Source organism: Orcinus orca, chromosome 16 (genome assembly GCF_937001465.1).
Source record: "Orcinus orca chromosome 16, mOrcOrc1.1, whole genome shotgun sequence".
Taxonomy (NCBI): Eukaryota; Metazoa; Chordata; class Mammalia; order Artiodactyla; family Delphinidae; genus Orcinus; species Orcinus orca.
The window spans coordinates 65,617,118-66,634,842 of record NC_064574.1 but is presented as its reverse complement, the minus strand read 5'-3'; the positions used below and the strand labels follow the sequence as shown (position 1 = coordinate 66,634,842).

Genomic DNA, 1,017,725 nt, shown 5'->3' with positions numbered 1-1,017,725 from the left:
ACAGCTATAAAAAAGGAAATTGACAGTAATGCAATAATAGTGGGGAACTTTAACACCTCTTTTACACCAATGGACAGACCATCCAGACAGAAAATTAATAAGGAAGCACAAGCTTTAAATGACACAACAGACCAGATACATTTAATTGATATTTATAGGACATTCCATCCAAAAACAGCAGATTACACTTTCTTCTCAAGTGCACACGGAACCTTCTCCAGGATAGATCACATCTTGGGTCACAAATCCAGCCTCAATAAATTTACAAAAATTGAAATCATATCAAGCATCTTTTCCAACCACAACACTATGAGATTAGAAATCAATTACAGGGAAAAAAACGTAAAAAACACAAATACATGGAGGCTAAACAATACATTACTAAATAACCAAGAGATCACTGAAAAAAATCAAAGAGGAAATCAAAAAATACCTAGAGATAAATGACAACAAAAACACCACAATCCAAAACCTATGGGATGCAGCAAAAGCAGTTCTAAGAGGGAAGTTTATAGCAATACAATCCTACCTTAAGACACAAGAAAAATCCCAAATAAACAACCTAAACTTACACCTAAAGGAATTAGAGAAAGAAGAACAAACAAGACCCAAAGTTAGTAGAAGGAAAGAAATCATAAAGATCAGAGCAGAAGTAAATGAAATAGAAACAAAGGAAACAATAGCAAAGATCAATAAAACTAAAAGGTGGTTCTTTGAGAAGATAAACAAAATTGATAACCTTTAGCCAGATTCATCAAGAAAAAGAGGGAGAGGACTCAATAAAATTAGAAAGGAAAAGGAGAAGTTACAACGGACACCGCAGAAATACAAAGCATCCTAAGAGACTACTACAAGCAATGCTATGCCAATAAAATGGACAACCTGGAAGAAAGGGACAAATTCTTAGAAAGATGTAACCTTCCAAGACTGAACCAGGAAGAAATAGAAAATATGAACAGACCAATCACAAGTAATGAAATTGAAACTGTGATTAAAAATCTTCCAACAAACAAAAGTCCAGGACCAGATGGCTTCACAGGTGAAGTCTATCAAATATTTAGAGAAGAGCTAACAGCCATCCTTCTCAAACTCTTCCAAACAAATGCAGAGGAAGGAACACTCCCAAACTCATTCTATGAGGCCACCATCACCCTGATTCCAAAACCAGACAGAGATAATACAAAAAAAGAAAATTACAGACCAATATCACTGATGAATATAGATGCAAAAATCCTCAACAAAATACTAGCAAACAGAATCCAACAGCACATTAAAAGGATCATACACCATGAGCAAGTGGGATTTATCCCAGGGATGCAAGGATTCATCAATATATGCAAATCAATCAATGTGATACACGATATTAACAATTTAACAAATAAAAACCATATGACCATCTCAGTAGATGCAGAAAAAGCTTCTGACAAAATTCAACACCAATTTATGATGAAAACTCTCCAGAAAGTGGGCATAGAGGGAACCTATCTCAACATAATAAAGGCCATATGCAACAAACCCACAGTGAACATCATTCTCAATGGTGAAAAACTGAAAGCATTTCCACTAAGATCAGGAACAAGACAAGGATGTCCATCCACTCTCGCCACTCTTATTCAACATAGTTTTGGAAGTCCTAACCATGGCAATCAGAGAAGAAAAAGAAATAAAAGGAATACAAATTGGAAAAGAAGAAGTAAAACTGTCACTGTTTACAGATGACATAATACTATACATAGATAATCCTAAAGATGCCACCAAGAAAACTACTACAGCTAATCAATGAATCTGGTAAAGTTGCAGGATACAAAATTAATGCACAGAAATCTCTTGCATTCCTATACACTAGCAACAAAAGAACAGAAGGAGAAATTAAGGAAACAATCCCATTCACCACTGCAACAAAAAGTATAAAATACCTAGGAATAAACCTATCTAAGGAGGTAAAAGACCTGTACTCAGAAAACTATAAGACACTCTTGACAGAAATCAAAGATGACACAAACAGATGGAGAAATATACCATGTTCGTGGATTGAAGAATCAGTATTGTGAAAATGACTATACTACCCAAAGCAATCTACAGATTCAATGCAATCCCTATCAAATTACCAATGGTATTTTTTACAGAACTAGAACAAAAAAATCTTAAAATTTGTATGGAGACACAAAAGACCCCAAATAGTGAAACCAATCTTGAGAGGAGAAAACAGAGCTGGAAGAATCAGACGCCCTGACTTCAGACTATACTACAAAGCTACAGTAATCAAGACAATATGGTACTGGCACAAAAACAGTAATATAGATCAATGGAACAGAAGGAAAGCCCAGAGATGAACCCATGCACCTATGGTCCACTAATCCATGACAAAGGAGACAAGGATATACAATGGAGAAAAGACACCCTTTTCAATAAGTGGTGCTGGGAAAACTGGACAGCTACATGTAAAACAATGAAATTAGAACACTCCCTAACACCATACACAAAAATAAACTCAAAATGGATTAAAGACCTAAATGTAAGACCAGACACTATAAAACTCTTAGAGGAAAACATAGGAAGAACACCCTTTGACATAAGTCACAGCAAGATCTTTTTGACGCACCTCCTAGAGTAATGGAAATAAAAACCAAAATAAATAAATGGGACCTAATAAAACTTAAAAGCTTTTGCACAGCAAAGGAAACTATAAACAAGATGAAAAGACAACCCTCAGAATGGGAGAAAATATTTACAAACGAATCAAAGGACAAAGGAGTAATCTCCAAAATATGTAAACATCTCATGCAGCTCAATATTAAAAAGACAAGCAACACAATCAAAAAATGGGCAGAAGACCTAAATAGACATTTCTCCAAAGAAAACATACAGATGGCCAAAAGGCACATGAAAAGTTGCTCAACATCACTAATTATTAGAGAAATGCAAATCAAAACTACAATGAGGTATCACCTCACAATGGTCAGAATGCCCATCATCAAAAAAATCTACAAACAATAAATGCTGGAGAGGGTGTGGAGAAAAGGGAACCCTCTTGCACTGTTGGTGGGAATGTAAATTGATACAGCCACTATGGAGAACAGTATGGAGGTTCCTTAAAAAACTAAAAATAGAATTGCCATATGACCCAGCAATCCCACAACTGGGCATATACCCCGAGAAAAACATAATTCAGAAAAACACATGCAGCCCAATGTTCATTGCAACAGTATTTACAACAGCCAGGTCATGGAAGCAACATAAATGCCCATCAACATACAAATGGATAAAGAAGATGTGGTACATATATAGAGGTGTGATGAACAAGTAAAAATCGTATATATTTTGGGTTGTACAATGTGATTTTTAAAGGTATACAATGAGATGATTTAATATACACATACATTGTGAAATATTTACCATAATCAAGTTAAATAACACATCCGTCACCTCACATTGTTACCAATACAGTATTATTAACTACAGTCACCATGCTGTACATTAGATCCCCAGAACTTATTCATCTTATAATTGAAAGTTTGTACCCAACCCTCCCCACCCCTATCCACTGGCAACCACTGTTCCAACCTCTGGTTCTAAATGCCCATCAACATACAAATGGATAAAGAAGATGTGGTACATATATAGAATGGAATATTACTCAGCCATAAAAAGGAATGAAATTGGGTCATTTGTAGAAACATGGATGGACCTAGAGACTGTCATACAGAGTGAGGTAGGTCAGAAAGAGAAAACCAAATATCATATATTAATGCATATATGTGGAATCTAGAAAAATGGTACCGATGAACTGGTTTGCAAGGCGGAAATAGAGACACAGATGTAGAGAACAAACGTATGGACACAAAGCAGGGAAAGCAGGGTGGGTGTGGTGGTGGTGGGATGAATTGGGAGATTGGGATTGACATGTATACACTAATATGTATAAAATAGATAACTAATAAGAACCTGCTGTATAAAAATAAATTAATTAATTTAATTAAATTTTAAAAAACAATCCCTGTGTCCCTTTGTAGTCAACCCATCTCCCCAACCTTCAGGCCCTGGCAACCACTAATGTGTTTGCTGCCCTGATAGTTTTGCCTTTTCCAGAATATCAGATAAATGGAATCATACAGTAGATAACCTTTGTCTGGCTTCTTCCACTTAGCATAATGCATTTGACATTCATTCATGCTGTTGTTGGTATTAGTAGTATCTCTTTTTTATTGACGTGTAGCATCCCACAGTGTAGATGTACCACACTTTGCTCACCAGTTAACAAACCGAAGGACATTTGAGTTGTTTCCAGTTGGGGGAGGGGTAATTATGAATAAAGCCACAATCAAATGCGTACATATTTGGGGTGAACATAGTTTTTGTTTCTCCTGGGCAAACAGCTAGCAGTGGGAATTCTGCATTGTATGTCAAGGGTATATTTAACTTTATAGGAAGCTGCTAAAACTGTTTTCCAAAGCAGCTGTACCATTTTAATTCTTACCAGAAAGGCATAAGAGTTCTGGGTGTTCCACAACCCTGTCAGCATGTGTAGAGCATTATTCGCTTTTTTACAAAAATTCTATTAATTGGCGGGTTTTTTTGGCCACACCACACAGCTTGCACGATCCTAGTTCCTTGGAACCCCGGGCCCACAGCAATGAAAGGGCAGCGTCCTAACCACTGGACTGCCAGGGAATTCCTGTATTATTAGGTTTTATTTTAGCCATTCTAATGGTTATGTAGTGATATCTCATTGTTGTTGTTTTTTTAAGATTTATTTTTTCTTTATTTTCTTTATTTTTGGCTGCCTCGGGTCTTAGTTGCAGCACACGGGATCTTCGTTGTGGTGCACGGGCTTCTCTCTAGTTGTGGCGTGTGGGTTTTCTCTCTCTAGTTGTGGCATGCAGGCTCCAGGGCACGTAGGTTCTGTAGTTTGTGGTAGGCGGGCTCTCTAGTTGAGACGCATGAGCTCAGTAGTTGTGGCGCGTGGGCTTAGTTGCCCCGCGGCATGTGGGATCTTAGTTCCCTGACCAGGGATCAAACCCGCGTCCCCTGAATTGGAAGGCGGATTCTTTACCACTGGACCACCAGGGAAGTCCCTATCTCACTGGTGTTTTGTTTTTGTTTTTTTTTTTTTAAGTACGCGGGCCTCTCAGTGTTGTGGCCTCTCCCATTGCGGAGCACAGGCTCCGGACGCGCAGGCTCAGCGGCCATGGCTCACGGGCCCAGCCGCTCCACGGCATGTGGGATCTTTCCGGACCGGGTCACTAACCCGCATCACCTGCATCGGCAGGTGGACTCTCAACCACTGCGCCACCAGGGAAGCCCTCTCACTGGTTTTTAATTTGGATTTTCCTAATGACCAAAAATGTTAAACATCTTTTCATGTACTTTTATACCATCTGTATGTCTTCTTTGGTGGAATGTCCAAGTATTTATCCATTTCTTTTATTAGGTTGCTTGTTATCTTTTCATTAGTTGTGAGAGTTCTTTATTATTCTACCTGCAAGTCCTTTATCAAAGTTGAATTTTGCAAATAGTTTTTTCCCAGTCTGTGGCCTTACCTTTTCATTTTCTTAACAGTGTCTTCCAATGATAAGAAGTTTTAATTTTTTTCAGATTTGTTGAGGTGTGATGAACAAGTAAAAATCGTATATATTTTGGGTTGTACAATGTGATTTTTAAAGGTATACAATGAGATGATTTAATATACACATACATTGTGAAATATTTACCATAATCAAGTTAAATAACACATCCGTCACCTCACATTGTTACCAATACAGTATTATTAACTACAGTCACCATGCTGTACATTAGATCCCCAGAACTTATTCATCTTATAATTGAAAGTTTGTACCCAACCCTCCCCACCCCTATCCACTGGCAACCACTGTTCCAACCTCTGGTTCTATGAGTTCAACTTTTTTAGATTCCACATACAGTTGAGATCATAGAGTGTTTGTCTTTCCGTTTCTGGCTTACTTTACTTAGTATAATGTCCTCCAGGCTCATCTGTGTTGTTACAAATGGCAGGATTTCCTTCTTCTTTATAGCTGAATAATATTCCTGTGTGTGTGTGTGCATGCGTGTAAAATCCCATTTACTTTTTTCTTCTCATTTTATTGTGATATAATTGACATACAGCATTGTATAAGTTTAAGGTATACAGCATAATGATTTGACTTACATGTATCATGAAATCATGACCACAGTAAGTTTAGTGAACATCCATCACCTCGTATAGACACAAAATTAAAGAAATGGAAAAAATTTTTCCTTGTGATGAGAACTCTTACGGTTTACTCTCAACTTTCATGTATAATGTACAGGAGTGTTAGGTTTATCATGTTATACATGACATCCCTTGTATTTATCTTACAACTAGAAGTCTGTACCTTTTGACCACCTTCATCCAATTCCTCTTCCCCCCACACCCCACCTCTGATAACCACAAATTTGATCACATTTTCCCTGAGGTTGTTGTTTTTGAAGTATACTTGATATACAACACTATGTTAGTTCCTGGTACACAACATAGTGATTCGATATTTCTGTACATTTCAAAATGATCACCGTGATAAGTCTAGTTACCATCTGTCACTATACATAATTATTGACTCACATTCCAAATACTACATTTCCCACTCATGACTCATTTTGTAACTGAAAGTTTATACCTTTTAATCTCTTTCACCTACTTCTCTCCTCTCCCACCCCCACAAACTGTGTGTTCTCTGTATCTATGACTCTGGTTTTGTTTCGTTATGTTTGTTTACTTGTGTATTTTAGATTCCACATCTAAGTTAAGTCATGCAGTGTTTGTCTTTCTCTGTCTGACTTATTTCACTTAGCCTAATACCATCTAGGTCCATTCATGTTGGCACAAATGGCAAGATTTCATTCCTTCTATGGCTGATTAATATTCCATTAGACACACACACATACACACGCACACACCACATCTTCTTTATCCATTCATCTATTTATGGGCTCTTAGGGTGCTTCCATATCATAGCTATTGTAAATAATGCTGCAATGAACATAGGGGTGCATATATCTTTTCTAATTCGTGTTTTAGTTTTCTTTAGATAAATATCCAGGAGTGAACTTGCTGGATCGTATGGTAGTTCATTTTTAATTTTTTGAGGAATCTCCATACCATTTTCCATAGTGGCTGCACCAGTTTACATTCCCTCTAACAGTGCACAAGTGTTCCCTTTTCTCCACATCCTTGCCAACACTTGTTATTTATCTTCCTTTTTTCTTGTCCCCAAACAAGATTCCAAGTGGAATGTACAAGGTGAAGGTGGCCCCAAAGCCATCTGGTCTGAAGAGCTAAGGTGGAGTTGACAGAGCAAGAGGACACCACAGCTGATGGGCCAAGGACTCACCTTCCTCTGAAGAAATGCTCAGAACTTGTTTTGAACTAGAAACACCTGTGGAAAACTGGGCATGTAACTGAGGAGGACCTTATGAAGCCTGCCCAGAATAGAGCCCCCACCCATGTCCTCTGCCTGCCTTTTGTCTGCAGAAAAACTTTAGTCAAAGAATAAATTTAATCAGAGAAATGAGAAAAACAGTCAAGCAAGGCAAAATAATAATACTTTAGCTATTAAACAAAGTCAAGGACCTTTAGTCCCTCCTCAAGGGCGGTAGATAATATTCTGAGTCACATCCTTGAGCTGTTGCAGATACTGAAACCCCCCGCCAGGTGGAAGAAGTTAACTGTATGCTGCCCACAAGCACATAGATCCCAGACCAGTTGGAACCAGAGGGTTGGTCATGCTGACTCTCGATGACCTCACCATCAACCAATCAGAAGAATGTGCACGAGTGGATCACACCCTGCTCCTTGAGCACTATAAGACTCCTCACTACCCCCTCCAGGGTGGGAAGCACAGTTTGGAAGGCATTAGCCCACTGTGGCCCCTTTGCCTGGCAAAGCAGTGAAGCTATTTTTTTTTTACTTCACCCAAAACTCTGTCTCCACGTTTCTATTCTGCACTGGTGAAAAGAGGCAGAGTTTCGGCAACAGATAGGGGGCTTGATGTGGGAGAAACATCTGGGAAGCTAAGGAAGGGAATATCTCATGGCCCAGTGTGCACTGGGGCTCTCAGGAAGTATAAGGAGGTGGGGAGGTATAAACAGGCACATTTTAAGCATGAGGCTTTGTTTTCAAGGTTGCCTCATGGTCACAAGACAGCCATTGTACTCCAGCCATCACATCTGCTTCCATCAGGAAGGAGGGCCCAGCCACAAGTAGCCAAACCTTTTAGAAGTTTGTACAAATGTTTCTACAAATAGGATTTCACTTGATCTTTGATCTGAGGGAGGCAGGAAAGCAAGGAAAGAGGTTCATAGGGGCTATGGGACTTGACAAATGTCACACAACTAGTAAGGAACAGAATCAGGATTTGAACCTCAGCCTTAGTGAAGGCTACCTGCCATTCCTTACTCCAACTAGGGTGGCCCCCCGGGAGGAGAAGCTCACATAACTCTACTTCACCCACCGACCACACCCTGGGTTTGAGAGAGGCAGAGCTGGAGGTTTCCTGCCCCTGCAAGCCTTTGCCTGGACACCTTCTCTGTGCACTGCGCTCGGCTGGTTGTGGTGGAGTCAAGACATACCCCCATCTTCGTGGAGTTGAGGTTCCAGTGGGTGATAAGACAAACACAGACCAATGCCTCCAAGCAGACTGTGGACCGGGTCAAGGGGAAGAGGTTGCAGAAGTCCAGGTGAAGAAGTTGGGAAAGGCCCTCAGAGAGTAGCATTTGAACTGGGGCTCAGAGGAAGAGCTGGCTTTTGATATAAAGGTGTAGAAGGAGGAGGAGGAAGGTGTGAGCATTCTGGGAAGAGCATGTAGTCCAGTACGGTTTTCATTTCTCACATCTACTCCATCGTCACTTCCTGTCTGTCCACTGCAAATCCAGGTCTGCCTTTATCTATCCCTGCCACACCCTCACCTAAGCCGCCAACACCTCTCGCCTGGATGATGGAAATATCTTCCTAACTGGTCTCCTGGCTGCCTCCTTTGTCTCCTTCCAGTTTGTCCCACATGCTGTTACAGGCTTCCAGCTTGAGTGACTAGGTCCAGTAGTATCACCAAATGAGACTGGGAATATGAGAGAAGAACAGATTTGGGGGTAAGGGGAAGTATTAGGTTTGGGTGTCCAGTATGAAGCGATTGTGGGACATCCAGGAGAGGACTTCCTATAGGCAGCTAGGGGACTCACAGTCTATACCTTAGCTGGGAGCTACAGAGTTGGGTGTCTTCAACAGAGATGAAGTGATCAAGGCCACGAAAAAGAAGAGGGCGCACAGGATAGTCAGGACAGAACCTGAAGGCAGAGGGGATGGGGAGAAGACGAAAAAGACATCCACAGAGTAAAACATAAAGACAAGTTTTAATAAGAGGGCAGATCAACAGTGGATGTGGCTGAGAGGACACAAAATGACTGTCCCCTGGGCCTGCAGTTGGGATGTCTTGGGGTTTTGCCAAAGTGGGTTCAGTGGAGGTGGGGGCAGGGGCCAGATGCAGGGGCTTGTGAGGGAATACAGCAGAGAACATCAGGTACAAGTTGTCATCAAAGAGTAAAGAGGAAAGAGAAAGCAATAAATAGCTAAAAATTAGATTCACAGGGCCATTCTTAAGAGTCTGTATGAATGTAGTGTTTCTACATTATCAGTTACGTAATGTAGTTTCTTTTTTGTTTGTTTGTTTTTTTGTTTGTTTGTTTTGTTTTTTGGGTTTTTTTTTTGCGGTACACGGGCCTCTCACTGCTGTGGCCTCTCCCATTGCGGAGCACGGGCTCCGGACGCGCAGGCTCAGTGGCCATGGCTCACGGGCCCAGCCGCTCCGCGGCATGTGGGATCTTCCCGGACTGGGGCACGAACCCGTGTCCCCTGCATCGGCAGGCAGACTCTCAACCACTGCGCCACCAGGGAAGCCCGGTAATGTAGTTTCTTATCAGTTCCTACTCTTAAAAGGAAAAAACTAGAATGCACAAGGACACACAGACAAGGCTATTCACCACAGCACTGTTTTTGCTTATAAATTGGAAACATCCTAAATGATACTCAGTAGGAGAAGGGCCGAACCTCTATACATCATATGGCATTACATACAACAATTAAACAAGAAATGATTTATGCACCAAGATGAGACGTTCATTCAAAATACACGGGCAAGTGACAATGTGATAGTCATTATGCAAATAAGTTATAATCAATACTTTTTATGGATACATACTTATGTGGACGCATAGATGTATCGGGAAGTGTGGACTGTGAATGGATGATGGCAGATACCTCTGGGGAAGGAGAGTGGATATTGGTGGAAGTCAGAGAGGACTTTACAGCCTTATGAATGCATTCTTTAGAATGAAACGTGTACACAAGTCAGCCTTCAAGGCCAGAAAAGGATGGAAGAGGCAGAACACGTTTACTGGCCAAGAGAAAGGCACCAGTAACAGAGAAATTAAAGACGGGAGAGAGAAGCTCTAGGTGGGGATAAGATCTCAGAGATAGAAGGATGCATCTTCCTGGGTCCACGGATGGAGGGGAAACTCCTAGAGGCTCCAACAGGTAGAAAGGAGATAAGGGTAGGTGTAAAGTAAGGGAAGGGGACACAGACCCAGATCCCTCCAGATGGCTTCAATTTCTAACTAAGTAGGTGACCAAGTTGTCACTAAATATGATAAATATTTAGAGGCATGCAGGGAAAAAAAAAATGAGAGAAAGCTGGTTGGGAAGGAAGAGAACTAACGAGCAGGGCTTGGGTTGGAATGAACCACTTACCCCATTAGCTACTTATAACACTGTTGGGGTAGATCTGCCCTGGGTGTGAGGACAGAAAGGTCAGGTGGGGGTAACACCAATCCAGGACCGGGTTTGGGTGCAGGTCCAGCACATGCAGAGTGTGTGAAAATGACGAGGTTCCGCTGGGGTAGGGAGAGACCAGGAAGAGAATCTGAGGGATAGGAGAGAAGATGGGATTCAAAAGCCTGGAGACAACAGAGGAGGGCTAGGAAGGGGAGACTGATGCTTAAGGAGGAGCTGGGTTTAATTTCAGAGGCGGGGCAACAAGGATCTACTGCATAGCACAGGGAACTATACTCAACATTTTGTAATAACCTACAAGGGAGAAGAATCTGTAAAAGAGTAGATGTATACGTATGTACAACTGAATCACTGTGCTGTACACCTGAAACTTACACAACATTGTAAATCAACTATACTTCAATAAAAAAGAAAATATAAATATTTTAGCTAAAAAAAAAAATTTCTTTCAGAGGTGGGCAGGTGGGGGAATAACCAACCAAGTCCAGAGTGGACATGGCACTGGGCGGGGCTGAAGCAGAGCACAAGAGGCAAGGGTCAGAGTTGAGGTCAAGAAGGCTAAGATGTTGACCCAGTCATCGCGTGGACATTAGTGAGCCTCCCAGGAGAGCAGGAAGGTGGGGGAAGGCAGGCCCGAGCCAGGTGCCACCCCAGTGAAGGGAAAGGAACTGATGCGCGTATAAGCCAGTGCCTTGAAGAAGGGTGAGTGCTGACTTTCCGGTAGAAAAGGAACATCTTGGTGGCATTGGGCTCTGAGGAAGGGAAGGCCCGGCCCTCCTGGCCTGGAGCATGTGAGGTCTGAGCATGAGCTGCTGTGACCTGGGGCTGCCGGGGAAGCAGAGGTTAAAGAGGCAGCGATGAGGAAAGCTCTCTCTCCACCCTAGGGAGTGTTTAAATGCTGGTGCCCGACCACCCACCACGGCTCCCCCCAAGAGAGGGATTTAGTTTGTCTAAGGTAGAACCTGGATATGGGTGATTTTTAACTTGTGATAATTTGAGACTTCCATAAAATTTGCAAGAATAGTACAAAGAATTCCCCTACACCCTTCTCTCAGATTCCTTAAGAGTTAACATCCAAATCACTCTTCATGACTTTACTATCTCCACACACATTTTCCCCAAAGTGTCTGCATTTAAGTGGATAGGAATGCCTCAAACCTCCCGGGTCATGTGCTTAATGCTTCCGGGATCAAGAAGCACTGCTTAGTAGAGGAACCCGGAGGGAACCGTATAAAATGGCAAGGAGGTGAAGGTAAAGAAATGTTACAGAAATGAAGGTGGCGTGCCCCCTCACTCAGGCCCAGGGTCTGAGGGCAACATGGACGAGCGCCTGGCTGGCACTGCAGGTCTGCGATGACTTTCTGTAGAATGACCACGGGCATCTGAGCCTGGGCCTCTCCTGGTCCACCACTGCTGTCACTGCCCATCAATGCCTGGTACTTTCCATCACCTCCCCTGGGTACAGGGGGTTGGGGTCCTGGGTCAGCCAGATCTCTAAGTCAGTGTGGCGGAGCCATACTTGTCCTGTGACATTGAAGAGCATGGAGCCCTGGGCATCCCGGAACACTGGGTTGCCACTGTGCAGTAATGGCATGGGGGAACAGTCATTGTGCGCATGTGGGCAAACTGGACCCTCTCATTTTCCTGCCAGATGTAAGTCTTTGGCCCAATCTCCACACAGGACACATTGCTGTTCTGGTCCATCACATCATGGATGTAGTGGTATGGCTGGATGTGGATGATGGACTCTTCAGTTGCCACGGTAACTCATCCAGAAGTGTGGCTGGCTGCAACAGACTCATCAGATCAGGAAACTCCTTCACCCAGCCCTAGGGATCAGCTCCTGGCAGCGCAGGGCCTATTTGTTGTCTTTTTTGATAATAGCCATTCAAAAAGGTGTGAGGTGATAAGTGAGGTGGTTTTGATTCACATTTCCCTGATGATTAGTGATGTTGAGCCTCTCTTCATGTGCCTGTTGGCCCTCTGTGTGTCTCTGAAAAAATGTCCATTCAGTTCCTCTGCCTATTTTTTAACTGGGTTGTTTGTTTTTTTGACGTTGAGTTGTATGAGTTCTTTGTATATGTTAGATATTAGCCCCTTATTGGATATATCATTTGCAAGTATTTTCTCCCATTCAGTAGGTAGCCTTTTCATTTGTTGATAGCTTCCTTCACTGTGCAAAAGCTTTTTAGTTTGTTGTAGTCTCAATTGCTTATTTTTGCTTTTGTTTCCCTTGCCTAGGGAAAGAAAACAAAATATATATATTATATATATATAATATATAAATATAATAGTTATATATATTATATATATAAATATATAATAGTTATATATATATTACTATATATATTACAGCAATATATATCCAAAAACATATATTGCTAAGACTGATGTCAAAGAGCCTTCTGCCTATGTTTTCTTCTGGAATTTTTATGGTTTCAGGTCTTACATTTAAGTCTTTAATCCAATTTGAGTTTATATTTGCATCTGGTGTGAGAAAGTAGTCCAGTTCGAGTCTTTTGCATGTAGCTGCCTGGTTTTCCCAACACCGTTTATTGAAGAGGCGTTTTTTCCCCCATTGTATATTCTTTACACCTTTGTCAAAGATTAATTGACCATATAAGTGTGGTTCATTTCTGGGCTCTCTATTCCATTCCATTGATCTATGTGTCTGCTTCTGTGCCAGTACCATACTGTTTGATTACTGTAACTTTCTAGTATAGTCTGAAGTCAGGGAGCATGATACCTCCAATTTTGTTCTTCTTTCTTAAGATTGTTTTGACTATTGGGGTCTTTTGTGTTTCCATAAATATTTTAGAATTATTTGTTCTAATTCTGAAAAATACCATTGGTATTTTGATAGGAATTGCATTGAACTGTAAATTGCCTTGGGTAGTATGGTCACTTTAACAATATTAATTCTTCTAATCTATGAGCAGGGTATATCTTTCCATCTGTTTGTGTCATCTTTAATTTCTTTCATCAGTGTTTTATAGTTTTCCTAGTATAATTTTACTCCTTAGATTTATTCCCAGGTGTTTTATTCTTTTTGATGCAATGGTAAATGGGATTGTTTTCTCAATTTCTCTTTCTGATAGCTCATTGTTAGTATACAGAAACTCAACATATTTTTGTATACTAATTTTGTATTCTGCAACTTTACCAAATTCATTGATAAGTTTTAGCAATTTTTTGGTGGAGTCTTTAGGATTTTCTATGTATAGTATCATGTCATCTATAGTGACAGTTTTACTTCTTCCTTTACAATTTGGATTCCTTTTATTTCTTTTTCTTACCTGATTGCTGTGGCCAGGACTTCCAATACTATGTTGAATAAAAGTGGTGGGAGTGGACATCTTTGTCTTGTTCCTGATATTAGAGGAAATGAAGATAATTTCAGCTTTTCACTGTTGAGTATGATGTTAGCTCTGGACTTTTCATTTATGACCTTTATTATGTTGAGGTATGTTCCCTCTATACCTGCTTTGCTGAGAGTTTTGATCATAAATGGATGTTGAATTTTGTCAAAAAGCATTCTCTTCTTCTACTGAGGTAATCATACGATTTTTATTCTTCAATTTGTTAATGTGGTGTATCACATTGATTTGCAGATATTGAACTATCATTGCATTTCTGGGATAAATCCTACTTGATCATGGGTGTATTGCAGGAGTTACCAAAATATAACACAGAGATATGAAGTGAGCAAATGCCGTTGGGAAAATGATGCTAATAGACTTGCTTGACAGAGGGTTGTCACAAACCTTCAATTTGTAAAAACAGCAATATCTGTGAAATGCAATAAAGTGAAGCACAGTAGAATGAGGTATGCCTGTAATTTCTATTGACCTATCTTCAAGTTCACTGATTCTCTCCTCATGGGACACTCTGCACATTACAGTTTGCACAAAACCAAACTTCTTCACAATCTTTAGCTTCCCTTTCAAGATTAAGTGTGAATTTATGATAAATAGACCTCACTGGAATGCAGTCAATATCTCCATCCCTGGCCTTCCCCATCTCCAGGACCTGATAGATAGAACTTCGCTGATTTCAGGGAAAGCAAAAAGAAAACAAATTCAGGAACTATACCATTTTGCACTCTCTTACTTCAATATCCTGGCTTGAATCAGAGAACTCAGAATATGAATCAGGTCTACTCCACCTACACTCCTTACTCTTCTTATTGAACATGCTTACCCACCAACCAAGTAGCAGAGACACAGAGTACGCTTGTGAAGTATACCCAGTGGTAAGCTGGCTGGTGAGAGCCATTGCTAACTTTTCAGGAACTTCTCAAACTGGTTTTTAAACATGGCCATTATTTTAAAATTTTATATTCCATATATAAAATTTATATATATATATATATATAATCAAATAAATTATATTAAAAACAAAGGTGATAAATACTCAAGACATTACTTTCTAACTACTTTACTACATTTTACTATTTTTATTCTTTAATGTTATTAATGTCTATTCTACCTGTATGGTGATATGACATGTGTATATGGAGTTATGATTATTTATTTCACCTTCCAATTTTATAATGGTATGCTACTGAGCACTTCTTCCCAAATCTGTGTTCCCTGATATCACATTTGTAGCTTGAAATTAGCCATGTTGGATGTATTTACACCATGGAAATCAGTATAAATTGTTGCTTTGTTTTGTTGATTGTCTAGTCCAGGGGTTAGCAAATTTTTTCAGTAAAGAGTCATATAATATTTTAGGCTTTGTAAACCACATGCAGTTTTTGTTGCATAGTTTTGTTTGTGTTATAAGCCTTTAAAAAAATGTAAAAATTATGCTTAGATCTCATACTGTACAAAAATACTGTACAAAAATAGGCCACAGGAGCTGCCACAAAGTGGCAGGAGCTGGGCATTCATTTTTATTACTAAACTTACTTCCATTCTACAAAATTTGAGGCTACAAGAGGAAACCAGAGTTAATAATAATATTCAGAAATGACACAACCTTATTTACTGCCAAGAACTTCAATTAAGCCCAAAGATGCCTATGGTTCTCCATTATATTTGATAGATCATATTTTTTCATTTAAATCATACACAGTAAAAGAGGCCTCCTAATCATCTGAGGGCTGGTTATCTAGTCTGCAGCTTCTTTTGGGTTACTTGGGCTATTTAAAACAGCACCTCGTTAATTCAGCCAATTGAGGAGATAAGTGGAAAGATCAAACTATATGATACAAGAAAAGGAGACGGTTTGTTACATTTTCATACTAAAACCAGTTGCAATAACCAGAACCCATTTGTGATTCACTCATCTAAAAAATAGGCACTGTGTGATGATTAACGCGTGAGGCACTGGGTTAAGGACTGGTTATCCAATGGTGGCCAAACTGACAGAATTCCTACTCTCACGGAGGCCACCTCCCAGTGCTGGAGATAGACCTTAATCAAGTAATCAGATCAGATCAGATAAATCAGATCGACTTACACATGACTACGTAAGAAGAAAAAGTGCTGAGGTGGAAAAAACAAAGCATTAGATAGGAGCGCATAACCAGAGCGTCTGGTCTACTCTTGGCAGGTGGAGCCCGGAGAAGACTCCCGCAGGGAAGTGGGATTCGAGCTGAGTCCTGAAGGATAAGTAGATGTTTACTAGAAGGCCTCTGCCTAGAATCATGGGCAGAACGTCCAACCATCACTACCTCCTCCTCTAAAGGCCACAGGTGGGAAAGTCCTTGGTGCTCTGGGCTGGATTGCATTTGCTTAGGTATGACCACCCCTTCCAACTACTGCTCCACAAAAGCACCCTTCACCTAGAGCCCTGCTCAATACAAGAATTGCTGATTATGACCAACCCAGGCTTTGCTCCCTTGTTGCTACTTTCTATGCTCTGAGACAACCACAAAGGCTTGGGTCATCAATTGGACTACCCAACACATACTGACTGTAGCCTCTAGAAGTAACACAGGAGCAAGAATGCTTTCAGGATTTGGTTACACTTCTGCTGCACCCAAACTATCTATGGAAAACTTCATTTCTGGGTGTACATAGTGTTTTGTCTTCCTAGCATTCCTTCCCTTAAGAAAAATCCTGGCCGCAGCGGTGAGAGGCCCGCGTACCGCAAAAAAAAAAAAAAAAAAAAAGAAAGAAAAATCCTCTGCCCTCTTCCACAGTAACCCTGTCTTACTTCTGAAGATGCAGTGGAGGCTGACTACGCTGCTCACACCCCCAAGGGCAGGCACACCCCCAGACCTGGTCAGAGGACTCCAGCCTCAGGCTACAACTACTGCCTCAGGAACGGACATGTGACGCACGCAAAGCCTTTCAAGGTCCACCTGTGAACTTTTGCTGTGCTACTGGGGCAAATGTACGTGTTTCCTCTAAGATCTGAGGCTGTTAGGCCCATGTAAACATGGAGTTATCTTGCTGCCATGTGGTAAAAGTTTACACTCAACACAGAGGGGAAAGTCAGAGATAAACAGGTTCCTGACATCCTCTGAGTACTAGCTACATAGATCCAGCTCTGCCTGACTTTTCAGTTTTATGAGCTGGTAAGTTCCTTTTTTATTTGAGCTAGTCTGTGTTGGGTTTCTGTCACTTGCAGCCGAAGTGGCCCAAATGGTGTAACTTTACCATTGGCACTCATGTCCATATTACCATAACTGGCTGCCTCTGACCACTATAGGGAAAGGATTCAGTGATTTCTAATTGGCCATTACTAACAAGGACACAGGAGGTTTGAAACAGCTGAGCACAGATTTCAAGAATGAGAAGACAAGGTCATGACTATACTTTTGAACTTGATGTTGTAGGTGTGCAGAAGCATGATGCTTCTCTCCCCACCTTTGACTGTTCACTGATTGGAACCACAAGACAGACCAGATGGGAGGACTGGACCAATAAAGGGTGCAAGATGCCAAGAAGGTAAGGGAAACCCAAATCCCACTTTGCAGCAGCCTAAATCACACATTTCTTAAACACAATAAAAGAAAGGAAGCAGCCTAATCAAGACCTTTAAAGGAGAAAAAAACCATAGAGCCATGACCATGAGCTGCTAGTCAAGGAATTAGGACAGTATGTGCTCAAAGCCCAGTGTTTTATGAAAAGACTGGTTTCTGCTTGGCTAGGCACCTGTGTGCTTTTTATCTGAGTGTTTAACAGCAAGGAGCCCATTATCCTTCGGCATACTCTAGTTATAGCGGATTCCAATTTCAGAAACAACAAGAAATTGGATTCCAGCTGCCAGGGGTTCTCTCTGGGAGATTTTCTATCTCTAAGACAGAATTGTCTTTTTCTCTTTTTTTCATGGTGAGAGGAGGCATGCGGAACACCTGTGATTATCAGCAGAGGCAAAGCCTGATGTGAGCGTGCTGACAACACTACAGGGAGAAAGCCTTAGGCTGGAAGTTCAAGGGAAGGCAGGGGAATGAACGTTTAAATGATTAAGGCAGTTTGATATCACGTTGTGGTCTAACCCCCAATGCTTTCAGGCTGACACCGTTATTACCGAAGCTGCAACAATTTTCATTACCCTACTACTTCACTGAATCACTTGATGCTGTCCAAAAATTTCCTTGATCTTTCTGCTCCTTTCTTAAGATTTCCTCTTTCTTTTAAGATGTTACTCTAATCTGAGAGATATGCACATGATTTAGAGAATTTCTTTTCCTCTCTCACATTACATCCCCTCTACTGGGATGTGGATGAACCTAGTGACCAGTTGGCCTTTTATACTTTCAGAATGTCAATTTCATCCTTAACAACATTTTTATTTTTATTTTGCGGTACGCGGGCCTCTCACTGTTGTGGCCTCTCCCGTTGCGGAACACAGGCTCCGGACGCACAGGCTCAGCGGCCATGGCTCACAGGCCCACCCGCTCCGTGGCATGTGAGATCTTCCTGGACCGGGGCACGAACCTGCATCCCCTGCATCGGCAGGCGGACTTTCAACCACTGCGCCACCAGGGAAGCCCCTTAACAACATTTTTAAATGAATCTCTGGTAGAAAAATAATACCTAAGCTCTGCTTATAATTTAGTTCACTCAATTATTTATTGCACACTTACTGTTTTAGATGCTTACAGTACAGAGTAAATAATTCAACAATGATCCTTACCCTCAACAAAGTTTACATTCTAGTGGAGGCAAAGAGACAATAAATATATTTAATTTTATCTTATAAGAAGAACCTCTGGGCTTCCCTGGTGGTGCAGTGGTTAAGAATCTGCCTGCCAATGCAGGGGACACAGGTTTGAGCCCTGGTCCAGGAAGATCCCACATGCCGCAAAGCAACTAAGCCCGTGCGCCACAACTAATGAGCCTGCGCTCTAGAGCCCAGGAGCCACAACTATTGAGCCCGTGTGCCACAACTACTGAAGCCGGCGCTCCTAGAGCCCGTGCTCTGCGACAAGAGAAACCACGACAATGAGAAGCCCACGCACCACAACAAAGAGTAGCCCTTGGCTTGCCGCAACTAGAGAAAGTCCATGCACAGCAATGAAGATGGAACACAGCCAAAAATAAATAAATAAATGAATGAATGAATGAATGAATAAATAAATAAATGTAAAGAACCTCTGCTTATGGAAAAAATTTGCTCCCAATTTTCTCTCACAATGCTCTACTTTTGTTTTATTATTATTATTATTATTTTTGCGGTACACGGGCCTCTAACTGTTGTGGCCTCTCCCGTTGCGGAGCACGGGCTCTGGACGCGCAGGCTCAGCGGCATGTGGGATTTTCCTGGACTGGGGCACGAACCCGTGTCCCCTGCATCAGCAGGCAGACGCTCAACCACTGCGCCACCAGGGAAGCCCATGCTCTACTTTTAAAAGAAAAATATCTACCTGCAGGTTATTATGTTCTGAAGTATTACTGTCTGGTATCTTTTCCCTCATTTTCTTAATTTAGCTTACTTACTTGTCTTAGCTTAGCTTTCCTTGCTAAACCATGTAAATTCAGCTCTGTGAGGTAAAGGGGGCCATATAAATCACTATCCTCTCACCTCCAATCCTATCATACTGGGGCTCTTCCACATCTCAACACTAAAGCAAAGTCTGCCTCCTTTCCACTCTCCTTTTCTGCTATCAAAATAAGCTCAGGGCTTCCCTGGTGGCGCAGTGGTTGAGAGTCCGCCTGCCGATGCAGGGGACACGGGTTCGTGCCCCGGTCCGGGAAGATCCCACATGCCGCGGAGCGGCTGGGCCCGTGAGCCATGGCCGCTGAGCCTGCGCGTCCGAAGCCTGTGCTCCGCAACGGGAGAGGCCACAACAGTGAGAGGCCCGTGTACCGCAAAAAAAATATATATATATATATATATATTTATATATATATAAATAATATATATAATATATATAATAAATATATATAATATATTTATTTATTTATAATATTTATTTATTTATAATATTTATTTATTTTTATTTATTTATATTTATTTATATTTATAAATTTATATTTATTTATATATTTATTTATATATTTATTTATAAAATTTATTTATTTATAATAAATATATTTATTTATATATATAATATATATATATATAAAATTAATAAAGTTGCTTCCTGATGGGATTGGAGTAATATGTTTACAGTCATTAGTACAAAAATAGACAAATCCTGTCAAAGAAGTTGCTGCCAAAATCGGTATCAGTGAGAACTGCAGAGAAAGAGGAACCCAGGATGGAAAAGGCCAAAGAGACCTAAATATGGTTTCTGTGGCCATACAGTCTCCTTTGAATTAGGGTCTGGGAAGCCTGAGTCCACATAAGCTGCTGCCGCCTCAAGAAGAAATTTCTCCTTTCTAGGGTCAGCCTGATGAGCCCCTTGTAAGAACACAGTGATGGCATAACACGTAGGGCAGCCTTCCTATGTGCCTTGCCCCGTTTGACACTTTTCTGTCATTGCTACTGATTTTCACAATAACCCTGAAGAAGACACTAAGCCTTAGCCAGGTTAATTAAATCACCCAGCATTCCACAGCTAGTAAGTATGGAGCTGAGATTTTAACCTAGATCTAAACTAAAAATCTCTGCAAGAAAAAAATGGTATTTATAATATAAATTTATCAGAAGGAAAAAAAACCCTCATTTTCAAAGGAGAAGTTATATGCTCTCTGCAGAAATGAATTCAGAAACTCTCAAGGAAAGGCAATTGTCTACACCAAATATCAAGAACAAGAAGAGCTTGACAGATCACAAGGCTGGCGTCAAAATCTAAGGATTGGGCTTCCCTGGTGGCACAGTGGTTGAGAGTCCGCCTGCCGATGCGGGGGACACGGGCTCGTGCCCTGGTCCGGGAAGATCCCACATGCCGCGGAGTGGCTGGGCCCGTGAGCCATGGCCGCTGAGCCTGCGCATCCAGAGCCTGCGCATCCGGAGAGCGTGCGCGTCCGGAGCCTGTGCTCCACAACGGGAGAGGCCACAACAGTGAGAGGCCCGCGTACCGCAAAAAAAAAAAAGAACAAAATGTAAGGATTTAACTCCTGATATATCTGTTTTTCTTTGTCAGAGGCTGGGAGCTACTGTTAATGTTACCAACTATAAAGACTAAATGGAAAAAAGTAAGATCATAATATTTCTCCAAAAAAAAAAAATCCCTAATGTTGATTATCTCCTTCTTTGGACATAATCTTGTCCTCAGGCGGTCCCTTTGCAATGAAACATTATGACCCTTATTTACAGAGGAAGAGAAGTGAGCTATAGGGAAGAAATCGACACAGCATTGATAATTCTGTGGCAAAACATAGGGTCTATATTATTGTGGTCCTATGAAATTCCAGATAGAATTTCCTACACCAAATTTCACATCACAGCTCCATTTCTGACACTATTAATAAACTGACTTAGCTTCAGGCAGAATATTTGGGGCCAAATATTCTTAATAATTTAGAATGCTACAAGTGCTCATGTTCATCATAGTTGGCAAAAGGACTTATTATAAGAATCTTGAATCAGGTATTAACTGATTATCCCGGTATTCATTCTAGCAACCCCAATGAATGTATATGCTTATATGTACACAGTTCATATACACAGCTGTAAGATTTTTTATTTGTTTTTAATCCTTCGTTCCCAAATAGGCAGTGATGGAGAAGGGGAAAGTCATGTCTCACCAAAGTACAAAATTTGAGGCTCTGAATATGTGGAGTGCTCTAACTGCTGACTATCTCTAGCTCTCCTAGGGATCCTATACTAGGACACATGAGCTGCTCAGAGGAGGGGATTTTTTTTTTTTTCCTTTTCAAGCCTCTATGCTTCATCAGTCGCCTCATAAAGCAAGAATATGTAAAACATTAATAAAGAAATTCACAATAAGCATTTCATAACTACAGCAGAATCAACAGTATGATATAGAATGGATACTTTGAAAGAGCAAAATCCACCAGCACCAAGTATAATACATAAGACTAGCTCGTTTCTAGTCTAGGTAACTTAATCTTTAACACTGAATAAAACCACTGATTTCATCCTAATATGAAACAGAAGTCATTAAAAAAAGCAGGAGAGATGCTTGCCTAAGGATTTCCAGGCTGTCCTTATAGTAAATCTCTATGGAAATTACTTGTTTTCAAAACACAGTTTTAAGATTGATTTTAATGATTAACTACATGTAGTTAAATACCAAGATTGTTTTCATTATTTAAAAGACAAAGGCCTGAGGTTATTTTTTGTCAATTATTCACCCTGAAGCAACTCACTTTGGATCTGCTTCTTCGCTGGAGTTAAAGACAGTATTGTTTACTCTGTTATTAAGAGAAAAGTCATCTCCTAAACTTCCGTTGCAAGTATAATTTGGAAAGTATCTATTGTGAGGCTTCCAGACAAAAGACAAGAAAAAGGAAGGCTGCATATACAGTATTTAACAACACACTTATATATATAGCAGATTGATCTAGAAGACTATTTTGTGTGTGTGTGATAGATTTTATTTAGGTTTCCTGCAAAGTCTTTACAGATGACACTGTAATTCGACAAATAAATTGGCAGACTTTGAACGTTGGGAAAATGTTATCTTTCTGTTGCAGAATGTGCAAGCAGCAGGGATTTGGCCAGGGCTAAAAGACAGTACTACCACGTCAGGGCGGCGCCAAGCCACCGAGGGTCAAGTCTGTGCTCCTCCTGCACTGTGTGCTCATCACAACCCCGGACTTGGCTCACTGCACTGGACTTTGCCGTCTGCCTCAACCACTAGCGCCACGTGAGCTCCCAAAGGCAAAAAGGCAGCATGTCTTACGACTGTTTTACCTCAGCTCCCAGCACAGTGCTCACACCCAGTAGGTACTCAACAAATGTTTGCTGATAAAAGCACGCAAGCATGCTTAATTGACCAAATGGACAGAGTAGCCCTTTATCTAAAATATACTAGAATTTCATCGTCATTGTTTGTTTTGTGTGAAAAGTATGGACTTGGTTGCATTTTTTTGATAGAAGCTACATGTATAAACTAATTAGGTAATCAATTTCTAATACTACAACATGAAACGCCTTATCCCCTATAATTAGAAGAGATTACACGTTGGTTTTCTTGCCCAAGTACCTCCGTTATGAATCTCCATTAGCAGTAAGTTTAACAATTACATTTACTGCCGAATAGATCTATTAAACTTAGAAAAATAATCTACCCTGCAGAACGAACATTTCTCTAACTATATCAAGGAACCACCGACCATCTTTCAAAAATCACAGGGGGGAGAATAATACTCCTGAACCACACAGTTCTGTATATTGTAATAGTAAAATATTAATCTGATATTAGAAAACTCACTTGCAAGTATGAAATTTATTTCAAATAGACATTTTTGCTAAATTTGTCATACTGCTGACTATCAAAGCACTCTCTGATCATCAAACCATATCCTGCTAAGTATACAGTTAGCCTCTGGACTTCAGTCAGACACTTTCAGATTGGCATTAGCTACGTGAGGCCACAAGATGCCAAACGTTAAATTATCAAAGATAAATGATACTTGAGTGCCCTGAATAAGTTTATGACTCTAAAAATGCTTACAGCAGCACGAGATGACACAGCCAACGTGTCTGGTTGTCAACATATCTATGCCTGAGTCAACAAGAATTCGTCTCCAGAGCCTCTTATTTCCAAGGAAGTAAATCTCCAGGCTCTCCGCGTCAGCTGCACACTAGAATAAGCTAGGGAACTTTTAAAAATACTGATGCCTGGATCTCACCCGAGAGATTCTGATTTAACTGGCCGAGGGTGTGGCCTGAATATCAGGACTTTTTCAAGCTCCAAGTGATTCCAATGTGCAACATGGTTGAGAACTATTACTTCAGAGCTTCTGTTTCTCAAAGAAAATTTGGAGGGGCACAAGCTAAGCACACCGTTTCTTCCTCCATTGCTCTCACATCTACCAGCAAATGAACTTCGAGTCAGTTCTACTCCAGAGTCTCTTCCTCTCCCCCTTCTGTCACCATGGTTTTCTTCTACAACATTGCTTGAGGCATTTAACGTTACTTGGATTTCGAGCAACTTCCCTAATGCAGGTGGAAAACGTTCACTTTGTGGATGGAGAAGCTAAGACTGAGAAAGAGTTTCTTAAAGTTCTACAGAAAAATGTGTTCCAGAACAGTCCACATTCACTTCTCTCACACATTCAACTCACTTTTCAACACACAGTTACCCAATTGTCAGTCATGCCTCCAAATCCAAGTATCACTAAATTCTAATGATTCTAATGCTCTAACCTCTCTTGTGTCAATCTCCTCTTGACCTTCCATGTTACATTGCTTTAGCTCAGGCCCCCACCAGCGTTTCTCATATAAAACCAGCTCTGGTCTTCAAACTGTTCTTTCTCTGTGAGTTGGCTAACCTCCCTTCAAACCATTCTCTACACTGCAGGGTGATGTATTCAAAGTTGAGTATGATACTATTACCCCTTGGTTTAACAACAATAATATTCCATTCCTTTCAGGATCAGATCCATACTTCTCAAACTCTGCTAAACCATGCACAGCTCCTCCAAGCATGTCACATGATCTCATGCCTCTCTGTACTTGCACAGACTCCTACTGCATTTTCACAATTCATCTGAGAGATCATTTCTTTGCTACCGGGTTTGAATTATATGCTCAGACAGTATATACTTCCATAGCATCCCACACTTACATCAATAACACCTAACACATAGCACTATGATTTTCACTACAATTGACTGTGAGCTTATTCAGAGTTGGGATTGCATCTCTTGTCTCTTTGTTCTCTGGACTCAGCACAGGAGCTGGTATATAGTTAAGTGTTCAGTAAATATTTGTTGAATGAATGCCCCATCATTTCACATGTCCACGCTTTGCGATACTGTTCCTCTTCCCCAGGTACCTCCAATCTTCATTCGTAGTATTAATGCCTCCACTGAAATGACTAAAGCATCTTTTCCTGTGTACAGCCTTCCTGCACTTGGTTTCTGAGGCAGTGTCTATCATGCCCACCTTTCAGCCTCTGTTACATATTGCATATACTTCTAGTCATAGCACCTACCATTCTGTGCTGCAATTACCTGTCCTAATGTCTGCCACCCTTACTAGACCGCAGGCTCCTTACTGGCAGCAAACTATTTTATCTATCTTTGTATTCTGAGCACTTTTTCTACAGTAGGTGACTAGTAACTAGGCTTTAATTCTGCCCCCCCGCGCCCAAACCTTGTTTTATACCACTGCCAGAATGCTCTAAAACAAAATTCAGGTTATGTCTTTCCCAAGTTTAAAAATCTCCAGTGGCGGGGTGGAGTCAAGATGGCAGAGTGGGAGGACACGGAGTTCGGGTCTCCCCACAACTAGGGCGCCTACCAGATGCTGGTGGGGGACCTTGACACCCAAGGGGATGGGAGGAACCCCCGAGTGACCAGGTAGGATGTCGGGGGACAGAGGGTGTGGAGAAGTGGAGGCCGGATGGCACTGCCGCCCCTGAGGGGTGGCTGGGGAAGGGGAGGGGTTCCCACGCCTGGAGGGACCCTCGGGGGTTTGGAGGATCAGCGGGGGAATGCGGCTAGGGTTTCCCCTGCCCAGTCAGGCCCCGGGAAGCCTGCTGGGGTACCAGGCCGGGTCCTCCGCCCTCCGGGGCTCCCTGTGGCCGCGTGGATCCTAGGGGTGTGCGAGGGAGGTGGGAGGAAGGGGAGGGGAGGGGAGGGAAGAAGAGGAGAGGCAAACTGGGAGGGGCCCTCGGGACCGGGGAGGGAATGCAGTTTGCATTTCCCCTGCGCACACAGGCCCCAGGAAGCCTGCTGGGCTCCCAGGCCTGGTCCTCCAGCTTCTGGGGTCCCCTCTGGCGACATGGGTCCTAGGGGTGTAGGGGTAGGGGGAAGAAGAGGAGAGGCAGACGGGGGGGACCCTCCAGGATCAGAGGATCATGGGGAATGCACCTAGGGTTTCCCCTGCCCACTTGGGTCTGGTGAGCCTGCTGGGGTCCCAGGCCTGGTCTTGCGCCCTCAGAGGCCCCATCCAGTCACATGGGTCCTAGGGGCGTGGGGCCGGGGGGGGCAAGAAGAGTAGAGGCGAACGGGGAGGGACCCTCTGGGATCAGAGGATTGGAGGGGAAGCGTGGCTAGCGTTTCCCCCACCCACTTGGGCCCAGGGAGCCTGCCGAGGTCCTGGGCCTGATCATCCACACTCCAAGGCCAGAGGCACTCCAGGGCCCCTCCGGCCGTGCTGAGCCTAGACCCCACCTCTCCCTAAACCCCGCCCCTGCCTAAGCCCCGCCCCCACACAGCCAAGGCCTGTGCCAGCCTTTTTTTTTCCTTTGTTGGTTCTGTTTTACCTTCCAGTTGTTGTTTCATCTATATTTTTATTTTTTCTAACATATCTGTTAGTTTTCTAATCTTATTTTATTTTTTACCTTTTGTTCTTGCTCTGCTCCTTTTTTTTTCTTTTCTTTTCTTTCTTTTTGGCCACCCCACGTGGCTTGCGAGATCTTGGTTCATGGGCCGGGGGTCAGGCCTGAGCTCCTGTGGTGGGAGCTCCAAGTCCAAACAACTGGACTAACGGAGAACCTCAGACCCCAGGGAATATTAATCAGAGTGAGGTCTCCCAGACATCCTCATCTCAGCACCAGGACCCAGCTCTACCCAACAGCCTACAAACTCCAGTGCTGGAAGCCTCAGGCCAAACAACCACTAAGACAGTAACACAGTCCCACGCATCAAAAAAAAGAAGAAAAGAGATGACAAAAAAAATATGTTACAGATGAAGGAGCAAGGTAAAAACCTACAAGACCAAATAAATGAAGAGGAAATAGGCAACCTACTTGAAAAAGAATTCAGAGTGGGGCTTCCCTGGTGGTGCAGTGGTTAAGAATCCACCTGCCAATGCAGGGGACACGGGTTTGAGCCTGGGTCTGGGCAGATCCCACATGCTGCAGAGCAACTAAGCCCGTGCACCACAACTACTAAGCCTGTGCTCTAGAGCCCATGATCTACAACTACTGAGCCCGTGTACCACAACTACTGAAGCCCGTGTGCCTAGAGCCCATGCTCTGCGACAAGAGAAGCCACTGCAATGAGAAGCCTGCGCACTGCAATGAAATAGTAGCCCCCACTTGCTGCAACTAGAGAAAGCCCGTGCACAGCAATGAAGACCCAACACAGCCAAAAATAAATAAATAAACAAAAATAAATAAATATTTTTTTAAAAAATTCAGAGTAATGATAGTAAAACAAAACAAAACAAAAACAAAACAAAAAACTAAGAATAGAACCACTGTCTGACCCAGCAATCCCACTACTGGGCATATACCCTGAGAAAACCATAATTCAAAAGGACGCATGTACCCCGATGTTCACCGCAGCACTATTTACAATAGCCAGGACATGGAAACAACCTCAATGACAGATGAATGGATAAAGAAGATGTGGTACATGTACATATATACAATGGAATATTACTCAGCCATAAAAAGGAACAACATTGGGTCATTTGTAGAGATGTGGATGGACCTAGAGTCTGTCATACAGAGTGAAGTAAGCCAGAAAGAGAAAAAAAAATATCGTATATTAATGCATATATGTGGAATCTAGAAAAATGGTACAGATGTACCTATTTGCAGGGCAGGAATAGAGATGTAGATGTAGAGAATGAACATTTGGACAAAGAGGGGGGAAGGGGAGGGTGGGACAGATTGGGAGATTAGGATTGCCATATATACACTACCATGTGTAAAATAGACAGCTAGTGGGAACATGCTATAAAGCACAGGAAGCTCAGCTCGGTGCTCTGCGATGACCGAGATGGGTGGGATGGGGTGGGTGGGAGGGAGGTCCAAGAGGGAGGGGATATAGGTATACATATCGCTGATTCACTTAATCGAACAGCAGAAGCTAACACAACCTTGTAAAGCAATTATACTCCAATAAAATAAAAATCTTCAATGACTTCCTTTACCTACAGTAGTCTTACCCAAAGTACAGCGTCTGTACTCCTGGTAGTACATGTGATGATTTTCAGATGATACACAATAGTTCTTGTTATTTTAATGGTTAACTATTTTAATTGTGTTAGAAAAAGTGAAACCCACCAAATGAATGTTTTCATGTATACTTTTTAGTATTTTTTAGTTTTTTAAAAATTTATTTATTTTTGGCTGCATTGGGTCTTCGTTGCTGTGCGCCGGCTTTCTCTAGTTGCGGTGAGCGGGGGCTATTCTTCATTGCGGTGCACGGGCTTCTCATTGCGATGGCTTCTCTTGTTGGCCGGGCTTCAGTAGTTGTGGCATGCGGGCTCAGTAGTTGTGGCTTGCAGGCTCCAGAGCGCAGGCTCGGTAGTTGTGGCGCACGGGCTTAGTCGCTCCGCGGCATGTGGGAGCTTCCCAGACCAGGGCTCGAACCCGTGTCCCCTGCATTGGCAGGCGGATGCTTAACACTGCACCAACAGGGAAGCCCTACTTTTTAAATAATTTAATTTAATTTAATTTTGTTTCTTTTTTTGGCTGCGCTGGGCAACATGCAGGGATCTTAGTTCCCTGACCAGTGGTCAAACCCGTGCTCTCTACAGTGGAAGTAAGAAGTCTTACCACTGGACCACCAGGGAAGTCCCAATTTAACTTTTATTAAAGTATAGTTGATTTACAATGTAGTGTTAGTTTCAGGTATACAGCAAAGTGATTCAGTTATACATATATATCACGGATACTTTTGCTTATGACCAGATTTTTTTAAGTTTGTGATTTAAAATAAATTTAAAGAAAAATATTAAGTAAATAATAGTACAGAGAGAACTCATATAACAAAAGTTAAAAAGTCATCACATTTGGGACACCGTGATGTATAGGATTAAGAAAATTTAAATGCAGCATCACCCCCTGACCTTTCCAGCTTCACCTCCCTCCAGCTACCATCAAGCACAATATACCATATGTTACTAAACTACAGGTTTCCCATGTCTTAACTCCCCTCATTCATCTATTCTCTCACAGCAGCCAGAGGGATGCTGTTAAAAGATAAGTCAGGGCTTCCCTGGTGGCGCAGTGGTTGAGAATCTGCCTGCTAATGCAGGGGACATGGGTTCGAGCCCTGGTCTGGGAGTATCCCACATGCCACGGAACAACTAGGCCCGTGAGCCACAACTACTGAGCTGCGCATCTGGAGCCTGTGCTCCGCAACAAGAGAGGCCGCGATAGTGAGAGGCCCGTGCACCGCGATGAAGAGTGGCCCCCGCTTGCCACAACTAGAGAAAGCCCTCACACAGAAACGAAGACCCAACACAGGAAAAATAAATTAATTAATAAACTCCTACCCCCAATATCTTCTAAAAAAAAAAAAGATAAGTCAAATCATGTCATTACTGTGCTCAGAACTCTTCAGTCAGAATGCTTTTATTTCTAGGAGATGTAAGCTAAACTATAAGGTGTACATAAGCTATAAGATGTATGATATGCTACTATATCTGCAACTTAACCTTAAAATGGTTCAGAGGACAAAATACATACATACACATAAATACAGATAAAGCTAATATGGCACAATGTTAAAACTGTTAAACCTAAGAAATGGGTGCATGGATTTTCCCTGTATTTTTCTTTCAATATCTTTTGTGTTTAAAATTTTTCATAATAAAAAGAAGTTGTGAGGAAAAACAAAATGATTGATATATAGATAGAGGGATGGATACCTTGATCAATATGTGTTAAAACCAATATAGTAAGATATAAATAGTTGAATATAGGTGGTGAATATATGTCTTCACTGTATAAATTATCCAAATTTTTTCTATATTTGAAAATATTTATAATAGAAATATGCAGGGAGTTGTCAGAAAAACTTTAAAAAATAAATTCTTATTTATGTAGAAAATCCAAAAGAACCAACAACAGAAAAGCAACAAAACAATTCCTAGAACTAACAAGCATTTATAGCAAGGTATAGGATATAAGGTTAATATACAAAAATTAATTGCTTTCCTATATATCAGCAATGGAACTTGAAACTAAAAGTATTATACCATTTACATTAGGACGCCCCAAAATGAAATAGTTAGGCATAAATCTAACAAAATATGAAAGAAATCAAAGATGAACTAAATAAATGGAGAGATTCCAAGTTCACGGATAGGAAGACTCAATATTGTCAAGATTTTAGTTCTTCCTAACTTGATCTATAGATTCAACACAAGCCCTAAGGAAATCCCAGAAGACTATTTTGTGGCTATCAAAAAACTGATCCTAAATTTTACATGGAAAGGAAAGCGATCAAAAACAGCCAATACAACACTGAAAAAAGCTAAAGTCAATGCACTGATATTACCTGACATCGAGACTTACTATAAAGCTACAGTAATAAGACCCTGTGTTATATCTATATGAGATGATGGATGTTCATGAAACTCACTGTGATAATCATTTCATGTGGCATGTGAGTCAAATCATTATGCTCTGCACCTTAAACTTATACAGCGCTGTATGTCAATTATATCGCAATAAAACTGGAAGAGAGGGACTTCCCTCGTGGTCCAGTGGCTAAGACTCCGTGCTCCCAATGCAGGGGGCCCAGGTTAGATCCCTGGTCCGGGAACTAGATCTCACATACCACAACTAAGAGTTCGTATGACACAACTAAGAGCCCACATGCCACAAGTAAAAGATCCCACGTGCCGCAACAAAGATTCTGCATGCTTAACTAAGACCCGGCGCAGCCAAATAAATAAATAAATATTTAAAAAAAAAAACTGGAAGAGAAAAAATACATTGTGATTTTGGCAAAAGAATAGACAATTAGATCAATGGAGTACAATGGAGAGGCCAGAAATAGTCCCACATAAATACAGTCAACTGATCTTTGACCAAGGAGCAAAGGCAATAAAATGTCTTTTCAACAAACGATGTTAGAACAACTAGACATCTACATGCCAAAAAATGAATCTAGAAACAGACCTTGTACGCTTTACAAAAATTAACTCAGAATGGGTCACAGAACTAAATGTAAAATGCAAAACTATAAAATTCCTAGAAGATACACTAGGAGAAAATCTAGGCGTCACTGACTTTTTAGATATAACATGAAAGGCACAATACATGAAAGAAATCATTGATAAGCTAGACTACATTAAAATTAAAAACTTCTGCTCTGCCAAAGACACTGTCAAGAGAATGACAAATCACCAACTGGGAGAAAATATTTGCAAAAAGTGTATCTAACAAAGGACTGATATCCAAAATACACAAAGAAATCTTACAACTCAAGAATAAGAAAACTAAGGACCTGATTTAAATATGGGCAAAAAACCTGAAGAGACACCTCACCAAAGACATACAGATGGCACATAAGCATATGAAAAGATGGTCCAGATCACATGCCATTAGGGACTTCCAAATTAAAACAAGGTACCACTATACACCTATTGGAATGGCCAAAATCCAGAACAATGACAACACCAAACGCTGATGACGATGTGGAGAAACAAGAACTCCCATTGCTTTTCCGGTGAGATTTCAAAATGGTATAGTCACTTCGGAAGACAGGTTGGAAGTTTCTTAGAAAAGGAAACATACTTTTATAATATGATCCAGCAATTGTGTTCCTTGGTCTTTACCCAAAGGAGTTGAAAACTTATGTTCACACAAAAACCTGCACATGATGTTTATAGCAGCTTTATTCATAATTGTCAAAACTTGGAAGCAACCAAGATGTCCTTCAGTAGGTGAATGAATAAACAAACTGTAGCACATCCAGACAATGGAATATTATTCAGTGCTAAAAAGAAATGAGCTATCAAGCCATGAAAAGAAATGGAGGGATCTTAAATGCATATTACTAAGTGAAAGAAGCCAATCTGAAAAGGTATGATTCCAACTATATGACATTCTGGAAAAGGCAAAACTACGGAGACAGTAAAAAAAAATCAGTAGTTGTCAGGGTTGGTGGGAAGGAGGGATGGATAGGCAGAACACAGAGGATTTTTAGGGCAGTGAAGACACACGTCATTATACATTTGTCAAAACCCACAGAATGTGTAACACCAAGCACGAACCCTAGTGTAAACCATGGACTTGGGTGATAAGGATGTAGGTTCATGGATTATAACATTTGTACCACTTGGTGCGGGATGCTGATAGTGGAGGAAGCAGTTCGTGGGAAGGCAGAGAATTTACAGGAACTCTGTGTACTTTCTGCCCAGTGTTGTTGTGACCCTACGACTGCTTTAAAAAATAATGTCAAGTAAACAAATGAATAAATCCTCCACTGCCTCACCATCACCATTTACCTCATAGTGAAGCCAAGGTAACAAAGGAGGGCTGCAAGGATCTATGGGATTTGCTCACTCTGCTCCAGTCATGCTGGCAGCCTCCTCGGCAGACCTAGGCATGTTGCACTCAGTGCTTCTGCACTCATTGTGCTTTCTGCCAGGAACACTCTTCCCAAAGAGCACCCTGGTTCCCTCCCACCTTCCCTCAGGTCTTTATTCAAATGTCATCTCCTTGGCGGTGAGGCCTTCCCATCACCTTATTTAAAAATGCAGCTTTCCCCAAGCCTTCCTCTTCTTCTTGTTTTATTTTTCTCCAGAGGACTTCTCACCAACTAACATACTATGTATTTTACTTAGCTAATTTCTTGTCTGCCTGCCTCCCTCCCACTAGAATGTAAGCTGTGTGAGGGCAGAGGCTTCTGTGATTTTGTTCCCCTGTTGTTCATTGCCTTATCACTGAGCCTAGGATGTGGTAGGCTCTCAACAACGTTTGTTGAGTGAGTAAATGAATACCTTAGTGAGAGTTCTCTCATGCTTCTGGATATCTGCCACGCTGTATTCTCTGCCTGCGATGACATTCCTCTGTGTTCAGAAGAGAAAAATCCCACTCAGCCTCCAAAATTCAGCTCAAGAAACCCTTCTTTTGCAAAGGGCTCCCTGACTTTAGGCAGACAGAGGCAGGAACCTCTTCCCTGCATTACCACAGTGCCCATTATCACCAAAGGCTGGTGGGGCCTTACACAGTGCTTCACAATCTGTGGGGCTTTGGAGTCTCCTTATTAATCTTGTATGCCCAGAACCTTTGAACCTAGCAGATAACAGCAGGCCCTCAGAAACATTTGTGGAATGAAATAATAAATGAGTGAATGACTTAGAAAAGCAATCAGTATGTAGCTTAGTGTGAATTACATAGACATTTGTAGCATACATAATTTAAAGAATACCCTTAAAGATATTCCTATTGAAGTTCCTTTGACATGAATACTTTTTATTGTAGTTTACGCAAGATCTATAAATTAATGACTAATAATGCCCAAAGTCTAAGATACTGCCTACTAATCAATGTAAAAGGCTGAGTCTGCTTTCATATTTCTATTACGTTACTTCAAAGCAATTTTTTTCTCTACCTTTTGTTTGGGTTTCCATATCCATACTGGTTTAGCCTAGAGAGTATCATCATGGGAGCTAAAGACTGAGCAGGTTTGGTAAATAAAGCATTGATGCCAAAGGCCATTGAGGAAAGGGGTGACCTGGAACAGAAAAAAGTAGCATGTTTCTACATCACACACAAATTACATGTGTGTATATATGTACATGTATATACATATATATGTATACAAGTATCAAGGACCTTTTGGCTATTAAGTCCTCCTTGAGCCTAAATAGACAATAATAGAAATAGTTTAAAAGATGCTAACCATCATCTGATAATGCAGGGTTGCCACAAACATGCATTGATCAAGTCTATTGGAGCCATTTTTCCAATGGAATTTGCTCACTTTGTGTCTCTGTGTCACATTTTGGTAATTCTTGCAATATATCAAACATTATCATTATTATTACAGTAAGTCCCCTACATACAAAGGAGTTCTGTTCCAAGAGTGCGTTCGTAAGTCTAATTTGTTCTTAAGTCAAACAAAGTTAGCCTAGGCACCCAACTAACACAATCGGCTATATACTGCTGCCTTTACACTTGCTTCTGGACATCCTGGGCTTGAAATAAAGATACTGTACTACTGTACTCTATAGAGTACTGTACAGTAAAGTACACAAAAGCACAACCACTTGTAGCGGATGTACGCACATGACAACGTATGCCAGACATGTGAACTAACTTATGTGATTGGACATGCGAATGCATGTTCGCATATTTGAAAGTTCACAACTTGAAGGTTCATTTGTAGGGACTTACTGTATATTTGTTACGGTGATCTGTGATGAATGATCTTTGATGTTACTATTGTAGTTGTTTGGACATTTCATTTTTTAGCAATAAAGTATTTTTAAATTAATGTATGTACATTTTTTAGACATAATGCTATTGCACACTTAATATACTACACTATTGTATGAACATAACTTTTATATGCACTGGAAAACCAAGAAATATGTGACTTGCTTTATTGCAATATTTGCTTTATTGCAGTGGTCTGGAACTGAACACACAATATCACACAATATGTATTATTTCATTTAAGCTCTGCAACAATCCCATGAGGAAGATATTATCACTCCTATTTTCGGGATAGGAGGACAGACTAACTTGTCCATAGTCACACAGCTAGCAACTAGTAGAACTGGGATTCATACTTAAGTCTTTCTGCCCAAATTTTATAAAGGATTACTTTAACATGTTCTCTGTAAGAATCCTGCCATATCATTTTTTGATAATTTAGTTACGTCACATAAAATAAATCCAGTGCATTGACTGAGTAATCTGAAATTTTGTCATATTTCAACTAATGATGGAAACCTTGCAACTAAAGAAGAAGAGAAGAAAAAGGGGAGGTGAAGAAAGGGAAGAAAAAAAGAAAAGGAAAGGAAAGAAGGGAAAAGATGAGGCCAGAGAATTGGAAGATTGCTTTGATGGTAAGAGCTTGAGATTCATTCCCAGTTCTTCAATCTGCTGGTTACATTACCTTGGGAAAGTTAACCCCTCAAGAGTTTTAGTTTCCTGAAAATGGGGATAATTATGATTTCATGATAATATACAACTGCTGTCTGTATCCTCCACTAGACCGTCAGTGCCATAAAGGCAAGGGTTACATCTGCTTTGGCTCCCTGCGTTAAGTTCTTATCTGACCTGATCAGGATGACAGTTGACTGAAGCCAAAAAATCATTTTCAGAAGATAAGACATTGACCATTCTATTTCAACTTAACTATACTCATTCACCAACCTTTTCTTTAAGTACAAGTCCACTGATGAAAGTGTTGTGCCATCTTTCTGGCATGTATAGTATCCATAGGATATGATCTATGGTTTCTACTATCAGTTATAGAGAGAACCTAAAGTTGTTCACAAGGCAATCTAAGAACAGAATACCTTTAGTTTTTATGACTTTTCCCCAAAACATTTACAGTTCTCATCACATCAGATTTGATAGTAATTTTTTTACACTTAATCTTTATCAAGTCTTTCTGAAGGATTCAACTTAGTTTTCATAGAAATAACTTTCATTTCATACTTATATTTCCTAAGTTTATAAAATATAAGTGTAATTAAGTGTTGTAATTATAATAACAATTGCATCTGACATTAACCAATTTGAAACAAAAAGTACTGACTCTTGGTAAGGATATAACTTATGGGAGCAGAAAAGCACATGTGTCTTCAAGAGTAGCCATTCAGTCAGAAGCATACAGCATGTGCATAGGAGAGAGTATGTTTTAGAAAGGATCTGTTACAAGACCTGCTGTATTGTATCCCCCGCATTGACCACAGTGCCTGACATATAGGAGGCAATCAATAAATATTTGTTGAGTCAATAATTCTACCACACATGGCTGGTGTGTGACTTGAATGAGCAAAAGCCATACAGTGCTTACACACATTGGCATTTGATAAATGTCAGTGCCCTTCCCTTTCCGACTGTTTGAGGCATTTTATTCATTTGTACCCAGTCTCATTCAAAAAGAATTTGAGGGTTATATGATGTTTACTGACGTTTCTTCTTGTTAACTTATTCATTTCTTTTAAAAGTGATTTGAGCCGGTCATTTTTCTAGGCAATTAGGGACACAGTCCTGAACCTTAAGGAGCTCACCACCTTGCTCATCACTCCAAATATGACTTAGCAACAAACACTGAAACAGGAAAGAAATTATATAAGGAAGAAATCACCAAGCTGGATTGGCAAAGCTTCCTTCAATTTAAGTTGTATTAAAAAAAAAAAAAAAGCCATGCAGTTTCTACAAAGCTAGTAAAGACTATGCCAGTTTTCAAATAATACAGTCCTCTCTAATCCATAAAATAGGGCCCATATCACAAAATATTTGCCCATCAAGTGAATTTTATAGCTGATCTAAAGCGTTTATAATAACCATACCAAGGAACAAAATCTCTCATCATCAGCTTACACTTTTTCAAGTAAAAAGAGGGTAAGATGGACTTTGATTTTCAATTTTAATTCTTGTGATGTCACAGGGCGAAGGTCATTTTGCCTGATCATCCAGTGTCATAATGCATATTGCAATATTATAACATAAAGCTATCTGAGGTTTCACTTTGGTTTCTGAGATTTAACCTTGTTGTAGCACTGGCTGTGTGAAGCTGAGGGATAAAAAATTAGGATGTCCTTTTAAAAGCAGAGAAAACTTGCCCAGGGTGAACAATTATGAATATCCTGTATGTTCTGCTCTCTGATTCCCAATCATGCCTCTTATGGTCATCTTTCAGTTATGTGGTTTGTAATGGCAACGTAACTGAGATATGGAGACTCTGATAGGTCCTGCCTCCATGTGATATTTTTATAGCTAATATTTGAAAAAATATTACTTACTGCCAATTGAACTTCAGTAAATCTGCACTGACCATGTCAGCTAGTGGCAGATTAAGTGAGCAAAAAGAAGCTTGCACAAGCACCCTAGAAACAATTTTAAATACACAAATGAAAATTCTATAACTAGGAGGCACAGATTTGTTTAAAAACCAAACAACAAATAAAAGTAGACATTCGGTTTGCAAAAAGGAAAAATGAAATAATATACTACAAAAGTAAACATATATTAGGCACACGCTTCTATCCTCCCAAAATATATCTATGAATATATAATTCTCTTTTAAAAATAAAATAACTACATTTTGAAAAATTTACTATGCTTTTTCCTCATTCCCAGATGACTGCTCATTAAATCTGCTTAAATTACGGATAGGTTCTAAAGAACAAAACATGCCATGAAATTCATCAGACATTTTTTCTCTTTATTTTTCCTTTTTTTCCCTTTTATTTCCTATAGTTGATCTGCCTTAATTAAAATGAACTTTCTAGCTTTATGAGCATGGTAATAATGACATGGTGTATTTTTGGTTTATATTTTAAACAGCATAAATATTTTGTAAACTGCACAATAAAACAGAAGAAATGAGAATCCATTATCTCTCATTCACATAAACATATAACTTTAAAAATTATCTTTGATAACAGAAGGCAAGTATAGCAGATATTTTAAATTTTTTTCAGTTTAAATTTATAATCTACTACTTATGTTTGCTAATTCTTTACCATAAGCTAAGGGAAGGTAGATTATCTTCTTATATTTCTTTTGCACAATCTTTATCCCATGCAAAAAAAAATGAGCTAAGTAAAATATTATATATATGTAGTAAGTATTTAATAATATAAATTCCAATATATTTTAACTGGAGAAGCATTTAGAAATCTTCTAGTTCAACAGCACATCCAATACAGAAATCTCTTGATATCAAGATAGGAAAGTTAAGAACTATAAAAGGACATATAACATTTTAGTTATGATAGAAGAATAAAAATGGAGGGATGGTTTAAGTAAAAAAAAAAAGCAAACAAAATTTTTTATTCTAAAAATCTCTATCAAGATGTCCTTTTAAATATGATATAGCCAAGGCCACTATTGTAGATTTATAGAATAGCTATCTATGTGGGGTTCTAACATCTTGAAGTTTCACAGAGATTCAATCCTTTGGGTTAATTAGTATACTCTCCGTTACCAGTGTATTCAAAATGCAAGTAAGTCTTCATGAAAATTTTCTCAAATTGTTCCAGCAGGGACCTGGAGTCGGATTTATTAATTCATTCACCCAAAACACATTTTCTAAGGACCAACTATTTGCAGGAACTCTAGTAGATAATGGGGCCACAGTAATAAGAAACTAGACCTTATTCATAATAAGCTCAGTCCAGTGGGAGCCACAGACAATCACAGACAGGGGGATAAGCGCTACAGCAGAGATAAGCACAGGGCACTGGGGTCATGTAGGAGGGACAACCAATCCAGATGAGGAAATAGAGGAAGGCTTTCCAGAAAACACATCCCTGAGCTGCAGCCTAAAGAAACACTAGGAGAGAGCCATATAAGAAACAGTGAAAGCTCTCCAGGCACAGAATGCTGCATGTTAGACATGGAGGTGTTGAATCAGGCACTGCAAAATGTTTCTCTATGGCAGGGAGTTCATTCTAAGTGGAGGAGTAACAAGAAATGAGGATAAAGGGTAAACAGGGCCTGCATAACAAAGGACCTCGTATGTCATTATTTGCATTATATACTGCAAGTAATGAGAAGCCACTTAAGATTGTTAAGCAATGGAATGACACGTTACTCTAGAAGCAATATGGAAGAAGGGGTTGGAGGGACTGGGGACTAGAGGCAAGGGGACCATATGGGAGGCTATATGGAAATCCAGGTAAGAGATGATGAGGACCTGAGCTAAAGGAATGGCAGTGGAAACAGAGAAGGGATGGATTCCGGACATATTAGGGAGCTAAAACTACTAATAATTGGTAGCTTATTGGGTGTAGGAGACAAGAAAGAGATGGCAAAGACAACTTCTCAATCTCTGACGCGGGCAACTAGAAAGATGGTAGAGCCATTTCCCAAGATGGCAAAGGCAAAGAACATCTTTTGGGGACAAGATGATTATTTGGCAGCAGCGTTTACTAAATGATGCCCTTTAATAGGTTACAAAGAGGTGCTTAACTTTACCACAAAATTTAGCATTAGAAGTCTCTGCAAAAAAGGAGTTCACATTCAATTTGACAGAAAGGTATAATGACTCTGCCTAGAAATGAATACTAAACACATTTCAGATCAAAGATGTTTCACTGCTTGAAAGGAAATGGCAAGACCTACTGTAATTTTGGGACTGGCACCGGCATTTACTTACATGATAAAAGTGAGATAACGAGCCAAAACATAATAGTATTGCTGTCCAAGAAGTAACATGACAATGGAGGCTGTTCCTTCTAGGTAGAATGCAAACAAGATACAGAGTAACCGAACTTCCTCAGCCGGGACTGGCTGACAAGTGCAAGGCCCTGAAATGGAAGCAGATTGGCGTCCTGTTAAGATGGAATCCCATGAATTATGCTTATTCTTCCTGACAACGAAATACACGTTCTCAGCCAAAGATAAATTTGCTTCTGAATTATAACATCAGTTGAAACACACAACTAATACTATCTATCATGGTTAGAAATGTTATTATCCATTGATATCCATAAAAGCTGACCAATATTCTATAAATAACAAGGAAACAGCTATTATTTCCTATAAAATGAACAAAGTGAGAAACAGTTTCATACATTTTTATTTTCACACTAACATGAGGTTTTACTAAAACCAACTATGAAAGAACCATCACTTAGAAACAACAAGCATTGCTTTATTGTAATGTGAAAAGGCCAGCTCAAATCTAAAATAAATTCAGATTTTAAAATTTGGGATTAAAGCCCAGAATTCACCTAGCACACAATAGTAAATAGTTAAATGAATATCTTACTATTCTTCTTGCTGTAATATGTCTGAAATGTACTTTCTTAATCCTAAAATCAAGCACCAGAGATAAACAATAGTTTATGATTCTATCTACATTTCTTCTGGTTGTGTTTCCTGCCTAATCTTATATATTTTCATAATTCTACTCGATTCATGTTAAGAGCTCAATCACATTTTTTTACTGCATTTCTTGCTACCAATGAAAAAGTTCATTGTTCTAGACCAAAAAGTTAGTGCTAAATATACATATGTACATTAACAAAGATGAAAAGATCCTCTTTGTTTTCAGTTTTAAGAAGTATATCATTTAGCCCTGAACTGTTTTCACTAACCAAATGTGCATACATTACAATTAGAGGAGAATTTTCAATGATGTAATACCAATATTCTTTAACAAAAATAAGGGGTTTTCCCCCTGACTGATTTTTTTGGTTTAATTCTGTACTTTCAAGGAACAAGAGCGCTTTTTTTTTTAATATTAAAACAATGGCTCAGTGATTGATGGGATCCAAGGCATTTCTTAGAGTTCTATGAGGTAAAGTATGTAAAACACCCCAGCAAGCCCCCTTATATTCCTATATTTAATAATAATATTGTAAATTTACACAGTTCCACATATTGAAATGAAGCTTCTTGTTTTCAACCTCTAATACATAAATACTATACAAAATATAAGAAAGTAATAATGTAAGAAATATGTGGCAAAGTGGAAAGAGAAAGATTTTGAAATCAGATGTCCCTAGGTTTGAATTCCAGCTTTGCCACTTTTAACAGCTGTTCATTCATAGACAAGTTACTTTACCTAAGAGGCATTTCCTCCCACTAGCACTCCCTCCCCTTCTCTGTCTCTGTCTCTGTCTCTCTCATCATATAAAGTACTTAATAATTGTTCCTTATTACTTTTCTGTCCAATGTAAAAAGATATGAGCCAGGGACTTCCCTGGTGGCACAGTGGTTAAGAACCCGCCTGCCAATGCAGGGGACATGGGTTTGATTCCCTGGTCTGGGAAGATCCCACATGACACGGAGCAACTAAGCCCGTGCGCCACAACTGCTGAGCCTGCGCTCTAGAGCCCGCAAGCCACAACTGCTAAGCCCGTGCACCACAACTACTGAAGCCCGCGTGCCCAGAGCCGGTGCTCCGCAACAAGAGAAGCCACTGCATTGAGAAGCCCGTGCACCGCAACGAAGAGTAGCCCCCTACTCGAGACAGCTAGAGAAAGCCCGCGTGCAGCAACAAAGACCCAATGCAACCAAAAATAAATAAGTAAAATTAAATTAAAAACCATTATCTTAAAAAAAAGATAGGAGCCAATGGTGAGTAATATAACGACAAAAAAAGAGACTACTTTTTCTTTTACTAAAGTAAAGCCTTCTACAAACTGAGGGTTTTGGCTCTCCATTCATGTGTTTATTGAGTAGAAGCTTTCAAATAATGTGTCCCAGAACAAGTGTTGGCAAACAAATGCCAAAGAAGCCTAAATCCAAACAGAGATAAAGGCAATGCTGTGCTTATAGTGAAAGTTTAATAAATATTTGCTGCACTGAGATTTAATAAAAGCTAACATTTCTAGAGTGTTTATTTTGTGCCAGGAACCATTTTAAGTACTTTGTATGTCTTAATTCATTTAATCCTCATAATAATTCCAATCCGTAGGTACCATTTTTATTCTCATTTTACAGAGAAGGAAACTGAGACACAGAGGGCTTCAGTAACTTCCCCAGGGTCAGACAGCTAATAAGCGGGGAGGCAGACTTCTCCCTGGCAGTCTCCATGCTCCTAACCCATTTACTATTCTGCCTCTTGGAGGGGAGTGGGATGTGGAAGAGTCACAGACCGATTAAAACAGTTATTAGAGAGAAAAAGCACTTGCTCATTCTTTTCTCCTTTCATTTATTCAATTCCTCAAAAAGAAAGCCACTGGGAAGAGAGCCTGAGAAAATGAAAATACAGTGCTTAGCCTTTGTTACCAAAACCAACAGGTATTGTGTTAAAGTGACTTAGCCACATAAATAACAACAAATTCCAACAAGCTGTCATTTTTTTTACCCCAATAATTTATACGTGTCACTTCTTTAGAAATTAAGAATAAAATTTAAGGCAACTTTGGATTTCCACTTTATAATGATTTTTTTATTGAGATCAACAGAGATTCATATGTTAGTGTGAAGGCTTGAGAAAAATGATCGTTGAAATCTTTTGGCTATACTTCTCTTAAAATTTAATAGCCAAGAGAGACTGGGAGAAAATATTGCTGAACATATATCCAACAAAGCACCTTTACTGAGAATACATAATATATTGAATATATAAAGTACTCTTACAATTCAACAATATACAATTCACTTAAAAAATAATTAAAGATTTAAATAAATAATTCACCAAAAAGATATATGGGTGGCAAGTAAGCACATTAAAAGATGCTCAAGGGCTTCCCTGGTGGCACAGTGGTTGAGAGTCTGCCTGCTGATGCAGGGGACAGGGGTTTGTGCCCTGGTCTGGGAAGATCCCACATGCCACGGAGCGGCTGGGCCCGTGAGCCATGGCCGCTGAGCCTGCGCGTCCGGAGCCTGTGCTCCGCAACGGGAGAGGCCACAACAGTGACAGGCCTGCGTACCACCAAAAAAAAAAAAGATGCTCAACATCATTAGCAGTCATTAGGAAAATGCAAATCAAAACTACAATAAGATACTGCTACACACCTACTAGTATAGCCAAAACTAAAAAGCCTGATATAATATTGATGAGAACGTGGAGGAACTGGAAAACTTATACATGATTGGGAGGAATGTAAAATGGTACAACCACTTTGGAAAACAGTTTGTCAGTGTCTGTAAAAGTTAAACATTTACCTACCATGCAGTTCAGCCATTCTACTCTTAGGGGTTTACCCAAGAGAAAGGAAAGCATATGTCCATACAAAGATTGACATGTATACACTGATGTGTATAAAACTGATGACTAATAAGAACCTGCTGTATAAAAAAAAAAATAAAAATAAAATTAAAATTTATCTTAAAAAAAAAGACACAAATTTTCACAGCAGCTTTATTTGTAATAGCCCCAAACTGGAAACAACCAAATGCCCATTAAAAAGTGAACAGGTAAACAAACTGTGGTATATCCACACAATGGAATATTATTTGGCAATAAAAAGGAATGAAATACTGATACCACAGCAACATGACTGAAGAATCCAGACCAAAAAATAGTACGTATTGTATTATTCCATTTATATAAAAATCTAGAAAATGCAAACTAAGGAAGAATTAGAGGGAGGGATTACAAGGACAATTTGGAGAGTGATGAGTACGTCTACTATTTTGATTGTGGTGATGGTTTCATGGTACATACATAGGTCAAAATGTACCAAGTCGTACAGTTTAAATATATGTAGTTTCTTGAGAGTCAATCATACCTCAATAAAACCGTAACCAAAGAACTACCTTATTTCAACTCATTTTTTTGTTTTTTTGAGATTATGAAATGTTCTAAACTTGACTGTGGCGGGAGTTCCCTTGTGGCCTAGTGGTTAGGATTCCAGGCTTTCACTGCTTTGGCCCAGATTCAATCCCTGTTCGGGGAACTGAGATTCTGCAAGCCATGTGGCACGGCCAAAAAATTTAAAAATAAACAAAAATAAAATTGACTGTGCTGATGGTTGCACATGTCTGCGAACATACTAAAAACCACTGAACTGTATACTTTAAATGGGGGAATTAATTGTATGGTATGTGAATTACATCTCAATTAAACTGCTTAAAAATATCTATCTATTGGGAATTCCCTGGTGGTCCAGTGGTTAGGACTCTATGCTTCCACTCCAGGGGGCACGGGTTCGATCCCTGGTCAGGGAACTAAGATGCCATATGCCACTGGGTGTGGCCAAAAAAATAAAAATATCTATCTACTTTTTTTTTTAAATTTATGTAAGAGTTTAACAAACTTTTTTTTACCTGGAGGAGATACTATAGGCAAGTACATGATTAAAAGTGGGAATGTATATATAGCCTAGAATCGGACAATAGCAAGTAGAAACAAGAACTCAAACAGCTCCCCATTCTGGGTCAGCAAACAGCTTGAAAAACCTCAAACTGCCATGAAGCGGGAGCATCATTTTACTGTGTACACATAGTCCCTGAGACTATACTGATAAGCCAAAAATGCTACTCTATGTGGTAAACTCTGCTAAACAGACCACATAAACACAGTACACTTTAGAGAGAGAATCTTAAAGTGCCCGACTCTAAAGGCCTCTGAGCCTCCCTTTCCTCATTTGGCAGGATGGGTCTTTCAAAGGTAGTTGTCAGGATTACACGAGATAACGTATACAATGTACTTGACATAGTCCATTGCACATGGTAAGCACTCAGAAAATGTGAGTTACCAGTATTATGGTATATACAGTAACCAAACTATGATAAAGACCTTGAGCTAATGGCAGAAAGGCAAATTCTATCCCTCATACTTTGCTTGAGAAAGTGTGGCAACATTTAGAACATTTCAGAACTACTTCTACCCCACATGGTTTAAATCTTTTGGAAAGTTAGTAAACAGTAATAACTTGTCTATCTAGAATAACTTATTCTCTGAAGAGTATAGATAACAGATTTTAATTGTGAAAACAGGAAAAACCCATATCATAGGCTAGGTTAAGTCATATCTTTAGAGGATATATTTAGGTTAAGGGAAGCAATTTTATTCATCAACTCTCCAAATCGTGTAATAAACAACAGGCTGGTATATTTTTTGGAGGATACACTCTCTACAATAATGGTCATGGCCATGGAATTTTACTAACGCTGTGGAATTCTAGGACTCCAGTCTTTTAGCCAAGTGTTTTTGAAACCTGGCTTCAGGAATCCATGATCAAGTAACTCTTCTTCTTTGTAACAGTCACAGGAATCTTAAATGTCAGGATAAAGCAAAATGACAGGCTCACAGGAAGCCATGTATTCTCCTCCGTAGTTGTGCGGAGGTTTAAATGAGGAAGCTCAGGAGAACAAAATTGAAAAGCTAAATGTTTAAAATTTACATTGCTCAGCTTTCTTGGGTGCTCCTTCCTTTTTTCCTTGAATCTCTTGCTTTCCATTATGTTTCTACAGAATCTTGTATAATTTCTGGGACTCTGAATCTTTGGGTCTCTTAATAAATGTGAATCATTTTTTCCAACTACTGATATAATCAGGTTTTTAATTCCTCAGCCAGGTAAGAGTTACATCTTTAATCCCTGTAGGAAGATACATGAAGAATCATCACATACCTGTGGGCAGATAAAGCCTGATGCCCCTTATGGAAGAAGGAAGAACATCCTTAGGAATGAGATTATCAACAGAGATCATCATGAAGTTACTGAAGAAGGTTAAATGGAAGACTTGGAAGAAATTCATAGTCAGAAAAAGGCAAAAGTTTTTCTGGATCAAGATTTGTCTCATCAGTGAGATGATGGAGGTCCAGGGGAGATCCTATTCAGTTTCTGAGAAAGGGTTTTCCTCAGGGCTTCTTTTAGGTTCTAAGTGACTCACGTGGCGCATGCCAATGTAAAGGCTGGCAGTAGCAAGAATAGCATGACAACAGTGATGGCCTGAAAACTGAGCAAAATTTCCATGTTATCAGAGATGAGACCACAGAAAAGGATACTGGTAGATCCTACCAGTGATGCCACTTGGTTGATTTTAATAAGCTGAAGCCGACTAGTGAAAATAATTTAAATAATTAGCCGACTGGTGAAATATCTAGTGAAAATTTCTGCAAACAGTACACACTGGGCTTGCTGAACAAAGGTAAGCGTGCTATCAAAAGCACATAATGATACCACCAGGTGAAGCCCACTAACCCAGTCACCTTCATGATAGTACTTCCAAGGGAGCCAAGGAAGCAGGAAGGCTATTGCATATAAAGGGCCACCACACAAAACAGAACTATGATATTGGAACAGCAGTCAGCCTAACAGTTGTTGTGAAAATACCCAGTCGGGTCGTTAAGAGCATTCCAAATCATTAAAATCATCTAGGAGAAAAAAAAAAACAACACCATAGGATTATTTTAGTTTATACTGATGAAAATGACCCCTGAATTTTTAATTAATGTGAAGTAACCAAAGTTGATCAGTTGAAAAAAAAAAAAAAAGCTCATTGCTTCCAGTATCTGTAGGGGGTGTACATACTGAAATATTAATAATAACAGCTAATACTACCTCTCAAAAACAGTGTACATTCACTTTGTGTTTAGGCAAACAAGTTTTTACATGAATTATTTCATTAAATCCTTAAAACAACCCTATGAAGCAGGTACTATTATTATCCCTGCTTTACAAGGAAACTGAGGACCAGATATGTTAAGCAACTTGCCAGGCTAATAAATGACAGAGCCAGGGTTTGAGCCAAGGCAGATGACCCCAGAGTCTGTGCTTTCAATCATTACGCTACAGTGTCTCCCCACAAGGCACACAGCCATGCCTCTGCAAAGAGTGACGGCCTGTTTACAGACCATGGCACAGTTTTACATAATTTCATTAGGAAAGGTTAAGATATTAGTGTTTGCCATCTCAAAATAGCAAAAACACTTATTAGATCAAGGATGTTGTTGTTGGTAATAAACAAGTAACATTATAAACCATACGGGTTTTTAAGACCATGAACTCTATCCATCCTGAACATCTAATTGGTAATGAGTTACAATAAAATTTGTGAAGACCATGGGTCATTTCAAAACATAGAATATCTTAATAATTCTAATTTTTCCACATAAGGGAATTTTCCAGATAACCAAAAGCTTACCCTTTAAACTCTAAAGCTGTTGTGTTTTGACAATCTTTCAAAAGTCTCTTTGCCGTTAAACAGAGGATCTTGGACATGGATAACCTCTTCTTGATAGTTAACTCTTTCAGCTCATGAGGAATCAGCTCCTTGCAAAATCACAGCAAGGCACAACTATGAGGAAGGAGAAACTCTGTCCTAAGGTGAAAGGACAACAAGGGCTCCATCTCACCTGCGCTTGGTAAAAGGCCACTTCTGAAATCTTGTACAGGTGTAAAAAAGCCTTTACATAGTAGAAATTGAAGATAGAATTTAGCATTTCAGCCCCTAATGTTATCCTAGAAAATGCCCAAGCAATGGTTTTGATATTTTAAAATGCCATTTTCCACACAGAGGAATTCTTCTTCCTTTAGTTTAAGAAAAAAAAAGAAATGGTTAAAATTCACTGCTTGCATACAATAACTGATGAGTGGCAAAATTCCACTGGACACTAGTTAATTTAAATAAAAGTTCAAAACCACTAGCTGTGAATACGCAACGAGATTTAATACTTTACTTTCTTATCCACTCACTCAACAATCTGTGAGATGTTGCCAGGAACCCTAATTTGCATAGAGTGTGGCTTTACTTGAATATATCTTTAGTATCTCTTCTAACTTATAAAAGTGAAATATATTCAAGAGTTTAGACATGTTTAACTAGTGGTCAGGGAGATGTGTTTATGGCAGTATTATCCTCCCTACTTGGGAGGTTACAACAGAAAAAAAACAATGAAGTGACATCCTTTAGCAAGTGTCAAAGAGAAGGAATAGCTGCAAGCCCTTCATCTTAGCATAAAGTTGTCCATTCAGTAGTACAGACTTGCACTGGGAGATTTATTTTTGATCTCCTCCTGACATTCTATGTAACTTTGGCCCAAAGCTAAGATGGATATAGAAAGAACACATTTTGGTCCTTGCTCTGATGTAAATGTTCCTCTTAAATCTGGCAGATTGTCTTACCCTTTCAGGGACTTGATTTATCCAACTGGAAAACAGGAAAAGGTTAACCAAGCAAGAGGTAGGTATAGATTCATCTTGCTTATTTAATCTTGACTATAGTTTTAAGATAACACCATGGGGACTTCCCTGGCGGCACAGTGGTTAAGAATCCACCTGCCAATGCAGGGGACACGTGTTCAAGTCCTGGACTGGGAAGATCCCCCATGCCACAGAGCAACTAAGCCCGTGCGCCACAACTACTGAACCTGCGCTCTGGAACCCATGAGCCACAACTACTGAGCCCGCGCACCTAGAGCCCGTGCTCCGCAACAAGAGAAGCCACTGCAATAAGCAGTCCGTGCAACACAACGAAGAGTAGCGCCCACTCACCACAACTAGAAAAAGCCCACATGCAGCAACGAAGACCCAATGCAGCCAAAAATAAATTCATTAATTTAAAAAAAAAAAGATAACACCATGATTTTCCTGTTTTATAATGGGCAGGTCTCCAAAATCTTACTGAAGCAGAAAACAAAAATATTCAGATAATTCGAGAGATGTTACCTGCTTAAACAATTCTTGGGAATTAAGCAGGAACCTCAGTCTATATTATCCAATTTCTTAGAGAAAGGGAGAGCAAGTTAGAAGGGGGAAGTGGGTATCTGGCTCAAATGATCAAATTACCTACGTGCCTGAGTTTCATTTTGCATCGGGTAGATACAGGAATGATTTTAATGCTATGGCAAGTAGAGCCCTAGAATTATCAAAAAGGGTTATGAAACCCATATGCAGACCAAGCATTGTCTGTAAACAGAATAAAGAATATTTTGCCCATTTGTGTACTAGCTTTCTTAAAATGTTTGTAGATTCTGCTGTAATGATACAATACAAATACTTGAACCGTTATCATTATGCATTCTCAAACTCTTGAAAAATACAAGTACTATTATGTGGAGGTCAGCCAACATTTCTGGCTTTAAAGGTAATTCTCAGGTTTGAAAACGCTGGGAAGTACTGTTGAAGACCTCACTCTAGGGAGTTACTTTTTGGCATAAGTGAGAATGAAGATTGAAGCTGAGGCCACAGGGTTACTAAGAGAGCCAAAAACAAGGGAGTCCGTAGAACCAAAAGCCAAGATACAAATTTAGCCCACCAAAATCTAGGCACTCTTTCTTAGTTTTATTTCAGGCATGCTAAAACAAGAAGCATGCCACACCCTCTGAACTGATCTATCATTAAGTCAGAAGGCAGGTATTTATAAACTCAGAATTTTGCAAAGAATCATAAGCTTGCTTAGTTGAGTTCAAATGTTTTTTAAAGATTTTGAGTTAAGCACCCATCCTGCCTGAAACATAAGGTTTATGTGATATATATATATATATGGTGAATATAAGGTTTTAATAACATTACAAAAAACTCCATAGCCTAAACTTCTGTTTATATATATTGAGAGGAGGAAGTAAAAATCTTCCTTATTTCTATCCGCAAAAGGAACTAGCAATATTTTGCTTTAGATTATTTTCATCGTAATAAACACTTATTTCAGTAGGTATCAAACTGAAAATCACCACTTAAGAATCTTTTTAAAGCCAACACTACTATCTAAAAACTCTCCTTACCTGATTTTACTATAGCAACAAAACACCAAAGAACAAGAATAGTGTATCTTTACAACCAGGAATAAAGGATTTCTGAAACTGGTTCTTCTGTAACACAAAATGTTTTATACAGAAGAGTTTAAAAGTAGCAAAATGGTGTAATGATTAGGGTGGGCAGGTGCACAAAATACTGGTGAATTATTAAATGAAACCCAAAACCCTCCTTTTAGAATCAGCTTGGGTTGTTATTCACTAACCTATTACTAAACCAAATAATAATGTTGCTGAAGAGGCTGCTTATGATTGCTTCTCAGCTATGACTATAGACTCTAAAAGAATGATGGAAACCCCTCCAAAGCAGGGTTTTTAGCACTGGAAGCTAACTTGTCTTTTTCAGTGCAATTTTTGTTCATGCTTTTGCAGGGGGAAAAAAGTTTCTCCAAATAGTGTCCTTAAAAAGAACACACTAATACTAAAAGGCATAAAGTCTGGTATGTGGGGTTTTGTGGGGGGGGGTGGATTGCCATTTAAAATCATCAATAACTTTAATTCTCCAGACTGTTCTTTTTCGTTGTTGTTTTGTGTTTGTTTTTTGAAGAATGTTAAAGGGCATTTCAATACAGTTTCCCATTTGACCTGGAGTCAAAAGGAGTTTTGCCATGGAGAAAAAGCACTTTCAATCTTGCAGATTAGTGGCTGTGAAAGATGAGTCTCTTGAAGGTCAGAGGCATGATTCCAGCCCTTCAGCTTCCACAAATCACCATCAGCAAATCCTAAATCCAATCATCTCTCTTTCCAAAGAGCTTTCTCTGTAGTGACTTACTTGTAAATTAAGATAGTTGGTTTTAGTTACTGTCTTTTGGCTCTGGGCTAATAATATCTCTACCAGAATATTGACAAGCAGGGCAGTACAAGCTACACAGGGGACCTAGCTTCTTTCTTAACCTAGCAATAAAAAGTAGATCAATTACATTTTACCTTTTAGTATACCTGGATTCAGAAGAAAAGGATTTGTGAGTTTACCATTCCTCTTTTATTACCTCTTCCACGTTTATTGGCTGGCATTCTACTCTAAGCTGTCTTCTGTCAGCCGTACCTTTACCATTACATCAAGGCTGAGAACATTGACCTTCTGGTCTGTCACCCTACTTTAGAATTTCTGTGCTTTGTCTGCACGATGATGGTAAAAGCCACAACCCATGAGCCGTATTTATTTTGTTACTGTCTGTGGAGAACAGCGTTCACTGCCCTGCTGGCCATCAAGTGCTCGGGCTGCATTCTCTTCTTTCCAGGTGTAACGTCATGACTTCAGATGTTTAACTGTGCAGTTAGCTTCAACTGCACCCCTTCCTGCCCCCAGATACTCAGGTAGGTCTGAGGCCCACCATTTCAGGGGGAGTGAGTACAAATTCTCAGTGGGTTAGAGGCTCAGATATCAAGGAAAAAACAGCTAACTGCTCTAAACTTCCGACCGACCCTCAATTTCCCCGCATTAAGCAGAGCAAACCTGGGAGTCAAAAGACCAGTAGGGGCCGGCAGGGCAGCGGACCTCGGTGTCCCGGCACTCCTCGCGCCTCCCGTCCGCAACCGCCCACTGCTCGGAGGCCGGACTCCTGCCCCTCACACCCACGCAGCCCGTCCATCGGCTGGACATCCATCAAAGGGGCCGCGGAGGCCGCCACCTCTACACCCCAGCAACCCGAACGCACGCCCAGAAGTGGCTCAAAGCAGAGGAGGGGGCGGGGTCTTCGGCCGCACCCCTTCTCCTTTTCCCGCCTCCTTTGTTTCCTTCGGAGTCTCCATTGGCTGCTTGCCCTTGAGCCCGGGCGAACCGCGGGCCTGTGGTGAGAAGCGATTGGACGACGTCGCCGCCGCTCGGCCGGCGGCCCGCTCACGATTGGCCGAGGCGCCGCCGGGGGTTTGAATCGCAGCCCCGGTCTGGGAGGGTTCTGCCGAAGTGCCACGTTGGGCCCGGCTGCGGCGTGAGGAGCCGGCTTGGAGCGCCGGCTGAGGCGGTCGCGCCGGGACGCTGGCCGTTGGTGTCGTTGGGCGGCGCGGGGCGAGTCGGGAAGCTGGTCCGCGGGGTGTGCTGCGGGCCGCCCCGCGGCGGCAGCGGCGGCGGCGGCGGGTGGCTGTGGTCGGGCGGCGCTGCGGGACTTGGGCGGCGGCGGCGGCGGCGGGTCCCGCCAGAGGGCGGCTCTGGCTGAGTGCGGAGGGGCCGGCGGAGAGCCCGGGGCAGCGGCTGAGGCGGGCCGCCGGCGGCGGGGGCCGCTGCCCCCGGAAGAGCCGGCCGAGATGCTGGCGGAAAACCTGGTGGAGGAGTTTGAGATGAAAGAGGATGAGCCGTGGTACGACCACCAGGACCTCCAGCAAGGTGAGGGCGCGATCGCCAGGCGGGGCCTGGTCTGGGCGGCTGACGGCTCGAGGCTACTCCTCCCGGCCGCGAAACTGTTAAAAAGTTGCTTTTGCTTGGGGCCCACCGATGCCAGGGGCGGGGTCTGGCGCTCACCTGGCGTTGGGACTGTCGCGCCTGCCCGTCCCACCCGGGAGGACTCCGCTTTGCGGGGCCCAGGCTTCTGCGCGGTAATCAGCATCAGCATCATCAGTATCATCACCACCACTACTACGTGTACAGTGCTAACCGGGCGCCAGGCACCGTTTGAAGCGCTCTCTCCGGATTAATTGATTTAATCTCCACGGCGTTCCTCGGAGCAGAGAGGGGTGGCTCCTTACCGGGCTCGTGCCCTGCTTCCTCTCCGCCTCTGGGGGGAACCACAGCCGGGGCTCCCAGCGAGTGTGAGCTGCTGCAGGTGTTAAGTCCCCGGCTGGCAGTGCTGTGTGGCAGGAACCGTGCCGAGCCTTTTGCACACATTTGATAGACACAGTATCTCCGTGAGAGAGTAATTCGCGTTATCCCCATTTTTCAGATGGGGAAAGCGGAGGTTAAAGCGGCCAAATGACTTCCCTCAAGTTAGGTGTGGGAGCAAGTATTTTTTTTAAACTAATTTTTATTGGAGTATAGTTGATTTACAATGTTGTGTTCTGCTGTACAGCAAAGTATTTTTGAACCCACCCACTCAGAATGAGGAGTCATCATAGTCACTGCCCAAACCCTGTCTCTTCTTCACCACCTGGTTTACAGCTTTTTTAGTTGGTGTTCGACTGTTGGGGGCGAAAAAAAAACTGCTTCTGCGGAGTAGTTTACCGGATGCCAGGTGAGATGACTTGAGAGCACTTCTACCTCTGCCACTTACTTCATTTTGCACCCTAACTTTTTAGTTAAAAACAGGCATTCCTGTCTTGGCCTGTCTTGGATTTCTTGTCTCCAGAGAAAACCTTAGAGCGGCCCTCAGTTTGGAGCCAGTGCCACCCAGCTTTTGGCCTATTAATAGCAGGAACTTGCAGTTGGGAAACAGCGTTTGTGTGCCAGACACTGATGCGCCCTTCACACAGGTGCTCGTTTAATCCAACGAAGTTTCAGAGGTAGAAGTAGATACTGTTATTGGGGGAGCTAGGATTCCACTCCAAACTCCAGAGTAAACTTTCTCAACCACTATACTGAATCCTGAATAATCCTCAGGAATTTTATTCAGGCATCTTGTTTCAGCTGTTCTGTGCAAATCAACTTTTTCAGCTCTAACTTGCACAAAAATTAACATCTCATTTAGTTGAATAGTAAATGGCCATGGTGTTTGTTCCTACTAACCATTGAATTTGGGGGGAAGAAAGAATGTAGGCTTGAATGACTCGTACTTAGAAAAGAAACATAAGGAATTCTTTTTGGGGAAGGTGATTTCTTAAATCGATATGTCGTGGCCTGTCGCTTAAACCAAAGTAGTTTACCATTACGCTTTATATAGTCTAAGCTATTCAGTGGCTGCAGTGCAGTATCTGCCATCATGTTCACAGCGTCCGCAAGTCAAATTTGTCTTATATTTTAACCTGTTTTCAGAATTCCCCCTAAGAATTGATGGCCTAGTTTGAAACTTTCTGCAGGATTTATGAGGCAGCCATTGTGCACTTGCAACATTTCCCTATAATAAATTAAGCAGTTTGTCCTATAATCAAAGCTAAATAGTTTTCTTTACTGTATTTAGAAAATGTAGATCTGTATGGGCTCTTTTTTTTTTTTTTTAATCTAGCACAATACTTAGCACATAATAGGAGCTCGATTTTAACATTTGTTGAACTGAACTGAGGCACTCACACAGGATTATTGTTTTCATGGCTCTCTTCCATCAGGTGCCTTAGTCCACACTGCACTTTCCCCCTGCGGGAGGTTGTTAGGAACAACTGGTTGTAATATTTCAATCTGCTGAGGAGCAAATGCAACATATTGGGGTTAGATGTGGAACTCTTTAACCTCTGATCGAAATGAAGTCATCAGGTGTTCAAGTTTAATGAAACCTTAAAGAGCACAGGTCCAAACCTCCTTAATGGCAATTTGCATTTGGAATTTGTTCTGTGCTTTCAAAAGACTTTTACATCTGTTATCGCGATGGACTTTGACATAACCCTGTGTGTCATAACTTAGTTTAAGTGTGTAGTGTAGGAATAGATGTGAAATTCCAACTATCATAACTGTGAATATGGCCTGTAAAAGAAAGAAGGCTACAGTGTGAATAGAAGGGTATCTTTGTCCCAGTTTCATTAAATTATATGTTAAAGAACTCCTAAACTTCTAAAGGATTTTTTTTTAATTTGTTCATTTCTCAAAAATTTTCTTTATTCTGTGCCAGCTGTTCATCCAGGCACTGGGGCCACAGTGCCCGTCCACAAGATAGGATAGGCAGGATCCTACTCATTGACGGTCTAGGAACCTGTTGACTGGAGGAGACGCCACCTCCTGGTGTGTGCCTACTACATGTAGTGCCTGGCACAGGGCGAGCCCTCACTAGATAATTTTGCTGCTGAATAAAGTTTGGGAGCAGGTCTGTCCTCTTAGATTGATAAGCAGATCTAGTGGGTTTTTATCAAGTGCAGACATATGTCTGTTCATTTTTTAACATCCTCACTATTAATTTTACTGAGAGAGCCTTGTTTGTAGAGAGCTGCTAAAACAACTAAGATCCTGTTCTCAAAGTCATAGAACTACAGATTTTTTTCCTTTAGCAACAGAAGCATTGTTTAAGTAGATTGAATCTCTATACCAAAATTTGCTTGGGGCATTCTTTTTAAAAATTAAAATTGCTGAAAGTTTCTAACCTCGGAAGGCTCTGGCCTACCATTCATACCTTGTTAGAAACACATAAAGCTGTATGCAGGCAGAAGGAGAAAACCCTTTGCTTTTATAAAACACTTTGATGAAGAGACTGTCTTTTGTCAAAGAGCTGAGTTGGCACAGTGAGGACACTGACAGTGGTCTCTGAGGGTGAGATCCTTTCTGGGACAGCAGGAGCCTCCTGTGCAGGTAATGATGGTGCTACCTCTGAAATGTGCCCCTGAGAACAAGGTGAAAAGACTTAAGAGACTGGGTTTTCTTTTAGACCAGCTGCTATTTTAATTGTCATTTGGTGGGCTGTGCAAGCTTAGAATAAGGATTCGGGTTTCTACTATACAGTTCAGCAAATGAAATCTTAGTTTAAAGGAATCCTAAGATTTCTACTTCTTTTTAAGAGGAGTACATTTTCCATGTGAGCAACTAATTTGCTGAATCACTGGTCATTAAAACTGACACCATCATTTTTCTTGATGTTTATATTCAGGTTTTTTGCTTTCCCAATTGTAGTAACGTTGGCAACAGGGGTTGCACAGAAGCATCACCAAATGATGCATTTGTTTTGGTAATAGGAAAAGCTTTCAGCCTTAATGTTATTGAATTACTGCTAGAGACTACAGCTAACATGGGAATATGTCGTCCTCGTGTTTTTTAAAAAACTGAAGTAAAATAAGAAAAATGTAATAGCAGTGGGATTTAAAGATTTCAGAATTCTGGAAGGAAGATCTTTTTTAAAAAATCACTTTGCCTAGAGCATAGGGCTGAGTAGAATATCTGTTTAAAGCTAACAGTTTACACTGTTAAAATAGATTATTATCACTTGCAAAGACTGATTAGTGGAAGAATATTGAACATGAAGGTATTGAAAAGTTGCGGTTCTCAAGCCTGCAGTAAATCTGTGGTATTTTTAGTGGCTGCCTACGCCAGTTCAGTAGGATTTAGAAAAGGCAACCTCTTAATGAAAATCCTTATTGTAAGGTGAGATGAACAGGTGCATAAGGCTTCAAAACTATCTTGTTTCCTTTTCTTTTATATGTTAATTAAAAATAAAAGACATTTATTCTCCCATTCCCCCCGCTAATTTTTTAGAAAACCTTCTTGGGCTTACTGCCAGCTTTTGGCTTCTTTTGGTTATGGAAGCCAGATGCTACACAACAGGAAATAAACTTTTTTTTTTCCTTAAGACCAAAAAAGACTCTTGTCTGTAAACTAACAGATGAAGTAATATCCTGTTATACAGTGTGGCTTCACAGACACTTTCTTGTAGTTGAGACTTGTTTCGCCAGGATTCTGTCCTAAACATCCTATGAAATATTTAGGAGACTGAGACTTCAGGTTACTGAGCCAGGCTGGGGCTTTGTTTAACTAGAAATAAGGATTGCGATAAGGACAAGTCTCAAATTCTTCTCTGTTTGCTGTTTACTAGAAGAGTGCTATACTTGGCATCTCTTTCTGCAGCAGCAGGAAAAGGAAAGTTGTTCCTGGCTGGTATTAAGTAGCATAGGTAGTTTCCTAACTGAGGAAAATAGCTGAAGTGGTCTCAAGTAAGTCTTTATTCTGGAAGCAGTTTTGGCTCAGGTTTTGATTGCTAGATAAGAATATCTTTGGTGAGTCTCGGGTCCTTCCCAGTGAGGAATTACTCACCGCTTTACAGCAGGCCAAGAGAGACTTAAGTAATGTCTAGGTAATGTTTATATGCTTTGTCCTTAGTAATTCATCGTGGTGGTTCCTGTGTGGGGCTATGTATACACATTGCCTACCCTCTGAGTACAAAATAATTATTTCTGGAACGTCTCAGCTGTACTTAGTTCCTTTTTCACTTAATGAAAACAAGATATTAACTTGCCTGGGGTTGTAGATGCTTTCACTGGCAGCGCAGGCAGTAAAAGCCAAAGAGCTTAACTCTAGTTTCTCATTGCCATCCAGGGAAACAAGTGAAAAGATTAAGTACCTCAGCTAGGAAGATTTGTACTCCCTACCTTAAACAAAGAAGTATATGGACATCTCTGTCAATAGACTTAAAATTGTGTGGCTATGGATAATAGAGAATTGGGATGATGGTGAAAGTTAGAATTGACAGTGGTTTATCTTTTGCTTGTGACTCACCATGTGGATTTAGTCAGGTTGATTAGCATCGGCTAACTACCTTGAAAAGATATAAAAAATTAATGTCTCTTAAATGCTTTGAATGGTTTGTAAAGGGTTTTATGTCTTGTGAATACAAGATGTTATTTCATAGACTTGATATCTGAAGCCTTAAGTTCATTAGTAGACATTGTTAATATTTAAATCACAAGAGAATGTATTTTAACACCTATCTAACAAAAGTATAAGGTTTTATTTTAAATGGGTGTAAAATGTTTTAAAATAGTGGTGTTTGGTGGGTTTTGCGGCTTTGTTTTTTCCTAAGGAGGGAAAACTAACCAAGCACAATGCTAATTATGCACTCAGATGGACAGTACCAGGTAACAAAGGTGGTTGCTTTTCTTTTACCACTTATTCTAGGTTAAGTTTTTTTGTTGTTTTTTTTTTTGCGGTACGCGGGCCTCTCACTGTTGTGGTCTCTCCCGTTGTGGAGAACAGGCTCCGGACATGCAGGCTTGCGGCCACGGCTCACAGGCCCAGCTGCTCCGCGGCATGTGGGATCTTCCCGGACTGGGGCATGAACCCGTGTCCCGTGCATCGGCAGGCGGACTCTCAACCACTGCGTCACCAGGGAAGCCCTAGGTTAAGTTTTAATATTGGTGTAAAGAATAATGTTAAACCTTATTTGTCAGCCTCTAAAAATTGTTTTAAAATCATATGTGGCGAGGTTCCCTGTTTTCATAATGAGTAATAATAAGTATATTTTTGACACTAAGTGAAATGACTTTCCATCATACTTAGAATAAAATATAAACTTTCTTTCCCGTGGCCAATAAAATTTTGTGTGATCTGATCCCTGCCTACTCCTCCAGCTTGCATACCACTCTCCTGCAGTGTGCTTCCGTCACACTGGCTTTATGTTGGGCTGTGCAGTGTGCCAGGTTCTTTCCCGTCTTAGGGCCTCTGCCTGGTGTTTACAAGGTGATATCCTCCTCCTTCAAACTTTAGCTAAAACATCTCCTAAGAAAGACTTTCCTTGTGACCTCCCTTTCTGAAGTAGATCCTTTGTACATTAATACCACACCCAGAGAGGTTTTTTCCTTTTTCTCTCTTGCATACCACATGCAGTTGATTAACAAATCATTTTAGCTCTACATTCAAAACATATCCAGAATCCTACACCTCTATTCATCTCCATCTCTGCCACCGTAGTCTAAGCCACCACCTTCTCTCACCCAGATGATTGCAATATCCCTGTCACACTCCCTCCACCTTCGTCCCTTTCCATCTATTTATACAACAGCCAGAGAGAGTGATCGTATGAAAAGCCTTCACTGGGTTCCATGGAGCCCCTCTTTGTCTCCTACTGCCACACACACACACACCCACACACCACACACACACCCACACACCACACACACACACACACACACACACACCCCACACACACACACCCCTCAGGCCTCATTGGCCTCCTTATTAGCCCCAGTCATGCTTGCCAGGTTTGCCTCTGCCTGGAATTCCGGTCCCCTAAGTAGATCTACGTGGGTCACGTATTCAGTTCCTTCACATCTTGAGTCTTATGTCACCCTTGTCGCCTGTTCTTTTTATATATATATATATAAATTTATTTTTGGCTGTGTTGGGTCTTCCCTGCTGCACGCAGGCTTTCTCTAGTTGCGGTGAGCGGGCGCTACTCTTAATGGCGGTGCACAGGCTTCTTATTGCAGTGGCTTCTCTTGTTGTAGAGCACGGGCTCTAGGCACACGGGCCCAGTAGTTATGGCACACGGGCTTAGTTGCTCCGTGGCATGTGGGATCTTCCCGGACCAGAGATCGAACCCGTGTCCCCTGCATTGGCAGGCGGATTCTTAACCACTGTGCCACCAGGGAAGCCCTTGTCACCTGTTCTTAAATTTCAACCTCCCACATCCATACTCTTCCTGCCCCCTTTCTTCTTTTTTTTTTTCTTTAGCACTTTTTGCTATCTAGTATATATTTTTTTCATGCTGTTTCTCCCAATAGAGTATAAGCTCCATGAAGGCAGGGAATTTTTTAGCTGAGTTTATTCCTGTATCCCCAGAACAGTGTCTGCTATTATTGAATTATGCATACATGTATGGATGAACAGTGTTTATCACAGTTTGCAAGTTTATTTACTTACTTGCTGTCTGCCTTTCCCCATTAATCTGGGAGTGTCAGGAAAGCAGGAAATTCATCCATTTATTCACCATTCTAGCCAAATCTTAGCATGGTGCCTAGCAACAAAATCATTCATTTGTGAATCAATGAATACCAATAATAACTTTGCCTGTGTATTGCAGCTTAGTTTGTAAAGTAAGTAAATTATTTCATTTGATTTTCAGAATCATATTGACAGGACAGTCATCTCTCTACACAAAACACTAAATGTAGGGACTATATTGAAAGTTAACCTGGTAAATGGCAATCAGAACTGGACCCCAGACCTTCCTACTCAGTTCAGTGCATTTCCCACTATATCAAAGGACCTCTCAAAGAAATTTACTATGCAGATAAGTGTTTCAGTCACCTATGTTAGAACTATTGTCCTTTTTTTGTATCACTAAATTTTTATTTCTGGGATTTATAACAAATCCTGTCTTACGTGCCTATATGCCTAAGAAGAGAGAGCTTTGAAAAATAAGGTTTAGAAAAGAAATATGCTTCTTTGCTAAATGAAAGTATGAGCCATGACTGAGTTACCACACAAACTGTACTTCTGCTTTGCTTATCTGGTTTGCTCATCTTGGAGAAGGACATGAAGAGAAACAGATAAAAATGAGAGAGACCTGTGGCAATGTTCTTATCACTGATGTATCAATAGTTTTCCTTTTTGTGACTTAATTTTTAGTCCACTTAGGAGGCCAGGATCTGTAACAACACACTTTGCTTTGACAGTTGCATTCACAGCAGCCAGATTCCTGGGAACTTTAGAGACTATTGAAAGGTTTGCCTGTACTTTGGCTTAACAGTCCATCCAGAAAAGTAGACAATCAGGATATGATTAAGTCCAGTCCATTAGCAAATAATTATGATCTCAGATGTCACAATCCTGAATGATCATTCCTAAAGAAATGAATATCACTATTCTTCACGTCTTACAAGTAAGGGTACATCAAGAGTACATTACCTAGTAAAAGGCCCTAATACAACCGACTTTTAAGTAGAATCCAGGTTTCCTTCTGTGCCATTCCACCTTCCATTGGGATCTGACTTAAACTTTATATGTGGGGTTAGGTCTTGTTTCATTCTTAAAATAAAGGACTGGGTTATGTAAAATGTTAAGGTGAGATCATTTGCACTATTCTAAGATTTACTTGTTGTGCTAGATCTCCAACTTGCTGCTGAGCTTGGGAAGACATTACTGGATCGGAACACAGAGCTGGAGGATTCTCTTCAGCAGATGTACACAACCAATCAGGAGCAGTTCCAGGAAATTGAGGTAATTTACTCAGCGGGAGAGTTACCTTTGAGGTGTGGCCTGTCGCTGCTCTAGCGCCAATTGTATTCTACTAAAATAACACTTGGAATTAAAAGCGGTGTTTAATTTCTAATATACACTTTTTTTAGAATAAAGAACCATTGGGAAGTGTGTGGAGGTTGACTTTTACTTTCTTTAAGCTTTCCCAACATGTAAGTCTGCTGTGATGAGAGAAATTTCTCTCTTCACCCTTGGTGAAGTGTACTAGAAGTAAATGGTGCAGTATTTACAAGTATGTGAAGCAAAGTAAAGCTGTGAATATTATACTTAGTTTTTCACTTTTTTCTTTTTAAAATGAATGATGCAATATTTGAGATATGCGAAGAGGTACAAGAGAATAATACAATGAACACCCGTGTATCCACCAAGCAGATTAAGAAAGAAAACCATCCACATTGTTGAGACTCCCTCTATAACCCCTCCTTGGCTGCATCCCCTCCCCCTAACAAACACCATCCTAAATTTGATGAAAGATTTAAAAATTGTAGTACCGCATTTCGTAATATGAAAGATGCTAGATTGCCAGATTAAAATGGAGGTGCTGTCTTGTAAATAGTCCCATTAAAGTAGCCCAGTTATGTGTAGGTCAGGTGACTGTAAAGATGCTAGTTATGGATATTAACCAAACAGTTGTCCTATTAGAACACTTCATGCCCCAAACTACCATCCCACCCCAAAAAGCATTGCACTTAAATTACAGCTCCTTCTCCTCAAATTGGTGCAGTAGAACCAGGACTCTTATGTCTATGTGCAGAAAAATATAAAAGACCTTAGAACACAGAAGCCATTCATCATGATCAGAACTTACTGAGCTCTGATTATATATGGAACCAGGTGCTAGAAATGCAAAGACGTGGAATAACATTGTCCTTGACTTCAATCAAAATTACACAGATTTCAGTTTTTGAATACAAATAAGCCTATCATCAAAACTAAGACAAATTTATTATTTCAGTATCCTTAATTTTACATAGTAACCATAATTAAGATGCATACAGTAGATTCCCCTCCCCCCTTCATCAGGATTTATGAATTTAGCCAATGATGTGACTGAAATATACCTTTATAATTCTAGGAAGGTGTATCTTATAATGATATTGAAGTCACCAGCTATCATTTTTGGTATATTCTATATCAGAAGAGCATAGAACATGCCATACCCAAAATGGAATAGAATTGGGCAGAAACCTAAAAATGCAGGAAAACCAGGCATTTTAAAACTATTAAACTAGCCAAATGTCATACATGATCAAGGAACTCATTCCTGTTTTGCTTCATAGACGTCGTTTTTCAACTCATTGGAAAATTTCATAGAGTGGTCCTAGGGCATATACATGAAGATCACCGCATACCGTGAGGTACATTTATTTGTATTTGGGTAGAAACATAGTCTTAATACATTGTATTGATGTTTTCCTTGAAAGCACCTATAAATCACTATAACTCAATACTATAATGCTTATTTTAGCACATTTTTCCAAATATAGATGAAAAAAGTCCAAATATTTGTATAATTAGAGAATGATGCCTATTTGTTACTATAGGAGATGACAAACACAGTTACTTTATGATCTAAGTTACCTGTCTTTCTACCTTTATTTTCTTTTCTGTGGTATTGAAGATGATTATTGAAACAGATCATTGATATTCTGAAAAAAATCCAAAGATCTTTGAAGAGTCTCCAAATCTACAAATAATACTCCACTATCTAAAGTCTTCTGTAAGATTTTTTTTTCCTTAAAAAATGTTTGTAATCAAGCTTTTACATGGATGTGGTCCCTTGGCCCCTGCAGTCACCTCTCCCCAACCCCCAATTCTTATAAGATGTTGAAAAGCATAATAAAAATGAAGTATCCAGGTCAGACCTTAATGATTAAATAAATATACAATTAAATGTATGTATAAAGCTAATTAAATAAATTTAGCCTGGATTATTTCCAGAAACATTTCCATGGATCTCTTGTTTCTGTAACAGAGCACGTGGTCCACTGGTTCATAGATCCAAGCATTGTAGCCTTCAACATTTCACTCTTTATCCAAAGCTGTTTTTTGACTAAGAACAACACTGTCTTAGATTTCTTCTCTGCCATTACGGCTGGCTTTCTTCTTTCTTTCTTTTTGTAAATCACTTCCTGAAAGTCAATAGGAATGGGATGAAACAGGGAGATGAAATGGCAGTTCTGGCTAAGCCCGCTTATCAGCCAGAGGCCTCCCACAGACCAGCCTTACTGCCTGTTTGGTTCACACCTGGGCCCAGGCAGACTTGCAGATCACAACAGACTTCCAAAGTCTCCCTCCAGTAGTCTACAACAAGGAAAGCCTGACGCTCTTGTAAAAGTAACCAGGCAGTTGAAGAACCTAATTCTGTACTAAAAGATGACCCTTGCAATAGGTATAGTGCCTCTTATCATTATATCCTTTCAGAGCCCCCTAAACTTTATAAGGACTCTTTCCTTAACTCAAACCTTATGTTTTTTTTTTCTCTTTTTTTGAAATATACATACAGAAAAAGGCACAAATGCTAAGTATATAGTTCAGAGAATTTTCATAAACATACCCATGCAGCCAATACCCAGATAAGAAATGAGAACATTATCAGCTCTTCCAGTCACCACACCCCCTAAACAGCACTCTAACACCCTAGATTAGTTTAGCCTGTCTTTGAACTTTACACAAATGGAATCACTTGTACAAGTTTTAAACTGACTTCTTAGAATGTTTATTGGGAGTTTTCCTGATTTGAAAAGTAATACATGATCATTTTTTAAATTTAGCAAAATATAGTTGAAAACCAAAAAGTAAGCTCTTATCCTACCAACCCAGAGAAATTTTAAATCAGCCAGAAAATGGTCTTGGAACAAGCTACTCTGAGTAGATGAAGAATGTGCAGAACCAGTGAAAACGCTAGGATAAAATCCCCAAAACTATACAAAATTAATGCACAGAAATCTCTTGCGTTCCTATACACTAATGATGAGAAATCTGAAAGAGAAATTAAGGAAACACTCTCATTTACCACTGCAACAAGAAGAATAAAATACCTAGGAATAAACCTACCTAAGGAGATAAAAGACCTGTATGCAGAAAACTATAAGAAACTGATGAAAGAAATTAAAGATGATACAAACAGATGGAGAGATATACCATGTCCTTGGATTGGAAGAATCAACATTGTGAAAATGACTCTACTACCCAAAGCAATCTACAGATTCAATGCGATCCCTATCAAATTAACAATGGCATTTTTCACAGAACTAGAACAAAAAATTTCACAATTTGTATGGAAACACAAAAGACCCTGAATAGCCAAAGCAATCTTGAGGAAGAAAAATGGAGCTGGAGGAAGCAGGCTCCCTGACTTCAGACTATACTACAAAGCTGCAGTAATCAAGGCAGTATGGTATTGGAATAAAACCAGAAATATAGATCAATGGAACAGTATAGAAAGCCCAGAGATAAACCCATGCACATATGGTCACCTTATCTTTGATAAAGGAGGCAAGAACATACAATGGAGAAAAGACAGCCTCTTCAATAAGTGGTGCTGGGAAAACTGGACAGCTACATGTAAAAGAATGAAAGTAGAACACTCCCTAACACCATACACAAAAATAAACTCAAAATGGATTAAAGACCTAAATGTAAGGCCAGACATTATAAAACTCTTAGAGGAAAACATAGGCAGAACACTCTGTGACAAGTCACAGCAAGATCCTTTTTGACCCACCTCCTAGAGAAATGGAAATAAAAACAAAAATAAACAAATGGGAACTAATGAAACTTAAAAGTTTTTGCACAGCAAAGGAAACCATAAACAAGAGGAAAAGACAACCCTCAGAATGGGAGAAAATATTTGCCAACGAAGCAACTGATAAAGGATTAATCTCCAAAATATACAAGCAGCTCATGCAGCTCAATATCAAAAAAACAATCCAGGGGCTTCCCTCGTGGCGCAGTGGTTGAGAGTCTGCCTGCCGATGCAGGGGACACAGGTTCGTGCCCCAGTCCGGAAAGATCCCACATGCCGCGGAGCGGCTGGGCCCGTGAGCCATGGCCGCTGAGCCTGCGTGTCCGGAGCCTGTGCTCCGCAATGGGAGAAGACACAACAGGGAGAGGCCTGCGTACCGCAAAAAAAAAAAAAAATCCAACCCAAAAATGGGCAGAAGACCTAAATAGACATTTCTCCAAAGAAGATATACAGATTTCCAACAGACACACGAAAGGATGCTCAGCATCACTAATCATTAGAGAAATGCAAATCAAAAGTACAATGAGGTATCACCTCACACTGCTCAGAACGGGCATCATCAAAAAACTCTACAAACAATAAATGCTGGAGAGGGTGTGGAGAAAAGGAAACCCTCTTGAACTGTTGGTGAGAATGTAAATTGATATGGAGAACAGGATGGAGGTTCCTTAAAAAACTAAGAATAGAACTACCATACGACCCAGCAATGCCACTACTGGGCACATACCCTGAGAAAACCATAATTCAAAAAGAGTCATATACCGCCATGTTCATTGCAGCTCTATTTACAATAGCCGGGACATGGAAGCAACCTCAGTGTCCATCAACAGATGGATGGATACAGAAAATGTGGCACATATATACAATGGAATATTACTCAGCCATAAAAAGAAACGAAATTGAGTTATTTGTAGTGAGGTGGATGGATCTAGAGTTGGTCACACAGAGTGAAGTAAGTCAGAAAGAGAAAAACAAATACCATATGCTAACAAATATATTTGGAAACAAAAACAAAAAAAATGGTTCTGAAGAACCTAGGGGCAGGACAGGAATAAAGGCGTAGATGTAGAGAATGGACTTGAGGACACGGGGAGGGGGGAGGGTAAGCTGGGACGAAGTGAGAGAGTGGTATATACACTACCAAATGTAAAATAGATAGCAAGTGGGAAGCAGCCGCATAGCACAGGGAGATCAGCTCGGTGCCTTGTGACCACCTAGAGGGGTGCGATAGGGAGGGTGGGAGGGAGGGGATATGGGGATATATATATATGTATAGCTGATTCACTTTGTTATACAGCAGAAGCTAACCACTGTAAAGCAATTATATTCCAATAAAGATGTTAAAAAAAAATCCCCCAAACTGTGACTCATTATGGAAATAGACAACTAGGAAACTGTGAAAGGATATTTTCTCAGTGGAACTACAAGTATGCTTTCAAAGACTGTTAACAGGTTTCATACAGTCCTCATAAAAATTAGTATTTTGTTAGGCATTGTTTTTAATGTAAAAAAAAGATTAAACGTTGAAAGTAATGATTGGCTTCAGAGATGCCTATAACCTGTGTGGCTTTTACTTAGCGTCTAATTTTTCAAGATTCTAGAGCAAGTTTTTCTCTCCTGAATGAGGGGGTGGAGAGAAGCTTTGCAGAGTAATGAGATCTGACACATCAGACACAATCGGATTCTCGTAAAGTTTTCTACAATTGTGTGAGCAGCCCACAGCCTTGTGTTTCTGTTGCTTCTCTGCTTGGAAACCTGCATTATCCCCACAGGAGTCAAAGAAGTCTGGCCTTAGAGGTGTCCCTTCTTTCAAAAGCTCATGTCATCCTCGGAAATTTTAAAGCATTTTGTGCTTCCCCTATGACATTTATCGATATTCTATTATATATTACACTTATTTCTTGATTTGTTTTATTCTGTTTCTCTCCCCCCGCCACCTCCCCATTTTCCGTTGCAACATTGAAGGCTGTTGCTGTGTTTATTCATAGTCTTTGGAACATAGTAGGTAATCACTGAATACCTGTTCAAATCAGTATCTTAACAGAAGACAGGTAAGCAGTTTACCAAGCACTTCCTAAACTGTGGGTTTCCACCTCCGGAGATTTTGAAAGGATGTGGAAGGAGCTCTGGCCTCAGTGTTAGGATGTTCAGACTTAAGCCCTTAATTCTATAGCAAATAGCTGGACTTTAGGCCTGTGAATTACCTCTCAGATCCTGTTTGCTCTGCTGTGTAATGGTGATAAGAATGCTTGCATGACATTGGTACAGAGTTGTTCTGAGGTGATGAGATTATGTGTGTGTATATATTTTGGACAGTATAAATTGTTGCACAGTTTATCCATGTGTTTTAAGGATTTTAGTAATGAAAGAATCTTAATTCTGAAAAAAATAAATCCTTTTCAATTATTGGAAAATAGATCTTAAGAACAAGCCAAGCTTTTAATAGTGAGATTATAGGTGGTTTTTATTTTCATATTCATACTTTTTACTTTTTTCCTAAATTTCCTTCAGGGGAAATATAATATTTTAATCGGGAAAGAAGTTTTTCAAAGGTAATGGGAAATATTTCTTCAGTATTGTGGAAGGTCATTTCGATACTAAATTCAGAGGATTTGGGCTGTAATCCTTAATATAAGAATAATCCCAACACTGCATAAAAGCTGAATTTCCATTCCATTCCTTATGAGTTTTTAGTTTGGTTGTGTCTGTCTTTTCCAGCATTCCAGGCCAGGGTTCTACAGTTGCAAACAGGTGTTAATAGAATCCTGCTGGCCTTTTCAAAAGTTTGCCTCAGTTGTAAAGGTGGCCTATTTATAGCTTTTTTACATAACCTGAACCTTTTACTCCTAGTTGAGGTGACATTCTGTACAAATTCTAAGACAAGTGGGAGATAACCCATGGAACTTAAACTTTGACACTCTTGCCTATAAGTGGACATTTTTGCCTGTGTTTTTGCTACCCCCATGTTCCCCTCCCTCCACTGTTTAGCTTAAATATCCCCTCATCACCCACCCCTGTTTAATATGACAAATACTTTTGTACTCGATCTCTTTTTGGCACTTGAATTTTAGGATCTTGTCAGTCCAGACAGGTTCATTTGAGGCTATGATCAAAGATTCTGAATTGAGAAAACCAGAACATGAGAAGCATAGCCATACCTTTAAATGAAGGGTAGAAAATAAGCTAACCCATTTCCTTGTAGAATCAGAAAAAATTTGATTAAATACTAATTTGAAGTTTTAGAGGCCAAGCCTTAAAGCAATGTCTGACTACATGGATTCTGATTCTCTGGCCTCACATCAATACTTGCTGAGAGAGCTAAAAATTTTTCTTTTAAGTTGCTGACCAATTTAGTCAGATTTCTTTGTTAGGTAACCTATCACAGATTCTTGGAGAAGTGAAGGGCTTTTCTGATTAGTTTTGATTTAATCATAATAAGATTAAACTCCTACCACGTGAAAGCAAGCTTCCTGCCATTCTTTAGATTGTCCTTAAAGCCAAGTCCTCTAAGACCAAAATATCACAAGTTCTTCCTAAATGGTTTCATTGTGGTTTTTATCCCCTACAGGTTTTTATATATCAAATGAGGGGGACCTACTGCAGTTTTCTAAACAGCCTCTTTGTACTTATTTACACATTGACTTATTTCCTTTATGTCGGCCACGACTCTAATTTGAATATTATATCTTTAAAAAGGGACACATCTTGGGGCCCATGTAAGAGAGACTGGTAAAAAATGTCTCTTTCAGATTGCTGAGGTATACCTGTGCCATGGGAATAAACACAGAGAAATTGTCCATAAATGGAGCAAGAGGGGAAAGAATTAGTATCTATTAGGGCCTTTTCCCAAAAGGGCTATAGCCAAAGCCATTCTCAAACTCTTTGAAAGAAGGCTCTCGACATTCCAGCAGTCTGAGTTGTGGTACCAAGCATGATGAGCTGTTGTGAAGAGAGGTCTAGAAATTGCCATTAGCCAGTATTTTTCAGTCCCTATTGTGTATCAAGAATTGTGCTAAATGGACTAGATGTATAAGAGCCTTACCTTCTTCAAGGAGGGTTAGGAAGACTATGACATTAACAAGTAAGCAGTTTGGTTGTTTATTATTAAGTGTGAAGTGTTTTGAGGGAAATTAATAGAGTGCCTTGGGAGTGGTGTTGCTTTAGACGGGGTGGTCTAGAAAGGCTTCTGAAGCCTCTATGTTTGCATGGAGGCCTAAAGGATAATCTTGAGTTTTTTGGCCATCTTTGTGCTGTGGATCCCTTTGGCTATCTCGTGACTCTAAGATGAACCTCTTAAAATACATAAAATACATAAAATTACAGAGGGAATCGGTTATATTGAAATGACTATCAAAATATTGAAAAAATAAATTTGTGATATATTAATGTGTTTATTAATTCATTAAATACCAAGATCTAATAGCAATCTAAAAACTGTCATTTCAAATAGTAATGAGGTAAGTCAAGATTTCTGCAGCCACTATTCATGTGCTATTGGAAACATCTGTGATTCCTGTAAGTGATGAAGTCCTAAGTACTCCTCATACTACTGGTGGTTTGTTGCCTCCATTCATAATTGAAGAAAATGCTAAATTTCAGTTAGAAGTTAGTGAAAATGAAGGTGTAACTTTTCTCAACCCGTGGACCTCAGGTCAAGGGCTGCTGGATTAGATGGAGCCAGCCAGGAAAGGCGAGGCCCCTGGGAGAGGGGAGATTGGGTAATAAAGGCCCTAAAGGAAGGGGGAACTTGCCTTAAAGGGAGGCAACTCCACAATTTCAAGATAAAGGTACCCCCTGAGGGTGAAATAAGGACTACATATGAAGCTGGAAAAACCATTTAAGAGATGGGAAAATGTTAACACTAAAACATATTAAGGAATTGTTGGGGTTTTTTAAAGTGTGATTGGAATTGTGGTTAAAATGAGGTCTTATTGCTTAGAAATATATAAATATGTATACTTAAGATGTCTTGGATTTGCTTTAAATTGATTGGGGAATGAGGGGAGTGGAAAAGTAGAGATGAAACAAGATTGTGTATTGATAATTATGAAGCTGGATATGGATAGATGAGGGTTCATTAAACCATTTTTCTGCATTTATATATGTTTGAAATTATCCATTTTAACAAGTTTTTTTTTTGCTGTACGTGGGCCTCTCACTGTTGTGGCCTCTCCCGTTGCGGAGCACAGGCTCCGGACGTGCAGGCTCAGTGGCCATGGCTCACGGGCCCAGCCGCTCCGCGGCATGTGGGATCTTCCCGGACCGGGGCACGAACCTGTGTCCCCTGCATTGGCAGGCAGACTCTCAACCACTACGCCACCAGGGAAGCCCCATTTTAACAAGTTTTTAAAATGCAGTAGATAAGATTAGCCACCTGTAGAGAATCAGTATTTGGGTGGACTGAGAATTTAGGAAGGAGTACTCAATTATATAAGTAGTATATAATTTCAGGGAATTATGATTGTAGGAACATGTCAAAATACAACATGATAAAGAATGCTGTTGCGATACAGTTAAAATATAGCCTAATTTTTGTGAATAACTGCAACTAAATTAAATCCTAAGAAGGGAAATGGTATACATTAAGCTTAAGAATCATTTCGATCCAAGTGAATGTTTATGTCTCCTGGACCCAAGAGAAAGAGAGACATTGGGTTGGGGGAGGGGAGGCTTCCAGCATTTTCTATGTCCAAGATCAACATTTCTCTAATAAGTGTGATCCATGGACACTTGCACTAACATCACCTGGGGTTTTTACTAAAAATGCAGAATCCTGGCTCTACCCCAGTCTCATTGACTCAGAATTTTAGGGGAAAGGGGCCCAGATTCCTATACTTCAATAAATCCCCCAGTTGAATTTTAGCACATGTAAAGTTTGAAAACGCATAACTGTAGATAAGGATGAAATAGCTACTCTTATCGAGCAATTTTACCATTTGCGAGATACCATGCTGAACCCTTCCCTCATATTAACCTCACAGCAACCTTGTGAGGTAGGTGATGAGGAAATCTCACCTTAGAAAAACTAAGTTACTTACGGGAGGTCACCCAGTTAGCAATGGCAAAGTAGGACTTCAAACCAAATTCCAACCCCACAGCCTGTGCTCTTAGCTTCTGTGCTGCTGCCTCCCATCAGACCATCTCTCTTCTCTGATCCTGTGCCCACCAAGACTTGGCGTCCCACCTGCCCTCTGTGGGGCAAATGTGTCCTACGGAGGATGTGACTGTTCCAATCACTAGGCAGGGACAGCTCCTGTGGTAACTTAATAATTAGTGTCTGGTCTGTGCATTAGACTTTCTTTAGGTTGTGAATCAGTCCCAAAGAATACTTGAGATCTTATACTTGACATAAAGTAGCTTGCAGAATTTCTGCAGCTATTATATACACTCCTATGTTCTAAACCTTTTTCTACTCCAGTATTCCGAAGAGATTGAAAACATTCCCTAGCAGTGACAGGAATCTACCAGAATATTGCCAGCCAGAGGGCAGGATTACAGGCACACTTCTAGGAGAAGCTGGTGGGGATTGAGGGAGTGAAGAATAAACATAGGCTTTTACAGGGGCTATGCTGCGTGCTCACTCCATCTCATTTAATACTTTCAATCCTACAAGGTAGGTACTAACGGATCCACAATTTATTTTCAGTTCTGAACCCGAAAAGCTCTGTAAAAACAAGATGTTTTTCTTAAGTAGGCAACAAGTTCATTTGACAGCAAACCCTGACCTGAACTCATGTGAGGCTGTTTATAATCTTTATTCATACTTTTGATGAGAATATCAATGCTTGATAACAGAGTGCTACCCAACCCTCGCTGGGATGTTATAAAGTGTGTGTTGCCTTCCTAAAATTTAAAGAATTTTCCAAAACACTCTTGGCCAAGAGTTTCAGATGAGAATTAAGTGTTTTCTCAACACATTGCTACCGAGCTATGTAACTAGTTTGAAAAAAGGCCTCATATACTTTTTTCAACTCTGCCACACCACTGCCATTTAAAGAGCCCATTGAAAGTCATATAGCCCTTTCTTTGAAAGAAGTCTGTGAAAGAAGTCTGTTAGCTTTGTAAATACTTGTATAGGTATGTAAGAGAAGCCTCAAGAAAAGTATTTTTAAAGTCATGTCTGGTCTATTACCATTTGGTCATTGGTAATGCTTCAGACCTACCTTTTTCCTCTTTCTGGTTTTGCTCCAGAGAAATATTGTGACTATTTCATTTGGAATATATACTGTCTTTCATCCTCTTCAGGTGGAGTTGAGTCGGAGGGGAAACAAGGAAACGTAACATTGAGGCATTAAGGTTGTGACTATTCCCCTTTATCCTTGGCCATTTAGAAAGCAGTCTTAGCGGTACCAAAATAAATAATCTGGCAAGTTTCTCACAAATAGGGAGGATTATGGTGACAACATTCTCACAGAATTAAAAGTATCTTTGAATAATATTAAGTTAAAATATCTTTTTCTGGTTAAATCAATACTTTCTCCCTGTTCTTTGTCCAGAATGTCTCACCCAGAGGGAAAAAAATTAAATTTTTTTCAAGCAAAAATCATCTAAAATCCTCCTCTTTAGGCTTTTCTTATGTCTATAAAACATATTTTTGTTTAAACATTGATCATGTATTCCATGCTTTTTCTCTTGTGGGATTATCGTGTCTCACTTAGATTTTCCTGTCAAATATTAATTTTATGTGTGTTTTGTGCTTTGTAAGAGTAGAAGAGCCTTATGATACACGAGATGTTGGTGAGCTTTAGGGAAACTAAGCATATAAAGGATGGCTTGTACTCAGTTCTTACTAAGGAAAGTAGTTTGAGATTTAAATTTCTTCTTTTCATAAAATAAACCTGTGGTATTGTGGTATAATGAAAATCATATATTTGACCTTTGTCCCCATGTCCTGGTGTAGCGCTCCTAAGTCCTTTGGGATTTCCTGATTGCCAGAGGGACCAACCACATGATTAGAGGGTTAGAGCTTTCAGCCCAATCCCCAGCCTCTGGAGAGGGGTCAGGGACTGGAGATTGAGTTCATTCACCAGTGGCCAGTGATTGAATGAATCATGTCTGTGCAGTGAAGCTGGGTTTCCGGGTTGGTGAGCACATGGATGTGCTGGGAGGGTGGTGCATCTGGAGAGGGCAAGAAAGCCCCGCACTGCTCTCCACCCCCATCCCTGCCCTACGCCTCTCTTCCCTTTGGCTGTTCCTTAGTTGTATTCTTTAGAATAAAGCAGTAAGTGTAAGTAAATCCCTTTCCTGAGTTCTGTGAGTCGTTTTAGCGCATTACTGAACCTGAGGGGAGGTCACGGGAGCCCCCAGATTTACAGCTGGTTGTTTGAATGTACGGGCGATCCCTGGGACTTGACAGCAGCGCCTGAATTGGGGGCGGTTCTGGGGGGCTGAGCCCTCATAGCTCCAGGAGTTAGTGCCAGAACTGAATTGAATTGTGGGATGCAGTTGGTGCTGGAATGCTGCAGGTATCTTATCTGTTTAACGTGTAAACTGGTCACAATCATCTCTTCCAGTATCTGACCAAGCAGGTGGAGCTCCTGCGGCAGATGAATGAACAGCACGCAAAGGTTTATGAGCAATTAGATGTCACAGCAAGGGAACTGGAAGAAACAAATCAAAAGCTCGTTGCTGACAGCAGGGCCTCACAGCAGAAGATTCTGAGGTAAAGTTTTTAGAATCCATTGAAGAAGCCCTAGGAGAAGTCATTTAGTATCAACTAGAATAGAACATGGCTGTAGTGGGTTTGGGTCAATATGGGGCAAGGTTTAATTTAATTCTCTGTGGAGAATAGAGATTAAATAGAAGTCTTTTCCAATTATGCAAGCCCAGTTTGAGTGGCTGGCAGCTAATCTCTCCTCACTGCTTACGCCCTTAATTTAATATGACAAGCAGCAACTGGCTTCTGTCTGTTCCTCACAGTCTGACTGAAACAATTGAATGCCTACAAGCCAACATTGATCACCTCCAGAGCCAAGTGGAGGAGTTGAAGTCATCTGGCCAAGGGAGGAGCCGGGGGAAGCATGACCGGGAGAAATCGGCACCCAGCTTCTCGTCTCTGAAAGAGCTGTATGACCTCCGCCAGTAAGAGCCTGCCTTTCCATGGCATTTGCAAGCAGGAGTGCATCTCGTGTCACTGACACATTCCGGATTCCAGCAGATTAAAAGTACCCTTTTAGGAAATGCCACTTGGCTATTAGACCACCGGTGGTTTGAACAAAACCACTTAATTTAAACATACAAATGATTGAGTTCTTGAGTATTAGTAATTCGGTGAACACTTATTTTTGAAAGTCTCGTGTATTTTAGTGCTTTTAATATGTTAAATCTTAATTTAAAATAAGGTGCAGTACTTCTGATATACTACAGATTTTGGGGTTGTATTTCACATTCCAGTGAAGAAAAAAATTGAAAATTCAGTAAAACAAAAATCCAGGCAAACAAGGTTTTTTTGCCTGCAGAAATGCCTTTACAATATAGAATTCTAAGATTGAATCTTTATTTAGGAACTATTTCTTTAGCACCTGTTGTAAGGCAGGTGCTAATGCCAGATGTGAGGAGTGGTAGGCAAAACAGACGAAGTTCCTGCCCTCGTGGACCCAGGCTTCAGTATTTTTTAAGACTGCCCAGGTGATTCTAATCTGCAGCCAACACTGAGCACCACTGGCTGTTCTGATTTCCTTGAACAGTATCAGTCATACAGCTGGTCTTTGGGAATGGATGTTCTGTAGTTTTTTTTTTTTTTTTTTTTTTGCGGTACGCGGGCCTGTCACTGTTGTGGCCTCTCCCATTGCGGAGCACAGGCTCCGGACGCGCAGGCTCAGTGGCCATGGCCCACGGGCCCAGCCGCTCTGCGGCATGTGGGATCTTCCCGGACCGGGGCACGAACCCGTGTCCCCTGCATCGGCAGGCGGACTCTCAACCACTGCGCCACCAGGGAAGCCCTGTAGCGTTTTTTTTTTTTTTTTTTACATCTTTATTGGAGTATAATTGCCCTGTAGTATTTTTAATGTTTAAAACAAAAATTAGTCACAGAACTTGTGTTTTCTCACGTGTTCATTTTAGCCACTGCTCTAGTGTGGAATAGGCAAAACATCATTCACATCACAGTTCCTCAAAAACAGGGAGTTGAAAAAAATCATCAGTCTCCCTCTTTGCATTCTCAGTTGACCTGTGTAATAGATTCTTTCAACATTTTCCCCAGGCACTTCGTGTATGATCATGTGTTTGCCGAGAAGATCACTGCCTTACAGCAGAGCCCTGATGAAGAAGAAAACGAGCATTTGAAGAAAACAGTGACAATGCTGCAGGCCCAGCTGAGCCTGGAGCGGCAGAAGCGGGCGACCGTGGAGGAGGAGTACGGGCTGGTGCTGAAGGAGAACAGCGAACTGGAGCAGCAGCTGGGGGCCGCGGAGGCCTACCGAACCCGTGTGCTGGAGCTGCAGGCCGACGTGGCGGAGATGCGGCAGATGTTGCAGTCGGAGCGCCCTTTTGTGAATGGGGTTGAGAAACTGGTGCCAGACTCTCTGTTTGTCCCTGTCAAGGAGCCCAGCCAGAGCCTGCTGGAGGAGATGCTCCTGACCATGCCCGAAGCGCACAGAAAGCCTCTCAAGCGCAGCAGCAGCGAGACGGTGCTGAGCAGCCTGGCGGGCGGCGACATTGTGAAGGGCCACGAGGAGACCTGCATCCGGAGGGCCAAGGCCGTGAAGCAGAGGGGCATCTCCCTCCTGCACGAGGTGGACATGCAGTACAGCACCCTCAAGGTGAAGTACGAGGAGCTGCTGAGGAAGTGCCAGCAGGAGGAGGACTCCCTGGCCCACAAGGCTGTGCAGACCTCCAGGGCCAAGGACCCGGCCACAGTGAACGCCCAGCCTGAGCCTGGCACCCTTGGCTGGGAACCGGCCTCGGTCACCCCAGAGCCCATCAGTTGCCCCACCACCTCGACACCACCAGAATACAAAGTGCTTTTTAAGGAGATCTTTAGTTGCATCAAGAAAACCAAACAGGAAATAGACGAACAGAGAACAAAATACCGATCTCTCTCTTCTCATTCCTAAGTGAACTGCCAGCTCCACCACTAATTGGCCTGTTTCCTATCACCTCTCTCTCCCACTCACACACGTGTGTGTAGACCCCAAACCTGATACTGCTCCTGACGTCTGCCTCATTGCTTTGCTTACTTAGCAAATGCATACAGCGAGGGAGGAAGGTGGCTACCGGTGGCAGTTGTATAATCGAGTTCCATTTAAGCTCCTCAGTAAATCCCATGACAAACTGGCCTCTGGCTGGCGTGACAATTAGGTTGCGATTCCTTGAAAAACCCCAGGACCAGTGGAGGGAAAATATGTGCTCCTGGAGAAGTAGGCCTGGAGTAACTGTAGTATATAGTGTGCATGTGTGTGTGTGTGTGTGTGTGTGTGTGTGTGTGTGTGTATATATATATATATATATATATATATATGTAGTGTATATTATATAGGGGAAAGGGCAGAGCTGAAACAAAGCTAAGGCAATTCCTACTGCCTCCTTGCTTAACTTCTCAAAACTATGTAGAAGTCAGATGGCTGCCAAGGGAAAATCTCTTTCGCAAACACTGTTGGATACTGTGAATTCATTAAGAAGAATGTTCAGGAGAAAGCAGGGGTCTAATCCAAAATACGTGGCATTAACAAATACTCCAAGCCTTTGAGTTGGTTACATGGGCTACCAGTTGAACTGTGACTGACAGGTAACCCTAATAACATTTTAGTCTAACTGAATACCAAACTAAAAGGGCAGGCTCTGGTTGGCCCAGTTAGCTTGTTAGAGCCCTGGAGGGCCTCTTCCCCACATTCAAATGTTTTTACTCAAAGCTGTAGTGGTTAGGATAGGCAAATCATTCTTTTCTTAAATTCAGGCTGAAGGGGCGCGATGAACCCGTACCCGCACTGTGCCGTCTGAGCTGGCCAGCCTGCCAGCCTCAGGCTGCTCTCCTCACTTCCTGCCATTCCTGTAAACGTTTGTGACTTGCTGCAGAAATTCCTATCTGCCACTTTATTAAACAGTGTTGATGTCCTGACTGGAAATAACACTCATCCTCTCACTTGCATACTTTTGCATACTTTTAATTTAAAACTATTTAAGAGAACTGAGGTCCCATTTATTGTGTATATTTTTCTAAAAACCAAATAAAACTACCTATGAAAATGAACAAATGGATCAATTGCCTGTTATTTTAAGCTTAAGCCTTTTCGCTGTTATTATCAACTTTTCTTCTTCCAACAAATCTCTCTGGGAAGAACTGAGTGATTTTTTTTTCCATTTCCATTTTTTCCCATTCCTTGGAATTGTGTAATAGCACAAATTCCGTTCATGCTGATAAATGTTCATTAAAATTACTATATGATTTAAAAACATTTTCAAATTTATATGCTGTATATAATTTTCACTATTTTAGAAATGTCAGGCTTGGTTCTGAATTAATAGCATTTGACTAGGTAATTCTCAAAACATTTGATCATTCAGTCATAGGAAAGACATTTTACAGTATTCAGATGTTAAAATGAGCATTGAATCTAATTTTGCTCAATGGCAAAACTGGATTAATGGGTAAAACATTATTTTTTCAAACAGTACAAAGAGATTGTAAAGTAAGTTGTCTCATCTTCCCTGACCTCCCAACCTTTCTTCCCAGAATCAACTGGTTACCAGTTTGTTGGTATATCCTTACAAGTGTGCTCATTATCATCCCTTTTTTCTTTTTTTCTGGCTGCGTTGGGTCTCAGTTGCTGCGCGTGGGCTTTTCTCTAGTTGTGGCGAGCAGGAGCGGGGGCTACTCTTCGTTGCGGTGCGCGGGCTTCTCGTTGCGGTGGCTTCTCTTGTTGCGGAGCATGGGCTCTAGGCACACGGGCTTCAGTAGTTGTGGCTCGCGGGCTCAGTAGTTGTGGCTCGGGCTCTAGAGCTCGGGCTCAGTAGTCGTGGTGCATGGGCTTAGTTGCTCCGCAGCATGTGGGATTTTCCTGGACCAGGGATGGAACCCACGTTCCCCTGCATTGGCAGGCGGATTCTTTTTTTTTTTTTTATATATACATATGTTCCCATATTTCTTCCCGCCTGCGTCTCCCTCCCTCCCACCCTCCCTATCCCACCCCTCCAGGCAGTCACAAAGCACCGAGCTGATCTCCCTGTGCTATGCGGCTGCTTCCCACTAGCTATCTACCTTACGTTTGGTAGTGTATATGTGTCCATGCCTCTATCTCGCTTTGTCACCGTTTACCCTTCCCCCTCCCCATAGCCTCAAGTCCATTCTCTAGTAAGTCTGTGTCTTTATTCCTGTTTCACCCCTAGGTTTTTCATGACATTTTTTTCCTTAAATTCCATATATATGTGTTAGCATACGGTATTTGTCTCTCTCTTTCTGACTTACTTCACTCTGTATGACAGACTCTAGGTCTATCCACCTCATTACAAATAGCTCAATTTCCTTTCTTTTTATGGCTGAGTAATATTCCATTGTATATATGTGCCACATCTTCTTTATCCATTCATCCGATGATGGACACTTAGGTTGTTTCCATCTCTGGGCTATTGTAAATAGAGCTGCAATGAACATTTTGGTACATGACTCTTTTTGAATTATGGTTTTCTCAGGGTATACGCCCAGTAGTGGGAATGCTGGGTCATATGGTAGTTCTATTTGTAGTTTTTTAAGGAACCTCCATACTGTTCTCCACAGTGGCTATATCAATTTACATTCCCACCAACAGTGTAAGAGGGTTCCCTTTTCTCCACACCCTCTCCAGCATTTATTGTTTCTAGATTTTTTGATGCTGGCCATTCTGACTGGTGTGAGATGATATCTCATTGTAGTTTTGATTTGCATTTCTCTAATGATTAGTGATGTTGAGCATTCTTTCATGTGTTTGTTGGCACTCTGTATATCTTCTTTGGAGAAATGTCTATTTAGGTCTTCTGCCCATTTTTGGATTGGGTTGTTTGTTTTTTTGTTATTAAGCTGCATGAGCTGCTTATAAATTTTGGAGATTAATCCTTTGTCAGTTGCTTCATTTGCAAATATTTTCTCCCATTCTAATGGTTGTCTTTTGGTCTTCCTTATGGTTTCCTTTGCTGCACAAAAGCTTTTAAGTTTCATTAGGTCCCATTTGTTTCCTTTTGTTTTTATTTCCATTTCTCTAGGAAGTGGGTCAAAAAGGACCTTGCTGTGATTTATGTCATAGAGTGTCCTGCCTATGTTTTCCTCTAAGAGTTTGATAGTTTCTGGCCTTACATTTAGGTCTTTAATCCATTTTGAGCTTATTTTTGTGTATGGTGTTAGGGAGTGATCTAATCTCATACTTTTACATGTAGCTGTCCAGTTTTCCCAGCACCACTTATTGAATAGGCTGTCCTTTCTCCACTGTACATTCCTGCCTCCTTTGTCAAAGATAAGGTGACCATATGTGTGTGGGTTTATCTCTGGGCTTTCTATCCTGTTCCATTGATCTATATTTCTGTTTTTGTGCCAGTATCATACTGTCTTGATTACTGTAGCTTTGTAGTATAGTCTGAAGTCAGGAAGCCTGATTCCTCCAGCTCCGTTTTTCGTTCTCAAGATTGCTTTGGCTATTCGGGGTCTTTTGTGTTTCCATACAAATTGTGAAATTTTTTGTTCTAGTTCTGTGAAAAATGCCAGTGGTAGTTTGATAGGGATTGCATTGAATCTGTAGATTGCTTTGGGTAGTAGAGTCATTTTCACAATGTTGATTCTTCCAATCCAAGAACATGGTATATCTCTCCATCTATTTGTATCATTTTTAATTTCTTTCATCAGTGTCTTATAGTTTTCTGCATACAGGCCTTTTGTCTCCTTAGGTAGGTTTATTCCTAGGTATTTTATTCTTTTTGTTGCAATGGTAAATGGGAGTGTTTTCTTGATTTCACTTTCAGATTTTTCATCCTTAGTGTATAGGAATGCCAGAGATTTTTGTGCATTAATTTTGTATCCTGCTACTTTACCGAATTCATTGATTAGCTCTAGTAGTTTTCTGGTAGCATCTTTAGGATTCTCTATATATAGTATCATGTCATCTGCAAAGAGTGACAGCTTTACTTCTTCTTTTCCGATTTGGATTCCTTTTATTTCCTCTTCTTCTCTGATTGCTGTCGCTAAAACTTCCAAAACTGTGTTGAATAAGAGTGGTGAGACTGGGCAACCTTGTCTTGTTCCTGATCTTAGTGGAAATGCTTTCAGTTTTTCACCATTGAGGACGATGTTGGCTGTGGGTTTGTCATATATGGCCTTTATTATGTTGAGGAAAGTTCCCTCTATGCCTACTTTCTGCAGGGTTTTTATCATAAATCGGTGTTGAATTTTGTCAAAAGCTTTCTCTGCATCTATTGAGATGATCATATGGTTTTTCTCCTTCAATTTGTTAATATGGTGTATCACGTTGATTGATTTGCGTATATTGAAGAATCCTTGCATTCCTGGAATAAACCCTACTTGATCATGGTGTATGATCCGTTTAATGTGCTGTTGGATTCTGTTTGCTAGTATTTTGTTGAGGATTTTTGCATCTATGTTTATCAGTGATATTGGCCTGTAGTTTTCTTTCTTTGTGACATCCTTGTCTGGTTTTGGTATCAGGGTGATGGTGGCCTCGTAGAAGGAATTTGGGAGTGTTCCTGCCTCTGCTATATTTCGGAAGAGTTTGAGAAGCATAGGTGTTAGCTCTTCTCTAAATGTTTGATAGAATTCGCCTGTGAAGCCATCTGGTCCTGGGCTTTTGTTTGTTGGAAGATTTTTAATCACAGTTTCAATTTCAGTGCTTGTGATTGGTCTGTTCATATTTTCTATTTCTTCCTGATTCAGTCTTGGCAGGTTGTGCCTTTCTAAGAATTTGTCCATTTCTTCCAGGTTGTCCATTTTATTGGCATAGAGTTGCTTGTAGTAATCTCTCATGATCTTTTGTATTTCTGCAGTGTCAGTTGTTACTTCTCCTTTTTCATTTCTAATTCTATTGATTTGAGTCTTCTCCCTTTTTTTCTTGATGAGTCTGGCTAATGGTTTATCAATTTTGTTTATCCTTTCAAAGAACCAGCTTTTAGTTTTATTGATCTTTGCTATCGTTTCCTTCATTTCTTTTTCATTTATTTCTGATCTGATTTTTATGATTTCTTTCCTTCTGCTAACTTTGGGGTTTTTTTGTTCTTCTTTCTCTAATTGCTTTAGGTGCAAGGTTAGGTTGTTTATTCGAGATGTTTCCTGTTTCTTAAGGTAGGATTGTATTGCTATAAACTTCCCTCTTAGAACTGCTTTTGCTGCATCCCATAGATTTTGAGTCGTCGTGTCTCCATTGTCATTTGTTTCTAGGTATTTTTTGATTTCCTCTTTGATTTCTTCAGTGATCACTTCGTTATTAAGTAGTGTATTGTTTAGCCTCCATGTGTTTGTATTTTTTACAGATCTTTTCCTGTAATTGATATCTAGTCTCATAGCGTTGTGGTCGGAAAAGATACTTGATACAATTTCAATTTTCTTAAATTTACCAAGGCTTGATTTGTGACCCAAGATATGATCTATCCTGGAGAATGTTCCATGAGCACTTGAGAAAAATGTGTATTCTGTTGTTTTTGGATGGAATGTCCTATAAATATCAATTAACTCCATCTCGTTTAATGTATCATTTAAAGCTTGTGTTTCCTTATTTATTTTCATTTTGGATGATCTGTCCATTGGTGAAAGTGGGGTGTTAAAGTCCCCTACTATGAATGTGTTACTGTCGATTTCCCCTTTTATGGCTGTCAGTATTTGCCTTATGTATTGAGGTGCTCCTATGTTGGGTGCATAAATATTTACAATTGTTATATCTTCTTCTTGGATCGATCCCTTGATCATTATGTAGTGTCCTTCTTTGTCTCTTCTAATAGTCTTTGTTTTAAAGTCTATTTTGTCTGATATGAGAATTGCTACTCCAGCTTTCTTTTGGTTTCCATTTGCATGAAATACCTTTTTCCATCCCCTTACTTTCAGTCTGTATGTGTCTCTAGGTCTGAAGTGGGTCTCTTGTAGACAGCAAATATATGCGTCTTGTTTTTGTATCCATTCAGCCAATCTGTGTCTTTTGGTGGGAGCATTTAGTCCATTTACATTTAAGGTAATTATCGATGTGTGTGTTCCCATTCCCATTTTCTTAATTGTTTTGGGTTTGTTACTGTAGGTCTTTTCCTTCTTTTGTGTTTCTTGCCTAGAGAAGTTCCTTTAGCAGTTGTTGTAGAGCTGGTTTGGTGGTGCTGAACTCTCTCAGCTTTTGCTTGTCTGTAAAGGTTTTAATTTCTCCATCAAATCTGAATGAGATCCTTGCTGGGTAGAGTAATCTTGGTTGCAGGTTTTTCTCCTTCAACACTTTCAATATGTCCTGCCACTCCCTTCTGGCTTGCAGAGTTTCTGCTGAAAGATCAGCTGTTAACCTTATGGGGATTCCCTTGTGTGTTATTTGTTGTTTTTCCCTTGCTGCTTTTAATATGTTTTCTTTGTATTTAATTTTTGACAGTTTGATTAATATGTGTCTTGGCGTATTTCTCCTTGGATTTATCCTGTATGGGACTCTCTGTGCTTCCTGGACTTGATTAACTATTTCCTTTCCCATATTAGGGAAGTTTTCAACTATAATCTCTTCAAATATTTTCTCAGTCCCTTTCTTTTTCTCTTCTTCTTCTGGAACCCCTATAATTCGAATGTTGTTGCATTTAATGTTGTCCCAGAGGTCTCTGAGACTGTCCTCAGTTCTTTTCATTCTTTTTTCTTTATTCTGCTCTGCAGTAGTTATTTCCACTATTTTATCTTCCAGGTCACTTATCCGTTCTTCTGCCTCAGTTATTCTGCTATTGATCCCATCTCGAGTATTTTTCATTTCATTTATTGTGTTGTTCATCATTGTTTGTTTCATCTTTAGTTCTTCTAGGTCCTTGTTAACTGATTCTTGCATTTTGTCCATTCTATCTCCAAGATTTCGGATCAACCTTACTATCATTATTCTGAATTCTTTTTCAGGTAGACTGCCTATTTCCTCTTCATTTGTTAGGTCTGGTGGGTTTTTATCTTGCTCCTTCATCTGCTGTGTGTTTTTCTGTCTTTTCATGTTGCTTATCTTACTGTGTTTGGGGTCTCCTTTTTGCAGGCTGAAGGTTCGTAGTTCCTGTTGTTTTTGGTGTCTGTCCCCAGTGGCTAAGGTTGGTTCAGTGGGTTGTGTAGGCTTCCTGGTGGAGGGTACTAGTGCCTGTGTTCTGGTGGATGAGGCAGGATCTTGTCTTTCTGGTGGGCAGGTCCACATCTGGTGGTGTGTTTTGGGGTGTCTGTAGACTTATTATGATTTTGGGCAGGCTCTCTGCTAATGGGTGGGGTTGTGTTCCTGTCTTGCTAGTTGTTTGGCATAGGATGTCCAGCACTGTAGCTTGCTGGTCGTTGAGTGAAGCTGGGTGCTGGCGTTGAGATGGAGATCTCTGGGAGATTTTCGCTGTTTCATATTATGTGCAGCTGGGAGGCCTCTTGTGGACCAGTGTCCTGAAGTTGGCTCTCCCACCTCAGAGGCACAGCCCTGACTCCTGGCTGCAGCACCAAGAGCCTTTCATCCACAGGGCTCCTTAATTTGGGATGATTCGTTGTCTATTCAGGTATTCCACAGATGCAGGTACATCAAGTTGATTGTGGAGCTTTAATCCGCTGCTTCTGAGGCTGCTGGGAGAGATTTCCCTTTCTCTTCTTTGTTCTCACAGCTCCCAGGGGCTCATCTTTGGATTTGGCCCCGCCTGTGCGTGTAGGTCGCCGGAGGGCGTCTGTTCTTTGCTCAGACAGGACGGGGTTAAAGGAGCCGCTGATTCGGAGGCTCTGGCTCACTCAGGCGGGGGAGGGGGCGGGTGCGGGTAGGGAGGGTCACGGAGCGTGGGGCGGGCCTGCGTTGGCAGAGGCCGGCGTGATGTTGCTAGCCTGAGGCGCGCCATGCGTTCTCCCAGGGCAGTTGTCCCTGGATCCCGGGACCCTGGCAGTGGCGGGCTGCACAGGCTCCCCGGAAGGGCGTGTGGATAGTGACCTGTGTTCGCACACAGGCTTCTTGGTGGCGGCAGCAGCGGCCTTAGCGCCTCATGTCTGTCTCTGGGCTCCGCACTTTTAGCCGCGGCTCGCACCCATCTCTGGAGCTCTCTTAGGCAGCGCTCTTAATCCCCTCTCCTCGTGCACCAGGAAACAAAGAGGGAAGAAAAAGTCTCTTGCCTCTTCGGCAGGTCCAGACTTTTCCCCGGACTCCCTCCCGGCTAGCCGCGGTGCACTAACGCCCTGCAGGCTGTGTTCACGCCGCCAACCTCAGTCCTCTCCCGGCGCTCCGACAGAAGCCGGAGCCTCAGCTCCCAGCCCCGCCCGCCCCGGCGGGCGAGCAGACAAGCCTCTCGGCTGGTGAGTACAGGTCGGCCCGATCCTCTGCGCTGGAATCTCTCCGCTTTGCCCCCCGCACCCCTGTTGCTGTGCTCTCCTCCGCGGCTCCCAAGCTCCCCCACTCCGCCACCCGCAGTCTCCGCCTCCGAAGCTCCCCCACACCACCACCCGAAGTCCCCGCCCGCAAAGGGGCTTCCTAGTGTGTAGACACCTTTCCTCCTTCACAGCTCTCTCCCGCTGGTACAGGACCCGTCCCTATCCTTTTGTCTCTGTTTATTTTTTTCTTTTGCCCTAACCAGGTACGTGGGGAGTTCCTTGCCTTTTGGGAGGTCTGAGGTCTTCTGCCAGCGTTCAGTAGGTGCTCCGTAGGAGTTGTTCCACGTGTAGATGTATCGGCAGGCGGATTCTTAACCACCGTGCCACCAGGTAAGTCCCACCCCATATTTTAAAATAGGAGTATACTATATCTTCCATTTTTACTGAACCATGTATCTTTTTTTTTTGAACCATGTATTTTTTTAAACATTTTATTAAAGTATAGTTGATTTACAATGTTGTGTTAGCTTCTGGTGTACAGCAAAGTGATTCTGTTGTACCTATATTTTTCATATTCTTTTCCATTATGGTTTATCACAGGATATTGAATATAGTTCCCTGTGCTATACAATAGGACTTTGTTGTTTATCCATTCTGTATATAATAGTTTGCATCTGCTAATCCCAAACTCCCAATCCATTCTCCCCCACCCCCTTCCTCCTTGGCAACCACAAGTCTGTTCTCTATGTCTGTGAATCTGTTTCGTAGATAAGTTCATTTGTGTCATATTTTAAATTCCAATATAAGTGATATCAAATGGTATTTGTCTTTTTGTGACTTAACTTCATTTAGTATGATAATCTCTGGGTCCATCCATGTTGCTGCAAATGGTACGATCTCATTCTTTTTTATGGCTGGGTAGTATTCTATTATATATATATATACCACATCTTCTTTACCCATTCATTTCTTGATGGACATTTAGGTTGTTTCCACGTCTTGGCTATCGTACATAGTGCTGCTGTGAACACAGGGGTGCATGTATCTTTTTGAATTGTAGTTTTGTCTTGATATAGGCCCAGGAATGGGACTGCTGGATCATATGGCAACTCTATTTTTAGTTTTTTGAGGAACCTCCATACTGTTCTCCATAGTGACTGCACCACTTTACTTTCCCACCAAGAGTATAGGAGGGTTCCCTTTTCTCCACACCCTCTCCAGCATTTATTTGTAGGCTTTTTAATTACGGCCGTTCTGACTGGTGTGAGGTGGTACCTCAGTGTAGTTTTGATGTGCATTTCTCTAGTAATTACCAATGCTGAGCATCTTTTCATGTGCCTGTTGCCATGCCAATAAACTTTATGACCCTTGTCAAACTAATAGAAGAAAAAATGGTGTTTCCTTTTAATTTTGTATTTTTTATTAATAAGGTTGAATAGATTTTAATCTGTTAAAAGCCATTTTTGTATTGTCCTTTGCCTCCTACTTTTCTTATTTAAGAGCTCTAGTATTTAGGAAATTCACTTTTGCAATTAGAAATTACAAATATTCTATTTATCTTAATTTTTACCTTGTTACTGGCATTTTGCCAAGCAATACTTTTATGTAGTTATATTAATCTTTAAACACTTTTCTTTTTGTGCTTGACGATTGTTTGGGGCATCTGAACTTCAAGTTTTTTGTTTTTGTTTTTATTGTGGTAGAAATACACAATTACCGTCTGGACCATTTTTAAGTGTACAGTTCAGAGGTATTAAATACATTCATGTTGTTGTGCAACCATCACCACCACCATCCATCCCCATAACACTTCCTCTTTAAAACTGAAACTATACCCATTAAACACTAACTCTGGGAGGCGGGATCAAGATGGTGGAGTAGGACCCTGGGCTCGCCTCCCCCCACAAACACATCAAAACTACAACCACATAGAGTTCTCGTTGAGCCATCTGAAGACTAGCAGTGTGGCTCTCCTACAACCAAGGCTGTAAAAAAAGAACCACAGAGTCTGATAGGGAGAAGTGGTGTAGTCCAGGCCTGCACCCATAGCGGGTGACCCAGAAGAGGGGACGTCACAGGGCAGGCTCAGGGATCCGCCCTGGGGAGCAAGGTGCTCAAGCCACATATTAGGCACCCCAGCCCTGGGGTCTGACACTGAGATGAGCCCCATTAGCTGGCTTGAAAACCGGTGGGTCTCACCAGACGGCTGTAAGTAACCAAGATTCTGCTCTTGAACAGTACGCACACTTGCTTGCTCCCAGTCCCAGCGTGGAGGCCAAAGATTGAAGACCACCTAGTGCTCTGGCTGGCCTGCCAGGACCACCTCAGGGCACCCCCGGCTTGTACCAGGCTTTGAATAAATGTCTGCTCCAGTCCTTTACCCATTTTTGAATTGGGTTATCTTGTGGAGTTTTAGTTCTCTATATAATCTGGATATTAATCTCTCATTAGATGATATGATTTGCAAGTATTTCCTCCCATTCTGCGGGTTGCCTTTTTACTCTGTTGAGTCTTACGATGCATAAGTTTTAAATTTTCACCAAGTCCAATTTGTCTATTTTTTGTTACCTGTGGCTTTGGTGTCATAGCAAGAAACGATTGCCAAATCCGGTGTAGTAATGCTTTAGTTGTTTTCTTCTAAAAGTTTTGTTTTAGATCTTCCATCAAGGTCCTTGATCCATTTTGAGTCAACTTTTCCTATGATGTTAGGTCAGGGTCCAAACTTACTCTTTAGCATGTGGATGTCTAGTTTTCCCAGCACCATTTGTTGAAGACTGCCCTTTCCCATTTGACAATATATATGAAGGTTTATTTCAGGGCTCTCTATTCCATTGGTCTATTTGCCTTTATGATCACTGTAGCTTTGCAGTAAGTTTTGAAATCAGAAGTGTGAGTCCTCCAGTTTTGTTCTTTTTCAAGATTGTTTTGACTATCTGGTGTCCCTTGAGATTCCATATGACTATTAGGATGGGTTTTTCTAGTCCTGCAAAAAACATCATTGGGATTTTGATAGGGATTGCATTGAATCTGTTGACCGTTTAACAATATTGACTCTTCCAATCCATGAACGTGTTTCCGTTTGTCTTATTTCTTCCAGCAATGTTTTGTAGTTCTCATTATACAAATCTTCTACCTCCTTGGTCAATTACTAAATATTTTATTTTTTTGATGCCATTGTAAATGGAATTGTTTTTGTAATTTCCTTTCTAGATTGTTCCTTGTTAGTGTGTCGAAATGCAACTGATTTTTGTGTTGACTTTGTTTCCTGCTACTTTGCTGAACTCATCGGAACAGACTTTTTGTGAAATCGTTCGTTTTCTACGTATAAGATCATACCATCTGCAAACATAATTTTACTTCTTCATTTCCAATTTTTTTCTTCTTCTTGCCTAGTTGGTCTAGCTAGGACTTCCAACACTATGCTAAACAGAAGTAGTTATGGTAGGCACCCTTGCCTCGTGCCTGATCTTAGAGGAAATGCCCGGATATCAGCCTTGTATAGACGTTTTATGGCTGACTGACTGACTTCTTTAACATGCCATTGGAATCCACTACTTAGGATTTCTATTCATATCATGCTATCTTTGTCAGGTTTTTAAATTAACTCTTTGATAGGGGGCCTATTACATGCTGAAGTTTAACCCTTGTGTTACCTCATAAAGATGTGATGTAATTCAACTATGATAATCCCTGGCCCTTTTCTTCTCTAATAATTGCTCTACTGCAATTTCTTTCCAACCACTTTTAGTAATTTATATTTTCCTTATAAATCATCTAATTCCTCTAACTTTTCCCATCTCACTATCTATACAAGCTTGTGCCATTTTCCTTCACTGGTAACTATTGAGATATCTTACTTTACATTCATTTTTTACCTCATTTTGTTTTTCAGCATTTCCTATGTTATCATTTTCCTAGCTATTTGAATTCAGTGTTTAACTCATCTCTCTTTATTAGTGTTTAAGGCTTTGACTCCCTACTGAGCCTGACTCCCCCAACCCCTGCCAGTTCTGCTCTGCTCAGTCTCTGCTGTACCACAAGGGGCCTCCCCTTGGAAGTATTATATGATAGCTGGACACACTCCAGAAAAATTTTGGAAGATTTTTTACTCTTTTCAGACTCATATATGTTAACAGTTAGAACCAAGAACATAATATACAATCAGCCTGCTAAACTACATTTCCAAATAATAGATGTTCCTTTTTTTTTTTTTTTTGGTTGGGGGGGGTGGGGTGTACGTACACATAGACCATCATCTAAACCTTCAGATAGGAGTGGCTCTATTGCCCCAAATAGACCAGGGCAAACGTCTTAACTGTAGCAAAATTTCACATCTAGCCCAATCCGGCTTACTCTTATTTTTTCATAATCCTCTAAGGGCTGCACTGTCCAGTAGTCACTATAAGCCACATGTGCCAGGTACTTAAACTGTAGCTAGTCCAATTGTGCGTGTTATAAGATAGATACCAGATCTTGAAAACTTTGTACCAAGAAAATATTAATATTTTTTATTACAAGTTGATGTTTTAGTTATATTAGGCTAAATCAAATATATTAAAACTTAACCAGTTTCTTTTTACTATCTTAATGTGTCTACCAGAAAATTTTACAATTACATACGTGACTGCACAGCACTACCGCGCAGTGCTGCTGGCTCTCTTCCCTCTGGTGTACATACAAGGCTTTGAAACCACAGAGAGCATTGCCTTCTTGTAACCATTTGAAGACAACAGCACCATGATGCCACGTTAGTGTTAGCATTTATTTTAAAAATACACAAAATATAAATTCTTTACATCAAAGTGTGATGACCTCACGTATACATTGTTCCATACTTACCTGGTTTTGCTTGCATCCTTATGCAAACATTAAGAATAAATGGATTTGATTCTGATTTTTTGCTATGGTTCATGTAAACAGTTGAGACTGCTACATAAAGTAGGTTGTTTTAAAAGGTAAAATGGCCACAGGAACCCAACAGTAAAACAATTCAATTTGGATTGTTTAACGAAATTGGCAGAAGTCTTAGCAGATAGATAATTGAAGACTTAATATTGGCTTCTAGGCATTTAAAATATTAAAAACCTTGAGGTTTTCTTGTAAACATAACCTAGACCTTGTTGGCATGAAGTTTGAAAGTAAAATATTAAACCATGATTTTCATCATCCTGCCCATGTCAGTATACACTCTCTTTATTATGAGAATGAAACCAAATAATAAACAAAATACATCAGGAATTTCAAACTGTACTGCAGAGAAGGTCCCAGCTGCTCTCTTCTGGGAGCGGTCGAACTTAAGCTGACCCTGCCACTGGCCGAGTATGATCCCCTCTGTCCTCTGGACAGTGCAATGCCACAGGCCACGAGTTGGTCAGTTCCTCTTGCTCCAAGTCTTCTGAAGCAATCGAGACTCTACTTCCACCTCTGCTGGCTCTGCCGTCCTTCCTTGGGCTTGAATTCACTGGGTTAGTGGTTTGCAACTATTGTCAAGACTGTACTGTCCCTTTAAGGTACCACATGCCACCATAGCTTACACAGCAGTCCTATGAATAGAGAAACATGTCAAGGGCAGACTTTAGCAGGAAAAGGAGCTACTTACATTCTGTGCAGAATATCAAAACTTGATTTATGATTAATGGAGAGAACACAAATGGGAGATCAAAATCTGCCTGACCACATCACTGTGGTCACCGCCCAGCCTCCTCCACGTGTGGGCCTCAAGCCCCTCCTCTCCTCAGGGGTTATCTTAAGAGTGAGGGACTATAAATGAATGTGCTCTATTAACACAAAATACAAGAACTGAATAACCTGACCAGAACAAAAGTGCTTCACAAATAGCATCAGCATCTATGGACCTGGAATATAAGAATACTAGAATATAGGGGATTTTCATCAGCTTTCAGTGTTCCAATGCTTCTGCAAGTATGATATTTGTACCACAGTCAATCCATAAAGGCATTATAGGTAATGCTTAACAGGAATTAAGTATTTTCATATACTAGACAAATGATATATTCCTTTTTAAACTAAATTTTATTTAAAAATTGTTCTACTAAAAGCAAGTATCACAAGAGTGAGTATGTGGCTATGGCAGAAACCATGAAAGTGGTACACGATTCAAACGAGCGGGGTAAGGATTCTAACCTAGGCCCTGGCACTGGAAAGGATGACTATATTTTTTTAAGATGGAGCTTACGTCTTATTCAATTTAGTCCTTTTGCATATACCAACCACACCGATGCCAATTATCTGTTGCTGAAGACCCGACCGGCTGGGGAGGAGTCCAGAGGAAGCCTGATTTATAAACACAGCAGTAGGAAACGCACGAGACTAGGTTCCTTTCCACACACTGTCAGCCTCTATCTAAGACAGGGAGGAGGCAGCTGTGGGCGCCCTGGTCTTAAGCTCACAGTCAGCAAAAGCCTGGAGCCTCCAGGTATTATTATACACAAAATGGATGTACCTTTAGCACTTTATCCACCTCCTGTTTACTCAGATCTTCTCCACACTCTTGAGTCAGCCGAGACTGGATCATGTTCCGGCGTACCCGGTAATTTTTGGAAAAAATTTCAAGCAAAACCTGTCGATGCTTTAGTAGCAAAAACATGTTATTATGGGAAATAATCACCTGAAAGAGAAACATCCCCAAACAAGAAACCCAAAGGCTTTGGACCTAACTCCATGCTGCAGTCTTTGATCAACGTCCTTGCTCAGGACTTCTGGTTAAAGACAAACACGTATGGCCAATTTGTCACCTCTTAAGACCCCAATAAAATGAAGAAATAAAGGTATATGCCCACAAGAACAAAAACCCAGTGAAGCATCAGCAGAGGATGAGTGATTCAGACATAGTTTTTCGTGATTAAAAAACGAGTGGTGGGCTTCCCTGGTGGCGCAGTGGTTGAGAGTCTGCCTGCCGATGCAGGGAACATGGGTTCGTGCCCCGGTCCGGGAAGATCCCACATGCTGCAGAGCGGCTGGGCCCGTGAGCCATGGCCGCTGAGCCTGCGCGTCCAGAGCCTGTGCTCCGCGACGGGAGAGGCCACAGCAGTGAGAGGCCCGCGTACCAGGGGAAAAAAAAAAAAAAAAAACAGGAGTGGTAACTGATTCAGTAGGCAGGTGAAGCCACCATCTAAACTGCGTGAAGACAGAACAGGATGAGGAGTGAGTGGCTTAAAGTCCTGGCACACAAACAAGACAGGATGCCATGAAAAGCATTACGTCCCAAAGAAAAACTAAACAGGGAGGATAGAAGATAGTCAAAATCCCCACCCCCTGCAAAGTACAAAAGGTGTTAAATGAGAGAAAAAAGATTTGATCCTCTAGTTCCAACATATGACCTAAGAATTCCGGAAGAACAGAAAAAAACAGGTACAGGAATTACAAATCTATCACAGAACTTCGTAAGAATGACTCAACTGTCCAGTACAGTAATAATCCACACCAGGGTGCCTCGGGAGTTGCACTGATGTGCTATATGTGGAGTGAGGAAAACCGTAGTTTGGTTTAAGGGAAGGGTGTGGATCAAACTGAAAAGACCAAGGAACAGAGTGTCAGTGCACGACAACTCTGAAAGCTTGAATACAGTGGAAAATGATCTTAAATTCAGAGGAAAATGATTTGCCCTCCAAAATCCTAGTCCCAGACAAATAATAAAACCGGAGGACAAAAGAAAGCCATTTTAAGACATGGAAGAATGCAGACAACTCCTCTGTGCCCTTAGAAGCTAAAATTAAGCAAGAAGGAAGACAAAAGATCGCCAGCCAGCAAGAGACATGCAGCTGGTTCTGCTGGAGAGGCATCCGGGGAATCAGACTCAAGAACGGTACTACTCTTGGTATCTATGTGTTCAGAAAACCACGTAAGTGAGAACAGGAAGTAGTATAAAGAAGAAATGATGTCAATTATATTTCAATAAAGCTGGAAAAAAGTGAAAAAAAAAAGAATATAATCGTAGATACTACTGGTATTTGGCTCTACAATGAACAAATTTCCAGTCATGATGCTATAAGCATTGATATATGATTTAACAAAAAAATTGTCGTAACACATCCCACACCTGTCTACATTCTCCCATAGCTGAGAACTAAATCCTCATCCACCACAACAGGAAGCCCACTGATAACATCAAGTTGAGACATCAGAGAGCAGTATAAGCACATTTTGCATATATATAATAATTTTTAATAATGGAGGAACTCTTTTGGTGGTATCTCGTAGTTAAAAAGTGACTGCCTCTGAAGAGTGGGAATCAGGTCAGGCAGGGCAGGAGATGGTTTCCCATATAGCTTCAGTCTTACTTATTTTTAAGAACATGCGCTTATACTTTTTTCCTTTTAATTACTGGAGAACCCAGATGCCACCTATTCTGGCCAAAAGCACACAGAGACTGTTCCAGTTTGCTCTCCATCTACGGCACCATCACAGAAGGCCCTGCCCCTTTGGTATTCTCAGCCTGCCTGTCAGTCCCCTTCCAAGAGGCAAAAGGGGACAGAGAACTCAGTGGGGACCTTTGCTCACTCCCCTTCTCCCCACCCCTGAGGGACAGGACCTGGAAAAGGACAGATCAATTGGAGTTTAGCAATTAAATCTTAATCTTTAAAACTCAGGCAAGCTCATGATTTAAGGAAAACTTCTGGACCTCAGGTGCTGCTGGCTGCATTCATATTCTGTTCACTGGACACCCGTGACCCTTCCTGTCTGGGTGTGACTAGAGGCAAGATGACCAATTTCTCTAACCGGAGATCTGATCCAGCACCTGAGATCTGATAAGGAATCCTTTTAATTCCTACCGCCATCAGCCACCTGAAAAATGTGGTCTGTCACAGGTTCACAAGCCTGCCGGGGCATCAGAATCATCTAGAAAGCTTTGCAGAAACTTAAATACCTAGGACCCTACCCCATTCCTATGGAACTGAACTGAATCTCTGAGGTCAGTCCTGGGAATCTCTGTATTTTTTAAAAGGCGATTTTGATGCCGATGGTTCAGACTGGCATTTGGAAACCACTGGCTTTGGCCCACACTACCAGCACATCCAGCATGTCTGAAGTACACAGAGACACAGAGCCAGAATATTTAAAATTGGGAGCGGCTGGAAAATCTGAAGTGGACACAACCGCACTTTGGGTCTCCCCGAAGGTCTAACCCTCTGCAGAACACCGACCTGCTCCTGGGAGGACGGTAGCAAAGGTCACCTCACCTGGTCACTCATGTCTCCAGACTCCCAGAGGGCGAACACCTTCTGCTCATCCGGGGAAGCAGCCGTCTGTGGGGGAAACTGACCAAGGCCCAGGTGTGAGCTGGCTGATCTCGTGTTCACCACCTGGACCCTCCCTCCCCCGGGGCCCTCAGTCTGCACCGGCCCATTTCCGGGAACAGAGTTCCAGTCCCAGCTCCTGCCTCCCACCAGCCGTGGGCCGTGGCACACCTGCCTCTGCGTCCTTCTCCTCGCCAGCCACTCCCCGCGCGGAGAGGCTCCTGTGAGGAGCCAGATGCACCGGGCCGCCGCAGCCGTGCTCGGTAAGGCGGGGAGGAGGCTGCTCCTGTTTTCCTATCAGCCTGGCATTAGCTCTCCTCTCTGCTTTAACATCCTGTGTCCTCCCACCCTAAATAGCAACCCTCCGACGTGTCCTGAGAAGCACTCCCGCCCCTGTAACTCCTTAGGAATATCCTGGGGATTCCATTCAATCCCTCCCACAAGGGCCGTGCTCGTACGGGTTAGAGGGGCTGCCCGACCCTAAGCGGCCCGTGCCTCGCAGCTCAGCAGCGTCCGAAGGTGGGCCGAGGAAAGGGTGGCCCGGGCTCCTGGTTCCTGGAGAAGGGGTACGGAGGAAGGGGCGCCTGGTGGAGTGGCACCGCAACACAAGCAATAGTAACAGTTCCTACCACGTAAAGTCCCAGGTGGGGCTCTAAATATACAGTCTCATTTGCTACCACAGAGGAAGCGAGGTGTTGCTGCCTCCACTCTCCATGAGAAAAGCCCGGTTCGGAAAGTTCACTCAACGTCTGTGGTCACACAGCTAATAGGTGGCAGAACCAGGAGTTAAACTCAAGTCTTTGCGAGTGTACTTGCTCTCCCTGGGCCTCAGCTCCCTTACATAAAGAAAAACAAGGCTGGACAGGTCTAGGAACATTCCACCTTGGACATGACTATGATACAGGATCACGGGTCCCGAGGGTGGCCCACTCCATGCCCCTCGCCCTCTATCCACTCCAACAGCACAAGATGGCCTGGCTAACATCAGGCAGGCGCCTCTCCCTTGCCTCGCTCAGTCAGCAAAAGGCGAGTCTGCAGATAACCGGACCTGTTTGCTACGTGGACAAGGGTGGCTCTGAACAGGGCAGGGCCCCCAAACCCCAGTACCTTCTGTAGAGAGCTCACCAAGGAGGCTCCTTGCCACGAGGGCCAGATCCCCGGGGACACCCCAGCCAGCCTGGGACCCAGGGCCTCTTGTCCTAGTTTCTGCTCCTCACGTACACAGGGATGGGCCTTTGCCTCACATCACCCAAGGCTGCAGGTGCCTCTGACCTTAGACTGCAGACGTCAGCGCTCCCTTGTTAAGAGGCAGTCACAGCCCCACCTCACCCCACGTGCTGCCAGGTCTGGACAGAGCCTGGGAGAGAGAATGACGAGCACAGCCTCCCTGGGACCACAGCCTGGCACGCTTCACCCTCAGCGCAGGGAGATGGTCTCCAAGGGTCCCTCTGCTCTTGCACTTCCACCCCTCTAGGGCCCCTTCCAATGACAGGATGAGAAGCCCAAAAGCCTGGGGGGAGGGGGGTGGCCCACCCCTGCACCTGCAGGCTTGGCACCAGAAATGCTAATGGAAAGGCCACAGAGCCACGCTAGTCAGCCAGCCTCCAGGGCAGGGAGGCCCACCGGCAGGAGCCCAGGCATAGCTGGGGGCTCTGGTGAGAGGGCCAGCTCATCTCAGCTGAAGCAAAAGGATTTAAGACTTGGAGCCACTGTAGAGGTTCAACTTCCAGCTCTATCACTTCCTGGGTACGTGACCTTTAAACAAGTTCATTCTACTTCTTTGAAACTTGGGTTTCTTCATCTACCGTTGCAAGAAGATCAAATGATACTAGAAGTGAAATCATCTTGAAAAACGGCAAAGCTGACAGGAATGAGGGAGGTGCCGGCACAGGAGGGGGCTAGACCCTGGGACGGGGAGCCGGCGTGACCAAGGAAGGCCCTGCTGTGTGCCAAGCCAACAGGTGACGGCCTCAGGCTCCCACTCAGCCCTCACCAAAGCCCCGTGACACAAAAACTAACATTCACCCACTTGAGATGAGGGTGCAGAGCCGAGAGGCTGACCGGCCCGAGGTAAACCCGGCAACCACGTGGGAGCCGAGATTCACACCGAGGCCAACAGTCTCCCGAGTGCCCCTGCCCTGTGCACCCTACAAACAGCTGTTTCCCCAAAGCCGGCAGGGCTCAGGCCACTCTGGTACCAGGTTCTCTCCACAGCCACTTTCAGCCAGGAAAGATGCTGCCAACCCAGGAGCCCTCCGAGGGGGCGTGTGCTGCCCATCCAGCAGGCGCTACTTACAGGCACCAGTATCTGCTTGCAGCCGGCGGCCAGCACCGTGTCCTGCAGCATGCGGTCCGAGATGCCGCTGAAGAGCATGTGGCCGGGGGGCAGGCTGGCCAAGTGCAGGTTGAAGAGGCGCTTGAGTTCGCTCAGCGTGAGCACAAACTGTCTCTGAAAGGTGGCTTCCACGAAGGCCCTCAGTTCCCGGGCCACGGGGGTACCGGCAGAGCCTGAGGGCGGGTGCCCGTTGAAGCTGTCCCCGCCTGCCGCCCGCGCAGCAGGCAGCCCGTTGGCCAGCCTGCTGTGGAGGCCACCGCCGGGCGAGGTGTCCATGGGCTGCTCATCCTCTGCCCCCCGCTCTTCCTCTTCCTCCCCCTCCTCACTCATGGGCTCCTCCTTGATCCGCACAGCGGGCAGGACCGAGGACGCCCGCAGCTGCTCCTTCCTCCGCTGCAGCTCCCGCTCCAGCAGCGCGTGGTTCTGCTGGGCCTGTCTTTTGGCGACTTGGACCCGCTGGTCCCCAGAGACCAGCCCGACAGGCCCTGCGGAGAGACACAGGGCTGCTCAGGACAGTAGGGACCGTGCAGGGAAGGGCCTGAGATGAAGGGCCCCGGTCCCTCTGCCCCACAGACGTTCCCTTCCATCCCGATGGGGACACCCTGCTGACCAGAGGAAGGGGACAAGGGAAAATGCAAGCCAGCTGGCACAGAAGCCAGGGGCCCAGCTTGCCTTTCGCCCCCACCTCACCCAGAAGGAATGTGGCTACCCCAACAATGAGGGAAGAAACAGAACCAGGAAAAGCAGATTCCCACATGCAGAGACCCAAGCCAGGGTGGGTTACTGCTGAGTCCCTGCCACCAGCATCCCTGCCAACCCAAGAGGGCGAGAAATCTCAGAGGCCTGGAACCCAGACACAGCCCTGGAACCCAGAAGCCTCAGTCCCTGAGGCCAAGGCTCTGCCACTGGACAAGCCTCCAGCTGAGGGAAGAGGGCACAGAAGGGCAGCCAACAATGAGCCACGCCCCCTCATTTCCCCCCACAGGCTGAGCCCTGACAAGTTCCAGAAAAGTAGCCCTTCTGGAGCCAGTGTCAGGGTTAGGGGCCCACCCAGCCGACACCCCTCCACACCTGATTGTCCATCCGGCTTCTTTGGCATGGTTTCCTTCACAAGATTATAAACTTTTTCTAATCTGAAAAGAAGAGTGAACCCTCTTAACTTTACACCGTGTCCCCTCACGTCACCTGCCTCCCAGCAGAAATACCCCCTTAAGCCCTGGACATCCTAGTCCCTGAAGACGCCGCACGCCTGGAGCTTCCACGGTCTCTCCCCGCGGCTCGGAGCCCCACAGCGGGGGCGGGGAGCGCTGGCCCGCCCTCCCTTCCCCAGCTGCTCTCCCGCCAGCCTGCCTGGGGCCACACAAGCCCCCGCTCCTGCTGCTGAGTGCTTCCCCCTCCTTCCCGACCCCTCAGAACAGACGCGGGTCAGTTCGAGTCAGCTCGGATCAGCAGGCGTGTCTGTGCCAGGTCTCTGCCGGGGGGATTCTGGGACCGAGCAGCAAAGTCCACCTGAGTGGGGGAGGGGTGCACACAGCCCCAAATTTGCATTCCCGCCCCAGATGCAGCCAGGCTGTGCTCCCCGCTGGAAGCAGGTGGCTGGGGACAACCTGCTGTTCCTCTGCCTGGCTCCCCCTCATCCCGCCCAGCAAGCTCTTACTTGGCCTGGATGCCCGTCCACAGCATGTGCTGCCGCTGGACCACATCTGGATGTTTCTTGATGAACTCCCCGTCATACGGCAGGATGAACTCCCAGCCCTTGTTGATCCTCACTACGGCCATGTGCTCTAGAAAGTCCTTCACGTCTTCCGCGCAGAGCTGGGGAGAGGGGGGCAAAGGTGAGGCACGCCCAGCCCCCACTCCTCCAGTAGTGGGGCTGGGCCTCTCGGGTCAAGAAGAACTTCACTTACTTTAGTCACCGCTGCCACCTCTTTCCTTACCACCCACCGGCTCTGCGTGAACTTCCACATCTAAGGGAGAAAAAGAAGCCTGTTTCTAGGAGGCAGGGATCCTACTAGGACTGTCCCCCAAACCCCTGCTCTTGTCCTGGGAGCCTGGGATGAGGGCACAAAGTGGCGGCTCTGAGCCGGCCTGGGTGTCAGGCAGACTGGGCCTGGGTCCTGGCTGAGGGCAGTCACTTCAACTCTGAGCCTCCTTCTCCTCCTCTGTAAGGGACCTCCTGGGCCACCTCTTCCAGGAGGGCAGCTGGACCCACTCCACACCACATAAGCTCCCTGGGATGGAGGATACCTTGCCCGTATGTCACCTACAACAACTCAGATTTGACCAGACCCTCTCCCAGACCCCCAGATGTGACGGTGTCTGCGCGAACAGAGGAGGGCTGACAGGCAGCTGAGGGTGAGTGGCACACGTGTGGAAGGCGAGCCTGGGAGTCGAAGCCACTGCACCCTGACCCCCAGAGACGAAAATAAACCACACAGGCATCTAGACGCTAAGTACCCACAGGAGCTGGGACACCCAGCTGGGAAAAGGAAAAACGGAGGTGCTCTCTGAAACAGCTTAAGGGCTGCCTGGTGTGATTAGGTCTGCGCGTGAGCTCTCCAAGGTCACCACGGACAGCTCCAAGGAGACAGACTGCAGCAAACTCAAAGCACACTGCCAAGGTCAAGGGAGGCAGCACAGGTCCCAGCAGCTCAGGGGTCAGGCACTTGGGAGGGATGCCTTGGCTGGGACTTAAGCTCTGGATAAGGGCTGGGGGGCAGATAGGGTGACGGGGTGGAGGCATGAGCCAGCTCAGGAGCTGCAAAAAGCCCACAGCAACAATGCAGGAAACACGCACGAGGAAAGCGGTTGTGAACTGGGGAGCGTGAGCCCCACTCAAAGAGGGTGCTGTTTGGGGGTGCGGATCCAGTGGTACCAGACTGTCCAATTATTCATGACAAGACAGAAATCTAGTTTGAATCATGACTGTGATTTGTAAAAATAGACAACTAAGTCAACATTTTAAAAACACCACTCAGGTCAAACGGCTCCTTGGCCAGAATCTACCTATGGGACTCCAGTGTGCAACCTCCGGGCTAGGAACTCAGAGGTTCTTATGAAGCTGAAGACTCCAGGGTCTGAGAGGAAGGAGAAGAAAGGCACAGAGTCCAGAGCCCTCCACTCCCCCCAGCCCCACCCTGGCCACACATACCTGCCCTTTGCCCGCTGCCTGGACACTCTGTGCTGCCCCAGTCCTCCGCCCATAATGCCCCAACCCGGAAGGCCAGAGAGCCTGGGCACTTACAACAAAGTCTCGGCCCCTGCAGAGCACCTCAGCAGGCACGCCGCTGTGAGGGCTAGAAGAGTCCTTGGGGTACAGGATGTCACTGCCAATGAGACAGGGTGGCAGGTCAGTCCCTGTCCTCAGCCCCTCTGCCCCCCACTCCCTCAGGCTCCGAGTGGAAGCTCAGGCCTCTTTACAACACGGGCGAGGGCCGGCCTGGGCCCCAACCGCTCCCCTCAGACCCTCCCCTTTTCCCTGGGAGCCTGGCTCCAAGAGTTCTTCCCCCTACCCCTTTCCCAACGCCTCCCTCACACACTGGCCCAGCCCCAAGGCCCCTGACATAGTTGGAGGGGGCAGGGGCTCAGAGACAGACAAGGTGAGCCCAGGACTCTGGCAGATAGCAAGTCCCACCTGTAAAGCAACACACAAGGCCTTACCACTGGTTGAAAGGGACGGGGGGGGCAGTGTGAGCTGAGGCAGGAGGGGTCAGGGACTGGGATCCAGACAGACCCCAAGCACGGGCGAGGCTGAAGCCTTTGGAGAGAATGGGACCCGCACTCAGGCTCAGGGACCTTCAAGGGCAAACGAGCAGGCGCCAAGGCTTAAAGGCGTCTCCTGACCCCAAGTCCAGACGCAGACCCCGTCGCCCAGGAAAACACACACGTCCCCGGCCATCCGTGCCCGGGGCACCTTTGCTCTTCCCGCCCCACTCGCCTCCTCAATCCCACCTGGCAGCCAACTACTACTTTCCTTCAAGGTTGAGCTCTGTGTCCACCCTTCCTGTAAAGCTCTACGGGACAGGGCCCTGGCCCCATCTCTGCCACACGGAGAGGAGGTACCCACTAAGTACACAGTGTGGTCCGTGCACTGGGCTGTAACGGTGCCTGTCCCACCCATCCCCCCGGCACACTTTCCTGAGGACAGGGACAGCACTGAATGAGAGCACAGTGCAGGGCACAGAACAAGCCATCCAGACACATTTACTCAACAGATGGGAGCATCCTGCATCACCTCCTCACAGGAACACAGAGGGACAGGGCATGGAAGGACCACTACCCACAGGTGTGGCAGAACACGCAGGGCCCAGGAGGGCCTACCTTCAAGTCACAGGGACAGGCAGACCATAAGCTGAATGCGGCAGCAGCACCAGGGCATGCGCGGTGCTGGGGGAGCTCAAACCCCAGCTCTGTGGCTGCCCGGCTGCCAGACATTTGGCAAGTCTCCGTGCCTCCTCTGGGCGAGCATCCTCAGGGGGCTAATGGGATGGTCCCTCCTGGATTTCATCCATCCGCAGCATAAATACACATAAGTGTCCCATTTAACAAGTGATGTGCCATCATGAAGGTCCTCGTACTTAAACACTTGTGTCACATAAGACAATAGCTGCAAGGACCCACAAGGCATGTTTCCCAGGGAAAGGCCGTCACCACGTGGCAGTGACATGACTTTGCAGTTTACTGGCCAACCAACTGTGAAATGATGGACTTTTTGCAATGAATAACTTTTTAAAAAATTTGGAACAATTTACATTTTGACAGATTGTTCACTTTACATCACACTTTCTAAAAAGTGAGTATTCAAGCATTTTATATTATACAATTTAGAAGTAATATAATTCAAGTGTGCGTAAAACATAGCCACACCGTATTTACCAAGGGTCTACCATTTGCCAGGCATTATACTGACTACCAGGGATAAAGGGAGAGTCAAAACAGACAGTCCCTACCCCTGACAGTCTAGGGAGGAGGCAGGGTCTAGAGGAGGAATCACAGGAGGAGAGAAACTACTGAAGGACAGCAAGCCACAGATTCAGGACCTATGAACCCCAACAGGATACATAAAAAGAAATTCCCACTTAGGCCCATCCTAATGAGCCCTGGGAAGCCAAAGCAAGAGAAAATCTTAAATGCAGCCAGAGGGAAACGAAGGAACATGTATTAGACAGACAACAAAAACAATGGAAGTCAAACTGCAATGAAATTACATCAGTGTGTGGAAAGAAAATAATCAACCTAGAATTCTATACTCAGTAAAAAATACCCTTAACACAATATTGTAAATCAGCCAAACTTCAATAAAATTAAAAACAAACAAAAGTATCCTTCAAGAACAAAGGTGAAATCGACATTTCCAGATTAAAAAAAACAAAGAAATTCATCACCTGAAGACCTTCACTTTAGCAGAAGGAAATTATCACAGTTAGGAACTCAGAGATGCAGAAAGGAATGATGAGCAAAATAAAAAGGCAAATACGTCAGTAGATCTCAAAAATATTGACTGGACAGTATAATGTCTTATGGGGTTTAAAACAGAATTAAAATATATAAATACAATGACACATGAGTTGAGAGGAAGATAAATATAAAATATTCTAAAGGTCGTTGAATTGTCATGGATGAGGGTAAAAAGCGGCAACTAATATTAAACTGTGAAATCTGCAGGGTAATCACTAAGTCAAGAAAGGATAACTTCCAAGTTAGTGGGGGAACCGGAATAACAAGAAAAGAAAGTAAAAATGAATATAAAATGCAATGTAAGCTGGACAAATAAAAAGCACTAAGGTAGACTTAAACCCAAAACATCAGTACTTAACATTCAATTTAAATGGGTTAAGCGCTCCCAACTAAGGGACTAAAATGAACTTACCTCTTCACCACCCAGTTTCCTTGGACTAACATCGCCACCTTCTGGATGCCACGCAGAACAGCCACAGAGTCGATGGAGGGGCCCAGGAGGCTCATCAAGTTGGCAAAAGGCATGACCTTCACTGAGGAGGGCACAGGAGACATCAGACAAGGCAAGAGGGGCCTGGGCTCACATAACAATCCCAGCATGACAGTGCTAACAGTAACAGCTGGCATTCACTGGCTGCTTACTCTGGGCAGGCACCCGCCTCTCACTGAGCCCTGGAGGAAACACCCACTGGAAGACCGAGGCGTGCCTCATGAGGAAGACTCAGCCCAGGAAGGTTTCAAAATTCACCCATGATCACTTGGCTAGTAAGTGGCACGGCCAGGACTTGAACCCAGGCCATCTGGGTCCAAAGTTCATGCACTTCATCACCGTGCTCTGCTCTCCCCCACACGAGCCCCTAGCCCAAGTGAGAAGGGGCAGGGCCTGGGGAGGCCCCGTGTCTTCTGCAGCAAGGCCAGCGGCCTGGCTCCCCCCGGGAGCACCCCTCTCCACTCATACCCCGGAGCCCCTGGTGCTGGCATCTCAGAAGAGCCCAGGGCCTGGGACTCCGCTCTGAGGTTCAAGGCTCACGTCCACTCTAAAGGTTCTGGCCTTCAGCATCCCCACAGTGCAGAGCCTGGCGAGGGCGCCACAAAGCAGTGCAAGTGAACGCACTTCGTTGTGAAAATGAACGTAGCTCACGTTCACATGCGAGGCTCTGTACAGTCCCTTTGGAGGCGTCACCTCTGAGGCCTCCCCTCAGCCCCAGGAGCTGTCTTAGTTCCTTTTTATAGATGAACAATCTAAGGCTCAGGAAGGCCCGTGGGCTGCCCAGGCTCACACAGCAGGTGAGTGGCAAAGGCGGCAGGGACCCGCAGCCCATCTGAGGTAGCCTGCCACCAGCTCTAGTGCGCCTTCCAGACAAGGTCAGAGCTGTAAAGCTGGGCGGGCTCTGGGTAGTGGGGCCTCAGGTCTCGCCCCTTGGTCCTTAAGTCTTTCCTAACCACTTCTCCAGGAGGTGGCAGGGCTGGGGCCCCCCAGAAGGCAGGGAAGGGCTGCCCACCCACCATTCTTCATCAGGATCTTGATCTGATCAGCTAGGGGCAGGGTGCGCAGCTGAGCCATGGACAGGACATTGCTGGGGGCCACGGGTTTGTCTCTGTTGAAAACAAATGCAAAGGGTTAGGGGGCCGGGGCGCGTTAGGGGGTGGGAAGGGGAAGGGGGGTGAAGGCGTTCAGCCCCTCTACTCACTTCTCCTCCTCCTGGCTGGGAGGCATCAGCATCATGAGGTACTCACTGTGGCAGGAGAGAACGGGGTCAGCAGCTCCCAGGGCTCTGTCCTTGGCCCACCCAGACCCCAACCAGGCTGTATCCAAGCCCCCCCGCAAACTCCCACACCCCCTCCTGGCCCTCTCCAGAGGATGATGGGCTACTCCACATCCCTCCCCCATGTTACAGAAGGGGCCACAGTCCCAAGGGAGGACCCACAACAGAGGGATCCTCCTGGGACCAGTGTCAGGCTCAGTAGCCCTTAGCAGCCCTGGGCTGGCCAGTCTCACCTGGGTGACTTGACAAGCTCTGTGTTCTCAACCCCACTGGAGCCCTGGCACAGCAGGTACTGGCGCTCATGCTCAGAGCGGCTGTCCTGTTGGGGGGGGAATAGGGTGTGAGAGGAACCTCAGCCAACATTCCAGGCCTCCCTCTGTGATCCAGTTCTCACCCCTGCATCACCTTCTGCTCCAGCCACCCACTGTCCTGTTCTGAGGCCAACCACAGGATCAATCCAACCTCCTGAGCATGGCACTCAAGGCCTCTGCGATGTGGCCTCAACCAACTACCCTCCTGCCTTTATGACTACACAGCCCCAGCACCCGCGCCTCAGTGCCCTGTCTGATACAGGAACAGTGAAAGCAATGATAAAAATAACAACTAACATTCACTGAGCATCTACTATGTGCCAGGCCCTGTTCCAATGGCTGTATACATACTCTACCTCATCTCATCCCCAAAATAACTATGAAATTAGGTACTCTTATTATTATTTCCATTTTACAGATAAGGAAACTGAGCCTCAGAGAGATTAAGTAATTTGCCTAAGGTTACACACTAGGAAATAGCAGAGCTTCTGGAAGTCTGACTGACCCAAAGTGTAAGGCTCTGTCAACACAAATCTCTTTCAGGAAGGTTTCAGAATCATCAGGGGTTGCTCCTCCCCCAGAAAAACGCTGGGGAGCCCTTGTCTATGGTGTCTTTGTGAGCTTCCCTTACTCAACACAGTTTCGAGGACTGCGCTCTAAGTACAGTAAAAATCACCCTTGGCAGGTGCACAGTGAACTCAGCCATGGGACAGATGGCCGATTCTCCACAGAGCAGCCGATGAAGCGTCTAGCCTTCATACAGGGCCCACGATACTTAAAAGTACGTAACCAGGGCTTCCCTGGTGGCGCAGTGGTTGAGAGTCCGCCTGCCGATGCAGGGGACACGGGTTCGTGCCCCAGTCCGGGAAGATCCCACATGCCGCGGAGTGGCTGGGCCCGTGAGCCATGGCCGCTGAGCCTGCGCTCCGCGACGGGAGAGGCCACAACAGTGAGAGGCCCGCGTACCGCAAAAAAAAAAAAAAAAAAAAAGTACGTAACCAAACAGCCTCACTGAGCCCGCAAGATGCTCACACTCAGGGAGTGCCCGGGGGGCCACAACCCCCACCAGTGACGTGGCAGACTCACTCCCTTGGGGCACACAGTAGGTGGGAAGGGAGGACAAACTGCTCACAGGGCTTAACCTCTCTCCCTGTGGCACTACCAAGTGGCTACGACTGAACCTGAAAGAAGTTAAATGTGAGACAATGAGGCCACCAGGTAACACTTCCCAGGCACTGGGGCTTTTCTCCCAGGACCCCACCCTGGCCAGTGTCAGCACCGCCCAGGGACCCCAGCTCACCCTCAGGCCATAGTAGTGCAGGTGGACCCAGGGCTCCTCAGCATGCTTCTTCTGCAGGAACTCGTAGGACTGCACGCGGCGCTGGCGGGCCTGCTCCGACTCAGGCCGGGAGAACCGCACCTGGTTGGGGGGCGGGGAGGGGCGGGTCCACAACCTCAGGCCTGGGGCGTTTCCAGGCTGCTGCCCCAGCACCCACCAGGAGGCCAGAGAACCTCACATCTGGGGCATTTCCCACTGCCACCCAATTCAGGCTGGGCAGAGGGTAGATTATCCCTCCAGGTAGCCCAGCAAGGAGGCTCTAAGGCATGGACTATGTTTCTGTATGTTTCACCCCAGAGCCCATGTTCTCTGCAGACCCTCCCACCCCTTGCTGCTTCCAGGAAGCTGAGCTACAAAGCTGGCCCTGCTGCCTCCCAGGCTGCACTCTCTCTCAGGGCCAGAGCTCACCGTGATCTGCTTCACATCTTCTTCTGCCTCGTCCTGTGAAGAGTCTCCCGCTGCAAAAGAAGAAGCCTTGCTTGCAGCCTCTGTTGGAGGCTCTACACCCCACCCACCAGGCAGGTCTCAAGCAGCGAAGCCTGTGCATTCTCCTTCTGGACCGACATAGCTGCCTAAGTCAGTGGTTTTCAATTAGGGGCAATTTTGCCCCCCAGGAGACATGTGGAAATTCAGAGACATTTTTGGTTGTCGCAATTGTGGGGGTGGGTGCTCCTGGCATCCAGTGGGTAGCAGCCAGGGATGCTGCTAAGGAACCTATAATCCATCCCTTTAATACTTCTTGCCATGACCAACCTACCCTGCTAACATACACAGACAGACAGACAGCAGGGCTGGGGGTCCAGAGCTCACCCTCGTTGGCTGCCTCCCTCTCACGGTGCTTGGCATCTGCCTTATCCAGGTAGGAGAAGCTGGGCCGCAGCTGCAGGATGCCATGTAAAGGTGTCAGGTGGAGCTCACCTGGCAGAGGAAGAAGGGCTTGGACCTGACTCTAGGAGCTGAGGCTGACCCACACAGCTTGGCTCAAGGGAGCTACCAAGGGCCCCAGACTCCCCTAAAGGCCTCGGCTCACTGCCAAACCGCCTCCCACCTCTGCTCTAGCCCCCAGTCCTAGAGCCTTGGGACCACCAGGCCGATGGCCATTCCCAACCCGATCTGGCTGTGCCGGACACAGGAAGTACACAAACCAGATGAAGACATGAACGCAGACTCTTCCACCCAATGTCACTTCCTTAAGGCTTGCCTGCAAAGCCTCCTGCTCCAGCATTCAAGGGCCTCCCAACCCCGGTCCCCAATGCCCTCCCACACTCGCTTGTTCCAGCCACGCCGGGCCACTCATCCATACCAAACACGCCCTGCTCTTCCCCCGCCAGGCCTCTGCCAGACCACCCTCAGCGCCTCCCTAACCCCACACACGCCCAGACCTCTCCTCCTCATCCTCCCACCTCTTCCTGTCAAAATCCCACCCGTCCTGTTAAGAAGTTGGCTAGTGCAAACGGGGCTGGAGAGGAGGCCTGGCGGAGCCCGGTGGAGGAGTGTCTACGCCGTCTCTGGCAAAGATCGTGACTTTCTCTTGTGAATCAGACCTGTGCACTGGGAGGCAGTGCAAAGGTAATCAATTTCAATCAAGCCAATGCAGCCTTGAAAGAAAAGAAATCAGACAGACACTAAGGCTCTGTGGAAGCTCTCTGGGACTCCAGAGGGAGCAGAATGCTTGAGACGAGAAGTAAGTAAGTGCCTAGGCCTGGCTGCAAGGAATGTGGCTTTAAAGAGCTCTATCCTTGAGACTGGGGTTCAAAATAGAAGAGTATAGTTATTTGACATTACTTTTATTCTATCACAGTTTATTTCCTAAGTGCTCAAATTTCATTTATTGCTTTATAAACTCTAAATACTTATAGAAACCTTGTACTTTTTAATTGCTTTACTGAGATATAATTCACATACCATATAATTTACCCATTTCAAGCATACAATTCAATGTATTTTAACATATTCACAAACTAGTAAACCAGCACCACAATCAACTTTAGAACATTTTCATCACCCCAGAAAGAAACCCTGTACCCATCAGCAGCAGTCGCTCCCCATCTACTCTCCTCCCAGCCTCTGAAACCAATAATCTACTTTCTGCCTCTACGGGTTCGCCTATTCTGGACATTTCATATGAATGGAATCATGTAACATGTGGTCCTTTGCGCCTGGCTTCTCTCATTTAGCCTAATGTTTTCAAGGCTCACCCATGCTGGAGTGCTCATCAGTACTTCTTTCCTTATTATGGCTAAATAATATTCTAACGTGTGGCTATACCATATTTTGTTATCCGTGCATCAGCTGATGGAATCTGGATCATTTCCACTTTTCACTACCATGAATAATGCTGCTATGAACACCTACATACAAGTTTTTGTGTGGAGACGTGTTTTCATTTCTCTTGCGTAGATGGTTTCTAGGAATGGAATTACTGGGTCCTAAGTACCTCGTATTTAAGACAAAATTCTACCCCATCCAAAAGGTTATGCTGTGTGTGTCTGTGTCCCAGGAGGACAATGACCTTTGACCTCCACCCCATTGGGCATGGTAGTGTCAAGCTAAAAGTCCCTTGAGGTGCCAAATTCCATTCCCCTGACAATCTGTCATTTCTACAACCTGTCTGGCCTCTGTGGGTATCTAGCATTCGGGGTGTCCTCTTCCTGTCCCAGTCCCCATTCTGCTTCCCTCCCACCCACTCAGCCCTCACAAGCCATGGCAGTCAGGGATGTCCAGCGCGGGTACCTTGCCTGTAGAGCGCGGCAGCATAACGGGACGTGTTACTGGTGGTCTGGGAAGAGCAGAACGTCTGCTTGTCCATCAGCTTCCTACAAGCACAGGGAGGACAGACGTCAAGGGGAAGGAAGCTCCAGGCCTGGGCCTGTAGGTGGAGCCCCCTCCACCCCAGACACCTAAAATCCAACTGCCAGAGACCAAGGCCACAGGACAGGCCACAGGTGCCGCAGGAGGGGAGCTGGGGATGAGGAAACCTCATGTGCAGCCCAAGAAACAAGCAGTGGGTGGGAGCTCCCTCTCCCGTCGAGGGGCCAGCTTGCCTCTCAGCCCAGGAAGAACTTGGTCAGAGGAGCCATCTCGGGAGGGAAGACGTTTCCCACGGGGACGAGTCTGCGCCAGGCCCAGCCATGCAAAGACGGGACACTGGTGGGAAGCTTAGCTGTAGAGCACAAGGCCTAGGTATCTCTGAGGGCTCTGGAAGGCTCGTATTTGAAAAACGTGAAGCTCGGAGGCCTTGGGGAACTCACGAGGAGTATGTGCTGGTCTCGTCAGCGCAGGCCCCGTCCACGTTCAGCGCGATCTGCTCCCCTTTGCTGCGGCAATAGTTGGGATTCAGCGTGTCGATGGCCATCTCAAGCTCCACCTGGAGGCACCAAACACCCCCAGCATCTATGAGGACCCCAAGGCACAGCCCTCAGGGGATCCCCTCAAACCCACCATGCCTACCTCCCTAACCCCAGTCCCTGCCCAGAAGCAGGACTGACACCATCCCTCTCCGAGGGCCCCTAGGCTTCAGTCCACACAAAAGCCACAAAGCCAAACTCCAATAGAAGAGCCAGAGTGCTTTCTTTGGGAGGGGGTTCATGTAGTTTTGCTTGCCCGCACCCACAATTCCACTCCCCCAAATCTAAATTAGGTGCCAACGTTTAAAAATCAAGAGCTTTTCTCTTTTATCCTTATTTCCAACTTCTTTTGAAAAGTCAGCAGAATTGGCAATACTGGTACAGCTTTTTACATGGCAACAGGGCCTGGAGCTGCAGGTGCCCGAGGAAAGGCATGACTCCTGTTCCGTCACCCTAGCCCTGAGAGGCACTAGATTCCCCATATCGTGCCCTCTTCGCATTGGCCCTGCCCTGTCCTGTGAACGTGGGTCCACCCACCCCATGTTCTAGTTCATCTCAAGCCTCACTCCTCCCTGGCCTCTCTGGAGCTGCCCACCCCCCTTCTTTCTGGAAGTTTTTCCTCCTGCAGCTTTCAAGGCCCTGCAAGCTGCTGGTTTTCTTCCTAACTCTCCAATCACTCCTCTGCGCTTCCACCCCCAAAAGGCCTGTCTCCTGGATTCTTTCAGCTCCCACCCTACCACCCCTCCCCTCCCTCCACCTCCACCCAAGAGGGTAGCCCCACCTTCTGCTGCTTGGGCTTGATCCTGGCTGAGAGGTGCGGAATGTCATCATAGGTCATCGAGACTGGACGCACAGGGTACTGGGGAAGGGAAGGGAGCCGTCAGTCCACCCTGCCCAGCCCCAGTGAGAGCTGAGCTTCAGAGGCGCTGGCCAAGAATCAATAGCCACCCTCCACGCCCACCCCAGACCAGAGGCCCTCGCTGGTCTCTGCCTGCGTCCCTGCATCCCATTCTCACTGGCTCCACCTGGTTTCCTTCCAAAGAGCAATTTTCAAATGTCCAAGGGACATGCCTAAGCATCAGACAGGCCCCAGCATGCATAGCCCCATGGGCCCTAGGAAGTCAAGCGCACCGCCATGGGAGTCAAGAGGAAGGTTCCGAAGTCTAACTGCTAGTTTACAGGCCAACCAGGTGGAGAAGGACAAGGGAAACGAGACCACAGGAAGCAAAGAGGGAAAACAAAACTGGCGAACACTGCTCACTGCTAAAGCCTGACGATGGATCTGTGGACAAAGGATATCACCTGCCACAAAGGATGTTGTGGCCTTCAAACCCTCTGCCTTGCAGCCACTCCCCCTACAGTGCACCCTAAGGGGACTCAGGATGGAGAAAACAGGAGACTGGCCCTAGATAGTTAAGGTGCATAACAAAGGAATGATTTCAATTAGCCCAGACTCCTGCCACTTCCCATACATAGAAAAGTGCTAAATTCATTAACTCTGGAGAGTCTGGTTTTCTTTAACAAACAGTAATCTGATGTTCTGACTCCCTGGGGTTTTGTTGCTGTTTTGCAAAAACTCCTGTAAGTCCTGACTCCTCTCTTACCTCTTCAGAATAGTTCCTCAGGGCTACCTGAGAGGCTATCTCCCGGACTTAAGTCCTCAGAACGACCGCCGAATAAAACATAATTCTCAACTGTTAGTTTGTGCTTTTTTTTTTTTTCAGCCGACAGATCTATGGGAATCACTATCCCATTCTCTCTCCTTTTGCTGATGTGTGGACTTTTCCATAATAAAAAGTTGATGACAGAGAAGGGAGCTGGTCTGCCAGTGACCTGCTCAGAGAGCTCTCTCTGGGCCCCAGTGTCATCAGGTGTGAAGTTATGTCACATCTGAGCATACTGCTCTGAAATCGCTTCTTTTCTCTGAACAAAGAAGGATGTAGAGACATCCTTCCCCACAGACGCACTCTTCCTTTCTTTCTCCCGTGCTTTACATATGCCACTGGGTGGATGGATGAGTCATGGTTTGGACTCACTTGCAAAAGGCCGTGACCATCGCTATGAATGAGCCTGGTGGAGGTGTGGCAGTGCATAAAGTAACCCTCCTTTGGAGGCCATTTGAGATCAGCTGCATTCTAGCCCAAGGAAATGGCTGTTTCCTAAAAGCTCACTTAAATAGCAATACAATGACTCTTCCCTGCTTCCTGCGCTGAAGCTTGGGGCAGGAACTTGGAACTTAGGTCCAGGAACGGCCTGGAGCACGGCTGGTCTGGGCTGAGCCCTGAGCTGGGACAGGCTAGCCCACGACAGCCCAGGAGGCCCCTGGTCTGCCAAGGTCCAGGCAGCTCTGTGATCTCCTGATGGCCGGGAAGCGTGGTGGGGAAGGGTGCCAGTTCTAGAATCAGACGGTCCTAACTCTGCCACTTGCTCCCTGTGTACTCAGGCAAGCTCCTCGCCTCCCAGACCATTCGGAGCAGGGAATGAGGCAGGTGGAGCTGACACCCGGCACTGGGCCTGGCACACTATGAACACACATGGGTCACTGTCACCACCATCCGTTCCATCCCTCTGCAGTCAGTCAAGGAAGCAGGTGCAGACAACAGCCCCCAGTGCCACGGCCTATAAAGGCAGATGCCAGGGGCCCAACACCGGGCCTCTTCCCAGCACATGCTTGGAGGGTGCTGCCACCCTGTTCCAGGCCCCTTGTGCAAGTTACTAGCCTCCCTGGGCCTCTTTTTCTTATATGCAACGTGGGGACAAAAATACTTAACAACCTTACTGCTAGGAATGTAAAGTGGTTCAAAACAGTCTGTCATTTCCTCAAAATATTAAACATAGTTTCTATAGGACCCAGCAATTCCACTCCCAGGTATATACTCAAGAGCAATGAAAAACTCCCCACACAAACACTTGGACGGGAATGTTCATAGCAGCATTGTGCATAATAGCCAAAACATGGCAACAACCCAAATACCCATCAACTGATGCATGGAGAAATAAAATGTGGCATATAGGTCCATACAGTGAAGTATATTCATCCATAAAAAGAAATGAGGTACTGATACATGCTATAACATGGAAAAGCCTTGGAAACACCACGTTAAACAAAAGAGCCAGACACAAAAGGCCACATATTACATGACTCCATTTATATGAAATGTCCAGAACAGGCAAATCCATGGACAGAAAATAGGTTAACGGTTGCCTAGGACTGCAGGGAGCGAGGGCAGAGCAGCAGCAAACACTTCCTAAAATAGACTGGGCCGCTGGCTGCACAACCCTGTGGACAGACTAAAATCCACTGCATCTACACTTAAACAGGGAAGCTGCATGGGTGTGAATTAGATCTCAATGAAGCTGTTATAAAATTACAATAGTAACCACCACAGGGATGTTGTGGGAGGAGATGAGTTAACATATGTAAAATGCTTTGAATGGTGCCTGCAGACAGTCTAGGGTTAACACCTGTGAGTGACTATGATTAAACTCAGCCCAGCTAAGAGGGGAGGGGGCAGGAGTAACAACTGGGGGGACTCACAGCTAGCAGGACAGAGGCGCACCACCGCTGGCGGGAGCTGCCCCAGAAAGCTGCTCCCCGAGTCTCAGTTACAGCGGTGGTGATCACTCTTGGCGCTAACCCTGCACCAGGCAGGTGGTGTTCTAAGCACTTTAATATGGACTCACCTGATCCCCGTGGGGACCCTATCAGGCAGATATTATTAATATCACCACTTTGCAAATAAAGAAACTGAGGCACAGAGAGATTTTTTTTTTTAAAGGAATTTGCCCAAGGACTCACAGCCAAGCCTCAAGGCCGGGAGACTGTCCCCAGGGCCCAAGCTTTATCCACTACACTGTTCTGCCTCTTAGGGTTGCCTCGGTTTTCCCATCTTCAAAATGAGAGATTACTATTGACCTGCCCATAAAAGCAAAGAAACTGTCTTACAAAACACCCTCTGTTGCCAAGAATTCTAAGCAACGTGGAGGTTTCAAATTGTTCCTGGCCTACCACTTACTGTGTCTCCACCACCCACCAACACTTGCTTTTTTTCCCCCTTTACCTTTATGTCCTATAATTACCTGAAACAGATAGAGCTTCTCTGCCAGACTTTTGGCCAAGTACACGTCGATCTGGGAACAAGGGAAGAAGACTTAACCAGGAGACAGAACCCAATTCCCAACCTGCCCCGGGCACAAGCACGCTCCTCAAATTTCAGGGATAATGGCTCTGAGGCCATTTGGGGAAGACGAAATAGCTCAGCTGATGCTAAAAATAAAGGGAACCAAATCTCCAACCTGGATATGTCCAGAGCCCCCTGCCCAGGTCCACCATAACCCAATAAAAACATATTCCGAGGCTGCCCAGATCAGGATGCATCCCAGAGGGCCCGATAAAACGCTTTTCTGATGAGGATGGGGCAGGGAAGGACTTCCTCCCTGTGCCCTCCATCACCTGTCCTGGACTGGCCTGTCTTCAGGTGGTGTGACCTGGCTCTTTCTTCTCAACCCTCACCGCCCCTGCCCCACCTTGCAGTTTACCTTCCTGCTTCCTAGCTCTTCCTATGAACCATGTTCTCTCCCACCTCCAGGCCTTAAGGATGAATGCAGGCTCATCAGGCACAGGGGAGGCATATGTGACGGAAACAGCATGTGCAAAGGCCCAGAGCCTCTAGGATATGTCTTGGTCTGGGCTGACTCTGGAACCACCGTCTGCATCTTTGAGACCCCTTCCTTGTCAGTCTCGCCTCACAGATCCTAAGCTTCCCAAGTGCAGAACACTGCCTGGCTCCCTGCTGTCACAGCCCCCAGCACATCATGGATTCAGTGAACAACTGCTGAATGACCAAATCTGCATAAGAGCGTGAAGAAGAGGGAACTGTCAAACCCATTCATTCATCCAACAAATAGTCACTGAGTATCTATTAATTGCCAGGCACTGGACTTGGCTTTGCAGACACAGCACTGAACAGGACAAAATCCCTGCCCTCATGAGGCTTACACTTTAGTGGAAGGAAACTTATGTGTAGGGGCTGAGAGGTGTTGTGGCCAAACGCAAGGTATGGCCAAGGTAAGGGGCTAGGGAGGGTGTGCAGGAGAACGTCACGTGAGGCAGGAGGGTCAGGGAATCCTCTCTGACAAGGTGATGCTGGATCAGACACCTGAAAGAAGTGAGGGGTCGGCCAGGCAGGTATGAGGAAGAGAGGATGCCAACAGGTCCCAGGCTGGCCTGAGGATGGATGGAAGGGACCCCGTCCTGGCAGAGGGTGGGGAACAGCAGTTACCTCTTGTATGACTGGGTCATCCTCTTCATTGGCCATACTAGGGGGGAGCCAGCCGCGCGGTCCTTGGACTCGATCTGCAAGGAGAGCAAGAGGCCTGGACCGTGAGTCAGTCATTCAACCAACACACCTAGGTACCCATTCTGCAAGCAGCCCTGCTCTGGGAGGGAGGAGCCTGAAGCAAACAGAAACTGATCTTACTTCTACATCTATCGTAGAGTCAAAAATGGACAGCCCATTATACACCCCATCGGCCAAAAAACAAAAAAAAAGCAGGCAGAAACCACCAAGCAATGGGTGTAAACAGGTGGACCCAAGTCACCACATGTCAGCTACACCCATGGGAAGGAATAAATGACCAGTTTTAGGAGTTTTCTGACCACTCACAAAGAATTCACCACCAGGCAGGAGGATGGAGGCTGGCTGGTCCACAGCCATGATGAAAACACTCGAGAAGTAATCGGGGGCCATGGGGAATCTTTAGAGAGCCTGATGCACAGCAGGAAGAGCAGACAGTCCCAAGACTTGGATTCCAGGGTGACTCCATCTCTGATATTTGATTTTCAAGCTGACTTTAAACCCAACCCCGAGTGAGATGACCTCCTTTCTGTGGTTTTTCTCTGTGTGTGTGTGCGCACGTCTAAAAATGACCCTCTTCACATACATACTCTTCTCTTAATTGTCCCCATTTTATAACGAGGAGACTGGAACTCAGAGATGCTTTTATGTGTTTTACCCAAAGCCACACAGGAAGCAAGGGGACCCACTGGACCTCAATGCCAGGCCATCCAACTTCAGGTCGCAGTTACAGGTAGGGGAGTTCAGAGGAAGGAAGGGCCTTCCTGCTGGGGGAAGGGGCATTTGGGCTGGGCCTTGAAGGACAGAAGGATTTGGACAAGCCAGGATAGCAGAGGGGAAGAGGGACTCCAGGCAACAGGAAGCACTTCAAGTACCTGAAGGAGGGAAGGCGGCAGGTCGCCATGGTGGAGGGTGAGTACACTGTCCCTCAGTATCAGTGGGTAAGGGGGGATTGGTTCCAGGACCCTCAAGGATACCAAAATCTGTGGACGTTCAAGTCCCTTACATAAGATGGCACAGTATTTGCATATAACCTAAGCACATCGTATACTTTATTTTTTTCAATAAAAAATTTTTTTTTATTGGAGTATAATTGCTTTACAATGTTGAGTTAGTTTCTGCTGTACAATGAGGTGAATCAGCGATATGTATACCTACATCCCCTCTCCACTGGACCTCCCTCCCACCCCACGCCCCCCACCCCACCCATCTCGGTCGTCACAGAGCACCGAGCTGAGCTTCTTGCGCTTTATTTATAGCATGTTCCCGCTAGTTATCCATTTTATGCATGGTAGTGTACATACGTCAATCCTGATCTCCCAATTTGTCCCACCCTCCCCTTCCCCCCCACACGTCCGTTCTCTACCTCTACGTCTCTATTCCTGCTCTGCAAATAGGTTCATCCGTACCATTTTTCTAGAGTCCATGTATATGCGTTAATATACAATATTTGTTTTTCTCTTTCTGGCTTACTTCACTCTGTAGGACAGACTCTAGGTCCATCCACGTCTCTACAAATGACCCAATTTCGTTCCTTTTTTTTTTTTTTAATTGGGGTATAGTTGTTTTACAATGTTGTGTTAGTTTCTACTGTACAGTGAAGTGGAGTTCCCTGTGCTATACAGCAAGTTCTCATTAGTTATCTATTTTATACATATTAGCGTATATATGTTAGTCCCAGTCTCCCAATTCATCCCACTCCCCCTTACCCCTTGGTGTCCATATGTTTGTTCTCTACATCTGTGTCTCTATTTCTGCCTTGCAAACCAGTTCATCTGTACCATTTTTCTAGATTCCACAGATGTGCATTAATACACAATATTTATTTTTCTCTTTCTGACTTACTTCACTCTGTATGACAGTCTCTAAGTCCATCCACGTCTCTATAAATGACCCAATTCCGTTCCTTTTTATGGCTGAGTAATATTCCATTGTATATATGTACCACATCTTCTGTATCCATTCATCTGTCGCTGGACGTTTAGATTGTTTCCACGTCCTGACTACTGTAAATAGTGCTGCAATGCACACTGGGGTACATGTGTCCTTTGAGTTATGGTTTTCTCAGGGTATATGCCCAGTAGTGGGATTGCTGGGTCATATGGTAGTTCTATTTTTAGTTTTTTAACCAACCTCCATACTGTTCTCCACAGTGGCTGTATCAATTTACATTCCCACCAACAGTGCAAGAGGGTTCCCTTTTCTCCACACCCTCTCCAGCATTTATTGTTTGTAGATTTTTTGATGATGGCCATTCCAAAGCAATCTACAGATTCAGTGCAATCCCTATCAAATTACCAATGGCACTTTTCACAGAACTAGAACAAAAAATTTTACAATTTGTATGGAAACACAAAAAGACCCCGAATAGCCAAAGCAATCTTGAGAAAGAAAAACAGAGCTGGAGCAATCAGGCTCCCAGAATTTAAACTATACTACAAAGCTACAGTAATCAAGACAGTATGGTACCGGCACAAAAACAGAAATATAGATCAATGGTACAGGACAGAAAGCCCAGAGATAAACCCACGCACATATGGTCACCTAATTTATGACAAAGGAGGAAAGAACATACAATGGAGAAAAGACAGCCTCTTCAATAAGTGGTGCTGGGAAAGCTGGACAGCTACCTGTAAAAGAATGATATTAGAGCACATGGTATATTTTAAATCATCTCTAGGTTAATTATAATACCTAATACAATGCAAATAGTTGCCAGGCGCAGGGCAAATTTAGTTTCTGAGGTTAGCTGAATCCATGAATGTGGAGGGCTGACTGTAATTCAGCTGGGATGACCCTTCATATTCCCAAAGGGAGGGGATGGGCACAGTTAGAAAGGCACCTGGGCACCCTCCAATCTCAGCAGTTCCCAGACCTCTACTTTTAGGTAAGACCAGCTCGATTCTTGTCTTATCTACCTAACATTTGAATGGTTTAATACTTAAAAGAACATAAATATTTTCACCATGGGATTCAATGGCATCTAAGCCCCCTGCCCCGGCCACCAAGTCATCTCGCTTATTCCAGATATACATTCCAGGCGCTGAGAATGCTCAGGCCAAAACAATGGCATCATCCTCAGTGCTTCTCTTCCTCTCGCCCCACACCAGCAAATCCTGTCAGCTGTGCCTTCTAAGTATGTCGGGAATCTGCCCACCCCCACTGCCACCTCCATCTCCTGCCCGCCTTAGAGCAGCAGCCTCCTAACTGGTCTCCCTGCTTCCACCTTTGCCTCCTACGGTCTTTGCTCACCCCACAGCCCACCCCACAGCCGGCAATCACATCACTCCTCCGCCCTCAAAGTCTTCCCATCTCACTCAGAAATAAAAGCCAAAGTCTTTTTCATCCCATGTGAGGCCCTAGACAACTCCCTCCCTGACCCTTCTCCTTTCAGACCTCATCTCCCACAGGTCTCCTTCCCTCCCCCATCCCTCACCTCTGGGCTTTTGTAACTGCTCTACCAGCCCCCATAACCTCATGGCTCCCTCCTTCACCTCTTTCAGGTTTTTGCTCAGATTCTACCTCATAGCTAAGACTTTCCCCGTCCACCCAATTCAAAATCACAACACCCCGCCCCGCCAGCTCCTTCCCTGCTCTGGTTTTCTCCATAGCATGTATCACCATGTGACAGTTTATAGCTCTGTATTTATTATCCATCCTCACCCCCACTGCCAATAAGTGGTAAACTACATGAAGGCAGAGATTTTCATCTATTTCGTCCGTTGCTGGCCCCCAGTGCCTAGCACACAGCAGGCACGCAATACGTACGTGTTGTCTGAATAAGTAAACCACAGGAATGCCATTTAATAGGGAGCTACCATAGGACTCTGAGCAGAGGAAGAGAGTAGAGGGAAGCAGCCTACCTCAACAGTTCGGGATTAGAAGACTAGAAGAAAGTCATAAACCCAAATGCCTGTTACCGCCCGGACAGAGGGCAATGCATGGGAGAGCCTGAGACCCCACCTCACCTGCCAAGGATCATAAACGTATGCAAAGTACCTACCTTCTCTCCAGCTGGCTCTGTGGACAACTGAGAGATTGGGGACTTCTGGGTGAACCAGGGAACCGACGTAGGTACTAAAAGGGTACGGCCTGGGAGGATCCCAAGACAGGTTTTCTCAGCTCTTTCTCTATTGGCCTCTCCCCAGTCAAGGAGGAGCTCAGGAAGGATGGTGCTCCTCCCTCCAGATAGAATATATGATTCGGTTAATGCAGGGATTATCACCTCCCTTCATCCTCCCAGGCAACATCATCCAACTCAGGGGCTTTCAAGTTTTTCAGCCTAAGACCCACAGTAAGAAATCCATTTCATATAAATGACCCGGAATATACATACAATTACCTCACTAAAACAAGGTTTCACATAACCATTCATTGTCCCTACTATATCTGATGCAGTGATGATTTTTATCCGCACTCATTAAAATTAAAAATACTGGTTACAGGGCTTCCCTGGTGGCGCAGTGGTTGAGAGTCCGCCTGCCAATGCAGGGGACACGGGTTCAAGCCCTGGTCTGGGAAGATCCCACATGCCACGGAGCAACTAGGCCCGTGAGCCACAACTACTGAGCCTGCGCGTCTGGAGCCTGTGCTCCGCCACAAGAGAGGCCACGATAGTGAGAGGCCCGTGCACCGCGATGAAGAGTGGCCCCCGCTTGCCACAACTAGAGAAAGCCCTCGCACAGAAACGAAGACCCAACACAGCCAAAAATAAAAAAAAATTAAAAAAAAAAAAATACTGGTTACAAACCCCCTAAGCTGATTTCACATCCCACTAATAAATCTTGATCTGCAATTTGAAAAGTACTGCTTCAACAAGTCTTTCCTACCTCCAATCCTCCCAGAAACACCCAGAGCTATCCTGGCGGAAAAACAGATCACATCATTCCCCTGCTCAAAACCCTTCAACTGTCACATAGAATAAAATCCAAATTCCTTTCCATGGCCCCAGGGCCCCATACGATCTTGCTGGGCCTACAACAAGCTAAGCCCCAGCCTGTCTCAGGAGCTTTGCACACCACCTATTTTCCCCAGGTCTTTTCAAGGCTGGCTCCTTTGCACTAGTATCACCACCCCCACCCCCTCCAGGAACAGACAGGTTCCCGGACTATCCACCTTAAAGAGCCCCCCACCCATTTCCAGTCACTACCACATCCCCATTTTATTTCCTTCATGGTTCTTATCACAATCTGGAACTACCTAGTCTATTTGCTTATGTGTGTCTGTCTTCTGCACTAGAATGTAAGCTCCATGAAAGCCTCTCAGTGCTTCAACCATAAAATGGAGATGATTATATTTACTTCATCAAGTTGATATAGGGATTATTATCTTTTTAAAAAATTGAACAATGCCTGGCATGGAGTAAACACTCAGTATAGTACAAAGAATGATGGAGTGAATGAGTGCATGAAATCAGGCAGTTACAGACCTTTTACCCAGTGAGCCTAACTCAGCCCCATCCAGAGATGAGTGGCCTCAGGGTTTGGGCCTTGTGGACACTTGAGGATAGAGGTGTGGCCTATCCTCTCAGGCCACAAGACAAGCTTCCCCAGCAGCAGTGACCACCTTGGCCTCAACAGGGTGTCCTGTGGCCACAAGGGTACTCCCTGGTAGTGGCTCCACGCCATTGAGCACAGAAAACATCCCCTGCCAGGGGCTGCTCAACAAACGGAAAGGGGACAAGAACACCAGGTGAATCTAAGGAAGGGTCCAGAGCAGAGGAGGTGCCTGAAAACCACAGCTGGGTGCATCAGTGCTGCACCCAGCAATCTAACCTGTCCGCCAATCAGAAAAGCAGAGGCAACTCCAAATAATCTCCAGTTACTGGAGGGAGGGAGACAAGGTGAGGACAATATACAATGTGAATTAAGAGGAAAGGGCCCCGGGGCAAATAGTCTCAAGGTCTGGATTCTTATTGGCTGTGTGCCCCTCGCGCAAGGCATCTCCCTCTTTGGGTCACCCCAGTTTCCACCCCTGTTAAAAGGAGAGATGGCCTAGGGGCAGGAAGAATGAACTCAACTGAGTCGGACCCTCCCTTCTCTAAGGACTTAATACTCAATCTCATTTAATCTGCTCAATAGCCCTTATAGGGCTGTACCATCCCCAATTAAGAAAGAAGGAAACTAAAGTTCAGAGAGTAAGTAACCTACCCAAGGTCACAGGGCTGGAGAATGGCGGAGTTAGGACACAAACCTGAGTCTAGCTGATGTCAAAGAGCCTTATTCTCATTCTTAACGACTATGCCGAACGCTTTTTTTAAGAGGAGACAGGATGGCATAGTGGGTAAGAGCCTGGACTATGGAGCGGAACTGTGCAAGTTCAAATCCCAGGTTCGCTGTTTGCTACCCGTGGTCCACCCAGAGCAGTAGTACTGCTCACTATTTTCATCCCTAAAATGGGGATAACAGAAGTACCGACCTCAGAGGAATGTGGTATAAATAACCTATGGGAAGGTTTGTTACTACGTGGCCCAATGTTTTCTTCCAATATAAAAAGGCAGGAAACACAGCCACGAAACTAACTGCAACCTGGGGCTTCTCCCGTCTTACCCTATTGGGCCCTCACCACAAACCTATGAGGTAGGTAATTCTATTATCCCCACTTCACAGATAAAGAAACTGTGGCGACTGCTAAGATCTCCTCTTTCTGCCCCCAAGCCCAACGATTCTAAAGGTAACACAACAGAACGACCTTTTTTATTTACTGGTTTACGTGCTTACTGACACCTCCTCTGATCAAATGATCAGGGCCCTATCCGCCGCACGTAGCTGGCTCCCAGTTAGCCCTGAATGGTGGCCGGAATAAATGAATGAAGAATTCCGGGCCTAGCCGGACGGAAGCTAATCTGGGGCGAGGAGGGGGCCCGGGCACCCTTCCCCTGCCCATCAGGGCGGGCCGCCAGCCCCGAGCCACACTGTCCAATGGGTTTCGCCTCCCTCGCGGGTGGTCAGGCCCCCTTCTCACGCCCACCAAGCAGCCACTGCCACGAGCCGCCACGCCGGCAGGACATCGGCTGCCTTCGGACAGGTGCTCCCGTAGGAGGCCCGTCTGAGCCGGGCGGGGCAAGGTGGCTGGACCCTGAGTCACCGCCGGCAGCCTCGGCCGCGGCCTCACCGACTGCCGGGCCGAGGCGAGGTCGGAGCCCGCGGCCAGCCCTGGTCTACTGGGCCAGACTGCCCGTCCTTCCCGCCCGAGTCCCGGGAGGCCGCCGGCCCCTTGGCACCGGGTGGCGCGGGCCTCCGGGCCTACGCGGCAGCCCCGCCCAGGTCCACCTCGAGAGTGCGGCCCGGCTCCAGCCTGGGCGGGCGCTGCCACATCGGCACTCACCTCTCCGACGGGCCCGCGCGCGGGCGGCGGCAACGGCCCAGGTACCCGCGGGCTACACAGGCGGCGGCGGCCCGGCTCTCCTCTCAGGCAGCGGCCATGTTGCTGGTGGAGAAACTCGGCGGACACGTGGGGGTAGCTAGCGGGGAGGGCCCTTGCGCTTCCTTTTACCCACAATGCCCCGCCCAGGCGCGCGCGGGCCCGCCCCCTCCGCCGCTCCATTCATGCGGGCAGCCGGCCGCGCCTGGCAGCAGGGGGCGTCGTTGCAGCCGCGGAACAGAGATGAATGCAGAACCAGACACGGAGGCAGCAGCAACAAAAAAAAAAACTCACTTTGGCAGCGGTGGGATTCGAACCCACGCCCCCGAAGAGACTGGAGCCTTAATCCAGCGCCTTAGACCGCTCGGCCACGCTACCCAGCTGTGGCTAGGCTCTTCTAGGAAACTACTTAATACATTTATATGCAATTGCAGCTCATTTCTGTGGGAGTTTGTTTCATATGTGCTTTACCTTATCCCTATAGAACTATTTTAGAACATGCCAGGTACTAAAAAGAAAAATATTTGCTCAAATATTTAGACCCACACTTCTGAACAGGTCTTAGAATGAAAAGCACTGTAAGAATCTGTATTCTGGGTAGGACGTTTAACTCGGAGACGTCAAGTTAACTCACATGGGAGAAATGATGGATTTCAGCAGCAACCCGCACCAGGGGCTTCAGAAGCCAAACCACGGGAACTGGTGGGGCAGTTTTCTCTAAAAAATTATGTGTTTTAATTTTTAGTTACACAAATACTATGTGATAGTATTTGCAAATTGTTGCAAATATGAAAACTTTGCAGATACAATACAAATGTTCTTTTAACTTTGGCGTCTATCGTTAAGTCCGCAGAGGTAACCATTATACAGCTTAGCATACTGTAAATCCTTCTGGATCTTCTACTGTGAATTTATATGGATATATATGGATATATTCATAATAGATATATCCATAGAAAATAGATGTTTTGTTTTTATTGTTATGGGTTTTTACATAAATATAAATATTATCATGCTGTTAGTATTTATCTGCAACTGTTTTTTCACCCGACTATGTTTTTTAAATATCTATTCATGTTGATATATAGATATTTAAAAATACAGAAAAAGTACAAAGAAAACATAATCATCCATATTCCCACTGCCTAATATTGGTGGCATTTCACTTCCAATTCTTTTCCTATGTATATGCTTTTTATTAAAAGTGTGAATACGTTGTCCTTTTAAAAATCTATTAAAAATATTAGACAATTACAAACAAAAAGAATTAGACTATTACAAATGAAAATATAACCCCTTCCCAAACATCTCCCTTGGCTATAACTGTTATGAATTTGATGTGTATCCTTCCAATTCATTCTTATACTTTCATATCTATCTATCTATCTATCCTTGTGTGTGTGTGTGTGTGTGCATACACCCATGAACAATACATAGTATGATCTTTTTTTGCTTTTCATTTACATAAACCTTACTACGTTGTACCAATATCATTCTGCAACTTGCTTTTCTCCTCCAACATTATGTTTTTGATTTATTGTGACACATTTAGATCTAATTTATTCCATACTATGAATATGGACATTTAAGTTGTTTATATTAAGTTGTTATATTCTAGTTTCTGGTTAATATCCAGTTGGCAGACACCTTGATATTTGGGCATTCCATATTCCTCCCCTGCAGTTCCTCCTTAACCCATTTTTTTTCTCCAGCTACCTTTAAAATAAGTATTGATATGCAAAGACTTCATTGTACTGGGAGAGTTTGTTACTTTTAAAGAAATCTTTAAAAAATACAGAAGCAGCCATCTCTCTAGGCCAGGCATTGTTGGGGGATCTATAGTTCTTGAGATCAATAGAAGCACTGATCTACTCACGGTGTTTCAGTACCAAGAGGCACTGTGTTTGTGAGTTATGTGGCGGGTTTTCCAAAAGGAAATATCCCCATGGTGGAAAATAATTGCTGGAATCTCCGCCTAATCCCACTTTTCTAGGAATTGCCTGACCAGCCCAGAGGGTGGGTCCACCCTCTGGGTAGCCACCATCCCCAAACCATGGCCAGTGGGCTCTATAGTAAACATAGGACAGAGGTTGGACCAATCAGATTCTCTTTTGAGAATCTGAACTGAGACATGGTGAGTTCCTGGCTTGTTATTTTCACTGTGTTAAGTGTTGGGAGTTAGTCTCTGAGATTGACTGACTGGAACTAGGGAGAACGTGGGATTTGGGGTGGTCATATTCTGTGAGATGGACTGGAGAAATAGAGAAAAATAATGATAAAATGAGAAGAAGAGCAGAAAGTCATAGAGAAATTCTGATGGTTTTGTGGCTCCCAACTCGAGACTCTTCCCGGGGCCCAGTGGAATGCGCATTCTGGGAGACATCCCTTTATCATTGTAATAAATTCCTCTTTTCTGCTAAAGATAGGGTTACCTGGTAGCTGTAACAAATGAACTATCCTTGCGTGGTAAGGGCTCAAACAGAGCTAAAGGTATTTCTGCCAGAACATTTGCAGCAATTCAGGTCTGTCCCTACCAGAATGCTTAACAGGGATGCAGGCTGATCCTGGAAGACAGAGCCCAGGGCCTCCTTTTGGGCATTTCTTGCAGACCTGCAGTCCCATTACATAGCTGGCTTATGAAAATCAGATGTGAAACTAATAAGCAGGAGAAGCAGAATGTTGCACCAGAACTCCTGGACTCACTGGTTCCCAGCAGCTTTATGTAAAAGGAGAGAGGGAAGGGCTGAAACCCTGACTGTCCCTTGGCATGTCTGCTCTGTCCCTTGAGGTGGAGGGGGGGAAGGACAAGCACCACAGATCAAACACTGCCCCTGTCACCCACCCTCAATTTAGAGGCTGTCAGGTGAAGGGTGTCTGTCTCCAGATCATAACCCCTCAGCTGTTGGCAGTGGGGATGGACATGGGGGCTCTGTCCTGGATCCCCTCCAATCTTCGCTCCCTTGCCCCTGCAAAAGGAAAATCACCCCAAACCCGGTCTGAGACCAAACTGCACTGCATGAATCTCCTTCTGGAAAGAAATTAACATTCCTGATCAAATGCTTAACGATTTTTCTTATGAAATTTACTAGCATTAAGATTTATACTGGGAAACTTGTTTTCTACCCATCAACCAGCTGACTGTTGTCAGTCAAGAGAGTAGTGAACTTTAATGGAACGTTCCCTCTCTCTCTCTCCCTCTCTCTCTCTCCCTCTCTCTCTCTCTCCCTCATCTAACAATGATGATTTAATCATTCTCTCGTCCTATAAAGTGTCTCTACCAAAATAGAGGTCAGAAGAATGGTCACCCTTGTTGGGGGTGGGGAGTGGGGCTGAGGGAGCTTTCTAGAGTTCTGCAAATGTTCTAAAATTCAGCAAGCTCTACACTTAAGATTGTACAGTTTACTCTATGTAGGTGATACTGTAATAAAAGGTAATTTTTTAAAAATGTCCCTACCAAGTGTGGATCTGTGAACTAGCCTCCATGAGGAGTTACACTGGCAGGAAGGCTATAATAAAATTTTGGCATAGGCTTGCAAAAAAACCATTTGAAAAGTTTTCCTTAACACTTGCCTCTAATCTTCAGGGCCCTTTTCCTCTTCCTCCCCAAAGGGAATACTCTCTGAGTGGGAATTTGTTGTTTTTGTCTTCCCAGAATCCATCCCCCACTTTTCTGGTTCCAATGCTGATTTTCCTTTGAGGAAACACTCCTCCCTGTCGTTTTTTTTTTTTTTTAATTTTTATTGGAGTATAGCTGGTTGTCAATGTTGTGTTAGCTTCTGCTGTACAGCAACGTGAATCAGTTATAAATACATATATCCACTCTTTTTTAGATTCTTTTCCTATATAGATCATTACAGAGTATTGAGTAGAGTTCCCTGTGCTATACAGTACGTTCTTATTAGTGATCTATTTTATGTATAGTAGTGTGTATGTGTCAATCCCAGTCTCCCAGTTTATCCCTCCCCACCCCACCACAACCCCGCTGTGGTCTTCAAGGAACTGTCAATCAAAGTACAGAGTGGGCAGGCACAAGATCCAAATCAGGCCATTCGGAGGCTTCATCCTGGAAATCTGAATCTGGACACCAGATACAAGGATTTTTAGCTCACTAGTGGGGCTGGGAAGGAAACTTCCAGACTCTTACCTTCTGCTAGATCCCCACATTTGCCCTGGGACCGCCCTTTCTGAGGCCTATTTCCCTTTTACCTTCCAGTATATAAACTACCTCCTTCTCAAAAAAATTGCTTCTTCGCTGATGTTGGCTAGCGTTCATTTCTGTTACCTGCAACCAAGGAAACCCCCTGATCACCTAGGCCTCCCCAAAAGGAACCTTGTTTTTGCAGAGGAGACAGTTTAGTTGCTTTTGCAGAGCACACCCCCTCAACAAGGTGACCAGGCCACTTCTGTCAGGAACAAATGCTTAATTAGAAGGAGAACTGGGACCCTGGAGTGAACTAGGACTCTCCCTGGTGGACCACATGCAGTCATCTTACACCTTGACCACTTAAAAGTCCACAGAAATGGACAGACCTGAGTGAGATCTCCTGTGTTGAGTCAAGTTAAGCTGAAGGCTCCACTACTGCTGTCACCCTTCCTTCGATACCTTTAAGTTTCAGCTGTTCAAACACACTCCTGTGTCCTGTGCTGGAGGATCATGGGAATAATGCAGCAGCAGCCACAGTTGGCATCATTTATGTTGAAACTATGATGGTGTTTGAGCTTCAAACCTCCACCTTTCCTTCTTGATGAATAAAAACATTCTTATCAAATACTTTCGCTATGGGATACCTTTAAGCCTCATTTTTCTCATCTGTAAAATGGTCACAATAATACTGAGGTTTGTTGCAGGGTTAGAAGGTGACTGTGTACGTCCAGCCCAATGTCTGGCAATGTCTGACATTTTTTTTCACATTTTAATATCTCTAAAATTGACCTGCATCTTATGATCGATGGCATACAGTTTATTTTCAGTGGTTTTTTTCTTATTAATACAGAAAATAACGGTGCATCTTAACATCAGTGGTGTCTTAGATTCAACAAAGCATAGTAGTAGATGCTCAATCTATGAATCACCATAATGAATTTTTAACTTAGCAAATTTAATTTAGTATTTTTAGCTTAGTAAACATTTAAAATTCTTACTTTGAGCTCTGCAAGCTATCAATCTCTAGAGAGGAAACAGAGCCTCCTGCCAATTTGCCCCCCGCAAATTTCTCTTGCGGTTTCTTCTCTAGCTGGACATACTGGCAAGGGAATTCTTGAAAATGAGGTTCAGCTTAGCCAAGCTGACGTCTAGAACCACCACAGGCTATCACTGAAAGCCTAGCGAATGCTGGCACTAGCCTATGGAATCAGGCTTTATGAGATGGAGGTCAAGATAACTGAGAGATTGTACCAATTTTCTAAGAGCCTGGCAGGAAGAGGAACAGACATAAAATGTAACAGGAGGCTGTGTTACTCCAAAAATATCGCAGGATCGGATGATGTGAAAACCTTCACGGAACATTGGACCATGACACCATTCACATCGGGATGAGCTGCAATGAAGGAAACATCAAATCTACTAAAGGAAAGACAGTTTGCTTGATTCTATGTAAGACTCAAAGTAGTATAAAACATGGCCCTCTCGTTATGGATCTTACCATCTCACTGAGGAGCTAAGACATATGCAAGTGAAAAATTAAATGCTGAAAAATAAACGTGTATACAAAGTAATAATAAATAAAATTCTTACTTTGATAATTTTACCAAAGTTCTTCATGTGTATATCAGTTCTACAAGGCTTGTTATCAAAATAAACAGTACGCCTACTCCTTCCACTCCAGGCAACCACTTTCAACTTTTAGCTGATCCTTCTTGTGTTTCTCTCCATATGTCTAAACAACATATTGCTGCTTTTTTTGTTTCCTCCCTCCCTCCCTCCCTCTTTCTCTCTCTCTCTTTCAACTTTAGGCATTTCCTATTGACTTCCTGCTAAGGAAGATAAGAATTTAACCTTAATCATCCCACCTCTGCCATCACAAACACCTCAACCCTCCTAAAAGTGTTGTCTTGTAATTTCATTTGAACAATAATTAGTAAATGCTACTCACTAAGTTTGAGCTTAGCTATGTACTCAACTATGATTATTTTTCCTTTTCTGGAAAATATTTTAACCTTATTCTTTACTTAATAATTACCTTTAAAAACATGTACCTACTTTCTATGAATTCATGTCTAATTCAACTTCAAACTGTCCATGCTTGCCACACAGACACATGAGGTGTTCTATTGCTTCAACTTTTTGAAGACGTGTCTCCCACAGCATCCTGACAGGGGCCCTAGACTCTAGGTTTATGGTAAGACCACCATGTTGAGATGGCCCTTCACCCTCACCTGGGCACTGACTTTTCCTCACTTTTATGCTGGACCTCACACATTTCTTGTTATTCCCCCAACACTGGCCTTCTTTTGATAGAGCAACTCTTCCAGTGGCTTCCGGAGGAACAGTATTTGAGAGGCTACTTTCTTGAGAATTTACATGTCTGAAATTGTCTTTATTTCACCCTTACGCTTCATTAATAGTTTGGGCATATGATTCTAGGTTAAAGTGTATTTTCCCCAGAATTCAGAAGCCATCAGCTTCCAACTTCCAGTGTTACTGTTGAGTTGTCTGATATTATTCTGATTCTCAGTTATTTGTATGAAACTTGTTCTTTCCCTCTGAAAGTTTCCGGGATCTTTTCCCTGTCCTCAATGTTCTGAAATTTCATGAAGATGAATCTTGGCATAGGTCTAATTTTATCAGTGGTGCTAGATACTTAATGGGCCCTATTGTTCTGGAGACACACATCTTTCAGTCCCAAGAAATGTTCTCAACATTTTTTAAAGACTCTCTTGGGGAACTTCCCTGGCGTATATATATCCCCATATCCCCTCGCTCCTGTGTCTCCCTCTCACCCTCCCTAAGCCACACCTCTAGGGGGACACAAAGCACCAAGCTGATCTCCCTGTACTATGTGGCTGCTTCCCACTAGCTATTTTACATTTGGTAGTGTATATATGTCCATGCCACTCTCTCACTTTGTCCCAGCATACCCTTCCCCCTCCCCATGTCCTCAAGTCCATTGTCTATGTCTGTGTCTTTATTCTTGTCCTGCCTCTAGGTTCATCAGAACCGTTTTTTTAGATTCCATATATGTGCATTAGCATATGGTATTTGTTTTCTCTTTCTGACTTACTTCACTCTGTATGACAGACTCTAGCAAGACCTGTATGCAGAAAACTATAAGACACTGATGAAAGAAATTAAAGACGATACAAACAGGTGGAGAGATATACCATGTTCTTGGATTGGAAGAATCAACATTGTGAAAATGACTATACTACCCAAAGCAATCTACAGATTCAATGCAATCCCTATCAAATTACCAATGGCATTTTTCACAGAACTAGAACAAAAAATTTTACAATTTGTATGGAAACACAAAAAGACCCCGAATAGCCAAAGCAATCTTGAGAAAGAAAAATAGAGCTGGATGAATCAGGCTCCCTGACTTCAGACTATACTACAAAGCTACAGTAATCAAGACAGTATGGTACTGGCACAAAAACAGAAATATAAATCAATGGAACAGGATAGAAAGCCCAGAAATGAACCCATGCACATATGGTCACCTTATCTTTGATAAAGGAGTTAAGAATATACACTGGAGAAAAGACAGCCTCTTCAATAAGTGGTGCTGGGAAAACTGTGAATTCTTAGAATCGCATCTTGATCCTTTTTTCATGGACACGTTATTTTATCTTAGGATATTGATAGTTTTTTATTACTTGAAGTTTTCTTCTCCAGGCATATTGTTTCCTCCCAGATGCTGTCTGCTCTTGGTTCTATTTGTCTGTTATATGAAATGCCTTCCTTACATATGGATCTCTGGGTGCCTGTTCAAGTTTAAGAACAGGGCTCTAATATGTTATCTGGGAATTTCTGTGGGTGTGGGTGGGACTTGGTGGGTGAGGCTTTTTTTGTGAGGTGCTCCGGCCAGCCTGTTTCATTAGGGGGAAGTACCTTAAGTCTTTTATTTTAGGCTAATCAGATTCCCAAGAAATTTCTTCAATTGTCTGCCTTCCGCCAGAAGGGACAAAGTCAGCTGCCAGTGTCTGGGAGCACAGGGGGAAAGAAGGCTGGTGGACACTCTACAGCCAATACAGAAACTTCCACCAACCTTCCTTTCAGTAGAGTAGCCTCACTCTCTACTGTGCCTGGTGTCCTAGGCTTCTGCAGGGTGATGGAGGGGCAGCTGGCTGGCTACACAGGGGAGCTGAGTGGGTCTAGAAGTCTGATGCTTTGTCTTTCAACTGAACCTACATTTTTAGCCCCATTTCACTCCCCCTTCCAGAGGTTCCTTGTGCCAATTCTTCAGCCTTTGGCGGGGGTGGGGGTGTCTTCAATGATGAAAACTGGGTTCTTAGATTTTCCTACTGCTGACCTAGGATCCAGCCTTCTTGGGTCTGCTAACTCAATCACAGTCTATCTGCTTTCCAGCATCCAAAATTTTGTTACTGTTGATGACTCTTCCTTTTCACCCTCATGGGCTTATGCCATTAAGAAAATCTCTTTCCTATCATTTTAGTGGAGACCGGAGCAAATGCACCTAAATATGTGTTCAATATACCATGTAGTTATGGTATATTGTTCAAATTTCTAAAAATTATTAAAAATTTAAAAGAAATTCTCATACCAGTAACGAAGATTTTCTTAAGTTTTAGATCACAAAGCATCTTTAGCATGCATTTTCTTTGAAACTGATGACAACTATGTAATGGTAAAGATTATTGTTTTATAGATGAGAAAAACCAAGAAAAACGAGAGGCACACATCCTCTATTTAAAGCAAACAGAAAACGTACGTGCCAAATCTAGAAGTTTTTTCTATAAGAATTTATTAGAAATGTTAAAAATCAAGAAACCTTGCATAAAAAAATCCAATTTTCAGCAGCTTGAAAAATTGGAAAATGGGGCAACACTGGGCCCACACTCCCCATGGGGACAACCATTTGGAGCTGAATCTGGGCTGCCTCTTTCAGGTGGGGCTGAGCCCTCCAATTCACCCCACCTCCACCCAGCTACTTCACTCATGTGTTACCAGGAAACATTTGTTTTGTTTTGTGGTACGCGAGCCTCTCACTGCTGTGGCCTCTCCCGTTGCGGAGCACAGGTTCCGGACGCGCAGGCTCAGCGGCCATGGCTCACGGGCCCAGCCGCTCCGCGGCACGTGGGATCTTCCCAGACCGGGGCACGAACCCGTGTCCCCTGCATCGGCAGGCGGACTCTCAACCACTGCGCCACCAGGGAAGCCCACCAGGAGACATTTGAATTTGAGGCCAGAAAGAAAGAAACCACTTTATTTGGAAAGGCAAAATGGAACTCAATATATATGCAAAAATAAATCTATAATGCAAGCCACTTCTCTGGGTCCACCCAGTGTCCACCTTGTCTAGGTTAAAGGGGTACCGCAGAGATGAGAAAAGTGAGTAACAGGCACAAATGCAGAGAATATGCATATTTTGTCTCCTTTCCCCCACACAAGCTGCATATACTCGTGTAAACATTTTTGATTTGTAAAACATGTCTAGTACTGCAGACAAATGTGCTGGGACGAAAGGAAATGAAGTCACTAAAACAGCAACAACAGTAATTTACCTGGCTTGGTTCATCAAGGTCGCATTTGATGATAAATTCCCACAGGGCCTCAGGTGAGGAGGAGGGGATAAGGATATCCAGGTGCACAGGGGTTACGGATTTTTTCCTACTTACATCCATAAAGGCTGCTCTTTTTCTTTTTAAACCTACAGCAAAACTGAAAGAGACATTACACTCCAGTTTAACTTTAAATTTTATTCCCAGGATCCTCTAAATAAAAGCAGCTCTCAAATCCTAGCTCCAGCTTAGCCTCTAACCAGCAGGGTACTTGGAAAGAGTCTACCTTTCAGAATCATGGATTCTCTATCTGTGATTGAAGATGCAACTTACATCCCCGACTCTGCTAATCTCCTGGACCTTCCCCTGTTTCTTGCACCTGAAAAGAGTCTCTGATGGCTCCCCAGTTGGGCTGGAATATCCTGGGGTTTTTTGGGGGGTTTTTTTTGGCATGCCTAGCATTTGTGGAAAAAGAAGATGCCCTAACCAGCTTCAGAAGGCACAGAACTAGCTTTTTAAAGTGGAGTAAGTTCTGCTGGCTCAGAAGGATCTCAGTATTTTGCAGATCATTTTGCTCTCAATGGTCCTTAAAGAAGCATTTGCCTAGCTATCCCAGCCTCCTGCAGAAGGGGACTGCCCTGACATTAAGGCCATGTGAGTGGGTGGAATTACAGGGGTGACCAGTCAAGCCAATCCAGACAAGGGATCATTAACCGGTTGGAGGAACCAGAGCCACAAAGAGTGAGTGCTGTGACTAGGGCTGGTTCTCCATTGTTCATGAATTTACTGAGTGCCTACTCTGTGCTAAGGCACTGTTTTTAAGCACTAGAGACCAAAATAAAAATTGAGATGACTCTTGACCTCAGAGTTTAATATAGTAGCTCTTAAGTCAGGATTAGAGCAGGGGTTGGCAAACTAGAGCCCAGGCAGGCTGTTTTGTCAATAAAGTTTTATTGGAACGCCAGCCATGCTCATTCGTTTAGGTATCGGTCACCGATATTTCTGCACTACAACAGTAGGGCTAAGTAGTTGCAACAGAGACCATATGGCCCGCAAAGCCTAAAATATTTACTATCTTGCCCTTTACAAAAAAGTTGCCGATACCTGTGTTAGAGGAAAGCACTGACATATAACTAAGAAATGAGACAGGTAGTCAGGGAACATAAATGATTTGCATAATAAAATCTCAAAGAGCAAGGAGGCTGGTTGAACTAACAAAAGCACGAATTTTATGAAGCTTGACACCTTTGAAGAGATAAGTCAAAATAAAGTTGCTTCTAAAATGCAAATTAACTTATGCACTGGTTTAAAACACACAAACAACTTAAGGCAAGCCAACCACTTGATCTGTGGAAACGGAAAAAGGGATCAGTTCCAACTTCTAAAGGAAACTGGTTGTGATGAGTCCAAATACAAAAGCAGGGATACTGTCATTTACAGGTGCTCTACAGGATTTTTCAAGGGTAATTTTGACTCTGCCTGATTCTTCCTTTAGGGCACACTCTGAACTTTGGAACCTAATGCATGCACAGGGTCATGACTTCACAGTACTTAACACTAACATGCTAAAGCACCTGTCTTAATGAACAGGTAAGAATGGTTTGTATGGAAATTCCCTGGAGGTCCAGTGGTTAGGACCCTGAGCTTCCACTGCAGGAGGAACCGGATTCAATCCCTGGTCGGGGAACTAAGTTCCCACAAGCCGAGTGGTGCGGCAAAAAAAAAAAAGAATGGTTTGTATGTTACGCTCTGTTTTTTTTATGTTTTCATTTTTAAACGAAGAGAGGCTGCTTTAGTAGCACTTGGGGTTGATCAAAGCAGTCTGTTTTCTTTGCTATTTGAAACACCAACTGGAATCAAACTGGTGTTAAATCTGAATTCCTTCTAAAGAGAACGCTCATTAAATACAGACAGCCATAGCCTGGCCCTGGGGAAACCACTGGAATTAATGAGTGTTTATAGTTCTTGCCCTTTCATTCTCCAACAGCTTAGACAAATCTCAAGGGACTGCTGCTGAAAGCATCCTGCTGCAAAAAACAAGAAAATCACCAAAAGCTTCAAGCAGAAAATGCCAAGGACAGGGGCTGGGGAGCGGATTCTTCATGAGAACACCAGGTGCTAAGAAAATACGGAGGAATACGGTACAAAGGGTACTTCAGTATATTGTGGATGCTGCCACTGAAATGCAGGGTACATGTCCGCTTGGAGGACAGGCTCCAAGTTTCCAAGCCACTGTCCTTACATGTAAAAGCTCTGAGATGCACCCAGAAAGGTGCACAGTAGCTGATGCAGGAGTTAGAGGTAGTAAAAGTGTGCATATAAAAGTCAAACCTGTTTTGTAAAGCCCACTGTAGACAGCATGCTTCAGAATGGAATTTGGCTGTATTCCAGAAAATAAGCTGCATTTCAGGAAGGACATTAAACTAAAAGATTAGAAAACATGGGAATTCCCTGGCGGGCCAGTGGTTAGGACACAGCACTTTCACTGCTGAGGGCTGGGGTTCAATTCCTGATTGGGGAACTAAGATTCCCCCCCCAAAAATAAAACAGTGTGCGGGTCTTCCCCCATGGTAGAAGGGGGCCTGGGTGATGTACAGTCTCACATCCACCAGAAAACGCCAGCACACTTCCAAATGCTCTAAGGAGGCTTGGCACTAAGTCACGACACTACATGCCCCATGGAAAGTTAACGTGCAGCTCTCCTGTACCCCATTGCATCCTTACTCAGGAAACACAGGCTCTGTGGTCCTGAGATTTCAGCCCAGCCTGAAAAGGCTGATGAGCAAAGCCTTAGTATTTTCCATCCGGGGAGAAAAGATACATTTTCTTACATCTCATGACAAAAACCAACAATAACAACAACAAAACACAGAAGAAGAACCTCAGAGAGATATGTTGGTTCATTAGGCTGCTTTTTCAATCCCCCTCCCCCAAAATGCTGCCCTAGGGGACAGCTGCAGTGTCTCCACTGGTAGCAAAGACATTTTCAAGAGTCAACAATAAAATACAAAAGTTGATTTACAACACACTAAAAATATTTGCCTCCTCCGGCTCCAAAACAACCCTAAATAAGTAAAGAAGTCTTTTTCTTTCCCCCACTCCTAGCCCTTTAGCTTGCGACTGGCTGGCAGTGATTTTTCCAGCAAGCTATTCCTCCATCTGTGCCCAGGCCTCCTCGGCTTTCTCGTAGTACTGGTTGGCCAGCCGGCCCTTCATGGCTTCCATTGCTGCCTCGGCTGCCTTGGTGTACAAGTCGCCTGAAAGAAAGTGAAGGGGTGAAGCACCTGTTATTTTTGCCACCCAGTGTCCCCGACCCCCTCTCTAGAAGATCGCCCTGAGGTTACCCTTTCTTGCCTCTCCCTCCACATAACTTGGTTGGGGCTCTGGGTGGGCATGTGTTTCAAGCCTGGCCAATCAAAGCACTTTCTCATTCCCCACCAGGCCACAGGGAGTGGTCCACATTTAGGCACAGCCAATCAGAGTAAGCCATCTCAATAAGCACAGTGATTGGTTTAGGGATGGGTAGGGGATTCCAACTGAGCCAATGAGAATCAGGCTGAGGGCTTTTACAGGGCAAATTGGGAACATATGAAAGTAGAAAAGATAAAGTATAAGAAATAAAAATTATGAACAACCTCACGTCAGTTCTGGACAGGTTTTGCCACCAAATGAATTTGTGCAAAACATATAAAAACACTTGGTTTTCAGAGCTTTTTGGATTTAGAAGTTTCAAATAAAGGATTGTAGAGTTGCAGTATTATTTGCTTGATTTTGTTACACCACCTTAAAAAATAGCTTTTAAACTTAGCCTCATCCTATACCTGTGAAATCAGGAGCTCAGTATGTCTATCATGTTATTTAAAAAAATACATATAGGGACTTCCCTGGTGGTGCAGTGGTTAAGAATCCACCTGCCAATGCAGGGGACACGGGTTCAATCCCTGGTCTGGGGAGATCCCACATGCCGTGGAGCAACTAAGCCCATGCACAACTACCGAGCCTGCACTCTAGAGTCCGCGAGCCACAACTACTGAGCCTGCACGCCACAACTGCTGAAGTCCACGCACCCTAGAGCCCGCACACCACAACTACTGAGCCCGCGTGCTGCAACTACTGAAGCCCGCGTCCCTAGAGTCTGTGCTCTGCAACAAGAGAAGCCACCGCAACGAGAAGCCCACGCGTTGCAAGGAAGAGTAGCCCCCGCTCATCGTAACTAGAGAAAGCCCACATGCAGCAACGAAGACCCAATGCAGCCCCAAAATAAAAAAATTAAAAAATAAATACACATATATATATTTCATATATATATAAAAGTGTGAATCAACTGATGAATGTATAAACAAAATATAGTATCTATACAATGGAAGATTATTCAGCAATAAAAAGGAATAAAGTACTGATACATGCTACAACATGAATGAACCTTGAAAGAAGCCAAGACACAAAAGGTCACCTATTATACGATCCCATTTATATGAAATGACCAGAATAAGTAAATCTATGAAGATGAAAAGTAGGTTAGTGGTTGCCAGGGATGGAGGGAGGGGGAAATAGGAAGTCGCTGCTAACAGGTACCAGGCTTCGTTCTGGCGTAATGGCAATGTTCTGGAATTCGGTAGTGCTGATGATGGCATCATACTGTGAATATACTAAAACCCACTGAACTTTACACTTTAAAATGTTGAATTTTATGTTATGAAAACGTCAGCTCAATTTGTGAATTAAAAACAAACCTCCCAAACTCCTAATATTTGACTATTAAAATATAAAAATGTTCGTCTGCATACCAACTGCATAAAGCCCCCTTCTAAGCCAGCATTATATGGGTATCCAGCCTGGCAAAAATACAGGGCCAGTACAAATCTTTCTCCCAACCAGAACTGAAAGAAGAGACTCAGTCTTGCATGTTGTTGTAACTCCCAGCGAGACAGGAATTACGTCTCTCACTGTCTAGCACCGTCCCACCCCAGGGGCAGGTCTGCCAGGCCCTACCTGATCTCTGCGGGTTCTTCTCCAGCCCGCAGCCGCCTGTGAACAGCATCTCTGCCTCCCTGGCCAGCAGCAGGTACCGGGGCTCATCGTGCATCCCATCATACTCCCCACCTTCATCACAGTCAGTTGTCTCCAGGGCAGTGTTGTACCAGAGTAGAGCCTCTGGCCAGCTTTGGGACCTTGCCAAGAGACACAGAGGAAAAGAGGGAAGTTACCACAGCAGCAAGGCAGGAAGGAGGAGGCCCATCAGCAGGAAGGGTAAGTCAGGAATCCCTATGGGGTTACCACCTCTGACTCAGGAACCATAGGACCCAATGCCACCACATCTAAAGGGTGTCATTTACATTGTAGATTTACATATTTATTACAATAGTGGTCAAGCAGTTTTCCCTAAACAAATTGGGATAGTACAACAATTTTCCAACAGATGGAAGTAGAGCATCTTTAAGAAGGGGAACATTTTCCTCATTTGCACAAAATCACCCTATGGGAATTCCCTGGTGGTCCAGTGATTAGGACTCAGCGTTTTCACTGCCGTGGCCCAGGTTCAGTCTCTGGTCGTGGAACTAAGGTCCTGAAAGCCGCATGGTGAGGCAAAAATTTAAAAAAAAATCACCGTATGGGTGATTTTTGCATTAGCAGTGGCTGGTATCCCAGCCAATTTGCCCTGTGACTCACACAGGAGAGAAGGTGGGTGGGGGGACTCTTTGTCGAGGCCTCCAGAACCTTCTCACAGCAGTCATTCAGCCCCATCTTCTGCTCTGCCTCTTCCGGCCAGCTCTAGCTCTACTCCAGCAAATGCAGAGTTTACCCGGAAGAGCTGACTTCCCTCTTCTGGCTCTGCCCTCTACCCTCAACCCTTTCTCCTACTGCAGCACATGAATGGCCAAACCACCAAGGGCGTATGCTGAATTCAAGTTCCAGCTGAATCTGAACAATACAGAATAAAGAGCAAACAGGGCAGTGGGCTCTTTTCCTTGGGGTGTACTAATGCATATTACCAAACATGTGAGTAACTATTTAGAGTGCATCAGGAAGGAGCAAAGAGAGACACAGAGAAGAAGGTCTATGGGCCTCATGAAACGTTCCAGGAGCAACAGCTATATATATATATATGGACCTGGCTCTACCCTCCGGTCTTAGCTCCTGTCAACCTCCTCCCATGCCCGGCTCGTTGGGTCACGTTCTCCTCCCCGAACGCTCCAGCTCCTGTCGGCTTTTGCACCTGCTGCTCCCTCTGCTTAGAACGTCCTTCCTTCAACTCTTCCCATACCTGGCTCCTCACCTCTCCAACCTCAGCTCAACTTCTTCAGAGATGCTGTCCCCAAACACCCTATTTCTTATAATTACCTCAATCTGTTCATCTCCTGTTTACCTACTTACTTGCTTATTATGGTTTCCCTGACTAGAACATAAGCCCCAGGAAGGTAGGGACCTTGTCTGTTCTATTCGCTGCTGCATTCCCAGGGCCTGGCAAACAGCACAGCCTCTCTAAATGTCTGTTGAAGTGGCTGGCTAGGATGGTGTCAGGAGATAACCCTGACTCCATTTTATTTTATAAAAAAGGGAAGTTATTTGAAAATTACTGGTGACACACCCAAAAAACCAGGGTTTTAACAGTGGATTGGAAGCCAATGAACTACATGATCTCACTTCTTTCAGCTCTGACCCTCCCCAGTCTTGAAGGGCAAGGCAGAATCCCCCCAACACATTAAATGTAAAAGGAGGGAAAGGGCCTACTCTCTCCCCACCCACCCCTACCCAGCTCTGCACCCAGCGGTTATGAGCATGTCTACCCTGCCTTGCAATTTCCAATGACTTTTCCTTGTCCTATTAGATGGTAACTTCTAAGGGGGTCAAAACCCCTTAAAATGCAAATAGCTGACCCTCAATTAATGCTCCCTGAATGGAAGAGGCTGGAGCTGGTTGGAATGAGGAAGAAGAGTAAGAAAAAGACTATAGCAGAAGCTATAGAAGAAAATCTTGATAGATTTAACTACAAAATATTAAAAACCAGCATGTCCCCAGACCCAATAAACAATGGTCATTGTGTGGCACATGTGCCATCCCCTGCCCCCCCAAATCTATGATAGCCAGCTCTCTTTTTTTTTGGCCACACCTTGCGGCATGCGGAACTTCCCACACCGAGGATCGAACCCATGCTCCCTGCAGTGGAAGCGCGGAGTCTTAACCAAAGGACCACCAGGGAAGCCTTTTTTTTTCTTTTTTTAAAAAAATTTAACACTATCTTTTTTTTTTTTTTGGTAGCCATCTCAGAAAATTTTTTAAAAGCCAACTCATATACCAGAGTTAACAGTCTTAATATATTAAAATTTTCAACAGGGAATTCCCTGGTGGTCCAGTGGTTAGGACTCCACGCTTCCACTGCAGGGGGGCATGGGTTCAACCCCTGGTTGGGGAACTAAGATCCTGCATGCCACATGGTGGTGGTGGTGGTGGGAATACATACATATATATATATATATATATATATATATATATATATAATTCTTACAAATCAAAACCAAAAAACCTATTGTCTCAAATTAAAAAGAGAAAGTAGACAGAAGACATAAAGAGAAAACACATACAGCAAAGATTTTTTTTAAGGGCCTCAGATACAGATATTCAATGCCCAGCTCCAGCTCCCCACACCCATGCGGTGGTGCTTCCCCACTGCACTCAATGGGCACCACAGATGTTGGCATTTGATCGGACACAATTGTGTCGTGTCTGTTTTGTTTACCTCCCCTCCACGCCAGTGTAATTCTGAGTCCCTAAGAAGCAGGCTAATGTACAGTCCGCTGGAGGAGAGGTGAAAAGACCTAGGTTGTGGCTCCACTACTTACTGGCTACTGGACTATGGACAAGCCCCTTCACTTCTCAGAGCTACAGTTTACTCATCCATAAAATAAGCCCCCAAACGCCTGCCCTGTCTGCGTCAAAGAGATGTGTTGGTTCATTCATTCAAACAACTACTGAGCCGGGCCCTGCACTAAGCACTGGGCCTGAAGAGATGCAGGAGACCCAATTCTAGTTCTCGGTGAAATAAAATCCCAGATATGAAAGTGCATCCAAATATAGGGGAGCATTACTGTTACAACACAGTAGGTAGCCGACAAATGTTTGCATGACATGTAATTCAGGCAGGATGTCATGTATCCGGACGTTTTAGACCCTGAGAGCTCGAGATGACAGACCCACAGCCCTGACTTTCCTTCTAAACCCAGTGAGAGGGACATGAAAACTTGACCCACAGAGGAGGGAACTGCCAAACCGCCCCCATCCTGGAGGTTTAGACAATGAATGTGCCCACCCTGCTCCCTGCGCCTGAGGACAACAGGGGGAAGCCGAGATCCACTGGGAGCCACAGAGGGTGAGCAATGGGTCCCGCTAAGAGTTCAATTCCCCCAACCGTCCTCTGCTCCTGGACTTCTGGGACCTCCCACTGGCCAAGCCAAAGAGCCGAGATGAAGCTGCCATTCTCCTCTCTTCCCACCGCAGAGTCCAGTCCTGGCACCCCTGCCAGAGGGATAACCGAAAAGCTGTTGACACCTGCAGGGCTGTAGCCATCAGGAGTCTTAAAACCGCTCTGGAAAACTCACACCAGGCTTGAACTCCCCTGAAGCTTGCTTCCTTCCCTCCCCTCCCTCTCAGAAGTGAAAAATAGTAAGAATAAAAACAAAAGTAGGAAGAATCAATTAAAATCACCCCTAATTCTACCATCTAAGGACCACCACTCTGGACCTGATGCTACATATCCTTTCAAACTCTTTCTCAGGCAAATCTTTACATGAAATGGCTAAGATGCCATTTATCTCTCACTTTATGTGCCAGGCACAGTGAGGATTAAAGGCAGCATCTCATTTAACCCTCATACAATGAGACACAACCACCCTAGGATGCAGGTTCTATAATCGTTTCCATTTTACACAGTGAAGAAACTGAGGCCAAGGAGGTAAAACTACTTGCCCGTGGTCACTGGGCTGGTACTCAGGGGAGCCACATCTGGAACTCAGGTCTGTCCTAACACCGGAGGGGAAGCTCCCACCTGCAGCCCAGGTTCCCACCAGTGTCACCTGAGCCATGGCCACAGTACCTGTCTGGGCTGAGGTTCTGGCCAGTGTCAAAGGCTCGTGCCACCAAGATCATGGACTGTCTGTCGCCAGCTTCAGCTGCCTTCAGTAAGTAATTAAATCCTTTGGTTTTATTCTCTTCTGTCTCCTGTTAACACAAACCAAAGACAGGGAGAGAAAAGGAAATGAGGCTTACACGGGAGGGGCTGCCAGGATCTCACTCATCAATCTTTTCCCTGTTTCTTGAATTGTTTGGAGAGCTCCAGGCTGGGGCTGCTGTAGAATTGCGCATCGTGAGAAAGAGAACAGGGCTTCCCCTGCTGCAAAGAGCTCCTGGGGGTTCCCATCAGGCAGGGAGAAATGGAAGCTTAGCTCACTCCCGCTCGCTCTCCTCTATCTGCTCTGATTCCTCCAGAGACCACATCATCTCTCGCCTCCAGCAGGGGCTCCCTGCTTCCAATTCTTTTTACATTTTTTAGCACCTTTATTGAGATATAATTCACATAACATACAACTCACTCATTTAAAGTGTACAACTCAATAGTTCTTAGTATAATCACAGATTGTGCAACCCGCACCATAATCAATTTCAGAATATTTTCATCAAGCCAAGAAGGATTCAAAACACCATACCCCTAACCATTACCTCCCAATTGTTCCATCCCGCCCAGCCCTAGGCAACCACTACTCTACATGCTGTTTCTAGAGATTTCCCTATTCTGGACATTTTATATAAATGTAATCATATAACTTGTGGTCTATGGACTTCCCTGGCAGTTCAGGGGTTAAGAATCTGCACTTCCCTTGCAAGGGGCGCAGGTCCGATCCCTGGTCAGGGAACTAGGATCTCACATGCCGCTTGGCTCAGCCAAAAAACAAAACAAAACAAAAAACATGTGGTTTAGTGTGACTGGCTTTTTTCACTTGGCGTAAATTTTTTTTAAATAAATTTATTTATTTTATTTATTTTTGGCTGCATTGGGTCTTCGCTGCTGCGCGCGGGCTTCCTCTAGTTGCAGCAAGTGGGGGCTACTCTTTGTTGCGGTTCGTGGGCTTCTCATTGCAGTGGCTTCTCTTGTTGCAGAGCACGGGCTCTAGGCGCGCGGGCTGTAGAGCGCAGGCTCAGTAGTTGCCGCGCACAGGCTTAGTTGCTCTGCGGCATGTGAAAATCTTCCCAGACGAGGGCTCGAACCCGTGTCCCCTGCATTGGCAGGCGGATTCTTAACCACTGTGCCACCAGGGAAGCCCTGGGATAAAGTTTTCAAGGTTCATTCATACAGCTTCTATCAGTGTTTCATTCTCTTTTATGGCCAAATAACATTCCATCGTGTGAATGTCTCACAATTTGTTTATCTGTTCATCAGTCATCAGGTGACGGCTATCTGGGTTGTTTCCACTGTTTGGCTATTATGAATAATGCTGCTATGAACATCTGTGTGCATAGTTTTTGTATGGATGTATGTTTTTCTTTTGGGGGGATATATATACCTAGGAGTAGAATTGCTGGGTCACATATAACTCTATGTTTAGCCTTTTGAGGAGCTGTTTCCCACAGTGGCTGCACTACTCTACATTCCCACCCGCTTCCATCCTGCTTCTCCGATATCCATCCAGAGAGATGCTTTAAGCCCAGGTCAGGTCATGTTACTCTACCAAAGCTGCTCTAAGACTTCCTATCTCACTCGGAGACAAATCCAAAGCCCTCCTATCAGCCTATGAGGCCCTTCTCAACCTTCAGGATTCAAGAAGTGTGGCTGGGACTACCAGTTGTCTGCCATATCCGTTCTCCTCTGCCATATTTCTGCTGGCACATGGTTAACCAGCTAAAAACTACATTTCCCAGTCTCTCTTGCAGCTGGAATCAGCATCCTAATAACAAGAGGCCTATCCACTCTTTTTTCTTAAATTTATTTGTTTTTATTTTTGGCTGTGTTGGGTCTTCCTTGCGGTGCGCGGGCTTCTCATTGTGGTGGCTTCTCTTGTGGAGCATGGGCTCCAGGCACGTGGGCTTCGGTAGTTGTGGTGCACGGGCTTAGCAGTTGTGGCTCGCGGGCTCTAGAGCGCAGGCTCAGTAGTTGTGGCACAGGGGCTTAGTTGCTCCATGGCATGTGGGATCTTGCCGGACCAGGGCTCGAACCCATGTCCCCTGCACTGGCAGGCAGACTCTTAACCCCTGCGCCACCAGGGAAGCCCGTATCCAGTCCCTCCTGATCTCACTCCCTGTCACAATTTCCCCCCAGCACTTAAGAACAATGCTTGGCACAGGCAGTGCTCAATAAAGGTCAGTTATTTTTACTTCTGTTGGAAATATTTTCATTTGTTAATTATTATCTGTATTACAACCTTATCTGCCTGAAAAGTTTGCTGTTGTGAATAAGAACCTAGGACGGTGCCCAGAGTGTAGGAGATACTCAAAAAGCATGTGCTGGATAAACGAATGTCTTAGCAAGACAACAGGAAAAGGTCCTAAGAATGGGGGCTTTGGGGAAAGCGGGAGATGGGCCAGCAGCCTTTCAGGGCATGTGGCCATGGTTTTCTTTGCTGCCAGATTCTGTCCTGGAGGGAAAGGCCTTTGGGACACCTGCAGATGAGAAAACCGAAATAGCTTCTACATCCCTTTACAAAGGTGCTCGGGTGCAGCTGGTGCAAACAGCCTGAGATCACAGGGAGAGTTACCAGAGAGTCTCAGCGAGAGTGGTCTCCCCAGTCCTGGCCCCTAACCGCTCATCCTGGACCCTGGCATTCCTTTATTCAGGCCTCAAACCCTTCTGAGTGTCCTCTCTGTGCCAGATGCTGGGAGAACAGGCCAAACGCAGTGGGTACGCTGGAGCCGGCTCTGCAGGCTTGTGAGAACCGATGTGAAAGCAAGCCAGTCGTAAAACACAGCCATTATTAGAAATTAAATTACGTAAACTTACAATTAAATGAAAGGTAACAAATACCCAAAGCTCATCACTTCCTAACTATTTTACTATGTTTTACTGTTGTCTGTCCTCTTGAGGTTATTTATATCTATTGCAGGGCTTCTCAACCCTGGCACTACTGGCCTCTTAGATGACATAATTCTGTGTTGCAGGGACTGTCCTGTGCGTTGTAGATGTTTGGCAGCATGCCTGCCCTCTACCCACTAGATGCCAGTTGCGCTCCCAGAGCTGTGACAACCAAAGATGTCTCCAGACACTGCCAAGTGTCCCCTGGAGAAGGGGGAGGCAAAATGACTCGTGGAGAACCACCAGTCTGTGGAATCTTCTTGATGGAAATGCTATGTGGAAATGGTGTGCTGTGGTGCATGTCCTCCAACTCCGTGCTCGGCGATGTCATCTTAGTGCTTGCACATTGGCCATGGTAGAAGCAGTTATACCACGAGATGGCAAAAAATATTAATAATGCAGACTAATTTGCAAGTGTGCCGTGTCTGTAGCCATTACATTGTGACTAGCACAAGAAACTGGAGAAACGTTCTTCAGTATTTAAAACTATCGTCTGATTCAGCAAAGAAGTTGCTCGTATCAGCAGCAAATAAATGAAGTTCCAACTCTGACAAAGGACTTGCTTATTTTACTTTCATCTTACTCACTAAAGTAAGTGAAAGTATCAACCAGTATCTAACGCCAGAACTTCACGCCTCCATCAGCTGCAACCGAAGCTGGGCTACAGACATGAGTTCCACAAAAATTAGCCACGGAAGTCTGTGAGGATCTATCGACTATATAGAATTCACAATAGTTTTATGATTTGTAAACTGTATGCTCCACATTCCTTATATCAGTAAATGTATAATAAACTTACAAGTAGATGTATAATAAACGTACATACATATATGTGCAAACATTCCCTCCCCACCTGCAAGAGCCAGTTGTTAAGCATTTATCAGCACACCACTGGCTAAATGAGATATATTCAGTCCACTCCTCAGGGAGCACGGAGACGAGAGAAAGAGGAACAAATCATCTGCCTGTCAAAATCCCCTCCCCCAACCAAGCCTGCCCTTCACCATCTAAAACAGGAAATAAAAATGGCTGTAAGTTATCCCTGACCGCACGCCGAAGGATGTATCTGACTGAACCGTATGAAACTGCCAATATTCTACCCTCATGACCTACAAAAACGGTTCAACTTAATATGTCCAAGTCTGGTCACTGCAGCAATTTTTGAGATATCATAAGAATGGAACCAACCCAAGTGTCCATCAACAGGGCACAGGTTAAATAAAGTACCTGTACAATGGAATGTTACTCAGCTGTCAGAAAGAATGAGGAAGCTGTCTCTACAGCACTGAGGGAAAAAGTCTGCAGGACACTGCAGAAATAGGGTCTTTCCAAACAGACAGACGTAACTAGTTAAGATGAGGGCAGACTGGGGTAGGGTGGGCCCTAAACTCCATAGGACTGGTGTCTTCGTAAGAAAAGAGACACAGAGACACACACACAGAAAAAAGGCCATGTGAAGATGGAAAGATTGGAGTGATGTACCTACAGACCAAGGAACACCCAAGATTGCCTCCAGTCACTAGAAGCTAGAAGATCATGGCCTGTCAACACACTGATTTTGGACTTCTAGCCTCTAGAACCGTGAGAATGAATTTCTGTCGTTTTAAGCCCCCCAGTTTGTGGTTCTTAGTTATGGCAGCCCTAGGAAATGAATACCCTCTTGGAATTACATGTGAGAACCTAATAATGATGGTTACCTGTTAGCAGGAGAATGAGAAGGTGGAGGAAAAGGTGGGAGGGAGATTTTTTCACTGTAAACCTTTTCACATTAAAAAAACTTTTAGTCACATGACTGTATTAACTATTTTTAAAAAAATCAAGGACTTTTGGGTGCCTTCCCACACTCTCTTCCAGTCTGAGACCCCCCAACCTGCTGGGCCATGGTGAGGCCCACAGAGCAGGGCTGGTGCCCTGTGCCCACACCAAGCCCAGCCTCGTCTGGCTGCAAGCCTGGCCCACGTGACAGAGAGCTGGAGACTTTTATGCTGGGAGCACGTGCACACCAGGGGCCTCTCAACTTCTCTAAGGAAAGGATCATACTCCCTAGGCCACGTCAGGTCCTGTCCGCTGTGCCCACGGACCAGGGGAGTGATGAGAGAGCAGACACCCTCACGGATTCCCATCACACCCGTCCTGTCCGGGCCCCTCTCCAGCCTCATCTCCTGCACCTTGTCTTCACGCTCCACACTCCAGCCGCACTGATCGCCTCCTGTCTCCCCAGGGCCTGGGCCCGTGCTGTCCCCTCTGCCCACACTCCCCCTCCCACACTCTGCCTGGCTGACTCCACTGGGCCCGCAGGTCTACCTTAGGGATCACTTCATTCATTCGTTCCACAAACAAATGCTGATTATCTAGTGTGTGCCAGGTCTGTTCTAGCCACTAGGGACAGAGCTGCAACTGCCAATCAAGAAACCCCAGCTACGGCCCTTCCTCATTTATCTGCAGTAGCATCTTCTGCTTCTCCCGCCGCACCACGTCACAATTGCCTGGGAATGTGACTGTCACCTTCCACTCAGTCCCCAAGGCCGGAGACCAATTCTATCAGCGTCAACTAACTTGGAAGTGCCTGGTCCCAAACTGATGTTCGGGAAATTTCTGAGGCGTAAACCCAGGGAGCGAAGGGTGATGGGTTGCCTGAGCCCCCGCCCCCCCTCACCTTCAGAGAGACGTCCGCCAGGATGTGGTGGGGCAACTGCGAGTACATGAGTCCCAGGCCCGCGATGGCCTCCAGCTCGCCGAGGTCGGCCGCCTGCTCCAGGTGGAAGATCGCCGACGCCCGGTCCCACTCCTCGTCCTTCTTGCAGAAGCGCCCGCCCTCATGGTAGCGCACCATGGCCAGATGGACCTGCCACACAGACGGCAGGTGGGCCTGGCTGCCTGGAGGCCGCGGCCGTGGCCGAGGGCCTCCCAGCCAGCCTGGGGGAGGGAGTGACTCTTGGGGGAGGCGCCGGGTTAATGCAGAGAGGGCATCACCATACCTTCCCCAAAATGGACTTCCCGATTCTCTTCTCAAGGTCCAGAGCGTTGAGCCTCTGCACTTCCAGGGCCACGGCTGAAGGCCTCGACAGGTGGAGAGGGTAGGAGTTGAGGAGATTCCACTTCTCCACACAGACCTGAAGGGAGGACCGGGCATTTACAGGCCAGAGAAGCGAGGGGCTGGGGATGGACGCACCCTCCCAGCTGTGAAAGTCGGCCTGGCGAGTTAAGGGGCGCGGACCTGTGTGGTGTCAAGTTTTCCTGGACAAACCCGGCTCCATTTCCAGTCACTTGAATTATGCCAGCTTGTGGGCACTGAGGGACACAAGCAACAGGTAGCAACAGGACACAAAGGCTAGCACACTGCACTGCAGCAGTTCGAAGAAGTCTCCTCACTTATCCATCTGACTTAGGTCGGGGAGTTTCGACCCTGAGCTGCTCCTCTGCCAGCTCCCCACACAAGGCACCAGAAGAGCCTCACTTCAGACCTGGCAGCAAATCCACTGTGCTTTCCCTGTGCATCCACAGGGTGCTTCAGGAGACGGGCTTAGAAAACACACCACGTCTCCCAGCTAAAAACACCCCTGTCCAAAGTTCTCGCAGGACAGAGCCAGGCTGCTGTGTGTGTATGTCTGTGTGTACGCACACTAAACAGCCTACCATGCACAGGGCATCCTCCACAAAAAAGAATGACCCAGCCCAGAATGTCAGTGGTGCTGGGATCGAACGACCCTGCCTCCGCACCACGCTGTGGCCTTGACCCGACTGAGAAATACCCTGTGGTAAGGAAATACTGCGTGATGAATAATCTGTGTTCTGGAAGCAGCAGGAGTCAAGCCTGCCCCAGGGATCAGGGAAGCCTCCTGGAGAAGGTGCCACTGGGGTCCAGCCTGGGAGAGCAGACAGGCCTGAGGAGGTATGACCACAGGGGAGGAAGGACCTTGCAGGCAGGAGAGAGACTCGCCTTAGCAAAGGCTGGAGGGTGAGAGGTTCAAAATGTGGTTCCGAGTCAGCTAGAGAAGAGCATTTAGGAGGGTGGTCTTTCCCACACCGGCCTGATGATAATCACCTGAGATACTTCTTCCAACTATTAGCCGGGTAACCTGGGGAGAGTCGCTTAAGACTCCCTTTTTCTCATACATCAAAAGAGGATGAATAACATTAGCCTGTCTCAGTGGGTGGCTGCAAAAATTAAATTTTTGGGGGCTGCACCACGCAGCTTGTGCGAACTTCCCCAACCAGGGATTGAACCCGGGCCACGGCAATGAAAGCCCGGAATTCTAACCACTAGGCCACCAGGGAACTCCCTAGACGTAAATTAACGTATACTGGAAGGCGCTGTGAGCTGAAGCCTCCAGGACAGGCCGTCCTGATCTTCTCTAATTCTCCCCGCTGATCCCGCAGCGTCACACCCAGGAGCTCAAAAAGTATTTGCCGAGGGGATTGGCTCCTTTGCAAAATCGTCCTTTAGGAGACATGTGGAGCACTTGGGCAGGCAGAAGTGACATGACGTGAGGGGGAAGAAACAGAAACAGAGTCTGAAAAAGGCAAGCACGCAGCCACGATGAGGATTCCTGGGGGCACATTACCCGTCCGGAGCTGCCCAGGCTGTCTTCGTCCGACTCATACCTCCGGTTACCGTTTGAGTGGCCCTGATGGAGACATAGATTAGAGTGATCCAAAGAGCAGCCTTCCTCCCAAGAACCTCCTCCTGGGGAACTGGTCCAGCCCTCCCAGGGGACCCTCCTCAGGGAACTGGCTCGGCGCCTCAGGAAGCTGACACCTCCGTCTGCCAGGCAGAGAGGATGCTGGGTAACAGGCAGGACTGATGTGCTGGGGCAGCCGCAGCCTCCCTCTCGCTCTCACCATGTGCACGGACGGAACCGACTCAAAGGCACAGGCTCCCAGCAGACAGGCACCAAGAAAACTGAGCCAAGTGCTTCGCTTAGCCAAAGCCTCCATCGCCTGTCTCTATATATTCGCAGTAACAAAGCCGAGACCAAAAGCTCCCGGCAAGACTGCCTGTAATGCGCATGCGCCATTTTGGCACTTGGCAAAACCTCTCAATGGCTGATACTGCCTAAGACCACCCTCACCAGGATGCTGCTGAAAAGATACCGTAAGGCATCTTTCATCCTCTGGAGCCTTCCCGAGGGACTGCTGGAATCCTGTGCCTTTGAGCTGGGCCCTCCCACCTACCAGCACCATTCTGGCCCACTGCCCAGCATCCTCTCTGCTTAGCAACCAGAGGTCCAGCTTCACAGTAAGATGCGTCCGCCATAACCCTGTGTCTAATCCCCCATGCTTGTCCCCTTACTAAACTTACTACTCCACATTACCGTTTTATCTTCTGCCCTGCAATTATCTTTATCTGAAATGATTTATTTATTAATTTAATTTATGCTCTTACCACCCATTCACATTCCCCCCTCGGCCCCAGCTCTCTATCCTCCTGGACAACTAGGCAAGAGGGGACTCTGTTCTCATTTCCTTGGGGTTCCTTACATGTTCTCGGGGCTCTGGGTCGTCCAGCTCACTCCGCTTCTCACTGGGGTATCCGCTGTCTCCACTGTTCTCAGAGTCCTGTGGAGAAAAGATGGCCCTAGGGTCTCAGTGGTCCTCTGAGTACCTGGTGGTGGTGATATCTGGAATCCCAGCCATTTGCTTTCTCTCCTTTGTCCCATCATCCCACAACATTCTCTTCCTCCTACCCTTGCTGGTTGGGTGACAAGGGAGCGGTAAAAAAATAGTGGCGAAGAATGTGGGCTCTGGAGCCAGACTGCCTAGGCTCAAATCCGAGCTCTGTAACTCACCAGCTATGACTCTGGAGAGCTGCTCAGCCTCTCTGAGCTTTGGTTTCCCTAGCTATGGGGATTCATTATAGCTACCTACATCAAGCGGCTGTGAGGATGCAATGAGATGTCACACTCAGAGTGTGGATCGTAGTAAGTGCCATTGTTAAGAGTGACTCACCCATTTCACAGGCAGAAAAACAAAGCCTGGCTTAAAGGATATGACCCATGGATAAAAATGCAGCATTGGAGACACAGACCTACTAGAGAATGGACTTGAGGACACGGGGAGGGGGAAGGGTATGCTGGGACAAAGTAAGAGAGTGGCATGGACATATATACACTACCAAATGTAAAATAGACAGCTAGTGGGAAGCAGCCGCATAGCACAGGGAGATCAGCTCAGTGCTTTGTGACCACCTAGAGGAGTGGGATAAGGAGGGTGGAAGGGAGGGAGACGCAAGAGGGCGGAGATATGGGGACATATGTATATGTATGTATAGCTGATTCACTTTGTTATAAAGCAGAAACACACCATTGTAAAGCAATTATACTCCAATAAAGATGTTTAAAAAAAAATGCAGCACTGGGAACAATTATTTACTACAACTAAGCCCTCTGTCAAAACCGCACACATCACCTGGGCATATGTTTTATTCTTCTAGATCTGAGTTCTGTTGTGAAAAGGAACCTGGTATAATTTAGAATCTCTAAAACGTCAGTCATTTGTCTACCAACGTTGAGCTCTGGCCATATCCGCATGTCACCTGCATCACTGTTCGGCTAAAACTTCTATTTTTTTCCTCCTTCATTCCACTGAGAAACATTTCAAACACACAAATAAGAACAGAGAATCCTAAAATGAACTCCTGTGCACCTGTTGCCAAGTTTTGTCAACTCTTAACACTAGGCCTTAGTTACTTTAGATCTTTTATTTCTAAAAGTTAAAACACTGCTGTTAAAATTTAGACCTCTTATGAGTCCCCTCCGCATCCCATTCTCTTCCTCCTCCAGATAAAACTCTTCTCATGAATTCATACTTCTCTTTTATTATTTTTCTTTAAATAAACCACTTTATTTTACTTAAGTCTATATATATATATATTTTTTTTTTTTTTTTTTTTTGCGGTACGTGGGCCTCTCACTGTTGTGGCCTCTCCCGTTGCGGAGCACAGGCTCCGGACGCGCAGGCTCAGCGGCCATGGCTCACGGGTCCAGGCGCTCCACGGCATGTGGGATCTTCCCGGACCGGGGCACGAACCCGCGTCCCCTGCATCGGCAGGCGGACTCTCAACCACTGCGCCACCAGGGAAGCCCTTAAGTCAATATATTTTTAAAAGAAGCTTGGTATCACTACCATAAATGTAAAACCTGGATCAGTCTCCTAGACAGATGGGCGCCATGGAACATACACAATGGAATCCTTGGCCTCTGGTCTGGCCAGGATCCACTCCATCCAAAAGAGATGCGTTATTCTAAAAAGGCCCCTGCCCTGGTTTCTAGAAGCACCACAGGCTTCCTACCACCCTCCCCCAGGTCTTTGTTCTGTGTGAGCCAAATAGCTGTTCTTTTTTTTTTTTTTAACTATTTCAATTTTTTTAATTGAGGTATAATTTACAGACAACCAAACTGAAGTGTTCAGTGTGCTGAGTGAAAGGCTTTTTTTGAAACTGGATCACAGGCTATACCTAAAAGCTCCGGGCAGCCCCCTCCTCGCACCCACTCTCTGCATGACCTTGGGCCCCGTGTCCCACCCTTGGGAACCACTCCCAAGCCAGGCAACAGAGAGCCTCACTGAAACCCCAGCTCTGCACTCCCCAGGTAGACCTTGAGCAAGGCAGCTAACCTCTCCAAACCTCAGTGTACTCATCTGAGAAATGGTGGAGAATAGAAGCAAAGGGCAGCAGTACAGAGAGTGGGTTCGAGGCCAGATGGCCTGGGTTTGAACACTGGCTCCATCACTGAGTGACCATGAGCAAGTGGCTTACCTTTCTGTGCCTCAGTTTCCCCGTCTCTAAATCAGGGATAATGAGGGCACTGTCTAAGCAGCTGCTAATGCTGGGGATAAGCAGGTGGCTGAGGGGACAGGTGGGAGGGAGACTTTTCACCTTGTAATTTTCTGAATCTTTTCCTTTTCAACCTACGCTGAAATTCTAAAATTCATCCTAGCTCTAGAGTAAAACATAAAACCTATTCTAAAAGGAATAAAAACTATTATCTACTTATCTCATAAGTTGTTGTGAGGATTAGATGAGAATTATCTACCAAGCTCTTAAAACAGTGTCTGCCCGTAGTGGTGATTCCATATGTGTCAGCTATTCCTATTTTTTGTTCCCACTCAAGAACTCTGAAAAGCTGTCACGAGCGAAGTTGAACCTTTGGAGCTGAGAGTGCAGCTTAAGATGCTGTGGCCTGTGCAAGTGTGATGTGTCTGTGAAGTCTGTTTAAAACATTCCAATGAATTTTTAATTTGACACCATAATATATGTTTGTCTGAATGCAAAGATGTCACCTACAGCTTCTTACTGCTAGTCACACAGAGGCTGCAGGAAACCTGTTCTGCTTATCCAAGTTGTGAGCATCACAGCTACGTCTGCTATAAGTTACACATCGAAGACCCAACATAGCCCCCTGTCCCCCAAGATAGCTTGGCCGCACAACGTGCGGCCAAACCAAACCCAGGGCCAAGCCCAGCATGTACCAGAAGGTTGCATTATTGCTGACTTGGATTCTCTCCGCTTTAACCACCTCCAGGAACAGGAATAGACCCAGCTCTTCCCAGACAAAATGCTGCCCTGGGCAGGAGGCTGGGATTCCCTCCCCGCTGTGCACCTGTATCCTGCTGCCAGTGTCCGGAGCAGACCTGGGTTACCCACCTCTGAATCTGAGGTCTCATCCTCAGTTCCCGGGGGAGGGAGGCCCCTCCTCCCCGCCCTGGTCCTCCAGCCCCTCTACTCACCCGGTGGTTGTCCAGAGGGTCGTGGTCTCGGGGTGCCAAGTTATCGAGGTCGCTGAACACAGGCCAATCTGAGCAGGGAGAAAATGGAGGAAGGCACCAGCTCCATCGCTGGAACAGTTCACAAGACCCACCTACAGCCTACAGCTGCCACCAAGCCTTTTTATTTTAAATTTATAAAGTACAAAAATGGGTGAAGAATGTATGTTGTCAGCACCTGGGGGGACACAATTCTTCCTCGAGAACTTACCCAGAGTCTCTACTCGCCAGCTGTGGGGTCCTGAGCGAGCAGCTTAACAGGTGTGCCTCCTTGGGTTGTCATAATGTAAATACAATTCTGTCATGTATTGATAAGCACCATGTGCTTGACCTACGGTCAAACCTCAGTGAGGTGCAGTTATGAAGGAAGGAAAGCCATTTGTATATTTGGGGTCCCATGAGTAGCTACAAATGGGAGAAGCCTTAGATGGCTTAAAAACCAACCATCCCAGTCTTTATCTCCTGTCCCAAGCTGCCACTAGCCAAATCTGGCTTGTCTCCTATTCGCATATGGTTTTTATGAATGCTTTTTACATTTTTTAAATGGTTGAAAAAAGTCAAAAGGAGAACAATATTTTGTGATATGTGAAAATTATATGAAATTTAAAATTCAGTGTCCATAGAGTTTTACTGGAACACAGCCGCATCTATTTGTTTTAAGTACTGTCAGTGGCTGCGTTTATGCTGCAAGTGCAGAGACCACATGGCCTACAAAGTCTAAAATATTTATTACTCTCTGGCCTTTGAAGAAAAGGTTTGTCAACTCTTGCTTCAGACTATTCCCCAGGCCTTCCAGTGGTGATTTACAGGCTTCTTTAATATCTGACATTAAAATCCTCCTCTCCTGCTTCCCTGGGGCCTCCTCCGGCTGAATAAATGGCCCCATCATCCTGCCAGTTCTTCAGATCAAAACCGTGGAGCCAGCCTTGCCTCCCGTTTTTCCTGCAGACCCCGCGTCCATATCACGAGCAAACTCTGTCACTTCAACTTCGGAAATAATGATGCCCATTTTTCTCCTTTGACCTGTTCATATGATGTTAATTGGTTTCTGAACACTGAACAACTTTCAGATTCCTGCAAAAACCGTATTTGGCTGTGACAGACTATTCTTGTAAGGTACTAGTCTTTTTTTTCCCCCTGATCAGGGATTGAACCCACGCCCCCTACAGTGGAAGTGAGGAGTCCTAACCACTGGATCGCCAGGGAATTCCCTAATATACTAGTTTTTATTTGTTAATACTTTATTTAGAATTTTTGTCTTGTATATCTATTTATTTATTTATTTTTAAATTTTAAATTTATTTTTGGCTGCATTGGGTCCTCGTTGCTGTGTGCGGGCTCGCGGGTTCTAGAGCGCAGGCTCAGTAGTTGTGGCTCGCGGGCTCTAGAACGCAGGCTCAGTAGTTGTGGCGCACGGGCTTGGCTGCTCCACAGCATGTGGGATCTTCCCAGGCCAGGGCTCAAACCTGTGTCCCCTGCATTGGCAGGCGGACTCCCAACCACGACATCACCAGGGAAGCCCTGCCTTGTATATTTATACCTGAGGTTGGGATATGGTTTTCTTTTTTGGTGTTTTGTCAAATTTTGGTATAAAAGTTTTCGCTAATTTCATAAAACACTCTGAAAAATGTTACCTTGTTTTCTGCAACAAAGACTGTTTTTACAGCATTTGGATGACTGCATCTTGAAAGTTTATTAAAAAGAACTCACCCGTAAAACCATCTGGGCCCTCAGTCTTTTTGGTTGGCATGTCTGATTTTCTAACATAAGTGAAAGCCAGTTTAGCCCTGTTTTACCTGTGCTCGTCCCCTCCAATCACAATGCCCAGGGGCCAAACCATCACTCACGAAGGTGGTCCAGTTTCTGGCTGTGCGGCGTGGCAGAAGATGGCGAGGAAGGGAGAGAGTCAAAGGTTATGTCACTCATGTTCTCATCTCCAGAGTTCTCTGAGAGGCGAAGGAGCAGGGGGGGCCGGCTCCCCGAGAGGGTCCTCACCCGGGGGCTCCCGCACTTTTCCTCTGTCCCCCTCAAGATGGTCTGTGCTGATTGCTGGAGAATTAACAGGGACATGCACGTCACACAGGCACCCTCTGGGAAAGTGGGGCTCTTCCTGTTGCCTATTGTTCCCTCAAAACCTGAGGCCCTTTCAGCCACAGCACCCACCTGTGCCTATTAAGGGACTGGCAGAAAACCTGAAACAAATCAGTGGGGGCTTAACCCAAAGGCCTCTAAGAAGGGGCAACCGGAACAGGAGCTCAGAGGGCCAGCATTCCCAGAAGCGCTGCCCACGCTTTACAGCCCTGAGCTGGGGGATACATTCCAGAATCCCAAGCTGCTCTTTGACAATATTGTCTTATATCTGGTCCATGCAGTGGGGGTGGGGATGGGGGTACATCCTGGACACGGCGAGGTACTCAGTGAGCCAGGTCCGAGTCTAGTCCAGCCGTTTGTCAACACACCACACGAACCACATTCCACACACCCCACTCGCTATCTGTACATACCTGGTCCCCTCACTCTGGGCAAAAATGGGCCTATATCAAGCAGACCCCAGTTCCTCTATTAGTGGGGATATTCAGGAGGGCTGTGTGCATTGGCTGAAGAGGGACGAGGACACAGACAGGACTAAGAGTCTTCCGGCCCCAGTACTCTTGAATTAAGCATTGCAAGGCCTGAGCCACCAGCACACAGAAAACACAGTTTGCGGGTCCTGGCAGCAGAAGGGCCCTGCCAGTCCGAGCAGGTTCACGCTGGGTACCCACCAGTAGCTTGATGTTCTGAGTCACCGCGTCCCTCTCTCTTGGGGAGAGGTCGAAAGGAGTGAGGCCCATGCTCTTGCAAATCCGGTTGCAGGCATGAGAGTGGAAGAAGAGAGCCATCCCGCGGACACCTGCGGACGCAACAGAGCAGGGGTTCTGGAGCACGGCTCTGCTTTGGGGTGGGGGCAGGACGGTACTGAGCACCCTAAATGCGGCAGGGGCAGGTGTAAAACATGCTAAACTGGCAGGAGCCAGAGGCCCCCGGCTCCCACCTCCACAATCTTGGGGCGCCCCATATATCACCTCGGCCTGCTTTCTTGGGTGAACAAAGAGCCCGGAGATTTTGTGGGGAGTGTGGTCTCCATGGACACGCTGGCTTTCCCTGCCTACCTAGGTTGCCATCTCCAAAGTCAGTGCCCCTCTCGGTGTGGATCTGTGGGTCGGTGTAGAGGTCACCCACACCCTGGACGTCCACCACAATCAGCTGGTGGCCGGAACGCTCAAAAGTGAAGTGGCTGAAGGCCTGTGGGGTGACATGAAAGAAAAGGTGACCACAAGAGACCAGGCTATGGGTTGCACAAATGCTGGCAGGCAGTGCTCTGAGAGGTTTCAACACCCCACCTCTGCCCATGTTGGGGGCCTTTATCTGCAGGGAGGAGTTGTACAGAGGCAAAGACAAAGGAAGGAGCCCTGCCTAATTCGGAGGGACCCGAGGTCTGCGGAGATGGGGCACGGGCGTCTGCAGGGGCCTCACCTGCGGTGTCAGGCGCATGTTGTCATCGCGGACGAAGCCTGAGTTGGAGTTGTACTTGATGTACTTGCCCTCGATGTAGTGCTCTAGGTGGAAGAGAGGCCGGCCCTGCCTTTCCTTCAGCTCTATGATGCACATCTGCATGATGTCCACCTGGCGGGAAGGTGGGAGGGGGGGTCAGAGGGAGGGCCCAGCGGAACCCTCCTCTGATAAGAGGCTGGAGCAGAAAGGCTGAAACTGCTGACTGTCCCCAGAATCCACTCCCCTTTTCCTTTGAGAATGAAAACCCCTGCTACGGCCTCAATGTATCCCCCCAAATTTCATAGGTTGAAATCTCAACCCTCAAAGGTGATGGTATTAGGAGGTGGGGCCTTTGGGAGGTGATAAGGTCATGAGAGAGAAGCCCTCATGAATGGGATTAGTGCCCTTAGAAAAGAGACCCCATAGGGCTTCCCTGGTGGCGCAGTGGTTGAGAGTCCGCCTGCCGATGCAGGGGACACGGGTTTGTGCCCCGGTCCGGGAGGATCCCACATGCCGCGGAGCGGCTGGGCCCGTGAGCCATGGCCGCTGAGCCTGCACGTCCGGAGCCTGTGCTCCGCAATGGGAGAGGCCACAACAGTGAGAGGCCCGCGTACCGCAAAAAAAAAAAAAGAGAGAGAGAGAGAGAGACCCCATAGAGCTCCCTCACTCTGTCCACCATGTGAGGACACAGCAAGAAGATTCCAGCTATGAACGAGGAAGAGGGCCCTCACCAGAACGTGACCATGCTGGCACCTTGATCTTGGACTTAACAAATTTCTGTGGTTTTTGAGTTACCCGTTCTGTGGTGTTTTGTTACAGCAGCCCAAATGGACTAAGACAACCCCCCATCCCTGAGCTTTAACAGGATGCACAGCCATTCGGTAGGGATGGCATCGCTTGGCTTCCCTTGGATGCTAAGTGTGGCCATGTGACTACGCCTGGCCAACAGGAAGCAAGCAGCCGTGATGATGCAACTCCAGCCTGCCCTCTCCTCCTCTGGCCTTCCAGAGGCTGTAAGGTGGCCATCTGCCGGTGAGCCAGATCTGACCATGTAGTCCAGGGCAACTCCCGGCAGGTGGCAGAGCAACAAGACAGAAGGAACCAGGCCTCTGGATGACTTGAGCAGGCAAAGCACCAGCCCACCCTGAGACCCCACCAAAGCGGGATTGTTAGATGAGACAAAAGGGAACCATTTCGAGTTAGCACACAACTGTGGGTCTGTCTGTTAAGCAACTCAACCTGTGCCTTATGCTAATACAGTGAATTTGCACAAGTTATTTCACCATTCTGTGCCTGAGTTTCTTCACCTGTGGAACGGGTAAGAGGATGAAATCTGTTGGCACAGGGAAGAGGCAGTCAACGTTTGCCGACGCCATTATTATCAGCAGACACAATTCTAGAGTGATACATACCAAACCGTAAGAGTGGTTCTTTCCCTGCAAAGGGGACTTACAGGGAACTCAGACATTCCTTGCTAAATTTTGCACCAAGTATACGTTTAACTTTGTACTCAGAAGAAAACATGTAAGTACTGTGTATGTTTGTAAAGTAGAGCAGGGAAAACCTGAAACTCTAACTCGTTATCTGTTACACAAGATCATACCCACGGCACCCTGTTCCCTTGACGCCACCCACAACAGGAGCCAGGCCTGGGTTTCCCAAGGAAATGACCACCCAGGAAACTGCTTGGCTGAGTCACCAGACAGGCAGACAACAACTGCAGAGGCCAAAGGGGCCCAGAGCTGAGAGCTGAGAGCCTCCCCAAATGTGGCCTCAGTTCTGAGAACCAGACAGGGGGGAAGGAGCGGCTGGTTCCCAGAGGGTTCCTGTTCCAAAAGTTGGCTCCATTTCTACCAGGAAGCCTGCTGCAGGGCCACCTGCTTGAGCAGAAGGCAACTGGGTGAGGGTCAGTGGCAAGGATACATCCTCAAGGGGACAGCCACGTCCTCCTCAAACAACCACATTCCTCTCCCTTCATCAATTCAACCACGTTATTATATACTGAGCACCTAGGCACTCGGACAGAGTTGAACAAGACAGATAAAATTCCTGCCCTCGGGGGAGAGAAGCAACTGAAATATTAACTACATGAATAAGACCCTTTCAGACGGTGCCAACTGCTCTGAAAAAAAAGAAACCAAAACAAAGTGACATGACAGAGGGTGCAGCGGTGGGTTACTTCATTTAGGACGGTCTAGCACAGCCTAGCTGAGGAGGTTACATGAGCTGAGACCTGAACCGTGAGCAGGATTGAGGAGATGCAGTGATGCAGCCTTGCAGGAACAGTCAGTGCAAAGGTCCTGAGGCAGAAACAAGCTTAGGGAGGAAGGAAAAAGTGGCCAGGCCTGAGTGTACTGAATTACTAAAGAGGACACAACCCCCGAGGGTGGGAGTGTGGCTTTTTGTATCCACACCAAGGACACTTAATCAAGGGCTCTGCAAACAGTAGGCACTCAATAAATTCTGCTGGCTACCTGGAAGTGTGGCTCTCCTAGGCACTCAGAAGATGGTACCTTATAGCTAGCAGGTGCACAAACAGTAGGAGAGCTGAGCTGTGAATTTAAGCAGGGCAGAGGCCCGGGGTGCTATTTCCTCAAATGCCTGCAGGCAACAGGAAGTTCTGCTTGGCTTCAGGTCACCAATACCCTGGGGGCTCAAGTGAAGAAGGCAAGAGCAGGGGCTTGGAAAGCCTGGATTTGAGCCCTGGCTCCATCCCTGCCCATTTGGGCAAGACACTTAACCCCTTTGTGCCCTAGGTTCCCCAGGGGCAGATAAGGAAGGAATCCATTCCCCACTCCCTCTCCTGCTTTTCCTTGGGAGCTACCAATCTCAGTCCACCTAGTCTGGGTGGAAGAACCCATACTGCTGGTGGGTACAAGGCTCAGGCCTGCCTAATCTGCATATTCCCACACCCTGGCCATCGTGATTGGCTCAGTGATAGGCACCTGACCTAATCAAGCCAATGAAACCCATGGGACTTCCCTGACAGTCCAGTGGTTAAGACTCCATGCTTCCAACAAAGGGAACGTGGGTTTGAACCCTGGTTGGGGAACTAAGACCCCACATGCCGTGCGGTATGGCCAAAAAAAGAAAAAGAAAAAAAAAAAAGAAACCCAGTTTTCAGACTCATTGAAACTTGCGGGAAAACATGTCATTCCATCAAGGTTGCCGAGAAACGGAAAGGGAGCCTGCAGCTACTGGGACTAACATGTCACTACAAGTTGAAAAGCCACCTGAGAGTGATGCCAACACAGAACACTGAGACTAGAGCTGGAGGAAGATTCCCAACAACTTCAATTTGGTCCTGGATCTCGCTACACCTGTAGCCAGCACTATTTCTCAGTTATAGGAGGCAATAAATTCCCTTTTTGGATTAAGTCCGTTTGAGTGGGTTTCTGTCATTTGCAAGCAAAAATCCTGACTAATAGATCCCATCTGTAAATGGAATAAAAACATTCCGACCTCAAACAACCTCAGACCTCTGTTTTCAGAAATCAATAACTCTTGGCATGTAGAGTACTTGACATATCAGGCTCAATACATGATGGTTGTTATTAGCTGCTGCTAAGACGGTGAAAAAGGAAGCCTGTGACAGGCACCTCCATCGTCCTCATCTCCAGATACGTCCTGGTGTTGGAAGGCGGCAGATAGGGGTGCCACACACCTGCTTCGGGGGCTTGTGCCGATTATACTCCTCTCCCCAGAGCTTGGCTTCCATCTGTAGACGCACATCCTCAAAGTACACGTCCCTGTCCACGGACTCGATGTAGCGCTTTGCCACGTAGTTGGAGGCCCCCTTCCACTGCTGAGTGTGCAGGAAGTTGGAAAGCTTCTTCCTGAGGGGAGAGGCATCAGGGGGCCCGCCTGGGTGTTCTGGATCCCAGCCCTAGTCCCCAGGACGGGAAGACCCTGCCTGACCCGGCTGGCTAGAGCCAGGAACAAAATGCAAGAGGTGGGAGGGGCTTCCCCACCCCACAGCATCCTTCAAAGAGCTGCGAAGGGGGCTTAAGGGACATACTTCCTGTTCTCCTCCAGCCCATCCCCACAGCCGGTCCCAACGTGTGGTCCAACGGAGACCAGATGGAGAGGAGCTTGGGCTACAAGAAGAGAAGCCACTGTCTCCATTTCTTGACTGGAAATGTCACAGTGCCCCTGCTCTCAGGAGCCTGAGGGAGTCTGGGCAGGGCCCCGAGAGGCAGGCTGAGTCACTTACGTCCTGAAGCACTCCCTCATTGCTCCCCGGCCGAAGGGCTGAAAGACATCACACAGCGGGTTATCAGTCCCCACACCCCACCCAGAGGCTACCCTGAGCCAGGAGGAGATTTTCCCCTTGGACGTCACCCACCAAATCGATGCCCTGGACCTCATCTCAACCCTAAAATCCCCGGGCCCTCCTTCCTTTACTGCAGCACCAAGGCCTCATAGAACTTCCAGCCTGGAGGCTGCAGGACTGATGAGACCACCCTATTCCCCACCCTAGCTGAGCAGAAGACTCCTCAGGGGGTGAAGATATTATGGGGGTGACGGGGTGGGGGTAGAGACAGTACATGTCAAAGGATGTTTTTTGTAGCCCTGTCTGTAACAGAAAAAAAAGCAAAACCACCCAAATGTCCATCGACAGTATAATGGATCGATCAATCAGGTCTATTTGCTTGACAAAATATTATACAGCAATGAGAATGAACAAATTACAGTTCTAGAAAAAACATGTACAAAACCTCATGGACAAAATGTTGAGCTATACATATACGGTATGGTTCCACTTATAGGGAGTACAAAAGAGGCAAAACCAATCTCGGGTGATAGAATTCAGGGTAGTGCTTACCCTTAGGGGTAACGGAGGAGTAAGTGGGGCTGAGAGGGGCTTCTGGGGGTGCCGGTGATATTCTGTGTCTCGATCTGGGTGTTCACTTGGTGAAATTCATCAAGCTACACACTTTTCTGAGTGTGTGATACACTACAAAATGTTTCACAGATCGATCCTGCCCCTTACTATGCAGGAAGGTCTCTATTTTCTAGTTGATTCCTTTTTCTTGCAACCCACTGAGTTCACCTTGTTAGATGAAAAGTAATAGGTGGTGACCTGCAAGTTTTGAAAACGGATATACACATTCACGGTTCACCGATTTTCAAGAAGAGTGTCAAGAAGAATCTTTTGATATATATGATTAATACATGAAATGCCCAGAATAGGTAAATATACAGAGACAGAAGATAAATTAGTGGTTGCCCATGGCTGGGGCAGATAAGGGAATTGGAGATTGACTGCTAATGGGTAGGTACGGGGTTTCTTCTAGAGATGGTGAAAATGTTCTGGGACTGATCGTGGTGATGGTTGCATAACTCTGTGACTATACTAAAAACCACTGAACTGTACACTTTAAATGGGTATGGGGTATGGTGTGTGAATTATATCTCAATAAAGCTGTTGTAAAAAATAAAATAAATATACAGTACTATAAAGACTCCCCCAAAGTTAAAAAAATAAAATAGAGTGGGTGTGGAGGAGAGGAAGCAATCCCTGATTACACTGGGCTCGAGGCTCTGCTCACCTGAGACGCCATCTTGATCAGAACCTCATCCTCCAGCCACTCCTCGGTGACAGCGTTGTACCTGCAGAGACCAGAACCCACCCCAGGGCGCAGCGTCCATTACCTGATCCTGTCACTCACTAGCTGAAGGCAGAAGACTTTTCTGGGCTGCCCAATGCCCTCGGGATCAAATCTTCTCTCTACCCACAGGCCCACCCGACCTCCTGGGTTGGGTCTGTGGACACTCCCCCTCCCTCCCAGGTCCCCACCACACTGGCCTCCTGCCCCTTCGTCAAAGGCAGCTATTCCCTCTCCACCATGTCCCCCAGCGCTTACAGTTGTGCAGTGGGCGGGCTTGCTCCCTACCTATCTGGCTCCCCCACCGGACTGTAACTCCACAAAGGCAGGCCAGTGAACAGGACCTGGTACAGGGGAGGCTTAATAAACGCATGGTGGATGAACAGTTGAATAAGTAAATATCCTTGTTATAACTGGCCTAGATAATGAATGGCGTGTCCCAGGACGGGAGGTGGCAGCATCCTTGGTCTTGCCCGTGTGAGGCCCAGCCCAGGTCCCGGTGCAGGCAGGGCTGCGGGGAGGGTCCTGCCTCTGAGTCCAACCAGGAAAGGGGCTGCCGGATACACACCCAAGGCAGAGAGGGATGGAGAGGGTTCCAGAACATTTTCATCTCTTTTCCCAGGGATCCTCTTTTCCAGAGCAAATCTGCCCCTAGGCCTGGCTGGGCCTTAACAGGTTTGCCTGGTAGGAAGCTCCTTGGCTCAGTAAATCCCTAAAATCTTAAACCTTCCCCAGGGCTGAGGTGTTCTTAGCTCTAGCAGATGCCTCCCTGGCCCTCCCTCAGGGGCGACAGACTCCAGAACCTCCCAGCTCGTGGGAACAGCCTTTTCAGAGCCTGAGAAACAAGCAGAGGCCTGGCGGTTAACCCACCCCAGGCCCAGGGTGGGGAGGAAGGCTTGTCAGAGCCACACACCTGCTGGCACCAGCCCGTGGCAGTCCTGTGCCAATAAATAACAGCAATCATTGTTAGTACTACTATGTAGAGGCCAAGGTAAAGGAAGTCGTCTTCCCTCACTTCCAAACAGACTGAAAGCTGAGAGGCGCCCAGAAGTTGGGGGAGGGCAGAGACATGCAACACTGGAAGGGTCTTAACTGTCCTTCACAATCACTAACCTTACAGAGGACAGAGCTGCTCTGAGTTCACTGAGCATTCACTGTATGCTGAGTGCTTACACGGAACTCCTCCATCAACCGTCACTCAGCCCTGTGAGATCCGTACAAATATTGTGCCCACTTTCCAGATGGGGAAACCGAGGTTCAGAGAGGTGAAAAAACCTTCCTGAGAGCCAAGATTCAAACCCAGGTCTGTTTCAAACAGAACCTTGCTCTTAACCAGCCTGGGTACAACCCACATGAACAGGAAATCTGTCCCAGTAAAGGGCTGGCTTGCAGCAGAGCTCTTTAAAAACCAGCAATAGAGGTGGAAGCCTCCAGTTTAGAAATCTCTGGACATTCTGGCCATCAGTGCCTGACCTCCCTCTGCTGGCAGCCAGGGCAGGTGAAATCAGCTACTATGGTTAAGAAATAAACACAATTCGGCACAGCCCCTGGTCCCTGGCCCCCAAGGAGCTCAGGGACACACAGAACCAGCCCAGCACGTGAGTCCTGCTTTTCCAAGGGCCTCCCTGGTAGCCTGGTGTCCTCAGCCTGGAGGCCAGATGTCACCAACCAGCCACCACGCTGCGTTTATAGGTAGGAAGGAACAGAGTCCGCAACCTGGCCTTCTGGGGCCCCGACGATGCTGACCTCAGCTGCCGGCACAGACCCCAGAGCCCACTAGGAGGTCAGCCTCCAAAATGGGGAAAGGTGCACACTAGGTTCTAACCCATCTCCTCACAAGGTGGGAGCAGGAACACATTGCAGAAAGGTGGAGAGGGCTCCACTGTTTCTGCCTGCCTAGCAACTGCTCCCCTTTCTTCTGGTAACAGCACCCCAATTTTCCTTTGGAAAACCCCCATCCTCCATTTTCAGAACATGTGGACTGGGTGAAGCTGATCCCCCAGCGCCTTCTTGCTTGTGGTATGTGATCTAGACCTGGCCAGTGAGAGCAAAGCTCCTGGCACAATGACTGGTTCAGTAACCGGCCTATAACCAAGGCCAGGCCAAGGAGATTCAAATGTGGGACTTTTGTTGTAAAAAAAATCAAGAAAGAAAGATCCTTTCCCACTGAGTGAGATGACATGTGGGGCTCCTAGGAGCCGTGTGTGCCACTGATGTAAGACAGTCTATCTGGGGTCAGAGCCAAAAGCACCCTTGGAGCAGCTGGGACTAGCCATACGTGAAGCCCACGTAGATGAGTCAACCGTTCCTTTCTATGCTTAAGCCACGGCGAACTGGGTTTCTGTCACTTGCATTTGAAAAAGAGTCCTGACTAATTCACAGACACTGATCTGAGTCAGAAAGTTATCTTATTAACTACCTGGGTGACCCTGTTCAAACCTCTCTCTCCACTGGGGCAACTGAGGGAACTCACGGGGTTCACCTGGATGAGTCAGAGCTGGAGGGGTCTACAGAGGTCACAGGACACAGGACAGGCCCCAGGGCAGATCCATGAGTCTTCTAAAATTATGAGTCAAATAAGACATATGTGTGCAACTTTCTGAGATGGCTTCATCAGATCCTCAAAGGAGTGCCGAAGGCTTGACACAACGACTGCAGACTTTATTTAATGAGTAAATACATATAGAGTGCGTAAACAGTACCTCGCAGATGGAACATTCAGTAAACAAGGACCCCATCATCATCACCATAGTCCTCCTTATTATTATGTTGGTGGTAGAGTTCTGTTGTTTTCATTTTTCTTCCTGAAACCCCCTGAGAACACTCTTCCTTCCTCTGCCTTTTCAAATAGGAAATCTAGACCCTCCCAGCTCTGTTTTGTGAATCTTCCTGGGGCCAAGGCACTGAAAGGCTGGTCTGCTTTCTTTCCCTTTGATAGCAATTGTGGGGTCATGTGTTGAGATGATGGAGCCACAAGACAAAAGTAGCCTGGATCCCTGAGATGCCCTGAAGAGTTACTCAACTCTCACCCAACTTCGTACGAGCAAGAAATGCACCTCTGTTGCATAAAGCCCTTGGGGTATTTGTACTTGCAGCATAGCTCAGCCTAGCCTGTAGAATACACACTTTACAGGATTAAATACACACGGTAAGGATTAAATGAGATCATGCACAATGCCTTGAGCATGCGTAAATACTCAAATACTGGCTGATATTATTATTATTATATTCCCTTTTCCTTGATCTCCAAGGGTACTTAAGCCTCACTGATTTTAAGCAGAAGGAGGACCCAAACCCCAAGGACTCCTTGTGGACTGGGGTCATATAGTGTCTGTAGACGAGGTACTGACCTGTGACGTGTGGCGCATTCCGTGGCAATGTCCTCCAGGTGGAACTCGGCCCAGGGGTCAGGCATGTGCTTGGCCTTCTCGATTGCATGCTTCCAAGCTTCCTGCAGAAGCAAAGGGGAGTGTTAGGTCCAGACCAGGGGCTTCTGGGACAGTGCAGGGCAGCTCCTCTCACCCTGTGATTTCCCAGTGTCTCCGACCTCTGGGGAGGCAGACAGCATCAGTCAGAGAGAATCACTCCCATCTATTATCCTTGTAGGAATATAGTTCCCAAAAGACCTCACATGGGCCCAGCTCACATGGGCCCAGCTTTCCCACCGCCAGAAGTGACCTGTCTTAACTACAAAACCGAAGAAGAAACATAATATGTATAGAAAACACATACTGCTTCACTTGTTATCAAAAAGTTGAGAATGAAAATAAGATGATATTCCCCCATCCCACCTTGTTCACACTGGCAAACATTTTAACAGCTGGTAATGACGCGTCTGACCAGGATGTGGGGAAACAGGTGTTCTCACGTACTGTCAGTGGGTATAAACCTCTTCTAAAGGCAATCTGGCAATGTACTAAAATGGAAAAACTGTATTCCTTTATTTTGACCCAGCAATTCTACATCTAGGAATGTATCCTCTAGAAATACAAACATAAGTGTGCAAACATACGTGTACAAGAGGTATCACTGTGATCGTGCAAAATGAATTCATCCCAGACGTCTGTGGGGAGTGGTTACTACGCTTTGACTCTATTCATTTAAAATGCTAAACCGCCTTATGGTGGGAATTCTGGACTCTATCAGGCCCAATGTCACCTTTTCATAAATATTGTATAAATCATAAATACACCCCATTTTACTGCCCTAAATGAAATTCACAGACAATTTAACCTTCTTAAACTCAAGAGTATATCAAACTATGCAAAAGATATGTTGCCTTTACATTAACAAAGTGCTAAGTTCTCAGTTAATTATGAACAGATTCCCATGAGATGTTCCAAGGTCCTGGGGGTGCAGGACAATTCCTTGTGCAGATCTGCTCTGCCCGTTGCAGGTTCAGCGTCCCTGCCTTCCACCCATTTGGTGCCTCAGTGCCTTCCATTGTTGTGCTGCCCGAAAACATGTCCCCAAACGTTCAAACCCTGTTAAGAACGGGGCTTCAAGGGTACTAACTGGGAAAGATGAGCAAGGCACGTTATGGAGAGAACATGCTGATTCTCAACAGCATCATAGTACGACCCCAGTTTTTTGTTTTAAGAAGCTCATTTGGGACTTCCCTCGTGGTCCAGTGGCTAAGACTCCACGCTCCCAATGCAGAAGGCCCAGGTTCGATCCCTAGTCAGGGAACTAGATCCCACATGCCACAACTAAGAGTTCACACGCCACAACAAAGATCCCGAGTGCCGCAACAAAGATCCGCACAGCCAAATAAATAAATATTAAAAAAAAAAAAGCAGCTCATTTTACTGTTTTTATAATCCCAAGGTGGACTCCTTTCTTGTCCCCTCCAAACAAACACTCCGACTCTCACACTGGGGAGCAATACCCTCTCCATCTTTTCCTGTAGAGCTTGAACCTTTGCCCGACAGCCTCTACAGAGGAATCAGTGAGACCAAACCTCCCTTCCAGGCCACAGGCCTGAGCCACAGGGAGGGTCTGGATCGTGGGCTGGCCACTGTCTGGGCCTGGCAGATTCCAGACCTCCCCACCCCACAATGGCATCCCTCAGCCTCCTGGACCAGCTCTTAGGAGCTCTTCCACGGACTTGGGTCCAAACAGGACAGCTCCCAGCGCATGCCCCCGGCCTAGGCTCCATCACTGAGAGCCTGCTCAGAGGAGATGAGGCGCACACACACATGCACGCACACGGCCCAGGGCTCCCTTACTGGGGCTTTCTAATCTCTGCAAAGTCTAAAAATGAAGCCAGTAATTTTTTGCTTCCTATTTGGAGGTAATTCATGCTTAATGAAAACACTTGGAAAATACAGAAGACAAAGAAAATTCAAATCTGCCACGTGCCGTCCACCAGAGCAACTATCATCAATGCTTTGGACTAGTTATTTTCCAGATCCCTTACGTGCATTTTTAAATAAAATTGGAATCACACTGCAAATATAACTTACAGCTTTTCAGGAGAGTGGGTCAATGGGACTTGGTCCTTTATTTAGTGATCTTGATTTTTTTCCGATTCCAAATGTTTGATCTGCTTATTACAAAAAAGTACAAGTACTACAGAATTCTGAATTAGAAAGCAGCAGTCCTTTCTAACCTCTACTCCTCTGAAAACCTCAGCTGACAGTTGATTTAGATATTCTTCAGGTTTCCTCCTATGCATTTGTTAACACACACATGAATTTAAGAGCACTGGGACGGTATTGTGTTCTGCATCTTACGTTTCTCCACTTAACACAGGATCCTGGACCCAGCCTTTCCATGTCATACGTACAGACAGGCTGGATCGACCTCGTTTCCCTTCCGTGGTTGTACGATACACAGTTATATAAATGTACCTTAAGCTGTTTCTCAGACCTCAGTTGATGGTTATTTAGATTCTCTCTAATAATCCCTCGTATAAACAGTGCTAAAGGGACCATCCTCTTATCTAATCTCTGTGCACCTGTGCAAGAGCTCAGTAGGACATACTTCTTGGAAGTGTAATCACTGGATCACAAAGTTTAGAAATTTGGAGTTCCCCTCCAAAAAGATTCTCCTAGGTTACACTCCAAGAAGCAAAGAACAAATCACTCAAATTTTTTGGCACAAACATCACATCATGAATTTACAAGTTAGCTGTAACAGCTGTGTAACAATCCACTGCATGGGTTAATCATTATTGATTTAACTGTTCACCTGTGGTTCTCCACAGTGAGACTCTGAGCTTGTCACTGCCTTTTCCCTGTTACACATAACCCTGCAGCAGACATGTTTACGACTAAAGCAGTTGTTGGATTTCTGTACTTTAAAAAAGTGCCACAGTCCCCTCTTGTATTCCAGCTGCTGCGAATGGCAGGGATGGCCTTCTGACCCCCACCTGTCAAGGAGCCCGCTGAGTTCTGAGTAGTCAGCAGGCCGCCCTTCTGAGCATGTCTGTACAAGCGCCCTGTTCTCTGCCTGAGACACATGACTTTCTCAGTGTACCTCTCTCAACCGGTGACTAAGACGCGCCCTAAGCAACCAAAGACAGGGCCCCCCATTCAATGAGGATTATCGACAGAAATTACCTGCTGGCTGGATGCTACGGCAGCAACCAGAAAAAACAGTCAAGGAAAAAAGTATTTCAGAATTAGAGGGCATGTTATTTCACAGGCTCAGAATTACCTTTTTTTTACAAACCCAGAAAAAAAATCAAGCCACACCTTACTGGCAACAGGTGGGTTTAATGCAAGTGACTTTTTTTTTTTAAGCACAATATAAAAAGTCCTGTACTGGGCTTCCCTGGTGGCGCAGTGGTTGAGAGTCCGCCTGCCGATGCAGGGGACACGGGTTCGTGCCCCGGTCTGGGAAGATCCCACGTGCCACGGAGCGGCTGGGCCCGTGAGCCATGGCCACTGAGCCTGCGCGTCCGGAGCCTGTGCTCCGCAACGGGAGAGGCCACAACAGTGAGAGGCCCGGGTACCGCAAAAAAAAAGTCCTGTACTAAGATGCAGTTCCCTCAGCTCTGGTTCCGGCCCACTGCTGACGAACTTGGGGAACCTCTATTTCCTCATTTACAAAAGACAATGAAGAATATTTTGACTACTGGTGGTCAACTTCTTTCCTGTCCCCACCCGTGGGGCAGACATGCTCCCACTAGAAACAGTGGCTCACTGAGCACACAGTGCTCATTACAGTTGAACAACCTCAGCTAAACTTAAATCACTGGTACTATTTTATCCATCAGGTTAGGAAAAATAGGTGGTTACGGAGGACCTGGAAGTGAGTGCTCTCAGACACTGTGAGGAGAGTGGAAGCAGGTACTGCCACCTTTGAGGGCCATCTGGTTATGCCAGATGGTCGGCCAGTGGCTATGAACCTTCTTCACTGACTTCTGACCCAGCCATTCTGATCACCTACCCAGGTGTGCTCAGGTCGGTGCTCGTAACGCTATGTAACAGGCAAGCATTACAAACAACCTGCCAGTCCACAGGGGGATCATTAGGTACACTTGGCATACTTGCATGCAGCCGTTAAAAAGATGACGGTGCTGATATGGGCAATCTCTAAGGCCTACTGTCTGGGGGTAAAAAGCAAGGTGCTGAATAAAGCAAACGGCATGACACCATTTACTGGTGGAGGAAACCCACAAATCAGTACTATAGATTTCTTAGACTCACAGACAGAGATCAGACCTGTGGTTGCCAAGGGGGATGGGGGGGTAGATGGGTGGAATGGGAGACTGGGGTTGGTAGATGCAAACTATTACATTTAGAATGGATAAACAACAAGGTCCTACTGTATAGCACAGGGAACTATATCCAATCTCCTGGGATAAACCATAATGGAAAATATAAAAAGAATGTCTATATGTGTGTAACTGAGTCACTTTCCTGTATAGCAGACATTGGCACAGCATTGTAAATCAACTCTACTTCAATAAATATATATATGAAAAAAATACCATAGATTTCTAAGGATATGTGTGTCTGTAGATATATGCATAAATGTACATTTATATATAAATACATCTTAAAAGGTCTGAAAATTTTACAGCACAGGGAATATAGCCAATATTTATAATGACTTAATTTTTTAAATAAATTTATTTATTTATTTTATTTTTGGCTGCATTGGGTCTTTGTTGCTGCGCGCAGGCCTTCTCTAGTTGCAGAGAGCGGGGGCTACTCTTCGTTGCGGTGTGCGGGCTTCTCGTTGCGGTGGCTTCTCCTGTTGCAGAGCACGGGATCTAGGTGTTCGGGCTTCAGTTATTGTGGCTCGCGGGCTCTAGAGTGCAGGCTCAGTAGTTGTGGCACCTGGGCTTAGTTACTCCGCGGCATGTGGGATCTTCCCAGACCAGGGCTTTAACCCGTGTCCCCTGCATTGCAGGAGGATTCCTAACCACTGCTCCACCAGAGAAGCCCCTATAATGATTTTAAATGGAGTATAATCCTTGAAAATACTGAATCAATATGTTCTACACCTGAAACTAATATAATGTTGTAAATCAGCTATACTTCAATAAAAATTAAAGATAAAAATAAATTTAAAAGGTCTGAAAAGTGATTATTCGAAACTGACACAATGGTTATCTCTGGGAACAGAAGAAGATAAGAGGCTGATCAAGGTGACTTCATCTTCGTCTACATTCATTTTTTTACTATGAGAATGTCTTCAGGCGTTGCATGTGTAAGTCAACGCTATTAAACAAAGATCACTGGGTGAGATGACCTTAAGGCCCTGACAGCTCTAACATTCTCTAGCTTCAAAGAGCCTAAAACTCAGGTGAGTGGACGAATTATTCTTACATAAAACAGGCGGTTTCACAAAGAGGAAAACATAATCCTGGGAAGAGAACAGAATGGCTTTGGTTCCTCAGAGCCTAAGAGTATAAAATAAAACTAACTAAATAATTAATTAATAATAATAGTAAATTTCCTGAAATATGCCAGGAGTGAGACCAGATGTGTGGCTAATGTGTTTGCAATCTCTTTGGCACATATGATGTTATCAGCTACTGCTGCCGTTTTTATATCACTATTCTTATTACTACTATCACAGCAATCAAAGCCTCTGGATCTTACATGAAGCATCCAGTAGCTCCTTGAAGCTTCCTTCTTTTTTAAAATTAATTTATTTTATTTATTTTTATTTTTGGCTGCGTTGGGTCTTCGTTGCTGCGCGCAGGTTTTCTCTGGTTGCAGTGAGCGGGGCCTACTCTTCATTGCGGTGCGCAGGCTTCTCATCACAGTGGCTTCTTATTGCGGAGCACGGGCTCTAGGCATGCAGGCTTCAGTAGTTGTGGCACACAGGCTCAGTAGCTGTGGCATGCGGGCTCTAGAGCGCAGGCTCAGTAGTTGCGGCACACGGGCTTAGTTGCTCCACGGCACATGGGATCTTCCCGGGCTAGGGCTCAAACCTGTGCCCCCTGGATTCTTAACCCCTGCACCACCAAGGAAGCCCGAAGCTTCCTTCTTGAAACATCAACTGTTACATTCAGTAAGCAGATGTTATAAAATATGTTTTCCCCATCATCACTTCTGTAGAATTTAAGAACTATAGCCCTAAGTCAGCCCTACTTACCCCTCCTGACCGACAGTAAAGGGCTTAAACCACAGCCAAGGACAAGTAAAAGAAGTGGGAAGAAGTGGAGATGCACATCACGCTCTGGGATGGAAAGAGGCCGCACCACTGTGTGGCTGCCCCACTCTGGGCCACACGCATTTAGAGGTTTCGTGCAATTTCCATGGAACCCAGCACGGAATATAATAGCAAAAACCTGGAAACTTCCTAAGGATCCCACAAAAGGAAATACTTAAAGAAACTGTGGCATATCTATACAACGGGCTGCCATGGGGCCACTAAAAAAATGATGGACTAGATCCACATTTACTGATGTGGAAAGATACGCACCATTTCTTTTTTCTATTTTTTTTTTTTTTGCGGTACGCGGGCCTCTCACTGCTGTGGCCTCTCCCGCTGCGGAGCACAGGCTCCGGACACGCAGGCTCAGCGGCCATGGCTCATGGGCCCAGCTGCTCCGCGGCATGTGGGATCTTCCCGGACCGGGGCACGAACCCATGTCCCCTGCATCAGCAGGCAGACTCTCAACCACTGCGCCACCAGGGAAGCCCACCATTTCTTGATTGCTGAGGAAAAACTGGTTATTAGAGAACGTATATAGCAAAATCCTGTTATTGTAAGGAAAAGTCCCTGTTTATTTAGTCGTGTCTGTATTTATACGGAAATACACACCAAGACCTTAACAGCAATTGTATCTGCACTTTCAAAGTTGTCTTCTGCAAGGAGCATACATTACTTCTATAAGCAATAAAATAATTATAAAGGAAACAAAGTTAAAAATCCTCAAGAAATCTCTCTGTTGAAAACAGTAGCTGCAGGTCATCTTCCCTGACCAGTGGGATTCAGAGTCACGGCTAGAGAGGACAGGAAGAGAAGGATGGGAACAATAACCAGCAAAGCAATAACATTCCCTAGGATGACAAAGCGCCCTGTCTCCTGGAAGTCTTTCCTCAGACAGCATCCTGGCCGGCACCTCACGGTAACCTTGCCAAGGACGGACAAGCAGGTAGGATAGTTCCCAGTCCACTGACGAGGTACCCAAGGCTCAGAGAGTGAGGAGGTGATTTGCCTTCAGATCTACAGCAACCATGAAATGGAAGACCCAGGACTCAAGAATGTGGACCAAACACAGAGTTACCATATGACCCAGCAATTCCACTGCCAAGTACCTACCTAAGAGAAAGGAAAACATGGTCACACAAAGACTTGTGTAGCATTATTCAAAACAGCCAAAATGGAGAAACAACCCAAACGTGCATCAACTGATGGATAAACGAAATTGGTACATCCATCATCAGTAAAAAGGAATGGGGCTTCCCTGGGGGCGCAGTGGTTGAGAGTCCGCCTGCCGATGCAGGGGACACGGGTTCGTGCCCCGGTCCGGGAAGATCCCACATGCCGCGGAGCGGCTGGGCCCGTGAGCCGTGGCCGCAAGCCTGCATGTCCGGAGCCTGTGCTCCGCCACGGGAGAGGCCACAGCGGTGAGAGGCCCGCGTACTGAAAATAAATAAATAAATAAAAAATAAAAAGGAATGAAGTACTGGCACACACTTCAACATGGATGTGCCTTGAAAACACTGTGCTAAGTGAAAGAAGGCAGACACAAAAGGCCACATACTGTGTGATTCTACTTACGTGAACCGTCTGGAGGAGGCAAATCCATAGAGACTGAAAATAACGTTAGGGCTGTTAGGGTCTGGGTGGGATGGGGATACTGGGGGGTGATGGCTAAGAGGTATGGGCTTCTTTTAGGGTAATGAAAATAAGCTAAAATTGGTTGTGGTGACGCGGATGCATAATTTTATGAATACACTAAAAGCTACTGAATTGTACATTTTAAATGGCTAAATTGTATGGTATGTAAATTATATTTCAATACAGCTGCTAAAAAATTTACAAAATAAAATTAAAGAAGGGGAACCCCTGTTAATGAATATCCAGCATATTCCATAAAGGACCACGCGCTTCATAAAGATGAGTCCCTCCAGCCAGGCTTGACTCTCTTCAGCCTCCTCCTGTTTTCCAGACACCAGGTCACTGACGGCTTCCTGCCCAATGCCAGATGCAACAACTTTTTCCTTCATCCGCCCAGCAGGCCCTTATTTTGCTGGAGGTCCAAAGCTTTTTGGACCCAGGACACCTAAGCTTCTCTTTCCCACTCTGCATTCCCAGAGCACTGGGCAAAGTACCAAAATGGTCACCACCTCTGCGTATGCACAGAGTTTCCTGTGGTCAGTGGGCAGGGGCAGAAGCCCAAAGATGCGAGGCTGGGGTCTCCCCGGGCTCGGGTGGGCAGGGACGCCTCTTTTCCCAGTGAGTCATCAGACGCTCATCCACTTCATTCTGGGGTGATTGCTGTGCTTTGACCAAGCTGTTAGAGCCACCCTGGGCGGGTTGAAAGTATCAGTTCAATCACCAAAGTCTACCAAGAAGGGCGTGGGAAGCAGGCATGCCCATGCGTCATGGGAGCACCAATGCCGGTGCAACCTCTTTGAAGGGCAATGGGCAATGCTTAGCCAAGTTTTAAACCCACAAACATTTTGCTCCAGCCATTCCACCTCTGGGGATTTACCTGGCAGGCGCACCCCCGAGTGGGCACCAGGACACATGCACATGTAAGAGACACACATAAGAGATGCTTACGGAAGCGGTTTGTGGTAGCAAAAGACTGGAAACGACGTTCACACCCACCCATGAGGGACTGGCTAAATATATTACAGTGCTTCTAGATAATGCCATGATTTTCGGCCATTAGAAAAACAAAACAAAATAAGCAAGACAACATACTGCACTCAGGAAGCATCAAGCAATTAAGATCTCAGAGCCTCAGTTTTACTATCTGTCAAAACACCGATCCTCAGAGGACTGCTGTGCAGATTCAATGAGTTGATATGAGTAAAACATGTAAGGCGGGCCTGCCTGATCCACAGTGCCGGTTATGTAAGTTCTAGCTGATGTCAGTTCATATGTGCCAATATGGGAAGACAGCACAGGAGTGCAAAACAGGTTTGCGGTCAACTAACATTTCTGCGAAAAAGAAAAGAGAGTCACGTACGTACATATGCTTATACTCACAAGGAACATTTCTGGAAGGACATCCCCCAGGGAAACAGGGATCAGAGGTGGGAGGATTACTTTTCACTGTTTACCATTTGTACAGGTTGAATTCTTTCTACCGTGTAGGTATATTATTTACATATTATAAAACACATGTATTTTAAAGTTTGTTTAGATATGTGTATAGATTTACTACAGCACTGTTTGTAATAGGAAAAAAAGGAAACAACCCAAGTGTCCCTCAAGAGGAGGAACTGGCTAGGGATTTCCCTGGTGGTCCAGTGGTTAAGACTCCACGCTCCCAACGCAGGCGGCCCAGGTTCGATCCCTGGTCAGGGAACTAGATCCCACACGCCGCAACAAAGATCCCAGGTGCTGCAACTAAGACTCGGTACAGCCAAATAATTTTTTTTTTTTTAAAAAGAGGGGGACTGGCTAGATAAACCCATGTACATCTTGTGATGGAATACAACTTAATTCACTTAAAAAACAGGTGATCTATATGTGCTAATTGGAATGATCCCCAAGATATTCTCAGACCAGGAAAACAATTCTTTTAAATAAAATTTTCCACTTTATTAAAAACTTGAAAACATATGCTTATTCTAGAAAATGTAGACATGGCACAGAAGTAGAAAAAAAAAGATCCTATCCTAAGACAATCTCTGTTGGCGTGTTGATGTACTTCCTTTTAGGGTTTTGTTTTGTGTGTGTGTGTGTGTGTGCACGTGTGTGTGTTTACAGAGCTAAATCATACTCTATATTTTGCTCTTTAAAATTAACTCCAGAACAGAAGCACTTTCCCACGTTATGAGAAACTGTATAAACATCCTCTGGTTGGCTGCCTGACATGCTACCCAGGGCGTGGCCCCCTAAACGATTCTGCCACCATCCCCCTGGGAACTGAGGCAAAACGCCCTGGCCTTGACAGTGACAAACTCAACAGTTCACAATACACGCCTGGTACCTGCCAGGGTGACGCCACCTTGGAGGAATGCCAGGTAGCCATTTTGGTTAAACAACTCAGTTGCCATGTCAACAGTAAATGAAAAAACACATTCAGTTTGTTGGGTGCCAGGGAGAGTGAGGTCTGGAAAACTGAGCTGCCATCTCCCTCTGAAGTCACCACTGGCAACAAGAACCCCATAGAGCCTCCCTTCGATCACCTAGGACGGTGGGCAGCCAAGAGCTACATCTCATCCTTAAACAGCCCTTCCTCTGAGTACTGGGGATGAAGTGCGATGGGACACAGCCCCTAGCCTTGAGGTCAGGGGCTGACTCATAAACAGAATGGCATTCAAGAATGACAGATGCACAGAAAGGTCTGCTACGAGCCCCAAGGAATGCCAAGGCGATAGCCAGGGCAGGGCGTCTAGGGAGGCTGAACAATCATTTTAACAGACCCAACTGAAAGAGGTTTCAGGAAGAGGCGTGAAAAGAGAAGCCTGGGGCTTCCCTGGTGGCGCAGTGGTTGAGAGTCCGCCTGCCAATGCAGGGGACACGGGTTTGTGCCCCGGTCCGGGAAGATCCCACATGCCGCGGAGCGGCTAGGCCGGTGAGCCCTGGCCACTGGGCCTGCGCGTCCAGAGCCTGTGCTCCGCAACGGGAGAGGCCACAGCAGTGAGAGGTCCACGGACCGCAGAAAAAAACAGAGAAGCCTGCTGCAGGAGCAGGGAGAGGTGCGGGGCCCTGCGGACCATGAGCTAACATCGTCAGTGAGGATTTTGAACTTTCTCTTGCAGAATCGATGAGTTTTAAAGACAGCCAATTATTTTATAAATTTATTTATTTGTTTATTTTTGGCTGTGTTGGGTCTTCGTTGCAGTGCGCGGGCTTCTCACTGCGGCACCTTCTCTTGTTGCAGAGCACTGGCTCTAGGCATGTGGGCTCAGTAGTTGTGGCTTGTGGGCTCTAGAGCACAGGCTCAGTAGTTGTGGCTCACGGGTTCAGCTGCTCCACAGCATGTGGGATCGTCCCAGACCAAGGAGTGAACCCGTGTCCCCTGCATTGGCAGGTGGATTCCCAACCACTGTGCCACCAGGCAAGCCCAAGGACAGCCAATTACTAATGTTTGTTTAGGGGAGGGGCGGTTACCTGGCTGTGCTGCTTTATTTTTCTTCTGCTAAAAACATCCTTTTGCACACAGAAGTAATACATACGTGTAGTTTTAAAAGTTCCAATGTTTAAAAATATATACCATGTAGATAATCAAAGTCCCCCTTAATGCCACCCTCTCCCCCAGAGAGAATCACCATTAACTGTTGGATGCAAATTCCTTCTTTTTCTCGTTAGTAATTTTTAAATTGTTTTATAACATTATATGAGTTTTTGCTATGCAAATACTAATATATGTATATCTATGTTTTTTGATACAAGTGGGATCATATTTCAACTTGCTTTTTACTTCACAGCACATAAAAATAAAAATAGCTAATTTTTGTTTGTCCTTATTATGGACCAGCACTTTCCCAAGAGCTTTTCATGGATTTTGTTTTCTCCCCACAAAAAATATATCTTGTGTATATCTTGGAACTGTTTTTTTTTGTTTTGCAGCACGCGGGCCTCTCACCGCTGTGGCCTCTCCTGTTGCGGAGCACAGGCTCCGGACGCACAGGCTCAGCGGCCATGGCTCACAGGCCCAGCCGCTCCGCGGCATGTGGGATCTTCCCAGACCGGGGCACGAACCCGTGTCCCCTGCATCAGCAGGCGGACTCTCAACCACTGCACCACCAGGGAAGCCCTGTACAAATGTTTTGTTACTTGTTCTCAACTGAGGGCAGTACCTCCTCATGCGAGCTTTGCAAATATATGGTGGGGAACATTTTGGGTTGTCATGATGAATAGGGGAGAATATGGCATTTAATGAGCAGGAGTCAGACATGCTGAATGTCCTACAATATAAGGGACAGTCCCACCAAATAGAGAATTGTCCCCACCTGAAACTAATGTAATAGTCTATGTTAATTATAACTCTGAGGTATAAGTATTTTTTACTTTAATAACTATTGTCAAATGGTCCACAGTGGTTTCTGTTTTATGTAAATACCGACTATCTGTCCCTATCTGTCCTTTAGCAAGATAGCACCCAGTGAAGTGAGCTTAGCACTCATCCCTCTCCTGATTCCGAATAAAGCACCTGCTGTGTGCACGGCACGGGGGATGAATGATGAGGCCACAGGGTCCTGCCCTCATGAAGCTCACGTCCTAAGCCAGACTTATAGACAAACTTCCCTTTGCTGGATCACTCCGTCTGTGTTTCCTTTAAAGGATTTACCATACTGACTTTTGTGGTCAGAGACTGTGTCCATCCCTCCCTGTCTGAGACCCTCCAGCTCCTGGACCCACTCAGTGTTTGCCAAAAGGTCACACCAGGCTCATGGCTCCTCTGAACAGGCAGCTGTGGGTGGAGCCCTTCTAAGGGGTCTGCCCCACTAGGAGGCCTCCAGGATCCTCCTTCTCTGGAAGCAGTCCCCGTTCTGTGATCCCCAGCGCCCCACCATGCTGTGCCCTGGCCAGAGGTGACTGACTGGACCAGAGACAGAGGATGCCTGACTCGGGCTGGGCCAAGCAGATTAGATTTTTCTCCTCTTACAGCTGGGATGGAAGAAGGTCAGCTCTGTCTGCATGTGGCTCCGTCTGTAATGAGGGGACCTTGGGGCTGGGGGGATCCATTTTCCCACTGTATAGGCTGAGGTGCAGAGAAGAATAAAGAATAGGCAAAGAGAGTTGAGGGGTGAGACAGAGAGAGACAGTCCTGTGGCCTTCCAGCTTCCTGCATCTGTCCCCTGAGAGGCCAGACATTGTTTCTGCCTGTGGGTCTCAAGAAACACTTCTTGACTGCTAGAATAAAGTTCCCTTTTTTTTTTTCACTTGAGTTAGCATGAGTTGATTTGTGTTTCACAAGCTCTGACCCCTCCGGCCCCCTCTGGCACCTGGATCTCCTCACACGTGGTACACGAGGCTGCAGGAATCCACGTTTCCGCGAGCCTTCCTGACTTACTGGAACAGACAGGAGCGCCAGGCTGCTCCCCTGTCTTCCCACGCTGCCCTCTGAGGGGCAGAGTGTGTGTTTCAGAAGCCACCTTAGGACAGGAAAGCAGGGCAAGCCGCAACCTGACCCTTCAGGGGCCCCCCAACCGCAGAGGGGACCCACAGCCCTATTTTGGGAGCTGCCTGCCTGAGAGAGCTAAGCTAGAACTCTGACTTGAAAGGAAAAATATACAACTGTCTGAGAACTAGAATTATTAATTTTCTAAAAACAGATTAATTCTGCAGTTAGAGAAGAATGACTTCAATTTCAAATCCCAAAGTGGTAATAGGCATTTTCGTTACAGTACAAACTGATACTTACTGTTTGTGAGGATTAACTTAAATAAGGATAACATTACTGCATTAAAAACTTTTTTTCACCACCAGTTATTATACAAAAGTCCAATAACCTTCGCCTTTCTCCCTCTTCTCTATACCAGCTTTGCCATGGTATGAACACAAATTCCTAACAAAATAAGTCCCCTCTTCCTCAATCCAGAAGAAGGGTGCCCAACTCTAAGCAGTGGCTCTTTTGGCCACAACCAACATGAAAAACTACATTTTACATCCTTTCGCTAGACCCTCATACACACAAATGCAGGGATGAAATAAAAATACTTCACAACCGCTCTGTCGGAGAACCTGGTCACCAACAACCAATTTGGTCACTGCATGTGAATGTGTAAACGTGTGTGTACGTGTCCCTAAAATATCTTTACGACTGTCAGTGCTCTCTGATATTTTTCCCCCCTCCCACCTCCCTCTCCAATATTTTCTAATCTATTCTGTTCTGTTCTGGGTCTTAAAAAACTGGCCAAGGTTTCCACAACCCACTAGTGGGTACAGAGCAGCTATTCGTAAAACACTGCTCTAAAGTAATGAAACTTATATTAAAACAACCAAATCTTCCCAGGTTAATAGGCATAGCCTCAGATCCAGGATTTACGCACTGGCAAGAGTTTGGAAACAACCTCAACCAGCGACCCCAACCTCCCATCCCTATGGCAGGTGAGCTGGGCAGGGGGAGTGGGGGGAGGGGGGGACCACTCACCTTGAAATGGAAGGAGATGGCCGGGGACCCGCTGGAGCCGTAGCGCTCGCTTTTGGCTAGGTTGCTGTAGTAGTTATTAACCTTGGAATTAACATTCTGGTGTGCCCCCGGATCATCAGTGATGGGGCAGATGAAGTAACCCTCCTCACCATCGCTGTCTGCATCTGAATCACCAGCCCGGGAGGTCGGGCCGCCATCCACGCCTTCCAGGCGGAAGATGAGGTCTTCCTCTGCCATGTTCCCGGGACGCCCGTCTTACCCAAGGGCTGGGCGGCACAGCCAGAGTTACTGGGCAAATGCAGCAGTGAGGGTCCTGCAAGGAAGAAAGAGAATGGGTGCTGGGGTCCAGGGGCTGAGAGCTTGCAGGGCACCTCACCCCGAATGCCCCTGGCACGGAAGGAGCGGGTACCCTCAGAGTGAAAACTACTTCCACCTTTAGGGGAGACACTGGCAGGCAGTGTCTAGGAACATTTTAAATGTACAAACCCCTCCACCCGGTAATTCCACTTTGAAGAACTCAGCACTTGAAACAGAAAATAAATGCTTCTTAAGCCACAAGGCTGATGTTTTTAGAACATAAATTAGATCAAATCATTTCTCTGCTTGACACTCTCCAGCAGCTTCTCTTCACATTCTTAACAAAATCCAAACGCCTTTTAAGGCTACCAGGCCTGTGTTAGTCTGGCCCCTGTCCACCTCTCCTCCGGCCTTGGCAGCTCTCCAGGCCCATGGGCTTTCTTTGTGTTCCGTGAACACTGGGGGTCCATTTTCCACCTCGGGGCCTTTGTACTTGTTGTGTTCCCTGTGCCTGGAACAACCTTCCCAATCTCCCAACAGTGGGTCCTTCTCATCATTTGGATCCCAGCTCAAAAGTCACCTCTCCAGAGAAATCTTCTCTGATTCAATTCAAAGAACCCCTCTCAAACACACACCCAGTCACTCCCTAGCACATCACCCTGTTTTATTTTCTTCAAAGAGATTTTCCCAAGCAAGCCAAAATCATCTCATTTAACTTCTTTATCATCTGTAGCCCTGTTGCCTTAAGAATGCCTGGCATAGAGCAGGCACTCAACACACGTCCCCGGAATGGATGAGTGGCCTGAAGAGCGTTCTCTGTAGGACAATCAGTAACAGTAAAAAGAGGGAAGAGCCCACAAGGACCATCAATGGAGGCCTGTTATATAAACTACAGTTTTTCTACACCATGAAATACTGTGTGACTCTTACAAAGAAAAAGGAAGCTCTAGATACACAAAGACATGCAAAGATAGTCAAGAAAGAGTTCAGCAACATTGTAGGATACAAAAATCAATAGTATTTCCATATACTATCAATGAAAAAATCCAAAAATGAAATTAAGAAAACAATTTTATCTATAATAGCATCAAAAAGAATAAAAAACTTGGCTCGGGGGCTTCCCTGGTGGCGCAGTGGTGGAGAGTCCGCCTGCCGATGCAGGGGACACGGGTTCGTGACCCGGTCGGGGAGGATCCCACATGTCGCGGAGCAGCTGGGGCCGTGAGCCATGGCCGCTGAGCCTGCGCGTCCAGAGCCTGTGCTCTGCAGCGGGAGAGGCCACAGCGGTGAGAGGCCCGTGTACCGCAAAAAAAAAAAAAAAAAAAACTTGGCTAGGGAATTCCATGGAGGTCCAGTGGTTAGGACTCCACGCCTCCATGGCAGGGGACACGGGTTCAATCCCTGATCGGAGAACTAAGATCCCACAAATCATGCGGCCAAAAAAAATAAAATAAAATATCTTGGCTAACAAAAGAAGTGCTTGACTTGTACAGCGAGAAACAAAACGTGTCAGAAGAAGTGAAAGAAGACCGAAATAAGTGTAAAGATATCCCGTGTTCATAGATCAGAAAATTTAACATAGCTAAGGTGGCAATACTCCCAAAACTGATCTACAGAGTCAACCCAATCACTATCAGAATCCCAGTGGCTTCACTGAATAAATTAACAAACTGGTCCTAAAGTTCACATGGAAATTCAAGGGACCCAGCATAGCCGAAAGAATCTCGTAAAAGTTACAAGAATCACACTTCCTGAATTCAAAACTTACTACAAAGCTAAAGTAATTAAGACAGGTGATAGTGGCATGAGGATAGACACAGAACTGAGAGTCTAAAAATGAACCCTCACATTTACAGCCAATTGACTTCTGAAAGGGGTACCAAGACAATTCAATGCGGAAAGAATACTCTTTTCAATAAATGGTGCCAGGACAAGTGAGTATACACACGCAAAAGGATGAAGTTGAACACCTTCCTACATTATATACAAAGATTAACTCAAAATGGGGACTTCCCTGGAGGTCTGGTGGTTAAGAATCCGAGCTTCCACTGCAGGGGCCATGGGTTTGATCCCTGGTTGGGGAACTAAGCTGCGCAGTGTGACCAAAAAAACTAACTCAAAATGGATCAAAGGTTTAAATATAAGAGTAAAACTCTAACACTCTCAGAAGAAAATATAAGAGAAAATCTTTGTGACACTGAATTAGGCAAAGCCTTAGATAGGACACCAAAAACACAAGCAACAAAAGAATAGATACACTGGACATCATCAAAATTAAAAACTTTTGTGCTTCAAAGGACACCACCATGAGAGTGGAGAGATAGCTCACAGAATGGGAGAAAATTTTTGCAAATCATGTCTGATAAGGGACTATGTAACGGACTCATACTACTTAACAATAAAAAGACAAATAACCCAAATAAAAAATGGGCAAAGGGGGACTTCCCTGGCAGTCCAGTGGTTAAGACACCACGCTTCCACTGCAGGGGCACGGGTTTGATCCCTGGTCAGGGATCTAACACCCCACATGCCACGCAGCACAGCCAAAAAAAAAAAAGGCAAAGGATTTGGACAGACGTTTCTCTAAAGAAGATACACATGGCCAGTAAACACATGAAAAGATACTCAACATCATTAGACATTAGGGAAATACAAACCAAAGCCACACCCACTAGGATAGAATTTTAAAAGTGGAAAATGACAAGTGTTGGTGAGGATGGGGAGACACTGGAAACCCTCATACACTTTTTTTTTTTTTTTTTTTTTTTTTTTGCGATACGCGGGCCTCTCACTGTTGTGGCCTCTCACGTTGAGGAGCACAGGCTCCAGACTCGCAGGGTCAGCGGCCATGGCTCACGGGCCCAGCCGCTCCGCGGCATGTGGGATCTTCCCGGACCGGGGCACGAACCCGCGTCCCCCGCATCCGCAGGCGGACTCTCAACCACTGCGCCACCAGGGAAGCCCCCTCATACACTATTAATGGAAATGTAAAATGGTGCAGTCACTTTGGAAGACAGCCTGGCAGTTTCTCAAAAAGTTACACACAGAATTACTATATGATCCAGCAACTAGACTCTTCGGTATATACCCAAACATGTCCACAACAAAAACTTGTGACATATGGTTCATAGTAGTATTACACGCAATAGCCGAAAGGGGAAACGTCCAAACACCCGTTAACTGATGAATGGATAAGCAAAATGTGGTCTATATATACAACGGAATGCTCTGCAGCCGCAAAAAGGAATGAAGTACTGATGCTAAGTGAAAGAAGACAGTTCAAAAAAGACCATATATTGAACGATTCCATTTATATGAAAAGTCCAGAGAAGGCAACTCTATAAGAAAGTACGTGAGTGGTTGCCTAGGGATGGGGGAGGGGAGAGTCGGGGGGAAATGGGGAACAATCACTAAAGGGTTTCTTCTGAATAGATGAAAATGTTCTAAAACCGACTGTGTTGGTTGCATGACTCTGTTAATACATTAAAAAACCACTGACTATGTTAAATCCACTTCAAATAAGTTTGGTAGGTTTGTGAATATACTTCAATAATCTAATGTTTAAAGAAATAAAAGACATGGGACTTCCCTGGTGGCACAGTGGTTAAGAATCCACCTGACAATGCAAGGGACACGGGTTCGATCACTGGTCTGGGAAGATCCCACCTGTGGTGGAGCAACTAAGCCCATGTGCCACAACTACTGAACCTGCGCTCTAGAGCCCACAAGCCACAACTACTGAGCCCACCTGCCACAGCTACTGAAGCCTGCACACCTAGAGCCCGTGCTCCGCAACAAGAGAAGCCACCACAATGAGAAGCTCGTGCACCACAATGAAGAGTAGCCCCGGCTCGCTGCAACTAGAGAAAGCCTGAAGGCAGCAACAGAGACCCCATGCAGTCAAAAATAAAATAAATAAATGTTTTTTAAAAAGATTAAAAATAATAATTAAAAAAAGAAAGAAAGAAAAGAAAAGGAAAAACCGTTACATTTAAAAAGCAAGTTCGGGCTTCCCTGGTGGCGCAGTGGTTGAGAGTCCGCCTGCCAATGCAGGGGACACGGGTTCGTGCCCCGGTCCGGGAAGATCCCACATGCTGCGGAGCAGCTGGGTCCATGAGCCATGGCCGCTGGGCCTGCGCATCCGGAGCCTGTGCTCCGCAGTGGGAGAGGCCACAATAGTGAGAGGCCCCCGTACAGCAAAAAAAATAATAATTAAAAATAATAATTAAAAAATAAATAAATAAAAAGCAAGTTGCACAAGAGCAGTTACATTATGGTGATCCTATCTGTGCTAAAAGAAAAGGTACGTCCCTGAAGGGCCCACAAGAGCGCTGCCAGCACTGCGATGGGCAGTGCGACTGGGAGCTGGCGGGTGGAGGGAAGTTTTTAACATTTTGTACACTTCTGTACTGTTTTAAGTGTTTTTTTTTTTTTAATTTATTCATTTATTTTTGGCTGCACTGGGTCTCCATTGCTGCGCACTGGCCCTCTCTGGTTGCAGCGAGCGGGGGCTACTCTTCGCTGCGGTGCGCGGGCCTCCCATGGCGGTGGCCTCTCTTGTTGCAGAGCACAGGCTCTAGGCACGCGGGCTTCAGTACTTGTGGCGCATGGGCTTAGTTGCTCCGCGGCATGCGGTATCTTCCCAGACCGGGGCTCGAACCCGTATCCCCCGCATTGGCAGGCGGACTCTCAACCACTGTGCCACCAGGGAAGCCCTGTTTTAAGTTTTCACAAAGCTGGTTGCTTTCAATATAAAAAAAAATTTAAAAGTGAAAAAACTTTAAAAATTTTTAAATCAACTAATTCCAATTATTCTTAACAGCTGTTTCCATCGGGAGGCAGTTTTCTAGACCTGAGGCTTCAGCACTTTCTTGACAGTCATCAGAGCAAGAAATATATTTATATCCTAACCCAGTACCCACCTACAAAATGTAAGTGAAAATTTCAGGAAACTGTACTTAGCCTTACTTTGTACAATGCCCTCTGCTATTTTTGATTCCACTTGTTTTTCTTTCTTTTTTACTCTTTATCTTTAATGCACCACCCACACTGATTATTCAACTCAGTGTGAAAATTGCTGTTCTGGGTGTCAACCTCCGAGTTTGCTTCTGACCCTCTGGGCAATACAGTCATCGCCTGGATCCGATGCCAAAGCCACCTGATCTTGCTTGTTACCAAAATCGTCCCCGGGCCCTGTGCCCACTTCTCCCCACTCTCGGCCGCTCCCAGCCCCAATGCCTACTCTGCCCTGGTCAGCCCCTGGCCAGAGTCCCTGCTGACCAAGAGACACGGTTGCCTGGAGCTGCCAGCAGCCCAGCCAGGTTACTGGCCTCTGGGGCTGCGCTGGTGCCAGGAGAGGGGCCGGAGCCACAGCCTCAGCTACGGAGCTCCAGGCAGTGTTGCCCAGCAGTTAAGAGCCCGGGCTCAGGAGCCAGGCTGCCAAAGGGTGCAAATCCTAGCTGTGCTACTGGTGACCTTGACTAAATTAGTTCATCTCGCCAACTTCCCCATTTGTGAGGGGAGCTGAGCGGGAAAGTGGCCTGACTGAGGCTCCACAGGAGTTCACAGGGGAATTAGGACCAGAATCCCAGCCCTTGGCCACATCCCACCACAGACCTGACATTTTCCTGGGCCCTGGGAAACAAAATGAGCTGCAGACAAGCAGCTGTGACCCTAGTTGGCACAGTGCCTTGTACCCGGCAGGCACTTGATACGTTTTCCAGAACTGAGTGAGGGGGATCTGTTTCATGGCTTTTCAGTTGTCATACATTTGCTTTGAAAAGGCAGCTGTGGCAACGCCTGCTAACTGTCCCCCGACAGCTATTCTCTCCTTATTAATAACAGAACCACTGCTTTTTAGCTAAGCATGCGGCCACTCATAATAAGGTCTACGTTTCCCAGATTACTTCGCAATTAGGCGTGACCATGTGACCAAGTTCTGGCCAAGGGGATATGAGCAGAAGGGTTCTATGCAACTTTAGGAAGGGTTTTTTTTTTTCAATTTATTTTATTCAAGTGTAGTTGATTTACAATGTTGTGTTAATTTCTGCTGTACAGCAAAGTGATTCAGTTATACATACATTCTTTTTCATATTCTTTTCCATTATGGCTTATCACAGGATATTGAATATAGTTCCCTGTGCTATACGGTAGGACCTTGTTTATCTAGGGAATGGTTTTTAAAAAGAGGGAGTGTACCCTTCTGCTCTCTCTCCTTCCTGCTGGCTGGAATGCTGGTGTGATGGCTGGAGCTCAAGCAGCTAAATTTATTCATGAGAAGGAAGCCATGTGCCGAGGATGGCAGAGCCATGAAACAGAGAGAGCCTGGGGCAGCTTATCTTACATCATGGGGCACCATAATTATCCTGGACTCACAATCTTCAGAGTTTGCTATCTAAACTTACATAATAGACTGTAATTTTCTTTTTTTCCTACTACTTGCTAATTCTATCTGGTCCAGTACCCCTTCTCTCCCATGTCATAAAAAGTCACATCATATCTCTTATGACAAGTTGATGCCTGGGCACGTCAGCCTAGGAAAACTGTGGTCTCAATCCAGAGACCTAACTTGTAGCTGCTTCCACATCTGCCCATAAAGACCGGACACCTGGAGGATGGTGGATTCCCCTAGACAGGCAAGGAGCCCTCACTGGCCCATAACTCAGCCCCATGATGCCTGTTCCAATACCAGCCTCTTAGGAATCTCCATCTAACCTGGGCTTTGCCCAGCCCACAGAGGGCCTCTCTGTGAGCAGAGAGACTGAGACCAGGAGCAGAACCCCAGTTCCCAAGACATCGGGATTCTCGAGAAGCTCTCCTCTGCCCTCACTCAGGCATCCGCATCTTCCCCTCCCAGGCCCTGACACATCCTGGGAAGATATTTCTATGGAGAGGCAGCTGAGCAGAGTTCTGAGTCAGACCCAAGTTCAAGCCCCAACTCTGCCACTTACTAGGTGTGTGACTTTACCTCTTGGCCTCGGGTTCCGCATTATAACCTGGGATGCAGAGTTGTACCCACCCCACTAACCTGACAGTGCCGGCACAGAACAAGCACTAAGACTATAATTATCATCATCATTTTTAGTACCATCAATAAAGGGGGCTGAATCCTGGGTCCCAGCCAGGCTGGTGACCTGGACGCCTGGTTAGTAGCCACGCCAAGCTTCTTCAGGGGTCCTCAGGGAACAGGCTGTCTTCGGCTCTGGCCACTGAACCCCTGCTCTCACTGCGTCTTGCTGTAAAGGGCTTCTCTGGCAGCCACTGGGGCAGGAAACAATGATTGCAGTGCCTAGGTCAAGGCCTGTGGGCCAAGCCACAGTGACCACCGGCCCTCCTTGGGGCTCCCCTTACCCCCAGGAGCTGCCTTCCTGATGCAGAAATGATCTGGAATCTCCCACCCACCACTCCTGGGAGCCAGCACCCCAGAGCCAACACGGGCTGTGCTGGGCCACCAGTACACACACTAGTATATGGCCAGCACGGCAGAACTCAATGGTCTTCAACTGCAACCACAATGGACCGGGTGACTTATGGACCACCTCGTGTCACGCACCTGTTTCTGTTTGGGGATCTGCTTCTCCCCCACTCTCCAGTCATGGGGTTGGGGATCCACCCCCAGGTAATGGGGTGTGTCACATGACCCCACTAAGCCAATCACAGCACTGGGCACCTGGCCATAGTGATTGGCTCAGAGATGGGCATGTGACTCAAGTCAAACCACTATGGCCTAATCTCAGGTAAGCCTGGGGCTTTAGCGTGAGCAACTGGAAGAGAAGGTCAGTCCTTTCCTGCAGGCTGTTAATCTGAGACAGGGGCTGAGGCCACCAGAGAACAAAGCTGACTTTTGGTGAAGAGCAGAACAAGAGATGAAGAGAAAAATGAACAGTGATGACGTCATTTGAGATTCTGAATCCAAACATGCCTGGGACTCATAGATACAGAAACCAAAAGTAGTGTGGACAGGGATAAAGGGAGGGGCAAGTCAAGATATATGCGCTACTATGTATAAAATAAATAAGCAACAAGGATATATTTATAGAACAGGGAATTACAGCCATTATTTGTAATAACTTTTAATAGAGTATAATCTGTAAAAACACTGAATCACTATGCTGTACACCTGAACCTACTATAATATTGTAAATCAGTTATACATCAATTAAAAAAAAAGTTGGTGAAAATAAAAGAAACAAAAACCAAAGCTCAGTGTAGTGCCCGAGACAGTTTGAATCCTGGCTACCCAGCTAGGAGCCTGAAACAACAGACTCCATGTGGCAGGCTGGGACTTCCTTGAGTCTCTACCTGCACGGCGCCTGGCACTGAGCAGGGCTCATAAAGTGCTAATCAGATACCTTTCCAGGCTGAGTTTCATTAATTTGCTGCTGGTGGGGAGGGTAACAAGGTGTGACATCAGGAGTTACTAAGTCAAGCCTCCAGCTAAGAGTTCAGGTCAGTGACTTATTAACATATATACCCCCAGGATGTGGAGGTGCTCATGAATAAACATTTATTAAAACTATTTCAAGAAATAATACAGTTCATGTCAGAGAAAAAGGACTGATTTACAGATGTCCCCACCCAAGAACCAGTCCCCATTCACAACCAAGTTCTCACTTCCCTGCCCCTGCACCCTAAGGACACTCTTTCTGGCATGCCTCTCCCACCTGCTGCCAAACCCCTCTGTTCCCTTCAAAATCCAGCTCAAATTTTTACCCCCTCCGGAAAGGCTTCTCTGGGTGGTTTCCAGTCTGTAAAACAGGGGACAGCTAACCCCTGGAATTGGTAGTGAGATCAAGCCCAAGAGGCCTGACAGGGAACTGTCCTCAAAAGCACCAGCTGCTATTACGCTCTGACCATACCCCACTCCCCAATTCCTAAGTCACTTCCCTCCTCCCAGGCCCTCCGTAAGCATTTCCATCATACCCAGAGACCCAACAGTCTATGTCACGGGCAGAATAATGCCGCTCCATAGATGCCCACGTCGTAATTCCCAAAGCCTGTGAACATGTTCCCTTATGTGGCAAAAGCGACTTTGCAGGTGTGATTAAGGATCTTGAAATGGGACAGTATCCTTGATTATCCAGTGAGTGCTTATGAAAAGGAGGCAGGAGGGTCAGAGTCAGAGGAAGAGATGTGACAATGGAAGCAGGGGTCATAGAGAAATTTTGAAGATGCTATGCAGCTGGCCTGGAAGATGGAGGAAGGGGCCACGAGCTAAGGAATGCAGGTGGCCTACAGAAACTGGAAAAGCATGGCAACAGATTTTCCCTACAGCCTTCAGAAAGAACATGGCCCTGCTGACACCTTGGCTTTTGAACTTCTCATCTCCAGTACCATAAGAAAAGAAATTTGTGTTGTTTTAAGCCACTAAGTCTGTGGTAATTTGTTACAGTGGCAGTAGGAAACAAATAGAGTCCAGAACAGTGGGGTAATTTTGCCCCCTCAGGGGACACTTGGCAATGTCTGGAGACACCGTTCGTTGTCACACCTCTGGGAGTGCAACCAGCATCTAGTGGGTAGAGGCCAGGGATGCTGCCAGCATCCTACAATGCACAGCACAGCACCCCACGACAAAGAACTGTCCAGCCAAACTGTCAGTAGTGCTGAGAAACCCTGTTCCAGAATGACTCTGGTGGATTCCAAGGAGACTTCCCCCAATCCACCCTCCCTCATCTCCTCTTTAAAAACACATCCCCACGCATACCAGAGACAGAGGAATTAGCTTACTCGCTGATGAGAACAGCAACCCGCAGCTGGACCCAGAGAGACAAGTCAACATTGACTGCTAAAGCTCATCGTTGCCATTCACTGTCCTTCATTCATATAAAGCTGTTAAGGTGCAAAGGCTACTTTACTGTTTTAAAAATCAGAAAAATACATCTTAGAATACAAAGCACAATAATATAATTACAGCTTCAACTGACAAAATGCACAAGAGGGCTTGAATTTTAAGTTTTAATCGTTTGCACCCTTCTCATGTTCCCAGGATACTCTGTCCTCCTGGTGGGTCAGATCAGAGAGACAGTGTGGTTCACTTCTCAGGGCAACTCTGTGTTTATACAGCCTCTCGGTGGCCAGACCACGTGAGCGTCTGGAACAAAAGGGGCCGTGTCTTAGTCCTTCTAGCTACCAGCCCAGAGCACAATGCCTGGCACACACTAGGTTCCCTGTAAACGCAAGCTGCGTGAATGAATAACTGAACAAAAGTGGGCAATTTCTGCGGGTAAAATGAGCATTGTAGGCATGGAGGAATGGAGGGACTATCGGGTTAGAATTACAAGGCATCTGGGGGTTACTTAGCCCAGAGACGCAGCTGAGATCCCGAGTGGGAAAGCCTGGGTCATGGGGAGGCCCTCAAAAAGCAGCCAAGACCAGGATCGGGCCCAACAAGTCTTTTGGGATGAACAGATCTGTGTTCAAGTCCCGGCTCTGCCACTAGCTGAGTGATGTTGGGCAAATTACCTAACCTCTCTGAACCTCAGTTTCCTCATCTATAAAATTCACTCATCCTCCAAAGTGGGGCAGAGTGAGCAAGGCGAAGAAGAGGTGGGAGAACTGGTCTGTGGCACAGAAGCCAACTGTCCACTATGGATCTGTTCTCCCCTGCCCAAATCCTTTTGCATCTAGGTGGGGCCATGCGACTACATTTGAGCCAATGGGATGTGGACAGAAGTAACCTGCACTGCTTTCAGGCCCTCCCATCCCCAAGGCCCATTTTCCATGACCTGGTCAGCCTCCCCTCCACTGCAATCCGGCCCTGAGACATGTAGCCCAGAACAGATTCATGGCATTTCAGCACCACTTATAAAGCTCTTGCTCCATCACTCCTCTCAGCTCCTTGGAGGACAAGCGTTGCCTCCTCCCTTGGCTCGCCCACACTGTGCCATCTGCTTGGCACATGCTCTAGCCTGCTCTCCCTACCTGTCCCCTGGCCAACTCTGCTCATCCCTCAGGTCTCAGGTTAGATAGATGTCACCTCCTCTAGGAAGCCTCCCCTGAACCCCAGGAGGTACGCACCACTGGCTCCATCCTACAGATGAGGAAACTGAGGAACAGAGAAGTTAAGTGACTTGCCCCAAATCACATGGCTAGAAGGTGGGGGAGGTGGGTCTGAAGCCAGTGCAGGTCTATCCAGGGCTTCACTCAGCCATCACTTGCTAAACCACTTTTTTTGGGGTTTTTTTTTTTTTTTTGCAGTACGCGGGCCTCTCACTGCCGTGGCCTCTCCCATTGCGGAGCACAGGCTCCGGACGCGCAGGCTCAGCAACCATGGCTCACGGGCCCAGGCGCTCCGCAACATGTGGGATCCTCCCAGACCGGGGCACGAACCCGTGTCCCCTGCATCGGCAGGCGGACTCTCAACCACTGCGCCACCAGGGAAGCCCTGCTAAGCCACTTTTAAAGTGTGATCCTTGGACCACTAGCAGCAGGAGCAGCCTCACCTGAAAACTTGTCACATGTGCAAATTCTGGGGCCTCACTCCAGTCCTGCTAAAGAAAACTCTGGGGGTGGGCCCAGCAAGCCATGGTTAAACAAGCCCTCCAGGTGGTACCAATGTTCACTAAAGTTCAAGAACCAATGGCGGAGAGAACGTTCTCCAGCTGAGCCTCCTGCCTTTCAGCCACACCCTGTGGGGTCCTTGCCAGGTCCAGAAATCATCACAGCTGGAGAACGGAACAATGGCCGCCCTCTGACTTTCCAGCCCTCTGAAATGCTTCTCTGGGTGTTCCACAGCCCTGGGACTTTGGGGACCCAGAAAATGTCATCTTCTACTTCGTCATCAGCCTGTTAGTGACTCACTCCTTCCTTCATTTGAAGCCTTCTTCTTGTGCCCATCAGCCTTGCCTGCAAGAGTTTAATCCAAGCTACTTTTATCCTGTGGTGGTCACTATAACCACTTTCTTCTAGAACATTCTCAGTTCACAGGGATTAAGTCTGCCGTTTCTTGGTCAGCAAAACTGATCTCCCCAACACAGAAATGTTTATTTTTTAATCAGTCCAGCCAGCCACTATTACTTTGAATGCAGTCCCGATCATCAACTTTTCCTGTATCAGCTTTAGGAACACGGCCAGAAAGAGTAAATCCTAGAGAATGAGCTTGAACAAATCCAAGTTTCTGCTGGTGACCCTCAGCTTTCTTCCACACTGCTCTCAGTGTCCTGGCAACTGGATGCCAATCCTGCCAAAGACTGGACAAGACTTTTTTGGGGAATCTGACCAGTGTGAGAAAAAAGGCCTAAAGATACCCTTCCCCTGTGGAACAGCCCTGTTAGATCACCCTGAGGGGAAGGCCACAGCCAGCCAGCCTCCTTCATACCCAAAGGCCTTCCGAAGAGCTTCCTGGAGCCCCATACTCTTCAGTGGACAGCCACAGACCACCAGAGAGGGGGAAAGGAGAGGCTCTGCTCCACAGTCATTCAGAGGCCCAGGCTCCTTCCAGCTTGTGGCTCTGCCCTTCTCCAGGCCCTCAAAGTCCTCTCAACTCTGCTGGTAAATGAGGAAAGTGGGGAGGTTTTTAGGGTCCAAGCTTGATGGGGCACACACTCTCTCTGCTCACATTCCATCAGCCAAAACTCAGTCATGTGGCCCACCAAACTGTAAGGGAGCCCAGGAAATATATCCAGGTGATACCCCAAGAAGAAGAGGACATGGGTGACCAACAGCCATCTCTGCCACATAATTCATTAAAAATGTTTTAAAATCGTATCAGTGATATATCCTTAGTAGTTGGCCAGAAAGTACTGTTCTGTCACCAAAAGCTCACACACACACACACACACACACACACACACACACACACAATACCCACCGCAAATCACAGAACATACACAAGTGATCATATGTAAACTGAAACTATTTCAAGGGATGGTCAGGCCCTGACTTCCTGCTTCCCCGCCCCCTGCAAAAGATAAGAACTTGGGATCCCAGCCGACACACCCTCTTTAAGAACAGGAGAGGAGGGAGGATGGCAATCTCAACCATGTTACAGCTAATTTCCCATCATCAAGCAGCTTTATTGTATTTGCTGAATAAATGCATCGACCAAACAATGACCGTAAGGTGCTGTGGAGGCCACAGAGAAGGATGACGCCTGCCAAACTCTATCTCCTCAACCCTACCTCCTACCACTGGCATCCTGTCCATCACCTCCTCCAGGAAGCCCTCTCCAATAACCCTCCGTCCCCCCCACCCCCCACCCCCGAGTGGGCATTATCAGCTCCACCTGCTTGCTCTGTAGTCCCAAACTTAGTCCATCTTGCTTATTAGTATCTGCCGGTAGACCACTCTGGATCTGTCTCCTCCTCTGTAAAATCAGAGGGGTAGACAATTTCCTGGCTGAGCTGCCCCAAGGCAGGCAGCTTCCAGGGCCGAGGACCCAGAAGTGAGGCTCCCATAGAGCGTCCCCACAAGGCAGACGGAGCAGCGCCCCCCTGCCAGCAGCCCATCTGTCTCACGCGGGGCGCAGCTGGGCCGCTTTCCCGCAATCCCCCAGGCGGGTGCGGCGAATCTAGGCCGGGACTCACCCGGTAGGCCCCAGCCCCGCCACACGCATATTAACGCCCGGCCCCTTGGCGCACAGGTCCACGGAGCCTGCCAACACCCGAACTCCTGCAGTCAACAATGCAGCAAGGGCGCGTCTACACGGTCCTCGAGGTTCCCGGAACTTGGGCCTCTCGTTCAGGGGCCGGGGTGGGGGATGCCGGCCCTGCAGGGGAAGAAAGGCAGCGCTGCCCTCACCCTCTGCGGGCCTCCAGGAGCCGCGGGCGGAGGCCCCAAGCTGCCTCTCCCCGACCGTCACGTGCCAAGTATTTTACCAATAGACACTGCCGATATTCGGCACGACTCCCCCATTTTACAGAAGCAAACACTGAAACCCGAGGAGCTTAACCCCCACGCTCTCCTTCCGCCTGCGGCCCCACTTTTAAGCCCCAGACTCTCCGCGCTCCGGGCGCCGGCTGCACCGGGGAGCACAGGCTTGCAGCGCCGGATCCCGGCCCCCCAGGCCAACCGCCGCCCTACCTACCTGTCTCGGGCGGAGAGGCACGGCAGCCGCTGCCCACGGCCGCGAGGATCCAGAGGAGCTGGCAGAGGCTCGAGGCCCGGTGCTCCAGGGTGCAGGGCGGGCGGGCCCCCCGAGAGTGCCGGGGAGCGGCGAGCGGGGAGCGCGGGCTGGCGCTCCGGGGAGGCAGCGGCGGCCGCCGGAACGATCCCGGGGCGCGAGGGGCGCACGGAGCCGCTAGAACGATCCCGGGGCGCTGGGGCGCGTTTCAAGGGCAAGGGCGCCGGCGACCGTCGGCTGGCCTGGGGCAGCTGCAGCGCGCGGCGTTCGGACGGCGTATCCGGACACTCGCCGAGCTGGGGCTGGGGCTGGGGCAGGAGACTGCGGGCAGGGGCGGGGCCGCGGGCGGGCGGGCGTAAGCTCGGCGCGGCGCTCACGTGGCCGCGGGCAATGACTATCACAGCTCCTGCAGCCGCCGCTTGGATCTCCCGGCGCTGCGTCTGCGACTCCCCAGCCGCCTGAATACACAGCGTCCGGATCTAACGCGTGGGGCCGGCCTGGCACCTACTAGCGAAGGGGGCGCCCTCCCAGCGGGTAATTTGAAAGGCGGCAGCTAACCCGTCCCTCGCCCACCGCACCTTCCCATTCTCCATCCGATGCCCGCCTAGTTCTTGTATTCGAGTCCTTTCCAAAATCAGTAGTGATCGGATCTCATTGTACGTCTCTATGCATAACCTTGCAATATTTTTATCAGAAATTGCTTTTTTTTTTCCCTCCGGATTTCTGCTTTGTGAAAACAGGCACTTATGACTGTGGCAATTCTTATTTGTGTAATACGTTGCTGTATTCCTAACGCAGCGCACAGCCTGGCACATAGTAAGTGCTTTAATAAATACCTGTAAAATGAATGACTAAATATGGAAGGTATAAAGAAGAAAAGGAAATAAAACTAATGATAACTACTGTGAACATGTTCATAGTATATTCTTCCAGATATTTTTTCTAGTGAAATTTTAAAAATTTCACAACTCTTATTTTAGAAATAAAAGTAAGGGACTTACCTGGCAGTCAGTGCGGTGTGGCCAAAAAATAAATAAATAAAAGATATAAGTAATAACAGTAATATTTATCAAGCTATTTATCGCATTCCATCTTCACACCAACGCTAGTACCGCTACTTCGCAGATCATAAAACTGAGGCTTATAGAGATACGCTTGCCCAGAAGATTTACAAGGTGGCTTCTTCCTCTTGGCAAAGGGCATCTATCCATATTACAGGGCTCCTGCTGGTTTGGGGTCTGCTGAGTCACTCTGTGTAGTAAAAAAGGGGAGAGGAATTTGAAGGACCCCCGCAGGTGAGAGGAGTGCAGGAGCCAGGCAGGGGCTGCCAGGGCCTGTGGGAAGGATGAGGAAAGGAAAGGCTTCCAGTAGGGCGATGTCTAGTGGGGGCTGTTTAAATAGTTCGTGGTGGGGTTTGTGACCTAACCACTTACCTCTGCCCCAAAGAGTTCTTCAGTCAAAGCCTCCTTGGACTGGAATGGTGTATGTGACCAAGTTCTCCCATGGAACTGGAGGGAGGGCTGAGTGTCCAGGTGAGCCCCAGGCAAACACAGAGAAACAGGTGTGTGCAGGCAGGCCAGAGACAGACACGGTTATCTGGGTATGCATATGGGAATACATACATTTTTCCTAACAAGAGTGGACTCATCTATTTCTCCTTTCTACTCAACACTAGGTTGTAAACATGTTGACCACCCCTGTGGTCAAGGGCGACCTGTCACTTGTAATGCCTTCTTTGATGAGCCTTTTTGGGGTTGTGGTAAAAGCTGATATTTACGGGGCATTTATTTTGTGTCAGGTACTGTGGTAACTGCTTTACAGACATTATCTCTTTTAATTCTCATCCCAACCCTCTTACTCTCCTCACTTCATACACAGAAAGAAGGAGGCCGGTTAAGTGACTCTCCCAAGTTTACGTAGTAAGTTGCAGAATTTGACCCAGGTCTAGGTATATACTGACCCCTTTAATGTCCTGTCTATAAGCCTTGCCTCTTCAGTTTTTGTGGCCCCTAAAAATTCAGATCCCGTTGGGAGAGTGAAGTCCTTCAGCTTACCAGCTGCAACGGCCCCTGCAGGGAGAAGGTTCAAGTTTATGAGGCTTGGGGAGTGGGTGACATTCAGGCAGCATCTCATAAGGTGGTGAGGGGAATGAAAAAAAAGAAATAGTCCTGAAACCCATCACTGAGTGTTTTAACTTTTTGGCCTCTGTACTACAAGTTTCAGAAAATATCAATACAAGATCTAGAAGATATAATCATTTTGGTTTGAAGTATTGGCTCCTTTAGTCACCTTGAGAAAACTCCTCTGGCTTTTGGCAAAAAACAAAATTGCACCTGAAATTTTGACCGTGGGAAAGTTGGGCAAGGACAAAGAGTCTGAGCTAGTCTGTCCAAGCCCAAAGCCAGACAAAAAAAAAAAAAAAAACGACTGTTCTACTTATAGCTCTGTGACCCTGCGCAAGTTATTTAGCTTCTCTTTTCCTCTTTAATCTCTTCCGTGCATAAGCATCTTGATTTGTCTTCAAGGAGCCAGTCCACCCTATTCTCAGTTCATGAAAACTGCCCTCCACACTCTTCCTGCTCTAAGATTGGACATATGATTAGACCTGGCCAATCAGCATATTCCATCCCTTTTGCCCCATTCATTGGTGCTGGGATGAGTATGTAACCAAAGCCAAGCCAATGAGATACTAATCTGGTTCTTTTATAGAAACCATTTAAAAAGAGAATCTCTTGGAAGCAACCTAAATGTCTATCAGCAGATGAATGGATAAAGAAGATGTGGTATACATATATGTGTGTGTGTGTGTGTGTGTGTGTGTGTGTGTATATATATATATAATGGAATATTACTCAGCCATAAAAAATAATGAAATAACACCATTTGCAGTAATATGGATGGACCTAGAGATTATAATACTAAGTGAAGTAAGTCAGACAAAGACAAACATCATATGATATCACTTATATGTGGAATGTAAAAAGAAATGATAGAAATGAACTTATTTACAAAACAAATATACTCACAGACATAGAAAACAAACTTAAGGTTACCAAAGGGGAAAGGGGGGGAAGGGAAAAATTAGGAATTTGGGATTAAAAGATACACACTACTATATATAAAATAGATAAACAGCAAGGACCTACTGTATAGCACACAGAACTCTATTCAGCATCTTGTAATAACCTATAATGGAAAAGAATCAGAAAAATAATATATATGTATATGTATAACTGAATCACTTTGTGTGCACTTTCTGTAACAGTTGTGTTAGTTTCGGGTGTGCAGCAAAGATGTATATATATATTCTTTCTCACATTCTTTTCCATTTTAATATTTACAAAATATAGAGAGCTCTTATAACTCAAATAATAAAAAGATAACTCAATTTCAAAATGGGCTAAAGATTTGAACAGACAGTTCTCCAAAGAAGATATATAAATGGCCAATAAGCACATGAAAAGATACTCAACATTATTAGTCATTAGAAAAATGCAAATCAAAACTACATCCACTAGGATGGCTATGATCAAAAGTCAGATAATAACAAGTATTGGCAAGAGTGTGGAGAAATTGGAACACTCATACACTGCAAGCAGGAATGGAAAATGGAAAACAGTTTGGTGGTTTCTCAAAAACTTAAACATGGGGTTACCATACAACCTAGCAATCCCACTCCCAGGTATATATCCAAGAGAAATGAAAACATGTCTGCACAAAAACATATGCACAAATGTTCATAGCAGCATTATTCATAATAGGCAAAAGGTGAAAAAAAACCAAATATCCATCAACTGATAAATGGATAATTAAAATGTGTTATACCCATACAATGGAATATTACTCAGCAATAAAAAGGAATGAGGCACTGATAAATGCTAAAACATGGATAAACCTTAAAAACAGTATGTTAAGTGAAAGGAGCCAGACACAAAAGGCAGCAGATTATATGATTTCATTTATATGAAATGTCCAGAATAGGGAAATCCTTAGAGACAGAAAGTAGATTAGTGGTGGCCCACAGCTAGGAAGGGAGTCTGGGGGTAATGGAGAGTGACTACTAAAGGTATGGTATTCCTTTTTGGGGGGATGAAGATATTCTAAAATTGATTGTGAGGAGGGCTGCACAATTCTGTGAAGATACTAAAAAACAATGAACTATACACTTTAAAGGGGTGTCTTGTATGGTATGTGAATTAAATCACGATAAAGCTGTTACCCTCAGAAAAGGGCTCCTGGTATCCTCACGGTGCTTCGGGGTGTGGCAGCAGAAGAGAGGTCGCCAGGAATGGTGCTCTAGCCCAGTCTAGGTATGTGGCCGCTCCCAGCTTCAAGGGATGGGTGCAATCCTTCCGCGGGCTCAGAGAGGGTTGGAGAACTGCTCCAGACACATATGCCATGGGAGTGAAATGCTTCTCAAGTGCTACCTGCTCAGATTCCCTGTCCACAGGAAGCCGTGTCCATGGGAGTTTAAGGCAGTTTTAGGTTCACAGCAGAGTTGAGTGGAAGGTTTGGTGATTTCCCATATCCTTCCTGCCTCCACACAAGAACAGCCTCCCCCATGACCAACATCTCCCACCAGAGTAGTGCGTGTGTTACAATTAACAAACCTACACTGACACATCATAATCACCTAGAGTCCACAGTTTATATTAAAGTTCACTCTTGGGCTTCCCTGGTGGCACAGTGGTTGAGAGTCCGCCTGCCGATACAGTGGACACGGGTTCGTGCCCCGGTCCAGGAGGATCCCACATGCCGCGGAGCGGCTAGGCCCGTGAGCCATGACCGCTGAGCCTGCGCGTCCAGAGCCTGTGCTCCGCAACGGGAGAGGCCACAACAGTGAGAGGCCCGTGTACAGCAAAAAAAAAAAAAAAAAAGTTCACTCTTGGTGGTGTACATTCTGTGGGTTTGACCTTATAATAATATACATCAACTGTTACAGTAACATACACAGCAGTCCCACTACCCTAAAAATCCTGTGTTTCACCTATTCATCCGCTGCATCCCCCTCGATCCCTGGGAACCACAGTGGGATGTTTTTAAGCAGAAGCTTTAAAAGAAGTCCTTGTATGGGAACGTGTGTATGTGTATAGCTGATTCACTTTTTTATAGAGCAGAAACTAACACACTATTGTAAAGCAATTATACTGCAATAAAGATGTTTAAAAAAAAAAAAAAAAGTCCTTGAAAGTCCTCCTTGGCTCAGGAGGTCCAGGGCCTACTGGGCACAAAGTCATCACAGGGCCATTCAATGACCCACCTGTAGCTACAGAAAGACTCACAGAAGCAATGAAATGACCACTCTTCTGTCTTTTGGATAGTGTCTTTCTTCCTTCTCTTGCACAAGGCAAACCCCAGGATTAGGGTGGAGTATGTGTGGGCCTCTAGTTGCCCCTACGTCTGCATAGGGAAAGATCTGGAAGGATACAGCTCAACTGTTACTCATTATAATGAGTTGTGGGATTCAGCTGTGAAGGAGGAAGGTGGTGAGGAAGAGAACTTCCCTTTAACTTTATACAGAAGGTTTGACATTTGAAAAAAAAATTTACAATGAGCAGGCATTACATTATATTTCAAATCTAAAAAGACAAAGAAGCACCTTCCTTTACCAAAGTGTTGACAGAGCTTAACTGGGTGGAGAAATTAAAGGTGATTTTATTCTCTTATTTGTGCTTTTCTTTCTTAGCTTAGAGTTTCAACAAGGAACATGTATTTATTATTTTAGCAAAAGTTATTTTTAACTGTTACTTAAAAAGAAAAAGAAAAGAACAAAAACTAAACAGAGCCTAGTTGCCCTGGTTTCTGTAGCCTCCCCACCCTTGCCTGCCTGGGCCTAGGTTTTGCATAGGAACTGCCCTCCCAGCCTCAACCTTAAGGCATAAATCACCAGGAAAGCCAAGTCAGCACTACTGCAGAAGTCTGCAGGGAGACAGGCCTGCTCACTGGAGCAGACGAGCTCATGGCCTTACTTCCACTGGATTTTTGTTCTGGTGAAGCACCTTTGTCATGCAAGTTCTGAGCAGCTCTGCTTCTCCCGAAAGACCTGATTTTTGCCTGATCTGGCCTAGTAGGTGTTGGATAAATGTTTACTTGAATTAAATTATTAGAAACAGAGAGAGTTGGGAGGGGAAGGGTCACATTAGAGTTCAAGCTCGTACTGCTCGTCACACGACAGGCCAATAAATTGAGAGACGAGGTATTGGGGCAAGGAATAGCAACTTTATTTGGAAAGCCAGCAGAGTGAGAAGGTGGTAGACTGGTGTCCCAAAGAACCATCTTCCCCATGTTAGAACTCAGGCTTTTATATTAAAAGGGGAGGGGGTGTGGTTAGTTGTTGTAAACTTCTTGGTGCTGCAATCCTTTGTTCTCGCAGCTGTCCACATAGGTCAGGTCATCATGTTCCTGTAAACCTCCAACAAGACAAATGTTCTTTTCTGTTCTGCAACTTTTTCTCTCTATAAGAACGGAAAAGTGTTAAGTTTAAAGGTCAGAGCCTTGAGAAGGGGGTATCCTGTATGTTTCAGACTACAGGCAACAATCTTTCACAAAAGGTGCAGAGCCAGCATGACTAAGCACAGGCAACAGAGCACAAAGGTTAGAGCTAAAGGAATAGATTCAGCATGGAGTCAGGTTTGTTCTTCTCTGTTATAGTTGCTGTTAACAAATGATGCAAACTACTGGAGAATGCTTTGAGTCATTTGTGGGGGGATGACTCAAAGAGATCTCTGCTTCCTTCTTGTGGCCGCAGGGGGTGATATCTCAGAAGAGCTGAATACAATTAATTCTCGGTGGCAGAAAATGGAAGTTTGTTATGTATTTATTGATATGTATTTGCTCTGAATTTACTGCATTTTGTTTTTATTTTATTTTTTTTACAAGGAAAACCACCATTTTGGTTCCCAAGTTTTATTCAAGAACTCACACAACATATTCCAGATAATTGAGTTTTAATCATCTTCATCCTCTTCTTCATCTTGATTAATCTGGAAGTAACGCAATTCGTAACTCTCTTTGCTGTTAGCAACTATGCGTAACCAATCATGTAGATTATTCTTCAAATTTTTTTGGTGAGGTATTTCGAATACCTTTTGGAAAAAGGCACCTCAGAGGTTACAGTAATCTTGTTTTTGCTTCTTTCGGTTGTTACAACACTCCACCAAGATTCCCAGCTTTTCCATTCATTTTGATTCTCTCCTGAAGAAACTGTTCAAAATTGGCAGCATCTATGATTCCATCTTCTATAGGGTGGGTACAGTCAAGGGTAAAATTCGGGACCTGCTTTTATTTTGCTCCCCTTCGCCACAAACTTTTTCACGGGCGCCACGGAGACAGCGAAGGCAGAAAGGGTTACTGCATTTTAAAACACACTGAAATAGTCTACATAGAAGAACACTGGGTTTTGGGAGGCTAGGGAATCCTGGCTTTGCCTGGGGGTAGCTAACACAAGTTACTTTGCCAGTCTGAGCCTCAGTTTCCCCCTCTGTAAAAAGTAGATACGAGTGATGATTGAGGGAGCCTACATAAGGCAAGGATCTGTAAAAACGTTCAATGATTTTCCTTCCTGGACCCATGATTTTTACATCGCGGTGGCAGGGGCCGGCCATGGGGCCACCCGAGGCTGCAGGGGTTCCCTGAAGTAGGGCTAGAGAGTCCAAACAAGATGGGGACTCGGCCGTCTCTGCGCAAACCCGGCGGGACCCGCAGCCCAGCCAGGAGCAAGCGGCAGCGAGATACTGCCCCCACGTGGCCGTAGGCAGTATGCCACGCTCGTGGAAAATCAAATGCAAACATACATGACGAGTGAATATTAATATTAACAATTGGGAACTTCGTTTTCCTTTTTAATGCTGCGTCCCAACTGAACTTACTACTGCCGATTACAAGAGCACTTTGACTCCAAAGCCCAGGAGGAAGCCGGGGGTTAATACGCTGTAACTGGCGCGTGAAGCGTCAGGCTGATATCGGGCATGCGTAAACCGATGAGGGTGGGGCTTAGAGAACATGAGGCACCGCGTCACTAGACTAATATAGTATGAACGGAAAAGATTGTGACTGGGCGGTAGCGTGGCCGAGTGGTCTAAGGCGCTGGATTTAGGCTCCAGTCATTTCGATGGCGTGGGTTCGAATCCCACCGCTGCCACACCTTCAGGGGTCTCACTTTTCCATCCTTTAACTTCCATATCCTCTCCCAATTACTCTTCACTTTTTCTGCCTTCTGACGTTTTTTTTTTCCCCCCACAGTAGAAAATCCTCAGAGGGATCCTTCATTTCATTCACTTTCTCCTTACACAGGAATTTCAACCTGTAAAAGTTATTTCTTCCAGTTCAGCCTTTTTTTTTTTAATGGAATGGGGAAGGGAGGGGAAAAGAAGGAAACTGCAGGACAATCCACCTCACTCCCTAGCCTACTACACAAACCCACCAATCCCGCTACCTTAAAAAACGGAAAAAAAAGTCTCCCTATTTCCATGGGAAAGCATCCTGAGATACCTTGAAAAGCTCTCAACAGTCTGTCTCTGCCTTTAATTTAATGCTTCAAGGCCTGAGGCCACTGGGAGTGGGCCCCTTTACCTCCCAAGGACAAAGACTAGGTGGAGGTGATTTTAATCAAGATGTCAGTTAGGAAGGGTACCTTTCTGGCCCGCTCTGTGTCAGCAGAGAGCTCAGGCTGACTCCATAAATCACTGTTGGTAGAAACTGTGTCAGGTGACTTTATGGAGGGTCTGGGGTATCAGGAGCCCTGCCCCCCCCCCAGGTGTATCAGCCTTGAGGTCCCAGCTTCACTGATCCACTTCCTGCTTGTTTATTTACTCATTCAACAACCATTTATGAAGGGCCTACTATGTGCCAGAAATCAAGATCAACCTGAGGCTACAGAGCAAAACAGGAGACATGTTTTGGGCCTCACAGAGTTCACAGCCACTGTAATTTCTTTAATTAGACCTGTGAGGAGTGTCATGCAGAATGTGGAAGCCGACCCAGGGACAACGGAACAAGTGACTTTTAGCTTGGACTTGAAATTGAGAGATTAGCTAGTGAAGGTGGGAGAGGGGAGTTCCAGGAAGAGGGAACAGCATGTGGAATATCCTAGAGGCAAAGGAGAGCCTGGTGAGTCTGAGATGCTGGGAAGGTAATTCAGGGCAGCTGGACAGAGAGCAGCTGGACATGGCTAGAGATGAGACTGAAGTGTTAGGCAAGCAGGGCCATGAATGCCAAGTTAAGGCTTTGAACTTGGCCCTGAGGGCATGCGAAGCCATGGAAAGGTTTTAAGCTGGAGGGTGGCATGTTCCAATTTTGGAAGTTGCCTCTGGCAGTAGGAATAGGAGGTTCCATTCAAAGCCTACTGTAGTTGTCTAGGACAAAGGAGAGTGGCTTGTACCATGGTTGTGACAGTGTGTTGCACAGGGAGACATTTTGGAGGTGGATCTGACAGAACTCAATGACGAAGACATGAAAAAGAAGAACACATCGAAAGCGATGACCAGGTTTTGGGCTTGAGCCACTGGATGGCTGGCAGTGCCTCTCGTCTCCCTAGGAGGGAACACAGGATGAAGAGGACGTTTGTGGAAAAGATGATTTCACTCTGATCCACACTGAGTCTGAGATTTAGGACATGGGGTTGAGTAGATTGGACATAGAAGTCTGGAGGCCAAGAGAACACTCTGAGTAACTGATACAGATTTGGGAGGCATTGGAGACTGAGGTCATGGGAATGGATGAACTTGCCCAGGAAGAGCATGCAGAGGAAGTAGAGGGACCAATATGGAGTCCTGAGGACCATCATCCTAAAGGGAATGCAATGGAAAAGCAGCCAGTGAAGGAGATAAAGAAGGACTGGAGACACAAGTGGAAGACAGGTGTGTTGTCATATAGATTGTTGTCAAGAAGATTATGGCAAGAAGGAGGGAGTAGCCAACTATGTAGAAGAGACTTGGCAAAATAAAGACTGAAAAATATTCTTTGGTTTTATGATTTATGGACAAGGTCATTGATGACCTTGATTAAAGCCATTTTGGTGTGAGTTGAAGAGAAGAAATGGAAACATAAGTGTGGACATCTCATCATGAAATTTGATGAGTGATGGTAGCAGTAGCGGGAAGGGGAATGGGGGGTCAAGAGAAATTTTTTTTTTTTTGGCGATACGCGGGCCACTCACTGTTGTGGCTTCTCCCGTTGTGGAGCACAGGCTCCGGACGCGCAAGCTCAGCAGCCATGGCTCACGGGCCCAGCTGCTCTGCGGCACGTGGCATCTTCCCGGACCGGGTCACAAACCCGTGTCTCCTGCATCGGCAGGCGGACTCTCAACCACTGCGCCACCAGGGAAGCCCAAGAGAAACATTTTTAAGATGAGAGAGACCAGATGATGTTTTAGACGCCTGGCATTGGGTCTACAAAGGCGAATAGCTCCATCACCCATAATGGAAAGTTTATGAATTCGCCTTCATGGTCCATCCTGATTGGCTATTTCACTTTGAGCTGCCCACAGTAATGACTCTGTTTTCTGCGTTTATAATGCTTCTGCTTAGTGTCTCCAAGAAAGCTAGGACCGCTTCCTACTTGCTGTCTCAAAATTAGAACACTCCCTAACACTATACGCAAAAATAAACTCAAAACAGATTAAAGACCTAAATGTAAGGCCGCATACTATAAAACCCTTAGAGGAAAACATAGGCAGAACACTCTCTGACATAAATTGCAGCAAGATCTTTTTTAATCCACCTCCTAGAGTAATGAAAATAAAAATAAACAAATGGGAACTAATTAAACTTAGAAGCCTTTGCACAGCAAAGGAAACCATAAACAAGACGAAAAGACAACCTACAGAATGGGAGAAAATAGTTGCAAATGAAACAACTGACAAGGGATTAATTTCCAAAATATAAAAACAGCTCACGCAGCTCAATATCAAAAAAACAAACAACCCAATCAAAAAATGGGCAGAAGATCTAAATAGACATTTCTCCAAAGAAGACATACAGATGGCCAAAAAGCACATGAAAAGATGCTTAACATCACTCATTATTAGAGAAATGCAAATCAAAACTACAGTGAGCTATCACCTCACACCAGTCAGAATGGCCATCATCAAAAAATCTACAAACAATGAATGCTGGAGAGGGTGTGGAGAAAAGGGAACCCTCCTGCACTGTTGGTGGGAATGTAAATTGGTACAGCCACTATGGAGAACAGTATGGAGGTTCCTTAAAAAACTAAAAATAAGGGCTTCCCTGGTGGCGCAGTGGTTGAGAGTCCGCCTGCCGATACAGGGCACACGGGTTCGTGCCCCGATCCGGGAAGATCCCACATATTGCGGAGCAGCTGGGCCCGTGAGCCATGGCCTCTGAGCCTGTGCGTCCGGAGCCTGTGCTCCGCAACGGGAGAGGCCACAACAGTGGGAGGCCCGCGTACCGCAAAAAAAAAAAGCAAAAAAAAAACCCCTAAAAATAGAGCTACCATATGATCCAGCAATCCCACTCCTGGCCATATAAATGGAGAAAACCTTAATTTGAAAAGATACACGCACCCCAGTGTTCATTGCAGCACAATTTACAATAGCCAGGACATGGAAGCAACCTAAATGTCCATAGACAGAGGAATGGATAAAGAAGATATGGTACATATATGCAATTGAATATTACTCAGTCATAAAAAAGAATGAAATAATGCCATTTGCAGCAACATGGATAGACCTAGAGATTGTCATACTGAGTGAAGTAAGTCAGACAAAGACAAATATCATATGCTATCACTAATATGTGGAATCTAAAAAATGTACACATGAACTTACTGGAGTTTTCATGGCTGTAGAAAACACACTTACAGTTACCAGGAGGGAAAGGGCGGGGATAAATTGGGAGATTGGGATTGACATATACACACTACTATATATACAATGGATAACTAATAAGGACCTATGTATAACACAGGCAACTACTCAATACTCTGTAATGACCTATATAGGAAAAGAATCTAAAAAAGCATGGATATATGTATATGTATAACTGATTCACTTTGCTGTACACCTGAAACTAACACAACACTGTAAATCAACTATTTCCAATAAACATTTAAAATAAAATATCTATGAGAAGGTATACAAGAAAAAAAAAAAGAACCTCACGGAGGGTGGTTATCTGGGCAGCCTCTAAAACCCTCGTGGGCACTTGGTTCCTCTGCTGGGTGGAAGTGCTACCTCGTTTCCCATTGGGTGAAGACACTTGAGAGGAAGGAAGCTTTCTGGCATAGTGACCCATGCTGGCCCCATGCCCAGGGTTTAGACAGTCTACTTTCAGGGGAAGAGATGACTTAGAGAAATCCAGAAAACAAAGAAATCGATTTTGCTTTTGGGTTTCACAAGCTGAGGTTCGGCAGTAGACAAAAGATCTAGAAGATTATGTGAACAGTGAAAACCTGTTTTCCCTGCCCTAAGAACAGATTTCTCAGGACTGGTAGCGAAAGTCAGAGGAGAAGGTGAGTTTACATGCAAGCATGTTACTGAGAAGAAAGAAAGCCCCAAATGGCCTGAGGTTTGTGGATCTGAGACTGAGAAAGATCCCAGAGCTCAACCCAAGCCCTGACGTGGCTAAGGTGCAGAAAAGCAGGAATAACCATGTGTCGTGTTTAGGCCAATGGGCCTTGGGCAGGTCCTCCAAATTACCCCGCCTGTAGAGAAGTGACCCCCACCCTCCTCTACTCTTTGAAGTTAGGCAACCCCAGTTTCCTTATTTATAAAATAAGAATAATAAGCTCTATGTAAGGGTGGGCCTGAGAATTAAGTACGAGCATACAGATGCAAGCTCTTTCAAACTGTCAAGCATTAAACATAAAGGATAAAGCATAAACAAAGCATAAAGGATTATTATTGAGCTTTTAAAAATTATATACACACATGCAAATTCAACATAGCAAACAGGAGCACACATTTTTGAACTGCTTCACGAACTTTCTTAATTGTTCAGCAGAGGACATACTGCTGATGCCCACGCCGGGCGATGGCCACGTTGGCCCTAACACATTTGCTCCCCCCGACCCCGTCACAGATTTCTTTAGGCTTGTGATGGTTTTCTTCTCTGCTAGGATCCATAGTTTTATCAGCCAATTCCACGTGTGCATATTGTGATATATATACAGATGTATTTACACACTAATATTTTGGTATTCACAATTGATACCAAGATGATAGGGAGGCACTGTTTCTGTGGAGAGCAGCGCTGGATTAAGAAATTTTGTGGTTTAAACATTAAAGATTATGGTGATCACTACTGGCCTCCTCATTAACAAATTGAAGCGATAGTAAAACAAAAAATATGACCAACTAATTTCTAATAATTCCCATTATTACTATATTGGTACTTTTTAGAGAGATCCAATTTTTTTAAAGGTTTTTTTTTGAGACTTAATTGACATGTAACATTACATTAGTTTCAGCTGTACAACATAATTATTTGCCATATATATATATATATAGTGAAATGATCACAATGTCTAGTTAAATTCCATCACCACACAGAGTTCCAATTATTTTTCTTGTGATGAAAACGTAAGATCTACTCTCAGCAACGTTCATTTATACAATACTGTATTATTAACTACAGTTACCAGGCTGTACATTTCACCCCCATAATTTATTTACTTTATAACTAACTGGAAGTTTGTATCTTTTGACCACCCTAAAAATTTTTTTTTAATTTTCCTTTTTTGATGTCCCTTCTGGTATTGAAGTCTGTGCTTACTGAGTCATCCCCAGACTCATGCACCGGAAACCCAAAAAGGCCAAGTTGGGCTGGGCAGAAGCCTGGGTCTCAGGTGTCCTTCCAACCCCGTCTATCAACACACAGGGAGACCTGCATGAGTGAGCGAACCCAAAACATAAGCATAGCAGCTGATCAAACTCAGTGCTCCTAGAAGGGGTCTAATCCAAGATCCCGAGACGATCTCAGGACAAGCACAGAGAAGCTCGGGCAGCGAGGAGGGTCCGTGTCCCTAGAGAGGTAGCAGCAGCCAGCGAAAACTTGCAAACGTCAGCCCAGCTGCACGAGCGGCTGAAGCTAGGCCCCTAGGAGTGGAGCCAGACGGGAGGGGATGGGGCTAAGGCTGAATCATAAACAGGAGAGGAGAGGGACCGACCAAGAGAGATGAGCAAGTCTAGTTACCAAAGGAGAAACCAAGGCGAGGATTCAGGCGTTCGGCTAGAGCCAGAAACGGGGCGGACCAGAGCAGGGGAGAACGCGGGGGCGGGCCAGGCCTGGGCAGGGGCGGGGAGAAGACCTGGAAGGCGGAGCAGGCTGTGAAGATAGGACCTTCTCGTAGGCATGCCGGCCAGGTCAGAGGGAGACCAAGGCCGGAGGGAGGGGAAGGGGCGTGGTCAGGGCTCAAGAGGCGGGGCAGGGGCACGTCGAAACCCAGAGGGCGGGACAGGGGCGGGGTTAGAACGCCGGAATATCCAAGCGGAAGACCTGCTAGGCAGATCCAAGCCCAGAGGGTGGGGCAGGGACAAGCCCAGGACTCAAGGGAGCGCCCAAGTCCGGAGGGCGGAGCAGGGTCAGGTCCAAGTCCTGAAGGCGAAGCAGGGGCAGGGACAGGCCGGCGACGATGGTCAGACGACGAACGGCCGCGGGCCTAGGAAGTGCAGGGCCAGCACGAGCAGGCCAAGGAGCAGCAGCAGCCCGAGCAGCAGCCGCAGGAGCGTCCGCGGTGTGGAGCCGCGGGTTCCCTGGCCCGTCGACTGCACGTATCGCTCCACGGCGTCTGCGAAGCTGAACTTGTCGGGCACGTAGCCAAGCTGAGCGCGGGCCTTAGCGATCTGGAAGGTGTGCGTCACGGCCACGCTGCGCACCTGCGGGGAGAGGCGGGGCAGCCGAGGGACGGGACTAGTGGGCGTGGGGAGCAACCTCTACCACGTTTCACTCGGATAAGAGAGGGTAGGGATTTCCCTTCCGTCGCACAGAGATTTAAAAGGACCTCTATGCTGGATCTTGCGTCTACGACGCCCTCATGGGGAGGACTTCCTGTCTCTCTTCCACCTCCATTTTCCTCGGGGGGGGGGCCGCCTCCAGGATACATTTTCTGCATCTCCCCACCCTACTGAACTCCTCAGTCCCCCAAAAGTAAAGGCCCCACCTCTGCACTCCCCTTCCCCGGCCCTAGCACGATGCCGGGGCTCAGGAGGCCCTGCTACATTCTGCCTGTGGCCTGAGTGCAGCTATCCGGAAAACTTGTCTCCAGGAAACATCCTTCACTTTTCAGTCCACAGCCCCAGATGGAGTCTGGGCAGGCAGGCTCCAGGGTGCAAGCTTCACGCCCTGGCTGATTAACTGAGCTTCCCTAAGAGAGGAATTCAATTATGCATAAGTGATTACTCTCTCCAGGGTTTGAAGCTGCGTTTCCTGATGCCAGATGGCCTGGGTCCCACAGGCTTCAAAGGTAGTGCTGACAACAACAATTACTGAGTAAGCACTCTGTGCCTGTCATGCGCTAAATTCTTTCTAGGCCATATCTCATTTAATCTTCTGAAGTGAAAAAAGATCAGAGAGGTTAAGTGACTAGCCCAGGGTCACACAGAGAAGCCAAACTCTAGCTCATGCCCTTCCCAGCTATGCTAGGATTGAGAAGATACCCTCCCACCTGACTCATTTCTTCGCCTTTTGTTCCTCAGCTGGACACTGGGAAGGAGTCCACTAGCTGCTTGATTCTGCCGTGGCCCTGAAACAGCCCTTGGGGTCAAGCCCCTGGTCTTGGATGCTTGTGTGAGGAGAGAGGGAGAGAGGCCAGTTCTTGTCCTTTTTTGCCTCAGCTAGTAAATTCAGGGCTTTGGCGGGTACAGCTGTGAACTAGATAGGCAGGGTCCTGGGACACAGCATTCTCAGATGTCAGGCTTAGATGTCACCTCCTTTGGGAAGCCTCCTTAACTTCCTCAGAATTGGCTTAGGTGCCCCTTCTGTGTACTCTGAAGTTCCTCATTATTTCCCCCAGTATAGCCCTTGCTGGGCTGTCTTCCCCTTTGGACTGTGAGCTCACCATTAAATGAGATCATAATCTTTTTGCCCCTCCTAACTTAGCAAAGCATCAGGGACAATCAAATGAGAGAGTGGACTGGAAGGATTTTGCAAATAACACCAAACACCACTTGTTGCTTTACTGTTTACAACCTGCATTAAAACATCCTCTCTTTTAAACTGTATGTGCGAATAGAAAGCAAGGACTGCCTTGCCTCCACTCCTCAGCACAGTGCCTGGCCTACATTAGGTGCTCAATACATGTCAAACGAATGAAAAAAGGCTATGAAGTCAAACTAGAGGGCTAGTTGGTGTGTCATAGACTGACCAGAAGAGGGCGCCCGAGCTACAGTGCCCAGAAACTTCCCAGCTAACTAGGGATCCTTTGCCCCGCCCCGAGTTGAACAAGGAAACCCACCAGTGAGTGGAGAGAGAGGGGAGCCGGCTCCCTACCAGACCACAACTCAGCAGCACTCTGGCAGCTATTTTATGTGACTATGATTCCTGACATTTCACAAGCTAGTGGTTAAGCTTGAAATCATTTAGGTCTCCTCTGGGTTCAAATCTCGATGCTGCTACATAAGGGAATGGTCATGAGCCAGGTTATTTCACCCCCTCCCCCTCCCCCCGCTGAGTGTTTCATTTCCTTCTCTGTACATGGAGGTGATAATAACAGAATCCACAGTGTATAGTAGTTGTGAAGATTAAATGAGATAAACACAGTGCCTGGCATTTCACACTCTATAGATGGTCCCTATTTTCATTATTCTCTTTCCTCTGCTAGTCCAGAGGGTTCAAAGGAGAGACCATAGGGAACTGCGTCTTTCTGTGGCCCATTCTCGATTCTCTGAGGTGGAGAGCACTGAGCTTGGAATGTGAAGCCAGTTCCAGAATGGTGGGAGCTTGGACAAATCACTTATTTCTCTAGTGCTCAGTTTCTCACCATTAAATGAGATCATAATCTTTTTTTGCCCCTCCTAACTTAACAGAGCATCAGGGACAATCAAATGAGAGAGTGGACTGGAAGGATTTTGCAAATAACACCAAACACCACTTGTTGCTTTACTGTTTACAACCTGCATTAAAACACCCTCTCTTTTAAACTGTATATGCAAATAGAAAACTGCATCATCATTATTTGAGAACAGTGTTCTTAACACAGTAGGTACTTAATATATACTTATTATTCAGTGAGCAGGAACTGTGAGCCTTGAATCAACAGGCTGTGTGTGTGTGTGTGTATTGACAGTTATTGGGAGTAGTGACATTCCAAAAAGTGAATTTCATGGAACCTGCCTTTGGGAGCCTTCAGTCTGGCTGGGAAGACAAACTGCTTATGAATGAAATGACAGTGATAAAGGATGGGCTTGGGCTTCCCTGGTGGCGCAGTGGTTGAGAGTCCGCCTGCCGATGCAGGGGACATGGGTTCGTGCCCCGGTCCGGGAAGATCCCACATGCCGCGGAGCGGCTGGGCCCTTGAGCCATGGCTGCTGAGCTTGCGCGTCCGGAGCCTGTGCTCCGCAACGGGAGAGGCCACAACAGTGAGAGGCCCACGTACCACAAAAAAAAAAAAAGGATGGGCTTGGAGCTGTTGCCCTTCAGACCAAGAGAGCACAGCCTCAGCAGAAGCTCAGAGGTTGGGATGTTATACAGGAGCTGGCCCTAGATTTGAGCCCACATGGTAGGTTCTGAGACCTCAGACAAGCATCCAGTTACGGTGTCAAAAGGTGAGGGTTTGTGGCAGTGGAGAAGGGGCAGGAAGGCAAGTGAGGGGCACCAGGACACAGGGGCTCCCCTCACAGCAGCCCACTTACCTCACTCCGGGTGAGCAGCGGCGGGAGGCTGCAGATGGGCTTCAGGGCCAGGTGCAAATACTCCATCACCGTGGCTGTGTGGGGAGAGAGGGACCAGTGACCAGGGGGCCTGCTCTAGGCAAACTCCAGGGAGGTCGTCAGAGACAAGTCAGTTGGGGGCATTATTTGCTTTGCTAGGGGGAATCTTCACGTTGCCAAGTTTTCCTGTCCTTGGATTCCTTTAAATCAGCAGTCCTGGGGTGCCTTGTTTGGCTGTGAAATATGTCACAAGTAAGTTATTATTAATATTAAAAGACTGACATTTTAAAATAAATCTGAGCAGATTCAAAGTGATCTCTACAATCACGTCTCTCTCATGCACTTCTATCCCGATATGCTCTCTTGAGTCAGGAAGAAAGAAGTGGGAAAGGAGGTTCAACTCAGCCTGGGCTGCACTTTTTAAAATGTTCCTTCTTCCCCCACCCCCTTGCTTCCTGCGGATGCTGAGGTAACTGGTCTGGGGGTGTGGCTGAGGCATTTTTAAAAGCTCCCAGGTGATTCTACTGTGCAGCCAAAGTTAAGAAGCACTGAGTTTACAGTCAGCTCACTGGGAATTGGGAATTTATAGACAGTCTCCAAAACCGCCAGGACCTGCGGTTGAACTTTTCTCAGCTGGGGGTCAAGGAGTGTCAGTCCTGGTGGTGATGCTGTGCAGGGGAAGTCATCCTGTGTGGGCACCTTGGGGGACAAAAATGTGCAAACCCCTGCTTTAAATGGCGGGCATCCCAATGCCTTATTATTATTTTTTTTTGCCTGCGCTGTGCAGCACGTGGGATCTTAGTTCCCAGACCAGGGATCGATCCCACATCCTCTGCATTGGAAATGCGGAGTCTTAACCACCGGACCACCAGGGAAGTCCCCCAGTGCATTTAAAGTGCAAGAGATCCAGCTGAGGTTTTCCAGGAACACAGTTATCTGTGACTTGGGGGCCACCTGCCCCCTCGGGCTGATCACTCCAAGCCTGAAGCCCGTGCTCATTCCAGCTGGAAGGAGGCCAGCAATAGGGAAGCTGGGGCGTGAGAGTGGAGACTGACCTTCAGGGTGAGGAGGAGACTCTAGGGTCAAACGGAACCCTCACATGTCCAAAAGCAGCCTTAACTCCAGGGCGACCTTGGGGGATGGGGCATTCCAGCACAGGCAGCAGGACTGGGCGTGGGCTGCGCAGTCAGCGGAGCCCAGTGGGAATTCTGCCTCTCCCACTTTCTCACTGGGGCACCATGGGCAGGTAGCTAACCTCTCAGAGCCTCAGTTGCCTCATCTTTACAATGGGCCTAACCCCACCCACCTTGCAAGTGGGACTGGGGCACCATGGGCAGGTTGCTAACGTCTCAGAGCCTCAGTTGCCTCATCTTTACAATGGGCCTAACCCCACCCACCTTGCAAGTGGGATAGGGTTTAAACAGGGCCAGGACTAGGGTGAGGGGAGTGAGGTGCCTCGAGTGCAGAATTTAAGGAGGCGCTTGCTCTCAGGGCTGGGCAAGTGCAGGTGGGGCTTGGAGCATTTGACTCCTGCGAGTGAGGGTTTCCTTAAATTTTGTGCTCTCAGTGCCCCACTCGCCTCAGCCAGGTCCTGGCTCTGGGTTTAAAATGAGGTAATGCGTGTACATCTGGCACATGGAGGTTTTCACATACACACTCCTTTCCTCACCTGACAGGTAAACCCAGGAAGTAGGAACCTGGATCCAGGGCTTGCTGTACCCCAGCTTCTCAAACTGCAAGGAAACATGGCTTGAGGTGAGAACAGATCCTTGGGGGGCTGGTATAGGCCACGTGTTGCCTTTACCCCAGGGCCAGCAGAGCACCTCCTGGCCCCTCCTCAGCTGCCCACCAAAGGGGGCAGACCCCACAGCCAGGCCCAAGTTTACACCAGTCTTTAAATGAAGCCCGCACTGTGACCTGGAAAACTAAGTAGGAAATGACTGCATAGGGTGCAGTCCCGTCATTTAGTTATTTTTTACATCTGCGTACACCCAAAGACACTCTAAGGCACTTATATAGAATCTGATTATTTTCTAGAATCTGCTTTTCTGCTATTAAATTTTAAAAAAAAAGCATACGTGTGGAGGGTGGTGGGAGAAGCATGAAGAGATGGGCTGGCATAGGATGAACTGAGGTCTTCACTTGTATGAAAACCCTCCAGGTCAAAAAGCCAGATAATAACAAGTGTTGACAGGATGTGGAGAAACTGGAACCCTCTTACACTGCTGGTGGGAATGTAAAATAGTGCAGCCACTTTGGAAAACAGTCTGGCAGTAACTCAAAAGGTTAAACATAGAGTTACTGTATGATCCAGCAATTCCACTCCTAGGTATATACCCAACAGAAATGAGAAAATATGTCCACACAACTATTTACACACGAATGTTCATACAGCATTACTGATAACAGGCCCAAAATGGAAAACCCAAATTTCTATCAATTGATGAATGGATTAACAAAATGTGGCACAGTGATTGAATGAAATATCTTTCTGGCAATAAAAGAGAATGAAGTACTTTATGACACATCCACAACATGGATGAACCTTGAAAACATGCTAAATGAAAGAAACTTAACACAAAGCCCACATACTGTATGATTCCATTCATAGGAAATGTCCAGAACAGGCTAATCTACAGAAGCAGGAAGTAGCTTAGTGGTTGCCTATGGCTAGGGGTGGGGTGGGGTGGGGTGAGACGTAAATAGAAGTGACAGCTAAAAGGTATGGTTTGGGGAGGTTCTTTTCTGGGAAGGTGACAAAATGTTCTAAAACGTGTTTTGCTGATGGTCGCACAACTCATACTAAAAACCATCGACTTGTACGCTTTCAATAGGTGAACTGTATGGTCTATAAATTATATCTCAATAAAGCTGTTAAGAGTTGACATGCAAAGGGCCTGAATGCCCCCAGGATGTATCCTCCAGCGCGGGGTTTCTGGTCTACCCCTTCCTGGAGTCTGTAGGCTGCTGTGAGAGGAGGCCAGGACTCTCAGAGGGGCTGCAGCGTAGGGGCCCGAGGGCAAACACCTCCCGTTGTGCTTTGCCTACCTTCTACTTACCTCTTTCAGGGCCTCACCATATAGTACGGGGGCCACAAGCAAAATCCCACAGGGCAGGACATCGACATAAATCAGGAAGCGGGCTGGGAGGGACTATGGCAAACTGGGGAAGCGCACAGCCCTCCAAAGGGGCAGCCACTACCCAGCTCCAGCCAGTTCCAATGTTGCTCAGTGGACACTGTTGCCAGAGCTGGTTTTTAATGTGAAATCCTCTGATTTTTTGGGAAAAGGTGACAGGGAAAGAAGACATGGGGATCCCTGAACTCTCACTTGGGATGGGGGCGGTGTCCGGGCACCTACCAGTGGGGCCATCCACTCGAAGATGTTGACACTCTCCCCGTCATTGATGTAGTACGCCTGCCCACTCTGAGGGGGACACGCGGGGAGGGGGACGGTCAGGCACATGCCCGTCGCCGCCTGACCCCACCCTCTCCGATGGCTCCCAGCAGCTGCCCCAACTCCCCACTTCTGCTGAGCAGCCCTGGAGACGGACCTGAACAAGTCCCTCTGAGTTCCGGGGCTGCCAACTGACTAGCTGTATGACCTCAGTGGAGTCACTTAACCTCTCTGTACCTCAGTTTCCTCATCTGAGAAATGGGAGCATACTAATGGCATCTCCCCCTTGGGCTGCTGTGAAGGTGCAGGTGACAATATATGTAAAACGCTTAGCATTCAGGGACTGTAATTCCGGGCTCAACAACACCTACCTCACAGGGTCATTTCAAGGAGCTAACGATGCTCTGAAAGGCCGCTTTCCCCCCACCCCATCAGGCAGCTTGAACTGGGGAGCTATGTCGTGTGTGAGCCAGGAATCCCCGAGGGATGGGGACCCGCCTGCAGCCCGAGGGGTAAGGTCGGGGGAGCACTGCAGGAGACTCACGGCCACGTAGCCCTTGCTGGCGGTGAGGGCCTCGGCTGCTAGCACGTGTGCCTGCACCAGGTTGCACACGTGGACCCAGTTCATCCTCGTCCTGCTGTCCCCAAATCGGAACATGAACAGTCTCTTCTTGATGTGGCTCTGGTGGTGGGGGGAGAGGGCGAGAAACACAGACCTAGCCTGGAGTGGCTTTAAATTCCATCCACATGCAGAAGGCTCCCAGGCCGGACTCCTCTGTCCCAGCCCCACATGCCTTCCGGAAGTCTCCACTTGGCTGCCCGGTAGACAAGGCAGACTTGTCCTGTCCTGTGAGCGCCTTAGCCCCATTTGGCCGCCCCCCACCCCCAGCCCACAGCACCCAGGGCTCAGGCCTAAAGCCTGCAGCCAGCTTTGGCTGTCCCCTCCCTCACTCTCCACACCCAACCCGTCTGCAAACCCAGTCGTCTCAGCCATTACAATCTGTCCAGAATTCGGCCACGCCTCACTGTACTGACTTACGCCCTCATCTCTCACCTGGACACTGAAAGAGCCTCCTAACTGGTCCCCTGCTTCCACCCCCCCGCCGCTGTGGCCTGTTCTCCGTGCAGCTGGGGGATCCTTTTGAATCCTAAGTCAGATCGTGTCTCTTCTGCTCAGAAACTTCCAGGCGCCGGGTGGCAGAGGAGGCCCTTCTGCTCTGGCCCCAGCTACTCTCTGACGTGTCTCCCACCGACCCTTTTGCTCACTCTGCACGAGCTACTCGGCCTCCTGGAACGTGCCAGCAGGGCCCCACCTCAGAGCTTCGGACTAGCCGTTCCCTCTGTCTGGAAGGCTCTTCCTCCAGATAGCTGTGTGATGCACCTCGTCACCTTCAAGTTGCTCAATATCCCTGCTTGAAGAGGCTCCCCGACTGCCGGCACCCCCAGCTTCCCCCAACCCCACTCCACTTTTCCTCTTTCTCCATAGTCCCTGGCACCTTCAAACGTTCCTTGTATTGTATCATGTTTATTCTCTCTCTCTCCTCCTGTGAGAATATAAACCCCACAGGGGCGGGAATCATCTGTTTTGTTCACTGACCTGTCCCCAAACCTGGAACAGTTTTTCATTTCCAGCTTTGTGCCCAAGCTGTCTCCTCTATTTGGACCACTTTCTCTCTACCACCCCATTTCCTTGGTTAGCTCCTTCAGTATCCAAACAGCACAGCCATCACTTCCTCCAGGAAGCCCTCCTGGACCTCCCCTGCCAGGCCCTCTCTGCTGTGCTCCCATCTTCTCCCTCTCACCTCTACACAGCCCTTACCACCCTGAATCTGTGACTGTGGAGTCTGTCTCCCTGACTAGGCTGTGAGAAATTTGAGGACAGGATCTAGAGCCCCTTGTAGCTATATCCCTGGCAACCAGCCTTCTCTGGAGACAGGTTTTCTGTGTGAAAAGCCTGGTGCTGGCAGCATGAGATGAGCCATCTGGCCCTTAGGGAGCTCACAACTGAGCAGGGCAATAGTTTCCTCTGCTTCTTTGGGGTCATAGCTCCACGTCTCCTCTACCGGTACCCAGGCCTGGCTGGCGCACCCCGAGAGCTCTGTTCCTGGTGGGCCTCATGGAGGCAGGACTTCTCCCAGAACTGAGGGTCCCCCGCTCGGGACACTGCCTTAAGACTGACGCGATGACCGTGGGTCCCCATTCACACACATATCAGCCAGGCTCCTCCTGTGCCTCCGGCCTGGGGCTGGGACAACATACCGCCACACGGGGCAGGTGCCTCTGCTCTTCGGGGCCGTAGATCCCTGGGGGCCGGAGCACACATGTCCGCAGAGCGCCTCCTCCTACAACACAGGGGAGGGCAGTCAGGGGCCTGGGGAGGGGTGGATGAGCAGGGAGAGGGACAGAAAGGCTGTCCGCATCTCCTGGTTCTTACCCGGAAAGGTTAGTGGGGAAGGCAGGGCCTTGGGGTTTCCTCATTCAATTAATTATTCTCTCAGTCGATCAGTCAGTCATTCAACAAACACTGTTCAGAAACATTCCCCACCTCCACCCCCCTCAGCACTGGGCCCTGGGATGGATGCTGTGAAGAATCCAAGGATGACCAAGAAATGGTCCCTGCCCTCACAGTGCTCTCAGGCCAGTAACAGAGGCAAGACCTAGATGTAGGTATCTGCATGGCCCGTGAGAGTCTAACCAGCACGTGACAGACATGACCTCCTTCAACTCCCAGAGTCCTACTGTGTCCATTTTACAGATGCGCACAGACCCACACGTCCTCATGCCAATAGCTATAGTACTTTACTTTTTCTGGTCATCAGATAAGGATCACGATGGCTCTCAGAGAGGTCCTACTATGTGTCTGGTGCTCTGGTAAGCCTGGAATTTTTCCCTCAAAGCAACCCTATGAGGTGGGAGCTCTTATTATTCCTGTTTTATGGGTAAAAGAACCAAGGCTCAGAGAAGGGATGTGATTTGCCTAAGGGCACACAGCTCAGCCTGGCGGAGCGGAGATGGGGACCAAAGTCCAGGCACTTTCCACTAATACCTCCGGTGATACAGTACCAACAAATAGGCCCTCAGCTCTCTCAGCCTGGGTCTCCTCACCTGGAAAATGGGTGCTTTGTAACTGGTGGTAGCAGTTATACTTTCCAGACAACCAATGGAGAAATGAAAAGACTAGAGCCATCAGCATGAGAGCTGGGGGTCTGTTCCCCTAACTCTCACTGCTCTGTGCCAGCAGAGTCCCCAGACCAAGACAAAGCTTGGTCCAGGGCTTCCCAAATTCTCTTCTGAGGGGCCCCCACTGGTGGAAGTGGGAGCATGTCTCCCCAGGGGAAGTCTGGGGGTACAGCCTGAAGGGCTGCTCCAAACATATTCTTTTTAAGTCTTAAGAGGACCTACAAAATTTTCAATTTATTCTCATAATTCATTTGTGTTTAAGATTAAAATTTTTTAAAATTACTATTTGTAAATTATTCGATCCCCAACCCCAACTCCTTAACTGAGATGGAGTCTCCTGGAAGATGTTTCACTCCTCCAAGGCTCAGGTTTCCCAAGCAGCTGTGCCTCCAGTTTGGGGAGCCTAGTGTATGCCATCCTCTGGGACCGGAAGCCCACCTTCCTTTGGGGGCCCCTTCCCCTTTGCACCAGGTCTAGCGGGGGACTGTCAGTCTAGATGCACCTCTCTTCCCTGAGATGGCAGCCACGGGACCCAGGCTGGGCCAATGCCATGTTCTCACCCAGGAATGTGACTCTGTGCATCTCTGACACGGGATCGAAAATCACAGGAGTGGGTTCACCCTGAGAGACTGATCACCAGCTCCTGTCTCCCAGGTCCCTGGAACGGCCCTGACCCTGTCCTTTCTAAGCCCTGGTGGTCATTTTTCTGGAATATATTTTCCAGAGGCTATCCCAGTATAAATTCCATTTTCTCCATAAATTAGCCAGGGTCAGTGTCTCCGGGTCATAGCCAAACACCCTGACTGCTCCCCCACCAAAACCTTCACTTTACAATGATGCCCAGTGTATTAGGTTGAACAGTGGCCCCCAAAAGATATGTCGGTGTCCTGGAACCTGTGGATGCTACTTTATTTGGAAAAGGGGTCTTTGAGGATGTAATTAAGGACCTAAAAACGAGATGATCCTGGGTTATCCGGGCGAGCCCTAAATCCAATGTCAGGTATCCTTATAAGAGACTCACAGAGAAGAGACAGATGGAGAAGAGGAGAGGCCATGTGAAGACAGAGGAGGAGACTGGAGCGACGCAGCCACACACCAAAGAAGGACCCCAAGCTTCTGGGGCCATCAGAAGCCGCAAGAGTCAAGGAAAGATTCTCCCCTCGCACTTTTGGAGGGATCGCAGCCCAAATGACACTTTGATTTCAGACATCTGACTGCGAACTGTGGGAACTGCGAGAGAAGAAATTTCTGTTGTTTTAAGCCACCAGGTTTGTGGTAATTTGTGCCAGCGGCCCCAGGACACTAATGAACCCAGAGACAGGAGGACACAACACATTCACACGGAGCTGGGGTCTGCATGCCTCAGGACTCTGCTACAGGGACCAGGGTGCTCCATGCCAGGTTAGAGGCAGAGTCTCAGGGACCAGCTTGGGTAGTAGGGACTGGAAATCACCCAGGGTGACGTGGCTGGGCTCCTGCAAGGCAGGTATCAGGTGAGCTTTTCTGTAAACAGCCTGCAGCTAATTTTAAACTCTGGGTCACCTGGGCATGGTGCGGGGAGGTTGGTTGGGCTACAGCTGACACTGGCCAGTGGGGCACTGGGTGGCCACGTCACAGAGGGACTGCGCCCAGGGTATCCATGACTCTCCTGACCATGGAAAGCTGGGGATGCTTGTATAAATAATTCTCAGCCGGAGGATTAGGTGTCTGGCTTGTAGGCTGCCGGTCCAGCCAGGGGAGGCCCTGGTAGAGAAGAGAACTCAACTGCCGAGGGTCAGACTCCTGGGAAACACAGATGGATGTTCCCACTGGGATAAGGGGTTGAGGCTTGACAGGCCCAGGGTGAGAGGGTGGGGTGGGGAGGCTTTTAGGGAAAAGATTTCATGCTCAGAGACTTACTCAGCCATAGCTACAGTGGAGCACAATGGTTAAGCCCCAGGCTCTGGTTTTAGACTCCCCTAGGGGGAGAAGGGGTTTTCAAATCCCACCTCTGCCACCTAAGAGCTATGTGACCTTGAGCTAAGTCAGTTAACCTCTTAGCCTCAGTTTTCTCTCCTGTAAAATTGGGGATTATAATTTCAAACAACCTTCGTTCTCCAAATCCACTTGGCTCCTGAGTTTAGACAGTGAGGGAAACCAGGTTTTCTGTTTCTTTTTAGTTTCTGAATTTCAGAAAGCAAATAATGATAATTTAGATAGCAGGAATTTATCTGAATCTATTGATATTTGACTCCTGAGTTTGGAAAGCAAGGGGTAGCTAAGGTTCTTACCTCACATGGACGCTATGAAGATGTATTGAGACTTTTGCAGGTAAAATCAGCGTGTAAAATAGGGCTTGGCATGTAGTAAGCACTCAATAAACACAAAATGTCCATGTTAGTGTTTTTTTTTTTTTTTAACAGTGCCCATCATTATTTTGTTCTCACTCAAGCTCTTTGAGGTAAATTCCACTATCCATTTTTTCATAGGTGAGGAATCTGAGGCTGGGAGCGGGTAAGTGCATTGCCCAAGATCACATAGCTGAGAGGCGGTAGAGCTTGGATTTGAACTCATTTCAGTCTGATGCCAGCACGTGGGTGCTTAGCCACTGTGCCATGCTGCCACCTGTCCTTAATCTACTATTATTTCTCTATCACAATACAGTAAGAAGAGGCAATCCAGGAAGGCAGCCAAGGCCAATTTTTCTGGGAGTTACTGAAGGGCTCCTCACTTGCACAGACCTTCCAAAGCGCTATATTTCATGCATATTCATAAGTTTGTACTCTTATAAAGAGGGTCCCCAAAACTGGATGCTCTCCTATATGGCAGAAAAGAGAGCTAGACGTGGACTAGCTCAAGTGTCTCCCCACCAGAACATGAACAATGTGAGGGCAGAGATTGGGCCTGACGTTTTCCGGGCTGTATCCCTGGTGGAGTGTGGGTGCTCAGAATTTGTTGGATGACGAATGTCCAAGGCTCTGGGGAAGGGTTCTTTGGAAGGAAGCTGGGAACATACCAGCTATAAGCTAGAATCGCACATGTGCTTCAGGGAGGGAGCAGTGGGCATGCACGTTGGCTGTGAGCAGGGACTCCCAGTACTCACCTGGGAGAGGCGTCCCGTTGGCCATGAGGATCAACTGGTCAGCAATGGCTTTGGTTCGGGAGTAGTGGTCCACGTGCTATCAGAGAACAGGAAGCACAGAGCCACCGAACGGGGGTCAGAGACACTGCTGGCCACACCTGCCCGGCCCACCCAGCCTTCCCGGCCCCAGGGCTGTACCTCTGCTTCAGACCACATGGGGGTTCACTTCTGGGACCCCCACTGGGAAATGGCCAGGCCCTGAGCCCCACTCCCCTTCCTCTCCCTCTGGGTGGGAGCCACAGGAACAGGAGAGTTCAGAGCAGTAAAAACGACCAGGGGCTCCCTGATTCGGGGAGGCTCCTGCGAGCCACAGTGCCTGCTCTGGGATGTGAATGCTGGACGTGAGTGGATGGATTTTTCACATGGAGGCCTTTAGCGCTCACGGGGCATTTTCACATACATCAACTCATTTCCTGGTCTCCACGTCCCCATAGGGTGGTGCTATCACACCCAGACGAAGAAGGGGAGCCTCCAAGTGAAGCGGTTTGCTCAGGGTTCCACAGTAGAAAGTGGCTTTGCTGGTTCAAGGCCAGGTCTATGTGATTTCAAAGCTCCTACTGGCACGACCAGACAAAATAGGAGAAGGCTTTTGCGCCACGCCGTTTTGGGGACCCTTTCTTCCTGGGTCTTACCCTGAATTGTGAAATTGGCCCTGGCTCCACCCATCCCTACCCTTTGGACTGTGGGTTCCAAGTCCATTGGCCCCGCCCACCTCTCCTGGAAGCCAGGTACCTTCTCCAGTGGGAAATATGGCACAGAGTCCTCATCGCCCTGTTCTATGGGCTTCCCGCCGAATGCGACATTGACGGTGCTGGTGTAGACAAGCCTTGGAACCCGCCGGTGGACACAAACTACAGTGACAGGTCACACGGCAACACACACACACACACACACACACACACACACACACACACAGTTGATGTGAGCAGGGAGCTGGTTGAGGAGGAACCCATGGGGACCTCCTTGGGCAAATCTTCCACCCAGCCTCCTGCACACATCCTGGCTCGGGACAGAAGAGCCTCCTTCCCTTAACTTGGGGAGGGGTCAAGTCCCCGCTCCCTGGGCCCTTGGGGGCCGGGCTGGTTCATTCTTCCTTCTCAGTGTGGCTGCGGCCCCTTAGCTACCTTGCCAGGGACAGGTCAGAAGAAAGTCTCACTCAGTGGGGACATAGGGAAAACACACTCTAGAATCAAAGAGAAAAATGCAGGACAAGGCAGGACGTGCCCAGAGAGCCCAGGTGTGAGTTTTCTAATTTGGTGCTCCAGCAACTTTTCTCGCCCGCAACCCCTAATCCCTCTGTGCAAACTCCACTTCCCGCGTCCCCAGACACACTGAGGCCACGCTGAGCCCCATGCCGGGGCCTGGGCAGGCCTGCAGAACAGGAAGGATGTGCTGCCCACAGGCCCTCTACTGGGGAGGGCGGGGGTCGGGGGGAGGCTCGCACCTTTGTCCCCCTGCCCTGTCCCCCAGAGCCGGGCCTGCGCAGGGGTGGGGAGAGAAGCACAAACACACAGCAGGTCACACTCTGCTCTGAGCGCCTACCATCAATCACTAGTCTGGTGCCTCCAACATTTATAGACTCAATCTGCTCTTTTTGCAGCTAAAAGACAAGATGGAGGTGGGAGAGTCGGGGTGCTGTCTCATGCCTTGTAGCTGAGGCCATGAGGCTGGGCTTGGGTGGCAGGGCGGGGGGCTGCAGCTCAGAGGCAGGGATCCCGAGGGGCCCATGGGCAGTGCGGGGGCCCTGGGCTCTAGTGCCCTTTTCCGTCCCCATATGCCTGGGCCACAGGGGAGGCTCTACCCACCCCTCTGGCCATCAGCTCCCTCATCTATGAAGTGAGGGAAGACCCCCTTGGGTGGTCAGCAGGATTTAATAAGCCCCATGAGAGGACATGGTACAGGGCTTGACACAGAGAAGAGCCTCAGATGTGTTGGATTGTTTCCTGGCTCTAGAAGTCTCAGCTTCCTTATCCGTAAGATGGACAAGTAATACTGTCCCTACCCAAGTGAGAGGGCTGGGCTTTGAAAAATAAAAACAACTGGGCTGCAGTGAGAGCTGCTTGTGCGCCAGGGATTGGGCGAAGCCTTTACATCTCATTTAATCCCTACAACCACATGACAGGTGGGTTCCCTATTGATTTTCAAACTATATTTATTCTTGTTGTGGTTGTTTTCAATAGGTAATACAGTCACAAGGTTAAAAATAACTCAAACAGTAAAACAAGAATGCAATGAAGAGGAAATTTCCCTCCCAATCCTGATGCCAAGTCTCCCTTTTCCCTCCCCAGACTGTTACCAGTCTCTGTATTTCTAGAGATAATTGACACATTAATATCAGCGCACACAATGTGTGAGTATATAGCTTTTTTTTTAAAAAAAAAAAACAGCGTCAAACACTGTTTTCGTACCTTGGAAATTGTCCTGTTATCAGTACATATCGAGTTACCTCATTCTTTTGAATGGCTGCCTGGAATTTCATCGTTTAGCTATATCACAATTTATTTATATAATCTCCAATGGATGGGCATTTCAGTTATTTCCTATTTTGTTATTAAAAACAATGCTACAAATACATAAGTAAGTGTAGTTTCTGAGTCAAAGGGTATTGCGTGCTTTGATAGATGCTGTTATACTGCTCTCTGGGGAAGTCGTGACATAAGTACTAGCAGTGTCACTCTACAGGTGAAGAAACAGAGGCTCAAAGAGGTTAACTCTCCTAGCCACGCAGCTAGAACACGGCAGAGCTGGCATGTGGTCCCATGGGTGTAGCCCAAATCCCCCCTGGAGTAGGTGAGGAGCCTGATGAACACGGGCATGAAGGGGGCGGGCAGAGCCGGGGCCTAAGCCTTGCGTGGGAGGCGCTCACCTGCTCGGCACCAGACATTCCGCAGGAGGCCATGTGGAACACACAGTCCACGCCTTCGAAGGCGCGGTGCAGGGCTTCTGCATCGCGGACATCAGCCTGAAACAGAGAAGGAATACACGGAGGTAGGAGGTCTGGGTCCAAGGCAATCAGAGGTAACAGCTGTGCCGGGTCCCGAGGCCGGGCCCCTCTCCCCACCCCGGGCCCAGCACCTGCAGGGCCCAGACAGGCTGTGGGGCAGGATTTACTAGATGATCCCACTGGGCGTCTTCATCATCATCGGCCCCATGTATGGAGCTAAGTCACAGAGGCTGTGCTCAGTGTTTTACATGCACTGTCTTCTCAACTCCCCACGAGACCCTTGCGAGGCAGATATTGTTAGTGTCCCCTTTCTGTGGATGAAGACGCGAGGCTCAGAGGTGCAGGACCCTGTGGCCAAGGCTGCCCAGCTGGGAGCTGGAGTTGGAGCTTAAACAGTCTGACTCCAAAGACTGTGCTCTTCAACGTCAGGCACTGGTTACACATCAGACACCATCCCCTGACCTCCACCACCAGCCTGCCCCCCGCCATCACTGCACCTGGATGAACTCGGTCCCCGGGCACAGCACCCACTGGGGTCTGCGGAGGTCGAGCAGGATGACAGAAGTGCCGCTCTTGGCCAGGCTGGAACCCAGGCTAAAGCCCAGGTAGCCTCCTCCTCCAGTCACCAGAACCTTCTGCTTAGAGGCCTGCACAGGTGTGGCCTGAGTCTTCTGCTGCAGTACTGGCACTGGGGCTGTCACTGGCTCACTGGGTTTCTGCCCAGCCCCTGATTCCCGTCTGGGCCCGGGCCCTACCCCTGACCCAGATAAAGGTGCAGCTCCTGAACCAGGTACTGACCCAGCTCCTGGCCCAGGCCCCAGAGCTTGTCCAGGTGCTGAAGCAGTACCAGGCCCTGGTCCAGGCCCCGAAGAAGCACCAGACCCTGGTCCAGGCCCCGAAGGAGCACCAGGCCCTGGTCCAGGCCCCGAAGGAGCACCAGGCCCTGGTCCAGGCCCCGAAGGAGCACCAGGCCCTGGTCCAGGCCCCGAAGGAGCACCAGGCCCTGGTCCAGGCCCCGAGGCAGCACCAGGCCCTGGTCCAGGCCCCGAGGCAGCACCAGGCCCTGGTCCAGGCCCCGAGGCAGCACCAGGCCCTGGTCCAGGCCCCGAAGCAGCACCAGGCCCTGGTCCAGGCCCCGAGGCAGCACCAGGCCCTGGTCCAGGCCCCGAAGGAGCACCAGGCCCTGGTCCAGGCCCCGGTCCAGGCCCCGAGGCAGCACCAGGCCCTGGTCCAGGCCCCAACACTGCGCCAGGCCCTTGTCTGGGTCCCAGAACAGCACTAGGCTCCTTCCCAGGCCCTGACACTGCTCCAGTCCCCGGCCCAGCTCCCGAAGCCGCACCAGGCCTTGATCCAGGTTCTAGAACCACACCAGGCCCCAACCCAGGCCCCGGAGCAGCACCAGGACTCGGCCCAGGCCCTGGCACAGTACCAGGCCCAGGTCCAGGTCCTGACCCAGCACCAGGCCCCAGCCCAGGTCTGGACGCAGCACCAGGCCCCGGCCCAGGCCCTGCCTCAGACCCCAGGCTTGAGACCCCAGCCCAGGCCTGGCAGACAGGGCAGCTCTGCTCGCCCTGCGCTGTAGCCTTGCAGGCCTCTGGGGAGGAGCCTGCCAGGTTGGGCTTCATCTTCTACTGAGCCATGTGGACCCGGGATCTGTCCACCTGTGGGAAAAAACAGAAGAACGTATGTTCTAGAGTTGTCTCAACTCATGCGGATTATCAGACCCCTGGGGGCTTAGGAGACCTCCTGGTGGGAATTAGAGACCCTCTGAGTTCCCAAAACTGTCCCTTTCAGAATCTTGAGAACTTCCAAGGTGGCCGCTGCCTTCCTCAGAGTCAGAGACAAAGCAGCCAGGCCGTGGGTTTCACAGCTCAGGAGACCAAGGCCCAAAGTCACGCTGCATGGCTGAGATTTCCACCAAGAATTCCTGACTTCTCCACAGGTCCTTAAAATCCCGGTTCCCATGTGGTACCAGAGGGAGACAGATCAAATCGTGCCAAGGGGAACCCCACCTGACTGGGGGGGAGGTGACTGCTTTCTGACGGGGAAATGGGGAGGGCTTCCTGGAGAAGGAGAGAAGGGAGGAATCCACATGGGAACCAGAGGGCCTTGGAAACTTGCACAAGTGCTGCACCGCCTCTGCCCTGGCAACTGCTGCCTCTGGTCCTCCCAGGTCCCCCCGCAGTGCAGATGGCTGGTACCACAAGGCCTACCAAGCCCCCTGCGGGCTTCAGGATCAGCTCTGTGGGTCTCGGGGGCCAGCACTGAGGATCTCGTCCTCCTCACTCTAGACTTAAAGCGAGCCAGGCTGTCAGTCCCTGTTACCATCGTCTCACCCCCTGCCTCCCACTTCCTGCTCCACCTGAGGACAAGGCTGGCCCAGGGGCCGGATCACCATTATCATCATTAATGACAGCAGCGACTGTGTACTGTCAGCCTGCCGTGCGCCAGGCCCCGTGGATACAGAGAGAGGTAAACTCTGCCCTGCGTGGCACACAGGGGCTGTAAAAAAAGAACAGGTGCGACTGGGTGACCGAATGACTGAGTAATGAGCCCCACAGGTGTTGCTGGTTGTGGTCACGGGGCAGGGGCCGGGACAGCTATACAGCATCTTCTAGTCTCCTCTGTCACTGCCCTGCTCTCCGAAGTTCTGAGTGAGGGATATAGTCATGCCCCATACAGGCACTGACACTCACGGGTGTGACAGGGAGGGGAGACACCCCAGATGTTAGTCGTCACAGGGGATGGGTCTAATTCCTCCACTGGGAGGGGGGAATACAACCACAGAGTGGAGCCCTCCTCTACCCAGGCCCAGGGGACTCTGTCCTGGGGAAGGGTTTGTGGCCCCAGAACTGTCTTTCTAGCCTCTGGGGCTGCTTCCAGCGACAAAGGCTGGGACCCTGCCTCAGGTCCCATTTGCTGGGTGTGCCCTTGGGCAAGATCCTTATACTGGAGTCCTTATACTGCACCTCAGTATCCACGTCTGTCAACTGAACCCCCATAACTCTCACAGATGGCAGAGGCCTCACAGACCACTGGCATGCGCGCTCCAAGAAGGCTTGGATCACTGTAGTGTGCGTGGCACCCTGGCACAAAGCAGGCCGTCAGTAATCAGCCGCTGAGTGAACGAAACCACTCAGGACTGTTCTGCAGGAGGGAGCCTAGGGCCAAGCACCCGGCTGACCCCCCCGGCACTGCCACATTTAATCCTCCTGGCGGTCCTGTGCAGCGGGGGCTACTGTTCCCATCATCCGGGGAGGGAAACTGAGGCTCAGAGAACATTTGCGAACTCTGATGGAGTCTCAGTGAATGGCTGGCCCTGGATCCAGGTCGCTGGGGACCCAAAGCGGGGTTGGGTGAACAGAATCTGTGGAAGATGGTCGGGGATCCCTCCGGGCGCGGGCCCGCTCCCCTCGATGGGGCGGCAGGAGCGGACCCCCAAGCTGAGAGTGGCCGCCTGGCAGCTCGGGGGCGGGTCCTCCCTGCTGCCGCGTGCGCCCCCCGCCCCGCGTCCCTAGCCTCACGCCCTGGCTGCGCTCACCCGGCCCGGCTCCCGCGGCGCTACGCGATCCCGGCTGCAACCCCGCGTCAGTCAGTCTCCGCGCAGAGCCCGGCGCTACGGGGCTGCCCCCCTCCTCGGGGCGGGGCCGACCGGGGCTCCTGGCACCGCCCCGCGCCCGCCCCGCGCCGGTTTCCTGCGTCCCGGCTGCACCCACTACCCCCTCCGCCGCAACCGTCGTCTCTAAGGCGGGGACACGCACGCTCTCCCAGAGGGGAAACTGAGGCCGGTCGAAGGGTGAAATGGGCCACGATGCTAGTGGGGAAAGGGCGCGAAGGTCCTGCGTGCTGGTCCGGGTCCTGCCCGCATAGACGGCCTAGAACCCCAAGAAACGGTGTTTCTTTCTCCACCCACCTACCCATCCATGTCCCCTCCCACGTGGTCCCATCTGTTCAGCCTGCCTCTTGCCTTCTTTCCTCCTGCCCTCCTCCCCTCCCTCCTTCCTCTCTTTCATCTATTCATTATCCCACCTATTCTTCCATCCATCTCTTTGTCTATTCATCCATCCTTCTACCAATTTTAAACTATGTTTTTATCCATTCATCCATTCATCTATTCACCCGTTATTCTGTCTTTCCACCTATCTATCCATCAAGCCTTCCATCCATCCAGTTCATTTCATATCTTTCTGTCCCGCCTTCCACCCATCTATCTACCCTTCCTTTCTTACATCCTTCCACCCACCTCTGGGTTAGCCATTCTCCAATGCCATCATTCCACATTTAATAGGGGATTCTTCAGTGCTGTCCTTTCCCTTGCACTGGGGACCCAGATGGATCACACCATCCCTGGAAAATTCATTTGCAAGTGCCAGTGGCAGAGGGCAGGCATATGCCCAACAGTGGGCACAGCTGCAGAGCACCAAGGGCTGGTTACTTCGGTTTGAAGAGGGCTACTGGAAAGGCTTCACCTAAATGAACCTCCTCTGTGGACATAGGTGGGTGCGGGGAAGAGAAAAACGTCAGCCAGCACATGCGATGTGCCAGGTGGTAAGGTATCTTGCTTAATCCTCACGACTCTGTTTTAGCCCAATTTTAGAGACAGTGAAGCAGGTTCAGAGAGATAAAAAGGGGCTCAGAGTGTAGTGGGAAAAGGCCGTGGGGTCAGCCCTGGGTTTAAATCTCGGCCCTGCCACTTTCTTGTTGCGTGTCTTGGGCAGCTACAAGGCTTGGTTTCCTCATCCATTAACAGGAACTGGTGTGTACTTTACAGTTGTGATGTTGCAAGCCTTGTGGCTCACAAGGTACCATATGCAGAATGCTGAGTATTATGCCTGCCCAGTTGGTGCTCAACCAACGGTAGCTGTTATCATCGTTATATGAGAGGAGGTTGGGATTCAAACCCAGTACCTGTGATTCGCTGCTTTGCAAACCACGTCTCTGGTCTGTCCTTCCATTCACAAAGACCAGCCTCTTCCTCTCCCACCAGCAGGGCTGGTGAACTCTTGTTCCCCAGGCCCAAGAGTCATCTGGCTGGTGTCATCTAATTAGGAGAAGCGTATTTTACAACACAAGTGTTATAGCTGAATTGTGCCCCCCCCCCAAGTTCATATGTTGAAGTCCTAAGCCCCAGTACCTCAGCATGCGACCTTAGCTGGGAATAGAGTCGTTGCAGATGTAATTAAAGATAAGGTCATACTAGAGTAGAGCCCTAATCCGGTATGACTGGCATCCTTATAAAAAGGGGAAATTTGGACACAGACATGTGCACAAGGAGAGCATCATGGGAAGATTGGAGTTATGCTGCCAGAAGCAAGGAGCTGCTAGAAGCCAGGAGAGAGGCCTGGAACAGACCTTTCCCGGTGCCTTCGGACGGAGCATGGGCCTGTCTGTACCTTGATCTCGGACTTCCAGCCTCCAGAGCTGGAGACAATACACTTGTGTTATTTTGGCCACTCAGTCTGTGGTACTTTGTTATGACAGCCTGAGTGACGTACTGCAGCGACCACAGGCGTGGATAGAGATGATGCAGAGGGCAGCTGTCCAAGACAGTGACCAGACTGAGACCCACTGTGGAAGGGGCTGTGGTCACTGCTGTCTCCCTGGGCCAGTACAGAGCCTGGCCAAAGCCATGGGTTGTCAAGTCTCAGTAAACTGTGTTTTTAAACAATCTGATGAATTTTTACTTGTGTATATACCAGTGTAACCACCGCCAGATCAAGGTATAGCCCCGTAGTGGCCCCAACACACAAGGTAATCACCCTTCTGGCTTCTGTCACCAACAATAGTTTTGCCTATTCTTGACCCTCATATAACTGGAATTATACTGTATGTGCTCTTTTGTGTCTGGTTTCTTCTGCCCAATATTCCTCATAAAATTGATGCAGCTTGTTGAATATAGCTGTAGTTCATTCTTTTAAATTGATGCGTAGTATTCCACCGCACAGATGTATCACAATTTATTTGTCCATTCTACCATTGATGGGCATTTAAGTAGCTTCCATTTTCTGACTCTTACGAATAAAGTTGCTGTAAACATTCTCGTGTATGTCTTTTGTCGAACGTGGGCACTCATTCCTCTTGGAGTGGAATTGCTGGCAGAGAGAAGGCACACGTTCTACTTCGGTGAAAATTGGCAGACAGTTTTCCAGCGTGGATGCACCAAGTTACACCGCTCCACCCTCCACTCCAGCAACGCGTGAGGGTTCCAGCTGCTGCCTATCTTCATATTGCCAGTCTTTATTTTTAGCCGCTCTGGTGGGTGTGTAGTGGTTCTCACTGTAGTTTTAATTAGCATTTCACTGATGGGTAAGGCTGTTGAGCGCGTATTTTCATACACCTCTTGTTCATTTATACCTGTCTGAGCCTTTGGTCCATTTTTAAAAATAGGATGTTTATCATTTTCTTATTGATTCGGAGTTCTTCGTATATCTAGATATGAGTCTTTTAATAAAGTTTTATCACACCGAAAATTTACACAGAGACACACACACACCAATGATCACATCCATTTAAAAGTAACTTTGATCCTATTAATTAAATAAAAGCAATTTTTCCTGTCTTAGAAATGACCCCAGCTGACATAACACATGACACAGTCATTTCATATGTACACAGTAGGGCTGGCCCAGCAGCTCCAGCCCGATTGTCACATGCTTGAGCTGAGCATTCGCTCTGGACTGGGCTCCAGAGCAGACTTCAGTTCAGTTTAGATGAGCAGGGGCGGTGGGTGGCGGTGAGGCTCACTTGTTTCTTCTTCCTCCAAGAGGGGCTGATGGTGAGTCTGCGTCGCACCTGTGGATCAGGGTGGTGGGGAAGCACAGAACAAGAGGACTGAGGCAGAAACACTCTTATCTGGCTGGTCTCCAGAGCTGGGCTCTCACAGCTAAGCTTCATGCTCACTGTTTACTATGTGTCTGCCACGTGGCAGATTCTTGGGACCCAGAGATGGTTAGGACACCAGCCTCATCCTGAGGGAGCTTACGGTCAAGGAGAAGAGACACGGGAGCAAGGAAGCATAATGTGGAGTGCTAAGTGTAGTTAAGTGTCACCTCTATAAAGAGGGATGCGTGGTCAGGATGCTATGGGGGGAAGACTGGAATCTCCCAGCTCTTGATGGGTCCCAGGGGCATCTTCACAGTGGAGTTGATGCCACTTGCACTGTGTCTTCATGGACGAGAAGCAGTCACCAGGCAGAGGGTGGCAGAAGGATGTTCCAAGCAGGGGGCTCAGTGCAGGACTTCCAGCAAGTGACAATCTTGTGACTGGAGTGCAGGGTGTGTTGGGGACAATGCGGGAACATCGGGGTGGACCCAGGGATAGAGAGCTTTCCTCTCTCGGCTTCCAGGGAGTCCTGGTGCCTGGAATCATGCTGATCTGTGGGTTACAGCTTTCTAGGGCACCTTTCCCTCTGGGCCAACATTTGCTGAGTGGTTCTTTGTAGGATGGCTTTTCTATTTAGAGGAATCATTGTTTCTGATCCTTGCCCATAGTCACTGCTGTCCACAAAATAGAGCATGCTGCCTGGTCCTTGACGGGTGCTCAAAAGTTGATGAGTTCATCCCCTCCCCTTACCTGAGAACACTTTTCTAAAACGTAGCAACCTTCGGTTCTGTGATGTTTTTCTTCTGGAGTTGGGACCTAGTGAACAGGAGATGGAGAAAGATGGACCCTCGATGCCCAAATTTCTGGGCCTGGCAGGGAGAAGCAGGGCAGGAGCTCTTGGAGCAAGGGTGTCATGACCGAGTGGGCACTGACCTGAGCGGGGCCCAGGGTCTGGGTGGGCTGAAGCCACGAGGCAGGTGGGAGGGGCTGCTTGAAGGGCACACCTGAAGGACTGGGCCTGCCAGAGGAAGCTTCTGGCCTTGGTGATCTCCTGGGCCAATCTCCTTAAATCATCTCCTTCAAATAGTGGCAGCATGGGGTCCTTGAAAAGGGGAAATGAGTATGAAATTAGATCCATTAAATGACTGGGTGGGACCTGAAAATCCAAAATCTCAGGAGAAAAGTTTTAGAGTGAACTCAAAGCAGCCTTCCTCCCAGTGCAGGAAATCTTGTGGGCCTCAGCTTGCATGTTTCCAGGGACAGGGAGCTCACCACCTGTCAAGGCAGTCATTCTGCAAAGAGGACACTTTGCAGTTAGATGTCTGAGAGTCAGTGTAGAAAGGGGATGGTGGAAACTAAAAGGGTCTAAGGACTTCACTGAAGTCAGCACAGCTCTGCCCAGTAGAACAGAAGTAGTATATACACCTTATCTCACTGTTAATCAGTAAAACCTATCCAGCCCCTTCTCTATTTCTTCTAGTAAAATAGCTCCACAGATATGCCTTTTTCTTATGTCAGCTAATGAAATTCTAGAGCCTAGCCTTAAAAGTACAAGTTCTGGGGCTTCCCTGGTGGCGCAGTGGTTGAGAGTCCGCCTGCCGATGCAGGGGACGCGGGTTCATGCCCCGGTCCGGGAAGATCCCACGTGCCGTGGAGCGGCTGGGCCCATGAGCCATGGCCGCTGAGCCTGTGCGTCCGGAGCCTGTGCTCCGCAACTGGAGAGGCCACAACAGTGACAGGCCCACGTACCGCAAAAAAAAAAAAAAAAAAAGTACAAGTTCTCACAATTAGCAAGAGAATCTAAGAAAGAGATGAAACTGTTCCTTCTCCCTGGGAGCAGTAGTGGCAAAGCTTCCACTCTGCACCCAGAAACTATTCAAAGAATCTGATTTGATAAAAGGTATGAAACAGAGAACCTTCCCAATATCGTCGTTTGTTTTCCTGTGTAATAAGGATATGGGTGAATATTCATTACTTTTACTTATTCTGATCTCTGTATTATTTGTAATATTTGCCCCTAAAACGTTACTCAAAGAAATCATGCAAAGCATTGACTTCAAAAATTATGCAATGTTCTGTAAACTTGAATTCCCCTCCCCGCCAAAAAAAAAAAAAAATCTGGAATTCTGGTTGGTTGTCTTACTGGATGATTTGCTGGCCTGGAAATGTTGTAATTCACAGCAGCACATTCCTAGAAGGTATGAATATGTACATAATTTTTCTATCAGATTGTAAGATCTTATCCTGCAGGCATTATAAAACCTATGACTGGGCTTCCCTGGTGGCGCAGTTGTTGAGAGTCCACCTGCCGATGCAGGGGACACGGGTTCATGCCCCGGTCCGGGAAGATCCCACATGCCGCGGAGCGGCTGAGCCCATGAGCCATGGCCGCTGAGCCTGCGCGTCCGGAGCCTGTGCTCCGCAACGGGAGAGGCCACAACAGTGAGAGGCCCGCGTACCGCAAGAAGAAAAAAACCTATGACTTTACTGTATTTATTTTTTAACAGATCATTTGAATATCTGCGCTTCAATGAATTTAAGGCGGGAAGACAGAAATATGCAGGAATTAAAGCACAGAACTTAGGAGCATGGGTGTCTGGGCTCTGGCTTTACCATTTACTCCGACTTTAGGTGTATTCCGAAACCTGGCTGAGCCTGTTCATTCATCTATTAAATGGGTATAATAATGGTTGGAAGGCTTAAAAGAGGTAATTTACATAATGCAACAAACCTGTAGCATGTAGGCAGTGCTCAGTGAATGTGAACTGTTCTACTATTAAATAATGCCCCTAACCCTGCTTCTTTCCCAGCCTCGAGGGGAGGCAGCCTAAAAGGAGAGCAGCAGGGAAACACAACCTTTTTTAGTCAATACTTTGTTTTACAAGAGAAGCAGAGATCTTATCAATCAGGAGGAAAAAGCCACGCCTGTTGACATTTTGTTGAGCTATTTCAACAGAACTCACCCAGTAGCTCCACAACCTACCCTTTCGTTGATGAAGCCCCTGGTCAGCAGGCCCTGCATTTTTAAGAGCGAGTCCTCACCGACAGGGCAGTGATAGCGGCCCCCAGTAAGAGAGGCCAGATCTCTCAAGAAGTTAACCGCTGTCCTGCGGGGAGGAACAGAGGGCTGGAGCCAGGGCCACCGAGGTCTCTGTGAGCCCCCAGCCCCTGGGGAAGTCACATGAGTGGGGTAAGGGGTCTTGGACCTCGAGGTCTGTGCCCCTGAGACTGTGTCAGCATCACCAAGCCACTCTCCCAGCTGGTATTTGGGTGGCAGTGGCTACTGCTGTGTGAAGTGGATTCACCGTATGAAGGTCACCCTCAAAGCACGGGGCCCCATTCCTTAACTGGACATCTATCCAGTGCCTACTATGTGTCTGGCCTGGCAGGGACACAGTGTGACCTTTACGGAGCTCATGGTTTAGACAGAGAGATTAAATATGAATGTTCTGAAGGAGCTGAATCTCTCCTGTCTAACACATGTTCTTCTATAAAAATAACCATAGCGGGCTTCCCTGGTGGCGCAGTGGTTGAGAGTCCGCCTGCCGATGCAGGGGACACGGGTTCATGCCCCGGTCCGGGAAGATCCCACATGCCGCGGAGCCGCTGGGCCGGTGAGCCATGGCCGTGAGCCTGTGCGTCCGGAGCCTGTGCTCCGCAACGGGAGAGGCCACAACAGTGAGAGGCACGCGTACCGCAAAAAAAAAAAAAAAAAAAAAAAATAACCATAGCTACTTTAAACTTTTTCCCCCTAAATATTCACAAATGTGCCCCCAAGAAAGACGAAACGGGAGAACACAGCGTGTGACTGTGGGAATCGGTGCAAATCCATTTCCACGCTGGAGAAAGTCAGGATGCTGACGGGTGGGCAGGGGCACCGAGGGGCTCTCTCCGGTGCAATGCCTGCCCAGGGCCTCCTAACTGCTCACACACAGGACTTGGGCCCAGGAGAGCTCAGCGTATAACGTGAGTCCCTGGATTAGGTGAGGATGAGCCTTGCCCCTCAGCCACGCGGCCGTGGGGAAGGGATACAGCTCCTGACCGCCCACCTGTCTAAGCAGTTCAGGGAGACGGTGTGCACTTTCACGTCTCTCTTCTCCGTGAGTCTTTGGACTTCACTGAGGATAAGGCTGCAGCTTGTGTCTGGCTTCCCGTCCGTCAGGAGGTACAGTCCTTCCACATCAGGAAAACTGAAAGCTTTCTGAGAGAGCATGTAGGTTGTCTGGCTCAGAAGAGGGGCCAACTGGGACTCAGAAACCACTGGCCTGCTGTCCCCAAGTCTGGTTGGATCTCACCGACTTGTCATTAAGACTGAGAGCCTCCTCTTTCAGCCTTTGACAGACCAGGAAGCTGCTGAGGTTTAGGAGAAAGAGCTCAGCCCACTTCCTAGCTGGTTAACCCCAAGCAAGTCACTTAACCTCTCTGGGCCTCTGTGTCTTCATCTATAAAGTGAGAACAGCGAGAATCTCATCCTCACTGGGTTGCTGGGAAGATGAAATGATTTAACAGTAAATTCTAAAGTGCTCTTTGTAAACTGCAAAGCATGGCGCAATGTCAGGATAGGGGCGGTGGTATTTCTGCTTTGCCACGGGGTCAGGCTTGGTGGTGGGACTTGCCAGCAATGCTTGCAAGACTGAGGTGCTCCCCTGAGCATGCAGGTTGGTCACCCACTTCACAGCCTCGTGACAGGCTGCGTCTGTAGTCCCCACCAGAGTGTCCTGCCACGGCTGTAGGCCCTCTGCAAAGCTGAGCAGGTTAAAACTGTGGAGAGCAAAGAAGAGGTGGGGGCCGGAGAGGAGGTGAAAGAGATTGGTTAGAACGCACCCGTCTATACTGACCTCAGGGGAAGTAACCTCCGTGAGGACCCACACCTATCCCTGAAGACCCTACAGCAAGCCCTGGGCCCCCTGTGGACCACCTGAGGATGAGAACATACACAGTGAAGATTCTGGGTGCAGACAGAAATAGATTTAAATCCCACTTCAGCCACTTACTGGTTATGCAATCTTGGGCAAATGATTTAACCTCTGTAAGCCCTTGTTTCCTTTGCTGAAGAATGGGGATAATAATAAGACCGTTGTGCAGACTGAATGACATCACGCATGTAAAGCGCTTGGCACAGGGAAAGTGCTCTATAAGTGTTGAGGAGGGAGTGACCTTGGCCAGGGGAACCTCAGGAGCTATCCCTTGGATCTCCTGACCCCCGCACACCAGCACCCCTGCCTCTTACCTGTCACAGTGCTTCCGCAGCTGTTCCCAGATCAGCAGAGCGAGCTCTGTCTTCACCTGCTGCAGGTAGGGGCCCATGGATCCCGACGTGTCCAGCAGGATGCACACTTTGCTCTCCAAAATGGCACCAAAGAGTCGGCGGCTTCCTGCTCGGAGGCGGGTGGAGGCAGAGGCAGGGGAGGAGTGAGGGTGGCTCTCCTCACTGCAGCTATAAAATCCAAGGTCTTGCCACACCCGTTGCCTGAGTGATCACGGATCAGATGTGAACCCACTGGGAGACGGCCTCTGTGGTGTTGCTAGAGGGGTCATTGTCCAAGGGCAGAGCCGGTGCGTGGACTGGGCTTGCGGAGGTCGAGGTTTCGGCTGTGGCTTTGCCTCGGATGACTTGCCCAAATGATTATAACTTCCCTGGGCTTGAGTTTCCTCACCCCTAAAGTTAAGTGATTGGGTTAAGCGGTGTCACAGTATTGTTTGGGGCTGGAAATGATGTTACAGAGCATGGAGTCTGTAGATTGGCTGACAGAAATCAAGTGAGCGTGCACTGTGTGCCCGGCACTGAGCAAAGCGCAGTGGAGACGAGAGAGTGTCCCTGCCCTCACGGAGCTGCCAGTGAGGCAGGGAAGACGGATGCTATACCAACAGCTACCACTCTGCTGAGGGTTATGACACAAAGTTAAGGAGTACATACATGGGAGAATCTGAATTTGATGGATGTGGGGTGGGGAGCAGACAAGCTATGGCTGAAGGATGAGACGGGGTGTGTGTGGGGAGAACAGACTGTGAAAGGCTCTGAGTGGGAGAGAGGAGCATGTCATGCTTGAGGGACAGAGAGAAAGCTGGAGAGGTTGTTAAAGGATTTGGGATTTATCCCAAGGGGAAACAGAGAGGGCCAGTGACTTGCCCAAGGTCACACAGCCTGGCAGCGAAGCCGAGATTCACATCCAGGTCCTCTGATCCACACTTTAAGGCAACCGCTAACCCCAGCCCTTCTGGTGCCCCAAGGCTAAACGGAGGTAACACAGGGGAAGCCAAAGAGAAGAAGATGGCATGTACAGCATTCCCGAATCACACCTCAGACCTCACTGGAGGCAGGAGTAGAAAAAATGGAAAACTGCTGCAAAAAGGGTCCACTGGTGTCCAGGAAAAGGTAGCCTGAGCTGGCTGGACCCACTGCCCAGGAATCTTCCAGGACTCATCTGGGCTGTTCTCTGGCAATGCTCATGGCAACATGAGGACATGAGGGGAGCCATCCTGAGGTGTGTGGGACGTTCCGTGGGGACAGCCAGCCAGCTGGTCAAGGGGCCTCCCACCACAGAAGTCCAGCTGATCCATCTTGGGAACCAGACAGCGGAAACACCCTACAAGCCACCGAGCCCCGCCGTTATCGCCTCCCTAACTCTGCTTTTTTTGTCCGTCTCCATCATCACTACCCTTCCCAGCTATCCTAATCTTTCCCCTGGATTCCTACTAGGTTCCCCTGATTGCACTCCGTCCCCTCAGCAATTTATACTCCACGCAGCAACCAGAGGGATTGTTGCCGATGCTAACTTCATCACTTTCCCCTTATTTAAAACCTTTTAGTGGCTTCCCATTGCTCTTAGGATAAAGTCTGGGCCATGGCCTCATCTCCCTGGAGTGGTGGCACCCTTTAATCTCAGCCACCCTGCTTCCTTCAGTCTTTGTACTCAGCCTCCTCCCCCGCTGAGCACCTCAGTCATGCCCTGAGAGTCTTCCCTCTCTTTCCTCAGGTGACGTCTATTCATTCTTCAGATCTCAGCTCAAATGTCACCTCCTCTGGGAAGCCCTCCGTGATCTCTCTGTGCAGGCCCCCTGTCCCTCTCTCACTGCACCATGCCTGTCTCCTCCTTACACTTGTCACCCTGCTCTTTGGGTAACAACTGTCTCCCCTAGACCATGAGCTCAGGGAACCTGTGAAGTGTTTCCCCTACCATCTCCCCAGCACGGAGCGGGAGAACAACACTTATTCGTTGAATAATGAATGAGTGGCTCAGCGCAGCATCCCCTGGGTACGTTCGGAGGCGTTAGATGGTGTTGGGTGTGTAGCTGTATGTGAGGTGGGGGCGCAACTCATACCACACAAGAAGCGGCTGCACGGCTGCCCTTCACACTCTCCCCGGCGGGAAGTGTGCGTTGGGAATACGCACACGACCTTGTCGCCCCGCCTCAGCCTCTGACCTGACAGTTGCACCCGAGCTTGCCGCCCGCTCCAGAGGCTTTGGAAAGCAGCAGTCAGCCCAAGGACTGTTTATACCAGGTTCTACTGCAGAGGACTGGACCTAATGAATTTGGGCAGGCACCTGAGTGGCCCACCCTGGGATCCTTCCTCTATCGTCCCAGGAACCCTCCAGGCCCCAAAGCCTGAACTGAGCCTCCGGTTCAGTCCTAGCTGTCTGCCCGGCCTTTTGGACTGGATGCTTCAGACCATCTCCTAATGCCCAGCCCAGCCTCCTCTGGGATGTGAGTCTGGCTCTCAGCCAGCCCTGCCATTCATCTCTCCCAGAGGGGCCTTGGTGCTCTCTGTAAAGAAGAACAGGGGCATCTTCCCTGTCCGGAGCCCCTCCCATCTGTACCTTCATGGACTGGTTCTGTGGGGTCCAATCAATACTAAATTGAGGCTCCTGAGGGGCAGCAGCCCTTCAGTCACACCCAGGAGGTGAGGTGTGGGAGACGAGCCGGCAGAGTGGCCTGACCAGGCCTAGGTCTCCCTGCTGCTCTGGCTCGTGCTCCACCGCCCTGTCATCCAGCACCTTGCCTGACCTCTGAACCCAGAAGTCATGTTGCCCCTGGGTAACAGTCTGTGAGTGCCTAGCCTGGGAAAGACTGACCCTGGGGTCCCTGGGGTTGCCCTCCCGCTGCCCATCACGCTCGTCCGCCCTCCAGGATAGCAGGCAGGCTCACCAGACAGCAGCCACTGCAGCCTTTGGACATAGCGCCGCATCACCTTCTCCAGGTGTGTGATGTACGCTTCGATTTCCCTGGGTGTACACTGAATGTGTCTCACCATCCCCTGGATTAAGGCAAGCAAAAGGAAATTCCAACCCCGTCAGCTGTTTCTTCACCTCCCCATTACCCCCTAAAATAGTTTAGTCTACCGTGGTTCACAATTTTCAAAACATTGTTAAGCATACATTTTTGTCTGTTCGTTTAAAAGCTTTTCTCTTTTATTGAACTACCAAATGCACAGTTCTCGGAAGGTGTGTGGGAATAGGGATGATGATTTCTGTGGCAGATGTGGTCACTGTAATAAGAAAAAAACATAGTATCTCTAAATTTTAAATAGAAAACCCTTAATGGTAGGATGGGAGGTCGATGCATTTCAAACTAAGAGACGACCTCCAATGGAGGAGGGGGGCGGCATGATTAAACTCCCATAACATTTTTCTGGTGGCTCTTTTTAGCTTTATAGCTGACAATGTCATATCAGAGGGCAAGGAGAGAAAATGGGGTCTCTCTTTTAAAAGCACGATTAGATTTTCATTTTCTACTAAATGTACCTGTTCCAGTGTCAAAGCAATAAAAAAAAATGACCTCAAAACGAGAAAATAGAGAACCCCCTCACCTCCTGCCGTAACCGCTGTTCCCGGCCATCCTGATGGGACCATCATCAGTGTCAGGGTACAGAGCTCTTATTAGTGAGGATTCCAGCCACTGCCCTGCATTCTCGGCAGTTGTTTCTAATTCCCCCTCCATTGAGCCCCTCTAACCCTACAGCATGGTCTCAAGCACTCTGAGGGGCTGACTTTTCTTCCAACAGGATTCTGCATCTCCTATTCCTTGAGCGCAGTCCCCCTTTGGGGGGTGGGGTTCTTAGAAGCAGGAATTGAAGCCAGGGGCATACATTCATGGGGAGTTTTCCCCAACACACTCAGCCATTTGTGCCTGAGAAGAGACAGGAGCTGGGAGAAAAAAAACCAACACCAATCTTGACTTACGTTGATCTCTATGCTGGGGAAGATACTGCAGTATTTGGCTGACGCCGACGTCTGTGTTGACTTTTGATGAGTGCATTTGGGACCGAGGTATCTGGAGATCTCCATCTTCAGTTTTTTTAGTCCATAATTTGCTACCCACTTTAGAATAAAGGAAAGAACTATTATCTTGGGTAATTCAGGCTTAATGGAATGATTGACTCATCTTTTAAAACCTCATGTTTGAAATCTGTCTTGTATTTGAAATGTGGGGTTCCCAGGTCCTCACTGAGCCTTCATCACATTCAGATTCCTGCCCCTGTGCTGGGGAGAGATGCACAAGAAATACGGGGAACAGGGAACAAAATTTATTGAGCACTTACTACTCCCTAGTCTGGTGGATACTGTTGCCTCCCCAATTTCCATTTCAACCCTCTCCCATGAAATTTGAATGGGATTGTTCTAAAGTTTAGACTCTAAACCAATGACGATAGTCTCAGGCTCCTTGTCGCAATGAGAGATACAATAATGGCTCGGTTTAAAGCAATCAGAGCATGGCATCCAGGGTCAAAACAAGTTCAGCCTTTTATTGACCGGTTGTGGGAAGAAAAGATGATCTATCTTCTGGATCTGCACAAGAAGGGGGATTTCTGCTGCTTGCGTCCGAAAGGATCTGACGCCACTAAGTACTTTACACAAAATATACTTCAATTAATCAGCAATCCTATTAGGTACAATTGTTTTCATTTTATAAAGGAAGACATTGAGACTGAATGACTTGCCCAAGGTCACCCAGCTAGGAAGTGGCAGACCCAGGTTCCCACGTAGCTCTATTGAATCCTTATCCTGACACTTTAAACAGTCATTCTAAGCGGGTTTGGCCTCAATTCCAAGTATACCCACCCTCTCAGAAATAATGGTTGGTGGAAGGAATTATTGCGTGGGGGCATGTGCTGGTGCAGACAGCATAATACCTCTAGGCTGGAGCAGACTGTATCCTTTCTGGGCAACTCAATAGAAAAGCTAGTCCTCCTTAGGGCTCTTCCTTGAGGGTACTTCCTGTACACGAAGCCTGGGAGAAACAGAGCAGGGTTACTTTGTGCAATTCTCTTACCCTAGCCTCCCTTTTCCATGTCAATTTCTCTGTCAATCAAGTCAGCTGTAACATTCCTTAGGTGCAATTTGCTGAGAGGTAGGAGGGAGGCTGTTGTGCTGATCTGGGGAAGCATGCTGGGATCTTCCTTCTCTACATGTCAATGGGTTGCTACCGGGACCTGTGCCATTTCACAGCAATCAATCCGACTGACCTGGGAGGCTCATCTCCACTCCCCTCCCATCAGTCTGAGGACACTGCCCCTCACGCACAGAGCAGGAGCGCCGCGCCCAGGGACCTGGGGAGACGCCGGCAGCAATTCTTCCCACCCTCCTGCCTGTGTCAAGACTTTGCAAGCTCATTTCCCTGGGCTGGGAGATGTGAGTGGTTTGAGGATAGGCCTGCTTGGGGTGCACTGCTGCCCATGTCCCGGGACTGCGGGAGATTTCTCCTTTCCCTGGGGCCTGATCACCTTCCAGGTCCCACGGGGAAAGGGGGCTGTCCAGACATCTGTGCAGCCTCCGACTTACCCACATTATTCCCTGTCTCTGTATAGAAGAGCGAGAGAGAGGTCTCTGCGTCCCTTGATTTGGTCTTCCTCCTCCGATCTGCAGTCCCTTCTTTCACTGGCTGGGCTGTAGCTAGAGGACATTTGGCCTGTCGGCTGGAGCAGCCTTGAGGGTTTATGTGGTGAAGCTGTGCAGCTTGGCTTAGAGACTAGTCAACTTCAGCTATGCTCTGCCCTTGAAATGGGGCTCCCAGGTGGATCTGAGGTCCTTTGGGTCCTCTGGCCTCCCCTGGATCAGTAAAGCCAGAGCTGCTGATATATACCAGGCTTGGTGCGAAGTGCTTCCCGTAGCCTGTCTTGTTTTATCCTCATAGTACCCCAGCTTACAGATGAGGTAAGTGGGACTCAGAGTCAGTAAGAAGCAGAGTAAAGATTCCATCCAGGTCTTGCTGACTCCAGAACTCTGCTCTGAGCCGCTCTGCTATGTGTCTGACATTAGAAGACACATGGTCTTAGGTTCTATGAGCTGAGTACTTTCATAAAAATACTGGTGCCCTGTCATGACCGGCTGACACTGGACATTCTCCTTAGCCCCTCTGAGCCTGAATTTCTTCATCAGTGAAATGGAGGAACTAAGAGATTCCCTGCCATACGGGACGGATTGTTATAAGCTTTAAATGGGACAATCTTAGCAGAAGGGCTGGCACACCATCGCTGATCACTTTAGTTACTGTCATCACGAATCCATGCCTGAGCCGTGCTTGTCCACCCCTCCACCCCCGGGGCCGTGCCTTACCTGGGGGGACGCCCGCTTTGCCACTGAGTGGACTCCATAGCAGAGCTTTCAAGGGGGGACTCTTCTCTCTGTCAGGGTCATCTTTAATGCTCTAGAAAACAGCAGTCTTTTCCATCAGAGGTCTGTTCTCTGTGGGGGGCAGTACCCCAGTCATCCCAGCCTCAATCTGTCAAGTAGGAAGCTTTGCATGGCGAGGCCTCAGGAAGTAGACTTCTCACACGCTCGCCCCATCTCCTGTTGCACATTCGGAGAGGACTCTGGGGTTTGAGGTGAAAAGGGTGTGTGTGTGTGTGTGTGTGTGAGTGAGAGTGTGTGTGAGTGTGCATGCGTGTGTGTGACTAAGTGTGTTTGCGTGTGTGTGAGACAGCGTGTGTGCATGTGCGTGTGTGAGTGTGCGTTGTGAAAGTGGGTGTGCGTTGTGTGTATGTGTGAGTGTGTGCGTGAGTGCATGAGTGTGAGAGTGTGCGCGTGTGTGCGCGTGTGTGTATATGTGTGAGTGTGTGCATGGGTGTGCGTTATGTGTGTGTGCACATGCGTGTGTGAGAGTGCATGCGCGTGTGCATGTGCATGTATATGTGAGTGTGTGTGGGAGTGTGACAGCATGCATCTGTGTGTGAGAGAGTGTGCGTGCATGTGTGTGCGCATGTGTGTGCGTGTGTGTGTGAGTGTGAGTGTGTGTGTTATGAGAGAGGGCCTGCTAGGACAACTGTGGGGATTTGCCTGAACTTTCTTCGCCAGTTACCTGCCCCTCTTCCTACTGGACTGGGATTTCTGGGCCTCCAGCATGACAAGCAACCACTCAGGTAACTTCCATGCCCTATTGGGCACCTCGGTTTTAAGGAAGGGGTTCCTTCATTACCGGGTACAACCGGAACGTGGTGATGGTTAAACAAAGTCACCCAGGGCCTGGACCAGCGGAGGAGACCTCTGGGTGGCGGCTGTGAAAAACGCCCAGAGCTGCCATCCCAGAGAGCCACCCGCCAGCAACCCAGCTTCCCACACCTGCATTTCAGGAGGCCTGCCAGAGGCCCTGGCGCAGCCCAAGCCCCCTCGTAACCAAGCCAGTTTGGGAACCACTGAAGGCCCAAGGCGGACTCCGAGACTGCGGGGTTTCACCTCAGAATCTGGGAAGACAGGAAGGCGTGATGTCTCTGGGCTGGCGCCCAAAACCTGGTGGAGTTCTGTACACGAGGGCAGTGCCCGTGGGAACAGAACCGCTCGGAAGTGCTGACCGCAGGAAGGGAGCTAGCTGCACACGGTTTGGGTGGATTTCTTCATTCTGAAAGTGTGCTGTGTTCACAAGGGCCTGTCAGTTGGTGAAATGCTGAAGCGCTCACAGATCTCACTGCCCTTCTGCTGCCAAGTGCTGTGGAGTCTGGGGTGTCCCCCCAGACACACCTCTAGAGGCCCCTTCTGAGTGCCGAGGTGGGTATTTTATGCGGGACAGATTTGACAGGCTGTGAACGGGGATCAGCCCCGGGCAGGCCCAGGTCCACCCTCAGGCTCCTATCAGGCCCCCAAAAGCCTCGGGCAGCAGCAGAAAGGACCCATTAGACACCCCAAGCCCCTAATTCCTTTGCCCCGAGAGACCCTCCCAGACAAGCCCTCTTGCCTTCCAACCAGCACGTGTAACGGAGGGTGCCGAGTCCACGGAGCCCTTGGAACCACAAAGCTGGGACAGCCAGGCAGAGCCAAAGGTGGGGTGGAGGGGTGGCCAGAGCTGAGAAGCAGGCCCCCCGGGGGTCCCCTCCCCCTGGAGGCCAGAACACTGACCCCTGAGGACCCTGCTCCCACCTCTGCTGGCCCTGGGGTCTGGGGGCCTGGCCCAGGCCACTTCAAGATCTAGGAAAGACCAGGAGACAAGGCAGAAACAGAATCCCCTGTGTGTTATTGGGGAGGGGAGTCAAACCGTTCTGGCCACAGAGCGTGCTCTGGGCTTGGAGGGACAGAACTTCCCGGGCTGACGTCTCAGCTTGAGCGTCTTCGGCTTGTCTCTCAGGAGGGCCGCACTTTCCTGTTGTTTTCCAGACTGGTTCTTCAGAGACGACACGAGCAAGGCACACTGCAGGGGGACTGGGAGCGTCAGCAGCACCCGAGCCAGCGCGTCTCCACGCAGGGCACTGGCGCACACGCGCGCGCGCACACACACACACAGCAGGAGGCGCTGGGGCCACTGGGGCCCCTGTACTCCTCTTTCTGTCCCTAGAGTGCTGCCTGGGGCCAAAAGCACTGTGGATCAGGCCTATTAATAATAAGTACCATGGGGCTTCCCTGGTGGCGCAGTGGTTGGGAGTCTGCCTGCCAATCCAGGGGACACGGGTTCGAGCCCTGGTCCGGGAAGATCCCACATGCCGTGGAGCAACTGGGCCCGTGTGCCACAGCTGCTGAGCCTGAGGGCCACAACTGCTGAGCCTGTGGGTCACTACTGCTGAGCCCGTGGGCCACAACTGCTGAGGCCCACGTGCCTGGAGCCCATGCTCTGCAACAAGAGAAGCCACCGCAATGAGAAGCCACCGCAATGAGAAGCCCGCGCACTGCAACGGAGAGTAGACCCCCGCTCGCCGCAACTAGAGAAAGCCCGCGTGCAGCAGCGAAGACCCAATGCAGCCAAAATGATAATAATAATAAGTACCATGTATGGAGGGCCTGGGATGCATCAGGCACCGGGCTAGTTACTGCCTGGGGGTCTCAAACCTCCTTGCCAACAAGACATGCAACTACACTGGCAGGGCAAGGGCTATCCTATCCCCATTTTACAGGTAAGGAAACCAAAGCTTATGAATTTAAAGGACTTGTCCAAGGCCATACTGTGAGTAAGTAGAGGATCTTCCATTCAATCCCAGGCAGGTCTTGTTCCAAAGCCAGTGTTCTCTCCATATGTGGACCCAGCAGCCACTTGTGGTGGTCAGCTCACCATGTGCCCAGGGCCGACCCTGGATGCTAGCAGAATAGTAGTGTGATACTTCATTCCTTTGCCTATATATTTCTCAACTGCCTGCAAGCTTCTTCAATAATTATTCTCAATCAAGGCACTAGAAGACACCACTCAAATGTAACTAACATCATAAGAAGGGTGGGTTAAACCATTAGTGCCCATTAACACCTTGTGAGTGAATTTATCAGATGAGGGAGCAGGACTAATGTGCACCTGAGAAGCAGTTGAATAAAGCAGCAAAGAGGGACCCTTTCTGGGAGGACAGCTCAGGCACGTCTAGGGGAGCTGCAGGTTTGCCAACCTATGGCCCTGCCCTCCCAAGAGCTCACCATGTAGTTGGGGAGACGGGCAGTCCTGACAATGGTCGTATTTGAAATGTGAGTCACGTCCACCTACGTGTTCTCTGTGCATCCTCATGGCTTGAGCTGCCCCACACCTCTATGTCCAGGCCTCATCTTTATCCACCTGCCTGAAGGATGCCCCCACTTGTTATCTCACAGGCCCCGCAAACTCACCTTTGTTCTAGGCCCACCCTCCCCGAATCCCCACCTGTTTTCTCGCTCTGGGTCCTGTCTACCAGGTCCCGCCGCAAGGAACTTGGGAGTCATCCTGGGATTTCTTCTTCTTCCTCACCCCATTCACTCAATCAGCCACAAGTTTGGTCAATTCTTCCTTAAAGACATGTTCTCACATTTGTTCCCTTATTTCCATTCTCGTTGCTCCCGACGCGATCTGGTCCCGCTCTCATCTCACCTTGAACTGCTTAACTCCCTCTCTGAGGAGGTAACATTACCTCTGAGGAGGTAACATTTTAGTGAAACTTGAATCGTAAGGAGCAATCATGGATGACCTGGGAGGGGAACAGTTGGTGAAGGAAGTGGCAGGTACAAAGGCCTTGAGTTTAGGAATGAGACTGATGTGTTCAAGAATGTACGGGCCAGGACGTAGAGCACGCGGACCTGAAACCAGTGACTTACAGGACACTCTCACATTTCACTGGAAGCCTTTGGGGTCTGTGGATCAGCACAAAGGTGGAAAGCTGATGTGGGATGAGTCGTGTCCCCCAAAAAGGCATGTTGAAGTTCCCCTGTACCCAGAAACATGACCTTACTTGGAAACAGGGCCTTTGTAGATGTAATTAAGATGTAAGTTAATGAGGTTGTAGTGGGAGGGTGGGCCCTTAATCCAATACAACTGGTGTCCTTATAAGAGGAGAAGAGACACAGACACACACACAGAGGGAGGAGAGCCATGTGGAGATGGAAGCAGAGATTGGGGTTCTGCTGCCACAAGCCAAGGACAGGCAAGGATTGCTGTTGCCAAGGACTCCCTCCTTGACCAAACTTTAGTCATGTTCCTCTGAGCCCTCTTCTTGACTGGGCTTTGACTTTGGCCTGCTGAACCCAGTTTTAGCAAAGAATCCTGTTGAACCTGTTTAGCAAGAATCCCCCTACCCTCGATATCTGGTCAACTTCATCTTAGTAATTTTCCATCCACTGACCCTCTCACTCTGCTCACTGGCTATAAATGCCCAGCTATCTTTGCTGTATAATCGGAGTTGAGTTCAATCTCTCTCCCCTATTGCAGTCGTCTTGAATAATGTCTTCCTTGCCATTTTTTTTTTTTCTACAGTATGCGGGCCTCTCACTGCTGTGGCCTCTCCCGTTGCGGAGCACAAGCTCCAGACGCACAGGCTCAGCGGCCATGGCTCACGGGCCCAGCCGCTCCGCGGCATGTGGGATCTTCCCGGACCAGGACTCAAACCCATGTCCCCTGCATTGGCAGGTGGACTCTCAACCACTGCGCCACCAGGGAAGCCCTTCCTTGCCATTTTTAACAAGCGTCCAGGGCAATTTCATTTCTTTAACAGCCACCATCACCAGAAGCTAGGAAGAGGTAAAGAGGGATTCTACCCAGAGCCTTCGGGGGGACATGGCCCTCTTGATACCTTGATTTCAGACTCTAGCCTCTGGGACTGTGAGGGAATAAATGTCTGTTGTTTTAAGCCATCCAGTTTGTGGTACTTCATATGGCAGCCCCAGGACCCTAACACAGAAGCCAGCGCAGTCATTTGCCCCACACCTAAGGCATACCTTTTGGGAGTAGTTGAGAGCCTTTTCCATCTCAGACGTGATGGCACTGATATCATCGCTTTCGTAAATACCTGGAAACAAAGCAAACAAAGTCATGATCGATCGTGGGGAAGGGATGGAGATCCTGGCAAGTGTCCACATCTGTAAACACGTGGGCCATGTGGAGGTGACCTCAGCCTAAGGGGCAGGGTGGGGTCTTAATGGGCTTAGCTGACTAGCCACCCCCCATACTTTCTGGTGGTAAAGGGGATGGATGGGTATAGTGAGGATACCAAGAGCGGGGCTGGCCTTGGGACCCAGCACCCTGGCACCCAGCCAAGAGCTCTCACCCACAGGAAGCGTAGGTCAGGGGAAAGGTCCTGCTCCTCCAGTGAATAAAAAGATCCACCTTGGGGTTAATTAAAGTAGCTAATGTCTGTAGTGAATAATGTCTGTAGTAATATCTCAAATATGACTCATTTGAGAGAGACTAGAGTATAATGGCTAACAAGACAGACTCTGGGTTCAAACCCTGGTTCTACTACTTACTACATCTATGCTTTGGGTTCTGTGTCTCAGCTTCCCTATCTGTAAAATGGGGATAATAGTAATAACATACTTCATAGGGTTATTGTGAGGAATGAATCACAACATACGTAAAACACTTAAAACCGTGTCTGGCATATAATAGCTAGTCTACAAATGTTTGCTATTATTAATAATAATAATCAACAATAATAATAATCAACAATAATAATAATCAACAATAATAACTTAAATGTATATGCCTAGCACTTTTCATGAGTTCCACCCCTGGCTATGCCACTAATTTTGTAACCACAGGCACCTCATGTTCTTGAGAATCATTTCTTCACCCATAAATCAGAGAGGTCAGAATGCACTAGCATGTCCCAAGCTTCAGTCCCTCCTGAATCACGTCACAATTTTGCCTTGTCTGCACATCATCTAAACCATAATTTACTTAACATATATTTTTAATCAATTCACTTCCATTTACTTAAAAGTACACACATATACAAAATTGAGATATAATTGACATATAACATTATATTACTTTCAGGTGTACAACATAATGATTTGGTATTTGTGTATATTGTGAAATGATCACCATAAAAGTCTGGTTAACATCCTTTAAAAGCATATTTTAAAGAGAAAATTTATGTCACTGCTGACAATGAATGCTAGCATTTTTTAAATGAAATATTAAAACAATCATATAATCATTTAGGGGAGGGAAAAAAATTTTCCTCTACCCTCCTAGATTCTCCAGCTGGGGCCTTGGAAATCCAACTGACAAAAGACAGATTAACAAGAGAAAAATAGAGTTTATTAATGCATGTGGTGTGCATACATGGGGGAGAAACTCAGCGATGAGTTACTCAGAGGGAGTGGTTGGAACCTGGGGCTTCTGTAGCATCTTAACGAAGAACAATAGAAATGACAAGACAAAGGAAATGGGGTTTGGCTTTGAGGGCCGGCAAACTGTGGGAAGGTAAATATTTGGGGGGAACTAATGGAAGACAAGGGTTTTTTAGGTGAGGGTTGTTACGTAGATTCCTCTTGGTGCTGTGGAGAGCCCAGAGCTGCCAACCAGAGCTTAAGAGTCTAAGATTCATCCTTCTCCTCCTGGCACAGAAGCAGGACATAGAAATTTATGTCCTGCTTTTAGGCAAATGGGGGAAGGGGAAGCAGAGAGGTTTTGTGGCATCTGCTGTTTCTTAATTGTCTTCAGCTCAAAATAATCCTTATGCCGAAGTGGCACATATTGAGGTGGTGTATTCTGATCTCCTACAGCTATGACCAAAAATTGTTGCTTTGTGTTCCATGTACAACTATCTTGCCAACCACCTGCTGCGAACATATCACCTTTTGAGAAACGCTAAACTAAGGGAACTTTAGGGCCCCTTCCAGCCCCGACATTCTAAAATATATATATATATATATATTTTTTTTTTTTTTTTTTTTTTTTTTTTCTGGTATGCGGGCCTCTCACTGTTGTGGCTTTTCCCATTGCAGAGCACAGGCTCCGGACGCACAGGCTCAGCGGCCATGGCTCACGGGCCCAGCCACTCCGCGGCAGGTGGGATCCTCCCGGACAAGGGCACGAACCCGTGTCCCCTGCATCGGCAGGTGGACGCTCAACCACTGCGCCACCAAAAAAAATATTTTTAAGTGTTTTACTTTTTTTCTTTTTCACTTTAAAACAATTATGGGAAGATATCCATAACATAAAACGTACCATTGTAACCATTTTTAAGTGTACAGTTCAGCAACATTAAGTATATTTACACTTCCTTGCAGCCATCGCCACCATCCATCTCCAGAACAGTAATTTTACATTTGCAAATGTGATTTTCACATGCCGCTTTCCTGGAATATGTCTATAGCATAGGGAGCTATATTGGCACTGAGACAACTGTCTGGAAAGAAAGATGTGGAGAGTTCAGCCAACTCTTACGCACCTGTGTCTCCAAACCAGTGGAAGCGGCCCCCAGCAGCCCGGGTGAACTCCCGGTAGGCGGCGGCCGTGTCACTGCGGCTGGCATAGCAGGCAGGGGGCGTGGTGTCCATCTGTGACTCGCCCACGTAGAAGAGACACACGTTCAGCTGTAAGTCACAGCCCACACGGGCCTCGGCCACGTAGGCGCTGAGCATGGCCTGTGCGGAGACAGGGAGGAGGGGCCCACAGCTGAGGGCTCTCCAAGCCGCTGATCTCGGGTCAATTCAGCCTAATTGCTTTCTTGAGGACCTACTGTGTACCTGGTCTAGTAAGTATGTGGCACTGAGGATGCAAAGGTGAAAGAGCCTGGGTCACCATTTCTCTTACTATCTTAATAGGGCCTGGCCGGGGAGCTGGGCCTGAGATCCTAGACCAGGATCCTTGACGTCCCGTGGAAGCTTGTTAGAGATGCAGACTCTCAGGCCCCTTCGGAACCAGGTCTAACAACAACTGCATTTGAACAACACCTCCAGGTGATTCTTTGGCACGATAAAGTCCAGACTGGAAAAATCACGCTGGAGAAACCAGTTGCTAGGCCTCCACCTAGCGGAAGATGTGGGGTCGCGAAGGATAAGGGATGCCCAGGACTGGCCTACCCACCATGTCCTGGTCAGGGATGCCCCCGGTGAAGAGGTAGATGCCCTGTGATTGCTGTTTGTCTTTGTCCTTGAAGTCCACTTCCACAGCCTTCCGCAGGGCGCTGAGGACGTTCCTGCTGCCTTGACACTGCAGGCTCAGGACCCACCTGGGGGGCAGGGAGGGCCATGCTGAGGGGGAGGGCGGGGAATGGAAGGCGGTTGTTTCCTGATTTATGCCTGAGTCCCTCGGATGGCAAAGATTCTAGAGAGAGCTCCTTTCTGGGGGAGGGGCCCAGAAAATAATAGCACAGGGGAGGCTGACGTCAGACCCAGCAGGTCACCTACCGCCAGGCGCTTTGTAAGTTGCTATGGCTCGCGGCAAACATCTCGGGCCTCCAGCTTTCAATGGTGCTTCCAAACCTTGGAAAAAAGGAAAGAGGGCTTGTTCTTAGGGGGGAAATCCATGCCCCAGCTCTTTGGGCTCCCCAGGATTTTAAGGGGGCAAGATTTTGATTACACCCCCAGAATGTTAGGATGCCACTGGCCTGGGCCAGCCACAAGATCTCCTTGCTGGTCATGACACGTCTCAGCACATTCACGGTGGGAGCAGAGCTGTGCCCTCAGTGGAGACACAGCCAGCACCAGTTTGGCCAGACTTCCCTCCTGAAGAAGGGTCACTCCCTTCTCTGTGTGAACTTCCTCACCCCCAGGGAAGAAGTCGTTTCTCCCTTTTTAGCTCTGATTCATCCTCACAACACATTTTTCACTCTCCATCTGCACTATAGCTTTTCTTTTGTATATGTATCAGCTCATTTTCCCTATAAGACAGAACTTAAATCTTTGAGAAGAGGATTTATCCCCTTTATCAAGGAAAAGATGTCCCCTCTCTGGTTCAAGAGCGATTCCTCCTCCTGGGCTATTGACTTTACCACCACCAATCTCTTCTGAGACCTTGTCCCACAGTGACCTCTCTCCCACACACATGCCCAGCGTCTACTTCCGTCTTCCCCATCGCCTCTCTTAAATATAACTTCTTCGTCTACCAGCTACTTCTCTCTCTTTCCTCTTCCCCCTCACAGACATGCTCCCTAGAAAAACAGTGTTACCACGTCCTCCTCATCTTCTGCTTCTCAACCCCCTGCAGTTAAGCTTCCTCCCCAGTTCTCTGATAAATATTAACAAGGACCTCCTTTCCCCCTCCCATGGAAATATCTCTATTTCAGTTGGATAAAAATTCTAACAATATACAAAGAGTGAAAATTCCTCCAATTTTATCCCCCTCCCCCCAATTTCTGTTAACTCTTTGTTCTATATTCTTTCGGATTAAAAAAAAAAAAAATGTGTAGGACTTCCCTGGTGGTCCAGTGGCTAAGACTCCATGCTCCCAATGCAGGGGACCCGGGTTCGATCCCTGGTCAGGGAACTAGATCTTGCGTGCCACAACTAAAAGATCCCGCGGGCTGCAACTAAGAGCCGGCGCAGACAAATACATATTTTTTAATGTATTTAAAATGTATTTAAAATAAATACATATTTTAAAATATGCATAGTTGCATATTCTATTCTATTCAATAGAATAGAATTCTATTGTCAGGATTATTTTACCAATTTCCTCTTGCTTTTTTCCAGGTTTGCCAACCATTAGAACTCTGCACTGAAAGGCTTAATCGAAGGAACAAAGAACATACACCTAAAAGATTTAGTGCTTGCTTCAGCAGCACATATACTAAAATTGGAACGATACCAAGAAGATTAGCATGGTCCCTGCACAAGGTTGACACGCAATAAATTAGTAGGAGTTTGCGATCAACAGATACACACTACTATATATAAAATAGATAATCAACAAGGACCTACTGTCTAGCATGGGGAACTATACTCAATATTTTGTAATAACCTATAAGAGAAAAGAATCTGAAAAAGAATATATATATACATATATATATACGAAACTGAATCACTTTGCTCTACACCTGAAACTAACACAACATTGTAAATCAACTATACTGGAATAAAAACATTTAATACAAGGGCTATACCAAATTACACTTCCACCAATACTTTCCAAGAGTGCCCTTTTCACCAGATTATCATCAGCACTGGGTATTATCAATCTTTTAAATACTTGCCAAAATGAATTGCAGAAACATTATATCTCATTGTTTTCCTATCAGGGAGCGCTACTGCCAGATTCAGTGGATTCCTGCATTCTTCCCCTTCCTTCTTTGCTTCTGCAGGCTCTAACTCTGTTTTTTTTCCCTTGGGAAAGCGTAAACACCTTTCTCTCCTGGTTTTCCTCCTGGCTTTCTAGCTGTTCCTCTCTTGTTTCTTTGGCGGTTCCCTCTCTCTGCCCACACTCCAAATGGCAGTTCTTCCCAAGTTCTGTCCTTGGTTGTCATCTCTCCCCCTTCACGTCTCCACAGGTGTAATTCTTGCCCTCCCATGTCTTCAACCAAAATGCTGATGGCTCGCAAACCCGTACTTCTTGGCTAGAGCTCCTAACGGGAGAATCCCCAGACTCCTGAGGACCTCAAACTCTATATGTTTATCTTCCAAGCTCTGCTCCACCTGGCACATCCTCTCCTCACCATTCCCTCATCCCCTACAGCCAAACAGTGACTGCATTCTGTAGATTCTAACTCCCCCGCACCCCTCACAGGCCTCCCCATCTTTCATTCCCGCTGCCTTGGCTCAAGCCCCCTCTACCCCTGCAGTGGTCTAACTGGTCTCCCCTCCAGTATCGCATCCTTTCAGTCCACCCTTCCCCTGGTAGCTCGAGCGTTTCAAGATTATTACTCTTGCTTAAAATCCTTCAATACCTATACGTTCTATAGTATAAAAACTCCCATATAAAGCCTCCATCCCCTGGTGTTTTATTTTGTTTTTTGGTCATGCCCAGTCTCTCCCTCTCACCCCTTACTCACACTGAACTATTCACACTGACAGTTCCCAGGGTTCTGTAGTACGTCCGTCACACCCCTGTGCCTCTGCTTATTCTGTTCCCTACACCTGGAACGCCCTTTCTCCCCATTTCCTCCATCACTCCCATGCGCTAGGCAAACACTTACTCATTTGTCAAGACTCAGCTAAAGGGTCACTTCCTCTGTGAAGATTTCCTGACCTTACTCTACCCAGGTGGAATAGACTGACCCTGCCTTTGAGCCCTCAAAGTCCCATATCCTCCCTTTTACTTATTTCTTCAGAAAACATTTAATAGCACTTATATTTTGACACACCTGTCTCCTACTACTAGGCCATAAATTCCTTGAGGATAGGCATTGTGTGTTTTAACTTCTGTATCCCTAATGCCTGGCATAGTGACGGTGCATGGCAGGCTTTCAATAAAAGTTCGTTGAATGAATGAATGGATGGATGGATGAATGAATGAAAATATTGTCCAAAATGCTTCTCTAAGCATTTTTTCTGTAGAATTTATTAGGGAAAGATTAGACCCTGGTACAGTTTAATATATAATATTAACTGCTGACTTATTAGGTTTAGAACACTTCTTATTTCATGTGAAGTTGTATAAAAAAATATATATATATTTTTTATATGTATAAAAATATACATAAATATTTTATATGTATTATATATATATATAAAATATATAAATAAATATATATATATAAAAATATATATCCCTGGCGCAGTGGTTAAGAATCTCCCTGCCAATGCAGGGGCACGGGAAGATCCCACGTGCTGCGGAGCAACTAAGCCTGTGCGCCACAACTACTGAGCCTGCCCTCTAGAGCCCACGAGCCACAACTACTGAGCCTGCGTGCCTAGAGCCTGTGCTCCGCAACAAAAGAAGTCTCTGCAATGAGAAGCCCGCACATGGCAATGAAGAGTAGCCCCTGCTCACCGCAACTAAAGAAAGCCCACACGCCACAACTAAAGAAAGCCCGCACGCAGCAACAAAGACCCAATGCAGCCAAAAATAAAATTAATTAATTAAAAAATGTATATATATAACTATACATATATTTAAATTATATATAATTATAGATTAAAAATATAAGTAACTATGTAGACAGAAGTATAACAAATATATATAGTATTATATATAGTCATATATAATTTAAATGTATATGTAGTTAAACACTTGTTATATATTGAATATTTACATTTTAAATTTAAGTTTATATTTAAAATTTATACATAAAATATATAATTTAAATATATAGTTATATAGTTTTAATTTATACTATATATACTTATATATAATTTAAATATATAGTTTTATATATAATTAAATCATATAGTTTTATATATAACTGTATAATTTAATTCTATATAGCTATATATAATACACAACATATAACTATATACAAAAATTATATTGATATATCTATGTATAATTAAAATTTATAATTGGAATTCTGAATGCTTGAAATACTGTGGCTTGCTAGAACTGAGCTAGGGGCCAAGCCTGGGGGCCCTTCTTTTTCTCTTTTGTGTTTATCAGCTTGGCAGCCAAATGGGGCAATGGGCTGAGTTACTTTATCCTGGCTGATCGAGCAATGTGTTTTGGGTCCGCTTATCACCTTCGCCCCAGTGGGACTGTCCTGCAACCATTTAATTATTCAATGCCCCAAACAAGATCATTCAAATCAGATAAACTGACGGCCCTCCTAGGATGCTGGGTGCCCATACATCTGTTGTCCTGCCAGGAGCCTCAGCCCAGGGATGGCATCCGAGTGCACACGCCCTCCCCACCACGGGAAGCGGGAAGCAGGAAGCAGGAAGCAGGAAGCGGGAGCGTACGCGATGATGTTGAAGCAGTCCTTGTTGGACAGCTGCTCCTCCAGCAGAAGTCTCAGGGAGTGCTGGATATGAATAATGTACATGGAATTGGTCACAGAGATATCGAGCAGTATAACCACCCTAAAAAGAAACACAAGCTTTAAGAGGAGAACCGAACCTCTCAGATAATGTTTATTTTGTTCCATTTTACTATTTAACGTTTTTTCCAGGGGAGTTCTGCATGCCAAATTCATAGCTGGCCAAATCTCCATGGTCTGAAGTCAACACAGGCGGGTTTACAACAGTAGAACCTTCTCTCCAGGAGGGTCTATCATGGTATAAAGCCTCGTGGTGGAGACGGTTTAAGGGTAGGGCTGCATATAATGATTTCGTACATTTCCTTATTTTAAATTACTAGTATTTAATACTATTATAGGTTGGGGTCTATGAAGGGAAAACAGAAACAAGCTAAGCAAGTTAGATGGGGAATTAGGCGTAACTGGGGCCTCTGGGGAAATGTATCATTATTTTCTCTCTCTGTTTTAAGATCTCTAGTGCTATTCAGCCTTCTCCTTTTATTACTTCAAATCTTATAGTCCCATCTCCTCCCCCCACATCCTCATTTTGAGACAGCTATGGATAGCAAAAGAAAATCCACTGGATAGAGTCAGAAGGCCTTGGTTCAAGTCCCACTTCCTGTGTGGCCTTAGGCAAGTCGCAATACCTCTCTGATCCTTGGCATATTTAACTATAAATATTTATAATGAGACTTCATAGGGTTGCTTTGAGAAGTAAATGATATAATAGATGAATAGTATTACACAGCATAATACTTGGTAGGTGGTAAGGCATCAAGTAAGGTATGGAAGCGATAATGATATTTTGGGTACCTATTGTTTCTCCCTACTCAGCATCCATTACCTCTTCTCACAGCAGCATCTTGATTTTTGGGGGGGCGAGGAGGGGGAATACCTCTGTCTCTAACAGTCCATTTGAGTTGAGTAGAGCTGACCCCAGCCCAAGCTTTAAGAGTGGACATTTGACCCCAGGCAATCAGAACATCAAACCCTCTTGGCCCTAGTGAATAGCTCAAGGATGGACCCTTGCCCCCAGCCCTGGGAGTGCTAAACTGGAAGGAAGGAAGTTGGGAGCTTTGGGCGGCTATCTCGCCACCTGGAGGGGAAAGCCAGCCTGAAAACAAAGCGAACAGAGAGGAAAACAGAGCTGAGGGATGGAGAGAGATTCCTGACATGCATGAACCTCTGGATCAAGCCGTGCCTGAAGACAGCTATCAAATCTAGTCTAGAATTTTCAGTTACCTTAACCAGACTTCCCTGATTTGTTTAAGTCAATTTGCACTTAGTTTCTGTTGCTTTTTAGCAGAAAGATTCCTGAGTGACATTGTTGGCATTGAGTGATGCTTGTTGATGTTGGGGATGATGGTGGTGACTTTTCCCTCCAGGGGTTCTGCTGAGTGATTACTGATCCTTAACCTAAATGATGGCTTCTGATGCTACCAACAGGGAATTCATGAGTTGGTTGAGTGCTGTGTCACACATGACACCCATGAAGGACAAGAACACTACTGGGGGAAGGTACCTTTTTTCGCAGACGGTGCCCCAGATTCTTCTGCTGGCCAAGGAGAGCCACTCGATCCGTCTCTCATACATCCGCATAGCTCTGCTGAGCTGCTTCTGCAAACTCATGCGCCACACATAGTGAGCAACTGCGCAGAGCATGGCCGATTAAGGGGTCTGGGGGGAAGGGGGTGTACCCCACTTGGTTTCTGGTGTGTCAAGGCCATGGGTATCCAGGCAGTACAGACATTCCGTTAAAGCATGGACGAGTCTGCCACAGGATCAGGAAGGGAAGAGTCAAAGTATTTCATTGCCTTAGATGGGGAGGAGGTAAATGTGGACCCAAAGGATCAGCAGCTTTTTTTTTTTTTTTTTTTTTTTTGGATCAGAGGCTTTTGATCCGGGTCCCTGCCTGGGGAGGAGGTGGAGAAAGTCCCACAGGGGCCTGTGGGTGGAGTACAGTCTCTGCTTATAAGAGGGAGTTCAGTCAGTGGCTTGGTGCCTCCACATTCCACCCATCTCCCTCCCCGCACCCCATATTCTGACTAATGGGACCCACCACTGACCTGGTACTCATACAGGAAGGGCAGGTCCACGTGAATATTCTTCATTGTCCCATCATGCCATTCAAACTGTACCATTGCCTTCTGCACTCAGGTGTGGCCAGGAGGGGAGCAGGGGAACAGAAGCACAGGTGGGGAAGGATTTTAAGTGTAAATTGGCCACTGGGCTCTCCAAGTGAGATGCAAGAGAGGGAAATGGGCTCTTAGCACATCTGGGGTTGGATTCTTCCCCACACAGCAGGCCATTGCCTTGTCTGGAGCTGGCAGCAGAGGGCCTTCGGGATGCAGTCCCCTGAATGAACTGTGCCTGACAGCAAGCCAGCTCCCTTCTCAGGAGGCTCTTCTGAACATCAGAGTCTTTACTACAAGATATGGGTGGAGGTTTGGTAATAGCAGAGTTGGAGACCTTAAAACTTACTAGCCATGAGTTCTTAGGTTTGGGAACCCAGATGGGCCTTCATGGACATTTTGAAAATCAAATTTGTTCACTTCGTTCTTTCATCCTCCACCAAGTTGTCATATCTCTACCTATCACTCCTTCCATCTAGTCATCCATCCATGGGCTGCCAGAACTCTACATGCCCACACTCTCTCTTTCCTTTCATTCTTCTGCCTTTCCACTGATCGTTCTTTTCCTTCCTTTTCTTTTTCTTTTTTTTGACCACACGGTGCGGCATGTGGGATCCTATTTCCCCAACCAGGGATCGAACCCATGTCCCCTGCAATGGGAGCACAGAGTCTCAACCACTGGACCACCAGGGAAGTCCCTCCACTGATCTTTCTATTTGCCCATTACCATTATACCGTCCTTCCATTTTTCCATCCTTCCACCCTTCCTTTAATCTTTACTTTCATTCTTTCGTCTTTTTTAAAAAATATTTATTTATTTATTTAATGTATTTATTTGGCTGTGCCCGGGTCTTAGTTGCAGCACATGCAACCTTTGTTTCCACGTGAGGGATCCTGGTTGTGGCATGAGGGATCTAATTCCCTGACCAGGGATCAAACCCGGGCCCCCTGCATTGGGAGTGCAGAGTCTTAACCACTGGACCACCAGGGAAGTCCCCATCCTTTCATCTTTTTAATTTTATCCTGTCATCCATCCTTCCAATTTCCCTTCCATCCTTCCATCTGTTCACTTTTCCATCCATCCATCCATCCAACCATCCATCCATTCTTTTACCTATTCATTCATCATTTCCATCCATCCGCTCATTCATCCTTTTCATTCTTCTTTCCATCCTTCCTTCCACCCACTCAGCCACCATTCACTGAGTGCTTGCTTGTACTAGATATCAGGGATAGAGGGTTGGAGAAGAGCTTTCTCTTTTAAAGGGCTCATACTTTGGTGGGGATTAGACATGTGACAAATACACACATTAGCGCATTACAGGAGCGATAGTAGAAGTCTGTACAAGGTACAGCGAGGACACAAAAAGAGTGTGTTCTGAATGGGGAGGAGGAAAACCTCCAGGGAGGAGGTGACCGTGGTGCCCAATATACTCCCTCTTACCCCAGTCTCCCAAGTTTCATTTTCGTATCTTTGAAAAACAGCAGTTAGAGTAGATTTGATGAGAGTTCTAGAGTCCTGGGTGGAATGCCTCCATCCCACTCCAGGCCCTCAGGCCCTTGCTCCTTGGGCTCTGTCTTATGAATTCTATTTCCTGAACATTTCAGAAAGGAAATAGCACGCAGGAGCTCCCCTGCAAAGGACTGGACAGAACCCTGAATCTGAGTTACCTCGTGGATAGTTGCTGATACTGTCTTCCGGAGAATAGGCACAAATTCCTCCACGGGAGAGAATGCATTGGGTGCCAGAACCTGATAAAGGCTTAGCTTCTTGGCTGTAAGAATAAATGGTGGGGTTTGAGGCACCATTCATGAAGCCCCAAAGGGTTCATTCCTTTCCGTTAGTCACCTGAGTCCTGGGTTCTTCCCTCTTTGGGTATTTACCTTTCAGGCTATTGGTCTTTAGCCATTCTGCAGAAGTCTTGTCCAAGTTTGGGAACTCAATAGTGAGGGGATCCTCATGCTTTGGGGGTTTAGGCAAGAGACTCGTGAGTGGCGTCTTTGCAACCTCTGTGGAAATCTAATCGAAATGAAAAATCATCCTTACATTATCATCTTTTAGAGCTGGAAAGTCCACAGTCTCCCCCACCCATCCAAGGGAGCATCTTAAAACATTACCTGGTAAACTAAAGGCAGTTCTGCCTTCCCCTCCCACTATCCCCATCCGCTTCTCAGGCGATTTCTGGAATTTCCAGGAGAAGAGAGAGGTGTACCCAGAAACTCCCTTCCTCTTTCACTTGTCCATCCTCCTCACGCCTTCCCACCCTTACCATTAAGATAAGCACCTCGGACTCCAAGATGACAGGTGGTCTTGCCAAGGGCTCAGATATAAGGCTCCAGGGAACTAAAAAGTATCTCCTGCACCGAATCATTTAGGGAGCCCTGATCTAGCCCACCCGCCCTCGCCCACATTTACAACCAAAAGCCTGAGGTTCTGAGAGGTTAAATCACATATAGCTCACGTACGAGGAAAACACCGAACAGCTATTCCCAAACTCCAGACATTCGAGCACCTCCTTCATGAACTTTGCTACGAGTACCACTTTACTGTTATTTACTTACTATTTTAAAAATCAAACATATAACATTAAATCTTTTTAATTAATTTTAATAATATTAATTGAAATTAACGTTAATTTTTGACTTCCTTTTTTTGTACTTAAATAATTTTAGAAAGATCTATTTCTGCCATAATGAGCTAGCTTTAAATGCATAACATTGAAAAGAATATTAATCTATGTATCACCTTATAATCACCTTGCAAACTACAAGTAGTACATGTGTTTCATTTGGGGAAACATCTGGCAAGGTTTTGGCATCAAACAGACCTGGGTTCAATTGAGACTAATCAGCTTCCCTCTGTGATCTCAGGCAAATTATTTAAACTCTTAACTTCAGTTTTCTCATCTGTAAAATGGGGGTAATAACATACCTACCGCAGACTGTGGTTGTAAAGATAAAATAAGGCATTTAAAGAATTAAGCATTGTGCCCATCTTATAGTGAGCACTCAGCAAATGAAAACTATTATAATACTTATTGTTATTGTTTTAGATAGTAGAAGAGCTGAAACTAAAATTTAAAATCCCAGTCTAGGTGCTGTGTTTCTTTCACTACATCCAGCCAGGTCAAAACGTCTGGTACCCCAAATCCATACATTCATTCTGTGAAGCTATAAACGCATTACCAGTTCTCTTCGGTACGCAGCTTTACCGGTGATTGTGTCCATAAGCTTTCTGAGTTACTCTGTTGGTGTTTAATTAAGCGTCCTCAAGCAGGGCCTTTGCCCTGAATGAGATACTGGTGGGAAGACCGTCTTCAAGACAGCCTACCCTGTGTGGTTGAGGTTTTCATCATTCTCCAAACTGGGGGGAAGGGAGGGGCAGTGGTAGGGGGAAGGGGTGGCAGGAGCCTGCTGGCCTTTCTCTGAAATAAATCTTTCGGATAGAAAATCCACCAGGATCCTTCCAGCGGAGGCCTGGGCAGCTCACAGCTGTTGGGACAGCGGGGGGCGGGGCCTCGCTTTGTTCCATTTTCGGGACGTGGGAGGCCTGGCAGCCGCTCCCTTGCGCGACAGGTGAGACAGGAGAGCACAGCAAGGCCAGCTGCGTGCCTCCGCGGAAGGTCTGAGCTTGGGGCTCTCGCCACCTACCTCGTGCATCGAGCCGGTCCGCTCCTCGCAGGGGACGCTCTGGTGCAGGGCTTGCACGTGGCCCCGGAGGCTCTGGGCCTCCTGGATTTCTGCCAGCAGCTCATCCACCTCCCGGCTGCTGTAGATCTGGGGGTGGTGAAGGCAATCAGTCATCCAGCAGTCACCTGGCTACCGGCAGTGGGAAAGGACAGGCAGCCACGTGAATCCCTAAGGCAGAGCGGCAGGCTCTTGAAAGCAGACGTTATAAACCGGGGTCCATGTGCAGGACAGAGCCTGCGAAAGTCAGTGTTCCATGTGTACAGTATTGGCTTGCAGTGTTTTTAAACAATTGAAGGGCCGTCTAGCCTTAAAAATGGGAAGAAACACTTTACACCCTCTAGGATGACAATAATAATAATAATAATAATGATAGGAGGAGGCGGGGAGGGGAAGCAGGAGGAATTGGAACTGTGGGATGAGGGTGGAATTGTAAAATGGTGCAGCTGCTGTGGAGAACTGTTTGGTGGCACCTCAAGAAATTAAACAGAATCACTACCTGACGCAGCATTTCTACTCCTAGCTTTATACCTACAGTAACTGAAAACAGGGACTCAGATACTTGCACACCAGTAATCATGACAGTTCACAACAGCTCAAATGTCCATTGACCGATGAATGGATAAACAAAGTGTAGTATATCCAGAAAATGGAATATTATTCAACGCAAAAGGAACAAAGTGCTGATACGGGCTACAACATAGATGAACCTTGAAAACAGGATGCTAAGTGAAAGAAGATGGATGTGAAAGGTGTATGATTCCATTTATAGGAAATAGCCAGAAAAGGTAAATCCCTAGAGACAGAAAGCAGATTGGTGGTTACGTGGGGCTGCAGGGGAGGGGGAACAGGGAGTCACTGCTTTAATATGTACAGAGTTTCCTTTCGGGGGGATGGAAATGTTTTGGAGCTAGATAAAGGTGGTGATCGCACAACATTGTGAATGTACTAACGTCCCCTGATTGTTCACTTTATGTTATGAGAATTTCACTGCAATTTTTTTAAAATGTAAAGAAATCACACACATACAAAAATCCAGGTTTCTGGCTCTTGTTGAAACATCAGAAGACCTGGCAACACCGGTGGTCACGCTCCTACAGAACACCCGGCTGGGGCTGCGCGGAGGTGCCTCTTTAGCTGCGGCAAGTGCTGTTTCGTTCACAGCACTCCTTACCGCTCACTGTTGTGTCCCCATCAGAATCAGTTGTCACTTTTTGTCACCTCTGCACTGTTGTTTTGCCCATAATAACGAAGACAATGAAATTTGTTTTACCCATACCTCTACCAAGAGTGGAAAAACAACAGATAAGCCAAGAGGTTCACAGGTTTTAACAGAAAATATTTCTTAAACCAGCCAGTTTCATTCACTCACTGTACTTTCCCAGCCCCTGGAGTCTGTGACTCCTCTAAAGTCTGGGCAATGAGGTAACAAGAAGGGGTTCTGCCCAAGGAAAATGTTGCCTGACCTTGGCTCCCTCATGGGAAATGTCCAACTTTTTGACACTTGAACACACTTGTGAGATGCAAATATTCATGTGCTCACGGCGATTAGGTTAGCAGGCAAGGCACAGCCTATTAACTGTCACCTCCATTGTGGACACGGAGTATGCGATGTTATTATTAACCGGGACAAGGATACTAATGGATGGATTGGTACAGAATTACTTGCTCATTCAGAATGGATTGCTGTGCGTCTCCTGCAGTAGGTGGGGTCCATCTAGGAGAGAGAACTGAAGCAACTGCTTCAGACTCAGAGCGCTGGTGGGAGAAGAGGTGGGCTGGGGCCCACGCTGATGGCAACTGGATAGGGATTCAGGATTCTACCGGCGTATAATCAACTCATCACACACACCGACAAAAGGATCTCTTGTGACTTCATGTTGTTTCTGTTCTTCCCACATATTCATTTTAACCTGATTTTACTGTTGTAAACCCACTGAGTTGGGGAGGGGGGAAAGCAAGCACACACACAGCATGGCCTGTCTGGCCCAGATTCCCCAGGCACAACCTTGGAGGCAGGCAGGGATGGGAGGAGGGGGCAGTGTGTTGGCCCAAGGGCTTACCTCTGTCTCTGGGCTGTAGCAGTGATAGTAGCCCCCAAGAGCTTCTGCAAGGTGCTTCAGAACAGCCTGTGGGGATGGTGACAGGGTGAGCCGTCACTAGGGCAATGCTGGTACCTTAACAAACTTTCTCCTCGTCTGAGCCTCCCAACTGAGCTTACCAACAGGAGAACTAGGTATAAGGAGAGCTGTGTTCTGGTCCACAGCTTGGGGACCTCAAAGGCTGGCCCAGCTCACTATAGCCAATCCAAGGGAAGCCTTGGAGAATCTCGATACTTACAGGGGGCACCTGATCATCGCATTTGTAGGTGATGATGTGGGTGATGAGGTCCCGTCCCATGATGGACTGTTGGATGTACTCGGACAGGATTTCAGAAGGCTGATCTGGGCTGTGGAGAAGACGGAAGAAGAGAAGGGGACACCTCAGCCTGAGGACATTCCCCAGCAAAATGGTAATTCCCAAGGAGCATCTACCAAATCTAATCAACCACCTGTGTCCCAGGTCACCTGTGTAAGATGCAGGGCTGAGTGGGCCACGGGCCTGGCCACCCTGGCTGCCCTGCCCCTGCACCTGTGGACAACTGGCCTGGAAAAACAATCCTTCTCTCAAGCGTATGTGAAGAGTCTTGATGGTCTTTTCTCTAACAGTGGTTTGGTTCTCCAACCCCTTCATGTTATCCGCTTAGGAAAGGAGACCTACCAGCTTCCCATTATGATCACCAGAGAATTCAGCCCCTTCAGAGCGAAGATTTTCTTCAGGGCTTCCAGCAGATTGCTGCCTCTGTCAGGCTGCAGTTTCTTTACCCAGAGCTTGAGTTCCTGGAGGCTGTGGGAGAGGATAACAACCTAATAACTCTTACTAGGGGCCAGGCCCAGGAGAGGTACGAGCTGGTATAAATCTAACAGTCATTCTTTGAGATGGATACCTTTATTCCCATTTTATAGATGAGGAAACTGAGTCTCAGAGTTAGGACTTGCCCAAGGTGATACTGTAAGCAGCTGGCAACGCTGAGATTTCAAACCAGGTGTGACTCTAGGGCCTGAGCTTCTAGCGACTCTGCTACATGGGGGTCTGGGGCTAAGCTCCTTTCCCCTTCAACTCTCCTGGGAGGCAGACCTCAGCCTGAAGCCCAGAGTTAATCCCTTAACCCTAAGAGGGCTTGAAGAGAAGGCAGCGAGGCCGTGTGGCTACATTCCACACGGGTTGGGATGCACACCGCTCGCCACAGGGAAGATGACATAACACAGAGCTTTCTTGGTTAAATGCCTCATGTGGCACTAGTGAGACAGCCCTTCTCTTTCCATTTCTCTTTCAGCCTGATCTCCCCCTGCAAAAAAGACCCCTCAGCTCGTTGCCAGTAAGTCTGTCTTTCATTATTATAAATGTTTGAATCTCCCTTTTAAGCAAAGAGAACAAATCCCAGGCCTGGCGCCCTCTCTAGCCAATAGGTTTCAAGCTGGAATTAAATACCATTGTTTTGTCTGCTTTCATTCTCTTTATGTTTATAGCGACTTTCTAATTATGGCAAGTGATACGGGCTTCTCAGTTATGGTATTGATAGTTGCCATCGAAGTAAATATAGCGTTGATATTTTAAAAAATCGATAATAGTACAGGTAGCACAGAGTAAATAATAGTTCAGGTGGCAGGGATAGGACGAACATCACAAGGGAAGACCAGGAATAATTGCAGTTGAGGCACTCTTGGCTAGATGGTCTCAAGGTGTCTTCCAGGTCTGACATTCCAGAGCTCGGGGGTTGAACAAGAGTGGAAATCACAGTAAAAGACACTCTTACCCACTGAGTACCTGCCCCATGCCAAGTACTCATTTTTCACTCATCTTCACAGCCCTGTGAGAAACAGTTGTCCTTGCCTCATTCTGCTAATAAGAGAGTTAAAGGACCTGTCAAGATCCCCCAGTGACTGTCAGAGCCAGGATTCAAAGCCTGCGCTGCCTGAACCAGCACTCCTCTACCCGGAAGCCCTCCTCTTTACAGCTAGTGCTGGGCAAGGGCACCTCCGTCCCAGAAACCCAAGCATGTGGTTTTCCCTGGGATCCGCTCTGGGCTTTGGAATCCAATCCTGACTCTGCCATTTTGGAAAAGTTCCCTAACCTGAGTCCCAGTCTCCTCATCTGCAAAACGGGGGGCGGGGGGGGGGGTGGTTAGTAATCCTATCCCATGTGTTGGCTATAAATATTAAGTAAGAGAGTACATGTGAAGTACCAAGCATGGTGCCCAACACATGGTGGATGATCAAGGCTATTCCCTTCATGGAAAAGAGAGAGCTATTTACTGGCATAAGTAAGCAGAAATTCTTACCTTCCCCCTCTCCCCACCTGCGAAAAACCCTCCAAACCAGAAACTCCCAAAGGACTAGCTAAATAAATTACAGTATATCTACACAGTGGAATACTATGCTGCTATTAAAAAGAATGAGGTTGGGCTTCCCTGGTGGCACACTGGTTGAGAGTCCGCCTGCCAATGCAGGGGACACAGGTTCATGCCCCGGTCCGGGAAGATCCCACATGCCGTGGAGCGGCTGGGCCCGTGAGCCATGGCCGCTGAGCCTGCACGTCCGGAGCCTGTGCTCCGCAATGGGAGAGGCCACAACAGTGAGAGGCCCGCGTACCGCAAAAAAAAAAAAAAAAAAAGAATGAGGTTGATCTCTGTGTACTGAGAGAAAATGATAGTCAAGATTAGGTGCAAAGCCAAGATGCAAAACAGTGTAATGTGTGCCTGATTATGTTTAAATAAGAGAGGATAAGCACACGGATGCGTGTATGTGCAAAGCCTGTGGAAGTAGATAGAAGAAACTGTTATTGGGAGGTGAGGGGGGACTAGGTAAGACGGAGACTCATCTGCTATTATTTATCCTTTTATTCTGTTCCAACTTTTGAAAATGAGCATGTATTATTTTCATAATAATAAAACTACCTTGCTAGTTTTCTGGGTAAAAATGATGTCTCATCTTTTCATTTTGTGGTGCTCGTGGGGTGACTTTTCCAAAAGTTATTGGCTCCCTGTGTTTCTGCTTTTGTGAATTGTCTCACTTGTCTGTTGGGGGTCTTGCACTTTAATCACGCAATAAAGACACTAACACTTAGGGAGGAAGATGACCAGGTAGACATCTGGGCTAAGGCTGGGCAGTCACTCACCTGGAGGTGCCGACTTCCACCGGGCTGGGCCACAAGGTGCTGGTGGTGGTACCGAAGGACAGGACGTACAGCTTCTCCTTGTGGCTCAGCTGCTCATCAATGAGGCTCTGGTGGGCAAAAGGACATCACTGGCTGCCAGGGCCATGGGCCACGTGGAGCCTGGCCCCACCTCTCAAGCCTTGGCTGGGCCCTCTGGGCTGGGGTGGGAGCCATGCTGAAACAGGGTCGCTTAAGGCCCAGCTTAGTAGCCCCATGTTGACATTTGCTTGCTGCCCACCCCAGCCTGCTCCTGGCTGTGCGTGGCGGGTATGGGGCCTGGGTGGCCAGCCCACGGCTTGGCGGGCCAGTCCAGGAGCTGGGTCCTCACTCCCGCTGACCGCAGACCACGTGCTTTTCTGCCGCGGCTGCTGCGCACTTAGGTCACGGGTGCAGTGGGATGAGCACCCACCTCAGCGTGTGCTGTGGTTGGACCCTCAGCACCTCACTGTGGCACCCAGGGAGGAGAACGGAGGTCAGGGGCAGTGGTTTCTGTCCCGGGCATGTGAGTTGGGGACAGAACGATAGGTGCAGGGCCAACCCATTGGATGCTCTCAGACTCAACCTGGTGAGTATCCAACAATAAGATAACTCATCCCTCTTCTTCCCGGCCAGCTACAAACTTCACCTGTTACTGCCAACACGAGCCTTGCCCTGGCTAAGACTGGACCGGCCCAGCTGGGGGATCTTTGGAAACCGGGCCCTGGGACCTGTCAGGAAGAGGGGCCTGCACTGACACCTGTTCCCTGACACCTGCTGAGACCAGGAACAAGGGACAAGTCTGGAAACTGGCCCATGTTGATCCCTCTAAAGGGTCCTGGGACCCGCTGTTGCTGCGAAGGTCTCATTCAAAGCTCTAGAGGTTTCTCTAGGAAGACAGACCCTCCATAACACTTCACAGAGACTACAGAGGCTTTTCTCGATGCCAGACTCCGTACTGAGCACTTAATTTGCATGAACTCCTTTTGTCCTCTGGTGACCCTGTGAGGTGGCAACTGACATTATCCCTGAGGTAACACGGTCACACAGCCGAGAAGTGGTGGAGGTGCCTGGGATTTGACCCTAGAGTTCTTAGCTTCTGAGTTACGGCCAAGCAGGATAGCTCCTTGTCTGGAACAGGCCGGAAGCCCGTGCTGTGCTGAAGTCAGTCCAACTGATTACCGCCTGCGTGCCCTCCTTCCGGGCTCTTGAGACAAAATCGGGTTAGTAGGGACTGCTGTGGTGTGAATACTAGAAGCTCACACTGCAGCTGAGACTCTGAGGCTGGGTTTTGCAGAACTCAACATATATATTTTTTTTAACTGTAGGTGCTAATTAAGTGTGAACTGTTCTTTGCAAAACACTCCATTTTGCACTTGCTATAAACAAAGCCCATTAGCAAGCTCACAAGGGGAGGGTGGGGTGGAGCTGCCAGTTCCAGGTCCTTCTCCGTGCCAGAGAGACTTACCATGAAGTCACTTTGGAACTCCTCCTTCTGAGGGCCACTGCTGACAGCTGACACATCGATGAGGACGCCGACTCTGGCCCCCTTGATGAGGCCAAATACCTAAAACCAAAGAGGGCGCGCGGAAACAACCAGCACAGCTCTGTGCTTCTACAAACCTTTTACTGGGCAGCTCTGTGTAACAGACGTTCAAGCGCTCCCCGACCTCGACAAGAAGCCGCAGAAGGAAGACCCATTTTATAGAAGAATGCTGCAACTACTGAAGCCCGTGCGCCTAGAGCCGGTGCTCCGCAACAAGAGAAGTCGCCGCAATGAGAAGCCCGTGCACCGCAACGAAGAGTAGCCCCCGCTCGCCGCAACTAGAGAAAGCCCGCGCGCAGCAACAAAGACCCAGCGCAGCCAAAAATAAAATAAATAAATTTAAAACAAACAAACATGCATCCCCTTAAACCTAGCCATTGAAATTCTAGAAACTCATCCCATAGAAATAACTGGAAAAGTAAATAAGAGGGAATTGGAGCCCAGTGATGCCAGATAGTCCCAGTTTTTCAAGAGAAGACGGAAAGCAGACATAAAAGTGAAATATTAGAATTTTTAAATCTTGACAACTAATTCAAAAAATAAAACTATGGAGGCCAAGAAAAACATGGTTGTAGGGCCAGATCTGCCTGCGTGCCACCGGTCAATAACCCCTGCTTCTATCCTCTGCAGATATGGAAACGGACACCCAGAGAAGTGAGGCCTTGCTGACAGCAGAGTCGGGAACTGGGCCCTGTGATGGACCATGCATTACCCCAGGTGCCCCAGCACGCAGAAGACCCATGAGCTGGTTCACAGGTGATTGCTTCCCTGGAATCCAATCGGAGCTTGTTTCCTCCATCAGAAAGGGGTAAGAGGAAGAAGGACCCAACCAGCAATCCCTGCCCCCTTTGTCAAAAGTGCCAGGACAGGGGTGATGTGGGTAGGCAGGTGAGAGCAACATTCCCTGAACGGATGTTTGTGGAGTAGGTGAGGATTTCACCCCTCTCAGTTCTCTCTGCCTGTGTTACCACGTGCAACCAGAAGGGGCGTGCCACAGCTGGAGATGTGCATTTGCTGACCTGTCTAAGCAACTGAAGATGGTTCTGGATCTGAGATGTAGACTACACCCTGGAATCGGCCTGGGTAGTAGAGGTGGGGCTTGGGGGTGGGGAGCATGGATTTCAGCATCTTGCCTGTCCCAGGGTTTAAGAAAAGAGTTGAGGATTGGCTAAGGTGAAAGCAAATGGTGGCCCAGAAAAGCATCAGTGGAAGAATATAGGCTAAAACAAATAAGAAGGCAAAATAAAGGTTAATTTGCCCATGATCACTCTTCTACTCTTTGGGTCTGAGGAAAACATTTAATCAAACTTTCAAAAGTTATGTCCAGATGATCAGCCTTAATTATACATCTCATTAGGGGTCTGAGGTGAAACGGTCCAGAGGATTTCTGCTGTCTCACCCAGGATCTGTTTCCCCTTCTGGTAACAGCACTCTGGCTTTCCATGTGCAGCCATCTGTCTCCCTTTTCTCAGTCCATGAGGTTTGGAGGGGCTCACCCAGTCTCCCCCAACTTCCCTCACCCCCTGTCTTTCCCCAGGCGTGAGCACTAGTTCCAGGCCCAATCAGTTAGTACATCTCATCCTCCTGGTTATGGTGATTGGTCTAAATTGGTCCAGAGAGTGTCAATCCCAGGACTTGGGAGGGTGTACTGGGAAAGCAAGGTGAGATCCTTTTTGACATGTCACTTTAGTTGGTGACATGTAAGCTTAGAGCTGCTGGTGACCATCTTCCCAAGACTGGGGAGAGCCTTCCCGAGAGTAAAACCAACCCAGGGGAAAGCAGAGCTCAGAGACAAAGAATGACATCATTTGAACCCCCAGATACAGCTGTGTTTGAGTTTTTCATTTCTGTAGGTCTAGAAATTCCCTTTTTAACTTTGGCTAATGTAAATTGGAGGTCTAGCACTTGCATCTGAAAGGGTTCTAACAAGTACAGGTGGAATGAGTGAAAGGAGGTAAAGAATGAAATCTATTACCTTCTTGCTGTTTTCTGTGAGCCACTGAATTCTCTGTTGATAGAGTTCAATAGCTCTGTCAAAACACCAGGAAGACTTGTCACCCAAGGTCAGTTTTATCACTGAGCAAAACAGCCACTTACGTACATGGAAGGAAAGTGCGGATGGGACTTTCTTTCTTTTAATGTGTCTAAGGCATTGGGAGAATATAAGGCAAAATCTAGCAAAGAGAAAACTGAAGGTCTGTTTTCTGGGATAAAGGATGGAGGGGATTGTGAAAGGGATCAAGTGTGTGTGGGGTCCTTTTGCTGATGCAATGTTCATTATAAACGGCTGTGGTTTGGTGGAACTAGGTGGGCTTCGAGGGAGGGCCAGTCTATGGAGGATGGAGGGGTGTTCTTATGAGGAAGGTGGAAGAACATTCTTGCTCTTCTCAAATCTGTGTCTTCTCAGGTGAGACTTCCTAGTCACCTGGACATGATCATAAATGCACAAGTGAGGCAACTCAGCAGCAGTTTCTCAGTGGATTGATGAACAAAAAACTTAGTTTTTGAATAGTAAGTGGCCAGGGGAATTTCTTGAGTTTCCCTTATTGCAAACTATTCCAGTGGCTGTTCGGAGACCAGCGTGTAACAGGCACTCAAGTTAAGGACTCAGCCACGTGAACTTAACTGAATTGCCTTCACTGAGGCAGGTGGGATTTGGGGGCCCAGAGAAGGGCAGGGAAGGCCTTTGGATATAAACTCATGGGCATGGGGCAGTGGGCAGAGTCATAGGCATGCGTGAGTGTGGGTGCAGGTAAGGGCATGGGCAGGTAATGAGACGAGCTTGTCTTTGAGACCCAGCTCTGCTGTTCACTAGCTGTGTGACCTTGGACAAGTGTGGTAAACTCCACAGCTTCATCAGCTCCAACATGAAGATAATAAGACTTTACCCAAGTCAATTTGCCAAAAGTTAGTTTACTGAAAACCAATTCTCTGAAAATCTATTTGCCAAATGACCAATTAACTGAAGAGACCTGAAACATTCCTTAAATTGCTGGATTCACAATTAAAACCAATCAACCAAAATATTGCAGAAATCTTTAAAATCTGTTTAACCTTCCAACCCAATAAAACTTGCTATAAAAGTTACAGTTAAAATTTTTTTTTTTTTTTTTTTTTTTTTTTTTGCGGTATGCGGGCCTCTCACTGTTGTGGCCTCTCCCGTTGCGGAGCACAGGCTCCAGACGCGCAGGCTCAGCGGCCTATGGCTCATGGGCCCAGCCGCTCCGCGGCATGTGGGATCCTCCCGGACCGGGGCACAAACCCGTGTCCCTTGCATCAGCAGGCGGACTCTCAACCACTGTGCCACCAGGGAAGCCCCAGTTAAAATGTTTTGATAAATTTGGCAAATTGGTTATTTAGTAATTCACTTTTGGTTAACGGTCTTGAGAGTAACACTATATTTTGTGTTGTTGTGAGGATTAAATAAGATAATGTGTGCAGCCCTTAGCAGAATTCCTGACACATTAAGAAATGTTGGCTATTAATTATTATTCTAACCTTTTAAGAAACCTCAGGCAAGCAGTAATCATGGCCCATAGATTGCTACACCGGGGATGGATGGTGACGTCAAAATCTGGTTTGGGGGAATTCCCTGGCAGTCCAGTAGTCAGGACCCCTCACTTTCACTGCCAAGGGCCCAGGTTCGATCCCTGGTTGGGGAACTTGGATCCCATAAGCCTCTTGGTGTGGCCAAATAAATAAACCAAAGAGAAGCTTTTAAAAAAATCTATTGGAAGTGGGGAGCCTGAATATTTTTGACATACATCTGTAAAAGTATGAACCCAATCAATCTGTCATCAAAAGTGGTCACTCTTAACCATCACACATCAGATGAGGCTGTGAGGTTTTATGTGTTCATCCAAAGGGACCATGGATTTTAAAAGGCTGAGAAAAACTGATATGGTCCAACCTCTTTATTTGCAAAAACAGGAAATTGGGGCTAGAAGCGGAAAGAAGCCTGCCCAAGGTCCCACAGACACTGTCGTTTGAGCAAAGTCATTTTCAGGCTGCTGAAACCAGGTACTTCTTGAGCTCTTGGGTTGCTGGGAAGACGCTGAAAAGCATACTTACTCAGAAAGCTTGGATTCCAATTGGTGGATGGTCTGGGTGGAGATGTGCATTTTCCTCATGACATTGCTACCCTCCTTCCTGAAGAAGAAAAGTCTTATGAAAGGGTCTCTTGGGCTCGGGGGGATGGACGTGTCTTGCAGGCTTGGGGGGAGAGGGGAATGGCTTCAGACTTACAGCATGGCTGTGCCCTGGCTTATCAGGTCATCCAAGGTGAGTTTCATAGACTTTAAATTGTGTGTTAAAAGCCAATCTTCTGAATCCTCCCAAGCTGAAGAGAGCTGGGTCTCATCGCCCTGCAGCCTCTGCAAGACAGAGTCACAGAAACCGGTGGAAAGAGAGGGTGACGCTGAAGATGTTTTAGGTTCCCTCCACGGGACCCCTAAGGGGTACCAGCCTGACCGGTCCCACCCGAGAGCAGTCCGTTCAAGAACTCGCCTTGCTGAGGCAAAAGACAAATGCGGAGGCCGGTGCTCTGGGCCAGTTGCCCGGAAATACCCATGCCCATCCCTCACCTCATCCCCAGTATGTGTCTAGAGGAGTCAAGCGCCACTCGCCACATCCTGCCTTGTGAGAGACTGAATACACAAACACACCGTGCCTAGACCCTGTATGACAGCACAACTCCGACCCACACGGGTAGCAACCAGACCATGGAGCCAGACCACAACCTCTGTGGCAATTGGACCGGGAAGTCAGGGCTCTGGCAGTGACTGCCAGCTTGCCTACTCTTCATCCCCTTTTCAGCTCAGGACCAACCAGAGAAAACCAAACATGCCCCCAGATCAGTCACAGGAGACGCCGGCTTCTAGTTAGTCTGCCTCTGGCTCCCTTCAGGGTACACCTGAAGCTTTCCCCTTTTTTCACCATAAAGCTTTCCTTCTCCCCTGCCAACCTTTGAGTCTCTGTCAAACACAAGTGATGGTGGCGTCTTTGTTTATTTCTGTATTTGCATTCCCTGCATCCTTTCAGGTATACAAGTTCTGCCTCCCTCTCAGTCTGAGGGATCCTCCACAAACATTTGTTGACTGATGGAAGAGGGAATGGGTTTCCCTGTCCATTCCAGAGGCCAGAAACAGGAGCAGTGGGTAAAAGTTTTAGAGGAAGAATTTCCGAGCCATCACAGGAGTCTGGCCATGAAATGAACAAGCCCCCTTGCTTGTGCTGAGTGACATAAGCTCAGGATGTGGGTGGTGGCCTTGGTGATGGAGCTGAAGTCGTTCACAGCAAGCATTCAACATTGGTGATACATTCTGAGAGCCAGAAGGTGGAGAGAGCTGACCTAAGACTCTGAGCCCACTTTGCCTTGTTCTGAGCCCTGCTTTGAACTAGGCACTGTCCCTGGTCCTAGGGCTACCATGTGAACAAGATAGAAATGTTCTCGCCTTCTCGGAGCTCACATTCTAGTGTGGATAGATGGTCAGTAAAGAAAAGCAAAATCAATGTCCATAATTTCAGCAAGGAACAACTGTATTAAGAAAGTGGGGCAGGGCAATGTGATAGAAAATGACTAGGGTGGAGATGGGGAGGTCACTTTAGCTGAGATGGGGGGTCAGGGGAGGCCCCTCTGAGCTGTGATCTGAAGGTGCAGGAGGAGTCAGCCCTGTGTGTCTCTGGGCGCACACAGTCCAGGCAGAGGTGGGCTTGGGGGCAGGGGCAGAGTGCTGGAAGAACAGAAAGGTGGCCATGGTGGTTGGAGTGTAGCGAATGCAGGGTAAGCATGACCTGAGAAGAGGCTGGAAGGGTGTGCAAGGCCTGGAGCAGATGCGGATGCTGCAACAGCTTCCAGTACGGCCGCCATTGTCTGTGTGAATCAGTGGGCCTTACATGTTGCCAGGGTTGGCTGTGACTCAGGGTGTGGGACACGGCCTCACAAGGGGAGAGGCCGGCTCAGTCCCACAGTGAGAGAAACCGCCCTGCAGCGTCCAGTGACCGTGGAAAGGGCCTGCGCACTGCTTAGCCCACCGCGGCCCCCGACTACACCCAAAGATGGCTTTGCCTGTCTCCTGTGCGCCTGCTTGGACCCTGGGTGGGTGGGTACTGCTTGGGCTTGTCTTTGTCAGGCTCTCCCTGTAGACGGTGAGGTGATAGACAAGGGGTTGAAATTATCTGCTGTGGCTGACCGAGCTGCATTAGACAGGATTAGATCAGACAGGATTCGGAAGGAGGAAAGGGCAGAGGAAGAGAGGGAGGGGAGAAGGGAGAGCAGTCCTGGGCCCCCCACTTACTAGCTTTGTGATGCTGGGCAAGCCCCGTGTCTCTTTCTCCACCTGTAAGATGGGTGCGTGACGCTAAGATCTAGAGCGTGGCCTGGAGTGCTGCTGCATAAACGGTTCTTAACAGTGATTCTTGTTTCCCCTCAGGTTGGGTCATAAACAGACGGTAACAAACAAACAAAGGCAATGAAAATAAACTGCTGCTATCATATTCCAGCTAGATAGTATTGGATGCTGTAAGTTCTGTGCCTGACACCTCCTCACCCTCTGTTTCAACATATGTATGTGTATAACTGATTCACTTTGTTATAAAGCAGAAACTAACACACCGTTGTAAAGCAATTATACCCCAATAAAGATGTTAAAAAAAAGGAAATTAGCAAGTGTTAAAGAAGTGTGAAAACACGAATAATTAGAGCAAACTCTTAATAGTACTTATTATGTGACAAGCACTTTCCGTGTATTAACTTAATTACGTCTACAAAATAGGTTCCATCGTTATTAACCTCATTTTACTGACAAGGGTGCTGAAGTATTGAGAATTAAGCTATTTGTCCAGTCACACAGCTACTTAGTGTTGGAGCTGGGATTCAAACCCAAGCTTGAGCCACGGTCATAATCACGATACTATATTGCCTTTAAATTACCACCAAACTGTGACTATCTTTGTGAAGGATCTAGAGAGAACTGGCTGAAAAGACAACTTTCTCCGTATGTGATTCTCTGCTAATTAATGTCCCGCCCCAGAACAGCATCGCCTATAATCTTAGCCCCAGCCGCTCGCTTAGGAAAATGGTGCTCTGCAGCATATAAACACTAGGTGTCACTCTTCTCATCTTTCAGGACAACCACCTCCCTTTGGTAACACTGAACCTGGTAGACTTCTAATGCACCTCTCTTCCATTTTACTTGCATTTGAAATGATTCATCACTTTTTAGGACATGGATTTTGTATTATTAATATTTGAAGAGCCACCATTAAACACATGATGGATTTTGACTGTAGGACATACTGATTATATACTGAAGGATGTGCTTTACATACAGAAGAATAAGATCTTTGTGCTGGGGCAATCCTTTCCCTCTTTCCCACTGCTATTCATTTGTGAAGTAAAGGAGGCCCCATTTGTGGCTAATAAATAAGAGGGGTCCTTGTACACCTGGAAAGTCATGTATCTGATAAGAAATTAGGTGAAATAAAGACTCATAGTATCAACATCTAAAGTCATTGAAAGGATCCTTCAGAATTTCCAGACTCTATTGACATTTGCTCATCTCCTTTTAATTAAACTCGCTTTCCCCTAAGTGCCGATACTGGAGAAAAGTAAAGCCCAACTATTTTCCTGAGGTTTAATTGCTAGCATTAAAACTGTAATGTTTTTGACTGATTATCATTTCAAAGGACCATTGTTAAACTCTAGTGTAGAATAGGTAGACGGTGACGGGCCAGACTTGCACGGACAACCCCTGATGACAATAGTCTCTATGGTAGAGTGAATTGCGAGTTCTAGACAATCCACTCACCACCACGCGAAGAGAGCTCATCAACACACTGAGAGTCAGCCTAAGACCACAGTTCTGGTCATTCGAGAGGTTAATTCTCCGGCCATAACGTTCTCACTCCAGTGGCACTTCCTGAAACTGATTTTTTTTTTTTTTGCGGTACGCGGGCCTCTCACTGTTGTGGCCTCTCCCGTTGCGGGGCAACAGGCTCCGGACGCGCAGGCTCAGCGGCCATGGCTCACGGGTCCAGCCGCTCCGTGGCATGTGGGATCTTCCCGGACCGGGGCACGAACCCGTGTTCCCCGCATCGGCAGGCGGACTCTCAACCACTGCGCCACCAGGGAAGCCCCTGAAACTGATTTTTGGATCTAGATTTTAGGAAATCCTACAGGAAAAACAAATCTCAGGAAGGAGAATCTTAGAATTAAATTCCTTAGTCTTTAAGATTTGATAACAAGGACAGTGTCTTCACATCCCCCTGAATATTTAATGATATGGCCAAGAAGGCTATACAATTTCTATAAACGGCATAGAGATTCTTCAGTCATTTCTAAAGGCAGGGGATCAGAGATGAGTGTGTAACTAATCCTTTTCAGTCCTGAGATCCTACGTGAAGAAAGAAATACCCAGAGCTTAACACATTCTGCATTCCCAGACTATGATTTGTAAGCACTGCCACTCAGTTGAAGCACTATGGTTTTTACCAGCAAGTCCTGTGTCTGGTTAATATGTGTAACCAGTAGTCCATTGTCTAGGTTTTGGCCACGTTCATTGATATTCTTCTGGTTCAATTGCTTCTTTGGATCTCTGTCATTGTTTCTCCTCATGCTAAAAAACACAAAGTAATTTGATCAATGCCCCAGCACCAGACATTGACTCCACGTTGTCAGGGCCTCCAGAAACATTTTATTTCTGTGTAGTAACTGGGAAAGTTTCCTGTGTAGATCCCGATAAAATGTGGACTCCAGGCTCATAAGACATTTTATTCTATTGTTTTGGTAGTTAGGTAACTGAAGCCCTCAGGTATAAGAAGATGCATCCACCATTTACCCAGTCTCGCTTAAAGGCAGGTATTTCCCCCTCAACTCCCGTGAACAAAATATTGTTGTTGTTGTTTTCATTTGCAAAGTCAGAGAAGATGCTTACCAATGATTTTCCAGAAACTTATTATCTTGACCGTGGAAGATAGGACTAGTTTGTGTGGCCATTATAAAAACACCCAATGCTTATCTTCCTAAGGAGGAAAAGAATACCAGAAAAGAAAAGGGTAAGTGCAGCATATAGACAACAGCTCAACGGTTCTTTAATTCATTCATTCAATAAATACTTATTGAACACCTACTAGGTATCAGGCTTTGTGCTAGATGCTGAGGATACAACAGTGAACAAGATAACAAAGGTTTCTTGACTTCAGCACTTTCGACATTTTGGACAAGCTAATGCTTTGTCGTGAGGCTCTCCCGTGCGTGGAAGGATGCTTAGCAGCACGGGTGGCCTCTACCTATCAGATGCCAGTAGCAACCCTGCCCCCCCGCAAGTTGTAACAAACAAAAACGTCTCTAAACATTGCCTAATGTCTCCTGGGGAGCACAGTTGTCCCCAGTTGACAATCACTGAGCTAGGCATCGTCCTTGTCCTCCCAGAGGGGGAGAGTGATGTAAATATAGTAATAACAAATTGTGGAAAGTACTGTGAAGGAAGTAAACAGGATAATATGATAGTAATCAGGAAAGGAATCTGCTTTGCATAGGTCAGGTGATCAGTGAAGGTGTCTTTTGAGCTGACCTTTTTTTTTATAAAGTATCTTATTTTATTTTATTTATTTTATTTTAATTAATTATTTATTTTGGGGGGCTGCGTTGGGTCTTTGTTGCTGTGCGCAGGATTCCTCTAGTTGCAGCAAGCAAAGACCCAACGCAGCCAAAAATAAATAAATTAATAAACACAACCCGCCCCCCCAAATCCAAGGAATTCCCTGGCGGTCCAGTGGTTAGGACTCCACGCTCTCACTGCTGAGGGTCATGTTCAATCCCTGGTTGGGGAACTAACATCCCACAAGCCGCACCAGGCAGCCAACCCCCCCCCCCACAAATCCAAGGTCACACCCCCTCTTCTCCCTCCTGCTCAAAGCTGTTCAAAGGCTTCCCTTTATTTCTAGGATAAAGACTAAGATCCGTAAGATGGCATTTGAGTCTCGCAAGCTCTGGCTGCTGCCCACCTACCTCTCCAGCTTTCCCACTCCACCGCTGCGCGCTGCTTCAGTGTTCGACAACCCCGTTCCCCTTCAGTTCCTAGAATGCTGTATGGTTCCTTTAATCGCAGGGCCTTTTCATATGCTGGCTTTGCTCTGGAACATTCTCCTCCCCTCCCCCCAACCACTCATCCTTGACATTTCAGCTCAAATGTTACTTCCTCTAGGAAGTCTTCTCTACCATCCCACTCTATTCCAGGTTCCTTTGTATTATATAAACTGTCATTCAACTGTGCTCCTTTCTTTAAAAGTAATTATCTTAATTTAGAATAATACATTTATTTGTGTGATTTTTAAGAATTGGCATCTTTCTCCCATTAGACTGTAAGTTATGCGAGAGCAGGGACTGGCAGACAGTAAATATTCTGAGGAGGGGAGGTAAACCTCAGTTCTTGAAGAACTGACTTCACTTTCTGCTCTTGGGTTCCATGAGATACTTGTTCCTTCTAATTCCCTTCCTTTTTGCTTAAGCGACCTCATTTATTTATTTATTATAAATGTATTTATTTATTTATTTATTTATTTTTGGCTGCGTTGGGTCTTCGTTACTGCACGGGCTTTCTCTAGTTGCGGCGAGCGGGGGCTACTCTTCGTTGCGGCGTGTGGGTTTCTCATTGCAGCGGCTTCTGTTGTTGCAGAGCACGGGCTCTAGGCACACGGGCTTCAGTAGTTATGGCACATGGGCTCAGTAGTTATGGCTCCTGGGCTCTAGAGTGCAGGCTCAGTAGTTGTGGCGCATGGGCTTAGTTGCTCCACGGCATGTGGGATCTTCCACGACCAGGGCTCAAATCTGTGTCCCCTGCATTGGCAGGCGGATTCTTAACCACTGCGCCACCAGGGAAGCCCAAGTGACCTCATTTATATTTCTTGTTCCTTGCAACAAAAAAAATATTGTCTAAAACACCGCAAGTGAGAAACTCCAGATCGAGTTGCAGCTTCAACATTGGAGTGTGTGTTCTTATGAAACCATTAAATTAAATAGCCTAATGATGGTTCGGCAACTTGCTTTTCTCTTTGGGGGTCTTTAATCTTTTATTCAGAGGAATTTTCTTTTGAGAAGCACCAAGATAATGTGACAATGTCTCAAAAAAAGAAAAAGCGGTTTTACTTCAATATGCTTTGCTGGGAGACTCTTGTGGCAGAGACTGCTGGAATAGAAATACCTCATCAACACTGGACACCCCGCAGTCTTAGTTCCCTCTTTTCAGTGAGTGATTAACAACCTAATGAATTCAGAAGCTTGCACGACTGGATTCTGGGATGACTTGTGTTGGCCAATGGAGGGGTGTTTGGGTTGCATAAAACTAGCAAAACAATGTGGTGTGCTAGAAGGAGCACGGAAGCATTGGTTTCTTCATCTGCAGAATGGCATTGGGATAAGCGTAACTGCCCTGCTTACTTCAACTCCATCATCAGGAGGATCAAATGAAATTGAGAACGTACAAGAGCTTTGTAAAATACAAAGGGCTATAGGAATGCAGAATACCATTTCAAAATCTGCTGCATCTTCAAGAACTTCAGCATATGACACAAGCACTCGTTCATTCCGCGCACATTTATAGAGTGCATGCTAGGTGCCAGAGAGAGCTGGTAGGCAGAGCTGGACAGCCCTTACCCTCAGGCCTTTGCTCAAATGAAACCTTATCAGAGAGGTCTTCTTTGATTACCCCATCTCAGACAGTACCTCCCTGCCCCTGTTTTGTTTTCTCTGTAGCACATTTCATCATCTGATGTTCTATGTATTTACTTATTATCTGTCTCTGGCCCACTCTCCCTCATCCATCAATCCACTAGAAGTAAGATCCATGAGGGCAGGGACTTAGTTATGTTCACTGTTAGAACAGTTTTATGTAAACATTGCCTAGAACATAGTAGTTGCTAAAAAAACATTTGTTGAATAAATGTACTCAGGGCAGGTTCAGAGTTTAGAGAAAGGTGGGCCACATTACCTTGGGAGACTGGTCACAGGAGGGGAAGAGAATATGCAAGCCGGTCCTTAGGAGATGGCATCTTGTCAAAGGGAGAGAGGTAGCCCTGATTAGTGGATAAAAGAAAATCTTCAGCTAACTTCCTGATTTGCTAACAGCTGGATCTAGGATTCTCCTAAATATGCAGGATAAAGCCACCCCCAGAGTTTGTATTTTTAACTGCCTAATAACCTCCAGTCTTTCCCCCATCCAATCCATTTTACAGTCTGCTGCCAGAATGATTTTTCTGATATGCAGAATTGTTCATGTTACTACTTGTTTAGAACCCTGCCATGGCTTCTCAGTACCGTGGACAAGCAAGTCAAACCTTCTTCACAAGACTTTCATTCCATTTGGATCTATTCTTTGCTTACCTCTCTACCTCATCCTGCATCCTTCTACACACCCTGGTAACCCCTACCTACACACACCTTGCTAATTCATACTCTTCTTTGTTCAAGTTGGACCTACTTCTAGAATTGCCCTTTGCCCTTTTTGTTTGACAAGAAAACCCAGGAAGTCTTTCCAGAACCCCATTTGCTGCCCCCCAACCCCCAAGGAGGAAATCATTCCCTCCTATTGCTGCCTCCTGGCCGTCTCTTACCAAATTGTCACAGACCTTCTCGGGAGCAGCCCCATTACTTCCTTGTCTGCTGTTGCACCCCCAGCACGTAGCACAATGTCTGGCAGGTAGGGAGCAGGTGCTTAAGACCCAGGCTCCCTAAATCTTTCTCACTTAGTCCAGAGCTTAGAGTCTGGGCCTCCCCCCGCCCACTCTTTTATCACCTGTCAACCCTTGTGACTTTCAGCTTCACCTGCATTTCTCCATTTATTTCTCCATCTTTGGGAGAAGTGCCCCTGGTCATCCCAGGACTGTTTTCGCTGGTTCCCACTTCTAGTTCCTCCAAGCTCCTCCAAGCAACTCAACAGGGAAACTTGTCCTGTCGGGAAGTGTTTGCTGGTCTCCAAGGTAACAGACTGCACCATTGCAGCTTGAGGCAGGGACAGGGAAAAACCTTCCTCACCCCTGGGAAGAAATTACCACTTTGTCGTTCATAACAACCTCTCCCTGGGCACTCTGCTTTTCTCTGCCCCCGCAAAGGCTGGGGAGCAGGATTTGCACCTCTTTTCTATTTTTAGAACCTTTGGGTCAGCAGAAAACTGTGGTTTAGACCAGTGGAGCCCTGGTGCCTGCTGCCTTCCCGTGGTAGGAACTGAAGAAAGACAGCAGAGAACCTGCGACATGCGTGAAAGGTGGTAACTTTCTCTTCCTCCGCAGAGCCCCCCAGACACACTCCTTGGGAGAGGCTTGGCAGTTCCTCACCCCTGCTAGGTCCATCTCCACCCAAACCAGGCTAACACAGCAGCAGACTCAGTGACCTCTTAGCATAAGAAGAGATCATCTACTGCTGTGGTTCCCAAACCCAGGTGCCCATCAGAAGGATCTGGGTTGTTTGCTAAGAAAACATACGTACATTCCCATCTGGGAGATTGATACAGAACTGTAGCAAAGTGTAGGAACATGAATATTTAACAATGGCCCCAGGTGATTATGATGTAACCAGCCCTTAGCCCACAGCTGGGGACCTTTCCAATTCCTTCTATGGAAATCAGGAGAGATGAAGTGATGCGCTCAATGTCAGCTAGCTTGTAGTAGCTAAGGGAACTGCACTTAGTTTTTCTTATCCAGGTCATTTCTCAAATCACAACCTTCACTTTCTGAATCCTTCATTTATAATTTAGAACATGTGCTACTTGTGGTAGTCACTGTCTGGTAGAGAAGCCCTTCAGATGTTGACCCCAGTGCCTCCTATAGGCCAGATCAGAAACAACAAAACCCTTCAAAATAGAGACAGCTTACCTACCACCAGTCGCTCTGGGCAGAAGAGTCACGGGGTGTAAATCATGGCCTTTGGTCAGCACCAACAAGGCAGGAGAGGAGGGAGCTCAGAAAGAGGTAAGGAAGTCAGAAGAGGGAAGAGTCACAAGAGGCTGAGAGCAACCAACCAAAGGCTACTCTGTGAGCAAGAGGTAAGTGTCCTTGTGCCCACCTTGCTGGAAATCCTGGGTAGAAGTGGCTAACTTTGAGACACCATTTTTGTAGACACAGGGGCTCAAGATAGATGGCTTATCACCTTCACAACGTCCTTTGCTCCTGGATACATGGGTTTTCAACATTTTACAAGAAGTAAAACCCAACATTGAAAAGTTCTTTTTTCTACTTGAGTTTACATGACACATGTTCTGGACGTATTTGTGCCAGATGGATAAAGCAGAGTACGATTTTCAGGCTGTATGACCAGCCAAGGAGAAAGCTCGTGCTGGTACCATCTTTCTCAGTTCTCCTCAGGCTGTATATAGCTCACGATTGGCCCCACGTAAGGAATCAGAGCACAGTAGGAATTTCTTTTCCTCTTACCTTAGGTTCTTGGGACCTGATGGGTCACCTTACCTCTGATCTTTATTTAGGAGCTCTAAACTGTTGCCATTACTCAAAATATATTTGCTATGATCTGAATGTTTGTGTCCCCACCCCGCAATTCATGTGTTAAAAACCTAATCCCTAATGTGATGGTATTAGGAGTTGGGGTCTTCAGGAGGTGATTAGGTCATAAGGGCAGAGCCCTCATGAATGGGATTAGCACCTTTATACAAGAGAGCTGACAGAGCTCCCTAGCCCCCTTCCACCATGTGAGGATATGAGAAGTCTGCAACCCAGAAGAGGGCCCTTGCCTGACCGTGCTGGCACCCTGATCTTGAACTTCTAGCCTCCAGAACTGTGAGAAATAAATGTTTAAAACGTGATGTTGCAGTGAATATTGTTTTGTATCTTAGGTTCACGGCATGCTCATTTCATGGCAAAGCCTGACTTGAACTGGCATGAGGCTAGTTACAGTCTTTATTTGTTCCCTTTAATGTGAATATTTAGATGTTTTGTGATTATGGAATACTGCTTCATTCTCTGATGGGGATGTTACATAATATATAGTGTAGGGACCTCATTGATTTTTTTTGTCTGAAAAAATTGAATTCCAAAGATCTTTTAGCTTTTTGATAAATACCGTAGTGATGTGTTATATTTAGTCCCTATTATCTTCATGTGTTAAAATGAGCAGATAATGGTGACTTTGATGGTTTTGTTTTCAGCATCTAAAATTCCTCTTTTTGGGAATTCCTTGGTGGTCCAGTGGTTAGGACTCTGCACTCTCATTGCTAAGGGCCCAGGTTCGACCCCTGGTTGTGGAACTAAGATCCCATAAGCTGCTCGTGCCACGGCCAAAAAAAAAATCCTCTTTCCCTTTTTTTTAAAATTGAGGTATAATTGACATATAACATTACATTAGTTTCAGGTGTACAACATAATACGTATATATTGGGAAATGATCACCACAATAAATCTAGTTAACATCTAGTTAAATTTGTTTTTTATAAGCCACCTAAGTCTGTGGTGTTATAGTAGTCCAAACAGGCTAAGACAATATTATTGTGTGATATATTTCTTTAGGTATTAATTTGTATTTTGCTCTATTTCTTTCCTCCATTTCAAGCAGTTGCAGGTGCTTTTTAAGTAGCAGCTTGGGGCTTCCCTGGTGGAGCAGTGGTTGAGAGTCCGCCTGTCAATGCAGGGGACACGGGTTCGTACCCCGGTCCGCGAAGATCCCACATGCCGCGGAGCGGCTGGGCCCGTGAGCCATGGTCGCCGAGCCTGTGCGTCTGGAGCCTGTGCTCCGCAACGGGAGAGGCCACAACAGTGAGAGGCCTGCGTACCGCAAAAAAAAAAAAAAAAAAAAGAGAGAAGCGTCTTGAAGTCAACAGTTTTTTCTGTCTTTTGTAAAAGCCTAAGCTACCTGAAAGATTATAAAGTGACATGCCAAAGCACGGGATGTGAGGGATGTGTTTAATGTCAAGAGGAAAGTGGGAAGGTATATAAAGATTCTTTCAGTTAAAAGAGACAGAAACCCAGTTCAAACTGGCTTAAGGGAAAAAGGGAATTTATGTGATCAGATAAAAGAAAAATCCAGGGATAGTTCTGGCTTCAGGCATGGCTTGATCCAAAGGCTAAAATGTCAACAGAAATCTGTCTCCACTTCTCAGCTTCTTTTCTTCTGTGATGGCTTTATTCTTAGGTAGGCTCTTTAGGAGTGGTTGGTAAACTTGGGCCATCAGCACTAAGCTTTCCCCTCTATAGCTTTTAGCGCCCTAACAGAAGGAGAACAACTCTTTTCCAGGAGTTCCAGCAAAGTCCCAGGCTTGGCTAAGTCCCAGGACATGCTCATTCTTGAACCAATCACTGTGACTCTAACTGGCCAGGCCTGCTTTCTGCACCTAGTCCTGGAGCCAGAGGATGAAATCAGCCCCATGAAAAGAGCTGTTTTTGTTGTTTTATTTGTTTTGTTTTGTTTAACCAAAGAAGGGGACACTAGGCAAACAAGACTGAGGAAAGCCAAAGGGGAGAGAACAGTCCCCAGATAAACAGAGGTCAAGAAATCAGATCTGAAAAATCAGAGGGAGGAGGGACCTGCCCCGTGTTTGGTAGCAACAGTGGTGAGATGGCAAGACCTGAAAGGAAATGGGTCCTTGGTACATACAGGAAGAAAGTCCAGAGGCATAGGGGCTCACAGCTCACCAAAGGTTACCATGCCCCAAGCATGGGATTGGGTACTGTAACTACTGCACCATTCGGCCTGGAACAGTTGATGTTTCAGCAGCAATGGGTATAGGCAAATGACAAACGACCAGAGGGGACTTTCTAAAGTTTCAGCCATGGATCTGCGCACAACCCTAGGGTATCCCCAATGGCCAATAGATTTCCTACCAACAAGGAAGAAGGGATCTAGTTGATTTTTTAAAGTGCTACAGGGAGGATAGGAGATAGCTTCTTTGGGAAAATTTCCCTGGGTGCTCAATTCTCAAAAGGGTTCCGATAAAACCAATGGATAACATGGTATAATTCACCAGTCAAGGAAGTAAGTGCTATAAAATACCACTGAGCAATGATTGCAGAAATCTTGACAATGAGCAAGGAACGATGGCAGATTAAACACAACTTAATAACTTACATAATTTTTTTCTTTCAACAAAATATGTAATATTCACAAGTAGAGACTACTTTTTATGGTTGTTTGCATTCACATCCAGAAGAAGCAAACCATAGATTTAGCTGCTGATGTCTGAGCCAAGGAATCATGCAACTGGGACAAGCTATTTTTATTTCGTTTAGACTAGCCAAACTGGCAATGTGGGACAGCAGAAGCAGTCCTAGATTTGAAGTCAGGGAACCTAGGTTTGAAACCCAGATTCCCTAATAGAACTTTGGGTAAATTGCTCACCCTTCTGATCCTTAGTGTTTTCTAATCTATACAATACTATCTCCTACTTCATAGGAGGAGTATTAATTAAGATGACATATGGAAAAACACAACATGAATTTAATGTTAGTTTCTTTCTCTAAACTCTTATGAATGCCACTATTTGTTAACCACAGTTTTTCAAAAAATATGAATTGCCTTAATAGAGTACTTGATATGCTTCAGTTAGAGTGTCAGATTATTATGATATTTGGGAGGTTTCTGTCATCTAAGGGCTAAGTTCAGAGCAGCATTATTTGTAAGAGCAAAGACTTGGAAACAACTTAAATGTACAACAACAGGGGAAGAGAAATATATCTATATCTCTACAGTGTGTAATAGAGGTATCTATCTATACTATACAGCCATTAAAAATGAGGAAGATCTATATTTACTGACACTGAAAGATATTCATCATAAGTTAAAAAAGAAAGTAGTGGTAGTTATGTATAATATGATCTTGCTTTTGTTAAAACAACTGAACAGGACACACCCATCTCACACACACACACACACACACACACACACATATAAACACACCATACACACACATACACACTGTAAAGAAAGCAAAATGTCTGAAAGAATACCTAATAAACTGTCAACAGTGGTACTCTCTGGAAGGTGGATTGTGTGGGAGGGAACTTTTAATTTCCTATATTCATTAGAAAAAATTTACAGACAGGTGTTACTGTAAAAAAAAAATTCTTTTGTCCCACTTTAGGGTCATGTTAACTTCCTTCTCCATAGTAGCACCTAGGACAAGAGAAAAAGTTACTGAGACTTCCCTGGTGGCACTGTGGTTAAGAATCCGCCTGCCAATGCAGGACACAGGTTTGATCCCTGGGCTGGGAAGATCCCATGTGCCACGGAGCAACTAAGCCTGTACGCCACGACTACTGAGCCTGTGCTCTAGAGCCTGCGCGCCGCAACTACTGAAGCCCGCACGCCTAGAGCCCGTGCTCCGCAACAAGAGAAGCCACCGCAATGAGAAGCCGGCGCACCTCAACGAAGAGTAGCCCCCGCTCACCGCAACTAGAGAAGGCCCCCAACACAGCCAAAAAAAAAAAAAAAAAAAAAGTTACTAATGACCCAGAAAGCAGAAATGAGGTAAAGTATTTGAGTGGTGTGTGTGAGTGGGACTGCAACACACAAGTCCATTTTGCTCTCACTGATTAATTAGCAAAATATGTAGAAGATGAGGTAGTAAAAAACTTTCTTAGATATGTGGATTATTTTTTTCCCCTAGAGTGGATAGTGGAAGGGGTTTTTTTGGGGTGGTTCTTCAACTGCATTTGTATTTTGCCATAGAAAACAAAGCAATGTAAAAGAAAGGGTTTTTATTTTTTTTAATTAAAGAAAATACTTGAATTGTCTTATACAACTAAATAAGTATTTAAACAACATGAAAAGAGTACCAGAGTCAGGACACGGTATTTATTTTACTGACTTGCCCCAAGAGATAATAGAGATTGATTTAATGGTGACCAAACACATTGAAAGTATCTACTAAAATGCGCCATAAGATGGCCAGTTGGGGATAACCACATCTAAAATGAGATCAAATCCTTGAGTCTGTTCCTTTTAGCAGAAATAATTAAAACCATCTTGGCAGAACCAAGTCTCTGCAAAGCATACCAAATGTATGGATGGCTTCAAGAGAACGGAGAACCCACAAGCTTGAAGAAGCCTCCAGAGAGTTCTCTTCAGGATCGACAGGGTACTTGCATCATCCTGGTCCTCTGTATAAGTATCAATATTAGAGCGCTGTGAGTTTAGTAGTAAAGGGTCTTGAGTCCAGAGAAATCCTAAGGAGGTCAGACTGGCATATTATACAGTCAAATACTTACCAGTAAAATAACCACACTTACTTATAAAGGCTGATGATCTATGCAAGCTTCTGCTTTCAGGAAAAATATTACTGAAACAATCCTGGGAGACAGGTGACTGGGCCTTTCACATCTCCAGGAAATATAGTTTCATAATTTTCCTTTATAACCTAGCCCCAAATTTAATCATGATAATTCATGTGTAAAGCACTGTGTCAGGTCTCTGGACTATGAGAAAGCCACATTCCTTGAGTTCAAGAGTTTATGATCTAGTTATAGAGAAGTGTTTAATAACATCAGCAGCTAACACTCGGAGGCTTACCTTGTACCAAGAACTTTCCACACTTTATCTCATTTAAACCAACAATAACCCTATAAGGTAGGTACTATCAGGCCCGGTCTACAGATGAGAAAACCAAGGTGCACAGAGGTTAAGTGATTTATTAAGTGCTTTACTGTGGAACTGAGACTTGAATCCAGGCAGTCGATTCCCCTCTAGTAAGCTCTGTTACAGAGGAACAAGCAAAAGAGAAACAAAGCACAAAAAATTAGATTATTTCAAATAGAGGAGGGATTAAAGAAACTGCAAGGGGGAGGTCATACAGGCACAGCTAAGACAGAGAGCCAAGGCGTAGTAAAAGAATGGAGAATAGGCTGGTTTATCAGTAAAAAGCGAAAAGGGAGAATGATGGGAAATAAGGCTGAGGAGACAGCCTGAAGCCAGCTCGTTAAGGGTTTTCAGTATTATGCTAAAGAAGTTTGGATTTCATTCTGTAGACTGCTGGCGTGACAGGAACTCGAATAACGAACTGAAAAGTTTCTTTTGTGTTAAGATTACTTTGGCAGAAATGATCTGGATGAATTGAAGTAGATGGAGATTAGTTGAAGAAAGATTCGTTTAAGTGGCTATAGAATTTGAACAACTGTCCTAGGCCAAAAACTGTCCAAGGCCTATTTGTCAAAGACATTCTTTTCTACATTGAGTGTCCTGAGACCTAGTTATGTGACTCTGGGAAAGTCCATAAGCCTTTGAGTCCTTGATTTCTTCATCTGGAAAATGGAAACACTGAACATGCTTTTAGATTTCATACAGCTCTGAAATTTTACAAGTCTCATGAAAAACTTCTTCTTGAAATTTAATCTTGGGTGGTCTTAGTCTTTGGAACTGGGGCTTCTTTGTAGAAACCTTAAATGTGCTTCAAAATATCATCCCAGCATTTTTTTTTTCCTGCTGGGAAAAGAACCAAAATTCTAAAAAAATAATACAGCATTATGCTTTCTATCTTTAATACAATTTATAAATAACTACTTTTATTTTGTTGCTGGGTAACTGTGACCCAGAAGAGTTGACTTTGCATAAAAGGAACCCACAGTCCACTAGTCTTGGTGTTTTTCCTATAATCTTCTCATACAGTGGTTAGAAGGGAGTTGATGGAAGAGTAACTCAAAATAATTTTTTCACCCATGTTATTGTTTTTAAAGACAGTCTGTTGCCTTTTCCTACAGTATTACCAAAGAGAAGAAAAGTGTTTCCTTCCCCTCTCTTAGAAGTTCAGTATTTAGTCAACCATTACAATTTCCAGTAGACCTATTCATTAATGTTTATAGAAAAGAACTCTTCAAATACCTCTAATCTGTGTCATAAATCAGGGTGAGATATGAATGGTGGAAAGGTAGGGTGACCAACTCATCCCTGTTTGCCTGGAACTTTCTCAGTTACAGCACTGAAAGTCTCATGTCCCAGAAGAGCCCTGTCTCAGGCAAACCAGGATGGTTGGTCACCCTAAGAAGATGACGTTAAGGTCCAGAAGCCAAGAACACCCAAATCCTACCTTGTCTTAAACTCCCAACTCCGCATGAGGCTCCTGCAGAGGCCATATAAAGGAGAAACAGCAGCAACGGGTAAATATAGTGTTTCATTTTCATGTGTGTTATATAGTGTTTCATTTCATTACTAGTTATTATTAGGCTAGGTCACTCCTGATACTCCTAGAGAGAGTTACAGTAAAGCTGTGATGGAGCACACGGATAAGTCTAGAGACCAAAGCGTTCTCTATTGCTCCTTCAACCCAAATTTTAAAATCTTACAAGCTAAGAGGACTTTGGCCTGAAATAAAGTAAAAACAGAAGAATGAAGCAAAGATGAAAGGGCTTAGGTCGATGTGCAAGGAAAAAAGGAAAGAAAAATGAGAGCCTTGGCTCAGTACCTCTCTCCCGGTCCATGGAAACATGATGTAGAAGAGAGTGCCACATGTGTGTGGTCTCTTATTGCTGAGTGCCTCTTCTTATTAAACATAGCCTAATCCATGTTCTGGAACATTAATACATCTCCTCCCGAAGGGGGAGCTAGGAGTGAGAGTGGAAGAAGAGAGGGGAGACATTCCCCTGGCAAAATGCTAACAACAAAACTAAACCAAGAGGCATGGAAGTGTCACTGTGTGAATATGTGAAACCTCTGTAAGAAGTTCATTTCTGAAATAAATTTTTAAATTCAAAGCTTATTTCAAAGTAATAGAAGCCTTTTTAGTTTCTTTAGTAGACAATTTATTTTGATAAACTTGCTCAATAACAAAAATACAAGTGAAGAAAATTATGTTCATTTTATACAGTTTGTATTAACAATTTGTTTTGAAACTATTAATCGAAAAATGTTATAACCAATTAGAAAACAATTCTTAATAAAGTTGGGGTAATATACAGGCCTTGATGACAAACTTTAAAATCTCTTGAGGTGATATAACTAATAAGTCCTATGTAGGGAATCCAACCTACACAGGTCACTTTTTTCCTTCATATATTTTTATCCTTCAAAAATTAGTTCTGAAAGACAGCTTACTGTTTTGAATTGTGAATGTAAATTCAATATTTTAAAGAAGATCAAAGTGGGTTGCTAAAACAGTTACTACAATCAGAGTAACTGTGGCTAGTAGTCTTTTAATAAAGACAAAATAAATGCAACATGTTCCTCCCATGAAGCCCACGATGCAAAATAATAGCTAAGAGCAGTATATTCAAAGTTAGTTTCCAATACTTTTTCAGGGTCTTTCCTCTAAATCAATAGGTTGTATGTCACCAGGACTGTTCATTGTTTTACTTAAGAGATTAAACAGTGAATTCACAGAACATCAAGTGGGGATATCAAAGATTTAGGCAAAAGGGTAAAAACCAATGAAGTGTTTTGGTCATCTAGAACATTAAAAAGAAAAAAAAAAAAAAAGAGCCGTCCTTCAAAAACAAAACAAATGAAACGGAAAATAGGCTTATAAGAAGTAGAAGAGTCAGAAAAATTACATACACACATTAACAACATAGAACATGGATTACCTTTGGAAAGAATCATACTGAAATGTTTGCTTTTAATGAATTGAAGATTTTTCATGTTTACAGATGTTTAGGCGTGTTCAATAGGAGCTTCCAAAACTTTCAAACTAATTAAGTCTTGTGCAAATAAAACCTATAAATATTTTTCAGCAGATTTTACAGTGATATTCTTAGGTATGAGAAGAATGCACACACTCTAAAAACAATGTAACAGACAAAAATTTGACAAATGATTGCACCATTAAACAGTGTTTTATATACAGTTTACAAGATATGATTTCCTGCTATAAATTAATACTGTACTATATAGTACTTATTATAGTGACCTTTTTAAATGCAACTGCTGACAGTTGTCTATCTTTTCACTTACAGGATTTATAGAATTTTATATGAATGAGTCCATTTCAATGTTTGGTCTGGAAGAGTACAAAGATTTGACTTCACATACTACTTGATGGGATGGTTTTAATCCTGGGTTAGAGTGCTGACTGGTTAGAGGGAGTTTTCCCCTATCAGCCCTTAGTGCACTGGACCTCCAAGACAATGATGAAATTAAAGACAATTTAATGGTTTGTGTAATAGATACAAATAAAACCTTAAATTCTGCAACCTTATATGCAATACCACTGTAAGTGAAAGACGTAAACAGTGGGGAAATTCTTAGCAGCTGAGAAACTTTCTCTCCCCATGCTCATGATCCAGTTAAAAATATTTTGAGAAACTATTTACAATAAAATTCAACTTTTGGAAGAGAAAAGCTCTTGGTCATATCATAAGTTAATTTGAACCATACTTTGCTAACCCTTTATTTCAGTGGTATAATGGTGACAACCAAAGCTTTCCTTCAAAGTGATCCATTTGACTGAGGTCCAATCAAATCGCAATGGGAACTGCCATCCCAAATGTCCACAGCACATGTCCAGTGGTATTCTTAGAACTGACTAGACATCGTAATACTTGGGGAAAATTAGTCTCCCTCAGGCATTTCCTAGAGGTTTCTTTGGACTCTGGGAAGGAAATGGGTGACATGCCCCCAGCACACTCAAGGAACTCACCCCAGTGGTGGTCTACCTCTTACCTGACTCCTGAGTGAGCTGAAACACTGGGGTTTTCTTCCACAATAAAATACTGCTGAATTAACAGTAAGATATATGAATGTCAAACAAGCCAGTGTGAAATACATCAGGCTCCTCCATTTCATACCTTGAATATCTGAGGAGGCAGCCCCATCTCTGAAGCAATCATTTAAAAAAACAAAACAAAACAGTGCATTCATTTCAGTTTGTGTGAAACAAGGTACCCTAACTCTTCTGATAGGGACATTTCGGTTGCCGTTGCCATGAAAGACTCCATTGCCATGAAAAACCCTCCTGCCCCACATTTCAAACAGGAGATTATCTATTGTGTTCACCTGGAAAAACAACTAAGCATTGACATAAAGACATGGAGATGTGGAGAAGAGAAATACTATATTTTAAAACTATTTGTGGGCTCAAGGGTTAGCTGCAATGCTTCTTTCTGGAAGAAATGTAAAGCTGTGGGTCTAGTACAGCCCTTTAAAGTAAATGCAAAAATGTTAGCGTTTAGCAAACAAAGGCATATAGCATTTAAAGAAAATACTGTATTGCTCAGGTTTTTGGTAAAGGAGATTATTAATAATGCCTAGATGAAAAGAAACATAAATTTAATTTTTATGGCAGAGTGAAGTTAGTGTTATAAATAGCCAAAATATTGTAAATTGATATTACTAGTGAACTTTGTATTTATGTAAAGTTGTGTGCTTAAACATAGAAAATGCTTTACTAATGTAACAGAACGAGCCAGTAGAAAAAGAGAACCTCTGTACAACAGACAACAGTTGCCAATAATTTAAATAGTGTCAGATTCCCCAAATTATCAGGTTTGACATGATCTTACCTTCTACTATCATAAACAAATAAATTAACCCTACAAAGAATTTTAGCTTAACTTAAAATTGCACCTAGAAGGGTATGGGATTATTTGTACCTATTACAAAAACCTGTTAAAATCAAGGGCTGCTACAAAGAATGAGGTAAACTGAAGACTCTCTCCACTATGCAGCCTTCAGATAAATGGCTTTTTTTCTATTGAGTTCTAGGTTTGCACACCACAGTGTTTTGCTAGCAAAGCATTCAGAGTTCTCTTCCAGGAACTGTTTGCATGTGTGTGTATATAAATTTACACACACACATACGCACACACACATATATACACACTGTATACTGCATCAGCAAAATATATATATTATATATATATTTATATAAATATAAGGAAAATTTCCCCCACCCAACCCCCCGCCCCCCAACGACATGTTTCTTAGTGTTTGATTTTTTTTTTTTTTTTTGTACACAGAGAATAGGGAATTTCAGAATTTTTACATACATTTTAGCAAACGAGTTTTGATCTATTGGCTTCTTGGTGCGGTAATGCAATGGCAATCCATTCTGGTGCCAAAGGCTCATACCATTACAAGGAAGCTGTGAACTCTAATTTCTTAGGAGGTGAGGCCAGCCCCACATGAAGTTCTCTTGCTTCCCTCTGGTCCGCCATGATTCATAAATACTTAGACTTATTTTTTCCTCCCTCAAATGAATCATTAGACGTTAAAAATGGAAGCACAGAGTCACAAAGGGCCACATGCTTTTCAGTATAAAGCATTCTCCTTCACTAGGTTGCTATCACAGTGCAGACCTGACTGCCTGAATATGCTCAGGAGATTTAGTCAATATTGTCTGTATTTGGTTATGGAAAAGGCTCTCCTTATTTTTTGTTTTTAAATCCAAAGTGCAAAGTGAGAACAAATCAAAGCATTTTTTTTTCTTTTCAGCATCAGTTTCATCTAAGCATCTTCCTATGCGAGGACTACTCAGATGCCTTGCCTTTGTCCTCCCCACCCTCCAAAAATAAAAAAATAAAATAAAATTAAAAATAATAAGAGTCAAGCAATTCAGACATTCATCAGCCTGGTAAACAAACTTTGCCGGCAAATAGAAGTCCTACTATTGTAAAGAAAATTGATAAGACAAAAAGTACGTATGATGACCCAACTACTGTGTTGTTGGGTAATTTATATGGTTGACCTCCGACTTCATTGATGTAAAATCCTATTGGAAATATTAGGGCAGCCATACAGAAAAGGATCACTGTAAAACAAACCAGAACACAACATTAGTAACATGGTTTGGTGATTAAGAAAACAATGAAAATTTGGCACAAAGGAAGTTTATAAGAAGGGTTGTGGATTGATGACATGGTCAAATCTGTTACAATATGGATCACTTATCAAAAGATTTGTGTATACTACAGATCCCCAAAGCCTAACAATTAAATACAGTAAAAGCTAGCTTAGCCTTTTACATAGTTTTGAATATCAGCATTAAGGAAGGCCTCCAAACCTACTAAGTACTCGTATACACGATTCTTGACCATTTAAAGTAGTGACTAAGGGCTCTGGCTAGTGTCAGACAGGGGCTAAGTTCTGGCTCTACTACTTACTAATGGTGTAATCTTAGGCTTCTGAAATTCTGAAAATGGGTAAGTATATAGTACAAGGATAAACAAAACAATGTCAAGTCCTTCGCACAGTGAGTGACAGGTTGATAGTAAGTGCTGAATAAATGCTGTATATTATTATTGTCCTAGCATTATTTTGCCAATTCTCTGCTCTCTCAGTTGGCATTAGCTATGAGGAATTGAGAAAAGGTGCATACAAATATAAATACTATTTATCTTACTCTGATTTAAAATCAGCTAGTGGAAAGAACCACAGGCTTTGATGAGGAGCAAATTGTCAGACTGGTTATCTCTCATCACGGACAACGTTCCAAAAAAAAAAAATCTCCCAGGTTTCTGACTACAGAGTTTAAAGTGGGGGAGAGTGGGGAAATCTTTTGAATTTTGTATGCAAACACAATGAAATATATTATTTGCTAAAATGCTTCTAGAAAGATATCAGAAAACCCAGTGTCTGGGCAGAAGTAATTCCACAGTTGGCTGTTTTAGGAAACCGCGTGCTCCCCTGTGCTAACAAAGAAACACTCTTCTTAGGGAACACAAATTACCTATAGATAGGCTAGCGTTTCCAAGAAAATATTTTATGCTTTTTATTACTATTATTATTATTATTTTATGCTTTTTGAAAGCATGTTGGTCAAATGTTCATAGTCTTTCAAATTTCTTTGAAGGCAGAAACATTTCTTCAGTGTAATGTCATTCTATAGTCATTCCCAATATTAACTGAATGAGAAAACTTTTCTCAGTTAAACCCATCCCTAGCAATACTGACAGAGTCCTGGATAAATATACCAGCTGACACTTGTCCTAAATTATTTTTGTGTTTCTCAATCTACAAAATTTAATAGGAGAGTCCTGAAAAAGCCAATTAGGAATATTTCCTGGAAGGAAGCTCCAGAAATGCTGTAAAACGTAACATTTTCTTAAGTAATACACTAGCGTAAGAAACACACCAGCACTATCGTTTGCTTCGCACCATTTGGGTGGATTATTTTATATTAAGCAGACATAGAATCTGTTTCATTTTGGGCATATGACCACAACAAATAATGTTACATAAGCAGATTTAAATTCTTTTGGATACCTACTACAGAACAAATGAAAAATTCAGGTATTCAGTATTAGATCTTTTGGCCTTTCTGTTGTATAGTTAGCAATAAATAACTTTATTACTGCTGCCAGTGCCCGCTGATCTGTGGTATCTGTCACCAGTCTCTAACAGTGCTTATGCCTTAATATGGTTTGGTAAGTAAAATGAAACCACAATTAGACAATCTAATAAAAACAATGGGAAAACATTATTGCCTTAAAAACAATTTGTTCTTTAATGTGGATTAATCTCTAACCTCAAGAAACACTAAAATAATTTAGAAGTCCTTAAAAGATATGCAGATATTACTGTTGTTCAGTCTGTTAATTGATGTGCCAACTTAATTCCTATCCTTTCCTATTTTCTACTGTAAAATAAAAATCTATCTTTTATAAAGGAGTAATCATTTAATGACTATATTTAAAGCAGGGTTTAATATTTTACAAGTGTTAAATATTTTCCAAATTGGTTAGGAAAAGCTTAATCAAATTTTAAGGAAGCAATGAACTCCTAATTCTATCCAATATTTGTTTTTAATCCAAGGAATCTAGTTCTCTGTCCTGGAGAGATTTAATGTTGGTGGGTGAGGTTTTTTTTGTTTTTGTTTTCCTGTTTTTTGTGGGGGTTTTTTAGCTATTGAGACCTGTGAAGTTACTTTAGATCTTAAAATACTGTTAATGCTGAAAATACATATCAACTTTTGACAATTAAGTTCTGGGTCCTAAATAAGTCTGTAAAGACATAACTTCATATCCTGTATAGCACAGATTTCTTGGTGGTGAAAGTCAATCAGGTGTACTGGTAGACAAGTAAATTACGGTGGCAAAAGCAAGGACAAGGGTCAGACTTGAAGAAAAAGGCACAGCTTTGTCACCCTTGCCCCCATAGGTGAGCCCCCTCATGTGTGGCTCTCCTTTGAACATTTCCACTGTGTAAATCCATCAGAAAATGTTAGCTTATATTCTTACCAAACTATAGCTTAACTGGAATAGAAGTGCATAAAATAGAGATGAAGTACATTTTCAAACACTGAATGGAAACACTAGGGGGAGCCCAATCCCTCTTATGACTACCACCCCAGTAAACTAGCTCTGGGAATGTAGCTCTATGCTTCCTTAGATGACATCAACACAAAGATATATTGTTGAACGAAAAAACCAAGATACAGAATAGTATAAATAGAATAAATATGTATTTATAGAACACTCACACATATACATATATGTTTCTATGCATAGAACACCACTGGTAGGAAACCCCAGAAACTGGTGAGAATGGCTGCTCCCAGGAAAGGAGTATCAGACGACTGGGTGACAGGGCCACAAATGAGATTTACTTTTCACTTGGTGACCCTTTCATAGGCTTTGAATTATGTATCATGCACATATTATTTTAAAAAGTTAAATTATTTAAAATGGAAAATAAAGGAAAAACATTCTGCATTTCAAGGTAGCTATATATTAAATATGTACTTAAATATTTTCTCTTGAAGAGAAACGAAAAACAAGATAATCAAAGTTCTTTCCCTTTATTGGGTCATAAGAACCAATGGCTCATGTGAGCACCTTAATGCTTTTCTCTGATTCATATTACTTTGCTAAATAATATTTCAGATTTTTGGTATTCAGAGTACATGCACTCCCAAATTTCAACTAAATCCAGAAACTAAATCCTTCTTCTTTGATTTTATTTTACTCCTAAAGAGTGAATTCTAAAGAGTGGATAAGTAACTGTATCTGTGAGTAAAGATTCTCTTTAAATTCCCCATCAATACCCTTTAATTTAGTAGCTCTGTCTCTATAACTGCCTCTAGACCCTACTATTTAGAAAAGAACTGTCTCAGGAGGTCTGTTTGACCTCAAAAAAGATCAACTTTTTTCACATTTCTTAACAAAGATGGAGAAGCCTTTTTATGTCAACTGCAACTTGATCTAAATTTTAAAATTAAGGGAGAAATACATACAAAAATAAAACAACAGATCCAGAAACATATACATTCTCTAAAGAGAGTTTCACAGAGAGATAGGGAGAAACAGAGACTCATGAACTAATATCCCTATCCTATGACCTTTAAGAATAAATTGAGTTTTAACATTAATAGGGATACATGGGATTATGCCTTAGCCCTGTAATACAAGTTCTACATGACAATATCAGGTGAAAGTAAGCTGTGTTGTAATATTCATTTTTTAAAAACTTAAGAAAACCTGAGATGATTATAAGACACTGAATTAGAAATTAAACCCCGTAGTGTTTGGCATAGGGATAGTTATCCTGTTCTTTAGAGCAGGGTTTCTCAACAGGGCCCTATTGCCATCTGGGGCCAGATTAGTCTTTGTTGTGGAGGGCTGTTCTGTGCATTTGTACACTGTTCAGCAGCATCCCTGGACTCTACTCACTACATGCCAGGAGCATCCCCTTAGTTGGGACAATCAAAAATGTTTCCAGACTTTGACAAATGTTCCCTGGGGGACAAACCTGCTTTAGAAAGAAGAAAGCAGAATTACAGAAACCTTCCCTTTGAGCATTTTTGTTGCTTTTAGCTTGGGAAAAGCCTGCGTTGTGCTCTGAAATTAAACCAGTTTTGCAAAGTACATGAGAATGTGTAATATATATGTATTATCACACCCTTGGGCATAGCTTAAATGGCATCAGAGATGTTGAGAAATGATTATTAAATAACCAAATGTGTTGATTTTTCAATGGTCACACCACAACTTATGGTAGAAACTCAAATCAATGATATTAAAAAGCAAATCACCACCTTAAACTAATTTGTATTTCTGTATATTTTCTTCTAGATTTATCTTTATTTGACAGACGATACCAATACCTTTAAGAAGAGGAAGACTCAGGTTAGTGGTAGCTCTGAGTCACAGACCTGGAACACTTAGGTCACAATGTGAGCAAAAATAAAATTCATTAAAATAGCACGTTATACAAAGCAATTAAGGTTTGGATGTCCTGGTCTTATGGTGAGAATTCGGAAGAGCTGATGGGACCGCGTAGAGTCTATCTGATGGCCGTATGCAAGTGGTGCCCTTTGATGATTAGAGAGTCCTTATTACTGAGTCTTGATTCCAGGGTGAGTGCCTTCTAGACAAATTTAGTTAGCACAGGTTACTTACTTCCAGTGAATGCTATCCATCGAGCATATTTTGTGGCTTCTCTTCGCCAGTGGGAAGCCACCAGCAAACCACATGTGACAGTCAATGAAATGATTCCCATGATGATAAAAAACAGTGTGGTGACCCACTCTGGGGGAAGCCGAGGTGGGATGCATGTCCGGTCTCGTCCATGGATTGTTTGACACTGTCGCACAAGGCCCACAGTGAGCGCTCCTGGAGAGATGCAAAACGTGGGAGTATTTTAGTGGGTTTGGCACACCCAGGGAATTGTCCCTACCAACACCCCTTTAGTCCTTTTCTCTCTGAGTGGGTCATTCAAGCACTGAATTCCACTGAGTCCTATTCTTCAGCATCCTGCTGTAGTCCACTATGCAGTAATACTTTGTTTAAGGTACAAAGTGAACTTAAAAAAAAAAAAACCTCACAAGTCATAGAAGAAAATTCGTTCAGTCATTTATTAAATACTTTTCTGGGTACCTGTGTCTGGCACTGTTCTAGGCTCCAGGAAAATTACAGTGAACAAGAGAGATGAGGTTCCCGCTCTTGCTGAGATTACCATATTAGCAAAAAGAATTGGAACTTTTCTATTCCCAGATCCAAGACTCAAACGTATATGATTTTATTTTGGCTGAGGAGAAACACACGTTTTAAAAATTTGAAGGCAAACTTGAAATATGTCTAAGTGTAATACATAAATAAAATTAAATAATGGATTAAATACTGGAACTAATATTATTTTATTAAACTTAAAAGGTCTAAGAAAATTACAATATAAGTACTTTTCCACTAAATTCAAGAAAATGCTGGAAAAGCTAGTAGGTTCACCCCATTTGGTAAGTCAACAATTTTTGTACAATGTACAAGTACTCACAGTGCCAAATCATTACTAGTATGCTTCAGCAGAAAAGCATAAAGGCATCGGTGCTAATTTTTAAAGTGCCCCCTCTTCCATTTAAATAAATGAAAGTGGTTTTTGTAAAACATCAAGTGCTATTTTTAAACAAACATGTTCTCATGTCAAACCCAAGGAACCTCTCTATCAAATTTGGGGTGAATTAATTTACAGAGACCTAGATAAGGAAGATGAAAGAATTATTATTTTATCCTTTTCCCCAGTAAGAAGAACAATTAAAATGTTACTTCTGAGTAAAAGTTGCTTGCTTCCCCCTTTAAGGGCAACTGCAAATGGGAAAACAGCTGCCAGAAATACAAGAAAAGAAATTTCTGGAGCCACTGAAAACAACAGATTTCTGCATCTTTTATTGGTCTTATTTTCTCATTATGAACAACAACAACAACTACAACAAAAAGACATTAACCTCAAAAATCATAGCACCTGCCATGAACAAGTGCCTTTTTTGAGGACAGTCAGTAAAATTCCCAGAGGCATTTTGGGAAGCTGCCCTTGGTGGGAGAAGACAGACCAGGGCTGAACCTGTACATACAGATGTATATGTGGGTAGGTGGGGCTGTTGGAGGGAGGGGGTTTTCCTGCAACATGCCTTTGCCATTCGTACATTTGTAGAAATAAGCAATGTATTCAAAGAAAATGAAGAGAAAAATCAGTTCTGCTCTCAGAATTGAGTTGTGGTCTTTTTTCCTCTAATGCTAACTCTGACTATAACTTTTCAAAAGAGTGGAAGACGATAACGCAAACAAGTTGTACCTTTTTCTCTCAAATAATCTAATAATTAGGCCCTTCTTGTGATCTCCGCATAGGTGCAAACAGCATTATAATTACAGGATCATCGCCAGCAAGATGGAGGCAGATGAGGGGCGGGAGACGGATAGAAAGTGAGCAAACTGTCACAGTAAGTAATGCCACCCTATCCCTCCTCTGAGCTGCTGTTTGGAGTGGAGTGATTCCACAGGCCAGAGAAGTAAATCAGTTCAAAGTTTTTGACAGTTACTAACATTTTTAGTATCATGGTCATTGCTTGAAACCAGAAAAGGGACGACAATAGGGGTGAGTAGGTACCAGGGAGTTGCATAACTGTTCTTAAAATGAAACATTAAAAAGTTTCCTTGAGGGGCTTCCCTGGTGGCGCAGTGGTTGAGGGTCCGCCTGCCGATGCAGGGGACGCGGGTTCGTGCCCCGGTCCGGGAAGATCCCACATGCCGCGGAGCGGCTGGGCCCGTGAGCCATGGCCGCTGAGCCTGCGCGTCCGGAGCCTGTGCTCGGCAACGGGAGAGGCCACAGCGGTGAGAGGCCCGCGTACCGCAAAAAAAAAAAAAAAAAAAAAAAAAGTTTCCTTGAAAAGAAAACTTGAGGGAGAGGGCGTGTCTTATTATAAGGCATTTTATGGTAATTTTGGAAATAAAGAAGGCATTCACAGCAGTGCTCAAGCTCTTCTAACAGGAAACCACTCCTGATCACTCAGCAAAAATCTTCTAACAAATTACCCTCTGTAGTCACTATCTCATTTATAAAAGCTATCAGTACAGTGAGAATAGACAACAGGCAATGAAAGACCCTCTGGCAAAATTCAATATTATGGATTCTGATTATAGTAACAATTCTCTTCACAAATTTAAAATACAAAGAAACTTTCATTGGTAACTCTATAAATAACTAGTGGACTGAGATTTACTTTTTTTTTTTTAAATAAATTTATTTATTTATTTTTGGCTGCGTTGGGTCTTCGTTGCTGCACGCAGGCTTTCTCTAGTTGCGGAGAGCCGGGGCTACTCTTCGTTGCGGTGTGCGGGCTTCTCATTGCGGTGGCTCCTCTTGTTGTGGAGCACGGGCTCTAGGCGCGTGGGCTCAGTAGTTGTGGCTCGCGGGCTCTAGAGCACAGGCTCAGTAGTTGTGGCGCATCGGCTTAGTTGCTCCGTGGCATGTGGGATCTTCCAGGACCAGGGCTCGAACCCGTGTCCCCTGCACTGGCAGGCGGATTCTTAACTACTGCGCCACCAGGGAAGCCCTGAGATTTACATTTGAGAATTATTTTTTGCTGGCAAATATTTGAAGTTGTAGGTTCAATAAACCATAACTAAAACATTTCTCTTTCAAAATATTTTGAGTATCCTTATGTTGCCTCGTTTACTTTCCATTTATGGACATGGCAAGGAGGGCTCAAATTTAACTTCCTGTGCCTATAGGTTGTAAAGCTTTCTGAGTAGGATTGCTTTTTCCTCCTCTCCTGGCTGGCACACCACACCAAGTGAATACAAAGAGAACAAGTAAGAAAATGAAAATTATACCTATACTTTCTACAAATCAATGGAAATAACCTGACGGATGTTCCACCGTAAAAGAAGAGTTATGCGTCTGTATTTACGAAAGTCCTTATCACCACAAATCAAGACCAAATATTCAACAGCTACATTCTGGAAGAAAAGAAAGCTAATGCTAACTAACAAGAAGGTGTACTGTATATAAGCAAATCAATTCATAAATATCTTATTGAGTCTCTTATGTGCTCACATTTTTGTAGTGGTCTGAGATTACAAAACTAATACTGTCACACTTTCAGTGAAAATAGAGTTTTCTTAAATTATGCAAAGGCTAGTGCAAACAGTGGTTGGTCAACATTGTCACTAAAATTCATTTTCTTAAGATTCTACGGCAATATAATTTATATCACAGTTACATATTTTCCATAAGCTGTCTGGGTGTAGGGATCTGCAAGGGTAACTGTGCTGCTACCATTGAATCTTGTAAATTCAGGTAACTGTTAGTACCCAAACTTTCACCAGGTCTTTAAACTTCATCTTTTGCCTCAAAGAATTATCTCCTCCCTGTAGATTCAAACCCATCACTCACATTGACTAGCCAAGATCTTTTACATCCTCCAAATTCTCTGAACACATTTAGACTGTATCACATAATCGTGCACTTGATTTTAAGGTAACTTCTTTTAACCCCAAACAGAAAATGAGCTTTTCAGGAGGGAACTGAACCTTCTGCTTCATTGGAAACCCTTAGAATGGCCTGCAGCAGTGGGCACAAAGCAGGAATTAATAAACATTTGGTGAACTTAAATAAATTAAAAACAAGCTAAATTTAAAAATTATGCTGCATTAACTAGGTTCTCCTATAGAACTGTCTCAGTTTGATTTGTTGAAGCACACTAAATTAAGCATAAATTCAGCCATTCACTAATTTTTGTTTTATCCAACAGGTCTTTTGCCTCCTGAAGGGGCCTGTAATTCCATTTTCCAAATAGCCAATCCATCTTTACCCTGCAGCTGTTTCCTAGGTAACCAGTCTAGCCAAATAAAAACTTGCACACAATAGGAAAAAGGAAAACCAACTAGGAACTATAGCATCCCACATGCCTCTTAGTATCTCACCTGTGTTATCAAAACACAGAAAAGGAAGTCATAATGAATCTTACCCTGTTAAGTGGAGAATCTTAACCAAAGAGGCTTTTGACACCCATCATCTATAGATCCAGACACTGCTGAAATGATTTAACACAGTCTGAGCATGTCTGTTGCCACAATGAGGATGATTACAAGGCATGTCATCACTACATGTAAAAGCTGTGTCACAGAAAATTTGAAACACAGTAATTGTAAATCAGAAAGGCACACATTCCCACCAATCTGTCAGAGCAAATCATATGCAGTAACTGCTCACTAAACTGACTACGGAGAGGGTTTTCCAAGATAGGGCTGAATTTGAACAAAATTGTGAAGTTAACATTTGCTATTGCCCTCTCCCATCTCTCCCTTGAGTTCTCTTCCTACTCATGTTCTCTTCCTCTCAGGGGGCCCTCTTCGTTAGCTGTAGGTATTGTGAACGGGCCCACCCAATCCCTACAACTGATGTGGATTTCTTACTCTACTTTCTCCCTGGGGATATAAAAATCTAATCTTGGCAAGCTATCCTACTGGTAACACAAACCAAACACGTTACCACAAAAGTCTTAGTGACTGATAAAGGCTTAACATATTGCCCTTTCCAAGAGCACCTGTAGTTAAGTAAGGGACAATATTCCAACTTAACTGAAATTATAGAGTTTCATGTTTCAGTGACAGGTTGGCTGAGGAAATTTAGGAGAACCTGGAGGCAGGTGAGAAGGGGCCTGGTAGGGGGCCCCAATGTAGGCAGTGACACATACCTTCCGGTGTAAGTCATACCCTGGCAGCTCATACTTTAAATGAGTAGAAGCACAAGCACAGAAAATAATAGTCTATAGGTAACTTAAAAACTTCACATATTTAATTTTTTTCCTCCAGAAACACTGCTAGTGATGATTATTTTTTATCAGCTGTGATTCCTGGGTTTTACCTTAAGATGCGGGTGCTTATAAATAGTGAACTGGCCAAAAAGAGTCAACACGTAAAACAAGGAAACTTAATGAACCATACATAGGCAATGTCTGAAAACCCGAGTAACATAATAGGTTTATTAGGTCAGTCACTAGTGTCCACTATAGTAACAGTGTCCATTCCTGTTACTTTCACCTGTTCTTATACCTCCCTGACACTGGCCCCTACTTTCTCCCCATCCATCACTTTCCTATTGTCTTCACTTCTTTCCTTATCCAGCCTAGAGTCCTTGATCCATCATATTACCACCTAACTTCTATCCTTTCACTGCACCCACCTGGCAAAAACCATAACCCTGATTCAACATAGGTTTTGCCCCTCCTGCACTTACCTCCAGTATGCTGAATGCTGATGAAGAAAATCATATCTCAGAGCAGAGGTGTGCCACTATAAATTCCTAAGTTTCTATCTCATGACCATCACCACTACCCAGAAACTAATTAGATTTTCCTAATTCAGCGCTTCCCCATTCTCTACTGTGACCATTCCAAGTCTGCTGCACTCTCCCTCAATATGAGAGCCATTCCCCACCCCTATCACTTAAGTAGGTGCCTGTGTCTGTTACTTTTCAGAAAAGATAGAGGCCATCAGACAGCAACCCCTCAACTGTCCACCATCAAAACTTACGAATTTATCTGCACACACTTGTTCTTTCATCCTATTGATCTTTCTCCCTTTGTTTTGGATCCCATTCCCTCTCACTTTCTTTGGGAGCTTGCCCAACTTATTATTTTCTTTCTCTTCTGGATTGCAAAATTGTTTGAATAAGCTTAAGTCTTCCCTATTTTTTTTTCAACTGTTTATTTTTTATTTTATTTTATTTTTTGGCCGCACCGTGCGGCGTGTGGGATCCTAGCTCCCTGACCAGGGATAGAACCTGCGCCCCCTGCATTAGATGTGCAGAGTCTTAACCACTGGATTGACAGGGAAGTCCCCTAAGTCTCCCTTATCATAAAACAAAACTATCCCATCACGTCAAGCCATCCTCTGGTATTGACATGTTTGTGTTTCTGTCCGCTCCACCTAGTATCCTTTGTCCCCTACCCTGTCAAGAGTCCCTGTCCCCACTTCCCAGAGTCTTGTTCACTCTTTAATCTACTGCAGCTTGGCTTTTACCCCAACCGCCCCACTGACACAGCTCTTGCCAAGCTCACTCATTCCATACTGCTGACTCTAATGGGCATTTCTAAGTCCTTTCCTTAATATTTTAGCAGCATCTGTTACAGCTTCTTCAAACACATTTCCTTTCGTTTTGGTGACTCCATGTTCTATTTATTTTCCTCATGCCCCTTTAGTTTTTCTTTCTCTGTCTTTGTTCACAGACACCTTTTTCTCTGCCATGTGTTAAAATTTGGCATTCTTTAGGGGTCTTTGTTGGATCTGGTTTTTCTGCTACACACTCTCTCTCCTCTTAAGTCCAAATGTCCTACAAAGGTCTGGATGATATTGCTTTTTTTTCTTTTTTTACATTTGATGCTCAAATTCTTAAATTAACTCTTCAGTCATCTCTAACGCACACACACACCCCAGGCCTTCGTATATGCTGTTCCCTCTGCCTAAACTACTCTTCCAAACGTCTTCTCCTGGTTTCTACGTATGATTCAAAACTCCAGTCACAGCTTAGAAGTCACTTCTGGGAAGTCTCCCTCGACAAGCTTACGTTCCCATTCTGGGCTGACTGCTCCTCTATGCTTCCATGGCCCCATTCAAAGCATCATAACTGTCTTTCTGTTGAACTAGAGGGGGTCGTGGGAAATCCCAAATTTGTAGCCAGTAGGTCGGAAGTGCCCTGCCCCCCCGAACTTGTGGCAGTGTCTGAATTAGAGGCAATCTTGTGGAGGACAGAGCCCTTAATTTGTGGGATCTGTGCTAACTCTAGGTGGCTAGTGTCAGAATTGAAGTGTATAACAGTGTACTCAGTTGGAGTTAGAATATATACATTTATACAAAAACTTGTACATGAATGTTCATAGCATTATTCATAATAGCAAGAAAAGGGGAAACAACCCAAATGGCCATCAACCGATAAACAAAATCCATACAATAGAATATTATTCAGAAAAAAATTTTAAAGTACTGATACAAGCTGCAATATGGATGAACCCTATGTTAAGTGAAAAAGGCCAGACACAAAAGGCTACATATTGTATTATTCCATTTATATGAAATATACAGAATAGGTAAATCCACAGAGGCAGAGACATCAGTGGATGCCAGGGGATGTGGGAGGAGGAATTAGGAAGTTTGGGGGTTCTTTTTCCTGGGGTGATGCAAATACTCTGGAATTAGATACTGGCGATGGCCACATACCACTGTGAATATACTAAAAATTACTGAACTGTACAGTTTAAAATGGTGGATTTTATCTCAAACGAAACCCAACAGCTTAGATTTACCAACTTAATTTCAACAGTGTATCAAAATTTTTGCCCCAATATCCCTCTATTCCCTCCCTTTCTTTTGTAAAATTACATCTTTATACATTATAAGCCCATCAACATACTTTTATAATTACTGCTTTATTTTAAAGAGAAAAGAATTATTAGCAAAAAGATATTTATACTGACTTTTTAAACATCTTTATTGGAGTATAATTGCTTTACAGTGGTGTGTTAGTTTCTGCTGTATAACAAAGTGAATCAGCTATACGTATACATACATCCCCATATCTCCTCCCTCTTGCGTCTCCCTCCCACCCTCCCTATCCTACCCCTCTAGGTGGACAAAAAGCACCGAGCTGATCTCCCTGTGCTATGTGGCTGCTTCCCACTAGCCATCTATTTTACTTTTGGTAGTGTATATATGTCCATGCCACTCTCTCACTTCGTCCCAGCTTACCCTTCCCCCTCCCCGTGTCCTTAAGTCCATTCTCTATGTCTGCGTCTTTACTCCTGTCCTGCCCCTACGTTCTTCAGAACCTTTTTTTTTTTTTAGATTCCACATATATGTGTTAACATACAGTATTTGTTTCTTTCTGACTCACTTCACTCTGTATGACAGTCTCTAGGTCCAGCTATCTCACTACAAATAACTCAATTTCCTTTCTTTTTATGGCTGAGTAATATTCCATTGTATATATGTGCCACATATTCTTTATCCATTCATCTGTCAGTGGACACTTAGGTTGCTTCCATGCCCTGGCTATTGTAAATGGAGCTTCAATGAACATTGTGGTACATGACTCTTTTTGAATTATGGTTTTCTCAGGGTATATGCCCAGTAGTGGGACTGCTGGGTCATATGGTAGTTCTATTTTTAGTTTTTTGAGGAACCTCCATACTGTTCTCCATAGTGGCTGTATCAATTTACATTCCCACCAACAGTGCAAGAGGGTTCCCTTTTCTCCACACCCTCTCCAGGATTTATTGTTTATAGATTTTTTGATGATGGCCATTCTGACCGGTGTGAGGTGATACCTCATTGTAGTCTTTTTTTTTTCTTTTTTTTTTTTGCGGTACGTGGGCCTCTCACTATTGTGGCCTCTCCCATTGTGGAGCACAGGCTCCAGACGCGCAGGCTTAGCGGCCATAGCCCACGGGCCCAGCCACTCCGCGGCATGTGGGATCTTCCCGGACCGGGGCATGAACCTGTGTCCCCTGCAGCAGCAGGCAGACTCGCAAACACTGCACCACCAGGGAAGCCCCCTCATTGTAGTTTCGATTTGCATTTCTCTAATGATTAGTGATGTTGACCACCCTTTCATGTACTTGCTGACAATCTGTATATCGTTTTTGGATAAATGTCTATTTAGGTCTTCTGCCCATTTTTGGATTGGGTTTTTTGATACTGAGCTGCGTGAGCTGCTTGTACATTTTGGAGATTAATCCTTTGTCACTTGCTTCATTTGCAAATATTTTCTCGCATTCTGAGGGTTGTCTTTTCATCTTGGTTATGGTTTCCTTTGCTGTGCGAAAGCTTTTAAGTTTCATTAGGCCCCACTTGTTTTTGTTTTTATTTCCATTTCTCTAGGAGGTGGGTCAGAAAGGATCTTGCTGTGATTTATGTCATAGAGTGTTCTGCCTACGTTTTCCTCTGAGAGTTTTATAGTATGTTTTCCTCTAAGAGTTTTATAGTGTCTGACCTTACATTTAGGTCTTTAACCCATTTTGAGTTTATTTTTGTGTATGGTGTTAGGGAGTGTTCTAATTTCATTCTTTTACATGTAGCTGTCCAGTTTTCCCAGCACCACTTATTGAAGAGGCTGTCTTTTCTCCATTGTATATTCTTACCTCCTTTATCAAAGATAAGGTGACCATATGTGCAGGGGTTTATCTCTGGGCTTTCTATCCTGTTCCATTGATCAATATTTCTGTTTTTGTGCCAGTACCATACTGTCTTGATTACTTGCTTTGTAGTATAGCCTGAAGTCAGGGAGCCTGATTCCTCCAGCTCTGTTTTTCTTTCTCAGGATTGCTTTGGCTATTTGGGGTCTTCTGTGTTTCCATACAAATAGTGACTTTTTTTATTCTAGTTCTGTGAAAAATGCCAGTGGTAGTTTGATAGGGATTGCATTGAATCTGTAGATTGCTTTGGGTAGTAGAGTCATTTTCACAATGTTGATTCTTCCAATCCAAGAACATGGTATATCTTTCCATCTGTTTGGATCATCTTTAATGTCTTTCATCAGTGTCTTATAGTTTTCTGCATACAGGTCTTTTATCTCCTTAGGTAGGTTTATTCCTAGGTATTTTATTCTTTTTGTTGCCATGGTAAATGGGAGTGTTTTCTTAATTTCTCTTTCAGATTTTTCATCATTAGTGTATAGGAATGCAAGAGATTTCTGTGCATTACTTTTGTCTCCTGCTACTTTACCAAATTCATTGATTAGCTCTAGTAGTTTTCTGGTAGCATCTTTAGGATTCTCTATGTATAGTATCATGGCATCTGCAAACAGTGACACTTTTACGTCTTGTTTTCTGATTTGGATTCCTTTTATTTCTTTTTCTTCTCTGACTGCTGCGGCTAAAACTTCCAAAACTATGTTGAATAAGAGTGGTGAAAGTGGGCAACCTTGTCTTGCTCCTGATCTTAGTGGAAATGATTTCAGTTTTTTCACCATAGAGAATGATATTGGCTGTGGGTTTGTCATATATGGCCTTTCTTATGTTGAGGTAAGTTCCCTCTATGCCTACTTTCTGGAGCGTTTTTATCATAAATGGGTGTTGAATTTTGTTGAAAGTTTTCTCTGAATCTATTGAGATTATCATATGGGTTTTCTCCTTCAGTTTGTTAATGTGGTTTATCACATTGATTGATTTGCGTATACTGAAGAATCCTCGCATTCCTGGGATAAACCCCACTTGATCGTGGTGTATGATCCTTTTAATGCGCTGTTGGATTCTGTTTGCTAGTATTTTGTTGAGGATTTTTGCATCTATGTTCATCAGTGATATTGGCCTGTAGTTTTCTTTTTTTGTGGCATCTTTGTCTGGTTTTGGCATCAGGGTGATGGTGGCCTCACAGAATGAGTTTGGGAGTGTTCCTCTCTCTGCTATATTTTCGAAGAGTTTGAGAAGGATTGGTGTTAGCTCTTCTCTAAATGTTTGATAGAATTTGCCTGTGAAGCCATCTGGTCCTGGGCTTTTGTTTGTTGGAAGATTTTTAATCACAGTCTCAATTTCAGTGCTTGTGATTGGTCTGTTTATATTTTCTATTTCTTCCTGGTTCAGTCTTGGAAGGTTGTGCTTTTCTAAGAATTTGTCCATTTCTTCCAGGTTGTCCATTTTATTGGCATAGAGTTGCTTGTAATAATCTCTCATGATCCTTTGTATTTCTGCAGTGTCATCTGTTACTTCTCCTTTTTCATTTATAATTCTATTGATTTGAGTTTTCTCCCATTTTTCTTGATAAGTCTGGCTAATGGTTTGTCAATTTTGTTTATCTTCTCAAAGAACCAGCTTTTAGTTTTATTGATCTTTGCTATTGTTTCCTTCATTTCTTTTTCATTTATTTCTGTTCTGATCTTTATGATTTCTTTCCTTCTGCTAACTGTGGGGTTTTTTTGTTCTTCTTTCTCTAATTGCTTTAGGTGCAAGGTTAGGTTGTTTATTTGAGATGTTTCTTGTTTCTTGAGGTAGGACTGTATTGCTATAAACGTCCCTCTTAGAACTGCTTTTGCTGCATCCCATAGGTTTTGGGTCATCATGTTTTCATTGTCATTTGTTTCTAGGTATTTTTTAATTTCCTCTTTGAATTCTTCAGTGATCTCATGGTTATTTAGTAGTGTATTGTTTAGCCTCCATGTGTTTGTATTTTTTACAGATTTTTTTCCTGTAATTGATATCTAGTCTCATAGCATTGTGGTTGGAAAAGATACTTGATACAATTTCAATTTTCTTAAATTTACCAAGGCTTGATTTGTGACCCAAGATATGATCTATCCTGGAGAATGTTCCATTAGCACTTGAGAAGAAAGTGTAATCTGTTTTTGGATGGAATGTCCTATAAATATCAACTAAGTCCATCTTGTTTAATGTATCATTTAAAGTTTGTGTTTCCTTATTTATTTTCATTTTGGATGATCTACATACTGACTTTTATATCCACCTTTGTAGTTACCTTTATTGTGCCCTATTTCTTTGTGTGGATTCAAAACACTGCCTAGTGCCCTTTTCTTTCAGTTTGAAGACTCCTTTCAGTATTTCTTATAGGACAGGTCTGTTAGTGATGGATTTTCTCAGTTTTTGTTTATCTTAGAATATCTTGATTTCTCCTTTGTTTCTAAGGGATAGTTTTGCAGAATTTTTAGTTGACAGTCTGTTTCTTGCAGCATTTTGAATATGTCATCCCACTGCTCTCTGGTCTCTTGGTTTCTGATGAGAAGTCAATTGTTAATGGTATTGAGGACCCCTTGTACATTTCCTGCTGTTTTCAAGATTCTCTTTATGTCTTTGGCTTTTGACTGTTTGACTATGACGTGTCTAGGTGTGAATTACTTTGAGTCTATTCTACTTGGAATTTGTTGAGATTCTTCAATGTGCAGATTAAAGTTTTTCATTAAACCTGGAGAGACTTTGGCTATTATTTATTCACATATTCTTTATGTCCCTTCTCTCTTCCCCTTCTGAGACTCCCATTATGCGTAGGCTGGAATACAGTATTCCCCTCTTATCCACAGTTTTGCTTTATGCAGTTTGTACCTGCAGTCAACCGCAGTCCAAAAATATTAAATGGAAAATTCCAGAAGTAAACAATTCACTAGTTTTAAATTGCAAGCTGTTTTGAGTAGCATGATGAAATCTTGTACCATCTGGCTCCAGCCCCCCTGGGACGTGAATCATTCCATTGTCCCGTGCATCCACACTGTATGGGCTACCTACCACCTGTTAATCACTTACTGGTCATCTAAGTTATCCAATGGACTGTTGCAGCATTGCAGTGCTTGTGTTCAAGGAACCCTTACTTTACTTAATAATGGCCCCAAAGTACAAGACTAGTGATGCTGGCAGTTAGGATATGCCAAAGCAAAACCATAAAGTGCTTCTTTTATGTGAAAGGTGAGAGTTCTCAGCTTAATAAGAAAAAAAATTTGTATGCTCAGATTGCTAAGATCTACAGTAAAAATGAATCTTCTTTCTGTGAAATTGTGAAGATGGAAAAAGAAATTCATGCCAGTTTTGCTGTTGTACCTCAAACTGCAAAAGTTACGGCCACGGTGTGTGATAAGTGCTTAGCTAAGGTGGAAAAGGCATTAAATCTGTGGGTGGAAGACATGCTGATTGATGGCAATGTGTTAAGCCAGAAAGCACTGAGCCTATAAGAAAACTTCAGCAAAGGATCCCCTGAAACAAGTGATACCAAGCCATTTACTGCAAGTAAAGTATGATTACATGGCTTCAGGAATAGGTTTGGACGAAAAATATAAAAACTATTAAAGAAACTGTATCTGCCAGTGAAGAAGCTGCTGCCACATTTCTGGCAGAGTTGAAGCTAAAGAGAGAGATCACATTCACATAACTTTTATTCAGTATATTGTTATAATTGTTCTCTTTATTTTAGCTATTGTTTTTAAGCTCTTACTGTGCCTAATTTGTAAATTAAACTTTATCACAGGTATGTATGTATAGGAAAAAACATAGTGTATAGGGTTGGGTCCTATCTGCAGTTTTAGGCATCCACTGGGGGTCTTGAAACATATCCCCTTGCCGGGGTGGGGGGGGCGGTAAGGCAGGCACAACTGCATTTCCCTTATTGAAGTAAAAGAGCTCTTTAAATATTAAAGAAATTAACTACTTGTCTGTGATTTGAGCTACTGATATTTTATCCCAGATATTTTGAGAACTCCTGCTCTAGAGATAGGTTTACCTTCAATACTTGCTTCTAGTCATAGAGATGATCAGACCTAAAGAGTAACATCCAATTACATTTGGCAAGAAAGGTGTTTCTTAAACAATGGAATTATTTTTTTTGGAGTTTAATATTTTAAATCACCAAGTAAATTTTCCGGTGCTAGAGATATAATGAAGTATGCTCTTTAAAGATCACAAGGCAGAATGTTGATAGAGGAACACAAGCAGAACCCAAGTCAATTCACTTCACTTACTGTAGCTTAAGAGGGGTTTTCCTTTTAACTTCCAAAATTAAACTGTTTGAAAATACTTCCACAGAGTGCTTTCTTTCCAAGGTAAACTCTCTAGCCACAAAATAGATGCATCAATCAATAAAACAGAATCAAATACACCTCAACAGGCCAAATATATATATGATGGCATTAGAAATCAATGGAAATAATGGATTATTTAGTAAACTGTTTTGGATAATTGGTTTACCATTTAGAAAAGAATTAAGATAGATTCCGACTTAATACCATGCATCAAAATAAGATGGCAGAAATATAAAAATGAGAATCATAAAATAAAAAGGAAAATAGTCTAGTTGTGTGGTCTTAGGAATGGGGAAGACCTTTCACCTATATATACAGTCAGATTCTATAAAGAAAAAGACCATGACTGTAATTTAAAAGTGAACAATAACCATCGTGCAATACACATGAAGGGGTAATATTCTTTATATATAATGAGTCCTTTCAAATCAATGTGAAATCAAACACCAAAATTGAAAAATGGACAAAGGATATGAAGATGGCACACAGGATATCAAAAGGATATATATTTTTTAAAGTTCATGCTTTCCAGTAATCAAAGAAATGCAGACCAAAACAACAAAACTGTTAGTGCCTTTAAGATTCACCTAATTTTTCAAAATGGAGCCACTTTTTCCTCAGACAGCCTCCGGTCAATAACTGAGCATGAAGGAGTTCTAGAGCCTAGCCATTTCTTTCCAACACAGTACTACTCCTCTAAGAAGTAATCTTTACTTCAGAGTATCCTGCTGAGTTGGCTGAGACTCTGATAGATCTGTATCATGATCTGACCACTTTCCCTCTCCTTCAGCTTCTGCCCCTTGTCATTCACAGGCACTAACCCTTGAATACTATTTGCAGTTCTAACTCCATCTCAGTGTCAGCTTCCCAGAGGATCCAACTGATTCAACTGCCTTCCTAACAAAATTTTAAGTGCATATACCCTTCTATCCAGCAATTTCATTTTTACATATGTAATCCAGAGAAAACCCTGCACATATGGATAAAGAAACAGGTACAATGATATTCACTGCAGAACTGATGAGGATGATTATAATTTTTGTGACTTTCTGTTTGAATAAAAAATTTAAAAATTAAAAAAAAAGATGTTCACTGCAGTATTACTTATAATAATGAAAAAACTAAACATGGATCAATAGAGGAATGGTTAATTAAATTGTGGTACATACACACCACAGAATACTGAAAAGAATGAGATAATTCTGTGCATACTGATATGAAAAGATTTAAGACATCATGAGAAAAAAATAAACCATAGAACAGTATGTATCATGAGATCCACTTATTTAAAAATATTTATTTCTGTAAGTACACATATATGTAGATGCATAGGAAACTGAGTAACCACTGTTACTTCTGGAAAGGAAAGATGGAGCTGGGGGTAGGAAAGTTAGAGATGGGCAAGAAAACCCTATATTTTCCCTTTTTTTTTTGGTTGCACCTCACGGTTTGTGGGATCTTAGTTCCTGGACCACGGATTGAACCTAGGCTCCGCAGTGAAAGTGCCGAGTCCCAACTACTGGACCATGAGGGAATTTCCCCATTTTTCATTTCAAAATTTAGAATGCTGGACCATGAGGGAATTTCCCCATTTTTCATTTCAAAATTTAGAATGCATTCATATACAGTTGATCCTCATTATTTACAGATTCCATACTTGCAAATACGTCCACTCATTAAAATTTATTTGTGGGCTTCCCTGGTGGCGCAGTGGTTGGGAGTCCGCCTGCCGATGCAGGGGACGCGGCTTCGTGCCCCGGTCCGGGAGGATCCCACGTTCCGCGGAGCGGCTGGGCCCGTGGGCCATGGCCGCTGGGCCTGCGCATCCGGAGCCTGTGCTCCGCGACGGGAGAGGCCGCAGCAGTGAGAGGACCGCGTACCACAAAAAAAAAAAAAAAAAATTTTATTTGTAACCCTGAAATCAATAGTTGTGGCACTTTAGTGGTCATCCAAAGACATAGCACATGTGCGGTATGGCAAAAAACTGAGTCAGCTGACACACACACTTTCATTTGAAGTCAAACCAGGTGATGCTCTGCCTTGTTTCAGCTCTCATACAGAAAACAAGGGTTCTTTCCATGGTCTCTTTATACTGTCTTTTTTACATTTTTGTGCTTTTTCTTGGTGATTTTGCTGTTTAAAATGGGCCCCAAGTGTAATGCTGAAGTGCTGCCTAGTGTTCCTAAGCGCAGGAAGGCTGTGACGTCCCTTTCAGAGAAAATATATGTATTAGATATGCTTCATTCAGACACGAGTTATGGTGCTGTTGGCACGATGTTATTATATATTATTAGTAGTATATATGATATTATATATTAATATATAGTTGATTCATTGAATCCTTAAGGTGTCTTTAAACAGAAACACTCACAAAACTAGGTTACGTATTGACTAGTTGATGAAATGTGACCATAGGCTCGCAACAACCTAACCCCTGGGGACAATAATCCACTATTTACTAATCCAGTGTTCACAGTGATTTTATAGAACATGAGAATCAACTACCACATGAGAATCAAGTGTGTTATTAAAGTTAAAAAAGAAAAAAGCACAAGAGCTATGTTAACCAGAGTCCTTTAAAAATAGAGCAATAAAGTCATCAATAGGGGTCAAGTGTCCTTTTAGCTCTCCTGTGCACTCAAATTCCACACCCCTGAGCTGCCTGCTTTTTACACGGTGATGATACAGCTGTTTGGACTTTTATTAACTCAAATTTTTCTTCACAAGGCCCCACAAAAGATTAAAGAAATCAGAAAAAATTACTATTGACACCCTGGGTTCATCCAGAGACTTAAGATCTTACTACATAAATGACCCCTTGGTCAGCTTGGACCTAAACTAATATGATAGCCACTAGCCACATGTGGCTATTAAGAACTTGAAATATATGTATCATAAACTTTTTTTAAAAAAATTAATTAAAGTCCTTTTAAATTTAAGAAATGCAACGAGCAGACAAATTTTTATTTTCAGGATCCAATAACCACTAATTTTTATCAGTTTCCAATTATTTTACTACCCACCAATGCCCACAGCCAACATTAGAGAATTCAATACATTTTATTTACAAAGATCATCGAGATCTATTCCAAATACTACTCTCCTGGGAATTCCCTGGTGGTCCAGTGGTTAGGACTCAGCACTTTCACTGCCGTGGCCGGGGTTCAATCCCTGGTCGGGGAACTAAAATCCTGCAAGCTGCGCAGTGTGGCCGAAAAAAACAAAACAAAACGAACACTGCTCTTCTTATGCCTTTCCCACTCTGGCAAAGTGTCACGAGAAAACATGTTGCATTCTTCTCAAATACCCAAACTTCACACTATGAATTAAATACAGACGTTAGAATCTTGACTGTGCATAAGAGATTATAGCGAAGACCTGATTCTTTCTTTTCACTTAGTTATATTATTGCTATTAAACATAAGGTCATCAGATGATGCAGAATAACTTGCTAAGCTGTTTGAAAAGTTATCCTTATTTAACATGAGTGCCAGTGAAAGGCAGCACAGAATACTGGTTAAGAGCATAGTAAGCTGGAGAGTAAGTCTGGGGCTCTGTCACTTACTAGCTCTGTAGCTTTGGGCAAGTTATTTATCCTCTTACTTTCTTCATCTGTAAAATGAGGATGATAAATAGTACCTACCTTATAGGGTTACTGAAGATTAAATGAGTTTAATCTTGCAAAAAGCTTAGAACAATACCTGGCACACAGAAGGGCTTAATGAATTAGTTACTATTATTAATATTGAGAAGGTGTTTCAACAATACAAACAAAACACTTCTGGCTACCTAACTTGGGGAATAAGTAACTAAACAATCATGGGTTGCATTCTTTACAACTATTTTCTATACTATTTTCAGACAACTGATATTTCAGAATTTATCAAACCTACCTCAACTGATCATATATTTGAGGCAATCTAGGCACCTTAGCCTGTTTCCTTATTTGTAAATAGAGATCTTCTATTATCTATTATACAGATTGTTGAAAGTATTTAGTAAGATAAGTATAGTATGAACAGTATAGTGCCTAGGTGTTCCTCCCCACTTAGTTCCAACTGATTCCTATTTATCCAAATCTACAGAAAGCAGGTTGGTTTCCTTTGCCCTGAGCCAGGGCCCTACATTCACTTGGTAACTTCTGGTGCTCAGGTGAAAACATACACCTTCCACAGAGCTGGCCTTAGAAACACCAATCTGTAATATGACAGCAAGCATCACATGAATTGGAATCAAAGTCCATAAAAACTTGAAGAGTATGGAGAAAATGAATGTAATTATGTTTTAGCAAATCACAGGAACTACCTTTTGAGTTGAAAGTCAGCTAAATTTTAAATACTTATAAAGTAAAATACCCTGTATATGTAGTTCATTATTCCATGAAGTGTGAGACAGGGTAAAATCGTCAAAAAAGGTGTAAGTAAATCTACAGATGACAGAGTCATGACGAATTACCGAGAAGAAACATGTTTTTAGGACTATTCCTTACTTTGAAAACTGTCAGGTAACTGCTGACTGGGTCTGCCAGTCATGCCACCTAACTTAACAGAAGCCTAATGCTGCTCAGCGGGGCTTAAGTTCCTCCTTGGTGCCTCTGTTGCATCTCCCACAACAGCTGTTTTGGACCTTCCCACTCCCCTCAAATTCTCTCTTGCCTGCCCAGAGTAGATAACCTTTCTTCCCACTTAAAGGAAAAATCAAGGTCATGCAAATGAAGCAAACTTATTTGCCCATCTCTCCACCTGAAAACATCTTTGAAGCTCAGTGTACAATCTCAGAATTTCTCTGTACCACCTCTTCCGATTTTTTGGTTTTTGAGAACTTAGTAGTAACTTCCACAGTGATTCTTTTTTTTTTTTTAATTGACGTATAGTTGATGTATTTCCTGTTTCTTTTAAAGGAGATGAACTCCTTCTCCTTCCCACAGCTTAACCCTTAACTAATTCCCTTCCTACCCTTTCTTTTGACTTCAATTACTCCCTGGACCAGTGTTGGTCAGAGTGTGGTCTTAGTATTTAAACATATCAGAATCTCTTAAATGGGTACGTGTGCCTGTGTGTCTTGGGGGTGGGGTGGGGGTGGGCGTGGGAGTTACTTGTTTTAAAATGCTGATATCTGGTACCCAGACCTATTGAATCGGGTTCCCCTTATACGTGCCAACAACTTGCATTTTAAACAAAACCTTCTTTTTTTTTTTTTGGCCGCATGGCATGTGGGATCTTGGTTCCCCGACCAGGGATTGAATCCACACCCCCTGCAGTGGAAGCACAGTCTTAACCACTGGACTACCAGGGAAGTCCAGGCAAAAGCTTCTTGTTATTCTCGTGCACACTAGAATTTGACAACTGTCTTAGACTGTCGATCTTTCTTCTGTCTACAAGATGTTTATGTCTTTATATAAAAAACAAAACAAAGCAAACTATACTTCCTTTAAATGATTATCTCAGATTGCCACATTGCCTCTTCCTTTAGCTCTGTGGGGGAAATTTATCTCATTATCCACTCATTCCTCACACCCTTTGTAATATGATTTTCACTTCATTGCTCTATGTAGGTTGCTCTTTCCAAGGTCATTCTTGTCTTCTCCAGTCCTCATTTTCTTCAGCTTTTCCGAAGCATGCAACATTGGTAGCTCCTTCTTCCTGGCTCTGTCTTTGTTATCTTGAAACCATACTCCTGTTGTTCTCCCATCTCTGGGGCTGCCTCTTCTGTTTGGTTGGTTCTTTCCCCTTAAATGTTGTAAATCCCAAGGCTCTTGATTCTTTACAGAATTTTAGCCTCATCTTCTACCTGCTTGGGTGTCCTACTGTTACTTCAATCACACAATGCATATAAGATGGAACCTTCTGATTTCCCATTTTCCTTCCTTCATTCAAATATTTACTGCCCATCGCTATATGCTAGGCACTGTTCTAAGTATTGGACATAAAAAGTTGTAAAAGGAGATGGAGGCAGACACTTTCAATAATGAAACTGTCACTGCTCCAATCACCCAGTTTGGAAATCATGGAACCATCTTGTTGCTTGCCTCATTCTGTCCCTTCTAATACATTAAAAATCATTCTTTCTTTGTAATTTTTATTTGTTCCTTCCATTTCCACTGCTATCATCCCTATCTAGATCTTCATACCCTAATGTTGAAATTATTCTAATAATTTTTTTAATGTAACCTTTTTAAAAATTTTTTATTTATTTTTGGCTACGTTGGGTCTTCGTTGCTGCACATGGGCTTTCTCTAGTTGAGGTGTGCCGACTCCTCATTGTGGTGGCTTCTCTTGTTGTGGAGCACGGGCTCCAGGTGTGCGGGCTTCAGTAGTTGTAGCACGCAGGCTCAGTAGTTGTGGCTCACGTGCTCTAGGGCGTAGGCTCAGTAGTTGTGGCACACAGGCTTAGTTGCTCCACGGCATGTGGGATCTTCCTAGACCAGGGCTCAAACCCATGTCCCCTGCATTGGCAGGCAGATTCTTAACCACTGAGCCACCAGAGAAGCCCTCTAATAATTTCTTAACTAGTCTTTCTCCTTCTAGTTCCTTCTTATATTTCATTCATTCAACACATATTTACTGAATGGCTTCTATGTGCTAGGCACTCTTCTGGGTAATGGGATACAGCAGTAAGGCAAACAGCATCCCTTTTCTCATGAAGCATATATCTCAGCAGAGGGAGACAGGAAAAAAATAAACAAATAAATAAGGTAATTGTAGATAGTTACAAATGTTACTATGACATTGGAAAATGATATAGGGTAAGGGGTTAAAGAGGAGGAGGAAGCAAATCTTAGATTCTCAGGGTGGTTATGGAAAGCATCTCTGAAAAGGTGGTATCTGGCTTAGATTATAAATCCTATCACACTACTTAGTTAATATTCTCAAAACACCACTTTCATGTTATCTCTCTGCTAATGAACTTTTAAAGGCTACCTATTGATTATAAAACAAAGGTCAAAATTCCCACCTAATTTCCAATTTAATTTTCTAAAAAATCTCCTACAGATTCTGCTTCAACTCAAAGTTACTAAGTAGTGAAAAAGATATGCCTGGCATAGTGCTCTTTTTTAAAAAAATTTATTTATTTTATTTATTTTTGGCTGTGTTGGGTCTTCGTTGCTACACGCAGGCTTTCTCCAGTTGCAGTGAGAGGGGGCTACTCTTCGTTGCGGTGCGCAGGCTTCTCATTGTGGTGGCTTCTCTTGTTGCAGAGCATGGGCTCTAGGGTGTGTGGGCTTCAGCAGTTGTGGCTCATGGGCTCTAGGGCACACAGGCTTAGGTGCTCCGAGGAATGTGGGATCTTCCCGGACCAGGGCTTGAAACCCTGTCCCCTGCATTGGCAGGCATATTCTTAACCATTGCACCACCAGGGAAGCCTTGGCATAGTGCTTTTCTCCCTTCAAGATATCCAAATGAATACATACTCCCAACAAGTATTATAATGTCCTTTTTACAAATAAAAAGAAAAGAAACTTGCCTAAAATCATTCAGCTAATAACGGACAGGCCTGGGCCACAAATAACAATAAAAGCTGCTATTTATTAACATTTATGTGCCAAACTATGTGTTAAGGGACTTACTTGTTTGTCTCATTTATTCCTCATCACTGACAGAGATAGGTATTATTATGACTAGGAAACTGATATGGTTAGGTGTGGTTTGATTATTAGGAAACTGAAGCTTAGAGAAGCTTAAGTAATCTTCCTAAATCACTAAGTGGTCAAAATAGGATTAAAACTGAGACCCGTCTGATTTAAAAGTCTATTAGACAACTATGCTTAATCAACTCAATGTTATGTGGAACAAACTCCAACCCTGAATCAACACAATGATCTTTTCCCATATCTCCACTTAGTCTGTTGAACTCTACTGGAAAAAAATATATTACCAGAAGACTGGGATCATTAAAAAAAATTTATGCCCCATAGGCCCAGCTAGGCCCTCATTATGACCTAGAAATCTTCCTACTTTTCTAGCCAGCTCTCTCTCTCCCATTCTCTATAGCAGCTGTCTCAACCTTTTCCACTCTCCTCAAACTTCCAACCTTATCATCCCCTTTTCACTCCTAACAAATGACCCCTTCTGTTATACCACAGAGAAAATATAAGCCATCAGAAGTAAACTCCCTCAACTTTCTACCATCAGATCTAGAAACTAACTTAATCTACTTGCCCCTTACTTCCTTTCCTCTTGTCTCCTGAAGTCTGTTTCTCTGCTATGCTCTGTCTACCACTCTGCTTTGTATCATTAGGATCCTTACTTAACCAAGAATTCCTTCTCTTTGGTGCATTATCAACCCCTCCCTTTCTACCGACTCCTTATTACCATCAAGATAAGCCCAACTCCTCTCAAGCTAAAACTGACACACCCTGGACCCCACATTCTTTTCTATTTAACCTCCCTCTCCCTTCCACTGGCAAAATTCCATCTCCATTGCTATCTTACTTCACCTAGTCACTTCTCAACCCACTGTGAATGAGGCTCCTACTCTACCACTTCACTGAAACTTCTTTCATCAAGGTTATTAAAAATCTTTTTAAAACCAATTTCATTTTACTTTGGTAACACTGCTGACCATTTCTTTCTTCTTGAAGGCACTTTCTCCCCATGGTTTCCACAATATCAAATTTTCTTTTGGTTTTCCTCTTAAGTCTAGCTCTTTCTCAGCCTCCTAAAAATGTTGGTAATCTTCAGAGGTTTGTCCCAGGTTCTGTTCTCTTTTTTTCCCCCCTCACTCCTTGTACTCTCCCTGGGAAATACCATCCCTACACAGAGCTTCTAAAATAAATCATATACTAATGACTATTCTTTATCTTCACTCCAAGTCTGATTTATCAGTTTCAGGTTCACCTATATACCTGCCCAGCAGGCATATTCTCCAGTTTGACAAGCTCTTCAAATTCAAAATATTAAAATTGGGATTAATATTAAAATGGCCCCCTAATGCCCTAACAATCAAGTCCAAGTTCTTCACATAGCTTAAAAGTTTCTTTAGAAAACATGTTGGCAGTTTCTAAACTAATCATGCAACTACTATATGACCCAGCAATTGCACTCCTGGGCATTTGTCTCAGAGAAATGAAAACTTAGGTTCATATAAAAACCTGTACGTGAATGTTCATAGCAGCTTTATTTGTAATAGCCCCAAACTGGAATTAGCCCAGATGCACTTCAGCAGGTAAATGATTAAACAAACTATAAAAAGAAATTAACTATTGACACACACAACTTGGGGTGTCTGATCCTGACTGTGGTGGTGGACACATGAAACTACCCAAGTGATAAAACTGGGTAGCACTTATTAATACATAAACACAAGTGAGTACAAGTAAAAGTAAGTAAATCTGGATAAGATCTGTGAAATACATCGATGTCAATAACCTAGTTGTGATATTATACTATAGGTTTGCAAAAATGTAGGTATAGAATAGGAATAGGCTAGGAATAGAAATGAACTTCCTCAACCTGATAAATATCATATATATATAACACATTATAACAGTGGGATGTATATATCCCACCGTAACATACTTAATGGAGAAAGACTGAATGCTTTCCCCCTAAGATCAGGAATAAAGCAAGGATATCTACTCTTGCCGCCTCTATTCAACACTGTTCTAAAGGTTCTAGCTAAGGCAACTGGGCAAGAAAAATAAATTCATGGAAACACTATTAGAATAAATGACTTTAAAAAGATTGCAGGATATAAGATCAATACATAAAAATTAATTGTGTTTCCATATACTAATAATGAGCAATCTGAAAATTAAGAGGTAATGAGGGACTTCTCTGGTGGTGCAGTGTATAAGACTCCATGCTCCTAATGCAGGGGGCCTGGGTTTGATCCCTGGTCAGGGAACTAGATCCCACATGCATGCCACAACTAAGAGTTCGCATGCCACAACTAAGGAGCTCTGGAGCTGCAACTAAGAAGCCCACGAGCCACAACTAAGGAGCCTGTCTGCCACAACTAAGACTCCATGCAACTAAATAAATTAATTAAAAATTTTTAAAAAAGAAGGTAATGACTGTATTTACAATAACAGCAAAAAGAACAAAATACTCAGGAATAAATTTAACAAAATAAGTGGTGGGCTTCCCTAGTGGCGCAGTGGTTGAGAGTCCGCCTGCCGATGCAGGGGACGCGGGTTCGTGCCCCGGTCCGGGAAGATCCCACATGCTGTGGAGCGGCTGGGCCCGTGAGCCATGGCCATCTGGAGCCTGTGCTCTGCAACGGGAGAGGCCACAACAGTGAGAGGCCCGCGTACCGGAAAAAAAATAATAAGTGGTAACTTCTGGTTTCTAGACCAGTATGTAAGGAGCTTTGAAGCTGTCATTCTTGCCCACAGAACAAGAAAAGTGACGAACAAACTGAATATCAACAACTCTTCTTAGATCCATCTGAGAACTGAGGACACAGGGCAAACCACTACCTCCAAAATTAGAGAAACAAACAGGCAGATATAGAGAATTACAACCTACTGGAGCAGAAACCTTGAAACTTCCATGGGAACTGATACCAGGGTAGGAAAATCTAAACTGTAACTTATGAATTCTTGGAGGCTCAGTGTGATCAAGTTTAAGAGTTAAAAATTCCAGGAGTGTCTAGTTTTAGAAGGTCTCCCACACTTTTGTGAGTTTTACCTCTGGGAGCTCTACAAGGTTCTCACAGTGGAGATAAGAGAAAAATTTCCTTTTGCATCCAGCATGTAAAAGGAGAAAACAGCTATTTTAAAATAAACCCAGAACATTCTATTCTTAACGAGGCTTGGCCTCAAAAGAAACCATTTCACCAGAGCCTAACAGACTGGGGTTTTTACCAGCGCCTAATGGAGCTGGAGAAAGAGAAAGAGCCAACTCCAGCCCTCTTTAGCCTTAATGTCTCACCTAAGGAGGGCAGGGGGACTGAGAAATACTTGCAAAGGTCACAGCCCAGGGGCACAGGCTCACTAGAAGACTCACTAAAAGACCTGACCACAGAACTGTAAAATGCTCTCCCTCCCTACATACCTTGACATCACCTAAATAGGGTTCCTGTATAATAGCAGAGGAATACAACTCAAATAACTGCATGTATCAGATCTTATTTAAGAAGTCTCTAGAGAACCTCCAGACAACACTGAAGACAAAAGACAAGAGACAAAAAAAAAAGAAGACAAGACACCAAAGGAAATTTTAGCCACTGACACTACAGCTACAGTAAATACAGCCAAGCCCCTAGCCAGATAAACATAAAACCTCACACTAAAAGGCCTATTTATCTTAGTTTCCTTTTACCCAATATATCATGTGCAGCTGTCAACAAAAAATTACAAGACATACTAAAAAGATAAACAGTTTGAAGAGAAAGAGTGAACAGGCATCAGAAGTAGACTCAGATAAGAAAGACACTGGAATTGTCAGACTCGAAATTTAAAATAACTATGATTAATATGCTAAAGGTATATCTAATGGAAAAAGTGGACATCATGCAGAAATAGATGGGCAATGTAAGCAGAGAGACAGAAACTCTAAGAAAGAAAATGCTAGAAATCAAAAGCCCTGTAACAGAAATGAAGACTATCTTTGATGGGTTCATCAATACACTAGACACAGCTGAAAAAAGAATCAGCAAGCTTGAAGAAATGTCAATAGAAACTTCCGAAACTGAAATGCAAGGAGAAAAAAAGAAAGAAAAAGACAAAACAGAATATCCAAGAACTGTGGGACAATTACAAAAGGTATAACATAGTGTTGCGGGAATACCAGAAGGAGAAGAAAGAGAAAAAGGAACAAAAGAAATATTTGAAGCAATGACCAAGAATTTTCCAAAATTAGTGACAGGTACCAACCACAGATCCAGGAAACTCAGAACATCAAGCAGGATAAATACCAAAAAACATACAAGTATATATATTATATTCAAACTGAAGAAAATCAAAGAGAAAATCTTGAAAGAAGCCACAGCAAAAAACACCTTACCTATAGAGGAGCAAGGGTAAGAGTTATATCAGGCACCATGCAAGAAGACAGTGGGGTGAAATATTTAAAGTCTGAAAGAAAAAGCCCCATCAATCTAGAATTCTGCATCCAGTGAAATTATCCTTCAAAAGTAAAGGAGAGAGGGACTTCCCTGGTGGCGCAGTGGTTAAGAATCCACCTGCCAGTACAGGGGACACGGGTTCGAGCGCTGGTCTGGAAGATCTCACAAGCCGCGGAGCAACTAAGCCCGTGCACCACAACTACTGAGCCTGTGCACCACAACTACTGACGCCCATGCACTCTAGGGCCTGTGTGCCACAGCTACTGAGCCCGTGTGCTGCAACTACTGAAGTCCACTCGCCTAGAGCCCGTGCTCCACAACAAGAGAAGCCACCACAATGAGAAGCCCACGCGCTGCAACAAAGAGTAGCTCCACTTGCTGCAACCAGAGAAAGCCCGCGCGCAGCAACGAAGATCCAACGCAGCCAAAAAAAAAAAGTAAATAAAGGTAGTCTTAAAAAAAAAAGGTAAAGGAGAAATAAAGACTGTCTCATACAAACAAAATTGAAAGAATTTTCCACCAGTAGACCTGCTTGTAAGAAATATTAAGAAATTCTTCAGAAAGGAAAATCACATAGATCAGAAATTTGAATCTACAAAAAGAAAGGAAGAGCATGAAGGAATAAATGAAGGTAAAATAAAATCTTTTATTTTTCTTATTCATGATTGATCTAACAGAAAACAGTTTGCTCAAAGTAATAATAGCAACGATGTATTCAGTGAAGTGAATGACAGCAATGTTACAAGGAGGAACTGGGAATTGAATAATACTTTATAATAAGGTAGCTGCACTACCTCTGAAGTGGTGTAGTGTTATGTGAAAGAGGACTTGGATTAGCTATAAATACATACTGCAAACTTAAGGTCAGTCACTAAAAAAAAATTTTTTTTAAAGTATAACTCTTTTACACTGAACACTACAAAATGTTGCTGAAATTAATGAAGTTTTAAATAAATGGTAAGATATTCCATATCCATGGATTGGAAGACTTAGATAATACTCCCCAAATTGATTTATAGATTCAATGTGATCCTTATCAAAATCCCTGCTGGGTTGTTTTGTTTTGTTACTGTTGCAGCAATCGACAAGATGACCCTAAAATTTATATGGAAATGCAAGGGACTTAGAATAGCCACAAAAATCTTGAAAAAGAACAAAGCTGGAAGACACACTTCTTGACTTCAAACCTACTATAAAACTACAAGTAATCAAAATGGTGTAGCAATGGCATAAGGACAGACATATAGATCAATGGAGTAGAATTGAGAGTCCCAAAATAAACCCTCATATTCATGGCCAATTGATTTTTAACAAGGGTGCCAAGACTATTCAATGAAGAAAGAATAGTCTTTTCAACAAGTGGTGATGGGACACATGTGAAAGAATAAATGTAGACCCCTGCTTCACACCATATACAAAAATTAACTCAAAACTGAAGAGAAATCTAAATGTAAGCGCTAAACCTTCTAGAAGAAAACTTAGGAAAAGACCTTCATGACAGTGGATTAGGCAATAGTTTCTTAGATATGACACCAAAAGCACAAGCAATACAAGAAACAATAGATAAAATGGACTTCAAAATTAAAAGCGTCTGTGCATCAAAGAATACCATAAAGAAAGAGAAAAGATAACCTACAGGACAGGAGAAAATATTTGCAAGTCATATGTCTAACAATGAGTTATCTTTTATAACTCAATAATAAAAAGATAAATCAACATAAAAATGGGCAGAGGATCAAACAGACGTTTTTCCAAAGACAGAAGAGAAATGGCCAAAAGCATATGAAAAATGCTTACCATTATTAGTCATCAGGGAAATGCAAATCAAAACCACAATGAGAACTACTTCATATCCACTAGGATGGCTATAATCAAAAACACAAATAACAAGTATTGGTGAGATATGGAGAAACTGGAATCCTCATACATTGTTGGTGGGAATGTAAAATGGTGCAACCACTTTGGAAAACAGTCTGTCAGCTCCACATAAAGTTAAAGATACGATCCAGCAATTTCACTCCTAGGAAAGCAAGAGAAATGAAAAGGTATGTCCACATAAAAATGTGTACATGAATGTTCACAGTAGCATTACTCATAATAGCTACAAAAGGTAGAAACAACCCAAATGTTCACCAACTGATGAAATGCTGAACAATATTTAGCTTATCTATACAATGGAACATTATTTGGCCATAAAAAGAAGTGAAGTACTGATACATGCTATGACATGGATAAACCTTGAAAACATTATAGTGAAAGAAGCCAGTCACAAAAGACTACATATTATATGATTCCATTTATATAAAATCTGCAGAATAGGTAAATATATAGAGATAGAAGGTAGATTAGTAGTTGCTTAGGGCTGGGATAGTTGGTGGGGGGTTAATAGCTTCAGGGTATAGGGTTTCTTTCTGAGGTGATGAAATGTTCTAAAATTGACTGTGCTGATGGTTGTACAACCCTGTTAATATACTAAAAACTGTACACTTTAAAGGGATGCACTATGTGGCATGTAAATTATATACCTCAATAAATCTGTTTTTTTAAAAAAAGGAGGAAGAGAGATGGAAAATATAAGCTCTTCATGATCTAGTCCCCATTTCCCCACCATCATCTGATACCACTCCTCCCTTCAAACTATTGTTATCAGGCACACTGAGCTTTCAGGTTCCCTACATATAACTTTTTTTTTAAAACCTCTGAGGCTTTAAACTTGCTTTTCCTTCTACATGAAACATTCTTACATTCTTCCCTTCTTTGGCCAATTTATTCCTTAGATCTCAGGTTGGATGTCATTATTCCATGTAGCTAGCCATTTCTAACATTCCAAGCCTGAATTAGAGGCACCCCAATGCACTCCCACAGCAATATGCATTGACTACTATTTCAGCACTCTTCTTACTGAATTCCAATTAACTGTTTAATTGTTTGTAGTTCTCACTAAAACTGGGTCTTATTTATTGCATCGTGCTCTACAGTAGGTAAAAAATACTTTGCAAAGAATGGAATAAACTAACCATAAGCCAGAATCACTTTTGTGATCATTAGTCAGCTCAATAGAATACTTTAAAAAAAAAGACCTGAACTACTGGAAATATTTAATTGTAAAGAGAAAAGCACTGGCGCGGGCTTCCCTGGTGGTACAGTGTTTGAGAGTCCGCCTGCCGATGCAGGGGACACGGGTTCGTGCCCCGGTCCAGGAAGATCCCACTTGCCGCGGAGCGGCTGGGCCCGTGAGCCATGGTCGCTGGGCCTGCGTGTCCGGAGCCTGTGCTCCGCAAAGGGAGAGGCCACAACAATGAGACGCCCGCGTACCGCAAAAAAAAAAAAAAAAAAAAAAAAAAAAATCACTGGCGCACAATTTGCCTAGAAATATGCATGAAACACTTAATGTTCCAACACTCTAAGTTTTCAAATGGAGAAATACTGACCTGCCTTAGCTGGTTAAGCTTTATACAGATATACACGTTTAACATGACTGTTTGGAAAATACAGTTTTGATTTTCACATACTTTGACTGTATTTGAATCTTTTCCTGTGGTGATGCATGATAGGTTCTGAATCCCAATGAGTATCTATCCACAGGTAAGTCTGCAAAATAAAAGACCCAAGAGAATACTAAGGCTCAGAGCACTCATCAGTTCTGAGTCTGGGTCAAGTTTGAATAGACAGTATAGATTCCATATATATGGAAGATTATAACAGTTCCTAAAAGAAAGAGGTTCAGTAGAGTAAAAGGTAAGTTAAAAAGGAAAGAGTCACGGATATAGAAAAACTAGTGGTTACCAAAGGGGAGAGGGGCAAATGAAGGGTATGGGATTAAGAAATATAAGTCTAGGGCTTCCCTGGTGGCACAGTGGTTGAGAGTCCGCCTGCCGATGCAGGGGACGCGAGTTCGTGCCCCGGTCCGGGAGCATCCCACATGCCGCGGAGCAGCTGGGCCCGTGAGCCATGGTCGCTGGGCCCGCGTGTCCAGAGACTGTGCTCCGCAACGGGAGAGGCCACAACAGTGAGAGGCCCGTGTACTGCAAAAATTATATATATATATATATATATATATATATGTCTAAAACAATGTGGTGGTGTCCTTTGTATAGATTTCTTCTAACTTAAGAACGGACTTCAGAAAAAATTTTGCTAGGAAACGTTCTGAATCTGGGGGGTTGGGTAGAGAAACATGGGTTTATGGGGAAGGAATCTGAGAAAATGGTCTTTTTAGCCAAACATTGTTTTGTGTGAAGTTGTTTAGCAATCCTGTAATTCAGAAATTTCTATGAGAGGTCCAAATAACTGCTGAAAAGCCTTTAAGAACACAACAGCATTTTCTGTCCAGAAGATTTAATTGTCTGAAGTTCCAAGTCAACTGATTGCCAAACTACATTTTGGTGACACAATGAAAGGAGAGGTAAAAGCTTTAAAACTGGAAAGGAGATTGAAGAAAGGAGAATTTTCTCAAACCATAAGATCTATGATAATGACATTAAAGTATGTTAGATTTTTTTTTCCGTAGACAGATGATAAGGCTAGAAGACTATAAATGTCAACTCAATTAAGAAAGAAAAACAGGCAACCCTGTTTCATGTTATGAATCATACATGTATCTAACAGCCTTGAAAAAGAGTACTTTTGAACTTGTAAGTATTTAAAATGCTAGGAATGTACATTAAACAATCTGCCTTTTATAACTTTTAAAAACATGAACATTGCAGAAAGTGTAAAGGAAACAATGCTCTGATCATATACACTCATCCACATATACGATACTGAGGGAGTGCTAAGCAGAATGTAAATGTAGAACACGAAATATATAATTTATCACCTTTGGGAAAATAAGGTTTTAGAAAAGGAAAAATTAAAGGAAATATGACTGAGAAGGTTATATATAACAATTCCTAAAAGAAAGAGGTTCAGTATAGTAAAAGGTAATTAAAAACGGAAAGAGTGGGCTTCCCTGGTGGTGCAGTGGTTGAGGGTCCACCTGCCGATGCAGGGGACGTGGGTTCGTGCCCCGGTCTGGGAGGATCCCGCATGCCGCGGAGTGGCTGGGCCCGTGAGCCACAGCCACTGAGCCTATGCGTCCGGAGCCTGTGCTCCGCAGCGGGAGAGGCCACAACGGTGAGAGGCCCGCGTACCATAAAAAAAAAAAAAAAAAAGGAAAGAGTCACAGATATAGAAAAACTAGTGGTTACCAAAGGGGAGAGGGGCAAATGAAGGGTATGGGATTAAGAAATATAAGCTGCTATGTATAAAATAGATAAACAACAAGGATATATTATATAGCACAGGGAATTACAGCCATTATCTTATAATAAATTTTAATGGAATATAATCTGTAAAATACTGAATCAATATGCTGCACACCTGAGACTAATATAATCAACTATACTTCAATTTAAAAACAAGTTGTTTTAGAAATAAGTTTAAGACACCCTTCTGATATTTACAAAGTATTAATTATTATGTGCTTCTGATGTTAGGATCCTCTCTTTTTTTGGGCCATGCTGTGCGGCACGTGGGATCTTAGTTCCCTGACCAGGGATCCAATCCGCACCCCCTGCATTGGAAGCATGGAGTCTTAACCACTGGAACTCCAGGGAAGTCCCGGAGCCTCTCTCTTTAAAGTCCAGGGACCAGCAGCTTATCCATGACATTGCTGAAATGATTATAATCAAACAAATATCATAACTTCTACTACTTAAAGCAATTGAGTAATCACAATAAAGGAAAATTACATTTGTATGTATGGGTATATATGTATATGCATGTATGTGTTTGGTGTAATGCTTATATTCTGAAACTGAGATAAGAAGGGAAAACTCCAGTAGTTTAATTGATAATAATTTTTATTGATAGTCAACTACATTCTTTGTATTTTCTGCATAAAAGATATACAGCTCTTAAAATGGATGGGCACAACCTAGGAAAAGAACTGAAATCAATAATTTAGAACTACAGAAATTTAATGACATAAAATATGATAGACTTTAAAAGCTGAAACTGCATCCAGATGTTCTTCCAGAAAGTTATGGTTAGTTAGCCATACTAAAACTCCTGGAGACTGTTCTTTGTTGTTTCAGTCAGACAAGAATCTCCAAACGAATACAGAAATTTTCATATTGAGACAAAGGAACTGAAGGCAAGGGCTTGAGGCAGGAAACAAATTAGAAATTCAATCTTCTTGTCACTGCACAAGTAGAGTAGATATCTGGCATCTGTCTTTCTCATTTCCCAAACAGAATCTCAAGTGTTTGGGTTCAGAAAAATCTGGTTTTGTCCTAAACTCTCCTTTAAAACCTTGACATTAGAATAAAGGGTGCTCAAAATAAATTTTGTTTCCCTATCACTCATAAATCTGGAGGAGGAAAAAGGATAAATAATAATAGCTGTCACTATATTCTGGGCACTTATTTAGTGCCATTCATGGTATTATTAAGTGCTTTACATATGCTCATTTAATTCTCAAAACAATACAAATGAAGGAACTGAATTAACAGGCTAAATGAATAGGTACCAGCATGAAAAAGGTCTGATTCGACACTGTGCTCAAAGTTTACTATTTAGTAATATTTTGGTAGAACAGTTTAATTTTTTTGTATGTTTGTCCAGAGAGTTAAAACCTTAGAAACATCAACAAAGAGGTCTCATAGACCCTGTTTCCACAGACAATGGCACAATCTCCACAAACAACTTTGCACAGGAGATACTAAATTAATTTTCTCCAGGTGTTTAGAAACTCAGTTAATCCAATAAAAGACTATAACACTATTTTACTTTCTTAATTCTAATAAAAAGCAATTTTTAAAAATTAATCTGATTGCCAACCTTACTTCCTTTTAAAATTATATTGAAATTCTGGGCCTAGATCTTCTGGACAATTTCTCTGGTATATTATTTAAAATTACATTTTAAAGCCATGCACTTTAAAGATAGTAATTCATGAGTGATTAAAAAATAGACTGAATTCCATTTTGATTCTGCTAATTCAAGAAGTTCTTTAAATTCTGTAATTTATTTTAAAAGTAAGTTTGGAGATTTACAACACGAAATACTTTAAGCAAGATCCAACTAAATTCTTGTACAGTTTAATTCTTCCTATCATTTTTACTCTGCAAAATCTCAAATAGCAGCTTGTGTACTCAAGTTATTTACATATTTTCTCCCTTAATCATTCGCTTTTCAAAGGACAGAGTTCATTTAACAACCAGTTATTATGTCTTTGTTTCGTTGCTATTTTTGTTTGCCTTCTTTAATGAATGAATCATTTCAAAATCACAGTTTATAAAGTGATACTTGTTTCTACTACCTCTCATGGAAAAAATGCACGTCCAACAATTGCATTCTTTATCACTCTCCCCGCTACATGTCTCACCACCAAATCCCCAAAAGATATGTTAAATTACAAATAGATATATGTCTTTAAGAAGGCACGTCTCTCATTTACAACTTTCAGGCTCAGTTATCAATAGACTATGCCCGTAAGTAATCATGACTTTGACACTAGCTATAATTCAGCAGGAGGAATGAGAATCAAGTAGGAGGAATGAGAATCAAGAGAAAGATGTGTCAGGCTACCTTAATTCGTAAAGAAAAGGGTGGGAAGTGTCACATACCCTTTAATTTAGGAAGGCAGATTTCAAAAAGGTAGGCATGATTGCACGGAATGAAATTCTTGAAGGAAAAGAGATGCGAGAGGTTAGGAAGCTCTTGAAAATGGGGTTCTGACTAATATTACAGATGATGCCAAGAAAAGGGAGGTACTAAAGAAACCAGGGACTCACCTGAACAGCACGCTATAAAAATAAAAAAAGTAGTACTGCATAAAGAACAGAGCATGGGCTTTTAAATCCAGTCTACCACCTAATTAAATGATGCCAAGCAAATCCTTCTCTAAATATGCTTCTTTTTCAGCAAAATGGGAATAACATTTCTTGTGAAGAGCTACTATAGGGGGTTTGCTAAGTTCAATATTTCTTTGCTGGTCTCTTTGCCCTTAGGCTATATACTATTAAGAAAGCACTATGTTCAAAAGTTACTTAATTCTTTTTTCCTTGATAGTTACATTATCAATCTGACATATAGTCAGGCTCACTGGTTTCAATTTGTATTCAATACTAGGATTTACTTTCTTGCTATCATTTTTAATTTATTTTTTTGAATATGTGACACACACATGTGGTTCAAGCAAAGCGTCCTCTTTGCCCTTCATTACAGTAGTGGTACTATTCTTTATATAGGGTAAAAATTTGACCATTTGTCCACGGGCTAGAATCTATATTCTAGTATGGTGACATTTATATCTATAATCTAAAACTACATAGCATTTATGATCAATTTTAAAATAACTGCCTATGGCTACTGAAAAGATTATAGCAAAGAATCTTCAAAAGTTAGTCCCATTAATTTTAGTTGACACACAGTGCTACGTGCCAAGCACTGTTTTAAATACATGAACGTTTTAACCTTCAAAGAGACCTCTGAAGTATGTCGGCCAAGATCATGCTGCTAGCAAGTGGTACAGGTAGAATTTGAATCCAGACTCCAGAGTCTGTGTTATTAGCCACTTAACTATAATGTCTCCTGCATCCTAACCAGTCACACAGATGTTCTTGCCATATGGGGACTACAGAATTTAAACCTTTTCTGGCTTACCTTAAAAAAAAAAGTGTGACTGGGCTTCCCTGGTGGCGCAGTGATTGAGAGTTCGCCTGCCGATGCAGGGGACACGGGTTCGTGCCCGGGTCCAGGAAGATCCCACATACCGCGGAGCGGCTGGGCCCGTGAGCCATGGCCACTGGGCTTGTGCGTCCGGAGCCTGTGCTCCGCAACGGGAGAGGCCACAACAGTGAGAGGCCCGCATACCGCAAAAAAAAAAAAAAAAAAAAAGAAGTGTGACTTAGGAAAATTACTGTATCACAACTTTTCCCATTATTAATAAAAATTTAAAAGATAAGCAAATATGGACTAAATCTCTTTTGATTTCTCGCAATTAACATTTATTAAACACCTCTGGGAGATAAAGTGAATCAATTTGCTCTCCTTCCTTCTCCAAATCCCACTGAAATGACCCAAGCAATATATATGTAGAAAAATTCTATAACAGCATGGGAAAATGTCAACAACAAAGCAGAATCACTAAAGAATTTCTGGAATGTAGAAAAGAATAAGTTCACAGAAAAGGAGTAAGTGTCTATGTTGCTTATAATAATACAGTTAAAAGACAGTCCTCTTCCTCAGAGAAGTGGATGGATTTTCCTTTTTAGTTTTTTAACTCAGAAAAACCCCAAGCTCAGAAGATTGGAGCCCTCAACCATAGTAGAGGGCTTTGGGTGATATCTAAGGGGATACAAGAAGTCAGTGGGAACTGCACCAGTGTCCTGACCATTTGGGATGGCTGATGACATTTGCCAGCCAGACTTTTTCACCTGGGTGTGAACTGCTTGAAGTCAAGGTGGAGATTTGCCACATCAAGTTCCTAAAGAGGGAGGGCAGAGGGCAGTAGGAGGTGATATATGAGGGATAAAGTATTTTTGTTAACTCTAGGCTAACAAAGAGAACAAAAGCACCGGCCAACAATTTATAGAGGTAAAAATTAAAAATAAAAAAAAATAAAAGAAATAGCACAGTAGGGAAAACCCATAATGCACCCAACCCCCCTGATAACTCTGAAGACATTCACAATAACATTAATTAAAATCTTAAAGAGGGAGGGATAAATTGGGAGATTGGGATTGACATATATACACTACTATATATAAAATAGATAACTAATAAGGACCTACTGTATAGCACAGGGAACTCTACTCAATACTCTGTAATGACCTATATGGGAAAAGAATCTAAACAAAGAGTAGATATATGTGTATGTATAACAGATTCACTTTGCTGTACAGCAGAAACTAACACAACACTGTAAATCAACTATACTCCAATAAAAATTTTAAAATAAAATAAAACTTGAAAGTCAAAACAATAAAATAAAATGAAATCTTAAATACAGGGTGGTCCACTTAAAGCAGACATCTTACCGGCTACTGGTGTGATTGTAAATGGTTGATGGATGATAGCTACCTACTGGATGGTTAGTAGGCAGATACTAGAAATAGTCCTCCAAAGCTCTGGGGGTTAGTCCTATATCAGCCACACTTCAACATACATGAGTTTGTCTTCTGATCCTAACACATTAAACGTTACTGAGAGCGGGAGTCCTAAAGGTGATCTAACATGACTGTCTACATCTGTTTTAAATAAGATTCATTGCTATGGTTTTTTAAGTGATTCAATTAATGATTTTAAAACTTTAAACTCTCAAAGTAATTATTTTATCTACAGGATAAGAAAATATAAAGAGTTTCTCATTTTATGCTCATAATAAGCAAATGAATAGGACTGTAACAAATTATCTTACAGGCTACCTGTGATTATCAATCACCCTTTACTTTTAGAACTCTTTATACTTGGTTACTGACTTCAAGTAATGAGGTCAGCGTCATGACTTATATACTTAGCTGGTTAGGGAGAAATCTACTTTAGGACGGCAGACTACATCCATAACCCACTTAGCAAATGTTAGCTAGAGTAAGAAGGTTGACAGAATATTAATGGTTTAGTATAATATGTCATCATTACTGGAAAATCCCCAAATACATGTTACCTTTGATATGCAGAACAGAACTTGTATAAAAACATTTAAATAGGCTTCCTGGTACTTTTTTCTCTTAGTGCACTAAGGTGGAAGGAAGAAGGCAGCAATCCAGGTTAAGCATCAGGGGCATCGTACAGCGTGTATGGTAAAAACGATAGGGTCAACCAGGTCTAACACAGTGATACACCCTAGTTTAAAAGAAAATCAGAACTTCCGTGGTGGCACAGTGGTTAAGAATCCACCTGCCAATGCAGGGGACACGGGTTCGAGCCCTGGTCCGGGAAGATCCCACGTGCCGCCAAGCAACTAAGCTCATGTGCCACAACTACTGAGCCTGTGCACTAGAGCCCGCGACCCACAACTACTGAGCCCACGTGCCACAACTACTGAAGCCTGCACACCCAGAGCCCGCACTCCACAACAAGAGAGGCCACCACGATGAGAAGCCTGTGCACTGCAACGAAGAGTAGCCCCCACCCGCCACAACTAGAGAAAGCCCGTGTGCAGCAACGAAGACCCAATGCAGCCAAAAATAAATAAATAAATATTTTTTAAAAAAATCAGATTGCTTTTGGTGACTATATGATGGGCAAATAGCCAATTGCAACATTATATTTTATGTATCACATGTGATAACAGATTAATCCATTTAGTTGCTTAACAACAGCTATCTATCATAGGTGACTGTACTGTGGTAGGTGTTTCAGGTATATTAACTTTGATTCGTACAGCCACTTTGCAAGATAAGAGGTATTATCCCCATTTATAGATGAGGAAACTAAAGCTCAGAGGCCGAACAACAAGTCCAAAGCCACATAGTTGGGAAATGGCAGAGCCAGAATTTGAACTGATTTCTGGCTTCACCCCCATATTCCTTTCACTATAACTTTCTTAATAAAATAATTTTCTAAGAATTCAATGTATCATATATACCCACTTTTATTTTAAATCAAGAGATGGGATTCATGAGGGTGAAGGAGGAACACAGAACTATTTTTTGGTTGGGGAAAATAAAGAATAAACATTTAGGTAATTTTTCAAGCACAAACAAAACATCTACAGCAAAGCCTAAACTAGAAGCCAAGTTTCAACAGGTACTCCTCAAGTTAAAAATACTTAATTTGTACCATTTTGTACCTCAATTGGCATATAAAATACTGTTTTCCTCCTCCTTCCATCCATTCACAGGGCCCCTCAACAAACAGTGACCATACTAGCCAGGACTCACGGCCCCTCCCATGGGGGTTGAATGAGGAGCATTGGATCTAGCCTATTCTGTATCACTTTGCTTCCCCATGGAGAGATCATTTATCCATTACAAGTTCCTTATCTTCCCCATGTCCACTCACCACCATCATGCACCATACATATCACATGCACATTCATGCACTCATACCAATCTTCCTCATCTCCACTGAGTTAATTATATCTCAGGTTATTCCACTTCAGGAAATCTCTTAAACATACATTTTCTGCAAGTCCTTTTTCTTCCTTTGACAGGGCAATTTGTAAGTAAAAAAATGACCCAAAACATTGTTGACAAATGTAAGAAGAATCTCAGTGAAGCACCTATATCACACAGAAGAAATGTCATAAGTTTTAAAGTCAAATTGACAAATTAAAGGATCAGAGAAATAAGCTACCATTTCTTATTCCTTTTTAACTTTTTAAAAGCTATTTATTAGTAATACAACTGTATTGCTTTCTACTATTTTTTTTTGATGCAGAAGTAAATGTTTCAGTTATAACATGGCCTTACAGACTTGCTTAGGAATCTAATTTCTGTATTGACCCAGAGAATCAACTAATCAACCTACAAATTAACTTTCATCTTATAATATCTTTTCAAAGTTGGGAATAACTAGATGGTTGCTGGACCTTACTTTCCAAAATAAAAACCAACTGATAATCTGTCAAAAAAATTAAGAATGAATTTTGTGGACATGCAGTTATTGAACAAAAATTTGGCATACGTAACAATGTAAGTATCGTGTTTGTGAAAATGAGATAAGACAACTAGGAATGCCAAATAGTCCTCTTTCCTGACTAGCTCCTTTCTGCTTTGATATTCGAATTCTACTCACTTCAAACATAACGTCTAAACCAAAATCATCACTTTTGCCCTTAAAGCAGCTCACTCTCCAAAGTTCCCAGTTCTATTCCCTACTCCAGGTTCAAAATCTTAGTGTCAACCATAACACTTCCTCTTTCCTGCCATGTGCAAGCTTGGTGTGAGTGCTACCTAAGGTACGGAGACCAATAAATTTTATGCCCTGTTCTTAAGGAACTTTAAAAATCTACATTAGAGGGACTTCCCTGGTGGCACAGTGGTTAGGAATCTGCCTGCCAATGCAGGGAACACAGGTTTGAGCCCTGGTCAAGGAAGACCCCACATACCATGGAGCAACTAAGCCCGTGCGCCGCAACTACTGAAGCCCGCGCCTAAAGCCCGTACTCCACAACAAGAGAAGCCACCACAATAAGAAGCCTCCACTCGCTACAACTAGAGAAAGCCTGTGCACAGCAACAAAGACCCAACGTGGCCGAAAATAAATAAATTTATTAAAAAAAAATCTACACTAGAAAACAGGGCAAGTAACACACATATAACCATGATATGGATACGCTACCATGAAAAACATGCAAGAGGGAAAAATCACGTTAGGTAGGGGATCAGAAAAGGTTTTTATGAAGACAGCAGTTGACACACGCTTGGAAGATGGGTAGGATGCTGATACAACAGGAACTGCGAAGAGTGAGAGGGCGTTTCAGACTGAGAATAAACAACATAAGCAAAGATTTAGAGATGAGACTATAGATCGTATTTAGGAAACATAAAGTAATACAGAGGGGCTGGAATGTAGATCCACATAGGGAAAATGTAGGATCTAAGGTTGGAAAGGTAAGCAAGAGCCATATTGTGAAGATCCTTGAGTGAGTGCCTTCTGTGCTATGGCAGATGAAGAGTCACTGAAGGTTTCTGTTTCAAGCATATGCAGTGGTTAAGAGCCAGGACTCTGGAGCTAGAGTTCCTGGATTCAAATCTCAGCTCTTCCACTTACCAGCTATGTGACCTTGGGCAAGTTACTTAATTTCTCTGTATCTCTGTGGGGCTAACAGCACTTAGGGATGCTGTGAGGATTAAATTAGTTCATACATGTAAAGTGCCTAGAAAAGTATCTGTCATAAAGTAAATGCTATATAAGTATTTGCAATTATTACTATCCTTATCCTTTAGAAAGATAAATTTAGCAGCGATGTATAGAAATGAACTGAAATGGAAATTTCCCTGTCTTCTATATATGTTTACTCATGCCATTCCACTTTCAAGCACTGCCCAAGTCTTCCTAATTATTTAAATACCATCATTGGTACTTCCCTGACGGTCCAGTGGTTAAGACTCCGTACTCCCAGTGCAGTGGGCATGTGTTCAATCCCTGCTCGGGGCACTAAGATCCCACATGCCGCAGGACGCGGCCAAAAAAAAAAGAAAGAAAGAATTGAGTTTCATAAATACTCATCATTAAATGTATAATCTATTAAGCTCAAATTCTACCTCCTCCTCAACCACCTGGGCAGAAAGTAGTTTCATCACCTATGACACTTATTTCTTATGTATATAACTTTATCTTCCCAAACACAGTACAGGTTCCTCAAGGATAAAATACTTTTTCATTTGCTTAAAGGCAATCCCTCAGAATATTTAGTACAGTTCCTTACAGACCACACATACCTTAATAAACATCTGTTGTGAGACTGTCTGGAATAAAGTACAGTGGTATACGAAATATCTATGGGAAGATTTACAGAATACTCATAGTAAATTAAAGATTTATTTTATTAAAATGGATGGTACTTTATAAATGAAATGGTCATATAAATGAAATGGCTTTGGAAATCTCTGCCTTAATTTGAACATGTCCTATCTATTTTTGAAAAAAATTTCTATTATTATAGCTGAAAGTAGACCCAATAATGTTCCATGTGAATAACTTACTGTGAATAGACCACAAGTGGGAAGACCTAGTGAAATTCTCCTCTCCCATTTTCTTACTTGACCCAACCAACTGCATTTTCTTTACTCTTTTTAAATCTCTAACGATAGCAGTATATGGTCTCTGGTTGAACAGATCTATATTAAAAGTCAGCAGCTGCCTTTTTGCTCAATATACACAACAGCAAGTGTCAAAATACCAAATGTGACCTTTTATTTATAGCAAAGCTAGTATAAAGAGACATAAAAAGTGCAGTCTTTTCCTCCCAATTAAAAAAAAAAATTCAGCAATTCAAAGAAATGTTTGCTTCAGAACTGAAGTCATATACTGAAACTTCATGTAAGCAAATTATACTTGCTGGTTTATATATACTCATAAATACATGTAAGTATCATTGATAGCAATACCCAAATCTTTATTTTGTCAACTCTAAGGCAATAAATCCCAAAGGACTACTGCGTCCTACTTGCCCATGTCATATTCAGTAAGGATATGTAATTTAGCTGTAATTTACAGCTAATGAGAGAATACATAGTAAAGTTTACAGAGGTATATTATTGAAAAGTGATTTTGATCCAGATATTTACTTTTAGGTACCTTGATTTCTAAGGATCCTTAGGTTCCCTCATGCTCTTATCTAACCTCTCTAGTATTTCAACAATAGCTTTGCTAAATATTACTTTTTCATCAGTCTACAGTCAATAAAGAATAAAATAATGTTACCACTACCCCCAACCTGTTGTTACCAGTGGACCAGGTTTTATAAGTATCAAACTTTTCAGCAGCTAGCTGCTAGTTGGGCAAAGAATTCTAAAAAGTACTTGGAAAAAATGTGTAATTTCAGTGCTTGAAAATAAAACATTCTGACAGCCAAAAAGATATGAATGTCATGTTTACATAAATCATCATAAACAAAGTTATAAATATGAAATTTATACCTATACATTGTCATTGCTGTCACTGTACAACCTAATTTCTTGGGTTACTTAGAAGATATAAAACAAGGTCACTATGTAAACAATTATCCATTCAGGTTGCACGATTAAGCTCTTATTTATAATTCAATAATAACAATTTCATAAACAGTAATACTTTACTACATGTCTAAATTTCCCCTATAAGATTATGTAATATGGCCCACTGCTTAAGTATGCATTGAAATAGGGTATGAAAAAATTCAAAGACTCACAGTTGCACTGAGGAAGCTAATGACAACTAGAAGAAATTTTATGCCATAAACAAAAACTAAATTTTCAGTTGTACTATTTGCTATTATACAGTTGTACTATTTGCTATTCAGTTGTACTATTCTATTAAGAAACAACTATCTCATATATTTCAAACTTATTTTCAGCCTTTGAGGTGAGACTAATTGACTCTCTATACTCCAACTGTAAAGCTTTACAGACCACTATATCCCTTTAAAAATAACTTCCGGGACTTCCCTGGTGGTCCAGCGGTTAAGAATCCGACTGTCAATGCAGGGGACACGGGTTCGATCCCTGGTCCGGGAAGATCCCACATGCCACGGGGCAACTAAGCCCATGTGCCACAACTACTGAGCCCATGCGCCTAGAGCCTGTACTCTGCAACAAGAGAAGCCACCGCAATGAGAAGCCCGTACACCGCAACGAAGAGTAGCCTGCCACTCACCACAACTAGAGAAAGCCCGCACGCAGCAATGAAGACCCAGCACAGCCAAAAAAAAAAAAACTTACGAAATAAATGATTTTCACAGTGCGCTGCAGATATTACTCTAATCTACAGAAGAACAGAAAGTTGGGGTCTGAACCTGCATAACAATTGGAAGTACTGCAAGAGGTATTAAGTACATCTGAATGACATAATTTTTATTAATAAAAAACCCTCAACGACAACTTGTCTAAGATCAATTACATGGCTAGCAAATAGTGGGACTGGGATTTGACTACATGTTGATTTAGCCCCCAAAGCTGTGAGCCCTTTCCACTATGCCAGGCTGCCTTTCACTTAGAAAACCTCTTTAGTCTGTTCCAGAAACATATAAACCCAATGCATTCCTTGGTTTTGGTACTTACGTGTATCCCATTAAGCTTATATCACCACTACAACTGACCTCAAAGTCTATCTTCCCAGAGACCTCCCCTCCCCAAGTAGGACTTCAGAAATATTCAATACAGACACATCGTGTTGCCTTAAATCTTTTTTAGAACAAGGCAAGATATAAGTAAATAAATAACACAAATAATACAAAAGGGAAATATTTTTAAATTCAGATGTTTTGATCTTTCATATAATAATACTAACATTTGAGCATTTGCTATGTATTAGACCATGTGCCAATTCTTCATATGCCACATTTTATTTTCTCACAAGCATCCTTTGAGATAAATGTATCATCCCCATTTTACAGCTGAGAAATCAAATTACATGCCCCAAATCATAAAACTCATAAAAAGGGAATCCAAGAATCAAATCTAGATATGTCTGACTCAAATCCCATAGGACCATTTTACTACACTGCAACTCCAATACAAACTCAATATTTATGAGGAAAGGGGTTAAACAACAACACTATTTTAGGACACACTAAGCTGAACAGTGGAGGACTGACGTATACGACTCCTACTATGCCAGCTTTGAAAGGGGCTCAGGCAGTCTAGTGAAGAAAAATTCAACAAGTCTGGTTGCGTCTAATAAATGCAACAGCAGTCATCACTCTGTAATATCTTTTTCGGAATTTCCTTCCTCTTAGATTTTTCCATTCTCTCATGGCTTCTGTCCATGTTCTTGGTCCCAAATTCCCCTTCTCCAAACTTTTAGGCCAACTAGCTTACACCCTTCATCCTGAAGTGGCTACATCTCTGTTGATAATGGTAAAAACAGAGGCTTTCTGGAACTAAGGTTGTAAAGGGAATAAATGCTTTGTTCAGGAATTATCATCTCATATTGGAAAATCTGGCCTATGCTGTGAAATTCACAGTATTATAAGTGATTTCAAGTTTCGAGTATGACCTGTGAGCACTGTAAAAAGACTGGCCTTTGATTTTGGGGGTTCTTTTTGGCTGTACTGGGTTGTGGCACGTGGGACCTTCCTTGAAGCATGCAGGATCTTTCATTGTGGTGCGTGGTCTGTTCGTTGCAGTGCAAGAGCTTCTCTCTAGTTGTGGCGTGCGGGTTTTCTCTCTCTAGCTGTGAGGTCTTTGAATTTTTATTCAAAGTTCTTATTTGATATGTTGAAATAAATAATACTGATAATGTTACTTTTTAAAAAAGGAGGACTTCCCTAGTGGTGCAGTGGTTAAGAATCCACCTGCCAATGCAGGGGACACGGGCCTGAGCCCTGGTCAGGGAAGATCCCACATGCCGCAGAGCAACTAAGTCCGTGCGCCACAACTACTGAGCCTGTGAGCCACAACTACTGAGCCTGTGTGCCACAACTACTGAGCCTGTGTGCCACAACTACTGAAGCCCATGCTCCTAGAGCCCGTGCTCTGCAACAAGAGAAGCCACCGCAATGAGAAGCCCACACACCGCAATGAAGAGTAGCCCCGCACAGCAACAAAGACACAACGCAGCCAAAAAAAAAAATCTTCCATTAAAAAAAAAAAAAAAACAAGGAAAAAATTTTATACCCCTTTACCATTATGAAGAAATGTTATTCTTGGAAGGCAAAGAAATTTACTGGCCCAAATTTCCATCAACTGATGAATGGATAAATAAACGGGGATATACCACACTAGTTGGCAATAAGAAGAAATGAACTGCTGATACTTGCTATAATATGGATAAATCTTGAAAATGTTATGCTAAGTGAAAGAAGCCAATCACAAAAGACCACATATTGTATGACTCCATTTATATGAAATGTCTAGAATAGGCAAATCTACTAAGACAGAAAGTAGACTGACTAAGAACCAGGAAGGTGGAGGGTGACAGCTAAGGCATCTGGGGTTTCTTTTTGGAGTACTGAGAATATTCTAAAACAGACTGTGGTGATGGTGGCACAACTTTATGAATATACTAAAAGCCACTGCACTGTATACTTTAAATAGGTGAATTTTATGGTTATGTGAATTATATCTCAATAAAGCTGTTTTTAAAAAAGAAATGTACTGGAAAAAGACTCAAAAGGCCATTGAAAAAGTTTTGTTAATGCTTTTTAAATTAAAGAAAAGCACAATCTCAAGATTTTTGCCCTCTTAGGTAACCCAATTATGTCCTTCTCTGTAAGTCATGTCCAAGATGATTAACAAGACAAAGTTATAGATAGGTTTGTTTGTTTAACAACTGATGTTACAGAGCTCCTTCACACCAAACCAACTTTGTGATTACTGAAGTTGTCACAGTTCAGGAGAAAGGGCTTGTTATTTAACAATTTTCTAGTATTTAATAAACGGGTCTGCTTGGGAAGCTTGTAATTTTAATGCTTTAAACCAAAGACTCCCAACTTGTAGGCTAGGATCTACCTAAAGATCTTGAACTCTTATGTGATAGATGTCAAGCCCACAGTCCCCTATCTGAGGTTTACCAGCATTTCCTGTGGAGAGCGTAGTGAGTAACAGAATGGGAAATGAAACCCTCCCCACAAAGTCTTTTATTTCCCCAAGCATCTGCCAGTCTTTGTACTTGAGGAAAAAGAAAATTCTTCCTTGCAAAATGCCAGCCATATCCTGGGTTTCAACCAGGTAATGCTTTTTTTCCCATTTCTGATGTTTCTATCCATGAGGGGCGGGGTAGAGGTGTGGCTGTTAGAATATTTTAGCTTATCTGCGTCCCCTCACTCAATCCTTCTCAGATCAGGAGGAATGACTTCATCTGACTGACAGTTCAGGAGAAAAAACTGGGCATAAGTGGTCCAACTTTTTGCCCTTGGGAGCAAGTTTCCTAAAGGGAGCATTCATCTCTTCTGTTCTTTCATGCTGGAAGTCTTATAGGGCAGGTCCCAAGTCCTGCCTGGGATTGGACAGTTAAGTCTGTTCAATTTTGAGGCCCAGTAAGAGGAAGCGACTTGTCCAAGGATATAAGCCACATTCTCCAATATCCTCTTTATCAATAATATTTTGGCTCCTAATTATCTTATTCTTTTTTTTCTCAATTAGTTCAGAATATAAGTAGGGAAGAGGGTGTTATTGAGACTCCTTAAACACCCTAACATCCAATCTAAACAATTTTAAAAAGAAAAAGAATGAGAGTAAAAAAATAAATAAATAAGGTGGCAGTCATTATATCTTTAAAAGTTTGTGCATAATCCGCAAGCTATTAGAACAAACTCAGGAAATGCTATCACACACAGATGAAAATTAAAGGAACACGCTTTCTCTGTATTGGGGCCAGTACTATAAAAACTGCTGGTATGAAGCACGGTCCATAATATTATGGTAATATAATATTAGTTGGGATTTTAGGAAGTTCTTCTACTCAGCTTTTTGTTTTAGGATATTTCATTTCCTTTTGTGGTAGTTCAAGTAGAAGCTGAGGAGTAGAGACACTAGAATATGGAGATGAGAGACTGAAAGAGGAGAAACAGTGATGGAGAAGTCCAAAGCCAAGAGGGAAGACAAATTTATTTGACTTACACTAAGCCTGGCTATATTATTCTTGATGTTTCTTCATTTCCAAGAACATCTAATAAAGAAACTGTGTCAGTTCTCACAGTAATAAGTTCTGAGCTTTAGTTTCAAAATTGGGATTCCGACACCTGTTATAAACTAGAACAGCAATATAACAATATCTAACTTTTACTGAGCACTTCCTATGTGTCAGGCACTGTTCTAAATGTTTTACATGGATTAACTCAATCATCACAACAACCCATTGAGATGGATACTATTATTACCCTTATTTTACAGAAGGGGAACTATAAGGAGAGAGGCTAGGTAACTTTTCCAAAGTAACAGAGTTAGTAAGTGATAAAGTCTGGATCTGAATCCTAAACTTTCCCTTACTAGTTTACTGCAGTGGTTTTCAAACTACATTCTACAGAACCTTTCAGGCTCCAGGAGTTCTATTTTCAAAATATATTTTGTTCATTTAAAAAACTGCAGTAAAAACATCACAATCAAGACTTTTGTACAATGTATAATGCACCAAACGGAATCAACACATTAACTTTTTGCTACCAGGTGAAGTCACTTTTATGCAGATCTTAGCATAAAGCTAGTCCTGTCACCTCTGAGATCTTAAACTGAACTTCCTGTAAATGTTTCATTGATTTGGAAAGTATAACTCTGCACTGATTTTTTTTTTTTAAACTCAAGACTGGATCTGTCCAGGTAAAAGTGTACAGTGAGCATACAAGCTCAAACACTAGGCAAAGTTCAGGTGCATCTTATCACAATGCAAAAGCACAAGAGTGAGCAAAGGAACATACCATACCATCTCATTCATTTTACATTTTGGGGGGCTTATTGTCTGACATATTTAGCCGCAAGAAATACGGGTTAGGGAATTCCCTGCCAGTACAGTGGTTAGGCCAAAAAAAAAAAAAAAAAAAACGGGTTAGATACGATTTTGAACAATTTCCCCCTGTTCTTACTATCTCCTCCTATTCCTCTTTCTAGCCACAGAATATTTAACTGAAGATATCTTGAGATGGCAAGGGAAACTGTTAGAAAAAAAAATCACCGCCTCCACGCCACTTCAGCCACACATCACCACTGTCACACTCTGGACCTTGTGCCCACAATGCCCTGCCCTTCCATTCTGCTGTATCAATCACTCCCAGTCAAGTCTTCAGCTCCACTGGGCCCAGGTCAACTATTCCACTGACCATATACCAACTGCTATTCAATGACCAATATACCAGCTTTTTCCCTTTTCACTTTCACTCTTTATCCAGCTAAGATTTCATGAGCCATCATTACAATATTTTGACTAACACCCTAAACACCTTTGCTCCTCTGTCATTCTGTTGCATGTATCTGGCAAATCCCAACCCTGAATGAAGCCTTCTATTGGCTTTCACCACACACTGGTGACAAAGTAGTTGAGCACTACCAGAGACAGTCAACAAAGCAGATCCGTTATCACACTGTATGTTCACGACCACTGACTTCAATGAAGTGTCCACACTGCTAGATAATCCTACTGTCTCTGGTTGGCATGCTTTCTCTCACAACTATTTATTTATTTCAAACATCTTCTACTTCTTTCAAACCTTGGACTTCTTCTGTCCCTCCCATCTCCAAGGCAACTCACAGCAGATGACTTTGCCTAATTTGAAGGAGTTGTCTTCATCCTATTCTTGCTTTCTTTCAAATATAAGAGAGCATAACATCTCAGGAATGTTATGCTATTACTTATCTCTCTCTTCCCTCTCTCAACTCTATCTTTCCCATGGACATTTAATCTATTTTATACATTGGGATTCCACTTGAAACTTCTTTACAAAAAAAGATCTGCTAGAACAGTGAACCTCTTTGCCCCTAAGTATGTTAAGTCTCAAAGAAAGTCTCATAAAAGGAGTCATTGCACACATAATCAGGATAAAAACAACAACAGGTCATGAACTGGACATCACACATATAACTATAAACTAGTACTAACAATGACATCACCAGCATTTTCAGAAACAAAGCCCATAGTTTCACCAAATTCTAAATCATTGATATTTTCTTTATATGCTTTACAGTTTAAAAAATTGAGATATAATTAACATATAACATTGTGTATGTTTAAGGTGCACAAAGTGTTTGATACATTTATATATTGCAATATTACCACTGTAGCATTAGCTAACACCTCTATAGGGTCACATAACAATCATATATGCTTTACAATTAAGAGCTCTGCTAAGACTATATAGGCAAGAAAAGGAGCAGAAATTTTTAGAGTGTTATTTTAATAACCAGTAAATCTGACGGCATGATTTTGTGTTACTAGGTCTAGATGGGGGAGAGAACGGAGGAGGAAGCAACAAATGTCCCAGCCACAGCTTTTTTTAAGGGCTAAAAATATTGCAGGATAAATACAGAACCATAAGTAATACTTAAGAAGTAAGTTTGACAGCATAGTGATACATTCTTACAACAAATTATTCATGGAGGGAGTCTGACATTCCCACCCCCCATTATTCCCTTCATCTGCACTGAACAAGCAGTTAGAAAACAAGCTCATTCCTTTATTCCCATCAGCTCTCCTGGCAGCTGTTACATTAATTAAAGGTTTGGTCTCACAGGTCTGGGTGAGTGTGAGTGAGTGAGTGAGTGTGTGTGTGGGAGGGTGGAGGGTGGAGGGTGGCCCGAGCTGAGAAAAATCGTGCAAGGGCATTCACCTAGGATACCCTTCAGAAAGATGCCTGCCTCTTTCCTGAGGGCGCCACCTTGTCCCTGCTGCCCACAGCTCCGTGGTGTTACAGCAGGCACTGCTACTGGGCTGCCTGCAACTCTAATGTGTTATTTAATTTTGAAACTACTATTAGGATCGCTAAAGCGTTTTGTGATGCTCCATAAAATGAAGTTTATTATTAAGGTTATTACAGCTCCGGGGCCTAAAATAAAGCAAAATTATAACCACACAGACGTCAAAGGGAAACTCGGAAGCCACATGCATCTCAAACACTGCCAAGTGGGCAGGGGCTGGGCGGGGGCGCGGGCAGGGGGCTCTCATCCGGCGCCCTCCACCGGCACCACTGCTCCCGGCACCATGAACCCGGCCCCGCCCGGACCTCTCCCCCGGACGCCGCTTCCTGGGGAGGAGTGGGGGGACGTCAGCGGTCGGACCCGACTCCTCTTGGTCTCTCATCGACCATCAGCTCTCGGGTGTCTCTCACACTCCATAGGCTGCCTCGCTCCCGGCCCCAGCCTCCCCGGCGGGTTTCTAATTCCTCACAGTGCGCCTCAGTTTCCTCCCGTCTCCCACCTTGACTTTTGTTTGTTTAAGTCCAGGACTAAGCTCCTTCCTCCACGGTCCCTCAAGTCGCCGGCTGTCTCCCCTCACTCTCCCTCCCCGGTCCAGGACCGCCAGCCCTGCCCAGGTCTCCTCGCCCTTCCGCCACTTAGCACTCAGCCTGGGGCGCAGCTCCCCTCCGCCCGGGGGTCCCGCTAGCGACCCGCGCGTCCCCTTCGCCATCCCCTCTGCCCCTCGGCCACCCGGCCCGGCAGCCCGGATCGCCTCTCCGCCCCCTTCTCCTCAGGCCGGCCTCCGCCTCACACCCTCCAGCCCGGTCTTCTCCTCAGCCGGGTCTCCCTTCCCCTCCCTTCGCCCTCAGCCAGTCCTCCATCCGGCCCCGCGCGCCCGCCGCTCACCGGCGGACTCCCCGGTGTTGATCCAGTCCGGGTTGGCGATGCTGGCGATGGCGAAGATATCGGCGGCCAGAAAGAGACATCCTGAGATGATGGTCAGTTTATCCATCTCCCCGCCCCGCTCCCCCCACCCCCCGAGCCCCGGGCAGGCCGCGGCCTCACGCCTCCCGCCCCATGGGCCGCCGCCGGGGCCAGGAGACCCCGCGCCGCCGCCTCGCGCCCCCTCGGCCCCCGCGCGCCGCTCGCGCCCTCCGCGCGCCCGGGACCAGCAGCCGCGGCGCGGCCCGCACAGCCGGAACCGCCGCCCGCCCCGGAACTGCTCGGCCAGCCCGCCCCTCACCCGGAAGCGAAGCCGCGGCGCTGGCGAGGCCGGCTCCGGGTCCCGGCCGGCGACGAGTCTGTTCCGACCTCTCGGTCCTGCCCTGGCACGCGACCCGGACCCTCCGGCCCTCCCGCCTGGGGCCCCGCTCCGCCCGACTTCTCCTGGGCCGCCCGCCTCGCTGTCCTGGACAGGGCAGGAGCCGCCTGTCTTCAGCAGGAGGCGGCCCCGAGCCCGCGGAGGGAGTCGGTGACAACGCCTTGTCACCTTGTGTTACCATTGCCTCTGCCCTATCTGTCAGCCCCGGGACTGCGCCTTTTAGGAAATGGCTATGGACACCTGCTGTGCGTCAGGCACTGTAGGTGTAGGTGCTGGGGCTGCTGGAGTGGACCTGAGAAAGTTTTCGTTCTCAGGAAGCTTACCTCCTGGCGGGGAAGAAACAGAAACTGTTAAAAACTGATCTTTAAAATAAAGATAATGTTAGGTGTTGATCTATTAAGTTGGGGGTCGGTCTGATGGGGGGTTTAGGGGGCGGCGATGGTACATAGGATGGTCAGGGAAGGAAGGTTACACGGAGAACGCCAGGTTCATAAAAACCTGATCTATGAAGATCTGGGCAAGACTGTTCCAGACAGAGGGAAAAGGAAGTGCAAAGGACATTCGGGGAGCGGGCAAGGAAGAGGTTGGCCTGTTCAAGGAACCGCAATATATCCTGTATGGCTGGAGAGTGGTAAGAAAAGACAGAGGTGGGCAGAGACCAGATGTAGGACTTTAAGAGCCATGATAAAGAGTTTGGCTTTTGTTCTAAATGCAACGGGAAGGCACCGGAGGGTTTAGAACATGAGAGTGACAAGGGCTTATTTAATCGGTAAAGAGAGTGTCGATTGTAAGTGGGGAGGGGCAAGAATGAAAGCAAGGATACCAGTTAAGAAGCACAGTAGTCCGAGAGAGAGAGATGTAGCTTTAGCTAGGACGAGAGTAGTGAAGATAGGGGATGATGGGCAGATTGGATGTTTTGTAGGCAGAGGGAAGGACTTGCTGATAAATGGGGGAGAGGTTGAAAGAAAGAGAGGACTCAGGGAATGACTTCTAAATTTTTGGCCTGAGTAATGGGGTGTTTGATGATACTGTTTATTGAGGTGGGATGTGGGGAGGGGCTTAGCTTGGATGGAGAATCAGAAAATAAACAAGACACTGGCATAATTTATTAGCAATACAGATGGCCTACCATATACAGTTTTGCTATCTAGTGGAGATTTCCTTTTCTTCCATGGCTCATGGACTAAACCACCATTAACCCTGACTTTGAGTCCAGCTCTTTCTTTCCCAGTTAGTTCCCCATGAGACGCTCATTTTCTCCATAAACGCCACCTAGGTCATCTCTAGAAAGACCTAGAAGAGTGACATCTGTCTCTATTTTTGGAATGCCTACATGTCCACAGAACTCAGCAAGTTTCAAATTCCACCAATCCAACAGCCTTGCAGAAGTGCACAGAGTTATCAGTATCACCACATAGATTGGGCAAGGAAGTTTGATTGCTAGCCTGCAGACTTTCCTGTCCAAACATTGGTCTCTTGGGGGTGGGGGGGTAGTTTTTTATTATTATTATTAAACCATTCATTTTTCCTCTGCCACAGAAACTGATACAAGCTGATTTATATGTTCCAGGGATTTAGACATAATGTATATCACATTACTGCAGGAGGTTTCACTGTTTATTGTTGTTTAAACACTGGAGAAGTTTGGTGGAGTCATATTCTTGGCTTCTTTCTGGTGTTTCTGTTGCCAAGTAATAGAAGAAACTCCAACTATACAGTCCTGAATTCTCAAATAATGTCCACTGATGTTCACTACTGGGCAGTTGATGAGAATCCTAGGGTGAAATGTTGGAACATTTACCTATTCTAACTCCAGCTAAGTGGAACTATGACTTGATTCTTGTGTTTAAACAATACAAGTTTAAATCCCTCCTTCTACCCAGGCATCCCTTCCTGGTCCCTCCAGCCTTTGCCCCTCCACGAAATGTTCTGGATCTAAGATTAAAGCATAAAAACAACCAGTACACGGTTAAAAGGATTTAAAACATTTTTTTAACCAGGTTAATAGCTGCATATCACTACAGACAATAGTCACCTATCCCATTCCTTACCAACCAGGATGTGGGGTGGGTGGCATGGGTAGGACCAAATACTCTGTTTACAGATTTCCCGTTAATCCCATTAATTGGGGGCTGTTTTTAGCCCCAAGTCTCATTCTTGCTTGCCAATGTACCTAGTGTTTCAAAGTCTCAAGTCTCTCAGGACAGGACAGATCAATTCTGTTCTCCTCTATATCTCAATCTAGATTTTAGTAGAGACAAACCCTAGGAGTTAGGGACAGGTGGCGTGATGGAGTAAAAAAAATACAGAACTATATTTTAGTCCTGCCTGTGCTACTGACTTGAACTTGGGAAAGTCATGTCACCTCTCTGGGCCTCTTTCCCCTATCTGACCAACAGACTCCTAGAGTCAGGCACTCTGCTTCAGTGATAGAACTTCCCCATCCTCTCACCCCTAAGCAAACCAGCTAGGGCTTTTCTATTCAGAGAGAGGATGAGCCATGAGGCTACTTAAGGCAGAAAAGCCTTGAGGACCCGGAAGAACATAGAAGGCCCCCAGGAGGGAGCTATGCTGGCAGCCTGAAGTCGTAAATAGTCATTCCGTGGTTGTTAAAGGGCCGTGAACACAGCGTGCTTTATGGTGATGGATGGTAGGCTTCAGCCCAGCAGAGGCTGAGTCCAAATGGGACCTCAGGGAGAGCTGTGGAGGGGAGTGTGCAATCACTCTTCTCTTTAAGGAGGATCTTTGACCTGACAGGATAGAGAACACACTACCTCCCTGGAGGTTAAGTTTACCATCCAGGCTAAGAATGTGGTGGATGCACCACATGTGTTCACCTGGGGTTTCTGGGACTTGACAAAACAAAAGAGCTAAATCCAGAGGTTAATAGTCTGTGCCTTGAGCTCAAGTCTCATTTAGTCTCACGGATTGGGTTCTGCTGGAGCTGACTTGGAGACAAGAGATTATTGTCTACTGTGCAGGAAGTTTATTAGGGTGTGCTCTTAGGATCGACTCCTGTCGGGGAAGGGAAGGAAGCAGGATTGGACAGAGGGAGCAGTTTGACTGTGGTGCAGTCACAGGAGGCTTTGGCAGAGCCCAGGGGGAGCTCTGAAGCTGGGATGGCTGTTCTGAGTTGTTCTGAGTTGGAGTAAAGGGGCCAACCAAGCCTTTGTATCTCTGCATGGACCAGTCATTGGATGTTAGTCATGGGGCATGACCTTGGGTAAGGCGGCTCTCCAGCCAAGGACAGTTCCTTGAGAGAGCTGACAGCTGAGAGCAGTCAACCTACAACCTCCCCAAGAGCTAGGGCCTAGGTTCTCCTGTCCTGAAAGGGGACTAGGCATGACAGTGCGGCACTTGCAACAGTGCACCCATTGTGCTGCACAGATCCACTTGCTTCTTTTTCTATTCTGAAAGCAGCACCTTTAGGACCCTGGTGGACGTCTTTTCCTGTGGGAAACTTATAAGAGGAAAGTTAGTGGGACAAAGTATAGCTCTTGCTGCTGCTGCTGTAGCTCACCTTAAGGTGTAACTGACATACTCATCATTTCCCTCCTCTCCTATCCATCCTAGGTTCCTCTCACCCTCTGCTAGCACCTCTATACTTCTCAGGCTGTGGCTACTGTTTTTGTCCATTTACTGTAAAATAGGCCAAAGGAGAACTAAGAGACACCAGGTGGATCATGTGGGTGCCACATCATTCCATTTTACTACTCGTGAAAAACTCTACAATCTTAGTGCCTCCCTGTGCTGAAGGCTACGTATGCTTCTCCTCTACTGGGGATGGGGTCCTCATTATTACCTGGGCAGCAGGTCCAGCTCCAAAATCCCATCTTAGCATCTACTCTTTCCTGTTGTCCCTGGCACAAGCTGTTGCAGGTTGGGTTCTCTAGGAAATACTCTTGAGTTGCAGGACATTTATTGAGGAGTGCTCTTGGGACCCACGTCTGTGGAGGGAGAGAAGGAAGCAGGATCTGGCAGAGGGAGAAGTCGGGTTGCAGTGCAGCCATAGGAGGACCTCAGCAGACCCTTTAGGGAGCTCTGAAGCTGGGATGTCCCTCTAGAGTTGTTCAAGTTGGGCTGAGGGAGCCAGGTTTTTTACCCTGCATTGATCAGTCACTGGATGCTAGCTGCCCCGGGTAGGTGTGATTTGGGTAAGGGGTTCTCTTCAGCTAGTGGCAGGGTTGGGGTGGAGGGAAAGGAATAGGTCCTTCAGTCCTGAAGGGGGAATCTGGGCAGCACAGCATCCATAACAGTTTGTATCCTTCAGCTCCACCAATCAGTGTGATCTTGGCATTCACAATAAAGAGCTTTCAGTCTGGGATGGAGGGAAGGTGGATGGACCCTGTGTGCCAGGTACTGATATGCTCCCCTCACAGGACCTTAAATGCTGATGTGCTTTATTCCTTCAAACTCTCACCATTCTCTACCGATAGGAAAATGGAGGAAAAGGATGCATTTCATAATAGAATTAATTTCGTGTCTGGACAGAAGCCTTGCCAGACTGGAGGAGGAAACAGGCAATCTATCACAAGGCGCTACCTGCAGGAGATGCCTTGATGTTGAGAGTAACAGGGAATGGGATGACTCTTTGCATTTCCTCTGTCGCAGCCACTACAACACAAGATTTATCCAACCGGAAATCTGCCCTGGTTTATTGTCTGGGTAGAGCCACAGAAACAGCTGAATAAGCTGGGACCTCCCAGTTTACCATGGAAATCTTTGCACACTAATAGGTGCTTGATTACTATTTGCTGAAGGCATGAACACAAGAGGCTTTGCCTTTCTATTTCATCAGAGTGGGGATGACAATAGGACCTACTACATTACATTGTTTTCTATTTCTTCTTTATTTTTGATACTTCATACTTTCCTCAAATTGTCCACTCCATCTGCTTTTTAAATCTAAGTTCCAAGAGGATAGAGCCCTTGCTTGTTTTGTCTACTGTTGTGTCCCCAGCATCAGCAAAAACCACAGAGCGGGCTTCCAGTAAATATTTGCTGTATGAGTAAACGTGTCTGGGGGAGGAAGAATTATTTTGGAAAAAAAAAAGAAGGAAGAATTAATTCCTCTCCTAATCGTGACTCATTTTTTTCAGGTCACCCTTGGCCTTTTCTTATTCAAAACATCCGTGAAAAAAGCGCAGTTCCAAAGCAGTTGGCGCGGTTGATATAACAGTATTTGAAAACACCATTATCGGGAGCGCAGCAGGGCATCTGTGCTCTTGTATGAACTAGCTATGATCTTCCTCCGTAGACCATTCACATCTTTGAGACACCCTCCTCTGGGCTTCCTCCACCGTCTCCATTTCCGTTTCCCAAGAATGGGTGAGGAACCCACTGAGCCAGGCACTGTGCTAGTCCGTAGAAGTTTTGTTTTTCTGCACCAAAATTTTCACATACAGCGTTTTCCAGGGTCCACTGGGGACCTTGTGGTGACCGCACTGCAGCGCAACGTCTGGGCGACGTTGTCGCAGCGTCCCCTGGGGGCCAGCCCGAGATCTCCTCGCCGCCCGCGGTCGGCCCGCAGTGCGCCGGCTCCCGGAGGGTTCCAAACAGTTGGGAGTTGGACTGACTCCAGCTTCGGTTCCGGGAGACCCTCCTGATCGGCCTGCCGTCCCGGGGCCATGAAGAAGGCCGTCCACAAAAGCGTTAAGGGTAACTGGGTGATGTCCTAGGGATCAAGACTTCTTCACTTTTCCTCCTCTGTAAAATGGGAAAGTCACACTCTTGGGCCTCTCACGATCATTTGTTTATCAAACTATAATTTACATACAGGAAGAGCCCCCCCTTTTTAGTGTACAACTTTGTGAGTTTTGATAATCATATACCCACGTTTAACCACCACCACAATCAAGGTGTGGAGGTCTCACCACCCCCAAAATTACCTTGTGACGAAGCCCCTTTGCTGCCAGTGCCTTTCGCCACCCCAGTTCCTGACACTCCTGATTGTTTTCTACAGTTTTGCCCTTTCCATGGAGAATGTCACAAAAATGCAATCATATGGTATGGAGTCTTCTGAATCTGGCTTCTTTCACTTAACACTGCTGTCTTTTGAGACTGGGCTTCATAGTAGATTATATCATGAGCACTTTAATTTGCAAGCTGAGGTTGGAACTCAGACCCTGTCTATGATGCCAGTTCTCTGTTTGCTCAGGAGCCAGAGGCTCGAGGAGGGGATGACCTGTAATCCTGGAAAGTCTTGAAGATGGTACCTTCTTTATACTAGGTTACTTTATTTTCCAGACAGAGAGCATCTGTGGTTTGGGGGAGGGTGAGGTTGGAGATAGGCAAGGACACTTGCTTGGAGTCGAAAGGGCCATGAAACCGCCCAGCTCCCTGCAGCTGGAGATGTGGGAGCATGGGAAGCCCCTCCCGCAGGAGTGGGGAGGACTCCTGGGCCCCCCAAACACCACAGTCACATGGATTTGGCAAGGTAGCAGTTTGTCACTTCTCCTTAAGGGAAAGTGTTGTGTGTGTGAAATGCTGGAAGAGTGTGCTGAAAACAAGTTTCCCCAGAAGCTTCCTGTAGACTGAAAATGAGTCTCCTCAGAAGCTTCCTCTTGGGGGAAAAGAACTTGTTGTTTTAAATCACTCCTCCATCTTTGAAACTTTTCTTGTGAGATTTAGTTTTGTAGAAAACATACTTCAACACCTCCCTACCCATTTTTCCTGGATTTTCCTCCCACATGCTTTTTCTCTACTGTCCATTTCCACTGACATTGCTTGGGTGACATGCTCTGGGTGAACGCAGTAACTCATTTCTCACTTCCACTCTGGACTCCACAATCCATATAAGAGCCAGAGGTTTTTGTTTGTGTGTTTCTTTGAAGGCAGACCTTAGCTTGTCCTGCTGAAATTGCTTCTAAGCTTTTCTGTGAGGTAAACCTGCCAAGCAGCCTGTCTGCTCTGCCTTTGCCCCTCCTGCCTGCCCCCTACTGGTCTCCTTTATGTTCTTTCCTGTCTCCGAATCTTGATCTAATTTGCTCTCTCCCATCCTACTTTGCTTACAGCTTTCCTGTTGGTCTTTTCGACCTCAATTCGGATTTTACCTCCTCTGTGAAGCCTTGGCCCGCCTTCCTCACGGGAGATGTTAGCCTGTTGGTCACCCTCAGAGCTCTCTGAACTTTTCCTTCATAGCATGTGTCACAGTTTGTTGTTCTAAATATGTTTACATGATTCACTGATATTTGTCTCAGCCACTAGGCTAGAAGATCCATGAGGGCAAGAAACACTTACGTTTCCTAGCACACTGCCCGTATCAATAACTATTTGTTAAGTGAATGGATAATAATAACTAACATTAATTAAATATTCACAGTGTGCTAGGCACTGTGCAAAAGCCCTTTAACTATCTCCTTTAATTTTCATAACAACCCTCTGAGTGGGCATTTTTATTATCATCACTTTACTGATGAGGAAACTAAGGAAGAGAGAGGTTGAGTAACTGCCCCAAGGGTCTGGCTTTCTACTGTCATGCTGATGTCTAGGTGAAGGACTAAAACAAATCTCTCCTTTTTTAGAAAGACAAATCCGCCTCAAGGTCAAGCCATCTGTACACAACTTGAGCAAAACTCAGGAGACCAGACTCACTGTGGGTAGCCTGGGATTAGGCCTGATCATCATCCAGCATGGGCCCTACCTTCAGATCACCCACCTCATTAAGAAGGGGTCTGCAGCCAGGGATGGAAAACTCCAGCCAGGTGACTGTGCTTTCCCGATGCCTTCCAAACACTCCACCGCTTTCTCTCTCCCATCTGCCTTCAGGGAGACTCAGGTTTCACTGTAACAATGATAATGATGACATTGTTTGAGAGCTTTCAATGGGCAGGCCAGTTGGTATTACTTGTATAACCTTCGCTGTTGGGCATTTTTATTCATTGAATTCTTACAATAACCCTCTAGGTAGGAGCTATTATCATTGCCCTTTTACAGGTGAGGAAACTGAGGCTCAGTGAGACTGAGTTCCTTGTCGAGGTTCACCCCCATCTAGCAGGTGGGATTCATATACAGGCACAGCGTCACTCCAGCGTTTATGGCTCTCTGTGGATAAAGCTTTCTTCTTTTGTAGGCAGTATTAATCATCATTAACATTTAGAAGCATGATCTTATTTCACCTTCCTGGCAATCCCTGAGGTAGATTCTACATTAAAAAAATTCTTTTTAAATTTTTTAATAGACCTTTATTAGAGTATAATTGCTTCACAATACTGTGTTAGTTTCTGTTGCACAGCAGAGTGAATCAGCCATATGCACACATATATCCCCATATCCACTCCCTCTTGAGCCTCCCTCCCATCCTCCCTTTCCCACCCCTCTAGGTCATTGCAAAGCACTGAGCCGGTCTCCCTGTGCTATGCTGCTGCTTCCCACCAGCCAACTATTTTACATTCGGTAGTGCCTATATGTCAATGCTACTCTCACTTCACCCCAGCTTCGCCCTCCCACCCCATGTCCTCAAGTCCATTTTCTATGTCTATCTCTTTATTCCTGCCCCGCAACTAGGTTCATCAGTACCATTTTTTTTTTTTTTTTTTAGATTCCATATATATGCATTAGCACTTTTCTCTTTCTGACTTACTTCACTCTGTATGACAGACTCTAGGTCCATCCACCTCACTGCAAATAACTCAGTTTTGTTTCTTTTTATGGCTGAGTGATACTCCACCGCATCTATGTGCCACATCTTCCTTATGCATTCATCTGTCGATGGACATTTAGGCTGTTCCATGTCCTGGCTATTGTAAACAGTGCTGCAGTGAACATTGTGGTACATGTCTCTTTTTGAATTATGGTTTTCTTAGGGTATATGCCCCGTACTGGGATTTTTGGGTCATATGGTAGTTCTGTTTTTAGTTTTCCAAGGAATCTCCATACTATTTTCCATAGTGGTTGTATCAATTTACATTCCCACCAACAGTGCAAGAGGGTTCCCTTTCACCACACCCTTTCCAGCATTTATTGTTTCTAGATTTTTTGATAATGGCCATTCTGACCAGCATGAGGTGATACCTTATCATAGTTTTGATTTGCATTTCTCTAATAATTAGTGATGTTGACCATCTTTTCATGTGCCTCTTGGCCATCTGTATGTCTTCCTTGGTGAAATGTCTATTTAGGTCTTCTGCCCATTTTTTAACTGGATTGTTTGTTTTTTTGCTATTGAGCTCCATGAGCTGTTTGTATATTTTGGAGATTAATCCTTTGTCGGTTGTTTCAGTTGCAAATATTTTCTCCCATTCTGAGGGTTGTCTTTTTGCCTTGCTTATGGTTTCCTTTGCTGTGCAAAAGCTTTTAAGTCCCATTTGTTTATTTTTGTTTTTATTTCCATTACTCTAGGAGGTGGGTCAAAAAAGATCTTGCTGTGGTTTATGTCAGAGAGTGTTTTTCCTATGTTTTCCTCTAAGAGTTTTATTGTGTCTGGTCTTACATTTAAGTCTTTAATCCATTTGGAGTTTATTTTTATGGTAGTGTTCTAATTTTATTAGATAGGTAGTGTTCTAATTTTATTCTTTTACATGTAGCTGTCTGGTTTTCCCAGCACCACTTATTTAAGAGGCTTTTCTCCATTGTATATTCTTGCCTCCTTTGTCATAAATTAGGTGCCCATATGTGCATGGGTTTATCTCTGGGCATTCTATCTTGTACATTGATCTAGATTTCTGTTTTTGTGCCAGTACCATACTGTCTTGATTATTGTAGCTTTGTGGTATAGTTTGAAGTCAGGGAGCCCAAGTCCTCCAACTCCGTTTTTCTTTTTCAAGATTGCTTTGGCTGTTTGGGGTCGTTTGTGTTTCCATACGAACTGTAAAATTCCATATGAATTTTTGTTCTAATTCTGTGAAGAATGCCATTGGTAGTTTGATAGGGATTGCATTGAATCTGTAGATTGCTTTGGGTAGTATAGTCATTTTCACAATATTGATTCGTCCAATCCAAGAACGTGGTATATTCCTCCATCTGTTTATGTCATCTTTGATTTCTTTCATCAGTGTCTTATAGTTTTCTGAGTACAGGTTTTTTGCCTCCTTAGGTAGGTTTATTCTTAGGTATTTTATTCTTTTTGTTGCAGTGGTAAATGGGAGTGTTTCCTTAATTTCCCTTTCTGATTTTTCGTTGTTGGTGTATAGGAATGCCAGAGATTTCTGTGCATTAATTTTGTATCCTGCAACCTTACCAAATTCCTTGATTAGATTCTACATTAAACCACCTTACAGAGAAGGAATCAGATATTTAGTAACTTGTACCTTGTCACACCAAGGAGTGGGGATTTGAACCCTCTGTGTTACACTCTTTGTCAGTACTGCCCTGCTTCTCTTGGCTTTGGGTGAATGAATTTTCCATCCAATTCAAGACGTTTTCCCAGTGCCTACTCTGGGCCTGGTGCTGTGCTCAGGAGTCAGGGACGCACAATGGGATGGTAAGGTGGTGGGAAGGAAAGACCATTCAGTGGGAGCTGGCCTGAATTCAGGCCCAGGCTCTGCCACTTTCTAGTTCTGTGACCTTGGACAAAGTCCCTTAACTTTCCTGGCCTTAGTCACCTCATCTCTAAATTGGGATAATACCACCTTTGTCAGAAGTTGCTAGGATTTGATGAGATAATCTTTGTGAAAGTGCTTTGAGGACTACAGTGCTATGGAAATACTGGCAGTAATTTCTCTTAGGCTGTTCTTACTTAGAGATTCTTTAGACTGGTATCTTTTTCGTTGTTGTTGTTAACCAAAAATGATTGTGGTACAGGAGCCCCCAGTGGATTAAACCACTGGTTTGCAACTCTGGTTACCTATTAGAATCGCCTGGAGACCTTTTAAAGCAAAAATGCCTTGGCCCCATGTCCCCAGAGGTTCTGATTCAATTGGTTTGGCTTTGGGGATAGGGCAGTTCATGGTTTAAAAGCTCTTCAGGTGATTCTAATTGCAGCTAGGGTTAGAAGCAGTGGATTAAAGAATTAAGTAGATCAATGATGCTATTACAAAAGTTTACCTCACCTTAAAATCCAAAGCATTTTCTCCACATAGAAAATGGTGCTGGGGAACAAACTGACAGAAAGAGAGTTCTGGACGCTCCAGACCAAAAGAACTCTAGGCCAGGTCCCATGGGCCTTTTCTGCTTGTTCTCCTTAGCTTCTCTGGGGTCAGGGGACAGATGCTGGTTGATAGCCAGAGTGCACACTCACTAGAGTGGGACAGGAGTATGCTTTCATGCACATGAAACAGGATCTCCTGGTGGGGCTACAGTTAGTGGGCTCCTGGAGGTCAGAGGCAGTCTTGAAATCACCTTTTAAATCCACAACTTACCTACAGCACTGGCACATTTATTATGTCTGTGTTTGATAAGTGAATAGCAAGTGAGTATTTGTCCTAGGCATTTTGCAAGGTGTTTCCACATCTATTATCTCATTTAATCTTTGCAACACTCCTGGAAGGTAGATAACAAAACATAGAGCCTTAGAGAGATGAAGTAATTTGTTCAATACAGAGCTAAGTGGGTGGTCAGAGCTGAGACTTGAAACCATATCTGCTTAGAAAGCCCATACCTTTGACTAGAAAAGAGATTTCAATAGAGAATAAGTCCAGGGCCCCAAATCTCTTCATGACAAGTCAGCCACTTCTCTTCAAGGTCTAGGTTTCAAAGACTCTGTAACTCAGTCCTTTTGACAATGATTATGAGATTCTGAGAGGTGATGAACCTGATGTTTTTTTGACCCCATTACCTCCCAGCCCCATTATTTCTCATTCATGTGTTTTGAATTTCTCTCTTTTTGGTGTTTAATAATAGGGCTTCATCTTGATTTCCTAATTAGTTTATTCTGGCTAAACTTTAAAATCCTTTTGGCTAGTATAGCTTTAGCAAACTCTGATATCCAGAGTCTTAAGAAATTAGTATAGCTTTTTCTCCCTTTTCTCGGAGAAATTAATATAGCTTTGAAGGTAAATACAAGTCATGCACTGGTCACCACCCTTACTAGGCCACATTCATTCAATAAGCTTTTCCTGAACGCCTGCTCTGTGTAGGCATCCTGCTAGGCGCTGTGGTATAATGATGAACCAGACATACATGGTCTCTAACCACACAGAGCTTATGGAATTTACAGCCTAGTTTGTAGAGATGGTAGTGGCTTGGCTGCTGCAAAGTTGATTAAATATAGGTAATCGAGACAGTTTATATAATGTGGTTCCTATAGCCCATTAAATCAGAAAGAAAATGTATAATGTTGATATACATAAATACTAAATTGGTGTTTCTTTATGAAAGGCAACGTTAATGTCTATTGCCGGAGTACTCACATTCACACAAAGATATGTCTGGTTTACGGCCAGGAGGGTCAGGGAATTAAGCTGTTTATTTTCTGCCCTCATGATAAAAGTCACCCTTTAACAACATAATTATGCAGAATGACAAGCCATAAACACTCCTTTTAAGATTAGGCAAGTAAGCTCATCCAGTGACGTTTTCTTCCTCCCCCCACCATTTTAATTAACCTCCATAGGGTGAACAGTTTTAGATCACACAATCTGCAGGTTGCCGGGAGAAGCCCTATTTCATTCTGAAGTTAGCCCCAGCTATTTTTAAAGGCCAAAGCAGAAGGTTTTCTTCACCCTTCTAAGTATTCATTTTCTTTAATACTGTGAACTTTTGTTGCTGATAGGATCTAGCACTATGGAAATTTGTCCTTGGCATTCCTTGGAGGCTTCCTTTGGGATCAGCATAATTCCCAATTATAGCACAGTGGGGAGTAGTATCAGAACATGTACTTCATCTTGACTCTTTTCTCCTCTGAGGTTAGGCTTCAGCTGTCTTTGAGGTTGATTGAGGGGTCTCTAGCTTCCCATGCACAGAGAGGTGAACATGTCCTTTGGGACTCATTGGGGTCACTTTATCCGATGTTAGCTATAAGGTATCCATGACCATTTGGCAGGATGTTGGCAAGAGCTGATGACTAAGATTTTACCCAATGTGAGTCTGTCTGTCCTTAAAAAGCAGTTTCCCTGTATTCCTTCCTCTCTTGCTGAATGCCCTTGTAGTAGTCAGAGGTCTTCAATGCAAGCAATAGAAAAGTTCTGTTAAGGCACTGGATTTAGAACACTGAGTTTGACAGAATTGCCAGAAAGCCTGGAGAACCAGGTTTGGAAAATGGTGAGAGAACAAAGGGCCATGGAAACTGGGTGCTCCTGTCACCTCTCTGCATCTCCTGCTCCAGGTTCAGTGACCCAGGGAGACTGACAAATAACTGGACCTAGTTTACATGTTCATGCCCTAGCTGCTGCGTACAAGTGAATAACTGGTCTTTTTAACATCCAGTTTGGAGGTCCAGGAGCTTGCTGTCAAGATATGGTTCTCTTCCTATCTGCTGGGGGCTCAGGAGCTCCATGGTTGGCCATCACCCTCCCCTGTCTGTTCAGCACTGTGCTATGGTAGGGGACCTAGCTGTCAAATCCCTTTGAGCTGACATACTCTCTGTATACATAGCTTAAACTTAATTAAAGCATGCTAATTGTCCAGTGTTTCATGTAGAATTACTTGCTCAACGAATACTATGTAAGGGCAAACATTAAACTGAAAGGCTTGATGTTTAATATGGTCTGCTTACTGTGAAGGGCATTGGAAATGGCCAGGCAGGTATAATAGAAAGGTCATTTATTCACTTAGTGTTAAGTGGTTTTTTCTTTAATAGTAATAGCCATTTATTTTACTTGAAACACATTTTTAGAATCCTAAAGGATGATTCAGATTATAAATGGTTTTTAGCCTCTGTCACACCAAGGACTTTAGAAATGTTGTAAAAACGTGCTACAATATCTACCACCACACTATTAAGAAACATCTTGCATGTATTCTTCATTATTCAGAGGATACTTATGTCACTAAGAGGGTCATTTTTATTAAATAAAGGCTGAAGCCTGGCTTTGGTTCAAAATGAACCAACAATATGAACCCATAAAATGAAATACCTCACCCAAAAAAAAAAAAAAAAAAAAGAAAAACATCACACAATAAAGCCAGAAATGGTTATGATCCTTTTAAACCATTATCTTAATTTTACCAATTTTTTTTCCTTTTTCAGGTGATGTTTTGATTACTGTTGGCTATGCCAATGTGTTAGGATATACTCTTCGAGAATTTTTAAAGCTTTTGCAACATATCACCATAGGAACAGTGCTACAAATCAAGGTTTACCGAGATTTTATTGACATACCCCAAGAATGGCAAGAAATATATGATTTAATCCCTGAGACCAAATTCCCAATTACACAGTAAGTAGTTAAGTTTAGGAAATCTTTGTTATACTACAGAATTCCCAGGGTCTATGAAGTAGAGTCTTAGTTTAATGTGAGAACTATCAGTTGGACCATGTAGGAGGGATTGATGACACTGCCACAATTTAGTGGGTTTCTAAGTCCTTTTGCAAAGTACAATCTGTAGGACCTAATATGAGGCAGAATGATAAAGGCAAGAGCCTTGGACATGGAGTTTAAAAAAAGACCAAACTATCCAATGGCAACTCCACCTCCAAACTTACATGCGTGACTCCGCCTTTTCCAAAGTTAGCCCTTAAACATGTGCTGTGAATCCCATTTCCTCGTTTGTCTCCGGCATATTCAACTTCTCTCTCTGGATCCTTCCCAATAACATTTAAGCCCTTTTAAAACCTCTACCATCTTAGCAAACCCCACCTAATTCCACTCTCCTCTCCTTTTCCTTCCAGCCACTGCCCTGTCCCTTGACTCCAAACCCATTGAAAGAGCTGTACTAGACTTTGCCATTTCCTCAGGAGACACCATTTCCCCCCTCAGTGCAGGCCTTGGCTGAGTCCTTTTTCCCAGGGTCACCTACAACCTTCATGCTGCTGATTTCAGTGGACTCTTCTCAGTCTTTATTTTGCTTGGCTTCTGAGCAGCATTAGACACTGTATACTCAACTCTGGTTGAAACAGCATGTTCCCCAGACTTCTGGGATACCATACTCCCATGATTTTCCTATTTCCTCTAGTCACTTCCTCTTGATCTCCTTTTACCCAACCTCGGAGTTCCTCAAGGTTTAATCTTTGGCTTTCTTCTCTCAATCTCCTAAGCAAACTCCTTGATTTCTCTAAAAATAGAACTACCATATGACCCAGCAATCCCACTACTGGGCATATACCCTGAGAAAACCATAATTCAAAACGAGACATGTACCACAATGTTCACTGCAGCATGGAAGCAACCTAAGTGTCCATCGACAGATGAATGGATAGAGAAGATGTGGCACATGTATACAACGGAATATTACTCAGCCATAAAAAGAAACGAAATTGAGTAATTTGTAGTGAGGTGGCTGGACCTAGAGACTGTCATACAGAGTGAATAAGTCAGAAAGAGAAAAACAAATACTGTATGCTAACACATATATGGAATCTAAAAAAAAAAATGGTTCTGAAGAACCTAGGGGCAGGACAGGAATAAAGATGCAGATGTAGAGAATGGACTTGAGGACACGGGGAGGGGGAAGGGTAAGCTGGAATGAAGTGAGAGAGTGGCATGGACATATATACACTACCAAATGTAAAACAGATAGCTAGTGGGAAGCAGCCGCATGGCATAGGGAGATCAGCTCGGTGCTTTGTGACCACCTAGAAGGGTGGGATAGGGAGGGTGGGAGGGAGATGGAAGACGGAGGAGATCTGGGGATATATGTATATGTATAGCTGATTCACTTTGTTATAAAGCAGAAACTAACACAACATTGTAAAGCAATTATACTCCAATAAAGATGTTAAAAAAGAACTTGATTTCAGTGGTTTCTATTAGTATCCATAAATTAATAATTTTCAAATTGTATTATCTCCAAACTTGTATAAACATCCACTTGATATCTGCATTTGTATGTATCATAAACCCCTCAAACTCATTATGCCTAAAATCAAAAGCCAGCTTGCCACTGTCCTAGTGGAAGAACACTCACATAGTCAAACAAGTCAGAAATTTATGGGTTGTGCTTGATTTCTCCATCTCCCTTTTCTTTAAGTGACAAATTCAGTGCTCTGATACAAGAGTGGTCCTTATTAATTCTGACCAGATTACTGACCACTAGTTGCTACAGCTGTGCACCTTTGCTTATTGGGATAGGCTCAAAGAAATATGGCTAGGGGCTTTACTAAGACTAAAAAATGGCCCATATTCCATAGACATTACTTTAGAGTCCAACTTGTGGCCCTAGGAACTGATATGGCCAGCAGATGTGCTTTGCTTGTCTTCCTCAGTGTTTTAAACACTGTAGAGAGAAAGGAGGATACGTAGGGGGGGCTTTTCCAGGGGGCAGTAATAAGCTATTTCTTGACCTAGGCAGTAGCTACCAAGGTATTTATAATTTTCTTCAACTTTTTTGCATTTTTCTGTGTATTTCAAATTTTTTTTTTTTTTTTTGTGGTACGCGGGCCTCTCACTGCCGTGGCCTCTCCCGTTGTGGAGCACAGGCTCCGGACGCGCAGGCTCAGCGGCCATGGCTCACGGGCCCAGCCGCTCCGCGGCATGTGGGATCTTCCCGGACTGGGGCACGAACCCGTGTCCCCTGCATCGGCAGGTGGACTCTCAACCACTGCGCCACCAGGGAGGCCCTCAAAAAAATTTTTAATGAAAAAATATTTGAATCGCTAAATTTACAAATCCAAGATTTCATGCAAAGAGTCTTTATCTCTGGTTTCTCCTGAAAAAACTAGAAGATGGGCTTGCATTCCCACACGGTGACAGTGGACTAGAGCTGGGCAGTTGTCCCCTTCAGATGAGGTACAGATTGGGGAAAAAATTCCCAATAACTAAGCCAATCCTGATTTGATTAAAAATCATTAATGATAATAGTGATAACTGCTTACTATGTGGTGGGCACTGCTTTACAAGCATTATACCATTTAATCCTCATGCCAATTCTTTTTATTTATCCTCGTTTTACAGATAAGAAAACTGAAGGCAATAGTGTGTATAAACTTGCCAGAGGCCACAGGGCTAAGTGGTATATGTCTGTCTCCAGAGCAGCAATGTCCAATAAGAACTTTCTGTGATAGTGGAAATGTTCTGTATCTGCGTTATCCCATGTGGTAGCCACTAGCCACAGGTGTCTACTAACCCCTGAAATGTGAAGATTTGTAACTGAGGAATTTTAAATTTTATTCAAGTTTAACCAGTTTAAATTTAGCAGCCACACGTAGCTGGTGGACCTTGTATTGGGGAGTTCAGCTCCCGAACTTGAGCTCTTAACCATTTGCTTATAGAACAACTACATTCTAAGCTGAGTTTGAGATTCAGAGTATTAAAAATCTAAGGACGGCAGTTTGACCATTCAAAAGCAAACACAGAACAGCACAACTTAAGTATGAGGCTAAAATCCACAAACTTAGGAACAATATCAATCATGTTCTGAATCCCTTTCTTAATTAAGCAAAGTGCTTGTAGCTAAGGCATTTTAGCATCTTACGTGGAAGAGGGCGGGGAAGGGGCAGAAGTGGAAGGAAAAGGCTTATTTGGTATGACTTCCTTCAGGAGCAAACAGCACTGTGTGCACAACGGAGAGAATACTCCATATGCTGCTCTGGGCAGGCCTAGTCGTATAAAAACTGTTTCCAGCTAACCCTGACCTCTGCTGGCTTGTGGCGTCACTATCTAATGCAGTTCAATAAGAACCTGGCTCTGCCGCCTGTCCTTGATGGTTATCTAATACAGTTACAAAGGATGTCCTTTGCACTCTGAAGGCAAACTGTTCTAGTCCTGAGATCTGAATCTCCTTGCACAGCACTAAATCAAGGATTAAAAGAAAATAGTACAATTAAGACTAGTGGCCCTTTGTAAAATTGACTCCACACCAACTGTCATTTCCAGAAGAGATAAACTTTAGGAAAAGCTTCAAAAGCTTAGGACAAATAAAACAGGCAGGCCTCCAAGGATGTTAGTGAAAACACCAGTAAGTCTGATAGCTTGGAGGGACTGGGGTAGGGAAGAAATCTATTTCCTATTAGCAGCACAGAAAGTAACAGAGAAGGTAACCAAGGTTCATAATTACAAAGGTCTGGTTTTGGATCTGGCAAATCCAGCACCAGAATGAGAGGTAGCAGGTAACAGACAGCATTTGTTCAGGAAAATAATAGCAGGTGCACGTGCTGCCATTAGAAAAGTTCATTAGAAAAGTCTGCTGTTGGCAAATTACAAAAAAAAAAGTCTTTACAAGTTTTTGGATGGCAACAGCGAGGTGGAATAGTGAGTGATGAGACATCTGGATAGAAGGGTATTCTACAGATCCACATATGTAAACCCAGATGAGAAGCAAAGAATGATGCTCGGGGGGGGAAGAAAAAGACTCAGATTAGCATGTTGAAGGTCTTTGAGGGCCATTATTTCTGGACGTCCCCTTGGAAATCAGTAATATTCTGTTATTGCCGACCCCATGTGACCCATGAAAACTGAGTTCTGTGGAGGAGATGGCCACATTGACCTGTCATTCTGTGTGAAGTGAAATTAACCCACCGTTAAGGCCTGCTAATATTCTGGTCAATAGTCTGGCTTAAGTCTGTGCAAAGCTTTTTAAAGTAATGTGAAATAATTTAGGGCAGAATTTGATTTCCATTTAGGAATGGAAACAAATTTAAAGGTAATTTTTTTTTTGGCTGCATCTCGTGGCTTGTGGGATCTTAGTTCCCCTACCAGGGATTGAACCTGTGTCCTCGGCAGTGAAAGCTCAAGCCCTAAGCACTGGACTGCCAGGGAATTCCCTAAAGGTAATTTTAAAAAGAGAAAATTTTCAATAACACAGAAAGGTAGTGTTAAAGCTAAATTGTATTCTTTTACGAACCAAAGCAGGTTGTAAGACAATCTCTTAGGTGATAATGAATGTTCAGACATTAAGAATCCATTTCATTCACTATTCTTCTCATTTCAGCACAACAAAGAAAACTGAGGAGGCAAAAGATGACTCTTTCACAAGCAGTGATGACAATGAAGATGCAGTTTTAGATAAAAGACTTAAGTACTATAAATATCCACGGTCCACTGGGCATTACCCTGCAAGGAGACCGATGTCTATCTCCAGAGAATGGCATGGATATAAAAAGAAGAACTGTACTTTTAGTGTAGGAAAAGACAGTAACTGTGACGTGATGATTCACAGAGACCACAAGAAAGAAGTGAGGGCCCCTTCTCCATACTGGACAATGGTGAAGCAAGACAACGAAAGCTCCTCCTCCTCCTCGGCCTCCTCTACCTCAGATGCATTTTGGCTCGAAGACTATGCCCATGCTGAAAAGGGCAAGAGTGAACCTGTATCAAAAGTTGGTTAGGAGGCGACTTCCCTGGCCCCTTTCTCTCGGACCAATGAACCTCGCCCGGGAGCGTTCCCAAATAAAGCTTGCTTAAGTTCAAAAAAAAAAAAAAAAAAAAAAAGTTGGTTAGGCAGCAGTTTGCAAATCTGTGACCACAGGAGCATTTGTCTTGAAAACACCCATTTTTTGTGCACTGCCATGTATACATTTGCTATACTTACAGGAATATGTACAGACTTAACATTTCTCTTTCACGAGTGTGTTGTAAAGCCTTTAGAGACCTTCTTCAGTGTGATATCCGAAGATTTCCTTGGGGTTTCACAGGCCTCACAATTATTCAGATCCTTAGGACCCTCCTTTCTGAGAAGAATGTCTCATCATTTAGAAAATGCAGCAGAGGAACCCAATATCAGAATGTGTAAACACAGTAGAGAATTTTACTCTTCAAGTATCACATTTTACTTTAGTTTCTCGTTTGTAAACTTCAAGTGCCCTACTTAAAAGAAATGAGATTTTTGCCTAGTTGTTCACACTAGTTTTTTTCCCCCTTTTCAGCCCCACTTTTACTTTTTTTAAAAAAATATTTATTTATTTGGCTGCACCGGGTCTTAGTTGTGGCATGTGGGATCTTTCATTGTGGCGTGCAGGCTCAGTAGTTGCGGCACAAGGGCTCTCTAGTTGTGGCACATGGGCCCTAGAGCGCTCGGGCTTAGTTGCCACACAGCATGTGGGATCTTAGTTCCCCGACCAGGGATCCAACCCGTGTCCCCTGCACTGGAAGGTGGATTCTTAACCACTGGACCACCAGGGAAGTCCCCCTACTGTTACTTTGAATGTTGGGTTGATAGTTAATTACTTGAAAGAGATAGGATAGAAACAGATGAGGGAGAAGGCGAGGAAAAAAACCCACAAAATTCTGCCACAGTGAAGATAAAATGAAGCAGTGCGAATACAGGATATGACTGGCAGGGAATTTATATTTTTCACAAATAACTCTTTCGCAAAAAAGGCAAAAAAGGGGGTAAAACTCAGACCATTTAATTATTCTTACCCAAGAAGACAGACTTTTAACTGTGTTTATCTTAAAAAGCCACCAATAATAATCTGGAAATAGTTACTCTGATAGCCACTTAGCCTTAATTTTTAATAGTTTCTCATGCTTCTGTACTTTATTATTATATTCCTGTTCTCCTTTAAAGCATCTAAAACAAAAACTCAGCACGTATCAAATACTTGTTGATTAACTGATTAGGAAAAACGCAAGAAAAACATTTAAACAGAAGTTTTATTGACTTTAGGTCAGTTGGGAACAATTACCTGCATTTATGCTTTTTGATATTTCATCTCACTGGAAAAAAAGATAAATGTTACATTAAAGACTTTTCACTTTCACATACTTGCTGCTCTTAGTTGAGAAAATGTTCAGCTCTTTCCTGCAATATGTGTTTCAGTACTACAACTCATCAACGAAAGGTGTATGCCCCAAATTTCCACTTGCTGCCATTGACTTCCGGCCAGAAACAAACTTCTTTGCAGCCTTTAAGTAAACAAACAAAATAAGACAGAAAGTTAATAGAAATAAGCAAGTAGATAAACTTGTTCCTTTGAGTATTTCATCCTACGTGTGACTGAGCAAGTGTGGTGCTCTAAATAGGAGCGTAGCTGTTAAAGAGGGAGAAGGAAAACCCTTCTGACGTTGCAAAACAGGGCAGAGTCTCCTTGAGCAGAGCTGTACTTCCCTGCTTTGGTATTGCAATGGCAAATAGTCTGAGTCAATAAAAATAAACTGATTGTTAACTTAAAAGTTACACTTTATATCCTAGTATTCCTTATGCCGCTACTTTGAGTCCAAAGGCTGGTTGTTTAGGTTAAGTGCAATACCACGAGGAGCAGTCCCACATTATCTCAGGTCAGCTTTTTTAATAGACAGTGTTGCAGGCAGCTGGGTTGGACTCACATGATAGTATGGTATGTAAGATGAGAACAGCCATTTGGAAGAGTATGTAATGATGAACTTATGGTTCAAGTGAAATCAAGTCAGGGCTGCTATCTTAAAATAGCCTGCTCCTTTTTTCTATCCCCAAGGGGAGACCCCTTGGTGAGAAGATGGTTAAGACCTCGACCATGGAAGGGGAGTTGGCATTTTTAATACAGAAAGGACTGATTTTGGGTTCATTCTGTAGTTCATGTACTTGTTAGGCATAGCAGGGAATACAAAGAGGTATAAGACATAGTCCTTGCCCTCAAAACAACTCAATTTTATAGGAAACAATATATGTGGAAAAAAAAAATAGAGCAGGGGCAGGAGAAGGTCTTATGTTGAGAAGACTAAAGAAAATCTTGAGATGGTAGATTGCGAAAGATTGGCAGGATAGAGTTTATTTCTTAGGAGTGAGGAGGAAAATACCAAACTTGACAATTAGGTTGAATCATATGAAACTGCCAATATTTGACTCTTCTTGACCTTTAAGAATTTAAAATGGTTTAACCTAATGGTAATTTAGTTGCATGAGGAAGATACATCACCCTGAGTTGACAAGGAAGCTATCTGCAGATATGGGGATGAGCCCTTCTGCCTCCACACCAGGTACATAAGCACCAAACACCACGAGAACAGCATATACAACCCAAGGAAGGTTACGCATTCCTTCTGAAACTGGATCATTAAGGACAAGTTATTTGATGTTAAATAAATTTTCATTTGCTTACATTTATGACATCAGCGTCAGCTACCGAGTCAATCTGCTGAAGGACTGTGGATGGCGGCACATATGAACCAGCAACTAGAGCCTGGGACCCAACTTCATCCAGGAAACCCTCAGAAGACTCCACTGACATTAGGTACCCCGCTTTCAGCTTGTTCCTGTCCAATAAAAGGTGTGCAACTAAGGCAGATGCCAGTTTTACAGAGCAAGGCAAAGTATGTTCCCATACCCTTAAACATGTTTGGGTAAATATACAAACTAACTAACAGCTTTGAAATCTTACAGTGCTAAAGGTCTCCATTCTATTTCTTCAATTCACCAACTATTTTAGATACATTTTTGGTAATGGTTTTAGGTATCTCTATTAAAGAACATCCCTATGTGGGCTCTTCTCACTGTCCCTTTAGCAGAATGCTGTGTGCTGATAATATAACTTCCCTTAACCCCACCCATAGTCCATTTGTGTACTGGGATTTGTCTCACTGAGGGTGGGGCAAGTGGGGAAGGACAGTATAGGTCTTATAAGTCCCTGTAGCTTAAATATGGGCACAAAAACATCAATTTGAAATAAAACAAAATCCAATTCATACTTATCCCAGGAAGAAATTATGTTCAATAAGGCACTTGAGTTATTTAACTCAAACTAATCTCCTTGGCACTCTGTAGCAAGACTTCCATTTAAACATAATTACAATTTAATGTAGCAATTTTACCACACTGTCCACTTAATTGAAAAAAGATTTTACCTGCAATAAACTTTACCAAGTGATTATTAGTTTGTCCCTTCAGCAATGACACCTCACCTTCTCTTTTTCACTATAGGAGGAGTAAGAACCTTACAAAAAAAGTATCAACTCCATCAAAATGGCAGAAAATAAATATATCTTGACATTAACAACCAAAATTCCATTTTCTAAATGTTGCTGTACCTGATAAGAACTGTGCCACACTTATTAAGAAAATACATTTTCTTAAATAAATTAGATTTGAAACAGATTTCTCCTAAGCTTATCCATTGTTTCAATTAATTATAAGGTTTGTTTCTGATGCAATCATGCAGAGCTGCATCCTATCGATCCTTGGTTCCATGTATACAATATTTAATAAATTGTGTTGTACTTATTTGAGAGATGCACTTCTTAGTGTGTTCAGTATAACAAAAGTAATAATACTAATGAGAACAGAAATGGTAAAAGACTGTTCCCTCCTGGGTTGTAATTCACCCTGTCATATTTCCTTTGTGGGCAATACTAAATGATCATAGAGGCCTCCGGAGTTTTAGGATTCACATTCTGAATTGTCCTAAATGGATGGAGTCAAATTTAAATGTTTTAAACTCCTGTATGAAAATGCAAGCTGATTTCCAACTCTGTCCAAAGTCTGTCTCTTTTAGAGAAACTCCCCGAGCTACTGAGTTAAGAGGAGTTGTTAGCACTTTCAATGTGGGAATTTAAAAATCACCAAATAGGAGACAGATATTGCAATCTTTTAATCAGATATATTTTTTGGTCTATCAAATCAGTAAAGAGGAAAAAGTTGCCAATGGTTATGGTAGAACAGGCACTCTCATATATACTGACAATGTGCTTATCAACTGGTAAAACCTTTCAACATTGTGACTCCAAAATATAAAAATAAAAATATTACATAAACACAAACGTATATTTTAATGCACAGCCTTTCATTATAATGTTTATAACTCTTGGCCCAGTTGCGAATCTATACCAAGAAAGTAATATGAAATACAAAAATGTTTTAAAGCCCAAAGATATCCTTTATAGTTTATAATTTCAAACTGCCAACTTGTTGAAAATGTCCAATAAGTATATTTTGACACACCAATTAAAACTGTTTATGACAAATTGTTAGTAATAAAAATAAATGGAATAAATGCAAACAGCATTATAATGTTAAAAAAAGAGAAGAATCATTGGTAGGGAATGAAAAATAATTTTTGTCTTTGTAATTTTCAATTTCTACAATAAACACTAATAAGTATTATTTATTAACAAGTATATATACAATATTAACAATTATGTTTAAAAATGGTCAAGAAAATAATCAAAATGTTAACAATTATATCTCTAGGGGGTAGGAGTATATTTCCCTTTCCTTTTAAATACTTTTCTGTGCCTTTCAATCCTTTTTGTGTATTTATTACAATAGTGTTGTAACTAGAAAAAATACAACTTTCAAATAATTGAAACATGAAACATTAATATTGAAACTTACTTGGCAACTTGGACATCTGTATTAGAAAGGTTTCCTTGAGCAACTGTTTTTACTTGGTTATAGGCAGCCTTGATAACCTAGGATAGACAAGTAAAAGCTGGTCATCTTTGATCAGTGCCAAAGTCTGCTGCAGGGGCTTCTCTGGTGGCGCAGTAGTTGAGAGTCCACCTGCCGATGCAGGGGACACGGGTTCGTGCCCCGGTCCGGGAAGATCCCACATGCCGCAGAGCGGCTGGGCCCGTGAGCCGTGGCCGCTGAGCCTGCGTGTCCGAAGCCTGTGCTCCGCAGCGGGAGGGGCCACAACAGTGAGAGGCCTGCGTACCGCAAAAAAACAAAACAAAACAAACAAAGAAACAAACAAAAAACAAAGTCTGCTGCAGCATTCAAATGCTCCTCTACTGAGGCAAAAACAAAAGATGGAAGGTTAGTTCCAGAGAAACAGTATAGTGTCCATTTGGAATTCTTAATTCACTACGTGCTGCCTACTCTTCCAATGTTCCATAAAGCAGCTGTTTGTACAATATCCAAGTGGCCAAGTTTCTTAACAAACGTTAAGTGGCAGAGGGCAGAGGACGGCAGTAGGGTTTAGGAAAAGAAAACTCAGGGATTTATAATTGCCTACAAAGAATAAGCACCTCAAAATTTTCCCAAGACTCTCAAAGTATCATGTAATTAATACTGCTATCTCTTACTATTCACTAAGAAAAAAGTAGTAATCCATACATAGCCAATCTGCAAAGCCTGTCCATACCTGGAGTGCTAGAGTCATGAAGGAATCAACTTCTAGTGATGTGGGTGGGTACTTGGTAAATATATGTTGAATAAATAAATTAATAATAAACCTGGCCCATGATTTTCTCCCTCCCAACCCTGGCACCATTCTGGGTCTGCTACTTACTGTTCTTTCTAATCACCTAAACTCTAGGACCTTCATTTCCCCTCCAGGTGAGCTACCCATTTCCATAGCCATACCCCAGACATGCACATAAGCTAGATCTGACCTACCTCTGAAATCCTCAATTCCAAGACCTCTGGCCTAAGTCTTTAATCACACTATCCTTATCTTCCATTTTATCAACATCTCTAGGTCCTTGATTTGCCCACTTTCAACCTATCAGGTCCCCTTGGCTTCACTTCTTTAGCCTAAATCCATGAATCATCTCTTCAATCACTCTTGCCAGTGCTTCCAACTTCCTGCCATCTTTTCATACTTCTGACCTGCCCACTTTGGAAGATTCCAGCCTGGGATCAACCCTACTGCCTGCCTCCTCCATTTCCGCATTAGGCTAGACGTCTGGCTGTACTATGCATTTGTGGTCACTTATCTCATGGAGACATCTGTACTGCTGTTATGCTCATTCTGTGTGCATCTAGCCACTCATCTGTCCCAAACCTCATTACTTTCTTTAAACTCTCCTCCCTTCTCTTATTCTCAAAACATGACTTAGCCTCCTACCTTAACAGGGATGTACTTCCTCATCTTCCCGACATCCTCTTCTCCCATCAGCCTTTGTGTCCAAGGCTAAAATGTCCGATTGTACTTTGGATCCTGCTTGCTCTTGCTTTTTCAGACTTGATCCATCTATAATTTATCTCCTATATTCGCTCCAATTTTCTTTCCTTTCAGTGTGAATGTCTCTTCCTACTTAATCTCTCAGTGGAAACTCTAAAACTACCACCCACCTCAAGTCTAAGCTCCACCTGCCTGCACCAACTTTGTATTTCTTTCTTCCCATTCATTCCTTAATATTATAAATTTTAGTTCACTTCCAATACTCTGATAAAAACTGATAGTATCACCAATATTATCCTAGTTTGCTAAAACTACCAGACCTGTCTGTGGTAACTAAACGGATGTTAATCCAGAGTATATCGAAACAGTGTTAACCATTCTCTCTTTCCTGGCCTCCAAACGTGCCAGTTTCTCTTCTTTTTCTTTCTGTTTCTTTTTGGCCATTTTCCTTAGCTCGACCTTCAGTTTTCTTCTCCTCCAACCTTTCACGTGTAACCCTGACTTCAACACACTCTTTATAATGATGACTCCCAGTATACATCTTGGCCTTGACCTCAACTGAGGTCTTCATTTAGATATCCCAGAGACAACTCAATGCCACATGCCCACATAGAACGAAAATACCAAGGAAACATTTCCTCCCTCTTTTCTGGAAGCATCAGTATATGCGTTTTTCATTTCTAACTTTCCTCCACAGCAGATAACACTTTAATGATAATACACTATACAGAACTCTGATAAATCATGGCATTCAAACATTCTATGTTCTTACTAAAAATATGTTAATGGGGGAAAAAATCTTGTGAGAATTGATGAGTTTGCAACTTACATCTCCAGCAGCTGCAGCCTGTGAGATAGTGTAAATCCCAAAGAGTCCAGAATCTGAGTAACTGGCATTAAAAGCGGAAACCTGAAAATATAATGAAACTTTACTGTATGTCATTCTACCAGGTAAAACAGGGCACAATTTCCCTAAGGCCGTCTAGACAAAAACGTATACCTTCACAGTATAAGCAAAGACATGGATTAATATTTCACTTAAATGGTTCTATTAAGGACTGAAGTGTTCTATATACAGGTTACCTCTTTCACAACTGTAATGTTTTAGCTTTTCTCATTTAACTCTTTCTAAAATGACGGCTCACTTTCCTTGATATTTTCTAACCTTTTGATGATTAAAAGTTAAGGCAAACATTAACTTGTGAACATTACTACTGTAGATTCAGTACAGCTGAGTGGTATAAATCATGGGCTTTGGCATTAGATAAACCTGCTTTCTTCCCTCTGCTGTTGGTGGTGACTTCCTTTTCACCAATTCGCTTTCACTTCTCCTATAGACTAAAATCAAAGGGTTAGGAAAAAAATTTCTGCTTAGTATCTATTATTCAGATGTCCAAGGGAGCAAGAAGTTTAGCCTCTGGAAAACGGGTATTTCTGTCTGTAGTCTGAGTAGAGTGTTAAGTTCCTTAAGGTGGACATGACACCCTAGTAAAGTGCTTTTCAGTGTTTATGTGGACCGTTTACATAAGGATCACTTGAGTTGTTATTAAAAATGTAGACTTTCAGGTTCCTACAACAGATCTACTCACTCAGATCACTAAAGATGCAGTCTGAGATTCCGAATTTTAAACTAGTGTTCCAGATGAAGTTTGAAAACCATTGGTTTGGCCCATACGAAGCATACAAAGATATGCACTTCAATCACCTGAAGTTTAATTACAATTCTGAGACTAACTAGTCATCCTCCAAATTTCTGGCCAAATTCTGAAGTAGGAATTTATATTAAATTTTTTTTTGGTGGATTTATCTTTTAAATTTATTTATTTATTTATTTATGGCTGCAATGGGTCTTCATTGCTGCACGCGGGTTTCCTCTAGTTGCGGAGAGCGGGGGCTGCTCTTCGTTGTGGTGCCTGGGCTTCTAATTGCGGTGGCTTCTCTTGTTGTGGAGCATGGGCTCTAGGTGCACGGGCTTCAGTAGTTGTGGTGTGCAGGCTCAGTAGTTGTGGTGCATGGGCCTAGTTGCTCCGCAGCATGTGGGATTTTCCCGGACCAGGGCTTGAACCCATGTCACCTGCATTGGCAGGCGGATTGTTAACCACTGCGCCACCAGGGAATTCCCAGGAATTTCTATTATATTATGTCACTGGATTAGATTAAACTCCAACTACCCAAAGCATCATTAACATTCAATGGTGAAGAGTAAAGCATGAAGAAAAGAAAACAGAGTAGACCATGAACCAGGAGAAAGAAAATCTGGAGGATATCTAATTAAGGACTAGGACTAATTTAAGATAATGGTTTTTGGGAATTCCCTGGTGGTCCAGTGGGTAAGACTCTGAGCTGCAGGGAGCCTGGGTTCGATCCCTGGTCGGGAAACTAGATCCCATGTGCATGCCGCAACTAAGAAGCCCACACGCTGCAACTAAGAAGCCCGCATGCTGCAACTAAAAGATCCCGCATGCTACAACTAAACATGCTGCAATGAAGATCCCACGTGCCACAACTAAGACCCAGTGCAGCCAAAATAAATAAACTTAAAAAAAAAAATAAGATAATGGTTTTCAAACTGTGCTCCAGGGAACTCTAAGGTTCTGTACAGAAGATTCCAAGGGTTTCACTGTCAAGTAAGCCTTCTAAACTTCTTTAAAAGCAAGAACTTTTGTGTTGGGCATTGCAATTGGGGAATGGCACTTGATGAAAAAGGCTCCTCTGCTAAAAAAAAAAAAAAGTCTGACACTACCACTAAAGTATTAAACAGAGGAATAAAAAGAGAAGATGACTGATTTTAATTTTCACCATTAAGTGTCAAATGGCCAAAGACTCAGAGGCATAAACCTACCTGTGCCATGTACTATTGCTGAAATTATGAACGATACTTAATCCTACAATTTAGTACATTTGGTACTTTTTAAAGATATAATTGAAGGTCACATGGGGCCTTACATTGGGCAAACTACCATCACTCATTAAATATTTTGCCGGTTGACATTTTACATTCTCGATTTGAGTATCATTATTTTGAAAGCTTTAGCACTTTCCTCACTGTCATAAAAAGGTGTCTTCTAAGGCAACATAACTTTTGGTTATGGTTAAATGTCATTTTTTTCTTTTAACTTAATCACAAGCTGGAGGAGCAGGTCTGTAAGTAATTTCTTGCTGTTTATCTTGTACACTTGGTTGGAAAACATGAAGGGCAGTGAAATTCAGGAAGTAGCCACAAGAATAGAAGGGGACAGAAGAAATCAGAAAAAATGACTAATTAGAATCTAGGGGAATGTTTAATATCTAAAACTTTATTCTAAAGGGAACTGAAGTGTGAATTTCTGACTTTTTAAGCATTCAATTCTTCCTTTTATATTAGAATAACAGCAAGTTTTTGATAGACCCACTAAGGTACTAAAATTAAGCCTGGCTGTCTCTTCAATTTTACAAAGATTTTCTTTGTGTTCATCTTAATTTTTTTTTTTTTTTGGCCACACCGCGTGGCATGTGGGATCTTAGTTCCCTGGCCAGGGATAGAACCCGTGCCACCTGCAGTGGAAGCGCGCTGAGTCTTAACCACTGGACCACCAGAGAAGTCCCTCATCTTAAATTTTAAAAGCAGATGAACATTAAGAGCAAGTTATCAGGACTACATCGTAAACACTGATCCTGTGAAAACAAAAGGAGAGATATCGACTGTTCAGACTCACATCAAATGGCTGGTGAATTCCCTTGGCAACAGCTTGGTATAGAGAGCTGGTGGCATTGCTGCCCCTCTTAACATGTGGTCCAGCACCGAGGACATGCTGGAGAACACTAAACGCATTTGCTTCTGCACTTCCTGCAGCAGCACTTTCTGCTACAAGAGCAGCATGGACGAGACTGTCTCCATTCTGTTCTCGAATTTCACCTGGGGCCAGGTAAGGCAAGAGCGAAGAAAGTGGCTTTTGGTTTTATTCTTCAGTATTCTTTACAACACAGTATTAACCCATTAAGATTAAGCTTTTCCCTAGCCTGGTGCTCTCCTTGCTATCCTGCCCTTCCCCCAACACATACACAAACATGTTTAATACATAACACTCAAGCAATCTAATTTTTTCTTTCCACATTGATACTATTTGGTAGTAAATAATCAGGCCTATTATACTCCAATATGCTACTGGGGGGAGAGGCGGCACCCTGGTAAATTAACCTTAATGGAACAAAACGCTTACCTCCACGGTACTTGGTCTTTGCACCAGATAAACCAAGCCCACCCCTCATGTTGAGAAACTGTTCAGCAACTTGCTTTAGAACAGGATGACTCACACCTATTTCAAAAGAAATAAAAACAAACTAGAACCAGAATTTCTAGAACACAATTGTAAAACACTATTTTAAAAATACATCATTATACAATTCAAATATTACAGAAATAAACAGTAAAGAAAATAACAGCCTCCCATAATGCCACTCTTCCAGACATATGCATTTACAGCTTTACTATATATTCATCTAGAACTTTTTCTATGCAAATATTATCCTTTTTATTTTTAAAATGGTGTCATTCTATTGATATTGTTTCTAACTTGTCTTTTGTAATTTACATCTAAGTGAATGGACTACACCAAACATTTAATGGTTATAAAGAATTTTATTATATGGATATACCATCATTTATTTAATCAATCTCTTCTTGAGGGACATTAGTATGCTTCTAATAGTTGGCTATTAAAACAATATGGCAATGTGCATCAAAAGACATTTTCAAAAGAGTGAAAAGATAATCCACAACATGGGAAAAAATCTGGTAAGGATTAGTATCCAGAATATATAATGAACTCTTATAACTCAACAATTAAAAAAAAAAACAACCCAATTAAAAAATGGGCAAGGGACTTGAATAAGCATTTCTCCAAATAAGATATATAGATGGCCAAAAAGCACAAAAAAATATGTTCAATGTTATCAATCACTACGGAAATGCATATCAAAACCACAATGAGACACTACTTCACATGCATTAGGATGGCCATAATCAAAGACAGATAATAAGTGTTGATAAGGATGTGGAGAAATTGGAACCCTTGTGCACTGCTGATGGAATGTAAAATGGTTCAACTGCTTTGGAAAACAGTCTGGCAGTTCTTCAAATGGATAAACAGAGAGATACCCTATCCTCGCAATTCTACTCCTAGGTATACACCCAAAACAATGAAAAAGATGTTTTGTTAAAAAACTTATATATGAATGTTTATATTCATAAAAGCCAAAACATTCAGGAACAACCCAAATATCCAGCTAATGAATGAATAACAAAATGTGGTAATGAAATATATTTTTCAGCCAGAAAAGGGAATGGAACATTGGTACATGTTACAATATGGATGGACTTTGAAAACATTATGCTAAGTGACTAAGTGAAAGAAGCCAGTTACAAAGACTATTATTGTATAATTCCCTTTATATGAAATGTCCAGAATAGTCAGCTCTATACAGACAGAAAGGAGATTAATGGTTGCCAGAGGCAAGGAGGAGGTGGAACGAGGAGTGACTGCTAATGAGTATGGGGTTTCTTTTGGGGATGGTGAAAATGTTCTGGAATTAGATAGTGGCAATAGTTGCACAACTCTGTGAGTATACCAAAAACCACAAACTGTACACTTTAAAAGGGTAAATTTTATGGCATGTGAATTATACCTCAATTAAGCTGTTATTTATAAAACAAATGAATAAAAACCCAAATTGCAAATAATATTCTCACGCGACTATTTTGTAAACTTGACCAAATGTTTTGGCAGGGTAAATTCTTAAAAGTAAATGCTGGGCCTAAGAGTATAAACAATTACAATTTTAATATATTAAAATAGACCTCCAGGGACTTCCCTGGTAGCACAGTGGTTAAGAATCCACCTGCTGGGCTTCCCTGGTAGCGCAGCAGTTGAGAGTCCGCCTGCCGATGCAGGGGATGTGGGTTCGTGTCCCAGTCCGGGAAGATCCCACATGCCGCGGAGTGGCTGGGACCGTGAGCCATGGCCATTGAGCCTGCGTGTCCGGAGCCTGTGCTCGGCAATGGGAGAGGCCACAACAGTGAGAGGCCCGAGTACCGCAAAAACAAACAAACAAAAAGAATCCACCTGCTGATGCAGGAGACACGGGTTCAATCCCTGGTCCGGGAAGATCCCACATGACGCAGGGCAACAACTACTAAGCCCGTGCGCCACAAAAGAGCCTGTGCTGTAGAGGCCGTGAGCCACAACTACTGAGGCCACGTGCTTCAACTACTGAAGCCCGCACGCCTAGAGCCTGTGCTACGCAATGAGAGAAGCCACCGCAATGAGAAGCCCGCGCACCACAATGAAGAGTAGCTCCCACTCGCCACAACTAGAGAAAGCCCGTGTGCAGCAACAAAGACCCAACGCAGCCAAAAAAAAAAAAAAAGTCCTCCAAAAATGTACCATTTTGGGGCTTCCCTGGTGGCGCAGTGGTTGCGAGTCCGCCTGCCGATGCAGGGGCCACGGGTTCGTGCCCCGGTCTGGGAGGATCCCACATGCCGCGGAGCGGCTGGGCCCGTGAGACATGGCCACTGAGCCTGCGCGTCCGGAGCCTGTGCTCCGCAACGGGAGAGGCCACAACAGTGAGAGGCCCGCATACCGCAAAAAAAAAAGTACCATTTTACACTCCCACCAATAATTTTTGAGAGTGCCTATTTCTCCATACCATGGTTAATACTGGGCAGTGTCAATCTTTTAATTTTTGTCAATTTCACAGATAAAAAAACTTTTAGTTATCTTTTACAATAATTGGCCACACACACACACACACACACACACACACACACTTTCCCCACGAATTGGTTCATGCCCTTTGTCTATTTTTCTACTAAATTGTACTTAAAACAAAGCAAAACAAAAACAAAAGCTCTTTGTAAAAGCTCTTTGCTTAGAGAAATCTGCCCTTTGTCATAGGTTTTGCAAATACTGTAATGAATTTGAAAGCCAGTGCTTTAAAAAGTTAAATGCTGGATTCTGCTTAAAAATAAAAAAGACTATTTTTTTTTTTTTAGAGTTGTGGAGGATTTATTTATATGCTATAAAACTGTGTTGGGGAAGTTGTATCTTTTTAAATTTTTATTGACATATAATTGATTTACAATGTTGTGTTAATTTCCGCTATAAAGTGACTCAGTTATACATATATATATTCTTTTTCATTATGGTTTATCACAGGATATTGAATATAGTTCTCTGCTATACAGTGGGACCTTGCTGTTTATCATTCTACATATAATAGTTTGCACCTACTAATCCCAAACTTCCAATTCTTCCCTCCCCCAGCCCCCTCCCCCTTGGCAACCACAAGTCTGTTCTCTGCGTGAGTCTGTTTCTATTTCATAGATAAGTTCATTTGTGTCATATTTTAGATTCTATGTATAAGTGATATATGGTATTTGTCTTTCTCTTTCTGACTTACTTCGCTTAGTATGATAATCTCTATGTCCATCCATGTTGCTGCAGATGGCATTATTGCATTCTTTTTAATGGCTGAGTAATATTCTATTGTATATATGTACCACACCTTCTTTATCCATTCATCTGTCAATGGACATTTAGGTTGTTTCCATGAAAGACTAGCTATTAAAATCCTATCACATACTGACTTTCTTTTTTTTTTTTTCTTTTTCTTTTGCGGTACGCAGGCCTCTCACTGTTGTGGCCTCTCCCATTGCGGAGCACAGGCTCTGGACGTGCAGGTTCAGCGGCCATGGCTCACGGGCCCAGCTGCTCCGCGGCATGTGGGATCTTCCCGGGGCACGAACCTGCATCCCTTGTATCGGCAGGCGGACTCTCAACCACTGCGCCACCAGGGAAGCCCCACATACTGACTTTCTGACATAAACAGAGGATAAGTTCTGAAATTTTGTGTTCACATAATTATAGCTTAAAGAACTACTCTTTTTTTTAATGACTCACATTGAGACAGTGAAAAAATACTTTTATTCATAACGATAAGTGCAACATTTAACAGTAGCACACCTTAGAGTTTCTCTTTTTTCAATTAACCACTTTCTAGAATGCGACAGAACAACATAATGGAGAATTGTATAATCAGAATTTAAGAAAATACCCAAGTGAGTATATTATAAATTGAGGCTGGTTACCTATATAGCAACAGAATTACAATGTACTGGAAAGGTGTCCCATCCCCTGCCACACCAAATTATAAAGGAAAAGTCAGCAGCCTCAGTGAATTTTCTGACTATCTACCACTTTCTCTGGGAGCCAAGAACCATGGAACTGTAAATTATCTAAATATCGCTCTATATATAACTATAAAAGATGTATATATACATAGTTACGTATGATAGTACCTGATTTTTCAGAGTTTCAAGGATAATTCTACCTCCTCATTGAATAAGTCAGTCACATGTTTCACTATCTGCCAAGTCATACTTCTTTTTTTTAACTGAAGATTTACAATGTTGTGTTAGTTTCTGGTATACAGCAAAGTGATTCAGTTATAAATATTCTTTTCCATTATGGTTTATTACAGGATATTGAATATAGTTTCCTGTACAATAGGATCTTGTTGTTTATCCATTCTATATATAACAGTTTATATCTGCTATTCCCAAACTTCCAATCCAACCCTCCCCTGTCGCCCTCCCCGTTGGCAACCAAAAGTCTGTTTTCTATGTCTGTGACTTAAAAAACTACTCTTAAAAGAAGCAAACTGACATGCCGGCAATTCCCAACTTACCAAGTCCAATCAAAGCCATTCTTGCACTTGTAAAATGATTCTGTACATAGTCATGTAACTGAGGAAGTAAAAACATTTATTAGGTTATATTGGTATAAATATAAAAAGCTATAAAAACGTGAAACCGCAGTTCAGCAGAAGATAAATACTCAGGCTTAAAAGCTGCTATAATGAACTATAAAGGACTACTTAGTACTGAATGAAACTGAGCTTTCAAAAACCATTGCTTAAAAAGAACTAGAACTTAATGTGGTGATGGTTATGTAACTCAGTGAATATAATAAAAACCACTGAATTGTGCATTTTAAATGCGTGAACTGTATGGTATGTGAATTACATCTCAATGAAGCTGTTAATGGAAAAAATCAGAATTAAAAATTAGAGCACACATTGGCTTGAACTTGAAGATATGGGACTAAGTATGATTTTTATTATAATGTGATTTAAGTAGTACATCAGGTTTCTTTTGTCTTTATACAGGTAGTAATAAAGCACTGTTATTAACATTCTATAGTAGGGCTAATAGAGTTATATCACTACACCCCTATTGTGCATCTTTGAAGGTTTTTTTGCTCTGAGGTTACTGTCTATACCAGGGTTTCCAACCTGGATGATTACAGAATTATATGGGGAGCTTAAAAAACAAAAACAATGTCTCCCCACCCCATCCTATTCCTGTGCCCACTGTATAGACTGATATAGTAGATTCAATGTGAGATCTTGGAATCTTTATTTAAAACAAACCACCCACCCATCTAATCAACCACCAGGTGATCTGAGGATCAGCGAGATTTGACAATCACTGGTTTATACTATCACTTTAGACCTAATATTCAAAAGTAGGGCTAAAACATGCATTCTAAACAGGCACATTATTGCTCCCACGGGAGTGAAATTTAGGTCTTTGGGGTAAGAAAAAAACCTTATTCCTTTATATATAAACTACAAATATACATACAGTACATAAACAGATATACAGTATATTCATGGCATTAAGTAAGAAGTAAGTCAGAAAAAGAAAAACAAATACCGTATGCTAACACATATATACGGAATCTAAGAAAAAAAAAAAAGGTCATGAAGAACCTAGGGATAAGACGGGAATAAAGACACAGACCTACTAGAGAATGGACTTGAAGATATGGGGAGGGGGAAGGGTAAGCTGGGACAAAGTGAGAGAGTGGCATGGACATATATACACTACCAAACGTAAAATAGATAGCTAGTGGGAAGCAGCCGTATAGCACAGGGAGATAAGCTCGGTGCTTTGTGACCACCTAGAGGGGTGGGATAGGGAGGGTGGGAGGGAGGGAGACGAAAGAGGGAAGAGATATGGAAACATATGTATATGTATAACTGGTTCACTTTGTTATGAAGCAGAAACTAACACACAATTGTAAAGCAATTATACTCCAATAAAGATGTTAAAAAAAAAATTCATGAGGGATGGGTATTGGTTGAAAAGGCTCCTTGGCTAATGTTGAGAACTGTGAAGCTAAGGTAATAAAACTAAACTTTTATTCAATTTATCAGAATTTGTGCCCTAAAATGAATGGTGTCTCCATCTATGGAGCCACCTTGGAAAGTCATATTCTTTTTTTTTAATGTTGATGTTTTTCTATTGAATGCTGCCTTTGCTCAAATTATTCTAGCAACCATTTCTTTAGAATTTCCTTTAGCCTAGGGATACATTTAAAAAATGCTAATAACTTTGAGATAACCATGGTTAACATCTTGGTATTTGTCTATGATGCAAACACCTTATTTTTTTAAAAATGGGACCCCTTGGTACATCCTATTCATAAATTACCTTTCCTTTACTTGACAATAAGCTATGAAAACTTCATTATCAATTAATATTTTTGAATGGTTGAATAGTATTCCATTCTACAGATATTTAATATATTATTTAACTAGTTCTCTAATGTTGGATATTTGATGTTTCTTCTAATTTTTCACAATTACAAACAATGCCACAATAGACATCCTTGTAGGTAAATGTTTTGTTATGTGCATCCTTTTAGCTACCTCAATAATATATCTTCAATAATATATCTTCACAAGAGTGAATTTGATTTCTGAAAAACTTCAAAAACTTACTAGAGGCCAGTCTTATGAAAAATGTTGGCTGTTCCAAGTTGGATGATATCAGTTATAATTTTGTTTAACAGTACCATATGAATGGTAAGCATTAAATTGATAACTGGATAGTTTTCTTAACCAGGAGATAAGTCAAAAGAGGAAAGGGATACAAAATTCAGTTTTCTGCAGTGGATAACCAGAAATGAGAATAAAAGCCTAATTTCTGAGTCATATATACTTTGAAAGTGTTGATAATTCCCAGTTTTTCTCTTAATGTCTCTTGGTAAAAAGTTTTTTTGGGGGTGGGTGAGGGGTAGGAGTGGAAATTAAGATTGTATACACATACCTACACTTGCAAATTTAATGCTCAATGTTTCACACTTTGGAAACAAAGTTCTATGATATATACATGGCTGTGACATACGACAAATGTGCACTGCCAGCAAAGTGAGGCAGGTGTGCTGGAGAAGGTAAATGAGCTGGTGAGCAGGCTGATGACAGAACGGGAGGCAAGAAAGTGGGGTTCATTTCTACCTATGTATTCAGAGTGGTTAAAGGAAGACTTTTAGTCACAAGATTATGGTATTTAAACACTTACATACTGTTTAAAAGATAGATATACATAGACAAGGGTCTAGAAGAAAAATACACCTAGGTGCTAACAATGAGTGACTTTAGGTGTGTGAGATATCTTTTGTCCCCCTTTATTTTCTGAAATTTCTGTAAGGAACATGTCCATTTTGTAATAAAAACTTTTTTAGTTGAAAGATACACAAAAATTGTTCAGATGGAATTTTAGTTAAAAAGCAAGCTGCTGGATAGGAAATTCCCTGGCTGTCCAGTGGTTAGAACTCTGCTCTTCCACTGCAGGGGGCACCAGTTCAGTCACTGGTAGGGGAACTAGGACCCCACAAGCTGCATGGCGTGGACAAAAAAAAAAAAAAAAAAAAGCAAGCTGACGGAAAAAAAGCAAGCTAGAAAATTTCTTAAATTAGAAGATACGGGCTTCCCTGGTGGTGCAGTGGTTGAGAGTCCGCCTGCCAATGCAGGGGACATGGGTTCGTGCCCCAGTCCCACATGCTGCAGAGCAGCTGGGCCCGTGAGCCATGGCTGCTGGGCCTGCGCTCCGCAACGGGAGGGGCCACAGCAGTGAGAGGCCCGCGTACCGGGAAAAAAAAAAAAAATTAGATGATACAAAAAACTAGCAAACGAAACTGAAGTGGTAGATGAACATTCAATTTAATGTGAAAATAAGCACATTTTAAAATGTAATGTGTTGGAGCCTGAACCAAGATGGCAGAGTAGAAGGACGTGCTCTCACTCCCTCTTGTGAGAACACCAGAATCACAACTAGCTGCTGGACAAGCATCGACAGGAAGACTCTGGAACTCACCAAAAAATATACCCCACATCCAAAGACAAAGGAGAAGCCACAATGAGATGGTAGGAGGGGTGCAATCACAGCAAAATCTAATCCCATAACTGCTGGGTGGGTTACTCACAGACTGGAGAACACTTATATCACAGAAGTCCACCCACTGGAGTAAAGGTTCTGAGCCCCACGTCAGGCTTCCCAAACTAGAGGTCCGGCAACGGGAGGAGGAATTCCTAGAGAATCAGACTTTGAAACCTAGTGGGATTTGATTGCAGGACTTCAACAAGACTGGGGGAAACAGAGACTCCACTATTGGAGGGCATACACAAAGTAGTGTGTGCATTGGGACCCAGGGGAAGGAGCAGTGACACCAGGGGAGACTGAACCAGACCAGCATGCTAGTGTTGGAGGGTCTCCTGCAGAGGTGGGGTGTAGCTGTGGCTCACAGTGAGGACAAGGACACTGGCAGCAGAAGTTCTGGGAAGTACACCTTGGCGTGAGCCCTCTCAGAGTCTGCCACTAGCCCCACCAAAGAGCCCAGGTAGGCTCCAGTGTTGGGTTCCCTCAGGCCAAGCAACCAACAGGGAGGGAACCCAGCCCCACGCATCAGCAGTCAAGTGGATTAAAGTTTTACTGAGCTCTGCCCACCAGAGCAACAGTCAGCTCTACCCACCACCAGTCCCTCCCATCAGGAAACCTGCACAAGCCTCTTAGATAGCCTCATCCACCAGAGGGCAGACAGCAGAAGCAAGAAGAACTACAATCCTGCAACCTGTGGAACAAAAACCACATTCACAGAAAGACAAAATGAAAAGGCAGAGGGCTATGTACCAGATGAAGGAACAAGATAAAACCCAAGAAAAACAACTAAATGAAGTGCAGATAAGCAATCTTCCAGAAAAAGAATTCAGAATATGATAGTGAAGATGATCCAGGACCTCGGAAAAAGAATGGAGGCAAAGATCGAGAAGATACGAGAAATGTTTAATAAAGACCTAGAAGACTTAAAGAACAAACAGAGATGAACAATACAATAACTGAAAAGAAAAATACACTAGAAGGAAACAATAGCAGAATAACTGAGGCAGAAGAACGGATAAGTGGCCTGGAAGACAGAATGGTGGAATTCACTGCTGCGGAACAGAATAAAGAAAAAAGAATGAAAAGAAATGAAGACAGCCTAAGAGACCTCTGGGACAACATTAAATGCAACAACATTCGCATTACAGGGGTCCCAGAAGGAGAAGAGAGAGAGAAAGGACCAGAGAAAATATTTGCAGAGATTATAGTCAAAAACTTCCCTAACATGGGATAGGAAATAGCCACCCAAGTCCAGGAAGTGCAGAGAGTACCATACAGGATAAACCCAAGCAGAAACACGCCGAGACACATAGTAATCAAGTTGGCAAAAATTAAAGACAAATTATTGAAAGCAGCAAGGGAAAAATGACAAATAACATACAAGGGAACTCCCATAAGGTTAACAGCTGATTTCTCAGCAGAAACTCTACAAGCCAGAAGGGAGTGCCATGATATACTTAAAGTGATGAAAGGGAAGAACCTACAACCAAGATTACTATACCCGGCAAGGATCTCATTCAGATTTGATGAAGGAATCAAAAGCTTTACAGACAAGCAAAAGCTAAGAGAATTCAGCACCACCAAACCAGCTCTACAACAAATGCTAAAGGAACTTCTCTAACTGGGAAACACAAGAGAAGAAAAGGACCTACAAAAACAAACCCAAAACATTTAAGAAAATGGTCATAGGAACATACATATTGATAATTACTTTAAATGTGAATGGATTAAATGCTCCAAGCAAAAGACACAGGCTTGCAGAATGGATACAAAAACAAGACCCATATATATGCTGTCTACAAGAGACCCACTTCAGACCTAGGGACACATACAGACTGAAAGTGAGGGGATAGAAAAAGATATTTCATGCAAATGGAAATCAAAAGAAAGCTGGAGTAGCAATACTCGTATCAGATAAAATAGACTTTAAAATAAAGAATGTTACAAGACACAAGGAAGGACACTACATAATGATAAAGGGATCAACCCAAGAAGAAGATAAAACAATTATAAATATATATGCACCCACCATAGGGGCACCTCAATACATAAGGCAACTGCTAACAGCTGTAAAAGGAAATCGACAGTGACACAATAATAGTGTAGGACTTTAATACCTCACTTACACCAATGGACAGATCATCCAAAATGAAAATAAATAAGGAAACAGAAGCTTTAAATGACACAGTAGACCAGATAGATTTAATTGATATTTATAGAACATTCCAACAAAAAACAGCAGATTACACTTTCTTCTCAAGTGCACACGGAACACTCTCCAGGATAGATCACATCTTGGGTCACAAATCAAGCTTCAGTAAATTCAAGAAAATTGAAATCATATCAAGCATCTTTTCTGACCACAATGCTATGAGTTTAGAAATGAATTACAGGGGAAAAAAATGTAAAAAACAGAAACACATGGAGGTTAAACACTACGTTACTAAATAACCAAGAGATCAATGAAGAAATCAAAGAGGAAATCAAAAAATACCTAGAGACAAATGACAATGAAAACATGACAATCCAAAACCTATGGGATGCAGCAAAAGCAGTTCTAAGAGGGAAGTTTATAGCTATACAAGCCTATCTCAAGAAACAAGAAAAATCTCAAATAAACAATCTAACCTTACACCTAAAAGAACTAGAGAAAGAAGAACAAACAAAATCCAAAGTTAGCAGAAGGAAAGAAATCATAAAGACCAGAGCAGAAATAAATGAAATAGAAACAAAGAAAACAATAGCAAAGATCAATAAGATTAAAAGCTGGTTCTTTGAGAAGATAAACAAAATTGATAAACCATTAGCCAGACTCATCGAGAAAAAGAGGGCGAGGACTCAAATCAATAAAATTAGAAATGAAAAAGGAGAAGTTACAACAGACACCACAGAAACACAAAGCATGCTAACAGACTACTACAACCAACTCTATGCCATTAAAATGGACAACCTGGAAGAAATGGGCAAATTCTTAGAAAGGTATAACCTTCCAACACTGAACTAGGAAGAAACAGAAAATATGAACAAACCAATCACAAGTAATGAAATTGAAACTGTGATTAAAAATCTTCCAACAAACAGAAGTCCAAGACCAGATGGCTTCACAGGTGAATTCTATCAAACATTTAGAGAAGAGCTAACACCCATCCTTCTCAAACTCTTCCAAAAAATTGCAGAGGAAGGAACACTCCCAAACTCATTCTATGAGGCCACCATCACCCTGATACCAAAACCAGGCAAAGACACTACAAAAAAAGAAAATTACAGACCAATATCACTGATGAATATAGATGCAAAAATCCTCAACAAAATACTAGCAAACAGAATCCAACAACACATTAAAAGGATCATACATCATGATCAAGTGGGATTTGTCCCAGGGATGCAAGGATTCTTCAATATACGCAAATCAATCAATGTGATACACCATGTTAACAAACTGAATAATAAAAACCACGTATCATCTCAATAGACGCAGTAAAAGCTTTTGACAAAATTCAACACCCAGTTATGATAAAAACTCTCCAGAAAATGGGCATAGAGGGAACCTAACTCAACATAATAAAGGCCATATACGACAAACCCACAGCAAACATCATTCTCAAAGGTGAAAAACTGAAAGCATTTCCTCTAAGATCGGGAACAAGGATGTCCACTCTCGCCACTATTATTCAACAGTTTTGGAAGTCCTAGCCATGGCAATCAGAGAAGAAAAAGAAACAAAAGGAATACAAATTGGTAAAGAAGAAGTACAACTGTCACTTTTTGTAGATGATATGATACTATACATAGAGAATCCTGAAGATTTCACCAGAAAACTGCAAGAGCTAACGAATGAATTTAGTAAAGTCGCAGGATACAAAATTAATGCACAGAAATCTCTTGCAGTCCTATACACTAATGATGAAAAATCTGAAAGAGAAATTAAGGAAACACTCCCATTCACCATTGCAACAAAAAGAATAAAATACCTAGGAATAAACCTACCTAAGGAGGTGAAAGACCTATACTCAGAAAACTATGAAACACTGATGAAAGAAATCAAAGATAACACAAACAGATGGAGAGATATACTATGTTTTCGGATTGGAAGAATCAACACTGTGAAAATGACAATACTACCCAAAGCAATCTACAGATTCAATGCAATCCCTATCAAATTACCAATGGCATTTTTTTTTTTTTTTTTTTTTTTTTTTGCGGTACGCGGGTCTCTCACTGCTGTGGCCTCTCCTGTTGCAGAGCACAGGCTCCGGACACACAGGCTCAGTGGCCATGGCTCACGGGCCCAGCCGCTCCGTGGCATGTGGGATCTTCCTGGACCAGGGCACGAACCCGTGTCCCCTGCATCGGCAGGCGGACTCTCAACCACTGCACCACCAGGGAAGCCCACCAATGGCATTTTTTACAGCACTAGAACAAAAAATCTTAAATTTGAATGGAGACACAAAAGACCCTGAATAGCAAAGGCAATCTTGAGGGAAAAAAATGGAGCTGGAGGAATCAGACTCCCTGACTTCAGACTATACTACAAAGCTACAGCAATCAAGACAATATGGTCCTGACAAAAAACAGAAATATAGATCAATGGAACAGGATAGAAAGCCCAGAGATAAACCCACACACCTATGGTCAACTAATCTATGACAAAGGAGGCAAGGATATATAATGGAGAAAAGACAGTCTCTTCAATAAGTGGTCCTGGGAAAACTGGACAGCTACATGTAAAAGAATGAAATTAGAACACTCCCTAACACCATACACAAAAAGAAACTCAAAATGTATTAGAGACCTAATGTAAGACCAGACACTAAAAAACTCTTAGGGGAAAACATACGCAGAACACTCTTTGACATAAATCACAGCAAGATTTTTTTTGATCCACCTCCTAGAGTAATGGAAATAAAAAAAAAATAAACAAATGGGACCGAATGAAACTTAAAAGCTCTTGCACAGCAAAGGAAACCATAAACAAGACAAAAAGACAACCGTCAGAATGGGAGAAAATATTTGCAAACGAATCAACGGACAAAGGATTAATCTCCAAAATATACAAACAGCTCATGCAGCTCAATATTAAAAAAACAAACAACAACCCAATCCAAAAATAGGCAGAAGACCTAAATAGACATTTCTCCAAAGACATGTAGATGGCCAAGAAGCACATGAAAAGATGCTCAACATCACTAATTATTAGAGAAATGCAAATCAAAACTACAATGAGGTTATCACCTCACACCAGTTAGAATGGTCATCATCAGAAAATCTACAAACAACAAATGCTGGAGAGGGTTTGGAGAAAAGGGAACCCTCTTGCACTGTTGGTGGGAATGTAAACTGATACAGCCACTATGGAGAACAGTATGAAGGTTCCTTAAAAAACTAAAAACAGAATTACCATATGATCCAGCAATCCCACTACTGGGCATATACCCAGATAAAACCACAATTCTAAAAGAAACATGCACCCCAATGTTCACTGCAGCACTATTTACAATAGCCAGGTCATGGAAGTAACCTAAATGCCCATCGACAGAAGAATGGACAAAGAAGTTGTGGTACATATATACAATGGAATATTACTCAGCCATAAAAAGGAACGAAATTGGGTCATTTGTTGAGATGCGGATGGATCTAGAGACCGTCATACAGAGTGCAGTAAGTCAGAAAGAGAAAAACAAATATCACATATTAATGCATATATGTGGAACCTAGAAAAATGGTACAGATGAACCGGTTTGCAGGGCAGAAATTGAGACACAGATGTAGAGAACAAACGTATGGACACCAAGGGGGGAAAGCCACGGTGGGGGTGGTGGTGGTGGTGAGCTGAATTGGGCGATTGTGATTGACATGTATACACTGATGTGTATAAAACTGATGACTAATAAGAACCTGCTGTATAAAAAAATAAATAAAATAAAATTTAAAAAAAAATGTAATGTGTTTTATCAGTACCTCATCTGGTGTCACTTTTCCAATCCTATAATCAGGACAATATAAGGAATTAGCCAAGGCATTTCGGTAAGCTGCAGCATGCAAATTTTCAATGACGTCTGTAAAATAAGTAAAGAAGCAGTTACAGAAGTGTGATTTAAATAAAGACAACACGACGTTTAGAGCCTAGAAAGCAACTAAACTACACAACTTTGGTCATCAAATTCAAGTATTAAGAGGACTGAAAATATAATTTCATTTAACCTCTAACAACTGTTAAAATTCTGCCACTCGAATGTGCTGAGAAAAATAAGAGTTTCTATGATAGCAGCTTCTAAATATCAGAGTCCACCTAAACTCTTCTCTAACTTTAATCGACCTGGTATCATCTGGAAACCATATATGGATTTTAGATTCAGAAGTCTGAATCTAATTACAGTTCTGCCACTGATTTGCCATGTGACCTTGATTAAGTCATCTAATCTGAATTTTGCTTACTCCTAGGTTCCCTCTCGAGGTAACAAGGGAGTCGTCAGGGTAAGAGGAGATATGAAAGTATCAGTGTTAGGTCATATTACTAGCTTACAGGGGTCAAATGCTACTGCCAAATTGTACACCTCCCTGGCACTGTTCCTACTTTCCTGGTTCAGTGCCTTTGCTTGAGGTATGTCTCTTTTATTTGCTTATTATTTGGGTGTCCCTCCACGCCAGGCACTGTGCTGGAAACACAGAGAGCAGTAAGACACATGTGTGCCCTCAAAATGTTGAGGGGGAAAAACTGTAAAATAAAGTATTACGGGTGTGATGTTAGTAGTATATCAAAAGTGCAGCGGGGGCACTAGGGAAGGGCAGTGGGAATTGGAAAGGAGTAATAAAAGTAAAATCTGGGATGAGTCTTACAGAATGAGTAGGTGTTTCCCAGGTGAATGATCTGGGAACAGCATTTGAGGCAGAGGACACAGACAAAAGCATGAAGTATGACAACAGTCTGATTCAAAGGGGAATTGCAGCTAGGAGAGCAAGAAACAAGGGAGGGAGGCAGGGGACAGATCATTAGAGTTACCATATATGCTAAGTTAAAGAGCTTGCCTTTAAAGGATTTTCACTGGATTTTCATGTCAGAAGGATCACTGTAATGGCAATGTAAAATGTACATTGCCATTGGTGGAAGATGTACACCTGGGGGCAGAGACACAAGCCAGGAGACTACAATAACTGTCCAGGCAGAAAGGATAAGGGCTGGAGCCTCACTGCTACCAGTGGGGAAGAAAGCTACTCTGGACACTGAAATCATCTTTTGTACAATTTTACCATTCTATCTATTTCTTTGGTAGAGGTGTGGAGTAACAAAGTTATCTCCGTGAAATAATATGAGCTAACAGGAACCAAGCACTCATTATGTTCCAGACACTTGACAGGAGACCCTCTCTTGACAGGCCTGCATCTGAGAAGTCCATCCCATTCTAAGCCCCTGCAGCTGGTCACCTGCTTACACCTCAGTGGTCTACCTGCACACTTCCGCTCCTACCAGAAGCGCTATGACTTCTGACAATCAGTGGTGCTTTTTTTTAAAGATTTGTTTTGCCAGATGTGCTTGTCAAGATTAGATAACTAAACGTTATATAAACACAAATATGAATATAAAAAAGTTTTTTTTTTAAAAAAATTAAGTTGATTACTTTGGAAAGACACAATAAAAGTGAGTTGGCTAAACAATAATAGCAGCAGCAACAATAAACTGCTGCCAGATTTAGTGTAAGCAAAACAACCACTGAAAAAACACCAGGGGTGGGGTGGGGTGGGCAGTAGGGTGGATGGGTGGGGAGATGGGGGGAGGGGGGCGACACAGGCAAAAGGCCTAGGATTCTATAGTCAATTTACTTGCTATCAAAGATGAAAAATAACAATACAAATGTTTAGAAATGAACAATATGTTTTAAAAAGTGGACAAATTTTTGGAGAGGCTATTTTCAAACCCAAGGAGAAAAAGAATTTCGATAGCAATTTTATTCTTCTACAAATTGATCTTCTCAAAAACCCAGTATCTTAGAAACAACGGAATATAATCTAAAAGTGTACTTACGAGCCTGTGGATTCTGAAAAGCCACAGCTTTGTCAATCCTTAGCTGAGACTGAAGGGCAGCTACCTCCCAGCGATGAAATTCTGGTGCTGTGGTGACATTGAGCAGGAACTCCATTAGAATATCACTACAGAAGACATGAAGATAAGGGTTACCAGTCAAAAATTTAAAACCAACATCCATTCTACATAACTGTATTGCTCTCATTATTAAACTTTAGGCAGTTTGTGAATAATAATCTGAAACCAACATCAGAGGTCATAATGCCACATTAAAAAAAAGACAACTGAGCAACTTAGTATTTCTTTAAAAGCAGATGTTCTAAACACACAAAGGTACTTACACATCATCCCGCAGGCATTCCACAGTATAAGCCATGTTTTCCCTTGTTGAAATCACACTGAGTCAAAAATAAATTACAGTGAATTATCTAAATCAGAAGAACAAACTTTCCCTTATATCTTTGTTAAGTCAACCAATTCTTTTGGAAAAAATTATTTTGAAGTACATAAAGTATAAATAATAGTATAACAAAAATACACTCAACTAAATTTAAAAAATATTTTTAAAAATCTTAAGAAAACTGCAAATATTTCAACCTTAAAAAAAAAGAAGAAAATCCTGACATGTTACACATGGATAAACCTTGAAGACATTTTGCTAAGTGAAGTCAGTCAGTCATGAAAGGACAACAAATACTGTATGATTCCACTGATACGAGGTACCTAGAGTAGTCAAAATCATATAAAGAGAACACAGAATGGTGGTTGCCTGGGGCCAGGGGAAGAGGGGGATGGGGAGTTAGTGTTTAATAGCTACAGAGTTTCAGTTGGGGAAGATGAAAACATTCTGGACATGGGTGGTGGTGATGGTTGCTTAATGACACTTATTGCCATAGAACTTATACAACAGAAGATGGTAAATTTTACGTTAAGTATATTTTACCACTACTTAAAAAAAAAGGGCAACTTTAAAGTTGAAGGTCTCTTTGTACCATTCCCAGGCTAACCCTCACACTTTCTCCCACTCTAGAGACAAACATAATCATAGGCATTACATATTATTTTGTTAAAAACCTCATACCTTAAAAAAATCTTGAAACTTGTTTTTCCACAAAACATTTTGTTTTAAAGCCTGCTATGTTGAAACAGATTGAGTTCATTCTTAACTGCTGTGTAGTAGTCCCAGCATATTACTATATCATACTTCACTTATGCATGTCTTTAAAGATAGGCATTTAGATTGTTTCCAGTCTCAATAACGATAAAGAATCCCTTTGTGCATGTGGTAAAAACTGTTAGGTTGTAGAATATGCTCATTTTCAACATTAATAGATAGTCCTTGATTCTTTCCTATGTAGATGTATCAATTTATTCTCCCACCAGCAGTATAAAATGGTATCACACTGTTGATTATAAGTAAATATCATTGTTTCTGGCTTCGTCTTCTGGGAACAGCCTGTTCCTCTCCTATGTCTGTCCATTTACTCTTTGGTTGTTTTTTCCTAATTTGTAGTTCTTTATTTTTCCAAATAATCCTCTCCATGTTACATATGTTGCAAATATCTATTCCTAGTTACTTAAATTTTTACTTTAAGGCATAAAGATATTTTACATTTTATGCAAATTCATCAGTCTTTTTCTTCTTGTTCCTTAAGAAATTGTTAACCACCTTGATAACAGAGAAAAGTTCCTTTACAATTGATTACCTTCTGGTGTTTTCACTATTTCCGATTACTTATTTTTAACAAACCTTAATTCTCCACCAACTGCTTCAATTCCACGGGTTATCTTGAAAGATGAAGCTCCTTTTGTAGTCTTAGAAATGAAAAAACAATTGTTTTTAGTAGTTTTTTAATGCTAAGCTTGCCAAACATCACTTTATGTCAAAATCTAAAGTCTAATTGTCATTAAATTCAAAAGGAACGCTAACCAAATAGTGAATCCTTTTTAGTTTAAGAATTATAAAACAAAGTTGACCAAAAAGCACAAGTATAGATTTTTATACAAAGTACATTTGGGTAAAAATTCCATTATCAAATAAAGCTTACTGGATTCATCCATTTATTCTGAAAGAGATTTGCGTATGAGAAAGAGTAATTTTCTTTCCGTTTCTGGCACTTCTTTTTTAAAATTAAAAATTTTGTTTTTTACTGATTTCTTATGCTCTAGCACTAACATTCGGATGGACACTAATTTAATGCTTCTCTATGGTAAATATCCTGTGGTTTTTCATGATGTATTAGGGGACTGTACTGGGTTGGAAGTGTCCCCCAAATTCATGTCCACCCAGAACCCGCAAATGTGACCTTATTTGGAAATAGCCTTTGCAGATATAAATATTTAAAATGAGGTCATGCTGGATTAGAGTGGGCCCTAAATCTAATATGACTGGAAAAATTCAATAAGAGGGATATTTGGACACAGAGACACAGAGGGGGCCATGTGAGAACAGGGGCAGATATTGGAATGATGCAGCTGCAAGCCAAGGAATGCCAAGGATTGCTAGCAACCACCAGAAGCTAGGAGAGACAAGGCAAGGTTCTTCCTAGAGCCTTTACAGGGAGCACGGCTCTACTGACACCTTGACTTTGACTTCTAGCCTCTAGAACTGTGAGAGGATAAATTCTTGTTGTTTAAGCCACCCTGTTTGCAGTCATTTGTTACGGCAGCTCCAGGAAACTAATATACGGATGTTGCTTTTAGTTTTTCTTTTCTGTAGGACCAAGGTGCCACAGATTTCTAAACATATTGAGGTAGTAAAGATGCTTACCAAACTGGATGCAAGACGAAGCAAATGAGAGGTTCCTAAATTGTTGGAGTCCTCATATCTGCTGCCTGCTTTAATGAACAAACCAATTCTTGATGCAGGAGCATAGTTTTCGAGAGAAGCAATCACTAAACCATTTGGTAATTTGGTAAACTGTATTTAAAATAAAATAGGGATGTGATTAATGTCTTTATATTACCAAGGACAGTAAGGCACGTATGTGTCCAGTGAGCAACTCAGTGGGACTAACCTCAAGGTCCTGAGGATGTGGAGGCACTCCTGCAGGGGCAGTTGTGGCTTTAGCTTTGGGAGCAACTTTGAGGGAATAAAATCTCTAAACACAAAAAAGACAGGTTACCACATTTCTCAAAAGAATAGTGCATTGTATCCAAGTGGGCCCAAGCAATAGAGGGTGTTCAGTGGTAAAAGAACTCCATGGGGGGATTTAGCTGATTAACTTTACTATGAAATTACTACCCACCAGTTTACCCATGCCACTCTTAAATCTCTAGTTATTTGTGACTTGTAGAGCCTGAAGGAATACTGAGTTGAACATGTTCATTTTGTACTATGTAAAGAATTACTGTATTTTCTTTTACCTTTTAACTACCTTATTAAAACTTCAAGTGGGACTTCCGGGAAGATGGCGGAAGAGTAAGACGCGGAGATCACCTTCCTCCCCACAGATACACCAGAAATACATCTACGCGTGGAACAACTCCTACGGAGCACCTACTGAACGCTGGCAGAAGACCTCAGACCTCCCAAAAGGCAAGGAACCCCCCACGTACCTGGTTAGGGCAAAAGAAAAAACTAAACAGAGACAAAAGGATAGGGACGGGTCCTGCACCAGCGGGAGAGAGCTGTGAAGGAGGAAAAGTGTCCACACACTAGGAAGCCCCTTCGCGGGTGGAGACTTCGGGAGGCGGAGTGGGGGAGCTTGGGAGCCGCGGAGGAGAGCACAGCAACAGGGGTGCGGAGGGCAAAGCGGACAGATTCCAGCGCAGAGGATCGGGCCGACCGGAACTCACCAGCCGAGAGGCTTTTCTGCTCGCCCGCCGGGGCGGGCGGACTGGGAGCTGAGGCTCCGGCTTTTGTCGGAGCGCCGGGAGAGGACTGAGGTTGGCGGCGTGAACACAGCCTGCAGGGCGTTAGTGCACCGCGGCTAGCCGGGAGAGAGTCCGGGGAAAAGTCTGGACCTGCCGAAGAGGCAAGAGACTTTTACGTCCCTCTTTGTTTCCTGGTGCACGAGGAGAGGGGATTAAGAACGCTGCTTGAGAGAGCTCCAGGGACGGGCGCGAGCCGCGGCTAAAAGTGCGGAGCCCAGAGACAGACATGAGACGCTAAGGCCGCTGCTGCCGCCACCAGGAGGCCTGTGTGCGAACACAGGTCACTAGCCACACGCCCTTCCGGGGAGCCTGTGCAGCCCGCCACTGCCAGGGTCCCGGGATCCAGGGACAACTCGCCCGGGAGATCGCACGGCGCGCCTCAGGCTGCAACGTCACGCCGGCCTCTGCCACTGCAGGCCCGCCCCACACTCCGTGACCCTCCCTACCCCCCGGCCTGAGTGAGCCAGAGCCTCCGAATCAGCGGCTCCTTTAACCCCGTCCTGTCTGAGCAAAGAACAGACGCCCTCCGGCGACCTACACGCACAGGCGGGGCCAAATCCAAAGCTGAGCCCCTGGGAGCTGTGAGAACAAAGAAGAGAAAGGGAAATCTCTCCCAGCAGCCTCAGAAGCAGCGGATTAAAGCTCCACAATCAACTTGATATACCCTGCATCTGTGGAATACCTGAATAGTCAACGAATCATCCCAAATTAAGGAGCCCTGTGGATGAAAGGCTCTTGGTGCTGCAGCCAGGAGTCAGTGCTGTGCCTCTGAGGTGGGAGAGCCAACTTCAGGACACTGGTCCACAAGAGGCCTCCCAGCTGCACATAATATCAAACAGCAAAAATCTCCGAGAGATCTCCATCTCAACGCCAGCACCCAGCTTCACTCAACGACCAGCAAGCTACAGTGCTGGACATCCTATGCCAAACAACTAGCAAGACAGGAACACAACCCCACCCATTAGCAGAGAGGCTGCCCAAAATCATAATAAGTCTACAGACACCCCAAAACACACCACCAGACGTGGACCTGCCCACCAGAAAGACAAGATCCAGCCTCATCCACCAGAACACAGGCACTAGTACCCTCCACCAGGAAGCCGACACAACCCACTGAACCAACCTTAGCCACTGGGGACAGACACAAAAAACAACAGGAACTACGAACCTTCAGCCTGCAAAAAAGGAGACCACAAACACAGTAAGATAAGCAAAATGAAAAGACAGAAAAACACACAGCAGATGAAGGAGCAAGATAAAAACCCACCAGACCTAACAAATGAAGAGGAAATAGGCAGTCTACCTGAAAAAGAATTCAGAATAATGATAGTAAGGTTGATCCGAAATCTTGGAGATAGAATGGACAATAGAATGGACAAAATGCAAGAATCAGTTAACAAGGACCTAGAAGAACTAAAGATGAAACAAGCAACGATGAACAACACAATAAATGAAATTAAAAGTACTCTAGATGGGATCAATAGCAGAATAACTGAGGCAGAAGAACGGATAAGTGACCTGGAAGATAAAATAGTGGAAATAACTACTGCAGAGCAGAATAAAGAAAAAAGAATGAAAAGAACTGAGGACAGTCTCAGAGACCTCTGGGACAACATTAAACGCACCAACATTCGAATTATAGGGGTTCCAGAAGAAGAAGAGAAAAAGAAAGGGACTGAGAAGATAATTTGAAGAGATTATAGTTGAAAACTTCCCTAATATGGGAAAGGAAATAGTTAATCAAGTCCAGGAAGCACAGAGAGTCCCATACAGGATAAATCCAAGGAGAAATACGCCAAGACACATATTAATCAAACTGTCAAAAATTAAATACAAAGAAAACATATTAAAAGCAGCAAGGGAAAAACAACAAATAACACACAAGGGAATCCCCATAAGGTTAACAGCTGATCTTTCAGCAGAAACTCTGCAAGCCAGAAGGGAGTGGCAGGACATATTGAAAGTGTTGAAGGAGAAAAACCTGCAACCAAGATTACTCTACCCAGCAAGGATCTCATTCAGATTTGATGGAGAAATTAAAACCTTTACAGACAAGCAAAAGCTGAGAGAGTTCAGCACCACCAAACCAGCTCTACAACAACTGCTAAAGGAACTTCTCTAGGCAAGAAACACAAAAGAAGGAAAAGACCTACAATAACAAACCCCAAACAATTAAGAAAATGGGAATGGGAACACACATATCGATAATTACCTTAAATGTAAATGGACTAAATGCTCCCACCAAAAGACACAGATTGGCTGAATGGATACAAAAACAAGACCCATATATTTGCTGTCTACAAGAGACCCACTTCAGACCTAGAGACACATACAGACTGAAAGTAAGGGGATGGAAAAAGGTATTTCATGCAAATGGAAACCAAAAGAAAGCTGGAGTAGCAATTCTCATATAAGTTTTATATATATATATATATATATATATATATATATGTAGTTTGCTTGAGTGCAGTGTTTTTTGTTTTCTGTACTGAATTCATTAGCATGGGTCGGTATAAAATTTAGCATAGGTCAATATGTAATTTGTAAACTAATAAGGTCTTAAAAGTGAGGAATTAAGTCTTTTAAATTTAATTATTTATTGTAAAGAGCAGAATAGCATACATAAACAGGTGCCTAAGGAAAACTTGTATTCTAATATGGAACTCTCATGAACACCTTTTTTTTTTTTTTCTTCTAACGGGATGATAGTAGGCCATTTGATTATTTTTATGGCTTTAACTTTACAACAATGAAATATTCGTGAATTTTAAAAAGTATTTTTCTTTATTTGATGCGGGTGGGATACTGGAGAAATGAAAGGTCAAACATCTATTGAGGAATCCATACTTGTCTATATATTGTGTACTTTTATTTCAAGAACTGATTTAAAATTCCTAAAAGGATGCTATAATAAGTTATTATGCCATTTTACAGACTGAATTAAGTAAATTTCAGGGAGGTATGAAACTTGCCTAAGGCTATCCAGCTACCAAGCGGTAGAAGTGAGAATTAAATCCAGGTATACCTATAAAAAAAAATAAAAAAATAAAAAAATAAAAAAGAAGGCGAGGGCAGCACCAGGGTATGGGGTTGTTAGTTTTATAGGGGTGAGTAATTTCATACGCTGATGAGTGGGAGGAGTATTCCAGCTATTTTGGGGAAGGGGTGGGGATTTCTAGGAATTGAGCCACCGCCCACTTTTTGACCTTTATGGTCATCCTTGGAACTGTCCTGGCACCTGTGGGTGTGTCGCTTAGCTTGCTGATGTGTTACAATGAGTGTATACTGAGGCTCAAGGTCTAGTGGAAGTGGACTCGTCCGCCATCTTGGACCTATTTTGTTCTAATCAGTTTATGTTGTGTCCTCGGGCTATGTAATTCTTTTAAAGGTTGTGCCCTGCCCCCTTTCCTCCTGTTTCATATTGAATATATAATATTTACCAGAAAAAAAAAAAAAGAGTATGAAACTTTTAGAAAGCATGGTGTAGGAGGAGAATATTTCTTGATGGTAGGGTAGAGAAAGATTTCTTAATTAAGACACAAAAAGTATAACTTGTAGAGGAAAAATTTGATAAGTTTAACCACATTAAAACCAAGAACTTATCAATGTATAATAATCAATGTACATCTTTGTATGTATCCAGAAACACAGTGAAGAAAGTGAAAAGGCAAGTCACTAATTGAGAAGTTATTTGCAACCTGACAGAGGTTTGGTATTGGAATATATAAAGAAATTTCAAAAGGAAAAAACAAGTCACCCAACAGAAAAAGGGCTCAATATGGGAAAAGGAATTTGCAGAAGAGGAAACACAAATGACCAATAAACTTATGAAAATGTGTTCAACTTCAAAAAAAAAAAAATAAATAAAGATGGGGAACCTGAGACACAGAGTGCTTATATAAGTCCCTAAGTCACCCTGCTAGATCAGAGAACAACCAGGATTTGAACACGTGTTCTCTCTCCAAAGTCTATTTACTTCGCCGTGACATCATGCTGCCTTCCTATGCTCCTTTTGTTATTAAAGTGGTTAAGAGCTTGGGCACCAAGTCAAGCACACAGTTTCAAATTTTATTACCTCTTAAAAGTATAACCTTCAGCAAGTAACTACCCCTCAGCTTACCTATCTGAAAATGGTGATTCAATATATACCTCCCTCAATAGATTGTTACGAAAATTAAAGAAAACTGTATGAAGCCACTGATGTAGAACCAAAGTAAACACTGAACAAATGGTAAAGCTCTTCTTATTGCTATCGTTAACTGTGAGACGTGTTAATAGCCTAAAAGCCAACAGACTTGCAACTACCCAATAAAGTGAGGTATATAGCAATGGGGGCACAGAGGAAAAAATGGATAAATCTGACAGAGACCACCAAAGGGCATGGGAGATTAAGTGAAATACGAAAGGAAAGGACCACCTGCTATAGGAAAAAGAATATAGAGACTACTTCTGTCTTATAACAAATGGAAAGAAAGTTTAAAGAAAAAAAAAAAGGTAATACAGCTGATAAATTAGGATCTGTTATAGACTGACTGTGTTCCCCTAAAATGCATATGTTGAAGCCCTATCCCCAATGTGATAGTATTTGGAGATGAAGCCTTTGGGAGGTAATTAGGTTTAGATGAGGTCATGAGGGTGAGGCTTCATGACGGGATTAGTGTCTTTATAAGAAGAAGAGAAGCCAGAGCTCGCTCTCTCAGCTGGAAGGTGACAGTTTGCAAGCCAGGAAGAGGGCTCTCACCAGAGCCCGACCATGCTGGCACCCTCAGACTTTTAGCCTCCAGAACGGCGAGAAAATAAAATTCTGTTGTTTAAGCCAAAAAAAAAAAAAAAAAAAAACTTCAAGTGGTCCTTTCTAGCTCTAATGCTTTGGAATTTTTTGAAAAAGTGTGGAATAGCCACATTCATACCCTTTTATAGATTTCAGCATTATTGTTTCCCTTATCTGCCCAAAGAGTCTCATCTTTTTAGTCTATTTTCCAATATGACTTCATTTCCTTAATCAGTTTAGTAATCTTTAAAAAAGACAAAGTATATCAAAGAAAACTTCCTCCAGCCCCCGATATTTCCCATAGTATCTTCACTCTCTTCTGTGCTACATTAAGACTACACAACCAAAGGTTTTATCTTCTTTGACTAATATACCCTGAGATTAACAATAGCTTCATCCATAGTAGATTCTCAGTATATATAATACGCAGCCACTGGAAAGGTAAAGGGGTCCTCTTAAATGTCAGATAATGGATACAAAATGCATAACTTTATTCAGGTTTTTTTTGGCAAATCATATATAATGCCACATAATTCATTCTGATTATGTCTAAGGATCTTAAGGTTACTAGTGGAGATGTTGAGAGTTAATCCTTGGTACTCCCAGGATCAAATGAACATGCTGCTAGAGTTTCCCAAGGACCCCCCTCAGAGGCTGCAATGCCTCTACTCCGTGTTGTCCAGGACGGTTTTTTGTTGTGCATTCAGCATCAGTGCTATACTATCGATAAGCTGGTTCCTAGTTTTCATTTGCTGTTAGTGCTTTCAAATTATAAATTCCAATTAGCTTTGCTTTATCATCATCAATTTCATTTCCTGGGTGTGGTATAGTTAACCCTACTATTGATTCTAGCTTTTGATTTTCCAGAAAGTAAAAAAACTGCTGTGGGCACAGCAGTTCAAATAATCCATAGTTCTACTGCTAAGGTACATTTAGGTGCTCTCCTCTCAAATGTGCCTTAACAGTGATACTTTGTTGGTCAGGTACTTCCTATAATTTGTCCCATTCAAATCTGTTGCAAAATATTATCCTAGTAATTGTCCATACAACTACTATTTTGTTTCAATAACAAAAGATGTATAAATTTATTCTTATGTAAAATAAGTGTTACAAGTAGAAACAATTGCTTTCAAGCTTATTCCAATTTGTTTACATTGGTCCTCTTCAACTCTGTTATCTTTGAGTTCTTTTTTCTACTGGAAGGTGGGGAAGGATGCAATGGAGGAAGAGCTTTTGGGGCCTTTTGCCAGTCTAACCGGGCTTCTCTCTAAGGGTTATTAATCACTGGTTAGTCTAGGTGTGCTAAGAAGGGTAAGAGAATTACAGTCTAAATTACAGCTATTTGTATAATTCATATTTTATCTATTTAAACATTAAGCACAGGGAAACTCCATTCCCTGGTCTTCTGCACCTCCTTCTAGAAGGTTACTAGGTTACTCAGTAACCCAGGTACTCTTGACACTTTGGGCTGGAAAATTCTTTATTGTGGGTGGCTTTGTGCACCGTAGGATGTTCAGCAGTAGCACTTCCCCCCAGGCTGTTACAACCAAAAATGTCTCTAGATACATTGCCAACTGTCCCCTGGGGGGCAAAATTGGCCTCGCTGAACTTTTTTTTTTTTTTTTTGCGGTACGCGGGCCTCTCACTGTTGTGGCCTCTCCCGCTGCGGAGCACAGGCTCCGGACGCGCAGGCTCAGCGGCCATGGCTCAAGGGCCCAGCCTCTCCGCGGCATGTGGGATCCTCCCGGACCGGGGCACGAACCCGCGTTCCCTGCATCGGCAAGCGGACTCCCAACCACTGCGCCACCAGGTAAGCCCTTCGCTGAACTTTAAATCTCAGAGACTGAGACTGTCCCCCCTTGACAACCACCGGTTCACACTGATATAACACTGACCCTAGAGGAGTTTTCCCCAAGCGACAGCTGTGTTTCACTCGGGCTTGAAGGAGTCTTAAGAAGCTCTAGAGGGCACGCCAAGAAACCCTCCTGGATAAACTCTAACAAGAGATCAAGAAAAGCACACTTTATACAGCCAGGACACCACAGTAACAATCAAGTTCCAGGCACAGTGAAAAAAGCTATAAAGGAATTAACTCATTTCTTCTTTATGATTTTACTCATAAGCCCACTTAACCGTTGGGGAAGCTGATGCTCCGTGATACGCCCAGAAGAGGCTGCAGTTGATAGGTTAGGGATGGGGGACTAGGTCTACGCCGGCCTCCTGCGGCCCAGATCTCGCGGTCTCCTTCTGCACACCAAGTGCAGCAGTGACCTTCAAAGGTGTCTCCAACCGAGTCGCTTCACCTCCGCTCTTAAGCCCTCCCCCTCTCTTCAGGTTTTCCAGCATTAAGTCTTCTCTGCTCAAAGCACGAGCTGGCCTTCCAACGCCCAATCCACCCAGCCTGCAGCCCACTTGGCCGGCAGGATTCACCTGAAGGGCAGAACAAAACCCAAGGCCCCGGGAGCCCAAACCAGGCACCTCCAGTCCGTATGACCTTGCTGACAATCTGCTCCCCCACCCTGCCCCAAGCCCGCCAGCTGTACTCACCGAGAGGGACCCAGCTCTGGCTATTAGCCTCATGGCTCAAGATTGCTCTGAGCCGCGGTCACAGCCGCCTTAGAGTAAAGCAAGATGGCGGCGGACAGCGGGAGCGGCCCAGACTGCCCCGCGGCACTCTTTCCCACGCCTCCTACGTGAGGGGACTCTCTATACGACCGACCGCACTCTACTGCTCCTTGGAGGATGTTGGAACAGTCCAACTCCTCCAAGACGCAGGATAGGGAGACGCATAATTTCGTAACGCAGTTTTCAGAAGATAATTTAGATGATTTAAGTTACCGCTTTTTGAGTTCTCTTCCTGGCCAGGATATCCGCTTTTTAATCCTCTTCTGACTACGTCTGCGACAGCCCATCGCACCCCCCCCTCCACTTTGGATTCTTCCGATCCGGGCTGTCCAATGAAAGAGCCCCGGTTCGCCGGATCCCATCCGCGGCCTCTGGGCTCCAGTCTTCTGAACTTCAGGACTTCCTGCACTGTGGAAGCCGGGGGCTGTAGGAGACTATTCCATATCTGACCTTCTACAGAGACATAGGCCTTGAAGCCGGGTATGATCGCCTCTTGCTTGGTGAGGTCCTCACTAGCTCATTAGCTCCATAGGAACGGAGCCCTTGTCCAATGAATTCGCCGCTCTAACTCGCAGACCAGGCTTGGGACACACATAGGTGAGACCGAAACTTAGGAAATGCTTACGACTAAGGTCTCTGGTCTGATGGAGTTTATATTCTAGGCTGAGATTACGTAGAAAATAAAAACTGAAATATAGTTTTGTCTTAGAAAAATTAAAATGTTTTGAATAGTAGTGGTGTGTGTGTGAGAGACTTCTGATCTGAAGCCTGCATATGGAGAGTCACGTGACAGCTTTTGTGGGAAGAAAATTCCATGCTGTCTTCAACGAGTGTTAGCTAATAAGTTGCCTGTGCCAGACACTATACTAAAGATTAAGGCACGGTCCCTCCCCTTCAGGGAAGTATAATCTCGTACCTTGCAACGTTGCGTGGTTGGGAAACCAACATTAATGTCATTTAGGGGTTTGTTAGAAATGCAGAATCTTCAGATTACATAATGGATCAAAATCTGAGTTTTACAAGGTCCCGAGGTGATTCGTATGCACATTAAAATTTCATAAGGACTGGTTTTAGGCGTTACAGAGCATAGACAAAATTTATGCCCTCGGCCTGTGTCCGAATTTCTTCACACTTACAAGTGGTTCTCTAACAGGAGATTCCAGGTGACATCTAAGACCCGGTCATTAAGAATCCGGCAGGAGTTCCCTGGTGGCCTAGTGGTTAAGATTCTGCGCTGTCATGGGTTCAATCCTTGGTCAGGAACAGAGATCCCGGAAGCCACGGGTGGTGTGGCCAAAATATATTAAAACAAACAAACAGATCTTAAGACTCTGGCACAAAACTGTGGTAGATTTACATAGTGGTGCATGAGATGATTTAAAGTTGGTACATAAATGAACATTGTTCTACTTTAATAGTTATATATTTATTTTGAATATTTATTATGGCAAGCAATGGTGGTAATGAGTTTCCTCTTGACATATGTTTGTAAAAGAATAAAAGGTTAGTTTGAACAACATTAAGTAAATTAACTACAGGTGATATGAAGATAAGGCAAAAATCATGAAGGTGTTATGATGAGTGAAGTTTGAGAAACATTTTGCTGATCAAGTCACCCACCTGCTTAAACTTTTTCAATGATTTCCCATGTTTTTCAGGATAAAGTTCAAATTGATTAACATGGCATACAAATCTCTGTCTCCAGTACTTTATTTTTTAATCCCACCACTCTCCCCCACTTTCCCCCCCTTGTTGTCCATTCGTTTGTTCTCTACATCTGTGTCTTTATTTCTGCCTTGCAAACCGGTTCATCTGTACCATTTTTCTAGATTCCACATATGTGTGTTTAATATATGATATTTGTTTTTCTCTTTCTGACTTACTTCACTCTGTATGACAGTCTCTAGGTCCATCCACATCTCTATAAATCACCCAATTTCGTTCCTTTTTATGGCTGAGTAATATTCCATTGTATATATGGACCACTTCTTCTTTATCCATTCGTCTGTCAATGGGAAATTAGGTTGCTTCCATACCCTGGTTATTGTAAATAGTGCTGCAATGAACATTGGGGTGCATGTGTCTTTTTGAATTATGGTTTTCTCTGGGTTATGCCCTGTAGTAGGATTGCTGGATCATATGGTAATTCTAGTTTTAGTTTTTTAAGGAACCTCCATACTGTTATCCATAGTGGCTATATCAATTTACATTCCCACAAACAGTTCAAGAGGGTTCCCTTTTCTCCACACCCTCTCCAGCATTTGTTGTTTATAGATTTTCTGATGATGCCCATTCTAACCTGTGTGAGGTGATACCTCATGTAGTCTTGATTTGCATTTCTCTAATAATGAGTGATGTTGAGCAGCTTTTCATGTGCCTCTTTGCCACCTGTATGTCTTCTTTGGAGAGATGTCTATTTAGATCTTCTGCCCATTTTTTGATTGGGTTGTTTGTGTTTTTAACATTGAGCTGCATGAGCTGTTTATATATTTTGGAGATTAATCCTTTGTCCATTGATTCATTTGCAAATATTTTCTCCCATTGTGAGGTTTGTCTTTTCGTCTTGTTTATAGTTTCCTTTGCTGTGCAAAAGCTTTTAAGTTTCATTCGGTCCCATTTGTTTATTTTTGTTTTTATTTCCATTACTCTAGGAGGTGGGTCAAAAAAGATCTTGCTGTGATTTATGTCAAAGAGTGTTCTGCCTATGTTTTTCTCGAAGAGTTTTATAGTGTCCGGGCTTACATTTAGGTCTCTAATACATTTTGAGTTTATTTTTGTGTATGGTGTTAGGGAGTGTTCTAATTTCATTCTTTTACATGTAGCTGTCCAGTTTTCCCAGGACCACTTATTGAAGAGACTGTCTTTTCTCCATTGTATATCCTTGCCTCCTTTGTCAAAGATTAGTTGACCATAGGTGCGTGGGTTTATCTCTGGGCTTTCTATCCTGTTCCATTGATCTATATTTCTGTTTTTTGTCAGGACCACATTGTCTTGATTGCTGTAGCTTTGTAGTATAGTCTGAAGTCAGGGAGTCTGATTCCTCCAGCTCCGTTTTTTTCCCTCAAGATTGCCTTTTGCTATTCAGGGTCTTTTGTGTCTCCATACAAATTTTAAGATTCATTGGTAGTTTGATAGGGATTGCATTCAGTCTGTAGATTGCTTTGGGTAGTATAGTCATTTTCACAATCTTGATTCTTCCAATCCAAGAACATGGTATATCTCTCCATCTGTTTGTGTCATCTTTGATTTCTTTCATCAGTGTCTTATAGTTTTCTGAGTACAGGTCTTTTACGTCCTTAGGTAGGTTTATTCCTAGGTATTTTATTCTTTTTGTTGCAATGGTGAATGGGAGTGTTTCCTTAATTTCTCTTTCAGATTTTTCATCATTAGTGTATAGGACTGCAAGAGATTTCTGTGCATTAATTTTGTATCCTGCGACTTTACTAAATTCATTCATTAGCTCTAGCAGTTTTTTGGTGACATCTTCAGGATTCTCTATGTATAGTATCATATCATCTACAAAAAGTGACAGTTGTACTTCTTCTTTACCAATTTGTATTCCTTTTGTTTCTTTTTCTTCTCTGATTGCCATGGCTAGGACTTCCAAAACTGCTGAATAATAATGGCGAGAGTGGACATCCTTGTCTTGTTCCTAATCTTAGTGGAAATCCTTTCAGTTTTTCACCTTTGAGAATGATGTTTGCTGTGGGCTTGTCGTATATGGCCTTCATTATCTTGAGTTAGGTTCCCTCTATGCCCATTTTCTGGAGAGTTTTTATCATAACTGGGTGTTGAATTTTGTCAAAAGCTTTTTCTGCATCTATGAGATGATCATATGGTTTTTATTATGCAATTTGTTAATATGGTGTATCACACTGATTGATTCACATATATTGAAGAATCCTTACATCCCTGGGATAAATCCCACTTGATCATGGTATATGATCCTTTTAATGTGTTGTTGGATTCTGTTTGCTAGTATTTTGTTGAGGATTTTTGCATCCATATTAATCAGTGATATTGGTCTGTAATTTTCTTCTTTTGTAGTATGTCTGTCTGGTTTTGGTATCAGGGTGATGGTGGCCTTGTAGAATGAGTTTGGGAGTGTTCCTTCCTCTGCAGTTTTTTAGAAGAGTTTGAGAAGGATGGCTGTTAGCTCTTCTCTAAATGATATAATTCACCTGTGAAGCCATCTGGTCCTGGACTTTCGTTTACTGGAAGATTTTTAATTACAGTTTCAATTTTATTACTTGTGATTGGTCTGTTCATATTTTCTATTTCTTCCTTGTTCAGTCTTGGAAGGTTATACCTTTCTAAGAATTTGTCCATTTCTTCCAGGTTGTCCATTTTATTGGCATATAGTTACTTGTAGTAGTGTCTTAGGATGCTTTGTATTTCTGCAGTGTCTGTTGTAACTTCTCCTTTTTCATTTCTTATTTTGTTGATTTGAGTCCTCTCCCTCTTTCTTGATGAGTGTGGCTAAAGGTTTATCAATTTTGTTTATCTTCTCAAAGAACCAGCTTTTAGTTTTATTGATCTTTGCTGTTGTTTTCTTTGTTTCTATTTCATTTATTTCTGCTCTGATCTTTATGATTTCCTTCCTTCTACTAATTTTGGGTTTTGTTTGTTCTTCTTTCTCTACTTGCTTTAGGTGTAAGGTTAGATTGTTTATTTGAGTTTTTCTTTTTTCTTGAGGCATTGCTATAAACGTCCCTCTTAGAACTGCTTTTGCTGCATCTCATAGGTTTTGGACTGCTGTGTTTTCATTGTCATTTGTCTCTAGGTATTTTTTGGTTTCCTCTTTGATTTCTTCATTGATCTCTTGGTTATTTAGTAACATATTGGTTAGTCTCCATGTGTTTGTGTTTTTTACTTTTTCTTCCCTGTAATTGATTTCTAGTCTCATAGAGTTGTGGTCGGAAAAGACCCTTGATATGTTCTCTCTCTAATTGCTTTAGGTGTAAGGTTGTTTATTTGAGATTTTTCTTGTTTCTTGAGGTAGGATTATATTGCTATAAACTTCCCTCTTAGAACTGCTTTTGCTGCATCCCATAGGTTTTGGGTCATCGTGATTTCATTGTCATTTGTTTCTAGGTGTATTTTGATTTCATTTTTGATTTCTTCAGTGATTCCTTGGTTCCCTAGTAGCATATTTTTTAGCCTCCATGTGTTTGTATTTTTTACAGTTTTTTTCCTGTAATTGATATCTAGTCTCATAGCGTCGTGGTCAGAAAAGATGCCTGATATGATTTCAATTTTCTTAAATTTACTGAGGCTTGATTTGTGACCCAAGATGTGATCTATCCTGGAGAATGTTCTGTGTGCACTTGAGAAGAATTTCTATTCTGTTGTTTTTAGATGGAATGTCCTATAAATATTGATTAAGTCCATCTGGTCTAATGTGTCATTTAAAGCTTGTGTTTCCTGGGGCTTCCCTGGTGGCACAGTGGTTAAGAATCTGCCTGCCAGTGCAGGGGACACAGGTTCGAGCCTTAGTCCGGGAAGATCCCACATGCCACGGAGCAACTAAGCCCATGCGCCACAACTACTGATCCTGCACTGTAGAACCCATGTGCCACACTACTGAAGGCATGCGCCTTAGAGCCCGTGCTCCGCAACAAGAGAAGCCACTGCAATGAGACACCTGCGCACTGCACGGAAGAGTGACCCCACTCGCCCCAACTAGAGAAAGCATGTGGGCAGCAACGAAGACCCAATGTAGCCAAAAAATAAATAAATAAAGTTAAATTAAAAAAAAAAAGCTTGTGTTTCATTATTTATTTTCTGTTTGGATGATCAGTCCATTGATGAAAGTGGGGTGTTAAATTCCCCTAGTATTATTGTGTTACTGTGGATTTCCCCTTTTATGGCTGTTAGCATTTGCCTTACGTATTGAAGTGCTCCTATGTTGGGTGCGTAGATATTTACAATTGTCATATCTTCTTCTTGGATTGATCCCTTGATCATTGTGTAGTGTCCTTCCTTGTGTCTTGTAATAGTCTTTATTTTAAAGTCTGTATTGTCCTATATGAGTATTGCTACTGCAGCTTTCTTTTGATTTCCATTTGCATGAAGTATCTTTTTCCATTCCCTTACTTTCGGTCTGTATGTGTCCCTAGGTTTGAAGTGGGTCTCTTGTAGACAGCGTACATATAGGTGTTGTTTTTGTATCCATTCATCTAGTCTGTGTCTTTGGTTGGATTGTTTAATCCATTTACATTTAAGGGAATTATTGATATGTATGTTCCTATTACCATTTTCTTAACTGTTTGGGGTTTCTTTTTGTAGGTCTTTTTCTTCTCTTGTGTTTCCTGCCTGGAGAAGTTTCTTTAGCATTTGTTGTACAGCTGGTTTGGTGGTGCTGAATTCTCTTAACTTTTGCTTGTCGGTAAAGCTTTTGATTTCTTCATCAAATCTGAATGAAATCCTTGCCGGGTTGAGTAATCTTGGTTGTAGATTTTTCCCTTTCAGCACTTTAAATATATCCTGTCACTCCCTTCCGACCTGCAGCGTTTCTGCCGAAAAATCAGCTGATAACCTTATCGGGATTCCCTTGTATGTCATTTGTTGCTTTTCCCTTGCTGCTTTTAATATTTTTTCTTTGACTTTAATTTTGGTTAGTTTGATTAATATATATCTTGGTGTGTTTCCCCTAGGGTTATCCTGTAGGGACTCTCTGTGCTTCCTAAACTTGGGTGGCTATTTCCTTTCCCTTGTTAGGGCCGTTTTTGACTATAATGTTTTCAAATATTTTCTCAGACCCTTTCTCTTTCTATTCTTCTGGGACCCCTATAGTTCGAAAGTTGGTGCATTAACTGTTTCCCAGAAGTCTCTGAGACAGTCATTTCTTTTCATTCTTTTTTCTTTATTCTGTTCCTCGGCAGTTATTTCCACCATTCTGTCCTCCAGCTCACTTATTCATTCTTCTGCCTCAGTTATTCTGCTATTGATTACTTCTAGTGTATTTTTCATTTCAGTTATTGTGTTGTTCCTCACCATTTGTTTGTTCTTTAGTTCTATGTCCTTGTTAAACATTTCTTATATTTTCTCAATCCATGCCTCCATTCTGTTTCCGAGACTGTGGATCATCTTTACCATCATCACTCTGAATTCTTTTTCAGGTAGATTGCCTATTTCCTCTTCATTTATTTGGTCTAATAGGTTTTTACCTTGCTCCTTCATCTGTAACACATTTCTCTGTCATCTCGTTTTTGTTGATGGGCGTGGCTGTGTTCCTGTCTTGCTGGTTGTTTGATCCGAGGCGTCCAGCACTGGAGCTTGCAGGCAGTTGGGTGGAGCTGGATCTTGGTGCCGAGATGAGGACCTCTGAGAGAGCTCACACCAATTAATATTTCCTCGGGCCTGAAGTTCTCTGGTAGTCCAGTGGCTCAGACTCGGTGCTCCCACCACAGGGGCTCAGGCCTGACCCCCGGCCTGGGAACCAAGACCCCACAAGCAACAAGGCATGGCAAAAAACAAACAAACAAACAGAAAAACCCTAAAATAGACAATGCCCAAGGCAAATAATAAAAACAAAACCAACCAAACAAAAAAAAGAAAACACAAAACCTGAGACAAATAACAAAAACAAATCCAAGCAAACAAAAAGCAAACCAACAACAACAAAACAACATGGTTAGGAAAAAACAAAACACCCAAACAAACAAGAGGGCCCTCAAACCATAACCAGTAATAGAAATGAAACTAAACAGAAAACAAACAATAATACAAAATAAAAAAACAAACTAAAAGAAAAGCTAAGAGAAAAGACAAACACTAAAATGACAAAAACAAACAAACAAAAGATAAAAAAGCAAAAAAATAACAAAATGAAAGAAAACAACACAAAAATATCAAAAGAACAAACCACCACCACCGAGAAAACAAAAAACAGACAACAAGTGGAAAAGAGCAGAACAATAACAGAATAAAAAATAAAATAAGAAAAATAAAAAATATATTAGAAAAAAATAAAAATGAAGCAATGATAAAACGAAAGAGGATAGCAACATAAAATAAAATAAAATTGAAAAAATGAAAAATTCCCTGGTGCCTCTGCTATCAGTGTCCTTGCGCCTACAGTGAGCTACACCCAATCCCCGCCTCCCCAGGAGGCCCTCCGAGACCTCTAGGTAGGTCTCTGGACCTGCTGTGTCAGCCCCACCTCTGCATGTGTTCCTTTTACCAGCATCTGCTCCTGAACCTGGCCTGGAGCACACATGCTCGTGTAGGCCAGGTGGGCGCAGGCTTCCACAGGTGTGTCCACAGGGGCTGGGACAGCCAGAGGAGGCTTAGGAGGGTGGTGGCACTTGGCCCGCCTGGACCCATGTGGGCGGAGGAGGCTTTGTCAGGGGCGGCCCATGGGCCACCACAGAGGCTTGGACGGGGGAGGGCTGGTGCTCGGGTCCGTTGGGACCGTGGGACCCTCACAGGCTTTGGCAGACGCGGGGCTCAGGCCCGGGACCTGTGCAGCCATACTAAAATTCCTAATATGCTTGAGGCAGGAACAGACGGATGTCAGGAGTTTGGGTCTGGGAATAGTGCTCTGTGGATGGATTGTGCTCTCTCAGCTCCTTGGATTGTGGCTTTAGCCTTAAACCTTGGGGTTATAGTGCTAGCAAGAAGGGCTCCTTTAACAGGAAGGATGATTGAGAGCCACCAGTTTGGGGACTGGAGACAGGAAGGGAGCTTGGCCTACAGGGTCGAAGACTGGGGGTTCCTTGCGTGTAGCGGGGAACCAAGCTTAGGCAATTGCAGGTAGAGAATGTCAAGGAGGGTGGGGTGGGGTGGGTATGGGAAGAAGAAACTGAAGGGAGCGGGAGCCAGGCTTTCTAGGTGGCGTCTTGCACATGCACCTCAGGGTGGCAGTGTTGCACAACTGCGCTGATTTTCTGTAGCTGTTTCTGCAGGATCCTTAGGGCCTCACTGCAGCCTGCTCACGGTAAGAACCTGTCTGTTAGATCTAGCCTGATGGCTGTTTTTCATTTGTTTGTTTGTTTTATTTTATTTTTTCCCAGAATTTGAGGGGAAGCAGGCCCATCCTGTGTACTCTTTCCCTGAGTGAAAAGCAAGGCAAATCCCCATGTAAGAAGGCTTCTGCAAACCTGTTGCAGTCTAACTGAGGTGGCAGAGCCAGATCCTCCCTGTAGCGTTGTGTGTGTCTAAGTTGAATACGTACCTGAATCACGTGGAAGTATGGTTAGCAGGTGGGTTCTAATTCCATGTGTAGGTCTTGGTGGGGTACAAGCTCTCTGGTGATGTTGCTGTTTCAGCAGCACACTTTTAGAGCCATGCTCTGAAGTTCTGCAGAGACTCCTCTTATGCTCATTCCCCCCACCTTCTCTGTGAAGGGGTAAGTGATTTGGTATAAAGCTTTCTGTGTAGACAATTTGAGCCAGGAGCTAAGAAAAAGGTCACTCACAGAAGGCTGGGTCTTGCATATGGGTTTTTGTTCTAATTAGCACAGGCCCAGTGAACATTGGGTATTGATCTGCTTGTTCTTTTTTCAGTCTTGTGATGCTTAGAGGTTTGGGCAGAAAATGGTGATTGTTTCAGATTGAGGGCCACTGAGGAGCCTAAGCCACTGAGCAGCTAGGAACAAAAACATCCTGGAGGGCTTCCCTGGTGGCGCAGTGGTTGAGAGTCCGCCTGCCGATGCAGGGGACACGGGTTCGTGCCCCGGTCTGGGAAGATCCCACGTGCCGCGGAGCGGCTGGGCCTGTGAGCCATGGCCGCTGAGCCTGCGCGTCCAGAGCCTGTGCTCCGCAACGGGAGAGGCCACAACAGTGAGAGGCCCGTGTACTGCAAAAAACAAACAAACAAACAAACAAACAAAAACATCCTGGAGATCACTGTTGACACTAATGTGTGCTCACTGTGGGCATCTGCTGTTAGGTGATGAGCTGTGTCCTGTTGTCCGTACTTTATAGATGGGGATGCTTAGGTACAAACTGTCCTTAAGTCTCATAACTCGTGAGTGAAGTGGAGCAGGGATTTGAATCTATCCTTTGGCTGCAGAAGTTGTGTCCTTAACCAGTATGCTGTGGCTGGTAGAACTCTGAGCCTCGCCCTTCCTCCCCCTCCAATAAAAAGGAAAAATAAAGCCCCCAAGAAGTCTTTCAACTTAGTGGAGCTGTTTCTTAGAACCATACCTTTTGCCTCAGGCCTGCCCTGGTTTTTGTAGCTGCTCTGTTTGAGCATCTGCTGTGCAGGGAAGTGTTAGTTATGGCTCCATCTCATGAGAAGCACTGGGTTCCTGTGAAGTTTTTGAAGAAATCCTCTGTCAGACACTAGACATACACAGGAACTGCTGTTTATTATTTTTCACATGCAAGGCACTGTACAGAGGTTGAAAATATGTCTTTTTATGGGGCTTACTCTAATGGGAGGGTCTTGTGTGAAAATAGACATGACAATATGGTTTGCTCTCCCACAGGGACAGTAGGTGAAAATGCCACTGGAGACCAGAGGAAGGCCACCTGTGGGCATGCTAGGACAGATGGGTTTCAAGGTGTCCAGAGTTAAGGGACCAATGTGTGCTAGGGCATGGGGTGTAAGTAGTGTTGGGATCCAGGGGTAGGTGAAAAGGAAGGTAGGAGAGGTTGGATGGATCATTCAGGATCAGGCTGGAAGAGGGGCTTAGGTGTCCTAGTGTTAGAAGGGAGTCCATTTCCATCATCAGTTTTGATCACTCAGGACCTTGAAGGTGGTTGACTAGAAGCAGGGAGATCAGGAAGCCTGTTGTGGGTAAGACATGAAGGCATAAGCCAGATGGGGGTAGTGAAGTTGAAAAGGAAGGTGTTTGGATATAAGCTGGAAGACTGACTAAATCTGGGCTTTATGGAACAGGCTAGGATTTCTTATTTTCTGGTTAGGCTGCTGCTGTTGCCATATGTCGAGATACAGGGGTAGTAAAAGGAAGACAACTTCAGTTTGGGAAATGGTAAGGTCCTTGTAGAACGTAAGTGAACAAACACATCTCAGGGATTGAATAAGGCTTGGTTTATAAGATTTAAGAAGACTTGGTAGAAAAGGGCTGAGGGTGAAATGGGGAACATCAGCATTTATTTTATGGAGTGGTTGACTAAAGAAGATAAGCCCAGGGGATCCTCAGTATTGGGGCTGGATCCCGATTTGGGGGAAGCTCAGCTTTCCTCCTGGAGTCCTAAATGGCATTAGGAGCAGTCCCATGTGACTGTGTAGCCTTGACAGTGGTCATTAGCTTAGCTTCTTGGTAGCTTCCTCCTACAGCAAATTACTTGTTCTCTCCTGTTGCTCTGGTGATCTGGTCATCAGAATAGGGAAATGTTACACAGACTGTGTGTGTGTGTGTGGAGGGAGGCGGGGAATAAAAACTACATTTGCTAATTCTTGTGTTTAGGGAGGGTATTCCAAGTGAAGCCTTCATACAGGTTTGTTCATTCTGCACTGGTGTATCATTGTGAATGGTACAACCTTGCACCCTCATACCTGGATCCCTGAGTCTGATGATCTGACTCCTAAGGATAGGATAACTGGCCTCCTTGGGGCCTGCCTGTTGCTTTGCGTCCGCCCCTTCTAAGCCAGAAAGAATTTGGGTGCAAAATGTACTCAGGAAGTGGTCCTAGGATCCTGGTTCCCTAACAGCCTCTGGAAAGGCCCCTTAAGTGCTGTTTTCTGGAAATAAATATCCGTATTTTCTTTTGTTGGCACAATTCCATCAAGAGAAGGAACAGCTACTAGAACTCATTTCCTAAAGTTCTGCTTTTGTGGTTGGCATGTTTTCTGGGCAAAGTGTGACCTAGAACCCCTCTTGCACTAGGTGGGAGGGAGCAGAGGGAGGAGTGACACCTGCTGGTGTCCGTGCCAGAAGGAGCCCTAGGGACACTCGGTGGCTTGTGCTCTTCTGTCCTGTTTAGATGATACTCTTGTCACTTCCCCTGAAAATTACTCTCATTTTGCAAATTTTTTTTCCTATGAAAAAGTGAGAGATTGAGAAGCTTGGTAGACGAGTCTGTTTCTAAATGCGTCTGTCAAATATGGCCCCCACAGTTCAGGCCCTTTGTACATACCTCTATTTTAACTTTTAGACCGTGGCCACAAGGCTAACTTGTATTCACAGGTCTCAAGGGCAGACCCTCTGGGGTGGCATTGAAGGAGCCACAAAATAGTGAGGGACTATTCCATGGTGACTGAGGCAGGAAGGATGAAGTGTCTGGGGAGCCTGCTGCCCCAGGAACAGGCGGAAACTAGAGCTTCACCTGAGCCTCTGTGGGGCTTGGATGTGTAGCTCAGCTCCGCATGTGCTTCCAGGCTGGAAGTAGGAAACACACCAAGTACAAGCTGGTTTTTCATATATCGTGTATAAAAAAAATCAGACTCCAGGTAAGATGGCTGGAACAGCCAGGGGTCGTCTGTGGGACCGCTGCTGGGGAAGATGCCTCAGCTCTGCTCCAGGTCGACCACCAGGTGGGGCTGGGTGTCCCTCAGGGCCTGGAGGAGCAGATCCTTGCAGGTCGGGTTCCAGGCTGGAGCAAAGCTGAGAACTTCTTCATCTTGGTAGGATTGGTGCGCTCCACCCGCACTGCCTGGTACTGCTTCTCTGTCAGGACCTTCCCGTACAGGGCGTCCAGCACCCCATCCACGTCTGTGACCCGCGCAATGAGGGCCGCCCGATGCTGCTCCACAAAGTGCAGTGCTGGGGCGGGAGGGAGGAGAGGGGATGAGCTGGGACCAGGGTGGGTGCTGGAGCCTGTCCCTCTTGAACACTAGGCTTTCTTCAGAAATTGCCCTGAATGCAACCCTAAGCAGTGGGGCTCAAGGTGGGCATGCCACCGGGACTCTACATATAGTGGGATGGGTTTAACTTTGTCTCCCTTTCTCCTCCCAACCAGGCTCGGGCCCTGGAGGTGTGTGAGTAGGTGGGTGGGGAGGGTTGGCCTAGCTTTGCGCTCTCTGGGTGCTCTTGGCCTTGGGACAACAGATTTAGGCTGTGCAGGGGTGCAGTGGGGCGGGGCTGGTGAGGTGCCCAGGTAGGTGAGGTTGGGTGTTGAAGGCTTTACTTGGTGCTGTCTGGCGAGGGGCCTTCATCTCGGTTGGCACGGTTCCAGGGCCTGTAAGAAAATGTTAAGTGGTGTCTCCAAGTCTTTCTGGGGTCAGGGATCTCCTGGTCCGGAAGCCAAGGTCAGTACCAAGCCTCCCCAGCAGGAGAAGCTTTTATTAAAGGGTAGGAGGAACAGGAAGCGAAAGCGCGGGGAGAGGCAAATGTTCGGGTTGGAAGGAGGGTACAGATGAGGGCATACTGGTCTGGACCTCTGCGCGGAGGGTGGAGGAGGTGAGCTCCCCCTTGCCCCAGGTCTCCTGCATGCCCATGTCACGAAGCACGAGCGCCGTGAGGTTGGCACCGTACGCCTCCAGATAGTGGCTGACGAGCTTGTCGGTGAGGTCCACAGCATCCGTGGGTAGCAGCGTCCCCCGTGGGATGCGTCCGTAGCCTTCATGCGGCGGCACTGAAAGCAGCTTCGTCTTGAACTTCTTGAACTCCTCTGCAGTCAGGTTCTCCAGCGCATCCAGGATGGCATCACGCGTGCACCCCATGGCTCCCGGGGTCCCCCACTGTAGCTCACTTGGGCTGTCTGCCAAGCAGGAGGTCTGCTCTGCGGCGGGACCTGGAACTCTCCGCCTTCTCTCAACTCCGGCCTCTGCCCCAGAACATTGCCCTCGGGTGTAAGGCTCCCGACTATCCTGTTCCTTCCCATCCTCTCCTGGCTATCGGGGGGTGCCCAGATCGCATCCTTTGGCTGGTCTGTGAGGTGGGACCCAGGAGACCGGGTGGAAAAGGGCTCGTGGGTGGTGCCTGCCTCTCCAGGCTTGGACTAGCTAGCACACATCAGGAACCTGGTTTATTGGAGCGCTAAGGCTTAGAACTGTGGAATTTTAGAACCCTGAAATCTCCATGTTTCCCTAAACCTTAGCATCCTCTCTGACATGTCATAGAATCAGAGTCATAGAATCCTAACAGCCAGACCATGTAGCTTCCCAAATTCTGGGGAATACTGGGGAGAAATGAGGTGTCAAAAGAGTGTAGAGGGCTTCCCTGGCGGCGCAGTGGTTGAGAGTCCACCTGCCGATGCAGGGGACACGGGTTCGTGCCCCGGTCTGGGAAGATCCCACATGCCGCGGAGCGGCTGGGCCCGTGAGCCACGGCCGCTGAGCCTGCACGTCCAGAGCCTGTGTTCCGCAATGGGAGAGGCCACAACAGTGAGAGGCCTGCGTACCGCAAAATATAAAAAATAATTTAAAAAAAGAGTGTAGAGATAACTGTGTGTGCTTTATCTCTCCAAACCTCAGTTTCGTTAGCTATAAAATGGGGATAAGAACACTCACTCTTCCACTTAGTAAATATTCCAACATAACGTGGGCTACCTGATGGTACCTGAGACCTTGACAAATGCTTCCTGGGAGAGCCAGAATTTGGTCCCCCAGGAATTGAATTTCTTGGGAAGTGATGACAAGAGACACTTGGAATGGTTGAGAAAATTCTTGACTGGAGGGAAAGTCATGGGTAGAGAGCAATTCTGGGGTCAGAGGGCTTGACCCAGAAGAGCAGATGAAAGGTGGTGTGGGATGGCATTGGAGGCCAAGCTGTGCCCAGAATCATTAACTTGCCCTTAACATGGCTGGGAAGGCCCTGCTGGTCTGTCCCTGTGGACCTCACCAGCCTTGTCTTGCATCACATCCTGCCCCCCACTCCACCTCTGAGTTCCAACCACACTGGCCTCTCAGTTCCTCAAATCTGCCAGGCTCCTTTGCTTCTCCAAGCCTTTGCACATGCTGTTCCCTCAGCCTGGAGCTCTCTTCCCTCACTCTTTGCCTGACAGACTCTCAAGACTTTAGATCTTAAGTTAAATGCTACTTCCTCTGGGAGGAAGTGTATTAACGCGTATATGTGAAATCTAGAAAAATGGTACAGATGAACCGGTTTGCAAGGCAGAAATAGAGACACAGATGTAGAGAACGAACGTATGGACACCAAGGGGGGAAAGCAGGGGAGGGGTGGTGGTGGGATGAACTGGGAGATTGGGATTGACATATATACACTAATAAGTATAAAATAGATAGCTAATAAGAACCTGGTGTATAAAAAAAAAAAAATTCCAAAAAAAAAATGATAAAGGGATCAATTAACTAAGAGGATACAACATTTATAAATATTTATGTACCCTACCTCAGAGCACCTATATAAAGCAAATATTTAAAGAACTGAAGGGAGAAGTAGACAGCAATACAATAATAGTAGATTCCCATCACCAGCCTCTAAGGCAGTGTGCATACCTGTAGCAATATCCTGCAGCCATGGAATTGCACACTGACAGCTGGGGCCCCCACAGCTGCCTGAGGGCTCAGCTCTGGCCTTATCTCCTGTCACTGGCCTGCACCACTAGGCTCACCTGCAGCTGTCCCCATAAACTGTGCACCTGCACCCAGCCAGCTAGATCCCCATTAAGCCTCCATTGCTGTGCATGTCTGATGTGAGATCCTGCAGGCACAGAATGTACATACACCAACATCCAGGGCCTCTGAAGCTGCCTGTGTACCCTCACGTGGCCCTGGCCCTTGTTCCTGGCCCTGGCCCCTACCACTGTGTGTGTATCCGCAACCAGCCTCTGCCATTACTTAGGCACCAGTTGGTGGCATGTACACACCACCACCAGCTCCATGCCACTGCTGCCTGCCCTTGTGTGTAGCCTCTGGACCTGGAGGCACCACAAGGACCCCAATAGCCCTTGTAGCCATTGCAGATACCCCACTATGCTCACCAAGGACCACATAGTTGTCAATGCTGTGGACCCCTGTGACCTGACCGAGAGAGACATCATGCCCCCACCCCCCACCCTGGACCCAGAGCTGCCACATGCCCCTGCCCTTGGCAGCCTGCGCCACTAGATACAGAGTCACAACAGACTCCAGCATGCTCCCACCCACAGAAGGTCTTTCATTACCAGAGTCAGTCCATAAAGTCTGGAAGAGGTGACTATTTCTTCAGTTGTGCAGACACCTACACAAGACTACCAGGGTCACAAAGAATTGGGGAAACATGACACCTCCAAAGGAACATAGCAAACTTCCAGTAACTGACCCCAAACAAATGGAGATAGTTTAATTGCCTGGCAAAGGATTCAAAATAATTATTCAAAAGATGTTCAGAGAGCTCAAGAGAACACATAAACAATTTAATGAAATCAGGAAGACAATACAAGAACAAAACGACAGGTTCAACAAGGAGACAAAAAACAATCCCATTCACAAAAGCATCAAAAATAATAAAATACTTAAGGAGTAAATTTAAAGAAGTGAAAGATGTATTCACTGAAAACAAGATATTAATGAAAGAAATTGAATACACAAATAAATGGAAAGCTATCCCATGTTCATGGATCAGAAGAGTTATTGTTAAAATGTTCCTACTGCCCAGAGTCATCTATAGATTAAATGTAATCTCTAGGTTGCCATGGCTAAGGGGTGAGGGAGATGGAGAGAGGTTGGCAAAAAAGTACAAACTTTCAGTTATAAGATGAATAAGTTCTGAGGATCTAATGTAAAACATGGTGACTATAGTTGATAATACTGTATTGTATAATTGCAATTTGCTAAGAGAGTAAATTGTAAGTGTTCTTACCAAAAAAAGGAGAGGGGGCAACTTTGTGAAGTGATTGATATGCTAATGAACTTGAATGTGGGAATTCTTTCACAAGGTATACATATATCAAATCATCATGTTGTACACTTTAAATATAGTACAATTTTATTTGTCAATTATACCTCAATAAAACTGGGGGAAGAGAAATTAAAGAAGACCTAAATAAATGAAGACAGCCCATGTTCATGAAAAATTCAATATTGTTAGCATTGCAGTATTCCCGAAATTGATCTACAGTCAGTCAATTCCCAGCTGCCTTTTTTGCAGAAATGCACACACTGATCCTAAAATTCATATAGAATTGCAGGGAACCCTGGATAGCCAAAAATTTCTTTAAAAAGAAGAACAAAGTTTGAGGTCTCACACTTCCTGATTTCAATACTTTCTACAAAAGTGACAATAATCAAAGCAGTTTGGTACTGGCAGAAGCATAGATATATCTTAATCTAATGAAATAGAATTGAGAATCCAAAAATAAGCCCGTACATCTATGGTCAATTGATTTTCAACAATAAATAACAGTCTTTTGAACAAACAGTGCTTAAACAACTAAATAGGCGTGAGACTGGAAGACAAGAGTACAGCCATTTTTGAAAAGGACCCAGGGAACGACCTTGTGCAAGCAGGCTTCACAGATCCCTTAAAACAAAGTGCCTAAAGCTTTCCAGTTCCCTGAAAGATATAGATAAAGGCCTGGCAGACATTCCCAGGTTGTTTTTGCAGGAGGCAGATCCCCACCAGATGAAAACTGCTGACCGCAAGTGCATAGACCCCCACACCAGTTGACGGTTGATGATTCTTGAAACTTCATCTTGATGCCAACCAATCTGAGAATCGAGCACAAGCTGATCGGGCACCTGCTGCCCCCTCCCCCACACTCGCTTTAAAATGTGTTCCCTGAAAGTCCTTGGGGAGTTGGCACTCTTTTCTGCCTTCTCCCCTGTGCACAAACTATCCTTTTAATAAAAAGCTTTGCTTACCTAAGAGCCTTGTGGGAGTGAAATTCATTTCTATGGTATTACTGTCCAAGAATCTGGAGAGGGCCTGGTAACAGGCACATGCAAAAGAATAAAGTTGGACTCTTACCTCACAATATATACAAAAATTAATTAAAAATGGATCAAACACCCAAAAGATCTAAAACAATAAACTCTTAGAAGAAAACATAGGTAAATCTTCATAACCTGGATTCAGCAATGCATTCTTAGATATGACACCAAAAGAAAATATACATTAATTGGGCTTCATCAAAATCAAAACTTTTGAGCATCAAAGGACAAAAATGTGAAAAGACAAGTCATAGAATGGAAAACATTTTCAAATCATATGTCTGATAAGGATTTCACGTTATGAACGAACAAAGAACTCTTACAACTCAACAACAAAATGACAAACCAATAAAATAAAGGGCAAAAGGATCTATAGACATTTCTCCAAAGAAATTATACAAATGGCCAACAAGCACATGAAAAGATGCTCAACATAGCTGTTAGGGAAATTTAAACCAAAACCACAATGAGAAACCATTTACCCACTAAGAGGGCTATAATTTTAAAAAACATTTTAATTTTTTAAACAGAAAGTAAGTGTTGGCAAGAATGTAGAAAACTGGAACCCTCACACACGGCTAGTGGGGATGTAACGTGGTATATAGCAGCTGTGGTAAAGTTTGGCCATTCCTCAAAAAGTTAATCATATAATTACCATATTGTAATAGCGGCCTCCCCAGCCCGAACCCAAACTGTGACGGGCCCTCTCCTCCTCCCTCTCTGGCGCCGGCGGCTGCGCGGTTGGGGCAGGGGCTGCTCCGCTGCTCCTCTCCGCGCTCCGGCTGGGCCTAGCCCACCGGCCTGGCCCCGCACCTGCCAGCCATCCACTGCGCAAGCGGGCAGGCGGGCGGGAGCTCCGCCCTGGGGACACCCGCTCCCAGGCCACGTCATCAGTCATGAACTGACCGGTGAGGCCAGCCGCGGGTTGAGCCCAGGGGGCCCGCCGCCTCAGACAGCGATCCCAGGAAAGGGTGTGTCAACAGCCTCCACGTGGCCACCGGGGTCTCAGCGGCTTCTGCGCCTCGCTTCACCTAGACCTGGAGGACGACGTTGCTGGAGCAACCTGGTACTTCTTCAGACCTGGCGGCTTTCTAGGGTCGCACCTCTCTACTCAGGGTGTGAGACCTGAGAGGCAGGCGCGAGCTGCAGCAGCCTCGCTCAGCCATTGGTCGGTGCCACAGTGGCCCCGCCCCCTCCCCCCTCTGGTATATAAAAGGAGCCCGAATTCGGACTGAGGTAAGGTGGATTTTTGAGACGCTAGTCTGCCGTATTCTCGGTCTGTTAGCTTTCCCATTAAAATCGTTATTCCTTGTTGCAACAACTCCTCTCCCGATTTATTGGCCTGTTGTGCGATGAGCAGAAGGAGCTTGGGCTTGCTAACAATATGACCTTGCAATTCCATTCCTAGGTTTCTAGGAATGGAAAGCATATGTCAACACAAAAACTTGTACACAGTAGCATTATTCATAATACCCAAAAAGTGGAAACAACCTGAAAGTCCATGAGAATGGATGAACAAAATGTGGTGTTATCTAAAATGTAATACATGACACAACACTCATGAATCTTGAAAATATGCTAAGTGGAAGAAGCCAAACACAAAAGACCATATATTATAATGATTCTATATATAAATGTGATGGAAGAAATTTTCACATATTGAGTTATGAGGCAGTCATTCTAGCTTATACAGGATTTAACTTGAATTTTATGCTAGCTAAAACTGCCTGTTTGTAGCCTATCAAACATACATTGTACATCTGCTTTAATCATTAAAGAAAAGGGTACCTGAAGTAAAGAATGTCCTTTTAAAAAATAAAGATTAAATGCCTCCCTTCCTGGGATGTCAGTGCTACATACTTCTTCGATAAGACTCCCTTCCCAGGTGCCAAGGCCATACTGACTCACTGTATACATGCTGATCTGTTTTTTTTGTTTTTGTGAAATCTTGAAGGAATGTATTCCTGACTTGTTTGGTGTTCTTTGTTCTGATGAGATATAAAACTATGCGGAAAATCATGCTTCTCTGGAGCAGTTCCTCAGAGTTATCTGAGAGACCGTCTCCCGGACGATCATCCTCAATTTGGCTCTAATTGGCTTATTGATTATTTCCATCCACATAAGAAATGCCCAGAATTGGCAAATCCATACAGACAGAAAGCCGATTTGTGGTTGCCAGTGGGTGGAAATACGGGGAATGATGAATGACTGCTCATGAGTACAGGGTTTATCTTAGGGAAGATTAAAATGTTCTGGAATGAGTGGTGACAGTTTCACAGCATTATGAATGTAATAAAAGCCACTGAATTCTAATACTTTAAAATGGTGAATTTTACCTCAATTCTTTTAAAAAAGAAAAATCCTATGGGATGGGTAAAATGATATTCCTACATAATAGCTGAGATTCAGAGGTCAACTCATTTGTCTAAAGTCAAATTAAAATTAAAGCTGACTGAACCTCCCAAAACCTTCCTTCTAATCACTGTTACAACCAAAATAAAAACAGTTAAAAATTAACTCTAGGGCTTCCCTGGTGGCGCAGTGGTTGAGGGTCCGCCTGCCGATGCAGGGGACACAGGTTCGTGCCCCGGTCCAGGAAGATCCCACATGCCTCGGAGTGGCTGGGCCCATGAGCCATGGCCGCTGAGCCTGCGCATCCGGAGTCTGTGCTCCTCAACGGGAGAGGCCACAACAGTGAGAGGCCCGCGTATCGCAAAAAAAAAAAAAAAAAAAAAAAAATTAACTCTAAGTCCCTAGTGGGTTTTTGCGTGTTTGTAGGGAGTTGGGGCGGGGGGTGGGGGGGGGGGAGAAGAGGAAGCACGCTCTTGGGCTGGAAGGAGGACGGGGGGGGGGGGGGGTAGGCGGAGCATCCCGATTTGGAGGGCTTAGGGAGGAGGAGGAAGGGCGAGGAGGTCCGTACACTCACGGCCGAGGCCTTGGTAACTGCTTCCGCCCCGCCGTTGAGGGGCGCCAGTCGACCGAGCGCGGTACCTCCTTCCAACGCTTTACCCGAGCGCCACGCCGGCAGCCCCGCGGACACGTTTGCAGCCTCTTCCCCGCACGGACCCCTCAAAGGCGAGGCCCGACCCCGTACCAGGCGGGCGGGAGGACCCAGCAAGCGCTGCCTCGCCCCCTTTCCCGCCCACGGACCCTGGAGCCCCTACCTTCCTGGCAGCCTGCCGGCTCCTGGCTCGTCCAGCCCACCTGTCTCAGGTTTCCCAAATATTTTACCACTTGCTCTTCCTGGCCCACCACACAGTCCCCCACTTCCCGAAGACAGACTAGGAGTGAGAGGAGTGAGACACTTGCCTTGACATTATTAAAATAATGAAACTACTATTAGTAGTAATGACTTAATAGGAAGAATATTAATAAACTTATTAGTAATGTAGGGGCCAGTAACCAGGATGCCTTGCTTGCCTGTTTAAGAGGAAACCAACTCAATAAGCAAGATAAATACTTTAATATGACATTTAGAAATTTTTTCAAAATAAAAAACTTAAAAGTACCATGAGGTGCTATATGGGAGGCTAAAACAAAAGGAAAAATCAGTAATCCTGATCCTAGATTTATTTAAAATGTTGGTAGTTTCGTTATCATGGAATTTTTTTAGTGTTTTTTTTTTCAATATTACATTAAAAAAATTTTTTTTAGGGGCTTCCCTGGTGGCGCAGTGGTTGAGAGTCCGCCTGCCGATGCAGGGGACACGGGTTCGTGCCTCGGTCCGGGAAGATCCCACATGCCGCGGAGCGGCTGGGCCCATGAGCCATGGCCGCTGAGCCTGCGCGTCCGGAGCCTGTGCTCCGCAACGGGAGAGGCCACAGCAGTGAGAGGCCCGCGTATCGCAAAAAAAAAAAAATCTTCAGTACTGAGTATCTTGAGTTCTGAGTATGTCCCCAAATTTTGCGCTGGAAGTGAGTACTTCAGTCACTGTGCTTGGCTTACCCTAGTGACAGCCCTGCCCTACTGTCAGCTTTAGTGTGGTAGTGGCAGTACGGAAGGGTAGGGAAGTGCAAGTGGCCACCTTCTCCCCAAAGTCTACGGAGGCTTAGCAAGGAACTTCCAGAGGTGCAGGCACAGGGGCCTGTAAACCCTCTAGGCGTGTCACTACTGCTAATAGTAGTTTCATTATTTTAATAATATAAACTAAAAAGCATCAATAATACTTATATAATATAATACTTATTAAACATAAGTATTTAATATAAAATATAATACTTATTAAACACCTACCAGTGTTTAATAAATAAATGATTTTATTTATTAAATAAATGATTTCATTTATGCCTCACCACAACTCTGGGAGGTTGGTCCTAATATTACTAATACTATCTGATTTTACAGTGCAGGAAAGAGGATCAGAGTGGTTAAATCTCTTGTTTAAGGTCATCCAGCATGTACAGTGGCAGAACTAGGATTCAAATCCAAACTGGCTGAGCAGAGAGCCTTTACTTGGGAATCACAAAGTACAAAGTTCCTAATCCTCTACCTGGAAATGACTTGGGGATTTCATCTCCAAAGCATTAGAACTCCAATAAAAACCTTAGAAACAAATTGAGATGTTAGGATATCTGCTCGTACAATGTATCACATCAATGAGTTAAAAAAAACAATATGATAATTTCCATGGAAGCTCCTTGTAAACTAAGCCTAGAAAGGTATTTATTTACATGTTATACAAAAGTATGCTAACTCCATAGCCCAGCCAAGTGGTGTGGCACCAGCAACCCCCTTCCCTCTGGACAATTTGGGCCAATGTTTGTTGTACACTGGTTAATCTGCTGTCAGTCCACACTGCAAAACAGCTTCTAACCTATATTCTAGATCATTGATCTTCAGTTAGCCACCAGACCTGTGCTGCTCCCCTGGAATTCCTACCAGCCTCCCCAGAACCACTGCTGCTACCACCAGGCTGGGAAGGAGGAAGAAGGCTGCCCTCCCCTTTTATGATGACTTCTTTCCAGACCCTTGAGCTAAAACCAGACCACCATGTTTGGCAGCTAAAACTTTGCTGAGGACCTGGGTGATATCACCCAAAGCCATATGAGGAAGATGATTTGAGGTGACTCACAGACCTACTGTCTTTTGAATAATCATGCATTTATTTTGATGCAAATTCAAGATGATTGAAATAGCATATTAAACTACAATAGCAGGCTAATTTTGCTCCTAGTGAAGCTAAAAAGAGTAGTAAAAATTTTAACACAATATATTTAAAGTAAATAATAAAAGATCTCAAGGAGGTATTAGAGCTTCAACAGAACATGGCAGTTGGACTCATAGCATATGTGATCACCTAAGAATTCCCTTCTACCTGCCCAGGTTGTACAACTCCTGACCCTAATCAGATATTGCATATTGCATAACTTTCATTTTGGAAAGGCTCTGGTTACTTGGGACCAGTTAGTTCCCTGGGTCTCCAGTCCCAACAGAATTAATTCAATCAAGACCAATTTTCCCAGCGCTACTTTAGTGAGGGCCTGGGTGATGGTACGCAAAGCTTTATAAAGAACACGATTTGAGGTGATTTACAGACTAGTCCTGTTCCTACAGGATTTGCTAGAAACAAATACAAAAGCTTTCTACTTGACCAGGGCTCAATTTTTAAATACACAATGGAAACAAACAAAAAACCATCTGGCTTTCCTATTTCATTTCTCTTTTAGTTGGTGAGTATTTGGTTTTGCTTTTTTTCCCTCAAGAATAATGAGACACACTGCTATTTTCTTTATACCTCTGTCATTTTTTAAACCCAGTAATTGTTACATCATAATAATTATAACAACACAAATAATGAGCCGTAAACACTTCCGTAATCCCAGCAGCCCTGGGCCTGCATTTCTAAGGATGGTGAACTGAAGAAACAAATTTGTGTAATTGAAATAAGCTTTTCCAACCACCGCCACATCTTCTCTGTGTTTTGATGATATAAGAGGTTTTCATTTATTATGTGGCTACTCTGTGCCAAGCACTGTGCTAAGTACATTACATGTGATTTATTATTTCATTGGTACATATTTTGACACTTACTACACTGTCTTTCATTATGATGTGACCATTTCCTAAGAAGTGCCCTATGTAGCTCCCAGTGAAAATATCAGGGGAGCACAACTTACGCACTGGAGTCTCCTGACCTGTCTCCCAGGCTACACTCTTGCTCCTTTGTTTCACCCTCTGCATTGGTACAAGACCCTTCTATCTAAATGTTTAATCTCTTTAACCATGTAATTCCCTTCCAAAGAATCACCCTCTTAGCTGCTTGACTTCAAGAAGCATCCCAGTTTTACGTCTTGGTGCTCCTAGATATCAGTCCCTGGTTCCAGTCCAACTCTGTCCTCAAGGAGGAGACAACATTCCTTCCACCCCTGGGTTTAACCTGGCCCGAAATGCCCTCTTACACCCTCTCTGCCAATGTAGCCTAATGGCTAGGAGTAGAGTTCTGGAGTCTCACTTCAAGGGCAGATCCCAACTCCTCTGCTGACATGACATCTTATGCATTTGGCGATTTGTGACTAAGGCCATTATATCTTGTCCTGGGAACTTCCCCCTTTTCTAAAGGTGAAGGTTAGTTCAATTAATTAGCCCAGGAGAATACTGTGCACTCGAAGCGGTCAAAAGCCCGGGATCTGGGGGTGGGGATGGGGTAGGGGTGGGAGCGAGGTTGGGATAAGGGACTCCAGATGGGGACAGAATTGAAAGGAAAATGTTTTTTAATAACCTTCTATCTCCTTTCATCTAAGAGCTCCTAAAAAGCAGGCAATAATTTAAGAAATAAGGGAGCCCATCATTGTTTGCCCCCATCTCCCTCTGTCTCCTCTTTCCCAGGCAGCAGGACCTAGACAGCAAATAGAGGCGTTGGGGGGAGGGAAGAAGGTAGGGCGCCAAACTAACATGTTTTGCAAGGAATGTGACTACAGCTAACTACAGGAATTGAGAAAGTGGAGCCAAGAATACTAACTCCCAGCCAGCCCGCCGCGTCAACTCCAATCTCGGGGAACCTGTGTCTGGAGCGGACCCAGCTCGCCCACCCCTGCGGATGGGGGTTGGAGGAAACCAGCTTTGCTCCGCCCCCGGAGCTGGGCGGTGACCTGTAGGCGGCAGCGCGCCCTGGGCGCTCTCGCATAGGGCACAGCGCTGGAAGCGCGGATTCCCTTGAGCTCGCGGAGGTAGAAGGCCCGCGGCGACATGAGCTCTGTGCCAGCGTTCCTGAGCGCGGCAGATGTGCAGGACCACCTCCGCAGCTCTAGCCTACTCATCCCGCCTCTGGAGGCGGCTCTGGCCAACTTCTCCAGCGGCCCCGAAGGAGGGGTCATGCAGCCGGTGCGCACCGTGGTGCCCGTGGCCAAACACAGTGGGTGAGTGAGGAAGGCCGGGCCAGGGTCTGGAGAAACTGGAAAGGAGGAAGAGGACGGGTGAGAATGGAAGCAGCGGGAGGAAGGAAGGGAGGGCTTACCTAACCACTGCTAATAACAGCTCCCACCTGATTTTTGCAACCCACTGTGTCAAGTGGGCGCTTTACAGGAATTACCTTGTTCAATTCAACACACTCCATATATAGGTAGGTATTGATGCAACATTTACTGATGGGAAAACCGAGACTCAGAGAGGTGAAGTGAAGTACCCAGGGTTACGCAGCTAGTAAGTGGCAGAACTGGGGTGACTTTTCTCATCCAGAGCCGGATTCTTGAACGTACTCAGCATACTGCCAAAGGGAATGGCAGACGGATGGGGGTGGGGGTGGGGGGCGAGGGAGAAGGCCAGTAGGGCATTGAGCGAGGAAAGAGAAAGGAAGGGACATGAGGACTTGATAGGATACCTCAGCATTGATCGGAAGGGGTTGAAGCTGCTCCCTCTCTTCTTGTAGTTTCCTGGGGGTCATGCCCGCCTACAGTGCAGCAGAGGACGCCCTGACCACCAAGTTGGTCACCTTCTATGAGGGCCACAGCACCACCTCCACTGTCCCCTCCCATCAGGCCACTGTGCTACTCTTCCAGCCGAGCGATGGCTCCCTTCTGGCGGTGAGCAACTCCCTGGCCAGGGGTGGGTCAGGGCCCCTGTGCACAGAGCGAGGCTCAGAAGTTAGTTCTCTGTCGACCAGGGGGAGTTTTGAGTGTGACCACCCATGACCCTCTCTGAGTGACTGGATGCCAGTGACAGTGAAGGTTATCTGTGACTGTGTATCTGATTCCAGAACTGCCTAAGGATGCATAACCCAGCAGCAGAGCCCACTGCTGCTTTAAGCGTGTGACAGTGTGGAAGGAATAATCTCGTCATTCTTGTAATGTTCTTGTCCTCTACCGGTTACTCCAGATATACAGCTTGCACAAACCCAGTAGCCAAGGAAACGTTTCTTTAGTGAATCTCTGCAATGTGGAGTTACGTGAGTTACAGACTAGGGGTGCTCTCTAATACCTGGGAGTTCTTTTCTAAGGGGTACACAATGACCTGTTTTAACATTTAATGGTAATATCAAAAAATAGTAGTAGTCCAAATGTATTAAGCCCCTTGTGTGCGTCAGGCACTGTTCTGAATACTTTGTATGTGTTAATTCTCTTAATACTTAGAACCACTCTGTGAGGTAAGTAAATTTATTACCTCCATTTTGCAGATGAGAAAACTGAGTCATAGAGCAGCTATGCCAAACTTACCAAAATTTCCATAGCTCATAGTGGCATGGATGGACTTCACACCTACTCTGTGTAAGTCCAAGGCCTATACTGTCTTAAGACTATGCTCTCTACTGCCTTTCTCACTGCTGTTGACTGAGCACTTATCATGTACCAGGCAGGAGAAATTGGTCTCATTCAATTCTGACAACACTCCTCTGTGGGAGTTTTTATTACACCCTCACCTCCCCACCCGCTTTCTTTTGAGGTTCCTGAGGCTCAGAGCATTAGAGTCACTTTGCTTGAGGTCACACAACCGGTTAGTGAAAGTGCTTTTTGCCCTCCAGCCTGGCTCTGAGGCCAGCCGGTTGAGTCCTCATCAGGGACAGACTCCTTAATCCAAACCACCCCTGGATCCTTAGACTCTCCTTCTCAGAATTTCTGGTTCCCCAAGGAAGCTGCCCATTTATTCCTCCCCTGAAAAGAGTATGTAGCTCTTCCCAGTCTCTGCTCATCCAATGGAAATGGCATCCATACTACCTACCAGCAGTGCTTCCCCAGGAAACCGGGACCACCTCAGGCTTTGGAACTAAATGACAAGGCCTGAGATTCTTCCTGAATCCGCTCAGTAGCCAAGCAACTCACTTCCTTGTCCATAAAATGAGAATCCTGATACTACTTGGCGAGGACCAATTGAGATGATTAATATAAACAGAGAACCGTGCAAAGGATGGGAGTTATTACTAGCAAGGCGTAATTCAGAATCACCTGGGGAGCTTTTAAAAACAACCATGTCTGGGTCCCATCCCTAGTGTTCAGATTCAGTCAACCTAAGGGTCATGTCTGGGCATCTGTATCTTCACAAACCTCCCCACATGTGCAGGAGGAGTTGAGAGCCACTGAGATAGAGTTTCAGGGCCCTTGCACAGATGTCAAGTGACTTACTCTTATTCCTGAAGTTTCTCCTTAATTTGATGTTTTGAGAATCCCTGGGCAAGTAAAGCAAATGGGCAATTCTTGAGGGCTCGCCATATGCTAGATGTTTTCACGTACGCCAGTACATTTAATCTTCACAAAAACCCTCTGAGTGGTTGCCGTTATCTTTATTTTTACAGGTAGGAAACCGGTGCTTAAAGATTAAGATGTTTTTTCAAAGTTGTATTTCTTGTAAGTGGAGGGATTGTATCCAGGCAAAGCATTCTCTTTATAGAATATTATGATGCTTCCTAGGGCTAACGCTTTTAGAGCGTCTTCTCTCTGCTTAAGTGGTGGATAGGGGTGCCCCTTGTTCACTGTCTCTCCTTTCCTCCAAGGTCATGGATGGAAATATCATAACTGCAAAGAGAACAGCTGCAGTGTCTGCCATCGCCACCAAGGTGAGATTAGTGCCTGGCTGTGCTGAGCTGGTGGGTGGGATTGAGTGTTTCAAGTTTGAATGTCTAAGGTAGAAGTGAGGAACTCATTTGGAACTTCTTTGGACATAGCTGGAACTTCATATGCCAAATATGGGATGTCAGCTGAGCACAGTGATTCACGAAATGATTGGCTACCATTTAATGAGCCCAAGATTCCAGGTACCTCACATGTGCTATTCCTGATCTTCACACCAACCTTGCAAAGTAGATATGATTATCTCCATTTGCCAGGTATAAGGACTATGGCTCAGAGAGGTTGTGTGAGTTGATCAGGGTCACACAGCTAACAAGTGGCAGAGCAAGAATTTAAAACTTGACCTCTCTGACTCCCAGGACTGCTTTCTTTCCCCTCTACCACACTGCTCCTGGCAAATCAGTGTGGTTGCCCCATAGGCTAGAGTCAGTACTGCATAAGAAGCAGAGGAGGAGATAAACAGATCCAAGCCACACAGATGTATCCATTCAGCAAGTATTGACTGAGATCCTACCACATATCAGGCATCGTTCTAAATGTCAGAGATGTGGTAGTGCACGAAACAGAGAGTTACATGCAGAGGGGAGGTGAGACAATAAATAAAATAAAAAGTAAAATGCATAGTATGATTTGCTAAAAAAAATAATTAACCAACAGCAAACCCCTTTTGAGTTTACTAATAGGCTAGGACTTGCTTTAAAAAAATTGCACGCCCACCCCCACCACCAGCTAGAAGGATGAAAATAAAGCAGAATTGAGAGCATTGGGAAGGGGTGATATTTTAAATTATCGAGGAAAGACCTCACTGGGAAGGTGATATTTGAGTAAAGACTGAAAAAGAAGTGAGTGAGTGAAACAGGAAGAGGGGAGGAGCTCTCCAGGCAGAAGGAAAAGCAAGTGATAGAGGTGATGATATTTCTAAGCATCCTACAAGGGCATCCTACAAGAAGAACAGTATTTTTAGAGGCTAGGGCTAAGAAGACGAGGTATCTGTAGGAACAGTTAAAGGCTGGAACCTTTCACATTAAAGGTCTGGGAATGCTGGTTTATGAGGCCTAAGCATAAAGGAAATGTGGGGTCTATCGGAGGGTTGGAGGAGCAGAGACCAGGTGTTCAAATTGTGAGTGTGTTAAGGTCTTCTAAACACATGATGGGGAGGGAAGACTGTGGGGATAAATCTGGTAATTATATAGGAAGGGAGTAGACTACAGTGTGCAGCTTGATGAACTGGCTTTGAAAAATTATATGCAGACCCAGTTCAGATTGAAATGATCAAGGGACTCTGAAGTATGTTCCCTGGTAACTTAGGAACAGAGGGACTCTAACCATACTGCCCTACATTTGAAAAGGACTTTGATCTTTTCCAAAATAATTTCCAAACCATTGTTTGATTTATTTTTGGATTTCTGGGAGGAAGGCAGAGCAAGTATTACTGGCCTCATTTTGTGCAGAAGGAAATGGAGTCTAGGGTTTCCTGTAGTCAGACAACCCAGGTAGCTGTGGGTCTTCTCGTCCCAGATCAGTAGTTTCCAACCCAGGCTACGCAGCAGCAGCAGCATCTGGGGAATTTTTTTTTTTTAATTCAGATTCCCAAAACCACTGAATTGAAATCGCTGAGGGTAGGGCCTAAGAAACTAGGTGTTTTGGTTTTTTATGGTATCTGGTTGATTCTGATGATCAACCAGGTTAATTCTTCTATCAGAGGTTAAAGGTTACTTTACAGGATACTGCAACAATTTCTGAAGCCCACGTGTACTTCCAAGAATAGATTCATATTAACTGAGAACAGAAAAAAAAATTTAGTTAAGGAAAAATTACATAATTCTCCTTATTGGACAGGAGCATAAGATTACTAGTCTTGTGGATATTGTCATTTTGAAAACTTTTCAAATCAAGGTTCTTTGAACTATAGTTGACGGCACAAAATGCTATCTCTCCTTCTGCAGCTACAGGAGACATCATCTCTAATCACCTGCCAATATTTGAGACTCCTTTCTGCAAGTGATTAATAATTAAGAATACTTTCATTTTTAAGGTTGCACTCCAGAATCTCAATAATTAGCATTGTAAGAAAGAGCAGCCCCAAGGAGCTCAATTTTTATTAAATGAAATAGAGGAAAGGCAGAAGATGGTCTTATTTAATATGGATGGTTTGAGGAGCAAGTGTTGTCATTCCTCAATGCCAGTTGTTCTTAACTGAAAACAATTTGGCCAGCTGCCCCAGAGACAATTAGCAATGTCTGGAGACAGTTTTGGTTGTCGCAACTGAGGACATAGGGGGTGCTAATGGACAGAGACCAGGGATGCTTCTCAACATCCTATAATGCACAAGACAGCCCACCCACCTGCCAACAAAGAATTATCCAGCCCAAATATCAGTAGTGCTGAGGTCAAGAAACCCTGCTCTGTTTCTCATAGGTAATGGTAGATATGTGCCAATTCTGTGCAAATAAGACTGTCTCTGTTTTCCCGGGGCTTACATACCAGTACAGGAAAATAAATTTGTAAACAAACAAGTGCTATGAAGTGGTGAAATCTATCAGGATGGTCAGAAAGACTTTACTGGAGAGTGGATCAGAGAACCTCACTCACAAATAAAGACACACATATACCCTTAGCAGGTGCCACAAATGCCATCTCTACATCCCTCTTTAAAGGAAGACGGAGGCTGAGTCAGGATCAACAGAGAGTGGGCACAGCAAATATAGCTGAGAACCTAGGCTCCCAAGGATTCATGGATTCCAGAAGCAACTAACAGCTCTCAGAAGTAGGTGTGGCTTATCACGCCCCTGAGATAGGGTAGCACAGCAGAAAGCATGTGGGCTTTGGAGAATGAAAGATGTGGTTTTAGAGCCGCACTGTGCCATTCAGTAGTCATAGGGCCCTGAGCAAGTTACTTAACCTCTCTGGACCTCAATTTCTTTATCTGTGAGAGGAGGATAACAATGGGAGTATCTAGCTCATAGGGTCAATTGTCTGGGCTAAATGAGATCATGAGGCTTAAGCACTGGCATATGTTAGGTACCCAGTGAAGGCTCCTTCCCTCCCTCCCCAATCTGTGGAAACGGAAATACACAATGACATCTCCTTGATTGCCTGAGAGGTCTTGAAGTTCACCTGATTCTCAAACTGTATTTGATCTTCTCCTGGCTACTAGAGTCTCCCTTGACCTTTTCTATCTCATTTCTCTCAAATAGTTTTTGAAACCCCCCAGCAGTGAAGTGTTGTGTATCCTTGGAGCTGGCGTCCAGGCTTATAGCCATTATGAGGTCTTCACAGAGCAGTTCTCCTTTAAGGAGGTAGGTCCAGGGAGGATTGTGGAGGAAGTAGCAGTGACCTTTCTCTGTACTCCTTTGTTACAGTGTGGGTTATGCTGAAATTGTCAGGTTGAGAGTCCCACCATCTAGACCATTCTTTTTTTTAATATAAATTTATTTATTTATTTATTTTTGGTTGCATTGGGTCTTTGTTGTGGTGCACGGGCTTCTCATTGTGGTGGAGTCTCTTGTTGCAGAGCACAGGCTCTAGGTGCGCGGGCTTCAGCATTGTGGCGCACAGGCTTAGTTGCTCTGTGGTATGTGGGATCTTCCCAGACCAGGGATCGAACCCGTGTCCCCTGCATTGGCAGGTGGATTCTTAACCACTGCACCACCAGGGAAGTCCCTAGACCATTCTTTTTTTTTTTTTTTACTGTACGCGGGCCTCTCACTGCTGTGGCCTCTCCCGTTGCGGAGCACAGGCTCCGGACGCGCAGGCCAAGCGGCCATGGCTCACGGGCCCAGCCGCTCCGCGGCATGTGGGATCTTCCCGGACCGGGGCACGAACCCGTGTCCCCTGCATTGGCAGGCGGACTCTCAACCACTGCGCCACCAGGGAAGCCCCCTAGACCATTCTTTTAACAATTTGCCCAGAAGTCCCACTGGACGTGAAGAGTTGGGGGAAAGGCCTGAATCACCCCCTCCAGTTTCTCAGTTTGCAGGGTATGCCGAAGTACGCAGAGAGCCTACTCGGTTACTTAAAGGATTGTGTCATATCCATTACATACATTCAGGTATTCTTTTGGCCCCTTTCTGTTGTTTCTCTTAGGAGAATCTGGGGTCCTTAAGTATTCAGGCTTAGGGATCCAGGAGCTGGGAATGAGGCCTAGAGAGCAGGAGGCCACAGCATGCCTTCTGCAGCCTAGATGTTAGTCTCCTTTTCCCCATTCTGGCTGGCTCACACTTCCTATTATTTTTGATACATTTGATGCTACTTTTATTTTATTTTTTTCTATGTGTGTGAGAGGGGTGGGGTATATTTAAGGTATGATTTCTTATGATAAAAATAATACTTCTGCTTTGAGAAATGAAGACTGTAATGAAGAAAACAAAAGAAAAATTCCCTTTTATCTGTTTTCAAAGACAAGTAGTTAACATTTCCAGTCTCTCTCGTCTGCTTCTTGTAACATAGTTGTATGGTTTTTCTCTGCTTTTTTTATTAAAGTATAATTGACATACGACATCTTATTAGTTTCAGGTGTACATTGTAGTGATTTGATATTTATATACCTTTCGAAATGGTCACCATGATAAGTCTAGTTACCATCTGTCACCATACAAAGTTATTACAATATTATTGACTATATTCTCCATGCTGCACATTATATCGCCATGACTTAATTATTTTGAAACTGGAAGTTTGTACCTGTTAATCCCCTTCACCTGTTTTACCCATCCCCCAACCCTCCCCCTCTGGAAATCACCACAAGTGGTTTATTTATTTAACTTATTTATTTATTTAACATCTTTATTGGAGGTTATTTATTTATTTTACAATGGTGTGTTAGTTTCTGCTGTATAACAAAGTGAATCAGCTATACGTATACATATATCCCCATATCCCCTCCCTCTTGCGTCTCCCTCCCTCCCTCCCTCCCCCACCCCTCTAGGTGGACACAAAACACTGAGCTGATCTCCCTGTGCTATGCAGGTGCTTCCCTAGCTATCTCTTTTACATTTGGTACTGTATATATGTCAATGTTGCTCTTTCACGTTGTCCCAGCTTACCCTTCCCCCTCCCCGTGTCCTCAAGTCCATTCTCTACATCGGTGTCTTTATTCGTGTCCTGCCCCTAGGTTCTTCAGAACGTTTTTTTTTTTTTTTTTTTTAGATTCCATATATATGGTTTAGCATAAAGTATTTGTCTTTCTCTGTCTGACTTACTTCACTCTGTATGACAGACTCTAGGTCCATCCACCTCACTACAAATAACTCAATTTCGTTTCTTTTTATGGCTGAGTAATATTCCATTGTATATATGTGCCATATCTTCTTTATCCATTCATCTGTTGATGGGCACTTAGGTTGCTTCCATGTCCTGGCTATTGTAAATTAATAGCCAGGACACAATGCTGCAGTGAACATTGTGGTACATGTCTCTTTTTGAATTATGGTTTTCTCAGGATATGTGCCCAGTAGTGGATTGCTGGGTCATATGGTAGCTCTACTTTGAGTTTTTTATGGGAACCTCCATACTGTTTTCCATAGTGGCTTATCAGTTTACATTCCCACCAACAGTGCAAGAGGGTTCCGTTTTCTCCACACCCTCTCCAGCATCTGTTGTTTGTGGACTTTTTGATGATGGCCATTCTGACTGGTGTGAGGTGATACTTCATTGTACTTTTGATTTGCATTTCTCTAATAATTAGTGATGTTGAGCATCTTTTCATGTGCTTTTTGGCCATCTGTATGTCTTCCTGGGGAAATGTCTATTTAGGTCTTCTGCCCATTTTTTAATTGGGTTGTTTGTTTTTTTGATATTGAGCTGCATGAGCTGCTTGTATATTTTGGAGATTAATCCTATGCTGGTCACTTCGTTTGCAAATATTTTCTCCCATTCTATGGGTTGTCTTTTCGTTTTGTTTATGGTTTACTTTCATGTGCAAAAGGTTTTAAGTTTAATTAGGTACCATTTGTTTATTTTTTTCATTACTCTAGGAAGTGGATTCAAAAAGTTATTGCTGTGATTTATATCAAAAAGTTTTCTGCCTATGTTTTCCTCTAAGAGTTTTATAGTATCTGGTCTTAAATTTAGGTCTTTATCCATTTTGAGTTTGTTTTTGTGTATGGTGCTAGAAAATGTTCTAATTTCATTTTTTTACGTGTAGCTGCCCAGTTTTCCCAGCACCACTTATTGAAGAGACTGTCTTTTCTCCGTTGTGTATTCTTGCCTCCTTTGTCAGAGATTAATTGACCATAGGTCTGTGCATAGTCGTCATGCCGAGGGAAATGGAGGTGATATCTTATTGTGGTTTTGATTTGCATTTCCCTATGTTCCAGTGATGTTGAGCATCTTTTCATGTGTCTGTTGCCCATTTGTATGCCTTCTTTGGAAAAATATTTATTCAGGTCCTCTGCCCATTTTTCAATAAGGTTGCTTTATTTTTTAATATTAAATTTTATAATTTCTTTGTATATTTTGAATATTAACCTCTTAAAGATTTAATCATGTTAGATATACACAGTTGTATATACTGTATTTTCACTGAATGTTGTAACACCATCACTTTTCCAGATTACTTAATTTTTGTATGGTATTTCATATTTTTCTATCAAGCAAGATGGTATAGTTAACCATTCTCTTATAAATGGACATATTGTATTGTTTTTCACCTTAGTTAATGAACTTACTCAGACATAACATTTATTTCCATATTTATTATATTTCCTTATGAGAGATTCTTTAGGCCTTATTTTCAGTTGAAGGCTGACAGCTGCCACCACAGACATCAAAATCTGTTAAGCAAGCTAGCAAGTCCCCACCTCCTGGTGATGCCAGTGACGCACCCTCTCCCGCCAGCGCTTCCCAGGAATCTAACTGCAGCTATTACTCTTAGCCTTCTACTCTGCTGCACCATTCACTCCTGAAACCCTTCCAGATTTTAATTCCCTACATATCCTTCAGAGATCAAGCTATTCCAAGCACAGCCCTGCACATCCTGTTTGTGACTATCATCCCTGTTATGACTCCTTTACAGACTCCCAAACATAACTGTGAGTTTGATACTGACTTTGCCTGTTATCATTTGCATTTTACAGACATGAAAACTTAGGCTGAATGAAGTTAAATATACTTCAGAAACAGTAAGCGACAGCAAGGATTGATTCTAAGCCTGTTTAGCTCCAGAACTTGCTCTGCTAATCATTAAGCTATATAGTAGCTATTAAGCTACTGAGGCTGTGTGTCCCAAGCTAGAAGTGAAAAACGTCCCCCCTTCTTGAAAGGGGAATGGGATAGAGAAAGGTCATTTTCAAATATCTGGCCCAGACAAATGTACATTCGCCATATGGAATGATTTAAATAACTACAGCCCTAACCCCAGAGTGGTTCAACTTTTCCTTGCACCCCTGGGCTTAATGAAACATAAACAGCCAGATAATCATGGCACCAATGTCCCTCTTGTTACCCCCAATGAAGGTGAGGATATGGAACCGCACCAAAGAAAATGCAGAGAAGTTTGCGAACACAGTGCAAGGAGAGGTACGGGTCTGTTCATCGGTTCAGGAGGCTGTGACCGGGGCAGATGTGATCATCACAGTCACCATGGCAACGGAGCCCATTTTGTTCGGTGAATGGGTGAAGCCCGGGGCTCACATCAATGGTAAGCAGAGTGGCTCCATGAGCCTTTGGTGGCCAGACTCTCCCTTGGCTGGACCAAGGGGGCTGCATCTGCAGAGCTGTTTTACTCATGCAAAATGCTTGAGCGTTTTAATGGCCTCAGAAACATTTGAGTTCTGAAAAAAAATGATACTCCAAAATATGAAACAAAAATCACAAACCTGAAACTAATAAATTTAATTAAAGTTTTATAAAGTGTATCATTATAGCAAATGATCAATTATAGCTCAGTTCTTAAATGTTATGAAATTTAAATTACAAAAGCCAAATGACTCACTTGTTCTTTAACAACACTTGGAATTACAAAAACAAATTTTTTAAAATTACAACACCAAAGACATTTAATGTGACATGTGGGTGCTTTTTAATATGTGGGAGAGGATGGTTGGGACTCTAAACGTAAGAGTTCCTGGGGCCTCTGAAGATCCTCAAATGGCCCTGGGGGTTATAACAAGATCTGGTCTATATTGAATACTTACTATTGCAGGTGCTGTTCTAAATTCTTTGTATGTACTATATCACTGAATCCTCACAACAACCATATGAAGTAGGAGCTATTATTATCATGACCCCCATTTTACAGGTAGGTAAACCAAGGCATGGAAAGGTTAAGAAACTTGCCCAAAGTCAGAGGTTCTTAGAGGCAAAACTGGGATTTGAACTGAGGTAATACACCCTCAGAGCCCAAGATCTTAAATGATACCCTATGTTATCTTTCAATAAGAAGACTGGATTCTGATGAGCAAACAATTGAAGACTCAAGAATTTAAACATGGTATCAGTGCCCCATGTTTTAGTGACAAGCACATAGTGTGAACTCAAAATCTAAAATGTCTGCACACACGTGCAAGGGCCAAGTTCATTCACAAATATGTATTGAATCCCTACCATGTGTCAGGCACTGTTCTAGATGCTGAGGATGCCACAGTAAACCAGCAATCAAGATCGCTGCTTACATTCCAGAGATGGGAGGTAGACAACAAACAAGTAAACAAATAGATGAGCTAGATGGTTCCAGCTGAAGATAAGTTCTATAAAGGAAACAAAACATGGTATGATTGAGGAATGGGCCGTAGCAAATTGAAGGTCTCAGCCTGTGTGGGACTGGTATTATGAATGTGGGTCCAGGGGGTAGGTCTTACTCTTCATAAAGCCAGACTCGAACAGTAAGACCATTTCTGGAAGGACTTAGGGAATCAAGAGAAACCAGTTCTTGGTGAAATGGACAAGAGCTGAATCTTCAGCAAGACTGACTTGATATTTTTTCAGCTTTTTCTTTTTTTTTTTCCAGCTTAAAACAGCACATATTATCTCAGTTTCTGTGGTTAGGAGTCTGGGCATGGGTTAGCTAAGTCCTCTGCTCACACAAGGATGAAATCAAGGTGTTGTTCAGGCGGCAGTCTTATCCAGAGCCCGGAGTCTTCTTCCCAGCCCACATGGTCATGGCAGGTTCCTTGTGTTGTAGGACAAAGGTGCCCTTTTCCTTGGGGCTGCTGTCAGCTCCTAGAGGCTGTCCACATTCCTTTTCATGTGGACGCTCCACCTTCAAAGCCAACAACAGAGACTATCCCTCATGTTGGACCCCTGTCACACTTTGAGTCTCTCTCCCGGAAGGAGAGTCAAGCCATCTCATATCTTTCCCTAGCCTGAAGACGAAATTGGTTTATGTATTCACAGAGGCATTAAATATACTTAAGTATGTTGTAAGTGCAGTCAACAGGGAAACACCAACAACAGATTTTACTTACTTTACAGCTTGGCTGTAAAGATACGCCCAATTCCAACCTCCCCTGCACGTCCCTCATCCTATCCCTGCAGCCCAACAGCCAGCGTCTGACCCTCACCCATTCTCGCCCCACTGCAGGAAGGCCAAGGCCCAGCCCGAGTCAAGCCCCTCCTTTTGCTACCCGGACCATCTCCATCAGCCTGAGTGGCCTTATGCAGCCCTTCGAGAACTCACCCTGCCTCCAGATTGGGGGCAACAAGAGCAATCAGAAGAGGTGGCTTGAGAAGCTAGGGTTTTTCCCACCAGCTTATGATTTATTTATGAGCTTCATTAGTTGGTGCTTCTGTTCTATAGAACTGCTCACACAAACAGCCTTCAAGATGGACATTTTTACACCACTCTCTTTGAAAATTAGAGTGAGGGAGAACAGCAGGAGAGGGAACAAGTAGAGAAAACTGGATGGCAGTGAGAGAAGGCTTGTAAATGCTGCCTTATATTTGTATAAAGCTTTATAGCAGTTTCCAAAGACTGGCTGGCATGGGCCGGATCCAGCCAGCAGATGTGTTTTTTTCAGACCATAGAGTGTTCTGAAAATCAAGAACTAACACATGCAAAGAGATTTCCTGCTTCTCTTTTAAAAAGGGAGCAGGGGTAGGGGAGGCTTTCTAACAGTGGCCCTGCATTCTCACATGGCAACAATTAGCTTGAGCTGAACAGTAACTGTCCGCTTTAGAAGGGTCTGCTTTCTTCTCTGTACCTCAGTCTCCACCATTTCCAATCCACTTCCTCTGACCAGTTCTGCTCATTTTCATTACCTTCCTGGCCCTGCAGGCATTTGGTTGCAGCCTCTGCGTATTCCTGTGTTCCAGTGCCAGGAGTCATGATTCCTTGGATTCATCATTATGGTTCTGGGCTCTGCAGAGGATGTGAAACCTTGGTGCTAGGGTGCAGCCAGTTTCCTCTTTATTGGGGCTTCTCTCTGACCCTAACACTGGGCTCTTTTCTCGTGAATTAAGAGAGAAGTGGTTGGGGGTGAGGGATGGGAATGATTGAAGAGCAAGCAGACAGACAGAAGATAGAGGAGTGCGGGGTCTGAATAAGCTCCAAGTAATGTCTCTGTTTTAGGGGTTTTGTAAGGAAGTCTCTGTTCCTGATAAGTGGAAGAAGCATGAAAGGCATGTACTGTCTCAGAGCTATAGATGCACTTATTAGATACTTAACCTTGGCATGTACCACTTCTTTGAGCCTCAGTCTGTGTACTTCTTAAATGGGAATCAGATGTGAAGTGTGCTTGTGAGGACTATGAGTAGTATGTGTGAAACATCCCACAGACAGTAGGCACACAGTGAATTAATGCTAAGTTGCCTCGAAATCTTTTTTTAGTAATGAGAATGGATATGAAATGGAAAGGAAAAAATGCCCAGGTATCGTTCTTATTAGTGAATTCAGTCTCGTCGATGGGGAGGGAGTTGGCCTGGGGAAATGGGGCATTCCACATCTGTTCCCATGTGTCCTCTGTCACCTCCTTTTCCCCACCCCTTTCATTCTTTGGAGTGTTTGGTATCCCTTGTGACCATTTCTAGGCTCAGGGTCTGTTTTGCTGTCTCTTAGCCATCGGCGCCAGCAGACCTGACTGGAGAGAGCTGGATGATGAGCTCATGACACAGGCTGTGCTGTATGTGGATTCCCAGGAGGCCGCCCTGAAAGAGTCTGGAGATGTCCTCTTGTCAGGGGTGAGCCTCCTTTCTGGTGGGCTGTTGCCTGGATGGCCTCACCTGGATCCCAGGGTTTCATTAACACCTCCTTCTGTCTGGCCTGCTTCAGACCTCGGTAACCCTTACCTCTTTGTGGGATGACAACTCCCAAACATCTCTCAACCTTTTCTAATCCCCTTCCAGAATAATGTGGCCATTATGTGGTGATGTGTTTTCCTGTCCCCTTTGCCTGAAGAGCGCGGCTTGATGGGCTTTTCTGTTGGACTGAGCTGTCCTATAGAGCAGTAGGATTGGAAGATAGGAGCCTGTTACAGCCTGGAAACTTCCCCAGTGTGGCCAACAAATTAGGACTAGGGTTGGCCACTTTCTGGCCTTTTTTTTTTTGTAATCAGGGCATAGAGGCAAGAAGGGGGCTGCCAAAATGAGTGTTCAGATAAGAACAGGCCTATTTCCTCACTGACAGTATCCTGGCAGGACATTCCCCTGGCTACAGATTTGCATCTCTGCAATCACAGTATCACAGAGGCAGATAGTACCCGCGCCCGCCACCCCCCCCCCAAAAAAAAGGTTTAAGGTGGAGGCTTCCTTCCTGACATAATCCAGTTTACAAAAGGTCCTTTTATCAAGTTTATCCCTTATCCAGTTCAGGGACACCCTGTCCTGGCTTCAGAAGCTGGCCCTGAGCAGACATTAGCCCCATGGCCTGAGTCAGTGTGTGTTCATTTGACAGGCCGAGATCTTCGCTGAGCTCGGAGAAGTGGTAAAGGGAGTGAAACCAGCCCACTGTGAGAAGACTACGGTGTTCAAGTCTTTGGGTAAGAGCCATTGCTCCCAAGGCATAAACTTAACCAGAGCACAAGGTAGGTTTACCCACAGGTGGGAAGAGGAATGGGTCGGCAGGCTCCACAGCTGAAGCATTGTGAAACCTATCACTCAGGTCAATTATTTACGTCGGCATAGTGGTGAAGCCCATGAACTCTGGAACTGGTCAGTCCTGGGTTGGATTCCTTTCTCTGCCACTCCCTGGACACGCGTCCTTGGGCAAGTGACCTCACCTCTCTGAGCCACAGTTTTCTCACCACCTGTTCCCTGGAGTTTTTGTGAGAATTAAGTGAGATGTGTATATAAAACAATGTGCACACAGCAAGTGTCAGCATTAAGACAATGACACTCAGAAGAAGATATCCTTCAGAGATGGGAGGACAGGAGAAAAAGATGTTTAAAAACAGGGAGCTTAAGAGAAATAGCAGGGAGCCCCAACCTGATGGAGACCCAGACAGGAAGTACAGCCTGAGACCTTTTTTTCCCCTCCTTCCCTACCTTTCTGCCTGCTGATTTAAGAAGGTCTTCAGTGGGGAGCCCCATTACTACCTGAGTTAGCACAGGCAGAAGCCCAACAAAGAAGGGGCTCCCAGCGGCTGGTTTGCCCCTCAGCCCAGCTCTCCCATCCCACCAGATTTAAGGAAATGGACACACGTGGTAACAGAGCTAATGTTCAGCTCCTACACCTAAAATATTGAACTACTCTCAAAATGGTTGGTAAATATTTGCTGCCCTGAGCCCCTCAGCCTCACCAGACCTTACATATTTGTTAATGATTAAGCAACCAAAGCTTTAATGCCTGGCAGAGTATTAAGAGTACTCTGACCACCCAGCACCCATGCCAGTCCGTCAGTATCCATGCCTTGCCATCTGTTAAATATTTTTTTTTAATCTCATGCACAGAAAGACAGGCAAACACAGTATAAGCTTTATCTAGAGCCTGGTTCAAAGACATCACACTGGTCTAGTTGGGTCTGAAAGTCTCATTGTTCCTAGCAGATCAGAGGTCAGCCGGCTCCCTTCAGGAGACACAGCACCACATAGCCCTGCTCTACACCTCTGAGCAATTTTTCCTTTCTCACTTCTGGGGACTGGTTTATCGGCACAGCCGTTCATCCAGCAGGTGCACATTAAATACCTGCTAAGTATCAAGCTCCACACTGGGAGCAGTGGTAGCTACAAAAGTTAATAAAAACCGGCCCCTGGCCTTTAAGAACATATGTCCATTCAAGCTTAAGGTTTGTGCCCCAAACTATAAGACAGAGGGTCCGTTGCTGAAGGATTCAGGGTTTGGACTAGACCAGAGGGTCCAACAAACTGCAGACCACGGGCTAAACCCAACCTACCACCTGTTTTTGTACAGCCCACAAGTGAAATGGTTTTTACATTTTCGAATGATTGGGGAAAAAATTAAGAATGTTTTGTGACATGTGAAAATTTAAGAAATTCCAACTAGAGTGTCCATAAAGAGACTTTTCTTGGAGCACAGTCAGGCTCATCTGTTTCCCTGTTGTCTGTGGCTGCCCTGGCACTCCAATGGCAGAGTTGAGTAACTGCAAGTAATTGGCCTGCAAAGCCTGAAATATTTACCATCTGGCCCTTTACAGAAAGTGTTCTGACCCCTGAACTAACGTCTGAAGGATACGTAAAATTTCTTTGGTGGGCGTTTCTTGCCTTGTTCTGCCCTTTGCCAATACTTCAAGCCTGAACTCACCTCTGGGCATCAGTCCTTGTTACCCTGATGGACACTGTATCAGGGGACTGCCAGTTCTGGGACCTGGGCTGTTTGAGGAAAAGTTGTTCTGACAAAAGGTGAACCAAATTTCTGTCCGTTCCAGGAATGGCGGTGGAAGACATGGTTGCAGCCAAACTTGTGTACGATTCCTGGTCATCTGGTAAATAAAACGAAGGAACTTTGTGTTGAATGGATGCTACAGCTCAAGGGGTATTAAACTAGTTGTCTCATAATCTCTAGATTAGATGAGGGAGCCCAGTGATCTATAGTTTTGTGCTTATCCTGTCTTACCTTAAATAATGAGATCCCCTTTTGTGTTTGTAGTTAGAAAGCAAAACTAAGTGGCCATTCTCTGTTATTCCAGATTATATTAGCACTCCCTTTCCCCTGTATTTCACTACCTTTTGTAATCCCTTGAAATAAAGCTTTTTCCCATTCTGCAGTTCTTGCTTTGGTAACTTCTATCCCTCACAGCAAGGAAAGTGAGGGGATCAAATGCTCCCGTTCACTCCCTGCAGGAGCTCCGATGGCTATAGTTAAATTTTTTCTATTTTATTAATTGAGATACAATTTACATATCATAAAATCCACCAGTTTAAAGTATATAGTTCAGTGTTTTCTAGTATAGTCACAGGGTTGTGCAACCATCACCACTGTCTAATTTCAGAACATTTTCATCACTCCAAAAATAAACCCAGTAGCCATTAGCAGTCAGTCCCCATTCCCCCTTCTTCTCAGCCCCTGGCAACCACTAATCTACTTTCTGTTGTTATGGATTTGCCTTTTCTGGACATTCATATAAGTGGAATCATATATTATATAGCCTTTTGTTTCTGGCTTCTTATAATTGAAATTTCAAGGAACAGCAGAGCTTCTCTATTGGTCAGAACTCCTTCAGTCACAATCGGTAGAGACCACAACTCAAACTACCTTAAGTTGAATGAATGAGTGAAGAATGGGATTCATTGGCTCTTATAATTAAGAAGTACACAGGTAGCTGGTTTCAGCTATAGCTGGATCCAGGGGGTCCAATGTCATCAGGACCCAGTCTTGCTCTCTCTGTTCCTTGGCTCTGTTTTCTTTGGTGTTGGCTGCATTATCAACTAAGCTCTCCCCTGATAGTGGCAGGATGGGTGCCAGCAGCTCTTGAATCATAGTCTGTCCTCTTCAGCAACCTTGGCAGAAAGAGACATTCTCTTTCTTAACAGTTAAAAGTCTCAGAATGGAGACACACCAGACCATCTAGGGCCTATGCCCATATGCATAACTAACATAGTGGCTAAAGGAAATGGAATATGCTGTTTGGCCAGGTCAGGCCCATACGCTTATTATCCCTGAACCACTGCATCATCCAGGGGGATCTAATTCCCCTATTATCCAGGCCTGGGTCACATGCCCCCCTTGAAGTCAGTGGTGCAATCAGCCCATCTGACCACATTAGCTAACAAAAGGAAAGGGGTCTCTTACCAAAACGGGGGAGGACTGTATGTTGGGTAGGCAAAATCTCAGGTGTGCCCTACAGTATCCGTGTTGAAGGGCCATTAGGAATTATCCAGTCCAACCTCTTCAACTTACAGGTGGGAAAACTGAGCTGCAGCAATGCTTTCCTCAGGTCCCCTGGGTTACTAGCAGAGCTGTGTTGTCCATGTCCTGTCAAAGACCCATTCAAATACTCTCTCTCCAATCCCTAGGCTGGTTATAAGTCAGCAGCAAAGAGAAGCATATTATTTTGCTTTGTTTTCTTACCCAAATTCCTCCTGGCAGGTCCTCTTCATGCCGTAGGTAGCTTACCCAAAAGTTTATCATGTTTGCCAGACTGTCTGGCCTTTGCGCTAGAACAAAATCCCCACGTGACCTGCTCTGCACACCTCAAGTGACTATGGAGGCTTTCTGGGGATCTTAATGGTCACAACTCTAAGGATGTGTAGAGAAGGGTGTGTGACGATGAGATTATCAAAAGCACCTTAATTTGTTCATAGATTTCTTCTTTCATTCATAAGAGTCCCTACAATAACTCATGCTAGGCTGCTAACAGAAAAGAAATAGTCCTCACACCAAAGAGCACAGATGACTCTCTCCAACTATATTAGAGTTAGGGCAGGAAATGGATCGAGAGTAGTGTTGCAGTAAGAAGTTTTTTGCCTTTCAAAGTTAACTCTTTTCCATTTCACATTGCCCACCCACCTCAAATGCCGTGTGAACCCCTGAAGTCGGTCAGAATCACAGGAATCAACAGACCAGAGTAATCTGCATCCCGCCTTCAGCCTAGGCATCACATTCTGTTGTTCAGCAATATTTATTGAATACCTGCTGTGTGATGGATTGGCACTTGGTACAAGGGATATATCAGTGAATACAGGACAGAGCAAATTCCCTGTCCTAAAGGAGCTTACATTGTAGTAGGGCAGAACCTAGCTTCTCTGCTAGGGAAGTGGGCATAGGAGAATTCCCAGGAGCTGGAACTGTTTAATTTGCCTCCTTTGCTCCTTGATATGTAAGACCAAAGGTAATCCTGTTTGGTTCATACACTTTAAGCCAGTCTTTGCAATAATCATCAATATAGTATTTACCCTTTAAATGGAACAGGAGTTATTCAGAGAATGGTAGATGAGCCTATGGAGTCTATAAGCTGGGATACCTTAATAAAAATAAAATGCAACTATTGGAGAAAAAAACCCCAACACCTTCTAACAACCCATTCTGGCCTCACTGTGTTTTATGTTATTCACTGTTATTATATAAAGGGATTATGTTTGCCCTCTCCTTTTTAATCCAGCAATGTTAAGGAAGTTTTATGTGAGGTTTTAAAACCCACAGAACACGTACTCGCTTGAGGTGTTCTTCAAATTCATATCCCTTTATCTCATCACAGAACTGACATAAAGTCCAGTGGGATGGTCCTGGTGAGAACTTCCAGTCCTGCTGCGCAAACATCGCCTTCCCATATTTCTGAGCAAATTGCTACCCCTCCAGTAGGGCAACATGGACAAATTCCAACTAGAAGTAATCAAATCCCATGAAGCAGGACTAAATCCCATAATGCTGAATTCCAGTAACGTTTTTGCTGGCCTGTCTTTTCTTATTTTCCCTAAGAGTACCTTTCCATTTACTATTCTATCATCTTCCAAGTAGCATTGCTGGTTGCCAGCTCAAAATTCTTTATGCTACCTCTCATTTGCTAGAATACATTGTCAGGCTTTCTGTATTATTTTTACCTCTGACAATGATGTACAAAGCACTGCTGGAAAGCATCCTTTTTGTTAACAGTAGTACTTTCCTAGGGGCTTATACTTCTCCTATGTCCTAGCAATGAGTGTCTCATTAGGCAGATTCTGGGGGTTACTTGGAGAGAGGATCCTGGCATCTACAATAAGGACATACTAATAGAGAAAGACTGAGACACTACAAACTTTTTCTGAGTGCCTTCTGTGTGACTACTGCTTTCATGTACATTATTTCATGTACAACTGCAGTTTACTCCAGAACAATGAAATGCAGTATTTGTGAACATAATCATCCCCTAGTGTAGCATATTTATTCAATGACTGACAACCTTTTCGATCCATTCATTGAGGAAGAATGTGCCAGTTGTTCATCAGATTTAAGCATCTGTATCCTCCATGGTGCCTCTTAAAGTAACACAGACAGCTGTGAATCAGGAAGCGTGCTGAAGCTTTTTCTATATTATACACATAATCAATGGTAAATTCCATTTAATGCAAGGCTGGCTATAAAAATCCAGTGAAGCTTAGCTATTCAAGTAGGGTTTCAACTTAAATTTGGGATTTCCATTTAAATAACATCAGCAGCAGTATTAGTGTTGACAGTTTATATTGTAGAACCTACATGTATTCAGACGTGCAGAAATGGTGATAGACAACAGTAAATAAAAGATATGTATATAATAAGCATAAAAGGTAAAATTTACTTTTACAATTGAATTTTCCCTACAGAGAACCTAGATTTCTTTTTCCTTTTTTTTTTTTTTAAGTTTCAGGAGGCACTTACCCTTAGGAAACATCATCTAACAAGCCAGAGTTCTTTTCTGTATCCTTCTTTCTCTCCTCCCTGACTCTCTTGCTTAAGCACTGTATTAGTCTGCTAGGGCTGCCGTAACAAAATACCACAGACTGTGTGGCTTAAACGACAGAAATTTATTTTCTTATAGCTCTGGAGGCTGGAAGTCCAAGATCAAGGTGATAGAAGGTTTGATTTCTCCTGAGGCTTTCCTCCTTGGCTTTCAGATGGCTGCCTTCTTGCTGTTGTCTTCACATAGCCTATTCTGTGTGTGTGCACATCTCCAGTGTCTCTACCTCTTCAAAGGACAACAGTCATATGGAATTAGGGCCTCACCTTTATGACCTCATTTAACCTTAATCAGCTCTTTAATAAAGGTCATATCTTCAAATACAGTCACATTAGGGATTACGGTTTCAACATAAGAATTTTGGAGGGAGCAAATTCAGTCCATACAGGTACCCTACATTCCGTTTCTTTCTTCTCTCTCTCTACCTGCCATCCTCTCTCTGTTCCCAGGCAGGAGTACTATAGACCCATTTCTATTACTTGTAAACATGTAAACATCTGTTGAAGGGTTAGACACATTTAAGTTGGGCATCACGCCACGGGCCAATGGAGGAACTTTAGTCTCCACCAACAGGTAAAGTCATAGAGCTAAGGACAGAACTGGAGTTCGAATCCCTAGCTATGAGGATCAGAAGTTAAGCAGCAGCTAATGTGATGAGAGATTATAATTTTAAATCCAGAGTTAGGAAAGTGAAGAAAGTTTTTTCCCTTCTCTGTCATCCATTTAATCCTTTCTGTATTCAAAAATATCAAAAAGATAATTGAAGAGAAATGTCATTTTCTTATTCCCAGGTCTCCTTGTGTTTCTCATTAGCGGTTTATGTGGACAGGTATAGAGTATTTCTCAGAGTAGAATTTGGGCCTCTTAGATGGACACCTCCAAAACCCTAGAAACCCAGTAGTCTGGTACTGGGTAGAGAGTGGGTAATGCCTGAAATGTTTCCAGTGGGCCACAGCATCACGCCACTGCTGCAGACTCACCCAGTTGACCCAACACTCCATCAGAGGCTGGTGTCGACCAACTGCCCAGGCTGTTGTAGCACCTGCTTCCTTCTGTTTATGGCACTGAGGACTTTCTTCCTGGGACCCAGCTGCATCTGTATGCTCTGAAGGTCCTCATCAGAGCAAAGCAGCAGAGCTTCCAGATCAATCTGCTCTCTCATGAAAATAGGAAGGAATTCTTCCAGGTAGTGGGACTGCAAGAACACTTCCAGGGGAGTAGCATCAACCACATCTTCCTCCCATTCCACTTCATCCTCATCCCAAGGCAGATCATCTTCATGGTGGTTTTCCGCTCCCTCTTCGTCAGCCTCAGGTCCTCCTTGTCTCTGAAGCAATTCACTGGGCATTTTCAACCCCAACTCCCTCTTGCTGTCTGAGATGTCTTCAGGGCTCAATATTCTGTTCCTTCTAAAAACAACACTTCCTAGACCTGGACGGTTGAGAATGGATTCGTGTTGCACACAGCTGTCCGCCTTTACTGAGAACTGGAGCTTCTCTTTGAAGTCCCCTGAGAAGGGGTCTTCGTCCTCCTCTCTGAACACTTCCATCACATTCTTCGGCCCACTTGTTCTCTCCTTCCCTAACGGCTCTGCTGTATCTTTGTTCTTCTTGAACTTTAATTTAAAGGTGTCTTTAATGCCCTTAGACAGTGACCCAAATGTGTTGGAAGCAGAAACATTTGAAAGGGATGACCTGGAGAAAGTGCCCTTGGAAGAAGAAAGAGTCCCAGATTCCTCCTTGTTGTAGGTGCGGGCCATCTTAGTTTGGTGCTTCTCCTGGAGCCTCTCACACTCTTTGATCTGCCTCCTGGCATTCTTCTGAGCCTGCTCCTTCAGCCTGGTGACCTTCTTGGGGTTCATGATGTTCTGGGCAGTGGCAGCATTATCCAAGAGACCAACACATTCATTCTGCTCTCTGCTGGCAGCAGCATCCAGTGGAGACTGTAAATCGTTGTCCAGGGCAAAGATGTTGGCTCCAAAGTTGATCAGAAATGAGACACAGTGGGCATGACCATTGGAGGCTGCATAATGTAAGGGAGTATTTCCCCAGATGTCACATCTATCAGGATCCCCTCTAGAAGAGAAAATATAAAAAAATATAAATATATATATATATAAATATAAAAAATACATGCTAATTTTTTTCTCTGAACATGAGGTCTAAAAAATAAAAACTAAAAGAACAAAATGCATGTTAATCCTGCCTTGACACTGTTACAAGATAACTTTTGAAGGTCCACGTATGTCACATCCAGACATCACATGGCCAGAAACAGAAAGAGCCCATATCTACCCTGTATCTCCTCGTTAGAAGCAAGAAAAGCTTTCTAAGAAACTCCCAACATGAGCAACTTTCTTGTCTCATTGGCCAGAATTGGGCCATGTGCCTAAGGGAAAGGAAATAGAGCTACCTTGCTTATCTTAAATCAATTAGATTTTTCCCCTGTATAGGATTACCCCGTGGTGTGCTGGTAAATGTTAACAACCAGCTCACCCAGGAAAAAAATCAAGCTCTGATTTATATAGCATGCGCCAATTTCTGTGATGTAAACACACCACCATAGCACATTTCAAGCTCGTAATGTGACATTACTGGACACAGAATTTGGAAGAGATGCACAGTCAATTGAGTATAAATTATTCCCACCACATAGATATTTAATAGATGTGCGTAATCTTAAGAGCAAAGATAATAGTAAAATGTGGTAAAATAATTAGAAAGTAGTAAGTTTTGAGTATTACCTTTTTAATATAGTTTATTAAATTTTAAGTTTATATAATTTTATTTTTAATAATGGATTGTTTATCTGATTCAAACTTCCTAAAATTTAGCAGTCGTCTCTCCTGAGCTGGTAAGAGCTGGTTCTGAAACTATACCTTGTACCTTAAAGGATCTTGGTCCCTAAGGTAGAAACAGATAGAAACAAAAATCGTAACATGGAGGACACCAAGCTTGTTTCGCAGAGTATCAGGGAAACCACAGATATGCAAACAACTTGCTGACAGCCCCTCCAATTGAGCATGAGCATCACACGGGCGCACTGAGGGACTAGAATGACTGAGAGCACACTTTGAATGCCGCAGGCTGAAAATCCACTGCATGTTATGTACTGGACTCCTCCACCTCTGAAATTGTACATGCAACCCATGAAGAGGCATGAAGGACTGTCTGACCTGTGCAGGGAACCCGTGAACTCTCGAAACTTACTTTCCATCAATCATTTCTGAGCACCCTCTCCCTCTTGTTCCCTACTTCCAAGATAAATACTCCATTCAAATGCCAGTCAAGGAGCCAGATCTAAAGCAGTGCCTCTTGTCTCCTTGTTTTCCACCCCACAATAAAGCCTTTTCTCTCTGCAAAAGACCATTGCCTTGGTCTTTCCATTGCACAGTGGGCAATGAGCCCACTTGCTCAGTTCCAGTTCCAGTACACCACTGCTACCCTCCTCTGAGTCACAGGTAGGGAAGTGAAAACTGAACAAAACTGGTTCCCCATCAGCAAGAAAGAAGAGAAGAATGGGGCTTCCCTGGTGGTGCAGTGGTTAAGAATCTGCCTGCCAATGCAAGGGACATGGATTTGAGCCCTGGCCTGGGAAGATCCCACAGGCCGCGGAGCAACTAAGCCCGTGCGCCACAACTACTGAGCCTGAGCTCTAGAGCCTGCAAGCCACAACTACTGAGCCTGCATGCCACAACTACTGAAGCCTGCATGCCTAGAGCCCGTGCTCCACAACAAGAGAAGCCACGACAATGAGAAGCCTGCGCACCGCAACGAAGAGTAGCCCCGCTCACCGCAACTAAAGAAAGCCCGCGACGAAGACCCAACACAGCCAAAAATAAATAAATTAATTTAAAAAAAATGTATTCCAAAAAAAAAAAAAAAAAGAAGAGAAGAATGGATACTGGGCAGGAAGCAAACAGTGTCTAATACAACTAATATTTGTACAAAGAGTCTACTGATTCCTCAGTTTATTTCCACATAATTATGAGTAGTTCTGCAATGGTTTAAGGTAGACTTGGGGGCATTATTAGATAGCATTATGGCCAGGGACCCCATGCCTGACACAGAATTGGGTACATGGTAGATAAAAAAGATTTGAGGAATGAATATCTACTGGAATCCTGCCCCAGGCTCTAACCCCCACCCTTTGCCCTTCTCCTGTGAGGCCTTGAGTTACAAACAGGCACAAATGAAAAGTAAAGTAATAACTTATTAACTATGGCTCTGACCCCAAGCCACTGTTGAGAACTCTGATAATACAGGTACTAAAGGGCATCTTCCTTTGCCCTAGTCTAGACTCCAAAATCAGGATCTCAGTAAACTTTGGCCAGGCTGGCCCCATGGGATGGCAGGAGAGAGAGCCTGAGAAGGCCTCTTAACATTCCTGGTAAGTATCAGGTGGAAACAGGAGAGAAGGTCCATGCCCTTGCGACTGGCATGTTAATGCACTGTGGCCCTTCCATTCCTTGCCCCTTAAATTTGGTCCCTGGACCAGCAGCAGCAGCAGCAGTAACATCACCTGCAAGTTGTTAGAACTGCAGAATCTTGGACCGCATCCCAGACCTCCTGAATCAGAAACTGAAGTTTAACAAGATCCCCAGGTTAGGCTCACTGCAGGTTGAGAGCTGTACTAGTTACGGTGACCCAACCAGTGTCCTATAATTTGGTGAATCAGATTTGTAATTCCTCCATGGGAATCCTTGGCTTCTTCATGCTTTTTGGTTACAAAGCACTTACACATTCTCTGCCCCCCACCCCACCACCAACAAGCACCATCTTTCTCTTAGAGAAGAAAAGAATTATCAGAGGGGTAAAATAAGACTCCAAGCACGTAATTGATTTTCCCACCAGTACACGGGCAATACACTTTGGATCAGGCCTGCCTCCAAGTCTACTGGTCTCCAACACAATATGGTCTTACGTTAACTCACCTCAGCTTTTCCCTTTTACCTGCTGTGAGGCCTCAAGTTCAACTTTTCTAGGACTCAGAGTCCTCATCTATAAATTTAGGATAATATTACCTACTCATAGAACTATTACGTGAATCAGTCAACATACATACAGCATTAGAAACGTGCTTGGTACAGAATGAGTACTCAATAAACTTTACCTGTTACCATTTCCCTTTTCTCTAAACTCAAAATCCTTAATTTCATATATTTATTTTTTTCTCACACCCATCTAGTAAATTCCTGCAGCACTGCGATGACTCCTGTGGCTTTTTAACACTTATAGTCTTAATTTGTCAAATATGCCCTGCCCCCAACTAGATAATATGTCTCAGAGGGCAAAACCTGTGTCTTTTGTCCTTTGTGTCTTTTGTCCTTTATATCATCCATATCTCATAGCAGATGTCTCAAACTCAACCTAAAGAAGCCAAGAATGTAATGTAAGTAACTTAATGGGGCCAGGTTTGTTCTTTCAACAAAGTCATAATTAAGTGCAAGTTCCATCTAAAAGAATAGACATTGATCAGCTGTGGCTGATTGCTACCTTGAATAAAAGCAGACACAATATTGCCAGAGTTTCCATTTTCCAAACAAAGCCAGAAATCCAGAATTTCATGTGAAGCTTTTTGATTTTTAAATGTTGGCTCAAATTTAAGAGAAAAATACAGTGAAGTCCAAATAAAACACATTTGTGGGCTAGATCCAGCCATAAGCTGGCAGTTGGCAACTTCCTTCTGAGCAGAGAGAACAGTGTAAGCAGACGCACATATAGGTGATGTTACATATTTGTGGCACCAGGAGTATACTTCAGTGTGACCAGAGATAAGAGAAGGGAAATAAGTTCAAAGAGGAAGGAAAGAAAATAAAATTGAATCTAAGGAAAGCAAATATATTAAATAACACAGTTCTGTTGCACAGCCTTTTTCCTGATTTAATTGTCTCGGATCAAAGGAAACCTCTTTCAACCTTAAAATAGTTGTATATCTTAGGGGAGCACAGTACCTCACCCCGAAAGATGGAGTTTCACTTCTTATTTATTTTAACCAAACACCACACTCAAAAGACATAAAAGAGGGATTGTAAAACATCTAAGACATTACTGTAAACATAAACATATGGATTAAGTTTGCCTGAAATTAGATTGGGTAAGTTAAAAGAGAAATTATTGAGAGGAGTGAACTGTGGTAAGGATGTTAGAGGTATTAAAAAGTTTGGGTTAAATCTACATGCTTCAGGTCATAAAATAGTGGAATTTTCCCATCCTGAGGGACCTTAAATGATCCTTCAAGATAGGAAGAACATGAAGAAAATCTGAGGTGACCCCAAAGACTGTTCTTCTCTTAAGAAACACAAAATTCCAAATTTAAAGATGAAACTGTCAGTAAGCTGATTCATGAGTTTCCCTGGTGCATTTAAGCTATTTCCACTTGAAATAAATTCTGTTTACAGACAACTTTCCAAATTAATGTACAACTTAAATCAAAATGTTTACTATTGACAAGTTGGGGGTCCTTCTAAAATCAGTCTTTGTCTTTCAATCCCTGATATCCTTCACATTTCTTGATAGAACCATTACACATACCTGTCCAGATAGTCACAAACTCATTTGATGATCTGAGTCCGATACTGATGTTATTCCATATATCGTTTCCTTCAGCTAAATTCATAAAATTTTGATTTGACTTTTTTCCTATCCTTTTTTTCCCAAAAGATAAACTCAATGAAAAGATTTTAAGTAATCATATTTTGCCCTTGCTTTTTTGTAGATTAGTACATTTGGGCAATAATTTTTAGAGCTGGATTGCTATTACTGTCACAAAATAGGCAATTTGCTTATATTAAATTACTCTGAGAATCTGTTCCATTTCAGTTTCTCCTTTTGAAGTTGATTTGATTTTTTTGGAGTTGTTCTCAGAAAATAAATTACTCTTTCAAGAAATGTTTTTCTACATAGCAAGGAATATTTAGACTCACTAGTAATCAAATAAATGCAAGTGAAAACAACGCACCACCATCTATTTGCCTATCAGGCAACAAATAGAAAGAATACTACTACTCAGTTTTGGCAGGAGTGGGAGGAAATGAACAATGCTGGAGGAAGCATAAAGTGGTTCAAATTTCCTGGCACAATATGTGCCAAAAGCCTGTAAAATATGGCACCCTTTTTTTTTTTTCTTTGGCGGTACGCGGGCCTCTCACTGCTGTGGCCTCTCCCGTTGCGGAGCGCAGGCTCCGGACGCGCAGGCTCAGCGGCCATAGCTCACGGTCCCAGCCGCTCCGCGGCATGTGGGATCTTCGCGGACCGGGGCACGAACCCGTGTTCCCCGCATCGGCAGGCGGACTCTCAACCACTGCGCCACCAGGGAAGCCCGGAAAAGATTTTTAAAGACACAGAATTAAAATATCTTCCCCCAAGGCAAATAATAGTGCCTTAGAGTTCAGGATCTGTGTGTGTGTGGCTCATAAAGGATCAGCCAACACATGGTGCCAGTTCTCAGAGTGAAAAGAGGGCATCTCTGGAGAATTTTCTCCTTTTCTCTAAAAAGACAATTTTTTACACAGACTAGAAAGAAAGCAAAGTATTTTCACTTTTTCCCTGCCTCTTGCTGCTGTCTGCAAAACCCTACCATAAACAGTTTCCAATCAAAACCATCAGGTTGATATTACCCTCTGCTGCAGATTATTTCTAGGGCTTCCAAGTTCCCATGGTAGGCTGCCAGGAGTGTGGGAGTCATGCCATCTTCATCAGAAAGATTCAGATCTCTCTTGGTAGCCTCTTTCAGAAGTTCCAGGTAGCTATCACTAGCAGCTTGGTGGTAGCGAGTGGACATTTTTTCTGCTCACCAAAGCTTTGTCAAATATCACTCTCCAGGCAGAGCAGGATGTCAGTGAAGCAGCCTTCCCACGAAGCTTGTTAATAAGTGACAAGGAAGAGTGTCAGCCCAGGGCAAAGCTCATTCCAACCTCCCTCCATGGAAGGCAGCCAGAAAGGTTCACAGCACTGAACTTAGACCTTTTCTTTCTGGAATAGCCATGACATTGAATACCAAGGACTGCTGTGTTCATCTTGAATGTTTTGAGGCACTGTTTTTTCTGTCCTTTAACATGTCCTGAATGTAATATTGGTCATCTAGGCACAGAACGTAGAAAATAATTTCAAAACAACTCAGAACTAGTCTAGCTCCCTGGAGAGGTCTATTTTTTAAAGTGCTGTATTGAGGTATAGTTCACAAACTATGAAATTCACCCATTTTAAGTGTACAATTCAATGATCATTACTAAATTTAGAGTTCTGTAAGTATCACCATGAAACTAAGCAGGACCCTGTGGGGCCTCCCCAGGGACAGACCCCCTCCTCACCTAGTCCCCCACCTCTTGTTTATAGAAAAGCTGTAGGCTCCTAGGCATTCCCCGAGTTCTAAAGAGCAAACTTAATCAGAGAGGGGAGCAAAGACAGAAACAAAGGAAAAACCATCAAGCAAATCAAAATAATAACAGTTTAGCCATAAAACAAAGTCAAGGGCCTTTAGTTCCTTCTCAAGGACTATAGATAATATCCTGAACCATATCCTTGAGTTGTTTGGCAGATACTAAAACCCTCACCAGGTGAAAAAAGTTAACTGCATGCTGACCACCAGCACATAGACCCCAGACCAGTTAGAACCAGAAGGTTGATGATCGAGATTCCCAAAATATCACCCTGTTACCTCACCATCAACCAATAAGAGAATTGTGGATGAGCTGATCGCACACCCTGCAACCCTCTCCCTTACACTGTGTTTAAAAACCTTTCCCTGAAAGCCATTGGTGAGTTTGGGTCTTTTGAGCAGAAGCTGCCCATTCTTCTTGCTTGGCACCCTGCAATAAATGCTGTATTTTCAGTAGATTGGCTTTGCTGCACTGAGGGTGAGCAGACCCAACTTCTGTTTGGTAACAACCATAATCCAATTTTATAACATATCCATAACCCCCCAAATATCCCTCATGCTAATTTGTAGTCAATCCTCATTCCTACTCCCAGCCCCAGGAAATGACTAATCTGCTTTCTGTCTCTACAGATTTGCTGTTTGTACGCATTTCATATAAATAGAATCATACAATGTATAGTCTTTTGTGTCTAGCTTTTTTTCAGCTTAAAATAATTTTTTAAGGTTCATCCATTTTATAGCATGTAACAATATTTCCTTCCTTTTTGTTTCTGAATAGTGTCTACTATACTAATATACCACATTGGCTTTATTCATTCAACAGTTTATGGACATTTGAATTGTTTCCACATTTTGTTTTTATGAATAATGCTGCTATGAACATACAAGTCTTTGTGTGGACATATATTTTCATGTCTCTTGGGTATATACCGAGGAATGGAATTGCTGAATTACATGACGATTTGTATTTAACTTTTTAAGAAATTGCCAAACTGCTCTCTGAAGTGACTGTACGATTTTCATTTCCATCAGCAATGTATGAGGCTTCAAATTTCTCCATGTCCTTGCAGCATTTGTTATCTGTCTTTTCATTTTCAGCCATCCTAGTGGGTGTGATGTGGTATGATTGTGGTTTAAATTTTCATCTCCCTAATGAATAACAATGTTGAGCATGTTTTTTTATGTGCTTATTTAACCATTCTTACATCTTCTAAAAAAATTCTTTACTCATTTTTTCATTAGGTTGTCTTATTATTATTGAGTTATATAGGAGTTCTTTATATATTCTAGATACAAATTTTTATCAGATATATTTTGAACTTAATGAAAATGAAAGCAAACGTTGCAAAATTTACAGGATGCAGTTAAAACAAAACTTACGTGGGAAATTTGCAGTTTTTAATGCCTGTGTTAGAAAAGAAGATCTCAAATCCTTAACTTAAACTTCCACCTTACGGAAAGAAGGAAAAGCATAGAAAAATTAGTGTAAATAAAGAGCACAATATAAGACCAAAAACATGGTCCAAATTTATCTGCAATCAAAATAAATGTAAACAGACCAAATTCACCAGTTAGAAGACTGAGGTATGTCTTATTTACAACAGACATCTAAAATATAAAATTGCAAAAAAAATTGAAAGTAAAAAATGTAAAAGTTATATCAAGCAAATACCAACAACAAATTGGTACAGCTATATTTATATCAGACAAAAAAATAGTTTAAGCCAAAAATATTACCAGGGATAAAGAGAGATAATACATAATGATAAAAGGAACAATTCATCAAGAAAATATGATGCTCCTAAACTTGTATGTACCTAATAGCATAACCTCAAAATAGAGAAAACAAACAGTAGTAGAATTTAATGAGAAAGAACAAATCTGCAATCATAGTGGGAGATTTTAACATAACTCCTTAATGTTATATATCAGTCAGACTAAAGATTAGGAAAGGTATAAAAAAATTGAACACAATTAAGAAGCTTTATCTAACAATCCTATATAGAACACTGCACTCAATAGAAAATGCATGTTCTTTTCAAGCACACGAGAATATTTATAAAAATTGCCCACTTAATAGAACCGGTGCAGGCCTCAACAAACATCAAATAATAGGCTTCATGTAGACCATGTTCTCTGAAGACACTGCAATAAAATTAGAAACCATCATCCTTATACAACTGATTAACTGTTCACATGTTCTCTTGTGATATAACTTTTACATCATTTTCATCATCAAATACTTACCATTTTGCATTGTAATTTTTCTTCTCTTTAATACGTCATAAATATTTCCCATATTGTTATAAAATATTTAATATGCTTGGATAATAGTCCATGTAATTGATGTGAGGAAGGTATATATTTGAAGTCTGTGACTGTTTATTCCTCTTATCTCTTTTTGTCCAAGTCTTTAGTCCAAGATAAATTATCTGCCCACTCTGAAATAGTACAAAGCTTTCATCTGCAAATTCCTCACAATAATTAGCTCTAAAGGTCAATGTGTGTTCCTTTTTTTGGTTTCTATGAGAACAACAGTGGAAGCTGTAGAAGCAAAGCCTGGAAGGCAGCATTATTTGTTTGTTAAAAAAAAAAAAAGGAATTTTTTTAGCCTAGAGAAAGTGAAATACCCAAACATGATTGTGGGCACTTTGAGAACAATGTAACACTGTTGCTCTATCATTTTTGCATGAGCCACTTTAATTTAGACACAATTGCATTCACTAATATACTCTAAATAGAAAATCTTATGTAACCTGAGAAAGGGCTTCTCAAAGATGGATTAATAGAAGAGAACACTCTGTTCTATTATACAGTATTCTATTTTATTCTACAGTAATAGAATGCTAAGTGCCAATCAAACAAGGAGTCTGCTGCCAGACAGAGATGATGATGGTGATATTAATGATAATGATACCAATGATGAGAAGAGCAGAATGATAAGAATTAGGGTAGAAGCAAAGGAAAAGGAGGACAGAACAATTATAGAGGAGGGGAATAAGAATTGGAAATGCAAGACAAAGAGGAGAAGGAAGAGTTTCTCAACTCCAGTAGTACTTACGACTTGGACTTAAACTCTCCTATGAAATGTTAAAAAACTGAGCTTTTTTTTTTTTTATGGTGAAGATATTGGCACCCTCTGGCTTTTCCTTGAGAGAAGAATGGATGGGGAGGGAGAGGGAAAGCAGAAACAAATCTTTACAAATCTGAAGATCCTCCTTACTTCATCCCTTCAAGATGAGGTTGAGAAAGAGGGCTGAACTTGGAGCTAGAAGGCCTAGAGTCCATATGGTCTGGGACAAGTTATACTATCTATTTGAGTCTCTATTTCTTTGTGGATAAAATTGGAGGAAATTGCTCATGATCCTATCATCATCACCTCAGCTTACAGGAATAAGGGTGAAATGAGATTTAAAAAATTCCTTACAGACTATAAAGCATGGTATTACAAACTGGAAGTAGTGTGATTGTGGCTTAGGGGACAGGGAGAGAGCGCTATAGCTCAATAATTGGTCTACTTCCTTATTCCCCAAAGCCCAAAGAAAGCAAAATTGGTAGAAGATGGTAAGGGCCAAGATTAATGAAAATAACTAACACAGATTTACGTATAATGTAGACACGAATTCCTTATGAGGGGTTGGATAATTGTGGGGCAATTGTGACTTTTGACTGTTTTTTTCTTATGGAAATAAGTATTTGAGTCTGTTCCAACAGTATGCTGCTGGACGCTTGGAAGGTCAGAGAAGACCTGCCATATACACAGAGATTTTGAGGATTAGATTTAAGTGGTGATGACCCTCCCTTGTATTGTTCTATTAGCTAGCAAGTTAAGGCCCTCATCAACCATCCTGTTGGAATCAACCCTGCTGCCCTCAACTCACTACACTCCTGCAATATTAGTATAACTTTAGAGAAACATCCTGCAAGTGTCTTCTGTGTTGTTCTGGTTGCTACTTAGGTTCAGAGGGGTAGACTCTATTTCCTCCTTTGTTTTTCTAAAACTCTAGAAACTCAGCCTATTACCAGGATCCCCAAGAATGTAACTCTGAGACCCCTTCTGCCTAGACACCACTTCTTTTTGCCAAAGACTCATAGGAAAACGGGGTTAACGAGCTTCCAGGGACAGCATTTGGAGAGATTCTCTCACCAGTGGGTCTCCTCTTTCCCATAGAGCAATGCCATTTTCAACTCTTCATTGTTGTGTTTATAATTCTGTGACCTCTCCTGCTTTAATAGCAGCTACCTGATAGCTGAGTGGTCTGAACAGGAGTCCCATATACCATGAATGCAATCCTGGCCAAGTAGTCCTTGGATGGACGATTTATCCAGGGCTTTGACCTATCTATAAAACAGAATCCTGTATGTTCCCTTGCTTCGGCAGAGGAAAAGAAGGGACAAAGACTAGTGGTGGTTGATAATTCCAGTCTACCCCACGAAAAACCAATGCCAGCAAAGTGAAAAACAAACTTCTCCCTTGTTCTGAAAAACCATTCACTGCTATTTGGGAAAGAAATTCAACAGCTTGTGCAACCTATATTTTTATTAATGGGATTGCCCCCTGCACCGCAAGAGGTCTGGCTTTCAAAAGCAGACATTATTTGTTCTTCAAAGCTACTCACATCTAATTACAGAGGAAATTCACTTGTATGGTAGGGAAGCACATTTTTATGTAATAAGGAAAAACAAAATATCCAAGCAGAACATTTGCTTTTAACAAGATTACTTCATCTAATGAGCATCTTATTATGAATTCTATTGAAAATAAAAACAATAGCAGAAAGTAAATGAAAATAAAGGGGATTACAAAAGCCCTGTTGTTACCCAGAAAACTTAGAGGAATCAGGCAAGAGCAGAACCAAGCATCGTTAACACACCACTGCATGTGCTGAATGGGTTTATGAGAAATATATCTGTTGAGGTAAAGACATTTTCATATGGATTATTAAGAAATGTCACTTACATGTGTATTTTTTCCTCTTTATCACTGTAATAAAACTGTTCAACCTATTTGATGTGGACTTTTTCTATTCAAAAGAGATTTCAACAATCCTGCTTGTCATTTAAACTCATATATAACTCTTAAAATACAGAGACTTTCTTTCCCACACTGAAGATCATTGGTGTTGTTTTCCTTAGAAGCATTGTTTAAACACAAACATGAAGCTATCAAAAGAACCATTGTCTTCCCTTTTGTTTTTTCTTCTCCAAATGAAAACATTTATGAAAATATTTAGGTGGATAAGTTGAGTATTGAAATTGTAATGTCCCTGAGGTATTGATTGGGCTTAATTTATTCACATAAGTTTCAAGACACTCAAAGTCCTATTTTTTTCTGCCAGAAAAATAGAGCTGTTATTATACCATCTGGTTTGCATGAGGAATCTCTTGGCATCTCTTAACTGCACATTTTATAAATGCTAAACCCCAGATGGCAGTACATTTTAACAGTGGAGAGTTTTATAAAGGTTTCCAAAAACAAATTCTTTAAAATGTGAATATTAGATAGTCTAAGCAGGGGCTATGAATTTAAATTCCACGCTTGAATTAACTGACTTTTTTAGCTGGACAAATTTCCTTTTATCTTATGTCTTTTCCCCTTCCTAATTAATTATGGTTTTATGAATTGAAGACCTCAATCAACATAATCATATGACCTAAATCCTCACACAAAGTTTAAGTCCTATAAAAACTTCAGGAACAATGATCACTGGGAAACCTACATCAGTGGCCATTTTGTTTCAAGATGGCAGAATTTACCACAAGGGAGGTGTGGTATAGCACTGTTAAGCAGATACCATCAAATACCATCAAAACCATTCAACTTTCTCAAAGCTGATAGTTGGACTGAGAAGACAGGAAAATGTGAATGTCAAGCATTGCACTGAAATAAAGCCAGAGTACAGTATGGCTAAGAACATAGATTCTTAAGTTAGAAACTAGACCCTGCATTTTCTTAAACATTCTTCTCTTTCCTCTGCATTTTTCTTTTTGATAATAAGAACAACAACTTGGTCCTGGGGGTTTTATCATCCTATACCTTGCAACACAGTAAAAAGAGTATATATTTTATAGTCACACAGAGCTGTATTTCAATCTGGGAGTTTATATTGGTTTTCTAAGGCTGCCATAAATAGTACCTCAAAGTGGGTGGCTTAAACATCAGATTTTTTTTTGCTTAGAGTTCTGCAAGCTAGAAGTCTGAGATCCCAGTTTTGGCAGAATTGGTTTCTTCTGAGGGTGATGAGGGAAAGATTTGTTCCAGGCCTCTGTCCTTGACTTGTAAAAGGCCATCTTCTCCCTGCATCTTCACGTTGTCTTCCCTCTGTATATGCCTATGCCCAAATTCCTTCTTCTTATAAGGATACCAGTCATATTGCATTAGGGCCTACCCTAATGACCTCATTTTAAGTTAATCACCTCTGTAAAGACCCTAGCTCCAAACACAATCACATTCTGAGGTACCTTGGTTTTTGGGGGGGAGGCTTCAACATTAATTTTTTTTTTCTTTTTTTCTTTTCAACATTAATTTTGAGGGGTATTGCAACTCCCACTTTCTTGTCATTTCCACTTGCATGAAATACCTTTTTCCACCTCCTTACTTTCAACTGATGCGTGTCCTTTGCCCTAAAGTGGGTGTCTTGTAACAGCATATTATAAGCTCTTGTTTTTTATCCAATATGCCACTCTGTCTTTTGATTGGAGCACTTAGTCCATTAATATTTAAGGTAATCATTGATATATATTTATTGCCATTTTAAATGTTGTGTTCCTATTGATTTTATATTTCTTCTTTATCCCTTTCCTTTTCTTTTCCCTTTTTTGGTTTGATGATTTTCTTTTGTATTATGCTTATGTTCTCTTCTTTTTGGTTTTTGTGAATCTACTGTATGTTTTTGATTTGTGGTTACCCTGTTATTCAAGTATATTAACCCTCTATGCTTCCCGTACCTGGATATCTGTTTCCTTTGTTAGGTTTGGGAAGTTATCAGTCATAATTTCTTCAAATACATTTTCAATCCCTTTTCTCTTTCTTCTCCTTCTGGGATCCCTATTATGTATAGATTGGCACGCTTTATGTTATTCCATAGGTCTCCTATATTGCTTTCATTTTTTTTTTTTCGTTTGGCTTTCTATCTGCTGTTCTGATTGGGTGATTTCCATTATTCTATCTTTCAGATCATTTAACCATTCTTCTGCATTTTTCATTCTGCTATTCATTGCCTTTAGCTCAGCTTTCATATCGGCAAATGAGTTCTCTAATTTTTCTTGGTTTCTTTTTATAGTTTCTAGTTCCTTTTTATAGTAATCAGCATTTCTATCAATAGTCATTTGCAATTCCTTCAGTATTTTCATTATCTCTTTTTTCAAAGTCAGTGTCTATTAGACTGAAGAGGTCTTTTACATTGTTCTTTCAGGGAAATTCTCTTGATCTTTTCATTAGGAGTGGTTCCTCTGCTTCTTCATTTTACTTATGTCTCTTGCTCCATAAGTTTAGGAGAAACAATTATATACCGTGGTCTTGGAGGGCTATTTTTATGTGGGAGTGTCCTTGTGTAGCCTGCGTGGATTTAATATTTTTTGGTGCGAGGGCTGTTTTTAGTGTGGCTGGCTGCCACCTCTTTCCTCGGTGTATGCTGGCCATTATCCCCTTGATAGGAGGTGTGACTAGTGTTGCGGTGACCAGAGCCTGCACTGGACATTGAGCGGGGCCTCCTCTTTGCTATGTGGTTGTCATGGGCCAGGTCTCTTCCCTAGCTATTGGAATAGAGGCCCCCAGATCCATTTCTGAGCTGTGTTTCCGAGCTGTCGTGTGAGGTAGGTGGGACTGGAGCTCTCCCATTGGGAGAGGAGCCACTGAGTATTCCTCCACCATAGATGTTCACCAGTGAATGTGCTCCGTTGTGTCACCTGTCGCCCGTTGTGTAGGCTCACAAAGTACACTGTCGTTGGCACTGCCTTGGCCAGGTCTCAACCTTGGGAGTGCCAGCAATTGGCCCTGGTATCTATCAGGTATTGTTTTTACAAGGCAACCAGTGCAGGTCCACTGAAATCAGGCCCGAGGACTGCAGTAGGCATGCCCCTGGACCCGCTATGAGTGCTACGGAGCCAGCTCATACCCTGGCCCAGCCCAGGCCCCGTGTGCAGGTGCCCACAAAGCCCGCAGCTGCTAAGCCAGAACCATCCCAGCCACAGGAGCACCCGTTGTCCACTCAGATGTCCTGCAGGCGCTGAATTTACAAAGCCGGCAGTGGAGGTGTAAATCCGTGGCTCGTGCAGCCAGCGGGGAGAGATTTCATTCAGCCTTGCTGCCTAAGCCGCCCAGGCCCTGGGACTCAGCTTTGGTTCCAGCCCTGTCTCTGCGTGTGGGCAACCTGGTGGCATCTGCTCCCAGAGCCTACCGAGGCAGCGGCTGGGGCATGGGAGGCCACCAAGGGGGGAGGCCCCGAGGTGGCAGCTGGGGCACAGAAGCCTGCTGAGCTGGCGGCTGGGATGCGCTCTCCCTGAACCCCTGTAGGCAGGGAGTGGCGCATGGAGAAAAAAGCTACCAAGGCAACACCACCCCTCCCTTTGTGGGCCACTTAACAACGGCGTTTCACTTCTGTGGTGGCCCGGGTTTCTTTCACAAACAATCCCCGTTGCGGCTGTAGCACGCTCCAGCTCCTTCAGGCTGTCTCCATGCAGCCAACAGCACTCCTCTCCCGGGGTCTGTCCTCTAAACGCCGAGTTTTGGCTCCCAGCCCCACCCATAACAGCGGACTCGTGTCTCAGGCCACGATGAGCAGGGTGGTGGCACAAATGTCTGTGTAAGTCTCTCTCTGTTCTGCCTGCCACCAACCAGTTGTGGTGCTCTCCTCTGAGGCTCTGAAGCTCACTTTCTGTCACAGCTGGTCTCCCTGCCAGTGAGGCAGCTTCCCACAGTGTGCGGGAATGTTTCCTCTTTTTCAGCTCCCTCCCAAGGCCGCGGGTCCCATCCCACTTCCTCTTTTTTTTTTTCCTCTCATCCTACCTGGTTACATGGAGATCTTTCTTGTCCTTTCAGGTTTTTGAGGTCTTCTGCTAGCGTTCAGCAGGTGTTCTGTGAGAACTGTTCCATTTGTAGATGTATTTGTGGGAGGAGGTGAGATCCAAATCCTTCTATTCCGCCATCTTGATGTAAATGGATTAAATGCTCCAACCAAAAAATATAGACTGGCTGAATGGATACAAAAACAAGACCTGTATGTATGCTGTCTACAAGAGACCCACTTCAGACTTAGGGACACATACAGACTGAAAGTGAGGGGATGGAAAAAGATATTCCCAGCAAATGGAAATCAAAGGAAAGCTGGAGTAGCAATATTCATATCAGACAAAATAGACTTTAAAATAAAGACTGTTACAAGAGACAAGGAAGGACACTACATAATGATCAGGGGATAAACCCAGGAAGAAGATACAACAATTGTAAATATATATGCACCCAACATAGGAGCACCTCAATACATGAGGCAAATGCTAACAGCCATAAAAGGGGAAATCGACAGTAACATAATTATAGTGGAGGATTTTAACACCCCACTTACACCAATGGACAGATAATCCAGACAGAAAATAAATAAGGAAACACAAGCCTTAAATGACACCTTAAATCAGATAGACTTAATTGATATTTATAGGACATTCCATCCAAAAGCAGCAGAATATACTTTCTTCTCAAGTGCACACAGAACATTCTCCAGGATAGATCACATCTTGGGTTATAAATAAAACCTTGGTAAATTTAAGAAAATTGAAATCGTACCAAGCATCTTTTCTGACCACAGCACTATGAGATTAGAAATCAATTACAGAAATAAAAAACACCTGTTAAAAACACAAACACATGGAGGCTAAATAAATATGCTACTAAGTAACCAATGGACCACTGAAGAAATCAAAGTGGAAATCAAAAAATACCTAGAAACAATTGACAATGGAAACACGACAACCCAAAACCTGTGGGATGCAGCAAAAGCAGTTCTAAGAAGGAAGTATATAGCAATACAATCCCACCTCAAGAAACAAGAAAAATCTCAAATAAACAATCTAACCTTACACCTAAAGAAACTAACCTTACACCTAAAGAAACTAGAAAAAGAAGAACAAAGTTAGTAGAATTTTATAAAGTTTTATAAATTTATAAAAAAACAAAACAAACCCAAAGTTAGTAGAAGGAAAGAAATCATAAAGATCAGAGCAGAAATAAATGAAATAGAAACAAAGAAAACAATAGCAAAGATCAATGAAACTAAAAGCTGGTTCTCTGAGAAGATAAACAAAATTGATAAACCTTTAGCCAGACTCATCAAGAAAAAAAGGGAGAGGGCTCAAATTAATAAAATTAAAAGTGAAAAAGGAGAAGTTACAATGGACACAGAAATACAAAGAATCATAAAAGACTACTACAAGCAACTATATGCCAATAAAATGGACAACCTGGAAGAAATGGACAAATTCTTAGAAAGGTACAATCTTCCAAGACTGAACCAGGAAGAAATAGAAAATATAAACAGACCAATCACAAGTACTAAAATTGAAATGGTGATTAAAAAACTTCCAACAAACAAAAGTCCAGGAACAGATGGCTTCACAGGCGAATTCTATCAAACATTTAGAGAAGAGTTAACACCTATTCTTTTGAAACTGTTTCAAAAAAATTGCAGCGGAAGGAACACTCCCAAACTCATTCTATGTGGCCATAATTATCCTGAAACCAAAACCAGACAAAGATACTGCAAAAAAAAGAAAACTATAGGCCAATATCACTGATGAACATATGATCCGGAAATCCCACTCCTGGGCATACATCCAGAGAAAACCATAATTCGAAAAGATACATGCACCCCAATGTTCATTGCAGCACTATTTACAATAGCCAAGACACGGAAGCAACCTAAATGTCTATCAACGGAGGAATGGATAAAGAAGATGTAGTACAGGGACTTCCCTGGTGGCTCAGTGGTTAAGAATCCGCCTGCCAACGTAGGGGACATGGGTTCAAGCCCCGGTCCAGGATGATTCCACATGCTGCAGAGCAACTAAGCCTGTGCACCACAACTACTGAGCCTGCGCTCTAGAGCCTGTGAGCCACAACTACTGACACCTGTGCACCTAGAGCCCATGCTCCACAACAGGAGAAGCCACCGCAACGAGAAACCCACGCACCGCAACAAAGAGTAGTCCCTGCTTGCTGCAATTAGAGAAAGCCCTTATGCAGCAACAAAGACCAAATGCAGCCAAAAATAAACAAATAAATAAATTTACTTAAAAATAAAAGGTGTGGTACATATATACAATGGAATATTACTCAGCCATAAAAAAGAATGAAATAATGCCATTTGCAGCAACATGGATGGACTAGATTAGATTATCATACTAAATAAAGTAAGTCAAAAAGAGAAAGACAAATTCCATATGATATCACCTATATGTGGAATCTAAAAATGACACAAATAAACATATCTATGAAACAGAAGCAGAATCACAGACATAGAGAACAGAATTTCTCTATGTGGTTGTCAAGGGGGAAGGCGGTTTGGGGAGGGAAGGATTGGGAGTTCGGACTTAGCAGATGCAAACTAGTATTTATAGGATGGATAAACAACAAGGTCCTACTGTATAGCACAGGGAACTATATTCAATATCTTGTGATAAACAGTAATGGAAAAGAATATGAAAAAGAATATATATACTTATGTATAACTGAATCACTTTGCTGTACAGCAGAAATTAACACAACATTTAAGTCAACTATACTTCAATAAAATATAAAAATATTTTGAGGAGGACAAATTCATTCCATAACAGCTTTCTACTTAGTAGCTATCAACTTGGGGGAAATTCACCGTGAGGAGCCTTAATTTCCTTTCCTTATTCCTACCTTGAAGGTTTATACATCGGTGTCCAGCACAGGACCTATACACAATGGACCTGAACAAAAATTCCCTTCCCTCTTTCCTGCAGAGACTCATCAAATCACAGCGTTTCTGAGGACCACCTACTCTTTCCCAGTACTCTGTGTGAAATGTGAATTATAAAGGCATGGATTTATAGAACCCGCAGGGAAACCCAAAGGGAAAGGGGTGGATTACAGAGATTTAGTGAAGGGAGATTTAACAGAATTAGGAGTTACTTGAATAAGAGACAACCCTTCAGGAAATGGGCTGAGTTTCAACCTGGGTTACCCTGATCAAGACTGAAATTCCATAGATCTTGTTTGATTAGCTTTAGTCATGTGTCTACCATTTGTCCAAAGGGTCATGGAGGCAGCTTGACTGAAAGTCTCACCAAGACTATATCTAATGGGAAAGAGAGTTCCTACCAAAAGTAGAGAAAAGGATACCAGACAGAAAAGAATATACCTGTGTGTATTTAAGTTTACTTATTTATGCTTAGGTTTTATTTGTTACATAAGTAGTCACTGGGTCTCTCCCATCAGAAAGCAAACCCCTTAAAGACAGTCTTTGTCTGCACTTGGACAAATGTGTGTGTTGCTTCTTTTGAGACTTCACAGTTTTATAGCTGGTCGGTAAATGCTCCCTCGGAGAATACCCACAGTTTCATAATGTAAAATTGGGCTCATTTTGAAACAGGAATTCTAAATAATAGTCACAGACAAGTACTGCCACAGTCATGCTGCTTAACAAACACCCAAAATTAAGTGGCTTAAAAGAATAAGCATTGATTTAGCTCACAAGTCTACGGTCAACTCCTCTGTGCTCAGCTGACCTCGGCTTGGCTCACTCATTCATCAGCAGTCAACTGGCAGGTCAGCTGGGAACTAGTTGCTCTAGGATGGCCTCAGCCTAGATGACCTGTCTCTGCTCCTTGTGATTGTTTATCATCCGGCAGGATACCCTGGGTTTGTTGTCACAGTGAATGCAGAATGCTAAGAGACAGTGCATATGTGTACAGGTCTCAAGAGACCTAGTCTCAGAACTGGCATACCATCACTTCCACCACATTCTGTTGGCCAAAGCAAGCTACAAAGCCAGTCAGATTCAGCGGGTAGGAGGACCAGGCTAACTGCAAACCATGCTGCCAAGGATGGGAGTCCAGGGAGGGGTGGAAGATTGGCACCTTTACAATTAACCTACCATATCACCTTAAGAACTTTAACATTTCATATTCTATCAACTAAAAGGACTACGCTGTATTGCATTTTCTTTATTTCTATGGTAACCATTACCCTAGCTACTACCTATAATCTGTGTTAATATTTGTATGTAAATGAGCTTTTATTTAGAATTTCTGAGCCTTCTCTGTCATTCATTTATCTAAGCTGCCCTATTTTTACATTAACAGATCAATGAACCCTTTTATGCCCTTGTCCTATTTCTTTCTGAATCCATCACCGTTACAAGGCTCATTCAATTTTGATCTGTCTAAAGATCCAAAGGCGGAAAATGACATTAACTTTGTATAGTTACATTGTATAGTTAAAGGAACTACTATATGATGCTCAAGAACATTCTTATTAACATAGTCTATCTTATTTTTCCAAGTTACATTCATATTTCATATTTGAAAGCTATTTTAAGCTATGTTAGCCTGATAGAAAATTCTGTATTTCTTATTTATCTAATACTGCTAAAGTCTAATTAATGCCATCTTGTACTTTTAAAGCTAAGTGAACTGCAAGAGAAGCACTGAGTTTTAAAACACCCCCTCATACACACACAAGCACACACACACAGAAAATCATAATGAATTAGAATGAGCCTGGGAGTAGGTATCAGAAGATCTGGTTTCTCCCTGGAGCTCTGCTACTAACTTTCTGTAATGACCTTGGGCAGGTCACAGAACCTCTTAGGCTTAATTTCCTTATTTTATATTCGGGAGTTGGACTTTGAAAGCCTCATGAACCAAATCTACTCACTTGGGCAATATACCTTTATACCATGAAGCTTGAATTCATCGGCCTTTAATTCTATAGCTTCTATAGATCACTTATATACAAATCAGGTTTACTGTTATCACTTTTAAATTACTTTAATTGGTTATTTATCACCAGGATAACTCAATCAATACAGAAGTGAATGAAGTTTAAAAAAAAAGTATGATACCAAATGTAAAGTAGCTAGTGGGAAGCAGCCACATAGCACAGGGAGATCAGCTCAGTGCTTTGTGACCACCTAGAGGGGTGGGATAGGGAGGGTGGGAGGGAGACGCAAGAGGGAGAGGATATGGGGATATATGTATATGTATAGCTGATTCATTCTGTTATACAGCAGAAACTAACACACCATTGTAAAGCAATTATACTCCAATAAAGATGCCAAAAAAAAAAAAAAAGTATGAGTCTCTCATCTCCCTATTCCTATTCTGGGAATGAGGCATCACATATATTTATAACCAGTACAGCAAGAGCACAAACAAATCAGAACAGACAACAGTTGTGAATGTCCAGCACAGATGGATGGGTGTGGACTGCCTGGATGCCTGCACTGTCTCCTCCCTCAGGTAACGTGTTGGCTCCCTGGCATATAAATGCAAACACACATTTCTATACCCACACATAGACACATAAATGGATACAAAATACACACGTTTCTCATTTTTCTTTTTCTAAGTAAAATATGATAACATACTAATCATACAGCTCGAATACTCCAATTCATTGTGGATGTCTTTAATATCAGCATTTATAGATCCAGTTGAATCCATAGATTTATTTTAGTATCTGAACAGTATTCCAGAGTTTATCTAACCATCTCCTGCTGATAACAGTTAGGTCATCTTCAATTAATACTTTTACAGTTGTTGTGGAAAGTAAGGCAACGGGATTGGAAATTCAGAATTATGAACTATTGTTTGAAAGAACTGCATTTCAGAAAGTGAGGAGGGCACCTGCCCAAAGGAGGCAAAAATATGCATTGTTGTTATGCATTAAAACCTAAAACTCTCTTCAAGAAATGCCTGGTGATTAGCAACAGGTGAGAAGAGGCCTCATACGTCAAGCAGAGACCAGGCATTCACAGAAGAGGAGAGGGAACACATTGTAGTTATAAACACAGTTAAAAAGTCTCATTGAAAAGAATGTGGAAAACAGAAATACATCTGAAAGAGATCCTACGGTTTATTTAGTAAAATATTAAGGATCTATTATTTTTGTAAAGGTTTTAGTTTTCCTAAATAGTGATATGAGACACCTTCTTATTGTAGAGAGCCATGTCTTCCTCATTCTCAAAGTTGGCTACACTGAACACATTTGTATCCTTGTGCCCTTATGCAGAATTGATTCTTAGGGGCCTGGAGCTAGTTGTTCAGTGACTGTCCCAAGCACAGCATTGGTTGGGTCAGGCAAGGCAAGTGAAATTAATCTCTGGTGCACTCACCACCCTCACCGGCTCTCACAGTGGTCCTCCTTCTCTCCATGCCTCCTGCTCAGGGCCTTTGTGCTGCCCCTTAGTCTCCCAGAGCCCCCAGTTTAGGGCTCTGACCAGAGCTGCCTTTTCCAAGGCAAGACCCCACACTCTGGAAAAAAGGTACAGTATTGGGGGAAGCAAGCCTGTGGGTGGGGCCTGGGAAGCAGGAGCAACACATTAATCTATTACCTCTCTGACCACCTTCTTAACAGGTCTCTCTGAATCTTGCTCCTGCATTCCATCCTCTAATGGCTGGAATGGTCTTCTAATCTCTCCAATGGTCTTCTTATCATAGCCTTAACCATCGTGGTAGCAAATTACCTTCACGGTTGTAGAAAAGGTCCCACTTTTCGGAAAATATGCTTAGGAGTAACTATTGCTATCATGCTTCTGCTCAGAATCTAAATCCTTTCACCATCTCTATCCTCAAAACCCTGCTTATCCTGGATTTTGCTCCCTCTCCCCCATTCCACTAGTATATAATCAACTGATTCCCATAAAGAAGTTAGTTAATCACTGGCAATCATTCAGTTTCTTGCCTGCCTCCCTCCAGATATTTCCCAAATTTTCCTGATCATAAGACTCACCTGGCTTGTTAAACATACAGTACCCCAGGCCCCTCCCCTAGAGAGCCTGATTCAGCAGCTTTTGGGTGGGCCCCAGGAATCTGTGATGTTAACAAGAGCCCCATGTGATCGTTTTGATCAAGGAAGTTGGGGAAACCACTACTCTAACCAACAATATTTCAGACACCTATGACAGGGAATGAAGATTACTCCTCAAGTTATATCATAAAGACACAAAGACATAAAAAACAACACATAAATAAATATTTCAAGTGCCACCCCACTACTTGCACAGAATTTAAGCATTATCACCTGTTATGGAACATGGACTGCAGACATCTAGGTATCTCAGTCTGGCCCTGGCCCTGACACCCAGCTTGGGCAAATTGCTTTTCCTCAGTTTCTCCACCTGTAAACTCCCAATTGCTACACAGTGACATTCTTATTTAGATCACTATTCCCTTTGACTCAGAATTTCTACCTCCAGAAATTTATCCTGAGAGTTAACCAGGGAAATGTACAAGAATGTCCATCAGATTATTGTTTATAATGATGATAAACAGGAAGCTATATTAATGTCCATCATTAGGGAACAGTTAAACACTGATTTATCTAGACATTGAATACTATGCAACCCTAAAAATGGTAATGGAGATCTTTATGTTTGATATGGAAAATGTACATGACATATAAAGTAGTAAAAGCAGGTTACAAACATAATTTATACTTCAATCTCAGGTTGTTTTTAAGTGTGTGTGGTGTTCGTAGAAAAAGACCATAGAGTTACATACCTAAGTATTAGCAGTGGTAAAATGTGGATGACTTTTTCCTTTTCTCCATATCCTTCTGTAATTGTCGACATTTTTTGAAGTAAGCTTAAAATCTATTCTTGGGGGAAAATAATGCTTCATCCATTTTTCTCAAAGGTACTTCTTCATGCACATTGCCAGGATGGTGTCCACAATAGCCAGGAGACCAGGAGTAACTTAAAGGAAAGGTTTACTTAAAGATAGCGTGAATAAGAGACGTTCTTTCCTCAAAAAAATCCCACCACATTCTTTCACTGTGCATTTGAGCTGTAAAGATTTTGTCCAAAAGATCCTAATTTTTCCCAGTGTTACAGAAAAAAAGCACCAATTCATTCACCTGGAGCCAGTTTCAGGGAACTCTGGTTTCATGGCTGGCCCGCAGAGCAGCTGGTGGAACAGCAAGGCAAGTGTCAGAAAGCGCAGAACTCCACTTATTTCAGGCCTTCCAGAAAGGCTCTCCCTTCCCAAGTCCCCTCCTCTCAGCTGGGAGGGCTGGAGAAGATTCAGGTGTCTCCAGTGGGGAGAGGGCGGGATCATGGCCTGCTTCCTGCTATAAAAGCACAGAGCAGCACACCCCTCTGCCTGGCTGATTTGCTGGTGTCTTCGGTCATGGCGTACAGGCAGAGAGGAGACAGTGGGAGACCCTCAAGCTGGTTCAGTGCAGACTGGAGGTAACTGGGGGCAGAAGGGAGAGGACATAATGTCCGTGTCTGCTGAAGTTCGTCCCTCTTTAACTCTCTCCCCCATGCCCTCCAGCACCTACAGGTCATTTCCTCTATTCTTCGCCCTTTTGACTTCGGTGAACTCAATACGTGTTCATCAGTTGGTGGATCCTGCCTTCCCAGGTAGGCCTCTTGGGTGAGGGAAGTGCTCTTAAGCATCTTTCGAACAGATTGCTCCTAGGGTGCCTAGATGGCGAGGAAACACAAACATAGGTTAGACAATCTCCACTCCTTCCCTTCATAAGCTTGATCAAGTCACTACAGTTTTTCCCTTGCTTACCTAGAGCTTGCTCTACCAGCTAAATGGAGGAGTGTGCAAAAACACCTGTACTACCTTCTATTCCCTCACCGCCTCAAGCTTTACGGCATCCAAAGAGTAGCACACCACACACTAAGCCCCCATCTTTGGGAGCAGTTGTCTTCAAACACATGCTCACGCTTAAGGAAAGCGTCAACATAACAGACAAAATCAGAGCTGTTCCACTTGTAATGAGTTTTTCAAAATTTTCATCTGAGCCAGAGGGTGCACAGTGTCAGGTTATAGGCAGATTGGTTTGTCTTTAAAGAGTGTGTCCTTGGGCTTACTTAGGGCATTTTTTAAACTTCAGATTGAAAAATCTTAGACAAAACTTTTCTCCAGTTCTTCACAGACCTACCATCCCCATCTCCATCAGGGTTCCAGCCTGGTTCCTGCATGCATGCGTGTTAACCCAAATCCAGGCTTATCCTGGAGTACTTCAGAAAGCCCTAGGCACCAAATTGATACCTTCCCTACAGTTCTTGGTATCTTGCATTGTAGTTATATCTTTCCCACCAATCTGTAATTTCCTCAAGGGTGGTAGGCAAGCTTTGCCTCTCCCAACTGGCATCTTCCCTGTTGTCTGTTGGAGAGGAGAGTTCCCTCAATACACTTCTGTAGGAATCATGCCTCTTGTGTTCAAAGATGCCCCATGTGTTTCCTTTGCTCTTCAGGTACTGTCACTTGCTATGAAAATAGAATGATAGTGGCGTTTCCAAGCATTCTTGCCAACAAGATACAGCACGCATCTGTGGTGGGTAAGTAATGTGTATTATCTCATCTTAGTCTTACTTAATAGAAGCCCTTGGCTCAAGGCCATCTCCATTTCCTGGTGAGCAGAGCACACAAACCCTGGAGCAAGTGGCACCCAAAACCCATGATGACACAGGGGCCCTGAATTGCATGATGCCTCCGAGAGTGGAAGACCCTGTCTTTCTTTGGAAATCTGTCTTATCTCAGAATCCCCTAGGAAACATCTATCTTCAAATCACAGCATTTCCCAGAGCTTGGGTTATATCACTCAGGTGGGAAAATAAAAGGTGAAGTGACTGAAGTACCTTAGAAATGGATTGGCAGTCTTGGCTATGTACCTCTGGTTGACTCAACGTCACTGAAATGTACTTCTTGGCCATCTCCTGTCTAAATTGCTCTTGCTTCTGTAGATCCCCTTGGTCTTGAAATGCTGAACTGCACTTATGTTCTGGACCCAGAAAAGCTCACCCTGAAGGCCCCATATGAAACCTGTACCAAAAGAGTAGTAAGTAATTGTTTGAGGAGTGATTTGGGAAGTAGTAACCCAGGAGTTAAGGCTTTGGAGTAGAGCAGTAGTTCTCAATCAGGGTGATTTCTTTTATCATCCCGGAGAACATCCTGCAGTGTTTGGAGACAGTTCTGGTTATCACAGGTGGTTGAGGGGTGGGGTGGGAAAGGGCAGCTACTGGCCGTCTAGTGGGTACAAGCCAAGGATACTGCTCAATAGCCTCCATTGCCCAGAGGAGCCCTCGGTAACAGACATGTTAGAACTCAAATGCCAACGCTGAGGTTAAGAGACCCTGGAGTTGAGGATTTGGGCTTGATTTCTGGCTCTGCCACTATCTAGATGTGATTTGGGGTAAGTTAGCTACTCTTTCTAAGCCTCTACTTGCCCATTGGAAAATGGATTATGATATCTCTCCATAAGGTGTCTAAAGATTAACGACATAATACAGATGAAGGACTTGGCATAGCATCTAGACACAACAAATGATCAAACATGAGCTATTTTGATCTGTAACCCCCATGGAAAAGGGGAGGCTATTTTGGGGCTGGCAAATAGAGTGCTGGTACCTCTAGGCTGTAAAAACATGTGTTGGAAGGCCAGCAGAAGCTGAACAATAGGCTTTTCTACTGTTAAGCAATAGTACTGCCCAATCAGGGTTATTAGGAGCAGTAAAAGCGACCTAAGTCGTTTCCAAGTTTGAGTGTGCAAACAATCACTTAGGGAACTTGGAAAGTACAGAATTAGTTCATTTAGTTGATGACTTAATAGGTCTGGGGTGCATCCTAGAAGTCTGCGAGTTTAACCGTCTACTTCATCTGATTCTATAGTGAAGATTTCCGGTAATTAACACTTTCCCTTCTGAAATGGCCTTTCCCAACTTTAGGGAGCTTAGGGTTGCATTCCTTTAGACCAGAGGCCTACAGAGTATCACCTGTGGGTGGCCACATCCAGCCCATGATCTGTGTGTGTGATGGTCCTCAAGCTAAGAATGCTTTCTGTTTTATCAAGAGTTTTTAAAACATGTTAGCACTCATATGTGGCCTACAAGGTCTATATATTTACTAACACTTAACAGAAAATTGTTGGCTGACTCCTGCTTTAGACTGTGAGTTCCTTGGGCCAGGGGAAATGGCAAAGATGGCTCCGTCCAGTACCCAGCACAATGGCTGCTACATAGGTGCTCAATAAGTGTATTTGAATATCTTGGTACAGGCCCCAAACCAAACAGGACCTTGATATTCAGATATAGGGTGAATGTAAAAAGAAAATAAAAACTGGACTCTGAGCCCTGAAACTCAAGGAACTATTATTCTCTGCCGATGTATGAGTCTTTCCTGGGATATCTAAAGAGGCTATAGAATCTCCTGGTACAGGAATGAGGGACCTTCTAGAACCCGTGGTACTGATAATTTAAGGGTTTTGCCAACGTTAAGGGTTTTACCAATCAGCTGGGTCAGATGGTATTCTGGAATCCCCTTTCCCACTGAGGTACTAGCACTCTGTCCTTACTATGCCATTTTCATACAGCTTGGCCAGCATCAGATGACCATCAAACTCATGGACGACAATGCTGCCTTAAGACAAGAGGCTCTCATGTATGACATCAGCTGTCCAGTTATGCAAGCAGAAAGCCACGAGCAGCATTTGGGATCCACAGTCTGCTTGAAGGATTTCATGTCTGTGAGTGAAGCAGGCTGACTGCTTCTCACCCAGCTACTGCGGGGGAAATGTGGTCTAGACAGAGCTGGGCTTCAGAACAAGATCAGGACTGCAATCTGTATTTTACTACTGACTTGCTGTGTAGCTTTGGATTGATTTCTTAACCACACTGAGACTTTGTTTCTAAGTCTGAAGTGGGGGACAGCAATACCTCATAGGATGGCTTTAAGAATTGACTGAGAAGGCAGATACAGCACTCAGCACATCATGTCTAGCCATAAAAAGAATTCAGTTGGTAGTCTGACAAACTGGATACTTATCATGGGCCAGGCCCTACGCTAGATACTAGGATATAGCAAATGAGCAAAAGAGACCAATCACATACTCGTGGACTTTATAGTCTAACAGCGAACATCAACAGTGGACAAAAATAATCACACTTCATTAACAGTGATGGAACTGCAGCTTGACAGAGTATTTGATTTCTATGCACATAGTAAAAAGCTGTACATTTAAGGACTTAGTATCTCAGCTTACAACTGAAAGGGAGCTTAGATCTTCCAATTGCCTTTTGGTATCAAAAGCTCAAAGAGGAAATGGTATCTAAGGGCACTGCTAGGATTCATGACTGCCTGTGCTTCTACTTCATCCCACAACTAGGCGTTGTGGTGTCAGAATCGCACAGCAGTTGCTCTGGGTGTTTTCCACATCCTCTCAGGTAACATGATTTCAGAAATCTCCAAATCAACGCCTCACATCATCTTTTTTTTTTTCTTCCAGTTTACCTTTCACTTTTTTCCTGGCATGGCTGATGAAAGTGGGGTATGAAAGTTATTTTTTAAATTACAAGCCTAAGTAACCTTTAGTTCTATATTAAAGGTGACATAACTTCCATCCTGGTTAAAATATGAAATAGACAATAGTCTTGGGGTGAAGGTGAGCACCAGCCCTCTAAATGAAACTTCTGACTTTAGGATACCAAACCTCAGATGGGATGGACCTTTGCAGTTGGTGATGGCGAAAGAGCCCAAACTCTGACCCTTCAGGAGGCTATGACCCAAGGGTATAATCTCCTGATTGACAACCAGAAGATAAGCGTCCAAGTGTCATTCCACGCCACTGGAGTGACTCACTACTCGGTAGGTGTGAATCTTTTTGTACCATGATCCAGGCACAAACCAATATTTCTAAATCCAAGCATGATCTCAACCATGTCCTCAATTGAGAATACAACTCATTCAACAGGTATCTTAATGCTTACCCTGTGCCAAGCACCGTACTAAGTACTAAAGATAAAATGGAGAGATACAATGGTGAACAAAAGAGATATGGTCCTGACTTCAATCTGTTCTCCCTCTTCCTCCATAGATCTAAATTAACTACATAATACGGAGCTAGGGTACTACTAAATCCTTTTACGAATTAAGGCGTTCTGTTTTATCATTGCCCTGTATTGTGTTTACAGTAGGTACCGGCACTTTGGGGACCAACTATCATGACACTACATTAAATCAGTTAATGTGCCAAAATACTCAGAACAGGGCTTGGCACCTACGTGCTCAAATGTCAGCCATGTTAACAGTCCTGTTATACACTGAGCATATGCTGAATCTTAAACATTCTCTCTGAATGCTGATACCATAAGATAGTCATAAAACAAGAGCTCATATCTGCTTAGAAATGATCAGCTACAGGTCATATCAGTAGACACTACTTTGCCAGATATTATGAAGTACAAGATTTTAAAACTAGAGCACCTGCAGAACAATTGGGACAAAATGCCTGAACTCTACTTGGGCCAAGGCAGTGCCCAATAGTTGAGTATGTTTGCCCTGACTATTCCAGCATGGGTTAGAAATTCAAGTAATTCAGGTAAACCAATGTCTTTGAAAATGCCTCTCCTCAGCAAGGTAACAGCCACCTCTACATGGTGCCTCTGAAGCTTACGCACGTATCTCCTGGGCAGACGATCGTCTTATCATCACGACTCATTTGTGTGTCAGGTACGTGCCTAGGAAGGGACAACTCCAGTTGTGGAAGACGTTGTTCTAGGGGCTTAATGAAAACTGATCGTTCTGTCATTCCTTCTAGATCCTGTGACTTGTAATGCCACACACATGACTCTCACCATACCAGAGTTTCCTGGGAAGTTAAAATCCATGAGCTTTGAAAATAGGAACATTGCTGTGAGCCAGCTGCACAACAGTGGGGTTGATGTGGAAACAACAAATGGCTTGAGGTTGCATTTCAGCAAAACTCTCCTCAAAACGAAAGTACGTTCCATTGTCAGTCACTGAGCTTTATGGAAGCCTGACTTGAAGCATAGCGTTTTAGGCTACCCTGATACAGCTGCTGACTTGTCCATAAATTCTAATTGCCAGTGTAAATAATTCAAAATTTGGAAGGCCTCGTTTGAACACCTTGCATAAGTGAATTCTCAAGTAACTGAAATTTACTCTCAAACACCAAGCCTCTTTAACTGCAATGGAAGTTTTCCTAAGTTTCTTAGTTCACTGAATAGAACAAACTGCTATCAAGCTTCTGATGATGAACCTCTCATGCCCTATTGAAACAGGACAGCTTGAGCCAAACAAGTGTCCCCAGCTGTCCTCACTGAGGCCAGTCTTGACTGAGGCAATTGCCAGGGACAACAAAGAATAATTTTATGTTGGTGTGTACTTTGCAATAACATTTTATAACTCCTGGATTGGCAGCTCTTTAGAGGTTGAATTAACAGATCAAATTCCAGTGTCTAGTACAAAGAGCATACAGTACTGGGTACTGGAGGGCATGAGCTTAAAGAAAGAAATTTCCTTCCTAGGGAAGGATCCTGATCTGGAGAAGTGATAGGGTCTCTTGTTCTGGCTTAAAGGGAAACCATAATAAGTCTGGAGTGTGCCTTGAAGGTTTCAGTGTACTTCCTTCCTCCCTCCTTTGACTGCTCTGGGTCCCAACAGGCTGTGGTTGCTAAATGACATTCTTTCATTTCAGTTCTCTGAAAAATGCCTACCCTATCAGTTCTACTTATCGTCACTCAAGCTGACCTTTTACATTCAGCTGGAGATGGTATCCATGGTGATTTATCCGGAGTGTCTCTGTGAGTCAACAGTTTCCATCGGTAAAGACCATTTTTCTTAAACGGTTTCCTACATTCTTTCTGTCTTAGCTCTTGCATGTGGGAAAGTGTATAGAAGTTCAGACTCTGCATTGCTTATACTTTGAGGAAATGAAAGGCTGGTCAGACCAGAAATGTCAGTCTAAGCTGCTGTGATAGGGATCTAAGAAAGATAACACTTCTAAGATACACATACAGGTAGGTTTCACAACTGTTTCATGTTTTTAAGTAACCTGGATATACTTCATGTTAGGAGCCTAAGCCTACCATCTAAATAAGATTGCTTCAAACCTGAAACTACAGGGACTACAAGTATTTCCCCAAACTCCTGAAAAATCCCTCAAAGAATATGGAAGTAGGTCTTTCCTCTTGTGTAGTATTGCTTCTGCCCCTTTGCTCCTTTTATTCGCTGACCTGTATCAGGTCAAAGCCAAATGGGACAAATCAGTTGCTTCTTCAACTTCCCCTTAAACCACCAAGATTTGTGAGCCTTGAAAGAAGGGACATTATGACACAAGGGACGGCACTTTAAGCCTCATCAGGTTTTTCTCATGAGTCTCTCACCTCACCTGGTGCTTCTCCCCACGTCTCCTGTTGCCTCTTCCTTTGGAGGAAAAATCCTTCTGCTCATACAGAGCAGCCTCACTCTTGTCTTGGCACCTTAAGGGTCTCCCCTCGTAACTCAAGCTGCTTATCAAGGTATTTTCCCAAACAAAGACTTAAGACAAATTCTGTTGCCTCCTGATAAAAATTCAAACTTCCATCACACTTCAAATTGGTAGATGACAATAGTCACATGGCAGACAGATTTTTTTTTTTTTTTTAACTCTCACCACTATCTAGTTTCAGGGGAGCTATGTACTCAGGATGGGTTTATGGACATTGAGGTCTACAGCCATCAAACAAAACCGGCTCTCGACTTGGATACCCTCAGGGTGGGAGACTCATCCTGCCAGCCAATCTTTAAAGCTCCATCTCGGGGGCTGGTGCAGTTTCACATACCCCTGAATGGATGTGGAACAAGACATAAGGTTAGTACTGGCCCATAGCAAGAGGTTAAGACTTACTTTTGAGATAACTAATTAACCACTTTCTCTAACCTTACTCTAAGTTCAAGAATGACAAAGTCATCTATGAAAATGAAATCCATGCTTTCTGGGCAGATCTTCCTCCAAGCACAGTTTCCAGAGACAGTGAGTTCAGGTGTGAACGCAATTGCTACTTGACTTTTTAAGCCCCAGCTTAAACTCAAGCAGTTTTTTAATCTAAAATTCTTAACAACTCCACCCACCCACTCTTACAGAATGACGGTGAGGTGCTATTACAGCAGCAGTAACATGCTAATAAATACCAGTGTTGAAAGCCTTCCTCCTCCAATGGCCTCAGTGAAGCCAGGTCCACTTGCTTTGACCCTGCAAACCTACCCAGGTGAGACATTATAACCTAAAAAATCTGCTTAAATACTTTCAGGGAACTCTTCCCTAAAATGAACTTTGATGCCACCAGACTAGAGTAGTAGCGATGCTTAAGCTTCTGTTGTGACCATCAACTGCTTGAGTACCAGAGGGGCTTCTCCTCCATTTCAGATAACTCCTACCTGCAACCATATGGGGAGAAGGAGTACCCTGTGGTGAGATACCTCCGCCAACCAATTTACCTAGAAGTGAGAGTCATAAACAGGACTGACCCCAACATCAAGCTGGTCTTAGATGACTGCTGGGCAACATCCACCAGGGACCCAGCCTCTCTCCCTCAGTGGAATATTGTCGTGGATGGGTATGTATTCTCCATATAAGGTAGCCCAGCTAATCAAACTGCCAGTAAAAAGAATAAAATGATCTTGGGCTTGAGAGGAGCACTGTGTCAAAGGCCCTGATTTTTGTTCTTGTTTCTTAGCAACCAGTCCTTGGTCAAATAAGGTGACTCATGCTTTCCTATTACCCTTGAATCTAAAAGTATAAGATCCTTCCCAAGGAAATCTGGCTTTAATATGCCAATATCTGGAGAGAAGAGATTTCTAGTTCCTATCCATTTACTGAATACCTACCATAGGCGAAACATGGTGCTATGTGCTCCAGATGCATTACCTGAACCTCATCACTCTATGAGAGACACTAGCCACCTCACTTCATAAAGAAACCCAAACTTGCTACTTAAATAACTAGCCCAAAGTAATATTTAGTAAATGGTAGAACATGAATGCCCATGTGACTCTAGATCTGAATATCACAGTGCTCTGAAGTTGTGGCTACCCACTTGTATGTTGGTGTTTATCCTCTTGGCTCTGCTGGCACCTAGATAGAACTGCACCTTATCTTTCTTTGAATCTGTTGTAATCTGTTAAGCTTGTATCCTCCAGGTGCACTCCTGCTCCACGATCACGGTAGCCAGCACATTCATGCAGCTCATTCCTTCACCCCATTCAAGGCTTGCTCGAGTGTCCACTTCTCCTTGAAGCCTACCCTGACCCTCCTGCACCCTTACCCTGGTCTAACTCTTCTTTTGTTAGTACTTACATGCTACCTAACACACTAATTTATAGCTTCTATACTCTGCTAGCATCTAAGATATAAAATGGCAGGAGTTCTCCACCTTGTTTTTTCAGCAACATATACTAACTGCCCGGGACAAAAAAGATACCCAGACTAATAAGAATTAAGCCAGTGTCATCTGAAGAGTTACATAATTCTTGATGAATTTATCTGGCAAACAAATTGGTACTGAAATTGTATTAACACATAGTAGGAGAAAAACTAGCATGAACAACTTATAACTCCATGAATATTGTTGGATAGGCCAAATCAGAGGTATATTAAAAAAAAAAAGGTACAGGTAGAAGGTGTTACGTGTGACTGAATTTGAGCAAATGCTGAGTTAGACTCTGGGGTGAATTCAGCTGATGTCCCTCCCTGAAATGTACCTTCCAGCTGTGAATACAACCTGGACAACCACAGAACCACCTTCCATCCGGTTGGCTCCTCTGTGACCTATCCTAATCACTATCAGAGGTTTGACGTGAAGACCTTTGCCTTTGTGTCAGAGGCCCAAGCGTTCTCTCACTTGGTAAGTGATTAACAAGTCACCTGGGACAGGTCGAATGTGAGACATCAGTTTTACTCAACTCTTGTTCCATCTCCAGGTCTACTTCCACTGCAGTGCCTCAATCTGCAATCAACTCTCTCCTGACTTCCCTCTGTGTTCTGTGACCTGCCTTGTGTCATCCAGAAGCAGGCGAGGTAAAAATTTCAAGTCCTCATTAATGTGAGTTTACAGCAAGCCTCAACCTTTCAGAATTTAAGAACGAGTGCCCTTGTTCTTCACCTAGTCCCAAGAGCACAAGAAACCTGAGTCTGAGATACACAGGTTCTCCATCAGTCCTAGGGACACGTTTTTTTTTGCACATGAGCTGTAGCCTGATCCTCTGCAGACTTTAAAGTTACTCTTCCTGAGTCACTCTTCCTGAGTCTAGGTAGACTCTGAACTTTGTCTTCCGATGTTCTTTGATAGTTCATCCTGCTTTTACAGTAAGGTGTATGCCCTCTCCTGTGAAGGCAGGCAAAACCACCTAGAGCAGGGGCTCCATGGGGAGCTGCTCTAGGTAATCCCTCAGCACACTTCTTACCACTACTCATTACCCCAGAGGTCAAACTATCTGTTTCCAGCCACAGGAGCCACTGAGGAAGAGAAAATGATAGTGAGTCTCCCGGGTCCCATCCTCCTGTTGTCAGACAGCTCTTCACTCAGAGGTATGGATTTAAAGCCTTGGGTACTTCTTGGACTCAAGTTCTTGGTTTTATGTCAAATTTAACTGTGCATAGATAACACATGCTCCGGATTAGACAAGAAGAGGAGGAGTCTCTTCCCAGCAATAGGTTCTGGTAAGTCTCTTGTGTGCCCTTCCAAAAATCCCCATTGAACACAAGTGGAATCATATACTCTACCTACTGTTCTGTAACGTTTTTTACTTGTTTAAGCCATCTTATATCTGTACAGAGACCTCTCACTGTAACTAAAGGATTCCAGTTTTGTCACTAATGCCACATTAGGATCCTCAAATCTTGGCCTGCTATACAAGAACTTCAGACTATGTTTCTAAAAAAAAAAAAAAAATAGGACTAATAGGTCAGAAGACATGTGCTTGCTACTATTAAGCTTAAGTCTTTACTGGATTATGTTACTGTTAATATTTTATATCTTCAGCCCAGATAGTCTTCATTTTAGGCCTAGAACTTGAAATTAAGCTCTCAAATCCCTAGCTAATAAGCTGCAAGAAATCATGCACTTGGGACAACTAATCATATCTGTTAGTGCCAGAAAGTTAAACAATGAGCTGGGACTGTAAGGTCCTTTCCAGGTGTCAGCCTATCTGATCTGAGTGAAAGCAAGTAGGAAGTGGGAACAGCTGTGGGAGTGGAGAAGGGAGAGGAGGAGGTTGGCTTGAGAGATAAGACTATACCCTGTTGCAAGCTTCCCGAATGAGCTCTTTGAAGCTTCATTTCACTTCCTTCTCTGGGGAGCTTTAATGTGTAAAACTTCAGCGTCAACTTACACTTCGTTTCAATGATCTTAAGACTTGAATGTCTGCTTCCTTTCCAGACGCTGTGGACTCTAAAGGGCATGAGACTGCTGGATATGTTGCTTTTCCAACTATGGTTGCTGTGGTTGCCTTAGCAGGCATTGTGGCAATTCTAAGCCTTATCAGCTACCTGCACAAGAAAAGAACCATAATGCTAAGTCACTAACTGGATATTCCAACAAAGTGGTCAACATAAGCCTCTTGCTTCTTTCTTATTAAATTTTGATGGAATTCAAGGACTGTTTCTTGCAATCATTCTTCTTTAGAGAATATAGTACCTTTCCACAATCCTCTGGGCAGGCCTTGTTCTGTGTGGACATGAATACGGATATTTCTGACTTAAGTGCTTCCTGTCACTCAGCTTTTTCTGAACTCCATCCCCAAAACTGGCAGTGCCAGAGAATTCAATCACTAATGGGGCTTGGTGACAGCCCACCTCTAGGGGTGCATTTAGGTGACTTTAATGCCTTTTACCCCCTCCATTCATATATACAAGATGAGGAGGGCAAGAAGTCACCCCTAATCCTTGGCATAACTTCCCTTCTCTACAGAGGAAGGGAAGCCAGGTATTCACAAGGAAGTAATCTAGTATCATACTTAAGTAATATTTCCTAATTTAAATTAGTCTTTCCAGTGAGTAGAAAACTTTCCCTGAGAACTTAAGGGATTTATTCTCCCGTGTACTCCCATTCCAATTAAAGGCCAGCAATCTCCTCTGGGGGAGGGAAAGGAATAATAAAAGATTCTAGCTTCATTAAGTGCAATTACAACATTCCTGGTCTCATTAAGACTACACAGCTGGACATGAGCCTCTTAGCTGAGCCTGGAGAGCTGCTTTCCCACTACCTAGCACTCAATTATGACCTCCTCCTGAGGCTGCTCCATCTTCTTCCTGAGGCTGCCCCACCTTAACTAGGCTGTAATTATGTCAAAATGACTAGTCTGCCTCACACTGTAGCTCTAACAGACCACATTCAAGATACCTAATATAGACATTAACTTGTATACTTCAATAGAAAAAGTCTGGATCTAAACAAGAACTTTTGCTATGAAAAAAGTTGTAAAGCTTCTAAGTCTCTGTACATGGTGGAGGTGAACAGAAATATGAACATCTTTAGTGTTTGGACTTCACCCCTCAATTGTGAGTTGTTACACTCCTGGGTTTTTCAAAACCTTGAAAGGATATTATATATACTTGGTCATCTCATGATACTGTAGGTCTTTAATAATGAATCCTTCTGCCTTTTCTTCAACACAACCTTTGATTTTAAATCCTTTTAAGAGTTATATGGTAAAACTCAACCCTGATATGGGGAAGGAAACAGCTGCATTCATATTGTATAAAAGGTCTGGTCTTCCTATAGTAATAAGGGCCAAAATTTCAAGTTCTCATCAAGGCTATTCTTTAGACATTTCTTTATAAGAGAATAAGGCATTAATCTGTCACTGATAAAACAAATGGTCTTGGATTCAAACTTTTTCTGTGACTACGTCATATTAGCGTTACATATTAGAATCAGAAATATTGCATTGCTGCATGCACTTCTTAAAACAGCATTTAAAAAACTGTTGGCCACTTACATGGCTCCCTGATCTCATGTGGTAGGTTGAATAATGACCACCCCCAACATGGCCACCTCCTAATCACCAAAAACTGAATATTGTTACCTAGTCATGGCCCCAAATGGACTTTGCAGATGTGGTTAAAGGTCTTGACATGGGAAGATTATCCAAATGGGCCCAATTATAAGGCTCCCTATGAAATAGGAGAGTCAGAAAAGATGTCCCAGTGGAAGCAGAAGTCAGAGTGATATTGTCCACAAGCCAAGGAATGTGGGCAGCCTATAATAGCTGGTAATGGCAAAGAAATGGATTCTCCCCTAGAGCCTCCAGAAAAACACAGCTCTGCTGCCCCATTTTGGACTTGTGAATTCCAGAGATATAAAATAACTTGTTTCAAACCATTTAGCTTGTATTAATTTGTTACGGTGGAAACAGAAAACTAATATACCCTCTAATGAGTCATTACCCACAAGTTGAAAAACACTTTGCTAGAAATGCACATTTTACAGATGAGCAACTTGAGCCCTAGCAAGCTTGTCTAAGGTATCAGAGTATCTTGGTTACAGAGGTGGAGCCTCTCATCCCCAATCTGGTCTGTTTGTGTAGAGGCACAAGCCAGGATCAGAGTGACTTGGGCCCCAAGGCTGCCGCATGGCAGGTTGGTTCTGATGCGTTTGCAAATGTTGAGGCAGAAATTTGAGAGAGGAAAGCCAAGCTGGCTGTGGAGCAGCTGCTGGAATGAACACTAGTTGCCATGGTATCCTAGGACAAATATAATGAGCAGTTGTTTAAAGTCGTGTTCTCATCTTCTGAAGGTACCTATCCTACTGTACATGGGGGGAGGCAGCCTAATAAGCAGAGAGGAGCTGTGTGGGCAGAGAGGGAGCTCAAATCCCAAGAAGCTGCTCCTTCATCCAAACCTGTGTTTGCAATCTCCCTCACCAGGTAGGGATGGGCGGTAATTGTAATTCAGGTGGCAGGAGGTAGACGAAAGGCATTTGGGATTCTAATATTCTACTGGACAGTTCTGTTGGTGCGGTTTACAGGGGCTGGGAGCAGACTTGTGTGCCTTGGGAAGCCCCCTTTAATGCTGAACTTCTCTTCCCTGCCCTGTTCTGCTGCTTCAAGCTGTTTTATGGAACGTGTACAGCTTTAGAACAAGAGCTGGGCTTGGGTTCTGGATCTGTCTTCCTTACTGTGTGACCTGGGACAGATGGAACAATTTCCAAGCCTATTTCCACATCTGGAAAATGTGAATAAAACCTATTTTGGAAGCATGCAAGGGTTCAATGAGATAGTCAACGTATTAGTGTACTTGCATTGGAGCCACCTAGATAAAACCTCATAATACTATAAACAATAACTGAAGGTTGAATAAAATTCTGTGACAGATGAGAGGTTCTTGATCACGCACATATTTTGTAAAATATAGATGCCCTGACGTCACCTACTGAACTAGAATCTTTTAAGGAGTGGGGTCTAAGCATGTTTAGGCTCTGTGGGAGGCTGAATAATGGCCCCCAAATATCTGTGTCCTCATCCCAGGAACCTGTGACTGTTACCTTTCATGGCAAAAGGGACTTTGCATACATGATTAACCTAAGGATCTTGGACCGAGAAATTATCTGGATTATCCAGGTGGGCCTGAATGTAATCACAAGCATCCTTATACAAGGGAGACAGAATGAGATTCACCTACAGAGAGGAGAAGGCGATATGATGATGGAGATAGAGACTGATGCACTTTGAAGATGGAGGAAAGGGCTCCAGCCAAGGAACACAGGCGGACACAAGAAGCTGAAAAAGTCAAGCAAACAATTCCCCCAGAGCCTCCAGAAGGAAGCAGCCCCACTGACACCTTGACGTCAGCCCAGTGAAACTGTAAGAGACCTCCAGATTTGTAGGACAGTAAATCTGTGTTATTTTTAAGCCACTAAGCTTGTGGTAATTTGTTACAGCAGGGAGAGGAAACTGAACACAAGCTCCTCAGACGATTCTGACATGTACCCTGGATAAGAATCACTGCGCTAGACAAACGCAAAGGCTGTGTGGACAAAGAATGTTGCCTGCCATCAAGCCCTCAGCCACTGCAGCTGCCCCCAAGGTGCGCCCTGAGGGGAATTCAGGATGGAAAAAAACAAGATACTGGCCCTGGATAGTTAAGACGCATATCAAAGGAATAATTTCAAAGAGCTCAGACTCTTGCATCTACACATACACAGAAAAGCACTAAAATCATTAACTCGAGATGTCTGTTTCTTGTGATTAGCAATATTTTGATGTTTGACCACGTTTGTTTGTTTTCAGCAAATCTCCTATACGTCCAGACTCCTCCCTTAGCTCTTTGCAACAGTTCCTCAGAGCTATCTGAAAGGCTGTTTCTGAGATAAGTCCTCAGTAATGTCCTTGAATAAAACATAATTCTCAACTTCTGGCTTGAGCATTTTTTTTCAGTCGACACTTGACTTTGTTCAGGAATGACATAGCATGCCCCTAGTATCCTGATTGGGCTAAATAATCAAGATAAAGCCTCAATTCCCCTTGCAGATATTTATGTAGTGGTAGGTACATGATACTGTTCTGTTCAATGAGATTTAAGGGAGAAACTGGGAGGGGGTTTCTGTCTTTTTCCTCATTTCAAAAAAAAGGTATATAAGGCTAGCCCCTTTTCTCCCTGCCTTTGGCTGTGGTTGTGTGAATTGTGATTCCTTGAGCTGTGCCAGCTTTCTTGTGACCGTGAGGAAACAGATCTAAAGATGCTCTCTGAGAACGGTGGAGTAATGACACAGAAAGCCTAGATCCCTGATTACGTCACTGTGTTTCCTAAATCAACCCTAGAACCACTTGTATCTGGATTTCATGTTTAGTGAGATGCTAAGAGTTCTTATTTTTTTAAGGGAGGCACTTTGTTTCCTGTAGGTAAAAGCATTCCAAATCATTCAGGCTTAAAGAACCCTTATTTTTAGAATAAAGTTTATGACCATAATTTGCATCTATAAGAACACACCAAATTATATGTAAGCTTTTCTTTGGGTTAACAGCCAAATTTGTATAAATCAAAAAAATAAGAAAACGTTTTGTTAACAGATTTATTTTGCTTTGGCTCCCTCAAGGCTCAAGAGGTCCAGAGTCTGGGCTTCCCTGGTGCCCTGGTCTGGGAAGATCCCACATGCCGTGGAGCGGCTGGGCCCGTGAGCCACGGCCGCTGAGCCTGTGCGTCCGGAGCCTGTGCTCCGCAATGGGAGAGGCCACAACAGTGAGAGGCCCACGTACCGCAAAAAAAAAAAGAGGTCCAGAGTCTGATTCTGTTCATCTTTGAACTCCCACTGATACTTCTGTGAGGGAAGTGATTTGACCAAAAATGCAATGCAAAGAAGCTTGATTCAAAGCAAACAGTATAGTCACTTACTTCTCATCCTTACTTAGAGATGAATCCTCCTGCCTTAATTCTGTTCCAGGGTCAAAGGAGCAGGGAAGATGTCATAAAGCAAGAATTGGATGCAGGAGACATGGGTTCTATCCCTGGCACTGCAGACTTACAGTGTGCACTTCCTCTCTGGGCCTCAGGTGTACCAGCTGTAGAAGGAGAAGACTGGAGAGAGCATCTATTACCTTGCCACTCAGGGTGTGATCAGTGGTGGGCTTTGAAACCGAGGGCAGTCATCAGTTAGATTCCCTTAGACTATAAGGTGTTTAATAAATAATATCCTTTAAACTGCCTTCACTGACCAAGCTTACTTTCTTTTGCAAATTGCATACCCTCCAAACTTCATGTAACTTGGACTATATCAAGACTCCTTTAACAGCCCCTTATAGAAAACACCTCTGAGAGTAATGTTTGCTTAAGTTGTTTTTAAGGAACATGGAGCTAGTCTTACCCAGTTCAAACCAGTTGAGACCACCAACCATTCAGCTGGGCCTGCACAAGTGTCTCATGGGTGACTTTTTGACGTCAGAGGGCCAAAAACTCCACCCTCAGATCATGCTACTGCCACCATTTTCTAAGCATGTGTCCCATGAAGAAGCATGTAACTCAGATATGCTTGTGCAGATCACTGATTACCTCACCTTTTTCCTGACTCCAATCACCTTCCCCTGGACCTTCGATCACCCTATACTCTCCACCCACAAATATCCCAAGCCTCTTGCCTTTGAGGAGGCAGAACCTGAGACCTATTCTCCTGTCTCCTCGCTTGGCTGCCTTGTGAATAAACCCTTTCTCTGCTGTAAACCTCAGCGTCTCAGCGCTGGTCGGGCAAACAAAACTAGTTCAGTAACAGCTTCGCCAGGAGCTGGTGAGCCATGTAGAAGCTCAGGTCCTGCTCCAGACCTACAGACTCAGAATCTGCCTTTTAAACCCTTGTACACATGCACATTAACGTTTAAGAAGCACAGTCTAAGGCTTCCCTGGTGGCGCAGTGGTTGAGAGTCTGCCTGCCGATGCACGGGACGCAGGTTCGTGCCCCGGTCCGGGAAGATCCCACATGCAGTGGAGCGTCCGGAGCCTGTGCTCCGCAATGGGAGAGGCCACGGCAGGGAGAGGCCCGCATACCACAAAAATAAATAAACAAATAAATAAATAATAAGCACAGTCTAAAGCTTCTTCCAGCTCTCAGTTGAGTCACCTCCAGATCACCTGATGTGAGTGCCCTCTACTGGCTTTAGGAAACATTTTCTTTAGGAAACACTTCTGTTCCATTTCCCTCTGCTGGTTCTTTAAGGTTTCCAAATGGGACTTGAAGCTCCTAAATAGGGCCATAAGGACTACTAGAGCATATATGGGGCTTGAGTCTCCTCTGCAGTTTTGGGAAGCCGATCAATGTCTACTGCCTGAGCAGAGGGGCCCATGCCCTCTCTAGCTCAGATGGCTCTCTGATTCCCAATTACCGAGTAGTCTACCTTCCTAATGTCTCACCCTTGCCACTTCTGCTTTAGCAAAAAGCAGGGAGCAGAGGAAGAGCACCTGAGTGGGCCAGGTGATGGTGGGTCCCTGGCTTAATCACTAGCTAACTCTGAGACCTTCAGAAATGACTTGCTTGTTCGCCCAGTTTCTTCTGAGGCCAGTTGCCTAGTAAGGCATGGAAATGAGAAGAGGAGGACCTCTCAGGACTCTTATGAAAGGTCAGAGATGATAACATATGTGAAAGCTCTTGGAAACCCTGAAACATTTCACAGACGTGAAGGTGTATGTGTCCCTGAAGCCGCTAGTGTAACCAGCTGCTCTGGTGCAGACCTGGCCAACCCCAGCCCCGCCTCAGCCTGACACCGACCAGGGTTCTTAGCCTTCCCCAACTGATAGAAGTTGACTAGCGGCAAGACAAGAAACTCAGGCAAGGCTTTACTGGGGACCCTGCTGCAGCAGAGGGGAGCGAGAACAAACAACAGTTTCCCTTGATTGCTCGCTCCCTGAGGGGGTCGAGCTTATTCCTTACGTGGGGTGAGGGTAGGGGTGTGTCCAGGGGTCAAGCTGGAGGCGTGGCTTAGGTGGTTTGCCCACCCCTTAGGTGGTGTTGGGTGCAGGGGGCATGCTCGGTACCCTGCTTTTGCTCCCCACACCCAGTTTTTGCTCTGGGCTCTTCAAAATTGGCAGTTGGGTTTTTTGGTCTCTTTGTATCTTTTGTCCAGAATTTGCCCCAAATTATCACGCAGTTATTTTTAGTTCCATACAGTTTCTTTGTATTTTGTTGCTTGAGGAGAGGTGTGTCCAGGTGCAAGCACTGCAGAACTGCAGCACAGCAGCAAAGGACCCCAGGTCCCAGCCTGTCTCAAGCCCAGCTCTGCTGTTGTGTGGTCTAATGCTCTAAATTCTCATTATTTGTCTAGATCAGGGATTCTCAACCTTGGCACTGGTGTTTGGGCCCCTTAGTTCTTTGTTGTCAAGGGCTGTCCTGTGCATTGAAGAATGTTGAGCAGTATCCATGACCCTGACCCACTAGATGCCAGCAGCATCTCCCCCAAACACAGTCATGACAGTCAAAAATGCCTCCAGACACTGCCAAATGTCCCAGGGTGGCGGTGGGAAACGTCACCCCCGATGGATAACTCCTCTAGGTTCAGTTTCCTCAGTCTTTCTAGTCAATGCAAAATATTGTGCAGCGGTTTCTATATTTAAGTTTCTGGGCTACCCAAAAGGAAAGATACAGACACTGTTTCCATTCCCAGAGCACCAGAAGAGAGGAGGCAGGCAGGGCAGGTGGGAGGAAGGACAAATATAAGGGAATAGTGGCAAACAAGAGACAATCTAGTCAAGCAAGGGTTTAATCGTCTAGTGTTTTGTAGCACTTTTATAATTTAGCGATCACTTGCCTCAGTTCCCAATGACAGGTTGGGCGGCATTCTCGTTACTGACTGAGGAAACCAATGCCCAGAGAAGTTGTCATTTGCTTACCATGCCTGGTCCATGAGGGCTGTAAGTGTAGAGACAGTGTACATTAAATGAGACATGACTTCACTGAGGGATGAGCCTTGAGCTGGATCGTGGAAGGTGGAAGTGTTTGGAAACAGGAGGTGGGGAGTGGGATGCTCCAACGTCATTGATTTTCAACTTCCACACACAATGGATAATATTCACCATAGAGACATATCCAAGAGGCATGCCAGATTTGGATGTAATCCCCACCTCCTATCTTTCCCCTAAGAAGGCAAAGAAAGCACTTCAATAATTTGTAATTATCAGAATTCTTACCAACCACTCAGGGTGTGTGTGTGTGTGTATTTGCACACATGCTTAATTACTCAGGTAGATGTGTGTGCACACACATATTTAATCCCTCGGGGTATGTGTGTGCCTGTACACACACACGTGTTTTGGGGGATGCTGTGGAATAGGTAAGAAAAAGCAGGTTATTCTCAAATTCCCCCCCCTCTAGTTCCACCTGTTATCTCCTGCTCGAGGAAGCACAGCAGAATATGTGAAGTAGTTAGTCATCCTCAACCTTGTGACAACTCACACCTGATCATACCTTGCTGGGGTGTCACAACATCCAGGCTGAATCTCCTGTTCTATGAGGAGCAGATAGTAGAATCCATGCAGAGGCGGTGGTTGAAACAGTACTTCTATGTGCACAACTCTAGGGGGAACCAATGGTTCACGTCCTATTCTATGAAAACAGGGATCCCTGAAGTTATTCGACACAGCAGCAAAGGTTATAGGAACTGCTGCAGACAATGTCTATTAGGGTATGGGTCCACATCCCAGGCCTTAAAGGCAGTTGGAGGCATTAACATTTAATAGCACACTGGCTACAAGGGTGGGCTCTTCAGTCAGGCGAATTGGGCTTGAGTCCCACTTCTGCTTCTATGTGCCCTTAAACAATTTAACATCTCAATCTTTCAGCTTCCTCATCTCTAAAATGAGTGGTAGTGAGAACTGACTGAAAACGTGTATTGAAGTGTAGGGGGCTTAATATAGCACCCGACTCATGGCAAAAACAAACACCTATAGTTATACTGATAAATTAACATTCCGACTGTATAGAGTCAGTTTCGTGCTTTTAATTACCTTTCCAAATAAGGAACACATTGAACTGTGCCTAAAAGGCCAACAATACCTTTTTTTTACTTAAGTATAATTGACACACAATGTTAGTTTCAGGTGTACATCAGTGAGTCCATGTCTTTGTACATTATGAAATGGTCATCACAATAAGTCTAGTTACCATGTCACCATACAAAGCTAATTCAATATTACTATCTTCCCCATGGTTAACCTTACAACTATTCCACTCAGTTTCAAACGATGGTGCATCTCGCACTTTGACAACTGTTGTTTATGGGCAAGCACTGTGCTGGGTTCTGTATTTTACTTCGTTTGATTGGCAAAGGCCTCAGGCTCCAGGCAGTGTGACAGACAGCCTGAATTGCAAAGCTCTGATTTAGATGCCCCGTTTCCTGGCAGAATTGGTGAATCATTTCTGCTCTGAACCTTCGTTTCATTCACCTCTGAAATCCAGAGGCTAAGGCAATATGAAAAATGAGAAGCTGGCAGGTGCAGCTTGTGATGGGAAGGAGTTAGTTAGCACTTTTAAGTGCAGTGGAAAGGCAACTTGCACTCTGCAGTTTGAAGCAAGGCTGTTTATGGGATCAGAAATATGTTTTAAAATGGTCTCTTGGCTTCTCTCAGGAGAGCATTCCGTAAGAAGGCTGTGTAAAGCTCTCAGTACTGAAAATACTCCTAAACCTTGTATCCCTAGCCCATACCTACTCTCTAAGCCACTGTTCATCTGTCACATCCTCTTCGTGTCAAAAAGGCATATCTGACTCAACGTGAGCAAAGCGGATTTTGACTACTCACACAGCCCCCGTATCAGAAACTAGTGCCACTGACTACCCACTGGCTCAAATGAAAAGTTTATGTGCCATCCTTGTGTCTCCCTTTCCTTCACTACCCACATACAATCCATCACCAACTGCTGCTAGCTCTCCAAATGAGGAGGGTCTCCATTACTTCCACTCCAGTGCAAGCCACACCATCCTCTGCTCTGGACCTCCACAGACCTGCTAACTGGACTTTTGACTCCCAATCCATTGGCCACAAGTGACCTTTAAAAATCCAAGTCTAATTATGTCCCTCTTAATGCAAAGTGTAAAATTCTTCATCATCTTCCCTTTGCTTTTTGCTGTAAATTTCTTTCCCTACGAGGTCCTGCCTGATGGGCTCCTCTCTCTCCTCCATTTACGCTTTACTCACCAAGCCCAGTCACACTGATATTTCTTTTCCTAAAACACATTCAGCTCCTTCCAGTCTTGGGGCCTTTGTTTTGCTGCGCCCTCTGCTGGGAATACCTGCCCCCGCCCCCCCCAGCTCTTAGCACAGTGGCAACTTCTCATTATGTGGTTCAAAGAAAAGATTTCTGTGGCTGACATGGCCTGCCCCTTCTACTTTCTTCAATGCACTTATCATAATAATCTAATATTTTGTTTACTTGATGTAGCAGGTGGAATCTAAGGTGGAGCCCATGATCCCCAACTGTGGTATGCATTCCCTTGTGTGATCCCTCCTCTTCGTGTGAGTGGGACCCGACTGCTTCTAACCCACAGAATGTGGTGAGAGTGATGGGATGTATGTGATTATGCATACATGATTACGCGTTATAAGAATGTGATGTCCACCCTGCTAAGAGATGTTCTCCCTGGGTGGTTTTGAAGAAGCAAGCTGTCAGGCTGTGAGCTGCCATATGACAGGGAATGAGGGCCTCAGCCCCAAAGCCTACAAAGAAATGGATGTTGGCAATGACCATGTGAACTCGGATGTGGATCCTTCCGCAGGCGAGCCTCAAAGGAGAAGCAACGTGGCAGCGCTGCTGTTGTAGTCTTGCAAAGGACTCAGCTAAGCCAGGCCTGTACTCCCAACACACCGAAAATGTAGGATGACAAAAGTGCTCTTTGTAAACCGTTATGCAACAATAGATAACTAATACACTTGTTAGCTGACTCCTGCATTAGAAAGTAAACTTTAGGAGGCCAGGGCCCTCTTCATTCTTCTTTTCTGAAGCCTCAGAACCCAGCAGGGTATTTAGCTTAGACAGCTACTAGCAGACACTTGCAGGTCAGAAAGAAACATTCAGTAAATAGTAACTGTTAATATTAACACCCCCATGTACTGGCAGGAAAAGGCAGTTCTTGTTCTCTAATAGAGTTGACGGCCCCTTTAGTGACAGGTGTGGCTGACTGTCATGGGATACAGAAAAGTCTGAGAACCAAATGAAGGCCTTTATGCCCTCCTGAATCAAAGAGCAAGTATTTGCTTCTGTCTGCCTGGCATACATTCCCTTTCCTTGCGATACTCCTTTGGGATCGGATTGTCCTCCCATCTCTACATACGCTAGCACTCCCACCTATGCAGAACCAGTGGGGCTGGCCCACCCCTCCCCTGGTTCCAGAATGCACACATGTCCCAGCCCCGACCTGTCAGCATATTCCATCCACCCTGGCCACGGTGTTTGGTTTGGGGTTGCTCACATCACCCAAGTCTGTCTAATCGGAGCCAAAAATCTAAATATACTACTGGAAAAGAACAGCTTCCTTGTCCAATAGGGAGTGCTAACTACAAGACTGATGTAAAATTAGAGCTGCTGGGACCTCCACATGGGGAGGGCCTGCCTAAAACTCAGCTCACACTGAGAAAAGCAGCGCTGAGAGATGAAGGGAGAGAGATGCCTAGTGACACCACTTGAGCCCCTGGATCCAGCAGTGCCTAAAGTCCTACCTTTCGGCTTTTTAGTTCAGTGAAACGAATCCGTCCCCCTCTGCCCCCACTTTTTAAATCCATTTTGAGTTGAGTGTCTATCACTAGCAACTAAAAAAGCTTTATTACCCAGGATCTGCCATGAAATTGACACAGAAGGAAAAAATGGGTTTGATGTCTAGAAAGGGGGTATTTTGAAATAGAGTGAAGAAAAAAAGCTCATCTAAATAAATATTTTTAAATAAAATACCACAGGGAATAAACCACTGAAGTAGATATCCCATAGGATTTAAAAAATTTTTATAGTCCTTTATCATTTTCATGGGACTTTTTGAAGAAATGCTTTAACAAGACAAGTCCTTAAAACAATAAAAAAGTATCAAGTGCAAATATTTTAAAGAGTAACATGACTTAACAATACTCAACAGTGGAAACCATACCTTTAGACTTAGAAAAAAATGCTCTTGGCCGTAAGGTTAAGTTTGGACTCTATTTTCTAACTTTGTCTGAGAGGCTATTATTCCTAAATGTTGTTTGTCTTTCTGATAAAAGGCTAATAAGGCAGAAGAGCTTGTTCTGTTTTAGATTCTTCCCCCCACCTCTTTTTTCAAATGAGTGAAGAAATAAGCAGCTCTCATTTAAAAAAAAAAAAAAGGAAGAAAGAAAAAGGAAAAACAATCTGTGGCTGTCCCGAATTGGGGCCTCGGATACAAGATCTGAGCCTTTGAGGTCAAGTCACTGGCCTGTAGAGGCTCAGAACCCTGCCAAGTTCAGGTGTGCATCTCTGGGGAGGAGGGGTGAGAGGCGCGAGGAGCCGCCACGCCATCGAGATTCTCTGCTGATTCTCTGTGTGAGGGCCGGTCAGCTGATGGAACTGACCAAGAGCAACAAGCTCCCCAAAACTGTCCGTTGCAGGACCCTACAAATAAGTGAAAAAGCTAGAGGACACCTCCAGGAAAAGCTTGACTACCCAGTCCCTTCTGAGTCATAATCCCAAGGGGCAAGGATGATCCAACGGCTTCCCAGAGGTGCTTGGAAAAAAGCTTTGGTTCCGTTCAGCTGGTCACTCCTGGTAGAGCCCCTCTAAGTGTGTAGACTTCATGGCCAGCTAACAGTCGCCACTGGAGTTGTGTTGTGTCCATAGTCTGTTTGGCAACAAGAGGAAATGATCAGCTCTAAGGCCTCTTTAAAGAGCAATGCTGAGAGTATACATGGCGGAATGAATGTCGTTTTTTGTTGGTTCAGTTTTGGTTGCTTCTTGCAACCACACCAGATTTTGGGCAACACTGACTTTACAGATGAGGAAACTGGGGGCCCGAGAGGTCAAAATACCTGAATTAGGGGCAGGGGTTATGATCCTTTTCCCCATTCTAATTTGGATACTGCATTTTCTCCAAACTATTGTTTGTGTCCTCATGACAATCCAGTGAGAGAGGCAGAGCATGGAGTAGCCCTATTTTACCAATGGAAGAAAACTGAGAACAGAGATGTTGAACAGCTTGTTCAAGATCACACAGGTAAAAAATGGCATAGCTGGGATTCAAATTCTAATTAATTCTAATCAACTGACCATTTCTTTACATCTTTAACAGAAGGGAGATGGGGCAGGGAGAGAAATAGGTCTGCCTTTTTTCAGCCCAGTGATGGTAGGTTTCAGAGGTAAGTGAGAGAGGAGGTAGCACTATTGATATTAACTTAACTGGCTCTATGGATTCTCTTTGAATGTCAAGTAGCCTTGCTAATAACACTTATACCCCAAGCGGGGGAGCTATGGCACACACCAGAGCTTGGCTGACCGACACACATTCCCAAGGCCCTTCTCCTTGTGGGTGTACTCCATTTCCCAGCCTCCCTTCCAGCTTCCGGTGGCTATCTGCCGAAATTCCAGCCAATGAGGTTGGTTGGGATAAGAAAGGGGGTAGGTTCTGGGAAAGATTTCATTTACTTGACAAAAAAGGTCAGACTCAATTGGTGAGTGAGGACTCATTTTTTTTTCCTCTCTTCATCCTGCTTTGAACGAAGTTGGTGTAGCCAGCAGCAGCTTTCTTGTGGCCATGAGGTGACAAGCCAGTGGGGTAAGGATGGCAACACAGAAAGGCAGAAGGTGCCTGGTACCTTGATGACACTAGAGAGGCTGTGCCAGGACTGGGCTATCTCCAGCTTGTTGTTATGCAATAAAAATAAATCCCTATTTGTTTAAGCTAGTATCTACTTAGGTTTTTCATTACTTGCCACCAAAGCATTCCTACCTGATAATTAAAAAAAAAAAAAAGAGAAGGAAACCTTACCTCTTTTTAAGCAGAGATGTGAAGAGGCTAGGCACCTCCTATCTTGGGAGACTGAGTATGACGTGACCAGGGTTAGGGTGTTACTTGTGAAAATCTCCCCAAAGAGTAAAGATTAAATTATTGCACTGACATGTATTTACCTGGGAGAAAACCAGTAGTTGACGAGGCTGGAGACTACCATGTAGGACACTATGATTGTCCCTGACATGATGAGTGACACGAAGCCCAAGCCACAGAGGACACAAAGCAGTGAGAGGCTGCCCACAGAGATGACCAGTCCTAGAAGAAAGCATGTCAAAGAATCATTCATCTAAAACAGACTGAAAACACCAGACCCTGCACCACTGTGTTTAAAACAACAGTTAACTCAGATGTTTTAAGTAAGGAGGTTTTCCACAAAAATCCAGACTTCTGGTATCGCTTAAAAAGGAGGCAATCTCAACACCCAAGTGAGCATCACTGCATGGCAACAACTGCTGGCCTTCCAGTTTCTTCCAGGCCCCACTGTTCCCAACTGTATTATTCTTGGACCGCTTTGCTCACTTTTGTTACCTGTCTTGCCCATGGCAAGAATCTGAATTTGAAACTCCCTCATTCTCAAGGTCAGGGATGGGCTCCTAATGGAATCCTCTGGAAGGAGTTAGCCAAGACAGTAATGGGGGTGGTAAATCATGACCAGTGTTTCAAACTGCCTACCAAATACTATAACTTACACTTACCTACGACCTATGGAAATAAAGGCTATGCAGGCTAAATAAAGTCAAATCTAAACATAACTTTTGATTACATCCTTTACAACCCAGCCTGGCAACTATCACACAGTAACCATAGGTCTGAATGGTCATTTTACCCACCATTAAATAAGTTTTTAATGGGAATATTAATGAATTACCATCTAATAAGTGCAGAGAAAATACATTTTTATAACATGGGGTCTATGGGAGAAAAATAATAAAAGGTACCATGGAAAGAGGATGGATTTTCATAGTTGACATGCCTGAGTTTGATCCTAGTTAAGTCACTTATGGTGAGACTTTGGGCCGCCTGGAGCTTTAGTTTAACTCATCTGTAAAAAGAATATAATAATAACTACCTCTAAGTGTTGACATGACAATTAAATGACTATCATATATGTGACTCACTGTGGCAGTTGTTGTCTGCCCAGCACACTTTCTCTTGCCTTCCTCATAACAAAATCCCTCTTTCCAAAGCGGAACTAATAACATGGCAAATGTTGCATGGCAGACATCCTTTCCCTTGCCTCACGAGTTGTCAAATAGCCCACCCAGTACTCCACAGTGATAGTTTCAGGGATGGACTCTGGAAAGGAAGGAAAGTAGAGAATGTAAACAGACGTGCTGCCTTTTCATAAAGATTTACAAAATCTTAGATCAGTATTTTTCAAAGGATGGCTAACAACCACCTGTATCAGAATCAGATGCATTAGGGAATCTTGTTGAAAATTTGCATCTCTGGACCCCACTCCAGACCTACTAAATGACAATCTCTGGATGATACATGAAAGTCCACATGTTCAAAAAGCAGGTAAGATTTATGCAGACTCAAGTTGCAGGACCACCGCTCTCAAGTGGAACAGCTTTGCACATGCTGTGCCTCCTGCCTAGAAGGCCCTTCCTTGTCTACTCTGGGACAAAGTTGTTATACATCTTTAAAGTGCTCTCTCCTGTAAAGCTTGGTATGATACCACAAAAGGGTAGTGGCTCTCTTATTTCTTTCTAAATTTACCTTTGTTTTGATATTGATTCATCTTTCGCCCATCTATCCATCAATATTTACTGAACAACCACTCTGCCATACTGTATTTGGCTCATCCACCTACCGTGCCTGTCTTCTTCTTCAAGTGTAAACTGCCTTGTCCACAATCCCTTTGGTAGGGAAGCAACCCTGGGTGCTCTTAGCTCTGGGAAGCCATAGAATGAGCCAGAGGTGATCACCTGAGCAGATGGCAACCACCTCTTTGTGGACTGTGATCTGAGTTGAAAAGGCAAACTGAGCCAATCAGATTTTACTTTCGTAGTAATTTTAACTTAGCAACTCAGGGAGAAGCTGACAATTGGCAGTGGGACTTCAGGAGGAAAGGTGGAGAAGGGGGAACCTCAGTACATAGCAAGCACCTGGCATGCAACAGGTGCTCCGTAACTATCCGTGGAGTGAATTTTAATGTTCTGTTTAATGACAATAGTTAGCATTCATGGAGAAGCTACTCTGTGCCAAGGACTGTGCTAAGTACTTTATGCAACTGTACGTTTCAATGCTCACAACCCTCTGAGATAGTATTATTATATCCCTATTTTACATATGAGGAATTTGAGGCTCAGAGAGGGTAAATAATGTGTCCAAAATCACACTGGGGGAGGCGGGATTCTAATAGACTCCAGAGCCCATGTTTTAACTACTCTGACAACCTGCCTTGGTCGATGTGGTTTTGACAAGAACAGGAACCTTTGACACGAGTGGCAGATGCCCAATAAATACTGTCATCCCAAGTGAGTCATTTTCCAAGGCGGAGAGTAACTGAGTAGGATACCTTCTAGTAATATGACTCCCAAAAACGCAGCCAGGGAGGTAAGCACCACGAGGAGCAGGAAGCAGCCAACAGGAACGGCTGACACAGAAGCAAACACCAGCAAGGTGAGGGTCAGAAAAGGATGCCTGTCCAGGTACTGGCCCACTGGAGACTTCATGAAGGCAACCACCTGTGGGCAAAGGAGACGAGCAGGACTGAATGCCATGTCTGAACCCCAGATTGATGAATTCACCCGAACTATAGGAAGTATAAGCCAAGGTTATAAAGTTGGGAGGCCCATAGGTAAGAAGTCAACAATTATAATCCTCCCAAGACATGAGTTGCCCCAGCAACAACTTAAGGCAGCTGTGGACAGGGGGCAAGTTTGAGGGCCCCACCCAACCTCAAGTCTTGTGAAATGAGGAAAGACCCAGGCATGGCTCTACTGCTTCACACACACCCTCTCAGAAGGCATCCTCAGCATATGTGTGCTCTGATGTGATATATGTACAATTGGCTGCTTACTTCACAGTTGAGGCCACTGAAGCACAGAGAGGTTAAGTCCTAGCTACTTGGCATCACCCGGGAGCTTGTTAGAAATGCAATACCTTGGGCCCTGACCCAGACCTGCCAAATCAGCTTCTGTTTTTTAATGAGATCACCAGGTGATTTGTACACACATTAAAGTTTGAGAAACAGTGGGACGAAATGACTCACCTAGAGTCACACGGCTTCCAAGTGGCAAAATCTAGGCATTCAAAGCTAAATCTTTCCACTTCAGATGTCTGCAGTGGCTGCCACTTCATTAGGAGAAAATGTTTTTATGTCATCAACCTGGATACCACAGTCAGGCCACAGCCTGATGACTACTGCAAGCTTATGCTGTGTTAATAAGTGGGTTATCTTCCTCCACCAGGCAAAAGGGTTCTGGAGCTGGCTCAGTGGGGGGTTGGGGGGGGCTGCTTTAATACAGAGCTGGCCCTAGGCATCCTCACAAGGATGGGCTTCCCCCTCTTCTTAGGGTCCACGGCATCTCTCTCCTCAGTGCTGGCATGCTAGTTCCCGTTCCCTTGAAAGCTTCTATCATTCCAGAACTTCTCCCCATCAAAACTGGTCCTTCCTGTGTCTCATTCCTTAGGTCCATGTAGGCCAGCAGGTGAACTGAAGACGTAATTTAAGCTTCAGTGATGGCGGGTGCCACTAACCAAAACACACGTTCTCCTAGAAAGAGTTCTTCACCCAAGTGATTCAAATGGAGGAAACTGTGGGCAAGCTGGAAGGCAGGAGGATTTTGGAGCTCAAGTTGATGGTGACAAAGCACAGGACTCACTGTGCTTAACTAGAAAAGGCTGTTGCACAAGGCCACCGTTCTCAGTCCTGGGGCTTCAGCATTGACAAACTTCACTTCCCGGCCCCAAATGGCATAACACCTACTGGCTACACTGCCTCCAGCTACTCCTTTCTGACAAAAGCTATCTAAGACTTGGCTGTTCAGCTTCTCTCGCCAGAGGTGACTGTGCCAGCAATCACCGCTGAGCTGGAAATACCCAGCTTGGATACTCTAGGATCAGAACCCAGTGAGATCTTCCTGTTAGGGCGGCTGGAGGTGAGAGAGAGGCAGAGGGGCCCCGGGAGTGGGGCTGGATGGTCCTTCGAGCTGTCTCAGGTCTCGATTGCTTTCCAGCTCTAGTCCACGTGTATCCTTAGTAAACCTCCAGGGGTCACCTGACAGTCCGAACTGCTCTGTCTGATCCTTAAAATCAAGAGACCCAGTAACCACAGTGGCGGGGGGAGCAGATGAGGCTGGAACACCAGAATGCCAGGCTTATGACTTTGTACCCAGACTGTCCAGCACAGAAGCCACATGTGGCCACTGAGCACTTGAAATGTGGCTAGCGTGACCGATGAGTTGGATTTTTAATCTAATTTAAATTTAAAAACTGATGTTTGATTCAGTCATTGAAAAAATTTTAATTACATTTCAAATAAGGTGGGTATGTTTCAAATAAGTTTTTCAATTATCAATTTTATGAAAACTAAATAGAGACCAAGTATTTCCAATGGAAAATCAGCATGTGAACTGAGATGTGCACTGAGTGTATTAAAAAAATGTAAAATATCTCATCAATGATTTTTCAATATTGATTACATGTTGAAATTATATTGTTTTGGATATATTGGGCTATATAAAATATATTATTAAAATTAATTTTACATTTCTTTTTATGTTTTTTTTTCTTTTGCGGTACGCGGGCCTCTCACTGTTGTGGCCTCTCCCGTTGCAGAGCACAGGCTCCGGACACGCAGGCTCAGCGGCCATGGCTCACGGGCCCAGCGGCTCCGCGGCATGTGGGATCCTCCCGGACCGGAGCACAAACCCGCGTCCCCTGCATTGGCAGGCGGACTCTCAACCACTGTGCCACCAGGGAAACCCTTATGTTTTTTAATATGGCTACTAGAAAACTTAAAACTATATATGTGGTTCACATAATATTTCTGTTGAAAAGCGCTCACTCAAATTTTACCTAGAAAAAAAAACAAGAAGCGAACTATTGGCATTTGAGCAGGACTGTGATGCAATCAAAGGAATAATTTTAAAAAGATGAACCTGGTGGTCCTGTGCAAGAGGCAATGAGGAAGATTTGCAGGGAAGCCAGCAAGAGATAATGACGGCCAAAACTAGGCTGATGGCAGGGAGGGACAAGGAGGAGGAGGAGATGCAGTATGAAAGTGGAACGACAAAAGAAAATTCAACAGGACCAGGAGACAGTGTGGCATAGGGATCCAAGAGGGGAAAAGCAGGAAGGGACTACTTGTAGTCCTTAAGAAATCTAATTTTTTCTTAGCCTCTTCTAAATCTGGGCCCTACAAGGAAAAAATAGAAAGTTATTCAGATATGCAGAGAGACCAATTTAAGATGCAGACAATTAAGCCCAGCAATTGTCTTCCCCTAGGGAGGATGGCCCTGCTCGGACCAGTCTGTCTCAGAAGAGGAAGATATGATTCAGTTATGCCTAATGATAAGAGAGAACATTCATTAAACACTCAAGTGCCAAGCACTCTTTTAAGAGCTTTCAATAAACCTCCTTATTTTTTTCTCTCTACAATGCTATGAGGTAGATAACAAGGCAAAATTTAACATTATTTAAATCCGGGAATTAGACTATAGCAATTAACTTTTCATGCTCCCAGGCAACAGAGGGTGACACAATGGAAGGATGGAAAGTGGGAGAGCTTATTATGCAGCAACATCTTCCATCGCCCTCCTGGAAGCAGACACAGGTTATCCAACCTAGATTTTACAGGCATGGTGCGGTGCTAAATAACCCAGGAATGCCAGGCTGGGACAGACTGGCACCATTATGTTCCACACTCTGTGCTAAGGCCTTCTCAAACGACATCTGAGATCATCCTCACAACAAAGCTATGAGCCTGGCATTGCTTATTTTAGAGAAGATGAGATGGAGAGTCAATGAGCAAGCAACTTGCCCAAGGTCAAACACAGGTGATTTATTTTAAAATGCACACATGAGTAAGGGAGGTTCCAAAATAGGGACAACATGGCCAGTGTTTAAGGACATGAAGGCTCCATCTGGAACTATTCAGAAGAGAGGCCAATTCCCCAGTGTTAGAATGCAAAAGATAATCAGTATCCACTGTCTTTGCTACCAGAGGGGTGGAGGGCAGAGGGGTCAGCATTATTTAAAACCACTGGTAATGACAAGTCCAAGGTGCTGTGTGACAATTTCTCCCAGATTTTGGTCCTTGTGATTCAGGATTAGAATACAGGTGCCAAGGAGGTAATTCAAAAACATCCTTTGTCCCCCAAAAATAATAATAAATAAATAAATAAATAAATAAATAAAACATCCTTTGTGGAAGGAAAGGGCCAGCATGAGAGCAAAACTATTTTGTCCTAGGTAATCCACACAAGGAGATACCATTGGGAGGGCATCTGCCCAGCCCATGCTCCACCTCTCTTCCCTCCTCTGTGAAAACTGCCCCCTCTCACAGCAGGGGTGGGCCCCTGAAGCCATGTTTATACCAGTGAAATGGAAAGCCCCAGCCCAACTGCCACCTCCCTGGCCATAGGTGACTTGGTCAAGCAGATTCTTGCTCCTAGGAATCAAGCACTCCCAAGACCAGGTCCCATAGAGGATTTCAGCTGGGAGCTGGAGGAGACATGAGGAGCTGAAGGTACCATCCTGGGCGATCATGTCTGCCCATGTGAATGGAAGAGCAAAGGAAGCCAGGCTGCAAAGAGAGGAGAATGAAGCTGATACACAAGGAAGAGTTACAATGAGGAATAGTATGTCTCAAGAGAGGGCACTGAGAGTTATCTCTGACCCCAGTGACCTGCCAGACTCTGGTTCTAACCCCTCCTGAGGCTCTGCCCTGTTTACTTCCTGCCTTGGCTTCTATGATAGCCTTACATTTCCCAAAAGCCCTGGCAGGTCTCACTGTTTGTTTGCTTGTTTAACCTATTTGGGACAGGTTTCTGACTCTGTCAGTCTAAAAGTAAGACAATTAAGACTTGACATTCCAGAGGTTTCCTAGAAGAGATGACAGAGTTGTTTCACAAACACTCCATCTGGAAGCCATCTATTCTTATCTGGAACTCAAAGGGTTTATTAACTCTGAGAAAAGATTATAAATTACTTGGGGGAAAGAAATCATCCAAATATCATAGAAGCAAGGGGATGACTATGTAAATTATGGTATGTCACTCTGAGGGAAGGTTCTACCACCAAGAAAAGCCATTGTTCAGAAGACCTATGCTTTAATATGGAAAAACACCAATATACAATATCAAGCAAAAATAAAAATATAGAACTACATCTGCCACAATTAAAACCACTAGATCTAAAAATTACATACTAAAGGGTCCTAATAATAATAACAATAACAACAGTAATGATGATACCACCACTGGATTTGTTAGTGATGGGCTTACAGGTGATTTCCTTTCCTTTCCTGCCAATATTACTCTATTCAGTAAACACAATTAATATAATTAATTCAATTAATATAATTTAAAAGAAACTACCTCAGGACTATCTGAAGAACATCAGGGCTTAGCCAACTGATGATCTGTCCCATCATCCCGGGAGTCAACTGCCCTGGAAGTTATCTAGTCCACATCTATTCCAATGACCATGGCTGAGGAGCTAAGGTGAAAAAATGAAGAAATGTCAAGAAGTCAGAGTTCACATGCTTTGAAATGCCTACCTTAGGAGGTAGACACGAATATTAACTAAGTTAAGATATGCCAGTGCGTAGCACAGTGCTTTGCATATAATAAGTGCTCAACCAAGGTTAATTAATGTACAGTCAATCCCTATTATTTGCAGATTCCATATCTGTGAATTTGCCTACCCACTAAAATTGATCTGTAACCCCAGAATCAACACTTTGGGTTGCTTTCATGGACGTGCACACGGCAGTGGAAAACGTGAGCCACCTGACGCACATGTTCCTAGCTGGGGCCAAACTAGGCAACACTCTGCCTTCTTGTTTTAGCTCTTTATACAACTGTCCTTTTCATGGTTTATTTCGTGCCACCTTTTTCTGCATTTTTATGTTTTCTGTTGGTGATTTTGACATTTAAAATGTGTAGCAGTACTGTCTAGTGTTCCTAAGTATAAGAAGGCTGTGATGTGCCTTATAGAGAAAATACTGTACGTGTATTAGATAAACTTCGTTCAGGCAAGAGTTATAGCTGCCTGTATAGTACAGGCTGTTGGCCTGGAGTTCAATGTTAATGAATCAATAATATCTACAGAATAAAGGTGTCTTTAAACAAAAAGACACACAAAACAGGTGATGGTTTGATTGGTTGATGAAAATGTTGCCACCAGAAGTTTGCCAGAACCTAATCCTGTACTTCCCATTTGAGCAATTGTTCAGTATGTGCTAATTCAGTGTTTGAGGTGACTCAACAGAACAGAACTAACACAAATTATATAACGAGAATCAACTGAACATGTAGATGAGTATGAGGACCTTTCTCATGGAGCTAACTTTTAATAACAGGAGTCTCAGCCTGCTGGCTAGAAAGCTGCTTGTCCAACCTAAAAATATCTTGCTAAATCCACAGAGTGCCAGAGGCATTTGGGGATGAGTTCAGAAAAGATCTCTATAGAGTATATTGCTCTAGACTGCAAAGGTCTGGCTCCTCAAATAGATACTAGTGGTGTCCAATACCAAAAAACAGATCACCAACCAGTTCACTTTCTTACATATACATATGTATTTTATGGGTATATTGCATAGAAAAAAAGTCTAGAAGAACATACAACAAAATGCTAATAATATTATCTCTGAGAGCTATTATTTTTTCCCTGAAAAAATGCTGAAAGGCACATAGAAGAAAGCAATAAAGATAAAAGTTCAAGAAAGCAGAATATACTATCTCAAGTCCCATTGCCATTGAATGGCTATTGAGCGCTTGTAAAATGGCTAGTTCAAATGGAAATGTGCTGTTAAGTGTAAAATACAGACTGGATTTCAAAGACTTAGTACAAAAAAGAATGTAAAACATCTCAATAACTTTTTTCATTAATATTTTTTATAATGATTACATGTTGAAATATATTTTAGATAGGTTCAATAAAATACCGTATTAAAATTAATTTCACCTGCTTCTTTTTACTTTTTAAATGCGGCTACTAGATAATTTTAAATTACGTATGTGGCTTATGTCGTATTTCTATTTAACACTGAATTTCTAGTGGAACACTGGGCTCAAAGTAGACGTTAGCCTCTCATTTTCAGGGTAACAGGTCAAAATTAACAGCAAAACAAAAAAAAGGATGGTATCTGTGGCACAGACTAAGAGTTGCCTCTATTTCCAGCTAAAGAATTGCATTTGCTACAAGGGGTGATCATAAGACTAAATTTTGGTCTATGAGATGCAACTGGAAGCTCTGTGTGTGTATGACTTCCAGGAAGTCTCCTTAAATTGGAGGTGGTATGCAAGTCTTTCTCTCCCCACATCTTATTGCCTAGAATATGGATACAATGGCTGATACTCTAGCAGTCATCTTGGACAGTGAGTTTGAAGGTCACAACTCAGACATGACAAGGTGGTGAGTTAGAAAGATTCCTGACCTACCTCCAAATTTCTTCTACTTAAGAGAGAAATAACTAGTTTAAGCTAGTATTATTTTGGGATCTTCCATTATATGCTCTGATTGGAAACTGACCTTTGAGTTACTCTGGACAGACGCTATCAGCAAAGACACCCTCCTCTGCAGCTCCTGAAAGTCCTTTGAAGTACTTGGGGGCTCTTCTTTCACCATCCTGAAACCCACTTCAGGTCTCTTTAGGGATTAATTCTACCAGTAAGCTCTTCAGTGCAGGGCACAGTCAAATCTCTCATGTCACTTTGTCTCTTGCTGGAGGAAATGAAAAGTATCTTAAACCATTAGTGGTCTTCACCCAACTGACCCAACAAGCGATTCTACTATCCTCACACACTGACGGTGGGCATGCAGATGGAGGGTAACTTGGCAATATCTATCCAAATTTCAAATTGCACACACCTTGATCCAACAATTTACTTTCCAGGAACTTCAAGGAAATAATCAGTTATATCAAAACATGCCAAAAGGATGTTCAGTGTACCCCTGTTTCTAATACATAATAAATAGTAAAACAGTGGAAAGAAGCTGTCTACTAATAGGAAATAGGTTAAATAATGATAAATTCATAGAATGGAGTATTGTATAGCCATTAAAATGATGTTGATATTTATTTAGTGAAATAAAAATATATCTATGATGTGAAAAAATTATAGACTACTATATATTGTTACATATTTTATGCATATATCCATAAGATAAAATACATATATGTATTTATGTATTTTATGTATATATCCATAGTAAAATAAAAGATCTAGATGGACATATAAGAAAATGTTAATGGTATTGTCTCTGAGAGCTTATGTTTGTTTTTTTAGCCTGACAAAATTGTGAAAAGAATGTGGAAGAAAGTAAGAAAGCTGAATACACTATTTCAAGTCCTATTGCCTTCTTTTTTTGGCCAGAAAAACTTTTTCAAACAAGTGACAGTGGCCAATACACTAAACAGGTTGGCTCCCAATTACATTGTGCCATAAATTATTCTCTATTTACTTGTAAGTCTCAGCTCCGTAACAAGAGAGGCACCTGAGGGACAGACTTTGCCACAATTATACCCTGTGACTCAACAGGCTGGAATTTCCAGGACTGTCCCAATCTCACATAATTATTTATTTTTAATAAAAGCTTTTTGTTAAGTTAGATATCTATCTTTTAAACCCTTTTTAATTTTCATATAAACTAATATATTGTTATTTTATATTTCCCAGAATAACACTGTAGGGCTGGACACAGATATCTTTTCCATTTCTCCCTTACAACTGATCTCCTGACCTATAGCACAAACGCCTAAAAGATTCTGTCACAGTGGACAAAATTAACTGAGAGATGCTCACATTTATTTACCACACTGAACGTCCCCCATGCTAATTATGTGAGATGGGAAGAGGTATCTCCTAATATCTATAGGGTCTAGCACCAAATTAAAGCACATTTTAATCTCCCCAGCTAGAGATTCTCTGCTACAATCCCTTTTGTGAAACAGGAATCCCCTGAACAGGGCAGGACTAAACTCCCATTCCCATACTGTCTCTGAAGCTACAGCTGGCACAGATTTGAATTTGCGATGTTCCCAGCACTCAATTCCCCTAAGCTCCAATCTGCAAGGGTCAGAAACAAGCCCAGCTCCCCTACTGGTCTCCCAGGGCCTTGGAAACCCAAGCGCCACCCGGACCGGTTTGGGGAGTCCAACAGGGGCCAGCGTGCGTAAAATGCCAGCGGCCACATCCGTGGAACGCAACCACCGGGCCACCAATCCCCAGACCCCCTAGTCACTCACTCCTCGGAGAGGCCTCCCCAGGCACTGAGAGGTCTCGGGAGGAGGGAAGACGGCAACCCCTTAACCCGACACAGCGCACAGTTTCCCGCCTTCTGCCTTTTCCGCGCCTTCCGGGCTGAGCCAGGAGAACACGAGCCAACCCGCCCTTCCCCTTCCACGCCCCACCCCTCCAAAAGCCCCCGGCTCTTCCACTACCGCCCCTCCCGGGGCAAACGGAAACCCTAAGCATTCCAGCCGGGCGGGGCAGGGGTCGCATCTCCGGCTTGAGGCCGGGAACCGCCGGGCGCCTCGGGCCTATCAGACCTCCCCCTCCCCATCTGTTTCCAGTCTCTCAGCCTTCCTAAACGCGAGAGGGGACAGGCGGCCAGTTTCTTGGGATCCAAGGAGCGGGGAAAAGGGGGGTGATGCAGGTACAGAGGGGGCTTTGCGCCCGAGGGGGCACCGAGGCTGAGAAATGGGAGCTTGGGGGCGGGGAGTCGAGTACACCGTCATTAATTTGGGGAGGAGAATCCCACCTGTGGTACTTGGAGTTCCCCGCTCTGCAGTGAGGGGGGAGGGGCCCTCCGTAGAGAAGAACCCGGGAGGGAGGAGGGCACCCATTTTCATTAATCCTGAAGAGGGAGTTCGGAGTCTTCCCAACCAGGTTTCCCAAGAAGGGGAACGGTCCGGGGTGGGATGGGGATGGCAACCCTTTTACCAAATGTAGTAGTAGGTGTAGGGGTGTGTGTGTGTGTGTATGGGGGTCTCGCAGGGGCTCGGAGGGATGAGACTCCCCTTATTACCAAACGTCGTGCTGAAGGCTTCGGGCGTGGGACACCGACTATCCTCTCAACCAACCCCCCCCCCCCGCCCTCCTCCAAAATTTGTCCCGCCCGGCGAGGGGGCTGTCTAGCCAGCCGGGTCCCCTGCGCCCAAGCTGCCAGCTCTCACCTGGTCCCGGCGGCCGCGCTGCAGGCCGAGCTGCGTGTGCGGGCAGCTAGAGGAGACACGCCCAAGCGGCGGCTCTGAAGCGGGAGCCTGCCTTCTCACTCCACCCCCGCCGGCAGTCTTCCTCCGCCGCGCGGCCCCGCGCCGTCCCTCCTCTCCCTTCCCCTCCCCTCCGCTTGGCTCTCGCCGCCTGCAGCTCTTGCAAAGGACGCTGTCTCCCTCAGCTTTTTGGAGCCTCCCGGACAAGCCACGAGTGAGGAGCACGTGAGGAAACTAAGGCTCAGAGAGAGTTGCCCTTCCTACACTCTTGGCTTGGAGTGAGGGCGCCCAGGCCATCTCTGAGACAGGTGGACTGGCAGGTGAGAACGGGTTTTCCCAGGGTCTCAGGGCTTCCCCTGCCTAAATACCCTGAACCAGCTCTTCTGGAAGCATCTCTGGAGCTCAGGACAGACAAGTGACGAGGTACGACCTTGACTGGAAGGTTTTAACCGTTACTTCTCAAACGCAAATATCATGAGCCAGTGAGATCCCTAAAGATCGGTTCGATTAGTATCTCCATTTTATAAATGAAAAAGTCTAATCCCAAATCCTTCAGTTTCAAGTCAGAGCCAGAACACATGTTCCTTGGCCTGAAATCCAGCCCATACAGCAGGGTTTCTCAAGGGGCAGCGAGCGCTATTGACATTTTGGTCAGGAAAATTCTGTGTTGAGTGGGCTGTCCTGTGTATTGTAGGATGTTTAGCAGCAACCCTGGCGTCCAACCGCTAGATGCCAGTAGTACTTTCCTTCCCTGCAGCCCCCCAAACATTGGCAGATGTCCCCTGGGGGGCACAGTTGTCTAGGTTGAGAACAACTGCCATAGAACAAACTCGTAAAGACCATGAACCGAGGTCCAACAGTCCTGGACTCTGATCCCAGGGCAGAGTCTTACTGTGTGGATGAGTTAACCTCGCTGAGCTTCAGCTTCATCTGTAAAATGGAGAGGGATAGACTTGAGCATTGGCCTGCTGCTGCACGGTTCTCATGCCCTTTCCATCCAGGGACCTTTGCTGATCTGTCTCTCCTCTGTGACTTGTGTCCGTAGGCACCTGAAAAATAACTCTTTAGGAAAGATCAAAGCAATCACAGGGTTGTAGTGAGGACTGGTGCAATAATGTCTGTAAAGACCTTAGCACCTATCGGGAACACAGGAGGAGCTCAAAAATATTTAACGTATTGTGCTTTTCTTTTTCTGTGTCTTATCATGGTTACTTGGTTTATTTTTCTTTTTTGTTTATTTTTAATTTTTTTTTGTGGTACGTGGGCCTCTCACTGCTGTGGCCTCTCCCGTTGTGGAGCACAGGCTCCGGACGCGCAGGCTCAGCGGCCATGGCTCACGGGCCCAGCCGCTCCGCGGCAGGTGGGATCTTCCCGGACCGGGGCACGAACCCGTGTCCCCTGCATCGGCAGGCGGACTCTCAACCACTGCGCCACCAGGGAAGCCCTTTTTTGTTTATTTTTATATTGCGGTGTAGTTAACATATAACATTATATTAGCTTCAGCTGTACAACGTAATGATTTGATGTTTGTGTATATTGCAAAATAATCACCACAATAAACCTAGTTAACATCTGTCACCATACACAGTGACAGAATTGTTTTTCTTGTGACGAGAACATTTAAGATTTGCTCTCTTAGCAACTTTCAAATATGCGATACAGTTTTATTTTGACTTCTTTCACTGATTTTGCCCACCCACCAATGATGTATTACTTCTACCAACTAATATTTCTAGAAATAATCAGGCTGGTGGATAGAGAAATAAGCTTGGGGATAATAATAATAAGCTAACGGATCGTGCTCTAACTCCACAAGAGCCAAGAAGGGGGGAGCTGATGGTGAAGATAGGAGGACATGGACGGAGAAGTGTCCCTAAATTTTTACGTTTCAGGCAGTCCTGTCCGTTTTCATGCCTTTTGTTCAGCTGCAGTGTGATGGGTGCCCCATCCAGGAAAGGGTTGGTTATTGTTTGGGTTTGGAGGGTTTTTTTCTTTAGGACAAAACTGCAACCCTCCTTCCCTGGTGGGTGTTGCTTTGGGAAGCTGAATTGAGGCCTTCACTGGAAATTTTGTTCGAGGGTGCCATCTAGGGGAACCTCTGTGAATCTTCTAGTTCCTTTCACTTGCATTGTTGTAGGACCAGCCAGATTTTGGGTTTCCTTGTGTGTTGGCTGCCTTCTCTATCTACCACACTATATATTACCCAACGGTGGGAATCTTAGCATCTCTCAGTAGCACAAGGACTTGGCTCTTGCTGACCATTGGATGGGTCAATAAAATAAGTCCCTGGATAAGCAACTGTTTCAAGCCTCAGAAAAGATCTGCCAGAAACACTGGGCTCTGAATTACAAACGTGTGAAAACTTCCAGCAACAGATTGAGACTCTAAGCTGTTAACACCACAAAGATGGGGATAACCTAGAGGCTAGCTGACCTCTTCTCCCCATATTGCCAGATTTAACAAATAAAAATACAGGACAGCCAGTTCAATTTGAATTTCAGGTGAGCAACAGATAACTTTTTAGGATGAGTATGTCTGGGCATCCTGTGTTTCATCTGGCAACCCTATGTACTTGAAGTTGATTAAGGGATTTGAGGACTGCATCCTCACTTGGAAATTGCTGAACAGAAGATTAAGTCAGCAAGCAATTCTGGTGCCGGTGAGGTGGCCTGGGGCAGAGGGGAGATGATGGAAGTTTCATTCTCTTTGGCAGATATTTTTTTTTATTTTCTATCTTTCTTCAGACTACATGTAGGCTTTTGGTTAAAGCCACGGAGCAGATTCCATAATCAGGTGAAGTTCTAACTTTGCCACTGACCTAGCTGCGTGACTATGGGCAAATTACTTAACCTCCCTGTTTCTCAGTTTCCTCAGTCATAAAACTTGGGATAGTTGTATTCATCTTCTCCGTTGTTGAGAAGATTTGGGAAGATGATGCTCATTAAGTGCTTACCACAGTGCCAACAGCTAATATACATCAATAAATGAAAGCTGTAATTATTGCTTTGATGTTTTTGGACACAGGTAGACTTAAAGCACACAAAATTTTAAAGGGAGGTGTGTCTCCTACTCACCCACAAGGTCACGGGGCTCATGGGCACCCTACCAGGCCCCTTCCAGAGTTCTTTACTTTGTTGGGTTACATACAGTTGCTGGGTTTTTTGTGGGACATGGGGTTTCATATCCTATTATAGGAGGCCTGGTAATAACCCCATTTCCGTCTAAAGTCTCAAACCCTGTCACTGGCTCATTTATTCCAAACACTATTTGAAACTGTATATATACCTTATGGTAGAGAGTGCAAATGTAAGGAATGAGGATTCTCAAGGTTATTTTGAAGGTATGGAAAGCCAAACTTTGAGGGAAAAGTAAGAAAAAGGAGAAATGGAAGTACTTGGTACTATGTAATGCTCATCGTAAGATCTCAGAAATGTTTGTTTTATGGGCAGGTACTTTATGGAAAGAACACTGGACTCTGGAGTCATAAGGACAGGGTTCACATTGTATCAGCACTACTTAGAAGTCCTGGCAGTTTAGGAAAATTATGTTTCTTTCTCAGTTTTGGTTTCGTCAGTCATAAAATGGCAACATCATGGAGTGTGGGGGAACATTGAATGACAAAACATACATATATATATATAGAAGCCTGTCTCCCAAAAAAAGCTCAATAAGTCTAACTTGATTTTGAGAAAATTTTGAAAGTGACCACTTAACGTGTGCTTTGAATGTCTGGGCAGCAGCTAATTGTATCTTGTGTGTGTGAGCATATGTGTGCATGTGTTCCTGTGTTTATCATGAGAATGATGTTAGCCACACTTACAGAGTGCCTACTGTGTTGAGTGACCAAGCTGTCTCAGTTTGCCCAGGACTGAGGGAGTTCTCAGGGTGCAGGACTTGCAGTATTAAAACCCAGAAAGTCCCAGGAAACTGGGACAAGTTGGTCATCCTTCTACTATGTGCAGGTTGCTTTACAGGTATTATCTCATTAACTCTCAAGCCCACCTATGAGGTAGGTTGACACACTGTTGGTTTTTTACATCGTAAAGGACACTTGGAGAGATTAAGCAATTTGCTCAAGCCACATAGCTAATTAAATGGGAAGGGCAGGATCTGAACCTAGGCCTGTCTGACTCTAGGGCCTGAGAATTTAACCACCACTCTGTGTGCATTTAGGCCCCTCCAAAGGCATAACCTCTTGTTGCCATTCACCTCCTGGATCATTGCCATTCACCCTCCTGTCACCGAAACTTCCTGCTGAACAGCTGACCTACAGCAAAGGGAGAGACCTGGACACAAAGCTGAGTCAAGACCAGTCTTGTATCTGGGCACAACAGAGGCCCCTCCTTCCCTAGCAACAGACACTGAAGCTTTGTGACTGGCCCCAGGACCTGGGTACAAGCTCCTCCAGTGTTAAAAATAACCTGAGAGGAGGAGAGAGAAGAGTTCAGGCTGCCAGGGGGAATGTTTGGTGGGGTGCTTCCTCCCTCTTCTCTGTGTTAGTATGTAACTCTGCTTCAGTTTTTTCTCTACAGTAGAGTCGGTGTATTCCTGGAAAAGTTCCAAGGGAGGTGCTGCTCAGGGGATGGGAAGAGTGGCCATCACAGGGAAGCTGCAGCACAGAGCCCAGCAGAGCCCCAAGGCTGCTCCTTCATTCTCTAGCTTCCCTTTCTCTCCTCTTCTACCTGGAAACTCCTCAGGGGGCTGAAGTCCATGACCTCGGAGAGGCAGCCCTGTGAACAGAGCTTTCAGAACATCTGGAAAGTTCCATAATCTGTGTCATCCCCATTATGCTATAAGGAATTTCAGAGCCACTGAAATTGGCTAGGAGAGGAAGAATTGATAGGAGAGGAAGAAACTGAGAGCTCTTTGTTCCTTTTTTAAATATTTTTATAGGTCCAGTTAGAATGGAGAACATGAGTGACGTGGATTGCTCATCTCAGAAGGTAGGTATGAATTTTAAGGTGTATTTCTTTTTTCATACCTGTAGTATTTTCAACATGTAGGGAAATTGAAAGTGGGTGGGAAGGGGATGTTTCAGTCATAAACCAATTGCCATGTTAGATCTCCTTGACCAGGCATATATGTTAATCAAATAATGTCCTTGAATTATGCTTTGTTCTGAATTAGGCTTTTGGACATCTTCAAGTTTTGCTGAGAATATTTCAGGAATAGACACCTTTCTTTCCCTTCCTTTTCAAGGCCATTAGACCATATGTTCCATCCAGCAGTTCCCAGCACTGGAGGTACATATATAAGAATATACTGGGGAGTATCTTGAAAATGTAGAGACTTGGCCTCACTCCCAAAGATTCTGATCTCAAAGGTCTGGAGTGGAGCCCTGCAGTCTGTATTTTTAGCTAAGACTCTAGTGACTCTGCTGTTGCAGGTTCTTAAGTGAGCATTTGGAAACTGCTTCCGTGAAGGACTTGCAAACATCACATGTAGTCAGAAATAAGCACCTGAAAGTAACAGTTCTACCCAATCTAGGTGCCAGAATCTTGGTGGAGAAGCCAAGATCCACTACGTTGCCATACATTGAAGTGTATGGAGCATTTTACACTGCAGAGGAGCATTTTAAATCAAAACTTTGTAAAATTAAAGTGGATTTGTTGATAATTACTGAGCCCACCCCCTGAAATGGAAATGCTCTGCAATTTACCAGAGAGAACACTTACGCATTAGTATTTTTAACAAACCGTTTTGGGTAGCCAGGTAGTTCTTACAAAAATCTCCATCTCTTTCACCTTGAAGGTGCCACAGAGGATTCTTAACCAGGTGTGTTCAAGAAAGCTCTCTTTGTTTTATGAATTGATTTCTAGATCTGCTAATCTTGTATGTGTCCCATGTGTCCCTGTCCCATGAACTGAGCTGTTTTCTGCTATCATGGTTTAATGGCTCTGTGTGTATAAGTCTTAGTCTGTGCCTATGAACTAGCTTAAAGTTTAATTTGTTCTTCAGCGGTTCTGCTTCTCTCCATTGTGCTCTGCAAAATGCTCAATGTTAGTTTGCTTTCTTTTTTTAATATAAATTTATTTATTTTATTTTATTTATTTATTTTTGGCTGCGTTGGGTCTCCGTTGCTGCGTGCAGGCTTTGTCTAATTGCAGTGAGCGGGGACTACTCTTCGTTTAGGTGCGTGTGGTTCTCATTGTGGTGGCTTCTCTTGTTGCGGAGCATGGGCTCTAGGCATACGGCCTTCAGTAGTTGTGGCTTGCAGGCTCTAGAGCACAGGCTCAGTAGTTGCAGCACACGGGCTGAGTTGCTCTGCAGCATGTGGGATCTTCCCGGACCAGGGCTCGAACCCATGTCCCCTGCATTGGCAGGCGGGTTCTTAACCACTGTGCCACCAGGAAAGTGCCTAGTTTGCTTTCTTGCAAAATGTTGTTTTCTTTCTTTATTATCCCAAGAATGGCTTTTCTCTTTATATGATGACTCAGCTGCCTCTGTGTCTATCTCTTGGATGACCATCTCTCAGTATGGAGGGACTTACATATGATTCAGTCTGGCTCAAACCCAAAAAGGAATCTATGGGCTCAAGAAATTGAGAAGTCCAAGTTGGATCCTGGGGTCCAGTTGATGTCATTGGGAGTCTGTCTTTGTCCTTCTGGTGCTTTGCTTTCTTTTATGTTGGCTTTAATCTAAGGAAGACTTTTTTCACATAAGGCAAAGATGGCTGTTGAGAGTACCTCTTTCTCAATGGCACTATCAAAAGTGTCAGGAATGATTGTGATTAGCCCAGCTTGGGTTACACACCTATCCCTGAACCAATCACAGTGTCTAGGAGGAGAGAGTATTCTGACTGACCAGACCTGTATCACATGCTCTACCCTGGACACAGGCTGGAAACTATACAGCATGGACAGAAATTGGAGTAGAGCTAGTTATGTCCACTAGGGCTCTATTCTGCCTGTTTTGCTGGGAAGAGTAACTTCCCAGTATATGTCAGGGCTGAAATCAGGTTTACCCCAGCCATAAGCAGAAGCATGAATGCTAAGCCACCTCCAGAATAATGTTAATATTCTCCTCAACTGCAAAAGAGTCTCCTCAACTGTAACTTACTCAAAATGTCTGAAATTTGTGGTGTTTGCTTGTTGTTCTTTTAATGAATAGTTTTATTTGAAACAGATTTAAAAGCTAGGCCAAGGGAAAGATTTCCACTAACCACAAAACCTTCTTGCTTGCAAAGACAAAATGCAGACAGCCCTAACTTATCAATCAGTATATGTCCCAGTCACATCTGGGATCCTGAAGGAAACCATGAATGACTTCATTTCCCTGAAAATACTGCTGCCAAATCTGCCTTGAATGGTATAGTACCCATTTTGGATGGCCAGGTTCCTTTCAAGTTGATGCTGAGTTTTTTCGTTTTGTTCACCTCATCAGTGCAGATCTGATATTAATTTCGCTAGTGAAAGAGAAGGCTCTTGGAGATGATTCATTGATTCTTAGATCCTTGAAATTGAGGTCAAGAGCAGAGAGACAGGCACAGTGCTAAGCTGAAAACAACAGGGTCATCTTGTTTAAGGTGGAGCCTGAGCATCCCCATGTTTAATAAGGTTCTGTTAGTGGGTCTGAAATTTTTGAAAACCACTGAATTAGGCCATTAGATCAGTGAACCTATTATGTTTTTAAAACTCCCAGGCTCAGTATGCGTTTTGTTTAAGAGTTTGCATGTTTTTGTTTAATTTTAACATCAACACATTCCCAAAGTAATTTGCCGTGTAAGTGATACTTGCCATTTCCAGTGTGTTGGGATGCTGAGTGATGTGTATTTAAAAGCACCTCTGGGGACTTCCCTGGCGGTCCAGTGGTTAAGACTTCACCTTCCGATGCAGGGGGTGCGGGTTCAATCCCTGGTCGGGGAGCTAAGATCCCACGTGGCTCATGGCCAAAAAACCAAAACATAAAACGGAAGCAATATTGTAACAAATTCAATAAAGAGTTTAAAAATGGTCCACATCAAAAAAAAAATCTTTAAAGAAATAAAAGCACCTCTGTGTGGCTAGTATGTGTTACCTATCCTCTGTGAGCCTTGGTTTCAGCTAGAACATGGGTATAAAAAATCTCCTAAGTGCCTGGTGCATAATGTTTAGAATGATGGCAGATGTCATTGTTGTTAATGTTATTATTTTATGAGGTTGAGTCATCAGTGAGGGATTGGTTGGGGCATGGGATGGCTAATATCTGATTCATATACCCCCTACGTCTCTACCTTCAGTTACCCTGCATGACTTAATTTGCTGACCCAGATAAATCAAATCTGTCCAATAATGTCTCATCTTACACAGTCATTGCCTCAGGTGAAAAATCACAAAGAGCCAAAATTATACTTGCAGATCCATTAAACCACCTTTAAAGTGCTGTATAGCAACACCTCTCAGTAAGTCCAGCCCAGAAGTTTTCCTCCATCACAGCCCCAGATGAAGTAGTTGTCTTGCTTATAGTGGCTGGGTGTAGGACAGAAACACACACAGCATTGCTCAACACTGAAATCACCTTCAACTCTGAGGTGAAAAGGCACCGGGAACTGAGAGTGGCAGTGGGAGCCACGGGTTCACCTCTGTCTGAGGCTCACTCTCTGAATGGCATGGTGGACCTACATGCCCACACTCTTTAAATGATACTTTTTCTTTCCACAGGAAGCACAGAGTTACTTATGCCACTGCATAAGCAAATTTCTATTTGGAATTTTGCCAATGTGAAATGCAAGAGTCAATTTTTTAAAGTCAACCCCTTTAATTACAACCCAGGGTAGGGCACCTGGAGGTGCCCTCAGATTTGGGCTCTTCCCAGGGGAAAAAAAAAAAATATCTGAATTTGCTCACTGAAGTGTAGCCAAGGAGGAGATGCTAGAGGAGAGACATTAACAATTAAGAAATGAAACCTACACAGTGGATAGGGGTGAGAAGGGTGCTGTATGGCAGAACTTTGTGCCTAAAACCTTTCCTGAGGACCTTTTTACTCCTTATCAACCTTAGAAGCTTGGAAATCTTTCCTAATTCCTGAAGAGTGGCTTTGTGTCTGTTTCCCACAGATCCACAAAAATGACTCGATATATCACATGAGCCACTCCCAGATGCAGCCAGAGTTGCCTCCTCTGCCTGCTTCTTCTAACGAGGAACCATCTGAACTCTATCAGGTATGTTCACCTGGCTGCTACTCTTCTGCTGGTACTAGTTTGGGGGCAAACAGTCAGATTTGACAAGTGGCATTAGAGGCCTTGGTCATTTTTGCCACTGGAAGAGGCTACAGCACCATGGGAGAAAGCTATGCAGTAACACAAAGGTGAGTTAGAATCTGGCCTTCTCACTTACTTGCTGCATTATTTAAATTCTCTGAACTTCTCCATATTCAGCTGTAAAATGAGAACAGTTATTTCTACCTTATAGCCACATCCATAGCCATAAAGACAGTAGATGTAAATTATCTGATCACAAATTTACTGAATATTGAAAGCAAGCTGTCATCCTTGTCATCAGAAATCATGCTCACAATGGTCAGAGAAGTACAGTTGGTGTCCATTCCGAAAGTATTTGCACTCAGTGTGCAGAAGGTAGAGCCCCCGTGTAAGGCATGTGGGATGCCATGAGTCTCAGTGTGAGTGGAGCCTGGCCCTAAGGAGCCCAGGCCCCCCGAGTGATGTCCCTCATCATGTGTCACTGTGCATTTCTTCCCTTGTAGACAGTCATGTCGCACAGCCTTTACCCACCCTTGATGCAACGCACATCATGGACCCTGGCTGCACCCTTCAAAGAGCAGCACCACCACAATGGACCCAGCAACTCCATTGCCAACAACTACTCCTTGATGGCCCAGGACCTGAAGCTGAAGGACCTGCTGAAGGTCTACCAGCCCGTCACCATCAGCGTCCCCAGGGAGAAGATTGTTCAGGGGCTGCCATTAGGTATTTCTGGCTGTGTGCCATACCCACTCAGAATAGGGCTTTGGAGTGAGATTTCTAATCCTGGGTTTTAGTCCTGGCTCCACCTTTTGCTGCACCTAACTTTGGGTAACCTCATGGAGCCTCAGTCTCCTCGTCTCTGAAATGGGAATGACTGTAATGGCTAGCATGACATTTACCATACACCAAGCACTGCTCCATGTGCTTCTTGTTGATTGCTGCATAACAAGTTACCCCCAAACTTAATAGTTTAAAACAACTACCATTTGTTGTCTTACAGTTTCTGTCAGGAATCTGGGCATGGCTTAACTGGCTCAGAATCTCTCACAAGTGTACAATCAAGGTGTCAGCCAGGGCCACAGTCATTGAAAGGCAACTAGGGAAGGGTCCTCTTCCAATCTCACTCACATCCCCCACTGCCTGTTGGCCATAAACATCAGTTTCTTACCATATGGGCCTATCCATAGTATAGTTCACAATATGACTTCTGGCTTCCCTTAGAGGGAATGAGGGAGAGAGCAAGAGAGAGAAGAGAGCCAGCAAGATAGAAGCCACTGTCTTTTTGGAACTTAAATTTGGAAGTGACATCCTATCACTTTTGCCATTTTCTCTTTGTTAGAAGTGAGTTGGTAGGTCCCGCCCACACTTAAGAGGATTACACAAGGGCATGATTCCAAGAAGTGAGGATCCTTGGGGACCATCTTGGAAGCTGCTTACCACAGTACTTTATATGTATTAATTTGTTTAGTCCCACTGGGTACACCTATATCTGCTTAAGGATATCCTTTAGTAGTTCTTGTTAGAGGTGTGTTGGAGACTTTCAATCTGCCTGCTGTCTCAAACTCATTATCATGTTTTTCTTTATCCTCTCTGCTGTGTCTCGGTGAATTCCTCAAATATATCTTCCAGCTCACTAATTTGCTCTTCAACTATGTTCAGTCTTGAGTTTAACGTGTCTAATGAATGGGTTTTGTTTTAATGACAGTATCTTTTTGTTTTCAGATTTCCTAATTGGTTCTATTTATGAGGACCACACTTGCCAATTTATTATTCTATTCTCATGGACATAGCCCTTCCAATATCAATCACTTGGAGGATCTTAAACATTTATTTTAGAGAATTATTAGTATTGCTGTATCATTTCCATTTTATAAATATGTCCCTCAATTTTTGAGTTTATTTGCTATCTTTCTTAGTATTGGTTTTTCTCATGTGTTATGGGATTTTAGTTTGCAGACTTATATTGAGAGTTTTTCCCTTTCTTGCTACATGCATTCCCCATTGGTTGAGGTATAATACACATACAATAAAATGCACAGATCTTAAGTGTTCAGTTCAATGAGTTTTGACAATTGTTTACACCATATAGCCACCACCCAAATAAGATATAGGGTATTTCCATCACTAGAGAAAGTTCCCTTGTGCTCCTTTCCCATCAGTTCCTTCCTCTACCCAACACCATCCCACCCCAGGGTAACCACTTTCTGATTTCTGTCACCATAGGTTAGTTTTGGTTGCTCTCACATATAAATGTACTCAAACAGTGTATTCTTTTGACATACCTTTTAAAATCTTGCCTTTTTCCCTTATGCCTTCATCTGGCATCTTGGACCCCAAATTAGTACCAGATCTTATATTGGTGGCTTAGGACTCCCGTCCTAAGGTGATGTTTGGGGATTGTAGATCTGGTCCCTGAGGCGATGTTAGGCTTGGCCTAGATATTACCAGCCTTTCTTTGCTTTCTGTGACCACCATGTGAATTGAGGATAACAAGTGCTTTATCTGCATGACAGTGTTGCTGTCTTTTCGGCGTGTCTTGGGTAGGGCAGCCCTGGCTTCATGCTGTGAGCCTACCTGCAGTCCCCACAATCATGGTATGTTTTGGGTTCTGTTATTCCCCCCAGGTATCAAACACCTAACTACTTCTGCCTGCTTCTGGAGCCAGAAGCCAAGTTTAAGACTTTTAGTTCACAATGTGTTTATTTTTAGTCCACACAGAAGAGCATCTTTTCGAACAATGCACTGTCTTTTTAATTTTAAAGAATATTTTTTCTATTATTGTTATATTTGGAGTAGGTTGAGGAAATTAAAGTATGAACTCAAAATACATCTTAACCAAGAGTCTTCACTCCTCTGATTCCCTCAAAATGTCAAATTCATATTAGTATGTCTTTAACATGTCTCTATGACATGTTAGTTTCCTTAGGCTAGAATCTTAAGCAAGTATCCAGTTAAAGTATAATAGTAGAGTTTTATATTACTTGTTGAATTTATTTATCACAAATGATATTTATTGCAATACCTTCTGTTTATTACAAATGACATCAGTTTTTCTATTTGCAATAATTATATTTATTGCAAATGATACTGGTTTTTCTACTTGTGATAATCATAATATTTCCTTTAAAATAAATATATTAGATTTAAAAGTCTGAATCTATTTAAAGAAAAATATTAAGCAGTAATATACGTGATGTTTAGAAAATAGAGCATATAGGATTGGGGAGTGAATTGAGCAATTATTAATACTTGTCCAATGTATGGGATAACAGAAGGTATGCTCATCCCCATTTCACAGTTGGGGAAGCTGAGGCTTGGAGTGATGGTCACTTCTTCAGGGTCACACAGGTAATTAGTGGTACAGGGCCCACATCACCTGCGTCATCCCACCACACCAAGTCCACCCCGCTTAGTGTTCTCCTGCACTACCCTGAGACTGGCATCCCTGTGGACAGAGGACCGCCCAAGGCCACTGCTCATCACTGATGTCTTTCTTCTCTACTGTTCTAGCAAATAAAAGCTCATCAGAGCCTAACAAGAAGAAAATGAAGTTCTCCCCCAAAGACAAAGAGGATCTCACTGGGTAAGGTGTCCCTATGGGCACAGGGGATTGCAGGACACTGGGCTGAACCGAAGAAGGCTGTGGTCTCTTGAAAGCCATGCTCTGCTTCTTGACTTTAAAGCGTTCCTGGATACCTAGTTACTCATGTTTTTTTTCCCCAACAGTCCTCTTAATCCAATTTTTTGAGGCTCTAAATAAAAATAAATTAGCCAACTAAGCAAAACCAACGCTAACAAACCTATGAGGTGTTCCATGGAACCAAGGACTGAGCTTGTGTCTACTTTTCAGGACGAGGTTGGCCCGCAGCACCTCAACCTCCTTACCTATGAGGACGGAGGTGGTGACATCTTTGACTCTCCCAGGAAGCAGACCAATGAGTCCAGAAGAACAGATTGATGTGATGTTACAGCAGGAGATGGAAATAGAAAGTCAAGAAACCAAACCAACTGAATCAGACTTGGAGGTACATTCTTATTGCCTCCTTTCTCTCAATTTGCTAAGTATTACTCTTGGCATCTCAGTGATTCTAAACTGGAGAAAAACAGCAGAGTCACCTAGGGAATGTTTTAAAAATACTGAAGTCCAGACCCCATGACAGACTACTGAATGAAGGTGTGCGTGCCTGAATTCTCTGCTCTATTAAGTCTTAGGAATCAGTGCCTTTGGGTCCTCATAGAATGTAGGTTGTGGAATGGTGACCCATAGGCTGGGGTTGCCAGATTTTGAAAAACAAAAATAAAACAAAAACAAGACACCAGTTAAATTTGAATTTCAGATAAACAATGAATAATTTTTTAGTATAAGTATATCCTAGTGCATCCTGTATTTTATCCGGCAACCCTACCATAAGATGAATTTGGCCTATAGATGTGTTTTGAAAATAAAGGAAATCTCACATAAGCTAGATTTCTTACCTCTCTTGAAAAAATTAAAATATTTGAAGCAGAACAGTAGCCACTTCCTTTAGATGAGAAATACATTCTCTGGTTTGTTAGTCTCCACAATTCCTTATTATTTTCTTATGTACAGCCAACTTTCAGTTATTAACGTTACCTGCCTGGTCCCAGGTAGACTTTTGAGCTTCCAACCCCTGTCTTAAAAGAACAAATAGCTTGCGAATTTATAGTGTATAGTAAAATGATTAATAATAAAAACCCATAGCAACTGAGCATGTGCTATTAGCAAAATTCCATGCTAAACCCTCTAGGTGCTTGACCCCATTCAAGACCTAGGGACTATGGTTATTCCTATTGTCCAGTTGTGGAAATTGGGGTGGGGACTGATTAAGTAACTTGCTCAAGGTTATACAGTCAGTAAGAGGCAAAACTAGAACTTAGACCAGGTCTGGCTGATACTGACATCTCTGTGCTCTTAGGAGCTACACAGCATTTCTCAAACTTGCCTGAAAATAAGAATCACCTGGGGTGCTTGTTAACAAGTCCCAAATGCCCTAGCAGGGGGCCTATGAATCTGCATTTAACAGGAGCCTCTCTCCTCACCCCATGCAGTTCTTATAATGAGGGAAGTTTGGAATTTGTCCTGTATTAAGGTTGAAGAGATGTAAGCTCAGCCTCTTCTGACCACAGACAATTGGCACTGAAGGTCAAATCTGATTTCAAACCCTTTCCTATACTTTGTGCTTCTTATCCATCTGAAATTATTCATTTCCAGAGCCACTCAGCCATCTAGCAGCTTAGAGGCAAGCCCTAAATAAACCAAACTTCCTAACGTCACCAGGTCCCACTGGGCATTTTTGTTCAGTTCCTGTGTTTGTGTGGCTTTTCTAAACTCAAAAGTCCCATGGTTGGATTATAAGAGCTAACTCCCAAGTCTCACTCAGGCTTGGGGGTTTTTCCCCATGGACAGCTACAAGCCACAGGATCAAGTGCTTTCTTTGTATAGGAGCATTGTTGTTGAGGAGGGTGAATTATCTGAGTCCACTTGAGGAGCTTGTCATTCCTCTTCTTAAAGCTCACCAGATAATGCCACCTCCATCCCTGGCCTCAGTCCTCCTTCCACTGTTCCTATCTGCATGGCGTTGGACAAGTCCTTCCTTATACCACGCTGAGATCTCTCTGGCTTTGTTTGACTCCTCCAGAGTCATGGGGAATACTCACCAATGATGTATTGCAATGAGTGTGAAGTCACAGGCCCAGGAGCGAGTGAAGGATGGAGATAGGTGCTGTATGAACAGGGTCCCTTGGTGGCTGACAGGTGTGGGCAAGTGGGAGCAGTTAGCCAATTGATGTTGATCATTTTCTTGTTGGTGGTTTGTTTACGGAAGAGATACTATTACTATTTGACCAATGGAGTCCAGAAAGACATGATTGCCCCCCAGGAGGATGAAGTGATGGTTCGGATTTCAAAGCTGATTTCTAACACACTGCTGACAAGTCCCTTCCTGGAACCCCTGATGACTGTCCTTGTGGAGGAGAAGGAAAATGACTATTACAGTAGCCTCAAGAAAAGCATTGGTAAGGCTGGGCATAAATGGGACAGGGGTTCCTATGTGGAGGGCACCTTCTTTCCTCTCTCTGTCAGTCCTTCACCCTGGTTACTCTGAAAATGCCAAAAACACTGTTTAACTTTTCATCCAAATGCTCCCTGCCACCATCACTCATGTCCACACCAGTACTTACCACACTTTAATGTGCATCTATGTAACCTAAAGATCTTGTTAAAGTGCAGATTCTGATTCAGTAGAGTTTGGGAGAGGCCCAAGATTCTGCACTTCTAACAAGCTCCCAGGTGATGCAGGTGCTACTTACTGTGAGTAGCAGCACTAAGAAGTAGGGGCCTACTCACATTTAAAATCTAGTTCAAGACCTGCCTCTTCCCTCAGGTATTTTGATCTCTGCAACCCTCAGTGATGAATCCATCCTCTGCATTCATAGCACTTCTTGTTTCTACTTTCAGCTCATCCCACTTTGGAACTTCTCCCGTGCCACTGTTTCTCTACGGCTATTTAACACTGGCATTGTCTTTCTTGTGGGTCTCAGCTCTCATATTAGACATTAGCTGATGTATCATCGATCCTCCCTCCCTTCATATTTAGCCCCATGTCTCGTGCGCACAGTAGGTCATTGGGAAATGTTTGATGATGGTGAATAATGTGAGAAACACATCAAAGGAGAGAGGTGATCATATTAGTTCCCCAACTTCCCATTTTATCTGGAACGCAGCTATACTTCCCAAGTTGTTATTTTTAATTTCTTAATTAACCTTCTAATGGTGTCAGTGTAATGGCGCCTTGTCTGCTATAGGCTAGAACCAAACTTATAAGGATAAACATGTAAAGCCCTTCAAATGTCAGCCTCAACCTACTTCTCCAGTCTTACCACCTTGCACTCTACCACTTGTACCTGTTATTTCTGCCACAGAATGACTCGCAGCACCTTGAGTATATTATACAAAAGTCATGGAACCGCACTTCTTATCCTTCAGACAAAATCCTACTCATTCTTTATGACCCGGCTTAAATGGTGCTTCCTCTGTGACGCTTTTGCCAATCCTTAGCACGTGAAATATTTGGCCACTAAATTTCCATTCATAGGTATCTGATGTCATCCATTGTGTTTATTTTTTATGTAACTATTTTGGTGTGAGAAATCAGTTAATGAGTAATGAGGTATCAGCAAATACTAATTCACTGATATGCATAATGCTAGATATCCTAACAGGACTCAACTCCAGATTCGAAGTACTCCAGCCTGTAAAGTTATATTCCTCTTTCCCTGAAATATCTCACATACCAACAGAGTGGAACCTCCCCAATTTAGTTATACCCAGGAGATTACCACTGACCTTGTAAATGAGGGAGCATTTCCAAGTGTAAATGGACAGAGGCACATTTACCTTTAAAGTGTTGACGCTAAGAGCACAGAGTGTTCAAGGTCCCTGCTTCATAACAAGTGTTTGCCCTGTTGGTTATAGTTGATTACATCCTCATGGATCCAATGGAGAGGAAAAGACTCTTCATCGAGAGCATCCCCCGAGCATTTCCTCAAAGAGTGATCCGGGCCCCTGTGCCCTGGCACAGTGTCTACAGGAATGCCAAGAAGTGGAACGAGGACCATCTGCACACAGTGAACCCCATGATGCTCAGCCTGAAACAGCTGTGGTTTACCGAGTAAGAAGTGCTTCCCGTCCCTCTTCTTCCCTTTCTTTATTGCTTCCACACATAAGAAATCATCTTATGTGGGAGTAGCCTTGCCCTTGAAGTAAAATGACAAACATCCCAGACCCAAAGTGCAGTATGAACAGCAAGTGACAACTCTCCATGCAGGGCTAAGTGGCCCTCCTTTGTGCCTTCACAGCACCCAGTGCCTGTCTGTAGGCACTGGAGCATACTGGTTAAGAGCACTCACACGGAGCCGGCCTACTCAGGTCCGCCTCTAACTGTGCTGCTTCGTAAGTAACATCCTTATCTCTAAATTTGGGATAATAAGACTTCCTACTTCATAGTGTTGGTAGGAGGGATAACTAATTTAATACCTGCAAAGTACTTAGAATAGTGCCTGATGTAAGTAGGTGTTAATTAGACCTCCATTATGAAATGTATCACACTGAATGATAATTATATGTTTACGACTTTGACTCTCTCTAGCCTATGAAATGTATGGGGGCTTGAGTCTTTTTGTTTTTTTCCTTTCCAAATTCTTTTTAAAAATTTATTTTATTGAAGTATAGTTGATCTACAATGTGTTAATTTCTACTGTATGGCAAAGGAATTTGGTCACACATGTATAGATTCTTTTTCATATTCTTTTCCATTATGGTTTATTACAGGTTTATCTAACATAGTTCCCCGTGCTATATAGTAGGACCCTGTTGTTCATCCATTCTATATATAATAATTTGCATCCACTAACCCCAAACTCCCACTCTGTCCCTCTCCCACTCTCCCTCCCCCTTGGCAACCACGTCTGTTCTCTATGTCTGTGAGTCTGTTTCTGTTTCATAGATAAGTTCATTTGTGTCATATTTTAGATTCCACATATAAGTGATATCATCTGATATTTGTCTTTCTCTGTCTGACTTACTTCACTTAGTATGATAATCTCTAGTTCCATCCATATTGCTGCAAAAGGCATTATTTCATTCCTTTTTATGGCTGAGTAATATTCCATTGTGTGTGTGTGTGTGTGTGTGTACCACATCTTCTTTATCCATTCATCTGTCAATGGACATTTAGCTTGTTTCCATATCTTGGCTATTGCAAATAGTGCTGCTGTGAACATAGGGGTGCAGATACCTTTTCAAATTATAGTTTTGTCTGGATACATGCCCAGGAGTGGGATTGCTAGCTCATATGGCAACTCTATATGTATATTTTTAGTTTTTTGAGGTTATGCCTTTATGTAACTCAGGGCCAGCACAGGGTTGGCAAACAGTAGTCTCAGTTATATTCATCAGTGACTAAATTTGCCACAGGTCTTGGTAGAAGTCCAGAGGAGGCAGGAGCCACTTTTTTTTCTCTTTCATTTTCCTAAATTGTTATTCACATACTTTAAAATTCACCCTTTTGAAGTGTACAATACAGTAATTTTGAGTATACTCACAGATTTGGGCAACTTTCCTGAAAATATTGGGAATATTTTCATTATCCCTGAAAGAAACCCTGTACCCATTAGCAGTCACCCTCTCTTCTCCCTTCCACTCAGCCCCTGGCAATATTAATCTGCTTTCTGTCTCCATGGATTTGCCTACTTCGGATATTTCATATAAGTGGAATCATACAATATGTGGCCTTTCATGTCTGGCTGCTTTCGCTTAGCATCGTGTTTTCAGGATTCGTCCATATTGAAGCATGTATCAGTACTTCATTCCTTTCTGTGGCTGAATAATATTCCATTTTATGGCTATACCACATTTTGTTTATCCATTCATCAATTGCACTGGGAAGAAAGACTGATTTTTTTTATGAACCCCTCAAGAAGGGGTGTGAATCCTGGTGGGAGAATGAGGCCACCAGATTTCACCAAAGGCAGGCTAATGAAATGATGAGCTGCCACCATCTGGGTTTTTTATTAGAAAAATTAGAGGCCGGTATGTTTATGTAATTTTGATTGGGTGAACTTAATCAGTACCTCAGATATTTTGTTTGGGGAGGATCTATAGCTGTGAATGTGTTTAGTCTTTGGAGAGCCTCGTTACTTGGATAACTTACTTGTTTTTTCACATTCTTAGTTTTACCTATTTTTAAAAAGGAATTGCAGGTGGGGTCAACCTAGGACAGAGCCCACCAATGATAAGAAATAAACACATTCCCTCTTTGAACTGAATTCAGTTTTCTAAGGCATTGGAGGTGCTAGTAAGGACATTGGGGGAAAAAAGTAATTTTTTAATGAGGCAGAAGTATATAATAATAATTTATAGAAGAGTAATAATTTATAGAGTGGGCTCTGAAACCAGACAGCCTAGGTTCTGGTTCTTGCTCTGTCCCTGATGAGCTGTGTGATTTGGGGAAGTTAATCTTTCTGGACCCCTGTTTCTTTATATGCAAAATGAGAATTATAACAATACTTCCCTCATGGGATTGTTGGGTGAAGTGCTTAGAACAGTGCTTGGCATACAGTAGTTGTTCAATAAATGAAGATACTGCTTTAACTACAAGCATGTTTAAGGCCTCAAAAAATAAATTAACCTAGAAATTAACAAGAAAGTCAGTCACAGGACTGGTAAAATTGCCAGAAGTTCAGTACCAAGAGGATGTACACGTGAATTTAATTTGATCATATAGTGAAGATGACAAATTATTGAACATATAGCTTCTACTATAAGAAGGATTCTTATCACTTGCTTTTCATGGTTCCCTGAAGAAGATTATATAGGCAACAGAGGCACAAAAGTGAACCAAAATCATGTAGGTTTTTGTCAGCTGAACCAAAAAATCATCAAGGAGAAAGATTTGTTAAGGAAATGCTACAGAAAAATATTCTTATATGACCTGCAGCATTTAGCTTTAAACATTTAAAGAGGTCACCTAGTGATCAGTGAAGGGTGAGGGGTTTAGGGGCCAGAATGAGGGTCGTGATCTGAAGAAAGAGTAGATTTTTCTGGCCAGTGTGGGAAGTTTTTTAGGATTGAACTAAAGATGAGTAACATAGTTATCGGGTTGTGACCAGGGCCATGCTGGAGTTGGATATCAAAGTGTGTGGAGAGTGAGGTCCTCAAATTCTGCTCTCCCCTAGCAGTGCTTTGTGACTGGCCAGACAAGATGAAGACTAAGTTCACCACCTCCACCAAAAAGGAATAGAAATGTAGACTGCGGGATTTTAGAAGGATGAGGGAAAGTGCCTAATGGGTCATTACAGTGGATGATGAAAATGAGAAGCGAGAACTGAGGCAAGCTAAGAAAGTGAGCAAAGATCTAGTTTGGGAATTTGTAGGCACTGATGATTTAAAAGACTGATTAATAAATGAATGAATAGGTGTCAGGAAGAGAAATGGTGGCCCTGTAAGCTAAAAAAGGCCTTGCGGAGTGTGGTTAAAGGGCAGAACCTCCATTAATCTGAGAGAAATAGAAGGTAAGATTATCATCAGAGAGGGCAGGAAGAGATTCATGTCTTCATTTAACAAATATTTATTGAGTACCCGTACTATGTAAGGTACTGTGCCAGGGATGCTGTGGGTGTCTCGGTGAGCCTGTCAGCTGTCGGGGGCAGGTCTATAGGGTTTTCTGGGCTCAAACCAAAGTGGACCTCCAAGTTGTTTTGAGTAGCTCACCCAGGGGCCACATTGAGGATTGAGTGGAACCCACTTGATCATGAAGGTGGTGCTTTGCTTGCCCTGTCCTCTGTGTCTTCACTGTTGGAAAGAGCTTTGATTTGTCCATTTGATATCCCAGTTCCCAGCCAGCCAAATTCCAGGTCAGTGTCAAAATCCCACTCCCCAGATTGGTTACCCGGAGTAGGACACATAGGAAGGCTCAGTAATACCTGCTGAGTTTATCTACTCCTTGCAAGAGTTCTTGTGAACTATCCACTCCCTCCTCAGACTCCCAGATTTTTTAGATATAATTCGTTTTAATCTGTTTATATCTCCTCTCACTGAAAATACATTTCCTTTGAACCCATCGTACAAAGTTTGTTATAAAGCGTCTACTTAGCTTAGGAAGTTTTCCCCTCTCTTTCTGCAGATTTAAAGACCTCAGGTTTGTTCGAACAGCAGAATTACTGGCGGGAAAATTACCTCTGCAGCCTCACGAATATCAGGATGTCATCCAGAAACACTGCATGGAAGCACGCCAAATTCTTCTCAACAAGTCAGTATCTGGCCGCAGAATGGGGCTGTTATCACAGTATCATAAAGATCAAAAACTCTGTGAAGTGACAACGTATCCAACCTGGGGGGTGCACAGATTTTGCTGACTTCTCACTGACATCTTCCTCTGTTCTCTTCCTCCCATGTTCCCATCCCCGACAGCTTCTGTGCCTCCTCATGTACACTGATCTTTGACCCTCACTCCTGGTCTTCCTCTGCCTTTTTGAAACTCTCTCATTACCATTCCTCGATGAGAGTACCACTTCCATTCCCTCCCTCTGAAATCCTGTAGGCCTTGCTGGGTTACAGGACAATGCATGTAAATGACCTGTGTTCAGGTGGCCCAGATAAATACCTGCAAGGTTCCAAGGATGGGAGTTTCTAGTCACTTAATTCTTTTTTCCTTTGCAAATGCATGCAAGACTGTGTCCAGAGCCAGAGAAATTCCCTTATGTGAGATGATGGTGATAATACCTACCAACGGGTTTTTATTATCAGAGAAAATGTTTATACAATAGCTGGCATGTAGTAGCTATTAAATATAATGATTACATCTACAACTATGACTATTACCAGTACTTCTCTGACTGTTAGAGTAGTACTTTTCTAGCAGTCAGAAAAGAGAAGTGATAGGATGCAAATGCCAGTGGTTCCCACTGGGAATTAGAAATTGGGGGAAGTAGGATGAAAGGAACAATGAGGCGTCCATTTCTTCTTTCGGTTTTCTAATTTCTGCTCTCAACCTCTGAGCAGCCACTGCCACACTGGAGTTTCTCCTCCCAAGTTTCCTTCCTTTTCTCCTCTTTCTCTTTCCCCCTATAAAGTCTCAATCAGAAAACAGACATCCGCCAAGGAGAGAAGTTGGAGAGAACATTCCAGTTCCTTATACCCCTTTACCCCAATCTCTGAATATAATGAAGAAACTATAGACACTTTCGTCTTTCAGCAGGACTGTTCATTTGGGTACTGCTAATGGGAGAATAGCCTCTCAATCCAAATCTTATTACTGTCTTCCCCAGAAAGGGATGTTGGCAGGTGAAGTGGCCAGGGATATGAAAGTACCAATTTGCAAAGCTGCGTAATGGGAAAGGAGCCATCTGCCTTGTTGTGGGGAGTGGGGAGTGGCTGAGAGGACTTCTTGGAGCTTGGAAGAGATTCTTAGTTAGACGCCCTGCTTTCTTTACAGATGGATCCCCACCTGTGCCCAACTTTTTGTCTCCCAGAAGGAGCAGTGGATCCTTTTTGCTCCCAAGAGTGACTATGGCTCCTCTCGTCGCATTGAGGAATATTTTGCTTCTGTTGCATCCTTCATGTCACTCCAGCTCAGGGAGTTGGTCATTAAGTCTCTGAAGGACCTCGTTTCCTTTTTCTTGGTACACAAGGTATGTAGGGGACCAGCAGTAGACCCTTTGGAGTGGAATCAACTGAGATAGACTCAGGATTCAGTCATGTAAGGTCCTCAGCTGTTAGCCAAGCCAAAAAGTAAAATTCTTGATTTGAACACATATCAGGTGATTATTAGCTTATAAAAATGATTTATTTAAACACACAGCAACCTTTCCTGAGATAATTACCTCCTACTATATTGGCAAAAATCTATAGAACTAGAGAAATTAAGAAAATTTAAAGAAAGGTTGAATAAAATGGAACGCATACCTCCTACAGTAGAGGGAGTGGTCACTTTTTCATCCTCTCTATTAAAAGAAGGGGTTGAAAACGGTTTGTTATCAATTTTTGGCTTGATATTTAGGAACTGTTGTGTGTATTCATTGCAGATATTGGCTTTTGTTCTTCAGTCTTTGAAAGGGTACCTCTAAAAACAAAAGGCTTTATTGACCTAATAACTTCTCTCATGAAACTACTTCAGTGAAGTCTAGATAAAAACTAAAACACTAAGTCCTGGTTTTCAAAGCATCCCTTAAATTTAGATAACCTGGGAGATCAAGGAATATTCTTTTGGATTTTATATTATGTGCCATTTTATCTTAAAAAGAGCTATAAAATTTAAAATTGCCTGTTAGAAAAGGTTAAGTTCTAAGCATTTTTACAAATAGAGTAAAAATGAACAATTGCCCTTTTGCTCAAAAGAATGTAGAACCAGTGCTGTTGAATTTAGACTGCACTGTTAGCACTCTACAGTGGACTAATCTATACATGTCATTGTAATCACCTACTGGCTAAGCAGAAGAAACTCAGATGTGAGAACAAGTCTTACTCTAAAATTCCACACAAAGGGAAAACTAATGTCTTCATATATCTTAAAGAAAGAAATTTATGGGTATTTGGTACATAGTAGGCATTCAACTAATGCTTATCAATAATCCTTAAACCAATCTAGATATCTCTAGAATCAACTACTTGGACAAGTACTTTACAGCTGCCCCATGCCAATTTCATTAGGCACTGTAGTTTATGAAAGGTATTTTGTGTTACTAACCTGTGTTGGGAATTAGAAATATCTCCACACCAATATTTCTACTGCAGGAAGGTTGACAATTTTAGTGTCTAAAATATACTATATGCTAATTAGCAACTTCATGTGAGGTATACAGATAAAGTATTTATACTTGTGATTCAGTCAACAAATTTTTATTGAGCACCTACGATGTACTAAATGATATTTTTGATATTTTGGAGGACGTAGATGGATCAGACAGATCCTGCCCTTAAGTTTAGTGTAGAGAAGATGTGCATGTAAATCTCACGAGAGAAAGATAAAATACCATAAGGAAGTGGAAATATGGAAGTTCAGAAGTGGAAGATTATTTCTTGCTGGGGAACAGGGAGGCTTCCCAGGGGAGGGGATTTTGAGCTGAATTTTAAAGGATGGGGAGGATTTGGAAATACTGACAAAGGAATTTCCAAGCAAAGTAAACATACTGAATCAAAGCTTCGAAGAAGGGGGAGAGGGTGAACTCAGGTGGGCTAAGCCATACTTTGCCCTTATTTTAAATATGAACAGTGCATGGTACCTTTCATTTCCTTTTCTGGTGCCCGTGTAGTACTATAAATGGGTAAGATTCACTCCCTTGATTCTAGAAGGTTCCATTTTGTAATAATTTCCATATCTTATGTCTCCTGAAGGATGGGAATGATTTTGAGGAGCCCTACCAAGAGATGGAGTTCTTTATACCTCAGCTGATCATGATCAAGCTTGAAGTCAATGAGCCCATTATTGCCTTTAATCCATCTTTTGATGACTGCTGGGAATTAATACACAACTCTTTCTTGGAAATTATTAAGAACTCTAGGGGGATTCCCAAGGTATAGTATTCACTTAATTATTCATTTGTATTTTTATTCACATATTGAATAAAATATAGTTAAAATAGCTGCTTGTACAAGGTAGGGTTTTATTGATACTTTGGGAGATACATCCTGAGTACACCCACTTGACTCCCAGAAAGAGGATTTGGGCCTTCAAGAAATGTCCACACATCCCATTAACAAGGACACTAAGAGTTACTTTGTGAGAAAGTAGAGCTCCCCACATGATGCCAACCTCAAAAGGGCAGATGTGTCCCAAGCCATATCCATCCTGGGTTAATAATTCATGATGGATCAACTGCCGTGTACTTTGCCAAGAATTTTCATAAGACTGTGTCTAATTTAGTTCTTGAATTTCCATGTGTTTGTTTGTTTAACTCACTGTAGGCTTCTAGGGGAGAGATTAAAGCTTCCCTTCCTGGCCCAAGCCCTTTTCCAAGTTTCCTTTCCAGGGTGACATCACTTATCAGATTACAGACAGTTATTAGCAGACTTTTAGAACTGGGCAGGATCACCCACATGAGTGTGACTCTTTGGCATTCCATCTTCTGCCCCCTCTGGGTGGTTGGTGTGGCAAGAGGGCCGGTGTCCAGCCCCACATATGGAAGGGACTTGCGGGGTGTTTCTCCCCTCCCCATCCCTCCCCCTCCCTCCCTCCCCATGCATTATGTATGATGCTTGGATGCTCTTAAGCACTCTTCTCTTTGCAGTCTTGTGCTTAGAGGGTTCTAAGAGCTCATGATTAGAGTCAGACTTTGTAGGGAAGCATGTGAAGCCACATGTTCCAGTTGATTTCACCAGAGAACTCTAAATTGGGGGTTTTGAACCAAACCAAGTCAGGCTAACAGGAAAACTGGATGTTCAGAGGGGGAAGAAACGTGGGCAGCTCTCCTACAAGCAGTATCCCTAGGAAGGAAGTGAAAGAGAAGACCCTGTAATTTGGAAGGATAAGTGTGGGGCTTGGAGACAGTTAAAGTACATACCACTCAAGTTCCCCTTCACTGCTGTTGATCAGCAATGTTTGCAAACAGCTGGGCTGGGAGAGCCCAGGGCTTATGCGGCTGCTGCTGCTAACAGCCTGGCAGGGGCTGGTAGTAGATTTAGTGGGTTGTAATGCCAAGAAGACATAGTCATAGGTCATAGTTCGTACCAGGTTTGAAAGCTAGGCCCAAGTAAATGTTGGTTATTCTACTAGACTATGAGGAGAAGCAGCCCCGGATCTGAGTTCTCCATCTAGAGATGCCCATAGCACAGTCTGCCTCCCTGAACCCCTCACACTGTATTACCTCTGATCTGGGTAGTGACATTTTAAAAGAATAGTCCCTCAGCTTGAATATCTAAGAAGAATATCTAAGAACAGCAACAGGTAGACAGTACCCCATCCCCTATCAGTCCTGTCTTATTTATGGTTAAAGATGAATTTTAAAAGTTGGAAAAAACGTCAGCATGAGATGTTTGAAAGTAGTACTCAAGTTGCAAAAGGGAAGCATATTTGTGAGAAAGTTACTAAAGGAAACCAAAGTAAATATTAGAAAATATTTGCCTTAGCAAAAAACTGAGAAAAACATGGATCTGTAATACTGACTGAAATGAAAAGAGGTGAATGAGAGACATAAATAAAAGGAAGCTGGATGAGATAAGGATTTTATAAAATTGAAAGTGCAATAAGCAGAATTTAAAACAGCATTAGCAGTGGATGCATTACTTTCATAATCATTATATAGATATATAAAACACATTATATATACATAAATGTATATATATGTGTAAAATTATATATATGTAATTATATATTCCCCCTATGGAATGGAGTTGCTTTGGTCAGTCTCTCTCCTGATGGGAGAATTTTCTAACTCAAAGTGCCAGGGAAATGCCAAAGTTGGAGAAATATACAGGAGAAAGCACTGAAGGTAATGACAAAACCAAGAAGTCTGGGATCAGAGAGCCATGGAGATTAGCAGATAGTAACAATAATTACCTGCAAAGAGCACTATTGTTCTTGGCTCGGTTTTACAGACTGCTCTGTGGGGCATAGGAGAAGCAGCCACATTTTTTTAAAGGTGTATTTAAAAAAATTTTTAATTGAAATATAGTTGATTTACAGTGTTTCAGGTGTACAGCAAAATGATTCAGTTATACATATATGTGTATGTATTCTTTTTCAGATTCTTTTCCATTATAGGGTATTACAAGATATTGAATATAGTTCCCTGTGCTATACAGTGGGTCCTTGTTGTTTATTTCTTTTGTATATAGTAGTGTGTATCTGTTAATCCCAAATTCCAAATTTATCCCTCCTTCTCCATTGCCCTTTGGTAACCATAAGTTTGTTTTCTACATCTGTGAGTCTGTTTATATTTCGTAAATAAGTTCACTTGTGTTACATTTTAGGTTCCACATATAAGTGATATCATATGGTATTTGTCTCTCTCTTTCTGATTTACTTTACTTAGAATAATATTCTCTAGATCCATTCATGTTCCTGCAGCTGGCATTATTTCATTCTTTTTTATGGCTGAGCAATATTCCATTGTGTGTGTGTGTGTGTGTGTGTGTGTGTGTGTGTCTGTGTGTGTGTGTCTGTGTGTGTCTGTGTGTGTAGGCCACATTCATCTGTCAGTGGACATTTAGGTTGCTTCCGTGTCTTGGCTACTATAAATAGTGCTACTATGAACATTGGGGTGCATGTATCTTTTTGAATTAGACTTTTCTCTGGGTATATGCCCAGGAGTGAGATCGCTGGATCATATGGTAACTATATTTTTAGTTTTTAAGGAACCTCCATACTGTTCTCCATAGTGAGAACCAGCCACATTTAAAATGTTCTTTCGATTGAAGACTTTTCCCAAGAGATAATCCCTTATCCTGCCCACCTATGATCTGTTGCAAGGCCTGAATGCTCCAGTTGTGCTGCCCTAAGCCATTTCACTCATATCCTGCTTTCAAACACTGCCTACAGTGTGGCTACAGCAAAGAAGTTGCTTCTCCACTGGTTTAAAAACCTTTGGATTGTCCAAAGAGGGAAGACAAAGATCAGTTGCACTTGCTTTTCCCCCTTTCTAAATCAATGCGTTTTCATCAGCGGCATATAACTCATAACTCAGTAAAGCCCTCTGAAGAGTCTTTTCTTAGACAGATCACTAAGATCTTTCTTAGTAAGGAGAGCAGTGGAAGGCAATGGGTCCCCAACAAGGACTTGCAGCTTGCATGAGTCATGCAACTGAGAACATTCTCAGAGATACACATGTGCCATTAAGAAGTTGGAGTGTTGAATTCTCAGGAAAAATACTTTTTGTGCCTCAGATCATAACGACATAGCTTTTTCTCCTGAACTGAGAGAAGAATCTAGTACATCTCTCCCTTTCTTCAGATGAGAAAACTAAAGTCCAGAGAAAGTAGCTTACCTAAGGTCACATAGTCAGCTAGCGGCAGAGTTTGAGTTGGAACCCATGCCTCTAGTAGCTTTTCATTAGAGAGGAAAGTGTTTGGTGGTGGGGAGGGGTACCACTGTAGTATTTATTCACTCACACAATGTTTATGTGCACTTACTATGTGCCAAGCTCTGGTTAGTCCCTTCACAATAGTGAAGAACTCAGATACAATCCAGACCCTCATGGTGTTTATATCCCAGGACAAACCTAGAACAGCTCATTACACATTCATTTAATTACAATTATGTTGAGTGCCAAGTGGGATAAATTTAGAATGTGAACTTTAAGCAGGGAAACCTAACATCCACTGGGGGCCCAGGGGGACTCTCTAAGGACATGAGAGTTGAAAGGAGCAAGAATTTGAAAGATGAGTAATCCAACAAGAGGAAGAGGAGAGAGAATAGAGGTAAAGGGAACAGTGGGGTGATTCCAGCACCATCCGAGAAGAGATAGAGTTGAAATGCAGCTGATGTCCCTGGAAATGAGTGCATTGCAGGAGACTTTACATTTTGGTGTCATCTTCTTTCTTGTGTCTTGTGGATGTCTTGTGACATTTAAATGTGGTTTCAGGACTTCCCTGGCAGTCCAGTGGTTAAGACTTTGCCTTCCAGTGCAGGGGGTGTGAGTTTGATCCCTGGTCAGGGAGCTAAGATTCCCACATGCCTCATGGCCAAAAAACCAAAAAACATAAACAGAAGCAATATTGTAACAAATTCAATAAAGACTTTGAAAATGGTCCACATCAAAAAATAAATCTTTAAAAAAAATAAATAAAAGTGGTTTCTCCTCTTTAGGTGGAATCTATCCTGTTCCCAGAGTTGAAAGGATATAATCTGATTCTTGGAACTGTTAATGCTGATGAAAAACTGGTTTCTGACTTTGTGGATCAAACTTTCGAGGTATTTCAGAAAAATCAAGTTGGCCCCTACAAGTAAGTTGGTTTAGTTGTAACTTAGCCATTGGCATTGGTTTAGAGTTCCTAACTGTCATCAAATAAACAATCCCTGTTCCCACATACCTGAAAGAATAAGAGTAGCCAATGTTTACTTACATCAGTGTTACTATTTAGCCCTATTTGCAGATATGGAAACCATAACTTATCAGCAAATAGATAGGAGAGCCACAATTCGAATAACAGGTTCACCTCTATTATATGAAAGCCATGGCACCAGACAGGTTCTGGCATTTAGAAATTCATGGATTTTAACCAGTGGGCAGGCACCAGTTCCTCCCACCAGGACGCCTGCACAAGCCCCTGGACCAACCTGACTCACCAGGGCGCAGACACCAGAAGCAAGAGGAACTACAGTCCTGCAGCCTGCAGAACAGAGACCACAAACACAGAAAGTTAGACAAAATGAGATGGCAGAGGACTATATTCCAGACAAAGGAAGATAAAACCCCAGAAGAACAACTAAGTGAAGTAGAAATAAGCAATCTACCTGAAAAAGAATTCAGAGTAATGATAGTGAAGATGATCCAAGGTCTCAGAAACAGAATGGAGGTACAGACTGAGAAGATACAAGAAATCTTTAACAAGGAGCTAGAAGATTTAAAGAACAAACAAACAGAGATGAACAATAGAATAACTGAAATGAAAAATACAGTAGAAGGACTCAATGGCAGAATAAATGAGGCAGAAGAATGAATAAGTGAGCTGGAAGACAGATCAATTGGTGGAAATCACTGCTGCAGAACAAAATAAAGAAAAAAGAATGAAAAGAAATGAGGACAGGCTCAGAGACCTCTGGGACAACATCAAGTGCACCAATATTTGCATTGTAGGAGTCCCAGAAGGAGAAGAGAGAGAAAAAGGGCCTGGGAAAATATTTGAAGAGATAATAGCTGAAAACTTCCCTAACATGGGAAAGGAAACACTCACTCAATTCCAGGAAGTGCAGAGAGTCCCATACAGGACAAACCCAAGGAGAAACACATATTAATCAAATTGACAAAAATTTAAAACAAAGAGAAAATATTAAAAGCAACAAATAACATACAAGGGAACCCCATACAGTTATCAGCTGATTTTTCAGCAGAAACTTTGCAGGCCAGAAGTGAGTGGCATGATATATTTAAAGTGTTGAAAAGGAAAAACCTACAACCAAGAATACCCTACCCAGCAAGGCTCTCGTTGAGACTCGACGGAGAAATCAAAAGCTTTACAGACAAGCAAAAGCTGAGAGAATTCAGCACCACCAAACCAGCTTTACAACAAATACTAAAGGAACTTCTCTAGGTGGAAAAGAAAAGCCCACAACCAGAAACAATAAAATTACGAAAGGGAAAGCTCACTGGTAGAGGCAAACATACAATAAAGGTAGGAAATCATCCACACACAAATATGATGTCACAAATATGATGTCAAAACCAGCAATCGTGAGAAGAGGAGACTACAAGTGCAAGATATTGGAAATACATTTGAAATTGAGAGACCAGCAACTTAAAACAATCTTGTACGTATATATGTATATATGTGTGTGTATATATAGATAGATAGATAGATAGACTGCTATGTCAAAACCTCATGGTCACTGCAAACCAAAAATGTACAATAGATACAAAAAAGGAAAAGCAATCCAAACACAACCCTAAAGATAGTCATCAAATCACAAAAGAAGAGAACAAAAGAGGAAGGGAAGCAAGAAGACTAGACCAGAAAATTCTGCATTATGAGGGGCTGTCCTGTGTATGGTAGGATGTTTAGCAGCATCCCCGGCTTCTACCTGTTAGTAGGACGCTCCCCAGTTTTGACAACCCAAAATGTCTTCAGACATGGCCAAATGTCCCCTGGGGGCAAAATCACCCCCAGCTGAGAACTGCTGCTAATCTAGTCTGAAAACCACGGCCTCAGATTTGAAAGCTCTGCCCTCGTGAATTTAATCTGGTGTCATCTATTTGAAACCCCTGTTTACCCTGTTGTTGATTCTTATACATATAGTTTGTTTTTCTGTACTGACGGTTCCATGAGCTTCTCCTTGTATCTCAGTTTCAGAGTCTCTGAAGTGTTAGCCAGCTCTTGGAAGTATACTCCTGGGCCCCACAAAGTTAATTCTGTTTACTCCATGTCATCTTTATTTTAATTTCAAACTTATTTTAAGTCAGAGCATCCCCCAAACATCCTCCAATTTGGGGGAAATCTGTCCAGCCATTTCTGCCTTATCTGACAACAGACGGAGGGAAACTTAATTCTATTCAATAGACTTTAGGTTCATTAGTTACAAATTTTCATCTTAAAATTTAGATGTAGAACTTTAGAACCGGAAGGAGGGATGGGAAGTAATGTTTATTGCACATTTACTGTACGTTAGGCATAGTATTAATTGCTTTAAATATATATTATTACAGCTTTACAACAATCCAGTGAGCTGTTATCATTTCCACTTAAAATTAAGGACACTGATCTTTGAAAAAGAGAAATATCTTGTCTAAGTTCATGCAGCTAGGAAGTGGCAAAATTGGAATTTGAAGCTAAAGTTCTGAATTCCCAGTTCACTCTACTTTGCCACGTTATATTCCTCTTTCGTGATTTGGGCTGGTTTTTATGATATTATCTCTTCATTTGCCACTCTGACTAATCTGACTTGGTGACCTGTGTTTGTATGTTTGATTTTTTGCTCTTCAATATGGAAGATACTTAAATGAATACAAGAAGTATGATGACTTATTGGATAACACTGCAGAGCAAAACATCACTGCGTTCCTGAAAGAAAATCATGAAATTGAGGATTTTGTGATGGTAGGAGATGCCACTTGACATTTCGTATCTTGGTTACATGTGCTACAGGCAATCCATTGAGTAGTCAGTGTGTTTCATTAGTATATATACTATGCTCAACATTGTACTATATTGGCTGGAGGGTGAGGCTTGGGGGCAAATGCATAGAGGCTAGAGGCAAATTAATCTACTGAATCTATTCTCTTCTACAGAGGATCAATAGCATAAAAAAGCGGAGAAATGAAATTGCATCCATGCACATTACCGTGCCTTTGGCCATGTTCTGCCTTGACACCATGACCCTAAATTATGATCTCTGTGAGCGAGCCCAAAATCTTAAAGACCATCTGATTCAATTCCAAGTGGATGTAAACCGGGACACCAACACCAGGTATTATTGTTTCATGCAGAGAAATAGCAATGATAATTGGCATGAATGGGAGAATGGAAAAGTGGACAGAACTTACACCTTCCAGCAATGACCAGATTGAACTTCCATTTCACGTTGTTTCTGCACAAAGTGACAGTTGCAGGGAATCAGGTTCAGGCTAGAAGGTGAACAGTTAGGAGAGAACTACCTGGGTCTTGGAGTAGGAAGGTGGAAAGCATCCTGAGGCAGTTCATCTCTGATCCTTCAGCCTTTGCTTTCTTGCAGGCAACTTCAGAGAGAAATTACTTGACTGTCTGAGGTCACAGGCTCTCTCACTGGCCATCTAGCAGTGAAGACACAGCGTGATTACAGGCAGCCCTTAGAATCTCTTCTATACAGACTTCTACTGTCTGGGTCTGGGGATTCTGTCATTCAATGTGAAACTCTATATTGTGCCTTCATTTTACTGATGAGTATTTATTAAAGACGTTTTTGGTTGTAAGGGATAGGAGGCCAGACTAATGTAAAACAAGGCTAATGTAAAACAAGGAATTTGGGGCTCACATGTTGGAAAGTTTAGGAGTTGCTAGCTTCAGGCCCTCAACACTACAATTAGAATGCAGTCTTCCTCCCTCTACTTGACTGTCCTCTGTGTCAGCTCTGTTCTCTGAGAGATTCTCTCCAGTTTGTGGGCCCCAGCAGCTCCACACGTACATCCTCCCAGGTTTCCATCCACGGGAAAAAATGGTTTCCCTTTTTTCCAACACTGTGGCACTGGCTGGTTTGGCACTGGCCTGACTTGGGTTGTTTGGGCAACAGCAAGGCAAACACCATAGCCAAGCAGATGGTTTAGATTTGGGTAGTGTTCTCATCTCTAAACCATGAGAACCAAGAAAGAGAAGGATGAGGTACCCCAAGAAGGCTTAGGCTGTGGTTAACAGAAAAGGGAATGATGCTAAGAGGCTGGGACAGCAACTATCTGCTACTCTGTTTCTATTTGAATGTTACAAAACGGTTAGCCCGTGTTATTTTAGCTCTCTTCCTCAGAGAGCTTTAAACTATAGACTAAAATGATTTAGTACTAATAACCACTATTAAATTGTCATATAGTATATTATTCATATACATGTAGATAAATATAAGTTTAGCATTTTATAGCTCTTTTAAGGTTTATAAACTGCATATCAGAAACTCATCAGGAAATTAATTATGATAATAGCTACCATTTTTCCTGCACATGTTGTAGTCCAAGCACTGTGTAAGTGTTCTGAACATTCAGGATCTAATCAGGTCTTTACACCAACCATAAGAAGTTGTTCATTATTCTCTCCATTATGTTGATGAAGAAACTGAGACTCCAAAAGGTCAGCGAGTGGCATATCCAGGGCTTAACCTAGTTCATTTTGACTCCAAATTAATGCTTTCCACCACTGCACCCAACTCTCACTGGGTAACGAAATGGTGGGGCTCCTGGTTTGGGAGCCAGAAGGCTTGGTTTTGAATCCAAGACCTTCTGTTTGCTAGCTTGTGTCCCCTGGCTTCACCTCTTGGATCTTCAGTTCCTTTGCCTATAGAATAAACATTTGGGACTAGGGCAGTAAAATGTTTTCAGCCTTCAGACTACTAGGACACTTTCCTTTGGAAAGTTTGAGCATCAAGCAATTTTTTTTTCTTAAACATTTGTTCCTGTCAAATCAAAGCAACATAGTGCCTTGGTTGGTCAGTGCATTCTTTCTCATCAAAATAAATGTACAATTTCCTTTGGCCTTTTTAATATAAATGAAAGTTAGGGTCCCATTACAAACCTGGGGATTTCTAAGGACCCAGAAACTCCAGGTTAGTAATTGAGTTCTGAATTTTCTTTCTACCTTAAAAATAGTGATTCTGACTCATTTGTTCTTCTCAGCCACCCCATGAGGTAGGTAAAACATATATAAGACACCCTACTGAATGAAGAGAGAAAAACTAACTTGCCTGATTAGGTGAGTTTGAGTCTTCTGAACCCTTGCTACTTCATTGTCCTGTAATTGCTGAGTAGAGTACCTTCCTGTTTCCAGTGATTATGTGTGCCCTAGAAAGGGGTGCTCTGGTCATATAGGCAGGGGGCACCTTGGAGTGCATTGGTAAGAAAGTGGGCATGCCATCCATTTCCACTACAGGTACAAGGTCTAAAGTTGCTAGAACAATGACCTGAAATATTGACCAGAAACACAAGGCCCTGAGTTAGAGATATAAGAAATTATCCCTCTGGTCTAGCTGTTTGTTTCCTTCAGGGTAGGAAATCTTGTCCAAACAGTGACAACAAGGTAGAGAGAGGCCGTAGATTGATGCAAAATGTATTGGTCTCCCTTATGGCATCCCCTACACCAGAAAGAGAGTGGTCCTGTGCTTACAGGACACCTGGACCTTTATATTTTAAATGATATTATAAGTACGTGTAGAAGACAGTATTTCTTTTTTTTTTTTTTTAACATCTTTATTGGGGTATAATTGCTTTACAATGGTGTGTTAGTTTCTGCTTTATAACAAAGTGAATCAGTCATACATAAACATATGTTCCCATATGTCTTCCCTCTTGCGTCTCCCTCCCTCCCACCCTCCCTATCCCACCCCTCCAGGCTGAAGACAGTATTTCTTGTCCTTAGTTTATTCCTAGATATTGCTAAGGTGTTATGTTGGTCCAATTGTTAATGTCGTCAACCCATATTCAGGACTTTTTAGAGGGTCTAGTAGTTAATGGGTATAAAGGAAAAACTCAATTCCGTCTACCTCCTGAGTACGGAAAATCCAGTTCTTCTCTACTGTGTCTTTTCTGTGTGTCTCCTATATATATTTTTATTGGAGTATAATTGCTTTACAATGTTGTCTTAGTTTCTGCTGTACAAAAAATTGAATCGGCTGTATGTACACATATATCCCCTCCCTCTTGGACCTGCCTTCCATCGCCCCCATCCCACCCATCGAGGTCATCACAGAGCACTGAGCTGAGCTCCCCATGCTATACCGCAGGTTCCCACTAGCTATCTGTTTTACACATGGTAGTGTATTTATGTCAAACCTAATCTCCCAATTCATCCCACCCTGCCCTGCCCCCCCGTGTCCACATGTCCATGCTCTACATCTGCATCTCTGTTCCTGCCGTGGAAATAGGTTCATCTGTACTATTTTTCTAGATTTCACATACATGCATTAATACATGATATTTGTCTTTCTCTTTGTGACTTACTTCACTCTGTATGACAGACTCTAGGTCCATTCATATCTCTACAAATGACCCAATTTCACTGCTTTTTAGGCCTGAGTGATATTCCATTGTATATATGTACCACATCTTCATTATCTATTCATCTGTCAATGGACATCTAGGTTGCTTCCATGACCTGGCTATTGCAAATAGTGCTGCAGTGAACATTGGGGTACATGTGTCTTTCTGAATTATGGTTTTCTCTGGGTATATGCCCAGTAGTGGGATTGCTGGGTCATATGGTAATTCTGTTTTTAGTGTTTTAAGGAACCTGCATACTCTTCTCCATAGTGGCTGTATCAATTTACATTCCCACCAACAGTGCAAGAGGGTTCCCTTTTCTCCACACCATCTCCAGCATTTACTGTTTGTAGATTTTTTGATGATGGCCATTCTGACTGGTGTGAGGTGATACCTCATTGTAGTTTTGATTTGCATTTCTCTAATAATTTGTGACGTTGAGCAGCTTTTCATGTGCCTCTGGGCCATCTGTATGTCTTCTTTGGAGAAATGTCTATTTAGGGCTTCCACCCATTTTTTTTGATTGGGTTGTTTGTTTTTTTGATATTGAGCTAAGTGAACTGTTTGTATATTTTGGAGATTAATCCTTTGACCATTGCTTTGATTGCAGATATTTTCTCCCATTCTAAGGATTGTCTTTTCATCTTGATTATGGCTTCCTTTGCTGAGCAAAAGCTTTTAAGTTTCATTAGGTCCCATTTGTTTATTTTTGTTTATATTTTTATTACTTTAGGAGGTGGGTCAAAAAAGATCTTGCTGTGATTTATGTCAGAGTGTTCCTCTCATGTTTTCCTCTAAGAGTTTTATAGTGTCCGGTCTTACATTTAGGTCTTTAACCCATTTTGAATTTATTTTTGTGTATGGTGTTAGTGAGTGTTCTAATTTCATTCTTTTACAAGTAGCTGTCCAGTTTTCCCGGCACCACTTATTGAAGAGACTTTCTTTTCTTCATTGTATATCCTTGTCTCCTTTATCATAGATCAGTTGACCATATGTGCGTGGGTTTATCTCTGGGCTTTCTATCCTGTTCCATTGATCTGTATTTCTGTTTTTGTACCAGTACCATACTGGCTTGATTACTGTAGCTTTGTAGTATAGTCCAAAGTCAGAGAACCTGATTCCTCCAGCTCTGTTTTTCTTTCTCAAAATTGCTTTGGCTATTTGGGGTCTTTTGTGTTTCCATACAAATTGTAAGATTTTTTGTACTAATTCTGTGAGAAATGCCATTGGTAATTTGATAGGGATTGCATTGAGTCTGTAGATTGCTTTGGGTAATATATTCATTTTCACAATATTAATTCTTCCTATCCAAGAACATGGTATATCTCTCCATCTGTTTGTGTCATCTTTGATTTCTTTCATCAGTGTTTTATAGTTTTCGGTGTACAGGTCTTTTGCCTCCTTAAGTAGGTTTATTCCTAGGTATTTTATTCTTTTATATTCTTTTTGATGTATTGGTAAATGGGATTGTTTCCTTAATCTCTCTTTCTGATCTTTTGTTGTTAGTGTATAGGAATGCAAGAGATTTCTGTCCATGAATTTTGTATCCTGCAACTTTACCAAATTCATTGATTAGCTTTAATAGTTCTCAGGTGGCATCTTTAGGATTTTCTATGTATAGTATCATGTCATCTGCAAACAGTGACAGTTTTACTTCTTCTTTTCCAATCTGTATTCCTTTTATTTCTTTTTGTTCTCTGGATGCCGTGGCTAAGACTTCCAAAGCTACGTTGAATAATAGTGGTGAGAGTGGACATCCTTGTCTTGTGCCAGATCTTAGAGGAAATGCTTTCAGTTTTTCACCATTGAGAATGACGTTTGCTGTGGGTTTGTCGTATATGGCCTTCATTATGTTGAGGTAGGTTCCCTCTATGCCCACTTTCTGGAGAGTTTTTAATCATAAATGGGTGTTGAATTTTGTCAAAAGCTTTTTCTGCATCTTTTGAGATGACCATATGGTTTTTATTCTTCAATTTGTTAATATGGTGTATCACATTGATTGATTTGCGTATATTGAAGAATCCTTGCATTCCTGGGACAAATCCCACTTGATCATGGTGTATGATCCTTTTAATATGCTGTTGCATTTGGTTTGCTAGTATTTTGTTGAGGACTTTTGCATGTATATTCATCAGTGATATTTGTCTGTAATTATCTATTTTTGTGGTATTTTTGTCTGGTTTTGTTATCATGGTGATGGTGGCCTTGTAAAACAAGTTTGGGCATGTTCCTTCCTCTGCAATTTTTTTGTAAGAGTTTGAGAAAGATGGATGTGAGCTCTTCTCTAAATGTTTGATAGAATTCACCTGTGAAGCCTTCTGGTCCTGGACTTTTGTTTGTTGGAAGATTTTCAATCACAGTTTCTATTTCGTTACTTGTGATTGGTCTGTTCATATTTTCTATTTCTTCCTGGTTCAGTCTTGGAATGTTGTATCTTTCCAAGCATTTGTCCATTTCTTCCAGGTTGTCCATTTTATTGGCATAGATTTGCTTGTACTAGTCTCTTATGATCCTTTGTATTTCTGCAGTGTCAGTTGTAATTTCCCCTTTTTCATTTCTAATTTTAATGATTTGAGTCCTCTCCCTTTTTTTATTGATAAGTCTGGGGAAAGATTTATCAATTTTGTTTATGTTCTCAAAGAACCAGCTTTTAGTTTCATTGATCTTTGCTATTGTTTTCTTCATTTCTTTTCATTTATTTCTGCTCTGATCTTTATGATTTCTTTCCTTCTACTAACTTTGGGTTTTCTTTGTTCTTTTTTGTCTGGTTGCTTTAGGTGTAAGTTTAGATTGTTTATTTGAGATGTTTCTTGTTTCTTGAGGTGAGATTGAATTGCTATAAACTTCCCTCTTAGAACTGCTTTTGCTGCGTCCCATAGGTTTTGGGTCATTGTGTTTTCATTGTCATTTGTTCCTATGTATTATTTATTTTCTCTATGATTTCTTCAGTGACCTCTTGGTTATTTAGCAGTGCACTGTTTAGCCTCCATGTGTTCGTGTTTTTTACAGTTTTTTTCCTTTAGTTGATTTCAAATCTGATAGCATTGTTGTCAGAAAAGATGCTTGATAAAATTTCAATTTTCTTAAATTTAGCAAGGCTTGATTTGTGTCCCAAGATATGATCTACCTTGGAGAATGTTCCGTTTACACTTGAGAAGAATGTGCATTCTTCCGCTTTCGGGTGGAATGTCCTATAAATATCAATTAAATCTATCTGGTCTATTGTGTCATTTAAAGCTTGTTTCCTTATTTATTTTCTGTCTGGATGATCTGTCCCTTTGTGTAAGTGGGGTTTTAAAGTCCCCCACTATATTTGTGTTACTTTCGATTTCCCCTTTTATGGCTGTTAGCATTTGCCTTATGTATTGAGATACTCCTATGTTAGGTGCATAAGTATTTATGATTGCTATATCTTTTTGGATTGATCCCTTGATCATTATATAGTGTCCTTCCTTATCTCTTGTAACAGCCTTCATTTTATCTGATATGACTATTGCTACTCCAGCTTTCTTTTGATTTCCATTTGCATGGAATATCTTTTTTCATCCCCTCACTTTCAGTCTGTATGTGTCCCTAGGTCTGAAGGGGTCTCTTGTGGACAGCATATATATGGGTCTTGTTTTTGTATACATTCAGCCAGGCTGTGTCTTTTGGTTGGAGCATTTAATCCATTTACATTCAACATAATTATCAATATGTATGTTCCTATTACCATTTTCTGAATTGTTTTGCATTTGTTTTTGTGGATCTTTTTCTTCTCTTGTGTTTCCTGCCTAGAGAAGTTCCTTTAGCATTTGTTGTAAAGCTGGTTTGGTGGTGCTGAATTCTCTTAGCTTTTTCTTGTCTGTAAAACTTTTGATTTCTCTGTCAAATCTAAATGAGATCCTTGTGGGTTAGCGTAATCTTTGTTGTAGGTTTTTCCCTTTCATATAAATATATCCTGCCACTCCCTTCTGAGCTGCAGAGTTTCAGCTGAAAAATCAGCTGATAACCTTATGGGGATTCCCTTGTATGCTATATTTTGCTTTTCCCTTGCTGCTTTTAGTATTTTTTCCTTGAATTTATTTTTTGTTAGTTTGATTAATATGTGTCTTGCTATGTTTCTCCTAGGGTTTATCCTATATGGGACTCTCTGCGCTTCCTGGACTTGGGTGGCTATTTCCCTTCGCATGTTAGGGAACTTTTCGACTATAATCTCTTCAAATACTTTTTCAGACGGTTTCTCTTTCTCTTCTGCTTCTGGGACCCCTTTAATTTGAATGTTGGTGCATTGTTAAATGTTGTCCCAGAGGTCTCTGAGACTGTCCTCAATTCTTTTCATTCTTTTATCTTAATTCTGCTCCTTGGCAGTTATTTCCACCTTTCTACCTTGAAGCTCACTTATCCATTCTTCTGCCTCAGTTATTCTGCTATTGATTCCCTCTAGGGTATTTTTAATTTCAGTTATTGTGTTGTTCATCACTGTTTGTTTGTTCTTCAGTTCTTTTAGGTCTTTGTTAAACATTTCTTGTATTTTCTTGATCCGTGCCTCCATTCTATTTCCAAAATTTTGGATTATCTTTACTATCATTACTCTGAATTCTTTTTCAGGTAGGTTGCTTATTTCCTTTTCATTTATCTGGGATTGTGAGTTTTTACCTTGCTCCTTCATCTCTAACATATCTTTTTGTCATCTCATGTTTTTTCGATGGGTGGGTCTGTGTTCCTGTCTTACTAGTTGTTTGGCCTGAGATCTCCAGCACTGGAGTTTCCAGGTAGTTGGGTGGAGCCGGGTCTTGGTGCTGAGATGAGGACCTCTGGGAGACCTCACTCTGATGAATATTCCCTGGGGTCTGAGGTTCTCTATCAGTCGAGCAGTTTGGACTTGGCACTCCCACCACAGGAGCTCAGGCCCGACCCTTGGACTGGGAGCCAAGATCCTGCAAGCTCTGTGGCACAGGAAAAAAGAAAAAACAAGGAAGAACAATAACAAAGAATAAAAAAGAAAATAAAATTAGAAAAAATTTAAAATCTATTAGAAAAAATAAAACTGTAAATGAAACAACAACAATGTAAAACAGGGTTCAAGATGGCGGAGTAGAAGGACGTGCGCTCCCTCTCTCTTGTGAGAGCACCAGAATCACAGCTCACTGCTGAACAATCATCAACAGGAGGATACTGGGTCTCACCAAAAAAGATACCTCACATCCAAAGACAAAGCAGAAGCTGCCATGAGATGGCAGGAGGTGTGCAATCACAATAAAATCAAATCCCATAACCACTGGGTAGGTGACTCACAAACTAGAGAACAATTATACCACAGAAGTCCACCCACTGGATTGAAGGTTCTGAGCCCAACGTCAGGCTACCCAACCTGAGGGTCCAGCAATGGGAGGAGGAATTCCCAAGAATCAGATGTTGAAGGCTAGCAGGATTTGATTGCAGGACTTTGACAGGACTGGAGGAAACAGAGACTCCACTCTTGGAGGACACACACAAAGTAGTGTGCGCATCAATACCCAGGGGGAAGGTGCAGTGACCCCATAGGAGATTGAACCAGACCTACCTGCTAGTGTTGGAGGGTCTTCTGCAGAGGCGGGGGGTGACTGTGGCTCACCACAGAGACAAGGACACTGGCAGCAGAAGTTCTGGGAAGTACTCCTTAGCGTGAGCCCTCCTGGAGTCAGCCATTAACCCCACCAAGAGCCTGTAGGCTCCAGTGCCGGTTGTCTCAGGCCAAACAACCAAGAGGGAGGAAACTCAGCCCCACCCATCAGCAGTCAAGTGGATTAAAGTTTTACTGAGCTCTGCCCACCAGAGCAACACCCAGCTCTGCCCACCACCAGTCCCTCCCATCAGGAAGCTTGCACAAGCCTCTTAGATAGCCTCATCTACCAGAGGGCAGACAGCAGAAGCAAGAAGAACGACAATCCTGCAACCTGTGGAACGAAAACCACATTCACAGAAAGATAGACAAGATGAAAAGGCAGAGTGCTATGTACCAGATGAAGGAACAAGATAAAACCCCAGAAAAACAACTAAATGAAGTAGAGATAGGCAACCTTCCAGAAAAAGAATTCAGAATAATGATAGTGAAGATGATCCAGGACCTCGGAAAAAGAATAGAGGCAAAGATCAAGTAGATGCAAGACCTGTTTAACAAAGACGTAGAAGAATTAAAGAACGAACACCTAGAAGAATTAAAGAACAAACAAACAGAGATGAACAATATAATAACTGAAATGAAAAATAAACTAGAAGGAATCAATAGCAGAATAACTGAGGCAGAAGAATGGATACGTGACCTGGAAGACAGAATGGTGCAATTCACTGCTGTGGAACAAAGTAAAGAAAAAAGAATGAAAAGAGCCTAAGAGACCTCTGGGACAACATTAAATGGACCCACATTCACATTATAGGGGTCCCAGAAGGAGAAGAGAGAGAGAAAGGACCCGAGACAATATTTGAAGAGATTATAGTCGAAAAGTTCCCTAACATGGGAAAGGAAATAGCCACCCACGTCCAGGAAGCACAGAGAGTCCCAGGAGGGATAAACCCAAGGAGACACACACTGAGACACATAGTAATCAAACTGACAAAAATTAAAGACAAAGAAAAATTATTAAAAGCAACAAGGAAAAACAGACAAATAATATGCAAGAGAGCTCCCATAAGGTTAACATCTGATTTCTTAGCAGAAACTCTAAAGCCAGAAGGCAGTGGCACAATATATTTAAAGTGATGAAAGGGAAGAACATACAACCAAGATTACTCTACCCGGTAAGGATCTCAATCAGATTTAACAGAGAAAACAAAAGCTTTACAGACAAGCAAAAGCTAAGAGAATTCAGCACCAGCAAACCAGCTCTACAACAAATGCTAAAGGAACTTCTCTAAGTGGGAAACACAAGAGAAGAGAATGACCTACAAAGACAAACCCAAAACAATTCAGAAAATGGTAATAGGAACATACATATTGATAATTACCTTAAATGTGAATGGATTAAATGCTCCAACCAAAAGGCAGAGGTTCGCTGAATGGATACAAAAACAAGACCCATATATATGCTGTGTACAGGAGACCCACTTCAGACCTAGGGACTCATGCAGACTGAAAGTGAGGGGATGGAAAAAGATATTCCGTGCAAAGGGAAAGCAAAAGAAATCTGGAGTAGGAATACTCATATCAGATAAAATAGACTTTAAAATAATGTTACAAGAGACAAGGAAGGATACTAATGATCAAGGGATCAATCCAAGAAGAAGATATAAGAATCATATTTGCACCCAACATAGGAGCACCTCAATACATAAGGCAAATGCTAACAGCTATAAAAGGAAGCTGACAGTAACACACTAATAGTGGGGGATATTAACACCTCACTTACACTGAGGGACAGATCATTTGGACAGAAAATTAATAAGGAAACATAAGCTTTAAATGACACAATAGACCAGATAGATTTAATTGATATTTATAGGACATTCCATCTGAAAACAGCAGACTACACTTTCTTCTCAAGTGCACACAGAACATTCTCCAGGATAGATCACATCTTGGGTCACAAATCAAGCCTCAGTAAATTTAAGAAAATTGAAATCATATCAAGCATCTTTTCTGACCACAATTCTGTGAGATTAGAAATGAATTACAGGGCAAAAAAACATAAAAAACACAAACACATGGAGGCTAAACAATATGTTACTAAATAACCAAGCGATCACTGAAGAAATCAAAGGGGAAATCAAAAAATACCTAGAAACAAATGACAAAACATGACGACTCACAACTTATGGGATGCAGCAAAAGCAGTTCAGAGGGAAGTTTATAGCAATACAATCCTACCTCAACAAACAAGAAACATCTCAAATAAACAATCTTACCTTACACCTAAAGTGACTAGAGAAACAAGAACAAACAAAACCCAAAGTTAGTAGAAGGAAAGAAATCATAAAGATCAGAGCAGAAATAAATGAAAGAGAAACAAAGAAAACAATAGCAAAGATCAATAAAACTAAAAGCTGGTTCTTTGAGAAGATAAACAATATTGATAAACCTTTAGCCAGACTCATCAAGACAAAGAGGGAGAGGACTCAAGTCAATAACATTAGAAATGAAAAAGGAGAAGTTACATCGGACACCGCAGAAATACAAAGCATCTTGAGACTACTAGAAGCAAATCTATGCCAATAAAATGGACAACCTGGAAGAAACGGACAAATTCTTAGAAAGGTATAATCTTCCAAGACTGAACCAGGAAGAAATAGAAAATAAGAACAGACCAATCACAAGTAATGAAATTGAAATTGTATTAAAATCTTCCAACAAACAGGGCTTCCCTGGTGGCACAGTGTTGAGAGTCTGCCTGCCGATGCAGTGGACTCGGGTTCATGCCCCGGTGTGGGAAGATCCCACATGCCGCGGAGCAGCTGTGCCCTTGAGCCATGGCCGCTGAGCGTGCGCGTCCAGAGCCTGTGCTCCGCAACGGGAGAGGCCACAACAGTGAGAGGCCGTGTACCACAAAAAAAAAAAAAAATCTTCCAACAAACAAAAGTCCAGGACCAGATGGCTTCACAGGTGAATTCTGCCAAACATTTAGAGAGCTAACACCCATCCTTCTGAAACTCTTCCAAAAAATTTCAGAGGAAGGAACACTCCCAAACTCATTCTACAAGGCCACCGTCACCTTGATACCAAAACCAGACAAAGATACTACTAAAAAATATAATTACAGACAAATATCACTGATGAATATAGATGCAAAAATCCTCAAGAGAAAACTAGTAAACAGAATCCAACAGCACCTTAAAAAGATCATAAACCATGATCAAGTGGGATTTATCCCAGGGATGCAAGGATTCTTCCATATATGCAAATCAATCAATGTGATACACGATATTAACAAATTGAAGAATAAAAACCATATGATCATCTCAATAGATGCAGAAAAACTTTTGAGAAAATTCAACACCCATTTATGATCAAAAACTCTCCAGAAAGTGGGCATAAAGGGAACCTACCTCAACATAATAAAGGCCATATATGACAAACCAACAGCAATGGTGGGTTTCTCAATGGTGAAAGACTGAAAGCATTTCCTCTAAGATCAGGAACAAGACAAGGATGTCCACTATTATTCAACATAATTTTGGAAGTCCTAGCCATGGCAATTAGAGAAGAAAAAAATGAAAGGAATACAAATTGGAAAAGAAGAAGTAAGACTGCCACTATTTACAGATGACATGATACTATACATAGATATTCCTAAAATGCCACCAGAGAACTTCTAGAGCTAATCAGTGAATTTGGTAAGGTTGCAGAATACAAAATTAATGCACAGAAATCTCTTGCATTCTTATACACTAACAAGGAAAGATCAGAAAGAGAAGTTAAGGAAACAATCCCATTCACCATTGCAACAAAAAGAATAAAATACCTAGGAATAAACCTACCTAAGGAGGTAAAAGAACTGTACTCAGAAAACTAGTAAGACACTGATGAAAGAAATCAAAGATGACACAAACAGATGGAGAGATATACCATGTTCTTGGATTGGAAGACTCAGTATTGTCAAAATGACTGTACTACCCAAAGCAATCTACAGACTCAATGCAATCCCTATCAAAGGACGAATGGCATTTCTCACAGAACTAGAACCAAAAAATTCACAATTTGTATGGAACCACAAAAGACCCCGAATAGCCAAAGCAATCTTGAGAAAGAAAAACGGAGCTGGAGGAATCAGGCACTCTGACTTCAGACTATACCACAAAGCTACAGTAATCAAGACAGTATGGTACTGGCACAAAAACAGAAATATAGATCAATGGAACAGGATAGAAAGCCCAGAGTTAAACCCATGCACCTATGGTCAGCTAATCTATGACAAAGGAGGCAAGGATATACAATGGCAAAAAGTCTTTTCAATAAGTGGTGCTGGGAAAACTGGACAGCTACATGTAAAAGAATGAAATTAGAACACCATGCACAAAAATAAACTCAAAATGGTTTAAAGATGTAAATGTAAGACTGGACACTTAGAAAGAGCACTCTTTGACATAAATCACAGCAAGATCTTTTTTGACCCACCTCCTAGAGTAATGAAAATAAAAACAAAAATAAACAAATGGGACCTAATGAAACTTAAAAGCTTTTGCACAGCAAAAGAAACTATAAACAAGACAAAAAGACAACCCTCGGGATGGGCGAAAATATTTGAAAACGAATCAACAGACAAAGGATTAATCTCCAAAATATATAAACAGCTCATGCAGCTCAATATCAAAAAAACAAACAACCCAATCAAAAAATGGGTGGAAGCCCTAAATAGACATGTCTCCAAGAAGACATACAGATTGCCCAGAGGCATATGAAAAGCTGCTCAACATCACTAATTATTAGAGAAATGCAAATCAAAGCTACAGTGAAGTATCACCTCACACTGGTTAGAATGGGCATCATCAGAAAATCTATAGACAACAGATGCTGGAGAGGGTGTGGAGAAAAGGGAACCCTCTTGCACTGTTTGTGGGAATGTAAATTGATACAGCCACTATGGAGAACAGTATGGAGGTTCCTTAAAAAACTAAAAATAGAATTATCATATGATCCAGCAATCCTACTACTGAGCATATAACCAGAGAAAACCATAATTCAAAAAGACACACGCACCCCAATGTTCACTGCAGCACTCTTTACAATAACCAGGTCATGGAAGCAACCTAAATGCCCATTGACAGACGAATGGATAAAGAAGATGTGGTACCTATATACAGTGGAGTATTACTCAGCCATAAAAAGGAACGAAACTGGGTCATTTGTAGAGACATGGATGGACCTAGAGACTGTCATGCAGAGTGAAGTAAGTCAGAAAGAGAAAAACAAATATCATATGTTAACGCATATATGTGGAATCTAGAAAAATGGTACAGATGAACCAGTTTGCAAGGCAGAAATAGAGACACAGATGTAGAGAACAGACATATGGACACCAAAGGGGGAAAGTGGCGGGGGGTGGTGGTGGTGGTGATGTGATGAATTGGGAGATTGGGATTGAGATATATATACTAATATGTATAAAATAGATAACTAATAAGAATTTGATGTATTAAAAAAATAAAATTCAACAACAACAAAAAAAGAATTTAGGTGGAATGGTAGAAAATGGAGTGGGCAGTATTAGAAATAACATTTCTTGTATATAGCCTTCTGTGTTTTTAATACAATGTAAGATTTTTACCCTAAGGATGGTATTGTTGACAGTGGCAGATTGAAAGCCACATTTTTTATTGGTTCCCGTATTTAAATGGAAATCTGAATTGACTTTTATGTGAATTTATTCCTGAAAATCCATGCTGAAGGACATTGGAGTGTGGATCATCAAAAAGTTTTTAGCTTTTGTAAATAAAGTTGTAATCAACAACTGTAAAAAAAAAAAAAAAAAGAAGCAGCAAGGTAAAATAACCACAACAGCAAAACAAAACAAAACAAAAAGCTGGAAAAGGCCTTAGCTGTGTAGAGGTTGGGGGGGCTTAGGTCCGGCCGGGGCTTAGGCGGGGGCAGGGCCTAGGCTCAGGACCAGAGCGGAGGTAAAAGGCAGGGGGTGGAGGGGTAGTGCCTAGGTTCAGTGCAGCCAGAGGGGGCCTTGGAGTGCTGAGGTTCAGGCCTCGGACCTCAGCAGGACCCCTGGGGCCAGAGTGGGCAGGGGAAACACTGGCGCGTTTCCTTCTGATCCTTCTATTACCCCGAGTGTCTCTCTCCCTTCCTGCTGGCTGATCTCACCTTGGATGGGCCCCTCCCAAGCGAGTGTGGGAACCCCTCCCTTCACCCAGCTTCCCATTAGGGGCACTGACCCTGTCTACGCTCTACTTTTCCTCCCCCTCCCTTCCTCCCACGCCCCCAGGGCCCAGCAGCAGGAAGGGGCCTCGGAGGGCAGAGGATCAGACCCTGGACCTCAGCAGGCTCCCCGGGCCCAAGTGGGCGGGGGAAACGCTGGCTGTGTTCCCTTCCCGATCCCCAGAGGGTCTCTCCCCATCCCCACTGATCCCCTCGCTGTGAGTGTGTCCCTCCAGGCATGGGAGCCCCTCCCCTCCCCCAGCCACCCCTCAGGGGCGCCTGTCCTGTCCAGCCTCCACTTCTCCTTCCCCCTTCCTCCCCCCACATCCCAGTCGCTTGGGGGTCCCTCCTGTCCCCTTAGGTGTCCAGGGCCCCCCACCAGCACCTGGTAGGTGCCCTAGTGGTGAGGACACATGAACTCCATGTCCTCCTACTCTGCCATCTTGACTCCCCCCCCTTTACTTTTATATAGAACACTTCATTCTTGCCTCTGCTGATCACCAAATGTGTGGAGGATTTTCTCCACACCACACAATTCTGTAACACCAGCTAGGTGCCCTACAATTCAACTTAATTCTGACACTGTCTACCCAGAGATAGCATCAGCTTGCACAGGTTAAGGGCTCAGTCCTATAAAACTGCCCCCCATTACTTCAGACTCCAGTCACAAGTCCAGGTTGTCGCCTTGCTTCTGAGCAGCCAGCTATAGATTGAAGGTTCCAATGACCCCTTTCTTGGGTTTGATTAATTTGCTCCAAGCTTCTAATCATGGCTTGGTGTTTCCGGTGACCCACTCCTCATCCAGGAGCCATCTAGGAGCCCACCCTGAGTCACCTCACTAGAACAAAAGATACTCTTATTATCCATGAAATGACAGGGGTTTCATGGGCTCTGTGCTAGGAACCTGGGGCAGAGACCAACATATATTTTTCCTTATTTCACAGTGGGTCTGCTACCACTCTTCTGGGCCCTTGCAAGAAGCGGATAGGTTAGCCACATGATATTTACTCTATGCTTTCTCATGCAAAAGGGAAGAAGAATGGATTCTTATCAGAGGGAGTCTATCACACCGAGAGGATCTACCTATATTAGGCTAGGCTACATGCTGTAACAAAGAGACCCAAGATGTCATGATTGAAAATAATAGTTTATTCTTGCTCGGGATAGCTCCAGATTGGTGGGGAGACATATTGTGTGCATTCAGAGACTCAAGGAGATGATGACTTTACATCTTTGACATATAGCCTTCAAGGTCATTCTAAGTGTTGATATCCTAGACTGTTGGCAGGAAGAAAGAGCATGGAGGAATATGCAAGGACAGTTTCATGGGCTGTACCCGAAAGTGATACTTATCACTGCTTCCTACTTCCCACTGACTGGAACTCAATCACATGACCATACCTACTATGGACTGCATTGTGTCTCCCCCAGATTCATATGTTGAATCCTGTCTTAGTCCATTCAGGCTGCTATAACAGAGTACCATTGGCTGAGTAGCTTATAAATAATAGAAACCTATTTCTAACAGTTCCGGTGGCTGGGAAGTCCAAAATCAAGGCTCTGGCAGATTTGTTTGTTGAGAGCCTGCTTCCTTGTTCACAGACCACCATCTTCTCATTGTATCCTCACATGGAAGAATGGGTGAGGGGTCTCTGGGGTCTCTTTTATAAAAACACTAATCCCATTCATGAGAGCATAGCCCTCATGACCTAATTATCTCCCAAAGGCCACCTCAAAATAACTGTTACAGGCTTGAGGACACAGCAGGGAAGGGGAAGCTGGGACAAAGTGAGAGAGTAGCATTGACATATATACACTACCAAATGTAAAACGGATGGCTAGTGGGAAGCTGCTGCATAAAACAGGGAGATCAGCTCGATGCTTTGTGACGACCTAAAGGGGTGAGAAAGAGAGGGTGAGAGAGAGGCTCAAGAGGGAGGGGATATGGGAATATATGTATACATATAGTTGATTCTCTTTGTTGTTTTACAGCAGAAACTAACACAACATTGTAAAGCAATTATACTCCGATAAAGATAAAAAATTTTTTAAAATACTGTTACATTAGGGATTAATTTCAACATACAAATTTTGGGAATACACAAACATTCAGTCTGTAGCAAAGCACTAATGCCCTATGTGACTGTATTTGGAGACAGGGCCTATAAGGAGATAATAGGACTAAAGGAGGTAAAAGGATGAGGCCCTAATCCAATAGGGTTGGTGCCCTTACAAGAAGAGAAACAGACAGAGCTTCTTTCCTCTCCACCATGTGAGGACACAGCGAAAAGGTGGCTATCTGCAAGCCAGTAAGAGAGCCTTCACTAGGGACCAAATAGGTCAGTACCTTGACCTCGGACTTCCCAGCGTCTAGAACTATGTGAAAATATATTTTTGTTGTTTAAACCACCCAGTCGTAATATTTTGTTATGGTAGTCCAAACTGACTGGTAAAATACTCAACTAAAAATGCAGAGGAGGCTGGGAAATATAATCCAGCTCTGAGTCCAAAAGTGGAGAATACTATGAATCCATGTAGCACAATAGATAAGTTTTCTGTATAGCAAGTTTCTGAATTGTATAAAAATTCATTTCTAAAATCCCAGCATCATCTGTAAAGATGTTTTAATCATTGTCTCATCAGTTTGATACAATTAGCTTCATTGTGGAGGGGTCTCCACACATTAAGAAGGAATATCAAGGACTGAAAACATTGAGAGGAGTGGTTTTTATCTATCTATAGTGTATGACCATCAACATGTAATGATCAATTAATAATAACAAAAACTATTATAGCTATTATTGGTAACATTTCTTGAGGGCTACTAGGCATGTGCTAGGCATGGATATATTGCAAATAACTTGTTCCTAATTGTAGTTAAAATGCTGAAGACTGTCATTCATTAGCTTTTGTATAAATTAGAGCATATTCAAATTATCCCTATAATAACATATTTTTTCACAGTCTTGTGTTCAAGGATAAGTGGGCAGTTAGATCTAGTGGTCCCAGTAGATGAATGTAAGTTTCTCTATGCCACCAGAAATTACCTGCAGCACATGAGGATAAACTTGCTGGTGTACTGTTAAGACGAGCGATTACAAATTAATTTAGTGTTCTACTTCAACATAAAATTGAGGAGTTGCTGCTGTTGGTAGTGGTGATATTGGTTATTGTTTTGGTCTAAATCTGTATTTTACCCATGGTGTATCTGTTAAGAGTACAAGCTTTGGAATCAATTAAACTAGTTCAAATCCTGGCTCTAACATCTACACATCATGTTGCTTTGGATAAAGTTACTCAGCCTCCCTTTCTTCCATTATAAAATGTTGATAATAATAGTTCCTAACTCTTGGAATTTTCGTGAAGATTAAATGAGTTAATATTCAGTGATTAGAATGGGGCATGTCATATAGTAAAGGGCCTAGTACATGTCATATATTATTATCATTTCTACTGTTATTATTTCTAAAATATGGTATGTATATGAATATTATCCATCAAGAATTTTCTGGTAGAGAAAAGTTGGAAAACATTGTTCTAGTCTCCAAATAGGAACCATGTTTGTTTAGTATAGTGGGTCTTATAAGAAAGCTATTTTTAGATAATGATGATGGCTGTTTCTTTCCCTGTAGCATCTGTAATCAGTACAGCATCGTTGCAGACAAAGTCAGTGAGATTCCTGTCAACACTGAGGAGCTAGTATTCCTCATTGAATTCTTAAAGAAATCCAGCGATGTCACCGTGTTCAAACTCCGGAGGCAACTTAAAGATGCAGCTGAACGGTTAGAGTTCCTGATGGACTATGCAGACTTGCCCCGTAAGTCCAATGTCATGTGTGTACATGCAACTCTATGTGTATATTTATATTTTTAAGGATAAGGAGCCAGGGGAAGGAGAGTTAGCAATTCTACCACTAAATATCAGTATCAGGAGAGCTACTTTGCAAGTGTGTCCATATAGTAGAGGCACTAATTCCACACCGGAATTTGAATCAAAGAGAATCTTATTTTTAGACAAAAAGAAGAAATATCTAGGAACTTGACTGGTTCTTAGATGCCTGTCTTTGCATATTGTGCCTGGTGTTCCTGGGAAAGTCACTTTCAAATGCAGAGTCCTTTTATAAGTGGGTAGGTTGCATTCATCTATAATCTAAATACAATCCCACCTTTGAGAAGGCCAGGGCACTTTCCTTCATGCTCCTGCATATATTAAAAGGAAAGAAATGATCAGGGCCCCTTCAAGGCTTACTGAGCCAAGTTAGGACTCCGTAAGGACCTAACTTTGTAAGGACCAGGTTCTGAAGGAAAAACTAATATGCCCTCTACAAGCCAAGTTTCAGAGCCCTTTTCCACCTGGAAATACCTGTGAATTACCTGGTGTTCACAGTGTTTAGGGGAGATGGTTATGGAAGGTAGATATAGGGACTGGGAGTGGAAAGTGGTCCACCATAACCAGCCACCTGGACTCTCTCATTGTGGTCTCTGCCTCCTAAATTCCCAAGGGTACAGAGGGAACCCAGGGCATTTTAACTGACCAGAGCCATAAGATGGGTAGGGCATCTGGCATTGATATTATCACTGACCTTTAGCCAAAAGGGAGACTGAAACTCAGATGAGGTGAAATAGTTTAAAGAATAGTACTGAACTTCAACCTAGGTTTCTACTCAGACCTAGCCTGGGAAGATAATGAAGCACAGTGGTTAGAACATAGGCTTTGGAGTTGGTTAGACTTAGACCTGGGTTTGAAATCTGCTCTGCTGTCTCCTACTGGTGTGACCTTGACCACTTGGCTTAACTTTGTTTCCCATCTGTTAAAACGGGGATGATAATACCGTCTACCTTCTAGCCTGGCCTGTGGGAAGTGTTCAATAAATGCTGGCTATCATTCATCAATAATGGGCCCATTCATTAATTGCCACCCCCATACTCACTTCTGTTGACCTCTTGTTCTGCCGAATTAATTCCCTGCGAGTTGACCTATGCTGAGCATTGTCCTAGAACAGACTGTGTGTGTTTTGCAGAAGAGGATATCAAACTGAACAGTACTCTGTTCCTCTGGCCAGACCAGATTGAAGATATCTTTGAAAACAGCCGAAACCTTCTCCTTAGCAAGAGGGATCAGGCAGAGATGGACCTCATTAAAAGGTACAGGGAAAGTCTGGGGTTGTTTTAGACATGATACCCAGCTTCATAACATGCCACATGCTCCTGGTTCTGTCTAGAGCCACCCCACCCAGCAGTGCGTGGGTGAAGTCGCAAGACAATTGGTGGAGAAGGAATTTCCTTTTGTTTCCCATTGAAGTATGTTCTCTTTAAGCCTGCTTCACTGTAGTGACGCCGGCCAATGCCTTCTCTCCCTGCCTTGAACAATTGGAATTTAGTGGTGCAGAGAGAAAAACACAAAAATAGTAACATGTAATAATAGCCTCACAATAATAATAGCAGAATTGTCAGCCTTACATTGGAGACTACAGATATGTGAGATATCAAGATAGGATAATAAAGGCATGGTTGGAGGCTGAGAAATTGCCTGTTTTGCAGCTGGTCTCGTTCAGTGCTAATGTGCCTGTAATCATTTATTCATTGAGTATTTATCATGGATTTTTACTGTGTGCTGTGCTCTATTCTAGACACATAAGTGTGTTTGACTGCTAAATAAATATTTTAATGCAGTGACAAAGAAAATATTGCACACTGAAAACATCAGACAATATCAAGTGAAGTGGGCCAAGTACCACATACATGGTAAAGACACACCTGTGTGCGTGTGCGCGTGCGCACACACAAACACACACATCCCAGCTTGTAGCACTTTGTTTAGGAACTGCAGATTCATACCAGTTAACCATCCCCATCACACATGAAACTCCCACTACCCAACTTTAGGTTCCATAATCCCTGCAAATACTCAGGAGAAAGGAAAAGGGTAGATAAAAGCAGGGATTTCTACACAGAACGGGAGTTTGGGCTGAAGGATAAACCCACTTAGTTGCTACCTTCAAAATATGACTTAGGTCTGTTGCCCAGAAGAAGAAGAAGAACAACAACAACAACAAAAGATGTGTGTGTGCGAGTATTTGTTTCTTCCTACAGCCTTCTTCCTCTACCTAAATGGCTACTGTCCCCAGAACCCAGAATTTAGCCCAATGAGTAGAACTGATTTCTTTTAACTAATAGATTTTTATTTTTAGAACAGTTTTAGGTTCACAAAAAAATTGAGCACAAAGTATAGGATCCCCCTATACCCCCTCACCCCTTACACACAGCCTCCCCCATGGAACTGAGTTCTGATGCCTCACCAAGAAGCAGAACCATTTTGTAAGTTAGATGAACAGGAGCAAATTTCTTCATCTTTTTGAGCCTCAGTGTCCTCATCTGGAAAATGGGATAGTAGAACCAATCTCAGATCATCTCATTTTATGAGAGGTGTCATTGTATTGAAGGATGAAATGAAATGGTCTGAAGTGGCGCCTAGGTGGTGTCCAGCGCGTGACAGGCATTCAAGAGTGGTCAGCTTCTTTTGCACTTAAACGATGACTTCTTTGGGGAGAAAATGCTTCTTAACTTCCAAACCACTACCTTGTGAGTGTACTTCTAGAACATTACTGTAAGGCCATTTACAGTAACTGTTGAAGTTAAGAGGAGTGAGGGGTGTCTCCTGAAGAAATGGGAACAAGTGTCATTTATGATGAGAGGAGAGTGCCAAGCTTCTTCTTCTTGGAGGGCGACTCTAGCTTGACGCCATCAACTGGTCCCTGAGCTCTCAACCACAGAACTCAGCAGAGGAGCAGCTCTAGGGGCTACCTGCAGCCCTGGGCTCAGCCCTCTCTTTGGTGAAGTCTTAAACTTGCTGTCCATCATTTTTGCTTAGATCCTGAGAAAAACCTTTGAGGAGGGCTTAACAATATTCATTTATTCATTCATCTTCTGTGGAAACAATCCCATTCCCTCTCTAAGAGACTTGACCGTATTTTTCCAGCCCACGAGAATTTTTTGGCTTCGATGCTTATTTTTCCCCACTTGCTGTCCCCACTCCCTCTCCCAATTTCTTTTCCACCTTTCCTCTGTCCGCTCCATGCCTGGTTGGCTGATACCTGCAGTCTGTAGCCTCTGGCTCCCGTGTCTGCTGGATCCAGACAGGGCCAGGCCAGTGGAGAGCACTCAGGAGGTTAGAGAGTGACTGCTGGGCTTCTTCCCCTCTCCCTCCCTGCTTGTTCCTGGGGCTCTGGCCAGTAGCTGCCTCCTTCCTGGATGACAATTCTTGCTCCTCCGTGGTTCCAGTTCTCATTGTCCCCTCATCCCTAGGGATCATAATGGCTTCCCTCTGAGGCTAGTCTCTGGGTGTTTCACTCTCCCCTCTTTGTTCCTTTAACCCTACCCACATCTCACCTCTGTAAGTAGTCCCTTAATTAAAGTCTCTTTCTTTGAACATCAGAGTGAATTCTATTTCCCGCCAGAATTCTGACCAATCCACCATTTAAAAATTCTTGCATTATTCTCCCATAGACTCCAGGTGGTCCCATGAATAGAACTCAATTTACTTAACTGAATTTCCTGAGTATCTACTATTTACTAATGACATACATTTATATATGTATATATTATGGACATGAAAGCACTTTAGAAAGTGTAATGTGCTAAGCAATTATAAAAAATTTAAAACAGTACAAACTGTCAGTTATAAAATATATATATATATATAATATATATAAAATATGTTACAGGGATGTAATGCACAGCACAAGGAATAAAGTCAATATTTTATAATAACTTTGTATGGTGTGTAGTCCATAAAAATATCAAATCACTGTGTTATACACCTGAGACCAATATATCAATAATATTGTTAGTCAACTATACATCAATAAAATTTAAAAAAAGAAATTTAAAACAATAATAATCATAATATTTTACAATAATCACTGAGTTTGTTTACTGTTTCCCTCTGGGAAGAATTCAAGAGTGCTTTTATCAGAGATTTATCTTTGTGTGTGTGTCTGTGTTTGGAGCCTCAAGAAGAATCTTAACGATGTGAAAAGGCACCCAGCAGCACCTAATTGTGTAGATAACAGGAGAATCTGCTTTCCCCTCATTTTGTTCCACTCAGTGGTAGGTTCCACAGGCCTGGAAGTGACCTGGAATATACATGACGGACATCTCAGGAATGTGAGCTGCTCTTTGCCATAAGAGTGCATCTTCTGGGAAGAAAGAAAGGTGCCTTAGGGGGAGTACCCAGATTGTGTTCTGGGATCCAGATAGAGCACAGTGCCTTGCAAATAGCAGGTGCTTACTCTTTTGATGAATGAATGAATGAGTGAATGAATGAGACTTTTTTCCAGTAAGGATATTCTCTAAAATTAATACCTACCAGAGTCTAAAATCAGAGATTATTACAAAACAAAACAAAACAAAAATCTGAGAAGAAGCAGGCTGTCTCTCATAGCACTTATGTTCTCTATCTTTGAATCCTTAAGACTTTGGTGAAAAACAATCAGGGGAAGGAGAGGGTGGCAGTGGCCACCTTGCCCAGTTTCCTCTTGGGCTCCTGTCTCCATTCCTCTTCTCTGAGGATACGGAGAACAAAAGGGGCATGGGAGATGGAAGATAAAACAGATAAATATGGAAGCTCTACGAAGGAAAAGAACAGGGTGACAGAGCACAGTGATTGCATTCAATGGGCAAGTCAGGGAAAGGCTCATGTAAATAAGACTTGAAGGATGAGAAGGATCCCATCAAGGGAAGATGTGGGGAGGGAGAGAGTAGAAGGGGGTCCTGTCCAGGCATCGAGCATAGCGTGAGCAGTGGCTCCACCATGGGAATACCTTTGCCTAAGAAGGAGAGTAGCTATAAAAGGAGGCTGAAGAGTTAGAGGAGCACGTCCTTGAAGTCGCGGTAATGAGTTTGGGTTCCTTATTAAGTATGGTAGAAAGTCACTGATGGTTTTTAATCTGGGGACCAAAATGATCTAATTAATTTTTTCTTTTTATGGTTTGTTTACTTGAATCAGAATTGAAAAATGTCTACAGCATTGCAATTGGTTGACATGTCTCTTAGATTTCTTTTTATCTGTAGGTCCCCCCTCCATCTCCTTTGGTTTTTTCCTTGTAATTTATTTATTGAAGAAACCAAGTCTTTTGTCCCCAGATCTAGACTTTCCTGATTGTACCTCTGGGGTGTCATTTAATATGTTCCTCTGTCCTCTGTATTTCCTATAAAATTTTAATAACTGATTTAAATCCTGTTACTAATCTTTGTCCCTGATCTCCTGTGCTAATAGGTAGCAAAGAAAATTTAAGTTTGTCCGTGGGCAAGAGTACTGCATGCAAATATGAGGAAAAAGAAAACGGAGTCAGCCATATTAATATCAGATAGAGTCAAAGTCAAGGCAAAAACATTAGTGATTCAAACACGGTTACTTAGGTGGGTGGAATAACGTTAAAGCAGTCATCAACCCTTTTATATCAAATAATCACTCAATTAAAAATAAATGAAGTGAAACTTGAATAAGGAGATAATGGAAGTAAATAATTAAGAAACTTAATTTGTTGGATATGTATCAAACCTTCTACTCTACAATGGAAAAAACTGTTCTTAAATGTCCTTAGGGGACTTCCCTGGTGGCACAGTGGTTAAGAATCTGCCTGCCAATGCAGGAACACGGGTTCCACCCCTGATCCGGGGATATCCCACGTGCTGTGGAACAGCTAAGCCCGTGTACCACAGCTACTGAGCCTGCGCTCTAGAGCCTGCAAGCTGCAACTACTGAGCCCGCATGCCTAGAACCCGTGCTTTGCAACAAGAGAAGCCACTGCAATGAGAAGCCTGCGCACTGCGACGAAGAGTAGCCCCTGCTCCGCCGCAGCTAGAGAAAGCCCGCATGCGGCAACGAAGACCCAACACAGCCAAAAATAAACAAATAAATAAATTTATTTTTTAAAATGTCCTTAGAACATTTACAAAAATTGACCATATTTTAGGAACCCCTCCCCAAGAAAAAATATTTAAAGAAGCAGAAATGATATTGGCCATACTCTGTTATAATAGTGTGTATTAGTTATCTATTTCTGCATGACAAATCATTCTGAAAAATAGCAACTTAAAACAACAAACATTCATTATCTCACAGTTTCTGTGGGTCAGAAATCTAGGTGCAGCTTAGAGTATACCTCTGGCTCAAGGTCTCTTACGAAGTTGCAGTCAGAATGTCAGCCAAGGCTGCAGTCTCATCTTAGGGCTCAACTGGGTGAGGATCTATATCCAGGCTCACTCACAGGATTGTTAGTAGGATTCAGCTCCTCATAAGCTGCTGGCCAGAAACTTCCCTCTATTCCTTGCTATATGGACCTCTCGTAGCATGGCAGCTGGCTTCCTTCAGAGAGAGAGAAAGAGAGAGAGAGAGGGAGAGAGACAGAGAGAAAGTCACAGTCTTTTTGTAACCTAATCTTGAGAGTAACATCCCATAACTTTTGCCATATTCTTTGTTAGAAGTGAGTTACTAGGTCTAGCCCAGCTCAAAAGGAGACAGTTACAGAAGGATATGAAGTACCAGGAGGTGTGGCTCTTTGGGGACCTTACCAGAGGCTGCTTACCACACAGTGTAATTAGAAATAAAACCCAAATCAAACCATTGAAAATTAACTCTCTTAAATTACTTTTAAGAAAAAAAGAACATCAAAACTGCCATAACAGGATTACGTGTTCTTAAGATAATAGCCAAATTTATGGTATGTTACTATAGCTGTTCTGAATGGCAAATCCCCTTATTCATTCAATGAGTATTGATTGTTTTATGCCAGACACTCTTCTAAGTGCTGGAGATACAAAAAGGCATTAAGGAGATTAAAACTGCATTGATAGAGTTTAAATTCTAGTGAATGAGACTAAACATTTTTATAGTGATCATTATGTACCAGGCTTAATTCTGAGCATTTTGTATATGTTAGCTTATTAAATACTAAAGTAGGTACTTTATCCATCCCTGTTTTCTTTAGCTGAGGCGTACAGAGGTTAAAGGACTTGACCAAGGTCATGTAGCTACTGTGTTGCAATGTAGGGACTTGAACCTAACCTGTCCAGCTCTAGAACCTGTCCACTTAACGCTGTGTTAATCTACCTCGTTAGGAAAAGGGAGAAGTAAATTTGAGAACTGCTTTGTTGATAATATGGATGAAGTAGATAAATCTCTGGAAAAGTCTTCCCTGATCACTCTGGCTAAAGTAGCCCTTCACTTGCATCCACTAGGCACTCTGCCCTGTTCTGTTTTCTTCAGAACATTTATCACTATCAGAAATACTTCATTTTTATCTATGTATGGATTTATCCATCCATCCATCTGTCCGTCCATTCATCCATTCATTCATCCATCCATATATGTTTACTGTCTGGGTTTCCCCAAACTAAAATACAAGCTCCATGAGGGTAGGGAGCTTCATAGTGTACTTCACAAATATATTCCTGATGCCTAGAGCAGTTCTTGATATTAGGCACTTAATAATAAATACCTAATGGATAAATGAATAATATGTATATACATAAATTTTATACATGTATATATTATATAGCATATGTGTTATATATTTTTGATATATATTTACCTATATGAGAAACATCTGGAAATATTTAACCACCATAGGTTCAAAGCAGCTGTCTCTGGGAGGTGGGATTACAAATTATATATAATAACATATATTTATAAGTTTTACATATATTGTATCAGAAGATTAAATTCTCCCCAGGCTTGAATTGGGTGAGCAATGCTGATAAATGGAAAGTCCAAGTGTGATTGGGCTGTCTTTACTTTCAGATGCTCAGAATTTGAGGCAAAACTTGAGGGCTACAACAAGGAACTGGAAGGTTTTAGGAAACGTGAAGTGATGACTACAGAAGAAATGAAGAGCAATGTTGAAAAGCTTAATGAGCTTTCAAAGAATCTAGATCAAGCACTGGTGGAATTTGAGGTTTGGGGTCTTGGGATGGGAACTTATGACTGTACTGCTCTGTTGGTTCTGGCCCTTGGTTTTGTGTTTTCCTATCATCACCTGTCAGGTGGATAGTATTAGTTGATTGGCCAGTTCTTTCATTGGTGCTTTCGACTACCTTTTTCCACACCCCTACATTATACCAGCTTTTTTGTTAGTCACTGAGTACACAAAGAAGAATTATAATGGAATAATTGCTCACGTTTATTGAGCATGTATTATGTGCACAATGTGCAAAGGACTTCATATGTGATATATCACTTAATAGTATCCATAATAAACCTTTGTGGTAGGTACTGTATCTTCATTTATCCCTATTTAAAATGGGAGAACTAAGTCTTGGAGAAGCTAAGTAACTTGCCCTGAAGTTCACTAGTAAGTTCTTTAATCATTAAAGTTCTTACCTTTGAGGCAATTCAGCACAAGAAGGCAACATTGTGTTAACAGTTTCATATGTACTTTAACTAAAGTACATATGAAAATTGGGAAAATGGGGATATGGATATGATACAGTTGGAGCCAAAGTGATGGAGCAAGTGGCAAATTATCATAAAGTTTCCCCCAGCTAGATCTCAGCTGCCATGGCCCTCAGAGGTAGCACAGGGACATTCTTGCTTGAGTTCATGCCTTATTTTCCTGTCTTACTCTCCAGATGAACACGCATCTTCCTCAACTTGGTTTTCAAAGCACTGGGGAATTTGCCATGGTGGCTTCTAGGGTCCAGGAGAACCACCCACCCAATAAACAGCATCCCCTTTTGCCCTGCAGTTGATCAATAAGGAGGAGGAGCTGTTGGAAAAGGAGAAGAGTACCTTCCCTCTTCTACAAAGCGTGATGACCAACAAAGTGCCTTACGAGCAGCTGTGGACGACAGCCTACGAGTTTAGCATCAAGTCGGAGGAATGGATGAACGGTATACCGCATTCTCACTCTGCTGGGTCAGGATGGCGATGGGGTAGCAGATTCAACCCAGCCAGTTCTGAAATAAGATTGGGACCTCAGATTCTGGCTGGACTTTTTATCATATTCTCATACTCTGGATTAAGGCAACGATAGTTAAATTTTTCTGATGTGATAATGATGGAAAGTGGGGATCAAAGCCCCAGATCTATTGCCAGGGTAAAATAGAATAGGCAGCCACCCACAGCCATGGGTTGGGTAGTGACTCAGAGAGGCAGGTGGTGGGAGAATAAGATGGCAGTTCCCCTATTACGCTGACGCAAGAAAGGCCAGAGTGCCATAGATATCTGTAAACTACCTCTTTTACTATAGGTCCTGGACACTAGAGAGAGATTGAGGCGGTAGAGTCAACAGGACTTAATGATTGATCTGATATGGGGCAGGGAGCAGTGAGGGAGAGGAAAGCACCTAGGGTGAATTCCAGATTATTAGCTCAGGCAGTCTGGTGGATAAGGCCATCACTGAATAAGAGAAATGATAGATTTGTTGGGAAAAAAACATCAGCTTCAATACACTGAGTTAGGTGTCTGCAAACATCCAAATGGGAAGATTAATTAGCAGTTCAGTATATCAGTCTGGATTGAAGTTATAGTGGGGGTGGGATTTATATTGGGGAATAATTGATATGTAAGAGTACAATTAAAAACCATCAATGACATCACCTGGGTAGAGTATTTAGGAGCAGAGGACAAAATCTGAGACCTCCAGGGTTGAGCCTTTAGCTTATTTCCAGTGCTTCAATATTTTTTAAAATTAATTAATTTATTTATTTTTGGCTGCATTGGGTCTTCGTTGTTCCGCATGGGCTTTTCTCTAGTTGCGGCAAGCAGGGGCTACTCTTTGTCACAGTGCATGGGCTTCTCATTGCGGTGGCTTCTCTTGTTGCGGAGCACAGGCTCTCGGTACGTGGGCTTCAGTAGTTGTGGCACACAGGCTCAGTAGTTGTGGCTCGCGGGCTCTAGAGTGCAGGCTCAGCAGTTGTGGTGCTCAGGTTTAGTTGTTCCACAGCATGTGGAATCTCCCCGGATCAGGGCTCGAACCCATGTCCCCTGCATTTGCAGGTGGATTCTTAACCACTGCGCCACCAGGAAATTCCAGTGCTTTGATATTATAAGAACAACTGTGATGAACATCTTTGTTGCCAACTTTTAGTATACAATAATGATCATTTTCTTAGGATAAATTACCAAAAGTGAAACGGCTAGATCAAAGGGATGTAATAAAAATTATTAGGATTTTAGAAAATGCTTTTGTTATTGGTATTGCCTTCCAGAAAAGTTACATGTTTTAATTTATTATTCTTCTAGCAGATTTGAGGGCCCATTCCTCATACCCTCAACAAACTTGGGAAGTAATAGCTTTAAGAACTTTTTTTGCTCATTTGATGTTTAAAGTGGTATTTTCTTTTTCACAACTTTTAAATATGCTTTTTCATTATTAAAAAGCATTTTTGGGACTTCCCTGGCGGCCCAGTGGTTAAGAGTCTGCACTTCCACTGCAGGGAGTGGGGCACGGGTTCCATCCCTGGCTGGGAAACTAAGATCCTGCATGCCGTGCCGCCAAAAAAACCAAAAAAAAATTGGTCAGTTGAATTCCTTACTTTATAAAAGGCTGTTCATTTGCCCTCCCACTTTTTCTCTATTACTAAACCACCTTATTTAAATAATTTTCCGTTTTGAATAATTTTTATTTATTTATTTTTTATTATTATTTTATTTTATTTATTTATATTTTTTTGCGGTACGCGGGCCTCTCACTGTTGTGGCCTCTCCCATTGCGGAGCACAGGCTCTGGACGCGCAGGCTCAGCGGCCATGGCTCACGGGCCCAGCCGCTCCGCGGCATGTGGGATCTTCCCGGACCGGGATACAAACCCGTGTCCCCTGCATCGGCAGGCGGACTCTCAACCACTGCGCCACCAGGGAAGCCCTTGAATAATATTTTTATTGATGCTTTTTATTTTTTGAAGTACTCGATCATATCTATACATTTAAGATATTTTACCTTATCACTTTCACACCCCTTTTAAAGTTCACTTTTCTGTGTTGACTAGCACCTCCAAATTAAACAGTAGTAATAATGGCACCTTTGTCTTATTCCTGATTTTAATGGGAATTCTTCCAGAGTGTCACCTTTATTTATTTATTTTGGATTTTTTTGATGTGGACCATTTTTAAAGTCTCTATTGAATTTGTTACAATATTGCTTCTGTTTTATGTTTTGGTTTTTTGGCCCCAAGGGATGTGGGATCTTATCTCCCCTACCAGGGATCAAATCCTCACCCCCTGCATTGGAAGGCAAAGTCTTAACCACTGGACTGCCAGGGAAGTCCCCAGAGTGTCACCTTTAAGCGTGATGCTTTTTGTTGGTTCAGGCACAAAATAGTTCTGGTGTTAAGGAAGTATTTATAATGTAGCACGTTTTTTTGTTGGAAAGAGACAATGTATTTTAAATTTTTTATATTTTATTTTTTAAATTCATATACAGTAAAAATGATATTTTTGACATACAGTTCTATGAATTTTAACATATATATTGATTCACCACAATCAGAAAATGGAACAGTTCCATGACTTCAATAAACTTCCTTGTAGTACCCCTTCATAATCACACTCTCCCTACACCTGGCAACTATTGATCTCTTCATTGTTACTATAGTTTTGTCTTTTTGAGACTGTCATATAACTTCAATCTCTTTTTCAAGTTTTATTATGACTGTTACAGTGCCTTTGTCTTTATATCTTTTACATAAAATTTGTGAATCAGCTTATTTATATATACAAGAAACCTGCTGGAATTTTGATTGGAAATGTGTTAAATCAATTTGGAAAGAACTGACATCTTTAATTGAATCATCCAATCCATGGACGTTGTATATCTAATTATTTTGCTCTTCTTTGACTTCTTTTTGTCAATGTTTTGTAGGTTTTAGCGTACAGATCCTATATGTGTTTTGTTAAATTTATATGTATTTCTTTTTATAGAGCTATATGTTTTTAAATTTCAGTTTCTAATTGGTCATTGCTAGTGTATACTAAAACAGTTAGGGTTGGGGGAGGGGGTTTGCCCATTTTTAAATTAAGTTTGTTTTCTTACTGTTGAGTTTTAAGAGTTCTTTATATATTTTGGACAGCAATCCTTTATCAGATATGTCTTTTGCAATTTTTTCTACTAGTCTTTGGCCTGTCTTTTCAGTCTTTTGACAGTGTCTTTCACAAAGCAGAAGTTTTTAATTTTAATAAAGTCTAGTTTGTCATTTCTTTCCTAGGTTTAGCATTGTATCTAAAAATTTATCACCAAACCCAAGGTCATCTAGATTTTTCTGCTATGTTATCTTCTAGAAGTTTTATAGTTTTGCATTTTACATTTAAGTCCATGATCCATTTTGATTAATTTTTGATTAACTTTTGTCAAGGATGTACAGTCTCCATCTACATTCTTTTTTTTTTTTTTTTTTTTTTGGCTGCATTGGGTCTTCGTTGCTGCATGCGGGCTTTCTCTAGTTGTGGCGAGTGGGGGCTACTCTTCATTGCAGTGTGCGGGCTTCTCATTGCAGTGGCTTCTCTTGTTGTGGAGCACAGGCTCTAGGCATGTGGGCTTCAGTAGTTGTGGTGTGCAGGCTCAGTAGTTGCAGCATGCGGGCCCTAGAGCACAGGCTCAGTAGTTGTGGCACACGGGCTTTGTTGCTCCATGGCATGTGGGATCCTCCCGGACCAGGGATCGAACCCGTGTCCCCTGCATTGGCAGGCAGATTCTCAACCACTGCGACACTAGGGAAGTCCCTCTACATTCATTTTTTTGCATGTGGATATCCAGTTGTTCTAAAACTATTTGTTGGAAAGTTTCATTTCTCCATTGTATTGCCTTTGCTCCTTTGTGAAAGATCAGTCGACTATTGTGGATCTTATTTCTGGGCTCTCTCTTCTGTTCCATTGACCTATATGTCTATTCTTTTGTCAATACCACATTTGATTATTGTAGCTATGTGGTAAGTCTTGAAGCTGGATAGTGTCAGTCCCCCAACTTTATTTTTCTCCTTTAATATTATATTGGCTATTCTGGGTCTTTTATGTCTCCATATAAACTTTAGAATCAGTTTGTCAGTATCTAAAAAAAAACTTGTTGGGATTTTAGTTGGGATTGTGTTGAATCTATAGATCAAGTTGGAAAGAACTGACATCTTGACAATATTGAATCTTCTTATCCATGAATATTAAATTTTTCTCCATTTATTTTCTTCTTTGATTTCTTTCATTAGAGTTTTGTAGTTTTCCTTATATAGACATTGTACATATTTTGTCAGATTTACACCTAAGTATTTCAATTTTGGGGGTGCTAATGTAAATGGATATGGTTTTAATTTCAAATCCACTGTTCATTAATAATATATAGGAAAGCAATTAACTTTTGTGTATTAACCATGTATACTGCAACCTTGCTATAACTGTGAATTAGTTTCAGGAGGTTTCTTTTTGCTGTTGGTTCTTTCATATTTTCTATGTAAGTGATTCTGTCACCTGCAAACAAAGTTTTATGTCTTCTTCCCCAGTCTGTATACCTTTTATTTTCTATTCTTGTCATGTTGCATTATCTAGGACTACCACAGAATGCTGTTGAAAAAGGAGTGGTGAGAGGGGACATTCTTGCTGTGTTCCTCATCTTAGCAGGAAAGATTCTAGTTTCTTACCATTAAGTATGATATTAGCTGTAGGTTTTTGTAGATGTTCTTTATCAAGTTGAGGGATTTCTCCTCTGATGTTCTTTATCAAGTTGAGGGATTTCTCCTCTATCCCTTATTTGCTGAGAGTTTTTATTATGAATGGGTATTGGATTTTTTCAGATGCTTTTTCTGAATCTATTGATATGATCATGTGATTTTTCTTCAATTGCCTGTTGATGTGATGAATTATATTAATTGATTTTCAAACATTGAAACAACTTTACATGCGAGGAATAAGTCCCAATTGACTGTGGTGTATAATTTTATATATATATATATATATATATATGTTAATATATAATATATATATAGGTGGATTCAATTTGCTAACATTTTGTTGAGGATTCTTGCATCTATGTTCATGAGAGATATTGGTCTTTAGTTTTCTTTTCTTGTAATGTCTTTGTCTGGTTTTGATATTAGGATAGTGCTGGCCTCATAGAATGAGTTAGGAAGTATTTCTTCTTCTGTCTCCTGGAAGAGATTGTACAAAAATTGGTATTTTTCCTTTCTTAAATGTTTGGCAGAATTCACCGTCATCTGGGCCTGATGCTTTCTGTTTTGGAAAGTTATTAATTATTGATTCAATTTCTTAAATAAATATAGGCCAATTCAGATTGTTTCTCCTTGTGTGAATTTTGCAAATTGTATCTTTCAAGGAATTGGTCTGTTTAATCTAGGTTATCAAATTTGTGATCATAGAGTATTTCATGGTCTTCTTTTATTATCCTTTTAATGTCCATGAGATGTACAATGATGTCTCCTCTTTCATTTCTGATGTCAGTAATTTGTGTCTTTTCTTTTTTCTTTGTTAGCCTAGCTAGCTATTTATCAATTTTATTGATCTTTGAAAAGAACCAGGTTTTCGTTTTATTATTTCTTTTCTTCTGCTTACTTTGGATTTATTATTTTTTTATTATTATTTTTTAAAAATAAATTTATTTATTTATTTATTTTTGGCTGCGTTGGGTCTTTGTTGCTGTGCGCGGGCTTTCTGTAGTTGCGGCGAGTGGGGGCTACTCTTTCGTTGTGGTACACAGGCTTCTTATTGTGGTGGCTTCTCTTGTTGTGGAGCACAGGCTCTAGGTGCGTGCACTTTAGTAGTTGTGGCTCGTGGGCTCTAGAGTGCAGGCTCAGTAGTTGTGGCGTACGGGCTTAGTTGCTCTGCAACATGTGGGATCTTCCCAGACCAGGACTTGAACCCGTGTCCCCTGCACTGGCAGACAGATTCTTAACCACTGCACCACCAGCGAAGCCCTTACTTTGGATTTAATATGCTCTTTTTTAATAGTTTCCTAAAATGGAAGCATAGATTATTGATTTTAGGTCTTTTCTAATATATATATTCAATGCTATAAATTTCCCTCTAAATACTTCTTTCCCTATATCCCACAACTTTTTAAAAATTTATTTTATTGGTGTATAGATGATTTACAATGTTACATTAATTTCTGCTGTACAGCAAAATGATTCAGTTATATATAACATTCTTTTTCATATTCTTTTTCATTATGGTTTATTACAGGATATTGTATATAGTTCCCTGTGCTATACAGTAGGACCTTGTTGTTTATCTATTCTATGTATAATAGTTTGCATCTGTTAATCCCAAACTCCCAATCCATCCCTCCCTCACCACCCTCCCCCATAGCAACCACAAGTCTGTTCCCTATGTCTGTGAGTCTGTTTCTGTTTTGTAGATAAGTTCATTTGTGTCATACTTTAGATTCTACATAAAAGTGATATCATGTGGTATTTGTCTTTCTCTTTCTGACTTACTTCATTTACTATGATAATCTCTAGGTCCATCCATATTGCTGCAAATTGCATTATTTCATTCTTTTTTATGGCTGAATAATATTGCATTGTGTATATGTACCACGTCTTCTTTATCCATTCATCTGTTGATGGACATTTAGGTTTTTTCCATGTCTTGGCTATTGTGAATACTGCTGCTATGAACATGGGGGTACCTGTATCTTTTTTAAAATTAATTAATCAATCAATCAATCAATTAATTATTTTGGCTGCTTTGGGTCTTCGTTGCTGTGCATGGGCTTTCCCTAGTTGCAGCAAGTGGGGGTTACTCTTTGTCGCGGTGTGCAGCCTTCTCATTGCAGTGGTTTCTGTTGTTGCGGAGCATGGGCTCTAGGCACGCAGGCTTCAGTAGTTGTGGCACATGGGCTCAGTAGTTGTGGCTCATGTCCTCTAGAGCACAGGCTCAGTAGTTGTGGTGCACAGGCTTTGTTGCTCTACAGCATGTGAAATCTTCCTGGACCAGGGTTAGAACCTGTGTCCCCTGCATCAGCAGGTGGATTCTTAACCACTGTGCCACCAGGGAAGCCATGCATGTATCTTTTTGAATTATAGTTTTGTCTGGATATATGCCCAGGAATGGGATTGCTGGATCATATGACAACTCTGTTTTTAGTTTTTTGAGGAGTCTCCATATTGTTTTCCATAGTGGCTGCCCCAGTTTACATTCCCACCAACAATGTAGGAGGGTTCCCTTTTCTCCAGCATTTATTATTTGTAGATTTTTTAATGATGGCCATTCTGACCAGTGAGGTGGTACCTCATCGTAGTTTTGATTTGCAGTCCTCTAATAATTAGCTGTATTGAGCATCTTTTCATGTGCTTTTCGGCCATCTGTATGTCTTCTTTGGAGAAATATCTATTTAGTGCTTCTGCCCATTTTTTGATTGGGTTGTTTGGTTTTTTGTTTGTTTGTTTTTTGCGGTACACGGGCCTCTCACTGTTGTGGCCTCTCCCGTTGCGGAGCACAGGCTCCGGACACGCAGGCTCAGCGGCCATGGCTCACAGGCCCAGCCTCTCCGCAGCATGTGGGATCCTCCCAGACCGGGGCACGAACCCGCATCCCCTGCATCGGCAGGAGGACTCTCAACCACTGAGCCACCAGGGAAGCCCTGGTTTTTTGTTTTTGAGTTGTATGAGCTGTTTGTATGTTTTGGAAATTAAGCCCTTGTCAGTCATTCATGTTGTTTATGGTTTCCCTTGCCATACAAAAACTTATAAGTTTGATTAGGTCCCATTTGTTTATTTTTGCTTTTATTTCTATTGCCTTTGGAGACTGACCTAAGAAAATATTGGTACGATTTCTGTCAGAGAATGTTTTGCCTATGTTCTCTTCTAGGAGTTTTATGGTGTCATGTCTTATATTAAGCCTTTAATCCATTTTGAGTTTATTTTTGTGTATGGTGTAAGGGTGTGTTCTAACTTCATTGATTTACATGTGGCTGTGCAACTTTCCCAACACCACTTGCTGAAGTGACTGTCTTTTTTTCCATTGTATATTCTTGCCTCCTTTGTTGAAGATTAATTAACTGTAGGTGTGTGGGTTTATTTTTGGGCCATCTATTCTGTTCCATTCCATATGTCTGTTTCTGTGCCAATAATCACGCTGTTTTCATTACTGCAGCTTTGTAGTATTGTCTGAAGTCTGGGAGGGTTATGCCGCTTGCTTTGTTCTTTTCCTCAGGATTGCTTTGGCAATTCTGGATCTTTTATGGTTCTATATAAATTTTAGGATTATTTGTTCTAGTTCTGTGAAAAAAGTCATGGGTAATTTGATAGGGATCACATTAAATGTATAGATTGCTTTGGGTAGTATGGCCATTTTAACAGTATTAATTCTTCCAGTCTAAGAGCATGGGATATCTTTCCATTTCTTTGAATCATCTTCAGTTTCCTTTATTAATGTTCTATAGTTCTCAGTCTCTCACCTCCTTGCTCAGGTTTATTCCTACATACAGTAAGTCCCCTACATATGAACGAGCTGTGTTCTGAGAGCTCGTTCGTAAATCCAATTTGTTCGTATGTCCAACAAAGTTAGCCTAGGTACCCAACTAACACAATCGGCTACATAGTACTGTACTGTAATAGGTTTATAATACTTTTCACACAAATAATACATAACAAACAAACACAAAAAACAAAGAAAACATTTTAAATCTTACAGTACAGTACCTTGAAAAGTACAGTAGTACAGTACAACAGCTGGCATACAGGCGCTGGCACTGACTGAACAGGCAAGAAGAGTTACTGACTGGAGGAGGGAGAGGAGGTGGGAGATGGTAGAGCTGAAGGATCCTCAGCAATAGGAGGTGGAGGGCGAGCTGCAATGTCACTCACGCCTGACGCTGATGGCACAGGTTCTGGTTCCTTGCTGGATTCAATTCTATCTACCCACTTGAAAAAATGATCCAGTGATCCTGTACTACTGTACTGTCTACAGTACTGTACAGTAAGGTACACAAAAGCACAACCACTTGTAGAAGATGCACGCACGTGACAATATATGCCAGACACGTGAACTGACTTACGTGATTGGACATGCAAATGCACATTTGCATCTTTGAAAGTTCGCAACTTGAAGGTTCGTATGTAGGGGACTTACTGTATTTTATTTTTTTGGATGCGATTTTAAAAGGGATTTTTTTTTTTTACATTCCCTTCCTGATATTTCATTGTTAGTGTAAAGAAATGCAACCAATTTCTGTATGTTATTCTTGTATCCTGCTACCTTGCTGAATTCGTTTATCAGTTCTAGTAGTTTTTGAGTGGAATCCTCAGGGTTTTCTATATAGAGTATCATGTCATCTGCATACAATGACAATTTTACCTCTTTGCTTCCAGTCTGGATACCTTTTATTTCTTTTTCTTGTCTGATTCCTGTGCCTAGGACTTCCAATACTATGTTGGATAGAAGTGATGAGAGTGGGCATCTTTGTCTTCTGGATTTTAGCAGGAATGCTTTCAGCTTTTCACCATTGAGTATTATATTGGCTGTGACATCCCACAGCTTTTGATGTTAATTTTTATTTTCATTTAGCTCAAAATATTTTTTAATTTCTCTTGATATTTCTTCTTTGACTCATGTGTTATTAAGAAGTATGTAGCTTAATTTCCAAGTATTTTGGGATTTTTCCAGCTGTCTTCCTCTTAATTGAGTTATGAGAATAAAAATCCTTGCCTTGTTTCTGATCTCAGGGAGAAAGTATTCCATCTTTCACCATTAAGTATAATGGGTTTTTTGCTTTTATTTTTTTAAACCACTTTTTTGGTATGATTAGCATATAAAAAGCTGTATGTATTTAACACATACAAAAATGTAATGTCAGTGTAGGTTTTTATAGGGTGCCCTTTATCAGACTGAGGAAGTTCTCTTGTATTCCTAGTTTGTTTATAGATTTTTATCATGAATGGATATTGGATTTCGTCAGATGCTTTTGCTGCATCAATTTACATTATGTGATTTTCCTTCTTTCGACTATATTACATTGCTTGATTTTCAAATATTAAATCAGCCTTGCATTCCGCCAATAAACCCCACGTGGACATGGTGTATTATTCTTTTTATATATTGTATGGAAGTCATACATATTTCTTTTCTTCTTCTTTTTTTTTTTTTTTTTTTTGCGGTATGCGGGCCCCTCACTGCTGTGGCCTCTCCCGTTGCGGAGCACAGGCTCCAGACGCGCAGGCTCAGCGGCCATGGCTCACGGGCCCAGCCGCTCCGTAGCATATGGGATCCTCCCGGACCGGGGCACGAACCCATGTCCCCTGCACCGGCAGGTGGACTCTCAACCACTGCGCCACCAGGGAAGCCCTTCTTTTCTTTTTAAAAAATTTTAATATTTGATTACTTAAAAAATGTTAGGTTGGTAAAGCATGTTATTAATTAATGAAGCTATATGAATGAATCTATTTTTAGTCTTGGCAGCCCTGAAAGAAAAGCGTTTTTGAGTTAATTAGCAACATCATAATGCAAGAGTTAATACTAATTTGAAATAACAAAGTGGAAGGAAGCAGCAGCGTGGAAAGACTGAATGTGAAAACCCAAATGCTAAAAGATACCTGTAAAAGAAAAGGAGGAGAAGAGAATTAATGTTTTGGTGAAGTTTTTTTTTTTTTTAATAAATGAGATGTCATTTTCTGTTTTAAAGATAATCTATTTTTAAATAATTTCAGACTTACATAAAAGCTGTCAGAACTGTACAGTTAACTCCTATGTCCCTATTCATCCACATTCCCCAGTTGTTAATATTTCACAGCATTTGTGAAGCACCTTTTGGTACTTCTATAATAGCATCTATAACTTATACTAACAACTGATTCCCTAACTACTCTTGCATTGTATGCCAGGCAATATGTTAGCCACTTTCCTTATCTCATGTAGTTTTTACAGTCACCCTCCAAGGTATCCAGTATTACCCCTGTGTCACAGGTGAGACTGCTGAGGCTTAGAAAAGTTCAGTCAGTATCCCCAAGGCTTCACTGGCTAAGTAGAGGTTTCAGACCCAACTCTAAAGCCTGTGCTTGTTCCAATATCCATACCGTAGACACAATTCTAAATTCAGGGAATTAAAGGTACATGTGACTAACACTACTTGGTGATCTGACCTTTCCCTCACCCCATCTTTTCTATTTCAGGACCCCTCTTGTTACTGAATGCTGAGGAAATCGCAGAGCAAATAGGGAATATGTGGAGGACGATATATAAATTGACCAAGACCTTAGCTGATGTGCCTGCACCCAGGCGCTTAGCAGAGAATTTGAAAATCAAGATTGATAAATTCAAGCAGCACATCCCTATCCTCAGCATTTCCTGCAACCCAGGAGTGAAAGACCGGCACTGGCAGCAGGTCCCTGTCACCGCCCACCCCCAGCCAGCCCAGCCCAGCCCAGCCCTGGTCCTGGTAGCCCTTTGGAAGGCAGAAACCATTTAACGGGTCAAGCTTCTTCTTTCTAAAAGGAGAATCTACTTGAGGCCAAGGGAGTAGTAAAGGGGATGATAGCCTTTTGAAGGAAGGGAGTAACTTCCTGCCTCGCCACATAAACAGGCCGATCCTTTTCTTTGGGGACCCCATTGCTGGTGGTTGAGTATTGTTCCAGCCAGTGGCCACAAAGGCTCTCCTAATCTGCTTTCCTAAGCAAATGGCTGTTCAGTGTCCTAAAAGGTGATTAGGGTGTTACATTACAATGGGAGGGGCCTGTATTTGTTCCTTAACCTAGGCTACACAAAAGAGAAAGTCACATTTATCCCTGGGGGCTCCTAACAATGCCAGATGATTCCTACTTCAGCTTCCTCAACCAGCAGGCTATATTCAGAAGTAATTTTGCCCTCTTTTTTCAGCCCTTTGGGTCTATAAATGAGGATAATAAATATTCTCCCTAAAAATGATGGGATTTTTATAAGCAACCAAATGTGAGGATGATAAATGTAGTATGATACTAAACAGAAGAAAGAAAACTCACTGTGTTTCTAAAATAATTGTCACATTCAAGAGCTAGCAATGGCCTTGAAACATCTTCTACCAGGGAATTGCTCTTTGTGGAGGTGAAGAAGAGACTGGCTCTCCGTAGGCAAATTGCTCTCTGACTGGGCCTGAAATTCTCTCCCTGGGAACCATGCACAAGAGGACATTGTCTCTAGAAGGACTCAGTCTGAGAGCATAACTGTTAGGAGTATTTTGATCTCCCTGGGACAGCAGAGATCTTGGTACATGAGAGATTCAAGATTTTTCTGTAGAGAGGAGCTGCTTTCAATTTCCCAGAAAGCCTTGAAATTTGCTTAAAGACTTAAGCAAAGATGGAAAGAAGTCAGAGCAAAGGTCATCTGGTAGACTTGGGGTCTTGAGCTGCCCCAGCAGAGGGATCTGCACAGCGGCAGCTGCCCTCACTTGGTACTCATAGGGTGCCTCTCCCTGGGCAGCTAGCCTGACTAGAGCTTTGACCATTTAGAGAGTTAGGTAGACAGGTGCCCTCCAGCAGTGCTAGGTCTCTCCATGAGATGACATTTTAGAAAGTGTCCTCATCAATGGCATTTAAGCAGTGCTCTAGGGGTGCTCAGAAAGCCATCCCCTCCATCTGGTGCTCCCCCTGTGATGACAGCATTCTCAGACAGGGGCACTTTAAAAATCCCAACCATTCCTAGACATTAATAATTCTCATTTATAGGCCCCTTAGATGGACAGATTGGGGGAAAAAATTCCCTGGAATTAAAATAATAATAACAATAATAGCTAAAGTGTATGGAGTACCAACTTTGTACTGGGTACTGTTATATACTTTATGCAGATTCTCTCATTTCATCCTCCCAACAACCCTTTGAAGTAGGGACAATAAATTGTCACGTGGCCAGTGAGGGGTGGGGAAGAGAATTGGAAGCTAGGTGTTTTTGACTCAGCCTTGATGTGTGAAAAGGGGGCAAGAAATATCAGGTCAGAGAGAGGGAGTGGACAGTAGGGGGCAGTGAGCTGTAGATAAGAATGGAATGTGCTATATTCCACTTAACTATAGGCAAGAGGTAAGGTGGCTCCTGAGTAAAGAGCACCTGCAGTGGAATCTCAATGGGCTAAATAGTTGAAGATAAGCTCAGAAAGGACAAAGGCCACAAGGTACCCTCAGGGTTGCCCCGACTCAGAGCCCATTTCTGCCTGTACTGTAGGTCACACAACAAGCCCGCCCAGTGACAGCCCCAGGCTTGGGGAAGCATTCTCAGTTCTAATGCCTAACTCAGGAGATCCCTGTGCACAGATTTGGCTCCGGCAGGGGGGCTCTGTAGGCTAAACCACCTGTAGCTCTCAAGACTACAAAATGGATCTTCTGGGGTCATGAGGTGGTTGTGTTGAGATTTCTGACCGTTTCTCAGAACTTAAGCAGGAAAGGCTAGCCTCCGTATTTGAGACATAGACTTTATTGCTACTGTGGTGTAAAACAAGATGGAACAAGGTAACACTGTACTGATATGCACCAAAGCTGGCCTCTAGGACACTGCTGCCCAGTGGAAATATACTATGAACATATGTATAATTTTAAAGTTTCTAGTAGCCACATTTTTTAAAGTATAAAAAAGGTGAAATAAACTGTATGACTAGATTTAACCAAACATATCAAAATCACTATCAGTTCAATAAGTAATCAGTATAAAAATGTTAATGTGACCTTTTACATTACAGTTTTCATACTAAGTCTTTGAAATATGGTGTGCCTTTACCTACAGCACATTTTGATATGAACTAGTTGCATTTCAAGTTCTCAATAGCTACAAGGGGTTAGTGGCTACATATTGGACAGCATAACTTCAGTTTCTTAGAATTAGATCAGATGCCTGTTAATCTCTATACTTGACAAAAGCAATTTAAAAAATAAAACTACAGATCTCTGAGTGCTTCCATAGGCCAAGTATTTACTGTGTCAAGTGCTTTACACAGTTATGTCATTTAATCCTAGAGATAGTGTGTTGTTCTAAGCCATACTTGCAGGTATTAGAGAATAAATGAGAGCCCTGGGCCACCAGGAATAATTGTGCAGTTTATGCTCTAGGGAATGCTATTTTTGTGCACGACAGTGGGAATTGTACTTTCTAGAGTTATGCAGTATATAATCTGCACAATTATACATAGAAGACCTGCAGGAAACACTAGCATATGATGGATGAGAGCTTTGGAGTCAGAATCAGATACAAGTCCCAATTCTGCAATGGCTGTTATGGTCTATTAGCTAGATGATCATAAACTTAATTTCTTTGTCTCAGTTTCCTTGCATGTAAAATGGGAGTAATAATATACCAGTACCTTCCTCACCATGTTGGGAGGATGAAATAAGTACATAAAGCTCTTAAAACCAACCTACCACATAATAAGCCCTCAATAAATGTTAATTACTTTTATTATTTCCATTACCTCAGTGGTCCTCCAGGTGACCTCAGAACCCAGATTGGCATCTGTTTGAATTAGCTGGTTCACTCATGCTTTCACTCCACAAGTGCTTATTGATGCCTACTGCCTATCAGGCCCCAGGGACACAGGGCTGAATAAGACAGAACATGATGTGATTTTCATGTCTCTTCCTGCTCTGACATTCTTTAGTCCTGCTGGAGCTGGACAGAGACAAAACTGGGCAGTAGGTGAGGTTTTTTTACAGAGCCTCATTCCCGTTAACCCCTGTGCTCTTCTTGAGCACACATAACCCTCGTACTGCCCAGATCTCTCAGTCCCTGAGAAAAATGTTCAAAGCCATCAGAGACTTCATCAAAGAACTTTCACAGGGATATTTTCACTTAAAAGATAAGGTTGGGGTAATATTTACACCAAAGGAATGGGCACAGGTGCTAATATTTCCAACAAGTTAGTACACTGGGTTGGAAAGGAAGATTTTGGTGGGGGAGTCATCTAGCTAATAGACTTCCTCCTTTTATTCAGCAAATGCTTACAGCAGCTTCTGTCATGGACCAGGTTTTGCAGTCAGCCCTGGGAGCACAGAAACAAACCAGACCTGGTTGTGAGCCTCTAAGGTGCCCACAAGTTTGCATTATGCCAATTCCTGGTGGGAGAACAACCCCCAGCAAACCAGACACAATGCAGGGTGGGCCCTAGGCCACCGCCCAAAACCTTAGACCTGCGCTGTCCAATTCAGCAGCCACTAGCTACACGTAGCTATTTAAATATAAATTAAGTAAAATTAAATAAAATTTGAAAATCAGTTCCTCAGTCACACTAGCCACCTTTCCAGTGCTCAACAGCTGAATGTGACTGGTGGCTCCTGCACGAGACAGCACAGATATAGAACATTTCAGTCATCACAGAAAGTCTACTGGACAACACTGCCTTGGACAATACACACTTGTTTTTCTCTTTGCAGATTAGTGAGATTGTCGGCTATGAAGTAAAGCCCACTGAAACGACTTGCCTCTCAAATATGCTGGAATTTGGATTTGGCAAATTCATTGAAAAGTAAGGCTTCTCCCTTCAGAAAGTTTTTTCGTCAAAGTGTCTATGAATTCTCACAGTTGTATGACTGAATGGCCGCATAGCAGGCTGCTTTTCTCATTCTGGTTTAGGGTAACCTCTACTTCAGCTGACTAGCTGCTGACTAGAAGCTTTCATTTCCAGCTGCAGAGTTGATGTCAGATTATGACTAGAAAATTGAGTCAGAGATTTTATTTCAAAAAGAAATTTTTTTAAATAGTTCTCTGAACCTGAGCCTCAAGCCCAGCTCTCAGTGACTTTGGGCAAAACCATTTCACCTTCCTGGGCCTCAGTTTCTTCCTCTTTAAACAAACAACAGCAGCAAACAGGAGTGGCTCCCTGAGCTCTAAAATTTCATGAAATATGGTCAAATGAGAGATCTCTTCATTTGCTTTCTCTCCTTCTCCAAATGCCCCTGGAGTTCATATGTGAGAATTTGTACTATTTGATCTGCTGTTTTTAGGACCAGAGATTCTCAGGACCCTGTTTGTTTTTCCACACTTCCTTCAGGGTGATGTGTAGGGAGATGTATTGCTAAGACTAGAGACCCTGTTAGGCAACTGGGTTTGGTTCTCACTCAACACGTGAGATTCTCAGACTGTGACCCCAGACCAGAGGCATCAGCATCACCTGAGAACTTGTTAGAAATGCACATTCTCAGGCCCTACCCCAATCTGCTGAATCAGAAATTCAGGGGATTGAAAGCTGAAATCTGGGTTTAAACAAATCCTCCATATCAGCGCTGTTCAGTGCAGGAGCCACTAGCCACGTGTGGCTACTCAGCCTTTGAAATGTAGCTATTCTGAATTTGATGTGCTGAATGTGTAAACTATAGGCTGGATTTCAAAGACTTATTAAGGAGGGAAAAAAAGCAAAATATCTAATTATTTTAAATATTGATTGTATGTTGAAATGATAATATTTTGGATTTATTGTGTTAAATAAAATAGTTTCTTTTTACTTATGTTAAATTGGCTACCAGAAACTTTGAAATGACATATGTGGCTCAGGTTATATTTCGAATAGACAGCGCTGCTGTAGGTGATAGTGATGCCTGCTAGAGTTTGAAAGCCCTTCCTTTATACTGGGGCAGGGCAAGCACCTAATCTAAGGTCCTTCCAGGCCCCCAAATCTGTCTGCCACCTGAATACTCTGATGACCCCCAATACCACCACTACTGTCCCTCTTTAAGGAGCAGGTCTACAGACACAGGCTTTTATTTTATTTTTTTAAATTTTTATTGGAGTATAGCTGATTTACAATGTTGTGTTTCTGCTGTACAGCAAAGTGAATCAGTTATACATATACATGTGTCCATACTTTTTTAGATTCTGCATAGGCCATTACAGAATATTGAGTAGAGTTTCCTGTGCTATACAGTAGGTCCTTATTAGTTATCTATTTTATATATAGTAGTGTGTATATGTCAATCCCAATATCCCAATTTATCCCTCCTTCCCTTTCCCCAGTGGTAACCATAAGGTTGTTTTCTACATCTGTGACTCTATTTCTGTTTTCTTAATAAGTTCATTTGTACCATTTTTTAAAATTCCGCATGTAAGTGATATCATACAAGACACATGCATTTTTACCAGGTTTATGCTATTTTATTAAAGGGCCTCAATTTCCCCAATAAGATGTTCCCAAGAAATACCAGCTCTAGAACACTTATGCTGCACTGAGCATTTTATATGAATTAACCAACTTATCCATCACAACACCCTAATATTCTAGCTAATTTTATTCACATTTTACAGATGAGGAAATAAATTGATTAGAGAGATTAAGCAAATATCCAGAGGTCACAAGAACCAAGACCCGAGCCCAGGCTAGCTAACTTCAGAGCCTTAACCATTACCCTTTACTGCCTGAAAAGATAAACCCATCAAAGGAGACAGAGACTGAGCAGATACACAGCACACTGCCATGCTTCATGCCAATGTGCTCAGCTGTGACAAATCTAGAAGTGGTGTTTCCTTGGCCAAGTTGTTTACCTCTATGTGCCCAGTCTCCTTATCTGTAAAATGGAAATAATAATAGTAGCTAGATGATTGGAGTTATTGTGAGGATTATGAGATAAGGCGTGTAACCTGAACTGATTTAACATCTAAGTTCTCAGCTACTACCTATTAGTGAAGTGTGATGTTCCTTGTATCCCAGTATCCCATAGTTAAGGCAGTTTTATCACAGCCCCCAGTTAGTGAGCATCTTGAGTACATTTGGATAAGGTCAACTCGATATACTTCATGGACTCCCAACCTCATTAATTCCTCCCCTGTGCAATTATTTGCATAATTATAAGGCACATTGCAAGCATTTTATCTTATTTAATTATACTAACAATGCTTGATATGAGCAGATGGGGACCGAAAGCCTGTCAAGTGATTGGGTCATGGCCACACCGCCAGCCTGTTTGTCTCATACTCATCTGGATTGGCACCTGCCTTTATTATTCTCTATATGCACGCTCATTTTGGTTGTCTCCCAAGAAGGTCACATTTAGAATGAAGACCATGCTGCTAAGGTGTTGATCAGTCATTGTCTGGCGTTATCCGGGCCTCTTCTACATCCCTACATGAAGCCAGATGAGGGATTTCAGCTCTATTTAGTTGAGCTGTTTGGCTGACCACATGTGAGCAATTCTTTTGCTCCTCTGACAAAGAGAGAGGAGAAGGCACATAGTAGGGGAGGAAGAAACACCAGATTAGCAGTCAGAGGAACTGGTTCTGGCACTCCACAGCTGTGTGTGTGGCTTTGGACATGTCACTTGCTTCCTCTGGGCTTCAGTTTCCTGACGTGAAAGTAAAGACCAGATGGTCAAGGATACAGTGAAAGACAGTGCTGAGGCAGAAAGAATAATCCCTCCTTTTCCTTCCAAAACCTTTGCTTCCCAGTTTTTTAGCCACGCCTGCATTTAGTACCCAGCTCTCCTGTGGAAACAAGAAGAAAGGAATTTATCTTCCCCTTCTCTCCCTCCCTCCCCCTTTCTATAGAACAGAGGGTCTGTAGGTGGATGGACCCAGTGCATCGGGAAGATAGCAAGTGTTTTTTTAAAAGGTAGGGACAGGGAGTGGGAAAAAAGCCATCATATAAATTAACAGAAAGTCTAAGACCTGAATAAGAAGTCAATAATAATTCTGAAGTAAATAGGAATAATAAGGAGTAAATGAAAATGGAAAAAGGAAGTCTTGTTTTAATGGCCTTAAAACAGTTGTTCTCAACTGGGGGTATCCACCCCCAGGGGACACTTGGCAACAGCTGGAGACATTTTTGGTTGGCACAACTGGCAAGAGGTGGGGACTGGGGTTGTCAGCTACTGGCATCTAGTGGATTGAGGCCAAGGATGCTGCTAAGCTTCCTGCAGTGCACAGGACAGCTCTTCACACCAAAGAATTATCCAACCTGTATTAGTTTTCTAGGGCTGCTATAACAAATACCATAGGCTTAAGCAACAGAAATTTATTTTCTCACAATTCTGGAGGTTGGAAGTCCAAGGTCAAGGTTTTCAGGGGGTTGATTTCTTCTGAGGCCTCTCTCCTTGACTTGCAGATGGCTGCCTTCTCCCTGTGTGCTCACATGGTCCTCCCTCTGTGCGTATCTGTGTCTTAATCTCCTCTTCTTATAAGGACACCAGTTATGTTGGATTAGGACCCACCCTAATGACCTCATTTTAACTTAACTACCTCTTTAAAGACCCTATGTCCAAACAGGGTACCTCACATTCTGAGGTACTGCTAGTTAGGACTTCAACATATGATTTTTGGAGGGATACAATTCAGCGCATAACACAGCCCAAAAAGTCACTAGCGCCAAGTGTAAAGAAACCCTGCAAAACACTGGAGCTAGCTGGTAAATATTAGAGTAGGATGGTAAACATTTTAGTAAAATTAAAGGCTTTTTAAATTTCTCTAATGGCTGAGCTGAAATTCCTCCTTTGATGTGTTTTGAGGCCTCCTCCATTGATGTTACTGTCGCTGTGTTCTCTCTTTAGACTGGAGCCCATTGGTGCAACTGCCAGTAAGGAATACTCTCTGGAGAAAAACTTGGAGAAAATGAAGTTAGACTGGGCTAACATGACGTTCAACTTCGTGAAGTACAGGGACACCGTGAGTCTCAGTCCAACTGTTCGGCCCCCTGAGAGCAGCCCATTTATTATGTAGTAAATTACAGAAGGGATTCGTTTCAGAACTGCAACAGAACTCAAAGGAGAAGGATCTCTAACTAATCTGTTTTAAAATTTTTTATTGAGATATAATTGACATATAACATTGTGTAAGTTTACAGTGTACAGTGTGTTGATGTAATAGTTTTACGTATTGCGGTATGATTACCACCCTAGCTAACACCTCTATCACCTCACATAATTATCCTTCCTTTTTTGTGGTAGGATAATTAAGGTCTAGTCTCTTAGCAGCGTAGAAGTTTTCAATACAGTATTGTTGTCTATAATCACTATGCCTTTGCGTCAGATTGTTTCCTCCTGTCCGCCTTCCTGTGCCAGTCAACCTTCTTCCCAGACACCATAGAGGGATGCATTTTCAAATGAGAAAGGCCTTTGGATTCAGAGCAACAAGATTTCTGTTGAAAAAGAGCTGAGCAAGCCTCCTGAATTAGCATCTCCCTGGGAGGGCACCCCAGGTCCCTCAGAAGTATACCTGAGGTAGACAATACTTAGCACTTCTCCAGTGTTATTAAGTGCAGAAATCACCTGAGAATCTTTCTAAAGTGCAGGTTCTGAGTCAGCAGGTTTCGGCTGGGGCCTGAGGTTCTGCAGTTCCAACAAGCTCCCAGATAATACTGAAGCTGTGGTCTCTGGACCGTATTTTGAAGAGCAAAGCTGTAGACTTTCTTATCACTGGCGCTTGTAGACAACTTGTAAGTTCACAGAGTGCCTGTGGAGGTGCATAAACCTGAAGGGTTTGCTCAGCCATCTCTGGGGTCTGGCTTGCTCTTGGGATGGGCCATGGGTAGGAGGACTTGCTGCTTGGGTGAGCTGTACATCGTGGAGGCAACAGGCAGAAACTCACATACTGCAGGCCGTCAGCTCTTAAACCAGTGCATTTCAACCCTGGTACACTTCTGGTCACTCAGTTCCGAAGTGTGTGTGTTTGGGGTAGGTGGCTGGAGTTCCCACACTACCTACCACGCAATTCTCTGACACCAGCTGGGTGCCTTCCAACTCCACTCAACTCTGACACTATCTACCTGGAGACAGCATCAGATCCCACAGGGTAAGGGCTCAGTCCTACAAGACTGCGAACCCCCTCACCCCCCTTCAGATGCCAGTCTCAAGCCCAGGGTATCACCTGTGCTTCTGACCGACCAGTTACAGATTGGAGGTCCCAACGTCACCCTCCTTGGGTTCAATTAATTTGTTAGAACTCAGAGAAACAGTTTACTTACTAGATCACTGGATTGTTATAAAAGGATATAGGACCCAGGAACAGCCAGATGGAATGCCTACGGGGAAGTGGTGTGGAGCTTCCATGCTCTCTCTGAGCATGCCACTCTCCCCAAATCTCTACATGTTCACCAACTCAGAAGCTCTCTGGACCCTCTCCTTTTTTTTTAATTTAATTTTTTTAACATCTTTATTGGAGTATAATTGCCTTACAATGGTGTGTTAGTTTCTGCTGTATAACAAAGTGAATCAGTTATACATATACATATGTTCCCATATCTCTTCCTCCTTTTGTGTTTTTATAGAGGCTTCATTACTTTGGCATAGTTGATTAAAACATTGGCCACTGGTGATTGAACTCAATCTCTATCCCTGTTCCCCTCCCAGAAGGTCAGGATGGTAGAACTAAAAGTTCCAACCCTCTAATCACAGGGTTGGCTCTCCTGGGAACCAGCCCCCAACCTTCGGTGTGGTCTAAAAACCCACCTCAATAACAAAACAAAAGATGCCTTTATTGCTCTCATCCCTTAGGAAATTCCAAGGGTTTTAGGAGCTGTGCCGGCAACAAAGACCAAAGATACGTTTCTTATTATAAATCACAATATCACTCTGGCCTGAGCATCTGTATTTTTAAGGCACCCCTGGTTTTTCTGAAGTGCAGTGTGGATTGAGAACTAAAACCCTAAAGGCTCCCATACTCCTCCCTCCCCCAGGCTGCATGTTATCCTTTTGTGACTTCTTTTCCTTTTTGTCTTGATGCCTTGATTTCTCTTGACTAAGAACTGTAGACAAGCCAGTGGGAGGGAGGAGAACTGGGGGCCTCTCCCAGCAAGACCAGGCAACCGTGTGTCCCAGCAACTTGCTGTTACAGAATCTGATTGGATTAGATACTGCTAGAGGCTGTGGGGCTGAGATGAGCAGTTAAGTTGGGGAACCTGATAACAGCTCAGTTACATCTGGCCACTCTTCAGAGTTTTTGACTGAAGTAGCTATAGACAAGGGTCAACAGTAAAATGGGAATCGAGGTACCAGTTCATTAATAGCTGGACACCTGTCAGTGCAGAGCTGCTGGTAAAAGGGGGATGAGAGAATATATCCTTGCTCCAAATTAACCACCCAGATGTAGGTTTGAAAGAAGTGAAAACAGGGCAAGAAAGACCAGACCTACCACAAAGGGACAGACCCTTATCAGCTTTCTTGCCACATGGCCCAGGAGGAAAAGTCCATCTACAGGGGCTAACCTTTAAGGCACAGTAACCCTAACTACCAGGAAAATATGGCCAAATAATTATTTAGTCAGAAGTTCCCAAACTTTCTTGGTTCACGGTGCTGTTGGTATCTGAGTACTTTTTAAATGGTTCCCTTCTCTAGTCCAAAAGAAATACGTAACAGCTTTATTTATGAAGTAATTGGGTTCAAACAACTTAAGTATTTGTGTCCCATCAACTGAACAAAGGTCTGGGAAAAAGTGCATATAAATTAAAAGAAAAACATTTGTATTTTGTTTTAAAATAACCACAGTTATTTGCTGTGAGTTTGCTGCAGTGCCCTGGGGCACACTGTTTGGGAGCCAAAGGTCTAGACCTAACCAGATTAGCAGTTGATTCTACCTGAGGGAGAGCCTGGAAAACAAGTGAACAGAAAAGCAGGAACACAGGGAAGGGGACAGAACTCCTCCTCTTCTCAACAGATGCTGGTTGCAGATCTAGGCTTGGACTGTATTTGATTTCTGCAAAGGAGGTAAAAAGGTCTTTAAGAATATTTTCCAGGAAGAAAATAGAAAATTCCACCTCCTACAAGACATAGTGTCCCACAAGCGTGGAGATCTGAGCTGTGAGGACTTTGAGGGTCAACATAAAAATCTGTGGGGCAGAGGTCTTGCGATTTTGACGGGGTGCTCATTTTTATTCACAGGATACAAGCATCTTGTGTGCAGTTGATGACATTCAACTGCTACTTGATGATCACGTGATAAAGACCCAGACCATGTGTGGCTCTCCATTTGTCAAACCAATAGAAACAGAATGCCGGGTAAGAGGAAATGAGGTTGGATGTTTTGTGATGGCCTGTTAGCTCCAGGTTTCTTGGAGGAGCAAGAAGGTTTTTTTTTTTTTTTTTTTTTTTCTGGCTGTGTGGCATGAGGGATCTCAGTTCCCCGACCAGGGATCCAACTCGTGCCCCCTGCAGTGGAAGAGCGGAGGCTTAACCACTGGACCACCAGGGAAGTCTCGGAAGAAGGTTTTTAAGTCCAATTAACAAAGAAACTCACTTTCTCTTGATGAGGAAAAAAAACCAAAAGACTGAAAGCAATAACCATCCAAGTAAGCCTTTATAACAGTCTGCCAGACTGAGCTTTTGCAACAGTCTGCTAAAAGAGAAGGTGAGATTATTTGAATGCACCAAACCAAAATACATATGGAAAGTACCTTATGGGCTATAGTAATCTAGAATGTAAATTACACGAGGTTTGGCCTCCTTTGCTCTTTGTCTGTGGAAGTGGTATAGGCTAAGGACACCAACTTGAGCCAGACTGCCTGGGTTCAAATTCTGACTCTGCCCCTTATCAGTTGTGTGACCTTGGACAAGTTACTTGAATTAGTTGTATGTCAGTTTCTGCACCTGTGAAGTGAGCTTTGTAATAATATCTCCCTTATAAATCTGTTGGATTAAATTGGTTTCACATACATAAAGCACTCAGACCATCACTTGTCACAGAGTAAGCCTTATAAATATTACTGTTGTTGTTGTTATTATTATGATGATTATTCCACTAGGAGAAGAACTCTATGAGGGCAAGGACTCTTGTTTTTTTCTCAGTGCTGTATCCACTTTGCCTAGAAGAGTGACCAGGACATAGTGGGCACTCAATAAGTCTTTGTGGAACAAGTGAATGAGTGAATGCATCCATTTGTCGGTGGGTCTACGATGCAGAGTGGCATGTTAGTGACTCAGATATGAAATGCTAAATTTGCAGAACTGGGAAGAAAAGCTGGTTCGCGTGCAGGAAATTTTGGATGCCTGGTTAAAATGCCAAGCCACCTGGCTATACCTGGAACCAATCTTCAGTTCAGAGGACATCATAGCCCAGATGCCAGAAGAGGGCAGGAAATTTGCCATCGTTGATAGTTACTGGAAATCACTCATGTCCCAAGCCGTGAGTTTTTTACTACCTAGCACATCTCACCATCAGGAATGTGGGATGCCGTACAGATGTTCCTCATTGTGCAATGCAGCCGTGTCCCTTGAAACCTATTAGTAAACTGGATTTTTGCAAATTCAGTATCTCTATAAATTTTTTCTAATTTCAAAAGTTATTTGTTATTAAAAATTCAAACATGGAAATAGGAAATATAAAAAGTAGAGGCCTTTTGAAATCCCAACTTCGTGGAGGTGACTATTAGCAGTTTGGATAATTTAGCTCTCATTCCTAACGAGGTATAAGATTTTATTTGTTACACGATAATGCAATAAAGCTTTTATAGATTGAGAATAATTTTAGAATTCAGGTAATTCTCTGTATTCAGTTACTCAGTTGTTTAACAAATGTTCAAGGGACCAGCGCAGACTAGTATAGAATGTCGTGGTCTGAATTCCACAATCCCAGAAGTTAAAATATAATTGGCTTCGTCGGTTTCAGGTCCCCAACCCCAGCCCAGTCAACCATGGCCAGAGGAAGAGGGTCATGTTATATGAGCAGTCAACCTTGGGGGATTAGGAGGTGATTAGGGTAGGAGGGTCATTAGTTGATGGGCTGGTCGCACACTCATTACAATAACCAGTCTCAGGATCTGGGAACCCCATGATGATTATCACCTTTTTTTATGGAACCTAGGTGAAAGATACCAGGGTTCTGGTGGCAGCAGACCAACCACGGATGGCTGAGAGGCTTCAAGAAGCCAACCTTCTGTTGGAGGACATCCAGAAGGGGCTGAATGACTACTTGGAGAAGAAGAGACTATTTTTCCCCAGGTATTCAGCATCATTCTCTTGCTTGAAGTTGCCCTCTTGACCCATATATAGGTAGAATTACATTTTTTTCATACTGAGAGTTAGCTTCTACTCATCTATTCCATATTCTTTCTAGGTTTTCCATTCCCCAAAAGACAGCTCTCGGGGGTAAGGTGTGTCTTCACGGTCACTACTTAGAGTGAGGTTGAATAGACACCAATGGAACCAGCATGGTAAAATACCCAATTAGAGGGGTATAGTACTCAAGAGCCTGGACTTTGGAGTTAAACAGACCTCAGTTTGAGTCCTTAGCCACACGTGGCTATCCAGTGCTTGAAATGTGGCTAGTGTAACTTAGAAAGCAATTTTTTTTTTTTTTTTTTTTTTTTTGCGCGGGCCTCTCACTGTTGTGGCCTCTCCCGTTGCGGAGCACAGGCTCCGGATGCACAGGCCCAGCGGCCATGGCTCACGGGCCCAGCTGCTCCACGGCATGTGGGATCTTCCCGGACCAGGGCACGAACCCACGTCCCCTGCACTGGCAGGTGGACTCTCAACCACTGCACCACCAGGGAAGCCCCCTCGCCTGGGAGTTTTAAAAATACAAATTCCCAGACCCAATCCCAGATCAGTTATATTACAATCTCTGGGAAGTGGAACCTTGGCATTGGAATTTTTTTTTTATAACCTCTGCAGATGATTCTAAAGTGCAGCCAAGGTTAAGAACCACTGCTCTATCCAGGTTTCTTTCACCTGGTAGCAACCCCTCTCTCCCAGCCATATAAAATCCACATATACCAGCTTTCTTCCTTTCTTTTGCTCTGAGTCAAAACCATCTCCACCTTCTATGCCCTAGATGAAAAATGGTGAAGAGGAGTGGGCCTTAGATAAGACTCTAGAAGTAGCTGGCATTCACGCGAGTGTCATCTACCTGTTGGGGAGTATCACCTTGTTGGAAAAAGAAGCTCTTAGAAGAGATTCCAGTAGCCATCTTCCTTTGCTTTGCAATAGGTTCTTCTTCCTATCAAATGATGAGCTGTTGGAGATCTTGTCAGAGACAAAGGACCCCCTCCGAGTTCAACCACACTTGAAGAAGTGCTTTGAAGGAATTGCCAAGCTGGAGTTTACAGACAGCATGGAGATTGTGGGCATGATCAGCTCAGAAAAAGAAATCGTTCCATTCAAACAGAAAATCTCCCCAGCTGAAGCCAAAGTAACTCCACTTACCCATTTTTGGTTCTTATCGTCATAACAGAGTGAAACAGAGAGAGGCAGATTGTATGTTGTTTAAACATTTGGACTCTGGTTCCAGATTGCCTGGGTGTGGAACACTTAGATTACACAACTTAATGACGGGTGACTTTGGGGAACTAATCTTTCTGAGTCTACTTGCTCATCTCTAAGATGGAGATTATACTGCAATTCACATGGCATCCTAAATTTGTGGAAGGATTTCAACCGAACTTGATGTGGAGGCAGCAGCAGGAATCAGATCCAAACAACTAATGCTGTTTAAATCCCCATGAGCAGAGCCCACTTAAAAGAGATCTGGTCAGATGGGGCAGGTGTTTTTAAAGGTGTTTAAAGGGCAGGTGTTTCAATAATATTTCATGGAATTAATGCCATTTAACTCAGATTTTTCATACATGTGCCCTTATCAAATGAGTAAAATGTAAGTTACTTCCACTCTTGCTGAATAGGACAGCAGCCCAGCGTAGAAATAGACAAGTACTCTTGCCTTGCCGTTTTTGCCACCCACACATTTAAGTTGCAACAACCAGGGATCATACCTTAAAACCAGACACCAGCTAGCTCACGAGCACCTGAGGTCAGCAGGTACAGTTGCCTGAGATTCTAACACTGAATAGTATGCTGCACATTCAAATTACCTGTAGAGCTTTAAAAACATCCAAATGCCCCGCTTGCATCCCATACCAGTTAAATCAGAATGTCTGGGAGTGGGAGTCAGGCATCCATAATTTTTAAAGATCTCCAGATGATTCCAGTGCACAGCAAAGTTTGGGGACCACTGGAATAATGCAAGAATTAGAACTGTTCAATTAGAAATGAGCAATTTATTTTATGAACTTGTCAACTAAAAAAAAAATGCACAACCTAAACGTTAAGAGGTGTGTTTTGTTCAACGGACATTCTTAGGACTTCAAGCTGGAGAGGCAGCATCTCAAGTAACCCTGAGAAAACGGCTTGGAGGAGGCAAGGAGGGGAGATATATAGGAGTTTTGCAACAAAGGGCAGGTAGTCCGAACTTCAAAAGATTATTGTTAATTAAAGAAAACCAGATATCTCAAGTTAAGGAATTTAGTGCTTTCCTATGGATGGGAAAATGCAAAAGTCTAGGCTCACTGAAATCATTCCTTTGACATGCGCCTCAGCTGTCTGGGACCAGCATCCTGTGTTTTCTCATCCTGAGTTCCCTCAGGGCTCACCAGCTCACTTTGGGAGGTGGCGGCTGCAGTCACTGATGGCTGCAGCATCTTTTGATCACTGATATGGCAGAGGCAATGTTTTATTTCTCAAACTGAAGTGTAAATGTGTCATTTGTCTCCTGAGAGAGACATAAATAACTTTATTTACAGTTGTCTTCCAGAAAATGATATGAAAGAAGTGCATGTTAAAAACTCCCTATTGCCCCTTTTTTGAGACATACACTTCTTAGAATACAGTAAATAAGTGTAAAACCAATAGTTAAAGAATACTGGCTTGAAGGTGTGCAAACCTTTGGCCTCCCTCCAGCCCTGTCCAGAGAGAAAGCTGGCTTCTGCCCATGGTCCCTCCCTCCAGGCTTGGCTAACTGTTACTGCCTCTCTGTCTGTCTCAACCCACAGGGCATGGTGGAAAGATGGCTCCAGCAGGTGGAACAGATGATGCTTGCCAGTATGAAGGAAGTTATTAGACTTGGGATTGAAGCATATGTCCAGGTAAATGAAAATTGGGGTACACATGCCAGGGTGTTGGTACACCAACAAGAACTTTGGGGACAAGGTTAAATGGAAGCCTGTCTTCTGCTAAAACCCACCCCTCTCCTGCTGAGTAACACCTGACCCCTCTGTGCCTCTTTCTCCTTTCCCTGTAAATCCTGGGGCAGAGTATGTATTTCTGAATATAAAACGTTTGCAGTTAGAAGCAGCAGACACTAGCATAGCCTGTGAGCCAGAACCCTTTGTTTGCTGTGGGGCAGTCCTTTCTGTGAAAATAATTGATGGCAAGCGGTTTATTTAGAGCCCCTCCCCAATTAAGCATCCCCTCCCCCAGGCTTTTTTAACATTACACATGCCCTGAAGGGCACAACTCATTAAGCTCCCAAAGCTTTAGGTGACCTGTGTAACAGAAGGCCTAAGGGAAAAGAACCTGTTGCAATTACTCTTTAGCCAGCTCCCAGCAAGGTTAATGTTGGCAGACTAGATATTTAGTCTCCTCTACTTTAGGTGCTCCTCACTTTGGGGCCCCCACCCCTATCCCCAGGACTTTTTCCATCAAAAAAAGGGGTATTCAATTAACACCTTCCCACTAAGTACCAAGGACTGACCCTGCTGCCCCTCTCAGTAGTATTTGCCTTGTAAATGAAAGACCCGTCCTTTGTCCCATGACATATTACAAATCAAAAATTAAGGTAAAGAAAAACGGCTACCTGCATGAAGTTATTTCATGCAATTGCATCTGTAGCCAGACACAGCAAACTTTTTCTGTAAAGGACCAGATAGTAAATGTGTTCAGCTGTGCAGGCAATATACACCGGGCACAACTATTTATCCTTGCCTTTCTAATAGAAAAGCAGCCTTGGATGATGGGTTCAGCAGGGGGCGTGGCTGTATTACAATATAACTTTATTTACAAAAACAGATATGGCCATATTTGTCCCTCAGGCTATAATTTCCCTATCTATAGTTTAAAAAAAGTTAGGGCGATCATGGCTAAGAAAATCGTGGGGCAGTACTGCAATGTTATGTAGCTATCAAAAGGAGTAGTTTTATAAATACCTTCTGAACAACACCTTGATTATAACTATGTAAAATCCCTGGATGGGAGCATTAAAGAAAAAAAAAGAAAGGAGTTGTTGACTGAAAAAAAAATGCACGACATGAGAGTTGTGAGTTAAGTTTTATTGGGGGCAAAATGAGGACTATAGACTGGGAGACAGCATTTCAGATATCTCTCAGAAAATGCTCCAAAGATGTAGGGGGGAAGGTCAGTGTATATGTGATTTTGGTGAAGGGGGAGTACATGCAATCATCACATATTTTTTGCAGAAGGTTGCTGCTGGTCTCGTGAAGGTCGCTGCTAGTCACGAGGAGCAGATGTCACCATGAAGGGTTTTAGTGCTTTCCTAGATACGAGGAGATGCAAGAATTGGGCTCATAAAATGGTTTCCTGAAAATATCTGATTATCTGAAGACCTGTTCTGCCAGTTTTTCCCAGAGCACAGAGTGCCTCATTCCTGATCTCCACCCTGAACTCCTTGCAGGGGGTGTTGAAGGTCAGCAGCTGCAGCAGGTCATAACTTAATCCTTGTAGAGGTAGCTGGCAAGTGACAACTTATAGGCGACAGAGTTAATGAAATTGTTGGTGATGATCCTTTTCTTTTTCATAAAATTCAGGGAGGAAGACATAAATCCGTAATCCCAGAAATGTCAAGCCTTGTAGCCTCGGACGTTGGGGATGAATTTTGTTTTTGTTGAGGGGGTAAGATGGTGGTAGATGTTTTTAGGAAGTCAGTTTAAATCACATAAGATGAACTGACCCTACAATGTGCCCTACTGCACTTTCCCAGGTCCCTCGTAATCACTGGGTCTTGCAGTGGCCTGGCCAGGTGGTTATCTGTGTCTCCTCCATCTTTTGGACCCAGGAGGTTTCCCAAGCCCTGGTTGAAAAGACCCTACCGGTAAGTGAGCCTGTCATGAAGCTTGTAGAGGAGATTTGAGCTTGATTATGATTTGAATGACATATAATTAGAGTAGCCATTTTTCTAAACAAAAAAATAAACAGCCCCATGGTGTCACAGAAGGCAGGGTTCTCTTTGGGACAGAGGTTTGGGAATTAGGGCTGTCTGGAGTTCTGTAGTATAAGAACTCTCACATTTCTTCCCAGACGGAAATTCTAGGCTGCAGTATCCTGTTTCTTCAGCCTTTGCTTCCAATTGTCAACCTGGCAGAATTTCTACCAGCAGAGACTGCTCATCTTCTTCCTGGGCCAAGAAGCCACCTGGTCCTGTTTTCCTCTACTTTTCCTGCACCATATCCCTTCTTACCACCTCCAGTCCAACACTAACCCATCTCCAGCTTTTCCTTCAGCTTTCTCTTGAGACCAAGAATGCTCAGGTCCTGCTTGTCTTCAGATCCGGACACACGTATTTCCAGCTAACTCTGCCACCAATGCCTGTACTTGAGGGTTCAAGACCTGGATGGATTTGAGTTCAAATTCTGACACCTCCAACTGTTAGATATGTGACCATGGTCAAGCTACATAACCTGAACCTCAGTCTCCTTGTCCATAAAATGGAAGGAATTGTAGCACCACACCTTACTACTGTGAAGGGTTAAATGAGATGCTAGTAAATTATTCAGTACTTAGATCCTAGGCTATAAACCCCACAGGGCAGGGGGCATGTCTCCTTGCCTCACTATTATATCTCAGAGGGTTATTGCAGTGTCAAGCACATAGTAGTTGCTCAATAAATATTTTTTGACTGACTACATGGTAACTCCATTCCCAACATTTTTACCATGGTATAGTTTCCCATGATTATCTCATCAGAATTCCTGTTATTCCCCCTATATACAATATGATTGCCTGTGGCTAGAATATATTTTAATTTACTATATTTTGCTTTATACATTAAAATTAGAACATTAGTATTTGACCAAGTTTCACTTTTTACAGATATCTTGTTGATAATTCCTAAAAGATGTGTTGCACTTTACACGTGCAAACTGCTTTCACGTACATCATTTCAAACCTCAGAAACACTAAAAAATTCTGACTTTTGTGACTGTATCTCTGTGCCCCAGTTTTCCTACCTGTAAAAGAGGAGAGTGCTTCCCATCACACACTCAAGCCCTGGAGTACAATGAATGCTGAATGATGTGCCTTGGCATCCTAAAGGTGTTGGTACAGAATTGCTATCCATCCATCCATCTACCCGTTGTTCATTTAACAAATATTTGTTTGACGTTGCAACTGGGACTTTGCTGCTAGGCAAAGGGAATTAGAGGTGAATGAGACAGTCATGGTCCCTGTCCTCACGGATTTACAGTCTAGTGGGGGGAGATAAAAAGGCTCTTTTATAGAACTATGATACTGAAAGTACAGGGATCCAGAAAGCATGGGAAGGAAGGAGAAAAGAGAGGGGAAGATTTCCCAGAAAAACAGTGTCTAAGAGGAGACATAAAATATGAATAGGGACAAGAGAAAGCACTCCCGAGAGAAAGAGAGAGAGAGAGAGAGAGAGGAGAGAGAGGAGAGAGAGACCAGAATGTGCAAAAGTCTGACGATGAAAAGTACGGTGCATTCCAGCAACTGAAGGCAGTTTGGTCCAGAATTGCTGTGGAATGCATGTGGTTAAGAGAGATGCAGGGGGCAGTTCCATCACCAGCGGCTTTACAGACACGCCGAGGGTGATGGGGGCACATCAAAAAGGCTTTTTTTTTGCTATGTACTACGGATATTATAATTAATAACAACCACCACTATTTACTGGGTGCTTTATTCACACCAGACATTGTGCCAAGTGCTTTACATACACTATCTTATTTAATCCTCAAAACCACTTGAAGAATAGCGATAATTATTGGGATTTGACAGATCAGGAGACTGAGACTCAGAGGGTTAAAATCATTTGCCAAAGAAGACCATAACAGGAAAGTGGGGAAAATGAGGTGAGCCTAGGGTGGTCTCACTTATTTTTAATTCTTTTTTTTTTTTTTCAGTTTTTATTTATTTATTTATTTATTTATTTTTGGCTGTGTTGGGTCTTTGTTGCTGCGTGTGGGCTTTCTCTAGTTGCGGTGAGCAGAGGCTACTCTTCGTTGGAGTGCGGGGACTTTTGTGGTGGCTTCTCTTATTGCGGAGCATGGGCTCTAGGCACATGGGCTCAGTAGTTGTGGCTCGTAGGCTCTAGAGCGCAGGCTCAGTAGCTGTGGCGCACAGGCTTAGTTGCTCTGTGGCATGTGGGATCTTCCCAGACCAGGGCTCAAACCTGTGTACCCTACGTTGGCAGGCGGATTCTTAACCACTGCACCACCAGGGAAGTCCCATTTTTAATTCATTTTTATTGTTTAACTCTTTATTTTGAAATAATGTCAGACCTGCAAATAACATTGCAAAAATAATACAAAGAATTCCCATACACTCTTCATCCAGATTCCCCACATATTAACATCTTACATAACCACAGTACAATTATCCAAATCAGGAAATCAACATTGATACAATATTATTATCTATTCTATAAACCTTTTATACTCATCCTGGTTCAGGATCCAATCCAGGATTACATGTTTACATGCATTTAGTTTTCATATCTCCTTTGTCTACTTTAATCTGAGTTTCAGGTATTTTTGTTAATTCTGGTTTACTACCTAATTTATATATAGTAAAATTCACCCTTTTTAGTGTGCATTTCTTTCTTTTTTTGCGGTACGCGGGCCTCTCACTGTTGTGGCCTCTCCCGTTGCGGAGCACAGGCTCCGGACGCGCAGGCTCAGCGGCCATGGCTCACGGGCCCAGCCGCTCCGCGGCATGTGGGATCTTCCCGGACCGGGGCACAAACCCATGTCCCCTGCATCGGCAGGTGGACTCTCAACCACTGCGCCACCAGGGAAGCCGTTTAGTGTGCATCTCTGAATTTTGACAAGCACATACAGTCGTGTAACCACCATCACAGTCAAGACATAGTTCCAAACACCCTAAAATTTTCCTCATACCCTTTGTAGTCAACCCTTTCCCCTATTCTCAGCCTCTGACAACTACCATTTTGTTTTCTGTCCCTATAGTTTTGTCTTTTCCACAATATTATAAAATGGAATCATATAGTATCTAGGCTTTCAAATCTGAATTCTTTCAGTTAGCGTAATGCATTTGAAATTTGTCTCAATGTTAATGACTAGGGGTGAGGGAAAGGGAGCTTGAGGGATGACATCCAGGAGTCTGGTTTGGACCGTGGGGTTGTGGATGGTGTCATTCCAGAAAAGAGATTACCAGAAGAGAATCCAGTTTAACCCATTGTTCCATCTTACTCCCCTGCTAGGATTTTCTGAAAAAGAGCAATGATCAGATTGCACAGATTGTCCAGCTGGTGCGAGGAAAACTGAGCAGTGGGGCTCGACTCACCCTTGGGGCCCTCACAGTCATTGATGTCCACGGTAAGCAAGGAGGTTTCCCTCGCATTACTGACTGTCCAGTAAGAGCTGCCAGGCTTGCCTCTCTCCCTTCTGGATGGAATGACTCAGGTCCCTTTTCTCATTAGGAAGAGGCTTCTCCAACTGAAAGTAAGTGAGGGGGTAAGGAGAGGAGTCAGTGCTTCTGTGTGTCTCCATCTTATGTTTTCCCCTCCCATCCCCAACGTTTATGAGATTCACCAACTCGGATCGATTTCCCTGTACTGATCTTAATGAACATTTTTGAATACTTACTTGGTGCCAAGCTTTGTGCTAAGTGCTTGACATACACTGTCTTGTTTTTATACACATTTCACAGATTAAGAGCCTGAGGTTTATAGAGGCAAATAACTTGCTGAGAGGCACACAGCTAGTAAGTAGCAGAGATGCTTTTGTAATTTGAACTTATGTCTGATTCCAAACCCAGAGACTGGAAATGGGCAGTGAGGCAGGGAGGGAATGGGTAAGAGAGGATGCCTTCCAGCTCTTCCTAGAAAAGAGAGAGAGAGAGAGAAGGAGAGAAGGAGGAAAGGAGGAAGAAGAACCAGGGTCTTTATGTAGAGCAAACAACCCCCACACCGTCACGCCCTCATCACCAAGGAAACTAGGGCTGGACCAAACTTGTTGCCTGGGAACAGTGTCTCTTTTGCTTACATACCCAGCTTCCTACTGGCAGTTCATGCATCTCACTCTCTGTGAGGCTGATGCTCATTTCTTTTTTGGCCACACGGCTTGTGGGACCTCAGTTCCCTGACCAGGGATTGAACCTGGGCCACGGGAGTGAAAGCCTGGAATGCTAACCACTAGGCCACCAGGGAACTCCCTGATGCTCATTTCAATCCCTGATGCTCATTTCAATCTGATTTCATTTGGATAGACTAGCATAAAATCCGGAGGAGACAAGACAGAAGGTGATCTTCATCTGGCTACATATTTAACTGGTAGGAGTAACAAGTGCAAGCATGGTTACTGCCCAGGATACCTCAGAGTGGTTGGGTTTACACACACACACACACACACACACACACACACATTCATGCACAAACACATGAACATGCACTGCATAGGGAAGGTATCCACAACGAAGTGCCTTGAGATTCACCTTCCTGGATCTCTCACACATACCCTGCTCCTGCCACCACTCTCTGGGTTCTCCCAGGAATCTGGTGTGGAATTAAATTCCTTGGGGTGAATGGAAGAGCTGTTGGTGTAATCTTCTGCAAGGACTCTTCTCTGTAGGGTTTTGGATTTTACTGTAATAAAGATTTCTCTCACAGAGAGGCAGTAGACTTACAGAAGTGTCCCTTTGCAAAGTTATATTTCTGAAATCCTGATTTCAAGCTGCTCTACTAGTTCTAAGATCACAATAGCACTTGCCCTGTGAGTTACCTAAAAAATAATGAATGATTCTCATAAACTTACGTCCATTCATCAACTTCAGGGCTCCCATCACTGTGAGAAAAGTAAATTAGGCTCACAATCCCATGACAGAAAGGAGAAAACCTAGAAATGTATCTCCTAGTTAGTTTCTCAGACACCCCCCTTCATGGAAAGAATACATCTAACAAGGATTCATGGGACCCCTGCCCTTGCTAACTGTATCAGGCAAGGCAGATCGTGTTCTCTTAAGAGGCCTGGAACAGGGCCAAAAGGGTCACACTGGGGATAAGATAGCATTTGGGGCAACTACATATTGCAAACCCCTCTGGTTCAGCCTCCCAAGAGTTTGGGAATCATAACAGTAGCTAATACTATAAATTTATATAATACATAAATACAGATGTTGCTTGAAGTTTGGGGATGGGCGAGGAGGATAGTTGAGCCTAAAATTGTCGAGATAGTGAGGGGTGGCCTTGATGACATCCTCAGTCAGACCCTTCTGAGGAATCCATGAAGACGGGAGGATGCTGATGGCTCTGCAAGTGTGTGTTTCCACGTCTGTGTCCCCACAGCTCGTGATGTGGTCGCCAAGTTATCTGAAGACAGTGTCTGTGACCTGAATGATTTCCAGTGGATCTCCCAACTGCGCTACTACTGGGATGCCAAGGATGTACAGGTGAAGATGATCACTACAGAAGCCTTATACGGCTATGAGTACCTGGGAAACTCCTCCCGGCTGGTGATTACGCCCCTCACTGACCGCTGCTACAGGTAAACTCTGAAGGGTGAATAGAGAATTCCAAAAGGAAAACCTGGGGAAGAAGGTTAGAGCATCTTGAGTTTGTTACCTTCACCGTCTATATTTTAGTTTCTCAGATTTTAGAATTTTTCCCTTCATCACCATGGTCCCACAAATGGGCATGGAAACTGGGCCTTAGGCCAGAAATGAGAACCCAGTAGGAGTCCTAATCTAATGCAAATTAATGTGTTCAAACCAACAATTAGCACGTTGTTGTCTCTCCTTGAAAATGGCACAGTGCTTAAGTAGAAAGGTCTCCAGTGGCAGGAATCAAGATGGTGCCTGGAGATCCCATGGCCAGAGATAAAAAAGGGGCCAGGTAAAGGACCCAGGCAAGGAGTCTCGGAGCTCTGCCACCCAGTCTGATGAAGAGGTATGGCCATTCTGTGCTCAGCAGAGTGCTTTGCCACTTTGCTTGGAATTTATAACTTTAGAAATCTGGACTTTGTGAACTTGTCAATTTTGTGATGTTTAGATTTTTCTTTGATTTTATACATTCCTTAGAGTAGAATTTTTTTAATTATAAAAATAGTACTTGAGTATTTTTTAAATTTCAGAGTCCTCAGTCACGTGTTTTCTATGTTCTATGATTTCTGTTCTTCATTCATTTATCTATTCCACTCATTGTTCAACAACCACTTCTTGAACTTTCCTGTGCATGATGTATGACCTCCAGGAACCCTCAACCTAATGGGGTGGGGGAGAGACACACCCTCAGGTGATAACAAGAAAGTGTGTTAACTGAAATTATAGAGGCTCATACAAGGGGCTGTGGAACCACAGTTAACACATCATTCATTTCTAGCATTTATCTTGTGTCTGCCATATGGAACTGAATCAAATATGGGTCCTGAACTCAAGAGTTCATAACCTAGTGGGAGAAATATATTTATTTTCCATCATTCCATTGGCATTGGTGATCTTTGGAATGTGGAGTTTATGAGGATTTTTTACTTTTCTTTGATTCATTTAGTAAGTATATATTCATTTATCCATTCAATCATTCATTCAAACAAATGCTTATAGGTGTCACCCATGTACCAGGCGCCGAGGTTACAACACTGAGTAAAATAGAACTTTTTACAATGATGATGTATTGCTCATATAATCAGGGAAAAATATTTAATTACTTGTCTGAGTCAAAACAAAATAAACCAAAAGCAAATTTCTTTCCTGTGCCTTAGGACTTGGCACTGAGTTCGCATTCTCTTCTCCTTAGGACACTGATGGGGGCTTTGAAGCTGAACCTTGGAGGAGCCCCAGAGGGTCCAGCTGGGACAGGCAAGACAGAAACCACCAAAGATCTAGCCAGAGCTTTGGCCAAGCAGGTAGGGAAATGCTGTCCATCCGCACACTCTTTTTCCCAACCCTCTCTGGACCCCTGTCCAGGGGAATTGGCATGAAGTTCAAGATGGCTCAGAGTAACAGGCAGAGTGGGGCTCCACCTCCTTCAGTGAAACAGGAAGAGGGGAGCCCCACCTCTGTTTCATGGTGCAGGGTGGTTCAGATGGGAGGAAACCCATCCTGAACGGTGCCCACATCCTCCCTCTCTCTAGTGTGTGGTCTTCAACTGCTCAGATGGTCTAGATTACAAAGCCATGGGGAAGTTCTTCAAAGGGCTGGCCCAGGCTGGAGCATGGGCCTGCTTTGATGAGTTCAACAGGATTGAGGTAACTCTGCTACTGGGCTACTGAATGGAGGGTTTGGACATGCAGGGACTTTTTTCTGGGCTCTCAGTTCCTCAGTGACAGGGACTTATGTCTCCTCTAAGGCCCTTTGCACAGAGTAAGTACTCAATGAACCAAACAAAAACAGGCCCAAGGAGACAAAATGCATATTTTATACACATAAACATTCTCACCAAATTGATTCCCTCACTCGCTCATTCAAAAATTAATTGAGCAGCTGCTCTATGTCAGATACTCTGCATGTGTGCATGATACAAAGATGAGCAAAAAATGGTTTTGCCCTCTAGACTGTTACAGTCTAGCAAAGGGACATAAAAATTAAACGATACAAATAGAATATGAGAGAAGTCTATAGCAGTGGTACAGAGGAGTCATCACAAAAGAGGGGGTGGTTAATTCTATTTGGGTAGGGAATCGAGATTAGGAAATGTAAACATGCAACTTGAACCAATAAACACATACTGTGGGTGAAGCATTATGCTAGGTGCTGGAACAAAGGTATAACAAAGATAAGATACTCTGGAAACTACTCACACACACACACATGTGCACATGTATGCATGCATATACACACCAATTTTCCTTTCCTTTACCAAAACCCTAAATCGTGCTCCTAATTTTGAATGTGAAGGTCTTATTCTCAGGTGATGGGGTTCTTTCTTTGCTAAGTGAAGGGTACTTTGGCATAGTGGGATTGGTGGCTGTCAGAAGCAAGAGCTCAAATCAACCAGCCATTCTCACTCCAGGTAGAAGTGCTCTCTGTGGTAGCTCAGCAGATTCTCAGCATTCAACAAGCCATTATCCGGAAGCTAAAGACGTTCATCTTTGAAGGCACTGAGCTCTCTCTGAACCCAACCTGTGCTGTCTTCATCACCATGAACCCTGGGTATGCTGGCAGGGCTGAGCTGCCAGATAACCTCAAGGTAAATACTGAGTGTGTAACTACTGGGTGTACTTTATGGTATAGAAACCTTCGGAAGTACCCGAGGGTCTCACAGAGAAGCCAAATAATGGGACCAGTTGACATTTTTCAGCTGTGAGAAGTAAAGATGTTACTCGGCTGCAGAACTCCACCATCTCCCCAACTAGGTCTCATGAGATGGGAGGAAATATATACATAGTAACCAATGGCAAAGAGGCAACAATGATCACTGGAAGAAGTGTCACTGTTTCTGTTGTCTACAGGGGTCAGACAGTTAATATAAATGAGAAAAGCCAGCTGGGCCTGGTAGGGACTCTGACAAATGCCCCATCTAGAGGCAGCAGCCCCTACTTAGCCCCAGCCTACTGTTGCCAAGCAGGAATTGTCAGATCTTCTCATTTTTCAGGAAAAGCCAGAAATTTGGATTTTTACATGAAATCTTATTTTTAGATCCTGTCTCAATGCAAAAAAAAAAAAAAAAATCACTGTAGGCCAAATAAAACAGATCTGCTTATAAGAGAGCATCAAAGTTCAACACAGAGAACGCTGGTAGACCAAGACTAGAGCACGTGGAGCTAAGCTGGTTAGGCCTAAGTGGTGTCCACACCAAAGCAGCTGTTCCAACCAGCTAGAGAGATAACAAGAGAGCTTGTATGTCCCTGGTACCTACTGCTGAGCTGGCCTGAGCTACAGCTGTGGCAATAAGCATTGGCCCTGCTGCTAGTGGGAGGAGGCAAGTGCCTCTGAAGGGGGAGAGAGAGAATTCCAACCAGGCCATCTTAAGGGAACAGGCACTAGATGACCTTAGCATGCTGCTCTCATGGAAGGAAAAACCACAAAGTGCAAGATGAATGGGTCTTCACCTGTGGGAAGAGCACCTAGCACCCCAACTGCATGAAAAGAGCAACCAGAGGGAAAATTCTAGGCCTGCTTCTTTATGGATTTCCTTTCAAGTTATTGCTCCATTCCCTTGCGTGAAAGACGTAAGAGAGACCTGGACAAAACCGACATTCTCTGACTTTAGTACGTGATGCTCCATCTGCTAGAAGCACATTCTGATGAGTTCCCTGGAATCTAATTCAGACAAGCCACTCCTCCTCCTCCTTGGGAATGGAAAAGAAGTCAGAGAGATCCCTAAGGGTGACTCTTCCTCTCTAGGTCAGCATAGGCCAGGGACACCAAAGTAGAATTTGGACCCACATTTCTCGTTTTAGAGTGCCCAGTTGATGTAACTCCCCCCTGCACCCCTCCCAGCCAACAACCATGTTAGATCTGCACAAACAACTTTCATGAGACAGTGTGGCATAGTAGAAGGTACCCAGGGTTGGTGTCAGGAAGCCTGGGTTCTAGCCCTGGCTCTACCTCTAACTGCATGACTTGGGCAAGTCACTTCTCCTCTAAGATCTAAGATATTAGATCCAAGATATTAGAAACAATAGCTGATGTTTATTGAGCCCTCACTATGTGCCACACACCTTTTTAAGCACTTCACTTACATAGGATCATTTGTTCTCATGAGAACTATGAAGAGGACACAGTTGTTAGTACAGTTTGAGATGAAAGACCTGAGGTCTGGAGGGGTTATATAACTTACCCACAGTTAGTAGCTAACAGAACAAGGACTCAAATCAAGATTTGTCTGACTTCAGGATTCTCCTGATACATTATTATCCTGCATCCCTGAATGACTTCTACTGTCTACACTGAACACCGGAAAGCTCCAATAGTTGAATGATGCTCATTTGGCATAGGAGGATGAGGTGTTGCCAGGATACCAGCACCTAAGGCCTTCCACACAACCACTGAGGGACCCAATGTGACACATGTACCTGGACAAGGCTAGTGGGGAGGTTCATGGAGCAGTGGATCTGTCCAGTAAAGACTGTCCTTTTGCACTGATTTGTCCTCCAGCCCTCCTTTCCTTGATTGTCACTGGGTGGTCTGAATGATCATGTTACTTCTCTTTGCCTCTGTATATGTACCTTCCCCCATTTTCACCTTATGTGTTTAGGTTCTTTACATGAAATCTTATTTTTAGAGGGCTGTTTCTTTTCCAGGCCTTGTTTCGGACAGTGGCCATGATGGTGCCAGATTATGCCCTCATTGGAGAAATCTCCCTCTACTCGATGGGGTTTCTAGATTCCAGAAGGTATGTTATATTGGCTTTCTAGTGGGTTCTAAAGAAAGAGTGACAGAGTGGCTTTTTGTGGGGTGGATTCAAGGTAAATTGTCCATTGGAAAAAAAAAGAGAGAAACTTGAGAAACTGCTTTTACTCACAAGTTGATCTGAAAGCACATAGCCCTGGTCTTGGTTCTGACCCCATCCCTGACTAGGAAATGGCTCAGATTACCAAGAAAGGGCCTCCACTCTATTTGTATACACCTGGACTTCTTCTAAGGAAGAATCGCTCATCTATTCTCTACCCTTCACTCTAACACACACACACACACACACACACACACACACACACCACACACACACACACACACACACACACACACTCCTAAATGACTTAAGGCGAGACTGAATAACATGAAGTTATTCCAAGATTGAAGAGGAAAAGTTAATATAATTTAGAATTAACATTGTTATCAATATAATATTTATTTACTCAAACCAACTTGGTTATCTCTCATTCAAGTATTACCCAGTTTTCTAAGACGGAGACATACACAAGCATCAGTGTCTTTATCACATGCACCCAGAGTTGTGAATATTTATTGTAAAATGCCTTTTATTGATCTATTTCAAATTTTACATTTGTCTTTTTACATTGTCTTGCCCATAATCAATTGATTTTTTGTTACTGCAGTTATCTCCACAGGCCCACAGTGTCTTTGTGGCCTGGAGGTCCTTGCTGTTAATGCAAAGAGCTGCAGATATTCTCGACAGAATGTGCCGTCCCTCCTAGGCTAAGAGGCTGCCTCAGTCATAAGAGGCTTATTTTTTCTGTAGGAGACTTGGGTTACATTGATTTGCCTGTTCAATTCATTTATTTATTCAATTGGCAAACCACCTACCTTATGCCCAGCCCTGTGCCAGGTGCTGATGAGCAAAACAGTCTTTGCTTTTAAAGTCAGTCTTGTTAGAGAGGAGCCCTGCAAGGGGAATGTGCATAAGTACATTAGTTAGGGTAAACCTGACCTCCAAATTCCAATGGGTTAGCATAGCAAAAGTTTATTTTTCACTCCCTAGAAATCTAAAATGGGTGTTTGTGATCAGAGGAGTTCTTCCCCAGGGACCCAGGTTACTTATATCTCACAGCTACAACACACGAGCATAGAGGATCTTATGGAGGAGGTTTTTATGGACCAGCCCTCAAAGTGGCACACTTCCCTTTCATTCATATGCCACTGGCTAGGACTCAGTGATGCGGCCACCCGTAACTGTGTGGGAGGCTAGGAAATGTGGTTCCCCCCCGTGTGCCCAGGAAAAATAAGATATGGCAGTGCACATGAGCATACATGTATTGTGTGCTGAGTATATTAAATTTTGAATTGGTTTTCTTGAATTAAAAAAGTAAAACATGGATATTGAAAAAAATTGTAATGTTACAGAAATGCAAAAATGAGTGTCCCCTTTGTGACCCTTAGTCCTACTCTTTAGGCATTAATCGTTTGACGTAATCTTCCCAAGTGTGTGTGTGTGTGTGTGTGTGTGTGTGTGTGTGTGTGTGTGGCGTACACATTCATATATACAGATAAAAGTATAGACACATGTAGCTTCTTGTACAGTATATGTTATACATATGTATGTGCTTGCTGTTTTTCATCCTGCCTTTGAAAGAAAGTCACAGTGCTTCCTTAGCTCATTATGGTAACTCTGTGAAGAGGCCTTCAAACGATAGGGTTTCTCCATCAAGTTCGTGGGCAGGCCTGGCTTCTGCAGGGACAGGGCACAAGCATGTTGGGAATGTCTGCTGAGCAGGACATGGTCCTCTCTAGAGGGTCTGCAGACATGTCTTTGCTCTCCCAGTCTTGCCCAGAAGATTGTTGCAACCTACCGCCTGTGTTCAGAGCAACTTTCCTCCCAGCATCACTATGACTATGGCATGCGTGCTGTCAAGTCTGTGCTCACTGCTGCTGGCAACCTGAAGCTGAAGTATCCAGAGGAGAATGAGAGTGTCCTGCTGCTCCGGGCCTTGCTTGATGTCAACCTGGCCAAGTTCTTGGCTCAAGATGTCCCTCTATTTCAGGTATGTAGTGGTTTGGGACCTTGGCTAAGCACTGAGACTCGACATCCAAAGATGAAAAATGTTTTCGGCACCTCTTCCATCTCCTGACACCCCCTCCATTCTCTAGCCAGCATACCTATTGCCAGATACACTCCCCCAAATGTTAAATAATAATGGTAATAGCAATATCCCTAATTCCTGATTTTAATAAAAACAGTTTCACTGTTAGGATATTTGCTGTTGAGTGTGAGTAATTGTTTATATCAAATGTAATTAGTTTTCTTTTGGAATTATTTTAATGCCTATCTTCCTAACTAGGCTGTAAGCTCTTTAAGACAGAAATCTTGACTGTCTTGTTCATTGCTAGTATAATGACTGAAAGACAGCACAGACTTATTAAATATTTGCTGACTTTTAAAATTCTGGGGAAGGAAAATCATGTTTAACAGATATTGTTAGAATTTGTAATTGTAGATAAGTTTCAGTACAGGAAAAATGAGGTTTGGAATTTTCCAAGGATTCCTGCTACCTGTAGATCTCATTTTAGAAAAATGTTGAGGTTATGTATCTGATAATTCATCTTTTTCACATCTTGAATTTTTGTTAACAGGGAATTATATCAGATTTGTTTCCTGGAGTTGTTCTTCCAAAGCCAGACTACGAAGTTTTTATGGAAGTGCTGAATGAGAACATCAAAAAGATGAAACTCCAGCCAGTACCTTGGTTTATTGGAAAAATTATCCAGGTTGATTCCTTGTACCCATGTGGGAATGTACCTGTTTACTGTTTGCTGAGGTCAGGAATTAGAAAGAACTATGGTAGATTGGAACTGAGCTGACAGCAATTGGAGATGCCTGGTTAGAGATGAAGACACTCAACAATCTGTTGTGCCTTCAGTTTTCATTTCCAGGAGCTGACTTTTTTTTTTTTTTTTTTTTGCGGTACGCGGGCCTCTCACCGCTGTGGCCTCTCCCGTCGCGGAGCACAGGCTCCGGACGCGCAGGCTCAGCGGCCATGGCTCACAGGCGCAGCCGCTCCGCGGCATGTGGGATCTTCCCGGACCGGGGCACGAACCCGCGTCCCCTGCATTGGCAGGCGGACTCTCAACCACTGCGCCACCAGGGAAGCCCCAGGAGCTGACTTTTAAAATCCAATATTTTTCCTATGACCATCTTCCCTGGGGTTTCTTTTTCATCATTTGGGGATGAAACAGAACCTTTCAGGGCATTGGGCTTTGAATTAGTCAAAAACCAACTTTTTTGGTTCCCAGTGACAGATATCCAATTCAAACTCTCTTAGTCAACCAAACCGAATTTACTCACTTACCTAACTTGGAAAGTACAGAAATATGTTGGTTTCAGGCATAGTGGGATACATGTTTTTAGATAATGTCATTAGGAATCTGCCTGTCCTCATTTCTGGATTCTGCCTCTCTCTGCATGAAAAATTCATTTTCAGTTGGGCCCCCAGTAGCCTCACACTTAGATTGTCCCATGTTCAAGCCCAGAAGGAAAAAGAGCATCGTTCTTGGAGTGTCCTCAGCAAAAGTCTCAGGATTAGCTTTGAATGGTGCTCATAAAGTCACGTGACCATCCCTGAACCAATTACAGAGATAAGAAGTAGACTATAACCGCCCCACCTCTGCCAGAAGTGGAGGTGGAGTCAGAGCCACCTAAGTCATGTGGACTGGACCATGAAGTGGTGGTTCCTCAGGGAAAATCAGGGTGCTGTTACCAATAGGTGAAAGAAATGTTTCCACAGTCTTGACCCTGGAGAACCTTAGTGAAACTCCACACTAATTTCAGGGATCCTTCCCTAGGATCACTTTCTATGTAAAACTGACTTAAAGTCATAAGTCGAATAAAATAAGCCCCAAATGCACTTTTTCTACAGAATCACAGGACAGAACTACAAGGGATCTTAAATTCCATCTGCTCCTGTCTCCTTAAGAACACTGGCATCCAGAGAGGGAACGGATTTGGACTCACATAAACCTAGTTTCAAATCTCACCCCCATCAGTTTTTTGCTGTGAGATTTTAGGCAAGTTCGTTCACCATTCTGAGCCCTAGTTTCTTCAACTGTAAAATGGAGGGAGTAAAACCTTCCCCACAGAGTAATTTTGAGACAAGAAGTACATAAAGTGCTAGATATAGTGCCTGATTACCATATCAAAATCAACCTCACCATCTCCACAAACATCAGAAATATCATCATTTCCCAAAATCATATTGTTATTTAGAATTAAAGGTCAAAGTAGGACCCAGGTCTCCAGATTCTGAGATCAGAATAAAAATTTTTAGGAATAAAAATTTTTTCCCAACTATTCATCAAATGTGCCAGTCTTGACACAATTCATTTAACTCAATATTGAATCCCAATCTATTCGTTGGGATTTCATAGATGGACTTTTTTAAACTAGGCATGAGCTTTTATTAATAAAAAATTTAAACATGCAGAAAAATTGAAAGAATTTTACTGAGAATACCCATGTACCCACCACCTAGATTTTATAATTAACATTTTATAATACTTGCTTTATCATTTACCTATCCATCCATCCATCCATCCATCCGTCAACTCATCTTTTTTATGTATTCCAAAGTAATTTACAGACCTACAGATGAACTTTTATATAGTTTAGTACCAATTTTCCAAAGCAAAATATATGGAGCTAACTTCCCTTTTGTATATTGATACCTTGATAATCCATTTAAAGTTACGTGAGGGGGAAGGTGAGAGGCTATTGGATCATAAGTGCCTTTCTCTCTTTTTTTCTAATGCACAGTCAACTCCATTTATCTTTATTCAATCTTAAATGTCTTTGCAGTCTACTTGAATGTAAACCTTACTTGATGGCTGGGGATTTTGTTGTTTTGTCCTCTCTGTCTGTAGAACTTAGAACAGTATCTGGCACGTAATAGGTGTTTAACAAATATTTGCTGGCTCACTTTTGTCAGTACCTGTACCACCCCCATTGTCCTAATTTACACCCTCTGTATAACTCACTTCCAAGGTGAAAAATAATGCAAACAATCCTTAAAATAAAAAGCTTCATATACTCCCTTTTGCTGAGAGACTCACAGTTTAAAAGGAGAGAGAAAACATTTCACATTAATATAAATGACCAAAGCATTTGCTTTTCAACTGTCATGGACTACTTGTCACAGACAAAACAATTAGAAAATTCAAAAAATGAGCTTCCACTTAGCTGTTGATTCTCAAGGGTAGGGGCTAAAATTACATGGAAGTTCATTTATGTTTTACAGCATCGCCCCTGGCTCAGAAAATACATTTTAATCTATTGAGAGTTCCAATCAAGTCAGAATAGCATTTAGGCCTTGAGAAAGGAAATTTCCAACAGAAATGCAGTTGGCTAAAATGACCATTGTTTCCTTTTCTTCTTTAAAAGCAAGTAGAAATGGTGCAATGAAAAGATTAGTGGCATTGAAGTCAGAGAGCCCCATGGTCAAATCCTGGTTCCACCACTGATGAGCTTGGGCAAGTTAGTTAGCCTCTCTTGAGCTCAGTGTTCCCACCATTTAAAAGTAGTTAATGATACCTGAGTGGATTAAATGAAATAACTTAGGTAAGTCAGTGCTGCTTAGCACATAGATAGGTACAGAGCAAATAGTATTTCCCATCCCTTAAATAATCTGAGATGCACACATATAGTTATTCATCCAAAAGATATTTAAACAATAGATGACAAATAAAGGACTGCAGTCCTTGTTCCTTGTAGACATCTGACTAATTGCAGTTCTGGGAGGTCTGCAATGATTAACTTCTTATATGATGTCTCCTCCCAGATCTACGAGATGATGCTGGTAAGACATGGCTATATGATTGTCGGAGACCCCATGGGTGGCAAGACCTGTGCTTATAAAGTGTTGGCTGCAGCTCTGGGTGATTTACATGAAGGTAAAACTCGTATCCCTGGCTTCCAGGGAGGACAGGAATCCCCACTCAGTTGACTGGCTCCATAGAGATGATGCCAGGCTGTTAACTTTTCCATCCCTGATTTGTGACATTAGAGCCAGGAATAGAACATGGCACACAGCGGTCTGCAGGCAGAGAATAAAGAGGGGGAGAGCTTCTAACAGGGGATTTTATGTGCATCACTAAAGCTGGAGGAATTTTCTCAAATGCTGAACAGTGGCTTCTCCAAAGGTTTCCCAATGAGAGGGAAACTCCTGCCACTTGCCTAAACAAAACTGTTCTAAGAGGAGATCATTGCATGGTTTCTTTTCTTTTCATTTTTTTCTTTCCATCCCTTCTTTTTCCCTCTCCTTTCCTTTTTTTCTCCCTCCCATTCTCTCGCCCACCCATCCACCCTGCCTCCCTCCTTCCCTCCCTCCTTTCCTTCTTTCCTTCCTTCAACTTAATGTAAAAGATAAGACCTCAGACTCTTGAATGAAACCCAGACCTTGGGCAAATGACTAAACCTCTCTTTGCCTCTGTTTTCCTAGCTGTAAAATGGGATTGTTGTGATAACTAAATGAGATTATGCAGGTAAATAACCTAGCTCAACAAATAAAAGCCATGTTTATTGCCAGAGAAACAGTTTTGAGGTTTTTTTCTTTTATAAAGCACAAGGCTGTGGTTTTGAAAAGCAGTGCCTTGCTGTGCCTGTGTTTACAGGATCCCTTCCAGTATGCTTCATTTTAATATTTTTTTCTAATAACATTGAGTTACTGCTGATTGAGTTACTGTGGAATTTTTGAGTTTTTTGTTTTGGGCACTAACTTGGCCTTAATAAATTGTTATTTAATAACTTGGGCATTTCAAACTTAAGTAATAATTTTGGCATTGAATATAATTTAGGAAACTAAATGAAGAGAAAGGAGTTTACCCCATTGTCTTTGCCTCAGAATTCTGCAGAAGTTATTCTTTATTTAGTTCATGGCTCAGGCACTCCAGTTTTCCCTTACTTTGAAGGATCATGTAAAAGTGTGGTTATTTTCTGTTATTAAATGCATACAATGTGCCATCCATCAGCCTGTGTATTCTGGTTGGGTCCTGGTGCTCCATTTCTCAGGGGACACTTATTGGGCAGCTAAAGAAGAGGTTTCAGGACTAAGCTAGCCCTTCAGATAGACAAAAGGAAAGTAACCATCATTTTCCAGAATCCTTTACCTGTCAGCTGTTTCCTTATCTCAAGTCAAAACCAAGGTTCTAGGGTAGCCAGGTACGTAAAGAGACCTGATTATATGGCATCTCTCTCCTTTACTGCCTGAGTTCTTTTAGGCCCAGGCAGACTTCTTTAGATCTGACTGGCACATTTGACTTGTTTGAAGTGAGCCTCAGACAACAATATGGTGAGAAACTAATAGCTGTAATAACCTAACAACTTAAGGCTTTGCCTATCCAGTTATCCCAATTTTTATACAGACTGAGTACAAATTTTAAGGACTATCCTTGGATGGCATATTGATAAAAGTTGTTTGGTCTTTTAGATGGCATTATTTCTTATCCTAATGTTCTGGTGTCACCAGAACTTTTGTAACTTGTGTTGGACCTTCTTGCCCAGCCAACCAGATGGAGGAATTTGCTGTGGAGTATAAGATCATTAACCCCAAGGCTATCACCTTGGGGCAGCTGTATGGGTGCTTTGACCAAGTGAGCCATGAGTGGACAGATGGTGTCCTTGCCAATGCTTTCCGGGAGCAAGCATCTACTTCGTCTGATGACCGCAAGTGGATTATATTTGATGGGCCAGTGGATGCTGTTTGGATTGAAAATATGAACACTGTTCTGGATGACAATAAAAAGGTACCTGTCTGATATCACTTTTACATGAGTGTGCAATAAACTCTTTTACTGAAGTTAGTGATTGATCAAAACTATATAATATAACAATGGAATATTACTCTGCCATAAAAAAAAACGAAATTGAGTTATTTGTAGTGAGGTGGATGGACCTAGAGTCTGTCATACAGAGTGAAGTAAGTCTGAAAGAGAAAAACAAATACCGTATGCTAACACATATATATGGAATCTAAAAAAAAAAATGGTCATGAAGAACCTAGGGGCAAGACGGGAATAAAGATGCAGACCTATTAGAGAATGGACTTGAGGACATGGGGAGGGGGAAGGGTAAGCTGGGACAAAGTGAGAGAGTGGTAGTGTATATATGGACATATATACACTACCAAACGTAAAATAGATAGCTAGTGGGAAGCAGTCACATAGCACAGGGAGATCAGCTCCGTGCTTTGTGACCACCTAGAAGGGTGGGATAGGGAGGGTGGGAAGGAGGGAGATGCAAGAGGGAAGAGATATGGGGATATATGTATATGTATAACTGATTCACTTTGTTATAAAGCAGAAACTAACACACCATTGTAAAGCAATAATACTCCAATAAAAACGTTAAAAAAAACTATATAATATATACATTTATTACACTAAGAATAAATGCCCCACAAGAAAGTAACAGTTATCAATTCATGAATTATGCTTTTGTTTGTACTTGTAGTGGGTAAGTTATGTGTGTTTAGAGACACTGTTGTATAGTGGTTAAAAGCCTTGGTGCTGGCATCAAATTGGCCTACTAGCTCTACAACTGAGCTGTTATATTGGGCAAGTCACATAACTTCTCTGCACCAGTTTCTCCATGTGTAAAGAGGTAGTAATAAATAAGGGTGTTGATAATTAAATAAGATAGTCCATACATAGTGCCTAATATATGAGATGTGTTTTGGTTATCTGTTGCTGTATTGCAAACTACCTTAGTACTTAGTGGCCTAACTTTGCTCATGACACTGTGGATTATAAATTTTGGAAGGGCTCAGGTGGGTTCAGCTAATCCTCATGATGTCAGCTGGGGCAGCTAGGGCTAGAGGAGCCACTTCCATGGTAGATTCTTCACTCAACGTCTGGGGGCTCATTCTTCCTCGTCTTGTCTATCTCTCTGTAACCCTCTCTGTGTCTCTGTGTCTCTGTCTCTCTGCCTTTCTCTCAAAGAGCATCTTATCCTCCAGGCCTCTCCACATGGTTGGGCTTATCATCTGGTGGCCTTGGAGTAGTGGCACTTCTTACGTGACGGTTCATCTCCAAGAGCCAGGAAGTGAAAGTTTTCAGGAAATTAAGAGTTGTGCTTGGAACTGGCACAGCATCGCTTTCTCTGAATTCTATTAATCAAAGAAGTCACAGAGCCTGCTCAGATTCAAGGGGGTGGAGAAATAGACGCTACCTCTTGATGGAGGTGGGCGAGGTCACGCTGCAAAAGTGTACGTGGAATAGGAGATATTGTTGCAGCAGTCTTTGGAAAATACATTCTGCCACAGTAAATGTAGTGGCTAAAGAGCTTAGGCTCTGGAGCCAGACAGCCTGGGTTCAGATCCTGTCCTGAACCACTTAGCAGTCATGTAACTTCAGGCAAGCTATTTAGTCTCTCTATGCCTCAATTACATCATCTGTAAAATGAGAATAACAGTATCTATGTCATAATGTTGTTAGGAAGATTGGATAAATTAATATTTGCAAACTGATTATAATATTGCTTGGCATGTAGCAAGTGCTATATAACTGTTAAAATAAAATAAAATAATATTTATCACCATTTCAAGGAATAGGTCTTACACTGACTATACATCATTATCAAATCAAAATATATTTTCCTTCTGCATTTAAATTTTGCAAGACTAAGAGTGAGTCATGCTCAACAATGGAAGGCCTAATTATCCAAATTATATACATACACTAATAATATCATGTTCATAATTTTGATTATATAGCATATAAAAAAAGAATAAGTTTTATTACACGATATGGACTATGTTATATAAACTAATTGTACACATGTATTGGTTGGTCTTGAGATCAGAAGTATAAAGAGTCATAATCAGTGAATTTCCTGATGGCTCTTCACAGCTCTGAATGAAATCAAACTACTGTCACAGGTATGGGTCTATTTCACTTTTCTTGATTTTCAGAGATGACACTGTTAATGGTATTAGTCCCATAACAGCCGTGACCTTCCTAGGGTTGCACGTAATGACCTGTTCCAGATGTGTTTGATGTGGGTCAGGTAATATATCAGAAACTTTGAAAACCACAATTTAGGATGAGAAGCAGGGAACAATGGCGTTTCCTCCCCCCCACCCCCCCCAGAGACCAAGGCCTCAGGCCATCTTATGACTTAAACATCTCACTTTAACCCATGTTGGCAAATGAGAAGCAGCACCACGGACTTGGTGTATATACTCAGAGGCTGTCCTGTGTATTTGCACTACTTTCTGCAGGGATATGCCTGCTAAACACTAGAACTTGTAATGGTCTTTCCTTCCATTCCAAAAAAGGATGTGGAGATATTCTTGTCATTCTAACCCTGGGCCAGTCCATGAGGGATTCCAAAAGGAGTCTTTGTGGGAAACTTGAGCAAATAAAACTGGATGGGGGTATGCTATTAAATTCCTTCCACTGAGGAAGGAACCATGAAACTTGCTGTAGTCTGATAATTTCTGGTTTCTTCATCTAAGACTGCAAGTCAGTGGTTCTCTGACCTCTCTATTTAATATTACAGCTCACCACACACAGCATTCTCCAGCCCCTCTTCGACGTTATTCTTCTCCAAAGCACTTTCATCACTGTATATTCTATATATTTTGCTTATCATCTGTCTCCTCCGAGCAGAATGCAAACCTCAAGAGGACAGGAATTTTTGTCTGTTTCATTCTGCACAACTAGCATAGTGCCTGGCACAGAATAGGTGCTCAAGAAGTATTTGTTGAATGAATTCAAACCATCTCTGTCCCCACTGATGCCTTTCACTTGCAGATGGAATTTAATTCGTTTGCTGCCCTCCACCCCTCTGCTTTGTACTTTCAGCTTTGTTTAATGAGTGGAGAGATTATCCAGATGAGCTCCAAGATGAGTCTGATCTTCGAGCCAGCTGACCTGGAGCAGGCCTCCCCCGCCACTGTGAGCAGGTCAGTCAGCTTGCAGGGACCCCCTGAGGGAATGTGAGGCCTCACTAACCCTACGCAGGAGGGAAAGCTCTAAAAATCCATAAATGTGATTAAACTCCAGCAGATCACCTGCACTACTTGTTGTCAGATTTGTCGTAAAGTTAGTCCTCAATCCACAGTGCTGGTAGGAATCTAAAGTCAGGCAATCACTTTGGAAAAGAGATTGATATCATCTCCTAAAGTTAATCTTTCTTGTGCCTCATGACCCAGCAGTTCTGCTTGTAAGTATTGATATACACCCAAAGGAAACTTTTGCCCATGTACAATAGGAGACATGTACCAGAATTTTCAGAGTAGCATAATTTACAATAACAAACACTTAGAAACGACCCAAATGCCCATTAACAGGAGCGAATTAAAAAGTATAATAAGATCACAAATCGTAGTATTTGTATGTCATTCAAAATAAATGAACTGTACTGACAAGCAACTATATAAGATAAATCTTAGTAAAATTAAAGATAAAATCTTAATATTATGTATAAAAGTAAGCCTGTAATATTACATACAGCATAGTGTGCCCTTTTAAATTATTAAAAACAAGTAAATATATATATGTGTGTATATATATATATATATATATATATATATATAAATGCTATAAAACTCTATAAGAATGAAAGAAATCAAAGCACAGGTGAGCGTGAGATTCAAGATGCTGTATAACCTCAGGTGGGGAAAGCCACGGGCATAGGATAAGGGAGACTATATGGTTAGATGAAGGTTATTGTCAAGACCCTAGCTTCTGCCTGGGTATTGGGTTCATGGGCACTTAGTACATTATTGAAAACAATTAACTGAGAAAGGCCATGCATGGGCTAATGATGAGTGTGCCAAGGATAAGAATTAATCCAATAGTGTAACTTCAGAACATAAAAAATAAAATAAAATAAAATCAGCCCACATTCCCAAAGGCAATGTAAGGGAAGAGAAAGAGCATATGGCAAGTTAGACCAACTTGGGCTCCCACCCTGGCCACACCACTTGCTAGCTGTGTGACCTCTTCCGAGTCACGTAGCCTCTCTGAGCTACAGTCTCCTCATGTCTAAAATGTATACCATAAAGCGGAATATTTAGAGATGAAGGCCATTAAGACTTAGCATAATGGCTGACATGCAGTAGGTGTTCAATAAATGGTAGCCAGTGTTAGTAACAAAGGAGGGAGTGCCTAGATATAACAGAATGGGGAAAAAAAGGTTTCTGTGTTCTAGGCCTTTCATTTAACCATTACAACAACCTTATGAATTACATATTTTTTATATTCCTCAATTTACAGACAAGGACAGAGAAGTTCAGAGACGGTAAAGAAATTTGCCCAAGGTCACTCAATTAGTAAGGTCTGGGGCTGGGATTTGAATCCAGGTCTCTGATTCTCAAGACCCAACTCTCAGCACTGGTCTCCACCCTTTCCTGGCAAAATCTGTGCATCTTTCCTTTGGCTTGGAGCTGGTGAGGGTCTATGCCCCGACCCAAGCTCCAGCCTCTTACCTCACCATGACCTCCTACATTTACTTCACCCCGACGTGCTTGGGAGCCAGATGTGGACCAGGCTGGTCCTCTGTTTGTGCTTGCCAGGTGTGGGATGATCTACATGGAGCCCCATCAGCTAGGTTGGAAGCCCCTGAAGGATTCATACATGGACACCCTGCCTTCCAGTCTCACCGAGGAACACAAGGAATTGGTGAGATCCTCTGGTCCCTTTCCTTCCTGTCCCTCCCTGTCTCCCTACTCTTCATCCCAAAGGTCTTCTAGGATCATTTTCACATTCATAATTACAGAAGGCAAGAAGGAGCAGGAAATTCCCTGACTGTCCCTAATTATCTTGCTTCCTGGCTACCTGCCATTTTTCTGACTTTCACTCCACGTGGTGGGGATGGGGTGATGCAGTCAATTTCTCCTTTCTCTTCTACCTTCTCCATTACTTCTTGGCTCCCCAGTGGAGAATTCTGGTGCTTGAGAAACGTTCTATTTGATGACTGGAATGTCACCCCTTTCCCCATTGCCTACTAGGAGAAATGCCTCTGGAAGTTGCTCTAAAGATGGACCAGGTTAGGAAGACCTGTGTTCCTCTCTTCACTGCCACTTCCCGTCCCTGTAACCTAGACTCCATACCTTCTATATTTAGGGAGCCAGAACCAGTTAGAAATTCTCTTAGTGCAGCTACTAAGAGTGTCCATTTTCTTCTTCCCTTCCTAAAAGAGATGTAAATGTTCAGGTTACATTAGCACACACTCAGACAAGGGAAGTAGGAAGGGAGAACCAGTTCTTATGGTGTTTCTGATTCCCTAGGAAAGTTTCCCACTGAAGAAGCCAAGAAGGATCCGAGGTGGATTCTCTTCCCACTGTGGAAACAGTCTGGGGAACTGTGTAGGACAGCCCCTGTCCTGTCACATTTACATACATGCACAATATATATGTAGCATGTTTATTTACATAGACACATATCCACATGCACAGTGAGAAACCAATCTACACATGCACAGGAAGCCTTCAGAAACTTCCCAGTATCCTTAGTACGGTCTAACTTCTTATCGGGCCTCTGAGACTGTGATCCCACCCAGCCTGCCTCTCCAACCTCACCTACCCTCTTCTCAGCCTCAGCTCATTATCTTCCAGCCCTTGGGTCTTGCTTCCATTCCTAGAAAACCCCCGGTTTTACTACCTCAAAGCTTTTGCATTTTTTGTTCCTCTTTCTGGAAATCTTGCCCCATTTAGTCTCATAAGGGATGATTCACTTTTGTCATCCAGGTGTCAGCATAAAGGCCTCCTTCTCCAAGAAGTCTTCCCTGACCGCCCTATTAAAAACTTCCTGTTATTTCCCATTGTAATACCTTTATTTGTTTCCTGCTAGTACATTCATGATTTGTAAATACTTAGTTCATTTCCTTGCTTGTTTATTTATTTTTTGTTTGTCTTCCCTTCCCCTCAGACTGTAAACCACGAGGACAGGGACCTTGTCTATCCTGTTCATCATTTATCCTTAGCACCTACCACACTGCATTTAGTAGATGCACAATAAATTTACTGACTGAAAACCACATATCTGTGTACTCATGTATAGTCATATATACATATAAAGACATCTAAACATTCATATATGCACACATATCTGTATATAATCAGTATCTGTATATTTATTTAGTGATGACCTACCTACTTACAAAAAAATAACTTAAAGTAATTTACAACGAAAGTCACAAAGTATAACAAAAGTGAAAAAAACACTAAGAGGAGAAAGTGAGGCAAGTCATTTTTTAATATATTTTTTATTAGAGTATAGTTGCTCTACACTGCTGTAGAGCAAAGTGAATCATCCATACATATACATATATCCCCTCTTTTTTGGATTTCCTTCCCATTTATGTCACCACAGAGTGCTGAGTAGAGCTCCCTGTGCTATGTAGTAGGTTCTCATTAGTTATCTGTTTTAAATTGGATGGGGAGCAGAGCCAAGAGACAACAATTAACATACCCACCAATAAGTATGTACATACATACATACGGGGAATCACTGAAAATGAGCCTGAAATTCCCTGTGGCCACTTTCTACAGGAGACCTGCCTTATAAATGCCAGTCAGTCATTTGCAAATCAGTTGTTTAGAATTCCTAACATTTTTTTTATAGAAACAAAGGCAGATACTGTGGCTGGGACCTAAAACTATTTCATGCATCCTGTAGTTGACCCATAGTGGCTCCAAGCTTCAGCTTAGTGGAATGGGAGGGGTGGGGAATGGCCAGTGGGCTGCACAGTCCGTTAAATAGGAAGCTGGGCGCATCTGTCTTGGTGCCTGTGGACTTTCCTCAGTACACCTAGACTCAAAAGTAATCAGCAGTCTTACCAACATTTCCAGCCTCCTCGAGGTGTACCAAGCTCTTGGTCTTAAACACACTTTTTAATAATGTCAAATCTCACTTTCTACTCTTAGGTCAATGACATGTTCATGTGGCTTATCCAGCCCTGCCTGGAATTTATTCAGCTTCAGTGTAAATTTGTGGTCCAAACATCTCCCATCCACCTTGCCTTCTCAATGATGAGACTGTATTCCTCTCTGCTAGGTAAGTACTACCCTACAGTTCTTAAGCCAAATGAGCGTACGGTGTGCCTAGGCCATGTCTTCTGCTCCCACCCCTATTATTCCTCCATGAGTTACAATGAGACCAGCATTTTGGTCTAGAACCAGCAAGTCTTTTGAGTGTAGATAGTACAGTTTGGTGGAAAGAGTCCATATAGTTTGGCTTCATCTTACATTGACTTCCTGGGTATTCTTGTGCAAATTAGCCCATTCTTCCTCAGTATTAGATTCCTCATCCACACAATGGGAATAATAATTCCTGTTCCTCTTTACCTAACAGGGAGGGATATCCTGGAGGAAAATGAATTTAGATGACATATGTAAATGTATATCAGGAAAAAAAAGATTCTGAAAAGAATAAGATAGGAAGTTTTTCCATTTTAAGAAAACTTATATTACAAAAATCTGAATTCATAAAACACATAGATACACTATAAAAAAACGGATCACATTAGTCTCCAGAACTAGGGAACTTCTCCAGGATATGGAGAACCATTGGTTTAAATGTCCTGGAGAAGTTCTCTATAACCATTTCACATAAATCAAATTTTACAGGATTCTATTGGAAATGACAAAAGATGTGTTAATTTGGAGAACTTTTATTGGATGCCATTTCTTTCTCAAGATAATACATAATTCAAACTGAAGGTGAATCTTCTTACAGCTTCTGCTACATGAACATATTTTCTCAGCCCATTTCTTCCAAAGGCATTATAGATGTAGATTAAAAAAAAAAGTAACATGGGGAACTTGAGTGGAGACTTTCTCTAGCTAAATATTATTTGATTTTCTAAAATTAAAATTACAGGCAATATTTTTAGAAGCACACTAATTCATACAATATCATATATTTGTATTTTTATTTGTAAATTTTACATACTTTCCCAAGCTCCTTTTACTATCCTTGTGTAGTATCTCCTCCAGGAAAGAAAGCACCAGCATGAGAAGTGAACTTATTGTCCACAGTCCTGAGTAACCTCATCTCTTGCCTTCCTGAATCTACAGCTATGAATCCTCTCAGGAGTGCTCAAATACACACAACTACTAAAAATGGGGGACTGGGTTTGAATGCACACATATTTGATTTTGGGGCTATAACTTTTTACTCTGTCAGTGTTAAAATGCAAGAACATGGTAGCTGTGATTAACAAGGACTTGAGATAAGGAACACCGAATACATTTTTACCCTTTTATTTTGAAATAATTTTAGACTTAAAGAAAAATTGCTAAAAGAATGTAGAGTCACATATACCCTTTACAGAGATTTCTTTAATGTTAACATCTTATATAATGAATGTACAATTATCATAATAAGGAAGTTAACATTGATACTATACTGTTAACTACACTTTATTTGAATTTCACATTTTTCCACAAATGTTCTTCTTCTGATCCAGGATCCAATTCAGGATGCCACATTGTACTTAATTGTTGTTATCTCTTTGGTCGCCTACAAGCTATGACAGTTCTTCAGTCTTTCCTTATATTTCATAACTTTTTCACATGATGAAGACTGGCCAGTTACGTTATAGGATGCTTCTCAATTTAAGTTTGCCTCATATTTTCGCATAATTAGATGGAGATTGTGCTTATTAAAAGATTTAGGTATATTTGATTTACAATATTATATGTTTCAGGTGTAAAACGCAGTGATCCACAATTTTTAAAGATTATATTCCATTAAAGTTATTATAAAATACTGGCTATATTCCCTGTGTTGTACAATATATCCTTGTAACTTATTTGTTACATACATAGTAGTTGGTACTTCTTAATCACCAAACATTGTCTTGCCCCTCCCCTGTCCCTCTTTCCGCTGGTAACTACTAGTTTGTTTTCTATATCTGTAAGTCCATTTCTTTTTTGTTATATCCACTAGTGTGTTGTAATTTTTAGATTCCACGTATAAGTGACAACATGCAATATTTGTCTTTTTCTGTCTGACTTATTTTACTAAGCATAATAACCTCCAAGCCCATCCATGTTCTTGCAAATGGCAAAATTTCATTCATTTTTATGGCTGAGTAGTCCATCTTCTTTAATGATTCATCTGTGGATGGACACTTAAGTTGCTTCCATATCTTGGCTATTGTAAATAATGCTGCTGTGAACATTGGGTGCATGTATCTTTTTGAATTAGTGTTTTTGTTTTTTCAGATATGTGCCCAGGAGTGGGATTGCTGGATCATATGACAACTCTATTTTTAGTTTTCTGAGGAACCTCCATACTGTTTTCCACAGTGGCTGCACCAATATACATACCTGCCAACAGTGTACGAGGGTTGCTTTTTCTCCACATCCTCACCAACATTAGATATTTGTGGTCTTTTTGATGATAACTATTCTGACAGGTGTAAGGTGATACCTCATTATGCTTTTCATTTACATTTCTCTGATGATTAAAGATGTTGAACAGGGCTTCTCTGGTGGCGCAGTGGTTGAGAGTCCGCCTGCCGATGCAGGGGACACGGGTTCGTGCCCCAGTCCAGGAAAATCCCACATGCCATGGAGCAGCTGGGCCCGTGAACCATGGCCGCTGAGCCTGCACGTCTGGAACCTGTGCGTCCGGAGCCTGTGCTCCGCAACAGGAGAGGCCACAACAGTGAGAGGCCCACGTACTGCAAAAAAAAAAAAAAAAAAAAAGATGTTGAACATCTTTTCATGTGCCTGTTGGCCATCTGTATCTCTTCTTTGGAAAAATGTCTATTCAGATCTTCTGCCCATTTTTAATCAGGTTGTTTGTTTTTTTGTTGTTGATTTATATGACCTGCTTTTGTATTTTAGATATTAACCCCTTATCAGTAATATCATTTGCAAATATTTTTTCTGATTCAGTAGGTTGTCTTATCATTTTGTCCATGGTTTCCTTTGATATGCAAAAGCTTTTAAGTTTAATCAGGTCCCACTTGTTTAGTTTTGATTTTGTTTCCTTTGCCTTAGGAGACAAATCAAAAAAATATTGCTACTATTTATGTCAGAGTGTTCTGCCTATGTTTTCTTCTAGGAGTTTTATGGTTTATGGTCTTACATTTAGGTCTTTAATCCATTTTGAGTTTATTTTTTGCGTATGGTGTGAGAGAAAATGTTCTGATTTTATTCTTTTACATATAGCCGTCCTGTTGTCCCAGCACCACTTACTGAAGAGACTGTCCTTTCTCCATTATATATTCTTGCCTCCTTTGTCATAGATTAATTGACCATAAGTGTATGGGTTTATTTCTGGGCTCCCTATTCTGTTCCATTGATCTGTATTTCTGCTTTTATACCAGCACCATACTGTCTTGATTACTGTAGCTTTGTAGTATAGTCTGAAGTCTGGGAGCATTATGCCTCCAGCTCTGTTCTTCTTTCTTAAGATTGCTTTGGCTATTAGGGGGTCTTATGTGTTTACATACAACTTTTAGAATTATTTGTTCTAGTTCTGTGAAAAATGCCTTTGATATTTTGATGAGGATTGCATTGAATCTGTAGATTACCTTGGGTAGCATGGTCATTTTAACAATATTAAGTCTTCCAATCCATGAACACAATATATCTTTCCATCTGTTTGTGTCGTTTTCAGTTCTTCATCAGTGTCTCGTAGTTTTCCGAATATAGGTCTCTTACTTCCTTATTTAGATTTATTCCTAGATATTTTATTCTTTTTGATGCAATGTTAAATGGGATTCTTTCCTTAATTTCTCTTTATAATAGTTTGTTTTCAGTGTATAGAAGTGCAACCAACTTCTGCATATTAATTTTATTAATTTTGAATCCTGCAACTTTACTGAATTTACTGGTGAACTGTAGTAGTTTTTTGGTGATGCCTTTAGGATTTTCTATATATAGTATCATGTCATCTGCAAGCACTGACAACAAGAACAACAGCATCAACAACCAAAAGAACAAGTGTTGATGAGGATGTAGAGAAATTGGAACCCTTGTGCACTGTTGATGGAAATGTAAAATGGTACAGTTACTATGGAAAATAGTTTGTCAGATCCTCAGAATTAAAAATAGAATTACCAGATGACTTAGCACTTCTGCTTCTGGTATATATACAAAGGAATTGAAAGTAGGGACATAAACAGATATTTGTACACCCATGTTCATAGCAGCATTATTCACAGAAGCCAAAGGTGGAAGCAACCCAAGTGTCCATCAACCAATGAATGGATAAATAGATCAAGTATATACATATGGTGAAATATTATTCAGCCTTAAAAAAGGAAGGAAATTCTGGGGAGTTCCCTAGTGGTCTAGTGGTTAGTGTTTGGTGCTTTCACTGCCATGGCCTGGGTTCAATCCCTGGTTGAGGAACAGAGATTCCACAAGCCGCATGGTGCGGCCAACATAAAAAAAAGAAAGAAATTCTGATACATGCTCCAACATGGATGAACCTTGAGGACATTATGCTAAGAGAAATAAGCCAGTCAGAAAAGACTATATGATTTCACCTCTAAGACATATCTAGGTTAGTCAAATTTATAAAGACAGAAAGTAGAATGCCGTTTGCCAGGCCGTTGGGGAGAGGGTAATGAATTAGTTTCAGCTTTGCAAGATGAAAATAGTGCTGGATATGAATAGTGGTGATGGTTGCACAACAACATGAATGTATTTAATACCACTGAACTTTAAAATGGTTAAGATGGTAATTTTTATGTTATGCATATCTTACCACAATAAAAAATTTTTTTTTAATGTATGTGGATAAAGGATCTGGCAGGTGATGCCATTCAACCAGTATCAATCCTCTTCCCAGGCCCCTCACAGACAAAACTGCCCAATTCATATCTATTGCACTCTGCAGCTTTTCCTGAGATTCCTTTTCTTGCTTTTAGATGAAATCAGGGAAATAGAAGAGAAGGAAAGTGAATTATCTGAAAGCCTGACAAGCCAACAGATCTTCCTCTGGCTGCAAGGTCTCTTCCTTTTTGCCTTGGTGTGGACCGTGGCCGGCACCATCAACGCAGACAGCAGAAAGAAATTTGATCTGTTTTTCCGCAACCTCATCATGGGTATGGATAATAACAACCCAAGACCCAAAAGTGTCAAACTCACCAAAAACAACATCTTTCCAGAAAGAGGTAACTTAGTACCTGTTTGTTTTGTCTTACTGTAGTGGTTTGGAGCATATGTTCCAAACCCAACCAAAATGTGTGGCCCACATGAGGCCTTTGCAAAAGTCAGGAAAGATTTTGTAGCTTGCCTGAGAGGGTTCACTTCTTCAGAGCTGGCCCATGTATGTAGAGATGGGTGACCCTGAAGTCAGGGTCTTATGGGTTATTTTAACTACTCATTTTTAATTTAGAAAAAGTCGATATAACTTTTTTTAAAATTACCTATAATCTCATCACTCTAACAGGCCCCAGGGAACAGCATGAGAAATATAGCCACTTTTTTTTCTTACGCCCTTCTAGTCCTGTTCTATGTGTATACACGTCATATCATGGTGATTATGGTATTAACATTTCCTTTAATTTTTTCATTGTAATCTAATATTATATTAAAATATTTATAATTTTGCTACATACATTATCTTCAGAATGATTACTTTAACGATGTATTAATATTTTTATATGTGTGACATCATTCATAAAAAGATTGAAAGATGTTTGTTTTCTTTTAAGTAGCTTTTACTGCTTTTTTTCTTACCACCCGAGTAATACATTACATCAAATTTAGAAAATACAGAGAAAGGAATAGAAGAAAATAAGTATCAATGGTAATCCCACTATCCAGAAATAATCACTTTTTATATTTTTCCTTCCAGTGTTTTTCTGTATTTCTATAGCAAAAATGGGATCATACTATATATACATTCCAAATAGTTTTACATTTTTTTAATTATGAAAAAGTATATGATGGGCCCATGAAGGAACTCCCTGGGGTGATGGTAATGTTGTATATGTTGAGAGAGATTTGGGTTACACAAATACATGCAATTCTCAAAACTCAGTGAATGAACACAAGACTTGTGCATTTCATTGTATGCAAATTTTTTAGCAAATGAAAAAACATAACTATTGAACAGTTAATGATACACATGCCAAAGTATTTATGAGGAAGTGTATATATTGTCTTTGAAATGTGTCAAAAAATAAGATGCCTTAATTGATGGATAGAGGGATGAACAGGTATGTGATAAAACAAGTGAAAAACTAATGGTAAAATCTAGGAGATGGGTATACAAATGTTCACTGTACAAGGTTTTCAGTGTTTCTTTATGTTTGAAACTTTACATAATAATAAAAAAAAATGAATAGCAAGTAGTTGCCGTTGTCCCCCTAAACACACACTTTCCCCAGCACACCTGGCACACTTCAAATATGTGATACATGGTTATCTGTCAGATGAACTGCATGGAGGCCTTGTACCAATCCCCTTGTTAGATGGTAGTACATCCATTCTTTTTTTTTTTTTTTTTTGCGGTACACGGGCCTCTCACTGTTGTGGCCTCTCCCGCCGTGGAGCACAGGCTCTGGACGGGCAGGCTCAGTGGCCATGGCTCACGAGCCCAGCCACTCTGCAGCATGTGGGATCTTCCTGGACCGGGGCACGAGCCCGTGTCCCCTGCATCGGCAGGCGGACTCTCAACCACTGCGCCACCAGGGAAGCCCCATTCTTTTTTTTTTTCCTCTGTTTTTTTAATTCAGAAGATTTTCTTTTTCTATTTTTTTTTCATTTTTATTTTTATTTATTTATTATTTTTTTGCGGTATGCGGGCCTCTCACTGTTGTGGCCTCTCCCATCGTGGAGCACAGGCTCCGGACGCACAGGCTCAGTGGCCATGGCTCACGGGCCTAGCCGCTCCGCGGCATGTGGGATCTTCCCAGACCAGGGCACGAACCCGCGTCCCCTGCATCGGCAGGTGGACTCTCAACCACTGCACCACCAGGGAAAGCCTATGATGCTTTTAATGTATTGTTCAATTTGGTTTGCTAATATTTTGTTGAGGATTTTTGCATCTATGTTCATCAGTGATATTGGCCTGTAATTTTCTTTTTTTGTGATAACTTTGGTTTTGGTATCAGGGTGATGCAGGCCTCATAGAATCAGTTCAGAAGTGTTCCTGCCTCTGCAATTTTTTGGAATAGTTTGAGAAGGTACATGTTAACTCTCCTCTAAATGTTTGGTAGAATTCACCTGTGAAGCCCTCTGGTCCTGGACTTTTGTTTGTTGGGGGTTTTTTAATTACTGTTTCAACTTTATTACTGGTAATTAGTGTGTTCATATTTTCTATTTCCTCAAGGTCCAGTCTTGGGAGATTGTACCTTCCCAAGAATTTGTCCATTTCTTCTGGGTTGTTCTTTTCTTTGGCATATAGCTGTTCATAGTAGTTTCTTATGATCATTTGTATTTCTGTAGTGTCGGTTGTAATTTCCCCTTTTTCATTTCTGATTTTATTGATTTGGGCCCTCTCCCTTATTTTTCTTGATGAGTCTGGCTACAGGTTTATCAATTTTGTTTATCTTTTCAAAGAACCAGCTTTTCGTTTCATTGATTTTTTCTATTGTTTTTTAGTCTCTATTTCATTTATTTCTCCTCTGATCTTTATGATTTCTCTCCTTCTACTAACTTTGGGTTCACTTATTCTTCTTTCTCTAGTTCCTTTAGTTGTAAGGTTAGGTTGCTTATTTGAGATTTTTCTTGTTTCCTGAGGTAAGATTGTATTGCTATAAATTTCCCTCTTAGAACTGCTCTTGGGCTTCCCTGGTGGCGCAGTGGTTGAGAGTCCTCCTGCCGATGCAGGGGACACGGGTTCGTGCCCCGGTCTGGGAGGATCCCATATGCCGCGGAGCAGCTGGGCCCGTGGGCCATGGCCGATGGGCCTGCGCGTCCGGAGCCTGTGCTCCGCAACGGGACAGGCCACAGGGGTGAGAGGCCCGTGTACCGCAAAAAAAAAAAAAAGAACTGCTCTTGCTGTATCCCATAGGTTTCGGATCATTGTTTTTTCATTTTCATTTGTGTCTAGGTATTTTTTTATTTCCTCTTTGATTTCTTCAGTAATCCATTGGTTGTTTAGCCTCCATGTATTTGTGATTTTTGCAGTTTTTTTCTTATAGTTGATTTCTAGCCTCATAGTTCTGTGGTCGGAAAAGATACTTGATATAATTTAAATTTTCTTAAATTTACTGAGGCTTTTTTGTGGCCTAGCCTGTGATCTGTCCTGGAGAATGTTTCATGTGCACTTGAAATTATGTATATTCTGCTGCTTTCAGATGGAATGCTCTATGTATATCAGTTAAGTCCGTGTGATCAAAGGTGTCATTTAAGACCAGTGTTTCCTTATTAATTTTCTGTCTAGATGATCTGTCTATTGATGTAAGTGGGGTGTTAAAGCCCCACCCCCCACTATTATTGTGTTACTGTCAATTTCTTCTTTTATGTCTGTTAATATTTGCCTTATATATTGAGGTGCTCCTATGTTGGGTGCATATATGCTTACAATTGTTATATCGCTTCTTGGATTGATCCCTTGATCATTATATAGTATCCTTCTTTGTCTCTTGTAACAGACTTTATTTTAAAGTCTACTTTGTCTCATATAAGTATTGCTACTTTTGATTTCCATTTGCACAGAATACCTCTTTGCCTCCCTTCACTATCAGTCTGTGTGTGTCTCTATATCTGAAGTGAGTCTCTTGTAGGCAGCATATATACAGGTCTTGTTTTTGTATCCATTCAGCCACTCTATCTATGTCTTTTGGTTGGAGCATTTAATCCATTTACATTTAAGGTAATTATTGATATTTATGTTCATATTGCCATTTTATTATTTTTCTTCTTTTTTTCTCTTAAGATTTGATGACTATCTTTAGTGTTATGTTCGGATTCCTTTTTCTTTTTTTTGTGTATGTCTATTTTAGATTTTTGGTTTGTGGTTGTTACTATGAGGATTTTATATGGCAGTCTGTATATGTGTGTGTATTGGTGTGTGTGTGTATAAGTTGCTGATCTCTTCATTTCAAATGCATTTTTAAAGCCCTGCATTTGTACTCTCCTCCGCTCCCAATTACTATTTTTGATATCATATATTTACATCTAATTGTTTTCTGTATCTCTTAACTGCTTATTGTAGGTATAGATGATTTTACTACTTTTGACTTTTAACCTCCCTACTAGCTTTGTGTGTGGATGATTTCCTACCTTTACTGTAGGTTTGCCTTTACTGGTGACCTTTTTCATTTTGTAATTTTCTTGTTTCTAGTTGTGGCCTTTCCTTTTTCCTAGAGAAGTTCCTTTAACATTTGTTATAAAGCTCATTTGGTGGTGCTGAACTTTTTTAGCTTTTGCTTGTCTGTAAAGCTTTTGATCGCTCCATCAAATCTGAATGAGAGCCTTGCCAGGTAGAGTATTTTTGATTGTAGGTTTTTACCTTTCATCACTTTAAACATATTGTGCCACTCCCTTCTGGCCTGCAGAGTTTCTGCTGAAAAATCAGCTGAAAGACTTACGCGAGTTCCCTTGTATGTTACTTGTTGCTTTTCCCTCACTGCTTTTAATATTCTCTCTTTATCTTTAATTTTTGTCTTTTTGTTTGTTTGTTTGTTTGTGGTACGCGGGCCTCTCACTGTTGTGGCCTCTCCTGTTGCGGAGCACAGGCTCTGGATGCGCAGGCTCAGCCGCCATGGCTCACGGGCCCAGCTGCTCTGCGGCATGTGGGATCCTCCCGGACCAGGGCACGAACCCGCGTCCCCTGCATCGGCAGGCGGACTCTCAACCACTGCACCACCAGGGAAGCCCAGGTTCTTTTTTTTTAATAGATTTAATTAACTTATTTATTTATTTATTTTTGGCTGTGTTGGGTCTTTGTTGCTGCGCATGGGCTTTCTGTAGTTGTGGCGAGCGGGAACTACTCTTCATTGAGGTGCACAGGCTTCTCATTGCGATGGCTGCTCTTGTTGCGGAGCACGGGCTCTAGGCACGTAGGCTCCGGTAGTTGTGGCGCGTGGGCTCCAGTAGTTTGGGCATGTGGGCTTCAGTAGTTGTGGCTTGCAGGCTCTAGAGCACAGGCTCAGTAGTTGTGGTGCACAGGTTTAGTTGCTCCACAGCATGTGGGATCTTCCTGGACCAGGGCTTGAACCCATGTCCCCTGCATTGGCAGGTGGATTTTAACCACTGCGCCACCAGGGAAGCCCTTTTCACAGGTTCTTATTGGCCTGTTGATGTTCTTTTTTGTAATGTTCTATCATAGTTTTATTTTTAACAGACTATGTCTAGTTGTAGGTATTCTTTTGTTTATTTTTCCTAGAACATGATGAGTCCTTTCAGTCATCAAGGGAAAGTTTTAGTCTCTGGCTTCCATATCTATCATCTCATCTTTCCTTATTTTTGTGTTTTTGCCTTTTTTTATACCAATTATTCATTTTAATATGATTCACCCACAACTTCAATTATGCTTTTACTGCCTTGAGTGATTTTAATTCTCCTGTGTGTCTTTTGTTTCCTCACTATCCTTTCTTAGTGTATGATTAAAAGCACAGGCCATAGGGGCTTCGCTGGTGGTGCAGTGGTTGAGAGTCCGCCTGCCGATGCAGGGGATGCGGGTTCATGCCCCGGTCTGGGAGGATCCCACATGCCGCGGAGTGGCTGGGCCCGTGAGCCATGGCCGCTGAGCCTGCGCGTCCGGAGCCTGTGCTCCGTAACGGGAGAGGCCACAACAGTGAGAGGCCCACGTACCGCAAAAAAAATAAATAAATAAAAATAAAATAAAATAAAAGCACAGGCCATGAAGTCAAATTGTCAGAGCTTGAATCCTGGCTCCAGTATTTACTAGTTCGGTGACTTTGAGCAAGTTCCCTAATGCCACTCAGTTTCCTCAATTATGAAGTGAGGGCAATGATAATACTATGTATTCATGGTGTTCTTGTAAGAATTAAACAGGTTAACACATGTAAAAGCATTTAGAATAAAGTGTGGTACACAGGAAGTGTTAAATAAATATTAGCAACTTTTATTGCTGTCCTCCTCCTCATCATCATCTCTGTTAGCTCATTCATCTCCCTTTTTTAATCTCATTTTGCTTTTTCATCTAAGCCTGTTTTCTCCTTATGGTTTTCTGTTCCTATTTCATGGAAAAATTATGTCTTTTTGCACCCTATTTAGGATATCAAAGAGTTTTCTGAAATTTGGTTGTGAGTCCTGCATTAAACAAGGTTCAGAGGTATACTCTTCAAGTTTAATCTCCATATTGTATTCCTTTACATTGCAACATTTTTTCACAGGTTCCATGTGTTGTTGTCTGCTTCCCCATGCTTCAAGATCAATCTCTTCATGCTCTGTGTCAGCAAATTGGTACATGAAATATCCTTGACCCCATTCTTGGTTCACTTTGTGACAACATCTTTCCTTTCCTTCTGTAGCTGATTATGTGCACAGCTTCCAAGTTCCCTACAGCATCTCCTGCCTACTGTAATGGGCTCGTCTCCTTCCTCCATGTCCTATTCAACTGATGCAGTATTAAAAAGGCCCCATAATTTCCAGCATGTACTGCAGACTAGTTTCTTCATATACCTTCTTTTGCAACAACTACTCTACTTAAACGTAGGTTTGGTTCTGAAAAAGCTGTTTGTAAGAGCAAAATGACACCTTACAAGTGACCGATGTGAACATATCCATTGAAAGTTAAGCTTTACTTTTGTCTCCATGGTAATCATACCTCTCTCTTTTTGCTGGTTTTCAAAACTCTCCACTACTTTTGGACATGATCAGGGTAAATGGTATTCATAAACCCCCTTAAAAAAAAAACCCAAATGCTGTAAACTCTAGAGTCAGGAACAATGGGATGGCCAAGATCCAAAGACCACATGTGATCAACTAATGCCATCTGTTGGAAGCAGGCTTTTTATTTGTTTCATCTGTGAACATTCTAAAAAAGGACATTTTTGAACTGAGGAGCGACTGTGGTTCTTTACCTTGGAAAACCATACCTCACTGAATTTAAAGTGCCACGACTCTCTCCTTCCTCATTGTGGTCTGGGACCCTGCCACCCCTATCAGCTGTAGAAAGATGGCCTGGCAAGGCAAGGATGAGAAAAAAAGGAGACAGTTCTTCCAGTTCTCCAGAGTGGTACCTGGCAGGGCAAAGCAACAGCTGCCTCATTTTCTATGTGGGATGTCACCTGCATCTCTGCATCTCTGTATCCGGGGGTGGGGGGAGGGGGGACTAGGAGTATACCCAGTGGGCCTGTTGCTCTTTCTCATGCAGTCTCTTGAGGTAAAATTTCTCAGTCCAGCTCATCTACTATTTAGTTAGAGGAGATTCTGCCTAGCTTCTTTTAGTCTTTGTTTTCAGTGACATTATTCCACTCCTTTCTCTTGTGCCTTCCTAAGTATTTTACAATAGGAAATTACAAAGCTCCTAGACAGAACCCATTTGAATCCAAAGATGTGTTTTAATTGCCAAGTGTGAATTCTTTCTAATATAACAGCTTTATTGAGGTACAATTTACATATCATAAAATTCACTCACTTAAGTGAGCAAATCAGTGGTTTTTAGCAAATTTGCCTAGTTATGCAACTGTCTAACCCAATTTTAGAATATTGGAACATTAGAACAAATTTAGAACATGGATCACCCCAGCAAGATCCTGCATGCCCATTTTCAGTGAATCCCTGTTCCCATCCTCAGCCCCAGGCAACCATTCATCTGCTCTCTATAGATTGGCCTTTTCTGGACATTTCAAATGCATGGAATCATGTAGTATGTGGCCTCTTGATCTGGCTTTGATTTTACTTTCTTATTACCATCTTAAAAAGCTTAAAATGTCTTTCTAGCCTTTCCACAGGGTTTAAAATTCTCATGGTGAGAGCTCCAGGGAGGCCTTCTCTGACCTCATGGGATGTTGTTTTCTGGGCTTTTCATGATCTAGGAGCCTGGGGGCACATGGATCTCTCAAATAAGTGCTGAAGGAACTGTGTTGGGGAATGCACACTAAGGAAAGCCAGCAGTCCTTTGGGGAATTCCCTCAGGGTTGGGTTAACATCATCTAACATTGATCTTTATTTGTCCAGAAGTGCTAAATTTCCCTTTATTCTTTTACTTTTCGTTTGTTTGTTTGTTTTTTCATTTTTTTAAAGTCTTTATTGAATTTGTTACAATATTTCTTCTGTTTTATGTTTTGGTTTTTTGGCCATGAGGCATGTGGGATCTTAGCTCCCTGACCAGGGATCGAACCCGTACCCCCTGCGTTTGAAGGTGAAGTCTTAACCACTGGCCTGCCAGGGAAGTCCCCCATTGTGTGTCTTTTGAAAACCCACTCACCTCTCTGTTGAAGTTTATCTTGTTCTCCCAAGTGAAGGCGAGGAAAACAGCTGGGGCAGGGGGTGGTCAGAGGTGATAGAACTAATTTGTCTTCCTGGATTTCTACTACTATTCTCCCCATTCCACCCCTGCACTTGCATCAGAGTTTGAGTAAAAATCACAGTGCAGAGCGAACAGGAGCACGATGAGGACCAAACAGACCTAGAGCTAAATGTTCTCAAGTGCCTCTCTGTGTGCCCACAGCTATGCTAAATGTCTGACACATATATCTCATTCACCTTCCACAGGGATTCTCTAAGCTTTATGTAAAATCAGGCCCATTTTACAGATATGCAAATGGTAACCTTGGCCAAGATCACACAGCAGTAAATCCACTTTTACTCAGTTGGACCTTTTCTCTTTGGCCGAAATGTTCGTGTATCAAGCCACAAATTAACTCTAGCTAATAACATCAGCAAGAGAAGGCGATAAATGCTTTTCTGAATCATGCTTTTTCTATCTCTTTTTTTATTATAAAAACAATTTAATTCTATTAAATAAAAATGATCAAAAATATTTTTGTTCATACCACACTATCACAAGTATTTCAGTTTTCAAAATATCTTTCTCTATCTTGTCCACTGCTTTCATCTCTTTATATAGTTGACATAATGGTATATATTCCCTTTTTTATTCTTCTATTTTATCTGTCATTGTTTCTTGAATGCATTTTTCTTTATTAATACTTAGATTTTGTAGCTATCATTTTAAAGTATTTAATAGATAATTTATTTTAAAACTGCATTTTTTAGTTTTCTATTTTACTTAAGTATTAATTGGGTATATATCTCCTTATCTTCCTCTTAGTTCTAGATAATGTGAATTCTCTTCTTAAGGTCACTTCATCTCTCTAGAATGTGCATCTACATCATTGCCCCTAGTTCTCTCTTTTTTTTAATAAATTTTATTTATTTATTTATTTATTTATTTTGGATCCGTTGGGTCTTTGTTGCTGCGCGCGGGCTTTCCCCAGTTGCGGCAAGCAGGGGCTACTCTTCGCTGCAGTGTGCAGGCCTCTCATTGCAGTAGTTTCTCTTGTTGCAGAGCACGGGCTCTAGGCGCGTGGGCTTCAGTAGTTGCAGCACGCAGGCTCAGTAGTTGTGGCACACGGGCTCTAGAGCGCAGGCTCAGTAGCTGTGGCGCACGGGCTTAGTTGCTTCGCAGCATGTGGGATCTTCCCGGCAGGGCTCGAACCCGTGTCCCCTGCATTGGCTGGCGGATTCTTAACCACTGTGCCACAAGGGAAGTCCCTCTCTTTTTTTTAATTGAAGTGTAGTTGATTTACAACGCTTCAGGTGTACAGCAAACTGATTCAGTTTTATATATATATAAATATATTTATATAAACACACATTATATGCCTATGGCTATTCTTTTTCAGATTCTTTTCCATTACAGGTTTTTACAAGATATTGAATATAGTTCCTTGTGCTATACAGTAGGTCCTTGTTGTTTACCTATCTTAGATATAGTGGTATCTGTTAATCCCAAATTCTTAATTTAACCCTCCCCCCTCCTTTCCCCTTTGGTAACCATAAGTTTGTTTTCTATGTCTGTGCATCTATTCCTGTTTTGTAAATAACGTAATTATCATTTTAATGACTGCAAAGTATTCCATTCATTTTATAAGACATAATTTTGACCGGTCTTCTAATGTGGGACATGTAAATTATTTTTAAATTTTTGTTATCACAGATGGTGCTGTGTACTCATGTAGAGAGATTATTTTCATTATGAATTATTTCCTTATGATAAATTCCCAGAATGTGATTTCTGACTTGGACTAGAGACGTTTTTGTAGCTCTGTAAGCATAGTGCCAGATTGCTTTCTAAAAGTGTTGTACCAGATTGACTTCTAGGTAGAGCTGCACAGTGATGTAGGATAATAGAAACTCTCTCCTATAATACATAATGATATGAACAATAACAACAGTTTAAGCCTAAAAATTTCCCGGTTACAGCCTGATTCTTTAAACATTGAGAGGTAGAGGATAAAGAGAGAAACAAAAGATCCTGCACGTTGTATCTCTCAACCCAGAACCCACAACCCCACTGTCCTTCTAAAAGTGATGCTGAGAGGAAAGGGGGTGAGTTGACAAAATTCTGAGAGTTCTCATTGGTAATCACCAGTGTGGAAAAAGCAGATGGCAGTGGTGACTGGGCAGCTGCAAAAAAAATGTCTAAGAGAAACCTTTGAGCATGAAACCCCTCCATAATTTGGTAGGACCTTATTAGGAGTGGGAGAAACTACCAGGGTTTGCATCTTCCAGAGCTCCATGCTGAGTGGGGGAAGTGAGCTGAATTTTTCAGGAGTGAATCATGTCTCTAACTGGGGTGGGAGTGGGATGGACCCATGATTCTGGAAAACTGGCCAAATTTTAGAAAGAGAGTTCAAAGCCCAGGTTTCCTGGCAAGGGCAACTGAGTATTTCCTTTTACCCAACCCCTGTACCCTCAGGCTACAGAAGAGAAATCCACACACCAGTCCTTGAATTGTGGCCAAGAAAGTGAGGGAAATAAACTCACCCTAGATAATGGTGGGGAAAATGTCAAGATTTTACCTGATTATATCAGAGTAAGAACATCGGAAAGAAAGAGACAGAGGATGAGGATCTAAAAGAAAAACATGACCTAAGAAACATAAATTATTTGTGTTGCAAGAACTTAGTAATCATATAAATTTAATTTTTAAAATTTATAGATGAACCATGTGCTACTGGCAAAGGGATAGATATATAGATCAACAGAATAGAATTGAGGGTCCAGAAATAAGCCCCTCATATTTATAGTGACTTGATTTTTGACAAGGGTACCAAGATAATTTTATGGAAAAAGAATAATCCTTTCAACACATGGTGCTGGAATAAATGAATATATACATGTAAAATAATGAATCTGGGCCTCTACTTTACACCATAGTCAAAAATTAACTCAAAATGGATCAAAGATCTAAATTCAAAAGTTAAAATTATGAAAGCTTAGAAGAAAACATAGGTGCAAATGATCATGACCTTGGACAGGCAACAATGTCTTAGGACAACAAAAGCACAAGCAATGAAAGAAAAAATAGTTAAACTGAACTTCATCAAAATTAAAAACTTTTGTGCTTCATAGGACAACATCAAGAAAGTGAAAAGACAACTCACAGAACGGGTGAAATTTCTTTTGCAAATCATATATCTGATAAGGGACTTGTATATAGAATGTATAAAGAAGTATTATAATTCAATGATAAAAAGATAAATAACACAATTTTTAAATGGGCAAAGTAACTGAATAGACATTTCTCCAAAGAAGATATATAAAGGGCCAACAAGCACATGACAAGAACTCAACATTACTAGCATTATTAGCCATCAGGAAAATGCAAATCAAAAACACGAGATACAGGGCTTCCTGGTGGCACAGTGGTTGAGAGTCCGCCTGCCGATGCAGGGGACACGGGTTCGTGCCCTGGTCCAGGGGGATCCCGCATGCCGTGGAGCGGCTGGGCCCGTGAGCCATGGCCGCTGAGCCTGCGCGTCCGGAGCCTGCGCTCCGCAACGGGAGAGGCCACAACAGTGAGAGGCCCGCGTACCACAAAAAAAAAAAAAAAGTTTTCCTCACAAGAGAAAAAATTCTATGTATAGTGACAGATTTTATAAGAATAGAATCATTTGACATTACATGCATTATATATTATATATACAATCTTTATTAATATAATTTTATAATGTGATCAGTTCACTGTATATATAAATATTGAATCACTATATTTTATACCTGAAACTAATATAATGTTATTTGTCAGTTATACCTCAATTGAATAAAAAAAAAAAGAAACCACTTTTAGGAACCAGTATCTCTTGTAGTGAATAATGATTATCTGAAGTTTAGCAGGTCCTTCAGTTTCATTTTACTCTCCTTTTCTTCTAATTTAAGTAAAATTAGATTTAATGTTTTTATTTTTAATAGTGTAATATATAAAAATATAATTATATTTTATGTTGTATTAATATAAATCATATATATATACATAGTGTATGGTATATAATATCAAATGATCCTATTCTAATAAAATCCTTTCTTTCATCTACCTATACTTCCATCTTTAATATGTTTGTGTGTCTTGAGAGAGGACTGGAAGGGTTGCCATCAAAAGTTATCTCTAGATGTGAGATTTGGATCGATTTGTTTTCTTCCTTTTTTGTTCTTTTCAATACTTCCTCTTTATATTATTAAGAATAATTATTTGTATAATTAGCACCTATTATTTCTATACATATAATAAAGTTATTACCCTTTAAAAGGTGTTGTTCCAGGTTATACCGTTACACAACTATGCCAGTACTGGTAGTTATACATTTCAGATGCCTATGGCTGAGGTAGTTAAATACCTCAAATATGAAATGTAAACCCCTGATATACTAATAACCTATTCTATTTCTTTGGGCACAGGAAGCATCTATGATTTTTATTTCCTCAAGCAAGGTGGTGGACATTGGTACACATGGACAGAGTATATCACCAAAGAGGAGGAAAATATCCCAGCAAATGCAAAGGTAAAAGAGAGTTATTGGCCATGGAACTTTGGTAATGACCTGATATTCAGCAAAGTGGAGAGGTTAACAGCAGGTCTGTGTTAGCATTTTTAAGAACTTACTTTAGGAAAAGGTTCAAACATGAGCTGGACTGAGCCTTCAAAACATGGACTTTAGAATCAGAGAGTCCCAGATTCCTTACTCAGCCTTCACTCTCTCTGCCTCAATTTACTCAACTACACAATGCAGAAAAAAATACCTAAAGCATGGCTGCAAGGATTGAAGACATTATACATGAATTTGTGGCACACACTGTGTGCTAGATTATGCTGTTGCTATTCTGATTATTATCACTGTCTATAATGCCAGACGGTCATCAGTCCACCTCTCAGATACCTCAGCCAAAAAGATCCTTGCCTTTTCTTTAAAATCCCCAGAGAAAGATTTCTTTAATCAGAATTCTCAGAAAAATGGGTATTGATTAATAGATTTTCTGGTTAGCAGACAATTCACCTACAACTCCTGCTCATTTCCTCGTGGAAAATTTTTTCCAGATGTGCAATTTCGTGCCTCTATTTGCAGTTATCTAGTGGACATAATTTATCTTTCTGGGGGTGATTGTAGATTGTTCAGGCCCCAGATGGCGTAGTAGGAGGTGGATGGGAAAGTGGAAATACTGATGACAAAGTCAGACACCAGACAGGAGCACAGCTGCTTGGGAAAAGGGTGCAATAAGCGTGAGTGAATGTGTGTTGAGTTCAGGACACACCCTGGAGGCTGTCTTGTAAAGAACCCCACAGCACTGAGGCCCTGAACTTTCATTCTCCTTAAAGAGCTTCATCACCAGAGCTCCAGGGGTTTGAAATCTTGCTGGATTCATACAAATAAAAGTCCAATGCAGAAAATATTTCAGTTCTGCTGGGAATTTTTCCTTTGTCAAAAAATTGTTCTAGCCCCTGAAAATAAAAATCTAAGAAACAAAACCTGCTTTACATTCCTAGTCTTGGTACCTGGTTCTGCATTCAGTATCACTTACTGGCTATGTGGCTTTGGACAAGTTAGCCAGCCATCCTCCAGTCTCAATTTTTTCATCTGAAAAAGTGAGCTAATAATATACCTGCCTCAAAGGGTTATTAGGAAAGCTGCAGGGAATAACAGAGGCAAAACATCCATAGCTCAACACCTGTTAATTCTCTTCCTCATCCCTTCAATTCCTTTGTTCTATCTGCTCCTTTTACTTTGATCAAATTATTTATCAAAAGAAGCCAAGACTTTTGTCTACCAATAGACACAAGGCCACCATGTTGCACAGTCCCTGTTGGTGCCACTTGCATTATGGTCTAGTTTTGCTTTAGGGGTACCATTTACATAAACCATAGTGTGAATGGTGCTCCCTAGAGTTGCACAACAGCACAACAGTGGCTCCATGTTCACTAGCCCCTTCTAGTCTAGACATTTAAGTAGTAGACAAATAAGTAATAGGGATTCCAGGAGCTCAAGACCAAGCCCTTAGAGCCCAATTGGAGCCTGAATACCAGGAATAGTATTGCAGTTTCCATATTGGAAAAAGAGTTAATAGGAACAACCAAGAATCTGAGCATTAGGAAAAGCAGATGAGGAACAAGCACAGGGAATGGGGCTCAAGGGTCACACCTAACCCTTCTTGAACAAGCAGTATAGGTGGCGTATGGGAGGTGGATCTTTCCTGGGGCAAGGCAGTCAGTCAGCTTGGTTCAGAGCAGTGGTCTCAGACGGCAGTAGCTATAGACCCATCCTTACTGTAATTGGTGTTTATAATATGACATTTCAGTGGTTAAGAATATAAACCTTGGAATCAGACAAGCTGGAATTAAAATCCTTGCATTTCCACTTACTTGGTGTGTAAGTGAGCTCTGGATCTCAGTTTCCTCTTCTCTAAAACAGAGTTTCCTCATCTCTAAAATGCCCGTATTTACGTGCAAGATTTAATTTAATCCTCAAAACAGCTCAGTGAACTAGGTGCCATTATTATCCCCATTTTACAGATGAAGAAACTAAGGCCCCTGGAGAGGTAAAATACTCAAAATCATAAAGATAAGAGATGGAGCTGAACGGATAGTAAGGATAGAACCCAAGTCTCCTGAATTCCAAGACCCAATCTCCTGGGCTCAGTACCAAGACTCACCATGTCTTTGTGGCACAGGTCTCAGAACTCATCATCCCCACAATGGAAACAGCCCGGCAGTCCTTCTTCTTGAAAACCTACCTGGACCATGAGATTCCAATGCTGTTCGTAGGACCCACGGGCACTGGCAAATCAGTCATCACCAACAACTTCCTTTTCCGCCTTCCCAAAAATACTTATCTGCCCAACTTCATCAATTTCTCTGCCAGAACTTCAGCCAGTCAGACCCAGGATATCATCATGTCCAAGCTGGATCGACGGCGGAAGGGCCTTTTTGGGCCTCCCATAGGGAAGAAAGCAGTGGTATTTGTGGGTAAGGCATTGGCCTCCATCTGGACACACCAAATTCTTCTACTCTAAGCTGCAGCAAAACAGAATCTCCCCTTGTACAGCCACTGTATAGTCCTTTTACTCTCTCTGGGAGATAAACTATTTCTGGTTAATATAATTCAGCATTCCTTCCCTCCCCTCCTATTTTCCTTCCTTCCTTCCTTCCTTCCTTCCTTCCTTCCATCTTTCCATCCCTTCTTCTCTCCCTTCCCTCCCTCTCTTCCTTCTTTCATTTTTTGTTTCCTGTCCTTTCCTTCATTCATTACCAAGTATTTGTTAACCATGTACTATAAGCCAACTTTTCAGTAAGTGAGGCACAGTCCAGGCCTTTTTGCCTGAGGGCGGATCCCAGTTTCTCCTGGAATGAAGTTGAGCCTGTGGATCAGGCAAAGTTACTTTATAGTGAGAGGCAGTTAGGTCCAGAAGGGGACTGTGGTGTTTGCCCTCTTGCATCTCCAGAAGCAACTCACACTTTGTGATGAGCTTCTATTCCATTATGTGCCAGATAAATATGTTATCAGTATGTGAAGAAATATAATAGTTGCTAAATAAATATTTGTGAAATAAGCACATTGAATTTTCCCAGGATTTTATGTTTACAAAGCACTTCCTCATTTATTTTGTTTGAGCCTCACAGCCCCATCAGTTTATTAGCCACCATTATCACTTTACTAGTCAGTTAATTGAGGCTCCAGAGGTTAAATGCCCTGTTCAGGGTCAAACATCTAGAAAATTCTGGAACCACGAGCCAAAACCAGGTTTCTTGGTGCCAAATACATTATCTTTTCCACTCTCTTACTGCTGACTCATAAAATTCTCAGTTAGTAATAGTAATGCCCTGCCCTTCTGGGTTATCTCATGTCCTGTCTTTAAAATTCATGTATTGATAGTAAATGTTGCATGTATTTATATCCTTGCCAATTAGTAACAGCTCCCTAAAGGCAGGGATCCTATTTTGTTTCCCTTTCTTTTCCCCCTTTCTCCTTTCCTCCAATCTTTTCTCCCTTCCTATTTTTATGGTATATCCAAAAACAGATTAAGCTTTGCAACCAAACAGACCTAGGTCCAAATCTCACTTTTTAACCCTAAGCATACTATTCCATGACCTTCAGTTCCTCACCTCTAACATAAACGTAATACTCTCTTCCTTATAAAGTTATTATTTTGATTAGATGAGATAATATGTATAAAACTCCTAAAATCTTACGTGACACAAAACTGGGCATTTAATCAATGTTCATTGGAGTTTATTGAGTGCCTTCTATGTGCCAGGACTGAGCAATACTCTATTTTAGAAAATCAGTCCCTACCCTGGAGGAAATGTGGGAAAAAATTAAATGTCTGTTTGTTAATGCCAATCTGTCAATAAAGCAGGAGAGCCCAGAACCCAGGAAAAACTCTTCCATTACGGTGAGAATGTCCACTGGCTGAGCCCTGCCTAGAGTGAGGATGTAACAACTGGGCACAGACTCTCCCATGGAGGGATAATCATCTGCTGCCTCCTGTGAGAGCAAAGGATCCCATAGACTTACAATCTGTGGCCATGGCTTCTTTCCCCAGATGACCTCAACATGCCAGCCAAAGAGGTGTATGGGGCCCAGCCCCCCATTGAGCTCCTGAGGCAATGGATTGACCACGGTTACTGGTTTGACAAGAAGGACACAAACAAGCTGGACATCGTTGATGTGCTGCTTGTGACAGCCATGGGCCCCCCTGGTGGAGGAAGAAATGACATTACTGGTACGTGAAGGAGAGAGTTCATTACTCTTCACCCACCCCCTGCAGAGCCAGACCACCTTCATGGATGGAGGGTTGGTGCAGGGCACTCGTCCTGATGGAAAGTGGAGAAAGGTGTGTTTAGGCTGTAGCCAGAGACACTTGAGTTAGCTTCAAGGAGTGTCATTTGAATATTTCATGTTGGTAGTTGTATGAAATAGGATGGGAAGATGAAAAGAGGGTTTGCGGAGTCTTTGGCTAGAGGAACAGAGAGTCCCATGAAGAAGGGAGTTCATTGTGGACAGCATGTGTTCCAGGAGGGAGGCTAGATCAGAGGTTCTCAACTAAGGGTGCATGACAGATTCACCTGTTGTGTTTCTCATAATTCTTTGGATTGTCAGAGATAGAACACCTAACCCAAAGTGGCCTAAGGAAAATCTTAATGATAATAAACAAACAAATAAATAAGATTTTTTCCCCTGTCATCTAACACTTCAGGAATATATTTTGCTTCAGGTGCAACTTGATCCATCTAGGTCTACAGATTTCCATACTTTTATTCTGAGATACATCCTTGGTTAAGAATCTTAATGCCATTAAGATTCTGTGGCCTTGCTCTCCCCTGTGGCATTTGTCTTTTTCATTTGTAAAATAAGGAAGATAAGCAGGGTGATTTTACTTGGGTACACGAACCCATCACCTTCCACTTCAAGTATAGAGTCCAGGGGTACCTTGCCTTGGGTTTGAGGATAACAGGATCTCAGGCACTTGGCATCTATAAATTCAACACTTCTCTCACTAGTGAGAGGGAGAGGAACTTGGTATATTACTTTTCTCTAAGACCTAGTCATTCAATAGGAGAAAATATTTGCAAACCATCTGTCTGATAAGGAGTTAATATACAAAATATGTAAGGAATTCATACAACTCAATAGCTAAACAACAAACAATCTGATTTGAAAATGGATAGAGAATTCGAATAGACATTTTTCTAAAGAAGACATACAAATGGCTAACAGGCACATGAAAAGATGTTCAATATTGCTAATTATTAGAGAAATGAAAATCAGAATCACAGTGAGGTATCACCTCACACCTGACAGAATGGCTATTAACAAAAAGTCAAGAGATAACAAGTGCCCTTGTACACTGTTGGTGGAAATGTAAATTGGTGCAGCCACTATGAAAAACAGTAGGAGGTTCCTCAAGAAATTAAAAATAGCACTACCATATGATCCAGCAATGCCACTTCTGGGTATATCTGAAGGAAATGAAATCACTACCTTGAAGAAATATCTGCACTTCCATGTTCATTGCAACATTATTCACGATAGTCAACTCATGGAAACAACCAAAGGGTCCATCGATGGATGAATGGATAAAGATGTACACACACACACACACACACATACACACACACACACACACACAATGGGATATTATTCAGCCATAAAAAAGAATGAAATCCTACCCTTTGTGACAACATGGATGGACCTTGAGAACATTATGCTAAGTGAAATAAGAGAAAAACAAATACTATATGATGTCACTTACATGTGGAATCTAAAAAAGCCAAACTCATGGAAACAGGAGTAGAATGGTGGTTGCCGGGGTTTAGGGGATGGGGGAAATGGGGAGATGTTGGTCAAAGGGTACAAATTTCCAGTTATAAGATGAATAAGTTTTGGGAATCTAATGTATAGCATGGTGACTCTAGTTAACAACAACAGCAACAATGGAATTGTTACTTGACCTTATTGTGGCAATCATTTTGCAATATCTATATGCATCAAATCATCATGTTGTAAACCTTCAGCTTATGTATGTTATATGTGAATTATATCTCAATAAAACTGGCAGGGTGTGGAGATCTATTCAAAAGGGAATATCTGTTTCCAGTACATATCATGGAAATAGTAATTACTAACATTTGTGCAGCAGTTGACAGTTTTCAGGCTATGTCACATATATGATATTTGAAAAGATCCTATAATAAAGACCAGTGCCCAAAGTCTGCCAGGAACACATCTGTAGTCAAGTGAAATTAGGTTTATTAATTTGCTGCAGAAAGGGTGTCTGCACAGCATGGAGAACCATGAGGGTGGCTGGTGTAAGAGAGTTAAATGGACTTGTGCTGGGTGATGTGAGGAAAGGCTTAAGGAACCAGGGACTCTGGGATTGGGTAATCTCAGGAAGTGGGGACAATTTGATGAGTGGGTATCTTAATTTTTTTCTCTGCTTGGTAAAGAAGTAGAGTCACTCATATTAGCTAGGGGGGAAGTTTTCATGGTTTCAGAGCAAACTTGTTTCTGTCTTGTTCCATCATAGCTAGGGAGTGACCTCGTCTGATGTTGATATTTAATGGAATTGTGTTCAGTGGAGAACTAACAGCCTAGCTGATATTTGCCAGACCAGCTGCCAGCTTTCAGGGCTGAGATGGGAAACCTGAGGCTCAAGGCAGTGTAGTGTGGTGGCTGAGAGTATGGCTTGGCAGAAGACCGATCTGGGTTTAGGTAACATTAACAAACATTAAGTACTATTAGTATCCTTATCATCAAAAGAGTAAGTGGGGCTTCCCTGGTGGCGCAGTGGTTGAGAGTCCGCCTGCCGATGCAGGGGATGCGGGTTCGTGCCCTGGTCCGGGAAGATCCCACATGCCGCGGAGCGGCTGGGCGCGTGAGCCATGGCCGCTGAGCCTGCGCGTCCGGAGCCTGTGGTCCGCAACAGGAGAGACCACAACAGTGAGAGGCCCACGTACCGCAAAAAAAAAAAAAAAGAAAAGAAAAAAAAAGAAACAAAAGAGTAAGTGAATTTCTCAAGTTCACACAACTGTAGATGGTTCCAGATCAATGTGTAAAATATTATTCTGGCTTTTTTTTTAAAAAAAGAAAAACCTACGTATGTCAATACATAAGTATAGTGGAGTATATATATATACATATATATATATGTATATATATATAATACTTATGTACTGACATATATATTTTCCTTTTTTTAAAAAAATGCCATATATATATATTGAAAAGAGTTTTGGGAAAAATGGCAGCAGCTGTGCCAGAATCATCATTTTTGGCTCTTCCCAAATTCCCATAAACAGAGCAACTAGATAGCAAAACCAAAAACCTATAAACAACATTTACAACAAAACTAGTTGGCAGAGTATTCCCCACATATTCTAAAGTATAATTGGTGGGAACAAACCACTGGCAGCTACAAGACCCACATGTTATCTGCATCTGTGCGGGAGAAAGCAGAGGGAAGTATTGAGACATCTAACAGACCTGAGAATGGTTGAACCCCAAAGTAGCAAACAGGTATTCACTGATAAGCATGGCAGCCAATCTGAGAACAGGAGCTGAAGTTGGCAGGACTTTTACCTTCTCAAATAACAAGTAAGCACAATGAATGTGCAGTGAGCTCTGAGGGACTAGAGCGTTATAGCCGGTTGTGATTTCTCTAAACTAACAACCCAGGTCTCCCATACAAGGTGAGACCCTACACTGAAGAGAAACTGGAGTTGAATCAGAATTGAGCAAGTTAAGATTACTAGAAACAAAGGAAAGAGAAGGTCAAAATGGGAGTGAGAGAGAGGAACAGAGGCAGGAAAGTTCAGAAAGCAAGTCACTATATTTTTGAACACTTAAGAAATCAACAGAAAAGGAAACTTTGTGGAGTTAGAAAAGGCATCTGAGTCAAGCCTTCTCTAATTGCATATATAAAAATGAGCAAAGAAAAGTATTGAGGTCATGTTTCATAAAAATTAATGTAGGAAGGAAGAGAGTAGAGAAAAACACCCCTACTTCAAAAGCACAACAGAAAGACATACTTTAAAAACTTTAATCTATTACTTCAAAATAATCTGAAAGACACTGATGAGATAATACAAGGCAGGAAAGAATGACATAAATCAGAATTAGAAAAACTTAGAAATTGAATGATGGAACTCAAGAATTAGGGAAAAAAAGTTACCTTAGAAATGAAGCCAAAACTAAAGGGAGCAAAAACAGAATAAATACAATCAATAATGCCTTAAGAAATAAAAAATTAGAAGGAATTTTTTCATCAGAAAAAATATAAAGACATACTACAGCATCGATGAACCTTAAAGACATTATGTTAGTGAAATAAGCCAGTTACAAAAGGACAAATATTATATGATTCCACTTATTTGAGGTACTCAGGTTCACAGAGACAAAAAGTAGAATGGTTGTTACCAGAGGCTAGGGAGAGGGAAATGGGAAGTTAGGGCTTCATGAGTTTCAGTTGCAGAAGATGAAAAGATTCTGGAGATAGGTGGTGGTGATGTTCACACAACAATGTGAATGTGCTTGATGCCACTAAACTGTACACTTAAAAAATGGTAAATTTTATGTTATGTATATTTTATCACAATAAAATTTTTTTCTAGAAATGAAGAAAGGAACTAAAAGGTTTGAGAGAAAGTCACAAATATTAAAGTTAGGTAGAGGAAATCCAACATACAACTAACAGGAGTGTCTAAAGAAGAAAACTGAAGTTTCTTCAAAGAAGAAAACAGAACTAATAATAAAAGCTATAATCCAATAAAATGCGCCCCCCAAAAAAGTATTTTTGAAAATTACATATTGAAAAGGTACATTGTGTACCTAAGAATACAGACTCAAAAATGATCATTACCAAGACTAGTAAAATCACTGGACTTTAAAGAAAAAGAAAAGTAGATCATCTTAAGAATTTTCAACTGCAATCTTTATGCTAGAGAAAATGGAATAACATATTTATGATACTTGAGGGAATACAATGAGAGTCAAGGCTTTTGTTGCCAGCAAAGCTGACCTTCAAGTATAAAATAAAAACTATTATCAACATGCAAGAACTCAGAGACTTATTTCCATAAGCCCTTTCTCAGGAATCTGTTAGAAAATGGGTTTCACATGATCAAAATAGCTATAAAGAGATCAATATAACAACTGGTAGTGAGCATTACTTAATGTGGTTATTTGTTGAACTAAGACTACATGGGAGAGATTGTAACATATAAAGCCTATATGATTTGATGATGTAGATATTGAACAGTTGAAAATGGAGGGGGATGAGGATAGCACATACAAGAAGTTTTAAACTCTTCTGTTACTGTAATTGGTGGCGGTAGTATATTCTTATTCTGAGTGTGTTGTATGTAAAAAGTAGGATTATATGAATGAGTAACTATAGTATTTTCTGTTTCTACTGTCCCTTGTGTGCTTGAGAACCAGGACTCAGTGTGGAGAAAAGGAAATCAAGACGTACTATAGAAGAAGTTAAGAAAAAGCTCTGGAGTCCTAAATTTGAAATATCAGTACTAACTCATGTTCCAGGTCTAAAAAGTAATAACCAACTCATTAACAATAAGAATTCTTAGCACCCAGACTGTGGTCTTGAAATCCAGTTTCCTACCAAAATAAACAAGGCTTCTTGGAGAAATGGCTTATTGCATGTCTGGGGCAGGAAATATACAAGATGTATCTGTAACGTCTTCATATATGCCTGTAACGTTTTCATATATCCAATCATGAGAAAGCTTTCAAAGACTACAGGGCCCTGTCAAAAGCATTCAGTTAACAACACAAGGAGGCTCTAACTGGCAAATATGGGGAAATTTGAGCTTCAACAATGATAGTAATTTAAATGGATTGAAATTTATCAAAAGATATTTAAGTCTATGAATCAGTAATAACAATCATAGCTGGTCATCTTCAGAGGATGATAAAACACCAGTTCATTATCTTGAAAACTGATATATAAATGGAATGAAGCAAGCATTTATTTTGACTTTCTTATATGAAGTATACCACTGTATAAGCAAATAGATGAAGGGAAAGTGTCCCTTCTGAAAATAGTCCTAATATTTTAATAAACTATATAGTAAATGAAAAAGAAATTATATAATCAGAATATCATCATTTGGCAAACTTCAGTGAATTAATGGATCTAGCCATTGAGAATCAGTAGCTACCAACATTGCAGAGGGAGAGACAACATCATGTGCCCTCTGATGAAGGACTACACCACCACCTATAGTGTGGCCAAAGAGGTGGAACCTGAATCTGATTAAGTCTCTAGGTACAGCTGCAAATTGGTGGGAAATACGAAGGGCAGAGGAACCAAGTAAATTACACCATGTAATCCTGACTGTGGAAACTGCTACAGATCAAACAGTCCAGCTATTCAATAGACAGAAGATAAAAGAAAGGGATGGAGGGGGGAACCTATAGATTAAAAGAGACTTAAAAGACATATCAATTTTTTTAAATTAGCGGGGTTAAACTCTGGTATCTAGAAATGAACACATGGTCAATAAAGATGCAAGATAGCAATTACTTTAAAAGTCAGGATAGTGACAACTTTTGGAGGGAGAAATGGAGAGGTCTGTGATTGGGATGGGATATATGGAGGGCTGGCAAAGTTGTATTTCTTGACATGGATGGTAGATGTAAGGATGTTAACTTTATAATGATTCACTAAACTATACATTTGTTTTGTGTGGTTTTCTATATCTGTGCTTTACTTTATATAGAAAAATACTTTTAAAAGAAGATATGCAGGCAAATCTATAGAGACAAAAATTAGATTATTAGTTGCCAAGGGCTGCAAGGAAGTGGGGAGTGACTGCTAGTGGGTAAAGGATTTCTTTTTGGGGTGATTAAAATGTTCTGCTATTGATTGTGGTAATGGTTGCACAACTAAAATACTAAAAAATCATTGAATTGTGTACTTTAAATGGATGAATTGTATAGTATGTGAATTACATCTCAATAAAGCTGATACCTAGTATAACTATAAATATATAGGCATCTAACATTGGGTATATAGATACAAATACAGAGATGTAAGAATGTCAGACTAACAGTGGGGAGGGGAGAGAGAATGGATTTCGTGTGTGGGAGGTAAGGGATACTTTCTATAAAAGTATTTCTGAATTGTTTGATTATTTTACAATGATCATATACTGCCTTTACCTTTTTTTTTTTTTTTGCGGTACGCGGGCCTCTCACTGTTGTGGCCTCTCCCGTTGCGGAGCACAGGCTCCGGACGCGCAGGCTCAGCGGCCATGGCTTATGGGCCTAGCCGCTCCGCGGCATGTGGGATCTTCCCAGACCGGGGCATGAACTCGCGTCCCCTGCATCGGCAGGCGGACTCTCAACCACTGCGCCACCAGGGAAGCCCTGCCTTTACCTTTTAACAACCTTGAGCACTGGACTAGCACTATTACCAGAACTTCTGCAATCATGGAGACGTTCTATATCTGTACTGTGCAATACAACAGCCACTAGTCACATGTTATCCTTGAGTAGTTGAAATGTGGCTAGTGAGACTGAGGAACTAAATTTTAATGTTATTTAATTTTCATAAGGCTGCCATATTGGACAGCACAGCTCTAGAACATTAAGGCAGAGGGAAAACTCTTCTATATCTCAGGATCTCTAGGCCCAGGAGGTAAGTGTGAGAATATATGCACACTCACACCTGTGCATGTTTTCCAGGACGATTCACTCGCCATCTGAATATCATTTCCATCAATGCCTTTGAGGATGACATTTTAACCAAGATTTTCAGTTCAATCGCTGACTGGCACTTTGGAAAAGGGTTTGATGTGATGTTCTTAAGGTAAGAGGTTCCTGTGTTATTGGCCTGGGGTCCTCAGTTCTGGCCCCTCTTTAACTGGTCTGCCTTTTCCTTCCTCCCAAGGTATGGAAAGTTGCTGGTACAAGCTACGATGACAATTTATAAAGCTGCAATGGAGAATTTCTTGCCAACTCCCTCCAAGTCACACTATGTCTTTAACCTGCGGGACTTCTCACGGGTGATCCAAGGGGTATTGCTCTGCCCTCACACCCACCTACAGGTCAGCCGCTATCATTTCTGTTATCAAGTTCATTCAGTGATATCCTTGGCTACATGGAATATACAATGATAAGAGTAATATCTAACTTCTATCAAGCATTTAATCTATGCTAAGCATTGTGCTAAGTATTTTGTAAGCATTGTCTCATTAAAGCCCCATATCGACCCCAGGATTTAGAAACTATTTGAGAACTACCACCTCAGTCACCACCTGCCATTTATTCAAATAATTAACTGGATTTTCAGGATGTAGAAAAGCTTATCCGGCTTTGGATCCATGAGGTTTACCGGGTCTTCTATGACCGTCTGATTGATCATGAGGACAGACAGGTCTTTTTCAACACGGTGAGGGAAACCACCTCCAATTGCTTCAAGCAGTCTGTGGAAAAGGTAAGCCAGACCCTGTGATCATTTGGCCTCAGAAATTGCCCCAAATATTTGACCATGCTAGTCTCAGATTTCAGATTGTCTTCCTACTAGAGACTTAGAGCTCCACTTTCTGAATCTCAAGAAACAGTGTATTGAGCCAACTAAACACTCAGTTTGCTGATATAATAGTTGGCCCAATTTCACTTCACTTCCCTGGTAACATATAAGTTTGGATACATTCAAACTTATGGTTTATGATATGATGTTATTGTTTATGATTAATGTAAAATGCATTTGCAAGGTCAGTTAATTTGTGAGTTGAGAAATAAATACACCATGAGTTTTCATGGTTTGATTGATGCCTTGGTAAAGCCCGAGTGAAAGATTGTCATGGTTTCCCATTTGTAAATATTTTCTCTTTTCTATTCTTTTTTTTTTTTTTTTTTTTTGCGGTACGCAGGCCTCTCACTGTTGTGGCCTCTCCCGTTGCGGAGCACAGGCTCCGGACGCGCAGGCTCAGCGGCCATGGCTCACAGGCCCAGCCGCTCCACGGCACGTGGGATCTTCCTGGACCGGGGCACGAACCCGTGTCCCCTGCATTGGCAGGCAGACTCTCAACTGCTGCGCCACCAGGGAAGCCCTCTCTTTTCTATTTTGATATAAGTAAAGTTTTAAGCCTATGTATTTGCATCATCTAGTTCTACCTCTATTCTTAAGAAGCTACAATTTCTCCAAAGAAAAAATTACAAGTGTTTCATGTTGCATCCAGGGGCCAAGTGCAGAAGCACTGCCAGTTTTTAATATCAGGAAGAAGAGGCATCTAAAACATTTCTACTCTAGGTACAGAGTGGGGACCAGGGAAATGCCCGCACTTCTATTTGGTGAAGGAGCAAATATATTAAAAATGATGCCATCTTTCGACTACCTCCTCTTGGGATCTTACAGTCTGACCACCAATGTTTTAATCACTTAGCAAACAGATTGACCCTTGCTTTCACACTCTTTTCTCAAATGTCCTTTCATCATAGTCTTTACAACCACGAGATCCACATATTTTGTTTAAAGAAAAAAAAATGTTGATGAACCATGACTTTGAAGAATGCTCAGAGGAAACAAATACATCCCCTGCTCCCTCCCTCTACATCTCTCAGTACCATGGTGGCTGGGGCTACTGGCTGAATGCCTAGTTGAGACTTACCTTTCCCACAGGTCCTCGTCCACCTGTCACCCACTGGAAAGATAGTTGATGATAATATCCGTAGCCTCTTCTTTGGAGATTTCTTCAAGCCAGAAAGTGACAAAAAAATCTATGATGAGATCACTGACTTAAAACAGCTCACAGTGGTCATGGAGTATTACCTGGAAGAGTTCAACAACATCAGCAAGGCCCCCATGTCCTTGGTCATGTTCAGGTTCACCATCGAGCACATCTCCAGGATATGCAGGGTCCTGAAGCAGAACAAAGGCCACTTGCTGCTGGTGGGCATTGGGGGCAGTGGGCGGCAAAGTGCCAGCAAACTGTCCACATTCATGAACTCATATGAGCTGTGCCAGATCGAGATCACTAAGAGCTACTCAGGCAATGACTGGCGAGAGGACCTGAAGAAGATCATGCTACAGGTCGGTGTGGCCTCCAAGAGTACTGTGTTCCTCCTCACCGATAACCAGATCAAGGACGAGTCATTCATTGAGGACATCAACGTGCTTCTGAACACGGGAGACGTGCCCAACATCTTCCCCGCTGACGAGAAGGCTGACCTTGTGGAGAAGATGCAAATGGCAGCAAGGACAGAAGGCGAGAAGATTGAAGCCACTCCTCTTTCTATGTATAACTTCTTTATTGAGAGAGTAAAAAACAACCTTCACATTGTCCTTGGTAAGAAGAAGCAAATTCAGTTTGCCCTTTTCCTCTGGGTATTTCAGGATCTCCTGTGCCTTAAGTCCGTTCCTCTTACCGTGGTACCAGGAATGATCCAGACAAGGCACTCACTCGCCCACGGGTCAGTGCCTAGAATTCCTTTGGAAACTTCCACTGTCCTGAACAACTGTTTTAAACCTGTTCCACTCTCCTCAGTTCTCGGAATTCTCCTCTGAACCCTCTCCTTCCTTTTAGTACAGTACCCGGCAACCTCACAGAACAGCACCTGGAGTTCTTCTCTCTATGAACGATATCTCCAGTCTATCCAGAAACTTAGGGGTCGTGTTTAATACTTCTCTCTTATTACCATGTCCTGTCAGTTTTTGCCTTCTCTCTTGCATATCTACCCACTTATCTCTACCTCTGCCACCTTCATATTAGCTAAGCCGCTATCATCTCACCCAGACCTCACCTCTACAGCCTTCTAACTGTTCTATGTCTACTCTGTCCATTCCAGACCTTTATGTTCCACTGAGTCAGGATGGGGATTTTTTTTTCATGTATTGCAAATGTGATCGTTGTATATTTGCACACATACACAAATTAAAACACCTAAATTGCTTTCTATTCAGATAAAGACCAAAATTCCTAACCTATAGTCTTATAAGGCAACCTGCCAGGCTGTCCCCTACATCCTCTCCACTCTCATCTCCAACCAAGCTTCCCCTTCTCTCTTTTTTAGCCACGCTGACCTCCTCACACTTTCACCTGTGCATTATGCTTCCTCCCACCACACTGGGTCTAAATAAACAGTGAAGGGAATTTGGAGCATAGAATCCAACCTCTGTGGTTGGATGGGGATGGGGTCAGAAACAAGCTGATGGCCCCACAGCTCCCTTATGTCTGTGAGTCAGGACAAACAGAGCACGTGGGTCAAAGGGCTCAAACCACTCTGGCTATGTGACCCTAAGGATCTGGAAGGGACAATGTGGATACTGGAGATGAGCCAGAAGGTATTGTAATAAACGGAATTCCCATCACAAAGTGTCCTGAAAATATCCCATGATTCCCCCTGTGCTTCCCAGGCACTCATCCTGACTATTCCCAATCACACCCTGGAGTGCCAATAGGAAACATGACTGCTCCCTTACCCCACCAGAATCCTTGGAAAGACCTGCCTGTCCCTTTCAGCCTCCTTGACTTGGAGAAAGAGAACTAACGAAGTCTACTTTTCATTAGCCATGAGTCCGATTGGGGACGCCTTCCGGAACCACCTGCGGATGTTCCCTTCCCTGATCAATTGCTGCACAATTGACTGGTTCCAGTCTTGGCCCACAGATGCCCTGGAATTGGTAGCCAACACATTTCTAGAAGATGTGGAGCTCGATGACAATATTCGGATAGAGTAAGTGTTAGCTGCATTTTAGTACGGCAACCAAATATTTCAAATGAAAATCTAGATATTGGCTCTATTCTTGTTGCTGTTTCAAAACGTATCATTTTATGTAAAAAAAAGTCTTATATTTTTAAATCACATTTAGATATTTAATAAAACACCTTTGCTGATAAAGAATAACATTTCATTGTTCAGAATTGTCCTAGGGATGCACTGTTGTCATAACTATGAGAACCTGGATATAATACTATTGCTATTTCAATAGTCTTAGAGCATGCATTCTCAAGAGGGGTGATATTGCTGCCAAGGGGATGAAAACTGGTTCTTGTGAGGATTTTTTGTTATGAAAATAACTTTTTTTTTGTATAAAGCACAGATACACAAACAAAAAAAAAAGCACTGAATTTTGGCTACAGTAAGAGAAGGGTTAAGACTGTTGACCACTCTAGGTGTCCCATGAAGGCAGGGGTCATATCACCTTCTTGTATACTTCTGTATCCTTAGTGCCTAGCAAGTGCCTGGTACATAGTAGGTTCAATTACTGCTTATTAAATGAATGAATAGAAAATGAAGGAATAGGTAGCAGTCAGAATATTCATGGCTTTTAAGAACTTTGAACTTTGTTCTCTAGGTCAGAAGACCCTTAACCTGGGTCCATAGGCTCATGAACAGAATTCAGAGGGACAGTGAATGTGAGTGGGGAAAAAGTACATCTTCGTTTTCACTGACATCTAACTGATACTTTGTATTTCTTTCAACGAATGTAGGCAATAAACCCCAGAAGGATTGTGTGACTTTGTTACCAGTAGGAATCACAGTTATTTTCATAACTCACTCAGTCATTACAGATGCCCCAAATACATCATTTCCTTGAAAATGATGGTAGTTGTTAGATCTGCTGTCCAGTCTTACTATTTAATGCCACAGTCGGCAAATGATGATCCGTGGACCAAGTCTAGTTCACAGCCTATTTTCGTAAATAATGTTTTATTGGGCAACAGCCATGCACACTACAGTGGCAGAGTTGAATAGTTGCTCTTGAGACCATGTGGCTCACAAGGCCTAAATTTTTTTTTTTTTTTTAATTTTTGGCTGCGTCAGGTCTTAGTTGCGGCACGTAGGACCTTGGTTGGGGCATGCGGGATCTTTCGTTGCAGCACACGGGCTCTTTGTTGTGGCACACAGGCTTTTCTCTAGTTGTGGCCTGCAGGTTTTCTCTCTCTAGTTGTGGTGCACAGGCTCCAGGGTGCATGGGCTCTGTAGTTTTGGCATGTGGTTCCAGAGCACATGGGCTCTGTAGTTTGCGGCACACAGGCTCTCTAGGTGAGGCACGTGAGCTCAGTAGCTGTGGTGCGGGCTTAGTTGCCCCGCGGCATGTGGGATCTTAGTTCCCTGACCGGGGATCAAACCCACATCCCCTGCATCAGAAGGTGGGTTCTTTACCACTGGACCACCAGGGAAGTTGTCCCACAAAGCCTAAAATATTTACTATCTGGTCCTTACCAGGAAGAGTCTGCTGATCCCTGATTTAATGCATAAATAAAATCACACATATTACTATATCATAAATTTGGTTTTTAAAATATTTTGAAAACTCTTTCAACATAATTGGGTTCCTTTGTAACCCTCTATATATTATATTATGCATTTTAAAACATTATTCTGCAAAGTCCAGAGTCTTCACCAAACTGACAAAGGTTAAGAACTCCAGCTTAAGCCCTGGTGAGTCACAAAAGTGATTAAAGATAGAAATTACCTAATCAACGATCATTCTAGGAAGAATATATACTTCCCCAATCATTCTCGAGGCTCTGTTGACATGCTTCACAGAATTTGGGATTCTAGTAGGCCATAGTGAGCGGCTTTCTCACATCCTCACATCTGTGAACCGAGGCTGTACTGGATCTCTCTGGAGCACGTTGGGCCTGCCTGACCACCTTTGTGTCCTCGGCAGGGTCATCTCCATGTGCAAATATTTCCAGGAGAGTGTGAAAAAGCTGTCGCTTGATTATTATAACACACTTCGCAGACACAACTACGTTACCCCCACCTCCTACCTCGAATTGATCCTAACCTTCAAGACGCTCCTGAATAGGAAGAGGCAAGAGGTGGATATGATGAGGAACCGCTACCTGACAGGCCTGCAGAAACTTGAATTTGCCGCTTCACAGGTGAGCGCTGCCAAAATAGTACAGGGACAAAGGGGTCCAAGACCGATTGGATGCGGTAAAGCACTTGTTCAGGTGCAGAAGTCAAGGGAGCACCAAATAAAATAAAGACAGCCTCTGACCCTGTGCTCGCAGAACTCACCTCACTTGCTTGGCCTAAACCCAGCCCTGTCTATCTTTAAGATTTTGATGTTTTGTTCATCATGGATCTTTTTGAACTAATTTTAACTTTTTACAACATTACAGTAAAATACTATTTATCTTGAATACTGAGTTCTTTGGAGCCCCCTTAAATTTTGTGCCCAAGGCAAGTGCCTTACCCACCTCACCCCTGCCCCAGCCCTGGATACTCTCGTGGGGAACTGGGCAGAATAAGACAGTGGTTAAGAGCAGGGCCTGGACTCAAATTCCAGCTTTATAACTTATCAGCTATAGAACCTTGACGATGTTATTTCACCTCTTAGGGCCTAGTTTCCTCTTCTATAAAAAGAAGTGATAATAACAGGCTTCACTTCATAGGGCTATTATGAAGATTAAATGAGCTGACACAAGTGTAACCCTTAGCAAAATGCCTGGCATATAAATTAGTGATTGATTTGTGCTTGAGCCACTTGACACAACCATACTAAGGCATGGATTTTCAGCACCAATAAAGAACTAAGGAAGGGATATATGTATATGTATAACTGATTCACTTCGTTATAAAGCAGAAAGTAATACACCATTGTAAAGCATTTATACTCCGATAAAAACGTTAAAAAAAAAAAAAGAACTCAGGCAACTGAATGGTTTGCAGTAGGTTGACCTGTCAGTGAGTATAGCAGACCCACCAACATGCAGCACAGGGATGGGAAAGAACATCAGGGGTGCCTCTGTTGCTCTGCTCCTGCAGTTGCTGGGTCCACTTCAGGGTCCTTAGCTTTCAGAGAGATGTTGAAAACTGGAGTCTCTCCAGATAAGGGTGAGCAAACTGTGTTGAGCAGCAAAATGACCTGAGACAGTCTAGACCAGTAAGGAGAATGTGGTGCCAGTTAACATTACGTGAGCCCTACCACATGCCTGATGCTGTATAAGAGGAAGGTACTGTTACCACCACATTACGCACAAAGAGACCAAGGACCCAGAGAGGCCAGGCAACTTGCCCATGATCACACAGCTTCATGAGTAGCTGGTGCAAGTTGTGAGGCCAAAACTGAAACTTAGGTCTGCGTGACTGCAGAGTCTGTGTTCCTAATCAGGCCAGCATGCTATGCTTCTTCTCTCATGTGGGCTTTATGTGGACAGTGGGTTCAAGGTCATGAAACTCTCTTCAGGTAAGCATCTGAGCTGCCTTCCAAGGCAGAATCAGGACCAGTGGGGAAAAACTGCCCGGGGGTAAATTCCAGCTCCTTATCTGGAAATCTAGTGTGTTCAGCTGCCTGAAAAATGGCCCAGCTCCCCTGAGAGGTGGTGAGCTCCTCACCGTTAGGAGTGTTCAAACAGTGGCCAGAAAACTACTTGGCAGAAAACTACTTTTCTAGAGAGCATCAGACTGTTGGGAACAAATGGCCTTGAAAGTTCCTTCTATCCCAGCTCTCTCAGTCATGTATGATTCCTTCACAGCCTTAAAAAATGTAGAGTTTTTTTCCTCCTAACTTTCTTTTGTTCTGTCTTTCGCTGCCCCCAACACTAGAGTGTAGGCTCAATGCAGGAGGAATATCTTTTTTTTTTTTTTTTTTTTTGCTGTACGCGGGCCTCTCACTGCTGTGGCCTCTCCCGTTGCGGAGCACAGGCTCCGGACGCGCAGGCTCAGCGGCCATGGCTCACGGTCCCAGCCGCTCCACAGCATGTGGGATCCTCCCGGACCGGGGCACGAACCCGTGTCCCCTGCATCGGCAGGTGGGCTCTCAACCACTGCGCCACCAGGGAAGCCCCAAGGAATATCTTTTTTTAAGTGTTGTATCTTTAAAAAAATTTTTTGTTTACTGTTATATGTATAGTGCCTACCACAGAGCTTGGTAACTGCAACACATAGCATGAACTCAGTAACAAAATATTGAAAGATCAAAGAGAGAAACTCCAGCCAACAAATATGTACCCAGTACCATTAAAATCATTAGTATTTTCTGCGTGTGTCATAGGTTAGAGAATCGTTTCAACTTTTGGCAGCCATGCCATTTTCGGCATTGACGTAGCTGACCCTGCACCCCTCCCACCTTCCTCTCCTTGTTAGGTGGCCGTCATGCAAGTAGAACTGACTGCCCTCCAACCCCAACTCATTCAGACCTCTGAGGAGACCGCTAAGATGATGGTGAAAATTGAAGGGGAGACGCGAGAAGCCGATGCCAAGAAACTTCTGGTGCAAGCCGATGAAGAAGAAGCCAATGCTGCTGCCGCCATTGCTCAAGGAATCAAGGTATAAACTGTGAGAGAGAAGAAAGGGAGTCCGCATTTTCAGGGTTCATCTGTTATCTCACTAGAGCCTAACAAAATCTTGCAGGATATGCATGGTCATGCCCATCTTGCAGAGGAAAAATGTGAGGCTTGAAAGGATGCTTTCCCAGCATCACACAGCCAGTAAATGACACCTGGCTCTCTCCAGGAAGCATTACTGTTTTACAAATACTCTCCATCTCGCTCAGCGTCAGGTCCTATAAGCCCCAACAAGATCTAACCTTATCTCTTATTACTTTCCCCTCATTGACTCTTCTGGCCACACCAGCCTCCTAGCTATTCCCGCAAACAAACACAAGGCATGTTCCCATCCCAGGGCCCTTGCACTGGCTGTTCCCTCTGGCTATCTCCTTCACCTCAATCATGTTTTTGCTCAGATGTGGCTGGCATGTCATACGTGTGGAGTAAATATTTGTCACATGACAGATTGTTGAATCTAGAGGACCCCATTTGAAGGTAATTCTTATACCAAAGAAGAACAGTCCTGGGAAGGGCTTCACCTATATTCAGACATTAGAAGAAAATCTGATTAATGTTCATGTTATATATTTCCCGAAGCACTTTCAAGTATACGGTTCCATTATCACAATGACTTTGGACTTACTAATGACAGCCATCAATGTCTAGAAGTCAACAACACTGAGGTTCAGTGGTGAATTGACTTTGCAGAGCCGCACAGCTAGTTGGTGGGATCAGACTCCAAGGCTCTTGGCACTTAGCTGAAGATGCTTGTCCCTGTGTCTCCACTTAGCAGTTAGAAATTTCTTCTGACCATTCTTCAAACAAGAGCTTGCTTCCAAATAAAATGGTTTGCTTACATTGGTCGATTCTTTTTAAGCTAATGGATCATTTCTTTCCCCCGTAACAAGGATGATAAATGATGTCAGGAGTACTGCAGAGTTGATTACATTTCATCCGCAAGCACTGTGCTTCACACGCCTCAAACAGCCCTGCTGCTCTGTGCACTGCTAAGCCACAGAGGTCATTTTTATTTTATTTTTTGGGGTGTTTTTCTGGGGGGGCCTGTGTCAGGTCTTAGTTGTGGCCCACACGCGGGGTCTTCATTGTGCAGCGTGTGGGCTCCAGAGTGTACAGACTCACGCGCTTCTCTCTAGTTGTGGCTGGCGAGCTCAATAGCTGCGGCGTGCAGGCTTAGTTGCCCCACCCTGCGGCATGTGAGGTCTTAGCTTCCCGACCAGGGATGGAACCTGCACCCCCTGCATTGTAAGGCGGATTCTCAACAACTGGATCACCAGAGAAGTCCCCACAGAAGTCATTTTTAATTATAATTTTTTTAATCATAGAAACAAATGGTGTCATAACACATACAAAAGAATTTTTAAGAGCTCAACTTTAACACCTTTCCAATTTTCCAAGTTTTCCTCTACTTCCTGTTTATACACGTGGATAGTTCTGGTATTGCAATCATAGCATAATTTGCTATGCTTTTTAATTTCCTTTAATTTCCTTAACAGCTTATCACAAATGTTTTTCCAAAATGTCATATAATCATTTTAATGACCATTTTAAGTAGGTGCTTCACCTCTCAAGTGGCCATTCCCCTATTGGGCATTGAAGTCTGTTCCTTCCTGCCTTGCTTTCAGTGTTTCCAGAGTATCAACTGGAATCTCTCAACAGAGCTTTGGAGTTTTAAAAATGCAAATGCCCAGACTCCACCCAGACTGAATGAATCAGAATCTCTGGGTGTGGAGCCTGACCGTGAGGATGCCCTAAATGCTCCTCAGTGACTCTGATGCAGAGTCAGGGTTGAGAATCACTGCTAGAGTTTGTAACTCTAAATGTTACAATTAGAGGCCTTTTGAGTCACTTAACAAACAAACTTGCTAGAATCCAGGCCTCAACCTTAGGAAAGAAGCAGAGCTACCGGGCCACTAGTTGTCTGGCACATTATAAGAAAGTGACACAGAACTATCAATAATAGGACACCAGGGGCACCTGGGATGGTTGAAATCTACTGAGAATCCAAAGATGTAGCTGAGCCAATACCTGTAGTCTCCTCGGCCACCAAACCCTTTCTGAAGCTGGTCATGAGAAGCGGCAGGGGGCAGCTCTGGTCCTTCCCCTTGTCTTGCACTCTGGCACATATCCTAGGGCTGAAGAAGGGGCAAACTAAATTGCCCCTGGGACTGAGCCATTCTTACCATCCAAAGCAGGACGTTCCATTTTGATACTGGGGACATCTAACGTGGCTCATCTGGGGGTGGGGGTTAATATAAGGAAGCCAAATAAAACCTTGCTATAAATGTATAGGAAAAGCAGAAAACCTAAAATAAAGAATCCATGATATACACACGCGTGTATATATACACATGTGCACACACCTGTATGTAAGAAGGTGGAACCTCCTTTATTTTGTTTGCTTATCACAATAAACATGCAGGACATAGACTTCGACACATGCTACTTTTAACATTCTCTTTTGAAGTTTCACTTCAGTCATGGCTGTGTGATCAGTCCCTGCGCTGGGAGACTAACAGAAAATTCACTGAGTGGGGAGCCAGGGGCCTAGGATTGGAGCTTGGCTCGTTGACTAACCAGCTTTGTGACCTTGGCTAACTCATTTTCCCTCTCGAGTCCTCGTTTCATTGTTGTTGTTGGAGGAGGATTTGGTAATTGAACTGCTAAATGCAGTTGTATTTGCAGGGGATTGGGTCCAGCCCTCCCCACCCCACCCCACCCCCCGGCCCACCCCACAGATACGAAAATCCGCAGATGCTCAAGCCCCTGCCGTCTGCCCTCTGGACCCGTGGTTCCAAATCTACAGGTACAGAGGGCCAACTGTAATCTATGAAATTCTGAAATCTTATAATGTTAATCTTCCCTTTTTTAAAAAAAATTGAGATATAATTCACATACCATGAATATTCACCTTTTTAAATCATGCAATTCAGAGGTTTTAGTATATTCACAAAGTTGCACAACAATCACCACTATCTACTTCTAGAACATTTTCATTACCCAAAAAGAAACCTGTACCCATTAGCAGTCGCTAGCCATTTCTCCCTCTGCCTAGCCCCTGGCAACCACTAACCTACCTTCTGCCTCTGTGGATTTTCCTTTTACGCACATTTCATGTGAATGGAATCATAGAGGGGGTGGCATTTTGTGTCTGTCTGGCTGCTTTCACTTAGCATAATGTTCTCAAGGTTCATCCGTGTTGTTGCATGAATTGTCACTTCATTTCTTTTTATGGCTGAATAATATTCCATTATGTTAGCTTTGCTTTCAAACAAAGAAATAATGGGCAAAACATATACGGTCTCCTTTTCCCAGAACTCACTACCCAGCTCTAATCTCTATCCCCATTCCTCCTCCTGAAAGTCTTGCCTTAAACTCCACCCTGTCCCCAGCTCCACCCCTACCCCATCTCTGAGCTACAGTGCATCCCAGACCCTCACCCCATCTCTGACATTCTCCCACCCCCCATGCCTTATTCTTCCCCAAACTTGCCCTAATCCCCTTCCCATCTGTCACTCACCCCTAGGCTTCATTCTTTACTTCATCTTCTCAACCCATCCTTGATCAATGGGTATGAGGTCACTGACTGCATATATCTCTTGGGAATTCGTTAAAAACCAAAAGCATGATTTTTTTAAGATCGCAAAACAGGTAAATTCTCAAATGTCCAAGGCATCCAAACCACAGCTCCCAAATGCGTGCATGCTTCCCTGCTGCCTGTGAGAGCCACCCTCGCCATGCAAACCTCCGGGAGGGAGCAGTGTCCTGGAAGGACACTGGGGCGGGAGGCACCTCTTCTCCCTTCTGCTGCTTCCCCCAGGAGCAGAGCTTGCTTCACGCCCGGTGTGCCGGGCGCCAGGCACTCACCCCTTCTGTCTCTGTACCGCCTGCAGAACGAATGTGAAGGGGATCTGGCAGAGGCAATGCCGGCTCTGGAGGCTGCACTCGCTGCACTGGACACCCTGAACCCGGTAGACATCTCACTGGTGAAGTCGATGCAGAACCCACCAGGTCCTGTCAAGCTGGTCATGGAGAGCATCTGTGTGATGAAGGGGCTGAGGCCAGAGAGGAAGCCGGACCCTAGTGGCAGCGGTAACCACCCCACAAACCCGCACCCCTCCCGACCCAGCGGCCTGCACGGCCTGTGCTCCCCTGGCAGGAAGGCTGCCAGCACCCCCGCTCATCCGGCCCCAGGCCTGCAGGCAGTATCGTGGTGTCTTGGGGGAAATAAGAAAGGCACCAGGATGCGTGTGCGCTCACTTGTGTTTCTTCACCATCCTCTCTCCTCTCAGTCAGTAAGGAAAATGCAGCCATCTTTGGGTGAAGCCAAGCTCAGTCAAGGCCCCTGCCTACAAATCATTACAAAAATGAAGGTCATGGAGACAAGAGGACAGATAGAGAGCAAGCACACAGAGTAGTGTGTGGGTGAAAGGAAGAGAGAGAAACAGAAAGAGATAGAGAGAGAAAGATAAAGGAGAAACAGAAAAAGAGACAGACACAGAAAGAGATACCCAGAAGAAAAACAGATAAGAGAATGAGACAGAGACAGAGACAGAGAGATGGAGAGAAAGAGATAGAGACTGAGAAATAAATGGGGAGAGACCCAGACACCTAGACGCCTTCATATGCAAGCACATAGACACGAAGAGATCCTGAACAGGGAGAGGGAGGTTGGGAGGGAAAGAAATCAGGAGGGAGAAAGACAAAAGGTGGGGAGGTGAATGAGGGAGGGAGAGACTCTTAACCATGTCAGATACAGAGAGACAGAGAGAGAAAGATATGGGTGGGAGAGAGAAACAAACAAAAACAGGCAGAGAGACAGAAAAGCTGAAAGTGAGAAATGGAGACAGAGACCCCCAGAGATACAGAGACATACGAAAATAGAGAGTGAGTGGGAAGAAGAGACCAGAAAGAAGAGAGACAGAGACAGGGAGACAAAGACACACAGAGAGAACAGGAGAGGTCTGGGTTGGGGACGGGGTGAGGAGGAACAAGAGCTGCTGGTGAAGGATTAGAGGGAGAGAGGGGCAAGGGAGGGAAAGACTGAAACTGATGGGCCTGAGGAAGACAAGGAAACAGAAACTTAGAAGAGGAGAGAAAGGAATAGGGGAGGGAAAGAGGAAAGCTTATATAATCAGGCCTTAGAAGCATGAATAGGTGAAAATTCATTCTTAAAATCCAAATTAGATGCAGGATCTTGCAGTAAAACCAGTGTCTTAGAATTGAACAAGGACTTTATAAACCATCTCCAGTGATATTTCCTATCTTTTGAATCTTCGTATCCTTCAAACAGTCCTGCTGTTCCTCCATTCCTTCCGATGTGTTAGAAATTTCTGATCCCTCATTTGGGAGACTCTGGCTTCTGCTTCCCATTGTTTATCATTCCCTCTTCCTTGGCTGGTTTCAGGCCAAATAACACATGAAGAAATGCAAAGGTGATGAGGATTGACAAGCAGGGAGCAGACATTACAGGAGACTCCTCTAGGGAAGCAGCTGAGGTATAATCTGGCTGCACCCTGGAATCACCTGGCAGTTTAAAGAATGCTAAAGCCCCTGCCCCCACTCCTAGAGATTCTTATTCCTTTGGTCTAGGGTGTGGCCTGAGCATTAGTATTTTTCTTAAAGCTCCCAGGTGATTCTAAGGTGCAGCCAGGATTGAGAACTGCTGAGATACGCAAAGCATGGCCAGGTCACAAAAAATCAGTTCTCTTCCTGTATCATTGATGGTGGGCACAGGATGCATCATTCACCTTTCTTATTTTAAAATTGAAATGAATTTTGGGTACTATTCATGTAACCCACAGAATTTAGCCAGTACATTGGGACAGAGCAGAAGAGCAATTAAATTAGTTTTGGGTACCTTGAATTTAAACAAAGCAGATCATTTCCTAGAATGCAAACAAAAACTTTCATGGGAAATATTTCTTTGGTGTCTAAGCTTGCTTTAGGAATAGGACATATTTGACCTGTTGTACCTAATATGATATCTCAAGTACAATTTTTTTTGATGAGCCTGAACTTGGTAAGGGTTTATAATTACCTGAGTCAAAGAGTTTGACTTTTTTCTAACACATTAACAAAAGGAGCACTGCCCTGGGATGGGATCTGGGCTCACTCATTCATTAGTCAGCATGAAGGCTGCTAAGGTGAATAGGGCCCTGCTTTGTTTCTGGGCAGACCAAGGACAGCCTTCTGTTTTGTTGCAAGTCTGCAAGCTGCTTCCCCCACCCTCACTCTTTGTCTGGAGACAGCCTCACTCACTTACTCACTCACTAGAAGGACTGATTCATCACAAGGACAGCCTAATGCGCTCCATCTGACCCACTTCCCATATTTGAAAAAGAATATCAAAACACATAGCCATGGATCCGGTTGCCCTCTTCATCTGTGACTGGGATAAGGGGCAACATTCATTCAATACATACTGAAAACTGATAATTAGGCACTGTGCCAGATTGTAGTAAACACAGAAGGAGCATACAAATTTTTTCAAATGTGTACTTGATTTATTATATTATGTTAGTTTTTGAGTGTACAGCATAGTGACTCAAAATTACTTTAGATTATATGCCATTTAAAGATATTATAAGGGGACTTCCCTGGTGGCGCAGTGGTTAAGAATCTGCTTGCCAATGCAGGGTGCACAGGTTTGAGCCCTGGTCTGGGAAGATCCCCCATGCCACGGAGCAACTAAGCCTGTGCGCCACAACTACTGAGCCTGCGCTCTAGAGCCTGCAAGCCACAACTACTGAGCCCGTGTGCCACAATTAACGAAGCCCACATGCCTGAAGCCCATGCTCCACAACAAGAGGCCACCGCAATGAGACCATGCACCACAACGAAGAGTAGCACCCGCTCGCCACAACTAGAGAAAACCTGCGCACAGCAACAAAGACTCAGTGCAGCCAAAAATAAATAAATAAAATATAAATTTTTAAAAAAAAATTTAAAAAAAGATAAAGTTATTATAGGAATAAACCTACCTAAGGAGACAAAAGACCTATATGCAGAAAACTATAAGACACTGATGAAAGAAATTAAAGCTGATACAAACAGATGGAGAGATATACCATGTTCTTGGACTGGAAGAATCAACATTGTGAAAATGACTCTACTACCCAAAGCAATCTACAGATTCAATGCAATCCCTATCAAACTACCAACGGCATTTTTCACAGAACTAGAACAAAAAATTTCACAATTTGTATGGAAACACAGAAGACCCTGAATAGCCAAAGCAATCTTGAGAATGAAAAACGGAGCTGGAGGAATCAGGCTCCCTGACTTCAGACTATACTACAAAGCTACAATAATCAAGACAGTATGGTACTGGCACAAAAACAGAAATATAGATCAATGGAACAGGATAGAAAGCCCAGAGATGAACCCATGCACATACGGTCACTTTATGTTTGATAAAGGAGGCAAGAGTGTACAATGGAGAAAAGACACCTCTTCAATAAGTGGTGCTGGGAAAACTGGAAGCTGCATGTTAAAGAATGAAATTAGAACACCTTCTAACACCATACACAAAAAGAAACTTGAAACGGCTTAAAGACTTAAATGTAAGGCCAGACACTATAAAACTCTTAGAGGAAAACCTAGGCAGAACACTCTATGACATAAATCACTGCAAGATCCTTTTTGACCCACCTCCTAGAGAAATGGAAATAAAAACAAAAATAAACAAATGGGACCTAATGACACTTAAAATCTTTTGCACAGCAAAGGAAACCATAAACAAGAGGAAAAGACAACCCTCAGAATGGGAGAAAATATTTGCAAGTGAAGCAACTGACAAAGGATTAATCTCCAAAATATACAGGCAACTCATGCAGCTCAATATCAAAAAAACAAACAACCCTATCCAAAAATGGGCAGAAGACCTAAATAGACATTTCTCCAAAGAAGATGTACAGATTGCCAACAAACACATGAAAGGATGCTCAACATCATTAGTCATTAGAGAAATGCAACTCAAAACTACAATGAGGTATCACCTCACACCGGTCAGAATGGCCATCATCAAAAAATCTACAAACAATAAATGCTGGAGAGGATGTGGAGAAAAGGGAACCCTCTTGCACTGTTGGTGGGAATGTAAATTGATACAGTCACTATGGAAAACAGTATGGAGGTTCCTTAAAAAACTAAAAATAGAATTACCATATGATCCAGCAATCCCACTACTGTGCATATACCCTGAGAAAATCATAATTCAAAAAGAGTCATGCACCACAATGTTCATTACAGCACTATTTACAATAGCCAGGACATGGAAGCAACCTAAGTGTCCATTGACAGATGAATGGATAAAGAAGATGTGGCAAATATATACAATGAAATATTACTTGGCAAGAAAAAGAAATGGAATTGAGTTATTTGTAGTGAAGTGGGTGGACCTAGAGTCTGCCATACAGAATGAAGTAAGTCAGAAAGAGAAAAACAAGTACCATATGCTAACACATATATATGGAATCTAAAAAAAAAAAAATTCTGAAGAACCTAGAGGCAGGACAGGAATAAAGATGCAGACGTAGAGAATGGACTTGAGGACACGGGGAGGGGGAAGGGTAAGCTGGGACAAAGTGAGAGGGTGGCATTGACATATATGCACTACCAAATGTAAAATAGCTAGTGGGAAGCAGCCACATAGCACAGGGAGATCAGCTCGGTGCTTTGTGACCACCTAGAGGGGTGGGATAGGGAGGGTGGGAGGGAGACTCAAGAGGGAGGGGATATGGGGATATATGTATACGTATAGCTGATTCACTGTGTTGTACAGCAGAAACTAACACAACATTGTAAAGCAACTATACTCCAATAAAGATGTTAAGAAAAATAAAATGATGCCAATCTAAAAAAATAAAGTTATAATAAAATAGTGACTATATTCCCTATGTTATACAATATATCCTTGTAGCTTATTTACTTTATTCGTAGTCGTTTGTACCTCATAATCCCCTTCCCCTATATTGCTCCTCTCCCTCCCCTCTCCCCACTGGTAACCACTACTTTGTTCTCTATATCTGTGAGTCTGTTTGTTTTGTTATATTCATTAATTTGTTTTGTTTTTTAGATTCCACATACCAGTGATAACATACAGTACTTGTCTTTCTCTGTTGGACTTATTTCCCTAAGCATAATAGCCTCCAGATTCATCCACATTGCTGTGTGGCAGTATTTCATTCGTTTTTATGACTAAGTAATATTCTATTGTATATATATATACCATATCTTCTTAATCCCATCGTCTCTTGATGGGCACTTGGGTTGTTTCCATATCTTGGCTATTGTAAGTAATGCTGCCATGAACCTTGGGGGTGCATGTGTCTTTTTGAATTACTGTTTTTGTTTTTTCCAGATATATATCCAGGAGTGTAATTGCTGGATCAATTTTTAGTCTTTTGAGGAACCTCCATACTGTTTTCCATAGTGGCTGTACCAATTTACATTCCCACCAGTGTATTTGAGGGTTCCCTTTTCTCCACATCCTCTCCAACATTTGTTATTTGTGGTCTGTTTGATGATAACTGTTCTGACAGATGTGATGTGATACCTCACTGTGGTTTTGATTTGCTTTCTCTAATAATTAGCGATGTTGAGTATCTTTTCAGTGCCTGTTAGCCATCTGTATGTCTACTTGGGAAAAATGTCTTTTCAAGTCTTCTGCCCATTTTTTGGTTGGATTGTTTGTTTTTTAATATAGAGTTGTATGAACTGTTTATATATATTGGATATTAACCCCTTATTAGTCATATCATTTGCAAATATTTTCCCCCATTCAGTAGGTTGTCTTTTTGTTTTATCCATAGTTTCCTTTGCTGTGCAAAAGCTTTTAAGTTTCATAAGGTCCCATTTGTTTAGTTTTGCTTCTGTTTCCTTTGCATTAGGAGATGAATCCAAAAAAAATATTGCTATGATTTATGTCAAAGAGTGTTCTGCCTATGTTTCCTTCTAGGACTTTTGCGGTTTCCAGTCTTATATTTAGTTTTTAATCCATTTTGAGCTTATTTTTATATATGGTGTGAGAAAATGTTCTAATGTCATTCTTTACATGTAGCTGTCCAGTTTTCCCAGCAGCACTTATTGAAGAGGTTGTCTTTTCCCCATTGTATATTCTTGTCGCCTATGTTGTAGATTAATGGACTGTGAGTGTGTTTATTTCTGGACTCTCTATTCTGTTCCATTGATCTTTGTATCTTTTTTTTTGTATCAACACCATACAAGGAGTCAAGGACTGTGATACCTTCAGCTTTGTTCTTTTTTCTCAAGATTGCTTTGGCTATTCAGGGTCTTTTGTGGTTCTATGTATGTTTTAGGATTATTTATTCTAGTTCTGTTTTTGGTATTTTGATAGGTTTTTGCATTAAATCTATAGATCCCTTTGGGTAATATGGACGTTTTAACAACATTAATTCTTCCAATCCAAGAACGTGGGATATCTTTCCATTTATTTGTGTCGTTTTCAGTTTCCTTCATCAGTGTTTTATAGTTTTCAGAGTACAGGTCTTTCACCTCCTTGGTTAAGTTTATTCCTAGGTATTTTATTCTTTTTGACATGATTTTAATGAGATTATTTTCTTGCTTTCTCTTTCATTATTAATGTATAGAAAAACAACAGCTTTCTATATATTAATCTTGTATCCTGCAACATTATTGAATTCATTTATCAGTTATTTATTGGTTAAATTTAATTTATCAGTTAAAATTATTATTTTTCTTGGAGACTTTAGGGTTTTCTATATATAGTACCATGTCATCTGGAAATAGTGACAGTTTTCCTTCTTCCCTTCCCTTCCACTCCCTTCTGGGTGCCTTTTATTTCTTTTCCTTGTCCGATTGCTGTGGCTAGGACTTCCAATAATATGTTAAATAGAAGTGGCCAGAATGAGCATCCTTATCTTGTTCCTGATTTTAGAGGAAAAGCTTTCAGCTTTTCACCATTGAGTATGATGTTAGCTGTGGGTTTGTCATAAATGACCTTAGTTATGTTGAGATATGTTCCCTCTATACCAATTTAGATGAGCGTTTTTAATCATGAATAAATATTGAATTTTGACAGATGCCTTTTCTGCATCTATTGAGATGATCATGTGATTTTCATCTTTCCTTTGGTTAATGTGGTGTATCACATTGATTGATTTGTGGGTATTGAACCATTCTTGCATTCTTGGAATAAATCCCACTTGATCATAAAGTGATCTTTAGCTCTAAAGTGAGCCTCTTATAAGCAGCTCTAAAGTGAGCCTCTTATAAGCAGCAGTCTTGTTTTTTTATCCAATCAGCCATTCTGTGTCTTTTGATTGGAGCATTTAGTCCATTGACATTTAAAGTGATTATTGATAGGTATGTACTTAATTGCCATTTTGTTACTTCTTTTCTGGTTGTTTTTGTAGTTCTCAGTTCTTTTCTTCTTTTAGTCTCTTGTGGTTTGATCATTTTCTTTAGTCTTATGCTATGTTCCTTTCTATTTTTTGTGTATCTATTGTAGATTTTTGATTTGTGGTTACCATGGGGGTCATATATGTTGACCTAAATTGTATCTACTTGTCTTAAACTGATAGTCATTTAAGCTTGAACACATTCTAAATGAGCTATGTTTTTCTACTCCCCTCCCCCATGTTTTGTGTTTTTGATGTCATACTTTACATCTTCATGTTTATCCCTTAACTGTTTATTGTAGTTATAATTGATTAAACAATTTTTGTCTTTTAATCTTATTTAAGCTTTTAAGCTTATTTAAGTGGTTGATCCACAGCCTCTTCTATATATTTGCCTTCACTAGTGGGATTTTCCCTTTCCTATAAATTCTTACTTCTTGTTATAGCCTTTTCTTTTCCACTTAAAGAAGACATTTTAACACTTCTTTTAGGTTTGGCTAGTATTGCTGAACTCTTAGGTTTTGCTTGTCTGAGAAGTTCTTTATCTCTCCTTCAATTCTGAATGATAATCTTGCTGGTAGAGCATCCTAGGTTGTAGGGTTTTTCCTTTAAGCACTTTAAATATATAATTTCACTGCCTTCTGGCTTGCAAAGTTTCAGCAGGAAAATCAGCTGATAGCTTTATGGGGGTTCCCTTGTATGTGACTCTGTTTTTCTCTTGCTGCCTTTAGAATCCTCTCGTTAATTTTTGCTATTTTAATTATATGTCTTGGCATGGGTCTCTTTGGGTTCACCTTGTTTGGGACTCTCTGTGATTCCTGGACCTGGATATCTGTTTCCTTCTTCAGGTTCAAGAAGTTTTCATCCATGATTTCATCCAATACATTTCGCCCCTTTTCTCTCTCTTTCTTCTCCTTCTGGAACCCCTATAATTCAAATGTTGGCACATTTAATGTTATTCCAGAGATCTCATTCATTGCTTCCTATTTTTCTTCTTATTTGTCTTTCTTTCTGCTCTTCTGATTGGGTGATATCTGTTATTCTATCTTCCAGATCACTAATGTGTTCCTCTGTATCATCTAGTCTGGTGTTAATTCCTTCCATTGTGTTTTTCATTTCAGTTATTGTATTCTTAGCTCTGACAGGTTCTTTTTTTTTTTTTTTTTGCAGTACGCGAGCCTCTCACTGTTGTGGCCTCTCCCGTTGCGGAGCACAGGGGCCGGACGTGCAGGCTTAGCGGCCATGGCTCACGGGCCCAGCCGCTCCGCGGCAGGTGGGATCTTCCCAGACCGGGGCACGAGCCCACGTCCCCTGCATCGACAGGCAGACTCTCAACCACTGTGCCACCAGGGAAGCCCCCGACTGGTTCTTTTTTATATTTTCTAGTTCCTTGTCAAAATTTTCACTATGCTTATTTATTCTTTTCCCAAGTTCAGTTAGCATTCTTATTACTAATGCTTTGAACTCTTTATCTGGTAAATTATTTATTCCTGTTTCATTAGTTGTTTTTTAGGGTTTTTTCCTTGTTCTTTTGTTTCAAACATATTCCTCTGTCTTCTCATTTTGTTTAACTGTCTCTGTCTCTATGAAAGTACATGAAACAGTTACCTATCCCAGTCTCAAAGGAGTGTTCTTGTGTGGGAGTGTCCCTTTGCACTCTATGTGTGCCCAGTGGCTTTGGTGGAAGAGCTGAATCTTGAAGTGAGCATGGGTCACATCTTTCCCCAGGGTCTGCTGGCAGCTATCACCTTGGTGGGAAGGGGGCTGGAGATGGAGGGGCTAGAGCCAGAGCTGGGTGTGAGATGAGCCTTCTCCTGTGCTGAGTGGTCGTCACCACCCCGTCAGGGGCAGGGCAGGTCCCATGGTGCTGGAGCAGAAGCCCTGCGGGTTGGGTCCAAGCTGGTTCCATTCTCTGTAAATGTGTGTTCTCCCCCTCCCATCAATGGCACCTTTATCCCAGAGGGGAGCAGTTCTGGAGCGAGGGAGGCCAGAGCAGGCACCCTGTGTGAGCTAGGTGTGTGCTGGGATGGTCCCAGCACACCAGTCGGAGCTTCAGACAGCTCCTGATCCACTGCCTCCATGAGCTCCAGCAATGGATACCCTCATCCCATTAAGATGCAGTGCCAGGTCTGGACCAGCTCGGTCCACCCCCACCCCACCCCCACAAGTGCACACTCTCCGCAGCAATGGAAGCCTTCACCCTAGTGGGGAGCTACACCAGAGCTAGAGGAGCTGGGGCAGGCACTTGGTGCAGGCCGGGCACATACTGGGGCAGTGGTGGGAAGCTGGTCAGTGCCCCAGGCAGTTTCAATCTGCTTTCTTCATCGTGTTCCCGGGAGTAGGCAAGCTTGTGTGCACTCTTTATGAGTGGTGTCTCAGTTTGTCCTAAAAGTTCCACTGAAAAAAAAAAAATAAATAAAAATAAAAAAAAAAAAAAAAAAAAAAAAAAGTTCCACTGGTTTTCAAATCAGCTGAAGGAATTTATCTTCCTGGTGCCAGACCCCAAGCGTGCCCAATATGTGTTTGAACTCCTCACTCCCAGGGAGGATCTCCAAGCCTGTGATATCCCCTCCTCTTCTGTATCTCCTCCTAGGGGCACAGGTCCCAACCTCATTGCTTCTCCTCCCTTCCTACCCAACTCCATGCGGATCTCTGTTTATAGCCTTGGTTGTAGAAGAGTCTTTCTGCCAGTCTACGGTTGGTTTTCAGTGAGATCTGCTCCACGTGTAGATGTACTTTTGATATGTTCATGGAGGGAAGTGAGCTCAGTGTCATACTACTCCGCCATCTTGTTCTCCCCAGAAGCTTACAGCTTTGAGGGAGAGACAGACAATCAAAACTAAACCAAAAAAAAAATCACAGATTGCCGTCAATACTATAAAGAGAATGGATGTTCTAGCCTCTGAGATGAAAGAAAATGCTCCACAGAGAGGTGGCTTTTAAAATGAGCCTGAAGTCTGGCCAGGAGCCATCTAGATGCCATTTACAGCCTAGGTTAAGAGCTCATGGTAGCGAAGCACTTGGGATCATCAAGGAATTGAAGTAAGGTTCTTGTGACTGAAGACCAGGGAGCAAGGCAAGGATGAGGTGGGGAAGGTTGGTGGGCCACCCAGACCATGGTAAGAAGCTTGGGCTTTTTTTTTAAATTAAGATTTTATTTTTTCAGAACAGTTGTAAGTTCATAGCAAAATTGAGTTGAAGATACAGAGATTTCCCATATACCCCCTATTCCCATACATGCCTAGCCTCCCTCATTATCAACATCCCCCACCAGAGTGGTATATTTGTTACAACTGATGAACCTACATGGACACATCATTATATCCAAAGTCCATAGTTTACATTAGTATTCATTCTTGGTGTTATACATTTTACAAGTTTGCACAAATATGTAATGACATGTATCCATCATTATGGTATCATACAACATATCTTCTGCCTAAAAATCCTCTGTAAGACCTTGGATTTTTTTTTTCTTCTTTGCCAAATATGAGAAGTAGCCACTGCAGGGCTGTAAGTTTCAGGCAGAATGTCTTAATAATAGTCTTATCTCTGTTTTTTGTCCCAAACAGGTAAAATGACAGAAGATTACTGGGGGGTATCAAGAAAGATTCTAGGAGATCTGAAATTCTTGGAGAGTCTTAAGACATATGACAAAGACAACATCCCACCAATGATCATGAAGCGGATCCGGGAAAGGTTTATCGATCACCCGGATTTCCAGCCGGCTGTTATTAAAAATGTGTCATCTGCGTGTGAGGGTCTGTGCAAGTGGGTGAGGGCCATGGAGGTGTATGATCGTGTGGCCAAAGTGGTAGCTCCTAAACGGGAGCGGCTGAAGGAGGCTGAGGGGAAGCTGGACACACAGATGCAAAAACTGAACCAGAAGCGAGCAGAGCTGAAGATGGTGGAAGGCCGCCTCCAGTCCCTGAACGATGACTTTGAAGAGATGAATACCAAGAAAAAGGCGTTGGAGGAAAACATTGAAATCTGTTCCCAAAAGTTGATCAGAGCAGAAAAACTGATCAGTGGTCTTGGGGGAGAGAAGGACAGATGGACAGAAGCTGCCCGGCAGCTGGGTGTCCGCTATACTAACCTGACAGGGGATGTGTTGTTGTCCTCTGGGACCGTGGCTTACCTGGGGGCCTTTACCATGGATTATCGGGCTGAGTGCCAAAAGTGGTGGTTGGCCCAATGTAAGGACAAGGTCATCCCCGGCTCCAGTGACTTTAGTCTTAGCAACACATTAGGAGACCTTGTAAAAATTCGTGCCTGGCAGATTGCTGGGCTGCCCACTGACTCCTTCTCCATTGACAATGGCATCATTGTATCCAATTCCAGGCGCTGGGCCTTAATGATTGACCCTCAGGGGCAGGCCAATAAGTGGATCAAGAATATGGAGAAAGCAAATAGGCTGTCAGTCATCAAGTTCTCGGATACCAACTACGTGAGGACGCTGGAAAACGCTCTGCAGTTTGGTACCCCGGTCTTACTAGAAAATGTTGGGGAAGAGCTGGATGCCTTTATTGAACCCATCTTGCTCAAGTCCACATTCAGACAGCAAGGGGTTGAGTACATGAGGCTTGGTGAAAACATCATTGAATATTCCAGGGATTTTAAGTTATATATCACAACCCGTTTGAGGAACCCACATTATCTCCCTGAAGTCGCCGTGAAAGTCTGTCTCCTCAACTTTATGATCACCCCCTTGGGCCTCCAAGATCAACTCCTTGGCATCGTGGCTGCCAAGGAGAAGCCAGAACTGGAAGAGAAAAAGAACAAGTTGATTGTGGAAAGTGCCAAGAACAAGAAGCAGCTAAAGGAAATTGAAGATAAGATCTTGGAGGTCCTTTCCCTTTCTGAGGGCAACATCCTTGAGGACGAGACTGCCATCAAAATTTTGTCCTCCTCCAAACTGCTTTCCGAAGAAATCTCTGAGAAACAGGAAATTGCTTCAGTGACAGAAATGCAGATCGACGAGACTCGGATGGGCTACCAGCCAGTGGCTGTCCACTCTGCCACCATCTTCTTTTGTATCTCTGACCTGGTCCACATTGAAACCATGTACCAGTACTCCCTGACATGGTTCATAAACCTCTACGTGCACTCCCTGGCCCATAGCAGGAGGAGCGAGGAACTAGAGCTACGAATTGAGTACATCATTGAACATTTCACTCTAAGCATCTACAACAATGTCTGCCGCTCTCTGTTTGAGAAGGACAAGCTGCTTTTCTCCTTCCTCTTGACGATAGGCATCATGAAAGAGAAAAAGCAAATTAACGAGGAAATTTGGTACTTTCTTCTAACTGGAGGCGTTGCCCTGGACAACCCCTTCCCCAACCCAGTTTCCGAATGGCTGTCTGAGAAGGCGTGGGCAGAAGTGGTTCGTGCATCCGCGTTGCCAAAACTGAAAGGCCTCATGGAACATTTGGAACAAAATGCTAATGAATGGAAGCTCATCTGTGACTCAGCCTGGCCCCATGAGGAGATGTTCCCTGGATCTTGGAAACTTCTTCCAGGTTTGGAGAGGATGGCGATTCTCCGATGTCTGCGGCCTGACAAAATGATTCCAGCCATTCGGAAGTTCGTTGCTGAACACATGGGAAACGTATACACTGAAGCCCCTACGTTTGATCTCCAGGGGTCCTACAATGATTCCAGCTGCTGCATACCACTGATATTCGTGTTGTCTCCGGGTGCAGACCCAATGGCAGGTAAGGGCAGAATGTTGTGTGAGGAATATTAAAAGCCCAGAATGCATGGATGGATGACAATAGCTTGTCCCTTACAGCAGGAATCTCAAATTCAAATGGCTTTGAGGGTCAAGCAGTTAACAGACTAAGGCAGGGCTGGGGCAATATAAGACTTCTTCTCCTGCCTAAAGCGGGCAGCTGCTACTCAGCTCTTGTGCATTGTGCCGTCTGATAATGTGATCTCAGGATGACCAGATCATCTGCTTTTTCAAGAGCAACCAGAAAGGTAGAAATCACCCATTTTTAAATCCTGATATCTCATTCAGATTTTTTCTTAAAAAAAGCCAGGGCTAGATTGAGCCAAGTGACTGCTAGTTTATCACCTTTGTCTTAGACCATTTTCTCAGACTGTTGCTTCTCTCAGCTACGCTTCTTTCTTTTCTTTCAATTTTTAAATATTTTGAGTAATTAATGCTGCATGTAGTAAAAAAATAAAATCAAACAACGCAAAAAGTATAGGACTATGGCTCCATTTTGTCCCCTCAAGGGACATTTGGGGAAACATTTTTGTTGTCAAAACTAGGGGGTGCTACTGGCATCTAGCAGATAGAAGCAAAGGATGCTGCTAACTGTCCTACAATGCCCAGGACAGTCCCCCACAACAAAAGATTATCCAGCCCAAAATGTAAATAGTACTGGGGTTGAGAAACCCTGGTATAAAGTGAAAGGTACATCTTCCTCCTAACCCTCTTAGAGACAACCACTACTAACAGTTTGTGTATGTTTCCAGAAAGTGTTTGTGCATTATAAAAGGGTGTGAGTTGTTGACAGAAATAGATTCGTTTTCTATTCTGTTGGGGAATCTTAAAGCTTTAGTTTTCTCTGTTGCTGAATGAAGAAAGAATACCAGAAATGCAAATGACATAGTTGGCAGTTCTGTGAAAGCTGAGGAATTTGACATGTATCCTGACCCGGTTAGAAAGCCAGCACTTCTCCTCAAAGGCAATCAGAGGAAGGCGCTGAAATGAACTGGTACCCTTTCCAGGTTCCTACACCCAAATTATTGTTGTTGTCAAAGCTCAATTCATGACCCCTTTCTAGCATCTTTTCTCCTTCCCCTGTGTCCTTTCTGTGGCAGGCTTATACAAGAGAAATGAGGGGAAACCAGGAAAAGTAGAGAAGAGAAATGGGGACAAGGTCAGAATATGGTCTGTAAAATGATGATGCTGTGTTGGGAGAGGACAGGCCTGTAAAATCCAACGGTGTATGTAGCTTGTTCCTGTCCCTCTGTGCTAGAGGCTTGATTAGATTCAGCTGGGATAACTTCCCAGGAAACTGCAGGTACTGTGTCCCTCAGAGTGTGCTGTATTAGGAGGCACATACTGTCTGGTCATCTTTTTTCATTAAGATTGATCAGTGGGTTCAGGCATTGTCAGTGTGCTTCAGCTCGCGACTCCTCCACCGCCTCCTGTATAAAGTTTCCCATCAGCCTTTCACCTAATATGGTGGTTCTCAATCTTGGCTGCCCATTGAAAGCACCTAGGGAGCTTTAAGAAAATCTCCATGGAAAGACAAATACCATATGATACCGCTTATATGTGGAATCTAAAATATGGCACAAATGAACCTATCTATGAAACAGAAACAGACTTGCAGACATAGGGAACAGACTGGTGGTTGCCTAGGGGGTGGGGGGTGGGAGAGGGATGAGTTGGGAGTTCGGGGTTAGTAGATGCAAACTGTTATATGTAGAATGGATGAACAATAAGGTCCTATTGTATAGTGCAGGGGACTATATTCAGTATCCTGGGACAGAACATAATGGAAAAGAATGTAAAAATGAATGTATATATGTGTATAACTGAGTCACTTTGCTGTACAGCAGAAATTAACACAACATTGTAAATTAACTATATACTTCAGTAAAAAAATAAATCAAAAGCAGTCAGTGAGAAAAACAAGATTACCTCTAAAGAACAGCAGTTAGACTGACAGCAAATGTTTCAATAGCAACAGTGCAATTTGTGGAATAATACCATCATTGTGCTAAAAGAAAGTACGCAAACGTAAAATCTATCTTTCAAGAATGAGGGTGAAATAAAGAGGACATCTCAATTAAAAATTGAAAGAAAGAAGAAAAAAAAAAGAAAATCTCCATGTGCAGGCCTCACCCTCAACCAATTAAGTTAAAATCTTTGTAGGTGAGACCCAGGCACTGTGTTTTATAAAGCTTTTCAGGTAATTTCAGTGTGCAGCCAATGGGAACCACTGACCTAATGGTTTTATCAGCCTTAGAAAATCATTCCCCAGATCCATTATTTCATTAGGGGCTGCAAAATGATGATATTTTAATTCTATCATTCCTCCCACATTTATTAGCTGGAACTCTTCTATAAAGAAGGATTTTTCTTTATCAACTCTTTAGTTTACTCTAAATATAGTTCAAAAAGGACAGGCAGAAAAGATGCTTGGTTCATACTCTTTATTTACCAGCTTTCAGAATAGTGAATTGGTGCCCTAGTGACCTCCAAAGTTACTTAAGCAGTAAGATGGGGGTTTTTGGTACGATTATTAATGTATTAGTTTTAACATATTGGATGTTTCCAATATAGTGGTATTTTACTCCACTGCTGTCATTATTCTTTTTGATGCTCAGATTATTCAGTCATTGGCCTGTGGTAGCACCTCTGTATCAATATCCTTTTCACATACCCCAGTGGTTTTTGATAACTTCCTCGCTGTGTAGAACTACCATATATATTTCAGGCTTATCTTGAACAAATGTTTCTCCAAGGAACTCCAATTCCTTTAGCAGGTGATGGTATTTGGAGACCTGGGGTTCCCATCACTACGGAATGCATCATTGATTGCAGACCTTACTTTCCACTAATTCTCTTTTCGGCTGTATCTAACCTGCTTTTTTAATCAGTGCTTTGAGTTTTTATCTTCAATGACGGTGCTTTCCATTTCTAGAAGTTTTGTTTTGTTCCAAATCCATGTATCTTTGTTTTCCATAGAACTCAGAATTTTGTTTTCCATAGAACTCTGAATTTTAGGCTACTGACTCAAGAAGCAACGTGGAAAAAGTAAACAATTCTTCAGTGAGAAATTAAAACTCAGGGGTATAGATTTACAGTACCCTATGGTATGGGATTCTCAAGCTGAGGAATTTCCCATAAAATTGATCCAGAAATTTCCCATAAAATTGATCCAGAATGGCAAGATGCTGGGGACACCAGTGTCTGCATATGCAAAATTGTTCTGTTAGGGCACTCCTAAAACCCAAGATGTATCAGACTCCCACAAAATAACACAAACTTGCTGATTGTGAACTCAACAATAAAAAATTATAAACTACATGAGGAAATATATAAGGCATAATCACTATAAAGGCATAATCAGCCTATAGAACAATCAAAAGAATTAACCCCCAGTATTCTGGGGGTATCATGGGCTGAACTGTGTCCCTCCCAAATCTGTATGTTAAAACCTAATTCCCAGTACCTCAGAATGTGACTGTATTTGGAGATAAGGTCCTTCAAGAGTTAGTTGTGAGGTCATTAGGGTAGGTCCTAATCCAATATGACAGGTGTCCTTATAAGAGAAGATTAGAACACAGACACACTGACAGGAAGAAGACCATGTGAGGACACAGTGAAAATATGACATGAGAAAATGGCCACAAACAAGCCAGGGAGAGAAGCCGCAGAGGAAACCAACCCTGCCAGCACCTTGATTTTGGATTTCTAGCCTCCAGAATTGAGAGAAAATAAATTTCTGTTGTTTAACCCACCCAATCTTTGGTTGTTTATTATGGCAGCCCTAGCAGATTAATATTGTCTCTAAAAAAGATCATAAAAGAAACGCATCTAAAAATCATTAAAGAAAGAACACAGCGCAGATTTCTGGACTTCTTACATGAGAGTGCAGTCGTTTGAAGATCCTAACTTTATAAAAAAGTCTCAGTTCTAGCGTCCCACCCCTTGTAAGTGCGAAGCTATATTCCCTGTGGACAAACTCCAACCACTAGACTGGTGAAATAAAGTATTGTATTTTCCAAAGGTGAAATACTATATAACCATGAAAAAGAATATGGCCTTTATATATGTACTGATGTGGAAAAGATCTAAGTGTAAAAAGCAATATAGTGTTCTACAATTCATGTAAGTATAATAGTGTATACACATTTACTTAAATGCGTGAAATATCTCTGGAAGGACTCACAAAAAGGTGTAACATCGGCTGCCTCTGAGGAAAAGAGATGGGAAAGAGATCTATTTGAAATTTCACTGTCCAAATACCTGTTTTCCTAGTAAAATAAATTTACAAAAACCCAGTTCCTAAATGAACTTATTTGCAAAACAGAATTAGAGTCACAGATGTAGAAAACAGGCTTACGGTTACCAGAGGGTAAGCGGGGGAGGGATAAATTGAGAGATTGGGATTGACATATACACACTACTATATATAAAATAGATAACTAATAAGGACCTACTGTATAGCACAGGGAACTCTACTCAATACTCTGTAATGACCTATATGGGAAATAACCTAAAAAAGAGTGGGTATATGTATATGTATAACTGATTCAGTTTGCTGTACACCTGAATCTAACACAACATTGTAAATCAACTATGCTCCAATAAAAATTTTAAAAAGAAAACCCCAGTTCCTAATTCTTTGGTTATGTGCTAACCTTTCTAGTTTGGAGTTCCCTCTTCATTTTTGGCACCTGGGAATTTCTCTTCCTTTCAAACTCTTATTTTTTTTTTTCAGTTTGTGTCTTTTTTTTTTTTTTTATGAAGAATGTCTATCTATTTAGAGCAAAAGAGGAATCAGTAGTATCTTCGTTCACCATCTTACCAGAAGTCTAAAGCTTCCTCAGAAAGATGCTAATTTCATAATTAACAAAAGCCAGTGGCTTTCTTTCTGAGTCCAGAATTTTAATGTAACCCCTTCTTCTGTGTTGTTATTATTAATACAGTCTTAAATAGCCTGTTCTCTTTCAAAAGCCTTTTTTCTTCCTGATCTCAGGCCTGCTGAAATTTGCTGATGATCTTGGCATGGGAGGTGCCAAAACACAGACCATCTCCCTTGGCCAAGGCCAAGGCCCTATTGCTGCCAAAATGATTAACACTGCCATCAAAGATGGGACCTGGGTGGTCTTACAGAACTGTCATCTGGCCACGAGCTGGATGCCTGCGCTGGAGAAGATCTGTGAGGAGGTGATTGTTCCTGAGAGCACCAATATGGGATTCAGGTGAGATGCTGCCCCACCTCTGAGTCCCTCAGCCCCAACCTCAAGTTCCAGACGTCATGCTAATGGCTGGGAATGCAAAGATGAGCAAGACACAAGGGTATTGTGTAGACACAAGTTCTACCCTTAAAGAAGCTCTCAGTCTAGTAGAAGGCAGACCATAGATGAATAATGTTGATACCATGCAATACCTGCTGTACTTGTTTGAATAAGAATGGAAAAGGGAAGGAAAATTTGGGGAAGACCTGGAGTACCGAAAGATGAATAGGAGTTTTCCAGGAAGGACATTCCAGGCAGAAAGGGCAGCATTTGTAAAAGCAAAGGAAAGACCAAGAAGTTATCCTATGATTCCTGGGTATACACTGTGAGCAATTGTTTTTGGGAGGTGATAGGAGATGTGCCTGGGAAGGTAGATTAAATGCCAGCAAATCGGAGTTTTAAAACTTATTTGCCTAAAAACAAAAAAAAATCCACCCGTAGTCTAGGCACTTGATCTATCCTATACTTGTTTAGATCCACGGAATTTTAATCAATACTGGAAACAGCTATTTATTTTCTGTGAACTTTAAAGCCCAGCAAGACTGGGCCTAAGTATTTGCATTTAGAGGATGATGAGATGAAACAGACTTCAAAGCCCCTTTTAACTCAAATGTTCAGTGATTCTTTCATTCTGGGCCAGGGGTCAGCAAACTATGGCCAAATCCAGTCTGCTGCCTGTGTTTGTACAGCTTGCAATCTGAGAATAGCTTTTACATTTTTTATGGTTGAAAAAAATTGAAAGAAGTATACTATTTCATGACATGTGAAAATTATATGAAATTCAAATTTCAGTGTCTATAAGTAAAGTTTTATTGAAATACAGCCATGCTCACTCATATACTGTCTACGACTGCTTTTATGCTTCAAGTAGTTGTGACAGAGACCATATGGCATGCAAAGTCTAAAACATTTACTCTTTGATCCTTCATAGGAAAAGTTTGCCAACTCCTGCTCTAGGCAACAAACTTTGCTGGTTATTTTTATTTTAGTCATGTCTGCCTGAAAATAGAAAAGCGTTTGGTGTTTATTTACAAAGCCAGATTAGGCCGTAGTTGATTGTGTTCATGTAAGACTCATATGAGATTCATGTAAGAGTTTAAGAGGAAATCCATTAATTTCAAGAATTCTATTTTGTTTTGGATGCTGAGTTGACTCATTGACCATCAGGGACATACTCAATGAAGAAAAATTATTCATGTTGACATTTAAGGTCTTCTGTAATATGATCTTAACCCAAGTCACAAACTCAAGTGCCTATACAATGAGGAATGTAACATAAATGAGTGAAGAGGACTGGGCACAAGAAATATTCCACTTTCCACAGTACAATAGCTATCACCATGGATGGGCAGCCTCAGTGTTGAATACCGGTAGAGAGTGGTGGGGACTGTGGTGAACTAGAGGCACATGCCCTGTAGAGAAGAGCAGTTACCGCCTACTACCAGCTGTTGCCAAGCAGGAATACAGGCCTCTTGTATCCAGATTTTATGACTATTTTAAAGGAAAGACGGGAATCTAGAACTTTTAAAAGAAAGCCCTAGATTTTTAAAAGTTGGCAACTACTTCAAAAATATGTTACAGCATTGTGTTTGTTTGCATGCTGAGAGTTCAACATCACCCATCTGCAGACTGAAGTCAGGCCACAGGCCCCCAGGTTATGGCCTCTTCCCTCCCCTCTGAGACCTGTGCCTGGACCACAGCAGGCTGCCCACTGTAGGCCTTACCACATCCCCAACTTTTCCTCCTCCGTGCAGTTGCTCAGCCTGTGTCCTGTGTCTTTAATGACCTTCCATCCCCAAATCCTCCTGTTGGAAACCTCTCTAATGTCTAGCAAAAAAGAAAAACAAACCCACAAAAATGAAACAAAACAGGATGCCACAGTGTGTATGTAACCTGAGCTTGAGTAAGAAAAACAAATGAATAAAAGCCTGGAAGACAATATGCCAAAATGTTAACCTGTAGATGGTAAAATCATGTATTTTTTTCCTTTCTAAATACTTTTACCTATGTTCCCATTTCTTATGGGCATAGATATACTTTTATTATTTAAGAAAAGAAATCTTCCATATTCTCAAGACCCATTTCTAATGCCATTGGCCTCTATGGCAGGGATCAGCAAACTTTTCCTGTAAGGGCCCAGATAGTAAATATTTTAGGTTTTACAGGGCATGTTGTCAGTTGCAACTGTTCAGCTCTGCTGTTGTGGCATGAAAGAATCCATAAATAATTTGTAAATGAAGAGGTGTGGCCATGTTCCAATAATATTTTATTTACAAAAACAGGCTAAGGCTAGATTTGGCTCCCTGGCAGTAGTTTGCAGACTTCTGCTCTCTCCACCCCGTGGAAATCTCTTCTTCCCATGGACCCCCATGGCCCATTATTTCCCTCCCTCCCTGTGGTCTTGATTTTATAACTCCTTGGCATTCTGTTTGCTTGTCTTTTCTCCCCTCCCCAGCTCCCATTTCCCCTCCTAGCAGCAAGGCTGTGAGTATCTAGAAGCAAGAAACAATTCTTTTCTCATTTCGGCCACTCCTGGAGTGCTGGGTGTAGTATTTGACCATAATAGACGCTCAGAAAGTCCAGCAGGGCAGGAACATGGTGTAGTGATTAGGACACAGGGCCTTTGGAGTCAGGGAGCCCTGAGTTCATCTTGGTTCTGCTGCTTCTAAGTGGTGTGTCCTTGAAAACCCCACTTGACTTCTCCATGCCTCTGTTTCCTCACTGGTAAAGGGGATAATAAATCATAAGGTGGCTGTGAGGATTAAAGTAAATGAAGGGATATAAATTAAATTCTTAGCTTGGGGTTCAGCATCTAGTGATGCTTAATAAATGGTAGTTATTATTTTCTGTTACTGTTTTTCAATATAATGTATTGCGTTGCCGTAAATAGTCGGGTCTGTTGTTCTTCCAGACTCTGGTTAACCAGCTATCCATCAGAGAAGTTTCCAGTCAGCCTCCTCCAGAATGGGATTAAGATGACCAATGAGCCCCCCAAAGGGCTCCGGGCCAACCTTTTGCGCTCTTACCTCAGTGACCCCATCTCAGACCCCGTGTTCTTCCAAAGTTGTACAAAAGCAGTGATGTGGCAGAAGCTGTTGTTCGGCCTTTGCTTCTTCCACGCCGTCGTTCAAGAGAGGAGAAATTTCGGAGCCCTAGGTGAGAGGTGGCAGCATACCTGGATTGCCTGGGGGAAAGATCACAGGCAGATACAGGGGTGCGTTCGAGTTTGTACCCAGGGTTGCCAGTAAAATAGGGTCTAAGTATGTTCCATGCGATATTGGGGACATATTTATACTAAATATGATTCGTCGTTTATCTGAAATTAAATATCACTGAGCGTCTCTGTATTTTTATTTAACAAGTCTGGCAGTCCTATAACCAGGTCAATATCAATGTCAGGGAAAGAGGTGATGCTCCAGAATCAGAGGTCCCCTAATTACGGAAGTAATATGATAATGAGAAGAGGGGAGGCCCTTCCCTTTGGTGTATTTGCCTAGCTTGGGTATCATGGCCACTCTCCAGGGAATCGTCACCAGGTGATTTATAATACTTTAGGTTGCTCTCTTTACCTGTGCATAACAATGAAAGAAATACAGCTGGGACATCTGTTTGTGCTTCTCCTTGAAAAAATAAACATAAATTTCTTTATTAATGTAACTTATCCACGGCCTAACTTAAGTGACTCAATATTCTTGTTAGAGCAGATCATCTGCTAAATGCAGATCCCATATCACCATGGTTTTAAGGTTGGATTATTTTTCTCTCACCCATGGGCTGAGTCTAATTCTTTTCTTGAAATGACCCACCTGAAGGTATTCTTAGCCATTCTTTCGGGTTACAAAAGGAGGCAAATTGTCCTTTTGGTGATTCTCTCAGAACATCCTCTTTCCTTCTACCTGCCCCAGTTAGCTCCACAGACCACCTGACCCTTCAACTGAGGGTTTCAGAGATGAGACAGCCAAAGGGGACACTCCCTCTACATCTGCATCTCACACACCACATTCTCCCACCATCATTCTCCCACCCGTGCCAGACCTCCAAACATCCATACAGCAGTTAGGCTTATAGTCAACTGCCCAGTTGTGTTCTCTCTTCCAGAACCGAAGTTTTTGTTATTTTATTACATTTTTAATTTGAATGTGAATGTTTAGGAGGAAATTAAACGTCTCCATTGAGCACAGGTCCTATCATACCCTACTGTCTTACATCCAGCCTGGTTCATACATTTATGTCACTTGTGCAGCCCCACTGGGCATTTACCATTATAACACTTGAAAATACAAGCAATAGTTTCTTCAAGGCCTGCCATCTAGTTCTCCCATGAGTGGGAGGAGGGGCATTCTCAAAGCTACCTTAGTTCTATTGCCCAGTCACAGACAGTGCTCTCTAGCTGTGCTTGGGTGTTATTTTTGGCGTTCGGTGCATTACCACAGTATTCCAGCCAGGGTGAATAACTCTCATTCCACAAATCCCAGGATGTTAACATCTTCCTTATCAAATGGGGGAGATCCATAAGGAAACTGACTTTAGAATGGATGTTTTCTCAGGCAGGATGTCTCCCACGTTGGCAGTAAAGGTCAAAGCTAATAGTTGGCATGGTGCTTGATAGTCACAGGGCTGAAAGAGGCTCTTGATCCATAATGATGCTTAATTCCACCAGCTCAATCTCTGAGTGGAAATTAAGAGCTCTCATCCCTGAAGCATCTAATTTATCTCTGCCTCACGCAGGTTGGAATATTCCTTATGAATTCAACGAATCCGACCTGAGGATTAGTATGCAGCAGATCCAGATGTTTCTGAATGACTACAAGGAGGTGCCGTTGGATGCTCTGACCTACCTGACAGGTATTTACGGAAGGAGGCTTTGGCAACCATAAACCTCCACGATTATGCTCCACCTTCCTGCTCCTCTGCTTCCATCTCCATTTGTTTACTTACTCACTCATGCTTTCAACAGACATGGAGCTCTTAATGATGCTGGTCACCATGCTGTATATTGTAAAACAAACCAACAAAAACAAAAAACACACACAGAAAAATCAAGATCAATCCCTCCCTTTAAGGGGTGCACAGTCTACAAAGGGAGGGAAATATAACAAAATAAATAACAGTACAGTGATAAGTTCAGTAAGAGAAACATCTATAAGATAGCACAATGATTAAACTTCAGACATGGGGTGGGGATGATTAGGGAAAACCTCCTGAAGGGGTGAAAGATGGTTTTGAAGGATCAGTAGGAGTTTTACAAGTGGAAGAAGAAAGCGGGGGCAGGCGGTGGGAAAAAGGAAGGAGAGCACTCCCAGCAGAGGTGCCCTGAGGTGAAAATGATACTTGCTGTTTTGTATTAAAGCAATTCATCAGCAATCTTTTATCAGTCGTCCAATATATACTAGTACATAATATGGAAGAATGTAAATATATAAGACTTGGTCACTGCCCTCAAGAAGCACACCATGTAATCCCAGAGATAGGAGATAAACTATAGATGAGCTAAATGAGTGGATTACCATGGCCAAAAGTCAAAATGCAGCTCAATAGAAAAACCTGGGCATCTTCCAGGTCACACACAAGCTCCTCCCTCAACTCTGGATCCTTTCCCCAATCATACGGCAGGCACTTTACCTACATCATCCAGTCTTCACAGCAATCTTATGAGCTTCACTTTAGTGACCCTGTTTTACAACTGACAAGACCGAGGCCTTAGAGCAGTGGTTCTCAACCAAGGATGATTTTGTCTCCTAGGGGACATCTGGCAAACTGAGGAGACACTTTTTGTTGTCACAGCTAAATGGATGTGCTACTGGGTAGAGGCCAAGGGTGCTGCTAAACATCCTGCAACGCACAGGACAGCCCCCTACAACACAGGGCTACCCAGTCCAACGTGTTAGTCGTGCCAAGACTGAGAAATCCTGCTTTAGAGTGATTAAATTCATTTGTAAAAGGTGACCAAGACCTTAACTCAGCACAGTGTCTCCTAAACCAAAACCCCAGGGGACGCACAGCATAAGTTCAGTGGATTTTAGTTGGGTGAGAGAACTTTTCCAAAGAAATGACCCATATTCCCATTATTCCAGACCACACAGAAGCACATACCAGGGCTCCCCTTCAGATCACAGAATGAGTGCGTAATTGCCCTGGGATGAGGTCTTAGTATTGGACTGCCTGCAGCTCATAAACCAACCTGCTCCAACTGTGCCAGCTGGCTTGAGGATAGTCACTTTCCAACTGCACCAGTCAGGATAGACTAGTTAGTCTGAGATAACAAGCAGTCCCCAAATCTCAAGGGTGTGAGACATTTCTTGCCCATTCTGCATGTCCAGTGTGAATTGGCAAGGGTGTCTGCTCGTTGTAATTATCTATCAGGGGCGCAGTTGGCAAAGGCTCCACCAAATTTTGATGCCACCATCTCAACATACACTTGTGTGGTCACTGCCACAGGGTAGCACTGACGAGCTGATGCCAGGAGTTAAATGTGCAAGAACTTGTCACCTGGCCCCACCTCACTGCCAGAGGCCCTGGGAGTTATAACCTTCCTATGTACCTGGAAGGAAAGAAGATCACATAGAGATGATTATTAGAGCTCTGTACTGACCGCAAGGGACAGACTAACCAAAGAGACAGGTCTTATTTGGAGAGTGGTTATCGAATTAGATGGGCCAAAGTCAGATACATTCTTAATCTGGTACCCCCAACCCTGTGGCAGAGCCAATGGAGAATCTAGAAGAGATATAAGGCACATCCTGGCCCCTTTAGGAACTTGTGCTCTTGCTACAAAGAGGAGACATATAAGTAAAGAAATGTACCTTCCTTCATAAACATAAAACCCAGAGCCTATAAGGGTATCCCCTGAAGTAAAATTTGCTGATGAGAGAGTGGAGGTGGAACCCTGAATCATGACTCTGTACCTAAGGTTTACCTTCACTGGTAGTCCCTCTTTGGTACTCTCTAGCACTGCCATGCTGACTTCAGGGGGGAACTACTCTCCCTTTAATATTGTAGCTCTAGTGTTGTCATAAACCTCTTTACAGCTGGGACAAACTATAATGTTCCAACTAAACTTTGCTAAAGGCCTGAGAGGTCAACAGAGACAGACCTAGATGGTCTGGCTTAAGGTCAAATAGTTTTTGCAGGGCTCACATTACTCAGTAGGTATGAGCTTCCCCTTAGTCTCTTACTTCTTCCTTAATGAGCCACCAGGATGCTCCTCCTAGACATTTAGACCCCTCCAATACCAAGAGAGGCTGAGGCCTCCTCAACTTGAGTCATACTTCCTGTTTCATGTCTGTAGACCTGCTCCTTCCTAGAATGATTAGAATTGGAAATGAGCCCACCCCTCAGGGGAGCCCTTGCATGCAAACACACACGCACACACACACACACACACACACACACACACACACACAGATGTCTTTTCCTTGCACACTAGTGTGTTGTCCCCAGCTTCCAAATACCAGGTGGTACCCACATACTGTGGGATCTGATCCAGCTAGAAAGTGCATCCTGGGTTGGTGAGATGGATTTGATGGCCCCTCAAAAAATTGCCTAATTCTTTTTGTAGAAATCTGCGTGTAGAAACCTGAGTCTCAGAGAATGACGTTGATGATGGGGATGGGGGTAGGAGAGTCATATCCCAAAGAAGTATATATAGGATAATCTTAATTTTCTAAACTATACGTATTTGTAAAAGCTGTAGTTGAATGCTTTCTATACGCTAAGCATTGTACTAAATGCTTTATAAGCGTTGTTAACCACAACGACGTAAGGTAGGTATGCAGTTATCTCTACTTCTAGACAGATGAGAAACTGCTAGTAAGTGGCAAGAGTTGGAGCCCAGAAACTGGCTGTAATTGGAGCTCAGTACTGTCTCATGCCAGAGTTCTTGCCCTGAACCACATTTCTATAATGCCTTTCACATTTATGTACACATACACACAAATGTCCAGACGAATGTCTGGAAGATGCCTAAATGTTAACAGTTACCTTTGTTGGAATTATTGGTGATTGTTTTGCTTTTCTTTCAGTTTATCACTATTTTCTAATTTCTAATATGGTGAACATGTATTATTTTTGTGGCAACCATAATACCAAAAAGGCCTGGTCTCATCCCAAGCTGAGCATGGTTTTAACAACCCTGTGTCTCAGCAGAGCTCCTTGGCTGGAAGAATCCTCTATTTTAGGTTATTGACCAAGTTCATTATGGGCTCAACTCCTTCTTCTGTTGGTTGTCCCCAGGGGAATGTAATTATGGAGGCAGAGTGACAGATGACAAAGACAGAAGGCTCCTGCTATCCCTTCTGTCCACGTTCTACTGTAAGGAAATTGAGCAGGACCATTACTGTCTTGCTCCTGGAGACACTTACTACATCCCTTCTCATGGCTCCTACCAGGTGAGGGGCAGGGGAGGGAGAGGTCCCTCTGTCCCCGCAGAGGGGCTTGGCGGTCTCCATGTGGCTAGGGTTGCAGTGTATCCAAGGAGGGCCCAGGGATAGCTTGGGCTTCCTGGCTCGGGTCCATAAGCTATTTCAAATCTTCCCAAAAGCCTACAAGATACACATTATTACTGTTTAATGAATGCTGGGCATTTGGTAGACAAGATCTTTCAAAATATGGGGTCCATCTAGGGAGAAGGGGCAGGGATGTTTAAGATGAAGCCTTGGTAGTGAACAGGATGGAAATTGCTACTTGAAATCAAAGGTTCAGAAGGTGGCAAAGGGAGGGACAGAAAAACTGGATGGGAGAATGATAAAAGGAAGAAGAAGACAAGAAATCTGAAGGAAGAATGAAAAGGGCTTACTTTCATCGAGTACCTGTTAATGTGCCGAAGCCTTATTCCTTCATAACCTCATTTATTTTCCCACTTACAGATAAGGAAACTGGGCTTTCAGGTGACTAGCTCAAGGTTACACAGTTGGTTTAAGATGGAGCTAGGATCCAAATCCTGTCCTGCCTGAATCCAAACCCAGTTTTTGTCTCCAAAGCTAAGACTGCTGGGGGAGCAGGGAGGAAGCCAGCAGAGGTGGGAGGGGAGATACTCAGTCCATCTACCTTCATACTCATACTCACTCCTCCGAAACCTGCATGAGGGAAAGCTTGGGATGTCTTGGCCCCGGCGGTGTGTGCGTGTGTGTGTCTATGGCCTGTGCTACCGAAAGAGTGTGATTCCTGCATGGGTCTGCTCTGGCAAAACCTTGGGTGATCTGTGGGACCCCAAGGAACCTGAACTTATGTCAACTGAAGATTTCCTTTCCAGTCCTATATTGAATATCTCAGGAACCTCCCTATCACCACCCACCCAGAAGTGTTTGGCCTGCACGAGAATGCTGATATCACCAAAGACAACCAGGAAACCAGCCAGCTGTTTCAAGGGGTGCTGCTGACCCTCCCTAGGCAGTCAGGAGGGAGTGGCAAGTCCCCTCAGGTAACCAGGCTTGAATTCAATTTCCCAGGCAATTTTTCATCTAGTGGGCATGCAGGATTGTGGCTGATGACCAAGGAGGCAGAAAAGTGGAGGCCTGGCAGACCCCTGAGGGAGAATGTGGGTGCTCTGGTCTTACTGCTGAGGTCTTTAAATACTGAGCTGGAAGAGCACCGGTGTTTCTAAAATGTCAGCTATTCCTATATAACCTTCATGATTCATTGCTATATCCACATATCATCTGTATTCCATTTACATAATACTTAAAACTAAATCTCTTTTGCTTAAAAACATTTATTTAAAAAACTGCACATCAGGACCATAAGTGGAAACCCAGTACCATTACCGTAATGTCGTGACAGCCACAAAAAGCAAACAAAGGCTAAACATTATTAGGTTCTTCCAGATGCTGCTGCTGCTGTCTTTCTGGCTCCTTGGGAAAAGGGGAGGGTCAGCAAGTGTTCCAGAGCAGTGTCAGCCCTGACCTGAGACCTTCTCCTTGAAGGGAATGAAAGGAAAAAGGTGGCCAGAACTTGACAGGAGAGTGACTTTCCCATCATGTGACTCAACGTTATTTGCTCTATGTCCTGGAAACACCTGGAATCATTTTGGGTATCTCTTGTGATCATTCCACACATTGTGAAGGACTGATCCTGTCTACCCTCCTTGGTCTACAGATGAGGGCAAAACAAACCCTGCAAGGAGTGACCCACTTCAGGGCATTCAGAAACACAGAGGCAGTGCCAGGCCCAGAACCACATCTCCTGACTCCACCCTGATCTCTCCTTTCCTTCTCTTCCCTTCTCCAGCTTCTGAGCTACTCCATGTTCAACCCTGCTCAGCTGTGGACTTTGCATACAGTTGGCCTTGCATATCCACAGGTTCTGCATCCTTGAATTCGACCAAAGATTGAAATATTCAGAAAAAAAAAATTCCAGAAATTTCCAAAAGGCAAAACTTGCATTCACCCCACTTCAGCAATTATTAAAAAGCATTTACATTGTACTTACAATTATTTACATAGCATTTACATTGTAGTAGGTATTATGAGTAATCTAGAAATGATTTAAAGTATGGGGGGGAGGGGTGATGTGTGTTGGTTCTATGCAAATACTACACCATTTTCTATTAGGGACTTGACCATCTGTGGAGTTTGGTCTTGCAGCCAATCCCTAGTGGATACCAAGGGATGATTGTATTTGGTTTCTCAATTTGGTTCATAGTACCATAAGTGGTAATATGTGTGAAGATAAAGCAGCCTGGTTTGTGTGTCTCAGCTTAGGGATGGAAATTCCCCTCACAGTGGGAAGAGGGAAAGAAGTGTACATTCCAGCCTCCTCGAGCCAAAGGACGGCAGAGCTGTGTTTCTCTCCCACACCTCCTCTTCCTACTCTTCCTCTAGGCCTGTCCCCTCCCTACTTGGCTAAACTCACTGCCATGGGCTATTCTTAATGCTGAGGAATGGCCTACTGCCTTCCCAGGTGTCCATGTCACTGGGACAGAGCAAAGTCTCACCTGCACCTGGAGCTGGTCCTAAGGGGCTGGCTATGAGAGCCTTGGGAGATTGTCTCCCAGGGGTGACCTTGAAGATTTGAGCAGTTCTGCAGGGTTCAGCACTGCCCTGAGTCTACGTGGCTGGCTGAGCACGAATTCCCCACCTGGCCCTCAGGCCCTTGCTCAGGACTTTCATTGTTCAGCTTAGAGGTGATGTCCTCCCTAAGGCTGGGGGCAGGGGTGGGGGTTGGAAGTGGGTGGGATGGGTATCCTCCTTTCCCTCAGGGCAGAATTGGCTTCTGTAGGAGAGTTCCCAGAAAGGTCCTGTAGACTGTGTTTAAAAAGACAAAGGCTCACTGCTTCATGTTTAACTGGACAAAGCCACAGCCCGCTGGCCTTGTGTCTCATTCACCTCTCTAATGCTTACACTTTAAGGAAGTGGTTGAGGAGCTGGCCCAGGACCTACTCTCCAAGCTTCCCAATGACTTTGACTTGGAGTTGGTCGTGAAGTCGTACCCTGTGGTCTATGGTGAATCTATGAACACTGTCCTAAGGCAAGAGCTCATCAGATTCAACAGGTGGGCTGTATGGTCTTACTTGGATCCTGGGAGTTGGTGTGAGGGGTAGAATCTAATGGGCAGTAACTAGAATGGACACTTGATAAGGGTTGCTGTGCAGAGTTGGTTTGCCCTACCTTGTAGGAAGGGCTGTAAATAGGGCCATCCCAGCATGTGTTGGCCCAGGGTTAAATCAGTTCCTTCTATTCATTCTCTCTCGTTCATTCATATGACATCTGTAAACTGGGGTGAAAACCAATACCGAGCACAGGCTAATAGTAAAAGTAATCATTAAAGCCACTTTTATTGAGCCTTTAGTGCTAGAAATGGCTCCAAGCACCACTCATGCCTTTGCATTCAAACCACACCATAGTCTTTAAAAATATACACAGTTAGTAATCCCTCTACCACTGTTTTACAAATGAGAAAACTGAGACAGAAGGGCTAAGTAACTTGCTCAAGGTCACACAGTCATTCAGTGGCAGAACTGAGTTTGAATCCAGGCTCTCTGATTCCAGAGCCCATGCACTTAGCCAGTATGTGAAATCAGGGTAAACTTAGAAAGGGGTGAGGAACAGTTCATCCCATTGCCGCTACCACAGGGGTAAGGAAGGGCTATTATAAGATGGCCATGGGGCTAAGGGTCTCCGGCCTTCTATTCTAGTCCCTCCTCACTTCTCCTCCAGGTACTAGAGCATAGAGCCCAGTGGGATCACCTTGATCTGATTTCTAGATAGTCAAAACTGAAAGAGTTCCCAAACACCATCTAGGCCAGATGAGGAAATTCATCACTTCTGCCTCCACGTCAAGGTTCTTGCTGCTCCAAATACTCTTCAGTGCTGCTCTCTCCATTTTGCTTCATTGGTCATTGCTCGGTTTTAGGGACAGCCCTGATGCCGAAAGACCAGTGACTTGAAGAATGTCAACTAAGAATTTGTTGACTCCCTTAGTCTTAGGGTTACTCCCTATAGTCAGTAGGCATTTGGCTGTGTGGATGACCAAGCCAAGTATGGCGTGTGAGTCAAGGATGCTGACTACTTGAGTCAGATACCTTGGGATGATGGGTTGTAGTCCTCGTTCATCCAGACACCAGGCCAATGGCTTTCCTCCTCTGCCACTCATTCTCTGCCAAGGTCACTGGAGCTCTTGGTGGTTACAGGGGCCTTCACTAGCCTTTACCACTGGCCATTGTGATAGAAGAGAAGAGGGTAACAGCAATCTTATATTCCAGTGATGCTCAGGGTTAACTACTTGGGGCAATATTGTAACGTACTTCCCCACTACCTTTTTTTTGCCTATTCACCCAGTGGTATGAGAAGCCCAAAATGACAGTTCAGCTTCCAATTCAGGGGAACCGTTATTGTGTCTTCTAGGGCAAATATTCCTTCCTTGAGTACTAAAAATCTTGAAACTAGCAGAGCTCATAGTTTCAAGAATAGAAAGAAACCTTTTCCCAGTAGGTTTCAGGTATGATAGAGGTCTGTGGTATAATCCCGCAGAGGGTAGCTTTGCTCTTGACTCCTCAGCCAAGCACATACACCAATAACACGCTTGAACCTTAAATTCCTCTTAATAGAAATGTTTAGTGGTTACACATCCAGGAATCCCTTTCTTGCGTTTGAGCCTTCTCATGTCCATTTGGCTGGGATTCCATAAGTCTTTGGACATGACAAGCTCTCTCTGGTAGCAGAGTCTTTGGCACTCTCAGCTGAATTCCCTCTGGACTTGATGAGGCCTCATAACAGAGGCCAGAGAGAGAGACAGGTGATCTTGGCATCTCTCAGGCTGCCCTTCAGCTGCCTTTTCTCAGGTATGCATGCACCTCATAGTCTATAAAAAGAACAACTTTGGCAATATAGATCAGAAGCCTTAAAACTGCATTATCCTTTGACCCAGAAATTCTACTTTTAGTAAGAATATCATTATAAATTTCTGCAGTGATTAATATAGATGGATGTTCCTAGTAATGTTGTTTACAGTGACAACAATCTGGAAATAATATGTTTCAGTGATAGAGGAACAGTTAAATTAAATGGAACACCTTGCAGTCATTAAAAAGGACAATTTTAGTTTGGTCTCTATTGAATTGGAAAGATGTTCCTTATATGCTAAGAGAGAAAAACAAATTACAAAAAACACATATATAGTATGATCCCATTAAAAAATAATTTGTGTTTACATATAGAAAAATCTAGAAAGGTATACATCAAAGTTATCTTTAGGTGGTGAGATAATGGGTGATTTAATTTTTTCTCATCTTTACAATTCTTCTATCATGAATGTATATTATCTGACTTTTTAAAGGGAGGAAAAGTAAAAGGAGACTTGGAGTCAGTGTACTTGGGGTAGAATGAGGTCACTGGAGAGCAGGCTGAGTCTGCTTCTTTGTTCTTGCAGATTGACCAAAGTGGTTCGCATAAGCCTCATCGACCTTGGCCGAGCAATTAAAGGGCAGGTTTTGATGTCCTCAGAGCTGGAGGATGTATTCAGTAGCATGCTTGTGGGTAAAGTGCCGGCCATGTGGATGGCCAAGTCCTACCCATCACTGAAGCCCCTGGGAGGCTACGTGGCTGACCTGCTAGCCCGCTTGGCCTTCTTCCAGGTACCTTGGAGTCAGGGTAACTGGGCACCTGGCATTCTCATTCAGGTGGCGAGGACGTTCTGAAATGACGGATTAGAGGCAGAGGGAGTAGGGTAGTCTCACAGCATCCTGGACTGAGCACCTACTGGAAACAGTCTTACCAGGGTTGAGGGCAGGAGGGAGACTTTTCAAAGTCCTTGAAAAGATTATAGCCTCTAGAGGCAGGAGTGGGAACCAGAATAAATGTCACAAACTGGTGTCTCATGGGCCACAGCTCATGGGCTAGTAGATAGATTTGGTTTGGCTGCTTGGTTATTTAAAAATTTGAGCTAGCATATGAACACTGGATTGTTACATATCAAAATACAGATGTTTGTCCTGCAAAAACAGGAAGACCTGAAACGATGGACCTGCATTCCTGCATGGCAACTATTGCTGGAGATGAGTGGCTGTGGCTCAGCTTAGACAAGGCACACACTCTCCACTGCTACAGTCCCTACCATGCTCTACCGTATCCCTGACACCCGCCTGCACCCGCGCTTTTCTTTTCTTTTTTTTTTTTTTTTTCAGTACGTGGGCCTCTCACTGTCATGGCCTCTCCCGTTGCGGAGCACAGGCTCCGGACGCGCAGGCTCAGTGGCCATGGCTCACGGGCCCAGCCGCTCCGCGGCATGTGGGATCTTCCCAGACCGGGGCACGAACCCGTGTCCCCTGCATCGGCAGGCGGACTCTCAACCACTGCACCACCAGGGAAGCCCACCCGCGCTTTTCTTAAAGTAGAGATATATTTCATTGTACTTTTGTTTCAAAGGGGGAAAATATAAGCTAAACTGAGAGGGCTGCCTGTTTCAAGAAAGATGAGAAAAAGCCTATTTCTTTATGGGACTTGTATCACCTGCCTTTGAACAATCTTTGTTGTGTTGTTGACTTTGCATTTTTATTTCTGTGGCTCTCCAGGAATGGATTGACAACGGGCCGCCTGTGGTCTTTTGGATCTCTGGATTCTACTTTACACAGTCTTTTTTGACAGGCGTCTCTCAGAATTACGCTCGGAAATACGCCATCCCCATTGACCACATCGGATTTGAGTTTGAGGTAAGAGGCGTCTTGGGTTAGATCAACTCAAAGGGCCAACCAGAGAAAGCAGTGCTGTCCCTTTCCTTGAGTCCAAACATTTGGATCTGTTAAGGCTCAAATACTTCCGAGATGGTACAAATGAAGTACTTAGCATGACTTAAAGTAGCTCCAAAAGTTATTCCCAACAGAATCAGAGGATTCCTAAGGCTTTGTCTCTGTGTGTATAAAAAGGAATCTTTCCAGAGGAAAATGCTGCCACAGTTGTACCAAGAAAAATGAAAGCACCTTCCACATTGTTTATTCAACATGATGGACTCTTCATTTGGAAGGATGTTAATGGTCTTGTGTAGTGCTTTGCTTAAAGTCAAAGGAATGGCCAATAGTCAAGTATCACCCAGTCCATATTTGTAGAGAAAGTACTAAGATGGACTGTTATAGAGCATTGTAGAATTTTAAATTCTATAGAAAGATCCTTTGAAATGATCTAGTCCGGAGGTCACAAACTGATTGCCCTAGGTCTTTATTTAGTTTATAAATGAACTTACCTTGATTGGCCTTTGAAGACAACGCTAAGCCAAAATTAATGAAATAAGAAAGCAAAGTAACGGGAATAAACCCTGGAAAAAAGATAAAACTATCTTTTTTTGATGTTGAAATTATTGTATACCTAGAAATCCTAAAAACACACCTATCAGAATTAATAGAATTTGTAAGATGACTGGATACTGGTTAAATATACAAAAATCCTTTTCCTATTCTAGCAATAAATACTTAGAAATAGAAATGGGAAAAAACATTCCATTAACAATAACAAAAAGATTAGAATTTGAATGATTTTAAATGGAGCTCGTGCTCTCTGCTTCACCATAGTCCCCTCCACCCTGCTATTCTCCTACACCTAGACCATTTTCTGCATTTACCAGAAGAAATTTATCACCTCTGAATCTAAACAGTTGTATGCTGGAGCTGGCTCATACTAACTCACCAGAACCTGTTAAAGCTGGTGGTTAAACAATTGATAGGCTGAAATTGACCATGGTGGGAGTCTTTACACCACAGAAATTGACAGAAACTACAAATCAAGGTTTCATTTCTCCTGCTAGAGAACTGTTTTACCAACATGCATCTGAACCTAACCCCTCACTACAGATCGAGGTTCAGAAAGGGGAAAGATTGTGCAAGGCCACTAAGCTAGGTAACAGTTAATGTGGCCTCCTGGCTCTTACTTTAGTGCATTCTCTGTGCCTGCCATATATAAGGGCAGCATGCTAACTAGAAATCAGACCTGGCCCATGTAGCAGGCAGGAATGTTATCAGAGAAGCCCCAGTGTCCTGGGAAATGCATCCTGGGAAAGGCAGACAGTAAAGCCAGTTTGTACTTTTTCAATCTCTTAATGCTGCCTCATTTAGGAAAATGGCAGATAATGGAACTCACAGCTTCCTGTCTTCCAGGTAACCACACAAGAAACAGTCATGGAGGATAACCCAGAAGATGGGGCCTACATAAAAGGACTCTTCTTAGAAGGCGCCCGTTGGGATAGGGAAACGATGCAGATCGGGGAGTCTCTCCCCAGAATCCTCTATGACCCATTGCCCATTATTTGGCTGAAACCTGGGGAAAATGCAATGTTTCTGCATCAGAACATTTATGTGTGTCCAGTCTACAAAACAAGTGCCCGAAGAGGTATCCTCTCCACCACAGGCCACTCCACCAACTATGTCCTATCCATTGAACTCCCAACCGACAGGCCCCAGAAGCACTGGGTAAACCGAGGAGTAGCCTCACTGTGCCAGCTAGATAACTGATGGCATCTGTCTCAACACAGAAAATAAAAGGAACTTCATTCTTTTTTTTTTTTTTTTTTTTTTTTAAAGAAGGTGTTGGGGGTAGAAGTTTAGTACTTTATTTATTTTTGCTGTGTTGGGTCTTCGTTTCTGTGCGAGGGCTTTCTCTAGTTGTGGCAAGCGGGGGCCAGTCTTCATTGCGTTGCGCGGGCCTCTCACTATCGCGGCCTCTCTTGTTGCGGAGCACAGGCTCCAGATGCGCAGGCTCAGTAGTTGTGGCTCACGGGCCTAGTTGTTCCGCGGCATGTGGGATCCTCCCAGACCAGGGCTCGAACCCGTGTCCCCTGCATTAGCAGGCAGATTCTCAACCACTGCGCCACCAGGGAAGCCCAGGAACTTCATTCTTGACTGAAATCTAGCTTTCCTTTTTTGATAGTCACATGGGATGATGACGATGATGATGATAACCGTTATATTAATGGAGCACTTGCTATGAGCCAGGTATTTTAGAGCATTCCTATAAAGTGGGTTATTATCCTTATTTTATGGCTGCAGAAACCATGATATAGAGGAAGCACTATTTTCCAAATCAGATAGCTACGAAAATAGTGGAGCCTAGATTTGAACACAGGCAGTGGGACTCTTCAACCTAGACCTTTAGTCATGTGGCTAAGCTGCCTGGTGGGTTTTTTTTTTTTCCCCCCATTATTTTGCCGTAACTGTCACTGATCTTTAAGTGCTTCTCTCCTAGTCTATTCACATGGGCTAACATTAGGGCTTCTCATAGGTTGAAAGATGCTTGGCCCACTTTTACTTTTTAAAGGCTCTTGATATATTTAAAATGTACTTCTCACAGCAATCTTATGCGGTATTATTGTTATCTCCATTTCAGTGATGCAGAGATGGAGGCTTAGAAAAGTAACTAGCTCAATTTTACAGCTAACCAGCGGTAGAACTGGGACCCCAATTCTTCTCCACTAGCCTACACAGATGGGCAGAAATTTCAGGAAGAAAGGAGACGCGAGAGAACCATTATTTGTTGCTTGCCATGGTTTGTCCCTGGGCCTTTAGATATCTTGCTTGTACCTATGTTGGATATGATTGTCTCCCCCTCTAGAGGTTCAAGGAGACTAACTTGCTTACAATTATCCAGCTCTTTCACATTGAAAAGCCAGGTTTTGAGCCAAGGTCTGTCTGGCTCTAGAACCTGTGCAGTTTTCACTGCTTCACGCTGCCTCCTTGCTGAGGACTTCGCTATATTGTGATGTAGAATCTTAGAAGAGATGTGTAGTTCCAACAACCATGTCCAAGAAATTTCTAGTTTATCACTGTTTCTCCCCAGGGCCAGCTGGAAGAGAATCCTGAGGGAGATAAAAATCAAATTCTTGATATATTCTCAACCAACTCTCTCTTGTGGCTCTTTGGCTCTAAATGGCTACTTCTAGGGCATTCCCTTGGTCAGTCCATAGATGAGCAAAGACATAAGGCTTTTTGGGAATCTTAATGTGTCTGGCCTGGCTTCCCTGCCTCTTCACTAGAAGAAATGTCCTGACTTGGGGTCTTTGATTTTTCTTAAATGAAGCTTCTGAGAACCACATAAACATATTCCAGAAAACTTGTTTCTTCATGGGAATGTGGAGCCAATCAAATTCTGATTGAGGACTCTGAATTCTGAGATCAGCAAATCATCTAATTGATCCTAAGTGCAAAAGGGGAGTTCTCCAAATCTTGCCTGGGGCCGATAAAGAGACAATGAGGTGGAGCCACTCTCTTCCAGCTCCAAGTAGGTAGCTTAAAAGCTGTTTCTCGAAGAAACATAACTTTTTCCAATAGAGGAAAGACAATCAGAATTAATAGATAGCTGGAACTGCCTTATTCTCTATTATTCCAAATAGATTGCTAAGCCATGTGAGATGGAAAGACGGTCAGGATCCCAAATCCCTGAATCTTCGACTGGCTAGGTAAGTCAGATTGTAAGCTATGAGGCAGTGAGAAGGTTGCTAAGAGAACTGAATTTCTCTTACAGTTATCTAACTCCACCTTCAGCGGCAAAAGCTGAGGGAGGCAGGGACTGTTTCGTTCCTCAGGGGTCAAGGGACAGGATGTTCCTGTACGATGGATTAAATTTTTGTAACTTAAAAAATTTCCCTCAATTCAAAAGATTCCCCTAAATTTAAGGTCATTTTCTGTTGGGGTCCATGTGTTAATTAATGTCTCTCCCCCTCACCCCCAGGAGAGAGCAGTAGGTTCTTCAGGAGTCCTGGTGAATTAGAGGCTGGGGCCCTGGGGCAGAGATGGCCAGAGATCAGCTCCGTGAGAAGCTGTAGGCCCTGCCCATAAATACCTCAGCAGATGACATCAGACAAACCTTGTCGCCAAGCTAGTCCTTGCTCTTTAAAAATCTAGGTGTTGAGTAAATAGTTTTCAGTCCTTGTCAGCATTGGAAGAAAATTTCATTGAAAGAGGGGATGTAGGCGATACCTTTAAAAGACCAAAGAAGGAGATTTTATAGGGTTGGAGAGAAAATGAAAAGAAAAAATTATAAACAAATAGGTTTCATGGAAAGTTTGGCAGGAAATTATGTTTCTGTGTAATAGAATATGCATCTTTGCGAAGGAGGCTAGGCATATAAAATGCACATTTAGGGAAGATTCCTGGCACACAGAAGGTACTTAGAGGTTAGCTAGCATTAGATGGACTTCCATTTTGGAAGAGTCTGGGTAGGAAGGATGGTTTCTAACCCCTACAGCGTAAAACAAAAATTGCATATTCAAAATCACCTTGAATTACTTAGAAAGGGACAATGATGGAGACAGCAAGTCATGTTTCACTCAGTTCAGCACAGCCAGTTTTTCCTCCAAGAACAGGTCAGTGTTTCATTGACCACCAGATAAAGCAGTTGGCTTGAGTTCACAGGCCTTATATTGCTTTAGAAATACTTACCTTTAAACATCAGAACCACCTCTTGGTAGGGAAATGCTTCCACAATGAGATCAGATAGGAGAGTGACTGATGGAATAGCAGACTGATGTCTCCTAATTGAAGCGAGGCTGGGGTATGTGCTCACCGAATGGCCATGGAGGGGCCGACATGCCTGCCAGCACATGTACATTTCTCTCTCTCCATCAAAGGACTATAGCTGCATTTGTGTTAAATATGTACATGCTATATCTCTACTGACACAGTATGATATTTGCTCTCCATGTCACTGCCAAACCCTGTAATACTTACTTATCCTGAGCATGAAAAGGTATGTTCCTGCCCACAGGAACGGGTTTTGAAATTGAAATATACATATTTTAAATTAGAGAATCTGTGTGAATCCTAAATCTAGGTATGGGCAGGAAGTTATCAGCTGCTGCTTTTGAGGATCACAAGGCCATTCTGGAAAACAGCAGAGAGAGACCAAAATCACTAGAGATTTTTCTTTATTGGTGATTACCCAGCCCCTTTGGAGGTAAGAGGGAAGGACGCTGACATACAAATGAACTGCCATGGGAATCTCACCTGTATCCACACATGCAGGGGTGTAAGTCCTTTATGTTTTGATCTCTACTTGTCCCATTTCAGTCTGGATATAATTTGAAAGCCAGCTTAGCTCTTGTACCTCCTAATTATGTTAATGTAAAATTCTCATAACGAATGCAGTATGAGTTTCTAGTGAGCCTTTCAGATCCTAAGTGTATCCAAAGTAATTATAGGCTTTAAGATAAACTAAACATATGCATTTACCTAAGACATGAACTTTTGTGTATGTGTCTGTCTGGGGCAGAGATGGGTCTCATATACAATTTCAGTGAAAAACCATGATTGATCCAATGATGCGCTTTTTAAGGGGAGTTGTTTATGTGGAAATTGGAAGTGTCAAAAGACAACAAAGCACACACAAAAAACCCACTTTTAAGCAAATCTATAACTTGAAAAAAAAAGCCTAAAAATATTCTGAGGGGTAGTATATAGTTTTATAGTAGCCATGAGAACTTCCAGCAACTGGCTAATTTCTTCATGTCAGCTGGCATGTGTGGTGATCGGCATTCCCTTGAAGAGCTTTGTCACCCTTCAGTCTTCTGCCCACAGGCCTTAGTCTTGTTTCCAGATGATGCTTCAGTGAGGATATAAGGTCCATGACCTCTAGGGTTAGTGCTGGCCACTCAGGCAGCAAGATCCTGACAAACTGGAGTGATGTGTGAGCACACACCATGGGGTGAGTACCAGTATTTTGAAGGTTTTAAGAAGATATTTGGATTTTTGCTCCCAATCAAGAAGAGCTTTGTTGTCTGGTTTACATTTAAGACCTAGTTGGCTCATCATTCTCAGAAAAAAACTTTTTTTCTGGGTTAGGAAACTTCATCGTGAGACTTGAGATATACTGGTTTGGCAAATTTCCTCAATTTCTCCTGGCTTCGAAGTCCCCGGCCTCGTAGTGGGGCAAGGCCCATAGGAGGTAGATGAATCTGAATAATAATAATAATATTAAGAATTATATTCATTGCAGCAGCTTATATTCACTGAAGATTTACTAAGTACCATGCTCTCTGCTAAGTGCTAACTCTATACTGGCTCATGATTCCTTATAGTCCTTATACACATTAATCCTCAATATAATCTCATAGAGAATTATTATTCTAATATTCACAGATGAGAAAATGGAGGTTCAGGTTAAATAACTTGCTCAAGATTATACACTAAGTAGTAGAACCAGGATTTGAACCCAGATCTGTATGATTCCAAAGCTTGTGCTCTTCTTTGCCATATATCCTTCATGGAGGAAAAAACCACAGATCACACAGTGAGATGAGAGTCCAAAGAAGGTGAGGAAAAAAGTGTATACACAAAGATGTTCTTTGCATAGTGGAAAACTGGGACCAACATAAATGTCTAGTGAAAGGGTGGGTGCTGGTTAAATTATGGCATATTCTTACAATAGGATACAATGCATCCATTTTAAAAGATATCCAAAAGAGAGGAAATAAAATAAATAGGCGATAAACAGTATGCCTAGGGTCCCATATACTTTAAGAACATGTACGTACGTGAGTATAGAAAAAAAGACTAAAAGGATATATTACCAAACTGTTAGGCTGAGCAAATACAATATAAAATTGCTGTTTTTGTAGGTCAAGAGTAGAATACTGGCAATTTCATATGGTCCAACTCAACAGTTATAGCGGTCATTTCCACAGGGTGAGAATTTTTGACAATTTTCACTTTCTACCTTATGCATTCCTTCAATATTTGAATTTTATTCTTTCTTTAACAATAAACCTGTGTTTTACAATAAGGAAAATAAAAATATTTCCATAAAAAAGGTGAAAGTCAGAAGAGAAAGCTATGTAAATGTGAGCTGGCTTTCCCTTCCATATAAGGGAAAGTTGTTCAAGTAGGAGAAATCAGGCATTCATTGACATTTTAGTCTGTTGTGATGGGCTGGTGGCCACGCAAGGGTAGCTTATTTCCAACATGCCTGCTACAGTAGCTCTAGACTTCTCAGCAAACACTAGCCCTCTTGGTACACATTCTTGGAAATAACTGGGTTGACAAGGATAAGTACACACCACATGTTAACTGGAGTCACACTTACTGGCCTTGGATAAGGAATCTGGTAATGTAGTCCAATTTCAATCCTGGCTGTGCACTCATCTATACACTGTTTAATCAGGTCTGTGTCTGTAAGCTATTAAAAGGGAAAAAATAGGTGAGATTGTTAGCATCTTTCCAATGCTACATAAAGTATAGGTACACATTTTCTTAAACTTTTTTTCAGTTCATTAGCCACTAAATTAAATATTGGTAATTTAAAAAATCAAAAGCAATTTAGCATAAAATTTCCCATGGATTTAACTTTTAAAAATTATTGAGGTAGATAATACAAGCACATGGTAAAAATAATTCAAATAATACAAAAGGATATAATGTAAAACAAAGTCTCCCTCTTCTTCCTGTCTCCACAGTTCCCCTTCTCAGAGACAACAATTATCAGAAGTTTCTTGTTTGTTCTTCCAGGGATATTCTATGCATATATAAGTATACCTCTGTAAACTTAGCATTTCTACTTATAAAAATGAAAGTTCTGAACCTTGCCTTTTCACTAACAACTTGAAGCTCCTTCTGTATTTACACATACAGAGCTGCCTCATTCTTTTTAACAGCTGCACAAAATTCCAACATAAGGCTGTATTATAATTTAACCAATCTTCTACTGATGGACATTTAGGTTATTTCCAATCTTTTGCCATTATAAACAGTGGATCCCTCTAAAAATTTTTTTGGCTCACATGCAAATATATTTGAAAGATCATTTCCTAGAGAGAGAACTGCTAGGTTAAAGGGTTCATGCTTTTTTAATTCTCACAGATATTCCCTGTAGATTCAAATTACCCTCTAAGAGGCTGTACCGATTTACATTCCTAAGAGCAATCCATAAATTATATTCCCACCAACAATGAACAACAGTGCTTCTTCATATCCTCCCCTTGTTGATCAAGTTACTTCCAAGTAACCCAATTATCAGCAAGTGCTGTCTAGAAACCCCGAGTAAGACATTGGAGAATGATCCACCTTCTATTTTGAACTGTAAACTGTCTTGCTCATTAGCGAGGAAAAGAAATGACATTTGAAGTTTCAAAACAGTTAAATTGTGGTAGTCCAATTTCAAGTAAAGGAATGAAAAGTTCATTCTGAAAAACAGAAAGCCAGGTAGGAGAAGGGGAGAAACCGTTTCATTCCGAGGATGGAAAATGAGTCAACACATGCCTCTGCTAAGAGTTTGTAAGTGGGCCTCAAAGCAGAGCTGGGATTGCATCAGCCCCAGATGACACCCACAGTGAAGTCTGGGCCATCGTGGCTTGGAAATTCCAAGGGCATTCTGTCCTATGGTACCTCTTGGAGTAAAGTTCCAGAAACTGCAACACATAGAAAGAACCACAGCTGAGTCCCTTGGGACAGAGGCTCAGCTTTCTGACCTCTGTATTTCTCAGAAGCTATTGCTCTGATGTCCACCTTGGGAGTAGATTTCCATGTTCTCATTTGCTCATTAGGATTTAGACCAATTAATGAGATACCTTTGGGTTATTATTAAGCACTTATAGCAAGTGAGGTTACAAGAGACTACTTATGTCTACGTGAGGGATTAGGAAGAAAGAAGCCCCTAATAAAGATGTGGTTAAGGGGGCTGAGGGCTTCTGGGGCTCCAGCTGTCCATTTGAACAAGTTGGGGTGGAGTTCTCCAAATCAGTCATTCAGAGGCTGCCTGCATGATTCTGCCATATCCACAACTACCTATACTAACATTAAACTTTTTCTTTAAATGGACTCTCTAAGCACAGTACTTGCAAAATTATCTGATACTGTTTTCTTTCTAATACATGGTACAACAAGTATGTATTTTATTTTATTTATTTATTTATTTATTTATTTATTTATTTATTTGTGGTACGCGGGCCTCTCACTGTTGTGGCCTCTCCCGTTGCGGAGCACAGGCTCCGGACGCGCAGGCTCAGCGGCCATGGCTCATGGGCCTAGCCGCTCCGCGGCATGTGGGATCCTCCCGGACCGGGGCACGAACCCGTGTCCCCTGCATCAGCAGGTGGACTCTCAACCACTGCGCCACCAGGGAAGTCCCAGTATTTTATAAATTTATTTATTTTATATATTTTTGGCTGTGTTGGGTCTCCGTTGCTGCACACGGGCTTTCTCTAGTTGCGGCAAGCAGCGGCCACTCTTCGTTCAGGCATGCAGGCTTCTCATTGTGGTGGCTTCTCTTGTTGCGGCGCACAGGCTCTAGGCACGCGGGCTTCACCACTGGCAAACACACGACCTCCCTCTGGCTCACACCACATTGGGCCAATTCAAGCAGAGGCAAATGAAGGATTATTATTGCCTTAACTGAAAACCCAAAGGGTCTTGGGCAGTAGTTAGGTGAGTGAACCTGCAAAGGTTTACTGGGCACATACTACTATGATATCCCCAGCACCAGACTAGACACTGTGAGGTCATGGTCCCTGCCTTCAACTATCAAGGATATTACCGTGGCAGAACAACTCTGACACAATGGTATATAATCAACAAGGGCAATGACTGCTACAGACTGCTATCTAGATTCCTATATAGCAGAGTAGCTGGCCATCATGGGGTCGGGTGAGGGCAGAGAACTTGAGGAAGAGTTCCTGGAGAAGATCAACTGAATCAAAGTATTTGTAAATGCTCAGTAATTTAGTGACAACCACAAGGCAGGGCCCATGACATATACTAGAAAAGGATAAGAAACTGTCTATGTGCTCAAGGAACTGACAATCTGGTTAAGGAGACCATACCAACATAAATGAAACAAACAAGAAAAAAAAAAGAGAATATCACCAACTAATTAGGAGTAGGTATAGCTCAGTGGTCTGCAAAATTTTTGATCATATACTTCTTTCAATAAAAAATTTCTGAGCCCTGAGAATTCCCTGGTGGTCCAGTGGTTAGGACTTGGCACTTTCACTGCTGTGGCCTGGGTTCAATCCCTGGTCAGGGAACTAAGATCCCACGAGCCACACAGTGTGGCCAAAAAAAAAAAATTTCTGAGCCCCATATGTGTATTTATAAGTTTATTAAATATATTAATAATTCCATTATAAATATATATATAATAGACATTTTTAAAAGAGTGATAAAAATAAATAGAAACAGCACTTACAATATTTTACTTCTATTCTTCAAAGGACTATTTCAAGACCTTGGGGGGGTACATACACTCTGATGTGGTATGCATGGTCTATGGTAAGAGCAGAAAAAGTTCACAAGCAGGTTGGTATTAAAAGCAGGGAGACTTCAGGGATTATGAGAAGGGAAGGATATTGTAGATCGAGACGGTTTCTTGTGTAGCACTACTCCAATTGTAATTTTACATGTCTATCTAACTCTGAAACATCTTTCAGGGACCCTGTCTCGGTTTTGCTCAGTTATATCCCTGATGTCTAGTCTGGTGTTTGGAACATGGTAGACACTCAGCTACTTGCTGAATGAAAGAATGAGAGCAATGGGTCACAAAATAGTGGCAGGAGCTATGACAGAAATGGGAAAGCTGGGAAGGGGAGGTGTTCTTGTGGAAAGATGAGTTCTGCTTTGGGCTACTATGCTTGTGGTGAGTTCCTGCAGGTGGCTGATGACAGGTCAAGATATGGGATCTGGAACCATGGTGCCTGGGCCTCTCAGTGCAGAGGGCTGACCTTCAGAGGACGCTTACAGCTGGTAGGAGTGTGTGTGAAGAAGACAGGGCAGAAAAGGAGACTGAGATGGGGTCAGAGAGGGAAAAGTAAAGAGAGTAAATTGTCAGGAAGTTTCACGAAGTGAACAGTGACAGTGCTGAATCCATGAGATCAATGAGAAAGAGGCAAGAAAAGTCAGGAGCTGAAAGCCTCCTTCCATGCTTAGGGCCAGGCAGTCTTCCTAAGGAGCTGACAGCTAGATGCTTTATGGTTTGTCGAATCAAGCCTCTTGGAATGGTTTTTGGCTCCCTGGTGTCTGGGTTCAACTAGCAAATGGAGGCACTATTTTACCCAATTTTGAGGTCCCAAAGAGGCTTGAGTTCAAAGCCAAGTTATGAAGGGAACCCCATCTTAAACCTATTCTCTTCCCTCTGAATGGGTTTATACTTGGAGGCTCTGAATAGCTTATGAATTGAAAAAAAAACAAATTTAACTGCGTACCTCCTGTGGGAGTGGCTGACAACAGGCACAGTGTGTGAGGAACCTATCCTACCCTGAAAATTCTCACTGGCCTGACTCAGGTCTCCTGGCTCATGGGGTCTTCTGAAGATGCTGAGCCACTTACCCGCTGGACTGAGACCTGCCAAGAGTGAAGAGAGAAGCCCGGGTTGGGCAAGCCAGCTAGGCTGTGCCTCTGCCCCTTCCTGCTCCCCACTCCGTCACTCTGACTTGTGCTGCTCAGTCCTCTCAACTTTAGGACAGAGAAGAAATGAACAAGCACCACAAGAAACTGCTCTCCTCCTTGCAGTCTCCAGCTAGAACCTACTTACATTTTTGTTTTTCTGAAACAGTGTTCTGGCTTCATTTAATATGTACTGTTTCTCTTTAATGGTGTCTTCCATCTGCCCTGATGCAGCCTGCCATTTCCTCGCAAGCCTGAAAATTCTGCGGTAGAGGCCAAGAACTTCTTGTCGTGTTGCCGTTGTCATCTTCCGACCCACCAAAATAGAAGAGGAAAAATTTGCATAAAAATTCAATTTGACAGTAGGCAGGGAGGCAGCTGTACATTTTTAAAAATCAAGCTCTTTAATTAGTCTGGAAATAACTGCTCTTTCTGAACAGATCTGTTTGCTGGCATTGCCAGAACGGTGTTATTATGAATACCAGCGTCTCCTAGATGGCCCTGTACGTCATCCCATGGTTAAAGGTTGCTCAGCCTTGCTGTTTGCCATGATGGCCACTTTCATGAACATGACAAAACCAAAATGCACATTTAGTGTTCTTTAAACCTGTATATTCTTCGCCAGAATATCTTAGGAATGATGCTTTTAGTGTATATTCTGGTAAAATTACATCACTAACCTGAGTGCATAGGAGAAGCCACATTTTGAATAACTGAATTTTCTAGTTAAGTGTGAACTTGAGTTTAATGCAGGGATTGCAAACTCAAGTGCCTCTGGAGCCTGGCAGGTAACAAAATGAGGGAAACCGGCTGGGTGGGGACAGTGGCCAACTAGAGAATATGTACCCCCTTGAAAGGGGACAGTTGCTACTCTGCCCCAGCCAGCTGCTGTCATGTAGAATTGAGGGCCTAAGGGTGCCAGATTTCCTGATAGCTTAACAATAGGTGGCAGTCGAGATTTTTAAAATATGAAATTTCAAAAAAGACAGTAATTCCTTATTTTTGAAAATGTGAGTACCAAACATAAAATGAATCTGCAGGCTCAATTCCACCCAGAGTTTGTCAGGTTGCAAACTGTTTTTTAGTTCATCATAACCTTGTCGAAAATATTTCTCAAAATTGTTGGTCTACTTCCTTGTCCACATAAGAACTGTATAATAAGTACAACTGAAAATCTCTCTGATGACTGAAGATCTTGTGGCCCCTCCGGGATTTGACCGCAGGACTTCAACAGGACTGGGGGAAAAAGAGACTCCACTCTTGGAGGGCACACACAGTGTAGTGTCAGCATCAGGACCTGGGGAAAGGAGCAGTGACCCAATAGGAGACTGAACCAGACCTACCTGCTTGTGTTGGAGGGTCTCCTGCAGAGGTGGGGGACAGCTGTGGCTCACCCCAAGGACAAGAACATTAGCAGCGGAAGTTCTGGGAAGTACTCCTTGGCGTGAGCCCTCCCAGAGTCCACCATTAGCCCCACCAAAGAGCCTGTAGGCTCCAGTGCTGGGTCTCCTCAGGCCAAACAACCAACAGGGAGGGAACTCAGCCCCACCCATCAGCAGACAAGCGGATTAAAGTTTTACTGAGCTCTGCCCACCAGAGCAACACCCAGCTCTACCCACCGCCAGTCCCTCCCATCAGGAAGGTTGCACAAGCCTCTTAGATAGCCTCATCCACCAGAAGCAAGAAGATCTGCAATCCTGCAGCCTGGGGGATGTAAACCACATTCTCAGAAAGACAGACAAAATGAAAAGGCAGAGGACTATATACCAGATGAAGGAATAAGATAAAACCCCAGAAAAACAGCTAAATGAAGTGGAGATAGGCAACCTTCCAGAAAAAGAATTCAGAATAATGATAGTGAAGATGATCCAGGACCTCGGAAACAGAATGGAGGCAGAGATCGAGAAGATGCAGGAAATGTTTAACAAAGACCTAGAAGAATTAAAGAACAAACAAACAGAGATGAACATTACAATAATAAAAATTTAAAAAAATAGACTAGAAGGAATCAATAGCAGAACAGCTGAGGCAGAAGAACGGATAAGTGACCTGGAAGACAGAATGGTGGAATTCACTGCCGCAGAACAGAATAAAGAAAAAAGAATTAAAAGAACTGAAGACAGCATAAGAGACCTCTGGGACAACATTAAACACACTAACATTAGCATTATAGAGGTCCCAGAAGGAAAAGAGAGAGGGAAAGGACCCGAGGAAATATTTGAAGAGATTATAGTTGAAAACTTCCCTAACATGGGAAAGGAAATATCCACCCAAGTCCAGGAAGTGCAGAGAGTCCCAGGCAGGATAAACCCAAGGAGAAACATGCCGAGACACGTAGTAATCAAATAGACAAAAATTAAAGAAAAATTATTAAAACAAGGGAAAAATGACAACATACAAGGGAACTCCCATAAGGTTAACAGCTGATTACTCAGACGAAACTCTACAAGCCAGAAGGGAGTGGCACGATATATTTAAAGTGATGAAAGGGAAGAACATACAACCAAGATTACTCTACCGGCAAGGATCTCATTCAGATTCAATGGAGAAATCAAAAGCTTTACAGACAAGCAAAAGCTAAGAGAATTCAGCACCACCAAACCAGCTCTACAACAAATGCTAAAGGAACTTCTCTAAGTGGGAAACACAAGGGAAGAAAAGGACCTACAAAAAAAAACCTAAAACAATTAAGGAAGTGGTAATAGGAACATACATATCGATATTTACCTTACATGTGAATGGATTAAATGCTCCAACAAAAAGACACAGGCTGGGGCTTCCCTGGTGGCACTGTGGTTGAGAGTCCGCCTGCCAATGCAGGGGACATGGGTTCATGCCCTGGTCCGGGAAGATCCCACATGCCGTGGAGCGGCTGGGCCCATGAGCCATGGCCACTGAGCCTGTGCGTCCGGAGCCTCTGCTCCGCAACGGGAGAGGCCACAACGGTGAGAGGCCTGCGTACCGCAAAAAAAAAAAAAAAGACACAGGCTCACTGATTGGATACAAAAAGAAGACCCATATATATGCTGTCTACAAGTGACCCACTTCAGACCTAGGGACACATACAGACTGAAAGTGAGGGGATGGAAAAAGATATTCCATGCAAATGGAAATCAAAAGAAAGCTGGAGTAGCAATACTCATATCAGACAAAGTAGACTTTAAAATAAAGAGTCTTACAAGAGACAAGGAAGGACACTACATAATGATCAAGGGATCAATCCAAGAAGAAGATAAAACAATTATAGATACATACGCACCCAACATCGGAGCACCTCAATACGAGTGTTAACAGCCATAAAAGAGGAAATCGACAGTAACACAATAGTGGGGCGCTTTAACACCTCACTTACACCAATGGACAGATCATCCAGACAGAAAATTAATAAGGAAACAGAAGCTTTAAATGACACAATAGACCAGATAGATTTAATTGATACTTATAGGACATTCCATCCAAAAACAGCAGATAACATTTTCTTCTCAAGTGCACATGGAACATTCTCCAGGATAGATCACATTTTGGGTCACAAATCAAGTCTTGGTAAATTTAAGAAAATTGAAATCATATCAAGCATCTTTTCCGACCACAATGCTATGAGATTAGAAATAAATTACAGGGAAATAAAACGTAAAAAACACAAACACGTGGAGGCTAAACAATACATTATTAAATAACCAGGAGATCACTGGAGAAATCATAGAGGAAATCAAAACAATGCCTAGAGACAAATGACAACGAAACACAATGATCCAAAACTTACGGGATGCAACAAAAGCAGTTCTAAGAGGAAAGTTTATAGCAGTACAATCCTACCTCAAGAAACAAGAAAAATCTCAAATAAACAATCTAACCTTACACCTAAAGGAACCAGAGAAAGTAAGATAAACAAAACCCAAAGTTAGTGGAAGGAAAGAAATTGTAAAGATCAGAGCAGAAATAAATGAAATAGAAGCAAAGAAAACAACAGCAAAGATCAATACAACTAAAAGCTGGTTCTCTGAGAAAAAACACAAAATTGATAAACCTTTAGCCAGACTCATCAAGAAAATGAGGGAGAGGACTCAAATCAATAACATTAGAAATGAAAAAGGAGAAGTTACAATGGACACTGCAGAAATACAAAGCATCATAAGAGAGTACTACAAACAACTCTATGCAAATACAGTGGACAACCTGGAAGAAATGGACAAATTCTTAGAAAGGTATACCTTCCAAGACCGAACCAGGAAGAAATAGAAAAATGAACAGACCAATTACAAGTAATGAAATTGAAACTGTGATTAAAAATCTCCCAACAAACAAAAGTCCAGGACCAGATGGCTTCACAGGTGAATTTTATCAAACATTTAGAGAAGACCTCACACCCATCCTTCTCAAACTCTGTCAAAAAACTGCAGAGGAAGGAACACTCCCAAACTCATTCTACAAGGCCACCATCACCCTGAGACCAAAACCAGTCAAAGATACTACAAAAAAAGAAAATTACAGACCAATATCACTGATGAATATAGATGCAAAAATCCTCAACAAAATGCTAGCAAACTGAATGCAACAACAATGATTAAAAGGATCATACACCATGATCAAGTGGGATTTATCCCAGGGATGCAAGGATTCTTCCGTACATGCAAATCAATCAATGTGATACACCATATTAACAAATTGAAGAATAAAAACCATATGATCATCTCAATAGATGCAGAAAAAGCATTTGACAAAATTCAACACCGATTCATGATAAAAGTCTCCAGAAAGTGGGCACAGAGGGAACCTATCTCAACATAATAAAGGCCATATATGACAAACCCACAGCAACCATCATTCTCAATGGTGATAAACTGAAAGCATTTCCTCTAAGATCGGAAACAAGTCAAGGATGTCCACTATTATTCAACATAGTTTTGGAAGTCCCAGCCATGGCAATAAGAGAAGAAAAAGAAATAAAAGGAATATGAATTGGTAAAGAAGTAAAACTGTCACTGTTTGCAGATGACATGATACTATACATATATAATCTTAAAGATGCCACCAGAAAACTTCTAGAGCTAATCAATGAATTTGGTAAAGTTGCAGCATACAAACTTAATACGCAGAAATCTCTTGCATTCCTATACACTAACAATGAAAAATCAGAAAGAGAAATTAAGAAAACAATCCCATTCACCATTGCAACAAAAAGAATAAAATACCTAGGAATAAACCTACCTAAGGAGGCAAAAGACCTGTACTCAGGAAACTATAAGACATTGATGAAAGAAATCAAAGATGACACAAACAGATGAAGAGATATACCATGTTCTTGGACTGGAAGAATCAATATTGAGAAAATGAATATGCTACCCAAAGGAATCTAGGATTTCAATGCAATCCCTATGAAATTACCAGTGGCATTTTTTACAGAACTAGAACAAAAAATCTTAAAATTTGCATGGAGACACAAAAGACCCTGAATAGACAAAGGAATCTTAAGGGAAAAAAATAGAGTTGTAGGAATCAGACTCCCTGACTTCAGACTATACTACAAAGCTACAGTCATCGAGACAATATGGTACTGGCACAAAAACAGAAATATAGAACAGGAACAGGATAGAAAGCCCAGAGATAAACCCACGCACCTGTGGTAAACTAATCTATGATGAAGGAGGCAAGGATATACAATGGAGAGAAGACAGTCTCTTCAATAAGTGGTGTTGGGAAAACTGGATGGCTACATGTAAAAGAATGAAATTAGAACAGTCCCTAACACCACACACAAAAATAAACTCAAAATGGATTAAAGAGTTAAATATAAGACCAGACGCTAAAAACTCTTAGAGGAAAACAGTCAGAACACTCTGACATAAATCACGGCAAGATCCTTTTTGACCCACCTCCTAGAGAAATGGAAATAAAACCAAAAATAAACAAATGGGACCTAATGAAACTTAAAAGCTTTTGCACAGCAAAGGAAACTATAAACAATACAAAAAGACAACCCTCAGGATGGGAGAAAATATTTGCAAAGGACTAATCTCCAAAATATATAAACAGCTCATGCAGCTCAATATTAAAAATGCAAATAACCCAATCAAAAAATGGGCAGAAGACCTAAACAGACATTTCTCCAAAGAAGACATACAGATAGTCAAGAGGCACATGAAAAGCTGCTGAACATTGCTAATTATTAGGGAAATGCAAATCAAAATTATAATGAGGTATCACCTCACACTGGTTAGAATGGGCATCATCAGAAAATCTACAAACAACAAATGCTGGAGAGGATGTGGAGAAAAGGGAACCCTCTTAAACTGTTGGTGGGAATGTAAATTGATACAGCCACTATGGAGAACAGTATGGAGGTTCCTTAGAAAACTAAAAATAGAATTACCATATGACCCAGCAATCCCACTACTAGGCATATACCTTGAGAAAACCATAATTCAAAAAGAGTCATGCACCACAATGTTCACTGCAGCACTATTTACAATAGCCAGGTCATGGAAGAACCTAAGTGTCCATTGACAGATGAATGGATATGGCACATATACACAATGGAATATTACTCGGCTATAAAAAGAAACAAAATTGAATTATCTGTAGTGAGGTGGATGGACCTAGAGTCTGTCATACAGAGTGAAGTAAGTTAGAAAGAGAAAAACAAATACCGTATGCTAACATATATATATGGAATCTAAAAAAAAAAAAAGGTTCTGAAGAACATAGGGGCAGGACAGGAATAAAGATGCAGACGTAGAGAATGGACTTGAGGACACAGGGAGGGGGAAGGGTAAGCTGGGACGAAGTGAGAGGGTGGCACTGACATATATACACTACCAAATGTAAAATAGCTAGTGGGAAGCAGCCGCATAGTACAGGGAGATCAGCTCGGTGCTTTGTGACCACCTAGAGGGGTGGGATAGGGAGGGTGGGAGGGAGACACAAGAGGGAGGGGATATGGGGATACGTATAGCTGATTCACTGTGTTGTACAATGGAAAGTAACACAACATTGTAAAGCAATTATACTCCAATAAAGATGTTAAAAAAATAAGGCAATAAATATAATATTTCACTTTCACATTTTTCAGTAAAAATAATTGTAGTTTCTTCAAAAAAAACCCCACTAAAAATAGAATTACCATATGACCCAACAATCCCACTACTGGGCATATACCCAGAGAAAACCATAATTCAAAAAGACACATGCACTCCAATGTTCACTGCAGCCCTATTTACAATAGCCAGGTCATGGAAGCAACCTAAATGTCCATCGACAGACAAATGGATAAAGAAGATGTCATACATATATACAATGGAATATTACTTAGCCATAAAAAGGAACGAAATTGGGTCATTTGTAGAGATGTGGATGGACCTAGAGACTGTGATATTGAGTGAAGTAAGTCAGAAAAAGAAAAACAAATGTTGTATATTAACGCATATATGTGGAATCCAGAAAAATAGTACAGATGAACCAGTTTGCAAGGCAGAAATAGAAACACATGTAGAGAACAAATGTGGACACCAAGGGGCGAAAGCGGCAGAGGAGGGTGGTGGTGGTGGGATGAATTGGGAGATTGGGATTGACATCAATACACTAATACGTATAAAATGGATAACTAATAAGAACCTGCTGTATAAAAAAGATAAATAAAATTCAAAAAAAAAAAGTATGAACAGGCCAATTACCAGTAATGAAATTGAATCAGTAATTTAAAAATTCCCAGTAAACAAAAATCCAGGACCAGAGGGCTTCACAGGTGAAATCTACCAAACATTTACAGAAGAGTTAACACCTATCCTCAAACTATTCCAAAAAATTCCACAGGAAGGAACACTTCTGAACTTATTCTATGAGGCCAGCATCACCCTGATACCAAAAACAGACAAAGATATCACAAAAAAAGATAATTACAGGCCAATGTCACTGATGAACGTAGATGCAAAAATCCTCAACAAATTATTAGCAAACCGAATCCAACAAGACACCAAAAGGATCATACACCATGACTAAGTGGGATTTCAATATCTGCAAATCAGTCAATGTGATACACCATGTCAACAAATTAAAAAGTAAAAATCACAGGATCATCTCAATAGATGCAGAAAAAGCTTTTGACAAAATTCAACATGCATTTGGGACTTCCCTTGTGGTCCAGTGGTTAAGACTCCATGCTTCCACTGCAGGGGGCATGGGTTCGATCCCTGGTCAGGGAACTAACATCCTGCATGCTGCATGGCATGGCCAAAAAAAGTGAAAAAAATAAAATAAAATAAAATTCAACATCCATTTATGATAAAAACTCCCCAGAAAGTGAGCATAGAGGGGACATCCCTCAAAATAATAAGGGTCATATATGACAAACCCACAGGTAACATACTCAGTGATGAAAAGCAGAAAGCAGCCCACTCTCACCAATTTTTTAATTCAACATAGTTTTGGAAGTCCTAGCCACAGCAATCAGAGAAGCAAAAGAAATAAAAGGAATCTAAATTGGAAAGGAAGAAGTACAACTGTCACTGTGTGCAGATGGCATGAAACCATACATAAAAAATTCTAAAGATGCCACCAGAAAACTACTGGAGCTCATCAATAAGTTCAGTAGTGTTGTGGGATACAAAATTAATATATAGAAATCTGTTGCACTTGTCTATACTAACAACAAACTATCAGAAAGAGAAATCAAGGAAACAATCCTATTTAGCATCATATCAAAAAGAATAAACTATCTCAGAATAAACCTACCAAGGAGGTAAAAGACCTGTACTCAGAAAACTATAAGGCACTGATGAAAGAAACTGAAGAGGATGCAAACAGATGAAAAGATATACCATGTTCTTGGATTGGAAGAATTAACATTGTTAAAATGACCATACTACCCAAGGCAATCTACAGATTCAGTGCAATCCCTGTCAAAATACCAATGGCATTTTTCACAGAACTAGAACAAATAATTTTAAAATTTGTATGGAAACACAAAAGACTCTGAATAACCAAAGCATCTTCAGAAAGAACAGAGCTGGAGGCTTCATGCTCCTTGACTTCAGACTATACTACCAAGCTACAGTTATCAAAATAGCATCATATATCATTTATAAAAATAAACTCAAAATGGATTAAAGACCTAAATATAGAACTGAAAACCATAACACTCTTAGGAGAAATCATAGGCAGAACAGTCTTTGACATAAATCGTAGCAAGTTTTTTTTGACTTGTCTTCTAAGACAAAGAAAACAAAAGCAAAACTAAACAAATGGGACCTAAGTAAACTAATAAGCTTTTTCACAGAAAAGGAAACCATTGACAAAATGAAAAGACAACCTACTGAATCGGAGAAAATGTTTGCAAATGATATGACCAATAAGGGGTTAACATGCAAAATATATAAACAGCTCATATAACTAAACATCAAAAAAACAACCTGATTAAAAAATGGGCAGAAGACCTGAATAGACATATTTCCAAAGAAGGCACAGAGATGGCCAACAGTCACATGAAAAGATGCTCAACATCGCTAATCATCAGAGAGATGCAAATCAAAACTATGATATCACCTCACACCTGTCAGATGGCTATCATCAAAAAGAACATAAATAACAAATGTTGGCGAGGGTGTGGAGAAAAGGGAACTGTTGGTGGGAATGCAACTTGGTGCAGCTACTATGGAAAACAGTATGGAGGTTCCTCAAAAAACTAAAAATAGAATTACCATATGATCCAGCAATTCCACTCCTGGGGTACATATCTGAAAAAAAACACTAATTCAAAAAGATAAGTGCACCCAGTGTTCATAGCAGCATTATTTACAACAGACAAGATAGGGAAGCAACCTAAGCGTCCATCAACAGATGAATGGATAAAGAAGATGTGATATATATATATTATGTTGTACACCTGAAACTAATATAATGTTGTAAATCAAGTATACCTTGATTTTAAAAAAAGGAAATTCAGAGAAGATATGAAAAAAAATCCCACTACTAGAGGATTGTGATTAGTCAAATTTAGGAGAATGAATACTGTACTGCCCTTAACAAATTACCAGGCTGGGAAGACAAGGAAGACAGATTTAGCAAGTGAGTAGCAGGACCAGGCACTGGGACACCTCATTATGAGTCCTGGGCTTTCCTCAAACAGGTCATCTGTTGAGAAGTAGGCTGCTCATTGCCCTTTGAGAACAGACCCATTTCCAACCCAAGGGGCAGGGGTAATACATGGAGACTACATGCTTTAGGGTGGTCCTGAGCTTATGAGAATTTAGGCAGCTAAAGAAAGCAGATGGGAGCTGGAAGGAGCTGTGTTTATCTAGAAATTCTAAGTAATTGCAAGGACTTCACCTTAGAGAGAATGTCTCTTTTGAGTATGATTGCACCTCTTACTTATCCTGACCCTGGTGACCTTTCTTAAGCAATGAGGAATGAACCAAGGCTTAACCATTGGATGAAAAGCTTGCAATCACTACTTCACCCAATTCAAAAGTTAAAAGGACATACCTGATATCCATTCTGATATCCATTATACCTCACAGGAAAAAATGCTTGAAAGGAATTCATACAAACCAGAAGAGATCATCATGCATTGTGGCTATAACTGTAATGAAAACTCGGATGAATTGATGATGCTCTTCCTGGTAAGGAAACAGGTTTCTGAGTTTCTGGCTCTCCCTAAAACTCCATGGTTTCATATGAAAATACATGAGTCAGTTCCTGTGAGGAACAGAGTCTTCGACTAACCTCTGTTAATGACTGCTTCACTTCCCTGTCATTAACAGATGCAACTTCCTTGACTGCATGACACTTAAGAAGGAAAGTGAAGGCAGTATGGCATATTAAAACAGCAGCAGCCTTCTCCAAAGTCTGACTTTCATTTCTTTGTTTTTACCACTGTCTGAACCACAGCTTCAAACTATAACTGATCACGTACCACAAGCTGATACACACGCCCTGCAAGTATGGTATTTAAGGTAACAAGCAGAACTAACAATTGGTATTTAATAAGACCATTTTTAAAGCCCTTTAACGTTTAAGTGTTTTGAAAACTAATCCTGAAAGGGAAATAAGTGATGTCTTCCTCTCCAACATCAGGTGACCCGGACTGTGTTTCAGTCCAAAAGATTTCCACAGTCTAAAGCTGTGTTCTCCATTATGTACTATTCGCAAGTGGTTGTTACAAAGCTTCTGATTCTAGAAACAAAATCAGCCATATAAATTTAAAAAATGTTACAAAGCTCTCTTCTTTTTGGTTTATATCTTTATTCCCAGGAAGCAACTTGTTTAGGAAACGTGACTTTTCCCTGAGAGTATTCCTCCTTATGGTATGATGGCTTGAAACCAACATTTATTCCTCTAAAACTATCAATGACCTCTCACTATTGATGAAAGGCCGAGTCAGCCCTTCTTCTTCTTCCCTAGTCTCAGGGGTTGACCCGATGCAGTGGGGTCTGCTGGGATTCTCCCATGGTCAACATCAGGAATATGAAATTGTTTAGAGGACCACAACTGAACTTCAGTCTCAACTGCCTGTGAAGTCAGTTCTTATAGAATTTTTACAGTTAAGGTTTTCTAACTTTTATTCTGAGACTGATATTTCTTCAAATTCTGCTTTTCACTTCCTTAACCCTCAAATCCCAGAATGAGGAAAGATAAGAGATAGGAAGTGTGCCTGGGAGGAATTGTGACTGGAAACTGGGCTCTTTTCTTCAAATCGTATTTCATGCATAAACACAGTGCCAGGATAAAACTCATTACCAAGCGCCTACCATGTGCAGCCTACCATTAAAAAAGGGCTGACAAATATTGCTGCTAGTACATTTTGGCTTCAGGTCATAGTCAGAAGTTTCCCTTAAAGCAAGTGTCCCAAAGACTGGTTGGGGAGGTAATTTTTGATGTACAAGAAAATATTTATTTTCTCAGTGTGATTCCCTTAATGTGTTTTAATAGCCCAACAAACACATGATTTAAAGTGATTTCTATTTTGTAGTGATATAGAGCTACCTTTAAACATATTACGGAAACTTTTAAGCTGGTTTAAAACATAGGTAGGACTTCCCTGGTGTCCAGTGCTTAAGGCTGTGCTCTCACTGCAGGGGCACGGGGTTCAATCCCTGGTCGGGGTAAGATCCGGCATGCTGCGCAGTGTGGCCAAAAAACAAAACAAAACAAAACAAAAAAACATAGGTAAATAATAGCAGAAATTGTGATGTGGAGTCCCCAAAAACCTGAGTCTGAGAACTGTAGCTATAAGGCACCCTGCTGTGGTGTTTGTTCTGCTGAAACTTTCACTTAGAATGCCTGTCTTCTGCTGGCCACCTCAACTTGTAGACACCAGTTTATTCTCAGGCTTTTCTGGAGCACCTTTTTCTCTGCTTCTATCACATCCAGCTATTGTTCTTTTGCAGTTTCACTGTCTTTTTCTTCCCAGAGTCTCTGAATTCCTGGAGGGCAGGGACCGCATTTTGCTCATTAAAGGAATAATAATAAGGATAAGAATGATAATAATAACAGTAACAGCTACATTTATCTTGCACTTCCTCTGTGCTAGGCTTCCTAGGTACTTTACATACATATATTAACTCCCATAATCGGCACAGTTCTATAAGGTAAATACTACATTATCCTGTTTTACAAAGGAGGTACCTGATGCCAAAAGAGGTTAAGTAACTTGAGCAAGGTCACGTGGCGAGGAAGAGGTGGAGCCAGGATTCAAAACCAGATAGTGTGGAGTCAGAGCCCCAACTTTTAATCACTAAATAGGCTGCTCAATCTCAGTAAATGTGGTTGAATGTCTGCTGATTGCTTTAAAGAGCTTAGCCAGTTGTGACAATGGGAACGAAATTCTATTCCCTTCCTACAAAGAGCAAAAGACCAATCTTTCTGCACCCTGATTGAATTGCAATTACCCTTTTATAAGGTTTTCCATATACCATCTGCCCCTCCCCTGCAACCGTCCTTCCTCAGTAATGATGTTACACACCAGCACCTTTAGAGGAGGCTGTGCACTTAACTGGACTGCTGTGCTCTTCTGTTCCCTGCGGCAACCCTGTCCCTGACACTCCAAAGGAGCTGACATCACATAAGAGATACCAGCACTCATTACAGTGCTACTACCCTGCAGGTCTTACTCTTTCCTCCCAAGCATCTATCCATCCATCCAACATTTATTCAGTGCCCATGTGCCAGGCTAGGCATACAGTGATAAACATGCAGCCATGGTCCCTGTCCTCCTAGAGCTTATATCCTAGTGGCAGAGGCAGATGATATACAAGAAAAATTTTTGTATATATTTTTGTATAATTTTGGTTATATGTGCTCTCAAGGAATGAAACAGTAATATGATATGAATGAGCAGAGGTGGGGGTTATTTTATTTTGGGTGGTCAGTGACGTTTGAGCTGAGTCTTGAATGGTGTTCAGGAACCTATTAATGGGAAGAGTTCAGGGGAAGGTGATGCAGGAAGAAAGAACAGCAGGAACAAAGGCTATGAGGTGGGAACCAACCTCAGTGTTAATACAGTTGAGAGCCTATGGGGGAAGTGGGACCACAGGTGGACAGGATCCAGCACAGGCTGAGAGAGTAGGCCTTGGAAAGGAGTTTGATTTGTAGTCTAAGAGCAAAAGGAAGACATTGGTAGGTTTTAAGCAAGTAAGAGTATCATGGTCTGATTTACATTTTTAAAAACATGCTGGATTTCAAACTGTATCATAAGTACTTGTGATTCTACCAGTCTTGCAGATGGTGAAGAGTCTACTTAACTGACAGGAGAACTGGGATTAAGAGCCAAAAAAGCTGAATGATTATTTCCCTGACTGAAAGCTTTTCCCTGTCTTTATTTTGGAGTCAGTAATGGGGACTCCAAACAGGCAGTGATCAATTTCCTAGGGGAAAAAAAAAAAAAAAGCACCACCCACTCACTCTTCCACTTGCTGTGGAGAAAGAAAATACAGTGAAAGCGTCTATATACTTGGCATGTCTAGATCTAGTTTTGCAGGAGACCTACAGGAAGATTTGCCAGGACTAGGGGCTTTATCCACTTCACCCTTTTCCCCACCTTTGGAACAGTTTCTTTCACCTTTGGAAAGAGCATCACTGCATGAACACTTAGAAGTTTAAAAGCTGAGATGAAAATTCCCTTTCCTCAGATGAAATTTATAGAAGTATGACTCTGGTCTCAGGAATGTCAAAATTCCAAATGTTGCACTCCCATGAGGCTTTGCCTTCTACTGAAGAAAAAGTGTTGCAGTACAAACAAGGGACAGAAAAGGCAAGGGAAATTAACTGACTTTCAAACCCCAGGTGGAAGGAGACTCCATTCTTTCAAGATCTGTCCTTAGGTGTAAATTTATAAAATCATAACCAATGAATATAATGTAGTCAAATTTCTCTCCCAACTACTTTATGATTTTGGGGGAGGGTGATAATGAAACTCACCCAGTGAAATCCATCGTATGTGTTCACCGTGTACCAGTGGTGACCTATCCCGTGTCCTGCTGCCCTATCTTCTTAGATCTGGGACTCCTTCTTTTTGCCAAATGGAAGGCCCCAACCTATACAAGGGAAATATTCTTTTTTTGCTTAACTGCTGACTCTCATCCTTTGGCTTTCATCACTTTTCACGGGGTGCCTTCTTCACACTGGGTCAGCGTCCCTGCCCTGGTGTATACCCCTATCATAATGTTCATTCTACTCTACTGTAATTTTCTGTTGACTTATGGTTCTTCCTCCACTGTGTGTGTTTTGGGAGGGAGAGAGAGAAGCAGGTTGGGACCCTGTCTCATCCATTACACTCCTAGGCCTGGCCCAGAGTTGGAGCTTGAAATACATTTGCTAGAAGAAAAAATTTACCCACACAGAATAATCACCAGTAATTACCATTCTCATCCTGAGATATATGCAGTGGTATTTGCATCAGGTTTCACAACAGAAGACCCTAGAGCATTAAAAATTACTAATTAACCCTCACAATGATGTTTTCAAGAGTGGCACTGTGGGTGTCAGGGTGAGAATTGAAGATTAAGTGTTATTTAGCGAGGCAGTCTTCTCACTTCCATCTAGGGCAGTATACACAGCTGTTACATAACCCTCGCTCTTAAGTTCTCTTAAGGCCACTTAGGGTTTGTCCACAGGACTGAAATGATATACTATATTTCCAGGAAGCTTAGAATCAAACATATAGAAAAATGAGTTTTTGATATTCTTTTTCTTAAAAACAATCCTTTGGGGGAATAAGGTCCATTGCAACCAAGTGATGAGGGTTCAAAACCAACCTAAAAAATGATAATTTAAAGCTTTTGTCATTTGGAAAACCTCCAGGGAACTGAAGCATTCTTATAATGTCAAAGCAAACAGATTTTCTTGCCCCAGATAGCAGAATAGAGAATGACTACCTTGACTTTAGGCGTTCAAAATTTTTCCACAGATGTAAAGGACAGGAGATATAATACAAACAATGAACTAATGGGCTCTGGAATGATCTGGGTTTGAATCCTGACTTCACCACATCAGGCAAGATATTAATCTTCCTGAGCCTTGGTTTCTTAAAATGGGGAAACAACAGAACCTTCTTCAAAGAGCTGTTTTAAGGATTGTTCATAATAATCCATGTAAATCACTTAGCATTGGAAGTTAACAAAGGCAAATGTTACCTGAAAAGGAGGAAATAAAGGAGGAACAGTGAGGCCTCTTTTATCTCTGCTAAACTTTGCTGCCTGCTGGTGAAATTATCGCTTTGTGGCAGTAATGGATTTTCCTAAAGCTGTTTCCCTCTGATCATTAATAATCCCTGCACAGTAAAGAGCTATTGTTCTTCAGTATGAGTAAATAACCCTGCCCGAGGCATCGCTTATCTTCAGACCACAGAGCAGACTTCTTACTGGAAATACAATGCAGGTGCCAACACCAAGGGCATGAGCAAGCTTCCCTTCCTATTTTTCTTCCTTTATCTCTTACTCCTTGCTTATCCTTCGGTGCACTTTTCTCCTAGATCCGTTATCCTTCCTTACTTTCTGATGCATTCCCATATCCTATACAGTATCATCTTACCTAAATTGAATAACCTTCAAGCTAAACCAAGTGCCCCCATCTCCCTACCCCACACACGCCCCATGGACTTGTTTCCTGACCTGGATTCAGTTTTTGGTTACTAGAATCCAAAAGGGGAAGTGTAATGCCACACACTGTTTTGTATATCTCAGGATATGCTTGTGTGGTGTACTTAATCATACGGCGGCTATTCTCTGAAACAGCATCTTTTTACACAGAAATTGACAATATGGTATGTCAGAGATACGGGTCAGGGAGGAAAGGGTATATCATATTTTTATCTAAAGGAAAATAAATTAGGTTAGGCCCCGTAACATGGGAAATCTTCAGAAGACAGGGAAAAACCAAAAATATTTATGTCTGAAAGATTTCTAAACTATCCCAAATAAGATCATGTAAGGCACATATATTCATCCTAAATATATCAGCACAGGAGCACACACAAGATTATACTTGTAAGGGGAACTCCAATCAGGCTCTTGTATCCAAGAGATATACAGCAATTTGCCCCCTCAGGGATAGAAACTCCAAATGGAAACCAAGTTTCAGTCTCTCAATTCAAAAGAAATGGAAGCAACTGTTTCCTTATCATCATATTTTAAGAGACAAAGACAAGGGAAGGGTCAATAAGAGGTAGTGAGAACAAGTTACCAGAAGTAGGAGGTGTGTGTTTGGAGTGTTGTGTGTATGTGCTGGCAATGGGTGAAAACTTGGTCAATGCTTGAAGATCAACCCCAGTCATTCGTTCGTAACTACTCAGGATGTGAACCCTTCATAGGAACTAGGGAAGTCAAGAGAACACAAAACATTTAAATTAAAACATTCAAACCCCTTCTTTGTGATAATTTCCTAAGAAACTGGATTAAGAAACAGACAAAAGGGCTCTGGTTATAACATTAGATACACCTAACCCTTGATCCAACCACCTGATATATAACCCTCACCCTGCACCGGGGGTCTCCGCCTTCACGACAGTTTCCAAGTACCCTCCACCTATTGAATAAGCAACTTTCCCCACCTGCAGAAGCACGGGAGCTCTTTACTAGACAAAGTTCCTTTAGAGTAGGAGCACTGACTGTCCATCTTTAGTGCGCAGAATGATTAGCAACCAGAGTACCTTCGAGTTTCTCCAGTCCAACAATGACCAACAGAATGTTCTTCAATGATGGAAATATTCTATATCTTCGCTGTCCAACAGGGTAGCCACTGGCACTGGGCACCTGAAATACGGTTAGTACATCTGAGGAACTGCATTTAAAATTTTATTTCATTTAAATTTAAATAGCTACATGTAGCTTGTGGCTACATATGGCCAGCAGAGCTCTAGACCAAAAAATTGCAAATCAAATGCCCACAGGGGTTAGGCTGGTAGAAGAAGGGAGAAGAATTTCATTGGCTCCAGCTGACTGTTGCTCTGTAGGAACCTCAAGTTGGTGTTGCCAGATTGTCTCATTTTTCAAATGAAGCCGAAAATCAGATTTTTAAATTTGGCAAGTAAATTTTAAAAAGTAATTTAAATCAATCTGTGGGCCAAACTACATTTGTAGGCAATATCTGTCTTGCCAGTTTGTAATCTGTAATCTAGGCCAACCCCTAAACTCAAAGAAAAGGGTCTTATTCAAGGCCATTCTGTTGGTCAGTAGAGATGCAAGACTGAAACCCAGGCCTTCTGATTATTCTTCTGATACCCTTTCTAGAGTTTATGAAATCAACCATATCTCGTGGTGGAGGTGGCAGCCACAGCGGGGACAAATGCCCCTTTGTCAGAAGCTGTTGAAGTCCATGGTTGATACATTATGGACACAGTGTTCCTATATGTTGGGTTCATGGGCAAGGCTCTGAAATAGGAGTCAGCAGGGCACAAAGAAGAAATAGTTCACAGGGTAGTCAGACCTATAAACAATTAATAAGCAAAGTAAGGTTTGCTGTAATGAACACAAATCACCTAAGCAGGAGTCCAAAAGCACTGACAGCTGGCAGAGGAAAGGAGGAAAGAGATCTGAGCCAGGCCTCTGAGGATGAGTCTTGAGAATTATGAGGGTGGGTCCCATTATTCAAGGATATTACGGGGCCTCCTTCTAGCTTGGAGGCTTTGTGTGTGTGAAGAGTCTCCTCTGCTGGCTTTTCCTTCTCTGGATCATCTCTACATGTAAAGAGCCCCAAGGAGTTTAGAGGCCTTCCTCTTTATCTGCACCCTCTTCTTAGGTGATCCAGGAATAAACTGCTACATTTATTCTCTCTCAGTTTTCCCTTGACTTGTATATTTAACTTCTCAACATCTTTACTTGGACCATTAATAGACTTATCAAAACTAGTATGTTCAAAATAATAGTAGTGCCTTCCAAACTATTTTCTCTGCGGAGTCATCCTTGGTTCCTTCCTTTCCCATACACTTCACATCCAATTTGGCAGCAAGTCCTGCAAGCTCGACTTTCCGAGTACATTTCAAATTTAATTCTCTCCATTTCCACCGTGAATACAACACTACTGTCACCTCCCCCTTGGCCCTACTGCAACAGCCTCCTAGCAGGTCTGACTACGTCTACCCTTCTCTATCCAGTAGCCAAGAATGATTTTCTAAAAATGTAAATCAGATCTGGTCACTCCTTCTTAAAACCCTCCATTTAAAAAACAGCTAAACCCTCACCTTGAGCTAAAAGGCTATGCTTGATCAGGCCCTGCCACTTCTCCATCACAGACCACTCTGGCTCTGGCTCTTTCCTTTCTACTGCAAGCACATGGCCTTCTCGCCATTTCCTTCCTCAGATCCCTTCCCGTTGGTTCATTTCTCCACCTAGAAAGCTCATTCCCTAGCTTCCCTCTTTTCTCGGATTTCTGTAAACCCGGCCTCCTCTGAACAGACTTATCCGATTTAGAGTGGCCCTCCCCCCATCTTCTACCACTTCACCTGATACTACTACCTTTGGGGCATTTCTCACTTGCTGATATCTTACTGATTTACTTTTTAACTTTCTCCCGGACTCGAATAAAAAGTCACGGAGCAACGCCTTTGGCGGACCGAGGGATTTAAGAAGCTGGTTCTCATTATCTTAGAAAATCTCACTATCGTGTAGGGGACTCGTCTGTGTCAACCTTCCTCAGCTGGACGCCTCTCGCCCCCGGATGTGCCCCTACTAATCTCCCATTTACATTCGGGAATCCAAAGGATTGAGAAGTCTCAGATGGGCCCCAAACCAGCATTTCAGCGTTCCTAAACCAGGGCTCCCCTTCCTGGTCCTCGAGCCGCTTCCCTTAGCAAGTTGCCGAGACCAGCGGCGGTGACACCGAGCCGCCCTCGCGAGGCTGGGGGGGCGAGGGGGGGAGGTCACACAGGCTCGTCTCCTAGCAACGTCGCACCCCGCCCACCCCACCCCATCCCTGCCCCTGGGGAGCCAACCCCTTCCCCCAGTCTCCCGCGCCAGGAGTCAGCGTCTCCATTCTCTACACTCACGCTGCATCAGTCCAGCCTTCCCCCACCCACAGAAGCCCGGCAGCCTACCGCAGGCTGGGAGGAGGCGGCGCCGGGAGCCCAGCTGAGCTGCGGCCGACTGAGCTCTGGCAGGTCCGGTGGGCCAGGCCGTACCAAACCACCGGACGGACCTCTGTGGGAGCATCATCCCAGGTCGAGGGTAGGCTCGAGCCTTCCTTAAACTTCAAACTCTAGACCACGCTCCGCCGTACAGCCACAATATATCCAAGTTCATCCTTTCCTTATTTTCCTTTTCTCCCTTTAGTTCTCCTCTCTCCCCCCATCCCAGCCAAAAATTGGTCCAGTCCATCTCCTCCTAGCTCTCCCTCCGCGTCGCTAGGTCTTTGCCCTTACTTGGCGACGGCTTCGTACGTCTTTGCGTACGTCGTGACGCAAACTGCCACTCTTTCCCTACCCGCCCTCCTCCTATTCCGCGTCCTGGAGCGGGCGGCTTGCGGGGTTACCGGAAGTGATGATGCAGGAGGCGATGGAGAGGGCGGGGCTTCGGGGCGGCCCCCGCCGGTGGGCCGCAGATGAAGAGGAGGCGGCGGCAGTGGTGGAAGAAGAGGCGGCGGCGGCGGGGGCGGCGGCGGCGGCGGCGGCGGGGGTAGGGAGCCTGGAAACGCGAGCGGGGATGGTAGGTGTTTTGGACCCGCCGGGCCGCCGTCGTTTCCAGAAAGGGTTTGACTGGAGGAACCTCTGGAGCAGCTGTGAGTTTGAGGCGGGGGGGTTGAGGAAAAGGGGAGGCATTGGGAGATGAAGGGGCGGGGGTTGGGTACCTTCGAGAAAGGGGGGGGTGGAAGGGGAGGAGTGGAAATCGGCGCCTTGTCTGGACTGGTCCCGCTGGAAGAGAGGAGGCTGTGAGGGGAGCCTGTGGCGTGTCAGCCGCAGGGCTCAGAAAACTTACCTACTGTCCCTCCTCCCTACCGCCAGCACCCCTCAATCCAGGGCCTGGGGTTCTGGGGGCCGGAGCTGCCCTGAAGGGAGTGCAGACTCTGGTCCTCTGCCCCTTGTAAGCGCCGTGAGGTAGGAGCCCAAGCGAGAGGTGGTGGGTGAATCTCCAGCTCCCTCCGCCCTCATTTCCCTCCCCACCCCCATCTTTCTCTTTAATCATTAACAGCCCTGGAATTAAGGGGCTCAGACCTGGAGGCCTTCCTATGCACCTTTGCTATAAACGATAACCATCTGTGCCTGAGGTAATGGGGCTGGAAGCTTTGCCTGTATCCTGTATAGGAAGTGGGACAGGGTGACAAATGTATTGTGTTTTTCCGTTACCCCCTCACCCCCCATCCTCTCCCTTGCATACCCCTCCTTTCCACTTTAGTTCTCCGTGGCTAGGTGGTAATCGTGGTGGGTTTTGCTGCTGTTTGTTTTTTTTTTCTTTATTGCACTTGGTATCTTGGTTACCTCTTTTGAATTTGGTGTTCCACCTCCATCCCAGATCTTAACTGCAAGCTTTGTAATACTTCAGTTACAAGCTGTGTGTCTTTGGGAGTACCTCTCAATGCCTGGTCGCTCCCGATTAAGATGAGCGTTTTCTTCTATGAATACTGGAATTCCAAAGCCCTTGCAAGGATTCCTAAATGGCATCATAGCCTAGGAATCAAGGTCTCTTGCTCTAAATACTTTGTGTGTGAGGAATTTAAATGTTGTCAACTCTTTCCAAAGTGATTTGATGTTAGGCTAATTCTGGATTTCTGTGTTTCTCTCCACCCACACTTCATGATGCACTTTGGAGAACAGAAAACCCCATATTACTTTTTTGTTTCTCCAATTGGACAATAGCTCTTTTATCTTCTCCATTTGCGTGTCTGGCACACAAGTCTTCAGTGAACACATTTGGCTTGTGCTGATTCCCATCTTATTTATTTAGCTTATTCTTTGTGTATAGGTGGTCTTAAACGAGACAATGTGATTTGCTTAGTTTTGTTTTAAGGAAGAATACAAACCAGTAACGGCTATGAAAAAATTATTTGAGAAAAAAATTATTTGAAGAAAGCAAAGAATGATCGGAAACGAAGGTCTCTTTGTTGATGTTCTGTTGGTTTAAGGAAAAAAAAAAAAGTAGTGCTACTTTAGCCTGTTGTAGAGATTTCAGAGTGAAGTGTAATGATTCCTAGTTTGGTGTTGATATTTTCTTTGGAAATCCTCTGTTGAGTCTGGCACTGTGTTTTCTAAAGAACTTTAAGAGATGGTGCCCAAATTTTAGGGATCCTTTGAATAGAAAGTGTCCGTAAATCCTGTTCCTCTGTAACTGAGTTTATGTGCATATTGCTAGAAGAATTATCACAACGGGTTCCATCCTACTCATCAGGGCTTTCAAGCCTGATAAAACAGAATATTTAATGCTTTGATTGTACAAGTAACAGCATGTTTAGATGTTTCACAGAAACGCAACAAAAGAAAAAAATGACTGCTGTTCTCACTTTAGCTGATTGGGAATCATTGAATAAAAAGTCCAAAATTCATTCATTCATTCAACAAACATTTATTGACCGGCTACTAATTGCTAGCCAGTATTTCGGGCAGTGGGCATACAAAGGTGAGCATAGCAGTAAGGTCCACGCTCTCATGGAGCTTACCTCAGACTGTGGGGTGAGGACAGATAAATAAGCAAATCGGACTTCGATAAGTGCTGAAGAAAATAAGAGTGTTGTGATAGAAAGTGTCTGACTGGGATTCGGTCTAGACCTTTCTGAGGAGGTGACACGTAAGCTGAGCTTTAAATAAAAAGGAGCCAGCCATGCAAAGGTATGGGAGGAGCCTTCCAGGTTTAGGGACTAGCTAGTGCAGAAACTGGGCTAGAGTGAGTTTGGCAAGTTCCAGGGAGTAGGGAAAAAGGGGAGGTGGAGGAGGCTGGGGAGTAGGGAGGCAGTAATAGCAGAGTCTAGTGAGCAAAGAGGAGAGTGAGAAGAGTCTAGGTCAGAGAGGTGGAGGCCAGGCTCAGAATAGGTAGGCAAAATAAGAGGAAGAAGGAGAAGGAAATAGAAAATCATGTTCCTTTTTAATTCTGTTGCCTTTCCTAGAGTCTCACCACACGCTACTTTGAGGGTACTCTTGGACTGTCATAGGAAAAAAAAAGTCACCCTGCTGAGAGTGGGAGAGGAGGAGGCAATGGTCATCTGGGTCTTTTCTGGTAGATGAATCTCAAGCCATGTGTTAAGAATTCAGCAGGATGTTCAACTGAGAGATTGCCTTTTTCCTTACAGGATTTTGCCTTATACACTTTTAAAAATTGCATAATGAGTACCCCAAATGTGTTCTAGTATATGAATCCTCCTTTGCTTCCAGCTGTGAATTTGGGACTGAAGGTTGGGCAAGTGATAATAATATGCCCTTGTTGGTCTACAAAGATGACCATTAGGATCTAAGTTTGAAGTTATTTTTTGTAGGGAGGCGGGTTTTATGTTGCAATATTTCCACTCTTGTCTGATCCACCTGATGACTAATAGCACTGAGCTGAGGTGTAGGTTGGTGCTAAAAGTTTACATTTATCCAATGTAATCCACACTCAGTGGATTACATTAGATAAATGACCATTGTGGGCATAATCCCACTCTGTGGACATCTTTGGGCTGGCATGTAACCAAGTGATGTAACCTACTTTTGCCTTCTGTCGGGGCCATTCATCTCCAGCAGTCAGCTGCTTTTCAGCCTCACCTTGACCAGATTGTCCACTTGAGAGGCCCAATCAGGACTCCTTTTTGATTTGGCCCTCTTGAGCCATGACACAGTGGGCCAACAGAAAGAATATGCTGTTTTCTTCTTTTGAACACCACAACAGTGACTAGTGTGTTCTTTGAGTGAATTGGCCCTTTGAGCCAGGCAGTTGAGAGACTTAAAATATTGCTGAGGCTATTTGTAGTAAAGTTAGTATCAGAAATGCTAAGTAAAACCTTTTAGTGTTTGGGAAAAATGAATCAGAAATTTTGGACTTGTCACCTATTTTAGGTTCTAGTAATTTACTAGCATGGGTAGATAGATTATCAAAAATAACTTGAATAGTTTCCTGGGCAGTCCTGGGGTAATGAAGGGGATGGAGTTGAGCCTGTACTGACTTACTGAATCCCAACTTGAGTGCAAATAGGAAGTCTTTTAGTTAGCAAGCAAGTGAACAGCTAGGACCAGGCAAACAATAGACTCCACCCTTTATACTGCAGAGTAACTCTAAGAAACTGAGAATTGAAAAAATATATATATAATATATATATGGTTTTGGCCTAGGTTGAAGAATTTTGGCCTCTGTATCCTAATACTGGATTTTAAATGCTGTTATTAAGCTGTCCACTGTTCATCTTCATTTTAATAGTTATTATAACTCAAATATGAAAGTATCCTGTAGGCTGAAATTTCATCAGCCAGTTTGGAGGCTGGTGGCTCTTTTCTAATTTGTGAAAGGGGCGGATGGGCAGGAGGGGACTTGAATACAGGGAGAAGCCATCAACTCCTACGTTGGCCACTAATTGTGTTTGGGGAAAGAATCCACAAATCTAAATGAATTTAGATTCTCAGAGCTGAACTGGCCTTTTATTTATTTATTTATTTATTTAAAAAATATTCATCTATTTATTTGGTTGCGCCAGGTGGGCTCCTTTGTTATGGCACGCGGGCTCCTTCGTTGCAGCATGCGAGCTCTTAGTTGTCACACACATGTGAGATCTAGTTCCCTAATCAGGGAATTGAACCCGGGCCCCCTGCATTGGGAGCACGGCATCTTAACCACTGCGCCACCAGGGAAGTCCCCTGAACTGGCCTTTTAATCTAGGGTACTAGTGGATTTGTTTCTCAAACTCCCAGGGCTTTTGGACAAACTCTTCTTAAAGAAGAGTTGATTCCACTTACTTTTGGAGTTGTGGGTGTTATGCATTGCATTAGATGACTTAAAATTAATCTGATTTTGCTACTGTTTTGATATCTTTACAGTAAGGACAGTTAATTGTACACTGGCTGCCAGTTGTTTTAAGATGAAGATGTGGTAACTCAGATTGAAACAATGGTAATTATGTGGTGACTCCTATTTCCCCAGTTCTTGATAACTTACAGTTACCTCTTTGTGTCTATTTACAGATGTTGATACCAGTGAACCAGGATCAATTCTCCCTAAATGTTGGAACAGTGTTCTGAAGCTCTCTGCACAATGGACCAGGGTGTTTTATTGAGTTAGTGTCTTTCAATTAAAATCTAGTTTTACTAGTTCTTGTATCTGTTTTTCTAGGTGAATGATTAGTGAATGATTACAAATAAGAACTTAACATATTAATTTAGTGGAAGTGGCTCAAACTCTAATTCTTTGAAGTTGTGATATGTAGAAAGGAGAAAATGGGAGGAGGGAAATGCCAAATCCTCTTCTTTAAGATGTGTGCAAGTGAAACTATTTAAATACCAGACATCAGAGTAGGGAAGCTCAGTCAAGGAATCTTGAGGTGGTGATTAGCCCTTGTAGCAAAGTAAGCCATCTATGGCCAGTGCCCTGATACCAACCTGATTACACGAAAAAGTAGGCATCATGTTGACGACTCCTGACTTCCCGATGGCTTGTCCTTGCTCAGGAGCGTCCTTTGACCCGTGCTGTGTTGGTGGGTTTCAGGCTGAATTGCATTGTGGAAGCTTAGGTTGCATAGTGCTGGGAAGCATAATCCATGTTCCTGTTCTCCCTGCTCTGCTGGAGGGCTCAGCCTCAGGACCTGGGGACTGGAAATAATTCTGTCACTGAGGCCTGGAGATCCAGACCAGATATATGATGACTGATCAAGGATCTTGGATAGCATCACTGTGTAGTGTAGGACTTCTCATTTTTGCCCTAATCTCTGCTGGTCAGTCTAGGACACAGTGTGTTGGAAAAACTTGCTTTCCTTATTTTAGTAGTAGATTGCTTCCACCATATCAAGACCGCAGGGTTTGGTTATAGCTTTTAGCTCTTGTTGGTTGATGAAGGGTTTGGATTCTGCAGTGTTTGCCTAAAGTGGGTTGGTGTGTGACCTGTAATTTTGATTCTGAATAAGACTCAAGTCATAGCATTTACTATATTGAATGCATTTAATTCTTTCTCCAGTTAAGGAAGAAGCAGGAAGAAGATCCTCAAAGAACCTTAGAATATCTGGCATGATAGTCTTTCAAACTGGGCTACGCGGAGCCCTCTCAGGGATCATTTCTGGCGTATGCCCCCTCATCTCACTGTCTTCCTTCTACTTCACTGCCCCCCCCCCCACCATGCTTCACTCTGCAGAAGGTACCTTGATATTCTGTTCTATTGGGTTTCCCCGTAAGATTTCAGTCAAAATGTTTTGAGGCTGAAAACAGATCAAAAAGCAGTAGGTAAATGGAAATCTAGAAAGGTTAGTACACTTGCTTAAAGTTACAGAGCAAGGTACTGGCAGCTACAGGACTAGAATAGGACTTTCTCTGCACTAATTTTGTTTTCTCATTTACTACATTGCCTCAAATATGACATTGTAGGCACTCAATGGAGTTTGAGTTTAATTGAATCCTTGGTGTTTGGTCTTTTATATTACTGGCTCTTTACTCAAACATTTTGTCACACACTACTGTTCTTTCAGAGAAAAATCCTTATAACCAGTTTTGAAACATATGTGAAGTTATTGATGGTAATAGTACTAGTAAGTAGCTGGCCTTTCCTCCTCAGAATATTTCTGAAAGTGATGATAGTACTTTCAAACAGAAGTGGAGGCTTTATCACTCTAAGTTCTTAAGATAAGCTAGTGGCATGCTGTCCAGAATGCCTGTGCAAAATGCTGACCTCGGGCTTCCCTGGTGGCGCAGTGGTTGAGAGTCCGCCTGCGGATGCAGGGGACACGGGTTCGTGCCCCGATCCGGGAGGATCCCACATGCCGCGGAGCAGCTGGGCCTGTGAGCCATGGCTGCTGAGCCTGCGCGTCCGGAGCCTGTGCTCCGCACCGAGAGAGGCCACAACAGTGAGAGGCCTGTGTACAGCCAAAAAAAAAAAAGAAAAAAATGCTGACCTGAATATTCCCATTTCCAGTGACCTGCCCTGGAATCTGAAAAGGAAAATCCAGGTATACCCACTGACAGAAAAGCTTTAGAATGGCTCTGTGGGAATAACTACAATCACCATATTCTTTTTTCTAAAAAATCTGTGAAGCAAATTTGTTTTCAGTTAAGCATTTACTTTATATCTACTTGATGACTACCTAGTGGCTCCTCTTTAAATAGGAAGGGAAGGCGAGGAATACCACTGCAGTGAGGGTGCTGGGACCCTGGCAGCATGGGTTCTAGGTGGCAGGATTGTGGACATGCTAGAAGTTCCAGGTCCTCAAAGGAGGCATTTTCCCCAGTTGTAGTGATATTTTCTTTATTCTAAGTGAGTGTAATTCAAAAGTGAGGAGTGATGTGTAGTGAATGTTCTGTGTTCATTTTAAAGAATGTTTCTGTGGTTCTTTTTCTCCTAGTAAATTAGTTTATCTTTGAAATAACTAGTCACTTGTCGAGTCATTTACTCAAAACAGTTGGTTATAGCTGATGTCTATGGTAGGAGAATTTTGCTTGGGGGTTTACTAACATTTTATGAAAGAGAAAAGTCTAAAGACCTTTCTAGAGACATTTAGATAGGTGGGTTCCATTGTGGGGAGGAGAACATGTAAGGGAGCCGGCCTTTGCGGGGCAGGGTGGTGGTGGTGATATTGTGGGCTGTGTGTACGGGGTGAAGAGAAATGCCCATTGATGGTCCAGCTGGGGAAGGGTGGAAATTGCTGACAGTGGCACTTGATGGGGGAAGAGTGGGTCAGGAAGGAGCAGGCCCACAAGATTGCCCAGTGCCAGGGAACGCCATTCACAGGGAGGGGGAGGGGGACCTATGGAGTTGAGTAATTCATTGGCCCTGACCGGGACCCTGACCACAGTACTCTCTCCCCTGACTGGAAAGTGTATTCCTGATGGGGAGGGTTGAGTGCAGGGATGCAGTATCCGGTTTGACCAGATTGATCTTCAAGATTGACTAGTTGGTCATGATTGACTGCTTATGGAGTACTGGCCTAACTTTTTTGAGATCGCTCTTTTGACTTTTGCTTTTGACAAATAAGAAGTTGGTAAACAAGAGGGAACGTAATGTCCCTGGGTCTGTTAGAGTTTGAGTTAAAGTACATAATACTAGGTGGTGGTGATTGTCATTTAACAATGTCTGTTATCCAAAGGGAACAGTTACATATAAACTATTGAGGTAATTCATGATTCTTTTATAGGGACTATAATAAATGGGAAATAAATCACAACTAAAATGATTAATTAAAGAAAATACATTTTGACTCCATATTTCTACAACATTCCCTGGTCTCTTTAGCAGGTCAAATTAATTCTTTAGTCATGTATAAGAAATTTTATTCTACCAGGTACTTGTGGATCTGACAGAAGCCCAAATTTCCTTCTAGTGCTGAAAACAGCAAGCACTACTCTGAATTGGTGACAGCTATAGATTTAATGATTAGATCAAGTACGGAGGTGCCTTGTAAGCATCAGTTAAGTTGGTTGTAATGTGGACCTCTTTTTCTGAGGTTAATTATGACATTCCTGCAACAATTCTCTGACATCACTGAGTGTCCAACAATTCACTTCTGACACAAACTGCCTGGAGTTTGTGCAGACCCCATAGGCTAATGACTCAGTCTCACAAGATTGCCCCACTTCAGGTGCCAGCCCCAAGTATCAGGTCTCAAGTTACCTACCTGCACTTCTGCCTGGCAGAGTACAAATTTCCCACGACCACCCTCCCCCAGGTTCGATAATTTGCTAGAACATATGACTCATAGAGCTGATAAAACATGATATTTATGAATACAGTTACATTATAAAGGTTATAACTCAGGAACAGCCAAATGGAAGAGATGTATAGGGCAAGATTTGAATTGGGGGCACAGAGCTTCCGTGTCCCCTCTGAGCATGCCAGCCTCCCAGCACATCAATGTGTTCACCAACCCTGAAGCTCCCCTAGCCTTGTTTCAATTTCAGTTGAGGTTCCTTTGTGTAGGCAAAATTGATAAAAGCATTGGCCTTTGGTGATGAAACTTCAACTACCCTTCCCTTCCTTATGGGCTGGAGGTGGGCCTGAAAGTTCCAGTCATGTGCCTGGTCTTTCTAGTGTGGCCAGCATCTCTCTTAAAACTATCAAAAGGGCCCACCCTGAGTCACCTCTTAGCATAAACTCAGATGTGGTCCAAACCCTGCTCCTTATGAAAAACAAAGGAGCCTATCAGTAAGGAAATTTCAAGGGTTTTAGGAGCTCTGGTAGGAACTGGGGACAAAGACCAAATATATTTTGTATTACATCACATTAATACTCCAGTTTTGCATCCCATAAGTAGGAATAAGGTTACCTAAAGTTGATTTAGATGATAAGTAACTATGCATTTTCTGTTAATTTGATGGAGGTTTTTTTGGGGTGTGTGTCAAGAGAGTGCAAATTGCATAGCTTCAGATTACAAGGAGCAAACTCTTCCCTCAATCAGTATGAAATGGCACTCCTAGAATGTGTTATATATTGAATTTAACAGGTGCACTACCTCTACAGCTCCCTAATGCAAGAAAGGAGCACACTTATAGGAAATCAGATATACAGAAATCACGTTTCCTTTCAGTGTGACTTCAAAGATTCAGGTGTTCATAGTGCGCTGGTTAAGAGCTTCAGCCTGGAGTCTGGGTTTGCATTTGAACTTTACCATCGGCTTGCCACTTGACCTTGGATGAGCCACTTAACATCTCTAAGCCTTGTTTCTTTCATGTATTAAGAGAGGATAATAACAGTAAGTAGTTGTGAGGAGTCAGTAAGACAGTACATTTGCAGGACATGGCACATTGCCTGGCATATAGATAAACATTTAATAACATTAGTTATTATTAGCTACATGCATATATAGCTAAGCTGACAGGGATTGGCAGCTCCCAAAGGGCCAGGAACTATATCATTTTACCTTCTCTTATATGGGAAGTATGGGACAGTGTATAAAACATTGCTAGGCACACAGTAGACACAAGTTATCTATCACTCGAAAATAAAACCTGCTCTGGGTATCTGGGAAATACAGGAGTAACTCTGTAATGGAAACTTCCAGCCTGTTTCCAAAGCTGGCCTAAAACCCAGAGATGGAAAATCTTCCTCCTGAAACCATATAGAGCATGCATGAATCTAGCAACGGGGACAGGGGCTCAGTGGCTAGAATATTGTTGGATCAAAAAATGGGAAACTGGGCTTCCCTGGTGGCGCAGTGGTTGAGAGTCCGCCTGCTGATGCAGGGGACGTGGGTTCGTGCCCCGGTCCAGGAGGATCCCACGTGCTGTGGAGCAGAGTGGCTGGGCCCGTGAGCCATGGCCGCTGAGCCTGCGCGTCCGGAGCCTGTGCTCCGCAACGGGAGAGGCCACAGCAGTGAGAGGCCCGTGTACCGCAAAAAAAAAAAGAAAATGGGAAACTGATCCAGGAGACATTTTTATCATTGGCAGTATGCCTTGAGGTTCAATGAGTTGGGCAAAACCGCATGAGACTTTGGGAAGGAAACAACAGATTTATTTCAGTTGGTGCAGACAATCTTTGAGAGTCAGCTGGCAAGTATCATGTTATAGTTGCTTCTCGGAGAAAATGAAAAACCCGGATCCACTGGCAAAGGGCTTACCAACTGCTTGAGGTTCACTTCTTGGGGAAGTCCCCGAAGGCCAGGTCTAATTCTCCTTGTAGCTTACCCATCTGGAGATTCTATTCTAGTGGACCACCATTGGACTAAGTACTAGATTCTAGTCTAGACTCTGCCACCAGTTCTGTGTGTCCTTGGGCAAGCTATAGCCCCTCTTTAAGTGTTTCCTTAGCTGCGACAAAGGATTTGGGACTAAATCACTTTCCCGAAGTGTGGCTTTGGTTACATTCTTAGTATATGTGCTGCTGAAATGAGCATGCAAGGGTGTGTTTTTTATACTATTGATGGTACGTGAGATGATTTTTGCTGGATGAATACTTTTCGCTTATTCTATATTTTAATGTGTATTAATGAAAACATAACTAGCATATTAGACCTATGACTTCATGGATGATGTCGCTTAGGGTGATATTTAAAGTGGATGTGATTTTTTTTAAGCTTTTAAGAAAAATCTTAGGGGAGCAGTAGTTGGGATGGTAAATGGATATGTAAGATCATAAAGGTTGTGTAGGAATGGCTGAAGTTTATAAGTTCTGAGACTCTAATTCTAGTGCAGTGATGTGGCACCTTCATGAAGACTTTGTGGTGATGGACACAATAGGACAGGTCCAAATATGAGTGACTTTAAAAACTTGCCTAACTCAAGCAAATTGACAGATTTATATTTGTGCATTCATGGTGAAAATGCCTATAAGTTGGTTGTGTAGAGTTTAAATTATCGTAGACATTAGTGGGGGTGGCTTTTCTTAAATAATAAAAAATGAATAATGTTGCTTCCTCTTTCACTTTTAGGAATTTCCTTGAAATCTGGATTGATCTTTAGTTCCTTTCACTCTTTGCTGTTGGAACTCACCATTGTAGGAGTTAGGGGTTCCATTTGTTCGTTGGGGAGGGAGAAAAGGCCATCCCTGTCTCTTGAACACATGCCTGTGCATGTGTTCTAGGTTCTGGAAGGCCGAGACTCTGTCGCATTCTAATGATCTATACGTTACTTCTTGCTGTTAGCTACTTTAAAGGTGCAGTGTGATGTGTGCCCTAAAATGAAGATAAACGCTGAGGCAAGGTTTATTTAAAATTTCATTTCACTTTTTGTTGTTTTGGTCATAACTCAGTGTACTGGGGGTCTTGAGAAGTAAAATGAGCAGTGGTAGAAATGAAATAAACTTGTGGGAGGTACTTTCTTTTTAAGCAAAAACCCAGAATAAGAATGAAATCTTGATTGCATAATAGGAGCCAAGGAAGCTGCTTTCAGATGTAGTCTATGGTTCCTTGAGTTTTTCTTTTCTTTTTTTTTTTTAAGCCTTAATTACCTGTGTTCCCTTGACACTTTCTGTGTATATTAACGCTGTCATCTTTCATTATCTACATTTGGTTGTTAGCCTCTGTTCTGCAAGTGATTTTGTTCTGTAGTTACCTCAACGTAAAGGGCCATGCATCTGGTATAGCTCCTTGTCATAAACTGTTGAATGTTTCAAATTGTAGTTTTTAAAAATTGCTATAAAGATGGTTCCAAGTCTGTTATCTTTCTGTGTTATCTAGTCAAGATTAGGTTAAAAAAGAACAAAATGGGGACAGTGATGTAACCCAAGATTTTTTTTCTCCTTCATTTTTTTCCTTCATTTATTTAATACAAAGTTTCGACATGATTTCATGATGGGAAACTCTAAGATGTTTCCCGATTGAGGTGGAATCTAATGTTCCAAGCCAGAAACTCTCAAACTTTGTAAATTTTGGTTTTGTCATTCATACTATCTTCTCTCCTGAGAAGTAGTGACCTGTGTTATTTGGCACATTGGAAAAGGGAAAAAGCCTGTACTCAGGGCTATATTTTGCAATATTAAAAATCTCTTTTCTTTCTAAAATCTGTTTCATGACATGCATGACATTCATCCTTTGCACAAATTCACAAGACCCACCTTACTAAAGGTAGACGTCAGGTTTCTGACAGAGTCCATTTCCCTTGGTGCAGAGGCTAGTCATTATTTATAGATAATTGCTGATGAGTGTGGAGATATTCTGAAAGGGGATATGCAGGGGTTGTGACATTTACCTTTGGTCTATAGACTAGGATTTGCAAACCTAGAGTGAGGTTGTTTAATACCTTCTCTTCTTGGGAAATTGCCATTGGATCAATGAGTCTTGGTTAAGATTTCTTGAGGGCAGCTGAATAGTTGGGCTTTTAAAGATGAAAGCCACATAAAGAACTATACAAATAATTATCTCTGTGGTAGTATAATCCCCATAGAAGTATAAGCATTCAAGACCATACATTTAAAAAGATAAATATAATTTTGAGTCAGAATGAAAGATGTGCAAACATAGTGGTAGAGTTCAGACCATTCTTACATGTTTCCAGCACCACTTTGGTTTTCTTATGGCAGACTAACCTTTTAATTCATCTGGAGTCTTTTCACTTCTAAAGTAAAGCCCTTTTAGGATGCTGGAAACTTGAACTTTCATGGTTACCTTCAAGTCAAAAAAAAAGGTGTACTCGAACACTTTCTTTATTAACTCTTGACTTTAAATCTCCCTGTCAAAGAACCGGAATTGCTTAATTTATCAGAACATTTGCTTTTCTAAGTTTCCAGCTCACAACCATTCTGTGGCATAGCAGAAAGAGATAATAAAAAGTTAAGCAACAGGTAAAAATCTTTTCCTGTAGCCTTTTCCCCATTTGGAAGCAGTTTTTCCTTCCCTCTGAAGCAGTTTGGCCTAAGCTCCTCCTTTTTCTGATTTGAAGCTTTACTATTTGCATACAATGCTTAAATTGACTCACTCAACACCAAGTTCTGAACATCTCCAAGTATTTAGTACTTTTGACTCAGGCTGCTTAAGCAAAAGATTACAATAGAGGCTTAACAGGACAAAACCTTTAAAAACACACTTTAATGGTACTCAAGGTTTCCAAACAGATACAAACTATTTTCTAAGAAGAACCAGACTATGTAGTTTTCAAGTTAGACATATGAGCAAGGAAGCAGCTTTCCCAGATGGAATGTGGATCATTCACAGAGAACTTCTGAAACTCAAAACTTGTCTTCTAGATCTTGGCCTCCAAACTTGATTCTCTCATCACTGACTTCAAAGTGAAGTATGTGTAATCTGAATTTTTCTTAAGGGCGAACTCTAGGATTGGATGCATGTTGCTTCAGGAAAAATAAATATGTTTATATGTTGCCAGTTTTTCATTCCAGTAAATTTGAGTGCCTTTTGTGGACCTTGTTCTTAAGGACCTTATGGTATGAAAACAGATAGAACAACAAATAGAAAATGTTGTGAAACCTGTGCCCAAAATGTTAGTGCTATAAATGAAGGTGTGAAGGGACAAAGAGGGTCTAGGTCAACTTGAAGGAGTCAGGAGAGGAGTCCTGTGAGAAGTAAAATCTGACCTGGGCTCAAAAGACCAAGACTAGAGAGAGGAAGCATTCCAAGCGCAGGTAACAGTATGTGTAAAACTACAGAGGCATGAGAGGCCATGGCATCTTGGGGAATGGCACATGTTTCAGTATGCCCGAGGGATGTGGAATGAGAGCGGGAGAATGACAGTAATTGAGGCCAAATTCAGAAGAGCCTTGTATGCCTTATTAAATTTGGATTTTATTTTGTAGGTGAAGGGGAGCTATTAAATAATTTTGAGTAGGGACATGGCATATTCACACGGGCTATATGTGTGTTAAAAAGATCAATCCAGTGGCAGTGTGGAAGACACTGGAGGGAGCAATCCCAGAAGTAGGTAAACTGTGAGAATACTGCAGTAAAGGTGGCAGGGGGCTGAACTGTAAAATTAGGGAGTTAGAATTTACAAAGTTTGGCATAATCTGATGAAAGTTTACTGCTTGCATGTCCCACATGGGTTTTAGGCTCAAGGGTGCTCTGCTCCATACAGTCCCTCAGGGACCCAAGCTGATAGGGGTTCCACTCTCGTGTGCTGTATCGTGTGCTGAACTGTCTTGGTCACCATGGCAAGGGAAGAGATGGCTGGGATGTCATATGCCAGCTCTGTGCTTGGGCTGGGAAATAAGTATCACATCTGTCTACAGCTCACTGTGTCATTTCTGCCTACAGCTGTTTGGCCAGAAATAGATACATTTCCCCATCTAACTGAAGAGGCTGGGAAACTGGGGGAGCTGATGGAATGTTGGCTGAGCTTCTCTGTCTGTGCTACAGTGTAGGGACTTGAGTAAGGTACTTTATTTCTGAGCTTATTTCCTCTTCTGTAAAATAGGAATATCAAGAGTACCGGCCTCAGTCCCAGAGACTCTTTTAGGAGGATCCCCAAGACACTTTCATAGGATCTGGAAGATCAAATTCTCTTCTTAATAATACTAACATCATTTGTCCTTTATACTGTCATTCTCCCATGAGTTTTATAGAGGCTACATGACATGTTATATCACAAAAGATTGAATGGAGAAGCATATATGGGAAATGAGCTGTCTTCTTTTAAGCCAGACCTTAGGGACACTTGCAAAAGTGTAAAACAGTGTCACTCTTCTCATTAAGTTTTTGGAAATACAGTTATTTTTCATAAAAATGTTGTTTATGTTAACATGCCATGGTTTATTATTGATATTTTATTTATTTATATTTTTTAGAGGCTATCATTTTTTTTCCTATACGGACTTCCCCTTTTCCTAAGTCTTCAATATTTTATTCTTTGTACTATACATACTTCGATAACCTTGCTTAAAATGCATACATATGTCATATGGTAACACATGGTGTGTATTTTTTAATAATTTAATTTTTTTAAGATTTTTTTTTTATGTGGACCATTTTTAAAGTCTTTATTGCATTTGTTACAATATTGCTTCTGTTTTGGTTTTTTGGCCAAGAGGCATGTGGGATCTTAGCTCCCTGACCAGGGATCAAACCCATACCCCCTGCATTGGAAGGTGAAGTCTTAACCACTGGACTGCCAGGGAAGTCCCCAGTTTTTATTTTATATTGGAGTATAGTTGATTAACAATGTTGTGTTAATTTCAGGTGTACAGCAAAGTGATTATACATATACATGTATCCTTTTTCTAATTCTTTTCCCATTTAGGTTATTACAGAGTTCCCTGTGCTATACAGTAGGTCCTTGTTGGTTATCTATTTTAAACATAGCAGTGTGTATATTATTGATATTTTAAATGAAGTAATACAATTTTTTTTTTTTTTTTTTTTTGCTGTACTCGGGCCTCTCACTGTTGTGGCCTCTCGCATTGCGGAGCACAGGCTCCGGACGTGCAGGCTCAGCGGCCATGGCTCATGGGCCCAGCCGCTCCGCAGCATGTGGGATCTTCCCAGACTGGGGCACGAACCCGTGTCCCCTGCATCGGCAGGCGGACTCTCAACCACTGCACCACCAGGGAAGCCCAAGTAATACAATATTTTTAAATTTCTCAGTTTAAAAAAGTACCAACCTCCTAGGGTAGCTGTAGGGATTAACTTCTGTCACGACTATAAAATGCCTAGCATTGTGTCTGGCACAATAACTATATTGGAGGGAACCTTTAAGTTTCATCTTGAGCTTTTCTTACTATGGGTCATATCTAATTAGTGGATTATAACCAACAATTAAAAACCAAATAAAAAAAAAGAAATAGCATAAATCAGAGTTCATCACTGAAGTGAGAGTAAATACTGCTTAATGAGTGGTATGTGTGTGTATATACATGTGCATTTGGTCAGCATGTAACGTGTTTCTTACTGAAGGTCGCAGTTCAAGTTGGAAAGACAGTGGTTTAGTTCAAGCTCTCATTTTGCAGTGTCTGAAAGACTTACGCATACTAAACAAAAAAATGACTGTACTGTAGTATGTTTTTTTGAAAGAGGCAGTTTAAACTCTGTATTTTTCAAAAGTGGGCTTGAGAAGCATTATCCCTAATTTTGAGAAAGAGTAGAACATGGTTTGAATTTAGAAAGTGTTTATTAGATGCCAGTTAGCCCTTTTCATGCTGCCATATACACTTCCTGCCTTCTTGGAACTTTAATCCAAGATGTGGTCACTAAAACAGTAACATCTTTTCTGTGCTTGTCATTTCTGACTATCTGCTTGAGAGCCATGAATGTTTATGTTCCATAGGAATAAATAATGTACAATGCATTCAAGTCTTGAATGCATAGTAGAAATAATTGTCTGTTATACTAGAATGTCATCATAGACAATAAAAAAAATTCAGTCAGAAGAACTTACTGAGGAAGGAGTTAATGAAATATTTTCCTTTCTTTTTTTTAAATTTTTTTCGGCCTGGAAGAAACAAGTATCAAAGTTGTATTTAAGATTAAGTGACTTCTCGTAATGAGTAGTGATGTCAGCAAACTGATGTACAGTGAGCAACATGCTGTGTCTTTTTTGGAGCAGTGGTGGATAATAGTTAACGCTTTCATTTTGATAAGCCCATTGGTGACACTGAGTAGTACCCTGGGTGAATAGGAGTTAATACTGGCTGCCTGGCAGAAGTAGATTTGTTATATAATTTATGGTACCCAGAAGCCCTTTGGGGAGGTCTTTATTACTATCCTGACAGTATCCATCTAGGCCTGGAGATTAATTTTTGTTGTTCTCATCTAGTTCTGCCAGGCTGATTCTCATAACTGAAAGGGTAGCAACTTGCTGTTAAATGCTGGCACTTGGCTTTTGCTTTTGACACAAAGGTATGTTAATCAAGAATGGGTGTTAGGAATCCGGAAATGTTTCAGTTAGTGATTTATTATAGTTTAGAGGCTTTTCTTCCCAGTTAAACTGATTTAACTTCTGAAAAATGAGTCAATTCAGGGTTTCAAACGTTTCCTCTTCAACTAGCCTCAAAAAACGTTTATTAGCGTTTCTGTCTTGTAAATTGCTGCTGCAATTCATTTGTGTTAGTCCTGCCACTGCTGAAACAAATGCAGAAGGAGTGTCAGTTTAGTTTTCCATCGTCTGTTACATGGACTTCTTAACTCTATTACTGGTGGACGTCCACTGTTAGTTAAACAAGCCTGTACTATTTTTTAATGACTCACTGAGAAGTCATGTGGTGGTGTGATCCCTGTCCCCAGCTACCAGCACTTAAACTTATAATTTTCAATGTATTGTGTTAAAACAAACTTCTAATTCTGGCTATTTTTCCTTTCAGTTTTAAGCCTAAGGTTGGAAGCTCTATTTTTATAAAATACTCTCCTAGAAAAGTTGCTGGTGTTGCTACCCCTGGGGGTGGGGAGAGAAAGAGCTGACTGTTTCACATGCCTAGGCAGAATGTGTGGGCTGGCCTGCCAGCCAGCAGAGGTGGAATCTGCCCTTTGCTTCTTGGCAAGTACGTCTGGCTTTGAAGGCCCTGATTAGGATTTTAGGTCTTGTCCTTTTCTTGCTGTTATATGAAACGTAGTGTATTGTCTCCCGTGGTTCTAAAGAGATGGAGGACCTCGATGGTCCACATCCCTTATCATCTTTGACAAGGTACGTGCTTCATCCCTCAGACTTAAAAGCCAATCTGTCATCAAGCGAATTTTAAAAATTACTACAGTGGAACAAGATGGGTTAAGAAGTGTAAAACTGGCTGTGAGTTCTGTGTTCACTATGTAGGATGCGAAAAAGCTGCTGGCTTTTGCCCTTGCATCTCTAGACACCTTAAATGTGATTTCTGTGTTTATTGCGGTAGAGAAGAAGCAGTTCAGACCAGCAGCAGAAGGTTTTGCACTGACTTCACCTGCTTGGCAAATCCTTGGAACTTCCTAGAGTGCTGCATGGCTATGGCTTGAATAAACTGTCTGGACTTTCACCCTTGCTCAAGGGAGAGGCAGGAATGATTTCCATTATTATGTGAATTTTTTCCCAGGGACTAAGGTACAGGTCAAAAAGAGGCACTATAGGATGAACATCTCCCAATTTCAGCTTCAGATTTTGGCTTTTGCTGTGTTTGAGGTGAAAATTAGCTTGTGGAGTGAGGAGAGATGGAGCTGATACTGCTGAGAAGCTGTGTTTGTATCACATTATATGGTAACTGATGAGGTAGGGAGTAATTGGAACAATGAGACAATTTTCTACTTTCTCTTTGAAGGTAGTGGGGTGTTGAGAGGCAAGGCATTCAGGAGGAATTGGACCTTAGGAACCAGCTCTTGAGTGGTGAAATTAAGTTCTACTGTACATTATTAGGGCTCAACTTCCTTTACTGTTGAGTATTTGATAACGTCATCATATAATTAGAATTGGTATGAATAGCTGTCAGATGATATTGAGAACTATGTGCTAGGGACAATGCTGAATATGCCATGCTCATCATTTATTCAAGCATGAGTTAATACATTTAAAATGTGCATGGACTAGTGCCTTGGATAGAAGTGCCCAACAAATATCAGTGATTATTATTTATTCAGGAGATATTTACCAAAACATTTGCTTACATGACAAAGCTTAGGTGCACAGCCAAAGTGGTGAATGAAATAAAATCCCTGCTCTTGTGGAAGTTACCTTCTAGTAGGGGGAGCGGACAACAAATAAGTTAACAAACAAGAATTTCAGAGAGTGGTATGTGCTGAAGAAATAAAATAGTGTGCTGGATCAGAGGGAGAGGGCACTTTAGATTGGTTGGACAGGGAATGCATCTCAGCATTTGAAGGAGATGCATCTGATAAGAAGGAGCCATTTATTCTTCACAGTGACCCTTTGTCCCAATTTTCAGGTGAGAAAACAGAGGCGCAGGGTGACTAAGGATGTGCTGGGAAGTGAATAGAGCTGGGCTGTACAGACCCAGTCATTCTGCATCCAAAGCATGTCCTATCCTTCCCAGAAAGGTAGCTGTAGGAGCTGCAGTATCTGCAGTTGGTTTTGAGTGAAGGAAATGAATGTGGTTGCAGTGCAGGTAAAACCCTCATGCAGTTCAAAAAAGTTGCAATTTTATGGACCCTCAGTTATGGGGTGCAAAATTTGAGTATGAGTGTGTGTACATATGTACAGCTTATTTTGGGATCCAAAGCTGTCTTCCGATTTTAAAAGGTGGTGACAAAAAGAGCTTGTGGCATTGCTGCTTTATTTTAGGATTTTCTCATATTGTTTTTTTGGAAAATAGGGCCTACCTGCTAAGGCAGAGTTTATTGTTTTGTGTGTGTGTTATTTATTTATGGCTGCATTGGGTCTTCGTTGCTGAGCGTGGGCTTTCTCTAGCTGCGGCGAGTGGGGGCTACTCTTTGTTGCGGTGCGTGGGCTTCTCATTGCAGTAGCTTCTCTTGTTGCAGAGTACGGGCTCAGTAGTTGTGGCTCGCGGGCTCTAGAGCGCAGGCTCAGTAGTTATGGTGCACGGGCTTAGTTGCTCCGTGGCATGTGGGATCTTCCCGGACCAGGGCTCGAGCCCATGTCCCCTGCACTGGCAGGCGGATTCTTAACCACTGCGCCACCAGGGAAGTCCCAGGGCAGAGTTTTAATAGACAGCATTGCAATTGGCCATTAGGTGGTGGCAATTTTGTCAGATCAGTATGGGCGGGAAGTGGGTGGGAACTGGGCTGGAATCATAAGATGTCTTACTTTGCCAAGCCTGTAATACCATGATGCCAGCCACCAGGTATAAAGCTCTATTTTTTATATGATTATCTGCTTATCTTTACCCATGTTAATGTACCCTTTGGCCTCATGCCATATGAGTGCACATTTGTGAAATAAGTAACTTGAAGAAAAAGGCTCAAACCTTGGGGCCTCGAGTTTCAACCAACAGGGAATGTATTTCCAATAAAGACACACTAACATGGGCATTTCCTGTCACCGTCTTCAAAACCTGAATGCTTTCTAAATAGGCTCTTCAGTACTTGAAACCAAAGAGAAATTGTTTCAATAATAGTCATTGAAACCAAGAGGGTAGCAAAGTTCTGGTCAGGTCTGGTCTTTCAGTTTCATAGGATGTGGTTTAGATCAAATAACCTATTTTAGTCGGAAGATTGATCATGTTATTGCATAGGGAAAGACTTCCAAGAGCTTTTGCTTTACGGCCTTTCACGTGGTGTCTGAATGCTGGGAGGAGGTTCCTCCTTGGGAACATGAAGATGACAGAAGTATACACAATAGAAAAAAGCAGCTGTAAGTGCTCTGTGGCATATTTGCTTGAAGGAGGCTTAAGGTTGTAAGAATTGCAATTGGAAAGGTTCTTTTTCTCATTAGTCATACCATCTTTCAAATTCTTTTGAATAGCATTATCATGGTCCACCCAGTTGTAACGGAATTTTATAGTTTGCTCGAGTTTGGGATCATTGGTCTTAGGGTTCAGCTCAGGGGTCTCTTGATACATTGGGTTGAAATTGTGGCCTAGTAAGTTGGTCTTTGACCATGGTATCAGATCTTCTGTTTCTTTGCTCTGTGAGTAGAAGAGGTCTAAGTGACAGCTGTGTCTTGGTAGGGACTCTCTGTTGTGACAGAAAACCTGACTTCTGGCTTACGAAAAAGGAGAATTAATTGGCTCATACAACTGTAAAGTTCAGGCTTTGATCTGACTTAGGTACAATTAGATTCTGGGTGCAAATAATGCCTTTGAAACTGATTTTCTCTTTGTCTCTTGGTAGTGATTTTATTCTGGTGTCTTACATGCATTTGAGGTGAGACCCATCTGATAAGAAGAGACAGTTTAACTCTCACAGTGACCCTTGGATAGGCATTATTATTTTCCCTGGTGCTCTTTCTGGCAAGATGACCAAAGCAGCTCCAACCTCCTTTGCTTTCGGTGCTAAGATTCACTTTGTCTGACTTAGGTTACCTGCATATTCCTGGCCCAATCATTGAAGCCAAGGGCATAGGAGGCTTTGGTGGGCTTGAGTCACATGGTCCATTATGAGCCCCACCCAACTTACATGACCAAGAGTGAGGGAGAGGAATCTTCTAGTGAAAATTGGTGGCCACCTGATGAAGAACCTGGAGGCTGGGGGAGCAGACAAGTCTGTGCTGTAAGCGATAATATCCTTTGGTCCAGTCTGAAGCTAGAAAGCCATATAATAAGTCTGTGGTCTAAATCCAGCCTATTAACCGTCTCAAGGGTGCCACAGTTCCATTTTGAACGAGGCTCTTGCTCCCTGGGCATGTGATTCACTCAGTTTCAAGTCCATGGGTCAGACCCTTCTACCCCAACGCTAAACCTATGATAAGAGGACCTCATTAGACCTTAGGATGGGCGTTATCTTTTTTGTGTGTGTATGTGACATAGGGGAAGTTTCATTTTCTTTTCAAAGAATAAATTGGGGAAATGTAGGTATAATTGAAACATACCCTTATGATTAATCTCTTCCTGTCCCCCACACCGTACCCCACCCCCATCATTTAACAACACTGTCTTGAAATCCTTGGAGCCAAAATTGTTGGATTTGTCAGTCTTTTGATGTGATTTACAATGAAGCAAATGGTCTCTCTCTTGTTTTCCATCCTCCTTTGGCAGTTTGATATTTTTTCTTAAATATGTCTTAAAGTGCTTTTGGTAAGGTGTTTTTTTTTGGCTTTTTTTTTAAGAAATTGAATTAGTTGACACATATTACAAGATGGTGTAAATACTCCCAGTACACTCCCATTGTGTAAGTTGACACTACTTTTTTTGAATTCACATTGAATATTATATATATAATATTTTTTTGCACAGTCTTTGATCTGTTGTTCCACTTCTAGGAATTTATTCTCAGGAAATAATTACAAATGTGCTGAATTTTAGCTGCTATTCTGCTTATTATCCCAGTATTATTTATAATAGTGAGCTATTGGAAGCAAACTAAATGTCCAACAATGAGAGTTTATTTTAAATTGACAAATTATCAATGAAAGACCTATCTGGCTATTAAATCTGTTTTAACAGAGAGTCTCAACCTTTCTGTAACCCCTCTGCAGTGCAGCACCAAATTTTTGACAGATTGAGTAGTAGGCTATAAATAGTTTATGGGTTGTGTGAAATAGCTGGTGTGTCAGTGGTGATACCAGTACTGCCATTGAATGCTGCTCTTTTAAAAGCATTTGATGAGAGAAGATTTATATGAAAAAGTATAAAATGGAAACATTTGCAAAATAGAATGTACAATACAACCCAGTTTTGTTTAAAAGTTCAATGTGTGTAGTATGAACATGCATGTATTTACTTAGGTGTGCCATCCATATGTGTTTATGTAAAACACTGAAAGGATATACTCCAAAATATTAATTGTAGGTGGTGGGATACTAGGGGACTTTTTTCTCTTTATGCTTCTCATATTTTCTAAACTTTACAGAATAACTATGTAATGCTTTTGAATTTGGCAGTGGGTAAGAAAGTCTTAGTGGCCTTAGTTCTCTGACCAGCTTACTGATGTGGTTGAAAACGGATATTCTTTTATTATACAGATCTTTTTTCTGTCCCTCTTCCTCTTCCCATCTACTATGCATTAGCAATCAGCTTCCATCATGGGCCTCTAGGAAAAAACTGATAAATGTGGCCTTAATGAATTTGGATTTTTTTTTTTAAAAGAATTAGCAAACATCACACTAACCATGTGATGAACCTGAGATCTATTTAGAAGAAATGTGGCTCTAGAAACCACATCTGTACATTTGTGGTCATTCAGGTGCCGCTCTAAGATGTCTGCATGCACTCATTTATCATCTTTATATTGGGTTCCTTTCTCATCTTTTGACTCATTTCATAGTTTCCTTTCTTGCCTTTCTTTTACTTAGATGCAAAGACCAAATCTCAACTCCAGTTAACTATTTTTCAGTCAGTTATTGACTACTGAATTCCTCAGGTGACTGAAAGGTGAACAGTTGATGTGGTAATTGGGTGTTTGAGGACTAATTATCTACAATCTGGTAGACCTCCAGGGTGGCTGGTATCCATATGCTAATTGGAAGCAGGGAAGTGGTGCCTAACCAGTGGTTTTACCTTCAGTATGGCCTAATGAGGCTGTGTCCTGAAGATAAGCTCCAAGCTAAAACCAGAGATAAAGAGTATAGCATATAGCAGGCATGCCATTTTTATTATGGTACCACAGAGCACAAATCCAAGACAGCCCTCTGGTTTTAAACAGGGAAAGTTAGTTAATGAAAAACCTGGTGCAGAAACAAAAAGAGTGGCCAACCTAGAAATCTGGTGCCCGTTAATGATGCGTACTTTGCAAATAAGTGGACAGTCTGACTTGTCCAGATCAATAGTGACAGCAAAATTATTCCAAGTGTGGGTCAGTAGAATAATTCAGCTCTTTTTTGGTTGTTTTGAGTCATGTGGGATTAAACATGTAGCAGCTCTGGAACCCAGAGGCCAAAAATGCTTGATTCTTTGGTATTTGGAAACTTTATAGTATACGTGTGTGTTGGCTTGGTTGTATTTGGCAAGTAGTATTTGTTCTTGCGAGCCCACACTGACTTCAGTCCTCAGACCTCAGTTGTATATATATATCCTTAGTATATCTGAAGTATGCAAGGTAAGGAATGTAAGAACCCTTTAAAAAGAAAAGAAAAATTCTTTTGTACAAAGCTGACTGGTCTTAGTCCTGTGACCTAAGATTATTTTACAGAAATATAACCAATTGGTTTATTTTCTTTTTTAAAAATTTTACTTTTCCTCCATCCCTCTTTCTGCACTTTTGAGATTGGTTGATGTAGAAAGTCTTGTGTTCCTACCCCTCCCTAACTGGAACTGCTGTTTTAGCTTGCTGCTTGCAGTACATTTTAGGACAGAAAGTCTTTTAAAAGCATGAAAATAGCAGACGCGTCTCATTTGCTTTGGCAGGGGAAACAGCTTTTCCTCCCAAGTAGCTCTAGGTAAGACCTAGTCTCCAAAGGTGCTCTTGTAAGTCCCAAGTTCCAAATGACAGCAAGCAGAAGACTTTGCATTTTAAAGTACTCCCTCAGTCTTTCCTTCTGTTATTTTTGCAAGTTTACTTTCTAGGAAGTAGTTTATAAATGGACACCACCCATTTCCCAACTTTTTCTCAGGTCATTCAGCATCTGCAGCTGCCAGTTGGGATCAAGAGGCTCTTGTGGTCTTGCTTTGAGACTCCCCAGGGGGATGGCTTCTGCTAGTACAGCTGCTTCAGCCCCTGGCAGCTGGATGTCTGGCATATATAGTAAGAAGTAAAATCATGCGCCCAACTAGCTATACAGACTGTTTGGATGGAAGTTGGAAAGATGGGTTTCTTATTGCTATAATATGTAGAAGCACCAACATTCGTCAGTGGCTTCTTGCTTCTGAACAGACCCTAGATGGGAACAGAATGGGAGGGGTGGATTGGATCAGTTCCTTCTCTCAAGAGTAGATCTCAAGTGCCTTGCTGACACTGGATTTTGGTGCCAGCCTTTGCCCCCTGTTTTTTAGCTCCCAGCCAGCTATAACAGTGAGCCAGCTTGCTCTGTTTTCCATACATCAGGGCCTATTCCTGACCCTGCAGAGTTCAAACTAAGATGATTAGGACAGGGAAGCCTGCAAAAACAGTGTAATCTTTTACCTCTTGTTCAGATTGGAGTAGCTCTGCTTTCTGTGTCTTTTTGGACTTTTCATTTTCCCTTGGCTCTAACAGGCTTGGGCAAGAAGTATGAGAGCTGTTCACTGAGGAGGCAAAATGCCTGTCCTCAGAAGGCTTGCAAATCTAGAACTTCAGCCTTTCTGGATACCAAGACGTGAAGGTAGTCCTAGAGTATTAGACTTGGAAGGATTTTAATCATGGGAACACAAACTCAGAGAGGTTAAGGGAGTTGTTCAAGGACACACATTGCTTAGGGAGATCCCAGACCGGAACTGAAGGCTTCCTGGGAGTTTACTCTGTTGACTCAGTACCTCTGGAGTACAAGCAGGTGTTGATAATGTATCTTTTCTTCTTGGGCCATCATCATCTCCTTAGGGGAAGGATATATCCTGGCATACGTCATAGCAAAGAACAGTATGTAGTGAGGCCAGTGATGTAGAATGGTGAATTTAGAATTACACTGCCTGGGTTTGAATCCGTTTTCCTGTATCACCTCAGGCCAAATCCCTTAAACTCTGTTCAGTTTCCCCTTCTGTAAAGTGAAGGTTATATTATCTTCCTCATAGAGTTGTAGTGGGTTAAATGTGATAATTCATGTCAGTCTCCTCAATACATACATGTAACTTAAAAGGTATTGCTATTAATAAACATTTTTAAATCCTGTCTCAACTTGGACCAACCAGATTGGTCCTTTTCCTTCTTCCTTTCCACTTTATGCTTCCAGTCATTGAAGACCCAGAACAAGACTCATCTTCTCTGTGAAACTTTCCCATTGAGTTGATTTTGGAGTCTTGACAGACTGGTTTTATTTCCTAGTCCCACTGCTTAGTGGTTAAGAAACCTCAGTTTTCTAATCTGTAAGGGCTCTGACAACCTAGGTTGTTGTGAGGTTTGAAGGTGATGTATGTGAAGCATATAGCCCCATGTCCCACAAATACCAATTTCTCTTCCTCAGTCCTTCCACCTTTCTTTCCATAACACTGGGCCACACTCCACTCTCCTTTCCTGTCTCCATTTGTCTTTGTGTGGTTTAGCCCTTCTTGGTCCTTCTGTTCCATAAGAGGTGACTCTGTTTCAGAGGTAGATAGTAAGTCCTAGAAGACAGGGACTTGCCTGATTGTCACTTCATGGAACTGCCTAAGAGATGGAAACAGTTTCCTGGTCTCTTCTTCTCTGGCTCTCTGGAGCCAGAGCAGCCACTGGGACCACGACCTCTGGGATTGCCCTCAGCCCAGCAGTGCCAGCGCCAGGCCTGGGGCCAGGCAGGCAGCCAAGCCCATCCTCAGGAACAGCAGCTGGGACTGGCACAGGGAGGAGGGAGGCTGGAAGCTGATGCAGGGAAGCAGTGAGGGAGAGAGGCGAAGTTAGAGCTGAGACTGAAGGAGGAAAGCTGGAGGCTGGTCTTAGTCCAGCATAAGCTGAGCAGTTACTGTCTTTCAAGTAAACCCCCAAGGCTGTGCATAGAAGTAGGTTTCCTGGTTTGTGGCTTTTTTGCCCCTTTTATTCTTCTTCTTCCTACCTTTCCTTTCTTCCCACCCCTCCTTGTCTCTCACTCCATTTCACTCATTTATGCCACTTTAGCTGAAATAGGAGAGCAGAATCACTTACTGCAAGAACAGGAAAGCTGCTGTGGGCATTTGGGGCGTCAGCATACCTGAACTGCCCCAGGAGACCTGGCCTGGCTGCTGACAAGAGCACTGTTCTAGAAGGGAGACTTGATTCTGTCACCAACTTTGTGATAATAACAACTGTAATAAAGGCTAACACTTACTGAATACTTTTTTTTTTTTTTTTTGTGGTACGTGGGCCTCTCACTGTTGTGGCCTCTCCCGTTGTGGAGCACAGGCTCCAGACGCGCAGGCTCAGCGGCCATGGCTCACGGGCCCAGCCACTCCGCGGCACGTGGGATCCCCCCGGACCGGGGCACGAACCCGCGTCCCCTGCATCGGCAGGCAGAGTCTCAACCACTGTGCCACCAGGGAAGCCCCCTTACTGAATACTTTTTATGAGCCAGATATTGGGCAGAGGATTTTACATGGGTTATCTCATTTACTCTATCCACCAGACCATGAGGTACAACTGTCCCATTAAAGTTACATGCTGATGGTCACAAAGTTGGTCCATCACCATGATTCAGATCCAGGTTTGTCTGCTCCCAGAGCTCTTCCTCTTAATGACCCTGCTCCAGTTTCTCCCTTCCTAGATAGCTCGTTGACCTCCGTGTACCTCCATTTCTCTTCCTATGAAAATGGGGGTAATTATTTCATAGAGCTACATTTATATGTAGCTGTTACAATGTACTAACACGTACAAAGTGGTATTCATTAATAATGATACTCTGTTAGTGAAATTTGGCTCTGGGGTGCTCAGATTGTGCTGAGGCTGTCCACTTCAGAGAGGTGGCAGGAGGACCACTGGCAAGTATAAATGCGTATAAATAAGTAGCAAGTTGGAAATCCTGTCTTTTGCAGATCTACAGAGCTGGAACCTAGTGGAAAGGGAATGGAGTCTGGAGCTGGCTGGAAGGCTGTCCCACGTTAGGGACAGGGAGTGACCAGCAATTCAGAGTATCCAGAGCGCACAGCAAATACCCAGCTTGATTTTATTCAGCGTCATTCACAAGTCTTATCCTGTGGAGGATCTGATTCCCCCAGGTATTTCTGACCAATGGTGCATTTGAGCAGGGTCAGTGCTGTAGTTCAAGAGACTGTTTTTGAGCAAGACCCAACTGCATGACTCAAGGCAAGGATAGGCGGCCTGTCTGGGCCTGGGGAAGCCAAAGCCTGGAGCCCATTGTTCAGATGGGACAAGCTGGGGCTTCCATCAGGCTAATCAGATACTACCCGGCTGTTAATAATGGCTGTCATATCAAGTGTTTTCTGTGTGGAGGACAGTGTGTGCCAGATACCCTTTATCTGCGTTTCCTGACTGAATCCTTACAACTGCTCTTTGAAGTAGATACCGTTTTGCAGGTTGAGGAAATTCAGGATTTGATCAGGGTCAAACATCCGGTGGCAGAGTAGGACTTTAAGACCTGAAGCTTTTAACCATGCTGGTGGGCTGAAACATCACAGGTTTAAGAACTTTGGACTAATTCTAGTCCCCGCCTCTAGTGAGACTGAGCCTAACGGCATCTTGCCTGCCTGCGTCATGGTCTTAATGCTTGCCTGGGAGAGGGCAGTTGGCTAGGATGCCCTTCTTAGCACAGGGCACAGACCATGTTTGTTTGTTTTTTTTTTCCAGTGGCTAATTGTAAAACTTGCTGCTCTGTGATTGATGTGGTGACACTCCTGAGCTTGGGACCCATCCATTGGTGGGCTTTCCCGAGGTGATCTGATGTAGGTGGGCTCAGCAGTCCAGCCTAGTGGTGAAAGGTCATGGTTTCTCAAGCCAGACATACCAGGTTCTGCTTGTGATCTTGGGTAATTTTCTTTGTGCCTCAGCTTCCCTGTCTTTAAATGGGGTTGTGGTGAGGATGTATGAGTGTTATTGTCCATAAAGTGCTTAACATAGTGCCTGGCATGGTATCAAGCGCTCAGTAATTGATGACTACTATTATTAGCTATTAGCCAGCAGCTACTGGGTCCAGGGAAACTTTCAGCTTTAAAACACTTGAAGTGCTGCCACCCTGGGACACATGGCTGAGCTCCATGATTGAGCCTGAGAAATCTCTAGGTACAGAACTATTTTCCCAAAGAAAGGGGAGACACAAAAGAAGGGAGCCCATTGAGTAATCAGGGGACCACACTTACCACCAGATCTGAAAATACTTTTTTCTGGCTTGAGACCACAACTTGCTTCAAAGAAAAGGACCAGAGTGGAGGAAAGGGGTCCAGCCTCCTGGCACTTGCTCATTGACCATCTGTCTAAATTGATCTCCCCCTCCTTTTTTTCATCTGCTGGGCATGTAAAATGCCTTCAGGTTTCAGCTGGTACTGCTGTGCCAGGTAATCAAAGATGCTCTCACGTGGAGGGCTGGTTGGGTAAATGGATTAGGGCCTCTTGGGAGGCCCATCTGTTCTGTCCCTATGTGAAGGCCTTGGCGCCAGTATTTGGACGAAGCTGATATAATGCAGCATCTGTCCAATGGGGCAGGGGTGAGTAGCCTGGGGTAGGTGGGTCAGTAGGAAACCAGGAAATCCTCTTATCCTGCCAGGTACCTGGGCTTCCCTCAGCAGCGGGAGCTGAGCAGCAAAGCCTGGTGAGTCAGCGTGCCTGGGAATTAGAGTTGCCAGTCTGTGAGCATGTGGGATCTGTGTAAGTTTGGGCCTTTTGTTTCTTTCAGCATTTTAGTCTTTAGAAACACAAATCTGGAAACCAGACCCTCCACATGGTATAGTCCTGCTTGTTTTGAGATAATTCAGCTTCAACAGTTGCTTCCCTTGTATGCTGGTCTTCTAAGAATTAACCCCTTACCTTTTAAAATTGTAACAAGTTGTGCTCATGGCTTACTAGCTATATTCTAAAAGCATAAAAAGGCTTTAAAAAACTTACTTGGGTCTGTCATTTTCCACACCAAAACCCTTCTAAGGGTTTCTGCGTGTTTTTGAAACCTAAGTGAAACTGCGAGTCTTTTTTTAAGGGCATGTATAATCATGTCTGTCATGTATTCTCTTTGAAGGTGGACAATGGGACACACCCCGATACAATGTGATTCCGGTAACTACAGGAATGATTCTGGTCGTCATTTTAAACTTGTACACTCAGAACATACCCTTAGAATTCCTTTTGAAGATAACTCTGAATTTATCCAAGCACTATTTGGAGGAAGCTAAAATTCTTTAGGTAAAGTTTAAAGCTCCAGCCTTCCATTAAAAGCACCCTTCTGCCCCACTGCCAGTCTCCTTAGAGCTTTGAATTTGGACTGTGGAGGTCCCTGACCCTAGAGCTGGAGAGCCATGGGACTGACATTGATTTGGTCTGCTTTCCCGACTGTACTTCTGGCTCCTGGTCTAAATTTCTATTAACATCATAATTTCAGAGGCTGCAGTTATTATAGCAGGTAGCAAACTTTTGTAAGTACTAAATTTTAGATGGATCTTCTAGTGGACTAGTTGAAGGTAAGAATAAGAGTCTGAGTAGATAGAGTCTTCAGAGAAATCACCTCATCCCTGGCCCAGAAATTTCTAGCAATTCTCTAAAAGCCACTTTTTCGTTTCTTAAGTAATAAATAAACCACTGTGATGTTTGTTATGTATCAGTGCAGGCTTTTCTTTTTCATCTAGCAGTTATTCTGTCATTTAGAGACTGTATTTGGGTAAATTAGCCCTTCTTTTAAAATGGAGACGCTATCTTGGAAGACTAAGCCTGCAGGCCCTACAGGACATTCACATTTAGTGTGAACTTGACTTTCCTCTACATACCACCTTGCTGGGGGTGGGGGTTAGAAAAGAAGCTCAGCGATTGGGACCCTTGGCGTGGAGAACAGTCTTGGTGGATAGAGGAAGGGTGGAGAAAGGGCATTTCACCTACTGTGCGGGTGGGTCCCAGAAAGGAATTTGAAGAAATCAAGACAAATTTTACTTTGTTATTTGGCCAGGACTCTGCCGTTAGTCTTGACTCTGCAAATTCTTTATCTCATCTTTAGGCCATTATGAAACTATATAGTTGTTTTGGATGTGGCTACCCCTTCTTCCTACTCATCCTACTTAAAAAGAACATCGGAGAATTTTGACATTAGAGACTAGAAGAGGAACCTTTTATTTGTACCTTCTGGGTTAATACAGGTCCAAATCACTTTCTTATGTGACGGCAAGTTGGCAAGACAAGTTTCCTTTGGAATATTTCTGGCAAAACCGTAGTCTTCCTTGATGCGTTCCGCACATGAATCAACTTCTTTGTGATCTATGTTACCTTGAAGAATTTTAGGAATTTTCCTTATTGGTTCTCCATATGTGCTCTAACCACTGCATTTCCAAGGTGAAGGTATGGGCTTGCGAGGGAGGTGATGATGAACCTGGGGTATTTCCCCTCGTTCATGGTTAGCTCATTGAAACAGAGTGGTGTTCCAGTGTGCAGTCCCTGGAGGGAAGCTTGCATACTCTGTCTCCCTGTCCAGCAGTGATTGCTCTCTAATTTCCTTCTAGGTTGGCTGGCTCCTCTGGCTGATGGCATGTTGAGGCACGTGGGCCAGTGGCAACAAGGGCATCCAATCCAGAGGGGGCCACTCTAGAGGCCAGGCCACCAGCATCATGGGCCAGTGTGTCACCAAGTGCAAGAATCCCTCATCAACTCTGGGTAGCAAGAATGGAGACCGTGACCCCAGCAGCAAGTCACATGGGAGGCGGGGTGCAGGCCACCGTGAGGAACAGCTGCCAGCCTGTGGCAAGCCAGGTGGGGATATCCTTGTCAATGGGACCAAGAAGGCAGAGGCTGCTACTGAGACCTGCCAGCTGCCAACATCCTCAGGAGATGCTGGGAGGGAGCCCAAGTCAAATGCCGAGGAGTCTTCCTTGCAGAGGTTGGAAGAACTGTTCAGGCGCTATAAGGACGAGCGGGAGGATGCAATTTTGGAGGAAGGCATGGAGCGCTTTTGCAATGACCTATGTGTGGACCCCACGGAATTTCGAGTGCTGCTCTTGGCTTGGAAGTTCCAGGCTGCTACCATGTGCAAATTCACCAGGTTAGTCACAAGTACTTCATGTCACCAGGTGATCAGAGGAGGGAAAGAGAGCACCATTGAGGAGTGGTGCCCAGCTAGGATAGAACTGGGTTGACTTCATAGGGTTTGGGGTAAATCTTATTTTCTTTTTCTGACCAATTTCTCTAAAGCTATTCAGCCTCTGAAGAACTGGGTACCAACCATCCTTGCCTGAAGTTAAATGAGGAATAATCCATGTTGCCACGCTGCTGCCCCGCCCCGCTGCTGTTTGACTTTTATCTTTTCTTTCACTCCTGTACTTGTCAATTCACTCACTTCCTCACTCGATGTTTATTGTACACCTATCATGTGTTAGGCATTGAGTGCCAGTATAGTGAGTGCCACTGGGGATGTGCTTCAGTAACTGCATGAAGCCAGTTGCCCCTTCTAGCTCTCTGCACATTACCCTTAGCCAGCCTATGCGCCAACAAGGACAGCTGGCCCTAGTTATCAACTAGTAGTTGTGTACATTGTCATGATCGTTCATCCCTATAGAGGTTGTTTGTGGGAGACAACATGGCAGGGTCACTGCAAGGTGTGGTTTCCAGAGCACTGGGTTATAAGTAAGAATTGACTTTGAGAACCCCTTAATACGATTTTTAGTCCCTGGGTAGGTTACTCGACAGACCTCAGACATTCTATCTTCAGCAGTTGCAGAAATCTCTGAGATGATGGTCAGTGTGAGACCATGTTGTAAGCTAAAAGTGTTATTGTTTTTTAATAACGGAACTTTGATCTCTGGTGGCAGAGTTACCCAGATTCATCCAGAATCTTTGGCTCCAAAAACTTCCCTTGGCAGTCACCAAAAATATTCCAAAAACAAACAACCCCTAGAGAATCAAAAGGAAAACAGGAAGAGACTCCCCATCTTGGAGAGTCTACAGCTTAATCACTGTTGCAGAATGGGAAGCAGAACATGGAGCAGGAGACTTTGAGTTTAGCTTTGGAAAGATGAATAGATGAGTGAATGAACCATTATCAGCTGTCTACCATATACCAGGCACTATTAGAAGCAGCTGACATATTAACTTGTTTAGTCCTCACCAGAACCCTATGAAGTAAGGTAGTATTCTCACCATTTGGCAGATGAAGAAATAGGACTACAGTTAGCGGAGGAGTTGGCATTCAAATCCAGACAGCCTCACAGCTACCCTCTTAATTATGACACTATATTGCCTCTCAGTAAATTATACCGTTTACAATTATTAATTGTGCCCCCTCCTTCCTGTTGCAGGAAGGAGTTTTTTGATGGCTGCAAAGCAATAAGTGCAGACAGCATTGATGGGATCTGTGCACGGTTCCCTAGCCTCTTAACAGAAGCCAAACAAGAGGATAAATTCAAGGATCTCTACCGGTTTACATTTCAGTTCGGCCTGGACTCTGAAGAAGGGCAGCGGTCACTGCATCGGGAAATAGCCATTGCCCTGTGGAAACTAGTCTTTACCCAGAACAATCCTCCAGTATTGGACCAGTGGCTAAACTTCCTAACAGAGAACCCCTCGGGGATCAAGGGCATCTCCAGGGACACTTGGAACATGTTCCTTAACTTCACTCAGGTGATTGGCCCTGACCTCAGCAACTACAGTGAAGATGAGGCCTGGCCAAGTCTCTTTGATACCTTTGTGGAGTGGGAAATGGAGCGAAGGAAAAGAGAAGGGGAAGGGAGAGGTGCACTCAGCTCAGGGCCCGAGGGCTTATGTCCCGAGGAGCAGACTTAGTGGCTCTGTCTCAGGAGCAGCAGCAAGGATCTGCCCGCTGCCCTGCAGCCAACCAAGGAATTGGACCTTTCTGGAAATTACTGAAGATCCGGATATTTTCTACTTTACACCTTTCTCTGCCTTGTATCTGAAAGGGCTCTAAAATGCTGTATCATGTTTTAGGCACTTTCTTCACTTTTTGGATATTTTGGTTATTTCTTTTTTGGGGGGAGGGTCCCCCAAAATATCTGAACCTGGCTACATGTTGTGTATCTTTTTTTTTTTTTTGAAGCCTTCAGATAGAATAAGCCTGCCACTTCTTGCACAAATTAGATTTTTTTGGGGGGGGTGGGGGAGGGTGTAGAGCAGGGAGGGGGGAATGGGACAGTTAGGTTGAATTATCATTACAAAACGATACAGTGCCAGATCTCAGTTTTGCATATTCTTGTTTTTCAGGGCAGGTCTGTACTGTGTGTAGTGCTGTTTACATCGTTGAATTTAGGTTGTAATAATTATTTTTAAAGATTTACACAGAGTTGAATAACAGTGTTAACTGTTAACCACATTGCATTAATTCCCAGGCGATTTAAAGCTCTTGGAGAGCCAAGGCCAGCCAAGAGCATTTGTAGTCTGGTGACAACCCCCTTTTAAGCTAATTTATCTGGAACCCTTATTTTCCTCACTTCTTGCTCATTCCTTCTTTGACCTATTGCATTTCATGTTGAGTTTATCCATCAACATGCTGCACCTGTCAGTCAAGTGAGCGGGTTTTTTTAGAACACATTGTACTGAGAACCACTTAAGCATTGAATGCAGAGAAAGCAGTGCTACCTCAGTTTTGCTGGAAGTAGACTTTGATAGTTTTCTTTCTTTGATGAACTTTCTGTATTTTCACGTTTTAAGTGGAAATACTTTTTTTTTTTTTCATTTGCCTTGGAGCCAAAGTTTCTGTTCCTGGGGGTCAGAAAACTGTGCCTGCCGGCCAACTGACTTGAAGGAAAACTGTGGTATGGAGCTCTGCTTGAATTTTTTTTTTTAATTGAGTATCATCAGCTTACTTGTCTGGCAAGTGCAGAAGCCTGGACTGGCTTGAACTCTGCCAAACAAATATAAAAATGTATTTAATAGTTAAAACGTGTGCCCTTTCCCTTCTTGCTGCACCCATGTTGTCACTTAACCCCCAGAAGTTATTTATTTTCTTCTTTGTTAATGTCAGGCTCATTTGGGGTAATGTGATGACTGTTTAGGTTTACATGACCCACCTCTCCTTTTCCTACCCCCAAATATGTATATATACATATATAAGATATGTATATATTTTACCTATATAAAATATATATATATACACATATATGTATCTATATTTCTTTGTTTCTTTGCCTGCTAAAACTGGCTATAAAAGGGAGCCTTCAATATATATAGTATAAGAAGAGTGCCAGGGAACATCATAATGGAGGCTTTTGAATCAGAATTTGGACCAGTTTCATTAAAGAGAAGATTAATTTTCTCAGCCTTTTCCTCACAAGAGGGAGTCCCAGTTCCCCAGACTCCTCTGCGTGCTCGCTCCGTAAGGCCAGCTTTGGCCAAACTGCCACACAGGAGCTGACTCTGGTCCTACCTGGTTTCAGTAGAGGGTCCTCTTGTTATTTTTCCATTAAAAAGAAAAAATGTCCTCATAAAACTGTACTGGAAGGGTGGGTGGCAGGAACTTGTACTGTTCAGCTTCCAACACTTTGGAACAGATTGAAAAGGGAATCTTTTAAATAAAAAAATATTTACACTCTTGAGGTAATGAAGAGTTTGTCTATTAAACATTTGGAGTTTTCTCCCCCAACTTACCCCATCTCCCTCCCCGGTATGTTTCTCAGCCTGGGCAGGAATCACTTATTTTGAGTTCCTTTATTAGTAGCCTATGGCTCTGGGCTCCCATATTTACAAATGATTTAAGGAGTTTCTGCAGTCGATGTTTTTCTAAAATTGGTATTGACAATAGGGAACATACTTGAAGTTAGATTTTCTTTTTTGAATCCTAACCCTGACAGTTGCCCCTTCTTAGAGGGATGGATGGGAAACTTTCAAGTCAGCCACAGTAGGTTGGCAGTACTGCTGGAAAGCTGACGAGGGTCCCAGTCCAGATGTCTGGCTTTGTTCTAGCCTAAGACACAAGATCCTTGTACGAAGAGTTTCTAGAGGTCCTAGCAGGTTCTGTGTCTCAACTGTAGTCAGGGCATCTAGAGTGAGGTGTTAACAAGACTGCCTTTTCATCCAGTCAGTGTGCAACCCCCAGTTTTTCCCAATTCTGGATTGGGTAGAGGTTGAATAAGGGTAAAGGCAGGCTGCTCCTAGCCAGGTAAGGCTTTTTCTGTCTCAGATCAGAAGGGTGTATGGAGAGAAGGGCACAAAAGAGGTAGATGCTGAATATCCTGAGGACTCTGGAGGAACTGGATTCTTTCCCCAGCCTATAAGAAGGCACGATTCCATGCATTAGGTGTGCTATGATGGGTGGTTTTTTGTTTTAATTCAGCTCTTCAGCTTCCTCAACAAAAGAACCATTAAAAAAAATTATTTTGGGTTAAATATTTAATGGTCTATTTGTTGCAAAAATGCAAATTAGAAGCCTGAAAAGGGAATGGTCAGGGAGGGAGTTTCCTTCCAGGTTTGAGTCTTTAATGCAAGGAATTCAAGCTTCTGCAGTAGCCTGGGCCAATGCTCATTAACTTTCTCATGAAAAGCAGTTTTCTGCAAAGGGATCCAAGGTAGTGTGTGTGTGTAGGGTTTGCAGTTGCACTTGTGGGAAATGAAAGGTCCCTGTTCCTCTTCACCTAGAGATAGGTTTGCTGCTTAATGAGTGAGCTGTAATTGCTCACTCAATGAGTTGAAGAGGTCAATGCATGCCCCTCAAGTAAGCCAGTGCACCCTTCACTTTAACAATATGACACCAGAGTGGTGTGGTGGTGTGGAGAGGGGCAGGATGTGGATGCCATTTTGAAAATAGGCAAATATCAGAGTGGCTACAACAAACTGAATATGTTGGGAAATTGCTTGATTTTTGGCAATGGTTTTTTTTTTTTTTTTTTTTTTTTTGCGGTACGCGGGCCTCTCACTGTTGTGGCCTCTCCTGTTGCAGAGCAACAGGCTCCGGACGCGCAGGCTCAGCGGCCATGGCTCACGGGCCCAGCCGCTCCGCGGCATGTGGGATCTTCCCGGACCGGGGCACGAACCCGTGTCCCCTGCATCGGCAGGCGGACTCTCAACCACTGCGCCACCAGGGAAGCCCTTGGCAGTGGTTTTGTGTGTGAGCTTCTGTGGTATTTCTTTAGCAATTGATTAGAAAGCTGTATGAGATGAAGTGTGCTTCATTGAATTGCTCTTCCCCTCTCCCTGCCAAATTTGAATGTATCATTCTTAGCCCTGCCTCCTGTAATGACACTTTGCTATGCTTCAGCTAGTTGCCTCAGCAGTTCTCCCTGCCAGATGTGCTCACATGTGTGAGTTGGGTCCAAGATCGCATTTCTACCCTTCTGGTAAGAAGAAAAAATCTAGAGCTGGGTAAAGATCCAAATTTCAACCAAGCCCTCAGCCCCGAGGAAATCCAATAGAAAACGTACAAGACAGTGTTTTCAATATTAAACTCCCTAAGGAAGGCACAAACTAGCCTTTTTGGAAAGAAAGAAAGATTAAGCCACACATTATTTTTGGTCTTTTAAACAGTACGGATCTCCCAAGGACTGGTGGCAAAATTCAGTCCTCAGTGCTGGAGCCTGCAGGGTGTGGGACTCCACAGTTCACGTGATGGCCTCATATACTATACCATGTCAAATTTAAACAACGGTAGGAAATTACTGGGATAAGGACCTGGTATAGGTTTAAAAAAACAGAAGATCTGTATTTAGGACTGTGTTTGGCTTGCCGCATTTAAAGTCAAGTCTTCAGTGCAGTGAAGCCCAAAGGTAGACCCAATTACACAATTATAAGGGCTGGGAGAAAGCTGCTGTTTTGCTGTAGTAGTCCGCTTTGCTATTTCTGTCTTATGTTTGGTTAGTGATGACCTGAACATCTTGGTAATTGACAAGGTCTTCCTTGGGGGACTCCAGCAGTATCTTGTTTAAAGAAGATGGACTTAAAAGGACTATTAAGTCATTAAAGTGTTAATTGGGACCCATTTGAGAACACGTGACATTGATCTTCCTCTGAATGCAGTCTGTTTTCTGATTCATATAGAGGGGTTCCCACCCACTTCCCCTTCAGAGTTTACTCCTTTGCTAAGCTGTAATTATAGCACATATCCAGGTTCACCCTGACTGGCACTGCCTTACAGTGAGGATCTGCAGGTGTTTTTCCTCATTGAAAGACAAAATTGAGTAACCATCAGATTCTGCTTCTGATTCAGGTACTAGGGCATCACATCCTCCTCCCTATTTCTCTTCTTGGAAACTGAGCCTGCTCTTCCAACCACCCACCTTCCCTAGTAGAAACTTTCAACACAAATCTTGGATATTGCCAAAGCCATTCAGCAGCTGCTGTGGTTTTATTCTCAACACACATTTATTCTGAGAGAAGTGTCTTCCCTCTGACCCTGGTCCCAGCCCCCTGAGTCTGTTATTAATTGCTCTTACCTGTTGCACTAATGAATAAGATTCTAGGTTTCAAAGGGGGAATTTGAAGCAATAGGCAAATGGGGCGTGGATAAATTGGTCCTACAAATAAGACACCCTGCCTTACACCGCTGAGGTGATGAGTCCACTACTCATGTGACCCTCCACCTTTGTGGATTCCTCTTGGTTTGTGACCAATGTGTCTGTTTCTTGAAGTTGTACAAATCTGTTGACAAAAGTCAATACTTTGATTTTTATTCTCTGCACTGTTGCACTCTCCAAATGGCTCCTTGAATTTTTTAATTAACTTGTTACACACATTATTGTCACTTTTTTATTTGGAAGGTAACCTGCTGTTGGACTTAATAAATTTGTTTACTTGACTATTGATAATTCTGCAAAAAACAAAAACAAAAAACCAACCCCCAAACAAACAAAAAAAACCAGTGACTTCATTCTGGGGTGAGCTTTACCCACCAGGAGCCTCTTCCACCAACATACTGGATGGCAAATCCTGTGCTTTGTAAAGTAATCCAGATGGTACAGGATCCCTAGCTACAAACATGGATCGTTGACCTCCCACTCACCAAGCTTAATGGCTTTTGGAGTCCCAGGACTTGTAGGCAAGAAGCAAATGAGTCCTCACAGGGCCACTACCTAAACAGTCTTACCTTAGCAACTGACGTCGATTCCCTCAAAGAACAAAAAGTGAACACTGTTCTAAATGGTTGGCTCCTACATCTATTAGGTTGGCAGTGATTAAGGCAAAGGAGGCAAACTGAAAACTGTCAAGTGCTACTGCTCTGTGACCTTCGGAAAGTTAAATTCTGCGTTTCCTTTTAGTCATCTGCAAAATCAAGAGACTTATTTCTATCAGTGTTAGGATTTAGAAGAACATCTGTGATTTATAAAGCAACTAAGACACACAAGTTTAAGGTTTCCAAAAGGCTGTTAGGTGAGTAATGCAGGGAATCCAGAGAAGAAGGTTGGCATGGTCACACACAACCCTTCACAAGTCACTGCCCCTCTTGGGGGCTCAACTTCCCCCTGTGCCAAATTGGGAGGATGGGGGGCTTAGACTAACACGATCCCTGATGGCTCCATCTGGCTCTTACATTCTGGAAGTCTAATTGTGGTACATCTTAGCTTCCTTTCATTGTATTTTCTGTCTAGTTATTGTTTATGCTCAGGAAAGCAAGGGGTTGAGTACATGAGGCTTGGTGAAAACATCACTGAATATTCCAGGGATTTTAAGTTATGTATCACAACCCGTTTGAGGAACCCACATTATCTCCCTGAAGTCACCGTTAAAGTCTGTCTCCTCAACTTTATGATCACCTCCTTGGGCCTCCAAGATCAACTCCTTGGCATCGTGGCCGCCAAGAAGAAGCCAGAACTGGAAGAGAAAAAGAACAAGTTGATTGTGGAAAGTGCCAAGAACAAGAAGCAGCTAAAGGAAACTGAAGATGAGATCTTGGAGGTCCTTTCCCTTTCTGAGGGCAACATCCTTGAGGACGAGACTGCCATCAAAATTTTGCAATAATTGACAAATGGACACTATACTTAATGTGTAAAGAGACCTTAAAAATTCAGAATGGAAAATTCATTATGGAAAAGACAACAGAAACATGAGCAAAGGATATGGACAACTCTCTAAGGAAAAACAATTGGCCAAAACCTGGAAAAAATAGCAGATGACAATCTAAGAGGTGTGGGGAATAATAAAGTGAAGATTAATCTAAAGGGTATTCAAATAAACAAATTAAACCTATAATGAAAAACTTTTTTAATCTGTCAAATTAACAAAGATTTGAAACAAATCGATGCTAGCAAACACAAGGTAAAAACTTCCCTGGAATTAAAAAATCCTTCAGTTTTCATACTTTTTAAAAAAGCCCAGTAATTTCACTTCTAGGAATTTTTCCTCAAGAAATAATTATCTGCCAAAGATGTATGTACAAGGATATGATTGGCAGCATCATTTGGGAACAACTTAGTGCCAACCATAGGGGACTGTTTTAGAAATTATGGCACACATCAACATGTTGGAATATTATGCAGCTATTAAAAACTGCTTTTGCATAATGGAAAAAGTATGATAGAAGATTGTAAAACAGGGGCAGTCACTGACTGAGTGGTGGGATTAGATATGGTTTTAACTTTTCTAGATTTTTCAAGTTTCCATTAATGGATTTCCTTTATAATAGGGAAGAGAATTTACAAAAAGGGAGACAAAAGGAAATGAAAATGACATGGCTGAGTGTACTACTAAACAACCCCACTATGGGTGAGGAGGCCAGAAAGTTGGGGAGTAATGTGTTCAAAGCCTAAACCAAGTGTTCTGTGAAAACCCTTCAAGTTGCCTTTCCCCCCACATGAGACGCTGCTCCTGCAGCTGCCTTGGCAGCTCTGCATTGGCTGCCTAGAAGGGTGTGGGAGGAAAAATGCACAAACGCACTTATGAATGGAATGTGTGTTTTGCAAGAGGCCAAGTTGGCAGCTTTGGCTTCCAAAAGGTGGGAGCATCAGCTGAAAGAACAGTGTGTGCAGACCGGGGCCCCAGAGACCTTATGGTCCAGGCCTATCTCTGTAGAGTTCTAGAGTTGGGGGCCCGTGGGGAAACTTCCACCCCCACCCATCCAGGAAAAGGAATGGCCTTGGCTTTTCCTAGGAGCAAAGGGAGTGCTCTTGGCACAGGGAACCTTCATCTGCTCTGTGAATATGCAGTTGGAAGATGATCCTCAATAAAATGTAGGCTTTCCCTAATTTAATTCTCACAACAACCTTATGAAGTAGGTACTAATGTTGCCATCTTTAAAATGAGGAAACTGAAGGGAGCTCCCTGGTGGTCTAGTGGTTAGGATTCCATGCTTTCACTGCTGTAGCCGGGGTTCAATCCCTGGTCGGGGAACTGGCAAGCTGAGTGGCATGGCCAAAATTAAATAGATAAAATGAGGAAACAGGCTGAGAGAGGGCAAATAATTCATACATATCCCACTCTTTGGTCATTTTCCACAAACTGAATCTTTAAATATTCATAATAATCCTTAAAAGTAGATACATCCTCATTTTATACAGCTGTAGAAATGGACTCAAACAAGGTTAAGTGACTGGCCCAGGAGCACAGCTGCAGTGCCAACCTAGACAGACACTTATTTTGTGTCTCAGGACTGGAGTCTCAAGAAGTAAACAGCAGCTAAACTCCCACAGCTTTGGAGCTCAGCTGCAGGGGGAAAGAATCCAGCAACATTGTTTCAAGATGTTCTCAAGGCCTTGCAGCTGATGTCAGCAGTATACCTGGGGAACTTCGCTCTTTACAGGGGAACTTCATCCAAAATCAAGAGCTTCAGTTCTGGCTCCAGGTTACCAACTTCCAGATCATATAGAAGTTGCATTTAAAGGATTAAACACTGCCTCAAATGCCCAACCTTGAGAGTTATTTTAATTATTTTTTTCTAACTGTGAAAGCAATAATATGCTGACTTAAAAAAAAAAAACGGCCTATATACAGAAGAGCATTTGGTAAAATCGAATCTGCCAATCCCACTAGCCAGAGACAAATACTGTTCATATTTTGGTATATAGCCTTCCAGGTTTTGTTCCAAGGCTGTGCATATCTTTGTATAGTTTTTTCTACTCAAACTATACAGATTATCCTGTAACTCTCCATGCTTTATACAACCTATAATATACTATAAATGCACTATCTCATCTTCACAACAATCCTATAAGATGTATACCATTATTATGTACCAAGCACAGAGATGTTAAATAATTTACAGTAATTCAAGCTCACCTAACTAAAAAGTAGGAAAGCTGGAATTCAGAGTCTAGCAGTTTGGATCCAGAGGTCTACTGCTGCTTCTTGTAGATCTCTTTCACTAGAGATTTTATTTACACACACGTAATTTTTAAAAATAGCTACCTAGAATTCCATTGAATAACCCCATGACATCTCCTCCATACATGTTTTTGAGGATATTACTCTAGGAGTGGAATTGCAGGGTAGAGAGAAATTTAACAAGATTTTTTGTAATGATACATACTACATGCCAGATTAATTCATCTTTTCTGGAGGGCAGCTAATATCTCTATCAGTTTTGGAACTGTGTGTGCCTGTGCCCATGTCCTTTCCAACAAAGAATGTTGACAATTTGAGAGTTGATTAAAAACAAAGCAAAGGCTTTTACTGAAATTAGAGTTTCTAAGGGGGGCTCTGGTGTGATGGGGGCACCTGTTGGTAAAGGGTAGCACTGCAGTCTCGCTCCGAAAGGAAGGAAGCATCCCTGAAAATTGAAAGGGGGCTTCCTGAATTGGTTAAAAGCTAAAAGAGTCAGTCTTCAACTTTGCTCTGGTGGACCTGCCAGATTCGCAGTCTATCTTTTTCCTTCAATATTATAAAACCCATTAATAGAAAACAGTTTGCCTTACAGAAATTTGCTTCACAGATGTTACCACTTTGACAAACTACATAATACCTGGGTTTTCTCCACAGAGAAGTCACTCCTCCTGGTTTCCTTACCTATATACAGTATACCATTTAATAGGAGCGCTACATGAAATAAGCACCTGCTGTAATACCTGTGTATAAACCCACTGACACAAAGAAAGTACAAACTGGTTTCCTCCCTTCACCTTGTCTTAAGATGAGAAATGTCTGAATTTTAGGCATTTATTGAAAATTTGTACATGTCATATAAATGGACTAGACTCCTTAAGCTGGTACAATGTTTCCACAAACTGTCTACTCTATAGAGGTCTGGCAGCCTCTGGAGTGCCTGCAGCCTGACCAAATTCTCTGCCATTGCCCACAAGGGATTAAGAAATGTGGCACATGGAAAATGGTGGGCAGACTCACAAACACTAGTTTAGGATGTTGCTTTCCTCTTCATCTTTTATTCCCATCAGTCCTAGGCCAGAGAGCGATCCATGAGTGCTGCAACAGACGAGGAATAAAGATAGTTTTTGTCGACAGGGTTGAATGAATGGTTATAGACTAAGGTAGAGGAAAAAGGTGGTTTTTTTTGATATGTGTATGTGCCATGGGGCAGGGGGCAGGCAGGTAGACAGCTTATGGAAAGCTGCCTGCTGAAAATGGTCCAATGGAAAGAATATTGACTAGTCCCAGATGCCTAGAATCAAATCATAGCTCTGCCACTTAACAGATGTGAGGCACATCTCAACTAAGGGTGAATGATCTCAAACTAAGACTCAGTTTCTTCAACTATAAAGAAATATTAAAATTACTATCTCACAGGGCTTTTGTGAGGACTACAGACAATAATGGCTAACATGTTAACATATGTGGAGCACTTACTGCATGTCAAGCAGTTAGGACTCTGTATGTGTTCTCATTTAATCCTCCAAACAGCTAGTGTACCTTATATAGATACTGATATAGATACAATTGTTATGTCCACTTTTCAAATAAAAAAACAGGCTTATAGGCATTATATAACTTGCTCAAGTCACACAACCATTAGATGACAAAACCAGGTAATAATGGCAGTCTGTCATCAGAATCCTTTTAAACTATTAGAATTTTGTTTGCTTTATTTAAAACACTTTTGTAGCACCTATCATGTGCCAGGCACTGTTTGAAAAACTTTACAAGACGTTAACTTTTAATAATGTATGTTGTGAAACACCTAGCACAGTGCTTAGAATTCAGGAGTCATCTGGTACATATTAGTTCCCTGCCACCATGTAGTGAATATTCTTGGAATTGGGTTAGAGCGCTGAGGTGCTCTCCAAGGCAAAGGAGGCAGAAATGAGCAAAGACAAACACAGAATCTGTCTCCACCCGATGTCTGAACTTAAGCTAACAAGCCACAGGCCTTTTGGCTATGGAGGACTGGAGCTCTAAGTGCTGGAGAGTGGCTCTGGACCTAGAGACCATCAGAATTCAAATATTAATTGTGCACTTACTAGCTGGGTGACCGTAGGCAAGTTGCTTAATTTGAGCCTTTTTCTCATCTTGTTAAATGGAGATTCAACAACCTTAACCAAAACTGTATATAAAAGCACTTAGCAGTACTTGACACATTAAGGGTTTGATGAATTATAGCAATTATTAATATTTTCAGTATTAATTTTAGCAGTCACCAGAAGTATAAGGATTAAGAGCTGAGTCAGGCTCCCAGCACGAGGAAACCTTCTACTCTCCTTGCTACTCCTTCTTCCTGAGCCCCTTTTACCCTTTCCCAAGTGTTATCTGCTGGCGTCATGGAGACAGCTGCACAGATGAGGCCCAGAGAAGTCAGTCACACAGCAAGTATATAGTCTGGGGAAATACATGCTCCTGCTGCTGGGTTTGATCATTATGGCTATGGAAATCAGAGTGCAACTTTTAAAACAAAGGAGTAACAGCAGGTTTTGTTACTACAGGATTTGCTATTTCCAGAGTTTTCTCCTGACTTGTCAAACATGCCTTAGGACCTCTGCCTCAGTCAGAACCTAAGCCTTTTTTGCTCCCTGACCCAATGCTCCCTCCTCTAAGCCCTCATCCCCTGAGAACACCCCAGCTACTTCTGGGAGAAGCAAGCTTTGGCCCTCTCTTGGCTAGTCTACCCACACGATGGGGAACTACAAGCTAAGTACTCCACTTGGTACACGGAAACCCCTATTTTACCCCTACCTCCATACACTGGCTCTGAGAAGTTTTATCCAGGAAAGTTTGCCCCTCAGGGTCCAAGCTCTTAAACAAAAGCTTTCTTTTTTCTTTCTCTGGCAAGTTTTGGTCACTTTTAAACCTCTTGCTGTTAAGTCTACCCATAAGCCTGTTTGAAGTATATCAGTCTAAGATTTTTTTTTTGCTGTAAAACCTAGTACTTATTTCTGTTTCTCAGAGACAGTAATTCTCTCAAGCTGCCCAGCAGGTAGCCTGTTTCCCTAGTGGCCCTAATACATGTTACAAGAATTTTATGACAGGAAGTTAACTTCTGATCCAGGCTTCAAGGCCTGAGGCATTCATGTTTTGCCACCTGGGACCTTGGGCCTGTGAAAGAATCCTAGAATGTCAGAATTTTAAGGGACTTTAGAAATAATACAATCCAGTGGTTTTCAAACTGTGCTTTTTTCAAAAAAAGCCCTCTTTCCCTCTTTCTCTCCTCCCCCAGCATACACATTCATTCATATATCTACTCATCCATTTCAGAATTGCTCATCTTTATGCCTTAGTAAAGATTTAACATCAATTTTTCTTTTAAAGAAAGGGTTTTATAGTTTCAAGCATTTGAAAATGACTGATTTACTCCAAATCCCTCATTTTACCAAAGGGAAATTGAGATCCACAGTGGGAAAGTGGCTTGGCCACTACTTGTCAGCAGAGACAGGTGATACAGCTGGGACTGGACCCAGAGTCCTGCTCCAGTATTCCTCAGTCTTAGAAACAGCAAAACAGGCCCTATCTCTTAAAAGTTAACATAAATGGTAAAGGGGGCAAGGGCAGGGAAGGCAGGAACACACTCCTGATATGTGGGAAAGGTAGGTTATAGTCACATCTAAGCCTGGGCCTTGCCCTAGAACTTCTTGACCATTTTTACTCAAGTGCCTCTTGTTCCAGAGAGGCTGCAGAACCTAAGACCTCTGCCTTTAAACTGGGATGAGCTGTCTCCTTGAGGGACCACTAAGTGTAGTTATAAAAGCAAATACGAGTAACATGGGGATACAATACCTCTCTCTTAGAACTGTGAGAGTTAAGAGATGATTCATTTCAGTTTTCGTTTATGTGCCTGGACGTCAACAAAAGGCTTTTCTCCAAGAAAAGCTTAAGTCCAGAGAGTCCAGAGGTCAGAATCATGAAGGGGCAACCCTTTAGTCCTTACCTCTCAGTTCCTGGCAGCAGGATGAGGCAGAGGGTTCCTGAGCACAGGCTGTGGTAGAGCTTTCCTATCTTCCTGCCCCAGCGCCAGGCTGCTATCTTTGGGTGGTCCAAGTTCAGCATCTAGAATCAAAGCCAGGTGTTGACACTCAGTCAGAGTACCCACCGCTGACCTTTGGAGGGACTGCAACATTCCTCCTCAGGCTCCCAGGAAAGGCTCTGTACAAATCCTCAGTCTGAAGCCAGAGTCTATACTGCAGGGTTCCTTGTCCACTCCAGCATCCCCAGACCTCCAAGTCAGTTTAGGGTCCTGAGTTAGGGAAACCAAATCACTAAGGAGAGCTCTAGTCTGGCCTCTGACATTAAGTATCTCTGTGACCTGGGCAAAGTCACTCACCAGCTCTGGTGTCTATTCCTCATCTGCTAAGTGTGGGACATTAGACCACGGCAGGGCTTCCCAAACTTAAACCATTCACCTTCTATCTTCACCCTTCTGTTGCATATTCCCTAATGGTTTTCTTTAAAGTGAGTCAATTTCTTCCTTAGCTTCGTCTAAGTAATACTATCCATGAAATCACACGTTCAGTGTGGTGGTTGCATACCTTAAAGAATGTTAGAAAAACAAGTTCATAACAATAAAAGTGAAAAAAAGAGGTCCATCTATGACCACCAAAAATCATATTGTGTATGTATGTACTACACTTCAGGAAATCCTAGATCACTAAAGACTTGTCCAGCTCTCCAACTTCCTGTATTAACCTCTCAAAGTCCCTTGGAGAGATACCTGGAAAACCTGATTTTAGCAAGTTTGGAGGGGGCAAAAGTATGAGAGATCTTGGAGAAAGAAAAGTGTGTCCAGGGCTGGAAGACACTGGAGAGTGAAGTAAGACTAGTGGCAGGGCAGGAAAAAAAAGACTGAAGGCTTAAGTGTCACTTGAGCAGGACTATCCTGTCTAATTTCCATAAACATCAGAAGGCCAACCACCAGAGCCAGCAAACCAAGGTAGCTAGCTACCTCTCCCCCCTAACCCCAGGATACATTTAATCACTCACCTGCACGGCCTCCTGCTCCGAGGGAGGAGGTATGACACGAAGCCCTGGGGGCCTTGATTCAGGAGGTAAGCCCCTGAGCCATGAATGGAGGTGCCTGGGGGTTAGGGCATGCCTGCCTTTCAGCTTCCAGTTCTTGCCTGTGAGAATGCCAAGGGCCCTATGGGCACTGCCAAAAGTTTTGAATCCTGAAAACAAGAATACCCCCTTCTGTTATTAAGGACCAAAACCAAAACCAAAACCAAAACCAAAAAACCTGATCACCATCCAAGCTGGAGCCCATCCAGAGCCAAGGGAGAAGGACAAAATCAGGAGATGTTGACCTGGTCCAGCCCAGGACGGATTACTTGTTGAACATTTCCTTTCTCTGACCTCATGTTACCACCATGTCTAATCTCCTTTCCCAAGGCTATATTCAATGGCATAGACTTACTCAAGAAACAGTAGTTTTTCTGCATTCCATTTTTAAGATCTTTAGGCAAGATCAGAGCTTCCAGGCCCAGGAAGAGGCTGGACTGTTGCAACAGGTGTTCCTTGAAGGTTTCACTCACTCCAGACAGGTATATAGTACCTCGGTTCTCAGAATCTTGTTCCAGCTCATTCACAAGGATGTCACAATCAAGGGTGAGCTCTGTCACAGGCCTCTGCACCTAACCAAGGAAAGATGGCATTAATGGTAGAAAAGTCACCACTTCAAACCCCAGGCCTGTTACATACTAGCAAGTAGCTTAATTCTGCAGCTTCCTTATCTATACAAGGAACCTAATGATAACTGCCCCAAAGGACTATGGTAGAAACTTAATACATAAATAAATACAAAATGTAAATATTTTTGTGTAAATAATACTCTCTTCCCTTTCCTTCTCTCCCCCACCAACTGCCATCAGTTCTCTGCCTTCTATACCAATGAAATTCTGTTTAATTGCATAAGAAACATCAAAATACCATTTGATTCCCCTGAAAGCTAAAGGGCAACCACAAAAAAACCACCCTGAAAAACCATTTGGGGTCTAAGTAGTGATAAAGAGTACATGGAAGATGTAGCCCAGGCTGATTTTGACAAAAATGAAAAGCTATCATGTCTTAGGTCACCACTATAAGAATGCCGGCCTTGGCTGAAGGCTTTCCATTACAGAAAATCTTGTGTCTTAAGCCTCTTGAGGGTGCTCGTCTAAGCTGTTATGTCTTAGGGTGCTGTAAATACAGGCTTGAGTAAATACAAGTACTGAAAATACAGGATTGAGTGAAGTGTACTACTTTATGCTTTCTCTGGAAACCCTACCTTGATGCAGGTACCCTCTACCAGGCTGCCATCCAAAGACTCTATGGCCAGCTGGGCCCCTTCCAGGACTTCGTATTGTACACAGAGATGTGGCTGCAGAAAAATCAAGATTTCCTTACTTTTGCTTTCCAGGCTCAAACTGCCAGAGACGGGGCTAGGAACGGGGCCCACCTAAACTACAGTGGCCAGAGCCACCAGAATGGATGTTCTTGCTGTGCTGGGCTAGACAGTGATCACAGACCATCAATTTTAAGTGGAATCATCATGGTTCAGGGCTTGGTTTTCAGAAAATAATCTTGTCACTTAAAATTGAAGCCTTCTCTCCCTAGGTGGTATGGGGAAAGCACTAACAAATTCTTTACTACCCAACTTGCTGTTCATACCATTTATTATTATTATTATTATTATTTTGCGGTACGTGGGCCTCTCACTGTTGTGGCCTCTCCCGTTGCAGAGCAACAGGCTCCGGACACGCAGGCTCAGCAGCCATGGCTCACGGGCCCAGCCACTCCACGGCATGTGGGATCTTCCCAGACCAGGGCACGAACCCGTGTCCCCTGCATCGGCAGGCGGACTCTCAACCACTGCACCACCAGAGAAGCCCCCATACCATTTATTATAAATCACTAAAGTTACCGCTGCAAGTCACAGGTAGAGATTCCCATTTGCTTTATTAGCTTAATTTTAGACAAGCAGCTTTCCTACAAGCATGGGGAGGTTAAGTTCTTCCACTGGATTTGCATCTTCAAATTGACTTATTTTGCACTTGATTAACACCAGAGTATCTAAATCTATGTGATGGTCTGAGCCACAGCATCATCATGGAGATTAAAGTGCTCCCATAGAAAAGCTTCATTTTATTGGATTTGGCAATGATTTCCTGAATATGACACCAAAGGCACAGGCAACAAAAAAAATATGAGAAGTTAAACTTTATCAAAATTAAAAAGTGTATCAAAGAACAACCATCAACAATGTCAAAAGGCAGCAGAACGAATGGGAGAAAATATTTGCAAATCACATCTCTACTGAAGGATTCATATCTAAAATATACAGAGAACTCCTAAAACTCAACACAAAAAAATCAACCCAATTAAAAAATAGGCAAAGGACTTGCATAGACATTTCTCCAAAGAAGATATACCAATGGCCAATAAGCATACAAAGAAATGCTCAACATCACTAATCATTAGGGAGCTGCAAGTCAAAACCATGAGATACTATTGATACTTCACACCCATTAGGATGGCTACTATTTAAACAATCCTCCCCCCCAAACCAAAAACAAACAAAAAAAAACCAAGTGTCAGGGGAATTCCTGGCGGTCCAGTGGTTAGGACCCCCTAGCTTCCAATGCACGGGGCACGGGTTCATTCCCTGGTCGGGGAACTAAGATCCCACATGGGGCGCAGCCAAAAACAAACAACAAAAAAGACCAAAAAAAAACCCCCAAGTGTCAGCTGGAATATGGAGAAGTTGGAACCCTTGGCATTGCGGGTGGGAATGTAAAATCGTGCAGCTGCTATAGAAAACAGTATAGCAGTTCCTCAAAAAATGAAATGAATTATCATTTAACCCAGAAATTCCACATCTGTGTATATCGCCCAAAAGAACTGAAAACAGGGACTCAAACAAATACTTGTACATCCATGTTCATTTCATAGTAGCATTATTCAGAATGGCTAAAACGTGGAAACAATTCAAATGTTCATCGATGGACGAATGGATAAACAAAATGTGGTATAATCATGCAATGGAATATAATTCAGCCTTGAAAAGAAATGAAATTCTGATACATACTACATCATGGGTGAACCCTGAAGACATTATGCTAAGTGAAATAAGCCAGACACAAAAGGACAAATATTGTAGGATTCCACTTATATGATATACATAGAGTAGTCAAATTTATAAGACAGGAAACACAATAGTAGTTAATAAGCCTGGGAGAAAGGGGACTGGGGAGTTACTGTTTAAAGGGTACAGAGTTTCAGTATGGGATGATGAAAAAGTTCTAGAGAGAATGTACTTAATAACACTGAACTATACATAAAAATGGTTTAAAAGGCAAATTTTATGTATACTTTACAAAAAGAAAGAAAAAAAAAAAAGACAAGACGACTTACAGGAAGGAGTGACAGTTCCTTGAATACCCTTTCCCATCCCTCAGTCTATGTTCCCAGGGATGATCTTTTTATTTCTGTTTTTAGGTGTAGGAAAGACAATAAAAGATTTGGGGAAAGCACATTTTAAACATCTAGGATTCTGCAGTTAGATCGCTTTAGAGACTTTAATTTTTGCTTCACTTTAATAGTTACTAAACCTAATAGTTATTAGTTGTATTATTAGCTATTACACATAATAGTTTAATGCACCAGATTAATAGTTGCCTATATCAAAATTCTAAAGGTACAAAAAAATTTACAGTGAAAAGTCTTCCCCTAACCCCTGTTCCCAGTCACCTAGTTCCTCTCTCCCTGGAGGCCTTCATTGTTACCAGTTATTGCATATCATTCTACATATATTCTAAGTTTTTATTTTCAATTCTTTTCATGGCTTCCTGTCTCATAGTGCTTATAATGTTGTTATTGCTTCATATAGTAACTTTAGTCTTTATCTGACTTCCTGCTATGACCATGAAGATAGAGGCTTACTCTATCTATACAAACGGATGTATCTATACATCCTTTTAAAAAGTATGAATTTTTTAAACCATATACAAGTATTATTTCTTAAAAAGTAAAAATAATTAAACTCTTTATAGGGTTTTTATGTAAATAACAAACTAATAAACAAAACTTACTCCAAGAGATTGGAGAGCTAACAGCAACAACAAAAAAAAGCCCTACTCCTCTAGTATCTTAACCCAGCTATGAGCCTACTTTGGATTTAAGCCCTGCAGACTTCCCGGCACATGGAAGCTACTGCTGTTTTTGAAAGGGCATTTTATCATTTAAAGCTGAAGTCACAAGCATGAAGCCCATAAACTACATTAAACCACTAGACATATTTTTTGTCTGGCTTACATAATATTTAAGAAAATTGGAGCCAACAATATGAAAATTGGCAGATTTCTTGATTCTCAAAACAAAAAAATCAGAAGATCTGGCAATATGGGGCACACATTCTTATGGGTCAACACTGTTCCCATGAGACAGAGCATGTCTCACATTCCAGTCGGTGACAATCAAGCTCAAATCACTAATACTTGAAGGACCCTAGAAGGCATCTGAATTTCCCACACTAGATTAGAAGGTCAAAATCTAAGTTTTCTTGTCTCATTACCTGATGGGATTTAAGAGTAAGAGTCACTGACAGGACTGGACCAAAACTCTCAAACAGCCTATTCAGAGCTCTAAGGTTACAATTTTTGCTAAACGGCCCAGCATAGACAGTTGACATCTCCATCCACTTGATCTTCATCTATAAGAAAAACAACAGAATATAGTAAGGAGGTGGATGTGGAAAGAGAATTAAGTCAAATCTAAAGAAATCAGTCAAAACATGGGATAATTCCTTTCAAGGAATTTCTTAACACAAACACTTGCCAAATGTACAAGGATTTGTATACAGGGATTTCATTGCATCATTATTTGGAATAGCAAAAATTTATAAAGTGCAAATGCTGAAAATAGGTATATCATACAATGGAAAACTATGCAGCACAAGGGAAATAAGATTATATAGTGTTATGAACAGATGTGTAAGATATACTGTTAAAGGAATAAATAAAGTTGCAAAACAGTATATATAGTCTGACTCCCATTTTTATAAAAATGAAAATGGTAATATATTGATACATATAGAAAAAATTTAGAGAAGTATACAGTAAACTTAATGAAGTATGTATTACTTTCCTTAATGGGGAGAGATTATAATAGGTCAAATAAATCATCTAGCAGAACCCATTCACTTACTCTTTTGCTCATCTCCTCACTGAGGTTGGGTGGAAAGGGTTCAAGAGAGAACTGCACGATGCTGAAGGTAAACAGGGGGACCTCCACTCTAGCCTGCTCAAGAACCTGCAGAAAACAGCACAGCCTGGATGAAGCAGGAACCTAATAGTCTACTGTGGCTCATGGAGGTGAGCCACAGTAATATAAACAATGGTTGTCTTTTTACCCATATTAAAAAGCAATGAGGCTGACTTCAAGGTCCAGAAGAAAATGGTGACACCACACAGTCTTGTAGAAAAACCATATAATCAGGAAAGAGAATAAATAGAATCACATATGACCCAGATCTTTAGCATTACTAAGAAGCAGGCTGCTACAAGCTTCAAATTACCTCTAAGTAAAGAAACAAGTTAAATTCTGCAAGCCTGTGAATAAAGAGAGGGAGAAGAGACGCAAGAGACTCTGGGGGGAAAAAAATCAAGGGGCATGGAAGACTAGGATGAAACAAACAAAATCAGCCCCAGAAAGAAAGTACAACAAAATGCCAAAATAATGAACACAGGTCACAACTTTGATAGTTCAAGCACTTAACTACAAGGAAGAGACTTGACAGCCTCAGAGAAGCAGTGCTTCTGGGGAAGAATCAGATATATAGAGAAGAGGCAATACCCTGCTGGAGACACTGCAGTGAAGGAAAAGAAGGAAATAAAGAAATCAGGAGGGAAATTAAGGATCCTGCGGGGGGAAAAAAAATAAAACAAATACCAGTCCCTCCCAAGAGCATTATAAACTTATTTTTCCCAGCACATCTTTCTCAAAAAACCCCAACACTTTAAAAAAAGAAAAAGAGAGCATGACATCAGCACGATAGAGTACAAGGCAGCTTTAAGCCCTCAGTTTTCCATAGACACCGAGTTAACACTATATAGACCAGAATACCTTTGCAACAACTCTAGAGACCAGTTGAGAAGTTACAGCACCCAGAAACAACAACAACAACCAGAAGGGATTCCAGCAAAAGGGAAAGGAAAATATGTAGTTTTGTGTACCCATCCGTCCCTTCCCCTATCTGACCCAGCAGGGCTCAACACAGAGGAAGTTTCCCACACTGGAGATCTTCCCTCTGGACAGAAACAAGAGTGGACCATGCAGCCAATGTCATGGCTAGGCTGGGCACTGCCTGAGGGACTAGTTTCTGTCTCACCTGACTCAGAGCACTGATAGGACTGGCAGCCTTGTTTGGAAGCCACTGAAAACACATGCAATCACCACAGCACATTAGAGCTGCAGTTACAAAAGCAGATGTCAGGAGGAGCAACAGATTGCAAGCTCTGAGGAGAAACAGGGACAAGCTGCTCAGGGAATGTGAGACAACTAAAAGCACCTGCACAAGCTCAGAGAAGACACATCCTCAAAGTATGTTCGAGAGGTCCTGAAACCTCAGGCTGAGCTGATTAGTGAAAGTCTTCCCTTCCACCATGCCAGGCACTAACAATTGGAGAGGTAGTTGACAAAAAAAAAAAAAAAAAAAAAGAACTAAAAGAGAACAAAGATAGACAGACAACTAATGAAATCAGGAATATTATGCATGAACAAAATGAGTATTTCACTAAAGAGACAGCAACTATAAAACAGAACCAGACACACACTGCGGTGGCGGAGACAATGGCGGTGGGGTGGAGCAGCCAGCCGAGCCTGGGCCAGCAGGGCCACGGGCTGCCAGTGTGCGGTGCCACCAATCCGCCTGCCTGCCCTCTCCTCGTGGAGTGGCGGCGGGGAGGCAAGAAACAGCTACTATTATATGTTGTAAAATGGATGTCTTCTAAAAATTTCCTGAGAAGATGGTGGAGTAGAAGGACATGCGCTCATCCCTCTTGCAAGAGCACCGGAATCACAACTAACTGCTGAACAATCATTGATAGGAAGACACTGGAACTCACCAAAAAAGATAACCCACATCCAAAGACAAAGGAGAAGCCACAATGAGATGGTAGGAGTGGCCCAATCACAATAAAATCAAATCCGATAACCGCTGGGTGGGTGACTCACAAAATGGAGAACAATTATACCCCAGAAGCCCACCCATGGGAGTGAAGGTTCTGAGCCCCATGTCATGCTTCCTAACCTGGGGGTCTGGAAACAGGAGAAGGAATTCCCACAGAATTAGACTTTGAAGGCTGGCGGGATTTGACTGCAGGATTTCAACAGGACTGGGGGAAACTGAGACTCCCCTCTTGGAGGGCACACACAAAGTAGTATGTGCATCAGGACCCGGGGAAAGGAGCAGTGACCCCATAGGAGAGTGAAACAGACCTACATGCTAGTGTTCAAGGGTCTCCTGCAGAGGCGGGGGGCGACTGTGGCTCACCCCAGGGACAAGGACACTGGCAGCAGAAGTTCAGGGAAGTACTCGTTGGCATTAGCCCTCCCAAGAGTCAGTCATTAGCCCCACCAAAGAGCCCAGGTAGGCTCCAGTGTTGGGTTCCCTCAGGCCAAGCAACCAACAGGGAGGGAACCCAGCCCCACGCATCAGCAGTCAAGTGGATTAAAGTTTTACTGAGCTCTGCCCACCAGAGCAACAGTCAGCTCTACCCACCACCAGTCCCTCCTGTCAGGAAGCTTGCACAAGCCTCTTAGATAGCCTCATCTACCAGGGGGCAGACAGCAGAAGCAAGAAGAAGTATAATCCTGCAGCCTGTGGAATGTAAACCACACTCAGAAAGACAGACAAAATGAAAAGGCAGAGGACTTTTTACCAGATGAAGGAACAAGATAAAACCCCAGAAAAACAACTAAATGAAGTAGAGATAGGCAACCTTCCAAAAAAAGAATTCAGAATAATGATAGTGAAGATGATTCAGAACCTTGGAAAAAGAATGGAGGCGAAGAGTAGATGCAAGAAATGTTTAACAAAGACCTAGAAGAATTAAAGGACAAACACCTAGAAGAATTAAAGAACAAACAAACAGAGATGAACAATACAATAATTGAAATGAAAAATACACTAGAAGGAATCAATAGCAGAACAACTGAGGCAGAAGAACGGATAAGTGACCTGGAAGATAGAAAGGTGGAATTCACTGCCGCAGAACAGAATAAAGGAAAAAAGAATGAAAAGAAATGAAGACAGCCTAAGAGACCTCTGGGACAACATTGAACACACCAACATTAGCATTCTAGGGGACCCAGAAGGAAAAGAGAGAGGGAAAGGACCCAAGAAAATATTTGGAGAGATTATAGTTGAAAACTTCCCAAACATGGGAAATGAAATAGCCAGCCAAGTCCAGGAAGTGCAAAGAGTCCCAGGCAGGATAAACCCAAGGAGAAACACGCCGAGACACATAGTAATCAAATTGACAAAAATTAAAGACAGAGAAAAATTATTAAAAGTAACAAGGGAAAACCAACAAATAACATACAAAGAATCCCCATAAGGTTAACAGCGGATTCCTTAGCAGAAACTCTACAAGCCAGAAGGGAATGGCATAATATATTTAAAGTGATGAAAGGGAAGAACCTACAACCAGGATTGCTCTACTCAGCAAGGATCTCATTCAGATTGACGGAGAAATCAAAAGCTTTACAGACAAGCAAAAGCTAAGAGAATTCAGCACCACCAAACCAGCGCTACAACAAATGCTAAAGGAACTTCTCTAAGTGGGAAGCACAGAAGAAAAGGACATACAAAAACAAACCCAAAATAATTCAGAAAATGGTAACAGGAACATATCGATAATTACCTTACATGTGAATGGATTAAATGCTCCAACCAAAAGACACAGGCTCACTGAATGGATACAAAAACAAGACCCATGTATATGCTGTCTAAAGAGACCCACATCAGACCTAGGGACACATACAGACTGAAAGTGAAGGGATGGAAAAAGATATTCCATGCAAATGGAAATCAAAAGAAAGCTGGAGTAGCAATATTCGTATCAGACAAAATAGACTTTAAAATAAAGAATGTTATAAGAGACAAGAAAAGACACTACATAATAATCAAGGGATCAATCCAAGAAGAAGATATAACAGTTATAAACATATATGCACCCAACATAGGAGCAACTCAATACATAAGGCAAATGCTAACAGCTATAAAAGAGGAAATGAACAGTAACACAATAACAGTGGGGGACTTTAACACCTCACTTACACCAATGGACAGATCATCCAGACAAAAGATTAGTAAGGAAACACAATCTTTAAATGACACAACAGACCAGATAGACTTAATTGATATTTATGGGACATTCCATCCGAAAACAGGAGATTACACTTTATTCTCAAGTGCACACGGAACATTCTCCAGGATAGATCACATTTTGGGTCACAAATCAAGCCTTGGTAAATTTAAGAAAATTGAAATCATATCAAGCATCTTTTCCGACCACAACGCTATGAGATTAAGAAATAAATTACAGGGAAAAAAACGTAAAAAACGCAAACATGTGGAGGCTAAACAATGCCTTACTAAATAACCAAGAGATCACTGAAGAAATCAGAGGAAATCAAAAAAATACCTAGAAACAAATGACAACAAAAACACGACGATCCAAAACCTATGGAATGCAGCAAAAGCAGATCTAAGAGGTAAGTTTATAGCAATACAAGCCTACCTCAAGAAACAAGAAAAATCTCAAACAATCTAACCTTACACCTAAAGGAACTAGAGAAAGAAGAACAAACAAAACCTAAAGGTAGTAGAGGGAAAGAAATTGTAAAGATCAGAGCAGAAATAAATGAAAGAGAAACAAAGAAAACAATAGCAACGATCAATAAAACTAAAAGCTGTTTCTTTGAGAAGATAAACAAAATCGATAAACCTTTAGCCAGACTCATCAAGAAAAAGAGGGAGAGGACTCAAATCAATAACATTAGTAAGGAAAAAAGAGAAGTTACAACGGACACCCCAGACATACAAAGCATCGTAAGAGACAACCACAAGCAACTCTATGCCAATAAAATGGACAACCTGGAAGAAATGGACAAATTCTTAGAAACGTGTAGCCTTCCAAGACTGAACCAGGAAGAAATAGAAAAAATGAACAGACCAATCACAAGTAATGAAACTGAAACTGTGATTAAAAATCTTCCAACAACAACAACAAAAAATCTTCCAACAAACAAAAGTCCAGACCAGATGGCTTCATAGGTGAATTCTATCAAATATTTAGAGAAGACCTATCCTTCTCAAACTCTTCCAAAGAATTGCAGAGGAAGGAACACTCCCAAACTCATTCTACAAGGCCAACCATCACCCTGATACCAAAACCAGACAAAGATACTACAAAAAAAGAAAATTACAGACCAATATCACTGATGAATATAGATGCAAAAATCCTTAACAAAATACTAACAAACTGAATGCAACAACACATTAAAAGGATCATACACCATGATCAAGTGGGATTTATCCCAGGGATGCAAGGATTCTTCAATATATGCAACTCAATCAATGTGATACAACATATTAACATATTGAAGAATGAAAACCATATGATCATCTCAATAGATGCAGAAAAAGCTTTTGACAAAATTCAACACCATTTATGATAAAAACTCTTCAGAAAGTGGGCACAGAGGGAACCTACCTCAACATAATAAAGGTCACATACAACAAACCCACAGCAAACATCTTTCTCAATGGTGAAAAACTGAAAGCATTTCCTCTAAGATCAGAAACAAGATAAGGATGTGCACTCTCGCCACTATTATTCAACATAGTTTTGGAAGTCCTAGCCACAGCAATCAGAGGAGAAAAAGAAATAAAAGGAATACAAATTGGAAAAGAAGAAGTAAAACTGTCACTGTTTCCAGATGACATGACACTCTACATAGATAATCCTAAAGATGCCACCAGAAAACTTCTAGAGCTAATCAATGAATTTACTAAAGTTGCAGGATACAAAATTAATGCACAGAAATCTCTTGCATTCCTATACACTAACAACGAAAAATCAGAAAGAGAAATTAAGGAAACAATCCCATTCACCACTGCAACAAAAAGAATAAAATATCTTGGAATAAACCTACCTAGGGAGACAAAAGATCTGTATGCAGAAAACTATAAGACACTGATGAAAGAAATTAAAGATGATACCAACAGATGGAGAGATATACCATGTTCTTGCACTGGAAGAATCAATATTGTGAAAATGACTATACTACCCAAAGCAATCTACAGATTCAATGCAATCCCTATCAAATTACCAATGGCATTTTTTATGGAACTAGAGCAAAAAATCTTAAAATTTGTACAGAGACACAAAAGATCCCAAATAGCCAAAGTAGTCTTGAGGGAAAAAAACGGAGCTGGAGGAATCAGACTCTGTGACTTCAGACTATACTACAAAGCTACAGTCATCGAGACAATATGGTAGTGGCACAAAAACAGACATACAGGTCAATGGAACAGGATAGAAAGCCCAGAGATAAACCCATGCACCTATGGTGAACTAACCTATGGCAAAGGAGGCAAGGATATACAATGGAGAAAAGACAGTCTCTTCAAAAATGGTGCTGGGAAACCTGGACAGCTACATGTAAAAGAATAAATTGGAAAACTCCCTAACACCATACACAAAAATAAACTCAAAATGAATTAGAGACCTAAATGTAAGACCAGACACTATAAAACTCTTAGAGGAAAACAAAGGTAGAACACTCTTTGACATAAATCACAGCAAGATCTTTTTTGATCCACCTCCTAGAGTAATGGAAATAAAAACAAAAATAAACAAATGGGACCTAATGAGACTTAAAAGCTTTTGCACAGCAAAGGGAACTAGAAACAGGATGAAAAGACAGCCCTCAGAATGGGAGAAAATATTTGCAAACGAATCAATGGACAAAGGACTAATCTCCAAAATATATAAATAGCTCATGCAGCTCAATATTAAAAAAACAAATAATTCAATCAAAAAATGGGCAGAAGAACTAAATAGACACTTCTCCAAAGAAGACATACAGATGGCCAAGAGGCACATGAAAAGATGTTCAACATCACTAATTATTAGAGAAATGCAAATCAAAACTACAATGAGGTTATCACCTCACACTGGTTAGAATGGGCATCATCAGAAAATCTACAAACAACAAATGCTGGAGAGGGTGTGGAGAAAAGGGAACCCTCTTGCACTGTTGGTGGGAATGTAAATTGATACAGCCACTATGGAGAACAGTATGGAGGTTCCTTAAATAACTATGAATAGAATTGCCATATGACCCAGCAATCCCACTACTGGGCATATACCCAGAGAAAACCGTAGTTCAAAAAGACACATGCAACCCAGTGTTCATTGCAGCACTCTTTACAATAGCCAGGTCATGGAAGCAACCTAAATGCCCATCAACAGACGAATGGATAAAGAAGATGTGGTACATATATACAATGGAATGTTACTCAGCCATAAAAAGGAACGAAACTGGGTCATTTGTAGAGACGCAGATGGACCTAGAGACTGTCATACAGAGTGAAGTAAGTCTGAAAGAGAAAAACAAGTATCATATATTAACGCACGTATGTGGAATCTAGAAATATGGTACAGATGAAGCAGTTTGCAAGGCAGAAATAGAGGCACAGGTGTAGAGAACAAACGTATGGACACCAAGGGGGAAAAGCAGGTGGTGGGGATGTGGTGGTGGGATGAATTGGGGGAGCTGGGGATTGACATATATACAGTAATATGTATAAAATAGGTAACTTATATAAGAACCTGCTGTATAAAAAAATAAAATAAAATTCAAAAAAAAAAGAAAAAAGAACCAAACAAATTCTGCTGCTGAAAAATACATTAAGTGAGTTGGAAAATTCACTAAAGGGGTTCAACATCAGACTTGATCAGGCAAACTTGAAAACAGATCTTTGAAGTCATTAAGTTAAAGCAAAAAAAAAAAAAAAAAAAAGAAGAAGAAGAAAAGGAAACAGAGTCTAACAGCCCTTGGGACACCATCATTAGGACCAATTTACAAATTATAGGAGTCCCAGAAGAAAAGAGAAAGGAGCAGAGAGCTTATTTGAAGAAATAATGGCTGAAAACCCTCCATATCTGAGGAAAGAAATGAACATACAAATTCAATAAGCTGAAAGAACTCCAAGAAAGATAAATCCAAAGACACCCACAGAAAGACACATTACAATCAAATTGTTAAAAGTCAAAATTAGAGAATCCTGGAAGCACCAAGGGAAAAGCAAATCATCACATACAAGGAAGCTTTCATAAGATTATCAGTGGATTTCTTAACAGAAACCTTGCAGGCCAGAAGAGAGTGGCATGAGATATTCAAAGTGATAAAATAAAAAACCATCAACCGGGCTTCCCTGGTGGTGCAGTGGTTGAGAGTCTGCCTGCTGATGCAGGGGACATGGGTTTGTTCCCCGGTCCGGGAAGATCCCACATGCCGCGGAGTGGCTGGGCCTGTGAGCCATGGTCCCTGAGCCTGCACGTCCGGAGCCTGTGCTCCACAACGGGAGAGGCCACAACAGTGAGAGGCCCACGTACTGCAAAAAAACAAAAAAACAAAAAAACCATCAACCAAAAAAAAGAAAACAAAAACAAAAAACAACCATCAACCAAGAAAACCGTATCCAGCAAAACTATGCTTCAAAAATGCAGGGGGAAAAAAAAAAAAAAATGCAGGGGAAAAAAAAGTTGAGAAAGTTTATTATCACTAGGCCTGCTCTTATAAGAAATGCTAAAGGGAGTCCTTCAAGACGAAAGGATACTAGACAACAACATGAAAAAGTTTTCCAGTTAAGGTAATACATGGACACATATAATAACCTGTATTAATGTAACTTTGGTGCATAAATTCACTTTTAATTCTTATTCAGAACTTAAATGACAAAAACATGAAAAAAATAACTATATGCCTATGTTAATGGGCATATAACATATAAAGATGCAATCTATGATATCAGTAACAAAGTCGAGGGGGTGGATCTTATAGGAGTACAGTTTTTGTATGCAATTAAACTGCTATCCGTTTAAAATGGAATGTTATAATTTTAAGATGTTTTATGTAACTGCAATGATAACTGCAAAAAAAATATCTATAGAACATACACAAAAGGAAATGAGAAGGGTATCAAAGCATGTCTCTACCAACAAAAAAAAAATCAAAACTCAAAGGAAGACAGTAGAAAGGAGAGGAGGGACAAAAAGCTGTAAGACATACAGAAAACAACAAAATGTAAATAGCTCTTCCAATCTAGTGATTACTTTAAATAGCAAAATGTCAGCAAACTGAATTCAACAGCACATTAAAAGTATTATACACCATGACCAAGTGAGATGTATTCCTGGAATGCAAGGATGGTTCAATGTATGAAAACAATTCCATGTAATATACCACATTAACAGAATGAAAGACAAAACCACATGATCAATCAACTGATGCAGAAAAAGCATTTGACAAGATTCAAACTCTTTAGAGATAAAAACACTCAACAAACTAGAAATAGAAGGAAACTACTCCAACATAATAAAGGCCATATATGAAAAGCCCACAGCTAACATCACACTCAAAGGTGAAAGACTGAAAACTTTCTGTAAGATCAGGAACAAGGATGTCTGCTCTTGCCACTCTATTCAACACAGCATTGAGTTCTAACCAGAGTAATTAGGTAAGAAAAGGAAACAAAAGCCGTCCAAATTGGAAAAGCTCTCTCTGTTCACATAGGACATGTAGAAAACCCTAACAATTCTACAAAAGCAATGTCAGGACTAAACAATGAGCTCAGCAAATTTGAAAGATTCAAAATCAACACACAAAAAATCAGTTGTGTTTCTACATACTAACAATGAACAATCAAAAAAGGAAATTAAGAAAAAAATCTCATGTACAATAGCATCAAAAAAGAATAAGATACTTAGGAATAAACCAAACCAAGGAGGTGAAACATTTCTATGCTAAAAACTACAAAACAGGGCTTCCTTGGTGGCGCAGTGGTTGAGAGTCCACCTGCCGATGCAGGGGACACGGGTTCGTGCCCCAGTCTGGGAAGATCCCACATGCCGCAGAGTGGCTGGGCCTGTGAGCCATGGCCACTGAGCCTGCGCGTCCGTAGCCTGTGCTCCGCAACAGGAGAGGCCACAACAGTGAGAGGCCCGCGTACCGCAAAAAACAAAAAACAAATAAAACCCTACAAAACAATGCTGAAAGAAATTTTAAAAGACACAAATAAAAGGAAACATTCCATGTTCAGGGACTGGAACACACTATTGTTGTCAACAGTATACAAAGCAACCTATGGATTCAATTCAATCCCTATTAAAATCCTAATGTCATTTTTTGCAGAAATAGAAGAAAATCATCCTAAAATTCATAAGGAATCTCAAAGGACTCTGAATAGCCAAAATAATCCTGAAAAGGAATGAAGTCAGATGACACAAACTTCTTGATTTCAAAACATATTAAAAACTACAGTAATCAAAACAGTGTGGTACTGGCATAAAGACGGACAAATAGACTAATGGAACAAAAGAGAGTTCAGAAATAAAGCTCTGTATATATGGTCAAGTGATCTTTGACAAGGATGCCAAGAACATTCAATGTGAAATGGATAGTTTCTTTAAAAAAACGAGACTGGGAAGACTGGATATCCATATGCAAAAACGGGAAGTTGGAACCTTATGTCCTGGTAATGATTTCCAGGACATCTTGTTAAGGGAAAAAAGCCAACTGCAAAAGAGTTTATTTATATAGTATGTTAGCTTCTGTGTAAGAAAGAAAACGAAATAAAAAAGCATATATATATCTACTTTTCTTTACAAAAAATGGAACAAAGGAAGGATAAATCAGAAAACAACAATGTTATTTACTTACATGAGATAGGTGGAGGGCGGACTGGGTGAAATAGATATGAGAAGGAATGACACTTCTTTTAGTATACTTGTTTGTGTAGTTTTGCCTTTGGAAGCATGTTAATGTTCTATAGATCCAAAAAATAAATCAACAAGGATGGAAGAGAGGAAAAAACCCTAAAACTAAAAGCAAATTGAAACAAATGAACCCAACTGTATTCTAAATGCATAAGAGCTAATCTGAAGGGGAGGAAAAAAGGAAACCAAGTAACTTATAAAGGGAGGTACAAAGATGAAATGAGGAAAAGCAACGAAGAATCCTGTGCGAGGGCTGAAATTAGAGGTACTGGTATAGACACTTGATTTCTTAAATATTTATTTGTGTGTACGTACAAATTTGTGTGTGTGTGTGTGCGCATATCCTACCTACATGCATATATTTCCTAACTGCCTGCTTTGAGGGTCTAGAAGCAAAGACATCCCAGTAAAAATATGCACACCCAGCATCCAGATCTTGATTTCTAATACCAAGATGAACCTGACTTTCTTATTGTGCCAGTAGGAAGAAAATGCTCAAAAAAAATTATGGGTGCATGTCACAAGAACAGAGGGGCCAGCTTGAAGGGGCTACTGCTTACCAAATCTGAGAAATGTGTAAACCAAAACAATTTAGTACAATTATAAATTATAAACCACTGAAATAAACAGGAATCCGTGAGTCCACACGGAATGAATGAATGAATGAACAAATAAGATAAAGGGAGGACTCTTGCTCATAGAATACTGAGTAACAACTAGTTAATATGGAGGAAACATAGAGAGTTGGAAAACCATCATTGTACAATAAAAACTGGCTCACAGTAAAAACTGGTTCAGATGAGAATCATCAGTTTTTGCTAAATATAAGAGGAGGTGGGGATTTTGATGAAAAGCAGGATATTTGCTGTTCTTAAAGTGTATCCTCACATATTATTCAAAGCAAGGGGAAAAAACAGTAACTCTACAGTGGAGAAACTAGACAACACCTTGTTAAGGTCATCAAAATAAACAGAAGAGAGGGACAGACGGACAACATATGCCTCTTGTTGTGGCATAACCTGAATCTAATCATGAGGAAACCCAAAATGAAATTACCAATGTCATGAGACAAAGAAAGATTGAGGAATGGTTCCAGACTAAAGGAAACTAAAAACTGAAATGTCATATAGACACAGGAAGAGAGAGCGAGAAAGTGTAAAAAGTGCAGGAGCAACCCAGCACACACACAAATAATAAAGCAAATGAGGCAGAGTATTAACAGAAGATGAATCTAGATAGAAGGTATACAGATATTCTACCATTCATGCAAGTTTCCTGTAAGTTTGAAATTATTTCCAAATAAAATGCTTAAAAAAAATTACAGAGCCTCTGAACAAGATGACATAAGTCCATGCTTTGATGCATCCCTTCTGCTATACACATATAGCAATGATAGGTAAAATAAAAAAAAAAAAAAAAAAAAAATATATATATATATATATAGGAAAACCGAAAAGATATAGTCAGGCTAAAAACCAAGATAAACATCTCCATGAACCAGAAAAAAGAATAGAAATTCAAAGTGGTGTGCAAGGCCAAAGCCACAGGCCTGCTGGAATCTGGAAACAGACACTGGCAGCTGACAGTTCTGCTCCTATGGGGTAATTGAGACTAAAAGTGCTCCACACAAAATTTGAGATAGAAGCCAGACTGGCTAATGGTAGCTAAAGTTGCTGATGAAAAAAAGCTTGATACTTGCATGGGTTGCAAAGGGTTACATTACCCTCTACTCTGAATGCAACCTTCAAAGAGATACTGGGTCACTCACCTCTTTATTTGACAAGCACTTAATAGTTTGACAGTTTTTGGAAGAAGAAAGTTCAGTAGCATCTGCCTCCCGAGTCAAGAAAAGCAGCTTCTGACCCACTGAGTCCAAGCATTCTAAAACACTGTACAGAAGGAGAAGAGATCAAGGTAGGAACAACAGTTTTCCCTAACCCAAGAATTACTTCTCTATACTTGCACTGTCTAACCTGGTAGCCATTAGCAACGTGTGGTTATTTAAATTAAAATAAAATAAAATAAAAATTCAGTTCCTTAATTGCACTAGTCACATGTACTATAAGGTCTACATGTATGGACCTTTTTGGACAGCAAAGATACAGAACATTTCCACCATTACAGAAATCATATTGAACATTGTTGTTCTACATTTAGGGAGAGGAAGGATAAACAAAAAATATACTCAAAACTCTTTACCAAAATTTAGGCTAGATTCTAAGGATCTGAAACATTTACTATGGTATAGAGACAAACCTCTTCTGAGTCTGTTTTTTGTTTGTCTTTTTCCCAATTTGGGCAATACATCAAGGCTATAGCCGACTCTTCTAATCAAAATACTCACTAGTCTATCATCTCCCCTAATGCCACTTAGTTCAATGTATTTCAATGTCTTACTTTTTTTGTAAAGTGAGTTATTTTAAGACCAATCAATAGATTCAGAAAATTAGAAAAACAGATGCTATTTAGGGCAGTACGTGGTATTTTTCCATCCATGGTTTTTCTAATGGAAGAATGTTACTCATATTATTGGTAAATATTTCTCAATAGACTCAAAAGAGGAAAAAAATATTCCAGGTTTTGTTGTTAAATAAGAAACCAGATACTCCATTTGTCTTTGTGACCATTTAGAACTGAAAAATATTACCTTGTGTTTAGCTGCTGCACTACTTCTGCTGTATTTCTCGGCTCTAGGCCTGCTGCTTCTAGTTCTTGGTGACTAGCTAGTGCCTCCAGATTTAGTTCTGCAATCTGAAGGAAAATAAAGTGGTAAAATCATTTAATATCTTGCAAAGTATTTGAGGCTAAAAAAAAAAAGAAACCAAACAAACAAAAAAACACCCAAACCCCCCAAAAATCCAAGAAAAACCCACTCAAGTGGTGTGCTCTGTTTCTGTAGACAGTGACTTTGCTGTTGCCACAGTCCCAGGCTGGGTTCAATAGTTACCAGATGGTTTCTGGCTGCTTAGCCAAGAATGGCAATCTGTTACCAGCTGCTGATGTTGTGACATGAATATGGGAAAGGGCCAAGTAGGGCTAAGTGAAAAGCAATGGCAATTTTGGCTCATGATTCATTCCAAAGTCACTTAAAACTTACTTCTCTGCAAACATGCAACTTTTGGAAATTATAAAAGAATGGCTTTCATGGCAATATGAAAAAAAGACTTTATTGGACTAACACAAAATCATGAAAAGTATTCTAGTTTATTCTCTTTCCATAAAGTGGGAGCCCATTTGGGAGTTCTGATGTGTAGAGATACAGATATTTTTTTTACTTAGAATCATTTTAGATTTGCAGAAAAACTACAAAGACAGTACAGAGTTCCCACATATATCCAACTGCCATTTTCAACTATTATTACTATCTTAATTAGTATGGTGTATTTGACACAATTAATGAACCACTATTGATATGTTATTTTTTTTCTTTTTAAAATTTTTTATTGGAGTATAGTTCATTTACAATGTTGTGTTAGTTTCTGCTGTAGAGCAAAGCGAATCAGTTATACATATACATATATCCACTCTTTTTTAGATTCTTTTCTGGTATCTTATTATTAACTAAAGTCCATCCTTAATTCAGATTTCCTGAGATTTTACTCAAGTGAGATGCAATTTTTCCTGGAAATCAAGTGGCAGCACAACAAAATGCAACTGTTCTCAAAGTGTGGCTTGAGAACTCCTAGGGGTTCCAGAGACCCTTTCAGGGGGAAGTTTACAAGGTCCTGTCTTCTCCAACTATATAACACAACAGATTGGACGTAAAAGCAGATATGAGAGAGTCACTAGTCTCCTTAACAGGAGCTTAGTAGCTAGACATTAAAGAGATTTGCAAAATATGTAAAACAATGACACTCTTCCCATTAATTTTTTTGAAAATGCTTTTTTCCATAAAAGTACATTTTTTATGTTAACATGTAATGATTTTTAAAAATATTTTCAACAAATTAGTAAATATAATTTTTCTCATATGTAATTTCTAATATGGTAAATATTGATAGATATGACCCACAAAAACAAAAGCTCTTTGAGGATAAATGGGTCCTGAGACCAAGTTTTTAGAACCTCAGTGCAGTGGTTTAGAGCAGGGGTTGGCATATTACAGTCATTGGATCAAGTCCAGCCCAATGTCAGTTTTTTGTAAATAAAGTTTTACTGGCACACAGCTGTGTCCTTTTACTGACATACTGTTATAGCTGCTTTTGCACTACCAACAGCAAGTTGAGTAGCTGTGATAGAGACAGTATGGTCCGTAGAGCCTAAAATATTTACTGTTTGGCCTTTACAGAAAAGGTTTGCTAATTCCTCATGTAAAGCAAAGACAGGCTTTAGAATCTGACAGACCCTGGTTTGAATCCTGGTTCTGCCTCTAATTGTAGGACCCTCAATAAGTTATTAACCTTTCAAAACCTCTGAACGATCATATATATAATAATATCAATAGTTAACTTATAGAGTTGTTATAAGGATAAGATAATGTATATAAAGCATTTTAGAATAGTACACTTCGTAAGATCTCAGTGAATGTTGGCCATTACTCACAAGCCGCATGAGATATTTTACAATGTCTTTCTATCACCATGACACAAAATACTATTCTGGCTTTTTATTATTCTATATGGACTACCATTTATTTCATAATGGGGTCATGCTAGAAAATATCACACAATGGGACAATCTAATAGGTTAGAATGTGTTATAACACAGTCTGTCAGAAACTACATCCTCTTCAATGCCTCCTTTATGTGCTGTTTTAATCCAGGCCCACTGAACTGCTTTTGAAACAATGATATGCTACTCACACCCCAAGAGAGCAAAAATCTATCTAGATTTTTATAATTATCACAATTATTAGCATCAGCTACAATGAATTAAAAGTGGCATGCGGGATCTTTAGTTCCTCAACCAGGGATCAAACCCGTGCGCCCTGCAGTGGAAGTACAGAGTCTTCACCACTGGACCACCAGGGAAGTCCCTCAGCTACAATGATTAACACCACATTATGGTGCTTAATATATTCATGGCACTGTGCTAAGAGCTTTATACTACATAATATCTCATTTACCCTCACCAATATCCCAGAGAAGTGTGCTAGCATGTTACAGATCTGGAAACTAAAGTTGCTCAGAGAAATTGCCCTAGATAGCATATAGCCAGACCTATTTAAAAACAAGGAAGTCCAACTTCAGAGACTACATATTTAACCACTACATGATGCTAGTGATACAGGTCTTAATTTCAAATACATGTTCACCTTGAATTACACTGCCATTTTTGTAAAGAAAGGTAACAGCAGGATATGGTGGTCTGTGACTCTGTTCTAGTCTCATAATTTTAAGGAAAGCAAAGGTACTAACCTTCTTTGGGCCATATTTGAGGAAATACCGAGCCAATTCAAGGGTTGTTCTAGCATCTTCTGTGGCATCATGACCAAACCTATCTGGACACTGTATATCCTTCCTGGAAAGTCAAGGTAAAATTGACATAACTGGGAGCATTTTTAATGATAGAGTCTTTCATACCAAATATTCTGGCTACATGTAGAATTTCAGCATTCTAGTAATTAGATTTGAGTCACAATCAAGATTCCTTTATTACTTAGTGCCAGGACCTGAGAGGTACTGAGGGTACAGAATGATCAGGAATGGCTTTGTTTACAGCAAGCATATCATCAAAGGCTACTCAATAAAAAGTCTCTGGTCCACTCCCCAACCAACCCCTTGTCTCACTTTTTAGACGTAGCTGTTGTTTTAAAGTTACCTTCCAGAAATTTTCTATTATATACAAGTGTCTATTATATATTTAAAAATCCTTTGTTTTCTAAAATCTTAAAAAATACATATGTTTATGTCTATAGATATATCTAAATCTAATCTACATCAATCAATATCTCAGTATCTACGCATCTTGTTCTGCATCTCCATTTTGTTCTCAGTAGCATCTTAGAGGTCCCCTTATTAGCACATAAAGATCTAACAAAGTATTAGTCACGCAGATAACCATAATTTATTTAACTAGTCCTGTAGAATATCTGAATTCTTTTGGGCTATTTTAAATCATACTATAATGAATATCTTTGTACAATATGTGTTTGTACATGATACATTCAATATAGGAACGCTGTTTTGAAATTTTGGGTAACTTTTCTGCCTCTTCTCTGTCTAGTTCTATCCATCAACCTTCAGCTATGAATGCAACTCCTTTTTGTATTCCCACAGTTTTTTCATTTCTGAGTCATAATTCTCTCTGAAGTTAGGATCTCAGAATTCATAATAATGTTTATAAACTAAGAAGGAAAGGAGAGAGGCTGAACGTTGCAATATGCATTAAATAAGATACAATATTCTAACTTATGTCCAGTCTATCAGGACAATATTATAATATGCAAACAAACCTACCCCAAAATAACTTTGGCTAAGAACTTGAGCTTAAATCTTCTGCCCTGCTCTCTGACATAAAGCAATGATGTATCAATAACATATGGATGTATCATCTGAGAAGGAAAGAGAATAGAATGAGTAGCATCCTATGCTGAAGGAAAAAACAGGTGGGTTGGGGGACAGAAGGCTTTAGATCTGAGATTAATGAAACAGGCACATATGCTAGATAAACTAAGTCCTAAATCAGATACTCACTTTCAGTGCTCTGAGATCTAAGTCTAAGGAGTGGCCCACTAACACAGCGTTGGGAGGAAGCAGTGCTTTTAACTGTCTCTGTACATCTTTGAGTTTGGTTGTCACTGGGTTAAGAATCTTCTTTGTGATTCCTGAGAAACTTTCAATAAAAAAAGAGAAATGGACAGACCAGGATATTAATAAGCTTTCCTCCCCCGAAAGTCTTTTCAAAAAGAATATTTTAAAAAATAAAAAATTAATAAATGCTCAGTGTAACAAGGTTGAAAATCAAATAACAAAGAAGAAATTAAAAACTGCCAGGCTTCCCTGGTGGCACAGTGGTTGAGAGTCCGCCTGCCGATGCAGGGGACACGGGTTCATGCCCCGGTCCGGGAAGATCCCACATGCCGTGGAGCGGCTGGGCCCGTGAGCCACGGCCGTTGAGCCTGCGCGTCCGTAGCCTGTGCTCCGCAACGTGAGAGGCCACAACAGTGAGAGGCCCACATACCGCAAAAAAAATAAATAAAAATAAAAATAAATAACCTGCCCATAATCCCACCACCCAGAGATCATTTTTTACACTTTAGTAAATATTGTATCATATTTTTTGATACATATGTATTCATGTATATGTTTCATTTTTATAATCATGGGTATTCCCTGGCAGTCCAGTGGTTAGGACTCCATGCTTTCACTGCTATGGGCCTGGGTTCAATCCCTGGTCAGGAAACTAAGATCCCGCAAGCCACATGGTATGGCCCAAAAAAAAGGAATCATAATGCCTATGCTACTTTATAATATGATCATAACATGTGCTATATATCATGAACAAGTTTTCACATCAATAAATCTATTTCAGCACATCCTTTTAAATGGTTAGTACTCCATTAGATGAATATAACATTCTAACCAACCCCCTACTTTCATTCATATTCCCATGTTTCTGCAACAGTATGACAAATACCCTTATACATACATCTTTGTCACATACGACTGTTCCTTAAAAATACTGTCTAATTGTCATGTCGGCCAACAGCAGTCTTTATTACCATCATGGCCTCTCTGTGCCTAAGTAAGCATGAATTGATAGGTGCAACTACAATGGGCAGCAACGGTAATGTTTCACTGGCTTTTCTTTGCCTAATCACTGTAGTGTGTACATTCTGAAATTACTTGCTAATCTTCGGAAAGACAGAGAAAATTTTTTGAGCTTCAAATTTCTGTTGTGGAAACACTTAGTTTTGTTTTGGTTTCTGAGGTCAAGGCAGATTAAGCTCTAAAATCATCTGACTGCCAGAAGATGATTTACAGATTTTTCAGATGGTGTCTCATCAGACAGCAAAGCTGTTTGGCAGTTACTAGGTAACGATTACAACTGTCAGATTCTATGACAAGGAAGATAATATTCTGGTGACCTAGGTCACAGGAAGATTAGAGAGCAAGAAAGGTAAGAGCATTATACACCGATATTGTGTAATTTCAGTATTAAAATTTCTAGTTGTGGCACCCCAGCCTTTTCTTTGATAATAAATAAGTAGATAATACCTAACTAAACAGAAGCTACAGGCTATTCCTGTTAAGTCTCATTCCACTCTAGCGAGCTGGAGGCAGGGTGAAAAATACCTGGTGAGGTAGTCCACAATCTTGTTGTCAGGTTTAACAAGTTCATCCATAACACAGCAGCCTCCTTCAGCAACCAGTGAGATGCGTGTTAGTTCTCGCCCCTTGGATGTCAGGCACTGAAAGACCAGGATGTAGATAGGCTGCTAACCTGTGGAAACTCTTGCTTCCTCTCATTATTCAAGACTACATCAACTGCCACCTACTCTAATCTACTCTGCGACAATGGCACAGCCTTTTGCTGACTAGAGAATCCAATATGAATGAAATTAAAGCTAAGCAGGCTGCTGAACATTACACTTAAAGTAACCAACACAGTACAATTTCTCTGGGAAGGATGTGCCCGAGAGGGACAGAAATAATAACATCAATTATAATTGTACTATTTACTGTGTACTACAACCCAGTATTATGCTAAGTACCAAAAAAATAATTTTTATTAGCACACTCTATTATCTAAGGCAATACTAAGCATTTTATATACCACCTCATAATAACCCCATGAAGTAGCCCCTAATATTATCCCTGCTTCACAGAGGGAGAATTAGGGAATTTGTCCAAGGTGACAGGCAAGGCCAGGATACACACCCTGATACGACAGACTCCAAATCCTTAGCTCTTAGCCACTCTGTTCAGTGTCGAGAAACTGTTACTTGAGTACTAAGTGAGAGGGGATACACTGCCTCTGAAAGGAGACTTACTAATTAGACAAAGTAAAACACAAGGGGAGCTTAAGCAGGAAAATCCTACTTCTGATCTTAAACGCGTAAAACTAAGCCAAACCAATGGTAATTCAGGCAAAGTCTTCAAGGCAATAACAACAAAACACTTGTTCAAAAGACAGAAGCAATCAACTTCTAGTAATATTCAAAAATTAGATTAAAGATATCAACTAGTTAGAAAACTTATGTGATATTTATTTCTCATCCTGGAGTAAAGATCCAATTTTTCTAAAATGTAATTAAATGGGTCTACTTTCAGTTATTTAAACTGAATACTAGAACTGAACGCACTCAAGAAAACTAGACCCTAGCTTACAACACTCCAGCTGAAAAATCAAAAGCAGTACTTACCATTTCACAGTCAAGCCCAAAGAGAGGACTGTTGTTGGTTATAGAACCACAGCATTTTATAGGCACAAAGTTTTCACAGTCAGGAAAACCTAGGAGGAAAAGGAATAAAATATTTGCCTTTAGAACTAGAAATGGTAAAAATTACTCCTGTATTTAACCAGGGGAAACTGAGATACCACATTTGTGGGGACCTTCTCTATGTTAGACACTTGAAATATAAAATTAAATAAGACAATTTCTGTCCTTAATTTTTTCTCCATCTACTCATTTTTACATTTTGGGAGAATAATGTAGGCTGCTGTTAGTGGAGATACTAGGGCCTAGACTTCCTTGCAGTTACTAAGTAACAATTTTTTCCTCCTTATTAGAAATTATAATTAAATTGTGGCTAAATCCAAAGTCACTGGACCTTTCCCATGTAGGCACTAAGGAAGGATGAATAAAGTATGCAAATGACTGCATGTGGCATCTTTCTTTCCTAAATAAAACAAGAAAAAGTAGGAATGAGATTCCACCATAGCAGAGATCTAAAAGGATTTCATGGTAGGCAGAATGTTTAACATTCACCATATGCACTCTTGTACTCTACCCTTAAAATTTCTCCAAGATCTCTCTTTAGAAACATGCCTCATTTTCTGGAATCATAGCCTGAAAATTCCCTACAGAGGCTCAGATATAGGCTTAAGGTATCCCTTCCATTGTATACCCTAAGTCAGTAACCAGGCACATTCAGTTCAGAGGCCCAAAAGTGTCTGAATCATTGAAGATTCCTACCTTCAGACAGAGGCTGAAACAGTAAAGGTAATACCTAGATCTTATTTGACACGAAACTAAGGGGAGTATGAAAAGCTTTGACCAGTTTCTATGTCACAGTACCCTGAAATTTCCAACTGATTACAATTAAAAGAACCAAAATACAGTCTAGACCAGAAAGGAGTACCCCCAAATCCTGGAGACATTATACTTGCTGCCCTCCTTATCTATATTATTAGTACCAATAATAACAAAGAATAACTTTTTAAAGCACTATGTGCCCCATGCTAAGCTCGTTTTGTACATTAACTCAATTAATCCTCATGGCAATACTATGATATATGAACTATTAACTCCCCAAAGACAGCCCAATTAAGAAACAGACAAAGGATCTGAAAAAATATACAAATGGCCAATAAGCATATAAAAAGATGCTCAATATCATCAGCCATCAGAGAAATGCAAACGAAAATCACAATGAGATACTACTTCACACACACTAGGATGGGTATAATCAAAAAGGCAAAGCATAGCAAGTGTTGGTAAGGATGTACAGAAATTGGAACCCTTATACATTGCTGGGGGGAATGTAAAATGGTGCACCTGCTTTGTAAAACAGTCTGATAGTTCCTTAAAGGTTAAACATAGAGTTACTATAGGATCTAGCAGTTCTACTCCTAGGTATATACTCAAGAAAAATGAAAACATATGTCCACACAAAAACTTGTATCTGAATATTCAAAGTAGCATTATTCGTAACATCCCCGAGGTGGAAACAACCCAAATGTCATCAACTGATGACTGGATAAATAAAATGTATAACCATACATGGAATATCATTAGAATGAAAATAAATGAAGTAATGATACATGCTACAACACGGATGACCCTTGAAAATTTGATGCTAAGTGAAAGAAGCCAGTTACAAAAGACCACATATTGTATGATTCCATTTATATTCACAATAGGTAAATCTATTAACAGAAAGTAATTAGTAGTTGCCTAGGGCTAAAGGGCACTGGGGGGAAACGATAGTACAGGGTTTCTTTTGGGGTGATGAACATGTTCTAAATTGATTGTAGTGATGGTTGAAAAACTCTGTAAACATACTAGAAACTACTGAAATTGTATACTTTAAATGGATGAACTGAATGGTAGGTTAATCATAACTCAATAGGGCTTTTTTTTTTTTTTAAGGAATTTTAACATGACTGCTGTGATTAAGAGGTAATAAATCAAAGGATTTTTATTAAATTCTTGCTACATAACAGACCAAGGCTCTGAGCCTAGACTTGTCCTATTTATTAAAGAAAATGGGGGTGGGATGGGTGGGAGGAGGATTAGAAGTACCAGAGAAGTGTTAAAGTTTTAAAGACATATTGACTTCTTTTCAATATACTAAGGAATGAAAGAAAAATGAAAAAGGAATAATTTTCCCACAATATTTAAGGTCATGTTCATGTACTACCTAAAATCAATAACGGTACACATCCTACACTTTAGGAAACATTGCACTGAAAGTATTTCCTCTTTAGTAGAAGATGGAATAAATCACTTGGAAAGCAGCCCATAAAAATGAACTTTCAACAGTAATATTTTTAAATAAACTGATAGATATTCTTCCATTGTTACCAACATCAGGTTAAATCTAAACCAACCTTGTAACGGAAAATGATATGTTTTCATTTCCTCCTTTGTGAGAAGGCATCTGGTCAAGCTTACTTTCTTAGAGCCATACTTTTTAACGATGGGGTCATTCTGCAGGTTGATGCTGACTTCTGAGCTGGAAGAAGGTAAAGACCCTGAAACAAGGACAATCATACATATGTTAGAATCTGTGTTTAACAGCCCTCAGAGGACATGTCCTTTTAATGTTGTATAGGGTAAGCATGATGAAGATCAAAAGATTTTTAAGACCCAGCCCCAACTTTAAAGGAGCTTGCACTCTCATACACTTATAAAGAACACAAAGAGAAAATAAGTCTCAAATGGGTTATAATAATAAAAGCTATAAAAGGGAAAGGGAGAATATACTGGCTGAGATGGTTAGAGATGGTTCAAGAGAAGAAAAGATTAGCTGAGTCTTAAAGAAAAGGCAGAATTCAGATATTTGGTGTATTAGACCAGTCCATTACAGTGTCTGCCACTCCTAATAGCCCATTCTAGCTAAATCTACTGCACCCCTAACCACCTGGCTCAAGCACCAGCAGGGGTGCTGGTTCTTTAAGTAGGGCTCGTTACTGATTGGATTAAGAGTGGGGACTTGGCTAAAGAGGGAGTTATCTATAAACTGACCAGTGACTTGATATTCCTTGTCAAGACATGCTCAAAAGGGACAAGGGTAATTAGCTAAGCTGATCAGATTGCTTGCTTCCAGAACTGAACTAGGAAATAAAGAGAACACACCAGTTAGAACAGAAAACAAAGAAGCTAAGATGCCATGAAAGGGATGGAGAACAGCGCTTCACCAGAGGCATTTAGATTCTTGATGACTTTCTAGTCCACATGTCCTTCAGATAATACCCTCTCACTTAAGGTGGCCTCAGTGAGTGCCTGGTCCTTGCAAACAAAAATGCCAAAGAATCAGAAGTAAGGAAAGAGGGCATGCCAGGTAAGATAGAAATGTACAAAGCAAACTTGGTATGGTAGTGACTAGACCAGTCGGGGAGAAAAAAAGGTCTTTGTAGAAGAGCAGTATAAGAAACAAGGTTGAAAGAGGAGGATAAAAGTGAATTGTAGACCACTGCGAATGCCAGGCTCAAGAGTTTGAATTTTAGTCCATCATTTCATATATAAGGTGGAGCAACAGAAAGTTCCTGAGAAGGGAAGTGGCATAACCAAACAGTACTTTAAGAAAGATCAACCTCAAAGATATGTGGAAAATGAAGTAGAGAGAGAAATGAGAAATGACTTTGCAATAATTCTGGCAAAAAAAAAAGAGTCTGGATTAAGATGATGGAGGGAGGAAAAAGGTTATAAGAAAGAAACATTACACAAGAAAAACTGGTAGAGGGACTTCCCTGTTGGCTCCCAATGCAGGGGGCGCGGGTTAAGACTGCACTCCCAATGTAGGGGGCCTGGGTTCGATCCCTGGTCAGGGAACTAGATCCCACATGCATGCCTCAACTAAGAGTTCTCATGCCACAACTAAGGAGCTCCCAAGCCACAACTAAAGGAGCCCACCTGCCACAACTAAGGAGCCCACAAACCGCAACTAAGACCCAGCGCACACAAATAAATATTTTTTTTAAAAAAAGGAAAAACTGGTAGAGCATAGTGACAGAGTAATTCAGTTCAGTCAACAAAATATTTACTGAGTACTTATTATATGCCTGGTATTGCTCTAGCCAGTAGATTCCCCAATGAACAAAATCAACAAAATTCTCTTAAATTCTAGGTGATCTTAAATTCTAGTTGGGAAGATGGACAATAAACAAACAAATACATAATATAGGAGGTGAGGATAAGGACTATGGAGAAAAGTAAAGGAGAAAAAGGAGGAAAGGGAGTGCTGGGGCAGGAAAAGGGTTAATGTCATATATTTTATAACCAGGGAAGGTCTCTCTGATAAAGTAACATTTGAATAGGTTCTTAATAGCAAAGGGAATGAGCCATGAAGATTGGGTATGGGGAGCCAAAAGAAAAGTAATTCTAAAATTCAATACTGGTGGCTTAGAGAAAAACAGTACCAACAGAAAAGGGGATTTGAAGTTGGGAGTCTGTTATTTAGGGATGAGAAAAATGCTTTTATATATGCTATGATTGAGGGTACAGTGGAGTATCCAGGTAGCAACATCCAGCAGGCAGTTGAAAATGCAGGCCTGGAGTTTGGGATATCAAACCTAAAGACAGAGGAGTTATCCACAGAAGAGTGATGGATAAACTGGGGAAGAACAGATGAATATTTCAAAAGAGAACTGAAGAAAGATCAAAGTGTATGGACTATATCTTGGGGACTTCGATATTTATTTAGGTTGGGAAAATAAAGCAAAATCCTTAAGAGGACAGAGAAGTAGCTATAACCCTCTAGCTCCTCAATGCTTACAGGATAAAATCCAAAGTCCTTAGCATGGCATTTACAGCCTGCAAGACAAAGCTTTAACCTACCTCTAAGCCTCATCTCTCAGCACTACCTGCCCTCTTATTCCATCTCCACCCCCTAATCATCCTCAACAATCTATATTCTTCAGTCACATCAATTTCTTTTTTCTGATTACATCCTTTCTTTTACAGCTCAATGTCTTTACCTGAGTTTTGAATCTCATAATGACTACTCTGTGATTCACTCAAAGATGTTTAAAATACAGTGGATGTCAAATTAAACAAAGCTGCAGGTCCGATATAGACATCTATTAGAAGGAAAGGGGAACAATGGAAAGGTAGGAAGTTAGAAGCTTTTGAGACAGAAGATAACAGGAAACACAGTCATGGAGGATATGGAAAGGAATCACTAGTTATTCCTCACCACTTTTTCATGTCCCCTCAGTGCAACTATTCAATAATTTAATTATTTCTGAACAAACATACAAAAAGCATTATTGAACAATACTTACCTTACTATGTGCAATGAACTGTTAAGGTCTATTCCATCACTCACCTCCTCTCCCCCCAAAAGAGAAGGTCAGCTATAACTTGCTAACAGGACACAACCCAGTTTGAAAAACACTGCTATCATGGATATTTATACTTTAGCTGGCCAGCATCCTAATCTGCCACTGTGAGTAGTATTAGTGAGTATCCCCTACATTAGTCAAAGGCAAGATCTTCCCTCCTATGTGTACACTTGTGGGTACAAAGACCCAGTGACAGTTTGAGTCCAGTGTCAGTGATATCCAGGGAGCAGACTTAGCTATCTAACCTAACCAAATGACTTCTGAGGCATGAACCCTGGTTATGTTTCCTGCTATCTAATCCGCCTTGGTACTTACCCATTTTTTCCTTAAAACACACACACACACACACACACACACACACACACACACACACAAAATTGCTTTTCTGCTTAAGTTACTTATAGTCATACCTTCCATTCCTTTAGGCAGATCCCCAATTATTTGTTTCTTTTGCAGCCCAGTGATATCAGCTAGGAAATCAGATGATGGGGGAGGCAAGCAGAACTTCTGAAAATACATAATAGGTTTTTACAAAAATGCTTGAAAACAGTTAAAATACTGTCACCTAGCCTTTTATTGTCAGCTCAGTGCTATGAAAGATCTGGACCTTAATTGTTTGCATTGTAAAATGAGGACTGTTTCCTTAAGTTGTAAAAGTGACTAAATAAGTGAAGCCATATTTATCCTACCACAGTTTTCTTTGCTTCTCTAATTACACACTATACAAAAGAAACAAACATTACAAAAATGTATAACTTAGAAAAGCAAAGTTCCTTATATTTTTCAAAGCACTTTCATATGTATTACTTTAGTGGATAACATGCCAGGTAGATGACACAGAAAAGCAAAGAGATTGAGAGTTCAAGTCTCAGGCTCACCTGGGCTTCAATTCCAGCTGTAAATTCCATTTACTAGCTGTAACTTGGGTGCATTACTCAGTTTCCTTATGTATAAAATGGGAATAAAAAAGTATCTCTTGGGGCTTCCCTGGTGCAGTGGTTGAGAGTCTGCCTGCCGATGCAGGGCACACGGGTTCGTGTCCCGGTCCGGGAAGATCCCACATGCTGCGGAGCGGCTGGGCCCATGAGCCATGGCCACTGAGCCTGCGCGTCCAGAGCCTGTGCTCCGCAACGGGAGAGGCCACAACAGTGAGAGGCCCGCGTACTGCAAAAAAAAAAAAAAAAAAAAAAAGTATCTCTTATAGGACTATTGTAAGAATTAAAGATGATGCATACAGTATGATTAATATAGGGCCTAGCACATAGGTAGTGTTCAATAAATGAAAGCAAAAAAAGAAAATGGAGACCCAAGGGGGTTAGGTTAGGGCTCACCAATTCAAATGCTCTCGGGGTAAATGGATGAAACAGTCTGATAAAGAATGGAAGAGGCTATGGTAAAATGGAGAGCACATGCCTTTCTAAAGACAGCTGCTATTCAGCTCCAGATACTGTTTCAAGGGAAACTAATCTTGTGATGTTGTCAAGAGAAGCCAAAATATATAGGTTTTATGTAAATTTTACAATTTTTGAAAACACCAAAGCCCAAATAAAATGTGACAATATCAACTACAATCTGGGAACTAGACTGCAATCCGGGATTAAGGGTTTTGCCTAGATTACCAAAGAAAAAAATGAGAGAGAAATCTAATTTCAACAATCTAATCTCAGGTATCAACCGTAATCTTTTTAGCTTTCTACAACTTCTATTGCTTGTTCAATCAGGTTGCCAAGGAGCACAATTTGAGACATGTGCACTAATCTCTGAGTGTGAGGACCTGACTCAGGTCCGAATACAAAGTTTTCTTAACTTACGTGTCTGAATGCCTTTCGGAGAAGCCCAAACTCCAAATAGAACCTGTAAAAGTGTAGCTGACTCATTCCCTGCAGTATAACAACCACCACGTTGTTCAGGTGGTTTTGGTGAAAAAGTTGGCACCAGCTGTTGAAAAATAGAACCAACAAAGCTAAGACTGATACCGTCAAGTCAGTTACAGACATACAGAAGGGAAGTATGAAAAAAGCACTGAGCAACAGATATTGGAGTTTATCATCACTCACTGACTGCCTGGAAACGGAGAACAGCTATTACTGCACAGAATTCAAATAAAGATCTCTTGAGATTATTATTTATTCCATTCAAATCAAGTATAATACCAAGTGAAACACAATGCATTCAAATCCAAAATCCTATTAAGATTTGCTTTAAATTGGAACTAATTAAGCTCAGTTTACAAAGGCATATCTTCAAGATCCAAATCTGCTCTACAGTCCTTCCTAAGCCAGTAACGTGACCGGCTTCCAGAAAGCCAGTTCAGATAAAGTGACAGAGCAATGATAGTATCTGTTAAGGCAGAAGCGGGCTTTTGAGGTTTGTAGCCACTCCACCCCCAGATGGAAGTGTACACATGAAAATCTCTCTACTGTGTATTGGTACATACAGAAATGCAATTTTCATTAGACATTTAATAATGGCATTGAGGATATCAGAACAGTAAAATTCTCTTTGCCCTTGATTTGTAAAAGAAGAAAAAAGATTGGGATTCTTAATACATGATCATGTTATTTCAATCAGGTCTCCACTGGAGGTTATAAACAAAATACCTATAGCAGCCAGACAGATACTGTAAATAAGGGAAGCAGGCCAGGTGGCACACTGAAGTGTACATCTATAATAGGAGGCCACTATTCAGCTTCAACAAATTGTTGCCATAGGGACAGCTGCCAGAGTTTTTCGAAGTAAAAAATATGGATATAAAGGGATTCCCAATTTAAATTGTTGGCAACTTTGTAAAAAAAAAAATTGAGGACATTCCGTGTGGCAAATAAAAAACATCAGGTAGACATGGTCCTCTAGATACCAATATGAAACCTCAGGTCTATACCCACCATTTATGTTCTTCTCATACCTAGGTTTAGGAACACTGGATTTGCCCAGAACTGCATACTTCAGCAATTCACATAGCTGGCCATGAGTTATTTCACGGGTATCAGAAAGTAAAATGGTAGATAAGCAGGCTTTCTGCAAAGATAAATCAGAGTATAACAAATTATGATTATAAAGAACATCAAAAAAACATGGCAAATTTTTAAATATTCTAGTTTCTATTATTTTAGCATACTCTAAACATAAGGAGGGTTCTTACTAATTAGAAATGAAGGTCTAAAACAACAACCTGTGATATGACATTATTAATAGGATATTTAATAAACACCGATACAGAACCTTAATTATAGACACTTGGTTATGTGCTAGGGATAGCAGGATGAATAAAACATGACTCATGCTCTCAAGAAGTCCATTCTACTAGGGGGAAAAATGCAGAAACAGGTAATTCCAATATAATGTGGGTGCTACTATAAAGGTAAGGGAGCAAAAGAGGCTAACTAACTGCCTTGGGGATTGGAGAGTTTTGGAGACAGCATCACTGAGATGAAAATAATGGAGTTGAACCTTGAAAATAATGAGTCAGCCAGGTAGGAGGAAACACTGTGTCTAAACACTTAGTTTGGTTTGGCTGGAGTCAAGACTGCATGTTGCAGAGCAATAGAGATATGAGAGAAGAGAGAAGTGGGAGCCAGTTCATAGATGATCAATGTGGTCTAACCTAAGGAGTCAGACTTTAAGCCTCTCCTTAAAATAGCTTTGTACTTAGATATAGTTATTAAAGTAATTCATGCTTGTTAAAAAAGATAATAGAGAAGGGTAAAACAGATAAAACACAACAAATAAGTGAAAATAAGTCACTTGTATTTGTACAATTCAAGTAATACCACTTTCATTTTGGTCTGGGAGGCAGCAGAGTAATAGTGGTTAGGAGCTCAAGCCCTGGAGTCATGCTACCTGAGTTCAAATACCAAGCTCTACCATTTTTTTTTTAATTATTTGGCTGCATCGGGTCTTAGCTGCAACATGCAGGATCTTCGTTGCAGCATGTGGGATCTTTCATTTTGGCGCATGGGCTCAGTAGTTGCGGCACACAGGCTCTCTAGTGGCGGGCAGGCTCTAGAGTGCGCAGGCTCAGTAGCTGCAGTGCGTGGGCTTAGTTGACCTGCAGCATGTGGGATCTTAGTTCCTGGACCAGGTATCAAACCCACGTCCCTGCACTTGAAGGCAGATTCTTAACCACTGGACCACCAGGGAAGTCCCCCAAAGCTCTACCATCTTAAGTGCCTTAAGGTGTTAAGAGCTTAGGGGCAAGTGCCTTGACCTCTCTAAGACTAAGGTCTTTTCATTTATAGAATAACTACAATTCTACCTCATGAGATTACTGGGAAGACCAATGAGGTACACTGTAAGTGCAATGTACTGAGGCCAGTGTCTGACATACGCTAAGATAAGTACTTAAACACCAGGTATTATTATTATTATTATTATTGCTATTTTCCCCTGTGACTGTTTAAAGCTAATGTTGAACACTTATTATTAGTCATTTACAGTTCTGAGCACTTTATATCTATTAAATCATTTAATAAGTCTTCTCAAATGGGCACTACTGTTATCCCCATTTTACAGATAAAGAAATGGAGGAACAGATAAGTGGCAGAACCAAGACCAGAATGCAAGCTACAGATAAAGAAATGGAGGAACAGGGGCTTCCCTGGTGGCACAGTGGTTAAGAATCCGCCTGCCAATGCAGGGGACACGGGTTCGAGCCCTGGTCCGGGAAGATCCCACGTGCTGCGGAGCAACTAAGCCCGTGCACCACAACTACCGAGCCTGCGAACCACAACTACTGAGCCCGTGCACCTAGAGCCCATGCTCTGCAACAAGAGAAGCCACCGCAATGAGAAGCCCGCGCACCATAACAAAGAGTAGCCCCCGCTCGATGCAACTAGAGAAAGCCCGTGCGCAGCAATGAAGACCCAACGCAGCCAAAAATAAATAAAATAAAAAATAAAATTAGAAAAAAGAAATGGAGGAACAGATAAATGGCAGAACCAAGACTAGAATGCAGGCTGCAAAGCCCAAACTCTTTTCATCTCTACTTTATACGTTTCCCAAGGGATTATACATTACATTGTTTTGTAACCAACTCCTGCCACCGAGAAAAAAAAAAAAACTGGGGCGTTCCCTAGCAGTCCAGTGGTTAGGACTAGGCGCTTTCACTGCCATGGCCCAGGTTCAATCCCTAGTCAGGGAACAGAGATCCCGCAAGCTGCGTAGCATGGCCAAAAAAAAAAAAATCTGTAAATATCTTTCCATATCTGTTAAACATAACAAAAGTCAATTTTAATAATAGTCCACTCTTTCAATTTACTTAAAACATAATTTATTTGAAAAAAATTCCCTATTGATGACACTGTTGTTGTTCTAAAAAATTATGAACAGTATTATGATAAGCATCCTTGTACACCTATTTTCTCAGGATAAATTCCTGGTCAAAATAAGCATGTATATCTTATATTCTGATAATATTGCTAACTCCTGAAAGAATATACCAATTTATATTTACCAAACAAAACTGTATGATATTGATAATGTATGAGTAAGGAATCTATATGGCAGTGAGTAATCATGGTTGCCAAACATGCGATGTCAGAGGCTGAGCAGGGTGAGGAGGGCATCCTATAGGGGAGAAAGCCCAGGACTAGGGGTAGGAACCCAGGATATATATGCAGGACAGTGGCCCAATGTGAAGTGTCAAAGCCTGAGCGGTATGAGGAGGGCATCCATGCAGTGGCAACTGGAGAGCAGTTAGGCTGGCATCAGATGTCAGAAATTGTTTACGGTAAGGAGGGCATCAATGCTGAAGGAAAAAGAGGGCTGTCACCGAATTCAAAGCCTGAAAAGGGTGCGGGTGTCCATGTGAGAAGGATGAGGGTAGTAGCTTGTCACAGCAGCAATGAAGGCATTCAGATAGGAGAGTGACCTGGTATAAGACGCAGAATGACAAGGGCCCAAGCAGGGTAAGGAAAGTGTGAGGGTGTGGGGCAATGGCAGCAATGGGGGACTGATCAAATATATTGAAGATAATGGGAGTCAGGTTTCTCACTGTTATATAAGGAAGTTATAAATATGAAAAGGGAGAAAACTAGAATGAACCCTGTGGAATTGGATTGGAAGTAAAGATACTGATATGAATTCAGTTTTTCAATATGTATACAGAAAAATATTTAAATGTAAACATACGTATGTGTGTATAAACATATGCACACATATTACCTAGCTCTCTTTTTGGGAGTAGTGACATACCAATAGCAATAAACACATCTAACACCCAGATCTTGATTTCTAAATGTCACTCTCCACTAAAAAGAACTAAGTCTCCTGGCAGAAGTAGCCGATTCCAGGGCTGGGGCAGGGAAAGCACAGAAGAGTCTGGAACATTTTTTTGTGCCAAAAAACAAGGAAATGCTCAAGCATGATGGGGTCATGTTAAAGGGACACAGAAGCTAGCTTAATGGCCAAATCTGGGATATTTTGAGCAGCAAAATACAGTAATGGATTATAACTCAATGAATAAAACAGGTATCCACAAATTCATACTAATAAAAAAATGAATAAACTGCAAGTTTAATGAGGAAGCATCTTCCCACAAAACAACAGAGAAAAAGAGTAACTTTAGAGAAGTTTAGCACACACGTTCTTAATCAAGTTATCAAGGTTAACATCACCAGTAATGGGACAAATCAAACTTGTGTACAACCTGATAAAATACAAGAGAACAGAATATCACTTCTGTGATATTCCTGCCAAAGATGTATAATCTGAATCTAATTAATGAGGAAACAAACAAACCTAACTTCTACAAAATAACTGGTCCAGGATTCTTCAAAGGTAGTAATGTCACAAATGTCAAAGAAAAGACTGAACAGTTGTTTGAACTGAAGGAGACATGACAACTAACTGTAACACGTGATTCTAGACTTGATCTTAATGCTAAAAAGGACATTATTAGAACAACTGGAGAAACTTGAATGGGGTCTGAGTATTAGATGGTAGCAATATATCCATGTTATTTCCTGATTTTGATGGTTGCATTTTAGTTATGTAGATTGTTTATAGGAAATATGTAAACACTAAAATATGGGTGGGGGGAGGCATTCTGTTAGCAACTACAGTACTTTCAAATGTTGGCTGGGGGGTAGTTTTTGATACTGTCCTTGCAAATTTTCTTTAAGTTTGTTTCAAAATAAAGTGATGAGACTGTCAACTTCTTTTGACTTTCTACCACGTTAACCTTTAAAAAATTGCTTTGCCAATCGGATAGGCCAAAAAAAAGAAAAAGGAATCCCATTTAAAAAAGTTTTCATAGCACGAATTCCCTTCTATATAACTGATTTATCATTATCTATTGTTTATCTTCTTTCTCTCTCCACTAGTAAAGGTAGTAGTGATCTCTGTTTATTCACTGATGTACCCCAAGTGCCTAGGAAGACAATAGAAATCTAAAGGGATGAAAGGCATTATTTAGCTCTCAATAAATGACAGAGATGATCATCAATCTTATTCTCCTATGGGAATGTAAACTGCACGAGTGCAAGGGATTTTGTGCTTTTATGCACTGGGATACTTCCAGAAGCTAGAGCAATTCCTGGCATACAGAAGATTTCAATAAATATCTGTTGAACGAACATTCTTCTCGTGTGCCAGGCACAATACCTGTTTTAAACCGCCAATATCAGCCCTAAGGTATGTGGTATTGTATTATCATTTGGGAGCTCCAAACTGCCTCGGGCCGCCCATTCGGGATCCCCCGTTGCTCACCTTGGCCTCGGGCTGCTGCCTCTCCTCAAGATCCCAACGGTCTCTCATCACCTCTGACGCCCCGACCAGCTTATTCGGGACCCGCCTCCTCTTCCTGCCCTTCTTGGGGGTCCTCCCGGTCCTTTCCTTCTCTGGTTCCATGAACCTGTGGAGAAAGATCGGTTAGAGATGAGAAAACCACGACGCGCAGATGGCCCGGGCCGTCTCCTGAGTGGGGAGCACAAGGGTTTCGACAGCCTACAACCCTCCTCAGATCCTCTCCTTAATTCAGTTTACGAAGCGCTCCCCGCCCCCCTCGGAAAGGGAGGGTGCCAACGGTCTTCCCCGTTAACGCGGCAAAGAAAACCACGCCGCACCAACCCAAACGGTTTTACAGTTGACGCCGGAGGCCGGATTCGATACGCTTCCCCAACCGCAAACGCGCCTCCGCCTGTTGGAAAAGAGGGAAGGGGAGGCGCTGTCTTTCCTGCCAAACCACTCCCCACGCCCCAGATTCCCCGAAGACGCCGAAGAGAAGCAGGGCGGAGAACACCGACAAACGCCGCCGCTGCGTCAGCCTCGGGCGGACCCAACGGTGTAACGGCCTCCGCAGCGGCGCGCAGCTTTTGAATGAGCCGGAAGAGGAAGTACAGCGACTTCCGGCAGTTGGGCTGTGAAGAGAAAGGAGCGTCGGGAATGGCAACCAAGAGGCTTGCACGGTACGCTAGGGGACTCCGGGCGGCGGGGGGGTCGGTCCTGGTCCGGCGCTGGCGTCCGCAGTGTCAGCCTCCGTTCTCTGCAGCTCGGGCGTCCCAACCTGTACTGGCCAGCCCAGGCTGAAAGGTCTCTGCCTGGACCTCAGTCTCGAGCCTCTGGCAGCCCTCTGCGCGAGCGTGGAAGGACCAAGGCTCTCGACTCTGTGCCCTTGAGCCACAGTCTGCCTATACCAGGCCTCGGGAAACTATTAAGAACGACCCTGGAGGGCCGTTCGGAGGTGGCAGGGAGCCCCGACCGCACTCAACAAGCCGTTCACCCCACGACTTACTCGTGATCCCTTTAATTCACAATGTGAATCATTGTGGCCTTTCGCCTGATTCTTGGACACGCTGTTCACGTTTGTGATTAATAGAAGCAGTATAATGCATTAGTGAATAGCATGGGTTTCACAGTTGGATGATCCTTGGTTCACAGACTAAATATGTGTTTTCTGGCAAATTGCTGAGTTCGTTTTCTCATCCATTAAATATAGGTAGCAAAAGTGACTACTTTGTACAGTCGTTGAGGATGAAAGGAGATCACCATCTTGGTTCAGTGCCTACTGTGTAGTGAGCAGTCAGTAGGTGTTACCCATTATTCTCAACTCCCCATCACAGATCAAACAAAAAACTAGAACAGGAGGTGTCTACCTAGTTAAACTCTACTTAGCACAGTTTTGTCTCAGGGCACTTAGGACCTCAGTAAGCATGTAGGCTGTTAGGGTAGGGGTTCCCTGGAGAAAGAGAACCAGGCATGGCTTTCTTAACATAAGAGAAGCCATTTTTGGCCGAAGCCATTTTGTAATCTAAGCCTGGACACAATGCTTGTCCTTGAAGAGGTCTCAGTAAGTAATGATCTTAAAGGAACAAAAGAATGCAGAAACGAACGACTGTTAGGCAAGAGAAGCAACAGTGGCAAAGATAATATATTAGTTGTAAAGACCAATGGTTCTGGGAATTCCCTGGTGGTCCGGCGGTTAGGGCTTCACGCTTCCACTGCAGCCGGCACGGGTTCGATCCCTGGTTGAGTAACTAAGATCCTGCAAGACACGTGGTGCGGCCAAAAAAAAAAAGACTCCTAGTTCTGTTTCAGTGGTAAAGATTAGCCTGAGGTGCTCAACCACCAGATCAGCTGGAACCCAAGGGATGATGATGTTGACCTTTTTTGACCCTCTTATATCAGCTAAAGCTTGGAATCTTTCATGAATATGCATGTACCCTTAGCTGAAAACTTCCCCAATTTTGCAGTTGGGAGAAACACTGCTTTGGAAAGGATCCCCGCTGTTCTACTTACTTGCTGCGAGTAATAAATCCTTCCCTCTCCTGCTCTTTTTTTAAATTATTTTATTTTATTTTATTATTTATTTTTGGCTGCGTTGGGTCTTCGTTGCTGCACGAGGGCTTTCTCTAGTTTCAGAGAGTGATTGCTACTCTTCATTGCGGTGCACGGGCTTCTCATTGCTGTGGCTTGCCTTTGTTGCGGAGGACAGGCTTTAGGCGTGTGGGCTTCAGTAGTTATGGCACGCGGACCCAGTAGTTGCGACTCACTGGCTCTAGAGCACAGGCTCAGTAGTTGTGGTGCATGGGCTTAGTTACTCCACGGCATGTGGGATCTTCCCGGAGCAGGGTTCGAACCTGTGTCCCCTGCGCTGGCAGGCGGATTCTTAACCACTGAGCCACCAGGGAAGACCCCCTTCTCCCACTCTGCCTTGGTTGTGTCTTTTGGCTTGACAGCCACCAAGAGGGGAGCACAGTTTTCTGGTAACAAGCTCTTCCCTTTCTGTGGACTCAGCATGTTGCCCTTAAAGATCCTTTATCATATATTACCTTTCAGTAGTTTGCTATGGATATCTAGTTTCTTTACCCAGATATTTTAAGCTCCTAGAAGACTGGACCTGCCCTGTCTCCTCTCAGCTGTGCTGTACACATAGCAAGGGCTTGAAAAATGCAAAAGAAAAAATAACTTAGCTTTTCAATGCATCTTTAAAATCACTTGAGTTCCTCAGTATTACTGTAAAATAAGGGGAGCACAAAGAATTGGTCTAAGTTTGCAAATATGCACTTTGAGGCCCATGCAGGTAGAATGACTACTAAAGTCAAAAGAGTGCAAAGAACCAGTCTAGTTCAATTTCCTCTCAATCACAATACATCAAACCATTAATAATGAGGGTTATACCATCAGTTTGTTAGCTTATATAGGCAGGAGTATGAATGAATTTGTTGAGCATACCTGGATTATTTTACATTTTTAGGCAGCTTGGATTAATTAGAAGAAAGTCAATTGCACTGCCAAATGGAAATCTAGGAAGAAGCAAATCTAGTAAGTAGTGTGCTTCATTTCTTTATTTTCTGTAGCCTTGCATTTTTAACACTGGTAAAACATAAGGACACTCTGATCTTTTGCAGAGCAGTTGTTTGACTACTTAATTGTCATTGATTTTGAGTCGACTTGTTGGAATGATGGGAAACGCCACCGTAGCCAGGAAATAAGTAAGTCTGAACTTGACTGCAAATGGCCAAAGGTAACACTAGATAAGTTACTTTAAAGTTTATAGATATAAAACAGTTAACAGTTAAAGAAAACAAAATGATCTATGAATTGGTAATTTACTATAAAATCTGACTTGACAAAAAACCCCAAAAACCTAATGCCTAATTGTGTCATCATATAAAATAATTGTTTTAGGATTATATACAAAATCTCAATTGCATAGAAGCTGAAAAGAACATAATGCCTTTGCAAAAAGAAGTATGTTTCAATTTTCATATGGTCTTCATATTTAATTATGGAAATATATTCAAGAGTTTTAAGTAGATGTACCTGTAACTTGAATAGTTTGACTTATTCTTTAGCATAACTTTAACCATTACATTACACTGCTTTGGTCATTTTAATATGCTTTTACTAAAACAATGATTGTTTAATAATGAATGCTATATGATGGTAATATATATTTAATTTAGAGTGATTGCAGCATTAATTTATCAATTGTATATTCAAGTGTCAATTGATGATTCTTTCATGTAGTTGAATTTCCAGCTATATTGCTAAACACATCAACTGGAGAGATTGAATCTGAGTTCCATGCTTATGTTCATCCTCAGGAACATCCAATTCTTTCTGAATTTTGCATGGAACTAACAGGCATAAAGCAGGTATGCCCTTCTCTTTTCCTCATTTCTCTTCTCATCCTCCCACCCCAACAAAAAAAAAGCAGGCGAGATGCATATATTAAAATTCAGAAATCAGTTTCAAAAAGAAAATAAAAGCTATATGCCATTTGGAATTAGATTTATTCACTGTTAGGAGATATAATGTCCCCTCCAGAATCTTGGAATCTTTAAAAATTAGAAAGAATTGGACTTTCCCGTGGTTAAGACGCTGTACTTCAAGGGCACAGGTTCGATCCCTGGTCAGGGAACTAAGATCCCACGTGGTGTGACCAAAAAAGAAAGAAAGAAAGAATAGTGTTATAAAGATGTATATCAATTTCCATACTTTATGGAAATTAAGTGACATCAAATTTCTGTTGATCGAGATATATTTATTGTATTTCTGTGTGATTTAGATTGATCAACCGAATTTTTCTAACCTTGCAGAATTCTAACCATTATATTATTTCTCTCCCATGTGTTTTAACATCTTTTCACTAGATGAACTCTTTGCCAGTTAGAATTTCTTCTTCTTTGTTGTATATCCCCCACACACTGCCTACTTATGTGCTCAATAATTATGGAATTCAGTTGTTGAATTCAGATTTTATGACTCTATTCAGGCTCAAGTTGATGAAGGAGTCCCTCTGAAGATTTGCTTAACTCAGTTCTGTAAATGGATTCAGAAGATTCAGCAACAGAAGAAAATTACTTTTGCTACTAGGGTTTCAGATATTTCTACTTCTGAAGTAAAATTATGTGCATTTGTTACTTGGTCAGGTAAAAAAAAAAAAAAGTTGTATCTATCAATCATAAATGAGTAGTGTTGCCACCGTATAATTCTTTATCTCTGGTAGGAATTATACTTGTTAGCTTCCTGGGCCACGAAAAGAAATCTAAGTGTCTAGCAGATGTTAACCAAGAAAAGTTAATTTATTCATATTTTAAATTTTTTAAATGCCTTAAAAATTTAAGCCCTAACTTTAAAGAATCTTTCTAGACTGCTCCTCTCTGTTCTCCTGAATCCAGGCAAAGACTGGTGAAAACTCTTAGCATGCTATTTTCTATAACTTTGAAAAAAAAGAGTCCTTATTCAACTCACAACCTTTGCTTTTATACTTTCACACTTCTAATGTTGACATCAAGGAAAAAATGGGCCATTTAAAGTAGACCTTTTCTATGCCCATGTTAGAGCATTCCCGTTAATAGTCATTGATAGCAGTGCTGTGCCATTGATAGCATAGCACTGATAGTCTTGGGTCTGTATGATCAGGCCACTCAGGATGGCTGTTCTCTTGTTCTCTGTACATCCCCTGATTGACCAGTCCCTGCTTTACTTAACACCCTACTCATATGACTGACCTCCCCTCTTAATACATACTTGCCCCTGGCCCCAGCTAGTGATTGTTCTAATCTTTAGATCAGAATATCTCCACCATGATAGCTTATCAAAGGGGCATAAGGGCTTGCTCCTCAGCTGGTTTCCCTGGGAACTCATGAGCCAACCTGATGTCAATTCCCCCGGTAACACTTAGCAGAAGGCTGCTGCCATCTGCTTCACGTGGTGGAGTGTCGCTCCAAGACCTTGCTTCAGACATGTATGATCCCCCTGTTCATTAAATCCTTGATGTCTGTGTCACCGATTCAGGCTCTTTATTCTGTCTTGAGGTTGGGCAAGTACAGGGCTTGCAGGCCTGTGGGGTATAGCCCAAAAGGGTCCCTGTAAGATGTTTGGTTTCTCCATTACATTAATATTTTCTAGAATGTTGAAAGCAGATAATCTTTTCCATCTAGACCTTGTAATGTGACACCTTACTCTTCTTCTGAAGTATCTGTGTTTTAGTGTGTTTTTAAGAAATCATTTTGAAACTTAATTACCAACCTAATTTCTTAATAGTAAGTTTTGAATAATTGTTAGATATTACCAGGGCAATTAAATCTTACTCTTCTTTTATATATTATATAGTATGTTATATATACCATATGTAGTATATATTATATTTAAAATATAGTATAGTATTATAATATATGCTTTCATATATTATTCTAAGTCCTGCTATTCTGTTTTATGTCATCTTTCACCATTTTATTTGTAAATGATATCATAAGTAAAAACTGCTGGCATCATTGACTTTGTTCTATTTTAATATACTTAATGCAGACTGGGACTTGGGAGTTTGCCTGGAGTATGAGTGTAAAAGAAAACAGTTGTTAAAACCTGTGTTCCTTAATTCTTGGATTGATCTCAGAGTAACTTACAAGGTAAGGGTCAAAGATGGGGGCATGTTCACTTTCTTTCTATTAAAAAATGATTAAACTTTATCCCACGCATGGGTATGAGTTTCTACAAACAAAATATTTTGTTTTGAAACATTCACATAAATACTTTTCTTAAAGTATATAGAACAACACAAAAATAAGCACATTCCAAATCTAATAGAATAAAAATTATGAGAAGTAAATGGTTAATACCTAGCCCCTAAGGGACCTCCCTGGTGGTCCAGTGGTTAAGGCTCCACACTCCCAATGCAGGGGGCCCAGGTTCGATCCCTGGTTAGGGAGCTAGATCCCACATGCCACTACTAAAGATCTCACGTGCTGCAACAAAGATCCCACAACTAAGACCCTGTGCAGCCAAATAAATATTAAAAAAAAAAAACTGTTTTAAAAAAATACATAGCCTTTCAAATAGTAATCATTTTTTAAGACATATTGTCTTTTATTTGACTAGATTTTCTACAGGAGAAAACCAAAAGGACTAAGTGGTGCCCTGCAGGAAGTGGGAATAGAATTCTTGGGACGAGAACATTTCGGTTAGTATAATTTAAAATTTTATTATGTAAGTCATTCTATTTTTATACAGTCTTTCATTTGAACCTCATTTTTTGATGATATCATTAACAAGGAATATGCTTCAGCCTGAAAAAAGCCCTAATCTATACAATTCAAATTGTTTCCAAGATTTTCAAATTACCACTTTCATAAAATATAAGATAAAGACTGTCATGTAGTGGCTTTCTACTTGCTAAAAAGAATGAAAAGAATTAGCCAAATCAAATGGAGATTATAAACAAATGCCCAAATAATACAGTGGACTAGGGAAAGAACTGAGCAAGACTATTAGATTACTCATAAAACATGGTCCCTACAGAATGTTGGTCATATATTATTTTTTAATTTTAATTTTATTGGAATATAGTTGATTTACAATGTTGTGTTAGTTTCAGGTGTACAACAAAGTGATTCATATATACATATACATATATTCATTCTTTTTTAGATACTTTTCTCATATAGGTTATCACAGAATATTGAGTAGAGTTCCCTGTGCTATACAGTGGGTCTTTGTTGGTTATCTATCTTATATATAGTAGTATGTGTATGTTCATCCCAAGCTCCTGATTTATACCTCCCCCCAACGTTTCCCCTTTGGTAACCATAAGGTTTTTTCAATATCTGTAAGACTTTCTATTTTGTAAATAAGTTCATTTGTATCTTTTTTTAAAAATTAGATTCCACATATGACCAGTATCATATGATACTTTGTATTTTTCTGTCTGACATACTGCACTTAGTATGATAATCTCTAGGTCCATCCATGTTGTTTCAAATGGCATTATTTCATTCTTTTTTATGACTGAGTAATGTTCCACTGTACATATATGTACCACGTCTTCTTTATGTATTCCTCTGTTCATGGACATTTAGGATGCTTCCATGTCTTGGGTATTGTAAACAGTGCTGCACTGAACATTGGGGTGCATGTATCTTTTCAGATTATGGTTTTCTCTGGATATATGCCCAGGAGCGGGATTGCTGGATCATATGGTAGTTCTATTTTTAGTTTTTTAAGGAACCTCCATACTGTTCTCCATAGTGGTTGTACCAATTTACATTCCCACCAACAGTGTGGGAAGGTTCCCTCTTCTCCACACCTTCTCCAGCATTTATTGTTTGTAGACTGTTTGATGATGGCCATTCTTACCGGTGTGAGATGATACCTCACTGTAGTTTTGACTTGCATTTCTCTGATAATTAGTGATGTTGAACATTTTTTCATGTGCTTTTTGGCCATCTGTATGTCTTCTTTGGAGAAATGTCTATTTTGGTCTTCTGCCTATTTTTCATTTGGGCTGTTTGGGGTTTTTTTGACATAGAGCTGCTTGAGCTGTTCATGTATTTTAGAGATTAATCCCTTGTAGGTCGCTTTGTTTGCAAATATTTTCTCCAATTCTGTGGGTTGTCTTTTTGTTTTGTTTATGGTTTCCTTTGCTGTGCAAAAGCTTTTGAGTTTAATTAGGTCCCAATTGTTTATTTTTATTTTTATTTTCATTACTCTAGGAGGCAGATCAAAAAAAATATTGCTGCAATTTATGTCAAAGAGTGTTCTGCCTAGGTTTTCCTCTGTTTTATAGTATCCAGCCTTGCATTTAGATCTTTGATCCATTTTGAGTTTATTTTTGTATACGGTGTTAGAGAATGTCCTAATTTCATTCTTTTACATGTAGCTGTCCAGTTTTCCCAGCAGCACTTATTGAAGAGACTGTCTTTTCTCCATTGTATATTCTTGCCTCCTTTGTCATAGATTAATTGACCATAGATGCGTGAGTTTATTTCTGGGCTTTCTATCCTGTTCCATTGATCTATATATCTGCTTTTGTGCCGGTGTAATACTGTTTTGATTACTGTAGCTTTGTAGTATAGTCTGAAGTCAGGGAACTTGATTCCTCCAGCTCCCTTTTTCTTTCTCAAGATTGGTTTGGCTATTCAGGGTCTTTTGTGTTTCCATGCAAATTAAAATTTTTGTTCTAATTTTGTGAAAAATGCCATTGATAATTTGGTAGGGATTGCATTGAAACTGTAGCTTGCTTTGGGTAATATAGTCATTTTGACAATATTGATTCTTCCAATCCAAGAACACAGTATATCTTTCCATCTGTTTGTGTCGTCTTTGGTTTCCTTCATCAGTATCTTACAGTTTTCTGAGTACAGGTCTTTTGTCTCCTTGGGTAGCTTTATTCCTAGGTATTTTATTCTTTTTGATGCAATGGTAAATGGGATTGTTTCCTTAATTTCTCTTTCTGATCTTTCGTTGTTAGTGTATAGGAATGCAAGAGATTTCTGTGCATTAATTTTGTATCCTGCATCTTTACCAAATTCATCGATGAGCTCTAGTAGTTTTCTGGTAGCAACTTTAGAATTTTCTATGCATAGTATCACATCATCTGCAAACAGTGTCAGTTTTACTTCTTCTTTTCCAATTTGGATTCCTTTTATTTCTTTTTCTTCTCTGATTGCCATGGCTAGGACTTCCAAAACTGTGTTGAATAGAAGTGGCGAGAGCCTTGCCTTGTTCCTGATCTTAGAGGGAATGCTTTCAGCTTTTCACCATTGAGAATGATGTTAGCTGTGAGTTTGTCATATATGGCCTTTATTATGTTGAGGTAAGTTCCCTCTATTCCCACTTTCTGGAGAGCTTTTATTATAAATGGATGTTAAATTTTGTCCAAAGCTTTTTCTGCATCTATTGAGATGATCCTATAGGGTTTTTTTTTTAACTTTTTATTTTATATTGGAGTATAGTTGATTAACAATGTTGTGTTAGTTTCAGGTGTACAGCAAAGTGATTCAGTTATACATATACATGTGTCTATTCTCTTTCATATCCTTTTCCCATTTAGGTTGTTACATAATATTGAGCAGAGTTCCCTGTGCTATGCAGTAGGTCCTTGTTGGTTATCCTTTTTAAATGTAGCAGTGTGTACATGTCAATTCCGAACTCCCTTACTATCCCTCTCCCCACTCACCCCTGCCAATCATAAGTTTGTTCTCTAAGTCTGTGAGTCTGTTTCTGTTTTGTAAATAAGTTCATTTGTATCATTTTTTTTTAGATTCCGCATATAAGTGATATTTGATATTCACCTTTCTCTGACTTACTTCACTCAGTATGACCATCTCTAGGTCCATCTATGTTGCTGCAAATGGCATTATTTCATTCTTTTTAATGGCAGAGTAATATTCCATTGTATATATGTACCACGTCTTCTTTATCCATTCTTCTGTCGATGGACGTTTAGGCTGCTTCCATGTTTTGGAAACAACGCTGAACATTGGGGTGCATGTATCCTTTCAGACCATGTTTTTCTCCAGATACCTGCCAGGAGTGGGATTTCACGATCATATGGTAGCTCTATTTTTAGGTTTTTAAGGAACCTCCATACTGTTTTCCACAGTGGCTGCACCAATTTACATTCCCACCAACAGTGTAGGAGGTTTCCCTTCTCTCCACACCCTCTCCAGCATTTTATTGTTTGTGGATTTTTTGATGATAGCCATTCTAACTGGTGTGAGGTGATACCTCATTGTAGTTTTTTTTTTTTGCGGTACGCGGGCCTCTCACTGTTGCGGCCTCTCCCGTTGCGGAGCACAGGCTCTGGACGCGCAGGCCCAGTGGCCATGGCTCACGGGCCCAGCCGCTGCGTGGCATGCGGGATCCTCCCGGACCAGGGCACGAACCCTTGTCCCCCGCATCGGCAGGCAGACTCTCAACCACTGCACCACCAGGGAAGCCCTCATCGTAGTTTTGACTTGCATTTCTCTAATAATTAGTGATGTTGAACATCTTTTCATGTGCCTTTTATCCATCTGTATGTTTTCTTTGGGGAAATGTCTGTTTAGGTCTTCTGCCCCTTTTTTGATTGGGTTGTTTGTTTTGCTGATATTAAGCCACATGAGCTGTTTGTAAATTTTGGAGACGAATCCCTTCTCAGTCACATTGTTGGCAAATATTTTCTCCTAATCTGTGGGTTGTCTTTTCGTTTTGTTTATGGTTTCCTTTGCTGTGAAAAAGCTTTTGAGTTTAATTATGTCCCATTTGTTTATTTTTGTTTTTATTTCCATCATTCTGGGAGACAGATCAAAAAAGATATTGCTGCGATTTATGTCAAAGAGCGTTCTGCCTATGTTTTCCTCTAACAGTTTGATAGTGTCAGTCTGACATTTAGGTCTTTAATCTATTTTGAGTTTATTTTTGTGTATGGTGTTAAAGAATGATACTAGAGACAAATGAAAACAAAAGCACAACGATCCAAAACCTACAGAATGCAGCAAAAGCAGTTCTAAGAGGGAAGTATAGCAATACAATCTTACCTCAGGAACCTAAAGCAACTAGAGAAAGAAGAACAAACAAAACCTAAACTTAGTAGAAGGAAAGAAATCGTAAAGATCAGAGCAGAAATAAGTGAAATAGAGATGAAGAAAACAATAGCAAAGATCAGTGAAACTAAAAGCTAGTTCTCTGAGAAGATAGACAAAATTGATAAACGTTTAGCCAGATTCATCAAGAAAAGAAGGGAGAGGACTCAAATCAATAAAATTAGAAATGAAAAAGGAGAACTTAACAACTGACACCACAGAAATACAAAGGATCATAAGAGACTAGCAACTGTATGCTGATAAAACAGACAACCTGTAAGAAATGGCCAAATTCTTAGGAAGGTACAACTTCTCAAGACTGAACCAAGAAGAAATAGAAGATATGAACAGACCAATCACAAGTAATGAAATTGAAACGGTGATTAAAAAACTCCCAACAAACAAAAGTCCAGGACCAAATGGCTTCACAGGTAAATTCTATCAAACATTTAGAGAAGGACTTCCCTAGTGGCGCAGTGGTTGAGAGTCCGCCTACTGATGCAGGGGACACGGGTTCGTGCCCCGGTCCGGGAGGATCCCACCTGCCGCGGAGCGGCTGGGCCCGTGAGCCATGGCCGCTGAGCCTGCGCGTCCGGAGCCTGTGCTCTGCAACGGGAGAGACCACAACAGTGAGGGGCCCGCGTACCGCAAAAAAAAAAAAAAAAAAACCATTTCGAGAAGAGCTAACACCTATCCTTCTGAAACTGTTCCAAAAAATTGCAGAGGAAGGAAAACTCCCAAACTCATTCTGTGAGGCCACCATCACCCTGATACCAAAAACAGACAAAGATACCACAAAAAAAGAAAATTACAGGCCAGTACCAGTGGTGAATACCTGCTCATGGGTCTCCTATGGGCGACTGCTCTTCACACACTCCCGAGACAGTGGGGGCAGGGCTTGGTGCCTGCTCTCGGATCTTGTATGGGCAGGTGGTCTCCACGCATTCCCGGGACAGCAGGGGCAGGTTTGGTGGCTTCTTGTGGATTTCCTAGGGGTGAGGGCTATCCGCATGCTCCTGGGACAAAAGGGGCTGGGCCTGGCATCTGCTTGTAGGTCTCCTATGGGCAACCGCTGTCCGTGCACTCCCAGGACAGCGTGTGCAGGACTCGGTCATATATTTTCGAACTGTCTAACAAAATTTCACCTCCTCCTCTGTAAATGTGGGAAATCTTTCATTGGTAAGGCTGCCAGTAGGCTTACCAATGAAATTAGTAGATGATCAGAAAACCAACGGTATGTTCCAATTTCTGCTATATTTCTTTACACTGGTACCACTAAATTCAGTGTTTGATATCTCTTTTCTCAGGGTTGGATGATTCTAGGAATACTGCCCTTCTTGCTTGGAAAATGATCAGGGATGGTTGCTTAATGAAAATTACAAGGTCCTTGAACAAGGTTAGTAGTGTCTTACCTCTTTATTCTGTTATTTCAAACTCCAGAAGTAATCATGGGCAAGTTGAAATGTAGATGTCATGTATGCTATCATTTATAAATCAATCAATGATGACATTTTTCTTTTTTGTCATACAATGTGTACTAAAGAAATTATGAATGCAGAATGTCTAAAGCTGTTGGATTTGTCTGTGAAATCATAGGTTCCCACTAAGAGGAATCCTAACATTTTCACCAGAAATTTGAATATGGATCAAGTTGAAGAAATATCAGCCTGCAACAGTAGCATTCATGATCCCAGCATATATGGTAGGGAACCTAAAAATACAATAAAATCCTACGAGAAAGTGCAAATGAAGTCAGTTGATGTGAATTTTCCTATAAAGGTACAGCAAGATCATTTACAACTAAAGGGCAATGTAAAAGCAGGCTGTCAGAATGTCAAAAGCTGTTTATCTCTTTTTAATACTGAGTCCTGGACCTCTCTGGGGCAGTTACAGTCTTCCAGTTTGAATACACCTATGCAGAAGCAAATAAACCAACATCTTGCATTTAATACCAATTCTGAGTCTTCAACAGTTGGTTCAGAATTGATACTTGTTTCAACTACCATTTCATCTGTTAATAATGTTTCTGATATGGAAATGAGTTCTGCTCTTGACAGTTTACCTATGTTGGCTGATTGGGAGGATGTAGCTTTACTGCCATCCTCTCAACCTGAGCAGAATATATATTGTATGCCTCCTATTAGTGACTCAAACTTAGACACTTCATTTAATTCTGGAGAAAGATTAATGGTTTTAGAAAAATCTGAAATGTTAAGTCAAGAAAATTTTGGAGGCACAGAAGAAACTCCTCAAAAATCTGATACCTCTAAGTCTATTGTATATAAGAGTCCACATACTACTATTTATAATATAAAAGAAGCCAAAGATCCAGATTCAGATGCTTTTGACTTTAAGTTACCTGAATGTAAATCAAGTAGCTTCAACAGTGTTAATGCCAATATGTCACATCCTTTAGTTTTGGGGAAACTTCCTCTTCATTTAGGTGGTGCTAAGAGGAATCCATCCAGTCCCCTACCTTTCCCACAAGCAAAAAAACAGACCTTCACTATTCATGAAGAAAAGCCTACATCATCTAATGGCTCCCCAGGGGGAAGTTCTTCCAGGAAGGTTCTCCCTTCTATCTTAACTTCTACAGTTAATGTACAAGATCCTTGGAAGGGTGGGAAAATAACACCTCCTTTATGCAAGTGTGGCCGAAGATCTAAGAGACTTGTTGCTTCTAATAATGGACCGAACCATGGAAAAGTCTTCTATTGTTGTCCTATTGGGAAGTACCAAGAAAAGAGAAAATGTTGTGGTTATTTCAAATGGGAACAAACACTTCAAAAGGAAACAGCCAACAGCATAGTTCTGTCTCATTCCCCAGGGGGACACACTTTTAACTCTCCAGAAACAAGCCATATTTGTGACAGAAATGTAGATTTTTCTACTAAAAATTCATTGAGACTCAGACCTTCAATGAGGAATTGACTTTTTTTACATGTAAACTATGTTTTTACCTCAATGTGACTCTTACTACAGTAAAGAGAAAAAAATTTGTATAGGGCTACAAGTTGTGAGGACATAGTGTATCTGAGCTCTGTAAGCTACACTGGGGCTATTCAACACATTCTCACACATACACACACTGAAAATAGAAAAAAGAATTTCACAGGCTTCTAATTTCATTCACCATTTATCTAATTTGTCTTCTGTTCATGTATGAATCCTGATTGCCCCTTGAATTCCCACACATTATGAGTATTCTGATAATGTCTTACACTATTTTATTTATATTTCACATATTAACCCATGCCAAATTTATCATACTTTTTTGAAGAGCCACAAATGAAATACTTGGTAAACTGTATTTATTAGATTAAATGTAATAAGCAGCAATACTAGTATATGATATCCTTGTTTCTTTTTATTGAATTATAATTGCCATGCAATATTATATTGGTTTCAGGTGTACAACATATGATACCCTTCTTTTGCAGTTAGACCTTGAAACAAATTTTAAACTATTTTTAATTATTTGAATAAAAATGTGACCAATAAAAATCACTAGACTGTTTTCAGGTAGATGCTTTTGTACTTTGAGAATTATGATAATCTAATATTTTAAGTTTTTCTAAAAACTTTTATAACTTATTTAGTTTTATTTCAACCCTTGAAAATTGGTTCTGATTTGTATGTCAACATATCAGAAGAATTATTCAACTAAGGTTTGAAATCCAACAGGTCAGAGATTCGGTTCAGAAACGCTTCTGTACTGTATGTTTAAAAGTTCCATGGCAGCTGATGGTATTCTGTTTATATTGCCAAATTATAAGAACATTGACACTAATGCAGAGGAATTTACTGAATATTTTAGTTCAGAATTCAGCCTATGATGTTATAACCACAAGGTATTTTAAATCAATTAGTTTATAAGCATACTGTCACATTTTGAAATCACCTTTTCATAATCTTGTGGTTTTACAGAGCCTTATTTTATAGATACCATGATAAGTAATGAATTTAAATTGTTTCCCATTCTTTCTTCCTCAGTTCATTTCTTATCTTCCCACTAATAGTCTTTGGCAGCTCTTGAATAAATTCTACCTGTAGATATCAAGGGAAGAAAATTAGCCCAGAAGTTTTCATCTTTAGACAAAGTCAATGATATAAAAGTTCTATTATGAACTCTAGGTGAAAGAATCAGGCCACCCATTGGGGTGAGTTTTTGGTAACAACCAAAAAAGGGAGAGGGGTATTGTTGATATTTTTCTTGATATTTAGTACAGTAAGTCCCCTACACACGAACCTTCAATTTGTGAACTTTCAAAGATGCGAACATGCATCTGGTTCCAGCAAGGAACCCGAACCTGTGCCATCAGCGTCAGGCGTGAGTGACATTGCAGCTCGCCCTCCATCTCCTATTGCTGACGATCCTTCAGCTCTACCATCTCCCACCTCTTCTCCCTCCTCCAGTCAGTAACTCTTCTTGCCTGTTCACTCGATGCCAGCCCCTGTATGCCAGCTGTTGTACTGTACTACTGTACTTTTCAAGGTACTGTACTTAAGATTAAAAATGTTTTCTTTATTTTTTGTATTTGTTTTTTATGTATTATTTGTGTGAAAAGTATTATAAACCTATTACAGTACAGTACTATATAGCCGATTGTGTTAGTTGGGTACCTAGGCTAACTTTGTTAGACTTAACGAAAAAACTAGACTTAATGAACATGCTCTCCAAACAGAACTTGTTCGAATATAGGGGACTTACTGTATTTACTATAAGTCAGGTAAGCCAAATGACCCAGCAAATTAGTTTAAGGGTCTCATTTTAATCTCAAAGATTCTGATTCTTATCCGTGTCATTAGTTTAGTTTGGAATATTTGGTATAGCATGTTTGAGGAGAATGTTCATTAAAATGGAAAAAATAAACAGCTGAAAATTTCCAGAATACTAAGCAAATATTGTTCATAATCAGAATACCTACCTTCCTGGGATATTTGTAAGGTGCTGTAGCTCTTTTTACATGCTCCTGAATCTCCTTCTTCAGTTGTTCTTGATCGTTTGACTTCTAATCGGGGTTCAGAACAATAAAAGCCTTTACTACCTAAAATAAATATTTGAACACCAGGAAGAAGAGTTGTATATTCTTATGTTTTAGTGTGTCTTTTCTTTCTCTTAACTTGGGAATCTAATCTAAATACCTGATGCAGTGGGCCACAGGGTTTATTAGGGTCTGATCCCAGCTCTATGCTCTTAAGCCAGCCAGTTGACTCCCACACCTAGATTTTGTATCTAATACGAGAGCTTCTGGAACCCCTGCTTTGATTATGATCTATACGTGAACCTCATCTAACTACATCTTAAACTCTACTTTCTGACCTGTTTCTGATCATCTCTGCTCTTGACTTCTTGCCTCATCTTTTATCTCCTTCAAAAAAGTTTTCTTTTGGAAACTTGGTAATGCACTAAGCACAGTCTTTTATATAACAACCCAGCCTGATATAGTCTAGCTCCTAGGTCACCACCCTCAGTGTGGCCCTAATAAACAGTATTCTCATGGGTTTGCCATATCCTTATTGAAGGGAATAGTTCACTGAGTGAGACCGTCCACTCTTTATTCCATAGACATTTCTGTTGATGCGAGGCTATGAAGATTCCAGCAGTCACTTTGCTATTGCTCTGACCCATTTACCTGGCCTTCAGTGATAAGGGTAAAAGTGGTGATGGTCCTTGCTCTATAATTGGCAGAAGACAGGGAAGAATTCATCACTTCATGCTCACAAATCCTGTTCCCCAAAGTTCACCCTTCCTTGAAATGTTTTAGAAAATCCTGCCCAGAAATTTTGGACCTTTACCGGAGAAGACAGAGGCCGTTCCTCATGTGTAGTCCCCTTCAAGTGTGTATTGGAATTCTAAATGTTCTCTCCTGGGGCACTGCCAGCACTGCGATTTACTGCCTTCCCTAGAGGCAGAACTCTAGGTGAGTCAATTAGTATGCACCACCAAATCCAGAATACCAGCCTAGGGTTTGCCATGGAATGATGCTGCCTTGTGGGCATAGTTCAGGAGAGTCACCTGTAAATTTTATGATTAAATATTCAGCACCTAAGAGGCTTAAATCTTTTTGAATTCACAGATTCATGTATATAGCTTGAAGATAAGTTGGCAACATTACCTATCTACCTTGGTCTAGAAGTAAATAGTTGATCAAAAATGGATTATTTGAGAGACTAAGTCACTCAGGACAACTAGTTAGTGAGAAGTGAAGACTTGCAGTTATAAAATTTTCACATTTTGGTCATTGCTTACCAGTGTGCAGTTTTACAACATTTTATGAGCAATTATTTCTGTCTTTACCAAAACACCTTGAAAATTCTAAATTACATGTGCCATGGAGCAGTTGTGTGTGTATGCATGTATATAATTTTATCCTATCCATTTTTTGACATTTCATAGAATTTATTTATATTTATGCCTGCTCTATTTCTTATCAACATTTTTATGAATAAAATAAATTATCCTTGCTATAAGTGAATTGTTCAAAGGCAAATTATTTTAAGAACTAGTGTCTAAATACTGGTTTGCATATTGATGACTTGTACACCTTGGGTAAAGTCTAATTTATCTTTATAAAAGTCTCTATAAACCATTACAGAAAATGATAAATTATTAAGGAACAATCTAACATGGTTAAGAGCATGAACTCTGAAGTCAGACAACGTGGGTTCAAGTCACACTTTGTGTGTAATCTCAGGCAAGTTAGGACACCTCTCTCTGCCTCAGTTTCCTTCTCTGTAAAAGGAATTTGTGAGGATTAAATAAGTTAACATATGTATAGGGCTTATAACAATACCTGGAACATACTAAGTCATTAAAAATATTAGGTATTAGTTGTAGTAATTTCTTTTGCACAGAATTTCAGAAAAACTTTGAAGCCCACTTATGGATTTTAGGTTAAAAAAAATCTTGTACTTCTACTGAAACTAATACCTAATATTTTTAATGACTTAATATGTTCCAGATGTTGTTATAAGGCCTATACCTATGTCAACTTATTTAATCCTCACAAGCTTTCATTTTAAGAAATTAAAAATCATTTTTAATTCTATTCTCCAGAGAAAACCAGCAAAGTGGTATAAATTATTCCTGTTTTTTCCCAATACATTTATACTTAAAAATGGAACCATGCTATACATTACAGCTTTGAATCCTTCTCTCTTTCTTTTTTAAAATTTTTTTATTGAAGTGTAGTTGATTTACAATGTTGTGTTAGTTTCAGGTGTACAGCAAAGTGATTCATATATATATATATATATATATATAGACTCATGAAACCCTACTGGTGGAGTTCAGAGAAAAGGGACAAACTTCAATAATCATTGAATCTGTTCCCTACTCTCATTACCTGGAATATTGGAGGCCCTGCCTGGCAAAGGGGGCCTGAAGAGTGGCATGGAACCTTTAAACTCAAACTACCACGTGATCTGCCCAACAGAGGTGAGCTTTGAGGACTCCTGTCTTATTCATAGTTTATTTCCTGAACTCTGTACTTACTGACCGAGCCAGACTACTTCTGGTTACTTAGTTCCTGTCTCAGACCTCGTTCCCAGTCCTGATATCTGATGCCAGCCTATCCTCCTCAGCTACACCAAAGTCCATGTTGGTTTCCAGACCTTCTGGGTAAAAACTTGAGCCTTCTAGCTGACTTCTGGCACCCTATCCTGGTGTGAGCCTGGGTTGCTGGCATTCACACCATCTTTGCCCCAGCACTCCATGGAAAGGATTCAAATTCTTTATAGTATATATTTTCCATCTCATTCTGTAGCAGTTCTCTCTGATTAGCATATTTCTATCTGACTTGCATATTTAGTAACATAGTGAATGAATCATTTGGATAATTTTGTTTCAATGAACTACTGTTTAGAAGTATGTTAGACTGCCAACAAACTATAAGATAGAGACGAATCAGTTCTCTTACCTCTCCTCTGATGGGGTCTGGGCTGCTGACGACAGCTAACTCTGCAAGTGCAGAATGCTCAGTCAGGGCACTTTCTGTCTCAAACGGTCCAATTCAGTAACTGGGAAACAAAACATATGGCAGGAATTTGTAAAGGTGAGCAAAAGGTTAACTCCAGAATACCTACAGTCTGTTAACACAAACATATCCACAGATGAAAATTACCCAGAGGATAATATGATATCATTCACTCTTGCAACAAACCAGAAATGTCCATCCTCATCCATATAGCCCTGTCCCCAGTGATATAGAAATTGCCTCATAGAGTTGAAGCTGTTTCTGTAGGATTATCCTATAAAACTAATAATTAATATTATTTTGAATGTGACTCTTCTGTTCAGTTGGATTTTTAAATATTTAAGGAGAAAGAAAAGTTTGGTGTTTTTGAGAATGCTTAGAATGAAGAGGAGCAAGCATGGGAAATAGGGATGAAAGTCTAGCATTGAGCCAGCCCAGTAATCAGAGAGGTAAACTGTAATTACAGAGACTAGGCATGCTGCCATCCTGAGAATTTTCTTAGATTGGTCACAAAGTAAATATTGCAGGTGCTCAGGGGAGAAGGCTAAATAAGTCTTTTGCTAATTGGTTAATATCTAAACACTTGCAGGAAAAAAGAGAAGTCAATACTCAGAGTTGAAAGAAAGTACCGAATGAGTCAACAGAGAGGGGTTTTTTTTGTGTTTGTTTTGTATTTGGTTTTGTTTTACACAAAAGTAGAGAATTGATTCTGTAAGTTTAGCAGGAAGAAAAAGAAAGTATTTTTACATTATGTAAAATCCACTGACAATTAGAACCTGGGCCTTTGATTATACTGATGTAAACTTTTCTCTAATTTGTATACTGTAATTAGAGATGAAAGTTGTTTGCAAACAGTAAGGAGCTTGGGAGAAAGAAAATTACTTAAGCTCACTGCACCATTCTGTCTCTCTCACTCCTTGCATGAAGGGAAACCACTAATCAGATTTCAGGAAAATTATTGGGTGCTGGTTTACAGCAGAGAGGATTAATGATATTAAGAGGGCTGTCTTCTTTCTAGGGCCCCCTTCCTCTTACCTTCACGCGCTTGGAGCAGTGATCTAGCCTGGGGGGACCAGCGTGCCCTTCTCTAATAAGCATTTGAGTATTTCTTCAGTTCCCTGTGTGAGGGATTACTGTTCAGGACAATGAATCTCTCAAGAAAAGGCCGAATACCTATCCTAGGTGTATTTTGTGGCAAATAGAGATCGTTACCAAGCACTTTTGAGAAATAAATAGAAAATGAGATGTTATTTAATAAGTCTCTTACCACATAATGTGTAAAAAGGCGAAATGGTCGGTTAGGTAGAACTCAAATGCCAATATCTCCTTGTCTAGGTGGGCCATTTACATCTAAAATCTAGAATGAAACAGAATAATTTATTTAAGGGAATTTTTATTTAATGCCACATCTGAAATCTTTGCTTTGCACGTTTTGTTTTGTTTTGGTTTTTGCCATTTAAGAATGCAGACTTCAGAAAATTTTTAAATGTACTTTAAATTCCTAAGAGAAATGTATTTATTTAAATTCTTACTGCAAAATATATTGTAAAATGCAGGTTAGCAAAATGTGAAAGAAAAATAAAATTTTTCTTTAATTCTATCATCCAGCAATAATCACATTTTGGTAATATCCTTTGAGATGATATAGACATAGAAAAAAATAGGATCACTTTATAATATTAGTGTTTTGCAACCTGCTTTTATCATTTAGCAATATATCTTAATTGTCTTTTCCTTTCAAATAAATATTTCATTACTGGTTTTCAAACTTTGTGAAACAAACAAAATCTTACTTCAGAAGCCCAATATGAGTAAGTAGGAAAAGGGGAATGTTCTCTGGCTGAGACAGTGGTGGGTAATCCGAAGCCTTGCTCTCTTATCCTCTCGTTCTCTGGTACCTAATAGTAGCTAGCATCCTAAATAATAAATGCTAATGCTCTAACTACTTTATATGTACTATCTTCTTTTGTCCTTACAACAGCCATATCTGGTTAGGAGTATTATTATGCTCATTTTGTATATGAGGAAACTGCGGCGCAGAGAGTTTACGTAGCGCCACAGTGCATGATTGAGCTGGAATTCAAATCTCAGCAATCACACTCTAGATCCTATACTTTTCATCATTATACTTCTCTGTGGAATCTCTCCAGGGAGTTCAATCCATTTTCTAAAAATCCAAATAAGCATTTCTCAGATTGATTGCTCATCTCATATACCAGATTTTGCTCTTACTTTTAGCTGTTTCTAAATATGAAAACTCTACTCTGCTTTTATATACACCCTTCAAACCTGAGATGTAGCTTGTTGGAAAATAAGGGTATGATATTTATCTGGCCCTTTCCAGAAGGAAAAGCGCTTATGTCCCTAACGAGAAACTTGAAAGGCATTCTAAATGTTAAGAACTTATTTTTAAATTCTTGCAAATAAAAAGTATAAATTCCCACCCAGTCATCTAAAGAATTATTTGGTTTCAGGTATCAAGAAGAGATATGTTAAGAGTTCCAATTACTTAACACAGACTACTATTTAATAGATGGGAAAATAGATAAAATATTCTATCTCTGGGGAGAATCTAATTCCTCATTGTTCAAGGGGGTCCTCGAATGTTTAAACATGAAAATTATGAGCTTTGATCTTTGAAGTTGCAAAAATCTGATATCCAGCTGGTTAGAGTACATCCCCGAATGTCAGAATGTCACTAAAGATGCTCTTAGCTAGGTAGGGAGGGGCCCAATAATAAAAGCCCATGGGAAAGAGTTAAAAATGAAGGTGGCTGGGCTTCCCTGGTGGCGCAGTGGTTGGGAGTCCGCCTGCCGATGCGGGGGGCGCGGGTCCGTGCCCCGGTCTGGGAGGATCCCACGTGCCGCGGAGCGGCTGGGCCCGTGAGCCGTGGCCGCTGAGCCTGCGCGTCCGGGGCCTGTGCTCCGCAGCGGGAGAGGCCACAGCAGTGGGAGGCCCGCGTGCCGCAAGAAAAAAAAAAAAAATGAAGGTGGCTGCATGAGGGAAATGCAAAGCAAAACTACAATGAGATGCCATCTCACACCTATTAGTATGGCTACTATCAAAAAACCAAAATAACAAGTGTTGGCAAAAATGTGGAGGAATTAGAACCCTTGTGCACTATTGGTGGGAATGTAAAATGTGGAAAACAGTATGGCAGTTTCTCAGAAACTTAAAATTACTATATGTATAAATGATTCACTTTGCTGTACACCTGAAAGTAACATGACATCGTAAATCAACTGTACTCCAATAAAAATTAAAAATAAAATAAAATTACCATATAATCCAGCAACTCCACTTCTGGCTATATACTCAAAAGAATCAAAAGCAGGGTCTCAAAGAGATATTTGTATGTTCATGTGCATCATAGCATTATTCACAATAGCTAAAATATGGAAGCAACCCAAGCACTCATCAACAGTTGAATGAACAAGCAAAATGTGTGTGTATATATATATATATATATACACACACACACATATATATATATATATATATATATATATATATACAATGGAATATTCAGCCTTAAAAGAAAGGAAATTCTGACACATGCTACAACATTGATGAACTTTGTGGACATTATGCTAAATGTAATAAGCCAGTTTACAAAAAGACAAATACTGTATGATTCCACTTATACATAGTACTTAAAGAGTAGTCAAAATTATAGAGGCAGAAAGTAGAATGGTGATTGTGAGGGACAGGTGGGAAGAGGAATTAAGGAGTCATTGTTCAATGGATATAGAGTTTCAGTTTTACAATATGAAAAGAATTATGGAGATGGATAGTGGTGACACCTGCACAACATTATTTAATGTGGTATTATTTAATACCACTGAATTGTGTACTTATAAATGGTAAAAATGGTAAACTTTAAGTTATCTGTCTTTTACCACAATAAAAAGAAATTTGGATAAATAAGTGAAAGTGGAGATGCTCATGGGGGATGCATGGGGCCATGCATGGCTCATGGGGCCAATCCTCTTGGCCACACGATTTTTGCATTCAAAGATAGTTACTCCAATAAATCACTGGGCTTAAATGAGTGGGGAACTGGTGGTGCACTGCAGTTGGGATGGCTGTGAGTATAGCTATGCCTGTGAGACTCTGATAGCCATGCATGTTGGGAATTGTCATCAAGAGAAAACACCTATGTGAAATGCCAATTTTTGATTACTCGTAATGCATATATGATAATGCTTAATTATCAGTATTTCTTTCTCTGACCTAAGGCAGCCTATTAACCAATGAACTATTGTTACGTCTTTTTACAGAATGTAACCAATGCTGCTCTACCATCTCTTCTTAGAAAAGTTTTTCAAAGGAAAGGAATTCCAGGGAGAGGTGAATAATAACAGTGCCTATCTTTTGGACCTTTATTATGTGCCAAGCACTTTGCTATGCTCTTTAGAAATATTACCTCATTAATCCTCACTAGAAACCTGTGAAATCAGTTCTGTTATTATTAGGGTTACCAACCATCTTGATTTGCCCGTGACTAAGGCAGGGGGTGTATCCTCAGGATGTGCTACTTTCAGGGCTAAAACTAAATAAGTCCCAGGCAAACTGGGACAAGTTGTTCACCCTGGTCCCTGTTTTACAAATAAGGAAACAGACTTTAACAGCTTAACCAAAGATACTCAGCTAGTGAATAGCAGAGCCAGACCAAAACCATCAGGCAATCTTACCTTTAGACAAGGTTCCATAGCAAAGTGAAAGTGAGGGAAAGGAACCAGCATCTGGTTTATTCCATAAATAGTGACATCAGCAACCAATCTCATCTAAACTTTCTCAAACTTACCTGATTATAAGAATTACCTGAGGTGTTATTAAAACGCAGATTTCAGCATCCCACCCTAAATTTTTTGAATCAGGCTCTCTAGAGAAGGAGCCTGAGAATTTGTATTTTTGACAAGTACCCTTGTGATTCTTTATGATCAGATAAACTTGGGAAACATTGGTCTCATCTACAACTAACCCTCAGTTAAGATTGATTCTGAGGTCTCTGTAAACTCATCCATTTTGTGTTTTTGTTGCTATTGTTTTCTTTTAGGTATTAGTGTAAGTTCCTTTGGCTATACTTAGCTTTGGCTGGGTTGATCCGAGAACAAGTCTAACCCTGTACAAAATGTGCTGATGGGATAATAAGATGCCCCCTAGGGATCAAGTGATGAAAATGGCAGTGGTTACATGACAGCCAGGAACTGGCCAGGCAGGCTTAGGAAGAGAGAGAGAATGCTGCAACCATTGTAAACTGTAGCCTCTTTTGACCTACTTGACCCTTTTAGGAGGTCTGGAGCTCCCTAACCAGAAGGGGCAGTGTGGTGTCACAGTTAAGAGTATGGATACTGGAACCAGATTCCTTGGGATTGAATCTCAGCACTAGCAGCTACTAGCTATGTGACCTTGGGTGAGTCTTTTAACATCTCTGGGCATCATCTGTAAAACGGTTCTAATATTGCCATGTCTCTCATAGGTTCCTTCTGGAAAATAATATTTATAAAATGCTTAGAACTATTTGGCATAAGAACTGCTTTTGAGAGAAAAAGACAAATAAACTAACATTTCTAACCCATTTCCATCTTTATATGGAAGTTAAGATATCATAGAAGTAACATAATCATCACCAAAACTAGGAATGTAAGGGAGTAGAAGCGGGGTAGGTGGTAAACAGATTGGGTTGTTAAATATTTTCCTGGGAAGGGATGTACAAACCTTAACATCAAAAGCAGGAGAAGGCTTCCCATTGAGCCAGGCTTAATTTTCATTCCCTTAAAATTTCCACAGATTAATACCTAGTTAAGAAGAAGAAAGAGTAAAGTAACATGGCAAATAACTTAAATTTATTCATTCATCCACCATGCATTCATTCAACAAATATTTATTCAGAACTTACTGTGAATCAGGCTCAAAGTAAAACAAATTCTATGCTCTCATGAAGTATAGAGATAGACACTAAACAAATATAATAAAGTTATAACACTAAGTAAATTTATAATTGCTAAAATATCCATATTTATGAAAACATTTGTACTCATATTCGCATGATACTTGTTATGCTATTTCTATTTAATACGTCGATTTTTGTTTTTATTTTATTTTTGGTATTCTAATTTTTGACCAGGTTTCTCATGGTTCATAAATTGAAGCATTATAAAAAGACACACTGAAAAATTTCTTTCAGCCTTTCCCTTATCTGCTCCATTTTACCCCTCCCTTTCCTACATAATAACCACTTTTGTTATTATGTCATTCATTTCCTCTAGAATTTCTTCTTATTTCTACGAGCTCTTTAGATAAACCTTTTTAGAGTGTGCTTATCAAGGAGTTTTCCAGCAAACTTAATATTTCAAGTAACAAGGAACTCAGCATTTTCTATTTTTAAAGTAGCCCTAAGAAATTTCCTCATTACATAAGGGGAGATCTTTTTGTAGATCTAGTATTTTTTAATTAAAAAAATTTTTAATGCCCTGGTTCTGATCAATTATATAGTGGCTTTCCTCAATGAATGGCTATTTAAACTGTATCTGTTACAGAGCTTTTTTGCAACTATCTTCCCTCAAGTTTTTTTTTTTTTTTAACTGTTCTTCTAATCACGCCACTCCCTCCCTATCCCTCAACCACAAAGATATAATAAACACTTTGGTTTTTATTCATCTGACTGAATTGAGTCCAGCCCTGTCTTTTCAGTGAAGTCTGTATACCGTTTCAGTCTGTCCATATCCTTCGTGGATATCCAGACCTGTCCTGTTTCTCCATTTTTCAGTCACTTCAGAGTTGACTGACTCCCCAGCACTTACACAGTGCTTTAAGCTCTTGAACTTATAGTTTCTCAGAAGACAGATAACGAGTTAAATTTAGGAGGAAAATGGAGAATAAAATGGAAATTAGGGTTATTTCTAGTGAAATTTCATACAAAGTGTTTTTGTTTTTCCCCCAACTCCCTTCTCCAATACAAAATAAACAAAACATTCTACCATAAATTGACTCCCGAAACACCAGTTTTTATTTTTTTTCTTTTTCTCCCTTTTATTTGGGGCGGGGGCGTGATTTGTTGCAGAGAAAAGCCATGCCATCCCTAGGGAAGGTACCACATAATATGTTAAATCAGTGATGAAAGGTTTACCAATTGTCTGGTTAAATTGTGAAGTATTTATACAATAGAACACTCTACAGTTGTTAAGAAAAAAGAAGAAGCTCCTGGACTGTACTGTTCAATAGCACTTTTTGTTATGATAGAAATTTCTATGCTGAGCTGTCCACTATTGTATCCTCTAGCCCTGTGTGGCTGTTGAGCACTTGAAGCATGACTAGTGCAACTGAGGCCCTGAGTTTTTTTCATTGAGATATAATTGACTTATAATGTTGTATTAGTTTTAGGTTTACAACGTTAATGATTTGATGTTTGTATATAGTGAACTGATCAGCACAAGTCTAGTTAACATCTCTTACCCTACGTATTTACAAGACTGTTTTTTCTTGTGATGAGAACTTTTAATATCTACTCCCTTAGCAACTTCAAATATGCAACACAGTGAGTCCCCTGCATACGAACCTTCAAACTGCAAACTTTCAAAGATGTGAATGTGTGTTTGCATGTCCAGTCACATAAGTTAGCTCATGTGTCTGGCATACATTGTCACGTGCGCTCATCCTCTACAAGTGGTTGTGCTTTTGTGTACTTTACTGTGCAGTACTGTATAGAGGACAGTAGTACAGTATCTTTATTTCAAGCTCAGGGTGTCTGGAAGCAAGCGTAAAAGCAGTGGTGATGTAGCTGGTACTACTGTACTTTTCAAGGTACTGTACTGTAAGATTTAAAATGTTTTCTGTATTTTTTGTGTTTGTTTTTTATATATTATTTGTGTGAAAAGTATTATAAACATATTACAGTACAGTGCTATATAGCCAATTGTGTTAGTTGGGTACCTAGGCTAACTTCATTGGACTTAGAAACAAATTGGACTTACGAATGTGCTCTTGGAACGGAATTCATTCGTGTATGTGGGGGACTTACTGTACAGTATTATTAGCTATAGTCTGGAACTGAATTTTTAATTTAATTAAAATTTAAATACCTACATGTGGCTAGTGGTTACCAAATTGGACAGCACAGTTCCAGGATGTATTGTAGGTGAAGAAAGGAAGGTCAGAATTGTGTGCATATCATGTTCCCATTATAAAAGAGAGGGGGAGAACATATGCATATTGGCTTGTGCATGCATAGATCTCAGGGAGAGGGAGAACTGAGACTGAGGACAAGGTATGGAGGAAGACTTTCACTAATATATTCTTATATACCTATTGAATTTTATGTCATGTGAATTGTTTCCTGTTCAAAAATCAAATAAAGTCAATTAAAAGTAGTGATCCATCCACACTTTCAAATGGAATCAGTAATAAAGGACATTCATCTTTCCTGTTTGCTGGAATAGGGTTTTAAATAGGGGTGACATATATTTTCTCAGCTCAGGTAGCAGTCATCATACAAAGGATAAACACCTTCTTATCCATAACCACTGGGCTGAACCCTCCCTTTCCTCTCCTTGCTTGAGGGAAACCACCCTGGATATAGTAATTATCATTTACAGAATGTAAGCAAGAAGGAAGGGGAGAAGAGATTGCTAAACCCCATACCTACTGGCCTGGAGCTATGTTTTTAGGCAGAGAGATCTTTTATTTTATAAAATAAAAATATTTTATAATATTTCTTATAATATTTCTTCTTCTTCCTCTCCCCTCCTCCCACTAAGTGCCCATTCACCAACCTTTCTTATCTGGTCTTATCATTCTGCACAAGTATTCTATCTGCAATTGGTGCTGAACAGAAGACTGTGATGGGAAACTTGCAAAGTGTCTGCAATTTAGAAGAAGTGGTCTTACCACAATTTTTAGTAAGTGCCTAAATGTCTGTGGTAGATACAGCACAACTTAAAACATTGTTTATTCTAACATAAACTCGCTCACACCTTTGCTTTGTATATCCTTTCAGGCTTATTGATTTTACAGACATGAAATACTTTAAATCATGTTGTCTACTCTGATTTCCGCAAGTTACTTTATTCACCAGTCCTGTCAGTGACAGTACTAATGCATTTCTAAATGTTGGCCTCTTTTGCTCTGCCTTACTTGTAAGATGGAAGTTGGCTCAAACCGTGGCAAATAATGTGCAAGTACACATGCTCCCTGGATCCGTGGAGAATAAACACTACTCCATGCAGATTTTGCCCAGCCTGTGTCTGAGGTATTCCACATGACTTCCGAAGGGGTCAAATCCAGCCAGAACCTGGGTAAACAAAGAATAGACTTCATATATATATATGAAAACTAATTTAAAATACCAATAAAGGAATCATCACCTTTGTAGCACTGGCACTTCAAGCTACAGTTCTGTGATAGTACCTTCCGTTTATAGATAATCCTAAACCAAAACTGCTGTGGGTGTGTCCGGTCATTTTAGGAGATCCGCTTGTTCCGCTGATGAAGAAAATGGCCATCGTCTCATTGTGTTTTGTCTTCACACAGGTGTTGTTGTCACTGGCATGTCCATGAAGAAAGAATTACAATGATTCTGCACATTAAACACAGCATCATATTTTTTGTTTTAGTTTTGATTTTTTCTTGGCTGCACCACACAGCATGAGGGATCTTGGTTCCCCGACCAGGGATCGAACCCATGCCCCCTGCAGTGGAAGTGCAGAGTCTTAACCACTGGACCACCAGGGACGTCCCAAACACAGCGTCACAGACTGTTACCACAGAGAAGGATTTACTCAGACCTCTTCATCTCATTGATCAGGCCCCAGTGACTTAGGGTGAATTCCAAGGTAAAAGCCATCTCTCTCAGGACCTCCCTGGTTACACAGTGGTTAAGACCCTGTGCTCCCAGTGCAGGAGGCCCAGGTTCATCCCTGGTCAGGGAACTAGATGCCACATCCATGCTGCAACTAAGAGTTCACATGCCACAACTAAGGAGCACACTGCAACTAAGACCCGGCACGACCAAATAAATAAATATTAAAAAAAAAAAAAAAGCCATCTCTCTCTGCATCTTTTAAGGTGCTTTCCAGAAGCAAACTAAACTTTGTTGTCAATAGCCCATTTATAACAAGTTGACTTCATAGCTTTTTACTGTATAAGGAAAAGTTGAAGCAGTTTAAAAACTCAAGAATTTTATACCTCCAACAGAAAGAGGATTCTATAATCTTATAATCATGGATATGTGAAGAAAAATGTGATTTAAAAAAAAATGGGTATGTTAATAGAAGTCATGGCTAATGGTATAAGGCAGGGATAATCAAGCTATAGCCCACAGGCCAAATATGGCCTGCCTTCTGTTTTTGCAGATAACGTTTTATTGGAAAACAACCATGTCCATTCTTTTACATATTGTCTGTGAGTGCTTTCTACACTATGACAGCAAGGGTGAGTAGGTATGATAAGAGACTGCATGGCCTGCAAAGCCTATATATTTACTATCCATCCCTTTTATAAAAAACATTTGCTGACCCCTCAAAAGGATGGTTTTTCTGTTTCTCAAAAAAGAGTCTACATAGTTCTGAATATAGTAAACAATAAGACTGAAGAGGATCTAAGTATCCACCTAGGGAAGGAAGGGCCTCAGTTAAAGAGAAAAAAATTTTTGGTTCCAAAGGATAATTGGGCTTTGATACATGTCATACATCAGGGTAGCTGAGGGGAGGTAAACTCTGCACATTTGAGTGTCTAAGAAGCATACAGAATTTTATTTGGGGATATTGAGCTGAGAATGAATGAATCAGAAATATCCAGCCATGAGAAATATAGAAAAGCTATTTTTAAATCCTGACAAAGATAAACCAAATGTTTAGGCTATAATTCCATAATTTTTTTCTTTAAAAAAAGTTAGTACTATAGCTGTGTACCTATCACTTCTATCATAGATATGGTTACTCTTGAAACCTAAGGCAGGTTTAGTGTACCAGTCTCTCAGAAGCATTATACATAGCAGTTAGGTATGTGGGCTCAGAAACCAGACTGCCTAAGTTTGAAACCCAGTTCTGCCAGAGCCTAGCATTTGACCTTATTCATCTGTATAATTATAGTTCCTACTCCCTAGGTTGTTGTGATATTTAAATGAGTTAATATATCTGAAGTGCTTGGATTAGTTTTTGGCACATAATCAGTGCCATATAAATGTTAGCTGTTGTGCAATTATAACATTTTTATTAGAACAGAATTTGGCCTTTGATAACTCAATAAATGTTAACTATTTTAGAAGAGGTAGGAACAAGTCCATAGTTGCCAGCATGCTCCAAAATCATTGAGTAAAGGTAGGAAGCTCATTCCAGAAAGGGAATTTGCTGCCACCCTAAAGCTAAAATATAACCAATACTTGGCGAGATTTCCAAGTGACCCCAGGAAGCACCCCAGAGCAGGGCTTGAACGTCAGTATAATTCAGTTTTGTAATTGCATCCATTAAATGTTCTTCATACTATAACCTGATAGAAATATTACTGTCATCAAGGGAATGATGCAGCCTACAAAGAAGGATTGACTGTGATCAATTTCCCTGGGAGATAACAGCTCTGTGGTTGATGCTGTGATGCACCTCCTAGATCCTGCTTCAGGATTTAAAACATACTCCCTCCAGGTGCTAGGATCCTTCTTTAGATACTACCTTGACTGAAGACAGCTGCCTTGCTCAAGGTCATGCCTCCTAAGGACAGCCCATACCCAGTTACTGATCAGCATAGGACCTCTTGCTTTAGCTGGGCAGAGCTTTGAAGGGCTATCCAAACTCCACAGATCTCAGTAGGCTGGCTGAGGGCTTTTTTGGAAGTACAATCCCACATCTTTCCCTTTCTTTCACAGGTGTTTAATGCAAGATAACTCCTCAGCAAACTTCTTACACAACTAATCTCTGTCTTAGGGTGTGCTTCCTTGAGATCCCAACCTATGAAAAACACTGCCAGCTCCTTATTGCCTCAGAGCTTTGCACTATAAGTGCAGGAATAATCACCAGTTGTTCCCTTTGTCAAGAGTCAAAGAATTTAATTAAATTTTTATCTGTCGTTTTAATTTTCATTTTTCTGGTCAGTCATGGATTGACTGTCTTATCAATGTTGCGTTTCTTCTTGGGAAGCTGTTCTACAATTATGGCTACTCACTTCATCATCTCCTTGAGGTTCTCCCATCCCTCTCTGGGGCTCTGAGACACAATTATCTTGGAGTGCAGATTTTCACATTTAGATGCAACACCATCTACTGCTGGAGCTAAAACATCATTGGTAATAATGCACTTTGATTTTGAAGATGGTAGTCGGTAGAGGATGTCTTTCTGGGTCATCTGAGTGGTTCCTGGATTAAAACTGTCCCTAAAGGAGAAGAAAAGAAAATGTTTAGAAAGGATTTCCTTCACCATGTTAGGGTAGTGTAGATAACTCATGTACATTCTGTATTTCTCAGAGTGAGTTAGTTGGTTTTCTAGGCAAGGTATCTGTCTTCCTTTCATTATTATGCTTTTGCCTTTCAAGGGATCTCAAAATCTATGACCCTTTTGACCTAACATGAAAGGGTATTAAATCCTGGATAATTATCTTCTATCTGGAGACCATTCATAACATTCAGCTTGAAGAGGGTTTTGATTGAAAAGTAATATTACCCAACATTTATTTAGTACTTTGAGTGCCAGGTGCTATTTAAGTGTTTTGCATGTTTTAACATTTAATCCCTACCAAAACCCACAAAACTCAAAAGCTGTTGTCAACTAAAAAGAAAATACACAACATGAAAGTCGAGAATTATGTTTTATTGGGAGGACTTTCTCAGGATGTAAGCCTGGGAGCAGCCTCTCAGATAGCTCTGAGGGACTGCTCCGAAGAGTGAAGGGAGAAGCCAGGATATATAGGGGTGGTTTTTACAACAAAAACCAGGTAGTTGGAACATCAAAAGATTACTGTTAATTAAAGAAAACCTGACATCTCAAGTTAATGAATTTAGTGCTTTTCTGTGTATGGGAAGATGCAAGAGTCTGGGCTCACTGAAATCATTCCTTTGATAGGCACCTCAACTGTCTAGGGCCAAGATCCTCTTCTTTCCCATCCTGAGTTCCCTCAGGGCATTACCATCAGGGGCAGCTACAGTGGCTGATGGCTTGATGGCCACAACATCCTTTGTTTGCTGATATAGCAGGTGGCATTCTTACTCCACCCTATAAATAATATGCCCAAGATCACTGAAGTAGCAAGTGGCAGTGCATGGACTGAACCCTGCAGCCTGACTTCAGAGCTGTACATTTAACCACTTCGGTTCAGTGCCTCTTAAAACATACATGAATATTTTATGGTTTCTTTACAAAGAGAAGGATTGAGGCATTTATCTCTTCTGTGCTTCTACTCCCCACCTGCAGTAAATTACACTGTAAGGTGTAGTGTAATGGTTAAGAGTGTGTCCTGGAGCCAGACACTCTTAGTGCTTGGCCTTGAGCAAGACTACTTCACCTCTGGGATTCTCAGGTTCTGCATCTGTAGAATGGGGATTATAATAACACTACCTTCTTTATAGGATTATTAAGGACTAAATGAGTTAAAATGCATATAGAGCTTAGAACAGTACTGAATAAAATTTAGCTATTATTTTCTCTAAGGATTAATGGACTTTCAAGAATATATCTATATCTGTATCATATTTCTATCTCTGTCTCTATCTGTGTTCCAGATTCCACCACTCAAATTCCAGACTTTCAAGTAGGGGTGGAAGGCATTTAGTTTATAATGGTTTTTCCTCTTCCTAGTGACACAGCAGGCAAGGAATTTTGAAGAACATCTATCTGGTCATTCCTGGACTCTTTATTTATTTAAAACTTTTTATTTATTTTTAAATTTTTGGCTGTGTTGGGTCTCCATTGCTGCGTGCGGGCTTTCGCTAGTTGCGGTGAGCGGGGGCTACTCTTCGTTGCAGTGCGTGGGCTTCTCATTGCGGTGGCTTCTCTTGTTGCGGAGCACAGGCTCTAGGCACCTCGGGCTTCAGTAGTTGCGGTACACAGACTCAGTAGTTGTGGCTTGCGGGCTCTCGAGCGCAGGCTCGGTAGTTGTGGTGCACGGGCTTTGTTACTCTGTGGCATGTAGGATCTTCCCGGACCAGGGATCAAACTCATGTCCCCTGCACTGGCAGGAGGATTCTTAACCACTGAGCCACTAGGGAAGTCCCATTCTTGGAGTCTTGACACTGGCTCATCTTTCCATTTTGGAAAGGACAAGTCCCTCCCATGGATTCCTTCAAGAAACAGACAACCAGGACCAAAACATAAGGTTCTTTAGAATATCTTCCCTTTCTAATCAAAGCAGTGCAGCAATTTTTATGAGGCTTTAACTCCAAGGTTATTCCTTAGAGATGTTGCACCTAGAGATAAGTAGTAAGCCTGCCATGGCCAACACTTTTCCATAATTTAAAGGCACTTACAACAAACCCACTGTTGACATTTCATGGCCAAGGAGAAGTACTTTATTTAAACACATTACCCTTAGATAATTAAGTTCTGCCAATACATAATTCCTAAAATATCTTTAAAGGAATCTATTAACAGTGATCAGTCTTACCTATTAAACATCTTCCTATCCAAATTATCATTTGGGAAGCATTACACTGTTTACTTTAAATATAAAACAATCTTCTGGTATTGCTCTGGAGTGATGTCCTAGATGATTATGTAACAGGGAAGAGGCAATTCTGACTCCTTGTTGGATCTGTTTCTTTAACTTTTGCTTTTCGTTGCTTTTGTTATTACAATCACTGTCTATAGCTGTAAGCTCACATAATGGCCTGCCACAGGGAACCCTGCCCCCCTGCCTGACTGTTAAACTAAAGTGCCTTTGTTCAGCGCACAGAGAGACACTCTGACCCTGCCCACCTATGAAGGGCTGCAGAAAAGAAGAAATTAACACATCCCCTCCCCAATGCAGGCCATTCGAGGAGATGTTTCGCAAGATAAATGGCCTTTTTACTTTACTTCCTCACCTCATCCCCCTCCCTGTTCTTTAAAAGAAACTAGCATCCAGACCCCAATAAGATGGTGTTTTGGGGACCATAGTCCGCCATATTCTCCATCTGCCAGCTTTCCGAAAAAAGTCTCTATTAGTTGCCTCAACACCTCATCTCCTGATTTATTGGCCTGTCCTGCAGTGAGCAGAGCGAGCTTGGACTCAGTAACAATTATAAATACAGTGGATACCTTTATTCATTAAAAAAATATATTGAAGCCTACTGTGTGGTGGACACTTTTCTAAGTGCTAAGGATACTGTAGAAAACAAAATGGACAGAGGTGCCTGCCCTCATTCTAGACAGACTGGAAACACATATACAATATCAGATGATAATAAATTTGTTTAAAAAAATAAAGAATGAGCACTTTGGGTGAAGGTAAGGGAAGGAGCTGTTCTAGATAGGTTGGCTGGGGATGGCCTCTCTGAGGAGGATACCTACTAATATTTAAGTTTTGTGTAAAAAAAAAAAAAAGTTCAAAACTTCCAGAAATGAAATGCCCGTTTCTGCTTCACAGTTGTTATTTTGTATAAATGTATAGACATCATATATCTTTTCAAATTAGTGTTTTTATGTTCTTCAGGTAAATACCCAGAAGTGGAATAGTTGGGTCATATGGTAGTTCTAAGTTTTTTGAAGGAATCTCCATACTGTTTTCCATAGTAACTGCACCAATTTACAGTACCACCAACAGTGTATGAGAGTTCCTTTTTCTCCACATCCTCTCCAACATTTGTTATTCCTTGTCTTGTTGATAATAGTCATTCTAATAGGTGTACAGTGATGTCTGACTGTTGTTTTGATTTTTTTAATTAGATTTTATTGGAGTATAGCTCCTTAACAATGTTGTGTTAATTTCTACTGCACAGCAAAATGAATCAGCCATACATATACATATATCCTCTGCCTTTTGGATTTCCCTCCCATTTAGGACACCGCAGTGCATTAAGTAGAGTTCCCTGTGCTATACCGTATGTTCCCCTCAGTTGGCTATTTTATACATAGTTATCAATAGTGTATGTGTGTCAGTCCCCATCTCCCCATTCCTCCCACCCCACCCCTTTCTCCCTTGGTATCCATACATTTGTTCTCTATGTCTGTGTCTCTATTTCTGCTTTGCAAATAAGGTCATCTATACCATTTTTTCTAGATTCCACATATATGCATTAATATAAGTAGGTGTCTGTGGCTTCATTCAGATGCAGCCCATCACTGTGTCTTTTCCCTGTTATGGTTGCCCTAGATGTAGTGCCATGCTGTGGTGTGGAGTGAGGGGGAGCTGGTCAGCTTGGGCTGGGGTGCACGGTGAGGTGGTCTCCCAAAACCTGATAGCCACCAGGGTAGACCTCTCTCTGCCCTGCCTGCGGGCAAACCAGCCCCTGTGTGCTCCTCACAAGTGGAATCCAAGCTTCTCCAGGCTTTCTGTCTGTCCCAGTGGCTCTCCAAGCAGCCAGTGGGTCTTGTCTCCTCCACAGGTCCCCAGGGCTGAGGTGCCCAGTCTGTGCCTTGACCTACTCACTCCCTAGGGCAGGTGTCCACCCAAGGAATCTCCCTTTTCCTCTAAGTTCCCTCCCAGGGGCACAGGTCCCAACCCAATCCCTTTTATTCCCATCCTACCCAATTGTGTGTGTGTGTTTCTTACAGCCTTAGTTGTACAGGAGTCCTTCTGTCAGTTTCCAATTAGTTTTCAGTGAGAATTGTTCCACATGTAGATGTATTTTTGATGTGTTCAGGTGGGAGATTAGTGCCGGGTACACTTACTCCACCATCTTCAAGAAGTTCTCAACATTTCTTCTAAGGCAGGTGTAGCGGTGAGTTCCCTCAGCTTTAGTTTGCCTGGGAAAGCCTTTATTTCTCCTTTATATCTGAAGGAAAACTTTGCTGGATAGAGTATTCTTGGCTGACAGTTTGTATCTTTAAATATTTTGAGTATGTCATTTCACTTTCCTCTGGCCTGTAGAGTTTCTGCTGAGAAATCTGCTGATAGTCTAGTGGGGGTTTCTTTTAGGTTACTGTCTTTTTTCCCTGGATGCCTTTAAAATTCTTTATCATTAACTTTTGACAGTTTTCTATAATGTATTTTGGATAAGTTTTTTTTTTTTGCATTGAGGTAAGTAGCTTCCTGGTAATTAACTTCCTGGACTTGTACGTAATTAAGGTAGTTAGCTTCCTGGACGACTTGTAATACAGTTCCTTCCCCAAGTTTGGGAAGTTCTAGCTATTATTTCTTTAAATAAACTCTCTGTTCGCTTCTCGCTCTCATCTCCTTATGTTCCTTTTCCTAATGGAATGAGACGGTTCTCTTAGAAATTATTCATTAAAAAAGCAAACAACAACAACAAAAAACTTAGTTTTCTCTCTTCTCCATCCTGGGTCATTTCTAGATTTCTGTACTCATGCTTGCTGATTCTTTCTTCCATATGGTCTGCTCTATTTTCAATGCTTTCTATTGCATTCTTTATATCATTTATTGAGTTCTTTGCCTCCAGAATTTCTATTTGTTTCCTTTTTAGAGGTTCAGTCTTTTTGTAAAATATTCCTCCTTCTCATTAATTTTACTCCTGAGCTCATTGAAATGACTTTCTGAGTTTTCTTATAGATCATTTTTTTAAAAAACATCTTTATTGGAGTATAATTGCTTTACAATGGTGTGTTAATTTCTGCTTTATAACAAAGTGAATCAGTTATACGTATACATATGTCCCCATATCTCTTCCGTCTTGCGTCTCCCTCCCTCCCACCCTCCCTATCCCACCCCTCTAGGTGGTCACAAAGCACCGAGCTGATCTCCCTGTGCTATGCGGCTGCTTCCCACTAGCTATCTATTTTACATTTAGTAGTGTATATATGTCCATGCCACTCTCTCACTTTGTCCCAGCTTACCCTTCCCCCTCCCCATGTCCTCAAGTCCATTCTCTATGTCTGCATCTTTATTCCCGTCTTGCCCCTAGGTTCTTCATGACAATTTTTTTTTTTAGATTCCATATATATGTGTTAGCATACGGTATTTGTTTTTCTCTTTCTGACTTACTTCACTCTGTATGACAGCTATTTTTAATTCTCTATCAGATTGCAATCTTCCGTGAGTTTAAGTTTGGTTTCTAGAGAACTGTCACTTTCTTTCCTGATACCTTGCCACTGTGCTTTTTCACAGTGCCTGATGACTTGTTCCTCTGCCCACCCATTTGAAGGCGTGAACACCTTTCTTATTAGGTAAGATTTGTTTACTTTGATTCTAACGATTCAACAGGTTGGTAATTAGAGGACTTTCTTTTGTTTTCCAGTAGGTGGCACTATAGCACAAGTCTTTGGTTTCCCTAACCTGACCTGCCCGTGACTGTATTGTCGAATCAGTATTTTCCACCCTTCACCACCCCTGCCAGAGGTGTCACTGGAGCCCTCATTGTCTCTGCTTGTGCCTTTGGGGTCCTTGGTGCCTTGCTGCTGCCAGTGTTGCTGCTGTTGCTCAGGTCACTCCTGGGGCACCAGGATGGCAGGCACCTCGGCCACATCTGGGGTTGTTGGGCTGGTCAGGTTTGCGGGCACTACGGCCTTGGGCAGGGCAGCTGGAGTCTTGGGCACCACTGTGGCTGGTGGGGCCAGGGTCGCAGGCCCTGCTGCTGCTGCTGCCTGGTTTCCTTTGGCTGCGTGTGCTGCTTCAGCTGGGAAGCTGGAGTTGTGTGCACCACCTCCCCTGCTACCACTGGGTGTGTGTGTTCATCCACTGATGGGCCGGAGGGCCAGGGTTACGGCACCCCCTCCACTGTTCCCTCGATTCCACCTCCTATGTGCCATCCCACCCACCTTCAGATGTACAGATGTGTGGATCTCTCTGGTGTTCCAGTGTACTGAGCAGAGGAACCTTTGTAGAGTTATATATGTTTTACTAGTTGTAAATTGAAGGGGAGAAACAAAGGAAACATCTCACATTGCCATGATGCTGACTTCCCCCACCTAGATGACTTTAAAAAAATTTTTATTGGAGTATAGTTGATTTTTAAGAACTGTTCCTATTTCAAAATTTTGTAAAACTTCTAGAAAGTTCTAGAGAGTGCACTGGGCTCTACACTGACTTTCTGAATGCCTTTGGGCAAATGACAATGTTCCTTTTCCCCCATCTATGAAAGCTTTGCCTTCCCTGTGTATAAAATTAGACTTCCCCTTCCTAATCAGAAGGCTCTTGTGAAGATAAATGAACAAATGAGTGAACGTTTATTATAATTCCAGAGGGACCACGTACATTATAGAAACTTCTTCAAGACCTGTAGGCTGAGATTGGGTGTTATACTAGCTTTTTGTGGTAAATATTACTTAAAGGAACCAATTCTTGGCAATTAATATTTTTTAATAATTGTATACTGAGGGTTCTGTTGTAAAGGGATTTGGCCTACAATACATACAAAAGAGTTTGAAAACTAAAATGTGATATGAGTTTGTTGTTGGCACTGGGGACTATAGAGCATATCTCTCTGAGAACTTGGAAATAACGGAAATAGATTGACTTCCAGGAGCTAAACTTTAAACTCAACATAAAATAGATCAGAACAGAGATATTCATAGTCAGTGTAAACAGACATAATGATTCACAGAGAAGCAAGATTAAACCATACCCTGATATATGATATATTAATATAGAATTGATCTCAGAAAGGGATATTGCAGCCACAGAACATAGAAAAAGGAGACTTACTAGGGCAAATCCCAACAGTACTCATCCAAGCCTGTCTGGAGGAGAAGTCTCTGTTAGGGGATTTCACTTACTATCGTCCCTGGAATGAGGCGGCCCCTAGCCAGTACCTACATTCACACTGGACGGTTTTGGTTTTCTCAAATCTACAAATTCTCTCTTGCCTTAGGACCTTTGTAGAAACTTTTCCATTTGCCTAGAATGCTCCCATTACCCATGCCTTCTCCCACTGTCTGACTCATCCCTCAGGTTTCAGCTTAAATATCCCCCTGACCTTCTCTCAGTCTATAGTGATACTGCTCTTATGCATTCTGATGGCTCCTGTGTTATTTCCTTTGTAGCACTTGTCACACTATGTGTTTACGTGACTCATGACTCTTCCCAATGGACCCTAAACCCCGCAGCTCCTAAAACATAGCAGGTGCCCAGTAAACACTTATTGCTTGAAAGGATTGTGGGTATAAAGAGATGGGTGGATGAACTGGGCTTTCAAACCCCAGTGCCAATAAATTGAATTATGAAAGTTACTTGTTTTGTCCACTAAACAAGCTTCTGGCTAAATTTTTTCTTCTCATGTAGGTCTGTTAACAGGGAGAGAGGGGGCTACTCATGCCAGTCTTTTGGCCTTCAGGCAAATTAATAAGTTGGTAATATCATTTTATATACCTTGTATCATAAACATGGTAATGAGAGGCCTCCCTCAAGATGCAGAGCTCCACTCTCCACACACTAACATAAGCCAGTTAGTGACCAGTGGCCAGATCTCCTCAGTTTACCAAGGTCTCGTCATTCTCCGGGCCCCCAGTAAGATAGAGGCTCACTTCCTCTAGCTCGGTGGTTCTCAAACTTGAACATGTATCAGAATCACCTGGAGGGCTTATTAAAACATAGATTTCTGGGTTTTGTATATCTCTACCCTAGTTTTAGATCCAGTAAATCTTGGGCAGAGCTGAAGAACTTACATTTCTCCAAGTTCCCAGTAATTCTGATTTCAAATGTTATATTTTAATATTATTCCTTTTAGTACTATGTACTTTTTCTTTTTTGAAAGCACAGTAACAGTTATCTCACTACTCTCCCCTTTAGTAATGCATTTCCAAACATTTTAAGACTCTTCCTAAGACACTGTTCAATTATACATTTTTTTATTGCAAAAAATACCAACTGTGCAACAGAATTCATGTAGTGTATATCTACAATTTCCTTTAAAAAATATGAAAATAAGAATTATCCACCATCTAGCTTAAAAAAGAGAATTTAACAATATGTTTGATGCCCTCTGTGTGCTCTACCCCAAATTATCAGGTAGCCATGATCCAGAATATTGTGTTAACCATTCCTTTGCCTTTCTTTATCATTTTATCACATATGTATATAGCCCTATGTAATACATAAACAACTTGCAAATATTTAAATTAGCTAAGGTTTATTAAAAGGGAAAAATTATTAGGAAATTCCAACTATGAGATCATTTCTTTTTTTGTTTTGTTTTGTTTTTGTTTTTGCGGTACACGGGCCTCTCACTGCTGTGGCCTCTCCTGTCGTGGAGCACAGGCTCTGGACGCTCAGGCTCAGCGGCCATGGCTCACGGGCCCAGCCGCTCTGTGGCATGTGGAATTCTCCCGGACCAGAGCCCAAACCTGCGTCCCCTGCATCGGCAGGCGGACTGTCAACCACTGCGCCACCAGGGAAGCCCATGAGCTCATTTCTTATTCTGCCCTGAAGACTAGCACTATTAGTATATTAGATTTACCATTTATTGCCTCCCTCTCATTCTCTCTTCTAAGAGAATCTGCCTTCCTTCTGCCCACAGCCCCAGTAACCAAGCTTTATCAGTTGAAGCTGCCTCTGATAACTTCTGATTGGCCTAAGCCAAGCTGTGCCAATCAGATTCTGCCTTAAATTTTAAGAGACTGAGTGGATTAGTGGACGCGACCTACAGTGTTAAGGCCTGAGACATTTGCCTGGAAAATCAAAGCCATGCACCAACCAAAATGAAGAGAAACAATGTGTTAGCAAGAAAGAAGAGGTCAAAGGAGCAGGTGATTGTTTTTTTTTGGAGCAGGTGCTTGAGAAAGGCAGAGGCAAGGCAAGAGGCCCTGTGGCTTCAGAGCGAAAGAGACAGATAGAAGCTGCCTGACGAATAGCCTATCCTCTTGTAGAGGCCAGTTTTTCTTTCTGCACTTTTTTCCCCTGTAAGATTCTCCAGTAGATGTTCGATAATTTTCCTTCATTATTGAATTAATATGAATGGATTTCTGGTCCTGGCAATTAAATAGTCTGTTACTAAGACAGTGAGCTTAAGCAGCATTCATGAAAGCAGTCATTTTGTTAAAAAACCGTGCAAAAGAGGACTGTGCAACTCCAGTGTATAATTTATATGTACACATGAGATTAGAGCATATAGCTCTCCTCAAATGCCAATGATTATAATAAATTAAGAATGGTTACTTAACATAATGATTTATTATGATAATAAGGATGTTAATTCAACACATATTTCACTGAGACTTATTGTATGCCAGTCTTTGGATACATAGAGATGAATATATCAGTCATTGCGTTTTAGGAGCTTTCATAGTCCTATGAGAATGACAGATTTATAAACAAATAGTATCGCCAGACAATACTGTATAGGTTAAAATAGAAACACATGTGTATTTCTTTGGGGGAATCCCAAAAAAGAAAGCATCTAGACTGGGACATCAGGGTGGGGCTGCTGAGAAGGTGACATTAGAGCTGAGACTTTAAAGTCTAATAGAAGTTGTCCAGGTGGTTAGGTGTGAATGAAAGGCTTTCTAAGCATAGGAAATAGTGTGCACAAAATCAAGGAGATGAGAAAGATCACAAACTTTATAGGAAACCATTTGACGTGGTTGGAGCAAAGAGTATGAGGGTGGGGAAATGAGAAAAATAAAGGGAAGATAGCTAGAGCCTTCCATGACACACCTAAGGAAGTTCAGATTTTATCTGGTGGGCAACAGGGAGTTATTAAATAATATCAAGCAGCAAAATAAAAGGATAAAATATGTGCTCTAGAAAGAACACTGGCTATGAATTGGATTGAGGTGGGGTGTGGACACACACAAGACCAGAATTAGGGATTCTTTTGGGAAAATCCACTCAGGAGACGGTAAAGATATGAAGTAAGGCAATGGCAATGAAGTTGGAGAAGAGGAGGCATGTAGGAAGTCAAATTTACAAGATGTAAGAACTGATTAGGAAGGAGGAGTAGCAGATGCCTGGCTTAGGGCACCAGATTAATGGTAATTAACCAGGAGACAAATAAAGGTTTGAAACAAAAACTAGGGTGGGTTCCTTGAGTTTGGGACTGATTGAGTTACAGATGACCATGGGTCCTATAGGAGGAGAAAAGCAGTAGGTATAAAGGTGTTCAGTTGTTGATTGGCATTCACTTAAACTTATTTCATTATGAAAAACCCAACTCATAGTTTAGGTTAAAAGATATGGCATGTTTCCAACACATTTCCAAGGTTCGTGAGAATAATACTATATTTTGTATAGTTCCTCAAATAATTTGCCAAAATAAATGTCTCGTGATTACTTACACATTTTGGAAAATCTCTCATCCACCATAGTTTAAATATGATCAGGTCGCAAACACTACTAGCCTGTTTGCAAACAGGCTACATATGCAAGCTACCATTCGGGGATCCTGGGCAGAATCACAATTACTCCATCTCCCCTTTGCAGGGCACAGACTTCTGTAAGTATATTTGCAAATTTCCTTGAAAAAGATCCCATTCTACAAACCCCATCTCACTTCTTCTCCATTTCCATTTATCTACCAGAAGGCTAGATTGGAAGGTCTCTTTCCAGCCTGCGGAAAGACAAATCAGTCATAGATTTAAAGGTGGTTGTGCAGCTAAATTCTGTTTCAGCTGACTTAGTGGTATATTTTCTCTGAAGAAAATTCACAGGTCATTAGTTAGGACATACTTGTAGTATTTGGGAATAACTCTGGAGTCCTTATTTCTAGATGTTGGGAGCCATGTCACTTCTTCCAGCATACATCATTTCTCATTTAGCCTTTTTCTTTCCATAAAGTTAGAATTCTTGCATCCCTCTGTATTTCTCTCAATGCACTTTCTATGCCTCATTTCTTACCATTTCTTACTCTTGGATTTACTTTTCACTCTACTCCTTTTTGTTTTTTTAAAAAATTAACCTATAATCGTACATTTTTGTAACCCAAGCTTTTTCGACCATGGAACTCTTAACATGTTGAACCAGGTGTCCTGTGCGTTACAGGATATTTAGCAGCACCCCTGGCCTCTACCCATTAGCACACACCCTCCCCCAAGTCATGGCAACAAAATTGTCTCCAGACATTGTCAACTGTCCCTTGGGGTAAAATCACTCACAGTTAAGAAACTGCAGTCTGACTGGCCCTTGCTCCAGCCTTTTCCATATTGGTCCATTGGTCTAGGACATTTTTAGCAAAGTTGAAATACTCTGGAATCTCTAGTTTAAAGTCCTGCTTCATGGATTCATACTTGGAGAAATCCTGAGGGATTACTGTTCTATAATCTTTATGCAATGCTCTCAAAGAACAAGGAATTGCTAGGCACTGAAAATACTTGGCACGAAGTAATATCTGCATGGTGACAAGAGCTAGCCTCAGTCCTGCTGAATGTTTTAGCACTCAGGATTTCTACAGAGACCAACTCATCTAAAAGACAAGCAGAAAGACGTGCATTTGTTTCTGGCTTGAAGGTAGCCATGTCTCCAAACAGCTAAGTTTTATTCTTGTTAATCATCATAAAAGTACCATTTTCTGAGAACTCACTATGTTCCAAACACTTTGCTCAGTGTCTTACTTACATACAATTTATCATGAAATCTTCAGCGTAACCCTGTGAAGTGGATATGATTATCGTCTGTTTGCAGATAGAGAAAATGATGAGTAAGAGGTTGTCTCAGTCACCTCTGGCTGCCATAACAAAATAACATAGATTGTGTGGTTTAAACAACAGACATCTATTTCTCACAGTTCTGGAGGCTGGGAAGTCCTAGATCAAGCTGCTGGCTGATTCAGTTATCTGGTGAGGGCTCTGTTCCTGGCTTGCAGATTGTTGCCTTCTCTCTGTGTCCTCACATGGTAGAGAGCGAGCGAGCTCTGGTCTCTCTTCTTCTTCTTGAAAGATACTAATCCCATCAGGGGCCTCACTGTCATGACCTCATCTAAACCTAATACCTTCCAAAGGCTCTATCCCCAAATACCATCACATTGGAGGTTAAGACTTCAACATAAGAACTGGTTTGGAGTGGGGTACAAGCATTCGGTCTGTAACAGAGGCATTGGTTGGCTTTGAACCCAGAACTGTCTGGTCCCAGCCCATTCTTCTGACTACTAAGGCTATTGCCTCCCATATACATTTCTAAAGAAGTAAAGATCTGGGTTACCCAGTTACTCTCAGTGAAAGCAAAGGGTTAAGCTTTTAATCTAATATCTTTCACCTACAGATTTCAAAAGGAGTGCAGAAATGTTTAGGAGAATTTTTCACAGTGGATAATCCATAGATGAAGAAACTGAGGTAGCTCAGTACCAACTATGCATGAAAGCACTGTCAAAGATCCTCTAGTTTATAGGGTACGGTTCCCATACTCCAAATAGGAGCCCACGCTATCTTTGAGTCCAGGCTTGGAGTTTCTTTACCAGAGATATAGTAATAGGGCTTTAGCCTTCAGGACTTTTGTCGGGGAGGCCTCTCTGGGCCACCCAGCCTTCCCGGCTTCTGTGGGAAATCATTTGATCACAATGGCATTTAGTTGGCTGAGGTCTCATAAATGAGGCTGTTTAAAAACACTGTTCTAGGGATTATAGGGTTTTCTCTTTTATACTTTCTGTAATCTTCTGAATTTCCTACAATGAAACACTACTCTCACAATCATTAAATCATCATTTTTAACTGCAATTCTAACTGTATGGTATGTAAGGCAGAGTATCGATGTGGAAGCGTTTCTGTATTGATAAATTGCCAAACAATAATTAATAATGGACGCCAGCCATAAATTTTACCCTAAATGGACCTGGCATTTGGGCAGCATTTTGTTGCACCCAATGCATGGGGAGACCTGGGTACTTCTTCTGACTCTCCAACCTATTTGTGTGAGGACCTGACAAGGCAGTGAGATTGAGCCCTCTGAGATCATCTGATTTGAGCCTACTCATTTTTCACCTGCAAAGAAAACACGGCCCCAGAGAGGGGAAGCAACTTGCTTTAATGTGATATGAGAGTTAGAACTAGACCGTTGGTCTTTGAATTTTCTCTTTACTATAGTTCAATAGGATTTCATTAGAGTAGTGATTCTCAACCCTGGTTATATATTTGAGTCATGAGGAAAGCTTTATAAATGTACTGATGCTTGGGACATGAAGCAATTAAATCAGAATCTCTGGGGTTAGGGCCTGGGAATCACATTTTAAAAAATTTCCTCAGAGGATTCTAATGTGCAACCAATGTGCAGAGAATCACTGATCTATAGGTTATGATCCGTGAACAAGCAGCAACAGCATCACCTGGAAACTTGTTAGAAATACCCATTGTCAGGCCCCAATTTTACCTTTTACCAACGTAGAGACTAATAGAACCTCCCTCAGAGAGTCATCCCAAAGATTAAATGAGATAATGCATGCAAAGTGCTTATCATGGTGCCTAGCATATTACTATCCCTTAGAACAGGAGTCAGCAAACTTTTTCTGTACAGGGCCAGATAATAAATATTTTAGGCTTTGTGGGCCCTTTGATCTCTGTTGCAACAGCTCAGCTCCATTCTGGTTGAGATAGCAGCCACTGACAACACATAAATAAACAAGCGTAACTGTGTTACTAAAAAAACTAATTATGGCTACTGAAACTTGAATTTCAGGTAATTTTCATGTGTCATGGATTGTTATTCCTCTTTTGATTTTTTCCAAATATTTAAAAATGCAAAAATCATTCTTGTTTCACTGGTTGTACAGAAGCAAGGGGAGGACTGGATTTAGCCCACAGGCCATAGTTTGCTAATCTTTGCACTAGAATGTAAAGTCTTTGAGGGTATGGGCGTTGTTTGTTACGTTCATGGGAATTATAATAGCATTTGGCCCATAGTAAGTGCTTAATAAATATTTGCTGAATCAGTAAATGACTTTTTCAGAAGGCAGAACTTTTGCACACAGTTTTTGGGTTTTTTTCCAATAACTCAGAATTATAGCAGACCTGAGAAGTGCCTCTCCTGCTTTAACCAGAAATGTATGACTACTTGCACTGTTCATATGTGGCTAATTTAGATTAATTTGAATACTATTTAAAAATCAGTTCTTCAGCCACACCGGCTACATTTCAAGGGCTTAATAGCCACATGTGGCCAGTGGCTACCATATACAGGTCAGTGCAGTCACAAAATGTTTCTATCATTGCAGAAAATTCTTGTGGATAGTGCTAATCTATATTGATAACAGCTCAGAACTGGAGTGATATGAAACATTAATATGCAGGAAAATTGAGAGGAAGCATTCCCAAGATAAGATTTTTCTAAAAGTTCAGGTTTAGTCAAGTATTACGCGTCACTGTTCTCTTATCTGAGGGCCGTGGGAACAAAAGTGTTAACCAGAGATCCCTTGGCAGTTCTCTTAGGCTCTGGAAGAGGCTGCTCTTTAGAACAGAAATAAGCCCCTGAATCTTCAAGCATCATTCTTTTTGGCAGTGGGGGTTGAGTAAGAGGGACCACCCTTCTCTGCTCTTTGATGGCAAGTTACATCCTGCACATTTGGCAGGTCTCTCCCTTCTTAACAGAATTAACAATTTACTTCAGTGGGAAAGAAGAAGTTAAGTAGTCACCACTAAGATTTTAGTGTTGTAACTTTGTTTTTAATTTTGGGGCATAATATCTTCAAATGCTTCAAAAATCATACAAGGTACACAGTGAAAAATCTGCCTCCCACCCCCAGTCTCACAGCTGGTCAGTTTCATCCCACCCTCACTTCCTCAGAAAACTATTATTATTTCTGTGTATCATTTCAGGGTTTCTTTATGTGTATTCAAGTAAATGACTGTTAGTTTCTTTTTTCTCCACCACTTTTATATAACATGTAGCCTAAAATATACACTGCTTCGTTCATTAATTTTTTTTTTCTAAGAATAAAACTTTGGATGGCTTTCCATATCAGTACACAGAGATCTTCCTCATTTTGCTTTTTTGTTTTGTTTTTTAAACAGCTGCATGGCATTCCATTGAACAGCTGTACCATAATATCTTAAGCCAGTCCCCTATCAATCATCATTTGAATTATTTCCATTATTTTGCAATTAAAGTGAAAATTTCAAACTATTTTCTCCACTACATTCAGAATCCTTCAAACATACATTTAAAAGAAAACTGACCAGTGATTTGGAGCTTAAAACGAGCCTAACCATTCTGTTCCACCGAAAAGAAAATCTCAACATCCTTGTCATCAAAACTGTTAAGACTGCCTTTTTCCCAACAAAGTTCTTTTCCTGTCTTTTCAGTGATTTTAGCATTTCATAACATACATTTTCCAGGCTTCTAATATTCTTTGTAGGTGAAAGAGCTGAGACAAGTTTCCCAGTGTAAGTCCAGATTTTTATACTGAGTCATAGAAAACTCTTCTAATAGAAACAGTACCACTACTGGTCAGACGGGCTTTTGAATGTGTTTAAGGTCTCACCTGAAATGCAGCCTCTACATCCATCTAAACAGCAGTGCCAAGGGGCTGTTCACCTCCCCACATCTCCATAAATACTTTCCCCATCAAGTAATTCAAGTAGTAACAGTGGCTTGGCATATATGGCCTCAAAGCAAGACAAAGCCCCTACTATTCTCCCCAACCTAACAAGACCCTGATGTAAACTTCTATACAGAGTTTTTAGATCTACGCTTGACCACCTAATGGAGAAAAGTGGCTGCCCCCAGGTTATTTCCCTGAGTTTGCATGCATATGTTTCTCAAAGTTTCCTAGAGGTAGTTTGCATACTTTCTGGATGATGCAGAAGATGGATTCCTATTTGCCAGTGAGCAGGGTAGGGAGTTAAGTAGACAGTACAGTGAAAAACTCAGTTGCTACTTGGACTCAAATGAATTTTTTTCTAAAACATTTTTTTTTTTGCGGTACACGGGCCTCTCACTGTCGTGGCCTCTCCCGTTGCGGAGCACAGGCTCCGGACGCGCAGGCTCAGCGGCCATGGCTCACTGGCCCAGCTGCTCTGTGGCATGTGGGATCTTCCTGGACCGGGGCACGAACCTGTGTCCCCTGCATCGGCAGGCAGACTCTCAACCACTGCGCCACCAGGGAAGCCCCTCTAAAACAGTTTAACAAGTTAACATATGGACATAGTTTTTAAACAATTAAATAGCACAAAAAGCTTAAAATGAAAAAACTCAGCTGCTCTGTTTATAGCCTTTTATGTGTACATACTCCTGGTTACTTACTAGATAGTATTATACAACAACTGAGAAATTCTGATAGCAACACCCCAGCCGCCCAAGATTTCAGTGAGCGCATTCGATTTGTTGGTTTTGTTTCCTTGTTATCTTTGCTCAAAAGTACATGTGCCAGCCCAGAAAACCTTACATAGGAGACAAATAAGGTGATACTCGCTAAAGTGACAGATTCCGACACAGCTGGAGATGATGACAGATCTGCTTCCTAGGAGAGCATCCCTGAAACTTGAACTCTCACATCTGCTTTGGTCCTGGTAGTAAGCAAAAGAAGAGGGAAAAGTAGTCTGACAGTTGGAAGAAGTAAGATATACCCAGAGTGCCTTGCCTGGATTGGTGGAGACATTCTGGAGGGAGGAGCAGAAGTTCTGGGCTAAATTTATGCTGGAAGTTTACACAATCCCCCAAGGTTATCCCTTTTATAGTTAATGATTTACATACACCATAAGCGTCTGGGGGGCTGGGAAAGTAATGTATTTACAGGAGGAAAAGTGTCCGTGAAGTTGCTGGAGAGGTTAGTCCGGCAAAGGGATTGAGGAAGTTTTCTCTCAGAAGAAGGAAAGAAAAAGGGGTGGAAGAAGACATAAAGCTGTTTTGAATGGAAAGGAAAGAAAGTAAGGTATAGGTTGCTTTAGGTCTCAGTGAACCAGTTGCTGTATTTATCTTTTGGCCTGTTGAACTGGTCAGGACAAAGCAGAAATGCTATCAGGTTGCTCTTCTGCTCACATCCTGCAGCACTTCCTAGTTTACTCCGGGTAAAAACTCAAGTCCTTACAAGAAACTGCATGATCTGGCACAATGTCACCTCTGACCCACTGCCCTCTCCTCTTCTCCCTCACTCTGCTGCAGCCACATCAGCCCCCTTTCTTTTCCTGCAACATACACATGTCCCGGCCTTGGGATCTTTGAACTTACAGTTCCCACTGCCTAGAACACTCTTCCCTGGGATATCCCCTTTACCAGATCCCTCATTGTATGAGATGTCCTATCAAAGAGGTCTTCCCTATCACATTTTCTAAAATAGCATCCCTCATTTTTGTCTCTTTAACCTGTTTTAACTTTTTACATCTCTTACTACCACCCTCATGAGTAAGCGTTTGTTTTGTTTGCGGACGTATCACTATTGCCTAGAACAGTTGTTGGCAAATTTTAGGCATTCAATAAATATTTGATGGGTAAATAAATAAATAAATGACTGAGTTACAAATGACAAAAACCCAAGTCAAATTCACTTAAACAAAATGAGGAATTTATTGGCCCCCTTTTAGTTCTAGGAGTTTTTTTGTTGTTGATTCCTTGGGATTGTCCATGTAGATAATTATATCATCTGCAAATAGGGACAGGCTTACTTCTTCCTTTTAGATCTATATGCCTTTTACTTCCTTTTCTTGCCTTACTAGACTGCCTAGAATTTCCAGCACTATGTTGATTAAGCGTGTCGAGAGCAGACATCCCTACCTTGTTCCTGATATTAGTGGGAAAACATTCAGTCTTTCATGTTCAACTTGATAAAGAGTATGTACAAAAAACTTGATCAAGTGTAGGAAGTTCTCCTACACCATTCCTATTTTCCAGAGAGTTTTTATTATGAATAAGTCTTAAATTTTGGCAAATGCCTATTCTGCACCAATTAATACCATCATGTGATTTTTCTTCTTTAGCCTGTTAATAAGGTAGATTACATTGATTGATTTTCAAATATTGAACAGCCTTGCTTCCTTGGAATAAACCCCACTTGGTCCTGGTGTATAATTATTTTTATATATTGCTAAATTCTATAGGTTATTTTTCTTGCCAAAGTTTAGAACTTTTTAACCATTCTTTCTTGGAGTAATTTTGCAGCCCTGCCCTAGCTTTCTCAACTTCTGGGATTCTGATGATACAAATGTTACATTTTTTTTCTTTTTTTTTTTGGTGATAGTCCCACAGGTCTCTGGGGCCCCGATATTTTTTTAATGATATAATTTTCAGGTGTACAGTATTATAGTTCAACATCTGTGTACACTACAGAGTGATCACTACCATAAGACTAGTTACCATCCATCAGCACACAGTTGACTCCTTTTGCATTTCACCCACCCTAAACCCCCTTACCCTCTGGTAACCACTGTTTGGTTCTCTGCATCTATGAGTTTCTTTTCATTTATTTTATTTGTTTGTTTGTTTTATATTCCACATATGAGTGAAATCATATGGTATTTGTCTTTCTCTGTCTGCCTTATTTTACTTAGCATAATACCCTCAAGGTCAATCCATGTTGTCACAAATCGCAGGATTTCATTCCTTTTTATGGCTGAGTAGTATTTCATTTAAACACACACACACACACACACACACACATATATATTTATTTTTTACATCTTTATTGGAGTATAATTGCTTTACAATGGTGTGTTCGTTTCTGCTTTATAACAAAGTGAATCAGTTATACATATACATATGTTCCCATATCTCTTCCCTCTTGCGTCTCCCTCCCTCCCACCCTCCCTATCCCACCCCTCTAGGTGATCACAAAGCACCGAGCTGATCTCCCTGTGCTATGCGGCTGCTTCCCACTAGCTATTATACGTTTGGTAGTGTATATATGTCCATGCCACTCTCTCACTTTGTCACAGCTTACCCTTCCCCCTCCCCATATCCTCAAGTCCATTCTCTAGTAGGTCTGTCTTTATTCCTGTCTTACCCCTAGGTTCTTCATGACATTTTTTTTCCCTTAAATTCCATATATATGTGTTAGCGTACGGTATTTGTCTTTCTCTTTCTGACTTACTTCACTCTGTACGACAGACTCTAGGTCCATCCACCTCACTACAAATAACTCAATTTCGTTTCTTTTTATGGCTGAGTAATATTCTACTGTATATATGTGCCACATCTTCTTTATCCATTCATCTTATATGCACATATATATTTCCTTTTAAAACATGAATTGGTTCATACTACACATACCTCACTTTGACTTTTATCCCCAGTTTCCAATGTATCTTGTAAATCTTTCCATATTCACACACTAAGATATAATAAGGTATCTCTCAGGTCCTGGGAATCAGTAAAGGGTGACTGGAGATACTTCAGGGCCAACTGACCAACACAAAAAGCCTGGGCCTTAAACTCAATTCTGGTTTGATAAAAATTACCCTCATCAAACCTTCCAATTAGCAACAGCTACAATGAAACAGCAGCAGCTAACATTTATTGAATATTTTTATCTGAGACTGGCATGAATTAGTCAATACTCACAATGACCTATAAGGTGTATATTATAGCTATTCCCATTTTACAGATGAGGAACACGAAGTTCAGAGCAGTTAACTTTCCCAAGGTCATAAGGCTAGCAAAGTAGTGGAGTTAGTATTTAAACCCAAGACTGTTGGACTTTCCAAGTGTGTTCCCAATCAGTTTGTCTCTCTGTTCATCTGTACACTGAATGCTGTATTCTAATTGACTTCCCTTCAATTAAAAAAAATATTTATTTGGCTGTGCCAGTTCTTAGTTGTGGCATGTGGGATCCTCATTGTGGCATGCAGGATCTTTAGTTGCAGCACGTGGGATCTTTAGTTGCAGTATGCAGGATCTAATTCCCTGACCAGGGATTGAACCCAGGCCCCCTGCATTGGGAGCATGGAGTCAACTGCTGGACCACCAAGGAAGTTCCAACTTCCCTCCAATTTTTAATTTAAATACAAATTATTCAAACTGAGTACTCATGTAGATCATTCTTATTTGGCCTCATCTGTGCTAAAAGATCCTCTATACCTGAGTTACCCTGGGCTCCTAAATATTGGGCTGGCCAAAAAGTTCGTTCAGGGTTTTCCGTAACATTTTACTTTGGCCAACCCAATACATACTATACCTACTCTGAATTTATACTTCTTGCATTAGTGTATTATTCAAGACTAGTGTTATGTATTGGTGGAATGTGCAGTTCATAGTATGATTGGAATTGCAAATGGAAACATTTCTAAGTTATAAAACTGCCTGAGATTCTACCATTAGGGATTCATTCTTAGGAGCATTGATTAAAGTGGAAGTAAGGGGCTTCCCTGGTGGTGCAGTGGTTAAGAATCTGCCTGTCAGCTCCATTTACAATAGCCAGGACATGGAAGCAACCTAAGTGTCCATTAACAGATGAATGGATAAAGAAGATGTGGCACATATATACAATGGAATATTACTCAACCATAAAAAGAAACGAAATTGAGTTATTTGTAGTGAGGTGGATGGACCTAGAGTCTGTCATACAGAGTGAAGTAAGTCAGAAAGAGGAAAACAAATACTGTATGCTAACACATGTATATGGAATCTGAGAAAAAAAAAAAAGGTCATGAAGAACCTAGGGGCAAGACAGGAATAAAGACACAGACCTACTGGAGAATGGACTTGAGGATATGGGGAGGGGGAAGGGTAAGCTGGGACAAAGTGAGAGAGTGGCATGGACATATATACACTACCAAACGTAAAATAGATAGCTAGTGGGAAACAGCCGCATAACACAGGGAGATCAGCTCAGTGCTTCGTGACTACCTAGGGGGGTGGGATAGGGAGGGTGGGAGGGAGGGAGATGCAAGAGATATGGGAACATATGTATATGTATAACTGATTCACTTTGTTATAAAGCAGAAACGAACACACCATTGTAAAGCAATTATACTCCAATAAAGATGTTAAAAAAAAAAAAAAGAAAAAGAATCCGCCTGCCAATGCAGGGGACACGGGTTCAAGCCCTGGTCCGGGAAGATCCCACATACCACGGAGCAACTAAGCCCGTGCGCCACAACTACTGAGCCTGCGCTCTAGAACCTGTGAGCCACAACTACTGAGCCCACGTGCCACAACTACTGAGCCTGTGCTCCACAATAGGAAAGGCCACCACAATGAGAAGCACCACGTACCACAGCCAGGAGTAGTCCCCACTCGCTGCAACTAGAGAGAGCCCGTGTGCAGCAACGAAGACCCAATGCAGCCAAAAATAAAAATAAATTAAATAATAAAGTGGAAGTAAGAAGCAGGAGGGGGATCTAGAAATACTCAAAGAAGTAGAACTAAATAATAAAACAACTAAATTTAAATGTAGATTATTAAACAAAATCTCAAATGAGTAGGGAGAAAGTACCCATGAAACGTCAGGAAAAGTTTTAAGAAAGATTCATACATGTATAGGGTATAAAATTGGAGAAGAAAATTGGAGGAAAAAAAAGATTCATTCACTTTTGCCTTTAAGAACCTAGGTCCACAAAATGCAAAATTTGCCTTAGAGAAGCATACCTGTCAAAATTGAGACTCCAGCAATGGTGGGATGAAGCAAACTGGGGGAGGCCAGGATCAGGAGTTTTGAACACCCAGTAGGGCTGAGTGAAGAGACACATAGGAGCAAAGAGCCAGGCCAAATGTGGTTCTCCAGGGATAGACCCAAGTTCACATGCGTTCAAATTTAGGTTCCAGCCTGTGGGATGAGTCTGTTGGACATCTTTCTTAAGTAGCTTGCAGGTGTAACGAAAGTGCAAGTATGACACAACCGCTGTCAGCTAAGGAGACAAATCCAGTGAAACACCTGGGGTGTCATTCAATCAAATATTGGCAGGAAAAAAAAAAATATTGGCAGGAGCCAATTGGCAGAGGTAAGGGCAGAGGTAAGGGCATGTTATGTATTTTATCTTATTTTACTTTGCACTATTTTATTTTTTGATTTATTTCCCTTCTAGCTTCTTTCCTAAAAGGATTAAATTTAACTTTCAATACGTTACACATACAAAAGAAACATTGAAATAAGAGATTAAGAAATAAATAATGAATTTAGGAGACTGGATTGGGGAATGGATACTAGTGCCAAAAAAAAAAAAAAAATCTAGGCTTTGATGAGCCACAACTGTTTTCAAGTCCACATTGGTTGAACAGTAACTGTGAACTTAGCACTTGTCATGCCTGACCTTAATGAATTTTCCCAGTAGCCCATGATGTGGGTATTATCATTTCCATTAAAGTGTTTTCCATTAAAGTCAATGAAGAAACTTGACTTAGGTAACTTGCTCAGACTTCCACAGCCTGGGCATGGCAGAACTGGGATTTGAACTTGATTTGACTTTAGAATTTGGGCTCTTAAATCTTACATGATACCGACTCTGAAGGTGGCAGGTGTTGAGCAATCAAGTCAGGAGGATACTGGGGTTCAGTATCAGAACATCTATTATCTGAAGATGCTGGGTATCAAGAGAATAAGGCAGGAAACCCTGGATGGATAGCGAGGTCAGAACATGAAGGGTATCTAAGAGTGTGGTGCTCAGGGCCAGAACGGATTCTGTACTGAACATACAAGTATAAGTTAAATGGTAGTAACTTTGAAGATTAGGAAGATAAAGCAAAAGGAAATTTAGAATGTCTTACACCAACCCCTCACTTGTTGGACTGTAAGCCCTCCTGAATATGTGAAGCAAATAGGTTAGTTAGAATAAAAGGCAAATTCCTCAGAGCACCATTATACACTCCACAAGATGTCAAGTGCCACTTTCTATAATGTCAACATTTCTTCTTTAAAAAACACAAATACAGGAGTCAGAAGAGGGGTTTACAAGGCACATCATAGAGCCCGTAGTGTCCAGTGATAGATATTAGTCCACTGACCATGATTGGTGCCCTAAGGAGGTGAAAGTTCACATAAGCAGAAACTGTGTACAATTGTGTTTCCAGCATTGCCAAGGAAATCTCTCTCTAAATGAAATAATGAAGTCATAGTCATGAAGAAAAAAATGAAAAAGAATAAAGAAAAATCAAGAATAAACACAGGCTGAGTTATTTAGAGCTGGATTAAGGGCCTAGTTCAGAAGAAAGTGGAAGTGTCAATGTGAAGTTGCCACTGGATGAGGGGGAAATTTATATAATTCTGATATCTAGAGTGGGGGTTGCAAGTTTGCATATTTCTCTCACCTAATAGGGTTTCTCCCAATATAGCAAACGTGAAATACAACAGAGTTTGGTTTTCAAGTTTGCCTCCTGATTTGCACCTCCAGCATGTAGGACTCAAATATGCTTAGGGGTCAAACTACATATCTTAACTTTTATCTTATGCTAACTTCTAAGATCCTAACGACAGAGGGTAGTGTATGGGCAACTGAAATTCACCTAGTGAAAGAGAGGTTCTGGGGGAGACCAATGCTGTTTTCCAGCTTCTATGACATGGTTTAATGGGATCAGGACTGGGGCGTACTTGCCCTTTCAACAGCATGAGTCTTAACCTTTTTTGTTTATTGAACATTTTTTGGGTGGAATTCAATTCAAAAACATTTTCGAGCACCTACTATGGGCAAGGCATTATGCTAGGCACTGAGGATGAAAAGAAAAAAGTTTTCCAGCCAGCTCTCTCTATGCCTCCTGACACCACAGCAAGGCCAGCGTAATGAGACTGCCTTTCACAAGCAACTCAGGACCTCCAGAAATATATGCTATGCAATCTCCACAGATGACACTCTGAAAAGTAAAGGCAGAAGCAAAGATGAAAGACAAAATGAGATGGTGATAAGATTTTTGGAAATAATGGTAAATCTGGGGTTAGAATCAAAGATTATTGACTCTCAGGTCAGTGCCCCTTTTGCAGATCACCTCCTCTAGGATTTGTAGTAACTGAAATCTGGCAACAACTTTGTACCTGAGGAGTAGTTGGGGCTGAGTGTGGGGACCACTTACTCCTCCTGAACACATTCTTCGAGTGGCATCTTTTCAACGGTATTTGAAAGAATATATTAACATGATAGTTGCTGAGACTAGGGATAAACCCCCAGAGAAAGCAGTGGGACAAACCACCATTCTTGGTTGTAAGTCACATAGAAACATATTCTGGCAAGTTTAGGCTGAAAAGGAATTTATTGGGAACTTTTGGGAAGCTGACAGAATTATAGGGGAGGTTGGGGGAACAGATGCCAAGGATGGTTGCGGAATCTAGGAGGCTTGAACCGGCATCAACGTTCTGGAAAGTGCTACTACCCCCACTTTTGGAATGGCTGCAAAGCCGCTGATACTGGACGCGCAAAGCCGCCTCCACCTGCGGCAGGCAGGCCACTTCTCTAGGGAAACCCCTTTTTCCGGCGGTGAGGTGAAAGCGAGTGCCTGTCAATCCTGGCGAGGCTCGGGCCTCACGCCACCTCTCGACAGCCTGCCGCCCACCGGCTTTAAGACCCGGCGGAGCCGGAAATGAGGCTTGGAGGCGGGACTAGGTGAGGTCATCGCGCACACCTGACGTAATCAGCCCGCGCCAGCAAAACTGAGGGCGCGAGGGCCGTGGAAAAGCGCGTTTCTTGCTTGCCTCAGCTCTCACGTACCATGGCGTCCCCCGTGCAGCAGTCTCCTCAGCCTGGCGGCGGGAAGCGCAAAGGCAAGGCTCAGTACGTGCAGGCCAAACGGGCTCGGCGCTGCGATGGCGGCGGGCCCCGGCAGCTGGAGCCCGGGCTACAGGGCATTCTCATCACCTGTAACATGAACGAGCGCAAGTGCGTGGAGGAGGCCTACAGCCTGCTCAACGAATACGGAGACGACATGTATGGTCCAGAAAAGGTACCAGCCCCGGGGAGGGCGGGCTTGAGGGAGGAGGGAAGGGTGGCAGGCCGGCTCCCTGTATACGCATGCGCGAGGTTGGCTGCTTGAGTGGCGGTGAAGGGGTGTGTCCTCGCCTCTGTGTCCTCTCCGCCCCCCCGCAAGGCCTCGGCTCCCGACCCCTACCCGGTCTTGTGCTTAAATGTTTGCACTTTGGGCTTTTTTTCCCCATCATTAATCACGGTTGCTCCCATGTATAGATTGCTTCCTGCGGTTCAGGCCTTGTTTCTGAAGCTCTTTCAGAAACATTTACTTCTCATCGTAGCTTTGTGAAGTGTTGCTCACCGGGACACTGAGGTTGAAGTAGGTTAGGTAGGTACTAGCTGGTTCAAGTTCACAAGGGCACACTTCATTCGTCCTTAAGGTTTTTGCCATACCTTACCACCATTTGAACATTATGGCTGTAGTAATGTGTTTGTCCTAAGCAATAACATCTCTAAAATAGTGTTTTTAGTACTTGCTAGTTACTTCTCAAATGCATATAAAAATACATTTCAAAAAGTAAGAACTTTTTGAAACAATACCGTATAAAGTCTCATTGTCCCATTTTGGAAATAATTATATTATTGGCTTAGGATTTGGACCAGTACACACATGCACACCCCAAGGAATTAAGTGGAGGAGCATAGTACAGAGGGCATTTAAATTCACGTACTGTCATTTACTAGCTCAGGGGATAGGCATGTTATTAATTCTGCTGAGCTAGGTAAAAAAGAGAATAATGATAGGACTTAAGAAGGTTGGCTAAAATAATTGCATATGGGGCTTCCCAGGTGGCGCAGTGGTTGAGAGTCCGCCTGCCGATGCAGGGGACACAGGTTCGTGCCCCGGTCCGGGAAGATCCCACGTGCCGCGGAGCGGCTGAGCTCGTGAGCCATGGCGGCTGAGCCTGCGCGTCCGGAGCCTGTGCTCTGCAACGGGAGAGGCCACAGCAGTGACAGGCCCGCGTACCGCCAAAAAAAAAAAAATTTCATATGTATATAAAATAATATCCTGGTATACAATAAAATCTCCATAAATGTGTAAAATTACCATTAGTGCCTGATTGGCAATCCCATTAGTGGAGCCGAGTGGGCAACAAGTGCATGTCTTGTCTACACCGACAGCTTGAGCAAGTTCTTGAACTATTTCAGTAGAACAGGAGTAAGGATTTTTAACTTCATAACTATTCGGTTCAGTCTCATGAAAGGAGAGTGTCATATCAGGTGCAGTCATATCTATTGATAGGATTAAGGTCCACCCTGAAATGATTCATCTGACGAGCACATTTCCCTCTGCCCCAGACTGTCAAGATGCTTTAGAAAACATTTTCAAATGATATGTACCACAGTCTGAGTGAACTTCCTTCTTCCTCCACATTTTGGAGGGAATGGTGTCTGAATAAAAAGCTTTATTGTCAATATTGAATCATCTGCCACTGGGGGTTTCACATGAGTAGTTAATTAAGAGCTTTTAACATAAGCTGTTGTGGCATTTCTGCTCATTAGTTTTATGCAAACAGTTTGCAGACAAGGATCAGCAACCCTCTGGAAGTGACGCAGAAGATGATGATGTGGAGGCCGCCTTGAAGAAAGAAGTTGGTGACATTAAGGCGTCTACAGAGATGAGGCTGAGAAGATTCCAGTCAGTGGAGAGTGGAGCAAATAATGTCGTCTTCATCAGGACACTTGGGATAGGTGTGTCTGACTAATACATTTTAAGATGATTGATCCTGTAATATCTGGACACCTGTCTCCGAGAACACTGCCTACAAAATGGCTTGATGGGCATGGCTCAGTTAATCATTTGATTGCATCCTCTCTACACTGTGTTAGCACTAGGCATATGGAGAGGTAGAATGGGGTGGTGGACATAGGGCTTAGGAACAGAAACCTGGCTTTGCCACTTTATCTGTATGTAACTTTAGGCAAAACAAGAGTACACGGTTCTGTCTAAAAGGAGCAGCTGCTACTCAACCCCAGGCAGTTTGGAATGGCTCCAGTCATTTGGGAATGTAGTCTTAGGGGAGCCAGATCTTCTGATTTTTCAAAAGAAGTTGGAAATCTGGAGAAGTTTCTAGGTTTTTAAATGTAGCTAACTACTTTAAAAATACTGAAAACATTGAGCAGCCCAAAACAGACTCGTATATAGTCAGGATGCCTCCTGAGTACTACATTATGATCTTGTGCATTCATGGCTCTGGGGCTCCTCTGAGGTCTGAAATCTAGACTTCTGTACAAACTTAGCTAATGGATTGATTAAATCTTTTTAAGTGACTTGCAGATTTTTGTTTTGTTTTTGTAGAAAAGCATGTACTATTTAATGTTTATTACTTCAATAGTTGCTGCTGATACAGGAAAACAACAGCATGGTGTTGTCATCAGATAAATTAGACATCACAAATAAGTTAACTCCAGTGTCTTCAAGAACAATTGTTTTTGATAAAAGCAGAGTTAAAATATGAGATACAGTATTAATACAGAGTAGGCACCAAAGAAATATTAATTGGGAAAAATGGTTGGTTAAACTTGTTTAAAATTCATTATGATGATTTTTTCTACTCTACTGTCAATTTATGTCACTGCCAATGAAAATTCATTTTAGAGAGTTTGAAGAGTTTAAAATGAGAACTCTTAAACTTACCTGTTTGTTCTGTGCTGAGTTTTTCTTTTTCTTTTAGAACCTGAGAAATTGGTGCATCATATTCTCCAAGATATATACAAAACCAAGAAAAAGAAGACTCGGGTTATTCTACGAATGTTACCCATCTCAGGCACATGCAAGGCTTTCTTAGAAGATATGAAAAAATATGCAGAAACATTTTTGGAACCCTGGTTTAAAGCTCCAAACAAAGGGACATTTCAGATTGTATATAAATCTCGAAATAACAGTCACATGAATAGAGAAGAAGTTATCAAAGAATTGGCAGGTATGTTTCTCTTAGTGATTTTACATAGGTGTGCCACGGTAAATACTTGTTTATAAGATTTCTTTTTTTTTGAGATTTAAGGCTTACATTTTTGAGTGTAGAACAAGTATATTAAAATGCTCTTAAATAATATCAAACCTAATTTTTCAGTATGTTGGGTATGAGATTTTTTTTGGTAGTTAGATACTAAAGTCTTTTCCAAATCAAGATTGAATTTTCTTTGGGGAAAAAAGTGCTGTTGTTAAATGTCTCAGGATTTTATTCGTATTTATTTATTGAAAGCATTCAGGGAATTTGATGGAAGTCCATGTAGAAGAGTGGAATTTGATGAGTGGACTAGTATATACATATTGTTTTAACAAATTCTAAATACGAGGAGATTAAAGATTGTTTTTGTATCTGCCAAGCTTAAAGGTATCCTTCTTAGCCTGTTTTCCTGTTATTTTTGTTACAGGAATAGTAGGCAGCCTCAATTCGGAAAATAAAGTAGATCTTACCAATCCACAGTACACAGTGGTAGTAGAAATCATTAAAGCTGTCTGTTGCCTGAGTGTTGTGAAAGATTACACGTTGTTCAGAAAATACAATCTCCAGGAGGTGGTGAAGAGTGCCAAGGACTCGTCACAGCTTAATGCAAAGCAGGCAGCGCTAACAGGAAATGGGAAAGAAGCTAAACTGGAATCTGGTGACAAATCAAATCAAAAGGACGCAGCAGAAGGAAAAAATAACCAGCAGGTGGTACCAGAGGATAGTGAGGAGCTGGGTCAGACAGAACCAGTATCTGAGACACTTGTGGTGAGTGAGGGGGCCGCTAAACCTGAACTTGCAAGTCAAGTCACAGAAGGATCTGAGTCACATGGAAATGACCTTTCATAGGAAAAGAAATCATTTGGTGTTAGAGGTGGATTTCTCAACTGCGGTCCTGTGAGATGTTGCTGGGATTCTATATAAAATTGTTACTAAAAATATTGTTTTTGAGTTTGTGTGCTGCATAATGCTGTACTCACAATAATTGAGCAGCCCCGTTAATAGCTTTGTTAGAGATCTTTCAGCCCTGTATGGCAGTGTGCATTTGGTTGAGCTAGAAGAGGCTATGGATAAATTGGTGAACACTACTACACAGAGCGGAGGGTGGCGGGAGGATGATGTTGGCCTCTCCCTCTTGATTACCCTCCCCACTCCCCCGCTTCTGCACTGCCAGCTGACTTATGGGAGTGAGCAAGCTCTGTGAATCGAAACTCAGAGGGAAATTTTCATTCTAAGGAAGGAATTTTGCATTTTGCAGCTCAGCTGTCCCCTGCCACTTTGTTGTAAACATTGCAAAAACATGGGCCATATAGGTTAGAAGTGTATTGTTTTGTGAAGTTTCTGTACCTTTTGTGATTTTCTTGTTTAGTTTTTATGCCCCGCCCGCGTTTTTCTTTGGCTGCTCCGCGAGGCATGTGGGATCTTAGTTCGACAACCAGGGATTGAACCCGCGCTCCCTGCAGTGGAAGCTATGCCCATTTTTATGTTTTCGTAACATTTGTTACAACCAAATCTGATGGTGCATTGCTGCAATTTTTGGAGGCAAGGTGTGAGATAGAAGTGTTCATTCTAGGCATAAAATTACAGATATTTCTGATGAGGTTAGTTATGAAGAATTAATCTTCTGAGCTATTACAGTATGCTAGTGCAGCAAGGCACGCAAATTCTTTACAGTGTAAGCTACTTTACAATGTAAATGGACTTATTCAAGCTGTTCCATTCCATATCCTTTGTGAAATGCAACTTACAAACAGAACATTTGCTTCAGCAGTTGTAACTATAAATCATAGCTCCCTGACAAATAAAGACAATTATTTTAATGGCTTTGGAATATCAAGACAGTAAAGCTTTTGTTCAAAAAATCATGTTCAGTGAAAAGGTTTAGGAAGCAAATTATGTAGTAGCAGAACTTTTTCCAGGAAAGAAAAATTCACATAGTTGGTAAGAATCTAACAGTACCAACATTAAAATGCTAGGTCAAGAAGCAGTACAAGAAATTGAAAAGACTTTTCTCTCAATGTAATAAATTGACTTATGTCACATGATACTAAAGAGGTTTTGTTTAAAAGCAGCAGCAGTTGCTGATGAATCAACAGATTTCATGAATATTTGTCATGCTATAGCAAGATTTGTAAATTATGAGGAAATTCAAGGAAACTTTCGCCTGCTAGGAGCCTCCCAAAACAATGGTCAGTATAAATTTAATAGGTCTTCATATCTGAAAAACAACAGTCTGCCATCTGTACACCTGGTGCCCCATCAGTGGCTGGCTCCATGACAAGTTTTACCTCATTTTAGTAAAAGAAAATCCTGACGTTTATGTTACAGCACACTGCTTTCTTCACAGAGAAGTGCTGATATTAAAAACTTGGAGATGAAATGAAGAAAGTTTTAAATAATGTTGCAAAAATGGTTAACTTAATTAAAGATCCATTTTATGCAAGAATGTTTAAAAAAAAAAAAAACTAAAACCTGAACAAAGAGCACATAAATCTCCTACATACAGAAATCCAGTACTTACCAGAGGAGGAGTTCTCTACAGGATATGTGAGTTGAAAGGTGAATTACCAGTAAATTATAAGTACAATAAAATACTAGGTCAGATTTTGCTAAATGCTTTGAAGACGAAGAATGGCTACAGAAACTAGTCTATTTAGAAGACATTTTTTTCATTGCAAGAACAAATGAACAGTTTTCTGCAAGGGCCTGGAGAAAAATGTTTCTTCTTAAAAGTGACAGGAGTCTTAGATTAAAAGAAACTGACTCTTTGGAATAATTATGTTGCATAAGGCACTCTTGAAATGTTTCCACAGCCACTTGGGTTTGAGAATGAAGAAAGCAACAAGTCTCAGGTCTTACTTAAACTCCTCTTGCAGAACTGCAAAACCAAATTAAATAACATTTCCCCTCCTTTTCCCAACACTGGTGTGTGACTGGGTGAGGAACCCTTTCCCAAAATCTCAGCCTGGGATTTCTTCACTGAGAGAAGAGGAAGAACTCAGAGTCCTCTTCTGACAGTTCTGGACTTCTGTGAAACAAGAGCATCTTTCAACTTAGTGCTCACACTCATATACATTGAGGATCCCCTTAATTTGAAAGTTTTTTCAAGGGTTCCTCCAGGGTAAAACTGAAAAAAGATGGAAGAGACAGACACCAAAGAGGGCTGCAAAATTAAATGTCCGGATTGAGAATACCAAGGGGTCATGAAATTAGCTTTTGGAGTTGGATTTTATTAAGTTTTAACAAGTTCGGAAGTATTGTTAAGTCTTCCTGCACCAATGGCCATGTTTGTTTATTGGCTAGTGAACATGGAAATATATTTTTATCCTCCTAGCTAGTGGTCCTGCTGGTAAAACGAAGGATTTGGGAGGAGCAAAGAGAATAGAAAGGGCCTTGCTGATGCAGATGAGGCTGGAACTTCCTTATATATCTTTAGATATTTAGAATGTTAACTCTTAATAAGTGGAAGTTATCTTGAAAGGATGATAGGAGCATTGTAACTGTCATTGGGGGAACACGGATGATAGGATTTTGGTGCCTTCATCAGACTTTTTCCAAGACAAAGATACTTTTATTTTGATAGTACAAGACTCTGGGAATAAAATTGGCTGTATGCTTATAGAACGTACAACCCTGTGGAACTGGGTTCCTTTTATTTTGTGAAAGCTGCTACTCTACAGAAAGATTTTGATATAGTAGTTTGTTTTTAATCCTCTTTTGTATTTATTTTTATCAATATTTGGTAAGACCTTAGTGTGACAAAAGCTATTCTTCCCCAAATGTAAGGTAGTACGGTGTTCTGTTGGAATCTGAATTCAGTCGTTGAAAAATTTGTTTTCAGGTTTACCAACTGTTTATTTTCACTGACATCTGAGCATGTTATTCTATAAATGACAAGATTCCAGGGTGGGAATTGAGTGCTTTTTGTCCTTTTAATTTTTATTTAAAAAAATTATGTCAGGGCTTCACCTGGTGGCACAGTGGTTGAGAGTCCGCCTGCCGATGCAGGGGACACGGGTTCGTGCCCCGGTCCGGGAAGATCCCACATGCCGCGGAGCGGCTGGGCCCGTGAGCCATGGCCGCTGAGCCTGCGCATCCGGAGCCCGTGCTCCGCAATGGGAGAGGCCACAACAGTGAGAGGCCCGCGTACCGCAAAAAAAAAAAAAAAATTATGTCAGTTAAACTCCAGTGTTGTGGTTTAGTAAAACTTGTTTTGCTCTGTGGAGGAAAGAGTGTTAAATTTGATATTTTAAAACATGTTTCCCTTTAGTTAAACATGGTTTCTAAATGTTATTTTTACTTGTATTTTGCTTTAGGTATGGCCAGATATTCAGCTTGTTTTTCAGTTTCTGATGTTTTCAGAAAAATCAAAATAAATTTGTTCCCTAAAGACTGGTGTTCTCTATCTCTCCTTTTTCTTTCTGCCTCTTTGTAAATCTCTTGCTTTATTGTCATAAAGTAGATGTATCATAAAAGATGTTTTTATGTCAAATTATGTATCAAAAGTCATGTACATTGTCCAAAAAGTAAAGATACAAAAATTTATTAATTGCTCTTGAATAACTAAAAACTCTTAAGCGTTTTGTATCTTATTCAAGCATTAGATATTTTACAGTGAGTTTGCTTCAAAATGTATATAGTACAGTACTTAATTAAGTTCATTTAATTGGCTTTTGAATTCTTTACATTCCTCACTTTAACATTAATATTTTAATTCACCTTAAAGAATTAGTAGCATATAAAGATTTTAAGCAGAAGAAATTCTGTCTTGAGCATTTCTGTTAGAATAGTTCTAATCTTTATTTTGAATTAATCAGGTAGTAGATAAATTCATTGTCTATTGTGCTTTTCTAATTAATCATTTGAGCCCTGCTATTTTAAACACTACAAGTTGTTGTTTGGTCAGCGTAACAATTTTCTTCCCAAATATTTTTAGATTTTTACTTATTTATGTTTTGGCAAAGTACAAAACAAAAATTCAGTTGAATTTTTCAACCGGGAAAAATCTTAAGCATTTTAAGAGAGTAGTCACTGAATTATCAGGAAACAAGGACTAAAAGAAAGCAGCCCTGTTAACTACTTAATACCACAGTGTTCTTGTTAGGCTATGTTCAACCCCATTCATGGTCTCTTAAAATGTTGCGTTTGATTTTCCCAGTGATCATCTTTGGGAGTTCTTTAACAAATTCCACCTAATCAACGGAAAAACATATTATGAGACACTTGATTCCATTTTTACTCTCCCAACTGTCAGTATAATAGGGGAGAGCTTTCATGAAACTCTGGCATTGAGTTTCAGGGTCTGGGTGTTGTCTTAACTGAAGCTAATTGGATGCCTTGGTCACAAGAAACTGTTCCACTTATATATAAAGATGACAGTGGAGCTCCATCATACTGGTTTTTAGTGCAAATTCACCTGTATGCTTTGACAGAAGAACAATCCCTTTATTCTATTGCTTTCCTCCAGTTCGAACCAGACCTGGGTCTCTACTGCCCCAGTGAAATGGAGGCCACAACTAAATGCAAAGAGAAACATCAAGTTAATTCTTGGCTTTTGACCTTTTAAGAGCTGGGTCCTGGAGGTTACCAAGGAGATTTTTAGAGGTAATTTTGAGTTTATACAATTTTCCCCTTATGCCCTGACTTGACAGTAAACTACTTTTGTTCTCCCTCAGGATATGACTACTGTATTTTAAAATGTCCTCAAACATTTCTGAAAAGCAACTAGTCACTAATTTAGTGAATTGAATAGAGAAAATGTAACTAGTTCTTAGGTTGAAATTAACTACATTTTAGCTGAAATGATGGCAGTGGAAATGGAATTCTCATGTAGAGGATCAGTCAGTATCAACTAATAGGATTCTAGGACTAGAAGGAAATTGCAGTGCCATCTGTGTGTCTTTATACAGAATTATGCTTAAATCCCTCCTTTGAAGAAGAAGGTTTCAGGAAAGATTCCACAGTTTCTTTGGATAATATCTTCATCTGGAGCCTTAAATTTGGTCACTTGATACTTAAAGGCACATGCTTTGAATTTATGAGTGTGTAATGGCCCAAGAGTACTATGATAGATAAGTTAGGTGCTGTCTTTAAAAACAATTTGCTGTCTTAAAAAAACAATTTTTTTTCCTCATATGGAATGAAACTGATTAGTCTGATAAGGATCCTTAGTATTTACTTAGTATTGCAGAGTTGACCAAAGATTCTAGTTCTTCAAACATTTGTAGTGTCCTAATATAAAATATTTTAAAGCAAAATTCTTAGGGCTAAAGTTGAAACAGTTGTCTTCTACTTATATAATGAGTTACTATAAAGTCAAAAGCTAATAAAATCTATATACTTACTAGTTTAGATCCTCATTTGGTAACGCACACTTAACTTTTGTGCACAATACTTGCCTTTCTTGGGTATTTGTAAGGTGCAGTTGATTTTTTTACATGATCCTGAAGTTCAAGAGTTAATTTCTCTGGGTTGGATGATTTAAAGGGTGCAGATAAGACAACAAAAGCTTTCACTACCTGCAGGAAAAAAAATCAATTTATATTGATAGATTTGCTTTTCAGACACATCAAGAATTTGGACCAATGCTGAACACTAACTGGTTCTTTATTGAACCAGTTAGATATTACCCACCTGGACATCATAGGGTAGTACCCTTTCCCCACTGAGCCTGGTTTAATTTCTTGCCCTTTCTGATTGGCACAAATTATTCCTTATTAAGAGGACATGTTTTATGTAACTATGTAAAATTTCATTTTCTGTAACTATATCATGACAATGAAATCCAAGACCCAGCTTTGACTGGTTTTCCCAGTATTCAGCCTCATCTTCTGAAATGTATTATCTGAGACTAGTGGTTCTCAAACTCGAGTGTGCCTCAGAGCCACCTGGAGCATTGTTAAAACACAGATTGCTGGGCCCATCCCAGTTTCTCATTTGTAGGTCAGGGAAGGGGCAGGGGTATTAGAATTTGTATTTCTGCCAAATTCCTGCGTGCTACTGATGCTGCTGGTTTGAGGACCACACTTTGAAAATCACTCCTTTTGACTAAGAGTGCCATTAAGTGCACCTTGTAACTCCCCACTGGGGCTCTCTGGGGTCCTTCCCAGTGCACTGGAAAGATGAGCTACTCAATTCTGAACCTCTTCAACCCCTAACACCTCTGAGACTTATCCTGTGTGAGGAGGAGGCAGGAACACCGAGTAATGATAATTCCCCTTCAGTCAAACGTAATTGGGCAATTTAGAAGTTTTGGGAAACACCATCACAATTTAGAGCATGGTGGGAGCACTTCAGGGGCTCAGCTGGCAGTCCTGGGGTTGAAGGGTTAAACTTAAGCTTTGTCCATTAAACATACCACCTGTCTGTCCGTAACCCTCGTACAGCATTAGCCCAGTTTGCACTTTCCACTGTTCCAGCACCTCTGGATTGAGTGGCTCCCCTCCCATCAGGCAATGTGGAAGCTTCTCGAATTTACATCTGAAGAGAGAGTTGCATGGGGTCTTTGGGGAGAGAAGTATGAGTGGCTTTCATTGCCAGATAACTAGGACATTAGCAACAAGCAAAGAGCTAGGAGAGGCAAGTCTTAGGAAAGTTCATTCAGTGAATATTTGTTGAGCACCTACTCTCTAGCCAGACATTGTTCTAGGCACGTGGGGCATGTTATGATTAAAACAAAGATTCCTGGTGGAGTTTACACTTCAGCAGGTTATTCAAGAGAGGAAAAGGTTGGAGAAAATGCTAATAAGGATATTAAGCACTTATTATGAGCCAAGAAACATGGCAGCTAATATTAATTGAACATTTTTTATGTTACAAGGGCTTTTGGAGCACTCTCATAATCTTCACAAACCCTATTTTTTAAATGAAGACATTGAGGCTGAAAAAAGTTAAAGAACTCTTCCAAGGCCTCCCAAATAATAAAGAACAGAGTTGAATAATCTGTACTCTGCACTTATCACTTGTCAAGTATCTCACTCACCACGCATGCTGTCGACATTGAATTCTTACCAGAACCTCGTGAGGTAGCTCTTAACTATCTCTTATGGATGGAGGTAAGGCAGGCTTAGCAAGGTCCACTGTTAGAAAGTAGCAGAGCCCTGCCTGTTTGACTTTGGAGGTTGAGCTTTTAACCAGTGTCTTACTACTCAGCTGCCCAACAGGACTCAGGTGAGAAAGCTTGGAACAGCCCGACCGATACAGTGAGCCCCAAAATGGGTAGTAGGGTTTGGTAGGACATGAATTGTGTCTATTCCAAATAGAATAGCCCTTGAATTAATCTTGAAGGGTGAGCAAGATGTTCACATTCTGAGGGCCACAAGGAGTTGATCAGGAAAAGAGAAGATTCCTATCTGCTTTATTCTGTTTCTCATAGAATTCTCCCTCCTAGATGTCTACACCTTGGGGAAACAAAGGATGTCCTTTTTCTGTTTGTTTTGTTTTGGCTTTGAAGCATCCACGTTTAGGGGAGAAAGGGGTGACTGTGATGACTTAAATCGTTTCTCTCTTCCTTTCTCTTATGTATTGAATTCATATTAGTTAAATAAATATACTTTATAACTTCACCTAATGTTCAGGTGATTTGGCTAAGTTGAATATAAGCTTCAAGTCATAAGACTTTATTAACTTCAAGACAGTATAAATGTAGTTGTGGGTTCTTTTAGGGTGGGGGTGATGGGAGTGCTGAGATTGTAGAGCTCTGGTTGTCTCTGGAAAAATGTTCAGTTGCCCTTAGAGGCTTTCCCAGTGATTCTTAAACTGGGGATGTGGGGGGTGGGTTGCCCCCCAGGAGACTCTAGGCAATGTCTGGAGACATTTTTGGTCATCATCACTGGTGGAGAGGGAAGTGCTACTGGTATATAGTAGGTAGAGGCCAGGTAGAATGCTGCTCAACATGCTACAAAGCACAGGACAGCACTCCATGACACAGAATTATTTGGTTCAAAATGTCAGTAGTGGCGAGACTGAGAAACTCTGGGCTATCCTGTGCCGAAAAGGGGAGATCCGTGATGCTGGATTATAACTTTTGTTTGTGGTTCAAGTGGAGATTTCTGCCCAAATACCTCTTAAGGTCTTTTAGCACAAGCATCCAGTACACAGTGGGAGCGCTGCACAGGGTCGTGATGGGATAAGTGGTAAGCGGCTGGATGATGGAGAAAGACACAGATGTCAGCAGTGGTTAATTAAAGGTCATGACTGGAGGTGATGTCTACAACCTCTTATTCTTGTCCATTAACATGTGCTCATCTCATGGTCATTCAGTAAGAAAGAAAATACAGTAATATGATAGTTTTAGGCCTTTCTGGGTGGGTAAATTTACTTGGCAAAAAGGAGAAGGAGCCAGACATGCTGCTGTGGGGATTGAATCAAGGTCAGTTCCTAAGTTCTTGCTTGATCAGTTGGTTAGATGGTATCATTTACTGAGCTAAGACATTAAGAGTTTTATTTTGTAGATGTTTCACTGGAGATATCTAAGTAGAGGTGCCAACTAGGCAATTGGATACACATGTTGGTAGTTCAGGGGAGAATTTAAAAAAACAGTTTTCCTGCCTACCTTCCACAGAGGGTGTATCCAATTCTGAGGCTGCTCTGAGAGTGCTGGACCATCTTGGGAGAGCCTGTGGTCCCACTGGCGAAATAAATGGCCATTGGTTCTTGAATTCCTGTCTCCACACAGCTGTGCTCTGCAGAGGTGGTTCTGCAAAGTATAGGCCCCAAGATGGTGGCTGAACATGGCAGACCAGTCTAGCTCTGATATTTCTTCTATGGTATTTTTGGAGTTATGACACTCCAAAGTTGTTGGTTTGAAGTGGGGATTCCCTTTATCTTGAAAAATACTCCCCAAATGTGTAAATTTCAATGTGAAATTCATGTGAGTTCAAAGTCCTCTGTCTTCTGTGAATTTTGTGGCATCTTTAAGGTTTCTTGGGGACTCAGCCGAATGTTGCAGAGTTGTTTAGGATAGGGGTCTTAGAAGTGGGGGAACTTGCTACCCAGGGGATGTGCAAGACAACTGGTATGGAGAAGAAAATAGGAGAACTTCAAATTATATGTATTTTAGAATTCATTCTTTAAAATGTTTATTTTTGATATTTGTGTGATGCACAAAAGTACACGAATATAATTTATAAATAAATAAACATGTATTAGGGGAGTGTGGTAAAAAATATTTTACTGAGGGATGTGCATATTCAATCTGAATAATGCTACCTTAGGGAATTACTACACTGCTGAATGACTTTATTAACTTGAGAATAATCATACTAGTAATCATAATTACTATAATTCTTACAGAGTGATTACTCTGTGCCAGGCATTATGCTAAAAACGTCACATGCTTCATCACATTTGATTCTTCTACAACTCAGTTGTGTAGATACTATGCTATCCCTATTTTACGGATAAGTTACAGAATTTTAGAGATGTTCCTTGACTTATCCAAAGGTACTCAGTTTATGAAAGACACAAGCAGCATTCTCTAGCATGGCCTTGGGAGAGAATTTTGGGATTGACCAATAGGATTTGGTTTACATTAACTAGTAGGATAAAATTTTATCCCAACAATGGAAACTGCCTTCCTTCAACACAGTTTAGATGGCTTCCTTTTATAAGCTTCTCTGGAAGAATTTTTTTTTTAAATGTAAGCTACTTAACAGCTCTTTGAAGGATAATACTATTAATTAACATTTTACTCCCTTTTTTTACAGTTTAGGAAGGACTTTCTCACATATTAGCTTATTTTATCCTCAAAACAACACGATATATGTGCAGTATAATTATCTCCATTCTACATATGAGGAAACCTGAGGTTAAGTGATCTGTTTGTTCATTCATTCCTCAGTAAGTATTTCTTAAGCACCAACTAAATGGTAGGAACTGGGGATAGAGTGATCAATCAAACAAACAGTGCCTTTGCCTTCTGGGAGGTTACAATTTAGGACAGGGGTTGGCAAATTTTTTTCTGTAAAGATCTAGACAGTAAATATCTTAGGCTTTGAGGGTCATAGAGTCTCTGCTGTAGCTACTCAACTCTGCTCTTGTAAGATGAGAGCAGCCATAGACAATGTGTACTCAAATGGGTGTGGCTGTGTTCCAATAAAACTTTATTTATAAAAGTGAGTACCAGGCTTCCCTGGTGGCACAGTGGTTGAGAGTCCACCTGCCGATGCCGGGGACACAGGTTCGTGCCCCGGTCTGGGAAGATCCCACATGCCACAGAGCGGCTGGGCCCGTGAGCCATGGCCACTGAGCCTGCGCGTCTGGAGCCTGTGCTCTGCAACGGGAGAGGCCACAACAGTGAGAGGCCCACGTACCGCAAAAAAAAAAAAAAAAAAAAAAAAGTGAGTACCAAGCCAGAATTGGCTCATGGGCCCTAATTTGTCAACCCCTACTGTAGAGGAGAAAAATAGACAGTAAATAAAGGAACAAATGAATGGATACGATATTTGGATAGTGATGAGTACCATGAAGAAAACAACAGGATGTGATAGAGTGGCTTGGAACTCTACTCTCATCAAAGTTCGCCTACACTACTTTGGCAATGCTTAATTTATCCCACCTTCTCACTTCATTCTAAACACTGGCCTGAGATGGGCCTGATTTTAAAGTACTAGTTCCTTATGAGAAGAACATATATGGCAGAATTAGATGAAAAACAGAGGGAAGACGGTTTGCACTTTCTAAAGCAAATCAATGGAAAGAAAGTGGAATGTGTGTAAAGCATTACAAACCGCCACTACCATTTATTGAGTACTTGATAAGTGCCTGCTATCTCACTTAAAATTAATCCCAGTGTATAGACGACAACCGGCCCAAGGGTTGCAAAGTGAGTAAGTGGCAGAACCAAGATTCAAAGATACACTTCCCAGACTCCAAAGACCTGTGTCATATACCAGACTCCTTATTTCTTGGTGAGTTTCCTAAAGTCAGCTAAATAGGGAGATGTGGAATTGAATTCCTAGGAAGGAAACTTTAATTACTGCATATATTTTATTTTATTTATTTTTTTTTTTTGCAGTACACGGGCCTTTCACTGTTGTGGCCTCTCCCGTTGCGGAGCACAGGCTCCGGGCACACAGGCTAAGCGGCCATGGCTCACAGGCCCAGCCACTCCGCGGCATGTGGGATCTTCCCGGACCGGGACATGAACCTGTGTCCCCTGCATCGGCAGGCAGACTCTCAACCAGTGCGCCACCAGGGAAGCCCTACTGCATATATCTTAAAAACTCTTACATGTCATCCCCTCTTGAGAAAATGAATAAATATGTGATGATAAGGAAGTTAATCAAGAAAACATCTCTTATCAATCACTCAATATAAAAATATAAGATTATTTATTTTGCAAACCGCTTGTTCTTAATGGCTCAGAAATTATTAGTACTCTTGGTGGATTTGTGATGTGAATGTATTCAATGGATAGGTTGGGGGTCAAGAGGACAAGTAATATCCACAGAAATTCACTCTTGCCTTTAAGAACTTTTGAAAACTGTTAAAAAACAAAAAACAGCAGGGCAGGAACCTAAATTCTGAGACCAAAGGTGAAAGTCAGATTTGGTGGTTCTCAGTGACAATGGGGGAATTTCCAAGAGGGGTGAAATGGTGCAGGGTGGTCAGAGGTGGTTTCTCTTGTTGGCTTCTGTGTCTCACTGATTTTTCATCTTCCACATCCTGCAGCACTTCTTTATCCTGCTCTTCACCATCACCCTTCATGTCTGAAGTCCATAGTGTCAGATTATCACATAACGATTGCATGATACGTGTAGAGTCCTTGTAGCTTTCTTCAATCAGTGTATCCAGTTCTGCAGCTGCATCATCAAAAGCTGCTTTTGCCAACCCGCAGGCATGGTCAGGGGAATTAAGAATTTCATAATAGAATACAGAAAAATTGAGAGCAAGACCTAAGTGAATGGGATGTGTTGGAAGTTCTGCCATTGCAATATCACTAGCAGCTTTGTAAGCCACTAGGCTGTTCTCTGCAGCCTCCTTCCTGTCGTCTCCCGTGGCAAATTCAGCCAGATACCTGCGGTAGTCCTCTTTGATTTTATAATTAGAAAACCTTGCCCAGAATGTCCAGAAAACAGATTAACTTTAGCTCAGTCTCAACCATTTGCCAATATTTTCCCATCATTTTAGTCTGTCTTCTCCTCCCTTTTTTTTTTCTTTCTGTTCCATGCTGCTGATTATTCCCCAGGAAGCTCTCCTAGGTCCAATCACATTTTTATATGCAACAGATAGGAGGTTTCTTTCTTCAGTTGTCAACTCCACATCCATCCCTGCTGCTTTCTTCATTGATTCCACCATTGTGTTGTATCGCCCAGCCTGCTCGGCTAGCTTCACATGGTGCACCGGATCCTCCCAATCATCCGCAGTGGCGGCGGCTCCCGCGGGGTCTGCGGGCCTTGGATGGAAGGGGATAGCTTCTCTGACACTCTCCCACAATTTCTTTTATTTTGTTTGATTGTTTCCTTGGCTTTTCCTTGTTTTTTTCACGGCCCTCTTCACTAGAAAGGAGCTCTTTGGGTAGGGACATTTTGTCAATTACCATCTACTTCCCAGAACCAAAATAAGGTCTGGAACATATTTGGTCAATGAGCGAATGCATGAATGAGTGAACACGGGGACGTGTATTCATTTTGTTACTCTCAGTGAAACATTTGTACCAGTGATTCCTGAACAATTGTGGGTCACATTTTCCTTGAGAGTAGTGTGGACATAAACACACGTGACCGTGCTGCAGACAGCATGAAATGCTCTATTTTCCTTATGAAAAATTGCACCTCAACCCATTAGCCTTAAATTGTCCAGGCTTCTTAGGCCAGAACATATGCATGCCTTTAAATGCTTTTGGGAAAAGGTACGTGTGAAGTCGACTCAGCCCACAGAATACTTTTAACCCTGCAAAACAAAGGAAGCCTTTCCACTGCTCCTTGAGGGAGCCTACAGACTGGTTGAGACCCACAACCAAAATTATTTTAGAATAAGGTCCATACTGCTCTCTCTGACACCAGCAACATGCACCAGGGTATTGGGTTGCTATCCTCATGCCCACCGCCAATCTGGGGATGGTAGGTGGTCAGTTTGAAACACCACAGCCTTCTCTTACATCAAAGCAGCAAATTCTTGCTTTACCAAGTCTTCCTCTGGTTGTGAAGTGATGGAAGTTATTATTTGAAGGTAATAAAATTGGTTACTTGTGGGACTGATGGAAGTTATTTCATCCATCTGCCATCTCTAAAGCACTTTTCATGGAAAACAGCAGCCAAGGATACACGCAGTAAGTTAACAACAGGTATGTAGCTTCCTCTAGGTTTGCATTCTGACCCTGTCATGTGTATGTCACCAAATGCCAACTTTTAAAATAAGCTCTCACAATCAAGATGGTGATGCTAGAGAAATTGTCTGGTATAAACTGAATTTCACATATTTAAAAATGACCAGAAATGCTTTTTTTTAAATGAAGAAGATGAAAGAGAAATGGAAAACTAGTGTAAAGAATGTGAAAATTTGGTTTCACCGAAATATTTTCATGGTTAAACACAATCATCTGCCGTTTAGCATGTGTAAGTAGTAGTCTGTATTTATGCGGCCAGTGCTTACAGCAGTACAAATTATGCAAATACATGCATAAATTCTACGCTTCATTCAACACTCAAAAAACCCAAAGATTGGGCTTCCCTGGTGGCGCAGTGGTTGAGAGTCCGCCTGCTGATGCAGGGCACATGGGTTCGTGCCCCGGTCCAGGAAGATCCCACATGCCGCAGAGCGGCTGGGCCCGTGAGCCATGGCCGCTGAGCCTGCGCGTCCGGAACCTGTACTCTGCGACGAGAGAGGCCACAGCGATGAGAGGCCCGCGTACCGCAAAATAAAACAAAACAAAACAAAAAAACCCCCAAAGATTTCTTTGTTTTCCAGCCCCTGGGTAAGACGGCCTGGTAGAGGAAAGTCTTGGTTGGAGCGGTGCGCTAGCTGAGTGACCACCTCGCTGAGAATTTCCCAGGACGTTCCCAGAACGGACAGGAGGGGGCGCGCGGTCACGGCTAACGGGCACGGGGCGGTTTCCCTCCATGCAGTGCGCAGCGAAAGCCGGCAGGGGCCGGGCGCACGCGTCTTCTCAGACCACAGGCGCCTCAGGGCAGGGCGGGCCCGGTTCCCGCCCCACGGCCTGGCCCCACGGCCTCTGGCGCTGCTTCCGCAGTGAGAACCGCAGCTCCTTTTCTAAAGGTTCCGTGTCTGAAGGAGCGACTGCGGAGGCTCTGGACCAACCGCCGTGCGTAGAAAGCTTCCTCAGCTGGCTGAGCGCTGAGCGGGGAGGTTTGTGCGGCTTCCCCGGGACCCTTGCGTTTTCCGGGCTGTTCCCGGTGTTTTATTCTTTACTTTCTTTAAGAATGTTTGAACAAGGATTATTTTTTTACTTTTTTTTTTTTTTTTGCGGTACGCAGGCCTCTCACTGCTGTGGCCTCTCCCGTTGCGGAGCACAGGCTCCAGACGCGCAGGCTCAGCGGCCATGGCTCACGGGCCCAGCCGCTCCGCGGCATGTGGGATCTTCCCGGACCGGGGCACGAACCTGTGTCCCCTGCATCGGCAGGCGGACTCTCAACCACTGCGCCACCAGGGAAGCCCTCAACAAGGCTTATTGACTGAAGTATCCGTTGGTTGAGGGCTTGACGACTCTAAATCGGAGCTGCAGTGGCTTGTTTCCTTGTTTCTGTACAGATTCGAGGATGTTTCTGGGGAGAAATCCCAGCACGAGCTCAGAGGAAGGGGAGATTACGTTGAGTGGGACGTGAACACAACTCAATACTCAATATCGGGACCTTCGAGGAGAATGAGCTGAGGACCTGCTTTCCGAGTCATGTTGGAACCAGAACTCCAGGTAAAAGGCGAAAACGCACTCCAGTGCATACATGCTTTCACTAATTTTTAATGGCTCAAGTTTTCCAACAGCGTTGAAGTAGCTGAAAACTATGGAGAACCTGACAAGTAAGTGTAATAAAACTTACGTTATTTTAAACTAAAATATTTCATATATACCCAAAGCAGAATTTATTATAATTTTACTTTACTGTCTTTATTAAAAGCAAGGTCACTAATGTTTTAAGAATATACTTGTTAGCTTGTCTCCTTTTCAGTTGGGAGACTTTGCTGTGTTTTATAATTTCTCATGCTATGACGATCTTAAATAATTTTGAATGATTTCAGCTTACTAAAACCTCATTCACAGGACCCCACTGTTACTTATTGTTAATTAAATGATCAAGACCACATTACAATTGGTTAATATGGCACTAAGCAAAATCTGTGCATGAGTTTTAGAAGCAGCAGCATGATGGTGTTTTTAAATATGTGAACATTGATGCTTACCTTCATACATTTCCAATTTCTATATTTTTCTCTTTTGCGTATTTTCTTTTTTTTTGTTAAATTTATTTTTATTTATTTTTGGCTGCGTTGGGTCTTCGTTGCAGTGTGCGGGCCTCTCATTGCAGTGGCTTCTCGTTGTGGAGCACGGGCTCTAGGCACGTGGGCTTCAGTAGTTGCAGCACGTGGGCTCAGTAGTTGTGGCTCAGAGCGCAGGCTCAGTAGTTGTGGCGCACGGGCTTAGTTACTCCGCAGTATGTGGGATCTTCCTGGACCAGGGCTCGAACCCGTGTTCCCTGCATTGGCAGGCGGATTCTTAACCACTGCGCCACTGGGGAAGTCCCTCTTTTTTGCGTATTTTCTAATTCAGATATTATATTCATATGTCTTCCTACATTTTACATTCATCACCCATACATTCAAGCCTTGTTTCATTTGCTGTAAGAAAGGAGATAGGCCTTGTACTGAGCATGTGGCTTTATTTAATATCAGAATTGGTTTTTATATATCTTTATTAACTTTCAACTGAGTTGAAAATATATCATCCTGTAATGACAAGTTACATATATAATCTAATCTCATTGCATCAGGATGATTTGATTTCATCATAGTGTATTTCTTCATTTGATATTTTATGTGTATGTACTTATTGAATATATGTATATTAGACATGAGACTATCCCACCAGTTCATCGAATTTGAAAAAGGAGAGGTATTTTTTCTTCTTATATTCTCAATATTTTCCGGGTCTAACCTAACTTCCTAGTAACATTTAAAATTCCTTTTGAATTTTATTACATAAATAAGGGCCATATCTCCATCCATCATTAGCTATATGGTTGTGTATCAGCAGTATAATAACCTATAATTCCTCTTAACTCAGAAACATTCTGAGCTTTCAGTATATTCTTATGATCTCCTAAGAAGTAAATTAGTTATTGCATGAAACTTATCAAAATCTAAGTCACTTAGATAAAATATTCTTTTATTCTTTAAATTGATTTTATCACTTGCTGGAAAACATCATCTAGTAAATTATGAGTTTGAATAATTCTTTTAAACCCTTCTGTTTTAGAAAAGACCATGGTGTGAAACTGTATCTTTGGGGTAACCAATTCTATTTATGTTCTATCAGTGAGCCAAAGATGGCTCTGGTGTATTGGCGGGCTGGTATCCCTCGTTAGCTCAAAAGCCTCCTAGTGCTAAACTCAAATTTTTATACACTGAGTTTTTTAAAACATAGCCTCAGTAAGAGAGTTTTAGTCATTTACGTTGTTCCTGATTTTCATATCCCGTGAAACTGTGCCCAACATCTGCTAATTGTAGGTAAGTTCAACCCTGTAGCTCTGCAAGACCCCCAAGCTACTGCTGCCCTTCTGAGTGCTCTGAGACTCCCAGCCTGGCTGCGCAGGGACCTAATTTAGGCACGTCAGCTTCCTTTCCAGTTCCCCTCTTCCCAGAGAGATGCCTGGCCGCCTTCTGCTTCTGGGTAGTAGCCATGGGAAGGTCTCCTGCTGTGATGGACTTCTCTTCATGCAAACCTTGTCAGAGTTGCCCACATGAAGTTTGTTGCATGCTACTGCCACCTCATGGTCACTTCTTTCTCCTTCCGCCTGAAACCCCTCAAACTCACTGTACATTCTGCCAATCTTTGAATATCTCTTTGAATTGGAAATATTTGATTCTGTTTGTTACTGCTGAAAGGTATTCATGGGAACAAAATAAAAACAAGGATTATTCAGAACTGAGCCAGTCACAATGAATCACTTGGCTATTTGTTCCTTTTTTGAAAATGTTCAGCCATGGTGTGAAATAGACTCTCTAAAATCTCAATATTGTCTACCATCCATGGTGACCAACTTTACAGAGACACTTCAAAACCAGAAAACCACATAATTGTATAATACACAATATAATGTTATTTGCATATATGTATTATTTTAACATAAAATAGGTAAAATGGATGTTTCTGTGAATTATATATTATTGTGTAGTACTTGATCTAATGTATACATAATGGCAGCATAAATGCTAGTATTTAAATAAAATGGGTACAATGAGAGTAGTTGTGTCAATTACTAGTTACTAACTAATAGTAGGAGTAAATAGGCAATCACATGTAAAAAGATAATGATTATTAAAAACTTAATTTTATAATAGATTTATTTTTTAAATTTAAATTAAATTAAATTTTTCTTTTTGGCCGCATTGCATGGCATGTGGGATCTTAGTTCCCTGATCAGGGATCAAACCTGTGCCCCCTGCAGTGGAAGCGTGGAGTCCTAACCACTGGACTGTCAGGGAATTCCCTATAATAGGTTTAGATTTGCGGAAAAAAAAAGAAAATTGTGAAGACAGCATTGAGAGTTTCCACATGCCTAAGACTCAGTTCGCCCTAATTGTGAATGTCATAACACTTGGTACCTTGTCACAATTAATATCCAAAATTGATACAATATTATTAACTAAAGTCCACATTTTACTTAGATTTGCTTGGGTGGGTTTTAACTTTTTCTGTTCCAGGACCCAGCCCAGCTGGCACATTGTATTTAGTCATCATGTCTCCTTAGGCTCCGCTTGGCTGTGACAGTTGCTCAGACTTGGCATATTTTTCATAATCTGGAAAGTTTTGAGGAGTATTGTTCATGTATTTTGTATAACGGTCCTAGTTGGTATATATCTTATGATATTTCAAATGTTTAGACTGGGGTTATTTTCTGGGGCAAGGAGGGGTGAAGATCACGGGGCAAAATGTCATTCTTATCACTTCATCTCTAGGGTGTTTACTTTCGAGATGACTTGTTGGTGTTGCCTTTAATCACCTGGCTGAGGCAGTGTTGGTCTGGTTTCTCCTCTGTCCACAGTGTACCTTCTCTTTGATTAAATCACTATGTGCACATCGTAAGGAGTGGGAAGTTATGTTTCTTGTCTTTGAGGACTGAGTATCTAGGTAATCGTGCAGATTTTTTCTCTATGGAAAATGTTTATTTCTCTCCATATGGACTCCTTGAAATTTATTTTATGTTTTCTAGAATAGTGCAGTACTTCTTTATGTGTTTTCTTACTCAAATAGTTCCAGCTTTAGCCATTGGGTTCTCTTTCAGGTAGCTCCAGTGTCCTGCTGGTGCACCCTGTCTTTGTTTTTTGTTGTTTTGTTTGTTGGTTTTTGAGAACTACCTTACTTCCTGGCACTAAGGAAAGTTGCTGTGCATTCACTTTGCATATCCTGCTTCAGTCTTAGTATCAGCCAGTTCTTCAAAGTGCCCTTGTTTCTCCTTTTGGAGAATGGTATTTAAAACCTAAATCAGGGAGTTCAGTCTGCTCATCACTACTAAGGTGTTCTTGATTCTTCTCCATCTCAGCAGACAGTGCAAAGAAGAGTGTGTCTATATACTAATCTGTGTATATACATGTAACAACCACTATCTGTATGGAACAAGTTGAATGCATATGATGGCAAACATGAATTCATACAGGTGACTCCACCTGTAACCTATTACCATATGGCTGATCCTAGCCTTTTCCATATAAGAGGGTGTGGAGACAAGGGAACCCTCTTACACTGTTGGTGGGAATTTAAACTGATACAGCCACTATGGAGAACAGTATGGTAGTTCCTTAAAAAACTACAAATAGAACTACCATATGACCCTGCAATCCCACTCCTGGGCATACACTCAGAGAAAACCATTATTCAAAAAGATACATGCACCCCAATATTCATTGCAGCACTATTTACAATAGCCAGGACATGGAAGCAACCTAAATGTCCATCGACAGAGGAATGGAAAGAAGATGTGATACATATATACAATGGAATATTACTCAGCCATAAAAAGTAACGAAATTGTGTCATTTGCAGAGACGTGGATGGACCTAGAGACTGTCATACAAAATGAAGTAAGTCAGAAAGAGAAAAACAAATATTGTATATTAACACATATATGTGGAATCTAGAAAAATGGTATAGACGATCTTATTTGCAAAGCAGAAATAGAGACAGATGTAGAGAACAAACGTATGGATACCAAGGAGGAAATGGGGGGCCTGGGATGAATTGGGAGATTGGGATTCACATACATACACTACTATTTATAAAACAGATAACTAATGAGAACCTATAGTATAGCACAGGGAACTTTACTCAGTGGTCTGTGGTGACCTAAATGGGAAGGAAATCCAGAAGAGAGGGGATATGTGTATATGTATGGCTGATTTACTTTGCTGTGCAGCAGAAACTGACACAGCAGTGTAAAGCAACTATACTCCAATAAAAAAAATAAATAAAAGTTTAATTTGAAAAATGAACCAAATTACATTTGCAGTATAAAGCCGAAAAGTGGGGCTTGGTCAAGCCTTGCCCTGAGCTTTCAGTTCAAGGAGACAGATATTTAGGATTTCCCAGGTATCTCGTCTTGTCCATATAATTTCTTATATGCCCTTCATTCTTATGGAACCTGCAATTTTATGGGGAAAGAAACTTGAATATATATAATACAACAGTACACTCACTGAGAACATAGTGAAAAGATGCCTAGTTCCTTTGTCCTCCATTTCTTCATGCTTAAGTGTCTACAAAGAGTCTTGTCATTCAGGGCAGGTCTAAAATATAGTGTATTAATAGAAAATTTGAGGTAAATTTCACAGTAAAAATAAGTTTGACTCAGTAAGTCATGCATACAGTGAATGGTAGACCCACAAATAGTATTTCTTGGGCAGCTTTCAAGGGGCAAAAATCTTAGCTTTCAAATGAGGTAACTTTGTATCTTCCCCAAATTCTACTTTAAAGACTTGATTTCACCTTACATTTACTTAGATCTTTCTAACTAGCTCCATGAGAGAAATTTGATGCACATTTTTTTTCCAGTGAAAGAAAATTATCTTCACTGAGTCATGCATGTAGTGAATTCTATAACAGAGTTGTAGCACTAGGTTTTCTAAGTCTCCATTGACCTGAAAAAGCCTCACTTTTCAGCAGGGAAAATCTGTACCTTCTTTTCTGGTTAGAGGGAAAGTTTTGTTTCTACATTAGATAAATAGTTGTTTGTGATAAGCTGCTTAAAAATAATTGTATGGTTTTTCTGGAAAGCTTTTTTTACTCAGAGTTTCATGCATACAGTGAATGTTAGGCCCAGAACACCAGTGTTTCCAAGATGGCTTTGAAGCTCAAAATCTTAGCTTTCAAACCAGGTAAGGATGTATCTTCCCCAGTTCTGCATTAAAGATTTGACTGAACCATATATTTATGTAGATGTTTCTTACAAGCTACTTACTTAGCTTTTAGAGAAATAATCCATGGCATTTTTGGAGTTATGACCCTCAAAAATTGTTTGTTTAAATTGAGGATTCCCTTTATCTTGAAAAAGTCACCCCAAATGTGTAAATTTCAATTTGAAAATCACATGAGTTCAAAGTCTCTGTCTCTTGTCAATTTTGTGGCATCTTTATAGTTTCTTGGGAACTCTGTAGAATGTTGCAGAGTTTTCTTTTTTGTTGTTGTTGTTGCTGAGTTTTTAAGGACAGGAGGCTTAGAAGTGAGGGTGAGAAGGGCAACTGGGATTGGAAAGAAAATAGGAGAACTTCAAATTATCTGTACTTTTTATTCATTCTTTAAAATTATTTTTGATATTTGTATGATGCACATAAATACATATGTATAATTTATAAATAAATAAACGTGTATTGGGGAGTGTGTTAAAAAATATTGTACTGAGGGGTGTACGTATTCAATCGGGATACCACTATCTTAGGGAATCACTTCACTGCTGAATGACTTTATTAACTTGAGAATAATATATAATAACTTGAAAACAAAACAAGTGAACACACAAACAAAACAGAAACAGACTGATAGATACAGAGAACAAACTGGTGGTTGCCAGAGGGGATGAGGGTTGGTGAGGGATGAAAAAAACAGGTGAACAGAATTATAGGTACAAACTTCCAGATATAAAATAAGTCACAGGGATGTAATGTACAGATAGGAAATGTAGTCAAAATATTGTAACAACTTTGTATGGTGATGATGTTAACTGGTCTTATTATGTTGATCATTTTATCTTTTTTTTCATCTTATCATTTTTTAAAATTAATTATTTATTTGGCTGCGTTGGGTCTTCATTGCTGCGCGCGGGCTTTCTCTAGTTGGGGCGAGCGGGCGCTACTCTTTGTTGCGGTGTGTGGACTTCTCATCGCGGTGGCTTCTCTTGTTGCAGAGCACGGGCTCTAGGCACATGGGCTCAGTAGTTGTGACTCGCAGGCTCTAGAGCACAGGCTCAGTAGTTGTGGCCCATGGGCTTAGTTGCTCCACGGCATGTGGGATCTTCCCGGACCAGGGTTCGAACCTGTGTCCCCTGCACTGGCAGGTGGATTCTTAACCACTGCACCACCAGGGAAATCCTGATTTTTTAATAATGTATAAAAATATCAGTTCACTGTGGTACTAATATAATATTGTATGTTAATTACAAATCAATAATAAAATAAAATAAAATATCCACCAGAATGTGAATATACTGTGATATACTCATCTCCTGGAGTCCACTAAAATTCACCAGAGTTTTATGTTTGTCCTAGTCGAGAAACATAATCTGCTAATCAAATAGCAAAACTTTTTCACAATCTGGATTTATCACTGTTGAAGGGAATATCATTTTTAACTGACACATTCCAAATTTTTTTTTTGTATTTGAAGATTATTTATTTATTTATTTATTTACATCTTTATTGGAGTATAATTGCTTTGCAATGTTGTGTTAGTTTCTGCTGTACAACAAAGTGAATCAGCTATATGTATACATATATCCCCATATCCCCTCCCTCTTGAGCCTCCCTCCCACCCTCCCCAAAATTCTAAATCTAGCAGATTGATCATTCTGACACTTTATCTTTCTCCTATAGTGAGAATGATTTTGATCACATCTCCTTACTCAATGCCCATCCTATGATCTCTTTACCTTCTCCAGGCTCCGGAATGAGTGATGTTGGGAACCCATACTTTTAGGGAAAATCTGTGACTTACCCAAAGTACAGAATCTGCTTCTCTTCTCTTCACTCCATCTCCTTCTCCATTTGGCTTGTATATAGAAATCACAATATTAAGCCAGTATGTTTCAGACTGGCTTACTATAACTACAGGCATACTCATTTTATTGTTTCACTTTATTGAGCTTCACAGATATTGTGGTTTTTACAAATTGAGGGGTTTGGGCAACCCTGTGTTGTTAGATGATGGTTAGCATTTTTTAGCAATAAAGTATTTTTAAATTAAGGTATGTACTATTTCAAAGATGTATTGCTACTGCACACAATAGATTACAGTATAGTGTAAACATAACTTTTATATGCACTGGGAAACTGAGAAAAATTTGTGTGACTGTACTGTGATATTTGCTTTATTGCTGTGGTCTGGAACTGAACCTGCAATATCTCCAAGATGTGCCTGCACAAGGAAATCACGGACTCCTGTTTTTTTCATGATGAGATAAAAATAGACTACCTCCTTCTTCCTGTCTTTGTCTAGTTAAAGCCTTTAAGATGCCCCAGTAACCTTCAGAACCAAGAAGTAATGATTGTCAAGTCCCTGTGACCCAGTAAATATTGTGCATAACTTCCCTGGATAATCATTAGCTCTAGAGAATTCACAGACTAACTAACTCGTGTATGTGTTGATGGCATAAGTTGCCCCCGGATTGCTGCAATTATCTGTAGATAGAAGGAGGAACTTACCCTGAAAAAGGATAGTCACCTCACTTGCATTCAATATTATTTCAACATCAGGTTCAAGTTGCAAAATATCAGAAGGGGTGGTCATTATATCACATGATAAAAAGTTTGGACTTTATCTGGACAGTAATGAACTCAGTCAACAATTTATTTCTAAATGATTAGCTTGGTAACCAAGTGGTAAATGTATTAAAGGAGAATTTGAGAAATGCTTAGAAGAAGAATTCCTTCTTCTTGGAACCTGGTAACTTAGTGACTAAGTAAGGCAGATAGGGTTAAGGCAAGGAGACACAGAAGTGTGATGTCTAGGTGTTTGACTAAGTAAACTGGGAGAGGTGGTTGTAAGACTCTGAGAGGAATAAGTTTGGAGGCAGGAACACAGAATTCAATTGTGGTCATGATAATTTATCTATGCTGTCTATGAAATACTGAGGTTAGTGTATATTTAGTAATCAGCTGCATATTTAAGTTTGAACTCTGGGGGAAGTAAAGATTTTAATGTGGTTAGGAAATTATTGAGAGAGAGAGAGAGGGAATAAATGGAATGAGAGAAACTGTTGGGTGTGCATGAGTCCTTGGAGAACAACAATACTTTAATAGAATAAAGAGGAAGAGAATCCAATAATCAATATTGAGCAGGAAGACTCAGAAGAGGCAGGATGTGATAACAGAAAGGTAGAAGAGAGCAATGAAAGGGCTGATTAACTTTGCTGTTTAATTTTAGCTACCCTTAATTAAAACGTCAGTCCACCAAAAGAGCCAGTCTGCCTACAAAAGGAGAGAGAGAGGGGAGGAGTGAGCAGGGCAGGGGCATTTGCTCAGAAGAGCAGGTATATTTTCAGACTCTAAGATCCAGCTTTTTGATGGAGTCATGACTTTTTTCAGTCATTCTTCTCTACCCACCCATGGGCACCATTCTATCGTCCACGTCCCTCCAGGGCCCAGGTACTCTGAAAAGAAGAGGGTCCTGGGAGAAGAGAAACAGAGACCCCTGGGGCTGTGAGCTGGATATAGAGCCTGTCCCACAATGGGTTTGCCAGGTCCCCAGATGTCCCAGCAAGCCCCGCAGAAGGTATGAGAGAATGTGATATCTGAAATGTGTAATGCAGAAAGGGCCCTACTAGGGTCTATCAGAAATAGGCTGATAGGATATCTGCCATATTTTGATGCTACTGTCTCCCCACACAGCTACCAGGACAATTGAGTCAGAAGAAGATTATAGAGAACTCATACCAGCTCTTAAATGACCTAGACCAGGAGTGACTTGTGTCACTTCCACCTGCAGTTCATTGTCCAAAAGTGGAATTCAGTAGCCTCACCCTCACTATAGAAGAAGCTTGGACATGAGAGAGAGGTGCACATGGAATCTTTAGAGAATTCTACTGTCTCTGAGGCATGAAGGGATAATAAACTCGCTCAGTGTCCCAGAGCTGGTAACGGATAAAAGCTAGACTGAAACCCAGGCTGCCTGGCCCCAGAGCCTGTCTTCTTGACCACAATGCTGGTATTACAGTTCCACATGGGAGATCTACTGAGATCCAGAGGGCACCTTGTGCACTTTCCTCCTGTCCCCATTCTCTTCTCAAAAGTGACTGCCTCCTCTGCTTGAGTAACAGGGTGTTTTGTACTCCATAACCTTTAGCTCACTATGGCCAGTCAGTCAGCCCTGCCTTCTTACTTGCTCCTCTCCATAAAATAAGAGTCTGTCCTGAGCGAGAATTCACCATGAATGCATCGGCCAGAAAGAGCAAGACCCACCCCTCAGAAGCCCGGCTTGCCCCTCAGCCCTACCAGGGGTGTTCTAGCTGTCTCCAGCAGTCTTTGGTGGTGGCTTTGAGCAGAGGTATCTTTCTCCCTGGTTCAATGGAGGTTGGGAGGGAAAAGGTGCTGGGAAAGTTGCACCGGGATACTAGACATCCCCCTTCCCCTTACAACTCCCCAAAATGGCTCTAGAAGAAAACGAACAGTACAAGCCACTACTTGTGACGATCTGGACTTATCCAATGCAACATCAATGTCAACCCAGTGTCTACATGCCTGGGCCAGGCACGCTGCAGACTTTACATTGTGCAAACCTTTCAAAGATCCCGTGGGACAAATCTTATTAACAACCACCCACTCCTCCGCTTTTCAGATGAGAAGACAAAAGTTAGAAGAGGTAAATGGCTTGCCATGGGCCATCTTATAAGTGTCTGTGCCAGCACTTAAGCTCAAGACTTTGGGATTCCAAAAACCCTGCATCTTGCCAGTACACCACACTGTTTCTCTTAGAATTCCACGTTAGTACAAACAGCCAACATTGATTACGCCAAGCACTGTGTTATGTACGTTTCATGAATTATTTCATCTAATACTAACAATGACAATAACAAAGAGCAACCATAGGAAATAGGTGTCACTATTAGCACTCCCATCTCATAGATAAGGAAACTGAAGTGTAGAAAAAGGAGGTCCACGAAAGTCAAAGAGAGCGTAAGCGGCAGACCTAACGCTTAAACGCAAATCTCTCTGCCTCGGATCACAGGCCTTAACTACTAGGCAACGCTGCCACCTGACTGTCATTGAAACGAGAACATTGGAGACCTGGGACTGGGAGAGGGGAGGAGGTTAGCTACAGAGAACTTGTGAAAGTGCTCCATTTGGCTGTATCTGTTCATTCACACTGCAAGGCCTCCCTACCATAACTGGAGATTACGTTATATAGTTTTTCTAACTGATTTTCTCTCCCTGAGGGCTTGTGATTGCTTTCTGACCTGTTATACGTGAGCATCTCCTCCCCCTTCTGAATCATTCAATTCCTGCCAAGTTCTCCACCCCAGCTGTGGCCAGGAACCAGGTTCTGTTGTGTGCACAGAGAGAACTGAACTTCTGATCAGAGAGAACTGAACCCGCAAAGTCCCCATCCAAGACCTAACCCCAGTGTTTCCTAGACAGTACCAGGTAAGATGGAGGTGAATGACAGCTTCTTTGGGTGGGTGGGTGTTTATATGTGTGTGTTTATCTGCCACAGGGCAGTAAAGTATATACTGAACTTAAAATCTGAAGACCCAATTTCAAATTCTGGCAGTGCCACTTACAGCCCTTGAGCATATCTTGTAACTTCTCTGACACTTCTTTTCCTTTACTACAAAATGAGGATGGTGATATCGAGAGAGAGGGCTCAATGGGAATATACATGTGGTAGGCCTAGCACCGTGGCCGGCACATGGGTGATTGATTTAATGTTAGACAGCTCTGAATGTGGTGGGCTGTGGGAGGAGGGTACCGAGAGGGGTAAAAAAGACCCAGAAGTTAGACACTGGAAAGAAAACTCCATTATGCAGAAGTTTGTTCACAGTATATAAGGTGAATGCCTTTTATTAAAAAATATCTTTTTAGGGCTTCCCTGGTGGCGCAGTGGTTGAGAGTCCACCTGCCGATGCAGGGGACACAGGTTCATGCCCCGGTCCGGGAAGATCCCACATGCCGTGGAGCGGCTGATCCCGTGAGCCATGGCCTCTGAGCCTGTGCGTCCGGAGCCTGTGCTCCGTAACGGGAGAGGCCACAGCAGTGAGAGGCCCGCGTACCGCAAAAAAAAAAAAAGAAAAAAAAATATATCTTTTTAATATTAACATGGAAGGGGCTGGCCTCAGAATTTGCTGGGAGTTAGAAGGCACCTCAACATTTACTGAGCCCTTATTCTGTATCAGACTCAGTGCTGGCAAAGTGATTTATATTGACTGTCTTGCTAATCCTTGTGGAAGCCAGATAGTGGGTGTTACTACGATGCCCTCAAGTTTGGAGACATGAATGGTGGTCAAGATCACTCAGCTGGTACCCAGTGGAGCCCAACCTGGCTCTGTAGCTCTAGGATCCCCTATAACACGCTAAGGATGGTGCCTCATAAAATAAACAGCTTTTCAGTCCAAATGCTTGTGAAATCAAAGCTCTGTTGCAAGAACTCTTCAAGGCACTGTGTACCAGTCATATGGGATTAGGGTCCATATAATGACCTCGTTTTAACTTAATTACCTCTTTAAAGATTCTATGTCCAAATACAGTCACATTCTGAGGTACTGAGGGTTAGGACTTCAACATATGAATTTTGAGGGGACACAATTCAGCCCATAATAAAGGATTAATTAATTTCCTCATTATTTCTCTTGGTGTTGTTTTGGTTTTTAGCCACTTATTAAGGGGTTGTTTGCACTGTCCTTGAGTATTTTAAGGAGGATCCTGCAGTGATGTAAACACCTGTGTATAAAAATAGCAACTGAGTCTGGTTTCTTGCTCTCAATGAGCTCATGCCTGTGGAGAGAGCTATGTGTTAGAAAAAATAGCAGGAAAAGCAGGTTTAAAACTAGCTCTGCTACTAAACTTGCCTTGAAACCTTGGGGAAATCCCTGTCCCTCTTGGGATGTTGGCCTAGAATGGGGGTTTTAAGCTCAAATGTCGACAAGAGCTGGATAGGTACCATAAGTGCAGTAGCAAGTAGCTGTAACAACATAGGGAGTAGTGGAAACCCTGTTGAATTGGACAACATTCCATTTAATTTTCAGCTCCAACCAGTTGGTGCCAGGTTGAAATAAAGGCCCAGTGTTGCCAGGCCTTCTGAGTTTTCAACAGAAATCTTCAATTCACATTTTAAATGAAATCTCCCAAATTTTAAATATTGGCAATTCAAATTTTTTCCTCCAAAGGATGAGGGTCAAATGTCTGAGCCAGCTGGTTATCTTAGGGTCTTTCTTCCCTTAAGTGCTCTGAACAAAAGACAGTACTGTTTATTGACAGGCACTAAAAAGGAAGGGGACATACTTCAGTTCATGTGGTCTAAGGATCCACACAGACAAGGAAACTCTAAGAGATGAAGCTTTCCCATTATCTGTCCTCTTTTCTGCAGACAGTAGCAGGGTTCCGAGGGCAGCATCAGAATTAATTGGGGTTTGGTTATTGCGTCTAAACAGGTTGAAAATAAATTGAGTCAAGTTTTATTGATCTCTTTTATGGGTCTCTTGTCAAACAGTATTATCTTATTGCTGAAACGGGGAGGAGGCTTAACTGTTTGCAGTGATGAAGTGCTTGAACCTCAGAGCTATCTGTGAAGTGGCTTTCTTCTCACAGAACAGAAGTTCTAGCTTAAGCCAATTTTCACAATCAAACTTCAAGAAGCATCCTAATAAATGAGCGTTCTGCTCCCATGTTAGAAGCATTTGTTGGGATCTGGAGTGGCAAAGAAACTCTATTTCACAGGTCAAGTGATGGATTGGTAATAGCTACCTGGATGCTGTCCTGGGGAAAACCCCGAGGCCAGATCCCAGTCCAGTAAGGAAGGTGCTGTGATATTAGCCTCCTCTGTCCTGAGTGTGCTGGTGCATATTTGTCAATATTCTTAGAGTCTCAAGTGACAGAAACCCAATCTCAGGCAGGAAAAACTGTTGGCTCATAGAATTCAGGACAGGATATTACCAAGACAGGGGTAGAGATGCAGACGGGCCTCAGGAACAATAGTTCTGAACCAGAGACTTGCATGCCTCTGAGATACTCTCTGCCCCTTATTTCCATGTCTCTGAAATCTTCCTTGTTTTCTTCACTCATGCAGAGCAGTTATCTCCACATGACAGGAATTATAGCCACCGACAGTTTCCGAAGTGTGCGTTTCATGGCTTCCACCAAGGCGAGACTGCCTTATGTACCCTTTGGTAACAAGCACACACACAGATTTTGGAGAGGGATTATGATTAGCCCAGTTTGGATTAAAAAATCATAGGAAATGACTGCTCAGCTCTGGACCAGTCAACTTTGAACAGGGGGTGGAATCATCTAAAAACACGTTAGTTTCCATGAGAACCATACATGTGGGCTCAGTGGGAAGAGAGGTCTCCAGAGCAAGGGTAACATGAGGTACAGGACCTTCAAAATGATGAGTTTCTACCAAAAAGGGGATGACCACATGGCTGCCATCCCAGGGGGTACAAAAAGAGAAGGAGACCCTCAGAAATATGTGCCAACCTTACCTGGTAGCTGTAGCCCCTCCCCATCATTTTTGGCCTCATCTGGGAAGAGAAAGCCCCACCTAAATCAGTAAGGTGTGCCTTCCAAATTCCAGTGAGCTGAAACAAAGTTATCACTCTAGCAGTTAACCAGGAATGTGCCTTCATTTTGTGGAAGAAGTTCCTGCTCTAATGACCGACGTATTAGCCGTCTCTTCTCAAGGCAGGTGGTGGCCTGAGAATTCTGTGCCTGCTTCCTGAGGACTGCTCCACCATGCGATGGCTGATGAAGTTCCGGGTCCTCTGGGACATCCACAGATCCCGCTGTGGCTTCTACCCTGCCCCTCAGTACCTGCGCTGCCAGTCTTTGTCAGGAGCTGGAGCCCCAAGATGGAATGACTATGATACACCTGAGGAATTTAACTTTGCAAGTGATGTACTGGACTACTGGACTCAAATGGAGAAGGTAAGGAGGCACCCATGCTGGGGGTGAGAACAGGATTAACCTCTTGCTCCTAGTAGGTTGAGGGGCACAGAACTAAGAATGGCTTCTGGCTAAGCCTACAAGTATCATGAAAAGCTTATGTTTTGGGCTTCAATTCTCAGCCTGGACACTTTCTCAATTTTCTGAGCCCCAGTGATTTTATCCGTGAAATGGGGATAATCTCATTTAAGAAACAAGACAGCAGGTGAAAGTATCTGGTACACAGTCAGGTAACTGTGACCAAGTGTCAAGTTCTAATCACAGGTCAGCAAGTTGATGTTGGTCTGGATTCTCACCTTCAACTACTGGAACTGTGAGTCTAACTAGAATTCATCTCATCACACTTGGGTTTGACTTCAGGCTGCACCGAGAGGGAGGGTACAGGCAACCTGACTGTGCACATGAACATCTGACCATGTAACAAAATTATGTCATCTATCTTCCTATGAGGATGGCAAGTACATCTGGAGTCTTCCCTATCAACTACCTACTTGAGCGTGTGGCTTTACGGTGTGTCCAGAGAATCCTGTCCCTGTGGTCTCTGCAGAAAAATGCACGTTCTTGGTTTGTCTTTTACCAAGAGACAGACCAAGAGGGGAGCAGTGGTGACACTAGGAGTTGGGGTAGACAGTGGGTGGTGTTCCAGCTACTAAGTCCCAGCTGGTAATGTCCACATTGTGAAAAGCCACTAAACACTGTCTTTGTACAGAAGAAAGAATTCACCTAAGACGGAGTCAGAGAGTTGATGTATTTTTAATTTCCCATGAACATACATTCATATGTTAGTATTGAAAGCTTACATGCCTTTCATAGGGACTTTTTTCCTACCTCCATCTTTTTCCTTTTTCTGAATTTCCATAATAACTCCAAGGAAAATAGAGCCCTCAGTTATGGAGAGCCCTTTTTCATGTGCCATGTCAAGCACTTTGCACTTAATATTCTGATTAGATGGACACTTTAATTATCCCCATTTTCCAGTTGAGGAAACTGAGGTTCCAAGGGTCAAATAACCTGCAGAATTCACAAACCTATTAAGTGAAGGAGCAGGATTTGGGTCCAGGCTGTCTGATTCTATAATCCGCTGTTTAACCTGGTCTCACAATCTGGTGACGTCCAAACATCTCTGCCTTCAGACTACAAACTGACTTTCATCACTGCCCAGACCAAAACTCTGGTTAGACCTTTTGAATCATGAGAGATGGCTGGAGAGGCCATCATTTTTTTTCTGTATTTGTCTTCATAAAGTCCTTATTAGTTCACACATCAACCCCTGGAGATTATCACCATGTAAATATTTGCCCAGGGAATGCCGCGTCTTTGTTGGGTCATTGTCAGTTCCTCCATATCTCCAAACTTCTCCTACCCCCAGCATCTCCACCCCATTTACATTCATTCTCACAACAGTTCTGATCTGTCTGTTTCTACTTTTCCAATTGCCTTGATCATGATCAGTGTCTCTCTAGTGACGTATGGTGTCTGACACCTAGCAATCCCTCAGTACACCTTTGTGGGATACATTAATTTTGAAACTTGCCGTATGAGCACTGTATGGATTGATGTTGCTCCCATGGAAGACCTTCTAGAGGGCACACCACCATAGTCCACTCTGGCTTTCTGGGCCTCCCCTTACAACTTAACAAGCGTCATTCAGAAACTGATCCGTAGCCTAATCAACAACACAACCCAAACCATAACAAATAGAATTGATTTTGACTCAATTTTCAACACATTTTACTTTTTAAAAATGTTAAGTTAGAAATACAACATTTTAATGTAACTTTTTTTTTAGCATAATCCAGGCAACATACGTCCAGGGGTGGGATATAGTCACTCATTCAGGCCACCAATTTATAACCCCTGACTATCCTTGGGAATTAAACCCTATATTACTCTAGGCTCCAAGGATACTACACTCCAATTGATTCATGGAGCAGCCTCCCAAATCTATTCATGAGAGGTCACGTTCATGTCCAAAATCATTCATTCTGTCTCTTGATACTGCATTCATTCATTCAGTTAGGATTTAATGAGTACCTAACATGTGCCAAACACTATTCTAGATAAGATAGGGATAGAAAAGTAAGCAATGTACAACGCTCCATCTTTCCTCTTTTGATAGTGTGATTCTCCACTTCATGTCTCAGGAGAGATGAGTACAGCATCTGTGACATTGACTTCTGTTTGTTTGGGCAAAAATCATGACAGGAGCAAATTCTTCTTACCACCTTCTGATGTGATTTAGTAATAAATATTGCTCAATAAGTGTAGTGTCTGATATGTGTATTGTCGCACCAGCTTTTTTTTTTTACTTCCATTTATATGGAATACTTTTTTCCATCCCCCGACTTTTTCAGTCTGTGTGTGACTTTAGATCTGAAGTGAGCCTCTTGTAGGCAGGATATAATGGGTCTTTTTTTTTTTTTTTATCCATTTAGCTACTCTATGTCTTTTGATTGGAATACTAATCCATTTATATTTAAGGTAATTATTGGTAAGTATGTAGTTATTGCCATTTTGTTGTTTTCTGATTGTTTTTGTAGTTCCTTTTTGTTCATTTCTTCTTTTTTTCCTCTCGTCCCTTGTGATTTGATGACCATGTTTAGTATTATGCTTGAATTTCTTTCACTTTTCTGTGTGTGTACCTATTATAGGTTTTTGGTTTGTGGTTATCATGACATATATATATATATGTTTTTTTTTTTTAAGTTGATGATCTCCTAAGGTCAAATGCATTCTAACCACCCTACATTTTTACTGTTCCTCCCCATGTTTGTTGTTTTTGATGACATATTTTTCTTTTGCATATCCATTAACTACTTATCGTGGGTATAGATGATTTTATTGCTTTTGCTTTTTAACATTCCTACGTAAGTGGTTCCTTATCTTGGAGAAGTGGCCTAATGTAGGAGATGTCCTATGGACCCAGCAGCACACTCCCCTCTGGTCACCAGTGTTATATGCTCTAGGGTTATATGCTCTAGGGTCCCCCCCTCAGTGGGCTATGTGGGCCCTTCTGTTGTGGCATGGCCAACTACCGTGGGTGCACTGGTAGTCAAGGCTGGCCCCCAGACTGGTTGGCTGACATTTCCTGTCTCACGTAGTGGTTGCCAGCCTGTAGCCAGGGATGGTTCCTGATGTGGCTGGCCATGTGGCCTGGGATGTTCCAGGGCTGATCTTGGCTCACTGATGGGTGAAGCTGGATCCTGGGATAGCTGGCCATGGGGACTGGGGCACCTGGAGCTGGGGTTGGCCCACCGTGATTGGGGTCATCTTTAGATTTAATTTAACCCTGAAATTCCTTATTATTCTTTCTTTAGATTCCAGAGTTGATGTTTTTTTATTTATTCATTCAGTACATATTTAACAAACATTTACTATGTACCAGGTACTATTCTAAATGCTTTGATAAAGAATTTAAAAGTCATCACTAATTTTTTGTTGTTGTTTTATTGAGATATAATTGAAATATAATTATCACTGTTTTCCTAAAAAAAACAAAACCCAGCAGTTTTTCAGGTCAAACCCTTAACACACTAGCATTCATATTGAAATATTTAGACATAAAATCTGGGGTTTTCATTGCAGAAAAGCTTTTGGTAATGGATTTAACTTTTTTTTTAATAGATAGGAGGTTTTTAAGATTCCTATTCATCAACTTTGGAAAGTTAACATGTTTTAGCAATTTGTTTATTTCATTCCAAATGTCATAAAGTTATTTTTTGACATAAAGGTATTAATATTTCCATTATTTCTATTTTAATGTCTGTAAGATTTATAACAATGTACACTTTTTTATTCTTGATATTTTTAGTATGTTTATTCTCTTTTTTTACTTGTTAAGTCTTCCTAAGAGTTAACCAATTTTATAAATCTTTTCAAAACCAGTTTTGGTTTTACTGATATTCTCTCTTGTGTATTTGCTCTCCATTCCATTGATGCCTACTGTTATCTTTATTATTTCTTTCCTTGTACATTCCTTTGACTTAATTTGCTATTCTTTTTTCAGCTTCTTGAGATGGAAGTTTATGTCCTTACTTTTAAGCCTTCCTTCTTTTCCAATATCTGTATTAAAAGTATAAATTTCCCACTACGCACTCCTCTTAGGTACATTATACAAATTTTGATATGTCATATTTTATTATCATTAAGTTCAAAATATTTTTTATTTGCCTTTTGATTCTTCTCTGGCCCATAGATTACATAGAAATGTATCGGTGAGTTTCCTGATAGTTGAGGTGGGTTTCTCATTGTCTTCTTGTTAATGATTTCTAGCTTAATTCTATTGTGGTCAAAAAGTATACTCTGACTTTTGAAATTTCTGGAGGTTAGTAAACATTCCAAATGCAATGGAAGAGAATGTGAGTTATATCATTGTTGGGGAAAGTGTTTTATCTATGTCAATTAGGATTTAAATTCTATGAAATCTATCATATTCTATCATTAATTTACAGAAATTATAGAAATTCTACTTGTATTTCATTTTAATTAAAAATGAAGCAAGTCCTTTCTATAGGCAATAAATTCTTATGTGTTTTAACATTCAAAAAGAATCATCTCATTCATCAATCACATGATTAATTGATCTACTTTCCCATTTTCCTTCCTTGAAGTATATTTTAGTTAGAGATTAACAAGGAGTAGCTATGTAGGTTTTTGTTTATTTAAATCAACTATTTTGATCTATAATTTACCTAGAATACAATTCACATTTTATATGAAAGTTTAATAAGTTTTAGAACATTTCTACCACCTCAAAAATTTCCTTTTGTCCTTTCCTAGTCAATACCCCCCCATCCCCACCCTGAGCCCCAGGTAGACACTAATTTGCTGTCACTAGCCATTATATTTCTCTTTCCTAGGGTTTCATAGAAATGGAATAATATAAGATGCAGTCTTTTGTGTCTGGTTTCTTTTACTCAGCATGTTTTTGAGATTCATTCATACTGTCTTGTGTATTACTTCTTCATTCCTTTTTTTTGCTGACTTAGTGTTTTATTTTTTAGATCTATTTCTCAATTTCCATTGGCTTCAAACTTCACTGCATAAAACTGTAAATCTCATATCCAGCTTAAAGGTTGTGTTTTATCTTCTTGAAAACATGCTAATCTTAATATCACATTATCAGATTAATTCTGAGCCCCCCAAACCATAAATCCTTAAGCAATATCTTCTTCAAGTTGCAAGAGTTAAGAGTCTAAACTTTTATCTGAATTAAAACAATTGTTTTCACCTTGATACGCCAAACTTTCTATCATTTTGTAAACTCATACAGAAATTATATAATCTGTTCCCCTTATATAGACAGTGCACAACTAGTCATTTATACTTGCTAACATTCCTTAATCTGTTGGAGAATATTTCTTTTCATAGCACTGATTTTTCCATAGATATGAATATATGTATATACATATATCTGTGTGTGTGTGTATGTATGTATATATGTATATAAGTCTTATCTCAGGTGAGACACACTCTTTTGTTCCAATCATATGAGGCAAAGATGGTACGATCATGTTTGCACATATGTGGGAAATAATTTCTGGAAGATTATACACCAAACAGTTATCAGTGTTGACCTTCAGCAAGTGAAAATGTGTTGAGAAATTTGAAGAAATTTTTCTGTTCGTAAGAAATTTTTCTGTTAGTAAGATTGTGCCTTGCGTGAACTTTTACTCTGAACATGCTTTGTTTGGGGAATTAAAAAAACTTTAAAAAATCGTTTTACTTGGGGAAAATAAAAGACTTGATTTAAACAAGAAAATGAAAATTGTCCATAAACATTTAAAACTGTTTACATACATGTGTATATATATGTCTTGTTCACCATTGTATCCTTTTGGTCTAAGAACAGTACCTAAGAAATAATGAGAACTTGGCAAATATATATTGAATGAATGAATGGATACTATTATATAAGTTTGGATTTAATGTAAATGTGGTTTTCCTTTTCTAAATTGATGTTGTATTATAAGATTTTTATTGCAAAAATATTCTGAAAGTTTTTTGATTGGTTTTATCATATTCCATCACATGGAAGTAACAATTCTGTCGACAGCATATAGTTGAATTCTGAGTTTTTTATCCATTTTGCCAATCTAGTTCTTTTGATTGGGGAATTTCATTCACTTACATTTAAAGTAATTACTGGGCTTCCCTGGTGGCGCAGTGGTTGAGAGTCCGCCTGCCGATGCAGGGGACACGGGTTCGTGCCCCGGTCAGGGAAGATCCCACATGCCACGGAGTGGTTAGGCCCGTGAGCCATGGCCGCTGAGCCTGCGCATCCAGAGCCTGTGCTCTGCAACGGGAGAGGCCACAACAGTGAGAGGCCCACATACCGCAAAAAAAAAAAAAAAAAAGTAATTACTGATAAGGATGTCTGACTATTGCCATATTGTTAATTGATTCCTTGATGTCACAGCTTTTGTGTCCCTCAGTTCATCCCTTACTGCCTTCCTCTGTATTTAGTTGATTTTTTGTAGTGATATGTTTTGATTTTCTTTTCGTTTCCTTTTGGGAATATTCTGTAGATAATTTCTTTGTGATTACCGTGGGGATTACATATAACATTCCAAATTATAACACTTCATTTGAAACTAATAACAACATAACTTCATTCACATACAAAACCCTACTGTTTTCCGGTTCCCTTGCACCTTCCTATATTATGTTATTGATTTCACAAACTATATCTTTACATATTGTCTACCCATTAACATAGATTTATAATTATTTTTTATGCTTTTGTGGTTTCCATACAGTGAAAGAATAAAAAGTGAAGTTATGAACCAAAATTATAACAATACTGTTTTTATATTTGTCTTTGTATCTATCTTTATTAAAGAACCTTATACTTTTATATTTAAGTTACTCTCTAATGTCCTTTCATTTCACCTTAACTCCTTTTAGCATTTCTTGTAGGGAAAGTCTAAGGATAATGAACTCCCTCAGTGTTGTTTTTTTTTTTAATCTGAGAATGTCCTAATTTCTCCCTCATTTTTAAAAAACTATTTAATTTATATTGGAGTATAGCTGATTAACAATGTTGTGATAGTTTCATGTGCACAGTGAAGCAACTCAGCCATACATATTCTCCCTCATTTTTGACGGACAATTTTGCTAGATATAGAATTTTTGGTTGACAGTTTTTTTTTTCTTTATCACTTTAAATATATAATCTCACTGCCTTCTGGTCTTCAATCCACTGGTAATCTTATTGAGAATTTCACCTGATGAGTCACTTTTCTCTTGCTGCTTTTAAGATGCTCTCTTTGTCTTTGTCACCTGTAGTTTGATTGTAATGTCTCTCTGTGGGTGTCTGGGTTTTCCTACTTGGAGTTCATTGAGCCTCTTGTATTTGTCTCTCCATGCCTTTCCTCAAATTTGAGAAGTTTTTAGCCATTATTACTTCAGATAAGTTCTATGCTCCATTTTCTCTCTTTTTTCTCCTTCTGATAGTCCCATAATGTGTATATTGGTCTATTTGATTGTGGCCCATAAGTTTCTTAGGCTCTGTTCATTTTTCTTCTTGTATTTTTCTTTTTGCTCTTCTGACTCATTAATTTTAGATGACTTGTCTTCAAATGTACTGATTCTTTCTTCTGCCTACTGAAGTCTGCTGTTGAGTCCCTTTGTGAAGTTTTCAATTCAGTTATTATATTTCTCAGCTCCAAAATTTCTGTTTGGTTCTTTTTATAATTTGTATCTCTTTGTTGATATTCTCATTTTGTGCATATATTATTTTCCTGATTTGCTTTAGTTCTTTGTGTTTTCCTTTAGCTTTTTCAGTGTATTTAAGACAGTCATTTAAAAACCTTTGTCTAGTAACTGCAGCCTATGTCTCTTTAGGGTCAGTTTCTGGAGATTCATGTTGTTACTTTGAATAGGCTGCTTCTCTTTTTCTTTGTAGACCTTGTGATCTGTTGTTAAAAATTGCATATTTAAAAGATATAGCTTCCTCTCTCAGTCTTTGCAGCCTGGCTCCAAGCAGGGAAAGACCTTCAATAATCTGCTCAGTACGAAAACTTAAGGTCTTCTCTGGCATTTGTCTTTCTTGGTCCTGTCCATGTGTGTTTTTTTTTTTTTTTTTTTTTTCTAGTTTTCGCTGCTCTTTAACATTTTAACTTTCTTAAAAGTCTGTTTCTTCTGGGGGACTTAAATGTTCTATTCTTTCTTTGTCTGTAGTCTCTAATCCCTAGGTAACCACAGGTCTACAGTTTCCACACACTGTGACATCTGCCACTGTTTTCAGATACCTCCAATATGCCATCATACCCATCTGAGCTCCAAGTCAGTCAAGACAGAAACCAGTGCCTAAGGCCGCCTCCAGACTAGCCAGAACGTTGCACACAAGTTTCAATCTTTTTCATCTATCCCAGGGGAGGGGCTGGGAATTGGGTGGCTTCCTCTGACTACACTGTACCACATCAGAGAGCGGGTGGTGCAAGAATAAGCAAAAACACCACAAAATTTCTTACCATTTTGATTATGACTTTTTATTGTTTGGGCATTTGTTGGTTGCTGTGGGTTTGTGACTCTTTTCTAAATTCCTACAAAGCCATCTTAGTCTATTGTTGTTTACTTGATGTTTTTGTGAGGGAAAAAGGCCCTGGAGCTTCCAAGACTGACCTCTTGCACCTCTAGAGGTACCTAAATTTAAAAAATAATTTCCTCAAATATTCAGGAATTAAATTATCCTCTTTTATTTTGTTGTAATAATAATAACAGCAGTAATTTTATTGAGCACCTACTATATTCCAGGCACTGTTATACACACTTGACCTTTTAAAATAATTAATTTGAACTTTACTACATTCTAGGTAGTATTATTATACCCTTTTCATAGGTGAGAAAACTGAGGCACAGAGAGTAACCTACTGTCCATGTGGAACTAAGACAGACACATGGGGAATAAAATTGTAAGTCTTCAGTAAGTAACATGAAGGCTCTTCATGGTTTTATGTGACTTAAGACGAGGGGGTTACAGTAGACCCGAAGAAGTTGGCTGGATCACACCTCCCCCCAACTTCTCTTGGCGCTATAAATGCTTTAAAATGGGATCTCAGACCTTGAGCTACACTCACAGGGGAATGTGACTGTGGTAGTGGATTGGCCACATTAGTGCCCCTTTCCTTTGAATCAGGAAATAACATGTAGCATATGATCCTAACCAGGAAGGCAAGAGAGGTCCAAACCCAGCCCTGTGGTGGGTGAATAATCAAGGGGATGAAGTGAACTGGAGTTTCAGAGAGATGACAGACTTAACCCGTCGTGCAGCCAACGTCTTCACACAGACCTGTGGCCTCCAGGAGGGAGACCATCTAGCCTTGATTCTGCCTCGAGTGCCTGAGTGGTGGCTGGTGATCGTGGCCTGCATCCGAACAGGTCAGTGACCCAAGCAGACCTTTGGGCTCACCTAGAGCCAGTTTGTCCTGAAATACTAGGTGTTTTCTCTTCCACCCAATTTTTCTTCTTCACAGTCTTTCTTTTTCTCAGACTCACTCAAATATTATTTTACTCCTTCTCATCCACTCTCTCCCTTATACTTACATCCTCTCAAACACAATGTCATAATTCTCGCTCTTTCACACACACGCGCGCGCGCGCGCGCGCACACACACACACACACACACACACTTTCTCTTACACGGTCTCAGACATTCTTGCTTCTTTATAAGATTCATCAATTGTTAACGTTTTGCCATATTCGAGCCCTCTCTCCCAGTGAGTCATTTAAGAATCAGTTGCAGACACTGTAACACCCATGAACACCAGATAAACACTGCAGCATGCATCTGCTAAGATCCAAGACATTTCCTTTACATAACCACGGTAGAGTTATCACACAAGAAGTTTAACACTGATGGAATAGAGTTACCTGATATACATCCATCGTCAAAATTCTTCAATTCTCCCAATAATGTCCTTTATAGCATTTATTTGGTTTAAATCAAAAATCCAGTGCATTGCATTTAGTTGTTATATCTCCCCCGTCTCCTTTAATCTAGAATGTTTCTCTACGTTCTACACTGTCTACATGACGATGACAATTTTGAAGCGTCTAAGCCAGTTGTTTTGCAGAAGGTCCATCAAAATGTGTATTTCTGACTCCTTCTTCATGATTATCTTCAGGTTAGACATTTTTAGCCCAGGCACTAGAAGGGCACTATTGTGTCTTCCTTGGTGCCTCACATTGGGGATATATAAGGTTGGTATGCCCTAATATCATTGATATTATCACTTTAGAAAGGTAGTATCCACCTTTGTAGAGGTACCTTTTCCTTTTGTAGTTAGTAAGTAATCTGTCGTATAATATTTATGGGACTGTGTGAATATCCTGTTCCCCAACTGTCTTTCCCTTTATGGTTTGAGAATCCACTGATGATTCTTGACTGAATTGAATATTTTAATGGTGGTCTTTTATTAGGATTTTCTATTTATATCATTCCTTCTACATTTATTAGTTGGCATTCTTCTATAGAGATTTTCCTTTCCCTTTTAACTGCTTATCTATGCATTAATCTATATAATCAGTATGGGACTCATGGATTCTTTTTCGAATCACTTCAGTTGTTCTATAATGCATGCTCATACAACAATATGTCGTGCTCTTGGTCACATATTCTCTGTCTCATGTTTTCTCACAAATAGTTGATTAATCCGTCAAGATCAAGAATTAACAGCAGTGGCTGAGGGAGTATAGAGAAGCCATGCCATCTGTATAGTGAAGAGATGGTCCATGAGAAACCCAAGACATGACTTGAGACCTCTGGGATAAGAAGAATTAAAGAGGAGTAGAAGCAAAGGACGGAAATTCCAAGAATGGTCATAGCACATGGAAATGCTTAGAGTCAGGAGTAGCCTATACGAAGAATGGTCATCTTGAAATAGAGAATAGAGTTGTGCGAGAGAAAGATGGAGAGTGAGCAGTGCCCTCAGAGTCAGGATGGGGAGTGTGGTGTTTTCCTGGAGACAGGGTCCAGGTGTTAGTGGGGAGAAGAAATGTGGAGGGGAAATAGTCAGTGCTCCGTGGAACTAAGCAGGCTAATAAAATGGAAGATGGGTAGTAGGAAGATTCAGGACAGGGCATCTGGTGGAGAAATTAGAATGCAATAGGGGCACACAAAGACTTGAGCTAATTGTTGGTGATGGAAGATGGAAGGGAAAGTAGAAAAGTTCAAAGGACATTGTAGTTAACTTTGGGTATGACAAACGAAGGAAAGAGAGGAGATTCAAGATGACACAAGGAATGATGACAACAGATGACAAGAGATTCACGATGACAGAGAAGGAAGTGAGAGGAGAAAAATGGGGGCAGGGAGGCAGAGTCAGGGACACTGTCCTACTTGTATCTTTCCCAGATCCTGTGTAAATTTGTATGGAGAAGGACTCACCTGTCTACTGGCTAGATCCATTTAGAGTAGAAATTATTAGGGCAGGCTTTTCAAATTTTAATGTGCATAGAAATCCCTTGGAGATCTTGTTAAAATGCAGATTCTGATTCAGTAAGTTTGGGGTGGGGGGTAAGATTCTGTGTCTTAGGCGGTGTTGATGCTGTGTACCATCCTTTGCATACCAAGAAGTTAGGGGATTTCTTTGCAGATAAACCAGATCTGACAGCCAAGGTTGTGAGGCTGTGAAAGAGATACCAGAACAGGCAGTTTCTTTCTCATCCCTAGGGATCGTCTTCATGCCAGGGACCACCCAGATGAAGGCCAAGGACATTCTCTACCGACTACAAGTGTCTAAAGCCAAGGGCATCGTGACCACAGATACCCTTGCCCCAGAGGTGGATTCTGTGGCTTCTGAGTGTCCTGCTCTGAAAACCAAGCTCCTGGTGTCTGACCACAGCCGTAAAGGGTGGCTGGACTTCCGATCACTGATTAGGTGAGTTTCTGGTCTGATGAATGTGCTTTCTGAGGAATGGCAGGAGAAAGCCACTCACTTCCTAGTGCTGGTACAGAAGCAGCCAGTGGGAGGAAGCTCACCAGGTCTGAGCTTCTCTTCACAGCTATGTCACTGATTTGCTGTGCAACTTTGGGCTAGTTCCTACTCCTCTCTTGGCTGCAATTGTTTTATGTATTAAATGAGGAAATTGAACTTCTATGGCTCTCTCACTAAAATATAATCACCCCTGTGCAAAGGAGATGTGTAAAGTCAGAGGGTTATTGTGTTGCATGTTCCTTGTAGGTGGGGAATCTGAATATTATTTCTATGTAAATAATTAGCAATTAAAGAAGTTGAACAAAAGGTTAAGTTGAATTTTTACGGTGAAACATGGTACTGAGGAAAAAATGACAGGCAGCTTTGGGAGCAAACACTTTCCATGTCCTAGGGGGTGGGTGTCTATAGGGACTCCTTGAAGGAAAAGTTAGGGAAGTGCTGAAGGTAAGAAAGACCTGTCCACCTCCAAAACTCTGATTCTGCAAGTCTTCAGGCATTTTTCATATCACACACAAACCATGCTGGATTTGTTTTCTTGAAGTAATTCCACAGTTTTTAAAGCTCTTTACTTCAACCCCCAAGAGCAAATATTACAGTGAAATCGCATCTTATGCTAGATTCTAAAGTCGGAGAATTAGATTAAAATAGCTTAAACAAAGAATACTCATTAAAACTCGCCTAAATTTCCCAGACTCAGTATGGTATCATTTCTCCACAAGCGCCAGGGCTCCCTCCAGCACTGGGATTGCTTGCAGCCTCTCTGCCTGAGTACTATAGGAAGCTTGCATTTACAATTGTAATAGGCCCAAGAAAGAGACTCTCGGCCAAGGAGAAGCTCCCCAAGAACCGAGGCAGACGGAGGGAGCTACGGATCCTACCTTCCACCTCTAGCTCATGCTAGGGCAGATGTACATATATATATTCCTTACACTGTCGTTCTCCCTAGCTTTCTCTTTCCCACCCTTCAACACCAAGTTTATGAGGTTAAATTCCCGTGAAGCTAGTCTGTGTAAAATACAAGGTTAGCAGTGTGGCTAAAAGCATAGTATATGGATCACACTGTCTGAGTTTGAATCCTGGCTCTGCAACTTGCTGGCTATATGTCTTCAGGTAAGTTACCTAACCTCTCTGAGCCTCAGTTCCCTCATCTACAAAATGGGCATAAAAGTAGTACTTGCCTCTTAGGGTTGCTCTGAAGATTGAATGAGTTCTTATTTGTAGATCATTTAGAGCATTGTGTGGAATCATTGGAAATACTATTTCAATGTTTATTAAAATATAAAGTAATCCATCATATTTTCCCCACTTTTTAAAATGAAGAAATGTCAGTCCACCTATCCAAGTCACCCATAAACTTTGTTTGGTGCCTAATACTGGGAGTTGCAAACCCCAGTTTTCTGACTCCAAGACTCATATTGCTTCTTTTGCTTCCCCAGAGGATGGAAAAACAGGAAACATGACTTCTGTCCTTTTGTATTGAATCCCTTTGCAGATCAGAATCCCCAGTTCACACCTGTATTAAGTCAAAGACCCTGGACCCAATGGCCATCTTCTTCACCAGTGGGACCACAGGCTTCCCCAAGATGGCAAAGCACAGCCATGGACTTGCTTTGCGATCCTTCCTCCCTTCATGGTAGGAGAGAGGGCACCAGCTTAGAAGCTGGGCCACGGATCTGGGGTGAAGTGTGTATGTATATGTGTATGTGTATGTGCTGGGAAAGGAACTCTTGGTGGAATTGACCCCGTGCTGTTTATGCTTTCTGCTCTCTTTGGTTCAGACCCCTAAGGGTATGAGAAGTATAGGCTGACAGAGGCATCTGAATGACAAAGGAGACACATTTGGGTCCTGCCTGAGCACCTTTACAGGAGGCATGGAGGAGATGTGGGTGGAAACAGCAGGCATTCTGCAAACCACACAAATGACAAGCCCCTGTGTCCCTGTCAGTAGTTCCAGGGTTTGGTGGGGAAAGATAAAATGCTCCAGCAATGTGATCTTACGTGACAGGTCCTCTCCTCTCCTTGATTGTGGACAAATTCGGCATAGAGTTTCCCAGTCATGAACTGTTAGGGAAAAATAATACCTGGAACTAAGCCACTCCAAGCCACTGCCCTAACCTGGAACAAACATAGAGGCTGAAGCTGGGTTAACCATTTAATCAATTTTAAACCAAACTCTTCTCCCTTCTTTCCATCCCCCAACTAGTAATATTCAAACCAGACCACGTTCTATATACTTTGTACCTTATTAACCAGACCAGGGGGACAGAGAAGGCTTTTTGTAGATAGTTGGTATCTGTGCTAATGATAACAACTGAGTAGCAAAATCCTGGAGGAATGCGGGTGGAGAGAAGGGAAGGATAGTATAGTAGTCAGAATAGTATCTGAGGCTAACTGTATTTTGGAGTTAGCAGGAAATTACTGCAGCTGAAGACATCTGATGTCCTCTGGTGCCTGTCAGACACAGGCTGGGTTCTGGCTGTCCTGGGGTCTCTGCTTGAACCATGGACAGCGGGGTCTACAGTCTTTGTCCATCATCTGCCCCAGTTTGACCCCAAGGTCATTGTACAGGTAAGAAGACGAACCTTTCGATATCAACAAACTCCCAGAAAACACTCATTTCGAGTTCAAAAACTGGATCCAACTGAGAAAATACTTGATTAGCAAAGAAGCCTCTTAGTATAACTCTTAGCATAATATAACCCTGGCTCTGGGTTTCTCAAAGTGTGAAGCACTGAATCAATCATCGTATCAGAATTACATCAAGAGGTAACTTTGAAGAAAACACATATTCCAAACCTTTCCCTAGACCTATGGATCAGACTCTGTGGACCTGGGAACCAGAATATACGTTTTGAGAAATGAAAGCAAACAGAACAAGCTCAGGTCTCCTGGATCCTGGATCCTGGCCCTACCAGGGCCAGGCGGCTGGTGTGTGAATGTTGTGTTTGTGTGGCTACTCAATTTAATGACATATTTAGAAACAAAGGCCTTGGACTATGGCAGATCTAGTTTCGTATCCCATGACTGACATTTATTAGTGGTTTGCTTACCACTCTGAGCTTCAGTTTCCTTATCTGTAAAATGAGACTCCTAATGGTGACTATCACCACAAAATTGTTGGGAATATTAATGAGACGACATAGGAAAGGTGTGTAAAGTGCTTAGCCCTGAGACTAGCCCAGAGAGAACACTCAGTAAGTGGTAGCAGTTGCTGTTATGCATACACCATGATAATAACGGAGGTCACCTGCGTGAACTCCTTCAACGTATTTCTCTTCACTTAAAAATTGTCTTTGTGTCTCCGCTCACTCCCCTGCTTTCTGTCTCAGAGGCAGACCTGTCCCTTCACCTCTCAACGTCCAACTCCCTCCCGACACCTGCTGCTGATCCTGTTCTTTTCCCTGCCCTTGTGTTTGGAGCCCCTCTCTATTAATCTTTAACTCATTAAACCTTTTCTCCTGTATTTGCAATCTCTCATTTTTCATTGACTCTACTCCCTCAGTCCATAAACATATTCAAAGTTCCTCATCCTAAGAACACCTGCCCTTCACCCTGGTACACCTCAGACCAGCCCCGTCTCTCCTCCCTTAAGGTCAGATTGCTCCACAGAACATTCTCCACTTGCTACAGCTACCGCCTGTTCCCCCAGCTCACCCCTGAACACCGTAGTCATCCAAGGCTCTGCCCTCAACTTTCCCTCCCCTCTAAGCAGCTTCCTGTGCTTCCATTTCTTCAGCAGGTACATCCACTCAGGTGGCTCTCAAAACTGTCCAGTCTTCTCTCTCCAGGCTAGTTTCCGCCTGTGTTTCTGCTGGTTGGTTAAGTTCATCTGCTCATCCCTCCAGCACCTGAAACTGTACCTCCCACTTCTCATTCCCTGCCCCATGTCAACATCTGCCTCTCCGTCATTATTTTCTGCCTGCATCCTGCCAGTCTCTGAGGCATAGAACTGCACAAACCACAATGAATCCACCTCTCTCCTTCCCCCACCAGGTCTAATTCTTCTTCCCCTACAAGGGGTGTCCCCACAGTCTCAGTGTATTTTAAGCTTGAATTATTTCAAAGAACTGAGTCTACAAATTTACCCCAAACCCTGCATTTGAAAGTTCAATTGTTTAATTTACTTTACAATTATTACTTTCATGAATTTTTAAAAATAAACTTTTTAAATTACTTGGTTTCAGTCTCTCCTATTGAAGATGGGACATAGTGACTAAAACGAAAAATGTTAAATTAAAAATTTACCATTCAAATTCACAAAACAAAACTTTCCCTTCATTCCCTCCGTACCCATCCCCTCAACTTAAGACTCTCTTGTGTTGCTCCGATAGTACCTGACACATGCCATGTACGGAATTCATGCTCAATTTAGGTATACTGAAAGAATTAACAGATGAATAAATGGGCTCTCCTAGAGGAGAGGTCAGAATTGAAATGCTAATAACAAATCTATGTTTTAAATTTTAATTGCAAAAATAAAATTTTTTCTCTCCTAACTTTCTAGACTTTATTCAAATACCCTATTACCCAATGCTTTGCTGCGCCCTCTGTATTTCGAATGATTCTGCAGCAGAATTCCACCAGGTATGGTAGATGTGGCTGCCGTTGGTAACAGGAATCTTCGGGTAGGATTTTAAGTAATCTGATGCACTGTGGTCTGACTGATTTTAGTTATGGTTCTTTGAGGATACTGTGTGTGTGTGTGGTGGGGGGTAAATGTTGGTGGTGATATTTAGCAGCTAGTCTAATTGGTTCTTTAAACAGGATTCAGGGAACCAAACGAAACACTGAGTGAGCCTTGCATCATTGTGGGTTTTTACTTTTATAAACATTTTGTTATGAAATAAACATACAGAAAAGTATATAATATATACATTTACAGATTAATGAATTGTTGAATATAAAACACTTATGCAACCGCTCACCCAAGGTCCAAAAATAGAACATGGCCAGTGTCCCCAGAGACCTCCTCATGCCTCTCCATGTCCACTAAAGGAATCCACTGTCTTGGCTTTTATGATTCATTTCCTCATTTTCCCTCATAGTTTACACAGGAAATATCCCTAAACAAATTACTTTACTTGCTTTTGAGCTTCATGTAATCGTACATTATTCCATAATATCTGGCTTCTTTTTTCAACATTATGTTTCTAAGAAGTTTCCGTGTTGTTAAATAATGCTGGAGTTAATTTTCATTGCTGTATAACATTACATTTTATGAAAGTAGCACATTTTAACTCAGTTCTATTATTGGGCATTTGGGTAGTTTTCAGTTTGGGACTATTGATGATTAATGCTGCATTGAATTTTTGAACATGTACATAAACACGTAAACACACGTTGCTGTAGATCTTCTCTGGGAGAGGAATTGCTAGGTCACACTGACATGCACCCTACTGCCTTATTTTCCAAAGTTTTGAACCAAGGTATGCTCACCCTAGCAGGGTAGGAGCATTTCCATTGTTCCACATCTCTGACAATATTTGTTTTTGTTCAAGTTTTACTTTTTGCCAATCTGATGGGCATGTAGTATCACACTGTAATTTTATTTTTGCATTTCCCCATGTTTGTGGATTAATTTTTAGCTCACCTGAAATCTGCTCTTTGAACCTTATGGTTGTTTATGTATCTTTTAGCGACTCTGAAATTGAAATGGCTACCTCAGAATCAGAGCTAACATGTTTTAGACATAAAAGACTTAAAATACCAAGGAGTTCAATTTATGAAGATAACTGAAATACAGCTTGATTTTATTCATGAACCCTCAATCTGACAGAATTATGTTTCCAACTGTATTTCAAAGCTCATATTACAGCTACTTGTTGCAACGTTCTTGAGATGGTGAACAAACCCCATACAAATTCACCCAGGGCATGAATATTGCCTCTATTGGAGACTCTGCCCATTTTGTGTACTTTGGATAAAGCTCAGGAAGAATGAGGAACATACCCTCCATGAAGCCAGCCCTGCTGTCCATCACTACAGGCTCTGTATATGTGAGCAGAGGGTGACAAGGGATTCTGCCACCTCCCTCATCCCTACGAGCTGGCTCAGCTCAGCCCCGTGCAAAGTGGTACTAAGACCCCAATCACTTCTACCCATTTCCTTCAGGGAATCCATCATTATTTTGTGATGGTTTTTGTATTATTTATGGAAATCTTCATGGGGAAAATAGATGAGAGGATTTACATCGCACAACGTACCTAGCAAACTACTGCAAATATTCACAGCAGACTTTTCTGTTCTCTCCCAAATTCCTGCTCTCAGGGCTGTTACCTGTGATCCTTCTTCTCTTTACTTACATGAATCCTGGTCTTCCTTGATGTCCCGAGCAATTCATTTCCAACCCCAAATTTGCATTCTCCAGCCAGAAACACAAAAGGCCTTCAGTTCACATAAGCCCACTCTTCCCAGAAGGCGGTACAGTTCTATTACCATCCTAGCATATCCTTGGGGTCTTATCCCTCAGCCCTTATGGTTTATAAAAATAACCCTCTTAGGGCTTCCCTGGTGGCGCAGTGGCTGAGAGTCTGCCTGCCGATGCAGGGGACCGGGTTCGTGCCCCGGTCCGGGAGGATCCCACATGCCACAGAGCGGCTGGGCCCGTGAGCCATGGTCGCTAAGCCTGCGCGTCCGGAGCCTCTGCTCCGCAGTGGGAGAGGCCACAATGGTGAGAGGCCCGCGTACTGCAAAAAAAAATAAAAAATAAAAAAATCACCCTCTTAGCCATGTAGAATGCTTAGAATGTGTTCCAAGCACACTTTTCTCCCTCTTGTTACCTCAACATCCATATTCAATCCTGATCTCCCTGATTTAACCCATTAGCCTCACCACCACCACCACCTACCCCTGCCAGATGAGTTAACAGGTACCAACAGGAAATGACTTCCACTTGGACTTGACCACCAGGAAAATGCCCAGAAGGCAAGTAAGAAAGCGAAGAAGCAGAAGGATGAATGATCCAGATGACAATGCTCTGAGCTCTCCCTGGGCCTGGGGCAGAGCGCCCAAGCCCAATCTGCGGAGGCTCTGTTGACACCTTGCCTTCCCCTCAGCCTCAGGTTCCCCACCCTGGAGCACTGCTGTACTGGTGGGGAGGCCCTGCTGCCCGAGGAGCAAGAGCTGTGGAGAAGACAGACAGGCGTTCTGCTCTATCAGGCCTACGGACAGTCAGAAACGGTAGGTGAAGGGTCCCTCTGGGCCAGTCATGATGTGCTCGTCCACTGAGCCCAGCAGATGAGCTGAATCCTGCTATGAGTGTGTGCAGAGCACACAGCATTGCTCAGAGCCAGTGGGAGGCTCCAGAGCTCTAGGCTTATTTGTCCCAAATAAATTTGCAGAAAGGACAGTTGCAGCTCATCAACTTGTCAAAAGACCCATGTGCTGAAAACTGTTGGACAAAAACTTAGAAAGGGGTCTAAGGACATGGTGCCACTGTACCTGTGATAATTAGTTATAATTAAGGGAGCCCAGGAGGGGCACTGGCATAGAAGGCACTCTCCAGAGACATGGAAGCCACCACTGCAAGTCCTGTCCACTTCACCGTCCCTTCCTAGGCAGCAACCACAGGAGCAGGCCGGAGCTAGCCCCGGAAGTTCACTAGTTCATTTCTGGGTGTTTATGAGGAGAGCACACAGCTTTGATGGTGAGAAACTAACAGGAGGAGAGATCTTCTGTATACACGCCACACACACACACACACACACACACACACACACACACGCGCATACACACACAGTAATCCCAAAGAGGATCACTGACCAGTCAGGTGGGCGGGGCATTCAAAGAATCATGCATGTCTTGAATCTCAAGGACTTTATCCATGATAGTGTGGGCAGGTATCTCACTTCTAACACATTTTCAATGCATTTCCGATGCTGGACAGAGCCACTTTCCCCTACTTCCCTATCATCCCTTTAGCTGACAGATGTATGACTGTCATCTCAGGGCCTGTAGCAAAATAGGTGTTTTAGTCCCAACTGACATACTTTTCTGACATTACTTTGCAAATAAATAAATAATCAGTTACTGGGTCTTCTTCCAGGATTGAGAAATGTTAAGACTCTAGGACTGTCCTTGCTGGTTCAGTTTGCATTCAGACAGGGAGGGTGAGGTTAGAACTACATGCTACACCCATGACACTAGTCCGTTTGCATCAACTATTCATAACAACAGAATACTCCCCGATACCCGGATGGTGCTTTATTTCTCCAAACATTTTCACACCTATCCACTCATTTCTGTGACATTTTCCACGTGCCTGTAGTGTGAGCAGTGACATAGCAAAGGGGAAAGTACTTCCTCTCTCAGGAGCTCAGACCCCAGTTCCGATCTCAGCCTTGCCAGTTATAGGCTTCAAGACTGTAGGCATATCACTGAATCTTGCAGAGTCTAGCTTCCCCATCTCCAAAATGGAAATATAATGCCAGTCTTGCCAGGTTATGGTAAGGTAAAAGAAAGAAAGTATACAAAGCTCTGGGCACAGTGTCTAACCCCTATTGCAGCTATGGTTGTCACTGTTGTTTTTAGGTAGGTATTGTGTTTAGATGCTGGGGTGCAGAGATGGATGGGACAATCTCTATTCTCTGAATGCTCATTATCTACTGAGGGAAACAGACAAGCAACAATAGAAGTGTGGGGAAAAATACCACAGAAAGAGAATCTCCCAACTTCCATTTATTAGGGCCTGAATGATAGCTAGTAGTAGTTGTTTACTGAATACTTGGTGTGTGCCTGGCACACACTCACAAGCACTCTAAGCGATAATGTTATAATTACCCCCATTTGACAGAGGAGGAGATCAAGGGGGATTACTTGGTACATAGCTAGTGAGTGGTGGAGTCAGGATTCAAACCTTGGTCTCTCTGTGTGTAAAGCACTTAACTTTAGGAAAGTGATAATTTAGAGAACCATAAAGAAGGAATAAGATTCATCAGGAAGACATGGGGGTAGGGGAACAACGTGAACAATCTGAATAATCTCAGCACAGCTCTGAGAAGCAGTTGAGGCAGCTACAAGTAAATGGTTGTGAAATATACTCATGGCCCTCCCCGGCAAAGGGACACATGTCTGGCATACAGTGGGCACTCCACACCCTATGTTACATGCCCACAGCCGGGCTCACTCCTCTGTTTCTTCATGGCCTCTCCCACTGGACTCTGTAGCCCCAGCACTGGGCTCAGGCCCAGCCCATGTCAGGTGCAGTGAATGTCTGCTGACTAGAGTGGGGTCGATGACTTCTAGCTTCTCCACGAGGGCTCTTTGCACAGCATCAAATGACATCCGTAAGCAAGGATGCTGTGTTTTTGTGATCAGCCTGGACGCTTCGCCAACCCCAGTTCTCTTCTTTTGTGAACAGGGAATAAGTTGTGGCACTCTCCGGGGGATGAAGATCAAGCCAGGTTCCATGGGGAAGGCCATCCCACCCTACGACATTCAGGTCTGGTGGTAAAGACATTGGCAGACATTAGTGCTCGGCTGGGGTTGGACCACTGTGTGACACGAGGTGACAGAACCAGTCATACCTCCAGATTCCCCCTCCTCTTCTCCGCCTACTTTTCCTCCAGTTTCCTGGGGAGTTTTCAGTTGAGAACTGCAATGTCCTGGGCGTGAGCGCAGCTTGCCAGGACAGCCAGAGGCCTCATGCATCAAGCCTGGGAAAGAGTACTTGCAGTAGCACAGGCAGCTCTCTCCACTGCTGGTGCCTTTAGTTTTTCCTGATCCGTGTTTTCTCGCTTGAAGACACATTTGTGATGTCTATATATGCATGAAACACATAGACCCGTGGCTTGGGTTTTACCATTTGCTGATTTCAAAGACTTTTGACAGTTTTATTGTTTTCTGACAGGGCTCCTCTACCACAACCCCCTCCCCCAACTACCCCCACTGTGTCACATGAATGAGCCAGGCAGTGTTTGGGTGGGGCAGGAGTGTTGGGGATCCCTGCAGGGTGGGATTCACAGGTCTCTTGCTCCAGATCATTGATGACAAGGGCAACATCCTGCCGCCCAACACTGAAGGAAACATTGGCATCAGGATCAAGCCCACCAGGCCCATAGGTGTCTTCATGTGCTATGAGGTAAGGACACCCCATCTGCCCCCACACGGCCCAAGAATCCTTGCAGGGAGCTGTGTAGGTGATAAGGGACTGGACTGAACTCTGCATGTTGAGACTTCTTCCTTCTTCCTTTATTCACTCCAAGTCAATGAAACCTGTTCTAATTAATCTCAAAGCTCATAGTGTGTTCCCACATCCCTTTCTGTCATAACCCATCTGGCACTTATGGGCTGACTGTTGGGGTAGAAAACAGCCTGGCTTCAGAACCACCAGACTTGGGGTCCAGTGATGTCTTGTGGTTAAGAATGCTGGCTTTGACTGGGTTCACATCATACCACCGCACTTACCAACAGGGTGCAAACAAATCTATTATACTCGCTGAGCCTCCAGGGGCGCTATTATCCCCGCTTTAAAGAGGAAGAAACTGCAGATTGGAAGCTTAACGTGTCTTTCCCATGTCAAATAAATGGCAGGCCTAGGATTCAAAGTGGTGTGTTTTGGACCCCAAACTCTAAATGAGAAATCCAGGGACTACAGAAACCTACAATAGAGTATAAGGAAACCTGCTGTAACTCTTCATCAGACAAACCCTAGCTAGCAGTGGCCACTAAGAGGAAAACCTCAGCTTCCAAGATGGACCGCAGAAGGGTAGACAGACCCTGAAATTGATCTCAGACTCCATCTCCTTTCTACAAAGTCACAGCCACTGGTGTCACTGTTGTGCTCACACTGTGGCCTTGGGTGGGTGGGTGGGGCCCTGTCCCTCTGTGGTACTATTGTCCAGAAGCAATCATGCAAGCCTTAGCCTTAATTCTCAGTAGCACAGTGTAAAGGTTGGATAAAAGGGAAAATGAACACAGAGTAACAGGTATCTAGATCAGCAGTTCTTAATACTGCCTGCACGTTAGAATCATTTGAGGGGTTCTTTTTTTTTAAATACTTGGATCCAACCACAGAGATTCTGGTTAAATTGAACTGGCATGGTCCAAAGCCATGACTTAAAAAAAATTGTAAATAACATATTTTATTTAGCACAGATGTCTTCACATATGGCCACACTGATTTCTTTCATTTCACACGTTCTCATGGCAATGAGACATGTCACTCTTCCATTGAGATTTGTTGGCTTATATTCTGTTCTTTTATTTTCTTTTTATTGAGGCATGACTTAAACCCTGCTAATTAGGGTTTGTCTGATGAAGCGTTACAGCAGGTTTCCTTATACTCTATTGTAGGTTTATATATATATATGATATAAAATTTACCCTTTTCACCATTCCTGAGCATACTGTTCAGTAGCACTGAGTAAAATTTACTATATTGCACAACCGTCACCACCATGCATCTGCAGACAATTTCCTCCATCCCCAGAAGCAGTTCTGTTCCCATTAAACAACAGCTGCCTAGTCCCCATCTCCCCGCAGCTGGTAACCTCTAATGGTACTTTTTGTCTTTAAGAACTTGCCTATTTTAGTTACCTCATGTAAGTGGAATCATACAACATTTGCCCTTTTGTGTCTGGCTTATTTCACTCAGCACCATATTTTCAAGGTTCATCCATGTTTCAGCAAACTGTCATCTTTTGAGACTGAATAATATTCCATTGTATGTATATACCAAGTTTTGATGGACATTGGGTTGTTTCCACCTTTTGGCCTTTGTGAATAATGCTGCTATGAACACTGATTGTGCAAGTAACTGTTTGGGTCCCTGCTTTCCCTTCTTTTGGTTATATACCCAGAAATGGAATTGCTAGATCATATGGTAATTCTGTTTAACTTTTTGAGGAATTGCCATACATGTTTTCCACATGCACAAGGCTTTTCATTTCCTCATATCCTTACACTCACTTGCTATTTTCAGTTTATTTTTAATAATGGCCATTCTAATGGGTTTGAAGTGGTAACTCATTGTGGTTTTGATTGACATTTCTCTAATGACTAGCATCTTTTCATGTTCTTATTGGCCATTTGTATATCTTCGGAGAATTGTCTATTCAAGTTCTTTGCCCATTTTTAATTGGGTTGTTCATTTTTCTGCTGTTGTTTTTTCTAAGTTGTAAGAGTTCTTTATGTAGGCTGGATATTAATACCTTATCAGATATGCAAATTATATGCTTTGCAAATATTTTCTCCCATTCAGTGGGTTGTCTTTTTACTTTCTTAATAGTATCCTATGACATACAAAGTTTTTAAATTTGGTGAACATTTTATGTATTCAATATTTTTCTTTTATTTCATGTGCTTTTGATATCATATTCAAGAAATCATTGTGAAATCCAAGGCAAGATTTTCCTCTGTGTTTTCTTCCAAGAGTTTCATAAGCTCACCTCTTACATTTAAGTTTTTGATCTATTTTGAATTAATTTTTGTGTATGATATAAGGTAACTTCATTCTTTCGCATGTGGACATCCAAGGTTCCAAGCACCATTTGTTAAAACGACTGTCTTTCCCACTGAATAGTCTTGGCACCCTTGCCTAAAATTAATTGACAGTATATGTGAGGGTTACTTTTTGGGTTCTCTATGCTCTTCAAGTGGTCTGTATGTCTCTTTTTATGAACGTATCACATTGTTTTGTTTGCTATAACTTTGAAGTAAGTTTCTGAAATCAGGAGTTTAAGTCCTCCAACTTTTTTCTCCTTTCTAAAGGTTGTGTTTACATTTTGGGATCCCTTGAGATTTTATGTGAATTTTACGATGGGTTTTTCTACGTCTGCAAAAAACACCACTGAAATTTTGATAGACATTGCATTGAATCTGTAGATAATGTTGGGCAGCATTGTCACCTTAATATTGTCTCAAATAAATGAATATAGGATGCTCTTCCATTTATTTATGTCTTCTTTCTCTTTTTCAGCAGTGATTTTTAATCTTCAGTGTACAAGTCTTTCACCTTTTATACTAAATTTATCCTTAGTATTGTATTCTTATTGATGTTTTTTCTTTTTGGATTGTTAATTGTTAAAGTATAGAACTGCACCTTAAGTTTTGTGCATTGATTTTCTTTCCTATAACTTTGCTGAATTCCTTTATTAACTCTAACAATTTGTGTGTGTGAGAGAAAGTTTTTTAGGGTTTTGTACATGTAAGATCATGTTATCTGTGAACAGATCTAGTTTTAATTCTGTTTCATTTTGGTGCCTCATTTCTTTTTCTTGCCTAATTGATCTGGGTAAACTTCCAATACTTTGTTGAGTAGAAATGGTGAGATCAGGCTCTCATGTCTTGTTCCTGATCTTAAGAGAAAATCTTTCAGTCTTTTACCGGTAAGAATGATGTTAGCCAAGCTTTTTTGCCCACACACTTAACTTTTCCGAAGATATCTTTATATGGATTTGACACATGTCTAGAGTCTTTCCATTTTAATCTGTAGGAATCCCTTTACCATACCTGCTAGGGCATGTCTAGTGGTAATGAACTCCCTCAGCTTTTATCTGAAAATATCTTAATTTCTCCCTCATTTTTAAGGAGCGTTTTGAAGTCAGGATAGAGAAGTCTTGATAGTTTTTTTTCTTTCAACACTTTAAATATGTAATCCCACCACTTCTGGCCTTCAAGGTTTCCTGTGAGAATCAGCTGATAATCTTACTGAGGATCCTTGTATGTGATGAGTCACTTATCTTGCTGTTTTCAAGATTCTGTTTGGCTTGCAATATTGTGATTTTTATGTATCCTGGTGTGGGTCTCTTGGGATTATCTTATTGGATTTCTTTGAACTTCTTGTATTTGTAAATTCATGTGTTTCATTACATTTGAGAAGATTTTGCCCCTATATCTTCAAATACTATTCCTGTCCCTTTCTCTGTCTCATTTCCTTCTCTCATAATGCACATGTTTGTCTGCTTGATGGTGTCATGCAAGTCCATTAGGCTCTGTTTGCTTTTCTTCAGTTTTTTTCCTGTTTGCTCCTCAGACCCAATAACTTCTATTGTTCTGTCTTCAACTCTCTGATTCTTTCTTATTCCTGTTTTAAACTACTGCCAAACACTTCAGTGAATTTTTTGTTTTAGTTATTGCCCTTTTCTAGAACGTCTGTTTGGTGCCTTTCCATAATTTCCATCTCTTTGTTGATATTCTCATTTTGTCCACGTCACTTTTCTGACTTCTTGTAGTGCTTTGTCCATTTCTTCCTTTATCTCTGTGACCACATTTAACAAGCTTGATTTAAACTGTTTGTCTAGTAAGTCTTATGTCTGGGCTTCCTCAGGGATGGTTTCTGTCAATTAATTTCATTCCTTTGAATGAGGCATGATTTTTAAAACATATTTATTTATTTTATTTATTTATTTTTTACTTTTGGCTGTGTCGGGTCTTAGTTGCGATACACAGGATCATTGTTACGGCATGCGGGATCTTTTGTTGCAGCATGTGAGCTTCTCTCTAGTTGTGGCGTGTGGATTTTCTCTCTCTAGTTGTGGCGCACAGGCTCCAGAGTGTGTGGGCTCTGTAGTTTGCAGCATGCGGGCTGCCTAGTTGAGGCAAACGTACTCAGTAGTTGTGGTGCATGGGCTTAGTTGCCTCACGGCATATGGGATCTTAGTTCCCCGACCAAGGATCGAACCTGTTTCTCCTGCATTGGAAGGTGGATTCTTTACTACTGGACCACCAGGGAAGTCCTGAGGCATGATTTCTGTTTCATTGTATGTCTTGTAATTTTTAGTTGAATATTGGGCCTCTCACTATTACAATGTGGTAACTCTGGAAATCAGATTCTCCTGCTTCCCTGGGGGTTGGGGTGTCTGGGGTTTTGTTGTTGTTATTGTTTTGTTTTGTTGACCGTTGAAGCCTATAACAGTATGTTTGTTTTGAGACGTTTCCAAACTCTTCTTGCAATGACAGTTATTGGCCATGTGTGATCACACTGAAGTTTCTGATCATTTAGCTCATGTTCAGCTAATGTTTTGACAGAGATTTTCTTGAGTGTCAAGAGGTCAAACAAACAAAAATACCAATAACAACAAAAAGGAGAGAACAACCAATGTACAAGTTAGGTCTGTGCTGGGGTACTCCTTCACCACTTAGCTCAGCTTGCTCTGCGCCTAGAGATCAGTCTGAGGTGAAACCTTAAGGTCTTCTTAGGACTCTTGTGAGCACACGTCTTGCTCAGGTATGCACATGGTTTTCTAAATACCGCCATGTGCACAGCTGTCTTGAATATCCTAATTTCTTGAAAGAATCTCACCCCAGCTTCTCCTCCAGACCTTGATGATCTATTGTATATCTCCACCCATAATTTCTTACCTCAGGCATCTTTCAGTTTTGTGGTCTTCCAGGTAGCTCCTATGAACAGTTCCTATTGCTTTTCCCACTTATATTCTGAGTTACATGAACTGCGTGCCTTGCACCAGTCCTCCAGTTATCCTGAGACAGGTTAAAACAGGTGTGTACAATAATTTGCAAATGAGGTCTTCTCTGCTCTCTCTGGTTGGAGCAGGGGAACTGGGAACTGGGCTGCCATCTGCTCAAGACCAAAACTGCCATGCAGGAGAAAGGCTGGATTAAGGGTGAATAAAATGTCACAAAACTTTGTACCATTTTTAAGATGGCTTTTTCTTGATTGGGTATTTATAAGGTTGTTTTAAGCCTTTGACTCTTTCCCAGATGTTGTACATAGTCAATTCAACTTCTTGTACATTTTTTGTGGTTTTTTGGGGGAAATGAGACCTTAAATCTTCCTCATTTGCCATGTTTTCTTGACATCACCAACCAGTAGCACTTTTTAAAAGTAGTCAAGGTGAAGAACTCAATTTGGTGCCTCTGTAGACTCTGATCCTCTCTGTGTGGTAGATGTGATACTATTCTCCTACCATTCAGGAGCTCTTCAATGGCTCTGAGATCTACTTCCAAGAAGTTCAGGCCCGGAGAGACAAAGGAATTCCTTCCTTGAGTGTTGGAGTCCCATCTGCAAGGTTCCAATCTCTGACCCTACCTCAGATGATTGACATTAAGAAATATCATTTCCTTCAGGGAAGACATGTCCACAGGGATGTGTCAGGTCAACTGTATCAGAGTACACTGAGATGGACAGCAGTTCAAATGGTACATGAATTCGGGGTGGGACTTTTTCTGTACCCTTTGATGTGGTGTCTCCTAAATTTCAGTCATTCAAGTCCACGTCAACTATTTTCTGCCACATCCATGCACCATGTATATTATTACTTTCATTATTTTTCCCTTTAAATCAAATTATTACTTCAAAGCATTTGTTTAAAACAGAATTTGATCTGGTATCTCAAGTGGAAAACAGTATCTCTTCCCAGAAACAGGAGGCAATTATAACCGTAACTATAATACACACAAAACATTTTCTTAAATTCTAGCTAACTTCTATTTTCACTAAAAGTTCTGAAATGGTGTAATAACTCTAAATGGAAAGTTACCTTTAAAACTGTATAAAAATTAAAAATTAAAGGCAAAAAAAGCTCTGAAATGGAAACTTATCTTACTCTTGGTAGTTCCAGAGCTTTTAAAAATATGTCCGAGAATCTCAATATAATCAGACCAATTGGATGGGACTGTAAAAGGATGTAATTTAATGTTTAAAGATTTCTTTTCTGAAACCTCTTAAAATTATTCCATGTTCCAGAAGAAGATAAATCCCAACACAGTGCTTAGTGGTCACATGCATAGGCTGTAAATTCAAATGCCATCCCTCCCTCTGCCCAGCTGAGTGAGTTTGAGTGAGTTATTGTGCCTCCTTGAACATCAGTTTCCTCTTCTGTAAAATGGGCTAAAAAATGCCAGCCTCACAGAAATCTGTAAGGTTCACAGCAGCTTTATGCATAATAGTTAAAAATGAAACTACCCAGACGCCCTTCAGTGGGTGAATGGTTAAACTGTGTCTCATCCGTAACGTGAGATACTGTTCAGCAATAAATATGACCAAACTATTGATGAAGACAGCAATGTGGATGGATCCCCAGAGAATGATACTGAGTTTTAAAAAAGAGCCAGTCCCAAAGGTTATATACTATATAATTCCATTTATGTTACATTATTAAAATGACAAAATTATAAAAATGCAGAATAGGTTAGTCATTGCCAAGGGGTTAGGTATGGGAAGGGGGGTGGAAGAAGGGAGAGGAGAGAGGTGGATGTGGTTATAAAAGCAACGTGAGAGATCCTGGTGATGATGGGACTATTCTGTACCTTGACTGTGGTGGTAGATACATGGACCTACACACGTGATAAAATGGCATAGAACTAGATACACTCACACACACACATCAGTACAAGTAAAAAACTGGGGAAACCTGAATAAGATTGGTGGATGGTATCAATGTCAATATCCTGGTTATGATATAGAACTATATTTTCTCAAGATGTTACCATTGGGAGAAACTAGGTAAAGGGTACATGAGATCTCTCTGTATTATTTCTTATAACTGCATGCAAATATACAATTATCTTAAAAGTTTAATGAATACCAACTTCATAGGCTTTCTGTGAGGCTCAAGCAAGGTAATATTTTGGGAAGAAAATTCATTCAGCAAACATTATTGACATCTCCCATCTGTCCCGCCACTGTGAATGCAGAGCCTGTAACAGGGAATACAATAGAGTTATGCTCTAGGGGTAATTTTATTTTACTGGAGTGGCACACAAAAGTGAGTTGTTATTTCTAAAAATTGTTCTGGGGACATCCCTGGTAGCACAGTGGTTGAGAGTCCGCCTGCCAATGCAGGGGACACGGGTTCAATCCCTGGTACAGGAAGATCCCTCATGCCGTGGAGCAGCTAAGCCTGTGTCCCACAACTACTGAGCCTGCACTCTAGAGCCCGTGAGCCACAACTACCGAGCCCACATGCTGCCACTACTGAAGCTCGTACACCTAGAGCCCATGCTCCGCAACAAGAGAAGCCGCCGCAATGAGAAGCCCGTGAACCGCAATGAAGAGTATCCCCGCTCGCCGCAACTAGAGAAAGCCCGCGTGCAGCAACGAAGACCCAACGCAGCCAAAAATAAATAAATAAATGAAATCAATAAAAAAATATTGTTCTTAAAATTGGTTGAACATTGTTCACTAATCGACCACGGGCATGCATTGAGTGCTTGCATGTAATGAAAGTAGACTCAGAGAGATTATAAAAAATGCCCAGGTGCCAGGTAGAGCCAGAAGCAGGATTCAAACCCAGATCCGAGCTCATTGTTGTAGCTCATCATCTCTATAAACTCACTGTTTTTGACAGAGGAGTGTCGTTCTCTTTGCAGAATAACCCAGTGAAGACAGCTGAAGTGGAGTGTGGGGACTTTTACAGCAGTGGGGACAGAGCAACCGTTGATGCAGAAGGCTACTTCTGGTTCCTGGGGAGGGCCGATGATGTCATCAATGCCTCCGGGTAGGTGTGGCTGACGCTGAACCAGAAGGTACCACCCTCACGAGCCTGGTGGGAGGTAGCATGCCCAGACATTCCTTCATGCCTTGGTGATGGACTCTCAGCCTAACTCTGAACCAAAGTAAGACATCATGCAAGCTAGAGGCACTGGGAAGGAAGACTTGACTTTGGGCCCTATTTGTTGAGGGAGCTTACTCTGTGTGCTCCTGTAATGAACCACGTGTCACAGAAGCACATAACAACAACAAAAACAATAATAAAATTCACCTTTCTGGAATACGTATTATGTGACCGTACTCTCTGTAGAGCTTTATACGAACCACCTCCCAATGCTGTAAGGTAGATGTGATTATGCCCATTTTATTTTATTTTATTTTATTTTGTGGGGGGAGGGTATATGTGTGGAGGCCCCAAGTGCGCGGCATGCAGGATCTCAGTTCCCCGAGCGGGGATTGAACCCGTGCTCCCTGCAGTGGGAGCACGTAGCCCTAACCACTGGACAGCCAGGGAATCCCCATGATTATGCCCATTTTACATGAGCAAACGGAGTCAGTGAGCAGTGAAAAACATTGCCTGAAGTTTCAAAGACAGTACAGGGTGCAGCCCAGATTTGAACAAAGGCGGTCTGACTCCAAGTCTGTTGTTCCTAACTCTTACATGATTTATAAAGAAAAAAAATGACACGTTACACTAGAATAACATGTTTTCTTGGGAATTTCAGGAAAATTGAGTTTGTTGCTTTTAATTTCTAAAACCAGTGCTGTTACAGTGAGGAACAGGCTGTAAAATTTGTACAGATGTTTAAGCTAAGGAGTTTTCATGCCAGGGGAAGCTGCTTGACCTTGAGCCAAGCCCCAGAGCTCTGGGAGGATGAAGCATTCACCTCCTCTCTCACCTGGGGGGCACCTGAGCCTTGTATTTCTTAGCATGGAACGTTCAGGACTTCACATTTCAGTCCCATTACACAGGCCCTGGCGCCCTGTGACAGATATCCTCCGTGCCAAGGGAAGATGTGTCTCTCCAAAAGATGCGATCTGAGGGCCTGGGTCACCCTCGCCCGGGAATTGGCTCAGAAGGAACCATTGGTCCTGCAGGTACCGCATTGGGCCGGCAGAAGTGGAGAACGCCCTGGCAGAGCACCCAGCGGTGGCTGAGTCCGCTGTGGTGAGCAGCCCGGACCCGATTCGAGGGGAGGTGAGGAACGGGACGTGGAGGTCATCGTGGCTGGGCGTGGGGCTGGGAAGGCAGGTGAGGGGAAAACTTCCCGGCCATACCTACCCAGCCTTGGACCTAGGATGAAGCGAGGGCATGGTTGGTGTGCATGTGACTTACACTATGTGGTCAGCAGGGGGCACTGTGGCCTCATCTGTGACTGAAATGCTGATAGTGAATGCTGCTGCTGCTGCCATCTAGCAGTTAATCAGCTCTTACTGGGTGTCAGCTCATTTATCCCTCATAGAACACAATGAATTAAGGACTCTTTTAATACCTTTTTGCAGAGAAGGAAACAGAGGCATAAAGAGGTTAAATAACTTGCCTGGATTACACAGCTAATAAGTGGTGGGAAATTGAGCACTCTGGCTCCAGAGCATGCATCCTTGATTCAACAAGTGTTTATTGAACACCTTCTATGTACAATCCCTGAGAAGTTAAATGAGGACATGAATAATAATAGGAAACTAATAAATTACCAACGTTATTAAATGCCCACAAGGTCTTAGCTATTATTAAATGCCCACAGGACTCTACCTAAAATAATAGTGAAAATGGTGATGTTAACAATGATAGGAATACAAATACATTTAAACAGGCTTCACGGGGTTTTTTTTTGGTTTTTGGTGTTTTTTTGGCGGTACGCAGGCCTCTCACTGCCGTGGCCTCACCCGTTGCGGAGCACAGGCTCCAGACGCGCAGGCTCAGCGGCCATGGCTCACGGGCCCAGCCGCTCCGCGGCATGTGGGATCCTCCCGTAAGAGGGCACGAACCCGTGTCCCCTGCACCGGCAGGCGGACTCTCAACCACTGCACCACCAGGGAAGCCCTGGCTTCACGTTTTATGTGTATTATCTCATGGAATCTTTACGTGAACCTGATGAGGAATAAACCTGTCCTCTCCCCATTTCGTAGAGAAGGAGATCGAGATTAAGATAGGTTAAGTAATATTCCAAGGCAAAGAGTGGAAATTGGAAGCGTTGAGATTTGAACCCGGGATTTCCAAAGGCTCTGCTGTCAGTTTGTTTTCCCATTAATTTAGTAAACATTTACTCTTTATTTTTAAATTTCTATTTATTTATTTATTGGTCGCGCAGTGTGGCATGGCACGTGGGATCTTAGTTCCCTGACTAGGGATCGAACCCGTGGCCCCTGTGGTGAGAGTGCAGAGTCTTAACCACTGGACCTCCAGGGAAGTCCCAGGCATTTACTCCTTAAACTATACTTTGGTTGTCACTCGCCCTGAGCCTCCATTCTGGTTCTTCACTGCAGGTAGTGAAGGCTTTCATTGTCCTGACCCCAAACTTCCTGTCCCATGATCGAGACCAGCTCACCAAGGAGCTGCAGCAGCATGTGAAGTCAGTGACAGCCCCGTACAAGTACCCAAGGAAGGTGAGCAAGAGCAGATGGATGGTGTCTGGTCCCTGTGAGTGGTTCTGGGGGCTCCACTGCCTCAAGTCTCATACAGTGTCTGGGGTGAAGCCTAAGAGGCCAAGAGCACCAATATTTTTCTCTGCAGAAGAAGCATTTCAGCTTAGGGGTGTGAGGGAGCCCACTGAATCGGATGGAACCTTGATCCTGTGTCAGGAACTCATCCTTTGCTGGAGTGTCAGCCTAAAGAAAAAAATCAGACAATTGCCCAAGGATACCCAGGAAGGTTATTTATAATCTTTCAAAATTTGAAAAAGACACCCAAACCAGCAATTTCCAAGCTATTAAAAAACATTCTGTCGTGAGAAATAGATTCTGTACTGCAACCCAACACCCATATACACACATAGCAAACAACAAAGAACAAAATGATATTTACCCTAACAGCATGTAATACATTCTGATATTTTTTGTTCAACTTCATTTGTTTTAAATGCTGTGCACAAGCTATAAAACTGTGCAGCAATAGAGAAATGATGAAATTACTCATGGAATTTAATATTATTCTGTAATTTAAACTGATGATGCAGATTTTTAACATAAAATATCATAATAATATATTATTGAGATAAAAAAGCAGGCTAAGAAATAACATACGTAGTGCTATCTGATATGTTTAAAAACAAGTTAAAATTTCCTTCTTTTGTAGTAATACTTTGCTGCATTGTCTGAATGTTTACAATCAATACATATTATAAAGCTATATAGCTAACATTTATTGAGCATTTACTGTGTGTACCAGGCCCTGGACTCAATGCTTTACATGCATTATTATTTCATTTAATCCTCTCCACAACCTGAGATAATCATCCCAGTCTACAGAGAGGAAACTGAGGCTTAGAGACTCAAAGTAAGTTGCCTGAGATTAGAGTAAATAGAAGCTGGAATTCAACCCCATGTGTATCTGACAACAGAGTTCATGCTGCTAACATTAGCATCTGATGCTTTTTCGAGAGTAGAGTAGAGGATGCGTACCAGTCAGGAAGGGCTACATGTTACTTACTGTGGGTAACAAAGAGTCCCAAAGTTGCAGTGGATTATAACAAGGAAGGTGTCTTTCTTGCTCACGCCACTTGTCCACCATAGCTTTCCCGGAGCCTTTGCTCCACATCCCCTCATCCTGGGACCAGGATAAAGGAGCAGCCACCACGTAGGTACCTCCCAGAGCACTAGAAGAGATGGACAGAGGGGGTGGCCTGTCTCAATGACTCCCACCTTTTCTGTTAGAGGTGGGACACTTCACTCCTTCTCATATTTCACTGGTCAAAGTACATCAAAGGGCTGCATCCAACTTCAGGAGGTCAGAGGAGAATCTGACATAAATGGTGGACCCCATTAAGGCCCCCACATGGCGCCAGCCTGTCTGGGGTGTGTGAGAGGGCAAAGGAGGAGAGCTGAGGGTTGATAGAAAATGACGGGGGAGACTTAGTCAGAATGTGTTTGCTTTATCCTCAACCAGGTGGAGTTTGTCTCAGAGCTGCCCAAAACCATCACTGGCAAGATAAAAAGAAGTGAACTCCGGAAGAAGGAGTTTGGTCAGATGTAATTGGCAGTAAACTCAGAAACCACTGTGTGATGTTGGCCAAATGCCTGGCGGCCTCAGGTTCCTCACGATGGTGAGGGTGAGGAGAGGACCGCTGAGAGAGTTGACTTGAAAGAGAGCCAGGAGTGTCAACATTCCAGCATTTTTGTTCTTTTAAATTAATATCAATCACTATCCTTCCTCCAAGTTCCCTGTTCCTTTCAGATTGCCCAGCTGAGCGCTCAGAATGGGGCTGAAGCAAATTAAATACTGACTCAGCATCCACAGTGAGTCTGTTGTGCATTTATTCTGGGAAAGATCCAGTGCTAAATGCTGTCCCTCGTAATTCCCCCAACCCCCATCAGAGACTGCCCCAGGGCCTGATTCTCCCTCCTGGTTCCAGAAACTCTGTGACCCAGTCGACGACCAGGACATAGAGGTCTAGGAGGAACAGTCCATGTGGCCCCCGGGGTCTGCTCCTGCCTGGCTTGCCTCTGCCCAACTGGGGGTGAGGCGGGAGGCAGGGCAAGTGTGGTGTCTGGGGAATGGAGAAGAGGGGAGGGCAGCCCAGCCTGGTGACGACACTTGCCTGCCACACCATCCCTCACCTGCACCCTCCAGTGGACCCACTGCCTCTCGTCCCACCAATAATGCTGCTGCTGTTGCTGCTTGCAGGTCCCAGCCTGGACCAGTGCAGGTGAGTGAGTACCTGCCCTCTGGGGGCCCAGGAATCCTGCAGGACTCGTCCAGCCCTTCCCAGGGACCCAGGAGTCCTCCCCAGACACCTCTCCTTATACTGTGTAATGCCCTCTGCCATCCAGAGCCCTCTGACCCCCCTGGCCTTGGTCCTGTGAACTAACCCTTCACTCCATCCATCTTTCTGGCCTGAGATGGAACCACCAGAGGCTGGAAGGAGCAGAGGCAGAAGAGGCTGAGCCTGGGGGTGAGAGAAGCGCATATTGTCTCCTTCTCACCCATTCCTGGGGGCGCGGTCACTGAGAGGGAGATCCCCTCTGCAGCTGCCCTCTTCTGAGGTGCACAGATACACACACTCACATGGTAATATACAGACATCACAAACACAGAGACGCACAGGTAAAGAATCACCCCCAGCCTCACCTGGGGACTCAGGTGTTGGGCTCATGGGCAGCTCACACACAGACCAACGCAGGCAAGGACACCCTGGGGGGAACACACACACATACACACACAAGTACACATACTCAGGGCCATGTGAGACAGCCCCCCAGGGCAGACCCACACACACCCCAAGGAGGCGCACACACGCACACACACACACACACACACAGACATGTAGGCAGAGACATAGACACAGAACACAGCCACATACACACAGGCACAAAAAGAAGACAAACACACAGATACAGTCAGGAACACCCAAAGGGACAGCAACTTCACACACAGCACAGTCACACACATATAAAACACAGACACAACTCCACGGACCCATATGCCCTAAGACACACACACACACGGATTTGCACAACCAACGTACATTCATTCAGTGACAAAGGTGCAGACACAAATGCGTACAGAGAAAAACAGAGACACTCAATGTCTCAGTGCTGTGCTGTGGGAAATTCACGTTCACAATCGAGATGCTCACAGACACAGAAACTCAGACACACAGGTTCATACATGCAGACTTATACAACCACAGTCACACACACACATGCTCCCAGACAGTTCTGGCACTCCAATGGATACCTCCACAGGCAGTCGGGGTGAACAGACCCTGGCATTGAGGTAGAAGGTAGACGGGCTCCAGGCTCAGCAGCTGGAGCTTGTCTCCTGCTGACATTTCAAGGAAAAGATAAAGGCAGGAGCAGAGAGAAGCTCAGCTCTGCCTGAGTGAAAAGATAAGACTACCATATTTTTCATTCTTGAGGTCAAGGAGACCTCCTGGACTACACATGCACAAAACGGTTCCTCAGGGGTCAGAAAATGGAGGGGGCGCTAGCCCATAATATGTCCTGCCAACCTCTCAGAGACTCTCACGCTGGAATCTATCTTGGCTAAAAGATGCCTGTGCACATTGGGTAGGACCCTGAGTCAGACCAAATATGGGCACAAAGCGAGATGAATCAAGGTGATTGGCTAGAGGGAACCCGGAGAACTGCAGCCATATAAGCAATTCAAGCCACCCCAAAAGCATGACTCTCTCTCTCTCTCAGCCCATCCGTGTGTCTTTCCGCATGTACTTTTCTTCTAAAAAACGCTTTATCTGCTTCACTAACTTCTGTCTCTTTGCTGAATTCTTTCTTCAAAGAAGACAAGGACTGAGGTCCTGTTTCAAGCCCACCGGCCCTCGTGTTCTAGTGGTTGGGATTCAGCACTTTCACCGCCACAGCCTGGGTTTGATTCCCGGTCAGGGAACTGAGATCCTGCTTCAAGCCACCACACCCTCGAGATCAGCATGACCTACCCCACCTAGGCTGTCATGGAAGGGGGTGTTTTCCTGGCTCCGAACCCAGTGCTAGGCACCTGTCCCACTGAGGGCCTCCCAGAGGGCTGTGCTTATGCTCTGAGACACCAGAGAATGGCCAGGGTAGGGTGGCTCTGGGGACAGGGCACAGGGGAAGGACTGGGCTATGACAGCATGCACTTAACGTGGGGGTGTTGCATGGGGCCTAGCAGATCCCAAGGTCACGCGAGGGAAAAAAGTGTGCCTCCCCAGGACCCGCGCTGTGTGTCAGAGTGAGCTGTGCCCTCTCCCACAATAACAACAGTGACAGTAAAGACATCATCAGGACCATTGTATGATAATATTATCATCACCACAGCAATGACTGACCATCAGCCCGAGGTGGAGGAGTGAGGTGTGACCATGGTCGCCTGGTTTGCTTCATCTTCTGAGCAGGGCTGACCCTGAGCAAAGGCAAAGATTCTCTCTGGCCCCTTCTCTCTCTGGAGGCCTCAGCTCCAGCTTCTTCCCCTCCCAACATTCCCCCCACTCCCATCCAGACCCAAGTCCCCCCTGACCCTTTTCTCAGCCTGGGTACAACACCTCTCCCTGACTCTCCATCTGTGCAATGGGGATACAGATGGTATGGGCCATAAGAAGATGCCTGCAGAGTACAGTGCTTAGCACAGGCTGGTAACAGGAGGGGCCTTTAAAGCCTTCACAGCTTCTAAGGTGCCGGTTCTGGGAGGACAGTCGCCCCTGGGAGATGGTGAAGCTGATGGGCACAGGCGCTCAGCACATGGCCTCCCTTTGTCCTCATGACAGTCTTTGGACACAGGACTGGACATTTCCATCTTAGGGAGGAAACCCACCCAGGGTCACACCGCTATAAGCAGCACAGCTGGGTCTCAAGCCCAAGGCTCCTGGCCCTGCCTTTAGGGGCCACGGAGGGCTCCTCCCCTGGATGCGAGGCTGAACCCGCTTTGGGGATGCTTCGTCTGCTGCACGAATGGTCTCACCCTTTCCAGGCCCCTTAACTCTGTTCACTTCTTCTTTCCCTCATCCCTGCTTGAGCTGTAACCAGGGTGACCCTGGCACCGTTCATGGAAGTCCCCAGTCCCTTACAGGCTGCGTCTGCCTCCCATTCACTTCGCGGCTAGTCTGACTTCCACCCCTTCTGTGTCTAGTCTGTCTCTTTATAACCACACAGCCCAAACGTGGGACTCTGTAGGCAGGCAACTTCATCTAAACAGATTTCAACACTATTGTTTAGTTATCCCTGTTTTTTGTTTCTGTTTTGGCTTGTTTTTTTTAATCATTTCTTTGTATTTATGGTAAAAGACTTTGATTTTCCATTATAGCAGTAATAGAATGTTTCCTGTTTACAATAAGTTTCCATAATAATAAAATCTATGGGGTTTAAAGCAATGATTTTAAAGCTGTCTTGGGCCTGAATGAGCTGGGAAACCACTGTGTCAATCACACATAAAAGCACCTTTAGGAAGTTCACCTCAGGACAGGGCCCAGAAGAGACCATCACCAGTGGGCTTTGTCTAACTACCCGGGTCCCTGGGCCCCAGCCCACCTGCTTGGCTCTCCCCACCCAGCACTCCTGGTACTGCCAAGCTGATTGGGTGCTGTCCTCAGATCCCCCGGAAGAGAAGCTGGTGAACTTTCTCCATTGAAATTCTCAATTTCTGGAGGTCCCCGGCAATCAATAATGAGAGTCAGACTGGATTTTTCCCTCCTGTTTAGGTTCATAAGCTAAAGCCCATGCTAACAGGTGATGTATCTAGCTCTGTTTCAGGTGTTAAAATGTCTACGCTAATTACGGATGATTTTGAGACCGTACCCGTACCATCTGTATGGTCACACAAAGTGGAATTCACAAGCCAGAAGGAAACCTATTTTATTACCGTATTATCATGACCACGTAATGCAGTTCAACTGTAACATCTTTCCCTTCGGGTTTTCTTCTTTGCTCATATTTTATTTGTAAGTGTACTTCTCAATTTCCAAAAATGGGAAATTCTAGTTAGCTTTTCATCAGGACTCTTCTAGCACAATTGCATTACCCAAAATCATGCTCTGTGTGATTTCATTCCTCTGAAATATGTTGAAATTTGCTTTGTGGCCAAAATAAATAAGGTTAATTTTTGTAATTATACTATATGTGCCTGAAATTAATGTTTCCTCTGCAGTTGTTATGTGATATTGAGCGATATATGGATATAGCTATATGATTAAAATGGTTTGCTAGTAAGATCTTCTACACCTTACAGATGCTCTGTGGTGCTCATTGTATGACTTGTTGAGGGAGAGGTGTGAAAACCTCCCACTCTGCTTGTGTATTTGATTATTCTTGTATCTCTGTCATCAAATCGATTTCGGCCACTGCCCATGGGAAATCTTGGGAGTTCTCAAAGGAAGGAAGAAGCGTCCAGAAGTGGGGGACAGGAGACCTGGGTTCAGGAGGATGAGAAAACCTAAGGTCTGAGAAGTTTCCAGAGAGGACCCGGGGTTGGATGGTGAGCGATGAGGCAGCAGGTAGGGGAGCTGCGTTCTAAAAATGGGCACGTGGGTGGTGGTGTCCACTGTGACGGACCTGGGGCAAAGGCAGGGGATTTGTCGAGACAGTGTATAAAGCATCTGCATTGCTATGGCATCGTTGAAACAGGAGAAGACTCGGAGGAACTGCAGATAGGGGCTGGATGGAGGGGTGAATCTGGATGAAAGAATTTTTTTTTTTCTTTTTCCAGCAACATATATATTTACCTTAGTAATTGGAGGCAAGAAATGTAAGTTGGCAGGATGTTTGATTTTTCTATTTCATCTTTGGTGATGACACAAGTAGTTGAAGTGATTGAGCTCTCTAAGAATGGTACTCATAGATGGGAGAGAATTTAGAAGTCATCTTGTTGCTCTTTGGGCCTCTCACCGCCGTGGCCTCTCCCGCCGCGGAGCACAGGCTCCGGACGCGCAGGCCCAGCGGCCATGGCTCACGGGCCCAGCCGCTCCGCGGCATGTGGGATCCTCCTGGACCGGGGCACGAACCCGTGTCCCCTGCATCGGCAGGCGGACTCTCAACCACTGCGCCACCAGGGAAGCCCTCTTCTTCATTTTTGAAAACACTTTAAATAGGAATCCCATTGAAATAATGTTTCTTACGTTTAAAATTCTACTAACTAAAATTTGCTTTTTTTAGGCATAAAAGTAAAGATTAAAAGTCAATTACAGATAATATGTGTCTGCTGCTAGAACATTGAGATAATTCAGTTTTACTGGGTTTTCCTACTAATCTTAGAAATTATTTTATCTCTTTTTAGTTAATTTACAGCAAATATCAGAGAAGATCAATAATTTGGTGAAGGAAAACACAGAACTTGTAGAAAATATATCCACTTTGGAACAGATGGTATCTTTGTCCTTTGTTATTTTTCATGATTTCACCTTCAATTCCTTTCACCTCTGGGAGTTCGGTTATTTTGCTCTCTTTTCATTCATACTACTGTCCTATTTCATATGTTCCATAAAGAGTCCAGATTCAAAGCAAGCTCCACAGACGTAAAGCACTGTTCTCTGTATTTGTGGAAGGAGTCACACACGAGAAGATAGTATTTATAACTATGGTTCCTTTTCTACATATTTGCATAGGTGAATGACTCAAAGAAACATCTTCAAGAAACCACTAGACAGAATAAGATGCTCTTTGACGAAGCACTTAAATTTAAGGTAAAAATCCCTTCTCTGCCTAGATTACATTCTGAAAACAGAAGTAAAAGTAATGAGTAATTATTATTGATTCAATATATTTTGTTGAAGGATAATATCAAAACAATTGAGAGGGCTAATGAATATCTGAATGACATCCTTCAAAGTACTTGTGCTAGGTTGCAATCTGTGAGGGGTCAGAATGTCAAGAATCTGGACTTGGTAAGAGTTTGGCTGCTAAGTTTACCATAGTTTGGCTTTTGAGGCTTTTGTACGTTGGGTGAATTGAATGCTCCATCTCCTCTTGCCGTTTGCCACAGTAGAGTGTGGGAGTCTGGGAGTTGAATCTCCTTCTGAACAATGATCTGGAATTTCATGTACTCATACCTCCATGACTTTTTCTATTTCAGAGACTAGGAAGTATGTTCTGTTTTCACTACGTAGGGAGTTTTCCCACCATTCGGCACTGCCCTCCAAGATACATAGACAATCCCAGGAAATATATGAGGTGAAGGAAGATATCTAGCCAAGTTGTACAGCCCATACTGCTCTTTATGCTGAACAGAGAATTTTCAACGTGAATTTGGGAAAGTTTTCTATCTTTATTTATTTAAAAAAAATTTTTAACATCTTTATTGGAGTATAATTGCTTTACAATGGTGTGTTAGTTTCTGCTTTACAACAAAATTAATCAGTTATACATATACATATGTTCCCATATCTCTTCCCTCTTGCGTCTCCCTCCCTCCCACCCTCCCTATCCTACCCCTCTAGGTGTTCACAGAGCACCGAGCTGATCTCCCTGTGCTATGAGGCTGCTTCCCACTAGCTATCTACCTTACGTTTGTTAGTGTATATATGTCCATGCCTCTCTCTCGCTTTGTCACAGCTTACCCTTCCCCCTCCCCATATCCTCAAGTTCATTCTCTAGTAGGTCTGTGTCTTTATTCCTGTCTTACCCCTAGGTTCTTCATGACATTTTTCCCCCTTAAATTCCATATATATGTGTTAGCATACGGTATTTGTCTCTCTCTTTCTGACTTACATCACTCTGTATGACAGGCTCTAGGTCCATCCACCTCATTACAAATAACTCAATTTCGTTTATTTTCATGGCTGAGTAATATTCCATTGTATATATGTGCCACATCTTCTTTATCCATTCATCCGATGATGGACACTTAGGTTGTTTCCATCTCTGGGCTATTGTAAATTGAGCTGCAGTGAACATTTTGGTACATGACTCTTTTTGAATTATGGTTGTCTCAGGGTATATGCCCAGTAGTGGGATTGCTGGGTCATATGGTAGTTCTATTTGTAGTATTTTAAGGAACCTCCATACTGTTCTCCACAGTGGCTGTATCAATTTACATTCCCACCAACAGTGCAAGAGGGTTCCCTTTTCTCCACACCCTCTCCAGCATTTATTGTTTCTAGATTTTTTGATGATGGCCATTCTGACTGGTGTGAGATGATATCTCATTGTAGTTTTGATTTGCATTTCTCTAATGATTAGTGATGTTGAGCATTCTTTCATGTGTTTATTGGCAGTCTGTATATCTTCTTTGGAAAAATGTCTATTTAGGTCTTCTGCCCATTTTTGGATTGGGTTGTTTGTTTTTTTGTTATTAAGCTGCATGAGCTGCTTGTAAATTTTGGAGATTAATCCTTTGTCAGTTGCTTCATTTGCAAATATTTTCTCCCATTCTGAGGGTTGTCTTTTGGTCTTGTTTATGGTTTCCTTTGCTGTGCAAAAGCTTTGAAGTTTCATTAGGTCCCATCTGTTTATTTTTGTTTTTATTTCCATTTCTCTAGGAATTGGGTCAAAAAGGATCTTGCTGTGATTTATGTCATAGAGTGTCCTGCCTATGTTTTCCTCTAAGAGTTTGATATTTTCTGGCCTTACAAGTAGGTCTTTAATCCATTTTGAGCTTATTTTTGTGTATGGTGTTAGGGAGTGATTTAATCTCATACTTTTATATGTACCTGTCCAGTTTTCCCAGCACCACTTATGAAGAGGCTGTCCTTTCTCCACTGTACATTCCTGCCTCCTTTATCAAAGATAAGGTGACAATACGTGTGTGGGTTTATCTCTGGGCTTTTTATCCTGTTCCATTGATCTAGCTTTCTGTTTTTGTGCCATACCATACTGTCTTGATTACTGTAGCTTCGTAGTATAGTCTGAAGTCAGGGATCCTGATTCCTCCAGCTCCGTTTTTCGTTCTCAAGATTGCTTTGGCTATTCAGGGTCTTCTGTGTTTCCATGCAAATTGTGAAATTTTTTGTTCTAGTTCTGTGAAAAATGCCAGTGGTAGTTTGATAGGGATTGCATTGAATCTGTAGATTGCTTTGGGTAGTAGAGTCATTTTCACAATGTTGATTCTTCCAATCCAAGAACATGGTATATCTCTCCATCTATTTGTATCATCTTTAATTTCTTTCATCAGTGTCTTATAGTTTTCTGCATGCAGGTCTTTTGTCTCCTTAGGTAGGTTTATTCCTAGATATTTTATTCTTTTTGTTGCAATGGTAAATGGGAGTGTTTTCTTGATTTCACTTTTAGATTTTTCATCATTAGTGTATAGGAATGCCAGAGATTTCTGTGCATTAATTTTGTATCCTGCTACTTTACCAAATTCATTGTTTAGCTCTAGTAGTTTTCCGGTAGCATCTTTAGGATTCTCTATGTATAGTATCATGTCATCTGCAAACAGTGACAGCTTTACCTCTTCTTTTCTGATTTGGATTCCTTTTATTTCCTTTTCTTCTCTGATTGCTGTGGCTAAAACTTCCAAAACTATGTTGAATAAGAGTGGTGAGAGTGGGCAACCTTGTCTTGTTCCTGATCTTAGTGGAAATGCTTTCAGTTTTTCACCATTGAGGACGATGTTGGCTGTGGGTTTCTCATATATGGCCTTTATTATGTTGAGGAAAGTTCCCTCTGTGCCTACTTTCTGCAGGGTTTTTATCATAAATGGGTGTTGAATTTTGTCGAAAGCTTTCTCTGCATCTATTGAGATGATCATATGGTTTTTCTCCTTCAATTTTTTAATATGGTGTATCATGTTGATTGATTTGCATATATTGAAGAATCCTTGCATTCCTGGAATAAACCCCACTTGATCATGGTGTATGATCAGTTTAATGTGCTGTTGGATTCTGTTTGCTAGTATTTTGTTGAGGATTTTTGCCTCTATGTTCGTCAGTGATATTGGCCTGTAGTTTTCTTTCTTTGTGACATCCTTGTCTGGTTTTGGTATCAGGGTGATGGTGGCCTCGTAGAATGAGTTTGGGAGTGTTCCTCCCTCTGCTGTATTTTGGAAGAGTTTGAGAAGGATACGTGTTAGCTCTTCTCTAAATGTTTGATAGAATTCGCCTGTGAAGCCAGCTGGTCCTGAGCTTTTGTTTGTTGGAAGATTTTTTTTGTTGTTGTTGTTGGAAGATTTTTAATCACAGTTTCAATTTCAGTGCTTGTGATTGGTCTGTTCATATTTTCTATTTCTTCCTGATTCAGTCTTGGCAGGTTGTGCATTTCTAAGAATTTGTCCATTTCTTCCAGGTTGTCCATTTTATTGGCATAGAGTTGCTTGTAGTAATCTCTCATGATCTTTTGTATTTCTGCAGTGTCAGTTGTTACTTCTCCTTTTTCACTTCTAATTCCATTGATTTGAGTCTTCTCCCTTTTTTTCTTGATGAGTCTGGCTAATGGTTTATCAATTTTGTTTATCTTCTCAAAGAACCAGCTTTTAGTTTTATTGATCTTTGCTATTGTTTCCTTCATTTCTTTTTCATTTATTTCTGATCTGATTTTTATGATTTCTTTCCTTCTGCTAACTTTGGGTTTTTTTTGTTCTTCTTTCTGTAATTGCTTTAGGTGCAAGGTTAGGTTGTTTATTCAAGATGTTTCCTGTTTATTAAGGTAGGACTGTATTGCTATAAACTTCCCTCTTAGAACTGCTTTTGCTGCATCCCATAGATTTTGGGTCGTCATGTCTCCATTGTCACTTGTTTCTAGGTATTTTTTAATTTCCTCTTTGATTTCTTCAGTGATCACTTCGTTATTAAGTAGTGTATTGTTTATCCTCCATGTGTTTGTATTTTTTACAGATCTTTTCCTGTAATTGATATCTAGTCTCATAGCATTGTGGTCAGAAAAGATACTTGATACAATTTCAATTTTCTTAAATTTACCAAGGCTTGATTTGTGACCCAAGATATGATCTATCCTGGAGAATGTTCCATGAGCACTAGAGAAAAATGTGTATTCTGTTGTTTTTGGATGGATTGTACTATAAATATCAATTAAATCCATCTTGTTTAATGTATCATTTAAAGCTTGTATTTCCTTATTTATTTTCATTTTGGATGATCTGTCCATTGGTGAAAGTGGGGTGTTAAGGTCCCCTACTATGAATGTGTTACTGTCGATTTCCCCTTTTATGGCTGTTAGTATTTACCTTATGTATTGATGTGCTCCTATGTTGGGTGCATAAATATTTACAATTGTTATATCTTCTTCTTGGATTGATCCCTTGATCATTATGTAGTGTCCTTCTTTGTCTCTTCTAATAGTCTTTATTTTAAAGTCTATTTTGTCTGATATGAGAATTGCTACTCCAGCTTTCTTTTGGTTTCCATTTGCATGAAATATCTTTTTCCATCCCCTTACTTTCAGTCTGTATGTGTCTCTAGGTCTGAAGTGGGTCTCTTCTAGACAGCATATATATGGGTCTTGTTTTTGTATCCATTCAGCCAATCTGTGTCTTTTGGTGGGAGCATTTAGTCCATTTACATTTAAGGTAATTATCGATATGTATGTTCCCATTCCCATTTTCTTAATTGTTTTGGGTTCGTTATTGTAGGTCTTTTCCTTCTCTTGTGTTTCTTGCCTAGAGAAGTTCCTTTAGCAGTTGTTGTAGAGCTGGTTTGGTGGTGCTGAACTCTCTCAGCTTTTGCTTGTCTGTAAAGGTTTTAATTTCTCCCTCAAATTTGAATGAGATCCTTGCTGGGTAGAGTAATCTTGGTTGCAGGTTTTTCTCCTCCATCACTTTAAATATGTCCTGCCAATCCCTTCTGGCTTGCAGAGTTTCTGCTGAAAGATCAGCTGTTAACCTTATGGGGATTCCCTTGTGTGTTATTTGTTGTTTTTCCCTTGCTGCTTTTAATATGTTTTCTTTGTATTTAATTTTTGACAGTTTGATTAATATGTGTCTTGGTGTATTTCTCCTTGGATTTATCCTGTATGGGACTCTCTGTGCTTCCTGGACTTGATTAACTATTTCCTTCCCCATATTAGGGAAGTTTTCAACTACAATCTCTTCAAATATTTTCTCAGTCCCTTTCTTTTCCTCTTTTTCTTCTGGAACCCCTATAATTCGAATGTTGGTGCATTTGATGTTGTCCCAGAGGTCTCTGAGATTGTCCTCAGTTCTTTTCATTCTTTTTTCTTTATTCTGCTCTGCAGTAGTTATTTCCACTATTTTATCTTCCAGGTCACTTATCCGTTCTTCTGCCTCAGTTATTCTGCTATTGATCCCATCTAGAGTATTTTTCATTTCATTTATTGTGTTGTTCATCATTGTTTGTTTCATCTTTAGTTCTTCTAGGTCCTTGTTAAATGTTTCTTGCATTTTGTCTATTCTATTTCCAAGATTTTGGATCATCTTTACTATCATTATTCTGAATTCTTTTTCAGGTAGACTGCCTATTTCCTCTTCATTTCTTAGGTCTGGTGGGTTTTTATCTTGCTCCTTCGTCTGCTGTATGTTTTTCTATCTTCTCATTTTGCTTATCTTACTGTGTTTGGGGTCTCCTTTTTGCAGGCTGCAGGTTCGTAGTTCCCGTTGTGTTTGGTGTCTGTCCCCAGTGGCTAGGGTTGGTTCAGTGGGTTCTGTAGGCTTCCTGGTGGAGGGGACTAGTGCCTGTGTTCTGGTGGATGAGGCAGGATCTTGTCTTTCTGGTGGGCAGGTCCACGTCTGGTGGTGTGTTTTGGGGTGTCTGTGGACTTATTATGATTTTGGGCAGCCTCTCTGCTAATGGGTGGGGTTGTGTTCCTGTCTTGCTAGCTGTTTGGCATAGGATGTCCAGCACTGTAGCTTGCTGGTCGTTGAGTGAAGCTGGGTGCTGGTGTTGAGATGGAGATCTCTGGGAGATTTTTGCCGTTTGATATTATGTGGAGCTGGAAGTCTCTTGTGGACCAGTGTCCTGAAGTTGGCTCTCCCACCTCAGAGGCACAGCACTGACTCCTGGCTGCAGCACCAAGAACCTTTCATCCACAGGGCTCCTTAATTTGGGATGATTCGTTGTCTATTCATGTATTCCACAGATGCAGGGTACATCAAGTTGATTGTGGAGCTTTAATCCGCTGCTTCTGTGGCTGCTGGGAAAGATTTCCCTTTCTCTTCTTTGTTCTCACAGCTCCCAGGGGCTCAGGTTTGGATTTGGCCCCGCCTCTGCGTGTAGGTCGCGGGAGGGCGTCTGTTCTTCGCTCAGACAGGACGGGATTAAAGGAGCCGCTGATTCGGGGGCTCTGGCTCACTCAGGCCGAGGGGAGGGAGGGGCACGGAGGGCGGGGTGGGCCTGCGGCGGCAGAGGCCGGAGTGACGTTGCAGCAGCCCGAGGCGCGCCGCGTGACGTTGCACCTGCCTGAGGCGCGCCGCGTGACGTTGCACCAGCCTGAGGCGCGCCGTGCGTTCTCCCGGGGGAGTTGTCCCTGGGTCCCGGGACTCTGGCAGTGGCGGGCTGCACAGGCTCCCCGGAAGGGGGGTGTGGAGAGTGACCTGTGCTCGCACACAGGCTTCTTGGTGGCGGCAGCAGCGGCCTTAGCGTCTCATGCCCGTCTCTGGGGTCCGCGCTTTTAGCCGCGGCTTGCGCCTGTCTCTGGAGCTCCTTTAAGCAGCGCTCTTAATCCCCTCTCCTCGCGCACCAGGAAACAAAGAGGGAGGAAAAAGTCTCTTGCCTCTTCGGCAGGTCAAGACTTTTCCCCGGACTCCCTCCCGGCCAGCTGTGACGCACTAAGCCCCTGCAGGCTGTGTTCCCGCCGCCAACCCCAGTCCTTTCCCTGCGCTCTGACCGAAGCCCGAGCCTCAGCTCCCAGCCCCGCCCGCCCCGGCGGGTGAGCAGACAAGCCTCTCGGACTGGTGAGTGCCGGTCGGCCCTGATCCTCTGTGCGGGAATCTCTCCGCTTTGTCCCCTGCACCCCTGTTGCTGTGCTCGCTCCGCGGCTCCGAAGCTTTCCCCCTGCGCCACCCGCAGTATCCGCCAGCGAAGGGGCTTCCTAGTGTATGGTAACCTTTCCTCCTTCACAGCTCCCTCCCACTGGTGCAGGTCCCGTCTCTATCCTTTTGTCTCTGTTTATTCTTTTTTCTTTTGCCCTGCCCAGGTACGTGGGTTTTTTTTTTTGCCATTTGGGAGGTCTGAGGTCTTCTGCCAGCGTTCAGTAGGTGTTCTGTAGGAGCTGTTCCACGTGTAGATGTATTTCTGGTGTATCTGTGGGGAGGAAGGTGATCTCCGCATCTTACTCTTCCGCCATCTTCCTGGAAGCCTCTCGGGAAAGTTTTCTTTATATTCCATCAAGAACACCCACTTTTTGTGTGTGTGTGTGGCGGTACGCGGGCCTCTCACTGTTGTGGCCTCTCCCGTTGCGGAGTGCAGGCTCCAGACACGCAGGTTCAGCGGCCATGGCTCACGGGCCCAGCCGCTCTGCGGCATGTGGGATCTTCCTGGCCTGGGGCACGAGCTCCCGTCCCCTGCATCGGCAGGCGGGCTCCCAACCACTACGCCACCAGGGAAGCCCAAGAACACCCACTTTTGAGCTGTTTGACATGAACTATTTTCCCCCTTTGCTTTCCCCTTGTCATCCAGTCATCTCTTCCATTATGCAGTGAGCAAGATATTTGTTGAAGCTACGAAATATTTGTGCCTTAATGTCTTTCTTTGTTCTGCATTTCTTTATGGGCTTGATATTTTTCCTGGGCCCAACCTGGATCAACTACTATCACATGAAACTTAGGGTTCACCGTGGGATATGTTTGGTTGATGTTACACCTTTTGAGCATATCACCCAGTGTTTCCATTGAAATCTCAGTGCAGTTGTTGTTTCTATCCTATGTGCAGATATTGGAAAAAGAAAAATCTACAGAGGACTTGAAAGGTGCTATTTCAATGAACACCTCAGGAATTTTGGAGGTAAGCTGCCTATATTTGCTGCAGGATTTCCATTGTACACATTAGCTTTTGCAAGGAACAACTTTTTCATGTCTTAGGAGGTTAAAATGATGATATCTACTTGGCATTTTTTTTCTTGGGAATTAAGTCATCAATGAGAATGTTTTGCTTTAGGTTGAAATTGCCCTCAATGAAGCTTGTGTCAATCATGCAGAAGTGAAACCTGAAGAACCGCGTGAACAGGAGAATGTTCAGCTCAACATCAGGAAGGAACAGGTAACAAGTTTTACTGCCATAGACTGTTTAAATCAGAGAACTGAAAATCATTACTTCCTTTTCAATTTTTAAAAAACTTTTATTCTATATTGGAGTATAGTTGATTTAAAATGTTGTGTTAGTTTCAGGTGTACAGCAAAGTGATTCAGTTATACATATACATATAGCTATTCTTTTTCAGATTCTTTTCCCATATAGGTAATTACAGAATACTGAGTAGATTTCCCTGTGCTATACAGTAGGTCCTTGTTGATTATTTATTTTATATATAGTAGTGTGTATATATTTAACCCCAAACTCCTAATTTAGCCCTCCCCACCCCTCACCTTTCCCCTTTGGTAATCATAAGTTTGTCTTCTATGTCTGTGATTCTGTTTTTGGTTTATAAATAAGTTCATATGTATCATTCTTTTAGGTTCAACATGTAAGCAATATCATATGATATTTGTCTTTCTCTGTCTGACTTACTTCACTTAGTACAATAATCTCTAGGTCCATCCATGTGGCTGAAAATGGCATTATTTAATTCTTTTTTATGGTTGAGTAATATTCCATTGTATACGTGTATCACCTCTTCTTTATCCATTCATCTGTCAGTGGGCATTTAGGTTGCTTCCTTGTCCTGGCTATTGTAAATAGTGCTGCAATGAACATTAGGGTGCATGTATCTTTTCAAATTACGGTTCTCTCTGGAGGGGATTGCTGGATCATATGGTAGCTCTATTTTTAGTTTTTTAAGGAACCTCCATACTGTTCTCCACAGTGGCTGTACCAATTTACATCCCCACCAACAGGGTAGGTTCCCTTTCTTCCACACCCTCTCCCTAGCATTTATTGTTTGTAGACTTTTTGATGATGGCCATTCTGACCAGTGTGAGGTGATACCTCATTGTAGATTTTATCTGCATTTCTCTAAGAATTAGCAACATTGAGCATCTTTTCATGTGCTTTTTGGCCATCTGTAGGTCTTCTTTGGAGAAATGTCTATTTAGCTCTTTCTCCATTTTTTTGATTGGGTTTTTTTTTTGATATTGAGTTGTATGAGCTGTTTATATATTTTGGAGATTAATCCATTGTTGGTTGCATTGTTTGCAAATATTTTCTCCCATTATGTAGGTTGTCTTTTCATTTTGTTTATGGTTTCCTTTGCTGTGCAAAAGCTTTTAAGTTTAGTTAGGTCTGAATTGTTTATTTTTGTTTTTATTTTCATTACTCTAGGAGGTGGATTGAAAAAGATATTGCTGTGATTTATGTCAAAGAGTGTTCTGCCTATGTTTTCCTCTAAGAGTTTGTAGCATCTGGTCTTACATTTAGGTCTTTAATCCATTTTGAGTTTATTTTTGTGTATGGTGTTAGAGAACGTTCTAATTTCATTCTTTTACATTTAGCTGTCCAGTTTTCCCAGCCCTACTTATTGATGAGGCTGTCTTTTCTCCATTGTATACTCTTGTTTCCTTTGTCATAGATTAGTTGACCATAAGTGTGTGGGTTTAATCTCTGGATTTTCTATCCTGTTCCATGGATCTATATTTCTATTTTTGTGCCAGTACCATACTCTTTTGATGATTGCAGATTTGTAGTACAGTCTGAAGTTCAGGGAACCTGATTCCTCCAGCTCCGTTTTTCTTTCTCAAGATTGCATTGGTTATTCAGAGTCTTTTGTGTTTCCATACAAATTGTAAAATTTTTTTCTACTTCTGTGAAAAATGCCATTGGTAATTTGATATATATTGCATTGAATCTGTAGATTTCCTTGGGTAGTATGGTCATTTTGGCAACATTGATTCTTCCAGTCCTAGAACATGGTATATCTTTCCATCTGTTCATGTCATCTTCAATTTCTTTCATCAGCATCTTTTAGTTTTTGGAGTGCAGTTGTTTTGCCTCCTTAGGTAGGCTTATTGCTAGGTATTTGATTCTTTCTGATGTGATTGTAAATGGAATTGTTTCCTTAATTTCTCTTTGTGATCTTTCATTTTTCAGTGTATAGAAATGCAACAGATTTCTGCGTGTTAATTTTGTATCTTGCAACTTTACCAAATTCATTGATGAGCTCTAGTAGTTTTCTGGTGGTATCTTTAGAATTTTCTATATATAGTATCATGTCATCTGCAGACAGTGACAACTTTACTTCTTCCTTTCCAATTTGGATTCCATTTATTTCTTTTTCTTCTCTGATTGCTGTGGCTAGGACTTCCAAAACTATGTTGAGTAAAAGTGGCGAGAGTGGACGTCCTTGTCTTGTTCCTGACCTTAGAGGAAATGCTTTCAGCTTTTCACCATTGAGTATGATGTTAGCTGTGGGTTTGTCATGTATGGTCTTTTTTATGTTGAGGTAGGTTCCCTCTATGCCTGCTTTCTGGAGAGTTGGTATCATAAATGGGTGTTGAAAGCTTTTTCTGAATCTATTGACATGATCATATGATTTTTATTCTTTAATTTGTTAATGTGGTGTATCATTCTGATTGATTTGTGTATATTGAAGAATCTTTACACCCTTGGGATAAATCCCACTTGATCATGGTGTATGACCTTTTTAATGTATTGTTGGATTCTGTTTGCTAGTATTTTGTTCAGGACTTTTGCGTCTATGTTCATCAGTGATATTGGCCTGTAATTTTCTTTTTGTTGTTGTTGTATCTTTCTCTGGTTTTGGTTTCAGGGTGATGGTGAACTGAAACCAAACTGAAACCAAATTGAACTGAATGTGCTTGGGAGTGTTCCTTCATCTGCAAATTTTTGGAATAGTTTCAGAGTGATAGGCATTAACTCTTCTCTAAATGTTTGATAGAATTTGCCTGTGAAGCCATCTGGTTCTGGACTTTTGTTTGTTGGGAGTTTTTTAATCACAGTTTCAATTTCAATACTTCTGATTGCTCTTCATATTTTCTATTTCTTCCTGGTTTAGTCTTGGGAGATTGTACCTAAGAATTTGTCCCTTTCTTCTAGGTTGTTCATTTTATTGCTGTAGAGTTGCTTGTGCAATAGTAGTCTCTTATGATCTTTTGTATTCTATGGTGTCAGGCATAACTTGTTTTTTTCTTTTCATTTCTAACCTTATTGATTTGAGCCCTCTCCCTTTTTTCCTTAATGAATTTGGCCAAAAGTTGATCAATTTTGTTTATCTTTTCAAAGAACCAGCTTTTAGTTTCATAGACCTTTTCTATTGTTTTCTCCGTCTCTATTGCATTCATTTCTGCTCTGATCCTTATGATTTCTTTCCTTCTATTAACATTGGGTTTTGTTTCTTCTCCTTTCTCTAGTTGCTTTAGGCGTAAGGTTACGTTTTTTATTTGAGCTTTTTCTTGTTTCCTGAAGTAAGACTGTATTACAATAAACTTCCTTCTTAGAACTGCTTTTGCTGTGTCCCATAGGTTTTGGATCGCCTTGTTTTCATTTTCATTTGTCTCTAGCTATTTTTTTATTCCATCTTTGATTTATTCAGTGACCCATTGGTTGTTTAGTAGCATATTGTTTAGATTCCAATGCTTGTTTATTCCATTTTTTTTTTCCTTGTAGTAGATTTCAAATCTCATAGCATTGTGGTCCGAAAAGATGCTTGTTATGATTTCAATGTTCTTAAATTTACCAAGGCATGCATTATGGCCTGGCATGTGATCTATCCTAGAGAATGCTCCATGTGCACCTAAAAGAATGTGTATTCTGCTGTTTTCAGATGGAACACTCTATAAATATTAATTAAGTCCATCTGGGTTAATGTGTCCTTTAAGGCCTGTGTTTCCTTATTGACTTTCTGTCTTGATGATCTGTCCATTGATGTAAGTGGGGTGTTCATGTCCCCCGCAATTATTGTGTTACTGTTGATGTCCCTGGTCCATCTCAGTGGACACCCGAACACCCTTCCCCTACGTGCTGCCCAATTGTGCACCATCCAACCCCAAGTTCTTTCTGGAAACTTCTCAGACCTTAGGTTTTCTTGTCCTCCTGAACCCAGGTACCCTGTCCCCCACTTCTGGACGCTTCTTCCTTCCTTTGAGAACTCCCAAGATTTCCCATGGGCAGTGGCTGAAATCGATTTGATGACAGAGATACAAGAATAATCAAATACACAAGCAGAGTGGGAGGTTTTCACACCTCTCCCTCAACAAGTCATACAATGAGCACCACAAAGCATCTGTAAGGTGTAGAAGATCTTACTAGCAAACCATTTTAATCATATAGCTATATCCATATATCGCTCAATATCACATAACAACTGCAGAGGAAACATTAATTTCAGGCACATATAGTATAATTACAAAAATTAACCTTATTTATTTTGGCCACAAAGCAAATTTCAACATATTTCAGAGGAATGAAATCACACAGAGCATGATTTTTGGTAATGCAATTGTGCTAGAAGAGTCCTGATGAAAAGCTAACTAGAATTTCCCATTTTTGGAAATTGAGAAGTACACTTACAAATAAAATATGAGCAAAGAAGAAAACCCGAAGGGAAAGATGTTACAGTTGAACTGCATTACGTGGTCATGATAATACGGTAATAAAATAGGTTTCCTTCTGGCTTGTGAATTCCACTTTGTGTGACCATACAGATGGTACGGGTACGGTCTCAAAATCATCCGTAATTAGCGTAGACATTTTAACACCTGAAACAGGGCTAGATACATCACCTGTTAGCATGGGCTTTAGCTTATGAACCTAAACAGGAGGAAAAAATCCAGTCTGACTCTCATTATTGATTGCCGGGGACCTCCAGAAATTGAGAATTTCAATGGAGAAAGTTCACCAGCTTCTCTTCCGGGGGATCTGAGGACAGCACCCAATCAGCTTGGCAGTACCAGGAGTGCTGGGTGGGGAGAGCCAAGCAGGTGGGCTGGGGCCCAGGGACCCGGGTAGTTAGACAAAGCCCACTGGTGATGGTCTCTTCTGGGCCCTGTCCTGAGGTGAACTTCCTAAAGGTGCTTTTATGTGTGATTGACACAGTGGTTTCCCAGCTCATTCAGGCCCAAGACAGCTTTAAAATCATTGCTTTAAACCCCATAGATTTTATTATTATGGAAACTTATTGTAAACAGGAAACATTCTATTACTGCTATAATGGAAAATCAGTGTCTTTTACCATAAATACAAAGAAATGATTTAAAAAAAAAAACAAGCAAAACAAAAACAAAAAACAGGGATAACTAAACAATAGTGTTGAAATCTGTTTAGATGAAGTTGCCTGCCCACAGAGTCCCACGTTTGGGCTGTGTGGTTATAAAGAGACAGACTAGGCACAGAAGGGGTGGAAGTCAGACTAGCCGCGAAGTGAATGGGAGGCAGACGCAGCCTGTAAGGGACTGGGGACTTCCATGAACGGTGCCAGGGTCACCCTGGTTACAGCTCAAGCAGGGATGAGGGAAAGAAGGAGAAGTGAACAGAGTTAAGGGGCCTGGAAAGGGTGAGACCATTCGTGCAGCAGACGAAGCATCCCCAAAGCGGGTTCAGCCTCGCATCCAGGGGAGGAGCCCTCCGTGGCCCCTGAAGGCAGGGCCAGGAGCCTTGGGCTTGAGACCCAGCTGTGCTGCTTATAGCGGTGTGACCCTGGGTGGGTTTCCTCCCTAAGATGGAAATGTCCAGTCCTGTGTCCAAAGACTGTCATGAGGACAAAGGGAGGCCATGTGCTGAGCGCCTGTGCCCATCAGCTTCATCATCTCCCAGGGGCGACTGTCCTCCCAGAACCGGCACCTTAGAAGCTGTGAAGGCTTTAAAGGCCCCTCCTGTTACCAGCCTGTGCTAAGCACTGTACTCTGCAGGCATCTTCTTATGGCCCATACCATCTGTATCCCCATTGCACAGATGGAGAGTCAGGGAGAGGTGTTGTACCCAGGCTGAGAAAAGGGTCAGGGGGGACTTGGGTCTGGGTGGGAGTGGGGGGAATGCTGGGAGGGGAAGAAGCTGGAGCTGAGGCCTCCAGAGAGAGAAGGGGCCAGAGAGAATCTTTGCCTTTGCTCAGGGTCAGCCCTGCTCAGAAGATGAAGCAAACCAGGCGACCATGGTCACACCTCACTCCTCCACCTCGGGCTGATGGTCAGTCATTGCTGTGGTGATGATAATATTATCATACAATGGTCCTGATGATGTCTTTACTGTCACTGTTGTTATTGTGGGAGAGGGCACAGCTCACTCTGACACACAGCGCGGGTCCTGGGGAGGCACACTTTTTTCCCTCGCTTGACCTTGGGATCTGCTAGGCCCCATGCAACACCCCCACGTTAAGTGCATGCTATCATAGCCCAGTCCTTCCCCTGTGCCCTGTCCCCAGAGCCACCCTACCCTGGCCATTCTCTGGTGTCTCAGAGCATAAGCACAGCCCTCTGGGAGGCCCTCAGTGGGACAGGTGCCTAGCACTGGGTTCGGAGCCAGGAAAACACCCCCTTCCATGACAGCCTAGGTGGGGTAGGTCATGCTGATCTCGAGGGTGTGGTGGCTTGAAGCAGGATCTCAGTTCCCTGACCGGGAATCAAACCCAGGCTGTGGCGGTGAAAGTGCTGAATCCCAACCACTAGAACACGAGGGCCGGTGGGCTTGAAACAGGACCTCAGTCCTTGTCTTCTTTGAAGAAAGAATTCAGCAAAGAGACAGAAGTTAGTGAAGCAGATAAAGCGTTTTTTAGAAGAAAAGTACATGCGGAAAGACACACGGATGGGCTGAGAGAGAGAGAGAGTCATGCTTTTGGGGTGGCTTGAATTGCTTATATGGCTGCAGTTCTCCGGGTTCCCTCTAGCCAATCACCTTGATTCATCTCGCTTTGTGCCCATATTTGGTCTGACTCAGGGTCCTACCCAATGTGCACAGGCATCTTTTAGCCAAGATAGATTCCAGCGTGAGAGTCTCTGAGAGGTTGGCAGGACATATTATGGGCTAGCGCCCCCTCCATTTTCTGACCCCTGAGGAACCGTTTTGTGCATGTGTAGTCCAGGAGGTCTCCTTGACCTCAAGAATGAAAAATATGGTAGTCTTATCTTTTCACTCAGGCAGAGCTGAGCTTCTCTCTGCTCCTGCCTTTATCTTTTCCTTGAAATGTCAGCAGGAGACAAGCTCCAGCTGCTGCTCCTGGAGCCCGTCTGCCTTCTACCTCAGTGCCAGGGTCTGTTCACCCCGACTGCCTGTGGAGGTATCCACTGGAGTGCCAGAACTGTCTGGGAGTATGTGTGTGTGCGACTGTGGTTGTATAAGTCTGCATGTATGAACCTGTGTGTCTGAGTTTCTGTGTCTGTGAGCATCTCGATTGTGAACGTGAATTTCCCACAGCACAGCACTGAGACATTGAGTGTCTCTGTTTTTCTCTGTACGCATTTGTGTCTGCACCTTTGTCACTGAATGAATGTACGTTGGTTGTGCAAATCCGTGTGTGTGTCTGTGTCTCAGGGCATATGGGTCCGTGGAGTTGTGTCTGTGTTTTATATGTGTGTGACTGTGCTGTGTGTGAAGTTGCTGTCCCTTTGGGTGTTCCTGATTGTATCTGTGTTTTTCTTCTTTTTGTGCCTGTGTGTATGTGGCTGTGTTCTGTGTCTATGTCTCTGCCTACATGTCTGTGTGTGTGTGTGTGTGTGTGTGTGCGCGCGCGCACGTGTGTGCGCCTCCTTGGAGTGTGTGTGGGTCTGCCCTGGGGTGCTGTCTCACATGGCCCTGAGTATGTGTACTTGTGTGTGTATGTGTGTGTGTTCCCCCCAGGGTGTCCTTGCCTGCGTTGGTCTGTGTGTGAGCTGCCCATGAGCCCAACACCTGAGTCCCCAGGTGAGGCTGGGGGTGATTCTTTACCTGTGCATCTCTGTGTTTGTGATGTCTGTATATTACCGTGTGAGTGTGTGTATCTGCATCTCAGAATAGGGCAGCTACAGAGGGGATCTCCCTCTCGGTGACCCTCCCCCCCCCACAGGAATGGGTGAGAAGGAGACAATATGCGCTTCTCTCACCCCCAGGCCCAGCCTCTTCTGCCTCTGCTCCTTCCAGCCTCTGGTGGTTCCATCTCAGGCCGGAAGGATGGATGGAGTGAAGGGTTAGTTCACAGGACCACAGGCCAGGGGGGTCAGAGGGCTCTGGATGGCAGATCGGATTACACAGTATAAGGAGAGGTGTCTGGGAGGACTCCTGGGTCCCTGGGAAGGGCTGGACGAGTCCTGCAGGATTCCTGGGCCCCCAGAGGGCAGGTACTCACTCACCTGCACTGGTCCAGGCTGGGACCTGCAAGCAGCAACAGCAGCAGCATTATTGGTGGGACGAGAGGCAGTGGGTCCACTGGAGGGTGCAGGTGAGGGATGGTGTGGCAGGCAAGTGTCGTCACCAGGCTGGGCTGCCCTCCCCTCTTCTCCATTCCCCAGACACCACACTTGCCCTGCCTCCCGCCTCACCCCCAGTTGGGCAGAGGCAAGCCAGGCAGGAGCAGACCCCAGGGGCCACATGGACTGTTCCTCCTAGACCTCTATGTCCTGGTCGTCGACTGGGTCACAGAGTCTCTGGAACCAGGAGGGAGAATCAGGCCCTGGGGCAGTCTCTGATGGGGGTTGGGGGAATTACGAGGGACAGCATTTAGCACTGGATCTTTCCCAGAATAAATGCACAACAGGACTCACTGTGGATGCTGAGTCAGTATTTAATTTGCTTCAGCCCCATTCTGAGCGCTCAGCTGGGCAATCTGAAAGGAACAGGGAACTTGGAGGAAGGATAGTGATTGATATTAATTTAAAAGAACAAAAATGCTGGAATGTTGACACTCCTGACTCTCTTTCAAGTCAACTCTCTCAGCGTTCCTCTCCTCACCCTCACCATCGTGAGGAACCTGAGGCCGCCAGGCATTTGGCCAACATCACACAGTGGTTTCTGAGTTTACTGCCAATTACATCTGACCAAACTCCTTCTTCCGGAGTTCACTTCTTTTTATCTTGCCAGTGATGGTTTTGGGCAGCTCTGAGACAAACTCCACCTGGTTGAGGATAAAGCAAACACATTCTGACTAAGTCTCCCCCGTCATTTTCTATCAACCCTCAGCTCTCCTCCTTTGCCCTCTCACACACCCCAGACAGGCTGGCGCCATGTGGGGGCCTTAATGGGGTCCACCATTTATGTCAGATTCTCCTCTGACCTCCTGAAGTTGGATGCAGCCCTTTGATGTACTTTGACCAGTGAAATATGAGAAGGAGTGAAGTGTCCCACCTCTAACAGAAAAGGTGGGAGTCATTGAGACAGGCCACCCCCTCTGTCCATCTCTTCTAGTGCTCTGGGAGGTACCTACGTGGTGGCTGCTCCTTTATCCTGGTCCCAGGATGAGGGGATGTGGAGCAAAGGCTCCGGGAAAGCTATGGTGGACAAGTGGCGTGAGCAAGAAAGACACCTTCCTTGTTATAATCCACTGCAACTTTGGGACTCTTTGTTACCCACAGTAAGTAACATGTAGCCCTTCCTGACTGGTACGCATCCTCTACTCTACTCTCGAAAAAGCATCAGATGCTAATGTTAGCAGCATGAACTCTGTTGTCAGATACACATGGGGTTGAATTCCGCTTCTATTTACTCTAATCTCAGGCAACTTACTTTGAGTCTCTAAGCCTCAGTTTCCTCTCTGTAGACTGGGATGATTATCTCAGGTTGTGGAGAGGATTAAATGAAATAATAATGCATGTAAAGCATTGAGTCCAGGGCCTGGTACACACAGTAAATGCTCAATAAATGTTAGCTATATAGCTTTATAATATGTATTGATTGTAAACATTCAGACAATGCAGCAAAGTATTACTACAAAAGAAGGAAATTTTAACTTGTTTTTAAACATATCAGATAGCACTACGTATGTTATTTCTTAGCCTGCTTTTTTATCTCAATAATATATTATTATGATATTTTATGTTAAAAATCTGCATCATCAGTTTAAATTACAGAATAATATTAAATTCCATGAGTAATTTCATCATTTCTCAATTGCTGCACAGTTTTATAGCTTGTGCACAGCATTTAAAACAAATGAAGTTGCACAAAAAATATCAGTATGTATTACATGCTGTTAGAGTAAATATCATTATGTTCTTTGTTGTTTGCTCTGTGTGTATATGGGTGTTGGGTTGCAATACAGAATGTATTTCTCATGACAATGTTTTTTAATAGCTTGGAAGTTGCTGGTTTGGGTGTCTTTTTCAAATTTTGAAAGATTGTAAATAACCTTCCTGGATATCCTTGGGCAATTGTCTGATTTTTTTCTTTAGGCTGACACTCCAGCAAAGGATGAGTTTCTGACACAGGATTGAGGTTCCATCCGATTCAGTGGGCTCCCTCACACCCCTAAGCTGACATGCTTCTTCTGCAGAGAAAAATATTAGTGCTCTTGGCTACTTAGGCTTCACCCCAGACACTGTATGAGACTTGAGGCAGTGGAGCCCCCAGAACCACTCACAGGGACCAGACACCATCCATCTGCTCTCGCTCACCTTCCTTGGGTACTTGTACGGGGCTGTCACGGACTTCACATGCTGCTGCAGCTCCTTGGTGAGCTGGTCTCGATCATGGGACAGGAAGTTTGGGGTCAGGACAATGAAAGCCTTCACTACCTGCAGTGAAGAACCAGAGTGAAGGCTCAGAGAGAGGGACAACCAAAGTATAGTTTAAAGAGTAAATGCCTGGGACTTCCCTGGAGGTCCAGTGCTTAAGACTCCACACTCCCACCACAGGGGCCGCAGGTTTGAGCCCTAGTCAGGGAACTAGGATCCCGCGTGCCATGCCACACTACACGGCCAATAAATAAATAAATAAAAATTTAAAAATAATTTTCAGGGCTTCCCTGGTGGCGCAGTGGTTGAGATTCCGCCTGCCGATGCAGGGGACACGGGTTCGTGCCCCGGTCCGGGAAGATCCCACATGCCGCGGAGCGGCTGGGCCCGTGAGCCATGGCCGCTGAGCCTGTGCGTCCGGAGCCTGTGCTCCGCAACGGGAGAGGCCACAACAGTGAGAGTCCCGCGTTAAAAAAAAAAAAAAAAATAATAATAATAGTTTTCAGTTTTAGAATTTTTTTAATTAAAAAAAATTTTTTTAAACAAAATAAATGCTTACAAAATTAATGGGAAAACAAACTGACAGTAGAGCCTTTGGAAATCCCAGGTTCAAATCTCAATGCTTCCAATTTCCACTCTTTGCTTTGGAACATTACTTAACCTATCTTAATCTCGATCTCCTTCTCTGTGAAATGGGGAGAGGACAGGTTCATTCCTCATCAGGTTCATGCAAAGATTCCATGAGATAATACACATAAAACGTGAAGCCAGTTTAAATGTATTTGTATTCCTATCATTGTTAACATCACCATTTTCACTATTATTTTAGGTAGAGTCCTGTGGGCATTTAATAATAGCTAAGACCTTGTGGGCATTTAATAACGTTGGTAATTTATTAGTTTCCTATTATTATTTATGTCCTCATTTAACTTCTCAGGGATTGTACATAGAAGGTGTTCAATAAACACTTGTTGAATCAAGGATGCATGCTCTGGAGCCAGAGTGCTCAATTTCCCACCACTTATTAGCTGTGTAATCCAGGCAAGTTATTTAACCTCTTTATGCCTCTGTTTCCTTCTCTGCAAAAAGGTATTAAAAGAGTCCTTAATTCATTGTGTTCATTGTGTTCTGTGAGGGATAAATGAGCTGACACCCAGTAAGAGCTGATTAACTGCTAGATGGCAGCAGCAGCAGCATTCACTATCAGCATCATTTCAGTCACAGATGAGGCCACAGTGCCCCCTGCTGACCACATAGTGTAAGTCACATGCACACCAACCATGCCCTCGCTTCATCCTAGGTCCAAGGCTGGGTAGGTATGGCCGGGAAGTTTTCCCCTCACCTGCCTTCCCAGCCCCACGCCCAGCCACGATGACCTCCACGTCCCGTTCCTCACCTCCCCTCGAATCGGGTCCGGGCTGCTCACCACAGCGGACTCAGCCACCGCTGGGTGCTCTGCCAGGGCGTTCTCCACTTCTGCCGGCCCAATGCGGTACCTGCAGGACCAATGGTTCCTTCTGAGCCAATTCCCGGGCGAGGGTGACCCAGGCCCTCAGATCGCATCTTTTGGAGAGACACATCTTCCCTTGGCACGGAGGATATCTGTCACAGGGCGCCAGGGCCTGTGTAATGGGACTGAAATGTGAAGTCCTGAACGTTCCATGCTAAGAAATACAAGGCTCAGGTGCCCCCCAGGTGAGAGAGGAGGTGAATGCTTCATCCTCCCAGAGCTCTGGGGCTTGGCTCAAGGTCAAGCAGCTTCCCCTGGCATGAAAACTCCTTAGCTTAAACATCTGTACAGATTTTACAGCCTGTTCCTCACTGTATCAGCATTGGTTTTAGAAATTAAAAGCAACAAACTCAATTTTCCTGAAATTCCCAAGAAAACATGTTTTTCTAGTGTAACGTGTCATTTTTTTCTTTATAAATCATGTAAGAGTTAGGAACAACAGACTTGGAGTCAAACCGCCTTTGTTCAAATCTGGCCTGCACCCTGTACGGTCTTTGAAACTTCAGGCAACGTTTTTCACTGCTCACTGACTCCTTTTGCTCATGTAAAATGGGCATAATCATGGGGATTCCCTGGCTGTCCAGGGGTTAGGGCTACGTGCTCCCACTGCAGGGAGCACGGGTTCAATCACCGGTCGGGGAACTGAGATCCTGCATGCCGCACACTTGGGGCCTCCATACACACACCCTCCCCGCCCCCCCCCAAAAATAAAATAAAATGGGCATAATCACATCTACCTTACACCATTGGGAGGTGGTTCGTATAAAGCTCTACAGAGAGTACGGTCACAAAATACGTATTCCAGAAAGGTGAATTTTATTATTGCTGTCGTTATGTGCTTCTGTGACACGTGGTTCATTACAGGAGCACACAGAGTAAGCTCCCTCAACAAATAGGGCCCAAAGTCAAGTCTTCCTTCCCAGTGCCTCTAGCTTGCACGATGTCTTACTTTGGTTCAGAGTTAGGCTGAGAGTCCATCACCAAGGCATGAAGGAATGTCTGGGCATGCTACCTCCCACCAGGCTCGTGAGGGTGGTACCTTCTGGTTCAGCGTCAGCCACACCTACCCAGAGGCATTGATGACATCATCAGCTCTCCCCAGGAACCAGAAGTAGCCTTCTGCATCAACGGTTGCTCTGTCCCCACTGTTGTAAAAGTCCCCACACTCCACTTCGGCTGTCTTCACTGGGTTATTCTGCAAAGAGAACGACACTACTCTGTCAAAAACAGTGAGTTTAGAGATGATGAGCTACAACAATGAGCTCAGAACTGGGTTTGAATCCTGCTTCTGGCTCTACCTGGCACCACAATTTTTATAATCTCTGAGTCTACTTTCATGACATGCAAGCACTCAATGCATGCGACTGGTCGATTAGTGAACAATGTTAAACCAATTTTAAGAACAATTTTTAAAAAAAATTTTATTTGTTTATTTATTTATTTTTGGCTGGGTTGGGTCTTCATTGGTGCACATGGGCTTTCTCTAGTTGCGGCGAGTGGGGCTACTCTTTGTTGCAGTTCACGGGCTTCTCATTGCGGCAGCTTCTCGTTTTGGAGCACAAGCTCTAGGTGTGCGAGCTTCAGTAGTTGTGGCACGTGGGCTCAGTAGTTGTGGCTCACGGGCTCTAGAGTGCAGGCTCAGTAGTTGTGGGACACAGGCTTAGCTTCTCCGCGGCATGAGGGATCTTCCTGTACCAGGGATCGAACCCGTGTCCCCTGCACTGGCAGGCGGACTCTAAACCACTGCGCCAACAGGGAAGCCCATTGCCTCCGGTTTTTGGCAAGAGATACTGTTTTCCACTTGAGATACCAGATCAAATTCTTTCTTAAACAAATGCTTTAAAGTAATTTGATTTAAAGTGAAAAATAATGTAAGTAATAATATACATGGTGCATGGATGTGGCAGAAAATAGTTGACGTGGACTTGAATGACTGAAATTTAGGAGACACCACATCAAAGGGTACAGAAAAAGTCCCACCCCCAAATCATGTACCCCACCCCCAAATCATTTGAACTGCTGTCCATCTCAGTGTACTCTGATACAGTTGACCTGACACATCCCTGTGGACACGTCTTCCCTGAAGGAAATGATATTTCTTGATGTCAATCATCTGAGGTAGGGTTAGAGATTGGAACCTTGCAGATGGGACTCCAACACTCAAGGAAGGAATTCCTTTGTCTCTCTGGGCCTGAACTTCTTGGAAGTAGATCTCAGAGCCATTGAAGAGCTCCTGAATGGTAGGAGAATAGTATCACATCTACTACACAGAGAGGGTCAGAGTCTACAGAGACACCTAATTGAGTTCTTCACCTTGACTACTTTTAAAAAGTGCTACTGGTGGGTGATGTCAAGAAAACATGGCAAATGAGGAAGATTTAAGGTCTCATTTCCCCCAAAAAACTACAATAAAAGTACAAGAAGTTGAATTGACTATGTACAACATCTGGGAAAGAGTCAAAGGCTTAAAACAACCTTATAAATACCCAATCAAGAAAAAGCCATCTTAAAAATGGTACAAAGTTTTGTGACATTTTATTCACCCTTGCTCCAGCCTTTCTTCTGCATGGCAGTTTTGGTCTTGAGCAGATGGCAGCCCAGTTCCCAGTGCCCCTGCTCCAACCAGAGAGAGCAGAGAAGATATCATTTGCAAATTATTGTACACACCTGTTGTAACCTGTCTGGGGATAATGGGAGGACTGGTGCAAGGCACGCAGTTCATGTAACTCAGAATATAAGTGGGAAAAGCAATAGGCACTGTTCATAGAAGCTACCTGGAAGACTACAAAACTAAAAGGTACCTAAGGTAAGAAATTATGGGTGGAGATATACAATAGATCATCAAGGTCTGGAGGAGAAGCTGGGGTGAGATTCTTTCAAGAAATTAGGGTATTCAAGACAGCTGTGCACATGGCGGTATTTACAAAACCATGCACATACCTGAGCAAGACGTGTGCTCACAGGAGTCCTAAGAAGACCTTAAGGTTTCACCTCAGACTGATCTCTAGGCGCAGAGCAAGCTGAGCTAAGTGGTGAAGGAGTACCCCAGCACAGACCTAACTTGTACATTGGTTGTTCTCTCCTTTTTGTTGTGATTGGTATTTTTGTTTGTTTGACCTCTTGACACTCAAGAAAATCTCTGTCAAAACATTAGCTGAACATGAGCTAAATGATCAGAAACTTCAGTGTGATCACACATGGCCAATAATTGTCATTGCAAGAAGAGTTTGGAAACGTCTCAAAACAAACATACTGTTATAGGCTTCAACGGTCAACAAAACGAAACAAGAACAACAACAAAACCCCAGACACCCCAACCCCCAGGGAAGCAGGAGAATCTGATTTCCAGAGTTACCACATTGTAATAGTGAGAGGCCCAATATTCAACTAAAAATTACAAGACATACAATGAAACAGAAATCATGCCTCAGGACTTCCCTGGTGGTCCAGTAGTAAAGAATCCACCTTCCAATGCAGGAGAAACGGGTTCGATCCTTGGTCGGGGAACTAAGAGCCCACATGCTGTGGGGCAGCTAAGCCCGTGCACCACAACTACTGAGCACGTTTGCCTCAACTAGGCAGTCCTCATGCTGCAAACTACAGAGCCCACACACTCTGGAGCCTGTGCACCATAACTAGAGAGAGAAAATCCACACGCCACAACTAGAAAGAAGCCCGCACACTGCAACAAAAGATCCCACATGCCACAACAATGATCCTGTGTATTGCACTAAGACCCTACACAGCCAAAAGTAAAAAATAGATAAATAAAATAAATAAATATTTAAAAACATCATGCCTCATTCAAAGGAATGAAATTAATTGACAGAAACCATCCCTGAGGAAGCCCAGACATAAGACTTACTAGACAAACAGTTTAAATCAAGCTTGTTAAATGTGGTCACAGAGATAAAGGAAGAAATGGACAAAGCACTACAAGAAGTCAGAAAAGTGACGTGGACAAAATGAGAATATCAACAAAGAGATGGAAATTATGGAAAGGCACCAAACAGACGTTCTAGAAAAGGGCAATAACTAAAACAAAAAATTCACTGAAGTATTTGGCAGTAGTTTAAAACAGGAATAAGAAAGAATCAGAGAGTTGAAGACAGAACAATAGAAGTTATTGGGTCTGAGGAGCAAACAGGAAAAAAATTGAAGAAAAGCAAACAGAGCCTAATGGACTTGCATGACACCATCGAGCAGACAAACATGTGCATTATGAGAGAAGGAAATGAGACAGAGAAAGGGACAGGAATAGTATTTGAAGATATAGGGGCAAAATCTTCTCAAATGTAATGAAACACATGAATTTACAAATACAAGAAGTTCAAAGAAATCCAATAAGATAATCCCAAGAGACCCACACCAGGAAACATAAAAATCACAATATTGCAAGCCAAACAGAATCTTGAAAACAGCAAGAGAAGTGACTCATCACATACAAGGATCCTCAGTAAGATTATCAGTTGATTCTCATAGGAAACCTTGAAGGCCAGAAGTGGTGGGATTACATATTTAAAGTGTTGAAAGAAAAAAACCTGTCAATCAAGACTTCTCTATCTTGCCTTCAAAACGCTCCTTAAAAATGAGGGAGAAATTAAGATATTTTCAGATAAAAGCTGAGGGCGTTCATTGCCACTAGACATGCCCTAGCAGATATGGTAAAGGAATTCCTACAGGTTAAAACGAAAAGACTCTAGACATGTGTCAAATCCATATAAAGATATCTTTGGAAAAGTTAAGTGTGTGGGCAAATGTAAAAGCCAATATTACTGTAATTTTGATTTGTGACTCCACTTTTAATTTTCTATAGTATTTTTTTTTATTTATAAAAAAATTCTAAGTCTATATTTTTGGGTACACAGTGTACAAAGATATAATTTATGGAATCAGTATCAGAAAGAGGGGACAAAGCTCTATAGAAGTAGAGTTTCTTGTTTTTGTTTCTTTAATGCTTACATGTTTTTAATGAGGTAGCATTGGTTTATAACATCATATGTTTCATGCATACATTATAATTTGACTTCTTTATACACTACAGCACGCTCACCACAAAAACTCTAGTTTCCATCTTTTACCATACAATTGACCCTCTTTACTCACTTTGCCCTCCAACCCCCATCCCCTCTGATAACCATTAATATGATCTCCATAGCTATGCTTTTGTTTTGTTTGTTTGTTTTTCTAATATTCCACATATGAGTGGAATCACAGGTATTTGTCCTTCTCTGTTTTGTTGATGGTTTCATTTGTTGTGCAGAAGCTTTTTAGTTTGGTGTAGTTCCATTTGTTTGCTTTTGTTTTTGTTGCCCTTACCCGAGGAGACATAGCCAAAAATATGTTGCTAAGACCAGTGTCAAAGAGCACACTGTCTATGTTTTCTTCTAGGAGTCTTATGGTTTTAGGTCTTACATTCAAGTTTTTTAATCCATTTTGAGTTAATTTTTGTGTATGACGTCAGATAGTGGTCTAGTTTCACTCTTTTGTCTGTGGCTGTCCAGCTTTCCCAACATCATTTATTAAAGAGACTTTCTTTTCTCCATTGTAGATTCTTGGCTCCCTTGTCATAAATTTGTTGTCCATATATGTGTGAGTTTATTTCTGGGCTCTAAAATATTTCCATTGATCTATGTGTCTGTTTTTCTGCCAAATTATTTTGAATAGTATAACTTTGTAGTATGATTTGAAATCAGCAAGTGTGATCCTCCCACTTTGTTCTATTTTCTCAGTGAGGATTGCTTTGGCTACTTGGGGTCTTTTGTGGTTCCAGACAAATTTAGAATTCTTTGTTCTATTTCTTTGAAAAATGTTATTGCAATTTTGATATGGATTGCACTGAAGTTGCAGATTACTTTAGGTAAAATGAACATTTTAACAATGTTATTCCTTCCAATGCATGAGTATGAACTAGTTTTCCATTTCTTTGCTGCTTCTTCAATTTCTTTCAACAATGTCTTATAGTTTTTAGTGTACAGGTCTTCTACCTCCTTAGTTAAATTTATTCCTAAGGATTTTATTCTACTTGTTGTGATTGTAAATGGGATTTTTTTCTTAATGTATTCTTCTGCTAGTTCATTGTTATTATATATAAATGCAACAGATTTTTGTATACTGATTTTGTACCCTGCAACTTTCCTCTTTTCATTTATTAGTTGCAATAGTTTTTGGTGGAGTCTTTAGGGTTTTCTACATATAAAATCATGTCATCTGCAAATAAGATGACAAGTAAAATTTGTCACCTTTCCAATTTGGATGACTTTTATTTCTTTTTCTTGCCTATCTGCTGTGATTAGAACTTCCAATACTATGTTGAATAAGAGGGGCGAGGATGCTCATCCTCGTCTTCTTCCTGATTTTAGAGGGATGGCTTTCAGTGTCTCACTGTTGAGTATGGTTTTAGCTGTGGGTTTGTCATAAATGGGCTTTATTATGTTGAGGTATATTCCTTCCATACCCACTTTATTGAGAGTTATTTTTAATCATAAATGGATGTTAAACATTGTCAAATGATTTTTCTGCAACTGTAGAGATAATCATATGATTTTTATTCTTTGTTAATGTGGTGTATCACATTGCTTAATTTGCATATATTGAGCCACCCTTGGATCCCTGTAATAAGTCCCACTCCATCATGGTGTATAATCCTTTTAATGTATTGTTGTATTAGGTTTGCTAATTTTTTAAAAAAATTATTTATTTTTGGCTGTGTTGGGTCTTTGTTTCTGTGCGAGGGCTTTCTCTAGTTGCGGCGAGCAGGGGCCACTCTTCATCACGGTGCACGGTCCTCTCACTGTTGCAGCCTCTCGTTGCAGAGCACAGGCTCCAGACGCTCAGGCTCAGTAGTTGTGGCTCATGGGACTAGTTGCTCCGCGGCATGTGGGATCCTCCCAGACCGGGGCTCGAACCTGTGTCCCCTGCATTGGCAGGCAGACTCTCAGCCACTGCACCACCAGGGAAGCTCAGTTTGCTAATATTTTGTTGATAACTTTTGCATCTATGTTCATCAGAGATACTGGCTTGCAATTTTATTTGTTGTGTGTGTTATCCTTGTCTGGTTTGGTATCGGTCTAATGTTGGCCTTGTAAAATGAGTTGGGAAACCGTCCTTCCTCTTCAATTTTTTGGAATAGTTTGAATATGATAGGTATTAAATCTTCTTTGAATGTTTGGTAGAATTCACCAGTGCAGCCATCTGGCTTTCTGGGAGGTTTTCAATTACTGTTTCAATCTCCTTAATGTTGATCAGTCTATCCAGATTTTCTATTTCTTCATGATTCAATCTTAGAAGTTTGCATGATTCTAAGAATGTTTCCATTTATTCTAGGTTGTCCATTTTTTGTTCATAATATTCTCATAATCTTTTGTATTTCTGTAGTATCCATTGTTATTACGCCTCTTTTGTTTTTTATTTTATCAGTGCCTTCTCTCCTTTTTCCTGTGAGTTGAGCTACAGGTTTGTCAATTTTGTTTATCTTTTCAAAGAACCAGCTCTTTCTTTCATTGATCTTTTCTCTTGTCTTTTAAGTATCTATTGCATTTGTTTCTGCTCTTATTTTTAATATTTCCTTCCTTCTACTGTCTTTGGGCTTCACCTATTCTTTTTCTAGCTCCTTTAAGTGTAAGGTTAAATAGTTTGAGACTTTTTTTGCTTCTTGACGTAGGCCTGTATCATTATAAACTTCCCTCTTAGTACCAGTTTTGCTGCAACCCACAGATTTTGGTATGTTATACTTTTATTTTTAGTTGTCTTAAGGTATTTTTAATTTTTTCCTTTAAGTTCTCCCTTGACACAGTAGTTGTTCAGCACCATGTTGTTTAGTCTCCACATATCTGTGACTTTTCTAGCTTTCTTCTTGTAGTTGATTTCTGGTTTCATACCATTATATTCAGAAAAGATGCTTGAAAGGATTTCAGTCTTCTTAAATTTATTGAGACTTATTTTGTGTCCAAACACATGGCCTAACCTTGAGAATGTTCCATGTGCACTTGAGAAGAATGTGTAGTCTGCTGCTTTTGCATAGAATGTTCTATATACGTCTATTCAGTCCATTTGGTCTAATGTTTTATTGAAGGCCATTGTTTCCTTGTTGACTTTTTGTCTAAATGATCTACCCGTTAACGTAAGTGGAGTGTTAAAGTCTCCTACTATTATTGTGCTGCCATCAATTTCTCCCTTTACGTCTGTTAATAATCGCTTTATATATTTTGGTACTCCTAGGTTAGGTGTATACAGTCGTTAGTTCCCGGAACCCCTGCAGATACCAAAATTTGAGGATGCTCAAGTCTCTTATAATTTGCATATAATGTACAAACAATTTCCTGTAAAGTTTACATCATCTCTAGATTACTTATAATACCTAATACAATGTAAATGCTATGCAGATAGTTGCCGGCACACAGCAAAGTTAGATTTGCTTTTTGCTTCTCTCTGGAATTGTGTTCTGAATTTTTTTTGATCTGCAGGTAGTTGAATCTGTGGATGTAAAACGTGCAGATCTGGAGGGTTGACTGTATATATATTAATAAATATCATATATTCTTGAAGGGTTATCTCCTTTATCATTATGTAATGTTCATCTTTTGCTCTTCTTACCTTTCTTGGCTTGAAGTCTGTTGTCTGTTATGAATATAGCTACACCCAGTTGTTTTGGCTGCCCTTCGCTTGCAGTATCATCTCGCATCCCTTCACTCAGAGCCTATTTTTTTTTTTAGAGCTGAGATGAGTCTCCTGGAGGCAGAATATAGTTGGATCTTGTTTTTTAATCCATCCAGCCACTGTGTCTCTTTTGATGGGTGACCTTAATCCATTGGCATTTAGGGTGATCACTGATGATATATGAGGACTGAGTTCTGCCATTTTATCTTTTGTTTTCTGGTCGCTCTGTATTGCCACTTTTTTGTTGTTTGTTTGTTTTGGGTTTTTTTGGGGTTTTGTTTTGTTTTGTTTTTTTCCTTGTGTTTCTTTCTGCCATTTTAGTTTGGTGGTTTTCTATGTTGTTTTTCTTCAGCTTATTCTTTTTTATGTTTTGTTTTGTGGTTACCATGAGGTTTGTATAAAATGTCTCATAAATAAAACAGCCCTTTTTCTGTAGATAACATCTTATCTCATTTGCCTATACAGGTTCCATCGTTTTCCTGTTCCCCCTTTATATTTGGTGTGTGTGTGCCTCAAATTATCTTCTCTTATACTGTAAGTGTGTTACCAGATTGAAGTACCTTAGTTATTTTTACTGCTTTCCCCCCTTTTATGCTATAACTGTTTAACAACTTATATAGAGTTGCAATTTTCTGATTCTATCTATTTACTCAAAGTTTTGTGTACTTTTGTCTTTTCATTTTGGTAGAAGAGCTCCTTTCAACATTTCTTGTAAGGCAGGTTTAGTGGCGATGAACTCCCTCAACTTTTGTTTGTCAGGGAAAACCTTTATTTCTCCTTCATATCTGAAGGATAACTTTGCTGGTTAGAATAGCCTTGGCTGAAAGTTTTTATCTTTCAACAATTTGAGTATGTCATTCCACTCTCTCCTGGCCTGTAGAGTTTCTGCTGAGAAATCTGCTGATAGGCTAATGCGGGTACCTTTGCAGGACAATGTCTTTTTTCCCCCACTGCCTTTAAAATTCTTTTTTTATCATTGATTTTGATAGCTTAATATAATGTGCCTTGGAGAAGGTCTGTTTGCACTGAGATAATTAGGTGTTCTGTTAGCTTGTGGAGTCATATATCCAGTTCCTTCTCCTGGTTTGGGGAGTTCTCAGCTATTATTTCTTATTTTTTGTATGCTCTCTGATCTCATCTTCTCTCCTCCTTGTGGAATACCAATTATCCTTATGTTATGTTTTCTAATGAGTTTCTTCATTTTTTAAAACCTTATTTCTCTCTCCTACCTGAATCATTTCTAGATTTCTATCTTTGAGCTCACTAATTCTCCTTTCCATATGGTCTGCTCTATTTCCAGTGGTTTCTAGTATAGTCTTTATCTCATTTTATTGAGTTCTTCAGCTCCAGAATTCGTTTGTTTCTTTTTTAGGGTAACCAATCTCTTTTGTAAAGTATTCCTCTGTTCATCAACTTTATTCCTGAGCTCATTGAATTGCTTTTCTGAGTTTTCTTGTAGCTCAGTGAGTTTCTTCATGATACCTATTTTGAATTCTCCATTAGTTAAAGCATGTTCTGTAATATTCACTTTGGTTTCTGGAGAATTGTCATTTCTTTTTTGGTATACTGCATTGCTGTCATTTTTCATGGTGCTTGATGAGATGTTCCTGTGCCAGTGCATTTGAAGTATCCAACACCTTTCTTAATAGATAAAGTTTTGCTTACTTTGTTTCTAACAAACCAATAATTGGTAACTAGAGGTTTTTCCTTTGTTTTTAAGTAGGTGGCACTACAGCACAAGTTTTTTTTTTTTAACATGTTTATTGGAGTATAATTGCTTTACAATGTTGTGTTAGTTTCTGCTTTATAACAAAGTGAATCAGTTATACATATACATATGTTACCATATCTCTTCCCCCTTGCGTCTCCCTCCCTCCCACCCTCCCTATCCCACCCCTCTAGGTGGTCACAAACCACGGAGCTGATCTCCCTGTGCTATGCAGCTGCTTCCCACTAGTTATCTATTTTATGTTTGCTAGTGTATATATGTCCATGCCACTCTCTCACTTTGTCACAGCTTACCCTTCCCCCTCCCCATATCCTCAAGTCCATTCTCTAGTAGGTCTGTGTCTTTATTTCCATCTTACCCCTAGGTTCTTCATGACTTTTTTTTTCTTAGATTCCATATATATGTGTTAGCATATGGTATTTGTTTTTCTCTTCCTGACTTACTTCACTCTGTATGACAGACTCTAGATCCATCCACCTCACTACGAATAACTCAATTTCATCTCTTTTTATGGCTGAGTAATATTCCATTGTATATATGTGCCACATCTTCTTGTGTTTTTTTTTTTTTTTTTTTTTTTTTTTGCGGTACGCGGGCCTCTCACTGTTGTGGCCCCTCCCGTTGCGGAGCACAGGCTCCGGACGCGCAGGCTCAGCGGCGATGGCTCATGGGCCCAGCCGCTCCGCGGCATGTGGGATCCTCCCAGACTGGGGCACAAACCTGTGTTCCCTGCATCGGCAGGTGGACTCTCAACCACTGCACCACCAGGGAAGCCCAATGTGCCACATCTTCTTTATCCATTCATCTGTTGATGGACACTTAGGTTCCTTTCATGTCCAGGTTTTTGGTTCGTCTTTCCAGAACTGCCTCTTGTGGTATTTGAGAATCTGCACTTTCCATCTTCCATTGTCTCTGTGGAAGGTGTGGCCCCATGCCCTCATAATTGCTTCTTGTGCTCCTGGGGTCACTGGTGCCTTGCTGTTGCTGGTGTCACTTCTGTTGCTGGCATCACCACCAGGAGCACTGGTATGGCAGAAGTTTCCGCTGTGTCTGGGGTTGCCTAGGTCGCGGCCACTGCTGCCCCAGTGGGGGTAGTTGGAGGGAGGGGTAGAAGCTGGGGTCAGAGGTTGTCATGTTCATGGGCACCACCACAAGCAGGGGTCTGGAGTTTCATGTGCTCCTGTGGCTGAAGGGACTGGGGTCATGGGGCTCACTTCTACTGCTGCCCAGTTCTCTGTGGCCATGGGCACTGCTGCAGCTGGAAGCCAGAGTCATGTGTGTCACCTTTGCTGCTGCTGCTGGATTCTCTGGGGCTGTGGCTCAGCCATGATAGCCAGGAGGCCAGTATCATGGGCACTGGTTCTGCCTCTTCTATGTGTTCCAACCCATCCACCTTCAGATTACAGATGTGTAGATCTCTCTTGTGTCCTGGTGTGTTGAGCAGAGGAACTGGTGTTGTGTTATGGATGTTTTACTAGTTGTAGATTAAAGGAGAGAGACAAAGGGATTGTCTCACACCACCATAATGCTTAGAAGTACAGCTTTTGTATGTAATTGAAGTTAATTTGGTATCAATACAAATTAGATTGTTATAATTTTAGGATGTTATATGTAATCCCCATAGTAACCATGAAGAAAATATCTAAGGAATATAAACTAAAGGAAATTAGAAGAGAAGCAAAATATGTCACTAAAAAATATCAACTAAATAAGAAAGAAGACGGTAGTGGAGGAAATGAGGGGCAAAAAAGCATTAAGACATACAGAAGATGAATAGCAAAATGGCATATGTAAGTCTTTCCTTATCAATAATTACTTTAAATGTAAATGGGTGAAACTCTCCAATCCAAAGGCAGAGATTTGCAGAATAGATGATAAAACATGATCCAACTCTACACTGTCTATAAGAGATTCACTTCAGATTCAAAGACACAAGTAGGTTGAAAAGATGGAAAAAGACATTCCGTACAAATAGGAGACAAAAGGGTGGCTATCTAATAATATCAGACAAAATAAACTTGAAGTTGAATACTGGCACAAGTGACAATAAACGGACATTATATATTGAAAAAAAGATTAATTCACTGAGACTATATAACATTCAGAAACGTATATGCACCTAACAGCATAGTGCCAAAATATAAGATGCAAACATAGACAGAATTAAAGGGAGAAATCAAAACTCCAAATTATATAAAATAAACATTGATGGAATTGAAGGGAGAAATATACAGTTCTACAATAACACTTGGAGAGTTCAATATATTACTTTCAATAATGGATAGAACAACCAGAAAGAAGGTCAATAATGAAGTGGAGGACTTGACTAACACTACACACCAATTGGATCTGACCGATATACAAAATACCCTGCCTAAGAACAACAGAACACACATTTTTCTCAAATGTACATGGAACATTCTACAGGATGGGTCACATAATATGCCACAAAACAAAGATAGTACATTTTAGAAGATTGAAATCATACAAGGTATCTTATCTGATCACATAGAATGAAATTAAAAATTAACAACAAAAAGAAAAGTGAGAAATTCACAGATATGTAGAAAATTAAGCAATACAGTCTTAAACAACCAATAAGTCAAAAATGAAATCACAGGGGAAATTAGAAATTACATGGAGATAAATAACAACCAAACTACAACATACCAAAGCTTGTGATTGTAACAAAAGCAGTGTTGCTTAGGAATTTTAAACACTTACATTAGGAAAAAAAAAAAATCTTACGTCAATAACTTAACACTTTAAGTAACAAGAAAGAGGAGAGCAAACTAAATCCAAAGCTAGCAGAAGAAGGAAATAAGTTTGGATCTAAGAATAACAAAATAGCGAATAGGAAAACAATAGAGAGAACAAATAAAGCCAAAAGTTGGTTCTTTGATAAGATCAAAAATTGACAAATGTTTAGCTATATTAAGAAAAAAAGAGATGATTCAAATTATTAAAATCGGAAATGCAAGAGAAGATATTACTAGCAATTTTACATTCCAAAAAAGAAAAGTTTATAAGAGAACACTAAAACAATTATACACCAAAAGACAGGATGATCTAGATGAAAGAGGCAAATTTCTAGAAACACATAATCTACCAAAAATAAATCATGAAGAAATAAAAAATATGAATAGACCTATAACTAGTAAGGAGATTGAATCAGTAATCAACACTCTCATCCCTCCCCACCCTGAAAAGAAAGCCCCAGACCTGACGCCTTCATTGATGAAAACTCCCGAACATTTAAAGAAGAATTAATACCAATTATTCTCAAGCTCTTCCAAAAAATTGAAGGGGAGAAACAAACTCCTTAACTCAATCTATGAGGTCGGCATTACTCTGACACCAAATCCAGACAAAGATACTACAAAAAAAGAACACTACAGACCCTTATGAATAATTGGGGCAAAATTCTCAGCAAAATGCTAGCAAACAGAATTCAGCAACATATTAAAAGGATTATATACTATGTCCAAGTGGGATTTATTCCTGGTTCAACATATGAAAATCAATCAATGTAATGAACCATGCTAATAGAATGACAGTGGGGGCTGGGGGACCCCATATCTATTCAATTGATGCAGAGAAAGCATTTAACAAAAGTCAGTACCCTTTCATGATAAAAACACTCAGTTTATTTCATAAACTAGGAATAGAAGGAAACATCCTCAACATGACAAAGGCCATATATTTAAAAAAAAGCATAGCTAACATCATTCTCACTGGACTGAAAGATTTTCTCTTAAGATCAGGAACAAGACAGGAGAGCCTGATCTCACCATTTCTACTCAACAAAGTATTGGAAGTTTACCCAGGTCAATTAGGCAAGAAAAAGAAATGAGGCACCAAAATGAAACAGAATTAAAACTAGATCTGTTCACAGATAACATGATCTTACATGTACAAAACCCTAAAAAACTCTCTCTCACACACACAAATTGTTAGAGCTAATAAAGGAATTCAGCACAGTTATAGGAAAGAAAATCAATGCACAAAACTTAAGGTGCAGTTCTATACTTTAACAATTAACAATCCAAAAAGAAAATTAAGAAAACATCAATAAGAATACAATACTAAGGATAAATTTAGTATAGAAGGTGAAAGACTTGTACACTGAAGATTAAAAATCACTGCTGAAAAAGAGAAAGACATAAATAAATGGAAAAGCATCCCATATTCATTGATTTGAGACAATATTAAGGTGACAATGCTGCCCAACATTATCTACAGATTCAATGCAATGTCTATCAAAATTTCAGTGGTGTTTTTTGCAGACATAGAAAAACCCATCCTAAAATTCACATAAAATCTCAAGGGATCCCAAAGTGCAAAAACAACCTTTAGAAAGGAGAAAAAAGTTGGAGGACTTACACTCCTGATTTCAGAAACTTACTTCAAAGCTATAGCAATCAAAACAATGTGATACATTCATAAAAAGAGACATACAGACCACTGGAAGAGCATAGAGAACCCAAAAAGTAACCCTCACATATACTGTCAATTGATTTTAGGCAAGGGTGCCAAGACCATTCAGTGGGAAATACAGTCTTTTTAACAAATGGTGCTCGGAAACGTGGATGACCACATGCAAAAGAATGAAGTTACCTTATATCATACACAAAAATTAATTCAAAATAGATCAAACACTTAAATGTAAGAGGTGAGCTTATGAAACTCTTGGAAGAAAACACAGAGGAAAATCTTGCCTTGGATTTCACAATGATTTCTTGAATATGACACCAAAAGCACAGGAAAAAAAAGAAAAATATTGAATAGATAAAATGTTCTTCACCAAATTTAAAAACTTCGTATGTCATAGGATACTATCAAGAAAGTGAAAAGACAACCCACTGAATGGGAGAAAATATTTGCAAAGCATATAATTTGCATATCTGATAAGGTATTAATATCCAGCCTACATAAAGAACTCTTACAACTTAGAAACAACAACAACAGAAAAATGAACAAGCCAATTAAAAATGGGCAAAGAACTTGAATAGACAATTCTCCGAAGATATACAAATGGCCAATAAGAACATGAAAAGATGCTAGTCATTAGAGAAATGTCAATCAAAACCGCAATGAGTTACCACTTCAAACCCATTAGAATGGCCATTATTAAAAATAAACTGAAAATAGCAAGTGAGTGTAAGGATATGAGGAAATGAAAAGCCTTGTGCATGTGGAAAACATGTATGGCAATTCCTCAAAAAGTTAAACAGAATTACCATATGATCTAGCAATTCCATTTCTGGGTATATAACCAAAAGAAGGGAAAGCAGGGACCCAAACAGTTACTTGCACAATCAGTGTTCATAGCAGCATTATTCACAAAGGCCAAAAGGTGGAAACAACCCAATGTCCATCAAAACTTGGTATATACATACAATGGAATATTATTCAGTCTCAAAAGATGACAGTTTGCTGAAACATGGATGAACCTTGAAAACATGGCGCTGAGTGAAATAAGCCAGACACAAAAGGGCAAATGTTGTATGATTCCACTTACATGAGGTAACTAAAATAGGCAAGTTCTTAAAGACAAAAAGTACCATTAGAGGTTACCAGCTGCGGGGAGATGGGGACTAGGCAGCTGTTGTTTAATGGGAACAGAACTGCTTCTGGGGATGGAGGAAATTGTCTGCAGATGCATGGTGGTGACGGTTGTGCAATATAGTAAATTTTACTCAGTGCTACTGAACGGTATGCTCAGGAATGGTGAAAAAGGTAAATTTTATATCATATTTATATATATATATATATATATATGCCTCAATAAAAAGAAAATAAAAGAACAGAATATAAGCCCACAAATCTCAAAGGTAGAGTGACATGTCTCAATGCCATGAGAACATGTGAAATGAAGGAAATCAGTGTGGCCATATGCCAAGACATCTTTGCTAAATAAAATATGTTTTGTACAATTTTTTTTAAGTCATGGCTTTGGACCATGCCAGTTCAATTTAACCAGAATCTCTGTGGTTGGATCCAAGTATTAAAAAAAACAGAATCCCTCAAATGATTCTAACGTGCAGGCAGTATTAAGAACTGCTGATCTATATACCTGTTACTCTGTGTTCATTTTCCCTTTTATCCAACCTTTACACTGTGCTACTGAGAATTAAGGCTAAGGCTTGCATGATTGCTTCTGGACAATAGTACCACAGAGGGACAGGGCCCCACCCACCCACCCAAGGCCACAGTGTGAGCACGACAGTGACACCAGTGGCTGTGACTTTGTAGAAAGGAAATGGAGTCTGAGATCAATTTCAGGGTCTGTCTACCCTTCTACGGTCCATCTTGGAAGCTGAGGATTTTCTCTTAGTGGCCACTGCTAGCTAGGGTATGTCTGATGAAGAGTTACAGCAGGTTTCCTTATACTCTATTGTAGGTTTCTGTAGTCCCTGGATTTCTCATTTAGAGTTTGGGGTCCAAAACACATCACTTTGAATCCTAGGCCTGCCATTTATTTGACATGGGAAAGACACGTTAAGCTTCCAATCTGCAGTTTCTTCCTCTTTAAAGTGGGGATAATAGCGCCCCTGGAGGCTCAGCGAGTATAATAGATTTGTTTGCACCCTGTTGGTAAGTGCGGTGGTATGATGTGAACCCAGTCAAAGCCAGCATTCTTAACCACAAGACATCACTGGACCCCAAGTCTGGTGGCTCTGAAGCCAGGCTGTTTTCTACCCCAACAGTCAGCCCATAAGTGCCAGATGGGTTATGACAGAAAGGGATGTGGGAACACACTATGAGCTTTGAGATTAATTAGAACAGGTTTCATTGACTTGGAGTGAATAAAGGAAGAAGGAAGAAGTCTCAAGATGCAGAGTTGAGTCCAGTCCCTTAGCACCTACACAGCTCCCTGCGAGGATTCTTGGGCCGTGTGGGGGCAGATGGTGTGTCCTTACCTCATAGCACATGAAGATGCCTATGGGCCTGGTGGGCTTGATCCTGATGCCAATGTTTCCTTCAGTGTTGGGCGGCAGGATGTTGCCCTTGTCATCAATGATCTGGAGCAAGAGACCTGTGAATCCCACCCTGCAGGGATCCCCAACACTCCTGCCCCACCCAAACACTGCCTGGCTCATTCATGTGACACAGTGGGGGTTATTGGGGGAGGAGGCTGTGGTAGAGGAGCCCTGTCAGAAAATAGAATAAAACTGTCAAAAGTCTTTGAAATCAGCAAATGGTGGAACCCAAGCCATGGGTCTATGTGTTTCATGCATATATAGACATCACAGATGTGTCTTCAAGCGAGAAAACACGGATCAGGAAAAACTAAAAGCACCAGCAGTGGAGAGAGCCGCCTGTGCTACTGCAAGTACTCTTTTCCAGGCTCGGTGCATGAGGCCTCTGGCTGTCCTGGCAAGCTGCGCTCACGCCCAGGACATTGCAGTTCTCAACTGAAAACTCCCCAGGAAACTGGAGGAAAAGTAGGCGGAGAAGAGGCAGGGCAAGCGGGAGGCATGACTGGTTCTGTCACCTCGTGTCACACAGTGGTCCAACCCCAGCCAAGCACTAACTGCTCTCTGCCAATGTCTTTACCACCAGACCTGAATGTCGTAGGGTGGGATGGCCTTCCCCAAGGAACCCGGCTTGATCTTCATCCCCCGGAGAGTGCCACAAGTTGTTCCCTGTTCGCAAAGAAGAGAACGGGGGTTGGCCAAGACTCCAGGCTAATCACAAAGCAGCAAGAATCAAACACAGCATCCTTGCTTACAAATGTCATTTGATGCTGTGCAAAGAGCCCTCATGGGGAAGCTAGAAGGCATCGACCCCACTCTAGTCAGCAGACATTCACTGCACCTGACATGGACTGGGCCTGAGCCCGGTGCTGGGGCTACAGAGTCCAGTGGGAGAGGCCATGAAGAAGCAGAGGAGTGAGCCCAGGGCTGTGGGCATGTAACGTAGGGTGTGGAGTGCCCACTGTATGCCAGAGATGTGTCCCTTTGCCGGGGAGGGCCATGAGTATATTTCACAACCATTTACTTGTAGCTGCCTCAACTGCTTCTCAGAGCTGTGCCGAGATTATTCAGATTGTTCACGTTGTTCCCCTACCCCCATGTCTTCCTGATGAACCTTATTCCTTCTTAATGGTTCTCTAAATTATCACTTTCCTAAAGTTAAGCGCTTTACACACAGAGAGACCAAGGTTTGAATCCTGACTCCACCACTCACTAGCTATGTACCAAGTAATCCCCCTTGATCTCCTCCTCTGTCAAATGGGGGTAATTATAACATTATCGCTTAGAGTGCTTGTGAGTGTGTGCCAGGCACACACCAAGTATTCAGTAAACAACTACTACTAGCTATCATTCAGGCCCTAATAAAAGGAAGTTGGGAGATTCTCTTTCTGTGGTATTTTTCCCCACACTTGTATTCCTGCTTGTCTGTTTCCCTCAGTAGATAATGAGCATTCAGAGAATAGAGATTGTACCATCTGTGTCTGCACCCCCAGCCTCTAAACACAATACCTACCTAAAAACAACAGTGACAACCATAGCTGCAATAGGGGTTAGACACTGTGCCCAGAGCTTTGTATACTTTCTTTCTTTTACCTTATCATAACCTGGCAAGACTGGCATTATATTTCCATTTTGGAGATGGGGAAGCTAGACTCTGCAAGATTCAGTGATATGCCTACAGTCTCGAAGCCTATAACTGGCAAGGCTGAGATCGGAACTGGGGTCTGAGCTCCTGAGAGAGGAAGTACTTTCCCCTTTGCTATGTCACTGCTCACACTCTAATGTGGAAAATGTTGCAGAAATGAGTGAATAGGTGTGAAAATGTTTGGAGAAATAAAGCACCATCCGGGTATCGGGGAGTATTCTGTTGTTACAGATAGTTAATGCAAAGGGACTGGCGTCATGGGTGTAGCGCATAGTTCTAACCTCACCCTTCTTGTCTGAATGCAAACTGTGGACCAGCAAGGACAGACCTAGAGTCTTAACAATTCTCAAGACTGGAAGCAGACCCAATAACTGATTATTTATTTATTAATTTATGCAAAATAATGTCAGACAAGTATGTCAATTGAGACTGAAACGGCTATTTTGCTGCAGGCCCTGAGAAGACAATCATACCTCTGTCAGCTAAAGGGATGATAGGGAAGTAGGGGAAAGTGGCTCTGCCCAGCATTGGAAATGCATTGAAAATGTGTTAGAAGTGAGATACCTGCCCACACTATCATGGATAAAGTCCTTGAGATTCAAGACATAAATGATTCTTTGAATGCCCCGCCCACCTGACTGGTCAGTGATCCTCTTTGGGATCACACTGTGTGTGTGTGTGTGTGTGTGTGGCGTGTATATAGAAGATCTCTCCTCCTGCTAGTTTCTCACCATCAAAGCTGTGTGCTCTCCTCATAAACACCCAGAAATGAACTAGTGAACTTCCGGGGCTAGCTCCGGCCTGCTCCTGTGGTTGCTGCCTAGGAAGGGACGGTGAAGTGGACAGGACTTGCAGTGGTGGCTTCCATGTCTCTGGAGAGTGCCTTCTATGCCAGTGCCCCTCCTGGGCTCCCTTAATTATAACTAATTATCACAGGTACAGTGGCACCATGTCTTTAGACCCCTTTCTAAGTTTTTGTCCAATAGTTTTCAGCACATGGGTCTTTTGACAAGTTGATGAGCTGCAACTGTCCTTTCTGCAAATTTATTTGGGACAAATAAGCCAGAGCTCTGGAGCCTCCCACTGGCTTTGAGCAATGCTGTGTGCTCTGCACACACTCATAGCAGGATTCAGCTCATCTGCTGGGCTCAGTGGACGAGCACATCCTGACTGGCCCAGAGGGACCCTTCACCTACCGTTTCTGACTGTCCGTAGGCCTGGTAGAGCAGAACGCCTGTCTGTCTTCTCCACAGCTCTTGCTCCTCGGGCAGCAGGGCCTCCCCACCAGTACAGCAGTGCTCCAGGGTGGGGAACCTGAGGCTGAGGGGAAGGCAAGGTGTCAACAGAGCCTCCGCAGATTGGGCTTGGGCGCTCTGCCCCAGGCCCAGGGAGAGCTCAGAGCATTGTCATCTGGATCATTCATCCTTCTGCTTCTTCGCTTTCTTACTTGCCTTCTGGGCATTTTCCTGGTGGTCAAGTCCAAGTGGAAGTCATTTCCTGTTGGTACCTGTTAACTCATCTGGCAGGGGTAGGTGGTGGTGGTGGTGAGGCTAATGGGTTAAATCAGGGAGATCAGGACTGAATAAGGATGTTGATGTAACAAGAGGGAGAAGTGTGCTTGGAACACATTCTAAGCATTCTACATGGCTAAGAGGGATATTTTTGTAAACCATAAGGGCTGAGGGATAAGACCCCAAGGATATGCTAGGATGGTAATAGAACTGTACTGCCTTCTGGGAAGAGTGGGCTTATGTGAACTGAAGGCCTTTTGTGTTTCTGGCTGGAGAACGCAAATTTGGGGTTAGAAATGAATTGCTTGGGACATCAAGGAAGACCGGGGTTCATGTAAGTGAAGAGAAGGAGGATCACAGGTAACTTCCCTGAGAGTAGGAATTTGGGAGAGAACAGAAAAGTCTGCTGTGAATATTTGCAGTAGTTTGCTAGGTACGTTGTGCGATGTAAATCCTCTCATCTATTTTCCCCATGAAGATTTCCATAAATAACACAAAAACCATCACAAAATAATGATGGATTCCCTGAAGGAAATGGGTAGAAGTGATTGGGGTCTTAGTACCACTTTGCCCGGGGCTGAGCTGAGCCAGCTCGTAGGGCTGAGGGAGGTGGCAGAATCCCTTGTCACCCTCTGCTCACATATACAGAGCCTGTAGTGATGGACAGCAGGGCTGGCTTCATGGAGGGTATGTTCCTCATTCTTCCTGAGCTTTATCCAAAGTACACAAAATGGGCAGAGTCTCCAATAGAGGCAATATTCATGCCCTGGGTGAATTTGTATGGGGTTTGTTCACCATCTCAAGAACGTTGCAACAAGTAGCTGTAATATGAGCTTTGAAATACAGTTGGAAACATAATTCTGTCAGATTGAGGGTTCATGAATAAAATGAAGCTGTATTTCAGTTATCTTCATAAATTGAACTCCTTGGTATTTTAAGTCTTTTATGTCTAAAACATGTTAGCTCTGATTCTGAGGTAGCCATTTCAATTTCAGAGTTGCTAAAAGATACATAAACAACCATAAGGTTCAAAGAGCAGATTTCAGGTGAGCTAAAAATTAATCCACAAACATGGGGAAATGCAAAAATAAAATTACAGTGTGATACTACATGCCCATCAGATTGGCAAAAAGTAAAACTTGAACAAAAACAAATATTGCCAAAGATGTGAAACAATGGAAATGCTCCTACCCTGCTAGGGTGAGCATACCTTGGTTCAAAACTTTGGAAAATAAGGTAGTAGGGTGCAATGTCAGTGTGACCTAGCAATTCCTCTCCCAGAGAAGATCTACAGCAACGTGTGTTTATGCGTTTATGTACATGTTCAAAAATTCAATGCAGCATTAATCATCAATAGTCCCAAACTGAAAACTACCCAAATGCCCAATAATAGAACTGAGTTAAAATGTGCTACTTTCATAAAATGTAATGTTATACAGCAATGAAAATTAACTCCAGCATTATTTAACAACACGGACACTTCTTAGAAACATAATGTTGAAAAAGGAAGCAGATATTATGGAATAATGTACGATTACATGAAGCTCAAAAGCAAGTAAAGTAGAATAATTTGTCTAGGGATATTTCCTGTGTAAACTATGAGGGAAAATAAGGAAATGAACCATAAAAGCCAAGACAGTGGATTCCTTTAGTGGAGATGGAGAGGCATGAGGAGGTCTCTGGGGACACTGGCCATGTCCTATTTTTGGGCCTTGGGTGAGTGGTTGCATAAGTGTTTTATATTCAACAATTCATTAATCTGTAAATGTATGTATTATATACTTTTCTGTATGTTTATTTCATAACAAAATGTTTATAAAAGTAAAAACCCACAATGATGCAAGGCTCACTCAGTGTTTCATTTGGTTCTCTGAATCCTGTTTAAAGAACCAATTAGACTAGCTGCTAAATATCACCACCAACATTTACCCCCCACCACACACACACACAGTATCCTCAAAGAACCATAGCTAAAATCAGTCAGGCCACAGTGCATCAGATTACTTAAAATCCTACCCGAAGATTCTTGTTACCAACGGCAGCCACATCTACCATACCTGGCGGAATTCTGCTGCAGAATCATTCGAAATACAGAGGGCGCAGCAAAGCATTGGGTAATAGGGTATTTGAATAATGTCTAGAAAGTCAGGAGAGAAAAAATTTTATTTTTGCAATTAAGATTTAAAACATAGATTTGTTATTAGCATTTTAATTCTGACCTCTCCTCTAGGAGAGCCCATTTATTCATCTGTTAATTCTTTCAGTATACCGAAATTGAGCATGAATTCCGTACATGGCATGTGTCAGGTACTATTGGAGCAACACAAGAAAGTCTAAGTTGAGGGGATGGGTAGGGAGGGAATGAAGGGAAAGTTTTGTTTTGTGAATTTGAATGGTAAAATTTTAATTTAACATTTTTCGTTTTAGTCACCATCTCCCATCTTCAATAGGAGAGAATGAAACCAAGTAATTTAAAAAGTTTATTTTTAAAAATTCACGAAAGTAATAATTGTAAAGTAAATTAAACAATTGAACTTTCAAATGCAGGGTTTGGGGTAAATTTGTGGACTCAATTCTTTGAAATAATTCAAGCTTAAAATACACTGAGACTGTGGGGACACCCCTTGTAGGGGAAGGAGAATTAGACCTGGTGGGGGAAGGAGAGAGGTGGATTCATTGTGGTTTGTGCAGTTCTATGCCTCAGAGACTGGCAGGATGCAGGCAGAAAATAATGACGGAGAGGCAGATGTTGACATAGGGGCAGGGAATGAGAAGTGGGAGGTACAGTTTCAGGTGCTGGAGGGATGAGCAGATGAACTTAACCAACCAGCAGAAAAACCGGTGGAAACTAGCTTGGAGGGAGGACTGGACAGTTTTGAGAGCCACCCAAGTGGACGTACCTGCTGGAGAAATGGAAGTACAGGAAGCTGCTTAGAGGGGAGGGAAAGTTGAGGGCAGAGCCTTGGATGACTACGGTGTTCAGGGGTGAGCTGGGGGAACAGGCGGTAGCAAGTGGAGAATGTTCTGTGGAGCAATCTGACCTTAAGGGAGGAGAGACGGGGCTGGTCCAAGGTGTACCAGCGTGAAGGGCAGGTGTTCTTAGGATGAGGAACTTTGAATATGTTTATGGACTGAGGGAGTAGAGTCAATGAAAAATGAGAGATTGCAAATACAGGAGAAAAGGTTTAATGAGTTAAAGATTAATAGAGAGGGGCTCCAAACACAAGGGCAGGGAAAAGAACAGGATCGGCAGCAGGTGTCGGGAGGGAGTTGGACGTTGAGAGGTGAAGGGGCAGGTCTGCCTCTGAGACAGAAAGCAGGGGAGTGAGTGGAGACACAAAGACAATTTTTAAGTGAAGAGAAATACGTTGAAGGAGTTCACGCAGGTGACCTCCGTTATTATCATGGTGTATGCATAACAGCAACTGCTACCACTTACTGAGTGTTCTCTCTGGGCTAGTCTCAGGGCTAAGCACTTTACACACCTTTCCTATGTCGTCTCATTAATATTCCCAACAATTTTGTGGCGATAGTCACCATTAGGAGTCTCATTTTACAGATAAGGAAACTGAAGCTCAGAGTGGTAAGCAAACCACTAATAAATGTCAGTCATGGGATACGAAACTAGATCTGCCATAGTCCAAGGCCTTTGTTTCTAAATATGTCATTAAATTGAGTAGCCACACAAACACAACATTCACACACCAGCCGCCTGGCCCTGGTAGGGCCAGGATCCAGGATCCAGGAGACCTGAGCTTGTTCTGTTTGCTTTCATTTCTCAAAACGTATATTCTGGTTCCCAGGTCCACAGAGTCTGATCCATAGGTCTAGGGAAAGGTTTGGAATATGTGTTTTCTTCAAAGTTACCTCTTGATGTAATTCTGATACGATGATTGATTCAGTGCTTCACACTTTGAGAAACCCAGAGCCAGGGTTATATTATGCTAAGAGTTATACTAAGAGGCTTCTTTGCTAATCAAGTATTTTCTCAGGTGGATCCAGTTTTTGAACTCGAAATGAGTGTTTTCTGGGAGTTTGTTGATATCGAAAGGTTCGTCTTCTTACCTGTACAATGACCTTGGGGTCAAACTGGGGCAGATGATGGACAAAGACTGTAGACCCCGCTGTCCATGGTTCAAGCAGGGACCCTCCGACAGCCAGAATCCAGCCTGTGTCTGACAGGCACCAGAGGACATCAGACGTCTTCAGCTGCAGTAATTTCCTGCTAACTCCAAAATACAGTTAGCCTCAGATACTATTCTGACTACTATACTATCCTTCCCTTCTCTCCACCCGCATTCCTCCAGGATTTTGCTACTCAGTTGTTATCATTAGCACAGATACCAACTATCTACAAAAAGCCTTCTCTCCCCTGGTCTGGTTAATAAGGTACAAAGTATATAGAACATGGTCTGGTTTGAATATTACTAGTTGATGGATGGAGAGAAGGGAGAAGAGTTTGGTTTAAAACCAATTAAATGGTTAATCCAGTTTCAGCCTCTATGTTTGTTCCAGGTTAGGGCAGTGGCTTGGTGTGCCTTAGTTCCAGGTATTATTTTTCCCTAACAGTTCATGACTGGGAAACTCTATGCCAGATTTGTCCACAATCAAGGAGAGGAGAGGACCTGCCACGTAAGGTCACATTGCTGGAGCATTTTATCTTTCCCCACCAAACCCTGGAACTACTGACAGGGACACAGGGGCTTGTCATTTGTGTGGTTTGCAGAATGCCTGCTGTTTCCACCCACATCTCCTCCATGCCTCCTGTGAAGGTGCTCAGGCAGGACCCAAATGTGCCTCCTTTGTCATTCAGATGCCTCTGTCAGCCTATACTTCTCATACCCTTAGGGGTCTGAACCAAAGAGAGCAGAAAGCATAAACAGCACGGGGTCAATTCCACCAAGAGTTCCTTTCCCAGCACATACACATACACATATACATACACACTTCACCCCAGATCCGTGGCCCAGCTTCTAAGCTGGTGCCCTCTCTCCTACCATGAAGGGAGGAAGGATCGCAAAGCAAGTCCATGGCTGTGCTTTGCCATCTTGGGGAAGCCTGTGGTCCCACTGGTGAAGAAGATGGCCATTGGGTCCAGGGTCTTTGACTTAATACAGGTGTGAACTGGGGATTCTGATCTGCAAAGGCATTCAATACAAAAGGACAGAAGTCATGTTTCCTGTTTTTCCATCCTCTGGGGAAGCAAAAGAAGCAATATGAGTCTTGGAGTCAGAAAACTGGGGTTTGCAACTCCCAGTATTAGGCACCAAACAAAGTTTATGGGTGACTTGGATAGGTGGACTGACATTTCTTCATTTTAAAAAGTGGGGAAAATATGATGGATTACTTTATATTTTAATAAACATTGAAATAGTATTTCCAATGATTCCACACAATGCTCTAAATGATCTACAAATAAGAACTCATTCAATCTTCAGAGCAACCCTAAGAGGCAAGTACTGCTTTTATGCCCATTTTGTAGATGAGGGAACTGAGGCTCAGAGAGGTTAGGTAACTTACCTGAAGACATATAGCCAGCAAGTTGCAGAGCCAGGATTCAGACTCAGACAGTGTGATCCATATACTATGCTTTTAGTCACACTGCTAACCTTGTATTTTACACAGAGTAGCTTCACGGGAATTTAACCTCATAAACTTGGTGTTGAAGGGTGGGAAAGAGAAAGCTAGGGAGAACGACAGTGTAAGGAATGTATACATGTACATCTGCCCTAGCATGAGCTGGAGGTGGAAGGTAGAATCCGTAGCTCCCTCTGTCCGCCTCGGTTCTTGGGGAGCTTCTCCTTGGCTGAGAACCTCTTTCTTGGGCCTATTACAATTGTAAATGCAAGCTTCCTATAGTACTCAGGCAGAGAGGCTGCAAGCAATCCCAGTGCTGGAGGGAGCCCTGGCTCTTGTGGAGAAATGATACCATACTGAGTCTGGGAAATTTAGGTGAGTTTTAATGAGTATTCTTTGTTTAAGCTATTTTAATCTAATTCTCTGACTTTAGAATCTAGCATAAGATGCGATTTCACTGTAATATTTGCCCTTGGGGGTTGAAGTAAAGAGCTTTAAAAACTGTGGAATTACTTCAAGAAAACAAATCCAGCATGGTTTGTGTGTGACATGAAAAATGCCTGAAGACTTGCAGAATCAGAGTTTTGGAGGTGGAGGGGTCTTTCTTACCTTCAGCACTTCCCTAACTTTTCCTTCAAGGCGTCCCTATAGACACCCACCCCCTAGGACATGGAAAGTGTTTGCTCCCAAAGCTGCCTGTCATTTTTTCCTCAGTACCATGTTTCACCATAAAAATTCATCTTAACCTTTTGTTCAACTTCTTTAATTGCTAATTATTTACATAGAAATAATATTCAGATTCCCCACCTACAAGGAACATGCAACACAATAACCCTCTGACTTTACACATCTCCTTTGCACAGGGGTGATTATATTTTAGTGAGTTCAATTTCAATAGAAGTTCAATTTCCTCATTTAATACATAAAACAATTGCAGCCAAGAGAGGAGTAGGAACTAGCCCAGAGTTGAACAGCAAATCAGTGACATAGCTGTGAAGAGAAGCTCAGAACTGGTGAGCTTCCTCCCACTGGCTGCTTCTGTACCAGCACTAGGCAGTGAGTGGCTTTCTCCTGCCATTCCTCAGAAAGCACATTCATCAGACCAGAAACTCACCTCATCAGTGATCGGAAGTCCAGCCACCCTTTACGGCTGTGGTCAGACACCAGGAGCTTGGTTTTCAGAGCAGGACACTCAGAAGCCACAGAATCCACCTCTGGGGCAAGGGTATCTGTGGTCACAATGCCCTTGGCTTTAGACACTTGTAGTCGATAGAGAATGTCCTTGGCCTTCATCTGGGTGGTCCCTGGCATGAAGACGATCCCTAGGGATGAGAAAGAAACTGCCTGTTCTGGTATCTCTTTCACAGCCTCACAACCTTGGCTGTCAGATCTGGTTTATCTGCAAAGAAATCCCCTAACTTCTTGGTATGCAAAGGATGGTCCACAGCATCAACACCACCTAAGACACAGAATCTCACCCCCCACCCCAAACTTACTGAATCAGAATCTGCATTTTAACAAGCTCTCCAAGGGATTTCTATGCACATTAAAATTGGAAAAGCCTGCCCTAATAATTTCTACTCTAAATGGATCTAGCCAGTAGACAGGTGAGTCCTTCTCCATACAAATTTACACAGGATCTGGGAAAGATACAAGTAGGACAGTGTCCCTGACTCTGCCTCCCTGCCCCCATTTTTCTCCTCTCACTTCCTTCTCTGTCATCGTGAATCTCTTGTCATCTGTTGTCATCATTCCTTGTGTCATCTTGAATCTCCTCTCTTTCCTTCGTTTGTCATACCCAAAGTTAACTACAATGTCCTTTGAACTTTTCTACTTTCCCTTCCATCTTCCATCACCAACAATTAGCTCAAGTCTTGTGTGCCCCTATTGCATTCTAATTTCTCCACCAGATGCCCTGTCCTGAATCTTCCTACTACCCATCTTCTGTATTACTAGCCTGCTTAGTTCCACGGAGCACTGACTTTTTCCCCTCCACATTTCTTCTCCCCACTAACACCTGGACCCTGTCTCCAGGAAAACACCACACTCCCCATCCTGACTCTGAGGGCACTGCTCACTCTCCATCTTTCTCTCGCACAACTCTATTCTCTATTTCAAGATGACCATTCTTCGTATAGGCTACTCCTGACTCTAAGCATTTCCATGTGCTATGACCATTCTTGGAATTTCCGTCCTTTGCTTCTACTCCTCTTTAATTCTTCTTATCCCAGAGGTCTCAAGTCATGTCTTGGGTTTCTCATGGACCATCTCTTCACTATACAGATGGCATGGCTTCTCTATACTCCCTCAGCCACTGCTGTTAATTCTTGATCTTGACGGATTAATCAACTATTTGTGAGAAAACATGAGACAGAGAATATGTGACCAAGAGCACGACATATTGTTGTATGAGCATGCATTATAGAACAACTGAAGTGATTCGAAAAAGAATCCATGAGTCCCATACTGATTATATAGATTAATGCATAGATAAGCAGTTAAAAGGGAAAGGAAAATCTCTATAGAAGAATGCCAACTAATAAATGTAGAAGGAATGATATAAATAGAAAATCCTAATAAAAGACCACCATTAAAATATTCAATTCAGTCAAGAATCATCAGTGGATTCTCAAACCATAAAGGGAAAGACAGTTGGGGAACAGGATATTCACACAGTCCCATAAATATTATACGACAGATTACTTACTAACTACAAAAGGAAAAGGTACCTTTACAAAGGTGGATACTACCTTTCTAAAGTGATAATATCAATGATATTAGGGCAAACCAACTTTATATATCCCCAATGTGATGCACCAGGGAAGACACAATATTGCCCTTCTAGTGCCTGGGCTAAAAATGTCTAACCTGAAGATAATCATGAAGAAGGAGTCAGAAATACACATTTTGATGGACCTTCTGCAAAACAACTGGCTTAGATGCTTCAAAATTGTCATCGTCATGTAGACAGTGTAGAACGTAGAGAAACATTCTAGATTAAAGGAGACGGGGGAGATATAACAACTAAATGCAATGCATTGGATTTTTGATTTAAACCAAATAAATGCTATAAAGGACATTATTGGGAGAATCGAGGAATTTTGACGATGGATGTATATCAGGTAACTCTATTGCATCAGTGTTAAACTTCTTGTGTGATAACTCTACTGTGGTTATGTGAAGGAAATGTCTTGGATCTTAGCAGATGCATGCTGCAGTGTTTATCTGGTGTTTATGGGTGTTACAGTGTCTGCAACTGATTCTTAAATGACTCACTGGGAGAGAGGGCTCGAATATGGCAAAACGTTAACAATTGATGAATCTTATAAAGAAGCAAGAATGTCTGAGACCGTGTAAGAGAAAGTGTGTGTGTGTGTGTGTGTGTGTGTGTGTGTGTGTATGAGAGAGAGACAGAGAGAGAATTATGACATTGTGTTTGAGAGGGTGTGAGTATAAGGGAGAGAGTGGATGAGAAGGAGTAAAATAATATTTGAGTGAGTCTGAGAAAAAGAAAGACTTTTAAGAATAAAAACTGGGGGGAAGAGAAAACACCTAGTATTTCAGGACACACTGGCTCTAGGTGAGCCCAAAGGTCTGCTTGGGTCACTGACCTGTTCGGATGCAGGCCACGATCACCAGCCACCACTCAGGCACTCGAGGCAGAATCAAGGCTAGATGGTCTCCCTCCTGGAGGCCACAGGTCTGTGTGAAGACGTTGGCTGCACGACGGGTTAAGTCTGTCATCTCTCTGAAACTCCACTTCACTTCATCCCCTTGATTATTCACCCACCACAGGGCTGGGTTTGGACCTCTCTTGCCTTCCTGGTTAGGATCATATGCTACATGTTATTTCCTGATTCAAAGGAAAGGGGCACTAATGTGGCCAATCCACTACCACAGTCACGTTCCCCTGTGAGTGTAGCTCAAGGTCTGAGATCCCATTTTAAAGCATTTATAGCGCCAAGAGAAGTTGGGGGGAGGTGTGATCCAGCCAACTTCTTCGGGTCTACCGTAACCCCCTCGTCTTAAGTCACATAAAACCATGAAGAGCCTTCATGTTACTTATTGAAGACTTACAATTTTATTCCCCATGTGTCTGTCTTAGTTCCACATGGACAGTAGGTTACCCTCTGTGCCTCAGTTTTCTCACCTATTAAAAGGGTATAATAATACTACCTGGACTGTAGTAAAGTTCAAATTAATTATTTTAAAAGGTCAAGTGTGTATAATAATGCCTGGAATATAGTAGGTGCTCAATAAAATTACTGCTGTTATTGTTATTACAACAAAATAAAAGAGGATAATTTAATTCCTAAATATTTGGGGAAATTATTATTTTTTTAAAATATATTTATTCATTTATTTGGCTGTCCCAGGTCTTTTTTTTTTTTTTAATAACAACACCTTTTATTAATTAATTAATTAATTTTTGCTTTGTTGGGTCTTGGTTTCTGTGCGAGGGCTTTCTCTAGTTGTGTCGAGCGGGGGCCACTCTTCATCGCTGTGCGCGGGCTTCTCACTATCGTGGCCTCTCTTGCTGCGGAGCACAGGCTTCAGATGCGCAGGCTCAGTAGTTGTGGCTCACGGGCCTAGTTGCTCCGCAGCATGTGGGATCCTCCCAGACCAGGGCCCGAACCCGTGTCCCCTGCATTAGCAGGCGGATTCTCAACCACTGCGCCACCAGGGAAGCCGGGAAATTATTTTTTAAATTTAGGTACCTCAAGAGGTGCAAGAGGTCAGTCTTGGAAGCTCCAGGGCCTTTTTCCCTCACAAAAACATCAAGTAAACAACAATAGACTAAGATGGCTTTGTAGGAATTTAGAAAAGAGTCACAAACCCACAGCAACCAACAAATGCCCAAACAATAAAAAGTCATAATCAAAATGGTAAGAAATTTTGTGGTGATTTTGCTTATTCTTGCACCACCCGCTCTCTGATGTGGTACAGTGTAGTCAGAGGAAGCCACCCAATTCCCAGCCCCTCCCCTGGGATAGATGAAAAAGATTGAAACTTGTGTGCAACGTTCTGGCTAGTCTGGAGGCGGCCTTAGGCACTGGTTTCTGTCTTGACTGACTTGGAGCTCAGATGGGTATGATGGCCTATTGGAGGTATCTTAAAACAGTGGCAAATGTCACAGTGTGTGGAAACTGTAGACCTGTGGTTACCTAGGGATTAGAGACTACAGACAAAAAAGAATAGAATATTTAAGTCCCCCAGAAGCCGCAGACTTTTTTTTTTTTTTTTTTTTTGCGGTGCACGGGCCTCTCACTGTTGTGGCCTCTCCCGTTGTGGAGCACAGGCTCCGGATGCGCAGGCTCAGCGGCCATGGCTCACGGGCCCAGCTGCTCCACGGCATGCGGGATCTTCCCGGACCGGGGCACGAACCCATGTTCCCTGCATCAGCAGGAGGACTCTCAACCACTGCGCCACCAGGGCAGCCCCCTAGGGAGACTTTTAAGAAAATTAAAACTTTAAACAGCAGCCAAAACTAGAAAAAAAAAAAAAAAAGCTCATACACAGGACCAGGAAAGACACATGCCAGAGAAGACCTTAAGTTTTCGTACTGAGCAGATTATTGAAGGTCTTTCCCTGCGTGGAGCCAGGCTGCAAAGACTGAGAGAGGAGGCTACTTTTTTTAAATATGCAATTTTTAACAACAGATCACAAGGTCTACAAAGAAAAAGAGAAGCAGCCTATTCGAAGTAACAACTTGAATCTCCAGGAACTGACCCTAAAGAGACATAGGCTGCAGTTACTAGACAAAGATTTTTTTTTTAAATTTTATTTATTTATTTATTTATTTCTGGCTGTGTTGGGTCTTCGTTTCTGTGCGTGGGCTTTCTGTAGTTGCGGCGAGCAGGGACCACTCTTCATCGCAGTGCACGGGCCTCTCACTGTCGTGGCGTCTCTTGTTGCGGAGTACAAGCTCCAGACGTGCAGGCTCAGTAGTTGTGGCTCACGGGCCTAGTTGCTCCGCGGCATGTGGGATCTTCCCAGACCAGCACTCAAACCCGTGTCCCCTGCATTGGCAGGCAGATTCTCAACCACTGCGCCACCAGGGAAGCCCCCCGACAAAGATTTTTAAATGACTGTCTTAAATACACTGAAAAAGCTAAAGGAAAACACAAAGAACTAAAGCAAATCAGGAAAATAATATATGCACAAAATGAGAATATCAACAAAGAGATACAAATTACAAAAAGATCCAAACAGAAATTCTGAAGCTGAGAAATATAATAACTGAATTGAAAACTTCACAAAGGGACTCAACAGCAGACTTCAGTAGGCAGAAGAAAGAATCAGTACATTTGAAGACAAGTCATCTAAAATTATTGAGTCAGAAGAGCAAAAAGAAAAATACAAGAAGAAAAATGAACAGAGCCTAAGACTTATGGGCCACAATCAAATAGACCAATATACACATTATGGGACTATCAGAAGGAGAAAAAAGAGAGAAAATGGAGCATAGAACTTATCTGAAGTAATAATGGCTAAAAACTTCTCAAATTTGAGGAAAGGCATGGAGAGACAAATACAAGAGGCTCAATGAACTCCAAGTAGGAAAACCCAGACACCCACAGAGAGACATTACAATCAAACTACAGGTGACAAAGACAAAGAGAGCATCTTAAAAGCAGCAAGAGAAAAGTGACTCATCAGGTGAAATTCTTAATAAGATTACCAGTGGATTGAAGACCAGAAGGCAGTGAGATTATATATTTAAAGTGATAAAGAAAAAAAAACTGTCAACCAAAAATTCTATATCTAGCAAAATTGTCCGTCAAAAATGAGGGAGAATATGTATGGCTGAGTTGCTTCACTGTGCACATGAAACTATCACAACATTGTTAATCAGCTATACTCCAATATAAATTAAATAGTTTTTTAAAAATGAGGGAGAAATTAGGACATTCTCAGATTAAAAAAAAAAACAACACTGAGGGAGTTCATTATCCTTAGACTTTCCCTACAAGAAATGCTAAAAGGAGTTAAGTTGAAATGAAAGGACATTAGAGAGTAACTTAAATATAAAAGTATAAAGTTCTTTAATAAAGATAGATATAAAGACAAATATAAAAACAGTATTGTTATAATTTTGGTTCATAACTTCACTTTTTATTCTTTCACTGTATGGAAACCACAAAAGCATAAAAAATAATTATAAATCTATGTTAATGGGTAGACAATATGTAAAGATTGTGAAATCAATAACATAATATAGGAAGGTGCAAGGGAACTGGAAAACAGTAGGGTTTTATATGTGAATGAAGTTATGTTGTTATTAGTTTCAAATGAAGTGTTATAATTTGGAATGTTATATGTAATCCCCACGGTAATCACAAAGAAATTATCTACAGAATATTCCCAAAAGGAAACGAAAAGAAACTCAAAACATATCACTACAAAAAATCAACTAAATACAGAGGAAGGCAGTAAGGGATGAACTGAGGGACACAAAAGCTGTGACATCAAGGAATCAATTAACAATATGGCAATAGTCAGTCATCCTTATCAGTAATTACTTTAAATGTAAGTGAATGAAATTCCCCAATCAAAAGAACTAGATTGGCAAAATGGATAAAAAACCCAGAATTCAACTATATGCTTTCGACAGAATTGTTACTTCCATGTGATGGAATATGATAAAACCAATCAAGAAAACTTTCAGAATATTTTTGCAGTAGAAATCTTATAATACAATATCAATTTAGAAAAGCAACACCATATTTACATTAAAACCAAATTTATATAATAGTATCCATTCATTCATTCAATATATATTTGCCAAATTCTCATTATTTCTTAGGCACTGTTCTTAGACCAAAAGGATACAATGGTGAACAAGACATACATATACACATGTATGTAAACAGTTTTAAATGTTTATGGACAACTTTCATTTTCTTGTTTAAATCAAGTCTTTTATTTTCCCCAAGTAAAATGATTTTTTAAAGTTTTTTTAATTCCCCAAACAAAGCATGTTCAGAGTAAAAGTTCACGCAAGGCACAATCTTACTAACAGAAAAATTTCTTCTGAACAGAAAAATGTCTTCAAGTTTCTCATCACATTTTCACTCCCTGAAGGTCAACACTGATAATTGTTTGGTGTATAATCTACCAGAAATTATTTCCCACATGTGTGCAAACATAATCCTACCATCTTTGCCTCATATGATTGGAACAAAAGAGTGTGTCTCACCTGAGATAAGACTTATATACATATATACATACATACACACACACAGATATATGTATATACATATAGTCATATCTATGGAAAAATCAGTGCTATGAAAAAAATTATTCTCCAACAGATTAAGGAATGTTAGCAAGTATAAATGACTAGTTGTGCACTGTCTATATAAGGGGAACAGACTATATAATATTTGTGTATGAGTTTACAAAATGATAGAAAGTTTGGCGTATCAAGGTAAAAGAATTTTTGTTTTTATTCAGACAAATGTTTAGACTCCTAACTCTTGCAACTTGAAGAAGATATTGCTTAAGCATTTATGGTTTGGGGTCTCAGAATTAATCTGATAATGTGATATTAAGATTAGCATGTTTTCAAAAGATAAAACACAACCTTTAAACTGGATATGAGATTTAAAGTTTTATGCAGTGAGGTTTGAAGCCAAAGGAAAATTGAGAAATAGATCTAAAAAATAAAACACTAAGTCAGCAATAAAAAGGAATGAAGAAGTAATACACAAGACAGTATGAATGAATCTCAAAAACATGCTGAGTAAAAGAAACCAGACACAAAAGAGTGTATCTTATATTATTCCATTTCTATGAAACCCTAGGAAAGAGAAATATAATGGCTAGTGACAGTAAATTAGTGTCTACCTGGGGCTCAGGGTGGGGATGGGTGGGTATTGACTAGGAAAGGACAAAAGGAAATTTTTGAGGTGATTGAAATGTTCTAAAACTTATTAAACTATCATATAAAGTGTGCGAATTGTATTCTAGGTAAATTATAGATAAATACAGTTGATTTAAATAAACAAAAACCTACATAGCTACTCCTTGTTAATCTCTAACTAAAATATAAAGAAGGAAAATTGGAAAGGTAGATCAATTACTCATGTGATTGATGAATGAGATGATTCTTTCTGAATGTTAAAACACATAAGAATTTATGTGAATTTCCCTTATTTTTAATTAAAATGAAATACAAGTAGAATTTCTATAATTTTTGTAAATTAATGATAGAATATGATAGATTTCATAGAATTTAAATCCTAATTGACATAGATAAAACACTTTCCCCAACAATGATATAACTCACATTCTCTTCCATTGCATTTGTAATGTTTACTAACCTCCAGAAGTTTCAAAACTCAGAGTATACTTTTTGACCACAGTGGAATTAAGCTAGAAATCTTTAACAAGAAGACAATGAGAAACCCACCTCAACTATCAGGAAACTAACCGATACATTTCTATGTAATCTATGGGCCAGAGAAGAATCAAAAGGCAAATAGAAAATATTTAGAACAGAATGGTAATAAAATATGACATATCAAAATTTGTGTAATGTACCTAAGAGGAGTGCTAAGTGGGAAATTTATACTTTTAATGCATATATTGGAAAAGAAGGAAGGCTTAAAAGTAAGGACATAAGCTTCTATTTCAAGAAGCTAAAAAAAGAATAACAAATTAAATCAAGGGAGGATACAAGAAAAGAAATAATAAAGATAACAGTAGGCATCAATCAGATGGAGAGCAAATACACAATAGAGAATATCAGTAAAACCAAAACTGGTTCTGAAAAGATTTATAAAACTGGTAAACTCTTAGGAAGACTTATCAAGAAAAAAAAAGAGAATAACATATTAAAAATATCAAGAAAAAAAAGTGTACATTATTACAAATCTTACAGACATTAAAATAGCAATAATAAAAATATTAATAACTTTATGTCAGAAAATAACTTTATGACATTTTGAACGAAATGAACAAATTGCTAAAAAAATTTAACTTTCCAAAGTTGATGAATAGAAATCTTAATAACCTATCTATTAAAAAAAATTAAATCCTTTACTAAAAGCTTTTCTGCAGTGAAACCCCCAGATTTTATGTCTAAATATTTCGATATGCATGCTAGTGTGCTGAGTTTGACCTGAAAAACTGCTGGTTTTTATTTTTTTAGGAAAACAGTGATAATTATACTTTAATTATATCTCAATAAAACAATAACAAAAAAATAGTGATAACTTTTAAATTCTTTATTAAAGCTCTTAGAAGAGCACCTGGTACATAGTAAATGTTCGTTAAATATGTACTGAATGAATAAATAAAAAACAACAACTCTGGAATATAAATAAGGAATTTCAGGGTTAAATTAAATCTAAAGATGACCCCAATCACGGTGGGCCAACCCCAGCTCCAGGTGCCCCAACCCCATGGCCGGCTATCCCAGGATCCAGCTTCACCCATCAGAGGGCCAAGATCAGCCCTGGAACATCCCAGGCCACATGGCCAGCCACATCAGGGACCATCCCTGGCTACAGGCTGGCAACCACTACGTGAGACAGGAAATGTCAGCCAACCAGTCTGGGGGCCAGCCTTGACTACCAGTGCACCCACGGTAGTTGGCCATGCCACAACAGAAGGGCCCACATAGCCCACAGAGGGGGGGACCCTAGAGCATGTAACACTGGTGACCAGAGGGGAGTGTGCTGCTGGGCCCATAGGACATCTCCTACATTAGGCCACTTCTCCAAGATCAGGAACCACTTATGTAAGAATGTTAAAAGGCAAAGAAATAAAATCATCTATACCCACAATAAGTAGTTAATGGATATGCAAAAGAAAAATATGTAAAATATGTCATCAAAAACAACAAACATGGGGAGGAACAGTAAAAATGTAGGGTGGTTAGAATGCATTTGACCTTAGGAGATCATCAACTTAAAAAAAAAAACTATATATATATATATATATGTCATGACAACCACATACCAAAACCCTATAATAGGTACACACACAGAAGAGTGAAAGAAATTCAAGCATAATACTAAACATGGTCATCAAATCACAAGGGACGAGAGGAAAAAAAGAAGAAAAGAACAAAACAGGAACTACCAAAACAACCAGAAAACAGCAAAATGGCAATAAGTACATACCTAGCAATAATTACTTAAATATAAATGGATTAATATTCCAATCAAAAGACATAGAGTAGCTGAATTGATAAAAAAAAAAAAGACCCATTATATCCTGTGAAGTGGCTCACTTCGGATCTAAAGTCATACACAGACTGAAAAACTGAGGGGATGGAAAAAGTATTCCATATAAATGGAAGAGAAAAAAAAAAAAAAGAAGCTGGTGTGCCAATACACATATCAGACAAAATAGACTTTAAAACAAAGAGCGGGGCTTCCCTGGTGGCACAGTGGTTAAGAATCCACCTGCCAATGCAGGGGACACGGGTTCAAGCCCTGGTCCTAGAAGGTCCCACACGCTGCAGAGCAACTAAGCCTGGGCACCACAACTACTGAGCCTGCACTCTACAGCCCACAAGCCACACCTACTGAAGTCTGTGCTCTTAGAGCCCATGCTCCATAACAAGAGAGGACACTGCAATGAGAAGCTCGCATACCACAACGAAGAGTAACCCCCATTCGCCACAACTAGGGAAAGCCTGCGCGCAGCAAAAAAGACCTAACCCAGCCAAAAATAAATATATAAAATAAATTTTAAAAAATAGAAATAAAATAATAAAACAAAGAGCATAACGGGAGACAAAGAAGGACATTTCATAATGATAAAGGAAACAATCCAACAAGATATAACAATTGTAAATATATAGGCAGCCAACGTAAGAGCACCTAATGCATAAAGCAAATACAGTTGACCCTTGAACAACACAGGTTTGAACTGTGTGGGTTCTGTTGCATTTCTATACACGAACAATTAACTATCACAAAGAAAAATTAAGAAAACAATCCCATTTACAATTGCATCAAAAAGAATAAAAGACCTAGGAATAATTCTAACCGAAGAGGTAAAAAACTTGTATCCTGAGAACACATGTAAGGTACTCATTATATCCTAACTGAATGAATGAATGCAGTATCAGAGAGACAGAATGAATGATTTTGGACATGAACGTGACCTCTCATGAATAGATTTGGGAGGCTGCTCCATGAATCAATTGGAATGTAGTATCCTTGGAGCCTAGAGTAATATAGAGTTTAATTCCCAAGGGTAGTCAGGGGTTATACATTGGTGGCCTGAATGAGTGACTATATTCCACCCCGGACGTATGTTGCCTGGATTATGCTAAAAAAAAAAGTTACATTAAAATGTTGTATTTCTAACTTAACATTTTTAATAAGTAAAATGTGTTGAAAATTGAGTCAAAATCAATTCTATTTGTTATGGTTTGGGTTGTGTTGTTGATTAGGCTACGGATCAGTTTCTGAATGATGCTTGTTAAGTTGTAAGGGGAGGCCCAGAAAGCCAGAGTGGACTATGGTGGTGTGCCCTCTAGAAGGTCTTCCATGGGAGCAACATCAATCCATACAGTGCTCATACGGCAAGTTTCAAAATTAATGTATCCCACAAAGGTGTACTGAGGGATTGCTAGGTGTCAGACACCATACGTCACTAGAGAGACACTGATCATGATCAAGGCAATTGGAAAAGTAGAAACAGACAGATCAGAACTGTTGTGAGAATGAATGTAAATGGGGTGGAGAAGCTGGGGGTAGGAGAAGTTTGGAGATATGGAGGAACTGACAATGACCCAACAAAGACGCGGCATTCCCTGGGCAAATATTTACATGGTGATAATCTCCAGGGGTTGATGTGTGAACTAATAAGGACTTTATGAAGACAAATACAGAAAAAAAATGATGGCCTCTCCAGCCATTTCTCATGATTCAAAAGGTCTAACCAGAGTTTTGGTCTGGGCAGTGATGAAAGTCAGTTTGTAGTCTGAAGGCAGAGATGTTTGGACGTCATCAGATTGTGAGACCAGGTTAAACAGTGGATTATAGAATCAGACAGCCTGGACCCAAATCCTGCTCCTTCACTTATTAGGTATGTGAATTCTGCAGGTTATTTGACCCTTGGAACCTCAGTTTCCTCAGCTGGAAAATGGGGATAATTAAAGTGTCCATCTAATCAGAATAATAAGTGCAAAGTGCTTGACATGGCACATGAAAAAGGGCTCTCCATAACTGAGGGCTCTATTTTCCTTGGAGTTATTATGGAAATTCAGAAAAAGGAAAAAGATGGAGGTAGGAAAAAAGTCCCTATGAAAGGCATGTAAGCTTTGAATACTAACATATGAATGTATGTTCATGGGAAATTAAAAATACATCAACTCTCTGACTCCATCTCAGGTGAATTCTTTCTTCTCAAAGACAGTGTTCAGTGGGTTTTCACAATGTGGACATTACCAGCAGGGACTTAGTAGCTGGAACACCACCCCCTGTCTACCCCAACTCCTAGTGTCACCACTGCTCCCCTCTTGGTCTGTCTCTTGGTAAAAGACAAACGAAGAACGTGCATTTTTCTGCAGAGACCACAGGGACAGGATTCTCTGGACACACCGTAAAGCCACACGCTCAAGTAGGTAGTTGATAGGGAAGACTCCAGATGTACTTGCCATCCTCATAGGAAGATAGATGACATGATTTTGTTACATGGTCAGATGTTCATGTGCACAGTCAGGTTGCCTGTACCCTCCCTCTCGGTGCAGCCTGAAGTCAAACCCAAGTGTGATGAGATGAATTCTAGTTAGACTCACAGTTCCAGTAGTTGAAGGTGAGAATCCAGACCAACATCAACTTGCTGACCTGTGATTAGAACTTGACACTTGGTCACAGTTACCTGACTGTGTACCAGATACTTTCACCTGCTGTCTTGTTTCTTAAATGAGATTATCCCCATTTCACTGATAAAACCACTGGGGCTCAGAGAATTGAGGAAGTGTCAAGGCTGAGAATTGAAGCCCAAAACATAAGCTTTTCATGATACTTGTAAGCTTAGCCAGAAGCCATTCTTAGTTCTGTGCCCCTCAACCTACTAGGAGCAAGAGGTCGATCCTGTTCTCACCCCCCAGCATGGGTGCCTCCTTACCTTCTCCATTTGAGTCCAGTAGTCCAGTACATCACTTGCAAAGTTAAATTCCTCAGGTGTATCACAGTCATTCCATCTTGGGGCTCCAGCTCCTGACAAAGACTGGCAGCGCAGGTACTGAGGGGCAGGGTAGAAGCCACAGCGGGATCTGTGGATGTCCCAGAGGACCCGGAACTTCATCAGCCGTTGCATGGTGCAGCAGTCCTCAGGAAGCAGGCACAGAATTTCAGGCCACCACCTGCCTTGAGAAGAGACGGCTAATACGTCGGTCATTAGAGCAGGAACTTCTTCCACAAAATGAAGGCACATTCCTGGTTAACTGCTAGAGTGATAACTTTGTTTCAGCTCACTGGAATTTGGAAGGCACAACTTACTGATTTAGGTGGGGATTTCTCTTCCCAGATGAGGCCAAAAATGATGGGGAGGGGCTACAGCTACCAGGTAAGGTTGGCACGTATTTCTGAGGGTCTCCTCTTTTTGTATCCCCTGGGATGGCAGCCATGTGGTCATCCCCTTTCTGGTAGAAACTCATCATTTTGAAAGTCCTGTACCTCATGTTATCCTTGCTCTGGAGACCTCTCTTCCCACTGAGCCCACATGTATGGTTCTCATGGAAACTAACGTATTTTTAGATGATTCCACTCCCTGTTCAAAGTTGACTGGTCCAGAGCTGAGCAGTCATTTCCTATGATTTTTTAATCCAAACTGAGCTAATCATAATCCCTCTCCAAAATCTGTGTGTGTGCTTGTTACCAAAGGGTACATAAGGCAGTCTCGCCTTGGTGGAAGCCATGAATGCACACTTTGGAAACTGTCGGTGGCTATAATTCCTGTCATGTGGAGATAACTGCTCTGCATGAGTGAAGAAAACAAGGAAGATTTCAGAGACATGGAAATAAGGGGCAGAGAGTATCTCAGAGGCATGCAAGTCTCTGGTTCAGAACTATTGTTTCTGAGGCCCATCTGCATCTCTACCCCTGTCTTGGTAATATCCTGTCCTGAATTCTATGAGCCAACAGTTTTTCCTGCCTGAGATTGGGTTTCTGTCACTTGAGACTCTAAGAATATTGACAAATATGCACCAGCACACTCAGGACAGAGGAGGCTAATATCACAGCACCTTCCTTACTGGACTGGGATCTGGCCTCGGGGTTTTCCCCAGGACAGCATCCAGGTAGCTATTACCAATCCATCACTTGACCTGTGAAATAGAGTTTCTTTGCCACTCCAGATCCCAACAAATGCTTCTAACATGGGAGCAGAACGCTCATTTATTAGGATGCTTCTTGAAGTTTGATTGTGAAAATTGGCTTAAGCTAGAACTTCTGTTCTGTGAGGAGAAAGCCACTTCACAGATAGCTCTGAGGTTCAAGCACTTCATCACTGCAAACAATTAAGCCTCCTCCCCGTTTCAGCAATAAGATAATACTGTTGACAATAGACCCATAAAAGAGATCAATAAAACTTGACTCAATTTATTTTCAACCTGTTTAGACGCAATAACCAAACCCCAATTAATTCTGATGCTGCCCTCGGAACCCTGCTACTGTCCGTAGAAAAGAGGACAGATAATGGGAAAGCTTCATCCCTTAGAGTTTCCTTGTCTGTGTGGATCCTTAGACCACATGAACTGAAGTATGTCCCCTTCCTTTTTAGTGCCTGTCAATAAACAGTACTGTCTTTTGTTCAGAGCACTTAAGGGAAGAAAGACCCTAAGATAACCAGCTGGCTCAGACGTTTGACCCTCATCCTTTGGAGGAAAAAATTTGAATTGCCAATATTTAAAATTTGGGAGATTTCATTTAAAATGTGAATTGAAGATTTCTCTTGAAAACTCAGAAGGCCTGGCAACGCTGGGCCTTTATTTCAACCTGGCACCAACTGGTTGGAGCTGAAAATTAAATGGAATGTTGTCCAATTCAACAGGGTTTCCACTACTCACTATGTTGTTACAGCTACTTGCTTCTGCCCTTACTGTACCTATCCAGCTCTTGTCGACATTTGAGCTTAAAACCCCCATTCTAGGCCAACATGCCAAGAGGGACAGGGATTTCCCCAAGGTTTCAAGGCAAGTTTAGTAGCAGAGCTAGTTCTAAAACCTGCTTTTCCTGCTATTTTTTCCAACATATAGCTCTCTCCACAGGCATGAGCTCATTGAGAGCAAGAAACCAGACTCAGTTGCTATTTTTATACACAGGTGTTTACATCACTGCAGGATCCTCCTTAAAATACTCCAGGACAGTGCAAACAACCCCTTAATAAGTGGCTAAAAACCAAAACAACACCAAGAGAAATAATGAGGAAATTAATTAATCCTTTATTATGGGCTGAATTGTGTCCCCTCAAAATCCATATATTGAAGTCCTAACCCTCAGTACCTCAGAATGTGACTGTATTTGGACACAGAATCTTTAAAGAGGTAATGAAGTTAAAACGAGGTCATTATATGGACCCTAATCCCATATGACTGGTGCACAGTGCCTTGAAGAGTTCTTGCAACAGAGCTTTGATTTCACAAGCATTTGGACTGAAAAGCTGTTTATTTTATGAGGCACCATCCTTAGCGTGTTATAGGGGATCCTAGAGCTACAGAGCCAGGTTGGGCTCCACTGGGTACCAGGTGAGTGATCTTGACCACCATTCATGTCTCCAAACTTGAGGGCATCGTAGTAACACCCACTATCTGGCTTCCACAAGGATTAGCAAGATAGTCAATATAAATCACTTTGCTAGCACTGAGTCTGATACAGAATAAGGGCTCAGTAAATGTTGAGGTGCCTTCCAACTCCCAGCAAATTCTGAGGCCAGCCCCTTCCATGTTAGATATAAAAAAGATATTTTTTAATAAAAGGCATTCACCTTATATACTGTGAACAAACTTCTGCATAATGGAGTTTTCTTTCCAGTGTCTAACTTCTGGGTCTTTTTTACCCCTCTCGGTACCCTCCTCCCACAGCCCACCACATTCAGAGCTGTCTAACATTAAATCAATCACCCATGTGCCGGCCACGGTGCTAGGCATACCACATGTATATTCCCATTGAGCCCTCTCTCTCGATATCACCATCCTCATTTTGCAGTAAAGGAAAAGAAGTGTCAGAGAAGTTACAAGATATGCTCGAGGTTTGTAAGTGGCACTGCCAGAATTTGAAATTGGGTCTTCAGATTTTAAGTTCAGTATATACTTTACTGCCCTGTGACAGATAAACACACACATATAAACACCCCCCCACCAAAGAAGCTGTCATTCACCTCCATCTTACCTGGTACTGTCTAGGAAACACTGGGGTTAGGTCTTGGATGGGGACTTTGCGGGTTCAGTTCTCTCTGATCAGAAGTTCAGTTCTCTCTGTGCACACAACAGAACCTGGTTCCTGGCCACAGCTGGGGTGGAGAACTTGGCAGGAATTGAATGATTCAGAAGGGGGAGGAGATGCTCACGTATAACAGGTCAGAAAGCAATCACAAGCCCTCATGGAGAGAAAATCGGTTAGAAAAACTATATAACGTAATCTCCAGTTATGGTAGGGAGGCCTTGCAGTGTGAATGAACAGATACAGCCAAATGGAGCACTTTCACAAGTTCTCTGTAGCTAACCTGCTCCCCTCTGCCAGTCCCAGGTCTCCAATGTTCTCGTTTCAATGACAGTCAGGTGGCAGCGTTGCCTAGTAGTTAAGGCCTGTGATCCGAGGCAGAGAGATTTGCGTTTAAGCGTTAGGTCTGCCGCTTACGCTCTCTTTGACTTTCGTGGACCTCCTTTTTCTACACTTCAGTTTCCTTATCTATGAGATGGGAGTGCTAATAGTGACACCTATTTCCTATGGTTGCTCTTTGTTGTTGTCATTGTTAGTATTAGATGAAATAATTCATGAAACGTACATAACACAGTGCTTGGCGTAATCAATGTTGGCTGTTTGTACTAACGTGGAATTCTAAGAGGAACAGTGTGGTGTACTGGCAAGATGCAGGGTCTTTGGAATCCCAAAGTCTTGAGCTTAAGTGCTGGCACAGACACTTATAAGATGGCCCATGGCAAGCCATTTACCTCTTCTAACTTTTGTCTTCTCATCTGAAAAGCGGAGGAGTGGATGGTTGTTAATAAGATTTGTCCCACGGGATCTCTGAAAGGTTTGCACAATGTAAAGTCTGCAGCGTGCCTGGCCCAGGCAGGTAGACACTGGGTTGACATTGATGTTGCATTGGATAAGTCCAGATTGTCACAAGTAGTGGCTTGTACTGTTCGTTTTCTTCTAGAGCCATTTTGGGGAGTTGTAAGGGGAAGGGGGATGTCTAGTATCCTGGTGCAACTTTCCCAGCACCTTTTCCCTCCCAACCTCCATTGAACCAGGGAGAAAAATACCTCTGCGCAAAGCCACCACCAAAGACCGCTGGAGAGAGCTAGAACACCCCTGGTAGGGCTGAGGGGCAAGCCGGGCTTCTGAGGGGTGGGTCTTGCTCTTTCTGGCCGATGCATTCATGGTGAATCCTTGCTCAGGACAGACTCTTATTTTATGGAGACGAGCAAGTAAGAAGGCAGGGCTGACTGACTGGCCATAGTGAGCTAAAGATTATGGAGTACAAAACACCCTGTTACTCAAGCAGAGGAGGCAGTCACTTTTGAGAAGAGAATGGGGACAGGAGGAACAGTGCACGAGGTGCCCTCTGGATCTCAGTAGATCTCCCGTGTGGAACTGTAATACCAGCATTGTGGTCAAGAAGACAGGCTCTGGGGCCAGGCAGCCTGGGTTTCAGTCTAACTTTTATCCGTTACCAGCTCTGGGACACTGAGCGAGTTTATTATCCCTTCGTGCCTCAGAGACAGTAGAATTCTCTAAAGATTCCATGTGCACCTCTCTCTCATGTCCAAGCTTCTTCTATAGTGAGGGTGAGGCTACTGAATTCCACTTTAGGACAATGAACTGCAGGTGGAAGTGACACAAGTCATTCCTGGTCTAGGTCATTTAAGAGCTGGTATGAGTTCTCTATAATCTTCTCCGGCCTCAATTGTCCTGGTAACTGTGTGGGGAGATAGTAGCATCAAAATATGGCAGAGATCCTATCAGCCTAGCTCTGATAGACCCTAGTAGGGCGCTTTCTGCATTACACGTTTCAGATATCACATTCTGTCATACCTTCTGCGGGGCTTGCTGGGACATCTGGACCTCCCAAACCCACTGTGGGACAGGCTCTATATCCAGCTCACAGCCCCAGGGGTCTCTGTTTCTCTTCTCCCAGGATCCTCTTCTTTCAGAGTACCTGGGCCCTGGAGGGACGTGGACGATAGAATGGTGCCCATGGGTGGGTAGAGAAGAATGACTGAAAAAAGTCATGACTCCATCAAAAAGCTGGATCTTAGAGTCTGAAAATATACCTGCTCTTCTGAGCAAATGCCCCTGCCCTGCTCACTCCTCTCCTCTCTCTCTCCTTTTGTAGGCAGACTGGCTCTTTTGGTGGACTGAAGTTTTAATTAAGGGTAGCTAAAATTAAACAGCAAAGTTAATCAGCCCTTTCATTGCTCTCTTCTACCTTTCTGTTATCACATCCTGCCTCTTCTGAGTCTTCTTGCTCAATATTGATTATTGGATTCTCTTTGTCTTTATTCTATTAAAGTATTGTTGTTCTCCAAGGACTCATGCACACCCAACAGTTTCTCTCATTCCATTTATTCCCTCTCTCTCTCTCTCTCAATAATTTCCTAACCACATTAAAATCTTTACTTCCCCCAGAGTTCAAACTTAAATATGCAGCTGATTACTAAATATACACTAACCTCAGTATTTCATAGACAGCATAGATAAATTATCATGACCACAATTGAATTCTGTGTTCCTGCCTCCAAACTTATTCCTCTCAGAGTCTTACAACCACCTCTCCCAGTTTACTTAGTCAAACACCTAGACATCACACTTCTGTGTCTCCTTGCCCTTAACCCTATCTGCCTTACCTAGTCACTAAGTTACCAGGTTCCAAGAAGAAGGAATTCTTCTTCTAAGCATTTCTCAAATTCTCCTTTAATACATTTACCACTTGGTTACCAAGCTAATCATTTAGAAATAAATTGTTGACTGAGTTCGTTACTGTCCAGATAAAGTCCAAACTTTTTATCATGTGATATAACGACCACCTCTTCTGACATTGCACAACTTGAACCTGATATTGAGATAATATTGAATGCAAGTGAGGTGACTATCCTTTTTCAGGGTAAGTTCCTCCTTCTATCTACAGATAATTGTAGCACTAAGACCTGGAAGACCTGTCTCGGCCCCTAGAGATGGCAGACTGCTTTTCCCTGTGGACTGTCACTCTCCTTGCTAGCCCTGACTTCTAAAGATTGGTTAGTGCCAGTAGGTTTATGCTCCAACCAGGAAGGGAGAAGCAGAGTTCACATTGGCTTGATGTACGTCCTGTCCTCTCACTTCCTTTAGCCCTTTCCTCCACCTGATTTCCCTCTTACTCTCAGTCTCTTTTAGTGATTCCTCCTCATTTCCTTTACTCACACTCACTCCATACATGATCTCATCCAGTATTGTAGCTTGAACCCCAACTGCCTTGCCGATGACCATACATGTGTCTCCAGCCTGGATCTCTCTCCTGCACCCTAATCAGCTTGACCTCTCTCCTCAGATGTCTAACAGGCCTGTCAAACATGCTTTGTCCAGAGCTGAGCACCTGATCTTCTCCCCCTCAGCGAAGCATCCCACTCCGCCTGCCCCCTTGGCCATCTCAGTGAATGTTACCTCTTACGCAGCTCTTTTTGAGTCACAGGGTCAGAAAAACAAAACCCTTTCCAGATCATTGAGTGGATAATATAAAA

At 42.5% G+C, this 1,017,725-nt stretch overlaps 22 protein-coding genes, 3 long non-coding RNA genes, 2 other non-coding genes and 4 pseudogenes across 86 annotated transcripts; 13 read left to right on the top strand and 18 right to left on the bottom strand.

Annotated features, from left to right (window-relative positions):
• Window positions 1–45,003: 45,003 nt before the first annotated feature.
• On the bottom strand, window positions 45,004–51,053 carry LOC117201006 (uncharacterized). Of its 2 annotated transcripts, none has more exons than XR_004482904.2 (3): window positions 50,798–51,053; window positions 46,734–47,119; window positions 45,004–45,545 (listed from the first exon to the last, which is right to left on the bottom strand). It is a non-coding gene; the product is annotated as an uncharacterized LOC117201006 (long non-coding RNA). The 2 variants fall into 2 exon arrangements; XR_007472181.1 differs by having other exon boundaries at window positions 46,945–47,119.
• Window positions 51,054–51,285: 232 nt separating this feature from the next.
• On the top strand, window positions 51,286–76,033 carry CDR2 (cerebellar degeneration related protein 2). 2 transcript variants are annotated; one of them, XM_004268566.4, is made up of 5 exons: window positions 51,286–51,664; window positions 59,943–60,055; window positions 72,356–72,504; window positions 72,762–72,923; window positions 74,044–76,033. In XM_004268566.4, exons 1-5 carry the CDS (start codon window positions 51,586–51,588, stop codon window positions 74,894–74,896), a joined length of 1,356 nt encoding a protein of 451 aa, XP_004268614.1. In that variant the 5' UTR covers window positions 51,286–51,585; the 3' UTR covers window positions 74,897–76,033. The 2 variants fall into 2 exon arrangements, with proteins under 2 accessions (XP_004268614.1, XP_033281852.1); XM_033425961.2 differs by lacking the exon at window positions 72,762–72,923 and having other exon boundaries at window positions 51,447–51,664.
• An 11,990-nt stretch (window positions 76,034–88,023) lies between these two features.
• Window positions 88,024–119,936, bottom strand: POLR3E (RNA polymerase III subunit E). Of its 2 annotated transcripts, XM_004268560.4 has the most exons (21): window positions 119,776–119,936; window positions 112,375–112,448; window positions 111,173–111,223; window positions 107,874–107,951; window positions 106,997–107,112; window positions 106,479–106,561; window positions 104,556–104,663; window positions 104,154–104,203; window positions 103,707–103,826; window positions 102,329–102,414; window positions 102,021–102,065; window positions 101,836–101,927; window positions 100,742–100,862; window positions 98,117–98,198; window positions 96,780–96,839; window positions 96,530–96,687; window positions 95,944–96,005; window positions 94,834–95,357; window positions 92,481–92,558; window positions 89,744–89,869; window positions 88,024–88,823 (listed from the first exon to the last, which is right to left on the bottom strand). In XM_004268560.4, the coding sequence occupies exons 2-21, from the start codon at window positions 112,408–112,410 to the stop codon at window positions 88,767–88,769; spliced, it is 2,133 nt and encodes a 710-aa protein (XP_004268608.1). In that variant the 5' UTR covers window positions 112,411–112,448; window positions 119,776–119,936; the 3' UTR covers window positions 88,024–88,766. The 2 variants fall into 2 exon arrangements, with proteins under 2 accessions (XP_004268608.1, XP_033281851.1); XM_033425960.1 differs by lacking the exons at window positions 107,874–107,951; window positions 111,173–111,223; window positions 112,375–112,448; window positions 119,776–119,936 and having other exon boundaries at window positions 104,556–104,625.
• A 171-nt stretch (window positions 119,937–120,107) lies between these two features.
• TRNAL-AAG (transfer RNA leucine (anticodon AAG)) lies at window positions 120,108–120,189 on the bottom strand. The gene has a single exon. It is a non-coding gene; the product is annotated as a tRNA-Leu (tRNA).
• An 8,468-nt stretch (window positions 120,190–128,657) lies between these two features.
• Window positions 128,658–191,606, bottom strand: EEF2K (eukaryotic elongation factor 2 kinase). 3 transcript variants are annotated; one of them, XM_004268559.4, is made up of 18 exons: window positions 191,466–191,606; window positions 177,146–177,458; window positions 162,801–162,901; window positions 159,394–159,454; window positions 158,055–158,092; window positions 157,506–157,677; window positions 153,824–153,973; window positions 153,460–153,592; window positions 153,073–153,200; window positions 152,158–152,359; window positions 150,275–150,342; window positions 147,029–147,106; window positions 146,113–146,175; window positions 144,526–144,660; window positions 144,204–144,392; window positions 138,581–138,705; window positions 134,482–134,660; window positions 128,658–132,746 (listed from the first exon to the last, which is right to left on the bottom strand). In XM_004268559.4, exons 2-18 carry the CDS (start codon window positions 177,380–177,382, stop codon window positions 132,637–132,639), a joined length of 2,169 nt encoding a protein of 722 aa, XP_004268607.2. In that variant the 5' UTR covers window positions 177,383–177,458; window positions 191,466–191,606; the 3' UTR covers window positions 128,658–132,636. The 3 variants fall into 3 exon arrangements, 2 of the variants coding, with proteins under 2 accessions (XP_004268607.2, XP_049555264.1); XR_004482690.2 differs by lacking the exon at window positions 138,581–138,705; XM_049699307.1 differs by lacking the exons at window positions 162,801–162,901; window positions 177,146–177,458; window positions 191,466–191,606 and having other exon boundaries at window positions 157,860–158,092.
• Window positions 191,607–197,682: 6,076 nt separating this feature from the next.
• Window positions 197,683–227,003, bottom strand: SDR42E2 (short chain dehydrogenase/reductase family 42E, member 2). The gene is made up of 13 exons (XM_049699319.1): window positions 226,877–227,003; window positions 222,466–223,629; window positions 221,891–221,986; window positions 220,567–220,624; window positions 219,757–219,875; window positions 218,986–219,061; window positions 214,983–215,065; window positions 213,268–213,405; window positions 212,688–212,753; window positions 210,998–211,061; window positions 209,311–209,384; window positions 205,655–206,337; window positions 197,683–197,956 (listed from the first exon to the last, which is right to left on the bottom strand). Exons 2-12 carry the CDS (start codon window positions 223,591–223,593, stop codon window positions 206,098–206,100), a joined length of 2,142 nt encoding a protein of 713 aa, XP_049555276.1. The 5' UTR covers window positions 223,594–223,629; window positions 226,877–227,003; the 3' UTR covers window positions 197,683–197,956; window positions 205,655–206,097.
• LOC101288978 (60S ribosomal protein L22-like) lies at window positions 198,020–201,282 on the bottom strand (annotated as a pseudogene).
• Window positions 199,560–199,641, top strand: TRNAL-UAG (transfer RNA leucine (anticodon UAG)). The gene has a single exon. It is a non-coding gene; the product is annotated as a tRNA-Leu (tRNA).
• A 473-nt stretch (window positions 227,004–227,476) lies between the features above and the next one.
• On the bottom strand, window positions 227,477–233,003 carry LOC117200901 (von Willebrand factor A domain-containing protein 3A-like). Of its 3 annotated transcripts, none has more exons than XM_049699316.1 (4): window positions 232,840–232,964; window positions 229,724–229,892; window positions 229,541–229,606; window positions 227,477–228,760 (listed from the first exon to the last, which is right to left on the bottom strand). In XM_049699316.1, the coding sequence occupies exons 2-4, from the start codon at window positions 229,884–229,886 to the stop codon at window positions 228,675–228,677; spliced, it is 315 nt and encodes a 104-aa protein (XP_049555273.1). In that variant the 5' UTR covers window positions 229,887–229,892; window positions 232,840–232,964; the 3' UTR covers window positions 227,477–228,674. The 3 variants fall into 3 exon arrangements, with proteins under 3 accessions (XP_049555273.1, XP_049555272.1, XP_049555274.1); XM_049699315.1 differs by lacking the exon at window positions 232,840–232,964 and adding an exon at window positions 230,934–231,239; XM_049699317.1 differs by lacking the exons at window positions 227,477–228,760; window positions 229,541–229,606; window positions 229,724–229,892 and adding an exon at window positions 231,317–231,897 and having other exon boundaries at window positions 232,840–233,003.
• On the bottom strand, window positions 232,503–280,791 carry VWA3A (von Willebrand factor A domain containing 3A). Its single transcript, XM_033425958.2, has 31 exons — window positions 280,296–280,791; window positions 278,692–278,817; window positions 277,859–277,943; window positions 274,805–274,892; window positions 274,363–274,486; window positions 270,117–270,244; window positions 269,943–270,020; window positions 267,847–267,901; window positions 265,794–265,892; window positions 264,311–264,417; window positions 261,854–261,979; window positions 261,434–261,542; window positions 261,157–261,222; window positions 259,058–259,183; window positions 257,291–257,426; window positions 257,078–257,181; window positions 255,341–255,421; window positions 254,797–254,891; window positions 253,219–253,338; window positions 248,797–248,871; window positions 248,474–248,618; window positions 247,836–248,031; window positions 245,374–245,444; window positions 242,255–242,407; window positions 240,346–240,436; window positions 239,572–239,682; window positions 238,923–239,020; window positions 237,973–238,110; window positions 236,939–237,047; window positions 234,021–234,165; window positions 232,503–233,551 (listed from the first exon to the last, which is right to left on the bottom strand). The coding sequence occupies exons 4-31, from the start codon at window positions 274,864–274,866 to the stop codon at window positions 233,293–233,295; spliced, it is 3,207 nt and encodes a 1,068-aa protein (XP_033281849.2). The 5' UTR covers window positions 274,867–274,892; window positions 277,859–277,943; window positions 278,692–278,817; window positions 280,296–280,791; the 3' UTR covers window positions 232,503–233,292.
• On the top strand, window positions 250,154–250,253 carry LOC117201018 (uncharacterized; annotated as a pseudogene).
• A 3,786-nt stretch (window positions 280,792–284,577) lies between the features above and the next one.
• Window positions 284,578–346,160, bottom strand: MOSMO (modulator of smoothened). 2 transcript variants are annotated; one of them, XM_033425953.2, is made up of 4 exons: window positions 345,882–346,160; window positions 296,127–296,339; window positions 286,886–286,918; window positions 284,578–284,966 (listed from the first exon to the last, which is right to left on the bottom strand). In XM_033425953.2, the coding sequence occupies exons 1-4, from the start codon at window positions 345,985–345,987 to the stop codon at window positions 284,809–284,811; spliced, it is 510 nt and encodes a 169-aa protein (XP_033281844.1). In that variant the 5' UTR covers window positions 345,988–346,160; the 3' UTR covers window positions 284,578–284,808. The 2 variants fall into 2 exon arrangements, with proteins under 2 accessions (XP_033281844.1, XP_004268605.1); XM_004268557.3 differs by lacking the exons at window positions 284,578–284,966; window positions 286,886–286,918 and adding an exon at window positions 288,250–291,538.
• Window positions 346,161–351,690: 5,530 nt separating this feature from the next.
• On the top strand, window positions 351,691–365,596 carry PDZD9 (PDZ domain containing 9). The gene is made up of 4 exons (XM_033425957.2): window positions 351,691–351,954; window positions 353,820–353,999; window positions 360,362–360,551; window positions 365,200–365,596. The coding sequence occupies exons 1-4, from the start codon at window positions 351,924–351,926 to the stop codon at window positions 365,594–365,596; spliced, it is 798 nt and encodes a 265-aa protein (XP_033281848.1). The 5' UTR covers window positions 351,691–351,923.
• A 1,249-nt stretch (window positions 365,597–366,845) lies between these two features.
• Window positions 366,846–403,660, bottom strand: LOC101269781 (cytochrome b-c1 complex subunit 2, mitochondrial). Its single transcript, XM_004268555.2, has 14 exons — window positions 403,505–403,660; window positions 395,328–395,411; window positions 395,081–395,230; window positions 394,061–394,125; window positions 392,652–392,708; window positions 392,311–392,435; window positions 390,249–390,346; window positions 380,753–380,810; window positions 376,228–376,323; window positions 375,724–375,923; window positions 372,858–372,938; window positions 370,516–370,592; window positions 368,288–368,441; window positions 366,846–367,115 (listed from the first exon to the last, which is right to left on the bottom strand). Exons 1-14 carry the CDS (start codon window positions 403,535–403,537, stop codon window positions 367,032–367,034), a joined length of 1,362 nt encoding a protein of 453 aa, XP_004268603.1. The 5' UTR covers window positions 403,538–403,660; the 3' UTR covers window positions 366,846–367,031.
• Window positions 403,661–403,761: 101 nt separating this feature from the next.
• LOC125961442 (uncharacterized) lies at window positions 403,762–411,624 on the top strand. Its single transcript, XR_007472179.1, has 2 exons — window positions 403,762–404,082; window positions 409,057–411,624. It is a non-coding gene; the product is annotated as an uncharacterized LOC125961442 (long non-coding RNA).
• Window positions 411,625–415,770: 4,146 nt separating this feature from the next.
• LOC101269537 (apoptosis-associated speck-like protein containing a CARD) lies at window positions 415,771–417,318 on the bottom strand (annotated as a pseudogene).
• Window positions 417,319–428,239: 10,921 nt separating this feature from the next.
• On the top strand, window positions 428,240–445,400 carry CRYM (crystallin mu). Of its 2 annotated transcripts, XM_004268554.4 has the most exons (8): window positions 428,245–428,664; window positions 429,174–429,327; window positions 431,229–431,291; window positions 434,502–434,603; window positions 438,760–438,943; window positions 442,298–442,419; window positions 443,132–443,216; window positions 445,062–445,400. In XM_004268554.4, the coding sequence occupies exons 1-8, from the start codon at window positions 428,495–428,497 to the stop codon at window positions 445,124–445,126; spliced, it is 945 nt and encodes a 314-aa protein (XP_004268602.1). In that variant the 5' UTR covers window positions 428,245–428,494; the 3' UTR covers window positions 445,127–445,400. The 2 variants fall into 2 exon arrangements, with proteins under 2 accessions (XP_033281833.1, XP_004268602.1); XM_033425942.2 differs by lacking the exon at window positions 434,502–434,603 and having other exon boundaries at window positions 428,240–428,664.
• A 3,908-nt stretch (window positions 445,401–449,308) lies between these two features.
• Window positions 449,309–456,835, bottom strand: ANKS4B (ankyrin repeat and sterile alpha motif domain containing 4B). The gene is made up of 2 exons (XM_004268553.2): window positions 456,664–456,835; window positions 449,309–451,120 (listed from the first exon to the last, which is right to left on the bottom strand). The coding sequence occupies exons 1-2, from the start codon at window positions 456,825–456,827 to the stop codon at window positions 450,046–450,048; spliced, it is 1,239 nt and encodes a 412-aa protein (XP_004268601.1). The 5' UTR covers window positions 456,828–456,835; the 3' UTR covers window positions 449,309–450,045.
• A 9,648-nt stretch (window positions 456,836–466,483) lies between these two features.
• On the bottom strand, window positions 466,484–511,408 carry LDAF1 (lipid droplet assembly factor 1). 8 transcript variants are annotated; one of them, XR_007472174.1, is made up of 6 exons: window positions 511,303–511,408; window positions 509,586–509,777; window positions 502,402–502,570; window positions 499,994–500,132; window positions 493,768–494,474; window positions 474,984–475,093 (listed from the first exon to the last, which is right to left on the bottom strand). XR_007472174.1 is itself a non-coding variant. In XM_049699301.1 (5 exons), exons 2-5 carry the CDS (start codon window positions 509,679–509,681, stop codon window positions 466,587–466,589), a joined length of 435 nt encoding a protein of 144 aa, XP_049555258.1. In that variant the 5' UTR covers window positions 509,682–509,777; window positions 511,303–511,408; the 3' UTR covers window positions 466,484–466,586. The 8 variants fall into 8 exon arrangements, 4 of the variants coding, with proteins under 4 accessions (XP_049555258.1, XP_049555259.1, XP_033281837.1 ...); XR_004482684.2 differs by lacking the exon at window positions 474,984–475,093 and having other exon boundaries at window positions 489,221–494,012; window positions 494,342–494,474; XM_049699301.1 differs by lacking the exons at window positions 474,984–475,093; window positions 493,768–494,474 and adding an exon at window positions 466,484–466,617.
• ZP2 (zona pellucida glycoprotein 2) lies at window positions 474,772–486,056 on the top strand. The gene is made up of 18 exons (XM_049699166.1): window positions 474,772–474,856; window positions 474,942–475,030; window positions 475,880–475,963; window positions 476,369–476,463; window positions 477,994–478,146; window positions 478,906–478,947; window positions 479,100–479,264; window positions 480,032–480,128; window positions 480,217–480,398; window positions 481,117–481,243; window positions 482,084–482,271; window positions 482,352–482,443; window positions 482,544–482,668; window positions 482,827–483,016; window positions 484,168–484,303; window positions 484,380–484,476; window positions 484,903–485,037; window positions 485,819–486,056. Exons 1-18 carry the CDS (start codon window positions 474,795–474,797, stop codon window positions 485,980–485,982), a joined length of 2,223 nt encoding a protein of 740 aa, XP_049555123.1. The 5' UTR covers window positions 474,772–474,794; the 3' UTR covers window positions 485,983–486,056.
• Window positions 511,409–517,109: 5,701 nt separating the features above from the next.
• Window positions 517,110–708,620, top strand: DNAH3 (dynein axonemal heavy chain 3). The gene is made up of 61 exons (XM_033425952.2): window positions 517,110–517,211; window positions 521,303–521,407; window positions 521,950–522,172; window positions 524,960–525,032; window positions 525,300–525,474; window positions 527,296–527,485; window positions 528,945–529,140; window positions 533,152–533,277; window positions 534,463–534,658; window positions 536,361–536,540; window positions 540,769–540,905; window positions 543,608–543,713; window positions 543,905–544,083; window positions 562,775–562,959; window positions 564,163–564,286; window positions 570,945–571,098; window positions 571,888–572,032; window positions 583,252–583,463; window positions 587,464–587,555; window positions 591,562–591,676; window positions 594,886–595,002; window positions 595,946–596,125; window positions 596,804–596,940; window positions 597,928–598,129; window positions 599,763–599,855; window positions 601,706–601,816; window positions 605,180–605,294; window positions 607,262–607,460; window positions 608,708–608,816; window positions 609,045–609,158; window positions 609,923–610,099; window positions 612,156–612,247; window positions 614,075–614,294; window positions 614,884–615,018; window positions 618,081–618,192; window positions 619,802–620,043; window positions 623,104–623,204; window positions 624,819–624,924; window positions 627,171–627,300; window positions 632,138–632,383; window positions 645,039–645,142; window positions 647,304–647,598; window positions 649,176–649,355; window positions 656,837–656,960; window positions 657,042–657,198; window positions 657,444–657,587; window positions 658,776–659,442; window positions 660,664–660,829; window positions 662,775–662,991; window positions 665,201–665,383; window positions 669,294–669,492; window positions 680,357–682,498; window positions 687,512–687,737; window positions 690,685–690,929; window positions 692,502–692,618; window positions 696,006–696,160; window positions 697,024–697,191; window positions 699,118–699,260; window positions 701,637–701,841; window positions 702,778–702,915; window positions 704,350–708,620. Exons 1-61 carry the CDS (start codon window positions 517,173–517,175, stop codon window positions 704,701–704,703), a joined length of 12,219 nt encoding a protein of 4,072 aa, XP_033281843.2. The 5' UTR covers window positions 517,110–517,172; the 3' UTR covers window positions 704,704–708,620.
• LYRM1 (LYR motif containing 1) lies at window positions 708,507–734,212 on the bottom strand. Of its 10 annotated transcripts, none has more exons than XM_033425937.2 (6): window positions 734,072–734,210; window positions 731,690–731,792; window positions 715,896–715,935; window positions 714,701–714,859; window positions 710,264–710,356; window positions 708,507–709,136 (listed from the first exon to the last, which is right to left on the bottom strand). In XM_033425937.2, exons 4-6 carry the CDS (start codon window positions 714,857–714,859, stop codon window positions 709,020–709,022), a joined length of 369 nt encoding a protein of 122 aa, XP_033281828.1. In that variant the 5' UTR covers window positions 715,896–715,935; window positions 731,690–731,792; window positions 734,072–734,210; the 3' UTR covers window positions 708,507–709,019. The 10 variants fall into 10 exon arrangements, with proteins under 10 accessions (XP_033281828.1, XP_033281829.1, XP_033281830.1 ...); XM_033425938.2 differs by having other exon boundaries at window positions 715,896–715,916; XM_033425939.2 differs by lacking the exon at window positions 715,896–715,935 and having other exon boundaries at window positions 731,591–731,792.
• On the top strand, window positions 734,060–772,420 carry DCUN1D3 (defective in cullin neddylation 1 domain containing 3). 6 transcript variants are annotated; one of them, XM_049699064.1, is made up of 4 exons: window positions 734,060–734,194; window positions 739,109–739,200; window positions 765,192–765,727; window positions 766,980–772,420. In XM_049699064.1, exons 3-4 carry the CDS (start codon window positions 765,297–765,299, stop codon window positions 767,461–767,463), a joined length of 915 nt encoding a protein of 304 aa, XP_049555021.1. In that variant the 5' UTR covers window positions 734,060–734,194; window positions 739,109–739,200; window positions 765,192–765,296; the 3' UTR covers window positions 767,464–772,420. The 6 variants fall into 6 exon arrangements, with proteins under 6 accessions (XP_049555021.1, XP_049555020.1, XP_004268596.1 ...); XM_049699063.1 differs by having other exon boundaries at window positions 734,061–734,201; XM_033425931.2 differs by lacking the exon at window positions 734,060–734,194 and adding an exon at window positions 734,607–734,751.
• Window positions 751,123–819,816, bottom strand: REXO5 (RNA exonuclease 5). 7 transcript variants are annotated; one of them, XM_033425913.2, is made up of 20 exons: window positions 819,710–819,816; window positions 819,354–819,498; window positions 814,552–814,664; window positions 813,458–813,584; window positions 812,057–812,153; window positions 808,692–808,835; window positions 806,281–806,369; window positions 805,211–805,326; window positions 803,609–803,747; window positions 803,372–803,466; window positions 802,331–802,433; window positions 799,621–799,724; window positions 798,742–798,862; window positions 786,109–786,213; window positions 785,477–785,614; window positions 782,192–782,284; window positions 781,343–781,559; window positions 780,913–781,097; window positions 779,864–779,982; window positions 776,693–776,973 (listed from the first exon to the last, which is right to left on the bottom strand). In XM_033425913.2, exons 2-20 carry the CDS (start codon window positions 819,492–819,494, stop codon window positions 776,901–776,903), a joined length of 2,319 nt encoding a protein of 772 aa, XP_033281804.2. In that variant the 5' UTR covers window positions 819,495–819,498; window positions 819,710–819,816; the 3' UTR covers window positions 776,693–776,900. The 7 variants fall into 7 exon arrangements, with proteins under 7 accessions (XP_049555000.1, XP_049555001.1, XP_033281804.2 ...); XM_012532638.3 differs by having other exon boundaries at window positions 819,714–819,810; XM_049699043.1 differs by lacking the exon at window positions 776,693–776,973 and adding an exon at window positions 751,123–751,557 and having other exon boundaries at window positions 819,354–819,747.
• On the top strand, window positions 819,810–856,646 carry ERI2 (ERI1 exoribonuclease family member 2). 21 transcript variants are annotated; one of them, XM_049699050.1, is made up of 13 exons: window positions 819,837–820,051; window positions 822,340–822,407; window positions 822,494–822,577; window positions 823,116–823,243; window positions 823,864–824,020; window positions 825,402–825,502; window positions 825,972–826,053; window positions 831,742–831,830; window positions 832,031–832,136; window positions 836,203–836,358; window positions 842,694–842,763; window positions 843,708–843,829; window positions 847,945–848,014. In XM_049699050.1, the coding sequence occupies exons 1-10, from the start codon at window positions 819,963–819,965 to the stop codon at window positions 836,292–836,294; spliced, it is 996 nt and encodes a 331-aa protein (XP_049555007.1). In that variant the 5' UTR covers window positions 819,837–819,962; the 3' UTR covers window positions 836,295–836,358; window positions 842,694–842,763; window positions 843,708–843,829; window positions 847,945–848,014. The 21 variants fall into 21 exon arrangements, with proteins under 21 accessions (XP_004268593.1, XP_033281810.1, XP_033281817.1 ...); XM_049699048.1 differs by having other exon boundaries at window positions 847,220–848,014; XM_049699047.1 differs by having other exon boundaries at window positions 847,173–848,014.
• On the bottom strand, window positions 834,125–862,776 carry ACSM3 (acyl-CoA synthetase medium chain family member 3). Its single transcript, XM_004268546.3, is given in 16 exon segments — window positions 834,125–834,481; window positions 835,363–835,482; window positions 838,357–838,456; window positions 838,561–838,630; window positions 838,633–838,687; window positions 839,681–839,770; window positions 844,135–844,166; window positions 844,169–844,214; window positions 845,124–845,250; window positions 847,188–847,276; window positions 847,549–847,705; window positions 847,822–847,965; window positions 850,570–850,770; window positions 861,755–861,898; window positions 861,900–861,970; window positions 862,553–862,776. Coding segments are annotated over 16 exon segments (1,731 nt in total). The 5' UTR covers window positions 862,754–862,776; the 3' UTR covers window positions 834,125–834,397.
• A 10,640-nt stretch (window positions 862,777–873,416) lies between these two features.
• Window positions 873,417–883,499, top strand: THUMPD1 (THUMP domain containing 1). The gene is made up of 4 exons (XM_004268544.4): window positions 873,417–876,135; window positions 877,676–877,850; window positions 878,834–879,082; window positions 879,537–883,499. The coding sequence occupies exons 1-4, from the start codon at window positions 875,905–875,907 to the stop codon at window positions 879,956–879,958; spliced, it is 1,077 nt and encodes a 358-aa protein (XP_004268592.1). The 5' UTR covers window positions 873,417–875,904; the 3' UTR covers window positions 879,959–883,499.
• An 8,153-nt stretch (window positions 883,500–891,652) lies between these two features.
• Window positions 891,653–892,535, bottom strand: LOC101287971 (14-3-3 protein epsilon-like; annotated as a pseudogene).
• A 2,296-nt stretch (window positions 892,536–894,831) lies between these two features.
• Window positions 894,832–944,425, top strand: LOC101287714 (acyl-coenzyme A synthetase ACSM1, mitochondrial). Of its 3 annotated transcripts, none has more exons than XM_049699056.1 (14): window positions 894,832–894,980; window positions 909,383–909,625; window positions 918,814–919,024; window positions 921,319–921,526; window positions 923,076–923,216; window positions 923,992–924,151; window positions 926,088–926,167; window positions 928,639–928,762; window positions 930,942–931,022; window positions 931,560–931,661; window positions 939,854–939,981; window positions 941,073–941,172; window positions 942,462–942,581; window positions 944,080–944,425. In XM_049699056.1, exons 1-14 carry the CDS (start codon window positions 894,960–894,962, stop codon window positions 944,164–944,166), a joined length of 1,806 nt encoding a protein of 601 aa, XP_049555013.1. In that variant the 5' UTR covers window positions 894,832–894,959; the 3' UTR covers window positions 944,167–944,425. The 3 variants fall into 3 exon arrangements, with proteins under 3 accessions (XP_049555013.1, XP_049555014.1, XP_049555015.1); XM_049699057.1 differs by lacking the exon at window positions 894,832–894,980 and adding an exon at window positions 905,999–906,130; XM_049699058.1 differs by lacking the exon at window positions 894,832–894,980 and adding an exon at window positions 906,009–906,130 and having other exon boundaries at window positions 909,368–909,625.
• A 3,327-nt stretch (window positions 944,426–947,752) lies between these two features.
• Window positions 947,753–957,465, top strand: LOC125961379 (uncharacterized). Its single transcript, XR_007472045.1, has 3 exons — window positions 947,753–949,114; window positions 950,222–950,299; window positions 957,248–957,465. It is a non-coding gene; the product is annotated as an uncharacterized LOC125961379 (long non-coding RNA).
• A 9,840-nt stretch (window positions 957,466–967,305) lies between these two features.
• Window positions 967,306–1,011,148, bottom strand: LOC117198746 (acyl-coenzyme A synthetase ACSM1, mitochondrial-like). Of its 2 annotated transcripts, XM_049699059.1 has the most exons (13): window positions 1,010,912–1,011,146; window positions 1,000,426–1,000,636; window positions 997,929–998,136; window positions 996,235–996,375; window positions 995,303–995,462; window positions 993,295–993,374; window positions 990,923–991,046; window positions 988,670–988,750; window positions 988,025–988,126; window positions 971,782–971,909; window positions 970,601–970,700; window positions 969,145–969,264; window positions 967,306–967,649 (listed from the first exon to the last, which is right to left on the bottom strand). In XM_049699059.1, the coding sequence occupies exons 1-13, from the start codon at window positions 1,011,101–1,011,103 to the stop codon at window positions 967,563–967,565; spliced, it is 1,734 nt and encodes a 577-aa protein (XP_049555016.1). In that variant the 5' UTR covers window positions 1,011,104–1,011,146; the 3' UTR covers window positions 967,306–967,562. The 2 variants fall into 2 exon arrangements, with proteins under 2 accessions (XP_049555016.1, XP_049555017.1); XM_049699060.1 differs by lacking the exons at window positions 967,306–967,649; window positions 969,145–969,264; window positions 970,601–970,700 and adding an exon at window positions 970,703–970,826 and having other exon boundaries at window positions 1,010,912–1,011,148.
• Between the last annotated feature and the right edge of the window lie 6,577 nt (window positions 1,011,149–1,017,725).

What these genes read in the sequence shown, in the direction of transcription:
- PDZD9 (XM_033425957.2), top strand. Translation starts at nt 351,924, where the DNA reads ATGAAGAAGGCCGTCCACAAAAGCGTTAAGG. An exon ending in CGTCCACAAAAGCGTTAAGG is followed by an intron (nt 351,955 to 353,819) that starts GTAACTGGGTGA and finishes CTCCTTTTTTAG; the next exon opens with AAAGACAAATCCGCCTCAAG. An exon ending in GGATGGAAAACTCCAGCCAG is followed by an intron (nt 354,000 to 360,361) that starts GTGACTGTGCTT and finishes TTCCTTTTTCAG; the next exon opens with GTGATGTTTTGATTACTGTT.
- LOC117200901 (XM_049699316.1), bottom strand. Translation starts at nt 229,886, where the DNA reads ATGCTGCCACTATTTGAAGGAGATGATTTAAGGAGATTGGCCCAGGAG. An exon ending in AGACCCTGGGCCCCGCTCAG is followed by an intron (nt 229,607 to 229,723) that starts GTCAGTGCCCAC and finishes CCTGTTCACTAG; the next exon opens with GTCCCAACTCCAGAAGAAAA. An exon ending in TTTTAGAAAAGTGTTCTCAG is followed by an intron (nt 228,761 to 229,540) that starts GTAAGGGGAGGG and finishes CCTGATCCACAG; the next exon opens with GTGCGACGCAGACTCACCAT.
- MOSMO (XM_033425953.2), bottom strand. Translation starts at nt 345,987, where the DNA reads ATGGATAAACTGACCATCATCTCAGGATGTCTCTTTCTGGCCGCCGAT. An exon ending in CAACACCGGGGAGTCCGCCG is followed by an intron (nt 296,340 to 345,881) that starts GTGAGCGGCGGG and finishes GCATCTCTCCAG; the next exon opens with GAGCGCTCACTGTGGGCCTT. An exon ending in ATGGATAGCATTCACTGGAA is followed by an intron (nt 286,919 to 296,126) that starts GTAAGTAACCTG and finishes TGGCCTCTGCAG; the next exon opens with GAGCCTCATGCGGAGTTGGG.
- DCUN1D3 (XM_049699064.1), top strand. Translation starts at nt 765,297, where the DNA reads ATGGGCCAGTGTGTCACCAAGTGCAAGAATCCCTCATCAACTCTGGGT. An exon ending in ACCATGTGCAAATTCACCAG is followed by an intron (nt 765,728 to 766,979) that starts GTTAGTCACAAG and finishes TTCCTGTTGCAG; the next exon opens with GAAGGAGTTTTTTGATGGCT.
- LOC101287714 (XM_049699056.1), top strand. Translation starts at nt 894,960, where the DNA reads ATGTTGGAACCAGAACTCCAG. An exon ending in CGTGGCCTGCATCCGAACAG is followed by an intron (nt 919,025 to 921,318) that starts GTCAGTGACCCA and finishes TCTCATCCCTAG; the next exon opens with GGATCGTCTTCATGCCAGGG. An exon ending in CGTACAAGTACCCAAGGAAG is followed by an intron (nt 942,582 to 944,079) that starts GTGAGCAAGAGC and finishes ATCCTCAACCAG; the next exon opens with GTGGAGTTTGTCTCAGAGCT.
- LOC117198746 (XM_049699059.1), bottom strand. Translation starts at nt 1,011,103, where the DNA reads ATGCAACGGCTGATGAAGTTCCGGGTCCTCTGGGACATCCACAGATCC. An exon ending in ACCCCAAGGTCATTGTACAG is followed by an intron (nt 993,375 to 995,302) that starts GTAAGAAGACGA and finishes CTGACTTTCTAG; the next exon opens with ACATTATTCAAATACCCTAT. An exon ending in TCCCACCCTACGACATTCAG is followed by an intron (nt 988,127 to 988,669) that starts GTCTGGTGGTAA and finishes CTCTTGCTCCAG; the next exon opens with ATCATTGATGACAAGGGCAA.
- ANKS4B (XM_004268553.2), bottom strand. Translation starts at nt 456,827, where the DNA reads ATGTCCACTCGCTACCACCAAGCTGCTAGTGATAGCTACCTGGAACTT. An exon ending in GAAATAATCTGCAGCAGAGG is followed by an intron (nt 451,121 to 456,663) that starts GTAATATCAACC and finishes TTTCTCTTCTAG; the next exon opens with AGGGGATCCTGATAGATGTG.
- EEF2K (XM_004268559.4), bottom strand. Translation starts at nt 177,382, where the DNA reads ATGGCAGAGGAAGACCTCATCTTCCGCCTGGAAGGCGTGGATGGCGGC. An exon ending in GGAAGTCCATTTTGGGGAAG is followed by an intron (nt 144,393 to 144,525) that starts GTATGGTGATGC and finishes TCTGTGTGGCAG; the next exon opens with GTCCATCTGGCCATGGTGCG. An exon ending in GAAGAACCCGCAGAGATCAG is followed by an intron (nt 132,747 to 134,481) that starts GTAGGGCCTGGC and finishes ACTTTCTTTCAG; the next exon opens with GCGACTTGTACACCAAGGCA.
- LDAF1 (XM_033425946.2), bottom strand. Translation starts at nt 509,681, where the DNA reads ATGGTGAAAGAAGAGCCCCCAAGTACTTCAAAGGACTTTCAGGAGCTG. An exon ending in CTGTCCAGAGTAACTCAAAG is followed by an intron (nt 502,571 to 509,585) that starts GTCAGTTTCCAA and finishes CTTTGCCCACAG; the next exon opens with GTGGTTGCCTTCATGAAGTC. An exon ending in GGGAGTCATATTACTAGAAG is followed by an intron (nt 500,133 to 502,401) that starts GTATCCTACTCA and finishes GCTTTCTTCTAG; the next exon opens with GACTGGTCATCTCTGTGGGC.
- CRYM (XM_004268554.4), top strand. Translation starts at nt 428,495, where the DNA reads ATGAGCTCTGTGCCAGCGTTCCTGAGCGCGGCAGATGTGCAGGACCAC. An exon ending in GCGATGGCTCCCTTCTGGCG is followed by an intron (nt 429,328 to 431,228) that starts GTGAGCAACTCC and finishes CTTTCCTCCAAG; the next exon opens with GTCATGGATGGAAATATCAT. An exon ending in TACGGTGTTCAAGTCTTTGG is followed by an intron (nt 443,217 to 445,061) that starts GTAAGAGCCATT and finishes TGTCCGTTCCAG; the next exon opens with GAATGGCGGTGGAAGACATG.
- ZP2 (XM_049699166.1), top strand. Translation starts at nt 474,795, where the DNA reads ATGGCGTACAGGCAGAGAGGAGACAGTGGGAGACCCTCAAGCTGGTTC. An exon ending in ACAGCACGCATCTGTGGTGG is followed by an intron (nt 475,964 to 476,368) that starts GTAAGTAATGTG and finishes TTGCTTCTGTAG; the next exon opens with ATCCCCTTGGTCTTGAAATG. An exon ending in TGGAATATTGTCGTGGATGG is followed by an intron (nt 483,017 to 484,167) that starts GTATGTATTCTC and finishes TGTACCTTCCAG; the next exon opens with CTGTGAATACAACCTGGACA.
- ERI2 (XM_004268545.4), top strand. Translation starts at nt 819,963, where the DNA reads ATGAGCCGGAAGAGGAAGTACAGCGACTTCCGGCAGTTGGGCTGTGAA. An exon ending in CCACCGTAGCCAGGAAATAA is followed by an intron (nt 822,578 to 823,115) that starts GTAAGTCTGAAC and finishes TCTTTCATGTAG; the next exon opens with TTGAATTTCCAGCTATATTG. An exon ending in TGCATTTGTTACTTGGTCAG is followed by an intron (nt 824,021 to 825,401) that starts GTAAAAAAAAAA and finishes TACTTAATGCAG; the next exon opens with ACTGGGACTTGGGAGTTTGC.
- DNAH3 (XM_033425952.2), top strand. Translation starts at nt 517,173, where the DNA reads ATGGAGAACATGAGTGACGTGGATTGCTCATCTCAGAAG. An exon ending in AACCGGGACACCAACACCAG is followed by an intron (nt 544,084 to 562,774) that starts GTATTATTGTTT and finishes CTTTCCCTGTAG; the next exon opens with CATCTGTAATCAGTACAGCA. An exon ending in TCTGGGTGATTTACATGAAG is followed by an intron (nt 618,193 to 619,801) that starts GTAAAACTCGTA and finishes CTTCTTGCCCAG; the next exon opens with CCAACCAGATGGAGGAATTT.
- CDR2 (XM_004268566.4), top strand. Translation starts at nt 51,586, where the DNA reads ATGCTGGCGGAAAACCTGGTGGAGGAGTTTGAGATGAAAGAGGATGAG. An exon ending in TCACAGCAGAAGATTCTGAG is followed by an intron (nt 72,505 to 72,761) that starts GTAAAGTTTTTA and finishes TGTTCCTCACAG; the next exon opens with TCTGACTGAAACAATTGAAT. An exon ending in GAGCTGTATGACCTCCGCCA is followed by an intron (nt 72,924 to 74,043) that starts GTAAGAGCCTGC and finishes CATTTTCCCCAG; the next exon opens with GCACTTCGTGTATGATCATG.
- POLR3E (XM_004268560.4), bottom strand. Translation starts at nt 112,410, where the DNA reads ATGGCCAATGAAGAGGATGACCCAGTCATACAAGAG. An exon ending in GCAAGCAGATACTGGTGCCT is followed by an intron (nt 92,559 to 94,833) that starts GTAAGTAGCGCC and finishes GGCCTTGGTCAG; the next exon opens with TTTCCCCCACAGACGGCTGC. An exon ending in AGGTGGATAAAGTGCTAAAG is followed by an intron (nt 88,824 to 89,743) that starts GTACATCCATTT and finishes CTCTATTCATAG; the next exon opens with GACTGCTGTGTAAGCTATGG.
- REXO5 (XM_033425913.2), bottom strand. Translation starts at nt 819,494, where the DNA reads ATGGAACCAGAGAAGGAAAGGACCGGGAGGACCCCCAAGAAGGGCAGG. An exon ending in GGCAGCAGCCCGAGGCCAAG is followed by an intron (nt 814,665 to 819,353) that starts GTGAGCAACGGG and finishes TTATCTTTGCAG; the next exon opens with AAAGCCTGCTTATCTACCAT. An exon ending in TAGAGGGTACCTGCATCAAG is followed by an intron (nt 781,560 to 782,191) that starts GTAGGGTTTCCA and finishes TTCCTTGGTTAG; the next exon opens with GTGCAGAGGCCTGTGACAGA.
- SDR42E2 (XM_049699319.1), bottom strand. Translation starts at nt 223,593, where the DNA reads ATGAAGCCCAACCTGGCAGGCTCCTCCCCAGAGGCCTGCAAGGCTACA. An exon ending in CGGGGACCGAGTTCATCCAG is followed by an intron (nt 221,987 to 222,465) that starts GTGCAGTGATGG and finishes TCTCTGTTTCAG; the next exon opens with GCTGATGTCCGCGATGCAGA. An exon ending in CACCAGACTAGTGATTGATG is followed by an intron (nt 219,876 to 220,566) that starts GTAGGCGCTCAG and finishes CTGTCACTGTAG; the next exon opens with TTTGTGTCCACCGGCGGGTT.
- LOC101269781 (XM_004268555.2), bottom strand. Translation starts at nt 403,537, where the DNA reads ATGAGGCTAATAGCCAGAGCTGGGTCCCTCTCG. An exon ending in CACATCCTCAGGACCTTGAG is followed by an intron (nt 395,231 to 395,327) that starts GTTAGTCCCACT and finishes TTTTAAATACAG; the next exon opens with TTTACCAAATTACCAAATGG. An exon ending in TTCGTCTTGCATCCAGTTTG is followed by an intron (nt 394,126 to 395,080) that starts GTAAGCATCTTT and finishes TTCATTTCTAAG; the next exon opens with ACTACAAAAGGAGCTTCATC.
- THUMPD1 (XM_004268544.4), top strand. Translation starts at nt 875,905, where the DNA reads ATGGCGTCCCCCGTGCAGCAGTCTCCTCAGCCTGGCGGCGGGAAGCGC. An exon ending in ACATGTATGGTCCAGAAAAG is followed by an intron (nt 876,136 to 877,675) that starts GTACCAGCCCCG and finishes TTATGCAAACAG; the next exon opens with TTTGCAGACAAGGATCAGCA. An exon ending in CATCAGGACACTTGGGATAG is followed by an intron (nt 877,851 to 878,833) that starts GTGTGTCTGACT and finishes TTTTTCTTTTAG; the next exon opens with AACCTGAGAAATTGGTGCAT.
- LYRM1 (XM_012532683.3), bottom strand. Translation starts at nt 716,105, where the DNA reads ATGGGTGGGGCTGAGTTCCCTCCCTGTTGGTTGTTTGGCCTGAGGAGA. An exon ending in AGACCCTCCAACACAAGCAG is followed by an intron (nt 714,860 to 715,895) that starts GTAGGTCTGGTT and finishes GTGGGTCGGAAG; the next exon opens with ATGACAACGGCAACACGACA. An exon ending in AGATTCCTTATCCAAGGCCA is followed by an intron (nt 709,137 to 710,263) that starts GTAAGTGTGACT and finishes ATTATTATTCAG; the next exon opens with ATTCATCTACCTCCTATGGG.
- VWA3A (XM_033425958.2), bottom strand. Translation starts at nt 274,866, where the DNA reads ATGGCCACACAAACTAGTCCTATCTTCCACGGTCAAGATAATAAGTTT. An exon ending in AGCCAGGGCACAGCCATGCT is followed by an intron (nt 270,021 to 270,116) that starts GTAAGTCTGAAG and finishes TTTCTTCTTCAG; the next exon opens with GAAGGAGGGTAGCAATGTCA. An exon ending in AACTTACAAAGCGCCTGGCG is followed by an intron (nt 248,619 to 248,796) that starts GTAGGTGACCTG and finishes CCTGCCCCCCAG; the next exon opens with GTGGGTCCTGAGCCTGCAGT.